Consider the following 1,153,433-nt stretch of genomic DNA (forward strand, 5'->3'; position numbering starts at 1 on the left):
ACCCATTTCGCTATTTCCAGAGTATCAGGATTCAAATCTTCCTTATACACATCTGAAAAGTACTCAAAGAATGCATCCGCAATTCCCTTGCTCTCCGTAATGGCCTCACTCCTACCCGGCAGATTTAATTCTTTAATAAAATTTCGTACTAGATCTTTTTTGGCCTTCCAGGCCAGTAGCTTTCCGCACCCTTCACTGTAGCTAAAGTGTGCCAGCTGGCTTGATTCCCATTTCTCTCTAATTCTGTTGTTAATAACTGCTATTAAATCCAATTTTAACAGCTCAAGATCTTTCAGCATCTGCTCTACCATTGAACCTTCACAGGAATTAATGCTGGATTCCAAATCTCGAATATTCTTTTCCAAATCGGTAATTTTATTAAAATAGATTCTTCGTTTTTTTGCTCCCTGGGCACCCAGCCTACCCCTCAAAAAGGCTTTACAAGTCTCCCAAACTGTTTCTATCTTTGCAGTGCCTACATTTGCATCCAAAAAAACCTCTAACTCTGAACTGATAAATTGCAAACACTCTTGATCTAAAAGTACTGTGCGATCCAGCTCAGCTTCACCAAGGGGAAAACATGGCGGCCGGCTAATCAGCGGGTCGCGGGTGTTTGGAGGTGTGGCGGTGTAAGCTACCGTAGGCGAGCACAGGCGGCGGCTTTCGGAGCGATTTTGCTCTTTTCTTAGTTCAGGGTGCGGGTACGGAGACGCTGAGGTCCCGGCGGCTGGAGATTCTAAGTCGGTGGAGGTGGAGGCGGTGCCCGTAGCAGCGTTCACTGTGGCGTTCCTACTGCAGAGAGGGAGCGCGCTGCCACGGATCTGTGTGGCGGCAGGAGAGACTGCAGATAGCGGTCTCTCAATCAGGCTCAGAGGCGCAGAGGCTCGGAGAAGCAAAACACAAGCGGAGGTAGCCTCGGAAGTGTCTCCGCCCGTTTTTTCCAAAAGTGCCTGAAATCTCCAGACTTTCAGCGGAGTTGTATGGCGGCAGAGGGCTCAGATAGCCCTCGATGTGAGGACAGCCTGGGTGTGCTGGAGGAAGCAGTGGAGGAGCGTGGTGTGGGTTCAGTCGACCCCACGAAGGTAGCTGGGTACTGGGGGAGAGCAGCACATGAGCTTGGGAGGGGGCGCCGAGCAGCAGCAAGAGTTGGATATAAAGGGAGAGGTGCTATTGGTAGAGGTATTGAATCGGGGGCTGCGCTAGGCAACTCTAACTCACTGATTAACAAAGGCTCTTCAGACTACAATGAGGAGTCTGGGGATGTGTTAGAAAATAAGCAAGCAGCAGACCTAGCAGTAATCCAGGTGTCCGGATATAAGTTGAGGAGTGCGGCAAAAATCACTGTGGTTCCGGATACTGTTAGGGCGCAAGGGGAGGATAAGGCTCTCACCCATATCAAGGAAAAAAACAAAATCTCACACGAGGCTAATTCTAAGAAAACCACAAAGAAAAAAACAGGTAGTAAAAAAAATAACAAGAAAACTAGCATTTTGGAGAAAAAAATCAAGACAACACCTTCACTAAACTCTTTTTTTAAAGTTATTCCCAAAACTTTAATACTGAAGCCCAATTTGGCAAACTCTGCTGAGAGTGTGACATCAGTGTCAGGGGACGAGGGGGTCAGCGCTTCACCGATAGAAACTCCTGCTTTAGATTGGTCTGGTGTTTTAAGTCCTAATCGCTATCAGCTTCTTATGGCCGATATGGAAGGGGAAGACCTGGCGGACTCGAGTAAAGCACCAGCAGTGTTAAGACCTGAGGAAGTGAGTGAGTTGACTTTGTCAGATTCGAATTCTGGGGCAGTGAATGAGTTGACCTCCTCAGACTATGAATATGGGGGAAAATTCTGATATGGCAATAATAGCCCTTCTGAAGAAACTGGATTTGGACATGCACAAGGGGTTTGAGGAGTCTAAGGCGATTCAGGAGAATATACGTGCTTCCTGTACTAGTCTGGAGGTCAAATTCAGTGAATTGAGCTCACGTATGGTAGTTCTAGAGGTGGAGGCAAAGGACCTCCGAGACTCAGTTGCAGATAACTGTAGAGAGATTGAAGAAATTAAGTTTAGAGAAAGGGCACAGGAAGAGCGAATGGAGAGACTTGAAAATATGCAGAGGCGAAACAACTTAAAAATACTGAAACTGCCGGAAGGAAAAGAAGGGGCTGACATTAAAAGATTTGTAGCCCATCTTTTTAAATCTGAGCTGGAACTGGAAGAGGACGAAGAGACGATTTATGCAGATATACAGAGGGTCCACCGAGATCCTTTCAGATTAAATGCTAATCGTACCAAGCCAAGAAAAGTTTTGATAAATTTCCTGACATTTAGTTTAAAAGAAAAAATTTTGTCAGCTGCCTTGAAGAAAAAGAATGTCTTGGTGGACGGGGTAAAAATTGATGTGAGGTCTGATTTGTCACCGGTCACAGCTAATAGGCAATGGGAGCTAGGTAAACGCATAGAACCACTTAGGGCACTGGGGGCTACAGTTCAATTAAAATTTCCAGCCTTTTTAAAAGTAATGTGGCGGAACAAGATGCATAATTTCCGAGCAGTAGAGGAGGTCGATGCGTTTATTGTACTATGTCAAGAAATGACCCGGCAAGCTGCCATATAAGTCAAATATTCGATACGATGTTCACTATTAAGCCTGTGTTTATTAGTGTAAGATGTTTAATAAAATATGAAGCACCGCCACGAAAAAGCACCCACATGGCCTAGGCCAAAAGGGAGGATGGTAGGGTTTTCCACGGGAGGGTTGGGTAGGAGTAGTTGGGTGGGTAGGGAGGGCAGGGGGGGGGGAAGGGGTGTGAATAGCGAAGAAAAAGTCCTTAGAAGCTTAGCGACCACCAAAATGTATGTAATGTTCTTTAGAGATCGATATGAGTGGGACTAGTACAGGTGACTTAAAATTTCTGTCACGGAATGTTAACGGACTACGTACAAAATCTAGGAGACGAGTAATATTAAAATATTTAGAGGACTCTAAGGCCCATATCATAATTTTGCAAGAGACGCATTTGACTGCAATAGAGTGTAAGGAGGTTATGCTAGGTCAAAGATGGGTTGCCCATGGGTTTTGTACTCCACAGACCATAGTTACAAAGGGTGTTGCTGTTTTGGTTAGACAGGGGGTTCATTTTTGCCTGGAAAATTTTGTTGCAGACCCAAAAGGTAGATGGCTTATTTTAAGTGCAAGAATTGATTCTGACTTACTAATCATAGTCGGATATTATGGCCCAAATCTTGATGAGGTAGATTCTCTGGACACTCTGGCTAGAGAATTGCTAGGCTCTGCTGGCAAAATTATAATGGCAGGGGATTTTAATGCAGTTTTGGATTATAAATTAGATCGATCTGTAAACTCGCATGGGCGTATGAATCCCAAAATGTCAAACAGAATTAGGATGTTGATGACTCAATTTGGGCTGTGTGATATCTGGAGATTTAATCATGGGCAACAGTTGGGATTTACATACTATAACAAGAAATATAAGCATAAATCTCGGATCGATTATGTGTTGCTGGACTTAAGGTTAAAAGATTCTGTTACAGAAGTGGGGCATGTAGGCGTTCATATCTCTGACCATTCAGCCATCACACTTAGTATAAAAATTCAAGCATCTGAAGCAGAAACAATCTGGAGGCTGGATCGAAACGTCGTCAACCTTATTGCACCATATGTTTTATTTCAATTTACATATTGCGTTAAACAATGGGTTGCTATGGTTTAATTCCAGTCTGTAAAATGGATTATTAGTACAGACCGCCTTTGTGCGCTTTTACGTAATTGGTTTGTCATATGTCTTGTCTTGTCCTTTGTGGGTCACAGGTTGTCCCCACTTTTGTATAAATGTTATACTGACACATTTAACCTTATATCTGAAAATAAAAAACTCTGTCCGGCTGGACAGAAGTCATATATACAATTTAGTATATGTCTATCATTCGGTTGATCTTTGATTACTAGGGTCCTCTGTTCCGTAAAATATAGTCAGGAGACTTACAGGCCGCTTATCAAGCTGCCACCCTTCAGGGAACGGTTCCCTATGCAGACATAAAAAAATGTATTTTGGAAAGACTGGGAATTGACGACGAAACATATCGAATTAAGCTACGGCAAATGAAAGAGGGACCACAAGAGACTCCTCGTGCGCCCTACTTTAGGGTGAAAGACATGGCAGATCGTTGGTTGAAGCCAACCACTACAGATAATGACGGGATTATGGCAAAAATATATTTAGAACAATACTTAACTTCTTTGCATCCTCCCATCCAGCGATGGGTTCGGCAACAGGCAAACCTCACTTTAGAAACCGCAGTTGAAATAGCCAGTGCATATAGTAGGGCTCAGGACTTTCAGAAAGGGAAAGAGGACGCAGGGAAACCGGTGGGACACTCCCTTCACAGACCGGCCAGACCCCTTTTACCCAAAAAACCTGAACCTATTGCTCTTGTTCCAGGTACGCCTAACATACCCGTACCCAGTATTCCTCTCAACAGACCTTCTCAGACTGGACCTCAATGTTTCCAATGTGGAGGAATGGGCCATATAGCCCGATTTTGTCCTCAAAGAGAAGAACCCATGGAAATCGGGTTAGCACGCAATTATTATTGTTCTCCTCCCCATAAGAAATTACCTCCATACAAATGTACGGTCTCAGTAAACGGACAACCCCTTACCGCTTTAGCTGATACAGGCTGCTTACATAGTGTAGTCCGACCACAAGACTTGGGAGACCGCATAGGACCCATTGATGGCATGGTGGCTATCAAGTGTGTACATGGCGACACCAAACCGTATCCGACTGCCAAGGTCCTAATTCAGCATCCTCAAGATCAGGGTACATCTTTGACCGTGGGTCTAATACCACGGCTTCCAGAGCAGGCTATTCTTGGCAACGATTACGAAAAACTACCCCAGTTGTTACAAGAAACAGGTTCGGAAGAAACAAGAGAATGGCTGGCTACAGCTCCTTTTTCCACAGACGCTGAAAAAGTATGGCCACCTTCCAAACCCCGGAAAAGCCGAAATCAGAGAAGGGCGGAAAAAGGAAAGCCACCCCTGGTAATGCCAACCATTCCCGTGGAAAATCCCTGGGAAACAGATCGCAATTTTCATGCTGCACAACGAGAGGATCCTGTACTGCAAGAGGCGTGGAAGAATGCCCTCGATGAAGAGGATCCAACACATGTAGGTCCTTATTTTTTTATTAAGAAGGGATTGTTATATCGGAAGGGTCATGAACAAAGATCACTGTTGTTAGTACCAGAACCTTTCCGAGAAAAAGTGCTGTACTTAGCCCATAGTCACTTATTGGGAGGTCATATTGGGGCAGATAAGACAGAGAAAACCATTTTGGACAATTTCTACTGCCCAGGAATTTATCAGCATGTAAAAAAATACTGTAGAGAATGTCCCATTTGTCAACGACATAGTCGATATCATCCTCCTCGGGCACCATTATTACCACTGCCCATTATCAATGATCCATTCAGTCGGGTGGGCATGGATATAATTGGTCCTCTATTGCCTTCTCGAAGTGGTTACAGATATGTACTAGTGATTGTTGACTATGCCACTAGATTCCCTGAGGCTATACCTCTCCGTTGTCCTGACACTACTAATGTAGCTAAAGCCATGATTGGAGTTTTTTCCCGAGTAGGGTTTCCCAAAGAGATCCTAACGGATCAGGGAACTCCTTTTGTTTCCAAATTGATGAAAGACGTGTGCAAACAGTTAGGGATACATCAAATCCGAACATCTGCCTACCATCCACAGACAGACGGTTTGGTAGAAAGATATAATGCTACTATTAAAACAAATCTGAAGAAGCTGTTAGACCTAGAAAGCAGAAAATGGGAAGACATTCTTCCTTTGGCTCTTTTTGCCATCAGGTGTAAAGAACAAAAGAGTACCGGGTACTCTCCCTTTGAGTTACTCTACGGCCATAAACCTCGCACTTTCTTGGATATGGCTCGAGAGCAATGGGAGACTGGACACGACAATACTAAACCCTTACCCGAATATGTAGCGAATCTAAAAACACATTTGAGTCAAATGCGAGAAATCGTCCGAAACAATTTAGAGGAGGCACAGAACGCGCAAAAGACACAATATGACAAAAAGGCCAACCTAAGAACTTTTCAGGTAGGAGACCTTGTATTACTCATGATGTCCTCCTCAGATCAGAAATTATTAGGACAATGGCAGGGTCCCTATCCTGTATTACAACAGGTTACACCCGTAACATGTCGTGTAGAGGTAGACAGCAACAAAAAGATCTCACAGATCTATCATGTGAACTTGCTTAAGAAATGGGAAGGTCCAGCACCGGTAGCAGTTCATTCTGTTGATCTTCAAAAGCCTCTTTTCAAACAGTGTATCGATCCAGACTTACCCGGATCTTTATCCGAGGAGTTAGTAGAGGCGTTACAATCTCATGAATCCGTCTTTTCCAATACTCCAGGCGTGACCAATCTAATTGAACATGCCATAAGAACACCCCCGGCAAGAAAGTAAGATTAAGACCCTATCGGATACCTGAAGCGAGGAGACAGACGATAAGAGAAGAGGTACAAAAGATGTTGCAAATGGGAATTATAGAACCATCCAAAAGTGAATGGAACTCTCCCATTGTACTTGTGCCAAAACCTGATGGCTCCATTACATTTTGCATTGACTTTAGAGAAGTGAATAAAATCTCAGAATTCGATACCTACCCACTTCCTCGAGTGGATGAAATGGTCGAGAGAATAGGAAGAGCTAAATACATCAGCACTTTAGATTTGTGCAAAGGTTATTGGCAGATACCGTTGAAAAAAGAAGACAGGGAAAAAACAGCCTTTTCCACACCTGATGGGTTGTACCAATTTAGGATGTTACCTTTTGGCTTACATGGAGCCCCTGCTACATTTCAGCGGGCCATGAACACAATTCTAAGACCATACAATGGATTTGCTGGAGCATATATTGATGACATCATCATATATAGTGATACGTGGGAACAGCATTTAGAACATCTCGCTACAGTTGTGCGAACCCTAGGGTCACAAGGTTTAAAGATTAACCCGGCCAAAAGTCACTTGGCAGCTCAAACTGTTAAGTATTTGGGTTATCTGTTGGGAGAAGGGGTCATACGACCACAACCCTCAAAATTGTCGGCCATTTCCCACATTCCTTTCCCCAGGACAAAGAAAGATTTACAGCGTTCTTGGGTTTACTAGGTTATTATAGAAGGTTCATTCCACGATTTTCACAGTTGGCAGCTCCACTGACTGATTTGTTACAAAAACAGTGTAACACTGAACAAGTTCTGCAATGCCCCCCTAGGCTTGTCCAACAGTCCTTTGAAGCTCTAAAACAATCCTTAACGTCAGACACTGTTCTGATTAGTCCCGACTACTCACGACCGTTTATATTACAAACGGGCGCTTCTGATCAAGGACTAGGTGCTGTACTATCGCAAGAAACACCACAAGGAGAGAAACCTATTTTATATATTAGCCGCAAGCTTTTTCCTCGAGAAAAGAATTATGCCACAATCGAAAAGGAAGCCCTCGCCATCAAATGGGCTATCGAGACCTTACGGTATTATTTAGAAGGAAGAGAATTCACTCTGTTCACAGATCACGCACCATTAGAATGGTTAGCTCGAAACAAAGGACACAACGAGAGAGTACTGAGGTGGTTTCTCTCTTTGCAACCGTACAGATTTCAGACTCGACATAGGAAAGGACAAGAGCAAGGAAATGCAGACTATTTGTCCAGATATCCACAAGAAAGGCTTCCCCTTAGAAGAAAGACAGCAAGGGAAAGGGGATGTGAGAGATTGCCTACCAGACCCCTTCAACTACGGTATCCAGACTCCTCTCATCTGTCTTCGCAGGGATACGAACAGGGACACAACCCGGAAGTCCCTCCCTCGAACACCGGAAGCAGTTACTCAGGGCCAATAAGAGAGGAGTGGAATAACCGTTACGGAAAGGAAGTCGGTGGAACAAGGACAGCATGGAAGGAAGACGCGGGACCCGAATACAAGCAGGAAGACGCGGGACCCGGTTTCAAGCGGGAAGACGCGGGACCCGAATACAAGCAGGAAGACGCGGGACCCGAATACAAGCAGGAAGACGCGGGACCCGGTTTCAAGCGGGAAGACGCGGGACCCGAATACAAGCAGGAAGACGCGGGACCCGGTTTCAAGAGGGAAGACGCGGGACCCGAGTGCAAGCAGGAAAACGCGGGACCCGGCTTAAAGCAGGAAAAAGACGCAGAACTCGACCAAAAGAAGACCTGGACATCAGGAACCACCGAGGACGAAGACGAAACGTGGTCCGAAGATTGGTGGTGTCCAGAGGTGGCCGGAGAGCGGCCGTGACTCAGGAGAGTTACGGCGGAGCCAGGTTAGTGATTGTAAACTGGGAATAGACGGGAGAGGGGGGTAAACGAACGGGTGTGGGTAGCGTCCAACAAAGTGATATCTCTGAGTTCTTTGTGAATGAAACGCTGCCTTCGTTTAAATCCCTTGTTACCGTAGGAACGATCTGCTCCTGTACCCTTCTTTTATAATCGAACACTAGCTGATAACAGTCATGATAATATTTTGGGTGTTGTAGGAACACCTATTCTTTTCTTCTTTTTCAACCCTTACTTTGTGTGGTGGGACTGTTCTCCAAACACTTAGGTACAATTGTATATTGTGATGTCATAGAGGTATGACATTTTGAAACAGCAATACATTATTCTAACGGCTCCTTTCATTTCTGTGTTTTTCTATGAGCCTCCGGGGAACACACCACAATCAAGGACAAACCGAAGACCGGACTTCATCATCCTCGTTGGACTCGGATGAAGCTGTAAAACATCCAAAACCAATAACTCAACAACCGTCAACTTCTTTACCACTTATTAATAAACCTTCCTTTAAACCTATTCTTCAGCCTCCTCGCCTGTTTATCAAGCCTGCCCTCCCACAGGTACAATTTCTCTGTAAAATATATGCCAGGCTCAAAAAACGTGGTGGCAGATTTCTTGTCTCGCTCACCCATTGAAACAAATGTTTGTGAAACTCTAGTTGAGATGAGAAAAGAATCTTAAAACTGACATGTCTAAGCAAGGAGGAATGGGATGAGTGCTTAAGCAATGATACGGATATGCAAATCTTGAAAAACTTTGTCAGAGGGTGGCCCAATGAAAAGAGTAAGGGAACAACCCCATTGAGTGGGTTCTAGGAGGTGAAACTGGAAATTAACATTCAAGATGGTATAGTCTATAGAGGAGAAAAAATTGTCCCACCCATATCCCTCAGACAAAAAATTGTAAACCTAGCCCAAATTGGTAACTTTGGGCGAAGCCAAACTAAGAACAAGATAAGACTGGATTACTGGTGGCCAGGGATGGATACCATGGTGAAACACACAGTGAGGGACAGCTTTAAATGCAGTAATTCTGATACGATTCAACAGACAAGGAACCCCCCCCCCCACCCATCGCCCCCAGTTTTGGTGCCTGACAGCCCCTGGTCCAAACTAGCTCTTGACATAATTGCCCCCCTCAACCTGAAGAGTTTGAAGGAACGATTCATACTGGTCATGGTGGATTACCACACGAAGTGGGTGGTTTACAAATGTGTCCACCAAATTGACACTAACGCACTCATAGACTTCCTAAAGGATGTGTTCTTTGAAGAAGGCATCCCAGATATCTTGGTCACCGATAATGGGGTAAAGTTTACCTCAGAAAACATGAGGGAATTCCTTTCTGACATGGGTATCCTCCACCAAAAAAACGCCCTCTATTGTCCCCATTCCAACTGGTTGGTGGAGCGCATGAACTGCCTGGTAAAAGAGTGCACACATGCGTGTAGAGATGTTGGGCATCTCAGCGGAAGAGATTCTGCAAGAAACACTCTGTGCCTATCACACTACTCCAAATTTAGTCACTGGGATATCTCCTTTTTTAGCTCATTAAAAGGGAGAGTTCCTAAAACCAGACTCTCGCCCCCTGTAAAAAGACAGAACAGGTGTCATGTTAACCGTGATGAGATTGGTAAGCGCATCATAAATCATCAAGCTAAGTACAAAGCAAGGTATGATTCTAACAAACACATAACTGTTCGCATGGTCAGGGAAGGTGATTGGGTTCGGGTAGACCTTCCTAAACCAAGGAGGAGGGATCCCACAAGATTCTCTGAACCCATGAGGGTAACAAAAGTGGGAAGGAATGTTGTCCAGCTGGCCAATGGGCATACGTGCAGCATGGACAGGATTGTTCCTCACAGGGAAGTGTATGCCCCCCAGGCAGAGGCACAAATGTGTAGTATGACTATTGTGGCCCAAAGGAGGTCATTAAGGCCCACAGCTGCACCCAGGCGGACAAAAGACTACTGTGTCACATAGACCTATCTCTTTATTGTTACTGCACTAAAGACTACTGTGTCACATGAGACCTATGTCATGTTACTGCAAGGTTTAACTTGCTTTAATGTGGTACTCCGACCTTGTTCAACGTTATACTGTTTTATCTCTAAGCAGCGTTTTACTGCCCTGCACCTTCCTTTCCCTCTTTCCCTCTTTCCTCAGTAAGGAGATGTGTTATAATCCCTCTTGGTACGTCCAGTCTCCCCGTCCTCCTTCCCCGTGGTACAGCCCAGGCAAGAATGTGTGAACATTCCACAGCTGACTAGAACCTGTGATGGTGTTGAGACTGAATAAAGGAGACTCCTGTGTGCTTTTTCGTAACAGAGGCCCTCTCAAATTAACTGCTATGTTAATTTGTATAATTCACTGATCACTTTTTAAGGGTATTCAGGCACTTAAGCAGGTGTGTAGTGAGTGTGAGTAATTCAAAGAGCCAGGTCTTCAGATTCTTGGGGTAATCAAGAAGTGAGGAGTAGGGTCTGATGTGTTGTAAGAGGCCTTTCCATGTTTTTGATGTGATGTATCAGAATGAACTACTTCCTATTCTAGAATTGTAAATGCAAGGGATGTGTGTGAGTGAGGCTGAACGTAGGTGTCTGTTAGGCTGGTGAAAGGGTAAATGTTTTTTGAGTATGTATGTGTGCGTGAGGAGGTTGCATTGGCTGTATTTGTGATTGGGGAGCTAGTGGACCTCTATAAATTGGGTTGAGATGTAGATGTGACGTGGAAGGTTGAGTATGAGTCTTGCTGGAGTGTTCTGGATAGTCTGTAGTATGTCTCGAGCTACTTGGAATTTCCAGCACAGAATGAGTTTCCATAGTTGAGCCTGCTAGTGATGAGTGTTTGTGTGATAGTATGTCTGGTGTTCTGTGGCAGCCACTGGAAGATTTCATAGCATACTTAGGATGTGTAAGCAGGCGGCGCTCACTGCATTGACTTGAGCTATTATGATGAGCTTGTCATACTTTATAATCCCCAGATTCCTAGTGTCGTTGGTGGGTGTTGATGTTGATCCTATCTCTATCGGCCACCAGATGGTATCCCATCGGGAGGTCTTGATTTGGAAGACCAGTACTTCTATCCTGTTGGAGTTGCGCTTCAAGCAGTTTGTGTTCATCCATTCTTGTACCGTGGTCATGCAGTTGGTGAAGTTGGTTCTGGTGGTGGCTGTCTTGTCCATCACGGAGAGGATGAGTTGTGTGTTGTCCATGTAGGAGATGATGTTGATGCCCTGGGATCGGATGATGTTGGCGAGTAGTGTCATGTAGATGTTGAACAGGGCAGAGTTGAGGTGCAATCCCTTTGGGATTCCGCAGATCAGGTTTTTGGTCTCTGATGTGAAAGGTGGCAGTCTGACTCTTTGGGTTATTCATGTGAGGAAGAAACCGATTCAATTGAATGCAGGTCCTTGGATGCTGATCTCATGTAGTCTTCTTATGAGATTGTTGTTTGATGCTGTGTAGAGGTTGAGCAGAATGAGGGCTACTGTTTCTCCTTGGTCCAGATGTAATTGGTAGCTGCAATGAGTGCTGTTTCAGTGCTTTGTTTCTTTCTGAATCCTGGCTGAGTGTCGTCCTGTTGGTGGTGTAGTTCGTGGTGGGCTGTGAGCCTGTAGATGGCCTTCTCTATCACTTTGACTGGGTAGAGGAGCAGCAAGATCAGTGGAAGTTGCTCAGTTGGCTCAGGTCCGCTGATGGCTTCTTGAGGATGGCGTTGACTGCTGCATGCTTCTAGTCTTCGCTGAATGTGGAGGTTGTGATGGAAGTGTTAATGATGTGAGTGAGGGTGGTGCTGATTGGTGATACTGACAGGTTGTTGACGTGGAAGGTACATGGATCTGATGGAGCCCCTGAGTGCATGGTCTGCATAATTGTATCTGTGTCATTCCTGGTTGGAGCTAACCATTTGGTCAAGGGGCTGTCTTAGTTTGTGATGGGTAGGTTGGCAATGAGATCATTGGGGTTGGATTGGTGTGCGAAGTCGCTGTAGATGTTTGCAATTTTTCTATGGAAGAGTTTTTGTAGGGTAGTTCCTATATTCCCAATAGGCTCTGCGCATTGGAATAATATATCCTATAGATGTGACGTAGGACGTATGTCTACTAGGTCGCTATTGAATATATTAGACTAAATTGTGAGTGCCAGCTAGCTCAGAGGTCACTAGAAACTTTCTCGAATTCACAAGAAGAGATTTAGTTTCTGACAACCGCATAAACATGACAACTTTGTTTCCCCAAGATAAAACTGATCTTCAGAGTTGTGGAAACAATAGATAGATATTTTACTCAGTCATTCGTGCATGCTTCGTTTCACCAGAGGTGCAGAGAACTAGAGAGACGGGCGTTTTCAATAAAAGTATTTATTCATGCAGACGAAATGAACTGCTACAATCATAAGAAGTGTTGCAAAGTATAATGCATACAGTAAGAAGAGTAGGATAAAATAATACTGTAAAAGCATTGTATGGTTCCTATACCATAGATAAATACATACATAAATAACAAAGACTAAAAAGTACTCAACTGTTGCTTCTAAAATACCCAGATGTACCTAACCAACGTCTAGTACAAGGGAATAAGTAAGTAAGGTGTAGCATAAATTTAGAATTCTTTTTGCCAAGAATCTATCCAAGATTTCTCTTAGGGTCTAATCAGCTCCGTACCTTGGTTTTAGAATGAAGGAGGTCGGACTCAGGACTCGATTTCCCAACAACCCGCAAGGGTAGCTTGGAAACACTGGAGCTGGATTTCTACCCCAGAGAAAAGACAGCGTCTCACTCAGTGCGTCTGCTGGAGTGTCGGCTTCCTTCAGCACTTGCTGTAGCAGGATGCGTTGGGCAAGTAGATAGTAGAACTGCTCCAAACCACTGTGTGTTTGCTAAGGCATGTGTGGGCTTATTTATAACTTGAAGGTGCCGAGATTGACGTAAAGGTGGACATAATAACGTCATCAAAGAGTCTCAGTTCTTTGAAAACTCCATGAATTCTTGGATAAATCAATATTCAAGCAAGGGGAAGTCCCTAGCTGCTGAAGCCGAGTTTTCCAAGAAATCGTTGTGGATTTTCGGAACTAGTGGAAGTAGCCATGCCGTATTTGGACTGCATGAGCTATGTCTAAATATGGTTATGATTTCTATGCCTATATATGGACATGGTGATTTATACCTATATAAGGGCATGAATCGGGAAAATTACACTAGGGTCCTAAAATGTTCTACAACACTAAGCATGGGCGGAAAATCCGTTTCGCTCGCGGATTTTGCGGATTTTCGGTAAATTCGCAATCCGCGAGATTCGCGAATCTCCCGCAAAATCCGCAAATCCGCGAGCAGCGGATTTTGCTCACACTGTTCGCGTGAGTTCGCGGCTTCCCAGTACAACTTCGCGCCCCGCGAATAAGCGCAAAATTGCAGAAATACGATCTTAGCAAAACTGAAACTACTTACCAGGTTCAAAAGTTCAGGCTCATCATTAGTAGCCATTTCCTGTAGTGCTTCCTGAGGGGCCCTCCAGAGTTCAGTTGCCAGTTGCAACTATTATGTGACCCTGCTCTGAACCTCAGAATAGTTACACATATGCCACAATGGTCCTGAATTACAGCTAAGGGAGACAAGCAGGAGCCAGGCTGGAAGTTCAAATCCATTAATCAGCACCTAATTCATTATTGTCAGTTGGGGCAGGGCAGGTGTTGTAACTAATTTTGCAACAATGAAAGCACTTAGCAAGTGCAAAAGATCACTAATCAGGAAGCACTAAGGAAGCAGGTGCCAGCTAAAAAAATATTCTGTGACACATTAATCAGCCCCAAATTAATTCAGGTCACTTGAGGCAGGGAAGGTGTGCTTGCGTTGCCACAATAATGTACACTGACTGGACAACCAGAGGGTGCTGTGATGAAACAGAGGGTGGCATGGGTGGGCCAGAGGGTGGCATGAGTAGTCAGAGAGTGGCAGTGGTGAAGAAGAGTGTCCCAAACAGGCTGGACACGTAGAAACAACAAGTTCGCGAAACTTGCGACCCGACAGGTAAGTTCGCGTTTTGCGAAATTGTACAAAACCCTCGCGAACTGGCAGAAACCCGCGCGAACACACAAAAAAAAAAAAGCCGCAAATTCGCGAGAATTTGCGGATTTTGCGGATTGCGAGTTCGCAAATCCGCAAAATTTGCGAACGCGAGATTCGCAAAATTCGCCCATGCTTATACAACACCCACTCCACTTTAATATGTTCGACATTACTAAATCTAAGCATTAAAACATATCTAAAGCATGTGTTTACAATCTCACCCAAAAATACATAAAAATGTATTTTAAATGGTTGCACACAAAAATGAGCATTAATACTGAACACATTTTAAAAGCAATGATTTAATTTCAATCATGTAGCATGTTGTTAGTATTGCTAACTGAATGGATCATAAAAATTACATATATGAAATTGCTCTAATATACAGAAAAAGGTCGAGACCATCCCATAGCAGAATATATAAACTGTTTTGGTTTCTTGATAAGGTCAATATTGTTTCTAGGAAGTGTTCAAAGAATTCTTGTTCACTAAGAATAGTTCTACTTTAAGCACATTGCTTTGTGCCAAAGTTCATTTTGGGAAAAAAGTCAACTCAATCGTAGAAAAATAGAGTGCCAAAGTTAGAAGTGTTTGTTTTGAAAAACGAAGGTCGAATTCAAAGCTGTGTGCTAACTTTTAAAAGTTATTATCGTTGTCAGGAGAAAACATTAAATCGTCAAGGCTGGTAAAGAAATCGTCCACCACAGTAGATGAAAGTTGAACCACTTCATTAAGTAGATCAATCGTACACAGATGAGAAGCATTGCCGTCAGCGTCAGTCGCATTAGCAATGTTCGCAGTAGATGGTACCTGTGTGCCTATTGGCCCACGTATCTCACCCTCAGCTGGAATTGCCAGTGAGACCTCAATGAATGCCGTCATCAGGATTGGTAGCCATTGGGGGCAACACATTGCATGAGCCGTTATCGGACCCAGTTAAGCATCAACATCCGTTTGCAGTGCTGATGGAAGTGTTAGACAGATATCCAACACGCATTCCTCTGCACAAAGCAGGCATCGTAGAACAAGTAAGATGCAATCTTGCCAGATTGGTCTGAATGACAGGAACCGCGTGGTAGTCAGATCTCTCAAACGAGCCAAGCCAAGAATCTGTGTTATGCGTTCCCGATACTGCATTGCCAGAAGAGCGTTCTCCATGTTATTCTGGGTATCGCTGATGACCGGACTTGCCATAACGGAGTAGGAGGAATAAAAATAGTATCCCTGCTACGAGTCCCAAGACGAGAGGCAGGCCGCCAAACACAGAGTGCACGAAATTAGAATAAATGCCTAGGACTGCTTCAAAGGGTGCTAACAGTCCCGAAAAAATTGTCTTAAATACATGTACAATACCACTGGTATCAGACATGTTTAAGATACGACCTAACATTTCTGCAAAATGTATGGGGCAGTTTGTTGATAATAAGGCATGTATCTCCGCAGAGGACCTTGTAATTTGCAGATCATACGTCTCTCTGGACGAGGTCAGTGGCACAGTTTTTTCTAAAAGAATGGCTTTCATTCTGCTTAAAGAATCAATTTGTATAGAAGAGATGTTCAGTGAAGGCCATAGTGGCGACTCCCCGTCTGTCTTAGTTTTAGGAAACAATACTTGCATACAGCAAGTGACCCTCGCTGACACACTAACGAGATAGGCTATCCCTGGCATCATTCCACAACAGCTGTGATCATTCAGCATTATGTAGCTTCCATTGGAAAGCTGCCTAAAAAATGGATCTATCACTGCTGCCGGGGAACCCTGCAGGTGGCATGATAAGTTGTTTGAAGAACCATCACAGGCTCCATGTAAATTAATGCCTTGACAAAGAAGTGTACCGCTCAATGTTGCTTTACAGTTGTTACCACTAAGAAATGCCTCCTTTTCCCCACTCCAACATTTTTGTGTGTATGTTAAATCCCAGGTCGACTTTATGTACTCTTTACCCAACCTTTCATACAGGCCTGCTGGTATGTGTTTTAAGCAAGACTGAAACTGGAATATCGTCACTGGTATCGTGATGGTGCCATGTATTATCCATTCCACTGCTGGTTTCTCAGAAACGTTTAATGGTAATCTTTCCAGTTTTTCTATGCTCAGCACCGTATATTCTGCTCCCCTCTGTGCCAAAGAGATTTGTTTATCTGTAAGGTTAAATACAGTAAACAATGACGTGGTGTTGATTAGACGCCATGGCACAAAGCCTGAGCGAAGGTTTTGTAAGGTCCAGCCTAGCAGCATTATAGAACGCAATTGAGGCTGGCCATGTTGTAACATCAGCAAGTCCTGTACCATTATGTCTATGGCAGAGGATACGAAGCTGTCCAAAGAATAAATTCTGGACGACAGAGTTGTTAAACAATTGTCAACTACAGAGAGAGCTTTCTCTAAATTAATACGATCAATTTCTCGTATTCGTTCTGCAGTTTTCATTTGAGTGGCTTTCCAAGCTTCATTATAAGCAGCATATATACTGGCGTATATGAAACATTTATGACGTTCTTTGCGAGTTCCAAGTAAGAATTCTCTCAAATCAATGCCATCTTTAATCCTTTAAGTAAAGTTAAGTGTTGTTTTATATCCGGGAGTGTGGATTTTTGTAGCCACTAAAGGATCAGTTTTCCTTCTCTGTAAGGTGTTATTATCCCTGGATGTTGTCTCTGGATATATCTTGGATCTGGCCTAGTTACTGTAAATCCTTGTGTCTTGTTCAGGTATCTATCTTGACAGTTATTTGTGTCTGTGTGCCAGAATAACCATTTTTCCCATTCAGGATTACTTCAGTTTTGTTGTAAATTATAATTTACGTCTACCTCCTCATCTGTAGTTATATTACTATCAGGTGTGGGTTTTGGTATGGAAGGTTTGTTTAATTCTTTTATCTTAGCCAGGCCAAGACAAGATGTTTGTTGAACAGTTTCATTTAAGAACATTATTTGTTCTGGGATGATGCAGGCTCTGAATAATGCTTCTAAACCTTGTACCTGCCAGTCTTTTGTGCCCCAGACAGTTTTTGTCTCAATATTGTCTTTCCAAAAACTAAAGCCTAATGTGGACAATAGAGCATAAAAGGCCGCAGAATAATTCTGCTTAGTATTAGTCAACATACTTTTCATGCCTGTCTTATTAACATTTTTAAAATAAAATGTTTCTGGATTTGTGACATTAAAACCTGTAAAGTATGGACATTGTTCATAAAATGTTTTCGATATACCTTTTGGTGGCTTTGGATAATTTTCCCATTGATTATAAGTTAAAATATTTCTAAGGTTTGCAGATTTGTGCAAATAATGATGACCAAAATGATTAAAACAATACATGTCTTCATAATTTGATGAACCATCTAAGTATTCATGTTTTAAAAACTTTGCTGACATTTCTAAGTCTGCCATCATGTTATTAACAGTTTCAAAGTCCCAATCATCAGAAAATGTACTGGGTTACACAAAATCACTCAAGGAAACCTTAAATTGGCGTAGAATCTTCCCCGAGAGCAGAGGACGGCCCGGGACCAGGGTTCGATTCCCGGCGCGGCAGGTTTCTGGACCAGGGTCAGCGGACTCAATAATTCTCTCGCCTCGGTGCCCACTCTGATCAGCGATCACACTCGGCAACTCTGGGCATTAGCTTGCCTCATCTTCACTAACGGCCCCACCAGACCGCCGGGGATGCCTGGTCTCACCCTGGAGATACCCATTAAGGGACCATCTCTCAGGGAAGCCAGGAAGGCTTTCGCAGCGGTCGAAGCGCCTTGGGACCCTCCGGGTAAGTAGCGCGCTATATAAATGCCTATACATTTACATACATACATTTACATCTCGACAGGGCCAAAAATGTCATAATCAGTTCTATCCCAAGCAATACCACCAGGTCGAGGGACGGCTGTGATGTTTACTGATGACAGGTCTCTTTGCTCACGATGAGATGATTTGTGTGGCTTCAGGAGCAAGTTGATGTTCTTACTTGCTGTTTCCATTTTACTATATTTTCCAACTATTAGCTTTCTCAAACTTAAAACAAGAATGAGCCATAGTAGGAGAAAAAGTATACCCAATCCAAAGTTCAACGCATGGTGAAACCAGATATGTATTTGCAAGCTGATGAAAAAGTTTTTTTACTTGTTCCTTGAAAATTTTCTTTGTTGGTGTTGTTTCAGGTTCACTGGGATCCTCAGAAAAGGTATCAAAGTTGATAAAATAGCCAGAAGCAGTTCTGTCAATGGTTGGTATTGCATCCAGATTATTTGAAATCGCTGGAGCTGCTTGTTCCCTTGACATGTTAGTATAGTCAGATGCTACGTCATGGTAGACTGGAGTTTCTTGACGAACTGTTATTTTGGATTCAAGAGGCACAAGTTCCATGGCTTTGTTGCATAGTCCTTCTTTTCTCACTGCAGATTCTTCAAAGGTGATGAGTCTTTCAGTTTGAACCTCTTGGATGGTAGCAAGATTTGGTCATCTGCTACATCTTTGGAGTCCACTGGGCCTGCTACTTATTATTGGCCACATGGTGTGGTTTTACCAGGTCAATTGATACGGACAGGTTCTCCTTTTTTCCAGCAAGGGGCGGCAGTAACACTGTTTTTGATCCGTGGATTGCTAGTACAGAAACTGGTTTTCTGTAAGAAGGCCCAAATTCCTTCTTAGCCGCTATTTTCTCTCTAACCAGATCCCCAAACTTTGGAATCCAGGCTGGTCTTGCTGGGACAGGTGGTTTTTCTTCAGTGGCCGTTGGCTTTTGTATTGTGTTGCTTAGACAGCTAATGAACTTTGATATCAAATGTTTTTTGTTCTACCACTTAAGTATGATGATTGAGGTCTTCGCCCATCATTCTAGTTCCAAAAAGGATTTCATATGGAGTGATTCTACCCAGAGAATTTCTTGGCAGGTTATTAAGACTACGTTGGACACTTATTAGATGTTTGAACCACCCATCACCCGAACCTAATACCCTGGCTGTTATAGATTGTTTTATGTCACGTTTTTTCTTTCCACAACCTAATTTCCCGCAGGATGGAATGGACTTGAGTACTACAATGCAACGCCCAAACTGGCCATGGCCTCCTTGTAAGCTCGAGAGCTAAACGCAGGACCCTGGTCAGAATGTAGCATGCCGATTGCGTATGTGCCGATAAACACTTACAAATCTTTTATAACAGTTTGGGTTCGGACTGGACTGTTCCCATGGGGCACAGGGTCAGAGCTGATTTGCATATCGCCATTGTCTAACCCAGGGTGGTGTGGAGTGCAAAAAAACGATGGATTTGGGCCCAGATCTTTGGACTGGGTTGAGTGTGTGACATTGATCCACATTCGGTCCATCACCTGTTGTGTTTGCATATTCCGCCCTAAGTGCGCTGGGGATGCCCAGACGTGGGTCCCAGGCACTCCACACCACTGGAGTCAAGCTAGCCGGGCTGATGAGAGGTGTTACCTCGAAACTGGTCCGGTCCTCGGATGCTTGATTCCATTCTGGGAAGGACATGGCTTTTGTAGTTCCGACTGGACTGTTCCCATGGGGCACAGGGTCAAAGCTGATTTGCATATCGCCATTGTCTAACCCAGGGTGGTGTGGAGTGCAAAAAAAGGATGGATTTGGGCCCAGATCTTTGGACTGGGTTGAGTGTGTGACATTGATCCACATTCGGTCCATCACCTGTTGTGTTTGCATATTCCGCCCTAAGTGCGCTGGGGATGCCCAGACGTGGGTCCCAGGCACTCCACACCACTGGAGTCAAGCTAGCCGGGCTGATGAGAGGTGTTACCTCGAAACCGGTCCGGTCCTCGGATGCTTGATTCCGTTCTGGGAAGGACATGGCTTTTGTAGTTCGGACTGGACTGTTCCTATGGGGCACAGGGTCAGAGCTGATTTGCATATCGCCATTGTCTAACCCAGGGTGGTGTGGAGTGCAAAAAAACGATGGATTTGGGCCCAGATCTTTGGACTGGGTTGAGTGTGTGACATTGATCCACATTCGGTCCATCACCTGTTGTGTTTGCATATTCCGCCCTAAGTGCGCTGGGGATGCCCAGACGTGGGTCCCAGGCACTCCACACCACTGGAGTCAAGCTAGCCGGGCTGATGAGAGGTGTTACCTCGAAACCGGTCCGGTCCTCGGATGCTTGATTCCGTTCTGGGAAGGACATGGCTTTTGTAGTTCAGACTGGAATGTTCCCATGGGACACAGGGTCAGAGCTGATTTGCATATCGCTATTGTCTAACCCAGGTTGGTGTGGAGTGCAAAAAAACGATGGATTTGGGCCCAGATCTTTGGACTGGGTTGAGTGTGTGACATTGATCCACATTCGGTCCATCACCTGTTGTGTTTGCATATTCCGCCCTAAGTGCGCTGGGGATGCCCAGACGTGGGTCCCAGGCACTCCACACCACTGGAGTCAAGCTAGCCGGGCTGATGAGAGGTGTTACCTCGAAACCGGTCCGGTCCTCGGATGCTTGATTCCGTTCTGGGAAGGACATGGCTTTTGTAGTTCGGACTGGCCTGTTCCCATGGGGCACAGGGTCAGAGCTGATTTGCATATCGCCATTGTCTAACCCAGGGTGGTGTGGAGTGCAAAAAAACGATGGATTTGGGCCCAGATCTTTGGACTGGGTTGAGTGTGTGACATTGATCCACATTCGGTCCATCACCTGTTGTGTTTGCACATCCAAATGAATCCTGTCCTAATACTTGTGGGACCCCCTTTGCCCATAGTGACGTCTGAGCGTGGATAGTCTAATTCTACCTAACAATGATGTCTGTACTGGGCTGGCTTCACTGTAGTCAGGAATCTGGTGGCGCTCCAAGCTGTGATCTCTGTAACAGGTATCGCAATTAATTCCAAATTCGTAAATGTGGGTGCTCATCCCTGGCCACCAGTACATCTCTTGTAATTCCAGTTGAGATTTAGAGATCCCTTGATGTGTCAGACCCTCTCCCATATGTGCTTCTTGAATCAAAGCACCTCACAGATTCCTGTTTGGAATTACTCTATCCTCCACTCGAGGAATTCGAGCAAAAAGAATGGAGTTGGCATCAATTATGTATGAATATTCGCGCTGATAGTTCTGAGGTAACGCTGCTCCGCTGCCTTTGCTTGTGGCATTGACAGCTAGCATTGTTTCGCCATCTATTTTCGTTTTTTGAAGGAGTGATTGCCGCTAGGGAAGCCGTTTGCACAGCTGCCTTTGCTGCTTCATCAGCCAATGAATTCCCTGCAACATGAACTCCATCACGCTGATGACTCAGTGTATGGATCACAAGAGTCTTTTGTAGTTCTTTCTGTAAAAGATCTACTTATTCCCAAATCATTTTTAGCTTGATTGTGCCACCTTTTGCGTCTTTGAAACCGTTTTGAACCCAGTTCTGCAAGTATTTATTGTAAGATTGGCGCAATAATACGAATCGCACACTATGAGTGCGGGGAATTCGCGATCGGTATTTTCAAGCTCCATCTTGAAAGCCTCTATTTCAGCTCGCTGAGCTGTACAGTCTCCGAGAGATTGAGTTTTTGTGACCATAGGTCGGAATTTACCATCGCACCAGCGACCTTAAACAATCGTGCACTAAGCCCTATAAGCTTGTTTTCCCCCAATTGCGGGTTGTGCTGATCCGTCTGTATAAATAATACATCCGCAATGTTCTAGAGGCAGAATTTCAGTTGGCAGAGGACATTCTTGTTCGTATTAGAGAAATTCTTGTGTCTTCAAGTACGGGTCAAAAACGTATTCAACGTCTGTCGCAGTAAGAGAGTTAACCCATTGTGTCCATCTCGGATGTAGAGCTTTCGCATTCGGAATGCTTGCCTTTGTCACTGCCTCTAAGGCAGGTACAGGAGTAACAATTTATATGCCTTTACCCTGTGCGAGGGCTCTCTCTCTTGTTACTGCAGTTTGAACCACTGTCAGAATTTTTTCTGTTGAAGTGAATTTCATTTCAGCTTATGTGTACAAGTGTGATTTGTAAGCTATTGGTACCTTTTCACCTTCATTGAAGGTTAGGTACGTGAATCCGCATCTCCCTGGGATGATTCGGTTTACAAGGTTGCATTAATTTACACATGTCTGTAAATGGGTTGTTGCTAACATGTCTGTTTGCACTGAATGCACAATTTCTGTGTATTTTTTAGTCCAATTAGTATGTTTGAAATCAGGTTTGATTAATTCATAGAGAGTTTTAACCCTTTCTGCGTAATTAAGAATGTAAGTTCTTCCGAAATTCAAGAATCCTAGAACTGACTGTAAATTTTTCAGCGTTTTTGGAGGTTGGAGCAACACACATTTCTCTAACAAGTTTGCTGCCAGGCTTTTACCTTCACTTGAAAGTTTGTATCGCAAGAATAGGACGTTGAGGTGGGCCATTCTTGATTTTTTAAAAGTTGAATTTATACCCTTGAGAGACGAAGCCAAGTATTATGGTGTTCACCCTGGTAAAGTGCCTGTCCAAGTCATCATCTGTAAGATAGATGTCATCGGCATAAGATAATGCTTCATCGTCATACGTTTGTAGTAACTCTGTTTCTCTGGCTGAAAATAACCCGGGACTGTTCTTGAAACCCTGTGGGCGACGACAGAAGTGACACTGTGTCCCCATAATTGAGAAAGCGGTCAAGTACCTGCTTTCAGGTGCGATATTTTGACAGAAGAAACCGTTTGAAATATCTAATGTTGTTTTATATTTTTTGCGCACAATGTTATTCATCAGTGCTGCACTGTGTGCATTTTGTACTGCAAAGGTTTTGCAACAAGAATTTAAATGTCTGTAGTCCAAAACTAGACGATATGTATTGTCTGGTTTTGAGACAGGAAACAAAGGATTATTCATGGATGAGGTGCATGTTTCAATCACCCCCTGGTATTCAAGTTGATCTAGGATCTCCCTGACCTTTTGTTTAGATTCTTGTTTAACCGGATACTGCTTCCGAGCAGTTGGTAGATTTTTTAACTGGATCTTATGGTGAGGAGAATCCTCATCCCATCCCACATAATTTTTGTATAATGCTGGTGCCTGGGCCACAGCTCATTTTCTGGCATAGGTGTATTTTTTATGAATATGATTTGAGAAGGCTGGCATAATGATCTCTTCGCCATGTGAGCACTTCCTGACAAATTCAGGTGGACAGTCTTTTTCAGCTAGAAGAATGTCATAGCCCTTAGATAGCTTCTCCCAAAAGAGTGCTTTTATTTTTCTAGTTATGTCCCCCTCTATCCGGAGTGTTACTTCATATAACTTATGTGGTACACTAACCCTGGTATCTGCAGTTTCAACGTGAATGCATTTATTCAGGTCCACTGTCTCCAGATGATCCTTTGGATCTTGCGAGCTATGGTAACCTCTGCTGAGCTGTCCAACATTGTCTGGGCCCACTCCCAGACAATGTGTCCTCAAGATCTTCGGCATGTCTGATTTTAAGACTTGCTACCTTCTTTTTGGTAAATTGAGTTTTCTTATTTTTCGGAAAGTGTTGATCGTCTTTGAACTTCACGCGTTCTTCCTTGTGTTCTGATCTTCCTCTTCATTCGGATTTCTGCGAGGAAGTCTAAAAGGTACGAGAGGAATGTGTATCAGTATCTTGATATCTATCAGGTTTTCTCAAATTTTCCCTGTTTTTGAGGTTATACCTCTTTTCAGAGGGCTCCTTTTGATGGAGACCTTCCTCTTGATTGAGAACGCTTCTCCTTAGGAAGTGTCTGTGTAGTATTTTCCCACTTCTTTTTAGGAGTAGTGAGATTGTTTTTAATAAAAACTTTTTCAGCATTTTCTGTTAGTTTGGGTTTTACCAGTTTCCCTCCTAAACTAACTCTTCCCAGTTCTTCATACGATTTTTCTATTATTCTGGCCAGTTCATATGGTTGCTCAGTTACATCAAGTTCTTTTAGTTTCTGGCGGATTGCCATGGATGCTGCTTCACCTTCAATATTTGCTAATATTATAGCTGAGACCGGTTTGAAATCTTTCAGTAACTTCATACCGAGATTTAAAGCAGGCTCTGCCCTGTATTCATTTTGAATCTGTTTCAGGACGTCTGGTAACACCACCATACACGGTACACCATGAGTTTTTGTGTAGATTGCAGCAAAGACTGTACCCCAAGTGTCACAGTCCTCCAGGTATGGTGCGATCCCCATTGGTAAACAGATTGTAAAAATCCTGTGTTTCTCATGAGGTGTACTATCGGGAAATACTGCCTCGATCGGAGTAATTTTTTGAGCTAACCAGAATGGAATTTGTTCCCTTTTTGTGGGTAATTTACCAATGACTAATTGTATAGTCTCTGGTGTAATTTTGTTTCTGTTCCCCTGATGAGGGGTGTGCTGTGGAATTCTTATAGCAGGTTGGACTGTTAGAGTCCACATGATATATTGTACCAATTGTCTATGTATTTTAATTAATTGTTTTAACTGAGCTAACAGTTCTGGACCTGTCATTTGTTCTATGGCAGGTTGTGGTGTATAGCTAGCTAGTACCGGCCATGTTGCTCCTGGTCTTCCTAGTGGACTGAGCCTGGTAATGTGATTTTGATGTTGTAGGGCGCCTTCAAACCAGAGCTGATCCATTTAGTTATGTGTGCAGTTTAACCCCCTTTCCTCCTGTCTCATGTTTCTAGCAGAGGAGGAGGGGATCGCTAGTGAAAGCAGAAAGTCTTCAAGCTGCAAAACTACACCAACATGTAAGTAACTATACGTTTTTCAGCGTGAATCTTTCTGGATTCACTATGCTGTGCATAGACTTAGTAGCGGTTTGTCCGTATTGTGGTGGTTGGGTGGAAGATGAGCACTGGTTACTGAAAATGTGTTGTAAGACCTTCTGTCCCACTAGCGCTTCCTCGTTCCTCTGAACATCAACACAGTAGTGCTTAGTGAATGTATGCACTGAAGACCATGTTGCTGCTTGGCAAATGTCTTGAATAGGTGTGTTCACTAGAAACGCAATTGTTGCTCCTTTCTTCCTTGTTGAGTGCGCCTGAGCTGCTCTTTGTAACTGTAATCCTGCCTGCTTGTGGCAGAGTTGAATTGTTTGTGCAATCCAGCGTGCAATTGTATTCTTGGAGTCTGTTCAATAGGCCTGGGCAGTAAATCCCGTTCCGCTCGTGGAATTTGCGGGATATGGGTAATTTCACGTTCTGCGGAGAACGTGGAATTGCCAAAAATTCTGCGATCTGCAGCTTTGCGGAAATTTTTGCTTGTTCGTGCTTTCAAAATGCGAGTTGGTGAGATATTTCCCCTCAAGGACACATACAGCGTTCGCGAACAAGAAAAATAGCATTGCGAAAGGGCGGAACAAGCAATTCCGCGTGTTCTCAGAACTTTTGCATGCTCGCAGAGATTTTTTACCATTTTGTGGGGCTTTGCGTAGCTCAATTACACAAATTCCACCCACCCCTACTGGTCGTCCCAAGAAACTGCTGGCAAAGGAAACAAAGAACTGCTTTGTCTTTCTGCACTCCTTTGTCCTTTCCATATAGTGCATTGCAGCCCTTCTGGTGTCTAGTGTGTATAGCACACTTTCTGTGTTTGTGGTAGGTTTTTGGAAAAAACTCAGTATTTAGATTGTTTGTTTAATGTGGAACCGAGACACCACCTTCGGCATGAAGCGTGTGTCCGTTCTCATTACAATCCGGTCATTGTGTATTTGTAGGTAGGGCTCTTGGATTGTTAGCTCTTGCGACTTGCTCACTCTTCATAGCAACGTGATAGCTACTCTGAAGGCTGTCTTTAGCATGAGCATATGCAGTGTAGCCTAGTGCATTGGTTCAGAGGATGCCTTCATCAATTGAGTTAACACTACGTTGAGGTTCCAAGCTTGGTGCTGGCATTCTTTTTGCAGGTGCAATTCTTTTTGCTCCTTCCAGAAATCTTTTCACAACTCGGGAGGTGAAGAAACTTTTCCATATTTCCTCTTTTGTGTAAGCCACTATCGCCGCTAAGTGCACCCTTAGGGATGTGTAGCCTAGTTTGCTTTAAAACAGGTGTGTTAAGTATTTTAGTACTGTGGATTCCCTTGTGATTTCCCATTGTAGTTTCTCCTTGATGCACCATTGGGAGAACCTTTTCCATTTTGCTATGTAGCAATTTCATGTAGTAGGCCTCCTTGCCTCCCTGAGCACTGTCCTAGTACTTGCTGGTAGTTTGAGATGTGCAAATTCTAGGTCTTCAGGAGCCATGCTGCTAAGCTGAAGCTCTCTTGCTCTGGGTGTAGCACCATTCCGTTCTGCATTGTTAACATGTCCCTTCTTCTTGGGAATCTGTGTGCTGGTTCTTATGCCATTTCTACTATTTGTGAGAACCAGGACTGTCTGGCCCACTGAGGTGCTATTAGTATTACCATCATGTTGCTGATCCTGCATTTGCTGAGTACCCTGTGTATCAGTGGTATCGGTGGAAAAGCATATGCAAATGTCCTTATCCAACTTATCCATGGCGCATTCTCTTGTGACCGATGGTCCGGTTGTCTGGATGCGAAGTGTTGGACTTTTGCATTCTGGTGTGTTGAAAATAGGTCTATTTACGGTGTTCCCCACCTTTGGATTATTTTTTCTATTTCCTGCTGGTTGATCTCCCATTCCTGGGATGCTGACGCCTGCCTGCTGAGTCGGTCTGCTTCCACATTGTCCTTCCCTGGGAGATGTATTGCTAGTAGGTCTATCCTTAGTTGAATGGCCATGTCCATAATTCCTGTGCTAGCCCTGATAGTGCTACTGATTGTGCTCCACCTTGCTTGTTGATGTAGAACATGGTAGTTGTGTTCTCTGTTTGGATCAATACCATGTTTACGTACAACTGTTTCTGAAAGGCTATGAACACAGTTTTTAGTTCTAGGTAGTTAATGTGTCTGACCGCATCTTGCTGCGACCATAGTCCCCTCACCTTGAGTTTGTTCATGTGCGCGCCCACCCCAGCTGGGAGGCGTCTGTTGTGATGGTTACTGTTGGAGTTGGTTGTGTGATATGTTTTTCTTGTTCCACCACGCTATTTCCTGATGCATTGCGTGTGTGACAACCACTAGATTTTCCCAACTCCCTGTTGCCTGTGACCATTGCTGCTGTATCCATTCCTGGAATGGTCTCATGTGGATGTATGACACCATCATTCCCATCAGCTTGCTCACCATCCTCTGTCAGAACTTGTCCCTTGCGGTAAAGACATGTTACCTTCAGTATCGCCAATGTTCTCTTCCTGCTGGGGAACACTTTGGCCTGTGTGGTGTTTATCTCCGCCCCTAAGAATATCTTGATTTGCCCCAGCTCGGTTGACGATTTATTCCAATGGTTTGAGAAACCTAGTTGCGTCAGTGTTTGTAGGACCTGCTGTATGTGTTGTTTGCAGTGGCTGTACAAACTTGCATTTACGAGCCAGTCGTCGAGGTAGGGATATACGTGTATTCCTTGCCTTCGTAGGTGCGCTGCTACTGCTGCTAGTCATTTTGTAAACACCCTTGGTGCAGATTTGAGCCCGAATGCCAGTACTGTGAACTGGTTTTGTAAGGAAAACAGAAGTGTGACCCATAAACCAATCGGGATTAGGGTGCTAGGTATAAAGATAAAACAATATCCCAAAAGGTATAAGTGTAAGGACAATTTATATTGTATGCACCAGGCATTACATGGATCAGAAAAAAGAGACACTTATTCAAATAATTTTGGAAAAATATTTTTTTTTAGTAGTTTTGATATTCAAGCAAATAATGCAATTTTCAAGTACACTTAGTTATATACAGCACATAATCAAATACTTAGGGTGACTCTCTCATCCTTTCATATTTAAATTTGAAAACCACACAAGTTACTTTTCCAGGCCTGAAAAGGATAAAAAGTTGTTATTGTGAGGTGAGACCTGGGGTATTTAGTTACTGTTATTTGCAGTTCCTATATTTGAACGTCATGCTAGGGTCGCTCTATATACTTGATTAATCAGATATCGATAGAGTCAATATTATCAGCCACTGCTTTAATGACTACTGAACAAAGACACATAATCTGGCATGTCTGATATGAAACAGATGTAGTGTCCCTGAGGATTATATTTTGTTTTTTGTCTTAGAATTATTGCTAAAGTGGGGAGGATTTAATATACTGGATCTCAGTACCAAGTAAAAGCCACCGCAACATTGATGGATTACAGTTATTGTGAGGTAGACTACTGTAATGTTTCATTTTATCCTTCTTGCTGACTAAGCTCTTCTAAATACAATGTACTACTTCACTTTTTGTCAATGACATTTTTTATGGTCATAATCTTGTATCATAAGGACTATTTCCACTATTAGAATGGTATATAGGCAGGTGTAATGAGATTGTGATGTTATTGGTTACAGTTATGTTTTTATTTTATATGTTAATTTTTTATAAGATTGGTGATTCACCTAATATGTATATTGTTTCTTTAAAAATTTATTTCACAGCCCTGATGATGCCCATTCCGGACGAAGCGCGTTGGCTGTTTTGAGTTATCTACAAAACATTGATCTGGATTGAATTGGACTTTTTGTGTTGTTGGAATTAATCTTCTGCTGCTGATATTGGATGACTTTTTCAACAATAAAACTTTGGAACACAGCCTTTGAACCTAAGACTTTTTTACGAATACGACGCTCCTTCCTTCAAATTGTCATATGTTTGGATCATTTGGGGCCTAGTCATAGTCATAGTCATAGTCATATGGTCTTTTATAGCGCAACATATCACAGTTAGGTCTCAAGGCGCTTGCAGACACAGTGAGGGTCGTCAAAAGCTATTAGTTGGGAAATAGCCAGGTTTTGAATTCCTTGCGAAAGGACATGTGATCAGAGATGGAAGACATGTGTGGAGGGAGCTTGTTCCAGAGATGGGGGGAGAGGTAAGAAAAAGACCGTCCACCTTGTCTCGTAGTGCGCGCTCTCAATGGTGTTAAGAGATATTTAGAACTCGATCTCAGGATTCTGTTCGGTTGGTATTTCCGCAATTTATTACCTGAGTACCCTGGGCCAGAATACTCAGGCCCTTGTGTACGAGGCAAAGAGTTTTAAATTTGCCTCTCAGCCTCATTGGTAGCCAGTGTAGAGATTTTAAATTGGCACTGGAGGATGATCTCCTGGGTAAATCCAAAATGAGTCTGGCAGCAGTGTTTTGAAGGGTCTGTAGCTTGGCATAGATTTTGTCATTTATGCAGGCCAATAGTGCTTTACCATAGTCTAATCTACTCATGATTAGTCCCTGGATCAATGCTTTCCGAGAATCAATTGGTAACCACTTGAAAATCTTACGCAGGTTGCGCACGATTACATAACAGGTACCCACGATCCGGTCCACATGAGCTTTTATCGACAGTTCATTGTCGATGGTGATCCCCAGGTTGCAAACAATTGATTTTGGTGGTGGGAAGGGGCCCAGTGATTGTGGCCACCAGTCACTGGACCAATGATCTTCCGCTCTGCCAAAGAGGATCATCTCTGTTTTGCTCTTATTCAGTTGCAGTTTATTTTGACCCATCCAGTTATCAATGTGGGTCATGCATTTCTTGAACCTGATGATAGTGTCTGAGGGGCCAGGGCCGAAAGTTATCAGCAACGGAGTATCATCAGCATACGATACCGTTTCAAAGCCATACAGTTTAATTATTTTGGCCAAGGGAGTCAGATACAGATTAAAGAGCATGGGACTCAAAATGGAGACCTGCGGTACTCCAAAACACACCCCTCTACTGCATGCTGCCCTAAGACCAAGGTGAACCGCGGTCGACCGGCCTTTCAAATAGTTCTTAAACCAGTCCCAGGCCTTCCCCCGGACCCCCATCTCCCAGAGCCGTTGTAACAAGATGTCATGGGAGATGGTGTCAAAAGCGGCCGTTAAATCTAATAACACCAAAACAGCTGATTCCTTCTGTCAAGGGCAAGCCTGATGTTATCAATCATTTTGGTTACCGCTGTCTCAGTGCTGTGTGCTGCCCTAAACCCTGATTGAGAGGGATCTAGCAGATTCTGTCCTTAAAGATAGCCAGTTAGTTGTCTATTTACTAAGGCTTCAAGAACTTTCCCAAAGTAGGGCAGCAATGAGATCGGACGATAGTTGGCTAGTACACTAGCATCTGATGAAGGCTTCTTCAAAATAGGCCTGACAAGGGCTTTCTTCCACCTGGCAGGAACAATGGCTTGATTCAAAGAAAGATTGAATATCTCAGTGAGCCTAGGTATCAGAGAGGGAGCCAAGATATTGATCATTCATGGGGGGAACGGATCTATAGGAGATCCGGATCTGATTTTAACAATAACCTCTTTGACCTGTTCCCTAGTTACTGGTTGGAATTCAGTCAACAGGGCGGTTTGTAAATCTCCCCTGGAGGTTATTTGCGAGTAGGTCCCATCCTCCGGTGGGAGGGAACGGTATATCTCCCTGATCTTATCGTCGAAAAAGGAGGATAATTTATCAACCCACTCCTGAGAAGGAGACATAGAGGATTGGATACTTTCAGGGGTGGTGAACTCTTTCATTATTTTATAGAGTTCTTTGCTTGAATTAGCAGCGTTATTTATCCTCCCAGCTAGATACCTCTTTTTAGCTTCTTTAATGTTATTTAGATATGTACGATGGCTCACTCTGTACCTGTCTAGATCTATGGCTGTCTTTGTTTGTCTCCAGAGGCGCTCTGCCTTCCTATTAGCTGATTTATGAGTTTTGAGATCTGCAGTAAACCAAGGTAATGGTTTATGCTTCCTCTTAACTCTGGAAAACGGCGCTATTTTATCCAAGGTAGTTGCAATCGCTTGTTCAAAGTCAGTGATCGCTTCCTCAATGTCGTTAATATTTGATATGGCTACAACTTTGAAGTCATTAGCAAAGGAGACAGATGTAACGATGCGCCAAGATCTAGTCATGACTCTTTCGTTAGATGGTCTTATTCTCGGTTCCTTAGCAGGGAGACTAAACTGTAAAAAATAATGATCTGTCCACAACAGCTGTGCCGGTTGGTCCATAATGATCCTGGTACAGTTTGTAAACAGCAGGTCAAGGGTGTGGCCGGCCTGATGGGTCGGTCCCACTACCATTTGCTTCAGACCCAAGGACTGGAGGGATGTCATCAACTGGTCAGTATCGGGGTCATGTGACAGTTCAGCATGATAGTTGAATTCACCGATAATAATGAAATTATCGGCTCCCATCACACAAGGGGCGATCAGTTCAATGAATTGGTTCACAAACTTTGCCTTGTAACTGGGCAGTCTATACACTAGAGCTCCCGCCTAAACTGTAGATCCCACGAAGAATAGCGTATGAACTTCCTATATTCTATTGTTATTTAATATTTTGACTTTCTCCCTGTGCTTGACGAGTCACCCTTACCGTTATATACGTAGTTCATGCGTGTCTTCTCTCGGTCACTCCGATCATGACTGACTTTATGACAAGGGATGGCAATTTCGACCTCAGCCTGCGGGTCTTCTTCAGGACAGGGGGAGAATGGAGGAAAGGGCAACCATATTCGGGAAGTTGGTAGATAATTCTGCGAGTGTGGCCACCGGCCTCCAAGTCGTAGTTGGGTGATGAAAAGGCTCTTCAAGAGTCCATACTTTGTAAAAAAAAAGGATGGTGATCCTCATCCGCCCATATTCAGTGGTGCAGGGACTGATTAAATCAGTATACATTGCAGGAAATAAATTCAGCAGCTTGAACGAGTTCGAGCGATGTCCATCTCCAACGTGAAATAGTCAAACAAGATGCATCTCAAGACTGTCTATGAATCATACTAAAATATTTGTACAATGTACTGTTATTGGCCAGGCTTTTGAAGATTGCCTGTTTGTTATCAATCATATTTATAATTTGATTAATCTTTGTCTTCTGATTCTGCTTGGGAATTCTTTCCCTTCATTCTCACTCACTTCACACTAGAGCACTCTCTTTTGCACGTTCCCTATGAACAACCCTCTTTATTCTTTTTGAAAAAACCATAGTGGAGCCAAACAATCACTGTATGTTGGTTCAATTTTGTGATTAAATTAATGCATGCCTTTTTGAAACCGATGTTTGTTGCACACCTGAGTGCATGAATTGATTCGGTTCTATGTAACCATGAGCAAAAATTGTTATATGTTGGAGTTTTTTAATTAAAACTGTTATTCGACACCCAGGTCCAAGGACTTTTGTTTGGGTTACCCCATTTATTATAATGGCTAGTGTAGAGCACAGGCTGCTGTGCAGTATCTAATATAACTTCTGATCACGTGGCACAACATTCAGTACAATTACCTTCACACAAACAGACATCCGAAGATGCATACCACAGTACGTGTACTTTTTACAACTATCACACGCATTGCACATTGAAAAATCTTGCAGTCACCCACCCCAACTTTTGACCATTGTTTGCAACGGTTCTTATCTGATGTTAGTCTTTCACACAATGCTAGGTCGTTCTACTTTGCCTGCCATTAATTGGTACCTGTTCCTGTTGACTCTTCTGCATGTTCGTGCACTACCAGTACCAGAAACCAAAGGTTACATACATCATGAGTGGTTTCATGGTACGCAATGCAATGTCACCTAGTGTCCTCCCCTCAAGATTGTTGGTACATAAAATATTTTCGTGAGAAAGTTCATCCACAATATGGTACGCAATGCTTTAAGTCACACAAGCAGCTGTAAAAAACGTTATTAAACCTGAGCCTATGTGCCAATATCCATTTGTATTGAACAATCAGAACATCCACTTGTATATTCAGAGGATTGCAGCCATATGTATGGATGAAATCATGGCTTTTGGTTCTTGCTTTAAAGTCTGCTACCTTTGCCACTATTTCCCTGGCACCATCTTTGTAGCTTGCTGCGCAGTGAGTGACCTTTAAGGAGTAACTGGCACATGCATCAACAATGCCATTTGCGATTCCTTATTAGCGAAAAATAAGGATACGCTAATAAGGAATAGCAAAAGGCGATGCATGTAGAAATCGCTAAAAAAATAGCGATTTCTAAACATTCCTTAATTGCGACTTGCAAATTGAGAGTCGCAATTAAGGAATACCTCTCCATTGATTCCTATGGGCCTAGAGGCCCGTAGGAATGAATGGGAAGATATTCTCAATTTGCAATTCTTAATTAGAGAATCCCAAATTGAGAATGCAATTTCAAGGGTGCCGGGGTGTCAAAAGGACACCCTGTTGCACCCCTAAAATCTGCATATGAGTATATCTTGCACACACACTTGCCCCAAGGGCAGGTTTGTGTGTAAAATGGAACTTTCAAAAATGCACTTAGGTCATTTTTCAAAGTTTTTGCAAATTACCATGAAGTTCAACTTCATGCGAAATCGCTAGTTTTTTTACTTTAATGCATTGCATTTAAGGAATCTCAATTTGCGATTCCTTAAATGCAATCTCAATTTGCGATTCCTTAAATGCAATCTCAATTTACATAATCGCAATTTAGAGATTACTTAAAATGCAATTTTTGCATTTGGGATGATGCATCCCAAATGCAAAAATACAGGTCGCAAGGGGGCAGATTCTGAGAATCTACCCGTTTGCGACTGGTTTTTGCTTTGATGCATGTGGGCCAAAGAGTATATTTTTAGGGATCCAGAGAATGTTAAAGAACACATTTCGCCAATGGTCTGCTATTACCTTCCAAGTGACCACTAAAGGCCCAATGTGAAGGTTACAATGCACCAAGTTAAAAATACAGAAGCGCTGTTTAAAAAAATATATATAGTATTTTACTACTCTAATATTGAAGAATTTCAAACTATTCCTATTTGATTTTATTGATGTGCAATAAATTCAGTCGAATTGGGTGTTTTGTTCCACATTTAATTTTTCTCAAAGTCCCAAATAACAGTCAGAATACGTAAAATACAAGCCATTTTACAGAAAACGGAATTTACATTCAGCTTTTTACACTTAACTGATAAAATCATCACATTTGTGGGCATGGTGTGCGCAGACAGATTTGTAGTATTTTATTCCTCTACATTTTGGAGCTCACTACACATCGACCAACCCCCTCCTCGGCCGCTTCCCCTCCCCCCTGAAAATAATTTCGAAAATGCTATATTTCAAGCGGCATCTTAAATGCACTCATTTATTACTTTGTCGAAATGCCGTATTGTAGGGATAGAAAGCAGTGTGCACGTGCAGAAAATACCCCTGCGCATAAAAAATGCCAGGTTTTGCAATTTAAACTAAAAGTAAATCAAAATAGGAAGAGAGACTCCCTGGCTATTAACTTGTTTCCCCTCCGTCAATTCTACTTGTTTTGCAAGTATGTTAGTCGCATGATGAAGTGACCGGAACTGTGCTTAGAAATATGGCTCCACAACCTTTCAATGGATGATAACAGTGATGCAGTGTAAAAAGGGGGCTTGGGAGGCAGCTGAGCATTGAGAGGTCTGCCCCCCGGGCAGATTGGGAGGAGATGGGGCCAGCCAGGCGAGGCCATTTTGTGGCCTTGGGCTACATTGGGACTAGCCCAAAGGTAGCCCAAATTTTGAATAGCAGCCCAAGCTACTTAGGGGGTTGTTGCGCTTGCCCAGCCACCATTTTAGGTTTTGGTGACCTGGTGGCTGGGAGCACTGTAGAGATAGGTTTTTGTCCCCGCCCTCCCTCCCTGGGCTTGGGAGATTTTGTGGGAGGCAGTCAGGTAGGTTTTTCTGTAGGGTTTTTGTTGGAACAGGTGCAGAGGGGTCTGATATACTGTATAATTGTTGCTTAGAACAGGTGCTTGCGGGGTTGTTTAAAAGTTGGCCAAGTTTGGCTGGAGTTTTGTAGTTTCTTGTTAAGTTTGGGGAGTTTGTGAACAGTAACAGGGAAAGGTTAAACAAGCAGGAAGTTTACATTAGATGTTCGTTAGTTACAGTTACATAAAGGCAGGTAGGATTGTAGGTCATGGGAGGTTATAATTTATAAATGCTATATTGTAAGATTGTGTAATATTGTTATTCAAAGTTACTTATTGTATGTTGTGGGTGGGGTTTATGATGTGTGGATCGTAGGGGGGAGGGGGGAACAAGGGGTCAGGTATTGGATGTATAGAGAGGTTTTAGTTTTGTAATGCCAGTGTTAAAAAATTGTGATATGCACCTGTTTCAATAAAGCGGCCTTTTACACACACAAAATGGTTGTCGTGTGGCTTGCCCCCTTTTCCCTACCAATGATGTCGTCCCATGTCAAGTGGTACAAAAGGCCACTGACGGCCTCTGTAGTGCACGCGTCTGTCTGCGCTGAACACCAATCAGGCCACTTGCTCCACGTGCAAATGTCTCAAGCCAAGCAGTGCCTGCCCCGTATATGCATTTCGCAGAAGCAGAAAACGTGAATGCCAATTTCAGTGATTTATTACTTATTAGTATTTTATCAATTAGGAAATTTGGGGCCTTGCACGTTCAAGGAAAAACAAGCATTTGCAATACATCGGTCTCGCTTTTTGAACCTTATATGTATTTAGCAATGCAGCATATGAATACTTATTATGATATACTTTTTTCTCCCTGCAGTTACATTTCAGCATTTTGTACTTTCTCCTCCTCTCCGCTATTGTTTTCTTTCTGCCAGCTGAGTGCCAATAGTCCGACTAAAAAACAGAACAGACTGCTAGATGATGGCACCGGTCCTAAAACGTGCTGTAAATGAAACCACAGACCATTCCAGCCTCCCATAACCTCAAAACGAATGAACACCCTATTCCCAGTTTTAAACATTTTCCTGTTTCAGAGATTCATACCAAGGTCAGGGTTGAAATGAGAATATATTCAAATAAAATGGATCATGCGAACATCATCTTAGAATTGTCCGAGTCCACAGTCTGTCAAGAGTGTTAGCAGATAGTAAACTGCCTGAGGCTATTAAACACTTCTTCCATACTTAAAGAGTTTAGCAGAGCATGCACGCTTTTTGATCTTCATGCCGTGCATCGGGCTGCATGTCATTACAACACATTTTTGTTTAAAGAGTAAAGAGATGGCCAATCAGCTTTTCAATAGGTACATACCAGAGTACCATAACCTCTTGGCAGTGCTCAGAATTTCAAGCGGTTTTATGTGCTTATTCGGTGAAAAGCACCATCCAGCAAGACCTCATGTGTGTCACAATTGAACATTATGCTGCAGTTATGTCACTGTTTTATGGCAGCGTTGATCTCGCTACAATGCCCTTCTTGTATCAATTATTTTCGACCCAAACATGGAACCTTTCTACCTCTTGCTTCCTGCCTCACTCCCTTTTTCGCGGATGTCATGTTTTCTTTCACACTGATTATAAATTACCGACTTGTCACTTTTGAATGACAAATTCTGCCACAGGACAGTGTTGGGAATCAAAATATTGTTTTCTAGACAAAGACATACTTGCGGCCTTCTGCACAGTGATACTTTTCCCGATGAACGTCACTCCCTCATGTCACTGTGCGGAGGTTCGAGTTCTCTTGTGAGTATTAGTGTACATTAGTTGGCTGTCAGTGTCACACGGCTGTCAGTCTAATCCGGCAAGAAAACTTTTCTTTCTAGAATTGCTGTATAGCCAAGAGCTCGGCTTTTACATCAAAGGTGATGTTCTTAAAAAATTTGCCACCCTTGCCGACCCCACATACGGTCGACAAAACCGTTTTTCTCAGGTTTTCGTTCAGCATGCACAAGCACCTCTACCAATCTTTCATGAGATATGTTCAGCATGTCTGTCTTTTGTGAACCATAAATACAAAAGTTAGGTGATCGAGAGAGCTGTCTTCTTCACTGACTCATTATTATATGAAACCTGGCTACTTCGCGGGCTTATGCAAGCACTGCCATTAGCGCCCTTTGGAACCAGTCCACCGCCCTCGTCATCTCACACGGTACTTGTGGGCATGATCTTAGTGTGTAGTGTTGTGCAGTTGTGTCAAGTACGGATCCCGCGTCAGTCAGAAATGCCATACTTTGATCACAATCTTCAGTATGACTGTATATTTGTGACCACGCCTAGACAAACTCTCTTAACCTCTCCCGTGAATGTTTTGAATCCTCGTGCATTTTAAGGGACGAGGAGCGAGAAGGCACCGGACTGTGGGAGGGGGGGCTGGAAGAGATTTCCCTGCGCATAATGCGAAAATGAAACCATTACTCCAGAGCCAATGAAGTCCCATTTCGAGCCGCCCATTTCTATTTTTTCCTTTCTAAATGCAGCATCCAGCCTGCAATACACCACCGTACCCACCGCCCTTTTTTACCACAATTCTCAGCCAATGCAAGAAGGTGTTGGGGGAGCGAGAAGGCACCGGACTGCGGGGAGAGGGGGAGGATCGGGAAGAAATTGCCTTGTGCAGAACGTGAAAATGACACCATGCCTGCCCCGCAACTAGCATAGGAGCGAGCCTCGAGGGCGGGTCCAGCGCTGCTTCCGGTATTCTATTGGCCAATAGCATATGAGTGAGGGGCTCATGGACCGCCTCCTGCCACGCAATGTGCCAACAGGCGGCGGTTTTGGATTTGCTAAACCGGTATCTGTGTAACCGTAGCAATCCGACGCCCATAGTACCTTATGTACAAAATGCTGAAAATAATTCTAGACTCACTTGAAAAACTTTTTCAGTAATAGGTAATATTTCCTATTGCATTATCTTTGTAAATATTTTGAAAAATTATTTGTATGAAACAAATTAAACAAGATATTACAAGAATCCTATTGATATTAAAAAACAATGCATTTTCTTCCGTTTGCTTTACTTGGCAATGCCATTAGCTTTCCATTAACTTCCAACCCTGCCCTTCATAGATGACCACCTTTGTTGCAGTTATCTTCAGGAAGTAGGCGCAGCTGGTAGCCGGTGTAACTCCAGAGTTCGGAGCACGATCCCTCCCAACACAGACAGACTGCGGGAGGGGGAGAGGGACGGGAAGAAATTGCCTCTCGCATAATTCGAAAATGAAACTAGCTTGCCTCACAGTAAAAAGAAAAAGAAAGGCACATTTAAACAGGAGCAAAGAAAAATAGTCTGTGCGGTAAAGGGGCTGATAGCCATGGAAGGACACAAACGACGACATGGCCGTAATGGGGTGGGACAAGGAAGCTGAAAAACAATCAGAATACAGCATTTAGGATGTAAGCCAATCCAATAAATGGGCGGAGGGTGGGCGGAGGTTAAATTAAGCTTCCCTACTATAGTATATGCTGCATGTCTCAACGAGACAGCGCAAGCGTTGCCTAGGCGAGACCTAACAAGTCCATGTTTCTCTTTACCAATGCCAGTGTTATAGAGTGCCTTCACAGTTATTAACCCCCGGGGAATCAAAAGATGTATATATGTATCCTTCAGCAATAAAGTTGCTTCTACCTACTCAAAACATGAGGTAAATGGAACAGGTAAACACCTATAGCTTGTTTGTACTGTTCCTTTGTAATATCTTTGAAAAAGTTTACAGACGAGAATACGTTGCATAAATTTAAAAACCTTAAAACCCTTTCACAGCTGTATGTTTAGAATGACCAGTGCGTTTGAATGAGGATGCTTTGGCGTTTGTGGGTACGCCAATGCATTGGAGTGTTTAATTGTTTATTTCAACGCAACTACGAAGTTGGTGTAACTATCTATTGAGCACCAGGCAGTTCGTTTTTTCAGTATAAAAGTATTAACATTCCCTGGGTGTCCTATATAAATATCTTTCGTTAAAAGCAGCATAACCCCTTTCTATTTGTATACATTCATATCTGTTTAATAGCAGCGTTTCAAATAATGTGCAGCGTTTACATAGTGAATGCGGTTTATCTTTTAATGTTTTTTTTTACTAGCTAGAGTAACCCATCAGAAGAGTAATGCTGTGCTCGACACTACAGCTTGATGCAGATTTTCATATAAACATATATGAAAGGTTCTGTTGGTCTCCCTTTTACCGAATATAGCATTTATTCCTCCATGAGAACCTCTGCTTGCGTTAACTCCAACAGCATGATTAGTCCAATCCGGAGAGCAGGGTCAGTCACTTTAGGCTTCCACCATTTGACAAGCGTTAATAATGGCATTCCCTGCATGCCACATGTCTGCATCATTATAAATATATAAGTCTATATTTATATCACACCTTCATTTAAAAGGTAAATGAAACTAAATTGTATTTAGGCATGCGTGAGCATAGCTTATTTACACTAACTTGCAGTCTGTTTTAGAAAGATTTCTCCAGAGAACGGACATTATATTGCTTTAAATATACTCCGTGCCGGAGATTCCTCGGATAATAACATCCAGCGTGACTGAGTCCTCCACGTTGCAAAACCACGTTATTGATCCCGCAATATGTTGTGGCCAACAGGTTGGAAAATTCCTAGAACTGTATTTCTATTAAATACATGTAGTCAGTCTTCTCTGTCCGATTTCCAGTGCCCACGCATTATGACGCTGCTTCCCTCAGGCAGTCCAAGCCTTGCCCGTTTACAATGCATCATTCTTTAAGTCCACTTTGAGGTGATAACCCCTGGATGACATGAAGTCCTCAATGCTCCTGTCTTCAGCCTTTTCCCTCAGCCTCTGCTGTTCAAGGAATGACACCAGTTTGTCCCTTTTTTCGATGACGCGCATCATCTCGCACAGAGTCTCTTGCTCTTCCTGCTGATCTTTTTCATCTCTTTGAGTTTCTGAAAGATTTAGAAAGAAAACACCAGGTCAGCATCTGCTTTATTTCTGCATGATATTTGCCACACATCGGTTGCTTGATAGGACTCTTCTTGTCAAACAGAATGGCATACCAATATCATATTTATCAGTGAAACAGGATACAAATGCTTGCACCTACACTTCATTACAAATTGGTCCGTGCACTAGGGAGCTACAAAGTCCTAGACTTCCCACCTCACCATTTTTGTAATCACCAGTTTGCGATTCACCAAGCTAAAGTTGAAAAGTACAGGGGAAACAAAGGGGCCTTGCTCTGCATCGGGAGTGTGCCGGCTGCCCCAGAAGGGAATCTGATATGCAAATGATTCAAGAGCTACCCAATATACCCTACAGGAGCAGGGGTATATTCAAATATTTCATAACAGCGGTTCACTCGGAACTCGTTTAGAAAAACATTAGTATTCGAAGAGCATAGCACATTACACAACATTGGCAGTTTATAATCAATCTTCAACAAGAACTTTAATACGTTTTCACCTGTTATAGAAATAATTTGTCACTAACCAATAGAATGATAAACAAGTGATTGGTGTCCCCTTGCTCACACAAACCAAAGAACAATAAAAGGGACTCAAAATGTGTGTAAACATGAAGACACATGGCCATAGAACACAATATTGATGAGTTGGGTATCATATTTAATATGTTTTCAGGACATCTCTTTAATTTAGCTGAACGAAGCCCGTTTTTAGCAGTCAATGCCATTTCACACTTGTCTCTAAGTAAAAAGGTCATCATCAGGACTCAACTATCTGTAGCATTCACGTAACAAGCCACATGGTATACCAGAGAGGAGAGTGCCAGGGCTTTTCAAGGGTAGTGCTCAGGAGTATGTAGTGTGTGTAGGGCACCAGTGTAGCAGAAACAATACTGTTCCTGACAAATTGCATAATCTAGAGTTCGCTCCATAACTAATAAAAGCAATACTAATTCCTGCTGGGGGGTTTGTAGGGGCAAATAGGTCAATCAATAAGGAGTTTGTATAGCGTGGCTACTTTGTCTCAAGGCACTTAGGGGGGTGGGCAGCTGAACCTGAACCGCCTGGGCGTGGAGGCTCAGTCGCAGAGTTAGGTCTTGAGATCCTTCTTGAATTGGGTCAGTGACGGGGATTACCTGAGGAGGAGAGTTAGGATGTTCTAGGTCTTTGCGGCGAGGTAGGAGAAGGATCCCTCTCCAGTTCTGATCTTGCAAATCTGTGGGACAGTGGCCAGGGCTGGTTGGGCAGAGTGAAGTTGTCTGGTGGGTATGTGGAATGAGAGGCGCTGGTTCAGAATTGCTGTTCCTGCGCCGTGGAGAGCTTTGTAGGCATGTGTGAGTAGCTTGAAGGTGATTCTCTTGTTGACTGGAAGCCAGTGGAGTTGAGTTGGAGGTGTTGTGTGATGTGGCTGCGGCAGGGGATGTTGAGGACCAGTCTGGAAGCAGCATTTTCAACATTCTAGTTTCCTGAGCTGTTTCTGGGCAACGCCAGCATTGAGCGCGTTACCATAGTCGAGTGTGCTGGTGATGAGTCCGTGGATGACTGTCTTTCCAGATTCTGTAGGGATTCATCTGAATGTCTTTCAAAGCAGGTGGAACATGTGGAAGCATTATGAGGATACAGCATTGGTCTGGTGGTTCATTGTGAGCGAGGAGTCCAGTATGATGCTGAGGTTACGTGCATGGTACCTGGATGTGGTCCGAGTTGAGCTTGAGGCAGCTATCTTTCATCCAAGTGGTGACAGCCTTCATCCCCCTATGAAAGTTGATTCTGGCGGCTGTGGGTTAATTGGTGAGGGAGAGGATCAGCTGGATGTCATTAGCGTAGGAGATGATATTGAGTCTGTGGTTTCTGACAATGGCCCCGAAAGGGCCATGTAGATCTTGGAGAGGGTGGGGCTCAGGGAGGAGACCTGGGGCACTCCACAGCTGATCTCTGTAGATTTAGAGAGGAACAAAGGTAGTTTGACTAACTGTGTTCAGCCAGTAAGGAAGGTGTGGATCTAGTCCAGGGCCTTGTCGTGAAAGCTTGTGTTGTGGAGTTTCATGATTACGTTGCGGTGGGAGACGGTATTAAAGGGGACAGAGAGGTTCAATAGGATGAGGGCTGGGTGAGGAGGGAGTGGATATCGTCTGTGGCGGTGAAGAGTGCAGTCTCAGTGGTATGGTTACTTCGGAAGCCAGATTGAGAGATATCCAGGACATGGTTCTCATCAATGAACTCAGAGGGTTGGGCATTGATGGCCTTCTTGATGACCCTGCCTGAGAACGGTTGGAGGGAGATGGGTTTGAAGTTCTTTTAGTCTGTTGAGTCGTAGGATGGCTTCTTCAACAGGAGTTGATCATAGCATGTCTCCAGTCATCAGGGAAGGTGGAGGTTTTGATGGAGCAGTTGATGGTGCAGCGAAGCTCTGAGGCGATGGAGGTGGCTTCTCTATGGAAGATGTGATATGGGCAAGGGTCCGATGAGGCTTCCAAGTGGCTATTCTACATGGTCTTGAGTGTTTTGTCTATGGTGAGCGGAGTTTAGTTGAGCAGGATCTGTTGGGGCGCGGCTGAGTTGCTGGCGGTGGGGACGGGCAGGGTCTTGGGTGTTGAAGCTGTCATAGATTTGCCTGATCTTATGCTGGAAAAAGGTGCTGAGTTTGTTGCAGAGGTCTTGAGAGGGTGGGACCTCTGTGGTCTCGCTGTTGGGCCTGGCAAACTAATTAAAAATGGAGAAGAGTTCTTGGCTGTTGTGTTCATTGGTGTGGATTCTGTCTTGGAGGGCCTCTTTCTTTGTTGTTTTGAGGAGAAGGTGGTGTGTGTCAAAGGTAGTTTTAAAGGTTACGTGGATTTCTGGGGTTTTGTTGTTCCTCCATCTCTTCTTGCTCCATCTGCAGGTGTGTCTGAACTACTGGAGGACGGGAGTGAACCAGCTGGCTTTCCTGGAGTGTTGCTTGCCTGATGCCTTTTTGAAGGGTGCCAGAGTGTCGGCACAGTTGGAGATCCATCAGTGAAGGTTGCATGCTCAGGTGTTGGCGTCTGTTGATGTCAGCAGTTTGGTAATGCTGTGGAAGGCAATGAGATGTTCTTTGGTGGACTTTTTCCAGCTACAATGGGGGGCTGTAAGGACAGTGGTCAACAGTGGGAGTGGTGAAGCTGAAGTGCCCGCAGTGGTGGTCAGTCCAGAGGATAGCTGTGGTGTGGCTGTAGGTGATGTTTCCACTGGCAGATAAGACTGGGTTGGGAAGTAGAGGTGTTCCATGGTTGTCGTTGGGTCACTCGAGTGAGTGGTCAGGTGGATGGTGTCCTTGTGGACGATGGTGATGTCTCCTCCTGGTCGGTCAGTGTAGTCCTTGGGGGTATTTTTGTAGCCGTCGGGATGGCAGTGGCGATGTCCGGACCTGAGTTAGGGTTGGTCCAGGTTTCCGTGAAGAAGGCGATGTCGGGAAAGGGGGCAGTGAGGAGGTCCCAGATTTCTGTGGCATGTTTGTGGTGGGAGGGCATGTTAAGGAGGATATAGTTGAGCCGGTTGGGTGCGTTGTAGGTTGGCTGAGTGGCGCATGGATCTGTTGTGTTGGGGTTGGGTGAGGGTGTGGCTGAAGTTATGGCAGGAGAAGGGTCCTTGGGTGTCCGGTGAGGCGAGGTGGCAGACTGTGTGCCATCTTGTGTTGTGGATGAGGAGGGTAATGGTGTTGCATCAATGGAGGGTCCGAGAACCAGGGTCCGTGACGCTGGGCACAGTCCAGGCACTGACAGGCTTGCTTTTGGTGTGTCTTCGGTGCGCCAGTGGTGCAGCTGCCAATAAGTAGTGTGTGGGGGACTGAACAGCTGGGAGGTGGGAAATGCAGGATTGGTCACAGGAGGTGGCGGGCCGCAGGGGATCACAGTGGCAAAGGTGGCGAAAAGAGTAAAAAAAAGGGAAATGAGCAAAAGCAGGAAAAAAGGCAAAAAAGCAAAAAAGGCAGATGCAGAAGAAAGGCAAAAGAAGCAGAGAAAAGAAGGAAAAAAAGACAGACAGGAGGGCAGTCCAGTAGCAGAGCAGTGACACTCTACCCCAAGACCACAAGGGATGAGGTGCAGGTGGGAGCCTGTGGGTAGAGAAGGGCCTTGAAATCATGACCATAGGGTCCGCAGCAGTAACTGAGGCAGCAGTTACCAAGCTGATTTGGGCGGTGAAGGGAGCAGTCCACTAGAAGGCCACAAAATATGTGCTTCTTTAATTGGAATATTTGCAGTGCCTAATTTGAAAAAATAAATGAAGTGCCAGGGCCGTCGTGAGGAGGCCACCGCAGCTTACATTACCAATTGCCACTGCCAGCACTGCCTATTATAGTACCTACACAACTACTAACCATCACACTGCTATAAGGCTGACAATGCAGATTGTCCCACAGCCGCAAAGCAATAAGAATGGCTTGGGTGAAAGGTATTAGTTGTTTTTCATGTAATGTAATTAATAAACACTGTTGTTCTGCTCATCTCTAAAATATGCAAACAGCCCCATCATGTGGAAGCTGACATAAAATTGCGAATAAGTGCCGGTGCCGAGCACGTAAACCACAGGCTAAAATTAAGCACTGAATATTGAGCATTTACACCACCTTTTGTCATGTACAACCAACCCCAATAATTCAGGGAATGTGGAGGCTATATTATTGGAAGAAACAATAAAGCAGGAAGTTAGCACTAGACAGACATGCCACTGTGGATACTTTAAGACGAATAATTTAGTTTATTGGTGATTCGTAGATACCATATTCCGTTTGTAGGAAAATTCGAAATGCAAGGAAGTAGGAACACGAGATTGATAAGAGTGAGAGAGAGACTTGAGGTCTGAGAAAGGGAAATAGTACTTAAAAGTAGTAATTTTGTTTGCACAGCCCAATTATATTATACCCCAGCTTCTGTTCTTGTACTAAAGCCACAATCTGAGATTCTATGATCGACAGCTGGAGTGTCAGTCAGAAATACTTTATTCGGTTCATAACACAAACCACAAAAGTATACAAAGTCCCAAAAGAAGAAGGGCCGAGGTACCAAATTACAATATGGTTAACAGACAGCAAAAATTATATAAAAAAGATAAACACTGTACAGAATATATACCAAATTCATGTGCAAATTTAAAAAGCATACACAGATCATCCGATTTACTTAAAATTCATTATTTACAAACTCTAAAAATAGACCATGCAAGACTTTTATGTAACACTAACTAGTTTTTTCCCTTAGTCTCATGGCTATGGTTAAAAATGTAGCAACATTAATAATTTCCCACCCGTTGGACAGTAGCTGAAGATACAATAGGGCCGGTTTCACTTGTCTAAACCCTTTATCCTTTAGTAGGGGTACAATGAATTTATTCCGGATGTCCGTAAAATAACCACAAAAGAATATGAAGTGAGCAGTGTCCATTATCGAAAATCCATCACATGTACACAATTCTAATTCTGATACCTTGGTCCAACATGGGCGCCCAGAGAGAAGGAGATGGAGTTTATTCAGCCTAAACTTGGTTAGTAAATATCTGTGATTAGCATTATTAACAACCTTCAGATATGGTTCTAGGTCATGGTTTGTTGTTACAACTAACTGATGGGCTCTCACGGTGACTTGGTCAACTCATTTCCTTCTCTATCCATCCCTTTGTGCAGCCTGAATGCGGTCTTGACCCATTTCATGTCTCCCTTGACCAGTTTGGACGGCTCATCAAATAATTCTGGGCGACCTAATGAGGCTGCAAGATTTTTAACATATTTTAGCCATGGAATGGATTCCCAATGTTCTAAAGTAAGACAGTCCCTCAGAATCTCATGGTTCACCTCCTATTCCGGGTTCATCCAAACCGCAATCCACTTTAATAGGGGTGCGATGGCAATCCGGTCTTCAAGATATTCCACCCCACATTCTTGATGCACTATGAAACCTGAGGTCGATTGTGGTACTGATAAAATGGACTTCAAAAACTTGTCCTCTGCCACCTGTAACAACTTAGCGTTCTTAAAACCCCATAGATCTGCGCCATACATGGCTATGGAAACACATTTGGCGGCATAAACCTTTAACACTGCCTGTAACGGTTTTACCCGCAATTTACGGGAAAAACCCAAAACTGCAAGAATGGACCGGACAAAAGCATTTCTTTTCTCAGACAATTGGCGAAACCAGGTGGAACTTTCATCAAAAACCACCCCCAGATATGGTAATCTAGTTACCCTCGATAACTTATTCCCATTACAGTGGCGTGTCATCAGCTTCCTATGCCTGCCCTTAGTACCCAAAGCCATGACATGAGATTTGGTATAGTTAACGCTAAGATCCAAGGAAGACATAAACTCATAAAATGAATTTAAAAGACGTTGTAGCCCTACTGACGTGCGCGCTAAAAGAGCGGCATCATACGCATATCGTGCTGTGCCCCTTTCTGAACCCATACTGTAATGCTGACAGAGAGTTCGTTTCCTCAAGCCAATCAGTTAATTTACACAGAACCACTCTGCCTAGGACCTTCACTGCAGAATCTATAAGGGAAATTGGGCGGTAATTACCCGAGTCACCTCTGTTACCTTTCTTAAAAATAGGTGCAATGACCGATTGCGACCAGGTCGTTGGGATACCAAATTTGCAAATTCTATTAAATACATTAGATAAGACTTTAGACCATATTGCTATATTGGATTTAAAAAGATCAGCTGGTACGCCATCAGGGCCAGGGGCCTTATTGCTTGTCATTTTACTGATGGCTTCAGCCACCTCACCCTCATACACCACTAAAGTATATGGATGACTATTCGACGAGGTTGAGACATCAACCCCTGTAGTCACCTGTTCGTAAACTGACTTAAAATGGGTGAGCCACTTGTCTTCCTGAATGCCACAGTCTAGGACATTATTGCTTGAGTCAACAAAATAAGGTTGATTGACCACAGCCCAGAATTTGGCACTATTTTTTATCACGTCTATAGAGGTCAATTCCGCCCAGGCATCTTCCCTGATCTCCCGTCTCCTCTGTTCTATTGCTGCTTTATATGCTTTCCTTAAGAGGGCCACACGTTGTCTGTCGACTGGCTTACATTTCAGAGCCTCCTTCAATTTACGATTGGCTACTGAACAGTTATGGTCAAACCAGCCGACTATCCCCGAATCTTTAGCGTTACCAGAACGCATCAAATCAGACATAACCTGGTGACAGACAGCTGGAGTGATTTTTGGTGGGGAGACCAACAATAAATTAACCAAACTACCAGGACAATGCAAATAACCAGGGCGACACCATACGATAGGGACTGCAGTTTTCAAATATTGGCAACGTTCACTGATTACTGGCTTCTCTGGGGTGCTGCTTAGGGAACACCACTCACAATGGGTGGGCTGGTCTTCATTTCCCCATGGAGTTTTTAATTAGGCTGCTCTTGTGTCTGGGCTAGTCCTTACGAGTTCTAAGCTTGTTTGCCATTTGTTCTCCAGTACCGTTTTTGTTTATAGTGGATGGGTTATCCTGTTGTCCATTGACGATCTCAGTTTACAGATCAACAACGGAATGATTGACTTTTTTGTTTAGTTATTTAGAATAGGATCCAGGGCGCAGTAAGATTTGTGGGTCTAATAAAGCACTTTCAAAGGTGCATTTTGTGCCACTGCCATCACTGTAGAAAGCAGAGTGCACAATCAATGTACTCTAGTTCCTTCTTGCCCACAATTAGTCATGCTCGCTGATATTTTACAGGATGCATCATTGTTTTAAGGAAGCCTACATTAGAGATGCTATTATAGTGTAGGCAAGACCGCACCATAAAACTGATAAGGCCTCATTGCAGCGTCTGAAAATGTGTAGCATGAAATATAAACTCTTTGTCAAAGAACTCACTTGAGATATAAATTAAAGTGCTAGGTCAAATGTTGCAAATTAGTTTCAAACTTTAGAGTAGAGGATTTCTGGGTTAACCAGCAGTAATGAAAGATGTAGAGGTAGTTGGGTAGGGTCTGCCATGAAAACATAATCTCCATCAATATTTATTTGCTCTTATATAATACAAACTTGACCCAAGGGTGTCAGAGTGTTTTACAATATTGCTCTGAATGTAATACCAGAGCAGACACAAGAGAAGTTATTCAGTTAATTTGCAACAACTGGAGAACACAAATATATAATTCTATTCACAGAACAACAAGGCATAACAAAGTTCGTTTAATTGATATTTCAGTTTCAATAGGAGCTTTACGTTCTTATTGAAGTTTTAAATCATGAGTCAGTATGCATCTCTGAAGGAATCAGTTTCAAACTCTAGGTGTTCCTCTAGATAAATACATTGGTTCTTTGTTTCTTAAACTTGGGCAGTTCCTTATCTCAATTTAGAGATGTGTGAGTGATGAACTTGAAGGCCACATTGAATATGCTTCTAGCTTCTATCGAGAGCCAGTTGAAAGAGTGATTAGTACTGGACTGATGTAAATAAAATGAGTACCATTGAGTTGAGTAACAATAAACATTTGTTATGCTGCACCAGATACCCTCCGGTGAACGCGCTCTTTACAATTACGCGTTATGTTATGTTGAATGGGTTAATCTTCTGGTAGTTGCAAGACAACCAAGTTAAAAGTTCATTAGAAGTTTATATAGAAGGAGTACATCTTCTAACTGTGAAATACTTAGATATATCTGTGTGTGGCAGCATATAAATGGTGGGAGAGGTTTGAATGTTTTAGGATTGCTGGCAGAACTTCCGTGTACAGGTTGAACAGAGTTGGAGATAGTATAGATCCTATGTGTCCCTTTGTGGAGTGTGGGCTAGATTTGACAGAGATCTGTTCAGTTTAAAATTTATGATCAGTTTGTCAACGTATAAGGGAAACAAACCTAGTACTGTACCATTAATCTCCATTTTATTCTTTAGAGTGGTGAGTAGGATGTTATGATTGACCATATTAAACCCTGCAATAAGTCAAGGAGTATGAGTAGGCACTTTGCTTAGGAGTTGGAAAGTATAGGCCAAGATCTGCAATATGACTGTTTCTGTTATTAAACCAGTTCTGAAACTTGACCTAAAATTGTCTAGTAGGCTGTGGTCTTTGGTGTTTTATTTGTTGACATCTTTCAAGAGTTGTCAGTAGTGATGGGAGATTAGTGACTGGCTGAAAGTTATTTAGGTCTTCTAGGTTGACTTCAATTTTTCTCAAGAATAGGGCGACACGTCCTGTTTTGAGGCAGCACAGTCCGGAACATCAACCTATGCTAGCAAGGAATTAATCAACAGCACCCAGTAAGGGTGTATGCAAGTGCTAACCCTTTTCATACATGTACGAGGGATCGGATCAGCAAAATGGAAAGCTGGTCTCTTATTAGCTATTATCTTGATGAGCTCACGTCCGTTGACCTCCTTGAACTCACTCCAGATTGCTTTGCTCTTTGGGGCTAGAAAGAAGGTAGGTCTATCTATTAACTCAATTGGTAGTGATAGCTTGATCTTTTTAGTCTTGTCTGTAAATATTTACAATATCTCTTCACAACTTTCCTTTGAGGTGTTGATGTTTTCTTTCATTGTTGGGCAGATGTGTGCTGTTTGATAATGTCAAATAGTTTTCTTGCACGTTTTTTGCTTTGTCTAATTGAGATCTGAAGTAAGAGGCTTTTCTTTAGAAAATGTTATTTTTGTACTTTCTTTCAGTTCAAAGTATAGTCCGATTCATGGTTGAAGGATTTGGCCACCACCTGTGTTCCACCAATCTAAGATTTCTCCTTTCAGTTAGTTCCTTTTCATACCCTTGGAAGAAGATTTAGATTTTTTTGCCTCATATGTTTCAAAGAGGCCATTTCTTTCATTGTGCTGGATATGGCCCCATTGTAGTAATTGGTCATGTGTGCTGTTGTTGCCTCTTCATCTGGGTTCCAAAGTTGTCGGTTGATTTTGCAGATGAACCCCTTGGTGTTGATTTGTCTTGTGTCTCTCAAGCATAGTTTTGGTCTGTAAACGTGGACTCATGTTGTGGTTTTTTTCTGAAGTCAAGGAGAAAGAAATGAGGCAGTCATCCAATCAGTAGTAATTTAGAAGACCACTTCCACTACAATCAAAAGATCACAGGTGGATCTTTCCATATGAGTCTGGCTTATACAGGGTTGTGTAATATTACTGATATTTAGAAAGCATCTTAGTTGGGCTACCTCAGAGTCCATTAAGTAATTCCAGTGTAGGTTGAAATCCCTTTTAAAAAGTTCTTAATTGATTGTCCTGTGATGAACTCCATTAATTTTTCAATGAAATCTTGGTCATCTCCCAAGGAGCGGTAGATAATGTGGATTTTGAAGGATTGGATTTCTCATCATGGAATTACACTTCCAGACATTTGAACGTAGTTACTGAAACTGAACATTGAGCTGAATATGATTTCTGTGGGTAACTGTGACCCCCTCCTTCTTAACAGCCTTCTCAGTGTACACATTTGATCATACATTTAGAGGAACTGTCATTCAATCAGAAGTGCTGAGGATTTATTAAGTCAAACCTCTGTGAGGAAAACAATGTTAATATTGTAGATTTCGGTAGCGTCAGCAATCTCTGCTAAGTGTTTTCCTGCCTAGGTGCAGCTATGTAGAATGCAATGTAGAGTATTTTGTATCAATATAGTTGTTTGCGAGCGACCAATCAAAACTAAAGTAAATTGTTAGAGTTAAGCCTCCCTCAAATTGGTAGGATGTTCACTTCCTCCTGCCCTCTGTAATCAGGATGGTGTGGGTGTTCATGCATGGTTGGGATGAGTTGGCTAAATTGTAAGCCTCTAGCAGTAAGCCAATGTCCTCTTTTTGGAGATAATCATGAGTGTTAGTTTGATGGTACACTTTGTTATTTTTGATCCTGGCTGTTTTTTTTTCATCCATTACTGCGCATGTGAGACATGACTCAATATTGCAATGATTTTCTGCATGTTATCTTATGATATCCTTAAGCTATACAGCACCATCTGCTTTCAATTTAGACGCCACTTCATCCATAATGAAGTTTGCTATTTTGTCCTTTATGTATCTGCCAGGAATGTTATTCAAAGTTTCAAACCCATGGTTTCCTAGGAGATCAAACTGTTGAATGAGAAGATGGATGCACAATTGCCTATCAAACAGTTTTGCATAGTTGGTGAACTCCACACTACATCTGCCTTAGAATCATACATATTTTTCTACAGTGGTAAAGTAGTTATCCAAACTCTTCCATCCTTCAGACTATCAATGAATTCAAATTTCTATATCAACTCTATACTATCACTCACTGCCTTTTTTCCAGACTTTCAGAGTGAAAGAAAAGTTACATCAGCTAGGTAACCGCCATGTTCTAAGGCTTCATCTGGGTGAAACGAGGACTTTAGCTACACCTTAAGGCATCTTGTGACTATTGGTGAAAATGTGAAAATACCACACTGTCCTACTGCATTGCCTCCAATAAAGTACTAAAAATAAAGGGGAGATCACTCTACCTGTGGCAATACACACCTCACCAGTGATCGGGCATGTAGTAAAGTTTTTCAGAAAGAAAAAAATACTTTATAAGGTATGTATGTAGACTACATGGCCAACCTAATGTTTATTCTTTCAACTGCACTGAATGAATTTTAAAAAGTGCTAGAAGATGGTTGATAATAGTTGGCAATTGTCTGAAGTATATTTCAACTGACAATTGCACACTTTGTGATATCCCTTTTACATAGTTAGCTGAGTCATCTCTTCCCAAGTGTTATGAAGGAAATAGGTCTTAAAACTGAGCTTTTGAAAGCTGCCCACCTAAATCAGTAATGCTTCTTTTTCCTATGAGGTGGCCAGTTACCAGCAACCACCAGCCTTCATTCCATCATCTTTGGAAACTATATTTCTTTCAGCTAGTGGATAGAACTATGAAATTGTGGTACAAGTAGCAATGCAGGGTTGAGGGCATAAGGGTTAGTTCAGTAGTGCACTCCTTTACAGGACACTTTGCATTATAATCGGCAATAGCTCAGTACCTGGTCCCGGTACCTTTACGCAGAGTTTCAAGGAGCTGGTAATGAAAAAGGGAATCCTTGATTAAGAACATATCAATTAGTTTATATCCGAAAGTGGATTATTATTTGGGGTAGGTGATTGACCACCTCAAGGAATACAAGTACTTCTCATCACAGTGAACCCTCGAAGTCACTAAATTAAACTGAGATCAACACCCTGGCCTGGTAGCAATGGCTCAGATCAGACAGGCTTAATGAGAGGTGATGTGTAAAGTATTAATGCAGTACTAAAGCATCAATAAATTAAAAACAACACATAATAAACAACCCAAGCCAAATTCAGAACATAAAATGGCAGCAAAAGAACAAATCAATAAGAGGAGCCTGGGATGTGAATTTTCAAAGTTTTAAGTAGAACTAGCACCAAATGGCATAAGTACCAATGATAGACAGTCTATGGAAGCAGTCGACCGGGACTTTGGCATGGTGTGTAGTCTTGGTTAGATACGCCAAGTGGATTAGTCCCGGTGAAGTCCCACTTCAGAAATGGACTTTATCTTCCCTTTTTTAAAAGAAAAACACATACATTTCTTTCACGTCCCATTGAAGAATGGGACTTTGTAATTATTTGAAAAGAAAATCCTCTCCAAGACGGACACAGCTGAAAATGTAGTCGCCACCATGGAACCATAGGCTGGATGGCCCGCTGGTGCTCAAAGATTTAGATATTTCTATTTAATGGGACTTTGATGTTTTTTTTTACCTGAGGTGCATAAGTCTCTGTGAAGGACAATGCTGAAACTCAATCTGACACTGTGCAATTGCCGGTTGGATACTTTTACCGGCACATTCTGCTAAAGGTCGGAAACTCAGGCGGAATATCAAGAGTTCCAAAATTTCTTTTAGTGCCCAAACAACGATAGGAGTACATTTAGAAGGACCCCCAGGGAAGGTACTTCGAGGCTCTCAGGGTGTCAAGCAGACACCAACAACAAAGTCCAGCCCAGGGCAGCTTTACACTTCAGAGAAAAGGCCTCTTGCAGCCTGCTATGTCAGATAGCCATCTGAATCTTCGTCCTAGCTACAAGAGAGATGAGTTCCACAGGGGCTCCTCCCTGTTTACCAAAAGCTGGTTCAGTTGTCTTCTGATGTTCCACAGGTCCAGAAGGTGTTCACAGGATGCCTCATTTATGACTCGCACCAGCTACTGGGTGGCAGTGACTCCTGGCTTTTCCTTAACTAATAGGGTAAAAGTTGCGAAAGGCAACCCTACCCACTTTTACAACAGTCCCTGTTTGCCCTACTGCAAACAACATCACAATGCACCTTACTCCCCAAATCCAAACAGTGAAAACCGAGCTAGTGGGGCAAAAAAAGTGTACAAAACGGTGATGGATGGAATGCTTGAATTAATCTCAGCCACTGGTAATCACTCGGGCCATCATTATTTTGCACACCATGCCACCTCAGTTTGGACCCAGCTATATGCTAATCTGTCTTGACCCTGCTCCAATAGAAACAGTCCAGCTTGAACTGCCAAGCCAGATCCTCCCTTAACCGGAGAGAAGCTATCCTGGCTGATGAGGGGTGATACCCAAAAGCAGTCCCAGGATAATGTTTCCGGTCCAGGGAGGACTGGCCTGGAAGTTTGGGCTCGACTGTTCCCATGAGGAGCAGGGTCAAGGTTGATTTGCATATGGATTGGTCCAAACTGGAATGGAGATGGAAGCAAAACAACAATGGATGTAGGCCCAGACCTCTTTATTGGGGGGACTGTTTGACAATGTTCAGCATTCCATTCATCACTTGTTCTTTTTCCATTTATCGCCCTAAGTGGGAAGGGTATGCCCAGATGTGGGTCCCGTGTAGGCATGGGCGGAAAATCCGTTCCGCTCGCGGATTTTGCGGATTTTCGGGAAATCCGCAATCCGCGAGATTTGCGAATTTCCTGAAAAATCCGCAAATCCGCGAGCAGCGGATTTTGCTCGCACTGCTCGCACTGTTCGCGTGAGTTCGCGCCCCGCGAATAAGTGCGAAATTGCAGAAATACGATTTTAGCAAAACTGAAAGTAACTACTTACCAGGTTCAAAAGTTCAGGCTCATCATTAGTAGCCATTTCCTGTAGTGCTTCTTGAGGGGCCCCTCCAGAGTTCAGTTGCCAGTTGCAACTATTATGTGACCCTGCTCTGAACCTCAGAATAGTTACACATATGCCACAAAGGTCCTGAATTACAGCTAAGGGAGACAAGCAGGAGCCAGGCTGGAAGTTAAAATCCATTAATCAGCCCCTAATTCATTATTGTCAGTTGGGGCAGGGCAGGTGTTGTAACTAATTTTGCAACAATGAAAGCACTTAGCAAGTGCAAAAGATCACTAATCAGGGCGCACTAAGGAAGCAGGTGCCAGCTAAAAAAATATTCTGTGACACATTAATCAGCCCCAAATTAATTCAGGTCACTTGAGGCAGGGAAGGTGTGCTTTGCTTTGCCAAAAATAATGTACACTGGACAACCAGAGGGTGTGGTGATGAAACAGAGGGTGGCATGGGTGGGCCAGAGGGTGGCATGAGTAGTCAGAGAGTGGCAGTGGTGACAGAGAGTGGCAGTGATGAAGAAGAGTGTCCCAAACAGGTTGGACACGTAGAAACAACAAGTTCGCAAAACTTGCGACCCGACAGGTAAGTTCGCAAATTGCGAAATTGTAAAAACCCTCGCGAACTGGCAGAAACACGGGCGAACACAAAAAAAAAAAAAAATCCGCAAATTCGCGGGAATTCGCGGATTTTGCGGATTGCGAGTTTGCAAATCCGCAAATTCGCGGATTGCCAATCCGCAAAATCCGCTCATGCCTAGTCCCGTGCACGCCGTGCTACTCGGGACAAACTATCCTGCTGATGAAGCGTGAAACCAGTCTTATGATACTTGATTCAGGGAGGACCTGGCCTGGAACTTCGGGTAGAACTGTTCCAATGAGGAGAAGGGTCAAGACTGATTTGCACATGGCTGGGTCCAAATTGAAATGGCATGGTGAGCACAAAAACAATAGATTTAGACCGGATTTCTATACTGGGGTTGATTGTTTGAAATTGTTTAGCATTCTGTCCATCACTAGTTCATTTGGCATTTTACTAGTGAGGCACAGGCTGAGGCCTTTCTGGTTGTCGCCTGACATTTAATTGTGACAAGGCAGGCCTCTTCCAAGTTTCTTAAGTTCCTGGGCCCACAGCAAGTGTTCTTCCTGCCAGAGGAAGAAAAATAACTCACCCCTCCCAATCTATTGTTTCCACTTTTTGAGCAGTTTTTACACCTCTTTCCCACTTAATTAAAAGCAAGTACAGGCTGGGCAGTTGTTAAATAGCTAATGCAAATTGTCCTCCAACAGCTTCAGACAGTATAAAAGTAATTTTCTAAAAGTTATATTTCCAATATATAGAATCTAAATTCTAATTCACCATTAGATTCGATTTTCATTAAATAAAAAAATAAGTCTGTGAATGGAATCTGTAGCTGGTAAAGGTCAAAAGTTGAAGATTGAAGCATATACTGTGTACTCTGACTTTTCCTATGGACCAGTGACAGTGTTGTTTTGTTCCTCGTCACTCAGCAAACATGCCTTTTCTAATGTTGCATATTACACTCTTAAAAGTTATGCCCCCTACCTTGTGATCGGCAAGATGTGCTTAGGGGTGATTTATTTAATATTTTAAATCAGGTTTCCTATCTGTGAAAAAAGGCGTTTTTGACATATCTGTGCAGCAGGGCTCCAGCTGCTGCTATCAGAATGCATTGATAGGCCTGAAGCCATGTTTTGTAGACCCACGCTGTGAATGGCACTATAGCTGCTGCAGTCCCCAACTGGAATGTAAGCCCCAGGCGCTGGGCACATTTTCTACACCATGTACCAGGAACTTATAAGCAAGTTAAATGTGTCAAGTAGGAATAAGCCAATTTAACTATGTTTAAAGGGAGCACACAGATACTCTACTCCTGGTTATCAGGAGTACAGTGCACAGAGTTCTAAAACCAGCAAAAATGGGGATCAGAAAGATGCGGATAATCTGAAATAACCGCGCACAAAATACAGATTTTCTATCGTTAATTTTCTATATGTTGTCATACACCAATAACACTGATACAAAATGACTCTACTTTAAAGAGGGACTAAAATATGTTGAAAGAGCGTTGTGTTGTCAAACTTGCAAAACCCCAAATTACACACTTCCTGCCATCTTTGCCGCTAGAAGAAACTATCTTGAATACTACAGCATTCGAATGATGCAACACATGGATCCACACACAACACTGCACAGTTTACTTAACCTTAATTTTAATTAAAACTACAATAATAGTAGAAGAAAAGAAATTATCTATAAATTATATTGCAGGAAATTCTTACCATCAGCATCCATTTTCTCTCTTAATTTTAGCTCCAATCTGCTTTGATGATCCTCCAACTCTAGTCCTTGGGCTCTGGAAGGCATAAAGGTCATTCAATACGCTGCTTAGATAAGCTGTGTTAGGACTTCAAAGGTGCAATGCTGGTGACATGCTGAATAACTTTATACAAAGAAAATCTATTTAAAAAGTAAAGCATGCTTCCTTGAAACATAAAACTGAAATTGCTAGCCATTGAAGTATAGAAATGTTCCATCAGCATTGCAGATATTTCATATTGCTTAAATTCAACATAAATTAGCACGATTTTTTTATTTATAGATTTCATTTGCTTATGTAAAATAGTTCGAACAACCATTATTAATGAAGGTCTACTCTAAATGTGACAAACCTTTGAAGGAGATTGGCTCTTTCCTAGTTAATAAGACAAAGATCCAGAACGAATGACGAATGTTCAGAGTGTATGAAAGACTTGGACAATCACCCCCATTAGTACAGTAATGCTCAGAGTGTATGCAAGATTTGGACAATCAGCCCCCCAACCGGCCTCCCCCAACTTAGTACAATAATGCTCAGAGTGTATGCAACCCTTTGACAATCCCCCTCCCCGCAACCCTGCTTTGTGTGGTGTTGCAGCTCTAAAGCCTTCTGTCAGCAGGACTCAATAAAGTTACTAAAACTGAGTTTTACAACTAATGCTCAGAGTGTATGCAAGACGTGGACAATCACCACCGCCCCCCCACCAATTCCTGATTAAGCCCGTGATCAGTATCACCAATATGTTGTGTAACTCTAAAGTTGTTTAAAAAGTGCAAAATGCAGCTCGGCAAGTCATCTTATGCAGACTCTTCATTGATTCACCAAAATCAAATTTCATTATTTCACATCGTTTGTACCAGTTGCATTCCACTATAGGATCCCAGTTTTAAGACAGTAGGTAAATAACCTAGTTCTGAAAGCACTTCACTATTGAAGTACATATAGCTTACCCTGAGGATCTATGTGTAACTGGAGAAATCCATACTGAGGAAATCACAATATCATCCGGACTAAAGTTTCCCTAATGACGATCCCAAAAGGAAACATTTCAAGGATTTAGGACATGGGAGGCCCTCCTCCCATGTCCTATATTCACTCGTTGCTGGTCCCTATTCCTTGCACTGAACATGTTTTTATTTCTGGCTGCCAACACTCACTTTTACTCACAAGTGTTGTTTTTCTTGCCGGTGACCTTAGTGCAAACATGTCGTGACAAGGCACTGGGAATGAATCCTGCAAATCCCCTTCCTGACACAAGTGGCCAAATTAAGGAGTCTTGTGGATCTTATTACAGGATCAGCTGCAATTACAATCTAGCATCATCCTTAGACAATTGGGCTACTTACTAGTGCTTCCTTTTCCCAGATGGATTTTCAGCATTTTTCCTTGTATTTCTTCGTTGTTGTAGCACCATTTTTAAATGTTAGTAGGATATATTTTTTTTAATGAACACACAATGCCACCACTCGGTGGCAAGATAATTTCATTACCTTTCTAAATGAAAATACCGGACGTATTACTATTGTGAGATATTGGTTTGTGGTTCTGTAATTCTCAAACCTGACTCCATTTTAGTCTTGCCCTCACGTAGGCCTGTGAAGTAGGCCCAACGAACAAGTTGCCTGGCCTTCTGAGTTCGTGCATATATTAACTTGGGTTTTTCTGACTCTGAATGAACTGCAGAGAGAGTGACCCTTTTCACCTGAAACTGACCTTTTGCAAAACCAGTTTCACTAGCTGATCGTTGTCTGAGTTTTTCAATCACTGTTCAGGACCTTGTTAACCTTTAGTTTCCTTGCACATATCTTATCCTAAACAATATCTAAATTGTTTCTTTCCTTACGACTTTCTTTTCTAAACATGGGTTTTTGTCATGCGTCGTGACTGCCATCTGGTGTTGCCTTTTACGTAGGCCTCAGAAGTTAGTCTGCGAGCAAAGCAGTCTGACCTTTTGCGGGTCATGTATACATTAACTAAGGTTTTCTTTGTGCGCTGGAGTTAATTTCAGAAGCTGGCCTTTCACCTGGAATTGACCCTGCCAAGCCAATTTCCCTGCAAGATCGTTATCCACTTTCCCAATCACCATTCAAGACATTTGTTAACTTTTAAGTTTCTTTACGTTTCTGTTATCTTGCACATTTTCTGGAAACTACTTTTCTTTACTGTTTCTTCATTTCATGGGTTACGCTTTCAATTAAGGGTTTGTCCGGGCCTTCCAGATTATTATTTAGATATGCCTAAATATTAACTTGTGGGTTGGGAGACTGTAAAATGAGCTTTACTGTATGATGCTGTGTGATGTCATGTATTTTCTATTGGTTGAATTTTGGTGCAGGGGCCCGCATTTTAAATGTATCTTTTTGTGTATAAATAGGGATGTCTCGCCTTAGTAAAATTGAGCAGTTTCTTGAGTTGTACACCGTGTTGTATTGCTGGGATTTCTGCTACTAGCTGCAGCTAATAAATTTGATCTCTGACGCCACCTAGAAGTATTCAGTTCCTCTGTATACCAAGGCAAGGGAACCCAGAGGACTTTGGGCGTGTCCCTGGCGCCGCTGGGTATTTGATAACCCAGTTCTTCAGGTTAATTGAAGAGATAACATGCAAATAATGTGAAAGGTGAATGCATCAATTGAGTCCAAACAAAAAGGTTAAAAAAAGATGATAGGAATACCCATCCCCTAAGCCTTGTGCTAGGGTCCCCCAGTAAAACAGCCAGGGCTAAAAAGCATTTTGTTTTTAATTTTCATTGCATAAATCATGGAGATCTGTGAATCCCAGTGAAAATTCATTAAAAAAAAACACTAGGGTGATCTCCGACGCTTGATTGTATTTGAGCCCCGGGTAGACTAGCTCCCAGAGGCATACTGATTTATATGTTATGGGGAGTGGGGTGCATGCAGCCCCCTTCCCCATGAATGGTATGGGCCCTAGGGACCGCCACCTCCCTAGGGCTTTTCTTTTTTTTCAAAGGGGGAGGGGGACCATGCGGCCACCCCGGCAGGCTGTTTTGAGCCTTAGAGATTCCCACCTCCCTGGGGAAGGCCCTAGAATAAGAAAGGAGGGGGCGTGTGATACCAATCGTTAAGCCATTTTTTATCCTGGTGACCGACACCCCCAAGGACCGGCTCTCTATGTACCAGGGTGTCCACCCCTGGGACATAGCTGTTTGCTCTTGCTTGGTGGGGGATTTGACAGCTGCACCAAGGGGTTGGGGTCCCCAGGCCAAAATCAGCCCACAAAGGGGACTAAGCTGCTCCCCATCCCCATGAATAGAGGAGTGGGTTCTTTCTTATCGTGTCCTGTTGAGAGCAGAGTTTATGGTTCTCCCTTTAAATAAATATGAGTAATGAAGTGCACATCACCTGGAAGCTGTGCCCGTATGGCCCCGCCCCTTACACCTTAGTAGTATGCAAAGGTCTTCCTGCTCCTTTGCCAGGATTGTGGGCAGCTTACTAAAAGGCCCGCAGCACCTTTTCCGCACATTTTGGTGACAAGTTCTTGATGCAGAGGAATATGAGGACATCTCCAAGAAAAAAAGAAGCACTTACTTCACATGGTTAAGAGGAAGGACCCTAGTTTGGTAGAAATTTATCTCTTTCTTCTCTATAGTAGTATTCAATGTTATCGCAAATTTCTGGATGAAGATGCAAGAAAAGCAATCAGATTGCCTAAACACACACAAGGTCATGGAAAACATTTCCTCATGATCCATTATGCAACTGTAATGTAGAATATGAACTAGACATGTACCCAATGAGGTAGTAATTAACCAGTAGAAAGGACTCCAGTTGGGTAGATATTTTGTGCAAAACTATGGACTCTTGCTGGATAAAGCAGCAGGTGAGGTTCCGTTCTGACCTAGTCACTCACACAGCTGCTGACACACCCACTCAGACATCCACTCAGCCATTCTCACATCCGCTCACAAACCCACACACCCACAAAACTACCCACACACATATTGATATAGCCACTCACACTCCCACATAGCCACTCACAGACCCACACAGCCACTCACACGCCTACCTACAGATCCATACAGCCACTCAGACACCCATGTACACACCCATACAGCCAATCACACACCCACAAAGCAACTCACAATCCCATGCACACCCATTAACCCGCTGACAAATTCACTCATACACTAACTCACTCACCTGCAAAACTACTCACACATCCATTCATACACCCACTCACAGACTCATACAGCCACACACACAACCACTTTCAAAGGTCACAAGGACATTATAGTTAGGAAATAACACTAAAATAAGGTAGAAATTCACAGAAAAAGCCAAAATGTTACAGGGGCGTTATAGTTCAAAATGAACATTAAAAATCATACAAATTCACTGAAAAACTGGTTTTAAATTACTACTCTTTCTAAACTACTAATGAGTGATGCTGTTTCAGAGATGGGTCATCTGAGTGTCTTTGTGACCGTATATATCAGTGTGTGCTTGAGTGACTGTATGTGTGAGTGAGTGGGCATCTGAATCCCTGCATGGTTATGTGCATGACGGTGTGGATCTGCCAGTGGATGTGTGAGTGGCTATATAGGCCTCTCTGTGGATATGTGAGTGGCTGTATGGCATGTGAATGGGTTTCTGAATGTTTTTTCTAAGTGTGTGATTGACTGTGTGAATGGTTGTATGGAAGTGCAAGTGGTTGTATGGGTGTGTGGTTGTATGGGTGTGAGTAGGTATATGAGTAGCAGTATGAGTGGATATGTTAGTGGTTGTATGGGTAGGTATGAGAGTGCCTTTATGGGTCTATGAGTGATTTTTTGGGTGTGTGAGTGGATGTATTGGTCTGTAAGCGGGTGTGTGAGTGCTTGTATTGGTCTGTAAGTGGGTTTGTGGGAGGTTGTATGGATCTATGAGTGGCTGTGTGAGTGGCTCTGTGGGTGTTGGAGTGGCTCTGTTGGTGTAAGTAGTTGTATGGGTGTGTAAGTAGTTGTGAGAGTGTGTGAGTGGTTCTGTGGATGATGTAATCAGTAATGCCACTGATCATGTCATGAATGATGTAATATGTAAAGTCATAGGCAGTGCATAGCGGGGGCATAAGTTATAATTAGCTCAGGTAACTATAACTGCTGAATTTCACTGGTTTTGTACAGGGGAAATCTGTGGAGAAGTGTGGCTCAGGGGTTAGAGGCGGCAGACCCGGAAGCTGAGATGGGCCCTGGACCAGGGTTCAATTCCCCGCCTCGGCGGGTCTTGGGCTAAAAATTCCACGGACTCGATAATTCTCGCTCCGGTGCCTTCTCGACTCACGGGTTCACACTCTGCGACTCTGGGCAATAGCTTGCTTAATCTCCACAACGGCCCCTCGTGGCGGGATGCCTGGCTTTCACCTTGTGGATACCCTGCCGGGGTTATCTCACAGGGGAATACCAGGACGGGTTCCCTAAGCAAGCGCTGGGAAACCCACAGCGGGTAGCTGTGCGCTATATAAGCTCAAATACATTTACATTTACATCTGAGCCTAACTATGACGTCCTATTAACCTGTTTTTTGTTGTGAATTTCTATGTTTTAAAAAATATTATTCTTAACTATTAAGTCCCTGTAACCTTTGTTTTTTTAATGAATTTCTATGTTTTTTATTATATTCAATAACTGTAACCTTTCAGAGTGAGTGTGTGTGTGGCTGTAAAGGTATGTGAGTGACTGTATAGTTTGTGAGTGGGTATGTGAATTGTTCCGTAGGTGTGTGAGGGGGGTGTAAGTGGCTGAGTGGGTGTGTGAGTGGATCTTTGGGTCTCTGAGGGGGTGTGAGAGTGACTATATGGGTTTATGAGTGTGTGTGTGAGTAGCTGTATGGGTCAGGGATTAGGTGTGTGAGTGGCTGTATGGGTCTGCGAGTGAGTGCATGAGTAGCTCTGTGAGTGTGTAACAGGTTTTGTGACTTGCTGTATGAGTCTGTGAGTGGGTGTGTGATAAGTAATATGGGTCTGTGAACAGGTGTGTGAGTGTCTGTATGGCTCAGTAAATAGGTGTGTGAGTGGCTGCATGGATCGGTAAGTGGGGGTGTGTTAGTGGCTGTGTGGGTGCATGAGTCGATGTGTGAATAGTTTTCTGGATGTGTGAGTGGGTGTATGAGAGGCTGTATGGCTCTGAGAGTCAGTGTGTGAGAGGTCATGAGAGCGGGTCGGTGGGTTGAGAGTGAATGTGCGGGTGTGTGAGTGGCTTTCTGGGTCAATGAAGGGGTCTGTAAGTGACTGTGTGGATTGTGAGCGGGTCTGTGAGTGCCTGTGTGGGTCTATGAGTGGGTATGTGGGTGCCTATGTGTGTCATTAACGGCTCCAGGATGGGAGCAATGCGGCCGCTCTCTACAGTTTCCACGGTCCAGTCATGAGGAGGTGGTGGTCCCTGGGTCCAAAAAGATCCAACGGGCACACGGCCTCCCTCCCTTTTTTTCTCAGTATACTTTGGTGCTCCGCAGAGGTGGCAGTCCCTGGGGCAATTAGTAAGTAGGAGGGAGTCTGCACAGCTCCCCTCTTTTTTAATTCATAAGCCCCAGGGAGGTGGTGGTCCCAGGGGCCTTTAAAGGCCTAAGGAGAGGGCCAGCGTGCCACAATCCTATTATATAAATAAAACACGTAGAAGTGGTGGTCCCAGGAGGTGAAACACCCCTTTCAAGGGGGGAGTCGCGTGCACACCCCACTAATTTACATTTTTAAAAGCATGCTCCCGGGACCTGGCACACTTGGGGGTTCATAAAAAAACAAGTGTTGGAGCCTGTGCTTTTTTGGGGAAGAGCAGATCCATGATTTCCACAGAAAAATTAAAAGAAAATGCTTTTTTGCCCTGCCGGGGTCCGAGTGGGACCCCAGCTCTAGGGCTAGGGTGTCATGGTTTTTCTACCATGTCCCCTTTTGGTTTTTCTAAACATTTGCTTGGCAACTTCGCTGAGTATGAGTCCCTAAATTGCTGCCAACACTTCCTGGTTGAAGTGTCCACATACCTAGATATACAACTTTGGTTTTCAGTTAACGTCTCTAAAACTACGGAATGGATTTACACCACATCACAAAAAGCATGCTTTCTTGACCAAGAGTTAGCTTGCTGCCAAATGTGGCAGCAGTTGAAGCTGCAGTCGTGCTCAAAATCCATATGGGTAATTGCATGGGAAAAATGCATATTGGACCCCCCCTTTTTTTCAGGGCCTGCTTGATATACCACCCCAAAACTTTCAAGACAGCAACTGATGTGAGTGGCGTACTAGTTTTGAACATTTCATGAAGATTCTTCAAACAGCATCAAAGTTATTGGCAAAACAAAAAATGCTTTTCATATGTAAACTAGGTCCTAACTATGACTACCTACCGGCTACTGCCAGTTGGTAATAAATATATATATATTCGCACTCACACATATGTGTATATATACACATACAGAACAACAAAAGAGTACCAGAGGGTCTAGAAGATAAAAGAAGGTTTGTAATGTGCAAAACTCAAACAGGCAACAGAAGGACCCTATACTAACCTCTAACAGCGGTATTCAATGACATCCAAGTGGATGGTCAGAGATACCCATCAGTCACCACTCGGAACCGCCCTTCATCATTTGGGAGTCTTCCAAAACCATCCACATAGATGTGTTCTTTTCAAGCAGAACGAGACCAAGATGTAGAATAGATCTCTTCTACTGAAAGAGCAGTAGTATGGTGTACCACTTCTCAAGATTTATAAGTGGTGGAGTGTGATGTGACTGAAGGAGTGCAGTGCAGGAAAAAGTTACGTGCAAAAATTATATAGAAACAAGTGTATAAAATTGGATAAGAAAGTATAGAACAATCTTTATTCGGGTGATACTCACTCTACCAATATTAAAAATCTCATGTTCAGACAGTTTAAGAAATGCGCTGTCTAGAGGTGGAACCAGGTCCCACCTCTAGACAGTGCATTTCTTAAACTGTTGATGACATACTGATGACATCTCAAATGAGAAAGTTTAAGTGGTAGTTCAATCACTTAATAAAATGCAAATCGATATGGCAAGAAAAAAAAGCAGTGCCAAAGTAAAGTGTTCACCCACTAACCCAAGCATTCAAATGCACTTATTTTTGGTAAAATAGGAAATTGTGATCATTTACACTGCTTTTCACACCTTCAAGTTCAAAAGCCTAAGGCTGAATTGGGCTAGCCCATGGTTCTATTTTGTGTACTGTGGTGCGCAGAAGCAAAATGAGAATGGCAGTTGAATGTATAAGTGGATGCAGAAAGCCGGCATAAATGAATGTATATAAGTATATATTTTGATTTATTAATTTTTTAATACAAGAGGCTGGCAAGTCAACTAGCACTGTCTTTAAGCCTTTTCTAAAAAGTCACACTTTTTCGACATAAAAAGACCCATTTCTTGCTTGTTATTATACCACTTACTTATTATTGGTATTTGTATTGACTTCCCATTGCCAGAGCTGGGATCTGCTAGAAGGAAACTAGAATATGTCCTATTATGAACCAAAATGCTCTGCCACTTTCTTCTTCTGGCTTGCTTTTTTCTTGCCATATTTAAGGTCTGCATCTTCTAAAATTATAATGTAATGTGTCTAGAGGGACCACCTCAACGCAGGCCATAATTAGCACAAACCTCAGTCTTGAACATGTCACATAGAAATCACTGATTTCAGGTGTATTTCTGTAATTAGCTTAACTAAAGAAAAATAAGACTACAACACTCAGGAGACAGGCTATCACACAAAACTTAGACTGTCAATAGTGTTTGTAATGACTTGAAGGAAGGTGGTCACCCTAAAGTGTTCCTTGCACTTTTGTTTCTAGCCACTTCTTCATAGCTCTGTCCTTCACTCCCAGAGACACTTAGAGATAGATTTACAAAGTTGTCACACAATGTAGCATAGCAACCAAAGTTGCTGTGCTGCATTAGAGAGCAGTACAGCGCCATATCTATTACTAAGATATAATGTTACTGCACTCTGCCCTAGAGCTGAAGCACAATCAGACTCCGTAGTGCCACACTCGCTCCTTAGTGCAAAGGTATCTGTGGGATATCTAATGCAGGATGTCTATTTTAGGTTTTACACCGGAAAAATTGAAACTTTTCCAAAATCAGAAATGTCTCTAGACGTTAAAATATTTCTCCTCTTTAATGCCAGCCTCAAAGAAGCATCATTTTGTGGCGCAGACCTCTGTCTACAAACCGTAGTAGACAGCTGTGCTCCTGTGCAACATGGCTAAACACATTGACAATCTGTGGACATTTAACAAAGGTTGCATTTGATGAAATGTAGGCCTTAAGCAATGGGAAATAGCTGTATGGGAGGGGGCAAGCAACGGGGTGAGCGAGGCGAGGAGCAACAACACAGGGAGGAATGGGAGGGTGGAAGGAACAAGCAACAAGATGGATAAGGAGGGAGGGGAAAAGCAACAACACAGAAAAGGGGTGGGGATGGACAAGCCAAGCAATATTGCAGGAGAAGGCAAGCACCGGGACCGGGAGGGGCAAGGAAGAGAAGCTGGTGCACAGTCACTAAAAATCAAGAAAATTAGAGTGACAATGAAGCCAACCAATGGTAAGCAATGGGCAGGCTCCAAGCCTTCTGTAAGTAAACAACGTGTCTTGCAAGCAACAGCACAGGCGCTGATAATAGTTGTAGTAAAATGGTGGTTTAGACAAAAAAGCTTTTTTCAATTAACAGTAATACAATTTACAATTGAAGTAGTTGATCTACTACCAAATATTTCATTTCAGTGACAGACTTTTAGAATAATGTTTCTGCAGAGCATTTATATTCAATTAATTTTAGTAGGAATATTTGCTTAGTCATGGTTGTCCAGTAAACCCAGCTGGATTTTGCAACACTGTTGTTCTGCAGGCCTCAGGCTAAACTTGTGTCGGTATAGAATGGTTGCATATCATTATTCAATGCTTTTGTCTGTGATGGTTTATCAAGTATAAGTGAAATTTTATTCCGTCACCGTTTTGAACATTTGAAGTAAGTGGATTAATAACCGCTCCTTTCAGGTGGCAGATGGAGACTGTATCTCTAAGGAAACCCCGATACGTTGCGGAGTGCCCCAGGGCTCCTCTTTGAGCCCGACACTCTTCAACGTATATATGGCACCTCTGGAACAAATCGTCGTCCCCTACGGCATCAAACTCCTGACCTACGCGGACGACACACAGCTGGTCGTTTCTCTGAGCCAGTCAGAACCCCCCTCCATCGATCTGTATTCCTGCCTGGAGAATATAGTCAGCTGGATGAGCAACTCCCATTTAAAGCTCAATGGGGAAAAAACGGAGCTAATGGTACTAGGCAACCAGTCCCTTTTTCGCCCGGAGTCTCTATGGCCTCCCATTATGGGCCCTCCACCAATCCCCAAAACTGATATCAAAAGCTTGGGGATTTGGCTGGATGACAAACTTACTCTCAACACCCAGGCCAAAAAAACTGCAGGAACTTGCTTTGGCTTGCTCCGCTCCATCCGCAAAATTCTCCCACTCTTACCATTCCAGTCAAGAAAATTGGTCATCCAGGGCCTCATATTGTCCAGATTGGACTACGGCAATGCCTTATATCTTGGATCCCCAAAGAAAGTCATCTCCAAGCTTCAGGTGGTGCAAAATGCGGCCGCCAGAATTCTCACTGGTACCAAAAAACGCTGCTCTGCCAAACCTGCACTCAAAGAACTTCATTGGCTCCCGGTGGAACAAAGGGTGCATTTCAAGGCCATGTGCCTAACCCACAAAATCCTGCATGGAAAAGCCCCCCCGGTTCTGAAAAATCTTGTGACTCCCCACACGACAACCAGAACCCTACGCTCTACCAATGCCCACCTGACCAAAATACCCAAGATCAAAAAATCACGTTTCGGAGGTCGACAATTCTCATTTCAGGCATCCAAGATGTGGAATACTCTTCCACCGGACCTCCGGGCCCAACCTAATCTCCTAACATTCCGCAAATCCCTGAAGACATGGCTGTTCCCGTGATCCCTTGCTTTCCCTCCGGCCCCTCCCTTGGAGATCTTAGTGGATTCTGTCAGCGCTGGGACGCTCTCGGGCAGCCATGCGCTCTATAAATCTCCCAAAAATAAATAAATAAATAAATAAACATTGTAATGGATTGCACCTAGAAGTCACTTTCACTATCTAAAGACTAGCCTCGACATGCGCAATTCCAACCTGTGTTTGTTTTTTTGCAAATCTTTGATATAATCTGTCAAAACTGCTACTTCTCCCTATTGCCGTGAAAAGATATACATCAATTTCCTGCTTTGTGTGGTTTTGCGTCTCCAAACACTTTCGCCTGCAGGATTCAATAAAGTTAATTAGACGCAGTTTCAAAACTAATGCTTAGAGTGTATGCAATGCGTAGGAAATCAGTCCCCTCCGTAAGTACTATAATGAAATCTGTACATAAACAGTGATTTGGATCCAGTCTCCCGCTCACGCGTACCCCTAGTTTGTGTTGCGCATTAATAGTGAAAAGGGTTTTGGCTTACATGATCAAGAGCTCGGACTCATAACGATCCAATTTATTTTTCTCCATGACAAGCTTGAACCATTCCTGCAAGAGCTGGGCTTCATCCCGTGCGCCTGAATCTGTTTAAAAAATAAAACATGTCAAGAAAATTAGTGATTTATTCATAACACGCGCGACTCTTATAGACATTGAATGGTTAAGAAAGTGACCTGCGATACACGCCAGCTGGAAACGGAAGTGAGGTGTTTTACTGAGAGCTTGATTGGCACTGCTGTTTGCCAAACACCTGCACCTGTTTCCTGTGTAACACATCGACATCAGCAACTTGTGAAGGTCGCAAGGAAATGATTCCACTGCATGCTTGGAACAATACCGTGTGAAAATCTAATGTTCAGTAAAACAATCTTTGTAAAAAAGAATTAGAAAAAGCTGTGGTCTCTAGGGTTCTAGAAACCGAAAGCCTAAATAACCCACTTATTCTCTTCGTGGTCCTCAGTTTTCTCGAATACTTTAAAAATGCAATATATGTGCATTTATGTATAACTATCATGTGTGTTGCCCTTCTTCAAAAGACAGACCTTACTTCGGTATGGTGATGCCAACTTATTCCTTTTTTAGTTAAAATTTGTGACGAGTAAGTAACGCTTCAAGCTTTCTTTGGGGCTGATAGTTCACCATCTAAACCTAAAATGTATCGGTCCCATCATATTATTTACATTTCCAAGCTATCTTCTCTTTTGCTCACCACTCATGACTCATCTCAGTTCCGTCACTGTAACCCCATTGATATAAATTAATGCAGATATTTTTGAGATGTTCACAAAAGAATGCTTTAGCAATACATAGACAGCTGAGATTATGAACTGGCTCACAATCCAGATATAAATCTAAACACATATCTGATCGGCTAATACATTTTTATACCATCACCTTTCATGAACATCTGCCGCTGCTCCATTAATCTTATTATGATATTCAATCCTGGCCCATTCAGAGGCAAAGCGCAACCTTATTCTACAGTACCAGCATGTACTGTGCTCATGACCTGCTTCTGCCCCCCCCCCCCCCCCCCCCGACTCTATAACTACTGGTACAGGCTGGCACTGCTTGCAGACATAAACACTTGCATTGACCCAAATGATATCTGCACAAATATTTTCAAAAGAAAATGCGCCCAACAATGTTTGCTCTTACACATTTTGTGGAGCAAATTGTTCACAGTGGGTGAAAGAAAAGTTGTACGATGATCTCAAAAATTACATTTTCCATTTAAAATCCTCCACGGGAATTCTGGCACAGTTCTCAGCAAGCTCAGTAGGATTTAAGAGCAGGAATCCTGAGGATGCCCTGCATAGGAGTTACACCCGGAGACTATTGAGGGCAACTGGTAAAGTGTGTGGCTAAAAAACAGGCCCTGTTTTCAGCATGACTGGAGACTAGGGCTAATAACCAATAAATGGCTTTAAAGCATGCTCTGTTCCCCCACACAATTGCAGACCAGGGCTAATGACCTGCTGGGATACTTGACACAGGTTTGCAAAGGCCTGGACAAAATATATCATCAAAAACCCAAATAAATTTACTGTAAGTTATATTGGATTCATGTGAGAAATCGGGTTGTTGGTTAAGGGGTGTGTGAGCCCCCCTCAAGCAGCAGCCACAATCCTTGTAAGGGTGAATCACAAAAAGAAGTGTATTACACTGTGCCTTCAGTAGCTTGGCACAATAGCAGTCAAGGCTTAGCCTAGAGGCAATATGTAAAGTATTTATACAGCACGCAAAATAGTGAAAACACAAAACAAGAAAAATCCCACATCAATTTAGAAAAATAGAGTAAATTTCAATAATTTATTTGAGACCAAATAACAAAAATATAAACGTAGAACGGGAGATATGCAATTTTAAAGATTTAGGCAGAAGTAGCGCCAAAAGGTGCAAAGTACTAACTGAGGGTATCAGGTTCCAGCTGACCAGGACAAAGTTGCAAGTTCAGGCCGACCACAACAGAGTTCCGGCCAGGCACAGTACCAAGTTTGCCTGCTGAGGATTGTACCTTATGTACTTGGTGGGTGTTCTGCGTGGCTTTGCATTGCGAAGATTTGCGTCGGCTGGTACCGATTCCGGTGAAGCTAAGCTGCAAGGTTTTGTGTCAGTTCCGAGGAGCTGGGCGGTGAGGCTTTGTGCCACTCAGCCCCAGTTCCAATGCAGCTTGCAGCTGTTTGGCAAGGCTTTTTGCCAGATTTGGTGGAACCTTCAGTTAGGCCAGAAAGAGCTCTCTCTGACACCATCCAACCACCCATGACCCGGGAAGGCACCACTTGGGGAGCAGGAACTCACTCCAGCAGGGCCCAAGCAGGCCAAGTGCAACAGGTCAGTTGCACGGAGGCCTCTGGAGCTTGTTGTGTCCCTGTAGCTCCAAATAGGAGGTCAGTTAGCTGATCCTTTGAGTCACTCAATCTGGGACGAAGGAAGCAGGTTCAGTCTCCCTGCTCAGGCAGCAGTGTAGGCCTCAGGCAGCAGGGGAGTCATCTGGCAGCAGGGCAGTCCTTCTGTAGTATCAACACGATCCAGAAGCATACTAAGGAGTGGGTCTGAGGGTCCTATTTTAATACCTGGATCCACCTTTGAAATTGGAGAAGCTTCTAGATTCCCCCACACAACATGTCTAGAAGTTCCTGCTTCCCTGCCCTGGACCCTGTCTGTCTGGGGGCACAATAGACTACTGTGAAGCTCTTTGTGAGGGTATTGGGGCAGCGCCTTTGAATTGGAAGTGTGGTCGGTGACAGCTCAGCCCCATCCCTTCCTTGGATGGCCCATTGTGTCAACACCTAGGTCCTCTATTGTGTGGCTATCTGAGGGGAATACACAAAGGCCAACTACATCTAGTCCTGTGACTAGGGACGCAGGCTGCAGGCACCTAATGGTTAAGACATGAAACGCGAAATTTTCATAAGTAAATAAACAACAATAAGACCACCATACTATAAATATATATAAATTATTTCATGGACAGTATAGCCTATATACGTTCAGACATGCAATTTATGTCTCTGTTTCCTATCTAAGTGTGTGAACTCTTCTTCCTCTCTACCGTTTCTTAGTTATATATGTGTAATATCTGCCTCACACACCAACATCTATGTAAACATAAACATATATATGACAATTATTGATTAATATTTCTGTATTTTTTGTTCCAAATAGACTTTGAAAATTGATAAATATATAGCATGTGTACATTTAAAGCAGGAGTGAAAAACGAATTTGTGAGTTTTTCACTAACAAATCTTAAAAATACATGTACATCTTTTTGAAGACAATGGGGCCATTCACAGAACTAATCTGAGACAAAATCCTAAACTTACTACTTCTGGTATCCACAGAAGGCACTTTCAATTTTTGATATTCACAGAAATCACTTACGACTCCTATCTTTACGTCCGCAGTCAGGCTGGAATTTCCGCACCCGGATCATAATCTCTGGCTCGGGCCGGATAAAGTGTAATGAATGGGCTGGAATGCAATTAGAGAGGGCAGTTGAAATTCATGCTGATGAAGGTGATGTGGTCAAATTTCAATATCCATTGATTGATGGTGATCTCAGCAGGATAGATCACCCTGAGAGGGATAGATCACCCTGAAAGGGATATCTGCAAGTTCAAAAAGGCTGCTGAGTGGGCCTTTCATCTCATTCATTCATGACAGATCAAGAGTTTATTCAGTTGACTGGAGATTGTGCATTTGGATGAATGGCTTGATTCAGCACAAGAGGCTAATTTGGTACCTCAACATCTGCGATTGTTACATTCTCCTTGAAGGAGATGCAAGAGTTGATACAGAAGCTCTGGCACTCATGGTGAGGGCGTTTGGGGGATGCTTTGCAGCTGCATGTTGCTTAGCCTCTCTACAGTGTGCTGTTGTTGCTTGACATAAGTAGGAGAATGAACAGCAACAAATTACTTTGAAATAGACTATACGCATCCAGGATTGAATGTTGTCGGATATTGTCTCAGTGCAGGTTGTCAACTGCCAATGACACCTTGAGATATGGTTGCGTGTCAACAGCCTACTATTGTATTATAACATGATGCACAGTTTGAAGGACCACTATGAATCTTAATCAGAGGTTTATTATCATGTAGATGAGAATAACGCAATGCATAGATATCCTGTCCATTGGGGAAGATGGGTTAAATAAAAGAGTAAATATGATGTATTGCTGTTTATTGGCTAAACACAGTTGGGAACTGTTCCACTGATCCAGGTAGATGGCAGGGTGTCAAGTAGAACAGGCCATTGAAAGGAACAGGTGAATCAAATATATGCAGGGGTTCTGATGACTTAATTAGAGGTTGGTTCAAGTGAGTCTAATGCAGGGGGGCAGGGATGACTCCAGCACAGACCAGCCTGCAATGTATAGTATGGTTCTCATAACCATGAATACGAGTTTATACTTCTGTGTAGGTTTGATAATAAATATTCTAATACCCACCCAATTTGGATGTTTTAATATTGTCTTGTGCATGCTGCTTAATCTATTATGGTAATTGGTCTCGAGAGTTCACTTCACTTCATTGTAAGCGTACAATTGTTTTAATAAATTATTTGTACAAATAAGTTATTTGATGAATTATATATTTTTGAAAACACAGACTAAAGAGCGTTTATAGAATTGCCAACTGTTTTGGTAATAGGGAAGGGCGATTAGAGTCCAATCGGACAGGATCGTTGCCTCTCTTCCTCAGTTTTCTTTTACACAGTCCATTGAGGGACTAAATCACAGACAGCTTTTTCACGAGCTTTACTGAAGGAGATACAAGACTCAGAGCAGTCCGAGCAAATTCCTTGAGTAGAATACGTCTATTTTCTAGGCCTGAGACATTTTAGCCTGTGTACTGCCCACCATACTGTTGTCTTTGACAAAACATGTTCCGTAATAAACTCCATCTTATAAATTGGGTTCATGTCTCATGAATCCCAAGACCTCAACCGACCAACAGCCAGAGAACATGTCCCAATAAAAATAGAGACCTTCCCATGAGAGGTACTTCCTGATTAGGTTCAGATAAGACCTGCCTAAACATTCATTGGGCTGCTTTGTCAGGCATTTACTCCATCAGAAATAGTTACTTGATTCTTCTGGGACAAATTCTCAGCTCAAACTAGAATGCATTAAAGTTTCTTTCGGAGTTCCTATGATAGACCTACAAGTAGGTTTTTAAATCCGTTAATGCAATGTCTTCAGCTTATACATCATGCACTTATGATGCTGCTAAGCCATTTAGAGTATTACAGCACGGGGAATGCCAGCAATTAAACATATACCTAGAATCAGGGAGCTGACAGGCTCAAAGTAAGCTAGACAGGATGGATGCATCCTCAGGATACACCCCCATTTTAGATCTGTTTTTTCCAAACGTGTTATCTTTTTAATACAAATGGAGATAATTCTCGAGATTGACTATGGCAAAGCTTACTAGAATGTATTACCAGTCTTTATCACTGATCTGCTGCCCTAATATATCCTTCCACTTAACATTTACAGATTGCAGGTTCTTAGAGACCATGGAGACTAACAATTGATATAGACAGGAAATACGCCTGTGCCCACGTGCAAAGGTAAGCATAGTCTGTAAAAATTCATTCACCTGAGGCTCTAGTCCTCGTTCTCCAATTGCACTATGTAATGACTGTACTACTGCTACATACAACAAGAATTGTTTGCTAGGTAACCCATTTTCAGCTACTAAGCCATCTAGGCTCCGAAGGGCTCCCTCCGAATAAAGATCGCAGAGTCTCAATCTTTGCTATTGTCCAGCCTCTCATACACCTGGCAGTGAAGCATCATACCCTTGATGTGGGTAGTCCTACTAAAGGCAGCACCAAGCATACAATATACTGCATCACCTCTTCCTTTTTGCCCATTTCTAGCAGTCGAGGCCTAAGGCAAGAAGTTTTGTTTTCCAGATTGGACCCGATTTTGCACCCATCAAAAGTGCCACCAGTGCTCCCACCCTTTGTGGTTCTCTGTATTAGCCCAATTCTAGTATACTCAGCCCTGCACGTCATCTGGTGGGCCACTGCAGTTGTGCGGGCAAGTAATATAGTTCGTAATTTGGCACTCTGAGCCACATCGGGCCACATCAGCCACTTAAGAAAACGCAATGAAATTCTGAGGTGTCCCCCACCTAGATCGGATCCCAAAGCAGGACATTTAATGACCTAACCCAGCTCTGCAGAACCCAAATTGGTAGGTTAGCAATGAAATAAAGGACTCTATGCAGGATTACCATTTTTGACAGGGCAATACATAAGGGTGCATTTGATGTGGACCAGTTTATGAAAATTAAAAGCACAATCTGGCTGACTGGCTCTGACGTGTCTGGAGCATAGACATGTGTTTTTGGGGAGATCGGAGTAAATTATATTGCAGTATGTGGAGCAAGCCAGAAGAAGAGCTTTCGTCAACTCATCTTTGTGGTTTATGTTGAGAAGTGAGAGGATTTGTCAAAGAAGAAATGGCTGCATGTTTATATCCTGAGCCTCCAATGACTTGGAGGGCAAATGTGAGGTTGGTTTCAAATAGAATCTCCTGATGCATTAATTTTTGAAGAGGTGAAAGGATGGATTTTAAGACAAGAGGGTGGGGGACAGGTCAATAAATTGGGATCAGGTTCTCCATTTACTCAGCTCTAAATCATGGTACTATTCATGCACATTAAGCTTTTGTTCATCCAAAGAAACATCAAGTCCATGCTTGATGTAATGTTGAAATATTCACTGATGTGTTACAAGTGGAGGTATCTGTATTGCGAGTAGTTATTTGCAAGTTCACCTACCTCAGGAGCTGAGCTGATGGTGTAAGTAGATAATGAAAGGAAGACACAGAATAGATGATCATAAATCAATACCACTAATCACTTGCATGTAAACAATTTAGCTGATCTGATCCTGGCTTTTGGACTAAGGCCAATGAGAAATATTTGGGTTGCTATGCCTCCCCGTGGTTCTAGCCTTTTCAGCAGGACTTTCTGGCCAACATTGTTGTAGGCAACATACAGGTCAGTTTTGTTGTCCTCATGCGAAGAGAGAATGAGCTCATCCCACATACTGACCACAACAGTTTTGTTTCCCTTTCAAAGGGCATAATCTAAACTGAAAATAATGGACGATGAGGTTTAGTTCCAAGAACTCTTGAAATTTCCATGTCATCCTCCTTTCCATTATCTTGCTAAGAAAAGAGAGGTCAGACATGAGTCAGCAGATTCTTAGTATTTATGGGGCAGCAGATTTCTTTTTCTAAAGGGATGTGATTATGCAATATTTCAGTGAGCAAAAGACTTTATCGGGGAGAAGGGATGTGTTGATTATGTTGGTGGTTTCTGCCAATAATGGGAAGAGGATAAGTTGTGTTTAAGGCATTCGGCTGAGCAAGGGTCCAGAAGAGAGTTAGCACTTTTATAGTGGTGGTTTGGTTAACGAACTCTGTGATTTCCATCTGTATGAAAGAGTTGTGATTGAAAGGTAAAGTGCACTTCTGGGCTCTTGAGGTGGATTCACAGATTGTAGTAATTATTGACTCAAAGAGATCAAGGAGTTCTTTGCAGAGCTTTTGAGGTAAGGAAGGGTCGCTTTTTCAGGACATAGCGATTGGAAGAAGTAATTGTTATTGGCTCTCTTGATGCCTTTTTGATAGCCTCTCTCTTTGGTTTGTGACCATGATTCAATTGGTACATTTCTGGGTTTGAGAAGAGCTAGAGTTGGTGATAAGTTGAAATAGATGTTGTTAAGTAGTGGTTGAAGGCCTGATAAAGTGTGAGGAAAGAGTTGGCTTTGATGAAACGGTATGCTGACATGAATACATCTGTGCTTTTATTTCCAAAATTCCTGGCTGGATTGGGGTAGTGTAATTTCAGATGTGAGTGATGTGAGTGATGGATTTGTGGCAAGAACTGAAAGGGAGATAAGATAAAGGTGTGGTCTGACCATACCTCGGTTTGCACTCCTAAGGTAGAGGGTTCATTTTTTAAAATTTGTTTATTAAGTCCAGTCTGCATCAACATATAGCTCTTATTATGCATTACCAGATTTTTAAATAACATAGTATTACATCACATAGCATAGTAACATTCACAAGTATATAGTTGTTTACATCGTGCTGCATCAAAGGGAGTCACAGTCTTGACGATCATTCACATTAAATTTCAATACTCTGTGGTGCGGAGAATCTGACATTACCAATTGCACATTACCATCGTACACTTTGTACAGACATTATTATTTAGTGCCTCTAGCCTATACCTCATTAAATATGTGACATAACCACCATGTGTACAGCTATCATTTTGCGTGTTCTCGTATTCACTCATCCGTCTGTGCATTTTGGAGATATTGCAGCAGGGATTCCAATAATCCCTAGGCCTGGATGCTAGCGGCAGTTCTTCCGAATAGACCTCTAAGGTGTCCATGCAATATGTCATATCTTTAAGCCAGTCCATATATCTAGGGGGACGTTTACTGCCCCATCTTGTGGCTACGCGGTGCTAAGCTAGTAAGAGCGCTACTGCCAAGAATTTTCTACGTCTTACTGGTGCTATCTTATACATACCCAGTAGGCATACTCGTGGTGCATTAGGTATCATCCCTTCCTCTGAGTATTTGTGTATCTGCGGGCAGGCCCATGCTATATGCAGAAAGTCAGCCCCCAAATCTTCACACCTGTAGCCTTTATCAGTCGGTCGAAGGCCGTATTTGTGTAATTGAGTCAGAGTATAGTAGAATTGATGTAGGAATTTAAAATGCACTATACGTTAATTACAGTTTGGCGTCATCAGTTGCAGTTGAGTGCAGCTATAATCCCAGTCTTGTTTGCTTATAGTGTCCCCAGCAACAAATCCCATTTGCTAATTGATTTATTAACTGCCCCTGTTTGCTCTGATTGTGACGTGTTGTACAAACGAGTGACCAGTCTCCTACGGCTAGGTGCAGTCAGTAGTGCTTGTAAAGCTAACAATGTCGGCGGTTCTGTCGGGAGTGAGTCACAAGTCCTTCATCGCCATCTGTAAGTGCATGTGAGCAAACTGCTTCATTTTTGTGCTGTGCGCACTAAGTGATGGATCCTCCCTTTGAATAAAACTACTGCGTGGGAACACATCCGCCATAGTGGTCAATTTCGTCTCAGCAAGGAGCTATAACATCCTTTTTTCCTGCGTGACCGAAAGTTTCGGATGGTACGCGAGTGGAAGTGCAGGAGCATAGTCGGGGGATTTTTCGCCTCGACTCGCCAGTATATGCCAGGCTCTCGAGGTACAGCGTACTGTTTATATTCTGTCACTGTGGGTGAAGGATACGGGGTCCGAAATAAAAGCTGTCAGTGGCGTCGGATATACACTGTCCCTCTCCACCGCCACATGCGGTACATAAGCGTGAGCTACAGCCAATAACAAGCATGCTGTGCCTGTGCACAATAATAGTATAATTTTAGATCAGGTGCCCCAAATCCTCCTTTGTGGTACGGTTTTGTCAAAATATCCCAGCGTATTCTGGCTGGTTCCCCTGCCCATGTGAGCTTCTGCATTGCTGTTCTCAGTTTCATAAACAGCGCTTGTGTCAACCAAATGCGGATATTACTAAATAAATATAAACATTTCGGCAGTGCAATCATCTTTTGTAAAGCTATGCGGTCCGCTAGCGAGAGGGGCATCAGCATCCATTTTCTCTATCTGTTCTTCCAGCTTTGACATGGCTCTGACATAATTTTTCCTCACCACCAGATCCGGATCTCTATGCACCCATATACCCAGATATTTTACCGGGTCATTGTGCCACTTCAGGGGATAGTCCAGGGTGGGTTCCGTTGTAACCGGTGTGAGTAGTATGACCACCGATTTATCCCAGTTAATTTGTAAACCGGAATAATACTCAAATCGGATATACTCCCTAATTAGCGTGTTTAAGTGTCTGTCCAGGTGTTGGGTAATGAGCACCATGTCATCTGCATAAAGAGAGATGCCAATTGGGCGGAGATGAAATGGTAGTGCTGCCTCTGAGTGTAACTTTCGAATCTTGCATGCCAGTGGTTCTACTATCAATGTAAACAGGATAGGGGAAAGCGGGCATCCCTGTCTTTTTCCACGACTTATACTAATTTCATCTGACATGTGTCCATTTATTCTAACTCTAGCGCTGGGGTCTGTGTACAATATCTCTATCCATTAAACAAATTGCTCAGGAAAGCCCATCCTCCATAGCACTGTGTGCATGTACACCCATTTGACGGAATCAAACGCTTTCGCCAAATCCAACAATGCCGCTGCTGCTGGGATGTCAGGGTCTAAATGGTAATATAGTGCAAAGATGGTGCGGAGGTTATGAGTGGTAGATCTGTTGGGCACAAAGCCTGCCTGATCTGGCAGCACTAGTTTCTCCTGTAGGAGCTGTATTCTGGTTGCGAGTATCTTGGCTTAATATAGACGCTAAAATTTTAGCATCTATATTTATTAAAGATAACGGTCGGTACAAATACCACCTTGTGGAGTCTTTGTCCGGTTTAGGAAGAAATACAAATAGGGCCTCTCTCAAGGAAGCAAGCAGCTTACCGTCATTGTATGCCTCCTCGAACACTTCTGCCAAGTGTGGTATCAGCAGTTCGCTGTATGCCTTGTAAAATTCCCCAGGTAGCCCGTCCAGGCTGGGTGCTTTGTTGTTCGGGAGGGAGTTTATTGCATCCATTATTTCATCTTTTGTGATGCAGTGACTGAGAAATTTGCGATGGGTATCCTACAGCCACGCTACAGCTACATCCTGCTGATGTTGATCTATTTCTTGCGAGCCGGCAGTTATTTTGGTTCCATAAAGGTGACTAAAATAATTTTTAAAGCAGTCTAAAATAGACGGGATGTCACAGAGCGTACCGTCCCCCTGGACCAGCTGCCTCTTTTTGTGATAGTTTGTTAGATTCCATCACTCAGCCAGCTATAAGATTAGATGAAATGAAATGAATGAAATGAAAAGGGATTTCTATAGCGCATGGCTGCCCAGGAGCGTCCCAGCGCTGAGATTGCATTGACGACTGAGAGGAGAAGCAGAGGGGTAGAAAGGGGAGTCAAGGTTATTGCGGGAAAAGGTGGGTCTTAAGTAGCTTCCGGAATTTCATGTAGTTAGGTTCAGCGCGTAGCTGGGTTGGCAAGGCGTTCCATAGAGTTGCAGCTGTCACCGAAAAGCGACGCCCTCCAGTGCGGGCCTTCTTGACTCTGTGGACAGTAGCCAGGCCTTGGGAGGAACGCAGGGACCTGTTAGGTTTATATGGGTAGAGCATGGTATGAAGCATCGGGGGCCCTTGGTCTTGCAAGGCTCTGTGGGTCGTACATAGGGCCTTGAATTTGACCCTTTCACGGATCGGCAGCCAATGGAGTGCCTTTAGGGCTGGTTTGGCTGATGCTCTCCGGGGGGTGCCTGTCAGAAGCCTTGCGGCAGCGTTTTGTGTTCTCTGCAGAATATTCAAAGTGGATTCTGGGGCCGCCAAGAAGAGGGCATTGCTATAGTATAATCTGGATAAGATTAGACCTTGAATAAGCAATTTTTGTGACTGTGCGGGGTGTAGTGGGAGAATCTTCCTGGTAGAGCGGAGTAGGCCCACACAGGTACCAGTTGTTTTTTTGGCCTGCGTTTTCAGGGAGAGGTCTTGTTCCAACCAGAAACCCAAACTTTTGAGTTCAGTCTTGGGTTGCGGAAGGGTTCCTAAGCATGATGGCCACATAGCGATGGGAAGGGATGATGTTTGGTGTCCCAGCAACATGAGCTCGGTTTTAGAGCCATTTAGTTTAAGCCTTGAGTCGCACATCCAGTTGTGGATTCCTTCTAGACAGTCATGGAGGTTTTTAAGTTTGTCACTTTCTAAGGAGAATGAGACAACCATTTGGGTGTCATCAGCGTATGTGACAGCTTTTATCCCAAAGGGGGTGACCACATCCTCCAGGGGGGCCATGTATATGTTAAATAGTGTAGGGCTCAATGAAGAGCCCTGAGGAACCCCACACTGGAGGGGGAAAAAGTCGGATCGCACACTCCCTTCACAGACCTGGAAGGTTCTGTCCTTAAGGAAGGATGAAAGCCAACAAAGTGCTGTGTCTCTCACTCCTAGGTTAAGTAGTCGCTGGATCAGGATCTTATGGTCCACCGTGTCAAATGCAGCGCTTAGATCCAGGAGGATCAGTAGGACTGATCCTCCTGAATCCAAGATGCATCTGGCTTCCTCGACCACTTTCAAAAGAGCGGTCTCGGTCCCTTGACCTGGGCGGAAACCTGTTTGTGAGGGGCGAAGGAGATTGTTGGATTCAAGGAAGGCCGACAATTGCTGATTGACAGCCTTCTCTGCGATCTTACTTATGCCGGGCAAAAGAGAAATTGGGTGAAGGTTGGAAAGGTCTAGTGGGTCAAGACCTGTTTTTTTCTGTAGAGCCTTAACTATTGCGTGTTTCCAATTAGGAGGGACCACTCCTTGGCTAAGAGAAGCATTAATGAGGTTGGTGGCCAAGTGTGAGATGGTAGGTCCGACTTGTTTGAGGATGTAAATGGGGGCTGGATCATTTGGTGAGCCACTTTTCATGCCTGATAGAACTTTCAAAAAGTCTTCATTGGACAGCTGGTTAAAACTGTCCAGAGTCGGGCCAATTGTTGAGGGTAGCAACCTGCCCACGCATCAATCGGGCCATCTGCTCGATCCTATATTTGCCAACTGGGAGCCTATAAATGTGTCCCCTCCCATAAGCATTCCCTAGTCTAATCACAAACTAATTTCGTTTTCAATATATAACGAAACTAATATAGCCAATGGCCCTAAACCTCCCACTGTGAAACATAGAAGCTGGAGGAAATACACCCAAGAGGCTTATAGATTAGCCTTATTGAAGGAACCGCCCACTTTGAACGACAGCTTGATGGGCAGCCTATGAAATGTGGATGACCAGGGCACTTGATAAGGTAGCCCCCTGGACTAACAAACCTCCAGTTAGAGGCAGTAGAACGGCTCCATGGTTCGCAGAGGAGCTTAAAACTGCTAAAGCCATCTGTAAAAAAATGGAGCGTGATTGGCGCAAGGACTATGACCCAGAGAGAAAACAAATTTATAAAAACAAACTAACTAAATATTCAAAAATGATTAGAGCAGCAAAAGGGAAATTTTTCAAGGACAGGATCACAGAGGCAATAAATCCAGTTAGGGAACTGTTTTCCATTTATAAGGAAATTACTGTTCCTAACAGGTTAGAAACTCAAGATATATTCTCGGATGATTTATGTAATGTGATCGCTGATTATTTTGTCAATAAAGTTGAACTTATTCATGCATCTTTCACCACTAAAACTGAGGAGAATATAATTCAGGCCAAGGAAGAAGAGTGTTTAAAATCTTCCCGCCAGCTGACTGGTTTTCATGTCACCGATCGACAAAAATTGATAAGTATTGCTAATAGTGTAAAGTCGGGATCTCCTAATGATGCTGCCCCTCCTAAGCGCTTCAATGACGTTCTAGAGGTATTAATCGACCACATTAGCCACCTCATTTATCTATCTTTCCACACTAACCAGGTATCTGAACCTTGGAAAAGAGCGCAGGTAATTCCACTGAAGAAGAAACCTAATATGCCTGTAACACAGCTCCAAAATCTCCGCCCCATCTCTCTGCTGCCCTACTGTATGAAGGTAGCAGAGAAAATTGTCAACATTCAACTGATGGACTATCTTTAGCAGGGCCAGTTTCTTCATTCTACCCAATCAGGGTTCAGAGCCCAATACTCGACGGAATCTGCCATCCTGTATTCCACTGAGGTACTGCGTCAGATAGCAGATAAAGGTCAGACAGCGGCGTTGGTGTTATTAGACTTAAGTGCGGCATTCGATACCGTATCGCACACCACGCTGCTGACACAACTATCTGAGATTGGAGTCAAGGGTAACGCCTATGAATGGCTCAAGTCATTCTTAGAGAAACGAAGCTTTCAAATCCACTGCTCCCCATTTAAATCGTCACCCAGACAGCTGAAGCATGGGGTTCCTCAGGGCTCCAGTTTGAGCCCTACATTGTTCAATCTGTACATGGAACCCCTTGCAAGGTTGGTGGAATCATTTGGCGTAAATATCATCACCTACGCCGATGATACACAACTAATGATCACACTAACCCGGGGACATGATGAGACAGCGAGGAACTTTTCCGCCTGTCTCTCAGCTGTCACGAGCTGGATGAATAACAACTGTCTTCGTCTCAATGGGGACAAGACCGAAGTGCTATTGGTGGGTAAAGCAACATCCGTGTGGTCTTCTGACTGGTGGCCAAGTGAACTAGGTTTGACTCCTATACCTGCAGTCTCAGCTAAAAATTTGGGGATTCTGTTGGATACAGAACTTACTTTTGGAAAACAGATTGCCAAAGTCACCGGCAAGTGCTACGCTATTCTCAAAACCTTGCGTAAGGTTTTAGATCTCCTGCCCATCAACTCTAGGAAGTCCCTTGTCCATGCTCTAGTGACCCCTCACTTGGACTATGGCAATGCCCTTTTCATCGGTTTAAGTCAAAAAGGTTTGGGGCAACTTCGAAGAGTGCAGAACATGGCTGCACGTCTGGTACTTAATCTTCCCAGGAGAGCTTCGGGGAAAAACGCTCTGGCCAAGTTACACTGGCTACCCATCAAAGAGCGCATTTTGTTCAAGACAATGTGCTTTGCCCATCGAATTGCACATGGGAAAGGCCCCCCTACTTAAAAAGACTCTTAACTATCCACCGTCCCAAACGCAATCTGAGGTCCTTGGGCAGTATGCTGTTCGCTGTCCCTCGTATCTTCAGAGCCAGAATGGGTGGCCGCTCATTCCGCTATCTGGCAGCCACCCACTGGAATAAACTCCCCCTGAATCTGCGGATGGAGCCATCCAAAAGTCGCTTTCGACTTAAACTCAAAACTCACCTCTTCCCCAGTCATTAGTAAAGGGCAGGGTGTGGCTGTATTGTGTTCTGCTGTTTTTATCTAAGCGTTCTCTGTGGAACTCATCCACAGCGCGGGGACACACTATTTTAAGTGTAACCATGCGCTCTATAAATGATTTTATTATTATTATTATTATTATTATTATTAGCGTGCAGTCCTCTGCATCTATCAGACTCGTTATGTATAATTGTGTGGGTGCTGGTTTTATTTTGCTTGACAAGGCAGGTCCCGGTCTGCCCCCCTCCCCATACCTATGCGCTACATATCTGCATGATTTGTATTTCACTTCATCAGCTGCATATCGTTGATAATCATCCATTTTTTCCCTCATCTGTTTCAGCAGGGAGGGGTTCTGTGTTTGTGTATGTTCCTCCTTTAGGTATACAATATCTCTCTCAATCATATTTAATTGTTGTTGTATATCCTTGAGGATACCAGCATGCTTGACGATGCAATGCCCTCGTATTGTAATTTTAAACGCTTCCCATAGCAAACCTCTGCTGTCTACTGACCCTGTGTTGAAATCGAAATAGTCCGTAATTGCTTGACGTAATTCACTAAGGAACACTGGATCTAGTAGAGTTTCTCCCGGCATCCTCCATGTAAATTGTCTAGGTACATAAGTAGGGACTGCAAGTGTAAGACGGACTGGGGAGTGATCAGATCATGTTTTAGGTAAATGTTCAATGTCCTTGGCCCCCACACATGCATCTTGGGTGACAAGCCAAAAATCAATTCTGGACCAAGTGCTGTGCGTTGTGGACGTGCAGGTTCCTTCTCTATGTCCGTTATTTCACAATCGCCATATAGAACTCATGGCCCATGGATCCATTCCATTCCGCAGCACTCTAGCTGATTGTTTGCCATAGCACTCATTACCTGTCGATCTATCTTGGTCAGGTCGATACACGTATTGAAATCACCCCCCCATATGATCATCGCCTTAGACAAGTCTCTAAGTTTGGACCATATGGCTGCATTGAAATCCAGATCATCGTTGTTTGGGCCATAAGACGTCACTACCATCAGTATTGTGCCCCCGAAGTCTCCATGCACTATCACATACCGGCCCTGGTCACCTTTAAGTGTAGTGAGTGGCTGAAAGGGAGTGCCTCTTCTGACCAGCAACATCACACCCCTATCGTACGTGGAGAATGAAGATGCCATACGATAAGTCGCCCATCTCGTGCCCACTCTAACTTCTGTGTGTGGTGTAAGGTGTGTCTCCTGCACGCAGGCTACTTCTATGCCGTGCCTGTCTAAGTATGCCAGCACTCTTCGGATCTTTTGTGGGTTTTGAAAGCCGCGCACATTCCATGTCAGAAACGTCAGCTTGTGGGCTGGCATGGTATTGTTAGCCACCCCCAACTATTTTCCAATGTAGATCCTCCACACCCTTAAATGCCATGTGTGATACGAAAACTTTACATGTGTGTGTATGCAACGCAGACCAGACATTTTCTATAATTTCCCATCCCCCACCCTCCACCCACTCCGCATGGTCCCGTTCAGAGGAGTCAGTCCCAGAACTCCATTCTGTCAGCCCCACCACTCTCCCTCCCTCCCAGTAACAACAACAAAAGAAATAAAAAGAAAAGTTAAATGAAAAAAACATGAATAAACTGTTATGGTTCACACTGAGGGGTTGGAGCTGCCACCCCGTTTCTTGTGGAATTTATCCACATGGGTAAACGCCCAATAACTATCATATCAGATGCTAAACATAACTCTATACATTGATAGATATCATCCAGTGAGTCAGCGACTCCTAGAGAGCCAGCCCTCCATAAACAAAGCTATCCCAGTAAGTAGGTACATAAGTATTTAGCAAAAAATTAAGTCGCACATTAGGATTTAAATCAGAAATAGAAACTTTGTCTTACAACTTATCTGTGCCTTGGTAATGATTCCGCACCTTGCACCAGCTCAAGTGTTCGACAATGTCCATGTTGAGACCAACAGAGGAATACGCACAGCAGTGTGCGAGATAGAAGTCCTGGCGCTCCTGACCTGTCCTCTATAGGTTGAAAGGCCAGAGACCCTGAGCAATCAGCAGTTCTTGGATATCCGCTCTACAGTACAAGTTCAACTGTCGCACTCATGGTAGAGCGTTGGTTGCATTCGCAGCACTCAGTCACTCAACATCCGATGTGGTGGACTGGTCTCCCTGCTGTCTCTGTGTCGATCTCCTCCGAGCAACTGTCTGTCCCTTCTGTTGAAGAAATTTCAGTACTTCCTGGGGTTTGTTATAAATCCGCGATTTTCCGCCCTCCGTGACACTAAGTCTGGCTGGATACAGCATGGCATATTGTATGTTTAAATCCCTTCGCTTTTGTTTCGCTGTGCCAATCTTCTTCCTTGCCTCATGTACAGATGCTGTAAAGTCTGGAGAAAGAGAGATTTCCATACCTTCATGGTTTAATTTGCCCAATTCTCTAGCTTTTTGAAGCGCCGCATCTCTGTCACTGTAGTTTAGAAGTCTTGCTATAATCGGTCACGGTCTTGATCCGATCGGTGGCTTCAGCGCTAGTGATCTATGGGCTCTCTCAACAATGAAGATGTCAGAGAATGTTTCTCTCCCCAACAGAGATATGAGCAGTTTCTCCACAAATTGTTCCATCAGGTCTGTGTTTGTTGTCTCAGACACTCCCATTAAGCGAATGTTATTTCTACGGGATCTCGCTTCCAGGTCCTCCGCCTTCACAGATATCGCCACCAGTTGCTTCTCCATCTTGGTCTGCTTCGTGTCCATTTGCACCTGGCTGTCTTCCGCGTCAGATATTCTGCACTCCGCCATGTCAATCCTTTCCGCATGTTTGTCTATGCCTTCAGACATCCTGTCCACTCAATACGTTAGCGAGTCTATTTTGCCATCTATGCTTGACAATGCAGTTTGGATTGTGGCGAACATGGCTTGCACAATATAATTTGTTACTCCTCCCGATACACCTGCCGTTTGTTGCAACGAAGGTTGGTCATCTGTGCCATGATCACGTTGTTTTCTTGTCTGATCAAAGGTGAGTTTGGATTGAGTCCGATCCGGCTTGCCCATGATGAAGAAGGGTATGTTTGTGTGTGTCTTGGTTGTTCCGCAATGCACTCGTCAAGAACCGGATTGATTCAGGAGCTCCTGTGCTGCAGCTTGACCCACTGTGATCCTCTGTAGCTCTAGGGAGGTACCATATGTACTTATCTTGTCTGGGCAGCCAGCACATAGTTTAGCAGCAATTGCCACCCATAGACATTACCCCAGGCATCTCACTCAGGTCACTCATGTGGTGAATAATTTCAGACGATCCTCCGTGGTATAGTGGCACATGCCCCCTCAGGCTACTTGAGGCTGCCTCCCAGCAGGCTGGTTCCGCTTTGTCTGGGCACCCCGCACCTCCCACATATTTTGCACCACGTTGCCCAGCTAGCCGTAGTGTCCCATCGCGGTGTGGCCCTCCTTTCTTGTCACTAATTATTTCAGAGCTGGGGCTTAGATGGACGACCCTGAGTTTCTCACTCCGTCGGGGGGTGCACACTGGTCTGATGGTCCAGAGCCCGCCGATCCTCCACTGTCGCACCTGGTAAAGACCTCCGCCGTGCTTTCGGCTCTGGTGCCCCCACTGATCTTAGAAAGCCCTGACCCGAGTCCGCACAGATAATCAGGGCCACTCGCCCACCAGGCTTCTCAACCACACTCTATAAGGTGGCTCCCAATGGATGTGGCGTAACAGCACTTACCGCGCTCTATCTACTGCCCCCCAGCCGTACATTTGTGAGCGGCTGGGCCCTGCTGCTGTGCATATTTTTTATCCTCTTCCCCCACTTGATAGGCCGTGTTGCCTCTTCAAGCCTGCAGATTATGGCAATGCGGGTCGCAAAACTCAGCAGGCTTCCTGGCAGCCGGTGGATATTACAGATACTCAAGTGCAGCGCATCTTCTCACTGTGCGGTCCTGCTTCTACTTTTAAACGTTCTTGGGGCTACTTCGGCCTGGCGAGCACCTATCCCCCTCCACACGCACACCAGCAACCTCCGCAGCATGGCCTTCCGACGATATATTACGCTCTCCGTACCTCCGTGTCTGCTTGCCGATCCAGGCTGTTAACTTCGGCCGCGTTATGTAGCGTGCGTCGCGGCAGCTGCCTCCACTTCAGCCCGTGGTCTTGGTTTAACTTTCACAGGCCAGGCCCTCAGCTCGCCGACAATCTCTAAGCAGCCTTAAACGGTGCACAGATGCAGATTTACTTCATAATTCGGGAATCCAACGTTAGCCCGAGCCGCCACCCTTCATTTTGTGTCGTTTAGCACCCTTATTTTGTAGGATTTTGCATGATAGAGTAGGCGTTTGAGAGGAGCTCGCTCAATGTGCGGCCATTGCTCTCTGTGGCTAGCTCCGCCCCCCAAGGTAGAGAGGTTCATAAAGAAATGTGAACATGAGATTCAATATGTGCCTAGGTGCATATGTTTGGCCACTTGATTGAGCTGTGGGAGTCATGGATGTCATGAGTTTGCCTAAATGATTATTTGGTGTTATTAGCTCTTGTTTACAGTAGGGCACTGGGCTTAAGGTAGGATGAGATAAAGTTAGTGTTGGCATTTGATGGTATTTAACATTGGCTTCTGGAGCAGAGTAGTAGGAGGCAGAGAATTGAATAGAAGTCAATGTGGAACACTAGTCTGTGTTATTGTGAAGCTGAGGGTGGAGAGCTTGGGCAAGGTTGAGGTATTTTAGTGTTATTAAGGAACACGTTAGCTCTGGGCAAGGACAGTGAATTGAGAGGATGGGTGGGATGTGGGGATGTGTGTATCATTAGTGGTCTATAAAATGTATCATTAAACAGTGTTGTAGAGAGGGTAGGTGGAGTAGATCCAGCAATGCCACAAGTTGTGCTATGAGGTTTTGAAAGATGACTTCAAAAGACAGCAGGTTCCTATCAATTTCCTGAATCGTGATGGTACTACTAATTTAAACACTGAGAGTGGACAGAGTTGATTCTGTGACCACTTTGGATTTTTTCGGATGAACAATAGTTCGGATTAGAAGTATTGCTCTATGCACATGGGTTGGTTGTAAAGAAGATGAAGCCTTTATTGGTGATTTTTGTCTTTGGGCTAGTACTGACATCAGCACGTGGGTTTCAGGGTTTGCTCTTGTATTGTATTTTTTTTTAATTGATTGACATTAAGTATTGTCATTGGTGAATACCAGATGGAAAATAACTTGGAACCTTTGCATTAAAACTGTGAGTTTGTCACTTTCTCAGGCACTGGCAGCACTTTTTATAGTAGAGTGTTTGAAGATTTGAAGTGCAAGACTCACAGCTAAAATACTAAATTTAAAGATAAGAGGAAGCTATGCATGGGAACTCATTTCATAGGTTCCAAGGCACACATGAGTTTGCGGATGTTTACAAACTTTGAAGGCAAACCATACCTTGGAATGCCAACTCACCGCTTCTTAAATGGGTTTCACTCCAGCTTAATGCTATTCACAATATTGGTGAAACACAAGCTAGTGTATTGAAGCCCATAGATGAAACTGATGGCATTACCATATGATATCAATGAATCAGGAATTAAAGGGTCTGATTTATGAGAAACAAGCATTGGCAAAGCAGATATGCCTGGTGTTGACTATCAAGTATTTTGCTTTGTCAATGCTTATTTTGTTTTGACAAGGTTTCTGTAAAAATGTGATGTTAATGGAGCTGTCGGGCCCTGGCCAATGTGAACAAAAAATTAACTATAAGCAAGAATATTTTCTGTGCTCCTGATGAAAGTGCTGATTCTCAATGAAGAAGGCCAATAGCTCAAGTGGGCTGACCCTGTGCCCCATGTCGTATAGTGCAACTAGAAAAGTAGCATGACACAACAACTGACAAATGGATGATTCTGGCTGGCTGAAAGCCTCTTGAAGTATGTTGTATGCATGATTTTAGTGAAGTCAAAATGTGTTGGCTATTGCAGAGCTAAAAAGTGAATTTAGATTGCCATTCTTCAGTTGCCAGAAGTCTCACTAAGTATTAACAAGTCAATAATCCATTACAATTCATGAGAGGTTTTGAACATTAAAGGATACAGAAAAAAATACAAGAATGACAAGAACGAAAAGGAGCAGGTACAGAGAGCCAAGTTGACCTGGATATTATCCTCATCAAAGGGCTGAAAAAATGTGCCGAGCCATTAGGTGATTATGTGTGAGCAAAATGGAAATCGCTTTAAAGTTTTAGAATTATTGCAGAGTGATTGATGATATTGTATGATAGGGAGCAACCGAGCACTGAAGAGCACTTGCACTCTACCTAGTGTCATTTCAACCTGCTTAATGTCACCATCAATAATGAGAAAACAAGCTAAAAAAGAAGGTATTCTAAGGACACAAAGCTGATAAGTGCAGTAATCAAGAAGCACAGACTGACTAATTCTTTAGTAAGGTCTATTTAGTTCTCCATAAGTGGGAAGGGATATATTTAGACACTGGTTTATTGCTGCATCTGTCTAAAAGTACCTTGGCCTCGTCTTACTCATATAGCCAAACAAGAAAGAAAGAAAAACATCTAAGGTAGCTTCTAATATCATCCATAGGGTCCTAGCTGGACACGTAGGTCTTTTGTTCTTATTAGGGACGTAAATGGATATATTCACAGAACTTCTGCACCCATTGGTATTGATCTGAACAAAATCTGTTTAGAAATGATGAATACCTGCTAAAACGACAAATATATTATAATCCCAATAGCTAGGATGCATTGGCACAAGCCTATGTAGTGGGTTGCAGTATGTGTATAATGAAGACCTATTATTGTGGGTCATATACCTTTATGTTTAAAGTATGTTTATTGTGCTGCACACATAGATGAAAGACAGTATGATGCGTTATCTACTAGGTCGGCGTCAACATTCGGCCTATCCAGTATTGATACAGCTTTTCCATGTCAAATACAACAGCGATCGTGAGGGATAACCTTAACGGAGCATATGTATACCGGGGATCTTGGTCAAGTTCATAAGTTGGGTAACATAGGCCCACAGAGATCACCTGGGGATGAGGAAAGAGGGACCCACAGGACAGCGCAGTACAAGAGCTGGGCCGGCCCCATCCCTCCGATGCTGCTTGCTCCGGTCCCTCCGAACAAAAAGTCTTCAAACTGCTCATCCCGACCCCCCACCCCCCATAACCCACCCTCTATAGTTCCAGGTCCAAACAATACGCACTATAGATGCTGTTGACTACTCTGTCGACTCCGTGGCAAGATCATACGGCAGCCGGAGAAGACGCAGAAACCTGGGACAGGTCACCTCCCTGAATTCCGTGGCCAGGAGAGCTAAAAAGGGATGCCACAGGTCCGGGTATTTATCCCCCTCCCCCCTAGCCACCAAAGACAGCTTTTCCATCCCCAAAATATTCCAGAGATGGTGCAGCCAGCCTTGAAAGGTGGGGATGTGAGCAGAGCGCCAGAAAGTGAGAATATTTTGCAACGCAGATCCCAGGGCTATAGCTATCAGTCTGCCCCGGTGGGAGCGCAATGGATAGGTAAGAGGGTTGGGAGAGCCCAGCAGTACATATGCGGGGAACCTCGGAAGAGTAGTGTCCAGGTGTAGGTCCACCTCATCCAGCACCTTGTTCCAGTAGTCCTGCAGGTGCGGACAGTCCCACAGCAGATGAACCAACGTGCCCCTCCCTCCACAGCCACTCCAGGACAGCGCCTCTCGTGTGTGATCAATCTCATGAAGTTTTTCCGGGGTGTAGTACCAATAGGAGGTGATTTTCGTAAGGGTGTCGGTGAGACCCATGTGATGTGCGGAATGGCGGGCTCTATAGCAAATTCCCTCCCATTCTTTGTTACCCAACTCACGGCCCAGCTCCCTCTCTCACCTTGCTCTCCCCGGGTTGTGAATGTGAGTGTATCGCCCAAGGAGCATACGATAGAGATCAGAGATGAGTTTAAGGTCCGACTTCCTCGAAAGCAGCCAATATTCATACGCGCTAAGTTTGCGATCAGCCCTCTCCCTTGTAGTCGCATGAAGGGCCCAGTGTCTCACCTGGAGATAACGTAGGCGCTCTTCTTCTGGCATATCATATTCTTGGCGGAAGGCATCAAAGGGAAAGACTCCTTCTGCTGCATACATATGTGCAAGCACTCTGCATCCCGCCGGAGCCCACCTCGCGAATGCTGTTGTGTCCATGCCAGGGCCAAAGTCAGGGTTATTGAGCAAGGGTGTTAGTGGGGAGGGGAAGGATGTCAGTTCGTGTGCCACATTTAACCGGTCCCACACCTCTAGAGGGGTCCTCGTTATGAACGAGGCGTAGAGATTGGGAGGACGATGCCTCCGCTGCATAAAGGGAATCTCCTGAAACGTGCAGCCTGCAACTGCCTGGTCCTGGAAGAGCCAATGTTTTTCCGACTCCCATTTACTCCACTCTACCAGCGTTCGTAACTGTGCGGCTTGGTAGTACAGTAACAGGTCAGGGAGGCCCAAACCCCCATTCTCAGGAGGCAGCATCGCCAGGCGAAGTTTCATCCGTGGGCGGCGCCCATTCCAGATGAATTGCGCCAGTTCAGACTGGGTCTGGCGGATCCACCCATCCGGAGGCCGCATGGGGATGGCCCTGAACACATAGAGGATCTGTGACAAGATGGTAATTTTTATCGCCGCTACCCTGCCCTACCAGGACAGCGGAAGGTGCTTCCACCTGCCCAGTTCGGACCTGATGGTTTGCCGCAGACTCGTGCAATTGAGGCAAACTGTGGCCTGCAGGGTGGTTGCCAGTTGGATACCCAGATACGGGACGGCTTCTGACGCCCATGGAATCGGAAAGAGCCCCTGCAAATGTGCCCTCGTGGACTTCTCCAAGGAGAGGTCGAGCGCCACTGACTTGCTGAGATTTATCTTAAAGCCCGCTACTTTTGCGAAGTCCTCCAGAATGGTCATGCAGGCCGGGAGCGAGATTCGGGGGGAAGACAACGAAAGTAGTACATCATCCGCGTAAAGGCTGATGGTATGTTCGAAGACGCCCGTTTTGATCCCATGAATCTCGGGTGTGAGGCGTATCGCCTGAGCCAAGGGTTCCATGTACAAGGCGAATAACAGAGGCGACAGTGGACACCCCTGTCTCGTGCCTCGCTCTATGGGGAAGTGGGGTGAGGAGCATCCATTGACGCGGACCGTCGCTGAGGGCCGTGAGTAACAGTTCAGGACCCAAGTGCGGAATCGGTCCCCCAACCCCGCCTTCACCAGAACCTGTTCTAGATACGGCCAATGGACACGATCAAACGCCTTTTCCGCGTCAATAGCAAGCAGCATGTATTCCCCCTCCGTGCGTGTGGCCTTCTCGATAAGGTGGAGCGCCCTCTTTGTGTTGTCCACCGTTTGCCGCTCTGAGATGAACCCAGCCTGGTTCAGAACTATCAGTTTCGGCATCAGTGGAGCCAGACATGCGGCCAGTATGCCCGTGTACAGCTTCAAATCAATATTGAGCAGCGAGATGGGCCGATAGGCTGCACAACTGGACGGGTCCTTACCCTGCTTGGGAATTACAGATATGGTGGTGTCCAGGAGATCTTCCATGATTACTCCCGGTTCCGAAAAGGAATTAAAGAGGGTGGTCAAGAGCGGCGCCACCTGAGTACAAAAGGTCTTATAAAAAATGGCGGTGAAACCGTCCGGCCCTGGGGCCTTTCCCAGCTTAAGCCTGGAGATGGCCGAGATGACCTCCTCGGGTCTGATTGCACTCTCTAGGGCCGCCGCCTGGTCCGATGTGAGGACCGGTAGCTGGACGGAGTCTAGGAACAATACGCTCGTGGCGTGGTCCAGTGTCTCTTCCGCATAAAGGGATGAGTAGAAATCGCTAAAGGCATCTGCGATCTCCCGGTCTCCCGTAGCAAGATGTCCCACGGATGTCCTAACGCCCTTTACTAAGTGTTGTTGCCTCTTTTCTCTAAGCGCGCGCCCCAGTAAACGTCCGCATCTGTCCCCCCCAGTGTAGTACATGTGATGCGTTCTCAATGCCGCAAATTCTGCCCTGTCTTGGTCTAGCGCGCTTAACTGTTTCCGCGCCAGAGTCAGCTGTCGCCAGATCCTAGGCGCGCATGTCCTCTGGTGCATTCCCCCCAACTCCCTGACCTTCTGCGTTAGCTCATCCCTTTTCTCTGCTCGTGCCTTATTTTCAGCCGAGGATAATGCAATAAATTCCCCTCTAGGTACCGCCTTCAGGGCCGCCCAATGAGTCGTCGGGGAAGTGTCGGATGTGGTGTTGTGCAGTAGATACTCCTCGATCGCGCGTGCGATTTTCTTGGGCGTTCCCTTGCGCTGCACAAGTGTGTCTCTGAGTCGCCAGCATCTGGAGAGGCGCTGCACCAGAGGAAAAAGAAAGGTCACTGAGATGGGGGCGTGATCAGAAAGAGTAGCAACCCCTATGTCCGTAGTGGACGTCAGAGCCTGGAGGGAAGTGGATGCCAGAAAATAGTCCAGTCTGGCGTATGTGCGGTGTGCGTTGGAAAAATAAGAATAAGATCTAGAAGTAGGGTGGAGGCTTCGCCAGAGGTCTACCATACCCAATTCCTCCAATCTCCTGTGACCTCCCTCTGACAAAGTCCCAGCCGAGGTGGAATGCTGCGCCGATCTGTCTAACGTGGAGTTTAGCACCAGATTAAGTTCACCCCCTAGAAGGATATGCCTGTCTTCGGACGCAGCCACTACGCTGAGCGCGTTCTGGAGGAATTTCTCCTGACCCTCGTTGGGGGCATAGATCGAGCATACTGTGAAGTCCAGCCCTCCCAGTGAAAAATGGTACGACAGTAACCTCCCCTTTATCTCTGCACCTTTACGCAAGGCTTTTCCGCGGAACCTCTGAGCCACTAGAATTGCCACCCCCGCTTTCTTATTCGGGCCAGAAGAGAAAAACTGCTGTGGGAAACTACGCACTTTCATCCTGGAGCAGTCTTTCGGCAGCAGATGTGTCTCCTGCAGGAGACAGATGTCAGCCTGCGCGTGTTCCAGGCAGGATAACACTGCCCTCCTTTTGATTGGGTTATTAAACCCCCTTGCATTCAGGGAGAGAATGCGCACCTCAGTGTGGGCCATAGATCTGACTCCATCCCTCCTGCCCCGTATTCCAAATGTCTACCCTTGGGGTCATGTCCACGTCCCTGCAATGAACCCCCCCCAGCATTGATTCGGGTCCGCCCCTGGTAATGAAGTCTCGTGCCCATGAGTCGTGACGAACCCCCTAGGAACTGGAACCCCACCCAACCCCTCCCACAGTACAAGACATAAGAAAGATGCACGCCCCAACATGTGCCTCCCCACCATCTCCCGCCACCCCACATCCCACCCCGTCCCTTCCCCTGCCTACATCCCAAAACCAGTAACCAAAAAAGGAAAAAGTCAAAAGGTCCATCATTGTCCTTCATCTCTCGCAGATGACCGGTCAAACTGCGTCTCGGGGAAAAAGGGTCCGACCCCCCCCCCTCCCCATTCCTCCCCGTCGACCCTCACAAGGGCACAGGTGACCCCTAGAATTGCCAACAGGAGAAGTTTCAGCCTCCCGGCTGTTGTGATAGCTCAGTTGACACCGCCTCCACCGCTGCCCGAAGGCCACTCTCGATCTCTGTCTTCGGTGGTCTTTTGACGCGCCTCCGATTCCGCTGCTGTCGCCATTGCGACGAAGATTCCCCCTTCCCGGTCTGCGAGGTCGGCTGTTCCTCCCCTTCTGGCGGTACGTTTTAGTTCTTGTTGTGTCCTGAGGCGGAAAGCCGGGACTGTTGTGCTTTATTTTAAAAATTGTAACTCACGCTTAGACTGATTTTTGTGCTTTTAAAATCACTCTCACTCTCACCTGGGCACTGTAGAGCGGCACTTGGCACGGGCAGCAGCCCCCAGCGCTACCACGCTGCCTCGACCCCCTCCTACGCCCCCAACGATCTCGGCACCGCGTGGACGGTGACCACGCCCACTTTAGGCCACGCTCCCTTCAAGCGCCAGACATAAACGCTGAATACAAGCGACTGGCATTTAGTTCTTGTTGTGTCCTGAGGCGGAAAGCCGGGACTGTTGTGCTTTATTTTAAAAATTGTAACTTGCGCTTAGACTGATTTTTCTGCTTTTAAAATCACTCTCACTCTCACCTGGGCACTGTAGAGCGGCACTTGGCATGGGCAGCAGCCCCCAGCGCTACCACGCTGCCTCGACCCCCTCCTACGCCCCCAACGATCTCGGCACCGCGTGGACGGTGGCCACGCCCACTTTAGGCCACGCCCTCTTCAAGCGCCAGACATAAACGCTGAATACAAGCGACTGGCATTTAGTTCTTGTTGTGTCTTGAGGCGGAAAGCCGGGACTGTTGTGCTTTATTTTAAAAATTGTAACTCGTGCTTAGACTGATTTTTGTGCTTTTAAAATCACTCTCACTCTCACCTGGGCACTGTAGAGCGGCACTTGGCACGGGCAGCAGCCCCCAGCGCTACCACGCTGCCTCGACCCCCTCCTACGCCCCCAACGATCTCGGCACCGCGTGGACGGTGGCCACGCCCACTTTAGGCCACGCCCCCTTCAAGCGCCAGATATAAACGCTGAATACAAGTGACTGGCATTTAGTTCTTGTTGTGTCCTGAGGCGGAAAGCCGGGACTGTTGTGCTTTATTTTAAAAATTGTAACTCGCGCTTAGACTGATTTTTGTGCTTTTAAAATCACTCTCACTCTCACCTGGGCACTGTAGAGCGACACTTGGCACGGGCAGCAGCCCCCAGCGCTACCACGCTGCCTCGACCTACTCCTACGCCCCCAACGATCTCGGCACCGCGTGGACGGTGGCCACGCCCCCTTGGCCGCGCCCCTTTAGGCCATGGCCATTTGGGATACGCCCCTTTAGGCCATGCCCCTTTTGGTTACGCCCCTTTTGGCTACGCCCCTTTAGGCCACGCCCCCTGACCGCCCTCTCCAGCAAACACCATTAAAATGTGTCTGGCCAGGAAGCGCAGCGGACGAGCGCAGCGGGAGCGCTGTTTGCGTGCCGAAGACGCGCCTAAGGCAAGCCCGTCTGCGCCCGTCCGCGCCCGAACGGGCTCAGGGCCAGAACCTATGCCGGGGTCAGCTTCCAATAGGGTAAGTTACTCGCGCCGTGCCCTCCTAAGTCTCAGACCCACCACCAACACAATGTGTAATTATGTTCATGACTTAGACGGATCTTTCATTAGTTGTGCACTCTGTCACCCAGTCCATCTACAACTTACCGATCCACCTATTTCACACCCTGGCCTAAAACTAGCTGAACTGAATTGCAGGTCACTCCCCATGCATGCCCTGCTCATCAATCACCTGCTTGTGGACCACGACCTAGACATTCTGTTCCTTACGGAAACATGGCTCACCACTCACTCGGATTCGGATGTGGTTTTAGCCTTACCCCCGGGGTTCCTCATCCAGTCCCAATTACGCCCCTCTGGAAGAGGAGGCGGACTAGCCATCCTCCACCGGGATCATTTCTCCTGCAGAATTAGCGACGCCCACATCTCGGACTCTGAAAGTTGCCATTTTACCATCCAGCTGGCCCCGACAACATCGTTGGCAGGCCTCCTAGTGTATCGCCCCCCCCCGGCCACTTTGGCCCCTTCGCTAGCGCCCTTCTAGAATCGATATCATCACTGGCCCATTCAACGTCTAACTTCACTGTACTAGGAGACCTTAATATCCATTTCGATGACCCCCTAGACACAGGGGCCGCCGACTTGATCCTAGACCTGGCTGCCTATGGTCTCCAACTGACCAACTCTGGAGCCACCCATATCAAGGGTCACATGCTAGACCCAGTCTTTACTAATGTCCACACCCTCCAGGCCAAAGCGTCCCTCCCCCTCCCTTGGACGGACCATTTTCTGGTCCCTCTCTTTTTGCCAGGAGAATTCAGGAAGCCCCACAAGCCCGTCACCTACGTCCGGGACAGGGCATGGTCCAGACTCTCTACAGAGGACTGGGCCTGAGCCTTGGACTCTATGACCCCTACCCCCTCAGAGGACCCTGTCACAGCGGACAGAAATTTTAGCGAGTGGATTTCCAACTCCCTTGACTCTATCCTCCCCATAAAAACTCGCGAAGATAAAAACGGAAAGACAGGATCAGCCCCATGGTTTAGCCCGGAACTCAGAACCCTCCGCAAGGAATGCAAAAAAGCGGAGCGACTGTAGAGAAAGGACTGGCTCCACTCCAGTAAGGACGCCTACCAAAGGTCGGTGAGAACCTATAAATCCACCCTGAAACTCACTAAAGCCTCATACTACGATGCAAGAATAAAAAATGCCACCAATTCGGCGAGAGAGTCTTACCTCATCGACAAAGAGCTTCTGAAAATACCACTGCCCCCCTCCTCCAACAGGTCCCCTCCGGGCAGGAGCGATGAACTTGCAACTCACTTCGACTCCAAAATCTCCCACATCTTAGCCTCACTCCCACCACCCAGTCAGCCAAACTACAGGGACAATGATGCGCCTGTCACCCACACAGGAAACACCCCACACCCACAGCTCACTGCATTTAGGGCGGTCTCTCTGGACGAAGTGGGAAAGACCCTGGCCAAGATGAAAAGCGGCTCCCCCTGTGACCCCGCTCCCATGAGATTCCTGAAAACAGTTGCCCCTGCTATCGTGTCCCCTATCACGGAGTTGATCAACATCTCGCTGTCCCAAGGATCCGTCCCTCCGAGCTGGAAGGGGGCAGTAGTTAAAGCCCTTCTCAAAAAACCCCATCTGGACCCCGCCGACCTGGCAAACTACAGGCCGATATCGCTCCTCCCAGGTATTAGCAAAATGGCCGAAAAACTGGTCAATGTCCAACTGTCCCAGTTTCTCGAATCCAACAACCTACTGCGTCGGTCCCAAACTGGGTTTCGTCCTGGCTACGGCACGGACACTGCCCTCCTCACAGTCATCGACGAGGCAAGGTGCATTTTGGATTCAGGGGGGTCAGTGGCAGTGATCCTCCTGGACCTCAGTGCAGCCTTTGACACGGTGAACCACCATGTCTTGCTCCACCGGCTGGCCAGGGCAGGACTCGGGGGCACCGCACTGGCCTGGATAGAGTCTTTTCTGTCGGGCCGCACGTTCCAGGTCTGGGACGGCAACTCCCGCTCAGCTTCCCTCCCTCTGTCTAGCGGGGTCCCCCAGGGGTCCTCGCTAAGTCCCACCTTGTTTAACGCTTACATGGCCCCTCTGGAGAACGTAGTTGCCCCATTCGGTATCAAGATTGTGAGCTATGCGGACGACACGCAACTGGTTGTCTCACTCTCACATCTTGACCACTGCCCAGACAATCTGTTGAACTGCCTCCAGGAAATCCATCTCTGGATGTGCGAGTCATCACTTAAGCTCAACGGATCTAAAACCGAAGTCATGCTGATGGGGAAGAAATGGTCAGCAATACCTCCATCGGTCTGGCCCGATGTTTTTGGCGAGGTGCCCGCCCCGAAGAAGGAAATCAAGACTTTGGGGGTCTGGCTCGAACCTGATCTGTCCATGAAGACCCAGGCAGCCAAAACAGCAGGAACCTGTTACGGACTCATGCGATCAATCCGCAAGATCCTTCCGCTGCTCCCTCCTCCATCTAGGAAACTCCTGGTTCAAAGCCTGATCCTTGCACGATTGGACTACAGTAACGCCGTCTATCTAGGAGCCCCCGAAACTGCTCTGGCAAAACTTCAACGCACCCAAAATCCGGCTGCCTGGATGCTGATGAGTCTTCCCTCCAGAGCCTCTGCCAGACCAGCGCTCAAGGCCCTCCACTGGCTTCCAGTGCGAGAGAGGATAGAGTTTAAGGCAATGTGCACCGCCCATAAACTCCTCAACGGTCTAGGCCCTTCGATCCTGAGAGACATGGTCACCCCGTATAAAGCACCGAGACTCCTGCGCTCGGACAATGAGCGCCTGGCCAATGTCCCAAGATTCAGGAGGGCTCGCACGGGGGGTCGACGCTTCTCAGTAAAAGCGTCCTCAGGCTGGAACTCGCTCCCACGCTGGTTGCGGCTGGAACCCTGCCACCTACGCTTCCGCAAACAGCTAAAAACTCTCCTCTTCCCCAAATAGGACCTCCTTTTCTCTCTTGGTCATCGCAAGTTCTTACAGCGCGGGGATGCCTCCGGGTCACCAGGCGCTCTACAAATCGTTAAATAAATAAATAAAATTAAATAAATAATAAAATACGTCGATACCCAGCAGTTGACAAGCGTCCCTAAGGGAGCGGAATTGGTGAAGCTTATTGTCCAGTTTAAAGATAATCCGGAAAGGATGCCCCCAGCTGTATGGTATAGCCTGCTGCTGAAGATAGGATGTCACAGGCTTGAAGCAGCAGCGCTTCTGGAGTGTAAGCGCGGAGAGGTCCTGGTACAGCGTCGGGGAGTGTCCTTGAAATGAGACGGGTTGCTTCTGTCTCGCTTTTTGGAGAATGTCTTCCTTAGTGCGAAAGTCTTGCACACAGACCAAGATGTCTGCGGGGAAGGATGATCCAGAACGATGCGGTCCGACCCTATGCGCCCTGTCAATCGGAAGGGCGGCATCCTCCGGCCGTTCTAGGATATGGTTGAAGAGCTCCCTGGTGAATTTGAAGAGGTCTTTGTCCACCTCCGAGTGCGCCACCCCCCGAATGCGCACTTTGTGTCTCCTGGAGCGATTTTCAAGATCCTCCAGGTGTGATTGCAGGTCTACCTGCTGGTCGTGGAGGCGTATGATTTCCTGCTGAAGTGCCTCCGTCTCAACGTCCCGGGCATCCTGCTTCGCCTCAACGTCCGCCACTCGCTCCCCCACGCCGTCCAAATCTCGCCTCACAGCACGTATCTCTTCTGCGAATTCCTTCTTAAGAATGTGGATGTCCTCTCGGAGTGTCGTGAAGAGGGAAGGCCTTCGTGATAGGTTCTGCCCCCTCCCCTCCCTGTTTCATGCTGGTAGCCGAAACCTCTTTAGCTGTAGTGGGCGATTGAGTTTTCGTGAATAGGTCTTTCACCGTCCAGTCTTTGCGGACTTTTGAACTTTGCGCCATGGCGTCCGTTCGGCTGGTGAAGGCGCGTCCGCGTCCAAACTAAGTCCCAGACCCAGCCGTAGAGTGTAGAGGTGCACCGCCATCTGCCGGCCCACGTGTCAAGGGCCTTCCACCCTGCACCGCAAAATGGCGCCCTGATATGTCCTACGCCGGAGGGCCACTCCAGTGTACATCGTTAATCAGCCCGGGTTTGGCCAGAAATGACTGTCAGTGTAGAGGGGCCCTGAAATCCATCCGGGCGAGGCTCTCCTCCTGCCCCCCCGAGCACTCACTGGGCCCCTCTGTGCTAGCCGTTGCACGGTGAGTCCTCAGGCGCGAATGAGGCGTCTTGCGCCCTCTGCCCCACGCTGCCTGTTCCCTAGGCCGTGCCTGTCCAATGCACCTGGGCCCTAGAGGGGCCCTCTGAATATGGGCGACGGTCTGAAAGTCACTGGGAGGGGGCCCCCAACCCGGCAGAGTCCACGTACTGGCTCCGGACTCACCACGCTGCTCACCACCATGCAATCCCCACTGGGCCGGCAGAGTCCACGCACAGGCTCCGGGCTCACCACGCTGCAATCCCCACGGGGCCTCCAGTTGCGGCGCGTTCCACCCCCTCCACTCGCCTGGTGTATGGCGCAGGCTCCTGCACAGTTCCGCTGCGCTGCACTAACGGCGGGCCCGCAGAAGCGTTAGGGCTGTGGGGTCCCCAGCGCCTCGAACCGGTGAGAGTGCGGGCCGGGCTCACCTGAGGCTTACCGTTGCGGCCTGGGATAGGCCCGATCCCCGGTCTCCAGTGCGAGTTCTCTGCCGCTGCCTGCTTGCTCCTCCTCCCACTCTGGCCGCGGCTCTCGGGCACGCCGCTCGCCGGTCTGCAACTCCCGGCTCCAGTCGCCTCCAGGGGCCGGACTTCTTCCAGCAGGGTCCCCAGGATGACCAGCAGGCCAAGGGGGCACGCTAAGAAGGGGCTCCACGAAACGGGGGCCCGCGCTTTCGAGGGCCAACGGCGGGAGCTCCGGGAGACGCGTCCGCCTACGCCGCCATCTTGGCCGCGCCCCATTGGTCATATACCTTTAGATGGTTTCTACTGAAAGGATGTCACAACATTCTGCAAACTTTATGAACAGAATCAGAAGCAGATGTGCTTTGAAAGCATGATATGTACTAGTTTGCTTTTGATTATCAAATCAGTGCCAATAGGTATAATTAATGGACCAAATATTAAGTAGAAAACCAAAGATCACTAAATCATAAAATTAATTACAAAAAATAATTAGATATATGGATATTTATAGGTATATAACCTTCTGGTGGTCACCAGTGGGTAGTTATAGTTAGAACCTAGTTTTTATAGGAAAAGGGTTTTTATTTAGCTATTAACTATGGCACTGTTTGCCTAATCGTCATGAAAGTTTCAGAACTAGTTTGCCACTCACTTCAGCAGCAATCTGGAAGGATTTGGGGAGATCAAGCATTTTGTCTCCTAAAATGTGTTTTCTCCATGCAATTTCCCATGTAACTTTTATACACACCTACAGCCGGAACCACTGAACGGAATTACTTCAAATATGGCAAATAGCTGGACCTTAGTCCATAAAGATCTCTTTTTGTAATTTGGTGTAAATCCATGCAGATATTTTTTAGTAATTAGAAAAAAAGATGCATGTATATCTTGGGACTCAGAGGGTCTGCATATCTGACAGACCTCATACCGAGATTTGATTGGCTGCCACCACTTCAACAAGGAAGCGGTGGCGGCTCTCTTGGAACTTGGGACTCGGCCTGAGTCTCAAGAAAAAGTTACAAAAGAAAACACCAGGGGGCATGGTAGGAATAACCTGACCCCCAAGGTCTAGGCGTGGGGTCCTTGGGGCAAATATTTTATTTTGTTTCAATTTTATTGGAAATTTGCAGGGGATCTGTAGATCCACTGCAATTTGCTTTTTTAAACACAAAGCATGGTTACCTAATCCCCCAGGGCCTGACCTTTAAAATAATTTGGAATGGTGCGCCTGCCCCCCCTCCCAGGCTAATCTCTGCCCCAGGGTCCGGCTGGGTTGGTAATGAGGAGGGCGCTGTTGCAGCCCACCTCCCCACACCGATTTCAGCCCCGGGAACCCTATTCCTGGGATCTGGATACAATTCCAAAAAGTAGGGGGGCTATGCAGCCCCTCTCCCAGAGTTATTCATGGCCCTGGAGATCCCATCTCGCAGGGCTGGCTCCTGCTATGTCCCAGGTTCCCACACCTGGGACATAGCGGTTTCCCAGCCTGCAGTGGCACAGGTAGGGAAACCTGTGCTTGCTGTTACAAATTTCAAAGCTTTAAAAATGCTCCTGCCAGCTAGGGACAGACTTCAGATCAGTTTCTCGAATATAGCACAGTACATCGCATGCGATTACATCGCATGCGATTACAACGCATGCGATTACAATGTGGTTGTTACACTGACCACGTTGTTACATCGCAGTACATTACAACGCAACTTGCTGTAGGGGGGGCGCGCTGGACTTGGGAATAGTATAATTTACTATTCCAACTCCAGTGTGTGAAACAGTAGGGAGGTGTTGGAATAGTAAATGATACTATTCCATAGGTTAGCGCTCCCCCTACCGCAAGTCGATGTAATGACTTGCATTGTAATGTACTGCGATGTAACAACGTGGTCGTTGTAACGACTGTGTTCTAATCCCATGCATTGTAACGCATGCAATGTTTTGGCTGTTTCCCCTGTTTCTCTGCTCACATTAGTGCGGGCATGGAAACCGATCTAAATATTGCTCCCATGCGCAGGGAGACGCATGTTTAGCTGCGCCCTGTGGGTGGGAACAATGCCGACTCTCACTGGATGCTTGGAGCTGGATGGAGCAACGGAGGCCTTGGGACTGCCCCCGATACCCCCAACGAGGATATGGTGGGTGCCCTTGGTGGGCTCCAAGGCACTCACCGATTACTAGCTGGGCACTGGGGGATGGGGTCCCTGGGGCTGAAATTGGCTTGGGGAGTGAGGTCACGCACCACCCTTTAGTAATTGGGCAGGCCCTGGGAATGGGGACACCAGGGATAAATTGGCCTGGGGAGGGGGCTGCATGCCTGGCTCTCCTTTACAGTATGGCCGGGCCCTGAGAGATTGGATCACTGGGGCTGAAATTGAATCCGGGAAGGGGGTCAGCATGCCATCTCCTCATAAATATTGTGGTGAGCCACAGGGATTGGGGTCCCCGGGCCAAAAATGGCCTAAGCTGCATGCTGGGGGTTGCCAAATCCGAGTTGTGCATTGCGGCGGTTAGATTAACGTGTGGAAATTAAAAATTACTTTGTATTAAAAAACACTAGAAACTAACTGAAAATAACGAAGAGTACAAGGACTTTATAGTTAGGAAAAATAATTTTTAAAAACTTAAAAATGTACTAACAACCGAAGGTTACAGGGACTTATAGTTAGGTTCAGAATGGGCATGCATAAAAAATTCAGCAATTATAATTTCAGTTCTCATGTAACTATAATACGTGCCCTAAGGTAACTGCAACTAGAAACCCCACCATCCACTGCTAATTGCCTCACATATTACATCGCTCTTGACATCTTCTATGACATCATTGATAATATCAATGAATATTTGCAGTAAAATAAAAATGAGAAAACTGCATGGTGGGGGTGTGAGTTATAGTTACCTTAGGGCACAAGTTATAGTTACTTGAGATACCTGTAACTATAATTGCTGAATTTGTATGGTTTTGTGTGTGTAAAATCTGAATCTAACTATACTGACCCTGAACCTTTTTACTTTAATGTATGCATATATATACACACATACACTTGCATATATATATATATATATATATATATATATATATATATATATATATATATATATATATATATATATATATATATATATATATATATATATATATATCAGCACACTCCTGGCAGTGAAAAGCTTTTTAAATCAGCAACACACCAGAGCCGGGGCCCAAATACTCGTTCAAGTGTAATATTTATTTGGCACACGGACAAACCCTACGTGTTTCGAGGCTTGCGCCTCTTGCTCACGGGTACATATATATTTATATGTCCCAAAACCAAAGAGACTCTCAGACTTCTGTGCGGCGAACAGAGAGTAACGGACACCAAAGGTAGGACGGCAAGTTTTATTCCTTACACACCTCCGCTTGACGCGTTTCGGGCAACACGGTGCCCTTGCTCAAATTCGGAATGCAGTCCGCCATTATCTTCTATTTATAATGCACACCCCCCAAGTTTAATGTGATGCTAAACATAGAAGAAACACTTCAATCCTTGACGCTTAATGCATACCGTGATCACTGAATCTATGAACATTTGGTTCTGCGATGCCACATTTAAAAGCATACCATTATTTTAGCGAAATAATGTGGTGATTAAAACCAGACATAAACAAATACATAAATATGAATATATAATATATAAATAGAAGCATATCTATAAGTACGTATATATAAAAGCTTGATAATATGTACATAGTTTTTATGACTGCCATGGTCTATAGATATGATGATCTCTAGACCAAAATAGTGCAAAATATCGCATTTAATAATACTATGTAACCAAATAATTTCAAGTAAGTATATCACTCTGTTATGAACTCGCTTTGTTGTCATATCACTGCTTAAATACTGGATTTGTGCTTACATGACATAGTTCTCTCTATCCCTTTTTATGGTATCAAGAGTCATGTTGCAATTTGTTTTCAAGAGCACCTTAATTTTTTTTCCTTTTACTTTAGATCATGGGTACTCACAAACTTTCTCTCGGGGGCCAAATTTACAGTGCGGTTTGTGTCCGAGGGCTGCACCGGTGGGGGCGGGGTATGTGGGGGAGGGGGCGGGGCTAGAGCAACAAAAAAAAAATTTGACCATAAGGTTGATCACAGGTCCTTGCAGCGGACGCCTTCGTCCACTGATCCACCAGACCCGGCATACACACATCTCTCTCTCTCCCTCCCTCTCCCTCCCTCTCTCCCTCTGTCTCTCTGTCTCCCTGTCTCACTCACTCTGACTCTCACTCCCTCTCTCCATATCTCCCTCTGTCTCACTCACTCTGACTGTCTTACTCCCTCTCTTCCTCTGTCTCACTCACTCTGACTGTCTCACTCTCTCTCTCTCTGTCTCCCTCTCTCTCTGTTTCCTTCTCCCTCACTCTGTTTCCATCTCCCTCACTATTTCCCTCTCTCACTCTATTTCCCTCTCCCTCACGCTGTCTCCCTCTCTCTCCTTCCCTCTCTCTCCTTCCCTCTCCCTCCTTCCCTGTGTCTCCCTCTCGCTCCTTCCCTCTCCCTCACTTTGAGGTCTCCCTCACTCTGAGGTCTCCTTCACTCTCAGGTCTCCCTCACTCTCAGGTCTCCCTCACTCTCAGGTCTCCCTCACTCTCAGGTCTCCCTCACTCTCAGGTCTCCCTCACTCTGAGGTTTCCCTCACTCTCCTTCCCTCTCCCTCACTCTGAGGTCTCCCTCTCTCCCCTTCCCTCCCCCTCACTCTGAGGTCTCCCTCTCTCCTCTCTCCCTCACTCTGAGGTCTCCCTCACTCTCCCTCCCTCTCCCTCCCTTCACCTCCCAATCCCTCCCTCCCTCTCCCTCCCTCCCTCTCCCTCTGTCTCCCTCTCCCACCTCCCTCTGTCTCCCTCGCCCTCGACCTCCCTCTCCCTCCCTCTGTCTCCCTCCCTCTGTCTACCTCCTTCTGTCTGCCTCCCTTTCCCTCCCTCCCTCTCCCTCCCGTTCCCTCCCTCCCTCGCTTTCCCTCCCTCGCTCTCCCTCCCTTTCCCTCCCTCTCCCTCCCTTTCCCTCCCTCCTTCTCCCTCCCTTTCCCTCCCTCCTTCTCCCTCCCTTTCCCTCCCTCGCTTTCCCTCCCTCCCTCGCTCTCCCTCCCGCTCCCTCCTTCCCTCACTCTCCCTCCCATCTTCTCCCTCCCTTTCCATCCCTCTGTTTCCCTCCCTTCTTCTCCCTCTCCCTCCCTCTGTCTCCCTCTCCCTCCCTCTGCCTCCCTCGGTCTGCCTCCCTTTCCCTCCCTCCCTCGCTCTCCCTCCCTCTCCCTCGCTTTCCCTCCCTCCTTCTCGCTCTCCCTCCCTCTGTCTCCCTCTCCTTCCCTCCCTCTGTCTCCCTCTCCCTCCATTTCCTCCCTCTATCTCCCTCCCTCAGTCTACCTCCCTTTCCCTCCCTCCCTTCCCCTCCCTTCCCCTCCCTCTCCCTCCCTTTTACTCCCTCCCTTGCTCTCCCTCCCTCTACCTTCATCTGTCACCTCACCCTGCCTGTGTGTGCTGGGGCTGAGACAGCTTCTGGGGGCACATACACACAGCTGCACCCGAGCACTTCACAGGTCTTTAAAAGACCATTGGCATGTTAATGAGGCTTTGTTCACCTCTTAGCCTCCTGCAGCCACACTCTGACTATGGCGGGAATTGCCCGGCCCCCACAGAGCAGCAGAGTCTCTGAGTCGCGCTCTGGTTGCAGACACTCTTTAACAACAAACAAAAACAAACAAACAAAAAAACTTGGGTACGATGTCTGCAAGTTCTGCGGGCCGCCAGGGAAGGCTTCCCTAGCCGCCAGCTATGAGTACCCCTGCTTTAGATGTTTCTCAATTATTTCTCTTCTGTTTGTTTTCAAAATTTTTTACACCAACTCATGAATTCCATTCCTCATGTAGTGTGTTTGATTATCTAGCAGCATATGCCTAAGGTGCAACTATACTATTTTAAATGTGCTAAGTGCTACAAAGGTATAAATATATATATATATATATATATATATATATATATATATATATATATATATATATATATATATATATATATATATATATATACATATATACACATATATATATATATATATACATATATACATATATATATACATATATACATATATATATATATATACATATATACACATATACATATATATATATATACACATATACATATATATATATATACATATATATATATATATATACATACATATATATATACATACATATATATATATACATACATATATATATATATACATACATATATATATATATACATACATATATATATATACATACATATATATATATATACATACATATATATATATATACATACATATATATATATATACATACATATATATATATATACATATATATATATATATATACATACATATATATATATATACATATATATATATATATACATATATATATATATATACATATATATATATATATATACATATATATATATATATATATATATATATATATATTCACTGAAAAAACCATAGGTTTCACACCAGTTATAGTTAGGAATTAGCATTTAAAAAACCTATTAAATTCACTGACAAAACCATAGATTTCACACCATTTATAGTTAGCTGGAAATTTTACTGACATAAAACCATTGAAATTCCCACGTTATAGTTAGTTGGACTCACTATAACTTGCGCGCCTGTAATGCACTGCTGATGACGTCACATATTACATCACTCATGACATGGTCAGTGACATCACTCATGACATCACTGATGACACCATCCAGTGAATGTGTGTCTTTCTGAAAAATAAATTTGTTTTATATATGCATTTGTAAAGGTCGATGGAAGAATAAATGTTTAAATAAGTGTGTAAATGGATGTTTTTTTTAAAAAAAATTGGTTGGGTAACTGGCTTATTACGTGTATCTTAGTGAATACATATATTAGCGAGTATTGTTTAAATATTTAAATGTTTGTATCAGTGTTTCTCTTTGTGTATAAGTGGCTGCAGGGGTTGGTGACTGACTCACTGTTTGTATGTGTTTTGAAGACAGCATATGTGCAGGACTGTATGGGTGGATGAGTGTGTATATGTGTGTGTTAGTGAGTGAATGACTGTCTCACTAGTGTCTTCATTAGTAACGACATATGTTTTAATCTAGTATATGTGAGTATTGATGTATATAAGTGAGTATAGTATATATAGTGAGAGATTGTAGGAGTTCCTGTTTAAATAAGTATGTGTTTCTATAAGTGATTGTTTAAGAGAGTAAGTATGGGTAAGTTTCCTTAGAAGTAAGGTGGTAGTGTGTGTATAAATGTATATGCAAATAAATGGATGTTCAATAGTTTATTTGCATGTGTGAGTATGTGTGTGAGTAACTTTTGGATGACTGCTGATGTGTAACAGGATGTATAGGTGTATCACTACATATGATGAGTGAGTATATATATGAGTGACTATATAGAACTGTTGGTGAATGAGTGGATGTGTATATAGATGGTGGAATTACTGAATTGGTTGTTGTTACTGGTTTGGGTATCTCCATTTTTTTGAAAATGTTTGTTTCTATTTTTGAATATGTGTTTCAAGCGTTACATTACACTGAAATTAGGTCTGTCACTCTGTCACAAGGATGGTGTCATCAGTGATGTCATGAGTGATGTCACTGACCATGTCATGAGTGATGTAATATGTGACGTCATCAGCAGTGCATTACAGGCGCGCAAGTTATAGTGAGTCCAACTAACTATAACGTGGGAATTTCAATGGTTTTATGTCAGTAAAATTTCCAGCTAACTATAAATGGTGTGAAATCTATGGTTTTGTCAGTGAATTTAATAGGTTTTTTAAATGCTAATTCCTAACTATAACTGGTGTGAAACCTATGGTTTTTTCAGTGAATTTCAAAGGTTTTTTAAATGCTAATTCCTAACTATAACTGGTGTGAAACCTATGGTTTTTTCAGTGAATTTCAAAGGTTTTTTTAATGCTAATTCCTAACTATATAAGACCTGAAAGCCCACCAGGAATCTCCAGTATGAGCCAGGGGACTGCATTGCAGAGAGGTGTAATGAAGCCACAACCCTTTTTACACCTCTCTGCAACGCAGCCCCCGTGCATGTTTGAAGAGGGGGAACTAATTCCCCTTGCATACTGGGGGCCCCTGGGGGCCAATTAGCCCACCTGGAACCTCCAGTATGCGCCAGGGGCTGCATTGCAGAGGTGTAATGAGACTATGCCCCTTGTTACACCTCTCTGCAACGCAGCCCACTGCCGCGTTTGCAGAGGGAGAACTAATTCCCCTTGCATACTGGGGGTCCCTGGGGTCAACTGGTCCACCAGGAGCCTCCAGTATGCGCGAGGGAGCTGCATTGCAGAGAAGTGTAATGAGGCCACACCCTTGTTACACCTCTCTGCAATGCAGGCCACTGGCGCGTTTGTAGAGGGGGGACTAATTCCCCTTGCATACTGGGGGTCCCTGGATCATATCTGCCCAAACACCGATATTCCGAACGATTGTAAATTACTTTTACTACTCTCTACTACTCACTCTACTATTCACTCTACCACTCTCTACTACTCACTCTCTGCTACTCTCTCTACTGCTCTCTACTACTCTCTACTACTCACTCTCTACTCTCTATTACTCACTCTCTACTCTCTACCTCTCTCTTCTTCTCTCTCTACTAATCTCTACCTCTCTACCGCTACCTCTCTACCTCTCTACCTCTACACCTCTACCTCTCTACCTCTCTCTACACGCACACATATACACATATATGCATATATATATATGCATATATATATATGTATGTGTATGTATAAAAAAAACAACAAAACATTTTTTTTTTAAACAGCTACTTTTAAAACTGTCATTCTTTTTCCCCATGGTACGCTCCCCGGTACGCTTACCGGTGCGCGTACCGGTGCGCGTACCGGGCGCTCACCCCGCAAAAATCAAAAAAATTATTTTTTTTTTTTTTGCTCCGCGGGGCCCTTTTATGGCCCCCACATCAAACCTAGGGGGTCAAGGGGGGTCTACTCTGCCCCCTTATGGTCATTTCCCTCTTTGTTTTGGCCACCTCTCGTGTCTCGATCCTACCGAGACACAAGATGGCGGCCGCTCCGGACTGTTTAGAATGTTTACAGACACCCCAGAGCCAATCAGCTTTCTGCGCGCAAGTCGCGGTAAGCGCCCGGTGCGCGTACCGGTGCGCGTACCGGAGCGCGGCTATAGATATATATATTTTTTTGAACCTTAATTACTCAAAATCCACTGGAGGACATATCTTGAGACATAGCAAAGGCACATCGGGCTACCAGTCCCTACAATTTTGCCAAGTTTGGTGGAAATCCATTCAGCCGTTCGGGCTAAAAGTGAAATCGACCGCCCTATGGAAATTAACATGGGGAAAACGCGTTTTGGGACCCCCCTTTTATCTCGGCCCCCGCTTGACGAATCCCCCCCAAACTTTCAGGGAAGGACCGGAACGCCGCGAGGCCATTTTGAGGAAATTTTGAGGCAGATTCGTCAACCGGCGCCAAAGTTATTCCAAATAGAATTTTGAGATTTAACATTGAAAAAAATCCTAACTATAACTACCTACTGGCGACCGCCAGTAGGTAATATATATATATATATATATATATATATACAGTCACCACTAGTCACTAGTAGAGGGAATGTAAGTCTGCAATGCTGTCTCGATTAAAAATTCAACTATATAAACCTGATGCAAGTAAGTCTGCTTCATAGTAAGCAGTATCAGTGTCATAGGAAAAGGAGAACATGAGTGACAAAGAAGAGTAAGATATTAGTAGTCCAGGATTGTGAAAATAATCTCAAATATTTTATTTTTGAAAGTTGCGAAAATAGAAAATGTCGGGATTTGATTGGAAGAATTACAAGATTTGCGAATCGCGGCAACATGATTTGGCCTAGTGGAAACATGTGATATAATGAGAGAAGTTTTTTTTCTATGTAACATATTTCACGTATCGATGGAGGTTTTCTTTCAGAAAGTGGCGGGCTGAAAATATTTAAAGCACAACAGAGTGGATGCTGTTTATAGGAGATCCTTCGACGTCATTGAAAGTAAGTTAATTTTAAGAAGTTTTGAAATCAGATTTCTTAGGTTGTATGGGTTTTTTAAACACAGTCATTTTGATTGTGTTTTTTTTTCCCCGCTGTTACATGATGAATACCTTCAAGTCACTGATTTAAGTGAAATTTGATACATTCTGAGAACAGCAAAAATAAACCATTTAACATGTATAATTAATGTTATGCTTTTTGTCCTTATGATATACATTTAGAAATGTGTGGTACATATGGGTAAGCTGAGTTCTGTAAATATCAATTTTAATGCTTAGAGTGCTGTACTTCTGGGTAGTGTTTTTTTTTTTATAAAAAAAAAGAGACCTCACCTCAAAGAAAGCTCTTGAAAGCACACATCTTATTTGCATCCTAAAACAATCATTTACAATGTTAGACACAATTTTTTTATGGCTTTACATCTTTTTTGCGCTGCTATTGCATCACTATTGTGAGACATTAGCAGTGCAAGAAAAACATCATGTTCCAAAATAGGCCTCAGTTCAGCAACATCAAGATACAGTTTCTTTCGAATATATATCTTTAGGATTGTGTAGTGAACGTAGAGAAGCAGAGACTTCTGTAAATGTCAAAGTTGTTGAAAAACTGTTTGTTTTTGAACCTTTTCCCTTGTCTTTTCTAATTTTTAAATACATGTTTTAATATTTTTTGAAATGTTTGTTCTTTGTTTTACAGATTGAAAGTATGGAAAAATATTTAAAAAAGGTAACAAGAATTATAAGGTAAATGTTTTCCACTCTTTTTACCCGCAATGCACTGCTGATGATGTCATTGACACTATCTCTCATTTACTCTCTCTAGCTGTCTTTCTTTTTACATTATTCTCTGATTACTTCCCTTATACTAACTCTTCTTTTTTTTAAAAAAATATTTTTTTAGTTCGCTTAAAGTTCGCGAACCGGTCAGCGAACTTGAAGCGAACCAAAAGAAATAGAGCTTGCCAGAGTGATAAACATTCTAGCAATTTTGTTTGAAAGGGGAGGTAGTTCTGAAAAGAACTGTTTTTTTTTGTTTTTGGTGTTTTATATTTTTTTTTTATTTTTTGAACATTTTTTGATTTTTTTGTATTTTTAGAACTGTTTTATGTTTTTTTTGTTTTTTTTATGGAGGGGAGACAACAAAAAACAGGCTTTCAAAACGGCTCAACTGGAGCAAAAAAAAGAAAATTACTTTTTGGGTGCATTAGGGCATTTATGATTTTCATATGCAATGTTCATGAGGTTGACACTCATGTTGCCATATGACAGCATTTCACCACAGTGAACACAAGATAACTTTATGTGCTGGAAGTTAGGTTGGATGTTTGGCACAGTCTCTTGTGCCTCTCTTCCCGTCAAAGACAATGTGGATGTAGATCTTGCCACAGGAGTTGCCGTCGGATTGTCTACAAGATCCCTTAACTCAGCCCGGCTGTAGTTCAAGGGATGCCACCTGCTCATGTGACGATGCATTGTATAGTTCCCCATACTGTACTTCTTTTCTGTGCCTCTCGACAATGTGTGATCACAGATGAGGCAGGTGGCATATTTTGCATTCACTTTCTTTGTTCCAGGAGGGATGGTGAAAAACTGCCATATGAAACTGGATTTTCGTTTGGAAACCCGGGGCAACTCATCAACAAATTGTTGTTCCTCTGTCTCCTCTTCTTCTTCTTCCTCATCTTCCTCCTCTCTGTTAGTCATAATTTCTCTAGGTGGTCCTCTCTTCTTATGAGGAGGTGGTGGTGGGGGTGCACCAGCTGCAGCAAGAATGGAAGCCATTGTGGATCTTCAGATAAATGGTCTTTCTCTCACCAAGATGAAAGTCAGAGTGAGGAAATAAGGAGGGGTTTACATGATTTGGGGAAAACAAAAGTTCTGAGCCAATGAAAAGTGTTATTTTTAGGTCACATGACCTAGTCATACATCATTTGGAAACCAAAAGTGAAATGAACCAATGAGAAGTTTGATAAACAAGTCACATGACCTGTTCCGCTTACGTTACGCGGCGCGCGCCGCGTCCCAGATCGCTTCTGGACCGCGGTCCGGAGCACTTCCGGGAGCGCTAACGCGACGCGTCATTAGACGCATTACGCGATAACGTGATATGTCGCGCTTCCGCGACGCGTCACTGTTCCGCTAACGTAACGTTGACCGGTTCGCGGACTAGATCGCGGCATCAAGATGAGCTAACGGAAAGCTTCCCGGTTCGCGAACTAGAAGCGAAGAAAAAAATATTTAAAAAAAATTATCAATAAATATCTATATATATTTTGGGATTTAAAGAATAATACATTTTACAGCTACAGATGTTAGCTTTTAAAAAACCAATGAAATTCACTGAAAAAACCATAGGTTATAGACCATATATAGTTAGAAATTTACATTTAAAAAACCATTGAAATTCAATGAAAAAACCATAGGTTATAGACCATATATAGTTAGGAATTCGCATTTACAAAACCTTATTTTACTCGCACAAAACCATTGAAATTCCATATATAGTTAGTTGCACTAACTATATATCGCGCACCCGCAATCCACTGCTGATGATGTCACATATTACATCATTCATGACATGGTCAGTGACATCACTGATGACATCACTGATGACAACATCCAGTGACTGTATGTTTCTGTAAAGTGTAAATATGTCTTACATATTGAAGAATGAGTGGATGTATAAGTGTTTGGATGAAGGATTTAGTAGGTGCATGACTGACTGTATGAGTGAGTGATTAAATATGTCTCACTGAGTGCATGGGTTAGTGACTAAACTGTCTTAATTTGTGCATTATTATGTCTGTTGTTCTGTAAACTGCTGCATGTGTTGATAAGTAGCTATATGAGTAACTATATGGGTTATTGATTGGTTGCCCAAGTATTTGTATGGGAGACTGTGTGTGTTTGTGGGTGGCTGGGAGGTGTATGACTCTGTGCATAGATGTGTGAGCAGTTGATTCACTAGATGTATGGTTTCAAAAGTGCATGTGGAAACAACTGTATGGGCGGTTGACTGTGTGCATGAGTGTATTGGTGAGTGAATGGATATCTCAGTGCTACATGTCAAAGTAAGTACATATGTAAAGCACAGTACATGTGAGAGTTGACATATATAAATAACTGTGCATAAGAGCCAGTGAATGTGTGAGTGGCTGTATGGATTATTGTGAACTTGTATCAGGGATTGAATAAGAGAGTAAATATGTGTTAGTATATGTTTGAATAAGTAAAGTTTGTCTAACTGTATAGTTGAGGAAATGGAGGTGTGATTGATTCTTTGCATGACTGACTAGGTGTGTGAGTAACTCCATGGATGAGTGACAGTCTATGAGTGTCTGTTTACACTGATTGTATCTAAGGTTATATTAGAGTCTGAAGAGGTTCATCGTATTATCACATGAATGATATCATCAGTGATATGATCAGTAATGTTAAATGAGATGTCATCAGTGATGTTATCAGTGATGTCATTTGAGATGTCATCAGTGATGTCATTTGAGATGTCATCAGTGATGTCATCAGTGATGTCACTGACCATGTCATGAATGATGTAATATGTGACATCATCAGCAGTGGATTGCGGGTGCGCGATATATAGTTAGTGCAACTAACTATATATGGAATTTCAATGGTTTTGTGCGAGTAAAATAAGGTTTTGTAAATGCGAATTCCTAACTATATATGGTCTATAACCTATGGTTTTTTCATTGAATTTCAATGGTTTTTTAAATGTAAATTTCTAACTATATATGGTCTATAACCTATGGTTTTTTCAGTGAATATATATATATATATATATATATACAGTCACCACTGGGTAGTTACAGTTGGGTCATGTGTTCCATAGGAAATGCATTTTTGTGTTCTGTATAACATAGCCCTGTTTATGAATCTTAAGAACTTTCTAACAGGTGTTACTTTTGGCTATTGTGCATGCAAAGTTTCAGGGTGATCCATCAAGAGGGGCAAATAAGAAATGTATATCCCAAAATGCAAAATCCCCATGCATTTTCCATACACTTCTTTAGATAGGAATTACAGCAAATTTGGCAGGAAACTAGATCTTGGTACGTAGATTGTGCTTTTTGTGATTTGGTATACATATGTTCATTAATTTTTGAGAAATTAAGGTTAAAAAATATAGGTAGCTGGACAGTCGGTGCTCAGATATTCTCTGACTGGCCAACTTAAAGAGGCCTAGTCAATCCTGAATGGTTGGTTTCAACCTGACCAATATGTTTTGGCAGCCATTATAAGTCGCAGGGAGTTGGTCCTGGTGTCCAGTAAATATAAAAAAATATGTATTCAAGGAGGCAGAGTGAGAACACCCTGACCCCAAAGGGCACGTGGGGATCGAAATTGGCCCCCATGCTTTATTGGCTGGCCACAACAATGTTGTAGTGGACACATACGTATGACCCTATAAGAATGTTGGAGTTGGAATGTGACTGGGGGTGATCAGGAGGCAGTTGGAGTCGGATGATAAAGAGCAAAAAGGTGCATTGTATGCTGTTGTGGAAGCTGTTACAGGTCTCTGGGACATGGACCCTCATTGAAATGCATTGTAGTGAATGGTAGGTTTTGACAGTCACAAAAAGAAGCATAATATATTTTAGTTAGAATATAAATCATTTTTGGGTGGAACCATACTCGTTTTAGGAATTGTGTGTTCTAAGGTGACTTTAACCTGTGAAATGCTGACCATTTGCCGGTTTTTCGTGAATATGTTTGGGAGAAAATTGTTTTTCTCATGATTTTCTCTTAGAGGTCATGGAAGGTGCTCCAGAAGCAAAAATGAGAGCATGTTTCCTGTAAATTCACACTTTCTTTCTGAGCCATGTGAGAATAAAGTCTGATATTTCTCAGCAAAACATGTACATCTATCAGGAACAGACTGTTAGTTAATTCCTCAGTATTTTACTGCAGCTTCCCGCAGTGTTCTAAAGAACAACTAGAGCGCTAACAGTCTTACTTATGATAAAAGTGTGACACACCTAAATTCCTCTTGATTGAACTAAACTGATCAAACATTTTATTCAGAAAGGCACAAAATGAGAGGGGTTCATTTTGTTATAGAAATTATGGTTAGTGCTGAAGAAATCAAAATTAGGACACATTTTTCCTCTTCTATTACGTTAAAATATTCTGACACGCAGACTAAAACAGCACTTTCAGAACCAGCAGCAGATTCCCAGTTAACTCCCTGGTGATCAGCAGCTTTACCACTGTGTTTTAATTAACAACTAGAGTGCTAACATTTAGAATTTTTGCCAAAAGTATGGCACATCTCATAGTCATCTTAACGGGATTGAAGTGGAAAACTTAAAACATTTTCTACTGAAGATACTGCAGTAAATGAGGAAATTCGAGAGCTTCATAACAAAACAGCTCTCAAGATGGCCACCAGAAAAAAAGAGCCCAAATTTAGCTTACATATCTCCTAAATGTAGCCCAGGTACAGCCCAATCACAGAAGTGTGCAAAATGCTTAATTCCTTTTTTTACAGTGTTATATAGTGTGGAATAGACCCGAAGGAAGGGGAGTGCTTTACATGAGCATCAGTTACATTACACCAGGGCACATTCATTTTGGTTTTAGGCATGGGGAGATTAAGTTATTTGCTCAGAATCACAGGATGTTGAGCTGATGCTGAAACTCAAACCTGGGTCCCCAGTTGCAAAGTTGGCAGCTCTGGCTGTAATGCCACAGCCTTTACCTATGTGCAACTGGTAATCAAGTGATTAACTGGATTAAAAAAATATATATATAGCAAATAATTTAAAAGCACTCTGTCGCTATTTGAGTACTGCGAAAGTGTGCCTTCATGTTAGTTTTTAGAACACTAACTATAATTTCTATGGGAACAAGACGCCCTCATTTTTATAATTTCTAAACAAAATGCTTTAGGTTTTACAGTTTTGACAGCATCAAGATTACTTACAAAAGTGCCACACTTTTGTAATGAATATAGAATGTTAGCAATCTAGTGGTTCATTAGAATATTCAATATTAGCAATCTAGTTGTTCATTAGAACACTGTAGGGAAGCAGATTTTAGGGGCACAGACTCGGACAATTGAGGGCAGGGAGGAGTTGGCCAGGGAAGCCAGTTAACCACTCTGGGCAGCCGGGACGGATTGTGGCAGCACAACGGACCATGGATGGCAGTGGAAAGGGGGGCACAGGCAACAAACTAGCCATGCAGGACAGGCAAGAGAGGATGTGGCAATACAACAGACCATTGAGGGTAAAAGGGAGAGGCAGGGGCTGGACCTCTCTGCAGCGTTCGATACTATCTGCCACCGCACCCTAGTACAGCGCCTCAGCAAAATCGGAATCCAAGAAAAGGCACTGGAGTGGATCATCTCGTTCCTCGCCGGAAGAACCCAGAGAGTCCGCCTCCCTCCGTTCAGATCCGAGGCCACCGAAGTCATCTGCGGCGTACCATAAGAATCGTCACTCAGCCCAACCCTCTTCAACGTCTACATGAGCCCTCTCGCAACCATCGCACGCCAACACAATCTCAACATCATCTCCTACGCCGACGACACGCAGCTGATCCTCTCCCTCACCAATGACCCCGCCACTGCCAGAACCAGCCTACACGAAGGGATGAAAGAGGTCACCGAATGGATGAAGAACAGCCGCCTGAAACTGAACTCAGACAAGATGGAAGTCCTCATCCTGGGATCATCGCCCTCCGCCTGGGACGATTCCTGGTGGCACCCTTCTGGGCTCCACTCCCAAGCCAACGGACCACGCACGCAACCTGGGCTTCATCCTGGACTCCTCCCTCTCGATGACCAGACAAGTCAACGCCGTCTCCTCATCGTGCTTCAGTACTCTACGCATGCTACGCAAGATCTTCGGCTGGATCCCCACCGAGACCAGGAAAACGGTCACCCAGACACTCGTCACCAGCCGACTAGACTACGGGAACACCCTCTACGCCGGAACCACAGTCAAACTACAGAAAAGACTCCAACGCATCCAGGACGCCTCTGCACGACTCATCCTGGAGATCCCCTGACACAGCGGCATCTCCAGCCACCTGAGAAACCTGCACTGGCTCCCCGTTAACAAGAGGATCACGTTCAGGCTCCTCAACCACGTACACAAGGCTCTCCATGACCTGGGCCCCAAACACCTCAATGACCGCCTGACCTTCTACACGCCCACCCGCCAGCTACGATCAACCAGCCTCGCCCTCGCCAACGTACCACGCATCCACAGAGCCACCGCTGGATGAAGATCCTTCTCCTTCCTGGCGGCCAAGACCTGGGACTCCCTCCCCATCCACCTTCGTCTGACCCAGGACCATCTTTTCTTCAGGAAGCAACTCAAGACCTGGTTGTTCCCGCAGTAACGTTCCCCCCCCCCAGTGCGGCCCCCCCTCTCGGAGCCTTGAGACCCTTCCGGGTGAGTAGCGCGCTATACAAATGTCATGATTGTACAAACATACATTCCAACAGACCCAATTCAGGCAGGCTACTCCCAATGGTTTGAAGCCCGATAGGGCTTCATTTTAGCTGTCTCCCACCTAAAATCTCCTCTTTTTCAATCTGAGTCATTACAATCAATTCCCTATATTTTTTGTTTTCAAAATCTCCCTCGTACCAAGATAAAAATGTTGTCATGTATGGTACATTGAACCAATAAGGACAAGAGGAATGTGGTTGCCACATGGACTCAGACAATAGAGGGCAGGAGGGGGTGGGCAGGGACATCAAGCTGTCTTACCGGGCAGGCGCCAAAGGTTGCAGCAGCACAATACACCACACAGGACAAGCAGGAGGGCAGGGCAGCGTAACGGACCATGGAAGGCAACAGGGAGGGGGACAGGGCCATGCACATGGATGAAAGAGAGCAGAGGAGAAAGGGGAAAGGGGAAAGGACAGCAAGCTGACTATACCAGACAGACAGGAGGGGCAGTTGCAGCACAACGAACCAGGAAGGGCAGGAGGGAGGGGGCAGAGGCACACTAATGGACCATGGAAGGCAGGAGGAAAGGGGCTGGCACATGGAAAACGGAGGGCGGGGAAGAGGGCAGGAATATCAAGTTGATCATGCAGGGCAGGTGGGAAGGAGCCCTGGAAGCACAACACACCATGGGTGGCACAGGGGGATTATAAGGGCATACATACAACAGAGAGAAGGTGGGAGGGGGTATCGGGCAGCAAGCAGACAACACATGGTGGGTGGCAGGGGTAGTGGAGGCACAAAACACCATTCATGGCAAGCAGGAGGCTTAGTGACAGCCATGGTGGGCAAGAGTGAGGAGCCAGGGGTGGAGCCATGCACAAAGGACCATGGAGAGCAGAAGGGAGAGGGAGGGGCTGGACAGAGACAGGAGGGGGCAGGGTCATCACAGAGGACCACACAGGGTGGGCAGTAGGAGAAGTTGCAGCACAACAAATCATGAAGGGCAGAAGGGACAGGCAACAAATTGGGCCATGGAGGACAGGAGCGATGGGACTGGACATGGTTTCTGACAATGGAAGGCAGGGTGGTTGGGGCAGGGAGAGGCGGCAGCTGTTTGACCATACTGGAAAGGTGGGAGGGGCAGTAGCAGCTAAATAGAGCACTCCATGCAACATGGAGGGTAAATGAGAGGGAGCAGAGGCATGCTCATAGGCATCATACGGCCGGGGAAGGAAGGTAGGGACAGAAAGCTAAGCAAGGAGGATTAGAAGGAAGGCAATGATAGAGGCATAGGCTCAGGCAACAGAGGGCAGCAGGAGTGGACAGTGACATCAAGCTAACTGGAGGGCAGTGGCAGCGCATCAGACCACGAGGGCAGGAGGGAGGGGGCAGGTGCATTGACTTGGCAACAGTACAGGGAGAAGGTGGGTAGGGTAAGCAAGCTAACTGTGCAGGGAAGGCGGGATGGGCAGTGAAAGAATAGCCACACAGGGCTGGATGAAGGGAAATGGCATAGGCTTGGCCAACAATGACTTGTGCCCTCGCCATACACTGCTTTTACTCTCGCATATTATATCAATCATTACAAATTCACTGATTACATTCATAACATCCATCCCTAATCACATCTGAAATGCCATCGTTGTTGAAAAGACTGGGCATGGCTTGGGTGGCAGTTATACTTACTTCAGGGTAGGAGTTATAGTTACTTGAGATAACTATAACTGGTGAATTTCAGTGATTTTGTTAGTTTCAAATAGTATGTTTTACGTGCCATTTCAATCTAACTATTACATCCCTTTAACCTTTAGTTTTTTCAGTGAATATATTGGTCTATCAATCTATATGCATATACCTTACCATGGTGTAACTAGAGGCCCGGTAGAAGGTGAAAGCCGAAATGCGTTGACCTAGGAAATAATTGGATATTACTAAACTTGTACTTGAAATGAAGTTACTCTTGGAAATCATGTTTAAAAGTGCAAAAAAAGAATGAGAGATATTATTCAAGAAGGACCTCATCTGAAGAATTCAGGATCTGAAGAATTCAGGTTGCGAAGGACAACAACATTATATATGTGACTGTGTGTGTGTGTGTGTGTTTGTATATATATATATATATATATATATATATATATATATATATATATATATATATATATATAGCAGGTTTTTTTTCATCTGTAACTCCACTCACAAGTAGGATAGATGAATGCAGACCCAAAGTTCTTCGTGCCAGGTATTTTCTTTATTTAATCATCCTGCATCGCTGCCACAGCGCGTTTCAGCCCCACCTGGGCCTTGATCACATGACGCGTTACGTATGCTTAACCAGATATTTACAGTGCTAGTGCAAATTCCAAATTACAAGCAGCTGTTTCCACAACAAATAGTGAAGAAATACTTTCTGAACCATGAGCATGGTATACAACAAGTTGTTATCGGTACATCTGTATCTATATAAATAAGACAGTTTAAAATCCCACTCATTTCTTACTGCCTAAATGCAAGTAGGGGCACATGTATGTAAAATTCTGTACATAAGGAGCAAAAAATACTGTAAATGGCATTTAAAATCTATAAAACCAGAGAAAATGTGAAAAGCAAAAAATGCCAAAATGAATACCTTAATAGTATAAATATTTTACTTGATCCGAAATGTCAAAAAAATATTATTAACTGAAGAAATGCTGTCAGTATTGCTAGCTATGCATATTATATCAGTCAAATAAAATAAATCAGTTGTATATATGCATAACCATGCTCATGAAAAATAAAGCCCAAGTGGGCATATCATTACTACCTGCCTGAGGTACACAGCCTACATGTTTAAAAGGAATGGAACATGTTTGATCCCTTGAATCAGCCGGTTCAAGAAAAGTGCTACCGTGCAAGCAAATGTGCCCAAAATAAAAACACCATAAAAATTAATGCATTTAGATTAACACGGAAACTGTTGCACACTATGTGATCTCATTATTACACAACAAAACCAAAGGAATCCCTGTAATAAGGGCATTGTGTTGAGAAATTACAGTACAAAGACATCATTAACATATGGAATGGCAGCGCACGTCATCCTAGGGGCAAGTGTATAAGTCCTCACTGGCATTAAGCCCCACCGGGGACTTTGTATTGAGCTCCAGTATGTATCGTGCTTCTAAAAGATGGAGAATGCCTTCACAGTTTCCACCCCTTCTGAGTGGAGGAACACAGTCCATTACAAAGTAACTGAGATGTACTGGGTAACTTTCATGAACCATCTCAAAGCGCCTTGCCACAGGGTAGGCTTAATCTTTATTTGTGATGGCTCGTAAGTGCTGGAGTATCCTTTTATGTACCGGGAGTTTAGTACTCCCAATGTACCTTAATGCACAAGGACACTCCAGCACATACACGGCATGGTCCGTTTTACAATTGAGTTTTTTATTGATACACACTGGATCAGGCTTAAAAGGTGTTGTGTAATTCATCCTATTTTGGGCAAATGTACATGCCTTGCACGATATACACTTTGTAAACCCCTTTTGTGCCGACAACCAGTTGATGGGTGCCCTAATTTCTGGACTGTTCTTAACAAGGCAGTTCCCCATAGACCTGGCCTTCCTGAATGTCAATTGTTTTTTTTAGACAGATCTGCACCTATAACCGGGTCATTCAGTACCAGATTCCAATTTTTATTTAGTATTTTCCTGATGGCTCCATGTTGTTTATTGTAGGTAAGTATGACTCTGCTTGACGGCTCCAATTTATTTGGGGTTGCCTGCTTGTCATCTTTCTTTCCTAGAGCCTGATCCCTAGTCAGAAGTCTTGTTTTATTGATGGCTCTGTCTTCAACCACCGGAGCATATCCTCTTGATAAAAATCTGTGTTTACTGCTTTCCTGCACTGTTTGACAATCTACATCACTGCTGCACAAATCCGTCGCACCCGAAGCATCTCCCCACAGGGGACGCTTTCAATTAGGTGTTGCGGGTGATGACTCCTTGCATGCAGCAGTGATTTTCCCGCAGTAGGTTTGTGGTAAATCCTGGTAGCAATAGTCTCTTCCTGTATAAATACCTCCACATCAAGGTAGTATACTGAGGATTTACTAAGGTTCGCAGTAAACTCAAGATTTAACTGATTCCTATTTATCTGCTCAATAAATTGTAGGGCAAGTGATTCAGAGCCCCTCCAGATCAAAAATAGGTCTATATAACGTAACCACAGGGGTACATGCTAATCTATGATGGGTTTATAGTGCTTCATGAGGATATGCTCCTCCCACAGCCCCATATGCAAACAGGCATAGCTGGGTGAGAAGCAGGCCCCCATCGCAACTCCCCTGGTCTGTTGGTAAATTTAATTATCAAAAGAAAATACATTTTGCTCCAAACAGGTGGTAACTATGTTGACCAACATTTTATCATGCAAATAGAGATATGCCTGTCTACGGTTTAAATAGTGTTCTACTGCCTTGATTCCGTCCTGATGAAGGATGGACGTGTAAAGCGCAGTGACATCCATAGTTATTAAAATTAAATCTGCGCTCCATTCTTTTCTCTCGATTTTTCTGAGGATATCAGAGGTATCTTGGAGGTAGGACGGTAAACCTTTAACTCACTCCTGGAAAAAATAATCAATATATTCAGAGGTGTTCTCCTTAATACTGGCTTAGTCATGGCTGAAATATTGGGCCTACCAGGGGGTTTGGCTTCATTTTTAAGTATTTTGGGAATGAAATGAAGTGTGGGGATTACCGGATGTTCCTTTTTCAAGAAGCGATTTTTATCATCACACAGTAACCCCCCGCTCTTCCAAGCTGGTAATTTCCCATAATATGATAGTGTTGTATTGATGAGTGACTGTATGTATGAGTGATTCTATGGGTGAATGAGTGAATGTGTTTGTAGACCTAGGAATCAGTGAGTGTGTATGTAGTAACTGGTTTTGGTGTGTCAATGGTTTCAAGAATGGTAGTCTGTATTTAACAGGGGGTGTATCAAAGTTTATATTAGAGTGTGAGGAGGTGCATCGTATTATCACATGAGATGTCATCAGTGATGTCATCAGTGATGTCATTTGAGATGTCATCAGTGATGTCACTGACCATGTCATGAATGATGTAATATGTGACATCATCAGCAGTGGATTGCGGGTGCGCGAAATATAGTTAGTACAACTAACTATATAGGAGCAATTTCAACATTTTTTAAATGCTAATTCCTAACTATATAAGGCCTGAAACCTATGTTTTCTTAGTGAATTTGCAAAGTTTTTAAAATGCTAATTCCTAACTATTTAAGGCCTGAAACCTATGGTTTTTTAAGTGAATTTGCAAGGTTTTTTAAATGCTAATTCCTAACTATTTAAGGCCTGAAACCTATGGTTTTTTAAGTGAATTTGCAAGGTTTTTTAAATGCTAATTCCTAACTATATAAGGCTTGAAACCTATGTTTTGTTCAGTGAATATATATATATATATATATATATATATATATATATATATATATATATATATATATATATATATATATATATATATATAATATTTCCACAACACCACCAAGTAAGGATAGTACTCGGACACCCGGATTGCCTTGGAAGTGAAACGTTAATTCGGCAGGTAAAAAAACGACGCGTTTTGCCATTACGGTGTCTGAGTACTATCCTTACTTGGTGGTGTTGTGGAAAGAATTTACTGGGGTACCGACTACCCAACTCGGACCGCCCTGAGACAGCGATCGATCTTTATGCCGGTGTTGGTGGAGCAGCTGGGCCTCTCGTTACATAATGGGAGGAGCTTGTTACCACTTAAAGGAATCACCTCACACGAACTGCGGTATCTGAAGAGGCTTGACGCCGAAACTGGTCATGCTGACTCTTGTTTTAATAAATGTCCTGAACGAACCCCGCTGTGTCCCTTCCCTTTCTTCTAACAGGAGAGGATCTGTGGCATTCTACAAAGTGCATCCTGTGGCGCTTTTCGAGGGGACCCTTCCTATCAGGGCTGTGTTACTTACAGGACGTTGGGCAACTAACTACAAACAACCAAGATATTGGATTAACACAGTCCACCCATTCACCGGCAACATCGAGGAACTGCTGTCACAGGCGGTCTGGGATTTCCCGGGTGAGCGGCGTCCGCTTTGACTTTCGCCATCTGCCTCGATAACATTCGGCATGAGGGTGTGGAAGTAGGGGACCCAAGGACATTTGTTTGCAACACTATCGTGGGTTGCCTTTTCTCTGTGGCACATCTGACAACAACAAGATGCACGACGGGATCAGTGGTCCGCAACAGAGACTACTGTGATGTCAGCGCAAGTATGTGCAGCAGCTGGGCCTCTCGTTACATAATGGGAGGAGCTTGTTACCACTTAAAGGAATCACCTCACACGAACTGCGGCATCTGAAGAGGCTTGACGCCGAAACCGGTCATGCTGACTCTTGTTTTAATAAATGTCCTGAACGAACCCCGCTGTGTCCCTTCCCTTTCTTCTAACAGGAGAGGATCTGTGGCATTCTACAAAGTGCATCCTGTGGCGCTTTTCGAGGGGACCCTTCCTATCAGGGCTGTGTTACTTACAGGACGTTGGGCAACTAACTACAAACAACCAAGATATTGGATTAACACAGTCCACCCATTCACCGGCAACATCGAGGAACTGCTGTCACAGGCGGTCTGGGATTTCCCGGGGGAGCGGCGTCCGCTTTGACTTTCGCCATCTGCCTCGATAACATTCGGCATGAGGGTGTGGAAGTAGGGGACCCAAGGACATTTGTTTGCAACACTATCGTGGGTTGCCTTTTCCCTGTGGCACATCTGACAACAACAAGATGCACGATGGGAACAGTGGTCCGCAACTGAGACTACTGTGACGTCAGCGCAAGTATGTGCAGCAGCTGGGCCTCTCGTTACATAATGGGAGGAGCTTGTTACCACTTAAAGGAATCACCTCACACGAACTGCGGCATCTGAAGAGGCTTGACGCCGAAACCGGTCATGCTGACTCTTGTTTTAATAAATGTCCTGAACGAACCCCGCTGTGTCCCTTCCCTTTCTTCTAACAGGAGAGGATCTGTGGCATTCTACAAAGTGCATCCTGTGGCGCTTTTCGAGGGGACCCTTCCTATCAGGGCTGTGTTACTTACAGGACGTTGGGCAACTAACTACAAACAACCAAGATATTGGATTAACACAGTCCACCCATTCACCGGCAACATCGAGGAACTGCTGTCACAGGCGGTCTGGGATTTCCCGGGTGAGCGGCGTCCGCTTTGACTTTCGCCATCTGCCTCGATAACATTCGGCATGAGGGTGTCGAAGTAGGGGACCCAAGGACATTTGTTTGCAACACTATCGTGGGTTGCCTTTTCCCTGTGGCACATCTGACAACAACAAGATGCACGACGGGATCAGTGGTCCGCAACAGAGACTACTGTGACGTCAGCGCAAGTATGTGCAGCAGCTGGGCCTCTCGTTACATAATGGGAGGAGCTTGTTACCACTTAAAGGAATCACCTCACACGAACTGCGGCATCTGAAGAGGCTTGACGCCGAAACCGGTCATGCTGACTCTTGTTTTAATAAATGTCCTGAACGAACCCCGCTGTGTCCCTTCCCTTTCTTCTAACAGGAGAGGATCTGTGGCATTCTACAAAGTGCATCCTGTGGCGCTTTTCGAGGGGACCCTTCCTATCAGGGCTGTGTTACTTACAGGACGTTGGGCAACTAACTACAAACAACCAAGATATTGGATTAACACAGTCCACCCATTCACCGGCAACATCGAGGAACTGCTGTCACAGGCGGTCTGGGATTTCCCGGGTGAGCGGCGTCCGCTTTGACTTTCGCCATCTGCCTCGATAACATTCGGCATGAGGGTGTGGAAGTAGGGGACCCAAGGACATTTGTTTGCAACACTATCGTGGGTTGCCTTTTCTCTGTGGCACATCTGACAACAACAAGATGCACGACGGGATCAGTGGTCCGCAACAGAGACTACTGTGATGTCAGCGCAAGTATGTGCAGCAGCTGGGCCTCTCGTTACATAATGGGAGGAGCTTGTTACCACTTAAAGGAATCACCTCACACGAACTGCGGCATCTGAAGAGGCTTGACGCCGAAACCGGTCATGCTGACTCTTGTTTTAATAAATGTCCGGAACGAACCCCGCTGTGTCCCTTCCCTTTCTTCTAACAGGAGAGGATCTGTGGCATTCTACAAAGTGCATCCTGTGGCGCTTTTCGAGGGGACCCTTCCTATCAGGGCTGTGTTACTTACAGGACGTTGGGCAACTAACTACAAACAACCAAGATATTGGATTAACACAGTCCACCCATTCACCGGCAACATCGAGGAACTGCTGTCACAGGCGGTCTGGGATTTCCCGGGGGAGCGGCGTCCGCTTTGACTTTCGCCATCTGCCTCGATAACATTCGGCATGAGGGTGTGGAAGTAGGGGACCCAAGGACATTTGTTTGCAACACTATCGTGGGTTGCCTTTTCCCTGTGGCACATCTGACAACAACAAGATGCACGATGGGAACAGTGGTCCGCAACTGAGACTACTGTGACGTCAGCGCAAGTATGTGCAGCAGCTGGGCCTCTCGTTACATAATGGGAGGAGCTTGTTACCACTTAAAGGAATCACCTCACACGAACTGCGGCATCTGAAGAGGCTTGACGCCGAAACCGGTCATGCTGACTCTTGTTTTAATAAATGTCCTGAACGAACCCCGCTGTGTCCCTTCCCTTTCTTCTAACAGGAGAGGATCTGTGGCATTCTACAAAGTGCATCCTGTGGCGCTTTTCGAGGGGACCCTTCCTATCAGGGCTGTGTTACTTACAGGACGTTGGGCAACTAACTACAAACAACCAAGATATTGGATTAACACAGTCCACCCATTCACCGGCAACATCGAGGAACTGCTGTCACAGGCGGTCTGGGATTTCCCGGGTGAGCGGCGTCCGCTTTGACTTTCGCCATCTGCCTCGATAACATTCGGCATGAGGGTGTCGAAGTAGGGGACCCAAGGACATTTGTTTGCAACACTATCGTGGGTTGCCTTTTCCCTGTGGCACATCTGACAACAACAAGATGCACGACGGGATCAGTGGTCCGCAACAGAGACTACTGTGACGTCAGCGCAAGTATGTGCAGCAGCTGGGCCTCTCGTTACATAATGGGAGGAGCTTGTTACCACTTAAAGGAATCACCTCACACGAACTGCGGCATCTGAAGAGGCTTGACGCCGAAACCGGTCATGCTGACTCTTGTTTTAATAAATGTCCTGAACGAACCCCGCTGTGTCCCTTCCCTTTCTTCTAACAGGAGAGGATCTGTGGCATTCTACAAAGTGCATCCTGTGGCGCTTTTCGAGGGGACCCTTCCTATCAGGGCTGTGTTACTTACAGGACATTGGGACACTAACTACAAACAACCAAGATATTGGATTAACACAGTCCACCCATTCACCGGCAACATCGAGGAACTGCTGTCACAGGCGGTCTGGGATTTCCCGGGTGAGCGGCGTCCGCTTTGACTTTCGCCATCTGCCTCGATAACATTCGGCATGAGGGTGTGGAAGTAGGGGACCCAAGCACATTTGTTTGCAACACTATCGTGGGTTGCCTTTTCTCTGTGGCACATCTGACAACAACAAGATGCACGACGGGATCAGTGGTCCGCAACAGAGACTACTGTGACGTCAGCGCAAGTATGTGCAGCATCTGGGCCTCTCGTTACATAATGGGAGGAGCTTGTTACCACTTAAAGGAATCACCTCACACGAACTGCGGCATCTGAAGAGGCTTGACGCCGAAACCGGTCATGCTGACTCTTGTTTTAAGAAATGTCCTGAACGAACCCCGCTGTGTCCCTTCCCTTACTTCTAACAGGAGAGGATCTGTGGCATTCTACAAAGTGCATCCTGTGGCGCTTTTCGAGGGGACCCTTCCTATCAGGGCTGTGTTACTTACAGGACGTTGGGCAACTAACTACAAACAACCAAGATATTGGATTAACACAGTCCACCCATTCACCGGCAACATCGAGGAACTGCTGTCACAGGCGGTCTGGGATTTCCCGGGGGAGCGGCGTCCGCTTTGACTTTCGCCATCTGCCTCGATAACATTCGGCATGAGGGTGTGGAAGTAGGGGACCCAAGGACATTTGTTTGCAACACTATCGTGGGTTGCCTTTTCCCTGTGGCACATCTGACAACAACAAGATGCACGATGGGAACAGTGGTCCGCAACTGAGACTACTGTGACGTCAGCGCAAGTATGTGCAGCAGCTGGGCCTCTCGTTACATAATGGGAGGAGCTTGTTACCACTTAAAGGAATCACCTCACACGAACTGCGGCATCTGAAGAGGCTTGACGCCGAAACCGGTCATGCTGACTCTTGTTTTAATAAATGTCCTGAACGAACCCCGCTGTGTCCCTTCCCTTTCTTCTAACAGGAGAGGATCTGTGGCATATATATATATATATATATATATATATATATATATATATATATATATATATATATATATATATATATATATATATATATATATATATATATATATATATATATATATATATATATATATATATATATATATATATATATATATATATATATATATATATATATATATAAAAAAAGTCTTGTCCCCAAGAAATTGAGTCCGCACACTGGAATTCAGGTTGACAACTTGCCATTTATTTATCCACTTCGAGCGGGCATCTTAGTCCAATATAACTCTCCTCAATTTAGCCCATATTAACGCCGACGCGTTTCGGGGAATCACTCTCCTTCTTCTCGGGCGTATGGGTAATTCGGCACACCGCAAGAACACGACTCCTCATTTGTTTGTCATTAGCTCCCACGTGACTTGCCTGGTGTGTCACGCGGGGCATTGTGGTCTTCGTGGTCTATTGCCCTTCAGTGGGCTTGTGGCTGTGTCGTAATTTCTGTCAGGTGGAGTCGCCCTCTGGTGGGCTCTGGGCTGACATGCCCGCTCGCATGCCTTTGGATTTCCCTGGTTTCTCTGTCAGCCGGTCTGTGAAGGTCCGGCCGTCAATCATCCCTCATTGTAGGGCGGTGCGTAGACTCTACGGCCGGGACTGCCGTTACACATGAAAAAAGTCTTGTCCCCAAGAAATTGAGTCCGCACACTGGAATTCAGGTTGACAACTTGCCATTTATTTATCCACTTCGAGCGGGCATCTTAGTCCAATATAGCTCTCCTCAATTTAGCCCATATTAACGCCGACGCGTTTCGGGGAATCACTCTCCTTCTTCTCGGGCGTATGGGTAATTCGGCACACCGCAAGAACACGACTCCTCATTTGTTTGTCATTAGCTCCCACGTGACTTGCCTGGTGTGTCACGCGGGGCATTGTGGTCTTCGTGGTCTATTGCCCTTCAGTGGGCTTGTGGCTGTGTCGTAATTTCTGTCAGGTGGAGTCGCCCTCTGGTGGGCTCTGGGCTGACATGCCCGCTCGCATGCCTTTGGATTTCCCTGGTTTCTCTGTCAGCCGGTCTGTGAAGGTCCGGCCGTCAATCATCCCTCATTGTAGGGCGGTGCGTAGACTCTACGGCCGGGACTGCCGTTACACATGAAAAAAGTCTTGTCCCCAAGAAATTGAGTCCGCACACTGGAATTCAGGTTGACAACTTGCCATTTATTTATCCACTTCGAGCGGGCATCTTAGTCCAATATAACTCTCCTCAATTTAGCCCATATTAACGCCGACGCGTTTCGGGGAATCACTCTCCTTCTTCTCGGGCGTATGGGTAATTCGGCACACCGCAAGAACACGACTCCTCATTTGTTTGTCATTAGCTCCCACGTGACTTGCCTGGTGTGTCACGCGGGGCATTGTGGTCTTCGTGGTCTATTGCCCTTCAGTGGGCTTGTGGCTGTGTCGTAATTTCTGTCAGGTGGAGTCGCCCTCTGGTGGGCTCTGGGCTGACATGCCCGCTCGCATGCCTTTGGATTTCCCTGGTTTCTCTGTCAGCCGGTCTGTGAAGGTCCGGCCGTCAATCATCCCTCATTGTAGGGCGGTGCGTAGACTCTACGGCCGGGACTGCCGTTACACATGAAAAAAGTCTTGTCCCCAAGAAATTGAGTCCGCACACTGGAATTCAGGTTGACAACTTGCCATTTATTTATCCACTTCGAGCGGGCATCTTAGTCCAATATAACTCTCCTCAATTTAGCCCATATTAACGCCGACGCGTTTCGGGGAATCACTCTCCTTCTTCTCGGGCGTATGGGTAATTCGGCACACCGCAAGAACACGACTCCTCATTTGTTTGTCATTAGCTCCCACGTGACTTGCCTGGTGTGTCACGCGGGGCATTGTGGTCTTCGTGGTCTATTGCCCTTCAGTGGGCTTGTGGCTGTGTCGTAATTTCTGTCAGGTGGAGTCGCCCTCTGGTGGGCTCTGGGCTGACATGCCCGCTTGCATGCCTTTGGATTTCCCTGGTTTCTCTGTCAGCCGGTCTGTGAAGGTCCGGCCGTCAATCATCCCTCATTGTAGGGCGGTGCGTAGACTCTACGGCCGGGACTGCCGTTACACATGAAAAAAGTCTTGTCCCCAAGAAATTGAGTCCGCACACTGGAATTCAGGTTGACAACTTGCCATTTATTTATCCACTTCGAGCGGGCATCTTAGTCCAATATAACTCTCCTCAATTTAGCCCATATTAACGCCGACGCGTTTTGGGGAATCACTCTCCTTCTTCTCGGGCGTATGGGTAATTCGGCACACCGCAAGAACACGACTCCTCATTTGTTTGTCATTAGCTCCCACGTGACTTGCCTGGTGTGTCACGCGGGGCATTGTGGTCTTCATGGTCTATTGCCCTTCAGTGGGCTTGTGGCTGTGTCGTAATTTCTGTCAGGTGGAGTCGCCCTCTGGTGGGCTCTGGGCTGACATGCCCGCTCGCATGCCTTTGGATTTCCCTGGTTTCTCTGTCAGCCGGTCTGTGAAGGTCCGGCCGTCAATCATCCCTCATTGTAGGGCGGTGCGTAGACTCTACGGCCGGGACTGCCGTTACACATGAAAAAAGTCTTGTCCCCAAGAAATTGAGTCCGCACACTGGAATTCAGGTTGACAACTTGCCATTTATTTATCCACTTCGAGCGGGCATCTTAGTCCAATATAACTCTCCTCAATTTAGCCCATATTAACGCCGACGCGTTTCGGGGAATCACTCTCCTTCTTCTCAGGCGTATGGGTAATTCGGCACACCGCAAGAACACGACTCCTCATTTGTTTGTCATTAGCTCCCACGTGACTTGCCTGGTGTGTCACGCGGGGCATTGTGGTCTTCGTGGTCTATTGCCCTTCAGTGGGCTTGTGGCTGTGTCGTAATTTCTGTCAGGTGGAGTCGCCCTCTGGTGGGCTCTGGGCTGACATGCCCGCTCGCATGCCTTTGGATTTCCCTGGTTTCTCTGTCAGCCGGTCTGTGAAGGTCCGGCCGTCAATCATCCCTCATTGTAGGGCGGTGCGTAGACTCTACGGCCGGGACTGCCGTTACACATGAAAAAAGTCTTGTCCCCAAGAAATTGAGTCCGCACGATGGAATTCAGGTTGACAACTTGCCATTTATTTATCCACTTCGAGCGGGCATCTTAGTCCAATATAGCTCTCCTCAATTTAGCCCATATTAACGCCGACGCGTTTCGGGGAATCACTCTCCTTCTTCTCGGGCGTATGGGTAATTCGGCACACCGCAAGAACACGACTCCTTATTTGTTTGTCATTAGCTCCCACGTGACTTGCCTGGTGTGTCACGCGGGGCATTGTGGTCTTCGTGGTCTATTGCCCTTCAGTGGGCTTGTGGCTGTGTCGTAATTTCTGTCAGGTGGAGTCGCCCTCTGGTGGGCTCTGGGCTGACATGCCCGCTCGCATGCCTTTGGATTTCCCTGGTTTCTCTGTCAGCCGGTCTGTGAAGGTCCGGCCGTCAATCATCCCTCATTGTAGGGCGGTGCGTAGACTCTACGGCCGGGACTGCCGTTACACATGAAAAAAGTCTTGTCCCCAAGAAATTGAGTCCGCACACTGGAATTCAGGTTGACAACTTGCCATTTATTTATCCACTTCGAGCGGGCATCTTAGTCCAATATAACTCTCCTCAATTTAGCCCATATTAACGCCGACGCGTTTCGGGGAATCACTCTCCTTCTTCTCGGGCGTATGGGTAATTCGGCACACCGCAAGAACACGACTCCTCATTTGTTTGTCATTAGCTCCCACGTGACTTGCCTGGTGTGTCACGCGGGGCATTGTGGTCTTCGTGGTCTATTGCCCTTCAGTGGGCTTGTGGCTGTGTCGTAATTTCTGTCAGGTGGAGTCGCCCTCTGGTGGGCTCTGGGCTGACATGCCCGCTCGCATGCCTTTGGATTTCCCTGGTTTCTCTGTCAGCCGGTCTGTGAAGGTCCGGCCGTCAATCATCCCTCATTGTAGGGCGGTGCGTAGACTCTACGGCCGGGACTGCCGTTACACATGAAAAAAGTCTTGTCCCCAAGAAATTGAGTCCGCACACTGGAATTCAGGTTGACAACTTGCCATTTATTTATCCACTTCGAGCGGGCATCTTAGTCCAATATAACTCTCCTCAATTTAGCCCATATTAACGCCGACGCGTTTCGGGGAATCACTCTCCTTCTTCTCGGGCGTATGGGTAATTCGGCACACCGCAAGAACACGACTCCTCATTTGTTTGTCATTAGCTCCCACGTGACTTGCCTGGTGTGTCACGCGGGGCATTGTGGTCTTCGTGGTCTATTGCCCTTCAGTGGGCTTGTGGCTGTGTCGTAATTTCTGTCAGGTGGAGTCGCCCTCTGGTTGGCTCTGGGCTGACATGCCCGCTTGCATGCCTTTGGATTTCCCTGGTTTCTCTGTCAGCCGGTCTGTGAAGGTCCGGCCGTCAATCATCCCTCATTGTAGGGCGGTGCGTAGACTCTACGGCCGGGACTGCCGTTACACATGAAAAAAGTCTTGTCCCCAAGAAATTGAGTCCGCACACTGGAATTCAGGTTGACAACTTGCCATTTATTTATCCACTTCGAGCGGGCATCTTAGTCCAATATAACTCTCCTCAATTTAGCCCATATTAACGCCGACGCGTTTCGGGGAATCACTCTCCTTCTTCTCGGGCGTATGGGTAATTCGGCACACCGCAAGAACACGACTCCTCATTTGTTTGTCATTAGCTCCCACGTGACTTGCCTGGTGTGTCACGCGGGGCATTGTGGTCTTCATGGTCTATTGCCCTTCAGTGGGCTTGTGGCTGTGTCGTAATTTCTGTCAGGTGGAGTCGCCCTCTGGTGGGCTCTGGGCTGACATGCCCGCTCGCATGCCTTTGGATTTCCCTGGTTTCTCTGTCAGCCGGTCTGTGAAGGTCCGGTCGTCAATCATCCCTCATTGTAGGGCGGTGCGTAGACTCTACGGCCGGGACTGCCGTTACACATGAAAAAAGTCTTGTCCCCAAGAAATTGAGTCCGCACACTGGAATTCAGGTTGACAACTTGCCATTTATTTATCCACTTCGAGCGGGCATCTTAGTCCAATATAACTCTCCTCAATTTAGCCCATATTAACGCCGACGCGTTTCGGGGAATCACTCTCCTTCTTCTCGGGCGTATGGGTAATTCGGCACACCGCAAGAACACGACTCCTCATTTGTTTGTCATTAGCTCCCACGTGACTTGCCTGGTGTGTCACGCGGGGCATTGTGGTCTTCGTGGTCTATTGCCCTTCAGTGGGCTTGTGGCTGTGTCGTAATTTCTGTCAGGTGGAGTCGCCCTCTGGTGGGCTCTGGGCTGACATGCCCGCTCGCATGCCTTTGGATTTCCCTGGTTTCTCTGTCAGCCGGTCTGTGAAGGTCCGGCTGTCAATCATCCCTCATTGTAGGGCGGTGCGTAGACTCTATGGCCGGGACTGCCGTTACACATGAAAAAAGTCTTGTCCCCAAGAAATTGAGTCCGCACACTGGAATTCAGGTTGACAACTTGCCATTTATTTATCCACTTCGAGCGGGCATCTTAGTCCAATATAACTCTCCTCAATTTAGCCCATATTAACGCCGACGCGTTTCGGGGAATCACTCTCCTTCTTCTCGGGCGTATGGGTAATTCGGCACACCGCAAGAACACGACTCCTCATTTGTTTGTCATTAGCTCCCACGTGACTTGCCTGGTGTGTCACGCGGGGCATTGTGGTCTATTGCCCTTCAGTGGGCTTGTGGCTGTGTCGTAATTTCTGTCAGGTGGAGTCGCCCTCTGGTGGGCTCTGGGCTGACATGCCCGCTCGCATGCCTTTGGATTTCCCTGGTTTCTCTGTCAGCCGGTCTGTGAAGGTCCGGCCGTCAATCATCCCTCATTGTAGGGCGGTGCGTAGACTCTACGGCCGGGACTGCCGTTACACATGAAAAAAGTCTTGTCCCCAAGAAATTGAGTCCGCACACTGGAATTCAGGTTGACAACTTGCCATTTATTTATCCACTTCGAGCGGGCATCTTAGTCCAATATAACTCTCCTCAATTTAGCCCATATTAACGCCGACGCGTTTCGGGGAATCACTCTCCTTCTTCTCGGGCGTATGGGTAATTCGGCACACCGCAAGAACACGACTCCTCATTTGTTTGTCATTAGCTCCCACGTGACTTGCCTGGTGTGTCACGCGGGGCATTGTGGTCTTCGTGGTCTATTGCCCTTCAGTGGGCTTGTGGCTGTGTCGTAATTTCTGTCAGGTGGAGTCGTCCTCTGGTGGGCTCTGGGCTGACATGCCCGCTCGCATGCCTTTGGATTTCCCTGGTTTCTCTGTCAGCCGGTCTGTGAAGGTCCGGCTGTCAATCATCCCTCATTGTAGGGCGGTGCGTAGACTCTACGGCCGGGACTGCCGTTACACATGAAAAAAGTCTTGTCCCCAAGAAATTGAGTCCGCACACTGGAATTCAGGTTGACAACTTGCCATTTATTTATCCACTTCGAGCGGGCATCTTAGTCCAATATAACTCTCCTCAATTTAGCCCATATTAACGCCGACGCGTTTTGGGGAATCACTCTCCTTCTTCTCGGGCGTATGGGTAATTCGGCACACCGCAAGAACACGACTCCTCATTTTTTTCATGTGTAACGGCAGTCCCGGCCGTAGAGTCTACGCACCGCCCTACAATGAGGGATGATTGACGGCCGGACCTTCACAGACCGGCTGACAGAGAAACCAGGGAAATCCAAAGGCATGCGAGCGGGCATGTCAGCCCAGAGCCCACCAGAGGGCGACTCCACCTGACAGAAATTACGACACAGCCACAAGCCCACTGAAGGGCAATAGACCACGAAGACCACAATGCCCCGCGTGACACACCAGGCAAGTCACGTGGGAGCTAATGACAAACAAATGAGGAGTCGTGTTCTTGCGGTGTGCCGAATTACCCATACGCCCGAGAAGAAGGAGAGTGATTCCCCGAAACGCGTCGGCGTTAATATGGGCTAAATTGAGGAGAGTTATATTGGACTAAGATGCCCGCTCGAAGTGGATAAATAAATGGCAAGTTGTCAACCTGAATTCCAGTGTGCGGACTCAATTTCTTGGGGACAAGACTTTTTTCATGTGTAACGGCAGTCCCGGCCGTAGAGTCTACGCACCGCCCTACAATGAGGGATGATTGACGGTCGGACCTTCACAGACCGGCTGACAGAGAAACCAGGGAAATCCAAAGGCATGCGAGCGGGCATGTCAGCCCAGAGCCCACCAGAGGGCGACTCCACCTGACAGAAATTACGACACAGCCACAAGCCCACTGAAGGGCAATAGACCACGAAGACCACAATGCCCCGCGTGACACACCAGGCAAGTCACGTGGGAGCTAATGACAAACAAATGAGGAGTCGTGTTCTTGCGGTGTGCCGAATTACCCATACGCCCGAGAAGAAGGAGAGTGATTCCCTGAAACGCGTCGGCGTTAATATGGGCTAAATTGAGGAGAGTTATATTGGACTAAGATGCCCGCTCGAAGTGGATAAATAAATGGCAAGTTGTCAACCTGAATTCCAGTATGCGGACTCAATTTCTTGGGGACAAGACTTTTTTCATGTGTAACGGCAGTCCCGGCCGTAGAGTCTACGCACCGCCCTACAATGAGGGATGATTGACGGCCGGACCTTCACAGACCGGCTGACAGAGAAACCAGGGAAATCCAAAGGCATGCGAGCGGGCATGTCAGCCCAGAGCCCACCAGAGGGCGACTCCACCTGACAGAAATTACGACACAGCCACAAGCCCACTGAAGGGCAATAGACCACGAAGACCACAATGCCCCGCGTGACACACCAGGCAAGTCACGTGGGAGCTAATGACAAACAAATGAGGAGTCGTGTTCTTGCGGTGTGCCGAATTACCCATACGCCCGAGAAGAAGGAGAGTGATTCCCCGAAACGCGTCGGCGTTAATATGGGCTAAATTGAGGAGAGTTATATTGGACTAAGATGCCCGCTCGAAGTGGATAAATAAATGGCAAGTTGTCAACCTGAATTCCAGTGTGCGGACTCAATTTCTTGGGGACAAGACTTTTTTCATGTGTAACGGCAGTCCCGGCCGTAGAGTCTACGCACCGCCCTACAATGAGGGATGATTGACGGCCGGACCTTCACAGACCGGCTGACAGAGAAACCAGGGAAATCCAAAGGCATGCGAGCGGGCATGTCAGCCCAGAGCCCACCAGAGGGCGACTCCACCTGACAGAAATTACGACACAGCCACAAGCCCACTGAAGGGCAATAGACCACGAAGACCACAATGCCCCGCGTGACACACCAGACAAGTCACGTGGGAGCTAATGACAAACAAATGAGGAGTCGTGTTCTTGCGGTGTGCCGAATTACCCATACGCCCGAGAAGAAGGAGAGTGATTCCCCGAAACGCGTCGGCGTTAATATGGGCTAAATTGAGGAGAGTTATATTGGACTAAGATGCCCGCTCGAAGTGGATAAATAAATGGCAAGTTGTCAACCTGAATTCCAGTGTGCGGACTCAATTTCTTGGGGACAAGACTTTTTTCATGTGTAATGGCAGTCCCGGCCGTAGAGTCTACGCACCGCCCTACAATGAGGGATGATTGACGGCCGGACCTTCACAGACCGGCTGACAGAGAAACCAGGGAAATCCAAAGGCATGCGAGCGGGCATGTCAGCCCAGAGCCCACCAGAGGGCGACTCCACCTGACAGAAATTACGACACAGCCACAAGCCCACTGAAGGGCAATAGACCACGAAGACCACAATGCCCCGCGTGACACACCAGGCAAGTCACGTGGGAGCTAATGACAAACAAATGAGGAGTCGTGTTCTTGCGGTGTGCCGAATTACCCATACGCCCGAGAAGAAGGAGAGTGATTCCCCGAAACGCGTCGGCGTTAATATGGGCTAAATTGAGGAGAGTTATATTGGACTAAGATGCCCGCTCGAAGTGGATAAATAAATGGCAAGTTGTCAACCTGAATTCCAGTGTGCGGACTCAATTTCTTGGGGACAAGACTTTTTTCATATATATATATATATATATATATATATATATATATATATATATATATATATATATATATATATATATATATATATATATATATATATATATATATATATATATATATATATATATATATATATATATATATATATATATATATATATATATATAGAGAGAGAGAGAGAGAGAGAGATATTCCTACAATTGCCTCAGAAAAAAGTTCTCACTTTCCTCAGATCACCATTGCGTCACACCAAAACTGCGTGCTTCTCTATTCAGTGCTGATAGCAGGGGTTTTTCCAATGCAGCTGCCTTCCAATTTAATTTTTTTTACTATAAATAACTGTCATGCTCCTGGGAGCAATAATTGGAAAATCCATAGTCCGACAATTACAGAATCGTAATTACACCTATGACCCCCTCTTCACCTCCTAACCAGGCTTCAGGCAAATGGGCAGCAGAAAAAGTGTACCCCATAGGAATTGTATGATGCTTTCCAAATTGCTGATAAAGACAGTGCCCACTCAATATTATTCATTGACCTCTCTGCTTTATTTGAAAGAGTTAATCAATTGATTATGCTCACCACCATGTGTATGACAGGTAAAGGATCTCACTTGTTCTTCTCCAACTTAGCAGGGAGATCACAATGTGAGCAGATTGATCATTCTGTGTCGCCAATTTGCACCTGTCATGTAGAGTTAATCAAGACACTATCTAGTCACCCATGCTTTTCAAGTTCCATCCAATCACCCATGTTTTTCAGTCATGTTGTATCAGAGCAAGGAACCAAGCTTGAAGTGTCAATTATACTTCCAACATCCATAAAGTCTAGTCCTGTGGATCCCATTGGTTGTAGAATGTATTCCATCTTTCTTAAATGCAACCTCTTGAAAAACATTCCAACACCTTTAAAGCAGCGACTGCTCTTACTAGTAAGAATTGGCTGGTACAAGCATATCGTCGTGAAAAACTCCTGCACTTTGTTAATAGGTCAATTGTTTTGCCTACATCCTTGACACACAGTTCACCATGCATAACTAACTATATTGCTAACAAAAACAATCAGAAACCTTTTAATTTAACCAACTAAAAGAAAATCCTTGTTCTTCTTCCATACCAATGTAATACGCAAAATGGTTTCTGTTTAAATTCCTGCTGTCGTCTTGCTCCACTCCTCCTTGCTTTGAAAACCTTTAGTATATTTTCCATGAAGTCAAGAACCCTAAAGACTGAACATTGTTTCGGAATTTTCAGCAAATCGAGATAAAATAACCAGGGGCCATTTGTAGATAATACATGTTTTGCGATTCTCAAATTGCGATTTTTAGGGAATCGCAATTAGAGAATCGCAAAACGCAATGTAGGTAGGATTTGCAAAATATTTTGCAAATCCCACCTATTTCTTATTTGCGAATCGCAAATTGAGATTCGCAAATAAGGAATACCTTCCCATTCATTCCTATAGGCTAGAAGGCCCATATGAAGACATTCTCAATTTGCGATTCTCAATTTGAGAATCACAAATTGAGAATGCAATTTCAAGGTTGCAAGGGTGTCAATAAGACACCCTTTTGCACCCCTAAAATTAACAAATCCAAATGCTCCATCCTCTATACCCCAACTTCTCACCAATTAATCTTCTTTTGAGTCTGGAAAAGCTTTGAGTGGGGAGTGTTTGACCTCAGGTAATGACTGTTTCTGTTGTCTGCAAATGGGTGTATGGAGATACCTGGCTAAATGGTACCGAGACAGTTAGACTTAGTGAAACTCCAGAAACACTAAGGAAAAGGTATGCTATAGACATTGCTGGTGTCATGTTTTGAAACCTTCGTATTGCCCCAACCAGCAACCCGTTCTCATCACAGCCTTCTATTTTTCTTCCCACTAGACCCCAGACATAGGTATTTGTAGTGAGTGTCAAATAAAAGAATATATATCTTAGTTTCATCATAGAGTCTTTATTTCGATTGTAAAATCATAACAGACAGATACGAACAATAAAATGAGTCCATTACAATACATTAATATAAATAATTAAGATGTACACAAGATTCCCTAAAACAGTATTAAACCACAAGCCAAGACTCTTAATTTAAAACAGTAGTTAATGCAAAAAGGATAGTTAAAATTAAGAAACACACAGCATCTAACACTTTGTATAGATAGAGAAAGGTAAAAGCAATTCATGCTACCCCACGGCTAGAGTCGCTGTGGATTAACCAAATCATTAAACCCTGAGTTTGTTGGCCCGAATTCTCCACGCCCACCCTAGGAATTTAGCGATGGCGATAACAATGGCCTCCTGAGGGCTTGTCTGTAAAATACTCATGGCTTCGATGGCAACCCTTGTGCCAAGGACAAGACAGATAGGTTTAAGCCATTTCCTCCTTGGGAGGCTGAAGGCCGGACAAACAAATAACATGTGGGGGATGGTTTCAGAGTAAGCCTGACACAAAGGGCATAAGTCTGTTGTGGGCCCAAGCCATCTACTGGTGAAGGCTCTTGTAGGCAGGGAGCTTACCCTAAACTGGTGATAGAGCTTTCTATCCAGTGATTTTAAGATAAGGTCCCAGTAGGGATCAAACACAGGTTCATGCTTTATGGTTAGGACGTCTCTGGTTAGAGAAGGACCTGTTGTACAAGAAAAGCGTTTCACCTTCACAAAACCCATATAAGCAGCCTTAAACTCCTTTTTAGAAGGAAAAGGAGTCGAGTCTGGATAATCCCACAAGGTACCCATCCCCATTGCATTCAGGGTATCTTTGATATACTGGAGCCATTTGAGCTTCGATATTGTCCCAACCCCCCTGAAATACAGAAGGGCTCTAGCATAGAGATCAAGTTCAGGGGTGGCCCACAACCTTCTCTAGAGGGCTAAAGGCCTGAATCTAGCTACGTCCTCAATAAGGTGACAGCCCCGGTCCAGAAATAAGGGCACCAAGGGGGAAGATTGCAGCAGTCCTGTTAAGGCCCTGATAAATTTGTTTTGGGCTATGGCCAAACGGGTTAGGCCCTCATGCCCCCATAGTTCTGCGCCATATAAAATGGAGCTAACCACATTGGTGTCATATATTGTGAGTGCAGGGGCTATAGGTTTAGTGTGTGACAGCCTGTGTTCTTTAAGTAGGGCCCCAGCAAGCTGAGCATGCTTCGAAGCAAGCACGTCAATTTGTGGTTTCCAGTGCAGCTTTATGTTTAAAGTTATACCCAGATAGGTAAACACATCTGTCTGCTCTAGGGGGACATCATTCATATTGACTTTGCCCCTAACAGCTTTTGATTTGTGGAGATCCATAAATTTCGTCTTGTCCACGTTTACCACCAACTCATGATCTTGGCTAAACTCCTCAAAACGGGACAGGGCCACCTGCAACCCGGATTGTGTCTTAGATAATATCAAAGTGTCTTCCGTGAACTTGAGTAGGGGGAATTTCATTCCCCCAAGCGTTGGAGTATCAGTGGGGCAAGTGGAGTAATATTGCACTAACCTGTCTATAAACAGGGAAAACAAGGTAGGCGCGAGGACGCATCCTTGGCGCCCGCTCTTTTCACAGGGAATTTGTCAGTGACTTCTCCGTGTGAACCCCCTCTAACCTGGGCATAGTTGGAATCATGAAGCTTAACTAGCATTGATAGGAGCTCCAGGGGCATTCCCACTTCTAAGAAGCTCTCTAAATTATATTACATGGGACAAGGTCAAAAGCTGACTTTAAATCAATAAATGCCGCACATCGCGTGCCAACACCTACCAGGACAACTCTCCAATATATCATCGCAAACCTCAATACATGGTTCATTGTGCTGGTACAGGGCTGGAACCCTGCCTGCATGGGGGATATAATCTTAGCATCCTCTGTCCATGATTGGATCCGGCATAAGACTAATCTAGAGACTATTTTCTGTATACAATCTGGCAAGCTGATGGGCCTGTAATTACCGAGCAACGCTCGGTCCCCCTTTTTGTAAACTGGTATGATTACTGCTCCAGTCCAAGTATCAGGGATACGCACACCACTGGCAATTGAGTTAGCCAAGTAAGTAATATAAATCCCCCAGTTGTCCTTATCATGGAAAAATGGATCCATAGGCACACAATCGGGCCCCTGGGCCCTGCCTCTTGGAACAAGGGAAAGGACAGTCTCAACCTCAGAGTTGCTAAATGTCGAAGCTGGAATTGACCTGGTTATTTTGATTCCATCTAAATTGGTATTGGTGATGGAGAACTGGGCCTTAAAATACTCAGCCCACTGATCTGGCGGGACATAATTGATTAGTTTAAAAGGTGTCCCGTCGCTCCCCCGTTTCACCAGATGCCAGAGGTTGGTCATGTTCTTCTCTTTGCTCGCTTGGAGAAGATCGTTCAAACGATCCTCATCCCACTCTAATTCAGCCTTCAGTTGGATTGCCTTGTAATTGGCCGTGGGTCCTTCACCTCACCCATGTCTTTGGAACGGATGGCCCTAGACAACGTGCAATACGCCTCTCTGGAGTTTTTATTGTACCAGGAGGCCTTTATAGCCCCAACCTCTACCTTTTTTTTTTACATGTTTTAGTAAAAAGGTTTTTTAAATTAGAGAACAGGTCACAATGGACCTGCGGGGAAATTAAATCAATGTCCGCCTGTGTGGGGCAGCTTTGGAAGAGGGAGATTGATTGAGCAACCAGGTCCTTCATTACAGCGAGATCCCCTTCATTGTCAATAATCCTGGACCATCTTACTCTCCTCATGTCGTTAGATAGGGAAATTGTGGGCAGGGGATCGCTTACCTGCTCTATAAGGTAGTTGTAAGATGTCAAGGCCTTTATTAGCAGGATCAGTGGATCATGGTCACTTTCCGGCCGTACCTGAACCCTCATAACAATTAAGGAGTTCCAGGATTCAACATTTAGGAAAATATAGTCAATACAACTACTCCTACCACCGTTGTTGTAAGTGGAAGCACCCACCCTGTCTGAGTCGGTCCTCCCATTAACGGCACGCACACTCCTTTCCAGACACAACCCTTTAAGTTGAAGAACTGCTTCTGTCAGGCCTTGAGATCATAGGGCACCTACAGTAATGTATGAACTACGATTCCCATAAGGCCATCCCTGGCACAGCTATGCTTTAAGTATCACGCACAACGCGGGAATGTTGTACGTAATTCTAATTGGTACGTGATAGGTTTTGGCAGAGCGGATGCTCTGCAAGTTCATGACAGTGGGCCGGAGGAAGACTCACTGCTTGTCCGGTGTTTACGGAAGGAATCTGCCTTCCGCCTGTGAATGGGTGATCGCTCATGTGACAAGCCTTTTGATTGCAGAGGCCGCTGATTCTTCCCTGGTCAGCGGGCCGGAAGGATCCTGAAGATACTTTGCCTTTGTGTGAAGCTGAAGCGCGAGGTTAGCGCAGGCTTTATTATTTATTGTGTTCTCTCCAGGAGGTGCTGAGAGACACAACTGTTTTCTTTTCTTGATCGGATGCTCGCTGGAGCCCTCGCAGATTTGCCATGTCTTCAGGAGTAAGAGGGTACCCCGGGGTTTTGTTTCATATATAATTTACGATACATTCTGGAGATGGCCAATACTGCTGAGTAAGGATACTCCGCTCCTGGTTCTGGAATCTCCGGGAAGCAATTGAGGTATTGCCTTTTTATTTCTTCTGTGACTTTGTGCTTATACCTATGTTCCTTGCTAAAGGAACCCATCCCCGAGGGTTAATTCGGCTTTGGTTCTGGACTTTGTCTCGTGACATGAGCTAGTAGTCCTAATGGCAGGCTTCTGGTATCACAACTCTTGTGCTTATCTGTTTTCCTGAGGATTTCTGGAGTTGGTCTTTATTCTTGTCTTTACTTCTTTGTTGCTGCATGTTTTAAGGTATGTATGAGCCTTGATGTGTTGTGATATATACTCAGGGGGTACAGTGAATGAAACACTGACATATTTGTGCTTGGTTTATATTACCTACCACATAGTTCCAGGGTGGGAGAAGTATCTTACTTGTGTGAAGCAATCTTTATTTCAGCACATAATGTCGAAAGGTATGGGAGTGTTATTAGTGAGAAAACTTTGAGAGTAGAGAGTCTGAAATGTCTTACTAATCCTGTGTTCCTTTTGTTACAGGTATCCCTATTCCCCTGCAGCAACTTCCCTAACCCTAGCCCTCACTTGATCGCCTCATTACGCTGGGTATGTTTCAGTCAGAGTTGGGGATGTCAGGAGGTGGGCCCCTATGAGCATCGCACCGATCCCGAGGAGTTCCTGTGGTCATTACAGCTTCTGTCCATTTTTTAACTGGGAACAGATCTAAACGCTGAGTTCCCCACTGCTTGTCCTCATCTGCACTTAAGTTACAATCCTCTAAATCCAACGGTTCAAAGGTGCAATTAAAGTCACCCATAATTATCAAATTGCACCCTGCCCTCCAATGCTCTATGAGGCTGTCCAGGTGATCAACAGTCTCAGATCGCTTCCCTTCGAAAGACCTCTGGCATACACATTAATAACCAGGATCGCGGGGCGTGGTTTATCCAAATCCGTAGGGCCAGGATATCAAGTCAGTCAATGGTGACCTCCTCAACCATTAACCCACTTTGCTGTCTCACCCAGCAGATGAGACGACCGGAAGTCTACCCTTCCGCCCCCCTATCGCTGAGTTCGAGAAATTATAAAACCCAGGATGGTGGACCTGGTCTACAGACCAGGTCTCCTGGAAAGCCAGAAGATCAAACAGTTCGACAGACCCGGCCTATTCCTCCGATACAGTTTTGGATTGTAAACCTGCGTTGTTCCAGGAACCAACTGTCCTAACGGACAGGGGATAGTCTGGACTGGGGGGGTGGAGGGGGGGAGACTTTGGTTCCTTCTCCACCTCAATACCACAACCCGGAGGGGACTGAATAAGTGTATGGCCCGGTGGATACTGAGTGACCTTTTTGGCCCCCACTTCCCTACTCTGTCTTTCATGAAAAGAACAGTCTCTACCTTGATACCCTTAATTAATATACGTTGCATCCCTCACTAGAGGGATTTCTCTGTATCTGATAGGGAGCTTCGGAGTTTTGCAAGAGGAGGGACCATGTCCAGGGCCCTTCCTGACCCTGGGAGGACAGTGCCTAGTAGGAGTCCTAATATCAGAGCTCAACAGTCAGTCAATATCTTCAAGTGAGGCTAGGGCATTAAATTGATTATGAATGGGAATGGGATGGTTACTATGGCCAAGTGGCTGCAAGGGCCTTCGCCTAACGTCATAGCTAAGAACGAGTATAAGACGGTAAAAATACCCCAGGGGAAGGACAGAAATACCATCTCGGGCAATAACAGCCCCCGCCCTTTCCAGAATTTGCTGAACCAAACCAGGAAAACCAAAGCTTAGAACCACACATACACCCCGAAGTGACTTGTGTCTTCCCAACCCAGGGGACTCTACGAACCATTTTAAATTCTTTAAACAGTTGGTTGTTAAGCCCCGTCCTTAAACTCAGTAAGTGTAAGGCCTTATTTATTAGAGCCGGCCAGTCTTCAGTTAACAACGGCGCCAATTTAGGGACATTGCCCAAAACTATGGTATAAGGGGTGGCCTCAGGGGGAAGGTGCAAAACGGAGGGTTCATTTGGAGCATTTAAAGGACCCAATGGGATGGAGGGACATAATCGGGAAGCCATTGAGGCGGATTGTAGCCCTATTAAAGTAGACCCCCCCCTGTAGATCTGGGGCTGGATGACTAGAATCAGAGGCTATATCAGGGATATTTTGTTCTTCCGGTACAACCGGAAGAACCATGAGTTCACCACCCCCCTCATGTAAAGCACCACACCCACCTGCTATCTGTGCTGTGGCATGGATGGGGGAAAGTTGTAATAAGACCTGTTCTAGTTTGCCCAATCTACCTTCTATCTGGCTCAATATTTGTGTCAGGGGTGCGAAAAGATCGACCATGTCCTGCATCAGTCGCTTATAAAGGGAATCCTCAGACATGTCTAAGGGGCTAGATGGATGGATTAGATTGGATACATCCATCCTGCTCCCTCTGTACTGCCTTCCGTTTCACCCCAGCAGTAGACTGTGGAATAGCCTTAGATGGGCCCCATCCTTTCCTTTTTTTCGATGGGGGTTCACCTTGGCCAGCCTGCAGGGCTTTTTTGCCCCATGTGGTAACCATTACTGGGCGTGAGTTAGTAGCGGGAGGAGGTGGGGATTCTAATAAGATCTCGGAGCCACAACTTTGCTGGCTTAGGACCATTGGAGAGGGTGAAGGTAGGGGGCCTGTGCATGTCGCCCCTACCTGGGGGCTTACCCTCAAATTTGGGATTGGAGGTAAGGGTTCTAAGGATAGCCTTTGCTCGGTTATCTGGATCTCATGCATCAAAACCGATTCTGCCCTAAACAGGAAGGCATCAAGCGTTCCCACGACCTCCCCCTCTCGCCCCTAGTTTGCGCTTACATGAGGGCCCCTTCCCCCCCGGAGACATTGCCCCAAGTCAACCAGTTAATACAGACCCCTAACACCAAGAAAGCAACAATAGTCAAATGATCATAAGGTGGCTCAGCCCGACCCTACCAGTCTCAAACAAGCCTGGGCTGCAGGCGTCCTGGCTCCCTTCTCAGCGCCTTCTGGCAACGTGCGCTCTTCTCCTGGACAGCCCCTGATCGAAATCCAAAACAGAGTGCCCTTCAATAAGCGGTGAAGAAGAGGACTATGCAACAGCTCAGGGGGGTGGCCCTGCCCTGCCTCTTCCTGTCGCTGACGGGCACAGACGGGCCTGCCCTTGGTCCGGACTTCGTCCGTGCACGTCCTGCGCTGCCGGAGCACTGGCCCCCTTTTGAGCGCCTCCTGGCGCCCAGCGATGCGGTGCGCGGCGTGCGTGGCGTGCGCGCGGCACAGAACTCTGGGTATTGTAGTCTGTGCGCTGTCAACAGTAATTGCGGTCCCCCAATCAGAGGCGGTGACAGTGAGTTCAGGAATCCCCTGCAGCAGTGGGCCAGCAATAGCACACAACTGGTAAGTGAAAGAAGGGCTTAGTTTCATCTTTTCTCTCTATCACACCATGACCTACCAAACAGCTTGCTGCACGACTAGCCCATCAAGTGATTTTCTTATGCATTGTAGCAATATGATCATTAGTTAGTGACCTTTCTCCCTTCTTCTCTCTCCCCATAGCTTTCTTCCTAGTACCCATTTTATTTTATTCCATCTCTTGAAAACTGTGGTTCATCGTGAAGCCTCCTTCGGCGACCCAGGGCATCTCCCTCCATGGTTTTATTCTTCAGATACCACCTTCTGGCTTAGAGTCATCTCAATATATTCATCTCTGATGGCTTTCTCCCTATACTTTTAGCTGTTGATTCTTTGTGTTTTGTTATGTGACAACTTGCTTATCGTCTATTCACGCTAGTTCCCTGAAGGGTTTGCCTTGTGCCGCCATGCTCATTTGATGCACAGCCCTCTCACACTCTTCTGATCAAATTTTCATGTATATACATTTGAAATAAATAACCTATTATATAAATTAGAAGATTTGGGGGTTTATGATCTGTGCCATTAAATGTGTGGACACGACCGAATACACCTTCCTCCGAGACATATTCTTTTTTAGAGGAGGTAAAATTCAAACAGTCAAGCATTGCATTAAATAACCGAAAGGGTTTGCTACTCGACAAGGGGGGTCGTGTTGGAGAGTCACTCTTGGACTTTGTGCTAGACAGTCTGAAAATGAATGGGCAAGCAATATCTGAATATACTTGTAGCGTTCTTTTTGCCTCCCTCCAAAGAAGGGTTTCCTGGGAGTGGTTAAACTGCATCTTTGGTCTTGACAAGCTTTCTAGGTATAGAAGTACTTATCACTGCATTGCTTCCTAAGGCCTGTCTGTGGTAAACGCAAAAACCCATTGCATAATAGTAAACAACTTTTTAACCAAATCTTACATTCGCATATATTTGTTCATCACACTGCTGCACCAGGTTCATAACAAAAATAGTTGCGTTTTTAAAAGAAATCCAATTCCCAGTCCACACAAAGTGCTAATTAAGTATGCATTCTAAAAATGTAATAATTTGTTTATATGTGTGTGTGTGACGGGGGTTCAAAAACGTAAAGCATCCCTTATAAAACTATTAGCTATATTCCATTTTTCCACGCACAACGTGAATAATCTAACTGTGGGAATATTTACCATGTCATAACAATGTTCTAGTAGGCAATCGCTAATGAAGCAATAGCAAAGTTGGACACTCCACAAAAAGGACACAAGGACCCGCAAAACAGACCTCCGAGGAGCATACAAGCATAGTGAAAAGCACATTTTATTTTCTCTCCTTACAGCTAAAGTAGAGTGAATTCTCCTCGCGGCTCTCTACGCTCCTAACCTCTGGTCGGTAGCTAAAAACAATTCACAGCGTCAGTGTCGAAGTACGCAGAAGGCCCAGGTCATACCACTGTCGCCGCTGATTAAAGTCATTTGTCATTCCAAAGGCAGCCTAATTATTTCCCCAATAACCTCATATTACAGATTTAAAAAGAACACTGAAGTAAAATGGAGCCACGTGACTGGGCCTGTGATATGATAATTGAGACGAAAGGCTGAATTGGTGTCACCTAGTTACAGGGCTCATCAAAACCTCATTCCGTTCATCTCTCCTCGTCGCGTTTTGTTTTGTGCCCACGTATGTTCTGTCTTAATTCCGCACTTTGGTAAATGAATAACTCCCGATAACAAAGGGCCCTTTCACGCCGTGTTCCCGTAATTATTAGATTGGAATTGCGTAAATGTCACCGCGGACTAGTGTTTGCAGGCCTGTCTCTAAATTCGGCCATTCACGGGCATTGTGGCTCAATATTCTTGCTTAAATGTGATAATTTTCTAATTATCTGAATGAGGCTTACAAAGTAGATTTAGTTTTATGAGCGCGGACGTGAGAAATCTAACCTCATAAGGACTGGGAATTCATTAAACGGCCGCGTGCAAGGCTTTCATGGGACGAATGAAATATCTGCGAGGTAGGAAGATGGAAGCAGGTTTTGGAGACTGTTGTGCGAAAATTCACATTTGTGTGTTTTTGACTCATAGCGCTACCTTCTGTCATTCTTGGCACTGTCCATTTGCGAGCAGTGTCCAGCACGCGCGACCTCCCGCACCGCTGTACGTGGCATGTGCCTGATTATCTGCACATGGGGGGAGCAATCAACGCCAGCATAAAGCAATACGCTTAGCAGGGGAAATTTAATTAGTAATAATGGAAAAGAAATTACTAAAATCAATCTTTGAGGATGTTAAGCTTCCGCGTAAAACGTCTGTCAAAAAAATCGAAACACTGGCTCAGCCTCGATAACTACCTTTGCACTCTACTTTCGATTTATCTTAATTGTTCCACCATTCTTTTTCATAAAAAAAGACTCGTTAAAAGTAAATTGTGTTACCTATATTTACCAATTTATCATAGAAGGATTAAACACGGATATGGGAGAGGGTGACTGGGTGAGGCCCAGTGGTGACCCTGGATGCTGCACAACCAGGAGTCTTGGATCCCAAGTCTGCTTTCCCCACTTCAACAAACTACTTGATCCTGAGCAACCTGATTTACTACAGTGTACCTTAGTATGTTTATCTTCAACATGTAGGAGAGTCTAAAGGCGATTCTTGTACTAGTGTGCAGGATAAAACCATCTCACTCATACATTTTGCAATAAACCAAAATAATTTTCCAATTATAAATATTTCTGTTTGCCATTTGGAATATTGGCCACTAGGCCCACATGCTCTTAAGGCTACTTTGAAAAGCAGCAGATCTACGCTACGCTTCCCTGAAAGATATTCATTTTTTCTGCCAGTGATTAGTCGGCACTAATGGCAAAGATAATCGACTGCATGTCAGAAGTTGGTTAAAATATGATACCAAACTCAAATGCCAGTACTTATGTAGCAACAAAAATAGACATTCCATTTCTTTGTAGTGCTTCTTAGACAACTCCCTGCCCCAGTCATGTGGTTACAATATTCATTGGTGGGGGGTGGAGGGGATGCACACATTGGTCAGTGTTAGACTTAGCATCTTTGGCGTGGTTTCCCCTGACTTTTTGCCTCTACCGCCTGTATTTTTGACTCTGTACGGGATTGCGTTTTTTGCTGGCTTAGATGCTTTGAGCACTTTGTCACTGCTGATCAGTGTCAAAGTGCTAGTGCTCCCTGTGTAAATTGTTATTACAATTGGTTCTCCATGATTGGCATATTGGATTTACTGGTAAGTCCCGAGTAAAGTGCACTGACTGTGCAAGGGCTTGTAAATCAAATGCTACTAGTGGGCCTGCAGCACTGGTTGTGTCACCCACAAGAGTAGCCCGAAAAGGTATCTCAGACCTGCCACTGCAGTCTGCATGCAGTTTTAAACTGCCATGTTGACCTGGCAATTGCACTCGCTTGCCAGGCCCTAACCTTCCCTTTTCTTTTGTCGTTTTGGTCTTGTTGAGTTTAGATGAAGATACTTTACTTACTGGTGTGGTGTCCATTTGTGGTTTTATCACTGTATTACTGTGTGTTTTGAGTACAAATACTTACACATTGCCTTTGGGATAAGCCTGTCTGCCCGTGCCAAGATATCAAAGGGGTGAACAGGGGTGTATCTCTCTTTCCCATGACTAAAAGCAAGGGTCCCAACTTGGGCAAAGGTACCTATCTCTGCCAACTAGAGACCCCCCATTTCTAACAGTCGAAAATATATTTGGCACATGGGTTACTATGAACTGTGGTGACAACAGCCTCCAACTTTCACTCCTGCATGCAAGAACTGGCGGTATGGATGGGTGAGAACTGCCTTAAATTGAACAGGAGTAAGACAGAAGTTTTGATTGTGGGTAAGGCACCCTCTGTGTGGTCATCGGCGTGGTGGCTTCAGACCCTGGGTCCCGTCCCAGCTCATAGTGAGCAAGTCAAGAACTTAGGGGTGTGGTTAGACACCAAGCTCTCATTTGAGCTTCAGACAAGGCGAGTGACAGGAACTTGTTTTGGTATCTTGCGTAGTTTGCGCAAGACCTTGGACATCCTGCCTACTGGAGCTAGGAAGACCATGGTCCATGCCTTAGTAACCTCTAGGCTGGACTACGGGAATGTGCTCTACCTGGGGGCCAATGTTAGCTGTGTGCAAAGGCTTCAACATATACAGAACGCAGCTGCCCGCCTGGTTCTGACGCTGCCCAGGAGAGCATCTTCAAGGAAGGCGCTAGTTGCTCTCCATTGGCTCCCGATTAAGGAGCGAATCCAGTTCAAAGCACTCTGTGTGTGCCATCGTATCCTACAAAGGAAGGGGCCCGCATACCTATATAATCTTCTGAGCCCGTATGTCCCCTCCCGCCAACTAAGATCTAGTGGGATGGGACAGGTTACTGTCCCCAGAGTCAGGACGGTAAGGATGGGTGGGCGTTCCTTGAGGTTTATGGCGGCTCAGCAATGGAATAGACTCCCGTGTGGGCTTCGAATGGAGACATCGGAGGTGACATTCCGTAAAAAGCTGAAAACTCTCCTTTTTCCAAATGAGTAGCTTCTATTGCTGCCCTCAGACGGGGAGGTGACCTGAGAATGATGTTTTTCCTTGGCTTATGTAAAGCAGCGCGGGGACACACTAGTAAAGTGTAACCAAGCGCTTTATAAATGTCATTATCATCATCATCATTATCATCATCATCATGGGTTACTATGAACTGTGGTGACTCACCCCTTTGCAGTGGTCTGGGTCCAGGTTTTTAATCTGTGTTCTCCCCCACTAATGCCCGCCCCCGTGCTGATGCATGGGGTAGGAGGTGACAGACTTTCCTCAACTAAGGCACATTTGGCATGTGGTGGAAACATACAACAAATTGTCTGCATCCTGGGCCATGGGTCAGGCCATTAGCCCCATTTTTGTCCCACCCAATGCCCTCCACTGACACGTGGTACAATGAGGTAGCGTGTGGCTGGAACACTTCCTCTCAAATATTTTTACAAATGCCGGATTGAAAAAATGAAGCAGTTTCCAAAACATGGGCTGGTATTGGGTAAGGTACAGGTGTGGACTCTTTTTTTCCCATTCTATCAGCGTCCTCTGATGTGTAGTGGTGCACAGTGTCACAGTGACTAGAGGTATCAACTCCATTCCATTGCCAACTGTGCCCTCCAGTGTGTATGGATTGTATAGGCTGTGGTAGTCTGGCCTCTACTGTAATTCATTTTGCAGATTGGAATACATGACCACTTGACTACACACTCGTTCACAGTAAGGAGGTTATTAAGCTCCATCAACTGCTTGGCTGCACAATGATCTCCAAAGGAGCATGTCCTGGTACAGACAGTTAATGCCCTCCCAACTCCTCAAGCACCCTTTAATGTGATGAGTCACACCGTCTTCTATACTGGGCCAGTTACTAGGTACTGCTGCACCACATTAAAGTAACCCCAGGTGGAGCAGGCGGAGTGAATCTATGCGGAGTTCCACGGAGTTGGAAAAAACTCTGTGAAACTCCGCTCCCTCCCAAAAGTAATTCTAAAGTAAGAAAGAGGCACTTACCTGCTCTGGGTGCCTCCCCCTCGCCATGGCCACTCACCTTTCTCATCCTCATCCTTGCGCGTGCGCATGCGCACTTGCAAGACGTACAACCGAGGGGTTATCAAAGAAGAAGGACGGCCAGGACGAGGAAGGAGAACGGCCAAGGCGAGGAGGAGGCAGCCACGGCAGGTAAGTGCCTTTTTTCTTACTTTAGAATTACTTTGGGAGGTTGGAGGGGCCGGTTAACTACACTCTGCCACGGAGTCGTTGTTTTGCCTAAAACCCACCTGGGATTACATTAAAACCCCTCCCAATAACATTCACTCAATGTAAATAGGTCTATTTTTTTTAAACTGCCATTTCTAGCAGGGATATTGATGACATCTCGACACAATAACGTAATTGACAGAATTTACTAATTCTGTTACCTTATTCCAAATTGAAACAGACCATGCATTAGATTATCGAATGTGCACCTCCTGAACAAACGGCCCTGCAGACGGTATGTCACCAGGGGACTGCAGAATGATGCTACAAAAAGGCCACAAGATCCCTTCTGTAATATCCAGTGCTTTGTTTCCTCATTCACTTAGGGCACACCACATCCAAGAGAAAAAAATGCCTTTGCATATGTGCATACCCCATACTACCAAAAGAAGCACATATGCAAAGAGGCTCCATGAGATCCACTGTGAAGGTGCAGGAGCCGGAAGATGGAGCACATGCTACGTGCCCACCTGGTGCTCATTTTGTAAAGGGGCACAGACATTTCTAAGAGCCTCCAGGGCACCAGACTCATTGAAAGGGCACAGCCACTGGGAGTTTTAGTCCAGTCCATCCAATGTGCTCAAAGATCCTACATATCAAAATCCAGTGGCCTACTTAAAGCTTCTTTTCATTCACAATTAAAATGTGTGTGGTAACACCGTTGTTTATCCCTGCACACAAGTTGCTATTTAGAACCTGGTGGACTATCTGCTGGGAAAATGTAGCATCTTCTGTGGTTGCACCTCTGAACAGGAGAAACATGCTGTATTATTCTGTTATCCTCCACGGAGAGGTGCAAGAGTAGTGCAGTTGCCCATTGCAATACAATAGTATATGTACATAATGGCAACATTGCCAAGTACTTCTGTAGCTAACAGCACATCTTAGCAATTGTGGGCCTCATCAGTCGTCAGTGGAGGTCCACCCGCCATCTAGGGCATCGGTCCGACCTCTGCATTGCAATGCAGCAGGTCAGAATGTAGAGGTCGGGGGTACGACTTCCGTCTCCGTCAGGATCAAAGATCCCATTGGGACAGTGGTTGGATTCCTAATCCCTACAATGGGGTGGCACCTGTGCAGGTGCCGCAGTAGGGATTGGGCTATCCCTTTCTGACTGCCTGTTCATGGCAGTCCCACAGCAATGAACAAGTAGACTTTGGGGGCCCTCGTAAGACCCCCGTACCCATGAGTCACTGTAATGTGTCCCCACACACATTCATGCACCGTATGCCAGGCACCAGATGGTGGCTGGCACACGGTGCATGAATGTGCACAAAGTGCTCAACAACACTGCGGCTCTTGCTGAGGCTCTTTTCCAGGGCAGCAGCACAAGTCGCAGTGTTGAGCACTTCTCTGCCGGTCAGCCTGGCGAGCACATTGTAATTAGGTGACTGGGACCACCAATGTCTTGTCGGGCAGTCACCTGCCTGCATCGATGAGTGTTGGATGCTTGGCCAACCACCATCGTCATGGGCCCCTGTGTGTTTACTATTCCCTCACTGAACACTAGAGTTTCTATTACAGGAGGGACCCATGAACTACAACTACCCACATATAGAGGTAAATTCGAGGTTTGAAAATGGAAGAGGGAATCCTCAGACAGAAAAGATCTTTGACAGAATTAGCTTCCTCTCAATAAGTAGGACACCATGAATGCCAGCCAGTCCAGCAGACCTTTGTTATCATTTTTATGAACATGCATTAGAATCATATGTACCTGATTCTCCACGCAGAGCTTTCTCCAGCTCAACTCCTTGTATTTCTAATGCATGTTGTTGCGCCTCAATCTCTTGCAATTGACGCTGGATAGACTGTAAATATAGGGAAACGTCTGATTATATGGCCCAATACATACATGGGTTAAAATACAGTCAAACAATTAGACGTATAATGATGTGTCCATCAGTCATTGATTAATATTTTTACTTTGTTTGTGAAAAAACAACTACTCAAAATGCTGCGCAGGGAGCAGGGGGTTTAATTGTTGGCAACCTGGAGATTATGAGCTTAAACATGTCAAGAAAAGTCTATACCACCCAGGAAAGAGACGACGGAGCATTGTGCAAGAAATCAGGATGCTCATGTTAACTAGGCCAGCCATGCCTGTTAAATGTAACAAATATGTTGAGGAAAACAGTCAGAAAGGCACTAGATGCCAATACCACCCCAACAGTAAATAAAACATTGGCCACCACCTGAATGCTAAAAGTATGCATACACACCTTAGAGAACAGGTGTCGAAGAGTGACGGAATATAATTAAAGCATTAACATTGAGGTTGTCTTCCCGTGTCACCATGGCCGGATCCTATTCTTAAGTGAGGCATGGGTGTAAAATAAAATGCAAGAGAACATATTTGCGGGGCCATCACATGACTAGTGTACAAAAGCAACATTTCCCTGTTTGGGAACCTTCATTTTATCACAACCTCATGATCTAGCTGCCTGAAGAAGAACTCCACGTGCCAAGAGGACTAGGCTACAAACTGCTGAAAAATAGCAATACCCTCGTAGTTTCAATGCACCCACTCTTCACACCCCCCAACAACCAATTATCTCTTGTTCTCTTTCTCGCTGCGCCTCAACCTTGGCCCTTCTCATTCTTCCTTTACTGATTCTGATTGACAATGTGAGAATATGGAAGGATAAATATTTCGATATTGATGGACTAAACTGTACTTATATAAACATATATACACACATATATCTAGAGAGAAAGACACACACATATATATATATAGCTAGATATACACACACACACATGTATACGGAGAGAGAGTGAGAAAGAGACAGATAGAGATAGATATATGTTCTAAGCCGTAAATGCCTTTCCCGGTTGTAAAGTTATATGTACCAAGTAGACAGACCCACAATGAAGTGATGCTTCTTGTTCTCTCGGGCACCCGTATGAAAAAGGAGAAAAACTATATATATATTTATGGGCGGTAGAATTGTTTAAGGTGATGACCCTCCCCGTTTACCATATGCAATGCAAAACACGGCGTATGAAGTATGCTCCCTATTCTTTCGAAGAGTAGGTGCAGAGTTGCGATCTTTGCTGTGGGGAGTGCGCTCACCACGGATAGCGCTACGGAAACTGCAGAAAGGGGTCTATGATGGGGGATTAGCAGTATCTGATATCCGAGGCTACTAATGGGTAGCTCAATTAGTAACAGTAAATGGGTGGATGTTCCGGTAGCAAGCGGAACCAGCATACAGGGTGGACAGAATAGCCGCGGGCAAAGGGGGTGCCGCTCCAAAAAATATATATATATATATGTGAAGAGGCCTCACTTTTAGAGGGCAGAGTACTGACCGAGTCATAACACGAAAAGGCTATTTCCGTGCTATATAAAAAATAGTTAACAATGCACCAGACAGATTGGGTTCATTAAGAGCAACTTGGGAGGTTGACGTAGGTCATCTTGAAGCTGAGGAATGGGTGGAGGCACTAAATGTCCAAGAGAGGTAGCGATAAGGGCAAGGTTTTGACTAATGCAGTTAAAGGTCCTTCATCAAGTATACTACCCCAGTACAGCACTACATCGAATGGGAAGGAGTGAGGATGCACGGTGTCAGAGAGGGTGTCGACTGGATGAGACTTTTTACCATTTGATACAGGAATGCCCAAAGTTACAAATATACTGGCAGAGGGTCGGAGAGGTGTTGATGGCAGTCACAGGTGTAGAAGTACTGCTAGCGCCTAAATGGTTTCTACTTATGGTCCCTAGGGAGGAAGATTGGCCAAGACATACAAGGCAATGGTTGGCGTTAGCATCAGGAATTGTAAAGTGAAATGTTGCAAGGAGATGGAGGGCAACACCAGTCTGACAATAGTGGATTGGAAAATTGATTTTAGACTGGTGCTGGCAGGCAGAACAAACAATATATGAGTAGAGAGTGCCCAAGGAAATGGGAGAGGATATGGGGAGCCTGGCAGACTTATAGGGGTTCATAAAGGAAGTATTGTAGGCACTGTCACAAAATGTTGTGAGTTGCTATCATAAATACCTGTACACTATTGGTTGAACAGAAAAAGAAGATATGATTATCCGATCTAACTGTTTCCTAATTGCACTGATTACTGAGCATGTACTAATAAAAAGAACTTTAAAAAAACATTTCTCAGCTTGTACAGACTTCCATGACCTACTAGATAAAGCCCAATCTGGGTTCCACCTTTCATATAGTACTGAGTCTGCGCTACTATTGGTGACAGAGTGTGCCAAATTTTGTTAGCTGGTGAATCTGCTTCACTGCTGATGTTGGATCTCACTGCCAAGTTCAATACTGTATGCCACAACATCTTGTTAGACAGACTCGGAATGTGGGGTAGGATATAAAAATATGCAGTTGGTTGCTTCTTTTCTACAAGGGTAAACCTTTCTTGTGGCACAGAAGCCCCATCAGTCAAGGGTGCTCCAGTTGAAGCAGGGGGTACCACAAGGCTCCTCTTTGAACCCAACCTTGTTCAATGTTTATGTGCGACCGTTGGCAGAAGTAATTGAGAGCTCTGTGTTCTCGATTGCGTCATATGCTGAAGATAGACAGCTCATTATCACTCCATCAAAAATGCTTCTCAGTTCGCCACTTACTCAAGCCTCTGCCTTACTGAAGAGGCCAATCGGATAGACTTAAATTGCCTTCAACTTAATGCAGAAAAAACGGGGGTTTTGACCTTGGGTAACTAGACAAACATCTGTTCACTGCTTGGTGGCCCAAGGAGCTAGGTCCTGTACCAAAAGCCAAACCAAAGGTCAAAAAGCTTAGCATTTGGGTGACAACAAATTATCTTCAACAAATTATCTTTTGATAAACAAATCTCGATGGTGATGGGAAAATGTTTTGGACTCCTGAAAATGCCCAGAAAAATCATTTGCTTCCTGCCTGTCAAATCCAGGAAGACAGTGGTTCAGGGCATGATAGTGTCAAGGCTGGCCTGCTGTAATATTGTATATCTCGGAGTGACTCACAGCAGATTCAATAGACTGCAAAGAGTGCAGAATGCGACAGCTAGGCTTATTTTGAATCTGCCTAGACGTGCGCCCATGAATGCTGCGCTCAAGTAGCTCCATTGGCTCTTGGTGAGACAAAGAGCTGCTTTTAAAATATTATGATTTTCTTATAAAACTATGAATAAGAAGGGGCCATGCTACTTGCAACCATTTGTTAGTCCTTTTGTACTCCAGAGGGACCTCAAATCATCCGGGAGATTCTGGCTATAGTTTCCAGATTTAGGAAAGTATGCATGGACAGGAAGTCGTTTGGCTACCTTGCACCCAAATTGTGGAATACTCTGCCCTTAGCAGTTCACCAGGCCCAGTCAGAAGAAATGTTTAGGAAAAAACTCAAAACCTGTTTTTTTCAGAGCAGGATGTAGGGGGGTTTGGACACCGGTACTGACAGCTGGGAAACCTCTAATAAGTTAGTCATGCACAGCAGAAATTGCATTATTATTAATATTACTTTCTCTGTGAGCATGTTATGAATTGTAATCCCTGGAGGGTACACCAGTCTCACATGAGATCACTACAGTTGCCTCTTGTGGAAGATGGACCATGTTCAGTGGTTTGTGATGCTTTGTGATCCAGGCTCTCAAGGCAGGGGTGGTCATTGTCTTACAGAAGATGCTAGACTTGTGACTTGAGCTCATCCTGAAGATTGCAATGTTAGGGCTTGTTAAGGACTGGAGTTTGCCAGAGGTATGAAGTCCTGGGTAAAGCATGGGTTGCTTTTGGCGAAGAGGACATTGCTAAAAATAATAAAGCAACAGAGAGGATTGGGCAGTCTGAATTCTGCACCAGCCACAGCACTGAAACTACTCTCATCGCTGCCACTGATGACATTAGAGCTCTCCTTGACCGAGAAGAAATGGCAGCCCTGATCTTCCTCGACCTTTCACCTGCATTCAACACTGTATCCCATCACACCCTTATCTAGAGACTCCAGCACAGTGGAATTCAAGAAGAGGCCCTCAGATGGATCACCTCCTTCCTCACCTGAAGAATCCAGAAAATCCACCTGCCTCCCTACACCTCCGAACACAAAAGCACCATCTGCGGCCTCCCTCAAGGCTATTTCCTCAGGCTCCCCAGTTCAACACCTATGTGACCACCCCCCCCCTAGCCGACATCAGCAGAAGCCAGGGACTAAACATCATAGACTATGTCGGCGACACCCAGCTCATCTTCTCTCTATCAGAAGACCCCTCCACCACGAGGACCAACTATCACGGGTGTATGACGAGCATTGCAGAGCGAATGAAAGAAAACTGCCTGAAACTCAACACAAAAAAACTGAAGTACTGATCTTCAGGAACAATAGCAACCCAGGGAACGACTTCTGGTGGCCTCAAAACTAGAACCCTCACCCACGCCAACGGTGAATGACCGCAATCTCAGCCTCATCCTGGACAGTAAACTTACCATGAGAAACCAGATCAACACATTCTCCTCCACCTGCTTCATCACTCTCTGCATGCACTGCAAATTCTTCAAATGGCTCCCAGTCAACAATATACTAACTGTCACCCAAGCCTTTATCACCAGCCAGCCTGACTACGGCTACGCAGGGATCAACTCGCACCTTCTAAGGCGACCACAGACCATATACAACTTCGTGGCCAGACTCATCCATGACCCTCCCCAAGCAGACCCAAATCACCCCCACCTCAGGATGCTCTACTGGCTCCCCATTCAGAAGAGATGCAACTTCAAGATACTGATCCACATATACAAATCCTTGCACAACAAAGGACCAGCTACATAAACCACCACCTGGATTTCCACATATTTTTCATACAACTTTGCTCTGCCTCCCTTCACCATGCCCATACCACTCGTATACATCAAAGCCACAGCGGAGGTCATTCCATCTCATACCTAGTGACCAAGTCCTGGAACTCCCTCCCTCTACATCTCCAGACCTCACCCTCGCTACTGGAATTCAAGAAAGGACTCAAGACCTAGCTATTCCACTGAGCCTCCACTGCGAGATCTTCAGCGCCTGGATACCCTCACGGGTGATTGGCCGTGCTCTTCAAATCATGTTGATTGAGAGGCACCGGGTTAGAGGATATTATTACTATCTGAGGTTCCTGAGGCTACCGTATGCTAAGTGTGATTGCAGTAGTTTTGAAAATGCAAGAAAAGTTCAGAAAAAAAAATTCCAGTCCTGGATTCAGATACAGCTCTATGCTCTAAACCATTTAGCACGTATCTAATATGGGCATTGCAGGTGTTAAAAACATCGCCAGGAATGTGCCTGCGAGTTTCTGACATGTGCGACACCTTCTGTGGGATTCTCGCCTGCTAGAAATCTGCCCACTTTGAAAGATTGGAATGTACACTTATTTTGATTAATTAGCCAGCCAGGTAAAGACCATTCCGCAGATCGCGTTCAATCAAAACATGCAGATTTTCTGTAGAAAACTCTTGAAGAATTTTACATTTGATCAAAATCGGGTTTCTACAAAATTGTGTTTTGCATTTTCTTTTCTTCTGGAAATCCCCAAAAATCTATATTTAATAATAGACAAATAAATAAATAATACACTCTGTTTTTCGTATTGTGACTTAAGGCCAATGGTTTGTGCAAATAAAATTGCATAGCTTGGGGGCACAGGAGCCTGGTTGAGAAGGAGATTCTACCTAAAAATATTTGCACTTTGGGTGCCGAACATAAATTAGAGATAAAGTTCCCAAACGAGACCCTGCACTATTTAAGATTCTCTAGTTTTGCAATGCCATTTCTACTGATGTCCATTTACACCCCCTGAGAAATGCAAAAACACTACTTGCATTGATTTATCTTCTCAGCACGTAATTTTGTATCCACTGATTTGTTCAAATATATGTGCAAAACTGCACCTTAGACATATATGTTCTCCAAAGTGTTCGAAATAAGTTGCAGCTCTAGAGTTGTGATCTATGTATTGTCCCCCTTATTATTTTAATATCCAAGTGAGGCTGCTATGGGCACAAAGCTTGCACACTATTATTACCAGTTCTACTTATTGAAAATAAATTCGGTCGTCTTCGGTTATTTAATCTTTAATTGGCATTACAATAGCGCAGGTTGTTTCTATTACACCTCTACACATGAGTCTTCAGGGCAGGAGTTCTTTACTGCTCACATAAGTGGAGTTCATTTTACCTGGGCTTTGTGGAGCCGTTTTAACTCCTCTTGTTTAATCTTCTGCTTCGCTTCTCGCTCCAGCCTTCTTCTTCGTTTGGAAAGCCTTTTCATCTGCACCGGAAGGAAACACAGTTGCGCAATTAGAACTCCCAGGAGAAGAGGCTTTCATTCAATGCCTGACATTATTATCGCATAGATACATGTGACGTGTGGTTAAACAGACACCTGCTGGAATAGGAACAAGGCCCAGGGCTGACTACCATCATATCCATCCACAGAACAGACATCAATGCACGGGTAAAGAATCCCTCTGCAGCGCAGACGCCCTGCCTGCTCCCCTGGCAGGCGTCCAGTCTCCCAGGCCCTCATCTCCGTTGTTTTCCACATTAATTATGCATTCACTTACTTTATGCAGCGCTGCACCTCCTGGAGGGGTTATCAGTGAGCTTTATATGAACAGAGTTATAATTGGATGCGGAAGCTTAATCTTTGGCTGAAAGGTGTTTGAAATTAGGGGGATTTGGAGGAGGGCGAGGAGAAACAAAAAGGGGGAGGGAATGGTGCAAGAAAGAAGTGAACTTGGACTGAAAGAAGACATCAAAATTACAGGAAATATGTGTAAATCCAGTTTGCGGAGGAAACCAAATGACTAGTGAAATATTGGATGGACCATGTTGTTGACTGTACTGTCTGCTACTAGGAAAGAAGGCACCGCGGTATCTGACTTAAAGTGCGCTCTGAAGGACTTGGCTATTAATGAGCCAAACAACATCTCTAAAATCAGACAAGACCACTAAAAACAATCGTTAATGCAGTGAATCGTTTCTGTTCTGGCTCCACGCGGTTTGACCACATCAACTCTGTCCTAAAACCCAAACCCAAAGCACATGCAGCATAGAACTGATGGATTGTTTTCAAATGATTCGATTAATATTTTTCATATGGACAAAAACAAACGACAAAAAGTAATAACGTATAGCAGGCAGCGCGGATCACAGGTGAGAAGTGGGTCCTGGTGAGCAGGGAAGCGGTCACCAAAATCTAAGCAGCTGCAGGAAAAACATGGCTTTGGAGTTGTGGGAATGGGACATGGGCAAAAAGCAATCCACACAGATTTACAGGTGTGTCAGGCAGTAATAAACCTGAAAAGAATATAACTCAAACATCGTGAAAAAGACAGGACAAAGTAACACAAAGTCAGATTCAATTGCCAATCTGGTGTGCGATCTTTGAGTGTAGTGAATGTTTTGATGGCCATCACGTTAGAGGTTTATCACCTCTGATCACCACTGTGGGGACTGTGAGACTGGGCCCAGGACCCCATGGGGAGGGAGAGGTCTTAATGAAGAATCAGACACATGGGGATTTAGTGGCCAAGGTAACTATCTTGGTGTTTTACTCTCTTACATTAAGGCTGAAGGATTCATTAGGAGCGTTATTCCACAGATATGTGGCCTTTATGCTTTAAGCAATGCGAATACTGCACAAAATGTAATATTACATTGAATTATTTGCTTAGCTAGAGGCACATAGTTGGACACGGTGGGAGCATTTTAGCTTCCATCAAAGTTTAGCCGCGTAGATTATGTAGAGTTGCCAAATTGAAATTATAAACGTCATGTTGCACAAGAGAATGGTTACGTCTTCCAATTAAATAAAAGAAATTTAAGTTAACCTTCTTGTGATTTACTGCAAAAAATTGTGCCTTTTAGGGTCAGTTGCTCTTTTATTTAAAATCGAGCTAATAGATAGTCTGTCTAGGGCTACATTTGTGGTTGCTCTATGCTATCCGCTTTCACAGAGAGCTGCATGGTAAGCAGGCGATATAGATGGCATTATCGCCGAAGAGAGGATAGATGACCTTAGCTTTTCTCAAGAGAGGCCTTAACTTGCTGAAGGGACTTCTTACATTAACAGTTTGTGCAGTACGAAACCTTAGCTCTGTCGCTGAGGATATCACAACTGACCTCATCGACACCACTGGTGACATCACCACTGTCATTATTAATAACATGCAAACATTCTATGCCGCTCAGTCCTCTAGCTCAACCAAAAGGCCCTCCCTACATTGACTGACCTTCACCCAAGATATGTACAGGTGAGAAGTAAAATTAATCCTCACAAATGCATTGCACAATTAATAAAAGTCAGAGTTACTGGTGCTGCCAATGCTTGATACACTTCAACTGACATTACAATTTTGCTAAACAGTTACCTTCAATCCACAATGGTCTCATTTTTGTTATTGCTTTTAATATTTTTGACATTTAATGAATTACATTTATGATGGGATGCACATATGCATTCTATTTAGAATATCATCCCATGAACACTTCCCACGGATGAAGTTTGCTTACAGTGACAAGCCCATATGTTTTATATCACTGCACTTGTGTTCCAGATCACTGTATTAAGGGACTATGGGACACCCATGATACACGTTGTGAGAAAATAGGACATGCGATCCTTGGAAAAATAAACTTATAATGGTAATGTGAGACTGCTCACTCTTTTCTGTGAAACAACAGCTCTAATTTCAATTTTTGTAGCTAATGCAAACTACATTGTATTTATATATTTATTTAATTACTTTTTTATTCATGAGGTTTAAAGAACACTATGGGCCTTATTACGTTGTTGTCGGAGTTGCCTCTGACCGACATCTCTGCGGTCCTGACACTGTAATTAGGATGTGACCTTACATGTTGAGGTCGCAAACTTCCATTTTAGAATGGGCGCCTGTGTGGCGGTCCAAAACTGCCAGCAGCACAAGCTCCCATTGTACAATGGAATGCTTTGCACATCTCTGTACCATGTGGCAGGCACACGGTGTAGGGAAGTAAAGGGGGGCACCATCGGTGCCCCCCAGGGCCACAACTGGAGGGTCAGAGGAGAAAGGGGCCTGGCCAGGGGCCCCTAAAACCGCTTTCCGATTGCCTTTCCATGTTGGAAAGGCGGACATGGAAAGGCTGTCAAAAACCGACATCATAATCCCAGTGGTGGCTCCTCTATAGGGGAGTTTGGGCGCCGCCCCCCTGCTTTCTTGCAGGAGAAGGCAGAAACATAAATGTAATAACTACCATCTGTTTCTGCCTTCTCACACAGCGAGAAAGCTGAAGTTCCTGGTTGAGAGTGGGCGGTTTTTCTCGAGAGCAGGGGGGAGTGGCTTGCCCACTGTTGTTCATACTGACTGTTTGGGCAGCCTGAAGCTGCCCAAAAAATTAGTATGAACAATAATGGGCAAGCCACTCCCCCCTGCTCTCGAGAAACACCGCCCACTCTCCCTGTTCTCTCTGTATGCTGCAGCATACAGAGAGAAAATGACCCGGGTGGGGCAGCGGCCTCACCAATCGCAACGCTGCGTCTGGTGGAGGGGAGGGAGGCTGCCTGCAGCCTTCCTGAGGACGAGCGCTGCAGCATTTAAAAAGCCGGACAGCGGGAGTCGGGAGTCTCGGGACGTAAGGAAAAGCGGGACGGACGGTAAGTATAACTTTTATTTTATTTATATTTTTCCCTTAAACCCCTCCCGCCTCCCCCCCATCCCCTCCGCGGCGCGACGACCCCATTTCCACCACCCGCTCGTAATGCCAGCCGTGACTGTGTAGTAGGAATTCGTCTTTTTTTTTAACTTATTGCATGAAAAAAGCATCACAAAATGGCCACCACATTTTAGTGTTTGAGTGTGGGCTGTATGACCTGTCGGAGTCATCGAAGTTGCACCTGCCGGGGTTGTAATATTTTAAAGCTCTTGTTCCCTTGTATTATACTGAAAAGGAGGAAATATAAACGTTCATAAAAATGATTAAAAAAAATGTAAACAGCACACTGGTTTACCAGCCATAACAATGAAGGGCGCTAATTTTATGGCAAATGTGCACAGGGATCGCAATCAAAAATGCCGTAACTCACGAAAATTCGAGACACTGGCTCAAAGGGGGCTGATCCGATGCCCCATACTATAAGTTGTGGTGGGCGCAAGAAAAATGTATGGGAATTAGTGCTGTGTGCTTTGAATGGGTGTGTGCAAGGGTATGTGCTAGCGAATGATGGGTGTATGTGTGCGCTTGTGAATGGATTGGTGTGAGTGCACATGTAGATGGGTGGGAGTGAGTATGTGTGTGTGGGTGCTTGTGAGGGATGGGAGGAAGGGAGTGTGCTTGTGCGTGCCCGCCCACTACTCGTTGACATTACGAGCCGCCACTGCATAATCCCGATAACAGAAATGTTGTCCTTAAGCGATTATGAACGGTTTCTGACTGGCCACATGCTCCTTGAGCCCGTTAGAACCGGATTGGTTTCTCCGGACAGTTTACAATCTGACTGCCGACAATGTAATTCGATGGTCAGGTGTAAACTTTCCATGTCGGTCAGAGGCTTTCCATCCGACATTGAAATTAGGCCCTATGTGTTTCCTTACAGTTATTATGCTAATCAACATTGAAATAAATTGCCTTTATTTCTAGAGGTCCTTCTCTTTGCACCTAGTACCCAAAAAATGTGGATCACTGGGCTTGTCTTTTTACCCCCTTGTAGAAGTTCACATCTACAGAGCACCATGTAGCGATTTGAAATGTCAAAAACAGCTCACATTATATTACTGAAAAAAGGCAAATAACCAAAATTGGTTTCTATGAGCATGTAAATGTAAGACACATTAAGTAATAACCAGAAAGTGCATCTACAATTCATGCTGTGGGGTACACATCAGAACTTCTAACGACTATCACCAAGGGAATGTGCAGGATGCATTATGGGCAACGACATCCACTCTATAGTCACTTTTTTATTGGTTTTTTTTTTAGTGTTCCATTTAGAGTAATAAGTCGACACATAATGAAACACTTTAATCAAGGAACATTTTTTGGAACTCCAAATGCCTTCAGCTAAACCATAAGCCTATTGTTTTAATTTATTCACCTTAGTTGACCTCAGTTAAGTATTTTGTCACTTAATTCTTGCCTGGGTCTTTTGGCATCACTGATAACTCCTAATGCAAATGCCACCTGCAATGCTTATTAACGTTGAGTCAAAGTTCATATTTTACCTGGCTTCAGTGTTATGTTAAAGGTGTTACCAAGCGACATGTGTATTCTTCTTCACGATGTGGCACCAGGCTGACTCATTCGAGCACATGAATTAAAGATGGCCCTGCAGGCTTTGTGTAAAAATGTTATGCCCTACATGAAGTTTGCCTTTTCTAAAACAGGGTTGGATGATTGTCAAAATTGGCACACAGTGCAAACCTAATAGGTCTGTTCGTGGTAATGTGGTGCAATCAGTTTTTTCTTTTTAATTTTTTTATTGCACATTTATGCCACGAAAATAAAAGTAAAAAAGAAAATGTGGCAGCCACCCTATGATTGCAAGAAAATTGTCGCATTAAAAAAAATACTGGTGTGGCTGATTTACTAGCAGTTTCTAAATAATAAGCCTTTCGGTTGTTCTATGCATTTCAGACAATAAAAGAAAATTATAAATTGCCATGTAAACAAGCACTCAAATCACATACAATGACACTTAAGTACTTTATAAGACCAACATTAAAAAGAAAACAGGAAATAAATCATAATCTAACTGGGTACCACAAGTACAGGAAAAGTAAATAGTCAGTATTTAAAGTTAATATAATAAATAAAATAAAGTAAGCACACTTTCAGCCAGCATTGTCATGGAAGAGAAAGGAACTATTTTATGTGGATGTGTACAATGAACGCAGGAACTGTGTGGCCGCGCAAAGTGTAGTGAGCCAATGAGTAAAGTGGGTTGACCTAGGACCCCATGAGGTATACTGTGGAAGAAGTAAAACGTGAATGACAATTTAAACGATCAATAGAAGAAGCCTGCTGACTAAAAGTCCCTTTTAGGAATGTATTTTATTTTTTACTTTAATTGTTTATTGAATCAGTAATGATCAAGCCATACACCCCTTTGATAAGCAATGGGTACACCATGCCAAATACATAAAAGTGTTTAAGTCGCTAAAAGAAAGGGAGGTGGGATTGGAAAAGAAAAAAATTAAATAGTACATTCACATTTTTAATTAATTGCCTTGTTAAGATCTGGACTCTCAAATGAACCATTCCCACATTCTGTCGAGCCTCCTGAGAGATCGGGCCTCCTTGCCCTGGCTAGAACCAGCTCTAGATCATATATTTGCCGGATCATTGCCCACCAATCAATAACCCCTGGGGCAATTACTGAAACTCAAGACCTGGCTATGCAAAGCCTGGCAGATACAAGAAGTATAGAAAACAATGTCCTCAACCCAACGTCATACTCCATTCTATATCCTAAAATCACATCCGTAACTCATATCCTAACCCTGCTGAGGCTATCTGGCCCACTTCCTTTAAAGCTGGGCAGGTATACAGCATGTGTATGATATCAGCAGATTATGTAGCCTTACGGCTAGAGCAGTGGACCTCGAAGCTGGTGAACCGGGTTCGAGTCTCGGCAGCAACGCGCAACATTCTGTGATTCTGGGCAAATCACTTAATCTCCCCGTGCCTAACAAAAATGAATGTGTCCATATGTAACAAAACAGGTGCTCATGTAAAGCGCTCTGATACCCGATTTCTCAGGTCTAGTTTGCGCTATATAAAACTATTACAAAAAAATTACATTTGGCATCTACACTTAAGGCATCTGATTGTATCCAAATTTACATTTGCACCCCACCTCGTGAATCGATCCGGTGTATAATGTAAAATGCAAATAGTTTTGAGCTGCTGCAGCTTTAGCTGAACATAATGCACTGCACCTTCCACAGTCTTTCTGATCTATTTCTAATGGTGATACCTCCTGAGAGAGCAATTCTTCTCCATTTAAGTGTCAGGCGCTGGCTGTCATCTTTCCTATATTTACAAAATCATTGATAGATCGTACTTATCAGAGATTTCCGCTTGGCTTTAAGAATATCCAGGGCACAAGTCCTAAAAAAAGAAGTGGGGGGACGCTGTCAGCGGAAGTGACGATACGACACGAAGTGACGTCACAAAAGTTGTCTTGCACCATTGGGCTCATGGCTAATGTGGAGTGAATTCGTCACGTTAGCTAGCGAGTTCGCTATGTATTTGGAGATTTCGTTTCGAACATGGGTTCCATTTTGTTTAAGGCCTCCATTTTGTCTTGCCATCACGCAGGCCGACAAATGTGGTCGAACGAACGAAGCAACCTGGCCTTCACGTATTTCTACACATTAACAGGGTCTTTCCTGACTTCGAGGTGAATTGTAAGAATCTGATTCCTTCACCTGAAACTGACCCTGCCGAGTCAATTTCCCTGGTTTGATCGTTGTCTGAGATTACGAATCATTGTTCAGGACCTCGTTAACTTTTAGTCTCCTTACACCTGCCTTATCTTGCTCACTATCAGACATTGTTTCCTTTCCTATGTTCTTTATTACATGCATTGTGCCTTTCAATTATGGGTTTGTCCTGGTTGAGGAGATTGGATTTGGGGACATTCCCATTGAAAACTCTGGGTTGGGACATTGCAAACTGAGCTTTTCGTCATGTGATACTTTGTTTGAGAATGTATTTCATTGGTTAACTTTTGGCGCAGTGGGAGTATATGTTTATGAATGTGAAAATTGTGTATAAAAGGACATGTCTTGCTCTACGAATTTGAGCAGTCTCCTGAAATACCACCATGCTGTGTTTCTAGGATCACTGTTACTTGCTGCAGCTAATAAACTCTGTCTCTGACGCCACCCAGAAGTATTCCGTGTCTCTGTAAACCAAGACAGGTGAATCCGAAGACTTTGGGCGTGCCCCTGGCGCCACTGGGTTCTAAAAGCCCGGTTCTTCAACTGGTGCCCAACATGGGACGACTTCAGCGGTACCGATCCAAGCCCGAGGATCGTGAGGAGCTCCATGAGGAAATTCTGGAAGAGGGCCCCCACTTCATCGACCCCGGCATGTCGAATGTGGACTGAAGGTTTTTGCTGCGAGGCTTCCCCTTTCCGACGGCTACGAAGGACTGCTGCCCTGACTGTGGCCCTGTCTTGGACCCTTTTGTGAAGATTTGTAGAGCAAGGCGATAGACAGTCTTCTGGTGGCGTGACAAGACATTTTGGTTAAGTATAAGTGGGTCGCTACCACACTTCGTTTTGTTTCTTGGATTCTTTGATTTGGTCTTTGCAAAAACTAAAGCCGAGGGGCTCGTACATTTGCGAGTGTATCGTGTTAGATAACCCCTTGAAGTTTGAAGCTAGATTAGTGAGCGAAGATGCCTGGTCTTAGCAAACTTAGGAATTTGTTTTGTTGTATTTGTAACAGGGATTCCCGATTGGAGGACTCGTGTCCGATACCTCCGATTGGAACTCCGACTTATGAGCTCTATTCAAAGCATGGAGTGGGTCCCATTACGGATAATAAAGAATGGGCCCGCTATACAAGGAAAGATGGTGTCTTAAAATGGCCGCATAATGGTAGTTTCGAATCAGATATCCTAGATAATTTGGAGGTTAAGCTATTTAAGAAGAAAGCCCGGCCGGCGATGTTTGACTCTTTCCGCCTCTGGCGTAAGGAAGCCAAACAGAGAGAACTTAAGCAAGCTAAAAGAGATAGAAAAGATAAGAATATATCGATAATGCAAGCTGCTAGGCAGTTTAAAGAAGATGAAGAAGATCGTGAGATTGAGGTGTCAGATAGACAGCGTTGCTTGGCCATTGATAAGTGTTATCCGGCTTTGCCACCTCTTGTCTCGAATGTGACAAAGGACTCTGAAAAGGATCCTTTGATGTCGCATTTGTTGAGTTCACCACCCCCTTATATGCAGAGTGCTACGGCACCTCCGCAACCTCCAGTTATTGTGCCTCCTGCTGTTGTCCAGCCACCGGTTCTTCCACAGTTGGTTCTCCCACCTCCCGCGCAGCCTTCTCTAGGGCCGCCAGCTTTGCCTACAACTTTGCCTCAAACTCCTTTGCCTTCTACTCCTTTGCCTTTAACTTCTTTTTCTATTGACCCTATGTCTTCGTCTTCTCAGAATACTTTGTCTCCTGTTCTTGTGTCGACTTCTTCTCTTTCTACTCGACAACGACTGACTGAAACTGTGACTAGCCTTTTGTCTCCTCTTTTTGGGTCGCTTAATATGACCCCAGTTTTGGTGAGGTCACAAACGCGTAGTCAGCTCCCGAGCTTCGAGGAGCGGGCTGTGTTAGATCTCCTTGCTCGTAGATGGATTGTGAATGCTTCCAGTTATGATTTACAAGCGGTTATGGATGTTTTTCTACAGTGGGAACCGCCAAAGCAAAGGTATGTGTTTGATGTTATGTGCACTTTTCTTCGTGAAGAGTGGGACGATACTGAAATGGGTCCGATTCCATCGAAGTTATTGAATGTTCAGTCCGATTTTGCTAAAGGGACGATAGTGGGTCCCAATGTTGAAGAAGCGGTAGAGACGCTTCTTGCATTTAGGTGTAGACTTCCTTCTCAGCAGTTGTTTGAACCTGATCCTTCTGTTAGGAGGAAAGTGAAGCAGTATCCTATGAGAGAAGTTCCTCCGGTATGGAAAGAGGAAGTTGTGGCTGTCCCTAATCAGGGTATCTTGGGTGTACCGGCTCACTTTCAGTGTGTATGGGTACATGTCCCATGGAAGAGAGCTGAAGTTCTGGCTCTTAAGCAGACTCTACCTGACACCCGTAAAAGTCCTGCAGGATATTATAAGGAGTTGTCCCAGACAGTTGATGCGTGTGTGATGAATCTAGCTGATATAGATATGTTGTTGGGAAATGTTGTCCCTCAACCTTTGTGAGCGAAGATCCGTCACGAGGATCATGCAGTTGAGTTAGGAGATACGTGGGTTAATATTACTGCTGCAGATGGTCGTCAAGGTGGTGGAGCTAAACCTGAGCCTTTAGTTCCGGACCTCCCTGGTAGGATTATTACTTTCATGAAGACTTTGATGCCTGCTATGCGAGTCAATTGGGATAAGTTAGCAGCATGTAAGCAGAAGAAAGATGAAAGTGTGTCTGATTTCTTTACTAGGTTTAAAGAGACATTCATCGATCACAGTGGTCAAGATATGAGTACGGAATGTGGTCAAAGGTTGTTTGTGGATAAGTTTGTCCATAATTTGCTCCCTGTGTTGTGTAATAAATTGAAGGACTCAGAGTTCATGGGCTGTTTCTTCTTCGGCCCAGATATTGGCTTCTGCACAATATTATGAGAATAGAGATAAAGATGAGAAAGATAAAGCAGAGAAAAAGACTAAAGAATTGAAGACGAAGGTTCTTTTGCAGCAGGCGTATCCGCCTCGCTTTAATCAGCGTGAGTTTCAGCAACCTCAACAGTTTCAGAAACTGTTGCAGAAGCCCGAGTCTTTTCAGCAGCGTGTTCCGGTGGGCCCTAATCAGTGCGCGTATTGTAAGGAAGAAGGTCACTTCAAGAATAGTTGTCCTGTTTTACTACAGCGTGCGAATGGTGCGTCTGGTGTGAGAGGTCGAGGTGTTCAGCAAGTACCTAGGGGTAGAGGACGTGGTGTGTTCCCCCAGAATGGACGTTCCTTTCCCCCACAAAATTCTATAAATTGTTTTGATCAACAGAATGTTGCGTCTAGTCAGTCGACTCAATACTATGCTGATGGTTACTATGTTGAGAGTGACAGTGCTGACTGTAATGATTGCTAGGACAGCCATGGACAAAGAGAGGGAGTAGTGTCAGTTCCAGTAGATCAGAGTGGACCTTATGTTGAAGTGATTACATCAGGTGTGTCAGAGCCTTTTCTGTTGGATACTGGTGCAGCGAAGAGTTCTATCATGCACTCTAAACTCCCTGGAGCACCTTTGTCTGGCTTGACGAATGTTTCGGTAGGTTTTTCTGGCGCCCCAGTTCGTAACCCGGTTTCTTTTCCCGTGTCCCTTTCTGTTGGACCCTGTGAATTGGAAGCACCTCTGATTCTAAAGACAGGTTGTGGTGAGAATTTGTTGGGTTTGGGTTGAAAAGATTGAATGCGACATTGTACTGCTCTCCTGCGGGAGTACATCTTACATTGGGTAAGAAAGTGATTTCTCTGATGTATTTGTTTAAAGATCGGCTTCCGCTGGAATTGCGTTCTCTCCCTGATACTCTTTGGGCTACAGGTCCAAATGATGTTGGCCTTTTGCGGATTCCACCATACGTTGTTACCCTTAAGGCGAATGCTAAGTTGCCTCGCATTCCGCAATACCGAATCTTGAGTGATGGCGAGAGAGCTCTTTTAGCGATCATCTATGATTTGGTTGAGAAAGATGTGGTTGAAGAAACGAGAGGTAATGTGTGTAACAGTCCGGTTTTGCCTGTTCTTAAACGTACTGATACTTCTCAGCCTCCTGTGTATCGGTTTGTGATCGACCTTCGAGAAGTGAATAAGGTTGTGATTCTGCAGTTTCCTGTTGTCCCGGAAATTAATGCTTTATTGACTATGATTCCAGCTTCGGCTGCTTGGTTCTCTGTGATAGATCTGAAGAATGCTTTCTTTACTATTCCTATTGCTGAAGAGAGTAGAGATATTTTTGGCTTCTCTTTAGGAGGCCGAAGCTTCCGGTTTAAGCGTGCTCCTCAAGGTTATTGTGAGAGTCCATCAATATATAGTCAATCTTTAAAGACTCAGCTTGATTCTTTTGTTTTGCCTTCTGGTGCGACTCTTATCCAATACGTAGATGATCTGTTGGTTGCTGCTGATGATGAAGAGATATGTAAAGAAACTACGTTTTCTTTGTTACGGCATTTGTCTGACCTCCATCATAAAGTGTCGATTTCGAAGTTGCAATATTGTCGCCAAGAAGTGACCTACTTAGGTCATCTCTTGTCGAAGGAGGGAAGACGGTTGACCCCAGAGCGTATTCAAGCAATTGCGCAAATGACTACCATCCACACAGAGAGAAGTGCGTGCTTTCTTGGGTATCACCTCGTACTGTAAACAGTGGATTCCGAATTTTTCACTACTGGCGAAACCTCTGTTGGCACTTACTCTTAAGGATACTCCGAATCCTCTTCCTTGGTCTGACGAATGTCAGAAGAGTTTTTCTGAATTGCGTGATGCGTTGTATTCGGCTCCGGTGTTGGGTACCCCTGACTACAGTAAGCCTTTTACGTTGTATGTCCACGAGAGGGAAGGATGCGCGTTGTCAGTTTTGACACAACAGTTCGGAGATAAGCAACGCCCATGTGCGTATTTCTCGGCTATGTTAGATCCAGTAGCTAAAGCATTGTAGAGTTGTTTGAGAGCTACAGCAGCAGCGGCTGTTTCTATCCGACAGTCTGCTGGTCTGGTATTGGATAATATGTTGATTGTGATGGTCCCACATGCAGTGGATACCTTATTGAATAAGACTAAGACTCAGCATTTGACTAGTGCACGTTTGTCAGGTTATGAGTTGACTCTTTTGGCGAGTCATGTGCACATAAAACGATGCAACATGTTGAATCCAGCCACGTTGTTGCCGATTTCTGTAGAGACAGATGTTCAGGAACAGCATGATTGCTTTCTCAGGACAGAGGAAGAAACGAAGGGTAGAATTGATCTGAAAGATACTCCTCTTTTGAATTCTGATGGTACCTTATGGGTAGATGGTTCATGTTTTAAGCTTCCGAATGGAGATACGACTGCAGCGTATGCGGTTACAACTTTGCACACGATTGTTGAAGCAGCACATATTCCACAGAATTCAGCTCAAGCAGCAGAGTTGATTGCACTGACCAGAGCGTGTGTGTTGTCGAAAGGAAAGAGAGTGAATGTGTATACCGATAGCCAATATGCGTTTGGTGTTGCCGATAGCTTTGGGCGTTTGTGGAAGGAACTTGGATTCCTTACCTCCCATGGTACAAAGATTCAGCATGGACAGTTGGTGAATGAACTTCTTGAGTCACTTACGTTGCCGACGCAAGTTGCGATTGTGAAATGCAGTGCACATAAGAGGGTTACAGATGACGTTGGTCGTGGTAATGCGTTTGCGGATGAAGTAGCGAGAGAAACGGCGAAAGATGGGACGAGTCGAATGTATGTTGCAGGCCCTGCGAGATGGGTTCCGGATAGAGGAATGTGTGAAGATACAATAGAGAGTGTAAAATCTATTCAGGCTGAAGCTACTGAGAAAGAATTGAGTGTGTGGAGAGAGAGTACGGGAATGTTGGATTCGACTTGTTGTTGGATTGAGTAGTCAGAACACCAGCGATGGTTGTTGCCTCACGCGTATGTGCTTCCAGTGGTTATGATGGCACATGGAATGGCTCACATCAGTGTGAAGGGAATATGTAAGTTGTTGGCTCCAGTATGGCAGAATGCTGGAATTCCAAAATGTGCTGAGAATCTGGTGAAAAATTGTATGGTTTGTTTGATGCACAATCCTGGTAAGGGAGCCCCAACTCCAGCAGGTAATTTTGCTCCTCCGACGTATCCGTTTGAGGTTCTACAGTTGGACTTTATTCATATGGAAAGATGCAACAACCTGAAGTATGTTCTTGTGGTTGTTTGTGCCTTTTCAAGATGGGTAGAGGCTTACCCTCTAAAGGATAATACTGCCTTATCTACAGCTAAAGTTTTACTGAAGGAATTTTTCCCTAGGTTCGGTTTGGCGAGAATGGTATGGAGTGACAATGGGAGTGAATTTGTGGGTCTAGTTATGAAGAAAGTGTGTGCAGGTTTGGGAATAAGGCAGAAGTTTCATGCCGCGAATCACCCCCAGTCAGCTGGCTTGGTTGAATGCTACAATGGCACCCTTAAGTTGAAGTTGGCTAAGATACAAGCGAGCTCTGGCCTAGCATGGCCCGATGCCTTGCTGTTGGCGCTTTTGTCAACGAGGACGACAGTGCATTCTCGTATGGGACTTAGTCCATATGAAGTGGTGTTTGGACGTCCGGCGAATGTTTGGGGTGTGCCAAGGCCCAAGAAATACAGTGAGATTGAGTACCCTTTGTTGGTTGACTATTTACATGATTTGACTGCTAAATTGCGTGATCTTCACCAAGAGGTGTATGATACCTTACCTTCAGCTTCTGTGGATGCAGGACATTCCATCCAACCTGGCGACTGGATTTTCGTTAGGAATTTTCAGACAACGAAGAATCTTGAGCCGAGGTGGACTAGACCCTATCAAACTCTTTTAACCACTCGAACAGCTGTCAAAGTTTCCGGGAAGAAAAATTGGGTGCATGCCACCCACACCAAAAAGCTTCCACTTCCTTTGCCGCATGATAAATTCATTGCTGATGGTATTCCCAATTCAGAAGGCGAGAGAATTGTGAACTTTGTCCCTTTTAGTGATGCGCATTTGACATGGACCCAGTCTGAACGTGAGGATGATGAAGTTTTGCAAGAAGCTGTGCCTCCATCGATGAGACTTGACACTACGAATCCAGAGACATTATTTTGGGATCAGACTGTTTCTGGCAAAGAGCGCTATAATCTGCGAAGCAGATCGAACTAATAAAAGTTCCGAGTGTTTTTGATATTTTGGAATGGACTATACTCTATCATACAAGAGACTTTTTTTTTTGCATTTTTCTTTTTCGAACCACCATCCGGGTTCAGCTGTAGGGTCGCGGTATAAAGACTCAGGGTTGTGAGCCATGTGGACGCAAGGTCAACGGTTCTGTTTTGTTCTAGGGTGTTCCTTGGGCTTACAGACGCACACTTGAGTGAAAAGAAACAACTGCCGCGAACAGTAGGATGGAGTCTTTTGTAAAAGATAGAGTTGTTAAAATGAATTTTAAAATGAGATTGTGTACATTGGCCCGTAACAGATGTTTTATTATGCTGTGTTCTTTTGTGTTTTTAAGTATCACATTGACTTGTGTGGGTTGGGTTATATATGCTACACCATTGCTTTCTGCACCCACTACTCAACCTATGCTTTCTTCTACTATTGTTTATTTGCACAAATTCTATACTTTGCCTGAACATGAACAGACACGAAGAGCGGAATTCGTAAATAATTCATTCATACAGCTTTTGCATTAGCATCAGTTGGTAGTCAATACGACAAATTGTTGGATATGTGGTCTTATGCCCCATACGACGGATAGAGGTATGCCATACCTGGTTTTGCCCTTTTCTTCCAATGGGTCTGTATGGGCTTTGCAGACAATGTTTATCTATGCGAATGAGGTATACCCTATGCGTTCCATGAGAGACAACCCGAGCAATAGTGCTTTGATTAGGGGAATAGTAGATATGATTAGAGATATTGATGCATACAATGCTATCCCTAAGGATGAGACGAGATATGTTAGAGGTGTCTTTGATCAGGAAGATACCGCATTACAGGAAGTAGGAGATTTCTATAAGGGTTTCCTACCCTTTTGGGGTCCTATGGCCAATAGCAGACACATACGACAGCTTACGAGAGTGGTTGAGGCTACTATAAATGAGACTGCAGGTGCTCTCAGTAATATTACAGTGGAGCTACAGGCTGACCGTGTTATGACATTGCAGAATCGTGTTGCCCTGGATGTTATACTTGCAGATAGAGGAGGGGTATGCAAATTGATCCAATCTAGTTGTTTTAATGTTTTTTTATTTTAACACTTCTAGGTTAAAAGCTAGGTACAATGTACACAGCTTTCAAAATAGACTTTTTCTCGTGTGTCAATACATTGATGCTTGTGTGATCCATTTGATTTAATCTCCCATGGTGGATTTCTTTTGTGTCCAGATTGTGTGGGCAAATTTCAGCTCTAACTATTGGTTATCCTGTGTTGTTGTACCCTAGGTTGAAAGGAAAGCTGAAGAGAATGAGCCACACAAGAGGAGGAGGAAAAGTACTGATGGGGATGAGGAGGTTGGTACAGAATCTGTTATTTTAGCACTTGGTCCAGTGACCACTTCATTTTAGATTATTGCACTGCATTATGGAAATCTCAGGTTCTCTCCCCCCTATACTATTGTGTTTTGAACATGCTAACATGCAATAAAACTATGCAGAGCAGTGATTAAAAGGGCATTTTATTTAATCACTTAAGTTTCCTGGTAGAGACTTTTGCATTTTGGTATCATTTGTTTATAGTTCACATGAATTGCCACTTCAGGCCAATTTATCATCTAGTTTTTTCCAAAGCATGTTGACCGTGTATCTAATTACAGAGAATCTTCCTGAGAAGTGGAGCAGGAGTAAAGTGTATCCCTCCCAGGGCTGACTTCTCATCCTTCCAATGAAGTAGTAGTTGCTACTCCACACTTATTTCCCTTTCCTGTGCAGAACAATGTATCTGCTCGTGTCCCACAGGATATCATCTTATCAGTAAAACCTGTCAAAGGTCCTTGAACCGGATGCTGAAGTTTGTGTTTGCAAAATGCGAGGGTGCTGATATACGTTAGTATGAGAGAGTGCTGCAATATGTTAGTAAGGAAGACTGTGGCGATGTGTTAGTATGGAAGAGTGCAATGAGATGTTCATATAGGAGAGTGCAGCTATGCATTAGTTTGTCTACAGTAAAGTGCTGATGTCGCCACATACCAATACCTTAAGATGGGTTACTGGAAGGCTCACTTTCAGTTTTCTCTGATCCCTCACATGCCATCTTCATCTTGATAGAAATATATATAGTATATATATATATATATACATGTGTATATATATATATTCAATAATCATTGAATTGAAATGCATCTTATGAATATTAATTTTGAAAGGCACTCTGCAGCAATGTATGAAACAACTTCATATATCATTAACACAAATCTAGTTAGATCAGTGTACGGGCCAGGCAAAATGAACATCACACTTAGCACTTGAAAACCTGCTCGCGTTTATATACCAGATAATGCCACAACAGTGTACCAAGCCATTTCCAGATTGCATAAGGTCTCCGAGTCTATTCATGTAGACGAAGGAAACGGGTTGTTGATTGGATGGTTTTGGGAATTGTTGTCTAAATGGGGATGGAAAGCTCTGATTTTCTTTGGTATGGCTCTAGCTATTCTCTTCTCTTGTGTTTGTATCCAGTGTGCTTCCATCGTTTGTGGTCTTTGTGCTACGATGTGTGTGCGGAGACCTGTCCCGAGGAGAGAAGTAGAGAATAATAGGATGATGCTCCAGCAACACCTAGATGGTCTGATGATGATAGACCTAGATTCATATTAACGTGAGTTTAGGTTATTGCCTACGTAATGGCAAAAGGAGGGTCTGTGGTTCTGTGAAAACGGACCTCGCTACGAAGGGTCATGGTTCCGTCACGATTTTGGTGAAGTCGGACCGTATTTAGCGAATGCGGCTAATGTGGAGTGAATTTGCCACGTTAGCTAGCGAGTTCGCTATGTATTTGGAGATTTCGTTTCGAACATGGGTTCCATTTTGTTTAAGGCCTCCATTTTGTCTTGCCATCACGCAGGCCGACAAATGTGGTCGAACGAACGAAGCAACCTGGCCTTCACGTATTTCTACACATTAACAGGGTTCTTTCCTGACTTTGAGGTGAATTGTAAGAATCTGATTCCTTCGCCTGAAACTGACCCTGCTGAGTCAATTTCCCTGGTTTGATTGTTGTCTGAGATTACAAATCATTGTTCAGGACCTCGTTAACTTTTAGTCTCCTTACACCTGTTTTATCTTGCTCACTATTAGACATTGTTTCCTTTCCTATGTTCTTTATTACATGCTTTGTGCCTTTCAATTATGGGTTTGTCCTGCTTGTGGAGATTGGATTTGGGGACATTCCCAATGATTAACTCTGGGTTGGGACATTGCAAACTGGCTTTTCATAATGTGATACTTTGTTTGAGTATTTCATTGGTTAACTTTTGGCGCAGTGGGAGTATATGTTTAAGAATGTGAAAATTGGGTATAAAAGGACATGTCTTGCTCTACGAATTTGAGCAGTCTCCTGAAATACCACCATGATGTGTTTCTAGGATCACTGTTACTAGCTGCAGCTAATAAACGTGGTCTCTGACGCCACCCAGAAGTATTCTGTGTCTCTGTAAACCAAGACAGGTGAATCCGAAGACTTTGCGCGTGCCCCTGGTGCTGCTGGGTTCTAAAAGCCTGGTTCTTCACTCCCCTCGCTCACCCCTTAGATGCGATTGCATCTGCGAAGCCAGTGCGTGTGCTGCGTCTTGTGAGCTCCGATATCGTCCTAGAGAGGGCAAAGAGTGAAGTCCAGCTGTTTGGCAGGGGGGACGACATCCACCCGGTAAAATAAGTGGGGGAACGCCATCCACCCGCGTGGTACCCCGACTCGAGCCCTGAGAATATCAGACAAAACCTTTGAAATTTTTAACTCCATTAGTGTTGTGGCCTCAGTGCAAAAATAATTCCTAAACTGTGGATATTTCAAAAGGATATGGTGCGGTAGAGCAAACATCCTGCAAATCTGTAAATGTGTGCGGGAAGTTGAGATCGAACAGCTGCCCCACTACAAATATGCCTAGCCTCGGTCAAATTACGCAGGAGGAGTCAGGATTATCCCACAGGGGAGTATCCCCGTGTAACAGCTTTATAGAATACTTAACACAAATCCCTTGCCATATAATGGCAGTGTCATTAACAAACTTAAACTTGACCCGTTTATAGTAGTTAGGGTCTGACACCCAATAAAAAAAAGTCGACTCACAGCGCTAAATAATAACTAAATACAGATAGATCCAGTTCTTCAGTTGCAAGCAAAGGGCGCAATCGACTGGCAAAAGCTGCCCAGTAATAGAGCCTAAAATCTGGAAACTGTAAGCCCCCCCTGCCGGTACGGAAGTTTTACCAAGTTTAAAGAATGCCTCCCACTCCTACACCCCCAAATAAAACTACTTAATACCCCCTCTCCCTTCCTAAAAACATGTTATACACCCTTAATGGTATTGCCCGAAAAAGGAACAAGAATTGGGAAGGATGTTTATTTTTATCACACTGCAGTACCCTAAGATACTTATTGATAGGTTATTCCAGTACCAAAGCTTTTGAATTACAGTCTTTCAATGAGGCTCACAATTGAATCCAAAAATCCTATCTACCATAGCGTTTAAATGAACTCCCAAATAGGTAGCTGTAGTTACCACTCCCAGTGTTGGTGTGGCTGCCTCAAAATTCAGCATAGATGATTTTTTGCTATATTCAATTTATAGTCGGAAACTATCCTGAATCTCTCAGCCTCCTCCACAATGCACTTCATAGCCGTCACTAGGTCATCTGTGTATATTGCCACGTAATTCACATATGGGCAAATCTTAAACTCCCTTTCACAAGATACCATTGGGCTAATCCCTGAATTCCTCTGCAATGCCAACAAATAAGGTTCTAAATACAATGCAAATAATAAAAGGGAGAGAGGGCAGCCCTCTGTGTACCTCACTCTATCTTAAAAGGATGTGAGGATAAACCCGCCTCTGTCAGTTTAGCAGATGGAGACAGAGCCTGCACCCACTTCCAAAATCTTTTGACTAGCCCAAAAGTGTCTAACATCCTCCACAAAAATTCCCAAGTAACTCATTCAAAGGCATTCTTGGCATCCAGTAGAATCATAGCCAGTTTGTCCTCTTTTTAGCTGCTACATTGAATGCAGCTATAGCAGTATTTTTATGGCTTGTGGTATCCCTGCCTGAGATAAATCCAAGTTGTTGCCTTGAAACCAAATCAGGCAGGATCGGGCCAGCCACAAAGCCTAAACTTTAGGTACAATTTATGTGTCAGCATTGATAAGGGAAATGGGTCTATAAGAACCCATTCCCTCATGCGGAGTGGCTTTTGTTGTACAAAAATTGATATTCTAGCCACATTCTAAGTGTCTGGAACTTTGCCATACCTCAACCATGTACTGAATTACATGTAGTAATAGTGGAATTATGAGATCTTAAAAAACTATGCAGAATTCTGAAGTGTTTAAATTGTCCCCAGCTTCCATCCACAGGGCAGAGCAGATATAGCAGGCTCTAACTCCAAGGCGGTTATATTCGTAGTTAATACCATAGCTTGTGATTCATCAGTCTACTACTCGCTACATATGTTGTTGCTTCTACCGCACAAAATGTAGGAGTTTGTCTACATAGTTCTTGATAAAACCGCTCTACAATATTATGCGGTAGAGTATAAACAACACCATCATTACCTTTTATACTCTGAGTTGAGCTCCTAGCCTTCCTATCTGAGACCTATTGGGCTGATACTCGACCCCCCTGATCCCCATACTCATACTGCACGGCCTTGTTTTTAACAAAGCTAGCCACAATTTTCTCCCACAAATTCGGACTTATCTTTGACCGCAGCAGAGTGAGACTTTTATAATTGTAAAACCTCCCGAGCCAGTTTGTTTACATCATTTTGGATATTCTGATTCGGTAGGTAGATGAACTTAGTCATTACCCTCCTGGCATAAGCTTTGAGGGCATCCCATTCAACCAGAGGTGATGCTGTGTCATCGTTGACCTCTAAATATCTTGCCAGAGAGCTCAACACTGTTTTACGGTATTCTGGGATGCTGGAAAGGGGTCTTTGAAATGAAAACTGATCATTGACCAGCACATCGAGAAAAACTGCTGCCTAAAATAATAGGGTTATGATTTGATGATACCTTAGGGCATATGTCCATATCAATAGAATAGTATGTGTACCCTGGTGTTGAGGGAAATAATGCTATCCTAGTATCTGTAAGCCTGTGTAGTCTGACAATTTCCATAAGAGACGCCCTCGTCTTTTCCATTCATGGAAAAAATGGCTAGTTGTATCTGTGCATAGCTCATCAGTTGTGGTGTGGTGTTGCTCACTGGTTAGAGGTGGCAGACCCAGGAACAGAGGACGGCCTGGGACCAGGGTTCCATTCCCGACTCGGCAGGGTCGTGGACCAGGGTCAGTGGACTCGATAATTCTCACCTCGGTGCCTACTCTAACCAGGGATCACACTCGGCAACTCTGGGCATTAGCTTGCCTCATCTCCACAACAGCCCCCCACATACGCCGGGGATGCCTGGTTTCACCTTGGAGATACCCAGTAGGGACCATCTCACAGGGAAAGCCAGGACGGGTTCCCCAGCGGTCTATTCGCGCCAGGATACTCCGGTAGTAATTGAGCGTGGTATAAAACAGCATATAACATAACATAACATATAACTTCACACAATTGAAGTCCCCCATTACTATAATTTATTCAGACCATTTCAGTAACTCCAGACAGAACCCCTTCAACATCTCAAGATTGTCTACATTCGGCCCATAGACAGCGCATATCACACCCTTCAGTCCCTCTGCCAGTAGTTGAACAATCCGCCATCTTTCCCTGATATTGGATACAGCCTTAAGTACCTTAAGCACCCTTTGCAGCTGATGTAGCAACACCAGTGTAGAGGTAGCCTGAGATGTAGCCATCAGTAAGTTATAGCGAAGATGTTTATATAGATGTCTATCTTTATATGCCGGATGTGCCTCAGTTAAAGCAATAATATGTGGTTTATACATCTCAATCTCCTCCCGCACAAGATTTAGTTTGTTAAAGGAGTTGAGCCCAGAAACGTTCCAACACATTATTCTTAACCTAGTCATCACTAAACACATTTGAATTCCCCTCCATCCTTTCCTGCACTAGAGCCCAACAGTCCTTTCATTTTTTATGAACTGACTAATTCCCCCTCCTCCAATTGCCAAATGCAAACATACCCCTGTATACCTTCTTGGTGTGGCCAACTCTCCCACTCCAAGCCACCCCCTCCTTGGCCCCAAATCCCCCTTCCCCATATCTGGCAAGAGGAACCACCCCCACCTTGAGCTGTGGATGATAGGCACAACTCCCAAAAAGAACTACCCCCCTGCTCTCTGTGTGTAGCAAATAGTTAGGTTTTCATGAAAGAAGCAAAAAGCCCCTTTTTTGGGAGAGAAAGAGAAAGGTAAAGATATAAAGAATAAAGAACCAAAAAGCAGAGAAACATTTCTCAAGCCACTTATAGCTTTTAAAAAAAGACCTCCAGGGCTCGGGTGGAGGCGGGCCAGCTTGAGGTAGCTGACGGTACACCTGGAACAGCACCTGACTCTGCCTCCCAAGTGTGGCTTCTTATCTTGAAGTTATTGGGTAGCGTCATGGCGCTGGGCTGATACAAGCATATGCCCGGGAGTCAGTAGCTGCTGGTGAGGAGACGTCTTTAGTAGATGTGCTGATGCAGCAGCACCCTTAGGCATAATTGCCACACCATCAGCTGTGAGTGCACCTCAGCACATTGAGGGTTACATAATGGCCAAAGAGATACCAATGGATCAAATGGGGCAACATTGTAGCAGTTTGCCTCTGTCAGCACCAGCGCATGAGGCTGATGTCCAGGATGTTCCTTTACAGGCTTGTGAAGATGTAGAGAGGTTTGTCCAAGCTGTGGAGGATATGATGGCAAACATGAGACAGCATCAAGCTGTGAGCACCCCAGAGACTTCTGGAACATTGATTGAGCAGTGGGGGTGTGGGGGGTACAGAGACAACTAAGCCAGCAGCTGCTATGGTCTCAACAGCCAGACCAAGGGTAGCCCCGCTGACTGTAATCAACAATGTAGGGAGTCCCTTCCCCCTTTCTCCAGCAGAAGTAGCATCAATGATAACAAGTGCACATAGTTCTCTACTGGAGGAGGTGGGAGAGTGTGGGAAGAACACTAACCAGGGAGAGGAGGTGCAATGGGGGCGATCATCAAGGTAATGGTCCTCAAGTAAATTATAAGGGACAATAGGGTAAAAACAAGCCTGCTCAGGTAAAGAACCCGGTTGCTAGCACTGGTTTTAAAGGTAATCCAATACGCAATGAGTGCGGTCAAATGGAGATGTGAAAGCAATTGTTTCATGTCTATCTAACACCAGTACAGACACCGGTCTGTCGGCAAAAGGGAGAAGTTCACTCAGCGAAGATCCTACTACAGTGGACAGGCATGAAGGCAATGACAGTTATATACCAAGCATGTGTGCCGGCTTCGTGGGCAGTCGCTCTCCCAGTCCTTCTGCTGTAGGGATTTCAGCGGGCATCTTAACCAGCACTTAAATTAGTGGTGAGATAGAAGAAACTCAGGAGCCATCTCTTAGGGAGATTTTACAGTTTCTACAGACCTAGCGGGCAGAGGTTCAGCAGCTTCACGATCAATGAGGGCGGATAGTGCGGCGATTTAGCTGTCTTTAGCTGAAGTTACTAGTAAGGTTATGCCCTGACTACAGATCTTGGTGAAGTACAGCAGCGGGTAGCAGATATGGAGGAAATTGGATCCGTAACAAACAAATCTATTTAGCACCACAAGCGTTGGCTGACCTTAATACAGTTAAAAATGGAAATTTGGAAAACCACCAAAGGAGGAACAAGTTACAAGCATTCAGCATTCTGGAAGGGGAGGAAGGGGATGACCCCAACAGTATATGGTGCAGTTGCTTGGGAAGCCTTTCCGGATCTTATGGATTGGGATATCAACTCCCAGGTGCAATTTTCACATCAGCTGACAATAAATCAGGAAGGCAACAGGATCCCTTCTAGTTCACGCTCTGCCGAAACCGACAAATGTTAATCTACACAGGCAATTTTTTGCTGAGACAGGCGATATATACAAAAGCCCGTCCTGCCTCCCTGTTTGCAGTAGAGGGCATGTCAATTTTTGTTTGTTCGGATCTCAGCAAGCATACTATGGACAGGTGGTGGAGACTGCGCCAGAGTATTGACCCTCTGAAAGCAGCGGGTCCACGTTTTTTTTTTTAACAATCAGCGAGGCTACAAGGGATTCACAAAGGGCGTACTCTGATGTGCTCAAAGGAAGATGAGGCTAAGGCAGCTCTTCGTAATCTCAAAGGAACTGGCAAGTGACTGAAGTGACTGGAAATAGTCCAGCTCTCGACGACAAAGCTCTTGGAGAAGAGTCTGACTAAGGATTAGTGTTTTTTTTTCTCTATGCTTGTATTTTGTATATGCATTTTTTAGAAAAATAATAATCTGGTGAGATAGCTACAGCTGTCCCCAAAGCTAAACCTGAAAATACAGCTTAGATTGCTTTGAAAAAAAAATTACCTTTTGGCCAATAGTCCTGAAATAACTGGTTGGCTCTTTATGGGTTTATCTGCTTCGACATAGGTGAGCTTGAATGTTCCTTATTCTACAGTGTTCTGCCGAGGTTTAATCCCCGAAAAAGTTGTTTCCCTGGTTTCTTTTTTTTTTTAATAACACAGATGCTTTATTTACTATAACATTCGCCGTTGGCAGTCCCTTGTACTTGCTTGCATACAAGAACGTCTTAACAATGTATTTCATGAATAAACATAATTGTAGTTTTTTTCATGAATAAAATCTAATCTTGAGAATTGATGCTCGGTGACATAACTCATGGGGGTTTTGCCTGTTCATCAGAAACTCAGGTTTGTGATAATAGCTATACTTCAGGTTAAGTTGCAGCTTTACCTTTTACCTGATATTTTGTTTTGAGCCCGATTATAGCTGAGGGGATGTTCTTTGCTGAACCAACATATACTTACCAGACGTTTGTAATGCATCAAGGAAACTCTTCTGCAAAACCCTTTTGCACACAGACTGTGCGTTTACAAATAAAACAGTTGTATATGTGCCCTAAGTCCTCTCAATGCCCAAAGATGTTTGTTTTATGCTAAGCAATGAAAGAATAGTTTTTACCCCATCTGCCAATCTACGCAGACTACGTGAAACTACAGATATTAAACGGTGCCCGGACTTTAGGAAGAGGGTTGTATGATAAAACTGCGTCCGTAACATGCATGCCTTTGTTCTTTCACTTGCGTGGAAACGGCACGAGTGGCTCAGCCCGCGTGGTTAATGCCGTTTCCCGCAGAAGAGAAGTGGGAAGACACTGGGTCCTTCAGCTGCAGCACCGATTTTTCCATCAGCTCACCACACAGGATTGTACTCGTCCGCTGGCTAGATGTCCCTATGACGTATTTGCTTCACACAGGGTAGAATTATGAGCTCGGGAAGAATTTGACGATCTCCGTATTGTATGGGCAACACAGACAGCAAGTACTTACCTCACAGACCCTGTTAGTATCTGGTATCGGTTGTACACTACAGGGAAGTGAAGAAATAACCTCAAAAATGTTAACACACGATGCAAACTCATGCCACAGGAAATATCTCACGAAATAGAATGAGCAGTAAAGCATGTTAGAAAGAAATCTTGAAATTGAGAGAAGAATGTCTATGCATGATAGAGAATTAGCCTAGTCTGGTTTGTTCGGGTCTCACATCTCAGTGGGCCATTGTGGCTACATCAGGCCCCCTGGATAAGACGAAAGTGATCATAAAAGGAACAATTTCTCACTGGAAACCAGGAGTAAGTGTGTTTTGTAGTAAGCCATGGCATTCATGAGCACGTGTGAGTGGCGTGACTCCTTTTTACATCACAATTCCCTGCCCAACACTGAACTGCAGATGAAAAATGGTTTGCAGCCTTGCCCTTACATAGTTTGTACTGCATTCCGTTTTGTTTGGATATTATCTACCTTCACAGTAACTGAGATGAATTTAGGCATTTTTATTCCATCACTTTTTTTGGGATCTTACAGAATGAACAAGAGAGAGGTGGTGCCAGAGGTAATGTGAGTAGGATTATAAAGGAACTGAGTTGTGATACTTCACTTTTCAATAGTACCACTTCTTTTTAATCACCATATCCACTTTTACTTTTGATTCTGTAGTAAAAGCATGCTTCTTTAACAACTTTTTTCCTACTTTCGTTGATGCTAATTGTTTTACTTGTGTTCCTGCGGGAGAGTAAGGCATTTAGATGCCAATTTATATTTACAAACCTTCACTATCCATTGTCTCCTGCCACATCACACACAAACCCCACTACAAACAGTTGGAATACCTTTTGTGTGACTTTTAGCTAGTGCAAGGATATTTATTTCCTGCCTCAGGTATGACTCGATTTTAGCCAGTGTCCAACTCTTCCCTGCACCCTGCCACTTGATAAACCATTGCAGTTTTGGAGTAAAGTTACTCCTCCAAATGCTTACACTTGCCACAACGTTTGTATACCATCTAGGCACCCCACATGAACCTCTCAACTCGATCACCTCCTTCCACTCCGACAAACACAGATAATCCATCTACCACCATTCTCCTCCAAAACCTAGAATACCATCTGCTGCTTCCCCCAGAATCCTCTCTCAGGCCTGCCTTCTTCAAACCTACATGACCCCTCCGGCAGACATCGCCCGCTCTCATGGACTTAACATCATCTTGGACGCCGACGACACACAGCTTATCCTCTCCTTTACAGGCGACACCACCAGTGCCAACTTCCAGAACTCCATGTCTTACATTGCTAACTGGATGAGGGCCAACTGCCTCAAACTCAACTCGGAGGAGATGGAGGTACTCCTCTTCGGAAACAACCTCTCACCCTGGAATGACTCCTGGTGACCCACCGCACTCTGCACTGCACCTGTTCCCTCCAACCATGCACGCAACCTCAGATTCGTCCTGGACAGCCACCAAACCATGAAAAATCAAGTCAATGCTGTCTCCTCCTCCTGCTTCCTAACCCTCTGCATGCTCTGCAAGATCTTCTGATGGATGCCCATATCCACCAGAAAAACAGTCACCCAAGCCCTCATCATCAGCTGCCTCGACTACGGCAATGCACTCTACACCAGAACCACCAAATTAATCATCCACCTTTAGCCATCCAGAACACCAAAGCAAGACTCATTCTCAACCTCCCCTGGAGAACCAACACCCCCCCCCCCCCTACCTCAGAGCCTTCTTCTGACTCTGCGTACAGAAAGGATGCCTCTTCAAGCTCCTTTCTCACATCTAAAAGACCCTCCACAACCTCTGGCCCTCCTACATCAACCACCACCTGACGTTCCATTGTCCCACCAGGGAGCTCCACTCCTCTTTACTCGCCCTGGCCCACACTCCCCAGCATCCACCAGAGCTGCTGCGGGGGTCGTTGCTTCTCCTTCCTCGCCGCCAAGTCCTGGCATGAGCTCCCCCTTCACCTGCGCACCTGCCATTCATTCTCGGAACTCGGGAAAAAGCGCAAGACATGGCCCTTATACCAAGGACGTGAGGTCTCAGCACCTGGAGGCCCCCAGGGTGAAAACTGGTGCTTGATAAGAACCCTCTGATTGATTGATTCATATCCCCGCTCTCCCACAGAACGCAGTACGTTTACATAAGTGGTCAGAGTAGTTCAAGAAAATTCAAATATACATCAAAGTGTGAACAGAACACATAAAAACAGATCACCATAAATCGAAAAACAGTTCAAGAGCAAGGTTTTAATTTTCAATCTAGCCGCATTACATGCAATTGTCAGTCAAAGCATTAATGGGTCAATGTGCATTCCTTTTAGGTAGTGCTCATAAGTGTAGAAAGGGAAAAAGAGAAGAGTAGGGCAGTGGTAGTGAGGGACAGGGTAAAGGTGTTTGTGACATGAATACAATACACACAATATACAAATAAGCCTTTCCAGCCTATAGAGGTCGGTTAGTTCCTACATACATTGCTCATAAGTACATCTTCAATTAGTACATTTTGATCCATGAGCATGTGGAGTTTTTGAAAAGACGGTCTACGTTCCGACCCCAACTGAGAAGAGGGTTACTGCTCGCCTCATAGCGGGGTCTTCATCAGGACAGATGCGCACTTGTCTTGTAGTGTAGTTCCTAGTTTCCCACTAGGCCCTGCGCATTGGAATAACATAAACAGTAGTATCGACGTGGAACTGCGGATATTCCAGGCCTCCACTGACTATGCTAAACTTAATTGGGTTGTGTTACCAACTAGCTCAGAGGTCACTGGAAACTTTCTTCTCTGCATAGGAAGTGATCAGCTTCCTTGGCACAGACAAGAAGGGATTCAGTTTTCCAACAACCGTGCAACATGACAACTTTGCTCCTCAGATCAAGAGTCGATCTCTAGGGTCGTGTGAAACAATAGACATGTATTTCACTCAGTCAGTCTGGTGCAGTTTACTTTCACAAGATGTAGAGAATAGAGAGACGGGCGTTAGTCAATAAAGGGTTAACATTTATTGAACAGTCTTTCTTCTCGTACAAGAGAAATGTATTGCCACAATTGCAATAATTGTTATTATAAAAAGTACGTACAGTAAGATAAGTATTGCGAAATAGAACTGTAAAAGCATTGATATGGTTTCTTAGCCATACAATGGTTTAAAAGTAATAAAACATATATACAGTCATATATACATTAGGCTAACATACTCAACTGGTGCTTCTAACTAAGCCTACCCCAGTGTGCCTGACCTAAGCCTAACACGTGAAAGGGGAGTAAGTAAGTAGCTTTAAGTTAAGTTGGTTTTGCCAAGGTTTGTTTCAAGAATTCTCGCCTAAGGGTTTAGTCAACACCATACCTCTGAATAGAATGATGGAGGATTGGTATCTCCTTCAGGGGTCTCTCTCGATATCCCAGTCACCTGCGAGGGTAGACCGGAAGCGCCGGGACTGGATTTCTCTGCACGAGAAAGGCAGCGGCTTCTCTTCAGCGCGTCGAGGAAGGAGGGGTGACAGCGTCCGCGGGCAGCTGGAATCTGCTGGATGTCTTCGCAGAGGACGGCTGTACAGCTCCTTAAGCGTACTGCACCATAGTTCGCGCTGTAGCGGCGATAATGGTAATCAGCAGCTTCACCACCACAGGATAGCAGGCTGCAGCGACAGAGTGCTAGTTTTTACCAACACAGGGTCATGCAGGCAGCTGGCATCAGCAACAGTAGCTTGCAGCTCACATTGCTTAAGGCAACGTTGGTAATATTTATACCTGGCAGGTGCCGGGTTTGACGCAAGTTTGCTGGACATAAGACGTCAATTAAAGATGTCACTAGGAAGTGACAGTTATCAGTTGCTCATTAGAGTTCCATTACTAATCAAAACATAGCAAGCGGGGATTTCCAAGTTTGCTAAGTTTTTATCTTGTTGAAGAACTCGGAGTGTTATCTAGGAATATCAGATAGTGACTGCTGCTCTGTCATTGCACTAATTGGTCGCAAAGGAAGTAGCAGAGAGTCATGCTGGAATGTGGCTCTGTTCGTGTGAGGCCAGAGATGACTTTTCAGAAAATCGCACTTGAACGGTTATGCCAATATAGGGAATAAATGGATTTATAGCCGAATAGGGGCATAAGGTCACAGTATCGATCAGGAACCTAGATAAGCACGCAACACCCACTCCACGTTTTCATGTCCATCAAAATTACTAAAACTAAGCAATAAGATGCATGTGTAACATTGCCCACCCCAAAATACATAAATGCATTCGAAATAGGCGTACTTGTAATACATGGAATTCAGGTACTGTACGTTTTTTAAAGCATATTAATCATTCAAAAAATTATTGCATATGAAGTCAATGAACGATTATGCAAAAGGAATTACACATGAAGTATCTCTGACAGAAGAAAGGCGAGATAAATCATCACATAAAAATGCATTGTAATAACATGTGTGCTAGAGGCTGGTGTTATGTTGTTATGTCTCTAGATGTGTTTAGAAATAGAAGTGTGAAGCTTCTGTTCTCTAAGAATAGTTTTTACGTTAAGCAAAGAATTGTTCGTGCCAAAAAAGGGTCAATATTAAAAAATTGTCCAATTCAAAGAAAATAAATTTCCAAAGCTCCTGGCAGTTTTTGTTGATCAAAACTGAAGGCCGAATTCAGAGTTCATGGGAACGCTGTGTGTCGGAAAGCTTCTCAAAAGTTATTGTTTCTCTGTGGGTGAGAACATCGTATCAGACAGGCTCTCAAAGAATTGGTCTACAAATTCAGGTGATAGTTCAACCAAATTAGATAGCGCTGTAACTTGGCAGGTGTGAGAATGATTGCTGTCATCGAAGGCAGGACCAGCAATGCTCACAGAACGTTGTACCTGGATGATGTTGCTTTTGTCACTCGCTCCACTGATACCACTTGGCTGTAGTACAGGAGTCTCCACGAATGCCGTCATCAGGATTGGTAGCCGCTGGGGACAACACAATGCGTGAGCCGTTATTGGACTGAGCAAAGTATCGACGTCCATTGGTACTGCTGATGGAAGTGAAAGACAGATGTCCAACACGCATTCATCGCCGCAAAGCATACACCGTAGCACAGGTAAAATGCAATTTTGCCATATCGGTCTGAATGAAAGGAACCAGGTCATGTTTAGATCTCTCAGCCTGGCCAATCCGAGGACGTTAGTTATCCTGTCCCTGTAGCGCATTGCTAGGACTGTCTCTTCCATTCCCATGGGAGCTATGTCTGAGCCGAGGCTTGCCATAACGTAGCAGGATGGTCAAAAATAGAATCCCTGCAACGAGTCCCAAAAATAGTGGAATGCCACCAAAAATGGAGTGCACAAAATTAGGAAAGATTCCCAAAATTGCCTGGAAGGGTGTTAGCAGTCCCGTAAAGACTGTCTTAAATATGCCTGGGATGCTTGTTGCACTAGACATGTTAAGGAGTTGGCTGAACATTTCTACGAAATGCACGGGGCAATTTGTTGATAAAAGGTCATGAACTTCAGTAGCCGTCCTTGCGACTAGAAGATCATACGTCTCTTTAGATGACGTTATAGGCACTGTTGTCTGTAAAAGTACAGATTTCATTTTGCTTAATGTATCAATTCGTATAGAATAGAGATTCAGACGAGGCCAGAGGGGAGTCACTATGTCTGGAGGCCCGCTCGGGAACAATGCTTGCATACAACATTTGACCATGGACGTTACTTGTATTAGATAACTTTTCCCAGGCGTCAGGCCACAACATCTGTGATCCGTTCTAAGAATGTAACTCCCGTTTGCGAGTTGCATAAAGAAGGGCTCTATCTGAGTTGCAGGTGTGACTAGCTGGTGGCATGAAAGGTTGTTTGAATTTCCATCACATGCTCCGTGTAAATTAATACCCTGACACAAAAGTATACCGCTTAGTGAGTGTTTACAGTTGTCACCACTAAGAAATACATTTTTGTCACTGTCACTATAGCAAGAATGAGTGTATGGTAATTTCCATTCGGATTTTACATATCCCTTACCCAATTGTTCATATTGGCCAGCAGGTATGTACTCAAGGCACTTTTTAAATCGGAAAGTTGTTATCGGAATTGTGATAATTCCGTGTATTATCCATTCAATGACAGGACTCTCTGACATTGTCAATGATAATCTCTCGAGTTTTTCGATGCTCAGGATTGTATAGTCTGCTCCTTTCTGTGCCAAACTGATCTGTTTATCAGTAAGGTTAAAACTGGAAAATAATGACGTTGTGTTGATTAAACGCCAAGGCACATAGCCTGAACGAAGATTTTGCAGCGTCCAGCCTAATTCTATAATAGAGCGTAATTGAGATTGGCCATGTTGTAACATTAGCAAATCTCTGTCTATCACATCAAAGGCAGAGGATACAATATTGTCCAAAGAATATATTCTGGAAGACAGAGTCATTAACCCATTGTCTACCACAGAAAGTGATTTCTCCAAATTAATACGATCAATTTCTCGTATTTTTTCAGCAGTTTCAATTTGCTTTACTTTCCAAGCCTCGTTGTAAGCAGCATAGATACTGGTCGCTATGAAACGCTTTTGACGCTGTTTGCGTGGTCCAAGAATGAAATCGCGCAAATCAGCACCATCTTTTAGTAAAGACAAGTGTTGCTTAATTTCAGCCAGTGTGGATGTAGTTAGCCATTCTAGGCAGAGTTTCCCTACACTGTATGTTGTTATAATCCCTGGATGTTGTCTCTGGGAGTATCTAGGGTCTAATCTGGTCATTTTTAACCCCTGTGTTTTATTCAGGAATCTATCTTGACAGCTATTTGTGTCTGTAGGCCAGATTAACCACTTTTTCCAATCAGGATTTGTTCTGTTGAAATGTAAAATTTGTGACACGTCTAACTCAATATCAGCTGTTGTATTCTCAGGTATTGGCTTTGGAATAGACGGTGTTTTAAGGTCTTTGATCTTAGCTAGGCCAAGACAGGATGTTTGGTGTACAGTGTCATTTAAAAATAATATTTGTTCTGGTATCATGCAGGTTCTAAATAGTGCTTCTATGCCTTGCACCTGCCAATCTTTTGTACCCCAAATTGTTTTCGTTTCAATATTATTTTTCCAATAATCAAAACCAAATGTCATCATTTTGTCATAAAATGCTTCTGAATATATCAATTTAGAATTTGTCAGCATTGTTTTCATTCCTGTTTTATCTAACAGTTTGCAATAAAACGTTTCTGCATCACTGGTGTTAAACCCTGAGAAGTATTTGAATTTCTCAAAAAATGCTTTAGAACTGCTTTTAGGTGGTGTAGCACAATGTTCCCATTGATTATACATAAAAACATTTCTAGGCTGTGCAGATTTATGCAAGTAATGATCCCCATAGTGGGTGTAACAGAATAACTATTCATAACTAGATGAACCTTGTAAATAATCATGATCTGTGAATCTAGCTGACATTACTAAATCAGACATTATGTCATTAATACTGTTAAAGTCCCAATCATCAGAGAATGTACTAGGTGTCACAAAGTCACTTAAGGAAACCTTTAGTTGATGAGGATACTTCAGGATTTCGACCGGACCATAGATCTCATAGTCTGTTTTCTCCCATACTACCCCACCAGGTATTGGAATTGCTGTGACATTTACTGTTGACAGTTCTCTTTTCTTCACGTGGGATGATCTGTGTGGTTTCAGGACTAGGTTGATGTTCTGACTTGCTGTGTCCATTGTAATATATTTTCCTTCAATGAATTTTCCCAAACACAGTACCATGATGAGCCAAAGCAGGAGGAAAAATACACCTAGACCAAACCAGAACTCTAGCCAAGGGGAAATTAAGTAGATTTCCTTCAGTTGATGAAAGAGTTCCGTTGCTTTTTCTTTAAAAGACTTTTTTGTTTCTGGCATCACTTCGGGGTCGTTAAAATCTTCAGAGAAGTTGTCGAAGTTGATGAAATAACCAGAGGCAGTTCTGTCAATTGATGGGATTGTTTTTTCAATCTGTCTCTCGGTAGCACTTTCTGATGCCACATTAGTGTAGACTGGTGTTGTTTCTTGACGAACTGTTTCAATCTGTGTTTCAAGAGGCACGAGTTCCATGGCATTATTGCATAGTCCTTCATTGTGCACTGCAGGCTGATCGAATGTGATGAGTCTTTCAGTTTGAACCTCTTGGATTGTTGCAAGTTTGGGTATTCTGTTGTTTCTTGGGAGTCCACTGGGCCTACTGTTGATTATAGGCCACATGCTTGTGGTTTTACCAGATCGATAGACACGACTCTGTTCTCCTTTTTACCAGCAAGGGGCGGTAGCACAACTGATCTTGTTCCGGTGACTGCCAAGACAGGTACTGCTTTTCTGTAAGAAGGCCCAAATTCCTTCTTAACCGCGATCTTTTCTCTGACTAGATCCCCAATCTTTGGAATCCAGACAGGCCTTGCTGGGGCTGTTGCGGGTGGTGCCTCGTCAGTGGTACTTGGCTGTTGCTTTAACTTTATGTTGCTTAATGATTTTCTTGTTTCATTCAGTTCCTGTAAAACAGCCAAACGGTCTTTTACATCAAACTGCGTTTTTTCTTCTTGTACCACTGACATCTGACTATCGAGGCCCTGAACGTTCATTCTAATTCCGAACAATAGTTCGTATGGGCTGAAACCTTTTAGAGAATTTCTTGGCATGTTGTTAAGACTAGTCTGGACACTTATTAAATGTTTGACCCACCCAGCGCCTGAACCTAATACCTTCGCTGTTATAGATTGCTTTATGTCACGGTTTTTTCTTTCTACCACACTATTCCCTTCGGGGTGCGACGGACAAGAATACCGCAACCCAATTCCCATGCTGGCCATGGCCTCCTTATAGGCTCGAGAGCTGAAAGCAGGACCCTGGTCGGAATGGAACGTGGTAATTGCGTATGTGCCGATAAAGACTTGCAAATCTTTTATAACCGTTCTAGCGTCAGCCGAGCGCTGGGGACCTCATTTTTTAAGTGCTTTTCGCCTTAACTGTGTACACTGGGACGCGCTTCTCTTCTTTGATTGCGCAGATAGACCGCCTTATGCTGTCTAGAAGGGATCCTGAAACTACACTGGCCTGTTCATTTCTGCGATCTCGGTTGCAGTTTTCACATTTTTGAGCAAAACATTGAATATCTATACTCATTCCTGGCCACCAGTACTCTGATTGTAATTCTTTCAGAGAGGCTTTGATTGTTTGGTGTCTCAGACCCAACCCCATGTGTGCTTCCAGTAAGAGGAAGCCCCTCCTGCTCCTGTTTGGAATTACTCTGTCCCCCACTCCAGGGATTCGAGCAAAAGGAACGGAGTTTGCATCGATTATGTATGCATAATTGAGTGGATAGTTTACGGGTAGTGCGGCACAGTCGCCTTTTACGGTCGTTTTTACTGCCAGCATGGTTTCCCCGTCTATGTATTTATCTGTACGCTTTTTTGTGGCTACGGAAGCCGGTTTAGTTGCTTCCGCTTTGGCTGTATTAGCCAATGAATTCCCTGCAACGTGAACGCCATCACGTCGAAGACTCTGTGCGTGAATCACGTGAGTCTTTTGTAGTTCTTTGTGTAAAAGAGCTACCTCGTTCCAGAGCTTTTTATGCTTTATTGTGGCACCTGTGTCATCTTTGTAGTCGTTTTCGATCCAACTCTGCAGTTTATTGTTGTAAGAGTTGACGCAAAAATGAGAATCGCACACTATAAGTGTGGGGAATTCGCGTTCTGCATTTTCGAGCGCCATCTTTAAACATCTGATTTCAGTTCTTTGAGCCGAACAGTACTTTACTGATTCAGTTTTTGTTATTTTCGGTTTGATTTTACCGCACAGCCAACGACATTTAATAATCGCACATGCTGCATCGTAGGATTTTCTCTCTACGTTGAAATGCTGTACAAAGCTATCTGTATAGATTATACAGGCATATTGTGGGAGAGGCAGAATTTCGATTGGCAGAGGATATTCTTCTTCATATTCTAAATCATTCAGTTCTTCAAATTGCGGGGCGAAATAGTATTTCACATCTTCCGCTCCTAGAGAATCTATACACTGTATCCATTTTGGATCTAGTGACACTGTAGGCAGGTTTACTGGGCTGAATAGCGCCTCGAAGGCGGATTCCGCTGTAAGGATATTAATCCGTTTGCCGTGTGCTAGTTCTCGTTCATTTGCTAATGCGATTTGCACTGCGTTCACAGTTCTTTCTGTGCGACTGAATGTTTTTTCTGCTTGTGTGTACAAGTGAGATTTAATTGAAATAGGTACCTTTTCTCCCTCATTAGAGGTCAGGTACGTGAATCCCCATCTTCCTGGGATGACTCGGATTACAAGATCGATCGTGTTGTCACGTGTATCTAATTTTGTTTTTGCTAACATGTCTGTTTGCAGTGATCTCAAAATTTCTGTGTGTTTTTGAGTCCAATTGATTTGTTTAAAATCAGGTTTAATTAGTTCGTAGAGAGGTTTAACCCTCTCTGCGTAATTTAGAATGTAAGTTCTTCCGAAATTCAGAAAACCTAGTATTGATTGTAAATTCTTCAGCGTTTTTGGAGCTTGGAGTACAGCGCACTTCTCTAAGAAGTTGTCCGCTAGGCTTTTCCCTTCACTTGATAATTCGTACCCTAAGAACAGTACTGTCAGATGGGCAATTCGGGACTTTTTAAAGTTGAATTTGTAACCCTCTGCTGCGAACCCAAGTATAATGGTGTTCACTCTTTTCAAGTGAGTATCCAAGTCGTCGTCTGTGAGATAAATATCATCTACGTAAGATAATGCTTCATCATCATAGATTTGTAGTAACTCTGTTACCCTAGCTGAGAATAGTCCTGGGCTGTTCTTGAACCCCTGTGGGAGTCGACAGAATTTTTTCTGCGACCCAAATGCGGAGAAAGCGGTCAAATATCTGCTTTCTGGTGCAATGTTTTGACAAAAGAAACCATTAGAAATGTCTAATGTCGTTTTATATTTTTTCCTAACTATGTTATTCATTAGGGCTGCACTATGCGAGTTTTGTACTGCAAAAGTTTTGCAACACGTATTAAGATGTCTGTAGTCCAAAACTAGACGATATGAATTGTCTGGCTTGGAGACAGGAAACAAAGGATTGTTCATTTGAGAGGTGCATGTTTCAATCACCCCCTGGTACTCAAGTTGATCTAAGATCTCCCTGACTTGTTTTTTAGCTTCTTGCTTTATGGGATACTGCCGTTGGGCAGTTGGTTCACTTTTTAGTTGGATTTTGTGAGGAGGAGAATCCTCATCCCATCCTACATGATTTTTATATAATGCAGGTGCCTGGGCTACTGCCCATTTCCTTGCATATGTATATTTTTTATGAATCGGAATGTGATTCGAGAAGGCAGGCATAATCACTTCTTCGCCACGAGGGCACTCCCTGACAAACTCTGGGGGCCAATCTTTTTCAGCTAACAGAATATCATAGCCTTTTGAGAGCTTATCCCAAAATAGACCCTTAATTTTCCTAGTCTTATCACCCTCTATACGCAATGTTATTTTGTATATTTTATGGGGCTCGCTAAGTCTGGCGTCGGCAGTTTCAACCTGAATGAATTCATTCGTGTCCACTGTCTCCAGATGACTCATCAAGATCTTGCGCGCTATACTGATCTCTGCTGCACTGTCCAACATTGTCAATGCCCACTCCCCGTTTTTCAACTGTGTCCTCAGTATTCTCGGCATGGTTGATTACTCTAATACTGGCTACCTTCTTTTTCTGAAATTGAGATTTCTTATTTTGAGCAGGTTCCTTGTCTTTGGACTTGGTGTGCTCTCCTGGGTCTGACCGTCCTCTTCTTTCCGAATTATGTGGAAAAGATCGAGAGGGACGTGTATCAATACTTTGATATCTATCAGGTTTTTTTATATTATCCCTATTTCTAAGGTTATATCTTTTCTCAGAGGGCTCCCGTTGGGGAGACTGGCGTTCTCGAGTCGGAGTTCTCTCCCTCCGTCGAGGAGACCTTCCTCTGGACTGGAAAACTTTTTCCGTGGGAGTGGATTGTTTATTTCCATCCCAGCTCTTTTTAGGAGTATTTAAATTATTTTTAATAAATAATTTTTCAGGATTTTCGAGCAGTTGGGGCTTAACTGGTTTCCCACCCAAGCTGTCTCTACCTAATTCTTCATAGCATTTTTCTATGATTTTTGCAAGCTCAACAGGATCTTTTATATCTGTTTCCCTCAACTTCTGGCGGATCGCCACAGATGCTGCTTCTCCCTTTATGTTGGCTAATAATATAGCCGTGACCTGCTTGAAGTCTTTCAGTAATTTCATACCTAGATTTAAAGCGGGCTCTGGACCGAATTCATTTTGAATCTGTTTTAGCACTTCTGGTATTACCGCCATAGACGGAACACCGTGTGTTTTTGTGTAAATGGAAGCAAAGACTGTACCCCAAGTGTCGCAGTCCTCCACGTGTGGTGCGATTCCCATAGGAAGGCAGATGGTCAAGATTCTGTGTTTCTCAATAGGGGTAGTATCAGGAAATACTGCCTCTATTTGAGTGATTTTCTGGGCTAACCAGAAAGGAATTTGTTCCCGTTTTGCGGGTGTTTTACCAAGACATGACTGTATGTTCTGTGGTGTAATTTTATTTGTGTTCCCCTGGTGAGGGGTCAGCTGGTGTGAATTAACAGCTGGCTGGACTGTTGCAGTCCGCATTACATATTGGACTAATTGCCTATGTATTTTTATTAATGTGTTTAGCTGTGCTAACAGCTCTTCTCTAGACATTCTTGCAATGTCAGGATGTGGTGTGTAGCTGGCTAAAACCGGCCACGTGGCTCCTGGTCTACCTAGTGGACCGAGCCTAGTTATTTGATCAGTGTGTTTTAGGGCGCCATTAAACCAGAGCAGGTGCTCTTGAAATTTAAGTGGGATTTCAATCTCCTCGAAAGGAGCGTACTCTCCCGGAGGTTCCTCTATTTTGTAATAGTGAAACTCTTTTGTTCTAGCGTTTACCGCTGGAAAGTTTATCCATGAATAGAATACCTCTGTCTGCCGATACTCGTGAGCCTCTATCACGAAAATTACTGTACCACCTTGTGGTGTCAGTCCGTTCTCTATAAGTTTTAAAGTTATAGATCTTCTTAAGTGGACCGGGATGATAATAGCATCCGGGTCTGTGTATTCAGGACCTTGCTGAGTTGCATCTGCTGCGGCCCCAGTGGTTCCGTTCTTTTCTACTGACATTGTATAAATGCAGGTTTTGCAGAGTAGGTCTCCAAGGAGACAAAGATTAGGTGCACAATATTTTGGAACACTGTATCCTTCAACGTTGAATAAACCAGAGCTTTACATAGGAATCTCTTCCTACTAAGGTCGGGCGGATTTTAACCTTTCACCCACTCCAGACGTCTATTGGAGTATTTACGGGAGAAAGGGGTCTGTGAAATATGCACGACTGAGTTACTCTATAAGTCTTGCGTTAGTTTATCGCCTTGCCCCACGTAGGGCGCCATGTAGTGTAGTTCCTAGTTTCCCACTAGGCCCTGCGCATTGGAATAACATAAACAGTAGTATCGACGTGGAACTGCGGATATTCCAGGCCTCCACTGACTATGCTAAACTTAATTGGGTTGTGTTACCAACTAGCTCAGAGGTCACTGGAAACTTTCTTCTCTGCATAGGAAGTGATCAGCTTCCTTGGCACAGACAAGAAAGGGATTCAGTTTTCCAACAACCGTGCAACATGACAACTTTGCTCCTCAGATCAAGAGTCGATCTCTAGGGTCGTGTGAAACAATAGACATGTATTTCACTCAGTCAGTCTGGTGCAGTTTACTTTCACAAGATGTAGAGAATAGAGAGACGGGCGTTAGTCAATAAAGGGTTAACATTTATTGAACAGTCTTTCTTCTCGTACAAGAGAAATGTATTGCCACAATTGCAATAATTGTTATTATAAAAAGTACGTACAGTAAGATAAGTATTGCGAAATAGAACTGTAAAAGCATTGATATGGTTTCTTAGCCATACAATGGTTTAAAAGTAATAAAACATATATACAGTCATATATACATTAGGCTAACATACTCAACTGGTGCTTCTAACTAAGCCTACCCCAGTGTGCCTGACCTAAGCCTAACACGTGAAAGGGGAGTAAGTAAGTAGCTTTAAGTTAAGTTGGTTTTGCCAAGGTTTGTTTCAAGAATTCTCGTCTAAGGGTTTAGTCAACACCATACCTCTGAATAGAATGATGGAGGATTGGTATCTCCTTCAGGGGTCTCTCTCGATATCCCAGTCACCTGCGAGGGTAGACCGGAAGCGCCGGGACTGGATTTCTCTGCACGAGAAAGGCAGCGGCTTCTCTTCATCGCGTCGAGGAAGGAGGGGTGACAGCGTCCGCGGGCAGCTGGAATCTGCTGGATGTCTTCGCAGAGGACGGCTGTACAGCTCCTTAAGCGTACTGCACCATAGTTCGCGCTGTAGCGGCGATAATGGTAATCAGCAGCTTCACCACCACAGGATAGCAGGCTGCAGCGACAGAGTGCTAGTTTTTACCAACACAGGGTCATGCAGGCAGCTGGCATCAGCAACAGTAGCTTGCAGCTCACATTGCTTAAGGCAACGTTGGTAATATTTATACCTGACAGGTGCCGGGTTTGACGCAAGTTTGCTGGACATAAGACGTCAATTAAAGATGTCACTAGGAAGTGACAGTTATCAGTTGCTCATTAGAGTTCCATTACTAATCAAAACATAGCAAGCGGGGATTTCCAGGTTTGCTAAGTTTTTATCTTGTTGAAGAACTCGGAGTGTTATCTAGGAATATCAGATAGTGACTGCTGCTCTGTCATTGCACTAATTGGTCGCAAAGGAAGTAGCAGAGAGTCATGCTGGAATGTGGCTCTGTTCGTGTGAGGCCAGAGATGACTTTTCAGAAAATCGCACTTGAACGGTTATGCCAATATAGGGAATAAATGGATTTATAGCCGAATAGGGGCATAAGGTCACAGTATCGATCAGGAACCTAGATAAGCACGCAACAGTCTGTAGGACGGACTGGCAACGTTCAATCCTTAACGGGCTTTCATGAAGCTCCTGGCTCAATTGATTACTGGTCTAGATGGGTACGGGGAATCAATCTCCCACTGCAGGCGCTGATAAATCCGAAAAAAGAGTCTTTGTCAAGCGAGCACCGCTTGACAAAGACCCCGTTGTGAGACAACCAGTAACCCTCTTCTCCGTTGGAGTCGAAACGTAGACCGTCTTTTCAAAAACGGTGGTCGCTTGACAAAGACTCTTTTTTCGGATTTATCAGCGCCTGAAGTGGGAGATTTTTTTCAAAAACTCCACATGATCTATTTTTATGTGTTCTGTTCACACTTTGTTGTATATTTGAATTTTCTTGAACTACTCCGACCACTTATGTAAATGTACTGCACCATTGACCCAGGCCACGTGGTTTTTACTTGGGCATAACCCCGTAAAAACTCAACACTCCCACAGAATGCAGCGCACCTCTGCTTCATCAATATTTACAGAGTGATGGACACATATTACTGTCCCTGATTGTAGTTAACAAAGAAACTGATTCCTGCCCGAAGGGATGTAGCTATGACCCCTGCACTGTGATTTATAAGCCTACCTTGTATCTATTTCTGGAAAAGATTATTCATTTTGCAGTATTGACAATTGCAATTTTTGGTACTTTGAATCACATTACTGTTGTTTTATTAGGGTCAAATATCATGTGGTGTCACTTCTTATTATGCCAATGGGTCGACGGCAAGGTGATGTAGAGTAACCCCGAACTGCATGTCAAGGACACGATCTCCACTCCTGGACTTTCAGGTGATAAGCAAATGCATTCTGGGTGTTGTGGTCTTAGCTTACTTTCATTTAATTAATCAGAATAACACACCCAAAAGCAATAATTGGTCGGTTAAAAGCCCAAGGCTAAGAACATTGCCTGTCATGACATGCAGTTGGGTAGTTAAGATGCTGCGTCCTTGTATGTCATAGTGGGTTACCATGCAATGGGATGTTCCTTCCGTTACCCATATATGTTTTTAATGATTCCGGTGACGTAGAACTGGCACCGAGAAGACAGGCGCTGTGCTGGCTTCCCCCTCCCCTGAACGCATCCACTTTGGGTTTAACTAATCCCTTTATATTTTTTCTGAGTTTTCAATTTTGTTTCTTTTAATAAACCCTTTCTGCTGAATCAATTATTGTACATTATCGATTCAGTGCATTGGTAAGTACAGGAAAACCCACAGATGTGGAAATTATATTAGGCATATTTGAGCGTTTATCAGACCTACAGAGGGGAAAGAATGGGCCCCAAACTAATAATACCATGGGTTTTGTTTTGAACGGCATGCTTCGTTTAAGAGCTCTGATTACAATAAATATATAATTTTCCATGCAGTCTGCTTTTAGTAGCTCGCTAAATGAAGTTGCTGCCCCTCCAGGGATATGTGCATCTGTTTGTTTTCAGTTTTCAATGGTTTGATGATTGTAGTCTCTGCCAAAACCTCTTTAAAAACCCATCTGCGAGGCATGCTTACATTTGAGATTTCATCTGCGGCGGGGTCTCTGGAATTTGTGTTGCTGCACACAAGCGCTGGCCCGCCATGGCAGTCTCCTCAGCCGTGATGCTTTAAAATGGCTACCGTGGCTATGACGACAGCGATGAGGACGGGCCTGTTTTTGGATGGGAGTTTGTGAGTTTAAATAACAGCTCTAGACTAAATGCCACCATTTGAAAGTAACATATGTTCGGATTGGTACAGCAGTACGGTTGTGCCTGTGAGACAGACGTAGGGCAGCTGGCGTATGGTTGTGTGAGAGGGCATTTCTGTCTAATGCTAGTACCTGTCAGAGGAGTTCATAGAAAACTGTTTAAATTCGGAATTTATTGAGATACAGTACAGTCAGTGGGGAACGTCAGCCATTTTGTTTTTAATTAAGAAAAAGTTACTGCCAGGTTTTCGGAAAGATGGCACCTGTCTGGGCTGTGCTTCCAGACATAGCACTATTTGGCACACGTTGGTACCCACTGAGCTCATCAGAGATTGTGAGGTATACATTCACAGGGAATGACTTAAAATGAACTAATGCATTTACATAGATCTCTTTGAACATACCATACAATGTAGATGATGTCTTATTTCACTTTACCGTTCAGGACTAGCAACAGGCGTATTCACCCACTGATGTCCACGTAACTGATGTACCAGGGCCTTTCCTGATGCGGTGGGGATCTGCTCTAACAAGATGGGCACTGTCCATCCTCCTTACCAAAGAAAATATGCGCCATTAAATTTACTTTTCTCCTTCTTTCAGCACGGATGGACTACAGATTCGCACTAGTTACCACAATATTTAATTATTGAAAAATACCTCCATCTTAATTAATTGAGTGCATGGCCACAAAGTCTAACATAACCCTGCCATTAACAAATATTAACTCGTAAATGTATACTTTGTTTTACATTACATTTATAGCCCAAGCTGTTCGCATATGGGTTGGCTATCTAAAGTATTACATTTAGCTGGAAAGGCTTCGCAAACAAGCGAAGACTCTCTGTAAACATAGCAAGAGTCTGACACATTTGTCCGCTACTGAGAAAAAACTACAACACATTCTCATTTTTGGATACTATATTGGTTTTACACCTAAAAACTTGTCTAATCTTCCTGGTTCAGGATTCTTAAAAAGATGAAAAATACTTCATTCTAGTTGAGGCCCTCTCCTATTTCAGAATCTTCAATCCAAGGTTCTCCCTTCCTTCCTAGGGACACTTGGAGTGGGCCCTACCGAGACAATGTCAAAGACAGGATAACCTCAGAATAAAGAACCAGCCTCGTGAGGACCCTCTGGGGGAAGAGCCTGATTTCAATCATGGATTGCAACTCAGCGCAACACAATACTATACAGCTCTCATCCGACCCGTAAGAGGATCAATCTATAGGTGAATAATAAGTCCAAAAAACGTCTTGGAAACAGAGCTTAATGGGGTGTCATTTTTCAAACTCTCTGGGATTCGCCCTCCTTTTATCGGGTAAAGTACGTAGACACATTGCCAGCTCAGCCGCCCTCATATCCCGCAGGCATGTGGTAACGCACCCATTGGAACACCCAGGGATACTTCCTGCCAATTGTTTTCTAAGGTTCTAGTTTCAATAAAGCCCAGCTACTAATGGATCCCCCTGATCTGGTCCTCTAGGGCCACTAGAGTCACCTGGGCTCTCCCAGGTGACTTGACCAGGCAAAAACATTGTACATTACATAAAAATGGAAGTGGAATCTGGTATTACAATGGAGCGTTGAGAACTGGGGCAATACTGAAACACGGGCAAAAATATGGAAACTGTCTAGCTACAAATGTGTGTGGGGGGGGGCAATATAGAAACTGAATTAATAATGTACCCTTTTCACACTGGAGCAATGTTAACAGTAGCACCAAGTCAGGGTCTGTAGCCTAATACATGACTTTACTGCCTCAGGTCTGCGCCTGTAACAATAGTAAACTCAGGATAATGTGCAACTTGCACCAGTCTAGCATTTGAATCAACCCTCCCTGCACCCTGAGCAGGGACCAGTCTCCTTGTAAAATGAGGAGTCTTGGTCATTTTAAGCAATCATGGTCACCAATGACAAATTGATATTTTGAGCAGCGCCACCCACAGCCCACTGGTGCAATGACCATCTCATAGATCCCTCGAACAAACCTCTAGCACAATTGACCCCAGACTGAAATGTGAGAATACATAAAAAAAATTGATTGTGTGACTGTTTCCAGGCATATGGTGATTTACCAATTACTTGTAATGGACTGTACGCCACCTTAGAGACACCATGGAGCACAGAGAAACCAAATCAGATCTTATTGTATTTGCTTGCACTTACTTGTAAATGTGCTATTTAATGGCACAGGAACAGCATTTATTTATTGTTTTAAACTTTCCGTTAGCATTGTCATGCTGCAAGAGGATGTGTTGGTGTTTACAAAAATACAAATGTAGTGTCATTTACCAATTTATAAAGACCCAAAGCAAGTAGAAAGTACTCACATATACCATTTCAGAAACTATCAAACCATTTCAGAAACTATCAGCCGGATAAAGTTTTGGGCAAATACAATTTAAATTTCCAATTTTCTGTTCAAGTAAGTCTTGCTCCTAGCCATTCGATGGAATTCAATAGAACTGAGAAATGTAACCTTGATGGGTATCTGTATTTGGTAACATAAGAGATTACAGGAGTTGTTTGGGCTGTCTATCAGTGGCCATCAAAACTAATATGGCGTCCTTCATAATGAAAAGTCCACTGCCACACAACCCTGTGTCATCTTTCAATGCCCAGTCCTGGATATAAACTTTGGTGCTGTGATACCTTTATTGACGGTCGGACATACGCTTCACAACAATATACCGCATACACCTAAATGTAGTTGGACCTTAAGTAGCAATCAGCCCAGCAACAGATTGCCTTACACAATATTTAAAGGCGGTAAAAAGCAACTTTGGTATTTTTTTCGTTGTTCTCCAGTCTGAGTGTGTTTCTACAAAAACCGAGTACCTAATCTCACAAACTCCTCCAGATTATCTATTTTTTTTAGCCCCAGAGACATTAAGTAATAAAATTTTGCAGTGAATGTCGCTGTTGAGTTCAAATTCCGAACCTGTGAACTTTCAAATGACTGTGACAATTTCACTTGGTACAAATACACACCTACCATCCACAATGAACAGACAGAGGCTTCCACTTAAACTTTATGTTGCAAAGATACTGTACATACAAAAGCGTGGGTAGTAATGCAATTATAAGAGGTTATTTCAACCTCAATGTAAGTTTGCAAAGGCAGATATGGACCACCATGTGTATTCCATTTTTTGTGGATCAAATGCAGGCATCTCCATGTTGTCTACCAAGTGTTTCCTGCAATGTATTGATTTCGACAAGTTTCGATGCGTTTAACAGGCATTGAAATGACTAGAAAAGGTCTTCTCCTGGGCTTGATACAGACTGGATGGTAATTGGTGGTTATGGTGAAACACCAATTGTGGCAGGTGAATTTTAAAACGGGTGGATTGATAATGCCTGTCAGAATTTCATCAAGCTGTTGAGCATAGCCAGCCTGACTCATCGCAAGAATATTCAGAATGGCTTGTCACGCAAGAAATTGAGCCAGATTAAATATTTTACAGCATAGTTTAAAAAACATACACATTGGGCAAAAAGCCATAGGTTTGGTTGGCTCTCACGAATAGGAAACTATGGAGTGTTCCAGTGCTTGCACGCGTCCAGGTATGCCATAGTGATCCCCATAAAGTGTAGTGTCGAACATCAGCACAGATACACAGTAGACAAACACCTCAGCCACAATACTGAAGAACTGCCTTAAAGAAGGTGTCACTTGACCACTGAAAAAGTGATGTTTAACATAGCATGAGTAGAAATGTAAGCTGCTTTAAAAGCTGTTTGTGCAGACTTTTACACCGAAAGTTGTTCCTGCTCCAGTTTAAATTCACGTGCTACAACTGTATAAATCATGGCCTGAATAGATATCGCATGCCAAGGTGCCGCCAACATAGTCCAGTCTACTTCCATACACATTAGGGTGCTGATTAAATATTCCAATGACTTCTAATGACATCATTGTTAATACGCCAGCCTACCAAGGAATGACAATGACAAATGGAAACGTCTTTCCCCAAAAAATTGATTTACAAAAAAATACCACTATCAAATGTCGGACTGCTGCCGCCATTCTATACTACTACCATAATATTATATTATCATCATAATAGTCAGACCGGGACTTCTTTCTCATGTGCCTCATACTCCCACTAGAGATTACAAGCGCCAAGCCGAGTTCTTCTACCACACAGTCACGGCTGGTCCAGCAAATCAGTAGTGGGGCAGGGGCTGTGAGGGCAGGTGAAGGCCGGGGGAGTGAGGGAGGTGGGATGCGAATGGGGGGGGATATTTTTGTTTTTTAAATCACTTACCCACCGGCATGCCAGCTCTTCAGCCCTCTTTCTGGTTTCTACTGGAACAGGAAGCAGTATAGTCCCCCCTTAGCCAATCACAATGCTGCAATGCAGTGTTGCGATTGGTAAGCACCCAGGCTCCCCTAAGCCAATCACAACACTGCAATGCAACGCAGTGATTGGTCTGAGTGCCGTGGCTCGGCGCTCAGATGGGGAATGGAAGCCTGGACATGTTCTCCACCTAGGCTGTAATGCAGCCTGGGTGCAGAACATGCTAAGTGTGCATGAATGTTTGGCCGGCCCCCACTTCTCCCCCCGCGCAGCCTAACCCAGCCCCACAAAACTGCCCAAGCACAGAAAAATAAAATGATAATACCATCACATTATTAGCATTTAATTTTTCCTTTCTGCCACACCTGCTGCCAGATGACAGTTGTTTCAAACACACACAGAGGTTCTCCCTCTATATGACATCTACACACACCTACATCATGCACACCCACACATGCACCAACAGACAGGCAATCATGAACAGGCACACACTCAGCCAGAACGCACACAGACACCCAGTTATCTCTCTGGGGCTTGTTTGCTCAACTCCTCCTCACCTGCCTTCCTTCACTCAGTGAATCTTCTGCTTTACCTTCAGGACCATACCTGATAACTGCTCTTTTTCACCAACAGTGAAGGCGGCTTTGTAACTGTAGATTGCTCCTTCCTTAGCCAATCCTTTGGAGGCACGCTTCTCAAACCAGTAGCAGCTGGTGCTGGTGAAGATTGGTGGGGGGAAGGGGTACGGGCGAGGGACAACAAATAACATTTAAAAAAAGAACTTGTCTGCCACATTGTGCTCTTCTACTGCAGGCAAAGGCTCCTAGACTTCCCTGCTGCAAATCCTGATGCTGCTCTCATGCTTGTCAGGATTGTCTTGAGTGCCCTGAATTTGCTTTCCCAGTGAGACTGGGAGCCTGTGCCTGCTGTCTCCAACCCAGCAACATAGTTCAGGTAGGAGACAGCTTCAGTGCCCATGTCGGTTTGGCCATCCTCAGATGACAGGCCAAACCCACACATTTACTGATATCAGTGCATACCACTCCTCCTCCAGTGACTGTCATCCCCCTGACACCGCCTCCAGAGACTCGGCCAGGAAAAGAATAATAAAACGATAATATTGTTTTATTTCTCCTTTTCTGCCGTTTTAAGGCCGCTGGCGGGGGGGGGGGGCAATCCTCCGCCATAGCGGAGGAGCAGCTGCTGTCGCAAACTGATGTCTGGGTCACCTTTCCCTCATTCGTTTCCCAGACCATTACTGCCATGCATGGAGAAAATCTATCCCTTTGCCTCAGCCGTGACTGATGACAGAGAATGGAAAAGCTACTAGGGATATTCTACCTAACCTTCACATTGAGGTTCCCATCAGCCTGTTGTGCGCAATTGATGGCCTTCTTGAGACGACAGCAGCTGTTACATCAGTGTGTGTGGGAGTTTCCCTACCATCGCTCCTCTTCCTGCCAGGAGAGCCTTCGTCGCCTAGGGATTCTCACAAGTCCATTCTCCAACATGATAGAACTACTAGCTCACCATTTGGCAAACCCTCTTCCGTATCACATTATAGTGTCTTGCAGGGAGCACAGTGAGTGCTCTATAAGCAGGCTCCTTTGTATGGACAGGTGTGGGGGCAAAGCCCCATGACAACCCAAAGCGTCTGGCCTTACAGCCAGGTTACCAGGGCCCCCCTGTTGCCCGTGTAATATTGGTACCACAGGGATGCACCCAATACACTTGAGCAGCAAATAGGCCTTACTCAAGCAAAGGGCATTACACATGCCAAGATTAAATGAACTAAATTCATAGTAGTAGATTGCCCATGAATTAAATGCACTGGTAAAACCTATCAGCTAGAAGTTTAAAGCATATACATGGTCAGCAGCTGTCAAAGAAAAAACACAAGAAATACCAACATGGATGTTTCCAGGGCTGGCTCTAGGGCAGTGCCACCGGTGCCACTGCACTGGGTTCTGACTTCGGGGAGGGGTGCTGTGTTTGATTCCTGGCCTCCAGCAATTTTCAGGCAACAATAAAAATGTCAAGCTTACTCCTGTGATTACTGTACTTCGTGGCAAGAGATCTGAGTTTGGTCTAGTTGAGGTTCTGACTCGCTGAATGGTAGCACAGAGGGTTAATATGTCTGCTCAATCTCAATTTATTTATTATGATTTAGGATTCCGAAAAATTCCACATAAAATACAAAATAAAACATCATTTCATACATAAAAAGATGCAAATATAAAATTACAAGTTCAATTTTATACTCAAAAACATCAATTTAAAAATAAACAATTTATTTTCTTCACTAGTCTAAGCACTACAGTGGTCGACACAATTTCAAGGCAGATGCGCTTGCAACTGAAACAGGCTTCTTTCGATTAGAACACACTATGGACTATCACACAAACCTACTTAAGTGAGGTACGCAGAAGAAATGATATGCGGTTGTAATCCAATATACAAATATCAAACAACTCAATTAGTAAAAAAAGCTTCTTTTAGGGAAATAATCACAGTATAATACTAGCAGCAGGAAATTTTTATAAAGTGCTTGAAAAAGTGCTAATGCATTAAATATCCTCTCCAGGACATTTTTTACCAATGACTAACTAGCAGCAATGTATCTCATGAGATACAGGTGGTAAATCATATATCATAAAAAGTGCAAGTGCTCTGTGCGATTTTTTAGGAAAATATGCCTGCTGCAAAGAACATGTAGCATGCAGAACACAAACTGCACATAATGTAAATAAATAGGTGAGTGGGTTACTGCTTTTGAAAGGTACATCCTTTTGTTACTTGCAATTTATAAGTTACTATCCTAATATGGAACAGTGAGCTATTAGCGTTCATCAAAGAACTGCTTGCACACTGCTAAGTATAGATTAGAGCACAGATTAATGTTGCAAAAAGGGTTAATTTGGGTAGAAACCGATTCTTATTACTAAAGAGAACCCCCAACTATGGGGTTCCTTTTAAAATTCTTTGTTTGTGCTTCTCTAGACCATGCACTTTTAAACTACACTGCCTACCAATATGGATGATGTCACTCCTACACCTTGTACTCCTTTGGCTTACACACTACTTCCTATCCGCTAATTTACAAACCTACGATTGATTGTCTCTGTGTAATGTATGTGTGATGCAAAGTGGTCTGACACCTTACACTGTTAGGAGTGGCGCTATATAACTAAAAGCATCTGAGAGAGAGGGATTATGGAGACTTGGGCACTATTAAAGGGTGATAGGGAGGGAATCTGTGGTGGAGCTGGTCATGGGGGGTCCCAACAAACATTGTCGCACTGGTAACCACTAGCGCTAAAAGCCGGCCCTGGAGGTTTCAGTACACAAGACATACGTCGTTTGTTGCAGAGAAAGCATTACCTTCAGCGGCGATACAGTCTTTTCCTCACGTTCATCATCTGAGGAGCTGCTGTAGTCGCCATTCACATAGGCTCTGCCAGATAGGCGTTTTGAAGCTGAAAAATGAAATGGAACAAAATATCTATAAAGCTATTTTGGGCACATGAACGATGCCGTCTCTGCATGCATGGCGCAGATGCCCCCCAACTCTTCCGGCTGCACTGAGAGCTAATCTTCTACTTGGCAGGGTTTGTTAATTTAGTCCATGGCCCTTGTCCATTTCTAAAAGGTTCATTGCGTGTGTTCATAATTTTTTAAAACGTACAAAGCGTGGTGCATAAATTAATTATGCTCAGCACCAATTAGGCATGATGATAGTGCACGAATGCTCTGAGAATTGAAACCCAAGATTGTAGGTGTGTGGCTTAAGCCAGGCCCCCCTATGATTGCGCAAGACCAAGGATACAGTGTAATTGAAGACAAAAAGTCAGTGCCAGCCCTTAAACAAATTACTCTTCTGTGCTCGGCAGCATCTGGCACCCATTTTTAGTAAATGACATCTGCTCACTGTAAAATAGCTGGCGTCTGAAAGTCTGGTCATATAAAAAAACATCACATGTAATCAGAAGCAAATGCACTGGGAGGCCGAGCTTTTATCACACAGGCCCTTACAACATAAATATTTCATTAATAATGTCCAAACAAATGTCAGTTTTATTTTTCTAGCTCGAGAGTGTTATCACCTCGTTGAACCGATGATTAAAATGTCATGAATGAAAGAAAAATGCATACATCACACCAGCAAGATATATTAGGCGGATCTGGTGCTCATGTCAAAGGATTTTCGCTGGAGCATACACTGATTCTGCTGATAAATACAATCTGATTTACAAGACAATGCAATTATGATTTCCAGAGCAGCTGCAAAGGCAGGAAGAGTGGTATTCTTTTTTTCTTCTCATTGCCCATCTACACCACTATTTTTTATTATTTTAATTTTTCTTATTTAAATCTGAGCGTAGTCCCAACACTACAGTGGGGACCTCAAAATCACAGTGAAGCTCAGACGTTATACTCAGAATGTATGTTAATTCAAAGCAGAGCCATTTATTGACCTCACAAAGTACATCTTTTCTTTAACATACAAGAACTTGAGTGGCCTGTCTGCTGTGGCAATGAAGATCTGTACAGAGTGTGGTACAGAAAGCCAGAAGGAAAGGATATTAACACAAGAGTACCTGTCTGACAGAGCCCTGCCCTCTGGGCTACAACTAAAGAGAATTAGAAAATGGAAAGAAAACAATGATGACAAATCTGATGATTTTAGTATACAAAAACTAACTCCACCCAGTATCAAACACAAGGTAAGTTAATAAAATGAACTTCCCACAAAGCTTAAACACTTAGGACTTTCATTAATCAAATCTTTAAAAAGGAAAATGATCAACCATTTAAAAAAGAAAATGGGTTTACGTAATGTGTGTTCCATGTCTACCACAATCTGTAAAGGAGTGTTTGAAATGGGATTCCTGGTTGGCTGAGTATGGACGCAGGCCAGCCAGGAACCACCACCCTAGTCAAGGAAAACTAGCTACACACTAAAAGATAACTTGTGCTCACCCTCTGGTAGCTTGGCATAGAGCAGTCAGGCTTACCTAAAGAGGCAGTGTGTAAAGTATTTTAGCAAACCCACACACACACAGAGTAATAGAATGAATACACCACAAAAAAAGACTCCACAAAGTTTAGAAAAATAGAGCATAGTTATCTGAGTAAAATGTGACTAAAATGATAAAACTCCAGTCAGCAGTAGTTGAGATATGAATTTTTAAAGATTAAATGCAAAAATAGTGCTTAGAAGTCACAAGCGGCCAAAGGGTTACTTGAGGTCGCGAGGGACTGGTGCTAATACAAAGTTCAAACCGACCAGGATGGAGGGCAGGGCCCGCTGAGGAAGTATCTTGAATGGAGCAAAGAGGCTGAGGGCTCGATGCGTAGATCTTTTCCACGCAGTCAGGTCGCAGAACCGTGGTCAAGCTTCGCTGAAGTGAAGGCAATTCCTCATTTTCGGGATGCGCAGGCTGTAGAACAGCTGTTGTGGAACAGCCTTGGCGTTACTGTCGAAGGGCGATGCATCGGTTCCACTTGGTACAGTGTGGTGACAATGCATCGGTTTTGAGAAAACAGCTGCAGAATCCACTTTTGAGGCCCAGAACTTGGAGGGGGCACCTGAGGCATAAGTAGGACTTACAGAAGGCAGAGCCCAGCAGCAAAATTGCAGATAGGCACTGAAACTTCAGAAAACAGGAGGAAAGCCAGCAAGCCTTTGGAGATATCTTGGAGGGAAGGCAGAGTCCAGCTCTCTTTCAGCAGAGTCAGGGAGCAGCACGCCACAGGGTAACAAGCAGAAAAGCAGCCCTTCCAGAAAATCAGGCCAGTTGAGTCCTTTAAGCAGCACAGCAGTCCTTCTGAGAGAAGTTCAGTTCAAGATCCCGAACTGTTTTATTTCAGGGGGTCAGAGACCCGGTACTTATACCCAAAAGTGCCTTTGATGTGGGGATTGACTTCAAAGCAACTCTCTGAAGTGCACAAGAATCCCGTTCAACTCAGTCAGCTAGGCTATCTGTTGGCCGTAAATCAGTGCTTTGTATGTGGACAGGACACAACCTATTGAAGAATAAGTATCAGCCCCTCCCATTCCTCCCTAACCAAATATACCCACCAGAATGCAGATGAGCCTCACCTTAATGTGTTTGTGGCTATCTACAGGAAATGCACAAAGTGTAGCGGTTACTCAGCCCAGATGTGTCTTGGAGACAGGCTGTCAGACACAAAGATCGGTAAGTACAGAGAAATGTCTACTTTCTAAAAGTGCATTTCTGAAACCGTGATGTTAAATCCAACGTAACCAGTTAGGGGGATTTATCATTACAGTTTCAAACATTTGAAACATGAAAAAGCTACTCCTCTCTGATCAGGAAACACAGCTCAAAAGTATATTAGGGAATTCCCATTGCTGGCCTATGAGAGGGGTAGGCCTCACAGTAGTGATAAATGAAGTAGGCTATTTGTCACTTTCAGGACATGCTAAACATACAATTACATGTACTACTTTTTACCTACAGGGCACCCTGCCCTTAGGATTAGTTAGGGTCTTCCTAAAGGCTGACTTATATGTAACAAAAGGGAAGTTTAAGGATTGGCAAGTACTTTTAAATGCCAAGTCGAAGTGGCAGTAAACTAAACTCACTGCAGTAGCAGGCCCGAGACAGGTTTGAACCGTTACTTATGTGGGTGGAATATCAGGGCTGGAGCCCACTAGTAGCATGTGAGGTACAGACCCTGGGTATATGGTATACCAATTTACAAGGGACATACTGTGGGAAACTAGCTCTGTTTACACGATACCAAAAAGAGGTATAGTGTGCACAGAGTCCAATGAGTCCCCAAAGCTATGGCAGAGGTTAAAGTAGATAATAACTTACTCTCAATTTAGTGGTTGCTGGGCTGAGCAGTTAGGCTTATCAGAGGGTAGTGTAAATGCATTTGGTGTACATACTCATACAAGGCAGGAACATACTCAATGACTAACTCCATGCCAATATTTTCAACAAAAATATTACTTTAGTTACTTTTATAGCTAGGAACCAAGTTAAACTCTGTTACAGGTCAGTAGACTTAATACAATACTTTCAAATTACCGGCAAAAGGTTTGCATAGCATCAAACAATACTCTACAGGTGCATGAAATGCTTTTCAGTACAGAAAAATATACTTTGTATTTAGAATCACACTATATACAGTGAGAGACCAATGCAATCCTATGGGAGGAAAGACAGGTGAGTAACTTACAGGTAAGTAGACAGTTGTGAGATGCAGTCTCCAGGGGTTTTAGTCAACACTGAGCAAGGGTCAGACCAAGGTAGGTACTCGACCACCTGCTGCACTGGGACGGCTGGGTGCAGAGGTCACAGGACCCAATATTATTCTGTAGAGGCTGAGGCACCTCGAAGAGGCCCCGGTTGCAGGTAAGGAACTGCGGGTCAGGGACACAGGTGGGTGAGGTCAGCACTGGAGAGGCCACCAAAGATCACTGAGAATGCATCAACAGTGGCACAAGGGCAGCCAGGTGAAGACTGCAAATCAGGTGTCAGGTGCCCTTTTGAAACCAATGGAGATCTTTGGTTGGGGAAAACGGCTCGAGGTTCAGTTCTGAAGGCTGGCTGAAGGATTCTCATGACACTGGAGAGGTAAGTTGGATAATGGGGGGATGCTGGATACAGTGTGTTGGGCACTCCTAGGTCTGGGGGGTGCGGGTACAGGGATTTCTTAAGGCATCAAGGCTTTCTCACCAGTTCCAGTCAGGGGGACCCTTCAGGAAGAGATTGCAAGCATCGAGGAGGAGGTCAGTAGATGTAGTCCAAAGCTGGATCCCAGGTCAGGACCGCTGGGAAGGCTTTACTTGGTCAGTGGGCCACCTGCTCTCAGGCCGTGGGTGTCGGGTGCAGAATGGTGCAAGTGTAGGAGATCCTCCTGGAGCCGGAGTCCTTGAGTTAGTTTCTTGCTGGACAAATCCGGTGTTTATGGGAGAGAAGTGTCTTTGTTGAAGACAGCACATGTCCCCGGGGTTCTTGGAGGTTGCTGGATGCAGACCATGTCGGTTTCTTGGAGCAGGGTCGCTGGAGGAGGAGACAGACTAGTAAGGCTGGGGCAAAGACAGTCATCATCTTCATTTACACTGCTGTACGGCTCTTCAGTTCTTCTTCTTAGTTCATTGAATCTGAGGAATAAGTTTGAGGGGAGCCCTTAAGTATTAAATTTAAGGGTGTTTCTGAGACAGGCGCCACCACAGCTCCTGATGACCCTAGGGTGTGCCAAGCTAAGGTGGACACTCCTACTCTGCTTCCTAATTTTTCCGCCTGTCCTGCCACCAAAAGTGTAGTTTAGAGAGGAAGGTGGGCATCTCCATTGGTTGGAGCTGCCCAAATCAGCACATAACAAGGTGAGAGCCTTTGAGGCTCACCGCCAAGTGTTGCTGTTCGTGACAGAGGGAGGTGTGAATCACCTCCACCAACAGCTGGCTTTCTTTCTGACCCCCGAGAGCACAAAGGCTCTCACCCCATGAGGTCAAAAACCTGTCTGTTGGTGGCTGGCTGGTAGGGACCAATCAGCCAATACAGTAGAGGTGGCCCGTTTTTTCAGGGGGCATCTCTAAGATGCCCCTGAGTGTATTTTATAATAAATACAACACTGGCATCAGTGTGGGTTTATTATACTAAGAAGTTTGGTACCAAACTTCCCAGCATTCAGTTAAGGCATCAAGAAGCTGTGGAGTTTGGAATGACAAACTCCCAGCCCATGTACTCATTATGGCTTCCTCACACTGACAATGTCTGTGAATGGCACAGACACTGTAGGGGCATGTTGCAGTTATGCCCTCACCTGTGGGATGGTGTACCCTGCCTTAAGGCTGTGAGGCCTGCTAGAGGGGTGACTTACCCATGCCATAGGCAGTATAGGTGGCCATGACACACAGGTAGGTGTGTCATGTCGACTCTTCAGTTTGGTCTGCCCAAAACACGCAACATGCAATGGCAGTATATGGGTGTTAAAGTAAGAGGTCTCTGAGGGTGGCACAATACATCCAGGAGCCCTCAGATGCCCTATCTGGTACCAAGGGTACCTTATACAAGGAACTTCTATGTGGCCCAGGAGTGTGCCAATTGTGGAAACAAAGATACAGTTATGGGAAAGGACACAGGTGCCGGGGGCTTGGTTGACAGGACCCCAGCAGATACTCAGTCAAGTTGCTATCAGGTATCTGGCAAAAAGTTAGGGATAACCATACAAAAAGGAGCACTTTCCTACACGTACCAGAACAACAAACATGCCAATCAGGTATACACCAATGTCATCATGTTTAAGGGAGAAGTACATGCACTTTATCACTAGTTAGCAGTGGTAAAGTACTCCGAGCCCTAAGGCCAACAGAAACAACCAGCAAAACATGGAGGCAAAAGGCAAAAAGTCCAGAGGAAGTTCACCCTAAGGATGACAGGTCCAACAAGGAGGAACCTGGGAGTGATATAATGACAGGGAACACAGACATATTAGAGGAAAAAGTAAGGGTACAATACAGGAAACAATGGAAGGAGTGAAGAAAGAGGGAAGACAAGAGGAGAAGGGGAGCCAAAATCAATTATGTTTGGGCAAAAAACTATAAATGGCAAGTGAGGGTTAAGAGAGATAGAGAGAGAAAACGAAGGTGAGTCCTGCATCTCCTCCATAAGTAGCAAATAAGTATTTAATCCAAATTTAAAACAACTCTCTTGGGAACGTTTTTCAAGACTAGCGGCTTTCAAGAGATTTATAATTTTGTCAGTCATACATTTTGAAAAATTTGTGGCAAAGGACTCATGCAAAGAGACTCTTTAGACACAAGTCCATTTTTCGTCTAGAACAAATCCATCCAAGGAAATGGCAAAGCCAATTGGCCAGGCAAATGTAAAAATGGCGAAGGAGAAGCACAGGTCTAGTCTATTACAAGGACGATTGACATTATAGGGTATAGGTAACATCAAGGTCTAGAAGAGGTACCAAAGAATAGGAGGACAAGGGCAGGTGATAAATTGATCAAAGGATTGCAAAAGAACAACATTCTAGAGAAACGTCCTGCATATTTTAGTGTGGTCTAGATGTCACAGGGTTAGTGCTCAAAATTGAGTGAACTGTTAGTGGCACTCCCAGAAGGCTGGATTTGCTAATGCAAATATTACACACAAATTCCTTTTTATGTGTCATTGGGTGGTTTATCATAACCCATGAAACCAAATGTGGAGTTGATACACTTGCTTTCATCTAACACTCTCCGTGACGGAGGCCACCAATATGTAGGAAACAGACTACACTAGTCGACTGTGAAAGAACAACGGGGTCAGCAGGGTAGAGGTACACAACTGTCCAGCAACTGGAAGACCCTTCACTAAAAAGCTGGGCTATTCCACAAAAGGCCTGATTAAAAATTACCTGTTTACTGTGCAGACAGCTCCTTGTGTAGGGTTCACAAAGTGGTGTGATGTTTATCGCACCCAGCCATTCCTAATTACAATAAAGTTTGCTCCTTTCATTTAATTTCAAAAGGTCAAACCAGGGACAATGTAACAGGGAAAAGGCCCACCTTTACCAGGACATACATCTGCATGTTATTCCCCAAAAAGTCAAGAAAGCCCTACCTTCCCTTCATGTAATGTGCTCTGATACCCACTAGGGTCATGTTCGTGCTATACAAAACTTTATAGATTAAATAAATACGTTATAATTATTGCACTCAGTAAATTCCAAACAACGTTCCTACCAGAGATGGGTGTGATATTCCTTGCATCCAACAGCGGGAGTTAGGGTCAGGACTGGTGAAGAGAGGTTACAAACTTTAGGCAGACCTTAAGAACCAAACTTTTTCCTGATACCCTTTAATGATCCACCGGCCTCTTGAGTTGGTGCTAGGGGCTGGATTCCATCTTGTGCCTTTGCAGCCTTAGAAAATGCCAAACCAAGTACTTTTTCCGACCATCCAGTGTGCAGCCTCAGCTGTTAAATACATTCTAAACTCTAACCAGATTCCTTAGTACCACCTGTTGCTACCCATTTGTTCAAGTCCTAGGCACAATATTTCAGGTTGAGGTGTGAAATACATAGATAAACATGTAAAAGTACACAGGTGTAGTTAATTGAAAGGCTCTTACCAAGTGAAACTTTCAGAGAGAATAGGTCAGGTGACACTATGTCAGAATCGTTTTGAGTTTATTATTCTGAGCAGTAGCGTTATGCCTCGACTAATTTGTAAACAACGGTTGTTCCACGTGCACACTTCAGTCAGTGCAAAGATATTGTGCACTGCTGACTTGCTTTGATATGATTTTTTTTAGTTAGAGTGAGCGCATTGATTGTGTCAATTTATGTGTCTTTGGACAATTTATCGATATCGGTTTCAAAAGAACTATTGAGAATTGACTGCAACTCACACAGGGAAAGGGCAAAATCTTTTTACAGATCTTTTGGGACTGGCCAGAGAAAGCAACATGGCCATCAACAGAAAGGTGACTCACTTTCTTCCCAAATATTTTGCTTGTATTGGCATAAAGATTTCTTCTTCTAGAATGTAAATAGGGTGTTTCTTACTTTGGTTCGAAGGGAATGGTGCTCGTCAGACAAATATACGAATGATGTGAATGTTAAATTGCTTCAGTTCTGGGGTTTGCCCTGTGGTAGAGACCTTCACAGCTATTCTGGACCCATGCTTAAGACGTGTTCACCTGCACCCTTTTCTGTGGTTCTGACAGCTGCACAATGTTCCATTACATAGAAGTGAGACGTGTGCTCATTAGCTAGAAGACACGTTAGTTGAGCTACAACATGCATGTGAGACCTTTACATTTAGTTGTCGTAAACGAAAAATGTAGCTAACACCTGGAAATCATCAGCCCGGCACCAACTGGAGAGCTTGATTCCATCGGTCCATTGAAAAAGTTCCAATAACTAACTGTACTCAGTAATTAGACATGCAGCCGCTCCAGGTGTGCAGTGCTGTACGCCTTGTCCAGACGGGACGCTGATTAATGATTAATTCAAACGGTCTTTGGCAAACATGCAATGGCTCCGTTGCTAAAGCACCAGTGATATCTTCAACAGAAAGCGTACATACCCACAATCCACCGCTGCCATGTTTAGCTTCATGAGCCACCCATAGACCAGGTTGTATTTGTCACATTCCTTGTTTTTCTACTCATAACAGATAAACAGAATTCCTTGGAGACTTTCTAATAGTGCCAGTCTGGTAGAAACCCACTCAGGGTATTTTTTATGTCCTATTCTGGGCAGACAGCATGTGAGACATCAATATCAATCACTGCTTGTGGGTACCCACTGATTATCTTGCTTTTTTGCTCCCTAATATTAAACTTAACTGAAAACGAACACAAACCATATTCCTCAATAGAAAATCATCTAGCACTCCAGTTCCTTTAATTAGTCTTCCCATGATATCAAGTAATGCTGCCCGGAAATATGTCTGAAAATGGGGGAGCGTAAAACCACTATAAGTCTTACCCAGCTGGAATACTGAATATTTCACCATGGGGGCTTTCTTGTTCTATATGAAAATTCTAAAAAGGAATCAAATTCCTTGAAATATAAACTGTTAATTTTTCTAGGTAGGTTAGTGAAAAGGAATAAAAAAAATTGTGGTACAATAGATCTCTTAATGAGTGCGACGCTAGTGATCAGTGTCCGTGGAAGACGAGGCCATCTTTCTAGTAAACCTTGAACTTTCCTCAGCATTGCCATGTAATTTAATTGAAATAATTCGTAATAATTATGGGTGGCATAGATCCCTAAGTACCAAATTGGAGTCTGAGAGCAACCCTGATGCTGCAGAGCTGGTGGAAGATCACCAGAAGGTGCATTAAATAAAATCTGCTCCATTTAATTTGATTGACCTTGAATCCACCTATACTGGTAAACTCTTGGATTAGAGCGAGTACCCTTGGTATATTCTCCCTAGCAGCCTTTAAATATAAAATAATATTCCCTGTGAGTAAATTTATTTTTGGGAATCCCATCTATTTTGAACAAATCACCATGTACAGCGGATCTTCTCTGCTAAAGGCTCAATAAAAAAGGTTAATACAATTGGGAACATAGGGCGGGCACCTCTGGTGGGTGCCTCTATTCATTTTCAGAGACCCCCTAACCTTTCCATTAATAATAATTTTGGCCTGTGCACCCTGATATATATTCCTGAGCATAGTTATAAACTGAACAGTAAACCCGCATTTTCACAGAGTATAAAACAGGGCATCCCAATTGATCAAATCGAAAGCCTTCTTGGCATCCAACATTACTATCGCTGCACTAATTTGATTGTTCGTAAAATAATCTTTGGGTTGGATAAAAAAATTAGCATTTGCTGCCATGAGCATACCTCTGGGACCATTATTTTCTCTAAAATTGCATCTTTCTGGGTGTTATGCATTTAAGCTGTAATACTGTTCTATACTGGTCAGGGGGACAGAATAGGTATACTCATATAGACTTCTATAGTGTTGCAAGAAAAAAATCTTACATTAAAGTGGTGAGAGCTTTTTTAGTTTAGATTAGATGTGTCTAAACTCAGATCTTGGATAGAAATAAATACACCGCAAAAAGTATGGGCCCTTCTGCCCCATAGCATCATTGTGTAGACGTATTAATGGATCTATCTCATCACAAACAGGACTGTAGTGGTTCACCAAATTCAGTGGAGCATCTTGATCTAAAACTTTTACCTGAAGCCATCTTCCTCGGCCCTTCCATTTGATACCGCTACCCCCGCAATGTGACCCCTGCTAAGACAAAATATGCATGGCAATACTTCTTTGGGATATAAAGCTTTGGAATGTTACTTTTGAGGGGGGAACAGCCATTACAACGCGGTTTTTACCACACGTTGCTATTGCATCGCATGCGTTGTAACGCATGCGATGTTACAACGCGTGGTAAAAACCATGCATACCATTACATCGCATACGCTTTTACAAGGCATGCGACGTAATGGCTATCCACATCGTTGTGAGGAAACTGAGGCTGTTTCCTCACAACGATCTGGACCTCTGACGACGCAGGAAGCAGGAACCAGGAGCAGAGACGGCGACGCTGGAACCACAAGGAAAGAGGTAAGGCTGGGTGGGGTAGTGGTTTAGGGTAGGGTAGTGTAGTAGAGTTTTAGGGTTTAGGGTAGTGTAGGGGTGGGAGTACTGTGGGTAGTGTTGTAAGGTAGTATTGTTTTATGGTTTAGGGTAGTGTAGGGGTGGGGGTAGTGTAGTAGTGTTTTAGGGTTTAGGATAGTGTAGGGGTGGGAGTAGTGTGGGTAGTGTTGTAGTGTGTAGTGTTTAGGGTAGTCTATGGGTGGGAGTAGTGTGGATAGTGTTGTAGTGTAGTAGTGTTTTAGGGCTTAGGATAGTGTAGGGGTGGCAGTAGTGTGGGCAGTGTTGTAGTGTTTTAGGGTTTAGGGTAGTTTAGGGGTTGGAGTAGTGTGGGTAGTGTTGTAGTGTAGTAGTGTTTTAGGTTTAGGGCTGTGTAGGGGTGGGAGTAGTGTGGGTAGTGTTGTAGTGTAGTAGTGTTTTAGGGTAGTGTACGTGTGTGTGTAGTGTGGGTAGAGTTGTAGTGTTTTAGGGTTTAGGGTCGTGTAGGGGTTGGAGTAGTGTGAGTAGTAATGTAGTGTAGTAGTGTTTTAGGGTTTAGGGTAGTGTAGAGGTGGGAGTAGTGTAGGTAGCATTGTAGTGTAGTAGTGTTTTAGGGTTTAGGGTAGTGTAAGGGTGGGAGTAGTGTTGTAGTGTAGTAGTGGTTTAGGCTAGTGTAGGGGTGGGAGTAGTGTGGGTAGTGTTGTAGTGTAGTAGTGTTTTAGGGTTTGAGGTAGTGTAGGGGTGGTAGTAGTGTGGGTAGTGTAGTAGTCTTTTAGGGTTTAGGGTAGTGTAGGGGTGGGGGTAGTGTTGTAGTGTTTTAGGGTAGTATAGGGGTGGTGGTAGTGTAGTAGTGTTTTAGGGTTTAGGGTAGTGTAGGGGTGCGAGTAGTGTGGGTAGTGTTGTAGTGTAGTAGTGTTTAGGGTAGTGTAGGGGTGGGAGTAGTGTTGTAGTGTTTTAAGGTTCGGGGTAGTGTAGGGGTTGGAGTAGTGTGAGTAGTGTTGTAGTGTAGTAGTGGTTTAGGGTAGTGTAGGGGTGGGAGTAGTGTTGTAGTTATTTAAGGTTCGGGGTAGTGTAGGGGTTGGAGTAGTGCGAGTAGTGTTGTAGTGTAGTAGTGGTTTAGGGTAGTGTAGGGGTGGGAGTAGTGTGGGTAGTGTTGTAGTATAATAGTGTTGTAGGGTTGGGGGTAGTGTAGGGGTGTGGGTAGTGTTGTAGTGTAGTAGTGCTTTAGGGTTTAGGGTAGTGTAGGGTTGGGAGTAGTGTGGGTAGTGTAGTAGTGTTTTAGGGTTTAGGGTAGTGTAGCGGTGGGAGTAGTGTGGGTAGTGTTGTAGTGTAGTAGTGTTTTAGGGTTTAGGGTAGTGTAAGGGTGGGAGTAGTGTTGTAGTGTAGTAGTGGTTTAGGCTAGTGTAGGGGTGGGAGTAGTGTGGGTAGTGTTGTAGTGTAGTAGTGTTTTAAGGTTTAGGGTAGTGTAGGGGTGGGAGTAGTGTGGGTAGTGTTTTAGGGTTTAGGGTGGTGTAGGGGTGGGGGTAGTGTTGTAGTGTAGTAGTGTTTTAGGGTAGTGTAAGGGTGGGAGTAGTGTTGTAGTTAGTAGTGGTTTAGGCTAGTGTAGGGGTGGGAGTAGTGTGGTTAATGTTGTAGTGTAGTAGTGTTTTAGGGTTTATGGTAGTGTAGGGGTGGGAGTAGTGTGGGTTGTGTTTTAGGGTTTAGGGTAGTGTAGGGGTGGGAGTAGTGTGGTTAATGTTGTAGTGTAGTAGTGTTTTGGGGTTTAGGGTAGTGTAGGGGTGGGAGTAGTGTGGGTTGTGTTTTAGGGTTTAGGGTAGTGTAGGGGTGGGAGTAGTGTGGGTAGTGTTGTAGTGTAGCAGTGTTTTAGGGTTAGGGGTAGTGTAGGGGTGGGAGTAGTGTGGTTAATGTTGTAGTGTAGTAGTGTTTTGGGGTTTAGGGTAGTGTAGGGGTGGGAGTAGTGTGGTTAATGTTGTAGTGTAGTAGTGTTTTGGGGTTTAGGGTAGTGTAGGGGTGGGAGTAGTGTGGTTAATGTTGTAATGTAGTAGTGTTTTGGGGTTTAGGGTAGTGTGGGGGTGGGAGTAGTGTGGGTTGTGTTTTAGGGTTTAGGGTAGTGTAGGGGTGGGAGTAGTGTGGGTAGTGTTGTAGTGTAGCAGTGTTTTAGGGTTAGGGGTAGTGTAGGGGTGGGAGTAGTGTGTTGTGTAGGTGTAGGGGTAGGGTTGTCACTTACCTTGCAAACTTTAACCACTAGTATAGCTTTACCACGCATGCCTTTGCGTTGTAATGGCATGCATGGTAAAGGCATACTCGTGGTAAAAGTATGAAATGTAATCGCATGTCATTGTCATTGACATCGCGTAGTAATACCCGCGTTGTAATGGCACGCATGGTATTAGTATGGGATGTAATGACATACATCCCTTTTGAGGTGAGTCTCTAGCAGAAAAATGACTTTTGGATTGAATGAGGAAAGCCATCTCACCAAGCTCCGATATTTATGTCTATTTACAACAGCATGCACTAGTGCCTCGTGTACCATGTTGCAGTGCCTGCTTCATTCGTGGCCCACTCAAAAGGGACCCCGCCCCCAACTCAAAACCCCCAATCCATTCATGTATTCAATTCCTTAACTTTGGGAAAGGAAGAAAGACGAGGGAGGAGAGAGGGGGGATACTCAACAAATGTTGTCAACATTTAAACAGAAATGTTTGACAAAAATTCCTGACCCTCTTCTACACTCATGAAGAGATGAAAATATCCTTTCACAAGCACTTTCAGCTTCAACTGTTGCACCACAGATGCCTGGGACCCTGAGCTCTGAACATGCCCGCAAGGAGCAAGAATCCGCAATTGATTTTTCTGGCATTCATAACATCTACGAAGCTACAGAAGAATACTAGATGTCAGGTATTGCAAGAACGATACATCGAATTGCTGCCCTGTTTAAATTACGTTACATCCCAGCTTGTCATAGGTATATGAAGCTAAAGGGTTGGAAACATTTTCATCTAAATTTACCTAGGGCAACAATAGGATTTTGAAATTCCAGGGTTATAAGGAGGTCAGAGACTTCTTTTAATAATACATCAACTGATCAAATGGGAAGAGCCCATTATGCACTATGGGACACAATGTAAACAGTATGCAACCGTCTCAACGCAACTTTTACAACGCATACGTTTTCAACGCACACCATTACAACGCAGGATCCTTTACAACGAATGCCTTTACAATGCAAGCCATTATTTAGCAGATGCTATTACAACGCATGCCATTACAACGTAAGTATAGGTAAGTATATCATTTTATTTAAACTAAATAAATTAAATACATTAATTAAAGTAATTTTATATATATAGTTTTGGGTTATGGGGTACTGGGGTATTTTTATGGTTCAGGGCTGGGTTTGGGTTATGGGGTACAGGGGTATTTTTAGGGTTCAGGGCTAGGTTTGGATTATGGGGTACAGGGGTATTTTTAGGGTTCAGGGCTGGGTTGGGGTTATGGGGTACAGGGGCATTTTTAGGGTTCAGGGCTGGGTTTGGGTTATGGGGTACAGGGGTATTTTTAGGGTTCAGGGCTGGGTTTGGGTTATGGGATACAGGGGTATTTTTAGGGTTCAGGGCTATGTTTGGGTTATGGGGTACAGGGGTATTTTTAGGGTTCAGGGCTAGGTTTGGGTTATGGGGTCATTGGGTATTTTTAGGGTTCAGGGCTGGGTTTGGGTTATGGGGTACAGGGGTATTTTTAGGGTTCAGGGCTTGGTTTGGGTTATGGGGTACAGGGGTATTTTTAGGGTTCTCGGCTGGGTTTGGGTTATGGGGTACAGGGGTATTTTTAGGGTTCAGGGCTGGGTTTGGGTTATGGGGTACAGGGGTATTTTTAGGGTTCAGGGCTAGGTTTGGGTTATGGGGTACAGGGGTATTTTTAGGGTTCAGGGCTGGGTTTGGGTTATGGGGTACAGGGGTATTTTTAGGGTTCAGGGCTGGGTCTGGGTTATGGGGTACAGGGGTGTTTTTAGGGTTCAGGGCTGGGTTTGGGTTATGGGGTACAGGGATATTTTTAGGGTTCAGGGCTGGGTTTGGGTTTTACACTAACTGGATTTAGTATATTATTTTTAAACACCTACACTATTTAAAAAAAATATATAAATATATTAACAATTATATTAATAAAAAATTAATTTAATAAATAAAATTAAGTAAATATTTATTAATTACATTTGTTAAAAAAATAATATACTTAGACTTACTTTGTAATGGCATGCGTTGTAATAGCATCTGCTATGTAATGTCATGTGTTATAAAGGCTTTCGTTGTTAAGTATCCTGCGTTGTAAAAAATGCGTTGTAATGGTGTGCGTTGAAAAAGTATGCGTTGTAACGTCATACATCCTTGTAATCAGTTATTTTCAATCTACATACAGATAACTTGCCTTTTAGCTACCAATGTTCAGGAAACGAGGGAAGAAGCTCAGTCAGGCGTTCATTCCCTAGTAAAGAGCAAGCTTACAGGTATTGGTAATTGGTTTAGGATGCTGCCTAAACATTCGGCTCAGGATTTAATCACTTAATTCCTGGAAAAGGTCTATGAGAAAGCACATTGCAGGCTACCAGAAGGAGATTGGCAACTTATTTCAGAGATAGGGCATAAGTCCCTGAGGGCAGTGAATTATAAAAGAATGTATTTTTTTATCCCGATGGATGTCATATTACACTCCTCGAGTTCTCCATAAAAAAATTCCGTTGGTTCCGGATCAATGTTTTTGCTGTCAATGACGGAAAAAGGGTGATTGGCTTCGTATATTTTATGCATGACCAAAACTTCTCAATTCTAGGAGGAATTATTTTCAGCTATTAGCAAAGGTCTTCAGTCTAGGGTTGCAGTAGAAGCGAGATTAGTGTTATTTGGTGTCTCCAATGAAAGTTGTAAAATCACTAAGAATGGACAGTACTTTATTTCTATTGCTTTAATGGTAGCTCGCTCACTTATACTGCAATATATGTATATGTATGTATGTATAAACCATTTTATAGTGCGGTCTGTTACTTGGGAGTATCCTGGCGCGATGGAGAAAGGCAGAGAAAGACAGAGCAGAGACCAGCTAGGAGAACTCACAGGGTTTCAACTTTCCAGAACTGGCATGAAAAGATGCCAAGGACAAAAACTTTTGAAGAAGCATGTCCGAGACGAGTTGGGAATATTACAAGGTTTATAACTATGTGGAATCTATTCGAATCTCCTGAAAGTAAACCAGTCTGAGGGTTCTTTGGTATGTTAAATGGGATTTGATGCAGAGGTTTTAATGTCTTTTATTGGGATTGATTACAATGTTTATTATTTGCACTTTTTGCACATTTTGATTCTTAGGATCTATGCTGCTAGGTAAAGGATGACGCATTAGTTAGTCATTGCATCCATAGAGAAATATGCACTGGCACTTTCCGGGCTTTAATGTCTTTTTTATTTTTAAGGTCTAGTACTGCTAATTATATGCTGATATAATAGTCCCTGAGCAAAGATCGAAGGTTGTTTTACCTATTTCTCCATTGCACTTTCATCACTTTAGGCTTATTGTCGCCAGTAATATGGTCCATTGTACTTTCGTCACTTTAAGGTCTGTTGCTGCTAATAATATGACGAGTTACGGTTAATCTCCATGTGGTAATTGTTAGGTTAATGTGCACCTTTGCACTTTCGCACCTTTGAGTTATGCTGCTATCTAAATGGTGAAGTATTATTAATGTTGTTTTACACCATGCACTTTGTTACTTTAAGACTGCTTTCTCCCGATTTATGCGAGAGAATTTCAATCCTTTTATGTTATACTACCCTGAATGGTATTATTAAAATCATGCACTTAGTCACTTTAAGATGGCTACCTCGCTATTTATGGGATATAATTTCAATGGCTTTATTTTTTACCAGCCTGTCTTATATACATTTTTCTAAATATATGTATAGCACAGGCTAGATGTTGGTTATATCTCCTCAATATAAAAGTTTATAAAAAGAGAACTGGGACACACATGCATACCTCAACTCTCATGTATCTCTGTTAGAACGAGCAGCCCCTTTCTCAAAATGAAAGGGGAGAGTAGCCTAGAGGCTGTCTACACTACTGACATGTACTCAAAACTTTGGGGTTCATTATGATAGCGGGTCGATCGCCACCGCCCGTATAGCAGTGGCGATCCGCACGCTAAAAACCACCGCCCGCTAAAAACAACCGCCCGCATTGAAATTACCCCCTCGCCACATTACCTTGGCGGTGGGACCCCGGCGTACGGAAAGACCGTCCGTCGATTTTCTGCCCGGTTGAAGAGTCGACGGGCGGAAAAGCTGTTAACATTGTGGCGGTGTCTGGGAGACACCGCCATCCATATTAGCATATCAGCGGGGACATGCCTTTCCGTGGCGGTAGCATAATTAATGCGATACATTATTTTGTATATACTTCACATAAGTAGGAAATGTGACACATAGTAGGGGCAAGGAAGTAAAAGAAACTGTGGAGGCTATTCAGTTATGCGCTAGATTAACACTTAAGTGACTTTGCTGCCGTGAGGAGCATGGCCCTTGTTCTACTGGGTCCCGTACCCCAGCGCTAGCATCCACGCCGTGAGGGGAACGGCTAGCTGATTTATTGGGTCCCGCACACCAGCGCCAGTTCCACCGCCACCGTGAGGGCTGGGACTTCAATCCCCAGGTGCCCCAGCGGCTGTGGCGAGTGAAGACAGCAGAGCGCCCGGAGGCGCATAAAGGAGAAGAGTGCAGAGTGTCCATTGGGAGCCTAACTTTGCTGCAGTGAGGAGCACGGCCCTTGTTCTACTGGGTCCTGTACCCCAGCGCCAGCATCCACGCCGTGAGAGGAACAGCTATCTGATTTACCGGGTCCCGCACACCAGCGCCAGTTCCACCGCCGCCGTGAGGGCTGGGACTTCAATCCCCAGGTGCCCCGGCGGTTGTGGCGAGTGACGACAGCAGAACGCCCGGAGGCGCGTAAAGGAGAGGAACGCCTCTCGCCCCATGAGCCGCGCGCGGGAGCTGCTCGGGAGAAGCCCGGGACAAGGGCGGGACAGTCTGTGCAGTCTGGGCAGACCGAGGCAGGGCAGGGCCACCCCCTTGAAAGGTAAGATTTTTACAAACTTTTAGATTATTTGTAAATATAGCTTATGTTCTGGAATTTTAAAAGGAAGTACATTGATGTTATAAAACTTTGTTCCTGCGTGCCTGCCCACTACTAGGCGTGGTCTGAAAGACATTAGTATTTAAGGGGTCAGAAATTAGATACATCATCGATGGCTAAGAGCAAAGTAACCATGGACAACTATTTAGTCAAAATGGTGAGCAAAATCAATAATGACAGAAGGAAATCACTAGGACGGGACAATTTGTCAGTGATAATAACTACTCCACCTGATGACAGTAGTGATCCGAATCTGGCCCCCTCCTCCCACTACTGATGTTACCATTGATACTCTTATAGTGGAAACCCCGGAGATATTCGTGGTAGACCAGGACATATTAAATGATGATTTGCCAGATGAATCCATGGATGTTTCAATACGGCGCTCACCAGCTAAGAGAGCAGTAAGGAAATGTAGGAAAACATCGACCAAGCGGGGAGGAACACACCATAAGAAAATGCCTGATACAGTGAAGAGGAGTACTGTCAGCCACAAGGAGACTATGACTACTAACAGGGGCACTAACACAAACTCTGATCTTTTGGACCATATTGCTAAGTTGTTTGAGGCTAAATTAGAAACTACTGTCAAGCCTCTAGGGGCAAAAATTGATGCCTTGACTGCTGAAGTGTATAGATTGAGTGATCTTCTAAATTGGGTAATCAATGATGAGAGCCCAAAATTGAGGGAAAGGGACGTTTTATCAGATAATGTTGTACAGCAGTCATTGGTGGGGAGGGCAAGTACGGCTAAAGTCAGGGAGACAAGCCAACTGGACGGACAGTCTACACAGACCAAAGTAACCCCAGCAAGCACAGGGGGGCCATTGATCCCATTGAGAAAAATACGTCCAACTAACCTCCCACCAGATTGTGAACCATACGTAGTTGTACTTTCAAATGTCCCACCTTTAGACCCTATAGAGTCCAATTTCTGACAGGAGTCACACGATTCACTTAAACATAAAACTGTTTCCTGGCTGAATAAAAATTGTGGATTCCCAATAAACTACTCTGATTAGATATTGACAACTAGACGGGTACCTTGGATTGGAAATGCCAGGAAAACTTGCAGGGGTGAATGCATCATTATTAATTTTAGGCACCCTCAGCCAGTGGCGGTGCGTCCATTAGGGGCGCTGGGGCATTGCCCCACAAGCCGCCGACGCCCGCAGCTCCCTCGGGTCTCTGAACTTAAGTAAACTCTCTGTTTACTTAAAATCAGAGAAGCGAGGGAGAACTGAACTGCAATCATGTCAGTAAACAACATGATGTCGGACCGCCCAACCCCGAGTCTGAAGGGGGTGGGCGGTCCAGCGTCATGTTGAGTGACAGCCAGGTATTGTTAGACAAGTCACTGAAGCCTGTGCAGCACAACACAAGTGCGCATGAACAGGGACGGAGGGCGAATTTTTCACCTGGCCCAGTCATGCGTACTTGTGCTTTTCCTGCCTTGCGCATGCCCATTAAGAGGCCTTCGGTCTGCTAATGGGCGTGCGGCGGGCAAAGAGTAATGGTGCCCTAAACCAACCGGATTGGCTGAGAGAGTTTACCACCACTAGGCGCTAACGGCCCGGGACCCCAGAGCAGAGGCGGTGCGACCCGGTCAAGATCTGGTAAGTTTTTTATTTTATTTATCCCCCACCCCCACCCCGGCCCCCACTGTGAGCGAGCCGTGACTGGTCCTAAAGTACGATGGGTGTTGTGTTTGTGTGTGAAGGAGAAAGATGGGTTGGTTGGTTATGACTCTGACACGGCAGTGCGTGTCCTTTCAGCACAGCGTCTGATGAGCAGCCCGTGTCATGCAACACCCGCCCTACTCACACCCCATCCACCAGTGTTGTTACACTACGTTTGAACGTTGAAGCAGACTCCAGCTAGTGACTCATTTCATCCCATTCCAAAAATGCTGCAAAGTTCCACCTTTTCTGAGCGCGCGCTGCTGCGTGTCGAGGCTCTGCGGGAGGGGCTGGGTACAGTCACGGCTGTCAATCACGCGCCTGCTTTAGCTGTAAATGAAGTTAGCTTGGCTGCCAAGATTATAAACTTTCTGGTGCATGTGGGTGAAGTTTGCCCTAAATGTGCTCTCGCTCTCCTTGTGTGTACTCTGTGTGTGAAGGCGATCGAGGCACCACTGCTTGCGGAAGAGATGTGACATAACGGGCAGAAAGGCCGACTTTGGAACGGGGGTAACTAGGTTAAAGCCACGGCGCTGGCCGTGATTCCAGACACATCCCTTAATCTCCCATCGCATACATTAGACAAATGAATCCGACCAAGTGAAATGTAACCTGTGTTGCTCATGTAAAGCGCTGTAATTCCGTTGGACCAGGCTCATGCTGTACACAACTGAAACACTCGTGTGTTGGTGGAAACACACACTGCTGTTGGTACTGCTGTGCCGCGTGTGAAGGGAGGCTGTCCGTTCTTCCGTTTAAAGCTGACAATCTTGAGCCCCAGTATCTGATTCTGCAGCGTTTCCTTTCTGTCTGTGAGTGGAGCTTGGGGTCGAGTGTGTTTTGCTGAACATGTTCCAGCAGGTCGATGTTGTTGACACAGGCACACGCCCGTTTCGTCACTAAGTAAATGTCTGACTTTTTCATAAAGGCTGGGGAAAGGAATCTGAAAGTCAGGCATCACATCACGTATGACTGAAGTTTCAGGTCAATTTTTTTTTTTATTTGATAAAATCCTGTGTTGTAGCTGTGTCATTTGCTTTCACAACAATCGCTACAGCTCGCAATTATTTGAAACTGAAGTGATATAATTGTTGTGTTGTGACTCGTTTGCACATACTTGCAGTCCGAAAACAAGAAACCCGACTGGTCCACAAGTGAGAAAACAAACACATGTTAACAATTTCCCTCAAAAATGCAATCTATACGTTTCTTTTCCTACAGTTGAGCTGTTTTGTATGCTGTGCAGTATATCCATCGGCATCTTCACAGGCCATCTGAAAAGCAGGGATCCCAAGAGAAGAGCTGTTAATTGCGGATGTGTTTTTCTCTTTGTTTAATGGGGAATGCTGCGTGGTAACTGTCCTGAATGAGTCAGAAGTGAAACGACAGCAACACACCTTTGAAAGTACAAAGAGCAGTTCTGGTCAGAAAGACGAGCAGGCTTCCCCTTGTAATCAGGCCCTGACCAGGTGTCTGTGGAACCACTCGCACGTCACACACTGGCAGTTTTCATGTCCCAGCATAGGTAGTTAGTGGCATAGCCCACAACGATGCCTCTCCACACCCAAAATGTAAAAATGTCCGCAGGGTGGTCGTCGCCGTTATGTACAAAGGGCTAGGGCCTGAAAGGAGCCCCGGCGTCACAAGTGCAGCAGGGCAGAGCTTTTCTGTGAGATCCTGTTTCCATCCCTTGCCTATCTGTGGCCTGACACTCCCTGCTGTAAATTCGCTCTCCCAATGCCACATGGACATTGAGCAGTGGGGGCAAATGTTTAGTGCAGGCAGACTCACCATAGTGTGCCAGGATTTATTCTATTCGAATGTGCCAAAGACGCATGATGTAACAGACAAATGTGAGGCTTTGAATGCCTGAAGACTAGCCAAAGGCTTGTAGAAGTGCCTCTTGGCAACCGCAGAAATCACTGCTGGATTCTAGGGGTCAGTGGTTTGAGGGGGCAAGTGTAAGGAGACATACGTGAGGCACGAAGTAACAAACAGAAACAATTCTGCTGCTTTTGAGACAGTGTCTGCCTGGTCATTTCAGACCACAGCTGTGACAGAGTTGGAGTTTGATGAGGCACACAGCTACATTTTGGTCCAAGCGTTCTGCGAAGACACTGCAATGGCTCAGAAAGCTAAAAAAGTAAGGGAAAGTAGGAAATGCTGAATCTTCGATCTCATAAGAGGTTTCAGTCTAAAAAGTATGCCTTTCAGTTCACTACAGGGTTTGTAGCCTTGTGTGTCAGTAAATAAATTAAGCCTAAATTGCACCTTCTCCCTTAACTTGCCTGTCTGAATGCATTCTCTCAGAGTCTTAAGGTGCCTCTTTGAAAGAAATAAGAAAAGACATCATTTTAGAAACATGTTCAGATGTCTGCCAACATCTACACATTTCAAGCGGGTATATTTTTGTGAGGTATTGGCAGAAACCTGTCACTATAAAAACAAATGTATGTTATTTGAGTAGCTCCAAGTGCCCCATTTTTAAAATTGCTGAAAATAACATGTTTGTTGACCTTTCTAAGGTTAACAGCATTCAGTTTCACTCATCCCAACTTTTACGCCCCACTACTTTGAAAAGTCACCAGCCACCACTGCCCTCAGCATGTTGCGACTGTGCTTCTTAGAGCGGCATCCCTGAAGCAGGGTGAGAATAGTGTGGGTGTGCACCCCTTGGGATATTTTTATAGTCACTTAGCCAAGGTCCCTCAGCGTAATACCTTATATAGGCCTCCTAACTTTGACAGAAGTCCAGTCTTTGAGATCACAACGCACAACATATATCAGGCACTGAGTGCGTTGGATCAGAATGATTGACTTATGTCGATTGGTAGCCCTGGTTTGGGGCCAATCTTAAGTACCCAAGCAGGTAAATTAAACATGATTAATTCTGAGTTTGAGCAACCACAGATAGTGGCGCCCACATTTAACCATGATGATAGGCTTATATTAGGCCCTATTCCGAAGGCAGTGGAGAGGGACAAGTTTCTTAATTGTGCTGGTGATAACACTAGCATCCTAGGAGAGGCCAGTATATGTCGTATAGCTAGTACCGCATTTGAGGGATCCACTACTAGAAACACCCCACTGGAAGAAATAAGTATCCAAGCTGTCCCTCTGGTTGATAAACCCATATAAGATATATTGCTGGATGCACCCTCACCCAGACCCAAGGATAAACTATCTGTAAGATTAATATCATGGAACATAGCAGGGCTAGCTAGGAATCTTCGGGACCTAGTTTGGTGTACTTACATTGAGGATTATGATATCATCCTCCTCGAGGAGACTTGGTCTTTTGAAACTCCACAGAGGCTTGGGTATAAAACTTTTCATTGTGACACAATTCCCTCTGTAAGAGGGAGAGCGTCAGGGGGCCTGGTGATCTGGGTTAGAGTCAATATAGAAATAGAAGTTACCCCATTGAAAATCCCTTCCTCTGATTTACTGGGATTAAAGGTGGTGACAAGGGAAAATGAAATTGTATATTTAATAAACATATATAATAGGCCACACCCAGCAAATAAAGAATCTAAGGTAATAGAACTTCTAGACTCCCTTTTAGACACTCTAGGACCGAACGCCCAAGTGGTGGTAGGAGGGGATTTTAATTGTAAATACGAACCAGTGTTGAGCCTTGATAACTTATTTGAAGAACAGGACACAGCAAATGACGTTCCAAATTTGGATTCTACTGGGTCTGTTAAATGTACTGTAGCAGTAACCCAAATTTTACAGCTGACCGTAGGCCACGATTTAAGGGCATGTAATGGCCGCTTGCAGTCGGATAGACCAGCAGCCCCGACATTTTGTAAAGGCAACTGTAAGTCACATATAGATTTCATACTGGTCTCTTTGAGCTTATGGTATTTACTCATTGATCTCAAAATAGACGTTAGGACAGAGAGTGACCATCTTCCACTCCAATTATGGCTAAACCCTCAACCTTTTATATCGAAACGAGACAAAGAGGTTGCACTAAATAGTTCCCCTGGGGAACCTCAGATATCTAACAATAGACGTGCACTGAGATGGCCTTATGTCCTGGCTAAAGATGAGACAATGTTAAATATTTATAACACCTTTTCTGACACTATTGCATCTTGTAAGGAGCCCCCATTGGGCAGCCAGGGTGTTTTAGATTTACATTATAAATTGGTTGACGCTTTAACCTCCTTTCTGAGTAAAATTTGTAAAAGGGACAAGATTTTAAATGAAAGTCATTTGGAGTTGGTTAACCCTTGGTACAATAAAGAATGTCGTCTAGCAAAGTACCATTTGATCCAGGCTGTTGAAACTAAAAACTCCCATTCTATAAAAGAAAGTAGACATGCATATAATAAAATCCTGACCTAGACGAAAAAAACATGGGACGATGCACTGTGGGACGATTTATTAACAGAATCTAAATTGAGAGATCAAGGTACCTTTTGGAGCTTAATAACAAAGGGCAACAGAAAGGGTAGATCACCTAAGGATCTTTATTTAGATGAAAAAACATGGTGTGACCATTTTTCTAAACTCTATTCAGACGATGATGAGGGGTCGCCCATACCAAATAAAGAGAGTAATTTAAAACGGAGTATAGCGCCATTACGATTTAGTATGGAGGAGACTATGCAGGCACTACGGGCCATTAAAGCGGGTAAAGCTCCAGGACCGGATAAGATCCCTGGAGATTTAGTCAAACATGATGTGGAAGTATGGGGGCCTAACATTAATTTTTTATGTAATTCTATAGTGGCTGGAACACCAATCCCTGACAGTTGGAAAGGGGCGGAAATTGTAACAATTTTAAAAAAAGGGGATCGTTATGATCCGGGCAATTATTGCCCAATCAGTTTAATTGATCTTTTACTGAAGGTTTTTGCCAGACATATTTTAAATAGACTTATAGAATGGATGGAGGGGACACAGATATTGTCTAAATACCAAGCAGGGTTTAGATCAAAAATTAGTACGGTGGATCAAGTGTTCAGGTTCACGTGCATCTGCTGGAAGTATATTAATATAAGAAAGGGCAGTCTGTACGTGGCATTTATAGACTTGAGGGCCGCCTTCGACCTCGTTCCACAGAATCTTCTGTGGATCACATTAAGAGACCTGGGGTTCCCTGGCGAGCTACTTAAATAACTTATCCGATTACACACAGGGAATTATGCAAAAGTTAAATGGGGAAAGGGAGGTGAACTTTCAAAGCCCATACCTGTGATCCGTGGTGTGCGTCAAGGCTGTGTGCTGGCACCCACGCTCTTTTCATTATATGTTAATGATATACCTACTTATTTAAGGGATTGCGACCATGACTCCCCGAAGCTAGGAGATGAGGCAATTACGGCATTACTCTTTGCCGACGATACAATCCGCTTCTCACAGACTCCGAAGGGTCTCCAAAATCTGGTGAATTCATTTCATGGTTACTGCGTAAAGAAGGGGTTGGAAATAAACTCATCTAAAACAAAATATATGTCCATAAACCCGCAAAAGTCCTTTAGGAAGAATTTGGCCTTAAATCATCAAAAATTGGAATATGTGGGGAGTTTCAACTATCTAGGTATCATGTTGGATAGTAACCTTTCATGGAAGGGGCATCTAGTAAAAAGTAGGTTGTCTTTTAAACAAAATTCGATGCCCATCCTAAAAGTGCATGGAGCTAGTTATTCCAAAGCTATCACGCCGGCACTAGAAGTATTTAAGGCAAAGGCTCAATCAGCCACACTTTATGGTGCTGAGGTTTGGGGGCATTGCTGCAAACGCAACTTTGAACGGGAAGAAAACCATTTTTACGTAGGTTACTTAATTTACCAACCTGAACCCCCCTAGTCCCAGTATTTTTGGATTTGGACCTTAAGCGGACAGATTACCAAGCAGTCCTTAGGCCATTGCTGTATTGGGTAAGGTTAGGGACAACCCCGGAGTTGTGTAACTATAAAAGTGGATTGATAGAAATTATCCAGATTGATGAGTACAAGAAAATCGCGTGGTTAAAACATATCGCCCTTTGGTGTACCAGGTTAGGGCTGTCCCATTTTTGGGACGAATCCCAGAATATGACATTGGTGTGTAAAAAACTTTTAAAGTCTACTTATTGGTCCTATGTCAACGATGAGCTACCCCATTGTCCATCTATTGGCATATTGACTCAGAAATTTCTGACTATAAAGGATAACGCTGCATTCGAACCATTTATGGATGAGATAGGACCTCCATTAGCAAAAACTCTATACTTACAATTTAGATATGGCGTACTACAGACTAATGCTTACACATGCAGATGGGGAGATAAAAATGATGATGGTCTCTGTGCCCTCTGCTCACTAAAGGCAAAGGAAGATGATGTCCATCTATTGTTTTTTTGTTTGGCTTATACGTTACCTAGGCACCGTTGGATTAGATCCCTCTGCAAAAATATGGGTGTCAGGTCGTATAAAGAGGCAGAGCGTATCATTTAGTCTAATACCTCACAACTGGTAGTTTTTTGCATAAGCAGGTTTTTATTTAACGTGTATCTCATCAGGAAACGGCTTGGATGCAAGCTGTAATCCAATATTGGAGTCTGTAGTTTTATCCATTCCACATTAGTCAATGCAGAATGCACTGAGTTCACTTTTTGTAAAAATGTGTGGTTTTATAGGTTTTAAACTCTGGTTTTTAGTCTGGCTTTTTAACTATGAAAATAACCTTTTTTATTGAACTATTTAGATTTTAATGCAGTACTGTAAAATTACTTGCTATGAATCAATTGTTACTCTGCCCCATCATATTAATTGTAACGTGTTCATGTGATTAATTGTTGGCAAAGGGCACTGTATATATATTTGCCTGTAAATGTTTTCTTTTTGTCTTTGTACTTCCTGCTTTTATGGCTATATTAGCCGAAATAAAGTTGAACTGATCAGACTAAAGTATTATGAATATTCTTGTGTGGGATACCTCAGGGTACAGAGAGGCAGATTTTGCAAGCACATTCTTGTGCCAGATACTTGGTCTCTCTTAAAAATTACTAGATTCGTCAAGGTACTACAAAGAGCAGAGTATTTACTCTAACATGAATATAAGATGGATCATCGCGCTCGTGTGTGCTATTTAATATATGCCCAGTATGGCCTCTCAATCAGTACCATATTACCATGTTATCTTCTAATTTATGCATGTGTTAAGCTAAACACCACACTCAACAACTCATATAAAACCTTTTGTCACCAAGTGAAGCTGACAAGAGCTCTGTCATGGCACACCTGGAATTTTATTATCCCATATAGTGATTTCTCCAAGAAACTCATTACCAGGTCACAAAGGCTAGATAACCAGGTGCTAGATATTGTCCAAACGCCAACAAGAGTAGTGCCATCAGATTAGCACTCAAAGTATTCCACTCATTATAGCACTCAAAGGCTCCCAGTTAACACCAGGATCGAATTCAAGCCCTCTTCAGCTCTATATAGCATACTTGGACAAGGAACTGAAACAGTGGAGGTAGCATCTTACTAATCCCCACCCAGCAATCTCTGTTCTGTATCTGATTAGAAGTATCAACAAACCTATAAGAGGATGAAACATGGAGGCAGATCTGGGCATCCAAGGGCAAAGAAAGTGTCAACCACCCCTGAAACCTGAACCCAATCATATGAGAAACAGGAAGCACTTGAAACCTGAACTATTTAGACTTCCCTTCAGCTAAATACTTTTTAAATCTTTTTAAAGCACCTGTATGAGCAACTCATATGTTTTGAAATAACCTAATGCCTACATTAAGCACTGTAAAAACTACAAAATATATAAATAAGTATCCGCAGAGCATTATGTGAGCACACGCATTTGAGCTCTTTTGATGTGTTGCTTCATTCTGTCGCACTTGCCCTGCTGCAGCCCCCTTACTTCTGGCCTACCCGGGCCCTTATTACACATAGGGCGCACTTTTCCTATTTGCACCATAGTGCACACCTTTAGATAGGGGCACAGTGCGCGAACAGGGAGAGTGTACCCTATTCCAGAAAACACACTGCTCTCATGGCAACTGCAAACATGCGCTGCCCAGGCGACACCTCATACAAGTAAATTACAGAGCAGCTGCTTCAATCAAAACCACTCAGTGTACCATAGTGCAAGCAGCAACCTGCCTGCACTTTGATGAGGGATTAGAGAACCTCTTGCAGGTAGGTGCACCCACTTGCAGGACGGTGCCTGGAGGACCTCTTTTCCCCTCCAGAGAGCTGCCCTCTGGGGCACACTGACAGTGTACCACCCTTTTGTGGGCACATTCAGTGTGCCTCCTGACAGCCTCTTTGGCTTTGTGTCTTTGCCCATAATAAGGCACAGGCGCAGAGGTAACGAGATGTCCTCATTTGCATGGGGCAAGGCTCCGATGCAAATGATGGAATTATATAGTACCCATACCAAATAGACCATATTCAAATACTTCTCTGACCTCTGTCTCCAGGTCTTTTTCTTTACTGGGCCCTAACAACCACTATCAGTTTCCTAAGATTTCCACTTTGCCACCAACAAAGTCCCATTGTGCTAACAGACATGCATGGCACTTTTCAGGACAAACATACTGGATGTAAAGCTCACAACTTCTGGGGAAAAGAGATTGCATACAATCACTGCCTACACCTATGCCAAAGCAGAAATTATACAAACAGACAGAAACAAGTTTCATGGTTTTAGTTACATAGGGCTTATCATGTGGGAACAGCATTTCTAATGATCATGAGCTTTTACCTTATTTCGTGCTAACCAAAGTAGAATATATTACCTTAGGCAAATGTTTGTGACACACTGTTTCGGGGATGCCCTGGATGAAAATGTTTGTCATGTGCAGTAGAAAACTGCCCCAAAAATAGCCCCAACCGATTTTGGTCAAAGTTTAGGCTTAAACTTCAGTTTATTATTTAAAGTATCACCACGTGGTAGGAACACATTTGATGAAATCTGAGGAAGTTTTAGCTCTAAGAGTGTAGAAGTATTTCCTTACCTTTTCTATGAATGAGCCTTGCCTCTATCTTTCAGCATGATACAGAACAATGATGTAAGGAGAGAGCCAGTACTGCTACACAGGACACAAATAGTTAAAGTATCAGAGATTCTGGTATCTAGTGCATCAGTCAATGTGAATGAATAGATGGTAAATATTCACTGGGCTAGAAATAAAAGTAAGTTACACTTGAAAGTAGTTTACACGTGTAAATTTACTCATGCACTTGTGAGTAACTTTTTTACTTTTGGCTTTTAAAAAAATCTGAGTGTAAAGTCACTTAGAAGTGAAGATTTACGCATGTAGAGTTACACATCTTTACTCCCTGAAAAAGAGGGCGGAACCTAACTTACAATGTAATTTACTACTAAAAAATAAAGTGGTAAATTTAGCACCACACATGACCAACCACTGATAGTGCAACATCCTCCGATTCAAAATAATGGTTGCAGGGACTTAAATGTGAATCCTGGAAGAAATAATGTTAATTTAAGTTACATTAATTTGAATAGTTAAAAAGATAAATAAATATAATTTGAAACATTTATTAAAATGGAAAATAATTTTAAATGAATTATAAAATAGTTAAATAACTTTTTTGAATTTAATAATGAATGGAATAATACATTTTATTATGTAGAAGGAAATAAATTAAATGTAACTAAATACGTCACTTTTAAGAATTATTAATGCATGCTAAAAAATGTTGATTTTTAATTTTAGTTGTTAATTTATTTTTTCTTTAGGTCTACATCTCAAATACATAAGAATAATTTACATTATTGGTGAACATAAAGATACTTTAACAAAAGAAATTCTGAGTTGAATAAACCTTTTTACTTTTTCCCTATATTTTACAGTGCGGAGATCTACACCACCTGGGTGGAGATCTTTAAAGTATAGGGAACTTTTCCTTTTTCTTTACCATATAGAGATGCCCACCCCGACTGAGGATTCGCCCTATGTTATAATTTAGGGAAAATTTAAAAAGTTGAGTAACTCAAAAACAATTATCAAAAATATGTGTTATGATAAATATTATTGTAAATTAATTGTGTATGTGTTTAAATGCAGGACAAAATATAAAATGTAACAGCCCTGTTAATTTCATTTTGAAATAAATCGTTCATGCAAATATAATAAATATAGCAATATAAGTTTTAGAAGTTCAAATAAAAAAACTTAATTTTTACCTATGTAAAAAGAATCTACGACCATGCATTAATAATTATTAAATGGATAGAATTTAAAACGAAATATTTTTCCATCAATTTGTAAATGTAAAAATGTTGTTAAAATATTTTATAATTACATTGAAAATATGTGTTATTTTTATAAATTACCTTTAACATTAATTTATATTTCAGTTTATTCCTCACTATTTGAAATAATGTATTAACTATTTTGTATTGTGTTTTATTTTCAATACAAAAATGTTATTAAAATATTTTATGATTAAATTAAAATTACATAAAAATATGTATTATTTTTATAAATGATTCTTTAACATTAATCTATAGTTAGGTATATTCCTTCCTATTTTAAATAATGTTATATTAATAACTTCTGATGGGGTTTTATTTTAAGTCCCTAATTGTGGGCATCATTAGGATGTCGGTGGGGAACCACCCGACAGACAGGCCATCGGTCTGACCGCCACATTTTGATGCATGTGGTCAGACCACGGCGGTCGGGGGGGGGGGGGGGGGAGTGTGGGGGGGAAAAGGCCACTGCCTCCGACAGAATCCAAGATTCGGTCTGGGAGGCGGTCGCAATCCTATCCATACAATGGAGGAGGTAGGGATTAGGATGTCCCTTTCTGACTGCCTTTTCATGATGGTCCCACCTAATGAAAAGGCAGACGGAAACTGACTTTGGAGACCAAAAGCAGGGCCCTGTCCCCCGTGGGCCGCTGCTAAGTGGGCCTGGGGCACATGTAGTGATCCCCCACACATCAATACACTGTGTGCCATTCACGACATAGTGCCTGGCACATGATGCATGACTGTGCACAAAATGCTTTTTTCTACTGCGACTTGTGCTGTGGGCCTTTTCATGGGCCACAGCACAAGTCGCAATAGAAAAAAGCACTTTCTGACCGGTGTGCTGGTGGTCTCATTGTCATAGGACAGGTAGGACCCCGACTTATTTTCAGACTGACCACCAGCATAATTAGGGCCTCTGTTAATTTCCATATGAATAGGATTTCAATAAAAGTGGTTGGCCATGTGTGGTGCTAGACCTACTCCAGCACTGAGCTGAGGTGCTTTACTACTGTCCCTTTTAGGCTGTAGTAACTATAGAGGTGCAGTTGGTGAATAGCTATATGGTTGGCAATCCTCCCTGAACCAATCCCTGAACCTCTTTAAGTTGCTCCTTCCTAACCCCCTCCTCTTTATTCATAAGTATTTCCAATTGTCCAGCCTCACCTGTGTCACTTCCACATTTACTTCTAAAATGTATACTTACAGGTGCTGAAATTCTTCAGTCAGGGTGGAGATATCTAGACATACAAGTACAGTAGAGGCAGAGGCGTAAACTTGACGCTTAGGTTTGTGAGATGCATTTTGTAGTAAGTTTTGTAGTTCTACAAAAACATACTACAATTTGTAGTTTGTGAATTGTCCCCCACCATGTCAAATAGAAAATATGAGAGTTTTTGCAATTTCAGTGACATAGCATTAACCCAGGGTAAAGAAGAAAAGACTTTGGGTCACCCACTGAATCCCATCATTCACAATTCATTAAAACTACTTAAAGGTATTGGAAAAGAAGATAGCAACAATGGTAAGATCGCATTCAACCATGCATAAGTGAGGGTGGAAAATTCTACAGACCGGTATAGTATATCAGCCTTATGATCTCCCCTTGTGAACCTAATGCAGTTCTCCAGGATATCAGCTAATATGGGCTATAGTCCACTACCAGGGGCAAGAAGAGGCTATGTAATTGTATTTTAATGAATAAAAGCAACCTCCCACTAAAAGAATTGAAAGCAAATTACCTGTTTCCTGTGTAGTAGGTGGTTTATTTAACACAGTTTCAGTGAAAAAATTACTGAATGGTGTAGTCGTCTTCTTTATCGGGCCATTGATATCCCTTTCATTAACTTTTTTCCGAAATGTTCCAAAAATGCTCCAAGTGTCACTTTTTGTATGTGGTTCATCTGTGATATTTTCTGAAGGTTTGTCCCTAGTAAACCTCAGTGAGGAAAATAAAGTATTCTTTCTGTTTCGTAAAAATATGTCATCTCCTAGGTCCTTAGGAAAACTGTCTTTAATATTAATCCTTTCTAGGCGTTCCAGCATGGGATCCTCTGTATTGTTATTGCAAGACTTGTCATGCACCAGTCTACTAGGGGAGCCCTCTTGCCGGATGTACAAATTGTTAGGTGGAGAATGCTGTTCAGATGTTCTTTCCTCATAGAGAGTGGTCTTTTCAACTGGCTTAAAATAGCTAAGTGAATTTTTGAATGAGAAATCCGAAGCCTTTCTTGGCATCTGTGGACGTGAGACGTTTTCAACGTTACTCTGACTTCGCCTTAAACCCACAGACTGGCTAGCAGGTTTAGGAAAGTCGAAAACATTGCTTGGAGGAACAGGTTGCGGTTTATGGATTGGGCTACTTTTATTACTTTCTGAGTAGTTCAATGATCTTTTTATTGCATTTGCAATGATTCTAAACGGGGATTTAGGCCGACTCTGTGATTCTTCTTCTGCAGGATTTGCATTAGACACATTTAGTTCATTTTTACTGTCTGCTAGTGAAGGTGTAGTAGAGATCTGTGCAGCTGCAGATGATCTGGAAAACAGTGGCAGTTGCAACCTGCTCTCCCTCTTGGTAGAGCTAAGTTTAAAAGGTGTCGGAACAGACATATCCAGAGACGGGCTTCTTTTATACTTTGGACTAGTTCGTTGGGTGTTTCGTGCATTCCAATCAAGTAAATCTGCTCTTTCCCTGTCTGAAAGAATTAATTTTTTCAAGTGATTATTGTCATTATTGTCTTGGTCCACAGCAATGCTGTACTTTCTCAGACCAGTGTTATCCTTTTGTTCTCGGGATCGAAAATGTGGATCCATAGTTTGTTCCACAAAAGGTTCTGTCTCTGAAGAAGATTTTATCCCAAATTTTTGTATTTTTCCTGAAGTTTGTTTTTTGGTTTTGTCGTCAACCTCTTTGTTATTGTAAATTCCCAGTAGCCTTGGATGTGGCTGGACATTTTCATGGAGGTGAAGCTCAGGCTCTTTGATATCATTTGGCAGGCACTGGCGGTGAGGCACATAAGAGGGTAATTCTTGCTGGATCTCATTACTCGTTACTTGGAAGGATGTGGTATGAGCACCGTAGGGTCCTCTTGTCGTGTCATTCACACAAATCTGCAAAGGAATACAATACGACTATTAATTTCATCATGACAAAATGCAAAAGTGACTGCAAATGAGTTTTAATAGTAAAGGTAAAATGATTGCAGAAGTTAAGACTAGTAAAGTATCATGAAACTCCTAGAGACACTGCAAGTAAACCATGCTCCTACTCCAATAGTAACTTCTGAGGAACACAATTAAAAGATGATCAGCCGGTTTTCCCTCAAACCTTTGGCTACTGTAATGTCTTTCAAACTACAAAGATTACCACAAGAGAGGGCACCAGGGGCTAAGTGATATAGTCCCTGTTCTTGTCAGGACCCCGCATAGCAGTCGGGAACATATGAGAGCAACAGCTAACTGTTAGACAAGGATAGGAAAGACTAACATCAATTTGTGATGATTTCAGTCGCAGAAGTAGAGGTGCTTTGTTAGAGATAGTCAGGTTCAATTTATGAAGCGAGGAAAATTGATGTGTCTCCCTGCAAAAATCAGCACTGCAGGGAAAATAGGCACACTGTTGTGTAGCGACACATTTCAATACAAACAAACATTGACATGCAGGTGGAGAGAGGATACTTGGAGGAGAGAGAGAGGACAAAAAGGTAGGAGATGGTGCTTCAGGGGGGCTAGGAGTAGTGTTGCTGCAGCAGGCAATAGGAAACATGAGAACAAATGCCATCTGGTCATAGTCAAGGTGCAAAATAAGTAACAAAGTTTCTAAGCACACTATTATTTGTGTGCACTTTAGTTATAGGATTTTGACTTAGGGTCTGGTTATGATGTTGGGCAGACTGACGTCTGCCCGACTCCGAGGCAGAAGCAGGACCGCCCGACTAGGAATCAGAGGTCCCGCTGGCCGCATTAGGGTGCGACCACCTTCATGGCAGTTGCAATGTGTATAATTTGTATTGCGGTGTGTGCCGCAGGCTGCTACACATGTTGCAACACGAAAATAACACATTTCAAACATCCCTGACCCATGTGCACCGCCACATGGTGCAGGGATGTTTAGCGGGACAGCCCCCTTGGGCCTATGGCGGAGGGCCAGGGGTAAGGGTGGCCTGTTAGGAGCCCCCAAAGTCTTTTTCTGTCAGACTTGAAACGGCTGGTGGAAAGGCACATTGTAATCCCTACAGCGGTGTCTGAGCAGGCACCACCACCATTGTAGCCCCATCCGTAGGCCTGTGGGTGAGGGGGGCCTGCTACGGCCCCCAAGGACCAATTGCCACAGCCGTTTTGTCCTGGTCAATCTGCCTTCAGAACGGCTGTCTGAATCGGTCGTTGTACTCGCACGTTCGGAAACCATCTCCATTGAACTGTACGATTCGGCTCAAAATGACTCGGGCTGCCTGAGTTCCGTTTGGAACCAATTCGGACAGCCTAGACAGCTTCTTTGCATCGTACTTGGTCATCTGGAAAGGTGACCGATTCTGTAGAAAACAAGGGTTCTGAATCGGATTCGACAATACTAAATCCCATTCAGAGCACTTCCTAATGACATTGTAATTAGCCTCCAAATGTGTCAGGTTCGAACTAGTACAAAAAAAGGCCCGGACACCAAAATTGAAGTGGACCCCATTAGCAAGTAGATAGATAAAAGTGGCCCACAATTGCAAATCATGGCAGGCTTTGTGCAAAGTAGGGTAGACGGCATGCATTTGTATTTACTGTAGGCAATGTTTGTGGTAATACCAGGTAGTTCAACAGTAAAAACCGGTTCACATGCCAATAATCAGACTCATGAACTGCTAAAAAAAAAGAACCAGCTCTAACACTTATCTGTGAGACCAGTCATTTGGGCACTGCCCGATTGCCTTATAGGCAGGTCCGACCCTGCGTTATGTTTCCACCCAATTCAATACGTTACTATGCAGCTTAGGCTGGAATCATGTCATCACTTGAATTTACCTAACATGGAAATCTCTCCTTATTGCAGGATGTTCTCCATTTTGCATAGCTAAATATTTATTAAAATGTTGTTAGAATTTAAAAGGTTAATTAATAACCAGCACACCGAAACATGAACAGAAGGTAGGCTCAACAATTGTAATAAAATTAAAAGTAATTTCCAGTCTCCTATTTTAATTTTAGAATGTTATGTTCTGTTTCTTCAGATTCTGATTATGATCTTACATTGTACCATATGCATACTTTCTGGAAGAGTGTTTTTAAGTAGTTTTCTGCACATCAATATCAATTAATGACTAGTTTAACACCTTAATGATGTGGCCTCGGAACATTTGGTTTAATAATTCCAAATAAAATGTGGAATATAGTTACGGTTTTGCGTATCCAAGATTTGCTTACCTTGGCCCTTTCCTGACAAAAGTTCCATCAGGCCATTAACTCATTTCTCTTTGTCAAAGGAAGGTTTACAAATCAAACTTTTATGCGGCTCGGGACTGTTGTGCTACTCCTGGGGACTCCAAGTCCCAGGACTCACAGCGCAAGGAGGCATCATCACAGCTGAGGCCAGGGAAAGGAGCCCCTTTCTGAAGCTCAGAAGTGTCCTGCACCCGTCAGCGACAGGAAGAGAAGGGACAGGACCTACTCTCCTTTATCTGCCCCTCGCCCTTGGACTACTCCATTATTAGGCCAGGTATTTAAACTGTGCATCTTATGATGATCTTGAAATCGATATTTTTGCAGGCATCTATTGTTCTTTGACCATTGTTATAAGTTGGTAGCATTTACATTAATTACAAGAAACCACTGCTTCATTGATTTAAAATGGGGAAACGTAAAGAGCTAGAATTTAGCAAGGATCTTACCAGTTAAAAGAAAATACGAACAAGTGCTGGCTCTAATTGTACTTTGGGCAACATAGACTTACTCATATAAGAGGTTGAGTCCATTCTAAAAAATCCAGAACCCACACAGGATGCTAAGTCAGGCCAGAAGGTAGTACTCGCAATGTTTAAATGCAAAAGGGAAAGGGAACTTGGTGGAAAACCAACTGAGGGTGGCACATCTACACTGACTAGAGGACTAAATGGCACTGCTAAAAACACGGACCCTGTTGTGTCACCATTAACTGGAAAGCCCACATCACTCCTAAAATTGTTATAGCTCTTAATATCCTCTGCTGCAACAAGCATGCACACTTAGAGTAAACTTGTCCATGTCCTTCTCATCCTCTGCGGATACTAAGCAGACTGCTACACTGTCTTCTGTGCCCCACCTGATACCTGTCATATGAACTCTAAAGAGGGTGAAAAAATGTAAAATGTGTGGTACTTGTATAGCGCACAAATCACCCATGGGCATCTAGGCGCTTGTACGAATACCGCTGAGGAACCCTTCCAGGCCTTTCCCTGTGAAGTGCCCACTCCTGGGCACCCCCAAGGTGAAGCCAGGCATCCCAGCGCTGTTGTGGCCATTGTGGAGATTAAGCAAGCTATTGCCCAGAGTTGCAGAGTGGGACCCATGATTAGAATAGGCACCGAGGCGATAATTATCTAAATCTAATTATCAGGTCCGAAGAAGTTGAGCCCAGGACCCGCCGAGGCAGTAATTGAACCAAGGTCCCAGGCTAGACCTCTGCATGAGGGTCTGCCGCTCTAACCATTGAGCCACAATTCTCTGGACTAAGCTCTCTGCATCATGATTTACGTGAACGGATTTCTAGAATTGATGACCTGGCAAAGTTACAAGTGATGCCCAATCCCAATTGTAGATGTGGGGCGGAAAATGTTCTAAGGGGGACCCCAAGCTGTGCATTGATGATCTTGAAGCAGGCAATGATGTAATGTCTTCTGCTACCCCTTCACAGGTTCAGAAAGGGGCTCTATTGATTAGCTTGGATCTCACAAACGGGGCTAACCTGGTCCACCTACACCAGCGCCAGCGCCAGCCTCCCGTACTATTCACAACCATGAAAACAACATTTCCAACATGATTACTTTAATGTGGCTTTCTCAGGCAAGTTCATGTGCCAGCCGCCCAAATGTTCAATTATGAGATTGGGGTGGTCAACTTTATGAGGTAGACTATCCACTAGGTACCTCACTATCCCAAGTGGCACCCCTTCCTTTTTAGTGCCACCCGGTGGGGTCAGCAAGGTAGTGGATATGACCCCTGTTCCCAAACTCGCCCATATGCATTTGAAGATCCAGAATCATCAGCTAACCAGGTCATACACTGGATTAGAACTAAGCTTAAATGCTTATTCAAGTTATACTCTATCCACTGGGCCTGCCCCAGTATGACTACATTTCTGTGACGTTCAATGATAAGGAACTGGTTGACAGGCTTATTAACTTAGGACTACTCACTACTCATTTAGTTGGGCCCTCTTCATCTGCAAATAGGCTCAAGTTACATCCTCCTTTAGGGCCCAAAACACGTATTGAATCAGGACCATGTAACTATACTTTAAGCACTCTACTATGTGCTAGACGAGTGGGGTCAAGTACATGTAATCGACTGACTGAGCATCCCGATAGGGAATCTGCTCACCAACGCAGAAGCAGGTAGTTCACCAGGTCCTCATGAAATCAGCTCATGCGTAGCCCCTGTGACAGTGATGGCAGGGTGGTTGGATCTTGAGTCTCCAAAAGGGTCTGATGGGGAGGAATAAGGCATACAAACCCAGGCTAATTACTGGCCCTGGGATATACAAGATAGTGACGTTAGCTCTCCATTAGCCGATTTCTCCATCATCTCCTGGAACCTGTCTGGTATAAATTCTAAACTTTGTGTTACTGAATGGGCCTCATATATAAAAAACTTTGATATGTTTGTTTTCTAAGAGACATAGTCTACCGATAAGGTGTATCTTAATGTTTTCACCACCTATAGTATAGAGGCCATACTACCTCGTAAAATCTGGTTGTGCTTCAGGGGGTTTAGTGGTTTTCATAAAAAATGTTGTACTTCATGCACACATTCTATACTAAAAGTTGACTTGCATGATCTAATTGGGGTTCTTCTCAAGTTTTCTATGAGCCTGAGTGTGGTAATTGTTTTTGCTTATTTAAGATCGGTACCAGCTAGTACAGACTTGCCAATTGTAGTGCTCTTGGACAATCTTATTGAATCACAGCAGAAGCATGCCAAGGTTATTGTTGCCACTGATTTTAATGCCGCCTTTGAGCCCTCCACTTGCATTAACCACCCACAACAGGGTCCTCGCCGGAGCTGGAGCAAGATCACCGCCGAGCAGCTCACCACCTCCCTCCGCCAGAACCTTCCCGCCAGCACTACGGGCCCCAACGAAGCAGCCAGCAACCTCACACATTGGCTGACCACCTGCGCCAACGACCTCGCACCCCTAAAGAACCCCCCCCCTGCAGGCCCAGAAGCAAGAAAGCCCCCTGGTTCACCAACGAACTCCAGAACTCCAAGAAGAACTGCCGCATCCTTGAGAAAGCCTGACACCACAACCAGACCTCAGACAACATGATCGCCCTCAAGCACGCCACCCGCAAGCACCACCAGCTGATCCGCACCACCAAGAAGAAAGCATTCAAAGAACGTCTGGACAACAATGCCATGACAGCAAGGAACTCTTCACCATCGTTAAAGAGCTCTCCAACCCCAGCGCCGGAAACGACGACATCACACCCTCGCAAGACCTCTGCGACTCACTCACCTCGTTCTTCCACCGCAAGATCGCCGACATACACAACAGCTTCGACGCACCAACCTCGCACCCAACCGCCGAACCAACGTCCCCTACCACCACCCTCTGCAACTGGACCCCAGTCAGCACCGAAGACACCACCCGCACGATGAACACCATCCACTCCGGATCACCAACCGACCCCTGCCCCCACCACGTCTACAACAAGGCCGTCGCCATCATCGCACCCCAACTCCGGGACATCATTAACAGCTCCTTCGCATTCGCCACCTTCCCAATGAGCTGGAAGCACGCCGAGCTCAGCGCCCTCCTGAAGAAACCAACAGCGGACCCCACTGGCCTCAAAAACTTCTGCCCCATCTTCCTCCCTATACCTGCCAAAGTCATCGAGAAGACCGTCAACAGACAGCTCGCCGCCTTCCTCGAGACAAATGGATCCCTCGACTCCTCGCAGTCCGGCTTCCGAGCCAACTACAGCACTGAGACCACCCTGATCGCAGCCACTAATGACATCAGATTCCTGCTCGACAACGGGGAAACAGCAGCCCTCATCCTCCGGGACCTCTCCGCAGCATTCAACACTGTCTGCCACCGCACCCAAGTACAGCGCCTCAGCAACATCGGAATCCAAGAGAAAGCACTAGAGTGGATCATCTGGTTCCTCGCCGGAGGAACCCAGAGAGTCCGCCTTCCCCCGTTCAGATCCGAGGCCACCGAAGTCATCTGCGGCGTACCACAAGGATCATCACTCAGCCCAACCCTCTTCAACGTCTACATGAGCCCCCTCGCAGCCATCGCACATCAACACAACCTCAACATCATCTCCTACGCCGACGATACCCAGCTGATCCTCTCCCTCACCAACGACCCCACCACCGCCAGAACCAGCCTACACGAAGGAATGAAAGACGTCGCCGAGTCGATGAAGAACAGCCGCCTGAAACTGAACTCAGACAAGACGGAAGTCCTCATCCTGGAATCATCTCCCTCCGCCTGGGACGACTCCTGGTGGCCTCCTGCCCTGGGCACCACTCCCAAGCCAACGGACCACGCACGCAACCTGGGCTTCATCCTGGACTCCTCCCTCTCGATGACCAGACAAGTCAACACTGTCTCCTCATCGTGCTTCAACACCCTGCGTATGCTCCGTAAGATCTTCCGCTGGATCCCCACCAAGACCAGGAAGACCATCACCCACGCACTCGTCACCAGCCGACTGGACTACGGGAACACCCTCTACGCCAGAACCTCAGCCAAACTGCAGAAAAGACTCCAACGCATCCAGAACGCCTCCGCACGACTTGTCCTGGACATCCCCCGAAACAGCCACATCTCCGGCCACCTGAGAGACCTACACTGGCTCCCCGTCAGCAAGAGGATCACGTTCAGGCTCCTCACCCACGCACACAAGGCTCTCCACGACCAGGGCTCCAAGAACCTCAACGACCGCCTGACCTTCTACAGGCCCACCCGCCAGCTACGATCGACCAACCTCGCCCTCGCACCACGTACCACGCATCCGCAGAGCCACCGCGGGAGGAAGATCCTTATCCTACCTGGCAGCCAAGACCTGGAACTCCCTCCCCATCCACCTTTGGATGACCCAGGACCACCTTTCCTTCAGGAAGCAACTCAAGACCTGGCTGTTCGTGCAGTAACCTACCCGTCTCCCCCAGCACCTTGAGACTCTTCCGGGTGAGTAGCGTGCTATACAAATGTATACCTTTCCAATCTAGCTAGAGTCAGCCTCAGTTGTGGTGGGTAGGGGCCCAAGAGCCTGTATTGGGCAAACTCATTCTGATACAGAGATGGCACCAACCGTTAAGAGAGTGGCATAAAGGAACAACATCGACTATGTCCTTGTCAGTTTGCACTTATGGCTCTTACTCGAGGATATAACTATCAATAATTGCATTGATAGTGATCATAACTCCTTGATTACCACCTTCAAGGGAGTTTCCTTTGATAAACTAGTTGTTTTGGACCACACGGATGTGCCCCATCCATTGCTCTCTAACAATTACTGTCAAGTCTCCTGGCCCTACGTTTTATAATCTGAACAGGATGTCTGAGATTCATCATCACTTCGTTGAACATTTGGCTAAATTAATTGAATGCCTTGAAGAGGATATTCCCATAATAGAGACCCATGCTAAGTTCTTCCCCAAGCTGCAGGAGTTGTGTTATAGAAAGGTCATTCATAACCAACTTCCTTGTGCTAAAGTAAAACCTTCGTCCAATCAAGAATGTGTTGAAGCAAAAAGAGAATTTCCGTAAGCCATTAGATCTCTCACCCAGAAATCAAAAAGGCCAAATACCTGGACAAACAGATGCTCTAGAATTCGAAGAGAGCCTGGGAAGTTAAAGTGTGGCAAGACTTAGTTCATGCTGCCAGGACAAACAACAACAACAACAACAAAGCATAATGTCCAATATTGTCCCACAGAAGTCTTGATAAAACCCACACTGCTTCATTTCACATCCAGCCTGATGAATGGGCTTCTCACTTCACCTCTTTGTATGCTAAAGCTGATGTAGCCCCAGGTGCCACAGCCTCGACTAGCATCAACATATCTGATGTGTGTCCCCATTTAACCTTCAGTCTATCTGACACTAGAGGTGTTATGAATCATCTTAAGCTGGTAAAAGCCCCTGGCCCTGAAAATATCCCTGTTGATCTATTTAAATCTGAGCCCACTGTTTGTTACCATTCTGCGTTCCGCTTGGAGCGCGGTGTTAAGCAAAAAACTCCGAAGTAGGGCATAGTTTACCGGCCCACCCCCTCCTCATGAATTTGCATGGCCGCAGTATCCAGGGTTGCATGCCTGTTTGATGGTGGTTCAGTTTAGAGTAAATGACTCGGAAATGAAATGTGCCAGAATCTGCCCAGTGTGTAAGCTCCTGGGCCAAAATGGGCAGTCCATGGCCTTAACATAACATTCTGCCCTGGAAGTGCTTGGTGAAAGCAGCATAGGGCGAGGGACACAGGATAGCCAGCCCAGGCCTTGCAGTTCCCGGGCCTGCAGCACTGACTCAAGAGCCACGGAAAGGACTAGGAGCCGGTAGGAGTAAGGAGAAGAAGGATGGCTTTGGCTGCCCCAGGCACCTGTTCCACAGGAACCAGACTGTGGATGTGCAGCCTTAAGTGCAGGAGGCTGGACCCCCTGGCTGCGGATAGGACGTCCCAGAGGTGCGCTGGAGTTGTCAGACGCTGGCCTGATTGTGGGCTCTGGAACTTCATAGGAGAAGGGCAGCGGACACAGGACAGGCACAGTTTGGCAGCTGGAGGCAAAAGAAGCACCGGAGCATCCAGGACTCCACCTCTCTCCACACTGGAGTTAACTTAAGGTGAGCGGGGGTCCTCTTAAGGACATGCACACCATCATTTTGCTGCAGTTGTAAAAAATACTAATAGGATTCTAGCAACAATTAGAACCTGTTGCCCAGGCGCTGTAAGTGAAATACAGAATTGAATTTGCCAAAACATAGGCCCTTGTCTGATTTACAAGTAGCAGGAACCCACCCTTACTAGCTATATGAAGCTCCTGATTAATGCCATTGCAGCTGTCTGAGAAATTCCTGACACTTGGAGGGGGTGGAGTTCATTCCCATCAATAAAAAAGGCAATGGTGGCAAGCCTTGCAAGTATTGCCCAATCATCCTCATTGACAACTTACAAAAGATCTTCGCCAGCCAGATGCTAGGCAAACTATTTGCCTGGATGTATGAACATCATTTAATGTCCCCACTACAAGCAGGTTTTTGTACCAGAAGTGGCAATGCTGATCAGGTGTTTCGGTTTGGCACCATGTCTTGGAAATATGTCCTGTTGAATAAACAAAATCTCTATGTGGTGTTTGTCACATTAAGTGCAGCTTTTGACCTTGTCCCTCGCTCTTAAGTGTCCTTGCTGAATTCTGTGTGCCTCGCAAACTGGCTCACCTCATTCCATACCTTTATGAACATAATTATGCCCAAGTGCGGTTGGGTGCTAAAGGTGAATTGACCGATCGGATTCCATTAAACAGAGGCATTCGCCAGGGGTGTGTACTTGCGCCTACACCTTTGTCTCTGTATGTCAATGACCTGGCTACACATTTATTGGACTGTTTAAAGGATTTGCCCTCCCTGAAGGTACTAAGATACCTATTTTACTCTTGGCTGATGACTCTTTACTTATTCCTAAGACCTCAATATACATACAAAACCTGATTGAACGTATTTTAATCAAAGAGGGCTGGAACTGAATGCTTCCAAAACAAAGTTTATAGTATTTTGGGAACCGACCACCGAGGAAGTGTGCTAGGAGGGTAGTATCTAACAACTTGGAACAAGTATTCAGCTTTGAGTATCAGGAGATTGAACTTATTTTCCTGGGAATCTCAATTTAATAGGAGTACTCATTCAAAACAGGTGCAATGCTATTGCATGCATGCACTTTAAAACCAGTTTGTGTTCAATTTCTCCAGCTTTGGAAGCATACAGAAAAAGGCCCATAATGCTGCTCTATATGGAGCAAAACTTTGTGGCTTTAATGAATCACATAAGTTAACCAGTGCAGAAAAAAGTTTTATAAGATCCCTAATCTGAGTTCTAACAAGCTACACCTGTTGTACCATTGCCCTATAACACCGGGCTAAAAATAATTTCTTAACTAGCAAAAATAAAACCTGTGCTTTATTGTCTAAGGCTGTGGTCTATCCACGAGTTAATCCATTACAAATATTATGAAGATGAGGAGGATGACTAATCTCGGTGGTTATGGCGCTTCACAAGTATATAGGCAGATTATGTCAACTATGTTAGTAGTATCGTGTGTTGTTGGGTGCCTAGGCATGGGTCGTCATCCTATACCCACCAGTGATCAACAGATTCCAATATGTATAAACAAGACCTATCACACCAACAGAAACCAATCAACAATAAAGTTTAGTACAATCAATCATTTCACAAAAATCATGGAGGTCCGGTGTAAATTGTAATTCATTTAATTTTTGAGGCTTTCCCCAAGTCCAGCCAACACGTGTTTCGTCGATTGGGCAGGAACCCACGACTTCATCAGGGCTGATATTCAGTGATTATCTATTCTTATGCCTTCTGGCTGGTTATACTTCCGACCCAGCCTTATGTGGCATGGGTGAAGAACTCCTATCAGGTCTTGGTCTTAGTGTCTTTTGGCGCCTCTTCAAATAGGTAAATATTCGAGTCCCCGTGGATTGAATTAAAGTATTATCCAGATATGAATATCAAAGGTGATCGTTTAGTCTTCCCTCCAGTAATATTATTGAAGGTAGATTCCCCAGCTCCTAATATTCGGGAGTCCCGGGGCGGCGTGTTCCGATTCTCTTTGCGGCGCGTACTTCCGTATTGTGGACTTCCACAAGGGAATCTACCTTCAATAATATTACTGGAGGGAAGACTAAACGATCACCTTTGATATTCATATCTGGATAATACTTTAATTCAATCCACGGGGACTCGAATATTTACCTATTTGAAGAGGCGCCAAAAGACACTAAGACCAAGACCTGATAGGAGTTCTTCACCCATGCCACATAAGGCTGGGTCGGAAGTATAACCAGCCAGAAGGCATAAGAATAGATAATCACTGAATATCAGCCCTGATGAAGTCGTGGGTTCCTGCCCAATCGACGAAACACGTGTTGGCTGGACTTGGGGAAAGCCTCAAAAATTAAATGAATTACAATTTACACCGGACCTCCATGATTTTTGTGAAATGATTGATTGTACTAAACTTTATTGTTGATTGGTTTCTGTTGGTGTGATGGGTCTTGTTTATCCTTTACAAATATTGTCTAAATACTAAAAGCAAACTCACATAAAATACCTTGGCTAAATCATGCTTCCAGTTGGTTCATCAAACTAGGGCGCTAATGGTTTTGGGACAACCCAACTACCATAAAAACAGATGTAGAAGTTCTAAAAGCACATTATTGGACCTTTGTCTATGACCAGTATGTTTTAAACTTGGGTACCTAGCGGCTACCAGATCAATGCTTTGATTTTAAACTTGTTTCCAAGTTTGAAACATTTCTAGACGTTATAAGAATCTCCCTTTGCGAAAAGCATATACGCAAGATTCCCAATGGAGAGCTTTTCTCTCAATTCTTTGCGAGGAAAATAGAGGAATGGTGTCACGGTGTGTGACATCGGTCCTGAAACTCGGGAAAATATATTGTTCTGTTGGCCAGTATATCGCTGTGTGCATGAACTAAGTAGATTCGACCAATATGTTTGAATGTAGGTACTAGGAGTTGCCACGTTGCTTTCAGAACGCTGAAATATGATACCTCCCACTCTACTGTTTTGGCATGAGTCGCTTTCTGTGGGGTGTTTGCTATGAGAGGAGCAGGCTTTTAGCCCAGCCTGAGCCAATCTTAACCCATCAAAGATAGGCATCGTGCATTCTGATTAGGGTCTAGTATCTCACAAAATGGTGCACTTTCTTTTCAAGGCATTTAGCTTGAGCAGAAAAGAACACAGAGTGATTTCGGATATCTAGCTATTTTCCATAATGATTCACTTCCAAATAAGTAAATTATGTGATTTGAGTCTCATGACAATGTTTGCACTTGTTTTCGTCAAGTTTAAGTAAATTTATTTTACAGATGCCATGCTGGAGTACACATAGTTTAGTAATGTATCTAAGTGTATTGTAGAGTTCATTGACACTGATCATTGATGAATCTTATTTTTTTTATATAATTCAGTCTTTTATATCTTGTCCCTCGTATAACAACCTAGCTATGAGTAGGACATTTTTGAGATATTTTATGTGTTGCTACTTTTATATGAATTGTTTCAAATAACATGTCCAGTTTATCTATTTATTGATACGTGGGTGCAAGAGTTAAGAACAGAACTAATGGAAGGGTTTATCATTTAAGTCAATGCAGTAGTGAGCATAGGAAATCATCTTGACTGACTGATCCTTCATACATGGAATTGCATGCCACTGACACATCTTCAAATCCCTTGAGGTAAATTTACCAAAGCAGGCGGTGAAACAGACACGTTCCAGGGGCAGTGGGTACAAAAGTAGTAGCAAGTCCCTGCACCAAAATCATTCCCTAGTTCCAGGTATGTTTAGAAAGTAGGTATTGATTGACTCTGGGAGGTCAGAGAGGGACTTCGTAGAGGTGTTCTTTCAAAGTAGGTATTGATTGACTCTGGGAGGTCAGAGAGGGACTTCGTAAAGGTGTTCTTCAAAAGTAGGTATTGATTGACTCTGGGAGGTCAGAGAGGGACTTTGTAGAGGTGTTCTTCAAAAGTAGGTATTGATTGACTCTGGGAGGTCAGAGAGGGACTTCGTAGAGGTGTTCTTCAAAAGTAGGTATTGATTGACTCTGGGAGGTCAGAGAGGGACTTTGTAGAGGTGTTCTTCAAAAGTAGGTATTGATTGACTCTGGGAGTCAGAGAGGGACTCTTAGAGGTGTTCTTCAAAAGTCTCTGTCCCCTTCTCACCCCTTCTCACCAGACATCTAGTTGGTGGGTTACTTCCATCACTGAACACTGTGCCGTTGGTTAGTGGATGTGGACGGCACTGCCACCATCCTACTAATGAAAAATGTTGGTCCTCTCTGTTATTTTACATATTTCTGTTTGATAAATAAGCACTGCTCACACTAGATGGTAGACTAGGGGTGGAACCTAAGTTTGCATTAGACCTGATTGGCCACCGGGCCCAGGTTGGCCATGAGCATGCTCAGGCTGGCCCAATTGGCAACTCAAAATTAGGCTTCGCCGATAATGTTGGCTCATGTTTATCAAGGGTGCATGCTTTTTCACCACCTCAATTTTTTCCATAGTTGCCAACCAGTTTTTGAAGGACTCCTCTGATGTATAATGTTCTCATCGTGCAGTTCAAAGAAGACCTGCTATAGATGTATTTTTGGGGGCTGGAGGCTTTGTTTCCTTTGAACAGTAACAGTTTTGTATGGGGTAAATATGTGTCTTAGTTAACTTGAACAGTGTTATATTCATGCTGGTTAGGTAGATATTTTGATTCATTTAAGCCCTGTAATTAGAGTGTTAGTCAGCATCAATTCTTTCAAATTCTAAACAGAGCAGATCACAATGCTTCTGCCCATTCATAGTCTGTAAATGTAAAGTCATACGACCTCATTACAAGAAGGGGGGTCAATTCCAACCCACGCGTGAACACCTGTTACCACTTGGGGCAGAATTACGAGTATTTAACGTTTCCAACAATTATTGATGTGCTGAATTCCTCAACCTCAATACATTTTTGCAGGTTGCACAAGGGAAATATGTACGCTATTTACTGTCCCATGTGGATTTTTGTGCATTAAACACTAACATCTGCATGTTATTCCCCACAAAATCGTAATAGGTGCTATTTATGGCACCCAGTAAATTACGTACATTGTGGTATCTTCATTTTTCAGGTTTGCTAAATATCCTCTCAATAGGGATGTTATCAGTATTCCCACAAGGCTTTGCTCAAATACATTGATATTGCTTTGGTTTCTTTACATCTTTCCTCTCCCCACCGACGTGCTAGTATAGGGTTGATTCTCCATACCAATAGTGTATCACCATTTGCCCACTGAGCAAAGGGAAAAACAAATTTGCCCAGCTCACAGGTGCATAGAGATGATAAGATCATGCTCAGGCACCCTCACACAGTGACAGTAGCCAAACTGTGCTCTTTTATCATTTAAGGAATAACAGGCACAATGACCTAGAAATCAGTGAATCAAACAAAACAAAAACCTGTCTTGAGACCTAGGAGTACCCTAAGCATCCATATACATTCTTGACTCCCAAACCATCTTTCTATTTTAGGAATAAAGTCAATGTACCTCGTTATGGGAAAGATCTTGGTAGTCCGACAGATTTGGGGTCACTGAGGATTTTTCATCTGAGTTCAACTCTGTCTTCTTTCCAATGAACATAGGAAATGCTAGAAAAAACAAAAACAAAACAGGTTACGTAATTTCTACAACTTACGTTGAAAATATTGCCTTGCTGATTATAACATGCAGTAAAAGAAACATATTTGTTTAAATAGGTTGTTAACCTGCGCAATTATTGAAACATGACCTTCATAAATAAAGGGTAGTCAGAACTAGCTTGGCCCAATCAGAAAACATGTGTTCTCTTTTTGACACTCTTTATATGTATTGACCATACACATTTTAGTTGAGGTACTAAGCAGACGTACGTCTATGGAGCAGATGGAGGTCACCTTGCTCATAAAGACCAAGGCCTCATGTCTTGGACTATGTCAACATGGTGACTTCCGGAGGTCCATTGATGTGTTCTATGCATGCAAAAATTCTGTACATATTTCATATATGAAAACTCCACAGTTTATATTTCCGTGTCAAATTTCTCACAATCCATAGTTTATATACTGTACAGTAATAAGTCTCCACTTCATACTCATCAGTGGTTGGTGGTTGGTGACGGTGGATGGCTGAAGTGTAGAGTTTATTATTGTGTTGTATTAAATTGTTGACTTTCTGTCTTGTTCCACTGTTTTTATTATAAAGTTCTACTGGCGGTATGTTCTTTCTCATTTTTGTGTTATATATTTATCTAATAGGTGTTGTACTCTGGTGTTACATTGTTATTTTGTTGTGTTGCACGTTGAGTTGAAGTTGTTTGTGTTGTGTGGTGTTACATGGTTTTGTGCTGTTTTTGTGGAGTTGTGCTGCAATAATGTGTAGCTGTAGTGTGTCTGTTATGTTTCAGTTTGGACCAATCGGGGATAAGGGACATTTCTAAAGAATATATAAATACTAGCAGATGCACACTCAAAGGGAAAAAAGTGACTTTATTGGGCAGGAAGCAGACAGCAAGATCAGCACGTGTCGGTTCACGCAGGAACCTTTCTCACTGGGAACATAAAAGCATTGGTCTTGCTATCTACTTCCTGTACAATAAATATTTAACCTAATGCAACGCCAATACTGTTTTTTCTATTCATAGTCCAATCAATGCCAACATGTGGAAAACATCAGCATTTGACCATTTCAGCCATAAGAATGTTACACTGAAGCTTGAATTAAGCACAAAATACAAAAAACCTTTGTTATTGTTTTCTTTCTATGGCTTTGTTCTAAAGAGATTATTAAAAAAAATTCAAACTTTATTTGTATTGTAAATAGCAAGAGACAATTTAGAATGGAGTGTATGATGGTGCGAGTGGTGTGAACAACGCTATTGATGTGTTTGTAAGTGGAGTGAAAGAGTTTGAATGGTGAATTGGTAATTTGTATATGTGTATGTTTTAATATGATATTTGTGTTGTAATTAATAAAATATAAATGCATTGAAAAAATTCTAAAATGTTCTTTATCGCAAAATAAGATTATTTAAAAAGTGATGAACTCTGACAGAACTAGCAGTCTTTAGCCTATGTTGCTGATGTTTTCCACATGGTGGCATTGATTGGACTATGAATAGAAAAAACAGTATTGGCGTTGCATTAGTTTAAATATAGGTCAGTGGCCTGGCCTTACTGTTGGGGGTCCGAACCCAGTGTTGTTATTAGCCTGTACAATAAAGGCACTTCAGGGCATTAGTGTAAATCTGCTGGTTTATCTGAAAGGATTCATAAAGTGAATGGGTTCTTGCGCCCATCACGCTCCACTCACCTTGAAACACGGTCCCACAACAAGCAGCTAATTCTATCTATCTATCTATCTATCTATCTATCTATCTATCTATCTATCTATCTATCTATCTATCTATCCTACTATCCATCTATCCATCTATCCATATATAGCACACAAACACCCTCACGCAACTCACTGCGAAGGAACGAGCCACCCTTGATCAGCTTATTAAAAAGTTTTTTATTATGGTACCAAACAATGTGTTTCGACCATATACACATATACATATATTTTAACTCCTTGCGTTCGTTGGACAGCCACTGGCTGCCCGGCGTCATGGTGGGCATGTGCAGAGGACTGGTGGGGGCAGTCCGAACTCCGCCCACGCAATAAAATGGCTGCACTGCACAAAAATACACGCAGCGCGGAAAGGGTTAAAACTGTTTGACAATCTGCACAAAACATTCTCTCCCAAAAATCACATCTACCTAAGCTCCTTTCTGGAACATTTCGGGGTGATATCTCAAGTGGGAACTGAGAATAAGGGGGTGTCCCAAAACACAATTACCCATGCAATTTCTATAGGGATATTTGAACAGTTACACAGAGAAATGGGCTGAACAGAATTACACCAAATTTGGCAGAAAGCAGGATCTTTACCAAGAAAGCGTGCTTTTTGTTATTTTGTGAAAGTTTGCTCAACCATTTTGGAGAAATAAGGTTCTGCAAATTATAAAATAGAGCAATTAAATTGGTTGCAAGGGCTTTTTTTCCCCACCGGTCAGTTTGGTCCCAGAGGACCAAGCGATCTCATTGGCTGGCCACATCATGAAAGAAAATGTTGTGCCTACCATTAAAGGACGCAGAGAATTGGTTCCCATGTCCTGAAACTAAAACAAAATAGTAGTAGTAAAGAGTAAAACTCTAATCAGAAGCCCTTTGGCCCTTATGGGGGGCCAGAGGGCCACCTACCAGGCCTAAGATATATAAATACTATTTTCAGCCTGCTGGTCCTATGGTACTCTTTCTGGAGATTTTGAGAAGCAGGAGTCCTAGCAAGGCCCCTATATGGTCCAGTGGGGCTCCCTCATGAGCTAGCATGGATCCATGAGGTCCTGCATGAGAACCGCAGGAGCACAGTGATTCCCAAAATGAAGTACAATGAAAAGCCTTCATCTGTGCATAGACGCCAGTCTTTCATCACACTCAAGCCCCAACAGGTTGGAAAAACTCTACTACGCACAGGCTGTGCTCCTCAAGGAGAGGCATGTCCATCAGCACACTCAAGTCCCATTATATGGGCAAGCCAGTAATACGGATAGGCTTCACTCTTTACAAACCTTTTTATGGAGAGTCCAGTCAAGCATCTCACCCAGGCCCCAATACATGGACATCCCTCTAGTATTTACAACCTTCGCCATTTACAGAGCTCTTTACACAGAAGTGCCAACTATGCACAGTCTTTGCCATGTACAGAGCTCTTCTTGCAGTGCCAGTCTTTGACCACACCCAAGTCCCATTGCATGACCAAACCTATACGTACGCACAGAATTCACACTGTATAGAGCTCTTCATGCACAAGCCAGTCCTTCCCCACACCCAAGTCCCATTATATATCCAAGCCCCTACTACGCACAGTGTTTGCCCTGAATATAGCTCTTCTCGCAGTCCAGTTCCTTAGCACAGGCAAGCTCCATTACATTGGCAAGCCTTTTCCACACTCAGCTTTTGTCCTGTACGGAACTCTTCATTTAGAAGCTAGACCCTCACAAACTCAAGTCCGATTATGTGGGCAAGTCTCTACAAGGCACAGGCTTTGCCCTGTAGAAAGCTCTTCATGCAGAGACAAGTCCATCACCACAGCCTAACCCCATTGGTAGGCCAATGAAGAGAGAGCCTACACCCTGTACAGAGGTCTTACCATGGACGCCAGTCCTTCGCCACACCTATGTCCCATTTCACGGCCAAGCCCCTATTATGCACAGTGTTCGGTCTGTACACAGCTCTTTAAGGAGAAACAACTCCTGAATCCACACAAGCACCATTACATGGTCATGCCTCAACTATGGAAAGTCTTTGCACTGTACAGAGTTCTTGATGGAGGAGCCAGTCATTCAACATACTCAAGCCCCATTTAATGGGCAAACCCCTACTACAAGCAGCTTTCACTCTGTACAGAGGTCTTTACAGAGAGGCTAGACACCCAAGTCCCATTACATGGTTAAGCCCCTAGTATACACACCCTTCACCCTGTACATGTGGCCTCCGTCTCAAATTCGGGAACCTAACAGGGGCTGGGCGATTTGGTGCATCATGTTGCTGTTGCTACACACGAGCCAGCCAAACTGGGTGCATAGCCAGCATGTGTTTCCACTTTCCAATGGAGTCAAGAGATCATCATTAACTGACCCAATTTAAAATTGTCTAGGACCAAACTTAAAACACTCTTTCATACTGAACATAACTTTATTTTTTATTTTTCAGCACTCGCAACGGGCTCTGCAGGAACCGCAGCATGAAGTAAAACCCATTTGAAGTTTCTACACAAGGCCTTACACTGTCTGAGAGACTCCCACAAGAATCCCGCAGGAACATGGAAAGCTAAAAAAAAGAAATGAATACCACTGATAGTATATAACACCAAAGGCCAAGCTGTAAAACGCCATCAATGCATTGATTTGTACAATGGTATTATGCAAATTACGATGTATAACATGCATACTGGTTGTAATGAAACGTTCAAAAAATCATAATTAAAAAAGTTTTTAAAAAAATGAATATAACTGGTAGTACACATTTATTATCAGCATTAAAGCTCAGTCGTGAAAATAGACTACAACATCTGAAGGCAAAATTAACATTATAGAAACATTTGATAATAACATTTTTTGTTACGTAAGAAAAACGTAGAAATTAACTAACAAACAAGGATTTAAATTAAATTATAGTTTGATATACAAAATAGAATACAACTTACATTCAAAAACATAGAAATTCACTGGAAAAAAACAAAGGTTAAAGTCCTGTTATAGTTAGGAATATAAAAAAAGAATATAACTTATGTTAGAGAAAACAATTCCGTGAAAAAATCAAGGATTTCAAAGGAAATTAGGTAACAATGTCAGTTATAATGTGATGTTTTGAACTAAAAATAACACTGAAATTTGCTAGTTATAGTTCAGCGAGCTAACTATAACGTGTGCCCACACCATACACTGCTTATGACCTTAAGTATGACATCAGTTGTGTTCAATGACTTCACTGATGACAGCTCAAATAATATCATTGAGGACATCACTAATGACATCATCTAACCTACTAATTTTCAATTAACTGTACAAACCAATACTTCATATGAAATATGTAAACAAGTACTAAATAGTACAAAGCCCTGTAAACCTTTAAAGACATGGGCAACCCCTACTTGACACAATCGTCGCCCTGTGCACAGCTCTTCACGGAGAGCTCATTCCCTCCCCAGGCCCAACCCTGATTAGGTTGCCAAGCAGCTACCGCACACAGCCGTCACAATGTCCACAGCTCTTGACTGAGATTCCACTCCCTTTAGACACCAAAGCCTCTATGTGGACGGCGGAGCATCGCCCCACTGTTTCTCACAGTGCAAGAAGCAGAAACATTAAATAGTATTTAATGTTACCATTTTATGTTTCGGCTTCTCGCACTGTGAGGAAGCAGAAGGGTTTGGTTGGGGGCAGGCGGATGGGGGGGGCCTGCTCTAGGGCAGGGGAGGAGTGGCTTGCCCACTTTTATGGGCGCTGCCTGTTTGGTTGGCCCTCTGGAGCCGACCAAACCAGTCATGCGCACTCTCCCTTTTCTCCATGTAGGCTGCATGCAGGAGAAAATGGCCAACCCATAGACTTCTATGCGGTCGGCGATCCAACCAATCACAACCGACGATGAGGGACCGGGAAGGCAAAGTTAAGTTTTTCATTTTAAATTAAACCTCCTCCTCCTTGAGCAACCCACTCCCCCGCGACCAACCGCTTCCCTCCCCCCAACCAGTGAGTCTTGCAGGCCGCTAATGGTCTCTTTAGAAAGCAAAGTATGTTGCGATAACTAACTTTTGTTAGCAGTAGAGTAGGTATGGAAAATTTGCTCTTGATGAACCTTCTTAAATACTTTTACGAGTATAGCAAGCTGTTGTGAATAGATGATGTCATCAGTGATTTTCTCATTGATGTAATGAATGATGTAATCTGAGACCTCATCAGTGATGTCCTTGAAATTGCCATGAGTGATGTAACGTGATATTATAATCAGTACATGGCGGGGGCACAAGTAATAGCTCAGTAAACCAGTGAATTTCTGTGGCTTTCAGGTTTAAACATCACAGTATTACTATGAAAGTAATGCGTGAGAAAGACAGATAGATAGATAAACCCACACGATAATTTTCAATTCAAACCCACATTCTCCCACCTCCCCAGTGGCATGAACAACAGTGAATAGTAGTTTTTATAGGTGTGTAAAGTTTTTTATTCTAGCAACATTGTGCAAATTTCCTTTTTTTCTCACTGCAAAGTTTGTGCAACTTCCCACATTTAGTGTTTCTGTGTATTAGGGAATCATTTTAAGTACACTGCAAATTACTTTACACTCAAATAAAATTAAGCCAGTATGAATAATCTGGGCAGATTTATTTTCTCTCTTTTTACTTTTTGCAGCATAAATTATCACAAAAGTCACAATTTTCATGCAAATCTGGCAAAACATAAAGCTTCTTAACTTTGTGACGTTTGTGAACTTTACATAACTTGACACAGGTTGCGACAAATACTTCTTAGCGTAACACACCCAATATTTATCAAGGCGCTAGTCAAGTGTTCTGTTCGATATTAGGGTACCACGTTGAAAAGTTTAGAAGGTGAAGGGAGGTTCTTGAAACCAGAAGGAACTGGGAGGTGACACATGGAACTCCACCACACCGCACAAGATTGTATCACTGCAAAACTGTACACCATGCACACAAGCCTTTCACAGGAAGCAGATGCATGAGCTAAGCATCGCTCTTTGATGATTTGGATACACAAATGACACAACAAAACGTCTTCCGGTCGTGGCTAAAGAAAGCAACAAAATTTGAGTGGATACAATAATTCAAACACTTTCCCAAGAATTGACGATGTTAAGCATTTCACACGACTTACGTAAAAACCACATGACCATAGTTGTGTCTGAACCAATATATAATGAATAAGTACATTATTAAGTTGTCATAGTTTTGGAGAAGAATGTCAGAATATTTCCCATTTTTTGTACTAGAAATCTATTTGACAGAGGAGAAGCACGACAATGGTTTGTATATAGACAGCTGAACGCAGAAAACGTTTAATATATCAAAGTATACACATCAGCCTTGATATGCAATGAAAGCAACCAAAACTGAATACTGCACTCCAGCACCCTGGGTATTAACAACAACAAATCAACACCCGTACTGCAGCAACCAATACCTTAAATGGAAGTTAAAAAGTGGGCATGGGCCAACACTGCGTTCCAAATCTGCAACATCAGAATTGCAGTTGTTTTTCGCAGGTTTATCCCCATCCTTATATATAGGCAACACATTTGCCCACCAGATTAGAAGAGCTCAAGAGAACCACGTGATAGTGTGCAGATGTTCGTACTCCACCAAGAAAGAAAGATAGAGTAAGACATAGGAAGCATTATCAATTTAGAAACTAGTCAAACTGATTAGCGACAGGCTAAAACAACACAATGCAATTTATGAATCACTGATAATACTCAAACCTTAACCAGGAAGTAACCAGGTTCAAAGTATAAAAGGAGACCCAGAATGCAACACCAACTTCAACAATGTGACTGATGCCACTTTCAGCAGAGGAGGAAAAGGAGCAAATATTTCACGATCTCATGCCAATGTGAGGAGGATTATAGGAAGTACATTCTCTGCAAAAAATATTTGAAAACACTGATGAGAGCAGGATGTAATAGGCAGAGACAATACAATCAGGAAACTCAACCACAATTTCTGTGTGCACTACACTTGGCACTGGATGCCACCAATTCACTACCTCTGAAGCTCTGGCATGTAGCACATTGTGCTTCAGGATCTTTCAACATGATCCTGTATTCAACAACCATCAGAATCAAACATACAGTGTCTTTCCAAACAAACCAGAAGATTTGGGGAGCACAAATATTTTCCAGGGTTGCACATTTTGATACACCCCTTCAACATTCAGTGCATACTAAGAAACAGATATCAACATATCGAGTGGTCATTCTATTCTAATATCATATCCTGAATACAGACTAATCCAATTTCGTAAATATAAGTGCATATGGGAAGGTATACATTTACTATTTTTAACCCCACATCTTTCTACTTTAAAAATATATGGAGTTCAGAACAGAAAATGTATATCTAGTTCCATCTACAAACCTTCACAATGTTATGGCAGATGGTATCTTGGATGCAATATACTGGGAGAACACTTCAGAATCAGGGGGGTGACCTCGCCCTTTTCCAATATGCAAGAGATGTGTAATGTGGAGCTCGTCATCGAAGGCCTAGTGACACATTATAATGGGAGCACATGTGACTCCGACATATTATTCCGCCTACATGACCAGCTTGCAAAATCAGATCTAAGAAATGGCGTTTAATTATGTGAGTCAATATCACTTACAACACTTACTTGTTGTATCTCAATCAAGTACCTATGCCCATACCTAATGGCATGCTACATGAATCCCCCTGGAGCGAAGAGAACACAGATGCAATGCCTCACACAAACTAGATCAGAGGTAGACCATACTTTTTGGAATTTTGATGGAGAGATTCTGATGGTAACACAAAGGTAAACAAGCCCAGGATTATGATACAAGCAGCTATTACAAAACCATTGGCATGTGTGCAGTGTTACCCACCTTTACAATAAGGAATGATTCACAGCCTGAAATGGATGATGATTCAGCCACACACACCATTAATGCCCATTCCAGTCAGAATTCATTGACAGCTGCAGAGGGTATGGCTTACTGGACTGATGTGACCAATTATTATGTTTGAGGTGAGAAACATACATAGGTTAGGAAATAAATGCTAAAGTGAGACAGAAATGTTGTTTATGTATTATTTCGGTTTATTCATAAGTGAAAAATAACTTAACAAATTGACATTTGTAACCTACACTCTACTACAAAGAGTACATAATGAAATGAAGAATTTCACACTAAACTGTAATTTAAAGATTATGTACAGATAAAGGAAATAGAGCAATGGTCTATCGACTCTCCCCTCTGCCTACATGAAGCCTCTCACTTGTGGGGTATCTGTCAGGGGTTGGACCTTCACCACCCTAGAACCTTGTGCATTGCCACTCAAACTATAGACCACCTTTCTCACCTTAGCTGAATGTGCACGCCCAACAGAGGCATTGGTCATCTGCAGCTCCTCCAGTGCTGATGTGACCTGGGCAAGTTCCCTCGACTCATCAGCAAGTTTGAATTTACGTCTGCATAGAACAGAGGTAGAAGTGGCCTGTTTATCAATAGAACAACCAAAGGTGTGTGATAGGCTGTTAATGCTTTGCTGTTGATTTTGCAGTGTGTCAGACTGTGTGTATACATTTCCCCATAGAGAGGATAAAGCCTGACACATGTCACTAACAGTATGCGTGATGGTGTCAAACCCATTTGAGACATTGTTGTTGAGGTTGCCCACACGTCTCTCCAAAACCTGCAGAGCACTTAGCTGCCTCTGCTGCATGTTCAGCATGGCTTTCTCAATCCCCCTGAAATGTCCAGCTATTCGAGTCCTTCTAACACCCTCAACCGGCAATGCTCGGTTAGCCTTTATGTTCTGCCTGAATTTCCTAGCTAATCGCTGTTTTGGGTAGATAGGTGGTAAAGCTGATTCTTCTGCCAGGAATGGGAGAGCAGGTATAGATGGTTTTGCTGCCCTGGGTGGGTTAGGTAATATATATTTTGTTGGAGATTGGGCTGCTGTTGATGCAGGAGTCACATGTGTCAGCAGATGAGGAGCTGCCAGTCGTCCACGTCCACTTGTTCCTGTGGTTTTGGTGTTGCCAACATGTCTCTGCATATCATTGTCATCTTCAAGATAAACAAGTGAATCTGTTGGGAAGGAAGATTGCATGGGGCATGTCAGAGGGCAGTGCCAGTTATGGCATATATACATTCTGCACCAGCAACATCAAAATACCCTATCCCCTTCAGCCTCCACTCTTATTACAGGACATGAAGAAGAAAGACACACTCTCAAATGCCTACTCTTCAATGCAACATCCATGAACAAAAAGCACTTTAGCATCTTTGACCTACTCTCAGAAACAACACCGGTTCTCACCTCCATTATATAAACATGGCTCAGCCAAGATTCTGCACTGACATGCCATGAAGCCATCTCTCCTGATTTTCGCATCCCAAATAAAAAAATGGTATTGGCAAAACAGGAAGAGGCCTAGCGGTCATTTATAAAAAACACTACAAATTACATTCATTGAAAATCTCACCATGCACGGCTGTGAATCCTTGATGATAAGATGTCACCCACCTTTAACTATTGCCTACTCCTTCCTCTTAATTTACCACCACACAGCAACACCAACTTTAAAGATCATCTACTTGATACAGTAACCAATAAACCAATACCCATTTGGAACACCAAAACGTATACATTCTAGGAGAACTCAACATATGGTTTAAAAAGAAGAATCTAAAAGCAACCACATCTATCACATCCAATCTTGAATCCTTCAACCTACAGCAAATCATTTCTAGCGCACCTCACTGTGCAGGACACACTCTAGATGTTATATTTGTACTTCTAGGACCAGCCACAGTTACAGACAACTCATCAGTAAGCTGGAGCAACCACAAAATCCTCACCTTCAGGATCCACACACCTATCAATATGAACACTTCGGAGACAGTAAAACCATCAGCAACAAATGCTCGTTCAGACAATAGAAAAACTAGGGGCCTGATTTAGATCTCGGTGGACAGGTAACTTTTTCACAACGGTGACAGATATCCTATTGGTGAACAACCTTTACAACAAAACTTTTACAACGCACTACCATTACAACGCAGGCATTACAACGCAAACCATTACAACGCATTGCGCTGGGGGGGCGCACTAGGATAGGGAATAAGTTTAATTTTCTATCCAACACCTTCCCTAGTGTCCACGGGGACTGGAGTTGGAATAGAAAATTAAACTTTTCACTATCCAGCACCTCTAAGCGCTATGCGTTGTAAAGGTTTGCGATGTAAAAACCACGTTGTAAAGGCATGCGTGGTAAAAGCATGCGTTGTAACGTCATATCTCCATCCTATTCACAGAAAAAAAAATCCCATGATATCCTATGGAGTACCCCTTCCACCGACACCTAAATCAGACCCTATACATCCAGCAACTCAACACCCACCTTGGAAAAAACCCAATAAACATGGGAGGAAAAGACATACACACCTTCTACAACTGGATCTCCGCTACACTGGACAAACAAATACCAACAAAACCACACCCAGAGTTGACCACAAGAAGAACTCAACATGGTTTAAAGACAAAAACAAAATAATGAACACAACTCAACATACAACAATGCATATGGTAAAAATCATGAGATGAAACATACAAAAGCATGCTACAGCACTATATCAGAGCCTACAAAAGAGCCATCAGAACAACAAAAAAACACCACTAATTCACACGCATAACTGAAGCAGACTAGAACTCTATACAATTGTAACTGAATTCTGTTATACAGAGTGCCAAACACTCACAAATACCATGATCACAAGACTTCTGTAACAACATTTCTAATGAATTTATCTAAAAAAAATTAAAGATTGAAAATTACCTGAAAGTGAACACGGGCACCACCGCAACAATATATGTCACCAACCACCACAGATTGAGACAACTGTAACTATCCATCCATGCATACCCCGTCACAAAAAGATTTGCTCTATATTATTATTGTAGCCATTTTATCAGGATCATAATCAGGCGCCGCACAGCCAAGAATCTTTAGAGATATCCTTCGTGGGAGAGGCAGCCATATGCCTACTCATCAAATCTGAGCTCACAACCTCCTACATCGGACCTCTCTTCTAAATTAAAAACTTTTACCCATCTGATAAAGCAAATTACGAGCCCAAACCAAATGAACAATTCATGGTAAAACATTCTGAGAGAGCAGTATTTACTCAATTCTCTAATTTTACAAAACATTATGGCTTGCTGCCAGACCAACAGTCTAGTTTCAGGCAGAGACAAGGAGTTATTCGTGATATTCATCTGGGATGATTTAAAACTGATTGTGGACAAAAATGGAGTAGCTGCATTACTACTTTTGGGCTTGTTAGCTGCATATAACACTGTTCACCAGCACACCCTATTGCAAAGACTTCACAATTTCGGAATTCATGAAAATGTTTTTAAATGGATTACTTCTTATCTCACAGATAGACAAAGTGTAGTCTACCTACCCCTTTCACATCACCTCTTTACCCATAACACTAGTCCTCAGGCATCCATTATATCCCCTTTATTATTCAACATCAATCTAACCCCTTTACCAAATCTAATTAAATCTTGCAACTTCACTTATTACAACTATTCACATGACATTCAAATCATTTTAAAAATGGATAGCACCAAAGACCTCTAAAATTCAAAACGTGTTGACTGACTTTGAACCATAAGCACATAGAGGATGAAGAACCATTTAAAGCTCAACGTTGCAAAAACAGAGACTATGACATGCAGACAATAGCAAAACTACCAGCCTACAGCCAAATGGCATAAGGAACTTCAAACACCTCTGTCAATGTCAAGAGAAGTTAGAAACCTAGGTGGAACCATGGATTAAGATATATCCTTAATACCTCATGTTAACAGCTAACAACAACTCGAAGAGTGCCTTATACACAATGAAAGTACTACATCACATCTTTCCTTACCTTGCATACCAACATAAACTGCAGGTCATCCTCACAATCTCCAAGGCTGACTATGCCAACAGCCCATACCTTGGTGCACCCACATTCATTATACGCAAAATACAAATCATCCAGAAACACTACTGCAATGCTTCTTCTCTGCGTTCACTCAAGAGACGCACAACCCCACTCCTGCTATCACTTCACTGGCTACCTATACCTAGAAGGGCAATGTTCAAGGCATTCTGCATTGTCCACAAGGCCTCCCATAGGAAAGGATCGCTACACCTACAAGCTAAATTTAAACAAAACAAAACAAACTGAACACTGCCCTCTAGGCTTGCACTACTTATCATTTTAACTACCTAAACAATCGGTAGGAGGAGCTCATTATAAGCTTCCAGGCTCTGGAACTCACTACCGGCCAGCATTAAAAGCAACCAGGAGCACATACACTCTGAAGATAGATGAAAACTTGGCTATTTCTTAGATAAATGAACTAGCTGCAGACAGACAACAGTGCACAGAAAACAATCACACCCTCAAGTGAAATCCTCAGCTTATAACCCACAAAGTGCTAAAAACTCAACCAGCAAACTGCTTTCATTTTGCAGGTAAGCAAAACGGGGCTTACCTTTGGGTCACTCCAACATTACATAGTGATATACTTCCATATCTAAGTGTTATGTCCCAAAATTATATTAAAACCATAATAAACAACAGTCAGCAACAAATTGCAGCTAACACCTATTACTTTCATATATTGCATATCCGCTATGAGGGTTGTCTATCACCAGCACGTTACAGCCCGCAACACATAAATTACCAAATGAACAGGCATGGAATAACAGAAGAGATCTGTCACACATTACTGGACAGTTTTGGAGGACTTTAATATAGTCCATTCACTCCAGGTCCCAAATATCTGGAAAATCTGACCACTTGTTTACATCTCACATAGACACTCGGACATGGGATGACAATGAAAGAGCCCAACTCTCCAAATCTCTCCACTTTTCTCTCCCTCCAACCATGCCAGCTCAGGACTACAGCTATACACAAAATCTCAGATTGACAACCCAGGGCAGTGACCACCCAAGCAGACTATATTATATGAAATACCATAAAGGGACCAACAGAGCTATTCAAAGCTAACAGCATACAGAAAACCATAAAACTGACATAAAACCATATCTTACCCTTCATCATTCAACACATGCTATGCGCTGCGTCCCATAACACAACAACAGCACTTTGGTTGCTATTTCCCACGACATGGAAACACTTCCCACATAGGATCAAAACAAAAACAACATTCTTCCTGCCAACATATACACTCCATAGTGTAGGCAAGTGCTTCAGTGCTACATAGGGGTAGTAAGCGATATATAAGGCTGCAATACAATACAAAAGCCACATGGCCTACCCTCATTGGTGCTTTTGATGACATAATAATTACATAAATGGCATAGCATACACATTTCACATAAGTGGACAAAAGCATTGCCCCTTTGGTACTATCCCTCATAAACATTACTTTCTGTCTGTGAAAGTCCATGCTTTTTGACTACAGGTACCATATAATAAACACTACTATTACTATCTCTCTCAGAAGTTAGTGTATGTACCTTCTTAGTAATTGCACTTGCCAGCATTTTGTTGTGCATGCTTCCTAGGGTAGAAACTAATATTGTTACATATAAAGGAGGTGTCACCTATCAGTGTAACTTCCTGGGCAGATAGATGTACCCTGTTCATCCCTGTAACTGCTTCTGGTGTCAAAGCACCCTCAAGGAGCTTCTCCATGACAGGTAGGGATGAATGCATCCAGTTCTTCTAGTAGCCAGGCTTAACTTAGAAGATAGGTATGAGTAAAGCATTTAATATCACCAAAACAGTAAATAAGTAAAAGACACAACTTAATAAGAATGCAACACCAAGTTATTTCATTTCATTTCAATTTAGCTTTATTCGATTTTTAAAATACAAAATCATAAAATCATTCAGTTAAAAACACATTAAAAAGAGATCTGTACATATAAAATATGGTAATATAAAAGAAGGACGGGATACTGTAATACAATTCAAACAAGACCAGTAGTTATCAAGGAATCACTCCGCTCGGTGCAATTTATATAGCCAATATCAAAAGATAAAAAGAATTAAACATTTATGTGTCTGTGTTAAATCTAGGATGGTTACACTTTCTTTATACACTATATACAGACTTTCCAGAAATATTCTGATATAGATGGAAGGCAGTGGCCATGTGTATTACATTGAGTTCCTGAACCTAATAACAAGTTTTAAGTAAGAAGATACTGCTTTGATGGCATATGCATTTTCTAATAGTTTTAGATTATGGAAGGCCACTCTACAAGAGCGTAAGCCCTATGCCTTTAGTATAGGTTTCAAGAATCTCTCCCTCGGAATCAGATAAAACCTGCAAAACAATACACAGTGAATATTGGATTGATATGAGGTGTCATCACACGGGCAAATTACTCTTTCCCGGTTATTAAATGAGAATAGTTTTACCCTTAAAATGACACCAAAAGAACAAAGATCCAAGATCCAATGTAGGAAACGGGAGATATTCATTTTTAAAGATTAAATAAAAAGTTGTGCATTCTAACACCAAAAAGCTTAAAGCGACTTTCACAGCTATCTGGTCGTGCTGGACTGGGCCAAAGTCAAAGTTTTAGGCCATCGCAATGGAGCACAGGTCCGATGAGCTGAGTACTAGGTCCCGGTCAAAATTTTACCCTCGGATTCAGTCATTTTCTTGAAGTTTTTCTCTCATCGTTGGGCTTCTCAGATCCAAAACTCTACTCAACAATGGCTGCCAGCTGTAGTGCATTGCCTCTATGAGTCTCTAGGAGTCTTTGTCCTCAATGGAGAGGAGCCCTGGAGCTTTCAGCAGCACTGACCATCGCGATCTAGCCGATACGCAAGTCGATGTTGGCGCCTTGACACTACATCAAGTACGTCTCTTCCTGGAGCTTTTCTGCAAAACTTTACACAATGTTTCTTTCTTTGCAGATGTTGTAGTTTCTTGGCTCCCTTGTGGAATATAAGTGTCCACTAACTGAGTCCAAGGGTTTATAGACTCTGGATTGCCTCTTGGGGGGTAGGACTCAATTTCCAACAAAGCCTATGCACTGTCCAGAAAAATCCAGTTTTAACTGGTCAGTTGGGGTGATCCTTTCTTTGGGCTTGCAGGTGACTTCTTCCAGCTCTGTTGTACCTGTTGCTGATCACAGCCTTTTCTTTGGGGAGCCTTGCGAGAGCGGCAAGTGCAGTTCTTTTGAGTGTAAGCCTTCTGTGACGCAGTCCGAGTCCAGCAGGTCAATCCTTCTTCTTTTTTTGGCCCAGGCAGTGTTCTGAGGTTCTCCTGCAGCTCTACCCTATCTATTCTCCATTCTGGGCTGCCAAGAGGGGATGGGCACCCCAACCAACAGGGGTAAAGTTACTTCCCTCTGCTATGACCACTTGTTGCGAAGTGTGGCATATTTGTGACCCAGAATGCACTGTTTTCACAAATATCAAAATGGAGAAAATCTCCCCTTGGTGTGTATGTTTGTGTAACCTAATCCAAAGGTGTGGCTAACAACTCACTACACTCCCCTTCAAGCCCCTCTCCTAATCTAATTAGGGGGGCTCCAATCTGGCTCGGGATCAGTAAGCAATTCTCTTCCCACCAAATGCTATATTGTTTAAGTCCCAGGCCTCTTCACACCTACTCAGGAGGCACCTTAGCTCAGGCTGTCAAAGGCTGTCCAATCATGAGAAGCTACTACAGGGTTGCTGAAGGTAAGTTCTTAAAAAATACTTTCATGTAACAGTTAGAATAAATCTGACCATGGCAAATTGTTGGATTTATTGTGACCACTAATTTGACACTTTGAATGATATTGGTAGCTTGCTCCCAATCAAAGAGGGAAAAACAACTTTGGCTGTTTTCCCTACCAGGACATATAAAACGTCTTTTATATCATTCCTGCTCTTTATAACAATGCGCCCTACAATTGGGGAAGACATTAGGGGTAATGTATAAGTTAAACAAAGGTAAGGTAGTTTTAGGCTTTGGAATTACTTTTAATTCCAAAGCCACATTGTGACATATTTTCATTTCAAATACACCCTGTAAAGCAGGACTGGCTTTAAAATGACGCCAGACACCACAGCAGTATCACATAAATGCATTAAATCCACTGGGGTCTCTAAACCTACATGCCCTGGCACATAATAGGTACTTACAGATAGGTTGTCTTGGCCCATTAAAATTATACCAATTACCATATACTTTAGAGGGCAGAGCATTGGCCCTGGGCCAGGTTAGCAGGCCCCAGGGCACCTTCAGAGTTAGTAATCACCAGCATCAGTAAAACAAGCATTGGCATAGCCAATAGGTCTCGCCTTTGGGATCTTATAAGTCTTTAATTATGCTGCACAATATCCTTGGTGCAACATCAACTGTTACATGGCTAAACACTTATAATGTCCCAAAGGCGAGACCTATTGGCTACGCCAATGCTTGTTCTTTCAATAGACTAGTTATAGCCATCGGTTGTAAATTTGACTCTTCAAAGTGGCTCAAAACTTTCTTTTTAAAAGGTATTGTGATTTTCTGATGTTGTAGAAAGCGGCGAGTTGACTGCTCATAAAAATGAAATTATTATCCAACTGCAAGATAATGCAGGAGTAAAACCACAAATGTACTTTGTAAAACGCGTTGGTAGCATGTCTCCTTCTTATTGCGCTGCGGCCACGCCTTTTGAGGGCGAGAAGAAACACATACTAACATCCTTTTTCACAGTTAGGACCAGCCAGTACTTTGGCCTCTTTGCTAACGGAGTACCTTACAGGCAATTATCATGAACACCATCCACCTCTCTGAAGATAGCAATAGTTGTATGCTTCCTATATATTCCTGTGTCTTCCTGTTGAGATCCATGGCAGAATTTGCAGCTAGAAAGCAGGAATTAATAACATTTGGTGCTCTCAGTGTGTGTAGTGTCAATATGCTATTTAATTATACATTCCAATCACTGGTTTACTAATCAACACAACCATTAAGAGGGCCTGCCACACCTGTACAGATACAGTCATTTAAAATCTATAGGCTCCCGCCATGTAAACAAATGACCATCATAGATTCCTGGATGGTGTGTGTTGTAATGTGTGACCTTGTGACCCTATGATGATCTGTTTTGTGAGGAACCAGCTTTTAAAACAGTAACTACACAGTAACTAACTGTGTGTGGAATTGCCCATGATCGCTCGAGTGTTGCATTCTAAGGATTTGCCACCGGCCTTACTTTTATTTTCAGCCTCAAGCGCGTGGAATGTCTTCTTCTTGGAGGTTTAGAATGTTCTGTGTAAGGCTTAAGGTAACTGTTTGTTATGTTATCTGTGTCTTTTATAGCGCTCGGCTACTCCAAGGAGTGTCCCGGCGCTTTTATTTTTAACCTGTAACAGAGAACACAACGGGGCAAAAGAAAAGAAAACCAGAAATCAAAAAAAGAGCAAATCTGTTTTTCCTACTCACTTTATCTTCTTAAAGTGTCACCATTGTGCAACCAGGCTGCTCCTGAGAAGACAGGACAACTGACATTTTTTCCTTCCGACATTCAACACCATGCCCGGAAGTTGCAAACTGCATAACATTTTTTAATCCTTCCCAAATGCTTAAATTTTCCATTGCACTGAGCTCTACCATAGACTAGAGGAAACTTGTGAAAGTAGATACCATGCTCATCTCCAAGCAGCAGTTACAGAAAACAGCCTATTACTCAGCTCATGAATTTTTAGTAGAGACACAGTAGTAAATTCCTTCACTCTAAGGGTGCCACTCAGTGCAACATCACGTGTATCCCGGTGGTTTCTCAACTGAGGGCCGTCCAGTAGCAAAATACATTTTCAAAAAGCTTCTCTCTTGTTGCTAAAAGTGGCATACCTTTTCCTCAAACAAAGTTCATCCTTACTTATGAAGTTTAAAGTGAAAATATGAGCCAATTTGGGACTATTGAAACTGGCCTAGCAGGGATGTGGTCTAGCCCACCCAGCTCTTTCGACCAACCTGTAGACATACCCATCATTGTATTCCATGGTACCGTTGTCTTAGGTAATGGGAACATATTTACAGTGCTATGAAAGACTATAACTACAGTAATAAGTGTTGTATAAGAAGGCCCGGCTTTAGGCATGGGCAAGCTGGGCCCAGGGTGCCAATCTTCAGAGAGACAAAAAGAACTGTCTGCATAAAAGCCCTGCAAACAACAACGTCCCTCCACCCTGGCTCCAATGATTCTGTTAAAAGTGCTTCCAATTGTTTTTAATGTGGTACTGACACTTTTTTTAACACAGATTCAGTCTGGGGAGTGGGTGTGGACAAAGGGCTAAGGCGGTGATCTAAAATCTGGGGAACTGTGTTGGAGTCTCGGCAATGACGCTCAACATCCTGTGATTCTGGGCAAATCACTTAATCTCCCAGTGCCTAACCTATTGGATATGCCAATGCTTGTTCTTCTAGTACTGAACAGCCTCAGGCCCGCTTCCATTTTCCTCAAAGTCCCCTGTGAAGTGGCAGAGAGTGTCTGTATACCTTAATGACATGTGGTGTCCATGAGAGTGAGGGAAATTCTGCAATTCTTTGGCAGCCTATTTCAGACCAAAATTTAGAAAAACTCTGAAATAAACAAATTACTTTATTGGTATAAATGTTTCATAGGCTGCACAGAATAAGCACCCTGATGATTAAACCACAGAGGATGGAAATTACTCGAATTCAGTCCAACTAAGAGCACATACGATCCCTCCCCAGATTACTTTCACAAAGAAAAGCATAGGCATCCTATATTAAAATCGAACTGCTGAACGGAGTACATTAAAATGATGCCCCACCCCTGGAAATAAATTCTGCTGACGCCCATGCTGTCTGAGCCCAGAGGGAACCTGGCCTGGTTAGTCAGTCGTTTGTGAGGTGGGGGAAGCAGCATGTCCCTGTAATGGCACAGTCGACATAAAAAGGTTAGACTAGCATGCAACCCAAAGGCAAATGGATAATGTTGGCGAGAAGTGTAAAGCACCAATGGGCCCCAGAGAAGATCACCATGGCTTTCACAAGGAAGGCAGCAGAGATTGAACAATTAGACACGAGAAGTGAGCTGCAAGCTCGATAATGTTCTCCTGTTGAGAGAAGTGTGACTGAGTGTAAGTATGTAAGCGGCAAAGAGTGGGAAAAGGACAGAGTCTACACACTGTGCCCCACCACAGCATAGTCACTCTGAGACTCTCAAAACTAACAGAATATACTATTAAATCAGCAGAGCTCACAGAGAGAATTGAATGCATCAAAACATCTCTTCAGTCTGGAGCAAACCAACACAAACAAATCATATATAAATAATGCAATACAACACAGACACGAGATGCTGCAACTGGTGTGCTTTCAGATCGGCGTTATCATGGCAAATCAAACAAGCTCGTGTCTGGAGGGGGCCTGCGTGTTTCCCTTGCGGGAGAGTGTGACCGTATGGCGCCACCATATGGCGCTGCGCGCTCCCACAAGGAAATCACCAGACGGGCTCGCCTTGCTATTGCAAGCAATGCAACGAGTGCATGTTTTTGGCCCCAAAGCTGTACTGATAGCAATTGGTCTCTCCTATGCAGCGCATGCGCGCTGCGTAGGCAAAACCTAAACATGGGGATGATCAGGGCAAAAGAGAATGGCTTTCCTACATGTACCAAATCTTATGGATATCACTATGCAAACTGACACTTTGCAAGTCACAAAAAATCATTAAATATTTAATCTAGGTCATAATTACTAACACGAGGAGTGACGCTTTAGAAAATTCAGTTCAGTTTTGCATATATATATATATATATATATATATATATATATATATATAGGTCTCCCAAGGTGTCATGGCCCTCACCAGTTGCTGCCACTAGTAACCGTCAACCTATGCATGTGCAGACCTGTCTTTATATTTTGTCTGTACTTATACTTTCTGCATGCATAATTTTCTCATTCTCTATGATCATGCCACACTAGTCTTGAAGGTTAAGTATATACTTTGTTTTCCTTTTCTGTTTGTTTGCTATTATTTAATCACCAGCTTCCTTATTCTTGCACTCATGACTTGCATATGACTTTGCCAAGGATCGTTTGCCTGGGATTGGCTTCCTACACGTGACGTTCCGATTTGGGCTATGAACGTCATTGTATGTCACGTCAGTCGTTAAATAGTGGCCCCACCCTTGCGGATTATTCCTTCGTCTTGCGGTGTTTGGATCTGCGCTCTTCACGCTCCTGACAAGGTTCCAGTTTTCCGCTTTTCCTTGCTTGGAAGTAGTGGAAGAGAGTTTTGTTTGTTCCCCAGGTTTGTTCGTTCCTTTGAGCCTTGCACAAAAATCAGGTAGGAGACTTCCAGCATTATTTTGGCATTTTGACTTTCAGCACTCGCGTGCTTATTATTTCAGTGAGGCCAGGGCCGGCTCTAGGCTCATGGTGGCCCTGTGCAGGGAGCGTAGGTGGGGGCCCCGGAAGAGGGGGTCCGGACGGGGGGAGCTCAGGAAGGTGTTTTAATAATACATCCAGAAAAGTCGTTAGATGACCAGTACCTGCGGCTGCTCCTATCCTTCCAAATTCGTCTCGGAACGATACAATTTAGGAGGAGGAGGGCATTGTGACACACGACATGAGGGACTGGGCGCACAGAAAGCTGCAGTGCCAGGGCCATGACAGGGGCACCGGACCCCCACAACCCCCCACAGAGAAATAATTGGTGGCTCTTTGCCTGGAAACAGTAATATCGTTGCTGTATCGAATATGGTGTCTTACGCTTGGCGGATGGCCACGTCCGTTGCAGGCACTGCATAGCCACCTCGTGACACAACAAGCGTTTAACTTTTGTCGAAATTTGCTCACATCGGGACGCCCCAGCTGAGGAGTGAGGTGCTCTGGCAGAACTGGGTGAGTCCCAGTAACGGACAGCAGGACTGCTAGAGAGAGAGAGATAGCAGCGAGTTCCTTCCCCTGGCGTAACAATAGGTGCTCTCCACGCTCCACCGAGGCCCGCGCCTGGCTGTGTGAAACTGAAAGCGCTCGGGTTGGCCCGGTCGCTCCCCTGCCCCCCGAGCTCTAGGGGGCCCCAGGAGTCGCTGGGAGTTGGAGCCATATTTCAACTGTCTACCACCTAATAGTGCAGAAATACCCTTTCTCTCCACCTTTATTGGCACAGGCGGAGCAGGGGGCCTAAAGAAATCAATCACCACCAGTTTACATGGGAGGCCGCGCCCACTGCCACTGACTGGAAGACAGACAGCGGCCTACGAGTCGATGGATGCGGCACCGGCAAATTGAATGCGGCTGGCCCCCCTCGGAGAAAGTGTCAGTGATTCCAAAATGTAATACTCTGCAATGATTAGACCTTCCGCTCACTGGCTGGGAGCCATATACTGCCGCTTAATTTAATGCAAAATAGTACATCCCCGACTCCACCTTTATTATAGGCCCTGCAGGCACAGGCGGAGAGGGGCCTAAAGGAAATCAGTGGCCGGTGGCGCTGCCACTGGAAGACAGACAGCGGGCGGCCTACCTCGATGCGGCAAAACTCCCGGCTGCAGTAAATTCGCCCCTCCTACCTCAAGCATTAACAGCTACACTCACGCCCGGCTACCTATCTTCATATGACTCGCTTGCTTGCCATGACGCGTCGCGATAGTCAGTCAGTGCCACAAACAGTGTGCAGAAATATCATTATCAATCATCTGAGAGAAAGGATCTATTCTGCCCTTACCCGGCAGGTGCGTTCACACTTCTTCACTTTATTCTCAGTCGGAGCTCAGGGGCCGCTCAGCTTTTGTCCGACTCCGACGTCGACGACCACCAAATGGCTGGGCTGTGCAGAGAGAGTCATACGCCACCAGTCCCACAAGTTAGTTACGCACGCGGGGAAGTCAAGCAGCAGGTTAGGTTGAGTCTGCGCACTGCCGCAGATCACTCTATCCTGGCTTTTAGGTGCTACTTTTAGTCCTGGTTATGCACTCACATGAATCCATATGTTTTCCATATGTTTTCCAGCAGTCTCCCTCCTTACTCCTCACACCGCTCTGCCATGATCTTGTGGCTCTTTGTCCACCCTTGTGCATCAGCCCATCCTGTGATACACTCGCCTTTCTAGACACTATAACTAAAATAATTAAGAGGGACGATACATCGAATCAGGACAATCCCAGTTTTAAAGGCTGAGTGAAAGTCAAGGTAACTAAGATTACTCAAGACAGAGATTCAAGTTAAACTTTATAGGTTTATCCAACATTAAGATCATTTCAGAAGGCAAAAAGTGGCTAATCAAAAGCAGTCAGTGCCTCAATAGTAAATCAAAATCAAGTAATTTGAGAAGATCACTTAAGGATATCCTCCAATGAAAGCAAGCCGCCAGAACTAAGCATAGTTCATCAAGAGGACTGACATAGTCTTCCTCCAAAGAAAAGCCGAGAAAGACTGGCACATATCCCAAAAACAATCTTTTTTAGGGTTTCTGACAGAAAAGCCTCGCATATTTAGTGGTGAGATCTGATGTAATAGGATTGAAATAGAAATGTATCATTCTAGTAAACCGATGAACATTCTGATACATAAGTTGCATTGAATAAAATACATCTAGAAATATCTACTACTACTGCATAGTAATGAATGAGGAGTACATATGAAATGAAGGAAATTACATGACGCTTATGTAATAGAGAAATACAACGGACAGTTCATCTAATGCATGGTGCTTTGGAAAGGCTCTATCAAAGGACATTGAAAGTTACATGGACAGGTACATCAGGAGCAACCGTAACATGGCTTCCTGGGGAGAGCTGTATAAATTGATACATTTTATTTATACAGAGGCAATGGATTAGGCTTGTATAGTTTGCTCATTTGTCTTAAATGGAAAAGCACTCGTGCACAAGCTTGTTTGCATAAAATAACTGCACATTTATTTCTGCAAGTATGAATAGATGTCAGTGCAAGCTGGCTACAGCCTAGATATGCTAACTTAAGTTTATCAGACTTAGGAAATATTGTCCTAATTAATAATAACACCCTAATGTGCTTCCCCCCTGCATTGCGTTCTCATCCCTGGGCTTCTCCTCCGCGCTTCACGTTACAGTCTCTTTCTCTCTCATCCGTTTGCTTTCCTCGCTGCTCTCTCCCCCAGTTGGTTCTTTTCTTGCGCCCTCTGTATCGCTTCCCTCCACTCGCTCACCCATGTTGCTTCCCATGTCCTCCTCTGCATTGGGGATGCTGGGCCCCTTTTCTAAAACCAGCTGCATTTTGTTTATAGCCGGAGATAGGCAAGGAAGAAATAACAGACCTCCGATGTATGTAGTAGAAATACAGAGATTTACTGTCCTCGTCGTGGCAGCCCCTGGGGTTTGGCGGCCCTGTCATGCCTAGGGCCGGCCCTGGTGAGGCACACGTGACATCGAAGAAAGTTCTTTGAAGGTGCCTACGATTTCAAAACTTCTTATTTACATTCCGCGCTAGGTATGAGAGGAGAATCTCATTTGCAGAATGGCATGTAATATTTATTTGAAACACTTGAATACATTCAATTGTGCTAACTGTCAAGGTTTAGACTACTTGATGATTTACATAACTGAACCAAGTTGATAATAATGTGTTTACGAATAAAGGCAACCAAAGAATGATTAAGGAACTTTGCATCTAAGATTTATAATGTTTGAAGAATAAATCACAGAAACCACAGACTAACTTTGAAATATAAGACAAAGGCAAACAAAGATAATTAAGGAACTTAAAATCTAAGACTTATAACGTTTGATGAATAAAGCACAGAAACCACAAACTATATATATTTGAAATATAAGACTATATGTGAAAGTACAACAAAAAATCAAAACAGAGTGACTGTTTGGAAGTATGGTATTTTATTTTCCAGGTAAAAGTTTGTTTAACTTTCACTGCATATAATTACCATTCTTTACCTCGAAGAGAATTTGAATTCACCTATTGTGTAATCTTTGTTCCAGATCTCCCTCCCGCAGTACTCCCCCTAATTCCCTTCCCCTCGTCCGGCCACTTTGATCCTCTGGTGTTTTTTAAGCGCAGAGTCAAAGCTGCCGGAAGGTGGGCTACTTGAGGGTACTGCTCCTGAGGAACTTGGAACCTGACAGAAAAATCCACCCACGGATTTTGTTCCTCCCGAGCCGTACCGCCAAGATGGCCATGTTAGAGGATATCTGTAAAATGCTGAGAAATATGCAAAAGGATTTAACTGCTTCACGTTTAGAGACTGCAGCCTTAGCTGGTAAGGTAGATCAAATGCAAGTGCAACTGCAGACACACCCAGTTCCTTCAGTTTCTAGTGAAAGAGTCTCAACTGAAACAACCGCACCTACAATTTCAGTAACAGTTCCTTCTACCTTACCTTTGGCATCCCCGGAACGTTTTTCTGGTGACCCAACAAAGTTTCAGACATTTTTAACTCAAATTCTATTGCATTTGATGGTGAAGCCAGCGTCATTTCCAAATGCACAGTCCCGCATTTCCTTTTTAATCTCTTATTTAAGTGGCGATGCCGCAATGTGGGCAGTAACCTTAGTCAATGCTGATGACCCAATATTGTATAATTGGCAAACTTTCAAAACTGATAGGCGTTCAGTTACAGGTTCAGCTGATCGAGAACTTTTGGAACTTAAACAAAGCAACAAGGATCTGATCCATTACTTTACTCAATTTAACAGGTTGATTTCAGAAACTAATTGGCCTGAAGAAAAAAGATCAGCTCTCTTTTATCAATGCCTCAAAGATTTAATTGCTCTTACTCTTCGATTAGACCACCGATTGTAAGATAGGAATGGTGACAAAAAAAAATGGAATTTAGGCCCTCAATACGAATAAGAGAAAGAACCAATCCAGCCAAATCAGAATTTTGCGAACCCATGGAAATTGGAGGAGTTCGGAAGCCCTAACTCAGGAAGAGAAAGAATTTCGTAGAAAGTTTGGTATGTGTCTTTACTGCGGCAAGAAAGGGCATTTTGTTCGAGAATGTCCAATTCGACCAAAAGTACAGAAAGGCATGGAAAGATCTCCTCCAAAGCAGAAAAACTGAAGGACTCGAGGAACAAACAGGGGAACCTCAGTCCTCAAATAGCGGCCCGAACCTTGCGGATTATTCCTTCGGCTTGCGGTGCTTGGATCTGCGCTCTTCACACTCCTGACAAGGTCCCAGTTTTCCGCTTTTCCATGGTCGTAAATAGTGGAAGAGAGTTTTGTTTGCTCCCCAGGTTTGTTCATTCCTCTGAGCCTCAGAAAATCATGTAGGAGACTTCCAGCGTTATTTTGGCAATTTTGACTTTCAGCGCTCGAGTGCTTATTATTTCAGTGAGGCACACGTGACATTGAAGAGTGTTCTTCGAAGGTGCCTACAATTTCGAAACTTCTTATTTACATTCTGCACTAGGTATGAGAGGATAATCTGATTTGAAGAATCGCATGTAATGTTTATTTGAAACACTCGAGTAAATTCAATTGTGTTAACTGTCAAGTTTTAGACTTCATGATGATTTGCATAACTGAACAAAGTTGAACCAAGTTAATAATAATGTGTTTACGAATAAAGGCAACCAAAGAATGATTAAGGAACTTTGCATCTAAGATTTATAATGTTTGAAGAATAAATCACAGAAACCACAGACTAACTTTGAAATATAAGACAAAGGCAACCAAAGATAATTAAGGAACTTGAAATCTAAGACTCATAATCTTTGGTGAATAAATCAAAGAAACCACAGACTATAACTGAAATATAAGACTATATGTGAAAGTACAACAAAAGATCAAAACAGAGTCATTGTTTGGAAGTATGGTATTTTATTTTCCAGGTAAAAGTTTGTTTAACTTCCTTTTTTAAATTTTTCATTAAGCAACACTTAGCAATTGTACAAAAGAAAAGACGTATTCATAAATATAGCTTGTATCACCAAAGATATTTCATAGCATTAATGTCTGTCATATGACTAAAAAAAAAACAAAACAAAAAAAACATCATGTTGTTAAAGAATATAAAAGTGTGTCATATACAAGATTTTAACAGTACTATTGAGTTACAGGAAAATTATGACATTTATAAGCTAAATAAAAGATGTTATTTCATTATGCACATTCAATATCATTATTCCAAGCCTCAATTGGCGCCCAGATGCTTTGCCCTCGCAATCTGGCTATTTTCCCTCTGCATGCATATATTGCCTTTTCTTGGTTGTAAATCCCTAAGTAGCGTGTCAACCATATTTGGAAGTTAGGGGGATCCGCCTCCTTCCACCGAGCTGCTAAGATTATTCTATACACTGCAGTACCCAAAAAGAGGCATGTTTCCTCATCCTTACTGTGCTTAAGTGTATTATCAGATCCTAATAGATATAGAGTAGGTGATTCAGCTACTATAGGCCCGAACACTTCTTGACAAAATTTAGCTAGCATTTGCCTGAAGGGTGTTAATTTGTCACATTCGTAGAACATATGAATCAGATGAGCAGGACTTATTCCACATCTAGGGCATTCGGCGTTAGCTCTTTTCCCCCAAGTATACAGTTTGGCCAGTGTACAGTATAAGTTATATATCATTTTATACAACTGGGCCTTTAAGTTAGAGGAGACAAATAATTTAGATAAAAGCTGTAGTGACATGTCAATATCGACATTAGGGTTATTGAGTTTAGTTGCCCATGTGGATTGGATATGCTCTAGGTCATCCTTCTGGCTTTCTAGTAATATGTCATAGAGTGTACCAATCCTGGCTGATGATTTTCCTATACAATCCAGTAATGGGATGTTTGACATAGAGATATTCGAGATTTTTAAGCTGAGGATAGTATTGACTTGAATAAACTGAAAGATATCTGTGTTCCGGATTGAGAATTTGTTTTGGAGGTACAAAAACCTGGTATCTGAGTCGCCATGAAGGAAGTCCCCTAGAGTTGAAACCCCCAAATTTTCCCATCTCCTGGAGATGTCATCACTAGCTTGTCTTGGCAACAGAGAAGAATGCCATAGTGGTCTTTATTTGTTAAATTTTGGAATATCGAGTTGTCTCAAGGCTTTCTTCCAAATTCTCCAAGCGCTATTAATAATCTTGAACTTAACCTTTTTATAGTACAATGGTTCTACTTGTTTTAGCAATAGGCATTTTGCCTTATTACCTAGGGTTAGTTCGTAGATCGATGGTATACCACTTACTTCTATGGTTAGACCTGTTGTATTTATTTTGAGCAAAGGTGACATTTGCTGAAGTAGAGTGGTCCACAGGTAAAACATTATATTGGGGATTGCTAAACTGCCTCTGTGTGGAGGAAGGGAAAGGTAATTCAAAGACCTCCTAACTTTCCCATAATTCCAAATAAACTTGCTCATTTGGGATTCTATTGTTTTAATAACTTTATATTCTACTAATAAGGGGATAGCGCGAAACAAATACAACAACCCAGGTAGGATATTCATTTTCAGAAAGTTCCCTCTCCCAATGATTGAGAGGTGAAGACTATCAACCCTCTTTAGGTCTTTCTTGATGTTTTTAAGTAGGGGTTCATAGTTTAATTCATTTATGGTCTCTACCTTGGAGGATATGGATATTCCTAGATAGACAGCATTTTCCACCTTCTTTGGGTCGTCAAACCAAATATTGTCAGTGCAAATGACCATTGTTTTATCCCGGTTGAGGGAGTATCCTGAGATCCGACCGAAAGCTTGAGTAATCAACTCTATTTCGGCTATTGCCTCCGAGGGGTTAGGTGTTATTACCGCCACGTCATCGGCATAGGCAAGTATAAGGGCCAGATGTATCAAGGCTTTTGCGATTCGCAAAGGCCGAAATTCGCAGAATTTTGGCATTTGCGACTCGCAAACGGCCTTTTGCATTTTTCAGTATGTATCAAAAAATCGCAATTTAAGGAATCGCAATAATTTGCGATTCCTTATTTTGCCATAGCATTTAAGGAATCGCAAATTTTGCGATTCCTTAAATGATATGTATGATACATTTTTGAATTGCGAATTTGTGTTAAGGAATCGCAATTTACCACCAACTTGTAGTTGGTGGTATATTGCGATTTCTTTTAATAATGCCCTATTTGGTATTTGTGAGGGTGGTATGTGACACACATACATGCTCATAGGGCATGTATGTGTGCCACATGCACACACATGTAGATTTCAAGGGTGCAGCAGGGTGTCTTTGAGACACCCCTGCACCCTTGAAATAATTCTCAAATTGCGATTTGTAAATTGCGAATTCGCAATTTGAGAATTATTGCACTATCATTCCTATGGGCCTCCTGGCCCATAGGAATGCATTGGAAATTATTCTTTATTTGCGAATTCGCAACATGCAAATTCGCAAATAAAGACTAATAAAAAATCGCTAAAATATAGCGATTTTGTACATACATACCGTTTTGAGAATTCTAAATAGCGATTCGCAAAAAACTCGCTATTTAGAAATCGCAAAACAATATCTTGATACATCTGGCCCTTAGTGTCATAAGGGCCTACCGTAACAGGTTTAATTACCTCACTTGCTATTAATTTAAGGATCAGGGGGTTTATGTAAATGGAGAACAAAATTGGGGAGCAGGGACACCCCTGCCTAGTTCCTCTTAATATATCAAATAGCCTTGATTCTTGGCCCATTACTAGTACACTGGCCTTTGGATTGTGATACATTGCCCTGATTGATTTAGAGAGGCAGGGCCCAAAGTTGTTTTTATCAAGGACCCCCCATAAGAATTCCAAGGAAACTCGATCGAAAGCGTTCTCTGCATCCAGCAGGATCATCAACATCTGGCCCCCCGTCGCGTTCATGATATCAAATAGCGATATAACCCTGCGAGTGTGATCCGTGGTAGACTTACCCGGAATAAAGCCGTGCTGCCAAGGGGAAACCAGATGTTTGATGACCCCCATGAGCCGATTAGCCAGGATCTTTGAATATAACTTTGAGTCCAAATTAATTAAGGAAATTGGACGGTATGATGAGGGCAACCTAGGGGGCTTCCCCTTCTTGGTAAAAATAACTATATTTGTTTCCTTCCATGAGTCAGGAGGGATACCACTTCCTTGAACCCCTATAAATAGATCCAGCAAATACGGTGTTACATATTCTCTGAGAATTTTATACAATTCCAATGGGAGTTTATCAGGGCCCGCGGCTTTACGCGAGGCGAGTTCTGACAGGGCCAGTTGCACTTCAATGTGCGTGATATTTTTTTTTAGATCTTCCCTAGTAGTATCATCGATGGTCTTATTTGAGCCAGTCTCGGTTAACCATAAACTAAGGGCATCTCTAACTGCTTCTTGATCAACCATATCCTCATTCTGATAGTTTTTCATAATATTGTCTGAATACCTCCAATATATCTTCTGGGGTTGTATACTCCTGTCCCTCTACTTCGATATGAGTAATTGTATTAAGGGATTGTTTCTGACGGGTGCATAGAGCAAGCTGCTTCCCAACTCTCTCCCCATCTTCGTAGATTTTATTACAATTTGACTGGAAAGTCTCAGAAGCCTTCTGAGTAAGCCTACTATTTAGCGCAGTTTTAAGAATCAGAATTTTCCTTAGAGTAGATCCCCCATCCTCACCTCGCATTATTTGGGTGGTATGCTCTTCCTCTATATTAGCTAACTCTTGCATCTGTAGCTTATTGGCATTATCTGCATCTTTCTTATGCTTAGCTACAAAGCGGATTGTCTCCCCCCTAAGAGCAGCCTTAAAACAATCCCAGACTATGCCCCTGGACGCGCTATATCGATTACAGTCAAAAAAGCCTTGAGTCCATGTCTTAATATATGCAATATATTCCTTGTTTACCAATAATTTTCTATTGAAAGTCCAAGTTGTACATGGCCTTTTAAGATTGGTAATATCAAGTGTGAGTGTCAGAAGATTGTGATCTGAAATTGTTTTTGGGGATTTAGTGATTTGTGCCTCATCAGAGCACTCCCTAGTAGTCCAAATGTAATCGATCCGGACATACTTATTATGAGGATATGAGAAGTGGGTGTAGCCGGGGTCAGATTGCTGTTTTAAGTCCCAAATATCTATTAGATCTAAACTCTCTTTGAGTTGGGAGATGGCTCTGAACACTTTTGGTTTACGTCCGGCATATGTATAAGTATCCATGGTTTTCCTTAACACATTATCCCCCAGAGAAATATTAAAGTCCCCACAGAATATTAATGTTCTGGGCCAAAAAGCCAATTCCAACTCCAGTTCTCGAATATAAAGGGGTCATTCTGATTAGAGGCGTGTATTGTACAGATTATATTACTGAATTTAAGCTCTATAACAGCCCACCTTCCTAGGGAGTCCACTGATTTGCGTATTGCCTGCCCCAAAAAAGGTCTGGCTGAAATGGCGACACCCCGGATTCTGGATGTCTGTGTTGTGGTTGCCAGCAAGTTATACCCAGGGACCTTTAATAAATCTCGTTCATCCCATGTAATATGGGTCTCCTGAAGACGGAGTGTATCGAATGATTTTTGGTTAATTATCGCAGACAACCAGGTCCTTTTATCCCTATCGTTGAGTCCCGCCACATTCCAGGAGCATATCTTTAGTTTACCCATGATATTTTTGTTTTTGGTTTCGACAAGGGAGACCTAAAATGTATTCTTTCGGTTTTTCAGTGCGAAATTTATGCGTAACAAGCAGATTTTGTGTGTACAATTTTGGTTGCTTTTTTTTACTGTTTTTCCCCCCTTACACCCAACCCCTCCCACTAGCCCTTTCCTCCCACCTACCCCCTCCCAATCCCAAAAAACGAGGCGTGTAGTCTCCATTAGAGTCTTTTTGATGAAAGTGCCTCTCCTAACCAGTGCTTGTGAAACATTTTAGTTTTGTCATTATCCTGCAGATTGTGCAGACTTATAACCTTATAGCCCTTATATGTCTTTTATAGCATTTTTTTTCCTCCTCATTCGTTCTTACCCGAGCCCCCATTCATTCAGTCCTTAAACCCTCCCCGCGCACCTAGTGGGAGACCATGGTTATTTATAGGCTGAATTTGTGACTACCCACTAAAATTATAAGACTTCCTTTGTACTTAAATTACAAATCTTAAGTCATATCTTAGCTAAGACCATCTAGGTACACTTTTGCTTTGATCTCGGAGGTGAAAAACTTCGTCTGTCCCCCATTTATAACTTTTAGCCGAGCAGGATTGTTCAGATATGCCTGCACCTTCTTTTCTTGGAAGGGTTTGATGAGTTGGTGGAGCCGCTACCTCCTTTCCACAGTTGCGTGACAGAAGTCTGGGCGTACGAAATAGTATGTTGAGCCCCTGAAGCGTTTTGCTTCAGGCCTGGCTTTCTCAGAGATTGCCTGCCTTAAGAGGAAATTGCCAAAATAGACTAGAATAGCCCGTGGATACCCCCCAGGTTTGGCTGGGTGCCTTAAAGTCAGGGGAACCCGATGAGCCCGTTGAATTTCTTAGTCCCAATCCCAACTAGACAGCTCAGGGAGGGAGTCACGAAACAGTTGTATTACAAAAGAGCGAGCATTTTCCCCTTCCATTGCCTCGGGAATACCTAATACGTGCAGGTTGTTTCTTCGTAGACGATTTTCGAAGTCTTCCAACTTCCACCTTACATCTGATAGTTCAGCCTGTGAAACATAGAAACTGGAAGAAGTTTACGCCAGAAAATTTTAAATCTGCCCTACTTAAAGACCCGCCGCCCCTCAGCGACACCCTGCTTAAGGCTTGGGATCACTATGAGAACTGGGTGTCTAGGGCTCTGGATACAATAGCCCCCTGGTCATCCAAACCTCCCGTTAGGAAAAACAAAAGCGCCCCCTGGTTTTCTAAGGAACTTATGGAAGCCAAAGCTAAGTGTAAAAATACTGAACGTCACTGGAGGAAAAATTATACTCCAGAGGATAAGTTGCTGTATAAGAAGGAATTAAAAACCTATCATAAACTAGTCAGAGCAGCCAAAGGCGCTCATTACAATGGACGCATTGAATCGGCCAAAAATCCCACCAAAGAGCTCTTTCTGATCTATAAGGAGCTCACTATTCCAACTAGGCTTGACACCCAGGATAACTACACTAATGAAATATGTGAAGATATTGCTGACTTCTTCATACAAAAAGTGGATTCTTTACATGCCACTTTCACAGGAGGCATGTTGACCACTGACCCAGTCGTGGGAAGTGTCGGCGCTATAAAGGCCTCTCTGACCCAGTTCACTGTTCCTGAGAGGGCAGACCTGCTAAATATCATCAATGGCATTCAATCTGGCTCCCCCCTCGATGTGATTACCCCCAATCGCTGTAAGACAGTCATTGACTGTATGATTGAGCAATTGGAACACTTGATTACTCTATCCTTTCAGGAATGCCTTGTGCCTAATACCTGGAAAATGGCACAAGTAATACCTCTGAAAAAAAAGGCCAATATACACATTTCTCAGCTACAAAATCTTCGGCCTATCTCTCTCCTCCCCTTCTGTGGGAAGGTTGTGGAGAAGATAGTAAACAGCCAACTTATGAAGTTTGTGGAAGAGAACTCGCTTCTCCACTTTACTCAATCAGGGTTCAGAGCAGGCCACTCCACTGAGTCGGCGGCTCTATTCTCCACAGAATGTTTAAGACAACTTGCAGATGAGGGGCAGACAGCAGCATTGATATTATTAGACTTGAGTGCAGCTTTTGACACCGTGCTGCACTCAACGCTGCTGTCTCGCCTCTCAGATCTGGGAGTAGATGGGCCAGCTCTGAAATGGATGGTATCCTTTCTGGAAAACCGAAGTTTCCAAGTACACTGCCCTCCATATAAATCATCTATCCACAAATTAAAACATGGGGTACCACAGGGCTCAAGCTTGAGCCCCACGCTTTTTAATCTTTATATGGAGCCGCTAGCCCATATAGTGGAATCTTTTGGTGTGGATATCGTCACATACGCTGACGATACCCAATTGATAATTAAACTCACCCACAATCAACCAGAGGATGCCATCAATTTTTCCAATTGCATGCGTTCTCTAGCAGGGTGGATGCATAACAATTGCCTACGCCTTAATGGCGAGAAAACAGAAGTGTTGATAGTGGGCAAATCCCCTTCTGCCTGGTCGCAGGCTTGGTGGCCATCAGAACTGGGCGCGCACCCCCAACCCGCTAACCTGGTAAAAAACTTAGGAATATGGCTAGATGCGGAGCTTTCCTTTAAGCAACAAATCAGTAAAGTTACGGGTAAATGTTTCGGTATTTTAAAAACTCTCCGGAAAGTCTTAGATCTTCTCCCTATCAGCGCCAGGAAGACACTCATACATGCCCTGGTTACTCCTCACCTGGATTACGGCAATGCCCTTTTTTTAGGACTAAGCCGTAAATGTCTACATCAATTACAGTGTGTCCAAAATGCCGCGGCCCGCATGGTATTGAATCTCCCCCGCAGGGCCTCCGGTAAAACAGCACTACGAAAACTCCACTGGCTCCCTATCGAGGAACGTGTTAAGTTTAAAGCTCTATGCTTTGCCCACCGTATTGCCCAGGGAAAAGGACCCATTTACCTACGCAACCTGCTGACTATTCACCGACCCACCAGGAACCTCAGATCCGCAGGAGCGATGCTGTTTAAGCTCCCTCGCGTACGTAAGACCAGGATGGGAGGTAGCTCCTTTCGCTTTCTTGCAAGTAAGCACTGGAACAATCTCCCACTAGATCTACGCATGGAGCCCTCTGAAACAAGATTCAGGCTCAAACTTAAAACATACCTTTTCCCAAAGTAATATTGATTTTGTACCCATGTACCCGTATGGGCTCCTGATCTCGGCCTCTTGGTATACTGCAGCATTTCTTAGCGCGGGGACACACTGTCATAAGTGTAACCAGGCGCTCTATAAGTGTTTTTATTATTATTATTATTATTAGCCTCATGTGCATCAACCTGTTCATGATTTGCGGCATTCTCAGACTCATTTGAAACAATTCGAGACTCTAGGTCTGCCATTCGATCGCTAAATGCACCGACTGTTCTTGTCAGTTTGCGCACCACCCCTTGCACTTTGCGGAGAGCTGCTTGGGCCTTACGCCCATCTTGAGATGTCTCCTCTCTGTGCGCAGCTATGGCTTGCAGAACGGTATCGAGTGTAGGTGAAGTTGGATTCAGGTATATTGGAGAATCTGATTGTTGTGTTGCATTTATTAGACCGGGAGGTACTGCCGGTGCTGTGAGCTGATTTGATGGGGTATAGTCCCACGCTAGCTCTGCTGCGCTGTGATGGCTCTTTCTGCGTTTTAAGACAGTTTTTTGACCTGCCTTAGAGTCTTTCATATTCATTTCATCCTCGCTTATGTCACTTAGAGGAGAGCCAGTGTCATCGGACCACTCAAGTTCATCTGAGAATTAATAGAAGTCACTCGGGTCTTTTTCCTTATCCTGATCCACCTCAATACAGTTCCCACTAGCCTCAGTTATCACCGATCCCTCGACCCCTGACTCAGTCTGAGGCACCTCTTTTTGATTTAGGCCAATGTTAATCCCTGGCTGACTGCTCAAATTGATACTGCCCGGAGCTGCCACCTCCGGTTGATCAGGCGTTCTCTGATCGCACGTGAACACCGGGGGAGCTGAGAGAACAGTGTCATCAATGACTGAGGGGGGGTTTAAGGAGGCAGTGTCAATGGTAGCCTTATCGTTTTGGGACTTTTTGCCTCCTGTTCCATCTGTCCCCACATCACCCCCGGCTTCTCTGATGTTGCATGCAGGGCTTACAGGGCTTGCTGTATTAGCGCGATCCTGAGCTGGTCCAGGCATACACAGATGGCCTTAGATTCTGTTGTTTACTTCACAATTCTACATAATCTATGAGAAAGTAAAAGAAATATTGTGCACCCGAATGAACCAATTGTTAATAATATTGATTGACTGCCCAGGTTCATAGGGATACTGGGTTTACCCCATTGTGACATTTAACTAACCTGAGCTGGTCCAGGCATGTCCGTATTACGGCCGGTAGTACCGCATTGCGCGTCGATCTTCTTCTCCGCTGCTGGAGTCTGCTGAACACCCGGCTGACTCTTCCCGCCTTGACTCGGAAGGAGTTTCGCCGGTGTTTTCTGAAGGAGATCCGCAAGTGAAGGGCCGGTCAGACTGCCCTTCCGGGCAGTCGCTGCTTCCTGCTTCAGTGTCTTTGTTGCTGTGGCAAGTTATGATGGGCCGCCGGCTTGTCTACCCGGTTCCACTCCATCCTGCTGGGCCAATCTTGCAGCCCTTGCTTTGGGGGCTGCCGCTGCTGCCGCATTCTTGGGTGCCATGTTGCTGCCACTAAAGTCTGTGACAGTACCTCCGTCGGCCTCCCGCTCCAGATCTCCGAAAAGTACGTCTGCTTGGTGGCAGTGTGAGTCTTGTAGCCGTCCTTACACAAGTAACGAATCACTATAAGGCCGATCAATGATCCCAGTGTCACAATCCGGTTTCTGACGGGCGCCTTAACATCGTGATCGATCGTTTTCTCGTGTGTCTCTATATTTCCATTTGGGTTCTTTCGGTACTGCAGCATTGTTATATCCGGCAAATTTGTACTTTCTCTGGGTTTTTTTTTTTTATAGTATCAGTTGCTGCGGGGGTTTAGGATTATACCCCATTCCTTATTCGATCCGCATCGCACATGTATACTGCATGAACCGCATTTTCCTTAGATCTCGAGCACAGGTCGGAGTGCACTGCGATCTCACACGATCGCCATCTTGCCTCAAAAGTTTGTTTAACTTCCACTGCATATAATTACCATTCTTTACCTCAAAGAAAATTTGAATTCATCTATTGTGTAATCTTTGCTCCAATCTCCCTCCCCGCAGTTCCCTCCCTAATTCACTTCCCCTCGTCTGGCCACTTTGATCCTCTGGTGTTTTTTAAGCGCAGAGTCAAAGCTGCCGGAAGGTGGGCTAATTGAGGGTACTGCTCCTGAGGAACTTGGAGCCTGACACATGGGCTGAAGCATGCATTATGCTACCCATGGTAGACCATGCAAAATGGAACTACAGGCCTTTCCTATTGCAGCCTGAGTAGGTCTGTGCATGCACCACTTACTGAAGATATAGGTTTACTATATTTAAGGGTCACTGCACTTAAAACCTATAAGTCACCCCTATAAGCAAGCCTTTGCAATCCTGAAGACAGGGTGCTTGGTTCTCAGTGAGATGGTGCACCTGCATGAGCAGGACACCCCTGCAGTCTATGGAGCCAATTCTCCTGGGTTATTATTGAAGCAGCCATTTACTATATAGAGGGGCATCGCGTGACCGCACAATGACCATCTCGAAAACATCTGCAATGAATCCTATCATGTTTGGTATAAAATATGTTGCAATCATACCCCCCACAACGTAAACGGTGTGTGGGGTATGAGATTCCAAGCACTGGAAAAGCCCTCTGTTAGGCTCTCAGTGTTCCCGGTACCAATCTTCTACACCCGGACAGCACAAAATGGTTGCTGCCCACCAGAGACTCATTTCTGCCCTCCTGCTGCTGTGCCAAGCTCGAGCACAGGAAGGTGGAACAATAGGCATCCTGTCACAGGGAGGTGTGACCACCTCCCAGACAGGATTTAATATATTGGGACCGCGTGGGTGCGCTTGCCAGTGCCAGAAAGTCTGCATGAGGGGCATACTTGGTGTCCCTGTGCATAGTCCAGTTCAAACCAGTTCTGGAAGCCTTTGGCTCCTGCTATGGTGAGAAACTAGACAAAGGACATAGGAGTAACCTCCCCCTGTCCAGATCCTCCCCTGGGAGGATCCCCTGAATCTTCACAACACTTACCCTAGGGTACTTAAGGGCTTACCCTGGCTGTAGGATCGTAGATTCTTTGTGGGATAAGATTCAGATCCAACACCACTGCACTTCTACCGTTTGGGCACTCTGGATTTTGCTGAACTTCGTTTGGGCTTGGCTTTGTCTCCCTTTCAGTCTGCTGCATCATCTGTGCCTGTGCATCATACAGGAACCTTCCAAGGCCTGTGAAGCATCAAAGGCACCTGAAGTAATCTCCCTTGGTGTGAAGGAGTCTGCAACTAAGTCGATCAGTTCTGCAGATACAGATCTCCACCGGACACCATGGGCTCTGCAACACAAGTGTTGTGTTTTTCACAGCTCCAGAGACCTGCCCTGCCCTCTCACCAAGTTTGAAGCCAGTATCACTCGTGGGGGTTGCAATAACTGAACCCCTGTGCACCGCGTCCAACTTGCAGCTGCAAAGGCTTGCTGGCTTTTTTGCAAAAAGATCTTCAGGTTCCAAGTAGCCCCATTCTCAAGCACCTCCAGTGACTAGAATCTTCAGTCACACCTCATCGTGGCCTGGTGAGCTGCTTGAGGTCCTCTGGCGACTCCCGTGCATCCGGCCTGTGGGTCCACTTGAAGTTTACACTTGTTACCTTGCTGGTCCCAATGTTGCTCCTTCTTTGATTCTTGCGTGGGTTGCCTTTGCAGAGGCTGGTTGGTGCTCCTGCCGGACACCGACCCCTCAGCACTTGACTTTCTGCATGGGACAACTCGTACCTGGGTCCTGGTCTTCCTCAGCATCGCCTGGTCCTCACAGCTGCAGAGTCAAGGTCATCGTCATCTTCCCTGAAGCACCCGACATCGGAGGGCATTAGTCTTCCAAGTCTTCTGGTCACACCTGAGTAGCATATACTCTGTCCCCTCTGCTTCCAGGTACTCCTCTTCAAGAATCCACGTTTGGATTCCCACGGACACTTTCTCCTCTTCCAGCACCTGCCCTTTCCTAAAGTCCTCCAGGTTTGACGGCGGTTTCCAACATTTTTCTGTGTGCAAATAAACGTCCAGACCACCACATTCAACATTCTTAAAGTGCATGCATATGCACAGAAACTGAACGAAGTCAAAAGCGTCCCTCCAAATTGTTGTTTCTTTTATGCACGTGTGAAAAGAAAACCTGTGCGTTCATTTTGTCTTCATTACATTGGCACCGATGTGTGAGAGCTGATGGTCCCTTAAATTTCGTCTTTGTTTAGGGCCACATGGAATTTTAGGCATGAAAACCCTCCTCGTTGCCTGAACGTTGCTGCTGTGAAGGGAAAACACATGCAGGTGGGACAATTCAGTTATCATATTATATTGGGGCCCAACTCATTTGCAGGGATGACGGCGCCCACTATGTGAAAATAGTGGGGACGCCGTCCACCCACCCGCGTGTGCCCCCGACTTGTGCCTTGGTTGAAAAACATTTCAGCAATTGAAGGTAATATATGTTTCACGTTGCATAAAGTTACAGCGACTCATTTGTTAAAATTCCTTAAAGTAGCTTTTTCAGGAAGACCTTTTGCTCCCTCTAGAGGCTGTTATTTGTACTCGCACGAATGTCTCGTTGCAGGCACTGAACTGCTTAACACGTAAACATCAAAAATTATCTGCTAAATGAAACCTTGACGGTTATTCTGGCTTTTTTTTTACTCGTGGAAATAACTTGTGTCAGGATTATTTAACTTATTTATGAACATTTGTGAATGTCGTCAAAAAGCACGCATTTGGCACACTTTACAAATTGTGGATGTGAAGCAACTTGCATTAAGGTTAGCTTACTAATCATGTTCACATATGATAGGACGTAGATCGGGCTCCTCAAAATTGTTTATTACTACTTAGACATGAACAAGCAATGGCCTAGTTGTGATGCCCTGTTTTTGCCAGATTTTTTGCATCGGTGGGGGAGGTGGTAATTAGGCAGCAAACGTTTGCTTAACTACTGGTCACGCCTGTATTTGCGTAGTCACTTCACAGTACATAGCCATGCTCTAGTGTACCCTCCGTCAGGCGCGCAACACCCATTGGGCTCACCGGGCTTCAGCCCCCCCCGTCGCCTCCTCTGCCCGGGCTAAGATCACACGCACTGAAATGGTGCAGGAAGGCTGCACATCCGATCCAGAAGGTGATTGTTTAAATGCTTTCCGAGAGGCCCAGCAGCCCGAGCCAGACAGCGAGCCTCTGAGCAGTTTCAGCGAGTGAACCGACCACCCTGCCCCCACCTCTTGTGTTTCCTTTTGGAGTGGCGCAGAGGTGAAATCCTTGCCTGAAGGCAGGGATTTCACCTAAGCACTTGATGGGTTGTGAGCATGGGGTGTGAAGATGTGCACAGCAGGGGGAAGGCATGGCCAGTTAAGGTGATGCTTTTCCTTTGTAAAGGAATTTCTGCTGGCATCTTAGCACAGGGTGTGCTGTCTGTGCACTGGTATAGATGTGTATTCCATACAATTGCACAGACAGCAAACCCTTGGCTATGACACCAGCAGGAATTAATTTACAAAGGAAAAGCTTCACCTGCACTGGCCATCCCTTTCCCCCTGCTGTCTGTGCATTTGACCCACATTGATCTGCACAGTGAGACCTTCGGGAGGGGCTGGATGCCAGGACACAGTGCTGCTGATCAGCCAGACTCCACAGTATAGTATCAGAAGAGCAGGCAGCAGTTTTTTGTGTAAGTGTAAGTTCCAGTAACTTTAATGCATTTTTCAGCACAGCATTACCTACTGCCTGCATATCTAGGTTACTGTGAATGTTGTTCTTGACTTACATACATAGAAACGTCTAAGACGACAGTCCCCTCTAAATATGCAAATGTAGTGTAAGTTTGTAGTGTTCATTTTTTTGGGGTGCTAGTGGGTAATTTTAGAGTTCAGGGTGGGTGTGGGTTTTATGGTGCCAGTGAGTAATTTTATGGTTCAGGGTGGGTTACGGGTGGGTTACGGATTGGGGTGCAAGGGGGTAATTTTAGGGTTCTGAGCGGGTATGGGTTTTGGGGTTCCAGGGGTAATTTTAGGGTTCAGGGTAGGTATGGGTTTTGGGGTGCCAGGGGACATTTTAGGGTTCAGCGTGGGTATGTGTTTTGGTGTGCCAGGGGTAATTTTAGGGTTCAGGGCAGGTGTGGGTTTTGGGGTTCCAGGGGACATTTTAGGGTTCAGCGTGGGTATGTGTTTTGGTGTGCCAGGGGTAATTTTAGGGTTCAGGGCAGGTGTGGCTTTTGGGGTGCCAGGGGACATTTTAGAGTTCAGCGTGGGTATGTGTTTTGGTGTGCATGGGGTAATTTTAGGGTTCAGGGCAGGTGTGGGTTTGGGGTGTCAGGGGGCAATTTTAGGGTTCAGGGTGGGTATGGGTTATGGGGTGCCGGGGGGAATTTATAGTTCAGCATGGGTATGGGTTTTGGGGTGTCAGGGGTAATTTTAGGGTTTAGGGCAGGTGTGGGTTTTGGGATGTCAGGGGGCTATTTTAGGGTTCAGGGTGGGTATGGGGTGCCAGGGGACATTTTAGGGTTCAGCGTGGGTATGTGTTTTGGTGTGCCAGGGGTAATTTTAGGGTTCAGGGCAGGTGTGGGTTTTGGGGTGTCAGGGGGCAATTTTAGGGTTCAGGGTGGGTATGGGTTATGGGGTGCCAGTGGGGAATTTATTGTTCAGGGAGGGTGTGGGTTATGGGTTGCCGGGGGCATTTAAGGTTCAGCATGGGTATGGGGTTTGGGGTGCCAGGGGTAATTTTAAGGTTCAGGGTGGGTGTGGGTGTGGGTTTTGAGGTGCCATGGGGTTAATTTTAGGGTTCAGCGTGGGTATGTGTTTTATAGTGCCAGGGGTAATTTTAGGGTTTAGGGCAGGTGTGGGTTTGGGATGTCAGGGGGCTATTTTAGGGTTCATGGTGGGTATGGGTTATGGGGTGCCAGATGGGAATTTATGGTTCAGCATGGGTATGGATTTTGGGGTGCCTGGGGTAATTTTAAGGTTCAGGGTGGGTTTGGATTTTGGGGGGCAAGGGGGAATTTATGGTTCAGCATGGGTATGGTTTCTGGGGTGCCAGGGGTAATTTAAGGTTCAGGGCGGGTATGGGTTTTGGGGCTCCAGGGGGGTGATTTTAGGGTTCATGGTGGTATTGGGTTTTGGGGTGCCAGGGGGTAATTTTAGGGTGTGGGGTGGGTATGGGTTTTGGGGTGCCGGGGAGGGATAATTTTAGTGATAGGGTGGGTATGGGTTTTGGGGTGCCAGGGGTAATTATAGATTTCAGGGCGGGTATGGGTTTTAGGGTGTGAGGGGGTTAATTTTAGGGTTCAGCGTGGGTATGGGTTTTGGTGTGCCAGGGGTAATTTTAAGATTCAGGGTGAGTATGGGTTTTGGGGGGCAATGCATCAAACTAACAAAAATGTGTGCTTTAATTGTTGTCCATTTTCAAATGCAGAATTCACCACATTTTTTTCTCAGCTTGACCTGAGCATTAACCGATCCTGATTATCTGCCATTTTAGCTCCGCCCCATTGATTTACATTAGCCACGCCCCTTCATCTGCAAGGGTTAGCCCCCCCCGAAATTAAGACCTAGTTGCGCCCCTGCCCTCCGTCCTGCGGTGTTTTTTTTTCTCAAATATAAGGGTTTCGTGACTGTGCAGAAACGCACACGTCACGTATTGCGTATTTTTACAAAATTAAGCAAATACGTTTTGCGCCAGTTTGCTCCTTTAGTAACAGGGAATGGAGCGAACAGGAATTGCTCCGGACTAAAATGAAGCGAACTGATTTTGCTCTGTTTTCGCAAAGTAAAAATTAGAGCAAAGATATAATTCTCCACTCTGAGTATGTGAAAGATTAGACTATCCTGGTCCTAAAAAAACAGTTTAGTTCAATTCAAAACATTTATTTCGGACATTTAAAACCATAAAACAACTTACAAATATTTGACCATACTAAATTGATCATACACTAGGTTACAACAGGTTCAGAATCAATATCTAAAAACACATAGCTGTCGATTTCCCAACATATCTGCATTTCATTTTACAGGCACCACACATATTGCCAATAGCAGAACATTCCTTCTTCAGAAAGCTTGTTTTCCTCACAGTTTAACATGAATAAAGCTCAAATCTCCAAAAACACAAATGACCTCAAACTCATTACTAATAGTCTAAACCAGTTCATGCCATTGTACCACGGATGCCTTAAAAATCTCCTTACCACATAACATTTTATATTATTTAAGCAAACGTAGAAAACCTCCAGGTTTGTACAAAGGTTAATCATGTACCAGGATAGCTTTGCTAAAAGCTTGATTACAAATGTACAATAATTTACAAGAATGGAATGTGATACTGGTGGATCCAGGTTACCATGAGCCAAAGATCCCTCCAACGCTATGGGTTGCATTAATTGTGAGAGGAAGACAGGTCATCTTAGGGCCAGAAAGATTCAGGAATTGTAGCTGCGGATGGTTAGCACAGTTCAGGGGTCCCACTCCAGGGGTGAGGGCGGTTTGCACTACTCGGTACTTATTTTGTGCATTATGGGGTTAATCTGCACCAAAGCACATGTTGGCGAATTAGGCCTAGATACACTGATCAGGTGTCAATCCTAGGGTAGAAATGCACTCTGAGTGCTAATCCAAAGTCGCATTTGGGACATATGCACTCCTTACGCACTTGGAGAATTGTCATTTACCTGACTCAGCTCCTAATCAGATTCCAGTCCTCCCCTACTGGGCCACGTTAATTACTCTGCTGGTGAGCCAGAGGATCAAAGGCGCACCCCCTATATAGGGCCCGTTGCTTAGTGCTTAGCCCTACTCCAGGGAAAGAAAGAGGCGGGGGGAGGGGGGGGGGAGACAATCTGCATGTGCAATTAGCTTTTCTAAGCCCAGCTCACAGAAACAAAGGGGGGCAGGCAAATATATGGAGCAACGCACTTGAGAGGCTCCCCTTTGAAATGTTGGTGGAGGGGATCAGGCTGTTGTGACGGCTGGGCTGAGTTGAAGCTCTCAGGAAAGGTCATTCCATTGACCACTTCAAGCTGCCATGTTGGATTGTCCCAGAGTGCTGTGCTGACGGGTTGGGGGAGGGGTGGCTTGGTGATGTGGCATCCTAGAATTAGGCAAAGGTGCTTATCTTTTAGAACGTTCCGCTCCCATTTGAGAAATACTTGAATAAGTGAGATAATGTATAGAACTTTCTGAACCAGAGAGTAATAATGGCAAACGAAAGCCCAGCTGGAAAGAGAAGCCACCTGACTCCACTGCAAGGATGGAGTTAGGGATATTGTGACTCCAGCTGGCTCCCAGGCACTAGAATTGTTCCTCCAGGTCCAGTGGCATTGGCCCCATTACACCTTCTATGAGATACTAGAGGGCTGGACTTGCAGGGAGAGTTCCTCTAGAACCTCTGTAGACTAGTCCTGAAGACAGGTGACCTCCATCAAGAGGGGATCGCTGACTGGTTCTGGGGAAGGTGACAGAGAGGGTCACTTGTTGGAGATCGGCTACTGAGGTGTCCCGGCTGAAGGCATTTGGCATGAGCCACAACATAAGGCAGGTCCAGCTTCAGGAGTAGTGAAACGCTGTTCCAGGAAGGAAAATACAGTTTGAGTGGGTAGGAAGCATGAAGAAAATATTCCTTATGACTGGAATTCACCCCCAAAAGCCAACCAACACTTTCCCATGCAAATCAGCCCTACTGGGGCAGAGGAAACAGTCTGTGAAATGTGTTCCCCTGGGTGGACCAGGAAGGAAACAAAGCACGTAGTGCTCTGCTGTAAATCTTAAAGATACACCAGGCCCCGGTCCACCCCAGGGGTCGATGGAAGCATGGAGGGATGGGAGAGGACATCTGTGGGCTCCCTCCCAAATAAGATTCCTGACTTCGGTGACCCCATCCCCTGGGAGTCTGACACAACTGAAATTGTCCCAGGGGACCTGATCTCCCTGGTACAAGAGAAACAACAATGAGTACCGGCACATTTTGCACAGGTGCAGCAGCCCTCAGAAAAGTCCCCCCCCCCCCCCCCCCCAATGTGTGTCTGTAAACGTGCCCTAAGTCTCCGAGGAGTTCCATTGAGAAGTTTGAAGTATTTTTGAGCATTCCTGGTGCTGGTGCTTTTGCACATAGGCTCTGCAGTGTGGGTACCCTTGTTGTTTGGGCCAATGGCTTAAGAAGCAGCACGCTAAAAGTAGAAGTAAGACTCCTGCACCCATTTATATTTAAATTATAATACTTTATTGACAATTATATGCTATATGGTTTAGTTAGATTCGTTGTGAGTTGATACCATCAAAGTGATTTTAATTGAGTTCCGTTAGTTTTAAATGCGTTTTTCTGCTTCTTACTAATGTGGTGACACCCTGACGAAGCCAGCAGGCCTGCCTTCTGCATTATTTTGTGTTTAGAATATGTTTGGGTAATATTGCTGTCTTAGGAATCAGAGCTTGCTAGGGGTCTGAACTATTAGGTGGGAGTCACCATAGGTATGTTCAACTGCTTATTTGTAAATTAACGTGAAGTATTCTGTAATGTGTGAGTACTAAAATACTTTTCAATTTTATAATGAAAAGCAATGACTGGACACTTTGACTCTAGGTAATGAGAATACCAGAACTGGGAACCTCACTCAGACTCAAAAATGCTTGGGGCCCATTTGAATAGTGGCTATGTACAATATGCATGCACTTAATATAACAACGCTCATATATTTTGGCCAAAGGTTTCTCTCTTTTCTCAATTCTTGCTCTGATTTAAATCTGTGTATGTACCACAGAGTAGCACAACATCTGTTTGTCCCATCCCCAATTAATAAAGTAGCAAACATGGAGCAGAGTTGATGTACTCCATTTTTATCAGACCCACGTATTATGGCTGCTGCCCCAGGGACTTTGGTTACTGCCAATTGAATACCAACATCTGCCTATTCTCCAGTTAAATTCGAGTTTTCTGTTGCAAAAGTTTCAAGTAAGGTATGTTGCCTAGAAAAAAATACTAATGCTTTGCTGCAGCTCATAATCCACTTAAAGTGCTTTCAATAGGTATAAAAGCTGAGTTATGTTCACTTTTTTAAAAACCATTTCAATAATAAAATTAAAAAGGGTTGACGTATATATCTCTGTCTAATACTGATGTCCAGAAGAATACGCCCGGTTCTTGATTCGGAGGTTCTCTGCTGTAGACTAACAGTGGATTGAAGCCACTTGAACATGGCATGAGGCAACTGGAAATATGAGCACGTATTAATTTGGACTTGTTTATGAATTCATCCGACTCTTTTGTATTGCAGAGTAGTATATATATTTCATAAAAGGAAGTTTAGAGTATTTCTCCTTTGCAATAACAAATCCCCCTTGAATTACGTTTTCCCAAATTATCTGTTTCTTCTGGACTCCCAGTCCATTTGTCAGAACGGACCTCCGTGGCTTTTAATTGCAGAATATCGCATACATCTTCCAGACATAATGGTTAGAATTAAATCTTGAATTATTTATGTATTTATCTATACAGTTTGTAAATGTATTAACCTGTCACATGGCAATGTTTGATGGGGCTATGGTTGACAGATATTTGTAATCCGTTATTGGCATCAGGTTAAAGCCAGAGGCTTGTGACCCAACACGGGAGTTTTCCCTGGGTGAATGCATTCTTGATTCTTAGATGGCATTCTTTCAATTAAAATAGTTTGTTTGCCGGATCTTGTGCAGAGTCATGCAAAATCCAAGGCAGGTAGCACTTTAGATGATGGTGTTTGGTCTTTTTAAAAGTCTCAGCAGATCTGGAGACAGACCTTACAGATCATGGCTTGGCAGTTGGGGCGGTGCCATATTTCATACCCATCCGCAGCAAGCTTGTTTCAAGAAAGGTTGGTGGTGATTATAGAGGGTCAGTGCAGGCTGGTGGAAAGCTTTGTGCATCTGTAGAATGAAACTACGCTTCCCAGGAAGCTTCATGATGCTGGATGATGTTGGGAGATTTGAGGTGGCCATCTTGGATTTTCAGGTATCATTTTCTTTGTGTCTAATGGCATCCTTGCTAGGCAACCACGTTACAATGTTGCTGCAGCCAGGACCTTTCCTTTTGGATTTTCCATTCACACTGAAAGAACTGTTATTTCCTTGGGAGTTTGCTGAGAAGCTATTTTGAAGTTGTGTTCGCAAGATGAACTTTGAATACTTTTTGAACATTTGTATTAGTAGCCGAAAATGTCAGAATTTATTATAGTTATTGAGTAAAAAAGGACAGAAAGAGATCATGTACCAATATATCAATGTTTATGGCATGTTCACGTGAGTGTGCTTTTAAGGTATATGTGAGCATTAGTCCAGGTTGCCATTTGCACACTTAAAACAGAGCCAAGATGAGTACTCGAGAATTTGACAAAGCCCTGCATATGTGGTCTACAATTGCGGATGCAGTATTCCAGATGTGTTCATTAAAAGTGGTAGCATAACTGCAGATGACGACTAGAGATTTTAGGGTCAAATGTACTAGCTCTCAGAATTTCAGGACTTTAGATAGGAACTCGGCTTTCAGCCTTGTTCCTCTATATGGTCGCAGAACTCATTGGTGACTCAATAGCATTATACTGTATGACATGTGGTACTTAACACATATATCACATCTAATTTTTCATGTATTAAATGAATAATCTTGTCCAAACAGCCTTTTTTAGTACCACAGATAGAGAAGTTTATTTAAAAAAATAAAAGAGCAATTGCTCCTAAAACAAACAGCTTCTATGCAATGCTACCATGGATACTTCTGTGAATGGGCCATACAAAAAAGGATAACGTGGTTGTCTTTGTGGGTGGCGGTAACTAAGTCCAGGAAGCATAGATAGGATACTATTCTACTGGTGTTCTAAAACTAAACTCATAGGTGTCATCATCAGTGAATTGAATCAAGTAGCAGATCAGTAAGATCAACTAGTCTTTTACCCTAAGCAAACCATAATTAACCCCTTCGGGGCTGATGACGAGCTGGGCTCGTCATCGCGTAGCCTCCTCGCACGCTGATGCAGAGCCCAGCTCGTCACGAATCATGGGATATTAAAAATCTCAGCATGCGAGCAAAATAACGCAAGCACGCATGAGGTTAAAAGGTATGCAGATCCAATGGATCTGAGGCCACAATGTAGTATATTTAAATTTTTCATGACCGTGGCCCAAAGGGGCTTTGTTAGTAACAGAAATGTGGAACATTTGTGTTAGACACACATGATTAGGATATAAGAGAGAAACAGTAAAAATAAACCCTGAATGGTCATGTTTTCATCTGGAGGATGAAAAAGGGACCTTCTATTCAAGAAAGACATAAGAGTTAAAAGATTTTAGCACACCTTTTCTTAGATCATATGAATCTCATATCAACTGCATGATCTAATTGAACAAAGTAGTTTAATATTGGGAATCACAAGCAAACAAAATGCCTTGTGTTAGAAACAAATAAATCAGCTATAGCTCAATGTATGCAAACATATGAATGGGCCAAAAATTGTGTTAATATGCTTGCTAGTCACACATCAAAATTATTTAATCGAAGGCAGAACTATTTACGAAAATGGATACCATAACTATTACTATCTAGTGTTAAGACAAGCTAAGATTTTGGTTTAAACACCAAGGGATTTTTTTTTTAAGTTCAAAAGAATTTTATTTGATAATAATAAAAAGAGAAGATCAGGTGTCAAAACAAAATACAATGGAATACAAAGTTAAAGACTCTTAAGCAAAAAGAAAAGAGCATAAGTATACAAATGCATTTGCAATAAGAAAGAAATCTGGGTACAAAGTGAAAGATAAGGAAGAGATACAGAAAAAATACATGAGCATAAAATATGGCAATCATAAAAGCATTGAGAAAATTTGAGAGAGTGATACAATGAAGGATAAATGGAATGTATCGGGCGATTAAGGGGGTTTGGGAACTTCTTGTTGTGGAGGTAGAGGATGAAACAAACGTTTACTGCAAGAATCCAAATAAAGTGTAACTGGAGTCCATAAGTCCATGCGTTTGACAGCCAAACATGCCGGGTACACATGAGTGGTATCGAGCCTGTGGTTATGGCAGACATTAAACCACCATGCTTTGAAAGAGATTTTGGAGAAATCCTTCCAGTTAACTGTTAATTGTTGGAAAGCAGCAGCGAGTAAGAGGTCAACAATCTGGGGTTTCAGGTCAACATCATCCCAGCAAAGGGAAAGGCTACCCATAAAAATATGTGTGTGGGAAAAAGGGATAGAGCTGTGGAAAATCACATTAACTTGAGCCCAAACCTGTAACCAAAAACTACGAACATGAGTACATAAAAATAACATGTGGAATAAGTCAGCTTGTGGAGATGAGCAAGACCAGCATGTGTGAGGAGTGTTAGGAAAACGCTTGTGCAAGTCAAAGGGTGTGAAGAGGAGTCTATTATAAATAAAAAATAAAGTCTGAGTGAGTGTTGCTGCTCTTGAAGATTTGCGGAGTTTGGTCCAGATTTTTATCCCAAAAGGGAACTGACCAGGAGACAGACAAGTCATGTTCCCAGGACTCCTCGATTTTGGATTTAACACCAAGGGATTTTAATCAAAGAGAGTGCATAAATCATTTCATGCAATTGGGTTGTTACAAAGAAGCCTTTCTTCCCATTATTCCTGAGTCATGAATTCAGTAAGTTATTAAAAACACACCAAACTGTAAGCCTGCAGGGCTGTATCCAACAGTGTGGAACCTAGTAAAATATTATATCAAGTGATCAGGAAAGAGCATTTCACCCGCCCTATGCATCTTCCTGCCGTGCAAAAAGATCGATCTTTGAAAATTTCGCTGCATAAAATATAAAGATTCAGCATAATACTTATTGCCTGATATTTCTAATGGGTTGGACAGTAGTAGCAAGAAAATTATGAGGAAAATAGATATACATGGCTCAAGTAGATAGTAAAATGTGTAAAGGGGCATAAGTGAATGATGATATTTTTGTGTATGTTTATCATGGATCGGGCCACGCTTGAGCCATGCCCTTTACCTTCAATTGCTAATGATACAAAAAAAATTCACTACCTTAAAATGGGACATATTTAAGAAGTAATGTAATCAATGGTAATGTCTAGGAATTATCTCAACTTTGCCAATGCCTTATAAGATAGCAACATTACAACTAAAGAGATTACTTGCAGAGCCATTTGTTATTTAATGGGGCATTTTTCAAAGATGCCCATTAGGCCTTCGCTGTGTAGCCCTTTGCTAGTTCCGTTCATACTCTTCAGCCCACTGTCAATAAAATACATTTACAATTAGATTATATGTTAATGAACCATAATTAGACATGAAGATGTGGCAACTCCAATTTTTTTTTATATTCTTGGAAGTTTTCCCACAACATGCACAATCAGACCAAAACCGAGAGATGGTCTGGAACATAACTATCCTGTGGAGTATCAATATCCTGTGTAAGAAATAGTTTAAAACTAATCAGGAGGGTATTACAGGATCACAAACAGATCTTACAAGCAAATAACCCACCAGTGACAAAGGAGATTGTAAGACTACTAGCCACAAATCAGCACATCCCTCTGTTATTTGTAGTACTTACTATTACAAAATGGCAATCTGACCAAATCAGGTTTGTATCACCTCTCATAAACATTCATTTCCCAGTTAGATTATTTAAGGAACTGGAACTGCAAAGTACATTTCTCACTTGGAATAGGGAAAATCAGTAAAAAACAGAGTAGAGGAATGACGAAAGGAAGGAATTTTTGCCCTCATTACTTTTTAGAGTGCTAGGCCTCCATCCTTCAAATAACACCGTTTTTGGATTGCTCTCTGAATGCTGTCAAATTATGAACTTTTCTCCATGTTAACCATTGTATGTTCCTTCTTACCCAAAGTGTACATTTTCAGTTTGATTCCTAGAAAACAAGTTAGTGGTTCAAGGGAGTATATCAGTCTGATTTGTAGGCTTTCACACTATGAAATCTACTCCTATAGGCTTATCTGTATATTTGTGGTAGTCTTCCATCATTTATGGATTCATAAATAATCCTAGGAGTACTCCTGTGAATCTAAAATACACTTATAAAATATATATTCAGATATATTTTCTACTAGTTGAATCATTCCAACATCTCTGTTGGCTCAGGTGGCATTTTTATTTTGTTTCTGCACTGATTTTTGATACATGTGCTCCCAGCCTCGTTAGGTACAGGAGTCTTCGTTTCACCTTTTCGTCCCAAGAAAGGGACTTAATTCTGCCATTTTTGGACTAAATTGGAGTCCATTTCAAGTCTGGAAATCTATCTGTAAAATGTATGTGATCATAAAAAAGTGCAATCTACTTCGTAGTGCGATGCCAACCTCAACACCCATATCACCATTTAACCATCAATTTACAATAGTAGAAAATTGATAATGTGCATAAGAGCAATTTAATGGGGTAAAATTCGACAAAATCTGGATACTGGGCCCAATAGTGCTGTCTATGCAAGTGTAATTTAGGTGTCCAAAACAGCTGCTTGTACTAATGCTTTATCAATCTGCTTAACAGATGTATGGTCAGAACAGTGCCCAGATCCACCGGAGGCTGCCCGAGTCAGAGAAAGACTGTGAATATACCATGCACCCAGATGTCATGTTCCTGTATGCCGCCCCCAGCTGGGCATCCATGCACTGATCATTGTGTGATTTCAGTCACCTAGAGGGATGCTCTGTGAATAGTTGCAGCCATTAGCAAGCACAGGCAGTCGTGAAACTGTGGAACCAGTCAGTGGGTACAGGATGGCAAACTTGGTCTTCGTCACATGTTTATCCGGAGCCATGATTCTGAAAGTAGATGCTTGATCAAGCATATAAACTTCCCTTCCCAAAATTAAGAATTTTTTATATAGCATCATTAAAGGTTCCCATCCATGATGAATTATGAGGGTTTTCTGGGGTTTCAGTTCCTGTTTAAATCAGATATAAAGCAAGCAGCAATCATGAGAGGAAGATAGTTTGCATTGCATTCCTCCCCTATTTTGTGTCACGTTCATGCCCACTTGTTCTTCTATTTAGTCCCCATTCTTTGCTTTTTGCAGCTGGATTCCATTTAGATTCTCCTCCTGGATTCGTAGCCGGACTTGCCTCTCTTACTGTTATCAGCAAGAGATTGGTGTCTGTCTTATCTACTGCAACAGAACTCTGCATCTTCAATCAAGCATTAGAAGATGGCCAACAGGGCTTTTACCTTAATGCTATTCCCCCCCCCCCCCTAAATGGGACTCTCTTAAGGAGACAACTGGAACCTTTCAAGTGGGTTATGTTGTGCAGGATGACATTATTGCTACTGGAAGTAGTCCCACTTTCCATGGACTATCAAACAGGAAACTGAACAAACCATCACTGCCTTGAGTCCTTGATCAATGCTTGTGGAGTGCAATCAATTGAATTGTGATTCGATGCAAATATATAACAATCTTTCACAGATAAGCTAAAGAGAACTATGCAATCTAGTTCGTGAGTGTGTGCACAAAGTGATATGAATATAAATTGAAAATTCCAGTGTAATTCGGGTTTATAGTGTTGCATTAGACCATCAGCCTGACCAACTCCTGGAAGAAGCAAAGAAGTAAGAAATATTATTTCACTGAATATTGGTTGGTTGCTAGCTAATGTGAGTTGCCTTGTGCTTTTACCTAGACAGTATACATTGAAAGAGCTTAACAGTGAGACTATTATAAGATCACTACCACTTGTTGGGGAGAAGTATTGTTTACCTGCTCTTAGTTACGTTTTGTGGGTAGTGCGGTCATAATTATTAATAAAATATACGGAGATATCATCTTTTTTTAGGATAATGGTGGGAATACGGGGTCTGCTTATACTGACATTTTATCATTGACCTCTTGTGAGATGAAACCATTTTATTAAATATTTCTTAGGCCCTGGACTTGACAAATTATGACAAAGTGGTTTAGAAGTACATATTTTATTGTTGTTGAAAAAGACGTCAGAAAAAAATGTAGGTTGGAGCGGTGTACTTAATAGTTAAACTAATCCAACTATGAGCTGCAGAACCTGAGAGTTGGAGGAGGGGTCGGAGGGGGGCATGTTTAAGAAGACAACCAAGCAAGAATATATATTTTTTGTGAAGAGTCTATGACCGCAATTTGGCCAGTCAAAATGTGTCTTTGGTTTTTAGAATGAACTGGTGTCAGACCTTGAATGCCCACCATTATGGAAAATGTGTTGAACGCTTTATGTCTCTACACCAACATACCAGCAAAGATTCTGCTACAAATTGCTAGCTGTGTAAAGCTCTGCAGCTAATTAGCCCTGATAAAGCATGATTATTTAAGAATGATTTTGCTTGGTTAAATCCTGCTCATCCTGTGCAATTACTAAACAAACTTAAAAGAAAATATGTCTTACATTGTGTCTTGTTGAACACAGAGTTCTAAAACTGCATCATAAAAGCATGCAGAAGGGTAGCAAACTGGTGAAGCGGAGTGATTTATGAGAGAAAGTGAAAACTACTGTGTTATGATAATAATGTGAAAAATAATAATGCAGTGGCAAATTTCTAGCAAATTATCATTTGAAAAGATTTCCCAAAAGAAAAAGTGCTTTACTACGTTTCTTTCAAATATAAATCTGAAACTACAAAGAGAAACTGTTTATTAATGATATATGATTAGACTATGCATATGAAAATATTGTAACGGTAGTTATATTAGATTCTTATGCGTTTACAATGTCTTCAAGCATTTTAATGTTAACACTCTTTTTATTTCTCCATTGTAGGCCTCAGAAATGTATTATGTCTTTCCATTGCAGGTCTTAGAGAAATGTATTTTGTCCTTCATTATTTCCTTCAAAATAGAATAAAATGCAGACATAATTTATTTTAGTTATAAGTAAAATCACTGAAGTTTTCTTCTTACAGTCTGAATATCATCCAGCTATGAGTAACTGTGTCAAATTTGTTGCAAGCCAACTCGGAAGCGAGCGTGTGGACATGTTGAGTGAAATTAGATATTGTACACTCTTAGAAAACTGAAGAATAGAGAACAAAGGTATTACGTGTAGGTTCCGGATGATTTGGTCTGAAGAATGATCATTTCTTGATCACACCTGAATCTCAACCAATAGAATTATGAAAACTATGCAAGAAGCTACATTTGTGGGCTGGAGTTGCGAACATTTTGAGGTATATAAACTTCATGGGAAAAGTATGTGTGCAGCTATTTCCTTGCAATTCTTGGGCGCAACATACTGTTGGTCCAAACTCTGATTATCCTGTGCTAAACTCTCCTGATTTTCCCTGCATTTCCTTGGTTGGTGAAGTTAAGCAGGCTGAACCTTTTGGCTGAAGGGTTTATTATTCCAGACTATTGCACGCTGTGCATTAGTCAATCTTGCATCTCAGTCGTGATCATCTTCATCAGAACTTTGGTTTGTATTATTCCCGAAATTGCACACTGAATTGCAACGCATGTTAATTTCTCTCTCCCTCTTCTCACATCAGTTATTTATTTTAATTTTTTTTTAATTTTTGGGGAACCTTTATTATTACTTCAAGCAAATACAAGCATGGGCCTACAACCACCCCCGCCGGCCGCTAGTCAAGTCGTAAGTACAGCAAATCAATGTGGGAAAATATAGCAGCCCGAAAACCGGGGTCTAACAAGTGTCCAGGATATGACTTGTATTCAAGCGTACTGGCCGGAATTCAGGATTCATGAAGGTTCATTTTACAATAAAGAAAAAACTAAGAATCAATGCCATACGGTCATACATGGTCCTACAATAACAAGCATGAATCAGGAAATCCGCAAATAGTGCAAATACAATTGAAGTATTGGGGGTAAGGTATAGGAGTCAGGATAAATGTGAACACAAACCCGTTCCGTAGCAAAGCTGCACCCCACCCCTCAAAACGAAACATACTGTAGGAAACATGAAAAACGACGACACCAAAAAGGAAGAAAGACAAAAGGGCCATAGAAACAAATAACGGACAAATTAACAAACCCCATCCCCCTACCCCCCACCCTGCACCCCTGCAGAAGGCCACGGCCTACCCCCCCCAACAGCGTGCCTGTCGCCCTAAATAAGAGACCCGAATTATAGAAAAAGAGGAGAAGGAAGAAAAGAAGAAAAAAGTGGAGAAGGGCCCTCGATCTTGCCGAATGCCCCCCCCCCCCCCACCCCCCTCCCGGGCCCAGTAAACATCCTAAAAGCAAGATCAGAATAGTCATGGAAAACATTAATCACCGATAGCACTGTCAATAAAATCCCCGCCGAGTGTCCCCCTAATCACCGTCAGCCATCAATAAGTCCACTGGATCCTAGACGGTATCACCCCTGGCCTTTTCTATCAGTAGTACCAACATACGTCCACTTATCAATCGGCATACAGAGCGGCGTGGAGGGTCCAAGTGATCCGGGCGGACCGAGCCGTGTTATTACTCCATGGGACTTCAGCAACCAAAACCCAGCCGAATATGTATGGCGGAAATTCGTCTGTGTCGGTATCGACCCCGAAAACATCCTCAAGTCCGAACACAGTCTCACCATCCAAGGAGAGAGAGTCACACCATCCGGCGAGCGCTGAGACGTCGCCGGGGCAGCCCAAGACATAGATCGGCGTTGTTTCCCCAGCCGCTGATTAGATATGTGCCCAGACGAGTCACTCACATGTACTACAGATCTGTCCAAGGCAATCTCATGAGCCGGGCCTTCCAGCATCTCCACGAACCTAGGCGTAGCTGGAGCACTCTTCACTGACATAGAGGCGGGCACGTCGGCACTTCCTTGAGATCGAACTGTGCCCGTGTGGAATGGCGGGACAACAATGGCGGCCATCCTTCTTCCCAGGTCCCGGGTGTTACGGATCAGGGTCGCATGCAGGGTCCTTAGAGCAGCCAATATATCTTTGGACGTGGGCTCTTTCTCGTGCCGCCAGACCCCTGAACTCTCCCGCACGGCAGCTTTTCTATCCAGATGTGGTCTGCGTAAGAGGGTGCCAGCCGCCATCTTAGCTGATCCGGCCTCGTCCTTCTTCACCTCACCTCGGGACCAGGCTCCACACCAGGGCGCAACAGGATTCACAGCAGGACCCAGAAAGTCAAGGCAGGCTTAAAATCTCTGCCGTTCCCCGGGAGCCGCCCGCCGAGTCCGGGGGAAGTCCTTAGTTATGCCCGGACACAACACTGGAAAGGGGGCCAAATATCATGCACTCCCCTCGATCCTGCTTTGCCACGCATCCCCGCGAGGCACTCCGCTAGAGGGACAGGGTCGTCACTGTCGCCATCGGCCCATCAAACCTCCAGCGCCCTCCGGCCGACTCCTCACCTCCACCAATGGCCTCTGTTGTCACAGTCGCGGCTGGCTGTTCTTCTCACTCGACACCCCGGTCCCAGCTCCGTGAGGGCCGCAAAACAGTCGGGGACATTTCTTCGGGTCTGCCGCACATAGAAGCCTCAGGAGCAAACGGTCAGTGAAAGTTTTCCTTCGCCTACTTAAATACGGCTCAGGATAGTTGCCAGGATGTATGCGCGGGGTGAGAGGGCTCACGGAGCCGAGCGTCTATGTGGCCATCTCAGTCGCTAGCTTGGCTCCTCCTTTCACATCAGTTATTTGATATATGTTGTATTTTGCTTTAAAACTGTGAGGATATTGTGTTTTTACCTGTATTCAAATGAAACCCATGTCCTAAGAGTTCTAATGTATTATTGTGTCTTTACCCTTCATTTTGAAGATTAGATAAAAGTGCCTTGATAAAAATACTGAGTTTTTTTGCTAATTGATTAATAATATTGACACGGATTGGTTATTGATTTATTGTTGTTAGATAGGCATTACTTCATTACAGGTCCTCGTGAAGGAATGGCTTCCATCTCTCATTATCTGAGTCCCTATTTGCTCTTACAAAGAGCTATCGGTGGACCTCATGATTTGTAAGTGGTTGTAGAGTTTCTATGGCACGAACTCTATGTTGTTGTGAATTATATTACTGAGATTAGAGTTTATGGTGTGGTGGGTAATCTGTGTCTGTGTTCTGAAAAATGTACAACGCTTCAGCTGGATCAGCCCTTTTCTCCTCTCAGAACTCTTCTAAGATAATGCAAGTGCTGCTTGAACACTTTCACAGATGCTCTGGTGATCACCTGTGGTTCTAGGCAGGGCTGAGCATGGGTGGATGACTTTGGACAAGGACAGATATGACACGCGAGGAACAGGAACTGGTTCTTGCTCTCAGACTCACCCAATTGCTTTAGCAATGTTGGAGTATTCTCTTCCTAATCTTAATCCATTTGTCAATCAGTATTTATTTCTACATTTTAAAAAAACTGCAACGAAAAAGTAATGAATACATTCAGAAAGGTTTGGATAAAATAACAAAATGTTATTCAGGAAAGGCAGATTTTGCAGCCAACCCAGAGCAATGATGGTCTTGACCTCCATCATGGTCCATTACCTACATTACCTACAAAACATTAAAGTCCATAATGGCCAACTTGAACATTATAAAGTAGATTAATGATAACCAAGATGGTTTGCTCGCAATTAGTTTTAAGCTCTCTAACACATTTCATTGAATAAGTTATCCAATCAAATATGATGCAAAATTATCTTGACCAGAGCCTGACAGTACTGACAAGCTTTTTTGTGGTAGAATATCGAAGCAGCAGAGTCCCGAGTCGTTGTAAATGAATAGGCTCAATAAGTTCTGTACTAACACTGCTCTGTAGTAGTCCCTAGAATAGGACACTGTAAAATCTGTTCATCAATTGTTGCTGTAGGTAGAGGAACAGACATGATTGTCCCCTGCCCTCTCTCGCCACTTCTATCAACTCTTGCAACGGAATGTTTTGGGGGTTGTAGAAAAACGTAAACAAAAGTTCACAATATGAAAACATCTTCAGCTAGGCTTTAGGTCCTTAATGCAAATAATGTCACAGTTTGGTTAGATGCCATGGTTGAGGTTTAATGAATGCAAAGTACAGATTTATGTGTTAACTAACATGTCTCTGTCTCTCCTCAGCCATGTATTAAGGACAGATTACAATTACACAGATTAAAATTCAGTTTTGTGTATCTGCACTGGGTGATCTGGGCCCCTGACAGAGTGAGACAGTAACTTTCTTGTACAATCGGCAACTGCAAGGCAAGGATGTAGGCAGAGACCTTAACAAGTCGGATAATACGCATCCTATCTCTGACCCAGCCACTCGACTTTGAAACGGCTCGGCTGCAAGGGAGGGCGGTGGTGGGGTGGCAGGTAATTCCACCAGCTAGGGGTGTCTGCGCAGCAGACCAGGTATGGAAGCCATCAGGATTTCCTGGATCTAAGAAAGGTGATAGGTTGTTACTATCACCCTTGCATCTTTGGTACGGCACGAGCATTCAATTACCTTCCTTGGAGTGCTCAAACACTGCCTCTCTTTTGCTGGCGGTGTATGCAATCTGCCGGGGAGGTAATCGTAAGCATCACCATGGTCCTCCAATGTGAGGACTCGCCAAAAATCTCCCTTTGTTACTAGGCATGCAGAGCAGGTGGAGGGGAAAAGAGTGGACATTCCCTTGAGCCTAGAAGCACAGTAGTCTGATGAGGTATCAACCAACTCCAGTTTCCGCATGATAGGCCTTCAAGGTCACCATGTAAAGGAAAGATATCATCCGGGCAGTTCATCCACCACCATGCTCATGCCTGCCCCTCTATTCTCTCACTAGGGCCTGGCAATAGAGTGAAACACCAGCGGCATTCACGATGGGAGACGGGAGTGGTGCTGGTGGCTATGGGACCTAGGTGGAGGCAGGGGTTGGGTATATTGAGGGAATAGTCCCTGTTGCCTTGTCTACCAGTGCAAAAAATGCACCTAATGTATTGGAATGTTTTGCAATTCTTTGAAACAGTCAAAAAGGATCATATGCATAACTCTCAATCAGTTAACCTAGTCATGGATAGTAACATTGTATGAGGGCTGTGCACTGGTGAGGAAGTTACTCCTTGTGCTAATGTATAGATTGGGATATAGCCAGTTCTTGGAGGTCGCTAGGGGGAACCTATGTAAAATAAATGTATTGCTAATGCAAAGTGTAAAAAAACAAAACAATTAAGTTTTAAAATATCAGCATATGTTCACTTGTTGCCCTTCTGCCAATTCAATTGCAGGCCATTGGCAGCTCCTCTGATTAGCAGAAACCAAATTACCCAACACATGGAGGCCTGGTATCGTCCTTTTTGCTTTCAGTATACACTATTTCATACCACACTGTAGCAATAGAATATATATGAAGGCCTCGTGCTTCTTCCCCTATGCAATGCAGCGCTTTCACTACAAACGGCGGCTTCACAGTGCAGTCTGAGGGCCAGTTACAGATTTCCAATGCATCGTTATGGCCCCTTTGGTCAAAATCAGAGCGAAATCTGAAACGTTAGTGCCGGCTGTAGCCTTCTGAGGGCATGGGGCTAATCCCAAGAAGGCAGGCTTTGGGTGTGTTATAATGACTCCTGTTGATAGAATCGACAAGTGCATTGTTAACTTTTTGGCAAAATGTTGCGATTACGGAGCAGTCCCACATCAGACGAAAATAATCTGGTTTATCTCTCTGATATAGTGGGAACCTTACAGGCTTATATGGTGGGAGCTTGTTTACCACATGTGAGGACATGTATGTTCTATGCATTTGGTAATATCAGAACCAAGCATTGCGGGAAACCTTTGGATGCTCCAAAATCTTTTTCTAGGCACTGTCATCTAGTGGGCGCCCTATCTCTGCTTCCCATCTGCCCTTCGGAGAAGTAGTGGCAAGCAACCCATGTCTAAGGGTGACCTTTGCAGCCAAGTGGTGAGGTGACGACCCGTCCCCATGATACCGAGGGTCTGCATGTAGTCATATGCAGAGGGTTCTGTGTATGTTATGTTCCATAATTGCTGCATCTGCGTGTTAGTGCGTGAATTGATCTAGGGCAGGGAGCGCCTTAGCGTGTGCTTATCACCCAGGTCATTTTTCATTGGTCCTGACGAAAACCCACAATCGCAAGATGGTTGAAACATGTAGGCCTGTATTTTAAATCACATAGCACACGTCGCTATTTTATAACACTACACGTCTTGAACACCGGAGTCTACCTAATTAGGCATAGGTGTCACAGTCCTATCCCTAGGGTGTCCAATCACTCAGGAATAAAGTCTTGTAGGGAGTAGAATTGGCCCCTTTTTAAACCACTTATCACTTTTAATATCACTGCACATATAAAAAGAAAAATACCCGCTTCACTGTAATCAGGTATCGAAGCACACCCTGTTGGCACTCGGCCTTCGGGGTGGGACCCCGATGATGAAGCATGTCACCAACTAGGTTGGTGAGTGAGGGGTCTTCTAAAAGGACACGCTTTGTCCTGCGTAAAGGTTGGGCACAAGTGCTTGATTAAGCCTTAAGCCTTAGGCACAGAGACTCTCTCTGGAACGCCTTCAGGGGGTACTCCTCCATTGTTTGGTTAAATTCTCAAGAAGGGGACTAGGAGTTCCTACCTTACATTGCTGTAAAACACCCTCACTCTCTCTTGTTGTTTTGCAAGAGATTTAAGAGAACCAGTTCTTTGTCTCCTGAGAAACTGAATGCCAGATAGAACATTGGCTAAAAGATTGGATTGCCGGGTGTTCTTTGGGGGTTGAATATCCGTCAGCTCCAAGACAATGTTTGTTGGAGCCTCATGCAAAATGTACAAAATTACATTTTGCTGTTGACTGCTCCCTTTGGACTAGTAACAAAGTGTTTTTGAGACCGTTTGTTGTAATCTGGCTCCTCTTGCCGCCATTTTTGGTGGCACCATAACATAGCTGCCTGTACTGTCCTTCATGTTGTACCGGCCAAACCCAGCTGCAGAATTTCATAAATTATGGTGGTAGATTAGCAGGCCATTTAGATACACGGAAAGCTGCACATTATGTACGTAAGTGACTCAACCCCTGCACATTAATCAGTGGAATAATAAAGTACATTAATCATCTGAACGACGGTAGAACACTGCACTCTCAGCGAGTCAGAAGAATTACATTTCCAGGCTCATAAAGTTAGATGGAGCTGAGCCATTTCCTAAATTGACCAACCAGAAGCCGGCTTTGTCGGTCAAACGTTACAACGCACAGGCATGCTCAACAACAGATTTAAAACACTTTAGAATGTCGTCAACGCCTGAAAATTAGGTTTGCCCCGTGACAAAAGCACTGACATTCATGTGGGCAACCTCTGCTTTGAAATTTAAATTGATATAAATGTGACTTTTAGAAGTCTGAGGAGGCTGTAACATTTCGAAATCCTGTGTAGCATTTTTTGTCTAAATAAGGTCGGACGGCTAACTGGCATATGCGTAAATCCGGTGGTACCTGCCATGGAAACGAGGCCTGATTTCGCTGTGGTTTTGTGACTCACAGTGTCTGTGGTTTTATCAGATTCCTCAACTCGGCAACGCGTCAGCATGTTAAGTTCGTCTGGAGGCCTGCCTTCTTGACCTGCAATCGGAGAATGACTGTCTCTGCCCCGCGCCAGTATTTATGGGTTTTCATTCAGCCATTTTGAAGCAATTAATACAACGTGGTTTCCCGAAAAGTATCGCACTTCTCTTCAGAAAACCAAATAAATGTCCTTGAAAATGATGACATTATGTCGTTCTGGCATCCACATCAATAATGTATGAAGACAGCCCCTTAACAAGCATTTCCAGCAGCCGCAGGGACGAACACTCTTATTGCATCAGCAGGCTCGGTTTTACAGACCCATTTATTCTTCTGCCTACATTTATTTTAAATAAAGAGCCCAATATTTGCCCTCTCATGCAGAGAGATTCTATTTCACGTGTGTCCAGCGAATGTCTACAAGGGCAGGATCATTGACACATTTTTAGAGATATCCCCAAAAGCCACATTTTGATCCAATAAATCTAAATGGAAAATAGTTTCACAATCGGTTGGTGTCCTGAAAAAATGATGTGGATCCTGCCCTCCAGTACCTCCATTGGACCCCCCTGCCCCCTCGGTGTAATTCAACCACAAGGAAAAAAAATGTGTATTTACAGCAAGCTCTGATGTTATCTATTATTAGCCAATAAAAATAACACAAGAAGAATGAAACACAAGGTTATCCACTGCTGACTCCAAATTTGTTTTGGGGTATTTGCTGTATCAAGTGTCCAGTTTTATAATTCAGCTGAGCACTGTACAGCAATCACTTTTACTGTAGCAGTAGCAGTGCGCGCAGGAGGTCTCTTATAGGAAACAGTATGGTGGCCGAGACTGAAATAAAGATTCCAGGATGTGAGGGCTACCTTGCATTTTTATTGGATTTTATTACACATCACTGTAATTTGAGGCATAGAAAACTAAAGTGATTTGGCCAGATTTTCACAATTTTTCGTCAAATGCCAGAGCTGGGATTAGAACCCAGGTCTGCAGATTTAAAGGCCTTGAGCCTAACATCATATACAATTTTTGCTTGTTACTTTGGTGCAGCCTACTGGAAATTTTGTAATTTGAGTAGGATATGAGGTTAGAAAAGAGCCACCCCAACGAATGTTGTAAAGAAAAGAAATTAGTAGAACCGAAAAGCTATTTTCACTGTAGGAAGTCTCCCTGTCCCACAGAGAAACACTGGAAAGAGATATTAAATACTAATAGTGTATCTTAGGAATGCGACCACCTGGAAAAATAATCAAACAGACATTTAAATAGTTATTAAAAGTCCAATTTTTAATCAAGCTTAAGGAAAAGTAGCTTTTAAAAAGTTCTCTTTTCCCTTCTTGAAGTTCTCAGAGACTAACTTTCATTGGCTTGCTAGCTTCTCCTAGCCTTGAATAGGTGTGAAATGCTCCCAGGAGCATACAATAGGGTGATTTAAATGGGCAGAAATGACTTCTCTGAATGCTCCAGAATATGCAGGATGGGCATCCTCTTTGACACAACAGTGCCAAATCCTGCTTAAGTGTCAAGCCTTGCTTGACAGGTCTGTGGGTTTTCATATAACTCTTGGGGTACCCTTGAAAAAGGGGCGAACATGATGCCAAGCTAATTCTTGTGGAGCTACTGTCTGGCTCCTGAAAGACTCTGCTTTTATTGTAGCAGATATCTGTCTCTGGGTTCATTGAAACTACAGTGTCTGTCTCAAACTGGATTTTAGTGTTAGATGTGGGAGGACACTTTGATTACCATAATGCAATCGCCACATATACCCCTAGCCCTCACAACCCAAGTTAAAAGTGGCCAAACACTTTTGCCCTCTTGAAAATGCCCAAAGTAGACAGATTTGACCCCAGGAACTTTTACCTCATTAGTTAGTGCCTGCCAATGAGTAATTCCCACCCACTTGCTAGTGTCAGGCATAAATGTGGCATCTCCAGGCTCCCACTTCAGAACACTTTCTCGACCTGTGGAAGATCAGAAAATGACTGGACCTGCTGTCTGTGACCTGAGAGGAGCTCTAACAGACGGGACCTGCTCTCTTGTACCCAGGACAAAGAAGTGGACTCAAAGGTCATAAGGCTAACCTCCTGTTCAAGCTACATGGGTACAACAAGCTACAAGGGGCCTTTGTCTGGAAGTACCCAGCTGACCAGTGATAACTGGACCTGGACAGAACCTGCTGTTGGCCTCTGTCTGACGCCCTGTGAATATCTAAATGCCTCCCCAGAAGTCCTGAGGGCTTAAGAAGGGAGCTCCTGGGGTGGATTAGTTCTTCAAGGACTTAGTCAGAAAGTTCAATCATTGACCAGGATGAACCTGGTTGGTGTACCTGACCCTAATTCAGTTTGGGATTTTTACTGATTGGCATTCTGACTTTATTACATTTTGAAGTGCTGCATACATACTTCACTCATTGCCCTAAGTTAAGTCTGTCTGCTGTGTGCCATTGCTATCAGAGGTTGAGTTCAGGCACATTTTATTGACTTTGAGGGTTCACCCTGACAAGGGTTGTGAATTTTCCTGAATGTGGGTAGGCACCTGTTTCAGAAGATTTTAAAGTAAATTATGATCCTCATAAAATGGAAACCAGCAACAAAACGCATTTGTGGGTAAGGGTTGTGCTAAGTATTGAGTACTGTTTTTCACTTGAGAGTACTGTAGCAATCTAGGTTGTTAGACTATGGCAGAGAAGGGACTTATTTTTGATAGGAACTGCAGCTGAAGTCCCACACAGTCAAAACAAGATGTAAAGCAGAGGAATGCAGAGTTTACATTGGCAACATGGCACAAGCAGCAAGGCTTTCCTCTGGGAAAAGATACTTGAACAACAACAAATACATTTTCATGTAAGAAATAAATGTAATAAAATTCACAAGCAAATACAATTTAATTACAAGAATCTAATCATTAAAATGACCTTAAAATGTAAGCAAATCTAATGCATGGATCATAAGATTTTTTTTTAAACGAATTGGGTTGCTTTTTACATCAAAGGTTAGTCCCTTGTAGTAAACATTTAAATGCACTAGCACTCTGGCTGTCATTTACTCCTTAAACAAAACTCAATGGTATTTCAGTGAATACGTTTTGGCGCTGAAACGCAGAAATGACACAGGGAATGGTTTTAAAAAACAGTATTCAGGGAAAGCTTACCTTCTGAAATGGAAATTGACCAACATAAACATTCAAATATTCTGATTTAAAAGAAGTGAGTGAATAAATGTCCAGTTACTCAGCTTCTTCATCGGTGTGCCAAAAGTTCCCAATCTTCAAGGAAATGCTTCTTAAACATCATGCCATTGGTTCAGATATTGAAAAGAATTTTACTCTAACTCACTAATGACAAACAACCAAAGGTATATAGTTACCATTGGTTTTGCTGTACTTGTTCTAGGCAGGTGTTCCTGTCTCAGTTCTTTGAATCTTTCACAATTTTCCTTCCAGAGGTTCCACAACAGGCACAGCTTTTCCTAAGATCTTGACCATGCTAATCTAGTTGGCAATCTAACGGATAGATTCCCTGACTATGAAACACATCCCTCAGTCAGACATAAATTCTTCAAAGTCAGTGATTTTCTGATTTCTTGTCTGGTACTACAGTACTCTGCCTCAAGAGTAGTCAGCAGTTTAAATAATGTTAACCCAACTGTACCCAGCTGAGTTCCCTAAGAAAATCATGTCAAAATACAAATGGCCAAAACAATACCATAATGTTTTATGCTGCATTTTCTGCGCAATGGAAAATGTAAGCCTTGCCTAAATTTCTTCATCTCCCCCCTCCTATCTCTGACTCAAAGCTAATCTCATTTGACAAATCTATGTCCAACTCCAGGGCTCCGCGCTGAGACCTCTGTTTAATTTTTACGCGCCTCCTCTGGAGACCGTGGGGATAGATGTGGTTTGACGCTTTTTTCCTCTGCAGACTAAACTAAAATTATCTTCTTCCTGTCATCTCCACAGGGACATCATCCAGAGTCTCTTAACCTTGGTCTCAGAGGGATTGCCTCCTGGATGGAAGGCAACTCGCTCACACTTAACGGTTATACAACCGAGGTTATGTTTCTGGGTAGGAACCACAACTGTGGGGCCCTGAGCACTGGCCTGTATCCTTGTGGACCCTACCAACTCCATGATGATACTCTGTCTAAGCATCCACAAGCAGCTAAAGTCGCATCCACCTGATTTGCCCTAACGAAATGGGGGAGGAAAATCATCTGGATTATTCCCCATTCGGCACAAAGAACTCTGATTTAGGCCCTTAGTTTCTCAAGATTAGATTACAGTAGCTTTCTCTACCAGGGAGCTGACAAGGCCTGTATCCACCACTTTCAGGTTGTGCAGAATTCCACTGCTTAACTTCTTGCTCCGCTCCCGAGACATGCCCATGGAAAGAGACTGCAATTCAAACCCCTTTGTTTCATGTTTACATCTAGGGCTTGACTTGGCCCTAGATATGTACAGGACATGGTCTCCCCCTACCAAGACTCCCAGAAACTGAGATCAGCGAGTCAGGACCTTTACTGTGTTGCTAGAATCTGCTCGGCTCGCTACGGAGGAAACTCATTTACACACCTAGGTCCTAAGCTTTGGAATGCGCTACCACACTTCCTAAGACACTGCACCTCTCTATTGCTGTTCTGCAAACTCCTAAAAACATGGCTATTCTAAGCATAGTGACTTCAGCAACATCTTGCCTATGCGCAGGGCCGGACTGGGAACCAAAACCGGCCCTGGCAAAGTGCTCCCCCGCCCCCTCCCCTCCCTCCGGGGATTGAGTGCGCCGCCAAGCTCTTTGCCAGGGCCGGTTTTCGGCCAAATTTGTTACAGGGCCGATTTAAAAACGGCCCTGTAACAAAATCGGCCCCCAGGCGCCCAAAATCGGCCCCCACCCGTGCGGCGCACCGGGGGATTGCCCGGTGCCCGCTACGGCCAGTCCGGGCCTGCCTATGCGTAGCACCAGGAAACCCGACAGGTAGCTGTGCGCTCTACAAATTAAATGAATAATAATAAATAGGACCAAAGCAGCACACATACCTTCTAAGTACTCTTCCCATCCTTCTCCTACAGAGGAAGAGTACTGGCGTCCTGCACTAAAAGGGATCAAGGGATGTGGATGTGGCTCCATCGGATCCAAAACTGCCAAGCAATAAGTGCAGTAATAGGCAGGACATGGTCTAAGAGTCAAACTTCCTTTGACAGTTCTATCAAGAAAGAATGTAATGACAAGCTGGTAGATATTTCCATCAGCAAGGTTTTCGCATGTGGGAGGTGGATGACAAACTAAAGAAGGCTTGGCAGCTGGAAGCCATTTGTCCTGGAAAACCTCAGATCAATAGGAAGGAAAAACAACTCTTAGAGAAAGGGAATAAATGTCAAAGGAACATACTACTGCCCCACTGCAGGAGGTTACACCAGATGCAGGAGATTTCATTAACTATTCCAAACTATTTATGTCATTAAGACAAGAAAATAGCAGCCTTCTCATAACTACCCTTGCAACATAAAAATAAAAATGAGGTTAAAGATTTTCATTTGCATATCCTGTAGAAGCCATGAAAATTACTTTATTCAATTATAAAACACTCTTGTTGTGTACCCACTAGTTCTTTGCAAGGGTGGTTTTCATTTGGAGAATGCTGATATAAGCAAAAAACAATCTTACTTTATCAAATTATATTTGTAAACTGGAGCATATGTAATTTAAACAAATTCACTTGAATAATGCACTACATAAAGTTAACAAGATGTCAGAGCATGTCCATCTGTAAATCTGAACTCCCATTCAGACGAGATGCATCTCATTTCTGATTTTAGCTCTGAAATGTATAACACCGTGAACTTCTTCAAGTATACCATGATACTTTTTTGCAGTTGATGGATACAGCTTAGAACTCCAGGTGATATGTTAAGGTTTCTCTCTGTAAAATATGCTTCCTATCTAGATATATACACAAAAAAAGTGAAATCCCATATTATGGCCCATGCCTGGGCGGAGTATGCAGAGTGGCAGTCCGCTTAAGTTCCACGGAGTTTTAAAAAAAAACTCAGTGAAACTCCACTCCGCCCTAATCCCACTGTTTTTATTTTACGCAAGACTTAAAACGTAGCGGGTTGTGACCGGCAACAAGGAGGAGGACGGCAACGAGGAGACACCCCAGCAAGGAGTAGGGTGGCCCGCAGACACGAGAGGAGAAGGTAAGTGTTTCTTTTTTACCTTTTTTTAAAAAAAATCGGTGGGATTGGGGCAGAGAGGAGTTCCACTGAGTTTTTCTTTTTAACTGCATGGAACTTAAGTGGAGTGCGACTCCGGCGAGGAGGAGGGTGGCCCGCAGACGTGAGACAGCAGGTAAGTGGTTTTTTTTACCCTTTTTTTGGGCCCTGTGGTGCAGGAGTTGAGGGACCTATTCCGCTCCGGCAGAGAGTCCGAGTTTTGCCCCCACTTCACATTCCCAGTGGAGCGCAGAGTTGATAAAACTCTGCAAACTCTGCTGGCGGAGCAGAGTACGCTGCCCAGGGATACCCATGTACTACAACCATGTGGAAAAAGTTGTGAGATTTCGCCGGAGGTGAGGTGTTCACCTCTCATAGCTTGCTGTGGAAAAAAAACCACACCAACTGCTGTGAAAGGTGGGCCTGAGCGAGGCTGCTTGAGACCTGCACTTTGAATTCTTGTTTACTGCAAGGCTGACACTTGACTCACCTTGACCACTGCAAAGGCCTTGACCCCTAAATAATTGTCCCCCCCCAACTGCATGGTCTGTAAGTGAACTTCAGCAGACGTGGCTGCTATTAGGTAAGGGGAGGTCTCCTGTCCACTGATAGGGCAGACTCGATGTTTGGCCGTCCACATCAGACAGTTTTTTCCTTTATTTGGCTGAAGAATCTTTTAATTATGACCCACTTTTCTTGTTTGCTGGTTACCTAACCCACAGCAAAATGTATTGTAATGAACTTCAAGAGTTTATGTATTGAAAACGTTCTTTTATGACGTGATAGGCAACCCATCTGGGTCTAGTTCTTGTTACATAAAGCTGCAGATATTTAAAATAAAATACTAAGCACATGTTTTAGTGGTATTCTCCACCCAGTCAGTGCCCATGTCATGAGAGCCAAAACAGACGAGTTGATAAAGCAATGTATTCTTGGGTCAAATATTCATGATTGACCGATTAATGACGGTACTAGTAATAGTGAAACTTTATTCAAGTTTTTGTGAAAATCACAAATGCTCAAAGATAATACAAAAAGAAAGAACATTTGCAATCACCACCACACAACAAATTACAAATATTATAAGAACATGGATAAAGCAAGAAAAGATATAGCTGACTAAAAACATGTTAAAAAAGAAATACACAGCATAACACCAGCTAAGAAAGGATAAAACCCAGTCAAAACTCCCCAATAAAAGTCTTCAAAAATCGCCGCCCCTGATGATTCCTAAATAAAAAGTGAGTCTGATAAAACCAATAGTAGGGGATTTTAGCATTTTGAGGAAAATTCATAGGCAGGAGAAGAGGGCAGATAAAGCTGTCTCTTACACCCAAGCACATGCAGCTCACCGGTTTCAAGTTCATATATCGCCCCGAAATAATCCAACCATGTCCGGGGGACAATGATCAGAGCCTGCACACTCACCGAATCAGAGGAGAGAATTGGGTGATTCACTAACCTCCAGAACTCCGTACATTTGCGCAGAGTGCAGGCCTCCAGCAACTTTTCCTGGAGCTCCCTCTTTAAAGACTTCTTCCTCTCAAAGTGGGCTGCACAATATCCAGCCCTGGTCCTCTTGATTTCCTCCCCATCCTGTAGTTGCCATGCAGGGCAGTCATAAGGATGCTATGAGCCTTAGAATAAGCCCTAAAGAACCATTTAGTCGGTTGCACTGGGTGGACTCTTGCGAGGGTGGTAAGTGCAAACTTGATGTGACCAGCTATGTTGTTAAAAAGCCTTCAGGGTGTTAATAGCTGAAGCCCCCTACTCCAAACAAGTACTAAAATCCGGGAACTGGAGGAAAACAAAGAAAAAAACAAACATGAGGGAACCACCTATGCCCACGTGAGTCTGCGTCCCTGCGCTACAGGGAGGACTGGTTCCGGAAAGGGGGCGACAAGCCGAGGACCAGCTGAATATAGCCATAATGGATAGTGATCGCTCAAAGAGTGCCAAACAACTATAAAATAAAGTAAAGAGCTATAAAGACAACTGGAAAAAAACTATATTCAATAGTAGAGGAGCAGGTGCCAGCTTCCATAAACATTCGGGTCTGCACAGTGGAGTAGATCTACCGCGTTTAAAAAGATTCACAAGAGAATGATCAAGGTGTTAAGTTACTCGTCCACGGCTGTGTGCTTCAAATTAACCTCCAGTGCTTAATTTGTGCCGGTGTTTTCGGGTGCTCAGCACCTGTACTGATTTGCCAGCACTGGGGCTTGTGACTGTCTGCCACATGGTAGTGGTGTCTGCCAATTTAGGTACTAGGACAACAACTTCTGTTTATTATTTCCATTTAAATTTCCAATTATTAGTATTTGCCTCCAAAGCCATTCTTATAGCTTTGGGGGCCTGTAATAGTATGAATGGTCACACTTTAAAGAGTTTGATGATTCGTAGTGTGTTGGTGCTATCATTCGTTGTGCTGCCAGGCACAACGGATGGTGCAAACTCTAGTGTCCTTCTGTTGAGAGCCTCAGCACTAGGTTTTTTACAAAGTTAGAACGGACTTGATCCCCTATTACCGGGGCATCATCGAACGACGAGTCTCAGTAAAGAAACCAGTTGGAACATGGGTATAAAATCTCCATTCAAAAGAAAAGCGATAAAGCTAGAGGAACTGGCATGACATGTTAAGGAGCTGCAGCCGCGACCCGTACAGGTAAGAGCGGTGGGGCCGGGTTGGGGAAGATTCGACAGACAACCAGGAGAGAAAATTAAGTAAAGAATTATTTTTCCCTCGTCATCAACTATCGAAATCCCTCCCCGCCCGACCTTACCACTCTTACCTGCACGGCTGCGTCAAAGGAGCTGACTGAACTCACTTACCAAAACATGCTCTCCCCGAGGGAGATTAGTGATGGCTAATTCCACATTTCTACGATTAATTATTTGTGAACACATTTTCTCACTTTCTTCTAAGCTTCAGAAAAAAGTGGAAGATATAGTAACCTATCCATTTACTCGCAAAACTGTGCACATGTGTAAATGGAAAACAGTCAACGTGCATAGACATTTAGTTGAGTAAAACCACTCAAGCAAAGCACGTGATTAAGCAGGGCATTGTAAATTAAAACATGAAAACATATTTGCATTTTTACAAAAAAACAACAGAGAACATAATATCTTTTTTAAATTATGCAGACACAATCTTACTTGAGCGAATGATTTTCCTCCAGTTCTGTTGCGCATTAGATGGAGAAGTTTGAAAGCTGCTAGCCCGATGTAGCGCTGATAAGAAATGTAGAGAAACCGGTATTTCACAAAACGTTTACATGAAGCACGCTTAGTATGCCCACAATTATGGTACCACACGTTCAGTTCTAGTTAGTTTACAATCACACTATCAGAGGTAGAAGAACAGTAAAAAACACAAACAGAACCATAATACTTTTTGCTTATTAGTTTATGCCATCAACGAGCCCATCCCAAGCACTTTGAAAGATTGACATTGGATCCTGGAGGGGAAAGCCAGGCATGGAGGAGGGAGAAAGGGCACAAGAAACAGAGCAAAAGTCAAAGCCTGTTTTGATGGGGGGAGTGTATATAGGGTTTCTCTTGGCCAAACAGTATTTTTCTTCCTTTGCACTTTGTAGAGAGTATTTCAATGAATAGAGCTGAAGTGACTAACAAACCATCTACCTCTGTGGCATGTCTATGTGATGGGGAGGTGTAACCCGCAAAGAATCTTTTGATGGTAATGATGGATGTGGGCTGTAGAAAGAGACACAGGATTGAGGTACTTTAAACTACATTACATCACTGAGGCACGCCTAATATTGTGTGACATGCTACCTGTGTACCTATGGGACTGGACAAGTCAGATACCCCTGAGTGCTGGAGACGTTCTTCTTTTAGCGACGAGGAAGGGCGTTTGAAGTTTTGGAGATTATCTTATGACCAGGAAACATCCAGGGTCACTAAGGCTGTACTTAAGAGCAAATTACACCAAACCATGCTTGAAAAACATCACTGTCTAAAGTCCCCCAGGGTGGCTAGGGATAAAGTAATGTCAATAAAGTCCATTCGAGGCTCGTATACAAAAGAACATCTTTTAGCAAAAAAAACAGGTTACCATACTTAAATTATTCCCCAACCCATCAACCATTTTTTGACATGCCTAAATAAATGATTTGATTAGACATGTTAGATAAAGATACAACCCTTACAACTTCTGATGTACTTCTGTTCTTTTTTCCAGGAAAAGTTTTCTAAATTTAGAGCAAGTATGCCTATAGTTTGTCCTCAGTGTCAGAGGAGGAGCCCATTTGGTGCTGCTTCACCTGTCAGACACCTTTGTTGCCATTAACCACTTTCTGGATTGATGAGTGGCTGGTGGCTCTAACCTCTCTGCCGGTTCATTCAAAGAGTTTTTGCAGACAGTCATTAGTGTATGGGAATCAGTTGGCTTCCTCGGCCATGATAATGTGTGGGGATCCACAGAGATCACCAGTATCACTCTCTCCCGTTAATGAGAAGTCTTTGCATGAATCGTGGGTAGACCCACGGTGGGCAGACTTCCATTTATATGCTCATGATACCTGAGCAAACGTGAACGGGCTTGGTCTAAATCACAAAATCCCAACTGAACAGGAATATTTCAACACTACCAACAAATGTAGATCACAGCTAGTTAGAAATCCAGTAAATTGGTTTACGCCTGAGCTTCTGAATGAGCAGCAGCTCTTATATAGACTTGAGAGGAGATTGGGTTCTCAATGCCTAAAAGAGGATCAATTGTCCTTCCAATAACATATTAACTAATAGGGGAACCTCACTGCACTAAAAACAGGAAGGCACACGCTCAGTCCAAATTAAAAGGCTCTGCTAATTTAACGTGAGGAGCTTTCCACATTTTTAGAGAACTTGAAGGAACCTCAACTATGAGCACAAAATTGAGACCCAGTTGGGAATAGTTTGATATTCTTATTGAGTTATTTTTCTTCACAATTAGAATTAACAGGGAAGTCAGCTTGCTTTCCAAATAGACCAATACCCTGTCTCCTTTGACAACCAACAAAAGCAATAGCCTTGATTAAACAAATTCATGGGTCATGATCAGATGTTACATGCCCTGGCCACCATAGAGAATACCAACATATGACTATGTTTGAAGAAACAAACCCTGGTGTCAACTCAACTATTAATCTAGTGACACATATCTAATCTGACATAACTAGCGAAACTATTAGAAGCAAAGGCTAATAAACAAATTAGCACTGTTATCTGGAAACTTATGGACATTTCTGATACCTTTCAGGAGTAATGTGTACCTGATCTGTCCTCTTGCCCCTATTTAATTTGTTGTGCCAAATTGTGGATCAAAGTGGTATCGGTACTGTACATTTATATTTGGCAGAGCATTGTACATTGTAGAATATATGAAACTGCCTGAAAGTCTAAGATAAACTATAGGGATTACCTTCTTCTTGCAGTATGACTCCGAACAAATCAACATGGGAAACCATTGCTCAGCAGCAAAAATGAATTCTCACTAAGACCACTACTTTTTAATATCTATGTCTATCTTACATTTCTGACAGTTTTATTTGCCAAATATAGGTGGAGGTTTTTTAATACATGCAAATGACAGACAGCAATTCAATCACATTGATGAAGCAATAACCCATTCCCCGTACCCATTCCCCTTTGCATCCAGATGGTTGGCAATACATAATTTATTACATAGATGAAGGTGGTACCAAAAACATGTCATTATAAACTCCATATTATGTGCTACATCATGTCTTTCTTATCCCGGCCAAACAAACTTGTGAAACATGCCCTAATTCTATCAATACTGGACAATGGCAATGAACTACATCTAGGCCTTCCTCAATTCCCGCTTGATAGTCTATAATGAAAGAATGAAATACATAAGTGATCGGCCAGCTTCACAATCAGTTTGCATTGGAGAGCATATTTCTTCAGTCTCGATAAGGTTTTACTGGAATACACTGATGCACTGGTAAAGTTAAGGGCTCAAACTTATGAAGAGGTAAATGAGGAGCCACCACAATGTTAAGAATCACAATATTGTTTTTTCAGAGATTCTTGTGGTTCAAATCAAATGATTGATTAAGAAGCATTTTCTATTGGTGACTTTCTCTGCATGTACTTAAAGTTTTATGAGTGTGGGAGTGCGATCTGCTAGCCAGACTTTATTTGAAGAAGATGACAATGGGGAAGGTGGTCTTGCACAGACACAAAAGACAAGGAGCAGGAAAAACAGATAAATAGTATATGAATCCTTCAAAGGATATGTGAGATGTGGGGAATTTTGAGAGGCTGGGAAAAAACCTCAAAATGCCCCCAGGTATTGGAGGGCTCACCATGTCCCAAACTAGCGATGATTTAATCCTCAACATAAACAAGATCTGGAGAAAAGAAACAGCAGGCTGTTGTGGCCTGAGGCTCTAAAGGAGTGTATGATGTGAGCCGAACACAAGACACAGATTCTGATTCTCCCCTCACAGTAGATGGCATATATGTGGTAGATGTTGTGCATAGATAAATCACACAAACAATCTACTTATAGATAAGGACTCCTGATTCAAGATGAGAGTAAGAATAGGAATATAGAGGTTATTCTAACAGATGTAAAATCTAAAAAATGGTAACGGAAAAGATTCTCATATGGGCTTTTTGACTTTTTTAGAATATCACCATTAGTCCAACATCCTCCTATTCATTGGGTTCATATTTACTTTATGTGAAAAGACAAAAACATTCTAAATGTTAACACATACATGTGCAAATACAGTTTTTCACAACTGTAAAAATTGAAAGTAACATATGTTGAAGACATTTTTTACACACGACTCTTAATTGCACTCTTATCTATTAATCCCATTGAATACCTATTATTTTATTGAACTTGTCCTGAAGTTTTTGTATAGTGCTCATACTACTGCACCATTTCACAGTCATTCCATGCAGGGAGGAGAAGAATGAGGAGAAACAGAAATCAATAGCAAAATGGAGTTGGGCATTGTTATTCTTAATTGATGGCTATCATAAGAAGATAAAAAGAAACTAGTCTTCAGTCCAGGCAGGACCCTGGAACGCTATCATCTCTTGTTCCATGCTGTTTTCCACAAAAACGGAAGGAGCATCCTAGGACTTGGCTAGCACAATTTAGAAACTTTGGAATTAAGAACTGCAGTAATGCCATCACATTTTTTGTATAGGGCTGTTACAGGTATAACATATCTTTTTGGAGCACTTTAGATCTGAGAAGCATCGTTTTCATGTTTTAAGGCACGGGTGCATGAAGAATGTGTAGATAAGGACACGTTTTATCGCGCCAGGATACTTTGCAGTAGCAGAGCGCGCTACAAAACATTTTATAACATAACATAACTTTTTAAAAAGAAATTTGACATGGTTTTCAAGTACGATTTAAGTCTTTTTAAAAGTATATTTGTGTGTATTTTTATACATTATGTGGCTTTGAAAGCCAGGCAAGCAAGATATAAAGATAATGATCACAACCTTGTTCTCTAGGTGGGAGAGACAAGGCTGCATAGGGTAGATAGATCCTTGCATGTTTCCCGTAATCTTTATTCAGTAGTTGAATCACCATCGGCTTGTGGAAGACTGACCTTCGCTGTTTGGCCCTGTCTTAATGCAAGAAAATCTTACGTACACACAGGTCCAAGTAGTCAGTGGTCCAGTGGCACAGGGCACTGTGAACATTACAATCTCTTTTCAACTACATCCCTTCCTGTCGCAGGAGCCTGACAATGGGGATTAGACCACTTCAATCACAAACATTGTCAGTAAATGTCAAACTTTGTCTAGAAAATGTTCTATCTTCGATCATTTTTGTTTTTATTTATTATTTTATTGAATCTGGGTGCCTTGTAAAGATTTAAATCCAAACCAAAAGAGAATAATGCAGCTTAGATAAACTATTGCTATCTTAGAACTTCAACATGTATTCTGTCTAAAATTGGGTTGTTGGTTGACTGGGGTGTGAGCCCTGGTCAAGCAACAGCCACATATCCTTATAGGGTGAACAACATAAAGTCACTAAAGTTACCTGTGCTTAACTCTGAGTTGCTTGGCACACAAAGCAGTCAGACTTACCTTAGAGGCAATGATTAGGTTTAAAGTATTTTATTCATCACAACACGTAAGGACAAACAGACATCTCAAGAGAATATAGCAGGGCTGAAAAGCCAGTGTCCAAGAGCGCTATCAACAGTCGACATTCCACGAATCACGCCCGCTCAGTAACAAAAGGCACTTGTCGCCTCAGCATGTTATGACATTTCCCGTGAAACCCCCCCACCCAACCTTCCCCCCCAACACCCAAACTCCCAACACCCACCCCCACTCCCACCCCACGTCCAGTGCACAGTCCCTAACCGCAGCACACATCAGAGCCACAATACCAAGGAGGAGAAGTTCAAAGGGAGATCACGGGGCAGACTCCTCCGGGATCGGAAGCCGCAGAAGGCGGAGATATTTGGGGCAGGTAAGTTCCCTAAATTCAGAAAGCAACAGGGAGTGAAATGGTTGCCAGAGCTCCCCAAACTGTTCCACATCACCCGCCACCGTGAGGGACATTTTCTCCATACCCAACACATGCCACAACCTGTGCAGCCAGCCAGTGATAGACGGTATTGTAGCAGTGTGCCAGTGAATTAAGATGTTCTGGACAGCGGAACCAAGTGCTATTGCTATCTGCCTGCCCCTGCGGGAATGAAGAGGATACATTAGATCATTGGGGAGTCCCAACAAGGTATAGGCAGGTAAGCGTGGCAATTCAATTTCAAAGTGAGAATCAATTTCATCTAACACCTCCTTCCAATAAGGTTCCAGGAGCGGGCAGTCCCATAGTATGTGCGTGAGAGTACCCCGGTGCCCACATCCCCTCCAGCATGTGTCATCTTTGCTACGATCAAACTCATGTACTCGCTCAGGTGTATAATACCAGTAGGTAGAGACTTTAGTCAGTGTATCTGTGAGCCCCATGTGGTAAGCTGAGTGCCTTGCTCTATAGGATATGTGTTCCCACTCTCTAGGGCTCAGTGTCCTCCCCAACTCCCTTTCCCAACGCTCCCTCCCAGGGTGATAAAGGTGTGTCGCTGGCGGTTGCAGTAGTTTGTACAAGTCGGTAATCAATTTGGAGTCAGAAGTCCGCGTCATGAGCCAACGTTCATAGGGGAGGAAAAACCGATCGGCCGTTTCTCTCACTTGCGGCTGGAGGGCCCAGTGGCGAGCCTGCAGATAATGAAGTCGTTCTGTCTCCGGGAGTGAGAACTCCTGACGGAGTTGGGGAAAAGGGACTACCCCCTCCGGGCCATAAAGGTGACATAAGGCTCTACACCCCGCCTGACGCCACCTCGTAAACGCCCCCCTCTCCATCCCCGGAGTAAAGTCCGGGTTGTCCACTATCGGAGTAAGCGGTGACGGAAACGTAGTGAGGCCACGCAAAATGCTGGTAGCATCCCACACTCGTAAGGGCACCCTCGTGACAAAGGAGGCATAGAGGTTTTTGGGCCGATGAGGACGACGCAGGAACGGGATCTCCTGCAGGGGTCTCCCTGCCACCGCCTGGTCCTGAAAAAGCCAATGCTTATCAGACTCCCACTTACTCCACTCCACAAGATAACGCAACTGGGTAGCTTGAAAGTATTTGCGGAAATCAGGGACACCCAACCCACCAGCCTCCGGGGCCAGCAGCGAGAGAGCCCTACGCATTCTAGGCTTCTTACCCTGCCAGACAAACCGAGAAACGTCCGCCTGCAGTTGCGAGATCCATCCCACCGGCGGTTGGAGTGGGAGGGCCGGAAAGAGGTATAGTACCTGAGGCAAGACCGTCATTTTGACAGCAGCTATCCTGCCGAGCCAGGAAAAGATGCCTCGGTTCCACCGGCCCAGTTCCTCCCTAATCTTGGCACCCAGGGCCCGGTAGTTCGCCGATACCATGGCCGGTATGGTAGGAGCAATCTGGATCCCCAAATATGGCACCGCTCCCGAAGACCAGAGCATGGGAAACCTCTGTTGCAGACAGGCTCTAGTGTCCGGCTCGAGGGAGACATCCAGTGCCACCGACTTCCCCATGGTCATCTTGAATCCCGACACCGCGCCAAAAGAGGCCAATTCCTCCATGCACGCCGGTAGAGCCGTGCGGGGCCTGTCAATGGATAGAATAACATTGTCAGCGTAGAGGCTGATAGCGTGTGTGAAGCCTCCCATCCGGATGCCGGCCACCATCGGGTTATCGCGCATCCGCTGGGCAAACGGCTCCATGTAGAGTGCAAAAAGCAGGGGCGAAAGCGGGCAACCCTGCCTGGTGCCACGTTCGATACTAAAAGAGTCAGAAGCGAGCCCGTTGACACGGACCACCGCCGACGGGCGACTGTAACAATTAAGGACCATTGAGCGGAATTTCCCTCCTATACCCGCTTTCATAAGCACCCGCTCCAGATAAGGCCAATGTACCCGATCAAATGCCTTTTCCGCATCCACAGCCAGCATCATCCGTTCTCCCGGAATCCGGGAGGCCTTCTCCAATAGGTGGACAATTTGTTTTGTATTGTCCACCGTCTGTCTCCCAGGGACAAAACCCGCCTGGTCAGGATCGACTAGCCCCGGCAAGTGGAGAGCCAATCTAGCGGCCAGGATCCCCGTATACAGTTTCAGGTCAATATTCAGAAGGGAGATCGGCCTATATGACCCGCATTGCTTCGGGTCCTTGCCGGGCTTGGGGATAACCGAGATCGTGGCTCGGAGCAGATGGGGCGGAATGGCGCCGGGTTCCGCGAAGGAATTGAAAAGGCGCGTCAGGATGGGGGCCAACGTCGTGCAGAATGTCTTATAATAAAGCGCAATGTAGCCATCCGGACCCGGAGCCTTGCCATGTTTAAGTCTGGCAATAGCGGAAACCACTTCCTCAATCCGAATGTCTCTGTCTAAATGATCCGCCTGCAAAGGCTCTAGAGAGGGTAATGCAACCGAGTCCAGATAAGCGTCCATGGCTACCTCATCCGGGGGATCCCCCGTATAGAGCTCCTCGTAAAAACCGCGGAATACAGCTGCTATTCGAGCGTCCTCAGTCTCCATTCGCCCCGTCGGGCCAGAGATCTCTTTAACGAGCTGGGACTGCCTTGCTACTCGGAGCCTATTCGCCAACAGCCTGCCGCAGTGGTCCCCCCCAAGTGTAGAAGGTGTGAAGCAACCGTAATGCCGCATACTCCGCCCTGTCAAGGTCCAGGGCCGCCAGGAGCTTCCTAGCCTCCTTGAGCTGCCGCCAAATTCGGGGAGCCCCCGTCCTGCGATGGATCTGTTCCAGCTCCCTAACCCGATCCGTAAGTTCATCCCTCTTGGCCTCCCGCACTTTATTATCCGCTGAGGAAATCGCTATAAATTCCCCTCTGATAACAGCCTTCATGGCTGCCCATTGTGTGACCCGGCTAGTGTCCGTATTATCGTTATGGGATTGAAATTCTCGAATCGCCTTCTCAATGCGAGCCACCACCTCCTTCCTGTGCAGCAGCGTGTCACGGAGGCGCCACGTCCGAGGGCGGGGAGCCGTCGGAGGCATACTCAGCAGGACCTCAACCGGGGCATGGTCTGATAGGGAGATCACTCCTATCTCCGATCCCGAGGCCAACGCTTTCACCGGGGAGGTAACCAAAAGGTGATCTAACCGCGCGTACGTCTTATGGGCATGGGAATAGTACGAGTAGTCCCTATCCGTCGGGTGTAGATGTCGCCACAGATCAAGGAGGTCCACCTCCTCCAGCTGAGCTCTACGGTCCGCGGAGAGTTCTCCGACTTGAGGGGAGCGTTGCGCCGACCTATCCAGTGCGGAGTCAAAGACAATATTGAAGTCCCCCCCGAGTATGATGTGTCTATCCTGGGTAGAGGTGACCTCTTCGATTGCTGCCTGCAGAAAGCGATCCTGCCGTTCATTGGGGCTGTACAGGGACCCGATCGTAAATAGAAGACCCCCTATCCTAAACCGATAAGCCAATAGTCTACCCTTTTGTTCAGTGAATTTGTGGAGAATTTCCCCCCGAAAGTGCAGTGCCACCAGAATCGCCACCCCAGCCGTTTTAGTGGTGCAAGAGGAAAAGAATTGTGAAGGGAACTTGTGCGACCGGAGCCTGTGTGTGTCCTGAGCTAATAAGTGCGTCTCCTGGAGGAGACAGATATCTGCCTTGGTGTTCTCCAAGAGCGAACGGACAGCCCGCCTCTTAACGGGATTATTCAGACCCCGAACATTCAGGGTCACGACCTTACACGTGGCAGGGGGCATGAGCAGCGATATGGCAGAAAGCAACAAGGCCCTCCATCAGCAAGGCTGGGAAGACAAAAGCGTGACTCAGCATGGGGTGCAGCAGAGCGTAGAGCAAAGAGCAGGGACATAAGAAGCAACCATTGTGCAAACCAATGAGCAGACAAACCACCCAGGAACTCACAGCCCGCCAAAAGCTTCGTATATACCCCCCAACACCACTCCAATTCGCACGCAAATCAGAAGGACAAGCCACTCTACAAATGCTATCATCAGGCGGAAGCAAACCAAAAAACACAGATAATGCCAGGACGACTAGAAACCCCCATGTGCACTGGACGACCCACCCTCCCCCCCTCCAACTCCCGGATTCCCCCCCTCCAACCCCGTCCCCTAGCCCCTCGGACCCCCCCAACTGTCTCCCGTCTCCCCCAACAACCCTCCCTTCCCCAGTCCCCTCCCGCAACTGGGACTGGCTCAACATCCCCAAACACCCCCCCTCGCCCCCTCAAACAACCCCGACAAACCAGTGTCCCAGTCCGGTCCTCGTCGGACAAGCCTGCGGAAAGTCAAAAAAGTGGACGTCCAGCCACTACGCACCTCTCCGTTCCCCCCTCCCCCCCAGACCCTCAAACCTGCAGTTCCATGATAGCGATGTCGATCTCCCCCCGGAGTTCACTTAAGCTGTCAGCGCCACCTCCGCCGCTGTGGAAGCATCAGTCCCATCTGGCGCTGCAGTGCCTGACTCCATCCGGGCCGCGGGAGAGTCCGGCCGAGGCGAGGAACCAGAGGACCGTCGGCCAGGAATCGTCTGCCAGCCATCCCTGGTCATCCGGCTCCGGCGAGGCGTGTGGGTTCCGTCCTCAGTAGCAGTGATCCCCAGCACTCCACATGTATCCTGAAGGGAACGCAGTTGATGCAGAGTTCCGTTCCACCTGAAAATAAGCCGGAAAGGGTGTCCCCAGAAGTACTGAGTGCCATGTTCCCTAAGAAAGTCAGTCGCAATCTTGAAAGCTTTGCGTTTCTGCAGAGTGGTCGTAGCCAGGTCCTGATAAAGAGCCACACGATGACCCCGGAATTCCAAGGAGGGCCTCTTCCGAGCCTCCCGCAGTATCCGCTCCTTCAGGGGATAGTCCGGTAGAAAGGCCAAGATGTCGGGAGGAGGCGCTGAAGTCCGGCGTTGCAGGCCCACCCTGTGCGCCCTATCGATCCGGATGGGGAAATCAGCCGGTTCCCCCAGTACCTCTCTGAACAGCTCCCCCAGGTACGCCGCCACATCTTCCCCCTCCTCACGGAATGGAATTCCCCGGACACGGATGTTACTTCTCCTGGAGCGATTTTCAAGGTCCTCCGTGTGCGACTGCAAGTCAAGGTGTTGTTCCCGGAGTCGGATGACCTCTTGCTGCAGTTGCGTGATTTCTTCGTCCCTTGCATGGCCAGCCTCCTCCACCGTGGACACTCTGTCACCCAGGCCGTCAACCTCCCTCCGGATCTCGCGGACCTCACCCGCTACCTCCTGCTTGAGCGTTTGAAAGTCGTCTCGCAGCGAGCTGAAGAGGGATTCCAGGAAGGATCTCGTAACCGGTGGCTCTCCACCACTAGCTCCTTGGGATCCACTCGGATGAGTTGGGGATGGCTGTCCCCTATCCTGTCGCATAGCGCTTCTGCCCAGCATCTCCGGCAGTGTGCGGTCTCCCTTCCTTGACCCCCTATTCTGCGACATTTTGTCTACTGGGTCGTCTCTCCGGGCGGTCCAATGGCCTTCCACTCCACAGTCTCTGTGGCCACAAGCTCAATACCAACAGCGCCTCCCGAGGAGCCCACTTGAGCTAGTCCACGATAGGCCCTCCGGGGCCCGGGCGGGGGGATCGCGGTAATGTATATGAGGCCCTCACTCCTGCGCCCAGGCAATGCGGGAGGGGAGCGTACCGGCGCTCCGGGGGTGATTTGATCCAAAGCGTTGCCAGGGGTCACCCCTAGGGGAGAGCCTGCGTTAGGGCTCCGCCGGCGGCCAGTCCTGCCGGCGGTCAAGAAGCAGTAGTCTGATTCCCGTCCACTCGTGGCTCCAAGGGGCGCAGGCTGCAGCCCCTCCCTCCAGTGCGCCCCCTCACTCAAACTCACCGCAGGGGCCCCCGCCGACCCAGGAGAGCAGTGCCGTGCTCCGCGATCCCACCGGGTGGGCCGGCGGGCCACCGCCGATCCGCGCAGCCGAGGCCCGGGATGTAGGCCAAAGCCACGGCCTGGCGTAGGGAGAAGCCCCAGGTCCGGCACCCCTACCGCTCCGTCACCACCTCAGCCGGCATGGACTCTGGAGAAGCACCTCAGGCCTGGCAGGAACGTCTGGGCCGGTTATCAGGGCCTGCAGCTCCGGCTCTCCGGGGGTGGCTTGGTCCAACGCGTTGCCAGGGGTCACCTCTAGGGGAGGATCCGCATTGGGGCTCCGCCGGCGGCCAGTCCTGCCGGCGGTCAAGAAGCAGTAGCCCGATTCCCGTTCACTCGTGGCTCCAAGGGGCGCAGGCTGCAGCCCCTCCCTCCGTTGCGCCCCCGCACTCCAACTCACCGCAGGGGCCTCCGCTGACCCAGAAGAGCAGTGCTGTGCCTCGCGATCCCACCCGGTGGGCCACCGCCGATCTGCGCAGCCGAGGCCCGGGGTGTAGGCCAAAGCCACGGCCTTGCGTAGGGAGAAGCCCCAGGTCCGGCACCCCTACCGCTCCGCCACCACCTCAGCCGGCATGGACTCTGAAAAAGCACCTCAGGGCCTGGCAGGGGCGTCCGTGGCCGGTTCTCAGGGCCTGCAGCTCCGGTACACCCCTAGGCGGCTGTCAGGGCAATCGAGGCTCGTATTCCAGGCCAGAGCCCCGGCCTCTCGTGAAGTCCGGCCCCGGGCTCGGCGTCGGTATCTCTCTGCCTCCGGGAAAGGCGGCCCAGGTCTCCGAGACGTGCCGCTATGGCTGATGCAGATGCCCGGGACCGGTGGGCAAGATCAGGAGCTCCGCTGCGCTCACCCGGACCGATGTCCGAACCCGGGAAGGTTCCGCCTCCTCCTCAGGCCGTGCACTAGGCCTTCCTCGCGCCCAACAAAGGCGCCGCGTCCGGGACCGGGTAAACACCACGGAGGGCGGCAATGGGCTCGCCGGAGCCACTCCGTGGCTCCACACCACAGCTACGTAAAGTGCAGCGACCCGGGGGGAGAATCAGCTTATGCACAGTAGGTTCAGGGCCCAGGGATGGCGGAGCTCACCTCGAGTGCGACCACTCAGCCCGCCATCTTGGCCACGCCCCCAGAGAGGCAATGTTTAAAGTATTTATGCAACACAAAAACAGTGATGAAGTGAGTAAAGAACACAAGAAAAATACCAAACCACTTTAGAAAAATAGGGTAAGTGTTAATAAATTATTTGACACCAAAACAACAAAAATCTAATCAGTAGAACCAGAGTTCTTAATTTTTGTGAAAACGAGCACCTAAAAGGTCAAAACACAAACTTCAGGCATCTAGTCGCGCTACACCACGTCAAAGTAAAAAAAAATGTCTCACCGCGATGGAGCGTGCTTCGGATACAAAAAAGGGATTGGGCCTGGTCAGGGCCTACCTTCAGATATAGAAGAAATACTGAGAAAAAGTGTCTGAGAAGGTACAATTGAGCGAGGCGAGTTTGCAGAAGGTGTCCAAGGAGGGGGCATCATCGTTGGATAGCCTTGGGATGCAGCCACGTGAATATTTCTATTTTTGAACTTAGTCTCTGAAATGGAAGTCCAAAATCTCCAGCAGGACAAGGAATAGGGCAATAGCCTAAGTCAGCTCCACAAGGCTGGATACCATTTGGGTGAAGGACCATTGAAACAGGTTTGGTGCTGTGGAGAAGCATGTGGTGTGAGTAACCGCAGAGTCAATCCGACCGGCGATGCGCCCAGGGGGATAGGCAAGCAGACTGATCCTGGTTTCCTCCTGATACTCTGAGCAATTTTTGTAAAAAAAAATGTTGTCTTCTGTTTTGGGATTTGCATCTGGGCACCTTTAGCACGACTTCCAATGGTTCAGGACTGGAGGGGCACCACTTGGAAGGTCAAAACTCACTCAGGGTTGTACAGGTGTGGATTCAAGATGGAGGAAACGTTTTGTGTCACTGTGGCTCTGAACAGGGGGACCTTCTGCATCTCTCTGGTGGTCCTGGGACAGATGAAGACCTAGGCCTTGTACCCAGGTAGAAGGCAATAGTGTATCAGAGCAACAGGGCAGCAATCCATCAGGGCAGTAATCTTCCAGAGGAGCAGTCCAGCAGAGTAGCAGTCCTTTCAGCAGCACAGCAGTCTTTCTTCCTGGCAGAGTACCAGAAGTGTACTGCAGTATGAGTCTGAAGCTCCTGTTTTATACCCTGGTACCCTTTCTCTGTAAGGTGGGAGAGACGTTTAGAAAAGTTCTTTAAAGTGCATGGACTTTACTGACTCTCCTGCTCTGGCTCCAAGCTGATGGCAGTGATAATGTGGGGTCATTAGGTTATTTTTGTGAAAGCAAATCACAGGCTATTCAGTTGCCAGTGGGGGTGTGTTCAGCCCCACCCTCCATCCTGGCAGCAAAAAACCAATTTAGGCACACCTAATCCCTCTACTGTGTGACTGTCTGAGAGGAATTCACAAAGTCTGTCAGCTATACCCAGTCATGTGGCCCAAGACAGGCTGTGGGCACAAAGGGCTAAGGGCATGAAAATGCCAACTTTCTAAACGTTTTTCAAATATTCAAAATTGTAATGACAAATCCAACTACAGCTTATTAAATGTAATAAGGAATCTCTAATGTTATCATATGCAAGGGGTAGCCTCACAGTAATAAAAAACAAATTTAGGAGTTTTTCACTGCTAGGAACTGTAAAAGTGAAAAGCCGGTGTCCAACCTGCCCTATGGCCTACCTTAGGGGTGACTTAATGCTTGGCAAGGACGTTTTAATGGCAAGTCGGCATAGCAGTTTGAAACTGCATTCACGCTGCAATGGCAGGCGTGAATCATGTTTTAAGGTGCTACTTAAGTGGGTGGCACAAGAAGTGCTGCAGGCTCACCAGTAGCATTTAATTTACAGGCCCTAGGTATATGGTATAATATTCTAAAAGGGACTTCTAAGTAAATGAAAGATGCCAATAAGGTGTATGCCAATCAAACCATGTTCAAGGGAGTGAGCACAAGCATTTTAGCACTGGTTAATAGTGGTAAAGTGTACAGAGTTCTAAAGTCAAGAAAAACTCATTTCAGCCCAAAATTGGCAGTAAGTAGGGGGAAGACCACCCTAAGGCTGGCAAGTCTTACAGTTTCACTATACTCCTTTGAATCAAAAGCATCTATGAGCAATGCACACAGCCACAATGGGATAGATAGATGGATGGATGGATGGATGGATGGATGGATGGATGGATGGATGGATGGATGGATGGATGGATGGATGGATGGATGGATGGATGGATGGATGGATGGATGGATGGATGGATGGATGGATGGATGGATGGATAGATAGATAGATAGATAGATAGATAGATAGATAGATAGATAGATAGATAGATAGATAGATAGATAGATAGATAGATAGATAGATAGATATGTTTTTATAGCACTATTAATTGAAATTATGTAAGGCTAAAATCAGAATAAGGAGCATCGGTTAAAATGTTATTAAAAGGAATATGGTGGATTGCCATCATGTTAAAAAATGTAAACAACACTTTTGTCAACTGTAGAGACATAGACATTTGGCACGACAATTAGCATTTATAGTTCTGTATGATAGTCAGAATCCAGCATGGCTTTTACAGCAGATAGAAATTTCATGAAGCGTATCGTCAGCTGCACTGAGTCGCCTTTCATGCCTTCTATCAGGGCTGCTCGGCATGTCCGTATGTTTAAAATCCGCCAGATGGGGCACAGCCAGTAGATTCTCAAGGGGCACAATTTCTCACAAATGCATAATATACAAATTAATGACTCCTCTTCTCCCCTACATGCACAGCACTGTATGGCAGCGCTCTTTTTATACTCACAGCCGTACTTGTATACCAGCACTGGAATCAAACCGAACCGTGGCCTCATTAGTTGACGCATCATTATTGGCTTCAAGGGAGAAGACAGGTAGTATGGCAGGCCCCCGCTGTTATATAATTTTGAGGCCCAACTTCTGTGACTTAGATTTTGCAAGGTTAGTGCATCACTGTCAGCCGACATTATCTTTGCTTGTTTTGTTAGAAGTTTTGCTGCTGCGGGTAAGGGTATAGGGGCAGACCACAATTCATGAGCTTCCAATACTTCGACACAATGTGACCTTTAGTGGATGCTCTCTTGAGACACAATGACCATTCACACATTTGTCTTAGCTCACGTAATGGCAGAATAGTGTGGGAGAAAGTTAAAGAGCATATGATGGATCTACGTATCAAATTGTCTCCTGCCGCTCACAATACGTTCCCTTCTTTATACTACTCATCCCAATATCAATGTGCACGACTAACAGACTGGATAGCTATCTTTTATTAACTACCTCTACAATGTTTGTATGCAAACCCATTCCTTCACCCTAGGGAATTTTACTGCCAAATATTTCCTATGTGGATCTGGGAATGACAATGATTGTTCAGTTGCTACCCAATCAGTGTATGTTTCATCCTTATTTTTTTGATAATATGCTCACAGCCAACCAGAAATGAGGGTCACCAAGCAAAACAATTGGGGGCAATATGGTAAAAAGCCCATGATCCAAAGAGAAATCCAGGATTTCTGTTTTATGTGCCTCCAAATACACTACACATGTATGAGAAAAATGTGACCTCTCTACAAAGAAAGTACATTTCCTGTTGCGCTCATTAATGTTATCAATACTAACAACTTGCAAAAAAGTGAGAACAGCTCTCAAATGGTTAATTTAGGTGAAATGGCACGTCAAGCTGAAAATGGGTAACAAGTTAAGAAAAGTGAACCAATAGTAGACAGAAAAAACAGTGCAAGGGAAGGTTGGTAGTAGCCACTTAACAAGAGTCTCCTTTTCAACACACAAAGGGTGAATACTGGTGACAGATAGGATATTTTAAAGATTGTGTGGTAACAACTTCTCAAATAGGATCATACTTAATGTGACTAAACAACAAAGTCTAATCCTTGAAAACTTAATAAATGTAGATCAAATATAATCCAAAAAGAGATACAGAACTACATACTTTTGTTTCTCCATCAACATTTCTTCTTGGATTTGAACAAACAAAATCCTTTGTTACCGGAAATTACATAAAAATGATTGTCTTCCCATGAACAATAATATTGTCATGACTTAGCGTCTTGATCAGATGAGTAACCCAGATGTAGATGCTTTTCTCAGGACTGCAACTTCCCCTTCTTGTCTTAGGAACCAGGATTCTGATCTTTCTCATGCACAACCACGATCAGGGTATGAGGTGTCCAGCACTAATGTTTCTGAGAACTCCCAACATGTCTCGAACACCCCTTTATCTGCCACAGTTAGGGGTTTAACACAACAGAGAGATGTGTCTAACAGACTTAGACATTTTATTTTCAGTGCAGTGCTATGTTTACACATTCCAGACGGCACAAATGGGGATGCCTGTCATACTACCACTTGCCAATGTGTACAGAAGGATTCTATGGACATCATTACAAAGTGTGCACTAGCAGCTTTTGCTTCACTCCAGGTGCTCAGCAGCTAGGCTACCGCTTCAAATTCACACTGTAGCACCTCCGGTCTGCCAGCAATAAACAAAGAACTCCTACGTGCCCCCTTTTCTACCTCATTACAACTGGGGAATTTTCTCAAGAGGGGGCTGTAAAGATCATCTAAGATGTGCATCAGCACCCACAGCTTCACCTCACACCAGGGGCGGTGGGTGACATTTCAAAGTGGTGGGGCGCCAAGTGATTTGCATACAGCACCGTAGCGAGCGAGCACTGCGAGTGAGCCTGAACCCCAAAAGGGGGGATTGAGCGGATTACCCCCCCAAGAAAATTTTGAAAAAAAAGAAGAAAAATTGTGCATTTTCAAGCAAATTTGAGAAAGCAGGAAGGTTAATAAAGCAATTGTGAAAGTGCAGTTATTACATTAATAGATGGCATAACATAGGTAGCTGTTTATTCAGTATAACCACAGAGCTTCATTCATTCCGTCCTATTACGCTCTGGTGCTGAATTCAGACTATAAGACTTTCATGAAAATGTCAGCTCTAAGAGTAGAAGAAGTTGCACAGCAGTTGGGAAACAGCCTTCACAAAGCATTAGGAAAATGAGAGGCAATAACTTGAAAGCAAACTGAAAGCAATGCATCAAGTAGTAACTTAAAGCAATGCATCCAGCAAAACAGTGCATGCAGTCAACCATACAAAAGTAAACTAAAGCAAGTTTGAACCTGTGAACCTTCACTTTGAAAGCAGGGTGCTAGTCAACAGGCCAGTCACATACATTTAAACTGAAGAAGAGTACACCTCAGCATGCAGGCACCAACATAAAAGCACCAAGCAAGTCAAACAGTTTAATGAAGTGTCATTGATTGAATGAAAGAAAAATGACTGGTCTGGGTCTGGATCTGACTTGGTACGAGCAGGATACAAAAAGTAAACGAGTAGGTGGTAACCCACTTCAAGTGAAGGAGCTGTAAGGAACCTAAGCGCACTGGTGTTGATACCAATAACAGGGCAGCTCTGGCTTTCTCAGGGTGGGTGTCAGCTGTGTGATGAAACCAGCATGTGAAGCAGTTACCTCAAACAAACTAAAACCAATGCACTCATCAAGACAAGGAGTTACATGAAATCAAATAGAAAACCACCATCAAGCCAGGTAGTCACCTAAAGGCAAATTGAAGAGGCTGCACACTATGGGAAGTGCACTTCACCAGCCAGCCTATTACACTAAAGGAAAATAAAAGCAAAGCTCCCAGTAAACAAGACAACATAAATTGAAAATATTTCCCAGCAGGACCAACAGTCACAAAAAGTAAAGAAACAGAACGAAGTCAGAGGCACTCCAGGAATCCAGGAGAGTGGCCTGGTGGACTGTTCATGAAGGCTGAACCTGGTTCCCCAGAACGAAATTCGGCAGCTCTGGCGTAGTGCCACATCCCCCAATGAACACCATACTATCCCACTGAGACACCCACACTGCCTTCAGCTACAACCCAGTTGTGCCCTGCTACATATACCTGGTTGCGGCTCAATTTAAATTATGCACAAGAGTGATATGCTGCCTGGAAAAAAAGTACCTTCCTGGAAAAAGCAAACCCTCATATGGATGCAAGGTTAAGTAAAGCATATGAAATGTAAGTAGAACAACATGGCTACCTTAACACTTTTATACTTATTATTCAGAAATCAAGAGTGTTTTTTACTGAAACTTTAAGCACCACTACAGATCCCTGGGGGGACCAGTACACGGTGTATTGCTTATATCCTGTGAACCGTGAGCAGTATGGTTTAAAAAGACTACATTACTCAACACAGAGCCACTGCTTGTTTTTCTTTTTTTTTTCCTGTTTCATTATTTTTCATCCTTCCACTCCCTTATTGTTTCGAGGTCTCAGTTCCTTTTCCTTTGTCCTCCACATGATAAATGCGCCTTCCTTCCCATGATTTCCAATCTTTCCCATCCCCTCCTGTGATTTAACCTCTCAGTTCCCAGGTCACCCAATACCTGAAAAGTGGAGCTGTGCCCCAGGACATGTATTAAATAGCCCCACATCCTCCACTGTCTCTCATACTCAGGTACTTATGAAGTATTTGGTGACCTAAACATGGCCACCGAGATGGACATTAGCCATGTTGAAGTACATGGCTTTGAAATCAGGCACAAGTCAAGGGTGCACATGGGTCAACAACAGACCAATTTGGTTGGCTGAAAGCCCCAATAGGTAAGTATATTGTATACAATTTTAGGAAAATCAAAATGTCTTGGCTACCACAAGACCTAAAAACATCCTTGTCAAAGTCAAATTGTGGACCGCTGTTCCTGAGTCTCTGAGAAAGTGTACCTCATTTCTTTAATTTCAGAAAAAGCTGAAGACATGGTTATTTTAAACAGCGGCTATGTCACCTTAGCTTATTGACGCGCGTATTAATAACGCTCATATACTTAATAACGGTCATATACTTAATGCCAGTTGACTGAATTGCTTGTAATGCATTCATTAATACTGCAAACGCTCAACAAAGCTACAAATAACGTAAATTGTGCGCAATGTCAATATCATCATTCCTTTGTTAATGCGATGGGTGGATTGATGGGGAGAGGGTGGGTGGATGGATGAAGAGTGTATGGTAGGACTGGTGAAAGGCTGGCTGGATGGATGAAAGGGTGGGTGGATGACGGATGGCTTGCTGGCTGAATGAAAGGGTGGCTGGATGCATGGACGGATGAAAGGGTGGGTGCGTGAAGGATTGGTGAATGGCTAGATGAAATAGTGCATGGATGAATGGATGTTTCAAAGGGTGGATGGGTGAAGGATGGCTGGATGGGTATGTGGATGGATCAAAGGGTGGGTGGATGGATGAATGGGTAGATAGTTCGCAAACAAATACTTAATAATTGCTTCATGTAAGTCTGTACAGGGTGGATGGATGGAATTGCAGGCATAATCATTTCAGGGCCTTTTGTAGCCGGGAGGAGCGAGCTGGACAATAGTGTTTAGTTCTCGGATTTCATAGATTTGGATTGCCTCAAAAGGTCAAATTATTATCAAAATGGGTACATTTGGTCATGAACAGAAACCAATTCGTTCTGCAACTCTTCGAAAATGATAAATGTGATAAAGATAAAAAACAAGTCACGCAGACGGTTAACACCATACGTGACACATTTATCAGTACTGCAGACATAATCATTTCAGGGCCTTTTGTAGACGGGAGGAGCGAGCTGCAATAAATGTATTCACAAATACCTCTGTCGTTCCATTACGTACATGAACTAGGTTTAAAAAGAAAAACTAGCCATGTTTAAAGAATCAGGTCGTAAATCATGTACAGTCAGTGCCAGTTTGCGTTCCCATAGAAAACACTGTGCCTCAAAAATGTAATTGCAAGCGATAGAAACGTACACAGCAGAAAAGAAAAATGCACGTTACAAATCAGATTATAAAGCTGATCACATTTTATGCACAGCGAACCAGACTATCCTGAACACTAATGGTATTTACATAGCTCTTCGTACCACTTTGGGTGGCGTACAGGTGCCTTATCAAACGGGTAGCAAGCGCAATCTGCGAAATGCGTGGCTGACAAAATATGCACCAATATAAATTGCAATTTAGGGAACAGATTTTAAAGCCAATCACAATTTATGCACAGCGGACCAGACTATCCCCAACAGTAATGATATTTACATAGCGCTTCATAATGCTTTGGGTGGCGTCCAGGTGCCTTATAGGACGGGCAGCAAGCACACTCTGGGAAATGCGTGGCTGGCTAAATACTGACCGATATGGGATATGTATTCTTGTCTTTTTTACAACAATTTCATTTCAGTAGGATAAAAGAGCAGTTCACACATGAAACAGAGGGGTACAAAAAACAAAACGCGTTGTCGGGGCGTGCGATTTTGTGGTCTGCGAAGTTAAGTACTGCCGAATAGCAATCAACGTATTGGCGTTGCAACAACTGCCTCTCCTTCCCTCTGTGTCACTCCATCCCTCACTCCCTCCCTCTGTGTCACTCCATCCCTGTGTGTCACCCCCTCCCTCTGTGTCACCCCCTCCTTCTGTGTCACCCCCTCCCTCGGTGTCACCCCCTCCTTCTGTGTCAGTCCCTCCCGCTGTGTCACTCCCTCCCTCTGTATCACTCCTCCCTCGATGTCACTCCATCCCTCTGTGTCACCCCCTCCGTGTCACCCCTCCTTCTGTGTCACTCCCTCCCTCTGTGTCACCCCTCCTTCTGTGTCACTCCCTCCCTCTGTTTCACCCCTCCTTCTGTGTCACTCCCTCCCTCTGTGTCACCCCTCCTTCTGTGTCACTCCCCCCTCTGTGTCACCCCCTCCCTCCTTCTGTGTCACTCCCTCCCTCTGTGTCACCCCCTCCCTCTGTGTCACCCCCTCCCTCTGTGTCACCCCCTCCTTCTCTGTCACCCACTCCCTCTGTGTCACTCCCTCCCTCTGTGTCACCCCTCCTTCTGTGTCACTCCCTCCCTCTGTGTCACCCCCTCCCTCGGTGTCACTCCCTCCTTCTCTGACACCCCCTCCTTCTGTGTCACTCCCTCCCTCTGTGTCACCCCCTCCCTCTGTGTCACCCCCTCCTTCTGTGTCACTCCCTCCTTCTCCGTCACCCCTTCCCTCTGTGTCACCCCCTCCTTCTGTGTCACTCCCTCCCTCCCTCTGTGTCACCCCCTCCGTCTGTGTCACTCCCCCCTCTGTGTCACTCCCTCCCTCTGTGTCACCCCTCCCTCTGTGTCACCCCTCCCTCTGTGTCACCCCCTCCTTCTGTGTCACTACCTCCTTCTGTGTCACCCCTCCCTCTGTGTCACTCACTCCTTCTGTGTCACTCCCCCCTCTGTGTCATCCCCTCCTTCTGTGTCACTCCCTCCTTCTCTGTCACCCCTTCCCTCTGTGTCACCCCCTTCCCTCTGTGTCACCCCCTCCTTCTGTGTCACTCCCTCCCTCCCTCTGTGTCACCCCCTCCGTCTGTGTCACTCCCCCTCTGTGTCACTCCCTCCCTCTGTGTCACTCCCTCCCTCTGTGTCACCTATTGTAAGCAGGTACACGCAGACAGAGGTGCTTCTTCAATCTTCTTTATTTGTATAAGTAACAAGTAGTACAGCGACATGAACACAGGTACATCCTCCGCCTTCCCCTCCAGTAACTGACTCCCCCACCGCATTCTACTAGCAAACCTTCCACGCACTCTACACTTGCACGCACATACACGCGCCACACACATACACGCGCCACACACACGAGACACACACGCACGATACATAAACCAATACCACACACCCTCCTCCTCAAAAACTTAAGAACCATCGGAAGAATCATCCTAATTTGAAATCCGAAAACCGGGCTGGCATCTTCCTTACTCTATCGCCACGGCGAAGACATTCACCTCTAATACCAACATTTGAACGAGATGATCCGACATCATCAACATCTATAACATCTCTGGCACCAGATGAACCAACGTCATCAACATCTCTAATACCGTTACCAGTCTCACAATTAGGCTCACATGTACCTGCATTGCCAGTCAACCCCAAATCTTTTACCAGACCAAAATCATCACCTAACAAGTAACCACTACAAGACCCACCATCAGAATGTACACCTACCACACCACTCCTCTCATTACAAAAGCTCAATTGGCGAAAATTCCACCTTTTGCCATCTTCCAATTCAACAGCACTACCAAAGACCTTCATTACCCTTAAAGGTTTGGACCATACACTTTCACCTTTCAATACCTTCCTAGGATTCTTCACCCTAACCATCTGACCAATCTTAACTAGTGGCCAGTTATGTCTGTTACCACGATACTGCGGATTGCGGTCTTGATACCTTCTGACTTCAGTTCTGACTTCTTCATCAATGTCCTTAGTGTTACATTGCATTTTATCATTTCTTTTCCTTAACCACCAGGGAACCAACCCCGTAAATGGCTTCCTGCCTCTCAAAATTTCGAAAGGTGTCTTCCCCGTAGCTGAATGGGGAGTTACACGATAAGCAGTCAACCTCTCTTGCAAAGCCTTCCTCCAGGGTAACCCTGCACTTAATGCCAATTCAATCACTTCCTTGACCACCCTGTTGAAGCGCTCAACCTGGCCATTTCCTTCTGGGTGGTATAATGATGACTTAATGTGCTTAATGCCCATTACCAATAAAAACTCTTCCATCTTTTGTGAAACAAATTGGGGACCATTATCGGAAACTAATATTTCAGGTACACCCTCTCTTGAAAATACATCCTCTAAAAACTCAATGACTACATCCGTAGTCATCCCATTCACCATTCTTACCTCGGGCCATTTCGAATAATAATCCACTAATACAATGGCATAACAATCCATAGAAGATAAAGCTGAAAATGGCCCCATGAAGTCGATAGCTACTTTCTGCCACGGGTATTCAGGTAGCTCCACCATGGTCAATGGCACACTTAATGGCTTAGCCACTTTATCACTGCTGTTACAAATTTTACAATCCCTTACTAATTGGTCCACCATGGAATCCACACCTGGCCACCAGAACCACTCCTTAACTCTCCTCTTAGAACTGGACATACCACCATGTCCTAAATGGCTTTTCTCAGCAATGTCTTTCCTTAAACCAACTGGAGGCACAATCCTGTCACCTCTTAAGATGATATCATTAACAATACATAACTCATCCTTAATCTTAGAAAAAGCAATAGATTCGCCACGTAAATAGGACTCTCTTGGCCATCCTTCAACTATGAACCGTTTAATTTCTTTCAGGACCACATCCTTCTCCATCTCACTCACCCAAGATGCCTCAGAAATACTGCTAACAACATTCTGAGCACCTATAAGAAATACATCCTTAGCAGTAAATGCCCCTTCACAGTCAGTGTTGGTCTTTGCATCAGTTAAATCCGCATTGGGTAATCTGGATAGGCCATCCGCAACAACATTGTCTTTACCGGGAATGTATTCAATGTCAGAACTAAACATTTGCAGCTTTGAAGCTAAACGAGCCAATCTTGGAGTTAAGTTCTTTCCACCCTCAGGTCTCAAAATGTTCACTAATGGTTTGTGGTCAGTACAGATTTTAAACTTCCTCCCCCATATATACATTCGAAATCTTTCAGCTGCCCATGAAGCAGCCAACAGTTCTTTTTCTATAACGGAATAATTCCGCTCCGCTTTGGTCAAGGTACGTGAAGCATACGCTACTACCCACTTTTCAGACTTGACCCTTTGGGAAAACACAGCGCCAATACCATACCCAGACGCATCTACAGATAGAACACATTCAGCCGTTGGTAAAAAGGGTTTCAAACAAGGCGTTGTAACTATTTCCTTCTTCACTTTCTCAAAACATGTTTGTGGAAGTTGAAGAAATTGATGTACATAAACAGCATTCATTTCCCTTCTTCTCCCACTCCTCTCCCTGTGAGCACCATGAATACCGTAAACTATTGACCGTATCACTCTGCCAGTGAGAGCCCATACCCCTATGCATATGTACCGCCATTCTAGGCACCATGGCCCTTTACCCATTGGAATCCCCGGCTTCCCTCCTGCGCGTATCCTAAACCCCCTTTCTCATGCATAGGCCATGAAACCCTCTCCCCCTGTGCGACCCTGCTGCGAAAGGCAACTCTCCTGCTTGACCCGCACAAAACCCCCCCATTCCCTCTTGAAGAGGCATCCTTCGCCTTAGCTGACGTAGCCCTCCCCAGCTGCACCTGACTGCCCCCGCTCTCTCTTGTACTGGTCGTAAGATCTCTCTCTCTCTCTCTCTATGTGACTCTGTCCCCGTGTCCACCCTGGCTCTCCCTCCCTTCTCCTCACATGGGCAAGCCGTAAAACTTCTTCTGCAAGATCCCGTCCTTGAGAGTCATGGCCGCGCCTGACCAACACCTCCTTTCTTTCCATGAATGCCCCTCTGTTGACAAGCCTTCCCTCCGCGCCCGATTGTCCACGCGGCATGACTACCACTCCTTTGATGACCCCTTCCCCCGAGTCCGGCTGACCACACGTGTCCGAGGCCATCGCCTAAGCCAGGAGATACCATTTACTGCCCTTATTGTATGAAGTCACTCCTCTTCAAAGGACCCACTATTGATCCTAGCCACCCCACCCCCTGGGCTATGATCAGGCGCACACATCCTAAACAGTTGACGGAACACTCAGCTGCGTGATTGCCCTCCCCTCTTATCAGCAGGTCAAGGGTTCCTATTGTGAACATATGTGGGGTAGGATTGACACGAGGATTACAGGGATGTCTTTCTTTTGCGTCACACTGTCCTGATTGTACTATCAAGTGTTTTGTAAGGTATAAAAGAAAGTCTCAGCTCACTTGTTAGAGCACCTCCCGAAAGACACTGTGTTTCGTGTCCGAAATGACTGGCTCTCCTCATGAGAATTAAACTCTGTTCTTGATTCCTGCTTCCAGCGCCCGTCTCTTTATTTGGTAATTATTCAACATGGGAACTAAGAGGCGGTTTGCGCCAGCGGCCTGGGCATCGATAGAATTATGGGCTCATGTTCCACAATTGGCGTCCCAACGCGGGGTCCATCAGTGACATAAGGTTCGGTAAGAGAGATCCAGACGAAGAAGTGAACATCTAAATGATCGGGGTATGCCTGCCTTGAGAGGGCCCTCGCCCGGCTGCCGATCGAAAGAACTTCACCAATTCTGAACGGACCTCCCTTGAGTGACCTATTGTCCTGACTGGAATCCCACAGGAATGCTACATGGAGTAAGAGAACGATCGGGCGCTGGAGGAGGGAGATGAAGAACTGTCCGTATGGTCCGGTCCGGGTAAGATTAAGTAGGGTGTTTTTACGCCTGATTGGTAGGGTGGTTCTATCCACCTGATTGATTGATTGTTTGCATTGAAATCGGTATTTGTATACTGATATTGTTGGTATTGGTTCATTTAGCTTTGAATGCTACTTGACATATTGGTTCTCTTTTGAGAACGAGACATTCTCTGTTTGCAAACAGCGGCGAATAGGAACGTCGTCCCTCTTTGCAGATAGAGAAGGGTAGGTAATGCAGACTTTTGTCCCCGTTGTAATCCGTCATGCCTACTTTTCTCCCCACTGGATTGTTTGAAATCGATTAATAATCGATTGTTGCTCTTTGAGATCTTCCCTGTCTACAAACTGAGACGAGTAGAAATATTCTGTCTTCCTTTCTGGATAGCGAAGGGCAGGTAATGCAGACGTTTGTCCCCGTTGTAATCCGTCATGCCTGTTTTTCTCCCCACTGATTGGTTGGTTGCCTGGACATTGTTGTTCCAGGAATTGTTTCGTTTGAGGTATTTTCTGCCTGCAAACAACGTGGAGTAGAAATATTCTATCTAGTCTTTGCAAGTAGTAAAGGGTAGGTTATGCCCCTTTGTGAATTCGTCAGTCCTACCCACTCCCCACTGTTTGGTTATTTGGGGGGTAGCTCGCATGGTCCGCCCAGGAGACTACCCTTATGGAGGACATATGCTCCCCGCTCATGGGCCATTTAGTGGAAGTAGACCATCTGGTCCGTCCAGGAGGCTACCCTAGTAAGTGGAAGTACATCGCTCGGTCTGTCCAGGATGATACCCTAATGAAGGAATATATGTTCCCCTTTTGATCGATAATCTCGTTCCACCCCGGACCATTTATTGGAGGGAACTCGTCTGGTCCGTCCAGAAGTACCCCCTAGTGAAAAGGACACATAAAAATATGAAGTGATCACCGTTCCCTACTAACAGAAAACTTTAGCTCGAAACACGCTAAGGAAGAGAAAGAAAAATAAAAAGAAATCAGGCTAAGTCAGTAACCCCCTGATGAGCTTTTGACTTCACTAAAAATAAGAAACATTAGAAATAGTTCGTAATAAGAAATATAAAATGGCGAAAAGTTTGGCAGCAAAGATAGCCACGAGGTAGCTAGGCTCTACTGCCTATTCCTGCTCCCAACATGTCTGCCTCATTGCCCGCCACGCCCAAATAACGGTCACATGAAATAGAAACAACTCAATAGGTACCTACCCCCATTCCGGAAGCTCCCGAAGTGCAACAGGTCCGCGGTTACGCCCATCCGGAAGGCGAGGCCTCGAGGCACGAGGGGCTCGCCTGGCCGCGGTCAGTAGGAGATGATGTTGGGCAGGCGGTCCAGAGAATGGCAAGGACCTCTCCATCTCTTCTCTTCTGCCGCCCTGCAGGCCGCGGGGAGAGAGGGGGCTGTCTTGCCTCGGCCACCGACCACCCCTCTCTCTCACCCGATCCGGCTTTCGTTGAAGGACGAAGCCAAAGCGAGGATGGCGGCATTTCTTTGTGCTATAATGGCCGCAACTACACCCAACGCCTGACAGTTGCAGGTAGTCCCACCACATGCCATCGCCTGCATAGTTGCAGGTAGTCCCGCCACATGTCGACGCCTGGACGATTGTAGGTAGTCCCGCCACATGTCAGGAGAAAAGGGGGGGGGCTGTCTTGCCTCAGCCGCCGACCACCCCCCCATCTTCAATAGCCAGCACGGCCAATGTCGAAGCGACGGAGCCGAGGAACGGCGCGGGGTCGCTGGAAGGGGGAGGCGGCGCGAACGAGCCTCCCCCACCTCCCTCCAGGTGGAGGCTTCCAGCGACACCCCAATGCTCTTACTTAAAGAGGGTCAACATCAAAAAGCGGTCTTCTGCCCAGGACGGGCACACGCCCCATGCCTTCTCTCCTCAACCTTGAAGATTCTATAAGAGCCGGGGGGCACCCCGATCCCTCCGCATGGGCGCCCCCGCCCCCTTCACTGGGAACCACGACATCGGTGCAACTCCTGCCGGCGCCAGCCTCGGATTGGAAATGGCTAAAATGCAGCCACGGCATAGACTTGTTCAGTTCCGGTGGAACACCAGAATGACCCGGTAGGAAAATTGTTGCCGCCCTCCCCACTCTTTGACTAATGGTCCATATTGTTAGAACTGTTAACCACATGATTCAAAACTTTTTGAACTTCCAACGGAAGGCTCCGGTCCAACCACGAGTCATTGGAGACATTCTGACTGTGCTGGAACTCGCCTGACCCCACCCAAAATGGCGCCGACACAAAATGAGACGTTTTGAATAAACTTTGTTGCACCCTGATTGCGCAGCTTTTTGTCCCGAGATATATATGCAGTTTTTGGATAATGAAAGTAGATATGAAGGATGTTGAGTATGTGCTTGGACAATGAACTGACTTAGGGTGGGTACTGATTATGATTTGGAAAATGAATTGGTGTAATTTAGGTAACGAATGAACATTGGATAATAAATTTATGAATTTATTAAAGATGAATTACCGACATGCATCATGCTTGCTCTGTAGGGAAGTTTAATACGATTTTACTGCACTGCTGCACTTTATGCAATGAACTACCACCAATTTCGTTCTTCTTATGTACAGTTTCAATCTGCTTTGTAGCCGGCCCACTGAGTTGTAGGCCTGTATTTGTATCTCAACACTTTTTATTAAAAGTATTTTGAAAAAGGAAGCATGGTTGTAGCAGTTGCATTAATGAGTTTTGGATGCCTTACTACTGTGAGCGAAGAATAAGTATGATGAAAGATGTAGATCAAAAAGGGATCAGATATTTAGCAGCTACATTATGTGTCACAGGCAGCCAGAAAAGTGTTTTAGACACCCTTAAAACGACACCACCGAAATGCCACCTGACCGTCACCCTTGCACCTGACGAAGAGGGTTGCGACCAAGTAACTCATGTAGATACGCAGATCGTCAATGATTATCTATCTGACATTACTGGTCCCTCTGGGCTTAAACGCCGAGATGGTAAAGAAAGGCGGTACGTGGAGATAGGTTGAGTAAGTGGTAGGTAAAAACATTTTCGGACTACTGCATGCTGATGTACTTTGAATGCTGCCCCCCACCCCTTCTTTTTCCTCCCTTCTGCAGGTCACGTCAGAACGGCGGCTGAAGTGTGGAAGAGCGATGGTCGGACCACCGACGAAAAGGGAAAGAGGGAATAAGTGTGTAGTCCTCATAACGATAAGTTTTAAAAAGACGTAGACTTAAACATGACTGTTCCTCCTTAGAACATAGCGACTGAGAGGATGGACTGACATAGAAACTGGACAGGTACTGAATGACGAAAAATTGACTAGAAAGGACGCGTTAAATAATGTAACTGGACGTTTGACTAGGTAGGGAAAGAAAAATATACGGGTAAGGGTTGCCACGGCACCACCCGTCTGGGAAGTTAGAAATGTTGCTGATGTTCAAAATGCACTGCCCCCCTTTCTCACACTCTTATAGATATAGCCAAGCTGCCCGACTGTTCTCCCGATCAATACTTGCCGTTGCCTCAGCCTGGAGAACTTCCCACCAAAGGAAGGAACTGAAAATGGTTTAAGATCCAACCATGGGTAACTAGCACGACCAGGTTAATTTCTGATCGACCAACCGAGGTGTGAGTATTGGCAATTGGGAACGCTCGCAGACGTGACAAGCGAGAAGAAAAAGGAGGGAAGGGTAGAAAGAGCTAAGCACGTAGATAAATAGGATAGTAAAGATGCGTAGGATATATAAAACAGATCTTGTTGGCTAACAATTGTTTCCTGTCTTGTCGTGAATGTGTTATATATGTGTAATACATGTGCCGTCTTCCCTGTCTGAGTTTGTGTGTGTGTAATGTACGGATTTATGTCTTCCCTCTGTCTGTATCTGCGTGTTACCTGACCTTTGCTGTTCTGTGTTGTGAGCGCACTAAATGACCTATTTTCGTACACGTCTCTCTCTCTCACCACCCCCTTATCTCTCTCTACATGTCATACGTGTACCGAATGGCTCGTTTAGATTGCGGACGACTCTCACTCTCTATGAGAGTCTCCCTATTTTCTCTCCCTCTTTTTGGTAAAATTGTGCCCCACCGGCACCAGTCTGATTTGATACATATTGAACGCGAAGGTGTTCAGCGAAATTGACCGAAACTAAAATGATTGTATCTCGCCATATTACTGCCTCTCCTTTCTGCAAAATGAATGAACTTGAATTGGCTGAGAAGGAAAGGACAGGTAAGACGACTAAAGTCCCCCAAATCTGGCCATTTATAGGGGAACTGTATGTCCATGGCACCTTATGTCTGTTCTTCAGAGACGAACGCCAACGTCTAGATTGACCCCCAATGCCCAGATTGCCCCACCCCCCTTTTTGCACCCAAGCGCGAGCGCCCGAAGCATCCCCGCCCCATTTTTGATAGACCCCAGTCGCTGTCCTGGATATAAACATGATGACCATGAGTAACTGTTGACCATCGAGAAAATATTGTTTTGCCTGACTCTCGATGATGGCACCCCCGCCCTGTTTGAAAAGGTTAGCCAGTCCTGAAGTGAAATGCTCCGTAATGTTGAATATGATGAAATGCACAGTTGATGGGAATATCATTTATCCTCACTTGAGTTATAAATAGGACGATGAATAAACCTGCCATGAACTCAGTAGGAATGCTGACACATGCACTGCTTGGTAATGGACCTCTGACTGTGACCAATGAGCGTATCTCCCAAATGCGTAGAATTGAGGGAGGAATTCACATGCGTAGATATCTTCTTCTGCCATTTCTCTAAAACCTTGTCTTGTACCTATTCAAAGATTCACGATCACCGAAGGAGATGGGTCAGATGTGATGTACAGCCTGACTGCGGATCTTGGGACACGTGTGACCTCGACCAAAGGTGGAGCCGCAGAGCAACAGGATACGGGACGAGACCGCAATTTCAACGTGGAAAATGAAAAATGATGGGCCGCCTTGAAGCCCTCCGTCTGCTAACCCACGTGTGCCTGGAGTCTCCGTCCCCCTTCTTTGGGCTCGATTGATGGGCCTGCCTGCTTGTTATCCTTTGCTCCCTTGGTCCCTTTTGTGTGTCCCAGGAACTCTGACCCAACTCCGCTCGCTCTCTCTCCTATCGACTATTTGAACCATGCTCACCCTCTTTTCCACGTGACTTTTTGCCAAAAGGAAGAACTGCCTTCATATGGGAATAGGGTGTTGCCACAGAAATATAGGTGCCGAGCATAAGGCGCCGCCAAACGGATTGTTTAGGGAACAGGACTGTGGTCTAACAGCAGAGGACTGACCGCACCCTGCAACGCGAAAGGATAGAACTGAGCTGGACCTATAGCTCCACCGCCGGTGCTCAACAGCGCCAACGAAAGTACTCGGACTAGAGCCTACCAGTGATGGCTCAATGATAAAAAGACACTGTGACGAAGAAATCTTGTGTATTGAACTGAATTCCGCTCTCAACTACCTGGTCAAAACTGTTCATTGGTCACATTTTTAAGTTAGAAAGATTTATGCTATGTAGTGCGTTTAATTGTCAGGAACACAACGAAAATGCAATTTCCTATGTGCTGCATTCTGCCCATTACCCCGACTGTCTATGATTATACGCCAAATGTTAGTATCGACAAAATGCTAATTCATCAACGATGCCTGACTACCTGTAAACCCATCAATTACAAAAATTACTGCTGTAATGTAAAAAGGGGCGACTGTGGAAGTTGAAGAAATTGATGTACATAAACAGCATTCATTTCCCTTCTTCTCCCACTCCTCTCCCTGTGAGCACCATGAATACCGTAAACTATTGACCGTATCACTCTGCCAGTGAGAGCCCATACCCCTATGCATATGTACCGCCATTCTAGGCACCATGGCCCTTTACCCATTGGAATCCCCGGCTTCCCTCCTGCGCGTATCCTAAACCCCCTCTCTCATGCATAGGCCATGAAACCCTCTCCCCCTGTGCGACCCTGCTGCGAAAGGCAACTCTCCTGCTTGACCCGCACAAAACCCCCCCATTCCCTCTTGAAGAGGCATCCTTCGCCTTAGCTGACGTAGCCCTCCCCAGCTGCACCTGACTGCCCCCGCTCTCTCTTGTACTGGTCGTAAGATCTCTCTCTCTCTCTCTCTATGTGACTCTGTCCCCGTGTCCACCCTGGCTCTCCCTCCCTTCTCCTCACATGGGCAAGCCGTAAAACTTCTTCTGCAAGATCCCGTCCTTGAGAGTCATGGCCGCGCCTGACCAACACCTCCTTTCTTTCCATGAATGCCCCTCTGTTGACAAGCCTTCCCTCCGCGCCCGATTGTCCACGCGGCATGACTACCACTCCTTTGATGACCCCTTCCCCCGAGTCCGGCTGACCACACGTGTCCGAGGCCATCGCCTAAGCCAGGAGATACCATTTACTGCCCTTATTGTATGAAGTCACTCCTCTTCAAAGGACCCACTATTGATCCTAGCCACCCCACCCCCTGGGCTATGATCAGGCGCACACATCCTAAACAGTTGACGGAACACTCAGCTGCGTGATTGCCCTCCCCTCTTATCAGCAGGTCAAGGGTTCCTATTGTGAACATATGTGGGGTAGGATTGACACGAGGATTACAGGGATGTCTTTCTTTTGCGTCACACTGTCCTGATTGTACTATCAAGTGTTTTGTAAGGTATAAAAGAAAGAGTCTCAGCTCACTTGTTAGAGCACCTCCCGAAAGACACTGTGTTTCGTGTCCGAAATGACTGGCTCTCCTCATGAGAATTAAACTCTGTTCTTGATTCCTGCTTCCAGCGCCCGTCTCTTTATTTGGTAATTATTCAACATGGGAACTAAGAGGCGGTTTGCGCCAGCGGCCTGGGCATCGATAGAATTATGGGCTCATGTTCCACATGTTCTCTGTTGATCACCCCATGTGAATGTTACACCTCTCTTTAGTAAATATCTTAAAGGTTCAACCTTTGAAGCATAGTTCTCAATGAAACGCGAATAAAATTCTGTCAGTCCAAGAAATGACATTAACTGTTCTTTGCTTGTAGGTTCTGGAACAGCTAAAATAGCATCCACATGACTAATTTTGGGCCGAATACCATCCTTAGATATAACATGACCTAAGTATTCTACCTCAGATTTTCCAAATACACACTTCTCATTTTTAATAGTTAGTCCACTTTTCCTTAATGCTTCCAGAACTGCGAGCAAACTTTTATCATGACATTCTTTGTTCTTCCCATATATTAAAATGTCATCTTGAAACACTTTAGCGTTTTCAATACCCTGTAAAACCCTGCACATTTCCCTTTGGAACACTGCAGATGCACTGGCGAGGCCAAAAGGCATACGTTTATACCTAAACATTCCTTCTGTGGTGATAAAAGCAGTGCAGTGTTTAGAATCGTCCTCTAACACGATTTGATGGTATGCACTAGTTAAGTCTATCTTGGAAAACCAAGAAGAACCACCAACAGAGGATGTCAACTCTTGCAAATTTGGAAGAGGAAATGTGTCAACCCAGATAGCCTCATTTAAACATCTTAGGTCTACACATAAGCGCAAATCGCCATTAGATTTAAGCGAAATGACCACTGGCGAAACCCAATCAGAGCTTTCAACTGGTTCAACAATACCATCACTACACAATTTTTTAAGTATTTCACCCAATTTTTCTCTATAACTAATTGGAACATTTCTAAGTTTTTGCCGAATGGGACATGCACCTTCCCTTAATATTATTCTGTGCTTGAATCCAACCATTTTGCCAATTCCATTTGAAAATACATCAGGAAATTTCTCTTGGAGATTTGAGTAAGCATCCTTTTCAACACACTCATCTTGAATAGAATAAACCGGGCATTCCAGTCTAGGGTCAATTTTTATACCTAAATCATAAATGTGTGGCCACCCCAAAATAGTCGCACCTTTATTGGCCACGTAAATTTTGCCCTGACAAGAGTTGCACCCAAAACTTATTTTGGCTATTATAAAACCTTCTAAAGGTATTCTGTGTCCGGTGTAACTTCCAGGATGTACATCAGGACCTAATAATGGCCTGCTGGGCCAAAGAGATTTGAATAAGTCCATACCCATAATGGTATACCAGGCACAAGAGTCAACCATGACCTTTACTTCTAACCCATCAATATCAACAAGGCATGACGGTAACTTTTTAACCTTACTCGTCCCTTTAGCTACTTCATCATGTATACTGCATATGTCACCCACTACGTGGAAAACATCATCTTGATTTCCGCCCTGGACATAATTAATGTCATCCTGCTCATCATCTTGCAAATAATTAACTTTAGCTTTGAAATTCCGACATACTCTGGTAAAATGTCCTTTTTTTTTACAGTTGGTACAAATTTTATCGAGAGCAGGACACCACTTATAATTTGCTAAATGAGTAGAAGATCCACATCTAAAACATGCAAACTTTTTCGGGTCATTATTTCTTTCAAAACTCTTTTCATTGCCTTTCTTACTGGAATAAGATGAATAATTGGTCATCTTATTATCACTCTTGAATTTGGACTTGTCACCCTTATTTACAACATTAATAGAATTAGAATCAGAATCATTCTTTTCATTCCTGACCTCACGAATGCATTGGTCCGAAATTTCTACACCCCTAGCTACTTCAATGGCATTTTTTAATGAAGTACTCCCAGATGACCATAATTTCTCTTGAATTTTCTTCGATTTGGTCTTCATAAGAATCTGATCACGCAAGACTTGGTCATACGTCATGCTTTCAAATTCACATGTGACAGCTAAACCTCTTAAGGCTGATACATATTGATCAATAGATTCATCACTTTTTTGAGCTCTTGAATAAAACTTAAACCTTTCCATCACTACATTAATTTTCCTCCCAAATCTTTCTTGCATTTATTTAACAGCAGATTGGTAAACACCCATGTCACCAGAATTCTCAATTTTAGGAAGATTTTTGAACTCCCTTAATCCTACAGCACCTAATCTATGTTTAAGTAACGACACTTTTCTTTCTTGCGAAGATTCTTCTTCAGCTAAAACTTCAACGTAAGCTTCAAACATATCAAGCCATAGGTCCCATGCAATAGGAGGTTCACCAGATTCTGCTAAAAAGAATGGCGGTGGACGAATTGAAGACATTTCAATTAAAATACAAGTTAAACCATACAGAGAAAAAAAAAATAATAAAAGAATGAATTCCCTTTGTAAATGCTTGCGCAAAAAGTTCACCAAAGTTCAAAATGGTATAGTAATACTTAACTTCCTATAATTATCTTGCCCAAACAGTTCACCAAAGTTTTAATAATATTAAAAACGGTAATTCACAGTTCTTTGTGTTGAAATCGGCATCCGGCGTTGAAATCGGCATCCGGCAATTAGTATTTGTAGACAATCCTTTGTAAACACGTTATTTCATTAACGCGTTGCGTAGTTGACGCGTTGCTCCGTTGACGCGTTGCTAGGATACCGTTGTTGACAAAAATCGCCGCTATGCGTGATGAGAGTGTCACGTGATGACGCTCAGCGTAGTGACGATATGATGGTGTCACGTGATGATACTCAGCGTAGTGACGGCACTCTACGGGCAGTGAAGAGTCTCACGCTTAAAGAATAACAGCTCGCACGCGCCAACGCTGGTTAACGAGTCAACTTGAAAAATGCACCATGTCGAACAGCGTCATTGAAGGTAAAAAAAAAACCTTAACATACCAAATTGCCGAGAAAATCACCGCTCAACGTATTAGTTACCGTTCAGAAGGTAGTTAAGCACCATTTGATGAATAACGTGAAGTTGGTGAAAATCCCAAAAAAAATTAGTGCTCAATGTCGCTGTCGCTGTAGATCCCGCTCGTCGCCATGTATTGTAAGCAGGTACACGCAGACAGAGGTGCTTCTTCAATCTTCTTTATTTGTATAAGTAACAAGTAGTACAGCGACATGAACACAGGTACATCCTCCGCCTTCCCCTCCAGTAACTGACTCCCCCACCGCATTCTACTAGCAAACCTTCCACGCACTCTACACTTGCACGCACATACACGCGCCACACACATACACGCGCCACACACACGAGACACACACGCACGATACATAAACCAATACCACACCACCCCCTTCCTCGGTGTCACCCCCTCCTTCTGTGTCACCCCCTCCTTCTCTGTGTCACCCCTCCTTCTGTGTCACTCCCTCCCTCTGTGTCACCCCCTCCCTCGGTGTCACTCCCTCCTTCTCAGTCACCCCCTCTTTCTGTGTCACTCCCTCCCTCTGTGTCACCCCCTCCCTCTGTGTCACCCCCTCCTTCTGTGTCACTCCCTCCTTCTCTGTCACCCCTTCCCTCTGTGTCACCCCCTCCTTCTGTGTCACTCCCTCCCTCCCTCTGTGTCACCCCCCTCTGTCTGTGTCACTCCCCCCTCTGTGTCACTCCCTCCCTCTGTGTCACTCCCTCCCTCTGTGTCACCCCTCCCTCTGTGTCACCCCCTCCTTCTGTGTCACTACCTCCCTCTGTGTCACCCCTCCCTCTGTGTCACTCACTCCTTCTGTGTCACTCCCCCCTCTGTGTCACTCCCTCCCTCTGTGTCACCCCTCCCTCTGTGTAACCCCCTCCTTCTGTGTCACTACCTCCCTCTGTGTCACCCCTCCCTCTGTGCCACCCCCTCCTTCTGTGTTACTCACTCCTTCTGTGTCACCCCCTCCCTCTGTGTCACTCCCTCCCACGTTCTGTCCCCTCTTCCCTCACCTCACACGTTTCTCTTCCACCCAGCTATCTCTTCTCCCTTGCTTGGGTCACTCTTTCCCTCAACCGTCCCCCCCTATGTTTCACATGCTCTTCCTCTTCCTTCGTGCCTGCCCTCCCCTCTCAGCAGTGACCTAGCTTCTCTCCTCACCCCCCCCTCTCTCGCTCTCCCGTCACTGCCTGCAGTGCACGTGCTGGAGTGCAGAGGGCTAGCACTTCTCGCTAGAGTGTGGTCGGAAACCTGGACTGTGCCAGCGGTGCCCGTTAACTAAGTTCTCACTGCCTGTAGTGCACGTGCTGGAGCGCAGAGGCCTAGCACTTCTCCCTGTAGAGTGTGAGACATGCCCATGAGTGGAGATGACAAGTCCTTACAAATATCCATAGTGCAGTTATATACCGTTGTGTATTACACCAGAGACAGTACTCTATCTCTTAAAATTAACGAGGGCGAGATTAGGAGTGCAGAGCCTATCTTGTGCCCACGTCCCTGGCTACTACACCCTAGTGTGCCGGCATCTCTTTTTTTATCTCACTTCCTGATTCTCCAGAACCCTTTTAAATTATATTTCTAATTTTGCCCCTCAATCGTTCTAGTAACCATTTTCATATCTTTACTATTCTTTCTGCTCTAACTTTGGTAATCCTACTGCTGAACATTCTCTCAACAAGTCTTACTCATGACATATGGTAACACCTTTTATCGACCCCCCGACCCAGAAAGATGAATGTCTATTTTAACCGGCCGGGATTTGAACCTGTTACGAGTTTATAAAACACAGATCTCAGTAGTAGAGGCATTACATACCTCTCTCTTACATTCTCCGCCGGCGCCAATGACCAGTCCTCCTTGGCTTGCGAGACGAATGCTGCCAGGCCACCCCCACGCGCGGCATCCAATGGGATGCTGCGCCGGTGGACCAGCCAATCCTGGCGCTGCATGCAGCGCCAGGATTGGCTCGGGGGTCACATTTGCTGCTCGCCCTGTCGCCCTTGGGAAACCTGGGCAGTGGCAGGCGAACAGCACTGTGAAGCACCCCTGGGTCCCACTGGGGAACTTACAGTGCGCATGCTTGAGAAAGTTTTCAACTTTCTCAAGCATGCGCACTGTAAGTTCCCCAGCGGGACTGCACACTACGGTCTGCTGCAGCCTGAGTGTGTGGACTGTCACTCAAGCTGCGGCAGGCCACCCCCCCTGCGCAATTTTTAAGATACGGCCGGCGGTCGCGATGCGGGTCCATGGTGGCTGGTGGGGCTCCGCCCCTACGCCCCAATGGACGCACCGCGGCTGCCTCACACTTCCCTGGGGTCTGCTGTTGCACCCTTCCAATGTGCTGCAGCACTACTGCTCTAATTATAAAAACTGCATTTTAGTCAACTAATAACTCTGCACAGGAACAGCAAACAGGGCATCTACCTCAACACTAAAGGTCCTACACAGTGAATATTACTGCAAGAGGTCTTAAAACCAAAGCAGACATCATCAAACAAAGAAACATTCTGGAATGTCTATTGTTAGCGGTTAAAGACAAAGATGATGTTAAGAGAACTGGTCTTTTTCTCTACATAGGGTGGTCCAATTAACTGATATGTTTTCTATTGAACCTACTCCATTCTGTTTGGGATCGCTAAGAAGACCCTCCTGATGGGAATATGACCCTGTTTCACTCTGCGGTCTCACCCACATATGTGATCACCTTTCTTCCTTCATGGTTGTGATGCAGCATAAAAGCTGATAATTCTTTTAGCGACATAAAAAACGATTTTGACAATGAGACTCAATTCTGCACTTTGCACAAATCTAGAAAAATAATACTGAAACTGAGAAAAGCTGAAGTACCAGTACTATGAAAGTGTGCTTGGATTGATAGAAAAGAAACATTTTTAAAATAAGGATTTTAACATGTGTATTAAGTGATTACCTTATTACATTAACAAAGTTGTAATGAAAGATTATTGATGGAAAATGATTTCTGATACAAAATAGCAAAAATCATTAATATGAAGCAGTATATCCATGTGACAAACAAGTCAAACACGATAGTGCAAGAATTATTGACGAAAATACACATCTCCTATCCTCTACATTGCAATGCATCACAGCAAATGAAAAAGTGGTGCAATATCTATTTGCAATATGTTATATAACTAAAACTTTCAGCATAAATGCATTGCATTATTAGAGTCTTAGATTTCCTAAAACAATTTAATTATAATGTTTTTCAGAATAGTTTGTGCATATGTACTTCTAGAATTGTGGAGTAGGATATATTTACAGATGAACATTTTTATGCAATAATCACTCACACACATTACCATTATTTCCTTATATGCAGGCGCGGCCGGCACAGGTAACAGTGGTGGGGTGGTGGGGCCGCGCTGCAGAGCGCAAGGTAAGTGGTTTTATTTATTTTTTTATTTTACTTTCCCTACCCTGTGGTCTGTCTGCTTCCACCCTTCACCATCCCCGCCCCGCCGCTGTTACCTGTGGCATCCGCGTCTGCTTACATGATATGCTTGATTTGTTTCATTATGTTTGAACTTAATTATGAGTTTCCTTTACTAAGGAAGAAATGCTTTTTGGCCTGCGCTATTTCATGGCCTGGAGTAATGTACTCTTGTAACGTTTTCACAATTTTGCTTTCTTTAAAATATTCACACAACATTCCTAAAAGATTTTCTTTATACTTCTTTATGACTGAAAACAAGGGAACATGAACTTTTGACCCAATACACGAAGAGCAACAAAGTAAATAGGCTCTTTGCCAACTAACCTGTGTGTATGGAGTGAGCAGTTGTTTGTCATGAGCAACATTGGAAAATATGCTAAAGTATCTTTCTTGTACCTGGTGAGTGGAAAAAATGGTCAGGTGATGATCAGACCATCGTGTGGTGACAACTAATGTCCCAAATGGACTATCTGGAGTATAAAAAGTGACTTCCCAAGGAGGAGGGAGGCCTTGGCTATTTGGAATCTCTCTCTCAATTTCCTACCTGCCCACCATAGCGCTTGACTTTCCATGGCCTCTTCCTTTCCTTTTTCCTTTTGCTGATGAACTTGCCTTTTGGACAATTTGGAGCGGTCTGGTGAGAGACCAGACTTGAACTTTCCTGATTATAGCTCCTTTTCCCTTGCCATGCCCATGGACTTCCTTTAGTGGACTTTAACCTAATCCCCTTGCCCATGCTAAGAGAACTCTTTTAAACTGTCATCTCACCTTTGTGAAGGAAACCTTAACCTGAACCATCGTCTTTATGAAATCTTTTGTTCAGAAATAGATTTACTTTGGCTACATGTGTGGTTTTATACTAAGAGCTGTAAGAATAAGGACGGAACTGCTTAAAATGTTACTTAAATGCATTGATTTTGGATCTTTAATACAATAGCCAAATTATCTCAATTTTGTCTGTGTTCTTTCCACAGAAACTGTGCTTGCAAATTATCTGATTTCTAATGCATGATGGCGAGAGTCATAGGTAATTTCCAGAACATCAGGTTATTTTACTATTGTTCTTTGAGGCACAGCAGAGCTGATATGTATGATTCTTGTTAGGTTGAATTCTTAAGGAGTAGTATACTTAAACATGATCTCTAGTGTATGCGTTGGCTACCAATTATTGGTCCTTATTGAGGGGCCAACAGTTTGAGAGCCTGATTTCTCTTCTCTCACTGTAACTGACAAGGTCCATCGGAAGACCAATGCCTATGTGGGTGAAGTATAGAATCTGAGTGAAGTGAATAAGTTGTTGGGCCCAGGACTGAGAAAGCTTCCACTACAACAGTAACCTACTTCATGGTCTCCAGTTCAGGTGAGTATCATGGTGGAGCATCATTGTGGAAGCTTTGGCCTCTGAGAAAGTACACTATTTGGTTGTGGTGAGTTCTAGAGGAGGAACAAAGCTGCAACATATAACCTTGCTCTTAGCATTGAAGCCAAAGCCTAGATCATGTTTAGGAGGGTATACAGTCAAAATATTGAGTTTTTAATATCGATTTACATTAATATCGAATTAAAAATATAGAATGGACAAAATATCGAATGGACAGAATATAGACTACAAAAATATAGAATGGACAGAATATAGAAAACAAAAATATAGAATGGCCAGAATATAGACAACAAAAATATCGAATTTGAGGTAAGTAAGTTAATATTAATTTAATATCTAATTTTTTGTAAGTATTTTTATGTTAGTATATGTGTGAAAAGTGTATATTTATTTTCTAATTTATTTTAATTAAATAATTTTATGATATTTTATTTTTGCGTAATATAATTCTGTAGTGGGTTGTGGGTTTATGGGGGAATAGGGTGGGAAGTAATTTAATTATAATTAAATATGTTAATGTATTTATTGGTATTTATTTTGAATTAATTGTTAATTAATTATTAATTGGTAATTAATTTTAATTAATTGATTAATTGATAATTATGTAAATGTTATTAATTTATTTTCTGTAGCGGGTTGTGGGTTTATAGGGGAATAGGGTGGGAAGTGATTTAATTATAATTATTTAAATTTTTTAATTTATTTATTGGTATTTATTTTTAATTAATTGATATTATAATATTTAATAGGTACTTAAAATATCATTGGTAATTTATTTTAGTTAATTTATTAATAGATAATTATGTTAATTTTATTAATATGTTGCGGGTTGTGGGTTTGTAGGGGAATAGGGTGGGAAGTAATTTAATAGTAGATTATTACATATTTTAATTTATTTATTATTTTTTTGTTGTTCAAATGTTTAATTATTTTTTAATTGTTAATTAATTATTTGTTAATTGGTAAATAATTTGTATTAATAGGTAATACTTTTTAATAATTTATTTTTATTTGTATTTTTAATTGATTAATTATTATATTATATAAAATTGTTAATTACTTTTAATTAATTAGTAATTGGTATTAATATTTAATTTCTTTTTATTTATATATGGTGTATTTACTTTCCCTACTGTTGTACTCTCTGGAGTTGGAATAGTAATTTTTACTCCTACGCTATCCAATGCTTTCCCTACTGTTGCACTCTCTGGAGTGGGAATAGTAAATGTTACCCTGCTGCTATCCAACGCTTTCCCTACTGTTGTACTCTCTGGAGTAGGAATGGTAATTTGTACCTCTGCGCTATCCAACGCTTTCCCTACTGTTGTACTCTCTGGAGTTGGAATAGTAATTCTTACCCCTACGCTATCCAACTTTTTCCCTACTGTTGCACTCTCTGGAGTTGGAATAGTAATTTTTACCCCTAAGCTATCCAACGCTTTCCCTACTGTTGCACTCTCTGAAGTGGGAATAATAATTTTTACCTCTACGCTATCCAGCGCTTTCCCTACTGGTGCACTCTCTGGAGTGGGAATAGTCAATTTTACCCTGCCGCTATCCAACGTTTTCCCTACTGTTGCACTCTTTGGAGTTGGAATAGTAATTTTTACCCCTACGCTATCCAACGCTTTCCCTACTGTTGCACTCTCTGGGGTGGGAATAGTAATTTTTACCCCTACGCTATCCAGCGCTTTCCCTACTGTTGCACTCTCTGGAGTTGGAATAGTAATTTTTACCCCTACGCTATCCAACGCTTTCCCTACTGTTGCACTCACTGGAGTGGTAACAGTACATTTTACCCTTTCCGCTACCCTACGGTAAAAATATTGTATTTTTTTTAATTAATATTACATTTATATATATATATAGATATTTATTAACAAATAAATCAGTATTTTTTTTAACTTACATTAATTATTTATTATTTTTAAGGTTATTTAAGTATGTTTAAGTTAATTATATTTATTATTTCATTAATTTTTAATTAATGTAAATCATTTTTTTAAAATTCGATATTTTGACTAACTATATTTTTTACATCGATATTTTTTATTCGATATTTTTGTACTTACCTGTTTGGAGATAGGAGGTCGATATTTTGGTATTCTATATTTTTTCCTCAATATGTGATTCGATATTGTTGACATCGATATTGTTTCACTGATCCGTGTAGGAGGGGAGGGAGGACTAGCATTTCTGTGTCACTGGTTGCACCCCTCCACCAGAAAATAGTGCCTATGTCCACTAATATAGTTGTCGGGTATCAGACAGTGTGCTGTCATACTTCCAGTTCCACAGCCAGCAAGCTTTTAAGCATCCAATTGACAAAAATCCTCCACTAGTGTTGGATGTTACTGCCCTCTAGCCGCTGTCAGGTACACTCAGATCTGCCTAAGTCTAGGTATTTGTCTATGTCTGCTGAAATTCCTTACCTTCCAGATGTGCTTGTGACTCCTCATTGGTGCACTGAGGATGGTTTTGTATGGATGTAGATTCCCGGCTTGTCTAGCTCCTAAAATCCTGACTCACGGCCAGTTGTACCTTCGCTCAAGAAGAAGCGGATGTCCTATTTAAGAGAGTTACATCACTCTTAAACTACTTACCATGACAGTCATTTCCATTAATTCCTTTAGTACTACTAGTCTTCGTGTGCAACAAGTACTTGATGGTTCATGGTGTTGGGATAGGTGAACAGGGGAATCGTCTCTGCTAGATACCAGTGCTGTCTCTCATCCAAGGTCCACTCAGAAGACTCTTATCCTATCACGTGTTAAGGGTATGAGTGCTCTAGCCCTATATGATTAAATTGCATTTTGTGCTCTTATAAAAACAAAATGACGTAAAAGGTTACCATTATTTTTTACTATTACATTATTAGTTATTAATGCTAAGAAATCTAAATGTATGGTTTTTAATCCCCAAAATTCATTTAAAGGAACATTTACATTGTGTGAGTTTGGCTATTTGGCTATTAGATTTTCAAACTCTAAAAACAGGTTCCCCCAAATTGTTAAAAGCAAACTCACTATTGAATATAGATTGGCTACCCTCCTAGAACCACAGTGATCCCTTGGAACTACCCCATATCTCCAATAGTAGCAATGTATAGGGGAAAGATAGTTTGTACTGTCCTTTGCAAAGCTGAATTATGGGACCATGGAAAACTGAAAAATTAGGTATAAGTCCAAATACACTGATTAAATCAATATTGAAGGTATCTCAGAGTGCCCCATGATTCTGAAGCGGCTAGATCCAGCATTGAAACCTATTTTCCTTATTGTGAACTTAAAGCCAATAACCTTTTAGACGCGTGGTCGGGTAGCAAACAAATGACGCCCTTGTAGAGAGGCATTGCAAGATATAATTCAAATTCCAGTGCAAGGGAATAATGGTGGATCTCTTAACTAAGATCTTAGTTTGTAGCCTGGCTTGAGTAATTACTGGGAGAACTGGTGCACAATACCTAGTAATGCTTCAAACACTGTCGAGACCAGATACTGGCAATTTATTCCTGGTAGGTGGCAAATAATGTGAGCCTAAGTATGAAGACTTTTGGGCTTGTAAGATTCCCGCAGGCACACGACCACTTTATGTTAAGTTTAAATTGAGCATCCTTCCATTGGCACCTTTTACTGGCAATTGTCAATATCCTTCAGTCCTATATGTGTTCTGTGTGTAATACATCGTCTGAGGCTGCGGAGCACTTGTTATTCATTTGTGAAATATATCTCAAATGGAGACACAAGTGGATAATTCCCCTTTGCAGGCCCCTAGAGGTCAGGCAATGTAGAACTGCATGAGGATAGGTAAAACAGACACGAGCCTGTGTAGTATTTGCAGTATACACATTTATTTTTATGTAATGTCTTATGAACTAAACAGAACATGGTTTTATTGCTATTTTGTTCTTTACCATTGTTTTATTTGTTGATGGATTATTTAACCTGAACAAACGGTAAATAAACAAAAATACCACATTTTTGTCTTCTCTCAACTCGAAAGTGTAGTAAAAACACTTCTAAATATGGCGAAAAAATTAGGGTGGCCAAAATCACAAAAGTAATGCACTAGGCTGGTGCCTCATGTGAAAACTGACTGAGCAGGTAAATTACTTTTACAACAGTCACAGAAGGTCCCAGCGAGATACCCATAAAAGAGGGGAAACTGCACATTTTTGGTAGGGGTGCATTATAATTACGTGTAGATCGGTCCCACATATAATCATTTATTGTACTAACGCAAAGTGTTAGAATCGTTAAACGTGCTAAAGAGACAATGTGATGGTTTTAGACCATTGAAAAGTAACATGCAGAATAAACGTAGAAAATTAATGTAACTAGGAAAAACATTAATGTTTTGAACTCATGTTATGCAACTGAGAATGATTTATGCACTATATGTGTTGATTAATTGCGCCATTTTACATGTAGGTAAATGCATTAATTGAAAGTGCCTTATTTTCCATGTAAATTCGTAAAGCTCATATGATGTTTTCTTATGCTAGCTAAATTTTGTAGGCTTGAAATGCAGTTCCCTGGAAATTTTCACTATAGAATTAACCCCTTCCACGCTCATGACGAGCTCAGCTCGTCATGAGCTACGGTTCTCGTGTGCTCACCGTTAGAACGCTCACACGAGGGGCTAATTCCCCTGCTGTGCTGGGCGTTCTAAGGAACGGGCATGGTCATGAGGAGTTCAGCTCGTCTCGTGTGCTCATGACGAGCTGAGCTCGTCATGAGCATGGGGGCGCTGTGCGTGCCCCCTTCCCCCCCAGCACAGCGGTGGAATCGGCTCCGCAGCGAAGGGGTTAACAGCTGAATCTCATGTGTGCTATGGAATTTGTTCTTTCTCATGTTTTGTGTTGCAGGTGAATAAAGCACCCATGTTAGTTAGAATAAGGTATTCGTTTTACTAGTTAGACATGGAGAGAAGAAGTTACAATTGTGGGGCTTCAGTCGATAAAGGAAGGTCGTTGTGCTTCACACAGGAGAAGGCCTGGGAACCAAGGACAAAATGTATCAAGGAAAGAACGCCATTGTCCTGTGGAAAAACACCTTCAGGATTGTACCCAGAGCAGATGGCATGGCTCGAACTGGATTCTGGGAATATTGCCTATGAATAATGTGTTCTTGGGAGTAGGGAAAGTGCCCACCTTTCGTTTGCCATCGGAGACCGAGCATCTCAAACCAAGCTCAATCTCTGTAGCTTTATGCTACATGACCAATTGACTGTGGAGAGACTTCTTAGGTAGAGTCAACATGCTGACACCTTCTATCCTTCTTTCTGAAGATGCTTAAGTGGGGATGGCACTTTAGTGTTAGAGTGGGAAGAGATTTAATGCTTTTCACTAACCAACCGTCGATGCAAGGAAAATTGGACTCATGCTGTCTGATCTTCTGCCTTCTGCTTCTTGAACTAATAGTATTACTCATGTTGCATCGTCTAAAGTGGATACGCAGATTTGGCTTCATGCTAATTCCAATGAATTTCCACGCTCTCGTATTGAGGTCTCTTTATGTTCAGTTGTTTTTGGCTTTGTAACAAATCAACTAACCTTATGTAGTCGTCTGAGGTTACTGTGTGTCCAGGAGGATTATTAATTTGTTGATTGGTTACCTATTGATTTTGCTCCCCTGTACACTTTCATGCTGCGAAAAAGAACCATTGAATTGGGAATCTTAGCAAGTTTAGAACATTTGGGCCCAACTCTTTCACTCATTTGAGCAGAAAATGTCTCATGGCGGCGGCACACATAAGTTTAAAGTTCCTGTAAAATATTTTCTACTGAAACCATTGTTCATTAGGCGAAAAATATGCAAAAAAGAGAACCTGCCTAAAAATTAAAATACACGAAACAATTTGGCTGGGACTATACAAAATTAAAAAATTTATAGAATTTCAAAAAGCATATAATTTATTGATCTGTTCATATTCATACGTGAGACTCAGCAGCTACTCATTATTACAATAAGAAAATGTCTAATTACGATTTACGCAAAAACTGAAATAGGCCAAATTATTACAGCCTGTAAAATTAGGCTACAACAACATGATGTCATAAAATGCAGCATTGACTGGACCTACATGAGGCCCAATGAACTAATGGCCTTATTTAGAGTTCAGTGGACGGGTTACTGGTCACAAGCATGACAGATATACTGTCCGCTGTGTTACAATTGCCACTGGATATAATGCACTTTTAATACATGGACGGGATATCGATCACAGGAGTGACGGAGTAACCTGTCACCGAATTCTAAATTAGGCCCTAAGGGCCAGATGTATGACCGTTTTAGCTGTTGCAAAAAAAGGGAAACTGCCCATTTGCATCTGCTAAAAAGGGTTGAAGAATGTACCAAACCTATTTTGCGAGTTGGTTACCGGTTACAGACTCGCAAAATAGGTTTTGCAAGTCACTATTAGGATGGAGCGTGCTAAGGGAAGGGGCATGCCAAGGACATCCCTTCCTAATAGTGAGTCACAGGGGGATGTGATAATGTTTTGCAACTGCGGTCTCGAAACAATTGCATTTACCACTGATTTCAAATTGGCTGTAAGCCAGTCACAAACAGAAAGAGGTCCCCAGGGAACCCCTTCTCCTTTGGGATTGGCAGCAAAAAAAGAGAAGGCAGTGGTCCTAAGGCCTAAGGACCACTGCCTGCTCTTAAAAAATGAAACCGAAGCGTTTCATTTTTCTTTTTTAAACGCATCCCGGTTTCCTTTAAAGAAAACAGGCTGCATTTTTTTTTTTAAAACCTGCATTTTTGAAAAAGCATTCACAGAAATTGATGGTCTGCTGACTCCAGCAGGACACCATCCCTGTGAGTGCCATCCATTCCCAATGGGTTGCATAAGGCGACCTGCATCATGAATATTAATGCGGCAGGTCCTGCGCAAACCATTTGGGAATCACAAATTGGGTCTCATACACTGTTGTGCATCAGCGTTTGCGATTCACAGCCTGTGAGTTGCAAAAAAATGCAATTTGCGAGTCGCAAACCCTGAGGGTCGTACATCTGGCCTTAAATCTTCTAAAACATTTTTCCTAATACAGGGAAAGTATAGGTCACTCCTGCCTTATTGTTGATGGTTCTTCTTTTAGTTTGGGTTGCTGATTTTCCGTGTGCCTGCGTGCACTCGTGTATGTGTTCCCTTGCGGTGTCAGCAAACCCAATTAGGGGTGTATAGTTGCCACCTAGCTGTTTATTCTGGATAGCCCTGATGATAGGTTATCATCCATAATGACAAAAAAAAGGCAAGGGGAAAAAAACAATAGATTAAAATTCTACAAAGAATTATTGCCAGTGGTTTATAGCGATTCATATGTTAAGTCAAATGCATATTTCCCCTTTCTCTGCATGGGGAAACATATCATTTCTACTGTAGTGTAGGTCATCTATGTCACAAAGTGGTTTACAACTGAATAATCTTAACCCAACAACGTTTGCATGCCTTCTTGAAAGCGGTTTGTTGGTACTGTAGTAATTCACTAACTATTTGCACTTTGCAGTATCGAAAACTGCACATTTCCAACTAATACAGTCATACAGTTAGCCACTGGAGGGCAGCACTGTTCAAGAATTAGCAAAAAACTTAGATTATTTAACGGTCGGTATAAGCATGTTATTTCACGTGCTTTCACTAAAGTGATGTCGCTTTTCACTAATGTGCATTTTAATAATATACACAAAATGTGTGACTGTAACCAGACCATGCAATTCAGCCCTTTTCCCGCGGTGTGAACCCCGTCGGATGTTCCAAACCTCCAGGATCTGTCTGTGAAACTATGGCAGAGCAACCTGGACTATGGAATATTTACGCAGTAACGCAAAGCAGTTTTCCTCACTATGAGATCTTGGTCGAGATGAGGCATTATTTGACCACGTGTCAGGGTAACACATCTAAACAAGAGGGCAATATTAAGCAGAGATTTACGGAGCGTTGTGTCACGGACTGCCCTCACTGCATTGAATACAACGCAACCAAAAATAAGGTTGGTTTGTTAACCAATGTGTCCATACCAAACCAACCCGATCAACAGAGGGGCAGAGCTTTGATTACTGAATGCTGCATTCAGAATGGAACGTGTGATTTGGGACGTAATGATGGGAGTATTTTCCTTAGTGCAAATATTACCACGGAGGTTCCTCTAGATACTCTGGAATCAAGGGAGTAGCGTTTTATCATGGCTCACACCCTGAGGCACGAGAGAGCCCTGCTTTCAACAGAAATCTGTATGGAATGAAATGTAACGAACGCTGCCGTTGAGGGCGAGGTTCTCACGTTTAGGGGGTAGTCCTTGCACCTTAATGCTGATAAGATGGCTCAGCGAGTTAAGCACTCACTGCTGACTTTAGATGTGGCCTAAAGTTCATGAGTTTGAAACCCCGGCAAGGCCAGCTTAGTCTTTCGTCCTTCTTATATCGTTCAACAAAATACCTTTAAATTAGATAATAAGAAGACCTGTTTTTTACAGTCTCTAAAACAGCAGAAACGATTGTAGAAAGTGCTATATTAGAATACGTTAATCTTATTATTATTATTATTATATTTGAAGGGATATATCTTTTGGCATTTTTATATAGCACAAACATTACCAGGCGGTGTCAGAGCACTTTACAGTAGACATGTTGTTACAGGGATAGATATAGCGGGTTCGAGAATTACCAGATTTTTCCAAATATAGCTACATAAACTCAAGAATTATAAAATGGTAAATCATTATCGAAAAAGGAAACAAGTTATACAGTAAGTATATAAAGTAGTGAAACATTTGTAAGCACCTGATTAGGTGGCGGCAGCCGAGTTCCGTGGGGCAGGCAGGCGGGGCGGGGGAGGGGCAGGGTGGGGGATGATAAACACTGGAATATGGATGATTGCAGGTAAGTAAACAATTACATTAATAAAACGAATTTGCCTGTCTGTCCCTCCGGAACTCCCTCCATGGGCCGCGGCTGGGTGGCGGTAGTGCAGTTCTGAGCCAAGAGATGAGTTAACATGTTCTCAATGGAGGGGAATTAGCTGAAATGACTTAGTTAAAGTATCATTGATGGAGGAGGGCTTTCAATTCTTTTTTGAAGGTCCCCAGCTAGGTTGCAGTGCGAAGGTTTGGAAGGAGTAAGTTCCAAAACGGGTTGCCCTACCTGAGAAGGGCTGCGCCAAGAGTTCTTCCTTTTTTAAACATGTTCTAGCAGTAATGCTTTCAGTGGTGGCTGGTGAAATTTGAAAGTGGTGTGGCGTAAAACAATTATCGTACTGCACTGTGGCGAGCGAGCCTGAACCACCTATGGGAGGTTTGGGGGGGGGGGGGGGGGGGAACTTGCCCTGAGAAAATTTTTAAAAAACAGTGGGAAAATGGTGCATTTTTAAGCAAATTTGAGAAAGCAGGAAGGTTGAGCAGCACTCCTGCTAGGCTTAATATTTACATTTAATTTGTTCGCAATCGCAGTACAGACATTTGCCTAGTGCCTTCTGTCACAGGAACAGCGATGGGCTTTGTGTCCTGGCCCATATTGTAAACCTCATTTTATTTACCTTAGCACACAATACAATATCGGACTGTTTGGATTTAGGGGCACTGTGTAGGAGGTAAGCACTGCATCCCCTTTGGCATAAATATTATCCTGGTTGCAGCCACCTTTTCATACTGGTAAAAAGTTGGAGAGACACATTTTCACAAAGTTAGAGTTTTGGGCGCATCTACAAATCAAATTTGGAACCTCTCATAATCCTAAACAAAAAGACAGCCTTCACCCATGATCAATAAAACCGTACATCTCTGCAATATTGCACTTGTAAATATACTGCACTGCAAAACTGTGGTTGCTGGATAATGAAAATGTACTCAATGTTAATGACAGTGCGCTATGCTACTGCACCATCAGTTAGTACAATATTTGTGCCAGTGTAGCCCAAATGCCCCACCAACAACACACTGCACTCTTACTACACTCATGCTAAATGAGTGGGGCCTGTACTATTGCCTGAACCACTACAGCTTTATTGACTTTTACACTTGGGCAGCGACACATGCTTCAGTACAACACAATCAGCAGCCACAGAAAAAGGTCCAATACATTTTTTGCCTCATTATAATGATCAATTTTACACCGCGCTATGGCCGCTGTGCTTAATGGGTGCTAGTGCATGCCATCCGGAGTTCATATTCTCCTGAGTTTGCTAGTATGTGCCTGGGTTCCCAAGTGCTGGATGAATGAGTGTGCTCTTTGGTGTACTAGTGGGAAACACTGTGTAGTGCACATATGTTTCTTACTGAATGCACGTTTTCCTGAACCTGCAGCGCATGCCTGTGTTCTCGCAAGTGTAGTGGGTGCATTATTTTTTGTGTTGCACTGCCTGAGTCTGGCTGTGAACACTCTGTCCTTCACATAATTTTGTCTTGTGTGGCTCAACATAAAATATCCCCCAGCATCATTAATAACAGCCTTCCTCCTCGTGCTTGTATGGCTACTATTAGTGCCTGGTTCACTTATTTTCCCTTTCCAGTCTTTCTCCTCCCTGGCTGAGAAAGTGGCTACTTTCAGGTGCTATGGCTTTCATTAGCTGCAGGTTGTGAGGGGGTTAGATGTAAACTTAACCAGGGAGTAAAAGACGGGAAGGGCAGACAACACTCGTAGCTCGTCGTCCCACTCACTCAGCCTCTTATCTTTTGATGCCCCCCAACCCAATCATTCTGCTGTTATTTTTATCTCTAACAAGAAAGTAGTAAAATAAACTTATTAACGACATCAAAGGCAGGCTGCCACATCACTGCCCAGCCTTGTCTCTTAGACCTGGAGTGTTGGCTAAACTTAATACGATGTTGCACCTTCGGGGTTGGTCTACTAAACAACCATAACCATTCCTGCTATTTCCACCATTTGCACTTAGTGCAAACACATAATACTGCAAATTTCACTAACCACATTTATTACTGCTTGCCTCGTAATATGCATTTGTGAATACAATTATCAAACGTTTTGCACATTTGCATAACTAATGCTGATAAGGATTTAAGCAACGGCAGTGCATACCGTTCCCAGTTAGTCCTGGACAGCAACCGTGCATCCACATATCAAGATTTTACTTATGTTCCACAAGCGAATGTGCGGAGCGCGCACTGATACAGGGTCCGCGCTGGCTGCTGCCTCTGCTCCGGGGTCCCGTTGGCGCCTGAGGAACAGCCGTGTCTCCGTCACTGCTGGCAACACCTCGCTCCCAGCCAATCCGATTGACTTAGGGCAGTGTTATGCTCTGCCCATTAGGAGACCGAGGTTTGAGCCTTTGCTCAACCCTCGCTCTCCTAAAGGGTATGCGCCACCAGAACAGGCATGAGTGGGCACGGAGGAAAATTCGACCTCTGTCCCCACTCATGCGCACTTGTGGCGGCAATCATGTCAGTCAACATGACGTGGACCGTCCACCCCTTCAGACTCTGAAGGGGTGGGCGGTCCGACGTCATGCTGACTGACATGATTGTCAGTTCAACCTCGGCGTCTTTGAACTTGAGTAACCTGAGAGTTAACTTAAGTTCAAAGACGCCGAGGGAGCTGCGTGTGCGGGCGGCTTGTGGGGCAACGCCCCAGCGCCCTTAATGGACGCACCGCCACTGAATGCTTTGGTGTTTTACGATAGTCTAGAACCTCTTAAATGCTTGAGTTTTTCACCCATTTAACGGGGCGTGGATATGTATAGGGCCTTATGGGTGATGCAAGCAGTCTGGTATAGAATCCTGGCATCAATGGCCAATCAGTGGAAGGAGACCAGCATAGGTGTGATGTGGTCATTCCTTTTGGCCCCATAGATGAATCCTGCTGCCGAGTGTAGAATCGATTTCAGGGGGCGTCAGATGGGTTTTGGAGAGACCAGTCAGTACAGAGTTACAATAGTCAGTTCATGAGCGCATTAACCACATGCGCGCTAGGGCAATTTTGCTCCTACGCTGAGATTTTCAAAACAGCATGTTACGTGACGAGCTGGGCTCGTCATCAGCGTGCGAGCGGGCTACACCATGACGAGCCCAGCTCGTCATCAGCGTCGAAGGGGTTAATGTACGAGTGAGAGATTTCAGATTCCCCAGGAAAGACACAGTTGATAGTGATTGCTACTGGCCATGGTGCTGATTTGAGAATGCAAGTTGAGCTTCTTGTCTAGGATGACTCCCAGGAAGTTGGGACATTCAACGATGGTGAGTTTACTGTCAAGTATGTTGAGTGTGTCCATCCAGGATTATAATGGAAGTGCTAATTTTGTATTGGAGAGAAGGAGGAATTCAGTTTTGCAAGGGTTACATTTTAAGTGATGAGAAGACATCTAGTCTTGAGCATAGTTTACGGTGATGGTCAGGTGCGAGATGTCATTTTGAGCAGAGACTTTTAGATATAATGGTGTGTCATTGGCATGTTGATTATAAAACATCCCTGTTTTCTTAAAGAGAAATCCAGGTGACTTGATGTACAGATTGAATAGAGTCAGGGCAAGGAAAGGCCCTTGGGAGACCCCTTGTCCAACCACCATCAGAGAGTGGAGAGGAGAATTTCTTTCAAAGCTCTCTGCCTAATACATAAGGCACTCCAAGGAACCGGCCCCCTCTATTTTCAGAAGCTATTCACATGGTATACTCCTAGCAGAACGTTAAGATCTAGCATGGAGCGTAAGGTACAGATTCCGAGATTCAAGCGATTAAAATGGGGCGGGAGGACTCTGACATTCCAGGGGGGGAAGTTATGGAATTCCCTTCCTCTGGCCCTCCACTCCCAACACAGCCAGCAGCTGTTCAGAAAGCTGCTGAAGACCTGACTGTTTCTGCCGACTGAGCTCTAGCGTCTGGCGACCTATTTTCCGGATCCTTGCCCCTTTTCCGTCTTGTTCTGCTCAGTGCTAAGACACCCTCGGGTATTGCGCGCTTTACAAAATTAATTAATTCATTCATTGAGAGACAATCATCAGTTTTTATCCTCTGTAATCTGCCCATGAGGAATGATTCAAACCCTTTAAGGATCATTTTGGAACACAAGGAAACCCAAAGAGGGGCCTTCGGACCATGGGTTAATTAAGTTATTATAGGAAACAGGGGTCCTAGGGAGTTACGATGTAACAAGAGATGCTAATATAGACCACAATCAGTACTATATTTTTGGCGCCCAGCCGGGCGTAGAGTAATTTATTAGGAATAACATAGAATTACATTGACCTAGAGAGGGTCAAAATATGAACAACAAGATAGGGTACAGTCCTGTACCTATCCCGCAAGTTTGGAAAACCAATAGAGTCAAGCAAGGTAGAAGGAAGGAAAGAGATTTTTCAGGCGAGAAGAAAAGATTTTTAGAGCCAAAGGGTGGCTTGCGATTTCAATAGATAGTTTAGCAAAATACACCCAACAGTGTCAACAATTGATTATACACATTAGGTCATATGTAACACTGTTAAAAGCGTCGACGTTTCGATCCCTAAGGGCTCTTAATAAAATGGGATCATCATCAGGACAATTTACAATCACTGCCTGTATTACAATGCGAATGCCTGTAAGGAAAAAAAGGGGGGAAAAATAGAAACATAAAGTGAGGCATCAGCCTGGATTGATAAGAATTTAAAATCATTCGACAGGGCCCAAGTGCTACTTATAAGGCCGTTGCTATGTTACTACTCACTGGCAATTGACTAGTGTGAAGGTGAGTACTGATAATCATATCGTATAATGAAATTTAAAATTTAAAAACAGGGTGAAAAAACGACGCAGTGACATGGTGATAGATCTGTATCAGTGTAGATAGTGGTATCTTCTTTGTGCGCAATTATTTAAAGCGTGTGAAGTGGTTCCGTGAGTCGGATTTGGGAGCATGGTTGAGTTCAATTGACATGCGGTGGTGGTGAAAGTGGGTGAGGGATAAGGGTGGGCAGAAAGACTGTCTGTGGGCAGTCATCAAGCCATGGTCAGGACAATTACCTTCACAAGTCCAAGATCAAGGTCGTGATGGCATGATTGTTCTTCGTTGGAGAGGATTTCTCTTTCCGGCTCTTGGAGCTGATTGCTGTATGGTAAAAGAACATTACCATGAGCGGGGTTATGAGGGCAGTGATGCCGAGGTTGAAGGAGTAAAGGTTGCGGCTTACCTGGCTGCACTTTGGGCAGCCGTGGGGTGGAAGTAGAACACGATGGTTTCTTCCCGTTTTAAGAGTAGGTTACCTCCTTTGTTTTGATCCGCAGCCTCAATGCTAAATAACAAGGATTAAAGTTAAGACAAGCCCTTCTAATGGTGGTGGGGTCGAAGTCTGAGCTGCGTTTAGGAGTGATATAAACAAACAGTGGTCCGAGACCCAAATTTTTAAAAGCGATAAATCAAAATTTAAGTAGTTCACGGTGTGTATTAAATTCACAGACCTAAACACAATTAATGAAAAACAGAAGAATAGGCAACAGCAACAACCTCAGACTCTTTCATAGCATTTAATCCATTTTCTGAAACAAGATTCAATCTACAAATATTTTACATTTTATATACAATGCCCCGTATCTAGAGCGTGCAATAAAGGAAAAGAAGGTGTTGAAAGGGCGTGATCGTGAAAAGGTGAAAAGGAGAGGTTTCACACAGAGTATACAAAAATTATTATTCTGTATTATTCAAGGAAAAACCAGTCAACAAAGAACTGGAACAATAGATCCTGGCCACTTAGGTAAATCAATATGTAGTCCTTCTAGTTATTCAAGAGACATAAGATGTGTCAATGTCTGCACTGGGGGGAAAATTAACATTAGTGGTCCAGGTATTATTAGATGTCGACGTTTCGACTCGTCTTGCGGCCTTCCGGTTGGTTATGCCTGGGCCATGCGAGTCTTCCTCAGGACAGGTGCAACGGGGCAAGGGGTCTGGCAGATGACCCTATGGAAAATACAAATAACCATGAGGGTTGGGGCTGTTGCCTATTTAATTTAAAACTATGGGAAGGGGTCCAAAATTGCTTACCCTTCACAGGATGAAGTAGGCGTAATGTCTTCCAAGGTAACTTGGTCCAAATAATTCAAATGGGGGTAATGTACAGAACCTCTGAAATAATCAATGAGGAACCTGAGTATTACAATAATGTATACTTAGTAGAATTGATATCAGAATAAATAGTGTAAATAGTGTAAAATTACCTTGTTCTGTGCGTAGGGGTTCCTATCAAAATACTGAGACCATATAACAATATATGTCTCCTCAATCACAATCCATTGTTAATTGTGCTGCTTAGAGAAGTCTTCACATTTTAATTTACCCTGAAAAATTAAGGACCAAACGGTGGTAAGTATCAGCACAATAGTGTACCCTAAGTACTTAGAAAGATGGCCAAAAAGGAGGGAAAAAGAGCCATTTACCTGAATTGGGCTGTTTATAAGCGCTTCAAATGAAGGAAAATTCCCTCGCCGATCCAAAACCTTAACCGGCAGCTAAAAGCAAAGAAACGAGGATGAGTCCCCCTATCTAAGTTAGTCCGCGTGAGCATTCCTACAGTATTCTGGTTTACTCACATTTGCAGGATAGGCACGGTGCTTCAAAGTAGACACACGTCAGTAAACCCCTGGACAGAGTAGTCTAACACCGAGTGTGGCTACTCTGTTGTAGCGCGTTCAGGTAGTTGAAAGCGACGACGGACTACCCGGTGCCCAAATACTTCCGGGTCGGAGAGGGCGAGAAAGGACCCTTCGCCTCTGTCATTATTACAATAAAAACCTTCAGAGGACGTGAAATAGGAGGGGGGCAACCAAGGTCCTTATAGTATTGAGCGCTGTGAATTATAATGCGACCAATTCCACAAATATGTCGTGCCGGTCTTTACGGCGATATATGTTCGGAATTGATTCTAATTATCATATTAACAGGCTTAAAACAGACACCGTAGGTGTGGTACACATAGGCCACTTCTAAGTGCATTGGTCATAGGAGAATCAGTATAAGAGTGAAGGACCGTGGCGGCCATTTTGAGTTGGGGAGACAGAGATCGAGCCCCAATGGTCTTCAAGATACATAAGTTAAAAAACATATTTACAATTGACAAAAGGACAGACATTATTTACAAGTTACACACAAACAGCGCATGGTAAACATATTAATAGTCATTCACACTGAATATACAGGATATGGATGTCATAACTGATTAACACTTAGAACAAGGGAGGGTCTGATGGTTAGAGGATTCCCACTTGTCTATTAATCTCCTCCAATTCATTTAACCCTTTGTGTGCCGTGTCAAGGAGATGTATCCAACGGCATTCCTTCCTACTTAGGATACTCTGTACATCACCTCCTCGTGGGTTAGCTTGTACTTTTTCCACAACCCACCATTTGATACTCTCCGGGGGATGTGAAAAGGTAGTAAAATGCTGTACAAGTGGAGCCCCTGCTGTTTTGCATCGTATCCGGCTGACATGCTGGAGGATCCTACACTTGACTCTTTGGATGGTTTGACCCACATACATAAAGCCACAGGGGCAAAGGATGGCATAAATCACCCCTGTGGTATTACAGTTGCTGTGGACTTTTAGTGTATGTGTTTGGTCATTATGTGTAAAAGTGGTGCATTCCACGGACATGGGGCAGGCTTTACAATTCCCACATTTCTTGTGCCCAATTACTGGTGGTAAACCCCAAAGTGTGGTTTGAGAAGGGACTGATGGAGTTGGGAGGAGTGATTTAACGAGATGATCTCTGATGCTTTTCCCTTTTCTGAAAGCATGTAAGGGGGTCGAAAGTCCCCCTACTTCATCCTGTACCAAATGCCAATGTCGGTTGATGGCTTTTTTTATCTGGTTGCTCTTTGTGTTGTACGTAGTTACGCAGACTAGCCTTTCCTCATTCTTATCCTTCTCTTGTGTCATGAGCAATTGGTCCCTGTGATTATGCCAGGCTCGTTTCCGTGCCCTCTTAAGTAGACGGATGGGGTAGCCTCTCTCACTGAGTCTGGCAATCAAGAGAGAAGACTCATCGAAGAAATCTTCCTTCTTGGTACAATTCCTTCGGAGCCTCAGGAACTGCCCAAAGGGAAGGTTGTCCCTGAGGTTCCGAGGGTGGTGACTTGAGTACCTAAGTAGTGTGTTACGTTCACTGCTCTTCCTAAAAAGGGTAGTATACAGGTGTCCTTGTTCTGATTTGATTTGTATGTCCAGAAAACTAATCATGTATTTGTCACATTCTAGGGTAAATTGAATGTCCGTCAGTTGTTGGTTAAGCCAGTCATGGAAGTCATTCAACGATGATTTGCAACCGTTCCAGATTAGGAGGACATCATCGATGTACCTGGCCCAAAGTTGGATTCGGTCTCGAAAAGGGTTTTTTTGGTTTAACACAAACGTCTGTTCATACTCATTCATAAAAATGATAGCTAGGTTGGGGGCAAAGCTTGCCCCCATAGCCACGCCCTTCGTTTGTATATAGAATTTGCCCTGAAACGTAAAGAAATTTTGAGTCATAGCTATATTCAGCAGTCTAAGGATAAACTCAGTGGGAACCCTATGTGGGGCTGGTCTGCGGTTCAGAACTGCTTCTATACAGTCTAGAGCGGCCTGTTGCGGGATGTTAGTGTAAAGGGCAGTGATGTCCATAGTAGCAAGCAGGCTAACTTCCGGATCATATTGGAGTCCATCCACCAACTGTATGGTTGCCGTGGTGTCCCTAAGATAGGTGGGGGTAGAGATTGCTATGGGTTTCAAGAATATATCTATATATTTACACAGTGGCTCCAAAACTGAGCCACATCCTGAAATGATGGGTCTCCCCGGTGGATCTTCCAGGCGTTTATGCACTTTGGGGAGTGTGTAAATGGTAGGCATACGTGGATGTTTATTGTTAAGGAAGTCGAATTCGTGTTTAGTGATAATTCCTTCCTGTAGTGCAAGGCTGGTCACGGTGTTTACTATTTGACAAATAGTCTTGGTCGGGTCTTTTTTGAGGAGTTTGTAATTACCCTCAACCTGTAATTGGGACAAAATTTCAGACTTATATTTTTCGACACTTTGAATAACAATAGCCCCCCCCTTGTCGGCGGGCTTCACTACAATATTCGTATTGTCTTTCAGATCCTGAACACTAGGCAGTATGTGCCATATAACTTGAGCAAACAAGAGAAATTGGCCCTCCATGGTCTGAAAGACAATACGAATATTGTAGTGAAGCCCGCCGACAAGGGGGGGGGCTATTGTTATTCAAAGTGTCGAAAAATATAAGTCTGAAATTTTGTCCCAATTACAGGTTGAGGGTAATTACAAACTCCTCAAAAAAGACCCGACCAAGACTATTTGTCAAATAGTAAACACCGTGACCAGCCTTGCACTACAGGAAGGAATTATCACTAAACACGAATTCGACTTCCTTAACAATAAACATCCACGTATGCCTACCATTTACACACTCCCCAAAGTGCATAAACGCCTGGAAGATCCACCGGGGAGACCCATCATTTCAGGATGTGGCTCAGTTTTGGAGCCACTGTGTAAATATATAGATATATTCTTGAAACCCATAGCAATCTCTACCCCCACCTATCTTAGGGACACCACGGCAACCATACAGTTGGTGGATGGACTCCAATATGATCCGGAAGTTAGCCTGCTTGCTACTATGGACATCACTGCCCTTTACACTAACATCCCGCAACAGGCCGCTCTAGACTGTATAGAAGGAGTTCTGAACCGCAGACCAGCCCCACATAGGGTTCCCACTGAGTTTATCCTTAGACTGCTGAATATAGCTATGACTCAAAATTTCTTTACGTTTCAGGGCAAATTCTATATACAAACGAAGGGCGTGGCTATGGGGGCAAGCTTTGCCCCCAACCTAGCTATCATTTTTATGAATGAGTATGAACAGACGTTTGTGTTAAACCAAAAAAAACCTTTTCGAGACCGAATCCAACTTTGGGCCAGGTACATCGATGATGTCCTCCTAATCTGGAACGGTTGCAAATCATCGTTGAATGACTTCCATGACTGGCTTAACCAACAACTGACGGACATTCAATTTACCCTAGAATGTGACAAATACATGATTAGTTTTCTGGACATACAAATCAAATCAGAACAAGGACACCTGTATACTACCCTTTTTAGGAAGAGCAGTGAACGTAACACACTACTTAGGTACTCAAGTCACCACCCTCGGAACCTCAGGGACAACCTTCCCTTTGGGCAGTTCCTGAGGCTCCGAAGGAATTGTACCAAGAAGGAAGATTTCTTCGATGAGTCTTCTCTCTTGATTGCCAGACTCAGTGAGAGAGGCTACCCCATCCGCCTACTTAAGAGGGCACGGAAACGAGCCTGGCATAATCACAGGGACCAATTGCTCATGACACAAGAGAAGGATAAGAATGAGGAAAGGCTAGTCTGCGTAACTACGTACAACACAAAGAGCAACCAGATATAAAAAGCCATCAACCGACATTGGCATTTGGTACAGGATGAAGTGGGGGGACTTTCGACCCCCTTACATGCTTTCAGAAAAGGGAAAAGCATCAGAGATCATCTCGTTAAATCACTCCTCCCAACTCCATCAGTCCCTTCTCAAACCACACTTTGGGGTTTACCACCAGTAATTGGGCACAAGAAATGTGGGAATTGTAAAGCCTGCCCCATGTCCGTGGAATGCACCACTTTTACACATAATGACCAAACACATACACTAAAAGTCCACAGCAACTGTAATACCACAGGGGTGATTTATGCCATCCTTTGCCCCTGTGGCTTTATGTATGTGGGTCAAACCATCCAAAGAGTCAAGTGTAGGATCCTCCAGCATGTCAGCCGGATACGATGCAAAACAGCAGGGGCTCCACTTGTACAGCATTTTACTACCTTTTCACATCCCCCGGAGAGTATCAAATGGTGGGTTGTGGAAAAAGTACAAGCTAACCCACGAGGAGGTGATGTACAGAGTATCCTAAGTAGGAGGGAATGCCGTTGGATACATCTCCTTGACACGGCACACAAAGGGTTAAATGAATTGGAGGAGATTAATAGACAAGTGGGAATCCTCTAACCATCAGACCTTCCCTTGTTCTAAGTGTTAATCAGTTATGACATCCATATCCTGTATATTCAGTGTGAATGACTATTAATATGTTTACCATGCGCTGTTTGTGTGTAACTTGTAAATAATGTCTGTCCTTTTGTCAATTGTAAATATGTTTTTTAACTTATGTATCTTGAAGACCATTGGGGCTCGATCTCTGTCTGCCCAACTCAAAATGGCCGCCACGGTCCTTCACTCTTGTACTGATTCTCCTATGACCAATGCACTTAGAAGTGGCCTATGTGTACCACACCTACGGTGTCTGTTTTAAGCCTGTTAATATGATAATTAGAATCAATTCCGAACATATATCGCCGTAAAGACCGGCACGACATATTTGTGGAATTGGTCGCATTATAATTCACAGCGCTCAATACTATAAGGGCCTTGGTTGCCCCCCTCCTATTTCACGTCCTCTGAAGGTTTTTATTGTAATAATGACAGAGGCGAAGGGTCCTTTCTCGCCCTCTCCGACCCGGAAGTATTTGGGCACCGGGTAGTCCGTCGTCGCTTTCAACTACCTGAACGCGCTACAACAGAGTAGCCACACTCGGTGTTAGACTACTCTGTCCAGGGGTTTACTGACGTGTGTCTACTTTGAAGCACCGTGCCTATCCTGCAAATGTGAGTAAACCAGAATACTGTAGGAATGCTCACGCGGACTAACTTAGATAGGGGGACTCATCCTCGTTTCTTTGCTTTTAGCTGCCGGTTAAGGTTTTGGATCGGCGAGGGAATTTTCCTTCATTTGAAGCGCTTATAAACAGCCCAATTCAGGTAAATGGCTCTTTTCCCCCCCCTTTTTGGCCATCTTTCTAAGTACTTAGGGTACACTATTGTGCTGATACTTACCACAGTTTGGTCCTTAATTTTTCAGGGTAAATTAAAATGTGAAGACTTCTCTAAGCAGCACAATTAACAATGGATTGTGATTGAGGAGACATATATTGTTATATGGTCTCAGTATTTTGATAGGAACCCCTACGCACAGAACAAGGTAATTTTACACTATTTACACTATTTATTCTGATATCAATTCTACTAAGTATACATTATTGTAATACTCAGGTTCCTCATTGATTATTTCAGAGGTTCTGTACATTACCCCCATTTGAATTATTTGGACCAAGTTACCTTGGAAGACATTACGCCTACTTCATCCTGTGAAGGGTAAGCAATTTTGGACCCCTTCCCATAGTTTTAAATTAAATAGGCAACAGCCCCAACCCTCATGGTTATTTGTATTTTCCATAGGGTCATCTGCCAGACCCCTTGCCCCGTTGCACCTGTCCTGAGGAAGACTCGCATGGCCCAGGCATAACCAACCGGAAGGCCGCAAGACGAGTCGAAACGTCGACATCTAATAATACGTGGACCACTAATGTTAATTTTCCCCCCAGTGCAGACATTGACACATCTTATGTCTCTTGAATAACTAGAAGGACTACATATTGATTTACCTAAGTGGCCAGGATCTATTGTTCCAGTTCTTTGTTGACTGGTTTTTCCTTGAATAATACAGAATAATAATTTTTGTATACTCTGTGTGAAACCTCTCCTTTTCACCTTTTCACGATCACGCCCTTTCAACACCTTCTTTTCCTTTATTGCACGCTCTAGATACGGGGCATTGTATATAAAATGTAAAATATTTGTAGATTGAATCTTGTTTCAGAAAATGGATTAAATGCTATGAAAGAGTCTGAGGTTGTTGCGGTTGCCTATTCTTCTGTTTTTCATTAATTGTGTTTAGGTCTGTGAATTTAATACACACCGTGAACTACTTAAATTTTGATTTCTCGCTTTTAAAAATTTGGGTCTCGGACCACTGTTTGTTTATATTACTAATTACCCAGGTCCAGTACCTTTAGGGTTACCCCATTATTATAATGGCGTTTAGGAGTGGGCTTACCTGACTTCTCAATGGAAGCGGCGGTGGGGCGGAGGGAGAAACTCAATGGTCTTCTCCCCCTTCAGTGGCAGCGCGAATCCGCTGTGCAGAGGTGTCTCGTGAGTAGGTCTTTTTAAAGCCGGAAATTGATAAAGGAAGGACTAGGTACCACTTCCTGGTATTTAGCGGCCATCTTGGAATGGCAAGGTCGAAATGGCCGAAGTGCAACTGGGTTGTGTTTACAGTGGCCATTTTGGGAAGGGCGTGGTTGATGACGAACAATTAGAGTGAGTAAATGTGCAGTTTTGTGCTCATAACCGCAAGTAGTGAAGGCCGTCTGTGCTCCTCATTCATACACATTGGATTTGACAGCAAATTACAAAACAATGTGGGGTTTAGTCTTCTCATTTCCTTATTCTCAAAGTCTTTTCAAATTGTAATGATTCAGGAAAGTCACTTATGTACATCAAGTTGACCATTCAGAGTAGGGATGTCCAATCCTCTGTCCGATTCAATCCATTGCGAATAGAGTCTAGCAGTATGATACACTTAAGCTCTTCTTTATTCAGGAGACTGAACATGCTCCCCCCTCTCTGGGGAAGTTTCAGTGCCTTCAGTACAGTCCAACGGATGTCATCCTCATCATGGTTGGTCTCCAGGAAGTGTTCCACCAGTGGGGCATTTGGCGTACGGCATCTAATGCGGCTCCTATGCTGGCAGATCCGGGTCTTGATTTTTTGAGATGTTTGCCCAACATAATTTTTGTTGCACGGACATTGGATCAAATACATAACATTGCTAGTGTTGCAATTTGTAAGTGTGTTGCATTTAAAGGTGACATTATCAAACACAAAGCTTTTCCCTTCAATTGTTAAGTTACACACTGTACAACCATCACATTTAACGTGTCCGGCAATGGGGGACAGACCCCATGCTGACTCAAGAGTGGAAGAATGGGTAGGACTTGGTAGTGCTGCTCGAACCAGATGGTCCTTTAAATTCTTGCTCTTTTTAAATGCAAACAAAGGGTGTTTGATATCTAGAATTCCAGCATTAATTACTGCCCAATGTCTTAGGATCATTTTTCTCAAGTTGTTGGAAATGGGGGAGAATGTTGTCACACAGGCTATCCTGTCCATGTTTTTCTTTGGGTTTGGGACAAGAAGCGTCTCACGCGGGCGGTACCAGGCCCTTTTGAGGGCGTTTTTGACTATTTTTCTTGGTTAGCCCCTATTTTTTAGTTTGTTGGCCAGGGTAGTGCTTTCTCGAAAATAATCCTCCTTATGAGCATTGAGGCTGCGGATCAAAACAAAGGAGGTAACCTACTCTTAAAACGGGAAGAAACCATTGTGTTCTACTTCCACCCCACGGCTGCCCAAAGTGCAGCCAGGTAAGCCTCAACCTTTACTCCTTCAACCTCGGCATCACTGCCCTCATAACCCCGCTCATGGTAATGTTCTTTTACCATACAGCAATCAGCTTCAAGAGCCGGAAAGAGAAATCCTCTCCAACAAAGAACAATCATGCCATCACGACCTTGATCTTGGACTTGTGAAGGTAATTGTCCTGACCATGGCTTGATGACTGCCCACAGTCTTTCTGCCCACCCTTATCCCTCACCCACTTTCACCACCACCGCATGTCAATTGAACTCAACCATGCTCCCAAATCCGACTCACGGAACCACTTCACACGCTTTAAATAATTGCGCACAAAGAAGATACCACTATCTACACTGATACAGATCTATCACCATGTCACTGCGTCGTTTTTTCACCCTGTTTTTAAATTTTAAATTTCATTATACGATATGATTATCACTACTCACCTTCACACTAGTCAATTGCCCGTGAGTAGTAACACAGCAACGGCCTTATAAGTAGCACTTGGGCCCTGTCGAATGATTTTAAATTCTTATCAATCCAGGCGGATTCCTCACTTTATGTTTCTATTTTTCCCCCCTTTTTTTCCTTACAGGCATTCGCATTGTAATACAGGCAGTGATTGTAAATTGTCCTGATGATGATCCCATTTTATTAAGAGCCCTTAGGGATCGAAACGTCGACGCTTTTAACAGTGTTACATATGACCTAATGTGTATAATCAATTGTTGACACTGTTGGGTGTATTTTGCAAAACTATCTATTGAAATCGCAAGCCACCCTTTGGCTCTAAAAATCTTTTCTTCTTGCCTGAAAAACCTCTTTCCTTCCTTCTACCTTGCTTGACTCTATTGGTTTTCCAAACTTGCGGGATAGGTACAGGACTGTACCCTATTTTGTTGTTCATATTTTGACCCTCTCTAGGTCAATGTAATTCTATGTTATTCCTAATAAATTACTCTACGCCCGGCTGGGCGCCAAAAATATAGTACTGATTGTGGTCTATATTAGCATCTCTTGTTACATCGTAACTCCCTAGGACCCCTGTTTCCTATAATAACTCAAACCCTTTAAGGATCACACTATCAATGGCCATTCGATTTTTGAGGGTGTCTAAGAGCATGTGGTGGTTGACCCTGTCACAGGCTGATGATGGGTCGAGAAGAGGCAGGAGTTTCTAAGTTTATATACAGACGCTCTGGAACAGAAAGATAAGCTCTTACCCGGAGCATAGAAAAAGGAGGAATAAAGGGTCAGGCAGGCTTAGTTTGAACTTGCATTTTGACTAACTTGCAGTACGTTTTCGGATTGGTAAATAGAACTAAACCTTTAAAACCGGAATCTGGTGGCTGTGAAGTTCTCATTGAGTTAATTAATCCTTTGATTAGGCCAGCCAAGGAGATATGGCAGATGACTAAACAAGTTTTAGTGAGGATGTAACAGACGAGCAAGCAAACATTCGAACTAGAAGGTACTGTCCCCCCACCTGGATCACCACTTTAGTTGTAATGCTCATGATAAAGCGAAGTCAAATTTAGCTTTAAAAATATATTAATTATTTGAAAGACACCCATGTAGTTTGAAGGTGAAGCTTTATTTGTGTTCCTGTACATCAATAATGCATTAACGTCGAGGGCCGAAAGGGTCATTTGGCTTCAAAAGGATACTACTTGAGAGCAACAGTTCACAACAGGAGCTGTATTATATATAGAGGACATGGGGTGCAACTGGTATGTGCTTACATTTTCTGCACTCCCTGAGCAATGTAGTCTTACAGAAGAAGCCCCTTTTGTAATACTAATAGTGCCACTGCACATATAGCATCAGTGCTATCTTAAGTGGTCACGCCCTCATTTGAATGAGACAGTGCCCCATGCAAATGACAGAAACAATTTGCCCCTGCTCCAATGGTCTATTATAGACACAGTCACAGAAACAGAAGCTTTCAGATGGCATGCTGGCTGTGCACCACAAAGAAGTGGAGCACAATCAATCTACCCCCTGAGGGAGCGCTCTACAATGGGGAAAAAGAGGGCTCCATGCAGCCTTCAAGCATTCTCTATGCACCTATCTGCCGAAGGACCGCTGACCCCACATTGAAGTGCCTTTCAGTAATATGCTGCCTCCAAGGCGAATCAAGCTCTCAGTTGTCCTGGGGGCAGCACATTATCCATTAAAGGTGAGATGCAAACAGTGAGCCCTCAGTATGAACGTTGCCCGAGATGTTGGCTGAGTACTGCACAGGCTGATTTATTATGTTGCAGACCTATTTTCTTTCATATTTTTGCAAATCTTTTTCAAAGTATTGAGATGAAAATCTGAGACCTTTCTTACACACGTTTTCAACATGTCTGAGTGTCAGTGGTTTCTGAATCACAAACGCACTTATTTTAAACTCCTTATCAACACATTCAAGGCCCTACATAACTTAAGCCCCACCTACCTAAACAGCTGCATCTCCTTCCACCAACAAGTTAGGCATCTCCACTCTACAGGACTCCTACTCATACATCCCACACACACACAGAAGCAAATCAAGAGGATGGGCATTCTCTTACATCATTCCTAAAGCGCAAAATGGCCTCCCACTCCACAACAGAGCCTCTTCCTCCCTTATTGAATTCCGAAGCTGAAGTCATGTTTTTTCATTTAACCAACCTACCATAGGCAGGGCTGGGCACACACACACGATTCAGAAAAGGGGGTGATGGTGATGGACAGAGTATCTGAATTAAGCAGAACACTCCTACCCAGTCAACAGATCAGGGCTTGATCCATCACCGTTTTTTTAGCTCACTGCACCATCCCAGCTCAGAACCTGGCTACATGCAAATTAGTCTGTCCCTGGCCCAGTGCATCATGGGAACAAGGCAGCCCAAACTACCAAGCGAATTCTTTTACTGGAAAGGAAACAAGCTTCCGGGGACCGGTTTCTGGCATTACAGCCGTCTTCGGCCCGGCTTGCTTGAATCCTGATGGTGCAGTGAGCAAGGGACTCACATCTGAGCATACCCTTCCACGCTTATGGTGGACAAAACGATTCAGAAAAGGGGGTGGTGATGGACAGAGTATCTGAATTAAGCAGAACACTCCTACCCAGTCAACAGATCAGGGCTTGATACATCACCGTTTTTTAGCTCACTGCACCATCCCAGCTCAGAACCTGGCTACATGCAAATTACTCTGTCCCTGGCCCAGTGCATCATGGGAACAGGGCAGACCAAACTACCAAGCCAATTCTTTTACTGGAAAGGAAACAAGCTTCCGGGGACCGGTTTCTGGCATTACAGCCGTCTTCGGCCCGGCTTGCTTGAATCCTGATGGTGCAGGGAGCAAGGGACTCACATCTGAGAATATCCTTCCACGCTTATGGTGGACAAAACGATTCAGAAAAGGGGGTGGTGATGGACAGAGTATCTGAATTAAGCAGAACTCTCCTACCCAGTCAACAGATCAGGGCTTGATCCATCACCGTTTTTTAGCTCACTGCACCATCCCAGCTCAGAACCTGGCTACATGCAAATTAGTCTGTCCCTGGCCCAGTGCATCATGGGAACAGGGCAGACCAAACTACCAAGCCAATTCTTTTACTGGAAAGGAAACAAGCTTCCGGGGACCGGTTTCTGGCATTACAGCCGTCTTCGGCCCAGCTTGCTTGCATCCTGATGGTGCAGTGAGCAAGGGACTCACATCTGAGCATACCCTTCCACGCTTATGGTGGACAAAACGATTCAGAAAAGGGGGTGGTGATGGACAGAGTATCTGAATTAAGCAGACAACTGCTACCCAGTCAACAGATCAGGGCTTGATCCATCACCGTTTTTTAGCTCACTGCACCATCCCAGCTCAGAACCTGGCTACCTGCAAATTAGTCTGTCCCTGGCCGAGTGCATCATGGGAACAGGGCAGACCAAACTACCAAGCCAATTCTTTTACTGGAAAGGAAACAAGCTTCCGGGGACCGGTTTCTGGCATTACAGCCGTCTTCCGCCCAGCTTGCTTGAATCCTGATGGTGCAGTGAGCAAGGGACTCACATCTGAGCATACCCTTCCACGCTTATGGTGGACAAAACGATTCAGAAAAGGGGGTGGTGATGGACAGAGTATCTGAATTAAGCAGACAACTCCTACCCAGTCAACAGATCAGGGCTTGATCCATCACCGTTTTTTAGCTCACTGCACCATCCCAGCTCAGAACCTGGCTACATGCAAATTAGTCTGTCCCTGGCCCAGTGCATCATGGGAACAGGGCAGACCAAACTACCAAGCCAATTCTTTTACTGGAAAGGAAACACGCTTCCGGGGACCGGTTTCTGGCATTACAGCCGTCTTCGGCCCGGCTTGCTTGAATCCTGATTGTGCAGTGAGCAAGGGACTCGCATCTGAGCATACCCTTCCACGCTTATGGTGGACAAACGATTCAGAAAAGGGGGTGGTGATGGACAGAGTATCTGAATTAAGCAGAACACTCCTACCCAGTCAACAGATCAGGGCTTGATCCATCACCGTTTTTTAGCTCACTGCACCATCCCGACTCAGAACCTGGCGACATGCAAATTAGTCTGTCCCTGGCCCAGTCCATCATGGGAACAGGGCAGACCAAACTACCAAGCCAATTCTTTTACTGGAAAGGAAACAAGCTTCCGGGGACCGGTTTCTGGCATTACATCCGTCTTCAGCCTGGCTTGCTTGAATCCTGATGGTGCAGTGAGCAAGGGACTCACATCTGAGCATACCCTTCCACGCTTATGGTGGACAAAACGATTCAGAAAAGGGGGTGGTGATGGACAGAGTATCTGAATTAAGCAGAACTCTCCTACCCAGTCAACAGATCAGGGCTTGATCCATCACCGTTTTTTAGCTCACTGCACCATCCCAGCTCAGAACCTGGCTACATGCAAATTAGTCTGTCCCTGGCCCAGTGCATCATGGGAACAGGGCAGACCAAACTACCAAGCCAATTCTTTTACTGGAAAGGAAACAAGCTTCCGGGGACCGGTTTCTGGCATTACAGCCGTCTTCGGCCCGGCTTGCTTGAATCCTGATGGTGCAGTGAGCAAGGGACTCACATCTGAGCATACCCTTCCACGCTTATGGTGGACAAAACGATTCAGAAAAGGGGGTGGTGATGGACAGAGTATCTGAATTAAGCAGACAACTGCTACCCAGTCAACAGATCAGGGCTTGATCCATCACCGTTTTTTAGCTCACTGCACCATCCCAGCTCAGAACCTGGCTACCTGCAAATTAGTCTGTCCCTGGCCGAGTGCATCATGGGAACAGGGCAGACCAAACTACCAAGCCAATTCTTTTACTGGAAAGGAAACAAGCTTCCGGGGACCGGTTTCTGGCATTACAGCCGTCTTCCGCCCAGCTTGCTTGAATCCTGATGGTGCAGTGAGCAAGGGACTCACATCTGAGCATACCCTTCCACGCTTATGGTGGACAAAACGATTCAGAAAAGGGGGTGGTGATGGACAGAGTATCTGAATTAAGCAGACAACTCCTACCCAGTCAACAGATCAGGGCTTGATCCATCACCGTTTTTTAGCTCACTGCACCATCCCAGCTCAGAACCTGGCTACATGCAAATTAGTCTGTCCCTGGCCCAGTGCATCATGGGAACAGGGCAGACCAAACTACCAAGCCAATTCTTTTACTGGAAAGGAAACACGCTTCCGGGGACCGGTTTCTGGCATTACAGCCGTCTTCGGCCCGGCTTGCTTGAATCCTGATTGTGCAGTGAGCAAGGGACTCGCATCTGAGCATACCCTTCCACGCTTATGGTGGACAAACGATTCAGAAAAGGGGGTGGTGATGGACAGAGTATCTGAATTAAGCAGAACACTCCAACCCAGTCAACAGATCAGGGCTTGATCCATCACCGTTTTTTAGCTCACTGCACCATCCCAGCTCAGAACCTGGCTACATGCAAATTAGTCTGTCCCTGGCCCAGTGCATCATTGGAACAGGGCAGACCAAACTACCAAGCCAATTCTTTTACTGGAAAGGAAACAAGCTTCCGGGGACCGGTTTCTGGCATTACAGCCGTCTTCGGCCCGGCTTGCTTGAATCCTGATGGTGCAGGGAGCAAGGGACTCACATCTGAGCATACCCTTCCACGCTTATGGTGGACAAAACGATTCAGAAAAGGGGGTGGTGATGGACAGAGTATCTGAATTAAGCAGAACACTCCTACCCAGTCAACAGATCAGGGCTTGATCCATCACTGTTTTTTAGCTCACTGCACCATCCCAGCTCAGAACCTGGCTACATGCAAATTAGTCTGTCCCTGGTCCAGTGCATCATGGGAACAGGGCAGACCAAACTACCAAGCCAATTCTTTTACTGGAAAGGAAACAAGCTTCCGGGGACCGGTTTCTGGCGTTACAGCCGTCTTCGGCCCGGCTTGCTTGAATCCTGATGGTGCAGTGAGCAAGGGGCTCACATCTGAGCATACCCTTCCACGCTTATGGTGGACAAAACGATTCAGAAAAGGGGGTGGTGATGGACAGAGTATCTGAATTAAGCAGAACACTCCTACCCAGTCAACAGATCAGGGCTTGATCCGTCACTGTTTTTTAGCTCACTGCACCATCCCAGCTCAGAACCGGCTACATGCAAATTAGTCTGTTCCTGGCCCAGTGCATCATGGGAACAGGGCAGACCAAACTACCAAGCCAATTATTTACTGGAAAGTAAACAAGATTCCAGGGACCAGTTTCTGGCATTACAGCCGTCTTCGGCCCGGCTTGCTTGAATCCATATGGTGCAGTGAGCAAGGGACTCACATCTGAGCATACCCTTCCACGCTTATGGTGGACAAAACGATTTAGAAAAGGGAGTGGTGATAGACAGAGTATCTGAATTAAGCAGAACACTCCTACCCAGTCAACAGATCAGGGCTTGATCCATCACCGTTTTTTAGCTCACTGCACCATCCCAGCTCAGAACCTGGCTACATGCAAATTAGTCTGTCCCTGGCCCAGTGCATCATGGGAACAGGGCAGACCAAACTACCAAGCCAATTCTTTTACTGGAAAGGAAACAAGCTTCCGGGGACCGGTTTCTGGCATTACCGCCTTCTTCGGCCCGGCTTGCTTGAATCCTGATGGTGCAGTGAGCAAGGGACTCACATCTGAGCATACCCTTCCACGCTTATGGTGGACAAAACGATTCAGAAAAGGGGGTGGTGATGAACAGAGTATCTGTATTAAGCAGAACACTCCTACCCAGTCAACAGATCAGGGCTTGATCCATCACTGTTTTTTAGCTCACTGCACCTTCCCAGCTCAGAACCTGGCTACATGCAAATTAGTCTGTCCCTGGCCCAGTGCATCATGGGAACAGGGCAGACCAAACTACCAAGCCAATTCTTTTACTGGAAAGGAAACAAGCTTCCGGGGACCGGTTTCTGGCATTACAGCCGTCTTCCGCCCAGCTTGCTTGAATCCTGATGGTGCAGTGAGCAAGGGACTCACATCTGAGCATACCCTTCCACGCTTATGGTGGACAAAACGATTCAGAAAAGGGGGTGGTGATGGACAGAGTATCTGAATTAAGCAGACAACTCCTACCCAGTCAACAGATCAGGGCTTGATCCATCACCGTTTTTTAGCTCACTGCACCATCCCAGCTCAGAACCTGGCTACATGCAAATTAGTCTGTCCCTGGCCCAGTGCATCATGGGAACAGGGCAGACCAAACTACCAAGCCAATTCTTTTACTGGAAAGGAAACACGCTTCCGGGGACCGGTTTCTGGCATTACAGCCGTCTTCGGCCCGGCTTGCTTGAATCCTGATTGTGCAGTGAGCAAGGGACTCGCATCTGAGCATACCCTTCCACGCTTATGGTGGACAAACGATTCAGAAAAGGGGGTGGTGATGGACAGAGTATCTGAATTAAGCAGAACACTCCAACCCAGTCAACAGATCAGGGCTTGATCCATCACCGTTTTTTAGCTCACTGCACCATCCCAGCTCAGAACCTGGCTACATGCAAATTAGTCTGTCCCTGGCCCAGTGCATCATTGGAACAGGGCAGACCAAACTACCAAGCCAATTCTTTTACTGGAAAGGAAACAAGCTTCCGGGGACCGGTTTCTGGCATTACAGCCGTCTTCGGCCCGGCTTGCTTGAATCCTGATGGTGCAGGGAGCAAGGGACTCACATCTGAGCATACCCTTCCACGCTTATGGTGGACAAAACGATTCAGAAAAGGGGGTGGTGATGGACAGAGTATCTGAATTAAGCAGAACACTCCTACCCAGTCAACAGATCAGGGCTTGATCCATCACTGTTTTTTAGCTCACTGCACCATCCCAGCTCAGAACCTGGCTACATGCAAATTAGTCTGTCCCTGGTCCAGTGCATCATGGGAACAGGGCAGACCAAACTACCAAGCCAATTCTTTTACTGGAAAGGAAACAAGCTTCCGGGGACCGGTTTCTGGCGTTACAGCCGTCTTCGGCCCGGCTTGCTTGAATCCTGATGGTGCAGTGAGCAAGGGGCTCACATCTGAGCATACCCTTCCACGCTTATGGTGGACAAAACGATTCAGAAAAGGGGGTGGTGATGGACAGAGTATCTGAATTAAGCAGAACACTCCTACCCAGTCAACAGATCAGGGCTTGATCCGTCACTGTTTTTTAGCTCACTGCACCATCCCAGCTCAGAACCGGCTACATGCAAATTAGTCTGTTCCTGGCCCAGTGCATCATGGGAACAGGGCAGACCAAACTACCAAGCCAATTATTTACTGGAAAGTAAACAAGATTCCAGGGACCAGTTTCTGGCATTACAGCCGTCTTCGGCCCGGCTTGCTTGAATCCATATGGTGCAGTGAGCAAGGGACTCACATCTGAGCATACCCTTCCACGCTTATGGTGGACAAAACGATTTAGAAAAGGGAGTGGTGATAGACAGAGTATCTGAATTAAGCAGAACACTCCTACCCAGTCAACAGATCAGGGCTTGATCCATCACCGTTTTTTAGCTCACTGCACCATCCCAGCTCAGAACCTGGCTACATGCAAATTAGTCTGTCCCTGGCCCAGTGCATCATGGGAACAGGGCAGACCAAACTACCAAGCCAATTCTTTTACTGGAAAGGAAACAAGCTTCCGGGGACCGGTTTCTGGCATTACCGCCTTCTTCGGCCCGGCTTGCTTGAATCCTGATGGTGCAGTGAGCAAGGGACTCACATCTGAGCATACCCTTCCACGCTTATGGTGGACAAAACGATTCAGAAAAGGGGGTGGTGATGAACAGAGTATCTGTATTAAGCAGAACACTCCTACCCAGTCAACAGATCAGGGCTTGATCCATCACTGTTTTTTAGCTCACTGCACCTTCCCAGCTCAGAACCTGGCTACATGCAAATTAGTCTGTCCCTGGCCCAGTGCATCATGGGAACAGGGCAGACCAAACTACCAAGCCAATTCTTTTACTGGAAAGGAAACAAGCTTACGGGGACCGGTTTCTGGCATTACTGCCGTCTTCGGCCCGGCTTGCTTGAATCCTGATGGTGCAGTGAGCAAGGGACTCACATCTGAGCATACCCTTCCACGCTTATGGTGGACAAAACGATTCAGAAAAGGGGGTGGTGATGGACAGAGTATCTGAATTAAGCAGAACACTCCTACCCAGTCAACAGATCAGGGCTTGATCCATCACCGTTTTTTAGCTCACTGCACCATCCCAGCTCAGAACCTGGCTACATGCAAATTAGTCTGTCCCTGGCCCAGTGCATCATGGGAACAGGGCAGACCAAACTACCAAGCCAATTCTTTTACTGGAAAGGAAACAAGCTTCCGGGGACCGGTTTCTGGCATTACTGCCGTCTTCGGCCCGGCTTGCTTGAATCCTGATGGTGCAGTGAGCAAGGGACTCACATCTGAGCATACCCTTCCACGCTTATGGTGGACAAAACGATTCAGAAAAGGGGGTGGTGATGGACAGAGTATCTGAATTAAGCAGAACACTCCTACCCAGTCAACAGATCAGGGCTTGATCCATCACCGTTTTTTAGCTCACTGTCCAATCCCAGCTCAGAACCTGGCTACATGCAAATTAGTCTGTCCCTGGCCCAGTGCATCATGGGAAAAGGGCAGACCAAACTAACAAGCCAATTCTTTTACTGGAAAGGAAACAAGCTTCCGGGCACACACACACAGCCCCAGTATACCCTCGCGGGTGATAGTGTGTTTTGCAAATATACATGAACCAACAAGGCATGGTATGCTTGTTTTCTGCAGGAACATCACATGCCTTTGAAAGCCCATTCTGGAGGGGACTCAGCTCAACAGTCCACCCCGGGGGGCCCAGAAAGAAATGTGTAGTATTGGCACACTGTCACAGCGACACCAGAGCAAATCTCCTTACAGTTCATTTATCCTTCCATAAAGCAAATACATATGTCATTCTATATGTTACCATATAGGTTAAACATAGATGAAAAGCTGCAGGACCACTGCCAACATGCACGCATCATCATAAATTCTAGATAGTCCACAATCACGAAATATAGGTAGAAAAGAGAAATTGTTTGCAGTATTATTGATGGTAAAGATGATCTTAATGGTGATTTGATGTGCCAAATCACCAGAGGCATCATTGTTGATACCATTCTGATATCATGAGTGCAAATTGGCATGAAATGTGGCTGCAGTTTCACTGGCTAGCAATACAAATGCTCCTTTACCTTATTTGTGGTTGGATTCCTACAGAGACAGTTTTAATTATAGTAGTCCCTGCAACGTAAACGTTACCACTGAGTGAATATCACATATCTACCCTATATGTTTTTTAGAAATACATTTATAGATCTCCTCTGTTAAAATATGATCAATGAGTGATAATATTATTATGAGCTGGGGGTAGGCAATAAGCAATTCCAGATTTCTTAGCAACAAATAACAAATTGTTCGTAAATATAGGTATTCGTTCTTAATAAACTAGGGATACACCAAAAGCCCATTTCTACAATAACCACTTAGATTTTATAGATGTTGACTTATCCTTGGTTATTACAATCATGCTCATGAAGAGAACTCAGGGTGCTTATTATAGCTATGTTACTCCTATTTGTAATACTCTTTTTATTATCCTCATTTAAAATGGACTTTGTCCTGGTGGTGTTGGCCACACTCTGTATCAGTATTGTATTTGTGAAAACATGACAATACTTCACAGAATGTTGTGTTGTATTGTGTTGGTTCCAAAGGGCCATGTGATTTTCCTGCACACCATAAATAGCCCAGACTTCTAGATGATGACACTGTGCAAATATAATCACGTATTCCTAATGCTTTGCCCTTAATATCCCCCTTCACCTTTATACCACAACATGCACTGACATATTTTATAATCAAATATGGATGTTGTTTTTTATTAATCTAAAGTAAGTACTCTTTAACCTCATTATGCATGGTAAGGTTCAGGACTCTTGTAGGCCTAGAATTCAATGTATTCAGAGTATCACATTTGCACATTTCCTGCATCTCATAACAAATTGCATCCTTGGTTTTAGTGTTGTCAGCCAGAAGCGTGATTTTAAGAAATGCAATAAATTAGTGGTGAGTTCATGTATTTTTTCTTGATTTCAAGGATGTCTCGCTTTGTCTCTTTGAGACGATCTTGCCACTTGCTCAATAGATACGTTTTGCTGAAGTAACACATTTCTGTCATGTGTTTCTGCTCCATAGACTTGTATTGAGAGAAAATGATGCATTTTAGAATAACACGCTCCACAGGGTCTTTTGGGGCGAGAGCTCTGGTCAGTTGAAATGATTAGTTTCTCCTGGTTATTGGCTGTGCTGCTTCCTAGTTTTGCTTCAAATGCATGTTAGACTTATGGGCCTTCCGCCATATCATGTTCAATTTTAACAAAACAAATTGTACCAGAATGAATCTGGTGTCCAACTCTGTGTTAGTGGTCAACATTTTTCATTTTCCAATGGGATTTTTCTACAAGTTTCAGACACTAGACGCTGGCTTAAAAACATATTCCTCATGTCCTCTTACATAATTTTTCCAACTAGCACTGCTGGCAGCCTCACAGACCAAATGCTGATATTCAACACCTTTCAAGGGTTTTTGCTAAAGAGGTCGACTCTGGTATGCAAACTAAATCCATGGTTTCCAAACTTAGAATGCTTGCAGTTTTCGTAATGCATTACAATGTCACCAACATCACAGAGCCAATCAACATCCCCAGTGGAGTCTTAAAAGTGCTGCAAATGCGAGTGTCCCTATTTTGAAAGACTCACTCTGACGTAGGATGTAAATAGACTTTGCAGGTTAGCCATCCACCCCAGCACATCCCGCCTGTTTGCATGGGGGATCTTTATAGACACACAAAGGCAGGGCTTCATACAAGCTATGGCTGGAGTCTGCTAACTGGAAGATGCATATAGGAAAAACAAAAGAAGAGGCTAGTTTGCATATGCACGTCACACGCCAAGGTTCCAGACTACTCTCTGCTTAGGAAAAAAATAAGGCCTACCTTGTGTCCCAAAGGGGAACCTGGGGCAAATGCTTTATGCAGTGGAGAAAACTGCCGCTCATTAGTCGGAAAAAGAGGTGCATCAACCGTAGCTGTCCTGGTCTCTCTGAGAACCAGTGTTGGCACCTATATTGTCTTTTGATGATTTTCAATTCGATTGCATGTATTGTGATTTTATTTACGTAACATATTATGTTTTATTTACAATAGGTTGCTATTAATTTCTATGTGTATTAATTATAATCAAAACTAATGATTATTGGGTTATTGCTTACAAAATTCTAGGTAGAAATATATACAAGGGAATCATTGTTTGTATATTAGGGGCTATACATCGAAGCCCTGGATATGTCTTTAAAAATTCATTCACACTTCAAATTATTTTAGAGTCGGTTTATTAAGCTTAAGAGTGCTTGCATTAACAGCCCCTTACAGATCACTGTCCTGCCTCCTCTCTCTCCGTCTCCTTCTCTCCCAACATCCCACATTCCATCATGACATCTCAATGTTACACTCTGATGACAGTCTAAACCTTTCACAGTACAGCAGTGGCTACCTACAACTCAGAACAGAACTGAAACAGCAGCAGATGGCAAGAAAAGACAAGGACACAAAAGTACACAGTCCTGTCATAATTAAAGCTAATGGGGGAGAACATTTAAACAAATGTTAAGTGGCATATGTGAAGAGTTAGCTTTAAACCAAACGTTGCATTTCATAGTTCCTTTACACACAGCCGGTCTGAAGGACACAGTTGGGCATCATATCAATTGCTGTACCAAAATAAATATTACATTATTTAAAGGAAAAAAGTAAGTAGTTTTGATTAGGATTATTACTATTTATGTTGAAATTACTAACAGAAGAAGCTACTCTGACCCAATCCTTTTCGCTAATATGTAGGAAGCTGCAAGATATGTGCACATCCTCACAAGGATAGGGCAGAGGGTCGGCATTGAAAAGTTAAAAGCAGCAACCCAATAAATGATGTTAAGCATTGAGCACTAAGTCACTGACTCAATGAACTTGCCGACTTCGCACAGTCACCGGAACTGATGCCTCAACGCCTAAGCAACCAACTTCCCCTGTCCTGGCTTTAACGTGTCACCTCCTCGCAGTCATGACGCCTCGCTTCCCAGGGAGCCGGCCTCAACCTGGGCACCGTCGCCTCATCACCACGACACAGCGCATCTTCATAAACGTAGTTTCCATGTTTGTTTGGGGGGTCCGTGTGACTCCGTACCTGATGCCGCGCTCCTCGTTGTCGGCGCCGTACTTTGGAGTTATTGCTGTCACGACACCTCAATGGGCCCAGGTGGAGCTATTTGTTTTCTACAAACTTTGTTTTTGCAATAACTGTTCTAAAGTCTTATCTTATTGCCTGTATGTTGGATTTTTGCTGTTTCGTTCTTGTTGAGTTTAGATGAAGATACTTTCTTTTTTCTAAACTGATGTGGTGTCCATTTGTGGTGGTATCACTGTCTTACTGTATGTTTGGAGTACAAATACTTTATACATTGCCTTTGGGATAAGCCGGTCTGCTCGTGCCAAGCTACCAAGGGGGGGAGCAGGGGTTATCTGAAGTGTGTATCCCCTTTACCCCGACTAGAAGTAAGGGTTTCTATTTGGACAAAGGTGCATACCTCTGCCAACTAGAGACACCCCATTTCAAACAATGAGGGTATAGATAACCTCTTTCATCAGCAAAACAGCAAATTACCCAGGGACTACGATTCCGAAAATCTTTGCCAACTAGTGTGGACTGAAAATGTACTTAAAGAGCTTGGTCAGCTCCTTCCAGATGATCGAAGGGAAACAAAGAAAACAGAGATAAAAGAAATAATACAATGTGAAACCAAATGACAGCTACTGTCAACAATGCAGACAGATCCCTAAAAGTAAGTACTCTGGATATGAGGAAGAAAAGATAGATATTTAGAGGCCAATGCAAAGATGGTCGTTCAAAAATTAGAAAAGGTAAGGATACAGTAAAGTGTGACTATATAAGTTTGAAAGGCACAAAATGTAATAAATAATAATTTTAGTCTACACAATTGCATACTTTTATAAATCACTGAGGAATTTTACAATGTCCTTAAAATGTACTTGATGGATTACATTATTCGACACAACTCAAACAGTACTAGTAGCATGCAGTTTTTCAAGCAGTACCAAAATGCACTAGAATTAGGTGAAAACCGCAGTTTTTGGAAATATTTCTTTTGGAAATTACAGCAGTGAAGAAGTTAATATACACCCTGATTATTTTCACTCATTTTTTTTTACATCCTATTATCAGCAAGAACTATCTAGTGACTATTTATAATTTTAGCTCTATTTAAAGTAACCAGGTAGTTCTGACATGACAGCTGTCTGATTTGCAGTGCTTTAATTTGAGCCAGTGGTTGCCGGTGAGGGCTACCTTTACTCATTTTTTGAGGCAGGTACTTATTTTTCCTCATCAGACACTGCTTACGAACAAGAAAGGGAAAAACACACAAACAAGAAACCAGGCATAAGAAAAAGACGTAAAAACTGTCACCAAGGGAGAAAGCAGGAACCTGCATGAGGAGATAAAGGGGCGAAAATGGTCTAGTAGTTGATTAGGAAGGCCTGAGGTGGATTACAGATTATGCAGCCTTAGTTTTCGGCCCGCTGACATTTAGCAGCACCGGGCGGGTTTCTGAGCAGTGCTTAGGGAACCCGGCCCTCATTATTTTACAAACCAAGCACCGCTGAATCTTTTATATTTAGGTAGTTATGATGATATAGCAAACTGCTTTTCTTAATAGAGATAATACATTAATTACTGGCATTACTGTAAGCATGTTTTTAAAACTGCCTTCAATCCTTATGAACTCTGATGCAAAATGAATAAGCTTCATAAGAAAATGAATACTGAGGATTGTTAAAAGCAGAGAGGCACTTCCAAATTCTGTGGAGTTTAAGCTGGAGGGAAATCAAGTTAAGGATTGGCAGGCAGGTTTGGGATGCATTGGTAAGAAAGAAATGGTGTTCCACTATTCTCCAACAATAACAAATCTACAGACAAGCGTTACTTACCATCAATAGCTCTGGACGCCATATTGCCATCCTCCTGCGATTTTTTACCTTGGTCTATAGAAAAATACCTTCTTCTGGGACTTCTGGTTAACTTTGCTTCAGGGAGACTTTCCCAATATTCATTAATTTCAGAATTTGAAATATACCCACACACGTCTGATTCCATTTCTGAACTACAAAAGAAAATACAAGAAATTGATATAATTTACATGGGACAAATATTAAATTATTTTAACAGATGCTCATGCTTGATGCTAGAGTGCACGAAAATGATCACTTATCAGATTTATCTGTGGAATTTATTATATAATTTCCATTGATCTTGATACATATGGCATATGAGAAAATGCGGTGAGAAAATGTCCCTTTTTGCATAGTCGCCCCCATTTTATGTGCCATTGCTGGTTTTTAGACACACCACAATGGGGCTCTACTGTCCAGTGCCCAACTATGTGCTCTGGCCCCCTAAATGTTGAAATTGGTTAACACCAAATGGGCATGCTTAGCTTTTCTAAATCCATGATATATGGTGTACAAAAAACACCCATGGCATGGAAAGTTAAATTCCACCTATGAAATACAGTACTACTGTTCAATCCACTACCGTGAGGAACCAAACACCGCCTACTGCTGTAGCCTGGCTGCTGTGGTTTCAAATCTGAGCCTAACTAGTAAAAATAAACCCTTTTCAACATTAAAAAAAGCTTTCCTTTTAAATATGAAAAAGTAATCCCCATTTAGGCATTGCAGCCTGCAAAGCAGGGTGCACTGTAATATTAAGTGTGACATGTAGAATTTTAATGTTAACATGTCCTTACAGTGACTAGCACCCAAACGCTATTTTCACTGTAGCAAGGCTGACTGGTTGGCTCATAAAGAAACACTGGGAAGCAAACAATATGCTACTTCTAGATTGGAACCAGCTATAAATATGATTAAACCGCTATTTTTAACATTTATTAAAAGCCCAACTCAAAGGTGAAGTAAGATTTGTAATACATATTGAGGAAAAGTTACTTTTAGAAACTTTCTTTTCCCTGCCTGAAGCACCTGGAGTCAACATTGAATTTGCTCTCTAGCAGTAGCCCTGTGAGAGCTTAGCCGAAACAAAATGGTGTGAAAACTGCCCCCAAAGCAGACACAATGGGCTATGTATGTGAATCTGTTTTTGTACCCCTGGCAAGAAGACCTGTGTGACTGTGTCCAGGAACATAATTTATGTAAACCTTATCTCCAAGGTCAAAAGAAATTGTCATATGACACGTGAACAGTCCCTTTCCTTTGTCCTGCCAGTAAGGCAGGCACCAAAATCAGTGGGGTGAGAGAAACCCCCGGAACATATTTGGATTGACCACAGAAGGGCTACTCATTACCCTGACTAAACAGCTGGGAGGGCACACAGGCTTTGTCCTAGGAGAGAAGTGTTTCTTCATATTGGATTTAGTGAGAGAGTGACAATGTGGGATTATTTGCATTAGGGCAAACAGGAATGGCTGCAACAGTGGGTATGGTTCCTAATGGGAACTTTTGACCAATAGCGAAGTAAGCACCAAGAATAATCTCCACCCACTAATAGCACCAGGCATTAAAGTGGCATCCCCAGGAAGCTTCATCAGAACTATTTAGGTAACAGTGGAAGAACAGAGCAGGGCCAAACTGTGAAGGGTTACAAAAAAACTTGTATCCAAAGCATGTGGATCAACCTTGGCCACCACAGAGCTGGCAGGAAATGTCCCTTATAATTCCACTCCTGAGGTCTCTGTATCAGTGGTGGGTCACTTATTTACCATCTTCCCCAGACATACACAAGCTGAGCAATCAAGCCAGGATGGGGAGCAGCATGGCTTGGTAGAAAAATCAAGGGCAGGATACATCTACCACGAGCCCTGAACTGACACAAGCAGTAAGTTGCCCTTCTAAAATGAATAGTGGTTCACCGTCAAGTTGTAAACTTTGTGGTAGGCTCCACACCCAGATATGGAAATGAGAGGGCCAAGGGCAAGGTGGAGAAGTGAGGCCATGCAGGGCTTTTGCTAGAGGGTGTCAGTAATAGCTCAGTCTATGCCCACTTGTAAATGGAGCACATATACAATCTTTCAGACACATTGTCTTGATGTTCAAGGGAGAGTATGCTCATTAATAAATCTACCATACACCAGCTATCTACAGCATCATTTTCGCACCTTCAAAATGGCTGCCAAGTTACATGATGAGATGTGCGTTTCTTCGTCACTATTGGGAAACACAGCAGTCATTTTGAAAGTATATAAAACTATATTTTTGATACTTTCAAGATGGCCACTGCATTTCAATGTGCAATACAACGATGCAATGCACATTGGAGCATGCAGCAGCCATCTTAAAAATATAGAAAACAATATATTCTTAACTTTTAGCAAGGCGAATGGGGCTTTGATAAAGCCAATTAATGTTCATGCTCAGCATTGGCAAAAAACGACTGGCTTTGCCAGTGATTGTTTTAGATTGTATCACAAGAGGCCATGCAATGCATTTCAGTAACTGGTGCACATGGGGAATAGTGTATACATGAATCCTTTTTTTTGCAAAGCAGAACATGAAATATACCTCTGTATGGGTTAACTGCACAGCTGTTCATTTCCCAACATTCAAAAGCACAGCCAATCAACAAAAGGGGGGCTTGGGGGAGGGCAGCCGACCCCTGGGAGGTCTCCTCCCCCGGGCGGTTTGGGAGATTTGGGTGGGGGTACTTCTTCTAGCAGATTCTATTTGGGCGTTTTTTGGGCTGGTTTTTAGTTGTATTGTGCGGCCCCCTATAAATGGGCGGGGCTCCCTTCTCCGGGCACCATTTTGGGCTTGGTGACCTGGTGGCCGGTTGAGCTTAGAATTTTTTGTCAGTATTTTGGTAGTTCGTTAATTTTCCTTGTAGCTATTCTAATTCGATATTATGGCTGGTGAAGATTATCGAGTGTTGGAGGCTATTCGCCTGCTTAGCGAGGCGGGGCGTTTGGACCTGGTTATTGGTGACCGGGGTCAGACCGAGCCCCGCGTCCCCAGCGGGAGGCCTCTGCGAGGGTGTCGGCTGTGGTGGCAGCGTGTTATTCTCCGAAACGCCGGAGGCAGGACGGGGTAAGTGAACGGGGTCGTTCCAGGACTCGGCGGGCGGGTTCTAGGGCCCGTCGAGGGAGTGATTCTGGTTCTTCGGATCCGTCTGTTTCTTTGGATGCCTCGTTTGTGGAAGTGGTTGGGGAAGGTGATTTTCCTTCTGTGTCGGGGGAGGTTTCTAATGTTGGTTTTCGTGAAAGGGCGGCCTCTGCTCCCGTTTTGCGAGGCCGTCGTGCTTCCAGGCAACGTGGTTGCACGCGTCGTTCAGCTTCGGCCTCCGCGGGGGCGGGTGCTGACGTCACCGAGGTAAGGGGAGCGGAGGCCATTTTGAATGTGGTTCCTGTGGCGCAGCAGCCGTTACGGGGTGCTGCGGGTCAGGACGTACAGGAGGTGGTCGCTCCCCTGAGCGTTATTCGCCACCATGTGGTTCAGGTCCCGGTAACGGTTGACAGTGGTTCGGTTGGTTTGTCCATCGCTCGGCCTTTGGTATCAGGTCCTGGGGGGGTCATGTCTGAGAGCTCTGGTGTGCTTGTGCGGTCCTTGGGGAGGGATCTGAGTAGTCCGTTATTGTTTTCTCCCACAGTGTCTATCAGAGGGGAGGCTGTGTCTGTTGGTAGCGGTTCTTTGGGGGAGGGGGAATGGGCTCAGATGGGTTTGGGGGAGGGTTCTGGGCGGACTGACGTTCCTTTCCTTGGAGGGGATTTGTATGGTGAGGGTGCCTCAGTGGGGAGTTGCCGCCCGTCGGAGGTGGTAGGAGGCCTTCCCCTCGGGGGGGACGGGAGTGGAGATGGTTTTGTTCAGCAACATGAGGTTGAAGGGGGTTCTTTCTATAGGTTGGCCGGGGATTTTCAGTGTCCTGGTATGAGAGTGGTTTCGGGGCCTGCATCTCGGGGTTCTTTTGGTGATACGAGGGTTCAGGATTTTGCTGCTCAGGGGCCTGCGTCGCAGATTATTCAGGCTATGTTGGATGTTAGTTCGGATGAAGAGGTTTGTCCTCCGTCTCCTCGGCTTTGCGATGCTTTAAAAAGAAAAGGAGCTGGTGGTTCTGGGAGTTTAGAGGTGACTGGTAGGGGTGGTGGATTTAGTGTTGGCGGTTTGTCTTCTGCTCATAGAGTTGGTTTTAGTAAGGGACCCGGCACACCAGTCCGGCCTTTTTCTTTACAGGTGGGAGCTCGACCTGAGGCAGCAGACTTGGCAGGGCGGCAGGCAGCCCAGGTACGCCGAGGAGAAGTGCGGGTGGAGCCTGGCGCGGCACGTCCCATACCATCGAGGGATCCCGCCGCGGCCATCGCACGCAGGTTTACTACGACCTCGATGGCCCCAACGAGGGATTTTGACATGGGCGGTGCATCCAGGTCCAGCGCGACCTTCCCAGCCTCGACGGTGGAATCCAACGTTGTACATGGGAGCGGGTTACGCACGACCTCTCTTGTGCCACGTGGTGGTTATAATGCTGGCTTATCTTTTACAGGAAATCAACAGGTCGTCAGTGGTACTGGCGGGGGGATGTATAGACGGGTTCAGTCGTCATCCCCGCCAAGGTCAAGCATGAGGGCTGGTAGGGCCCATGGTCGGTCGAAAACGGTGGAGTCGAGACAGACTTTGGTGGTTGTCACTGCCCCTCCTCAGTTAGATGAATCGCTGATTTTAGATTATGATGAGGACAGCCCTGAAGAGGGAGAGGTTCGTGAGATTGTGTCTGGGGGGGGGACATGTTAATGTTTCTCATAGTATGTTACAGGAACAGGTGGTTCGGAGTCGTGCGGAATCGTCAAGGCCACGAGTGCTCGGCCCCTCGGTGAGGGCTCCTCGGAGGGCGGACGACGGTGCACAGACAGAGTGGAGGACGGAAGCCAGTCAACCGCCTCTTTTACGCCCAGGTGAGACTGTGGTTCAGGCCGTGCGGCCAAATATGGTTTCTATTGGTGTTGGTGTAGATTTAATATCTACTGAAAAAGATGGTAAATTATACAAAGGACGTGTTGTCAGAGACCAAGGTGTGGGTACAAACGTGGATGAACTCAGTACAGGTGAAAAAGTGGATAGTGGCACGTCCACTGTTGGTTTGGGCACTACTAAAAATGTACTTCACAGTAAGGAATTAAAAATTAAAAAGTTGCCGTATATGGGTGTTACGAAGCCTTTGGGGGCTCATTTGATGCTCAGTACAAAGGAAAGGATATGGAACGGTGAGTATGTGGAACTGTTAAAATTGCTACACAGGGAGGTTCGTGCTAAAGAGGGTTCCAAGGAGGAGGAGTTTGAATTGGCTAAACGCCCTAAGGTACCTTTGACTATTGAAAATTGGACGGCGGCCTTTTTAATTTATGCCAGCGTCTACTGCGAAAAGTTCCCTGAGCGCTGCGTGTCATTATTTAAGTACATGGATGTTATCCGTAAGGCTCAGTTGACTAGGAATTATTACGCTTGGGCTCAATATGATGAGGAATTTAGGGCGCGTATGGCTTGGGATCCCGAGGCGAAATGGGGCGAGTTGGACACTGACCTTTGGCAGCACACTATGGGTTCGTCTGCCTCTGGTAAAACGATTTTTACAGCCAGTGGTCTTCCTTTAGTATATCGTCCCTTTCAGTCCCGTCCCACCCGGGGAGGGGTGGGGGCCAACTCTAACACCCAGTCGCCTACCGGCACGTGTTGGGATTTTAACAGCGGGACTTGTAACAGACAGTTCTGTAAATTTCGTCACGAATGTTCACAATGTGGTAGGAAGAACCATCCGTTTTCCCGTTGCTGGGGTCCTAGGACTTCCGGGGGTCCCCAGGTTTCCCAACAGAGTTCAGGAACTTACGTGGCACCACAGCAACCTCCAGCTCCCAGGGGAGGGAAGTCTTCATCCGGCGCTGGGCCCAAAGGCTCGTACACCGGTTAATGCTGATCGATTGGCTGCCGCTTTGCGGGATTACGAGCCCGCCGAGCTGCGGTCGGTTTTGTTATTGGGTTTCCAGGTTGGTTTTCGTATGGGGTATGAAGGACCACGTTTGAGACGTTGGTCCAAGAATTTGAGGTCGGCAAGCGAACACCCTGCCATTGTACAGTCAAAATTGGACAAGGAAGTGAGTGAGGGTAGGATGGCGGGCCCGTTTGATGATTGGCCTCTGGTGAACCTAATTGTATCCCCTATTGGTGTGGTCCCCAAGAAGAAGCCTGGTCAGTTCCGGCTCATTCAACATCTATCATGGCCTGAAGGTGAGTCGGTAAATGATTTCATTGACAACGAAGCTGCATCGGTATCTTATTCTTCAGTGGATGTAGCTATGCAACTGGTTGTCACGGCGGGCCCTGATGCTCTGATGGCAAAATGCGACATCAAATCCGCATTTCGACTCCTTCCAGTCCATCCTGAAGACTGGTGTCTTCTGGGCATCCATTTTCTTGGAAAATGGTACGTGGACAAGGCCTTGCCAATGGGTTGTTGTTCCATGTCTTGTGCGTTGTTTGAAACTTTCAGTACGTTTCTGCAATGGTGGTTTACTAAACAGAGTGGCCATGAATTAGTCACTCATTACTTGGACGATTTCTTCTTTGTGGGTACTGCCAATTCGTTGGTTTGCCAAGCTGCTCTCACATCGTTTCAATCATTGATGAGTTATTTAGGTGTACCATTGGCCCCTGAGAAGACCATGGGTCCTTGCGCGACCATGTCTTTTTTGGGGATCGAGCTTGACTCACATTTGATGCAAGCTCGTCTTCCATTGGACAAGAAACAGAAAATGCTTGAACTGGTTGGAATCATGTTGGGAAAAGAGAAAGTGTTTGTGAAAGAGATACAAGTTTTGCTAGGACACTTTAACTTTGCCTGCAGAGTGGTCAGGGCAGGTAGGACTTTCTGTAGGAGGTTGGGCAGAGCTTTGTCTGGTCATTCCCTTCCACATCATCGGGTGAGGCTGTCTGCGGGGGTGAAGGAGGACTTACGCATGTGGGTCTTCTTCTTACATTCCTTCAATGGTGTGCCTTTGTGTCGGGAGGTGGATTGGTGTTGGGATGTACAGATCTTCTCTGATGCTGCTGGAAGTGAGGGTTTTGGTCTTTACTGGCAAGGAAGGTGGTGTGCCCAACAGTGGCCGGTACAATGGAAGAATGGTGGCAGAAGTATTGCCTTTCTGGAACTCTTCCCTGTAGTTGTTGCTGTCACTCTGTGGGGTATGGATCTGGCCCACAAAAAGGTTCTTTTCCGGATCGATAATATGGCTGTGGTCCAGGTAATTAACAAACAGTCGGCCAGGGATCCCCAGATTTTGAAGCTCCTTCGAGTGTTTGTGTTGGGATGTCTGAAACATGATATCTGTTTTCGGGCCCTGCACGTTCCTGGCGTGGACAATGACATTGCGGATGCTTTGTCTCGTTCACAGTGGGAGAGATTCCGTGGGCTTGCTTTGGAGGCAAACGAGGAGCCGACTCCCATGCCGGACCACCTGTGGACGGTAGGCAACACCGGGTCCTTCACCTGGTTTTAGGTTCCTTGGCTCCTTCCACGAGAACAGCGTATGAGTTAGCCTGGACAGAGTTTTTGGAGTCGGGTGCGTGTTGGAGGGAGCAGGATTGGCAACGGTCTGAGGATGTGGTTCAGTTCATTTTGTGTATGATGGACAGGAATTTATCTAGAATTACTATTTCTGGCAAACTAGCGGGTATTTCTTTTATGGGTAAGCTTTTGTGGGGTTACTCTCCGTCGGCTGGGGAGTTGGGTAGGAGAATGTTGGAAGGGTGGTCTAGAGAGAGAGGTGCTGTTCGTACTTTGCGATCTCCTTTGTCGTGGCAGAAGCTGTTTCAGGTGATTTCTGTACTTCCGGCTGTGTGTTCTGATAGAGTGGAAGCGTGTTTGTTCGCCACGTTGATGGTGTGGATGTTTTTTGGAGCTTTTCGTGTGTCTGAATTGCTAGGCAACAAGTCCTCTCCTGGTCTTCTGTGGGGGGATGTTCACCTGTCGGTAAGGGGGGTCCACATTTGGCTATCCCACTCCAAAACAGATCAGAGGAGTATGGGAAAAGGTGTTTGGTTAGAAGCGGTATCCCCTCCGGAAACGTGCCCTTTACGATGGGCTCTTTGTTGGAAGAAAATGTCGGGTGGGTTATTGGACCTTCAGGTTTTTCGACATTTAAATGGTTCATGTGTGTCGAATTATCAACTGCGCATGGTACTGCGGAAAGCGCTGCGACATATTGGTTTAGATGGGTCATTATACGGTACTCACTCCTTCAGGATTGGGGCGGCCACGGAGGCCTTCCACAGGGGCTGGTCGAGGGAGGAGATCATGGGCCTGGGGCGCTGGACTTCTGATTGCTTTCGGTGCTATGTTCGAAATGAGGCTGCTGGAGCGCTGGCGTCTTCATCTGTTTTGCCTGTCTGATTCTGTTTTCTTTTTCAGGTTCTGTGGCTGGTCCTCGGGCTGCTTTCATTACGGTGTGGATCGTGGGCCATTCCTTCGTTAAGAGAGCTCAAGTGCAAGCTCGTCAAAGTTATTTTGGTTCATCCTTGGGTTTCAATGATCGTTTGTTCAATGTGGTGTGGAAGGGTAGAGGGGGTATGTTATGGAAGGAACTGATCCCTGCTTTGAATTCTTGGTTAGTAGGGGGGGTTTGCCCGGATGTGTTGGTTCTTCACTTAGGTGAAAATGACTTGGGTTCCGTAAAGGGGGTTGTTCTGCTTCGGGCGATCAAAAAGGACTTGGCCTTATTGCATAAACAGTGGTCGGGATGTCATGTTCTGTGGACAGAATTGGTGCCAAGGAGGGTTTGGAGGAATGCGGTGAAACCGAAGGCGGTGGATAAATCTCGGAGGAAAGTGAATCTGGAGGTTTCCCGTTTCTGCAGGGATTTGGGTTTCGGTCGTATCGTTCATAGTGACATCAAATATGATGCGGTGGAATTTTTCAGGGGGGACGGTGTTCATTTGTCCCGGATGGGTATGGACTTATATCTGCTGGAGCTGCGGGAGGTTTTGTCTCGCTGTCTGACTGTGCAACAGTTTGTCGGTGAATAAGTGGTCGTTTGTGTTGTAGGTTTTTGTCTTTCCTTCTCTTTTTGGGTCCCCCCCCCCCCTGTTTTTAGGTCTGTGTGGGGGGGCAGAAAGGTGGGGCTCTCTCCGAATCAGTCTTTCACCCCACGGCTTTCTGGATGGCGGTTTTGCTATGTGATTGTCAGTTTTGGGCCAGGTTTGGACCCGTTAGTTGTAATCGGATATTGTCGGGGGATGTTTCATACTGATTGAGGTGGGGTTCGGAGAATATGGGTCGGGGGATATGATCAGTTGGTTTATAATCGGTGATGTGATATTTTGTATTTGATAAGGTGATGTTATAATGTTATAATGTTATTGGGGCTTGTATGGTTTTTGTGTTGGGTATGTACGGGTGGTGGCGGGTGTGATGGAGGGTGTGGGGTGGGGGCGGGGTTTGGGGTTTGAAATAAAACGAACAAAATCTTGGTTGTGGTTTAGATTGTGAGGCGGTTGCCGAGTTTGTGTATTTGTAAATGTGCACCTGTTCCAATAAAGCGGCCTTTTTCACACTTCAATGGTTTTTGGGTCTGCTCACTCTCCCCCACCCCTCTCTCCCAAGGGGGGCTTGGGGGAGGGCAGCCGACCCCTGGGAGGTCTCCTCCCCCGGGCGGTTTGGGAGATTTGGGTGGGGTACTTCTTCTAGCAGATTCTATTTGGGCGTTTTTTGGGCTGGTTTTTAGTTGTATTGTGCGGCCCCCTATAAATGGGCGGGGCTCCCTTCTCCGGGCACCATTTTGGGCTTGGTGACCTGGTGGCCGGTTGAGCTTAGAATTTTTTGTCCCTCCCTCCCTCCCTCTTTTGGGGGTTGTTTCTTGTATTTCTTTCTCTTTTGGCTGCTGTTTGGGACATGTGTGCATGGAGTTTGGCGTTGTTCTTTTGTCGCTTGGGACAGGTGCGTGGCGGTTTTGCTATGTGATTGTCAGTTTTGGGCCAGGTTTGGACCCGTTAGTTGTAATCGGATATTTCATACTGATTGAGGTGGGGTTCGGAGAATATGGGTCGGGGGATATGATCAGTTGGTTTATAATCGGTGATGTGATATTTTGTATTTGATAAGGTGATGTTATAATGTTATAATGTTATTGGGGCTTGTATGGTTTTTGTGTTGGGTATGTACGGGTAGGGGCGGGTGTGATGGAGGGTGTGGGGGGGGGGCGGGGTTTGGGGTTTGAAATAAAACAAACAAAATCTTGGTTGTGGTTTAGATTGTGAGGCGGTTGCCGAGTTTGTGTATTTGTAAATGTGCACCTGTTCCAATAAAGCGGCCTTTTTCACACTTCAATGGTTTTTGGGTCTGCTCACTCTCCCCCACCCCTCTCTCCCAAAGTCTATAATTTCCTATACAGCATCTTAAACAGGCCTACCTTTATTGCTAGCAAGTTGACTGTAACACACAGTTTTCTCTTTTTTACTAAGTGATCTTTTTTAATTACAATGCAATACTATCTGGGTCCCTACTCTGTTTAATATTAGCTGCAGTACCTGCTCCCGTCAGTAGTCACCATGACCCGAACTGCCAGCAGGTTGTGATCTGTCATTTCTTCCTCAGGAATAATTTTGACAGATGCCCATTCGGAAGACGCCGACGAACCCCTGCTCTCATGGCGCTGAGATACATTTCTGAACTTTTTGGGCGAGGTTGCCTCATCCAGCGACTGGACAAATATGCCTAAAAAAGAAAGAAAATAAAACGTACTTTGTATCATAAAATGTCTCAGCCGCACTTTGCATTTCAGAGAGGGGTTTATTAAGAGTTTGGAGATACAAGACTTCTGCCAAAAATGGGAGAGAATCATCCATCCCTGCTGGCGAGTGGCGGCCGGCACAGGTGTTGGGGCAAGGTGTGAAGGGGGAGTCGGCAGACGACGTATTCGTTAAAATTAAATAAAAAATAAAATAAAACCACTTTCCTTGTACTTGCCTCATCGCCGAGTCAGCGAGCGCAAGGTGAGTGCTTTATTTATGTTTGTATTTCATTTGAAGTAGCCTGCCGTCTGTTGACTTTCCCCTCCACTCTGCCCCATCTCCCCGCCCTTACCTGTGCCGGCCTCTTCTGCTACTGACTTCCCTTTTGCTATTCCAAATGACGTTCAAGTAGTGTTCGCTTTCAGTCCTTACTGTGTTTAATGTATGTGTATAGTGAATCCGTATTTCATTTAATTACCAAACATTCGAAATAAAAGAATAATGCTACTGTATAAGTAGGTCACCCGCACAACCAACTTGTGCCAAACTTTGGGGCACTCTGAAGGGTTCATAAACTTTGGTGAAGATGGTTAAAAGGGGCACACTTGTATAGGGGCGGTTACAAACGCGAGGAGGCATGCCAAAAACATGCTTTTTCAGAAAGAAGAAAGCTGAAATCATTGAACAGAACATCAACATATGGACAAAGCCTACATAGAGTTTTTTTGTTGAGATGTGAAATTCTGACGAGAAGGTTGGGAGAAATTTCTCAAGCTGAAAGCCTTTGAGCAATCCCCAGATAATTGATCAGCTTATTTGCGAATTGCAGAAACACTGGCTCAGCACTATATTAAAATGCCGGACAAAGCATCTCATATATTGAACGATTCTTGCCTCTTTTCGGTCCCAGTACAGATGTTTTCCACACAGCATACCATACATCGGCACTAGTGGCGCTATTCACAATACGCAATGTACACGTGTAGACGTACTATTACTTGGCGGTAACTTTACACTTTATTGCGATTCCCCCTTGGTGGTATGTATGGAACACAACCACATGCTGTGCGCTGTTTGTACAGTAAACATACCAAACAAGGTAGAGAGATTGCGTGGCATGTGCCATTGTATCAATCATACATACACTGCATGGCTGTAAGCCACACGCATGCATAAAATACTGCCTACAGGGAGGGCTGCAAGTAATAATTGCTATTTCTGAGCAGCAGGCAAGATGCAGAAGCTCACATTACTAAAGTTACAATGATCCAGAAAGTGTCCAAGCAATAGCCACATTATGACATTGCGCAGGTAAGGTGGGACATAGAAAAGATGTAATAATCAGTGATCACCAGCAGAAGAATGTCCACCAAAGGTAAGCACTCGATGTTTTTAGTCTGTAGTGGACAACCCTCAGTCTATAAGCTGCACCAAGCTTGAGAAAGACCTTCGATGTCGAAAACGTATCGTTAGTAGGGAGAAGGGCCCTAAAATAATCCAGTCTGAAATCTGGTCTGACAGGTGGCCTCTTACTTCTGGGCGCCCAATACATGACCCCTTTGGAGACAGAACGGGCTGCAGTCAATCCACTGCAGACCACCAAGTAGAATGCAAATCACATTCCATGAGCTCTTCAGCCGCTTGTGTTCTTGTTGACCTCCGCTCGCAGATCACAGCATTATTAAGGAAACATTCTGCAGACCTCAATGGCCCATCTAACTGTAGGCTTATTTCAATCCTCTGCATTGAAGCAATATTTTTAACTGAAGTAAACAAGGCAACCACAAGAATATGTACTAACTTTTACATTACTACATTACTACAGGATGAAGACCATGACTTTAGACCTGGGGGCAAATGAGAAAAAAAGTGGCCAATAGGTGAGAGAGGATCTCCTCTGTGTCTTCCATGAAGGAAGTCTGGTAGAACAAATCCTCTGTGGTTCTTTTGGTGGCAAGGATGCTGCAAGACATTCCTTCTGGATGAGATTTAACAGGGAGTGCCTTACAAGTTATGAAATCCTTCCACACCAAAACCAGCTCATAAGTACTGGATCAAATAAATCCTTCACAGAAAAAGTAATATGCAGATTCCACATGCCTCCACACTAATAGATCATTTTCGTGTGAACCCTGGCCCAAATTATTGAGGACCAGCAATTATGGGGTGATGACACTCAAATATAAATCTGCCTGACAGGCTGTTCTGGGGATTTAGACAGTCAAGAAACATCACAGCCTATTTGATCCACATCAATGAGAATTGCGAGAACTACCTCAACCTAAATAAGTACTAGATGAGCAATTTAATGTTTTGAGGTGTGAAGAAAAATACAGCAACTTTTTATTCTCCATGTCCCAATGTGTTTCTTGCAGACTGGCAAGAAGAGCTAGGGTGCTAGTTATAATAACTTTAAAATCTCACATAAACCTTGCAGATCGTTAAAACAGCCAAGGGAAAGTAGCTTCAACTCAATGTGTGAGGCGGTAGATCGGGAACTACACTTCCCAGCACCCCTTGCGCCCAGGAAGGCGCGCATCCAGCATCCTGCCCCGCCCCCGGAGGTGCGCTTAAGGCCAGCGTGAGCCCCGGGGGAGCGGGGGACCTGATCCATTCACTGACCTGGGAGGTCACCTTTGGGGATTGTGGACAGTTGCAGCCAGAGCGCTGCTCCCCTGTTGTCACCGGACCTTGCTACCTGCCGCTTCCCGATCACCGCAGCGAGGCGGTAGATCGGGAACTACACTTCCCAGCACCCCTTGCGCCCAGGAAGGCGCGCATCCAGCATCCTGCCCCGCCCCCGGAGGTGCGCTTAAGGCCAGCGCGAGCCCCCGCGTCGCGGGACCGCGTCGCGGGACCGCGCGCGGGCTGAGCCCGGGCAAAGGGCGGGCCCTCTGTGGCCCTCGGAGGCACGAGGAGGCACGAGGAGGACGGGACGGGCCACCCCCCTGTCATTTCTATCAAAGAGGTACTGTGATTCCCCTTACCATTTCTATCGACCCACTTTGGCGATTCGCATCATACCATGTCTATCTGGGAGGAGCTCAATGCCCTGTGTGGAACTAAATATATCCCTGATTTTTTACCCACTACAAGCATAGCCACCAATCCAGACGATGTAAACGCCACCCTGCAGATGTCACCCCTTTGCTCTAATAAACCCCAATCTCCAGCCAAAGCACCACCGGGTGGGCTCAACACTAAGAGAAAGAACGATGATGCCATTGTCAACGGGAAGCCAGCCAAAACTCAAAAACTATGCTCCAGTCCCTCTCAGCCCCACTCCAACCTTAGCTCTGTGTCGGGGGATATGGAGCAGGGAAAAATGGAAAACCGCCCATCATCCCCTCAATCAACTTTATTGGCCCAGCTTGAGCATTTATTAACCTCTCTAATTTCACCACTGGTGGCAAAAATTAACGATCCGGGGGACAGGATATCTAGCATTGAACTTATAATCAAAACACACATTCCATCAAGAACCAAACCAGTATTATCAGACCCTCCTATTCCCCTCACTGTCCCGGAAAAACCCAAACTGAATTCCCGCAGGAATGTGCATTCTCAAACCATACCGTTTGTACAACCAAACCATATTGAGGCTAAACCTGAACCTGTTAGAATGCCACGAATTAATTTACCCCCTGAAGCCGCCCCTTATGTGACCGTTGTCTCTGGGATCCCACCACTAACTCACGGAAAACTTGAAACACGTCAAGATCTATTACATAAGGCTATGTTTTGGTTACAGACCAATAGACCCCTCCCACCTGACCTAGATGGGGGATCCTAAGCGTTAGGAGGGTGGGGTGGTTGGGCACTTTGCCAAAAGCCATCCCAGGGGACTTGGTGCTAAATAGATTCAAGCACAGGAAAATAGTCCCTTATTTACAATCCTGTAAGTATAAAGAGGGGGATGGCCCAATTCGTATCTGGGACTTACATGACTTTTATCCGAGCATTCCACCTACCCAATTACCAAGAACAGCAGTAAAGAACTACAATGTTTGGGGCGGGGGACTCCGCGCATCTAATTGCCCCTAGCTTACTAGCTGCCAACAGATTCGAACCTTCATAGACCACTGCTTGATGATTTTCCCTAGATCCCTACTCCACTAATTTGCACTTAATGTACGATTCTTCCTTATTTCTATATGTGCTTCTTTTGACAGAGAATTGTTCTATATTGATTAGCTGACTTGTTTTATTAATTTAATCATGCTTTTAACAATTGATATGTAATGAAATTTTGATGTATTTATCTATGCTTTACTGTTGCTTTTATGATTTTAAATCAAAAATCGAATAAAGCTAATCTGAACATCTGAACATGTTTTAAGAAGGGTAATCCCTGTCCTATTCTCTAATGGGCATTTGAAACTTTGCAGAACACCAGCACAGTCAAAACTTGATTGCTGTAATATCATCACCTGGGTGTGACCACTGAAAAGGACTGGAATGTGACAGGAGTAATGGACTAGTCTATGCCCAACCTGCAAGAAAGTCACTCTACTGAATCCTAGAAGCCCTGTGCACTTCAGAAAAGAGCCTCCTGGTGCAAAACACTGGGGCATGTCAATAACAGAACACATTGCTAGGCACTGGTTAGACAAAATTCAAGCAGACCAACGGTAGAGGTGAACAAATCAGGGTACAGGTACTACCAATTTTTGTCCCTCTGGTGCTTCAATAAGAACCTTACAGAAACAACTTACATTAAAACTTTGGAATGTTAAGTGCTTCATTGTAAACAGTGGAGTCCTCCGGGCTTCTAATGGCCAGTAGAAGTCCGGAGCATCAATATTCCAATGTTTAACAAAGGCCTCATGGAGCCCGAGGGGATTTCAACCTCCTAGGGCTCCGTGAGACCTTTGTTTTACAACTTAGAACATTCTGCCCTCTATGAGCAGAATGTTCTAATAACCTTAGAGCCCTTAGTAGTGGGCTCTACCGGGCAACAAGAGCTGCCTTCGGCTTGGGACTTTAACACTGGAGCGGGCCTTTAATGGCCGGGAGAGCCTGCCACGGCGGTCTCTAAAGCTACATTCAAATATGGCCTGAAATAGTTATGATAGGGAGGCTCTGTGCTTGTAGATAAACAGTGGTAATGCCCCTCTACTCCCAATCATTCAAACTAGTTGAGAAGGCTGAATCTCGCTAACTGCGAAGAGATATAACCCCCAGATTCATCAAAATCCTGTTTTGCGAGTCCTTAATAGCGAATTTTAAGGATTCGCTATTAAAGACTCGCAAAACGGGATGCATGTAGGAATCGCAATAATTTTAGCGATTTCTACAGCTTCCTCATTTGCGATTCGCTAATTGCTAATTGCAAATAATGAATGGCTTTCCCATTCATCCCTATGGGCCTCAAGGCCCATAGGAATGAATGGGGAGTCATTCCTTATTTGCAATTAGCAATTAGCGAATCACAAATAAGGAAGCAATTCCAAGGGTGTCCAAAGGACACCCTGTTACACCCCTGAAATGGTAATGTCCACTGGTGTTGCGCACACACATTTCCCAAGGACATGTGTGTGTAACATACAACTTAGAAAAATGCACTTTAGTGCATTTTTCTAAGTTTTTGCTATTTACCACGTAGTTAGACTTCACGGTAAATAGAGGTCCCAGATTGCGATGTTCACAATTTTAAAATGGTTCATGAATTGCATTTAAGGAATCTCAAATTGAGATTCCTTAAATGCAATGAATCGCAATTTAGCGATTTTTACATTTGCGATTTTTGCATTTGGGATGATGCATCCCAAATGCAAAAATAGCGCTCGCAAAGGGCCAGATTCTCAGAATCTGGCCCTTTGCGAGCTGATTCTGGTTTGATGAATCTGGCTGTTAGTGACCAGCAATCTCACATCATATGTTAAATGCATTTGCTTAGCACATTCCAACACCTGTATAGTCACGAATCACTTTCAGAATCCTAGCACCACCTATATTTTCATTAGAACAGGTTCTAAAAATGTTCTCCAAAGATCCCCTACAAATAAACAATCCAAAAGTGAACTTTTTTTTTAGAACATGTCTGTCTTAGCCCACACTTGCAACTACCCGAGCCCCAAATTCCCTCCAATAATTTGACTATCTCTGGCCAGATATAAAAGGGTTCATTCAAATTCTAAATTGTAAAATAACTTTTATGCCTTCTTTGCGTAACCCCCTCTAAAAGAGAAAAACCCAAGACAGCTACGATGGGAGGTAGAAATAGGGAGACCCCTTTAGCAGGAGAAATGAGACAATGTGTACTACTGCACCCAAACTGTATTTAACGTGGATAGCATACAAACCGTACCAAGATAGTGACATACTGGTCAGTCAAAAGACAGCTTGCTATCAGGTTTCTTCTCTCAAAAAATGCAGCCGCTTTGCTCAGATGCAGGCCAAGGCATCATGGGGGAGAACACTAGTATAGCATCGTGATAAAGTGCATCAATTTGAGATCCAAATGAAGTGGGTAGGCCAGTTGGGTTAGCACGTATATGATTGTCTTCTAAATGCGTTTGAGGTATGCAAGCTCCCAGAAGTGAATGCAAAGCACGCCATGGGTTCAGTGAAAAAGGCACAACCTTTCCGAAGAGTTCCCGAAGTCCAAGTCTTGAAACAGCTGCTTGCTTGTGACTTACCTCGACACGCGCTAAATATACACGTGTTGCGTCACAGGAGAGGGAATGGTATTTGTGAAAGGTCAAGGTACATAGCTCTGTAGGCTCCCTGTAGTTCCAAATATTTACAGTGATAGGTGAACGCTTCTTTACCGTTGGAGGCGCTATGCAGCCATTCTGCATGGTAATGTTTGTAAACCTCACTTTTATATTGTATTCAGTACTTAATTTGTAAAAGAATGAGTACCGGTGTCCAAAGCTTTTTAAACAAGGTGCAATTAAACGTCGGTGGGCAGAACACCAAGGCTGCATACCCTTAAAACCACCTGAATACTCTTTAATCCCCTGCCACACACTCCCTGCCCAGTCATCTCACTCTTGCAGGTTCCTGCTTTCTCCCTTTGTGACAGCTCTTCCTTCTTTCTCTTCATTTGTGTTTCCGTTTGTGTGTTTGTCCCTCTTTTGCTCTCAGTAAATGTCCGATGGGAAAAATAATCTACGCCAATATGGTTATATGTCACATTTAAAACATAAATATAGTATAGTGTTTTGTTGATATAAAATGCAATTGCAAAGTGAAACTAAAACAAATAGTTTTATGTAGTTCGATTAGTATCATAGCATGGAGGGTGCCCACGTGACAGTCTCTCTTAGCTGTTTAATGTCAATAAGTAGCCAGGGCCAAACTAGAGGACAAAATCAGCCCAGCAGACATGTTCCACTCAGCTCCACACTGCAGGAGGCTGTGATTAAAATGGAGTAAGACGGCTTGGTTGGGTCATGGCAGCCCACCCTGCTCTAAATGCAGTCCCCTACCCTGCAGCCCACTGGGGGAAGCCCAGAGTGACAGAATGGCCAGTTCGCCCTGGAAGTAGCGCCGTTGTATCTTCCCTCTTGGAAGATACAGGTCTTGCATATATTACCATTTACTACAGAAGAACCGAGATTCTAAAAGTGCCATGGGAACGAATACTCAACAGTAGTATATGTTGGTCTTTTTTTCAGCTCTAATCCCATTCATTTATTTTTGCCCATCGTCTCACTGTACACAGGTGTCATGTTCAGCCTTTGCTATGGCTTTATTCACAAGCATGTTAAGAACCCCTGCCAGGTTTCACTTGAGTTACAAATATCAGGTTACATCAGATTTAGAAAACGAAATTTTCGGACCCCCAGCTAAATAGATTGCTAGTTAGCATCAGAACTCAAAAAAGATAGCAATATTGCTCAAAGGACTACTGCTTGTGTTGCAGAGATTTGTATTTCCTCGGAGGCTGCTAGTTAGAAGGTGTGTAGGCCTACTAAACTTCTACCAATTTTGAGATCACTTAATTATAATTAATGTGGGTTAAAATGAATGCCTATGAATGAGGACTAGTCTGGATTATAACATTATGGAAGCACCACCCAAGGATTATTTTCAGCCTGAAGACTGATATTCACCCAGCATAGGAATCTGTGGAATTCTGAAATGATAGTTTAACCCCTTCACTGCGGCGCCTATTCCGCCGCAGTGCTAAGGGGGCGGGGCGGCCGCGCGGCGGCCGCATGCTGGTGACGGAACCGCTCCGTCACCAGCGTCGGTGGCGCTGTGCTTATGACGGAGCGGTTCCGTCATGGCCCGCCCCGCTCAATGGAACGCCCATCAGTGCAGGCGCGGAATTCGCGCCGCGCAGGCGCTCCGAGCGGGCCATGACGGAACCGTTCCGTCATCAGCACAGCGCCACTGCAGCTGATGACGGAGCGGTTCCGTCATCAGCAGGCAAGGGGTTAATATCCAAGACCCCAGCCAACATTGAAAGGCCTACCTTATGGTTTCTTTTTCTAAATAAATGTGCGGGCTTCTTTTGATAAGTACAAATTAGGCACTCCATAGGTACCAGAGGTGAGAGAGATATGGATCAAGGAACCAATCTCTTCCGTTGAAGTACCTATCTACCTCAGAGAGTTTAGCGGGTATAGATTCCAGGTGGGAAAGGGAGTGTTAACACTGGAAGACACGGACAGGGGAGGGGTTGTGACACACGCTAGACAGGAGTCCAAGAGGCTCTAACACATCCCAGACAGGAGGCTCTAACACTTCCCAGACAGGTGGCCAGGAGGCTCTAACAAATCTCAGACAAGTGGCCAAGAGGCTCTAACACATCCCAGACAGGAGGCTCCAACACATCCCAGACAGGAAGCTCTAACACATCCCAGACAGTTATCTAGGAGGCTCCAACACATACCAGGCAAGAGGCTCTAACACACCCGAGACAGGTGGCCAGGGGGCTCCAACACATCCCAGACAGGAGGCTCCAACACATCCCAGACAGGAAGCTCTAACACATCCCAGACAGTTACCTAGGAGGCTCCAACACATACCAGGCAAGAGGCTCTAACACATCCGAGACAGGTGGCCAGGGGGCTCTAACACATCCCAGACAAGTGGGCAAGAGGCTCTAACACATCCCAGACAGGAGGCTCCAGCACATCCCAGACAGGAGACTCCAACACATCCCAGACAGGAAGCTCTAACACATCCCCGACATTTATCTAGGAGGCTCCAACACATACCAGGCAAGAGGCTCTAACACATCCGAGACAGGTGGCCAGGAGGTTCTAACAAATCCCAGACAAGTGGCCAAGAGGCTGTAACACATCCCAGACAGGTATCTAGGAGGCTTTAACACATCCCAGGCAAGAGGCTCTAACACATGTGAGACAGGTGACCAGGGGGCTCTAACACATCCCAGAGAGGTAGCCAGGAGGCTCTAACACATCCCAGACAAGTGTCCAAGAGGCTCCAACACATCCCAGATAGGTATCCAGTGGGCTCTAACACATCCCAGACAGGTGGCCGGGAGGCTCTAACGCATCCCAGACATGGGGCTCTAACACATCACAGACATGTGGCCAGGAGGCTCCAGCACATCCCAGACATGGGACTCTAACACATCCCAGACAGGTAGCCAGGAGGCTCTAACACATACCAGACAAGCAGCCAGGAGCCTCTTACACATCCCAGACAAGTGGCCAGGAGGCTCTACACATACCAGACAGGTGGCCAGGAGCCTCTAACACATCCCAAAGAGGTGGCCAGGAGGCTCTTACACATCTCAGACATGTGGCCAGGAGGCTTAACACATTCGAGAGAGTTAGCCAGGAGCCTTTTACACATCCCAGAAAAGTGGCCAGGAGGCTCTACACATACCAGACAGGTGGCCAGGAGGCTCTAACACATCCCAAAGAGGTGGCCATACAGACAGTCCTCCAGCGTCCAGCGGATGCAACTGAAAATGATACAGAGAGCATATCACACCCGCAGTTGACTCCAGGCAACGGGCGTGATATAAATAAGGAAATACCGGAAATGTGAAAGAGAGAAGAACATTTCAAGCGCACCATCTGGGAATATGACTCAGTAGACGTTTTGGGAATATAAGAAACAAAAAGGCTATAAAAATAATAAATACAAATAAAAAACTATAATCTCCTTCCAGCTCTTAATAAAACCATAACACGTTTAAATATTTCAAAACGTTACTGTCTAGTGTATTTTCACAAGAGTCCCCCGGGAATTAAATGGTACGAGCTTAGTTCCACGCTTGCCTATGGCGCGAGCCTGCCACGGATCGTTTTCTGGCCTTTTATGGAATACGACTTTGTCTTGGTCTACGCACTGCTAATGATTCGTAGAAACGCAGTGACAAACTGTTGGCCGATTCATGTAAACAACCACGAGCAATTGCTTCTCAAACTCAAACAAACCTGGACGCTGCACAGATCTGAAATCGCGAATGGGAGCTACTCTTTCACTTCCATGAAAACAAATAGAGTATTACGGGCCAAACAGTGGCGGTGTTTTCTCTAATGTCAACAAGATGAACAGAGAAGCAACGTGGGAGGACGAACAACGGGCAAACGCGAGAACAGATGTTTGGTGTGTTTTAACACAATACACTTATTGCTCAATTAGACGCGTTGTAGAGTGACACATTTGGTGCACTTGCCAAACGTTTTTAAAAGTCAAATTTACAGTAAGAGGAATGCAACAGTTTAAAAAAAGTATTTTATAAGGGTCTAAAAACCTCTTGATGTTATTTTGTTATGACTATAGTTCTTCTATAACTCTATTCGTTATGTATTTGTTTCTTTGAAAAATAATAATATTGGTGTCATATGCATCTCTTCACACTGCTGTGTATACGAACTGTAAATTACAGACGTTACGACTGGCCAAGATGATAAGGCTCAACTGGCTGACCTCAAATTACTGGATTGCCGAGTGCGCCTTGGCGGGAGTCGAACTTGTGACTTTCTGATCACTGCGGATATTAGAGGTAAGCGAGCCATCCACGCTTTAGCCCCATTATGATTCACATTGAAGTGTTGCCAGCGTTTCTCGACTAGGAGCCCAGGTGGATACAGATGTGCTCTATAGATGTGACGCGTTGATCCCACATTAGGCCTAAACATGCCAAGTTTTAAGTTTATTTATACTCTCTGGGTACAAGAGAATCTCGACCAGTAGCTACCCACCGGCAGAAAACCAATAAACAGTTATTACCGTCTACTTTTAAAGTCAGTGAGTCATACATCTACGAGAAAATGTATCACTTTAAAAATTCCCATGAGTCACTGCGGAAAAACAGGACATGGTAACGGGCACATTATGCTTGGAGAGGATCATAAAAGAGTTAAAAAAGGTTCCTTCTGTTTCAACCTGGCATAATGTCGAAAATCCTAGATGCCAGAAAAGCCTCGTTAAGGCTCCTCAGCATGGAAAAAAAGGCGCAACACAACCATGGGAGAAATCGTTGCCCTCTCTCACATTCCAACTTTCCCCTGGACGGCTCTGCATAAAAAGTGGCCTGCTGGACATTAGCTGACTGCACCAAGTGGCAACCAAATTTGGAGTAAATCCATGTATGTGGTCAAAAGCTATAGGCCGCAGTTTCGATTGAAAAGGCATTTTTTTATATGGCTATACTTTTTTACCACATTGACGCTTCTGCACCAAATTTGATTCTTGCTTATGGTATCTAAGGTCTAGAATGCCAAATATTGTGCAACTCCATGCAGGAGAAAAATGTTAAAGGGGTTCAAAGAAATATGTGCTTTCCCATTGTAGCTCTTATAGGAATTTTTGCTCACAGCTACAGCAATATCTGCTAAACAGATTTACATCACACTCAGCATGAAAGTATATTTTTACTCAGTAAGCATGCTTTTTTTGGTTTTCTGTAAATCCATTCAGTAAGTTATGAGATATTTCAATTACAAATTGTTCTGTGTGGGCTTAAAAGGGTTAGCAATTCAAATAACTTTATTTCGAAAAGGGTTATCACTTTAGCATCTCTTGGCAGTTTAAGTCTGCAGACAATCCCTGGACCTAGTACATGGACAGTCCACAAACTAACATTAAAAAACATAAGGCCTCCCATTTTGCTTTTGTCCTCCATTACATGTCTGCATTGGAGGATGGAGATGTCCAATGCCTTAGAGAGATTGTTGAGCAGGATAAGCATCTGTGAGCTTTTCAGTAGTCTCCCACTTGATAAGACATGTGGGGAATGCAAACCCGGTATCAGGTCCACCAGAGGGGAATTCCAAAATGTCTCCAAAACCCATTATCAGGATTATGTGGAGCCCCGGCAATGGTCACAAATATTAGAGGGATGGTGGGTGCAAAGAACCCCGCCTCAGGGTCTACAATCCCAATGGCTAAATATAGTTTTTATTTTAACCTAATCGGGGGTCCCTTTGGGACTCCACCACTTGAGGGAGGGTGTCACAAGATATTATCCCTGTCCCATTATTGCTCCTTACTTTTTTTTCGCAAGATGCTGGTACTGAGCGCTGCATGAAGAATTGTCAGTCGCAACAGACTTTTCTCTGTTGTAGATAGCAAAACATAGGCTTTAGAGTTCCATGAACCTAGCAGCTTTGGGTCCGTATACCAGAAATGTATGACTTAAGATAATGATCCCTTGTTCAAATGGATTTTATGTGGGGAGTTTATTTTATTTTTAAACATAGTCTGTGGATGATCTGTGAACCTGGGTGTGAGAAATATTGTTATTGGTTGAATGGGATGTGAGCCCTGGTCGAGCAGCAACCATACTCCTTGTCGGGGTAAGGCACAAGCAAACCCCAAATTAGCCTGTGCTCACCCTTGCAGTTGCTTGGCGCAGATCAGTCAAGCTTAGCGGCAATCTGTAAAGTATTTGTTCAACACTTCAAGCAGTAAAAGAGTGAAAACCCCACGCAAAAAGGAGCCCACACCATGTTACCCAAATAGAGCAAAATGTAATGAATAAAACAAGACCAAAACAACAAACATCCAATCAGTAGAACCAGAGGTATGAATAATTTAAGAATTTTGTGAAAATAGCACCAAAAAGCACGAAGTGCCACCTCTAAATATCTGGCCGTGCTGGACTGGGTCAAAGTAACACTTTCAGGTTGACTGCGATGGAGTGCAGGTTGAATACAGTCACCAGGTTAGTCCTGCTGAAGTCTTACCTTCTCAAGACAGTGCCAAGTGTCCCATTCACATTGGAAAGGGCTGCAAGGAGAGCCTCGTGGGAGGCTGCCAGAGTAGAGCAAAGAGCAGGTCAGCTGTCCTGGAAGGGTGGGCTGGAGCTTCATGGTGGAGGTTCCCTGAAGAGTTGGGATGGCGGCGCTTTGTGTAGCGTTGCGGTGCAAGCGGCAAGGTCTTGGTACGAATGAGCCTGTTTGTGGTTGCAAAGAGGCCAACATTTTGATGTCATTAGGTTGAGCCATGCCAAGGGTCCAGGACCTGTGGAGCACCACTTGGGGAGCCTTTTATTTCCCTGAGGGTCAGTTAAGGAGGCCGGCTGTGAGAAAGTGGCTCTATATATACTGGACCAGAATAAGGTACAGTGTGTATAGAGTCCACAAACCCCAGAGGTATAACAGAGGTTAAAACCAGGTGTGACCTTACTCTCTAAAGTGGTAGCTTGGTCGAGCAGTAAGGCAGTACCAGAGGACAGTGTAAAGCATTTGTTGTACCCACTCAGTCAGCAAAAGATTTCACACACTCAAGGACTGAACGCCAGGCCAATTGTTTTTATATCAAAGATATAGTTGTTTTATTTTTAGAACCAACAGGTATCAAAATATACTGTTCTCAATATTAGAGGTCTCAGATGAGTACTTTGCAGAAAAGCAATAAGCTTTGTAAACACAATAGATACAGGGGTTGCAGTAGGCAACACAATTCTACACACAATTTAGCATTGAGCTCAATGGTTTTTCTTATATAAACACAGTTGATTACTTTGTAGATTACTTTGGTAATCCCAGGACTGGATCCTAGATTCAGTCCTGGGGTCTAAGCTAAAAACAACTTAGTAAAAACGTTTTAGTTATTGCAGTGATTTTTCAAGAATATAAAGTTATTTTAAAATTTCACACTTAAAAACTTTTCCACAGTAATCTGGCAATGTTATCCAATGGGAGAAAATTCAGGTTGCAGGTAAAGTACGATCTCGTTACTTTTGTAATCCAGTTCTGGCCTCTTAGGTCCAGCACTGGGGTCTCAACTTAAAACAGGTAAGTAATTGTGTTTCAGTATTTCATATGATTTTTAAAGAATATTTCAAGTTTTCAAAAGTAGACACTTAGAAGAAATTTCATAGAAAAGCAGACAATGGATTCCCATGGAGAAAATTCAGGTTACTTGTAAACCCGGTAAGGATTACTTTTGCGGTTCAGTACTGGGCTGCAAGGTACAGTACTGGCTTCTCCCCTGAGCACACATGAGTACTTCGGAATTCGGAACACGGTTGATTTTTTATGAATATTTTAAGTTTCCAAAACTTCACACTTAGAAGATTTTTCGAGTCAAGCCAGTAAATGTTATCCAATGGCAGGTAAGTGAGTTACCGGTTTCCATGTGAGTACTCGATTGGTGAAGTTAGGGCTCTGGGCATAGACTCAGGGGTCCCCAGGGTCAGGTAGGTACAGTTAGTTCACCCTCAGCGGAACAGGGACGGCCAGGTGCAGAGGTAGTTAGGCCCAATGTTATCCAATGAGGGGTAGGGGGCCTCCGGTTGTTGGTTGCTGGCTAGAAGGCCACGCGGCTGTGGGAGCGGGGCTCCTTGTCACTTGCTCAGGGCAAATGGGGAAGTGCGATAGGGCAAAGGTGGCACGGCCAGTGGCACTCGGGTGGTTGGGTACAGGGTGTTTTTGCGCCGTCGGGCGCTCAATGTTTTTCAATAGGAAAGGTAGCAAAGGCTGCAGGCTCGGGGACGGAGACTCTTCAGGGGCGACCACCACTTCGAGAGGTAAGTTGGGATCTTGGAGCACAAGTAGGTACCCTAAAGGAAGGCACAGGGGGATGTAGGGCGCCGGGTGCAGGGGTGTCTTTAGGTGTCGGGCAAACTTACCCTCAGCTGGTCGCGGTTGGAGGGGCCCCTGGTTCTGAGTCTGCAGGCGCTGTCTGGTTCGTCGAGGAGGGTCTTTGGGCACTGGACTTCAGGTCCCAGGCGCCGGGGGGACGGCCTTGTGGTCTTGGATCACTTGGGCACTGGCCGGGTTCGGCGGGTGCAGAGTGCGCTGGTCCGGGGCATCCTGGCTGGCACCAGGGGTGTTGCTGCAGCAGGGCCTCTGCTGATGGGAGTCCCAGTCTTTAAGAGGGTCAAGGCAGGCAGGTCCTCTGGGTGTCCCAAGGTTGCTGTCCGCTGGAGTCGCCGGGGTTTAGGCAGGAGCAGGTTCCAGGCTCGACAGTCCGGTAGGGGGTCTTCCTCTTGATCTTCTTTCTTCTTTTTCGTATCGGGATCTGAGGAAGGAAAGTTCAGGGTGCCCCTAAATACTAAATTTAGGGGCGTTACAGGTAGGGCAAGGGCAGGGACCAATAGGTCCCTGTCCAGTGATGGGTACACCCCCTAGCCTGCTCCTCTCCTGTGGGAGGGGGGCAGGAGTCTAGCTGTGATTGGGCAGGGCTCCCCATCTTCAAGATGGCCGGAGCCCGGGGTCGTGCTTCACCTCACCTCTCCCACCTGAGCGGTGGGGTTGGCACAGGCTGGCACACCCCTGTTCCTGCCGTAGGGTTTCCCACCAGTCTTCCCGCCAGAGTGGGGGTTGGAACTGGTGGGGGCCAATTGCTTAGTACAGCAATGGGTCTGGGGAAGCTCACAGAGGCCATTGAAGCTTCCCCCTGACCACCTTGGGGAGGAGACCTAGCACCTCGCCCAGGATGTGCATTTTTGCAGGCCCAGGAGAGCGTGGGGCTCTCTACCCAGTGGGTCCAGCAACCTGTCTGCTGTGTGGCAGCCTCTGCAGCCACTCAGACCAGACATGGATTGTGGGTTTTCAGGGGGCATCTCTAAGATGCCCTCTGATGCATTTGACATTAAATCCCACACTGGCATTATTGCAGGTTTAATGTGCTGAGAAGTTTGGTACCAAACTTGTCAGTCTTCAGTGTAGCCATTATGGTGCTGTGGAGTCCGTAATGACAACCTCCCAGCACCTTATACTCTTAATGGCATCACTGCACTTACAGTGGCCAGGATTGGCTCTGGGTACTGTAGGGGCACAGGGCTCATGCACCTGTGCCCACACCACTGGCAAAGGACACCCAGCTAGTGGGGTGACTGACGTATGCCACGGCAGTGGGTTCTGTGGGCATGGCATACAGGGGTGTGTGCCATGTTGACTCTCTGTTTAGTTCTGTATTTAGACATTCAGCCTGCAAAGGCAGTGTGTGGGTGTCAGGATAGAGGGCCCTAAGGGTGGCACAATACGTGCTGCAGCCCTTAGGGGTCTTCTCTGGTCACCAGGCCTTGGGCACCTAGGGTACAATTTACTAGGGGCTGGCTGATAGGTGGCCAGGGATGCCAATTGGTTTTTGTTTCAATACAGCTTTAGAGAAGGAACACAGGCCCTGGGTACCTGTTTGGCAGGAGCCCAGGGCACGCTCAGTCAAAGCACATCAGCAGTTCAGCAAAAAGAGGGGGCATACCAATGCAAGAAAGATGGCACTTTCTCACACCAGCATACTAGCCCATCGAGTCACTCTGGAAGTCCTGGGTTTAAGATGAGGTTGCAGGTCCAGTTCGTCCTTCCCAGGCAAGTGAACAGCGGGCAGCAGTTCCTTCAGAGCAGCAGTCCAGAAGAGTGGCGGTCCTTTCTGCAGTACAGCAGTCATTCTTCCAGGCAAAGTATCCACAAATCCATAAGTATACTGAAGAGTTGGTGTTTAAGGTCCAGTAGAATAAACTAGTTATAGCTCTTGCCATCTGGGAAGTGTAGAGGAGACTTGTCCATTCACCAAATCATGTCCTAAAACCAGGTCTCTCCATAACAGTGTGTATATATAAGGCCATTCTAAAGTGTTGAATGCTTTCTTGATATCTATCGATAAGACAATTGCACATTCTGCGAGGTTCAAGCCACTGTTTAATATAACCATCGGTGTCCGTATGTTCATGGCTGATTTGCAGCTGGGGATGAAACCCATTAGATCTTGGTATATTAAAAGCCATATGTGTGAAAAAAGCCACATGGTGAACATCCTGCTTAAAAACGTATAATCTATGTTCAGCATTGACAGGGGCCTTTATGCTCTTACCTCATTCCAATTCCTGCTTTCTTTATGTTGGGGGACCACCAGTGCTTCCTTAGTAACTTGGGGAGAACATTCATCTTTAGCTGTTTGATACATCCATGCTAGCTTCGGGCCAATTGATCTATACATGTTGCATACATGTATATGGGAAGACCATCAGACCACTGAACTTTTCCATGTGCCACCTCTTTCACAGCCAATTTAATCTCTTCCACAGTGGTATGAGCTCCCAGCCGATCAGACTCCTCATGGGATATCTGTGGTAATACTATCCCTGTCGAAAGTTCTCTATGGATCTTGTCTCAATATTCTATTCTTAATCCTAAAGTAGGTGTGCCTCTTGTATGAGCATTCAATAACCTGGCCAATAATGTGCCATCTATATCCCTTTCCTCTTACACTTGGTTTACAGTAGTCCCTATAGTCAAAACAACTTAACCTTTCTGATTCTTCAGCTAGTTTTTCCTTTTCAGTCATCAACTGATGGTGGAGGGCCAGTTTCTCAAGTCTTTGGTTTTCTAGTACTCTAAGGGTTTGGTTCTAACCAAGTATTTCTCTTCCTAGTGTCGGGTGGGCTCTTACCACCTCTGTGATGCATTTCCTCCTCATCATAACTTTAACTGGCTCCCACTCTATTAGAATGGAGGATGCTGTACCTTTATTATGAACAAAATAGTCTTGTATTTCTGTATCCATTGCTTGTGTTCTAATGCTTCAATTGTAGCCACCAGGTAGGTAAAACAGTCAAATTTGTATCCCATACCAGTGTCATCAATAGGGGATTATGATCAGAGACTGTTCCGGTCAGGTAGTCACTATGGGTTACTTCTGTGTGTATGTTTGGGGTGCAGAGGAATGCATTGATTTGGACATGGAGTTCATGCAATGCAGAGATATATGAATAATCCCTCTCAGTGTCATGTAACATCCTCCAAGAGTCCACAAATATCCAGGGCATTCTCCAGTCTATACCTTTCTGGCCACTCTGAATGTAGGTGAGTCTAGCAAAGGTGGGCCTGACCTATGTTTGTATCTGATGCTCAGTTAAAGTCTTCACTCATAAGGAAGGAATGGGGCATAAAGGAAGCCATTTCTCTAGAGAAAGCATCCAGAAACCCAGATTGTACAATATTAGATGCATATATGTTAACAGCAGTCAAATCTCTGCAATTAAGACTCCCGAACACAATGAGATATTGACCATCCTTGTCTTTAGTCACAGAAGTCAACTGGAAAGGGGTCCCAGGTCTAATTCAAATAAGGGTCCCTGTGAAAGACTGAATACTCTCTCCTCTCCAACTCTGCTGCAACACTACCTACTTCAAAACAGTTAGATGGGTGTCCTAGCTATATAAAACTTTATAAATAATTAATTGGCTAGATGGATTACTCTCTGTTTTCGTTAGACATGAATCTTATACTTCTTAGAATTACTATTGAGGCAGTTCCGTTTTAGGAGATTTACATGAAATGTTATCAATTTATATTGAATGGGTTCATCATCTGTGTGTTATTTGTGCCTCAATGGTATGCCCATAATTTCCTCCTGTCACTCCATTGCCAGAACATGGCTGATCAGGTAGTTCGTAAATATACAACTTTGTAAACATTCCCCAACTCCCATTATCATGGTTAGGAAGACAATGGTCTGCCATCCAAATTGAGCTATAAACAAAGTATAAAAATGTAGTATGCTCAAAACATATATGCTAAAGTGTTGTGTTGCCTGTGAAGTTCCAGCCCTCTCCCCGACCAGATGATTTCACCACCCTCTTGAGGGATGTTATCAGAAAGTCAATTATCCAGTCTCGCCTGAATGGCACATATTTCAAATACGTGGTTATTAGTAATCACCTAATACTGTGCATTGTAGTCAAGAGTCAGACAGTGTCATCTGCTGACCTAGAAGTGTACCTGGGTACACCAATCATCCTTCCAGATGTCACTGCTGAGTCCTTCTCTGGATCAGTGTCAACATCAATTTAAGTAGTTGTGCTTCTGGTAATGGGCCTTCACTAAGTTAGCCACTCTGTATCCCCGCTTCTGCTGCTATAGTCTATTCTCTGCCTTTTTTAACTTAAGCTTGTGATGGTTGTCTCCATCTCCTGTATCTGTTTTTAGAGGAGGGTTCTCTGGTGAGAGCGTTGCTGTGGTCAGTCATTTCAGCCTGAGTAACCCAGTAGATGTGATTCTATCCAGTCCCAGGCTGCTCGTGGGCCGGTGAAGAATATCGTGTCACTCTAAGTTATCAGTCTTAGTCTTGTGTGGAACAGCATGGCATATTACATTTTTTTTTAAAAAACGTTTATGAACCACACCTTCTGTCTTTGCATTGCAGATGTAAAGTCCTGAAACAGTATGGCTTGTATCTCCCCTTTCTTGCAAGCCTGTTAGAGTAAATAATCTTGATATTGTAAGAGTCTGAGATAACTCGCCTCGCAATTGCTGCTGGGGGAAGAGTTCTTGAAGGGACTCTATAAGGCCTATCGAGCGCAAAGAATGGTAACAGCCCTTCTGGTGTAACTCTCTGTCTGAGACCAAGTTTCCAAGAAGGTGACAATGCATGTACCTTCCACATGCTCAGGTAGGCCAATAATCCATATATTGTTCAATCTGGCCCTGTATTCTAAAAAAAAAATGCTTTTCAGCAATCTCTTTCATCAGTCCCTGTAGATAAAGAGTAATCAGCTGTATTTCATTCAGGGCTTGCTCGGTTTCCATTATTCTCTCAGCCATCTTTCTCTAATTGTTGCAGAGTAATTTAATATCCACCACTACAGTATCTATGTTAGGGTACAGCAAATCTCTAGTGCCCTTAATGACAGAAAAAATAACTTCCAATTTGTCCATCAGATCCCCTGCCTCTGCCCCTCTTATAGGGCATGGGACTGCCTCCTGGATTAGGTCCTGCTGGCTCTCCGCTGCCTGCTCTCAACTCCCATCTTTTAATATGTCTGCTCCACTGTGAAGCAGAGGGCTTGCAACTGTGGGGAAACAGCAAAGGTGATTTTTAGACCAAGAAAATATGTAGCATAGGAAATGTGGTTGCCTCTTAAAACGTGTTTAGCAGCCCATGTTCATACAGTGAGCCCTTGTTTAAGCGCTAAGATCTTATAGGTTGTTGCCACCTGAACCTAGCAAGGTTAATCCATTCTTGCTGTTCGTACTGCAGATTAACTCAGCTCAAGTCCCTGAAACTGTAAGGGATGCAGGAAATTGCTAAAGGTGCTTGGATCTTTTTTATATCTGGGTGCCTTTAGTATTAAAATAGTCAGCCCTGCATTAGCAATGAAAGAATCTCTGACATTCAATCTGATTCTCCTGGCAGCCCTGCATACCCTCCATACACGCTTTATTCTGAGACCCTAGTCCCTGAACTCAGCCCCCAGCGTACATGGCCTCCACTGCCACCTTACCGCAGTCTGGGTCCTCTCTCCAGGGCCTCAGAGAGACACCCTTGCTCATATGATGTGTTCCGATTGGCCTCTCCAGACTGAGCATGGTGCCACAGGGAGGTGACTGCTGGAAGCCTCCAACCGCAAAGCTCTGTAACCAGGGGAAAAACACTGATACTGTAGCCATCTTTTCTCATCACAATGTGGGGATCGCCTCTGTCTGCAGGACGAGGCTGGTCATCTTGAAGGTGATAGTCTGAATAAATACCCGCCGCCACTTCTGATTCCATTTTATCTTTTGGAACTCTAACCAGAAGAGTTTCGTATCCCTATGCTTTGCAACATTGGGGGAGGTGGGGCTCATTGTTGCATCCACAGCCCAAGTATTTCACCACGCAGCAACACCCAACTTTAGAGCGTGTCCTGAGGGGGGAGGTTAGTCGGATTTAGTTTTAATTATTGTATTTTGTGTAGTACCCCAGCTCGTTGTCTAAGCCTACATGACAGCAGCATCTGCTCCCATGCCACCTCCATGCCAGGGAGTCTGGAATGGATTTCTTGTAAAATGGCATTGGAGTTTGTTGCCCAGTAGGGAGGCTCAACAACTGTTTGCTACTTCATCAGTATCAGACCACGCCCCCCATTGTTGCCTGGTCACATGTGCACAGCTATCTGAAAGGCATGCATTTCATTACCAGGGCAATACTTTAATATAATTTGTTTGCACATAGCATATATTTTTTCAATACATAAAACTGTATACTTACCTAGGCTCAATATATTGGCTTTACAAATGCTTGTTTTTTTTACAGACTCTAGTACAGATTCCCCTTTTTTGTAATTTTAAGATCGCCAGTATATTCATTCTGTCTTTCCCTCTAGTGTGTTCAAGAGTGAAAATCTCTTGCCATACATGAGCGTTGTATGAATACATAACATAACATAACAAATATGTTGACCCCTCTGCACAGGGCTTGTCGTTTTAAACCATGACAATGTTTGTTGCCTGCCTCATATCTGTGTTTATTGTTCTGAAGACTTGTCTGCCGAATTGAATTGACACTGTATATTAATTGTCAAACACGTTGTAATCTGTTTGGACCAGTCACTTGCATGACTAATATCTGGTCTTTGTGCCAATTTAGAATAGTAAGCAAATGAAATAAGTAATTAAAGATTATAAACTGTAAATAGTTTAAATGAGATATTTGAATAGCAGTAAAATACATTTATTATTAAGATATATATTGTGTGGCTATGCATTTCTTGGAAAAAACATGATGGTACACCAGAAGATCTGAAGATGGTGGGTGTTAATAAAGTCCTGAGACATGAATGAAGAAGTAATTGTGACCCTTGCCTTTAGACGAATGGAATCCCATACCATTATGCACCTAAAGGCCACAATTGCAGGTGGTCTCAATACAGAGGAGGGCTTATACGTTTTTTAGGTCAAGCTGGTAAGCATCCGTAGGATGCAGTCCAGATCGACAACTATAGTTATCGCCTTCGGGGGAATGACGGACAAGAGGGTGCCACGCGCTTTTCCGCTGGATTTTACCTCGTGTACGCGCACGTCGGCTCCGTCTACATTTACAGCAATTCAGCCGTGCATGCACACAGACACACACGTGCGCGCGCGCACACACACACACACACACAGTCACACACACATACACACAGACTCCAAGACACATACACACACGCACGCACACATACACAGCCCCCCCGCCGCACGCGCGCGCACACACACATGCCCCCCGCCCTCGCAGCTCAGCAACAAGGTAAAGCCCCACTCGCCGGCTTCCTTAGTGCGGCGGCTCTCCTCTCATCGGCATCTGCAGGGCCCGGCAGCAGGACTCTTCCTCCCTCCTTCGGCACCGGGGCGCAGGGTAGGCTCCTGCCTGCTCCGGTGCTCAAAACAGCCGCGGCTCTTCCGGGGGAGGCGGGGTAGGCTCCCGCCCTCCTACTTCCGGTTTCCGGTTGTCCCGCCCGGCCTGCCTGACTTCCTGGTAACAGGCCGGCGGCGATGTTTGGTTTTTTAAAGATAGTTTGGGGACCTCACAAACCTCCCTTGTCTAGACCTGCATTTGACTAAATTAGTAAACCGCTTTACTTTACAACCGATCTTGCTCTGTGGTTTTCATTTTACTTTTTAAAAGCACAGCACTGCCACCTCGCGGATGGCATAGTACAGAGCAGTATGCGAACTTGTATTATGATCTTTTGTTACTGTAGTGGAGACGGTTAAGTTATTCAGTTGTTTAATTCGCAATGTATCAGTCATAGACCTCTTAGTGTGCTCTGAATCAACAGAACACAAGCTCTTGAGCAGTCACCGCGTCCATCTCCTAGGTCGGCATCTTCATCCATGTGAGCGTTGATCTTAAAGTTGGCATATAGAATAGAGAGTGCCCTTCCAGCCCTGCCGGTGCAGCGTCAGCTATCACGTTTGAGTTCCAGATTCAGAAGTAGTAGAGGTTGCTGAGCGTTAATTATAGAAGACCCGAATCTCACCTTTTTTCTTTCTATTTTATTGCCCAGATTTGATTGGATTACATATTAAACGAGTGCAAGCAAATTGCAAGTGAGTTCATTCAATTCTCCGTCTATTGCTCCTCTTGATAAAAGGGTTCTTCTGGTACAATTATGCAGCACACACGTGGATAAGCACTTTAAAAATGAACGCTAAAATAAGCAGTTTCTAATTTATTGCAATCTTATTTTAATGTTCACTATCAAAGCCACCGTGGAAATCGGCAGATAGATTTTTGCCCTCCTTTTCTATCTCCAGCCATATTATAAATAAATATACAACCACAAATGTTTCTTTCGGCCAGATACTGGACTTGTAGGATGCATAAAGAAAGGAATCAATCAATCAGTCAGGGAATTTTAAAGCACGCTACTCATAAAGCACCGCTACTCACCGTGAGGGTCTCCAGGCGCGGGGTTTGGGGGAAGCAGCTCCGATCAGTCGCAGAGCCAGTCACGTAAATACAACACATATTGCATTACAAATGCTATAGATGTCACCATTGCGAAAGTTAAAACTATTGGCATTGTAAATGACAAAGCTATTCATTTCGCTATTTTCAAAACCAACACATAAATGAAAAAATTGTCATTTACAATACCAATAGCTCAAACTTTCCTAATGCGAGACCTATTGCATTGCAAATGCTTGTTACTTTTAGGGACAGTGGCAAACTAATGATTAATACAAACTAATAAATAAGACGAATGGTTCAGTAAAAGGATAGACTGTGCTATTTCCATCCCCACCTACTTGATGTATGTTTCATTTTACAGGCTAGTTACAGCTGGTGTGATGCCTCTCCTTATCAGAGATATGTAATATACATTTTTTTTCCATAAAGTTATGATGCATTTTTATTTTAGGACCAGCATATGTTGGGCTTCTGATCCATTTCAGATTTAGCATTTTAATTGGTATGGGATGTCACAACAGTGCATTCAATGTTGTTGGAAACTAGCGACATAAACCACTGACTCAAAAACAAACAAAAAAACAAGCATTGGAAATGCAATAGGTCTCGCATTAGAAAAGTTGGAGCTATTGGTCTTGTAAATGACAAATATTTTATTTATTTGTTGGTTTTTAAAACAGCTAAATTGATAGCTTTGTCATTTACAATGCCAATAGTTATAACTTTCGCGAATGTGACACCTATAGCATTTGGAACACTGAAGAGAGGGTGCTGCCACAGCACTTAGTCATTCAAACTAAAACCTCCCTCCTTTAGATTTGCTTGGTGTGTTTGGACCATGGAGGCTGCGAGCATTGGAGGTTCGGGCACTGTGGCAGTGGTGTGTGTGTGTGTGTGTGTGTGTGTGTGTGGGAGGGTCTCTGTTTACATTTAGAAAGGAATGGAGCGGGAAAGTAGAGACTGACAGTGAGGTGTGAGAGAAGAGAGTGATTGGGAGAAATGGGCGAAGCTAGGAGAGAGAAATGAAAAAGGGGAGGCTGAAAAAATAACACGGCTTGGCGGCCGTGAGAGAGAGGGGAGGAGCTGGCGGCTGGGGAGAGGGAGGAGAAATGCGACGAGCATTGGAGGTTTGGGCACTGTGGCGGTGGTGTGTGTGTGTGTGTGTGGGAGGGTCTCTGTTTACATTTAGAGAGGAATGGAGCGGAAAGTAGAGACTGACAGCGAGGTATGAGAGTGAGAGAAGAGAGTGATTGGTAGAAATGGGCGAAGCTAGGAGAGAGAAATGAATGAAAAAGGGGAGGCAGAAAAAATAACACGGCTCGCATTAGGAAAGTTTGAGCTATTGGTATTGTAAATGACACATTTTTTATTTATGTGTTGGTTTTGAAAATAGCGAAATTAATAGCTTTGTCATTTACAATGTCAATAGTTATAACGCAAATGTGACACCTATAGCATTTGTAATGCAATATGTGGTGTATTTACGTCACTTAGATGTATTGATATTACAAATAACAGTGGCTTTTATATTTTTTTAATAATGAATACTTAAATAAAAGTTATTGTAATTTATGGCAATAGCTTAAACTTTTGTAAATAACTTTTGTGAAGATTATGTTCAGTGTATTTTACTGTGACGAAAATCCAAGAACAGAAGTGAAATATTAACATCTTTTTGTGATTTGTAATATAGCTTGAAACATTGAGAGAACATATTTGAACCAGTTGTTGAATGGTTGCACAGATTGATGCTGTGGTGGCACTGAGTGATGTTGTGGTGGCGACGAGTGATGCTGTGACGTTCAGTGATGCTGTGGTAGCGCATAGTGATGTTGTGTTGCCCCTAAGTGATGCTGTGGTGGTGCGATAGATAGAGTGAGTGCAACAGATAATAGAGTGAGGGCAATAGATAGAGGGAGGGCGATAGGTAGATAGAGGGAGGGCGATAGATAGATAGAGGGAGGGCGATAGGTAGATAGAGGGAGGGCGATAGATAGATAGATGGAGGGCGATAGATAGAGGGATGCGATAGAGGGAGGGCGATAGATAGAGGGAGGGCGATAGATAGAGGGAGGGCGATAGATAGATAGAGGAAGGGCGATAGATAGAGGGAGGGCAATAGATAGAGAGCTAGATAGATGGATAGATAGAGTGAGGACAATAGATAGAGAAATAAATAGTGAGTGCGATAGACAGATAGATAGACAGATAGACAGATAGACAGACAGACAGACAGACAGACAGACAGACAGACAGACAGACAGACAGACAGACAGACAGACAGACAGACAGACAGATAGATAGATAGATAGATAGATAGATAGATAGATAGATAGATAGATAGATAGATAGATAGATAGATAGATAGATAGATAAATAGATAGATAGACAGATACATAGATAGACAGATAGACAGATAGATAGACAGATAGACATAGATAGATAGATAGATAGATAGATAGATAGATAGATAGATAGATAGATAGATAGATAGATAGATAGATAGATAGATAGATAGATAGATAGACAGACAGACAGATAGACTGAGGGCAATAGATAGAGTGAGTGCGATAGAGAGATAAATAGAGTGAGTGCAATAGACAGATAGACAGCTAGACAGATAGATATTTAGATAGTTAGACAGTTAGTTAGTTAGTTAGTTAGTTGTGGTGTGTGTGTGGTTGTGTGTGTGTGGGGGTGTGTGAGTTGTGGTTGTGTGTGGGGGGTTGTGTGTGGCGGGTTGTGAGTGGGGGTGTGTGTGGGGGTGTGTGTGAGTTGTGGTTGTGTGTGTGGTTGTGTGTGTGGTTGTGGTGTGTGGGGGGTGTGTGTGGTTGTGGTTGTGCATGTTGTTGTGTGTGTGTGTGGTTGTGCATGTTGTTGTGTGTGTGGTTGTGTGTGGGGGGTTGTGTGTGTGGGGGGGTGTGAGTTGTGGTTGTGTGCGTGGTTGTGGTGTGTGTGGTTGTGGTGTGTGTGGTTGTGGTGTGTGTGGTGTGTGTGGTTGTGGTGTGTGTGTGTGGTGTGTGTGGTTGTGGTGTGTGTGGTTGTGGTGTGTGTGGTTGTGGTGTGTGTTTGTGTGTGTGTGTGTGGGGGGGGGTGGGTGGGGGTGTGTGTGGTTGTGTGGTTGTGTGTGTGTGGGTGTGTGTGTGGGGGTGTGTGTGCGTGGGTGTGTGTGTGGGGGGGGTGTGTATGAAGGGGTTGTGTGTCTGTGGAGGGGTTGTATGTGTGTGTGGAGGGGTTGTGTGTGTGTGGGGGGGGTTGTGTGTGGGGGGGATTGTGTGTGGGGGGTTGTGTGTGTGTGTGGGGGGGGTGTGGGGGGGATTGGTGTGTGGGGGGTTGTGTGTGGGGGGGGGTTGTGTGTGTGTGTGGGGGGGTTGTGTGTGTGGGGGGGTTGTGTGGGGGGGGTTCTGTGTGTGGGGGCAGTGTGTGAGGGGGCAGTGTGTGAGGGCACAGTGTAATGAGAGTGTGTGAGGGTGCGAGGTGTGTAGACAGATAGATAGATAGATAGATAGATAGATCGATAGATCGATAGATCGATAGATAGATAGATAGATAGATAGATAGATAGATAGATAGATAGATAGATAGATAGATAGATAGATAGATAGATAGATAGATAGATAGATAGATAGTTAGACAGACAGATAGATAGACAGATACAAAGATAGACAGATAGACAGATAGACAGATAGACAGATAGACAGATAGACAGATAGACAGATAGACAGATAGACAGATAGACAGATAGACAGATAGACAGATAGACAGATAGACAGATAGACAGATAGACAGATAGACAGATAGACAGATAGACAGATAGACAGATAGACAGATAGACAGATAGATAGATAGATAGATAGATAGATAGATAGATAGATAGTTAGACAGACAGATAGATAGACAGATACAAAGATAGACAGATAGACAGATAGACAGATAGACAGATAGACAGATAGATAGATAGATAGATAGATAGATAGATAGATAGATAGATAGATAGATAGACAGATAGACAGATAGACAGATAGACAGATAGACAGATAGACAGATAGACAGATAGACAGATAGACAGATAGATATAGATAGACAGATAGATAGATAGATAGATAGATAGATAGATAGATAGATAGATAGATAGATAGATAGATAGATAGATAGATAGATAGATAGATAGACAGACAGATAGATTGAGGGCAATAGATAGAGTGAGTGCGATAGCGAGATAAATAGAGTGAGCGCAATAGACAGATAGACAGATAGACAGATAGATATTTAGATAGTTAGACAGTTAGTTAGTTAGTTAGTTGTGGTGTGTGTGTGGTTGTGTGTGTGGGGGTGTGTGAGTTGTGGTTGTGTGTGGCGGGTTGTGAGTGGAGTTGTGTGTGGGGGTGTGTGTGAGTTGTGGTTGTGTGTGTGGTTGTGTGTGTGGTTGTGGTTTGTGGGGGGTGTGTACATGTATTTATATAGCGCAAATCGCAGGCATCTATGCGCTTGCTTAGGGAACCCGTCCTGGTATTCTCCTGTGAGATACCCCGGCAGGGTATCCACAAGGTGAAAGCCAGGCATCCCGCCGCGAGGGGCCGTTGTGGAGATTAAGCAAGCTATTGCCCAGAGTCGCAGAGTGTGAACCAGTGAGTCGAGTAGGCACCGGAGCGAGAATTATCGAGTCCGTGGAATTATTGAGCCCAACCCCCGTCGGGGCGGGGAATTGAACCCTGGTCCAGGGCCGATCTCAGCTTCCGGGTCTGCCGCCTCTAACCCCTGAGCCACACTTCTCCACTGTGTGTGGTTGTGGTTGTGCATGTTGTTGTGTGTGTGTGTGGTTGTGCATGTTGTTGTGTGTGTGGTTGTGTGTGGGGGGTTCTGTGTGTGTGTGGGGGGGGTGAGTTGTGGTTGTGTGAGTGGTTGTGGTGTGTGTGGTTGTGGTGTGTGTGGTTGTGGTGTGTGTGGTGTGTGTGGTTGTGGTGTGTGTGTGGTTGTGGTGTGTGTGGTTGTGGTGTGTGTGTGGTTGTGGTGTGTGTGTGGTTGTGGTGTGTGTTTGTGTGTGTGTTTGTGTGGGGGTGGGGGTGTGTGTGGTTGTGTGGTTGTGTGTGTGTGGGTGTGTGTGTGTGTGTGTGGGGGTGTGTGCGTGGGTGTGTGTGTGGGTGTGTGTGTGTGGGGGGGTGTGTGTGTATGAAGGGGTTGTGTGTCTGTGGAGGGGTTGTATGTGTGTGTGGAGGGGTTGTGTATGTGTGTGTGGAGGGGTTGTGTGTGTGTGTGTGGGGGGGGTTGTGTGTGTGTGTGTGTGTGTGGGGGGGGGTGTGGGGGGGGATTGTGTGTGTGGGGGGGTTGTGTGTGTGGGGGGGGTTGTGTGTGTGGGGGGGGATGTGTGGGGGGGTTCTGTGTGTGGGGGCAGTGTGTGAGGGCACAGTGTAATGAGAGTGTGTGAGGGTGCGAGGTGTGTGAGGGGGCAGTGTGTGTGGCCTAAAGTAGTGAGTGCGCAATGTGTGAGGGGGCAGTGTGTGAGGGGGCAGTGTGTGAGGGGGCAGTGTGTGAGGGGGCAGTGTGTGAGGAGGCAGGGTGTGAGGGGGTGCAGAGTGTAAGGGGGTGCGGGGTGTGAAAGGGTCCATTTTTATAACCCTAACAGTGAATAATGTAACATTTTTCAGTATTAGTATAAAAGATTGACAGAAAACAGGGAGAGTTGGGCCCCAACTAATGTCCTTAAGGACAAGTGCGTTCCTAGCCCTGATTTCACCACCTCTGAAGCTAGGGGTCGGAAAGGCAGCACCGGGGGTCACAAGGGGCGAGCCAGGGGTTGCAGGACCTAAATGACATCCATGAAGTCTAGTTGGAGGGGATGCCTCTGCCCTGGTCTTAGAAGGGGCTTAGCCCCTCTCTGCCAAGGTCCTAAAACTTACATGCCAATTTGGGAGGAAGGGGATAAGATAGCACCAAGTGATGTAAGCATCATTTATTAAGCATGACACATACACCCTAGGGATTCTTGGTGCTAAAATATTGCCAAAGGCGATATTTTGATCCAAACCTGCTGGTAAATTAATCAACAATGTTTTTGATGACTTTACAGAAACAATCTGGCGTTTTCCTCATGTCCACCCCCAACGCACCTTTTCAATGTCGGAGAATGGCATTTGCCACCAGAATGGAACATTACCTTGTGAGACAGAAGTATGGTGGTTAGGAGGGAGGGGGGGTATGTGGTCTACCAGCGTAGGTGTCACCACCGGACCGTTTGCTGCCCATGAAACTGCGGGTATTCCTTGGCACCATGGGGGTGAGCATTACCAGTTCTCTTCACCCATGCACAGCAAACCACGCTAGAAAACACAATGATAGTTTGTGCATAAGCAATTCCTGGAAAGGACTACCCATTATTCCCAAGGGCGAGGTTGCCTCGGCTGGGTGTTCCAAGGAAACAGGGGCATCGCCATGCTGATATCCGTCACTGTCATCCTCCAGCTAGCTTCTGGGTACGAGCAGGAACAGGGGGCCTTTAATTGGGTCACTGGGTTGGTTGAAGGAGGCCGGAGAGGTAGTGTGCATCTAGATCGGGAGAATCCATAAATCTTGCAAATTATTTCCCCAAACAATTATCACACTTATACCGAGGGGTATTATGCAACATTGGCATCAAAACACCCGAATAGGCTCATGTTTCTTGTGGGTGCATGCGGGAATGAATTTCTCAACACAAAAAATATATTTCTCGTTGAGAAAGAATAGATAAAGAAAAGTCAGGATATTTGCATTTTAAACGAACTGTTAAACCTTGGGAATTTATTTCTGCAGGTGGAAATGTATATACGTTTTATACTATAGATCCAGGGAGTTTTAGTGAGTCCCCTACAGGTTAAAAATCTACACAAAGTCTTCAGGGGAACCGGCAAATAATAGATTTCTGACTTCTAAAATAATGTGATACATGCAGCTAATGCCATTAGCTCGAGCCCGATAAAAAGGAGCGGGAGGCGTAATGTCGGCATATCTCTTTCATCCGTGTCGCGCCCTCACAAATACGCAGGGCAGAGGGTGTGCAGTGGCGGCCGAACCTGGAAGAGGTCCCAAACGACTTTGGTGTGAGGAAACCGGGCAGGACCAAGGTAAGATTTGAAGGTGTGCCACGCAAAAGCTGCCGCCGTGGCAAGGAAAGGACGGACTGCCCCTATTCAAGCAAAACAGCTTGCTCATGCCTTTCACTGTACCCAAGGACTCGGTCACAACTCACCGAATGAAAGTCTGAGAAGAAACGGGCGACGTGAATGGGCTGAGCGGCGACGACTGTGCGGACTTCCACCCTTTAAGCTGTGCGACGCCGGAGAGGAGGGAAAGAGGAGAAACGAGAAGAAAAAATAAACTGAAAGCACGGCTGGCCGGCCGTGAAAGCCTTTGATCCGGCAGGGGGTGGAGCGGCACCAAGCTGGGCAACAGATGGCTGGCGATTTGATGCTGTGCACGCGCATTTTAGGTCAATGCGCTTGCGCATTGACCTAAAAGCGCACGGGCACAGCACCAAATCGCCACTTGGGTAAAGTCTGTTTAAGTGCCTATAGTCTCGCTCTGCTCAATGCGCATGCGCATTGAGAGGCGAGACCCAAAAATGGCTGAAGCACTTGGTACTCTGCAGTGTTTCTGGCGAGTTTATTGGCACAATGACTATCGAAAAATTAATTGTTAATGAATATTGAGCGATCCAATGCTGTTGTTTGTGTCTTTGGTCCGCGATTGAGGGTACTGCTGTTGCATTCGGTGTTTTTTGCATATATTCACATATGCGTGTCTGTCTCTATGTCAGTCTTACACACATATATATATATATATATATATATATATATATATATATCAATTTGATCAACATCGTAGTCAATGAAGAGATTTATTTTCTAAACCGATTTGTCACTTCGCATCTCTCTTCACGATACTCTATTAATACCTAGACAGTGTTACTAAGATGCCAACATTTCTATACGATTTGTTTACAACTATCGAAAATGTTTAGACCCTGACATACGCGCAGCCGTAAAACCAAACGTTTCTTTCCATGCCCCAGGACAGAGAGGTGAACAAGGAGAAGGAAACTCCGATTAGCACGTGAGTCCATTTTTCATGAGCAAAGGTTAAGTCCAAACACATTATCATCAACACAAACGACAGCACGCTCGCACGCGCGCACGGGAAGCTCAGTCTTCTTCACGCCGCTGTTGTTTGTGTGTTTGAGTGCATGACCTCGAGCAGTGGTTGGTGGTTGCTCGGCTGTTGTTCACTTCCACCTCCCCTAGGGCGACAGCTTGCGTGATAACCTAACAAACCCGACCAGGACACGTCATAGTGATGAATGACACGTCCGCTGACGGGGGACTGTGGGAAGGCCGTGGTAGCCGAATCTCATGTCATCCCAGGTGTAATTTGTCAAACTGTTTTACACAACACTGCAGTATCTTCAACAAATATCAATAAAGGTTTCACTTACAGACGTTGCATTCTAGTATACATCCGAGCCAGCTGCTGTGACATGAGAACATGGTGTCAGCAAATTATCAGCTGTCACACGGACGTGCTCGCGGGATTAGGATTGTGGTTTAGTGGCAGCTGAGCAGAAACTCCGAAGAAATGCTTCAATGTTTAAAGCTTTCCAGCTGTGGAGACGCTGCACACCTGTAGTGTCGCTTTTCTGTCGCTCTATCACGCGAACTTGAAAATTAATATTTCCCTTGATATGTTTTTTCCTTTTACGTCTACTCCTTATCTCTCAACGCTCAGTAGATGCATACCGCCGGATACTAAAACATTTGTTTATATAAGACCTGAGTAACTTTAAAAACAAATCATACAAACAGTTGCGTGGGGCTGATGCAAGGTTGCTTGGTTCAACATGCAGCGTTATAGTTCGGTGCACCCTTTCCTGATCACAGCGCCCTCGTGGATGCGTCACTGACTTGTGGGAGTCGCCAATGTATGTAGTATTCTCTTCATGCAGCCCATGACCTGTGCTAAGGTCACACTACAATAATAAGGCCCATGAACACCGCGGCACGGTGTGCTGTTGCCATTTGTTCTTTGCTTTCCCACCAACACCATGACAAAAGAGGCCAATCTTGTTGCAGTTCTGTTGTGTGATTGCTGCTCACGTGTGATGTTCCTTGTGGACTCCTTTCTGTGGTGTAGTTTCACAATACACCGTTCGGGTGCAAGAAGTAATCCTTTAATGGGAAGCCCTGACCTGTGTGCAGCCCCTCCTTCCCCAGCTACCCCAAAAATGAATAACCAGCATAGTACACTAGAGCTGGCAAGAACATATCCACAATACACGCCATATGCAAACCCCAGCACTAAACTGGGATACACCTCAAAGCACGATTAATTCACGCAATCAACGTTCAAGCCATTTTGGCAGTGTGGGCTTTTCACAACACTCGCCATATATTGAGAAGGAATTGGGCCTGTGTGTCCATTCCTAAGACATTCTTTAGCTCTCTGTTCAGGTGTCTCTGTTCGAATCTATACTAACGCCACGTGCAGTGGTTCTTTTTATTTGCAGAGTTTCAATACTTTCACTATGGGTTTAGAGTGTCATTATTCTGCTCATACATGTTTCTTCTCTGGCTTTTTAAGGAATAAGAAGTTAACACGTTACTCTTGCCTGTCGGTATTTTTTGTTCATACTAGGTTAGCTTTTGTACATACAGATGGGCAGCAGCTATTGTGTAGATATGCGTATATTTCCGCACTTCCACTTAAAGCTGATTTAACTGATGTCTTTGTCACAATTATTTTCCCTCGCTAACTTTCTGCTCTGGGATTGACGATTTGCTATTGTCATTTTAGCAGTGCTTAATTTGAGAAAAAAACAATAAGTGCCAGGGCTCTTGTCAGGAGGCCACTGCAGCGCGCCCCACCCATTGCTCCTACCAGTGCTGCCAGTGACAGCACCAGCACAACTAACCATCACACTCCTACAAGAATGACAATTCAGACTTTCAATATACATTAAAAAAGACTCATACCTGCCGCATTACCTATCCTTATAGCTTTGGGTGGGAGATATTTGTCATTGTAATGTATATTAAATTATTAAACAACTGTTGATGTGTTCATGACAAACTTAGATAAACATTGCCGCCATGTGGCAGGCTGTCCTAAGTGCGGTGTAGACAATAAAGTGCCTGTGCCAAGCACCCAAAACCACTGGCGCAAATTAAGCACTGCATTTTAGACAACAAGGACTATTTAAAGGAAAACATATTGCCACATTTGGGGGCAAGGACAACGGGGATCATCACAAAGTCCTTACAGCCCTGATCCCTCCTCAGGGCCACAGTCCATGCAGGTGTCGATGGCTTCAAGTCCATCCTGCACGTTTCATGCCACAAGGCAGCTGAATTGTTGGGATTTGTTTCTGGACATCTTTCTGCACGAGTAGACTCCACTATCCTCCTTCACAACATGCAGGCTTCCTCCTTCAAGGTAGGCCAGGCAGAAATTGCAGCAAGATGCAGAACTTCCGGTACGGTTCTCGATCCATATAGGAGCTAGTAGCAGTCGGAGGGACTAATCCTGGAGGACATCGATCTTCTTGACTCCCGCTGGTGCAGGGGGTCCCCATCTTTGTCAGTGAGACATTCTGACACCCCGAGTAAGACAACTGCACAGTATTTAGTCACAGCCTGACCAATTACCTCTGGTTCAGTGGTCTGTGTTCAAAACGCGATGGTTTCCCCAGTTGGACCCTGCTTGTCCACTGCATGACTACGGTGGGTTTCACTATGAGCCCCTTGATGCACGTGCTTGACCAAGGGCAGATGTGCACCCTGGTCATACTATCAGGACACACCATTTCTCAAGCAGGAAGAGGGAGAAGGGCTAGAAGCCCTCTGGCAAGGCAAGGAGGAGGCAAACACAAAGCACAGCTTGTGACAGATACTAGATTCATGTACAGTGAAACTTCTGTGCAGGCTCCCAGGTCTAAGACCTGGGACTGCATTATCCAGACCTTCTTTCTGGTCTTCCAAGGCACACAAAGTAATTACAAAATGGATTCCTGCTACACATAAGTGAAGCACACAAACAGCTCGAAGTGTTTTCCACTTCACACATACAAAGACAGAATGTACCCTCGATTCACGTTTCACATAAATGGAGCAAAAGACCCCATGAAGGAAGGCTGTTAAACAGAAAAGGTGACCAGACCAGGCATCTAACCGGGAAGGATAAAACCTTCCACTTTAAATCCATGTTGCCACCAATGCCCATACCACAAAGACCAGTGAGAGGAGAGCAGACACTAACTTTATGAGGGAACACTTTGGGTGACATTCACGACCTCAGAGGTAAACTCTGGGGTCCTAATCTTTGTAAACTTGGAACCCTTCACTGAGCACTTGTGAATGTGAATGTCCTCTTCGCTACAAAAAAAAATCAAAAATACGCAGCGACTTCAGGAAAATAAAAGAGCAGAGAAACACAGTCTCCACATGATTTTGCTTTCCAAACATTCAGAAATGTAGAAAATATTTAGATACAGTGGGTACAGCTTCATGCATTTTTTAAAATTTTATTTCAATTGAGGGTCATTAATATACAGTTTCTCCAGATGTTGTAGCTTCTCACATTTTTCCTTGCAGAATTGTCCCAATATCTCCACCGTTGTTCCCCTATTTTGTCCTGGATTTGGAGTGCCTTTGCCAATACAAGATGCTTCGCTGTAGATGGGCAGTTAGTGTGTCTAAGTTTTGCTTGCATACTTGTAATCTTATGTTTGTACCAATAATTATTGCATGGGCTTTGTTTGAACTTAGTGTAAACGCCACACCGATTGTTAAAACATGCAACTATTCTGTATGGCCAGTGCCACCTTCTGGAAACCGTTTGCAGTTGTGCAGTGTACTGGATATCAAGGCAAGGAAGGAAGGTCGTCTACATGCTATTAATTGAAGGGCATCAATGACACCAAAAATAGGATGATATTTTTGTTGCCAGACGTTTCAACAGATGAAACCCCCACAACTACAGTCTTCCTTAAAGAGATTGGCAACATAAGAGGACAGACCGCGTCACAGGGTTTTGAAGAACTGGTAACATTCTGGTTTTGAAGAATTGGTACTGGTAAAATTCACCTGGTATAATGCCATCAAAGGAATCATCTACTAGCTTCTAATGGGGCTATTTCGGATGGAGGAGGTGTAGTAAATAGAATTCAAGCACAGCCAAGGACTCCTGATCCTTTATAAATATGAGACTGCTCGAAGCACTTGCGAGTGAGCTTCACTGCAGCTACAAGAATGGCGATTGTTACCATCACCTGACCTTAGGGCAGGGTTAGCTCACCATCATGGCGGGAGCTTAGATGCGTAGCTTCGTGATGAACCTGCTTCACTCTACAGCATCTTTCCTGCCCGACACCTGAAACTAGCCTGATCATTGGCACTGGGGCTCTGCCTCACAGTGGAACAGGCATTTGGTTCAGTTAATTGAGCACTGCGGCCACTCTGATGCCGCCACTGGTGGCTATTTTGGCCTTCACCTGGCTTGTCTTTTGCATTTGAACTGGGGCTCCGAAGAGGGTTCCTTTGCTCCACTGGATCCCGAGTCATTCTGCTCCCCTGGAGCTCTGCATGCTGCTGCACTGCCTGCGACTGGAGTTCCCGTAAGTGGGCTGGTGGCTGGAGAAGGGTCTGGGACTACTCTGACGACCCCACTGTCTAAGGCCTAATGCTTGTAATCCAAATAGGCTCTGCAGGACACCGAGTGGGGCCGGGGACGGCACCAGATCATCCCCACCATAACTGGAGGACATACAGGCTTGATAGATAGGCCTACTCTGTCTGGCATGACAGCCATCTTGCCAAGAGTCATGATCTTGGTTAGCTGTGGAGTTTGACATTTGGAAGTTCGTCAGTTGGAGGGAACCCACACAGACTCCCCAGGTGTAAGGCCTGAGATTCTTCTCCTGGGCATCTGAACCCACAAGCTGGGCGTGACTTTGGTCCGGTACTGAAAGCTCTATATCTGGACCAGCTGCATGTGCCCTTCCTCTCAGGCTGCTTGGTTAACTCAGAGGAGGGAGTGAGGTTGGCGAGTGCAGTAGACTGCTATTGCAGTAGACGGCTATCCTGTGTCCCTCGATGGAGAGCACCTGGATAGCACTTCCCTCACATGCCCACAGGCGCCTGGACAGGGGAGCCTCCACTTGAAGATCTGGGACTCAGACTGTGGTCTGATTAGGAACCTAACCCATTCGCCCTGAATCCTGACTGGCAGCTTGTGCCCTCCCTTCTAGGATTCTGGGTCTGCTCTGAGTGGGAAGTATGCGAGCCACAAGCGGGGACTGCTATCTTGCTCGCATCCAGTGGCCTGCGACATTAGCAACTATTGTATCCCTTTCTCCTTGGGTTTTACACAGAGGGTTGCTGGAGCCTAGAGTTGTGCTACAAGAATGCCCACCATAGCCTCACTCCCGGAACTCAATCAGTGTGACGGTGTTTTACCACATCACCAGTACACCAAGATAAGCTTGACCTTATCCTGCAGGCGACAGCTAAGAGTTACATTGCCCTAGAACAGAAAGTATACTGCAAGAAAACCAGCATAAGTTATCCAAGAAATTTCAGGCAAACATGGCACAGCTTCAGTTCCTTCAGCCTCAGACCATTCAGCATGGCAAGATACTGTGTGATCGTATCGGCCACTTAGAGGGGAGAGCTGAAAATGCAGAGGACAGGGCTCAGCATAATAACTTACACAAATTTGGACTGTCAGAAGGCTTGGAAGGGGAAAACCCTACTTTGTATTTTGAAAGGTGGCCCCAAAAAGAGGTCTCCCTTGAGGGTTTGTCCCTCCTTTTTACAGTAGCGCATGAACACAGGTTACCTATCAGGCGGCCCCTTCCTGGCAATGTAGCTCAGTTCATTTTGGCACATATCCCAAAAACAGGGACAGAGGCGTTCTGCCCAAAGCCACAAGGAGGGAAGGTCAATTTCAAAAGCTGACAATGTGAATGTCATTATATTTCCTCATTAAACGTTGACGTACAACATAAGAGATCCTCCTTTTTACACATCAAGAAATACCTACGGGACTTAGGCCTCAAATATGCACTCTCATTTCCGAACAGGTTGAGGACTAAAACTGATCAGTGGTCAATTTTGGTTCGAAACTGGAGCAAGCCTGTGAGTGGATACAACAATTTGAAACTTAACGGCAGTCAGCTGGAGGAATGGCATTCACCAAATAGCCCTATGGAAAGCACAAGTTGCTACAGGCGGAAGCAATCAATGCATCAGCCTGTTGGCAGGGACAATTATCAGATCCTTGATGAGCATAGGGAAGCCCTTGCAGATGCTGAAACTGTCACAGGTTTCAGCTGTTCCCCATCAGACTCAGTGCCTAGCACAGGGTCGGTATTGGAAGGGCCCATGACTGATGATCACGTGAACATATGGATCACCGTCCCTGCCCACTGTCACTCCACAGGCGGCAGATGACCTGTTGTGATCACCTATGTGAAGCTCGCCCTTGAAACATTTACTTTTATTGTATATTTTACATCCTAATTCCCCGCCTAATGGGGTGAGTCTATTTCTCTGGGATTCTGTTACGTAGCTTTTTCCAATCGGGGGTTCTTAGTGCAGAAACAGCAGGCCGCAGTTGGTGAGATCAAACCGGCTGTGTTGTAATGTAATCAGCCTACAGGCTCCTCCTTTTTTTCTAATTGTCTGCACGTTCATGTATGCAAGCAGTGGCTGGGTCAGCAGGCGTAGTGGTTGTCACAGTGGCTTCACTTCACTTCCCTTCCTTCCCTTTTCCTGACTCCCTCATGGTGCAGCCATGATGTGCTGTATTTTGCAGCCCTTATGTTTGTTGGACAGGCAGTGGGGGGAGGGGTCGGTTTGGGTTTTCGATAAGGCATTGTTAGTATGCACTTTTTGGCCCTGAATCCACTTTTCTGTGTGGTGGTGGGGGAGGGGACTTGTGCTGGTCTCCGGAGGCTCACGTATCTGGCACCTATTTAAACAACTGTATATTTTCATTCTCTAATGTATCACACAGTGTAGGATAGTCTTCTGGAATATCAGGGGTCTTAATGCACCCACTAATCTACATAAATAAACTCATCCCTATTGTGCTGAAAGGTACCAATAGCATTCCTTCAGGAAACAAACATAGTGCATGCTGAAGGGCTCAAACTGCAATGTTGCTGAAGAGACCAGGCGTATAATACTAAATACCCTGTTTATGCACATGGAGTCTTGACGGCATGTGCATGGTCCTGGGCAGTAAATATGCCCCAAACATGGATCAAAATGCTTTCTGGGCCATCTTAGCTAGGAGACTAGCAGATTTTGTTAGCAACCCATGGATCCTAGGAGGAGACTTTCCCACTTCTTTCACAAGCACAGCCAGTGATGCATGCCAGATACCTAAATAGCTGGGTGGAGGTCTGGTCACTGGGGGATATGTGGCATAAGAAATATCCATGCAAGCATGAGTTCTCCTTATACTTACTGACACACAACATTTTCACTAGAATGAATCACACAGTGCGATTACCCACCCTGTCCCCATTCACAAAATACAAACCAAAAGTTCTATCTGCTCATAACCCAGTAGAGGCTACACTGCAATGGGGGCGGCTCCTATCACACTTCCTTACGTGACAAGTGCAAATCTTAGTCTTGGATGATCTCCCACCTCTTTTGGCATAGCATAGAGGCACATCAAGCATTTTGTATGGAAATGAGGGTACGACTTCTTCGCCATTGGTCAAATGGGAAGCCTTCAAAGTTTCTATCAGGGGGTTATTTATTCAAACTGCAGTCTGGCGTGCTGGACATTACTAGACACTTTGCATTGGCTTGAATTTAACATGCATGGTAGGGAGACCCATTCTACCATCTCCAGGCACTTTTTGGAGTTGCTTCCCAAAGTACGCAACCAATGTGCATACTTTTAGCTGTCTTGATTATGTGACTTCCTTTGTGAAGGCTCATAATGAAGGTGATTAGGCTAACAGACTGATACCATGCATGATCAAACCCAAACACACTCACACCATGTTAACTTCTATCAAGGATAAGAAAGGTCATCTAGTGCACACGTAGATGGATATCAACAATGCCTTCTCCCAATACTACCATGATTTATATCACAAGGTCACCGATCCTATGCCCAACATTTAGGAGACTTACAAAAATCTTATTCGTATCCCTTGTTTGACCCTTATCCAAGAGGCTGTGATAGAAGCACCTATTGCAGAACAGCAAGTTCGGGGGCTCTTTGAGATCCAGCAACTAGGAAATGCCCAGGAATTAACAGGATTCCTACTGAGTTTTATTCTTTATCCTCCGCGCAACTGGCACCTAGGTTAGCTGCGTTGTTCACTAATATCTATGATGAGGGTTTTCTCCCCACTCAACTGATGAGGCCCTCATTACGTCTCTTCCATAGCCAGACGAGACAGTTTGGAGATGTCCTCACCTGGATTAAAATACTATATTCTGACCCCACAGCTAGGGATAAAAGAGCCTACTGTATCTCTGCCTCCCTTAAAGTGCATAGAGGGACAAGGCAGAGAGGCCCCTTTTCCCCTCTGCTTTTTGCATTAGCTACTGAACTCCTTGGTATAGGTGCACACCTGGACATCCCTATATCTGGAACTACACAAATGGTCTTGTTCTACAGGGATGATTTCGTGGTCTAAAGCAGGCATGTCTCGGCTGGCCTGATCGTGATGGAAGAGATCCTGATACAGTTCCTTATTGTATCTGAGCTCAAAATTAACTGGGAAAAGTCATGTGGCTTCTCTCTATGTGACAGCATCATCCCAAGACCATTATGTGCTGGGCTCAGTGCATTGCGTTGGGTACTGGACTGCGTAAAATAGTGTGGGTCAAAGATTTATCACTCGAATATGGACATTATTAAGGGTAATCTGTCTGTAGTGGTGCACTCGTTGAGAGCACAGATACAAATCTGGATTACATTGCCCCACTCAATGGTAGGTCGAGCAGCAATTGTCAAGATTGTCATGTTGCCTAGACAATATTTTGTTAACATACCTGTATTGTTGCCAAGAATCCTCCTCATAGGCCTAGACCAGTTGCTAGGGACTTTACTCCGGGGCAAGGGACGGCATAGAGTGGCCCTCTTCAGGCTTCGGTTGCCTACTGACACAGGGGGTTTGGAAGTCGAGAAATATTGTGCAATGCCCAACTGCAATGACCTTCTCAATGGTTGGTGAATTGCTCCCTGTTTGAAACCACACTGTCTACACCAGACCTCATTTCTGGGACGCTATTTGCACTCTTACCCCTTACTTCCCGTCCTAATGTCGAAGGCTCAAAGTTGAGGTCTGTGGCAATGGCACTCTTACAATGTGGGTTCCAGCTGACCCGGCCACATCCGCTTTATGCCCCTGATTTGCCTTTGGTAGGCCTCCCTCTATGTATGAGTGGCTCACTGCCAAGGCTTTGTCCCAGTGGTCTGTTTCTTGGCTTCCATGAGATCCATTATCACTACAATATTCATAAGGGGCAAATTATAGCAAGCAACACATCGCTGTTGCTTAGCACTAACCCTGGTGAGATGTATTGCAGAAACCCCCCATGCATGAACTTCTCTAAACTATGTATAGCTGTGGTGGGAGCTGCTAGCTGATTCATGGCTTTATATAGCTCAACTGCAGCCATCTACCATGGAGCTGTCCTTCCTCCACGATCAGTGGGAAAGAGAAACCGGGAGAACATGTTATGATAAAGAGTAGGGAAGGGTGCTCCATTATCCTCATAAAATTTCACACAACTCTCGGTTTCAGCTGATAAAACTCCATGTGTTACATAGGACACACATTACCCGAGCCATGGTTGGCAAGATCTTTACCGGGCCCTCTTCTCACTGCCCTAGTTGCCACTCTTCAAAAGGCAGGTACGTTCATATGCTATGGACTTGCCCCATACTTGTGCCATACTTGGGGGCGTTGTGGAGACTCTCTCCGATAGCTTCAGAATATCTAATCTATATTCCCCAGAGGCTTGCCTACTGGGAACTTTTAATAGCCCTAAAACTGATAGGGCGCTGATGTGGTATATATGATATAACACTCTTACTTGCTCGATGCAATATTCCTACTCCTTGGAAGAGTACTTCACTGCCTTCTCATCTCAAGCGGTGCAGAGCACTCACAGTGCTCGATAATTGGGAGTGATTTACTTCACACCCAAGAACTGTGGGCCTTGCGCAAATATCCATAGCTCACCATTGTGAAGAACTTATACAACAACTAAAAGCACACATTAAAAGTGACATCAGACACACTTGAACTCAAGCACTCTAGCTACTTCAGATGCCCAACTCCTTCAGCATTAGAGACCCTGTCCTGAGCTGCCTGTGACTACACCTTCTAACCCTGACCCTGGATCCTCCGTTGACTGCCAGTGGTATCATCCAGGTGTTCCCCTCTGTGTTTATGGGATGTGCATACCCCCAACACCCCATAGCCTCTTTCTTCCTTCTTTATATTAACCAAAGCATATTTTCGAGGGGATGGTGCATGATTCATCTTTAGATGTGTACCTGGTGCTTTGGGTTCAGTGTTTATTTAACTGTCTCACTGTTTGGAGTCCTGACTTCTATTAGGGGTGGTGTGTTACAAGCTTAATCGGGGTGGTTTCCTCCATTTGCAAACAAAAAGGCATTATGATGGGTCTGCTTACTGATTTTGTTTATTGCAATGCATACCACGTGCCTGGACTTCGTTACTGCTCTATGTCAACCTACTAATCACCTAATGCCAAAAATAAATTAAAGGAAAATATGACCTTTGGGTGTCGTTTCTCTCATCTCTGGGTGTTGAGGGAATGAAGTGTGAGTTAGAATCGACAAAGCTATTAGGGCATATTGATCAATGGCATTGATATCTCAGGAGTCTCCTTGATGACTCATGGGGTGAAACATGTTTTGGTACTACCTAAATCGCAGTGATAATTGGCTCCTGTAGATATACTTGGCCTAATCAGACATTTTCTCTGCAAATTTGTGTGTACCTTGAGCCTTACAATATATAAACATGGAGAAATTTCTTCAAAGTGACACTACACACCTTTTCATCCAAGATGTACAATGTGGATTATTTTCCACTTTTTTTCTTTAATCTTTTCGGTATACACCTTTTATTTTTTCAAGCATGTCTTTTTTCATAACGTGCTAAACAAAATTTCAATTTGCTTTCAGCCTCAACATACACTAGATCAACTGTGTCAGAAGTTGTGGATGGGCATGGCCTGCCATGCTTGGGGTCAGAGTTTATGGGTCATGCAGCCATTTGGTGTGATTTTGTCCACTAATCCAAGGAGCTGGCTATCTCACGTGGGACATAGGAATTTAGATCCCTGAAAACCCTGTAAAACGAGATCTTTAAAGAAAATACTCTGCCTCCAGCTGAGAAGAGTTTCAACACTTACGGAAAGTATCAGACCCAAGGACATGTCTTGGGTCTCTCTCCGTGCATCATGTTAAGTGGAATGAAGAAGATACAGGTCCACAGACATGGCATTTATGGTCTAAGTCTGTAAATGTGTAGTGCTAGAGGCACTATTGTGGTCTGACACCCTGTGATGACCTTTGAGTACCATTATTTTAAGTGACTTTTGTGTGCTATTTTACCCTAGCCTGAATGCACAATGTCCTGCATATGTTTTGCTTCTCTTACAGGTTTATTTCTTGCAATCTTGCTGTCTTTCAGTGGGAGCTGTCGCGGAGTAGGACAGCCTTGCCAAGAACAGAACGTGTGGGATGTACATTTGAAAGCATGAGAGGGAGAGAGAGGAGTGGAATATACTTTTTGGTCTCAAAGTGCAGTGATGCACACATGTGCCCAGTGTTGTACATTGAGAGATGAAGTATGTGATGCTACAGGACATTGAGAGATGAAGTATGTGAATCTATAAGCAGTTTTGCATACATGTGCATTGTGTTGTACATTGATCAGTATTATGAAGTTGTTACTATTGGCTTTGACATGGCCACATGTCATCCTGAATTCTGACTTTGCCTTGTTTGAGCTTTTTTTGAGTGCACAGCAGTGCTTACAAGTTGTTTGGGTTAATCACATTCAAGGATTGTTTTTGTGAGAGATTGTTTAATGTACCCGAAAGGCTTTGTGAGGTTTGTCAAGATAAAGGTTGGGACATGTGAGATTGGAGAAGGGGATGTGAGAACTCCTTCCTGCCAGGGGATCCTTGCTTGGAACCTGGTCAGTTCTGGTAAGATTCCTCTGGCGCGGGGGAGGTCTCTCTCGGACCTTCTAGTGTGTTTTGAGATTATAAAGCTGAGGTATGTTGACTTAGAAACCGGGAGTTTGGAATCTGAACTGGGATGGACACGTCTACTTCAAAGCGTGGAACCCTGGTTGCTGAACTCTTGACCACAGCTGTTTAATTCCCCCAGTCAGGAGTGGGCTAAGATGCAGTGTTTGCACAAGGTGAAGCATTGCGTTTTGACTAGTATCGTTGTGATGCGTGGGTCCAGTGGCTGTGGTCATTTGAAGTGTTGAGTTTTGGGTATTGCCATTGTGATGTTTGACCAGTGGCTTTGATCATTTGAGTTTTTTTCTTTGTGATGTACAAGTGAGTTGAGATGCACATCCAAAGTAACCATTTGATGTATATATATATTTCTGATCTCTTGCAAAACGTCCTGCATATTATATTTTCTTGAGTTTTATCTCATATTATTTGCTGCCTGTTTTTTTCATTAGTATTATTCATGTATTTAGCTGTTATATTTACCAAGTGTGTTATTAATGCTTGCATATAAACATATAAATCTCTACATATATTTGAATGTTGTGCATTTGGCATCTGGGAAAGCCTTTCTGTTAGAGAGCATTGTGTAAAATAAAACCCCAAGCCTTATTCTAAAAGAGAGATTCCTTGCATTTTGTAGAATAAAACCCTTTTTTAAAGGTGTTGTTTGTATTGTGTTATGTCTCCTGCTTCGCCGAGTGTTGAGCCACAGTGTGGAAGATTCTGTATTATCTGAGAGGCGAAAGCAAGACAAAACTCAACCTGAATTATGAGTATGCATGCAGTTATTTCTGCTGGAACAACAAGAAGAAGGACTGTTTTTGCTTGAAACAGAATGTGGACTCCACAGACCAGCCCCACAAGTGACTCCAGGATTCAGAGAACTTGACTGTAAAGCTTCAATGAACATGGGCATCTCTACATCCATTCAGCCCAGGTCTGGACTTGCCTGGCATGACCCTCGTGGATGGTCACAGACCCCTTACTTTTGAATGCAGTCAATTGTCAGACATTTTTACTTGTCTTTATCTCCATGCATCCTAAACGATGTCCTAAACGGCGTCCTTAAATATTTCGAGGTCGAAGTTTACAGTATAATAACGCCGAGGTATTGAGATGGAGATTTGCCGTGGGGAGCATTTGTATACAAATCTCTCACAAAGTTTCTCACTTAAGCTATATTGCCAAGCATTTCAGGAATATTTAAGAGATGCTAAACTTAAGAATGGCCACTGTAGCTGGAAATCCATGGGAATATGGTTATATTAATATTGAAATCTTATGGATTGATGAGAATTTATACAAATCACCTCTCACTTAAAAAACATGAAGTTTTCTTCAATATGCAAAGCTACACTTATCGAGCTGGTCTCGATAAGAACTTTATGTAGGCATTTTCCTTTAAAAAAATAGTCATGGGATGTTCCATTACCCAGTGCTTGATATTATGATATGAACAGTACTATCTTGATAACGTGGCAACATTACAATGTCATGCTTTACTATAAAGGCCGGAGGACTAAACTTTGGTCGTTGGTGAGGTACCTTACCAAGGTTATTTTGTAGTGGCTGGAGTCTTTTGCAAATGAAGGATAGTGATATGCGGGTGACTTGTCAGTGAGAGGTGATAGCTTACAGCCCACTGCGTAAGCTCTGTATCTCAATACAGTGACCTGGCAGTTCCTCATATTGAAGTTCTGCAAAGTCCTCGACAAAACAGGTTTCACTCTCCTAAGTGTTTCCAAAATGTTGACATTCTGAACAACTTTATATGCATTACAACATTACTTGCAAGCCCGGATTCAGAATGATGCTTTATTATGCAGACTGATGCTAATGTTATGGGAGTTGCATTTGGTAGTATGGATTAAATTGAACTTGGACCTCAGCCAATGGTGTTCCTGATTCAAGTTGTTGAAAAAGTGATAACGCAATGAACCCTAATGAAACTCCTGGTCCGTATTGGTCTTAAACCTATTTTAGTACACAGCCTTCTGACTATGGTCTACACTATGCAGTGAGGTAGCTTTCTCTTGTCAGGCAACCCCTTTCTAGTTGTGAGGATTGGTAGCGCTGTGAACATTGTGGCAGTAGTCTTTCAGATTTTCTATTTCCATCAATGTGTCCTTTCGGACTCTATCATATCCATCTGTTGCTTTTTTCAGACTCTTCTATTTCTTTCAAAGAAAGTGTGAACTTTTAGACATAAGGAGTAATGCTGAAATGTAATCCTATGCACCTGCTCTTCAAAATTCTTTATAAAACCTAAATATACCCTATCACTTTGATGACTGAATTGATGCATCTGCTGCCATGATTGCTTTGTCTCATTGCTGCTTTAGTGCCTGCAAGTCCCATCATTGTTTTCAAAATAAAAGAAAAGATTGATAATCAGATCCTATAAAAACTCATGTATCAGACAATAGGTAGAGAGGGGCTTTGTGCCTGGGCTATCGAGTCAGAGGACATGCTGGTTTTCAGCACGCGTCTCAGTCGAGGCAATATCAGGGAGAAGTGGCCTTCAACCAGTCATGATTATGTTCCAGCCTTGAACAGGCTGTGCTAGAAATGAGCTAGTTTACTACTTCATCATGATAACACAGGTATGTTGTGTGATCCATCGCTGGAGCCCAAGAACAAGCTTGTTATTGATTGCTTTAGCTATTAGAAGGGCCACTGGAATTATGCAGTAATGGAGGACCAAATTATGTGGCAGGCTTTATAAATTATGCAGCAAGAAAATGCAAATATCAGTACTAGCTTAACACCCAAATACAGCAATATGCAACCAAAACTGAACAGTCAGCATTTGACAAATGCCTTCCTCTGCACAGCAAGCAGGGTTGCTCCGTTTTTAGTAACTTTTTATCCTTTTGAAATAGAAACAACCTTTTTTTTGTTAAAATCTGCAAATTATGTAGTAGCTGATGGATTATGTGGCAAATCCATACATATGTGGAAACCGCAACAGCTGCAGAATTGAATCATTCCAGTAGACCTGGCTATAAGTAGAATAGTCCTTAGAAACAGTTTGAGGGTGTTAGAACAATAGAACATCAATAACAAAGTTAGAGATTTTTTTGTTGTCCTCATTTTCCATTATATGTTTCTCTGCATTACTTTTGATATTCTTTTTTGCTATTGAAAAATGATTCATTAGCTTTGTTCAAGCTTTGGTGACTCCATTGCTCTAGAATATATACAAAGCTCAGGGGCACATGATAAACAAAGGTATTTCTGTGAGTAGATTTGGAAAATGTCAAGACTAATGCACTAAGTTAAGGTTTTGAAACAAACATTTTTAAATGCATCTCCTGTTTCTTTTTGTCAACATTGAACACGTTATTCATTAACAAATAGGATTTGGAGTTCCACCGTGTGCCTCTGAATTCATCTTGTAGGAGTGACCATTACCAGAAAACACTACCTACACAATATTGCTTAGTGGGTTGTGTTTGAGTTGCCATCTAACTGCACTTCAAATTCGTATTAGCACATGACTAACTCCTTGTGCCAGAGGGCTAGGAATCCAACCCCTATGATTTGGGGGAGGGGTACCTCCAGAGACCGTATCAGTAGCTGCTGGCTCTACTGAGTAGAGTTATGATTTTGCATAGCAGGTATAGTAAGTAACCTTGCTGTTACCGGGAATTACCAGACTGTATTTAAGAAAACAGAACTGCACTTTTACCTCTATCATTTGTGGTTCAGATTGGCCACTGTCCACCCACATGGTGGAGGTAAGGGAAGAACTAATTTCAAAGTGTTGCTCGGGTTATTTTAATCAGAAAGGTGGAACTCTGCAGTTGTTTATCCCCAGCTGAGCACGGAGGAACACCGACTCTTCGCCCAGTGAAGGAGGATCAGGGACTAATATGCAATTAAATATACCAAGTAGGAGTATACACATTCAACCATTTTTTTAGGGGGAGCACAGGCACTGTTTTACCGGTCAGCACGGGTAAAGTGCACAACACTCTTAAGCCCACAAAATATTGGGCCCCAGAAAAAGACGAAAATTCTAGGATGACTACACAGAAAAGGTAGATTTTTTACAGTGATTAAGAATCATAATAATGTAGGTTATGCATCTGAATTAATAAATGTATGGAAATGGACCCCCAATTTGACTGTATTTCTTTGCTAAAGGTCTTCTAGTTATATGCCCAAGAATAGTTTTTACCTAGTAGTATTAATCATTATACATTGCCTCCATGCTAAATCACTAAGAGATTAACTAGTCTCTCTTTATCTCAATGTTAGGATGAACGTTTATGCTATCATTAAATGTTGTACCCTGCCACATTCAATTATTGAATTAAAATAAAGCATTCTGCCTCGGCAACAGATGTAAGAATCATTAGTTAAATCGCTGGTTTTCTCTAGACAAACGGAGAGCTGCTTGCGTTTTGAATCTTCTTAAACATGGCGCTGTCCCGGTCAAGGTCATAACACAATGTATTTGACAGATGTTACAGGCTGGCTGGCCGATCTGTGGGATTACCAAATAATGTCATAGGAGGTCGTTAGACTAGAAAAAGACACTGACAATGGGAATGACTTACATTGTGGAACTGGGCCAAAGAACCTGTTTACATTTGGAGCTATAACTGTAGAGGATATACAGTGTCTCTGGTTATATTTAGTGTGGTCTAAGCGCTTTAATAAAGTTTGGGGTTCAACACTAAGGCATTTGAATGATCTGAATAACAGAAGACTCACAAATAGCAACCTGTATAGCATCATTAATTCAACCTACGCCCCACCCCCCCGAGAAGCGGATCACAACTGCAAAAGACGTGTTGGCTGTATCCTGTGAAATGTTGAGACTTCTAACAGAGAATACATCCTAAATATTGGACTACTAAAATGTTTTAACAATTGAAATATGTTCACAAAGGGTCTGGTTCCAGATTGAGAATCCTTTCCAATTGGATTTGTGTTAAGACATTAGTGATCATGTACAGTTTAATTTTAGTAATTGCAAACCATGAAGAAAGTATTTTGTGAATAAAGTTATAAATACAATGGTTTACTAAATAGTAATAAGAAATCTTATGAAGATTGCTCATATATGATGTTTCGATTATTTAGGATCATGTAATTTATAAAGCTCCCCACTACAATGTACTGTATTGTTTGAAAGTATATGCTCGCAGGGTTACAGTTTCAGTAGATGGTGCAGCATAGGGCTATTAGTGCCAGTATCAGCTACATGGGTACAGCTAGTTTAAGTAAAGTTCAACCAAGAACAATGGTGCCACAAGTCCTTTCTTTTAATATGCAAAGGAATACCCCGAATACTCCTCTCAGATGAGAGCTAATGTTTTTTGAGGGCAGAAATAAGATCAATCTACTAAAATCACTTTTGGTCGGGCAAAATTATGGTTGAAACTGAATGTGAGTTGCCACACGGTATGACTAAAGGAGCTTCTATGAGTGGACGGTGTGGGCCACACATGCCTGATTTCTCATGTGAATATATTATGCTTGGCTGGTGTTATGATCTTAAAAGGAAAAATAGAGAAAGTTTCCAGAATTGGACTCGGTAAATTTGCAAGGTGCATTCAGATGTGCCATGTGTGATAGGCCAGCTCTTAAGCAATCCAGTGAGCCCTTTTCATTCATGTTCAAATAAAGGTTTGGGCTTCCGAGTGGCTTATAAGAACACTTTGTTTCTTCAAAGGAGCACCTCAATCACAGATGGTCTGTTGTAGCACCATTGAAATCAAGTCCCTTTGTAAAAGGAAAGACAATGACTGCTGGTTGCATCTTCAATAGGCAGGTGCTTCCACCACTATTCCACCAATGCAACTGCATTAAGACTCCGCGACTGGAGCCAGACAAGATTGTGGAGAAGGCAACAACTCTACCATTAGAAAGAAGAGGTCCAGTTGTGGAGGACCGAGACACGACTGCCAATCAGCATGCCATCACATTCCGCTAACATTGGGTATTACATGTCAACCAAACAACCACGTGTAAGAACAACAGGAGAAAACCCATAGACCTCGTTGGGATGGGAGATATCGTGTAAGCAAAAACAATTCCCAACAGGTATTATTCGAAGACAGTTTTAGTAGTGTATGCAGATTCCTGATTTAGTTGCCGGTCTCTCACGAGCACAGGTAGCTGTAGCATTCACTGCTTGGAAGTCTACCACCAGATGAGCCTTGATTGCCGTCTGCAGCCCTGCTTTAGTCAGGCAAAGCAAGTCCCGCCGCTGATCGAACATAACTCTCCGATCAGTCCTCGACTTATGAGCGACCACCTGGACTTCATATACCCATATTCAATAACCTGGGTATTATTCACTGCTCCCATCGACAACCCTGTCCTGATGACGATCCCGAGTTAAAGGGGATCGAAACGCCGTCGACTGTACAGCTTGAATGATACGACGCATATCACGTTTTGTGCTTCTATTTAAATAATTGTATTTTAAGTAATTACAACTTGTTTTGAGAAGCCATCATTTGATGTAAATATTTTGTTTCATGCGTCGTCCACGCTGCTGTTTTAGCACTTGCACATTCACCATCACCAATTGTACATAGCACCTTGCACCAAGTGTCACTGGGTTGTCACATGATCCACTCTGTACAGTGCTGTCTTAACTGTATTGTCATGTGAGATTTCCCTTTTGCTTCTTGGTAAATAATACCACTTCTGTTGAAAATCAATTGACTCCTTGGTTCTTTCCTTTCCAGTAATGCATATTGCATACACTACTAAAACGGTCTTCGAATAATACCTGTTGGGAATTGTTTTTGCTTAAACCAAACAACCACAGCATCAGAACGTTCATGCTAACCTAGTAGTTTGTGTCAATAAACATACATATGATAATATGTGATTTGCGTTATGATAAACAGCGCTGCTTTGCTTTGCACCTCGGTTACAGGATCTAGAGCACACGATTTTCATTTGCAATCTCAAATGATAATGTGCAAACTCTGTCCAGTCCTATCCAATGTCAGCTCTCCTTGTTGTAGCGTGTGGCTAGTTTCAGTATGACCAGACCAGCACTCTATTACACTGGCCGGATAGCTCACAGCAGAGTATGTGATGCTGGGAGTTTAATCACATGTTCTTCTGTACCATGCTACACTCTGGCGAAGTGCTGTCTTCGCCTTTTACTGCATTACTGTAGGGCTGCTTGCAGAAGTTTATTAAATCCCACTTCATTCGTTATGCAGAAGGTTCGTGATGACTTGAATTAAGCTTTGTATCCTCTGGACATATTCCAAATCGACTAACAGACAGCCCCTTTGTTGTCATGTGCCCCGAAGCTATGTATATATTATAAAGTAATGGATTCTCCAAAGCTTAAACAAAGCCTATAAATCATACTTTCAAAAGCCTTGTGTCGACATTGCCTCAGCCTCCCTCGCATCCCTCTGTTGTGCTGCCATGGTTCACAGGTTTCATTGACAACCGCCAACAATGGAGACTCCACAGGCGCCATGCATATTCCTGCACACACCTGCTGGCCCATAAACAGTACAGAGCGGATGCATTGCATATGTTTACCATTATGATCAGACGCAAGCAGTTTTGCCAGCTTATTGAAACTGACAGGTAGGGGCCCAACATTTCTAAATCCATGACAAACAGTTTAAATCTTTGAGGGCCTTGAGTCTCCCCCTTTTTATTCAGGATCTCAATTCTTCTTCACATTCTAACACAACACGCCACAGAAATGGTTTGACATGTCCGCTTCTTTCATTTCTCTTTTCCAAAGGACCTTTCTTCTTGTGTGTTGTCCACATTCAAAAGGGACTTTCTGGAACCTGTGTTATCTTTCTTCTGACTCAACCCTTCCTCTAACTTATTGTTTTAAAGCTAACTTGTGTTGCTAAGTGACTCACTATCCGGTGGTCTCTGATGCTTGCATTATTTTAGGGCAGGTTAGTTTCCCTTTCCACCTATGATGTTCAGTAGGTTTGAGGGTATTACTATCTGCTTTCTTCCATCTTCGCATGCAACTGTGCCAGACTTTGGGATGCTTCCCCCCCTTCTTCATTCATTCCAAGGACTGGCTGTTATGTAGATGCTCTACTCTCCAATTACAAGGGCCCATAACCTACTCAAATTTCCAAGGAAGTCTGCTCCAGAACGCATTCATCCCTGACATGCATAAATCGTATAAATAATCTCTCTGACGTAATTCCCTTTCTTCTCTCTACTGTCAATTGCTGATTTTTTCAATCTAATTAACAGCACCAATAGAGACACATTTCTTATACAATTGCTTCTCAGAATCTTCGTCCCAGCCCAGCATGACCCAAAGGCATGCAATTGTCACTCAGATACCCACCTCTACAAATGGAGTTTTTCCTTAATCTATACACACTTACAAACTGCCTTTCCACCGCCATAAGACACTTTCACCTTGCCAAACTCGCCCCTTCAAGTATTTGGTCTAATTTCTTTCAATTGCCACCTCAGCCAGCTCTCTCAAAATCTCTCTTCTTTTTAATACCTTTTTTTTTTAAACAAATTTTATTGACATTTTTTGGTTTCATATACAACATGACATGTTTACAAGAACCAAGTCACTGTTCTTTACATATCCACAACATCTGATTCAGAAGAGGTTTCAGCTTCTAAATGACAATATGTGTCATGCCATAATAAACAATAACCCTCTACTGCCTTCCTCTCCCCCCACTGTGTCGTTCAGTAGAGTGCCCAATGAAGTAACATCATTCTGATTCACATGGTCTCTTTAAATGTCACGTGGTATTCCCTCTCTAAACCTTTCCTGTACCTCGATTAGGGGCTAGGTACACCGGGAGCAATCCCTCCATCATCAGTCCCATTCACCCTGTCCAATGTCCTATCCTTCTTTAGCTCTGTTATCATATAGGACCATGCCTGTAGGTCCTCCTCAAGTTTTGCATCGTTTCTCACAAATTTCATTTGGACCCATTCCGCCGTGGCCCATTTATGCATAGCTCTTACCAAACTTTCACTCTTTGGAGGTCTAGGACACAGCCATGCTATAGCAATCCGGCATTTTGCTAACACAAGACCCAGCAAAACAAACCTTCTGCTTAATTTCTTGCCCTTAGGTGAGGGTATTAAGCCTAATAATGCCTGTCTGATCTCTTCAGGCACCAGCCATCCTGTAGCTTTCCATGGGCAAGCGAGAACCTCGTTCCAGTAGCCGCGACAGGTCCAGACCATATGCAGGAAATCTGCTGCGCTCTCCCTACATCTTGGACATTCGTCTTTACGATTATGGTACATGACATGCAGCGTTCGAGGGCTGAGGTATGTCTGATGTACTATATTGTATTGGAGGAGCTTGAAGTGCAAGTTAGAACTCACTGTTACTCATACTTTCTCCCATTCCTTTCCTGGTAGATCCTCTCTTATAGCCCTGAAAAGGTGTGATATCAGTCATCTGTCCTGTGGCATAGATAGCATTACTGATAACGTCTTAGTGCTAGGGGGTTCTTCAGGAAATGTTGGCCAGATTTCCCTTGCCACACTTGAAATATTCTCATATTGCAGGAATTTGCCGGTCCCCAAATTAAATGGGCTTCTGCCTTGGCTCGTGTGATAAATCTACCCTCTGTATATAAATCGCCTAGTGCGACGCATCCCCCCCTCTTTCTACCTGTTTATGGACATAGATTCAGCTAAACATGCAAAAGGACGCAGTGCCCATATAGGCATATACTGTGTGAATGGTGCCCTTTTTATCCCACATCGCACCACTGTGTCCCACACCTTGGCCACATGACTTACTATATATTGGGTTGAGAGGGGAACACCCCTACCAAGCATCAATAGTTCTAGTAGTGGGTGGCTCCGATGCGTGCCCAACAGCAGCCTTCTTTTCCAATTATCATCACTGTCCAATCAATGAATTGCAGGTTACAATTGGGAAGTCATGTAATAAAATTCCAGGCAGGGCACCTCTTATCCCCCTTCAGCCCATGTTCTTTGCAGTGTTGTTAGTTTCACTCTTCTCCATTTAGTGCTGCGTAGGACATCTGTCACTACAGCATCTAATGTTTTAAAATATTGTTGAGGTATCATATATATGGAGTTCTGCAACGCGCACAGGCAATGGGGTAGGATAATCATGTTTACTAGTAAAATCAGCCCATTAAGGATAACGGTAACTCCTTCCAAAATCATAAAGAGCATATAATGTCCTCGATCACTCTTCCGACAATAAAATCCAGATATGTAGAGGCAGTATTTTCCACTCTTATCCCAAGGTGCTGCTGTAGATAAATTAGTGTGTCATTGGCATAGAGGGAGACAACGTGATTGGTCTCCCCCAGCCAAATTCCCCATGGTTCCAATGCTTTCCGAGGAGCGGCTGCCAGAGGTTCCATAGCTATTGCAAACAGCAGTGGGCACAAAGAGCATCCCCGACAGGTGCCTCGACATAGAGCAAGCTGTTTGGATACCACCCTACTGATTTTAACTCTTGCCGCTGGTTTGCATATAACAGCCAAACCCAACCCAGGAACCTCGCTCCCACTCTGACCCTTTCCAACACCTCACCTGCCACATGTAATACCACCCTACAGAACCAAAAGCCTGTTCTATATCTAAGAATGCAAGCCCACAGTCGTCTTCCATCAAGGCTGGGGAATGCCACACATGCGCCAGACGACGCAAGTTATGAGCAGTACTCCGCCTCTGGATGAACCCCGCCTGGTCCGTATGAATAAGATTAGACATATTAGGCATGAGATGTGCCACAAGAATTCCACAGAGTAGTTTGACATCTAAAGGAAGTAAGGGATCTCAATCGGAATTCAGAATCATGGCAACTAGCGTCTCCCGCATAGGCGGTGGCAAAACACCCACCTGGATTGCCTCATTATAGACCTCTAATAGCCTATCAGTTAGCAGATGGGCAAATTTCTGATAAAATTCAGCTGGTAGTCCATCGTTACCTGGACTTTTCGATGATTTAAATTTTTTAATGGCCAACATCACCTCCTCCCTTGTTATCAAAACCTTTAGGGCTTCGACTGCATCCTGGTCCAGTCAGGGGAGCTCAACTAAGTCTAAGAAATGTTTTATCTGCTCCTGGCTGGGTGGAGATCTACTGCTACACAGCCCCTCAGGGGTCCTCCTAGGACCTCAGCAATTTCATTTAGGGAGCATACCAGTTTTCCACTGCTGTCACAAAACTGTAAAATGGGGTCCGACCGGGATCCCGGCATGCTAGACGCTCCAGCAAAGCTCCTGTTTTATCACCTTCTATGTATAGCCTTTGACGATGAGCTGTATAAACGTGTTTCTCTAGTCATCGGAGGTCTGTTAAATGAGACTCTTTTGCCGTGCACCATTCTGTCATCCTAAGAGGAGCCATGGGGGCCTCCCTCTCCAACTTACTTAATTTATCTTCTTGGGTAGCTACATCTTTTTCTAGTTGCTGCCGCACATCATACGATTTTTTAATACATATTCCCCGCATCACTAGCTTCATGGCTTCCCACTCGAGTGCACGGTTTGAAGCTGTGCCTCAGTTTTCCACAAAGTACCTTTGGAGAGCCTCTGTTATCTCAGCTACGAACAGGGGGGTCTGTTAATGCTTCCATGTTCAGTCGCCATAGGGGAATCTGGGACCGAGGTCTGGATCCCTCAAAACTAAGCAGTATTGGAAAGTGTTCCGAGAGGTACCTAAGCAAATATGTTAACCCCCTCACCTCAGACCCAAATTCAGCCGATATATACCAGCAATCTAAGCGACTGAACATTCCAGAGGCTGGAGGAATGACAGGAGAACTGGCGGATAGTCGAGTGATGCTCCCGCCAAACACTAGAGGTGTAGGCCTTCTAGTACATCTTGCAACATCTTCATCATTCGGGGTTTGGTATTTTGACTCGGGGTTCACAGTACAATAGTCCATCTATTATACAGTTGATATCCCCAGTTACAAACAACAGAGCCCCGAAGTATGGCGCCTCTGTCTCCACTAGATTAGGGAAAGAACAGGGGACAGTCATCAGTAGGAGCATATACATTGATGATGCATAATTCTCTACCATCGAGTTTACAATGCAGAACAATGTATCTCCCTTCTGGGCCTATTACATGTTGCTGAAATGGAACTCCCAGGGCCACGCAAATTAGAGCACCTCTCGCATAACCGGAGTATGAGGTGGCATGGATCCTTGGTTGGAATGGGATAGCCGGCCTCTCTCGGGGTGCCGGTGCGTAGAGCCGCTCGCTTAGGGACCGGAGAGCGGACGGAAGGGGGCCTCCTCCATCTCCCTTAGTGCACCTCATGTTCGTGGGGCACCCGGTGCTAAATCATTCGTAGACGACCTGATCTGGGTCTTTTTTAATGAAGACAGCTCTTTTGTCATGGTAAGCTTATTGTTAGATACAAATAATTTCTGGATATGGGGGGAAGTGGGATGATAACATCATTATGATATAGGAGGTTCCTATGGAAGATATTTTTTAGTCCACCAAGTCGAAGTGAATGTAACCACAATGAACGTATCAGGTTAGCATTACGAGGGGCGCATGCAGCATTCACGAGTCAGACATACAGGCAGTTATGTTTAAGAATTAAAATACACGTTTGATGTTTAAATGTACAATTTGTGTTGATGGCCACCTTCATGAAAATTGTATTAATTTTGCATTTTAGGTACCCCTGAAGAAGGGAAGATGGCTTCCCGAAATGCATTGGGTCATTTTAAAATAAAAACACAACATGTGGAAGTATTTGGTGTCCTTCATTGTTGGTGTGTAAAGCAGGGCATGGTTATGAAATGATTAAAATTAATTGAAGAAGACATGAAACAAAAAGAAGATGGATAAAGAGTAATGGATTAAGCGTGGAGTACAAACGAAGATACAATGGATCATTTAATTGATTGGATTCATTCAGTTGCTGAAATGGCTGTACTGTTTGATTGGAACCCAAATCGGTTCCGCTGTGTTTGTTGAAAGTCGCAACGCAGTGGGGCAGAGCAAACATGTACGCCTCTATAGTTCTGAAGTGGTTAAGCATGACGAATAAGGAGTACACAGGTGTGCAGTTCGCATCCCATTTGTTTACATTACATGATGTTTCCGCCTTGCACCCTTGAGAAAGTATGAGCATGAACAGTTTAAAACACAAGTTAAATGATAAAAATTGAACTAGATAACCATGGGAATTACATCGTTGTGAAGTAGAATATTCTTTTGGATACCACAGATTGCCATCAGCATTGTTTCACAGATACTAACTGTTTTGTATCAGTTAAACCACGGGCAATGGGCACAATTAATTTTGATAGAATTTGAATGCATCAGTCATTTGCGCAGTGAACTGCGAGATGGTTCTTTTATTTTTATGTGGTTATTTCCTGATGATAGAGAGTCTGGGTTGAAGGATAGCAGGGTGAGATGCACTATGGGTAATGTAGTGTCATAGATCCACAGCGTGATTGATAAGCTTAGTGCCATGGTTGTAGTCCCTTCTCGAGCACAGTGAGATTCACACTAGATACATCACGTGAGGGGAACAGGGAGGGTTTCCAATTACGGAGCAGTTCATTAACAGCTCATTTAGTTCGTGCCGCGGCACGCAATGGAGTAAGAAAGATTCAGATCTGGAATGCACATTAGTTTGGAGAATGGGCCACGATAGATGGGAATCCGGATCTTTTTAATGAAGACAGCTCTTTTGTCACGGTAAGCTTATTGTTAGATAGAAGTAATTTCCGGACATGGGGGGGAAGCATAAAACAAAAGCGGGGCATGGTTATGGAATGAATAAAATGAATTGAAGAAAACATGAAACAAAAAGAAGATGGATAAAGAGTAATGGATTAAGCGTGGAGTACAAACAAAGATACAATGGATAATTTATTTGATTGGATTCATTCAGTTGCTGAAATTGCTGTGCTGTTTGATTGGAACCCAAACCGGTTCCCCTGTGTTTGTATATCAGACCCCGCCAACAATTTCATAGACATGGAAATGAATCCCCAACATGTGCATCTCCTGTAAGCAGGCCACAGCAATATTATAATTTTTCAGATAGGCAAACACTCTTCTATGCTTTTTAGATACGGCCAAACCACGGATATTCCATGTGATCATTTTAGTCACAGTGGCCACCATATCACACTTTCTTTATGCCTATTGCCAATCCTTGGCGAAATTGTCTCTGGACACTTATGCACTAATAAACCTATTAGCTTCTCTACAGGTACTACAGCATGACATACTTGTGGAGGTACCCACCCCACCCTTTCTCAAACATTAACCAACTCCTTCCTCCCCTTGGGTAATGCCGACCCCCCCTCCAACTGCATAATCCCCCATCGACCAATATCTAAAGTGTATAGATACTCCCCCTTAAGAATATTACCACACCCCCAGTATTCATGAGAGAAGGATACCAGACCTGTCCTTATCAGGAATATTCTACATTGCTTGATTTAATAGTCTTAATCTTACTACACATTCACTTTCCCATAGAGGTTAAACATTAGCGTCCTCATTTGAAGGACTGCCTGCAGACTGCGACAGAAGAGACTATCCAGAGTTCATGACGGTGTCTGACAATTGCAACGTTCCATCTGGGCACACCTGGATCCGGCCCATGCCGCGACCCCCACTGCCAGTGAGCCTTTGGTCCTGAATTTTCAGAGTTCTTGGTGGTCTCGCCGAGCTTATCGATCCAGACAAATTTGTTGGTGGTAACATCTCCCCTACGGACCGTTCACGAGCATCCAGCTAATCGCTTGTCTCAGGCTCTGAAAAGAAGAGCTCTGCCTTCCCGTTGCTTTCTATTCCGAATTTGGCCGGGAAGAGAAGGCTGTATATTAAGTTCAAGTCTTGTAGGCGTTGTTTACTGCCACAAAGGTTTTCCGTTGGTCCTGTACCCGTTGCATGTAGTCGGGAAGATGGATATCTGATGCCCTTCAATTAGAAGCTGGCCTTTCGCACATGTGATTTGCAGGATAGCAACCCGAACACAACAAATGAAATAGTCTGGCTATGATGGCTCTCAGAGGTGCACCCGCCAGCGGTGAGGGAACCAGAGCCCTGTGCGCTCTCTCTATGGAGAAAAACTTAAAAAGTTTCCTGAGGGCCAGTGTTGCGGTGAGCCAGTTTTCGAGGAACAGTTTGGTGAATGGCTCTTCCGCCTTTTCAGGAAAGCTCAAATAACGTAAGTTGTTTCTTCACGATCTCCCTTAAGCATCTTCCGGACGTTCAAGGTGCAGCACCCGTTGTTGCAGGGACATGACCATATCTTATAGATTTCGGCCTTCTGCTTGTAGACTGTTCATCGTTCGCTCAGTAGTTGTTACTCTGTCAGAGATCTCGCGCAAATTGCAACAGAGCAGATTCACATCACTAACTATAGACTCAATTTTATGGATCATTTCATCCCGGGTGGTATGTATCGCTGCTAATACATCTGCTATTGAGGGGGGTTTGGTCTGTCTGCTGTTGTGGCCCATCAGCACACTTACTGGCACTCTCTTCCACCATGTCCTGGTTCATAGGCAGGGACTGTGAATAATTAAGTATTTTGTTGGATTGGGCTGAACAATTTCCTTTATCCCTCACCATAGTGCTTGACCTCATTGACTCCAGTGGCTCCAGGAAATAGTCAGTGCCACTTAACACCTCCAACCAGACCCACCTCCGGATATACTCAAATCCCTGATGTATTATGGTCAGGACCTGATTCCGGACAGCGCAATGTCTGCCCGCTATAGCATTGGGTAGAGGTCTCTTGCAGAACAAAAAATGTACGTTGACTAGAAACCAAATCTCTCTCTAAAGTCAGAACTGGTGTCTCCTGACAAATCCGGCAGTGTTACACCCTCCAGGCATTCAATTACATAGGCTGCTTAGGTCCCAGGTTTGAGCAGTCCTGTAGATATGCCTCTTTTTTATTTATTGGAGGGCGGTCTACACACTCCAATTTTTGTAGAAGTTTTCAAATGTAATCTAAATAGTTTGATCAGTGAGCTATGCCCGATGGTGTGTACCTAATCACACTCAATGTAAACTAGAAGGGGTGGCCAGCCTGCTACACTGCCTGTTGGACTCCGACATGCACAACTATAAGTGATTTACAATTGTTAACTAAAGTTTGAACAAAAACGTAATCGAAATTTCATTCACTGTTCTTTAAACATTTAAAATATGAGTTATACATTCTCAAAGTATTATTTTCAACGAGAATATACATCCTATCCTTGATGTGTACCAAATTTAAAAAATAACAACATTCAATGAAGATGTAAACACATAGCAGTTTTCTTGTTCATACAATGCAGATGTCTGTTGCCCAATGCATTTCGGGACATTTACTGTGCCTTCTTCAGGGGAAGCACTGTAAAGTCAAGATATAAACAAATGTCAATCAGTAAATATACACAATAGTTGGTCTATCAGTACTTTATACACTTCAGCGAATTGATGCACAGTCAAATACTATGTGTATCAGTGTGTGCTTACATAGCAAAAATGTCAACGGAACTAAAAAGCGAAACTAAAAAGCACCCATATTTATTTGAGGTTTGAGAAAATTACAGTGCAGAAACCATCACCTCTGCAAAACCATAGTGAGACCTTCACAAACAATGCTGTAACTTCAACTCACTCCACTCACAAACCAAAGGATACCTCCGGTTATTAAGATTCAGGAGCGAACTAATTAATGGTCTGCAGGGTAAAAACAATCCTACTTCAAGAAACCAAAGCGAACGCACTTTCTGAAGAAAACAATATAAAAAATTGCTTCACTTACTCAGAAAGCTTTACTCGAATTATACTCCTCCTAAAAATAAAACCAAAATACAGAGAATAAATGTGTTGTCTAAAAGCCTATATCGCATTCCGGCAATATCACTAAACCGTCGCCCTTACGTACCGTGTATTTCAAAACAACAATCTTCTGCATCTAATCCTCGTTATACCACCACCAGATCCTTCCTCATCAAAACTCACATTGGTCATGTGACGACGTTGCGTGATTGTCAGAGTAACGAGAACACGCCTATAAACCCACGCCTGCAGGTTGTAAATTCCAATCTTCGTTACGCTCTTCCTCTCATGACCTCACGACATAGTAGTCATGGAAACGGCGATCATTCCAAGTGTTGACTGTGCTGAGTATTCAACATGCAAAAAACTTTGTCTTTCAACACGACGAATCCAATACACCAAATTAGAGCATATGAACAAATAAGTGCAAAAACCCTATGCCTTCGTTGTAATAAAAAAACCACTGTAGGAAGGGGGAGGCTCTAGTTGGCGCAGTGTAACACTAGCGACAAGCAGGGACTCTCTCTTCCTCGTCAGGGCTGAGGGTTACCTTCCAGACAACCTCTGCTTACCCTCTAGGTAGTGTGGCTTAAGCAGTCGTAGGCTAATCTTTGGGGCACATAGGGTTAAACACTTGCAACAGTACACCTTTGCAACCAACCCACCACACAACGAGACCAGACTGTATTCTTGTAAAAATATATATCTTTATATAGATTTTAAGCAGGCTTATGAATACAGTCAATAACTTTATGAAGACGGTTGCAAGTTACTTAATTCGAGTTACCACAGTTCTTATGGAAGTTCTCTGGAGGCCCGTGGGCCGGTGTTATTCAAAGTTCTTTGTGGAGCCGGCGGCTTCGAAGGGATCTGTCCCACGTCGCTTTGCCTTCCCGGGGTCGCTGATCGTTGCGGCTCTTCGGCCTAGCAGGTCACTGGTCGTCCGGGGCAGCGGTGTTCTGTGGCGGCAGGGTCCTTTCCTCGTCGTCCTCTCCGACCCTGGAGGCGGCGGCTGTGCGGTGGTGACAAGTGGCAGTACGGTCCCCAAGTGCAGGACGTACCCAGCCAAATGTCGGTGCAGCTGTGGGCTCACAGCTGGGCTGTCGGGCAGGCTTACCGACCTTGCGGATTCTCGTAGGGCAATTGTCCGTCCTTGCAGGTGAGTGAGGGCTCGCTATGCCTTCACCTCGATAGCTCGGACCGGACGGATCCTCCTTTGCTTTGCTCTCGGGTTCCCGGTGCAGTTGCGGTCACGGTGTTCGGGCCAGCGGCGGCTGGTCCTCACTTTGCTTTCGCTGTTGCCTTGGGCCCCGGTCACGGTGGTCGGGAGGATGGTGATGCCTTAGAGGAGATTCCTCCGTCAGTGCTGCGGCGATGGTCAGCACCCGCAGTCGCTTTCCAAGGGGGTAGCGTCCACTGGTCCTGGGACGCTGGTCAGGGGGCAAGTTCAGTTGCAAGCCCTTGGAGATCTCTTTGCAGAGTTTGGCACAAGTAGCACAACAGTCTTTTCGTAGTCTTATTGTCTTCCTCTCCTTCAGCAGCAAGGCACCAGACACAGGCAAGAGTCAGCACTCTTCCTTGTCTCTCACGGTCCTTCTCGTAGGGCAGAGTCTTTCTGTGGCCCAAACCGGATCTAATTTTCAAGGAGCAGGGCTCCGTCTTTTATAGGCCAATTCTTTTGTTCTCGCAGGCCAGGGGGGCCTTTGCATAGCCACTCTCAGTTCTGGAGTACCCCCGCGGGTGTACTCCGGCTTCTGCTTTCAGTGTGAGGGGCAGGCGCATCAGACGCCCCACAGGAGGTGGAGCCAGCATTGTCCGGACAGGAGTGGCCAGAGTACCTTGTTGATGGGGGCTTCGCTCTTCCTGGGCCAGGTGCCGGCAGAGTCATCCGCCGCTCCCCAGGAGGGTGGAGCCAGTATTGTGGAGGTCGAGCACAGTGACAGTTCGAGTCAAGAGGCACTCCTACCTCCCACTAAGGTGTAATCTGCGCATTCACCACCCGTCATCCCTCCAGCCCTGTCACTCACACATCCCAGACAGTCAGATACACACCAGCAGAGGCGGCTGAAATGGTTAAGCAAGCAAATGCTAACTTTCTAAAAGTAGCATTTGCAAACCCAGGATACTGAAATAAACTTGACTACAAGAAATATCTCATTATCCCGAGTTCAGGCATACTGAACATGACTCACTACCATGCTCCTTGAGCCTGCAGGGATTATAGGGTGTAATAATCCTCGCAGCTCAGTCTGGCCTAATGGAGCTGGTAGCCTTCAGTAGTGAAATACGGTCTTCGTTGTAAGTCACTACTAGGACATGCCACGCACATCAGGGCTTGTCCTTCCTTGCACCTACAACGCACCCTGCCCGCAGGCCTACCATAGGGGTGACTAATATGTAGTCAAGGGAAGGGTCGGTGCTGGCAAGTGGGGACACTTGCCCAGCTAACGTGACGGTACGAGACCGCACGCGGGTTCTGCGGTCGCAGTTCCCAGACACATCTTTACGGCTGCTTCGGTGGGTGGCGCAACCAGCGCTGCAGGCCCACCAGCAGTATTGGCATCTACAAGCCCCGGCACTCTCTCGTGCACTTTACTAGGGACTAACAGTAAATCCAATGCACCAATCATGGATACCAATCGTATGTACAGTTTATAGTAGGGAGCACTTGCACTGCGGCACGGATCAGCCGTGGCGCAGTGCCCTGAGTATCGGAAAACCAGCAAAACATCGGAGGCACATCAGCAAAAAGTGGAAGGGAGACTCACGCCAAGGTGCCAGGTCTAACATGTGTCCCCTCCAGCTGAAATGTGGGGGGAACTACCCTTCCCCAGGGAGTTCCACATCACTAAGGCGGAAAAATCTGGACAGACCGTCAGCGTTGGCGTGATCGGTGCCAGGGCGGTGTTCCACCGTAAAGTCCATACTCTGTAGAGAAATGGACCACCTCAACAGTTTCGGGTTCTCACTCCTCATTTGCATCAACCATCTGAGGGGCCTGTGGTCCGTCTGAACTCGGAAGTGAGACCCAAACAAGTAGGGTCTTAGCTTCTTCAGCGCCCAGACCACAGCAAATGCTTCACGCTCTATTGCACTCCACCTACTTTCCCGTGGAAGTAACCTCCGACTTATGAAGGCTACGGGTTGGTCAAAGCCCTCCTCAGTCATCTGTGAAAGAACAGCCCCTACACCATGCTCTGAAGCGTCTGTTTGCACAATGAACTCCTTGGAGAAATCTGGGGCCAGGAGCACGGGCGCCGTGCACATGGCAGTCTTCAGGGTGTCGAAAGCCTTCTGACAGGTGTCAGTCCAAATCACATTCCTGGGCTGCTTTTTCGAAGTCAGCTCTGTCAAGGGAGCCACGATCGTGCCATAGCCCTTGACAAACCTCCTGTAATACCCAGTGAGCCCCAGGAAGGCTCTCACTGCAGTCTGGGTCTTGGGGGGTTCCCAAGCCAGGATGGTTTCGATTTTGGGCTGCAAGGGGGCTACCTTGCCACTCCCAACTTGGTGTCCCAAGTACACCACTGAACCCTGCCCAATCTGGCACTTGCTTGCCTTGATTGTGAGGCCTGCTCTGCGCAGGGCCATCAACACTTCCCCGAGGTGTCGCAGGTGTTCGGGCCAGGTGCCGCTGAACACCGCGATGTCATCCAGGTAGGCGGCACTGAACTCGTCCAGCCCAGCCAACACCTGGTTGACCAATCTCTGAAAGGTGGCAGGGGCATTCTTCATTCCAAATGGCATAACCCGGAACTGGAAATGCCCATCTGGTGTAGAGAATGCCGACCTCTCCTGTGCCCCATCGGTCAAGGCGATCTGCCAGTACCCAGACGTCAAATCAAACGTGCTGAGAAACCGGGCAGCCCCTAGCCGATCAATGAGCTCGTCAGCTCTGGGGATGGGGTGCGCGTCAGTCTTTGTGACTGAATTGAGTCCTCTGTAGTCCACACAGAACCAGCGTTCGGGTGTGGCTCCCGGCGCAGCAGCCTTCGGAACCAAGACCACGGGGCTGGACCAAGGACTGCTGGAAGACTCAACCACCCCGAGGGCAAGCATCTTGGAGACCTCCTCCTTGATGCAGGCCCGGACCCTGTCAGTTACCCGGTAAGCCTTGTGCTTCACCGGCAAGCTGTCTCCAGTGTCCACATCATGGACGCACCAATCTGTGACACTCGGAACCAGGGAGAACAGGTCTGGAAACTGTCCCAGCAACTGGCGGCAGTCCTCCTGTTGTTCGGCGGTCAGGGAGGGTGAGAGGTTAACTCCATCCACAGACCCATCCTTCTCACAGGCCACCAAGAGGTCAGGAAGAGGCTCCGACTCCTCCTCCATTCCGTCATCGGTTGCCAACAACATGCCCACTTCGGACCTTCGCAAGTGGGGCTTGAGGCGGTTGACATGTAGGACCCGCAAAGGGTTCCTGGGCGTCTTCATGTCCACCAAGTATGTCACGGGGCTCTTGCGCTCCACAACCTCAAATGGTCCTGTCCACTTATCTTGAAGGGCACAGGGCTCCACTGGGGCCAAGACATACACCTCCTGTCCAGGCTGAAGCTCGACCAGAGTGGCATTCTGATCGTACCACCGCTTCATTTCTTCCTGGCTCGCTTCCAGATTTGCCTCGGCAAGTTGTCTGAAGCGCCTGGTCTGGTTCCTGAAGGCCAGCATGTAGCTATATACATTCTGGGGAGGTTTCCTGGGAGATTGCTCCCAGCCTTCCTTTACCAAACTCAGTGGTCCTCTCACGGGGTGACCGTACAGCAGTTCAAAGGGGCTGAACCCTAGGGACTTCTGTGGTACCTCGCGATATGCAAACAGCAGGCATGGCAAGAGGACGTCCCACTTACGCCTCATCGGACCTTCCAGGCCCATGATCATGCCTTTGAGGGTTCGGTTGAATCTTTCAACCAACCCGTTACCTTGGGGATGGTAGGGTGTGGTGAACTTGTACGTTACGCCACACTCCTGCCAAAGGGACTTCATATATTTCGATATGAAATTGGTCCCCCTGTCGCTCACCACCTCTAGAGGGAATCCTACTCGTGAGAAAATTCCCATCAGTGCACGCCCCACCACGGGAGCCGTCACTGTCCTCAGAGGGATGGCTTCAGGGTACCGGGTGGCATGGTCCACCAAGACCAGGATGAACCTGTTGCCCATGGCTGTCTTGGGGTCCAGAGGCCCAACGATGTCAATACCCACTCGCTGGAATGGCGTACCGACCACAGGGAAGGGTTGGAGGGGAGCCTTGTTCTTCCCTCCCGTCTTCCCACTTGCCTGGCAAGTCGGACAGGTTCTGCAATAAGCGTCTGAGCTTTTATGCATTTGGGGCCAGTAGAAGTGGGTGACAAGCCTGTCATAGGTCTTGTCCATCCCTAGATGTCCTGCTAAAGGCACATCGTGAGCCAGACCCAGTAGGAAGGCTCTGAACTTCTGGGGTACCACCAGCACACGGGCTGACCCAGGTTCAGCAGCCTTAGGCTCCGAATACAGGAGGTCGTTCTCCCAGTACACGTAATGTGTTTTGGCCTGAACACCATTGGCCTGGTCTGCAGCCTGCTGCCGCATACCCACGAGAGAAGGGCATTCTTTCTGCTCCCTGCAGAATTCCTCCCTGGAGGGTCCTCCTTCTTGCTGCCAATGGGTCAGCTCAGGCAGGTCCCCCAGTTCGGCGATCTGTTCCCCTGTAGGCTCCAGGGCATCCCCCTCAAGGTCTGCCTCCTCCTGGACCGTAGGAACTTCAGGGGCCGGTTTCCCGCGCCCCCTGCGCCTTCTCCCTAAAGCCGGTTCCTGGGCCTCTCCATCAGGCCCCAGGACCTCTCGATCACCCTTACTGGCTGCCATTGACCGGGTGGTCACGCACGCCCAGTCAGGCAGACCCACCATCCGCAGGTGAGTCGCTTTCTCCACCTTTTCCCAAGGGGAGTGCTCCAAGTCGTTCCCTAGCAAACAGTCAACAGGCATGGTTTTTCTCACACAGACCTGCAGAGTACCAGAGACCCCCCCCCACTCGAAGGGAACTTGAGCCATCGGACACTGACTCTCAGAATTATCAGCGTTGATAACCCTACAGTAGGCATGGGGTACAACCTGCTCTTGAGACACCAGGTGCTGCCTCACTGCAGTCACACTGGCTCCTGTATCTCTAAGAGCCTCAGCTTCTTTACCATTGATGATCACCACCTGACCATATTTTTTAGTGTTAGAGGGCAGGTAGTTCGTCGGGATCATCTCACTGTCTCCTAGCGAGACCAGGGTCATGTGAACGGGATCTCCACCCCCCGGGACCATCATTTCTTCTCCCAGGTGAACGCTAGTCACTTGTCGGGGCGGAGCACCAGTGGGTGCGGGTTTTCCAAATAGGCGACACTTGGGGTCACTGGATATGTGCCCAGGCTCGCCACATTTGAAACAATTGAAGGGCCCCTTTGGAACAGGTTTACCTGTCGGGGCTCCATTCTGCTTCGGGGGTGGGGGAGGCTGAGAACCCTGCTGCGGATTCCCTTGGGAACTACTTTGGGGGCCTTTTTGGAACCCTTTCTGTTTTCCCCCTTTGTCCCCCCCACTCTTCTGCTGGGGACCCTGCCCACTCTTGGCGGAATCTCCCACGGGACACTTGTGGACCCTGGTGCTGAGCCAGCGGTCCGCCTCCTCAGCAAGCTTCCTCGGGTTGGACAGCTTGCTATCGATCAGGTGTTGGCGTAACTCAGGAAAACAGTGATCAGACAAGTGCTCCCATGCAATTAAATCAAAGAGACCTTGAAAATCATTCACTTTGTTACCTTTCACCCAACCATCCAGTGCTCTGCAAAAGTAAGTCACATACTCCACATACGTATTCCCAGGCCGCTTAGTACACCCCCTAAACTTTTGTCTATACATTTCAGGGGTAAGCCCGTACCTGTTTAATAAAGCTTCTTTCATGTGGGCATAGGATCTCTGATTCTCAATGGGCAAATCTAGCAAGGTATCTCTCCCTTCGCTAAGGAACCTTCCCCACAACCCCGCTCCCCAATCCTTGTCAGGGACCCGGTGGGAGGACATGGCTACCTCGTATGCCCTAAACCACTGTCCTATGTCATCCCCCTTAAAGAACTCCTTAACTACGTCCTTCGGGATGTGCACTCTTGACTCTACCTGCACTGGCGATGTGCTGCCACCAGAGGGAGGCCGATCCAAGTCTCTCTCCTTGAGACTTATCTCCCTCATCTTGATTTCATAATCCATCTGGTGCTTTCGCTCTTCCAGCGCCATTCTTTTGGTTTCCAGCTCCAGCTGGATTTTCAATTCTGCCAACTTTCTTTCGTGATTCCGGGTTTCCTTCCTGTCTGCCAGCTCCTCTGGCGACAGGCCTTTCCCAAAGCTGTGCTCGCTGTCTTGCCTCTCGAGATCGATCAGATCCCCAAGTGCATTCTGCTCCTCCGTCGTATTCTGCTCGGCGAGGACGTCTTGCTCTTCCGGGGTCTTTCTGGACTCTACCCAGGCTTTCAGGGCCTTGTAGAGCTCCGGCTTGTTTTTGCAGCCAGCGTGCGGAACTTTGAGTTTCCTACAGAAAAACTTCAGTTCAACTCTGGTGTACTTATCCAGCTTTGCGGCGTCCCACTCCACCTCAAACACCTCAGAGGTCGTGGACTCTGCTCCATCCAGGCTCTTTGTGCCCGGCATGGTTTCTGCACGTGGAATCTTCTTTCAAAAAGCAAAGCCTGTGGTTTCGTAACTGTACCGTAATCCTTGTGTAGTGGTCAGAAGCTCAGGTATAACTATCGCAAGTGTAAATTCGAAAATCCTCACCGCTGCGTCCAATGTAGGAAGGGGGAGGCTCTAGTTGGCGCAGTGTAACACTAGCGACAAGCAGGGACTCTCTCTTCCTCGTCAGGGCTGAGGGTTACCTTCCAGACAACCTCTGCTTACCCTCTAGGTAGTGTGGCTTAAGCAGTCGTAGGCTAATCTTTGGGGCACATAGGGTTAAACACTTGCAACAGTACACCTTTGCAACCAACCCACCACACAACGAGACCAGACTGTATTCTTGTAAAAATATATATCTTTATATAGATTTTAAGCAGGCTTATGAATACAGTCAATAACTTTATGAAGACGGTTGCAAGTTACTTAATTCGAGTTACCACAGTTCTTATGGAAGTTCTCTGGAGGCCCGTGGGCCGGTGTTATTCAAAGTTCTTTGTGGAGCCGGCGGCTTCCAAGGGATCTGTCCCACGTCGCTTTGCCTTCCCCGGGTCGCTGATCGTTGCGGCTCTTCGGCCGAGCAGGTCACTGGTCGTCCGGGGCAGCGGTGTTCTGTGGCGGCAGGGTCCTTTCCTCGTCGTCCGCTCCGACCCTGGAGGCGGCGGCTGTGCGGTGGTGACAAGTGGCAGTACGGTCCCCAAGTGCAGGACGTACCCAGCCAAATGTCGGTGCAGCTGTGGGCTCACAGCTGGGCTGTCGGGCAGGCTTACCGACCTTGCGGATTCTCGTAGGGCAATTGTCCGTCCTTGCAGGTGAGTGAGGGCTCGCTATGCCTTCACCTCGATAGCTCGGACCGGACGGATCCTCCTTTGCTTTGCTCTCGGGTTCCCGGTGCAGTTGCGGTCACGGTGTTCGGGCCAGCGGCGGCTGGTCCTCACTTTGCTTTCGCTGTTGCCTTGGGCCCCGGTCACGGTGGTCGGGAGGATGGTGATGCCTTAGAGGAGATTCCTCCGTCAGTGCTGCGGCGATGGTCAGCACCCGCAGTCGCTTTCCAAGGGGGTAGCGTCCACTGGTCCTGGGACGCTGGTCAGGGGGCAAGTTCAGTTGCAAGCCCTTGGAGATCTCTTTGCAGAGTTTGGCACAAGTAGCACAACAGTCTTTTCGTAGTCTTATTCTCTTCCACTCCTTCAGCAGCAAGGCACCAGACACAGGCAAGAGTCAGCACTCTTCCTTGTCTCTCACGGTCCTTCTCGTAGGGCAGAGTCTTTCTGTGGCCCAAACCGGATCTAATTTTCAAGGAGCAGGGCTCCGTCTTTTATAGGCCAATTCTTTTGTTCTCGCAGGCCAGGGGGGCCTTTGCATAGCCACTCTCAGTTCTGGAGTACCCCCGCGGGTGTACTCCGGCTTCTGCTTTCAGTGTGAGGGGCAGGCGCATCAGACGCCCCACAGGAGGTGGAGCCAGCATTGTCCGGACAGGAGTGGCCAGAGTACCTTGTTGATGGGGGCTTCGCTCTTCCTGGGCCAGGTGCCGGCAGAGTCATCCGCCGCTCCCCAGGAGGGTGGAGCCAGTATTGTGGAGGTCGAGCACAGTGACAGTTCGAGTCAAGAGGCACTCCTACCTCCCACTAAGGTGTAATCTGCGCATTCACCACCCGTCATCCCTCCAGCCCTGTCACTCACACATCCCAGACAGTCAGATACACACCAGCAGAGGCGGCTGAAATGGTTAAGCAAGCAAATGCTAACTTTCTAAAAGTAGCATTTGCAAACCCAGGATACTGAAATAAACTTGACTACAAGAAATATCTCATTATCCCGAGTTCAGGCATACTAAACATGACTCACTACCATGCTCCTTGAGCCTGCAGGGATTATAGGGTGTAATAATCCTCGCAGCTCAGTCTGGCCTAATGGAGCCGGTAGCCTTCAGTAGTGAAATACGGTCTTCGTTGTAAGTCACTACTAGGACATGCCACGCACATCAGGGCTTGTCCTTCCTTGCACCTACAACGCACCCTGCCCGCAGGCCTACCATAGGGGTGACTAATATGTAGTCAAGGGAAGGGTCGGTGCTGGCAAGTGGGGACACTTGCCCAGCTAACGTGACGGTACGAGACCGCACGCGGGTTCTGCGGTCGCAGTTCCCAGACACATCTTTACGGCTGCTTCGGTGGGTGGCGCAACCAGCGCTGCAGGCCCACCAGCAGTATTGGCATCTACAAGCCCCGGCACTCTCTCGTGCACTTTACTAGGGACTAACAGTAAATCCAATGCACCAATCATGGATACCAATCGTATGTACAGTTTATAGTAGGGAGCACTTGCACTGCGGCACGGATCAGCCGTGGCGCAGTGCCCTGAGTATCGGAAAACCAGCAAAACATCGGAGGCACATCAGCAAAAAGTGGAAGGGAGACTCACGCCAAGGTGCCAGGTCTAACAACCACCCAATCGGTCCTTGGTTAAACATAAAAGACCCGATTCTGCTGAATGCAAAAGATAAATCAATATCTAAAACAAACGGGTATTCATACAACCGATGTCAGTTACATTACCTATGGGTAAACAAAAAGACAACTCAGTGAAGAAATCCAGAGAGACAAAGGAGTGGGGCTCCAGATTCATAGAAGAAAAGCATCAGTACCAGATAGCTTTTGTTAAATTTGTGCATCATTTATGAAAATAAGGACTGTTCATTGAAGTTCAAAACATTGTCTGATATGTAGATACCATTAGTTCTCAAAACAACAGTACATTTCCAGAAGGGAAGCAATATAAATGTTAAAACAAATAGCTTGTGTTAAACTCTATGACTCATGCATCATCAGTGAAAAAAGACTATAGATTGAAATTCAAGCATTGACTGATAAATAGAAACCATGAGTTCACAAAAAACAGCTCATTTCAATACGGTCATTAAGACCCCCTGAGGCCATTGTTCCCAAACGTTTAATCCAAAAGGACTGCCTCTGCAGTCATCTTTTGTTAATATCAAATCCTACACTATCTGAAACTGTGAAGAATGATTTGAAATCTAAGTTGTGCAATTGTGTGGTGTTTCTCTAATCAACGTGTGGCTAACAAAGAATTAAACACTTTATTTCGAATTCTACTTTTATGCTCAGTGATTCGAGTCGTACATTTTCTTTCCGTCTTACCCACATAAAGCAGTCCGCATGGGCATTTCACTGCATAAATAGCATTGCTTGTATTGCAATCACGTTTGTAGCACAATTTTACTTTTTCTCCAGTTTGTGGATGAGAAATTATATTACCCTGAATCACATTATTGCAGTGTACACAGTTTGCACATCTCCGCATTCCAGCTGTTTCACATGTTTTCAATGACTTCCCACTGTTTAGCATTTCTTTAATATTCCTTGTCCTTGTGTAAGCAAACAGCAGTTGTTCTACAAAAACATTCTGGAAATCTGGCTCTGATTATAGAAGCTCCCATAGTTTATTGATGATAATCCGTATCTTTTGAGTATTTTAAAACAAAAACACATCTTTGAGTTTCAGATCTGTGATTTTTCATTAACAGGGTGTCCCTGTTTTGTTTCAATGCGCGGAAAACTGATTTATCAAGTAGTTTATTTGAGTACCCACGTCTTTCATATTTTCTCTTTAAATCAGATATGTTCTCCAAGCAATTCTCATCTTGTGATACTATACGATTGATCCTCAAAAATTGAGAATAAGGTACATTTTTTAAAAGGCTTGATGGATGAAAACTTTGAAAATGTAGAAGACTGTTTTTGTCTGTCAATTTCTGGAATAAACTGGTAGTAAGTTGATGGTTGTTTATCTCTACCCAAACATCCAAGAATGCTATTTTGGTTCTGCTTAGCGAATAAGTGAACTGAATCCTTGGATTCCTCGTATTCAAACAATTGATGTTATGAACAAATGATGAAAATGTCATCAATATATCTACAGAAAAACTGTAAATCCTCTGTCCAGTCTGAAGTTTGAAAAATGTGCTCGTCCTCATACTTCCCCATGAACGTGTTGGCATAGGCAGGTGCTCCTGCAAAGCCCATCAATGTTCAACTCAATTGAACGAAGAATTTTTTTAACCATTCGAAATAGCTGTGGTGAAGACAGAAGTGGGTTAGCTCAAGATGGAAAATTGGGTTAATATCAATTTCAGGATGCCGCAGTAATAACCATTCTTGTGCTTCATGTCCTTCAGAGTGAGCAATAGATGTATACCGAGATACAAAATCAATTGTGCAAAGCAAATATTCTTGTCTGTTGATAAAATGATTCTCTCCAGTTTGAGGATGAAATCTGCTGTGTCCTGGATATGTGTGCCATGATTGAATTAAAGGTTGTAAGTACTGATCAATCAGTTTCGGAGCTGGTTCAAAGAGGGATCCACATCCCGACACTATGGGTCAGAAAGGTGGATCCTCCAAATTTTTATGAACTTTGGGCAACATATAAGGCTTGGTCTGCGTGCGAATTTGGTGATCAAAAATGTTGCCATACTTACTGTGATCCTTTCCATATCCAATGCTTTATCCACTAGTTGCCGAAGAAGTCTCGATATTTCCACTGTAGGATCTTGCTCCAGTAGCATATGGGTATTAGTATCATTCACGTGCAAGTTCACTTTTGTGTTGTAGAATCTGTGTCCATTAAAACAAGTGCACCACCCTTATCGGCTTTTTGAAAGGTGAGTTCTGGTCTTTTCGCCAGTTGTGTCAGTATACTTTTTTCTGTTCTACTCATATTGCAGGGCATTCTGCAGTTCTTCTTGTAGTTTAATTTCCTTAAGTCTTTCTGCGCAAGTGACTCAAAAAGATCCAGTGTTTTAGGGGATATTGGAGCTTCAAAAGTGCTTTTAGGTTTGATCAGTTCCCGTTGTGGTCTCTGAGAATCTTGCAGCGGAACCACATTTTCAAAAAGTTTCTCCATCTTAATGTCCTCATGAATTTATAGAAAGGAATGTCATTCTCAAAACTAGACCCTACGTATGTTGGCACAAAAGTAATACCTTTGTTCAAAATGTTATCTTCCTTATATGTTAAAGTATGGGATAAGATATTAATTATGAAAGTCTTGTTTGACTCCTCAACCCTTTCTTGCTCTTTTCCTTCTCCTTTTCTTTGTCCTCTCCTTTTTTTTTGCTTACTTTTTGTGCGGTCGTATCTGGTAGGTGTTCTACATCCGGAACTGAGGACAAAAAAGACACTTGTTGACCTGAGAAACCTGGTTTTTCAATTGTTTTCTCCACTGAAACAGGTTGCAAAAGTTTAACCGGGGCTCAAGTTAAATCTGTATCCTTTTCTGTGGCGACACTCTCCTCTGATGATGTGTTAGGTCGTCTTGTAAACCTTCTTTAGGCATACACCTCTGCCCAGGTGTATGCCTCGTTAAGTTTATAATCAATTGTATTGCATTTAAATTTGCGTAGTTTTGTCTCCTGGAGTTCCTTGCCATATTCCTCAACCATCAACTTACTACCAGTTTATTCCAGAAATCGACAGACAAAAACAGTCTTCTACATTTTCAAAGTTTTCAACCATCAAGCCTTTTAAAAAATGTACCCTATTCTCGATTTTTGAGGATCAAACCTATAGTATCACAAGATAAGAATTGCTTGGAGAACCTGATTTCAAGAGAAAATATGAAAGATGTGGGTACCCAACTAAACTACTTGATGGATCAGTTTTCCGTGCATTGAAACAAAACAGGGACACCCTGTTCATGAAAAAACACACATCTGAAACTCGATGGTGTATTTTTGTTTCAAAATTTTCAGTCAACTCTCAAAAGATGCGGAATATCATCAATAAACGATGGGAGTTTTTACAATCAGAGCCAGATTTCCAAAATATTTTTGTAGAACGACCGCTGTTTGCCAACACAAGGACAAGGAATATTAAAGAACTGCTAAACAGTGGGAAGTCATTGAAAATATGTGAAACAGCTGGAATGTGGAGATGTGCAAACTGTGTACACTGCAATAATGTGATTTAGGGTAATATAATTTCTCATCTACACACTGGAGAAAAAGTAAAATTGCGCTACAAAGATGATTGCAATACAAGCAAGGCTATTTATGCAGTGAAATGCCCATGGGGACTGCTTTATGTGGGTACGACGGAATGAAATGTTGACTTAAATCACTGAGCATATAAGTAGAATTTGAAATAAAGTGATTACTTCTTCGTTAGCCACACAATGGTCAGAAAAACACCACACAATAGCACAACTTAGATTTCAAATCATAGAGACAGTTTCAGATAGTGTAGGATTTGATATTAACAAAAGATTACTGCAGAGGGAGTCCTTTTGGATTAAACGTTTGGGAACAATGGCCCCAGGGGGTCTTAATGACTATATTGAAATAAGCTGTTTTTTGTGAACTAATGGTTTCTATATATCAGTCAATGCTTGAATTTCAATGTATAGTCTTTTTTTGACTGATGATGCATGAGTCATAGAGTTTAACACAAGCTATTTGTTTTAACATATATTTTGCTTCCCTTCTGGAAATGTACTGTTGTTTTGAGAACTAATGGTTTCTACATATCAGATAATGTTTTGAACTTCAATGAACAGTCCTTATTTTCATAAATGATGCACACATTTAACACAAGCTATCTGGTACTGATGCTTTTCTTCTATGAATCTTGAGCACCACTCCTTTGTCTCTCTGGATTTCTTCACTGAGTTGGCTTTTTGTTTACCCATAGGTAATGTAACTGACGTCGGTTGTATGAATAACCGTTTGTTTTAGATATTGATTTATCTTTCGCATTAAACAGGATTGGGTCTTTTATGTTTAACCAAGGACCCATTGGGTGTTTTTTTATTATAATGAAGGCATAGGGTTGTTGCACATATTTGTTCATATGCTCTAATTTGGTGTATGGGGTTCGTCGTGTTGAAAGACAAAGTTTTTTGCGTGTTGAATATTCAGTGCAGTCAACACTTGGGATGATTGTCGTGGAGTCGATTCCATGACTACTACGTTGTGAGGTCATGAGAGGAAGAGTGTAATGAAGAGGGGAATTTACAACCTGCAGGCGTGGGTTTATAAGCGTGTTCTCGTTACTATGACAATCACGCTACTTCGTCACATGACCGAGCGAGTTTCAAGGAGGAAGGAGCTGATGGTGGTACAACGAGGAGTAGACGCAGAAGATTGTTGTTTTGAAATACACGGGGCGTAAGGGCGACGGTTTCGTGAAATTGCCAGAATGCGATATAGGCATTTAGACAACACATTTATTCTCTGCATGTTGGTTTTATTTTTAGGAGGAGTATAATTCGAGTAAAGTGTTCCGAGTAAGAGCAGCATTTTTTCATTTCATTTTCTTCAGAAAGTGCGTTCGCTTTGGATTCTAGACGTAGGATTGTTTTTATCCTGCAGAACATTAATTGGTTCGCTCCTGAATCTTAATAACCGGAGGTATCCTTTGGTTGGTGAGTGGAGTAAGTTGAAGTTACAGCATTGTTTGTGAAGGTCTCACAATGGTGTTGCACAGGTGATGGTTTCTGCACTGTAATTCTCTTAAACCTCAAAAATATATGGGTGCTTTTTAGTTTCGTTGACATTTGTGTTATGTAGGCACACACTGATACACATAGTATTTGACTGTGTATAAATTCACTGAAGTGTACAAAGTACTGATAGAACAACTATTGTGTATATTTACTGATTGACATTCGTTTATATCTTTACTTTACCGTGTTGCCCCTGCAAAAGGGACAGTAAATGTCCCGAAATGCATTGGGATACAGACATCTGCATTGTATAACCCCTTCCATGCTGGTGACGGAACCATTCCGTCATCAGTCACGGTTGAGCTGTGCTGATGACGGAATGGTTCCGTCACAACCACACCCTGTTCTGGAATGTCCAGCACCGGGGAAGAATCTGCACCGCACGGAAGGTGATAATCAAGAAAATTGCTATGTTTGTACATGTTCATTGAATGTTATTATTTTTTAAATTTGGTACATTTCAAGGATAGGATATATATTCTGATTGGAAATAATACTTAGAGAAAGTATAACTCATAATTAAAATGTTTAAAGAACAGTGAATGAAATTTCGATTACATTTTTGTTCAAACTTTAGTCAACAATTGTAAATCACTTATAGTTGTGTGTGTCAGAGTCCAGCAGGCAGTGTAGCAGGCTGGCCACCCCTTCTCTTTTTTAATTTATAACATAAGCAGTCTACTCTTCTGCCCTGCTGTGGACGTCCAGAGTTCAACTTTCCTAATTGCTCACTGCCGGTGCCATTCTATGTTCTTATTTCAAGTCTGGCCAGACAGAACGTCCCAGTCTTCCCACCGACCTTCCGCTTATGTTATGCTGCACCACGCTGCCATTACACGTCTTGCTGTTCCTGCAATGTTACAGCTCCGGTCCCTCACTCCGCACTGAAGTGCTGACCTTATGCTGCATCCCAGCCCTGGGACCGCACTCTGCCCCGGCCGATATGTGCTGCATTTCCCTGGCCACTCATTACTAGAGTCTCGTCGTCTTCTACCTGGGCATGATGGTCTACCAGCAGCAAATGTGGGGGCGGGATTTGTCTCTTCCCAAGTGGTCAACACCAGTCCAGCTTCTTCACCCCGCCCATCAGGGCAAGGCCTGGCAGGGAGCCCATGTCAGCTGGCCGACTCACAATGCAGCACATGGGCCCGAGGCCTCATACCAGTTCTGCCGCAGCGACTGCATGGGTCCCGCTGCTGTAGGTCCTTGCTCCGATATCAACTTCCCCAAACAAACCGAGCCAGGGGGCAACACCAGGCCGGGCTCCCTGTCATGATTGCGTACCTTGGACGGCAGCAGCCGGCAAGACGACCCAGAGAAGATGACCGCCAGCCAGGCCCCGGAGCACCACCAGCAGGTACGGCCAGTTTGCAAACCTCCCAGCATTTCTCAGTTTGCGCAGCCGCACCTCTGTGTCGGTTGTTCTTCTCTGTCCCTATTCACCGGGCTTTGCTCACTCAGGGGGTCTATAATAGTGGTGGATAAGTAACGTCGACGGGAGCGTCAATAAGACACGTCTATTCAGCCATGTTGTCAGGGCACGCCACCCCTCCACCAAAGTTATAAACATCAAGGGGACTATTTACTTTCTGTGTACACCCTCTTTCCACCCATCCTACCAACTATACATCATACCCATTTATCTCCATAGTCATTCAATCAGCGCTTACATCCCATAATTTTTGGGTCACATCGTTCTTGTTGAACTTACCATATTCCGCAGTTGGACAAATTTGTCTGTGCCCCTTCTGGTCAACAAATCATTTAATCCTTTATTTCTCCACCAGCGATCCGTAACCCAGTAAACCCCTAATCTAGTTAATCAGCCTGCCACTAAACTCCTTTATCTGCCTTCTTACTTCAAATCATCCCAGATACTCCATAAAACATTTACTAACTGATTTCTGCTTGCCATTTGCTTCACTGTCGTTATCCCATATTTCCAAACTTCTACTTTGCTCCACCAACACGTAGAATTCATTTAAACAATGTCTTGCCAACAGTATAACTATACTTCTTGATTTCTCTTCTACCTTTGATACCAATAATCGTGACATACCCTTGACATTTATGATGCTGTAATAAACTGTACTTTCTTCTGCTTTGAAGACAAGTATTTTTTCAGTTCCACAAATTTCTTAGCCCCAATGGTTGTGTCTTGAACACTGCTCTGGTTTTGACTCCTCTTTCTTCTTGTAGACTTTGCAATTAAGGTGCTCTCCTTTCTCTTCCTTACAGTGGCATTCAGCGCTTGTCTGACTGCCTGCCTCCCTGGCATCCAGCACAGAATGGCCACACTCTGCTGGATGTTTAGCTGCACCAAGCAGTAGTTCAGTTTTAGGCAGAAAGGGGATAGTTGGGGTTCTTGGGGAAGCAACAGGAAGGAAATGAGGGGAAATGTTTCTGAAAATATTGAGAATATGCAAACTTTATAAAGGCGTTAGATATAATATGTAAAATATGATATGATTCATTAGTTAGAATTTAAAGGACCTGAGCAACTCGGTGAGAAGTAGTTTCTATGTGCTCTAAAGCCCTAAATTACCAGGGCATAGATGCACTCCTGTTCCCGACACTTTCATCAGTGTTTGCAGAGCTCATACATGCATCGGCGGGCCAATTACTGTTACGAACAGTAGTTTTAACTTGGTTTTTCTCCTTCTGCTTTAATTTCCACAACCAGTCAGAAGGCCAAGGGTAACTTTATAGGTAGTTTTCAGCTTAAAGATTGTACATTTTAGTATCCTCAAAATACACACTTTTTTGGTAGGCTCGCACTCAACATCTACTCATGAATATGATCATATATAGCTACTTTCAGACTTATTCCAAACGTCACTACACTGCCTGTTCTAAGATGAGCAGATGTGCAAGTCATTCTCACTGTTTTCTTGCCCCGGTTATGGCACTGCGACTTCTTTTTTTACGCATCAATCTACATATGTGACTGGTTGTACATTTATGGAAGATGAGGATCTGTCAAATCTATTGACAGGGAAATAAATCCTGTTAGAGACACAGAGAAGATGCTGAGATTGTCAGAAATAATAAAAAAATTGTCCCCTGGGACTCCTTTCAGTGATCACCTCCTGTGTTACTCTGATCACTTAAATGAGTTCCATGGTACAATTGTTTGTTTATACACATTTACCCTGGTTCCAGTGTGCATGTAGGGTTGTCCTTGTTTTGTTTACACAGAGATTTCTCAGAAAGGAACATAGAGAAAGTGGAATTAGGAGTCTAGTGATGGGAGAAAAACAAAGCAACAACTGCCACATTTCTGTCTTGTGCGCACACCTTTATCTCCTTCCTAGGGGTTCAAGTGCAGAGAATGGGAAGTCTTTGTCATTACGACGTGGTCATCATAGTAAAACAACCAAGACCTTGTGACGTACATCGAACAGGAGGTCCTTTTTCACTCGGAAACAGAGGGATGGACAGGTAAGGGGGGCTACTCTAATACCTACGATGAGGACTAAAAAGGACACGAGGAAGGATGAGAAGATCTTAGCAAATTCAGGTAAAGTGGATGGTAAGGGAAATGTGTTGAAGGCAGTGAGAAAGGAATTCAATCACCACAGCCACTATATTTGGCTCTTCCAAGACCTTGGCCCTCTGCCTGTCTCCAGGGTGCCAAAGATGTGAGACGTGAGGAAGGAGGCTGTGAAGGAAGGAGCCTTTCCCTCAGTTATGTTCCCTGCTGGACTAAAAATTGCAATTGAGGATAAGACCTACCTGCTCCTTCGGGTGGAAGCATCTCCAGCTTTGTGGATTCTTTTGACAACTCAAGTGACAATGGATGAGACACCTATGGAACTGAACCTGAAACTAAAAGAGATCAGTGCTGCACCTGATAGAGAAGTGACTTTGTATGTGTTTCAATGTTTCCTTTATGCTGAAAGTTGATACATTTGATAGCCCTCAAGTTAGAAGTGGGTGTCTTGTGATGCTTCACAGACTATCCCCTTGATGTCTGAGTTGAAATTGTGGGCTCTTCTGGTGGTTTTCACTCATGGCTTTCTCTTTTTCTCCCTTTCATTTCCTCTCTGGACCCACATTAAAGGCTGATAGAAATTAAATGGTATTACTAGCGCCCTTCATGAAAAGTATTGATGTCTGCCTCTCCGTTCTATTTTGTAAGGCATGGTCTACCAGCAACACTAAAAGTGGGCTTTTCCCAGGGGGCAGCATCATTTTTAAAAACCCATACGATTAGTTTACTTCCCTTTATTCCACCTTTATCAATTGTTCCCTCTTTTGATTCTTCCTTCTGCAGTTTCTGCTCTTCCTGATGCACGTGGGCGTCTTAATCATAATATCTTCGCTACATGGGGCGGCATACTGGAGATTCAGGGGTTTTGCATCTCCCTTTCCTTTAAGACATGGGTGGATATTTTCTGATACTCTTCTCTGCATTAAAACATATGGGAGAAAATGGCTTCTTAAGTGATGTTGTTTCTATTCCTCCACTCCAATTGTCTTGCATCACTTCTGCTTTCTATATGTTTATGTTCAGAGTCACGTGATATATCCTGGAGCTATTTTGCAATGGATAGCCTGAGGTCTACCCACAATTGTTTCTATATTTGTGAGAAGATCTCATCAAAATACAACACTTTGAGGAGGCTAGACCTATGTTACTTATACATAATATATTCCGACTTGGTTTGCAGTCAGCAGAAACAGAAGTTGTTATCGCAGATATTAATCTACTTCAGGCTCTCATCTTACTGATCTTAAGGATCTGAGAAAGGAGACACACTTTTACGAAATGTACATGTGACTCAAAATTCAAAAGAAAGCTTGAGAAAGCATTTTTATAATTGAGGGATTAATTTGCCTTAGGTGAGAATTGAATTGGGTATATTAAATAGACTGGAGAGTTCAGTTTGCTAATTTATATTTGATGTTTGAAATATTGGATTTTGCTTCATACATGCATTTATTCTTGTACAATTAAATGACATCTGAGAACGTGCAGTTTGTAAAATTTAAGTAAAGAGAAGTTTAAGTAATGGCAAGATAATCTCCTTCACCTCGCCCAAAACTATTCCACCCCACACATCTTTCCTGATGCAATCGATTACCTTCACTCCTGAACCTGAAACCACAGGTGTCAATGCACAAGTGAAATAAAGCTTTCTATCATTACCTTAGGTGTCATCTACTACCCTATCCACATCAGCAAAACAAGCCTAACACCCATCTTCCATTTTACCAAGAGACAATCTAACACAGTAGTTCTCAGCAACAACCTGGGCAAGTGAGCCTCAATAGAGATTGCCTATTTGTTCTAACTTCTACAGAATGTCTTAATTATGCCAAATTTCTGTATTCTCCCAGATTCCATAACATCTTTCCCAGATCAGGTCAGGTAGTTAACACAGGGGTTGTGTGATGGAACATTGCATGCCTCAACAACGCAGTCCGGAACCAAGCAGTCTTAACCACAACTACGTCTTTACCGTGCATGCCTTTACCACACAATTTCGTAGTAAAGACATGATTGGTAAAGGGACATGTGTGATAAAGATCACACTCCTGCCTCTCTGCCTTGATCCCTAAATTTCGGCCCTCCTGCGGTCTCTTCTACCCACCCTAGCCCTATAACCTTCTCAATCCGCTATCCTGAACCTGAATACTCGACCCCTAAAAACTACTCCGACCACAGTCCCCCTCCCAGGGCAATAAAACCTGTCCGAACACCTTAAGATCTACCCCACCTACCTCCATCCCCAGCCCAACTTGCCCCTCGACCTGAAAACTGCTCCTTTCTTGTCCCCTGAGCTGAGCCCTAAAACTCCTGACCCCACCAGCCCTGAAAACTGCCCCAGACCCCAAATCTACCCCAACCCAAACAAACTACCTCACCCGTCACCTGCCTGAGCCCTAAAACTCCAGACTCCCTCCAAACCCAGAAAACGACCCTAACCCCTAAAAACTAACCCCTAACACCCCAATTACCACACCGCCTCATCCTGATCTTTCCTCTACCTGCTCTTCAGCCCAAATTCAGCCAGCAACTAGACCATGCATATTGTTTAACCATGCATATGCGTGGTTAAGGCTTATGCGTGGGTAAGCCAAGCGTGGTGGTTATGCTTGCGATGTCGGAACACACTTGGTTGATGCCACGGTGTTCCGACTGTTTCCCAACACATGTCCCTCAACACTTACATTTCTTGTGCTTCTATCCAATTCAGTGCAGAGTGTCAACTTTGCTTACTGTGCCTGGAGTCAATCCCTTCCCCAGAACCTAAACCACAGTGCTTGGAAACCCAATACTATATCACCTTATCAATTTCAAAGACAACATACTTTAGCGACACTCACAGTACAGAAATTATCTGCTACTGCTCCTACGAAATGCCACCCATCTGAGCAGATTGAAATGGACCACTCAAAAAATACTCCCCAGAGTTTGAAGAGGATATCTGCGTCCAACCCCCAATTTATATGTATGTTTTAATGTAACAGCCTTTACCACAATGTAAACTCTGACCTATTTGCCTAGTCGATAAATTAGTTTCAAAATATGAATACCCAGACTGGGTGCATATTAGTCTCAATATGATCTTCGGAGTAATAAAAGTGCAAGATGTGTGGATTAGTGAGCTTCATTTTGGCTAACCACTTTAATGGTGCTTACTAGAAAATTGACCATTATATGGATTTCTAACAAGCAACATCATAGGACATGTATGCCCTACTTAATGGCACAAAATGGCTCTAATATGATGAGGAGCCATCATCCAACATGAAAGATATCTTGCCTGAAAAAAAAAAACATTGGATGTTCTAGATCCTTGCTCCTTGCTCCTTTGGGATAAAAAAAATGTGTACCCATACAAACACCTAAAGATTGAGGTTGCAAAAACAATTAAGGAACCTATTGAGAGTTTTGCGGACAGGGTACTCCACCACAAACATGGTCCTGTCTACCAAACAAACAGCTATCCCGCTCAATTTAGAGAAAAAGGGAACACCATGCCAGCAATATCTTCACTATCTCAGCCAACAGAAACTTTTGCTGAAGGTATGTGCTGTGGTACCGAGCTGTGTGTTGTAATCAGAGGCTTGACAGAGTAATGTGGCACAGGTGTTTGGTGTGGGAGAGTGTTGTTGGGTAGAGTTGGGCAGTGCTGGTGTGCTTTTAATACACATGCTCTGATGTTGTGTGATGGGAGATGTGATGGTGATAAGCTGCCATTTCCATTGTTATTTGATGTATGTGCATTACTGTCTTGTGGTGTGAAGTCAGAAAGTGGTACCCAAATGGAGTACTGTGGAGGGTATATATATATGTATGTATAGAATGTGGTGGGAGCTGAGCTGGATGATGTGAAGTTAAGATCCAAGAGAATTGCTGTGCAGTGTGGAGCTGTAAGATGTTTTGCGCATGGCATTTGAAAGTGATGTGATTTTGGTGTGATATGGAATGTTGGTGAAGATGATTGATAGTTTGTAGTCTGATGTGGTGTTCTGTTGTTGGTGCTGTGTGGTGTGAAAATGTCCAGTTAGAGAAAGGGCTGTGAATGTAGTGCCTGTGATGAAGTATCTTGCAGTGCTGTCACAGGGTGTGGTTTGGTATGTTATGTTGAGTGTCTCTAAGTGGATGTTGATACAGAAGAGAGGTACGGAGGAGAAGTATGGAAGAGGAAGGAAGTAAAAGAATTGAAACATATGGAAGTGCACAGAAGAAGAAATAGGGTTTACGTAGACAGCATAATTAAAAGGGGGGAGGAGAAAAGGAGAGAATATAAAGAGAGACCGGAGGAGAAAATAATTGAGAGACAAACAGGATGTAAAGGAAAAGGGAAGGAGAGTAAGAGAGGAGCGAATGAAAAGTGGACTTATTATGGTATTGGGGTGGTGAAGTTAGCGGAGGAAACAAGAATAAAAAAATATCAATAAAAGTAGCTTAGAACAGTTACTTTTTCCTTATTTTCCCTTTCCCTTTCCCGTATATCCACAAAACCAGGGCATGAAAACGGGTTTATTTTCAGTAGGGAAATGAAGATGCTCCTGCCCCAATTGTGAAGTCCGGGCATTGCAGTAAAAATCCTTGCCAGTATTAAGTCACCCCTTAGACACACTCCTTCATTTGGGGCATACCGGCCACAAATGAATCTGAAACTCCGATGTGACCTCAGTAAAGACATGACATTGAAAAGTAATTTTATCTCAGTTACTAAGATTTGTAAATTATGAAGGAACAGGGGTTGTGTTTATATTACTTGTATCTTCACAGCAATAAAGCAAACTAAACGTCAAAACATAACAATTTATCCAGTCCTGTAGTGCTCAAATGTGTTCCAATGTAGTCACGTAATGCGTCACCTATTTTCTGCATTGAAGTTCAAAAGTTAATCAGTGTTCCTAAGTAAATCTTAAATTGCTGGAACAGTCGGAGATTGCTGACCTAAACACAGCTTTCTGAAAAATATTTTCTGAGAAAGTCACAACGTTTAACAAGCACTGCAAAGCCACTAGGTCTGGCTTTCAGATTGAGCACGAACTACAATATTTAATAATTCTGGAGGAGGGAGAACACAAAGTAAAAACAAATACTTGTTTCAATATACAATGAGTTTTTGACTGAATTTCATGTGTGATGAGTCAGTATGATTTTGAGGTGTAAAATGGTCCCTCATGGGAACGCAAGCACTCCATAGGCGGCAGAATGATACACTAAATGACCAATAGGATGTGCTGAGAGAAGTTTCCTCCACTGGGAGGAGCCAAAATCTTTTGGATGTATAATTTAAAGAACTGGTATCAACAGGTCCAGCAGACGGCTGTGCTGTCATGCCAGACCTAAAAGGAAGGGGAATACTAACTAATAATTGCATTCAGAAGTACAATGATAGTGTTCGGTCATACATACTATACTATTCAGACTACATTAAAGACACCATATAAAAATGTGGAAAGAATTTGAGCATGTCTTCTATATTAATGCATGAAACCATGAGGCATTAAAGTTATCAGGAGTGACGCATGTAGCATCTTGGATAGAAGGATACAGAAATGTAGACACATTAAACAACCACAAAGAAATGAAGAGCATATGCAGAAACATGTTCAGTCACCAGTAGCCTGCATTGTTTGTAGAAGCAACAGTTGCCAACATTTCCAAGCCCATTATTCCAATCAAGCATACACTTTCAAAGCAAAACAAACAGGATCACGCGTGTTGTGACACAAGACAAGACCCAATACATTGATACATACTAATGCATGCTTGCACGCACATTCATTATTCACAAGTCATAGTTGATAAACGTGCACTTGGATGTTTCAGAATTGACTGAATAATCATGGTAGAGTTAACTTACCATCCAGACATACAATTAAAACACTATCAGACCAGAGTTTTCATGTTTACTGCAATACCCTGGGACAAACACAAACACACGAATGATCATTCACATCAATGAAGACTGCAGTTTAATACCACACCCACTTACCTAAACACCCTAAGGGGACCAGTCTGCAAACATGGAGACCAGTGTGTCCGGCTCAGCCAGATATTACCATCATGTAAGGAGTGGACCATTCCTCTCCCCAGAGTGTGGCACACACACACATATATTGGAAACAAGAACCAAATCACCTTACAAATGTCGATTGCAGAGGTGACTAGTGTAGGGAGCAGCCGAGTGGCCATTGGTCATGTCTGTAACTGTGCCAGAGAACCCCAGAGTCGGACTTTGACGGGACAGTCAGTGCCCAACTACCCTCCCATACAAACAGGCACTGTCCTATGACCTTTGGTCCCCCACACCCCGTTGCCAAATGTGCAAGGCTGAGGAGGGAGAGTTGTTGAAAAATGTAGGCCTTGCGAAAGGCTACATTGTCCATCTCGCAAAGGAGGCAACTTGGTCCAGGGAATGCTCATATTTGGAATATTTAGCAAGCTAAGTGAGAATAATCTGTTGTTCACATAACATGTCCCCCTGCAAAGCATGTTACACTTTCATTAGTAATGCATCTTAAAGAAAACATGAGGCATGCACTACTGATGATACTGAGAAAAGGCGAAAACAGTCAGAACCTGCCTTTGCAATAGGTTTGCCTTTTCATCGATTACATTGAAGAAAGCATCAACTAGACCCTTTAGCCACACAAGGTTAAAGGACATACCTTATACCAGAGCAGTCAGCTATATCATAATATTAAAGGATCAGGAGAAATTAAAAAAGTGAGGTTTTAGCAATTAAAGACAAGAATGATGAACTTAAAACGAAGAAGGATGAGAATATAAACTGTGATAAGATTGCTTAAATTCTATGTATTTGCTATGACACAATATTGGGTAAAGCTCAGATTGGTTCATAAATATAATTAAAAATCAAATGCTAGCTTGTTCTCATTAAAAACATGCACTGGCAAAGCCAATAGGTTTTGCTTTACTAATTGAAATGCCAAGCTGTTGACTGTGCTACAGTTAATCTTTAACTTCAATGAGATGATGAATGGATGCATTCCTTCCAGTAAATCCTGTTTCCACCACCATGCCACTCTAGACAAAGGACCACCTTATGCAAATCAGTACCAACCCTGCTTGTCATAGGAACAGTCCATCCCATACTGCCAAACCAAGCCCCCTTTATTAGGGCTCATCGGTATAGTGCAATTTGAGCCCTATAGCACTGTGAGAACAGGGCCATGTTTGGGCTTACGGATCACACTAAGGACACCAACTGAAGCAAAAAAAAAAAAGGTGATGGATGGAATGCTTAAATTAATCTCATCCGCTGGCAATCATCTGGGCCGCATCTCAGGCAACCATTTTTCACTGATAATGCCACTCTACAAAGGCCCTCTGTTATACTTGGCCCTTTTTGCAGGGTCATCCCTGAACATTTTGCCTTCCTCCTAGCCTTTTTTCTGACATGGTGTTGGTGACTCTAGGACTCTAGGCACTTTAGCACTGCTGTCCAGTGTAAAGTGTGTGTGCTCTCTGTGGTATACATGGGAAGATTGGTCTACACCTGCTTGGCATATTTAATTTACCTGTCAGTCCTTTGTAAAGTGATATCTCAGATACCTGGGCCGGTAAATTAAATGCTACTGGTGGGCTTGCAGGGCTGATTGCACCATTCACCAAAGTAGCCATGCAAACCTGTCTCAGGCCTCTGCCATTGCAGGGCCTGTGAGCGCAGTGTTACTGCTGCTGTGACGTGGCACCTAAAGTGTGTGCCATGTCAGGGACCCTTTTTACTGCATGTCAGTCACCCCTTAAGTAGGCCCTAGCTAGCCCTATGGGCAGGGTGCATTGCCGATAGAAGGTAGGACATGTACCTTAAGTGTGTGACATGTCCTGGTAGTGACAAACCGCCTTTTTGGTTTCTCACTGCTGTGAGGCTGCCCTCTCATAGGAATGCATTGGGGATTCCTTCCCTGATAAGTGTTTTAGTGGTAATTCCTGATATGAGAGGAGCAGCATGGTCAAGTTTGGTATTTTTAGAATAGTGATAATAAAAGCTACGCAATGGGGTGCACAGATTTATTATACCGATTTTAGAAGTGCCACTATTAGAAGTTGGCATTTCTGTGTGCTATGTCTCTGCCTGCCTGATGTGGATTGCATGTCTGGCTTTGGAGTGACAGGGGCTGGTGAGGTGAGTGTGGCTCCAGGGAGGGCAGGGTGAGTCAGCGCTAGGCTGAATGGGAGATCAGCATTTGGAGTAGTGGGAGGAGTAGTCCCCTGACCGTGAATAGGTCTGTGCCTGACTAGGTGAATGCTAGCTCCGCCCCCTATGGTGTGTCTGATGACAGAGCCCCAGCCTGACAAAGGAGGGTGGGAGCCCTGAAAAAAAAGTGCTCCACACCCCCCAGAACCAGTTGAGGCTGGGTTTTCCCAAGCCCTGTGCCAGGACAGACAAAGAAAATGCTGTATAAATATTGGGGCTGTGACCCCATGTGTTGTGCTTTGTGTGCTTCCTTGTGACTTGTTGCTGCTGGGCCCCAGGAGGATCTGCCACGAGCGACTGCCTCCCAAATGGTGGGGCCAGTGTGCTTGCCTGCCTGGGCCCCTCCTTTTCCCTGGGACTGTTGGGGACACAGCGCCTCGTGAGTGCTGCACCTTTATTATTGGTGGCTCCAGGACAGGAGGAGTGTCTGTGCCTCTGCAGCGCTGAGCTGCAATCGATTCCATGGGAATCCCGACATGGGGATTCCCCCGCATTGCTGGCTTGGAGGCGGGAGCCAACCCTGCATTTCAGTGCGCTTTTGGTGGGAGCCCACCCCTCATTGATGCTTATTTAATAGCAGGAGCCCACCCCACGTTTGTGCTCCTTTGAGCGGGAGCCCACCCCGCAATTGTGTGCTTAACAGCAGGAGCCTACCCCTGTGCTGAGGAGCACGCCGAAGGGAACCGCCGCGGCCTGACCCAGAAGACAAGTAACTTGCCTGGTTGTGGGTGGCGCCGTGGGAGAGAGACGCCGGTGCCGTCGACCTTCCAGCAGGAGCCCACCCCGCATTGTGGTGTCTCCTGAAGAGCGAGCCGCTGCCGAGACGAGCAGTGACCCGGAAGCCAGGCGGCATTTGCCCGACTGTGGGCAGAGCTCCTCGAAAGGAAGAGAAGAGCCCCACGGGTCTCACCGGCATTGCTGAAGGCAGAGAGGAAGTCCAGCCGTGCAGAAGAGGGCTCGTCCGGAGCCTCGGGGTCTCCTTGTGCCGACCAGCAGAATTCCCACATGACCATGAGAGGGAGCCTCGCCTTTTGGGCTTGCCCCTGCTGTGGCCCAAGGCCTGATGGCTGCGTTCAACGAAGAGAGACTGTCCCGGTGAGTGGGGCTTCAATGTGTGCATTGTTGGTGCCGATCGAGAGCACCAGGAGGAGTCCCAGAGGGGGGCTCCCAAGGCACAGTGGTGCCAACGCAAATTTCCTCAGTTGTGCCGCGGTGGCGGGAAGCTGCACCGTGGGGGCAAGTTTGTATTTAAGAGTCCCGGAGTGGTGCTCAAAAGGCACAGCCTAATTTCCAGCTGCACCACAAGAAAGAGCGGGCAGCTGCACGGAGGGCATTTTGTTTTCATAATGATAAAGGAGTGAGATACGCGCCTCTGCCCATTGGCAGCAAAAGGGCACTTGGAAAGCCCTAGGATCGTGCCCTGACTTTTTGGACAAAGGGCATTTGAGCCCCGCAGAAGGCCAGTTGGCCTGAAGTCATTTCAGTGTGTATGCTAAGGTGCTGTGTGAACTTTATCTGTGGTACTGGGGTGCAGTACTCCTGTTTTAGGCATAATGTGTTTATTCCTAATGTGGTTTATTCCTAATGTGTCTATGCCTACTGTGATGCATATGACAATGTGTTTATGCTTTGGATGTTTATGCATAATGTTTTTATGCCTACAGAAATTGCATTATGTAGTTATGCTGATGATTATGCCCAAATACTAATGTGATAATGCCGAGTACAGTATTTTGCCAGTAGTTACTGGTTCTGACATTTTGACTACTTTTGCTTATGATGATTCTGACAGTGGCCCGATTTGCCCTGTCATGTACATAATCCCCCGTGAATATTGCCTAGTGCCAGTTGGCGCAGTGTATATGTGTGAATATGATTCTAATGTGTTTTGGATAATACAAAGGCTATTTTTTCTATAACCTTGTGTGGAGTTTCATTTGTGGTGTGCCTAGTGTGTTGCTGCTGTGTGTGTGTGTGTGTGTGTGTGTGTGTTGCGCAAATGCTTTACACATTGCCTTTGGGATAAGCCTGACTGATTGTGCCAAGCTACCAAGGGGGGTGAGCAGGGGGTTATCTTCAGTGTGTAACTCCCTTGCCCTGACTTGAGTGGTGGTTTCTGTCTGGCTTAAGCTCATACCCTAGTCAACCAGAAATCCCATTTCCAACACCCTCCTTATACAAATCAATACCAACCCTGCTCCTCATGGGAACAGTCTGTCCGAACTGATTGTCTGGGTCCAAACTGAGGTGGCATGGTGTGCAAAAAAAAAACAATAACCTTGTGTCCTTGGATAATAACCAGTGGCATCATGTTCTTGGCACACTTGAATATTGGTCTGTAAAGCAATTTTTTTAAAGTAAAAGAAAAAACATTTCAGAATACTGGAGGGAAAGGAAATTCTAATCTTTTGATATCCCAATAGTGTACAGTTAATTCAATGATTTCAATTTTTATAAGTGGTATGGTTTTTTTTTCAAATACCTTTCTCTCAGGAAACTCTGAATTGAATTTAAAAATAATAAGGAAACATAACTTCCCACAGGATTCGGTCATTTGTTTCTCTGCACTAGACCAGGAAGCATATTTAAGGGCCTCCAGGCAGTTGCAATGCTATTTACACCTGCAACCTCAGAGACCACCCGAATGTAGCCGATGGCCCTTCTGCAGTGCCATGAAAGCCTTTGAATGACTAAGCGTGAGCTTCTACTAAATATGTAGAATGCAGGAGATAAAACAAAAACAGCCCTTAAAGTCTGCTTTTCCACCATACGCCAGCCTAAATATCCCTTTTGCTGTGTTTTGACAGAGAAGATAGGAGGGGCGGGGACCAATACAGCGGAGGGAGAGTATTTGAGGTGTGAAGCAGCACAAGAGGAAGAAAGTTAGCAAACACATGCACTCTCGTGGGGTGCAGAATGAAAAATAATAAAGTAATTTCTTACATTTGAGCAGTGGAAGGATACAAGTCAGCCAATCAAAATATTTCAAAGAAGCTATGCTTCAGGGGAGGAAAGAACACATGAAGAAGAAGGCAAGACATCAAATGAGAAGCAAGTAAATGAGAGTGACAATAAAGTCAACCAATGGTAAGCAATGGGCAGGCTGTAAGCTCACAACATATCTTTTGCATCCAGGCAGCCTGTGCAGTCTGATAGGCTCCATATAAAAAGGAAATGCCCTTGATGCTGATACCAGGGGACTTTCCCAGATGGTTCAGCAGAGGACTGTGTAACTTATAAGTAAAAGCGGTTGTACAGAAGTAGATTGATGTCTGGAGGCAAGTTCTGTTCATCTAGGTTAGGCTCGAGGCCTTATTTATGTCACAGTTCAAAGCTACCACACTCAAAGTGTGAATAATTTCAAATGAACTACTGAAACTTGGCATGTGTGGACACGCGTTTAAGCCACCATGAGCTTCGATACGAATGCATATTGTTTTATGCAAAGAAGCATTGCAAATAAAGTTCTTTGACTGACTGACTGCGCTTCAAAGCAGTAGCGAGTGAAACAAACCTTTCTATGTCAGTGGTTCTTGTTTTCATAATGTTTGATCGCAGGGGTTGTAGAATCGGATTTTTAGATTGCCCATACTGTCATATTCGTGCATTTCAGGGACATTATGCACTGTTTTGAAGCACACATGAATTGTAATTGTAAAAATAAAAAAGCTCCTCGGCCGCCACCCCTGCCTGGAATGCACGGAATTTGTGGGCAAACCCTGGAAGATTTCCCGGTGGGATACGCTTGTCTGTGATTAATAAACCAGAATGAATCTATCCTCCAAGAGAACACCTGCATGAATGTTTATGAAAAATAAGCAGGTTTTATGATGCCTGTAGGTGCTGCCACTGAACAGATCTGAGAAAAAAGACATCTTATCTGACAGCAGCGACCTGACACTGCGTGCCAGCGGGTGGTGCACGACGTGTGTTTACAGCCACTTATTTGTTAAATACAAACAACGCGTCTTGAAAATACCCATATTCGACCGACATAACTGCAGCGAAATGAATGGTGACCTTGCAGGAAAATCAGCGGCCCAACAAAAGAAACGGCTCGGTTGACTATAACTCGATCGGTGCAAATGAGTGTCATGGAATAAAATCCCAGCAGGACAGGTCAGTTTCCTTCATTATTCAAGTTCGGTACAATCATGTCCTAATTCTGATTTAGAAATAAAAAAAACATGCTACTTCTTTGAAAATATCAGTTTCACTATAACACAAATATATGAAGTTCTCACTTTTCTTTAAAACGTTGGTGACTTTAAGAATACCCTCCCTTAGAGAACACCATTGTCTGGCCCCAATGTGCCCACTCCACATATCCTGACCCACCTACACTCTGCCCCCGCATGTCATCTCCCCTGTACCGCCCATTCTGTTTTCCAGCCTCCAGGATGTCCCGCCCTCTCTCACTGTTAAGAGGTGGGACATCCTCTGCCCCTGAAAAACAAATTAGTTGTGTTGCACAGGTGGGGTGTGCCTTCCCCGAGAAGTGGTCAAGTATGCAGGGCTGTGAGGGAAAATGTTCTTTGCCTGTCACCCACTCAAGACCCAGTCACAATCTATTTCGACTCAAACATGTTCACATATACAGCTCCAACTGGATATTGAACCTTGAGCACACAAAAGAGCAAAAAATGTATTGTGATCATTATTCGAGTGAATGAATAACACACAATGATGGTCAAATCAGTCCCTTGCGCTTTCTTGCTGCTCATAGTATAATTATACAACTTTATTGTTCTGTTGTTATTGTTTCTGTGGTTCTGCAATGTCACCAGAAGCAGAAATTCGAGAACTTTAGGCAGAAATTTGAACACTTTCTACATCATTTAAAATGAAATCCATGGTACACATTTATATTGCTATCCACTTACTTTGTGGTGTTCAGTGTAAGGGGTGTCACTTAAAAATGTGCAACATTTTGCATAGACCAGTGAACGCAAAAACTCATACAGTTAGTATAATCTAGGTTTGCACTAGATAAATAAGAGTAAAAAAGCACAAGACGAAGTGGTTTGTAAATGAAATGGCAATCTACGATCATCATTTTCTCTTTCTTTTAGGCAGTATCATAAAAAATTACATCGGGTATATCCATCAAATGATGTGTGCATCAAAATATATAATAAATTATGAAAACGAAAACAATGCTAATTCATTCGTTATAGGGGCTTTCTTAATTTATAAAAATCAGAGTATTAACATAAATACATCACCCATATACGATTTAATATTTTAAAAGGGTTACATGCGTTGCTTTTCAATGTTATAGGTATCAGTGACTTCATGAGCCATAGAGTGACCTCAGGCTAAACACTACTCTTCCAACTGCATACAATGTGTAAACATTCTCCCAAAGTTATTTTTATTTTGCAAATATTTACTTTCAGATTTTTTACAAATGTCCTATGATTATTTGAATTATATGAATTAACACTGGGATTAAAGAAAAACAAGATACCAACATTTCTGCAAGTTAAAAGGTATTTTTATGAAATTGAAATTGTTTAGGTGGTGCCACATTATAACTCATGTTAGCTATATTAATCCACAATTAAATAAATATGTATTTGACATATCTGACAACATTGTGTTCGACAATGTTTACTGGGATGGCAGCCACCCTAAAATAACTTGAAAGTAGCTGTGGGAAATGATATCCCTTTTAGCTCGAATAAATTTAAAATGAATCATCTAAAACAATGACACATTAATATTTCTGTGCATATTCAAAATTCTTTAAAAAGGAATTGCAGGCAGTTGTGGCATTACAGGCATGAATCAACTGAAACCCCCCCCCCCCCCCTCACATTTCACGTCCTTGCATCCAAACAGCATTAAAAGGGAAAGAAATCATGAGATTTGTCTCTTATAATTCCAGTTTTCCTGGATAAGGATCTAGAGGAGATCTACATCCCTTTAGTCTTCGTACACTAGAAGTTGCTGAGGCTTTACAGCGCGTTGTACTCCACACATTTCGATGGGTCCGTCGGAAAGTGTTTTTGGCAAATAGTCATCAGCCTTTTCAACCCCTGAATATATTTTCTTTGCGTTTCATCATTCAAAACATGGGCAACATGTTTGGAGAAAATCTTTTCACGACCAGTTCGAGCATGGATACCAACCATGGTGACACCAATAGGCCAGGGAGCATTGCCAATGGCCATCTGCAGATAGGCATTATTAGCCTTCACATACTCTCTCTGCAACAGGAACTTTATGATATCAATTATTGATTCTTTAATATCCGCTGGTAGATTCCTTTTACGAAGTTTTCAGAACAGCGGTCTCAGGTAGGATTCAGTCTGTTTCTGCGTGGCGCTGGCAAGTTTCCCTTGTACACTGTGTTTCACATAATCTTCTCGGCTATTTAGGTCTTTAGCCCACACTCCAAGAAGAAACTTCATGACTTTGGTTATGCTGTCCATATCCTTATCATCATCACCTTGTCCCAACGATTCTCCCAAAGCCTCCAGCTCCTCGACTGTGGTATTTTCTTCATGAACTTTCAGGTCATTCTGGGTATCCTCTTCTCCCGGTTCCGGACCTGCCACAAGTTCATTCAAGTACTGCTGGTCAATCTTATCCAGGGCAGCCTTCAAGTCGTTCCTCAAGCCCTTATTAACTTCAGGTGCTAAAATTTCTATCTTTCTCAATCTCTGAAAAGCATCATAATCTGTTTCAGCAAACAATTGAATCGGTTCACCTTGTTCTCTCAACCTCCGGATCACCTCTTGTCTAGAAAGAGTCATCGGTAACTTCTCCTCTGCCAGCTCGAGCTCTAATACAGGATTACTTGAAGACGATGGCCGCTCTACCTCGTCATCATTTTCTATCTTGAGACCACACCTCTCGAAGTATGCCTCTTCATCTTTTCTTGCAAGCTCACTGAGTTTGAAGTATTTTTTGTTTTCCCCTACAAGCGCCATGTCCTCCAACAGCTTCCTTTTACGGGCGATCTCTGCCTTCAGAATGTCCATCATGGTGCTGCCAGCGAACAGCCCAGGCGTCTCACAACTCCTCTAAGCCCCCATAACAAAAACAAAACACACGGGGTAGGAAGAGATGCCACTTGAACATCACTTCCGGTCCGAATCTGAAGCAATGTGTAAACATGTAATCAATATGACTACAAACACAAATTGTTTGTTCCCCTGCTGTATCCCTTCAAAATTAGGCTTGGGCGGTAAACTCCGCTCCGCTCGTGGAATTAGCAGAGTTTTTCCCACTCGGCCGTCTGCATAGACCGGGAGTTCTGAAAAACTCCACGTACCGGCGCAGAGTTGAGTTTTTCCTCTCTCGCAGCTCGCGAGCAAGGAAAATCCAAAGCTATAACACCTCTCTGCAAAATTTCTCAAAACGGGTGGTCACGGCAGGTCGCTACCGCTCATGTTGAGAAACCTGCTGCTAGCTTTGAGGAAGCTGTTGCTCGAGTAGAACATCTACGGCAGAAAGAAGCTGCATCCTCCTGTGCTGAGCATGGTGCTGTTTGCTCTAATTTTACAGTGTAGAACAAATGCCCGGCGCTAAAAATCAGTGTGAGTAGCAAGACTTTCCTCCCTCTGCCGCTTGCAGAACTCCGCAGAGGGCAGCAGAGTTTTGTCACTTACCAATTCTGCCCAGGCCTAATCATAATTAATTATTACAATGGTGGCTAAGGGCACAAGGTTGCACATGCGAACAAATGTTCGTGAGAGTAATGAAGTGGTATGGTGGTCCTATGTGAAGATTGTGTTTCGAAAGGATAAATATACGGTGCTCCTCCACCAGTAGTAATCTTGCTCCCCGAATATGAGGCAAGAGTGGCAGTCAGAACAGTCATTCTCTATTACTACGTAACATGCTGGGGGCACTCCCATAGCTTAATTGTTATATAACAGATTATAAATCTATGCAAAAATGTTGGTCACTGGATGTTCATGATGCACAATAACATTTTAATAGAAGGATAATCTTATACCATAGAATTCATATTGCAGTTTCATAGAGATCTCAATCAACATTTATATGTTCAGTTCAGTGTCGTTTGAAACGAAGTCTGTTGTTACTGTCTTATTTTATTGATCATCATATCATTGGGTAAGAGAACGCCTTCCTGTCACAAAAAGCAGTATGTATGGTTAACAGCATAGTTTCCATTGTGAAAGATGGCAAATTTGTAATATTGTGAATTTGGAGAAGCAGCCGGGACCGTGTAACATCCACCAGACTTTGTCAAGGTTGTAAAGATAGGGACCATTTTATAGTAATTTAAGGCATGTATTGGAATTAAGTATTGTAAGGGAAGAGAAGCTTAGTTGTTGGAAAGAGAAGTTCACCTTACAAAGCCAAGAGGGCATACCTAAAAAGAGGTAATTTTATACTTGCTATTAGAGTCTCAGTGAACCCCAGATGCCAATAATATAGTTGTGATATTGTGTATATTCACATGGAAAGTGAATTCCCAAGGATAGTGTACATTATGTACAAGTGGATCACAGATTGCAGTGCTAGAAAAAAATATAAGATCTCATAATTTGTTATTTAAAGGCAATATTATGTATGCCTTAATGCATTATATTTAGATATTAACTAAAGAGTAACTTTCCAGTTAGGTTAACATTTCCAGACAAAGATCTGTTTAGTCTCTGTGAAGTTATCTGTGATAGTAGGTAGTACTGGCCAAAGAATAAACTGGAAGGTATGTAAAGGGATACCCCTTCAGTAAATGGATGACCCATCATTAAAGCAACGATATCCTCAATTATATCACCATGTCATTGAATTGTGTAAAAAAGTAAGGAATTGGTGGCTAACCACGTGCGAAAAATTCTTACAACATCCTTACTAACTGCAACAATCTTGCCATTGTGTTTTTTGAAGTTTGAGTATACATTCAAGTTAATAATATAGTCTTCAGACTATCAAATAAAACAATTGCCTATAATGCTATACTACACTTTGACAGTTCACATCCAAAATCACAAATTACATGTCTCCTGTTAGCAGAATTAACAAGTATCAGAATTACAGTGACGATCAGATATTTGAAGAAGAATTAAAAGCAGCTAAGCAATGTTTCATTTCTAGAGGATATTTACAGCATCTCCTAGAAAAAGCCAAAATGAAAATACTTTGAATGAATAGAAAGTCACTTCTTTCGCAGTGTTCTCATGGTAAGGACAATGGCAACAGCACAGCTATGATTTATCCATATATTGTACAGAGCCACAATATTTTCAGGATTTTAAATAAGAATTGGCATCTACCCAAAATGCATTAGCTTGTAATAGATTTGTGCTTGACAAACCCTAACTAATCCACAAAAGAGGCAGGACAATAAGTGGCCAAACCTGTCACAGCTTTCGATATCCCCTAATTCGACCAAGAGAAATCTCCTGCCTTCCATGGTGCACAAATACTTTTTCAAATGTGGAAACTCTAATATCTGCTTGTTCGTGTATGTAAGTTCATATACAACAGCAAAATCACATACATGATTCGTGATTTTATTAACTGTAATACAAAATATTTTATATACATATGGGTCTGCCAATGCCAAAAAGTCTATATAGGAACTAGGAAACACTGCATATCTATCTGCTCAACGCATTCAAGAGTATGTCAGCCTATACAAAATGGTGATGTCAATTGTACATTTTCCAAAAATTATAATGAAACACACAGATATAAAGATCAAATTAAAACTGGTTTCATGGATTGGCGCACATCCAGCCCCCCATTTAAGGTGGTGATACATCTGTACTGTTACAAAAAACGCAAAATGGATTACTAAGGTGAGATCAGTAGACAGAGAGTAAATCATGACTGAGAACTACACCACTTTCTTGCGAAATAGTACCCTTTTTTGTTGCATGTGCGTTCTGCACAGTTTACATGAGAAATTATGCACTACATACAATGCTCATGACCATGAGGAAAAATATGTTTCTGCCTTTTCTTTGAATGTTTCTTCTAAATATATCTAGTATAATCATTATCTGCCTCTAAAAAAGAATACTGCACTTTTTGGAAACAAGAATGAGAGTGTAAATACGATTGTTTTACATAACAAAATGTTAAAAGATATTAACATGCATTATATTTGACCAAAACCAATTTTACCACAACTTTCAGAATTGAACTGCCCATTCTAACCCTTCACAGTTTCTGCATGCTACACTTTCCTCTATGGGGACTTACTTTCAGGCCATTTCACTTCTATTCTAAAGATCATCTTCACATCAAGCCTTTTTCTAATACATTATAGGAATATATCCTGTTCTTACAACCCTCACCTCATATCGTTTGTTTCTGACAAATCCCAAGGCTCGTTAGCCATATTTCTAAAAACAACCTTGATACACATAATTCTTCTATATCACATGATCACTAATTTATATTTAAACCACAAATTTCCTAATTTGATCTTAATCGCATGTATAAGCAGTAATATGGACTCTTCTACAAAATGGAGCCTCTCAACAGTAAACCTGAACAGTATTTAACTGTGTGATTCATTCAATGTAATACCTACATATATCACCGTTTCTGACTCTCCTGGTACCAAAGATCACACACAACCTTAATAATACGTATTCATAAACTATGTACAGTTTTCTATTCACAGACTAAATAGTCATACCATTACTTGCTATTTATTGCCCATATATACAACAATTTGAACTCTTTTTCAATATGGCACCATCCATAAGAACAACTACTTGTCTAATGATACGTCTGTATTCCGGTACCAACATGCTCTTAACAGCATCTTTTCCCTCACATAGCTACCTCTGGCACATATTACCTAGGATCTTGTCTGTACTGACTCCTTTCAATTCCTCCTTTTATCTTTTAATATTACCTTCCCTTCAATATTTGCAACTTATGACCATTTCACAGGGTCATTAGTATACATCCAGACTACGAACTTGGTTATGATAATGGGGTTAGTTAGCTTGGTCTAGTCCTGAGGAGAGATTCCGGGTGTTTAGGAACATCTTTCTATGTTTACATCCAATCTCAGAGCTAATGTGCTCAACAGTATATAATAGTTTATAAAATCCCTGGAACTCTTCATCTATGCAAAGGAGGTCATGCAATTCTTACACATTTGGCCATTTTCTTTCCAAGACCGTCTGTGTTGCGATTTGTGCCCATATTTGGGCAGCCAATAGGGCAATTATCTTGTCTCTATTTCCCAACTGAAGATATCTAAATGTCTTAACGTAATGGGAGTGAATTTGAGTAGTCACCATTTTAACTAAGGAATGTGTTTTATACTGCTAGCATTTGGTTATCTGAGCTTGAAATTAATTACACAGGTATCTTTTCCAGGTTGGCAAGATTGGCTCTAAGATTATTCTCATCTGCTTGTCTTAGTTGATGTTCAGTGATATATTGTTTTTCTTGTCATAGGAACTTGAGAAAGGTCCACATCTGTGTTTTGGGTAATCTGGTAGGGATTTCTAGATCCAAAGGTAGGGGTGCGTGGTCTGATACCTAAGAGGGGTGGAAGATAACAATGGACAAAGGTACTAACCTAAACTTATTACAAATTTTAAATCATTGACTAATGGCAGTGGATCAGTAAGTAAAAAGAGAAGGCCTTAGAGAACGGTTGAAATAGCCTGGCTGTTTTTTGTGGTACATGAGTGGGCGCTTAAGTTGGTAGTGTCGAAGTTCATAGATTAAAAACAGTTGAAATCTCTCATAATTACGTGCTCCTAAGGTTTATTCAAAATAAATGCATGTAATTCATTAAAAATAGGAGATCTTCTTGATTAAATCCATACACAAAAAATATATTTATAATTATCGCACTGATTTTGAAAGGAAATTGTCCCCCTCCACTCACTCCGCTGCCATATTATTATTAACCTGAAACTATGTTTTTAAAAAGAGAATTGCAGTACATTTAATAAATGTGTTAAAAGAGCTGTCCTAGAAAAGTTTGGCTCTAACTCGTTTATGTAGTAACCTATCTTTTTTAAGGTAGTTATGTTTAACTCGTTTATGTAGTAACCTATCTTTTTTAGGTAGTTCTGCTTCTTGTAGACAGGTGAAATCGATTTTAACCTACTTAATTCTTGATTGACTTATTTTGATAAATGGCAGTATAGGATTTCACTTTGCTCAGGCAAATTATTTAAAGTACATCATTGACCCTGCTACTGTTTAAGTAACACATACATCTCGAATATTATCCACCGGGGCTCTAGAAAAAAGAGTCAAGCTACCAGCTGGGAAAGAGCGAGTCAGCATCCACCGGCTGCGTTCCCCAGTTTTGTGCCATTTACTTCAAGCGGAATGTTATATTAATTTCAGGTAGTTATGATGCCTAAGAAATAATTGAACTACGATATCTACATCTTCAGATTATATCAGATTTTGCCTCTACATGTTGTACATCATTCCCTAAGACTCTTCATAACTTTCACTGCATACCTGGTTATTTCCACCGTGTGACTGATATAAAGTTTTTAGCAAGGATACGACATACTGAATTCACAGATTGATATTTGTGGCTCCTGAAGAAGGCGTTTTCGCCAAAACGCGCGTCGAGTACTTTATCGTCACTCTGTTCTTGGACACTTTTCAGTATTTCATGGTGTCTTTTTATATAAAGTGTTGTAAATTGTGTTATTATATGTATTAATTGTATATATTTTTAATTTGAATTGTCATATAGCCTAATTAGTTTCAGTTATCTATATGATTTTTACTATGTGTATTAAAAACATGTTTATTTTATACAAATAATTATTTTTTCTCCTTGACTGTTCCTTCTGTATTTGGGTCCAGTTACTTGTTTATCTACTGTTTAGATTGCCTAGGAATTGTTTGCATACATTTTGTTTACCCTGCCCTAGGAGTCTGTTGGAGTTACTACCCAGGGGGTCCTTGTTTTTCGCATATTGATACAGGAGTAGACAGCGTCTTGAATTCTGGGAACACAGATCAAAGATCTTACTGTCTCTTGGCTGTGTCATATGCTAATGCTAGTTTAGGGAGAAAAAAAAGTAAAAACACCTGCTTGGATAGTATAAACCTCTTTTGTCTAGTGGCAGGAAATATTAACTCTTCAACCAAGAAATCCTGAAAATAGCCAAAAAATGCTCGTTGGGTCTGGTTTTGGGAGTGATTGTGGGAACTCGAGCCTTTGCAAGTGACATTGCGATGTGTTAACATGTTTTAGTTAATCACCCATGTTTTCTCTCACTAGTCAAGAGAGCCTCTTAATAATGTCAGATTGACTGGTTTCTGTCCCTTCAGGGGTTCCTATTATTAATAACTTTGAGCACGTAGACTGGTTCTCCATGTCTTCATACTTCTTAGACAGACTTTTCAGAAGCTGATCATGTCAACTAGTGTTAATCTTAGCATGCTCTTTGAGGCAGGGAATACAAGAATCCAAGTCTTGTTGTCATTCAATAAAGCTTTCCAACCTCTTGTTGAGGGCTCCACTTGTTAAGGCTTTGATGTTTGGTCCCTGCTCTACTCTGGTTCTTTTTACGCCTTTAATTTATTTTCTTTTTTAAATGTGTTTTGATGAGTAATTAGAAGTTTAGGGTGTATGAGAACTGTCAGAATCTGCAAAATGTTCAGCATCCAAACTAATTGGCTTATGAGGGTTAGAAGGGGGTCCAGTGGCTCAGATGTATCATACATATACTAAGCATACTCTAGCTGAATACTGGGGTTGTGCTCCACTCTGCAAACATTCACAGTAGCGTAATCCAGGAAGGGAACCATACTGTCTTGTATTCATGACAAATCAGGCATTGTGTCGACATGGTGTGAGGGTACACGTGGTGTCAGGCTGTCACAGAGTACTAATATGTGTCCAATTGGTCCCTCTGAGTGATTTTCATCTGCAGTGAAACAGCTCGTCCCTTGCCTGGCATGATTAACTCCTTTTTGGTAGTGGTTTCTGCAAGCTTAACAAGTCCACCTTTCGCTGTGTAGATATCTCTGTGTTTTGGATTTGGTGCTGTTCATACTGTTGTTGGGGACTGCTAGGTTGAGACATGGGCAGAATAAAGTCATGTACGTCAATACATCTGGGAGACTAATTTGCAATCTGCCTGGTGGATATTAGTGGGTTTAGAACATTCTCTACCCCTCCTTTTTATCATCTTCCCCCCTTCTAGAACTAAATTCTATTTGTGTAATACCCACTTGATGTACATCTCTAAAAACATACATAAATGAGGGAAATTGGCCCCTTATACCAGAGGGCTATTTACCATCTCTTTCTTTGCTTTGGCCACCACTGTTGAGTCCCTAGACTCTTTCTGACCATGATGGTCACACATAAAAAGCAATACGGAAATTAATACTCGGAAGCAAATAAAGAAATTTTTGAAAGTTAAACGATATTTAGCATCCTCTCGGATCCGCTAGACAAAGCAAAACAAAACCCTGGCAGTCTCATCAAGTTTTTAGAGACAGAAACAAAAACTGGTAGACCCTTAAGAGCTTCAGCAGTGCCTGTTACCATTCTCATAGAAGCACACAACAAACTCATCAAATCTTCATCAAGTTCCTCTGTTCCGGCGCTAGGGCTGCTGGCACGACACCTACAAGAGAGGCTGCTTTTAATTTAAGCTCTAGACATCAGTAAAGCTGGCTTGTGTGACAGTCTCAGTGAACAACACTTCCTACACTGCCCATGTCTCCAGCTTTCAACCTCAGCCCAGGATCGTCACACTGTAGCACTGGCTCTGTGCCAGAAATTAGTGGGCCCGCTCAGGTGGGCATACAGATCTAAGCAACAATCAGTGACGCCAGCCCAGTAGCACTATTGGAGCAAGACTTCCCCGCGTCATCTCCTTGCCTTCCGGATGTCATAGCACTGATCCCAGTGCAAAGGAAAGATGCCTTCCAAAACTCCTCAGTTACACTCCCACTTATCTGCACAAACAGTAGCCAGTAGCAACTAACGCACTGAGCACAAAATGTGGATGAACTGACCGTAGGTGGGCAGGCAGGAGCTTAGGCAGCACCCTGACTCTGTCTACATTGCTCCTGGTCACCTTGTTTTCAATATAAGACAATATTATATGTTAACCATTATGTAGTTTTGAATAATACATGTTTATTTTGGGGCATTCACCATTAAAAGGGTGTTTTCCTCCAAACAAAGGAACATTTATTGAACACAATATGTGAAATAATGTGTTATACCATTTGCTTGTCTATAGACAAAAGATGAGAAAAGTAATAATGTTACTCTAATGTTAAATTTATATTTTCTCTTGAAGTTTGTATTTAAAGAAAATTGGAAAGTTACATTTTTAAACAAGCATTTGCAATGCAAAAGGTCTCGCATTACTGAATGTTAGAGCTATTGGTGTTGCATTCTTATTAGCAATGCCAATAGCTCCAAATTTAATAATGCGAGACCTATTGCATTGCAAATGCTTGTTATTATTTACCTTTGCCTTACCCTTCCCTTTTGGCTGCGCCTTCCCTCGCGCTTGGATCGTTTATATTGAAACGTTTGAGTTTTCATAGTTAAATGTATTTTCTGTGTGGACGCTTCACACACGGATTAGAAGGATGCATAAATACAGTGTGCCTCTTCTAGCTTTCGTACCGACTCAGACTCTGCTTACCTTGTTATGGCTATCTCCACGCAGCCCGTGTCTAACTCACCTAAGAGGTCGCTCCTAGATGGATGGCACCAGGATTGGCTGAGGTGTTCTACAGTGCTCCAATCGTAGGTCATCTTGCACACTACCCGTACCGCCTACTCCGACACAACCCCCTCCCCTACCTTCAGAGTATATTCAGTCATGGTATTGGTTGTTATGCGACCCGGAAGTGCTAAAATGATGGTCAATTGACACCCTGTTAAAACAGCGGCTACGGACGAACGACATGAGGCTGAATTCACGGATGGTCCGTGTAAGTAGCAGCACCTCCCTTCACCCCCCTGCACATGGCACACAGCGCTCTCACCTCGTTATATCCTCTTCAGGCAAAGCAAGGGGCATCTGAACTGTTGCTCAGCGAGGGGTCAAGACGTGAGTGCTGTCACTCAGAAGAGCAACTGGGGTGGGTTGAGCCGTGCAGCTGGGATCGGTTAACGGCTGTTCATTCATGAGGAAGAACTCTCACGAGCGAGGTTGAGACGCGTTCCTCACAGAATGCAGCACTTGGGGTGCGAGGAGGAAAAGGTGGGGTGGTAGGTGCGTTCCTAAGGCAAGAGCTTGTCCTACCCACTATCCCTACCCCCTCCCCACGAATATGGCGGGCAGGTTAGGGATCTGCTGCTTTAAGGATTGAGGGCAGCTTGTGACGAGAGCTGGAGTGAGAGTTGACAGTGTGCTGCAACATCTTTTCGGGCAGGGGGTGCAAGGAGAGCTGCCACTTAAAAGACGGAGCAGCATGTGGGAACTGTCAGAAGCAGTAGTCGACCAAGGGCGAGTGTTGCTTCATAGAAAATTTGGAAAGTTTTATGAGCTGGTATTCAGAGTTGTCATTGAGTGCTTTTGTTCACATAACAGGCTGTCACAGTCCACACGGAAAGTTTTCAGGCACAAGATCAATTGCGTGCTAAAGCCAGACGCAATGGCCAATGGCAGGTGAGCCCCACATGCACGAGCTTCTCCTGAAGCTGAAGCGATTCCAAGAGGCCGATTTCCTTTATCAGTGCATGCGCAGCTATAGGCTCGACCTAAAAACAATGTTAAATTTAGGAACGATATCATTTGATTTATTAGGACACATTATGTCTTCGGTATTAAAGATGTTCTCTGCAGCGTGCAGCTAATAACCGGCACTGGTTGGAATTAGATTGTTGAAAACAACAAGGCAGTGAGTGGTAAAGCTGTGCAAAGTGATCTGGCGCTGTCATTTAGAGGAGGAAACTCATTTCGCAGGCTCCCATGAAATATTTTCCATATTTCAGACGTCACGGCAAGATATGGGCTTCTACACCACTCTTGCAGTAATATGCACAAGAAAGTTTTATATTCGATCATGCACAAGTATATAACTCAAAGTCTATGTCTCTGGGATGATGTCCTGATGGTCAAAGGGGTTCAAAATGAGAATGTACGTTCTCCAAAGGAGAAAAACAACAGCCAAGGTAGCCATAGCAATAAGAGGGGGGAGGTCAAGGCCATTATAATAATTGAAACAAGTAAATGTACTATTCATCAGCGTAGGTAGCCCCCTGTTTTTTGTTGAATAGCAATGTTCAGTGTCTCGCTGGAGGGGAATGTCTTGTAAAGATTAGATATGTCTCCCGCAGCCAAGCTGCAATATTATTCTCACTGGCAATTGGTTACTAAGGCTAAGTTATGTGCTGAGAGTGCATTAATATGACTGTTTAGACAGCTAGGCCTTCCTCCTCTGATGTGTAAGTAGTAAATGGAATCAGCGTGACGAATATTGTTTAGAAACTCCTGCGCATTCTTCTCGCCTACGTCATTCATGCATGGATTTTATTAAACATACATTGAGCCAAACTGCCTAATGTTCTTTGGAAAAACTGCTGGGATAGGGAACCGTTGATTTAAGTCTTTCTGTAGCGTGCCCCATTTACTCACCGCATAAACAGACTTCTGTACAGTTTATGTGACTCAGGCCAGTTCAGTGGCTGCAGCCCTGGGCAGTGCAGGAGGGAGACCCCTCATTGTTACCAGCCAAGATCAGACAGACAGGAAGAAACAAATGTATTTTGTGTTGGAGAAGAAACGCAAAGCCCCAGCACAGCCTATCCAGTGGTAGCTGTGCAGGGGAGACAGACTGTCCATTTCTGGATTAAGATGATAGGGAGATCTAACCTTCATCTGTGGGGGATTTACATGGTTACAAGAAAGTTTAAGTCTTAGGCATACGTAGAGTACTTACTGCATGTTGGTTCTTGCATCTGTTCAACGTAGAGTAGATGAAAATAGGCTTAAGACTGAAGGCTGATGGATTCTAGGGTAGCACATTAAAATGTCCGGCAATGGCAAGCAGATCAACAAAGGCGCATATAGAATCAAATGCCAAAGTATTAGCACGTTTATGGCACAAGTGATAGTCACGCTTAGAAGCAATCTGCGAGCTAGGCTCACGGCCAAAGGTGTGATAAAGAATTGGGTGAAGGCTGTGATCATGGTAATGCTACTTTTGAAATGCAGAAAATGAATAGAACAAGATAGGCTGCATATGCAGCTGTACAAGGGTCTAGCATTTCATTCATCAAACAAAGTTCTCCTTTTCATCTCTCCAATTAGACCTAAGGATCACACAAAGACCATCAACGTATATTAAAAGCTAAAATCCTAGCACAGGAAAGTGACTCCAATTCACCACACATTGAAACAGATTTCTAAATTACAGACATCTCTCCCTTGGCCCAGCTAGGTTGTAGGATGCTTTGCCTATCCCTCCTATATTTATTTAATCTATTTGGCTTGTCGATGGTGCCACAGCTTATATCATCTTAAACAAAAGACGCACATAGGTGCAAATACAATGTCCAGGTATCACCGCTGTGCTGTTTGCATAGTGTCTACCAAGCGACCTGGCCAGTTAAGTGCTCCATGCTAGATGTACCAATCGACAGTAATGTAAAATGGCTGGTGGCAAGTCTTGCAGAAATCCTGCATCATCAATAATAATAAGCTAGGGTTCTTTCTGAGAATCCTTATAAATAGCTTTGAAATACAGATTGAGACCGATATTGAAGGGATATGGTTACAATACAAAACTATGGTGCATTTAGAAAGCTCCTTTTGGATTCCCTTGCAGCAATCAATGGGACTGGTGTCTGCCCTCCTCACAACCCTTCGCTGGCATTTACACAGTATTAATTGATTTTCATATATGAAAAATGCCACACATATCCCCTGGTGATGTCACCGCGTTAGGTAGCTACCCAACCCCATTCACTGAGACAGCACCCATGACCTAGGACACAAAAAGGAAGCTGTAGACCGGATAACGCCAGGTTTTTAATTTCTTTCTGCACCTAGCATGATCACCAATGAGGTAGAGAATTCCACTGGACAGCAGCCAAATAAGAAAATGATTGGCCGCCTGTTCTGCTTTTCCTAATGAGTTTGGTTCCTTCAAGTGCTAGATTTCAGGACCTCAAGTCACAGGTGGGCCTGTGAAATTCCACTCTGACCTGTAAGATCTCAGTTCCCATATTATGTAGGGCTCTGCGCATGGCATAAGAAGGTAATATAATCAACTGGGTGTTGTCTGCGTATGCAGTGATTTAAAAATAAACCATTTCCTAACAATTTTTGCTAGAGGAGAAACAAATATTAAAATTGTGGCCTTGGGGGACTCCACAGGTGGATGTGAAGGAGCGGGATCTGCAAGTGCCCAACTGGAATATCTGCGATCTATTCATCAAAAAAGAGCTCACCCACCTGAGTGCATTTGAGTGTAATCCAACCTCATGGAGTTTGTTAATCAACACGCTGTGTGAGACAGTGTTGGAAGATGCAGACAGGTCTAGTATGATCAGGGCTGCGGCTTTGCCCTGATCGACCACTGACCTGATATCATCCAATACAGCTAAGACCGTGGACTCAGTTCTATTTGGCATGAAGCCCATCTGGGAAGCATTCAAAAAATGTATTATTTTCTAGAAAATTAGTTAATTGACTATTCGCTAATAATTCTAGAATTTTTGACATGTAAGGAGGAAGTGATATAGGCCAGTAGTTGGAGAGGATATACTCATCAATGCCAGCTTTTTTAGCCAAGGGTAGCAGTTACGCTTCCTTCCAGATTTCAGGATAGATTGCGTCTACCAGGAAAAGGTAAAAAATATGAGTAAGATGAGGATGTAAAATAGTGGATAATCTAGAATAGATAAAATGTCGACATGGGGTCAAAAGGGGAGCTGTATTGGACTTCCAACATCAACTGCAGTACCTGCGTTACTGAAAACTGTTAAAAGGATCCCAGATGAATGTTAACATCAAGGTGGGGATCCGACAGAGAAGGAACATAATCATATGGTGATGACAGAATCTCAAAGGATGGATACATTTTTGTAATTTTATCTGAAAAATAATTCCACAATTTATCACAATTGGCCCCTGTGTAGGGAATTGATAGGGAGAGGCAAGTGGGCTAAGCATGCTCCTTCACAATTTTAAATAATTATTTTGAGCAGCTACTATTCTCTTCAATTTATGAGTAAAAGAATCCTTATTAGTGCTCATCACTTTGTGGTACTTTTTTGTTCCTCTTTATATTTGGAGTGATCTACGTTGTATCTGAAAAACCTCCAACTATGTTCGAGATTTAAAACTTTCTTTTCATTGCTCTCAAATCCGAGTGCCATTTTTAAGAACGAGAAAACCTGGTGAATTTGTCACTTTCAGTGAAGCACATTTATCTAAGGAATTTAAAATAGCAGCATTGAAAGAATCATTTTGATTGGAAAGGGACACAGAGGCATCATTCTTCCGAAAGAAAGAAATGACTATCAAATATTTGCTCTGTTATGTTCCTCCAAGATTTCTTAGGGGTAGAGGAGGAATCTGCGGAGTTTATTTTATCACCCAGAAGCATGACCAACAAAGAATTATTGCGAAATGATCTGTCCATTTAGGCGGAGCGATGTCTGAAATTTTAGTGGTGTCAACATAATAAAACAGAAAGTCAAGTATATGTCCTGCTCTGTGAGGTGGACCCTTGGTCTAAGGTGCAACATTCCCATATCATTCTCCGGTAGCCTACCAGTAGCCAGTAGCCTTGTCTTCCTGTTTTTCAAATTGCAAGTTGAAATCACCAACAATGAATGTAATGATCATGTTTTGTGCTTAACTCGGTTAGAAAGGTAAAGAGATTAGTAATCCAGTGAGAGTTGTGGCCTGGTGGTCAATAAAGGCCATACCCACCAGTAATTTCCATTTCTTCTGAGCAAGCTGAAAAGTAGGGGTGGGCAAAGAATTCGGCTTCGCCGGCGGAGTTCACAGAGTTTTCCCCACTCCGCATGGAGTTTCGTAAAACCCTGCTAAGTGATGCTGAGCAGCGTTTTTTTTCTTTTCGTGCTCGCTAACGTTCAGAAAAAATTGCGCGCTAGACCTCCTCCTGGCAAGATTTCTAAACACGAGCAGTTGCAGCAGGTCACGACCGCTTGCATTGAGAAATCTGCCGCTCACGTTGAGGAAGCTGCCACTCAGGTAGAATATCTACACGAGTGCCAGAAAGCAGTAGCACCCTACGGCGGGACAAGGAGTGCCGTTTTTGCTGATTTTACAGTGCAGGACAAACTCCTGGTGCTTAAAATCAGTGCAAGTAGTGCAACTTAATAGACTCCACCGCTGGTGGAACATTTGCAGCACTTTGTGTAGTTCCGCAAAGTAGAATCTGTGAACCTCACCCATGCCTACTGAAAAGCTAAAACCGCAGTCTTTTTTTTTTGTTTTTACTATTTTTATTGATTTTATGCAATGGAAACTGAGAACATACAAGCAGTGCATGGCCTCACTCTAAGAAAAGGAGAATTTCCAGGCAGATGTCGGTAGAGTTTATTGAAAAAATAACATAATACACGGCTGAACTAAAACACCAGATCATATAACAGCTAGGGAAGAAAAGTACCTTGAAGCCAAGGTATCAAGCCTATTATACAGTAAATAGTACATTTATACAAGTTTGGCTGCCAAAATCACAATACCACAGTACAAAGGGAAAACACATCACCCCTACTCATCGGAGCCCTCCTCTGAACCAGAGACATTCTCAACTACAAAGTTATTGAGAAGACACACCCACAACATGATTGCATCCCACGCACTCTCATCGGTACGGGCAATGAGCATATGCATTTCCTTGGACACCCCCTAATCAAGGAGATCCTGCTGCCATCAGGACACCAACTGTACCCCGGTGCCCATCCACTCAATGGTCACTCGCCTTTTGGCCAATAACAGAGCAAGTTGGGCCAGCTTATAGGAATCTTGTGCCGCCTGGGTTTCCCCACCACCCCCAAGAGGTAGGCCAATGGAGTCAGAGGAATTTCAATATCACCTGCCTACACTATTTTTGGCACCACATCCCTCCAGATCCCCTGAATTACAGCACATGCCCAGCTCCCGGCATTATGCATATCACGACATCCGCTTTTGGGCCCATACGGTTCAAGTGTCTCTGGGTCACATAAATGCAATGCAGGAAATGAAATGTAAGCAATTTAAACCTGTGGTTGCAGGATACCTTCCTTACCAATCTTGATGTGTGCGCCCAGTCGCATCCTCAATGGGCTCCTCCAGGTCACGTTCCCAGGCCCCAAGGTAGGCATAAGCAGCATCCGTCATGCTGCCCCGGATAGCTTTGGAAAATAAGGAAATTAGATTCCTCTCCTGTACTTATTAAAGCAGGCCTCCCAACATCAGGGAAGGCTGGGGAGCCACAGCGAAACGGTTGGGTTCTACTTGTACAACCTCGGGTTACCTGGGAAACGGAATGTTACAAGTGTCGGTTGGGAGTTGGGGTTTGCGGTTTGCTGTTCTGTGGAGTCGGAGGTGCCGACTCGTTTTGTCATTCCTATCTCAATAAAGGACTTCTACTCACTAACTGGTGTCCTTTCAGTGGCGATGAGTTGACTGAGCCAGGTCGAGAACCCCACGCTGTGTTCCAGCCCCGGACACCGACACCTTGTCTTTGCACTCTGCACATCTGCTTCTTGAGGTCGTTGCTGAGTGTGAATGTCTCCTATACAGTGAGTGCACGGCCCCTTGTGGTCAGCCCTTGGAGACCGTATTCCAGCCGTGAGTGCTCTTCTTCAGTTTTGTTGAGCAGGTATTGCGCTCTCATGCCAGTTCCTGGGTGTGCCTTATCCTCTGACTCCTTCGCTGATGTCATCTCAGCGTTGTTACGCTGCGCCAGCCATTTCATCTCCTCTTCAAGTTTCCGATATCCATGGTAACTGAAACTCTTGCATGCTGATTATTTCACTGTCCGGTGTGGCATCAGCATATTTTCTATCGCTGACACGCACAGCTAAGCCGTTTATGACTCCATAACAGCCTTGTATACAATCTACAGTGAGTTGTGCTGTCCTCATTCGCTGATGCGCACAACTAGATTACACCCTCATTTATCACTACATGTTATGCACTGGAGTGTCTACGCTGATGCACACAGCTGTTCCTGTATTCTTTTGAGTTGTGTTCGCTGATACGCACAGTTTCCTTGCTCACACACATAATTTACTGTGCGTTAGTGCTGTTCTTATTCACTGATAACCATAGCTGTATTTTACTCATTAATTATTACATGTTGTGCATTGGAGTGTTTGCACTGATGCACACAGCTGTTCCTGTATTCATTTGAGTTGCGTACAGTAATTTTATTGCTAATACGCACAGCTGAATTCATTTTCATAACCCTCTACGTATTGTGCTTTGAAAGTTGTCTGAGCTGATGCACACAGCTTATTACAACATATAGCATGGAACTTTACCTTATCTATCATAATTTTACAATCCTTGTTGTATGCTGAATATTGTGTCCCTTACATAATGCAAAACTCTCTAGTTCCTCCACCTGCTTTTTGTCCTAGTCCAACTAACCCAGAGTCTGATTGAGAGCAGTGGAAGGAAGCTTTTGAGGCATATTTGGATGCACTAGATGGTGACTCCTTTACTCATAAAAAATAGTTTGGTATCCTTCGTCATTGTTTAGGTGCAGATGGATGCAAAAACCTCAAGCACATTCCTTCTGATCCTATTTTGGCTAGAGAAGGTGAGGGAGACAGTGTTATCGATGAGTACGCCATGGCCTTAAAAGTACTAGATTTGAGATTCAAGGCAAGGAAGAATGTCATCATGGAAAAACATACATTTTATAGAAGAGTTCAAAGTGCTGGTGAATCGGCTGCCAGCTATGTTGGAGCTTTAAGAATTCTGGCTGTTTTGTACGAGTATAGGGACTTTGAAGATGAAATGATCCGTAATCAGTTAGTCGAGAAAACTAACAACAAGAAAGTTCAAGAAGCCCTGTTATTTAAACCTAACCTTATATTGGGAAAAACTATAGAAATTACTTCTAGGAATCAGTCTACTACATCCTACATGAGTCAATTGACCATGTCAGAAGAAAAATCTCATTCTTCCGATGTTTTAGCAGTCAAATCCAAATATAACAAATTCAAAATTAAGGATGCGTCCAGGAATACTTCTGAGACTGGTAAAACCTTGGACAAGCAAGTCAAAAGGCCTCTTTTCAGACCATTGGAATGTTATCGTTGTGGGTGTCCTTCTCATTTAGGGAATGCTATCATTTGTCCTGCTAAGGACAGCACATGTGATAAATGCATGCGTAAGGGTAATTTTGCCAAAGTTTGTGAATCTTCCAATAAGGTTCAACATAAGAAAAAGGGTTTTGGAGTAAGTCCCAGTAACGGTGTTGAGGAAGATCAATTTCCCAGTGAAGCAATGAGATACTTTCGATCAAGGATTTTGCTGCAGATGATTCTATCTGTCACATTGGTTTGAAAGATTTTGTTAGACCATTTTGCACAGTCAGTGTCAATGGCGTGGACGTGAAGGTAATGGCGGACTCTGGTTCACCCTGGTTCACCCTACACCTTGTTGAGTGAGGACGTTTTGCACAACCAGTTTAATTGTACTCATTTAACTGATTCCAAGCTGCGTCCTGTAGGTAATGGTGGCAAAATCATTGATGTAGTGGGTGAATTCTCCTCCAATTTGAAGTTTCAAACCAATAGCACTGACAGTGGTGTGTAAATAGCAAAGGACGATTCCTGTTTGTTGGGTTGGCACGATCAGAAGCATTTAGGCATATTACTTGATCTTAATAATCCAACTCAGGTTGCGTTGAGTGACAGTTACTTACCTGTTATGCCTGTAAAACACACTAACAAGTGGGAGATGCAGTTTCCTGAAGTTTTCCAAAAAGGTTTAGGTACCCTGAAGGTTACACCCATAAGATTATGTTGATTGATGAATCTTTCTTTAGTTGCAGTACACTACGTGACCGCAACTGACTCCTAGCCGTAAAATATAATGGCGAACACTTTTTCGAGTGGCGTCTTCATATAGGAGAAATACAAGTTAAGAGGCTGCCACGAGGCCGTTCAACCATGCGCAAAAGGTCAGTAAACAACGAAATTATAGTACAAGCCATGACATTAACTGGTTCTAACGCGAACATAAGATAGTTAATCTTTCCATTTTTCATGTTTTTTTTATTTAGCACATAACAACTACGGTCAAGAGCAGGCATGTGAGTTTCCAACCAAACAAAAATGTTTTTCATCTTTTTCATGTTTCTCACGAGGGATTTTAGCTGGTGAACACATTTAAATTCACAAGAACCACTGTGTAACAGAATGATAATATGATACAATGAATATACAGCACTGAATTGTAAATATGCTTTATGTTTGTTTTTTGACAGTATCATTCCCTGATGAAGGGCATCGTTAATGCCCGAAATGCATTGGATATGAATTCAAATTGATAATGCCTTATTTGTGGAAAGTTTAATGAACAAAATGAATATCGTTGAAAAATATCATAAGGAATAAACATTGGAAATTTATATAAGATCAACAAAATCGTGTGGGAATCCTCTTGTGAATAGAGAGGAGAATTTGGTGTTCCCTCAGGGATGGTTCCAGTGACCCACTGGAATCACTTGTGTGACTGATTTAGTGGGGCGTCTGAGGGGTTATAACGCCACCTGCGGAGAACCTAAAAATTAAACAAACAAACGAACGAACACAAAAGCTGTACACCCTTCCAACCCAAATTACTTCGAATCTTATCCAGTGGCACACAAAGTTAGAAAAGTTCCATTAGACTTGCGGGCAGAGTTGAAAGCTGAATCACAGAAGCAGTGTGACCTTGGTGTTATTCAACCTGTAGAATGTTCTAATTGAGTTGCCCCCATTGTTTTAGTACGTAAGGCTAATGGTTCTGTCCGTATGTGTGTGGATTTACGCGAGCTCAATAAGGCCATTTGGATTGATCACCACCCCTTGCCAAACATCACTGAAATGCTGTCCAGCTTGCAAGGTGGTGACATTTTTAGTTTATTAGATATGACCTCTGCATACCATCAGATCGACCGTCATCCTGATTGTAGACACCAGACATCCTTTATTACTCCAGAGGGTTTGTTTCAATTCATGTGCATGCCTTTTGAGTTGGCTTCGGCATCCGCCGTATTCCAAAGGGTGGTGGAACGCATGTTTAAGGATGTTAAGGGGTTGTTGAATTTCAAGACGATGTTTTATTTTTCGGCAATGATCAAGATCTGCATGGTGTCCGAATGCATCAGGTTTTGTCCATTATGAAAGCAAGAGGTGTAACTCTTAGTACGGAGATGTGTAAATTTAGTGTTCCCAACATTCAGCATTTAGGTTACAAATTATCTGCTAATGGTATTGAACCCAAGCTTAACCTTGTTAAAGCTATTAATGATTTTGATACTCCCCAAAACAAGGCTTAACTAAGGTCCTTCCCGGATTTAGTTGAATTCTATTCAAGATTCATCCCTAAGTGTACAGAAAAATCTTATCATATGAAGAATCTTCTAAAAAAAGAGCTCATTCATGCTATACCTTTAAAGCCTTTCAACACCTGTGATGAAACTATCATTATGACTGATGCCAGCCAGATGGATTTAGGTGCCGTTCTTAAGTAACGTAGAGAAGGCAATGACTAAGTTGTGGCTTTTGCTTCAAGAAGCTTGAGGGTACTGAATCTACTTATTCTGTGATGGAGCGAGAAGCTTTAGCATGCTGGTGGGGCATTGTTCATTTTAAAATGTACTTATGAGGCTCTTATTTTACTGTTCGAGTCGATCATAAGCCCTTGGTGCACTTATTTACTTCTAAAGGAATGGAACGAGCCACATCTAGGATTGCCAAATGGCAATATAGACTTCAAGAATATGATTATACTGTTGAATATGTTCCAGGTGCTAAAAATGTCTTGGCAGATTGTATGTCCCATCTGCCTAGTTGCAATGTAGTTGGTGAGGGGGGGGGGACATCAGAGAATTTGGACACTGATTTGGTGTGTGCTGTTGAACAGAGATGTGATGGTGCTATACTTGAGAGTGAGTGCCTTACAGCTTCTGACACTGATGTACAGATCACTAAGGTAAAAGGTGGTATTCTTCGAAGTTGTTCTGAAAAGAAGTCTGATGGGCTAAAGAGTATTGCTAACAAACATGTTTTTGGGAGTTGTCTATTATTAATAGCCTTCTTTATCGTTCCGGTTTGCATGAGAAATAAAGTTCTTATTTTGGCTCATGAGGGGAGTATTGCTATGCGGGCCATGAAGAGGATGATTAAGGTATGTTTTTGGTGGCCAGTGTTGGACTGGAGTGTTAGAGATTGTATCAATTGTGCTGGAAGTGACAAGTGTCCAGTTACTGTTCACAGTCCTATTGAAGCCATTGAAGTTCCCAACAAGCCGTGGGGAAAATTAACCATCGATATTATTGGTCCCATGGTTATCTCTGGAGGTTTACTGGAATATGGTATAGTTGTTGTGGATTTCTACTGCCGTTGGCCAGAAATTACGTTTTTTAAGTCTCCTAATACTTTCAACATCATCGAATTCCTAGAATCCATTTTTCTTTGAGAAGGCATTCCTGATGAAATTTTGTCAGATAAGGGTTGTCAGTTTACATTTTTAAAATCTTTTTGGGCATTAAACATACCAGGACCTCCTTGTATCGTCCTAGGAGCAATGGACTGGTAGAACAATGCAACATAGTTATTAAGGATAATGTACAATTAGATAGGTCTAGTGGTCTTAAAAGCAAATCTTTATTGGCTGTTCGCACCACTCCCAATGTGGACACTGATCTATCTCCGTTTACCCTACTAAGAGGCAGGTCACCTGCATCTAAGTTGATCAGAGAGTGGATGGGGTGTTCTCTCATTTCGAGCTAGAAAGTGGAATACATGGGCAGGAATAACGCACATGCCCAGGATAAGTATGTGAGTGTGCGGCGATGGGAGTCTAAAGTAGCCGTTGGTGATTTTGTTAGAGTTAAAGTACCCAGGATCATCGCCATGAAGGATTCCAAATTCTCCTCTCCACAAAAAGTTATGGAAGTGAAAAAAGAATGTAATAAGATTACAAAATGGGACGTGGTGGAACAAAGAGAAGGTCTGCATTGCACACGATGTTCACAAGAGCATGGTTGATATTTGTGCAGGAATTGGAGGAAGCGATGTTGGGGTTGGTGGTGTAGAATGGCGAAAAGGAGGAAGTAATGTTGTGGTTGGTGGTGGAGGAAGGGGAGTGTTCACCAGAGCAAGGTTTCCATCTTCCAGGTTGCGTGATTTTTGTGTCTTATGATCTTTTTTTCACATGTATATATGTATATTTTATTGCTATGTATTGCAAGTGTTCCTTGTTCATTGTGTTCTTTTATCCATTTTACTTTTGTTGTTATTGTTATGTAAGGGGGAAGATGTGTTGGGTTCTCCTTGTAGATCATTGGGTTACCTGGGGAACGGAATGTTAGAAGTGTCTGTTGGGAGGTGGAGTTTGCTGATCTTTGGAGTTGGAGGTCCTGACTCGTCTTGTCATTCCTATCTCAATAAACGCCTTTTACTCACCAACTGGTGTCCTTTCAGAAACTAGCCTATACCACCCGCGCAACACTCTGCAACTTGGCATGATGAAGGAAATGGCCTGTCCCCACCTCAAAGGTCTCCAGAGGCTCCTGAAATGTAATGAAGATTTCCCCGGGGTACTGGTCCCCCACCTCCTGGCAACCCCATGTCCTCCAGGGATCCATGGACATATCCACAAAACCCCAGGGATGTCCCAGAGATTAGTCACCCATTCACCGCTGGAGGCCCAAACATGAAGAATAGAAAGGGCCTCCTGCTCCCGCCGCAAGATCCATGGCAAAGGTTTACTAAATGTTTCCCTCTCTCTGTGAAGACACTGATGGTATGCCCTGACCATGCAGTTATACAAGGAGTCCCAAGCTGACTGCACCTCCCGCGAAGCTCAGAGGACCCCCCTTATGCACCCCCGGCGAGAACACATCTGAGCCCTGGAAAACGACCAAACGATGCTCCTGCTCCAGTGCAGCCTCCAATTGGCGTTGTATACTACAGGTGATTCCAATGCAGGCCCCAGGCTTGACTGCCTTATAGGCTGGCCTACCAATCCATAGCCCTAGAGGTAGTGGAGCCCCAATTACCATCCAAACAGTCAGATAGGAATGTCGCTAGCACGTCACGACACATGACATTCTGAGGTCCGAAGGCATACGCCAGGTGTGCAACTTGAGCAGTACCGGTGCATGATTAGAGGGAAACTGCCCAAGAAGTGTCACCCCAACCAAGTTCTGCATTTCTATGCCACCCACCAGAATGCGATCCAGGCGACTATAAGTATTGTGGGTCAAGGAATGACAGATATACTCGTGGCCAACAGGGTGAAGAGCCTGCCAGCTGTCTCAGAACCCCAGGTTGCACGTAACAACTGCGAGGAAGGACATTATCAGTGGCTAAGTTCTACAATTGGGTGGATAGCGATCCACCTCCCCTTCCAGGATACAATTGTAAGTCCCCACCCAAATTACTTGAGTCCCAACACTATTTTCCAAGAGAACCTGAATTCGATCATAAAACTACTTAATAATGTTAGGCGCATAAACATTGAAGAGTGTTGTGGCCATACCATCTTGCCTGCCCTGGACCAGGAAATAATACCTCTCTATATCTGCCTCACTGTAAGTATGTCAAAAGGGTACCCCAGGTCAATCCAAATGGCAACCCCCCCGGGCATATGCTGAGTAAGTAGCTAAGAACAATTTCCCCCTCCATTATTCCCCAGGTTCTGTGACTCCTCCCCCAAGAGGTGGGTTTCCTGCAGACATGCTATCTTCACCTTATGATATCTGTGGAATGTGTGAATCCTTTACCTTTTGGTGTAACCCTTCAAGCCCCGGATATTCCAAGTCAAGAGGCTTGTAGATTCTGCCATGACAGTGCACAATACATTTTCGACTGGGCCAATCTCCACCTCCCCAACCAATCACACTGCATGTCCATCAAAATCCATGCTGTTAGGACCAACAGCCTAACCCCAAATCCCATAAACATGGCCTACCACTTAGCATAGAGAAGAGGCACCGTGAAAAATAAAAACCCCATACCAATCACCAAATAGAGTCATCAGCATCACACATTCAGCACCCTGCAACAATGGTACAATCCACAGAGCTCCACTGGGCCATCGCCCCACATCTCAGGAAAGTAATGAGAAAGGACAGGAGGAAGAACATGTGGAGAAAGTACAAGAAACCCATACATGGAAAGGATATGCATTAAAGTGCCAGTATCTCCCAAGTCCGAGCCCGGCCCTGTGGCAAGCGGAGAACCCATTGAGACTTGCTCAACGTCCAGGGGTACCAGCGCCTGGGCCATCTCCCTGGATCTCAATCCTTGTCAGGCTCCCATTTCTGTGTGTCTACGAGCACAGCATCCCCCCGAGATCTTCAGTTCAGGCTGTCGGCTCCACGGGCGTTCCTCGAGCCAGCCTGCCAGGATCCCATCCTCTCCCGGGGCACCTTGTCCCATATTTCCAGCCATCTCAACACATCTTCAGAGGTATCAAATAAGTAGGAATTGTCCCCAACAAGACCCTCAGACGGGCAGGGTAGAAGAGCATGTAGCAGAGGCCCATTGCATGCAGCTTGGCCTTGACCTCCAGAAAACCCCTCCGAGACCCCTGAACTTAATGAATATATTCCATGTAGATGGAGATCCTGCGATTGTCGAAATCGGCAGTGTCTGTCACCCAAACAGCACGAAAAATAAAGTCCCTGTCTTTACAGATCAGGATCCAGGCAATGATAGCCAGCGGCGGTGCCCCTTCAATCACCATTTCAATCGCAAATAGCGGGGGAAAAACAGCTGGCTTTAGCAATATTGCCAACAGGGAATCTGACTTTGTAATAATTAACTCTATAACAAGAAGAAAGTCCAGCCGGACTTTAGAATTTAATTCAATGTATTGAAAATATACTTAATCAGACGAACAAACAATAAAGCATGGGACACAGTCCTGCATCCTCGATGCTACACATACATTCAAAACATAAAATTACAGTGGTATTTCAGGCAATTAGAGGGCGTGAGCAAAGAGAGTATTTAGCGTACATTTGCTTCACATATGCGGGAAACATACAATTTTGGCACATAATAGTACACTTATTGTTTAACCCACATATTGTGTCGACGGCGTTTCGATCCAATTGTATTAATGGATCATCATCAGGACTTCCAATGTTAGCCTGAATGTAGAAAGCCTCCAGGGGTGGGTATCAGGGTGATGCTGAAAGTTGGACGATGAGATAAGGGGGTTATCTGGAGATAAGGGTAGGAAGGATATTTGCGGGCAGTGGTTGACGTCTGCAGTGTACATCTAATTTTAGGTCTTAACCCAAGAAGACAATTGGTGGGTCAGGAATTCAACCGGTTAATTAGCCGATGTCGGGGTAGAAAGTCTGCTCGCCTAAGCGAGGGTCTTGGCCAGGATGCCGAGTAATTGGGCTCCTCAAGTTCGCAGTGGAACCGCAGTCATCCGTCCCGGTGCACAGTCGGTTTCTGGCATTCCGGTCCGCTCCTCGCAAGCTTGTTTCCGGTCCAGGGAAGACATGGCTTGGCAGTTCGGGCTGGACTGTTCCCATGAGGCACAGGGTCAGACTGATTTGCATATAGCCATGTCTGAACTGGGGTGGCAGAGTGGGCTAAAGAACGGTGATGGATTAAACCCAGATCTTTTGACTGGGTGTGAGTGTTTGATTGATTCAGATACTCCGTCCATCACCACCTCCTTTTGTACCGCTTTTGGCCGCCATAAGTGTGGCAGGGTATGCTCAGACGTGAGTCCCTTGCTCACTTTGCCACTGGATTCAAGCAAGCCGGGCTGAAGACGGCTGGAATGCCAGAAACCGGTCCTCGGAAGCTTGTTTCCGGTCCAGGGAAGACATGGCTTGGCAGTTCGGGCTGGACTGTTCCCATGAGGCACAGGGTCAGACTGATTTGCATATAGCCATGTCTGAACTGGGGTGGAAGAGTGGGCTAAAGAACGGTGATGGATTGAACCCAGATCTTTTGACTGGGTGTGAGTGTTTGATTGATTCAGATACTGCGTCCATCACCAGCCCCTTTTGTAGGTTAGGTCTGGCTCGTCTGGGGTACTTACTTCACCTATTCCTGTTACATGGCAAGGATGTGTCCTTGTTACCACTCTGTTTTTGTTATACATGGATGACTTGGTGGCCCAGCTAAAGCTATATAACTATGACGCACCTAGCTTGGCTGGTAGGACGCTTTCGAGGACCGGTTTCTGGCATTCCAGCCGTCTTCAGCCTGGCTTGCTTGAATCCAGTGGCAAAGTGAGCAAGGGACTCACGTCTGAGCATTCCCTGCCACACTTATGGCGGCCAAAAGCGGTACAAAAGGGGGTGGTGATGGACGGAGCCTCTGAATCAATCGAACACTCAAACCCAGTCAAAAGATCTGAGTTTAATCCATCACCGTTATTTAGCCCACTCTGCCACCCCAGTTCAGACATGGCTATATGCAAATCAGTCTGACCCTGTGCCTCATGGGAACAGTCCAGCCCGAACTGCCAAGCCATGTCTTCCCTGGACCGGAAACAAGCTTCCGAGGACCGGACCGGAATGCCAGAAACCGGTCCTCGGAAGCTTGTTTCCGGTCCAGGGAAGACATGGCTTGGCAGTTCGGGCTGGACTGTTCCCATGAGGCACATGGTCAGACTGATTTGCATATAGCCATGTCTGAACTGGGGTGGCAGAGTGGGCTAAAGAACGGTGATGGATTAAACCCAGATCTTTTGACTGGGTGTGAGTGTTTGATTGATTCAGATACTCCGTCCATCACCACCCCCTTTTGTACCGCTTTCGGCCGCCATAAGTGTGGCAGGGTATGCTCAGACGTGAGTCCCTTGCTCACTTTGTCACTGGATTTAAGCAAGCCGGGCTGAAGACTGCTGGAATGCCAGAAACCGGTCCTCAGAAGCTTGTTTCCGGTCCAGGGAAGACATGGCTTGGCAGTTCGGGCTGGACTGTTCCCATGAGGCACAGGGTCAGACTGATTTGCATATAGCCATGTCTGAACTGGGGTGGCAGAGTGGGCTAATGGATTAAACCCAGATCTTTTGACTGGGTGTGAGTGTTCGATTGATTCAGATGCTCCGTCCATCACCACCCCCTTTTGTACCACCTAACCTAGGCATAGTTATTCATGTGGAGTCCAGGGGCGGCTGGGATTCTTTGAAAGTGGTGGAGTGAGCAAAGTGCCCCACCGCTTCCTATAATACATATATAACAAACACATGCACAAAAAATAAACAATAAATCACAGCATGAACTACAGTAACATTATAAATGAAATAAATATTACTTGCCCAGGCTGCATCCTGTGTCCTCTACAGTCTCTGGCACCCTCCGAGCATGAGTGGATGTCCTAACTTGCCTAAGCAGTCCAGACGCTGCTCTTATGCTGTTAATCAGCATGAGAGCAGCGCAAAGATTGGCTGGAATGGACTAGCTAGCCGCTTCTTCAGGCCCTGTAGGCGTGTGCTTGGTCTCCAATCAGCTATTTATGATAGCTGGGTGGAGATCTTCAAAGTGCGCATGTCATTTTGGCCAGCTCATGACAGTAGGCCAAAGTGACATGCGCACTTTGGAGCGTGCAGTAAAGCCACTGCTCCAGTCCTATGCTGCCAATCTGCAGCAGAGGACATGCCCGATATATCCTGGCACGGGGCAGGCTGGCGTCTGCAACGCTCCTTAGTGAAAAATAAAATGGCAATGAAATAATTTCATTGACATTTTATTTTTCACATTTAGTGTGGCTCGAGGCGGTGAGGGCGCGATGATCCACCACCCTCATTAAGAAGCCGCCCCTGGTGGGCCTCCTGATGGCATTTATTAGATACTTGGGCAAACCCAGGTCATTCATGACCTTCCACAGGGCATCCTTAGGCACAAAGTTAAAGGCTGATTGGAGGTGCACAAGACCACGTATAAATTGCCTCCCCCCAAGGTGCCATGTTTCCAATATATAAGTTGTAGGTGAAGCACTTGGTTAATGGTGCTAGTCCCCACCATAAACCCTGCCCACAAAGGAGCCAACAATCCCACCTAGTCCATCCAGGTATGTAATGTACCTAACATGGTCCTGCTAAAGAGTTTCTGAGAAGAATCATTTGGGCTAATAGGCCAATAGTTGGAGGGTGACGATATTAAGCCTTTCTTAAAAGTTGTGATGATTTCTGCTCCAGCCCATTTAGGTGACATAGAAGTCTCCCTCAATAATGCATTGAAAAGCAGGGTAAAATTAGTGCCCCAAATGTCCTTATCGGCCTTAAATTGGTGTCCCTGGCACACTGTCTAAGCCAGATGCTTAGCCTAGGGTAATCAAGTTCACTTTTGAGACCTCCCTGGCCATTACATGCTTGATACCAGTGTTCTCTAGCCAAAAAGTGCCAGTCCCTGGTGAGATCTTGCCCCACTTCCCCCCCCCGAGAGTAATAGTCTCCATTGGCCCAGGGAATCCACAGCATATGTCCATAGCATCCGGGTTGCTCTCATATGAACTATTCCTTCCCCTGGGAACAGAGGGCCATGCCAAAACAGGCTCAACAGGATCCTCAGCAACGGTGACTCCATATAACTGTGTGAAGTGGTCAACCGAAGCAGTAGCAGCAATATTATATGATATCTCTGCTGCTTTCTCACCTCCCCTATCAGACAATATTTGCCAAAGCAATCATTGCTCTTGATTTCTAACTGTGGCTAGCATGGTTTCCCAATTTGGCCAGTTTGCAATCTTTCTTGGCCCTTAAAATGGGAGATTTATAAGATTAGGCACAGGTTCAAGACTGATTTGCATATAGCTGTGCCTGAACTGGGGTGGCGAAGTGAGCTAAAGAACGATGATGGATTCAACCCAGATCAGTGACTGGGGGTGAGTGTCTGAAAAGTTTCAGCGCTCTGTCCATCAACTCCTTGTGTTTGCTTTGCTCGCCCTAAGTTGGCAGGGTATGCCCAAACGTGGGTCCCTTGCTCACTTTGCCACTGGATTCAAGATACCCTGGCTGATGAGGGCTGTTAGCCTGAGACCGGTCCCAGGATGCTTGTTTCTGGTCCAGGGAAGACATGGATGTGCAGTTCGGGCTGGACTGTTCCCATGAGGAACAGGGTCAAGACTGATTTGCATATAGCTGTGTCTGAACTGGGGTGGCGAAGTGAGCTAAAGAATGATGATGGATTCAACCCAGATCTGTGACGTGGGGCGAGTGTCTGAAAAGTTTCAGCACTCAGTCCATCACCTGCTTGGGTTTGCTAGATTTATAAGATTGCCTTGCACTCTGGATCTGTATTGTACATCCCCCTTTAAGGCATCTATATTGTACATCCCCCTTTAAGGCATCTATAAGTGCCCGCCTAGCTAATCTGCAGGCTTTGGTATACCACAACACTTGAGCCTATGGCCATTATTCATAAATACTAGCCTCCTGTCATTATTATAACTCAGTAAACTAGTACCCAATGATCTCAGCGTGAGGTCCATGGCATCGTGGTCACTATCCTGTCTAGATACCATCTTCATATCAATAAATTATGACCACAGTCTAACATCCAGTAAGATATAATCTATCAGGCTGGAACTACCCTGCCAATTAAAGGTATGTCCCCCCCTGTATCTGAATTAGCTGTCCCGTTACAAGTCCTCAGAGAGTTACTCAAGGTGAAGGCATTAAGCTGGAGAGCAGCAGTAGACCATTTCCTAATGGGGGAAGTGTAAGTGCAGGAATAGCCCAAACACTGTTCTCGTCATGCCCCTCCCCGCCACCTGTAAATCCCATTTAAAAGGCTTAGAGGTTCACCATTACAGTTGTTTCCAACAGCTATAACCCTAAAATGACCAGCAGGGAATGATAACAAATAGGCATTAAACAAATCAATGACTGGAAAACTAGCCTTTGGACCCACATTACTACAAAAGGCATTAGAGATACTAAATAATCACCAGAATGAAAATGGAAAACATTACACATAGCATCTGGGAAGGCAGATCACTAACTTAGATTGTACATTGCAAGGTAGTTTTGACCCAAATATAATGTCCCCCCGAGGGTCGATCTTTCCCAAATGAATGAGCAGGATGATCAAAACTAGCATACCCAGAGCTGGAATATACCAACATCAAAAGGTGCATAAACTTGCCCCACTCTGGGCATGAGAACTTATTCTTTAGTCCAGCCATGTTCCTCAAGACAATTTCAGTGTGAGTACTACCTAGACACAGGGGTGCTCTCGGATCCCCACAGTTAATGAGTGGTAAACAACAACAGTCCGTGACCTAGGCGTATGGTAACTGGTGTCTCCTGTTTTGCCGTCTTCACCCACCAGCGTTAGATATCAGTTAGTACCATCCAAGTCGCTAAGCAAGAAGAAACTGTTTTGGGTCAACACATTCAGACTGGGCGGTGTAAGCTTGAGCTGGCCCAAGTATTAGTTGATACCTGGTGAAATGTTTGGATCTCTGATGATGATGTCAAAGAGGAATTGAGCTTGGAGGATAAATCTGAGATCACATTCTCTAGGGTGCTTATTCTAGATGCCAGTAGAGTAATTGGAGCGGTCACTACAGACCTTATCCAGAACAATATCCTAAGTCAGATTTAAATCCTCATCGGTCTCTTTGTTTGCAGTGCTCATTGCTGGATTTAACTGGTGTGGGCTTGAGTGCTTTGGTTTAGGTGAGCCATCAGTGTTAAGGCCACTTGTTTTTTAGTTGGGTTGGGAGCAGGCCCTTGCTTGATTTTCTTCTTCTTCCTTACAGAAGGTTCACAGCTACTATAGCTCACAGGGTCAACAATGGCAAGTGCCTTGCTTGGAGCTGGCAGTGAAGATTGACCAGGTTCTGCTATCCTGTGTGGGCTAGAGGGACTAGGAGAGGCCAAATGGAAATTACTAGGAGTGGTGACGTAAGGCGGGATGGTACAACACACACACCAACTCCCAGATCGAAAGACAATCGTCTCTCCACCAAGTCTGTCTATTTTGCGATCAGGCCCACAAAATGAGCAAAGAAAGAATCAAGAATGGTCCCAGTTTGTGCCTTAGCGGCATTAGCATCTTTTGCTGGGGCCAGATTTTACTTTCCCATGTGTTGGACCTGGCCTTTTTTTCGGGGTTATCCCCAACCACTTTGCTTTCTTCCTCCTATTTCTTCTGACCTGTTTGTGTTGGTACTAAGACTCTGGGCAGTTTACCAGTGCTCGCATAGGGCAAATTATTGAACATACTAAAGTAGAAGGTTGCAAATGTTATGCTTTATTCATTTAGGCTGTGTTTTATTCTCATTCCGTCCCACAAGTCTTACTGTTAGCAGAGCCTCCACATGCATCCTCATTTCCTCTGCCTTTGGCCCACTAACCACTTTTGCCTCGAGCAGTCATCAGTCCACTTCCCTCTGAAAGTGACACATCCACGCTTTTTTCGTTCATATATTTATTAGTCCTCCCCTCTTTTAGCTACACTACTTACTAAACTTGCTCCCGTACTTCCTTGCATCATTCTCAAATCTTGTCGAGGGAAAGAATTAATTATCTCATGATTGACAGGTTAATTGTCCCTTGCTTACCATGTGTGAAAAATGCATACAAAATGGTATGGCACTGGGAGATCATGGTAGGGGATTTCTTTGGAATACAGGACTTCTGGTAAAACAAAGGCAGAATTGGAAATTAATGCCAACCATTTGGTAGTAGTGAACCAATAGACAAGGCTGGAATGTTCTGGAAGACAAAATGCTTAAAATAAAGACTCAATTAGGAAGTGCTCTGGAAAACATACAGTTAATAAATGAAAAGGGCCAATAGCTCCAATTTAGGAGGGACACATTATGAGAAACCCTTCAAATGGAATATAGTTTCTTGGGCAGAAGAGGCATGTCGACTTGTTTGGCAAGCCCTGGAGTAAAGCTGTGATAGTTTCAGCATTATTGTGTAAGAATGCGGTATTTCTAGAGAACGCAAATTTAAATTTGCTGGTTTTATTGGCCATATCTATTTGGAGTATTGATTTGAACTTCATGCTGTTGGGGGTCATTCAAGGAACGGAGTTATTTTATAGGAACACAATAAGGGAGCTGAACTCTTTCATTTTCAAGGGAATGCCTTTCAGTTTGAGTTACGAGCTGAACGCGGACTTCATGAAGAAGACTCTGCAGAATTATGCATGGTAAGTGTAAAAAAGGATCACACAGCTCCATTATTCAACGCAAAATGGGATCCTACACAATGGCCAACCAGCGAACTAGAATAGGCTGCCACCAATCCAACCTCAGCTAACAGTATTACTACAGCACTACCCGTTGCCCACACAGACTAAAGATATCCTAACCCAGCTAGGAAAATGAAAACCAACACTGAACTTAAAAAGACAATACGACGTGCAACAACCTCAAAGCTAGTGTCAGCAATGTATAAATGCTATTCAGCAAGACAAAAGATGTCCTTCAACCCACTCCCCCAAGAACATCCATTGACCGCACCCTACAGAACGTTACAAAAGCAGCCTCTTGAATATAGTTTTATCTGGTGCTGAGGCAGTTGATATCAACAAACTCACGAACAGCCAAAGTGCCCAACTTTCAGTATGTTGAAACGTATTGGAGAACACAGAAGAACCAAAGCCAACTTGAGGACCAAGCTCAACCTCATTCCACCAGTGGGAGAAGTGGGCTCATTATAGTTGTGATATCAAACTGTTTATGACAGCAAAGGTTGTAGGTCATTGCATCGCAGATAAATACATTGGGATTCATTACACACACCAGTGATTACACGCAGAGTACCTTTACATTCCAACTATGCAGGTACGTTTATAATTGTCTGTGTATATATAAATAGGCACATATACATAAAATATATATACATACAAATAAAGGTTACATAAATGTATATCATTTCATTTATAAATTATTTTGATATACTCTTACTTTATATTCAGTGTGTTAAATATATATATATATATATACCAACACAACACTAATTAGCGCGCACACCAGCATCGCGCTGTAAGAGGCCCCTGCACCGGAAAGAGGCTCCTGGCTGCTGGTATCTGCCTTGGTGGAAATCGTTATGTGCCCAAGTTATTGGGATTCTAGGAGCCCACCACTGGAAGCAGCATGAAAACACGGCAGTGTTGGAGTAATTTACTTCACCTCGGGCACCGGATCATTGGTCCCGCCCCTGTCGCATAGACTGTCGTATCTGCGTGGTTGGTGCAGTATAGGGGAGCGGAGGTGGTTCCTGCAAGGCATTACAGAGGTGAAAGTAACCTGTGTACATTTGTCATCATTGATGCGGTGCTGGCCCAGTGCACTGCATCTCGGTAGTGGTATTCCAGATGCACTGGGCGTCCTACCACGTGTTACCTGCGGCCAATGACATTCTGAGTTCTGAGCTGTTGGGGGCGGAGTACTTATTCACCTGGCAGGTCGGGACCAGGTATACTCACCGGTCATTTTGTCCTGATGCTGCCTGAACCACGTCACGGTGTGGAAGGCTCAAATGGAGCCGAAATGCATTCGCTTGGACTCTGGTTCGTTTTGCAATAAAGGATACCTCCATAGACTCCCCTGTGTGGGCTCACCTTCTTGCTGCTGCAGAGGTTTTTCGTCCACTAATTAGCTCGCACGCCAGCATCGCGCTGTAAGAGGCCCCTGCACCGGAAAGAGGCTCCTGGCTGCTGGTATCTGCTTTGGTGGAAATCGTTATGTGCCCAAGTTATTGGTATTCTTCGAGCCCACCACTGGAAGCGGCACGAAAACACGGCAGTGTTGGAGTAATTCACTTCACCTTGGGCACCGGATCATTGGTCTCGCCCCTGTCGCATAGACTGTCGTATCTGCGTGGTTGGTGCAGTATAGGGGAGCGGTGGTGGTTCCTGCAAGGCATTACAGAGGTGAAAGTAACCCGTGAACATTTGTCATCATTGAAGCAGTGCTGGCCCAGTGCACTGCATCTCGGTAGTGGTAGGCCAGACGCACTGGGCGTCCTACCACGTGTTACCTGCGGCAAATGACATTCTGAGCTGTTGGGGGCGGAGTACTTATTCACCTGGCAGGTCGGGACCACGTATACTCACCGGTCATTTTGTCCTGATGCTGCCTGAACCACGTCGCGCTGAGGAAGGCTCAAATGGAGCCGAAATGCATTCGCTTGGACTCTGGTTCGTTTTGCAATAAAGGATACCTCCATAGACTCCCCTGTGTGATATATATATATGTATATATATATACCGAATCGGCTCTCAAATTGCAGACCCCTGGCGCTCCCGTCTCCAGTGCCGTACTCCTCAGCAGAGCCAAGCCTTAATTTATTTCACACACCTCTTCGATAGAAGAATTGAGTATGCACTCACAAAGATCTTTCTTTTTCCCAAAGGTTTAGTTCGCAATTGTTTCCAGCATATCAGCAAATAATTCCGACGCGTTTCGCTACAAACATGTAGCTTGCTCACGGTTAATGCTATGATACTTCTGAGTCCCTCCTATTTCTACGGAGGCCCCGCCAAACATTCTATTCTCAATGCATCACTTCCTGTTTCGTAATACCGGACGTTACTTGGGAAATTTAGTTTTTTTGCGCATCATTTGACTAAACAACCTCTATTGACAAATCTGGTATATTTTAGTCACAAATAATCTCTATTTTTTGTATTATTTCATGTGTAGTGTTTTATATTCACATTGTGATCTACATTTAATTTTATTCAGGTGACATCCATGTTTCTTAAAAAGGCCGATAAGCGGCCACATTCCGATATTTTATAAAATTCGATAGATATATCTGTGTTGTGTTTTTACAAATTTATAAATGTAACATTTTGGCCCTCCAGTGGGCATTAATATCTGTTTAAATATACGCTGAGATCCTCATTTTTTATGGGAATTTCATTCTGTATTATTTGACAAGGAAGGTAGTATACCTAATTTATTTGAACTATTTTCAACCACTTCATGCCCTCTAGTGGGCTGGATATGGTGAGGATTAATCACAATTCTCACGGATTCTATCATCAATTATAGTAATCATAATTCATTATATATGTTTGTTTATGGATGTCCCATTAATTTCTACACCAAAAGAGAACCTCATTTTTTATACCAGTTATTTCCTCTATTGTTTTTTCCAGAATTCTGTGTATATGTATTAAATACATTTCCATCTCCTTTTTTTGTATATTTGCAAATATTTTCATATTCTTGCTATCCCTCTATCTTTTCCGATTTACTCAAACAACCATATTCCATTAATCCACATCATATTTACAAATGTACATACAGTTCCTCACTTTGGTTCAGACCCATCGGGGTATTCCTGTCCTTATTTACTGTCGCTCTTACATGCTCTAGAATTCTCTTTTTTAATTAATTCTTGGTGCTTCCGATGTATTTGAGAGGACATGGACATTCTATCACATATACCTCGTGAGTACTTAAACATGTGATCAGTTCCATTTTTTATTATTTGGCATCAGTACCTCCTTTTTGTTTACTGCTATCTGGCACACCTTACAGTGCTGGCATTTCATAAACCCATCTATTGTATTCCTTTCTTTTTTTGATAATAATGCTGTCGCGAAACACATGGAGACCACTCACAATGGGGATTGGACATTGTTAAAATGTTATGCCTTAGAAACAATCATCCCACATGAAAGGGGTGGAGACAGAGAAAGAACTTTGAGATGCAGAGAATCACGTCAAATACTCAATTTCAGGACAATGACCCCGATGGGTCTGAACTGTATGAGGATCTCAGCGTTTATTTAAACAGATATTAATGCCCACTGGAGGGCTAAAATGTTAGATTTATAAATTTGTAAAACCAAATACGGATATATATATCGAATTTTATAAAATATCGGAATGTGGCCGGCTATCGGCCTTTTTAAGAAACATGGATGACACCTGAATAAAATAAATGTAGGTCACAATGTGAATATAAAACACTACACATGAAATAATACAAAAAATAGAGATTAATTTGTGACTAAAATATACCAGATTTGTCAATAGAGGTTGTTTAGTCAAATGATGCGTAAAAAACTACATTTCCCAAGTAACTTCCGGTATTACGAAACAGGAAGTGATGCATTTAGAATAGAATGCTTGGCGAGGCCTCCGTAGAAATACGAGGGACTCAGAAGTATCATAGCATTAACCGTGAGCAAGCTACATGTGTATAGCGAAACGCGTCGGAATTATTTGCTGATATGCTGGAAACAATTGTGAAATAAAACTTTGGGAAAAAGAAAGAACTTTGTGAGTGCCTACTCAATTCTTCTATTGAAGAAGTGTGTGAAATATATATATATATATATATATATATATATATATATATATATATATACAGGGTTGTGACCTTCCAGTGGGCCCACTCATTGTTTATTATTCTGTCTCCATTGTCCAGCCACGTATAGCCAATTTTTATCTAATAATAATCTTCTGAAACGATTTCATCACGATAATTTAGACAGTCTGTCTAACCTTTACTTATATCTCTAAGTTCTCATCAGTGCAAGTGAGAAGTGCAATATTAATACATATTTTATACAGCCAGGGAAGACTAGAAGGAAAAAAGGGGGGAATGATATTTACAAATGTGAATACAGTTATTCATCCTGATTCAGTCCATTTGGAGTTCTAGTGCGCAAACCAAGGATATGTTGCGATTCTCTTAGCCTTAGTTTGCGTTCCCTGTCTTCACCTCTCACATGGCATTCCACTGATTTAACCGCTTAAAAACTCAACTTTTTCTTTTGATATACTCTTACTTTATATTCAGTGTATTAAAGCTATCTATATATAAATAGACAACGAAAACCCCCAACACTGCCGGTCACATCCACTTGAGCAAGGCTGGTGGCAAGTGCCAGGGCCCGTTTTGAACATGAAAGGAAACCGTGTTTTCAACGATAGCCATACATAAGACTTGCACTCCTGGATTGCTATCTTCAACAGAGATATTTTATTATTCTAACTGCAACTCGTTTCAACCTCACGTTCTTTTTCAAAAATCTTCTGTATGACTATTGCAGTCATATATATATTAGTCTCGTATGCTGCCTCTGCCTTAAGAAAATAAAAAGAACCTGCCTTTACTTTGGGACTCGTGTCGTTTTCTGGGTCTGGGGCTCCAGATTCCAGTCTTCGTGCTTTGCCTGCATATATATATATATATATATATATATATATATATATATATATATATATATATATATACACACAAAGCTTGATTAAATGCTATCTGTTTGCTGAAGTGGGCCTCTTGTGTGGTACTTCATTTTTGTGGAATTGCCGGTAATCTCCATGCCCGGTTGAAGAGGCCGCCCGCAGGGTCTAGGGCTCCCCAGTTGGAGGTGTTACTGGTGATATATATCTGTAATGGCAATGTGGTATAATATGAAGTGATGTATAATGTAAGCCCACTTGGGCATGATTGAATATGAATTACACTGTATATTAGTGGGGCGTCTCTTTATAAAGAGTGATTATGCTCCGATTTTTAATAGAGATACAATACACAAGGACATTATTAGTTTCTGACTGTGTGCTCCATACGATGTTTTGAATTATTTATGCATCAGTTGACAATGATAAAAACTGTCGGAGTCAAAATACTATGTGCTTATGCCAAGACAGACTGAAAACTACGAGTCTGTCTTTCATTGTATTTATTGTGTAGTTTTTTATGTGACTAACGTCACATGCACAGGATTTAAAATGATGAAAACTGTTGAAAACCTTATTCGTGAACAAGCATGCTGGTTCAGGCGAAACGCGTAGAGCAACTGTCTAATAAAGCAAATTTTGTCATTACATGGGGAAACTGAGGTCTTGGTGAAATAAATTACCGGATCGAGCTTGGGTGATCTGGAGATGGCGATGCGCCCTCTGGTCTGGTGCGCGGTGGCTGCAACACAAGCAAAGGAGAAAGAGTGTGTTTGCCGCCGCCCCAGTTACCGCATGAATGGAGAGAGCTTCAGCGCTCGTTAAGCTTTAGGAGGCCGTCCTGAGTCTGCTGCGGGATCTATGAGTCGGAGGACCCAGGTGAATGCCATTCAAGCCTCAGGTAGGAGGCACAGTCATTTGTGTTAAAGGAAGAGGGAAAGGCAACGTAAATAAATCAATTCGTGCCTATTAGGTATACGGACGCTGGCAGTTCATGACATGGAGATTGTTATCTTCAAGAGGCTGAATACAATGTCGGTTGAGGAAATAAGGGAAAGGGAGGAGGCAGCTCTTTCCATCTTTGATGACACGAAAGCAGGCACACAATGGAATGTAGGCGCTAATGTGGCAAGCAATGAGAAAACTTCGGATGTCATGGTACGATTAAAGCACTTGGAGAAATTAAAGCGTGGGGAACTTTCAAAATGGTGAGAATCCAAATCACTGCAGAGGTATTTGGAAGTAATGAGGATCCCCAGAGGCCTAAGGATATTGGTAGCTCCTACATATGAAGACCCATATGAAGACCCTAACCCAAATATGCTCCATGAATGGGCGAAAAATAATCAAGAATCTTCAAGTAGAATGCTTGGAATACTAATTAGATATGCAGAGATTGACTGTTCAAAAATTCTGGAGGAAATATAACAAATAATTGAAATGTTGGATAAAGAAAAGAATCAGGATGTAAAAGTGAAATTTAAAAAAGATATGCTGTAAAGGCTTAAGAAATTAGAAGCTTCTATCAGAGAGTGCAAAGCACAAACATTTCTCCGTGATAAAGGAGAATATGAACGCTGACAAATTTATACATTTGCAAAGAAATTTGAGAATGTACGAAGAATAAAGATGAATAGCGGTGCCAAACCGACAAGTGAGATTCAATCTGGTCTCAGCAGTGTACAAAGTTCAGAGATAGAAACTTCAGTGGATGAAGGACAAAATGGAACAACAATGGAAAGAGTACCGTCAGTAATTGATGAATTCATTTTTTTACAGGAGGAACAAAGATTCAATCTACGACCCAGAGTTCCAACAAATTACGCCAAGCCAACAAGCGGAAGAGGCAAAGGCAGCATAGGAGCAAAGGGGCCAAACTACGGGAACTAAAATGTAATAGTCAAGACTATACGGAATAGGAAGATGAAAAAGAAGATAAAACATCAGTCATCGATTTAACAAACATTCAGCTGAAGAAGAGAAAATCCTTAACTTGGGACTGTCTTATTGTCCAACAGCAGACTTTAATTATGTCCAGATGAGAATTGATATCTTTAAGTCTATAAGACTGTTAAAACTAAAGAAAAATTTTGCGATCAATCAAAGACAAGACTTTACAACAAGATCCATGAATACTGGAATGGATGGGAATCATTCAGATGATTTACAAGTCAACAATATGAAATTGCTGGTAGGGATGAGACAAATAGCAACTGAAACAAAAATGAATGAAGAGCAAGGAATGGATACAATGAATAACCAAGTAACCACAATAGCTGCAGAGAAAGGAATTGAGATTGGGGAAAGTGAATCAACAGCTTTCAGACCCAGTTCACGCTTTATTCCAACATCGGCCAGAGACTCTATTGATGTTTTCAATGACTTAGTAATCAATGATTTGAAAAACTTAGAAAAATGCACGAGTGTAAAAACTAAAACACTGTCTAAGGAACAAAAGCAACATTCTGCCCTGATTACAAAGTTGAAAAAAGATAAAAATTGTATAGTATGTAATGCTGCCAAGGGTGGGAACGTGGTGTTATGTGATAAACAGAAATATCTTAATGAAGCCTATAAACAGTTAAACAACAAGTAATGTTATGTTAAAATAACAGTGGAAACCATGTTACAAAGCCATTATCAATACAATGAGCAACTACAAGATTGGCATAGTCAGGGTATGCTCTCACTAGATTAATTTAAGTTTTTAAAAATCAGTAATCCAGTGGCACCTGTTTTTTATCTATTGTCAAAGGGGCATTAAGACATTGAAAATCCCCCTGGCCGACCTATCATATCTGCTATGGGCAGCGGGTTACAGAAAGCCTCTAAATTTGTTGATTCATTCCTGAACCCATTGGTAAAAGTGCTTCCCTCATATATACAATATACAGGGGCATTTTTAAAAGTAATTTACCACATACCCTGGATCAAGACCCATTGCTAGTTACCTTTGACTTCACAACTTTGTATACAAGCATCACAGATTAAGATGGAATGAATGCTGTCAGATACTTCTTGGGTAGTAGATCGATTAAAATGTGGTCTCATACACAGATGCTATTAGCCATGGTGTCAACCTGTTTAAAAAACAACTATTTTATTTTCAACAAATTATTCCACCAGACCTGCGGTACTGCGATGGGCACCTGCTTCGCCCCCAGCTATGCAAATTTGCATATGGGCTGGTGGGAGGAGCAGCTGATCCGGAAGCAGTACCGGGAGGAATGGGATAATATTTTACATTGGAGTCGGTACATAGACAACTTATTTATTGTGTGGAAGGTTTCAGTAACATCAGTAAATGAGTTCATTAAGCTTCAGATGAATAATTGAACTTCAAAATTACTAGCATGGTTAGTGATACCACGAATAATTTTTTAGATCCAACAATCTATGTAAAAGATTGCAAATTGCAGACAAAACTCCACAGAAAAGCTACAGCGGGTAATACACTGCTACATGCAGGGAGATTTCACCCTGGCAATCTAGTGAAGAGCATCCCGTATGGTGAATGTTTGAGAGTACTACGAAACTGCAGTGAGCCAGAAGTAAAAGAAAATGTGTTGTTGAAATTGAAAAAACGATTTACAAAAAGAGGCTATACTGAGATTTGTTTACGAGCTTCAATGGAGAAAGTGAAGAATAAAACAAGGGAAGAGGTTCTATTCAAAGTTGAAGAAGATGAGAAAAACATGAATGCATGTAGACTAATTACAACCTACAATATACAACATGGGCCTGTCAGGAATATTATGTCCAAACATTGGCATGTAATTAAGAATGATCCAGTGCATGGTAAATCAATGCCCAGGAGACATTATTAACCTTTCGCAGGACTAGATCTTTTAAACATATGCTAGTTAGCAACATGATTTTAAAAAAAGATGTATCTGAAACTAGCTCGACTTGGTTAAAGCGCAAGGATGGTTTTATAAAATGTACGAAATGTAAGGTGTTTACTAATGGGAAGAATATGACGACCTACAAACCAGGACTAGCTAAAAGAGTAAAAAAGATCAAAGGGCAGTATAATTGTAAAACTGAATATGCTGTGAATGTTTTAAGATGATCATGCAATTTACAATATGTTGGCAAAACGATTCTACCAGTGCATAAGCGTATTTTGCAGTATCTGTGAGCGATCAAAAATGGTGATAGATCGTATCCAGTAGCACGCCATTTTGAACGAATTCATAACAAAGACGTTCAAAGTTTACAATGCATGAGCTGGGCTGGTATTGCCCACTTGGGCCGTGTATCTGTAATAGCAATATGGTATAAGATGAAGTGATGTATAATGCAAGCCCACGTGGGCATGATCGAATGTGAATTACACTGTATTTTAGTGGGGCGTCTCTATATAAAGAGTGATTATGCCCCAATTTTTAATAGATACAATACACGAGAAAATTATTAGTTTCTGACTGTGTGCTCCATATGATGTTTTGAATTATTTATGCATCAGTTGACAATGATAAACACTGTCCGAGTCAAAATACTATGTGCTTATGCCAAGACAGACTTAAAACTACATGTCTGGGCATTTACGCGACGCCTAACCCCAACGAGTTCTATGTAAAGAATCTCAAGCCACAATTAGAACGCTTCAGGCGTGATGTGGTGATATTGTGGAATTTTCCTGTCACACTGCTAGGCAAGGTGGCACAAAATGATGACGCTCCCGCGTTTTCTATATGTCCTCAAAAATACGCAGTTTCTAGTCCCGCAGGCCTACTTCAAGGCCATAGCGGCTGAAGTTTCCCGTTTACTATGGGGGAACAAACCGGCACGGATTGCCCAGGATAAATTGGTGCATGGCTGGTACGATGGGGTGATAGCGCTATCAAATGTGCAGCTGTGTTACTGAGCGGCGCAACTCAAAATAATCAATTATTGGTTACATACCCCGCAGGATGAACCAAGCAGACAGGCAGAACCTAGAAGGGAAAGGACTGATGGCGACCCTCTACAGAAATCGTAAGCCCCCAGGATTGATTGGTCCTACGGGACAACACAATTCAGATATGGTACCAAGTGCTGGCCGGATTAAAGTGCGTAGGAACGATCACACTTATGACACCGCTGTGGTACTCACAAAAGCTGGGCAGCCTTCGTAAAAGCGAAGGGTTTCAAAATTGGGACAATATTGGTATCTCCGTAGTGGGTGACCATTGGAAAAAGGGGGCGGTGGTCAAGTTTATGTACTTGCAAGCTCAATATGGCATGGCGCAGACAGAAAAGTTTAGATATCTCCAAATCCGGAACGCACTTAGGGCAGCCATAGCGCTGGCGCTTCCCTACCAGAGGCAACCCCATTGGAAGATGGACTCCTGACGGAACACATGACGAGCAGGGCAACGTCCTTTACTTACCGTAAATTAGTCAACAATGTGCCAGACCCGACATCCAAACTGAGACAAGCCTGGTCTCGGGATGTGGGCGACTTTGACGAGTCATAATGGCAGGAAGCCCTGTCCTCACCACAGGAAATGGACATACCCACTAGGCTCCGACTGGTCCAAATTAAAGTGTTACACCGCACATGCCACACTAGAACAACACTCTATGTAATCGGAACAGCCCAACATTGATACTGCTTACACAAATGTGGGGAGGAGGGTACATTAAATCACATTATCTGGGACTGTCCACAAATTGCGGCATATTGGGCCAACGTAATGCACACCATCTCCCAGACAATAGAAATCTCGATCCTGCCAGACCCAAGATGCTGTAGCAAAAAAGAGCCCAATGTCTGGGTTCAGGGACCTGTCTCGTGTGGTGGCTAACTTCCAGATACTATCTTAAGTGTAGCCCAACAAGAAAGAAAAAATGTCTTTCTTATAGTCCCCTCACTCACCGGAGTTTCCTCACGGTGACATGCTTCATCATCGGGGTCCTCCCAGTTCTCTACGAAAAGGGGCGTGCTACGACTTGCGAGCTACGTAGGAGCACTGAGTAGTGAAGGACTATGTGTGGTGTAAGGAATGTGAAGTGGAGTGGATGGGTGTGTGTGTGTTTAAAAATACTGTGCTAGTGGGCCTCAATGTTTTATTCTGCTCCTAGACCAGTATGTTAAAAATGGGGTTATACTGTGTACCAACCAATAATGTAGTTGGGTTCAGTATTCGGTCGACATGTTTCACGCTACCCCCAGCGTTTCTTCAGGACCATACAGGGACCAGCCCTGTATTGTACCACTCCTCAAAAAACCTAAAGTTAGGAATTTATTAGTGCAACATATATTTACAGTGATTAACGTTGTCCCTATTCGGTACATACGTGGTTCTACATACATACGCTTGACTTTTAAGGCGAATGTATAGTTCAATGGTGAACCTGTAAAAGAATGAATAAAGAACAATTAAAAACACCTCGCCCCTATCTCTGCCGAGATCGGGGACTTTTTTCGTCCTTCACAAACATGCACGTTTTTGATACATGCACATATATGCATACAGACTATATGGTGTGATTTCACCATATTGGTGCGTGCATACTTCAGATCCGGTGTCTATTCGCCAGATGCCCAACAAGTGAACTTAACGTGGAAAAAGACAAACGGAAGTGACTATACATAAAACAGTGGACACACATTTAACACACAACCAAAGGAAACGTTTGAATATTTACTTTTGTTGGTGCTTAATAGCACATCATGGTCTCTTAGGGGGGCGGTATTGCCTCGGTGGAAAACAATGCTAGAAGGATTTTTAGGGTTGTAGAAGACGTGGTTAGTGATCGAGCGTCTTTTACATATATCATTTAATTAGAGGTCCAGTACTCGCTACCCTCTCTTGGCGGTTAGGTCAGATACACTTACTTCCTAATCAGCAACCCGCGCCGTGTTACCTATCAGCTTCCCCTCGGACCGCATCTTGCAATGTGGTCCGCGGGTTTGGTTTTTGTTTGTTTCGATTTCCGGGTTGGAACTAGACCGTCGCGCTCAGGCGGCCATCTTAGATGGATGCAAAAGAGCGTCACATGCGTCTTTCTTCCATGCCGTTTGTTACTCGTCCTTATTATCGAACCGGCTTTTAAGAAAACACAATATTTGGGGTAATGTTATGATAAAAACAAAAAATAATAAAAAATAAAAATGAAACATTGGGCATTCTTCACAAAATAGGGATTGAAGAAAAACGTGGACAAAAAAGGTTACCACAGAATTAGTTGATATGGTTTATGATATATAACAAATAAACCAAGGATGGAGTAAGAAAATGGAGTTTGAGAAGTATTGTTTTAATCATGTTTTTTCTATAATGGTTTTAGGGGCATTATAGTTCTAGGATGTTATTTTTCATGAAAGGTATTTTTCAGCTCTAGGATTCAGGTACATTAGTTTCAGGATGTTATATTTCAACGATTGAAGACTCCCCAAGGTATGTCGTCATTCAACCCACTTATATCTGTCTGTAATCTGAAAACCCAGCGTTGCTCTCGTTCGTGGAGAGTTTTTTCAATGTTGTCTTTATTTACCACACACTCAAGGACTACCCATCTCATGTCATTTGGTGTGTGATTCTTCTCAATAAAGTGGTTAGTCATGCGTGTGGTGGATTTCTTACAACGTATGTTGCTTCTATGCTCAACAATTCGAGTGCTGACCTTTCTTGTGGTCATGCCCACATAATGTAAATTGCACGTGCAAGTGATCAGATATACCACCCCACTTGTATTGCAATTGGAAAAGTGTTTTAATTGCCATGTGGTGTTGTTGTTAAAAGTAACTGACTTTGTCACTGCAGTTAGATGGCAAACACTGCAGTTGTTACACGGGTAATGGCCATTCGGTAGAGGTTGTAGTCTGTTAGTATTGATCACTGGTTTAGGTCGAGTATGTACCAGAAAGTCTTTCAGGTTCATTCCTCTACGATGGCTGAACATGGGTTTTGGGATATTTAGATCACCACTGTTTAGTATGCTCCAGTGTTTTCTGACAATCTTGCTGACCTGGTTGGAGACTTTGTCGAAAGTTGTGATGCAGATGGGTCTTTCGTTGGTTGAGGGTTTTTGTACCTTTGGTTCCAGGAGGGCATCCCTATTATTATTGCTCGCTCTTTTACAGGCTACTTTTATTACTTTCTTTGGGTAATTTCGTTGTTGTAATTTTTTACTTAGTTCTTCTGCTTGTACTAAGTAGTCTGATTTGTCTGAACAGTTTCTTCTCAACCGTAGGAATTGTCCAAACGGGAGGTTTTCTTTTAGATGTCTGGGGTGGAAACTGTTGTAGCTTAAAAGGCAATTCCTTGAAGTCGGTTTATGGTGAGTGGTAGTTGATAGGGTTCCATCATTTGCCCTGATGTTTAGATCCAGAAACACCAAATGGTTCCTGCTCATGGTGTTTGTGAATTTAAGAAAAGGATCTTGTTCGTTTAGCCAGGAGCAAAAACTCTTGGCCTCCTCTTCCTCGCCTTTCCAAATCAACAGAATGTCGTCTATATAACGCTTCCACATTATTATGTGGTTAGTGTATGGATTGTTGATGGTCAGAATTTTCTTTTTCTCCAGCTGATGGACATACAATCCCGCTACGCTCGGCGCAAAGGTGCTGCCCATGCTAGTCCCATGTTGTTGGCGGTACAAAGTTTCCTCAAAACGAAAAAAATTCTCTGTGAGGGCTAGACGGCAACACTCAAGCACTATATGTCTTGGTGTATGATATTTCCACTCTTCTTCAAATAGCACCTCTTCCAGGATTTCCAAAGTTTCCTTGTGCGGTAAACTAGTATAAAGACTCTCCACATCTAGGCTTATTAAAATACTAGATGTGGGGTCAAAATTGATCTCCTTCAATAGACATAGTACATCCTTGGTATCTTTGAGATACGTATCTGTTTTTTGAACTATTGGGCGAAGGAAGGCATCAGCATACTTAGACAGGGGCTCTAGAATGGAGCCTATTCCGGACACTATCGGTCTCCCGGGTGGTTGCTCCATATTTTTATGGATCTTTGGGATCGTGTAGAAGTATGGGATTATAGGTTTTGAATTTACTAAGAAATCAGCTTCTTTTTTGTCCATCCAGTCATTTACTGTGCTTTCCTCAATGAGGTGTGCAATGCAGATCCGTAGTCTTTCAGTCGGATCTTCCTTGATCACACTATAGTTCCTTGTGTCTGCAAGTAGACGTAGGCATTCTTGTCTATACTTTACAGAGTCCTGTAGGACAATTGCTCCTCCCTTGTCCGCCGGTTTTATTGTGATTGTCTTGTTATTTGATAGTTCATGGATTGCTTCAAATTCCAATTTAGTAGTATTTTTGAACACCTTGATGGTATTGGGGTCAAGGTCTTTTACATCTTTCATTACAGCTTTCTCAAAAGCTAGCAATTCGACTGGTAAATTGTGAGACGGCGGGACAAAAGTTGAGCTTTTCTTCAAACCTGTGTCCGTCTCTCTGGTAATTGTCTTATCTTTGTCTTTGAAAAAGACCTGGAGCTTCAATTTCCTCATGAATTCCTTTAGTTCACAGCATAGTTTAAATTTATCAGTTACTGGAGTTGGGACAAAACCTAATCCTTTATTTAATATTCCAATCTGGACTTCTGTCAGAGATATAGAGGATAGGTTGACCACTAGATCTAGTGGTCGTTTTTGTTCTCTGGGTCGTCTGGCCTCTCCCTAAAAAAGGGCGGTTCGGATTGCCCTTTAGGGAGAGGCCAGACGACCCAGAGAACAAAAACGAAAACAGCTCAGCAGGTACAATGGGCCCAACCCGTGGAAACAACGGGACGACACACACGCAGCAAGGGGGCACCGGAACCCACGACGAGCAACCACTAGATCTAGTGAGACGGACACAGGTTTGAAGAAAAGCTCAACTTTTGTCCCGCCGTCTCACAATTTACCAGTCGAATTGCTAGCTTTTGAGAAAGCTGTAATGAAAGATGTAAAAGACCTTGACCCCAATACCATCAAGGTGTTCAAAAATACTACTAAATTGGAATTTGAAGCAATCCATGAACTATCAAATAACAAGACAATCACAATAAAACCGGCGGACAAGGGAGGAGCAATTGTCCTACAGGACTCTGTAAAGTATAGACAAGAATGCCTACGTCTACTTGCAGACACAAGGAACTATAGTGTGATCAAGGAAGATCCGACTGAAAGACTACGGATCTGCATTGCACACCTCATTGAGGAAAGCACAGTAAATGACTGGATGGACAAAAAAGAAGCTGATTTCTTAGTAAATTCAAAACCTATAATCCCATACTTCTACACGATCCCAAAGATCCATAAAAATATGGAGCAACCACCCGGGAGACCGATAGTGTCCGGAATAGGCTCCATTCTAGAGCCCCTGTCTAAGTATGCTGATGCCTTCCTTCGCCCAATAGTTCAAAAAACAGATACGTATCTCAAAGATACCAAGGATGTACTATGTCTATTGAAGGAGATCAATTTTGACCCCACATCTAGTATTTTAATAAGCCTAGATGTGGAGAGTCTTTATACTAGTTTACCGCACAAGGAAACTTTGGAAATCCTGGAAGAGGTGCTATTTGAAGAAGAGTGGAAATATCATACACCAAGACATATAGTGCTTGAGTGTTGCCGTCTAGCCCTCACAGAGAATTTTTTTCGTTTTGAGGAAACTTTGTACCGCCAACAACATGGGACTAGCATGGGCAGCACCTTTGCGCCGAGCGTAGCGGGATTGTATGTCCATCAGCTGGAGAAAAAGAAAATTCTGACCATCAACAATCCATACACTAACCACATAATAATGTGGAAGCGTTATATAGACGACATTCTGTTGATTTGGAAAGGCGAGGAAGAGGAGGCCAAGAGTTTTTGCTCCTGGCTAAACGAACAAGATCCTTTTCTTAAATTCACAAACACCATGAGCAGGAACCATTTGGTGTTTCTGGATCTAAACATCAGGGCAAATGATGGAACCCTATCAACTACCACTCACCATAAACCGACTTCAAGGAATTGCCTTTTAAGCTACAACAGTTTCCACCCCAGACATCTAAAAGAAAACCTCCCGTTTGGACAATTCCTACGGTTGAGAAGAAACTGTTCAGACAAATCAGACTACTTAGTACAAGCAGAAGAACTAAGTAAAAAATTACAACAACGAAATTACCCAAAGAAAGTAATAAAAGTAGCCTGTAAAAGAGCGAGCAATAATAATAGGGATGCCCTCCTGGAACCAAAGGTACAAAAACCCTCAACCAACGAAAGACCCATCTGCATCACAACTTTCGACAAAGTCTCCAACCAGGTCAGCAAGATTGTCAGAAAACACTGGAGCATACTAAACAGTGGTGATCTAAATATCCCAAAACCCATGTTCAGCCATCGTAGAGGAATGAACCTGAAAGACTTTCTGGTACATACTCGACCTAAACCAGTGATCAATACTAACAGACTACAACCTCTACCGAATGGCCATTACCCGTGTAACAACTGCAGTGTTTGCCATCTAACTGCAGTGACAAAGTCAGTTACTTTTAACAACAACACCACATGGCAATTAAAACACTTTTCCAATTGCAATACAAGTGGGGTGGTATATCTGATCACTTGCACGTGCAATTTACATTATGTGGGCATGACCACAAGAAAGGTCAGCACTCGAATTGTTGAGCATAGAAGCAACATACGTTGTAAGAAATCCACCACACGCATGACTAACCACTTTATTGAGAAGAATCACACACCAAATGACATGAGATGGGTAGTCCTTGAGTGTGTGGTAAATAAAGACAACATTGAAAAAACTCTCCACGAACGAGAGCAACGCTGGGTTTTCAGATTACAGACAGATATAAGTGGGTTGAATGACGACATACCTTGGGGAGTCTTCAATCGTTGAAATATAACATCCTGAAACTAATGTACCTGAATCCTAGAGCTGAAAAATACCTTTCATGAAAAATAACATCCTAGAACTATAATGCCCCTAAAACCATTATAGAAAAAACATGATTAAAACAATACTTCTCAAACTCCATTTTCTTACTCCATCCTTGGTTTATTTGTTATATATCATAAACCATATCAACTAATTCTGTGGTAACCTTTTTTGTCCACGTTTTTCTTCAATCCCTATTTTGTGAAGAATGCCCAATGTTTCATTTTTATTTTTTATTATTTTTTGTTTTTATCATAACATTACCCCAAATATTGTGTTTTCTTAAAAGCCGGTTCGATAATAAGGACGAGTAACAAACGGCATGGAAGAAAGACGCATGTGACGCTCTTTTGCATCCATCTAAGATGGCCGCCTGAGCGCGACGGTCTAGTTCCAACCCGGAAATCGAAACAAACAAAAACCAAACCCGCGGACCACATTGCAAGATGCGGTCCGAGGGGAAGCTGATAGGTAACACGGCGCGGGTTGCTGATTAGGAAGTAAGTGTATCTGACCTAACCGCCAAGAGAGGGTAGCGAGTACTGGACCTCTAATTAAATGATATATGTAAAAGACGCTCGATCACTAACCACGTCTTCTACAACCCTAAAAATCCTTCTAGCATTGTTTTCCACCGAGGCAATACCGCCCCCCTAAGAGACCATGATGTGCTATTAAGCACCAACAAAAGTAAATATTCAAACGTTTCCTTTGGTTGTGTGTTAAATGTGTGTCCACTGTTTTATGTATAGTCACTTCCGTTTGTCTTTTTCCACGTTAAGTTCACTTGTTGGGCATCTGGCGAATAGACACCGGATCTGAAGTATGCACGCACCAATATGGTGAAATCACACCATATAGTCTGTATGCATATATGTGCATGTATCAAAAACGTGCATGTTTGTGAAGGACGAAAAAAGTCCCCGATCTCGGCAGAGATAGGGGCGAGGTGTTTTTAATTGTTCTTTATTCATTCTTTTACAGGTTCACCATTGAACTATACATTCGCCTTAAAAGTCAAGCGTATGTATGTAGAACCACGTATGTACCGAATAGGGACAACGTTAATCACTGTAAATATATGTTGCACTAATAAATTCCTAACTTTAGGTTTTTTGAGGAGTGGTACAATACAGGGCTGGTCCCTGTATGGTCCTGAAGAAACGCTGGGGGTAGCGTGAAACATGTCGACCGAATACTGAACCCAACTACATTATTGGTTGGTACACAGTATAACCCCATTTTTAACATACTGGTCTAGGAGCAGAATAAAACATTGAGGCCCACTAGCACAGTATTTTTAAACACACACACACCCATCCACTCCACTTCACATTCCTTACACCACACATAGTCCTTCACTACTCAGTGCTCCTACGTAGCTCGCAAGTCGTAGCACGCCCCTTTTCGTAGAGAACTGGGAGGACCCCGATGATGAAGCATGTCACCGTGAGGAAACTCCGGTGAGTGAGGGGACTATAAGAAAGACATTTTTTCTTTCTTGTTGGGCTACACTTAAGATAGTATCTGGAAGTTAGCCACCACACGAGACAGGTCCCTGAACCCAGACATTGGGCTCTTTTTTGCTACATTAATCTCTTTAGGAGGATGACCTGTTCTTAAGTACCTCCTTCTTCCCCCCCCTTTTTTGTATAGACCCAAGATGCTGCCTGCTGAATGTGTGGGAACCGAATGACCTCAATCACCACGAGCAAGACTGGCTACGTTGGATATGATAATGGCGAAACGCAACGTTGCTATGTTATGGGGTCGGAGGTACTGCCTACGCTTCAAAAATGGTGCAGGGACATGGATGATGCAATGGTAGCTGAGAAGGTGTTTTTTATCCATCGTGGGTGCCCCCGCAAACGTACAAGAAATTTAGATGATACATCTGTGACCCGCCAGAAATTGAAATAGAGGGTATTTCCCCGTAATAGGACGGTACTGTTGACGGCGATCGGGGAAGGAGGCCATATATGTTGAATTCTTTTTGATATATGGTTGTGAAAATGTGTAGTGTTACCTTCTTATTTTAATGTGATAGCAGCCAATAGTGTATATCTGATGAATGTAATTTTGCCCTGATTTTTAAATCAATAAAAATATTATTTAGAAAAAAACGACGAGTCTGTCTTCCATTGTATTTAATGTAACATGCACAGGATTTAAAATGGTGAAAATTGTTGAAAACTTTATTCGTAAACAAGCCTGCTGGTTCAGGAGAAACGCGTAGAGCAGTCGACTAATAAAGCGAATTTAGTCACAAGGCGTCGTCCATCCTTGGGGAAACACAGGTCTTGGTGAATAAATTACGGGATCGAGCGTGGGTGATCCGGAGACGACGACGCGCCCTCTCGTCTGGTGCGCGGTGGCTGCAACACAAGCAAAGGAGGAATATATATATATATATATATATATATATATATATATATATATATATGCAAAAGACTTTGTCTGGAACTCCTAAATTAATCCTGGAAAGACGAACAGAGACCTAAAAGTTAAGTGCAAGGTTGTTTATTGTATCCAAACACCACGGGCCACCGCCATGACGCGTTTCGGCCTTCAGGAGGCCTTGATTACACACACACACCTTTCCTTGTTTCCATCAGCAATGCTTCCGTTCTCACTTGTGACGGGTGCAGCAGCTTAAAGAGACGGTCCCTAAAGTAATACATGTAATTTTTCCAGAGGAAAGATGCTGTGCACTCCTAGCATCTCGTTATATATTTTATTTTATTTTGTTGTGCCCATCATCAACAACTGACTCAAGTTTCCGACTTCTGGCCTGTGTCAATGTCAGTTATCTCTCTCTATTTTTACCATTTAATATTTACTGCAATGCTGTAAAAATAAACAATGGACTCATACTGTGGAACAGCTACATTTCTACTTATATAGCATCCATCCTGGAAGGGTTTCAGAATTTCTACCTATATATTCAATACTATGTTTTATTGCTTCTTCTAAATGTAATTCATATATTGATACTCGTTTTATCCATGTGTTCGAATGATATAAGATGCTAATTAAACAGAGAATCATATTCTCAGGTGTTCTAAAAAGTGCATATACTTAAAGTGACTCAGTGCTAAATACCCCAAACTCTAATGGCTTATGATATACCCAAGGGGAGGAAGTACTCTTAATTCCAAATGCTAATTCAACCCATGTGGGTCTACAGTTCTTCATTACTGTGACACCCCCATGGAACATGGGTCCTCATTTCAATTATACATCATCATTCTAGTCTTCTCAGATTTCACACCATATCTCCCCCTCTTGCTTTCCACAATTCCGGGTCAACACAGAATAAGCGTAGGAGACTGTTATCACTTCTATACTCTGTGGTGAAATGCCTTGCCATGGAATTAGAATTATCTTTGTTCATTATTGCCCTGGTGTGCTCCAGTACCCTCTTCTTGGCCAGATGTATTGTACTTCCAAGGTACTTTTTCTCAAACGTGCAGACCAGGCAATATACCACAAAGTTTGAATTGCAAGTTGGCAGCTTTGTGATCTTTTTCCTTTTTGTAACTCCTGGAACCTCATATTCTTTAACCTTTCTGCTATTCCTTCAGGGGGTTCAGGGTCAGAAGCCCATCACCTTAGGCTTCTCCGGTGTCTTTTCAGTATAATGACTATGTCCCAGAAGATCCTTCAATGAGGTGCTTCTTCTGTGTGTTTTGATTGGTGGGGTGGATAATGAGGGGCCTATGGTGGGATCAGCCTGTAAAATGTCCCAATGTCTTATTATTTGATTAATCTCCATAGTCTCCACTGAGAAGTGAGTATTAACCCTGTTACTGCCTCTTTTACTTTTTCTTTGGGTTCCATGATCAATAGATTCTCTCTACCTACTTCTCTAGCCTTATTTGCTGCAGTTTTTAAGATTTTCTTAGAGTTTGCCCCACTTTCAAATCTACTGATGGGTTCACGTTCTGCCTGTTCATAGCCTTGTAATGTCAAACAGTTGCATTTAAGACGCAAGAGTTCCCCATATGGAATACCATTCACAAGGCTTTGCAGATGTTGACTCTTGGAATGTAATATTGAATTTCCAGCTGTCGGTTTTCTAAAAAGCCTTGTCAGTAGATGTTTTTTTTCAACATATACTTGTAGATCTAAAAATGCCACTTCAGTATTGCTGATACAGCTTGTGAAGTATTTTTGTTAAGGACTGCAATGTATTGCTCTGCTTCCTCCATAGTGCCTCCCCATAAGGGATGCAGCCAATCCACATTACAAGTCCATTGTTTATTTTTACAGAATTGCCATAAATATGTAATGGTAAACATAAAGAAAGGTAACCGACATTGGCAAAGGCCAGTAGGTCCAACAAAATCATATGTATATATATATATATATATATATATATATACACACTCACTGAAAAAACCATAGGTTTTACACACGTTATAGTTAGGAAGTAGCATTTACAAAACCTATGAAATTCACTGAAAAAACCATAGGTTTGACACAGGTTATAGTTAGCTAGATATTTTACTCATATAAAACCAATGAAATTCCCCCGTTATAGTTACTTCAGCTAACTATAACTCGCGCGCCCGCAATGCACTGCTGATGACTTCACATATTACATCACTCATGACATGGTCAGTGACATCACTCATGACATCACTGATGACATCATCCAGTGAATGGGTGAGTTCTGAAAATTAAATATGTTTTATATATGTATATCTGAAGGTTGATGGAAGAAGAATTGAGTATATAAGTGTATAAATGGCTGCTTTTTTGTTGAAAAATAGATTGTATAACTGACTGATTAAGAATATCTTAATGAGTACATGGGTTAGTGAGTAATGTTTAAATATATACATATCTGTATCAGTCTCTCAGTTTCTGTGTAAGTGGCTGCATGTGTTGGTGAGTAGCTATATGAGTGATACATAATGTCTATATAGGTTATTGTTTGTTTGATTATTAGTTGGAGTGTCTGAGAGTCTAAGTGTCAATATGCTTCGTTGGGAGATCTTACATAGTGCATAGATGCATGAATGAGTGGCTTATTGTTTGTATGTGTTGTAGGCAGCATATATGCTGGACTGTATGGGTGAGTGTGTGTGGTGAGTAGGTATATAGGTTATTTGTTTTTTTCTGTATGAGTGTATATATGACTGTAAGTGAATGAATAACTGTTTTAATAGTGTATTTCTGAGTAAGTACATATGTTTTAAACTAGTACATATAAGTTATGTGTGAGTAACTCTATGGTTGAGTGTCGGAAGAATGATGTCACTGACCATGTCATGAGTGATGTAATATGTGAAGTCATCAGCAGTGCATTGCGGGTGCGCGAGTTATAGTTAGCTGAAGTAACTATAACGGGGGAATTTCACTGGTTTTATATGAGTAAAATATCCAGCTAACTATAACATGTGTAAAACCTATGGTTTTTTCAGTGAATTTCATAGGTTTTTTAAATGCAACTTCCTAACTATAACGTGTTTAAAACCTATGGTTTTTTCAGTGAATTTCATAGGTTTTTTTGAATGCTACTTCCTAACTATAACGTGTTTAAAACCTATGGTTTTTTCAGTGAATTTCATAGGTTTTTTGAATGCTACTTCCTAACTATAACGGGTTTAAAACCTATGGTTTTTTCAGTGAATTTGCAAGGTTTTTTAAATGCTAATTCCTAACTATAACATGTGTTAAACCTATGTTTTTTTCAGTGAATTTCAAAGGTTTTTTAAATGCTAATTCCTAACTATACCGTGTGTTGTACAATTGTGGTCGAATGTGTGCATGGTTTCATCTCTCTTGATATACGATGGACGTCGGCTGTTTGATGTACAACAATCCTTTAACCCCTCCCACGCTTATGACGGAACGGCTCCGTCATAGTCCTCGGGTGGGCTGCGCTGGTGACGGAGTGGTTCCGTAATGGCCCGCCCAGCACGCCTGCGCGGCGCTGATTTTGCGCCTGCGCTGACGTTCTGAAGAACGGGCGGGACTATGACGGAACCAGATGCGTCACGTTGTAAATAGCCCGCACCATGGCGCATCTTTTGCACCGCCGCTGCGTCACAAAAGTGACGCAACGGCGGCGCAAAACAGGTGTAAGGGGCTTGTAAATCTGCCCCAAGGTGTCTAAAGGTAGGGTAGTGAGTTAAGGGAAATTAAAAATTATGGGAAGAGCAGTATTGAAAAGAAAGTAAAGGAGGAGGAGTGACAGAAGGGGAGTGAGGATGGACATAAGAAAGGAGAGTAAGGGACAAAGAGATTCGCGCCTGCGTTGACGATCTGAAGAACAGGCGGGGCCATGACGGAACCAGATGCGTCACGTTGTAAATAGCCCGCACCATGGCGCATCTTTTGCACCCCCGCTGCGTCACAAAAGTGATGCAACGGCGGCGCAAAACAGGTTTAAGGGGCTTGTAAATCTGCCCCAAGGTGTCTAAAGGTAGGGTAGTGAGTTAAGGGAAATTAAAAATATGGGAAGAGCAGTATGGAAAAGAAAGTAAAGGAGGAGGAGTGACAGAAGGGGAGTGAGGATGGACATATGTAAGGAGAGTAAGGGACAAAGAGAGATACATAGAGTAGGGTAAGGGGAGTGAAGGTAAAAGAAATGGAAAGATGGTAAGGGAAGGGGATTTGAGGATGATAAGGGAGGTAAGTGACCCCCAAGGCAAAACATTTTTTTGGGGGGGGACAATCATGGGGTGCGCGCACCACGCGATTTAAAAAAAAAAAAAAAATTTGCCTTGGGGGTCCCTGTGGGACCCCCTGAGCAGGCCTAGGGGGTCAGAGTGCTTCTACCCTGCCCCCTTTTTGAGCTCTACACCTTGGTTTTTCTGATTTCCTGTGCCTCAGTCTACCGAGGCACAAGATGGCTGCCAACAATTTCTGTTTTAGAGTGTTGACAGACAGTGGCAGCCAATCAGCATGAAGCTCGTGCACGGCAAGGTGCGCACACGGTGTGCGCACCCGTCCACACTTATAGATATATAATTGATTTCAACTTTAATTTTCTCAGCAGCTACTGGAGGGATTTACACCATTTAAACAGAAGCGTGATCTGCGTACCAGACCCTACCATTTTCCCAAATTTGGTGTAATTCCGTTCAGCGGTTCGGGCTGTAGCCGTGTCTAAACGTCCTATGGAAATTAACATGGGGAAAACACGTTTTGGGACCCCCCTTTTTTCTAGGCCCCCGCTTGACGAATCTTCCCGAGATTTTCAGGGAAGGAGCGTAGCGAGCCATCTTCTTTGAGAAATTCGCGGAGATTCATCAACCGGCGCCAAAGTTATTCCCAATAGAATATTGCGGATTTCCTATGGAAACTAGGTCCTAACTATAACTACCTACTGGCTACCGCCAGTAGGTAATATATATATATATATATATATATATATATATATATATATATATATATATACATACACAGACATACATACCATGAAGACCAAGAAGGGTTGAAACACGTTGTCATTCAAATTTCAAGAAACCAACCCGCTGTGTGCAGGCTTTAAAATCATAATGATTGCTCAGGATTTACTTTCACAAATATTTAGCGAGCCTCACACTCGCTGACATGCATTCTCCCCTCACCCATTCAGTGGATGCGGATGACCGTCTTGTGAGAATAACAATATATATATATCCATTGTCTCAGTCAGAGACCACTAATACCGTGGCGCTAATCACCAGCTCCCAGAAAACACATATCTGTTATAAACTAAGGCAATTAAAATGTTTATTTCCACTTCAATCCAACAAAAGAAAGAAAAAAATAGGACAAACCATTGTCACCCTCCTGCTCATGCCCAAAGGCTGTGAACTATTGAGATAGGCTGCAAACATGTGGCCAGAACCTGCATTAAACCCCCCCCCCCCCCGCAGCGCACAGGCAAAGGCGCTGCACAGAGAGGGTAACTGGCAGCAAGGGGTTGCCTGTTCCTAGAATGTTAAAGGGAGATCCTGCAGCTAGCCTGCACTGCACTACGTCAAAGGCTTGGTGTTGTGTTGGAAATTGTTGGAAATTAAGGTCTTCATATAAAACAATGAATTTCATGGCTAAAAGCACAGGTAAAAATATAGAGCATGATTCACATGGGTAAACATACACTTCCATGTAAGTTTATGATTGTTTGCTATTCACAAAGGGATTTACGAGTAGTATATTTAAGAATGTTAAGTCTCCAAACATAGAAGATCATTCCTTTTATGTGCAGAGACTCCACACTTGTCAAGGTACTGCTTGTAAATCCCTTTATGAAAAGCAAAGAATTATAAAGTTATTCAAAAGTTTACCTTTGTGAATCAGGCCCACGGTGATGGTTCAAACGTGATAAACATTGAAATCTATCTATGTATCTATTTATTTCTGTGTTACATATATTCACAAAATAAACAAAGGTTACAAGGAAATTATAGTTAGGTTCAGATTTTACACAGACAAAAGTATTGGAAATTCAGCTGTTAGAGTTATTTCAAGTGGCTATAACTCGTGCTGTAAGGTAACTATAACTCACACCATGCACAGTTTTATCATCAATAATTTTACTACAAGTGTTTCAGTGATATTATCAACAATGTCATAGAAGATGTCATGAGTGATGCAATATCTGGGGTAATTAGAAAGATTGGCGAGGGCGCGAGTTATAGTTACCTTAGGGCATGAGTTATAGTTACTTGAAATAATCAACTATAACAGCTGAAAGTCTATGGTTTTGTGCAAATAAATCTGAACCTAACTATAACGTCCCTGAACCTTTGATGTTTTTAGTGAACTTTTAAGGTTTCTTAAAATTCTATTTCCTAACTATAACATCTCTGTAACCTTGGGGTTTTCAATCAATTTCTAGGGTTTTTTAATGATAAGTAAAATGAGCAGCGCAATGTATGGTTGCGGGTGGGGGGGGGGATTGGGCACAGGGCCTGGCATTGTCCTGCCCTCACCAAAGCTTGATGCTCCTGCCCCCCCTTGTCATCCATTGTCCAAATCCATGCCCCTGCTCCCTCATTACAGCCCTGTGTGGTCTTTGTTCTACCACTGCACTTCCCACCTGCCACAAACAGTTAGCTTGCTGCCCCATCCATCTCCACCCTACCATCTGTTGTCCGAGTCCATGCACCAGCCCCATCCCTCCTGCCCTGCATGGTGTGCTGTGCTGCCACTGCCCTCTATTTAGCTTGATTTCGCTGCTCGCTCTTCCTGCCCTCCATTGCCCAGTTATATGCCCCATCATTGCCATCCAACTTAGTCTCTGTGCTTAGCGCTTGCTGCCCTTCACCTCCTTCCCCTGTCCTATGATGTGTGTGTGCTTGCTCCTGCTCCTTTCGTTTTGCTCACCATGTTTTATGGACCTGCCAATGTCCTTCCTATCCACTGTGAGTGTTCTGTTGAGCTGCCATTGCCCCTCCCACCTACCTAGCATGGCCAGATGACTGTTGGTTGTCCCTGCCACCTCCACCTTGCCTGTCCGAGTTCCATGCCCCAATCCCCTCCATCCTGTCCATGGTTCATTTTGCTGTCACTCCCTTTTGCCCTCCATGCCCTGTTGTGCCGCAGCTGCTCCTCCTGCCTACCCCGTTTGGTCTGTTGTGAAGCCCCTTCCCCATCACTCTGTTGCCTGTGTCCAGCACCTACCCATCCCTTCTGACCTCCATGGGCCATTTTGCATGCCTCCGCCCTCCCCCTCTTGCCCACCATGGCTGTTGTGCTGCCACTAACCCTCCCACTTGCCATGCATGACCTTCTGTGCTGCCACAGCCCCTCCTACCTGCCCTGTGTGGTCAGCTTGCTGCCCCCGACACCCTCCCACCCTCCCTCAGTTATCTGTGTGTATGCTATTATAGTTTCACTGTTGCCCTCCATGGTGTGTTGTGCTTCCAGTGCCTATCTCGCCTGACCTCCATGATCAGCTTGCTGCTCCAAAACCTGCCCACCTTGCCCTGTGCCCTCTGTTTTCCATGTGCAGGGCCCTATTCTCTCGCTCCTGCCTTGTCTGGTCTGTTGCGGTGCCCCTGCCCCCTCCCTCCTTCCATTCAAGGTCTGCTATGCTGCAACTGTCCCTCCTGTCTGTCCAGTATTGTCAATTTGCTGCCCTTGACTCTTTCCCCTCTGCTCTCGGTTGTCTTCTCCTCCCTATTGCTTTCCATGGTCTGTTGTCCTGCTTGCCCTGTTTGGTGTATTGTGCTGCTGCTAAGCATGGGGCCTGCCCTGTAAGGTCAGTTTGGTGTCCCTGCCCATCTATCTCCTGCTCTCTCTAAACCAAGTCCATTACCCCATTCCTCCTGCCCTTAGTGATCCAATGTACCACACTTGCCAACATTTTGAACTTGGTAAGAGGGAGAATTTGAAAAACAAAACCTGGGAATTGATTTTCCCCATTGACTTGCATTCCAAAAGAGGAGATTTTACCAGGAGATAGATAAAATTAATCCCTTTAGGGCTTAAAAACATCAGGAGTCTCCTGTCTGAATTGGGTCTGCTGGCATGTATGGTTGTACTACATTGCCATTTCCTTCTACCCTTAATGGTCGGTTATATTGCCATAGCTTCTCTTGCCGGTCCTGCATGGTTGGCTTGTTGCCCCTGTCCTCCTTTCCCCTTCCCTCCATGATCCGTTGTACTGCCACTGCCCCTTTCACCTGCCCCATGTTGTCAACTTGTTGGCTCTGCACCGTCCTCCCCGCCTTCAATTATCTGCTCCTGACATCTGCCTTCACACAGTATTCTAATGAAGAACTAGATTGCTAGCATTCTATATTTATTACAAAAGTGTGGCATGCCTGACGTCATCTTGATGTAATCAAAAAAGTAATAACTAAAGCATTTCCATTAGAAATGATAAAAATGAGAGGATCTAATTCCCAAAGAAAGTAAGGTTAGTGCCCAAAAAACGTAAATGCAGACGTATTTTTGAGTTCTCAAATAAAAACAAAACACTTTAAATTATTTGTTAGCTAGATTTTAATATGGAGTTGATCCTTTGATTGTAAATGTAAATGTAGTGTATTTTGTAAAGCGCACAGCTGCCCCAACAGGGCGTCACGGCGCTGTATAACGCTGTGGAACCCTTCCTGGCTCTCCCTGTGAGATGCCCCTCCTGGGCACCCCCAAGGTGAATCCAGGCATCCCAGCTTTGTAGGGGCCGTTGTGGAGATTAAGCAAGCTATATTGTATGTTGCACTCAAGGGAGAGAATGGGGCGTTATGGCCAGAGCTGCAGACTTTGCAAGTGGGGAACCAGGTTTGAGTTTTGGCATCAGCTTGAAATTCTGTGATTAATCTCCCCATGCCAAAAGCCCAAAAGGAATGTGTCCTTGTGTAATGTAACTGATGCACATGTAAAGCACTCCAATACCTTCAGGTCAAGTCTGCGCTATATAAAACAGCAAAACAAACACAATTAAGTGTTTTGCACACTTCTGTCGTTTGGCTATACTTGGCCTACATTTGGGTTTCATTTGTAGTACATTTGGGCTCTTTTCTCTCTGGTGGCAATATTGAGAGACTTAAATGTTATGAAGCTCCCTAATCGCCTCTTTTACTGTAGTTTCCACGGTAGAAAATGCTTTGAGCTTTCCACTTCGATTCCAGCAATATGTCTGTCAGATGTGTCACACTTTCAACATAAATTCAGAATGTTAGCACTCTAGTTGCAAAATTTCTATGACAAAATGAAACCCTCATTTTGTTCCTTTTTCTAAATTAAGTTTTACCAGTTTGATTCAATCAAGATGGCTTCAAGCGTGCCACACGTTTGTCATAAGTAAGGCTGCTACCTCTCTAGTTGTTCTTTCGAACACTCTGGAAGGCGGCAGTAGGACACAAGGGAATCAACTGCCAGGCTTCTCCTGTTGAAGTAGAACAGGAAGAAATGTGAGAACTCACTTAAAACATTCAAATTTTTCTTTCTACAGCACTAACCATAATTTCTATGACAAAATGAAACCCTGCATTTGTTGCTTCCTAAATTAAATGTTTTAAGTTTTACCATTTGATTCAATCAAGATGGCTTCACGTGTTGTGGTGCTTATGTTTCATACATCATTTATATTGTGGATCAAGGTTTGGGGAAGGTTAGGTCTACATTCTATGATGTAATATGGAATGTGGGGTTAGAATGTTATGAGGGAGACAGTGGATGATGATCGGCAGTTGGTGTTTGCTGCTGTGCCCTATTGACCTGTATTATCTACTTGTAATAAACAAACTTAAACCAATACCATTGGAGAAGCATCTTTACAGATTGGCGACAAGCTTGAGATGAACCTGAGTGAACTGATTTTTCTTTTCAAGAATTCAAGAAAAAATGCTTCTGTACTTTTTACAATTATTCTGGGCCAGGGATCATGTATCGAGAAGGGTCTTATTCTAAAGATCTGTATGTCTCGTTTTATTTTTCTCGATTTCGAACTAAGGATACATTTTTCCATAAATATTAGCTGCACGAACAAACAACCGTGAGCTGAAAGCTAAGAGCGTGCTGAGAGGTTTGTGCGCACGCTCCCTCGGATAAAAATAACACGTGTGAATTCATCACATACTCACCGTTCGCAGCTCTTGTTGTGCTGGGCTAACTGTTTTCGCTGCTGGTCAGCACTCCATGTCTTCTGGTTGTGTTATCAGTGCTGTACTCACTTTGAGACTTGCATCTCTATTGCCTATTGACCTTCCCTGCTTTTACAAGTTTGACAATCAATACAGCAGTCAAACGCATGTCACGTCTGTGGGAAACTACTTCAGGTACACAGAGCATCTGTCTGTGTTTCTTGTAACAGCACCCCTTCTGGTCAATTCAAGCAATTTTCCTTTCTCGATGTATTAATAGCGATTGGCTAGCTTTATTGTTCTTTCATTGAATTCCAATTCTATTCACAGTTCGTGTCAATAGCGATTGGCACGATTTTTTTTCTCTTCTATGTGTCAACAGTGATTGGAACAATTTATGTTTTTATTTCTTCAAGCAACAATAAAATATACAAATTTATAGCAACATCGATTAGCACGCTATGCTCGTAATATAAAACAAATGTTAAGCAGCATGGATCAGTAAAGATTTACTCTGTATTTTTATAATTTTTCTTGTCTTTCTTTTTATGGAATTTTAGCTAAACTCTTCCAGAATGCAAACTGTAACTCCGCCTAGTCCATTTCTACAAGAACCAGGGGAACCACCAATAAAATGGCGTTTATGGTAAAGTTCCTTTAATGCTTATTTAGGAGCCATTGACTTTTTGAAATTCAATGCAGATAGAAAGAGAAGTTTACTTTACTACTATTTGGGGTTGAAGGTCAGAATATGTTTGATCATCTACCACTTATACTGGACAGGACATTGAAGATCCAGAGGAGTATCAACTTGCAGTAAAGCAATTATCTATATATTTTGAGCATAAAGTAAATCTTGTAGTGCACAGCCACAAGTATTTTACTTGTGTTCAAGCTCCAAATGAATCTACTGATTCATATGTTACTGTTTTAAAAGTAATATCTGAATATTGTGATTTTGATGGTCTCACCTCACAGTTGATCAGAAATAAAATAGTATCTAGGTGCAACTCAAAATAAATTCAACAGAGGTTATGGTCTTGTAAAATTCAAACGCTAGACAACGCCATTAACATAGCGAAGAGCATAGAGTGCTCACAATTAGATTCTAAACAATTGGATAATGAGAATCCACATATAGTCCTGATAAATGATAACTCACAAGGTAAAGGGACAAGTTTAATGAAAAAATAATGAAATGTATTTTAGGGGAGGTAAAAGTGGCATTCAAACTATTAATAAAGGTGGTAAAAATGCAACTACTGGTGTTGGATATGCAAGTAACGCACGCACATCTTCTAAACTGATTTGTTTTAGGTGTGGGTCATCTACTCGTGTCAAATTTTAAAAATTGTCTAGATGTTTCACAAGAATGCTGAAAATGCAAAAAATAGTTCACTTTGGGAAAGTTTGTTGGGGTGGAAGAAAAGAGTGGAAGAATTGGTACTTTCTGTAGAATGCGTAGAAATCAATGACGTACAAAGTGATAAAAGGTATAATGACCTTCTGGTCTCTATTCAAATTGTGTTTCCTCTTCTTGTTTATCAGGTACTAGAGTTTCATGTGTAGGCGGAAATAGGCACATGGGGCATAACATACACTGCATTGTGTGAATGATTTGGCTCGAACTGCATCTCCCAGAATCCTCAAAGGAGACTGGTCATGGCACCTGACTGAGGATATTTGAGCCCCATCCTGGAAGTGCTCGGGCTTGTCACTCAGGTAATCTGATTTGGAGTAGAAACAAGCATACTGCAGCGTTTTGCTAGCTGCTAAACCTTGAGTCTGTGAAGTACTTTGTGGCAGCCGCCCGTCGAAGGCTGTCTTAACATTTCCTGAGGAAGCGCAATACCTTTTAGCCTCTGATGATCAGGCGACTCGCGCTTGATGATTCATCGTGAATACGGACGGAGAGAGAGGCCCCCTGTGTTCAGAGCGCCGCACGATTAATGACAGATTCCGGCTAGAACACCGGGATCGGTGTTTGTTTAGAAGCGTAATGCGCTTCACTGCCTCCCGGAATGTGCTGAGCTTCGAGGGATTGCAAAGGAGCAAGGAAGATAACGAGCTTCATTTTTTAATCTACTTGCGTTTCCTGGAGCTGCTTTTGAAATATTTTTGGAGTAAATAGACCACGAGTTGCTACGTGCTGGGGAAGCGCTTCATTTCTTTGTTTTCTTTGGAACTTGGTTATCGCTCCAGAAGATTGGAGCAGCACCGGATATATTCGTGTATTTCTGGCCTTATGAGGAAGAGTGCAACATCACCAGGAAGCCCTTCCTTGTTGGTTCATTTATAAAGAGTATTTACAAGCTGCAGAGAGTAAGACAGGCTGAGAAATTAACAGAGAGAATAAACCTGGCATATAGGGAACATTAAGCAGCCAAAAAAGATTGCACATTCACCAGCCTGAGAGGATTATCTACGGTCAGATAAGTACCTCATCCTGTAATGAATCAGGACTGTTTGTTTTCAATATTTTCTTTATTTTTCTCCTTTGTGCCTTTATTCATTGGGAGAAGCATGGTTGTATTTTAAGTGAGTACATAAACATAGAGGTATATAGTGGTTCTATGAATGACTCAGGGGGGGAAATCTCATGTGTGCATTGTCTCCCCACGTACAGGGCATAAGGGGTGGATTGCAGGAGAGAGAGGTCTACACCTTCCTAAGACATCCCTATTCTGAGCCTTACAGTGGCTACGTTTTTGTTTCTTTTGTCCCTTTTTTCCCTTCCCCCCAAAGTGGTGTTATCCGTGCAGTGTGTGTGTATATATATATATATATATATATATATATATATATATATATATATATCCACACTGATGGGTACCTCAATATAGGGGAAGAGATTAACTAGTGTCCACATCGTTCCTGCTGTATCCGGCTGCAAGGTTAGTGTGTAACATTTCTCTGCATGACAGAGTCACAATTATTTCGAATGACAAGTACAAAGAGTTTTGGCCACAAAAAGTGCTACTACCCCCAGTAGTCATGACAACTGCATTTGAAGTCAGTAGAATAGTCTTATGTGGATAGTTCTGGGGAGATATTGCATTTGAAAACAAAACTATACATGGCAAGACTTATGTTGCTTATAAAGGCCTAAACATATTAGGGTTGTGGCATCACGCAGAGTCTGGGATGATTATTAAACCTGGGCAAAAATATCCAGTTTCATTAATAAATGTGGTTTGTGATAAAGTATATTGGAAAAGGAAATTTGAGAAGGTTTTTCGAAACAAAATTGGTCAAATTAAGAATTTTCTTCACACCATCATGATTAAAGAAGTTGTTTTACCAGTAAAACATAAATTAAGTAATGTTCCTCATAGTATAAGAAGAGTCATCACAAACGTTAAAAGATATGAAAAATGAGGGCATCATTGAAAAGGAGGAGGCTACATTATGGTTATCACCAATTGTCTTAATGAAGAAGAAAACTGGTGATTTACATTTATGTAGAGATTTAAGGTCAGTTAACAAGATAATTTGGGCAGAGAATTATCCTTTACCATGAATAATTGATCTGATTACGGCTGTTGATAAGTCCAAGTGAAATTCCAAGCTAGATTTGCGTGCAGCACACCATCAGGTGATGCTAGATGAACAGTTGCGTCATTTGGCAACGTTTTTTGCACCCGATAGTACCTTTCAATTTTGCTGCATGCCATTTGGACTGGCCTCTGCTGCGTCGGTCTTTCAAAAAGTAATGAGCGGTATTGTTACAAGGCATATCCAATGTGAACGTTTTTCAAGATGATAATTTAGTGTAGACCGACATGGAAGAACAGCATGCTGAATTTGTAGATCATGTGTTGCAAACTTTACAAAACAGCGGTGTCACTGAACATTTGTATTTTTGCAGTAAATGAGATTGTATATTTGGGTCATGTTCTTTCTAAAGATGGTGTTACACCCAAACCTAGCATTGCAGAATGTATTGGTAATGGTCCTCATCCAATTGACAAAGACCAATTACAATCTTTTATCAGTTTGTGTGAGCTTTATGTCAAATGTATCCAACTTTTGCAAGTCTAACCGAGTGTTTTAGAAGTTTGTTGAAAAAAGGTGCAGATTTTAAACAGACAGCCACTTATCAGGAACATTTCCAATTCATCAAACAGAGCATAGTAGCGGTTCCAGCCCTCCAACCATACATTGAATGTAGAGATATGTATGTGATGGTAAATGCTAGTTTTTATGGAAAAGGTGCTGTTCTATCACAGAAAGTTGATGGTACAGAAGTGACAATGGGAAGATTGAAGGAGGTAAAATTGAGGAACTCAGCAATTGAGAAAGATGTTGGCATGTGTAAGGGGCATAGAAAGGTTTAGATCTTACGTGTGGGGAAGGACATTTTGGATAAGAACTGACCATAAATCCTTGGTTGACATTTTGTTAGGTACCAAAATAAAGACTTTCACAGCCTGGTTAGCCAGATTAATGACAAAGTTACCTGAATTTAATTTTACAATTAATCACATCGCAGGAGTCAAGAATATTAAGGCAGACTTCTTGTCTAGATTACCAGTGGTGAACAATGAGATAGAAATAAGAGAAAAAGAGAATATAGAGGACTGTATCATTGCGCAAGTGGAGGACAGAATAATTTGTGAGAACATGGAAGAATGGCTAAGTGCTTTGGAGAATGATGTTGTATTGAAACCAGTTACCAAATTTGTAACTTCCGGTTGGCTGAAGGAAAAATCTCTGGAGGTAAATTTAAACCCTTATTGCAAAGTGGCTGATGAACTAAACCTGGAAAATAGTTTGCTGATTATAGGAGACAAATTGGTGCCTCCGAGTTGGTATAGACAAAGAATTATGGAAACAGCTCATTCTGGTCAATTTGGCATGACTGCAACCAAACGCAGAATTCTGAATGATTTTTGGTGGTCCAGTGTGGATAGAGAGGTATAGATTTTGGTGAGGGAGTGTGTACATTGCTCTTATAGTGACAAGCATTTATCTACCACCACACCATTTGTTTTGTACAAGATATGTTCAGAAGAGGAGTGCTTGAGGAGTTACTATCTAACAATGGGGTACAAATTACCACTTCTAGTATGAAAGAGTTTTTGGAGAAAGGGGGTGTGAAGAATTTACGCACTTCGTAATATCACCTCAGGGCAATGGAAATGTTAAGAGATTCAATAGAGTGTATGTAGAATGTATTCAGAGTGCAGTTAAAGGAAACGTTGATTGTGAAACTGCCATCAGAGATGTGGTGTGGGTCTATAGGACCACTCCACATTCTTCCACTGGTTCGGTACTGTTTGAGTTAATGAGAGGTAGAAAAGTTGTGTCAACTTTGAACGCGTTTCGAAAACGTAAAGTGTGAAGTGTTGCATGAGTCCATCAAAGCCAAACATGCAAGTGATGAGATCAGTTGTGAAAGTCTATATTTTCAGTGGGGGAATTTGTATGTGTTAAAGAAAGAACCTCTGATGCTAAAAAAATGAAAATCTAAATTCTGAGAGCCCACTCGTATCACTGACATAAAGGGTGAAGCTGTGAAAATAAGCAATCGACAATGGTGGAACATGTCTCGAATGGCTAAGTATTATAAGAAATATGCAAAAGTAGACTTGGACAAACATTAGGAAGATCAAGAAAAACAAGGATTCAGGAGAAGTGCAAGAAGACGATTTCTTACTGGCAAAATGTATGATTAAGTTACGTCTGTAATTTGTTTGTTGGGTTATGTGAGTTTTGCATTCAAAGAAATTACTTCTGTTTTATTCTATTAGTTCACATTTAATTGTTACACTCATTTGTTGGTTTTATTTACTTTTGTTTTTGTAAAAGGGGTGGTTATTTGGTGTTTGGGTTTTATACATCATTTATATTGTGGATCAAGGCCTGGAGAAAGTTAGGTCTACATTCTATGATGTAATATGGAATTTAGGGTTGGAATGTTATGAGGGAGACAGTGGTTGATGATCGGCAGTTGGTGTTGATCTGCTGGGCACTATTGACCTGTATTATCTACTTATACTGAACATACTTCAACTAATATGATAGGAGAAGCATCTTTACATGTGTGCCACACATTTGTCATAAGTACGACTGTTAGTACTCTACTTTTTCTTTATAACACTCTGGAATGCTGCAGTTGAATACAAGGGAAACAACTGGCTGGCAGCTCCTGCTGGAAGTACATGTTTTACTGAGAATGTCAGACTTCATTCTCCTACGGCGGAGATAGTTTACATTTTCTGACAATATGCTCTACTTTCAGCTTCTGGAGCACTTTCTGTAACCTCTATGGGAAAACCATGAGTAAACTGTTTTATCTCAAACATGCAATTCAAGGAACAAATGATTTATATTGTAACTAAAATCTGTTATCACCCTTTATACATTCTCCTTTTTGTAAACCCTAAAACCTGTAATTCACTACAGTGCATTTCAATGGTGTGCCATCATGTATATTGGTCCCAAGATGGCTGACATCACTTTCTGGTTGAAGTGCTGACAGCCAATCAGATCTCACTAGAAATGTATTTACAAAACTACAAAACTTCTGAACGGATTTAAATAAATGTCACACAAGGTCGCTTTATGGACCAACAACTACCTTTCTGCCAAATTTGGTGTAATTCCATTCAACATGCTAATGATCTACTGGGAGGGTTTAGGGTATTCCAGAATTGGCCAGGCGCGCACCCAAGTAACCGCAAAGTATTTTACTGCTGTGGAGTAAAGAAATCCAGGCAAAAGGGCGGGCGGTAATCCCTCGTAACCGCTCAAGGTTGGATCAAGAAAATCCACACAATGATTTTTGATCCCCTCCCCGGCCTTTTTGTCTTGTATACATAACCGTCATTGTTTATAACTCGATACGACACGCATTATTTATATTTTTAGAAACCATCAAACTACGCGAGCAACGTTTATTTTCCACACCTCGCCCCTACGGGCTTTGTCCACAACACCATTTCCAGTTCTTTCTTTAAGAGGGTGAGTCCTACATTTCTGCTCATTCATTTTTGTAACCAACCCGGACTTGTTTCCACTACAATGGTACGACCGGAAATCATGTCAAATACGGGCTCTAATTACCGCAATACCACGTAACACGTGTTTAGACACACACGAGGTATTCTACAGTTGGTGTTCTTTTCAGGGAACAGTTTTTTAACTTCCAGCACCTATTTTCAGATATCCTTCTTTTCCGTTATGCACTCGCACTGACCAGTGGCGTGCGTGTTAATTATCGTTTCTACTTCAACTATTGACACTACCCCTTGGCTCAAGAACGATATACCAATTGGACCCCTTTGTTTGTCTTAAACATAACACTATATGAGCGTTGAGGTTTTGTTTTGTCTAGAACAAAACAAATAAAACGAGCCTTTTTTACACCGAAAATGATATTTTGAAACACACGAAACTTTAGAATAAGCACAAATCTATTTAATAAATTAACGCCCCTTTCTGACATAACTAGTGCAATGTATTTTTTGCCTTACTTGCTGGAATTATTTCCAAATAGTTTTTTTCAAGGACCGTCTTTGAAAAACGGCGCCGGGAACTACAGGAGGGGGAACTCATCCAGTCAGGTGTATCCGCCTGTCGTCTTAAACTTAAGCGCTACAGCTTCAAATCTTCTCCTCCCGGTTTTTGGCTTCCTTCCTACTACAGTAAGAAACCATCAAACTACGCAAGCAACGTTTATTTTCCACACCTCGCCCCTACGGGCTTTGGCCACAACACCATTTCCAGTTCTTTCTTTAAGAGGCCCTGAAGATTCGCAGTCTGTTTCCCTGCGATGAAACACGTGTTGGCCAGTACAAGAGGAACAATAAACCGGTGTTTTACACCAAGAACTTTACTTCATTTGAATTCCTTTTACAACACTATGTAATCCATTGACTTTGGAATTTTCGATGTGCACGTTTGACTTATGCTACTGAAACTCTAAGTCACCCAGACATTATTATTGTTTATCCAGTGCAGGGGCTTTGTTGTTTTTGTGTAATTCCATTCAACAGTTCGGGCTGTAGCCTTGCCTAAAGTTCCTCATGGAAATGGACATGGGAAAAACATGTTTTGGGACCCCTCCTTTTTCTTGACCCTCGCTCGATGGACCACTCTAAAATTTTCAAAACAGCAGCTGAAGTGAGAATCAAACCAGTTTTAATATTTCATGATGGTTCCTCAAAAGACGCCAAAGTTATAGGGAAATCAAAAAAAGTTCTTCCTATGGAAACTACATCCTAACTGTAACTACCTGCTGGCAACTGCCAGTAGGTAGTATATACATATATACACTATACACACACACACTCTCTCTCTCTCTCACATCCACCTGATGAGACCCTGCTATTTGACAAAGCACAACTGGCTAACAAAACATTATTCTTTTTGACACCATGTTCTCCTCTCTACAAATCTCCTGATGCACAGAAATGATTTTACAGTTGTGATGTTGACTCTTAGATCACCACACTGGCATGCATGTGCTTCAATAAGATATTCAGATCATTATATGAACCTGGTAAGGTAACAACAATTGTCTTTTGGCTTGAATCTGTGGAAAAATATTCTTACCATTTGTAATTGAAACTGAGGTATATAATGTTTGCATTCTGTCCCATCATCAGTTACAGGAATGTGTCTTCACATAACTGCACTAAGCACTACGCTGACTGTATTATTAGTCACTTTATGCATCAACAAATACAATTCTGTTTTGAGCACATTGATTGAAATGCCTTGTGTGTTGGTGTTGTCCTTCATTGTTTCATCTGTGCTAATTAGTTTTCCCCATTAATTCAGTATTATGGAAACACAATAATTATTGACCACACTGTCGAATCATTGCTTCGTTCTAAGAAATATTAACAGTAAACACGCGTTTTTGCTTAATGTATGGCCTAATCTTATTAACACCGTTATTAAAGTCATGTCACTATTAGAATGAATGGCATGAATCCAACAAAGATAAAGAAAACCCATCCAAAGCCACGTTTCCCACACTTTCAGTATTCTGAGGAAAATGGTAGTTTGTTTATTATGAACACAGTAAACACGTATTCTATCTGCGTTTCAATATACAGAAGCCTGCTATTCCTATATATCCTAACATGTTTACTAAGAATATAGAAATATATTATACTGCTATCCAGCCAGTTGCAATTCAGGCTAAGGCATAACAGCAAATATGTTGTAAAGCAATGATGGCCTGGCCCTTGAAGGCATGCCCCCTAAATAAAACTTAGCAAAGACATACTTTCCTGCGAGGAGACTGTCCTGCCCCTACAGGTTATAATGCATTTTTTTTAAAACATACGATCACCCTGTCCTTTCCTGCAAGGCTTAAAAATGGATCTGGTTAACGGATCTAGATAATAGGGGGCAGGTTTGGAAAGAAAACTGAGCTCCAAATCATCATTTGGAGTTTGGTTGAATACATCCGCAGATGCTTAATATTCTATTTATACATTTTTAACAAACAATATATTCAATGAAGCATCAGGAAACATCAGGATGTAAAACAAAAAAAAGCTCTATAAATGTAGTTGGTCCAATACAGGTGGACCAAGCTTACAGTGTGGATCTCAGCAATGAACTAAAGATGATGCTCAACTGCTTACTACACCATGCATGATCTGTTATCAGAGAGGCCCCAGATTAATTCATTTAAAACACTGACCAATATAAGATTGTATTCCAGGCTTCACTAGTGGTGGAATCCCTACTTAGCCTCTATAAATATTAGCAAAGTGATAATTACAGTTACTACAAGATTCTAGCAGTTGGAATTTTCTCAGTGTTATTCACAATGGGGCCCAGAGACCACAGACACCTTTCAGAAAAGACTTTTGATATGACTGCAGTCTTTATTTAACTGGATATCTGAACCAGAAACCACTAAGTTAAAGGTGGTCCTTAATAACATATCATCAATGCTTTCAACAATTCCTATGTACTGTATGCAAGTTCTGTTGTTCGGTTTGGCAAGACACTGAATAGACAGCTTTTTCATTTTATGAATCTACTCATTGATACAAGTTGTGATGCTTGCTAATCAATCTGACTAGGTCAGGTCATTTGGACATATCGAGTATTCCTTTCATATGTGAATAACTGGCCTGAGCTGGTTTGTACTAGACCTCATCTTGAATTGTTTTGTAGCAAGTTGATTATTAAATCCACAGATTTGGCCACATGAAAGTTGTTTCCGTAGGATGGCAATACATCCTTTTTCAGGCCATTATGAGTGACATTAACACCTTGGCTGCGCGCGAATTCCACCGCGGTGCAGGACATTCCAATTCCTGGCCTGGCTCGGACGGCTGCCGTGCACACACGCCCATCGTGACTCATGACAGCCAGGGGCAGTCATGAGTATGGAAGGGGTAAGAAGTGGCATGTCTGTTGTGTGCAAGTATTGGGTGATCATCGGCTCAAACAAATTCACAAATTCCTATAGTTCATTACAGTTACTTCTGCGAGTGTTGACCTCTGTATTCAGCACTCAAAATGAGCCTGGGCTTTGTCCATTTTATAGAAGAGTTTTAGGTACGAAAGCTTTTGTTGTAGCTGGATTATGTTTCAAAGCTAAGGATTATCTGTAATCGGAATAAAATTACTAATATATTCATATTTTCAACCGGTATTCAAGTTGCATTTGTTGAAAAGAATAAGGATTAATAAGGCAAAAATAACAGAAGTAAAACAAAAATGCCAAAGTTTTGAAGGCAGATTCTTTGAGATGCTCTAAACCGTACCATAGGAGAAAAGATAATAAGCATTGGTATATTTAGGGGCCTATTTTGATGGAGGTCATCGTCGGTTTCAATTCCGTCTGGCCAATTATGTATCAGCCGGTCAGAATTGAAACTGGATGGTCTTCTAATGGGCTCAAGGTGACCGCCGGCCAGTTGGAACCGACTCGTAATCCTAAAGTGTGGGCCTTTCCTCCCTTGGTATTATGATGCACGGTTTCTGCCACGGTATCCATGCCAGCCTGGCCGACATGGAAACCATGTTAGAAAGAGTGTTTGGGGGGCCCCAGCAGGGCCCCCTTGTGCATGCAGCCTCCGGTTGGGGGCAGAGGGGTACCTATGGTTTCCCCCCGTTAATCCCTGCACCCATGCCTGCCACGAGTGCAGGGATGAACAACACCTCCCATTTCCCAATGGGAGTATCTATTATGGCTGTTTTACAGCCGTAATAAATGCTCCCATAGGGAAATGTCGGAATGTGACTGAACAGCATACGGTCACATCCTAATGAGGTGGTCGGGACTGCTGGCTGGAGGCTGATCGGTTCCGTTTATGAGACGGTGTGTCCACCCAACATCATAATCGCCCCCTTAGTGTTATCTCTGTACTACACAATCTTCCTACTTTGTGATATTATAAAACTCATGCCATGATAGAGAATTGAGCTGAATCCTCAGATGGTTGTTTCAAATTTCATTACAAAACAATGGACCTTTTTTAAAATAATTTTTAGATGAGGCACTGTATGTAATGATTGAACACAGCTTTGGTGGTAAACTGCTACATTTTTCCATCAAGATGGGAGGTGCATTGGTTTAAATTGGCAAATCATATACAACAGGATACTCAAAGGACACTCCAAGTTTAGGACCTCCATGTAAGTTTTAATAAAGACAACTAAAGAAGCTCAACATAGCAACAAAAGTACAGTACTTGCAGGGCTATGCTGCACATGCACATTATTCGCAAAAGTTCAAATTTTCAGGTGCAAGTTCCGATAAGGAGACATAATTTTGTGACAGGAACCGTACTGCCCAGTAACATTTCAAGGCCTTAACCTCGGATTCCCTAACTCTTGTGTGTTAGTCTGTGACAGCCATCTCTGTCCAATCTTGCTTCTCATTGACTGATTCAACTGTGCCGGTTTCCTCTCATGTTTCCAAGTATTAGCAGGCTATACTCCAGAGTACAACAGGTACCTAAAGTGTCCTAAGGCATCTAATACAGCACATCCACTACGAAGATGTAAGTCATGTCATTGAGTGTTGGTTCACAAAGTGAAAACATGTTCAAAGCAGCTTTTCTGAAACATTAATAATGAATTCCATTTAGTGGAAATTCTGGAAAAAAATGAAACAACTGCAATTTCTGGAATGATGGTGAAATTCATAAAATGACGTGCATGTGTAGGTAATTAGTGTCAAATAATTAATTGTAATAACTACTGAAAATTCTCACATCAAATTGGTATATGAAGTGTTTGCCAAAAAAGAAAATGGATTTGTTTTTACACGTATGCCAAAATAACATAAAAAACAAAAAGGTGAACGCCGCCCTGGTATGGAGGGAAAGAAAACAAGAATGGATGGATATCTATCTATCTATCTATCTATCTATCTATATCTATATCTATATATATATATATATATATATATATATATATATATATATATATATATATATATATATATATATTGGCTAATCCCAAAACGGAGGGCATTCAAGCGCAGGAAATGACATGCCCTTATTACTGAAGCACTCAAGAATTATCACATTAACATCGTTTCACATTACCAAATATGGTAAGAGGTGCAATATGTAATTGTTATATAAATTCAGCCTCCCCAGGCAAGGGAGCAACAAAAGAGAAACAGGAACTGCAGGATATGCAAGAAGTCAGTAAGATACTGGCCTAGGACAGGGAAAAAGAAGCAAATGTGTGGCTCTGTTCCCGCAGAAGCACCATGCCTTAACTTAATTGGAGCTACAGCAAATGATGGGCAAGGCTGTCCTGACAAACCTACACTGATGAAACTACCTTGATAATAAATCAAAGATTAGCTCATCCACAGCTTTTATTGTTGATACTTGTATAATTATAGGTGTTTGGAAGGTGTTAACATTTGTGCATTGAAGGAGGTTTGACCAGATAGGTATCATATCGGAAGACTAGAATGGATGGAAATGAGTGGATTCTCATTAGCCTTGGAAATATGAAATACATATATTAGTGTTAAGAATATGGAACTAAGTGCGCACAATACTGCCACAGAATGTATGGCCACATATATCTCTCTCTAATTTTTTATTTTTGTTTTAATTTGGTTTTTTTTGATGTGATTAGTTAGGTTCTAGAAAAATATCAGATGCCTTTCTTAATTAAAAGGGTATATACTATTACCTTTCTTCTAATTTTCAGTATGTTTTCACTGTTATGCGCCTTACAGGCTGTTCAAGGAAATTATAGATGGTTCTAGAATTAGGTTTTCCAAATATGTTCAGTTCTTATTTAATCCATTAGAATGCTAATTGCCTACCAATTTTTTGTAAGCCTCAAATTGCAAAGTTGTTTGCCTCCCTTCGCAGAAAAAAGCTTCAAATAACTTTAAGTTGATTTAAAATTGTAAACGGTCTCAAAAAACAATGGAGCATTACGCATATTAAAGTCCACTGCCTTACTCAGAAAATCTGCTTCCAGTTTTCCGTTTTTACTAATATTTAAATGCAAATCCAGAAGTAAAACACCCATTTCTTTGCCAGTGTTCATATAAAATATTCAAAAATGTTAAATAGCCCTTCCTTTGAATGATTCAGAAAGCTATCAGTAATGCCTGCAAGGCCAACAACTGGACAGACTTGCAACACTGAGTGTTGAAGAGTTGAGATTTCGTAGACCAGCTTAAATAGCCACAGATGTTTCTGGTTTGCTCCGCGGTGCTACAGTTTTCAGATACACGTATCACTCGATTTTATTTGGTAAGGTGCTAAGGGTGTAAATGTAGTGGTTACATGGAAGTGAAAACATGCTTGATTCAACTTCAAAAAATCAAAGCAGAACTATGAATATGGATAAACACCACTGTAACAAACAACATAAAAATGGATAAATATATAGGCTGTAATGTGAAAAAATAAATAGCATGAACCTGGGAGTCCTAATTTTTATTTTCCCTCTATACAGTGTGGTTCCCCAAAATGTAATCGGTCCAACAAACAGTATCACAACCTACATACATGGCCACAATTAACTTTAAAAAATGACGAAAGTGTTGCTTATAAAAAGTGTGCCCAACTGGTTCAGAAAACTATACTAACATGTTCACTTTTGTGATGTTATCCTTGACATGTATGTTTGTGATCAGAATTTAAAACTGAAAATAAACCGCAGCATAATCATTCCTTGATGTGTTTTGTGTGGTTTCTTGTGTAGGTTCTTGATTTCAGCCAAGTTTTGCTTGTAATGCTGTGGCGTAGCTTTTTGGATTGTGGTTACGAACAGCATTAGGGAAAAATGGAAGAGATTTTACATGCCAATAGCCTGCCTTCTCAGAAACATAGTACAGATCCGACTCAACAACAATTAACTTTGTTCACACTAGTCATTCACTGAAATGTGCTTATATACTGACTACACTATGGGAAGACATTTTCTGAAACACTGCTTTACTCAATGTTCATTAACCTGATCCTTTTGTAAATGTAACTGTTACAAGATACCAAAAATGAACAAAGACCAGAGAAATTGAGGCAGAAAAGAGGAAGACACTGAAAGTATAAAGTACTAAATTTATTTTCTGCTTACAGCATCAAAAACCATAAATAAATGTCAACAATTTTCATTGTGTACAAAATACAGACTCAACATAACAATTTGAAATGTAGATTTGAACAAGCGTAACTTGGATCAAGTGGGCTAATTTAAGATCTGAAGGCAGAGAGAAATAGAAGATAAGAGAAGGACTCCTTAAGATTCTTTAAAGGAAAGTAGATTCTGCAACAGAAGGGAAAAGAGAGATGTAGCAAGGACAGTGGATTTGAAACAATAAAAACGATTCTTTTGAGAGGCGACTGTAATGCAGCATGCATCGATTAGTAAGGGAGGGAAGCCGTCATGAGCAGCCTCGCTCATTGCATGCAAGGAACACAAAACAAATGCCAATGCAGTGAGCGTGGGTTCTAAGATTATTTGTTTCAAATCATTCGAGAGTATTCGGATTGAAGAGCTTTGTATTATGTGTTTGACATGTGTATTACTTTGTTGCTCACTTCGGAATATTTAAGATTAATGAGATGTCCAAAATAAGGCCAGTTCCAACTCACTGTATTAACCCCGGGCATAATTGGTTATATGTTTTAGACAGCTTTTGTCATGTGGCTAAAACATTCAGAAATGTTAGTGAGGTAATTCTAACCAGCTTTTGCACAAAGAACAGATTTTGTATAATCTAGTAAAAATTAAAATCTTGACTACTTGATGAGATGTGAAGGAATCGCATAACTACCGCATACCAATCTTTGAGCATCATGTCCTGTATAAAAAATATAGAACTTTTTAGGGCGTTGCTCAAATTGCCAGCTACTGGTGTAACAGAGTCTTCTGTTTATTTAAGGGAACTTTTTTTGTTAAGGCTTAATATTAGAATTCATGTAGGTAGCCACCTTTCATTCACTCTGTTCTTTACCTGGGCTTCTCACATAAGGCTCAACCTAGGGCTGGGTAGTTTGGGATTTAGTTACGTTGGGATACACTAGGTTAATTTCAACGTATACATCATGCCAGATATAACCATCTTCAGGGTAAGGTCTCAATTTACAACAATCGTCATGACCTTGAGAAGATGAGATCAATGTCTGAACAAGAACACTAATTTTAAATAACTTCAATGTGTGTTAAACATACAAATTAAATATAGATAGAAATGTAGTACTCTATTTTATTAGGAGAGATGTTCAACAATGGGAGAGTACATGTTGAACAGCTCTGTTCCTTCTTGAGATCATGCTTCACATAGGTACTTGTGCAGATCTGTTGGACAAGTGTTTGTGGCACACCTTTACCACTACTACATCATTTAGGGATTAAAGAAATTAATTGTTGGATATCTGTGGTGGGGGTGGGGGGCAGATAAAGCATTCCTGTTCAATGGATGAGATGTAGTCCATATCCTTCTTTAGTTTTTTTTATAAATGTGACACCTTCCAGGGTTCACGAATTTTTGATACTGCAGCTATATACTCATACATCTGTGATGGACAAGCTTACTCTTTGGTGTTTTATGAAGCCACACTATTGGAAAAGTAAAAGGCAAACCTGCCCCATTTCTAGCCCCAGATTGTACTTCCTCAATTTTAGGTTAGGTCTCTTTTCCACGTTTTAAATTGAGTTCCATCTCTAACTTGAGCAGTATTCAGTATTGAGAGGCAGGGCTTGTGCATCTCAATTATACAACACAAACAAGTATACTAACCTAGGTCCAGTTCGAATCACCAAGTGTGTACTAAGAGATCACAGATGTGAAGTTTTAACAAAAGTAGAGTTTGGACACAAAAAAGGACCATGAAGAAGGAAGTGAGAGTCATAACATTTAACCATGAATCATGGCTGCAAGGCTCACCCAATCTGCCATTTACCAGAGTGTGCTACAATGCACCTCAAGGTATCAACCTTCAACGCCATACTACAACTACATAAAGTTTGAATGTTAAACTAGTAACCCTGCTTTGCTGAAATTTCACAATAACTCCATTATTGACTAAGACGGTCCAGCTGTAATTCTTGGACTCTCAAAAGAGGTTACATCAATTATTATGCACTACACCCCCCCCCCCCATTTTTTCTCTAGAATCCAAATGTCACAGGCTAATATTATATGCGGATACATGTTTTAGCACAACAAAGGCACATTTCTATTGGATTGTGTCTATTATAAATTAAGCTCTTCAGAGAAAGCTCTGCTGCTGTCAAAGAAGTAATTAAGAAATATTTATGTTCTCTCAGTACCGATCCACCAGACCCCATATGGTCTCAATAAATCCCCACGTTGGGCATGTCCAAAACACACTACCCCTGTTAGTATGTGTTTCAGGAAGTAATAGTTAACTACATCTATGTTTTTTTTAAAGTCTTATAACTGCAACAGCCTACATGTACTAGTTACTTCACAAATCGAGAGGAGTCTTTGTGGCACTGGCATGTACTGAAAGAGATGTAAGAGAAAGAGGCATCCGTTGATGCATACAACCTTTAATCCATTTGTTGTAAACCTCCATAAATGCTCATAGAAATGAGATTAGATCCAGGGCATGTATTCAGAACAGTAATGATTCTTGCACAGCTGAATAAATTAAGTTTGCCAAAGTTTACTAAGCAAGGGACAAACCACTTCGCAAGAGCCCATGAAAGATAGCCATCAACTGAAGTTCCTTAGCAGCCTTAAGCACACAGATCAACCACTCTCTCTAAATATTTGGTTGGCACCTAGTCTGATCAAAGCCAAACTGTGCTCCTCTCAAAGGCACCTCTTCGAAAATTGGCTCAACTGTATGGTCCATGGAAAAGGCCATTCCTACACTCAAGCATAGTCTGAATTATATAGATAGCCCCACTCATGGAGCTCATTGCCTGGGAAAATGCAGAGAAACTCAAAGAATATTAGGCTTACATAGATGTAGTCAACTATGGCTCTACCACAAACTTTCAAACCTGTACCTACTTTTAACAAGACTCACAAGCAAAAGACAAGATCCCAGCCTAATGAAAGCACATAATCTCAATGTAGTACCTTTAAATTCATAAATCTGTATATTTGGCAGTAACAAACTAAGGAAGGTGTTCGAACATTAAAACACCCATTTCCATACAGCTGTGCAACAGAGTTCAAAAACATTGTAGATGTCAGCATTCAGTGCATACTACACTTGCGTGTTTATTCAAGTATTTCTACTACAAAACTGTACACAGATGCCATTTTAGCCTGAGGGTTATTAACCAGAAATTTGTGAATCTTATTTAAAAAATGTACATACATTTCTTTGCCCCTAACAACCACATATCTGAAAAGTGCCTATATTTAATTTTCGCGTAAAAAACTAAAACATTCCTTAGCTTTAGGTTTAAGTGCCCTGATGAAGTATCAAGATTGTATGTTGAAACTATATGACTATATGTAGGTTGTAAAATAGCGCTAAGAGAGGAGGCTATGCTAAAAAGAGACATCTCGGGGTGGACATTTTTGATCCTTGTTCTGTGAAATTATTGCAAAGTCAATGGATTTGAAAAAATAAATCCTCTAAATAACCATATAAAGAGTTGCGATACCACACTTGATGCATATTATATCATCATAAGTTGTTAGAAAGATCAAAACAAACATTGACATTAATTAATATACCAGGCACACAAGGATTTCAATATTACTATATGGTTAAAACCACTATGTTATCAAACTCGAACAGTGTTAGAGGTTAGACACAAAATCCTAAAATTGGCAAGCCGAGCAAATCACCTTACAGCTGTAATGCTTCAGCCAATGAGTGGGTGTAGCACAGGAATGTTGTACTGAGCTGAACGCAATGTGAAAAAGATAAGGAAAGAGGTTCAGAAGGAAAGTCTTAGTTTAGTTTAAGGTGACAGGTTAATAAGATTCAAGAAACCAGAAAGGTCTTGAAATCGAGGAAACATTATCCATAAAGTCATGGCTCTCATAGATTTAATTTCAAGTGAACACAGTTGTTAGCACATAGTACACATTTCCAGTAAAGCCCAGTCACTTGAGATCTACATGTACAACTTTAACCAGAATAATCACTGTAAAGAGTTTGCAAAACATGTCAATATCTAATCAATTTTAAGCATTACTCTGTACACATTACTTTCATGGTGTTCCACACCTTGTTGCACATCAACACGAAACATCCAAAAGATACACTTTGGATTCCTGTTTGAAGATGTGTAACATTATATTAGAGCAGTTCATTGGTAGAATAGAATTGTACCCTACAGAGAATCCTCAAGTATTGACGAGGAACATCTTTAGCCCTGCCATTGTGTAGTTCTGATAGATGAGCTTTTCTACTGGAGAAGAATGGAAGCTAATGTGGCTAAACCAGTTTTACAGTCTTTTGTTTACAGCAAATCATAAAAAATACAAATGGCTGGAAATCACAGATGCTGCAATTCACAACTAGACATCAATGTTTTAATCTTTAAGGACCGTCTTCAATTACCCTTGAAATGTAAAGTGAACAAAACTGCATTTCTCCATCTAAGGATATAATCATCAACCCATAATTGTTTGACTCTCTGTATCAGCACGTTTTTTCATAAAAATAAAATGGGGTGAAGGGTATTAAGCCATACCCTTTGTCCTGTAGTACTGTATGGTTTTATGCTGCAGTACCAGGGAATTTGGGGGAGCATTCATACATTGCTGCCACTTCGTAGGTTATATTGATTTAACAAAGCTCTCTTGCATAACTGACTCGACACTGAGCATACTACAAGACTTTGTTAATGCCCACCAGAGGCCAGTAATGACTCCCAAAGCCAAGCATTGGCTTCTGGCGGTTCCAATTGGCTGGAACAAAGTTGAAGACTCAGCCCCATTTAGCTGTGACAACTTTTCGAACCAGGATACTTTACATTTTCCCTGGTTGTGTGAATTTTATAGTGTTCCCCACTGGGAATTCATTTTTCCACTATTAAGAGGGAAGCAATTTACTCAGGCCATAACCGCCATAATTTTCTTACATATGCTATCTAATGATTATGTTTGCCTTAATGTAGCATGGTTATTAATTAATTCAGTGATGTTTTTCTAGCCTGCAGTGCCATTGTAATATATTTTTATACATATGCATTTTAATGCCTTTTTATCTAATACTGTATCTCATCTGCTACTGTGGTTTTTATTCTTTTGATATGATTTATGTTTTTGACATACTGTATATTCTTCAGCTGCAACCTTAGGCTTTAACTTCAGACATAAATTGTGTTTTTTGTTGTGGAATATGTATCTTTGATGGCTTTAATTAACCGGTTAAAGATTATTTTGACTGACTCCTAAATCTGAAATAAAGGGACTGCAACAAAAAGTTCAAGAATGATGGGGAAAGAGTTCAAGGAGAGAACAGCAAATTATAATGCTGATCGTTATTAGCTAACCAAACAAATACACAGTCATGAAAAACATTCACATAAAAAAACAAAAAATAATTTCTTCGCTTTTTCAGAATCACCCTCATCAATACTTTGACATTCAGCAGTTAAATTTGGTTACTTTGTCAAGGAGCTCTGCGTATTCATACTTCAGGTGACTGCAAAACAAGCAAGGACAAGCAAGAGTCCTTAAGGATTAATTGAGGCTTTACCACGCCCAAATTATTTTGAGGCTCTACCACCCTAAAATGAAATTAAACTTGTAAAGGTAGCCATAGGATTTTAAACTACTTTCATGTAAACAATATTGGAATACAGAACCTTACGTAGAAATGTTTTCTGACAGAAATATCATTATGCAGTCCAGAAGGCTCCAACCTGACTTGACTGTGCTCTACAGATTTTGTAAGCATGGTCACGTTTGCACATTTGTCAGATGTTGGGAGTTTTAAAATGATGTTAAACATTGCATTTTGACCACTCATTTGAATGTTTGTGGTAGAGATAGTGTGGAATTGAACTAAAGGAAGACCAGTTCAATTCACCAATTCTGAGCCTCACTTTCAATTCAACCTTTGCCAGGTTCAAGAAAGAGGCCCCTTTTTGAGCTCATCCAACATAGACTTTACATAGTGCTTTGTTTGCAATAACTTAAGAATGGCACAAGAATGCCATAGGCCAGATAAAGAGGTAGACTATTGGAAATTGTGCTACCGAATATCTGCTGATCATACAGCATGAGTAAGTGGTATGTTTGTATAGCACACACTTTATTCAAAATTGACTCGAGGAATATCCTAGAAGCCACCACCACCATGAAAAACGGTGACAAAAATGTATTTGAAACTCCTTATGAGCACAAATGGCTTTCAGAGCATACAGAATTTTTGTATAAAATAATTCTTGTTCGAAGGCGGGGACAGTGCATTTTCAAGAGAAGGCATAATAACGTAATATATTCCTTCTCATTGTCTGATTTCTTTTGATTGGAAATGGTCGGATTTGTTAAGGCAAGAGAGCAATCAGTTCCCTAGTAGATATCCAAGGAGTTTCGATAACTGAAGCCAGAACAACACAAATATTTTTTTCCTCTCACATTTTCTGTTAATGGTCAATAGCAGAGTGCTTTGGTATAATTCACAACTATGCTTTCTAGAGAACAAGCAATCTATGCCCCCTAGGTGCAGGCTAATGAAGGCTACCATCAAAGTTAATGATGCAATCTACAGAACACACTCTTCAAAACCTACGGCAACATCTGTTAAACTAAGGTCTTCTGGGATGAGATTGAGACCTTTTACTCTAAGTTCCTTTAGCACCAATTATGTGCAGATACATCCAAAATGTGTCTGTGGTACATAATATATGGTTATCATGATGAGCTTTATGTCGTCTTGCCATTTGACGTTATCCCTCTGTATTTCACGCATACAATGAGGTTTTCAAATGGTAAACAAATTGTACAGGACCTTCTACATGATGTAGCGGTTGTACCATTTTAATATTTCAAGTACAAAAATCTGACTTTTTAAACTTTAGAACTTGGACAATAGTACTACATGTTCTTTTTAATTTGTAAGCAATAAAAGTATGTTTAATAAAGAACCCGATAGGCAAAAATTGTTTTACGTGAGAAAAAGCAGTAATCGAAAATTTATAAAAAATAAACAACACAGCTATTTTTTCAATATTTAATTTCTCCATTAATACTTATTTTGGCAGTGTTTGTTGTAATACTGTATAAAGTGGTGTTTGATAACCTTCAGAGGGTCTTTTTAATGATAAGATTAGATAAAGGCAATATTTCCTTGGGAGAAAACCATCTTCACTGATCTGAACTCTATAGACTACAAAGACCAATTATATCACAAATGAAAGGAGAGGAGCAGGCTTTATCCTCATGCTCCTAGCAATCAATTCAAAGACAGATCTAGAGGTAGTATGGCAGGAGTAGTATGCATACGTGAACTCCGACACATAGAAAGTCATCATGAGGCAGCTATGCCTCAAAAGGAAGGGGTGTTTTATAGAACTTCCTGATACTTGTGTTGCTAGGTGTGCACTAGGGAGTGGCAGGAACTCATTTTGCCATCACCAAAGAAAAGATGTCATGTGTTCAACTCGGTGACCAAGCCCGACATGTAAAAAGCTAAATATGTACTTCTCCCCATAAAGGCAGACACTGGTGCACAGAAACAGAAAAGAACGCAAGACGAGTCATGTACCAAACTGCTTTAATAACTGGTCACACCAGGAAAGGCAACTTAATGGCCTATAACACATCAGAAACAGCTAATGAGCCTTGGAATATCAGGAATGTATTTTAGTTCTCACAACAAGAGTAACATCTACCCACTAGAATATCAGAAACAGCATCTGGGGCTTAACTCTTCAGAATGGTTTCTGATTGTGGTAAACATATCTCAAAGTGCAAACAGCTACCCAGTTTTTTCAGACAACAACTTGTATGTGGTATCTATCGCTTACCAAGTCAGACATGGATTCAGTTCATCTCCACATAAGGAAAAGCTTTGATGCACTAACACACCTCGAAAGTCTTTGGCAACTTACCACATAATAAATGGCATAAATGCTTTACAGCATCAGTATTAGCTTCATTGCCTTACTGCATCAGGGATGACCACCATTCCTTAGCAAATCATACACGGTGCCCACTTTCTAAATCGGTATTGGATTCCACTTTTTACCTCAATAGAAATTGCTTACGTGCCTTTCACAGTAGAAATGACCACAATGTCTTCAAACATCAGAGTGCCTTAATGCACCAGCAGGATCTTTAATTTCTTACCACACCAGGAAGGGCTATTGTCCCTTCTAACATCCCGAGTTACTTCTATGGCACAACACATAGGGAATGGTTTCTGTACCTTACAGTGTCAGGAAACTCTGCCATGATGAACCACCTCAGAAAAAAAGCATCCATGCCTTGCAGCACCAGAAAAGATTCAATAGCCTGCTACTTCAGGAATGCTTTTTATATCACATCTCAACTGGGATGACAATTGTGACTTACCATGTATGTAACTGCTGTACTTTCACCATTCAAAGAATGAACGCAGCAGTTAAGGACACATCACATACAACCAAGAGGAGGGTGCTACCTGCTCCTAAGCACACACCTAGCAACATAACACATTCCAGATGTCTGCTTTAAGACAGAATTTACAGAAAAAGAATGTGACACCTGGAATCTTACAAACAGTCGTTTGTCATTCAGTGACGGCGTCTCATAGTCTGTAGTCCATCAAGGGGAAGGAGGGCAGAGACAGGATTTAATAAGACCTGTGATATCTCCTACACTTTCTCCTCTCCTACTTTTACAGACAATACAAATTATAGTAAATTAATCATTTTAAATGGACAAAATATTTGAGGGATCAGAGTGCCACTTTCCATATTGCTACTTAATTGCCAGTGTTTGAGTGGCTTCAGATGTGGTTTTCCTCAATGATTTTAGAGGCACGTTTGTATTTCTTGAATACTCTCCACAAAACAACATTGATTATGGATGGGTACACAGTCCCCCATTTAAGGGTAAACCCTTCAGTGCTTTTTGTTGAGTGGTTTGTGTTTTAATATTCTGGGGCGCTTTCACTTGTCAGTATGCACATAGTTACAAAAGTCACCTTCAGAAGACTTAAAACATTGAATAAAAAAAACCTATTTAGTAGTCTACCATCAATGTCAAGCTTCAGGAGGCCATTTTTTGGAATGGCACAGTTTTGAAATTTAAGGTTCATGGACAACACAAGCAGCCTGTGAAATATTTCACAGAAGCTCTACATACTAATATACCAACATATACGTTTTTCTTTAAAAAAAATGCAGACTTAAAACGTTCTACATAAAAATACAGTAGCGAGGCGAGAAAGTACTAAAGCACACAGGTTCTCTGATTCAACTTCAGTACAGTGTACATAAAGACTCTAGCCCTATTCTGAGCATCGAGGTTAAATCTACACATTACTCATTTCGTCCTAACAACTAAATCAACAACATCTCACAAACATCGAATTGCATTCTATAAAAAAAACATTTTGTTAATTCAGAAAATCTCAGGATCTTTTACAAAGGCAGCATGAACATATGTACAGCTCAATAGCATAATTGCCGAAGGCAACCATATACCTTGTAACACCACAGCAAAAGAGTAGCAAAAGCAACGGCGTGTGCTCATTCAGGCTTCGGCCAATCAACATAATTATGTCACGAGGACATTGCTGAAGTATGGTTGCCCAAACCTCCTAGTAGGTATTTGGAGCATCATGCCTCTAAAAAGAGGCTTGTGGAAATGATTTGTAAAAAAAAGTGCAAGGCTGAGGAATATCCTTCATTTGGCCTTAATGGAATGGAATGGAATTGAAATGGACACTGACCTTCATAACATGGTCTACCATATCACTGGTAGGGAAATGTATAGCTCTCTGCCAGAGCATCATGTGTACACTAAGTATTCAGCAGTTAATTGCGGAAATCTGAATGGCACACGACATGGACACTCACAGGAGTTTAACCCCCAAAGAATTCTGCACCCAATTTTGCACCCACTCGAGCAGGTTTTCCGGCACTGGCTCCATCTCTCTGTGCATGTCGCTGAGAACCTCTCGGAGCACACACAGAAAAGGCACGCCAATGCTCAAGAGCTCATACATGTAGCCATAGTTGTATGCATTGTCCCTGAAATGGCGGCCGGCAGCGTGCAGAAACCCATGCATCCAGTTAGACAGGCGTCTTGGGAGGTCAAGCAGATCCCTGGTCACCTTTAGAGGCCAGCTTACAGTTTTCCTAAAGAAGGAATTCATGATACCTGGGGAGCTGTCCTCAGCACTGCTAACGGTTGTGAAAGCACTGGCCATGACAGACTCGGATCCTGGGGCCTCCTCACTGGTCCACGCTTGAGGGCAGTCCTAGAAAACAGAACGTAAAAAAGGGCTGTAAGGAATCCAAAAAAACAGTGCTGATATAATATGTAAAATAATATAAATTATTCAAAAAAGGACAATTTAAGAAAGAAAGCTATTGGAATGATACTTTGTGTACACAAATGCACAACTCATCAGGGTAATCCTGCCTCAGAGTTCCTCAAATTTAGACTTGAAGTCTCAGTTGCTGGCAGACCTTACAAGAATAAAATAGCAAGAGATCTTTATTTCCCACCAACTCCAAAATGAATCACTCCCATTTACTTTACAAGCACGGTCATCATCTACATTTGCTTCCTGGAGTCCTTGATACCCAGTTTTGCACTGGGAGGTCTCAGCAAACCTGGTGAAGATGTGAGAGACTAGACATATAACCTTCCCTGTGAAATGGCCCTCCAGGGCACTGCAGCTTTGACCAAGTCCTAAAATGAACTTCTTTGTTTTGATGCCTACATGATGCACGTTGATGTGACAGACCAGTGAGTCCCCAGTACAGATGGTTCACAAATATCAGAAAATGTGTTACCTAGGATGAATAACATTTTAATTAAAACGCCTCTAAGTAGCAGCCCTTCAATTGGTTGCTTTAAGTAGACTGCTTCATTTTGGGAATTCTGTAACATCTATGTGCTGAGGTCCAGCTGTTCGAGGAGGCACAGGCACGGTATATTTCTGTTACAAAAGAGACTTGGGGCCATTCAAAAGGTCCACAGGACTAGTGAAAAATGCCATTAATGACAACTGATGGGCTTCTCGACAGCGGTGTAAGGAATTTCCAGCCATAATATTCGTTCGTGTACTACCAATCCATTGTGACCAGAGCAGGGACTAATGTAATGACTGTGACAGTACAAGCTAGCATGAGAACAGCAGTCTTCATTCTTGGGTTACAGCAAACAACAAAACCACCAGGGTTGGAAAAAACAGCAGCCCAGGGCGTTACATCAGCTGCTGTCAGTAACATTGCACTGGGCCGGACGATGCATTACATTCCTGGTTCAGATAAAAGACCCCACGCCACAGCCAGATTATTAGCAAAGTATGCAGCACTGCAGCCCCATATTTTAGGGCACTTCCGGTGCACACTTTACGCCTCTGGTGATCCTTGTACTCCAGAGCACACAAGGAAAGTGACAGTAGTGGAGTCTGTGTAGACTCCAACAACTTGGAATTCCAGCAAAGGCGACTAGTCGTTCATCTTTACAAAGGCCAACATATTTTGAGTACAGTTAAAACGAGTAACAGTTAGCCACTGTTATTAATAATACTTAGAAAAAGCAGAAAAGCGCTAAATAAAACAAGTTAATAACATTATTATTATTTACATGAGAAACACAGCCAAGGAAAAAGAAGCTAAAACCAATAATGTGGGCTACGTTTTCAGAATTCGAGAATTACAAATGATATGAACCAAAAACTTTGGAGGCACAACTTATTTTTGGGTTTGGAATTTTAAAGCAATAGCAACTTACGTTTCTATGTTTGCTCTGCTCAATGTGGTGCAACATAACTAATTTTCATTTAGAAAGCTTTCGTTTAAGATGCCTATGCAAGTGTTAGAACATTTATGAAAGATACCTTAGGAAATCCGTCATTGTGGAGTCTCCAATTATTGTTGATGGCCTTGATAATGAGGAAAATAAAAGGCAACGAACTTCTTTAAGAACCTATGCAGATTTGTCTCAAGAGGGGCAGTCGGGTTTGTTTGCCCCTGCACCCCGTGCTTCCAAATACCCCACGCTGCAAATGCATTTATATTTTAAATTCAAAGTAAAATTTAAGGAGTCTGCCATGGCAATCCCTCCACTAGAGGGCACCAAACACTGGAACAGCTACTAGCATGGCACAGCCTTTTCTTTTTCTTTGTTGTTTGCATAGGAAAAGAGGAGCCTTTAATGCACAGGTGGAGAGCTGGCAGTGAAACATTTACTCCAGCAAGATCCAGGTGCTACTCACTTATCTCTGCCTCCTTTACTGCTCTCCAGCGTAAACCCTTTTAATTGGATTTAGGCTACAGGCAGTGATAGTTGTCAGCAGGCAGACCTACATTTTTCAATACATAGCATATGCTCAGATTGGAATTTAGGTCAGACCATTGCTTATAACTGGATGGCTTTGTGATTTATCTCACGCATCTTCTTTTGATTCAAAGGCTTTCCTCCCCATTATTGTGTTTGTAGAGCCCAGGAGCAATTTGTTCTCACACATTGCCCAATTTGTAAAATAATAAGTGCAGCAAGCCAAACTTTGGCTCAGAAGCCATGACTGGTGCTTTTGAAGGTTGAGGTGCTGAATTTCAAAGTTGGGTAGTCTTCATTCCACCTCATGATTCTTTCTTCCACCACCAGACGATCCCTACTTCTTCATCTGACTCTTGCTTGTTATTTTTCATCCCAGCGTTCTCCCTTTATCACAGGTTTTACCGTCTTTCTAATACCTCTTCTTTCTCCCTTTTGAGTTTTTTTTTCTCTTGCTCTCAGTCTGTTAAAGAAAAATAAGTGCTGGTCCCCAAAAATGAGTGCCGGTGGACCTCACCTGCAACCACTGGCTCAAATTATGCACTGGTCTCACACAGTTCTGACTGGATGAATTGTATCCTCCCGCACCGTAGCTTGGCCATTTAACCGCATCGCTGCAGCGGTTATTTTTGCGCTACGGGGCTTTTTTGTAAAAGCCGCGTTAGATGACGAGCTCAGCTCGTCAACCGCACACGCCCCCCGTGGCTGATGACGAGCTGATCTCGTCATCTGCATCGAAGGGGTTAAATAATGCTTGTTTCTGGGCTTCTTGCATGACCTTATCTCTTGCTGCAGCCCACTAGAGAGATACAGACGAAACACATTGTCTTGCTTTGTATTTACTGATATCTGAAGCCAAGTAATATTTTCAGGGGGCTTCAAGGGATTCACCTGTGACAATGATAAAACAGTGGCCCACAAATTCTCCTGCTAGCCTAACATGGAGTCATCTTCATGTAATCTCTGGACGAAACACTTTGAAATGTAGACCTAAATTAAGAGGCTCTAATCTGTGGAAATAGAACATAAGAAAATGTGTTTTTACACCAAACAACTTACCAGTGTTCGTTCATTTAACTCCACCCGTCTCTTCCTCTGCTTATTATTTGTTTTGCAGTAAATGAAATGAGGCTTGCAGTAAAATTTACCTGAAAAGTAAAATCGTCTACAATCAGGATCATTTACTTTTTCTTCTAAGTCCCATATTAGAACGCCACAATTATAATCACACATTATGTGACTTGGTTTGTCACAGATAGGCAGACAGATATCTGAGAAAAACTCTATATCACAACTCTGTATCACAAGTTCGAATCCAAAAGGATCATTTCAGATTTTCTTCCTTCCAAGATCAGTGAAGATATATCCTTATTGCTCAAGAATAAATATGAGAACCGTACCAAATTAAGAACCAAGGACTTTTTGAATCGTGCAAGATGTCGAAGAAAGTTGAGTAATTGTCCTTCTTTATTCATGACAAATATTTTCACAGAAATATTACAATCTGTGCATATATAAATTATAAAGTAGCTTCTCATTTACAAAATTAATATAGTTTTAAAGGACAAGTTACTTACCTTCGGTAAGGCCTTATCTAGTAGAGAAAGGATCTAGCCACAGATTTCTTATCTTAGAATCCTCCCCAGGTGCCAGACTGGATAAGGACATTTTCCCAGGAGTACCTTGACGTTTCGGCAGAGGGTGTCGAGCAACTCTGCAGCGACATCATCTCCAGGATGTGACGTCAACAAAGTCCATATAAGCTCTCCCCTGATGGGCCGCCATCAGTTCCTTCTTTTAAGCGCTAACAGGTGAATCTGCACTGAAGTTCCTCTGGCTGCTTTCGGTCTACTTGACATCTTTCACCAACTGAGCAGTGTGCCTTTCTTTGATGTTCTCTGGGTTCAAGTCTTGTGAGTCCTGTAGTCGACAAATGTACACCTTGGATCCTCACTCAATTTGTATGTGGTTACGGGGCGAGCACCACAACTCCGACGAGTGGGACACGTATCAACAGCTGCGACTGAAAGCACACAGGAAACATTCAATGAAGCTTGTGGCAGCACGGATGTCACAGTCTTCGAAGTCTTCTCATCGTCTTTGTTCCCCTAAATGTTCTAGGGACTGATCGCGCATCCGTTCTTGGAGCGGTTTCCACGGGCGTCATTCAACTCCGACACCTGGAGGTAAGTCTTTGTGTTAACTGTCGAAGTCGAGGCGCACCCTTTCTTCGGTGCCTACCGATGTTCTCCACTCTGCTGTTGAAGACAATATTCTCAAGCTCTTCTTTTTGCTCTTGGATCGTCACCTCGCTCTGGAGCGCCTTCGACCCCACGGAGGAGGTGCATGAGGTCGTCCCCGTAACTCAGCCGGTAGGTTTGCCCTGGGTTTCAGGTGGACCTCTAGTGTTTTGACACCTCAGCAACGCTGTTGCACAGCCCATTACGGCTTCCACCTTTGGCTCCCACTTTTGGTCTGCCGACTCCGACATCAGAATCAAGTTCTTGTCTGCCAGCTCCGATTGTGATGCCATCGAACCGCTGCACCTTCAGACATTGAGGTGTCACCTTCTCGAGTCGACCGGCTTCTGTTATGGCGCTGGACGCTGCACTGATGTGCTAGATCTCCTCCCCTAAACTATATCTTTTCATACCACAATCAGCACCTTATTAGCTCATATATAAGTGCATCATCAAAGGTACCCCTGGTACCAAGTGCTTTGTGCTTAAAGAGGGTCCCTAAGGGCTGCAGCACTAATTGTACAACCCTAAGGGTCCCCTCACCAAGCCTATGCACCCTGCCACTGCAGCCTGTGTGTCTTGGTGCAGAAAACACTGAAGAGTTGACAGTGCCATACCCACAGACACTTTATGAAATATAGGTAAGATACCCCTCTATCAGGCTTTAGCCCTAAGGCAGGGTGCCCTATATCTCCTGTGAGGACATATCTGCATGAGCAGATATGCCCCTACAATATCCTTGTCAATTCCTTGATATTGTACGTGACTAGAGAAGACTCAGTAAGTACATGGGCTTGGAACTCATCATTAGGAGTTCCCCAACTCGATCACGGCTTGACTGAAGTATGGGATGTTTGGTACCAAACATCTCAGCATAATAAACCTACATTGATTCCAGTGTCAGATTTATTAACATTTTCACATAGAGGATCCCTTGAGAGGGGTCCCCTGAAACCTACCAATCTGTAGTGTGGTCACCCACTGGCCTGAGCAAGCCTGCTACCACCAGACAGTGTACTGACCTCATGGGTAGAGTGCCTGCATGCTTTGAGGTCGAGAACAATGCCTTTCCTGGGTGGAGGTGTTCACATCTCCCCTGGTCAGTAAGAGCCATCCATGGAGGGGAGTTTCAAAGGCCTTCCCACCTTTATAATGCAACCCCAGCCTCTCCTGTTAGTAGGAGAAGGTCCCCATCCTACCACCTCCACCGGTAAGGTGCTGGAGGCAAGGTGAAAAACACTTTTCAGTGCTCACCATCTTGAAGATGGTGGGGCTTATCCAATCAGGGCTAGGTCTGTGTCCCCCCTTCCACAGGAGGTGGGCAGAATACATTGTGTAGACATCCCAGGTAAGGGGCCAATTTGCCACTACCTAGCACTCCCTTGCACCACCCCTAAGACTAGTATTTAGGTTGCTTCCCCAGACCTTTAACTTCAGTTCCTGATGACCTAAGAAATGCCAGACACCACAAAGTTGCACCAGCAGAGAAAACTGCAGCAAACTACTGACTTGGCCAGCCTTGCAGGCCTGCCTGCAGCCCTTGACGATCGTGCACCAAAAGATGATTCGTCCTGCAGCCCAGAAACCTCCAGAACCTTGGGAGGACTGCCTGCCCTTGATAAAGACCAAGATCTCCCAAGAACAGCGGACCTGTTCCCAAAGCAATCATCTTCAAAGTAAAGACTCTGTGGCCTGAAGAACATGAAGCCTGCCCCGTTCGCCCTCTACATCTGACACCTCCGGCCTGAGTCGTCTATCAGTCTCAGCAAGGTTCCCCAGCTCTCCAGAGCCCGAGCCCACCATGAGCTGATCTCTCCCAGACTCCTCAACGTAGCCTGCAGCCTCTGCACAGGGGCCCTCCCACCCCCCAACCTCGACCTGCTCCAGTTAGGCATTTTCAACACCAAAAGACACCCCTGCACCCGTCCGCCCTGGGCATTGGTGAAGAGGACCAAATGTGTCCCTATGTCCTCGAGCATTGCAACTTACCTATCCAGCTGTTGGTTTCCTTCAACCGGCCTCCTTGCCTGAGCCAGCAGCCCTTGTCCAATTGGGCCTTTCGCAATGGCTTAGCATTTGGCAACCAATGCTGTGTTGTCACCCTGCAACCGGCCGCTGCTAGTGGTGTAGTGTGGTGCTGCTTTGGGCCTGGTCCAGTGCTTGCCTCAACTCCAGAGACTGAATCCCAAGCCTCTGCTACTTACCTGTAAGCAGCCCCAGTCCGATTGCCCCTGTCCCCATTGATTTGTAGTGTGCGCCCAACCTCAAATTTGCACCCTGCACCCAGCTGCTCCTTTGCGGCTGGTGGTATGCTGCTAGCGCTGAACTGAACCTTGCCCAATATTGATTTAACTTCCAAAGTCTGGTCTTGTAAGTCTATGTTACCTATATGTATGCTGAATGTGTTCTTCCTCCCATAGGTCAATATTACAAAGTCTGAAAATTGCACTGTGTCCATTTTTTACATTAAAAGGTATTTCTATTGCAAAACGTATTTACTTAAGACAAGGTTCTGTGGTTCTGCAAACTTTATATAACGAAGAACTATTTTTATAAATTGGTCTTGTTTGTATTCATTGTGTGTCTCATTTATTCCACGTGTGTACAACAAATGCTTAACATGACCCAAAGAGAAGCCTAACGGCTTGCCTACACTACCACAAAAGAGAGCATTAGTATTATTTACTTTAGACTCTGTAAAGCCAATGGTGATTCACTGGACTCTCTGCTCACTATACCTCATTTTGATATAGTATATAGAGAGCCAGCTTCCTACAGACCTGCAGAAAACAATAACACTGAAAACCAGATTGATGGTGGATCGCAAACAATTAACAGCAGGTATATAGCTTAAAATATCATAAAATATAGGGCACATAAAAGATGATATAATGACAAGGAAGCTGGGGCCCTCTAACTGGTTGGACTTACAAATGGAAATCCCTTTATTTATCACAATACTGGTGTAAACAATGAAGTGCCTTTCTGTTTGAACTGTTTAGATAAACAGTGATTCACAAAATCATCTTGCATTGTTTTTCCAGAGTAGAGTACATGTGATATACAGAGTAAAGGAAACCAGATAGGAACATTAAGTGTTAGTAGTACACATAGTTGGGAGCCCATTCAACATACTAGGCAGCATAGTTATCTGTTAACCCATGTCATTACTATATAAAGTTAGCATCAAAGTCGAATTGACAGTGGGTGTGGCTTCCATTGTTTACCACTTGTGAGTGAATCGATCTACAATGCATGATGGTCATCAATACCATTTTCTTATTCTTGCTTTACTTCATGATTTGCACAAGACAGACTAAAGCTTTCACCTGCAAAAGATTGCTCAGAGCACAATTGTTCATCCCACCAACCAGATGCAGGGGAAGATTGCATTGCCTGGCTCAGAGGTGCAGATAACAGCACCAATGCTTTAACTTAGTACAGCAGGACGCTTCCCTACCTGGACACTGTTCCCTTAATTTTCAGTTTAGGAAACCACCCCCATGCCTTCTGCTGCATGCCTCTTTGTGATTATTTTTTCTATACTCCGGCTTTGCGCTGTGTGAAAATGTTTTTTGATTTCTTCTTTTGTTGTTGTTACAGAGGTCCCTCCAATTCCAAACTGGGCATTCACTTCCTCTGGCCACACTAGGGGCTTGCCTCAGACAGGGGAATAGGGGTGTGAAAAGCACCCAACAGCAAGGACTTCTGTCCTTCGTCCCCAGGATAGGGGTCACCAGGGACATTTCCTTACATGGAGTGTGGTGGCAGTCATTTTAGTTTCCCTTCACCTGTTTGTTTTCTGTGTTGGTACCCAGGAACTGGAAGCCCCCGGGAGGCAAAAGCTCCACTACGAGGCGGTGCTGCACAAGCCCCCTCCTGACCTAAATTTGAGCAAGGCCCCCCAAAGCTCTTGGCCCTCCTTGTTGGTATTGGGAATTGAAGGTACCAAGAGCAACACATGCAGCTCCTTCAAAAATACATGATTTCCTAAAGGGACATAATCCAGCCCTGCAGTCAGCTCTCCCATGAAGACAGACAACAACAGCTTTTTTCTCTGGTTCCATTTCACTGTTTTTGATGGGGAAAGTTAGGATTCACTCCTGGTGGCTAGCTCTAGCGAAAGAAAAGTATGTATTTCAGGCCTCCTGCCCCCTAAAGGTTTTCCTGCTTTCCCTAATCCCATAGGTCCTGTCTTCTCTCTGGGCACCTAGCATTTCTCCTGGGTCCGGAGCAGCAACCCAAGGCCCCTGACTGCACTCTCCAGGTCCCATGTCTTCCTTGTCACTTGTACAGCATTTGGGTCATCTCATCTTTAGAGGTCACATTGCTGGAGACTAGTCCTCAGAAGATCCAGGGGAACCTACAGACCCCGGCCACCAAAACGTCCATCCCTTTAATGACCACTAGAGGAGGCAGGGGGTCAGGACCTCTAGCCCTGGAGAAACAAATCCTAGTCCCTGGGTGCCAGATGAATTCAAAAGGCCTTAAATAAATCTTTGCAGTACTAGGTCAAGTGTCATTCCTCTGGGCATTCTTTCAGGGTCACTTCCCCTGGGGTCAGACTGGTCTCAAAAGTCTCTTCCCTTTGTTCACAGGTTTTTAAGTTGGAAAGTTCTAGAAGTAAAGTAGCTCTGCACAAAGCTATGGTGGCACATCACTCCACCCCTGCCCTAATGTTCCTGCACAGAATTTTGTCATTTTTCAAGATGTAGCCTTTAGGTAGCCCATTGAAAAATCTTCTCTGAGAGCCTAAGTCGTGCCCCTAGCTGCCACTGTTGCCTGATCCTTTCCCTCTAAAACCTCAGATCGGAATCCCTCCTGTGACAGGCTCCAGAGGTATGGTTATCATTTGTTTCTATGGGATTCAGCCTTCACAGGCCAAGTGCAATGCAAAAAGTAATTAGCACACGCAGATTCTGTCTCCACCCTTTAATCTTCCAAGAACATGCCTAATCACTAGTAAATCACCCTACTGTGGTGGCCAAGGTGGTTTATCCTCCGGCTGATCCACAGCTTAATTAAGTTGGCCTAAAAGGGTGATTTAAAGACCAAAATCTAATTAGGAGCGGAGTGAGAAAAATCTGAATTCTTGAATTATCAATAGGAATGCAGATATGTGGAAATCAAGGTCTGATCTCTATTCAGGAACCTGAATTAGCACGATATTGGTGCATCAAGGCTTTCTCTAGGCCTAAGGATGTCAAGATTGCAATTTGTTGCAGATTTCACCCTTAATGTATAATAAAGTGAAGCATTCGCCCTTTGTCAGTGATCACTACTGATGTACATACACTCATGAATGCCAACTCATATTATAATGCCTCTACAGGTCCATATCAATCATTGAAGGGTCCTCTCTGCAAAAGGCTACCTAGTGACCAAGCTGAGTTAGCCGGTAGTCTCACATGTTCAGCCCGCACTCATCTGTGCACATGTTTTTCATGGACAACCAGCCCAGCGACTCTTGCCTGACCTGAGCAACAGTGAGACTTACCTTAAAAGGCAGTACAGCCCGTCAGCACTCCCAATCAATTTCAGAAGAGCTTAAAGTGCAACTCAGGCAATGAGGCTTGCTTGCAGCAGAAGTTCACTCACTAGGGGAATAATTTGAGTAGTCACTATTGCAGGTAATTTCAAATATGCTGTCCATCATTTTGATACATCTCTTTTTAGATATGCAAAGGGACCCCCTATTATATTATCTTTCATTTTATTCCGCACTTGTCTTTATTTGGGGATCTGTAAACCTATTGACAGGTTTTTTATTTAAAGATCCGTCCATAACATCTGATTATTATTTGATGTTTAATGCCACAAATGTAACGGTCGACTTCATTAGTTTGTTAAAAGTGGAGTTGTTGGCAGGTGGTTGTAATTACTTCCAAGGCTCCTTTGAGTGCCCTTTAATCAATCAATCATGAATTTGTAGATCATGCTACTCACCCATGAGGGTCTCAAGGCGCGGGGGTGGGAGGGTGGTCAGCTCCGGAAGTCTTAAAAGCCAGGTCTTGGTGCTCTTCCTGAATCTGGTCATCCAAAAGGCCACGTCTTGAGCCACTTTATGAATGCTTGAAGAGTGGGGCTTCCACTGATGCTGATAGGGCGTTCGTTCCAGATGTTGGCCGCGATGTAGGAGAAGGATCTGCCTCCCGTTCTGGTTCTGTGACCAAGGCCAGGTCAGCTGATCGGAGGTTTCTCTTGGGGGCATAGAAGGAAACTATTTTGTTGAGGTTTTGGGATTCGGTATTGTGGTGGGCTTGGTAGACATGTGTGAGCAGCTTGAAGGTCACTCTTTTTTCGACTGGGAGCCAGTGGAGGTCTCGAAGGCCCTGGATGATGTGGTCTTGTTGTAGGAAGCTGAGGCCGAGTCGGACTGTGGCGATCTTGGAAGGTCTAGAGTTTGGAGAGCAGAGATTTGTTGATTCCGATGTAGAGGGCGTTCCAGTAGTCCATCCTGCTGGTGATGAGTGAGTCAGTGACGGTCTTCCTGGATTTGGGGGGGGGGGGGGGGCATTTGAAGGTCTTACATAGTATGCAGAGGGTGTTGAAGCATGCGGAGAATACTGCATTGATCTGTCGGTTCATGGTGAGGGAGGAGTCTAGTATAATGCCACGGTTGCAGGCGTGGTTTGTGGGTGTGGGAGGGCTGCCGAGGGCAGGGGGTCACACGGTGTCAATCCTGGCAGAGGGGGTGGATCGGAGGATAAGGACTTCAGTTTTCTCTGAGTTGAGCTTCAGGCAGCTGCTGCTCATACAGGTTGCGAAGTCCTTCATTCCTTCCTGTAAGTTGTGCCTGGTGTTGTCGGGATCATTGGTGAGGAAGAGGATGAACTTGGTGTTGTCGGCATAGACTACTATGCTGAGTCCGTGTTTCTGGACGATGGTTGCAAGGTTGGCCATGTAGATGTTTCAGAGCGTGGGTCTGAGGGAGGATCCTTTGTTGCAAAATATATATAAACATCCATACAAAAATCATGTGTATGCACTTCAAAATATATCATGCTTAGATAGATCACATTAACATGAGGCCTGGAGCCCAAAAGGGTTTCCTATCTGACCTTGACTGGACAAGCTTCAACAAGCTGTTCTGTACCCACTTAGAGTTCACCTTGTTTCTCCTGACTACATGATATTTCTTAATCTGGTTGTGCAAGTTGCTTACACTGTGCCGAGCCAGTCTTTCTGGTCTGCCCATATCTGGCTGTTTGTAATTTGCATGGTGCAGACATTACGCATCCATGTTTGCCATATTTGGCATGGTGTCTTATTCTAGTTCCGCTGACATGGCATTTCAAACTGTATATAGCACATAGAAACGTGTCACTCTGGGAAGAATCAGTCTGAGAGCCCCTAAGGCTGGAGACCTGACTTCTTCCTTGCTAATTAGCAATGATGCATGCATTTGGTACCAATAAATACATTTCACTCTGTTTCTGAGCAAACCTGCTATGTCTGGTGAGTTTCATTCCTTTGCTCCTGAGAGGGTGCCAGTATTTCCCCATCAAAATGGTGTCAGAAAGCGGGACATTAAAGGACTGTGATGTCACCAGTTGGTAAGTGAGATGTAAGATAAATAACTAACTTGCCTTGCTGCAAGTGACCTTTCAGTCTTTCAAAGGCATATTTAACACATAGTATTAATAAAAGGGGCATTGACTGGCATTTAAAATAGACAGGGGATTGTAGAGAATGTTTTTAAAATATTCTCTGCATCAATACACTAAATGATATGTGGCATACACTGCAGGAGAGCCTGGGTTATTGAATAATTTTTGTGTACCTACACATATGAGAAGTAGTGAAACAGGTGACTGATAATTAACTAAGTTATTTTATATCAATAAATATTGACAAATGTCTAGACCATTCGGGGTTTTTAATAAAATCCATTGCAGTAGACCCTATGCTAGCATGGGGTATGGATTTTACCCAGAAAAAGAAACCCAGAATATAGTGGGTGGAGCTTCTGATTTGCTGGTTGCACCGGAACACAGGGAAATATTTTTGAAATATGAGTACATATGTCATACATAAATGACTGCATTTGAATAGGGCATTGTTCTTCAATACTGGACCTCTATGTTTCCTTGATTTTTATAAAAAATGGAGTGCATTAATGCAGGAGAGAAGGAAATTGGTTTTATATGTGATGTCGCTCGCTGGTCCAGAACTGTTGATTTTCCTCTTTTGAACTCATTTTATCCACTGCCTAACAACTTTTCCCTTGTAGACCTTTTGAATTTATCTTTCAGGGTGTAAGCGCAAATTGTGAGTAAAAAAAGCAAAATTTCACAAAACAGGATCTCAGATGAAAATCATGGTAAGCTCACTAGAAAGCGGTCTAAAAACGTCAGGAGAGAAAAATTCAAATGAAGGTAAGAATATGAATTATTTAAAATATGTTAAGTGGATGCACTCATAATGAGAAAGGTTGGAAATTTACTCTTGACAGTGGCAGACTTAAAACCTCTTCCAGGGTTAGGAAAAAAGTAGTTGGAGGAAAAGTGAACTTAGAAACATTCAGATTTTCACATGAGCAAATCTACACATGCAAATTTGCTCATGGAAAAATGCAGTTCACAAATATTTTCTAGGAGTACTATTTCTTGGCCTACGTCTGTAAATTCTTCTGAATTCAAGGAAACCATATATATGCAAGGATATATACCATGCATGCACTTTTGAGACTTTCTTTAATAATTGGGCCTCTAATTAGGCCTGGCGCTATCCATGACCTTTTGTTTATATTAAAATTATGCCTCTCACTCTCTCTCTAACACTGTGAGTGACAGTATTCTGCTCTTTCACAAGGAGCATATTGACACACAAAGTAGTTTTGTACAGTGCCCAGAACTCCTGTGGCAATGTGTACTTTTTGAGACCAAAAATGATTTTTGCTTTTGCCCATGCTTGTTAGAATGGTGAGGGCCCAGCAGCTCACACACTGATATGGTTTTACAAAAACCATGTAAAAAAAAAAAAGTCATGCATTGACAAAACAAAAGACTGACCTCCAATTTCAGATCTACTGGCTTTGGCAATGCTGGTTTATTTTCGTTTTCTATAGATGTATTTAAACTGTGTAAACTTATTTTCCATTATGAATATTTTTGGGAAATACTAGCATACATCAACATGTTAGTAAATAATGCTGCAAAGATATGGTACCTAAAATATTACATTAGTTTAGTAAATTGTTTTTTCCTATTGCGAACGTTTCATTTTGAAAGCAAAGAATGATCACACTTGCTTTCAAGAGTCTGCAGATATTTGCATATAATAAGAGAGCATTCTGGGAGTATTATACATAGACTCATAGTACTAAAATTTGAAAACGTGTGTACAAATTTATATTGGAACCACCGTCAGTAGTGCAGTCAGAGCTTACAACATTTAAGAATAAGAGGCTTTTGGCAGCTGTTAACTCAGGTCGTGTTAAAGTGGGCAGAAAATGTCCTAGGGTCAGGCTGGAATAGATTTGTAAAGGAGGGGTGATTTTAGGAGTACAGAGCAAGCCGTTTGGTCAGAGACAGACATGGTTAGCTCAGTGGGTCTTTAATACTAATTGTTAAATGGTAATGTTAAAACTGACTTTTCAGAGGAAAAGGCACTAAATAGAAAAAAGTAGGCCTCGCAGAGAAAAACGAAGTTGTGTGTTTTTACAAAAATAGGACATAACAAATATTAATAATAGATGCAAAATGTTGCAGCACTCGTATGGCATAACACTTTATAATGACATTTCAAGAAAAATCAAAATGTTGGTAGTGTAAGCTGAATTTATCATTGATGTGGAGTAGATTTGACTTTCCTTAGATACATGATATTAATGAGTTATTGGTGGCTGCTCAAAGGATGAGCTGCTGTAAAATAAAACTGCTAATGATAGATTTTGACGGGTTTGAAATATTTAGCACTGTTGAAAATTATCCTGTGCAAAGTATATATCCACAAATCATTGTGCAAAATTAAGATTCATCTCCAACTGGTTAAAATATGTTGTTGCACCACATAAAAAAAGGTAAATATTAGTTTCTCTAGCAATCACAATATTACTGAATATTAGGGCACTTACAAAGTTAAGCAAACAAAACAGGTGATGGACCGAATGTGGATCAATGTCACACATTCAACCCAGTCAAAAGATCTGGGCCCAAATCCATCGTTTTTTTGCACTCCACACCACCCTGGGTTAGACAATGGCGATATGCAAATCAGCTCTGACCCTGTGCCCCATGGGAACAGTCCAGTCCGAACTACAAAAGCCATGTCCTTCCCAGAACGGAATCAAGCATCCGAGGACCGGACCGGTTTCGAGGTAACACCTCTCATCAGCCCGGCTAGCTTGACTCCAGTGGTGTGGAGTGCCTGGGACCCACCTCTGAGCATCCCCAGCACACTTATGGCGGAATTTGCAAACAAAACAGGTGATGGACCGAATGTAGATCAATGTCACACATTCAACCCAGTCAAAAGATCTGGGCCCAAATCCATCGTTTTTTTGCACTACACACCACCCTGGGTTAGACAATGGCGATATGCAAATCAGCTCTGACCCTGTGCCCCATGGGAACAGTCCAGTCCGAACTACAAAAGCCATGTCCTTCCCAGAACGGAATCAAGCATCCGAGGACCGGATTCGAGGTAACACCTCTCATCAGCCTGGCTAGCTTGACTCCAGTGGTGTTGAGTGCCTGGGACCCACGTCTGAGCATCCCCAGCGCACTTATGGCGGAATTTGCAAACAAAACAGGTGATGGAACGAATGTGGATCAATGTCACACATTCAACGCAGTCAAAAATTCTGGGCCCAAATCCATCGGTTTTTTGCACTCCACACCACCCTGGGTTAGACAATGGCGATATGCAAATCAGCTCTGACCCTGTGCCCCATGGGAACAGTCCAGTCCGAACTACAAAAGCCATGTCCTTCCCAGAACGGAATCAAGCATCCGAGGACCGGATTCGAGGTAACACCTCTCATCAGCCCGGCTAGCTTGACTCCAGTGGTGTGGAGTGCCTGGGACCCACGTCTGAGCATCCCCAGCGCACTTATGGCGGAATTTGCAAACAAAACAGGAGATGGACCGAATGTGGATCAATGTCACACATTCAACCCAGTCAAAAGATCTTACAAAGTTATGCAATGAGTAGCTGTACAGACAGGAGAATCACGTTGCAAGCCTTTATGCAATATTTTACTTTTATGCACAACACTTCAGGGCGCACTATGGCATTCAGAAGGCTGAAGTTTTGAGCATGTTCTTTAGGTGCTAGAACGCACGTTTCACAGGAATAAAAATAAATAAATAATAAAGAATAAAAGTGCACCCTACCTTTCAATTATCAGCACACAGGCTTTTCACTCATGCTTCTTGAGAGGTACTTTCAAATGTGGTGGCCTCATGGGGTAACATCGCTCGGACAAGGGACAACAGGTTATAGGATCAAAAGGCCAAGTTCTTTATTTAGAACCGACCAGCCTTACTTCATGTACAAATCTCCACGCAGGGAGCCACTGTGACAGTATGTGATTTCTGCATTACACTATGAAAGCCTGTAATGTTACAGAGTAGTTTAATAAATGGATTTTTTTGTATTGATTAAATATCCTGATTCTACCATTGTAGGGTACAACACTACATGTAAATGTAAATTTTGCCCGAATGGTGTCTGAAGCTATAATGTGCCTAGGGAAATTAGGGTCAAAATGAATACTCAATTCATGTTAATAATATTAGGGATGTAGCCATTAGTAATTTAACTACATTTAATAAATGGAAGAATTCACCTAGTTGTTACAATAAAATTATGGCCTTGATTAAGCCTTCCTGTAACTAGATTGGACACCAAAGCTCTGTTTTAGGTAACATTAGCTAAAGGAAATATTGCATATTCTGTTATGAGCAGATGAGGATATCACTGTTTTCTTGAGAAATAATACCTTTGTAGGAGAAATGCAGGGTGGGGTTTATCCCATTGAATAACATTATCAAGGGGTGCATCGTAGATACCAGAGAGTAGATAAGAGTATGGTATCAGTTTTATTATTGCACAGTGTTTCAGGATGAAGATATCAGACATGCCCAAGGAGAATCTCATGTTTCCTCTAAGGTGGAAAATGTTTCCACTAACGTGGGAGAGAACGGGATACATTTCACAATTTTAATATAAATAAATATAATTTTTGCAGAAGTATATATATAGTTTTTTTAAAATAAATGGAATTTACTCACAAATACCTAAGAATAGGTTAGAACAGGGCACTTACTGCTTGCAGCTTCAGTAAGGATTCTCTGTTGTATACAATCTCTGAAGCCACTTAGGGATGTGTTGAGAGATGACGAATGATGCTGTTAGACTGCAGTGTGTTAATATGAAAAGGAAATGGATGGATGTACACATAACTAACAATAAGGTTATAGATCTAGGGAACGGAGAGGTTTTGAATAAATGCCCTCACAATAAAGTGATGTTTAAAATAAATAACATTTTAAGAGACAGGGTGGTGAAAACATGCTGGCCCCATAAAGTGAGAACCTTATGAACTTGTGGTTCCCTTAGAGCCTGTTGTGCCTGACCCCAGTACTATATTATTATTTGTACCTGTAGAGGCAGAGTATTTTTCTCTCCTCAGTGGGTTTTAGCATTAAAGTCCATCTACAGAGTGAAAGCCTCTTTCCCGTCTTGCTGGGATACCCAGTACACTTTGTTCACTGTGAGTCCCAATGTCAATGCGCAGGCAGTAAAGAGAGACTTGGACCACCTATGCCTGGAAGGTGGTAGCATCATCCTGCAGTACGCTGATGACCTCCTTGTGACCTCTCCATTACTTGAGGCCTGTGAAAGCCTATGACAAAAGACACTGTAGTTCTGCTGAACTACCTCCAAGAGAGAAGAGAAGCCTCATTGTCAAAATGCCAGTGCTGCCAAAAAGAGGTGTCTTACCTTGGTTTTATGATACTCCAAGTTACACGCAGCATGCCACCTGACAGAATGAAATTGTTTCAGGTCATTCAGCTCCTGCCCACCAAGAAAGGAATGATATCCTTCCTGTGGATAATGAACTGCTGCCGCTAATGGGTCCATGAATGCAGATGCTATGACTAATGAGCTTGCAAATTGTTTCAAGAAATTGAAAGAGACATTGTGTACTGCGCCATCATGGGGATTGCCGGACTACAAACTGCCATTCCATCTCGGTTTCAGAGCAAAATAACATTGCACATGGAGTGATGCTGCCAATGGTGTGCTGACATATCTGGAAAAGAAAGGCCTGTGGGACACAACTATGTGACTTTGCTTTCTGCAGTGATTAGGGGTCAGCAGTTCCGATGGTGAAGGACGGCTCTCATTGCATTGGACTATACTTGTATTGTCGAGGTGCCACATTTGGTGCAGATACATTTGGTATGGTTGTTGTTGTCTGGATCGACAACATTTTTCTGCTGGCAGGCACACAGGTTATAATGGCACAATGTTATCTAATTGTAATGTCATAATAAGATGCCCACCTGTTAATTTGGCAAAAGTATTACCTGCAGTAGGTTATTCTGAAGAGATCCATTCTCTTAGAAACAGATGAGACCCTAAGTAAGTTGGGGTTGAGAATGTAGAAAACAGCACCACGCCAAGATTAGACACTATTAGTGAAGACAGACTATGAGTGGTACACTGATGGTTGCACCAGCAGACTGATAGACACTGATTACAGAGCAGGGTATGCTATAGCAATAGCTGAAGTGCAGCTCTGCCACTTGGAACATCTACCCAATAAGATGAGCTGTGTGCTGAAACAAGAGCATGAATACTAGTCAAGGGTAAAACTGTTAACATTTACACTAACTTACATTATGCTTTGCAGTTCTTATTTGTGACCAGCTGTGGAGGTATCACAGATTCATAACAGAAGCAGGGCGCCTTATTAACCCCTTCACTGCGGCGGCTATTCCGCCGCAGTGCTAAGGGGGCGTGGCGGAAATGCGGCGGGCGCATGCTGGTGACGGAACCGCTCCGTCACCAGCGTCGGTTGCGCTGTGCTTATGACGGAGCGGTTACGTCATGGCCACGCCCGCTCAATAGAACGCTCAGCGCAGGCCCGGAATTCGCGCCGTGCAGGAGCGTCGGGCGGGCCATGACGGAACCGCTCCGTCATCAGCACAGCGCCACCGCGGCTGATGACGGAGCGGTTCCGTTATCAGCAGGGGAGGCGTTAAAAATGGTCCTTTAGTAAGGATCTTGTTAAAAGCAATACTATTATACACCAGGATAGCGGTAATAAAATGTGAAGCCTACACAGGAGCTAATACTAAGTTAGCCAAAGGTGATGCCATCGCTGACACAGCATTAAATGAAAGCATGTTACAGCCAGTGCAGATGGGACTAATGAACAAAGCATTCAAAAAATACAGCTCATTGAGAGAATTGTTGCAAGCTAATGTAAAGGAAGCACTATGGTCTCCAACACCAGATGAACATAGAAGGAGGATTGATGACGGATGTGAGCTGAATAATGAAGAGAGTATGTGCCTACCAGGATGAAATGCCTGTGTCCCCATGCAGTATGTTCCTTTCCCTTACAAGACTGGAGCACGGACCCTCTGATATTGCACAAGGGAGGATGAATGTGCACATGCATGTTGCTTCCCAGTGAATGGATTTAAATATTTGCTGGTGTGGGTGGATATGCTTTCAAAATGAATGGAGGTGTATCCAACAGGGAAGAATAATGCAGCAACTGGGGCATAGTACTTTAGTAAAGCCATCTCTCCAAGGTTAGGACCCACCAGGGCATTAAAAAAAAGTGATAAATAAGATCACTTAGTGCCTACATTTATGCTAAAGCGGTTGTTTTGGGGAATAAAGTATAACATGCATACCCCTTACCACCATCCAACTTGAGGCTAGGAGGAGTAAATGAGCTCCAAAATAAAAAATAAAAAAAATAAAATTTTAGTAAAGGCAACTGATCGAACAGACCAGATCATTTCTACGATCCATGGGGGCCCATCATAAAGTGTCAGAGGGACGCAGCATCTACTGATGCTGTTGAGTGAAGTACACGACGCAGTCTCAAAGAAAGGTGATGGTCAGCACCTGCAGAAAAATAGACTGAAGAGGACAACGCAGGGCAGGTCCATAAAACAGCCCCTGAACAAGACGACTGCAGACCAGGAGGAGAAGCAGATGACCGCTCACTGCATGCTTTTAAATTACTGACTGTTGCAGAAAGTGTCTGGGAACTGAGTGACTAAAGTAACACTGTAGGACTATGCATTGCATTCAGCAAATAATATTTGTTGGACACCAAATTATAAGTATGCTGCCGGTATCGCAACAGCCTGCTGATATAATATTGATCTTATCAAGATGTATCAATGTGACAATATATGCATTTTATGCAAACACTGTGTAATGCCATCCAAAGATATGTAACTAATGTTTCATATATATATATATATATATATATAGGTTTTACACTAATGTTGGATAGGTCTATCCAAAAGGGAGGATTGTTGCAATATGTGTATGAATATCCATACAAATGCATGTGTATGTACTTCAAAAGAGATCATGCTTAGATAGATCACATTATCATGAGGCCTAAAGCACAAAAGGGCTTCCTATCTGACCTTGACTGGACAAGCTTCAATAGGCTATTCTGTACCCCCTTAGAGGTCACCTTGCTTGTCCTGACTACATGATATTTCTTAATCTGGTTGTGCAAGTTATTTACACAGTGCCGAGGCAGCTTTTCTGGTCTACCCATATCTGGCTGTTTATAATTTGCATGGTGCAGACATTGCACATCCATGTAAGCCATATTTGGCTTGGTGCCTTATTCTAGTTCCGCTGACATGGCATTTAAACTGTATATAGCACCTAGAAACTTGTCACTCTGGGAAGAAGCAGTTTGATAGCACCTAAGGCTGGAGACCTGACTTCTTCCTTGCTAATTAGCAATGATGCCTGCATTTGCTACCAATAAATAATGGTAAAAGTGCACACTTGATCGAGTTAATATTTATTGGAATACCAGGGTTTCCCTGAATCAGATTCTTGCATACTGTACTAAAAATGTTATCTATTTTGTTCATGTACAAACAATAAGACCAGAAAAGTGAATTCCTATCAATAAACACACTTTCAGAGAATGGTAGACAATACGACCATTCCTAAACCCCCTTTAAGAACTCCCATGAGATAACAGAAACTGGACAATTGTTCACATTACCTTCATCTACATCAAAAGCGTATACTCCGAGGCGAAGGATCGTTGAGCAGAAGTTGCATCTGAAGCACTCCCTGTGAAAGAAGTGTCCCTCTGCGCTCTGTCGCTCCATCACATACACACGCTTTTTGCAGAAGTAACATATATCACTCCCTCCAATGTTAGCTGGGAATTCTTTTCGAAGGGATCCCTTAAAACAAGTTTAAGACATGATAAGATACAATTAGGATGGAAATTGACACATCTGTTGTCCACTGTTAGCACACTTGAATAGTGTTTGCATAATATCATGAGTATACTTGTACGCTGCATTTATGCATTAACTAACAGATAAGTGGTAAAAAGAAGCACATGAACTTTCATCAACGTTTCTAATCCATTTCTGAGCCAGTATGATTTGTTTGATTTCTTTTTGAAAGGGCCTCCTGCTGAACTGCTATGAACATGGCAATTACAGCTGCAATTTGTATTAAACACATTGATGTGACATTTATGTGTGTAAAGGTTAGACATGCAGAGGTTTAATCGATCCATGTGTTAACAAGGTCAAGGTGGCAATTAAAGATGTTCAAAGAGAAATATAATGGAAATTGATGGGTCACCTTGGGAAAGTCTGCTACATAAAGTTCACATCTACTTGTTAAAAGGAGTCTTTCCAGAGTCAAACCTTTCTTGCATATGCGCTAGAACACTTGAGGAACCATCTACTCTCACATTCCCAGCACGGTTTCCCTGTCCCATTCATCCGTAAATGAAATGTTCTTGTAGTGGGTGATTAAAAACTGCACTCCAAATACTGTCAAGCCAACAATGTTATGAAGGAACTAGAGCTCGATTACCTCACCTAGTGAATAAAGCACCTCAATCACTTGCAAACACTAGATCATGTGTTTCAAAATACTTTTAGTGTACTCGATACTGCTCTGATGATCTGTTCTAACAGCAACTCAATCCCCTGCTTACCATGATGAAGGTTCATTCATAATCTAACCAATTCCAACGTTATACAATTATCATTTGCATAAAACATGACAAGTCCCCACCAAAATTGTCTAACTCATCCAAATATCTCTTCCTCAGACTGAGACATTTTGGGGCACAATTCTCTCGCACATCATCACGATGATTATGTGACAGCGGTAGATTATAAATTCATATATATTCAGCTCTTCGTAAGAAGTATGATTCCACAACAAACTTTCTGAAACCAAAAATATTCTCAAACAGCAAAATAAACGCTTACAAAATTCCGCTTTTTATGGTCTATTTTCACAATCTAGTTCCACAAATTGCTTATTTCTACTGTAATAATCTTGCATATTACCTCTTGGTAAAATTATCAGAATCCAGAAAAAAAATCGCTGCTTACTGAAGTAAATCACATAGCGCAGAAATCTATTTTTTTATTCATTCCCCACATTTTCTTACTGATATTGAAAACACTAAAACTGGGCACTTCCCTTTCAACCTAATGTTCAATCAATCTCACACCCATTCAAGGCTTCTCTCATCCAAAGGCCACTCACTGGTTCAATGTTTCCACTACCATTCCTTTCCAAAAATACATCTTCACTCATTTCACACTTGATCACTACAGCCATATCCTTCCTTAGAACCTCAAAGAGCTGTTGTGACCCACACATAAGTTCGACCGGGGCTCTTGAAAACTTGATGCTATGCAATACAGGCAATACAGGTTCCACTCCTACCATAACAATGAATTAGCATTTTTCAATGTCTAAGGTGATTCCAAATGAAATGCTGAGAGGAGACATCTTACATTCATCATCCTAGTAGATTGGTCCGCAGCTTTTAAAATGGTGTAGCATGGCATAATCCTTAAATTTGTCTTCAACATACCTAAAGAACTTCCCTTCGGTAATGCCTTATGTGGTAGAGACATGATCTTGCCGCAGATTCCTTACCTTTGAATTTCCCAGGCGTCAGACTGGATCCGGAAGATTTTTCTTCAGGCAACACACCTGCACGCCATTAGGTGGCGTTGGTCGCACTAGAAGTGACGTCTGCGTCACCTATATAGGCGCCACCTTAGCGTGCTGACGTCATTTACCTTTTCATGACTTTCCACGCCCGAAGTGCAGAGCCATAAAGGGTACTGACACTGGTATGTTTGAAAACTTGGGACCTCAAAGGGATCTGTCCTGACCCTAGAAACCTGTCCGCAGTATGGGGAGGATGGGTTGGTCAGTAAGGAATTATGGCTATATCGTGCCACTACCAGATAAGACGTTACCGAAGGTGTAACATGTTCAACTTGTTCATCTGAGAGAGACATCTAGCCGCAGATTCCTTACCTTTAAATAAATACCCAAGTGATATCATCCCTGGAGTAGGGACTGCAGAAAAGTTCAGACTAGGATATCCTGCCGTAAAATTTGGCCAAAATGGCCTTATGTGAAGACTTTACTGTCTAGGCATTAATGTTTTGTAAACAAGTGTGAGGATGCCCACGGCTGCCTGACAGTGGTCCAGGACGGACCCCATGTGCTAATACAGTGGTAGCAGCTTTAGTTTAGGTTGAATCAGTCTTAAGCCTTCAGGAGGTTACTTCTGTACCAGAGCATAACAAATATTGATGCAGAGGATGATCCATTGTGAGATGGTCCTCTTCTGCATCGCACAACCCTTCTTCCCTCTAACATAGGCCACGAAGAGTTAGTCCTTCACCCAGAAGTCTTTAACGCGGTCAAGGTAGAATGACAATGCTCTTTTTTAGTCCATACGATGGAGTCGCTTCTGATCTTTAGAGGGATGCGGAGGGCTTAGAAAGTGGGCAAGGTGACAGAATGTCCCACATAGAAAAATTTAACCACTTTCGGGAGGAAAGAGGCCGTAGTGTGAAGCACTAATTTATCAGGGAATATTGTTATAAAGGGAGGCTTGGATGATAAAGACTGCAGTTCACTCTCTCTTCTGGCAGAGGTAAGTGCCACTAAAAAGCTGTTTTGATGGTGAGCAGCCAGAGGGGACAATTATGCAAGGGCTCAAAAACACACACATGAGGAAGGTGAGAACCACACTGAGGTTCCACTGAGCCACATGAAAGGGGCAGGTGGGAACATATGTACGAGGCCTTTAAGGATTCTATGTACAATGGTTTATTTAAATAAGGAGGGTTGGTCTGGCAGCCTCAGGGTGCCCAGAGCAGAGCACTGTTTGTCAAGGGTCAAAATAAAAAGCAACACATCAGAAAGGGAAGCAGATAGAGGGTCAATAGAATTTTCTGTACAGTAGGATACAAATTTGTTCCGCCAGCAGGTGGATACCATCTTGTTGGAGGGACGCCTGGCTGGCAGAATAACATCACAAATTTCGGCAGAAAGGTCATAAGCTATCAACTGCTGCCAAGCAAGTAGGCGTAGAGTTGACAGGTTCGGGTGGAGGATCCTCCCCTGCTGCTGCAACAGAAGAACCTCTCAAAGGGGTAGCCTGATCAGAGGATTGATGCTCATTTGCAGAAGTTCAGGATAACAGACTCTCTGTTCCCAATCTGGAGCCACAAGTTATTCCTGAGCTCCTTGACAACTCTGGGAAGGAGTGGTGTGGGCGGAAAGGAATACAGGAGACCTGAGCTGTCCTCAGATGAAAAACGCCTCCAAGCAAGAGCCACCTTAGAAACTCCAGCGCCCAAAACTGCTGACATTGCCCGTTCTCAGCAGAGGTGAACAGATCTAGCCAAGGGTCTCCCCACTGTTAAAACAGAACTTGCGCCACCTCCGGATGGATATGCCACTCATGATCTGCTAGGCATTGATGCCAGAGTTCGAACGCCCTGGCGTTCAGGGAACCTGCCAGCTGTTGAAACATCAGAGAAACGCCCTGTTGTTCCAGCCACGTCCAGAGACTCCACTCCACTCAGTTTGTTGCAGTACCACATGTCAGTAGTGTTGTCGTGAAAACGTGAACTAGCCTTCCTTGATGGAGGGTAGGAATGCTTACAATGCCAGTCAGATTGCTCAGAGCTCTAACATCTTGCTGTGGGGTCCAGATTCCACCAGATACCCGAGTCCTCTGATCTCTACCTGTCCCAAGCAGCCACCCCATCCCAGGAGAGATGCATCTGTCACTACTGTAAGATCTGGTTGGAGAATGGAGAGGGGTCTGACTCTGACCCAATTGAGGTTCGTTATCCAAACCTGCAGGTCTGGCACAGTTCCCTCCGAGATCTGCACCATGTTGGCTGGATTCCCCTGATGCAGTGCCCATTTGAACTTCACGTCCCAATGCAGAGCCATCATAGCATATGCCATCTGGCATGTGATACTAACAGGATGCAGGAAGCCATGAGGCCCGACAGCCTCAGAGTCATTCTTACCGAAATCTAGGATAGAAGTTGAACATCAGTTATTATAGCCTCAATATCCTGGACTAGCCACTCGGGAGGATAGGCCACAAACTGCATTGTCCCAGAACAGCTCCGATCAAAGGGAGCATTTGAGAGGGAGGCAGGTGTAACTTCGGCACATTGATAGTGAAACCCAGCGAATGCAGAAGGTGCGCTGTAGTCTGGAGGTCCAAGACGACAGCCTGGAAAGAGCCTGCCTTCAGCAGCTAGTCATCGAGATAGGGGAAGACTGGCACCCCTGATCTGCACAGATAAGCTGTGACCAACATCATCACTTTGGTGATCACCCAAGGGGTGCTGGTAAAAACCAAAGGGAAGCAGTGAATAGAGTGCTCATGGCCTACCATAAACTGCAAGTAGCATTGCAGGGCCGGCAGGATGGAGATATGAAAATAGGCGTCCTGGAAGTCCAATGCTACCATTCAGTACACTAGGTCCAGGGCAGACAGGACCTGAGCCAATGTGAGCATCTTAAATTTCTCCTTTTTGAGGACGTAGTTGGAGGCTTGAAGTTCCTGGATAAGACTAAAGTCCTTGTCCTTCTTCGGGACCAGAAACTAGCGGGAACAGCAAACACAGCCTACTTCTGGGGCCGAAACCCTCTCTATGGCTCCCCTGGCCAAAAGAGTCATAACTTCCTCCCTGAGCAAAATTAAATTGTACTCCATCAGTAAGACGGAGGAAGGAGGTATGGAGGAGGTGTGGTCTTGAAGGAGAGGTAGTAGCCACTTCGGATGATCTGGAGGACCCACCTGTCTGATGTGATATTGTGCCAGTGGTGGATGTGATGGCTTATCTTGCCACCAACTGTATACTCATGATCTGGAAGGTCAAGACTAGGAGGGCTTGTAGAAGGAAGCTGCCTGGTGGGTGGGGGTTTGACCAACCCTCACTCACCTGGAACGAACCGTGCAGGGGTAGTGCAGTTCGTGTGGCTCATTGGCTGGGATAGGTTTGGCGCAGTTAGCCATGAAAGGAGTGAAAGGCAGACTGGGAATGGGGAGCAGCTGAGAGTCCCAATGACTTAGACTTAGCCCGGGATTCGTTAAAGCGTTCCAGTGCCACGTCTGCCTTGTTTCCAAAGATATGGTGCCATCAAAGAGCATGTCCATAAGCAAGGCCTGGACCTCCCCTGAAAAGCTAGATGTTCTCAGCCAGGCATGGTGTCTAACTGCTACCATCATGGAAATCACTCTCCCAGCGAGTCGTCGCGTCTAAACCACATTGAATGGAGAACATAGCTTCATCTCTACCAGCTGATACTGCTAGGGAGAGGATAGCTTGGGCCTCCTTCGGGATCTGTAGCAGCACTTGCGCAACTATTTCCCACAGAGTGTGGCAATAACAGCCTGATAAGCATGCAGTGTTCACCAACTGCAATGCAAGGCTGGCGGAAGAAAACATTTTCTTGCCCCAGCTGTTCAGCCTCTTGGATTCCCTGTCCGAGGTAGCAGCAGGGAATGCACCATATGCAGTGGAGGCTTGAACCAGCAAAATCTAGGGTGGGTAATGAGGAAGTTTGGGTCACCCGGAGCAGGGCAGAAGCAGTGGACAATCATCCTGTTCAAAGAAGCCCATGTACTGTGCTTGGACCGGGTACCCAGAAGGATGACCGTGAGGACTTTGTTGAACGTGAGCAAGGGTACCAAAAAGGAAGCTCACGGCTGTAGCACCTTTGTCAAGTTGTTAGTCTTGATCACCACTGTGGGTAGCTAAAAGTCAAGGACCTCAGTTTCCCTGCACACCACCATTGCATAAGATGCAACCTCCTCCGTAGCCATGATAGATGTCAGGACTGATACCCCTTGTGCTAGCGCAGTGGTAGCAGTCTTAGCTCTGGTGGAGTGAGCTCTTAAGTCTTCAAGAGGCTACTCCTTTGCCAGAGCATAACAAATCTTGATGCAGAGGACGACCCATCATGGTATGATCCTCTTCTGCACACGAAGAGTTTGTCATCCACTCAGAACTTTTTGTACAGTCAAGGTAGAGTGACAATGCTCTTTTTGGGTCCATACGGTGGTGTCGCTCCTCCAGCAAGGGTTCCGAAGAGGAAGCTCCCAGCTGGTGAACCTTTGTCAAGATGTTAGTCTTGACTGCTACTGTAGGTAGCTGAAGGTCAAGAACCACAGTTGTCCAAAACACCACCATTACATAAGATGCACCTCCTCTGTAGCCATGATAGGAGGATAAAAAGCACCAGTGTCTACAGGTATCTAGACCACTGACTTCACACAATTCCTCAAACCAGTCCAGATCTTGTTCGTACTGCTGGTATTAGAAAGATTCCAATGTCAGCTGGCATTCTTCTCCCAAGCCTGGATTGTCCGAATAAGGCTCAGAGAACAATATAGAACCAATGGGCCTGGTCGGCACCAGAATCGGTCGACGAGGTGCTTGTTCTGTATTATCAAGGATCAGAATAGGGCTGGTGCCCTCGGTGGGAGAATTGGTGTCAGGACCGGTATCGTGGAAGGTCGCAGTGGGATCCCTGTGCGGATCCGGTGGGACATCTGCACCGGAGAGGTTAGGTCACTCAAAAATGAAGTGCATGGCCTTCATGAAATTCTTCAGTTGAGGGGGGTTGTTACCAGTTAAACGTGGAGGCGCGGAGCCGACCCAGGCGCAGGTTCTGGGGAACGAAGTTTTAACACTGATGTTCCTTCATCTCATCGGCTGATGGACAGGAAGCACGCTTTGACTTCTTGTGCTTCTTATGCTTCTTACCCGAGTGTCCCGAGGATCTTGAGAGGGACAAAGAAGTCTTGGGACTTCAGGAGTGGTTCTGGGACCGTCCTGTTGAATGGGAGCGAAACTGCAGAGAAGTTGGGTGTGATGTCACCTCGGGCCACAAGCAGCTTTAGGGACCGCTTCCTGAAAGCCTTCGGAGCCATGGCCTGGCATGATCGCGCTCCAGACACAAAAGGCAAACCACATGCGGGTCTGTCACTGACAAGGTAGAGTGAAAGGCGCTGCACGTTTGAACCCTGAAGTCTTCCTAGATGACATGACTTCCTACACCCCAAAAAAGGGGTTGACAAAAAAAGTAAAAATATCCGGTCAAAAAGTGAAAAAGGGTAGCTCTCTTTATTTATTAGTGCTTGACTAGTCGGGAAAGAAAAGAACTGATGTCAGTACGTCAAGGTGGCGCCTGTATAGGTGATGCAGATGTCAGAGCATTGATATTCTTGCCCCATAGCCCCTTTTATATAGGACTAAGATTTTCTTGGCTAAGTAAGTCCAACACATTCTAATGACAATGGCTAACATGCTTTCTCTAGAAAAAGTATTCCCTAAAGTGAGTTCTTAGGCAACCTAAACGTCAAAAGGATCAAATAAATTCTACCATCTTTTGCATCAGCAATAGCATTGTGAATTACCACAATGCTCTTTCCCTAAGGCTATCACACAAAAGTTTACTTCACCTTTAAAGAACTCCGAAAGAAGCTATAAAACTAATAACTAATAAATCAATTAGGGAATGAAATGTCTAACAACCACCCTCATTGGCCAGCATTGGCTCGCTATAAAAGCATGTATAAAATTTTAAATGTGTTTTACCATGTATAGGACTAGATCACTGTGACATAAAAAAGAAAAGGCTACCTAAACAAGTAATTATGTAACTGCCTCACTCTTCCTTCTACCAAAACTAATAATTTATTGGTCTAACGGAAGAACATCAAAACATCTCCATAGCAGTATCACAAATCTGGAACATCTCTGCCACAGGACCACAGATTTTGCAGCAACCCTTGTCCCTTTCACTAGAAGCTGAAATGCAGCTTTTCTCATTTCCCAATGTGCTTTGATCTCTGTCCTTTACAGTTTATGGCACAGCAGCTAGAGTTCATAATACCTTAATTTAAAAAAATAAAACGGTTAGTTTCTAAAACTTGGTTTCACCATCATATAACATGATTTGAGGTCCATTTCGTATGCACTTCTATCAGAGGAAGAAAAAGAGAACAAACACAACATACAGGTATACCAATGCTTGTATTTCACAGCAGCATGACTGTTCGTTCACAAGTATGCTCATACCCATCGATATAAACAGCTTCACAGATCCAACGAGTCATACAAAAGTGGCCATTCTAAACTCCCTTGGGAGATTCTTAATCAAAGGCTACTGGATGTATTCACCTGAGGATAATTCTTGATCTAACATCAACATCTGTGGTCAACATTTAATATCTTGGTGGATTTCCTCAGAAGAACAATTATATGCCTATAATGATTAGTGAATCATTCCCATAGAGGTATCAGACAACAACCAAATTACGCATGCTACTGAGGTACCACTAATTAGTCCTTTTTATTTTGGAAGATCTCATCTTAACAGTGAAGATACAGCTATGCATACCGTACACACCAGTAGGTGCAGCCATATATTTGGTTTGACTCCTTCCCCTGTAAATAAATTGCCCATTATACCTTGCCATTTTCTCTCTTTTTGAACCTGTGCAAAGCTCCCGTCTCCTACACTGAAGTTCAAGTTTTTTTTTTATTGGTAATTCTTCCACTCTATCTAAATCATCGGTTAGATCAATGGTACCTAAAGTAAGTCCATGAGAGCCAGATCGCTGCCAAGTTCAAATTCTATTAAAAGAGATTGTCTAAGTGAATTTAAACTCATTTACATTGTCAGTGGTTGTCCTGAAAATCCGTCCTGGATAGAGCTGTTTTGGACCTAAATTGGTCACCCTTACTAGCAAGTTCTCAAAAAATTGTTTTACAAAACACCTTAGCCAAAAGAGAATAAAATAAATGGTAACATGTTGCATGCTTTACATATAAACCTTACCACAAAAACGTAAAGGCCCTGAACAATTAAGACAATAAGAAAGTGAAAACTGCAAATACCTTCACTAAGACTACCACTTGACGGAGAAGAGGCATTATAGAAAATAAATCATTTAAAAATCTGAGTTTGAGGGACTGTGCAGTGATGAAATAACAAATGTATTAAACAGCCAAACAGTGGAGAAATACTTATCACAGCAACTTGTATGAGACTATCCAATTGCTAATGGAATCATCCTTTGAATATAATGAATGCAACAGCAGCACCTGTAACATACACAGTCATTTCATCTTTATAGAGCATAGAAAAGCCTGAAATCAAACTTCTCTGCCATATATATATATTTTTGGGCAGTCGCCAGTGGACAGTTATAGTCAGGACTTTTTAGTTCTGCTAATAGCGCAGTTTGACAAACTATCACGAAATTTTCAAAACTAGTTTGTCACTCACATCAGCAGCTGTCTGGAAAGTTTCAGGGTGATTCATCAAGCAGGGAACAGGAAAAAGGGGAGGTACCAAACCAAAACACATTTCCCCCCTGCAATTTCCCATAGGGAATTTAGACAATACTACAGCCAGAACCGCTGAACGGAATGGCACCAAATTTGGCAGAAAGTTAGATTTTGGTCCAGAAAGAGTGTTTTCTGTAATTTGGTGTAAATCTGTTCAGTAGTTTTGGAGTTCTCAAAGAAAAAAATGTATGCACATCTAGAGAAGCGGATCCACCGTGGAGGATTTGTGGATCCACGCGACAACAGCTTTGCCATGATTTGCTGACCACAACCTGGCAGCTGCCAATTTATTAATAAGGAAACGGTTCCCAGAGGTGTGGGAATATAGTTGAAATGGGATACAATGGGTCAGGATAGAGGTATCCTGACCCCATGGGACCACTGGAGGGGTCTGTGAGGGCCCCCCCCCTCATGGGAAAGAAATTGTGGGCACACCTTTTGTGCGCAAGTATGTGTGATCCACTGTGGTGCTCGGCACAAACCCCTGTGTGAATCCATGGCAGATGGATCAGAACCCAATTTGTTTTAAATATGTCCATTCACACAACCACTCAGACACCCATAAAGCCGCTAACACATCCCCTTAGTGACCCATAAAGCCACGCAAACACCCACTTATACACTCATATAGCCACTCACCCACCCACTCATAGACCCAGAAAATCACTCACAGACCTGTAGAGGCACACACACACACACCTGCAGACCCCATACATGTACTAAAACACCCACTCACAGACACACCCAGCCACTCACAGACCCACACAACCAGTCATACACACATTGACACGCCCACCACACATCCACACACCCACTTAACTACACAACTACTCACACCCAGGTTACAGAGAAATTGTATTTAGGAATTAGTGTTAAAATGTGTAGAAATTCACAGAAAAAACAAAGGTTACGGGGACGTTGTAGTTGGGAAATAGAATTTAAAGAAACCAAAAGCTGCAGGGACGTTACATTTAGGTTCAGATTTTACACACACAAAACCATAGAAATTCAGCAGTTATAGTTAGTTATCTCAAGTTACTATAACTTGTGCCCTATGGTAACTATATCTCACGCGCTTGCCATGCACTGCTAAGTACCCAATATATTCTATTACTCATCACATTTTCTATTACATCATTGAAAATATCATGAGTTCTAGTTAGCTTAGGGCATGATTCATAGTTACTTGAGAGAATTATATCTATAACAGCGGACTTTCTATGGCTTTGTGTGTGTAAAATCTGAACCTAACTAACGTCCCTGTAACCTTTTGCTTTTTAGTAAAAAAAAATATATATATATATAAATATATAGATATATACACACTAGACCTGGCAGCTTATGGGCGCCAGCTTGTTAAATAATGAACAAATATTAACTTAGGTTTGTTTTTATTTCACTTATAAGCGCACTGTAGCAGAAGTTAAGTATTCAAACACCAGCTACACAAAGCTGACTACCATGCAAGCCATTGTTGATGAGGTTTTTGTGTTGAGCAAATGCTGAACATGCATTAGCTCTGGTGTAGAGGTTGAGAAAGCAACACATTTTGAAGATAGTTTTGCCCATGCCTCCAGATTCATGCATTAAAACGTGTGTCAATACCTTCCCACTGTGGAGAGGAGAGGTACAGGGAGAGACAGAAGAATCAGACAAAATGGCGGCTCCATCTAATGCCTGCATCTGAATTCAACAGAAAAGGATCAATCAGAAATGATATCACATCGCTGAAAATGTACAGAGCCAACTTTGAAAATGCATATAACTCAACTTGTGACAGAAATGTTAAAGAGAAATATATGGATGATTTAAACTTTGTCCAAAAATATTTACAGTACCACAATTGTTTGCCTTTGCACATCTTTCTAGGGTGCTTCAAGCTTTTACATTATGAACTTTTGAAGGAAACTTGCATTTCCCAACCTAAAGTGTGTTCGCTAGTGGAGTCTTCTTCTTACCCGTTCTGGAGAAGAAGAGTGCTCTTTGGGTCTGTGATCATTCAAATAAAGATTGATAAGAACTTGAGCCATTGCACCTACTCCTCTTGACACCTTCCCTACTGTCATCTGCCCAACGAAAGGAAAGAGATGAAGAACAGAGAAAGGAATCTTCATAAATAAAAGACACAAAGACAAGTTCTTTAGAAGATAAGAAAAGCGATGAGTGGCAAACAAGCAGACAAGCGAGCATGCACACTTTCTTTTGTGTAGTGAGTATACAGACACACAGTGCAAAGAAGTCATACAAAAACCTCAAGAGAATTATAGTTGGCCACAAAATTGTGTGTATTCACTGATGTACATATGCACCATGATTGAAGCGAAGAATATGGAGTAAATCTGTTTGACAGTGTAACCTGTAAACTCTGGTTACGGCTTTTAGGTCTATGACTCAGAGGGACACCAAGACCTCATAACTTAACTTGTTATGCATGTGAATATGTACTTATGTACTGAACACCAAAAGTATATATGTGCGTGTGTACTAGACATCCACACTTCCAGTACTTGCAGGCAAGCATTAAAGCATAGTCTGCTCTACATCCTACTAGCCATGTTTAATAATGCTGATAACAGATCACTAATGAAACTCTATACAAGGCAGATATTGCCTTTCCTGTTCTGTCAGCTCATCCAGTGGATTCTCAGTTAACACCAGCATCAATCACGCTTGTTTTCAATGCCATACATGAGACACCAGCAGCTTATTCACCATGACAGCATCAAGTGTATATATTTACACCTATGAACCTATCATTTACAAATTTTAATCTTCTAAACATTGTTCCATACCTAGAGTCCCTCCAAACACACATCGCCCTCACAATGACTCTTACACTAATGAAATACAGCGTTTGGAATTTGCACTTTAAGACATACATTCCATGGTCTCCCATGACCTCAACCTAAATGGTCTGATCCCTGACCTCCAACTCCCACTCCCACTCCAAACAGGATTCTATCAGACAGCAGCACAAGCGTATGGACACACATATAGCAAGAGAAGACAGCAGGGTTATTAACCATCAGCCAGCCAATCACTGTGACTGCCTAACTCTCCCACCACAATCACCAATAAAGAAATGTAGCAAGGAAACATAACTGAAAACATGCATATGAATACTTACTCTGTCATCAATCAAAAGAGAAGACTCTACGGAAATGAATTCACCTCTTGGTCCCTATCTATGTTACTTAGAATTATATCCCATTTGGGACCCAGTGCTTGCTTTTCTGACTACCATAGTGTAGTTCACTATTATGACGTTCTTCTTAATGCGTTCTCGAATTCTAATTTACTTTTAATTTTCTCATATAACTATAAATTTACAATTTCAAGAGTAAAAACGCTGTGAAATATAATTTTACGTAATTAAATTAATACAGGGGGTTTTAAATATAATTTCACTTAAATGGGTTTTTAAAACAAGAGATAGTCTAAGATTAAGGTAGAGAGTTTAAAGGAGGTCCAATTAAATCTTGGTACAACAATGACATGACCTGTTATAGGAGACATAGCTGGTTGTACACATGGTCCTTATAGAAAGAACCGGAATCTAATAATTACTTATTCGTTTTTACTCTGTGTCAATAGAACCGTTAATTTCTTTCTTTCATTTACCCAAATTAGTTTGGTCTTAGTATTCCGGAATATTTATGCATCTCTCATCCAAGAACCTAGAGCATGCCCCAGTAGTTCCAAGCTCCACTGACAAAACAACTAAACAAAAACACATGGTGGCGAAGAAGCACCAACTTGACAGGCTGCCAAAACGTCAATTTTGTCATTACAGAATGTGCTTCTGGTTTACTAATATACCAAGCACACTCCTCCCGCCCATCAAACATGTAATGAATTCCAATTATCATGTCTATCTCTTCTACCTGACTATGTAGGTTTCGGCTTTACATTTGAGCCTTTTCCGAAACTAAATCTCCGGCTTTTTATTTCCTTGTTTTTAATGTAGGAATCTGTAACTTTTTCCACATCCCCTTTAAAACTATGGTCACTTTATTGCACCCTCCTCTGCTACTCATCTCATGACTTGATACTACTTCTCAGTTGCATTATTGACATTGTGTTTCATACTATTCCTGCTCCTCTTCCTCCCGCCCCCATTTTATGCAGTTTGCAATTTTTGCAATTTGCTGCTCCCTGCTCTACCTCCCCTCCTGCACCTATTCCACCAGCCCTTTAACTCCTGTTCCATGCATTGCTAAGGTGGGAGCAGAAGTGAGTCAGCCCAGTAGCCATTGGAGTCGTGACATTTTTGCTCTACCTGTACACGTCACAGAAACCTTGTTTTTACATATACTTGGCCATATACTCTGTGTGTCTAACTTTATTAATGTGGAGTGACGCATTCAAGTGTACTCCTGAAGTGTATTCATTGTTGAAAATTAGAGAATTATGAATGTGTGCACATTTATGTTTAGCTTAATTATGAAAACATTTAGTTCTCATTTGTATTTACACTTATGTTTCCAGTTATATTGCATTTATTGAAACCATATTGCATATGTAACCATGAATGAATTCTTCAGCTTGCAGTTATTTTGAAGTTATATGTGCATCTATAAGCATGTATTTGAAGTGCACATTGAAAATGCTTAACTAAAGTTAGCTTGACGAGGCCTTTATTGCTTAATACAAAATGTTTTTTTTCTTTTTTCTTCATCTGCATGCTCTTTCCTTTTGCAGGTGCAGTCTCATGATTTCATAGCTAGAGAAAGGAGTATTGTACATTAGACATAGTGATGCTTGAGAAGAGACATCTTGGCAAGAACGCAAAGATTTAATGAGCAGAAGAAGCCTCCTATTTATCGCATATCAGGAACGACGTTGCTCAAGGTTGATTTGGTCGTTCGAGTTCCATGGGATGGGAAAATAAACTGATGTTGCAGAGTCACATTTTGAGAAAGAGAAGTAATTGGGTTTTTGGCGATGTGTTAAGAGATATGGATACTCCTGAAACTTTCTGGCCTTAATTATTGTTCACACTGAAAGGCTATACTGCAGACCCCTTTTGACTTTGAGAGGTCCAGATCTCTCTGCTTCCTTTTGTCCTTGTGAGTGTGTGGCTTTATGCTAAACACCGATTTCCATTTTCAGACTACTTCTATTTCAGTCTTCACTATGCTGACACCTTCCTTCCTTAATTCCTGAATCCTTTGAGATCTTCTATGCTAAATCATTCTCATTCTAGCTTTGAGCCTGGATTAGATGACCCTTAAATTGGACAGCGGGATTTATTGGGCCAGCTGCGAGGAATAAGGTTGTCTTAGTTGAATGGGGCTTTAATTGAAGGGATTGGACTGAAAATAAGTAAGATGCTTTTACAAGACCACTGTAATAGCTGTTTACAGGGAAATTGTTATTGAATTTGGATGCGGATATATGTAGGAACTGCTGATTGGGAATTTAGTAGACACGGATGACCTAGTGAGATAAGGTGCTCATGACATTTTGGAAACCATTATTTTAGAATAAAAATAAAAATAAAAATCAGAACCTTTTGCAGGATAGGTAGAAGTTACACAGAAAGAACACTGAACTATAGCCCTGATGACGTCCTACGTTGGACTAAACGCCTTGGCTGAATTTATTAGGAACTTCTGTTGATGAACTGCTACAAGCTTGTCAATTAATATTGATGAACTGTCATAATCGTTGTGGAAACACTATCCTAAAGTGAAGTGCAATAAATTGTGGATCTGTGGATTCAAGGAAATCTGTATTTTTGATTGAATCAGTTGGGAACAAATTTGCATTTGCAAATACTGATTACTGAATACGGCGCTCCCTTCATTGTGGTATTTTACATTGGAGGTGGTCCTGCAGCAGTGGGTTACAGAAGGTTGGGCGTGATTGATTGGATTGATAACACTGAATTGATATAGCAAAAATTCTGTCCTGTGCACACCAGTTGGAAACCCTCACCGCTTGGGATTATTATTGACCCTTACATCTGCTAATATTTGGATAGGAGTTTCTTTAAGGAACGCCAATTCCTGTTTCTTAGTATCTGTATTGCTGTGACTGTGTTCTTTGTATGCCTTATGTTGCTGAGACTAAACCTATTCTGGTGTTTCAACTTGCCTTTTATGATTCTGTATCTTAATAATGTGATTTTGATGTGCACCTATGTTGAACTGATTACTAATTTGCAATAGACCAACTAAACTTCACCTAAAGATTCCTGGTCCTCATTGTGTGGCCAAATGGGCTACACGGTAAAGTTAAATTGCAAATGTGTTGTTAACTCCCTTGCCTTTCAGGCAACTAAAACGTTCCATTGGATGAAGACTGACCTCCCCTTCAATGCACACCTTTACCAGTGTGCCACACTATCAGTTTTCAGCTAATTGCCACACAGGAAGAGATTACTTAATTAGAAGGGGACTGGGAACTTCTCTTGTCTGTCTCTTTTGGCCCCACTAGGCATGGAAGAAGTGTAGCTTACAAACCACAATCAATCTTGCTGAAACCGGTTCTGATGAGTTATTTTTGTTGAATCTGTTTTCTTGAAATTTTAACTATGAAAGACATTCAATGATTGAGGAATTCAAACTGGCGAATGTCTTTCGTGTCGATTTTTTTTAATGCAGGTTGTTTTTCTTATTCACTTTTTCCCTGTAATTAAGAAGGATACTTTGGCTTTTCTTAGGGAGTCATCATCCTATACCCCCTGAATTTCACACCTACTCCTTCCCCTCCTAATTTATTTTTTTTCCATCTTCTTCCCAGAACAGCCACCTTCATTCTTTTTCTTTAAACAGGGAAGGTACCCCTTGCTCTCTTTCATATTAAACTTTCTCCTTTTTAGGTCTCGACCTGCCAATGCCCTTGCGCATTGCTGGCGAAACATATAGAGGGCCACCAGCAAATCCTACCAAGAGGTTTTGGAGTGCGGATTAGGCCCAGTGCATGTGAGGCATTCAAGCGTGAAGCTTCACCAGCTCATGCTCGGCCTCACTTTCTTTCCTTATTGCTCACACCCCATATGCTCGTTCCCACCCCGACTTTAAAGGAACGCCGCTCCCCTGGTCCCCCACCAAGCAATCGCGAGAGCTTGTTTTTTAATTGCTGATCTTCTTTCACGGCCGTGCTACTGCAGCGTGGCCAATGCGAGTACAGAGATGTTATCCCTTTCCTTTGCCAAGACTTTCTGAGATTACTGTTCCCTTCAATGCTTCTCAGCTATTTGCAAGGCTTCTCACGCAGCCCCTGCGCATCCCAGGGGGCCAGCTGTAGATACTCGACCCCATGTTACCAGAGCGTTTTACATGAGTACCAGTTGCCTTACAAAGATACACATTAATTTTTATATTTTGAGGCACACAGAGAGATTTCACCAGAATCACAGGATGCATGAGCCGCCCACCAGACTCGATCCTAGTTCACCCGCTTCAAGGTCGGCCTCTCTAGCCATTAAGCCACATCAGTCTGGTATACGTACAACATAAAACCTGAGGACTTAAGCAAACGTGCCCATCGGAACATGCTGTGTTTGCGCACCATTATGTTATCAGAATAACATGCAACTGGTAATGCTTCATGGAGCTACTGCCGAGGCAACATAACAGAACAAGCACGGGCCGGCTTAAATTAAGAACTCTATTTAAGTAAACAATTTGAGTTTACCCCCAACACAAGCCGAAATGGTTTGTTGCAAGTGGCGTGCGTCTGATTTCAGCCGCACCCCAGTACTTAATAGGTCGGGGAAAAAACAGGTTATTGTTAAATAGGCTTCCCGGTGTTATCACTCCCTTTTCGACCCCATGCATCTCCGCTCTGAAGGAAGCGAGGAGCCGCGTTTTAGTCATTGCCCTGCCCTGGGGCCAACATTCTTGAGGCTCTCGTCCAGAGCACTTACACCTACTTGATGCATTTTAAAATTCCTCTTACCAATTTTATATAGTTGTGCTCGTCTTTCACTTACACAAAAAAACGCCAATTGTGGCAGACTAAAGCCGGTGATACAAATTAATGCCGGTGCCGAACACTGGCTCAAATTAAGAACTCGACCCATGTAATAAATTGGAGTTCACACACAAAACAAGTTTAATTGTTTAGCTGCAAGTCGCGCAAGCGTGTTGTTTTTTTTTTCTTTCATGGGGGTGGAAGAAAGTAGCCAACTTATGTCACAGAATCTAGCCCTTCATATCTCGAAAATCTGCTTACAACGCTTACGACCGTTACATTGCGCGACATTGATCAACGGTAGCTTTGCCAACTTTTTATTAAGCCATCACGTGCACTCTGGTACTTAATTTGAAACGGTGAATAACAGAACGCGCTGATATATAAAAGCATTTCTAATGCTGCAGCAGCACGTTTCCTTTGTGTTTTCTACCAAACAAATGTATGCCCACATAGAGAGACTTGTTATTTTAAAGATGTACGTTATAAGGGGCCGTGTAGACTACTTCCGTGGACGAAACTTTCACGTTGGGTTTTGGTGGTCGGACAGGTTTTTGTTCCATACGGAAGATCATTGTCTGACTTGTGCATTTAATCTGTTGACTAAATTATTAAATGCAGAACCAGCCCAGCTGAAGACGGGCTCCATACCGTTCATCGCAGATTAGTTCTAGATTCCGTGATTCGCTCCTGCGAAAATTCTCTTCAACTGACCTTTAAGAGGGCCGGTCCCACATTGAAAACTGTATTTGAAACTGGTCCCCATTGTGCCGTGTATTTACTTACCTCCTTAACATTACAGAGGCGGATGGTTTTAGCATGGTCGGATTGGTAAGGCAACCACCCAATTCTGACAATGAGCTGGTATCTGAGTAGCAGCTGTGTACCGCGTTTTAGGTCTCGGCCTGCCAATGCGCTTGCGCATTGCTGGCGGAGATTATAGTAAGGTCAAAAGAACAGTCTACCAACGGCTGATTAGCCACAGTTCCTGTGACCTATGCGTGTGCACACACCAGCCACGTCACAAACAACCATTTGTCTGTGCCTCACATCACACTTCAAAGGCTGCCGCTCCCCGCCCTCCCCGTGTGTGCACACCAGCACTCTCCTACTTCCCCTCCCACCTCCGGCCGCTCTTCCCATTCACGTGCTCTGCAGGTCACCATTTGCCAGCATGCAGAGACTTCAAAGACTTCAAGCTGTGGCCATAATCACGCTCCTCTGCTTGCCGTAACCCCTCCCTCCTGGTCAGCCTCGCTCTCCCAAGCGCCTCCCTTAGGCACATACATACAACACTTGCGTGCTCCTCCCACTCGCTTTCATGTCCGTCCGTCTCCCTAGATATAACACGATTACATGCAAAACAGAAAATGTATAGTTCAGCTGTTTATCTCCCAACACAAGGCCATATGTTCGACATCAAAGAGTTTAAATACCTATATTCCAAGAGGAGTGCTTGGTCTTGAAGACCCTTGTTAAGAAAATAACTCCAAAAGGATTGTCTTTGCTTAGGGGTAAATCACAACTGCGATCAGAGACCTTTGTTGAGAACCCCTAAAATGCTATGTTGTGGGAGATTCATGTTTCTACTTAGTCTCACAACTTGTCTCCACCAGCACTGACCGCAACTGCCCCTGGACGCTTCCTCTCATGTGGTGCCATTTCCACTTCTCGCTCTGTTGGTTGCACACTCGTTACCCAAGCATGTTTCAATAAGCCCAGTATGCCTGTCACACTCTACTCTCCATGTTACTGAATACACCAACCCAAATTTGGTTGGTGTATTCAGTAACACGCTGCACGCCACACACTGCTGCACGCCACACACTGCTGCACGCCACACACTGCTGCACGCTGCAGGCCACACAATGCTGCATGCCACACACTGCTGCATGCCACACACTGCTGCACACCACACACTGCTGCACGCTGCAGGCCACACACTGCTGCACGCCACACAATGCTGCACGCCTCACACTGCTGCACGCCTCACACTGCTGCACGCTGCAGGCCACACACTGCTGCTCGCCACACACTGCTGCACGCCACACACTGCTGCACGCCACACACTGCTGCATGCCTCACAACACCACCACATCACTCAGGGGCATCACTCTGGGGCACCACCACATCACTCACAGACACCACCACATCACTCAGGAACCCCACACATCACTCAGGGACACCACCACATCACTCTGGGATACCACCACATCACTCACAGACACCACCACATCACTCAGGGACACCACCACATCACTCAGGGACACCACCACATCACTCTGGGACACCACCACATCACTCAGGGACACCACCACATCACTCAGGGACACCACCACATCACTCTGGGACACCACCACATCACTCTGGGACACCACCACATCACTTCACTCTGGGACACCACCACATCACTTCACTCTGGGACACCACCACATCACTTCACTCTGGTACACCACCACATCACTCTGGGACACCATCACATCACTCAGCCCAACCACATCATAATTCAGCACCACAACAGCATCACTCAGCACCACAACAGCACTGTCCTTGCTTGCTACCAACAAGCATTACCATAGCCTATAGGACTCACATTAAGAAAGTGTAAGCTATTGGCTTTGTGAATAACAATGCTATTAATTTATATATTTTCCAAGCCAACACATTTTTAAAAAAAATTGTAATTTACAATACAAATAGCTCACACTTTCCTAATGCGAGACCTATTGCATTGCAAATGCTTGTTTCTTTTACATTCCCTCCCCTTTGTCTTCACCCTGTCGACAGTGATATCTTACACTTGTTTTTATTTTTTGGAGTATACCAAAACAGATATTCAAACCCTATTCTAATTTTTAAAAAATCTATTTGATTGTCATGCAACTGGTAAATCTTCAATTTTGCAATTCTCCAAAATGGAGTTTCGTCAGTATGATTTCATAACTCTGGCGGTCTCTGTACTGGGAATTCATCAAACTGACATACATCCTGTAAGTCTTTTGAAGGCTGATTATATCTCATATATCTCACAATGTAATCCGCTGTCCTAATTATTCGTAAAGTAAGCCAATAATGGCTTCATCTTTCTTGTCATCAGCACATAAATATAATTTTTTTTCCATCAGAAGCTACTGTAAGAGAATTTGCCTTTGTTAGTGTACGAGTAACTGATTACTCATTCAGTAACAAAACATAGGAGTCATTTCTTCGTTCTAAACACGCCAGGAAGCAAAGTTGCCTATGGATGTAAAGTGCACATGGAGGGGCTAGACAGGAAGTGCCACAGAAGCAAATATATTCCTTTATATTTTGTAGGAAAACAGTCATCACAGCGATCACCATAATCTGCGATTAAAAGACAAGATTTCGAACGAGAAACTGTTTCTCTTGGACATTCAAAATGTGTTTCCATATTGTTTCAAACGAATGATGGTTTTACTAGTACATGTGACCCTGGAAATACGCTTTAAGGTTACTGCAGGGGAAAGGATGCAGATGGGGTTAATATTCCTTAGGTAAATAAACCTTTTTGAAGAAGATGAACTTGATGAATATAAAGTTTTTTGAAGAGGTGAATCTCCAGGCTCTTTCTGAATTTCTGGAGAATGGGAGCCATGCTGATGTGGAGGCTGCCCGGATCCTGGAGCCTAGATAAATGAGGTATGCGATGAAAATGATCAAAATGTAGATAGTATGATATTTAAAAAAAATATTCATTCACATTTTTTGGGAGCTTAACAGCAAGCCATGGTGTATAACTACTAGACGTGTGTGTAATTTGAGTTTTCCCAGCAATGTTTTACAAAGCTGTTGAATCACTACTTTAACAAGTTGCAAAGTCTATCAGCTTGACAAAACGTTGCATGTGTGTTGCTTTTTCCTGCAATATATATTTTCGTGGAGTTTTATACACGCTTTGTCTAAATTCTATTAACACTGCATATTTGGGCAATTGTAACAATGAGTCACATAAATGGTGAAGTCCATTAATGCCAATTTTATTTACCCCTAACAGCATCATTTTGCACACTCTTGATACAGTCCAATTTTTTTTTACATCACACCATTTAGAACCTCGGCCTACTTTTAGTCTTAGCCTACTTTTAGTCGCCAGGAAGCAGTAAATCTGTGGCCAAGAGATTATAGAACCTATCTGATAAAGGTGACGTCGATAAGAAGCCATGGCTTCAAGATCTCCCTAAATTGGTTTATTCTATTGGCATATATTTTATACTATGGGTTGGATATGTCCTTTGCTTGATCTTTTCTTACAGTACACAAACTCATGGCATCTTTAACTTTGATGCACCGACTCGTGTCTCCAAAAGTGAGGCTACCTAAAATGTGGTACTTATGTTGTTACATTTATGAAATAGCCCCTTCATGGCTTACTCCGCTCAATAATATTTCTCTATTTATAGATACACAAAATGCGTTATTGCCTAGGAGTCTGTCATGTGGACAAATTAAAATACACAGACGGAAATCCCAGAAAACACCACCTGTAAGTTTCTCCTGGTTTTGGAAACCTGTATGTTATCCTCTTTACCACTGTGAGTGATAGTTCGATCTCATCTGACCAATAGATCCTTGCTCAATAATATTTTGCTACTCCAGTAATGAAACATTTAAAAGGGTTTTCCTTGCACGTGTGCATGTTCCCAATGTTTGTATGATTTTGAGGAGGCAAATCTTCACAGCCTGACTTTCTGATATTAACACCCACTGGCAAAGCCAACAGATCTCTCCTGTAAAAGCCACAATATTTGCATAAGCTAATGCCAAAATGGTCATACTGTGCACGTGGAACACACAACTATTCTGAGATAGTCACTGATGCAGATGCATAAATGCATATACATCTTAAGGAATAGTTGCATGCGCTGTGACCCACAGAACTAGAATGTTTAATTCATTTTTCCAACATAGCCTATGGCCACTTTAGAATGAGAAATTAAAAGTAGAAAATAAAGGGCACATTTACGCTGAAAAAGAAGGCAATCAAGCCGGTAGCACTTTGGAGCTGTCAGACACTCATACAAAAAAATACCATGAAAAAAATATCAAATGTTAAGAACCAGGAGTGGGACCCGACAACAATGCATGAACTGGGTAGAAAGAGTGTAGGAAATAAAGAGCACTGTGGTGGGGATAAAGACATGAGGGACAGGGAGCAATGAGTGTAAGGACAAGAGACAAATAACATGGAGAGAGTGGCGGGCAGGGATGTCAGAAGGAACCAGCTGTCAGGGGTGAAACAAAGGAAAGACAGGCCTTCCCATGGAGTGCTGAAAGAGGAAAGAACGAAGTCCGCAATGGAAGGACACAACTCATCAAATCAGTACACTGAAATCTAAATCCTCCTCGGTTCGGGAAAGACAAGAACAGGAAGAAAAGATGCTTTCTGAATCAAGAGCAGAGACTTGCTATAGAAAACGAAGCCATCCAATTGTGAGCTGGTGGCTGACCCAAGGCCCATTCAAAGTATACGTAATGTAGTAGTAACAATAGGCCTCCGACAAACAACTACATTTGTCTGTAATTATACCCAAAAAAATACACATGGTAGTAGCCTGTGTGAACAATGATCAGGCATTGCAGGTTGTGGCTTTGCAACGCGAACCCCATTTCGAGTACTCGGCATTAATGTGCAGGGTGAGTTGTAAACATGAAAGGTACAGCAAGATTACGAACACAGCCTTGAGAAACCAGGTCTCCCCTTTCATCAATCCACTGAACTTAAAACAAGAGAAAAGTGAGCGTTTGGAAACATGATCAGTCTACAAACACAAGAAGCAAACTAAATATAAAAAAAATACATTAAATTCCCTCAACACGGTAGCTGAATAATGCTCAAATGAAATTGTCGCTCGGCTGTGTTTTTTAAAATGCAGAAAACGGCAGTGGAAAAGGAAAATTAAAATAACCGAGATGACCATCCCATCATTCACTAAAAGAAAATCAGGAAATGGTATTTCCGGGCCTGGAAAGTCAGCACATCCGTGTACACACAATTAGAAGGGTAAGTAAAAGGAAACATGAAGTACAATGGCAAATGTGCTGAAACAATTACAAGTATGCGCCCGCCTGTGACTACCCAAATGAATACGAATAGCTGGCAGCCCCTCGTCCATACTATAGCACCAAGAGGTGTACACACCCACATTACGAACGGTGGCATAGCTCCACAACAAAGCCAAACAGACACCGGGCAGTCAATGACTATAAGGTCATAATGTACTTAAGTGTGTACGTCGAACAAGCTTGATAGAACAGGTGTGTGAGTGAAAACGGGAGTCTGGGCATGCTCGACATCACTTGTGGGCAGGAACTTGACTGGAAACAAGTCCAGTTGATTATGACGATTAGGCGTGGGCACAGCGGAAGGGGGTGAGCATGCCCGTATGAATGAGAGAAGCGCGGATTAACAGTAAGGCTTGAAAGGGTACACGATTGTGAGCAACTGGAATACTGCAAGTAGATTATTGAATGATGTTTGACGTATACAGGCCCACCATCTGAGTGACAGGAGGAAGGAGGAATTGGAGAGAGGTAAAGTGAGGTGTAGAGTTTGAAACAATCAGTGTTATAGACGTGAAGGAGGGAAACGGTGAGGAATATGAGCATGAAAGGCCTTCACCCTACCAATAAATGAGCAGAGCGACAAACCTCTTCCGTGACGTGGTGGCCCATAATGAAAACTAGGCTTAAAGAGGCTGAGAGAGAAAGAAGAGACCAATGTAAATGTCAGCATTAGACCTACCGTTATTTTTGTACCACCCACCACTATTTTTGTTCTGCTGAGTGTCATCGGCACGCGAGCTACAACGCCCCATCAACGCCACCTTAGAATCTGGCACATTCCCCGATGACTGGAAATTCGCAGTAGTCAAGCCTCTCCTCAAAGAAACCTCTGCAGACCGACGGACCTGAAAAACTACCAACCCATCTCTCTCCTTCCCTTCGCAGCCAAAGTCACTGAGAAGATAGTCAATGCCCAGCTGACTAACTTCATCAAGGAGAACACCATCCTCGACCCTTTCCAATCCGGATTAAGCAGCAACCACAGCACCAAGACCGCCCTCCTCGCCGCCACAGATGACATCTGGATGCTCCTCAACCAAGGGCACACTGTGGCCCCTTCCTAGTAGACCTCTATGCAGCCTTCGACACCTTCTCCCACCACATCTCACAGCCAGACTCCATGACCCGGCATACAGGGAACCGCCCTCAAATGGCTCCGCTCCTTTCTCGCTGGCAGAACCCAAAGGATCAAACTCCCACCCTTCATCTCCGAACCCTCAGAGATCATCTGCAGAGTACCCCAAGGACCATCACTTAGTTCCACGCTCTTCAACATCTACATGGCCCCCCTCGCTGCCATCGTCAGACAGCATGGACTCAGCCAAGTATCTTACGCTGACGACACCCAGCTCATCTTCTCCCTCACAAAGGAACCCAACGCCACCAGACTCGGCTTCCAAGAAGGAATAAAAGACGCGCATCCTGAATGAGCAGCAGCTGCTTGAAGCTTAACTTGGAGAAGACAGATGTCCTCAGACCCACCCCCTCTGCTTGGGACAACGCCTGGTGGCTCATCATCTTTAGAACTCTCTCCACCCCCACGGACCATGCCAGGAACCTCGGCATCATACTCGACTCCTCCCTCACCATGACCGTCAGATCAATGCAGTCACCACGACCTGCTTCAACACCCTTCGCATCCTTCGCAAGACCTTCAAATGGATCCATCCAGAAAGACCATCACCCACGCACTCATAACAAGCAGACTCGACTAAGGAAACGCCCTCTACGCTGGAAGCACCAAATCCCTGCTACACAAACTCCAGACCATCCCGAACACCGCAACCAGACTTTTCCTCAGCATCCCACAACATGAAACCATCACCCAACACCTGCGACACCTCCACTGGCTCCCCGTCGAGAAGAGAGTAACTTTCAAGCTACTCACCCATGCCTACACATCCCTCCACAACACGGACCCAAAAACCTCAACAAAAGATTCTCCTTCCAGGTACCCAAGAGAAACCTCTGCTCCGCCGACCCTACCCTCGCAAAAACCCCGCGCATCTGCAGAACCAGAGCAGGTGGAAGGGCCTTCTCCTACATCGCGGCTAAGGCCTGGAACGAGCTCCCGAGTAACATCAGATGCTTTCCCACCTTGCACAGGAAGAGCCTCAAGACCTGGCTCTTTGGCTGACTCGGAGCTGCACTCCCCAGCACCTTGAGACCCTCATGGGTGAGTAGCGAGCTTCACAATTCCCCGATTGATTAATAGGTGCAACAGGAGTGCCCAGACATGGATCCTGGGCTCACTGTACCAGTTGCTCCAACTCATGAGGCCCAAATAGTCTGAAACTGCTTTGGATTTGCTTGTACTACCACTCAGAAGGGACTTGGTTTCACAATTTAGGCTGGACTGTTCTGATTGGAGCAGGACAAAGTTGAATTTGCACATATCTGTTGCTGTCCAAGTTGGCAAGCTGAAAATTCAAGGATTCCATCCGCCACTTTTTTGCTTTCCCAGATGTAATTCCTGAAGTGTACCAGGCAAGTCTAGATGTGGGTCCGTGCGCAATGTGCCACAGGACTCAAGTTGCAACCTCCTGATAAAGCTCAAATAGGACAAAACTGGTCTGGAGTTGTTTCTGTTCATATTCAGAGGGGACTTGGCCTTGCAGTTAAGCTTGGACTAATCCTCCTGGAGCAGGACCAAGGTTGATTTGTATATGGCTGGTTCGGGTTGAAGGTGGCAAGGTGGGGAAAAAAAACAATGGACTGAAGACGGCCTCGAGTAATTACCAGAAGCTGAGATGAATTCAAGAATTCATCGCCCTTTTGTTTTCTTCAATATATTTTTTCGAAGGCATTGTTAGGCACTGTGAAGTGACTGAGGTACCCACACAAATATGTAAGTTACTTTAAGTAACATAAATCCAGTTTTGAACCTGTGATTCATTTGGATTCACATTGTTAGAACATTGCAATTAAGCAGTCCAAGAGATACCCCCCCTCCAAACATAAAACAGAAGGATACACACACTTTCACCCAAAAGGCCTCCTTCAGAACACAAGTCCCTGGTGGCTGTAGAACAGAAGGGTTTCCAAGGCTTGAATTTCTTGTGATAGCTTTTACATAATCTGATCCCTTAAATGGTGCAGAATAAAAGTCACCAATGGTACCTTTGCATAAAATAAAATTGGTCCAGATCATAAGGATAGCAAAAGAGAAAAATGATGAAATCTATTCATCTGAGATATAAGCCTAAGACTTTTGATGTAATAATTTTACTGGATTCAAATATCCGGCAGAATATGTCTTGGAACTCTAAGCAAGTTATAGCTATTCAAGCTAGCCACTTTGAACTTTGTTCTTGTGGTCCTGCACTATAGTTTTGTACTGAATATGTGGCAACATTATGTAACGCGGGGTGATGGCATACTTTCAGGAATTTGGCATAAAAAGTTTAACACAAAATTACATGATTATGTTGGTATAATTTACATTTTGCCCATGCCAAATTAAAGGTAAGCTGTGTCGATATTGTAGTCTCATCAATGGCCGAATCTGGATGTTTGGGCCTTTCTAACTGAAATGGTCAAAAACATGCCGTTCTTTTAACCTGAGAGTGATCACTGCGACCAATAAAGTATGTATAACGGCTTGGAGAAGCAAATTTCTTCTTTCACACCACAGAGTACAATTGGTTGACGAATGAGACCAGCATTTACATTGCGTTTTGTTTATTCTTTCCAGTTCCCTTTTCACCTCCTAGAAAACCTGGGCACAATGTTTTTCTTTCTTTGCTGTTATGGAAGTTACCAATGATGATATTGTGAGCAAACTGGTGAGTACAAACCAGCAGCACCTTTGGTGATGCTTATGTGAGGTACTTTCTGACCTTTTTTCTGGTTTCGTTTTATGAGATTGGACGATGCCCGGTGAGTTGACAAACTTTCTAGAAATAGAACACTTGGAACTGGGTAGGACTGGCATTCTGGCAAAGCCAGTCCTTGCAGCGATAAATTCAGACTGCCCCTGGGATTCTGAAATTGTATAGTGTTCATCTATAATCAGGTCCTTTTTTTTATAGTTTAGTGAGTGGAGGGTGACCTGGTTATTTTCCCTCTATTACTCCCCTTCTTTTTGATGCGTATTTGGATGTGATCACTGCTCGTTGGAGCTGAGGTTTCCAAGTTTAGTGTTGTCTCTCCTTGCTGTATTTAAGTGGTGAAACCAGTGGAGAGGGTTCAAACACTATTGGTATAGTTTGTAGTCTTTTATTGAGCATACTGTAAAATACTGTGCATAAAACTAACAGATATGTTAATTAGCTAGAAAATGTCAAGGGAGCCCTTGCTTACTAGAATGAGTATGCTGCCCAACGTGAGGATAAATGCTTATTCCGTGCCAGATAAGGAATATTTACCCATAGTTGCACTTGAATAGCACTGTCATTGCCTCAATGCGGTGTTGTACTTTAGAATTCCCTCCTTTTCTAGGATCTTTGAGGACCATGATGAGCATGTAAATTCAGTAAATAGAAGAATCATACATTAACAAAGCAATCGCGGTTTTCTTTTCATCAGCTGGACATTAGCGCCAAGACACCTTCTGGTAATGAAGCGCTTAACAAGTCTCAAATGCAATCCAATCCAATCCAATCCATGTAGTTAAAGAGATGTGATAGGCTGGCGGTACTTTCAAAGCCTGCGCATGGTAAGTGAGATGTTCAGAATTCTTTGCACTCCTCCTTTCAAGAAGGAGCTGTTAATATAAATAGGGAGGGCTGGAGTATTACCGTATCTATGTAAGAGTATGGTGAAAGATCTTTGACTAATTGCAAGATAGTGGACTGATGTGTGATAGATTTCTTCAATGTGTGTGTGTGATTCACAGTGATTTGAGACGGACACATGGAGGTGAACTGCTGCTTTAAAATACTTGTGGTACTGTTTATGGCTTCATGCAGTTTTTCATGGAAATAATCTTATTTTGCTATAAATATGGATTTATGGTCGCAGAGTGGGCATGAGAGTGATATTTTTTTTGTTCTAAATATTTTATTTGCATTTTTAAGTAAAACAATGAAAGCAAAATAAGACGAAATGTCAATACATGCCAGCTTGGAGAGAGCATAGGAGCACAGTAATCGCAAAATCGCAACAATGATAATGTTGGGAATGTCAGGGGGGTTGTATGCGAACCATGTTGAGCTAGTGGGTGGGGACTAAATATTTGACAACAGAATCATCCTTCTTAAGACAGTTAGGAATGGTCTATTTCTGAAGGACATTAGGAATGCAGTTGGCTTCTGGGTAATTGACATAGAAGTACATAACTGGAAACAAATACACTAAAATGAAGTAAGTGAGCAGATAGAAGAGGAGGGGAAGAAGGGGGGAGGGAGAGTCATGTGGGTTGTTGGAAACTGCCATAGTCAAGTTTGCAAATTGAGTTGGTGGCAGAGTTGCGTTATTGTGTGGGCAAGTTGAGAATAAAGAGAGAGAGAGATCTTGTTTGACAATGAAATCCCAGGCTTTAACCCAAAAACATGAGGGATTCATACAAATTTGGTTCACTCAAAAAATCTGTTGAATTGAAACAGTTAAAAATAGTTTGCCCATAACTGAAATTTCGTTTGAATAAAACCTAAATAACATCCTATTTAGTGGCAGACAATTCTCATTTCTTTAATTGATTTATATGAACAGCATCCAAGTAGGGTCTTTTTTTGTTTGAATCGGTTAATTGATTTTCTCATTATTTTGGCTTACAGTACAAAACAATGCAATATTAGATATTGTAGACATGTAAGTGCAGGACGTTGCATTATTAGTAAAGGATGATGCGTCATATGATTAGCAACAACAGATTAATGTTACATAACCAATGATAAAACATGAGAAAACATAATGCAAAAAATTTCGACTTCATACGCTTCAATGTTTCTCTACCCAACATCTCCTCCCTCCTCCCAGCCAGCCAAGATGTTACAAGTAATTCAGAAACGAGACCCGCTGTGAACATCTGCGTGCAGAGCTATTGCAGTTGACAATAGGGTCAAACCTCATCCAGCAGCCCTATGTGCCGTGCTATAAATCTCTCACGGGGAGACTGCTTCGTTGCCCATGACAGGTAGGTGGTCAGATTGGAGGTCCGGCAACATAGCGTACCAGGGAGTGGCAATGGGATACTTCCTAAGGCCTAGTGCGTCTTCACTATGCAAGACCATGCTTTCTGCCAGCGTCCATTGACCGTGTCTAGGCTGCAAACATGGCTGGGGGGTTCTCGGAAGTATTCTACCTACATGTGATAAGGCACTTGGCTACTATGAACCCCAAGTCGAGAAAATGGAAAGTAACTATTTGTTTCTTGCTCCTACGATGCAGACCCAGGAGACTTATTCCCCATTTGTGTTGGCTTGGGCATTCAGTACAGGCAGAGAGGCTTGAAGTGACACTGGACCAACAAGTGTGTAGGGATGGACAGGACCATGCCATATACAACAGGTTAGCGTCTGCCTGAATGCAGTGGGGGCTAGCAGCATCCCTCCTGTGGTAATATCAAGTTATATTGGCAGAAGTAAGATATGCCTTATGTACTATATAAAGCTGTATAAGTTCAAATTGTGCGGACTATTCCTTATAAATGCAAGGGCGTGATAAGTCTGTGTCCCAGGACTGTCGTTGGGTAGTTAGTTGTAGAGTAGTGTGGGTATGGAATGAGTCTGCAAACCATCTTGCGAGATGCCTACTCCTCCCCTTCATGTGTAAATATTGAACATTGAGGTACATGGGTAGTTCGGTGGTTATGTCTCCCCTGTGGTTTCCCAGTGTGGCAATCAGTGAGTTGTACATTAGTAATTGGTCTGGGGGCAATCCATCTTCCTCCATCAGTGGTTCATATGATGCCAAGAAGTTGTCGTGGTACAAGTCACCCAGAGAGTGTATTCCAGCAGCGTTCCACCTCTTGGTGTGCCAAGTAGTGTCAACCCTGGCACACATGGGATTGTGTGGCTAGTAATACAGAGGCATCTGCGATAACAGAGGCATGCCATTCCCAGTAGCAGTGAATCCGGCACACGTGCACAGGGTTAAAACAGGTGCAGCATAGTGGGCAATTTCCAGCTAGGTAAGTATGTGTCTGGGTCTGAAAGGCATACGCCCGCCAGCCACTTAGCAATCCATTGGATTTGAGAGGCAAGATAGTATTGCTAAAAAATATGGCACTTCCAGGCCTCCCTGATCCGTGGGTGAAGAGAGTTTTACCAAGGCTATCTTACAACGAGATTTGTTCCAAATTAATTCTAGTATCGGTCGCGCAAACGTGAAAAAGATTACAGCTGGAAAATAGAGGGGAATGTTGGTAAAAAAAGATATAGTTGGCGAGGCAAAACCACCATCTTTAGTAACTCAACCACCATCTTTAGTAACTCAACGCGCCTACCACCAGTCAACGGCAGCGTGAGCCAAAAGGACATTTAGGTCATCGATGACGTAACTGCTCGAGTGACACTGTCATCTAAGAGATCATTCCCAGGTATTGGAACATTTGTTATTGCCACTCAAGGACAGCCCCATCAATAACAAAGTGTAGGTCGGGGACGTCGGAAATTAAGGGAAATAGGCAGGACTTGGTCCAGTTGACTCTCAGACCAGATCCAAGTAGGGTCTTTAAAACAACTTACAATTTTCTGATTCTAGACCTGCAAAATTTTCTGTGTGATTATTAAAACACTATTTTAAGTAGGAGTAGGGTGGACTTCACTTTAGAATCACAGTGATAGCCAAACTTAGACACTACTTGTAGCTAAGTACCCAGATTGCATTTTTTCAAACTGTAAGCAAGGACTATCAAAAAATGTGAACACAAAACAGAGTTAAAGAAAAAGGGTAGGTTCCATGCATCAGTCTGTTCACAGAGCAGAGACATGCAGTAACCTCTAGCCTTCCCTTTACACTCAAATAGTACCAGTAAGCCATTAACACAAGGCATGAACCCAGTAAGTACTCCTCCTGGTGCCATTATTCCAGGCTCAGGGGCTTTTGTGTTCTGTGAAGAGGGTTTGAAGTGGAAACATTGCCTGTGATCGGTCTTTCCCTCAAAAGGTGCTGTCAGGCAAGAGCAAGTAGCAGATGTGACGATGCACCATAACAAGTTGATATAGGGTGGAAAAAGAGCACCTGAAGGCAGTGCACATGTGGGGTGGGGGTGCATTCAGAGTTCGGTGGTAGGCCAAAAGAAGGTACAAACAGTTGTGTGTCATTTTCTCACTGCAGTCAAACTGAAGGCGTTAAGTTATCTGTATAGCGCATCATTACCCGTGAGGATATTGTAGCGCTTCGCAATTGGGTGAGGCTAACCCTGGAGGGGACTTACTAGAAGAGCCAGGTCTTCAGCTTCTTGCTGCGGAAATCCAGAAGAGAGGATGAGACTCTAACGTGGAGTGGGAGGTTGTTGAATGCTTTAGGAGCCATGTATGAGAAGGCTCGACATTCGGATCTGCTTCAGTGGATTCGTGAGATGTGTGCTTGCAACAGACCTTCCAAGTTGAGGTGCCTGGAGGATTGGTGGAAATGTATGCAGCAGTTGAGGTATGCTGGGCATTAGTTGCTTTGCATGTGTGGGCTAGAAGCATGAATAGAGGGTGCTTGAGTATTGGAAACCAGTGGAGCATCCTCAAGTGTAGTGTGAAGTGAATCCAGCGTAGGATGCTTAACATTCTGGATATTCTGTATTCTTTTCGCGAATTGCTTGTTGATTCTTGCATAGAGAGAGTTCCCATAATCCAGCCTCCAAGTTATGAGGTCTTGGGTGATGGTTTTTCTCATGTTGTTCAGTAGCCACGTGTAGTTCTTTCTCAGCATTCTCAAGGTGTGAAAACAGGACACAGTGACTGTGTTGACCTCAGCACAAATGTTCAGTTTTTTCACAATGATGATCCATGGTTCCTTGCTTATGGGCTGAAGCCGAAGTCTGTAGTCCATCAGGTGGGGTCCCACAGTAAGGCACCATTTCTGAAGGTAAAACCGTCTGTCTTGTCAGTGTTCAGTTTGAGACAAATAAACTTCATCCAGGTGACCACTTCGGTAACATAGGCAGGAAGCTGCTCCTAGTGCTGGGAGATTTGTCCAAAGGGGATAGTATCAATTGCGTGTCATCAGCTTAGCATAGGATGTTATTGTGGGCGCAAATGATGTCGGCCAATGGGGTTATGTAGACGATAAAAAGGGAGGGGTGAAGGGGGAGCCTTTAGGCACTACTGAGATCAGTTCCCAGGCGTCTGAAGGGTAAGGTGCCAGTGTCACTATTTTGGTTCTCCCGAAGGTATAGATCCTTCGGAGAGTGGGTACTTGAATACTAGTCTTGTGCAGCCCTCTAATTTTAATTGGATGGGAGACTGATTTGAAGGATGTCGCGAGAGGTCCAGTAGGATGTGGGCCGTGGATCTCCTCCATCTAGGACCCTTCTAATGTTATCTGTTCCTGTGGATGAGGGCTATCTGTGCTCGACAGTGTGGTGTTGAGGAGTTGGTGGTTGGCGAGGTGTCTGTGGATGTCATTTTCTAGGATCTTCACTGGGTATGGTAGGAGAGAGAAGTTGGTAGTTAGCGAGTTTGATCTGGTCTGCTGAAGGCTTCTTTATTAAAAAGTTGACAGCCACATGCATCCAGGCTTCTGTAATTGTTGCTGTGTTGATGGAGGTGATGAGAATAGGTTTAAGGGCTGTGCTGATGGGGGTGGATCCTTTGTTGAAGGTTTGGTTGGGGCAGAGGTCTGACGGGACCCATGAGTGGCTGGACTTTATGATAACGGCAGTTTCATCTTTGGTGATGACATTCCATGTGGTGAGGGTGTTTTTCCCGTTCTTGTGTGTAGACTCGTCGCAAAGTTGCTGGGGATAGGACGGTGATGATTGAAGTTTTCGTATATGGCTGTGATTCTGCTCCTGAAGAAGTCAGAGTGGTTGCTGCATAGATCTTATGATGGTGTGTGTTAAAAATGGGTCACTAGTTGACCCTGTCCAAGTACAGCCTAGCTGATGAGGGATGTTACCCCAAAGCCGGTCCCAGAATGCTTGTTTGCGGTCCAGGGAAGACTTGGGTCGGCAGTTCGGGCTGGACTGTTCCCATGAGAAACAGGGTCAAGAATGATTTGCATATTGCTGGGTCTGAACTGGGGTGGCGAAGTGAGCTAAAGAACAATGATTGATTCAACCCTGATCTGTGACTGGGGATGAATGTTTGAAAAGTTTCAGTGTTCTGTCCATCATCTCCTTGTGTTTGCTGAAGTATGTGATGGTCCTAAGACTTCCAACAAGAGGCAAGCACACCCAAGCCCTTGGAGAACCTTCAAAAAGCAAGATTCAAGAAAGCAAAGCCTAGTCCTTTCCCTGCCCATAAACAGAAGCAGCAACTGCAGGCCAACTCAGCAAAGAAACACACAGCAAGTACTCCCCCTGACAGCTCTTCTTTTTGACAGAGTCCTCAGTCCAGAAGTGTTCTAAAATGAAGGATTACAGATCCAATACTTATACCCCATTTGGGCTTTGAATTAGGCATACTTCAATGGAAAGTCTTTGTTGTCCACAAAATCCTGCCTTGCCCTGCCTTGGCTCCAGACACGCTACAGGGGGCGGAGACAGCATTGAGAGAGGCCAGGCACAGCCCTAATCAGGTGTCAGTGATAACTCCTCAAACCAATCTAGCTCAGGATGTCCCATCAGCCTGGTGATGGGTCATCAGGATGTGCAGGCTACACCTTAGTTCCCTTTGTGCGACTGTTTGGAGTGAATGCACAAACATCCCAGCTGTCAGTCTAAACAAGCTGTTGATTCCACAGGCAGGCAGGCAGAGGCACAGGACGGTAAAGCAAGAAAAGGCCCACTTTCTAAAAGTGTCATTTCTTAAACATGCAATTTAAAATCCACCTTCCCTAAATATCGGTTTTTTTTTCCTGAGGTCAGAGACCCCAAACTCCAAATTTCTAGCTTTTGCCAATTGAAAGTCACAATTGTAAAACGTTACAAGGCAGCCCCAATGATACCCTATGGGAGGCTGTTGCAATAGTTAAAAACAAAATATTGAAGTACTTCATATGTAAAACACGCCAGTACATGTCCTGCCTTTCATAGATACTGCACCCTGTCCATGGGGGTACATTGGGCCTACCTTAGGGGTGCGACATGTAGTAAAAGAGAAGGTTTGGGCCTGGCACGTGTGTGCACTTGCCAGGTCGACATGGCAGTTTAAAACTGTACTGGCAGACACTGCAATTGGAGGTCTGAGACAAGTTTACAGGGATACTCGTGTGGGTGGCACAACCAGTGCTGCAAGCCCACTAGTAGCAATTGATTTACAGGACCTGTGAACACACAGTGCATTTCACTAGGAACTTACTGAAAATCAAATATGCCAATCATGGATAACCAAACATAATCACAATTTACACAGGGAGCACTTGCACTTTGGCACTGATCAGCAGTGGTAAAGTTCCCAGAATCCTATAGCCAGCAAAAACAGGGTCAGAAAAATAGTAGGCAGTCGTCTGTGGATAAAAATGCAAAAAGGGCCATGTTCAACAGTGTGATGTTGCTGGTGGTGGCTGCTGGTGAGGCGAAGCTTTTGAAAATTGATAAGTTTTTTTTGCTGGTGTTGGCACTGGTAATGAAGTGATGTGAAAGTGTCTTCCACTGGGCACAAATTTAGCAGTGTTAGCTTTTTTGCTCACATTAACTTCTAGCTAGTGGTAAACATAAGCATTAAATGAAGGTGATTGAGAACATACAGGGACAAAACAGGAAACAACTATTTTTGAGTGTAACCTCCCCATACATTTCTTTTCTGGGCCATATGTGTACAAATGTTTTGACTAGAAGTCCCCATACCAGGCTTACACATCTCCTACAGCTCGTTCCATGACCTTAGCTGATGTGTGCGATCCGTGATCATGTGTGAGACAGTCATAAAAACTTCAATCAAGAAATGCTTCAAGACAGTCCTTAAAAACAAGTCATAACATAGTCAGGCGCTTATCAGGATAACCCAGTTCCATGAAGAATGCCGTTCTGACAGCAATCAACCATTCCTGTTGTGAGGGTGTGGATCGACCTTTCCTACAGAGAACAAATTACACCGAAACAGGTGTTAAGACTCACATTTACGAGAGGTGGTGAAAGTGAGCACAAAATGCTAGCGATGTAAGAGAAATTGTGCAATTACCATTTTGCTGCATCTTCGCTTTGTTGTGAAAATGTATAAACCATGTGCAAAAACTTAATGCAATGCAGAAATGCGAGTTTTTGCAGCCAAGGCAAAATTTGCCCCCTGGAAGACCCTAGGTGTTGCAGTAGTTAGTGAAATAGACCAACTCTGATATAAATTAAGAGTATTTTTCTGACTTCCCTTCATATGAATCGAGATAAATCGTGCCCCATCAGGCCGACGCCTACCTCACTACTGTGCAGGGAGCCTTGATATACTATTTGAAGACTTAAATAAGATCCTGTGACTGCACAGTGACTATACAGAGTGTATACTGTATCTGCACTCTGAGGTATAAGTATCAGTTACAGGATCATGTGTCAGACTGCCACAGTTACATGCTCTTGCAGTATTCTGCCACCCCTGCCCCCTTCCCCCCGTCCTGCACCCCAGATTTCTGCTATGTCAACTTTAATATTGAGTAGGCTGTGATCATCCTTATGCCTTGTAGAAGATTATTTTGCCTGCTTGACTATAACCATTATCTTTTCAAGGATATTTTGAATTACTTATCCAGCGATGTCCTGAGCTTCTACATTTTACATACCGATGAGGTATTAACATTTTCAACTCAATAAACCTATATTTCGTTTGCTCTTCTTATAACTAGTATCTACTTTATCATATATTTGCAGCACTTGAAAAGGAAGCTAAAAATGAGTATTGAGTTTGACACCCGTAGCACACATCCCTGTGCAACTTGACGTATGTAACAAGTCACAGTTGACATTCTTCCATGAGGCGATCTAAACACTAACACAAATATGCACCTTATATCACTACCACTGCATCACTGAAATCCTTTTTCCAATAATTAGACAACCACAAGATGTGCTTACATTACCAATTAGAGTGCTATATATTTCAATCATGGTATGTCCAAGGCTCATAAATCGAAGCTGACAAACTTCAGATTCTTGTCAGCTTTCTGGTGTTACTGATTTAACAAGGAGTGTAAACGGCTCACTCTGACGCCTTCATTGTACACGGGTTGGTCAAGCTTCTTCCACATGTTGAGGCTGCTCTATACTTGGTCTTGGCTAACCTGAGGCCTATCTATACTTACAAATCACAAAGAAGAGGGATTGGTAATTGCAGCAATTCTAGTTACTTTTCCCCCATAAAAATACAAAGTACCAGAAATAAAGTCAATCTACTAAAATACTTGTTAGTTTTAGAGCTGAATTAGTCATTTGAAGGTCTAAGAACACACACCGAAGGAGCACCACCAAAGGAATACAGACAAGAGGAAGACATTCCAAAACCAGCCCAATTTTACAATCCTGGGCCAAATGAATAGTCTCTGGACCTAACTGGAATATCTTTGTCTGCATCTAAACACTCCATCCACAGTGAAGTATGACCATCTTCTGGGCAGATCCTCCCCAGTTGCTGTACTGGAGGTTAATGTGCGAAGACAGACGTGATGCTTGGTCAGTGTCCTGGAGCTGGAAGGTATGACCTATTTCTACAGTGGTAGCAAAGTCTGGGGGTTACTCCGGAATCTTTGGGACAGACAATTTCGACATCCTATGCTGGCTTAGGAAACCTCTTGCTTCATAAGATAACATGTAATTTCCAGTGCCTAAGCATTTTTCCTTAAATCCACTTTAGACTTCATGGCCGGGTGTTACAGTTGCTCGATTGTCTCAAAATGCATGCAGTTGTCATGAGCAGCAAGTCATGGTTTTCAGTAGAAATTATACTGGTTAGATCAAAATTCCAATAAGCATTAGTATTCAGTAGACATCCGAAAGAAAGATTGGTGATATCTTGAGGGTCCATGGTAACAAAAGCCATCACATCAAAATCAACCTCTGTTTGGACCTATTCTATTACTTTATTTGGTTCTTCTGGAGGTCTTCCTAATAGCACTACACATTGCAGATTTGGTGGCAAAATTGTGCCAGATCTAGACAACGTTAGGCAACTTGGTTCAAAAAGGTTTCAATTCCAGGGGCTATGTTCTAATGGACAACGTGTAATAAAAAAATTATTAGGCTCCAGCATTTTTAGAACATACTCCCTCAGATGTTTATCCAACTTCGATCATTTAAAATAAAAGGATTGTGCGTCATTGGGGTCTCCCTACTAAAGGGTAGCTATTGAGATCAACCAACTAAAGAAATGTTTAGGCTGATTGACCCATTAGACTATTCCAAGTTACCAATTCTCTAAAAGCAGTACATCACAGACAATGTGCCATCATTTTCTGATCCTGTCTGCATCCCTTCAAGCATTATGAACATCTACTACCAGCTTTTTTCATTACAATGCTAGTTGTTAATTCGAAGAGCGATCAAAGGTGTGTTTACTTTTAATTCATTTGTCTAGACAAGCAGTTCTTAACCTTTTGACTCTTGTGGACCCCCAGCCCCGACTGAATCCATAACTGGAAGCTGTGGACCCCCACCTAGGCAGCTTCTGTGAATCATACCTCAAAATAATATGCACAAATACAGAAACATGTATAAAACTGAAATCTTGTTTTAATAGGGTGGTTGGAGCTTGTTGTAACTGTACTTTTATTTCTAAAAGATGAAGCAATATGATCGACTCTAGAATACCACTTTGCCTTTTTCGCTCCTAATGCATGCTCTCTCTTTGCCAGCACTTACCAGCTCTTCAATTGAGGCCACACTGTCCATTTTAGGTTCAGTTTGCTGCAATTGTACTGCTTTTACTAATCAAGATAAGGATTCCAACGCAATTTTTAGACTGCAATTTCAATTTCCATTCATATTTACAAAGCATTTTAAAATGTTCAATATTCAATACTGCTTTTTATGTGGGTATATTTATTAATCTGCTAATATTTAATTTTTTTAATGTTCGAGTTTCCTCTGAGCAGGTGTCACAGACCCCAAGGGGTCCACAGACCACAGGTTAACAACTGCTGGTCTAGACACGCTTTATTATATTATGTAGGTGTTTGAATTATGTTGTTTGCTTAATGCTTTTTTGCTCTACCAAGGCTTGTCTTTGCTAGGAGTTTAGGTTTGATGCCCACCTAGATCACTAGCTGTCCACACCGTGTCTGAGCATAAGTAAAAACAATATACAAACATACACAAATGTGACAAGTCAAGAATCCAAAATAACTCTAGGAAAATGCAATACCGCGTTTTGAAAGTCCAAAGCCTTATGTCACAAAAGTGAAAATTAATCAAATCACAAACAGAAATACCATGAAAAGTAGGCTAAGATAGGAAATGTGGGGATACAGTAGTGAAAAGATAGAGGGCTGTTTGTTAAGGTCCTTCTCTAATCCCCTGGGCCTGGAGATGCAGAACTCCACACTTGGGAGTTTCAGGAGGCAGCAATATATGGTATGTGTTCTTACTGACCTAATTCATCATTGACAAAGGAATCATTGGTATCAGTACACCTTTAGCAATATTCCCAAGGGAGCGTGCACATGCCATGTCCGGGTGAGCATAAAAAACATGATGTGCTAATGCAGGCCATGCAAGCACCAAAAGGTAACGTATACACCCAGCATGTCTTACAAAACAATACCTGCTCGGGATCAGGTACAAACGGGCTGTTCTTTCTTGCAACCTGATGAGCGCTTAATTCACTAGCATCAATGGGTACAGACTAACAAACAGAGAAAGTGGAACACAAATAACATCGATTATCTGAAAAAAATCTTAGTAACAGAGCAGTATGTTTAATATTAAACTGTATAAATTACATAACTAATTTCCATTCTAGCCTGAATACAATCTATGCTTCAGGGACTGGGCCCGAATAACTATTAAATTAGGTGCAAGGATCTGTTAAAAGTAGACTCCACTTCTTCAGACAAGCATAACAACGTTGTCAATATGTGAAGGCAGACTATGATGTTGAAAATTTAGTAGTGGATGCACTATTTTAAAGAACAAAACAGAAGTAGCTGGAAAGATTAAAATTGTCGAGCCACAGTGCAACACCCAATAAGCAGCAAGCACACCTCTAACTGTATATTCTCTGCAACACTATATATACTCAGCTGAACAACAGAAAGGTGTATTTGCCAAGTGCAGAGCAACATGGGCTTGGTTATGCACCGTTTCTCTTCAGGAACAACAGGCAATCATGCCTATCAGGTTGGCCGGGTAGAGCAGCAGTTGTACTAAGATATGCTGAAAAGCCTCCAGTGATATACACCACATCAATAGATGGTCTGCTTCGACAGAAGAAATGCAATCTTTGCATTGTATAGACACTGTAGCACCACTTACCTCTGTTTCTCAGTTAATTTCACTTGATTCTTGTGTACAATTTGGGAGAATATGCACAAGTACCTATTCAGTAATTCCAAAACAAAGTAATGTATTGCGATAAATTAATTTAAGAACACAAGTACAAATTGTATTTGGATGGACACAAGGCGAGTATCCTTTCTACCTCTTAAACCATACTTATATTTTTACCTCAACGCATGAAGAAATGACTGCAGGAAGAGTAAGGAATAGCTATATCCAAGCTAATGAAACAATTCATTATTCATTTGATAAACCAATGGTAATATGGGAAATGCACAAATGTCCACCGATCTGTGGTAAATTGCAGAATTTTCACTTTTACAGCAGTTCACAAATAAATGTGTATAAACAAAATTGAATGATGTTCAATGTTTGTGTATTTGCAATTTACACGAGTGATAAATAACATAAATAATCAGAGTTTTGGAGAGATCGCCCTTTCCTTCAATAATCATTAAAAACAGACTCGATGTTTCAGATGCAAAGAGTCAACATTCGTAGGCCACCACCCCCACTTATAGTAATTTATGCAAAGAAGACTATTAGCAATTTTTCTAGATGAGTGGGATACACATAGTTTGCTTTCCTATTGGAGCTTAATGCGAACCAAGAAGCAATATCTCATCTATTATCTTTGAGTTGTCTTTAGGATGAAGGAGGCTTTAGAAGAATTTATCATCCGTTCCAGATCAAGACAAGAGGTACTGTTTATTGGTTTTCATCTTTGAATTTACTGTTTTGATCCTAACAGGTTGAAGCCGAATTTGGACAAGCAGATGTCCAGAATCTCATTTCTCAATCAGTTGTTAGTCTGAACTCCTCAATATCGCTGACCATAGACAGTAGAATCAAAGACATCACCTCAATTATTTAGACACACAAGTAAGCTAAAGGTTGTTGCTACCACTACAAATCAACTGTGTGTTCTGAGTCATATTTGTTTTTTATTCTCTTTGAGATAATAATAAAACTGAGTTAGCTGTGATGGCAGACTTATGACTTGTACCTGCTTGCATTGTTTTTATGTTTCTAAGATGCTTTACAGGGAATCAAGGACAAGAGTAATTGATAGTGAAAATACAACTAGGAAACATGATTCATAGTGGAAATTTCTCTCTAGGTCATACCATACAAGGACTCCTCAAGGTACAGAAGATGTTGGAATGCTCACCTACAACTGTTACAGGATTGAATGAAAACCTTCAACTGTGTAGCCACTTTAACTTTCATCCGGTAATCTAGTGATACATCTGAGAGCATGGATAAGGTATCATTACCTCTTGTTAGATTCGGAAAGTACACTGATTGCCAACTTTTCTAAAAGAGCTTACATACAAAGGAAACAGAAATATCCACGCAGACCACCTAAGAATCAAACCTTGGGATATCTTAGGTCGATGAGACAACAACTGCACTTTATTGCTCTTTGATGATAATGGGACCCTGCCCCGAAGAGGCAAAAGAACCAGTTGACCGCCTTCCATTTTTCATGTATTAAGCAAGCAACAAAGAGAACTACTCGGGGTGAGGAGTCAAGGGACTGACTTAAACCAACTGTACAAAGTTTCTATAATTATTCTCATCATATTTTTTAAACTGTTACAGTGACCTTTGTTTGGATTCACGAAGGCAAAATACATTATTAACAATCTACAAAACCATGAACCAAACTCAGTGAGAGAAACAATGAAAGAAAGGGGAGTGTAGGAGTACTGCATGAGATTATAGGGAAATAGAAGGGTGCAGAAGGAGCAGGAGGATGCTGAGGAGAGACATAGGTAACCCGAGGCAAGGAAAGTGAAGCTGAGAGAGACTATGTAATCATAAAAGGGGAGTGGAAAATGAGATAGCAAAAGTTTAGTAATATGGAGCTAGGTAATGGGAAGGAGAGGGAGGAGAGAGCAAAGGAGAATGAAAGGACAGGAACTGCATACGGTGCTGTGCAAGTGAGGGGAGAGAAAGCGAGAAAGGCGAGGGGTAGAAAATAAATGTGACTTGCAAGGAAAGGGACTTAATGACCTTAAGGGGAAAATTTTACTTGTGCACATTTCAAAGCCATGGGCATAAATTGTGTTCATAAATATTCCCAGGTTATTAAAACTGGGTGTTTATGCACAAAGTCCTTTAGGTTATGTAAACATGGTCACATAGTTCTTTTATGCATATTTTGTTTGATAAAACAAGCACACGAAGAATTATAATTAACTAATTCACCAGCATCAAACACTGAGTGTCTACCTGTTAATCACACTGCAGGAAAAACTTACATAGAAAAATACTTTAAAATGTTTTTCCTAAAGCTTTTAAAATGTAGCTGCAATATTTCCAAAATGATATTGCTGGTAGAAATTAGTAGTGTGCTAAGGCAGGCAGTGCTGAAAAAGCAGTGGTTTGGAGGCCACACGTTTAAATCTCAGGAAGCAGACTCAGCCTTCCATCCATCCCAAGATAGTAAATGGAATACCATACACTGGGTGCTAGACACGCCTGTTATCTAATGGCAAGTGTGGTATAAAACTCTTTATAAAAAATATCTGATTATTACAAATTCTTCCTTTGTCTAATATTAGTCTTCTTACAATGGCACCACCCGAAATGAGTACAGAGCAAGTTTGAATACAAGTTAACAGCATGATACCTTTCCAGAAGGAAGAGAAGCACGGTTAGGTTCAGAGGCATTAGATGATGAGGATGGAGAAGCAGATGATTTAGGAGATGATGAAAGAGGAGGGTAATAGGAGGGTTTATGTTGAAAATGTGACAGACCACGGGCAGGCAGTTTATTCTATATAGAGCATAATGGGAGAAAAAATATCAGATTAGGCAAAAATGGGAAAACAGAGTTGAGGCAAAATAGTAAGAACAAGCTCATTAACATTAGAAAAGTTACCAAATGATACACTCTCAAACGATTGGTTGGTAGACTTGTTCATGCACAAAGAAGTAAGTTTACAAACATGTGGTGAAATTATTGGTATATTTCAAATTGAGTAGAGGTTTCAACATTCCCTTGAACATTTAGGCCTTGATTACAAGTGCCTTGGAATAGGTAGTGGTTTATACTGCACCCCGTAAAACCTGCTACCCTGGGTGACATGTTACTGGGTGCTAAAATACATTATATTCTGATGCTCAGAGTGAAAAATAAGACATAACATGCAGATTCAGAACTGAACATATTTAAATCCGTAGCCTTTGACCTCTTATAGCACAATTTACCCAGAAATATTTTGCTAGGTTTAACCAGATTAAATCATTTGGGTGAAAACAGGGTGCAAGAATCATGGCACAACCTAAAGACCGATCCATGTGCAAAGTCAGATTTACACAAGGATTCCAATTCTTCTCTCCTCTCATAATCAAGGCCTTACTCTGTACAAAAAACATCAAAGCTTTCAATTCATAAATAAAAGCCATTGTCTAATATATGGTTTAAAGCACCCCTTGCTGTACATAAGGATATTGCAAATTCCTATATAGTTCTGTGACCATATAGATGAACAAAGTCAAAGGTGGAGTTCCTTTATATAATCATAGAACTTTAAGGTGATTAGAATACATGGGTATAAAATCACCCTTAGCAAAATTCACTTAAATAATTGGTGTCTTACTCTTTCAAGCTCATTACAGACAAATAATAAAATCAGAATCTGTACTACAAAATTAAACACTCCAAAGAGCCATTAGTCATTTTTGCAAAATTATATTAGAGTCACTTTAATGATAGTCAGATAAAAAAAAAATGTGTTAGCTCAAAATCTGTAGGAGCATGCAGAGATGTTATACTTCCTGGAATGACCTATAGCATAGATCAAATAAACATGTCATCACCACTATGGACCTTCAATAGTTTGTGTGTTTGTTATTTATGTACTTGTATTAGTTGATGTTATTTACTGGTTTCACATATCACCTCACCTGTGCCCAAGCACTGTGAATAGCTCTTGTGTGGACCTAACCCACTACACACTGCATTTGACTGTGTGCACCATGGGTTGGCAGAACAGCCTAAAGCCAGGCCATGTGCCCAGAGTCCTAATAGGCTTTGGCCACGTATAAAAGGGATTAATATATCTTATATGATTTCTTTTTTTTAGAAACAAGAGTATAGTAAAAAGTTTGACAGGAACCTAAAAAGACGATAAATAAAAATGAAGTGAGATTTAGCATGATAAAAATGTTTAAGGCTTTTCTGAATGTAAGGTGTGCGTCTATGTTTTAAAGATGCCCAAGAAGATTTTACAAGAGCTGAAGGCCACACAGAGAACGCGGATGGTGGCATAGTTTAAAACAAGAAACGCACATTTCCCACAGAAGTGTATTGTTTGAGCTGTTTTTTCTAGAGGAGACTTCCCAGCTTCAGAGAATATCATGAGCATAAGGAAAGCCAGTGGAGTTAAATTCTGGTCATATTTCCCCAAAAGATTTGCTTTCCAGACTAAAAGGGGTTGCATCCTGTGCAGCTTGTCAAATGATTTCCCAGGTAGGCCAAATAGAGAAGAATACAACAGTCAATTTATTCAAAAGAATGCAGAGAATACATAAGCATGAGACCAATGTGACACGAATGGAGGCGTTTCCCCAGAAGTCTAAGGGCCCAATTCACAAAGGTAAATATAAATGTGCAGATTTACTCACAAGTAGATTTACTACTACATCTAGGTGTAATTTGCACGTTTTTTCTATTCACATTTATATGTGGAACTTTACACTTAGTTGCAGACTTACATTTCCCTATCCCCTCCAATAAATGGGTGGTGTGCCCTGCAACATAATTTAAGAGGGTAGCATTACTAAAAGTATGTTTTCACCTACTAGAGGAGATCTTGGAAAGGGGAGACCACTCGGTCCCCCCGAACGTATGGATGGGTGCCCCGATCCCCCGGGAAACCATTGTGGGTGGGGGGCGTGTCCCGGCTGGTATGCCCGAAGCGGCGTAGCCGGAGTACGCCCCTCCCGCCCAGAAGAGGTTGGCCTAGACACCCGCCCGGAAGTCCGTGCACGGATGGGCGTACCTGAGGCGGGCCCCCGCCCTCCCGCAGATGGATAAATAGCGCGGGAATCCAACGAAGCTTCCTCTTGTTCCTGTGCTCTGAAGGCTGCACCACTCGTCGCTCGTGAGCCCTCTGGGGAACAAGCTGCACTTTTTTGAGAACTTGTAATCTTTGTCTTTCTCTTTCAGTATCAGGCGTGTGGAAGATCGAGTCACCTTTGCGAGTCAAGTCGGACGAAGTGATCGAAGTCATGCCGGGCAAGAAATCTGGAAAGAGCTCCGAGATGGAAAGAATGCTGCGCACATTGGTGAACCAAGTGGCGGTGATGGACCGAAAGTTGGGTAAAGTTGACCAGATCGGTCGTGGCTTAGCGGCCGTCAGGAAGCAGATGGAGGCCCAGAATGCTCCCTCGGGGCGGCCTAAAAGGGTCATAGGACCGGCCTTGCCAAACATCGCCCCGGTGGATAAGGGTAAGAAAAAGAAGGGGAGGGCAGGTCCTAGTGAGGTCCCAGTCCCAGTAGTAACTCCACCGAGTCCCGGCGCGGACATTCCCGTCGCGCCGGCGGCCAGCCCGGTACCAGGACTGGATGGGGGTTTGCCAATTCCCGTGGTGATCACGCCACTGGGGGATGACCAGATGCCCCCAGAATTAGCACTTCAGTTAGCAGCGGTATTACCATGGCTAAAGAAGGGAGCAGGGGGATCAGTGGCTGCGGGAGACCCGGCTGAAGAAGCCAGATTAATTATTGAGCAGTTGCGGCAGTCGAGGGATGCCGGGACAGCGATTGTACCTTCTATTTCCCCACAGATGGCGACGGGGGTCACGGCTGACGGTCGGGTGAAGACAACGGACACAGCTGGGAGTTCGGCTGAAGCCGGTAAGAGAGCGTTGCCATTTATTGGGGGAGGGCCCAGTACCCTCAAGGCGGGAAAGTTTGTCGCAACATATTCCCATGATTACAAAAGAAATGGTGTGGGGAGACAAGTATATTAACATGTTCTCACTTTTGACTGACCATCGTGAGTTAGAATACGCAAAGACCCAGAAAGATCTATGGCACCCCAGCGTATGGCGGGCCAAGATGGCGGAATTCAGGGTCGATGAGACCATGGTGAACTGGGTCAGGGCCTTTTCTATTTTCACGGCAATTATCGGGGAGCGTAAACCAGAAGTGTTGACTGACTTAGCATGTTATCAGAACAGGATCATGAATTTCAATGCGAAGTATGGGGAAATGAATGGAAGGGTTACGATGTTGCCTTTAGGAAAGCAAAGGAGTTTAATCAGGCCTTGACATGGGATTGTTTGGATACAGTGTCATGGCATGCTCAGCTCTTGCCGGGACCGGCGGGTACTTCGGTACCAAGCACGAGTGGCTTTGGGGCATTCCATCAGAAGCCGTCACAGCCCTTTCGGGCAAGCGCCGGGGGGGATTCCCAGCCCAGGTCGGGCGGGAATGGAGGCAAGCGAGGGGTTTGTTGGGGATTTAACAAAGGAAACTGTACCAGGCCTCAGGGAACGTGTAGGTTCCGGCACGCATGTTCGGGCTGTGGGAATTCCTCACACCGGCATCCCGGCCCATACTGCCATCAGGGTACTGATCCTCCTATAGGGAACGTATGGGAAAACTGTATAAGGTATGCTTAGTGTTTTTTAGGTGATTTTATCAGTATGTCTATTCAGCATATTATATAGAAGTGTGAAATTAGGTTACTTCTACAAATGTACTTCACTGAAAACAGGTGGGAAGCAAGTGATTGAGGGAGCTCAGGCAGTACAGTTCATGTAGTTTGTGTGTGTACTTCACTAGCAGCTTCATACATGAATAGAGGTTAAAACCTGGTGATTAACAAGCACACTTAGTGTTTAAAACAATACGTGACTACAACGGCATGGAGAACAGTTTAGCAGATTCATCTTTGTGTTTTTTGGTGGCTGCATATAGTCCAACCAATCTTAACGTTTGTAAAAACAAATCAAACAAATAGCGTTTTTGGACGCTCTTTTTTTTGCAACGTTGTCTTAATTTTGAATTCTTAAATATTAATTTGGCTGACCTGTTTAAGATTGAAGTTTTATAAAGTAGTCAATGTTACCCTTTAAAATATAATAAAATCCCCTCCTCCATTAGGGTTGTTTGCATTAATTTAAGAGAAGAAACAGCCATTCACCTGCGGGACATCGTCACATCCAAACAATGAGGCCAGGTGCGCAGCTTTATCTTTAATACTCTTTTTGTGAAACTCCCTGTTTGCTAAGGACTGAGCTCTTTTCTGTAGCAAGGAGGAAGAAAAGGAAAAAAGACAGAGAGAAAAGACTCAGTTAGACACCAGCAAGAGATAAGATACAAGGCTCAGTGCAAGTAGGACAGAGGAGACTTTCACCATAAGTAACAGGAGTGAAGAAACACCACAGGAGAAAAAAAACATCAGAAATAACAGTCAAAGAAAAGCCAAGAAGAAGAAAGAGCTCGTCACCTGGTTAATCTTTTCCTCAAGGTGCTGGAGGCGGTCAAGGATGCCCGCAATGGCAAGCGCGGCGGGGCAAATAGATGGAAATGCCTCTCCGCAGTCTAAGAGCCCGGGCTGCACAGCAGCTTTCTCTAGGATTCGCGGTTTGCTTGAGTCATCTGTTTTTTGAGGGATTCTGGACTCACGTGTCACACGGGCAGCAGCCTGAGTAGGCTGCATGGGCTCCCGGGCCACCAAAGGAGCCCTACCTGCTCCCTGAAACTGGGAAACACTGAAAATGAAACTTTGATATAGCAACATCTGTAGCACTGATTAATTTCAGTTTTTCTTCAATCAGCAAATGTTATCTATTGCAAAGATCAATTTAATCGGAAAAATTAAAATGTTTAATGCACTGCTGTAACAACGAGAAAAATTGGATTAAAATGCTTAAAAAACGTAGCATCTTCGATACTGTACATATTTTCAAATCTACTCCTTATGGTTAAAGCGAGGTCTATTTATGGCTTCATCATTAATCGTACCTGCCTTTTTTGTGGAGCTGGCGGGCTTGGCGGTGGGTCCTTTGGTTTAGCAAAGCGAGGGTTAACAGGCGGATCAGCAGGACATAGTGCTGGCTTATCTACATCGGGCAGGACAAGTGACTGGAATAAACATGTTTAGTCCACAAATGTGTTGCAGAAAAAGCTTGGCAAAGGATAAAAGGGTAAAGGACAGGTTAGAAAAGAAGAAAAAAATCTAGGGATGGTTACCGCCAATAGACAGTTATTTGCACTTTAGTTTGTACTCATTTGCATCCCACTTGAAAACTGACTCGCTGGCTCTGTTAGCCCCATAAGAAAGAATCAGAAACCAAATTGATTCAAAGTGGGAAATACCTTGAGAGACCTCTGCCTGTCCTGTTAAAGAGCCCTGCAGCCTGCAAAAACCAGTTACATTTAATTGCCACAGGCAATGCCTGATCACTGACAGAATGTCCATAGAAGAGAAGCTTCAGAAGCTCTACTTGGAGCTCATTAATGAGCGCAAACTACCGCATTACGGACTACATCTGGATTGCAGCTGATCAGTTCATTTGGTCTGTTCTTCAAGAAGACACGTGCAGTGGTATGTGGACAATGAATGTATTTATTTATTTATAAAGTTTACACTAGAATGCTTGTATGAATTTAGTGAGGCACACTATGAACCTTCTCTGAACACTAACTAAAGGGGCTTAGCCTAACAGCATGAATATTTAGGTAGTCTAGGTCAATTTCCTTTACCTATCAGTCTGCTTAATTGTAGTAACAGTGAAAGGTTAAAATGGTTTGAGCTTTAAGAATTATTTGCTGGGCTTGAGACATCTGTCATCTTGCTTCGACAAAAGAATAGCATACCACAAAGGACACCCCCACAAGAATCAACAATAGTGAGGCTATGAACATTTTAATGATTAACCAATGCTCTTGGAATAATGGTTTAAAGACATCTAATTAACTGATGATAGGAAATGAGGTGGACAAGGAGGCATTCTTCTACAAAGATGGTTCGAACACTATGCGATGACAAAACCTTTTTCAGTATTCTTTTACAGGTAAAAATTGAATTGGAGCATGTGTGTAAGTCTTGCACTTTCAAAGTTGTGCAAAATTCGTATCTGTTAGCATGTGTAGAACAATGAACTTCACAGGCCTTTTATGAATAAGGCTTATTGGAAACACCCGGTGTACATCATCCTTAAGCTATCTGAATCCGAAAGAGCTCCCACAGATAAATATGAAGTGGAAGGTCTCTACACACATACATTTAAAGAACACTGTAAATGTATTTCATGAGTGTGTCACTGGACATAGCCAACATTAATGCAGCATATACAGTGGCACTGGGTTAGGAATGGCCAACAGTACCACAATTATTGTTCTCTTTCACTATCCACTGGGAGTTAGTGGGCACGCTTTTGTTACTTGCATTAGGGCCCTTGACATCTATAGTTCGCCACTAAGGATGCCCCACATGAATCAAACTTGGTTTCTGATCCCACCATGAGCATTCGGAAAAACATTGTTTTCTTTGGAATCCAATGTTTTTCACATAAACCTTAGGAAACCTAAATTTCCACTTTGATATCAATTATACGGCATGGGCAAATACTTGCAATTCATTTCTTTGTGATAAAGATTATTGATGTCCTCCAAAATTCTAATAAAGTTCAGTGGAGTCTGAATGCTCCTGCATGAAAAACTGAGATCAAAGAATAAGATTTGCAAAGTTTTGCAAATCTGCCACACCACCCGAATTTCCAGGAGTAATCAATCACATATTCTCACAAAAAGAAATCTTTGTGATTTTGGCTGGATGTGTAGAGGGAACTCATTAGGAACAATGCACCTTCTCACAAAAAATAATGTAGCTTCTAGTTAATTTTCAATGTTCAGATTAAAGGCATGCAGCGTGCAAGAAGTAGATGAAGACCGAGTGAATGTTTCAGATGCATACATCAAGGCAAATATGTATCTTTATTTTTTCTAACTATGTATGGACGTCTAAATAGTGACAGGTTGACCAACAGTTTCAATTGCTACTCACCAAACATATCACAATATAGAGCACAGACACCAAAGATTGCCTTAGCAAACAACTTATTTTTCTGCTGCTACTACTTGTTGTATCTCATTAGAACAATTCAGTGAGAAAAGAACACTTTAAATAAAACACTTCAAATAAACATCTACTATATACTTTCCTTCATCTTTTGCTTTTCAATCAGACATGAGAATCAGAAAAATAGCTCATGGACACCTGCCATCTCATTGATAAAAGAAATCTCAAAGAACATTTCAAAGACAGGCTAATGCACCCCTCAGCTAGACAATTTAAGGATGTGACATTTTTTAAGGGAACAGATCTCCAAGGTGGATTATGATATCTAATAAGCTATTTAAGGGCGATTCTTTGCTCTTTCGTTTTTCAAAATGCCAATAAGTATTTTCTTTTTGAATCAGTCTATAGGTATTTTAAAGCTAGAATTTTACATCGCTAAAGCACAGTTTCATGAGTTTGTATGACTGCTTCAACAGTTCAAAATTAATCCTTTTCTACTTCAGAGTCAAAGGCATTACTTCTTAAGAGAAGTATTCAACATTTTGACAATTAAAAATAGGGGGGAAATTGAGAAAGAAGGGATCAGAGAAACAGAACAATAACATGAAAGCGAAGTGGGGAAGCTCAGGATTCCAGTTGATGAAGGCATTGTGTATGCATTCAACTGAGAAACAGCAGCAGTAGTCTCCCGCGCCTACATTCCTGCCATTAAGTTGTAACTCACATCATTGCTAGTGGACAATACATGGAATATTTTTACTTTCAGCCCCACGCTGAATAGTTGGGCAAATTGTTCAAAGCCATAGTAGAGACTTGTATTCTACAAATAAAGATCCAAATTTTTATACAAACATTTGATAAAAGTAATACTTTGTACTATTTGTCAATCTTGCTCTGCTTGCTTTCATCAACACAAGTTATGTAATGAAGATGTAAACTTATAAAATGGTAAGTAATCCGTTCAGACCAGGTGGTAAAATGAAAATGACAATTTCTGATGCAGGCATTGGACAAATGCCAGTTTTAATTATGCATTTTTCAAAAAGTAATAATAAAAGCCTGCAAGCTGAATATCTATATTTTAAGGAGTGTTTAGGTGAATACCTATTAAAAGCCAAATGTTGACGCAGCCCTAAAAGATGGCCAGTTATTAGTCCAAGAACCAAAAAGATATTTGCCAAAGCAGCAGAGGTAGGGAAGTTGCAAGACTATATGACAACCAGCTAGGTCTAGTGGTTCAGTGGAATGATGCACCCTCTTCATGCATCTCTTTAAGACCTCATGGTCATAGTTTCAAACTCTAAATGGGCCATACAGACTTTCGTCTTACTGAGGTAATTAAAATGAGTACCATTGAGTTTAGTAACAATAAACATCTGTTATTCAGTGCCACGGTGCACCAGGTGTCAACATGTCACTCACTAATACGCACTACATTATTGTAGGCTAGAAGTGCCGCGACCGGTCTTCGAATACAGCCACGAGCTATAAAGTCCGATTGCATTGTATTATAGGTTGATTCAAAAGAATATTAAACAGGAGAACATATTCTACAATAGGCATGAGCCTATTTGATGTTCTGAATGAATGCAGCATCTGTATTCTTTAGAGAGGAGACTGTTAGTTGTCGAATGGGAGATGTAAAATGACATTTCCTGATTTGGTGATCAACACATTGCTCATACATTGACCCTACTTTTAGAAACATAACATGCTGCCATAAACCTATCACTTCCCCATCTCTGTCATGGTAAGCAACAAAATGGATGACTAGGCTTTCCAGATAAATCTTTTTTAGAGATGACATATGACCCAACACCATTCCACACTGCTTTGCGCCGCAGCCCTCTGAATGCAATTCAGACAACAAAGTTATACTTTTTTTAAAATGCAGCATTTAAGCAAAATAACCAGAAACACAAGTCGTTTCCTAGTGACTGAAAGCAAAAACACACAATTATATTTGAAAATACACGAGCCAGCATGAGGAGTTAGCACTACTGCAGTAACTCAACTCCTGTCACAAACCTTATTATATACCATTGCACAGCACGTGATTTAGAGTGGCGGCTACAACAAGTATGTAAAGCTTTCTTTTCTTAAGTTCAATTAACAAATATACCATCTGTTTAAGGACCACCTCATCTGTCATCAATACCCAGCCAAACAATGACCAGAGGCCATGTAGGTCCAATAAAGGAAAAACTGCTCCATCATTTCGACGCGTCACATTACCCACCTCACCGTACGGCGCCCCAGTATCCCTGACTTGGATTGAACTGCACGCATACCAACCCCTACCTGCACACAATATATATATCAAAATACATTGCAGGATACCAAGGAAGGTAATTTCCTACGTGAGGTGTGTTCTCACCTGCAACTCATAGCAAGCATTGTAGCTGTGTCCGAGTTATTAAATCTCCATAAACACAACAAACCCCAAAGTGCTGATTCTTCACTCCTAATAACTAAAGCTATGCTTGGATTACAAGGGGCAAAGGGAATCAAATACATTTTTGTTCTTCGAGTTGTGTACTTATCAATCCAGAATCCTTGGAGAAATCAGCAAGTTGGATGCACTCCCCTAAGGGCAACATAAAATTGTAATATTCCAAAATTCCATGCTCTTATTTTGGCAGCTTGTGCACCATCTCACCTGTCTTCGAAGGGAACTGGTTGGTGCGTTATCCTCAAACTTCGCTAGCAGTTGTGTAGCCATAGACTTGACTTTATTTTGGCCAGCGCCTTCTTTGCACTCTCCATGCTCACTCCCAGAACTTGCACTCTGGCTGGAAATACCCGTAGACTGTAGAGCAAAAGCAGAGCAGTGTCAAGAATATTTATCATTACTTGGGCAACATTTAGTCGAGAGGTGTAAATAATGAATGGGGACTATAATTTGCAAAAATGCTTACATTTTTATTCTTGCAAATTACATTTTGGTAAATGTTCAATATGCATTCTCTCATATTATAAATTGGTAACATGTAATAGTTGTTGTCTTAGATGATATCGTAAGAAAAGTTCAAAATTCTGTATAACGGATTTTGGGGAAATTTCGATATACAATTTTCGTGATTATATACTGGAAAACGGTCTATATGCATTCTCTCTTATTCTATTTTTGGGAAGGTTCAGTATGCTGTCAACATGTTTGCATTTTCCCAAAGGTGAATTTATATTCTGATGGTACCTTGGGAACAGCTGATTTTGCATTCTCTTAAACAGTACATTGAGAAAGATGCATTCTTTGGGAATGTACCCAAGAAAAGGCTTAATATACATTCTATCTGAATATATTTTAGAAAAGGTTTAATAAGCACTGTTTCCGAATGTACCTTTGGAAGGTTCAACATGAATTCTCTCTTACTGCAATTTGGGAAAGGTTCACTATTCAATATGTTTGAAATTATCGTTGGAAAGGATCAATGTGCAATGATTTAACAAAACATGTATGCATAGATGGTTACACACATAATGCACATTTATTAAGTAAATAAATAGGACACCAAGTGAAGCTTTTTCTGAAAAATACTTTTGTTCTGGTCCCAGTCTGCTGCGGCTCTGCATTATTATGTGTTGCCTATTTCGCTGTAAATTGAACAATTCTTACCCAAAAGTGAAAGCGCCTCTACAATAATCACTCATCAAACCTTTTAAAAACGCAGTTCAGATTGCATCAATTATGTTTTCTATGCTGTATCACAGATACAAAAAATGCAGGTCTCCACTGACATTTGAGGCATGCTTTTTGTAGATATCAGTTATTTTGATTTGAAAGGGCCCATCGGTTGCTAATTACAGCAATGCATGTCAACCTTTACTGCAGAACCAGCCATAGAAAGACCACTGGAATTACAGAATTATGTAGGAGTCAAATTATGCAGCAGAGATAGCTAAACTATGTGCAAGGAAAAACCTAATTGTGTGGCACTTTCTGCAACTATATGTGGCATAATTAGTAATCTACTATGACATTTCAGCACAGTGAGGTATTGATACAAAGTGGATGTTATTATTTCCTAAATATAGAGGTTTTTTGGTCTCTTCTAGTAAGCAATCCCGTGTTCCCACCTTGTAAGTCAGGCAATGAATTCCGCAAATGGTAAGAAGCCAATTGCAAGCTAATCAACGACTTGTTCGATCACACAGGCATAATGGACTTCCCAAAAATGTGGTCGGACTATGGCATCCCAGCCACTGAACACTGTTACTACACAGTTATGGTACACTGGATCACCCCCATGATTCATCCTCATGCGAGCAGGCAACTCACAAACTTAGAGAAATTTTAGGGTTCTACACGCAGACAAATATAATTTTCCGAATAGAGCATCAGACCGAAGCAAATCACAAGCTTAGAGGTGGTGGGAGGCCGAGTTAAGACATAACTTTACCTCCAAGGAATGGTCATATATACTGCACTGGGCCCGCATGTCTTCCTTTAGCACCTAGAGAAAATTAGCCATGTTCAAGAGAACACAGTGTTGGTACTACACACCAGCAGGACTTGAACAATGGTAGTCCAATGGCGTAAATGTCAGCTGGTGTAATTGCGGCCACTTGGACATGCTAACTGAGTGAAGTAGTGTGGCTCACTGGTTAGAGGCGGCAGACCCGAGAGCAGAGGACGGCCCGGGACCAGGGTTCGATTCCCGGCGCGGCAGGTTTCTGGACCAGGGTCAGCGGACTCGATAATTCTCTCGCCTCGGTGCCCACTCTGATCAGCGATCACACTCGGCAACTCTGGGCATTAGCTTGCCTCATCTTCACTAACGGCCCCACCAGACCGCCGGGGATGCCTGGTCTCACCCTGGAGATACCCATTAAGGGACCATCTCTCAGGGAAGCCAGGAAGGGTTTCGCAGCGGTCGAAGCGCCTTGGGACCCTCCGGGTAAGTAGTGCGCTATATAAATGTCTATACATACATACATACATACAACTCATCAACTTTGGCGCTGTCCCAAACACAAATAGTACACGGAGGAGGCATTGAAAGACAGCAATGAAATCTTCAAAACATACATCCCCTAGCTCCCTAGCTATAGCATGTTTAAGCTCCCAATGGGCCAACCTACCCACTAAGCTTAAATAAGGGAAAGACAATCATAATGGCCCTGTGTGTGTATAAGCAGGTCATTACCTTGAAATGGGGCACAGACGTCACACCAGCCCACACTGACTCGCTACACAAATTATGGGAATAGAAAAACTCACTGCATCCTTAGACTGCAAAATGCCACAATTTGATCAAATGTGGGGATCCAGTATTAAATTCCTAGCATGCAACTTCCGTGAGCTCACTTGCTCTAGTTATCTTGGACTACTACTACTCACAGGAGACAGAGAATACAAAATGGGAGAGGGACAAGTAACACTCTAGAGATTGGGCTAGTTATGCACTAAAAAAATGTAACTAGCTGGATAAATTTGAGTCTTTAGTCAACAATAAAACAAATTATTATTGGACAAAATACATTATTTATACAGTGCATTAATGAAACTTTTATAACAATATGCCTCCTTTTGTGTTACTATACAAAAGCATTTTTTAATGTAAATACTTTTTACAAACAAGGTTACAAAGTCTATCAGACATCAATCGCATTATCCTACTATGCAAATGAATAGTTGTAACGTGGCACAGCCCAGTGTGCATTTCCAAAAAATAATCAGTCAAGAGATAGTCCACTTTATCTGTAGAAACGCCTAAAATTATGAGCAGAACATCCAATGAGATTTAGACTGCAGTCTGTAAATAAATTGTTCATTCCCAACCAACAGCGTGGACTTCTCCTAATATGTAGTGGTAGAGTTTGTGGCCTCTTCAGGACTGGACAAGGGAGAGTAAACCCACTTTAAAAAAAACACAAATCGATGAAAAATCTAACGAATAAAAATGCACTATCACGTATATTGATGCGTGTGCGGGCTCAAGTGTCTGTAACTAAAAAGATGTCGCAAATGGTGCAGCATGCATAATAAAACTACTGAGACAGGCCATGCAGAAATTGACCTTTTTATACCACCGGACATGAGTGAATCCCAATAGAGTCAAATTTCACTCTCACTTTTATGGATTTAATTTATTTTGCAGTAGTATGTAGGGCATAGGACAGATACATTGATCTGCACAGCAACCCATTTAGTCTGTCATTAACTGGTGCCCTCATTCAGAGTACTAAAATTATATAAGCTTCGACCTGTGTTGAAGACATAGGGAATATTACTAGAACCTGAGCAGGGATTCCACCAAATGCTCTCAAGTGAAATGCAGAGAAACTCCCCCTTATAGGTCATTATTATATGGCTACTTGAAGTGGCCCCAGAAATGGCTTATACACTCAAACAAACAGGCCTTATTTTTGCTAGAGGCCGCCAGTGGAAAAAAACGGTTTTAAGTTTATGCAGGAGGAGTATACTCTGACATGGGAGCAGGTCCAGCTCTTAAGGTTCTCTTCACAAGTCTCAATTGCAGGTGCAATCCTTCTTCTGTCTTCCACAGGTCCAAATTTGTGTGCAGAGCCAACCTGTGGATGGGGGAAACTCCTGGCCACTCCCTAACCAATGGGGTAAAGCTCCCAGGCAAGACCCTACCCAAATTTTCAGCACTTCCTGCATGTTTTACTGTAAACTACCCTACAGTACCCTTCTCTGCATAAAACCAAGATGGTACTACTTTTCACCCCTTGTGGAGAGCTATGTGTGCCCATTCATAGGTCTGGCTGTGATAAAGGACGAGCCCACCATTATGGCCACTCAAAACCAGTTCTGGGGAAGTTACTCTCCCACTTGGCTTAGTGCTTTACTGGATAACAGAACCAAATGGGGGATGCAGGCTCAGGTGTAATCTATATCTTCCTGTCAATCAATCAAACAGGATTTATGAAGCACGGCTAATCACCCGATATGATGTACAGGGGTTTGCAGGCTCCGGAGGCTTGTTCGAACAGCCAGGTCTTGAGGACCATTCGGAATTCCAGGGTGAGGTGATGGTCCAGAGGTGTGTGGGAAGGTTGTTCCAGTCCTTTGCTGCAATGTGGGAGAAGGAGCATCCTCCACTTGTGCTTCAGTATATGCAGGGTGTATGGGCAAGTGAAAGGGAGGCGAAGCGTAGGCTTCTCGATGGATGGTGGAAGTTCAGGCTGTGGTTAATATAGGGATGTCCTTGGTTGTGTAGAGCCTTGTGCACATGGTTCTGCAGCTTGAATTGGTATCTCTTCTTTCCGGAGGTGGGATGTCATGTGGGTTCATCGGAGAAGGCCAATGGTGAGTCTGGCTGCAGTGTTCTGTATGGTCTGAAGTCTCTGTAGAAGGTGTGCGACAATTCCTACAAAGAGGACATTGCCTGTGACAGGGTAAGCATTCTTTGAACTTAATTAAGTTCCTGGGCACACCCCAGATGGCCATTCTGTCAGGGGAAGATCAACCACTCTCTCGTTGTAACAGCTCTGGGAGCCACTTCACATCTAAACAAGGAGTCATTCAGCTCCTGGGGGATAGAGAATACTGCCAGAAAGGCACATTTGGAAAATCACAACTTTCTACAAGTGCCATTTTTAAAATAGTAATATAATATCCGATGTGACTATTATGTTGGATTTTAAAATATTATTAAAATGAGTCCTTGAATCATTTTTCCAGCTATTCCCAAGGTGAAGTTAAGCATTATAAGGTGCTATAATGTAACCCAGTGCTTTCCTATTGGACGGCCAGTCTTGCCACAGTGAAAAATGTCTTCGGAGCTTTTTCAACACCAGGGCTTGTAATGCATAAAATGCACATGGCCTATCCTTTACATTCCATGAACTCTACCCTATGCACATTCTATTTTAGAAGCATTGACAGGTTAGCAAATCAATCACAAAAGTCTGTTCTTCATCATCTAGTAGCTGATGGTCACATTGAGGTGGTTAGTTGGGTTACAGAAGGTTTCATGGATCAGCAGCAGGTTTACCAAGCTTTCACTTTCAAAATATCAATTCAGAGGTTGTTTCCATCTACCATCAGACAGCAGTTCCATGACACTGAGACCCTCTGCTACGCTGAGAGTGCAGATTACCGGAGGGTGGGGAGGCGAAGTCACCCTATTCTTTACAGATGAGAAAATGTGCTTGTTTTGTCAAATGGATCTGGTAATCCTTTCCTGTGCTGTCTAGTTTCATGAAGTGATCCTTTTTGGAATTTAAAATTAGAAAAGGAGAACAAATGTGTCTCGAATCCAGATGCAAGGAAGTGGAACTAGACAGTAAAGAGTGTCTGTGTGATGTTTGGCATTTAACGAGTTTCAAAGTTTCACTTAAGTATGGTTTTGTAAAGTTCTTTAGTGCTGTGAGTTTACTTAACAAAAGGTGTAGTATGAAAAGCCTGCACAAGTGCACTTTCATTCTTCTAAGAGGTATCTTTTAAAGCGCTATTGATGGAAGAAAATGTGCATATGACGGGGAATTTAACTTGCCTACTAAACCGATGATAAGAAATCGCCTACTGCAGCCTGAGTGGATGTAACTATACTAGTTAAATTCCTGATATTAATCAGCCTGGTGGATTCGAGAGCTTTATAGAGATACCCACATGCTACTTGTTCAGAACTAGGACATTAATCAGCACTGAACATATTTCCTTTACAATAAGTTATCTACACATTTCCCAGCTTTGTACCTATCTTTTTAAAAACAATGTTTTACCTATGCTGCTTTCTAAAACAATTTTGACACAGTGCCTATGCCCTATTTGGTTTAGAAATATCTCACCGCATATAGGATACATTTAGATTGAGGAAATTAGATATCAGTGACTGAAAATATTAACTCTATTCTGCCAGATTATTCAGAGCATTCAAGACATTTGTCATATTCTCTCTTCAAGCCACCAAAGCCATTTTAAGGCTGATCCTTCATGGCACCATTATCTTTCTTCTCATCACTAGCCTTGCAGAGATCAAAACAAACCAGAGACGTGATAGGTGCTAAACTTCCAAGAATAATAGTGGGCGACAGTGGATAATGGTTTGATTGTGGTGGTGCCTGGGTGGTGATGACAGTAGTTGGATGGTGGTAGGGGTTCATTTATAGAAGGTGGCTGTAAACTAACAAGTTGTTCGGCCGGCTTAACGTAGTCTTGCTGAGATCTGCTGAAAAGATCCAGGTTTTAAGTTGTTCGAGAACAGTAGCGGCTGCTACTGTGAAGCAGCAGTGGGGCAGGGAGGTGGGGCTTCAAAGACAAAAAAAGAAAACACTGGCTGGCTGCCTCCTCTCCTCTGTCCCCTTTCTGACTACTGTGCGAGCATAGAGCACACCCTGGCTCCCCATAAGCCATTCAACGCAGTGTTGGGATTGGTCTGAGCACTGTGGTTCAGTGCTCAGACCAGGAATGGGAGCATGGGCATGTTCTCCTTCAAAGCTGTAATGCATCCTGGTGGGGAACATGCAAAGTGTGATTGACTGTTTGGCTGGACCAAGAGGGCTGGTCAAACAGTCATGGGCACTTAGAGAGTGCCACCACTCCTCCCCACTGAACTGCCCAGCCCCGCCCCACCCTGCCCCGCAAAACTGCTTAATTAGGAAACATTTTATGATAATATCCTCTGGTTATCATCCTTTTCTTTTTATACAGTGCTGAAACGCAGTGGGGTGACACTCCTCGGCTTTAGTGAAGGAGCCACCCCTGTTCGAGAAATAGGTTATGATTATTTAGAGTTGTGAGAGTGAGAGAGATTATTCTAGTAAGTAGTGGCGAGGAAATTTTAACCATGGTTCCCTTAACAAGGTTTGTGAGTATTAGGCACAACTGGTATGAAAGTGGAAAAGGTGCAAAGAGCATGTTGAACATAGCATTATAGATGCTGTAGGAATTGAAAGTAGAGTTTCACCTTCTCGAAGCTGAGAGATACCGACGTATGCATTGAAGCCACTGGCTCCTTGACCTTAGAATCAAACCAGGGGCAAGAAGAAATCGGATTCCTTTTGAGAGGTACCTGCTGAGGTGTACAGGTCAAAAGACATCTTAAAATCACAACATGCTCAAGTCCAGAAGAGACGGAGAGAAACCCTGGTTCCAAGAGTCCTGAGAAAGGGAACTGAAGATTCATCTTAATGAGAAGCAATGGGATGATAGCATCAAATACACAAATAACTTTGCCACTCAGGCAGGAGGCAGGGAAGCTATGCTAAAAATACGCTACAGATGGCGTACACCCCATCAAGGTTGGTACAGATGGGTCATCAGAGGAATACGCGGCGCTGGAGAGGATGTTAGGAGGATTGCATCTTAACACAAATCCTTTGGTCTAGCCTTTCTGGGACCTGGTGCTCACTACAATTGAGGACATAACAGGCTTGGCTTTGGTGCACTGACGTAAGGTGGTGTTGCTACATTGCCTGGCTGAAGCAATCTACTAGCTTGATGGCTAGAAAGGCCAGCTTATCGCCCATCTTCTACAGGCTATGCAATAAAACTAGTTCAGAACTAGGACATTAATCAGCACTGAACATATTTCCTTTACAATAAGTTATCTACACATTTCCCAGCTTTGTACCTATCTTTGTAAAAACAATGTTTTACCTATGCTGCTTTCTAAAACAATTTTGACACGGTGCCTATGCCCTATTTGGTTTAGAAATATCTCACCGCCCAAGAAGGAGGTACGGAGGTTACGAGTCAGAACAGACGAGACACCATATTCAAGATCGATTGGAAACTGGAAGATCAATATTTTGGGAATCCTAAACACAGGAACTTTCTGTTATCAAAGCAAGAGGGGAGATGGGTAGATGGCCTTCCATAAATTTCAAGTGAAACATTGCAGCACTGAACACACATGATGTATTGATGGATTCGTTTCATCATCCGATTCATTGGTCAGCATGTACCACTTATGAATGCCCAAGTATTTCGCCACAACAAAGTAAAGCTAACTCTTGAAGCCGATTCTACAAAATTATCCTGTCTTTTCCAGGGAGCCTTCACTGGGAAGCATGCCTCAAGCAAATGTCAAATCAGGCTTTCAAGTCACAGACAAGCTGGCACTGTAATGTGCTGCACTTTCTTTATATGTCAGCTATTAGCCAACACTTTTGGTTTTACTAAAGTTAGACATAAAATATACTTACTTATATGGGCTTTCAGCCGGCCCTCTTCATCCAATGATCTCTTCTTGTGTCATTCACACTTTTCCCCTGCCCAGTACAGTATGCTGCATGGGTCAATGGGTCAGCTCAATGCAGACATTGACTAAGGGATTGTTAAGGCAACGTGTGCTTTTTGAGACAAAAATAATGTTTTTGCTTTCAGACAATGATTTTTTTTTTAAAGATTGACGAGGGTGCGGCAGCATCTCCAACAATAAAGTTTTGCGATAACCATAGCAAAACAAACCAAATACTGACAAAGCTGAAAAACTGGCAGCCAACGCAGACCTATACATTTTGCCAATGCTTGTCTTTTATTTGCATTTGCCTGTTTCTGGACTTTACATAAAAAAGGGGTAAATAGACCACGTGTTCATATATGAACATACCAAATTTTCTAAACTGAGATAAATTTGTTATGGATTAAGAACGTGAAATATTTAAGAAGAAAATCGCTCAGGAACATGTTGTAGTTTTCTTTCATTAGAAATACATATGTGCAAAATAATATATATAGTTTGCTATTTAAACCGGAAAAAGTTACGATATGTCAAACTGTTTTCCTTGACTAATGTTAACTAGGCCTTGGTTCCTTGTTTATAAAATATGGCTGCTGGCTTGATAACAGTCACTGTGTGTTTATATTTCTCATTAACCTCACAGGCAGCAAATTGTGCACTGTTTGCTTTGTATGACACATTGTTCTTGAAGAACTTTCTGGGGGAAGGTTTTTGAATCTTTTTTATGGCTCTTCCCGCTTTTCACACTGTATTGTATTAATTCATGATTCTTTTTATTGCTTATGTAACTAGTTTGTTCTGACAATCATGGATGATATTCGGTCAGAAGGGGCGAGTCACTATTCAAGTAGTAGGATAGGGTTCAGATGGTAGGATTATAGGACATTTTATAATGCTGAAATGTGATCCGTTAATGTGTTATACTTTTGCTCACACCATACTCGCATGCAGTTTCTACCACTTCATTTTCTAAGGTTAAATTGGTTGTATAAACCCTTGGATTTGGGACGTGAGCCAGGTTCTTAGAGACATCTCTACTACGGATGCTGTCCGGTTTACTATTAAATTGCAGCACATTTGGGCCTTACAGCCTCATTTGTAGTTGAACAATATCCGGGTTTTATGGGGTAAACTTGAGGAAAAAGAGTGGCTGGACTTCACACTTGTTAGACCTGGCATCTTTGGCGTGGTTTCTCCTGACTTCTTGCCTCTACCTCCTGTATTTTTGACGCAGTGCTGGATTTCGTTTTTGCTGGTTTAGATGCTTTGGGCACTTTGCCACTGCTGATCAATGTCAAAGTGCAAGTGCTCCCTGAGTACATTGTTATTGTGATTGGTTATCCATGATTTGCATATTTGTATCACCAAGAAGTCCCTAGTAAAGTGCAATGAGTGTGCCAGGGCTGGTGATTCAAATGCTACTAGTGGGCCTTCAGCACTGATTGTACCACTCACATGAGTAGCCCTAAAATGGTGTCTCAGGCCTGCCACTGCAGTGCCTGTGTGCCATCTGTGGACTGCCATGTCAACCTGGCCAGTGTCCCCACTGGCCAGGCCTAACCCTTCCCTTTCTGTACACATTGGACACCCCTATGGAAGGCCCAAGGTACCCCCTGGGCAGGGTGCAGTGTATGTGAAAGGTAGAGCATGTACTAGTGCAGGTGACATGCTCTGGTAGTGAATTACAGCCATTTACGTTTTTCACTAATGTAAGGCTTTCTTGCCCATGCTATCATGGGGAATGCTGTGTACAGTGGTTACCTGCATATATTCCCATAGGAGCAAGATAGGACATAAAAGTCTGGCATCCCTGAACTCCGAATTTAATAACACATCTTTTAGGAAAGGTGTTTTTTTTAATCCTGTGTTTAAGGAACAGCACTTTTAGAAAGTGGCTGTTCTCTTGTCTGACCTTTCAGTGTGCCTTGGCCTGTTTGTGAATTGACTGTCTGGTTTGTGAGTGGCAGGGGCTGGGCTGCTCCCAGAGGCTGAGTGGGCATCCCTGGGCTGAATAGCACCATCTGCATCTAGAGTGGTTGGAGGGGGTAGCACCTGGGCCTGAATAGGGCTGTGCCTGCCTTCCCCAATGCTGACTCCACCTCCTGCTGGGCGGCTGACGACCCTGCCCCTCTCTTTGAAAGGAAAGGAAAGGAAAGGCCAGGAAAACAAAGTGCTCAAGGAACACCCAGAAATGGTTCAGACCGGGCTCAGAGCCCTCCTGCACAAAGGAAACAAATACTTTTAGGGGTATAAGTATAGGAAAAAGATCTCAGCCCTGGAGGCCTCCATGAAAAATGCAACTTCCAAGAATAATAAAACGGCATTCACCACCAAGCTGAGTGAGATTAATCAGGAAATGTCTGACCACCATGAGTTCTTATTAAAACAAAAAACTACCAAACTTGAGAAAGACATTGCCAAGTTTGAGAAAGAAAAAGTCTACCCCTATCTCAAGGACGGCTTCAAAGGGAAGAAGAATAACTATTCTTCCGATGAGAGCTCAGGCAACGATCAGAGACGGGGATCAACAAGCAGCGACTCGAGCGGGGGATATCCTGCTAGGAATTCACGAGCCCCACCACGCGCTTGGCAACAAGGGTACCAACAAGGCCCAGTCTTCCACGGTCCTCCTCATATGACACCAGCTTGGCAATATCCCTTTTTCCCGCAAGGCCCGCCACAATTATACCCCCTCAATCCGCCACCTTTTCAAGGCAGAGGTTGGGGCAGAGGAAGAGGGCGAAAGCGAGGCGGGCAAAAAGGAGTGCAGTGGCAGGACCAGGCGCCAACATCAACCTCAATGGAGACCAGGAGTACAGCAGCCAGGGGGAGACGAGTCTGATCGTCAACCTGTCAAAGAAAATTCTTTCACCAACGGAGAAAAGAGTTCTAGAGAAAGGCCTTGGGTTTGTCCCCACCCCGACCCCGGATTCTTTCCAAGAAACTATCAAACTGAAACAATTCTTCAGAAAAATACGACTTCGGGCGTTTTTTGACAATCGACCGGAACTTCCCACTTTAGACACTGGTCTGAAAAAACCTTCTACATTTACCCCAAATGATGGAATGGTCCCACCGGAGGTTCTCACCTTCGAACGGGCAGTGCGGACCAGCATGCAAAACAAACCAAAGTTGAAACCCTTCCACAATTTAACAGCTGCAGAACGACAAGCGTCCATTGATCTGGGCAGGGACGACTCTATTGTCATCAAACAAGCTGACAAAGGGGGTGCCACAGTCATACAAACTTATGAGGATTATGACTGTGAATGTAGACGACAGTTGTCTAATACCACTCATTACAGACCACTGATGGAGGATCCCACGAAACGGCTAATGACCACCATCACTAGCCTCGTCATTGAAGCCGAGACCAACGAATGGATCAGCAAGAAGGAAGCTGAATTCCTAGTAACAACGGATCCGGTCACTCTTATTTCTACACCCTCCCCAAGATTCACAAGGGCACTACTCCAGTCCCGGGGAGACCGATTGTCTCTGGCATCGGATCATTGCTGGAACCTCTGTCCCAATTCTGTGACGCCTTCTTCCAACCATTGGTGAAGCAGATTCCGTCGTATTTACAAGATACTAGAGACGTCCTACGTTTGATCAATGACATCGATGGGAGGGAAGACGTTGACCTACTCCTGACTTTAGACGTAGAGGCGTTGTATACCAACATTCCGCAGCAAGCCACACTAGAAGCTGTGGACTCACTGATGCGACAGGAAGAATGGATCTCCCCTACTCCCATTGCATTCATCATGGAGCTGGCACACATAGCCCTGACTGAAAACTTTTTTCGATACGAATCACAACTGTATCATCAGGTCAGCGGGACCTCGATGGGTTCGACATTTGCCCCAAGCCTGGCGTGCATTTATATGGCCTCTTTTGAAAAGAACCACATCTACCCTCCAGAACAAAACCCCTTCCGAGATAACCTTACACTCTGACGTCGATACATCGATGACATTTTGATTTTCTGGAAAGGTGACCGGTCTAGCTGTGAGGCTTTCTGTCTATGGATCAACCAACAGAACCCCTTCTTAAAATTTACGGGCACTATCTCCGAGACATCCATACCGTTTCTAGATCTGACGATCCAATTGGATCCATCAACGATCACTACCACCATGTATAAGAAGAAGACAGATAGAAACAGTCTGCTCCTATATAATAGTCACCACACAAGAGCATTGAGGGAGAACTTACCCTTCGGGCAATTTCTCCGTATACGGAGAAACTGCAGTACTGTCCAGGACTACAAACATGAAGCAAGTATCCTGCAACATAAGCTCCAAGATAGGGGCTACCCTACATGGCTGCTTAAGACATCATGCAAACAAGCGCTTAACAACAACAGAGAGTCCTTGCTTGAAGTCCACACCAAGGAAAAGGAGGATACAATCACATGTGTCACGTCCTATACTAAGCACTCGACGTTCATAAAAAAGATTGTGAATTCACATTGGGGGATTCTCAATACAGCTGGCATGGAATTACCTCGCCCGCGCTTTGCATTCAAGAGGACGGCGAATCTCAAAGACACCCTGATTCACACTCGCCCTAAAAAATCAAGCACACGACCGGTTAATACCTTGTGGGACCTTCCACCGGTCGTTGGACACTACCGCTGTGGATCATGTGTAGTCTGCCCCCAAACAATCCAGGGCAAAACTATTGAACTGCCCAGGAACTTCATTTGGAACATCAATAGACACACTAATTGCAATAGCTCACTTTGTATTTATGTACTCATATGCCCCTGTAAGATGATCTACATTGGGATGACGATGCGTCCTGTGAAACTACGCATCATGGAGCATAATAGCAATATCCGATGTCAAAAGACCCACACCAAACTGTATGAGCACTGCAGACAACAAAATCATGTGGCTGAGAACTTGCAATGGACTGTCCTGGAATGCCATCCCTCAATAAATCAACAGGCCCTCTTCAAAATGGAACAAAGATGGGTTCATCGCCTACATACTGATGAATCTGGCCTTAATGATGCTGTGCCCTGGACTATGCTGGCCAGATAATATACTCCATGAGTTCGCTACCCTTCCCAGCTAGGCATTAACTGTAACCTTAAATGTACCTGGCTCCCAGACCCGTTCCAAGATGGCGCCCAATGTTACAAGCTAATACACACATGGAAATCCTTGTTTTCAATGCCCTAAAACACCGAGTTAACTGTAACATTGATGCACTCTTGTTCTAACCCCGTTCCAAGATGGCGCCCGATGTTATGAGCCAATACCCATGTGGAAATCTTTGCTTTCCATGCCCCAGCGCGCCGCGCCTCCTAGCAACCCCTACGGGACACGCCCCCCACGGCGCCCGCGCAACCCGCTATGTGTAGCGGCTGGTAGGCATTCCGCTCCTACCGGCGATCCTGCGGCTACACCGATGTGGGCGGGGTAGGTGATTACACGCCTTGCCAGAAGCTAGTCAGGTAAGGTAGGCTGAACCTACGCGCAGCTCACCCGAGGCATCGTACTGACGATCGCCACGAATATACACTGACTGGAACCTGCAATGACGGTAAGCTCCACCGCTCCCCACTCTCATGATGAGCGCTGAACTTGCTTTCTCCCCAGGTGCCAACCACATAGCACTGGCCCCACCAGGTCAGCCGGTGGGACAACCAACCAGGGACTGCGGGTAAGCGTTGCGTTTCCGCTACTACCCGCATGTTCATGACTTATTTCTCACCCGGGTAATTCACCACAAGCGTTATCACTATATTAGTGTGAGCTATGCCTTTTTGTACTTAATCAGTTGTTTTAGTGGTACCTCTTCACATTTCAATTGTTGGTGTGTACGAACACACCACTGATGCCTGCATGACACACATGTGTCACCCAGCATGGTGTGGCACGCTGCCCAGCTGTGATCAGATATAATGCATGCCAATTGCGGATCACCAATGGCGCCTGTTGGCAGGACATATTTCACTTCATTTTGTTTGATATTCCTCTGTACCCTCTCTGACACAAGTGTGATAAACTCACAGGGGTTGTGAACCCCTTCAATACACAATGACTCGCATGCTATTGTCACATGCAACAACGTCTTTGGTAACAAACATACTATTGACTGTACCCTTATTTTGTCTCCTTCTCTAGTCCCAGGGAGGGCCTCAATGAAGGGTTGATTCTGCGACACTTTACAGGTCGTATATTTGATTCCTTAGTTATTGGGGAATCCATTAGCAATTTTATGAGCAATTGGTCCTGATGAATTGCCTTAGAGGCATGAAACATGTCGACCACACCTGGACTGAGGGTTGAATAAGGCTTGATTACCCTAACCGTCACGCCTTGATACCCCTCACCTTCTCACGTATTTTAATAAGGCAGTGAGCCATGCTATTAAAGTTTCCCCTATTGGACTCCACTGACCTTTTTTAACTTCACTCACGCTCACTTATTGCACTTCCTAGGCCCCTCACACACATGCACTCATTGGCAAAAGGAATAAAAGACCTCCGCCAAAGTGCAGCACTTTGTGCTGCCCGACGGGCATTGCATCGCCAGCCTGCCGTAGGAGCAGGAAGCCAATGATGACACTGGACAATCATCGGGTGGGGTGACAGTAGTCATCCAACCTTTGACTTGTGTGAGGCATCCTTGATTCCGACAAGGGACTTTCACTTTCCCTGCTCTATCACACCCCTTAAGAGAGAGGTTCTAATGAGTTACTCTAGTTAAATCCCTTTTGGGGAACTCTGTACAACCTTTGTTGCTTTATAAGTATAGGACCCCAGACTACAGAAAATTAGATCATCCTGGAATCAAGAAGTAACCTCTGCCAAGGAGAAAGCTGGAAGACTGAAGAGGAAGGACTGTCCTGCTGTGTGTTTGTGGGCTGACCTGCAGTTGCTTTGCTGCCAAGGAGAGAGGAATGACTGCTTTGTGCTGTGTCCCCTTGCTTGAAGAGATCTCCAAGGGCCCGAGTTGAGCTGGCTCCCTGTTAAGTCGTCCCAGGAACAAAAGGACTTCACCCCCAGCTTTCCCCCAGAACTCTACTGAGAGAGTTCTGTCCTTCTTAAAGTGCTTGGGCCAGTTGTGGTGCCTCTGGAAGTTGTACCTGTTGTTTGGGAAGCTGGACAAGAAGAAACAGAGACTTCTGCTAAGTTTCACGCATCGCTCGCTTGCGGAGCGCATCCCCGACAGAGCGAGGAAATTCCCTCCGCCACGAAGATAGAGATCGTCGCAGCGCCTGTTGCTGCTGCAAGAACCGACGCATCCTTCGCTTGCCGAACGCATCGCTCAGGTGCGGGAATATTACCATTGCTGCGAGTATCGGCGCAGAGCCTGTCGTCGCTGGGTGAGATCGTCGCACCGCTTGCTTGTGGGCCGAATCATGTTGCTGCAAGAGTAGTCGCAGAGCCATCGCATCGAGGGGCCGCTAGAGGAGAAGATCGCCGCTGCGCATCGCCGCCGCACCCGAGATCATCCCCGTCCCGAAGATCGTCGCATCATACCTTTGCGAGACACTTCCTATGAAACCTGCGCCCCGGAAACCACACAAGGTATCGCATCCCTCCCCATACAGACTGGAGTCACCGCAACACGCCTGCTGCGTCCAGCAGGGTTGTCGCAAAGCCTACCTAGGGTCTCAGGAGTGAAGCTTTGCTTGTTTTTTAACGCTGCAGCTTTCCCTTGGAACTTTTGACTAAAACGTAACGCAACCTTAAGAACTCTTCTGAAACCATATTCTTGAACTGTGTATGTTGGATTTTTGTCGTTTTGGTCTTGTTTAGTTTAGATTAAATACTTCTATTTTTTATAAACTGGTGTGGAGTCCATTTGTGGTGTTATCACTGTATTTCTGTGAGTGTTGGTACAAATACTTTACACATTGCCTTTGATAAGCCTGTCTGCTCGTGCCAAGCTACCAAGGGGGTGAGCAGGGGTTATCTAAAGAGTGTATCCCTATTTGTCACAAGTACCTACCTGTGCCAACTAGAGACCCCGAAATCTAACAACACTTTTTACTCATGTTTAAACTTTGACCGCACTGAAGGATAAAAGGCGGTGAAAACAGCCTTAAAAATGCAGGCTTCTTAAGTGCGAGTTGCAGTAAATGTGTGTAGAAACAACATTTTGATTCTGTTGTATTTATACACTTTTTCCTCCTACGGCCAATTTATAGATTCAAGACAGTGTACGTGGATTACAGAGAAAGCAGCTGGAATGCCGCCTGTACCCAGGTGGCCATTACACACGCCAGCACCTGCAATCTAACCCATGATTAGCCGAACACCAACCACATACCTTCATACATGACCAATGTTTAATATTGAGCTATTCCTAGTTATATAAGAAAAAAAAAAACGTATCTGAAAGGCTAGTTTGCCCTTGCTGAAATTACGAACCATGATGCTAATATGGCAGAAACCTGAGCTTTCACAAGGGGGGTTGCTGTTTTGGCACACACCCCGAACAAAGGTAGACGACTTCCTAACTCAAGGGTGCACAGAAAAAAAGAAAGAAAAAAAACAAGAGCATGCGCACTTGCACGCTTACTGTTATTAGCAACGTTTGCTGAAACGGTATGCATACAGGGCACCTTCAGATGCTACCACGCTTTTAGAAAAATCAGATTTACATAAATGGTGTGCATTTCCAATAAGTCAGCATGAGCAACTATGTGTGGGAAAAGAACAGCATAGCACAGAAAGTATAAACGAGGATTTTAGTCTTTTTCGGATTTTGCTTAATGCTGCATTTACTTTAAACTCTGACAGCCTTCATGGCAATTTATTTCAATTATCTTTGACTAAACGATTGAGATGCTGCTTTTGTTATGCTTTCCGTATTGCACTTTCATATTTTAATACACCTTCATAGTTTCCAAGTTCCCGATCTTGAACTCACTTTTTGTGTCATCTTTGCTTTTCAATTGTATTTTTGAAATCCTGTGTGCTTATGGTCTTTAGAACATATTTCCTCCTTTATGCTTGAGGACAACACGGGCCCTGACCCAGCATCTGGGTGCGACGAGCAATATGACTATCATGCAGATAGCGCCCATAAACAATAATGGAATATAACCGAATGAAAAGGTGGTTCCTAGGCGTCACATCATTCGTTTCTTAATCTTTCTGGGGCAAGTTACAGGGCTCGAGTTGGGTACCACGCGGGTGGACGGCGTCCCCCCACTTATTTTAACGGGTTTTTACCAGGTGGACGCCGTCTTCCCTGCCTCACAGTTCTTTACTGGAAGAGGAGCTGGATGCCTGAGGCTCCGGAGCTCTTCCGGGACAACCCGTGAGATGGAGAGACACCAATAAATGCAACCATGCCACAGTTGGCGAGATCGCGGGGCTCTATAACAAAACCATGTGTAAAGCACACACCAGTCGTTTCTTGGCACTTTAAATATGCATCATTAATCTCCAAATTTCATAAATCTGAAAAAATATGATGCACTAAGTCAGCCAGCCAGGCCCTAAGCACGGATGTGCGACAGAGGGTCAAAGTGAAGGACTCCCTGTAATGCGAGGGGCTACCTTTCATGACGTCACTTCCTGTTGTGAGGTCACTTCCGGTGACACTATCTAACTTTCAGCGTCCCCTACTTCTTTTTTAGGACTTGTGCCCTGGGCAAGTACATGTTTCTTGTTTGTTTATAAGTTCTAATAGGGCTTCAGTGTTACTGTTTATGTGCTTACAGATGGTTTTACATAACTATAGTTTATCTCCTTGCTGTTGACTCCCTCTTAAAGTATGATTTTAAATTGTTCGACATTTCTACAATAAAAGGGCCACCCTCCTCGTAATGCCCTCAAATGCACCACGTGGTGACATGGTAATACTTTCATCCTCCAGCACAGAGCTCTAATACAAGTACTATAGATAATGCTTTCAGGTGGCATGACATCAGGGGCAGGGAAATAGCATGTCTTTGATGTCTTCATCAAAAGACATGGGACGTTCACATCAGTTTCCCTGCATTTGTCCCCATCTTTTCTCCTGTGGGGCGGTTGTGGAGCTGCTTGCTGGTGCACTCTCTCAGCATCCCCAGGCCTTCTTCCAGGGCTGCATTGCCCTGTCTCGCACTGCTCATCTACATGCGTGAGTGTAGCTGGCTTCTACACACAGGGGAGGGGAACAGTTATACGAGAATTATTCTGTGAAACCCAATGGTCCGGAAGCTGGAGTTCAACAACCTGTCATGGTGTCACAGACTTCAAACAGGCCCCGGATCATCTTGAATAAACTGCTTTGAAGAATACACAGTCAGACTGTTATGATTGGCAATGCAAACGCGGCCACCTCCGAGGGGAGCGAAAACTCAAACATGATTCAGCACTGGACGGCCAGATGTGCGCCGACACCCCTGAAGCAGGAACCGGAAGTGCAGCCTGGGAAGAAAGAGTACTGGCGCTGGAATGGGATGTTGGAATACGGCTTGCAAAGGAGGGAAATCAATTCAAGATAGAAAACCGCATTTCTCCCGGTGGGAACTGTAACACTAAAATAATTATCCATGGTATTATGTTTGGCATATTTATTTCTTAAAGTTTGGCAACTGACAAATTACAGATTGAAGAATACATCTCAGCTCCATCAGTCTAACATTCGTTTCTAATAATCTACTTTATAGAACTCAATGTCAAGACACTTTTTTAATGGACATAAGTTGAGGAAAATGTGATTTATCACCTATAACGTACTGTTGGATCCCAAAAATTATTTGAAGAGATAAGCAGACCAAAGAAAAAAATCTATGCGTTCTGCAATTAAAAAATAGCAATTTGGCAAAAAATAGCAATTTGGCTGAAGTCGTTTTAGTATTTAAGAATGGCTGAAAAAATATCCAAGAACTTTTCACACCAAAAATGATCAGACAGTCCCAAAGCCTTGTTAGCACAGCCACACAACGCAACAATGGAAGTATTCACTCACTGTGCCACACTGGGAAGGATCGAGCACTGGGGCGCACTTTTTGACGCCATCTTTGAAATCTGAACGCAGTTCTAAGACTTGTACAGTTTGTACTGATGTCCTCAAAGACACCATTTCAACAGGCCAGACAGGAAAAATATGAACTGTACACGTCATATAATCAGCAAAATGTGCGGACTCATCACCGCAAAAAAGGGGCACAGACAAAAAACACTGGACTATCCAGGAAACACTTAGGCACAATTGAGAAAGTGGAGGTTCAAGCTGATATATTAAGTTTTTAGTCTCTAAAAATGAAGGTCTTGAAATCCCTCCACTGCTTCCTACTAAAGCCGAGAATTAAATGGACACTAAATTCTATTCACTGTACACAAGACCTTGTGGTACAATAGCTCAGGATACTTACAAAACTTTGTACGATAGTACACAGCAGCAAGCACTGTTCCATCATTGACTACCGAATATTCAACATTTGGATAGGACTTAGAACACACTACAGGCTGCACTCTTCCATCAGCGACTGAAGAATACTGGATCCTTTGAGCATCAGCTAGGCTCTCGCTACTCTTAGTCGTCTTCCAATCACCCTGTTGTGCACCTAGCGCCCTAACAGACTGTTAGATGAAATTTTGCTGCTTCACAAAAACGTTTGTAAAAATATAACGTTTGTTGTGTACTTTTGGCCACATCCTCTTTCTGACAATTACCCCCACCTTGGTGGGGATTTCATTTAACTCTGTGGGTTAAGAGGGCTGAGATGGGCTGTGAATTCAGCAGACTTAAGCATGCTCTAATAGTAACTCACAGGCTCCATGTTGGTAGAGCATAGCAGATCATTCAAAAATCTATCTAGACTGAAGTTCTTTCTCATTCCCCCTAGCCAGGCAGGATAGGATTTAATCAATATGATATTGGGACAAGTGCAGATGTTGCTGAATTTCTGTCCCATTGTTCCTCTTTTGGGTTTAGGGGAGCTGTAATGTGGTTCATTTTCTAATATAACAACACCTTCAGGATTCACCCTTATTTCGTGAATTGAGTAACAGATGTATACATCTGTGAATAATGTGCTTTGGATGAACAACAACATACACACTCCCCTCTTCAGATCCCATATCAGTAGGCACAGGTGGCTGATTGATCCTGCTATTGGTGGTTTGTTTACAATTTCAGACTGGTCAATCAAGGCTGATATAAATATATCCTAGGCCTCTATTCAGAAAGCCTGGGACACAGCCTTCGGGCATGTGCGCACCAGAGGTTCTGGGAATTCTCATGCTTCTAGAAGCCCCTTGGAGAAATGCAGGGGACCGCATTGTTGACTCCGACACACTATACTTCAAGCACCAGCATACAATTTAATTGGTCAGATGTGGTCATGGCAAAATGTACATGCTGGCAAATGGTAGTGTTAGCAAAAACACATGGTTTAACAGCAAGTCTATGTTATGCCCATTATTATTTTTTTTTTGTGAAAATTTCTTTATTGGCAGGTTATTATAGTGATTTCTATATTTAGCATGTACTATCGTGCTATCTTAATTGGGCACCTTTTTATATAGTTCTATGAATAGGCTAATGGATCAGTAGACAAGGCTGTTCCAAAAGCCTGTGAGTTGAATGGTTTTAACCATTTTCCTCTAAGGAACAAAGGCTCCTTTGGCCATCGCAGTTGGGAAGTGGACAACAGCTGAGATGCAGAAAATGCTGAAATGATTCTATAGCTATCACACCTGCCACAAAGGATAATGTGTTTTTCCAGAGGTCATCTTGATTTGTGCAACATCATGTTCTTCTATATAGTACATGTTGGAGGTTATGAAGACAGCCTGACAACGTATATGCTGGTAGGATCCCCTGGGTGGAGTTAAACGATGGTGTAGGAAAAATGTTGTTTACATTATTGAAAGCCCAAACTACTGAGCTTTTTAGAAGTTGTTTTCCCAAGAAATATAATCCTTTCCAATGGACTCCTAATGGCATATGTTAGAGGGTTCTTTTAAAATCCTTCTTGCAGTCAGCGGAAGAAAGGCGACGCGTCCTACTGGAATAGGTCATATGCTCTAAGAATTTTTAGATCCAAACTCTGTAGTGGTAAAGTTTCTGAATATTGCAACTAAGGACTCATAGTTTCACAGATGACAGGATCTCTGTGTGTCATTGCCTTGAAATAGCTGATATTTTCAAATGTTCATGCAACATTCCTAAAACAAGAGGAATACTCCTTGAAAAAAATTCAATTTTTCACAGAGATTCATTGTACAAGGTAAATAGTGCAGAGAGTAGGCCAGCAAGATAACAAAACAGAGAACATGATACAGTTGCATTCTTTTTTTCTCCTTTTTTGATATTTAAATGATCTAGTTTAATTCCATTTGTAGTTCTGTAGAAAACATAAGGGTTCAGGCACGATCTTCAACTTTTTAAAAGTTAAAATCTTTTTTTCAGATCAAAGTAATTTAATGGACTCCTGGTTGACAATCACGTCTGATAACAAGTACACTTTTCAACGCACCTCTATCTAATTGGTTAAATAAGGGGAATTAAAGATTTCAACATAATCAAGAGTGATGTAAATGTTGAACTCAAATTTGAATCCTATACAATAACAATCAATGAGCCTTAACAAAACATTTAATGTTGTCATTCACCTGAGCAGTTCCAAACTCTACCTGGCCAATATGTTCGATATACTGTAAATGATCCCACCTCATATTTGCTAATTTATGCATTTGCTTTAATTTTTTTAATAACAGCAAACGCAAAACCCAGGCAACAGTCATAATCCCTGGGCGATAAACTGATCAAAATAGTTATTAGTATCTGCTCTTTTACTTCTTGCAATATATATTTAAACGTATTGATCGATCCAACTGGTGGCAGATGGAAATATATGAGCAAAGAAAGTCATCATTCTTAACCAAGTCTTCATTCAGCAAATTTTTGCTTCTGTTAATGCCACCTCATATAAACATGTTGTTTAGGGGTCAGTCAGTACTTACATATGCAAAATTTAACTTTTGTTAGAGGCTCTGTTACTGATATTTGAAAGCTGAACCTTCACAATCCTGTTGTGGTATTGTGTTTAAACAGCAGAATCTGAGAATCACACAGAGCAGGTTTTCAAGAGTTAAGTGTGCTGTTTATTTTGCCTGACCCATACACTGATCTAACTAGATTTGTGTTAACGATATATGAAGTCGTTTCATACATTGCTGCACAGTGCCTTTCGGTCACCTCAGAATACAGATCTTATGCCAACAACTTAAACCTGTGAAGCATCAATTAATAGCCTACAGTCCACTTGAGAAAAGGGGAGGGCGTACAAATACAATATTCTTCATTCACATGACATCACTCCCATTTAAATGGATGTCAGTTGTCCGCAAGTGGAAACAATTCAGCTTCATATTTATGTGCTTTTAGAGCTAATTGCTATATAATTAATACTCATTGTATTGAAATCCATCTTATGAATATTAATTTTTAAAGTTGTGAGAAACTACTTTTCCAGTAGTTTTGCTCCTTTGATACATATATATACATATATGTATATATATATGTATCAAAGGAGCAAAACTACTGGAAGAATCGTTTCTCACAATTTTCAAAATTAATATTCATAAGATGCATTTCAATACAATGAATATTGAATATATATATATATTCAATATTCATTGTATTGAAATGCATCTTATGAATATTAATTTTGAAAATTATATATATATATATATATATATATATATATATATATATATATATATATATACACACACCAAGATTCTCTTCAATAAGGATGAAGGTGGCATGTGAGGGCTCAGATAATTTTTATCGTGCAATATCGAACGTGTTTCGGCTGTAAACAAAACAAAGGAGCAAAACTACAGGAAGAGAGTTTCTCACATCTTTCAAAATTAATATTTGTGAGATACATTTCAATACAATTAATGCCCATTGTTTTAACTGTTTGGTTTCAAAAGTGGTAATGTGAGATTACTGAAAGTGAGCCTTCCAGTAACCCATCTTAAGGTATTGATATGTGGTGACATCAGCACTTTAATGTAGACAAACTAATGCATAGCTGCACTCTCCTATATGAAGATCTCATTGCACTCTTCCATACTAACACATCGCCACAGTCTTCCTTCCTAACATATTGCAGCACTCTCTCATACTAACGTACATCAGCACTCTCGCATTTTGCAAACACAAACTTCAGCATCCGTTTCAGGGACCTTTGACAGGTTTTACTGATAAGATGATATCCTGTTGGACACGAGCTGATACATTGCTCTGCACAGGAAGGGGAAATACGTGTGGAGTAGCAACTACTACTTCATTGGAAGGATGAGAAGTCAGCCCTGGGAGGGATACACTTTACTCCTGCTCCACTTCTCAGAAAGATTCTCTGTAATTAGGTACACGGTCAACATGCTTTGGAAAAAACTACATGATAAATTGGCCTGAAGGGGCTATTCATGTGAACTACAAACAAATTATACCATAATGCAAAAGTCCCTACCAGGAAACTTAAGTGATTAAATAAAATGCCCTTTTAATCACGGCTCTGGATAGTTTTATTGCATGTTAACATGTTCAAAACACAATAATCTAGGAGGGAGAGAACCTGAGATTTACATAATGCAGTGCAAGAATCTAAAATGAAGTGGTCACTGGACCAAGTGCTAAAATAACAGATTCTGTACCAACCTCCTCATCCCCATCAGGACTTTGCCTCCTCCTCTTGTTTGGCTCATTCTCTTCAGCTTTCCTTTCAACCTAGGGTACAACAACCCAGGATATCCATTAGTTAGAGCTGAAATTTGCCCACACAATCTAAACACAGAAGAAATCCACCATGGCAGATTAAATCAAATGGATCACACAAGCATTAATTTATTGACACACAAGAAAAAGTCTATTTTTAAAGCTGTGTACATTGTACCAACTTTTCAACCTAAAAGTGTTAAAATTAAAAAAAACATTAAAACATTTTGATGAAATTAACTTTAACAATGTGAATGGTGATTTTTGGTGCCCGTCAACATCCTTTCGGTAAGCATGATTTCAAATAACAAAATAGGCTCACTATAAAAACAAGTAGGACTAAAGTGATCTTTAGTGAAATTTATTACAATAATTAAAAAAAAGAGTTTAGCAAACAGTTTGAGAATCTATCGCCTCATACTCCCCTTTTTCAAAAAAAGTAGATAGAGCAAGATACTTACTCTAGGGACACGTTTTCTAGGTAATGTTAAGTTTATATGATTGTTGTAAATTCCATTTGATGTTTTTAACGGATAATCTGCACCATTTTCTCCGTTACCTCTGCAAGCATTGTCTGTTCAGATAAGAAACAAGACTTTTAATCTTCTGTACATGAAGTACATCCATCATTCACAAACACATTACTGCAAAGAAAGCATGTCAATATGACATTTATAACAAACACATCAATTATGTGTCCGGCATCACATATTACTTAAACAAGTTAGTTCAAATGAATATTAAATACAGAGTTGGATGGACATACACTATGGTATAATGTGAAATCAGCTTTACGTAAATTAAGTTTCTAAAAATTCATAATAAAAATACATACATATATACAATCATAGAGGGGCTTTCAGTCAGTTCTCTTCACCAATGAACTGGTCTGTTAAACTGCTATTCACAATTTGTTGCCGCCCACCACAGCACGTAGCGCAGAGCAATAGATCAGCTCACTTCATCCATTGGCTTTCTTGCAGTCTGAGAGGCATTTTACTGATCACAAGTTCACATTCGACTGAAAAGCCTTTCAAGGCAAGACTTTGGTTGTGCCAATGCTGGTTTTCTCTATAACCTTTAGAGGGATGTGAGTATTCTACTGTGATCACCACAAGCTTTGAGGATAAACAGCAAAAGGCTACTCACCCCTTCCCTTCAAGTACTTAAAAAAGTAATAATCTTCCTTTCAATAGCAGTACACATTCGAATACTTTCCTTCTCGTCCTCGGCTCCTCCTTTCCAACAACTCGGCTTCTCCCTGCCTACTGCCCTCTCCTTTCTACAAAAGCTTCAGTCTCTGCTTTGAGATCTTGGCAACATTCCCTCAGTTGCTGCATTCAACAATCAAGTGCAGAATTGATAGCAGAGAATTACCCACTTATTCTTGCATTCATCTATGAACTAAAAGTACGGATGATGCATAATAACTTGCACAGCAACATTTTGAAAAAAAATTGAAAATATGGATGCTTAAAGGCAACATAAGAACTACCACTGCTATTCTGCTGCAGCACCATGATAAAATCATAGATAAATTGTGTGTTATAAAAAGCTATTTTTCTGGTCCCAGTGGTAATTCCTCATTCTAAGTCCTTTAGGCAGCGCTTGTAGCTGCTACTCTGGCCCAGTCAGCAATTCCTCATCCTAAATTGTGTAGGTAGTGCTGCAGCTGTGTCTCTGGTCACAATGCTGATTCCGTAGCCTTAGTTCTCTAACAGCACTGCTAGCTGCTTCTACGGTCCCAGTGGTAATTCCTCATTCTAAGTCCACTATACAGGGCTGCCAGCTTCTTACTCTGGTCCAGTCGGTAATTCCTCATTCAAAGTCTCCAGGCAGTGCTGCTAGTTGCTTCTTTAGTCTCAGTGGTAATTTCTCATTCCAATTTCAAAGGCAGGGCTGCAGCTGTGTCTCCCTTGCCAGTAGTAAATCCTCATTCTTAGTCCTCTAGACAGTGCTGCTAGCTGCTTCTTTGGTCCTGTTGATCATTTCTCATTCTAAGGCCTCTAGGCTATGCTGCAGCAAGCCGGGCTGAAGACGGCTGGAATGCCAGAAACCGGTCCTCAGAAGCTTGTTTCCGGTCCAGGGAAGACATGGCTTGGCAGTTCGGGCTGGACTGTTCCCATGAGACACAGGGTCAGACTGATTTGCATATAGACATGTCTGAACTGGGGTGGCAGAGTGGGCTAAAGAACGATGATGGAATAAACCCAGATCTTTTGACTGGGTGTGAGTGTTTGATTGATTCAGATGCTCCGTCCATCACCACCCCCTTTTGCACTGCTTTTGGCCGCCACAAGTGTGGCAGAGTATGCTCAGACGTGAGTTCCTTGCTCACTTTGCCACTGGATTCAAGCAAGCTGGGCTGAAGACGGCTGGAATGCCAGAAACCGGTCCTCGGAAGCTTGTTTCCGGTCCAGGGAAGACATGGCTTGGCAGTTCGGGCTGGACTGTTCCCATGAGGCACAGGGTCAGACTGATTTGCATATAGCCATGTCTGAACTGGGGTGGCAGAGTGGGCTAAAGAACGGTGATGGATTAAACCCAGATCTTTTGACTGGGTGTGAGTGTTTGATTGATTCAGATGCTCCGTCCATCACCACCCCCTTTTGTACCGCAGCTGTGTCTTTGGTCACAGTGGAATTCCTAAGTCTTAGTCCTCTGGGCAATGCTGTTAGCTATTGCTCTGGTCCAAGTAGGAAGTCCTCATTCTGCGTCCACTAGACAGTGCTGTTAGCTGCTTCTCTGGTCTCAGTGGTAATTCCTCATTCTACATCCTCAAGGAAGTGCTGCAGCTGAACTCTCTTCCCGGTGGTAATTCCTCATTTGTAGTCCTCTAGGCAGTGTTGCAGCTGTCTCTCTCTTCCCAGTAGTAATACCCCATTCTAAGTCCTCCAGACAGTGATGCTAGCTGCTTCTTCTCTGGTCCCTTTAGAAACTCCCCCATTATAAATCCTCTAGGCATTGCTGCAGCTGCGTCTCTTTTCCCAGTAGTAATTCCTCATTCTTGATCCTATAGACAGTGCTGCTAGCCACTACCCTGGTCTCATCAATCATTCCTCATTCTAAGTCCTCTAGACAGTGCTGCAGCTGCTTCTCTGGTCCCAGTGGTAATGCCTCATTCTTAGTCCTCCAGACAGTGCTGATATCTGCTTCTCTGGTCCTGTCAGTAATTCCCACATTTTACGTTCTCTAGTAGGTGCTGCAGCTGCTTTTTTGGTCCTGTCAGTAGTTCCTCATTCTCAGTCCTCTAGACAGTGCTGCTAGCTGCTTCTCTTGTACCATCAGTAACTTCCCAATCTAAGTCCTCTAAACAGTGCTGCAGCTGCGTCTCTGTTTCGGGTGGTAATTCCTCATTCTCAGTCCTATAGACAGTGCTTCTAGCTGTTTCTCTGGTCCTAGTGGTAATGCCTCATTCTTAGTCCTCTAGATAGTGCTGCTAACTGCTTCTCTTGTACCATCAGTAACTCCCCATTCTAAGTCCTCTAGGCAGTGCTACAGCTTTGTCTCTCATCCCAATGGTAATTCCTTATTCTGAGTCCTCTAGACAGTGCTGCTAGGTGCTTCTCTGGTCCTATTCTACATCTTCTAGGGAGTGCTGCAGCTATGTCCCTGTTCCCAGTGGTAATTCCTCATTCTAAGTCTTCCAGACAGTGTTGCTAGGTGCTACTCTGGTCTCATCAGTGATTCCTCATTCTAAATCCTCTAGACAGTGCTGCAGCAGCTTCTCTGATCATGCCGGTAATTCCCACATTTTAAGTCCTCTAGGCAGTGCTGCAGCTGTATCTCTGTTCCCACTGGTAATTCCTCATTCTAAGTCCTCTACGCAGTGCTGTTAGTGGCTTTCCTGGTCCCAGTGGCAATATCATTTACAACGCCAATAGCTCTAACTTTCACAAATGCAATACCGATTACATTGCAAATGCATGCTTCATTCTGTCATATCTTTACCGTGGGTCTCAATGCCACTCTATCCTTGTGATCAGACAAAAGTTCTTTAATTTATTTATCCTGCCTCACCCCAGCTTTTTGAAGTCAAAGAATCACTTAGATTATTTTTGTTTTTGAACCTCAATAAGTCTTTCATTAAAGGTGTTTTCTGAATACTGGTCTGTTCTTAAGGCCCATTGTCAACTAGACTGCATGACCAACTGCAAGTCCACATGCATGACAGCTTCTTATGCTTGGTGCAGCAATACAACAAAGGTACCTAGGACCCTTACCTATGACACCTATATTTCCTACGTATGCCATTTAACATGAACACTTTCTGATGCATGACACCGTCAAGTAATATGCTGGTAACCGTGGGCCAAGTACTTCAGCGCCTCGTCAAGGGTAAGAAGCGCAATAGAAATAAAAGTACGAGACAACACAATACTAAACGGAGGCCGAATATTTCCTTTGTTCGTACCCGAATTGTTATTTGTTGGTATTTTTGCAGGCTCTCCGCTGCTTTCCACTCATTAGATTTTCTCTATATTATTATAAATAATAATCTTGGACCTAAATCAAGCACTTTTCTTCTAAGACGATCGAAGACGCCCTGGGTTTTCAGAGCTACGAGAAATTAAATTTGGACCGACTTCAGGAACATCTTAGTCAACCATGACGAGATATGATACAATATCTTTCAAAAGAGAACCACAAATGCCACCTACCAACCACTCGCAGGGGTGTCCCTCTGAAGAGCTCGTAGAACTTGGACAAGTACATGACCATGCTGAGCTTATCAGGGCCGCCAGTGGACGCCATTTCCTTGCCCGTGGTGATTGGCGGAATCCCAAACTCTTTCTCTGCGACGTCGAACGCCAGCTGGTTGTTCCGGATGGCGTCTTCTTCATTCAAAGAGTCAAAGTCTCTGAAGAACAAAGCACCAGGGTCATTGGACTAGTTGCCATTAGTCTGGTTACTTGAGTACTGTACATTCAAGATTATTAAAAGGTCAAGGAAGCAGTTTTGTTAGTAAAACTAATGCATTTAAGACAATTTTCTTATTTTTATTTATAAAGCACTTAATGGTGGGCTATTTCTAACCCCTATCAATTACTGTAGTGAAGGGGGGGGGTGAGAATGAGAAGAAAGAAGGGGGAGAGAGAGAGAGAGAGAGAGAGCCAGAGACAGAAACAGAGAGACAGAGAGAGACTTTTGCCCAGGGTCACACAATTTGTTTAAGTAGTGAAGCCAAAATTAACATCCAATTCAAGTGGTTCTAAAGCCAATGGCCGTTTGACAGGGACATATCTTCTCCTTGCAACAAAATCCAATGAAGTATCATGTTGTACAGCTACCTATATGGACGTCAAGGGGAAACTCGCAAAGCCCTTTTCAGGCATACAACTATATTCGTGGCTGAAAATGTGGTGGCGGCTGGTAGATTCGGAACGGATAGTGCGGAAAGATGAAACCTGAATTTAACGTGCAAGTTGCCATAGGGAGTATGACCAGAAGGAGAGGAGTGGAAGAAAATTTTGAAAAAAAGAGGACTTAAATGGGATCATTTTACAGCACAAATTATTTGAAAACTTATTTCTAATACACTTTAATTATATTTCTGTTGTAAAAAGGCAAAAGTAAAAGGCATCCCATGATTTCTGAAGTATAAGGTTTTCTCTGTTAGGCACACTCATATTCATTACACTGTAAAACTGATGCCTGCGGGCTAAACCAAGAAAACACTCTTCAAACACTCCAGTAGCAAGAAGTGTGCTGTACAGTAAGTTTAACAAGCTGTGAATGTTGGGCTTGGTGCTAGAAAGCGACAATGCCATCAAGGTCTACCTCTGGTGCCAGGTCTGTCGATCTGGCCTGAATCCTTCTGTCCTCAATGTAGGGTATGGACTGGATCTCTCTCAGAATGGAAAGTCTGGCGGACGCATGAAGTGGCTACGTGGGGAAGGATGGAGAGGGAAGGCCGAGACAGCTATCAGCATGTCACTCGGTGCCTGCAGTGGCCTGAGAGTGTGGCGCTGACGGGCACCTTGGGCAGAGTGCAGTAAGGGAAAGGACAGGAGTTTTCTTTCTCCATCCTGGAACCTGGCGTGGGGCCTAAAAGAGAACAAGCTGGGTCATGCCAACCTGCAGCACTCTCCAGCAGTACTGACCATGCTCACGCTGATTAGAGTCCAGTTGGGACTGGCCATCCCTGGAGTATTGTCATCCTGCCCTGTGCAGTCCTGTAAGAGAGTCCTCACTCAGGCGGCAGTCTAAGGCTGCAGGAACACACATGTAACACTAGTGGTGACCTCCCTGCTACTGAGTCAAATCCAGCTGTGGCTATCCTCCTGCAGTGGGGTCTGAGCTTCTACTGCTGCAGCACTAAGCTCTGGTGATCTCTGAGGTGGTGAGACTGACCGCCAATGGGAAGCATGGACTGGTAGAGAACCCTTTGTTAGGCTGCAAAGCTTTTGCAGAGGGGTTGTCCCTGTTCTTTCTGAATGTTCCGTTCGGCCTGTTGCTCTTCATGCCCTAGGAAGCACAAGAACCACAAGCCCGCAAAGAAAACAAAGGACCCAGATGGGAAGTGATGACTTGAAAACTGACTAAGATAGGTCGCTCCCTAAGCAAAGCAAAACATGTGCACTCTTCTTTCTGGAGCTTGCAGCAAGTTCACCCGAAGGTTCAGTATTAACACAGAGGGGCCACTGGGCAGAAACTAAACCAGCAGTGTATGATGATTGGAGGTCTGAGGAAGGGCCCATATTAAGGTTGTCACCAACCTCTCATCAGCCTGCCCTGCCCATCCCCATCCCCATCTGCTCCCCCGTGGCATGAATGGGGAACTGCTGCCCTCGCCTTGGGTCATAGCAGCAGACGCCCGAAGAAAATGTATGCAGGAGTGGTAAAAGAGACCACACATTCCACTTTGTCGTCACTGCGTTGGCTTGTACCTCTAGTACAATCAAAATCTCACCTGGCACATGCACAGTGAAGTCCCCACCTCCTACAAAAAACAGGCAGCAACCGACACCATCGCTGAGCACACCCCGCCCTTTGTATTGAGCTTCTTGGTGTGTTCTTTCTGCTTCTCTTGCCTTTTCACCCATAATGGTAGGGTAACGTCTCTCACCACTTAAAAGCATCCACCCCTGCAAACAGGGCTTCAATTCACTCATTCCAGGCAAACTCAAAATGATATTTAGCAGGCATAAAGGTTTTTACCCGTGTACTTGGGGTGAGGGTGTGCAGATCAAGACACGGTTTGCCTTGAGAGCTAGTAAATACCTACCAACCTGTGAGTCTTGGCCATTCACAAGTTGCCCCTGACTCTTTCCCACCCTAGAAAGAAAGGGTCAGAATTTTGCTTCAACAAAAGACTTGAGTAAATCCTCTTCCTGGCTGAGGAGAGGAATGACACACTCCACACTTCGTGGTAGTCTAAGAAAAGGAACGTCGCCACAGAAAAAATGTTTTCCCTCTGGAGAAATAAAAACTACAAAAGAGTGTACATTTGCATAGCTAGTCCTTACCCTAAGGCCGGGCTGTCGTAGGCACATAGTTCTCTGCATTGGAGAAATAAAAGCATGGCCGTCTCTATTGTAAGACTTGGAAGCCTGCCAGCGGTGCAGCTTACCATTCAGGATAATGAACATTTTTGAACTGCAAAAAGTAATGAATCTGTACGTGTTTCAAGGAGTGCAGGCCTACTTCTTTTTTGTTACGTGGGTGCTAGCTGCCCATGTTTTACAGAAAGCTTGTGTTTGTTCATTAATCGTAACACTTTGCAAGGTACCTCTATATTGCAACAGCTGTCCTGAATCACCTCTTAAAACAGAGCAGAATCCATTTAATGACTGAGGTAATGGGGAGAGGCCTGCTTTTCTGTTATGTTTACCTTGCTCTTCGTATATCAAAGGCCTCTGCGCTGATCATACAATGGGACAGCTTGGAACAATAAACCTCTTCCTTTTTAAACTCCCAACCCAACATACAACAGCACAGCTCAGCAGTTTCCCACCCTTTGTTGTTCCACGGCTCTCCTGCAAATACACATCAGGAGGTTATACAATCACACAAGTGGCAGGGGAGCTCAGTAGAGCAACAATGCACAGGAGCGCCGCAGGTGTGAGCGTAAAACAGGTCAAGGCTGCTCACAGAAACGCTCAGTCAGAATTCTTTTTAATAACTTTTTATGAACAACCAATGATGGAGCGGAAGTACCGAGGGCACACAAGCTTTCACCTGCGCTATTTCCAACCTGGGTCTTTGCACCTCTCATTACACAACCTGGAGTTCTAGCTCTCCCTCCAGAATACCATATTGATGGCCAACTTAGAAGAGACACCCGATGAACACCACTGAGTGCAGCCTAGTACTCCAGAGCTCCAGGAATCCACCAGCCTCTGCCTCCCAAGTAGCTGGGACAACAGGCACACACCCAGGGCCGGACTGGAGCCATAGCGGGCACCGTGCAATCCCCCGGTGCGCCGCACAGATGGGGGCCGGTTTTGGTCCCCTGGGGGCCGTTTTTGCAGCATAGCTAAAAAATTGGCCCTGTAACAAAATCGTCCGAAAACCAGCCCCAGCATAGAGCTCGGGTTAAACTCCAAACCCCCCCCCCCCCCCAAAGTGGGGAAGGGGGTGGGGGGGGGTGGCGGCCGAGCTCTTTGACAGTCCGGCCCTGCACACACCAACCATGCCCGGCATGTACCAAGGATGCATACTGGGCCTCACAGCTGTTTCTAGAGGGAGGCCCACCCATAAAAGTGTGATTTAGGGGTATTTCGTGGGTGCAGTAGTTACCTTTATGTTTCTGCTTGCTTTGTATCCTCTAGGCTATTAACCAAAATCACCACTACTATGTTGATGCTAATTCATAGTTGGATATCAATCTCTGTTTACACAATGTATGGAAAGCACTATATAAACACCTAATACCATTACCAAGACAAAATCTTTAATATGCAAAAAGTATCATTTGGAAAAGAGCAAAGGCCATCATGCAGGTGAAATGCCGTTCGATGCCACTTCCAGTTATAGAATAAGGAATCAAAATCCGTGTGATGTCATGCTTGCTACCCGTTTGATGTCACTCTCCTACTCAATAGTTGTCCCACAACTGACATCACAACTCACAATAAAAAAAACATAAAAGGTTGGCAGATTTTGATTGTGAACTCTTTGTTGATAAAAGTTTATTGCTAAACAGTTTACCTCATTTTTATTGAATATAAAAAATAATCAAATAAAATAAGTTTATACCATGCACTTGTGTCAATAAAGTGTATAGCCTAATATTTAATGAACTGACGTTCCGTTTACTTGAAGGATAGCGAGGCTGATCACTTTTATCCACGTTGATTCAAGGATTGTGGCGTTGACGGAGACATAATAATGAGGATAGAAACTCTCACTTAAGGTGATCGTATGTCTGTGGAAATAAATCAGTCTCAACCATGCTCTAAAATTAACATAGGCCCTACAGTATACAACATTTTGCAATACAAAATGTTAATAGGGCATGCATTGTGAATTTCATTAAAAAATGCTCAAAAATATTAAGCTAAAGATATTGGATATATATCGTTGTAATATGCCCAGGGAACTTCTGTTATGTAGACAGCACATTGACATCAAGTTTGGAGTGTCCACAATTAACACTAATATAATAATGTAACTAAAATGCCAGCCCTTGCTCAGATCCACAAAAGGCTTCGCCAATTCTAGGGTATGAAAAGAGCAGTCAGCGAAGGCCTTGGGCGCCACCAGTAGAGTGGCACACCCTGGTCTGCAGAAGAAGCCAACAGTGTCCCAAATCAACTAAGGGGAGGGAAGCAAAACATCAATTTGCTGAGAATGGTAAATACACTTCCATTGGCCAAATCAGACCACAAACTGAGATAAGAATGACTCACAAAAGAGTCATCTGCCGGTTTCCTGTCCTCCTCAAATATACTCCAGGAAAAAGGAACTCACGCTTGCAGCAATGTATTTACACACTGTTTAGGCTGATTTATATTTCCGACAAAACAACATGAAAACGTTATCGCAATACAAAAGAAACTAAGCCAAACTTCCTTTGGAGAAGGCAGTTGTAAAAAAAAAATATGGAAATGAATCACATTTTGAATCGAGAACACAATATATTAGTATTTTTAGTGAATGGGGAAATAAACGCATGCACCTTAACACTTTAGTCGATCGGTAAACTATTAAGAAGTGTGAAGATGGAACACTTCACACCTGGTGAGGTACAAGACACGTTCTATCACGGGGTGAAAAGCTCCTGCTCTATAGTGACTTGCAGTGGCAAAGTGCCAACTCGCCAAAAGCAGAAGACTCGGGAGAGGCAGGGTACCAGCTAAATGCCCCATCCGGCATTATTGTGACTTCTCAGGGAGGTAGCACGAGGGCTTCCAAAGCGGGGAAGCGGAGGAAGCAAAAGGTAATCACACATTTAAACACACATTTATTCATGCTAACTGAGGATGTGTCGGCCCCACCTCACGTTAATAATCTTTTGAATATCCTCCCCAGCCTTTTATTTCAGTAAATCCACTGGTTTGTACCCAAGTCTCAAGGATATGTTTCTGTTGTAAACTGATGCGTAGTAAGGTATTTCAAGGCCCTGGCATTTTTCACCAAACTCTTTAGCGCTTTGATACGGAGACTGGGTGAAATTGTTACGGAAATTACTTTTAGTGCACGCTAGTCAGATGGAATTTAAAAGGCTAGCGAAAATCAGCACCAAACAATTGTCAATAGTGGAAGACAAAGCCAGCCTTGCAAAAAGAAGTCATGGGTGGATGACCCTTCAATCCTATGCCTTGCTAATCCCACAGCCGTACCTTACTACATCGTTCAGTGCTCGGACGAAACTACGTTTTTTAAAACTGAGACTGGGAGTTATTAACCTGTTGACTCATTGGCCAAAATGGAAAAGAGAACATGGAAAAGTTCAATGCCGACTTTGTGGGACCCACAAAGAAGACATTTTACACATCATATGCCTGTGCCCTCTACTATTGACAGAGAGACGGGCCCTACTAAAGCATCATTGGAATAGAAACATGATTAGAAGCTGTAGAGCAGCAGTTTTGGCCTGTTTCGACCCTAGGAACACTAAATTAAATTGTGCGCTAGTAAGATTCATGGAGCGCGCTGCAAAAAAACTTGCTGAGCTGCCCAGAGTTTGCGATCCCCCATTGGAATAATGCTGCCAAAATTTCACTTGCTGTTGCTGGCTTTTTATGAATATGACTTTTTAAAATGGAAGTTTCATTTGTTATCATCTATACATACTGATTTTTAATGAATGTAACATTCTAAATGCAATCTTGAACTTTTTAAATGTTTTGTACTTGCAATGGTTTATTTTTAAATCACGCAATAAAGATCCTTGTGTTTACTGTTACTTTTAGTGTGCTGCTACCAGGTCACTGAATCTTCAGCCCTGCGCTCTAATTTTCATCTCTTCAGTTTTCTTTGCCCAAGTTGGGGAGAATATTTGAGCTTGGTGAGTCCATTTGTGTTCTTAGGTTCTCACCCCATGCCCCACCGTAACTGGTCCACAATGAGGTGAATCCTTGATTGGTGCTTCGCGGGGCTGCAGGAGGCTGCCAGCATCTCTGCTGGTGAGATCTGCAAGAGAGACCATCCTCTAGGATCAACCATGATGGGATCATGCCAGAGTTCAACAATGTTAAACTGAGGCCCCCTCAAAAGACAGTATTAGAAGGTTTTCTGTCCACTTTTGAGACCAAACCTAGCAAAAAATATAGACATCACTCCGAATCAGACTCCAATGGCTGTGGTAAAGACACAACAATGGGGTAGAATCCTATTGATGCAGCCTGAATGGTGTGGCACCTCGAGTTGTCTAGGTCAGCTGTATTTTGATATAGGGGCATTCCCTTGGGGACTTTCGAATTCAAGTACATGTATGATGGAGGCAACTCAAGTTGTAAAGTACTCCACTTCCCAAACAGCTGTGTTTCCTCAAAATGTATCGGAAGAGAATCCTACTGAAGTAATCTGCAGGTAACCTGCCAGAGAATTGATCACACAGGACTGCATCATGGCTCTGCCTCAGACTTTGTGATGTGGTCCAGACAAACAACTGTATCGAAATTCAAGAGTAAATTTAATCTAAAACTAGTAAAGCCTGGCAAGCAATAACAAAGATACAGTACTTGGGTTCTCATTAAAAGTGGGCTGAAAATTTCAACAACAAAAAACTGACAAAACATTGAGCTGGTAAGCTGCACAAAAATGACGAAATGTGGCAACAAATCCCTCTTTGTTGGGGGCCTCTCAGGTTGCTTCTCTAAATATCACAGTATTCCCATAAATCAAAATGACCAATACACCGGGATGTATATAATTCCAGGTGTAGGATTATCACTTCAGTGTCACAGTGTCTAAGATTCTTAGAATACGCTCAGAGAATTTGTGCTGAGAATTAGTAACCCACCATATTGAAACTGTTGTAGGTTTCTGACTTGGTCAAACTGTGAACTGGTCCTCACTAGTAGCATGTGGTGCTTGGTTTATTGGAAGAAAGAATGACGAAAAGAATAGTTCCTCTAAAACTACTCTAGAGGTTGCATGCACCCTCCAACCATTTATCCAGTACACTGTTAGCTCTTATTCGCTCATAAACAGCCTCCAGAGATTAGATACAATTTATGGTGGGCTTCACCATAGAAAACTTCCACACAGTAGCCAATTACAACAAGTGAATCTCCAGTTGAAATCCTTACTGCTTATTTTCCAGCAAATAATTAGTCCTCTTGCGGTCAGGGTGAAGTTTGGGTACTGTTCCGGCAACTCATTATAAAAGTTTATCTTTTTATACATTTTATTATTAGTATTTAGGTTGTTTCATTTTAATACAACCTGGGGCCCGGGGGAGCAACGGGCTTTTGCGGCAGCTTTGCGCACCTCCGGAGCACTTTGGTATTACAGAAGAGGCTGCAGATGCTTGTTTAGACACTTCGGTAATACAGTTAGTGCTAGCGCACATAATGTGCCAGCAATATCTTCAGGGGGCGTTCCCTCCCCTCATGTGCATGGGGGCATTCCCCATGCTCATGAGAGAATCCCTTTGCCTCTGCACCTGTGCCGTATTGCAGGAACAGAGGCAAAGAAGCTGTCAGGAGGCGTACTGGCAGTACGCCCCCTGAGAGCAGCCCCCTGGAGGGGGGAAAGAGGGTCCTATGGACCCCCACACATCCCCTAGCTGCTGCGTGCAGTCAGTGACTGTACCCGCCTGAAAGGGGATCTCTAATCATCTTTGAAAGTGCAGGTGGGTTGCCGCCCGCACTGTAAAAACATGGAGCAGCATTAAATCAGCCGCTCCGTATTTCACCTGAATGTGCTGCCCCCTGGTTAGCACAGGTTTGTGGCTGCCCCCAGGGCAGTGCATTCATCATAATAGGGTGCATTTTCATTGTTTGCGCTGGGCGCACCTTTTAAAATAAATACAAATTAAAATGTGCCTTTTATGTAATGCAGCCTCCAGTGTACTTGTAGTACTCTTTTCATTTCGTCTAGCCTGGTTTTCAATCTATTCCCTTTTCTGTTGAAGCCTGACTTTTATGAAGCTGTAACGTTAAACTAGTCAGAATACAGTTTCACATTTTCTAGAGACGATAGAACATTCACAATAGGAATAGGAGTTAATTTTTTCTGCGCTTTTCAAGTGTAGATATGAAACAAAAGAGGGGCAAGGACGCTGTCTCAGACGGCAACGAGAGAGGCGTGGTCCAAGTCTTTCACCAATGAGGATTATTCTGCATTTAACAGCCTCTTTGAGATCCATAATGACATTTAGACAAAAGCAAAAGTAGAAAGAGACAGCAGCCTGGAACCAGAGGCTCACCACAGACATTACTTAGGCTGATGACACTTGAAAACACCTTCGAAGACAGCAGTGACTGCATGGATTGAGAGGAGGGTGAGCAATAACCCTCATCTATCCACTTTTTCTGTGGCCCCAATGTCAGCAAAGACAATAGTCCCCGGTACCATTGGTAGGGTAGCCATGAAAGGGGTGTTGTGACACTGCAGTTGGTGTGATGATAGCTGGCCCTTGCTCAAGCTGTAGGCCCCGTCTGTTGCCCTGCTGACTTTTTCTGCATACTCTATTCCATCCACCGACCAAGCATAGCAGAAGGGACCACTGAAAGATGCAAGTCCAATGTACGCAGTCTTTCCCTCTGCCTTAGGGTGGCATCTCACTTAAAAGTTCACCCCTCCTGTAAGCATACTTGCCTGTATTTAACCCTTGATTCTCACTTTGGCAGGCTTCGGAGAATTCGGGCATAATCCTCAGCCTGGCTCGCTAGTAGACATTCTGGAGAGTGCTTCTACACCCTAATAGTAGGCGTTTAGCCCTGTAACCTGTTGTTGGTAAACAGGCAACAATTCTAAAACCCTCCTGACCCGACAGGACAAGACCTAGAGTTTTTGCTGTACTTGGTGAAAATTCCCAATGACACCCTATCACACATTCTGAGCAAGCATACACACATACAAAAACACGGAAACACACGTACACACAATCAAATGCAATGCTGTTTTTACCTATTTTAAATCTCATGTAACTCTTTCACACTTCAAGAAATAACTGAGCTCGGAACTCACTGAAGACAAAAGACAAGCATGCACTTTTCTCTGTTAGTGAATAATTTAAAAAAAACTAATGTTCTGTGTTAGAAGTGTTAGACAATACTTGCATTTTTGAAAAAATACATCAAGTGCATTTTATTTACTCAAACGGTAGCTGCATGGTGATCATTTTTACACGATCTCTGAGAGACACTGGCAATAAAAGAGTGTCGCTCGGATCAAATGGCTTCCTTGGATGAAAGGGTTAGGCCACCTAGAACAAATGTGAAGGTGTGCCAGGTTACAGGATCAACTCTGAAACCAGATTACCTCATCAACACAAACACTGACACAAGGCAGTAATACCGGAGAACCTTTGTTAAGATGTGGACCTGGCACACATGAGAAGCAGCACAGAAATTCAGTCACGCATATCAGATCCTTTATTTTTCGTCTACATTGGGTACCAAATTCGAATCGATTTTCGATGTATCATTTTCAAATGAACCAGGTTTCTGCCACCAAATTACGTCTCTGATTTTTATATTTACTTGCACTGGAGATTTCGCCTCATGATAATCTTTACGCAATATCTTCTTTTTGATGTCTTGATCTGTGTAAGTTAAAATTCTTCTAATATTTTTAAAGATATATATGCACGGAGACTTAGGTTAAAAACACTTTATAAATTCAAATAAATAAGTAAAAAATATTTACAGGATAGTTGGAAAAGGCGACTTTATGACAGACAGTAATGTTTTCGGGCACAAGTCAGGGCTTTAACATTGATTTATGTCCCACATCCAATTCAGAAAATGCAGCAATACATGAGGGGCTGTCCCTTCCTCATCACGGAGGGAAAGAAGATCACAGCCCAGTATGTAACCCAACTCATACTAAGCAGGCCTGTGGTCGACCAACACATACATTCAGAACCCCTGTAGAAAGCAGGCTCTCAATGGGGCCGATTCCAATCTCGCAAGGAAAGGTCCTGAACGCGATCCGGCTGGAAAAAGTACGAGCCATATGCATGTTTTCTGACCGACTCGTACAGCTGTACGAGCAAGCAAGTACGAAGCGAGAAGCGCGAAATTGCCGACCGAATCCTTTCTGGGTGCGAACTGCTCCGTACATCTCGTCCGTAAGCAAACCGCGCTGTGCAATGGAGACGAATTCCGACCGAGCCAGTACGATGCGCGCATCGGACAGCCGGATCGAGCCAAAGTTTCCAGCTCACAAATTGTCCGGGAAGCTGCCTTTGGGGGTCCGCGTCAGACCCCCGTCACCCGCAGCCTTATGACGCAGACACAGGGAGAGACCCAAGGGTCTCCCCAACACAGGCATGTATGGTGCAGATGGAACTGACGCATACCCACTGTAGGGGGCGCCCTTGTGTGAGATGTACCCATTCAGTCAATGGGAGCCCATGTACGCGTTGTACGACCGGCTTCCGTTGACTTCTATTGGAGTCTGACCGAATCGAGTCCGGCAGCTTGCAGCTCCCTTGTACTCGCTCGGCCGGGCTGCTGGAGTCCGTCTCGGTTGGAAAACACTCTAGATCCGGCATGGTCGGAGAGCTTTCCGACCCAGATAGGAATCGGCCCCATAGTGTACTAAACAAGCATTTACAATGCACCGGTCTCGCCTTTTCAAAAGTTAGAGCTATTGGCATTTTAAATGACAAAAATTGTATTTATGTGTTGGTTTTGAAAACAGATAAATAAATGGCATTGTCATGTACAATGCCAATAGCTTTATCTCTCACAAATGCCACACACAAACACACAGACACTCACACACACACAGAACCCCACACACAGAGCCCCCCCACACACAGAGAGCCACACACAAACACACACACACACACAGAGCCCCACACACACACAGAGCCCCACACACACACACGCACACACAGAGTCCCCCCCCACACACACACAGACCCCCCCCACACACACACAAAGCCACACACAGAGCCACACACACATAGACCCACACACACACAGAGCCAGTAGCTGGCCTGAAAGAACGATACCTGGAGATCGGGGAAGGTGTTGTGTATAGTGTAGTCCATCTACCGGTTGGACTGCACGTCGCTCCTTCACGGGTCTTGCCTGTGCTTTTCTCATCCAAGACACCCGCCTCCTGCACTTCTCGCACCTTGTCTCCATCGCGCTTCGCAGTTAGCAGAGACACAGCTAGCAGTTTACGCAGGTCAACATGTTGAGTCTCATCTACAGCCACAGGCGCCTGTCCATCCTCTTTTCCCGCGGGCAGCAGGAGAGCGGACTGCTATAAGTAATGCTGCTGACGGCACTAGGCGCTATACCTTCATACACATATATTAACATTACAATTGTAATCCGTAGTAGCAGAGAGTAACGCTCACAAGAGGGACTGCACGAGCGGTTGTTTGCACAACTACAAGCCTGTTATAATGAATGCAGCTGGCGGCACTAGGCGCTATACGCGCACATCTGTTGTGATTGCAGTTGTAATCAGAGAGTCACTCATACTCATGAGAGTGACTGCACGAGCGGTTGTCTGCACATACGTACGAACCTGCTATAAGCAATGCCACTGGTGGCGCTAGGCGCTATACACACATCTATACACATAATACTTTGTTTATTAATGATATTCAATGCATGGGACATACGATGGAAGGTATATACAGATGCACTCTGTAAACATGAGCGCTATTTTAACACATCGCAAATCAGGCAAGAGTCCTATTTCAGTATTCACTGCAATAAATTATGAGCCTTTGTGTCCTCCCCAACCCATGAGCAAGGATACCGTAGTCTCCAAAACGCATTGGGTTTGGCGTGTTGTTGAATGGATCCTTTTGTAAAGTTTATGGTAGGTTTGGCCTTTAAGAAGCACGATCGTTGGAGGAACAGAAAACAATATATGTTTTCAGGAAAAGGAATAGAAATGATTATTTAGCCCTGATGACGTCCAAGGGTGATAATCCAGGAGAAGAAACACCATTGGCTGGAGGATTTTATTGCATAAGTTTCTCGTGGAGGTGCACTATATACTTTAAAGTATATGAAATGTGTTCAGAGAGGACCTAGCAAATATGGCCAGGGTATATGTCCTTTGTCGTCAACCATCTAGTATCCTTAGAGGGCCTTTACAAAAACATAGGACATGACTAAGTCAGCCCCATGAGAGCAGAGTTTGTCACTCCCAGAAATATCTCAGTGATGAATACTGGAATGCTGATTTGTTATTCTGATGCTGGTATCTTATAGTAGGTCCAGAAAAACAGGGATTCTATACAAGAAGTTTTATGGCAACATAAACATTTGCAGCCATTGCGTTGGCTCACCCAACTAACAATATCCATGAGGTGTGGAAAAACAATGGTGGCTGTACCAATTCAGATTGAGAGGACGTGAGCCAATCAAGCTTCTCTGCTAAGATGCATTTGTACTAAGACATCAAATGCTAAAATTGCAATAGACGATCTGACTATCACTCTTCACCACAACTGACCTGCAAACAATGATTGATTAACTGAATGCAAGAGATAAGGAAAGAAATTAGAAGATAGTACAAGCTCCTTACATGAGTTCTGGCCGGAAATGATGTATTATTGCGCATAGCGCAAGGCCGCTTTTCCAGGAGGTCGCCAGATCTGTGACAGTTACATTTTTGTAACCTTCTGTCTGCTTCTGACACCAGGTCAAAAGCTTGTTAGGTCGCACATCAGATTCTGTTGATAGAACAAACAGCACAACGTTAATCCATTACAAAGATCACAAACTGTTTGCTCAGCATGCCTACAGTTTCTAAAACTACAACAACGTACCATGTCTTGAAAGATTGACCGACCTCCTGATGGAACTCGCTCTTTCGACAGGGAATTTCTGCAATTCACTCGTAAGGAACAAGTGCCGCACCTGAAAAAAACACACAATCGTCATGAGCGCTTTCAAAATAATAATGTCCAGGTAAATTGTTGGACTCACAGCTATGCATGTGAAAACAGTGAAAACGTATGTAGGCTCTGGCTCATGTCCTGAAGTCAGCCATCTTGTCCGCAAACCTAGAGGAGCTTAGGTGATTATGCAAAGCACAACTACAGCTTCACAAAATGTCAACAATAAGTGGTTAATAGGGTTCTCCATCGCATTGTCCTTATTATCACAAGGGCCAATATGGCATCAGGAAAGTGAAGAAAGGTGTAAGAGCTATGTTTACTTTCTATAGTCTCCTTATTTGCCCTTGCTGGAACTCAGAAGCGCATGGAGACTGCACTAGGCATTAATAATGAGTTAAGAAGCCAACCATATGACGTAATTGAAGGGGCAAGGTGTGTGTGGTCATTTCCACTGCCACACAGTGCCGGATTAAACCCAGTGGAGGACCCTCCGCAGTCGAACTTTCTGGGGCCACCTCACAAGTTATCTCCTAACACCCAATGCACTGGATTTATTTAAAACTGACAGCTGCCAGAAGATGAGCTTTTAAGAGGCGAACTGTTATGTGCATCTGATGTCTCTGGTCTATGTACTTTAAGTTGTTGATAGGTACATTACATTAATACAGTATTTTCTCTAGAGAGTCATTAATGTAAAGTTTTCGTTTCTTTGAGTGGATTTTTTTCTAGCTTTTGGAAACAATATTTAAGAAAGCTTGATTGTAATTTTCTTCCAAGATCAAATCAATATTATTTTGATCCGTTGTCACGGAGCCCCTAACAGGAGTGGGGCCCATAGGCCGGTGCCTACTTTGCCTATTTGGTAATCTGGAACTGCTGCCGCAGGCATTTTTGGTACAGAAATGTCAATACGTACACGACCATTCTAGGAGAAAAATACAGAATCTACAGGAATGTAAAGGCAGCCTCTCATTGCCAACAAGCTACTATCCGACAATTAGGAATAACAATCACTCCGTAGTAAATTGTCACATTCCGCGGCATGACATTTTATCATTTTTTCAAGAAATCACTATGTTTTTTTTAAAATATATGAGGTTGCAGTTGCACAAAACGAGATTGGAGCAGAAGCCGGGGTTTTGGCTAACTTCAAAATATACAAAGAAACACGTTTCAGAACATTTGTTTTGAGAAAGAAACAGTTGTGCAGAAAATGTAGCAGATAAGGCTGCAAATCCCCAGTTGTGTGGGTTTTTTTCTTAGAACTGGAAAGCGGACAATGAAGTATATAACACCTTGGACCTATGCTCTGCGTGGAGTCACATTTCCGAACCTGAAAACATGAATCGCATCAAATTAACATAATCACAACTTGGAAAATATGATTGAGTTACAAAGCTTCCCCGGCGACCTCTCATCTTCCACTCTGATTCTCGGTAATCAGCGTAAGCAGGAACTGGCCCTGAAGCGCAACATTTCCATTAGCAGGTATTACCAGCGCGTCTCAACAACAGGGATTCATTGACGCTTTTACAAACCGTGCCTGGCCAGACACAAAACTCGTACACGGGAAATTAGGGAACAAGACGCCGGGTCTGCTTCTATATTTATTTTCTGTTAATCTAATCTTAACATTATGAAATATGTGGAAACACGAGGAGGTTGTGGACAGATCTGTTTAGATTGCTTTTGTAGCAATCTATGTAACTGTCCACAACATATTCAAACACTGCCTTCCATTTCCAAGAAAGAAAGCTAGTTTTAATGAAATAGTGTCTTTTTTGGCCAGCATCGCCTGTACGCTCTCATCAGTGGAGGATACATTTTGATATAGTTTAACTGCTTAATTGCTATGTGATCAGGGTAATTTGTCCTCTCTCTAGTTTGTTTACCTGATTACCAATCTACATTATTTTAAAACAGTGACTGAGGGTCGAATAGTTATTTTCACAATAAGAACCAGTTACCAAATGCAGAAAACAACTGGATAAACTGTATGGAGTTCATGGCCCCTGCTGGGGTTCGCACTAATTGGGGTACACAGTTTGTGGCATTTTTTTTAGGATTCTCCTGAGGAAAAGGTTAATAATTAATACATAAATTGTGCTTTTAGCGCAGAAAATCGATTTATACGGACCTTAATTTTAAGAATTCTTTGTTAAAATGAAAGTAGAAAAATACTATTTGTGACTTCAGATTAAATGTATTAAATACATACATGCACATGGAGTAGACCCATTCACCGATCAAAAGGCAGATTCACAAACCTTGTTCCTCACAAACCACGAAGTAACTATGGAAATACCCAAAGGTCTGGCAAACTGTGATCCAATCCCCAACCTCCTACACCACAGCAAGATTAGGGAGGCAGTGGTCACAAGTCACTATAAGTACTTTGTGAAAATTAATGTAATACTTTGTGAGTGTCAGTCTGGAGCCAGACCTTCTAGGTGGACAAAGAGAAAGTTTCCCCTTGCCTTCGCCCATTGACCATTCACAAGTCCAGGCCCTTCTAGACGTACCTGAACCAGCAGTTGAACACTCACATGTTGTCAACCAAAGTTTGGGGGAGCCACAAAATCCATACACAAATTTGGAAATTGAAGGTATATTATTTTTCTAGCAGATCCTATACATGAAGCCAGACAGCTACTTCGAACTCACAATACTCTGCAACACCACTGCTGAAAATGACACATTAGATGGAGCTCACCAAGGTACAAATGCTCTTCTAATTACAATACTGCAGCACAACATACACAAGAGCACTATTATGATTCCACCAGGCACACAGTGAGGAAATGGTAGCCAATGAAGCTTATGACTACGGTCAGATTCACACGTGAACATAATTAATGAAAGACTGGAGACAAACCACTGACTTATCCTGGTCTCCCCATCTATGCCCAGGTTACGAGTTCCACTGTACTGGTGGGGGGGAAACTCTGCATACTAAATTATTATTACAGTGTTGTAATACACCGCAAGTACTGTGCAATTATGAGTTGCGTCGCTCAGAATGGAGACCCAGAATTACTTTGGGGTATTTTGCAGAGTAGTCCCTTTTGGGAGGGGGTTTAACCTGCTATGTGCAGGTGGCAAATGTGTGCAGTGGCTTCTACGTGGGCAGAGAGTGGAGTGAGGGGATAAGAAGGGCACGGAACAAAAGTGGTAGGAAATGAAGTATGCGGATCCCCTGAACCAGATACTCTGAGTGAGAATGAGAATACTGACCTGATGAGGCCTCACGCAGCTGGAGTTCAGGTTGGGATACCGTGTTCCTGGGTCTATTGTGTACTGGTCAAAATTCTTGTTGATGTTTTCTGGAGTAGTCTGAGGCAGCAACCGATACAAGCTTTCTCTAAGATTAAGAAACAAAGGCATAGATGATCAAAACACATTGGCAAAGACTGCATTGTTTACTTTTACACACATGCACACACCCCTATTAACCCCTTCGGTGCTCATGACGAGCTCAGCTAGTCATGAGGCACAGTGCTCATGAGCTTATCATGACCACACCCAGTTCTATTAGGGCCCAGCACAGGAGAGGAATAACTCAAGCAGCGAAGGTGTTAATAGAATGATGGTTCTCTTTGGTGACCTCGTACATGGATCACTCTGCACCAATAACTGCATATGCATATAAGAAGCCAGTCTTGATCTATGAATGACTGACCAAGTGCAAGACAGCAAATATGCCAAAAATGGTGGGTATCTCTGCATGAGATTTACTTTTACTACCAATGTGAAATATGCCATTTTTAACAATACAATTTAATGTGGCTTGTGTAGATGTACAACGGGAAAGAAGGAATACAGTGAAAGATGCCTATTTATTTCAGAGTCCAGCCCTCAGCCCTACTGTTTACTAAACATTTTAATGTTTTTAATCAAATCTGCGTTTTCGGGCAATTAATCAAGAACTCTTCTTATTTTAAAGTTTGAGTTTAGGCGATGTTTTCGAATCTAGACAATGCACACCGAGAAACACCATCACTTTGGAAGATATTTTCAAAACTACCTTAGTGGAGAAATTAAATAGGAAAGCGTGGCCCCAGGTAATGAATGGAACTACAATGCACCAAAACAATATGTGAAGTACAGAGTACCTAATCCCATGCTGCCATCTGATACATTACCTAACATGTTGGTGTAACAACCATTATCCTGAGGCAATAACAGAATTACATACTTCTTCAGCATCAGAGACTTGCAAGAGAACGCAGCCAACTCCACCCAAAATAATTCCAATTACCTCCTCCAAGTCATGTACGGTAGCCTGCCACACACTTGAAGATTCCTCTCTGATGAAGACTAAATTCACCCCTATTGTTCTAAATTTGGTTAACTGGGTGGTCAGGCATGTTGATAGCACTTTTCTCACCATACACTGAAGCCTGAATTGTCTGACAGAATTACCCAAGGAGCACATTCTCCAAGATCATTGCCGTAAGTGCCCAGAAAGAAGAATGTGTTCAATAAACCACTTAATTTAGGATGCTCTCAGAAGAGGAATTTTGTGGCCTAAAGTAATTTACTGCTGACTGGAACAGGGATGCTCTAGCCACTGGAACCATACACGTATGCCAAATTTAGAGGAAGCACATACTTCCAGTGGGCATTGCCAGGGATCCAACCGAGTTCTCCAAACATAGACTTCCCACTAAAACTTGATGGTCAGGGTTTGGCATGAGAGAGATGACAAGGGGCTACCCAGGATTCCCCCACTTCCCATACAGTACACCCAGCCCAGGAGCAGCTAGCAACATGAGCCATATGTGAAGCTCAGAGTACAGTTAACAGGGAGGTTTGCATTTACTAGATGCCATAAGGGCATTCTTTATATGTGCTAACCTTTGAAGCTTGACTTTTGCCTTCAATTAATTCCTAGTCAGTTATGGAAAAGATGCATGTGATTAAAAAAAGGTAAAAATGACATTGGATTTGAATGTGTGCGAGTGTGTTTGTATGCTTGTGGGGAATGTGTGATACAGTGCATGTGGGCATTGTCATCAAAAACTTTTGGGCTGGTCTGTATGCTTCGGAAGGATTTATAATCGTTCATGGGCCACATATGAAGACGAAATTGTATTTTTATATAAAACACTTGGTTTCATTTCTTTATTTCAATTAACTACAGCAGATGTGGATATTACTCCTAAAACATATTTGGTGGCCTTACGAAAATAAAAGTACTGTGCTTCCTTCTATATGAAATCTGCAAACGAATATCAAAAAAGAAGCAAAACAGCTACAGATAGTTTGTCTTTCTTTACACTGCTTAGTCGAAATCATTTTCTTCCCAGTTAACTAACAATGCTAAACGTCTAAAGAACATTTTTCTATAACTAATCATATATATAAAATAGCTTACATTAGTTCCCCTGAACAGAAGCGCGGATAAAAAACAAACTAGTATTCTTATTAAAAAGAGTCACCTTTCTGCTATCAGCTCCAGGGGTGCTGCTCCTTGGGCCAAGCCCCTCACCATCCACGCCGTGTCGAAAACTGCTAGAAATCCTCTTGCGCAACCTGTGCCCATCGGCCAGAAGGGCTGGAAAACAGTTACAGGTGAGGAGTTTCATCGTCAACAAAACTAACAAATAATGCAGGCATTAATTTCATTAGTCTTCCAAACCTTGCCTGTTGAATAAAAAAGGTGCCACCTGCTGAAAGCATTATTTCTATTGGCTGCAAATCGTGATTTCTTTTGGTTCGCTGTGTGAAGAAAGATTAAATTGGAAGGCGGGCCCAACTCGGGCACGTAACCATTATGGCGGACATGCCAGGCCCGCGTACAGAGGAGGGCAGGGTGCGCCATGCACAGTAGTGATGTGGCACCCTGCCTCCCCTGTTAACCACACCTAATTGGGTACCGGGGGAATGAACCGGAAGCACTTTCAAGTGCTTCCAGTTCACGCAATGGTGCAACGTCAGACAAGCCGTTCGGAACCAGCTTGCCTGGCAACAAAGGTTTTAAAGGCTGGGGAGCAGAACGAACAGTCCCCGCTCACAGCTCCCCAGCCGCCGGCAACAAAAGGACAGGGCCTCAGGCTGAGGCCCCAATGAAGCTTTGTTTACCCACCCACCATACCCTAAGGCAGACGTCCTGGTTTTGTAAATATGTTTTAAGTTTACAGGACGAATAATGTAAATTAATATCCATAATGTTATGTTGTTTTTCTTAATGTTGGGTTTTTCCTAATTGAACAGTTTTATTTCAGGATAACTAACTACGTCGCATTTTTATGCGTTTTTCCTTGTTCAGGCCATGATTGGTGAGCATAGTTTTCGGTCCTTAGCGGGCAGCACCATTGTAAAATGGGGACGCCCGATGGGGGAGACAGAGGATCACCTCTCATGGAACTCCAGGGGCAGTTACAGCCGGTAGGTTGGAGGGGTGCGGGGAGAAGGGAAGTCTCGCTTCCAGTAGGCTGGTTGGCCAATTCCCGCACGCGCAATGCTCAAGTGCGCATAATTGCTGTGCCCCCTTTTATGGAATTTAATGCTGAGGGCATTGGGGTGGCCCGGGGGAGGTATCCATCCAGTAAGCTGGGCCCCTTACGCAAGGTCGCACCGGTAAGGAGGTGTGGACCTAGCTGGATCAGAATCTTAGAACGCCAGTCATTGACCTTGCCGTAGGCTCTAATAGGGATACGCAGAAAGTTAATATCTTCATCACTTAGATTATGATAGGATTGGCTCTGTATTAGAAACATGTTAAGGTTAGCCAATTGACACCATGTACCTCTCAATGTCTTGGACTTTCTGCGTTTTGTACATAATGTAAATACATGATTTATTAATGTGTTAAGAATTCTATGTAATAAAATACGGCCGGGGTTACTACGACCCCTAATTCAAACAGTTGTGATGTTTGCATTATTTGGCCTTGGGGGAAAGTGAGGGGCGAGAGCCTCCAAGGGAGTTGGGGAGGGTCCCTCATTTCACCAAGGGTATATGTCCTAGGGAAGGGAGGGGTATTAGGCAAGTACCAGACCATATCAAGTATTTTCTCTCAGTCTGAGCCCGAGGGAAAAGCTGAGGCCTCTTATGAGTCAAACCCATCAATGGCAGCAGGGTGGGGCGCGATACTAACAGACCTTCCCAGAGCATGGCAGGCAAGTCAGGAAACACAAAACGCCCCTCAGGAGATGAATGAGACGTAGGGTCACACATATAGCACACAATAAAAATCGGTGCCCACCAGCTGGCATTAACTTATAGTGAGAGTGCAGAAGTAAGGTGTGCCCCCCTCCCTCGGCATATGTCCAAGACATTACAAGTTAGGCAAATGCAACAAACAACATAAAAGGCGAAAGCAGTAGAGTTGAGTAGTGGGATGTTATGTAAATAATACACAAACACAGGACCTTGTGCCCCATGCATTATAATGACATAGATGAACCTTCCCCCTCCACCCCTTGTTTTTCCCCTGTACACCGAGGTTCACCCCAAGAGTTGGCATGTTGCCATGTGGATACCATAAATACAATTAGTTGAACGTGCTCCGATAGGGTGTCACGCTGACATGACTGGTAGCGCACATTTCGCATACCATACTACTTGCATATGATGTAAAGTCATTAACAATTTGAAATATGATGTAATAATGTAAGTGATGGATGCGCATATTTGCCATTGGCAATTGTTGTAATACATGTAAAAGCCCAATAAAGAAATAATAACAAATTTAAAAATGGGTCATATCCACCCAGCACTCCACAGGCGAGGTCACTGGTTTGAAATGGAACTGCTTGCAACTATCCCCGCCCTCTGCAACTCTTTTGGTGAGAGGGTCACCGGTCCCTGGCCCTCTCCTAACCATAGCATAAGTTCAGGTCTTGGGAAGACCCGCTGAGTTTGTCCAACTCTCCAAATCGATCTACTCCAAGGTAGCTGGAGGTGTCTGGGGTCTTCCATCATCGCTTCTGTCCTGCAATGCGGATTTACCACAGGAGCAGGTGGCACAAGAGTGAGACAAGGTTTTACTGTGGTCTTCCTCTACAAACCCACTACCTTCCACTGAAATGTCCTGTCAGTGGTACTTTTCTAATGATTTTAAACACAAACTTTACATAGGAACCAAAGTTAAAGCGGCCATTAACACCAGACAAGCGATGTTATTGTGGACTTGATTTGTGTGCCCTAAATAAAAGTGCTGGAATATAAATATATTCAAATCACATGGAATGGTGCACAGGCATTACACAGGAGTACTGTTTCTAACAGGAAAGTAGGTGTACCTCAGCCCTGGACAATTGCACTAATCATGTTGATATTTAGGTAACTTGGTACAAATCCCCTGCCTCAGTTTTAAAACCCACAATTCATTAAAGTGAACACACCCAGCGGACAGATATATTCCCTCTCACTCTACTGACGTCACATCTATACAAACTTAGTCAAACTCTGGTTTGCGATGGAAGGGATCCTTAAAACCAAATGGAAAAGTAGCCAGAGACTACTGAAAGCGCTGCAATTTCATTTTCATCAGAGCTTGTGTACTATATCACTTAGACAATTCAAAAACAGTATATATATGCCTACATACCTCGAGTAAACTATCACCGACAAGAGCAACCAGCAGGTGATGGCCGTGCCGCTCCCGGATGAGTGCTGCGTTTTCAGAAGCCAACATAGACGTGAAGTCAAACATCGCCACGTCGGGTTGTCCATAGTGGTTAATGGCATAGTCCAGTGTAGGCAGCTGGTAATTGGTGGCGAAGTCCGCCGCTTCTCTGGCATAAGACAGGAGGTTCTCCTGGTTCACGTTCTCCGCACTGAGGAGCATCTCCGTGTCTATGTAATCCTGTGAAGACACGGAGGATTTAGGGTTACAGAAAGCCAGAACCACGCCCACTTGTGATGCACTCATTGGTAAATGCATTTTCAGTTTATCAGCATTATGAACCCTTTGGCACCGTTGTGTCAGAAGTATTAATCCACGTTGTCGTCATCTTCAGGAGGAGACCATGTGGTTCATTCCTCCGTGTTAGTTGCATGTGTCTTCGTAGTACATGGAAACACTAACTGTTCCAATTGTGAATTTTTACTCGGTGCACCTTTTTTGGGCGGGGTGGGGGGCGGGGGGGGGGGGGTCTTCTTTTATACGTGTGCCCCTGTTAAACACTGCAAAAATCCTAAAGGAACATAGGAAGGGACCTTTGTAATGTCTAATTATGTTGTGCATAGGTTGTTATGAGCAGATGTATTTTTGTGAACACTTCGAATTTGACTATTAAACAGGAAATAGACACTGCCTATTCTTGGACTCTTTATGTCAGACTAGAGGTCCTGGGAAAGGACAGACTCCCTGTGAAGCCTTTACATCAAAGTCCTTCTCTTGGTGAGACTGACGTGGTTCATGGAGTGCACTTCCACATGGATGTGAATTTGGAACCATTGCGGAAAATAATTGCTAAATAACAACAAAGTGCTATATATCGACTTCTCAGATAGGGAATTGTCTCTGGCCTGACATCCACCTAATGTCTCTCCAGCAAGGCTGTGATGAGGGCCAGGCAACCAGACTTCCCTTTCAAGTAGCCAGAGTTGTCCATGCCAGCATGTGGGTACAGGTTGGCAAATCGTAATTTAGCCTACTTAGGTCGAAATATATGTCCTCATCCTGAATAAGATCGCTCTTAACTTCATTGCTTAATACACAGAGCCATTCAAATAGATCCTTTTCTCTGCTCAACGTTCTGCCTAAGACAGAAAAAGAGAGCTGGTTCTACTCGCTGGTGTTCCTATTCAATTGTACTGTGTATGCATTATTTTAAACACGCTGTTTTCTATATATTGATCAATTAGCTAGAGGTAGGGACATGCAATAAATGTCAGTGGATTCTTCGGGGAAATATAGTAACATGGATGTATAGTGTGTATATTTAAAACACATATTTTGTTCGGTTTGTCCAAATAAACAGCAAGCTTAGTATCCCAAACTACATAGGTAGAGCAAACAAAGAAGAATGCAAATAGCAAATGTATGTGCATAATAAGGGTAAAGATACATTGTTTATATGTGATATGCACCAGGGCAATATTACCATATACAACTCCAACACTTAGGAGGGTGGGCAAAGGAACAAACAATTGCAAAGTGACCCACAGTAGCTACCAGGGGCTGAGATGAATTTAAGAATTCCATCCATCACTTTTCTGTGTACCTCGGTGTGATGTGCTAAGTGTGAAGTATAGCAGACAGTTGTGGCCGGTGCAGGTAAGGACAGTGGGCGGGGCATGGGATAGGGGGATGAAGTGGACTGACGACGTGGGAAACTAAAATTAAAAGAAAAGAAAACCACTTAACTTGCGATCGCCGCATCGCCTCCGCGATGCAGCGCGCACAAGGTAAGTGGTTTTCCTTTTTCACATTTTATTTTCCCTTGTCGTCATCAGTCGACTTCACCCCCCTTATCTCCTGCCTCACCGCTCTTACCTGCACCGTCCGCGACTGATACCAGATGTGCATCTCATGCTCACTGTGCCATAGGTCTCAAGCTGAACCCTATCATAAAGGTCAGAAGAGGCCGGAACTGGTCTGGTTTTACTTGCTTTTCCCATTCAGAGGGGTTCTGGCATGGCTGACTGTCTTTTGGACTGTTCCTACTGAAGCACGACCAAGACTAATTTGCATATGGTTGATTCCTGACTGAATCGGTTTGTTGTCGAAAAGAACAATGGATTGGTGTGTGGTCCAGTGAAGTTACCAGTGGAGGACATTCATTCAAGCTTTCCCCCCATCACTTTTTTTCTTTCTTTATTGGCATAGAAAGCATAGGTCCCTAGAGCACAGGTGCACATGTTTAACAGGTGTGGCTTTTACCCAATGAATGTGCGATGCCCTGTGTAGGCCTCTTACTGCAAGTGGCGGGACATGTGTTTGAGCCACATAACTTACCTTCATGTGACTGCCTGTGAGTGACATTCAGGCTATAGAGGTAGTCTGGAGGTACCACCTCATGGGAGCCTCCATATCGACCCTCAATGAGGATGCTTATACACAGGTACACTGACAAGCTGTGCACATGTGCACTCTTGGCCTCTTTTGAGGCAGAAACTCGGGTAGTTTGTTAATTAAGTCCCAGAATGGTAGGGAATAAGCTGGTATTTTCGGTGTATATATTCTAAGTCAATTGAAGTTCAAGTGCAATAATGCTGGATTTAAATTTAGAAAACTGTTGGCAGGCGAAGGAGTTTTTCCATTAATTCACACGTTCTAGACAGTTCTACAGGGCTAGCTTATTAATTTCATTACACAGAGGTCAAGAGCACTACTTACAAAGATAATGACTCCTTTGTCCAAAAGGCTCTGCTTTTTTGCTGTCATTACAAAGTAGTGCGTGCTATCTTTGTAGTAAACGATATTCTCCAAGTCAATCCCTAAAAAAACAAATACAAAGATGGCAGTAGAGTTCCATTAAATGTAAACATTGGTACATGTCTTTAATTATACATCTAGTTCAAGTTAATAAATTCCACATAGAAATACAACCATATCATCCCGTTAAAAAACTATACAACTCAGCATTCTTTTTTAGGGTTTATTCAGATGGTGCTGTGACTGGGATGATATATAGTAATAGAGTGGGACAAACCCGTCTCTTCCTTGAGGTCTTGGAAGAATTTTTGGTTGAAGATGAAAGCCACACCACTGATTTCCTCCACTTTGGCTTCTGCCGTGGTATTTCTGTTGATGAAGTTTGCTGTTATTGCAATCGCCAGTTTCCCTCGAAACTCTTTTCGTCTGAATCCTTAGAAAAAAAAATACTTAGGTAACTGAAGGAAACATCATGACCATGAACTGAAAACAGTTAAATAATCAGCAAAACGAAGATTTCTACCATAATCTCTTTAACCAGTGTCCAGTGTCTTTATTTGACGAACAGGGAAATAACTGAAACCCCTGTCCTATGTTTACCGATTGTAGAAGCCCAATATATACATATAGTCACTCAAGTGGAGTTATGGTTGAGAATTAAAACAGAAAAAACACTAACATTGGCAATTATGGGTAGGACTGCAATCCATTGCTAGCACAACAGAAATACGAGACATAACTCAACACCAAACGCAATGTTCATGACCTCACCTATGATGTAAAAGATTACAGATGCAATTACATACGTCATAAATATCCTAGACATGAGATTAGATATCATATTACCATTAATACTGTGAAGGAAATAACTATGTAGTACTTTTTATAAGTTTTAGTATGTATTGCTACTTTGTGTAGCGCTTTTAGGCAGTGGCAGCTCGCATGCTAAGAGGGTAGTGGGCGGGAGGGGAAAAATTAAGTTATTAAGAAATAAAAAAAATACACTTACCTTTGATCCTGACGAGTTCTCTGCCTCACTCAGGACCAGGCAGTTAAGCAGGCTCCAATGCGGCAGGACTAGGAAGAGGCAGAAACCAATCCTGGCGCTGCTTTCATGCAACATGAAATCTGCAGCAGGATTGGAGGGAGCCACCTCTCTCACCACTCCCGAGGGCACTGGAGCCTGATGCGGTATCTAACCCAGCTGTCTTAGGACAGCCGGATTGAAGAGGTTTAAACAGTGCATGTCTGACTGGCCGTCGTAAGATGGCAGAACAAAAAGGCATGCGCAGTTTAAACCTAAGTTCTCTGCCTATCACTGCTTTCTGCTGCGGCCTGAAAGCAGAAACCAGACAGCCCCACCCCCATCCTGACGCTTCGCTCAGGGCCGGGTTTGAAAAAATAAAATGGTAATAAATTAAGTGTATTACCATTTTACTTTCCCATATCTGGGGGCCATTTGGTTAGTGCGGCGACGATCGATGAGTGTGTTGTGAGAGACAGTTTTGAAAGCTGCGGAGAGGTCCAAGAGGATAAGGATGGCTGAATCTCCTCTGTCAAGCAAGGTACAAAAGTCATCTGTTGTGGCAATAAGGGCTGTTTCAGTGCTTTGGTTGGCTCTGAAACTCGATTGGGACGGGTCTAGCAGGTTGTTTCTCTCCAGGTCTTAGGTGAGTTGGAGGTTGATGGCCTTCTCCAGGACTTTGGCGGGCAACGGGAGACGGAAGAATGGATGGTAGTTCTGGATCTCGCTGGAATCTGCCAATGGTTTCTTGAGGAGGGGTCTAACCTCCACGTGTTTCCATGCCTCGGGAAAGGGGGCTGTGGTTATGGAGGCATGGAGGACAGTGGTGAGCTGGTGACTGATCTCGTCTCGTCTCTTCCGAGGTTAAAGAGTTAATGGGCCAGACTTTAAAAACAGGCCCTGTAGTAGATTTAATAGTCTATTAGGCCACCTAGCCATCTTAAGAAAGAAAGGAATGCCTCCCATTTGGAATATATTTAGTAAGATACTATCTGAAGGGGAAAAATATTTCTTATTTGATGAGCACAGCAGAAGACAAAGATCTCCAGGACCAAACAGTCACTTATTAACATGCACATAATATTTAAATCTTGTCTCATTTAGAATGTGGAAAGACTCAGAAATTGTTGCATTTTTTCACAGTTTAATTTTGATGTGAAAAAAGAGGATGCAACTGATCAACTTTCTGCTCAGTTTAAATTGTTCTTCAGAACAGGCTTACAGCAAGTAATAAAAATATTTAATATTAACATATGCAAGTGACTTTCCTACTGGCCATCCTAGATTTGCATTTCCAACATAACCCTAGGGAATTTTCAGTAGGTTTTGGCACTCTCTGAGGAACGTTTGTGAGTCATGGAGGTCAACTAGCTCAAAAGAAGAGCCGGGCTCCACAATAAAATAGTAGCCACAATGGCCTGATTAATTATTGTTATTCTTCATTCTTCTCTGTTCAGGTCTTCCATATTCTGGGCCTTGAGACAGTATCACAAGTACAATGACTAGGGATATCAATGAAGTGGGAATGGCCCCAATGCTGGTCAATAAGCTCCATTATTCTGAGGCTAGATCTTCATCGAAGTCCTTAGTACGATGCTTCAATGACTGGGACCAGAATGACTGATGGAGTGGTAACAAGCATGGGCGAGTTCTGTGAAGACCACCTTCAGCTCATAGTATAAATCACTAAAGCCATTCAGAAGATGCACCAGCAATTAAAAACACTGCTCATCTAGAGCCTGCACCTAAAATATCTATAGCAGAGATCCGCTTTTATCTTACCTTCCAAAGTGTTTCGTCGACCATCTGCACCAACTATAACATCAAATTCATATTCTGACAGAGGATGATCCACTGGTAAGAATTCAGCACGCCACCCTATTTCTATAGAAATAAACAAACATGTATTTAGCAATCATAGCAAAACAAAGAATATCACATATATTTATAGATAAGTCAATAGCAGAATGTCATACTATCAAAACTGTATCTGCCGCATAAAAAGATGGTTGACCAGCACGCTACCGCAGTGTCCACTGAAATTATATTTTACCGAATTACCGAATAAAGCAGGTGCTCTAACTCCTATGCCTTCTTCATCTGTCCTATCTCAAACTGCACCTTTTCTAGGCTTCTTAGGGCTCCAACATTGCTTCAAGCCTCTCTGTATCTTATCCATTACTGGCTGTGGGCATATCCCATGTGGGCCCATAATTGCCATAACGATCCTCCTGCAGTATAGAGATACCTCAGATAGCACTGACACAAAGGACACAAGTGCTAAGCCAAAGGTAGTGGGTTGGAAGGCCAAAAGCACAACAAATGCCTTTCAATCTTCAGCAATGACAACAACGCGGAATGAGAACCTAACTGTGATGGTACTGCCAGGCCCTCGGTCTTCTGTTGTCCACCAAAGGAATGAAAGAGGACTCCAGCTCTAATAACACACTATACTTAACCACTACCTTATGCATAAGTAAGCTCCAACACTTGTGTGGCTTTAGCAAATACGTAATGGTTGTTAATATTTACACAATTATTTTGATGATCTGAGAATAAACAACACTAAACAAACAAGATTTTACTGGAAAAGCGTGACCACCAAACAGCCACACTTGGATTACTATTTACAAAGAGCGCGTGGTGATCTCCCTGATCATAAAAATAATGCGAGTTAATCAGCGGCGGCTCCGCCATTGAGGTGGAGGAGCGTCACCCCACTGCTCTCTAAAAATAAAATGACAATTAAACTATTTTATTATCATATTATTTTTCTTCGCTGATACTGTGCTGAGTCTTGGAAGTGGGTCCATACGGATGGAGAATCAGCAACAGAGAGGAGGAGTGGTGAGCAATAAGTGCACAAGTCAGTTTGACCGGCCGTCTTATGACGGCCAAACCGGCATTCGCACTTAGCCTTTCTCCAACCCAAGCTGTGTTGCACAGCCGGTGGAGAACATGCACAGAGTCTCAGTCCCTTCCTGAGCAACAAACACCAGGCTGCTCAGACCCATCCCAGAGCTGCTCTCATGCTGGCAATGGTCTTACTAGCAAGAGAGCAGCGTCTGGATTGGCCATGGTGTGTCTGGGAGCCTGTGCATTGGCTGCTGGGAGTCAACAGAAGCAGAGGAGGAGAAGACCACCAAGGCAGCGGCCAGCAGGTAATATTTTTTTCCTTATTTTTCTGCCCCACGCTGCCCTCTGCACTGCTCCCCCACTGGCCCTCGGTTTGCCTTTATAGTCGGTGCCACTGAAGTTAACACCACTTCTCCTAGTGCTGTGGAGGCTCAACAGTTCTACTTGGCAGTCACCACTCCTCCCCACTATGTGAAATTCTCAATTTTAAGGGTAGAGATAGCAGCTGCCACCCACCAACATATCCATGGTAATGAACTGTTACAGAAGTGCTGTTGGTTGGAACAGGCACTTTTGCGGGCTTTCTGTACCCCCAGATAACTTCGGTGTTGCAATAGGGTTTGAGACACTTTCCCTCTTGGAATTCCTATATCATTGGCACGCATTTCATGGTTGCACAAAGTAAAGGCGGTGGTTGTTAATTTGCTTGCAGGCACTGCACCAGTTAAATGAGAGACTACTTTGACCATGCGTATGCGTCATATTAATGACGATGGCAAACGGTTGAATGGGCTCATTTGGAGGTGCTCAGAGGCCCATAACCAGGTTAGAGGTGCATAGTTAGTGTGACCTCCAAATGAGTCATCTTTCAAACAGCATGGAAGATTCCAGTCACCTCCTATGGGCCCCTCATGGGGTTACAGTTGTATGTAGGCATCTCCTCCCCTTCTTTAAGGGCCGGCTGGGTCCTCCTGTAGAAAATGCAGAGCAATGAGTTGAACCCTCTGCTTCCACCTTTGGCTGGTGTGCTCTCTTCAGCAAAGGTTTGTACTCCGAGAAATTTGCTCCTGCAGTGGAGAAATCCCATTTTATTGACATCAGGCCCATGTTCTCGAAAAGTATCTGGAATGGTACAGACTGGAACCATGCACTCCGTTTGTTACAGGGCTCCTGTTCACAAGCAGCAAAATACTTACTTGCTCTCTTCAAATGAACAAATGCTACAGCTCAACTTAGTGATCTTAAAGTGGTGGAGGGCGTGTTTCACCGTCCACCACTAGAAACGACTATGTTGTAAGCATCATCACACAGACATCCTGCACCAGTAACCCAGTACCCAATGATGTAGTGCAATTGTGAACAGCACACCAATAGGTAACATCAGCCTCTGTTGCTGCAGCCAGGGCCTTAACATGTCGAGGCTGACAAAAAGCGCAGCAGCGTCCCAGAAGAGACATAACTACCACTATTTAAGCCGGTCCAGTAGAGGGACACCGCGGGTGTGTGAAGGGCACACTGAACTGGGACTCTCTCTGTGCTTTCATATCCAACATGGGGAATGGCCCTCATTTTTCTTGCCATGGCCCCCTTGCTTTATAACTCCTTCTATGAGCCCCTTAACTACAACATCCTCCTCAGGCTTTCGCCCGCACCTGGCGGGGGCAAGGCACATTCAGTGAGTGTGACATGTGTGAAACTTGACAAACGCCCAAGGGCCCAGTTGGGACGCAAGGAAAGCAAAACAGCTTAAGGGAGTAGAGAAATCTGCCTGCGCAGGGAAAAAGAGTTCGGCTCAATGCTACACTTTAAGAGGACTTGTGTAGCCTGGGTGGAAAGGAGGGGAGTTTAAGAAGGTGTGGCGGAGGCATTTTATTCCGTTGAATAGGTTTCCATTCCCTGTTTTATCTCGCTCTGTTTCGTTGTTCTCTACAGAGTTAAAAATGAAAACCACTGCCCCACAGGAAACCAGAGCAGTTGTGTCAAAGCAGCAGGCTGTTACTGTGAAGGCCTCGCCTTATCCTGTTCCCGGACTAATTACAGGATTTTTACATGTCTTGGGACCATATAAAATTGGTTTGACGTAGAATATGTATTAAAAAGCAGGAAACGTACATCCAGCAGTCATTTCCCTGCAAGGGCTCAAATCAGGAAAGATCATTGAGGGACCCTGCCCAGCGTGGTAACTGGTTGAAAAGTCCGCTATTGCGGCCGCATTTCCTTTTAAAATGAGTAATTGCTAGTTGACAATATCATTCAGTGATGAGATGTGCTATGAGTAAACCGCATTGTGTTATGTCTCGTCTGGATAAGAGTGCAAACCAAATACCACTTCTTTATTCGGAAAGTGCACAGTGCACGTATCAAGCCACTCCGAATCCGGAAACATCGTGAGTGAGGGACCAACAGGTGGTCAGGCACTCTGGAAATACACAGTGGCGGCTCGCTGAGGTAACGCGGTGATGCGGGGCAGAGGCGGGCGGATAGTGGAGTACAACATACGACGGCAAAGGCGAAAGTAAATAAATAAATAAATAAAACCACTTACCTTGCGCTCGCCGTATAGCCGACTTGGCACATTCTACAAAGGTTAAATGGTTGGGAGGGTAAAGAGCAATGCAGTCATGTATGTTGGAATTTGTGGGTACAGCGTCGGGTCATGTTATATGTGCTACTCTGGGCTACTAAGGCGCATGGCAGACATAGAACCCGAGGCATGATAAAAAAACACCTTCTGACGCAAACAAATATTTGACCCTCTTGGCTGGAGGCTGAGCAATACACGTTATCAGCAGTAACAGTTAAGCCGCCCTCAGCACAATATTGCCTCCAGTCATTATCTGATGAATTGAGAGCTCAGCACTTCTTCCAATCTGCCAAAGGCCCTATCTAGGCCAGATACGAGAGGGACATACCACACTTGTTACTACAATCTAAGCACATTCTGGCAAGCTCAGCGAGACATAGCGAGCAGCTATCTGCCGAGGGAGGAAATCGTTCTATATTTATCAGTGCCAGTGACGCAAGGACTGTTAACATGCTTCCCCGCGGGGCTCAAATGCCTGGCTTTCATAGGGCTCCCAAACACAAACAGAAGGGAGCCAAGAGAGGATCAGCAATGAGGGAACGCATGGACGTACACTCACCAAAATGCTAGGGGTAGCGGAAGTGACATCATATACCCTTTGACCTTAATGATGTCACAGGGAGTGACATCATAGGACATTTGACCCTGCATCGTCCCAAGTGATGTGATGTCACTCAACTGTAATCCTAATGATATCACAATAATGAACATCGCTGCAGTTACATAATTGCATAATTCATATGATATATTCTTCTAGAGGAGAACAGGCGGTGGAAATATATTCCCTGAGAAAAGTTTGATCAAAATAGGGATTACTAGTGCATTTTAATGCATAATGTTCACATAATTTGCAAAAAAGCCATAGGCTCTACAAAAAAACAGTCCCTAAATATACAAGTCCTTTTATGGTGTACCAAGATACTGAAATCTGACAGTCCCCATGAGTTCACCCAATTAGGTTTTTAAACTGTCCTAAGGATGCCCCCCCCCCTTATGTAAAAAATTACCTCCATTGCTTGGTCTAGCATTTTGCCATGGTGGCCCCTTTTGCCCAAACATTACATACAATATGCCAATGCCAAAATGTTCCTAATACTGCTTCTCTCACACTATGGAGGTTGCTTATGTCAAAGGTTATATCTAATATGTCGAGGACCACATGTTGTCATGGATGGCCCCATGGCATTGCCATAGTATGTCTTTCAGTGTGCTAAGAATTTCCTCCAATGTGCCATCACAAGCAATTTGCCACAGGTGCAAACTATGTCATGAATTTCCTCCAGGAAGTCCACACTGGCATTTATTCATGGGTGCTCCATGCCAAAATGTACTTACAGAGTCTCAGCAGTAACATTTTGCTGAGGCATCCCATATACAAGTATTGCCTCCAGTATTCCAGTGCCAACATTTAGTCAAGGGTGCTTCTTTAACCCCTTCGATGCTGATGACGAGCTCAGCTCGTCATCAGCCACGGGGGGCGTGTGCGGATGATGAGCTGAGCTCGTCATCTAACGCGGCTTTTTGAAAAAAGCAGCGTAGCGCAAAAATATGCGCCGCAGTGATGAGGTTAAGCTGAGAAGCATGCTAGGTCCAAAAGCGGATCTGCAAGTATAACACATGCTCACTTACATTCACTTATTCACACTCTTCTATCATAAGCACTGACTTGCACTCATTCATTTTTACCTACTCTTGTGCACTCACTCTCACCCTGAATCACTTATTTGCATTCTCACTCACTCTTACTCTCCTATACTTACTAATTTTGACACACGCACATCCACAATCCCATATGCATACATACATACATACATGCTCACACATATACACGCTCTCTCAACCAAACTCACTCTCACCCACATGCACGCACACAACATACATAAAAACTATTTTATTTTTCTTATCTGAGATGCTAGTGATGGTCCAGATCTTGCTGCCCCTCTTTATTACACTAAAAGTAAAAAATAAACTATTATTCTCTGTTAATGTAATAAAAATGACCAGAAAATGATGTTAGATGTGGAGAAGTGTGGCTCGATGGTTAGAGCGGCAGACCCTGATGCAGAGGTCTAGCCCGGGACCAGGGTTCAATTCCCCGCCTCGGCGGGTCTTGGGCTCAAAATTCCATGGACCTGATCATTCTCGCCTCTGTGCCTATTCCAATCATGGAGTCCCACTCTGCAACTCTGGGCAATAGCTTGCTTAATCTCCACAACAGCCCCCACAATGCGAAGGATGCCTGGCCTCCACCTTGGGGGTGCCCAGGAGTGGACGCCTCACAGGGAAAGCCAGGACGGGTTCCACAGCGGTATTCGTACAAGCGCCTTGAGACCCTTGCGGGTGAGTAGTGCGCTATACAAGTATCAATTTACATATTTTTTTTACATTTAGAGCCAGACTCTGATAATGCAAGACAATCCTGTGTTCTTGGCATTGATTTTGCACCTCTAAGGCCAGGGGGTGTAAAGGCAGTGCCATGGGTAGCAAAGGGTCGCAACTGCTGACCCCTATATAATGTCCATGAGTGAACGCTGAACCTCATGGGGTGCAGAGAGGGCATCTACTGCTTGAAATGCCTTCTGGTCCTTTGCAATGCTAATGTCCCTTTGGTAACTGTGGTTCTTTAAAAGTTTATACTGTTTGGAGTTAGGGGCGGAAACCAATCCTAACTTTGTTGAGGGTAGGGTAGGGAAGCGAGATAAGATTTTGAATGGTGATGGGGGAGCCATGATCAGAGACAGATTCAAAATAATGTGTGGGTGCTATCTTCATTGTTCTTTTATATTGAGTAACTTGTGCAAGGTGAAGCAATCATGCAACATTACTTATTTGGAGAATGCTCAGTAGTTGTGTAACAGTTCTTACAGAAAGAATGACAAAGGAATAAAACTGGATTCTCAGAGGAACTCTGGATCTGACCCAGAAAGACAACTGAAAGAAGGTTTTGACGAATGGGAGAGATGTGTGTAAAATATGAGTTGCAGACTTCCTGGAGTCTACCATGTTGCTGCAAGAAACGAGAAAGGCAAAATAGATACTCCCAGCAATCCTAAATGCAAATTCATGTTATGTTCCCTGGTAGAGCACTCTAACAATCTGTAAATACTTTCTCTTAGAACGTTCTATATCAAGCACGGCCCACCTGCTAACTCAACTCCCTCTCCCCTTGCATCAGGGTTGAAGCCCTCATATCTCCAACCTGATGGTCGGTACCCTTTCAGAAGCCCAGGTCTACTTCTCTCCATCTCCGTCCTTCGGTAGGCTCTACAGCTCATAAGAGGTGTGACTGCTGGGCACTGAACCATCTTCTGCTTTCCCAGGGCTCTCCATGACAAGCCTTAGTATATCTCCAACAGTGGCTTCTAAAGATTTGTCTACCCCCGAGTCCTCTCACCATTTCCCCTCTTTTCCTCCAGTCCTCTTTTCGTATCATTATATCTTATTTTTCTTCCCCTCCCAGCCTTTTGGACAGCTACCATGAAGCACTTTTGTCCTGTCTGGTGAGATATCAGTGTCTTTGTAAAGACCACCGGGCCCACCTGCTCCTTCATCGTCCCCTCTATCATGTCACATGCTTTCCTCTCTACTGAGCTCTTCTATTTTTCCTTCCCTCTCTGCTGACCTTCAGCTCTTAAAGGGGACATTATGGTGACTCAAAGCACGATATGAATAAGCAACATTGCAACTTATGAAAGCCATAGTCTAGAATCAACAACCCTTTGCAATGAAATTCTAGGTAACATTTTCTTTACTTCAAATCACTACGCCATTTCTACCACTCACTCACTCACTCTCTCCTGGACTTACAATGTGTCTAGAGGCCTCCCTCCATCTGGGTTTCCCTTTCCAGGTTTCTTCAACTCTCAATCACTGGTACTCTTTCTCTATAGGTCTTTCTATCTCGGGTTCATAGTCTCAGACCCCATGGTCGTCTGCACAAAGTAGAAGGTCAGAAAACTATAGCGCAATTCATAGGAGAAACTGACAAAGATTATGTATTTCAACCCTTGTCCTCCCATCCTTCTACCTTCAGAAGTTGCCCTCATCCTCAGTTCCGGCCATTTCACTCCTTTATTGCATCATCTTTCTCCTGGCCGAACGTGGGACCAGTGCACAATGTGCCACATGAACAAGGATGTGCCTGGCTATTGAGCCCTAATGGGGCTAAATCAGTCCTGGGCTGCTTGTGTTCTGGTTCGGGAAAGGCCTCACCTGTTAAGGTTGGACTGTTCTGATTGCAGCAGGGTGAAGACTAATTTGTGTGAGGCTCGTCAAAGTTGAGGTAGTATGTTGTGCAGAGTAACGATGGACTGGGATGCGACCCGAGTAATTACCAGTGGGTCAGACTGATTCACGCATTCCACCCATCACTTTTTGTATGCTTCATTGTGCATATGCAGACTGATTGCAGACTACTCTATTGGAGTGCTTGAATGGAAGACTGTGTGCCGCTCATGTGGCCTACATGGGAAATCTTTAGATGTGTTTGGGAGAACCAGGGTTGTGTTCTTATCCTGTTCTGTTCACCCGTCAATGGATGTATTGAAGAGAAAAGAGAAAAGAAGTGACAAATATGTTTACTTGTCTTATTGTTCAAATGTGATAAGTGGGGGCTCTTTTGCTCATTTAAATCCCATCTCCTTTGGTTTATTGCAGAAAAGGAAAACTGTCCAGAGCCAAATGTCATCACCCTTTGAAGGGGCTACAGTTCAAAAACGATAGTATATGCTCTGATTAGTCCACCCAGGAGTGGAATAAGAGCAACCGACATAAATGGGCATTAGACATCAGTGTTAACATATTTTCTCTGATGAGTCCAACCAGGAGTGGCAGAAGAGAAACCTTTATACTATAAGCCATAGAGTATCCTTTGAGCAATCCACTTAGTAGCAAGAGCAGAGCAGCCAATAAGCAGCCAGGCATATTGGTTGCTCTCGGGTGACTACTTTGGTGTTGCAGGAATCAACTCATAGGAATGGATACTAAACAACCAGTCCTGGCATGCTCTTTGAAGTCCACCTGCAGCAGAGGGGAAACCATTAAAATAATCTGCTGTAATCTGCCCTCTGAGATGTTCAATTGGGATCGGCAGTGTGCAACAGACAGGAATGAGTATTCCACTATCAGCCATATTAGGGTTTATAGAGTCTACTTGGCATAGTGGAGATAAAAGAAGCAGCAAATAATTACTGTAGTGCATCTAGGAGTAAATTTGTCAACTAAAAGGTAAATGCTGTGGGGAAAATTAGTCTGAGTTGGTTGAGAAGTAGAAGAAGGGATTTACGAAGAGACAGGTTTGAAGGACATTGGGGTAAATGGGTCCGCGAAGGAGCATGATGATGCAATCCACAGGATGGGTGATTCTATGTCCAAGATGAAGAAGGTTGTTGATTAACTCTGTGGAAGAGCGTGGTTTGCGTAGAAGGTTAAGATGTCTTAACAACAGAATGGATTGAGCCCAGGTCAAAGGGGCCAGGGCAGGAGTTTTCCCATATGTCAATCCTGGCTCAAATAGGAAATAAACCATTACCATTTCTGCTCTTCAGCTTGAATCACCTGGCTGGATGCTCGAGGGGGAGAGGTTGTTTAGTGTTAGGTTAGGTGGGCACGCACCAGGTCACTCATCTGATCCTCAGATCTGGACTCGGCTCAGTCGAGGCAGACACTAAGGGCTTACAAATATGAGAGCAAAAGAAGGGCAACACACAGTTCCAGAGCCAGCTTTATTTCAAATACAAGCCCTGATCCACTTCCTAAATGTTTTACATTGGCAAAGTCAGTGGTATTAACTGCTTACACACACAACACAAATGCACATCCGGATTTACAAATGTATGGCCCTCAGTCCAGGACCAGAGACACGATGCTGGGGGAAGACCTATTTAGGTTTATCTGTTCTAGGGGGGCAGTTCACCTTCTCCTGTGCTGGGGCAATAAATCATTGCAAACAAAACAGGTGATGGACCGAATGTGGTCAATGTCACACATTCATCCCAGTCCAAAGATCTGGGCCCAAATCCATTGTTTTTTTGCACTCCACACCACCCTGGGTTAGACAATGGCGATATGCAAATCAGCTCTGACCCTGTGCCCCATGGGAACAGTCCAGTCCGAACTACAAAAGCCATGTCCTTCCCAGAACGGAATCAAGCATCCGAGGACCGGACCGGTTTCGAGGTAACACCTCTCATCAGCCCGGCTAGCTTGAATCCAGTGGTGTGGAGTGCCTGGGACCCACGTCTGGGCATCCCCAGCGCACTTAGGGCGGCAATTGCAAACAAAACAGGTGATGGACCGAATGTGGATCAATGTCACACATTCATCCCAGTCCAAAGATCTGGGCCCAAATCCATCGTTTTTTTGCACTCCACACCACCCTGGGTTAGACAATGGCGATATGCAAATCAGCTCTGACCCTGTGCCCCATGGGAACAGTCCAGTCCGAACTACAAAAGCCATGTCCTTCCCAGAACGGAATCAAGCATCCGAGGACCGGACCGGTTTCGAGGTAACACCTCTCATCAGCCCGGCTAGCTTGAATCCAGTGGTGTGGAGTGCCTGGGACCCACGTCTGGGCATCCCCAGCGCACTTAGGGCGGCAATTGCAAACAAAACAGGTGATGGACCGAATGTGGATCAATGTCACACATTCATCCCAGTCCAAAGATCTGGGCCCAAATCCATCGTTTTTTTGCACTCCACACCACCCTGGGTTAGACAATGGCGTTATGCAAATCAGCTCTGACCCTGTGCCCCATGGGAACAGTCCAGTCCGGACTACAAAAGCCATGTCCTTCCCAGAACGGAATCAAGCATCCGAGGACCGGACCGGTTTCGAGGTAACACCTCTCATCAGCCCGGCTAGCTTGACTCCAGTGGACCGGTCCTCGGATGCTTGATTCCGGTCTGGGAAAGATATGGCTGTGTAGTTCGGACTGGACTGTTCCCATGGGGCACAGGGTCAGAGCTGATTTGCATAAAGCCATTATCTAACCCAGGGTGGTGTGGAGTGCAAAAAACGATGGATTTAGGCCCAGATCCTTGTACTGAGGTGAATGTAAGACATTGATCTACATTCTGTCCATCAAATTGTTTTTTGTAATTTTCTCCCTGAGTGTACTGGGGTAGCTCAGACGTGGGTCCCAGAGCCTCCACACCACTGGAGTCAAGCTAGCCGGGCTGATGAGGTGTTACCACGAAACCGGTCCGGTCCTCGGATGCTTGATTCCGGTCTGGGAAAGATATGGCTGTGTAATTCGGACTGGACTGTTCCCATGGGGCACAGGGTCAGAGCTGATTTGCATAAAGCCATTATCTAACCCAGGGTGGTGTGGAGTGCAAAAAACGATGGATTTAGGCCCAGATCCTTGTACTGGGGTGAATGTAAGACATTGATCTACATTCTGTCCATCAAATTGTTTTTTGTAATTTTCTCCCTGAGTGTACTGGGGTAGCTCAGACGTGGGTCCCAGAGCCTCCACACCACTGGAGTCAAGCTAGCCGGGCTGATGAGAGGTGTTACCTCGAAACCGGTCCGGTCCTCGGATGCTTGATTCCGGTCTGGGAAAGATATGGCTGTGTAGTTCGGACTGAACTGTTCCCATGGGGCACAGGGTCAGAGCTGATTTGCATAAAGCCATTATCTAACCCAGGGTGGTGTGGAGTGCAAAAAACGATGGATTTAGGCCCAGATCCTTGTACTGGGGTGAATGTAAGACATTGATCTACATTCTGTCCATCAAATTGTTTTTTGTAATTTTCCCCGGGGCAATAAATCATGGCTGGCCTCAAAGAATGAGACTGGGGGTAAAGGTAACATCCTAGGGTAAGGACAGGCTGTATGCACATACCCGCCCCCTAGAATGCAACATTTATTCTGTGCAGTGTCCATTTAAATAATGCTTTCTGTAATGAATGACCTGAAAGTACAAACGCTATAATCAAGAGCGACCCAGAGTAGGATGAAATATGTATTGTGCCTAGAAAAAAATACCAAACCACAGGTTTCAGATTTTACCAAGTGAGATACATTTCTCCTATTCTAAGTTTTCCCCTAAAAATGTAAAATGACAGGCAGAATGATGTGCTTTTCAGTACCACAATCTGCTTGTTATTTGATTACTGGGAACTTTTCTTTCTTTATTCGGATTCCACAAGGAAAACCATAAAATTACACAGTAAAAAAACACCCTAGCTAAAATATTAACAATGAATTTAAAACAGAGCGCACAATTAAAACTGCTCAGCTAATATGATAACATTAAAATTTAAAACAGAATCACACGTTTTGATACCTACACCCTAAAGCTAAACATAAAAAGTTGAGGTTGAGGTTAAAAAGAAAAACCTATCGAATGGTCTGCATGTTAGTTGTAATGAAGATGCTGCACTACCCTCACATATTACTATATTCAGGGCAGGTCGACAGCACAATGAACACATACAAGTTAAAAAGTAATATAAACAGACATCCACAACTAATATGTAACGCTTAGACGTAGAATAACATATCAATAAAAACATGATAGGCACCTCCAGCTAGATGTATGGCATACAAATCAGTCAAATGCTTCCTAATGTTCACAACAGCAGAAACAAAATGTACAATTTATACGGCTCATTAGATACAGATTGAAGAAACAGCAAGGCTTGCCCACACTGACTAAAATTTAAAAGCGGTGCTCTTATATGTAGCTCACTTTCTAATAAGGCAGCAAAAAGTACACATTAAAAAGTGCATAGTGCATTGAAAAGACTGTTCATCACAAAGAAAGACCATCCTTTCTCTGTTCCATTGGCCTTTCAAAGGGTAAACCACCATCAAATGGACTAAAATAAAACAAAACTTAGTCAAAATGTACCTATGAGAGGTAGATCGAATGTCACTCAAATCCGACTGCATGCTTCACACTAGGGGAATAGATAAATATGAGGCCACTAAGCTCTTCATGAGGTTGTGTCGATTACTCGCAGCCGCGCTACCCTCGGTAATCTGGTGTTTAATTCTTCTTTCGAACATTCAGCGTTGAAACACCCCTCAATGGAGGTAAAAGGAATATTCAAAGATGAATACACCTTACAGATCTAACTAAGCCAGTGTATCTAAGGTGAATGGTTGGGGGAGAGACAATTCATCAAGTGCCACAACAGAATAGACTCTGCCTTTATAATAACCTCAATAATTCTTTTCTAATCTCGATCATTTAGCTATTTCGGTTTGTATTACCTGTTGCAATGTAGCTTAGGAAAATTGCATGGGTGTGATTTTTATCACACATTTCCCCATATAGAAAAAAACACATTACTTGGATTCCCACTTATTGCGATAACAGGAGTTAAAAGACATACTTGAAATCATGAGGCACTCATTATCAGACTCTGGGAAAGCAAAATAAACATTTAGGGCCAGATGTATCAAGATTCCGTTTTGCGAATCCTAAATAGCAATTTTTTGCGAATTGCTATTTAGAATTCGCAAAACGGAATGTATGTACAAAATCACTATTTTTTAGCAATTCCTTATTATTCTTTATTTGCGAATTCGCATTTTGCGAATTCGCAAATAAAGAATAATTTCCAATGCATTCCTATGGGCCAGGAGGCCCATAGGAATGATAGTGCAATAATTCTCAAATTGCGAATTCGCAATTTGCTAATCGCAATTTGAGAATTATTTCAAGGGGGCAGGGGTGTCTCAAAGACACCCTGCTGCACCCCTGAAATGTACATGTGTGTGCATGTGGCACACATACATGCCCTATGGGCATGTATGTGTGTCACATGCCACCCTCACAAATGCCAAATAGGGCATTTTTTAAAGAAATTGCAAATTACCACCAACTACAAGTTGGTGGTAATTTGCGATTTCTTAACACAAAACCGCAATTTCAAAATGCTTCATACATATCATTTAAGGAATCGCAAAATTTGTGATTCCTTAAATGCTATGGCAAAATAGGGAATCGCAAATTATTGTAATTCTATAATTGCAATTTTTTCATACAAAGGAAAAAATGCAAAAAGGCCGTTTGCGAGTCGCAAAGGCCGAAATTCGCAAGTCGCAAAAGCCTTGATACATCTGGCCCTTACACTCTAATTACAATTGGTTTGGTTTTTTAAAAACTTTTTTCTGGAGAATGCAAAATGCATTGAATATTGTTTCTGTCATATCACAGAGCCTTATTCTTAAGTACATTGTGATGGAAGCGGACACTCTTTTTTTGGCTTAGCTCGAGGTCCTCTTGGACCTACGAATCAAAACAAGCCGGCTTTCATACGGCTTCCGCCTGCCATCTACGTTCTAACCTCATGCACCAAGAAAAGAAAACAGAACAATAAACTTTGATATAGAGAGAATGTAATACCCATCAGGTGGCTGAATTGTCACTTTCATGTTTTAATAATAAAGAGATTCATTATATTCTCGCATGAGGTTTGGTGCACGAATTGCATTCCAAACATGTGCATGGCTCGGTTCACGCATGGGCTCTTAGAGCCAAGCCAGACCTTTGGCTAAGCTCCCACTCTGCTCTCCCTGTTAAATTCTTGGCTTGCCCAACTCTACAGTCAACATATTTTAGAATAACCCTCCAAGTGTGACGGTTAGGTAATATAGTAGGCCGACACTGGGCAAAGCACAATACACAACTGAAAAAGCAAAAGAAAGATTGTGAGGCTTTAGATGGTCTCTTGAACACTGGTGGAAGTACCTCTTAAGAGGCTTCCTTCCAGCCTGGAACCTCCCAGCCCAGTCCAAAGCACCTGAAGAGAGGGCGAGGCCTAAAATGCTTTTAGCTCAATGGGGTTTGAGAGCCTGGTAGGATCACTCACCAATAATAATCACTGCTCATTCTCCCTCCTCGGCCTGATATTTCCATCCCACACTCCATCTATGAGGTAAGGCTGGAGACCTGCATGAAAGTTAAAACTGGGCAAGAAAGGGACTTTGCATGAGTTGAACCCATTTCAAATTTTCAAGGCTTGGGAGAGGAATGGAATGAGGCAATGGTAACAGGAAACTGCCAGTCTCTTAAATCATGACAAAGCTTCCACAACACAATGAGTTAATCTTTCACAACACAAGAAATGGGATCACAAGCCCTACAAGGATAAAGTATGTGGGACTCCTGATTTTTGCCATGAGCTGAACTGAACTAATTATCAATCCGTGGAGGTCCAGGGATGCATTTGTTTTTTTGAGCATTTCTGCTTTTATAACCATAGAAAACTTGCCGTACTTTGGTTCTCCTGGTCTTCCGGCGGTTCTAGGACCTTCACAAACTCCAAATTCACATGGATCTCCACGCCAAGCAAAAGGGCAACTTTGAAAAGTATTAGCTGAAGTTGTCGTATACCTAGACACAGAAGAAAACACAGAAAAGCACTGAATATTTCAGTAAGGTGTTCACTTGGAATCGGTCACAGCAAACATCATGTTAGACAAAGTTGTTGTTTTATCAGGGCAGTATAATAATAGTGAAGTCGTGGTTCAATTAATGCTTAAAATAGTGATCCAGGAACTTGGTTATGTACTCTCTACTCGTGAAATTGACCTGCTGTCAACATGTTTTCTCTTTTTTGTTTTACAAAATACTTTCCTTTTATTAGTAGGCTCTAAATTCGATAGGTGGAAGATATCCACAGGTCCAATACAAATTAAATGTATTAATATTACTGCATTATTGCTTCCTATTTTCATTTTAATATAGTTGTATGTTCTAAACTTGTTATTTTTAAGTAGAGCCTCTGATATGTTATATGATTAACAGTACAGTTCAGGGGGTCTTCTCATCAAACAAGTTGCTTATGAGGGTGGGACTAGATCTTACTTTCTAATGCTTCCCAATCAAGATTCACTTATGACAGATATGTGTTTATGATATCTTTTGTCTAACAACACAGGCCAATAGTCCCATTATTTGTCGATTAGATGTATTAGCGAATATCCAACTTCAAATATCAATTTACAGTGACATTGTCATTGGCCTGACTACAAAGATCTCCAACTAATTGAAATATCTGAACTGGTTAGTACTTACAATACCCATTAGGCTCTGTTCCCTTCCTTCTTAGGTCTCTTATTACTAACGAATCTAATTGTGAGGGGACAGCCCAAGCTGCACAGTTAAGAGGCTAGAAAAAACCAACCATCTTTTCAGGGCAGAGTACTTTAAGAAGCAGGTAGCAGGAGCCTGATAATATCCTAGTTGGCGCAAATGCATTCTTCGATTTACAGCAAAACTTTCAAATCTACAAATTATTGTTGCTATATTTATAAAACATAAACATATGAAATGATGAACTAAAAAGTAAGACATTATGGTTCAATACCTTTTCCATTCCCACCCAAGTGGTTGCAATGTATGTGAAACATCTGAAGATGGCTTTGGTTTACAATATTGGTCCCTGTTCCCATAAGCAAGTGAATGAGAGGAGAACTATGGAATCAGGCTAATGTAACCTTTTTATGATCTATAATGGCACATGATATGCAGCACTGGACAATGTTTCATGTTCTCACAATGTAAAAAACTGGAAGATCTTAAATTCATGGATAGGTGGAACAAGTAACTAGGCCCAATACTTGAAAAGAAAACATCAGGTGCATTGTTAAAAGTCATCCTTGCCTAACGAATGCCAGTAGTTAAAGTGGCCATTTATAGAGGGTATACTTGTGCAAAATCATTTGATGAGCTATGATAATATTATGAAAGGGAATAGCAAACTATGAAATTGCATCTTTGGGCAATTTTCTAAAGTGCCATTATGTCAATAGAAGATGCATTTAATTCCTATACTGTTTTCATGTGGTTTAGTAAGACATTTGAGTGTTTTAGAGTCCACAAATCCTTGATTGGCCCCAACAAGTCACTACAAAAGCATCAATAAAAACAAAAACGGATAAAAGTAACAGCGTAGCCACTAGAGAAACTGAAACACTGCTGGCACATACCAACACATAGAAGGTACCCTTGGGTGAACTATAGCCTAAACAGCAAGTATCTACTAGCCAAGTAAGGGTTACTAACAGTACTCTGTGTTCATGAGCTCCCTCATAAATTGGAATACTGAAGCAAGAAAGTATCAAAAGGGCGGGTCTTGAATAACATTTTGGCAACATCATGGCGCTCAGAACTTTAATGGAGTTGTTTATGGACACGCAAAAGGACAGAGAAAATAATTACAACTTGAGCACTTCCACCACCAGTAAATAAGTAAGGAAGACCCAAACCATTTTCCCTGTACTGGATCGCCCACCATAAAAAGTAATGCTGTCAAATGCACACTTAAAAGAAGTATGTGAAGGATCTTTGCACACAGTTACTGTTTACTTAAAAAAGGTTCCAACTAATTAGCTGCACACCTCCTTACGTTTGGAGTGCCCCTCTCAAGCTAATCTACGCAAAGCCGGTCATACTGGTTTTTGACAGAGCATCAATGCCAACCACACGTTTTTCTGTTCTATTGCTTAAAGAAAACAACTAGACACGTACAGTGTGGTCAATGACATCATTTTTAATGATCACTTCCAACATTTACTACTGCAAGTCTTTTACAATGTGTAACCACCCGTGTAAATAGAACCTGCTTAATACCATCGAACAATGGGCTGAGACACATGTGAAGCTGGCCCCGCCTCATAAGCAACACCGAGAGCAGATCTTCAAAAGAGGATGAAATAGAAGTAGCGTAATACTCACTAATGTGATCAATGGCTCCGGCGCAGAACTTGCCGTAGAACTTTTTGGCGCCAAGACTCCTCAAGTCATGTATGGTAAAAGGCCACAGATGAAGCACATTGTTTCTGGAAAACGTGTCCCTCTTCTCCACAACCACAACTTTGCCTCCTAGGGAGGCGAGCTCTATGGCAGTCCTTAGGCCGCATGGTCCACCCCCAATGATTAAACACTGAAAAAAGAACAGTCACAAGAAGTCAAAATAGCTCTAGTTTAGACACATTTCAGACTAGAACTTAAGCAGAGTTACAACAGAAAAAGGTTTAATTATAATGCAATGTTTCACAATGAGCACTTTTTTATTTTGTTGGCTTTCATGATTTTGTTTAACACATGCTCTTCATATTGTTTGATTATTAATAAATACAAAGCTACTTATTTATTTTTTTTTAAATCGCATACAAATTCGGTATAAGTACATCAACTTGGATAACTTTTAAGCCCATGTACCAAAAGAAAATCACCATGCATGTAACCATTGATTCATACTGAATGTCAAAAGGCATGACACATATCTAATTAATATATGATCAGTAGCGTGATTTGTAGAATGTGACTTCCATGTTAAATAATTTTCAACAGATTATTTTGAATTTTTTAACATTTTGTTTATATTTAAACAAATGGAACAAGTTCCACATAAATGTACAGATAATAAACATGAAGTATGAAATAAAATTATGAAAGATGTACATTATAGTATTACATCACAAAGCTAAGCTAAAGTATACAACAGTATTAAGGAAATATGTATGTTATGGCATTGCCTCCATTCCATATAGTTTTATTTGTAGACCTTTATTATCAACCAATATCGAAAAATGGGTGCTACAAGAATGTAGGTGAGCACATAGGAAAAATGCAAAGGGGGAAAAAAGGAGGGGGGCTACACGACAGCAAGTGGCAGCAAGCAATGTATAATGTGCAATACATTATATGCGCTGTTCAAAAAAGTGTTTTCATATGTTCTTAAATATGTAGCCGGTTTATTTTTTATGTAAAAGCTTCTCAAATATGTTTGGGCAAACATGTCAATAACCCATTCATACTTGTTAGAGAGCTTGCCGGCCTTCCATATTGTCAAAATGAACCTCTTTTCAAATCATTGCTGCTTTCCATAGGAATTGTTCCTGAGGGTTCTGGAGTAAATTCATTTTTATCAGCATAACCCAGGGTAATCAGAGATTTAGCGTTTGGTACTACCAAAACTAAGGAGATCCTGTAGAAGATCACTCCCCATATCAGTTTTACTCTTTAGCAGACATCATATGTATTAGACCACCAACAAGGCTGTGACATACACAACATCTAAATGGCTCCATTGGAAAAGTTTACGCGATCCAATATTTTCTCGTAGGAGGAGTTTTTGCTCTATAGAGGTTAGTGGTAGATCAACTGAGAAATTGAAGTCTGTATTAGGCATTTTAGACTGAAGCAGATCTGTTATTGGTGCATTTTAGACTGAAACGTATCTGTTCTTTGTTCCAAAAGTCCACATTTATGTTTATTCTTTAAAGTTCTCAATGACGTACCCTCATCAGAGGTTTACAGAGACCTGTGAATAACACAAGCCAAAACCTTTTCCTTTTACAGGTCCTGAACACGTTAGGGCTGGATAATGTTTCATTATTCCTTTTAAATATTTTATATTTGTTTATCACTAGATTGCAATGTGTATTTGAATTTTAAATGGATACAATCCAACAGGGATCCATTAAATAACATGTTATCCAACTTAAATATTCCAGCACAAATCCAGTAGGACTACACTATGTTTAAAGGTTCGGTGTGTTCAGATTGTTGATTCCATATGAGGACATTCTTCTAGCTTTAACTGCTTCAGAGCTTGTTCATAAACACTAATACCTGCAGCAGTAAATTGGTTTACGTGACATTGGTGTGCTGCCTGAATGTACACGTGCATCAATACTGAAAGGTTTCAAGGTACTAGATTCCAGGTCTATCCAAATGCAAGTATTGCTTTCCATGTTAGAAGTATATTTAAATGACTGTCTTAAGGCGTCAGAAAGGTTATAGTTACATTTATCACGGAATCTAAATTCACTCCTCTTTTGATTCCTTTTTAGCAATTCCCATGAAAAAGACAGTTTTTTTCCCTGACACGAACCCCCCATAGGAACTGCCCAAGCAGCTTATATGATGGCTTTAAATATTTTCCCTTAAGTAACATTTTGGATTCTAATGAAAACGAAACTGTTTATTTGGAATTTGGGCGAGGTCATGGTCATACTTATCATTATTTATAAGTCCATAGCATAGGTAAATGTTGCTTTTCCTACCTTGCCACAAACAACGCAACTAGTGAAATTAAAATGTAGAATAACGTAGTCCAGGATGTGCATTGCAAGGACATCACAAGTCAACAAGAAGCTGCAGGCCATTTCCAACTGAGGATGCAGGCCGAGTGCTTAATAATCCCAATTTGTGTAGATAAATCAGTTTACAATTTGTGTAAAAGTACCACGAAGATAAGAAGGTTTTTCCTCGACAACTTCACCAAGTAAGACTTGGTGGAATTTGTTCAAGGGTTAAACATGCAATATATCCGAGTTCAAGAGGTGCTTAACTCAGAATGGGGGAATATTATTGAATCATGGAAAAACCACAGTATCCGTATGTATTTTCTGGGGTGGTATTTTCGCAATAAAATACTGGCTGTGCCAGAACAAAGGCAGAAGAGAACCATTTCTATCAGACCTATGGCAGATCTAGCATGTGTATATGATGCGTACTCGGCACCGAGTCAAACACAGCCTTTGATGATTGAGACAGAAAGTTGCGAAATAACCGGTTAACACATTTTCATTGCCCTTATTGCTGCTGGAACACATTATCATATCAGTAGCTGCTGATGCCATATTGGTTACATAAATAAATACAGTCCAAGTTAAACTAACCATGGGAATTAGCATGACTCATCAATGCATTCCTAATGCCGTCTTCTAATGAAGAGCATCGCCCTAGATACTTTATCCGTAGATCACAAATCATGAAACATCCTTCAATGCATGTTTCAACTGGATGTTAATTGCAATCCACATTCTTAAGCCATGTGGAAATGTAACAGTTAATAAGTACAAACACAGATGTTGTTGCATGTTGTTGTCCCAGTCGCCCTTGAGGGGCTGGGCCTCTAAGGTCATTGAACTTATGCTCAGTAGGCATTTACAAAACATTGCACACTTATCGTAATATCAGAATAAATTTAATCAGAGTGCGCCAGGTACACTATCACTTCTTGAACCTTATTATGGAACCATTATCCACTTTACATATCAATAAACTGAAATCGATGAGTTAAAGACATAATGGAGATTAGAACATTGGAATGTTGGGCACTCCATCGAAGACAATGGAGTGCTCCAGGCTTCTAATAGCCAGTAGAAGCCCAGAAGCATCAACATTCCATTGTTTGTCATTGTTCACAGCTATTGCTGTTAACAAAGGCCTCACAGAGCCCAGGGGCATTTCTACCCACTCTGGCTCTGTGAGGTCTTTGTTTTACTATTTAGAACATTCTGCCCTCTAGTGACGGAAAGTTCGAATAGCCTTATAGCCCTACGTGGCGGGCTATACAGGCCATTAAAGGCCCGCTCCCTTGTGAAAGACCCTTGCCTTCAGCTCGGGCCTTTGATGCTGAAGCGGACCTTTAATGGCCGGTATAGCCCACCGTGGAGGGGTAGAAGGCTATATTGAAATATGATGTTTGTTACAAAGTAAAAGACCAATAAGTAGAGAAGAACTCCACTCCCCAAAGGAAATCTAGCACTAATGTTTTTGAAAGAAATGTTCATGTGGTTATCCTGAAAACTAGACGGACTCTTACAGAGAAACTTGCCAGTGTCTGGATGAACAGTAAAAAAAGTCTATGCTATGTGATTGGCTATGAGATCATTACAGGATTTCATGTAAAACTGTCTCTCGGAAAGCAGTATGGCCAGGTAGGAAACAACTATGTGAAATACTTGGATGAACAATCTCTTTAGATTAGTGCCCTGTGGAAATTAGCACAAAGGCCAGTTAAAAACATTTCAACAGAATTCCTTAATAAAAAGCTGAAGCCTGGGGTTTAGACATTGCCACCTCCATTTGATAATTTGATAATTTGTGCGAATTTGCGGATTTTTGTTTTTTGCGTGTTCGCGGGGTTTTTTGCGTGTTCGCGGGGATTTTGGCGTCTTCGCGAGCCGCTGGCCTAGCGAAGTTACCCATGCAGTCGTTTATGGGAGAGGGAGAGAGAGATAGATAGATAGATAGAGAGAGAAAGAGAGAGGAAGAGAGAGAACGAGAGAAAGAAAGAGGCCGGATCTCTGAAGGGCCAGATTCCTGAGTTGCTCCTACAGAACATACAGCTTTTTATTTTAAGCAAAATGCTTATGAAAATTGTTCTGTAAAGGTCTCTTTTAGTTTAACCCCTCCTGACAACTCAAAATGGGTGTATTTGCCATCCTCTCCCTTCTTCCTGTTTTTTATATCTGTAAGTGCTTCCTGATGAGGTTTAATTCCTTGTACAGGTGCCTCGTTGCCTACTTGTAACTATTCTCTGACCCTGCTTCAAGGGTCAGAGCAGGGTCAGAGAATAGTTGCAAGTAGGCAACAAGGCGCCAGGAAGCAGTTAGCAGCAGGTGTCCAAGTTGAAGTTAATTTGTTTGTAACCCTTTTGTAAAAGGTTACAAAGAAATTAGGTTCAACTTTTGCACCTGCTGCTGTAACCCTTGCTTGGCTGAAAATTCGTCCCCGCTGATTCGCGGATTTTACCGCGATTTCGCGAGATTCGCGGATCGCGAAATCGCGGAAAATCCGCAAATTCGCCCGCGAAACGGATTTTACGCCCACCCTTAGTAATATTAGTCATACGTCCCAATAATCTCCCCAACATAAGGTAAGTTAAGGCAGCGTAATACGCTGTTACCGTGATTCTACGTAGTAGCGTCCTGAAAACACACCACCTCTGGTCCACGCAAGATCACCTCTGGATCTGTACCACTGCCACAGGGAAAGGATTCACCAAACGGGAGACAGCTCCGGTCCGTGAATCAAGGAGGTAAAAACACCAGGCTGTGTCTAGCCGGATGACGGAGCAAAGCCCAGCCGCCGGGCGGAGCACAAGGGCGGAGGAAGAGTGGCTGGCTGTGCCCAGCCGGACGGCGGAGCAAAACCCAGCCGCCGGGGGGAGCACAAGGGCGGGGGAAGAGTACAGGAAAGGCTAATAACCTCGGAAACACAGATTCCGAAAAAAGAACGTAAATAAACGAACATAGACCTATGCTGTCCCTGAGATTCGTACATTTTATTTCTATACAGAGACTGCTGAAGTGATTATTTTTGTACTTTCGTAAAGAAGGAACAACTCCTTCTACTAGTTGTTTTAAGGGAAGAGACTTTCTACCCAACAAGTGAAGCCATGCTGGAATTTGTTGGCAGCTTCCCGTTTGATAAAAATGTATATCCGTTTTTAAATACTTGTTAATTTCTTTGTTGTCCATTATTGCTTGGGGTAAGGTCATTGTATTGTGATTATCTTAAATATTCTACATGGAGAGCTGCACCAGCATAAGGTATTAACTAAACAAATATAAAATGCATGTATTTGGGACGTTGGGGCCTCCACTAAATGACCATTTGTCTAAAAGTAGGGTTCAACTATACCACTCGCAGTGTAAAGCGCAGCAGGGGTTTGGTTCATCAGCAGACGGGCTGCCCATGCTGCACGTGTTCTTGTCATGGACTGAGACCCCCAGAGTGGCCACAACCCCCAGTATGGAGACAACTACAGCAGAGACTCACAGGGATCTCTCAGGGTGCGCACAGAGAGGAATCTAACGACGAGGACCCCCGAATTTTAGTATGGGTGAAAACAGTAAGTGGGCAATTCACCTTTTCATAAAATATTAGGCACCGGCAAGGACTGAAGAACACTCGAGTGACTCTCCTGTATGCGATGGTCAAGGGGTGGTGGTCTGGATTTGACTGTCCTCATACTCCAGACCTTTGTGCTTCAGGCTGCACTCGAATGAACTGAATTACACGTTTGCCAGGCCAGTAATGTCGATGTTAATCTGCTAACTTCACAAAGCATTGCAGTTGTTCGCGTGGTAACTTCAAATATCTCTCCCAATATACTGAGCTCATCAGAGTGTTAGTGTGTTATCCGAATACTTCAGTACCTGTGCTGCGAGGTGCTGTCTCCTCTGCAGGCTACCCGAAGCAGAGACTGCAATCCGTGTGTGTTGTGACTGCACTTCAGAAAATAAGGTGGCCTTCTGTGCTGCACCAGGTAGCGGGCAGTAGGGGAGCATGGGAACAGTAGCAGAGCCCCACAGCCGTCCTCTCTGACAGACCACAATTCCAGGCCCTGTAATCAGATTGTGGTAAGCGCCAGTCGTCGGATCAGCTAAAACGAAAAACAAAACGAGTACTTAAAGGGAAACGTGTGGGAAGGGCAGGGCCGGGCTTCAGCGTGGGCAGCTCTGGAAACAAGCATTGGCGGTGGCGAAATGAAATAAAAACAGGCACCTACGGGCACACGGACAGCAGGAGGGGGGACGGACAGCGGGAGGGGGGCGGACACGGACAGAGGGAGGGGGGCGGACACGGACAGGGGGGGGCGGGAACAGCGAGTACTTAAAGGGAAACGTGTGGGAAGGGCAGGCCGCGCTTCAGCGTGGGCAGTTCTGGAAACAAGCGGTGGCGAAATGAAATAAAAACAAGCACCTACGGGCACACGGACAGCGGGAGGGGGGACGGACAGCGGGAGGGGGGCGGGTTTAGCCAACCTCCTATCCAAATAGATGGTCCCCTTCCTGTCCTTATGGTAGGTTCAATGCTTTGAGATGTAAAACCCTGATGCATTTGTGTCATGAGATGTATCTTGAATTATTTTTTTTTAATTGGAAAATCTTTGAAAAAAATGCGATACAGATATAAAGCGAACATCACATACCAGAATGCACTGGAGCACTCCAGTTACCGTTACTTGGCAAATGACGAGATGCGCTTCTGTTTGTCAGAAAGCAGGCACAAGCTCTGAACTCATAAAATGTTGGTTGGTGTTCTAAAGCCAACAGTGGATTATGCACCATGCTTAAAAAGGTTCACACCATTTACATGATTATGTCAGGTTATACACAGAGTTACAAAATAAGTACTTCTGACGACATATAAAAGCCTTGAAGTACTGGTGTCAAGAGCTGCCTCAAAAATTATAAAAATATTTCATAAAATTCCTGGCAACACTAATAAAATAAGCTTCATATCAGAATATATGTTAGTCGCACCTCTGACCAGTCTTGATAAAGATGTGAGAGGTTACCTGCTCTACAGGAAAAGAAGGTCTTTGTCCCTGCATTTGGATTCCCAAAAGGGAAAAAGCGTTTACCATTTGGGAAATCATCAATTTGCACGCTAGCTGGTTTACAAATGTGAATGCAATTTGCAATGCAAACTATGGACTATTGGGTAGCATCTCAAATAGTCACACAATGACCTGCCTAATGAATATCAATTAGGTGGGCGGAAGTGTGCAACACCTTGTGATTGGCTACAAATGCAGACATGGAGCCCTACAATGGACAGCAGACTTTGCATTCCAAGCAGGAAACTTTTCATTTAAAATATCCCTTGCCCATTAAAATAAATGCGCTATTTTAAAAAAAAATCCTATTTGGAAAAACATCAGGGGGACCAGTGCCTGCTCTCCCAGTGGCTACTACCTTGATTCATAAGAGGGAAAGTATCCCAATAGGACACAGTTCCGTCTGCGAATGAGTGAACCCTATATCTCAGTGGTCAGTAACGTATTAATGGTTTGCGACCTCCCTTGTGGGCATAAACTATGGATACATTCCACTCCAAATCGGTCATTGAGGGGCACCCCTTTCAAGCCCCCTCCTACTTGCGATTGTGAGAGGATCACAAAAACTCTCATAAATTGGAAATAATTTTCCAATTTCTAAAAGGGAGTTTGTACCTTACGAAAAATCCTTTCACTGTTGCAAGTACTCGAATTCTACAAAATGCAGAATTAGAAATCGCAGAAGGGCTTTGTACACCAGGCCCGAGTCTTTTTCATGTAGAATTGCTCTCACTACTTTTACAGGGGTCGTGTACCAATGTATTTACAGAAGGTGTAATAATTTTTATTCTATCAAATATATGGTTTGGACAGCTGTATTTGCTCTGTACAGCAGTGTAGTGTAATGAACCTTTACACTACATATGCCTACCAGATAATATCCAAACCAATGACATTTGGCCGAGTAATTAATAGTCTTCCACTAATCTCCACAATTAAATTAGTATAGCATGGAGAGATTATGTAGCGTTTTCGGATTGGTGTCAAAGACAGGAAAGAACACTTACTGTCAACACTCGATTTGTCAGTTTATTTGCCAATGACATGCTTGGCTTCTCTCCAGATTTTTCACATTGTGGCGGAATGGTACTGCATGAGCCTGTATTGACCACTGGATCAAGTGCAGTAACATAATAACTGTGTCCTGACAAAGTAGCACGTGGACCATTAAATGGTATGAGAGTTAGTTCTTGCTGATGTTGTATACAAAAAGTTGTGGGTGGAATGCTTGAATTAAGCTCTGCCACTGGTAATTACTCGGGCCGGACCCCAATCCATCATTTTGCACACCATGCCAACTCAGTTTGGACCCAGTCATATGCAAATCAGTCTTGGCCCTGCAGTACAGCTCAAACTGCCAGACAAGGTGCTCCCTGAACCAGAAGACAAGCAACTCAGGACCAGTTTCACCCAAGTTAGAGCTTATATATAGCTTGGTTCCAATGACACAGTGTTCACAGGACCCACGCCTGGGCATAACTGTTCCACTCACGGTGACACACTAAAGTATACAAAAATGTTATGGATGGAATGCCTAATTAATCTCAGCCACTGGTGATTACTTTAGCTGCATCCCAGCCCATCCTTACTTTGCACACCTTGCCACCTCAGTTTGAATCCAGCTATCTGCAAATCAGTCTTGGCCCTGCTCTAATGGGAACAGTCCAGCCCGAACTGCCAGGCCAGGTCATCCCTGAACCATAACATTAGCGCCCAAGACCAGTTTTACCCTAGTTGGAGCTCATTAGTGAGGTATAGCTTGGTTCAAGTGACACAGTGGGATGGGTATGCCCAGACGTGGGCCCCAGCACTTCCATCTCACCAAACAATAAGCAGACTGTACAAAGGTCACACGAGCGCTGTTTTCCGTCCGCAATATTCCATCGTGTGCATACTCATCAGCACATGCAGACTATTGCCATGGCACACTTCCAAACATCCAGACATCACTCAGCCTGGACAAGAAAAATCTTAGTAAAACAAAACCACTGCAATAACAACCTCATTGAGTGATTTATGATGTACGGGTGACCTCATTGGAGGGTTCTGGTCACTGTGGGGAAATGAGCCCTCGGATTTATCTATAGTCACATTAGGTCACAATGAAAACACGGCTTTGCACATAACCAGACAGTGATTGCATGCTTGGAGGAACTTGGACTCCGTCACTTCCCTGCTAGCGTCAGAAAGAGCGGTTCCAATTCGTTTGTTTTTTTCTTATTCGCATGTTATCTTCTGCCCTCCTTGTGAACCATTTGTGTCAATTAGATGTTTCCGCTGAACAGCAAAAGGATTGTTATCAATGAAAACATTTAAAACTCTGACACAAGACCTACAAGATCAAAGGGCGATCTAGGTTCTGACGCGGAATGATAGCAGCATTCCTATGGTATAGGTTCATCGTCGTTGACTATTCATAGTTCATGTGCCAGCGATAAAAGACATTGTACAAATTATGTAATCCCTCTTCATCAATCACTTTCCATAAGAATGCGCCATCCTAAAAATACTCCACACAACGAGCATAGAATGCCATTCGCTTTACGAGCACACGACATCCGGGCACTCCGTTATGACCCAGAATCAGGACCAGATGTGAGCGGGCCTGGGTGACCGTTCCTCTGCGCAGGCCTCGTACAGTATGAGTAATATGGGAACTCGGCGTTCTGACAAGCGAACGCACCCCTCAGCCATGTCCCAGTCAGGCAACACTTAGAACCCCCGCCTCCTTTATTTTAAACAATTTTCCATATTTAGGGTCACAATGTTTTCTCACGGATAAACTATCCTCTATTTTTTAAAATGACGTACAAATTAACAATGTGTGTTTATTAAAACTGCCAATGCAGATATTCAGAAATTGGCTGTCAGAATTTCAGGCACTTTTTGGGGGGGCTGCCTTGCATAACACTATGGCAGAAGGCGCGTGACTGCCCTGACCTTCAGTGATGGTTCACGCGTTCCAGTCTTTCCCACTGTCCAGAAGAGGATGAAATTAGACCCCTTTATAAGTCCATTTAATAGTTTGAAAAAAAACAATGCGCTCAGGTTCCCTACTTTCTTATTGTACTTACAATAGTCTCTGTTTTGACTACTCAATGTGCTTAGAATTTGACAGAAAACCTGCATTTAACGGTTTAAAATCACAAATAAATAGTTGAGGCTATCTCAGTGTGGTGCTAAACAAGGCAGTTTAAATGTTGATTTTCTCGACAAAATTTTTTTGCCCATTAAGCTATTCATTTTTAAAAGAAATTGCCCTTCTGTTTATTATGTTCTATTGAATGGTATTATGGTCGCGCGGATCCAGGCGAAAAGCATTTTTTTGGGGCACAGCAAAAGGGTCTGGTTTGCATTCAGAGCCCAGACTACTATTAAACAACAAGCATTTACAATGCAATAGGCCTCGCACTGACATTATTTTGAGCTATTGACATTGTAAACGACATTGTTTTTTGGTTTTGTTTTTCTTTTGTAAAACATAAATAAAATGCATGGCGATTTAATATGGCAATTGCTAAAAAAAAGTTGAAATGCAAAACCTATTGCATTTACACTAGTGTACTCACTGTGCTTTGTCTGCCATAATCCCAGAGTATATGCCCTGGTAGTCTTTCTTCCCTGTTTTGCCTTTTGCTTTGGACACGTGAGCAACAGTAAAGCCGTCCTTAAGATTGTGTTCGCTGCATTTGTACATCCCGCAAAAAGTCCATATAGTTAGTGCCACTAATTCTGGATAAAACAGCATTGCACTCAAGGGATGACTAGTTGGTTGACGTTTGAAGGCGATCTGACATGAAGACCATCAAAATCATTGTTGTCCATTGGTTTATGCCAGGCTGCCACGGGCCTCTGAAGGGGGCCCCCAAAGTGGCGGCCACCCTTAGTGCCACACGATGGCAGTGCACAGACTCCAGTAGCGATCTAGTCTCGGGGTCCTGGAGGGTCCCCAGGTGACGTCCCTTCTGGCGGGAGAGGAGGGGAGTGGGGAGGAGGGGGAGAGGTTTGTACCGTCGCCGCCCACCTTGTGCCCTCTTTGGTCCTGGTCGTCGACGAGGACATGACCCCCTCCTCCCGCTGAGCCGAACAGCCTGATCGCGGTTTTGTGCTGCGTGGATTCAAGGTGAGGAGCCCTTCCCTCTAGTCTAGCTCGCGGGAGCCGAGGGGGGGGGGGGAGGTCTGTTTGGTTTGCTTGGTGTTGTCTGCTGCCCCCTCGTGCGGTCTTGCTCGCTCCCACCCGCAGAGGAGCGAGGGGAGGGCGCGGCCCTTTGTTCTAGCGTGCCGGGGGTTGGGAGGGTGCGTTTTATATTTTAAGCGTGCGCGGTGGGCACCTTTTACTGTTTGCAGTTTCTTGTCCGGGTTGCAGGGGGGGGGGGGGGGCAGTGTATGGCCTGTTCTTGGTGGCCTTTTGCCCCCACGGCCACGCTTGCTCCCTCTTGTGGGTTTTCCTAATGCGGGTGGGGGAGAGTGGCTGTAGCAATTTCTCTGTATGTCCCTCCTTCCTGAAGTAGTGTGGCTCACTGGTTAGAGGCGGCAGACCCGAGAGCAGAGGACGGCCCGGGACCAGGGTTCGATTCCCGGCGCGGCAGGTTTCTGGACCATGGTCAGCGGACTCGATAATTCTCTCGCCTCGGTGCCCACTTTGATCAGCGATCACACTCGGCAACTCTGGGCATTAGCTTGCCTCATCTTCACTAACGGCCCCACCAGACCGCCGGGGATGCCTGGTCTCACCCTGGAGATACCCATTAAGGGACCATCTCTCAGGGAAGCCAGGAAGGGTTTCGCAGCGGTCGAAGCGCCTTGGGACCCTACGGGTAAGTAGTGCGCTATATAAATGCCTATACATTTACATTTACACACGCCGCATTTGTAACTTGAGGCAGGATGGGCTATCTCTCACCTCCTCCTCTCCTGGGGGCGGCGCACCACGTCTCCGGTGCCTTAGGTGAAGCTGGTTTTAGGAGCAAGGGATTCCGTCCGAGCGGCCCCACCCTCCCTACGCATGGCCGGTAGCGGCTTTCCTTGTACCTCACGCTACCATTGGTACCGTCTGCTGGCCACATTTGATGTACAATTTGTCTCCGTCTGCAACACATATGGCGTGCGTATAAAGCGCGAGGTTACCGTCGGGCCGAGTTCGAGCCTTTAAATTTGCACACTAAACAAGTGCTAACTATGCCTACATCATACAAAACGTTGCTTATTTAGCATGGGCCATTTTATAACGCTATAAATGTTTACGCACAGCGATGTACAGTGATGTCTTCTGTGGGGTTGATTGCTTGGGGACACCTTGGGAGGCAGGGATAGGTGTCGGCAGTTCCTGGCATGTGTAGCGCTGCTGCTGGGTTTCTAGGATTTGTATTTCATGCAGCTCGGCCACAGTGGCTCTCTAGTGATTGTCTCCTTTGTACTGTTCTACATTGTGCTAGCGAAATAAGATGGTGGTGCACCACCAGTGCGCTCATAGTCCTTCTTGGCTTTAGGCCGGGGTCTACATGGGGGCTCCAGAGCGCTGCCTGAAGTGAGGGGTTAGGGCAATTGAAGTTGTGTTCTATGTCCATGCAGGAACCAGGTGGAAGAGGACGTTGGGCTCCCCTTGGTCGGCCACGGGTGAGATCGTTGGGGTTAAGAGTGGGGTGGCACACTGGGGTCAGTGTGCCAGAGTTACTGTCAAACAGGTGTGGGATGAGGCTAACGTGTGTTTTCTAATTACAGATTGTTTGTTGGCAAGAAAGTTAACGATGCAGAGGACACTGAAGTTGATCAGGAGCAGGTATGGTCGTACAGTGTGTGTGTAGGGGCAGGTCACGGTCATGGGAGGGGAAGGTGCTGTGAGTGGTTTCAACAAGCAACGTGGTTTTCAGAATGCGAGGGGGGCGCTGCTAACCTTTCTTTTCATCTTATATCCAGAATTGTCACGCTGGGGACTCATTTTCAGGCCCGGATCACGCACACCCTTAGCCACCTTTTCTCAAGTAAGTAAGTCCTGGGAGTGGGGGACGCAGGCTCAGCAGTGACGACAGTAGGTGTGGCCTAGCTAGTTGAGTGTTAAGGATATGTCTGACTCTGACTTTATCCCGTAGATTGAGTGACGCAAGCCCGACGGTAAGCCATGGAAAGCCAGGGCTCCCCATCTCTTTTTATGCAGACGTCGCAGATGGACAATTTGTTGCTGGATGCTACGCAGGAAGCACAGTGGGCGCCATCTATTTAAATGTCCAAAGGAAGGGGTCTATCTTGGGCCACGGGATCTTGAAGGACGTCAAATCTGAGGACTCTGGTGTCATCTGTGAGCCCCCCATCCCCGGACCTTGACCTCAACCAAGAGGCCGGTCCTTCCAGGGCATCGAAGCAGTCCCGCAAGCCCACGACCAAGGAATTCCAGCTAGACCCGCTGCCAGCCAAAGCCAGGGCATTGCAAGTCCAGAAGGAGGCGGTGCCCCTGCCGGTCACCCCTCAGCCCTTGGCACTTGTGGCTCCCCAGACCATGGCGGGGTACGCTACACGTGAAGATCTGGGTACGCTCTCGGACACGCTGAAAGACTTCATGGCATAGCTGAGATGGGAACAGGTTAGCCCTCCTCCGGCCCCACCAGCCAGTGTCACAGCTTTTGGAGAGGAAGGGGCTAGGGCGGCAGCATCAGTGTGGGTGAACCAGGTGAAGGTGCCGCAGACTCCGCTGGGGGCTCCCCCCCCCCCATAGCCCGAATGTTTATTCGGTGGTCACGGCCACACCTTTGCATAATAGGCCCACGGAGGGAGCCGTGGAGTCCCCCCTCCCTGTGACACCCGTTTTCCCTCCCACATCTAGCAGCAGCCGTGAAGCTTTGGACTCCGCAGCCACAGTGTTAGCCAGCTCTGTCCTGACCACCAGTACGTCAGTCTCCCCTGCACCCTGCAGTGGTGCCGTGCAGCTCCCTCTGGCCGCGAGCGGCACACCCAGTGTAGTTTCCCCTGCTGCGCAGTTAGCCCCCCCAGCGCCGGTGCAGTCGGTCGCCACTGCACCCCTGTTATCTGGTCACTGTAACTTGGCCTGGCAGGTACCTTGAGCTACCAAGGAGATTATATGGAGGCGAGAGCTGATAGACATCTTTTCACTATTCTTACTGGGGCAGGATGGGGTGGATGTCAGGAAGGCGGGGGCGAAGGAGGAAGACAAGAAAGCGAAGTACCAGCAGTGGCCGGAAAAAACTATTGATAACTGGCTTGACGCTTTTGCCATTCTTTCAGCGGTCATCTTAGAGAAGCATCCCAAGCAGGCACAGGCTCTCGTCCAATACGGCACTCTCATTCGCAAGGAGGCCATAAAATGGGGCGGACAGGGTTGGATGAGTTATGGCCGTGAGTTTAGGAAGAGAATGTCTGTCCAGAAATGAGGTGGGACCAGAAGGAAGTGCAGTTATGGCTGGATCACATGGGTTCTCACTTGGTGCAAGGCACAGTGGCACAGAGTAAGAGTCAGGGGGACAAGGATGTCGGCAGTGGTGCCTTTCGCTATGATATGCAGGGGGACAAGCAGCCATTTCGGGGGGTTCAGGGGGAGAGGGAGTAACAGAGGGGAGTTTAGGAGGTCGCCCCCGGGGACCTGTTGTTTGTTCAACTCAGGGGCTTGCTCTTTGGGTAAGACATGCACATTTGCGCACGCTTGCAACAGATGTGAAGGCCCCCACCCAGCAGCCTCTTGCCACTCTCAGCAAGGGGGCACGAGGCAGGAAGTCAATAAGGGCATGTGGGGGTTTCCCCCTCTCCCACCACACCCCCTTCCAGGTTTAGCTAGTCAGCGGTCATCACACAGCACCCGACCCCCCCCACTCCCCCCCTCCCTCTTTGGTACCCTCCACAGGTAAGCTTGAAGTCCGTGAGGGTGCAGTGGTCATGTCTAACTTGTTGCCTCTCTTGAGAAAATACCCGCTTACGCTTGTAAGTCACTTGCTGCTGGAGGGGTTTAGTGGGGGTTTCCGAATACCTTACGTAGGACCAGAAAGGCCCAGGGAGGCGGACAATCCTAGGTCAGTCAAAGATCAACCGGATGTGGTCAGGGCCAAAGTTAAGAAGTAGAGGTTACTGGGGAGAGTGGCGGGCCCGTTTTCGAGGCCACCTTTGGACAATTTTGTGCTGTCTCCTCTGGGAGTGGAATTGTTGTGGGAGGGCTGGGGTATGGGCCGATGTTGGCACTAGGGACTCTTTAAATCCTGGTGGCTAACCATGTCTGCTGCCACTAGACCGGACAGAAAACTGTAAGTCCAAGGAGAGAACAGGCTCTTTGGAGACAAGAGGCGACCGTATATGGCAGGGGCCACATTAAAAAAAATTACTCGTATACAAAAGATTAAAGGATATATGTTGTTTTACTTAAGTACATTTAACATCCATTAGTATCCCTACACAGGCTCCTGGGCTGGGGGAGGGGCACCTCACAGCTGCTGTCAGTTAAACACTTCCTGGGATGTCAACGAAGCCCCGCTTAATGCACTGCAATTCGGCTCCTTCCTCACCCCTTCCTCTCTTGCTCAATATTTTACTCTCTCTCCCTGGGTTTCTCGTAAAACCATCCTGACTGTGCCCCTGCCCCCCCCCCCCCTCTGCTATGTCACTTATGGGGTTTCCACTAAACCCTTGCATTGTCCTGATACTAAAGTCTTAGAGCATAGCGTCTACTCACTGCATGCCATTCCACAGCGCTGTTAAGAATTATTATTATTGTTATATTTTGCAATGCAATGAAGATTCCGGAAACCATGTTGTAATTAGAAATCTTCTTTATTCTGGAAAAGTAACACCCACAGGTATGCGCTGCCGCTCGACTTTATATGATCACCAATTACGTTACACAAGGACACATTCATTTTTGGTAAATTCAGGGAGATTAAGTAATTTACCCTGAATCACAGGATGTGGAGGCGACGCCGAGACTCGAACCTGTACCCCAGCTTCAAAGTCGGCAGCTCTGGCTGTTAAACCACACCCTGTAACTAGCACCCTATTTAATGGAAAGGGGAATTACACTTCTGACATAGCACATGCAATGGAGGGGGCCACGGAAAGAAAGCCTGCAAGGGGGTGGAGATGCTGGAACCAGGAAGTAGAGAGGGTGGAATGAAAAGGGGAGAAGTGGGAGCAAACGTGATGGGAAGAGGTATGGAATGAACGAGACAGCAAGTGAGAAGAGGAGAAGAACGGAGTCAACTGAGGTTGGTAGAGGAGTAGGGAGAACTGCAGTGAAAGAAGATGGGAAGGATGCAATAGAGCGGGGGAGTGATAGGCAAGAGTGAGTGGTGGAGGACACAAGAGGAGGGGTGAAGGGGGGATATAAACGGGAGGGAGGATGAGCTGCGAGTGAATAGCGAGAAAGAGTAAAATAGATCAAAGAAAGAGAGGGGGGTGGAGTGAGAGACCCCAATGATGATTCACAGTGATAGTCAGTTCATGGGAAGGGGTATGTATCTTGGACTGAAAGCGTGGTGATAAGGGATTCTAACAGCTGCTCTTTCAAATGTCAGACCTGCAAATCAAGGAACAGAGACATGTCTATTTCTACAGGTAAAGGTTGCAGCTCCCCGCCACTTCACCTGTGATCTTATGTGTGTTCCAGTGAAAGAGTGTCATTTCGCCGCTTTCCCAAAAGGAAGGTGTCGGGGAAAGTGCCAAGTGGCAGGTCTCGGCCTTCCTTGAGAACAATTCTTACTATGGCAGATATTCCCAAAATCCGAGAAAGCTGCTGTCTGGAATGGCCCGTTTTGTGCTGAAGGTAAAAACACACTTTGTTACAAACCGCAAACCGCTGCATTCAGGGACTTGTTGTGTGTCTGCCAATAACCCACACAGACAAAGTGCTGCTGGCTAAAAAAGCCAAGACTGGCTGAAGGTGTCCCATCTGACTCAGTCCGTTATGAAAGGGGCGGGGGTGTCAAAGGAAAGAAAACGACCAACGAACGTCATATGTCCCAGCTGGTCATGGGGGTGACTGTCAAACAGTCTTGGGATTTCAGGCAACAGCCCTAAGCCTCCTGGTAGTTGTAGCTTGTTTCCAATCTAAGAGAGAGCCCAGGATGCTAAGTGTAGTGAAGGAGAAAACTAGGACTGGCTAAAAGTCATCCTCATGATTGGAAATAGTAGGTAACTATAACAACTTTTTCACGCACTATGTAATTCTAAATAGCACCAGGACTCCCTCCAAAATTAAAAAAGTATAATTTTTAAATAAAAAAGAAAACTGAACTATCGGTTGGCCAGCCCTCAGGTGGCTAAAGTGCCAGTCCCCGGGTGTCATTTATAAACCGCATTGCATTCTGGACGTCGTAGTTTTGTTGCTTTATGGGCGCTTGGACTGAAGAAGAGGATTATTACACCTGCTGATAGCAGCTACAGGAAAGTCAGAAAGCTTTCCAGGCCAGCCTGGGGACAAGCCGGGGAAGATGATTCTGCAGTGAAATGAATCTCGTTTATCTACACATGTCTCCTGCATTTTCATTCACAGTGCCTAACCTCGTCCCAGCGCTCACTGACAAGGCGATCGTGCAACCAAGAGTGTACAGCTAAAACGAATGGCACACTACTGGAAAGGGAGCAGGGGTACGTGATTGAGGCGGGGGGTCTAATCAGGCGGAATGCCTCGGAGATATGCTGAGAGCCTCCAGTGGAATTTACAATGTCAAACATTGGTTTTAAAAGCCTCACATCTGATGAACTGTGTTTAACCACCGCCCTTTGTTAAATAACAAAAAAACACACATAAAGCAATCACTAGCGACACATAGGCACGTGGCTGATTCGAAAACGCACAGTAGTGAAAAACGTACAATTTACAGGAAAACTCTCAGCACTGCACTTTAATTTTCGTTTATCCTGCAGTTAAAATGAGTCAGCTGTGACTCTCCACTACCCGACAGAATACACACAGGATAGGAGGCTCCAATTTCTTGTCTTTATGGGGACATGATGAGAAACACATGGCCCCATAAAGATAAGAAAAGTCTTTACGGCAGGCAGCCACAAAGCAGGCTACCTTGTCCAGAGGGGCAGTGCGAAAAGTGGACAGGGTGGCACCCATAACCGCTCTTTTCCAATGGGAAGCCAGCGTTTACCATGAATGCTGAGCTACCCAATGGAAAGGGGGGTGGGGCTTACAGTACCCTTTTAAGAACAAAATCTCTCACAGAGGCATGGCAGCAGCTTCGCTGCTCCGCCCACGCCTCTGCGAGACCTAAAAACGTACACTGAAATGAAAATAACAAACCAAAAACTGACTGCTTTCTGTAAACAGTGAATCTATACCTCTAGGAGATAAATAATTAATTCTTTTTAGATGTAAAATAGTCCTACATGCATTAAAAAGCATTCTCTCAGAATGACACACTAAACAAACAATAATAGGAGGTGAACGAAAACTACTCCTGTACGAGGAAGCAAAAGCCGGTTTTAAGTATATTTTGAAGAAATGCTAATATTAGGCACGTGGCAGCTGCACTTTCAGTCCAGGCCTAACAATCTGCATCACACAGAAAGAAAACACATTTTACCTTGCAGGGGACGAGTCAATTATATCTTGCCACAGCCTCCTCCCCCTTTTCGGGAGCCAAAAATATGTTTTTGGCAGAAAATGTGCAAAACCATTCTGCTGTGCATTGTTTTTTTCAGCATGATAATGGCCCAATGACCCAAGTTAAAAGTTACTGATTATTTATTTTTAACAAGAGTTCACCCTCAAGTAACACAAAAACTTACATCTTTTTAAAAGACTTTACTGTGCATTTGTCAATACAGATACAAAGAAACGCTCTAGAAGATTAACCGCGGCAAACATTCCATTTGTGTTGAGGGTTGGATTCATTCAAGTCCCATCCACACAATTTTCAAGTACTGGGATTTGCTGTAAGTAATTATTGCTTTTAGTTGTGTTAGTACGTTTGGTTCGAACTTAAGTGAGCCAAGACTACAAATCCCAGAATGCAATGTTTTTCCAAATGAAATTTCAAGACAGGAAAAGGGGTGTTCTGATGCATGATAATGGAATTTGTACCATGCTTGTACCGTGTTTGCGTGCCATCTCCCATCCCAACCCTTCAGCTTGGCCCAAATCGCTTTTTGGCACGGAAACAATTACTTATCTTGCATTTATGTAAATGTTCCCTTCCCATTCCCACCCACTGCCCTCTTGCTCTTAACCAGAGAATACTAAGGATTCAGCAGACACTTTCATTCCTTAGAGGAGAGCCCTATACATGGGCCAGATGTTCCCAGGCAAGGGGGTAATACAATTTAAGAGATCACGTAACTGTGCATGTAGAGACTGCACAAAGATTCTACGAAGGGAAAAATAAGAACATTTAAAAAATAACTCAAAGTCTTAAAAACCTAGGGCCATGATCAACAAAGATAGACACATGGTCGGCCCTCCTGTTGTAACAGAAATCTCTTTATATGTAGCTATCAGCCCTACATGGAAACAATCACAGTTCTATATCACCAACAAAAGTGCAGTTTCTCTAACAAGTTTTTGAAGTAAATTAATTCAAGCTAAATGAATTGAGGTCGGGAAATGTACTGTCCGACGACTGCTATTTATGAAACTTAAATGGTTAACTGGGTTACTGTGGTACACTTTGCTAGACGATGCTACTACATAAACAGAAATACACATAAAATCAATAGTTGTAACTCCACAGAATGCATCAGAAAAAGATCTAGAAACCACAACATGGCTTTACTCCCACAACCTTGTTGCCGGCTGGTGAGCAGCCACCAACCGGAGGCCCCCTATCCCTCATGGAACCGTACTGGATGTGAAAGGAAAGATCACTGACTTGTGCCAATTAAGGCCCAGTCCAGAGAAAGGGACAAATCTAAGTATTTCTCTAATGAGCGTCTCTAAATTTTACTGGAGATCTCTGACATAGAGGATAGTGTCATCAGCGTAGAGTGAGACTAGGAGGGGGCCAGTGTTGAATTGTAAATCTCTCTGCAAATGCCGTTCCTGGAAATGGCGGATCCATGGCCAGGATGAACGATAGGGGGGATAGGGGACAGCCCTGACGTGTGCCACGGGAAAGTATGAAGGGTCGGGATAGAGGTCCGTTCATGCGAAGTCTCGCAGTTTTGAGAGTGCATCTTTGACCCTGGGGGCCAATCAAGATGCTTTGCTCATGCTGCTTAACAGCATGAGAACAGAGTCTTGATTGGATGAGAGAGTTGGCCGTGGGCTTTGCGCTTAGGATGTGCTGAAGAACAACAAGGCTGTGCTGCAGAACGCTGAGCGGCAGTGCAAGTGTTTTTTTTTATGTGTATATTTATCTTACAGGGTATATTTTTGTGCATATTATTATTTGTATTTGTTAGGTGTATATTTTTTTCCCCTCCAATATGAATTGCCACCAATTGCCACTGTTCCAACCACCACTCAAAAGGAGCATCCAGAAAACCGATCAAAACCAGAGCGAATCTCATATTTATCACTTATGCGTCTGAAGAGCTACGCAAACACTGCAAGAGATTGCAATGCAAAACAGACTTTAGATCTAGAAGGAAAATAGCAACCATGGTCCTCAATGGCTGTCAAACAATTAAGAGATGCGATGTATTCTATTTTTAGAAAACATGAATCCCTATTTACTAACACAAATTTAACAGTTACCTTCAGCTGCTAATACATTTGGACTGCAGACAAAGTGCTGCGTGAGCAAGGTCGATGTTCACAAATAACCACAACTTAAACATTGTAATTCTGAAATGAATTCTCTCATTCCCATCTTTTGAGCCCTACCCGTCTATATTTTGGAAGGCTATTCTGAGAAAAGCTGCACAAACACTTTAGCTCGCATTAGTGCATTTTATGTCAATTTGTATGCTATTTAGATATGCGTTCTATATATAAGACTATACAGCCTTATAAACACTGTTGCTGCTGTAGAGCAGACTGGTACTCTGCTGAGGGCGTTAGGAGGGTATAATTGAACTCCTCTCAAGTAAGAGGGATGGGGACTTAATGAGTAGAAAGAGCAATTATCCATTGGTGGGTGACAGCAGTTGAGCATTCGGTTACTAGCACCCACCCCAACACGGAGGCATCTTGTCCCTGCCCCACAATAACAAACGTCGACTGCGAGCAAAAAGAATAGTTCATTCCCCCTATTCTAATCTTACGGATTGGCTGAGCCATTCTTAGCATTCCATGAGTGCACTAATTGGCATTAGGTCATTTTAAGTGGAAATAGGAACCGTTTAAGCGTGTATGTAGTCACTTCAGGAAATAATTGTTAATTTGCAAGCCACTAATAAGGAAAAACACAGAGTAAGCTTCTTAATATTACTTAAAACGCTTAGGTCTGGTAAGACTTTAAAGATATTAAACCGCACGTAGAAAAATGAATAATCACCCAAACATGCCGAGAGAGAGCGGTGTTGTGTTGTGCCACCTCTACTGTGTTGCCAGCACAGGAAAGTAATAGTCCGCCAGTGGGCAGCCACCAGCACATTCTGCCCTCGCAGTTCTGCAGATGAGGATTGCACAAGACATGTTGTTCTGTTGGAACGTGGGTCTTCCGAGGACGCGTGCCTGCATCCCATGGGAGCATCATGTGTGCTGGCGGACATTTTATCTCCTTGTCCTTTTTCAAGAGAGAAGGAGCCTACTAGCCTAGTGGGCTGCTGTGCACCGGTGTTGGTTTGCAGTGGGCGGCTGTGTGCTCATATGTGGCTTTGGGGTGGGCTCCTGTACCCAGGTGTGCTTTAAAAAGGGAAGGGGAATAAAATTAAATCAGAATTCTGCCTCTTGCTGACCTAGATCAACTTCCAAGCATTACTCTTTACAGCAAGGTGGAACTTAGTGAAGGGCAATCTCACATAACAGCTGCAATTGGTCGCAGTTGGTATGTTTCATAATGTCTTTGGCACAAGCATGTGGATTGCCGCCTGAAGGGGTATTGAGGCTTAGCCCTATAGCAGCCGAAAAGGGAAATAGGAGGTTTGCTAACTGCTCTGCAGCAGCCGCACTTGACACATTTTACAGGTAGTGACACGATTTACTTTATCACCCACTATTATTTACTTATTGAATATGCCGCTACTAAAAGTTGAATTGTAATTTCCTATCTCACAACACGTACAGCCTTGATAAAGGCTTGAGTGAAACGTGCCTGCTGTCCATATGCTGATGACGATCAAGAAATTCAATCATTAATGACAACAATACTGTCTTATAAAAATAAATTGGTACTTGTTAAACTTATCTTGCCTCTAATAAATTAGCTGGCCAATTCGAGCTTCTTCCTCCCTTAATTTATAATTGGACTTCACTTTTGCCCAAACTTGCGTGCAGTGGGGGTGTTCCTCGGTGTATGGTCCATGCTCAGGAGGAGAAAAGGTTTTACTCTAAAGCACCACCCCCAAGTCGCCATCTACTCCTCTCCTTGGCTGGATCTAAAAGAGACTCAGCCAATAAGAGGAGGCGGCGACTGGGGCCTCAATCAATCAATCAATCATTTGATTGAAGGAAGTGAAGACACAGGCTCAGAGAGCACTGCATATTGAATGCTTATCATTTCTCATAGGCCCCAGCCTCCTCTTCCTCTTTTTATTGGCTGAGTCGATTGATTGTATGTATATATGTATGTATAGGCATTTATATAGCGCGCTACTTACCCGGAGGGTCCTAAGGCGCTTCGACCGCTGCGAAACCCTTCCTGGCTTCCCTGAGAGATGGTCCCTTAATGGGTATCTCCAGGGTGAGACCAGGCATCCCCAGCAGTCTGGTGGGGCTGTTAGTGAAGATGAGGCAAGCTAATGCCCAGAGTTGCCGAGTGTGATCGCTGATCAGAGTGGGCACCGAGGCGAGAGAATTATCGAGTCTGCTGACCCTGGTCCAGAAACCTGCCGCGCCGGGAATCGAACCCTGGTCCCGGGCCGTCCTCTGCTCTCGGGTCTGCCGCCTCTAACCAGTGAGCCACACTACTTCACATTGATTGATTGATCGATCTCATGGAATCTTGGAGATGGGCTTTCATTCATGTGTGACAGCTGATATGGGAGGCAGTGCTGGTGGCAGTAAAGGCTGGGAATGGCCGAGAAGATGACGCACCACCCGATTGGTGGTTATTCTTCTATACAGGGCATTGATTTAGCATGAGTAATGTTTATGGGTCAGAGGAGCTGCATATGTGTGACCAGAAATGAGCCACCTTTTTTAGTCCGCACCTTCGAATTGCACATGGTCATCCGCAAATATTTCTATGTCCATTTTAATGAAAAAGGCCCCAGCTCGCTCTACCGGTGAGGGGCTGGCTGTGTTGCAATGTTTCTAGCGGAACGCTCTTTACAATCTGAAATTCTAAGGACTATGCATTTCATAAGGACTTTATGTTCTGTCGCATTTTCAGATTTCCTTCCAGCTTCATGTGGTGAGAGTGCTTGGGAATGGGTGCCGGGTGGTTTCGTTTGTATAAATAAGACGTTTTAGGGGACTAAAGTTCTATATTTCAACATTATCTTTGTACTGCACGTTTAGTTTCTCTTCTGTGATAATCTTACACCTCTGTGTGAGATGTGCTTTGAAAGCTCCACCACATCACTCGTTGTTGTGTCAAATTGCTCCATTTTATTCAGTGACGTGACAGGACAGAACACATCTCAGCGCGTCCGCGATGTGCACACGTTACAGGTGAGGCTGCGGGTAAGAGCTCAACCCGCACAGATCGATAACATTTCCATGAATTGGTGCACTGTGTAAATTATCATTTACCATCCCCCAGTTAAGGTCAAAAGACCAGTTTAGGGAGCACCCGACCGCCTTCCCTCCAAAAGACTCTGTGCGGATAAATAGTTGTCTCTAATGATGGGGGATTAAATCTGCCACTGAGCGCCATTTCATCAATTGATGTAAGAAAGCAAACCCTGACTTAACTTTTGTAACCTCGGTGGTGGTGGAATGCAGACAGACAGGCCTGCCTCTTCAAAGTGTCACATTTACGTTGCAGTTGTCCGGATTTACATGATGTGTGTGTCTACTGCACCGGCTCTCAAAGGAATCTGACAGATAAAGCGAGAGCACCGCAAAGAGGTGGGGAGCCACCCCCATGGGCGTCAATTCACCCAAATGCCAGGGATAGCAGAAATGCCATGGATAGCGGAAGTGACATCTCAAGCCATTTGACCTGCACTTTGACTTACACACACATGCTTACACATACACACACATTCACACACACTCCATCACATAAACACACACTCAGTCACCCACTTAATTTTTTATTTTACTGCTAGTGAATAATAATATTTGTGTAATCAAAACAATTGGCAGAAAACCCTGAAAGTGGAGCTCCAACCGACATACAGGGCACTGATTTTGCCACCTCTGATGCAAGGTCACAAGAGGCAAGCCAGGGGTCACAGCTGCGACTCCTGGCAACCCCTAAATGACGCCCACGCTTACCTTGTCATCAATCCACACACATGAACTCCTCATTGGGGTACATGGATGTCAAATAAACCAAGGGGCAGCTGGAGTGACATCATACATTATTTGAGCACTGATGATACTACTGTGTTGATCCTTGGCCCAACATTTTCCCCTCAAATACTCACATTTTAAGCTGAAATGCCAGGAGAAGGAAAGGAATGGAAAATATAGAATGTAAAACAAGGTTCTTGAAGCCATGGTCCCCTTCTGTTCATGAAGCTACTTCCATGGCCCCTAGGACTAGGGGTAGAAAGTATGGCGCCACGGGAAACATAGGGCACGGTAGGGGTTGGAGCAGCTACACCTGTGGTCCTATTTGATGATGGCACTTCTTTCTTCTACAGAATGCCATGCAGTGTCGAACTTTCTGATGCGGAGGGTTGACAGGTGAGTAGATTACAAAGTGCACCACTGAAGGAAGGGGCACAAGCTCATTATGGGTTTTAATTAAATTATTGAGTCTTTCCTTTTTGTTCATTACTTGAATTTAACAGCAGCATACATGAATGGGCCCCATGTAAAATGTGTCATGGAGTCTTCGGGAGTCCAACCTCCCATTGCATAACTTTTCAAGCAAATGTGTACCATTCAAAAAACATGTGGCTGAAAGACAGCATACTTGTAGTCTGATGCCACTGTATGGGGCCTTGCACTTTAAAAATGGGCATTCTGGTCTGATGCTAGCCCCTGGTTACCATGCTGGTACTGACTGGCGGGGGCCTAGAGATGGCTTACTTGCACCACCAGCGTGTGTCTGTTAAACTGCTGGATTTAAATGGTTATAATAAGCAAACTAAAATGAACATACCATGGGGGCTATCGCAACTACCGTCAGACTGGGTACTTCTGTAATTTCATGATTCTCTGACGTCTGCATGTCTGAAGGCCATAAACATGTTTCCCACAGAGGTGTGTGCTTGTTTATTTGCCAAGGGCCTGCTTCATAAATAGTGAGGGGCTTATATTGGTCTAGCTCCCTGTCATCAGGAATTCTTGCCCTAGGGATTCGGTTAGGAATCATTGTATTAGGTACACCATAGCAGGTCATTCGATGGAACAATCCCAAGACTTGGAAAAAGACTGGGGACCTAATTAAGAACTTAAAGCAGAGGTATTTCCAGGTTGTTTACTGCTCTGCTCAATTATATGTGCATGGTGTGCCCACACCAAGAATTTCTGGATACAGAAACCGATTTTACCAACGGGCCAAAATAGGTAGCTTTGGGAATGTGTCTAATGTTCAGCCTGGACCAGCATTCAGTTCCTGCAAAAAGGTCACAGCCATCAGACTCGACTGAACCCAAGACTGCGCGTAAAACACACCTAATGAGTAAATAGAAGTTGCTGAAATATCTCACAAAATTAGCTGAGGGTAACTAGAAGCCATCCCTCTTCAAAATGTAATTAACCTGTCAGATCATCTAATAAATTGATGCCCTGTGAGCACGCAGGGATGTGAACCAAGAGGTCCTGGTCAGTGGGCACACGTTGGCATGAGCCTGACAAGGGAAAGATGGGGCAGTGCCTGCTTAGACTTAGCAGAAAATTAGACAGGGGGAACAAGACCTAAAACGCGATGGTGCCCTCTGGCCCTGGCAATTGTGGTTCCTCAGCTGGCAACCTCTTCCCATGAGCAGAATCAGAACTAAAATTGCATAGAAGTTGCAGCGGCACCAGTTCCCACTGTGCCTCAATTATGGCCATCTTCATACTCAATTGGGGAAAGCCAAGTCATTTGCCATGCTTGCATTAGGGCTCATGGCACTATTGGTGAAGTGCTCAGTCCAAATCCTAATGTTCTGGTCCTTACAAGTGAGATGAGTTCCTACTCACTCTCCCTAACATGCGTCCTTCCAATTGACATAGTTTGCTAGCTGCAGTGATGGGTTACATTGGCCCCCTCTTTTGCCAACTGCTATGAGGCAAAACCTCCCCATACTGAAAGATGTCTTAATCAGTATAAGTAGAGTTCGGAATAATCTTGGAGATGCAAGGATGAAATCTTGAGAAGAGCAACATTTGGCTCCTGGCCAGCGACTTCTAAACCGATTATACAGCCATGAAGGTGGCTTTTTGTTGTTGTTTTTATTGAGAGAGCAAAATTACCTTAGGTAGACGATATAGCCCTCAATGTTTCCTGAAAACATATCCCAAAAATATCAATGGCATTATTTTACAAGAGCACAAGGCAGCCCTTATGCTGACATAAAATGAAACATGCCCAAGTAGTGCCACCAGATTAATAGTGTGTGGCACAGGTGCATGTAAACATGAAACACAAATCAGCCTGTCCAAGGCAACGAGCCACTGCTCCTTTAACCACTGGGTTTCCATGTGTGTCCCCGAGAGAGCCTTGTGAAGTCAAATGCCTTGTGTACAAAAACCATGAAGTATGTAAAATAATGTAAAATAAAATGCCCCATGGTAAAACTGGCAGTGAGGTCACTAGAAGTTGCAGTCAATCTGTGCTCTCTGCTTACATCAACCACCGCCATAACCACTAAACCTGAATAATGACATAGAACTATATTTTGAAATAGATTTGCAATGCACTGACTGTGCTTGTGCTGCGGGTTTGCTACAATGTCAGACTTCCCCCATTTAACTCTATTGTACAGTTGTACATGATGATTTTTAGCACTAGTTGTTTCCACTTTCAGTCGGCATACTGTCCCACCTTCATCACCATTCATCGTTCATTAACATCCCCTAGTCAGCCACGGTTAACAAATTATAGACTTGCGTTGGCTCCAAATGGCCAATTGCAGCTACCAAACTGGGACGTTTACTTTTAAATACAAAAATAGTGACCTAGTGTAACATCAGGAGGCAGTTTCATTATTAGAAATAATCATCAGCCTTGTAATAACCATGAACACAATACGGTTCACAGTGCATCAAAAGAGACAAATGTCCGAATAATTGTGCAGATTAATTCCCAGGTGCTGGCTCTTTCTGGTTTGCGTGGAGACCTTGCAAGTGCTAATGTGGATGAGTGCATCACCCACAGTTTTCTAAAGTTGCTGATAAATAAGGCACATGATTTACGCGGGTCCAATTTTGCAACATTCTAAACCTCTAGATTTTCAGAACATCAATACAGACGTGCACGGACTGATGCTCTTCCAAATCTGCAGATGCATGAAGCATGAGTTTCAGAGCTCCCAATGGATCATGGTCCACTCCTTTAGATCTTCTAATTACCAGTACAAAAATGTGCTGCCCATGGTCCTCCACATCTCTGGATGACGGGGTGGAAATGATTGACGGGAATCGCAGTTTATCATACTGCGCGTTTCTAGAGCTTTTACTGCCAACACAGGCCCCAATAATGAGCGGGTTGGAGGGAAGGTGCAATTTATCGCACCCATAAAATTACACTCACTTGGGTTGAAAATGTATCGGGCACAATAAATTATAGCTAGTTTGAATTTTCAGGGGTCAACATACTGGTTTTCGTTCTGCAGGTTAAAAAGCTGCATGTCACATACTCTTTTTCCCCTCTACCTGCTGAAATTTTGAAGACTTTATCGCTCCTGGTAATTACTGGACATGACAAATATAGTACAACTAAGAGTTCTCACCCCTGCATAAACAAGGGCATGCGCAGAGGTGGGAAAAATCCACTCCCCTCAGTATCACGGCCATGGAAGAGCACATGCCCGCTCGCCTCCATTTGTAGGTGAATGAGTGGCGGGTTATGACATACAGAGCTCCTCAATCTCCACTGTCTAGAACTCTAGACAGTCTAATTGCAAAGTGCATCTGTCCACGGTCTCCCAGACCGGTAGATTAATGTAGAGATGTGATATACAGAGCTCCACATTTATCATGATCAATAGCTCCATATTCTCTTCCCAGCTCCCATCAGAGAAGCGCAAGAGCTCATAATCCTCCAGAATTGTAGCTGAATAAAGGCACATGATTTACAGAAATACATATGTGTCATGTTTCATGAGCACAAAGTGACAGAAAACAAGAGCAGCCCTCCCCTAGCCACCTAGAAAAACATCACCATGGCAGCCATGGAACGTGACATACCTAATTATGTAGGGGATGTATGTAAACCTCTTGAAACCAAAAGCTGCAATTAGAAGACTCCGCTTGCTATGACTACAAGCACCAGGAAGAAATTATCATAAAGTGTCAGTTGCTTTTCTGTTACTAGGTCTCTATTCCGTGTTAAAAAAACAAACAGCATTTTGGACATTTTCACTTCGAAGTGACAGAGAAAGTCCTCAGTGTTTATGTATAGCTCAATTTTGAAAATACCCAAGCAGTCAAAAAGCGCTCCTGGAAATGAGGAGTAATCCACCAATGAGAGGTCAAGTGATGCACTAAAACGGGATACAAATCATTCCCATCTCACGCAGAAAAGAACCAGCCTCTCGCTTGACGTCAAATCCACCTCCTTTCCACTAACCATGGTCAGACCAGAGTAAGTGACTTAGAGGAGAAATATACCGGCATCTCTTCACAGGGCAGGTGCCAATGTCTACAGTCATGCAGGGTCTGAGAACGAGCAGAGGACGATCAGACTCCGAGGATGTCCACTGCGTGGTTTCCCCCAGATAGGCAATGCCGAGGCATGACGTCATGAATGGAACAGCATCGTTATTTGTCAGGACTCCATGAGTGTGTGGTGGTAATTTGGGACAGCATCACAGGTCGGCAACACTTCAGAATCACTGGTGAATTACAAACTGCAGCTCCAGCGGGAAAAACGTGATCGGGATGTTCAGCGATTCAGCCATTGGTTTGATCCAGGTATCAGGCAGGAGCAAGGCCACTCGAATGGTGCTTCACAGAGGGTTCCTGCGTTATGGTCCTGTGTTTATTAAAGTCATGTCCTCTTGGGGAAAAAAACAGGAATCGCGTGTAGCAGAGACCAGTTGGATGTCCAATAGGATTTAAAAGTTTTAGAAAATAAACAGGAAACACGTGCAATAAACGTGTGCACATTTTGGGTTCTATTGAATGCACTGACTGCATTTAGATGTTAATAAACCAAAGCCATAAGGGATCTGGATATCAAGCTTTTCAACATAATATGTGAAAGAGAAAATATTTGGATGCTCTTTTTTTCAATCCAAATTTAAGATATTGGCAGAACTACTGAAAAGAGGTAAATAAACAGGTTTGACTTTTGTTACGTTATTCTATTTGACATTCATAGAAGAGAGAATCATCCAACTGCAATCTGAAACTACAACAAAAAAATGAAAACACAAAGACATCCCAAAAATTGTCATGCCCTGCACTCTACGAAGGCTATGGGGTCTCAGAGGTTTCCAATATCTTAGCACATCTACTCTCTATTGCATGGACGATTACCTGACCCGCTGGACAAATAGCCACGTTTGTAAAGTTGAAGCGATACCTACATGAGGTAATACTAGAAGATTCAACTACTCCTAATCTTATGGAATAGAAACATGGAGGAACTATTGTATCCAGTCTGAATCTAGGCTTTAGGTACAATGTTGTGATCCGTCATACAGTATCCCGAGGCGGGAGACATCCTTTACACCGCGATGCAGTGCAACGCAGCGTTACAATGCAAGCGTTACATCGACTTGCGCTGGATGGCGTTATAATCTAAGGAATAGTAAGATTTGCTATTCCAACACCTGCCCTATTTACGTAGGCAGGTGTTGGAATAGCAAATCTTACTATTTCTAAGTCCAGAGCCCTCCAGCGCAAGTCGACTTGCGCTGTGAAGACTCCAATTTAACATACCGCGATCATTTGGATCAGCGTTGTTACATCACATTCTCCTGAGGTTGGGTCCGGTGAAATCAAAGCTGCTGATGACCATCAACTAAACCAATGAAAATACACTTCTGGTCGGCTACAGTAAAGCTGTCCATATAAAACAAAATGGAAACTTTATTGGTGATCATGGAACAGATTATATTGTTTCGGAGTTTGCTGCATTTGTCTGAAGACTTTTTTGGGACAGGCTAGTCTCAAATTAGTCTCCAATTGGCCAGGACCTCGTGATCAACCAATGGTTATTCTGAACGTAGGTTAAATAGGTATGCCACGTTTTCGCTATTGCAGATCACCTATTGGCACACTTGGTCCCAACCAGAGTTACATTTTTCACCTCTCACACTAATCCTTTAATTGTCTGCAAGATTGGACTCTCAGGTTTCAGTGTATGCTTTCAGATTGGGGGGGGTGGGGGGGGGGCTGAGACTATTCACCAGCTCCTTTAGGGGGCTGTCAAAGAGTGCAGGAAGATCTACCCAAACATCCCTTGCGCTGCCTACACTCAGAACAGTAAATTCTGCTTTACTGGATTTTTCCCAGTAATGTCCCTGCCATTGTAAGCTCCAAACCATCATGACTAGTGGGTAGCCACTTTAAGATGAGGAAGTATCACACACAACTCATTTCTTTTACTAACGTAGTATGAGCTTAACAAGTGCCATGTGAAGTGTTTCTCAGCCCACAGTGAGAGCAAAATTACAAGGACTCACATATACAATGGCTCCTGACTGCTGTTCTTAATTTCTTACCTAGATCGTTGAAACAGTGCAATGCTTCATTTGCCTACTTTGAAGATACAATGCTGCCCCTCTACCTAGAGAAGTCTGCATTCTTGGTCCCCTACATTAGCAACATCTTCCTTCCAAAGCTAGTCTCCAAGGGCGCTTTACCTCCACCCAATTCAGTTCTTCCAAACAACCACACCTTATTACAAACAGATATGTGTGGCTACCCACAAACTCCTATTCCTCCATAGCAACATGTCTGGCTAGTAGTGCCGTCCACTTTTAAGGCAAGTAAACTAAATGAAAGTAGAGAACTGATAAAAATTCCCTGATTCAAAAAAAGTTAGAGCTGGGGGTAGATCCTTTGGGATCCCTGCTGCAAAGCTCTGGAACACCTTACCTTTCGAGCTGAGACAAATCAGTGACCTCCTTCCATTTAGAAGGAATTTAAAAACATGGCTATTTCCCAAGACTTAGGGGTTGGCTACAGTAAGGTCCCACAGAGGTTGTCAGGCTGAGTTACTAGCACCAAGATGCCTGTTAGGTGATAGTGCACTTTAGAAATGCAATAAATAAATACCACAGTAACCCAGCTATGACTATAGGCTAATATGACCGAGGATTTGCATTTTATTCTTGGATCTCTTTAAGAAACTCAAAGGTCTTCAAAAGGAAAGGTAAGAGAAGGGAGACTACTACAACTAACCATAGAGCAAAGCATTCTCCTTCCAAAACACCATACTCCCCATACACAGGTGATAAGCATCTATCCTGTGATAACAAACATCCTCTAGTTACAAGGTTTTAATTGGAGCACCACGAGCCACCAAGTACATATTTTTTATTTTGCTTTAGGGACAGAGAACCCCCACACAAAGAGCACTACATTTGATGACAGCTTAAACAAATAGGATGAATGCTAGTATGAAAGATGTATGCTATAATTTAATATTAACCATCATGTGACTACCTGCTATGAGGGACTTACCTCTGAAGGTAAGAAATCCCAGGCAGACAATCACAAAGGGCAAATGAGGAAACCAACACATTTCAGTATCACCGTAATCATTCTTGACAACAGACACCAGGTAAACTTCTATTTTATCAATGGCAGTGGAAGCCAATGACCCAACTATGTGAGACTAGGGAGTGATCCCCCTTAGCCAGTGGAGGGGAGGAGGGTCAACTGATACAGTGGTCCAGGGGAGACCCTTCTCCTGCTTGGGCAGTGGATGATAAACTGAAGTGTTATTTATGATGTAAACATCATCATCTATACCAGATAGCTAGTTACTTCACGTGGATTTGGGTAGTACAGAAACTGCTAATGGTTATTCCTCAAATAACCAAAAGGGCACTATAGTGTATTGGCAATCCCTGGTACTGTGGCACGTGTTGCAGTTGCAGGCTGCAAACATTAAGGGGATTGATTATTTTTGAAGGACGAGACCCAGACGGAGCCTTCGGCATCCATCATTGGGTGTACATATTTACACATGGGAGAGGATGTGGCAGTACAGCCACAGCTGCCAACCAGGGCTGGACTGGGAACCAAAACTGGCCCCGGTAAAGTGCTCGGCCGGCCCCCGGGGGAAAGGTCTGAGCTCTTTGCAGGGGCCGGTTTTCGGCCGATTTTGTCGCAGGGCCGATTTTGCAGCTATGCTGCATAAACGGCCCTGTAACAAAAATGGCCCCCAGGGGCCCAAACCAAACCCCGCCCTTGCGGCGCACCGGGGGGATTGCCCGGTGCCCGCAACGGCCAGTCCGGGCCGGCTGCCAACTTTGTAACTGGGGAAAGAGGTTTGAGTCTCGGTGTCGTCTCAAAATTCTGTGATTCTGGAAAAATCACTTACTCTCCCCATGCCTTAAAAAAAAATGTATAATATACTTGATGCTTTTGTAAAGCACTCCACCTTTGGGTCGAGGTTGCGCTATATAAAAATTGCACACAAAAAAAAATACAGAAAGTTAGACAGTTGGTGGCTTGAAAATTGAGAAAGGTTTTCCCTGCCCATTTACTGTTGTCCATTTGGCCCCAGTGCAACTGCACAAAGCCATGTCCACTATATTCTTGAAACTGTGGTCATGTGTGGGAGGAATCTGATTGGTTGGACAAACACATGCCAGTTCCTCAAGATTGGCCAGTAAGAGAGACCCTTCCCACAAAGCCCCAATAATAGAGACAACGAGACAGGTGCTAAAGTAAAGTCTCACTGGAATCGTATTTTCTCCCAATCTCAAACACTTTCACTGTCTCTTTCCAGAACAATCTAGGCCCATCAAATATCAGACACATGTGTCCATATACCAGGCATTTCACAATTAGATAGTGCATAATAGGAGCTAGGACAGTGTTACTCAAAGTACGGCCCGGGGTCCGCTTGCGGCCCTTTTGATCTTTACATGCGGCCCCCTGGTGAACAGCAGATTGTGTAAGACCTCCTTGCACAATCTCTGACCCACCCAGACCCCCAACCGCCACTCTGTTGGCATCTGTGCGGCCCTCGTCACACCAGAGATCAAACTTTGTGGCCCCTGGGCAATTGTTTATGAATACCCATGAGAAAGGCCATGACCATGCATGCCACACACATTCCATATATATGCTCTGTGATTTATTCCAAAATGTAATTAAGTTAACTCATACAGAACTACTCGTTTTGGCTGAGTTATCAGACTTGCTCAGTGATAACTCAGTTTAATACATTGTCCTTCATGGGTTAACATGATTGCATTTTGGAATAAATAGTCAGAAGTGACCCCCGGAGTTCGGGTGTTATTTTGCCGAGGATGCGTTTGGTTGTCTTTGGTTTTCTTTAAATTGTACGCAGACAGTCACTGCTGTTTAGATGCTCCTTGGGAAATGGCTGAACTTTCTGGACTGTGTATATTGTGCACCATTTAAATTCCCATAGGAAGCTGTTTGACACAGCCACAGGAAAAAAAGCAGCTGAACAGAAATACAGCAGCAAACTTATCATGAAAGTAGAACTGCACCAAACTTGGCGTGAAAAAATAACTGAGGAAGTACCTTTACTTGGTTTGGTGTTAATTTATTCAGTAGTTCTTGATAAATTATTAGGAAATTGGTTTTTGGAAGACTCAAACTGAGTCAACCGGTCAATCAAACTTTGGAAGATAGAAATACCTGGACCCTTAATCCATGAATGGTCGGCAAAACTGGGTTCGTAAAAATATATGGGCACAAAACTAAAAAGTAAAGAAATCTGATTGGACCCAAAGCTCTCCGATTGTCTTGCGACAGCTGGATGAAAAATGCAGCTGCCATTACAGGACATGGGCCTTGAAATAAAAATAAAGAAGCCCTAAGGGGTCTGAGGCAGCATCCCTGACCCCCTGGCTATTGTTAAAATTAAAATAAAACAGGGTGGTGTTGTGAGTAGGGCATAGCCTGTGGCCAAGTACTGCAGGAAACCTCTAATATGCCTGGCATTTCGCAATGTGCAGCAGGGGTTGGCCAATCGTGGTGGATTTGGTGCAACTGTGTACAACCACTGATGGGCAAGCGGAAGAGTTGCAAATGGGTTTGGATTAAATAGGTGTGTCTGAAACGCATTAACTTAGTGATTCCAGTAAGGGGTAATAATCTACGGGGTTTCCCTCACCTAGACAGGGCTGAAATTGGTATTTCAAAGCTAAGGATGCAGGACGCGGGGATTAAGAAAAAAAAATACACACTTACCTTGCTGCCGGCGCCTGGTCCCGTCTCTGGTCTTTGCTACTGCTCTCCTCAGGGGACAGGAAGCCCGTAACAGCCAGGCTCCCCTGACCAATCACAATACTGCAATGTAGAGTTGTCATTGGTCCTAGTTCGACGCTCAACCAGGGAATGGGGGCGTGGGCTAGTTCTCCATGCAGGCTCTAATGCAGCCTACATGGAGAACAAGGAAAGTGTGCATGACTGGTTTGGACGGCTCGAGAGGACCGACCAAACAGTCATTGAGGGCTTAGAAGTGTCGGGACTGGTGGTTCAGGGGACTAATGCATCCACTGCAGGGGCCTGTGTTCAACCTTATTGTCACGGGTTCAAATCCCGGCGGGTCCACTCAGCCTTTCATCCATCTGAGGTCGATAAAATGAGTACCATTGAGTTGGGGAACAATAAACATCTGTTATGAAGCGCCAAGAGACCTATGGGTGAACGTGCGCTCTACAAATACACATGTTATTTTAGGAGTAGGCAAACCACTCCTGCCCTGTTCCATGAGCAGAGCAGCCCTGCCCTCCCGCAAAGGAAACATCAAATAATAACTTAAAGTTATTATCATTTTATATTTCCTTTCCAGTACTCCAAATCAGTGGGGCGAAATCTCTTCCGCCACAGTTGAGGAGCCGCCACTGGTTGTGACCATGCATGGACATCAGAGATTCAGATACCTCAGCACAAACATGAACCCAGAGCATTTCTGACAACCTCTTCACAGGAAAAAAGAAGTTCAACAAAGTCGCCATAGCTTACATGGCAACCAGCTTAAAGCACATGTATCTGTAGTGTGCGGGTGACTAGACAGAAACCACACCAAAGCAGAAGACATCCATAGTGCCCATGCTTATTGAGCTTTTAATACACTCAGCCTTGAAAACAGAGTCACCATCATGGGCTGAAGGAACATGCTGTGCAGTTCATTCTTAATTTAATAAAATGTACCAGGGGGGTTCGAATTCCTGGCCATCAGAGACTGGAAACTTTTTATTGAAGCTGGAAGAATGCATTAAGGACTCGTTGGCATCAAATGTGCCACCATGAGCAATTCTTGGTGAGCTCTGTACATCCTACCAGTGACTTAGCACGGGTATTAATAGGGGCACTACGTCCCACAGGCCACACTTTGATCAGGTGTTAGTTGCTACCAGATCTCTTCTCAGTATGTTGAATTCCGTTCACCAGTCCATGGACAGCCGCTTTCACCCTTTTTTACCCCACTATATCAGATGCTTCTCCGGTCTCCTTAACATGCATTGGTAATGAAATGCATGGAGTTGCAGGTGTATGTATGTATGTATGTATGTGTGTTCTTATATAGCGCTCGACTTACCCTAGGGCATCTCGGCGCTTGCATTGGGAACCCGTCCTGGCTTATCCCTGTGAGATAACCCATACTGGGTATCCCCAGGGTGAAAGCCAGGCATCCCGCCGCGGGGGGGGCGGTGTGGAAATTAAGCAAGCTTAATGCCCAGAGTTGCAGAGTGTGAGCCCGTGATTAGAGTGGGCACCGAAGCGAGAATTATCGAGTTCGTGGACAATTGGGCTCAAGACGTGGACAATTGGGCTCAAGACCCTGCCGCGTCGGGAATTGAACCCTGGTCCCGGGTCCGACCTCTGCTTCAGGGTATGCCTCCTCTAACCAGTGAGCCACACTTACCCAGGTTTTAGGCGCTCTGATCCTGGTTTATGGTCTGCAGAAAATGGCACTGGTGCAATGCACTGCGAGGGGCGCCGCACCCCAATGCCCCTGCGAAACAGAAGGGCATAACTGCGAAGGTGGTCCCATCTTCTTCAAATCATGATGTGCGTTGTGAGGGGACCATCCTTTGTCCCCAGGATAGCTGCAGTGCAGCCGTCAGATACCCCTGGCCACGTTTGCGGAACAGGAGCCTTGTAACATTTTGCGTTGCCCTACATTCGCTGCACCCGTTTTTGAGACAAAGCCACAAAAAGTGTACCGCCATTGCCAATAATTGAAACCTTACCTTCATAAAACATATACGTAATGAATACATTTAATATGTTAAACTTGTCTAGAAGTGCTTTTTCGTACCGGTTATTTATGTAGGTAAAAAGTTGTTTTGGTTTTCCCAAAGAGTAGGATTTTAGCACAGCAACCGAGGTAAAGTAAATGGAGGCGATGGTTTAATACCTTGGACTCACAATGAATGAAGGTTTCTAGTGCAGGGAACAGGTTCTGAGGTGTAGGTCTCTGAATCAGACCAAAATGGGAGTAACAACGCTACCTCACAAGTGTCTCGTTGAGCAATGATGCTGCCTACTTTATCCATTATTTGTCTTATTAAATGTGTTGGAAAGCCATTTCCTCTCAGACTACTCAGATGGACAAGCAGAGTAAACTGACACCATTGGGATTAACCCCCCTGCAATTAAATTGATAATTGTCTTCGATTTAGTGCAAATCAAAGACACCAAGTTAACACATAGGATAAACAAGAGAATTTTATTCTGTCTGACAGTTTTCAACAAAGTTAATACTGGGAACAAAAATAAGAATGAACCTAAAGCAAGATCCACCTTTCATTCTTCATAAACCAGGCAGCCATTTACAGACTTGTTTATCTTACACAATAACATGGAGTACAGCCAGTGCCCGGAGGAAAGCGGTTGATTTTTCTTGAATAAAAGCCAGCCTCGACAGAAGAGAGCTGTGGTTTTAGACTGAGTATATATTGTTTATGCATGGGTCTGTCTCCTACTGCACAAGCGCTAGCTGTGATCTTATTTGTACTGGAATGCTGAGCTGGACTGCTATGCAGGAAACAGGACACTTTCTTATATGTGCAGTTTGCCTCAGTGGTGCTTTTTTTTCATGTGCAACACATGTTACCCTAATATCAGGGCAAGAGTCGGGTACAGGCAGGTGGACGGCGTCCACCCACTATCTTTACAGGGTGAACGCCGTCCACCCTACCAAGAATTTGGACCCCACTAAATAATGTGCTGAACTCGTCCTGGTGTAATTTCCAAACACCATCACACTTTCAGCAGTTGCCTGCACGTTGTCTGCTTTCCATCTGCAACAAGCAATAATGTGCAGGCGACAGGATGGGGCTTTCATATTTAAGAATCCTGCTGGGCGCATAACAAAGGCGGAAGATGAGGGGTCATCAGGCCTCCTTTTGTTCAAGTCTCTTGGCTAGGAGCACTCAGGAGCCTCACACCTGATGCAAATGAAGTGGAGGAGAAGAACATAAGTTACTTACCTGTAAACTGTGGTTCTCCAGTATTGGTGTCTTTCATAGATTCACATGCTTGAATATTCCCCGTCGTCGAAGTGGGAGTCCCACGGTACATAAAATAGCAGTAATATATGCATGTATATATGAGAAATATTATAAATAAAATATACATACATATAATGCAATAAAAATGTAAACTTAAAAAGTACCATAGAACAGAATAGGCCCATTGAAAAGCCCAAGGGAGAATTCACTTTAGTAACTTATAGGAGTCATTATGTGTTGGTCCACATTCCAGCCAATCAGGCTGTAGCCTCCTCTAGAACCTTCTCCTCAGAAGCCCAAGTCCTCAGATTTTCGTAGCACAAGTAAGTATAAATGCTTGAGGAGAAGAGAGCCTCTGAGGGGAGGATGGGAGGGTCGCATGTGAATCTATGAAAGACACCAATACTGGAGAACCACAGTTTACAGGTAAGTAACTTATGTTCTTCTCCAGTATTAGGGGTGTCTTTCATAGATTCACATGCTTGAATAAGAATAGAAAGCAGTAAAACATACATTAGTCCTAAAGGAAGATACAAATTAAGTTTAGGCATAACTTATCACTTAATAAGCAATAAAAAACCAAAACATGACAATACCTTTATGACTGGAGGCGGGTAGCAACAGAGGCTCACCTTTATCGGAAAAGATTCCGCAGCACCGCTTGACCCACTGCCGCATCCGCGGCATCTGCTGATTGCAGGCAGTAGTGCTTCGTGAAAGTATGGCTGCTGGACCAAGTAGCAGCTCTGCAGATTTGTCTTAGAGGTACCCCCGCAAAGAGGGCAGCAGAAGTTGACACAGCTCTCGTGGAATGAGCTCGAGCAGGAGCAGGAAGGGGCTTGCCAGCCCGTTGATGACAATAGGATATGGCAGACGATATCCATCTGGTGATAGTCTGTTTAGGTACGGGTTGTCCTTTGCATACTGGGCCATATGCAACAAACAATTGATCAGACTTTCTGAAGGCAGCTGTGCGTTGAATGTAAAATTTAAGACAGCGCTTCACATCCAGAGTGTGTAAGGAGCGCTCCGCTGCAGATTGAGGTGCAGGGAAGAAAGTCTTAAGAACAATAGGTTCATTGAGATGAAAGTCACTGGGAACCTTAGGAATAAAACTGGGATTTGTTCTCAAGGTAACAGCCTCGTTGGAAAATTGCAAAAACGGTAAGGGCTTGAATGTCGCTGACGCGTCTAGAAGAGGTCAGAGCAAGTAACAGAGCCACTTTCCACGTGAGGAACTTCAGATTGGAAGAATGGATGGGCTCGAATGGAGGCAAAAGCAGCTGAGACAAAACTAGGTTGAGTCGCCATGAAGGTGGGGGCCGACGGATTGGAGGGAACATCCTAAAAAGGCCCTTGAAGAACTGTCTTATGATCCTGGAAGAGTACAAAGATGTTATGCCATCATGACGGAAACGAGAGATAGCAGCCAGAAAAACCTTAAGGGTGGAGTGAGATAGTCCTGATTTTGCTAGCGACAAAAAGAATGGCAAAATTTGTTCTGGCTGAGCACGCATGGGATCTAGTGATCTAGTGGAACACCAAGCGCAGAAACGCTTCCATTTCAGCTGGTAAGTTTTGACAGTAGATTGTGCTCGAGCATTTGCTAGCACTGTCCTACAATCTTTGTCGATATCCATGTGTGCAAATTCATTGTACTCAGGTTCCAAGCATGAAGTTGAAGGTATGCTGGATCCGGATGGCATATTTGACCTTGATGCATTGTGAGAAGATGTGGCAGAGGATGCAACCGTATCGGTTGTGTCAGAGAGAATAGGAGGAGATCTGAGAACCAAGGACGTCTCGGCCATTTGGGTGCGATCAGGATTATCCGACATGGTTGGAATCTCATTCTGTGTAACAGACGAGGAATGAGCGGCAGAGGAGGGAATGCATAATTGAAGGCGTTCGACCAATTTATTGAAAAGGCATTCCCACTCGACTCCTTGTGTGGATGCCGGCTCGCAAACCTTAGACATTTCCTGTTGAGAACAGTTGCAAAGAGATCCAACTGCGGTCGGCCCCACTGTCGGAAGATGTAATCCAACGTTGGTTGGTGGAGTTCCCATTTGTGGTTGTCCGAGAGGGCTCTGCTGAGCGCGTCCGCCAGCACATTGGCCACACCTGGTACATGGATAGCTTGGAGATGTATTTGACGTTGGAGAGCCCAGTCCCATATTTCCTGTGCCAGCTGTGATAGCAAGAGAGATCTTGTGCCGCCCTGTTTGTTGATGTAGTTCATGCTGGTGGTATTGTCTGTCTTCACCAGCAATGTCTGTCCCTGCACTACTCTTTGAAAGGACTTCAAGGCAAAGAAAATCGCCAGTAGTTCTAAGCGATTTATGTGCCAAGTGCGCTGAGACGCCGTCCACTTGCCTCTCACGGACATTCCGTCGAGATGAGCACCCCAACCTTCTAGGGAGGCGTCTGTCGTCAGTGTCAGTGTTGGTTGTTCGTCCTTGAATGAACGACCTGTTGCTATGTTTGGTGGATGAGCCCACCACTCCAAAGCTCTTTGTATGCGGGGCGTCAGATGGATCTTGTCCTCGAACGACCCTGATACCTGCTTCCACTGGCTGTCGAGTTCTTCTTGAAGGACTCTCATGTGCAGTCTGCAGTTGGGAATCAGTTGAATGCACGAGGAAGCCATGCCGAGGAATGATTTGTACATCCGGACAGAAACGTACTGCCTTGACTGTAGGAACTGAACTTTCTGCAACATTCGGCTCTGACGTTCCTGTGAAACGAACACTTGCCCTAGCCGAGAATCGAACGAGGCTCCTAGAAAATCTCGTTGTTGAGAAGGGCGAAAGTGTGACTTTAGGCAATTGATGGAGAAACCTAACGTTTCGAACAGGGATATGCAGACTTGTGTGTGTTCTTGTGTCAGTTGGAAAGTCCTGGCTTTTATGAGGCAGTCGTCCAGATACGGATAAAACTGGATGCTCTGTAAGCGCAGGTAAGCGGCCACCTGGGCTAGGATCTTGGTAAATACCCTCGGTGCCGATCGAAGGCCGAATGGAAGGACCTTGAATTGATAATGAAATTGGCCGACTGTAAAACGAAGGTATTTCCTGTGCCTGGTGTGAATAGGCACATGGAAATATGCATCTTGAAGGTCTATTGTCGAAAAGAACTCTCCTGGAATGAGGAAATTCAAGATTTGAAGCAGGGTTAGCATCTGAAAAGTCTTTGATGCGATGAACTTGTTTAGAGCCCTCAGATCCAAGATGGGGCGCCACTCTCCTGATTTTTTCTTTACTAGAAAGAAACGGGAGTAGAACCCCTTGCCGCGTTGACATTGCGGTACCAATTCTATGGCTCCTTTCCTGATCAGAAGCTGCACCTGGGCCAACAGTTCCTTGAAATGGGGAGAAGGTGGGCCCGAAGGCGGGCGAGCGGGGGGAAATTTCGTAAATTCCAGGGTGTGTCCTTTTGAAACTACATCCAAGACCCATTGGTCGTTGGTGATGTTCGACCAATTGCAGAAGAATTTCGAGATTCGACCTCCAAGATGCACAATCCTCTCACTGTTTTTTGCTGGTGTTCGCACCACCTCTGTAGTTGGACTTCCGCTGGTAAGGTCTGGAGGTGGATGAACAATTTTGGGACTGATAGGATCCTCTTTGTCTGTTGTCGTAAGTGTATCCTCGATATTGGCCCGTGCCTCGAAAAGTAGAGGTTCCTCCTCCTCTACCACGTGCCCCACGAAATGGCCTCTTTCTGTATTGAAGAGTTGTTAAGGACTTCACTGTGTCCGTGTCCTTTTTGATGAGTTCCAAAGCATCATCAACGTGCTTACCAAACAGAGACTCGCCATCGTAGGGCAAATCAAGCACTCTGGATTGAACTTCCGGACGGAAGGTTGTTGACTTCAGCCAGCCTTGGCGACGCAAAACTGCAGCACCCGCCAATTGTCGGAAGCCAGTAGAGGCTATATCGACGGCACAGTCGATTATTTCCGTTGAAATCTTTTCTCCCTCGAGAATGATGGCCTGTGCTTCATCCCGGATGGAGTTGGGCATTTGGGGGAGTAGACCAGCGATCTCGGACCACATTTGACGGTCGTATCGACCCAGAATGGCTAAGGCGTTGGAAGCTCTTACCGTTGTCGCTGCCATTGTGGTAAATTTCTTACCAATTGAGTCCAATTTACGGCCATCCTGATCCGGCGGGGATGTCAGGGGTATGGCTGGATTTCGAGACCTTTTTTGTGCCGCCTGAGTGATCACTGAGTCTGCTTTAGGCTGTGAAACTAAGCAGGCCGGGGAAGTAGGCGGCGCTTTATATTTTTTGTCCAGTCTAGGCAGAACGGCTGGAATGGAGTTAGGACGTTCCATTAACTTTAGACCCTCTTCCCATATGTGGTCAATGATAGGGATGGTATGAGTTTGACGTTGAGGCAAGTCTTTAAAGTCATACAAAAAGCATTCCGCTTGTTGCGTTTCCAACGTTAAGTGGAACCTCTTTGCTGCACGAACCATAAGGCTGTGGAAACTCGCGATATCCACTGGTGGCGAAGTTCTTGGTGGAGTAGAGGGTGTCTGTGCCCTATAATTGTCCCAATCCTGCATTTCCTCATCATCAGTGTCATTATCTCCAGTGTTTTGTGGAGTTTGACCCTCATTATCTGTATCAGGAGCAGCACCTAAAGGAGACGTAGGTGCGACAGTCGCTTGAGCTCGAGGCCTAGGTGCTGGAGACTGTGGTTGAGGCACTGGAGACGGAGGGTGTGGAGCTGGAGGCTGGGACCGCTGCACTTGGGGTGCTGGGGAAGGCGGCAGCGATGGTGGAAATCTAGGATTGTAGTCATCCAGCATATGTTGCAGGTTTTTCACCATAGACATAGGAATCTGTGTAAAGCGTTCGTAATTTGGTTGTTGTGAGCTATCCAATGGAAAAAGGACATTCCCATCTTCGACGGTATTATCCGCATACTCATCCTCATCGCTGTAGTCCTGACACTTTATGTGTAATTCCGATGGACTGGTTGCTGGTTGATAAAGTTGATCCACTTCTGAATCATTTCCAGATTCCTCTGCTCCAGATTGAAATAATTTCTCCGGAAGTTGAGATCCACTCCTAATAGGACTTAACTGTATAAGTGGGACAGACTTGAGGGACGAAGTAGAAACCACCTTGAAGGTGGTAGTAGATTGTAGAGGTTGTTGTGTCGTCAACGAGCCCGTCGACGAGAGTTGTATAGCTTTAACACCCTCTAGTTGTTTTTTCATTGGCGCCGCTGCATCCGGCGTAGGAATTTTTGATTTGGTAGACGATGATTTTTTGGTCGTCGACGAGGCCGTCGACGAGGCAGTCGACGAAATTGCAGTCTTTGCCGTCGACGAGGTCGTCGGCGGAGCAGCCGTCAACGGGGGGTTCATCGTCTGCGTCGATGGTATCGTCGACGGGGTTGTCGTCGGCGAGGATCCGGTCGTCGACGATGATGCCTTGGTCTTTGTCGACGGGAGAGCCGTCGACGGTGGGTGCGTCGACGATGGTTTCTTCGTCGACGGTTTGATTGGCGAGATCATAATAATGGATGAGATGGGTCTCACCTCCTGGCTGCTCATCGACGAGATGATCATCGTCGTGACAGAACTAGTCGACATGGAAGAAGTAGTCGTCGACGTTGAAATTGCCAAAACAGACTTCGTAGACGCTGAAGACGTCGACGGACGCGTCGACGAGCCAATGCCCGTTTTTGAAACGGAGGGCATGGTCTTGGGTCGAGACGCCAGAGAACCAGGTCCCGTAGGCGCGCCCTGAAGCAAGTCTTGTGAGGAGACATCCTTGGAAGATCCCAACTTTTTACTCTTCTTAAGAAAAGGAGAGGGGACTTCAGTCTCAGACCCACGCTTCTGAGAGGGTTTCGAAAAACCAGATGACATACTCTCAACATCGGAAACGATATTATCAGATGATTTCAACTTCTGTAGCCACAGAAGGAGACGAGCCTCTCTGTCCCTCAAAGTCTTAGGAGGAAATTTGCGACAGAGTCTGCAGGTAGACAACATGGTCCGGATAAAGACAGTAAATACACTTACTGTGTGGATCCTCATGAAAAAGGCGAAGTTTCCCACAGGATGGACAAGCCTTGAACAGAGTTTTCTTTGAAGAAGACATTTTGAAGAGAAATATGAAGAAACTTGAAAGAAACTGAGCAGAGCTCAGGGAGACTCCCTTCACACGACGTGCGGTAGAAAATGTGAGGACTTGGGCTTCTGAGGAGAAGGTTCTAGAGGAGGCTACAGCCTGATTGGCTGGAATGTGGACCAACACATAATGACTCCTATAAGTTACTAAAGTGAATTCTCCCTTGGGCTTTTCAATGGGCCTATTCTGTTTAATGGTACTTTTTAAGTTTACATTTTTATTGCATTATATGTATGTATATTTTATTTATAATATTTCTCATATATACATGCATATATTACTGCTATTTTATGTACCGTGGGACTCCCACTTCGACGACGGGGAATATTCAAGCATGTGAATCTATGAAAGACACCCCTAATACTGGAGAAACAAAGGCTCACACCTTGTTGGCACTTCACAAATACTTAAGAGAGTCAGCTTTTCACTTTGTTCAGTCCCTGTTTAGGAGATGTGTATGCACTCTAAGAATGTCAGATGTGTTGGTCTTTCCCAGTATTTACACAAAGTAAATTGTATTTATATAGTGCTTACTTCCCCTGATGAGGCGTTGAAATAATTTAAGTTCCACTATTTTTTCTTGTGAAGCCCTACTCATCCCAATGCAGAGTGTCAGAGCGCTTAACATCAACATGTGCATATTACATGTACAATAAATTATAGGTTTGTAAATGAACGTACATGATATGTTATATAAAACTGGGGTCTTGCAAGGTGCAGAAGTCACATCATCTTCCGTAGCTCACTGTGCTATTACCCTCGCAATGCGCTCAAACGTACACGATAGACTTGCTAAACATATATGTGAGGATTTTAGATAAGATGTCACTTCTTGTGATGCCACTTCCGGTAAAGCCGTGACTTGTGATGCCACTTTCTATGATGTCAATTCCTGTAATGCCATGTGTGATATCATGCGCCGTGATGTTGTGCGCTGTGAAATCGCAGGCCGCGATGTCTCACAATGTGATGTCACGTGCTGTGATATCACTTGCATACTGCCGAACTAGGTTAGTCCCCCCACTTTATTTTTTGGGACTTGTGCCCTGCCTAGTATGCTATTCCGCATAATTCACTTGATTGCGTGATTCTAAAAGGTGAATTTACTATGACTGGATTGAAAAATACATAGGTACACCCAAAACGCTGAGGTCTGGAATCCTCAAGGAAATGCATAATGTATTATTTAGAAAGAGGACAAGAATTTCTTTCGCAAATAAACTTGAAAACAATAACCATTGCAATGAAACTAGTTTATGTCGATCTTATGATGAGGTGTGGTTGTCAGCAGACAAAAGAATGGTTTAAACTGTGTTCTTTTTACAGTCACAATGTTTTCCAAACTACATCCATGCTCATGCACCCTTTCAATGTAACTTTTTTATAATGAGCATTTGTTCCACCAAATGCGGGCGAACACATTAAAATGCCTCCTTGTGTGCCTGCGGATGGTCAAGAAGCATGGGTCTCGGGATATGTTGAGCCCACACCAACGCTGGAGCTGCAGCGCGTGAGGAAGAGCTAGGAGTCTGCACCCGCAAAGAGCCCACACCCGCGCGAGAATTGCAACGCGATCACCGGAGCTGAGAGTCGGCGCCTGCGAACCCGCAAAGAGCCCACACCTGCACTGGATGCCTCGTGACCTCACCATCGGAGAGAGAGCAGATACATCCCCTCGCTGGATGTACAATAAGGTACTGTTCCACCAAAATCCCGGAGGGCCAAGCCCCTGTTCATTGCGCCCCCTGGCTTCATATATCACATATCAATCCTAGTGATTGGCTGCAATATTCCTAGCCATTACGATTCAGTTATTGATTACTTACACAAGTACATTACAACTTTGCAGCCGACCGGCTAAGCAAGGAAACTCCACTGCCATTTTGAGCCTGAATAATCCTTACATCCTAATCAAAGGAAGGTTCACTCACATAGACAGAGGACTAACTGATACAGCAAACCCGAGCTACCATCTAAGTAATAGAATAAGTACTCGATCTGAACAGTTTCAATGGATAGACAAAGGACTTGACCTGGATAGCCTAGCTGCATGGAAAGAGAAATAGGACCAATCGACAAATGTTCCCGTTCACCAGGCAAACTAGCAGCCATCTTGGAACGACCAATACATTAGGCATTCACCCAGGAAGATAATCTCTGATTGATTAATCCTCAGAACTACTGAGGCGCTGTAACAAATAGGGAGTCCCATTACCTCACATACGCCCTGTTTAGATCCCTTCCCACTCCAACCCCCTAACTATTCGACCTTCCCACCCCCCCAACAATCGGATCATATACTATGGAGCCGAAGGGCCAACACACCTACTACATTAAATACCCACCTACCCTCTCAAAAAAGTCAGCAAAAAGCTTCAAACATAACCTCCTAAAAGCACACCCAGAAACCCCAATCTCCGACACTTATTTCTCAAATAACACAGGACACATAACGAATGACATTATATTCTACACCAAAAGGCGAGCATAATGGCGGAAAGCCTTTCTCTCCCTATTCGCAACTGCATCTACTAAGAAAACTGTACACGGTATTACACTATCCATCATCCCTTCCCGGTTCTACAACGCAACGGCCACAATTACCATTCATCACAATGGGATCATCCTCATGCAGGCATCAGACCACAACCTTAATCTACTGGATAATATCTTCCCAATCATCACAGCTAAGGCTACAAGACCCCACCCCACCTCTCCTAATTCCAGGTTCTACCCCAATCTCTCCATACACAGTTAATCACGTCATGGCTGCATCCCCCTCGCTCCCTGCAATTTATATCCCGACATCAGTCCTCTCACAACACACAACATTACACCAGCACTGCAACGCTTCACTCTCCCCCTGCCTAATGTCTCCCCTCCCACAATTCCACATAAGAATTCAGATATTCCTAAAGCACTCTCCTCCCCCGTCCCCATGGAACTCGTCACTGTAAACCCACCACCCGTCGATCCATCACAAGTCTCACCCCAGGACACCACACAAACCACATCACCGCCCCTTTTTACCACAGTCCAGACCATCAATATGACAACCCTAATACCTGACCCCAAACTAGACGAGATAATACTATCCTTAGGACAAATAAAGGAAGACATCCAAACTCTTCACAATCTGATCAGGCAACCACCCAAACCTAAAGCGAAACCCCCTCAGCAGCCTTGCTCTAATCCCTCGCCTCAGCAGCCCCCCCGAATGGAAAACAGTACCTTACCCCAATGCTTCATCCAGGCCAACAAGGGAAAGGAGAACACTATCACCAAAGGACATTACTTCCCTACTTCACTCCTACGAACCTCCATTCCTACCTGGTGGGCCAGTTCACTTAGAAACTACACAGAAAAGGTCCTTAATCCAACCCTTCCTCCCCAATGCCTCAAGATGGACAAGACACACTCCCAGAGGTATTGTTGAAAGCAACCTCACAAGAGTACCCATCTCCCATGACCAGAACACCACCTCGACCAAGGCCCAGGTAAAATGCATTTTATTAAATTGTAGATCGGCTGTACATCATACCTCTGACATAGCTAACCTTAGTATATCCAATGAACCCGACCTTATAATTTTAACGGAAACCTGGCTAACTGAGTCATCCACACCCATTATAGACATATTAGTTCCCCCAAACTACTACATCACAAGACTAGACAGACCCATTAAGATAGGCGGTGGTATTGCCTGCATTCACAGGAACAACATCTCTGTGAACCGCTCTAACACCCCAATATTCTCTTCCTGTGAATACCTTTGCCTACTCATTACTAGTAATAGCAAGCCAATATGCACACTACACTCTTTCTACCATCCTCCTGGCAACAACCTCACCTTCATCGAACATTTGATGGATATTTTAGCGACGAACGTAGGGCAACAGAATACACAGATCTTCCTGGGGGACTTTAACCTCCACTGGAACGATCTTGACGACCCAGAGGTAAATAGCCTCAAAGCTTTCCTATCCGACCTCAATCTGAACCAAATTTGAGACAGCCCACACATGAAAAAGGATCAATCCTTGATCTAATAATTTCCAAATCAAACTCTACCCAACTGGAATCGATCCTCCCGTGCGATTGGTCCGACCATCACATTATCACTTTTCATATCAAGGAAGTAGTCAAACTGCTCTCGGTCCAACTCACGAGAACACAAATCTGGAAGAGGAACCTAGAAAACATCAATCCGGTCGATTTTTCATCAGCTAGTCACACCCTCGTGCCCCCACCTAATGGATCAACCGATGTTCAGGCTTTGAAAAATCACTACTTCCACTCTATGAACAAGGTTCTTGACACCATAGCCCCCCTACAACTAAAAAGAGTCAACACAAAGAACTCAAACCCCTGGTATGATGGAAGACTAAATGATGATAGGAGATCATTGAGAGCTATTGAAAGACAATGGAGAGCCGTCCCTTCCACTGCTCACCTGAAATTACTAAGGAGCACCAGAAATGCCTACTACAAAAGGATTAGATGATCTAAAGCGGAATACATACGTACTGAACTACAGCATGCTAAGAATCACCCCAAAAAACTCTTCGAAATAATCAAAGCTCAGTCTATGGGAGCCCACTACTCCCCCCAAGCCAACCCGGATACACTTCCCAAATGTGAGGATCTTGCCTCCTTTTTCACAACAAACACTGAAAAACTAAAGGCTGACCCACTTAACGATCTAGTATCACTTCCCGTTACTCCCACAATCTCCTCTCGGACCACAGCGGAGCCCCCGTACAACTGCATCACAACTCCCGACCTCAAAAACAATGCCTCCTGGTCCACCTTCAACCTCTACAATGAAGAAACTATCCTCAACATGCTCAGTTCTCTGAATCCCTCTAACCATTTCACTGACCCCCTCCCAGCATCACATCTAAAGACCTTCATGCCACTGCTAGTGCCCCTACGGAAAAGGATCATAAATTACTCCCTCATGCAAGGATCCATTCCTGACATCCTCAAAGCTGGTCAGGTATCCCCCATCCTTAAGAAAGTTTCAGCAGACCCAACTGACTTATATAACTATCGCCCAATATCTAACATCTCAACCCTTGCCAAACTACTTGAAAAGTGTGTCCACACACAGCTGAGTATCCACATAGACCGCTTCAACCTGCTAGACCAATTCCAATCAGGCTTTCAATCAGGACACAGTACTGAATCAGCCATGACCCACATAATTGATGATGCACTAAAACTAAAACAAAGCCTGCCTTCTTATCCTCCTTGACCTATCCTCAGCCTTCGATACAGTCAAACACGACAACCTACTGGACCTCCTGAAGCATAGAATGGGGCTATCTGGAACAGTTTTAAACTGGTACACCTCTTTCCTCCAAAACAGAACACAAAGATTCAAGATCAACCAATCATTATCTAATTCCACCCCTGTCACTCCTGGAGTACCTCAGGGATCTTCTCTCTCCCCAACAATCTTCAATCTGTTTATGGAACCACTCACTGAGCTTCTCAACTCTGAAAATATCCAATATCACATGTACCCAGACGATACGCAACTCTACATTAAGGTCAAATCTCTTGAAGACATCAAGTCCCTTAACTCAACGCTCAAAGATACACAGATCTGGCTAGCTAAGAGCCATTTAAAACTAAACACACTAAAAACAGAATTCCTCTTGATCGCACCTCCCAACCAATCAACGATCATCCGCGAGTGCATGGAACACCTAACGGCACTAGACAGTCAACCTCTCATTGATTCTGCCAAGTCTCTGGGAATAACCCTAGACTAAAAACTAAACATGCTGAAACACATCAGCGCTGCAACAAAGGGTGCACATTTTTAGATTAACACACTAAGAAAACTGAAACCCTTCATTCCCACAAATGACTTCGAACAGGCAGTTCAATCTCTAGTAATTCCCAGAATTTACTATGGGAGTGTCGCACTCTGTGGTCTACCCAAATCAACAACTGCTCCTCTCAGAGCCTCTATCAATACAGCCGCTAGACTTGTCACAGGCACCAAACGCAACTGCCATATCTCCCATGACCTTCAGGCCCTCAACTGGCTACCTTTTGAGGCCAGAATCCAGTTAAAAATCGCCTGTAGGACACATAAGGCAATTCATCACAAAACACTGAGATACCTAGCACAGAAACTACTTGTTTCAGGCAGCAACAGGTCTACCAGGAGCTCTAACAATCTTCTTCTGAAACCTCAACGCGTCTCCAAGAAAAAAACATGCAATCGTACCTTCTCAGGAATGGCACCCAGGATTTGGAACGCTCTAACCCAAGAAATGAGACTTAACTCATCTACAGGCCTATTTAAAAAAAGAAGTGAAATCAATTCTCATGGCCAAATTCACTTGAACTTGTCCTAGACATTACTGCAGCTATGTATTAATCTTTAATTATTCCCAGGTCTTACTGTATTCATATATGTATCACTGTATCTATATTTATATGTGTTTATATGCCATTACCTATATTTGATCTATAAAGCGCTCTGATACCCGCAAGGGTCTTGTTAGCGCTATACAAAACTAACAAAATAAATAAAATACATTAAAAAAAAATCTAATCAAAGTATTTCCTCTAAGGTATGTAGGGTAATGTACTCTCAGTGTTTCTGATGGCTGCTGTTTTTTTCTTTCCGCCATGGGATGGCTTGGATCACATTCAGACAAAACAAAGGAGAGGAAAGTAACCTTTAAATGGGTGTATAGGACAAGGGTTGTCTCCAATATCCTATTTGTTACCACACTACAATGAGCTCTATTAGAGTTCCACATCAAATATGGTGAAAACTTTCCCAGAATTTCAACAGTAGTGGTTTAAGGGTGACTTTGCTCAATAATCTATTAGTATCCCTATCAGGTTCAAAAGCGCAAGTGAAAGAAGTGTAGAAGGATCTTTTCTCTGGTATTCCTACCCAGTCAAACTACGCATGGGTAATTCCACCGAAGAAGCAAGTGCTCTCATAGTCCCGAGAGCACTCTGAACCAGGGAGAACACAGTGACTAACAGAGAGGGTGAACATTGAATTGTCGACTTCGAAGGAAGAGGCATAAACCCCAGTTGAGTGCTAGCAATCGGACCTACAAGCACATGCAGATGACTTAGAAAATTGCTCTAGCCGTACTAACATTCGAATAAGGGGGGACCCCACGGGAGGCGAAATGAAATGACATGGAGGCCTACGTCGCGGACCTGTTTGAATAAATCCTCAGAGACACTCAGGCAGCAGCAATCAGCCTGGATAAGAATCACAGAGGGGGTCGCTGGGGGCCCGGATCACCCAAAATTCTGGAAATACTGACTTGTGTTCATAATTTCTCCTTGAAAGAACGGATTCTGAAAAAAGCCTGAGAAACGCTATCAGTGTTGTTTTGAGTTCCATCAAATCCACCCCCTGTCTGTGGCATGTGAATTGATTCAGATAGAGCCTCCAGAGGATCCCCGTCCGAATATGCCACTCAAAAGACTCGGAAGAGAGGCCCGTTGGAGATGGTGGTGGGTCCCCGCCAGACGGGGGCAGACCTGGCGACCATGGCGGCTGAAAGGAAAGCCCTCCTGGACAAACTGGTAGAAGACACTACATCCAATGATCCCGCCTGATGTTAAGTGGCTTGAGTTAGGGGGGGGGGTGGGGGGGGGAATGAGACACTGAAGACTAGGCCATCAGCTCACACAGAGACTTCACTACTGGTAGAAGGGTGGACTTTGTATTTCCCTCCCTGATCCAAGGACTATGGTTATTCAATGTTATGGTTATTGTTTTGGGGATTGTTAATGGGTGCCAAACAGGGAGCCAAGCCTTACATATTGGTCCACATATGGGTCAGACGGAACCCCACAAGGACCGAAAGGGACAGAGAGGGAGAGGGCTCATCAGAACAAGTCAGAAGCAAGTTGGGAGCCCACTATGGCATCACTAGCAAAAGGTCTAAGGGCACTGGCCCTAAATGTTAAGGGCTTAAACAATCCAGTTAAGAGGAGGGCAATACTTTCCTACCTGGAACAGTCCCAGGCAGATGTCTGCCTTTTACAGGAATCGCATCTGCTACGTAAGGATTGGAATATACTTAAATCCCTAGCTTTCCAGCAGCAATTCTTCTCCTCCATATCACACAAGACGGCAGGGGTGGCATTACTGTTCTCCCGCTCTTTTCGAGGAAAGGTGGGGATAAAGGTAGCAGAGATATGGGGACGCCTTCTGGGATACCGTGTCCACTTCGCTTCTCTTCTACCTAGAACTACATGCCTAGAACTACATGGTTCTAGGGTCCATCTACGCCCCGAACGAGAGACAGGAACGGTTTTTGCAAGAAACAGTAGCAGACACCATGACTACACAAGACAGGTGGGTGGTCCTGGGCGGAGATCTAAGCCTGACATTCCATAACGAACTAGACTTGTCAACTCAACGGCCGGGAGCAATGGGGGCGGTTAGTCCAGGGGGGGCCCTATGGTAGCAGGAAATGGGACTGTGGGACCTATGGCTGAGTTCACACCCAGATTCAAGAGATTATACCTTCTACTCCCAAGCAGCATAAATCCTATGCCAGTCTTGACTACTTTCTGGGTACTAGGGAGGTCCAAGCAGCGACACTCTCTGTGGACATTGAATCTCGCTTCTTATCCAATCACTCTGCAGTCCTGCTGGACCTCTTCCTCCCAATTTGCGACCAAAAGTCCCATTTATGACATTTACGGGAAACCCTACTCCACAGACCAGAGGTAGTACAACAGATAGATAGAGCGATTAGGATGTACTTGGAAGTAAATGACACCCCAGAGACCTAGCTAGCGATGGTTTGGGACGCAATGAAAGCTGCGATTAGAGGGGAGTTCATTGCCATCTCTGCGGCGGACAACAAAGATAGGCGACAACAAATACATGAATGTGATTGCATAAATCATCGCACTGGGGTGCCTAGGTTAGGAAGCAATCAGCTGGCCTGAATCTAGACAGCAATGAGTACTCAATACTTTGCCTTAAACATGCGTTTTATGTAGGGGGGGAATACGTGCGGAGAATGCTGGGGAATTAACTTAGAGAACAGCGCCAGGCTAATGTGGAGGAGGCATTGTTAACTGAAGATTGGACAGTGATTAAGGGGGACGAGGCTGTGGCAGCGAGTTTTGGATCCTTCAACAGGGATATATATTCGGCTCAGGATCTCCAGTCCCAGGACATCAAGGGGTATTTGGATTATTAATATACATACATATGCAACTGTAATTATGGCTGACTACTCTAGTCTTAAAGTAGTAACTTGTAAAAAAAAAATTTAGCATTTGACCAAAATAATTTTTATATATCTGGAATCTATATAATATCAGGCATCAATACCAAAAATATAAAAGCTCTAACATGTATCATAAAAGTTATGCACCGATTTATGTTGTCAAGTCATTCGGCAAGAATTTTTTTTTCACAACATCTTTGTTAGAAATATAAGCAATTAGTTATAAAATTCATTTAAGAATCACCATGTTTATTGACTTTAACATTCATTAACTAACTAAGTGCACTTTAATTGTGCAGGTTGGTTCAACTTAACTAATTTTTAGTATTGTTTTTCTGCACACTCGGAAGGTGCACATTTAAAATGAATTGTCATTTTCGTAGTTGTCTCAATAAGAAAATATGCATTTTCGTTCTAACAATCGCACTACTATAGCCCACGTCGAAGGCCATACCAGGCAGTAATGACTGCTGAAACGGATTTATAGACCCAGGCTGCAGTAGAGGGCCTATAAAAAGGAAGAAGGACTTTATAGGTGTTTATAGTCTTTAGGAAGAAGGGCTAAAAGGCTTTTAGAACATTCCACCCATTGAGGGAGGAATGCTTACAATTAAAAAAGGAAAACCAGAAATGCATACATTTAAATTTTGAGACAGGTTTATTATTATCCCTCTATCTTCTTATTTCCTCCAACAGAGGTTCTCACAATCCAAAATTCCAATACTATCAATCTTTTTTTATAGGTGGAACTCACAGTTATCAAATATTTCACTAACTCATGTTCAATTCCACGAACATCCATGTGTTTCTTTGGTAAAATGTTAATATCCAGAGTCCTGTGTGTTTGAACTTAGCGTGAAAGAGCTGTACTTTTGACATAAGAATAGCCTCGCAAAAAATGTCATGAATCAATAAGGTACAAAGGGCCGGAGTTAGACGAAAAAGATAATGCATGGCTGACACCAGTAGTGGCCCAATATCTTACTGTCGTTGTGACACCACTTTATTATTTTATGGCCATAAATCATCATTATTATTCAATCTAAAAGATAACTAGAGAAACATTCTCTTCTTTCTAGAAAGTGTCCATCCTGGTACACAAGACACCTCATTGGGCATAAGATCTTCATGGGGCATAATTAAGCTGAATGCATGCTAACCAATCTTTCAGAACGTAGCACCTAGTTTGCCTATTACGTGTGTATAGAATTTGTGCTTCTAACTCGCATTTCCTCAGCGTCATCCTGTTGGAAGGCCAAAACACGCATGGATAGCATCAGACTGATAAGCAGGTTGTACTTTCCTACCACACAAGCAAATCTATATAATCAAGGTAAACAACAATTCAACACTTTCCCTTTCAATTAACATTTTTGTAATTTAGATGGTTTGCATTCCTGGCTTGTGAGCACATGCCCTGAACAAAGAAGTCAGTTTGGAACTTTAGAATATACATAATTTTGAATCAAGGTTAACACCTAGTAACTTCGGAGCTTTGGCACTGCTTTTTCACACTGTGATGCAATGAGTGCAGGAGTTGCTCAGGAAATATATAACACTTTTGCAAATCTGATTTCACAAGTCCTACCCTGCAGTATACATACAGAAGCACAACCTTGGAGCCACACAAGGGACAAGCAAGCCCGAGACCCCTGAAAATGTGTAAAAATAAAATGAAAGCCACTATACCTTAAGTAAACTACTCCTTCAGTTCTCCACTGCTGAGCCTAGATTGTTGTTGACTTGATGTTTCTCATAAATTAAAAGCAATTTTAAAATCAATCAAGAGTATGGTGGCTTGCTCGATGCCGCAAATTGGAAAAGAGGGGAATTCCTTTAGCTCCCAGACTATCCTTGAAGATAGATACTTACCTGGGATTCGTTCATAGACAAGAGAGGGCAGCTGGTGCAAACAAGCCACTCGGTCTTTTATTAAAACCAATGCAAGCCCACTGGCAAAAAGACCAGCGGATGTAAATAGGTTCCTCTGTCATGCTTTCCTATGTACAACAATTAATTCACATCAGCTAAACACACCTCCATTTTTCCCTCGAAAATCTGTTACAAGGATTTGGTGTCAGGCCTGCAAGGGAAACCCACAGCTCTTGATCATCAACAAGGCCTTCTGTGGGAGCCTTAGACATCAAGACGAATTCTGCGTCCTCACTGTGAGAAGACGCTCAATGGAGCTGGGGGAAAACCACCCAGAAGAATCCCACACCTGAACCTGAGTTCCCAAGTCCACCGGGAAAGAGCAGTGATTAAGTGACAGCGAACCTAAATGCTCAAGCTGGTCATCTAGTGCATGGTGCCACAGAGAAAGTCAAGCTGCAATCTTCTCTTCCTTCTGCGGCTAGAGTAAAGTATCACAGGGAGGGAAGAGGGCATTTGGTGGATGTCAACAAGCAGCGGTAAAAAACGACCTCTGAATTAACTCGAATTTCTAGAGAGACATATCTGTCTGGTAGGGAGAGCACTTGCTTAGAATAATTTCCACAAGAGCTCCTACAGAAGACACTGCCTGGTCCGGAGAAAACATGAATGTATCGGGTTGGCAATGACCCATGTGCTGATGAATGTCAAAGGCTAGCTGCAGAGAGGAGGCTTGTATGTACCAAGTATAGGGTTGTCTTCTCGACACCTCACATAATATGGTCCTTGCAGCCTTCTCGACTTTCAAAGTAAGGGTAATTTATCTGTGGACCGCGCACCACAAGAAGGAGCACCCAATGCAAAGGCTCTTTATGCATGTGCTGTAAGATGAGCAGAAAATGCACATCTATCGGTACTCGCTGCATGGAGCCTATTTAAAACAGGTGCAGTGCACAGCGCAGCTGTGCAGCATATGAGCTGGTGGAGCTAATCATGTGTGATGTAATCCATATAGCAGGACTGGTAATAATGCACATTCGCTGCATAAGTGTATGTATTCATGGAGGTTGCACTGTTATCATAAGAGGATTACAGTTTTTGCAAAGTGACAGGGCTACTCAGATTTAAACAGCACACAAAACAAAATGTAGCAGAGATGCATAAATAAACGTGGTTATGTTCACCCAAGGACTCTTCATGGATTCCCCCGATCATACCACTCTGAAGTCTGACGTCAGCCAAGCCTCCAATCTGTGGTGTAGCCAGTCCCCAAGGACGCCTTCATCATAGGTCTCCTTTTCCTGACTATTGCTGCAACAGCAGTTAAAGCTCACCACATAAAACGGACTGTGGTGTGCTGTTGAAAGCTCTGTGATGTCTCTGTATAGTCAGCTTATGCCCAACGGATCTTGGTCACACATGGAAACCGGCATCCCTTAGTTAAAGATAGCCCAACAAAAAGTCTGATCTCTGTATATTATTCCAATAATAAGTAGATCTACAAAGGGCTGCACTACGGTGGTTAAAATTGGAGATGATCGCCGTCTGTGAACCCACTTTAAAATGACACTGTGAAGTAGAATAAAGATCTTGACAAAATATGCAATGAGCAAGGATAATGCAACTGCTATGCTAACTGGAGACGGTGTGGATAGGGGAGAAAAGCTCATGTCCTTCACACCCAGAGAATTAGATTTTGGCTTCAACCCCTGGCTTTTTCAACTTGACAAAAAAAAAAAAGAAAATCACATGATTCAGGCTAATTTACTTTGCATCCCAGTGTCTGAAAATGTTAGTATGTATAATTTAATGTAAATATGTGAAATATTTTTTTTTAAAAAGCAACTGTATAGTGTGCAGTCTAGTACTGTTCCACTTACCCGTTATCACCGCACTGCATTGCCTTCACATTCTAATTTCTGTAACCCTTTCTCAACCTCATCCAACACATTTACACCAACTCTTTAGATCTGGCATTATCCAAGACCTTTTCTCCTCTTCATCCATTGGTCTGCTATTGTGCCATCCGCATTTATTTCTGCCCATTACAGTATAGGGTGATGGATCCGTCCCCTTCTGGTACTGGCTAACTTTACTGTGAGTGACAGCATTCTACCATTGCACAAGGAGCACATCCAAACACATACTAATTCCCTTCAGTGCCAGGAACTACTGCAGCAAAGTATGCGGTTTAAGACCTCCCCACCCCACAAAAATTATTATCTTTTAGATTTTTTAATTCATGAGAGCCCAGCAGTTTTCCTGACCATAAAGTTTTGCAAAAGCCATCAAAAAACAAACCAGGATTGACAATGCCAAAAGGCTGTCAGCCAGACCTGTTGGCTAAGCCAATGCTTGTTTTTGATGCTGACCCTCTTGCAAAATTAATGATAATCTTGGTAAAGCAATGCTCCGTGTGGCTATGTCCATGGGTAACCCTGGGTGAAGTTCGCGTAGACGCGCTACGCTACGTGAACTGCATGTTTAACTACGTCGCGCTACGCGTAGCTACGCGAATTGTGTAGTGCGGTAGGGAAATGCTGTTCGTAAGGATTGCACAGTACCAGATGCTTGTCCGCACTAGGCAATCATTGCGAACGGCATCATGCACAGTGCAAGCGGTCGTTTTCTTTCTGCCGCCCGAGTAGATTTGTACTAGAGCAGCAGCTTTCTGAACACAGACTGATAGTTTCTCATCGCGAGCGGTCGCGAGCATATGGGACCACTCGCAATGAGAAACTTGACCTCCCCGCGTTGAGAATCTCGCCGGGAGGTTTATTTTCCACGCTCGTGATCGGCAACATCAAGTTGAAAAAGTCTCGCCGGGCTGTTGATTTTGCCCGCTCGCGGTCGCCAACTTGACGTTGAAGACCGCGAGCGAGCAAAAAATGGCAACAACACTATGCTACTCGCTTTTGCACTGCTCTACGTGCAATTCGCGTAGCGCGTAATTGCGCTCCCTACTCAAACTCCGCGAGTCTAGTGTAGTTTTCCATCCAGTGCTATCCATGAGATTTCGATCTATATAAAAAAATATATAAGTGTGGTGTCCCGCGCTTGTTCATAATATAGCCTCCGGGTGGGCCAGTCCTGGGGTCCTGCAGAGTATAATTAAAAAAAAAAAAAAGAGTCAGCACACAGGGACCCCCTCCAATGGCTTAATAATGCCAGGGGACCACTACCTAATGCCAATAATGCTAATGCTAATGTCAATATTAAGTGGGCGGGCCATGTGGCCCCCCCCCATGCCCTGGGAACCACCACCTCCCAGGAGCTATAAATAAATATTATATAGCAGGGGCCACGCATACCCAATGAGGTAGTCCAGTTGAATACACTTTTTCCTCAAAACTGGGGACTCTTCTTGGAAAAAATTAGGTTTGATTAGGTAACTATAACTGCTTAATGTCACTGGTTTTGTAAGAGCGAAATCTGAGCCTAACTAGAACACCCCTGTAACGTATGTGCTTTTTCAGTGAAAATATATATATATATATATATCAAAACAAAACCCTTTCAGGCATAGAGTGACGCATAAATTATGCAAAAATGAAGGAGAACTCTGGGTAGTTCTCAGGTTTTAGGTGGAAAGCAGCTCCTGTTAGAACACCAGCGACACTCTAGATCTGCTCACCTCAAATGTCTGTTTTCTATCAAAGCCTTTAAGCATAGAATTAGCACAGTGCCATCCACGCCGAGATAGAAAAGGACAAAGTATTTTGCCATTTCTACAGCAAAGTCTTTAAGCATAGGACTAGCACAGTGCGGTCCTTGCCGAGCTGTAAAATGACAGAAGCCATTTATCACTCCAGGCACAGTATTACAGCTTTGAATTGGTAATATACCAACTCAAGCCAACCTGAAATGAGTAAAAGCAACCCCTGACAGTGTTTCGCTCTAATTAGAGCTCTTCAGAGAGGTATAACTTTGTCCAGACGCAAGGGAGCACCCAGTATAAGTCAAAACAAAACCCTTTCAGGCATAGAGTGACGCGTAAATTATGCAAAAAAGAAGGAGCGAACTCTGGGTAGTTCTCGAGTTTTAGGTGGAAAGCAGCTCCTGTTCGAGCACTCTCAACACCAGCGACACTCTAGAGGTGAGCAGATCTAGAATGTCGCTGGTGTTGAGAGTGCTCTAACAGAAGCTGTTTTCCACCTAAAACTAGATGATAGTAGATAGCAACTGCCCTTTCTGCCTAGATAAGGAAGAATCAGTGCCTCACATTCTTTTTGCATGCCCTGCTTACAGCAACCCGAGGCGACGCTGGTTGAAACCCATTTGTATTGCCCTGGGTACCAGGTCATATATTGAGGCTATTAGATTATTTAAAACATCAGTAGAGGGTCTCATTATGATAGAAATAGCTACATTTTTGGGACGGGTATGGGTAACTCGATGGACTGACAGGCGATTAGATAAAGCCATCTCTATGTCTACCAACTGAGACCATCCATTTGTTTACTGTTCTTTCCCTTTTATTATAATACGTGATAAATGTAATTTGTGATTAGATGCTCTTTTTAGGTATTTTTATAGGTGCTTTTTATTATGCATGTTCCTGACAATCAAATGAGGATATTTTAGTGTATTATCTAATATTTATTTTTATAATTGGTATATGTCTTGTACAAACAAGTATGGCTACAAAGTGACAATTTGGTATGTTTAACCCGGATTTGATGTTGTCTGTGAAAACTTTTGTGATTTGTTTTAAATCGAAATAAAGTTTAAAAACTGAAACTGAAGCTAAGAATACCATGCTTTTAGCTGATCTCCAATTTCCACCAGGATATTTAAGTATTATATTTCTCATCAATGTATCGGACATTTTCTCATTCTTTGGAAAAACAGAGCTATTACATGTGTTCCGTATAGACCGAACAGTTTCTTCTAATATGCTACGGTGCAATAGTCAGCTGTTGTAAAGTTAATAAAAGCGGCGGTGCCCGGGGCTGGCTACGCACCATAGAGGGAGAGGCACCTTCAAAAAGGAAACAGGAAACCGTCTTGAGCGCGAGAATGCGTTCTGTTAGCAAAGCAGATGTTAAATATTTTTACACTGGCACCACCGATATACATCCTTCATACTTAGCAGGCAGGAGGTTTCACCCAAGCTAAGAAGAAAATGTTTAAAACAAACATCTACCGTCAGCCAAAATACGGGAGCGCGCACAAAACCACTGATACCGGAAGTCGGCTCTCAGCATTGTGCCTCTCTGCACAGGGCCCGGGGGCACACTGGAGCATTCCAAAATAGCCTGCCTTTGGTTTGGCACAGAATCTGAACACTGCCCTAGAAGCCAATGCTTACTGGGCTGGGCTCGACTAACTTTTATTTATTTTGTTTGGAAGTTATCCGGTCTGGAACCACTCAAAAGATGATGTGCACTCTCAATAAGGGCGATATTGTCTCGCATGATCCAGATACAAACAAATGGAGGAGCCCATGAGAACCACCATGAAGCGCTTTTTACGTTTCTAAAATAGGTTGCTCTATGCAGAAAATGAAGGCATTCTGGCCCCCAGGGTCGACATTTGGCATGGTATGCTCGGCCCACGCCTTCAGGGCGCACCTACCTGTCTGCACGTTAACGTCGCACTGTCGCCTCCCTCCGATCTGGGATCATATTCCTCTAAACTGCTTTTAATCTCTTTCTACCATCATAGTTAGGCGCTGGAAGAAGGGGCGCTGAAGCACCCCCAAAATAGCAATGCCTAAGTGACAAGCTGACTGAGCAGTACAGCTGAGTGTTTGTCTTGTGCCTTCAAAGATAGAGCCTGGTCAAATGTCAGGCTATGCATTCTGGCAAACCACTGCTTATTTTTTTAACATGAAGATTGGGGTTTACTTTTTTTCTCGGACTACAAATTGTGAGACTTTTATAAAGTAAACTATGTAATAATCTTTATGGAGTATAGTAAGTGTGAAAGGACAGGCTATATATAGGATGATATTTTCTTTGACCAAACAACATTTTAATATTTTTATATGAACTGTACAAGCATTTCAAAATTCACCAGCAGTTAAACAAAATACAAATGTACGATGTTTTGTATTTTAGGAGTTGGAAAAATATTTTAATAGGATCAAAACAAATCAAGACACTTTACTTGGTGATGCAAACATTATAAATATTCACTGAAACCCAAATTACCTTTTGTGCACTATGTCGTTTTGTCAGTACAAATGCATGCCAGTGCAATTTTTTGTGGCCTTTTCAATGGAAGGTGTGCTGTCTGTAAACGAAAAGTGTAAACCACACCATGCTTTAGTTATATATTTGCAACAGTGTGCTCCCAAATTCAGCCCCGGCTACATTCTACACTCTTAACACTCTTATGCAGCGTGGGCGATGTCCATTTGATATCTTTTTTCTTTGGGTGACTCGGGAGTTTACACAATCCCTATGACTTCTGTGATGTAACATCAAAGGCAGCACCCCCACTCTGAAAATATTTTCAGCACCACTATTAACGACAGGTTGCAGTCACCTGTGCTTAACAAATCCCCTTTGTTTCTCTACTCTTTCCATCTCTCAACCTATGACCCATGCCACTGCCCCTCACCAACAACTTGGCATCAGTGTGAAGGAGTTCACTTATGCATGATTCAAGTAAGATGGGTCTGGAGCAAGGATGTTTGTGTTCAGAGGCCAGTCAGTGTTCTGATATAATCAGCACGAACTGCCCTGTGAAACGAAAAGTACCGCCTCAGTTCCCCACCCCATTAGCGTCCCTTATTTTTGCTTAATGTTAGTCAGCAGCACACAAGGTGCTACATTCTGCTCTGTCCAGGACGATCTCTAAGCAAGGGTCAATTAGGCTGGCACAAATAGAAAGGTGAATGAATTATGTAATTAATTTCGGGACAGGTGGTAAAGCTCATTACTAGACTACATAGTTAGTCCAAGTGATGCGTGTTTTATTTTCAGAGCTATATGAGCAGAAAAACATGTCATTGCATTATTGTGGCATTTAATCTGAAATAAAAGCCTGAAAACAGGTGTTGTACAAGAAAATAACCAACCTTAATTACAAACGACCTCCCAATTTCCATGATGTTTATTTTGAGAAATTTTAGGATGTGCCTTGGAACAGATGTTATTCAAAGCAGTATTGACTGTCAAGGTTTTTGCAACCCCTATGACTTTAGTGATGTAACATTGATGGCAGCACTATCTGCCCACTGTCGTATATAGAAGATCAGTTAAAAAAATAATTGTCTTCGGAGTCCATAAGGATTAGTCGGATCTCAGAATAGAGCAATTTAAATGCACTTTATGTGGGGTGAGTGCCTCTTTCAACAACAGGGTGTCACAAACAGGATTATTGAGCTCTCCGCAGACTAGTGTAAATGCATCTTTTGAGGATGAATATGAAAACAGAAAAAAACAGAAGCCCTTGGGAGTGGGTCCTTTTGTGGCAATTTAGTGGCGGCACATCCCTTTTCTCCTAGTTACTCAGAGGGTCTCGAGCTGTGGGGCTTCACCTTCTAGAAACAGCAGCACTCCACACCAGATGCTGGGCGAACTGGAGGATTAAAGATACATGAGTGATGGGCCAAAAGGTTGAAGCTCTACCTATCAGATACAAACATTCTCTTATATTGCAGTTAAAGTATGGAACAACCTCCCACCCCACATCGGAACCTCCGCCTTACTTCTTGAATTCCACAAAAAGTTGAAGACCTTGCATTTCTATTAACCTCCCTTTCATGGGCAGGGCTAGGCACACAAACGTGTTCAGCGGCAGGATACCTGCAGGCGATGGTGCGCTTTACAAATACACATAATATAATACTGTAACCAGGAGTGGCAAGCACTGGGAAGTGGGATTCAGAAGAACATAATCCAGGCTAGGCACAGGAGATGGAGACCGAGTCATATGCATTCCTCCTGGGTAAATGTCTTGACTGCTGTTGAAGGTGTGCATGAGGCTGTGCAGGTTTGTGTGAGAAGAGGAGTGTGCACACTCCAGGAAGGGGTGTGCAGCACAGGAGAAAGTCAGGCTTGTTTGCATTGCTCTCAATGCAATTTAGGAAGAGTATTTATGCTCCACCCCTTCAAGAATAACTGCAGTACAGAGTATGATGCGGTTCTAATGGGAAAGGAACTTTAGAGTATATGGGAAAAGAAACACCTGTAGACTGCATGTGTAGACAGAAGTCCACAATCATTAAAGTGCCCATGGCCTTAACGTGAAATGGAGAGCCGGAAGGCAGTCACTGAAATGAGAGCAATTCCTGCCATACATCACTATATTGTGTGTGCTTTGGAGCATCGCCATATGACGTCAGACACCTTTGGTCTTAATTGTGATACACATTTTAAAGCTGATATTGGTGTCAATGGGGTAGTCAAGGTCTTAACACGATGAGTGAAATCATCCAGGTTCATCTCATTGAGTCAATTCTGTGCTTGTAGTGGTTTCTTGCAATTAGCAGTGAGAACAGATTCTGTCCCTGACTCAATCTGAGGTAAGCTCTCAAACTTCCAAATTGGGTTGGTAGCAAGACAGTCTTCAGTTGGGTTAATCCAAGATCAGAGAGAACACCCAGGCAGAGCTAGTTGTCATTTGCATACTGATGAATGAGTACATTCATGCCAACCAGTAAGGTTCCAATGGATCCATGTACAAGGGAATAATATTGTAAATGTATGGAGAGGAAGGACAGAATGGAGGTTGTGAAGGATTTCCAGAAAAGGGTGGCAGGTAGGCATCTTACACTATCAATACAAGGGCTGCAGTCTGATATACCTAGACCTTGTTATCAGACAAGATGGAGAAAGAGGGCCACACAAACTAACCTAAAATGTAGGAATTGTAATGGAGTAATCAGGAGGCTCTTGTCAAAACTTTGCTAAGGGAGGTCAGGGGACCTTCAGAACCTGGAAGGATGGGAAAATCCTTTTGTGTGACAAAGAATGGGGGCATACATACTCCCAAGAAACTACATAAAGGTATCCCCCTGCTAGAAAAGACAAATTTCCAGTGTGTGGTTGATATATGCCACGCTTATACACCAGCTCAGTAGGAGGTGGGGAAATGGGAAATTCGTAACCTACACCCACTATATCAGTAGCAAGCTTCATCATCGAGTTCACCCAGACACTTAAAAGTCAGGTTGGGCTCGACAGTGTTCCAGGGAGCTCAAATTGGTATGTTAATTTCACAAACCCAATATTTCTCAAATTCATGCTTAGTTGTCATGTGTGCATCAAAAAGGTCACGATGGTTGATGCACACATGGCAACTGAGCATGAATGTGAGAAACATTGGGTTTGTGAAATTCACATACCAATTTGGGTTGACTTCGGATATATGTCTGACACTGAAAAATTAACTTGCTTATGCTTGTGTGAATATTTGGAACACGTTCTTAACTATAGAATGTTCAGTAACATGCCATTTTCACAGGAGAGACAATTAATCAAACTAATATCTCAAACAACTCTGAATCTAGTAACTATTGAATTATTAGACTTTTGTTGATCTTATTGTTTGCGATGTTCTTCTATGTGGACCCTCTAATCTTTTATGGTCAACAAACAAGTGTTAGTCATCTCTCACGGTGTTTTGAGAAGTCTTGTATAGTTTCATTGCGTTTTTCATTTATTGTTAAGGTTATGTCTTAGTGTGTTTTTACATGTTCTTTGTAAAAATAAATACATATATATATATATATATGTGTGTGTGTGTGTTTGTATTTTATGGTTCCACTCATTTTGAGTCTTTGCATTTATTATTTACAGCCCTGATGAAGTTCAAGACTGCTTGAACGAAATGCGTTGGCTTGATGCTTTTATTGATTGGATTTTAGGATTTGATTACTGAATTTGAATAAAGCAGGAACTTTCTAATGGACCCAAAGACTCATCGATTAATTCGCTTACGGGTGCACTGTTACATTTGATGTTCTGTAAAAATGTCTCCTGCCTCTGCAGTAATACCATACAGCGGCTGGTATTGGAAGAGGAGTACACTGTGCCATACTATTTCAAACTATATGTGAGGTGCAATGGAGAGGTCTGCCGTTGTTGGCGCTGGATCACTGTTTCCTTTTTCCCTGTGTGTTCCAGAGAGCTCTTTGTCGATTACTATCTAGTGGGACGTAACAAGTAAATAAAAATTCCTCATCCACTCCCAAGGTATCCCTTTATTAGCGAGGTGGATGGGAAAGATTAGAAATAACTATAAAGCGGCACTGATGATACAATGGTCCTATGACCCTTATAATACCAACATGTTTCAGCCCTACACTACAGGAAGTTAGATCCTGGGCATTCATCAGGGTGGGTTTTGTTTTTCTAGTATTCCCCCCGGTGACGTATATTATGTCCTCAGAACATTTCATATGACATGCATACTAAGTTCAGCCATGCATAGGTAGTTTATACTTGCTTATCCAAATGTACCTGCAAAACAGGAAATTTATTGCATAAAGCATTAGTTCCAAAGTGTGCATTTATATATGTGATGTGCACAACACCCTCATGTCCGTGTTTCCCCACATATTACAATCTGTGATTATTCCACACCACATTCTGGTACTGCACTCACTGCAACATAGCATACCATCTTGCGCATGAAATGCTTCACATCAGTGATGCAGTCCCCAGTATGGTGCATCCGCTGTCTCTTGCATATATTATTCAGATTTGAGACCAGACATGAACAAAACATACTCATGGTTTAGCAGTTGTGTTCAAGAGTACATACAAACAAACGTGTGGAATAAGAGGGTCATAGGTTGCATATATAGATAGTGGCATGCTGGGGATTTTTTTCACACTTACTTTAGTATTGGGTACATTTCACCCCTTGGGGCGCACAGACGGCGGATGGCCCTGTAGTCAAACACTGGGTCCCCCATAGAGCACAGATTGGTGGAGGGGGAGAAAAAAGCTTACCAAATAAAACACCAATATCCATAACAAGAATATAAGGATTATGCCTTTAGCAAAGTCAAAATCAACTGGATAAATAGAAGGACAAATGCACAAAGAGCCCAGGGCATGGCAGCCAAAGCCTGGGATTACTTACATGGTCAATGATCCTTATCGTCCATAACACTTACTGTGCTTCTGCTGTCCCTGATCGATTGTGATCATAAAATGCAGAGGAAGAGGGATTATATAATCCATGGCCAGAAAAGCTGGGCATCGTTAGAAAGAGAACAGACCAATGGGGCCATGGGACTAATTATCCCTTGGGCCGGCAAAGGTGTTGTTCGTGAATGAAGCTATTTGCTTGAATTAAGATATTTGCAAGTTTGTTGGTTAATGGACCTGGACATCCATGTATGTGCTCACGCTGGTGGAACATATTGTAAACACCGGTGTAGACAGCACGTGTTTGCAGGTGACCAGGAGGGCTGTCGCATGGTAGATATCACACACATTATGATGTGGACTTGCTCCTTGAAAGTCAAGAAAAGTGAGTAAGCAAGACCTCAGCTAGGGGGTTTCTTCCCCGTGACAAATTTGAAAAGAATGGGCAAAATCATGTATTTTAAAGCACAATTTTCACATAAATTTGCTAAAATGCCATAGGCACTGAAAGGGCCTCTTACAATATTAAAAGGTTTTCATGGTGCGGCAAGCCGATGAAACCCAACGTTTCCCAGGGGTTGACCCCATTTATTTTTTTCAAAATGTAGTATGGGTGCCTCTATCTGTCAAACATTATCTCCATTATGCCAGGGCCAGTACTTGCCACCATATACCATGGGTGCCCCCTATGATCAAAAATGACATAAAATATACCAGTCCCAGAGTGCCAGAATTTTGCGATTTACGTCACCCATATACCATAAGTGAACCTTTTGCAAAAATTACCTCCGTTTTTTCAGAGCCAGCCTTTTGACAGGGTTGTCACCCTCCCACGTTCCTGTTTGTATACCTTTATGCCAAGAATTGCCTCTATGGTGCCAGTACCAGCATTCTGCCACTGGTGTCCGTATGCCAATTATATCAGTATTTTTCAACAGGTGCCTTTTATGCCAAGAATTATCTCTAGTATGACAGTACCAGTAATTTACAATTGGGATCCTTTAGGCCTGTGCACATCTAGCTCGGCACGATCTGTATTACAGAAGGGACCACGCAAGCATCTGCAGGAGGATCCTTTTTTAATAATGCGCATATTTTCCCTTGACTTCCACAGACATACCAGATAAATTGTGCAGTGTCATGATAGAGGCAATCACCATCTAGCGCAATGGTATTTCGCGATAGTTAAGTACATCTCGGTATCTAGCACATTGGGAGAATGGATTGAAAGCCTACTGTATCGTGGGAATATGTACAAGGCCCCAGAGAAGGACAACATGATTGCGGTTGGAGAAGAAGGTATATTATAGAGTTGATTTCTACCACAAATAGGAGAACACCAGTTGCATTTTCGGACCGGATTTCCAGGTTACCAATCACAGGCTGGTAATATAATCCATACCTACACATGGAACCATAGGAATTGTGTCGGAAATGGAAAATTCAAGATTAATGGTCCTCCAGCACCCAACAGATAAAAAATGTGTGCTTTAGTAGCATTAAAGAACTTCTAAATAGCTACAGAGGTGTGTGAAAATAGACCTTATAGCTGTACAGACCTTAAATAAACACAAACCCATCCATGCTCAGAAGAAAAAAGGAATGCTTTCTGAAGATGCTGAATCTTCACGGATAAGATAATAAATAAACAACAGATAAACCATGATATGTGAGTAAGGGACTCGTTATCTTTGAACTAATGCTCCCGTTTATCTTCATATTATGATGATAAGTCATGAATGAATCCAGGATCGAGAGCAACCCATATGTCTGACCCGATTACCTTGCTCAAAGAAATAATTAAAGGGACATTTTCGACAGATTACTTGAAATGCAGATGCAGTGGAGTGCACGGTCTGCAAACTGCACAGTAGCCCGCTCGCTGTTGGAGTGTGGCCTATGGGCTGATTGGCAGTTATACAGAGAACTACTGGTGTCTAGTTCTTCCTGCATTTTTAAGGCTAATTCTTTTAATATATATATATTTTTTAAAGGAATGAGATGTGGGAGATGTACTATGATGTAATGAGTGTTCAGGAGTCTGTTTACTTTAACTGCGGGTTGAGTGGTAGGTGCATAGGTGATTTTTCAGTACATATTAGTTAAAGGCAGGTCTGACCACCATGGAAAGTTTAACACTGTGGAATTTAAAATGCTTATACTGGAAGATCAGTAACAACCTTTAATAACTAACTGGCAGAAACTCCACGATTGCACGTGCACATTACATGAGCTTTATTTAAGCATCTAAGAACACACTGCCCTTTGTTTTGGGGCTCACCGATGCCAAATAAATGATTGGAAAGCTGTGGAGGGAGCATGGAGGAAGCCTTCATGTGGTAGATCAGGGAATTCATAATTTTGTTCACGAAAAAGTAAAGAAGCAAAACACGTCAATGAAAATGTATGATGAAAGTGTCTTCACATACATACATAGATCATTCTGATACAAAAAAAGCTACAATGCTATATGGCAAATGTAGGCCATTTGTTCAATGACCTGCGGCAACACATGAGACAGCATTTACAGTCTCCAGATCTATCTACTCTTTCTTAAAGTCGTCACTCGCGTATAACTGCACCACAACATTCTGCTTTTAATTAATAAAAGTCAAGGCTGGTCAGTAAATTAGCTAATCTTTCTGTAAATAATTTCCTTCATTTTTTTCTGACCTTCTCTGATAATTCTAATCTCACGACTCCTCATTCTACTGCATCAGATACAAAGAGAACATAGTTGTCTCATTTAGGGACATAGTGCTGAGAGACATCAAGCCGAAGGAAGCATGACAACATCTGGGTGATCCTGGAAGAGCAGTGATGTATGTCAGCACAGATCGCTACCAAGAGGGGAGAGGGTCCCATTTCGTGCCCCCTTGTCCTAATGATTAGTAATGAGTTGTAAATACATTTGTGACCCGCACTGGACCTTTCTTACACTACAACTCTTGGTTTTGACGTCTCAAAGCCTGCAATTCAGCAACCCCAAAACCATCTAAAACACGACGCGATTCATTTTCTATTAGCACTAACCCCTCATAATATTGAAATGTACACTTCTGGGAGTGGAACCACAGTGATTTAGAAATGCTTACCGCTTTCAAACATACAATTTTGAGTTTAGAATTGTTACACATCTAATACATCATAAAAACACACTTTGCAAAACACAGCTATATCTCATTTTCACTTCACAAGAACCTGGATAGACACAGATAAATTGAACACTAAAATCACAAACACGAAAATCTACCCAAAATATTTATTTGGCCAATTGTTGCTCGGGCTGGTGTCTTTCCAGGGATATAGGTTGCCTCTGTTTCTATTTTGCCCTCAGGTCCTGGGGAGATTATAAAAGCACGCATCACACACAGTCTGTGCAACGAGACAATGAGCTGTTTCTACTTCCAAGAACACACACAATCATCCTCTGAAAGAGCGAGTGCGTTAGTGAACTGGCAGAGGGTGTAACTTTGTAATCAGAGAAGATATCTCACCAGCAACTCGAAAACAAAGCTCTCCTGCCCCTCTGACTAACACGTGAACAGGCGATTGCAAAGGACTGCAATTAATTGGCATTGTCAAGGTGATGCACGGAGCAATTACAGCGTTTTTAGTGAATACTTTTACAGTGATGGGCATTCTCGCGACTTTTCGTAGTAGGATGAAGGTATTTACCTACATCTTTTATTAAGTTTAAATGCACTTTGTGTTTGTGTGGGCAGTAAAGGAAGGGCGATTGGCAGTTTAAAGAGAATCCTTTCTAGAAGAGGAATGGAAATGGATATTGCACAAAGCACCAAATAAACGTAAATGCCTAAAGTAAAATAAAACATCTCCAACGCTACCAGCCTCTATCTACCATGACAATAAAACATCTCCAACGCTACCAGCCTCTATCTACCTTGACAATAAAACATCTCCAACGCTACCAGCCTCTATCTACCTTGACAATAAAACATCTCCAACGCTACCAGCCTCTATCTACCGTGCCAATAAAACATCTCCATCTACCTTGCCAATAAAACATCTCCAACGCTACCAGCCTCTATCTACCTTGACAATAAAACATCTCCAAAGCTACCAGCCTCTATCTACCATGACAATAAAACATCTCCAACGCTACCAGCCTCTATCTACCTTGACAATAAAACATCTCCAAAGCTACCAGCCTCTATCTACCATGACAATAAAACATCTCCAACGCTACCAGCCTCTATCTACCATGACAATAAAACATCTCCAAAGCTACCAGCCTCTATCTACCATGACAATAAAACATCTCCAACGCTACCAGCCTCTATCTACCTTGACAATAAAACATCTCCAAAGCTACCAGCCTCTATCTACCATGACAATAAAACATCTCCAACGCTACCAGCCTCTATCTACCTTGACAATAAAACATCTCCAACGCTACCAGCCTCTATCTACCTTGACAATAAAACATCTCCAACGCTACCAGCCTCTATCTACCGTGCCAATAAAACATCTCCATCTACCTTGCCAATAAAACATCTCCAACGCTACCAGCCTCTATCTACCTTGACAATAAAACATCTCCAAAGCTACCAGCCTCTATCTACCATGACAATAAAACATCTCCAACGCTACCAGCCTCTATCTACCTTGACAATAAAACATCTCCAAAGCTACCAGCCTCTATCTACCATGACAATAAAACATCTCCAACGCTACCAGCCTCTATCTACCTTGACAATAAAACATCTCCAACGCTACCAGCCTCTATCTACCTTGACAATAAAACATCTCCATCTACCTTGCCAATAAAACATCTCCAACGCTACCAGCCTCTATCTACCTTGACAATAAAACATCTCCAAAGCTACCAGCCTCTATCTACCATGACAATAAAACATCTCCAACGCTACCAGCCTCTATCTACCATGACAATAAAACATCTCCAACGCTACCAGCCTCTATCTACCGTGCCAATAAAACATCTCCAAAGCTACCAGCCTCTATCTACCATGACAATAAAACATCTCCAACGCTACCAGCCTCTATCTACCTTGACAATAAAACATCTCCAAAGCTACCAGCCTCTATCTACCATGACAATAAAACATCTCCAACGCTACCAGCCTCTATCTACCTTGACAATAAAACATCTCCAACGCTACCAGCCTCTATCTACCTTGACAATAAAACATCTCCAACGCTACCAGCCTCTATCTACCGTGCCAATAAAACATCTCCATCTACCTTGCCAATAAAACATCTCCAACGCTACCAGCCTCTATCTACCTTGACAATAAAACATCTCCAAAGCTACCAGCCTCTATCTACCATGACAATAAAACATCTCCAACGCTACCAGCCTCTATCTACCTTGACAATAAAACATCTCCAAAGCTACCAGCCTCTATCTACCATGACAATAAAACATCTCCAACGCTACCAGCCTCTATCTACCATGACAATAAAACATCTCCAAAGCTACCAGCCTCTATCTACCATGACAATAAAACATCTCCAACGCTACCAGCCTCTATCTACCTTGACAATAAAACATCTCCAAAGCTACCAGCCTCTATCTACCATGACAATAAAACATCTCCAACGCTACCAGCCTCTATCTACCTTGACAATAAAACATCTCCAACGCTACCAGCCTCTATCTACCTTGACAATAAAACATCTCCATCTACCTTGCCAATAAAACATCTCCAACGCTACCAGCCTCTATCTACCTTGACAATAAAACATCTCCAAAGCTACCAGCCTCTATCTACCATGACAATAAAACATCTCCAACGCTACCAGCCTCTATCTACCATGACAATAAAACATCTCCAAAGCTACCAGCCTCTATCTACCATGACAATAAAACATCTCCAACGCTACCAGCCTCTATCTACCTTGACAATAAAACATCTCCAAAGCTACCAGCCTCTATCTACCATGACAATAAAACATCTCCAACGCTACCAGCCTCTATCTACCTTGACAATAAAACATCTCCAACGCTACCAGCCTCTATCTACCTTGACAATAAAACATCTCCAACGCTACCAGCCTCTATCTACCGTGCCAATAAAACATCTCCATCTACCTTGCCAATAAAACATCTCCAACACTACCAGTCTCTATCTATCTTTACAATAAAACATATCCAACGCTACCAGCCTCTATCTACCTTTACAATAAAACATATCTAACACTACCAGCCTCTCATTCGAGAATCAAACATATCCAACACTACCAGCTGCTCACTCAAAAATAAAACATCTCCAACGCTACCAGCCTCTATCTACCTTGACAATAAAACATCTCCAACGCTACCAGCCTCTATCTACCTTGACAATAAAACATCTCCAACGCTACCAGCCTCTATCTACCTTGACAATAAAACATCTCCATCTACCTTGCCAATAAAACATCTCTAACACTACCAGCCTCTATCTATCTTTACAATAATACATATCCAATGCTACCAGCCTCTATCTACCTTTACAATAAAACATATCTAACACTACCAGCCTCTCATTCGAGAATCAAACATATCAAACACTACCAGCTGCTCACTCAAAAATAAAACATCTCCAACACTACCAGCCTCTCACTTGAATTAAACCTATTCTGTGGGTGCAACCTGAAATCACGGATTAGAATCAAGGCAGGGCCAGTTAAGTCTTTCATGCTTAAGGCCGTTAGAATGAGAATCACTGAGCGGTGCATTTTCTCACTGTAACCTGGATTAGCATGCACTCAATAATAAAAACAAGTCGTCGCCATCTTGTTATTCGCTGTGAAGTAAATCAGCTTAGCTATTTAATATATTATATGGTGAAACCGTTCAGAGCAACCTTCAGCCAGTGAGAGAGCCCAATGACTGACAGTGCACAGTTTGCAGGATTGCAGGAGTGTTTCCCTGTGGCTGCAGACCGAGGCTACTGAGGGTTGGAAGCGCTCCAGCTTTCCTGTCCTGACAACGGTTTGTAAGAACATGATGAAATAGGATAGTATGTGCCAGAGTCTGAAGAAACATGAATGTGGGTGCAGACTTTTGTTTGTTGTCATTTGTTTTTTAAAGTATTTCATGCTGGCTGATCTGGATTAACATCATCAGTGTTTTCCTGCATGTTTTTCTCGAAGTAAGAACGTTCATGCAATATTGATGATGGCAATGGTAGCAACAGCAACAGTCACAGCACCTCTGTTAAGTTTAGCTAGTGTTTGGGATAGCTTGTCTTATTGCGTGCTCAATGTTAAAACACTGTGCCATCCACAATGTCCCCCTGCGCAGAAGCAAAGCCTCTAAGCACATACAATCTAATACAATAAGCAACAGAGCACAGGACCAAAAATCAATTCCTTTCTGATCAATTCAGGTCGGACTTGTTTTTTAATGTCTCATGTACAACAAAACATATTCAAATCCAAGTAGCAAGAACTTAAAAGCAGCATATATTTGTAAGAAAAAGTTGACACAACGTTATTGAAACTCCACAGCCAACACGTGTTTCATCGCAAGAACGACTGTTTTCAAGGCTTGATAACGTAAGTCCGTATAAGTAATACACATGTGTTCTCAGGAGTCACAAAACGTGATTTCTCTGTCACGGCTAAGACAAAGAATCTTAGGAAGTATTTAGTAGTCGAGATATCCAAGTAGGCTCTCAATAAAATACTCTCTTTGTTAGTTCAGTCATGAGGAGTGTAGCTAAGGCAAACCTTTAATAACTCTGAAAGGGGTCCAAGCGATAGCTGTAGTCCTAAGTAGTTAGTCAAAAACTGTCATCCGAGGTTCCCAAGTATGGAACATTCAATCTATTCCCCCATGCCAGATTTAAGTGCCACGCTGGTCCCGACGTGTTCCTGGACGGTGATGAACATGATGAAATAGGATAGTATGTGCCAGAGTCTGAAGAAACATGAATGTGGGTGCAGACTTTTGTTGTCATTTGTTTTTTTTAAATACTTCATGCTGGCTGAACTGGATTAGCATCATCAGTATTTTCCTTCATGTTTTTCTCGAAGTAAGAACGTTCATGGTTTGTGCCAATACAGTAGAAGGGCAATATAAACCATCGCAGCACTAAAGCAACACAAAAGAAGCACTAAAGCAAATAAAACCTCATGAACAGCAGAGGTTGGAGTAGGAGTGAACTAAAGCAACTGAGTTCCACTAGTTCTCATTTTACTGTTAAATAATTCTGATACCTTTTAAAGCTACTTTCACAGTCCTAGTACACTGCAGTTGAATAATATATTTTTATGTCTCCGTTTTGACAGTGCACCCGTACAACAACCTATTGCTAATTGTATACATTGAGTGGGCACTTGGTTTGCCTGTTTAAAACACTGACTTTCTTCAGCCAGCCTCTTTCATCCACGGTCTTCAGACTTTGTTAATCACACCATAGCTCAGCCCAGTGGAGTATTCATCTCTCACCTAATCCTAGAGGCTGTTTGGCTGCCACCTCCAGGCCAGTGCTTGCATTAAACTGCATGATGTACTACTTCACAATTAAAGCCCACTCTGTCTGCTCTCGGCTCTCTTGTGGGTCTCTTGCTCTAAAGTGCAAACACTGCATGTGTTAGTTGGCACATTAAAGCCAGACCTGTAGGACTATATTTTAACTTGAAAAGAGCACTTAAAGCCATAGTTATTTTCATTGTATTGTTAATTAAAACCTTAGCAAACAAGCGTGAAAACTACAAGTATTCAGAACACAAAACTTAAATTAGCCCAATATAAGGACAAACAGAACAAAATTCAGCACACAAATATTAAACCAACCCATTTTAAAGTCAGACAGACCAATATAAAATACTGATTCGATTTCGATAAGGTCTTTATTTTGATCATTCAATCATAAAAGGCAGGATATTTCAGTATTAAAAATATACAAAAAATATAGTTAATCACTTAACATTTTTCCCAATTAGCATTAAATAATAAAATCAACGGTGGTCATAGTTCTTCATAAAATAGTCAATAAATATGTATCATTATTAAAACTTGTGATTGTACATAGACAATATTAAAATTAATTATTAAAATACAGCAAAGGTTGCTCTACCCCCATTTTCTTAGCTCGAAGGGCCCAAGCCCAACTCAAAAATGTTGCCATGCCAATTACGATAAGGTCTGTGGTATCTGACCTAAGAATCCTTAAAGGTTCCTTTGCGGTCCTTATGCCCAAAACCTTACAAACAGGTTTGAGCCATTTTGTCCCTGGAAGATTATAAGCTGGGCAGACAAATAAAATGTGGTCTATGGTCTCAACATAGTCATGGCCGAAGATACATTTATCAAGTGCTGATGGGAGCCATCTACTTGTAAATGCTCTTACTGGTAGGGAACCTACTCTAAACTGGTAATAAAGTTTTTGATCTAGTGGCCTAAAAATGAGGTCCCAGTAGCCTTCCACTTTAACCTCTTTTACTTCTAGGAATTCCCTAGACACTGTCGGCCTTGTAATGGATGAAAATGTCTTACTTTCAACCATATCCCAGTAAACTGCCTTGTAGATCTTCTTGGGGGGAAATACCGCAGTGTCTGGGATCTCCCACAGGATGCTCATCCCCATGTCGGACAACATGATTTTAATATTTTTCAACCATGGGATCTCGTGTAGGTGACCCAGTCTCCTTACTTCTAGTAAAGCCTTGGCGTATAGGGAAAGCTACGGTGTGGTCAAAAGTCGCCTCCAGAATGCCAGTGGCTGAAATGTGCTGCATCGTCGATGTGCTAGCAACCAAGATCTAAGAAAAGGGGCAATAGAGGGGAGGATTGCAGGAGGCCAACCAATGATCTAACAAACTTGTTTTGTGCTAATACAAGGGGGGGTGAGATTATCATAGCCCCACAATTCAGCACCATGTGATATTGTGGGACAAATTATTGAGTTATATATTTGCAAAACGGGGGCAATAGGTTTAGTTTAGGAAAGCCTATGCTCTTTAACCGGAGCACCTGCTCATTGACCATGTTTTAGGTCCATCATGTCAACTTGGGGTTTCCAGCTTAGCTTTCTACTTAGTGTGATACCCAAATAGGTGAATACGTCTGGTCCTAGAGCACATTATTCATGTGTACTCTCCCTATGGTGGCTTTGGATTTAAACGTTGTTTTCTCCACGTTAACCCTTAGCACATGATTGCGGCAAAACACCTCGAACCGCGACAGAGCAGCCTGCAACCCCTCTCTTGTAATGGACATTATCAGGGTGTTGTCTACGAACATGAGCAAGGATATCTTCATACCTGCTAATGTTGGAGTGTCAGAGGGGTGGTCATTCAAGTATTGAACCACTCTATTGATAAATAGAGAGAACAGAGTGGGGGCTAGTACACACCCCTGACGTACCCCCTTGGATACCGGAAACCTCTCTGTAACTTCCCCCGGCTTCCCCCAGCGGACCTGTGCATAAGTTGAGTTGTGTAGTTTTACTAGAATGGCCACCAATTTCGAGGGCATCCCCATTTCCACCAAAGCACTCCACATTTTCACACGGGGAACACGGTCAAATGCAGATTTTAAATCCACAAAAGAGGCATAGATTGTGCCCTCTCCTATGATAACTACCTGCCAGTATACTCCAGGGGGGCACCTGGCAGTAGCAAAGCCCACCCAGGCAGTGACACAATTTCCCATACCTACATACAACAGGGGTTCAATGTGTATAGTGCTCACGTCTTTGGAAGATTTGTACTTTGATAGAACCGTGTATATAGGTTTTCTTCCGAATTCCAGTTCAAGTCCCACCACCGTTCGTGAAAGACATATAATTCATTTACACAGACTGACGTACACACAGGGGTGCACAGAAAATACATTGCGCCTATGCCCACACGCACATGTTTCATCACAAAATAGGCTTCCTCCTGTGGATATCTTTAAAGAAAAAGTAATTATTTACTTGTGTTTTCATCTCTCTCAAGCAGTTTCCGAGTGTCCCTTGGTAAATTGGGTGAGACAGAGATATACAGTGTACTGGAAGGCATCGCTTAAGGGACTGTCTTGCACTTTTTCATATAGACTTAATATAGACGTAACGGTTCACTTTCAGTATTTCCAGTTCCAAGATTTCTGCCTGGTGGTATACATAGCAAGACTTTAAGCTCCACCCAGAAAATATGTTAGGTGTCTAGCCCAATAATGGCATTCAGCTTGTTGTGAGCGTCTGATCTGAGTGTGGCCAGGCTCCCATCTACATAAGGCTCCTGGTTGAAGGTTGAGTGGATCTGTGCTGGTGATCTACCTAGTGCAACTAGTTGCGGGCAAGTGATTTCCAGGCCTTATGGTTCAGGAAAACTTTCTGAAAAGAAACCTCTGCAACTAGGTTGCCAGTGTAGGGAGCAACAAGTGTAATGTTCTTTAAAACCATGCCTAGTTAGAGTGCCAATTATGTATTAGATTAGGATGTCCACAGGGCCATTTTGACTCAAGTGGGAAAACAAAATGTGTGCAAGCATTATTTCTACATTACCGATTATTGAGAGTTGAGCATACGTTGCACTTTCTCGCTGTTCTGCACATTCATGCACCACAACTTTTTTCTCTAAGGAAAAAAGAAGCAGAAAATGGAGATACAATGTGTACAAAATTAGTGTAAATATGGCTTGCACACAATTTCGCCAAAAGTGCCACAATGAATAATGATTATGTGGAAAAGTATACTTGACACTAATCATATTTGCACTAAGATATTTTGCACCCGATTTTCACACTGAATTTAAATGAGATTCTTAGTGTCTTCTTGCATGGTCGTGCACACACACACAATAGAAGTAGTCCAGACGAAACAGCAGAAACAGACGTACCGTATTCGGAACTAAACATGTGGCCAAGTTTCTTTGCATGTATAAACATGCTTGAGCCAGTTTCTAAATTTGCTGCCTTTTCCAATATATGACCTCTACATTGGAGGCATTCAGAGAGTAGACAATCTCAGTATACAGTGTGCGTGAACAGACCTTCCTGGTAGGATACAATGACACTTTGCCACTCCAGGGATGATCAACTCAAGCAGTACAATGTTCGAAGACCTCCCTGTTAAATGTAGAATTTTACATCCCCTGGAACCTTCGCACAAATTATCTAAAAATTAGGAGCGCAAGATAGAAGGGAAAGATGAGGTTCAAGTAGTTTTGGCTATGCCACGATATAGTAAAGTATTGGCAGATCCAACCGTGCAATCTTCAAACAGGGTCATCACACCCAGAGTACTGTGAAAGAGCCTCTTCTCATGTCAAACTTTGTATACTGGGTGTGCCGGGAATCAGGAGGTATAAAGAGCAGATTATTGTTTACAACGAGAAGATCTAGTATTTCATTTGCTGCTGACACCCCTGGGACGGAGACACCACTCCCCTGTGTTGCAGATTACTTACAGCAGTCCCATGGAAAGATTCAATGAACTCTGAGTCATAATAATCCTTCTTTACCGGGATATGAACTATTGAAGAGTACAGGGCCATTAACAAAAACCCAAGGACAACCCCATGAAAGAGCTATTGTTCAGTTCCCGTCATAAGAAAATGAATAAAACAATTCTGCTGGTCATCAAAACGTTCAAAGAAAACTTCCAAAAGAAACAGCATCTCTTGGCTTTGGTGTGGCTCCTCAGCCACTATCTGTCCTGGTATCTAGATCTTCGCAAGATCGCATGCCAGGGACGCAGGCAGGAGTCCGTCTTTGAACTTCTCTTTCCCACACTGGCCTGCAATTGAAATCTTGGGCTTCATCTTGAACTCTATTTGCCTTGTATAGAGATGCATCGCTTTGGTCATACACCAACTTAAATTGCAATGGCTGCCAATGATTCTCAGCATATTTTTTCAGAATTTTCAATATAGTCTGCAAGTTCGTTTATCAAACCATAACTATTAGAGAAATAAGAATGAGTTGGTGTGAGTTTAAGCAAACAAGACGCCTGGAGTCAAGGCCTCCTGTTGCTCAATAGTTCATAGAGCATTGTCCTAGAGTATCAGAATATCTCCAAAGCATCACCTGGAACTCCAACAAGTGATCTAACCCTGAGCATCGTCAGAGATTGTGTCGCTCTTTCTCAACTTTTCCATCCTATGAATGACGACCAATAAAAACCAGTGCATATGTAATACGAATGACGACTCATTTTATAGATAACACAGAGAAACATGACTAACTTACAGTCCAGAAATTTATTAGTTTCGGGGTTCCACCCAAGACGAAAGCTAAGGTATTGTCATAGCTTCATGGAGGATGATTCGCAGAAGAAGGTTTAACCTCTGAATTACTCTCTGAACCACTATGGAAAGTAAACGTTCTCACTTAAAGCATGAGTGGACATTGTTGAACATATTTCTGAACAATAAATAATGTATGTGTAGTGACATGAATGTTTTGCACTAAAAACGAAAATGCTGAATTTTATATAACCATGCTTTCATAGCATTTGCCAAACCAGGCCTAAACTAGGCCTGATTCCATCTTATATTTCTATTCCGCAAGCAGCAGAATGTCCTCAAATGAAATACTTCAATCAAAAGTTCAACATCTCTTACTCCTTGTAACAGCAAATCCATTCATTAAACAAGTGTGTTATTGTTTAGAGTGTAACTAGAGTTGTACTATCACATCCAATGGCATTCGGTCAATGAGGCTTTCATTAATATTCATTTAGGGGATGTGTTAGATGACACTGTATTCTGACTTAAACCTATGTTACAATTCAATCACCTTATACTGACAATAGAATTCTTCCTGTGAATTTTATAATGAAAGGGGTTCAAAATGAAAGTGAGCCATTGAGTCAATCTCTTGGCTCTTAGAGAGCAGCCCCACGTCAGTCAGTCTCATGCTTAGGACTTAAAATATGTTGTGAGACGTTATGGTGCATTGGACTGCGCCTTATGCTAATTCCCTATATTGCTTAACTAACTATATTTGTGCCATCTGTAATAAACTTTGATTCTTTAATGAACATTCATGGTTTCAAATTTGAACTCTGTCAAGAAGGATTATTTAACTGAATATTCTGCCTATATTATGGTCAATTTTGACTATCAGGGGCACATTATCTTAGCCATTCTTGAGGATAACAATGCCCGATCCTGCAAATACACTTTATCTCCTATTATAATATCAAAGATCGTGTCAACAATACTGACAAGTTGATCTAGAAAATGCATATTTGTTAACATTATGCAATGTCCAGTATGCAGTTTAATCCTACGTAGGTCTTTGTTGGGCTAAATAAATATTAGTGCACCATTGCAGCTGCCTGCAGCTGCATGCAGCCTAACCGTTCACTTACAAACCTGATAGGTTCGCTCAGATTTTCATTTTTCTGAACTTGAAAAATGAACACCAAGGATTCACACACAAAATAATATTATCTGCTCCTCACACTGCAACTAAAACTCACGAAAAAGGAAGCCATCAAGCTGCGAGATGTGGATTCCTGACTCTTCCCTTGTTTTGGGGGTACTCAAGTAATCCCCTACCAGCTAGAAGATGCCTAGGCTTAGCTACAAAAACTAGCGTGTTCCTCTGCTCATGTACATGCATATAAAGGCCTCCTCCTGCCTCACTGCCATCAGCCATTTCCTTGAATCAGGCCTTGTGAATTCCCAGACAGGGTTGAAATCCACCTCTCTACCCAGTATTGCTTACAGTTTGGATACTTACTTCTCTTCTCTTCTGTATCCTCTGCACTGTGTTGTCTGCCTTGTCAACCATGAAACCCTTCTGAACTTACTAGAACAGAGGATGGGTCTTCTTCAAAACAGATCCTAGCATGTCCTAACCAATCATGATCTATCCAATCAGTCCCCTTTGTTGCTCGGTGCATCGCAAGGTTCTACTCTCTCCCTGATACTGTTTCACCTACACATGGAGCCCCAACTGAAATCCTCAAACTCACTCATATCACCTACTACGTGTATGTGGATGATACTCTGCTCTACATAAAAATTGCCTCTCCTGATGGCATATGCATCATCAATTACACCTTGAAAAAACGCAACATTTGCCGACTCATAACCACCTTCAACTCAATGCCCTCAAAATAGAATTCTGATTGATCTCACCGCCCACGATCGCCCCTACCATAAAAGATTGGCTCCCACATCTTACTGTCTTAAACTGTACCCCACATATAATTGACTACGCTACATTCTTGGGAATAATCTTGGGCAAAGCCCTCTCCATGCAAAAGCCCATTAGTGCCACCACCAGAGGAGCAAACCATCAACTACACACACTAAGGAAACTAAAACCTTTCCTCCCCATGACATATCTAAACAAAAAGGGGTTCAAGCATTAGACCATGGTAGTGCTACCCGTGTGAGCCTCCCTATATTTCATACTGGCATCACTGAAGGCTACTCTGAACCCTGCAGCTAGCCTCATTACAAGCTTAAGAAAAAGTGATCATATCACCCGGACCTCCAGTCACTGAAATGGCTACCCTATGACGCTAGGATCCATCCCACAATTGCCTGTATGACCTTAAAGTGCTACACCACAATACCCCCTACTACCCAATCCAGAAACGGACTATGGGGCAAACACAGATCTTCCAGAAGCACAATCAATTGATCCTTTTCTGGAAATGCCTCTAAAATATGGAACTCTCTCCCTCTGGAGATCAGATGCAACCCATTCACATCTATCTTCAGGAAGAAAGTAAACATTCTTCCATTTAACAAATACATCTCACATTGAGGCCATACCCATTCTCCTCATGCATCATGGTCTCCTGCCTGCTTGTTGTTCATGCTCCCATCAATACCTCTGAAATCCATGATGTTGTTTTCCTCCATTACTCAACCATTTACACACTGTTCTGACAACTCTCGGACCTTCTAACCATGCTGGTATTTACGACTGTGTTCCTATTGTTCTTACTGTTTGCTTTTGTAACGATTGTCCACATGATCGTTACCTTCTTTATGTACATTTCCTAATATTTGTATGACACCTAGTTTTGTTAGCAATGTAAAGCGCTCTGTCCCCCGTAAGGGTTTTATCCATGCTATTAAAAAACACCAAAAAATAAAATAAATAAAACACTGCGTACATCGTGGTATGTCAAGGTGTGCCATAATATAATTTTGAATAGTGAAATAACTGCAGTCCAAAAGCTTCCTGTCAACTTTAAGGGCCTGACTCATGACAGAAACATTTTTTCACACCTATGTGGAATGTAGATGCACAAAAGACACTCTTTGTGTAGATAAATCTCACACTTTGAATAGCAGAGTAAGGACTGGTGGAGTGCTAAGTTCATAAGTTGCACTTAGGAATGCAGAAAATATGCAAATCACTTATGAGTAACAAGCAAAAAGAGAGATTCAATGCAATCTGTTTGCGGTGAAGGCAGCCAGCCTGGGCAGTTGCTGGCGATTTTACTGGAACACTGGAAGAAGTTTCACAGGCATTCCAACTGTGCTTTGATCAAAGCAGACATGAGCTAGAGTCCATAACACATGCCTGCTTAATGGCGATTTGAAGCAGTGGAGCCTTACTGTGTAACAGGGTATCTGAAAAGGGGCAAAGCGGCAACTTTTATGCAAATATGCCTTTTAGATAATATTACGATTCACATGTTCCTGCTGAAGAGCTTGCGGTACGTGTCATCAAATTTGTACGCATACCAGCTAGACAGGCATTTAAGGCAAGTCAATCACCATTTTCCATCGTAGCCACCCAATCCAAAGGTCCGCATGGAGTTAGCCCGCCCTCCACAAGCATGGATTTGTTCCTTTCAGTGCCCAATTCCGAGTATGCTTACAACCCCTTTGAACAACACAAAGTCTTGTAGGAATATCTAGCTGCATGTCGAAGGGTTGAACTTGACGTAGGATTTGCAGGTTTATACCAAGTTTCTGTGCCATTATTTTAAGCTGCAACAAGGTTGCAACTGGCAAGTGCACCTATCCCGCAGACATGCTTGTTAAGGATCAGGTGTGCGTCAGCTGTCGGGTCACGCGGCACTTGGTGTAATCACAGTGATAATGCAGTCATGCTCCCTTGAGATCAAGTGTCTGGCAGGACACTTTAATTACATCTGCTGCTGGCAGTATCAGGTCATTGCAGGGCTCAGGTGTTGCCTGAAGGCACCTCCCTACCTCCTCAACAACAGATTGAAACAATTACCCATCTGAGAAGTTTGTTGGGTCCAGCATTGATCACAGTTTTACAAACCTATGGCCTAGAATATTGTTCAACACCATTTTACAATCAAGAACGCAATTACGGATATAGAAAATCAGAGGCAGAATTAAAGGAGAACATCATGTGCAACGTCATCAGTCTTTGTTGTGGAAGAAAACTTCACAGAGCTAAGCTTCCAGGTAAAGGTATAGCTGCTGATAATCCACACTCCTGTGTTTATAAACGTGTTATGTAACAGAGTCATTTTAACCCCTTCCATTCTGATGACGGCCCCCGGCCGTCATGCATCACGATGCTCGTGTGCTGATGACGGCTGGGGGTCGTCATGAACCCACCCACTCAATAAAATTGCCGCACAGGCGCAGAATCGCGGCCGCGCCCAAGGGGTTAAGGAGTTCACCCTAAACCCAGATCTTGGTGCCATCTTAAGATCAGTGATAAATGGAGGGAATTATCTTTCTGCAAACACTAGATTTCATGACCTGCCAAAGTCTATGCCACACATCTCATGATCATGGCACCTCATGTTCCACATTGTTATACACATTCATACAGGTGTCAACACAAGTTATTTACTCATGTTACAGGAATAAAGGAGAAAATATCCAAGCAAGGTGCATCACCAGGAGCTAAGACCTTCTACTGAGATGCTCCATGATTCACAGTAGGAACACTTTCTGCACAACCTCCCCAGGTGATCCAGCATCACCACACAGCTCAATCTCACAGGACACCCCAGCGACGGGACCTTGGACCATCGTACAAAACACATTCAGCTTTTACAGAACATCTGAAGCAGATTTGATGGCTAAAGGGCAACAAGAAGTATATTAATATTGTGTAGCCATATTTAAAGGGAAAAGGCAGCCAACACAGCACAACTATATTAACTGCATTGCATTACGAAGAAGTAAACCAATTGTTTCTAACTGTCGACCTTTGAAAAGTGAGTATATTATATTTTCTTCCAAGTACTGAGTAATCGAAGACAGGACTAAGCAGAAGTTGCTAGTCAGTCCACAACCTGGCCGTTGCACTGCCTCTGCTTTCCCATACAGTCCCAGGTACTGGGGCTCGGCTCTGGTACTGATGCAGTACTCTGTAAACCTCTCTGCCTCTCCAGCTCAGGGCGGAGGCACCACCACGCCACGTAGCAAGGTGAACCGGCCCTTACTCAGTCTCCACTAAGCTCCCATATGGTTCCAAGATACCAAAACTGGAGTGTTGCAGTAGGACGGAGAAAGATAGCAACTATACATGTACAATTTAGGGGCAGATTTATGATAACTGGCGCATCCCCAGGGATGCGCCAGTTATTTTGCGCTGCTGCTCCGCCACCCATGGTGCGCCGCATTTACAATGCGGCGCACCATGGGGCAAAAACGGCACAGATGCGTGACGCATCTGTGCCGTAAAGGTGCCGCATTGCTGGAGTTGCGTCGCAAGCGCGACGCAGCTCCAGCAAGGCTCGGGGGTGCCCCATCTTTACAATGCTGCATCAAGACCGACGCCTGCTTCAAGCAGGCGCAGGGTTTTGATGCAGCATTGGCCTGAAAGTGACTGAGTGAAATCTTATAGATTTCACTCAGCCACTTTTGCGAGGCGCACCTGCCCCGGAACGCCCACAAGTGGTGCAGGGCTTTACAACGTGACGCATCTATCTAGATGCGTCACGTTGTAAATGGGTCGTAGGGATGCGCCACGTTTACGCCGCAGTTGCGTGACGCTAACGTGGCGCATTCCCAACATAAATCTGCCCCTTAGTGTTTATGTGCGTATTACTGTATTTACATATGTGCCTATGCAAGGGGAGGGGATACTGCATGGAATAGAGTGTCCATATAAATCACTTGGTGCACATTTCTAAGACTGCAGACGAGCTGCAAGGTTTTACTAGGGCATCAAAAGCTTATCCTGGCACATGATGGTAGTGGGGCATTTACGACAACAAAGAAGCATACAAGACTGGACCTGGGCACCAGTTGTTCCTGGCATGTAATGGAATTTGAGAGGCATTCGAGCCTGCACTGGTGAGGGCTAAACCAGGGCTTCAGAATCTCTTCCTGGCAAATGATGACAACACCTCGCATGGGAGACTGTACATGGAGAGTCTCATGTGTAAACCTACCATTGGGAGCTGAAACATGCAGAAAATGTACAGTGGGTTTTTGCTAGATAAGCATTTTACTGTATTAATAAAATTGCAAGCTTGCATTTGGAGACAAAATGTGCTTTCAGAGCATGACAAGCTTGCATTCTGGGGCAACCATGTATTGTCAAAGTATTAGAAGGTGGCACATGGGGACAACAGTTTATTTTCCAAAAAATGACAGATGGATCTTTTGGGGATTCATTAAAAATGAAAAGCTAACATTCTACTCATAACGCAGCATGTTTTCAGAACATGACAAGCTTACATTTGGAGGCAATACTGCCTTTTCAAAATACGAAAACCTGTTTGAGGAAACGGTATTCTCAAAAAATAGTCTGGGGATTGAGAACAATATTTTTTATTGACGGAAAATGGAAACTTTGCTTTTGCAGAGCTGGTGCTTAGAGATGGAATGTGTTTGTTTTCTAAAACTGAAATGCTTGTATTGGAGTACACCTCAGGAGTATTTAATATAAAAGAACAGAGAAGGCAAAAGCAGTGCATTTCAAAAACAATTCAAGCTGATATTTGTATGATAATTCACACTGATTTGGTTTGTTATTTAAGGACTCATCAAAAGGTGCTGGACCATTTCATGCATGCCTCTTCAAAACTCTCTGTAACGCCTACAGCAATGTTGCCAGTTTCTGTGAACATTTTGATATGAAGGTAGTCCTTTTGCGAAGAAAAAAAAATTTGTGTTGATAACACACTTGGTAGAAGTTGTTAGGCGCACTCTGTTTTAAAGCAGGTGCATTCTCGAGGAGACGTTTACAGTTCACCAAGTAACACATCATGCTTTGCTGGATCCGTGTTCACAGTACAATACCTACATGTGAACCATTGTTGAGTCTATTTCAAACGTACATGTCTTTGAAAACACAGGCACCGGTGCGATCAATGCATTATATTTTTTGGTTTGTATGTTATTACATGACAAAATAGACAAAGTAATGAATAGTAGACCTCCCCTCATTGGCATTTGCACACACCAGCCCCCTTTTTCCCAGTAATTGGTTGTTTATGTATTTTAGGCCTTTCTTCCACCCCAGATCCCAGGATGTAGAAACCTGGAGCTTAGCCTGCTTTCATCCAACCCACCGGTACTGGTAGAGAAGATCTCGAAAGGATGATGTGCTGTGCTAGTAGTGGCTAAAGTGTTACTCAGGGCCTAAATGTTATACATAGATCTCTGCAGCACCTGTTCATCATACTCCGCTAACCTGCCAGCGTGAGCTACCAATCAATATCCTCCAATATTCTAAAGAAACTTAAGGAACAGTCCTGCATGCAGTGCTTAACTTGTAACATAATGAACAGTGGTGCCCAAAGGTCTGCTCAGAATCCTGCGGCCGTTTATTTTTATTTTTAACGTTGCACACCGAATACCATGGCTTCTTAGTCTTGAATGACCTCATGCTTCTTGCATCCACAATCAGACTCTTCCTGTCCCTTTATCTTGCTCAATCAAGTTCCTTCTCACCTCCCCTCCTTGTGACAACGTTGTTTTAGTCTTCCTCTTCCTACTTCTTTCCCTGATGGGTGTTTTTCCCTGTCTTGCTCACAGTCAATTTCTGATAAGGAAAAATAAGTACCGGTCCCCAGAAATGAGTGACAGTGGAGCTCAGTGGCTCAATTTAGCACGACCTGCCTGGAATTCGCGGCAATCATGCAGCAGGAGCAACAAGAAAAGTATTCTAAAGATATTTTTCTGAATTTGTATAATGTATAGGATTTGTTTGCTAAAATGCAAAAAGTTTCATTTGCATAGAAACAAAGCAATTCACAGGTAGCGTTAATGGCAGACTGGGAAAGTGGGGATTAGGTCTGGCTGATAGTGCTGCTGTCTGCTGACCTATTGTTAACAATCTGTAAAAATATACATGTAGTCGTCTTTGGCTCCACTGGGAGCAATATTTCCCTCTCTCCTCATGCAATTGGTGTATCATTCCACATCAATCAATCAATCAGGATTTATAAAGCACGGCAAATCACCTGTGAGGTTCTAAAGGAGAGCAATCCAATGCAGTGCTTGAACTGCAATGCAAGAGGGACTATTTTGCATCTCAAAAGTACACTGAATAGTCACACATTAAATTATTTTATGTTATACACGCAATATGATGTTTTGTATTTTCACTAAAGTCTTTTTAGTTTGAGCTGGCGTAAGCAGCGCGAAGCGCTGCTGTCTCCAGCAAGCTCTATTGTTAGTGACTTGCTTTGGAAGTGGGACAGGAGATGGGCACGCTCATTGCGATTTGAGCAGGTCTACACGCAAGTACACCCACGCGCTGTGCACATCTCGTGTCCCGCTTCCGAGGCAAGTTAGCCTCTCGCAATCGCGCATGCGCACACACACACACACACAGCCACACACACACACTCGCCCCCCACTATCTCTAAGCCCCACTCACCTGGCTCTTTTGTTGCGACTCTCCTGGTGTTATCTCCGCCGCAGTACCTGGCACATGCAGGGCTTCCCTCACTCATGGGAGCCCCGCACTTGCATCGGCGGCCTCAGCCACCACTTCTGCCACTCTGTATTACGTGTGCAGCCACCGCAAGGCTCTCCCTCAGGCATCGGAATCCCGCGTCACCACTGCTGCTCTCTGCCATGCACTCCGTGGGTGCGGGCTTCAGGCAGAAGGTGGAAGTCCCGCCCCACGACCGCCTTCACGCTCCCGAACTTACGGTTTTCGTGCTGGGATATCCTTCACCATCACTCAACTTTATGGCAATCTCTTCGTGTTTGCCGGTTCTGGGTTGAACCATTTTTTTTTACTGTTTTTTCACTCTATGTTTTTTTGTTAATGCAGGTAATAGATAGATGAGGTAGGGGCATGCTCAGGGTCTTTAAGAAATGCAGAACACACTCGTTTAGTTTCCTTTCCGTGAGTAAAGGCTGGTCGCCGTTCCGGCCCTGGGTAGAACTATTGCTGTGTGTGTTTTTTGAGTGACCCATTTTTGCAGTGCCGCATTCCACGTGTTTTGTGACAGACAAACGACTACGGTGCTCAGTGTATCGGCTCAGGAGCGGGGGTTGAAGCATGGTTGTGGCAGCTAAACTGCACCTTAGCAGTTGTGTTGTTTTGGCATGGGTTGCAGTGTCCACACCGGGTGTGTGCTCTGTTTGGGCTTCCCATACTTTGCACTGCGGTGGCCGAGGGGCGGATTTTCAGGTGACAATTAGGCCTAGTGACTTTAGGCTTGTGCCGTACGCTTGGGGTCAGATTTCACTAATCACCAACAGGTTTGCTCTTCATGCTTTAGGACACGCACACTGCCAGTGTGGACATAACCATTTTGCGATAGTAGCTGCTGAACACTGATGCAGCGGTGTGAGTAAGCTTTTACTCCCTTTCTGCACTGAGCCATGGATGATACTGCGCTGATGATTCTCCCGCCTCATATACTGGTGGCCCCAGACCGTCCGTTTTTGGTTGGCTTTGTGTGGAGAGGAGGCATCATTTTGGTTAGGAATGTACGTGTGGCAGCTGGAGGAATTGAAGCATGGAGGTCATGATTGGCTATAAAACTGGTGTAAAGAAGCTCCTGGTTAGGGAGTGGTGGATATGCTATCACAGAGCCCCATGCCAATTCTACGCCACAATACAATGGAATTAACTTGCGGTCAACTTTGTGCAACAAACTACCCCACCACGTCCACCACATCCACCACCACAACCCCCACATCCACCACCACATCCACCACCACCCCCACATCCACCACCACCACCACATCCACCACAATCACCAGATTCACCACCACCACATACACCACCACAACATTCACCACCACATCCACCACCACTTCCAGCACATCCACCACCACATCCACCACCACCACATCCACCACCACATCTATATGTGTATGGGTGCCTGTGTGTGTGTGTGTGGTTGTGTGGCTGTGTGTGTGTGTGGCTCTCTATGTGTGTGTGTAGGTGCAAATGCAATGTTCTTGGATTTTCATCACAAAAAAATACACTGAACATAATCTTCACAAAAATTACTTACAAACTATTAAGCCATTGCCATTATAAATTACAATAACTTTATTTAAGTATTAATTATTAAAAAAATCAAAAAAGCCGTTGTTATTTGTAATATCAATACATTGCATTACATATTCTATAGGTGTCACATTTGCGAAAGTTAAAATAATGACATTGTAACTGACAAAGCTATTAATTTAGCTATTTTCAAAACCAACACATAAATAAAAAAAATGTCATTTACAATACCAATAGCTCAAATGTTCCTAATGCGAGACCATTGCATTGCAAATGCTTGTTTAAATGTTTTAATAGGGACTCAAAATGTAAGCCAGACCTGTTGGCTTCGCCAATGCTTGTATTTGAAAAGCATCTTTATCTAAGGCATTCCTTGGTTTTCTGTCAGGAGCCTGAAGTTGGAATGCAAACAAAGCAGCAGGCAGGGCAAGCAGACCCTGTGAAACAAAGCATCCAACTAAACAGCTTTCAAACCACGGACACGTTTGCAACTCACTTAATAATGAAAAAGTGTCATTTTGTTTCTTTTTTTTTGTTGCTCCCAATAGTTATTGAAAAAGACGTCAAACGCGAGTTCGGGCTAGGGATGTGCTGTCATGTAACTGGAAAATGTTGTGTCTGTTTTCCTATCAGCAACTTAAAGTTTCAGAGCACTCGGTGATAAGAGCGCCTCGCTGCTCTTTGGAATGCTTGCCTTCATCCGTCATTAATGTAACATCTCCCAGAATGGCATGGGCAGGACACCGTGGCCCACGCGCCAAGAATGCCTGCAGCCTCAGAACATACTCCGGAATTAATCAGCGATTAGCGTCCCTAATTCTGAAATAACCCACCTCTTAACATCCAATAAGGCGGTTCAGCTGATGGAAAATGTTAGCGGTGCACTTAGCCGCCGCAATGCGTGATATCAAGTGAATTCAATGTTTACATTATTTTTCGGTATGGACTTATCATGTGGAAAGGGCATGACTGAATGTATGGATGCGCAACAATAACTCCTTCAACGTAAAAGTAAAATGCTCTCAAATCTTATTTGGTCGCTCTATAGAATTATGTCTCGAGGCAGGTACGCCATGTTTTTTGGCATGCAGCGCGTGCTCCATTATATTACACGTTGTACAGAATGGGCAGGTGCTAGAAGGAACTACTTCCTCGTCTTCAAAATAGAAAGTTGTCAGTTTTAAGGCCTTTCAGTTAAAACCTCTTCAGGGAAGTCACGTCACGTTGCACTACATTGAGATATTACACAAGATAGAGGAAGTCAACATCTGCCACCCACAGGTGGGAGTCATTTAAAACACCCAGGAAGTAGAAAACAGATGATTTTGGAAAGGGGCGTGGAATGCTCCCTTTCTCTATCCATAGGGGGCGCCAAGGTAGCACATGCACAGAGTACTGGACACCCAGATGACATGCTCATATGACATGGCTTGGCAATTTGGGCTGGACCGTTCCTACTGGAAAAGGACCAAGACTGATTTGCACATAGCGGAGTCTAGTCTGAGGTATCATGGTGGGCAAAAGAATAATAGGTTGGATTGCTACTGCAAGAGATTGCTAGTGATCCCCCAGTCATCATTTGTGTGTTTAATAGAATGCCCTAAGTAGCTGGGGAGAGGCCCAGACTTGAGTCCCTTGCTCACAGTGCCACTAGACCCAATCTACTCACCACTGAAGAGGTTGCTAAACTAGGGCAGATTTGATCCACCCCCTTCAACCACTGACTTTCTTCAACCAGACTCTTGGAGCCACTGGCTGGAGATTTTGTGAATCACATCTCTGCTCAATCCAATAAACTATTAATTGCTCACCTAATGCAATTGACTACTTAAAGTGTATACTTCTGCATCCATTCGAGTTTTTGCACAGAAATGCAAGTGGGACTACCATACAGCTAGAGCCCTCCTGGCTTCGTCCCACCTTTCTTGTTGAAATGCTGCATGCATTAGCACATTAAACCCAGAATGTTTGGTGCTGCCAATGATTGTTTAGGGTCACACATCTATGGTGGTGGGTCACATTGATATAATGACGAAGGTCAGAAATCGCCAAAACGCATTATTGGCAATAAAGTGGATGAAGAGCAACAAAAAAAATTATTTCGAGGGTAGCTGTATTGTATTGTGTTAGTATTTGGCTAGCACTTCCCACAACCTGGGGGCCCAAATTGCTTGCTAAATTGTCAATGATGTAGGCACTCTGTAAGCATCATTCATATAGTAATTCATGACCCTGACTAGTCCATGAAGTGCTAAGATTTGCATCGGATACATGGGCCTTCTTCTGGAAGGAGAATCTATTGGTCCAAACGGAAACCCCTTGAGCAAACTCAATCACACCCCTTCCTTTACATGGCAGAACAGGCTATGTATGACTGACGCCGTGGCAACTGCTCTCACAGGAGAGACAGTACTGGTAGCTACACAGAGATAAAACGGGAGGCGGGAATAATGGAACACATCCTGCACGGGGTGGGTTATATGGAGAAGGCAAACTTCATGCTCCATTCATCTAGTCTTTACTTCTGGCTCTTCATGATGGTACAGAAAATACCCACCAACTGGTTGGAACTACACAAAAATAGTGCTCGCCTTCGAGCTAACATAGGACTCCAATATGGGGGTGAGCAGTATTTAATGTTTGAGACGGACAAACAAAGAATCTAGTCTCCCCCCGCAACAAACTGTTGCTGCCGCATCGCTCTAGAATGTAAATGCATTGGGGGCTTCCACTTGGAAGCGATGGCAAAGCTGACCGCAGGGATCATATTAATAAGGAGCGGTGCCACCGTTGAGCAGCGGCACACCTTCAAGGTGTTGTGCTGTAGCAAACAGGAACAGTGCACGCTATTAATGATGTGTTGCCCTCAGGGCAGGCATAAGTTTAGGGACGGAATGGCTGCTTGAAGCAGCCGCTCCATCTTTCACTGTGCAGCCGGCATCCGCCTGCACTTCAAAGGTGGGAGCAGAGATTTCATCTGCAGGTGTATGCAATGAGTGACTGCATCCCAACTGCTGGGGAATATCTGGTGGATCCTTGGGATCTCCTTTTGCCCACCAGAGTGATGCCCTCAGGGGTACAATAACTGTGGGTCACCTGTTTGAGGTGCACAGTCAGTGCACCTCCTGGCGGTGTCTTTGACTCTGCACAGGCAAAGTGTTTATCTAATTTGCATGGGGACACGCCCTATGCAAGTGAGGTAGCGCCCTCTCAAAATACCGTTGGTGCTGTATGTGAGCTAGCAATATCTAAATTACAGAAGGGGCTGCAAGAGCATCTGTGACCCCTTCTGCAATACAAATGTGGTGGAGACGCACATAACAGCACACAAGCCCATTGCACTCCCAGGGGACTGCTGTAAGACGGGCCCAGGTCTACTGGAAGTAGCACATGAAACAAGTGAGTCAATAAGGCTGTGGGAATGAATAGAGAGAACTAAATAATTGCATCCCATAAAAGGCAGCCCAATCATGAAGAAAAAGGTTCAAGTGATAAACAATACAAGAGTTCTCATACTTCAGTAATATCCTCCGCTACCATACTAAGCAATCTAGCACAACAACAATGAAGGCCGGTAAAAACGCCTAGTCTAACAACACACCAAATGAATGAAATAGGAATGCAAGAAAGTAAACAAAAAATTATAAATATATTATGAATGTATGACGTTACAACGCATACATTCACAAAGCAGTATTTTACATCGCGTTCGTTACAACGCAAGTCGTTACAACGACTTTCGCTGGAGGGCGCTGGCCTTAGGAATAGTATGATTTACTATTCCAACTCCAGCCTACGTTACAGTAAGGAAGATGTTGGAATAGTAAATCATCCTATTCCTTAGCTTAGAGCACCATCCAGAGCAAGTAGTTGTAACGACTTGCGCTGTAATGCCCACGATGTACACATACCGCGGTGTAACGACCGCGTTGTGAAGGTCGTTCTCCATATATTATACAGTAAAATGTTAGCATAAGGAAATTAAAAATACATATATATTAAAGTGGCAACAGTAAATTTCCAAAATTTCCCCCCAAAATAGCGAGTTTAAAATACAGGACAGAAGAAGCAACCATCTCATTTATTTAAAATTAGATTCATGTGCACAATCTTGAAATTTGATTTTGGGAGGCACATTTATCACTAAATGATCTCCCTTATCTTTAACCACAATATTCACTTAAAAATATTAAAAGATATTAAAGTATAGCCTTACTCCCAATACAAAGAAGCCAAAATACATATTTAGAACCCGTTTGAAGCACAAACAGGTCTACATTTCGCTTACAAGCAGCTGATAAAGTCCAATACATGGGCTGTTGACTGAACATTAGATTCAGCTTTCACTGTTCTAACCGTGCTTTGCACCCTTATATCTTCATAATAATTTACAATAACTAATATTGTGATTAATTATGAAAAGCGCATTAATAGTTACACTATTCCTCAAAGTCTCCCCAATCAATGTATTTGACAATATGATCACTTCTTTCATACCCTATGAATCTCAATCTTTCTTTATGCAAGCAACCACACTTTTATAATGAATGAAATGAAAATCGTTTTTATTAAGCGCTAGCAGCTGCCCTGAGGCGTCCAGGCGCTAAAAACTACCATCAGTGCTTAGAAAAAAGAAGAGGGGTGAGGCAGCACTATCGATTAAAAAGAAAGGTTTTAAGCTTCTTGTGAAAGCTCAAAAGGTTAGAGTCTGCTCTAAGATGAAGTGGTAAGGTGTTCCATATTTTCGGGGCTTTATATGCGAAGGAACGACCTCCGGCCCTCGCTCTGTGAATCCTTGGGATCTGGGCTAGGAAGGCGTGTGAAGATCGGAGATCTTTGGTGGGTTCGTATGGCGATACCAAGGAGTGGTTGATCTCTGGGCCTGATTTCCAGTAGGCCTGATGTGCAATGCACAGAGACTTAAACTTAACTCTCTCCCTAATGGGGAGCCAATGCAATGCTCTTATGCCAGGTTGTATTGAGGTTCTTCGTGGGGTGCCAAGTAAGGTGCGAGCTGCACAATTCTGAGTACGTTGTAGTTTTTGTAGGGTGTACTTCGGCGCCCCAAGGTACAGAGCACTGTTAAAATCTAGGCGAGATTGAATTAAGCCCTGAATGACTATCTATCTGGCCTCAAACGGGAGAAGTGGAAGGATTTTTTTTACCATCCTTAGGAGGCCAAAACAGGTCGCAGAGACTTTGGTTGCCTGCATGTCGAAGGTCAACGATTTATCTATCCACACCCCCAGGCTTTTGATGTTATCTCTAGGGGTGGGGGCTGTGCCCATGCTCAGAGGCCATGACAACTCCAAGGTGGAGAGAGTTGGAGGGCCTAGAAGCATTAGCTCGGTTTTATCTTCGTTGAGCTTCAGACATGATTTAGTCATCCAGCTCTTGACATGCTCGAGACAAGTTGTTAAGTTGGACTGCGGTAATGGGTTATTCCTTTGTGCGAGAGAGACCACTAGCTGGATATCATCCGTATAGGTGACAATGTTAATACCATGCGGACGTACTATTCCAGCCAGCGGTCTCATGTAGGCATTAAAGAGCGTAGGGCTCAATGAAGAGCCCTGCGGAACCCCACATCCCAGAGGCTTACTCGAAGAGACCGATGTGCCTTCAAAGACCTGGAAGGTTTGGTCTGATAGAAAAAACCTGAACCATTCCAGGGCTTCTCCCGAGATTCCCATATCGAGGAGGCGGTCCAGGAGTATTTTATCGTTGACCGTATCAAAGGCGGCGCTCAGATCAAGGAGGATCACTGCCACTGACCCTCCCTGATCGAGTATTCGCCTAGTCTCTTCTGTCACTGCCAACAAGGCTGTCTCCGTGCCGTGTTTTGGGCAGAAGCCAGTCTGGGAGGTGTCGAGCAGATGGTTGTGCTCGAAGAACTGAGTTACGCTGATGTTGATGTGTTTCTCTAAGATCTTGGTAGCCCAGGGAAGCAGTGATATCGGGCGATCGTTGTTAAAATTCGTTGGATCGAGGGTAGGTTTTTTTAACAATGCTCAAACCATGGCGTGTTTCCAGGACTGTGGGACTATCCTACTCGTGATGGAAGAATTCAACAGCTCCATTAAATTGGGAAGAATGGTTTTATTGACTTGGGTCAGCATCTCAGGGGGGGCAGGGTCACAGGGTGAGCCTGATTTGATTTGATTTATTAAGGTCTCAAGGGTGTCAAGGTGCAGCAATGGGAAATGGTCCAGAGATTTATGATGGCGGGAGACCTCTGATGTAATTGGTGGATTGGGTTTTTGCGGGGCCAAATCTGTTTCTGGGTCGGAGAAGGAAAGATAAATTGTATTTACTTTTAGAAAGAAGGCGTTGGCCAATTCCTCACATCGAAAGGATGAATTGTCATTGCCGGATGATGGTGATGGCAGCCTGGTCAGGGTTTTCACAATCTGATAGATTTCTTTGGGCTTGGATTTGGCCAATTTACATCTTCACATCTTCACATCTTTAACATCTGCTGTTGCTGTCTATCTTGAATGTCCTCTTTACTGTAAACTATCACCCATCATAGTGAGTATACCCTCAGCATCCCTGATGTGCTTTTCTAAAGTATCCTTGTTGTCTGTGGAAGTTCTAGACTACCAGGCTTATGTTCCAGGCACAGGATTCCATCACATGGACATTCATGAATGTATCTGATCATTCGAGTTGGTCTCTGAAGAGCCAATTACGATATAGCTTTCATCTCCTGAATGTTCAGATATTTTTAGAGTTGACAAACATACTTGAGATCCAAAGGCAGGTCCCCATGCTTGCAAAGCTGAGCATTTGTGTCATAGGCTCTACTGCCTTGAGTAGCTGAAGGCTCTCTGCGCTAGCCCCATGTGTTCAGGGCTGGGTGCTAGCGAAGGTAAGATTTTGAATGATTGGCCAAGGGAGCTGTTGCAAATACAAATCATTTTGGTGAGCTTGTGAAGCAAGTGTTGTTGGGAAGGAAGTGAGAATGAAAAGAAGGTAAGTAGGACGGGAAAATCTAATTGCTCCTATGGCACACACTGACAGCCCCTCTTAGCATGTTGCCATTTTCAAGCATCTGCAGACAAGTCAGGTATAGTTGAAATTGTCATGTCTTAAAGAAGCATTTGTGGATCTAGGCCTCTGGCAGTTTGTGGTATGGTAGAGATTCAATCATATGCACAATGTATGACAGTGAGAACCAGCCATCATGCACTGCAATGATGATGGAAGATGCCACTGCACAAGCCCCTAAAATGACACTTTGCATCTTTACTGATGCAATCAACAAACATAGTGGTGCTGATCGGTTTAAATGTTAAAATAATGGTCTTAATACGTCGATCCACTATTCCTGGGTGATTTGTGGTACCTTTCTGCAGGATCTTGATGGCACAGAAAAATGTCATCGTCAGAGAGGGGTTGAGAGCAAATCTTGAAAACAGAGACATAGGGGGTAGAAACAGGGTGAAGGAGTGACCTGCGAAGGTTGCCCATTTAACACTATGACTTCAAAGCTGCTTACAATAACTGTATGTCAGTGCAGAATGTCAAAAATTGCACTCTGAATACTTGTGGAATTATTTGATGACTTTAACCCCTATTTTTACGTATTGGCATTTGTACCACTGAAGAGAATAGTTTGGGAAATTTAAACTATCACCCTGTAGCCAATGGACTTACTATCTACTTTTCTTTATGTCATATTAAAAAATAAGTCAAAAAATCTTGAAATCGATAAATAAGGCAATTACTAAACAAATTACTCAGTAAGACTGTATCTGACACTTTTAGAAATGCAATTAGTTGTGACAATATTCTTTAGAAAAGGTAGCTTTGAAAAATACATTTACTAAATAGCACTTGGCGAATGTAAGGCAGTTCTAAACATTCTCACTGCAAAGTAGCAGTGTTGTATTGTCATTTTGTAAAAGAGGATCATATTAGCCTCATCTTTGCATGTGAATTGATTACACCATAACATATTTTAATCAAATTATAGCATACAAGTGTGTATTATGCGGCAAGAAAGGTGGCTAGATCGCATTTGGGTACCCACGCAATAATGGTGTAACACCTGCTATCACTGGCTTGCCCTTTTGTGACCCCGACAATTCCTGATCTCCTGGTCTCAGGCAGCAACAGGAACATAAAGTAAACAAGACATGGTCGTGGTTACTTTGTGTAACTTATGCTCCTTGCCATTTGCCCTCAGCCACGCGCCTACTGAGGGTAAACCATCTAATGTCATCAGAGTTCAAAAGCTGCATTGTGTCGCTTCCACTAGCCCTGCCATTTAGGCGATGCAACCTCCGGGTATTGAACAGGAAATAACGTGGTTTTGCTGATTTTTCAGTCTGTCAATTTAATCCTCAAAATAGTTTCAGTTGACTTGTTAAGAGGTTTGATACTATTGTGTCTCAGACACCAGCCACCTGATTATGTGAAGTATATGGTGGAAAGCCTCTCGGCCTGGTCTACGTGAGGTTTAATGCAACCCCTAAAAGAAAATACACAGAGCATGCAGACGAGCAAAAGATTTTAAATCTGAAATACTGATATACGTTCAATTCTGATAGCTCCATTACTGTTTTGACAGGCCAAAATGATAAGCTCCAACTAGCCCCACCAAAGTCGGTTTTATTGAGCAAGGAAATTCAGTCTAAAATAGCATTTATGTTTATATTTGTAGCCGAAACTATATAAACTCAGTCATGGTTGCTAATATCCTAGACACGTGTTCACCAATTTGTTTGTGCAATAGGATTTGAGAATTTTATCATTTAAAATTTATAATTTAAAAAGAAAATGCAAAAGTAAAGTATTCTACTATGCCTCTTGCATATGAAGTCTTATATGTATTTAGATTTATCATACGGTCGGTGCTTGAAATTGCTTTTTTTTATTTACACTTATTTTCGCAATGGAGGTAAATTGCATATTTATTTTCAGCAGATGACATTTCTAGGAGGTGCATATCCTTATACGCCTATGCTTAGGAGGTGTATATCCTTATATGTCTGTGCTTAGGAGGTGCATATCATTATCGGTCTGTGCTTAGGAGGTGCATATCCTTATAGGTCTATGCTTAGGAGGTGCATATCCTTATACGCCTATGCTTAGGAGGTGTATATCCTTATATGTCTGTGCTTAGGAGGTGCATATCATTATCGGTCTGTGCTTAGGAGGTGCATATCCTTATAGGTCTATGCTTAGGAGGTGCATATCCTTATACGCCTATGCTTAGGAGGTGTATATCCTTATATGTCTGTGCTTAGGAGGTGCATATCATTATCGGTCTGTGCTTAGGAGGTGCATATCCTTATAAGACTGTGATTAGGAGGTGCACATCCTTATACGTCTATGCTTAGGAGGTTCATATCCTTATACATCTATGCTTAAGAGGTTCATATCCTTATATGTCTATGCTTAGGAGGTGCATATCCTTATACGTCTATGCTTAGGAGGTTCATATCCTTATACATCTATGCTTAAGAGGTTCATATCCTTATACGTCTATGCTTAGGAGGTTCATATCCTTATACATCTATGCTTAGGAGGTGCATATCCTTATATGCCTATACTATTGCAGACCCAACCTGGCCAATGTTGCTTCAATGATCTAACTCAGGGCTAAACATGTTGATTCAGATGGTTCATGAACTTCCATGTGATACATACTTCTAGACTTCAATTGCAGAAAAAAAAAATCACAGTTTAACTTGGCACTCGCCTTATATTTGCTGTTCCTACCTTAGTGTTAATAGCAGCTTTGCCTTTCTTGTATTCTTTATGGCTGGTTTTCTTATCAAGCTTGTTCCAAAGAGCTTTGGCCTTCCAGGTAGTGACCTTTGTCTTAAGTTTAGTATAAAAGTTTCTGTAGTCCAGTGGGTCAAGTTCTAGTTGCCGAGTGAGGATATTAAAGGCTTGAAGAGTTCCTTTGCAGGTTGATGCTTGGACAAAATTCTCAAACAGCTGGCCAGCTTGGCTGGGCTTTCCAACATCATTTTCACCCATGTTCTGCGCAGAAAGTACTGGCTGCACTATGTTTGTGTTGTCGTTAAGCAGCTGGAGCTCACTGGGCCACTAAATATTTGACCGCATGATAAACCTGCAAACAAAAAACAGAGGCAAATGAGTAATGCAATAGCAGTGATCAAAGTAAGTCAGATTACACCAGGAATCCTATGCTACTGATATCAACAACAACACTAATAATACAGCAAATAAGAATAATAATAGTTCCCAAAAGTCCAAGTTTGGTACTTTCTTCCATTCACTTCTGCTTCCTGTGCCACGTTATTCCTTTATTCACACCAACGTCCAAATATTGGTTACAAACTGAAGCCACTGAATTCTGATGGACTATGCAATGAAACTCTTTTTAGTATCTCCGATAGCCATTTAATTTTTGGAACATATATTACAGGCCGTCCTATTTTCACTTATCTACATTGACGTTCCTCAAAAACTGATTTCCCCAAGATAAACTTTGCAGAAGTGAGTGTGACAACCAGTGTGAATTGTTCCTTTATTCCAGATCTTGAAGCCACAGGACATCAGTTTACAAGTAGATTAAACTCTTATTTCTGTAGGTGATACTCCAGTCCCCACTCTGCAATATTATTTGGTGAACCTAACTATCAATGCACTCGAATTGCAAGTGGCATGCACTATCTAATCGATTCATCATTATCCGAAATAGACTTATCATGGAATAGGCCAGTACCAATGGCTTGTCTTAACTACATCAACAGACCACCATAGTATTAGTTACAGAACTTCCTACTGCAATGGCATAACTATAATACAAATTAAAGACTGTTGCATGTGTGTGTCAAGTCCATACACATTTTTTTATGATAGCCAGAGACTCTATAAAGATTAACTGCATATACATTTATCTAATGTATAGATCTTCAATACATAGCATGCAGCCATCCTCTGTGGATCTACGTTGGGCTAGTGTCACATTTTTGTTTTACAGATTTTTCCCGATTGGTAGCCACGGGAATTAAGAGGATATGTCTGTAGAAAGACAGGGGAATTTTTTTTTCATCTATCAAATGACAGTCTCAGACTAATAGTAACTATTTCCATCTGTAGCTTATCCAAACCATAGTCCCATCCACAAGTCATACCAACATTTTCGGCATGTACTTAAAAGTAGTACACTGTTGTAAATTTCATCACAATTTCCATAAATAGCAGACTTGAAGAACACCATACATCTAGCAAATTAGAAATGACACACTTGCTTTGTTTAAAATGGATGGAAAGAAAATGCGGAATAATGAGGCACTATATTTTCACAACTATTCAGCTCTGAAAAGCAGTAAACTCACCCTCGGGTATGAAGCCTACACAGTCCCCGCTTTGGCTTTTTGCACAGTTTAGCAGCGTAGTCTGTTGGATGCCTATGGACAATCTGCTTGTCCATTCACACTGTGAGTGATAATTTACCACATCAGACACTACGCCTTTGTGAGGCATGATGAACCCGACTGAGATAGTTTCCCCCACTATGCAGCCTGGTGACTCCAAGCCACTCTCCATAACTTCCATTCCGCCTGCTTAGTACCTGGCCTCACCCAGAAAAGATGGAGCAAGGTTTCATAAGTACAGAAACTTGCTCGTATTCATCCTCTCGAAATAACATGCGACCTAATAACCAACATGTTTTGTAATTACTAAACACAGCACTACACAACATTTCTAGTATCTAGGGGAAGCTTTCCTATGTGCTTTTACTAACAGTAACCTGAGTGTCATAATATGGCCGCCGAAAACGCTGGAATCTTTCTACGCATGCGTCTGCTACATCTACCTAGAGTGGCGTATCTTTGCTTTTGGTGGGAACTCTTTGAAGCTGCACACTAGTGCCAAGATGGCCGCTTCATGCTTCACATACTAATGCACATGCTCCTGCTCAAACTAAAACTTGTATGTTCTGCTTAACTATTAATGCTATAGTTAAAATAAAGTAATAGGGTTAGGGTAGAAATAAGTGGCATACAGGGCATTCATTTATTTTTGTATTCTAATGTGTCTCTCTTTGACTTCATTGATAGCTCGTATTTGGCCGTGAAGGGTGTTGCAAACTCCATTTTGAAAAGGCAGGGTCTGAGCAGATGACAGAAAACCTTGAAGCCACTGACATTGACAAGTATCCAAAGTCTTAACTTACTCGCAATATTCCTGGGAACCTGACCGTGTGACCCCAGGAGAGGAAGAAACTGAAGGATTTTGAATACATTGTATATGAATTGAAACTAATATTGCTGAGTGGAATAAAATCATGGGAAAGTAAATTATGGGTGGGAACATTGACCAACTATATCGAATGGAAATTATCTCATAATGGTATGGTGTGATGACCAGTCCTCGTCTTTCTGACCAATCAAATGAAGGGACCACATAGAATTTGCAACATTAGGGGGGTGGTACACACTCTGAAAATGGTATAACTAAGGTAGGCTTAGTCAGTTAGATTGTTCGACTCGTCACAGACCTGTCACTGACCCAACGCATGCTGAAGGAGAATCGAGAGCAGAGTGCAAGTCGAGCACTCTGACAGAAGAATCGAGACTTTTACTGAGGGAGAAGAATCGATCTACCCAGTCGGGGTCCAAGAGTAGCCGTAGAAAGGGGTGAGACGCTGGCGTTGCACTTAGCAGAGGTTGCCCGTCTAGTCCTGCACCTGTCCCGTTGGCACCTGATTAGTCGGGAGCCCTTTCTTGTCCCAGCCAGTGGCCAGGCTTGGTCCTCGCACCATTGTAGGTAAATATAATCTGTGTGGTATGTCCTCCCTGTTTCACCCTTCCCAGGTACCAATGTCTAAAGGCATTTTCTTAAAATCCTGCAAGATTTAGGTTTTAATCATTGTTTTCTTACTTGCAGTCCCTAATGTCACTACTGTGGCACCTGACTCACAAAATAATGCATAGATAAAATGTCTAAAACTTTTCTGAGTCTGTGGTCATTTTCCATTAAGGTAAATGTTATTATTCTCTACCTATTATTCTAACTCCCTTGATCCTTAGATTTAGGACTTCGAGCACAAGTTACCAGGATTGGTAAGTCATGGTGTACAGGTATATGTCCTAAAGGAAAATAAAAATTCTGATAGGCAGGAAGTTAAATTGGATTACCGGTTCAATGTGTGAATGTGTATGGGCCCAGGTGAGTATGGTAAACTGAGCTGTTAATCCTGCACCACCAGAAACAATCAGTTGCAGCAATAGGTAGAAATAAATGTTTCACAATTGGTATACAGATATGGAAAACGCGTACAGGTTTACTTGCAAATTAACAATACTATGTCATGAATTTGTATTTATCGCACTTGATACGTCATGCCAAGGGGGGGGGGGGGGATAAGGGGGGGATCTTCTGGAATAAATTAGACCTGGAAGAGATTCACAGAAAAAGATATAAATTGATCAGAAACAACTGTAAGCTTTGTATAAGATATGTCCATCTTATATCAAAGTTTAGTTGCACTATTCAAGCACAGGAAACCAGGCCCGTTCTATGGTACAGTGGTTCTAGGTTGCCTAGGAATCCACAGAGGAGGGGCACCACACTACCCTTAATCCCATCAGATATCAGTCTTTTACTATGCGAGTGGATGTCAAAATGATCATTGAGGGTCATCAAGACATAAACCCTTGCAGAAGTCTAGCAGGCAGCCTTCAGGGGCAGCACCTGCAGATCTGGAAATAATTGCCATTGGGAGGAAGCAAGGAATTTTTGCTTGGGGGCAACACGGTGTTTACATATCTTTTCAGTTTAAAGGGTAACATTTAAACCCAAGATCTCACATGTTATTGCATCTCTGGTCCAATACCCCTATGGTGCACAATGACATATGAATGAAGTGATGGGCGGAGGATTGGAGAGCTGTTTGTGGATGTTTGAACAAGTGCTCATGTAATGGAAAACAAATCCAGGCAATCCCTGTTTAGCCACCAAAAATCTAAAATACATTTCCTGACGGTCACTCCCAGGGCTTTCATTTCAGATCCCAGACTCTCCTTCCACGAACACAGTTCAAGGCAAGAACAAAACAGATTTAGTTCCCAAGTAATATTTTCATTTTCACGTCGCCGCCCACTGCAGCTATGAAAAGTGAAATATTTTTTTACTGAAGAATGCTAAACAGCAGTGCAGCCAGTACTGGGCTCCAATCCCAGCCCGGCCTTGTATAATGGGGCAGTGGGAAAGAGGCAAGTGCAGCAGGAGGTCAGTGTTATTAAGGGTGTAGTCGAGCAGACGCAGACAAAACACAATTAAAATTGAAAACCTGCCAAGGGTGCACGGTAAAGTCAACCGCTCCGATGCCCACTTCAGCGAAAATATCCAGGATTCTGAACAGAGGAAGCAAGATTCAATGTGAGCTGCTTTCCACAGAATCTGGGCTCTTGCACAATGCAGCAATTCGTTTGTTTGTCAGGAGTAATGGAGGATTTAAAGGCGAACATTTCAGAGGGAATAAAGTGGGAAAACATTGGACTCCCTGGGCACGCCTGACATGGGGTCTTTCCATTTCGAAACTGAGTGGGCACCAGCTGCCCAACAATTCAGCATTCGTACTCCTCACGTAACCATTAACGAGCCATTGTTTGTCTGCCTTCAAACTCAAATTACATTTTGCTTACATGCAATGAAATATATTGCCCGCCCGAATCCAAAGTGTAAGCTTGAAAGGAGTTTTCCATAACTTTGCGAATGATTCACAGTACAATGAACAGCAAATTTAACATTGACCAGAAGCGAAATTTGAATGGTGTACCGAGCAAGTCTTAATCTCACTGTGCCATCAAAAAATATATATAATATATATACACACATGTATATATATATATATATATATATATATATATATATATATATATATATATATATATATATATATATATATATATATATATACATATATACACATACATATATATATATATACACATATACATATATATACACCTTGAGTGATGTAACTAGTACTCCTGTAAAGCACTCCAATACCTTCGGGTCGAGTTCACGGTATAAAAAAAAAAAAAATCCGTGACCAAACCACACTCGCAACAAAGCTCGTTTCCACTTGCCTCTTCTCCTGTGGCAGTTCTCTCTCTTATCTGCCTAGGACTTATTTCAGATGAAGAAAGATGAAGTACTACACTCCATCCACACATCATATTTGTTTCCTTCCAAATCCATTTTTTATTGCTGAGTTGCCGGCCCACCCACGCATACAACTGCATTACACTACCCCGCTCCCCGAACCACAATCCATTTCTTGCATAACAAACCAAAAATTCTAAAAGAAAAAGCAGAACTACAAAAAAATGGCAGTTTATGAATTAGTCACAAAATAAGGGACATCTGCTCATCCATTTCTGTGTGAACCTTGGTAGAACAATGTGCATGTTAACCAGTTTTCTCTAAAATTGTGGTCTGGAGTTCGGAACACACAGAGGCTTGTTAATATGATCAGAGTGATCATAGGGGTGGGACAAGAGGTATATACCAGTTGTTACTGAGGAATAATGGCGGTGACACACCCTCGCCCCCAACACCTTATTATAAGACTGAATGACTGCAGGATGAGAGTGGACTCCTGGTGCTGAATTCACTAAACAGAGACCAAGAATAATCAATGCAAGGTTTACTCCCATGAAGGAGTAAATCTCAAAAAGATATGATGGTCCAGAAAAGGTGCAAATGATCGACATATTCTTGCACTCGTGCGTTGCTCACCTTCTGCGCCTAGGCCAGGCATTGAAAATGTGCAACCAGGAAGAACCTACTATGGATATTTAAGTTTTTGCATTTCCCAAGAGAGGAAACCTTCCTCCTGTGGTGTATCCTAATTCTTTCTCATGGTACTTCTGCAATGGCAATACTGGGGGGGGAGCAGCCCTGAATCATATAAGCACAAGCTCCCAATTGCATTCTGGTAATAACAATTCCTAATATGTTCAGTGACTCACATGAAATGGAGCTCTCGCCATCTTTTGGCACCACCAGTGCGGTTATTTTGGTGCATTCCTGGAGACGTGTTTCTGGGTTACTGCCCATCTTCACCTGAAGTAGAGGTTCAGATTCGGGGTGCTTGGTGTGCCACTTTTATTTCATCAGGTCAAGTACCACCCCAAAGCACGCAGTTGCATGCCACGACCTATCCTCCTAATCACTCCTTGAGGAGCATTAACAATATTAAGGGGGAAAAGGGGCAATGGGCACGCTGCTGGCACATCAGCATTAGTTCCCTATTGCCGTAGGTAATTGCACAAGGACAAGTTTAATGCTCAGGACAAACAAACATGACTGCAGGCAAACCATACATTAGCTATTGACACATTTCTACGGACATTGTGCAGCATGCACAACTCAACTTACACAAAGATCTGCTGGTATTGTCAGTGAATCGGTTTCACATGCACATTTTGTGATCATTGGAGAAGCACATATGACAATTTTGGAAATTGGCCCAAAATGCCAAAAATCAAACCCTCACCAGCAGCAATAGCAACAAATAAACCAGACAAGGATAAACTCAGTGTTTGACAAACAGCGGATAGAGCCTCATGGCGCAGCTAAGTGGAGTAAACAAGTATAGCCCGACCAGCATTACCAAGAAGAAAGCTAATTGATTTGATCCTATCTTTACGACAAGCTACAATCTAATTTACAAGGGTAGATGTTTAACATCTTCGACCCGGTCAGAACAAGTCTAATGGTTCATCTATAGAGTTTTCATTTACATATTAGAAACACCAATGCAAACATCAAACATCAGTTAATAGACAAAATCAGGGTGGTTCTATTAGAGTTGATTAAATCGTTTTAGCATACTCAAGACAAACTGCTACTCAAACAAGCCTAGGCCATGCCAATTGGATTCGCCATATTAGTGTATTATGAAAATATGTCCTCAGTGAAGTGCAGATTTGCAAAAGCCCGACCCTGCTGCAGCCATGGTTGGAGGCGCTGAGGAGCAGACAGCAGTTGAGTATCGCACACTGTTTAGGCATATGTGCGCAGATAGAAATCTCTGCTCAGGCCAACCTGTCACAAGATGCAGTACTGATTTAGCCAAAGATAGGCAAATTAACTACACACAAATTTGCATAAATGAGCTACACGCCTATATTTCAACAAAGTATTGATGGTTGTCCATTCTTAAAATAACTATATCTACATTTGCATGAGTACATTTACAATTTGGGAGTATCGCAACAAATTACCAACATGAAAAATGGCCCACAATTAAACACATAGCCTCACATATTTGTCTGCATTGATATTAACACTTAAACACACACTCACTTTTTCTCATTCTCTCTTCATACACACACACACACGAATACATTAAACACACTGACAACAAACGGACACAAGACAAACATGCATACGCACAAACACACAGAAAATGGCAGAATACACTATGCACATGTATTTGGAAAGAAATAGCCAATCGCATGCATTCGGGAGATTTCAATATATCCATATATTGGAAAACTCAGCATATTTAATTTGAGAAATTAACTATGATCTAAAATGGTGTGCTATATTTAGTTTTAAAAGGCCTCTTTTGTGAAGTACACACATTTATTTGGGGACTTACATCTACGTAGTGCAGTTATCCTTATTTGTATGCGACCTCGTGTTAAAGCAAAGCCTTTTAGTTCTTTTCAAATATTTCCTTTAAATGAGGACAAGAACCTTGTATTTCTCTCCCATCGCGAAAAGGGTGCACAACTTGTTTTTGAAACACATATCACCTCATACTCTACCATCTTGTACAGCGAATTGTGCTTTTATAATAAATCGATGTATTGTTGTAAAAATACTCCTTTACAATAAGCCTTTGGCGAATATCCATGAGCAGTTTTTTTCCCAACATACCAGAAGCTCACAAAATATTACTGCATGCCAAGCTTGTTCGTGCCCTTTCCATCTCAGCCCATCACTGACATCAGGCCTGCCCTTCAGCAGAGCTTCATTCCTGCAGGGATGTGGGGTGCACTTGGCACTCCATGCATGCCCCCCAGCGCCCCAGGCTGCTTACTTGCACGGCCTCGGGGCTCGACGTGTCCGAGATGGTATGGACTTCCAGCAGCTGCTTGGCCAGCGAGGAGGCGGCGGCCATGGAGCTCAGCAGGCTCTACGAGTGAAGGCACTGGTTAGAGGATGAGGAAGGGGTGAGGCTCCAAGTGCAACGAGTCTTCTCTGACCACCCATGATGTCTGCAGGCCTCAGGAGCATGGCACGTGGCATTTCCAGGACAGACTTTCCCTCGGGGCAGGTAGAACGCAATGAAGCACTCACCCTGGGATGAAAAGTAAAAGCACTTACCACGCTACTGTGTCACAGTCGGGACACTCACGGCGAGCCAACAGCGCTCACCAGGCGCTGAGCTGAACCAACTAGGGAGAAAATAACAGTGCTTCCATCAAGGATTGTGTAGTCAGGTGGGTGCTGCTTGTGCTTCTCTGCATCCCGTCATCAATTAGGAAGGCCACTGCTTTTTTGCGCATGCGTACAATGCAAGGCATCGCTCGCATGCAACACAAAGAGTGCGAAATACGCCACCAATCACGACGCAAACAAGGATTGAAAATGCAATAGGACTCTGATTTACTGAGCCCTATTGTGGGGGTGGTTGTGACACAAGAAGTTGCAGACTGCGGAAGGGAACGGGGAGAGAGTAAAGGGGCTGATAGCCTCAGAAGTACAAAAATGACCTCAGGGTAGTCAGGAGGTGGGACAAAAAAGCAGAAAACCAATAAAAATGCAGACATTTTTTATAGTAGCCAATCAAAGTTATGCCAGGAAAGTAGGCGGAGCTTGCCTCGCTATGCTATACAGCATCTCTCGTCGAGACAGCGCATGTGCTGCCTAGGCGAAACCTAAAAAGGTCAGTCATGCCAGATAGTAGACAAGAATACAAGGCAAGAATACAGGCTAGGTAGTGTGTGTATGTTATAAGAATGTGCTAAGTATATGTGCGCCTGTGAATGGTGCATTAGATGGAAAATTCTGGGTTCCATTTTTGAGACCCAGGGCTAACTGGAGGAGCATGAGGAGGTAGAGGAATCCCTCCCACGCAGATTTGTAGATTGCTGAATTCCTTTGATCTGGTTGGGACACACTGGAGGAAGGGACAGCCCGCTGTTCAGTGTACTTCAAAGTGTGCCCTGGGCACATCTATGGAAATGAGATGGGGCTGATAGTACATTTATGCCAGAGTACGGCTGAGGCCCTGTGATAACGTTTTGATACACTTATCACTGTGGCTTACATCCAGGTGTGAACCTCTAGCCACTCCCATAGCTTGTTATGTGAGCCTATTAGATTTGGAGTCGCTCCTGCTGTGACAGTTTGTTTTCTGGATGAAGGGCAGGGGAGAGGAGTGTGCACTTCAAAATAAAGCAGACCCCCAACATAAACTTCAAAGACCAAGACTCTTAATGACATTTGGTATCTGGAAAAGCACTATAAGAATTGGAGTTTAAGGCCCCCAAAATTGTCAACTGTCAAGCAGCCAGTTGGGCTGTGCAAGGAGAAGCTCTGAAAGACTTCTGCCTGTGATCTGGTCTGGAGGCCAAGGCCTGCCAGTCTACCAGCTGGGTAAAGGGACATCACACAGGGAATTCAAGACCATCTGCCCCTGGAGCACCAGTGCGTGCCAAGTCCAGTGTGCCCTGTGAGGAAGGGCAGAGCACTGGAGGGAGAGAGGTCCAGTTGCAGATCCTGGCAATTGGAACATTGAAGTGAGGAGTGAGGAGAATGGCTTTTTCAGAGAATTAGTTGTAGCCCTCGTGCAGAAGGAAGTCGGCACCCATGTATGTCAGGGCTCACGCATCTATTGATATCTTATCAAATCCTGAACTATATACAATTTGCACGTGCCAATGTTGTATTACCCTACTGAATATAATATTAAATTATTCTGAACCGAAATGCACCTGGTATCTTAGCTGCAGCCATAATAATAGTGAATTAGAGTTATTGCAACATTTATTTTATCTAGAGCTCTACTAGGGGCGAAAAACAAAGAGGAATGGCGACAGAGCGCTTTCTTAAAACAACAGCAACTATCCACGTAACACACAGTACACACTAGGATGACAAAAACGAATCTCGAGAGTAGGTAATTCTAGACAAGTCCACCCCCAAATATTGTGTTTACCCTTATTAGCCTGTTAAGTTGCACCAGGGCTGCAGAAATGGCTGTAATTATCGATCTTCATCATGAACTGTACCAAATGAGCATTCATGCACACAGTAGTACATACAAAAAACTCCATACTACCGAAATACAAGAATCCAGTTTTATCAGCACCAGAGCAACTTCCGATTTACATAAATGTGCCCAAAAGGTCATGTTAGTAGAATGTTTTCTTACCACTGTTTTAGCACTATTAAGATTGAACATCACATTGATGTATTGTGTTTCAAATTAAGCACCAATATAAGGGTATAGATCCCTGGAAAATATGCGAAATGGACGAAAAGTTTAGTCATTAACATATATCGTCAGCGTTCACCTATTTTCTCATTATGGAATTTCTTGAAAAATAAGAGGCAAAATCTATTATTTGGGTTATATAGTCCTATGTAAAGCTCACAATGTATATTAAAGAAAATGTTTTTATTACTGGAAATTTGGATGAGTGTTCCACATTCCTGTCTTCTAGAAAAAAGAAAAGAAGGTTAGTTCTCTGGTGGCCGAAGCTAGCTCACAGCCATCTGTATTTAAAAATATGAAAGTGGGGGTTGGTTGTAAACCATTGAAATAACAGCCAGGCAGGTCTGTTTTAAATAGCATTTCAAGAGAAATGTGTAATCACGTTTTTACCTGATTATAAGTCGAGCAAAAACCAAGGTGGTCAGCTACAACTAACCAGTAATTAACTGCAGTAATGGCTGGCTTTGAGCGTTGCATTTCAATGCTATATTTAACATTTGTAACAGAGGTGATGATTTTGTCAACTAGACTTCAAGAGCCATTCAGTGGCAGTGCGCCTGTCCTGTGTTAAAGACAGATAATGTTTCAGTCCGACTAAAGTAGTACAGAAGAAAGGGAGCTTTAATAGGGAAGAAATCATCTGTCCTCGCTTTGCTACGGTTTTCTGCCTCCGCTTTCTCATTTCTAATGTTTTGCAAATACTTTCTTTTAATCTTTCTCCTTAAACCAACAGATGTTCTTTAATCTAAAGAGCATCTTCTCTACTCATAATAACATTTCATACTTTCAGAGAATTTCTTGGGATTTAAAAAGTTCATCTTTCCCACTCCAATTGGCCAGGCTAAAAAAAATTGCAGAAGCCGGTATAATACCCTCTTGAGGGAGGAAATCAAATGTTAATAGCCGTGTATGACGTCCCTTTAATAGACCATAAAGTGAGTATACTAAAGCTTTATTCCATTTACAGAAACTGACTTTACTATATCCATGCGTCTGTGCGCTAAAAAAAATAGAGCGGAAAACACAGATGTAACTCCTCAGAATTTCTGGATGAATACAAATGAACCCTGTGGCCCGTGGAAGTATACTCTTTGCTCTTCTCTACATTCTTGTAAGTCACCTCTTCATAAGAGACAAGTGTCATTGGTGGAATAAATACAAGTCTATACAATGATACATTTTTTACGTGCCAGAAGATGAGGGCATGCATATATGTGTCTATGCAGAATTTCTATAGCACGAACTTAGCAAAAAGGCAGCAGAGCACTAAACATGGTCAAAGATAAGCATATGGTTAACGAGTAATAGTAATAGTGGAGGTAGTTTGTTGAAAGTTATTGCATTTTGATGTAATATTGTTTAGAGACATGCACTTTCAGCTCCTTCTCAAATTGGAGCTGCATTGGGACAGTCCTGGTGGATATTATTCTAGATCCTGGGTGTCTAGATGAAAAAAAAACTGTTGCATTGTGTATTTTCATTTTTACACTTCTTTCTCTACCGTCTGTTAGTGTCCTGGCCGTAGGACCATCGAGAACCAGAGTTGGTGATCTTGACTCCCATGGGAAAAGATCACAGTAAAAATTACAGTTGGTGATTTAAATTCTGCAAGATGATCTTTGGAGATATAATCATGTGCCTATGCTGTACATCTAAATGGAGAGCAGATTGTTTGTCATAAGACTTGTTTAAAGAAAATCCCAGAGAAAGGAATATAAGCATGTTTGCAATATATACATACAGTATATTCATATTTACATTGATATACGTGATATATCCCTTTTATACGAAAATGTGCTACAGATAGAAGGATAGATACACCTGCTGCCAGAGAAGTGTCCCCAAAGCTGTTCCAGTGATATTGCAACCAGACTGGCATGACCAACCCGCTTCAACCCACTGCTGGCAGCATCTAGAAGCAAACAGAAGGCAACTGTGACTTGCTCTGTCGCATGGGGCCCGCTGCAACATCCAGTTACCTATACTCCTGCACAAGTGGCTCCAACAGCGGAGTCAGCTGCCATCATATGCCATGACTTTCGCAAAATTCAAGGCAGCCACCAAGTGTGAAGAGCACTCCCTCTGCCAAATGCAGGAGAGAGAGACTGCCAATTTCTGGTCCAGGCACTGCCTGAAGTACGATCTGCACGTAGCGAGACTTTACAAACTGAAGGAGGGGAACTATACCGAACTGAGAGCTTCCATATCTAAAGAGGTAATCTGCATCTGAGCCACGTGTCCCACAGGCACGTCTTTGGTCACAGCAGCATGGACAGCTACAGGTACACTGCTTTGTTTGGAGCGGCGTACGCACAGCAGAATCACGGTGCCTGCTCAGAAGCACCACTTATGAGAGTTTGATGTCCACTGACACCTGTGGCCTAGAGATCCCTCTCCATCGTCCTTCCCCTGGAAGACCACTTCCAGCACCAGGGCCTTGCTTCTTCTTACTCGTCTTGAACAGTGACAGCTCCTGAGGTTTGGCAGGCGCCTCCTGTCTCTCAGCAGGCAGGCTGGCTTCTAGACACTTCACGTCAAATGGATATCTTGTTCGGTCTCCCCCCTCCAGCTTCAGGAATGTCAGCGATACACTTTCATTGTCTGGTAAAGCAATCCCACCTCCTTCTTGTGCATAAAGCTAGGCCAGAGGCATTTAAAATGTATCCAGCAGACCTCCATTAGACTCACACTTACACACAATGTATGTACCATACAGGCCAGACACACAAACACACACAACATATTGCCAGGATCTGGGTTAACGCATAGAAGCTAAATTTTACACGAGTAGGCCAGTAGGCCTCTACTTCAGTGACACAGATAAAACAATTGATCACAACTAACGATTGAAAAAAAAAAAACGGATACGCTACCACCATCACTCGACGTGCTAAACCCATGACAGGGACAGTAGTCAGTGTAATGAGGGGACACTGGGTGTGGCCCTCCAGGTGGCAGGACAGGTCCAGCACCTCACTCATCTCGAGGGACAGGCCTAGGCTGCTGTGCACACACTGGATTAGTGTGAGGCTAGGGACAAAATCAAAAAGAAGGATATCCGATATTTGTGGTTGAGCACTCAGGACAGGCAAACACAACTCTACACCAAGCAGGGGCGGCTTCTGCGTTGGAGCGGACGAGCATCGCCCCACATAAATCACTCCCAAAGCCCCAGCAATGAAAAATAAAATAATAATTCAATACCATTTTATTTTTCATTCACCACCCTGAACAAATCATCAGGACGGGGCAGGTCGGTGTTGAGTGACAGCACCAGCGAAGTAGGCAGGCTGTTAAATGCAGTGTTTAAAGTGTGCATGTCTTTTAGGACGACTGTCTTGTGACGGCCAGCCACACATGCACACTTTATATCTCTCAACCCAGAGGTCTTAAAACAGCTGAGTTGAGAATAAGTGCAGGCCTTTAGTGCGCTGTGAAGCACTGAGTGAGGCCGCTCCCTCCAATCAGGGAGGTGTTGCTCTCACGGTATGAGAGCAGCGCCAGGATTGGTCAAGGGACTTTCCTGGTGGCCGGGGTGCAGAGAAAGAAAGCGGTTCGGTAAGTCTGGGGTAGTGTTTAATTTTTATTATTGTAATTTGTTTTATTTGTGCTTGATCGCACTTGACTACACCCCGCCACCCCTCTTACACCTGCCTCCCCCTTTACGGTAGATGTCAGACGCCACTCACACCAAGCAGGGAATGTACCCACACAAACAGCAGCTTTTCCCAGCTTTGTCATCTGGTACTCGCAGCATTGCCACTGATGCCCCGAATGATGTTGAGGGTTGAAGGTGGTGGGAAACATCCTTTACAAGTCGGATGTTACCCCGCAGTGCAGTTACAACACGTCTTTTACAACGCAAGTCGTAACCACGACTTGCGCTGGAGGGCGCTCTAGGCTAAGGAATAGTAGATTTACTATTCCAACACCTTCCCTACTGTATGTAGGCTGGTGTTGGAATAGTAAATTTAACTATTCCTAAGTCCAGCACCCCTACAGCGCAAGTCGTGGTAACGACTTGCGTTGTAAAAGATGTGTTGTAAAGTATAGCGATGTAATACATCGCGTTGTAACGACGTACATCCAAGGTGGTACCTGGAATCCATCCTGTGAGGTTCTTGGATGCTGAAGGGTTTGTGAAATCATATCCACAAGTCCTTACCGTCTGGTGATTCGACATCCATGGCCATACATTACAATACCTACTTAAAACAGCCACCAGAGGAAAGCTAGTTCACTGCTTGGGCGCCACAACTGATGACAAGAGCTCATTGGTGACCGTGGTGTCCTTCCTCCCGCGCACGTGCGCCCACTCCTCATAACAGACAGCTTGCTGCAGCTTGAACCGTGAGCTCGACTGCAGAGCACCAAGAAACAACTCTAGAAAACAGGCAAGAAAGATCCCTAGGATTTCCAGATAATATTTTCTGATCTTTAGAATTGTTTTTCATTATCATTGCTCCTTCTCCCAAACTCTTTGTTGTTCTATTGCAGCTTCGTTTCCAAGGTGAAGTTGAGCAATAAAATAAGTCTGCGTCATCTGCGATAAACACTCACTTTATAACCCTGAGAGGTTTCTGTCAGCCAACTTTTCCTGTCGTGCTCGAGTTTGCCTTGACAAAACATACAAAATCATGTGCTGTTCTAAAAAAGTTCCATTAGGCTCTTCTGAAACAAAACTGCTTTCAAATTGAAACGGACTTCCAAACGTAGCAAGTTTAAAGTCAGGGCCGGGCTGCTGTAGTGTTTCACAATGTTGCAAACTTTTTGGCTACCAGGCCTCTCCATTCTGTTCCAAAACACATTTTTGTAAAGGTACAAAAACATGTTTTTTCCAGAAAGTATGTATTTTTGCTGGTATTCTCAAGAAGCTTGGCATCGCGGCTTGGAGCAGACACGCAGACCCTACTGCGGGCACACTTCTTTAGAAGTGAGCCCGAGTACCGCTCGCCCCAGCTTCCGGGAATGGTAGAATTCACATAGCTGCAAGAATGGACAGAACCTATAGGAATAGAGCGTTTGGAGAATACAAATATGATCAACAAATTAGATGAGTTTAACAGTATGGATGTAACTAAGCAACTAACACAATTCTATAAACTGAGGTAAGCCTGATGGTGCCACCTATCAGCGCCCCATCAGCGTCCTTTATCCCAGCCATGGAGCTGCAGACCCCAGTGATCCGGGTTATTCGTGCATCTTCACTTAAGACCTTTAATTCCCGCTTCTTCTACTTCGTGCAGCTTCCACCAAGACAAGCGTGTTATGCATCTGCACCTCACCCATCTCGATCTATTCCGGCTGCCCAAATTGAGGCCCGTAAATTGAGCCGTTATCGGCACTACCCCTGTGCACTCGTGCATTGATGCCATCCTGGTTCGCAGAGTGCCTCATTAAGAGGCACCAATTTCCAGGCTTGTAGAATACCGTCCTGATGATGATCCTAGTATCTTGCCAATGGATCGAAAAGTCGTCAACTTGCTAAACAGCTGGTACATTAATCTATGATAAAATAAATGCCACGACTGTTGCCTTTAAGCTTGTGCCTACTAATTGCATTTGTTACACGCTATACCTGTCTTGCCTGAATGTTTTCGTTTATTTCTATATGTTTTGTGATTGTGTAGGACACAGGACTGTGTCCCACTTTATTGTTGTGTGTTTATCATTTGCTTTGATCATTTATTAAATTCACTGTCCGGCTGGACAGCAGCAATATAGCACTGATTCTAGTCTATATTAATCACAGCTCTATTCACCTTTTTTAAGGACCACTGTTGACTTCAAATACTGACGCCCAATGTCCTTAATTACCTTGCGGATTCCCTTGTCCTTTTCTGAAACACTAGTAGGGGGCATCTAAGAGCTCCGTGTGGCAATTAGTAATAGCTCATTATTTGGTGGCTTGGGGACACTATGAGAAAAATAATGCTTTGCCTTTGTCGCCACAAGTTTTGTGCCATTTGTTGGTATTAAGTAAGTGAGGAGACTTATATAGTACAACATGGTCAACTGAATAATGTCTACAGCTTCAGTCTGAACCGTATAGTGTCTTTATTTTTTATAGTTGGTGCTTTTATTCTGAATACGACCAGTTTTTAACACTACTTTTAGAAGCAGTTTATCTGTGACCCAACAGTTTTGGCCGAGTGGGGAAGAAGGGGGTTGAAAATTATGCTCCAACATCCAATTATCAGCAACATGGCCACTCAGTTCCGGATTACCAAATAGGCAAGGTAAGCGCCGAATATGGGCCCCACTCCTTTTAGGGGTCCCGCGACAACGGATCAAAATAATATTGATTTTATCTTGAAAGAAAATTACAATCAAGCTTTCTTAAATATGGTTTCCAAAAGATAGAAAAAAATGAATCCACTCCAAGAAACGAAAACATTAAAGAATTTAAAGTGAAAATACTGTATTAATATGATGCACCCATTAAAAACGTAAAGTACATACACCAGAGACAACAGATTTGCATAACAGTTTAACTCTTAAAAGGTCATCTTATGGCATCTGGCAGATATGTAAAAAAAATCTGGTGCATTGGGTATTAGGAGATCATTTGCGAGGGGAGCCACAAAATTTCAACTGTGTAAGAGCCTCCACAGGGTTCAATCCGGCACTGTGGCCACTGTACCACATTTCCTCAACAGAACTCAGGGTTAAGTTGATTCTATGCGCTCTTAGTTTTTTGCAATAAAGGAAAGTGAGGTAGAGGGGAATAGAAAACAGAGCAGGGTGACTTAGTGGGAAAAGGTGGCAAGATGGCTTATTGAGTAAACGCTTGCAACTGACAGGGGCAGGTTATAACATTGAATCACAGCATGTCCAGTTCAGTATGTTTTCTTTCGAGGTCAGTACACTGAGAATCGTTAAACTGGATAATATTAGCAACTGATAATTAGAGTGCTTAAAAGTACAGAAGTGTGGTATGAAGCACTACATAAAAACAAATTATAATGAACTCCATTTCCTCTAGTATGAAAGACACTCTTGGAACCCTGGTCTGCTTGTTTCACAGTAGACAGTTTAGTCACTAGACCATTACATGTTCTTCTCGCTTGTGATTTCTGAATAACTTGCGTTCATTAGAGATTTCAATAGAGTAAGTGGTGCTAGGCATGAATAGGAAAGCTGGGAATGTTTTCTTACTAGTCCAATTAAGTTAATTGATCTTTTAAATGATGTAATTCTTTTTAACTCAGCTCAAATTGCCCCTTTAACATAACACACTTCACTGGGATGCCTAGCTTTGTCTCTATGTCCTCTTTCCTATAAAGAGTTAGTCTTAAAACACCTGCATGTTGTTTCATATTGCTGAATACAATCAAATGGCCTGTAAGGAAGTGTGTGAATCTTTGATGAGTAACTGTAATGGTTTTAAGTCAATTATACCTTGACCCATATAATAAACTGACACTTAAAAGGAATTGAGGACTGCATAACTACCTCAATTATATCTTTAGGTCTTGCTTGACAGCGTAACTGTCTGCGAAAAGTATTGTTAACAAATCTTTAAAACATGCAGTGAGTTAACTTTGGCTCCACCCTTAGGAGTATTACTCTTTCACCTCATGCTATTGAACATTTAATATATCATTCCTCCTCCCAGAGTGCTTGCTTTGCAATACATTTTGTCACATCTAAAAAATACACCCATTCAATTATTTAACTCTTACTTGCATTTTCTAGAGACAGCAATCCTTTTTAGTTCGAGCCTGGGCAGTGCATGCTCGGCTCTGTGAGGCATGCTGTATTGAGGTAGGGATTTGAAGCTCCGCCCACTCTCTGCACACATTTTTCATTAGCTTGTTTCATTGTCCACTGTAAACAGTGGCTGTTCATTGGACAAAAGGCTTAGTAGTCCCTTCTTAGTACCGCCTTCTCTCATTTTGTAACTTTACATGAAGACACCCCCTGTTACGTGTGATGTTGCTTGGTAGGGTTTAATTACAGCCTCAGAGCACTATTTTCTCAAAAATTGGTGTCCTGCCTGCTGTTGCAGGCTGGGCACGCTCTCTAACACTTTATTTTTTCATTTTTATAGAATGCATTTGCAATGCAATAGGTGTTGCATTTGCAAGAGTTTAAAGGTATTCGCATTGTAAATGATAATGCATTTTAATTATCTGTTTTAAAAACAACACATAAATTAAAGGCATTGTCATTTACAATGCCAATAGATCAAATTCTCTTAAATGCAAGACCTATTGCATTGCAAATGCTTGTATCTACTACTACAGTAGACATTTTAAATGTTTTTCCCAGGCACCTTTACTGCCACCACAATCGATCACTATTGTACCCACCACCATTACGGCCATCTTTACTGTCATCACGACCACGACCACTACAAACACAACAGCACTTTTACGTAGCAACGTTTATTCGCTTTACTACATGAAAGCAAGAACTACTGGCTTTGCCAATGCTGGTTTGATTTAATTCCAACCAGTAGTGGCTGGCATGGATCGGGAGTGGTAAGCCGGACAGGGGGAGACGGTGGAGCTCAAGGAAGGATTGGGGAATGTGAAAAAAAATTTAAAAAACTTACCTGCTTGCTGCTCTCCCACATCTCCGTCTCTCCTTTCAGGGCCGGAACAGGAAGCAGCCTGGCTCCCTCCACTAAGCCAATCATGACGTTGCAATGCAGCGTTGTGATTGGTTTGAGTGCCGTGGATCGGTGCTCAGCCAGGGAATGGGGGCCTGGGCATGGTCTCCACGCAGGCTGCAATGCAGCCTGCATGGAGAAAATGCAAAGTGTGCATGTTTTGGACAGCCCCAGATGGCAAACCACTCCTCCCCTGCTCTGAGAGCAGGGCGGCCCAGCCCGCCCCACAAAGCCTCGCAGTAGGAACAAATACAATGATAATAACCTTGAGTTATTTTCATTGTATTTGTTCTTTCTTTCACCGCTTTGCAGCAGAGGGGGCAGGAGCTGCCACTGATTCCAACCCAAGAAAGTACAAATTTACTATTGCTCTGGATCCAATGTGCAAGTCGTTATTCCACTTAATTCTATAGCCCATAAACTGAAGTCTGCCAAAACAAACCACAAAGGTACACAAGGAACCCTGTACTAGTGTACGAGGCCTGGTCTGCTTTAAACAAATGGTGCCAAATAATTTAAGTCCTGCTTAACCACAAAAAGGGCCCATATCCATTACACATTTAAAATACTGAAGTGCCTAAAACAATTAGCCAAAATCATGATTGGTGTTTGGGAAGATAAACATCACTTATCTAAAATCATGAAGTGACTATGAAGCAACAACTCCCCATGACACCTGGAATCTTTCGGCATGGAAAAGCAATTCTATCTGCCAACCAAACTGTGAACATTTCAGAACAGCTAACTGCTTCAACCTTTCCAGTCTCTTTACTAAAAGTAATTACATTTTAACATTAAATGCTAATATCAAATGATTTGCACATAGATTGCACAAACCTTCAAAAATTGTTCAACATATCCAGCTTTAAATACAGCTCCAATTAAGAGGAAATCTCAAAAACGTCATGCTCTTTTTCTTCACAATGGCTCCTTTAAAAAAATAAAATAACACAATAGGTTTTAAGAGCCAGGTAGGTCTGCTGTGTCTGGCATGTTCTCCCTCACAGAGTGATTGGAAGGTGAGAGTGACAGGTAGAATGAGGTGATTTAAAGAAAAGGGAGTATGTTTGTGCTTTGGGAATGCTGGCAGAAGTTCACATTTGAAGTGAAGGATGGAGTCCGTACAAGAGTTTTGCAACCGAGGTTGTATAAATAGCAAACAAATTCCTACCTCATACCCAAGTGGCTCATGTCTCATCTGTAGTATAACTGCCATTTAGACTCAGCATGCTGGTGACAAGTCATTAAATGACAGGCATGGAGACGCAGAAGGACTATGGGGACATGCAAGACCTGGTCATTGGAGAAGGGGTACAGCATGGGGCCAGGGGAAAATCCTGTTCGCAGGTAAGAAGGAGTGTTGTAAGTCAACTCAACCTCACTTCCTCCAGCAAGTGGAGTCATTATATGCTGCTGCACAGGAGGGGCCTAGACATAAGTGTGAACTAAGGGAAAATCGGCGAAATGTGACTGTAACAATTGTCCATTGGGCAGTACGAAGGGTTGGGGGAGACCTGATATTGCTGGAATTTCAGAAGGAAATCACAAGAGTAAACCCATGGACATGTGGCACCCTGGGCTTGGAACAACTTTGAACTGTATGGGCAAGCTTTTCCACTAAGACTGCTTCGGTAGAGTATTTTCCTACATGTTCTAATGCCACAAAATGGTTGCTTCGATTTTGCCTGGTCCTGGTGGGGGCTGCCATTGCTCAAGGCAGGGTGAAATGATGCTGGGTGGTCCCATTAAGCGTGGCAGCGTAAGCAAGCCCCAAACAGACTGTTGTTGCCATGCAGACGCTTGTGGAAACTATAACAATGCAGTGACTTCTCTGTGGAGGGTGCATGCTCAATATGGGCACGACTCAGCCTGCAGCATTTGGAGGGATCAGACTGCATTGCACTATTGCTCAGGATGAGTGCTGAAAGAAATGTGCATGTCACAATTGAGCTCACTCTTTGTGCCCATAATATGGCAGAGGAGTTTGTGTGCCTAACTGGGTGCTGGAATATATGCATACACTCTTCAGCCCGGGTATGAAGTACCCATGAAAATTATAGCATGAAGGAGGGCTGGCAAACTGGTGTGATGACTGTGGCACACATGGGGTGATGGTGAGGGACTACCATGACAAAGACCATGGAAGTATTTCTGTGGCTGATTTAATTAGTCTTTGAAGAGCAATTTAGGTTTCCAGTAGCACACACTGCTGGCCATGAGATATTTTTCAGCTCCAGTACGAGAGTCACGAAATAGAAGTAGGAATGTCAGATTGTAGTAGCAGAAATAGGATGAAAAAATTTGGTCAGCTTTGCGGAGGACTGCTTGAAGGAGTGCTCTTGTGTGGGACGATCAGGAAGATCGCTTTGTTAGATTTAAGAACATGGGGTTGCAATGAATAAAATAAGAAAACTGTGTACCAGTAGTGCGCAAAAACATTTCTGGTTTGAGTAATGCAATGGATTTGCGCATTTGTGCCTTGTAATGAGAGTGTGGTTGGAACAATGTTCGATAGAATGGAATGTTGTGTGTAAGTGTTGCGTTAAATCTGGCAGTTATTGACATCTGGATGAAGTATAAGGCCCTTAGAAAAGTTATGGAGCTAAAGCTTTATCAAAAAGCCTAAAATTTAATAAAGAAATTACTATTTTTTCTAGTCGGCTACTGCCTTATTTCTGAAGAACATGCCCTCAAGATGTAACTTGAGCAATATAAACTCAAAACTGTGTTTCTGCAGTGCACAAGCAAACACAAAGTACTCATCAGAAATTTGATATCTGAGCACTATAGATCCATAGCCACACTACTGATGCAAACATATGCTCAAGGGGTGAACAAATTAACACCCTGAGTTAGATCTGATTGTACCTAATTCATTCTCTTGACTGGTCAAGAATTAGAGATTCATAAGACATCACATATTATTCCTAGAGGATACAACCTGTATTGAAAGGGAGGAACCAGAAAAGAGTTTAGTCTTGAGTAACTAATCACTAGTCCAAAGAGTTCACCATCAGATGGGCAATTGATCCCAGAGCTTCTCGACTGAACATCTCAGGTGTCAGTTCCATCTGATATGCAGCCTCGTGGTTGTACAAATTATACGTTTACATCCACCATTCCAATAAAGGGACGGCTTTGCAGTGGTTTATGAAGGTGTAAATACCTTTCAAGTTGTCTGAATGACAACTATCATACACGTATCAATCTGAAAAGTATACGTCCAGTGCCACTTTTCTTGCTGTCCATATAGAGAATAACTGGTTTCTGTATTAACTGAATGGTAACCTACATCAGGAGATCATGGTCCAAAACAAAAAGTCAATTTGTAACCCACACTCAGGCTCTGCAGCTATCATGCAAGTATCTTCCCTTCAAGTTTCCTATTAAGAGGCATCCGGAACTACTGTCTCCATGGTTAGAGCTCTTTGAAAACAATTAAATTTTCCGTGAAATGTAGGATCTCTTGTTTATACCAATAGTGGCAAACAACTGCAAATGGTTCCACCATGGTCACAGTGTGTACTACTAAGGTGACAAGTGGGTCCCTAACTGGGTCCCTAATAAGTACATATGATTCCTATGTGCGGCTTCTTTGTGCAGAAATGTGGGCCCCCACGGCCGTCGGCAACCAGAAATAATGCAACAAACAGCGCAATTAGGGCAATGGAAATAAAGTTCAAGTGCTCTTACAAGCACTGCAGCATTAACTGCTCTCTTGATAGGCTTGTCTATATTGAAGTATCTCCACATAGGTCTATTTGCAAACTGACTTCACAAGAAACTATTAATGTATACCTGTTGTCCGACATTACAACGTTGATGAGTTTTACTAAAATTTGATGGATTTTTCAATAACTGCAGAAAAGTTGCACAATTAAAGAACACTAGTAATTTACCCCTCGTGGAGCATAATTGCTTTACAACAGTATATGGAACTCTGAGTTCCTTTTAGGATAGCAATTATGGTCAAGAGAAGCAGAAAGATCCGACATCCAACAGAACCCAAATGAGAAAACAGGGTACTTACATTCAACCCAGCACATATACGCCAATTTAAAATTGCTGTGTTAACAGCAACACAGCTATTTGATTACACAGTGAAGCATAACATTCAACACACACACACACACACACACACACACAATGTACATAGGAATCACTGTGTTCACGATAGCGCACATATCAAAATATATGTCCCATCAACGACATCCAAAATCATACTTCAGCTAGAACGCTCATGCTGATCCCCACAGATCCAAAACAGCACAGACATATTGTTGGGCATTACAACAGCACTCGCCACCATACACTAGCACACGTTAAAAGAAAACGTCTACCATATCCAAAACAACCAAATGTAAAACCCAACAGCACTTTGTCTTTCACTGAATTGCCTTTCACACCCATACATCTGCTGCAAAATGAGTAAACCAAACGACCTGGGAAGCACATAAAACATTTACAATCTTTCCCACCAATCAGTGAGAACATTCACCCAGAACTCATTGATGTCGACATTCACTTCAAACAAAGAAACCTTCCAAGCCACCCCGCAGATGGCACATATTCACAACCTAAAGAGATTCTGGAATACGATTTGGAAAGTCACCTACACACTACTAAAAGTGTGGAGAAACCACATCAATGGCAGATTGTATGCTTTGCAAATAACAGTAAGGTGAGGTCATGCTTCCCAGACTACTCTGCTGTTCTGCACAGAATTAGAATCTCCACTCCACCTTCCCTTTAGGTCTCGCTTCTAAAGTGCTACCACCACATTCCTTAGAAAGAGCATTTTCACTTATTCTTTATTTTAAATATTCTTTGATGATTTCTCAAACAATAGGTGAAGGTTTCATCAGCACAAAAAGAGTTGAATGGTAAATTATACAAATTAGAGAAGGGTACTTACAGATTAGAGAACATATTCAATTTCAAAAGGTTTATGTAACTGCGTTGATTAGTTGGGTTACCAAGGTTCATCAGAAGAGTACGTCCTGAGCCTCAAATGGTTCTTTTGTAAAAACAGCATTATGTTCAGCTTGTTCATTTTCTCTGGGCCTACTCTTCCCAAGGATTAGCCAGGAAACATTTCCAAATGAGTGCTAACTGTGCATTTTGCAGCCTCCTGTACATATTAGTGATCTTGTAGAGCTTCTAATGTTTTACCTTCTTTAAGACGTGGGGAGTCCTGGCCATGTCCGTCAAAGCATCTTCAAAAATAAACTTTGTTCCCCCACCAAACAGGGGTAGGGCTTCATGGCGAGCATTATGTGGCTCTCTTGCTTTATACATAAGGCTGATCTCTTTGCTTGATTTTAAACACGTTGACGCATTAAAGTATTTCTGCTTGTACATGCAGTTGCAATCTTCCTATTTGGATCATGTGTTCGGGCATAATTATTCAAACACTTTTCTCAACAGGTGAAGCAGTGCTTTTCGAAATCACATTCATCGCTGGCATGAACCATTGTAGAACATCTTAGAAGAACACAAGGGTGCTAGGTTAACTAACACGTGAGGGAGGATTACCATGAGCCGTGATCTAGGCTTAAACAGGTCTTTAGCTCCTTTTGTCGAACACAGTGGCCTCTGTGTCAGCAACCTTTTGACAGACCCCTTTGTATTTCTTGCGGAGGGCGCTTTCACTGGGCCTTTACACCTCAAGCGGCGAGAGTATGCCAGTGTCGAGGGCGTCGCATCATGGGATCATCCTGCTTAAACCTACTGAAGTTTAACTAGGCTCTTCTCAAGCGCTTACAGCATTCTAGGAAACCAAGATAAGGAAAAAATGCTGCTTTCTGCAGATCTGTAAATCCAATAAAGCTCCAAGACAAATGTCTTCTTTTACTGAACATGTACCACAAAATGTGGTTTACTGGCCGACATGTTATCTGTAGAACACGAACCTTTCCTGGTTAGGAAAATATCAACAGGGATCTCAAAAACACTGCTTTCTTCAGTGGATGCTTTGGCCTTACCCACATAAAGTCAGTATTAATTCGGACTAGGAAAATAAGTCATTCCAAGCCCCTCCCATCGTCTGTAACGCTGTTTTAATAAGTGCGGATGTGGTTTCAGTATAGACAATAACTTCTAAAGATGGTCTTAACCTACGTGTAAAAAAGTATTAGCATATGAAAGTCGGGCATGAAATATGTGGCGATCTTTGATACTCAGCCTGCATGTAGTCATATGACAAACCCTCAAAAAGCAGGAGATACCATTTATTATTAAGTGGCATCCTAAGAGTTAAAAACACATTAATAAATTAAACGGCATAAGGTTGTATTTTTTCTCTTTTTTTTATTTGTCTTTCATGAAATGCTCACTTACAAGAAATTCTTGTGAAATCATTTTGTGGCTAAGCATAGAATTTAAAAGGGTTTCCCCCAGAGACCCTTGGAGCTTCTGAACTCACAAGGTGACAGGCTATCGGCTGTCTTGCTTATGGAATTTGAGATATTCTAAACATGAGCCATCGCAGTCATGTGCAGCTCCCACCAGTGGACCTGGCATTTCAAGCACCCTGCCTATGCTCGAGCGAGCTGTGCACGCAGGGACAGGGTTTGTTATTGTGCTCTTTCTACCAACAATAAATCTTGCAGCAAAGCAATAGGATTCAGATTTATTGTACAATAATTCTACAGAGAAAGGCAATCGGATGAGGCCGGTGAACAACCTTTACAACAAAACTTTTACAACACACTACCATTACAACGCGGTCATTACAACGCAAACCATTACAACGCATTGCGCAGGGGGGCGCTCTAGGATAGGGAATAAGTTTAATTTTCTATCCAACACCTTCCCTAGTGTCCACGGGGACTGGAGTTGGAATAGAAAATTAAACTTTTCACTATCCAGCACCTCTAAGCGCTATGCGTTGTAATGGTATGCGATGTAAAAACCACGTTGTAAAGGCAGGCGTTGTAATAGCCTTCGTTGTAACGTCATACATCCGATGAGGCCTATGTATTATAATTGCTCTAATGTGCTGAAACTGCATCATCACTACCTAAAGGCATCAAAAGCCCAACAAAGCAATACCAGTAAAGACAGGGAATAAGCCTACAAATACAAAATATAAACGAAGGAAGCATCAAAACTGTACAGTAAGGTGTCTGTCAGTAATAGTTATTATATTGTATTCATGAAGATACTTCATGCTCTAAATGAACTTTGAATTCGGTTTTTAAAAAAGAGCACATGAAAGCGCAAGGGTGAATGTTAAACAAAAATCCTCGTTAACATTGTAGTGTATGAGGCAGATTAAAGCACGCTTTTCAAACTGCACTTGCTGCACATACATCCTTGACCTGTAGCAAGTGCTAAATGGCCACTGTTGATTATGTGTTCATGTGCTTGAAGTGTGTTAACTCTCAAAATATGCCATTCTGAGTGAATATTTCCTAAAAACAAGAACATGCCCTTAAAGTCCCATAGTATGTATGTATGAAGCCTCTCCTCTGCCTTTCTTAATGCACATTTTCAATCTCTATCTTCGAGTATATTTTAAATTCAGGTACAGCATTCTGTTCGAAATACAATTATAAACTTTGGATCGCCCACAAAGCAATACATGGAACAGGGCTGCTTTTCATCAGGAATACTATTACTAAATACATTCAACAAAGGAACCTCCTCCACAGATTGGCACCTCTCTCAAAATCCCACCCTACAAAAAAAAACATAGGTGGCACATCCTACTCTGTTCAAGCAGCCAAACAATGGAATTCATTAGCCCCAAACATAAGAACAACGGATAACTATCTTATCATCAGAAGACTGTTCAAGAGTTGGCTCTTCCCAACATACTCAAACACACAGCATATCCCTGTGTATATATCATTTAATTTAATTATGTATGCATTCAGATATGTGCATTTCTTTGTTTAAATATGTATACTAATTAGGTTTATAAATATATAGACTTTAGGATCTACTTAACAAATGTACATATTACCTATGGTTCAGCCATTCTATGCTTAAAATGCAGAGAGGTCACTGCATAGTTTTCATATAAGTTATTTGATTAGGTACTTAGGGCTCTCTGTTTAGCTATCCATTACAAATGTGAAGTCTATCATAACTATTTACTTATAATTACTTTACTAATTGATTATGGAAAGAAACAAATAAACCTCCACAAATAAATAAGCTTAAAGTACAGCAACACTCAAAAGTCCGAGTGTATTAAATACAACTTCTTGATAGATTACCTTCCATATACTTATGTATCTATATATTTATTACTTTTAAAAAAAGAACACACATTTGCGTCTTTCCCATGTGGATGTATGATGTTACATTGTATTCTGTTGTAACCCTATCCCTGCGCAACCCCCCCAGCCTTAGCCCCACCCTAAAACAATAGCCCTGCTCACCCCAACGACCCCCAGCCCCTTCTCCTACCCTAAAACCTAAAACACTACCCCAGCACTCCTCCCCCCCGTACCCCAGCCCTTCTTCAACCGAAGCCACTAAAATAGCAGCCCGCCCAGGGCCCAATCCCCGTTACCACTCTCCTCATGTAGGCAGCTTCTCTGAGGGGCAGTGCACGTCGTTGTGAGGAGGCGGAAGAGTGTCTCAGTTTCCTCTAACGATGTGGATTGCCTACCAATGTGGGTGTTTCCAGACATTGTCCCTTACTAGTACACATATTCCTTTACCATACATACCTCTCAAATGAAATTTGTTGTAAAGGCATGTGTGCTAAAAGCAAATGAGGAATAAAAAAATGCCTAATAAAGGCCATGCATTGTAATGGAACATGCATTGTAACACAAGCGTTGTAATGGCATGTGTGGAAAAAGCCGCATTTTAATGGCTGTCTCCCCTACAATGTACTACCCTATGTTTCACCATATACCTCTCAGTATATCCTCTACCTCCTCGCTCTGATTTATCTCAAACCTCATTTTACTACTATGATCTCCAAAATAACCCTTTCTAAACTCTTCCCTCCTCTATCCCTCCTTGCATCACCCCAAACCTTATTTTGCTACAATCATCTCCCAAACAAACCTTTCTAAATTCTTCCAGCATATATCCCTCTTTAGACTCATCCAACACCTCTTTTAACTACTATAATCGTCCTGGTCCATTTCTAGAGCCTCTTCCTCCCCTTCATCTCTCCTGTACTCATCCCAAGCCTCCTACTGCTATGATCTACCAAATAACACTTTCCAGACTCTTCCCTCTGCTATCATTTCACTATCCTTTTCAATCCAACTAACACACTCACATGTCCACCACTCAAATTAATTCATGTTTCCCTATACTAATTTACCACTATTCCCTTTTGGGTTCAGGAGTAGCGCGCTATTCGTCAAAAAGTGCTTCTACGTCTTGTCAGGGGTGGTCAGCACAATCTAAATACAATTAAAATTACAATAAACTCACCTTTCATGTCACTTCCCTTAAACTCCATTCTGAAGGAGCTTGGATAAAGGCTTTGGTGGAATGCCACAAGGCCGACTTCAAGACCATTGCCTCAAAAGTGCCTGGGCTGCTTGCACACAGGCACTTCTTTTGGTAGCAGCTTTAGCAAATGGTTTAGTTCTGCACCACGGCAATCCCTCGCATGTACTTACACAGGAACAGGAAATATCAGGACCACGTTGGGAGACCACCTGTTCCACATCTGGCGCCCAGACTACGCAAATGTGGTACGAGAACAAAAATAAACCCGGGCCAAATTAGCACACGTGCCCCTGGCACAAAGCAAAATCAGCCACCCATATAGAGAAACAGGTTTGGAACGCTGTGTACCATTGTGCAGATTCAGCATATACAAAATGGCTTAACATGGGGGCATTGACAACCAGGGAAAAAAGAAATATGACGACGCAAAAGGCTCAGTAAATAAACACACTCACTGTAAATATACTTAACACCTTAGCAGCTATGGAACGTCCAGCTCCAGTGCTGAACGTTCCATTGCGCAGGTGAGGTTCGAACGTCCAACGGCCGACGGCAGCACTACCGAGGTAGTGGTGCCGTTGGACTAGGCGCAGCACTTATGAGGTTAAGCAAAACACAAGCCTAGGATATTATATAGCAAAAGTCTAAAGATTTTTTTATATATAAAATAAGATACATAATGAACCAACGATAACAAGGCATGTTATTAGGAATTCTAATTGCAGGACAATTAGCAGAATTAGTACAACAAATAAAGCAATATACATGTGAGGTATTTATGGCTATCGCAAATGTTGACAGTATGACTAAGTACATGAATAACATAGTATTGAATTCCATGACAACAATAATAAGACTGACAAGTATAATATTACATATCAATTACTCAGTAAGCACATAAACCAGATGACGAACCGAACCATTCGTACAGAAGATTTGCACTGTGATCATCCTTGTTAAGTCCTCTTTAAACAGATAGTAAATTATGACAGGGTTGGACCTCAGCCCCAACACGTTTTAAACTCATCAACAATCTAGTTGCAAATATTGATCCTCCTTCAAGTGGAGAAGTGTGGCTCACTGGTTAGAGCGGCAGACTCTGAAGCAGAGATCAGGCCCAGGACCAGGGTTCAAGTCCCGACGCGGCAGGGTCTTGGGCTCAATGTCCACAGACTTGATAATTCTCGCCTCGGCGCCTACTCTAATCATGGGTCCCACGCTGCAACTCTGGGCAATAGCTTGCTTAATCTCCACAACGGCCCCAACAACACTGGGATGCCTGCCTTCACCTTGTGGGTGCCCAGGAGGGGCATCTCACAGGGAGAGCCAGGAAGGGTTCCACAGCGTTATACAGCGCCGGGACATTCCGTTGCTGGGGCAGCTGTACGCTTTACAAGTATACTACATTTACATTTACAAGTGATGTTCCACATCTGGATGGCACACCAATAACAATGCTCCTTAATTTTAGTGACACAGTGCTTAATACTGAAAGAGCACTCAACCAATGGGTATCTCACTTTTAGAACTCTTCTTGAAATGGGAAACCGAAGAGATTATTAAGAAAAAGTGTAAAGCGCTGGTGGTGGGTTGGGAATCATTTAGATTAGATCACACTAAAGTGAAGAATGTTGCTTTCTTTTATTACTTGGGGCTGCATTTTAATAATAGAGCAGTCTGGACTGTTGAAGTGGCACATAGTTCTGGAACATTCGCTAATACAACCAAGTTTTAGCTCTTTACAATGTTAGCTGAGCGCTACGAGGCCAATGTATTGTTCCTGCACTTCAAACTCCTCCAAATGATTTCCAGCGTCAGTGACCTCGTTGTTATTGAGAAATGAATCAAGGGTGAGAAATGTTGCGGAAGTGGTCGCCTTAAAACAATTGATTTTTGGACTGGTTATGGCCAAACATTGCATGTTTTACCAGGAAGGATTTGGGGGTGTGTAAAAGAAAAAGATAAGAAGAAAAATGAACGTAAAAGAAAACCCAAATACAGCTGGTAGGGACCTCTAAAGTATAGAAAAGGAGGGTGGGTTCTTGATGTGGCAAAGAATGCCCAAACAGCAGGCACAGCAGATTGCAGGGAGAGGAAGATGTTAGTACTTCTGCCCCCGTCACTTCTTCAACAAAATCCCCTTAATACATATGCAAATCATGCCACGGAAACCCAAAACATGTATGTAGCACATAGCTGATCAATTTGACAAAAACACTCTATTTCCTTAGAGAGACTTTTTAATATTTCATACAAGAAAAATATCCCCTCACTCGGTTTTATAACAGCCTGCAAAACCTTTGTTAGGAAACGACAGAGGAGTGTGCCAAGAGGAAGCACACGTGCCAAGTACCCTAGACCTCATGTTTTCTTAGAAAAATCGTGCCTGGCTTAATTGCCTTCTATAAGCTGGATCATGCAACTCATGTTGACTCTCACAGCAGGTATCCGGTCAGCTCGAAACAGTGACCTCTTGATAAGGAGACTGGTTGTTCTTATTTGGTAAACAGACTTTTCAGGAAACATTTTATGTCCATTGGTTGTTCAGCAACTCCAGATGCCGGAAATTCTATTTCAATATAATCCTAGAGGTTCTTGGGTACAAGCAACGATCCGAGCAAGAACCCTTAGACACTCAGTAGTAAGATTCAGCATTGTACACGTTCTTTGAAATAAATAACTTGTTGTTCTCACTTCTCATTGCAAAGACACTGTATGTAGTAATTTGGTTTCCAATGCAAGCCTGATATGAAAACTGCTCATCTTAAAAGTGCCACACGTATAAACTGTCTTTGAAGGTTAGTTATGCAAATACATACAGAATCAGAAATGTGGAGCAACTAAACTCTTTCAACCAAGATATAAATAGTCAACAACTTGTGCAATTTCAAAGGGAGTTGTGGTGAAATGATGGTGGACACACACCAGATCCCAATCACCTGGGCTCGGATTAGAACTCTGCCCAACAGGCCTAAATTGAATCGTAATACTCATAGTAATATTATTAACAACATTAGGTATTCACAGAGCACACACAACATAGGTGAACTGCCTCTATGTATTTAAAACAATAGGTTGTCACACAACATAATACAACTCATTTGATCATCTGAGGCCCAGCTGAGAAGGAACTCTGATCTGCATAAGTCTTGTCAAAAGTTCATCCAACTCACTTGCATGTACAGCAATGACAAACTAGCTATACGTTTGAATCCTGCCACTATGTTTGCCAAGTGCCTTTTAACTCTTTGCATTAGCCAGTTCCGCCACTCCTCTACCTCCATTTCCAAAAATCTGAATCAGTTTGCATCCACTACCATTTCTACGGACTTAGGTTTCACAATTTTAGTTTTAGGTGCATAATGCCTGTATTAAATAGTCTAGTTGTTTTTTCTCTATTCAGCAATTTCTCAGTTGCACTCAAATGGCACTTCTAGTATTGGATGCCAGGGCTGAAAGTGCCAGGTCAATGTACGCGAGCGGCCATGTCTTTTAAGCCATATTATAAACATCAATTTACAGAAAGGGAATGCAAGCTATCTGTCTGTCCAGTATCCTCATACAATTCTATCCAAGGTATGAGGGGGGTACAGTTAAATCCCTATTTATATATGCATTGAAATGATTTACACAAGTCTCACCCAATAGAATATCATAGCACTGGAAAGTAGGCAGTACTTAAATGAAACTTAAAAATGCACTTATCCTACTGAGCTCCACAAGAGTTCAAAGGAAGGTTAGATTGATGGCAGGCTCACTCCTGCAAGAATGCTCTTAAGGGTTCTTAAAGATACTGCAGAAACAAGCCAATCATGGCCACACAAGTCATCACAAGATGGCAGCCACTGTGAAGCCATGCCGGTTCTAGGTGGCTGGCCTGCCTTAGCACCGGCAAGGGAAAGGGAACTAAACCACTTTTCAAAGCAAGATTACTTCCCCGAGCAGAAAGGAATTAGTTACTTACCTGTACGCTATAGTTCTCCAGTATTATCTTTCATAGATTCACATGCTTGTATCTTCCCCGTCGTCATGGTGGGAGTCTCACGGTAACAGAATGACCAAGCAGTATCATAGAAAAGAAAAACTGCATAGAAAATCCCCATAGGGGCTGTACTATTTGGTAACCAGACCATTTCTTTGTTTTGGTCCAAAAGCCAGCCAATCAGAATTGCTGCCCTGCCCTCACACTCCCCAGCAGCAGCTTCCTGCCTCAGATTTCCGTCCCCGAGTGAGAGACAAGGATAAATTCCGAGAAACAAGATCTGCCTGAGAAACGGGGAGGCGGGCGGGCGCATGTGAATCTATGAAAGATAATACTGGAGAACTATAGTGTACAGGTAAGTAACTAATTCCTTCTCCAGTATTACATCTTTCATAGATTCACATGCTTGTATCAGAGTAGTAAGCAGTGCTCACCGTACCCGTAGCGTTTCCAGGACAGAACCTAGAAGGAAGCTCTGCCGCAAATCAATGAAATAATAGTAGCTATAAAAAAACATCAGCAATACGATAAATGCATGTATGTACACATCAAAGTACTGTATAGCAAATAAACAATATGCCATTAGGCCATACCTTACTGGAATAGACGCTTCAGAACAGCCTGACCCACTGCCGTGTCCTCCTTCCACGCAGTGTCTAGACAGTAGTGTCTTGTAAATGAGTGCACACTCTTCCACGTTGCCGCTCTGCAGATATCTGGCAGTGCCACTCCTGCGAACAAGGCCATCGAGGTTGCCATCTTCCTCGTTGAATGTGCATGCACTTTAGAACATAGCGGCTTCCCCGCTTTGTCATGACATTTCAGGATAGCTGAGGATATCCATCTAGCAATACTCAGTCTCGACAAAGGAAGACCTTTTCTCTGCCCTTCAAATGCAATGAACAATTGCTTGGACTTACGGAACGGCCTTGTCCTCTCAATGTAGAACTTTAGGCATCTTGAAATGTCTAGAGAGTGTAAGGCTCTTTCTGCATCCGATGAGGGCTTGCTGAAGAAAGTAGGTAAAATAATGGGTTCGTTGAGGTGAAAAGACGTCGCCACCTTGGGAATAAAGGTAGGATTCGTTCTCAATATAACCCTGTCCTGACGGAATTGTAAGAAGGGTTCCTCCACTGAAAAGGCCTGGATTTCGCTAACCCTCCTTGCAGATGTTAAGGCTAGAAGGAGGGCTGTTTTCCAGGACAGGAACTGCAAGTCTGTCTTATGAATGGGCTCAAAGGGTGGCCTCATAAGCTGTGATAGAACTGTATTCAGATGCCACGGTACAGGTGGTCGTTGGATGGGTGGAAAGACTCTGAAGAGTCCCTTGATAAATTCCTTTATTACTCTGGATGACCAGAGAGATGGTTCGTTTGGCTTTCGCCTGAATCGTGATATTGCTGCTAAGTGCACTTTGACTGAAGCATGCGAAAGGCCTGACTTTGATAGTAAAAGCAGGTAAGGCAGGATACCTTCAGGCTGAACCTCAAAGGGATGCAAGTTTTGTCTGTTGCACCAGTGGCAGAAACGGGTCCATTTTGCTGTATATGTTTTGTTCGTGGATACAGCTCTCACTTGTGAGAGTATATGCCTGCACTCTTGCGAAATATCTAGATCCTGAAACTCACGCTCGTGAGGTTCCATGCGGACAACTTTAGAGAGTGTAGATCCGGATGCAGAATCTGCCCTTTCTCCATGGAGATGAGGTCTTGAAATGTCGGGAGCTGGATCTTGTCGCCCCTCGACAATTGAAGGAGGTCTGAAAACCACGCCTGTCTTGGCCAGGCTGGAGCAATCATTATGATCCGGCACGGTTCCAGTCTCATCTTGCGCAGGATGCGCGGAATCAACGGGAACGGAGGGAACGCGTATGCAAACCTTCCTGTCCAGTCCATGAGGAATGCATTTCCCATGGATCCCTGTTGACGGTACCTTGATGCAAAGTGAGTGCACTTTGAATTGCTTTGAGTCGCGAACAAATCTAATGTGGGAGTGCCCCACCTTTGGAACAGAATGCAAATCTGAGTGTCGTGAAGTTCCCACTCGTGCGTTGCAGTGGGAGTGCGGCTCAGGGCGTCCGCCCGAGTGTTGAGGACTCCCTGTATATGCTGGACTTGGATCGAGATTTCGTTGGTTATGAGCCATTTCCAGATCCTTTGCGCCAGTGTTGACAGCTGTTTGGATCTCGTCCCGCCCTGTTTCAGCAGGTAAAACATGGTTGTGGTGCTGTCTGTTTGGATAAGTACTGACGACTGACGTATTCTGGGAAGGAATGCCTGAAGCCCTAGGAACACTGCCTTGAGCTCCAACATGTTTATGTGAAGCTGAGCTTCCCAATCTGACCAAAGGCCCTGAATTTCCAGCTCTTGAAGATGCGCGCCCCATCCTTTCAGCGAAGCGTCCGTCGTCATCACGAAGTCGTGATCTCGATGAATGAAGCTCAGTCCCTGGTTTAGGTTTTTTAGGATCTTCCACCATGACATGGCCACCTTCATACGGGTCGTGATGGTAATGCGATCCTCGAAGGTTCCACTGGCCTGTACCCACTGCTCGTCGAGTTGTTCCTGCAAAGGTCTCATTCTCAGACGACAGTTTGGTACCAACGGGATGCAGGATGACATCATCCCCAGCATGGACTTGTAAATCCTTACGGAAGTGGACTTTTTTGCTTGAAGAGAAGTCGTCAGTCCCCTGATCTTTCTCATCCGATCTTCGGAAGGGTAGGCTTTCCCCTCTCTGGTGCATATCCATGCCCCTAGGAACTGAATGCCCTGGGCCGGAGTCAGCGAGGACTTCTCTAAGTTGGTTCTGAGACCTAACCGCTGAAACAACCGGATGCAGCTCTGAAGAGCTTCTGCTGCGTCCCTGAAAGATGGACCTGTCACCAGCCAGTCGTCCAGGTATGGATAAATGTAATGCCCTTGCAGTCTTAAGTGGGCCGCCACCGGGGCCATGCATTTGGTGAATACCCTCGGGGCTGATTTGAGTCCGAATGGCAGGACTTTGAACTGGAAGTGGCGACTCTCCACGACAAACCTCAAATACTTCCTGTGCTTCCGATGGATGGGGATATGGAAGTACGCATCCATGAGATCCAAGGACGCCAAGTAGTCTTTGTCCTTTAACATGAGCAAGATCTCTTGCAACGACAACATTCTGAAGGGTATCTTTTTTATGTAATGATTGAGATCCCTCAGGTCCAATACCTGTCCCCATTTCTGGGCCTGTTTCTTTTTGATGAGGAAGAAATGTGAATAGAAGCCTCTCCCTCTGAGATGGTGTGGTACTTCCTCTATGGCTCCCTTTTGTAGAAGCGAGAGAACTTCCATCTGCATTTCTGTGCGATGATGATTGAGCCTGAGCACTGGAGGGTGGTCCGGTGATATCTCCACAAATTCCAGTGTGTGGCCCCTGCTGATGACATCCAGGACCCATTTGTCCGATGTTATGGACATCCAGTTGGCGTAGTATTGAGACAGATAGTGGTCGTTGTCCGGGATCTGTAGTGTGGGGAGCGCCTGCCGGAAATCATTGACGTCTATTAGACTGCTGATTTTTCCCTCTGGCGTTGGATTTACCTCTGGACTGTTGTTGGTAAGAGGAGTTAGAGGATCTGTACTGGTTGTTGGTGTTAAACTGACGATATCCCTGCTGACTGTACGGTTGATATCGGTTGGATTGAAAAGAGGAACGTTGATTAAATTGTCCTCTTGCACCCCTCTTCCGAAAGGACTGGAACTTGCCCTGCTGAAGAGATCCTAGCGCTCTAGCCGTATCAGTGTCCGACTTTATGCCTTGCAATGCCTCATCGATATGTTTCCCAAACAGGTTCTCACCGTCGAAGGGCATATCGACAATCTTCGCCTGCACTTCTGGTCGAAAAGAAGTCGCCTTGAGCCAGCCCTGTCTGCGAAGCGAGACCGCCCCGGCCATTTGTCTGAAGCCTAAAGACGAAACATCCATGGCGATGTCGATAGACTCCGCCGCTGATTTTGCTCCTTCTTTGAGAAGGGCTGCCGCTTCCTCTTTTCGATCCTCTGGAAGCGCCGACAGGATGGGAGCCAGATCTGACCATATCTGCCTGTTGTTCCGGCCGAGCAGAGCCATCGCATTTGCCGCTTAAATGGTAGAGGCTGCCATGACCGCAAACCTCTTACCTGCTCCATCCATTCTCCTCCCTTCCTTGTCTGGTGGCACTAGTGAAGTAGCCACCGGGTTTTTAGAATTTCTTTGTGCTGCCTGTGTCACAACCGATTCCGGCCTGGGATGACCAATGAGGCAGGCTGCCGTAGATTCTGGGGCTCTGTATTTCTTTTCAATACGTGGAACCGAAACCGCTATAGAAGCTGGTGTTTTTAGAATCTTGAGGCCCTCCTCCCATAAATGCGGGATAATAGGTATTGAGCGAAGTGACTTCTTGTTATCATCCTTGAAATCGTACAAGAAACAATCCGTCTCTTGCACGTCCACATCCAGACTGAATCTCTTGGCCGCCCTTTCCATGATATCATGGAAGCCTCCGATATCCTGAGGAGGGGAGGTAGATTTGAGTGGTTCAGGTGATGCAGCTGAAGGCAAAACGTACTCATCCCATTCCTTCCCCGAGGCATCATGAACTAGCTCTCCGTCTTCGGGCTCTTCATCTTCCTCAGAGTCCGTTAGGTCGTCCCTAATAGTAACCACCTGCGGAGATTTAACTCCTTGATCTTGAGGGGCAGGTGCTGTATTAGGTGTCTGAGTGGGAGGCGTGTGCGTAACTGGTTGCGATGAGTTCGCCTCTGGGAAGCGACGATAGTAGTCGTTTAGCATCAGTCTAAGATCAGACACAAGGGTGAGGGGTATAGAAACTGTCTCTTGACGTTCTTCCTCCCGTGAGTCCTCGTGCTGCTCTTCTTCATCTTCATAGTTACCAGATTCCTGGAAAGATTCATATCTGGCAGATTGTGGCCTGTCCTTGAAGGAAAAACTTACCTCCTCATCCGTATCTTGGCTTTTTATCTGAAGCTGAGAAGGGCTGTAGGCGGCACCTGAGGATTCCTCTCCCTCCGAATCTTGCTCCAACAGAGATGATGGCGGCAATGGAGAAATCTTCGTCCAAGAGGTGAACTCCGCGGACTTACTGATGGTAGCCGAACCTCTTGTCGATTGAAAAGAGCGTATGGAGATCATGGTCTTTGATTGAGGAGAACTGTAAGCTTTAGCCTTTGAAAGCAAGATTTTCGTCGACGGAACCACCGTCGACGGGATCATCGTCGACGGGACCATCGTCGACGGAACCACCGTCGACGGAACCACCGTCGACGGAACCATCGTCGACGAGACCTTCGTCGACGGGACCTTCGTCGACGAGACCTTCGTCCACGGAATCTTCGTCGACGGCACTATCGACGACGGACCCTTCGTCGACGACGGACCCTTCGTCGACGACGGACCCTTCGTCGACGACGGACCCTTCGTCGTCGACGGGACCTTCGTCGGCGGGACCTTCGTCGGCGGGACCTTCGTCGGCGGGACCTTCGTCGGCGGGACCTTCGTCGGCGGGACCTTCGTCGGCGGGACCCCCGTCGACATTCGTGACATCGAACCTGCCGTCGACGGAGTCGTCGTCGTCGTCGACGGTCCTGACAGAGACATCTTACTCAGCGATGTCGTTGCCGTAGACGTCGTGGTCGTCAACGCAGCCTTAGAAGAAGCTGAAGACGACGGAACTGAAGCTTTCACCACAGACTTAGGAGCAGAAACCATCGAACTGGTAGAAGGTGCAGATCCAGGTCCTTTAAGACTTGACTGCTTCTCCAGAAGAGTAATAGGAAGCGATGATGTCGATTTTTCCCTAGATTTACTCCTTTTAGACTCCACTTTCTCCACAGAAACAGAGGCCTTTCTTTTCTTGGGAGTGGAGTGAGAAGATTCCTCCTCAGAATCTGAGCCTGATATGGCCTTCTTTTTCTGAAGCCATAACAGTAATCTTGCCTCTCTGTCACGCTTAGTTTTGTCAGAAAATTTTCTACAAAGCTTACAGTCCTTCACCAGGTGTTTAGGGTAGAGGCAATAAAGGCAGTCCTCATGAGGGTCCTCAGAGAAGAGTCTGGCCTTCCCACAGGATCTGCATGGCCTGAACAGCCTCTTCTTAGAGCTTTCAGCCATCTTAAACAATATGAATACACACAATACCTCAAGGTAGAAGGCAGGAAACCAGATACCCAAAGGGTCAAAAGTTCACACAGGAACAGAAGAAAACTGAGCAGAGCTCAGGGAGACTCCTTTCTCACACGAAGGCGGTTGGAAATCTGAGGCAGGAAGCTGCTGCTGGGGAGTGTGAGGGCAGGGCAGCAATTCTGATTGGCTGGCTTTTGGACCAAAACAAAGAAATGGTCTGGTTACCAAATAGTACAGCCCCTATGGGGATTTTCTATGCAGTTTTTCTTTTCTATGATACTGCTTGGTCATTCTGTTACCGTGAGACTCCCACCATGACGACGGGGAAGATACAAGCATGTGAATCTATGAAAGATGTAATACTGGAGAAACTGGGATTCTTCCAGAATAAAAAAACAAGCAGAAAAAACTTAGGTCACTACACCACAGCTTTTCTTAGTGAGGTCAAATGCTCGACAGATTAAGCACTTTTGCGCCACTATATTTCCATTTCTTTCAGAAATGGACACATAAAATACTGATCACGTAGTCATAAAGACTAAACTTTGTGTCACACTGGGGACTGGTACTTTAGCAAACCTAATCCACAAATCAGACTGATGGAATATAAGATAGGTATTATTGCACTTCTTACGACTGAATTGACTTCTGTGTTTGACTACGAGTTTCTACCATCACCAACCTCAACATATGCAATGTTTCAATCTCGAATGCATTGAAGACTGAGTCAGCCCATGTCGGATCAATATCTGTGGGTTACACTGAGATCTCGGTCCTCGCCCCATATTCCACGAACTATCTAACCGGTCAATTATATGTCTCTAGTTTGTCACTTGTCTTGAGCCCATTGTCACAATTAAATAGCTATGTATTCATTTGTACGATGTTGTTGGTAATACCCTCTATGTTGGTGGACACAGTTTTGAGGTGCAACTGTTCTAAACTCAGTGTTACATCATTTATCAAATAAAATTAATATTGCAAAAATACCTTACAGTGACGAACAAAACCTCACTGATGAAAGTAGTGTTCTTAAAAATAAAATAAGGCTTCACACATGATAAAAAAAATCTTGTACATATTCCTGATTTTGTTGGGCCTGGGAAGTTACAAAATGGAGGAAAGACCTGCGGGGCAATATTTTCGTGCTTAAAGTTGACAACCTAAGTTTTACCACCTCTTGCGATGTGGTCACCAATCACGTGTCTCCAATTGTAAACTAATGACACCAAAAAAAGCAGATTTGGAATACGTTTGAGGCCACTCCAAACATAAGAGAAGGAGGATGCCTGTGAAAATTATTTTTTGCTCAGCTCCATATTTAATCGGTGAAAGCCCTGCATTGACATGGAATCTGTACTTTACTTGATAGGGGAAAAGAGGCTTGCCTATGTGTACACAGGAAGCACAAAACCTCAACTGCAGAGAACCACAATCTTACTAACCATCTAAAACTGTCTTCCCGTATATCATGTGTATTTCACAATCAATAACAAAATGGACATCCCACCATTAAATGGTTTTGTGCACATCAGTGGTATTTTTAAAGCATAAACCACCCCTAGATGGAGCGCAATGAATTACTAATCCATCAATGATCTATGAATTATCACAGGTTTGATCAAGATAAAACTTAGTGATTCAGTAAGTAAATATTTGATCTGCAGGCACTGGTTTACGCCCTGCTGTAAATAGCTGCAAAGATTTGCTGTTATAGAATGAATCTCCAGATTTGCTAATACCATCTTCAGTGCAGCCCACACTGCATCTCTTATGTGGCAGACACAGCGCCGGGTCTGGGGGACTAATGCATCCACTGCAGGGGCCGGTGTTCAACCTCATGGTCACAGGTTCAAATCCCGGCAGGTCCACTCAGTCTTTCATCCATCTGAGGTCGATAAAATGAGTACTATTGAGTTGGGTAACAATAAACATCTGTTATTCAGCACCTTGAGACCCATGGGTGATAAGTGCCCTTTACAAATACACGTGTTATGTTATCTTAGATGGGCGAGCCTCATGGTCTGCGGAGGCTCATTCCAGTCACAGGACCATGGATTCTACCAAGGAAAAAGCCATAAAGTATAATAATACACAGTGAATAGGGCGCAAGTGTTCAAGCCTGTTCACCACGCTACGGCAAAACTATATGTTGCGTGTGCTTTGCAATGGTATTATGGCAGTTCCAAGTCAAGTCAAGTCAAATAATTTATATAGCGCGCTACATACCCAGAGGGTCTCAAGGCGCTTTGGGGAAGGGTGGGGATTTACTTGTCGAAAATCCAGGTTTTGAATTGTTTTCTGAAGACTAGGTGGTTTTGAGTGAGGCGGAGGTGGGTGGGAAGGGAGTTCCAGGTTTTAGCCGCTAGGTAGGAGAAGGATCTTCCTCCCATGGTGGTTTTGTTGATGCGTGGAACAGCAGCAAGGGCTTGGTTGGAGGAGCGTAGCTGGCGGGTGGGGGAGTAGAAGGATAGTCGTGTGTTGAGACAATCGGGTCCAAGTTTGTAAAGTGCTTTGTGTGCGTGGGTGAGGAGGCGGAAAGTTATCCTCTTGTTGACAGGTAGCCAGTGGAGGTCTTTCAGGTGACCAGAAATGTGGTCTTTGCGGGGGATGTCAAGTATGAGTCTGGCTGAGGCGTTTTGTATGCGTTGGAGTTTTTTCTGAAGTTTAGCGGTGGTGCCGGCGTATAGGGTGTTTCCGTAATCCAGGCGACTTGTAACCAGTGCGTGAGTGACCGTTTTTCTAGTTTCGATGGGGATCCAGCGAAATGTTTTTTTGAGCATGCGAAGAATGTTGAAGCAAGATGATGAAACGGCGTTGACTTGTTTGGACATCGAGAGTGAGGAGTCCAGGATGACGCCCAGGTTCCGTGCATGGTTTGTTGGGATGGGTGCTTTTCCTAGGGCTGCAGGCCACCAAGAGTCGTCCCAAGCGGAAGGGCAATTACCTAAGATGAGGACTTCAGTTTTGTCTGAATTCAGTTTAAGACGACTGTTCTTCATCCATTCAGCTACTTCTTTCATCCCTTCATGTAGGTTGGTTTTGGCGGGGTTAGGGTCTTTGGTAAGTGAGAGGATCAGTTGAGTGTCGTCAGCGTAGGAGATGATGTTGAGATTGTGTTGGCGTGCGATGGTCGCTAGGGGGCTCATGTATACGTTGAAAAGGGTGGGGCTAAGAGAGGATCCTTGTGGTACGCCGCAGATGACTTCGGAGGCTTCTGACTTGAATGGTGGGAGGCGGACTCTCTGAGTTCTTCCGGAAAGGAACGAGGTGATCCAGTCCAGTGCTTTTCCTTGGATTCCGATGCTGTTGAGGCGTTGTATAAGGGTGCTATGGCAGACAGTATCGAAGGCTGCGGAGAGGTCGAGAAGGATGAGGGCGACTGTGTCTCCATTGTCCAGTAATGTTCGGATGTCATCTGTTGCTGCTATAAGGGCGGTCTCAGTGCTGTGTTTGGCTCGGAAGCCGGACTGTGAGGGGTCGAGGGATTTGTTGGTTTCGAGGAAGGCGGAGAGCTGGTTGTTGACGGCTTTCTCGATGACTTTGGCCGGGAATGGTAGGAGTGAGATGGGGCAGTAGTTTTTGAGTTCGGTGGGGTCTGCTGTAGGTTTTTTCAGGAGGGCGCTGAGTTCGGCGTGTTTCCAGGTTTCCGGGAAGGTGGCGGAGTTGAGGGAGGAGTTGATGACGTCTCGGAGGTGTGGTGCTATGATGGAGTCTGCTTTGTTGAAGATGTGATGAGGACAAGGGTCTGTGGAGAAGTGTGGCTCAGTGGTTAGAGGCGGCAGACCCGGAGGCTGAGAGCGGGCGTGGACCAGGGTTCGATTCCCGACGCGGCAGGGTCTCGGGCTCAAAAATTCCACGGACTCGTTAATTCTCGCGCCGGTGCCTACTCAACTCACGGGGTCACACTCTGCGACTCTGGGCAATAGCTTGCTTAATCTCCACTACGGCCCCTCGCGGCGGGATGCCTGGCTTTCACCTTGTGGATACCCTGCCGGGGGTATCTCACAAGGGAATACCAGGACGGGTTCCCTAAGCAAGCGCCCTGAGACCTTCGGGTGATTTGTGCGCTATATAAGTCAAATTACATTACATTTTTTACATTACATCCTGAGTGGATGGAGTTCATCAGGCGAATGGTGTCCTCAGTGGAGATAGGGTTCCAATCATAAAGGATGTTCAAGGGGGGTGAAGGATCGGCAGAAGGTTGGTTGGGTTGGTCTCCGGGTTGGTTGTCGAAGCCATTGTGGATGCTTGCAATTTTGTCGTGGAAGAACGAAGCTAAGGAGTCTCAAAGCGATTGAGAGGGGGTGATGTCGTTGGAGTTGGCAGTGGGGTTGGTAAACTCTTTGACGATGTTAAATAGTTCCTTGCTGTTGTGGGTGTTGTTATCAAGTCTATCTTTGAATACGGTTTTCTTGGCTGTCCGGATTAGTTGGTGGTGTATACGGGTGGCGTTTTTGAAGGCGTCCTTGGTGCTAGTGTTTGGGTCTTTTTTCCAGGCCTTCTCCATGGAGCGACAGAGTTTCTTGGATTTCTTAAGATCGTCGTTGAACCAGGAGGCGTTTTTACTGCCAAGTTTTATTTGACGTGTTTTCAAGGGTGCTAGGTTGTCGGCGCTGTTGGTTAACCATTGTGTGAGGTTGATGGCTTCTTGGTTAGGGTTCGATGAATAGGCAGGGGGGTTTTGAAGAAGCGATGTGGAGATCTGGTCGTTGGTAATTTTGTTCCAGTTTCTTCTCAGAGTGGGTTGAGGGTGGATGTGGGTTGTGTTCTTTTTGTATTCAAAGTGAACGCAGCTGTGATCGGTCCAAAGGAGAGCTGTGGTGTGACTGAATGAGATGTGTTTGCTGGAGGTGAAGATAGGGTCGAGTGTGTGTCCTGCGTAGTGGGTGGGGGTGTTAACTAGTTGTTTGAGTCCGAAGTTGGCAAGATTGTCCAGAAGGGTGGTGGTGGTGTTGTTGTTGCGTTTTTCCAGGTGAAAATGGAGGTCTCCCAGTAGAATGTAGTCCTCTGAGGGGAGGACGTGTGGGGTGATAAAGTCAGTGATGTCTTCAATAAAATGTGCACGGGAACCAGGTGGCCTGTAGAGGAGTGTGCCTCTGAGTGTGGTCTTGGGGTCGGTGTGGATCTGGAAGTGAAGGTGTTCGGCGGTAGCGAGGTTGGCGTCTGAGGTGGTAGAAATGCGGATGGTATTCTTATGGACAATGGCGATGCCACCTCCTATTTGGTTTGTGCGGTCTTTTCGGATGATCTTGTAGCCTTCCGGAATGACTATGTTGATGTCTGGAGCTGAAGAGGCGTTCATCCAAGTTTCTGTTAGGAATGCTACGTCTGGAGAGATGGTGTCAAGTAGGTTCCAAAGGTCGATGGCGTGTTGGTGAACCGAGCGTGTGTTGAGAAGGATGCATTTAAGGTGGTTAGTGTCGGAACCCTGTTTGGTGTTTGTGGGTGTGGTGTGGGACACGGAGCAGGAGAACTTGCAGGAGAGGCATGTGAAGGGTCCATGGGTGTGTCTCGGAGAGGCTTGGGCACAGGTAGGGAGTATGCCAGGGTTGAGTTCTAGGAGGGTGGATGAGTCAGATGTGATGCGGGTGGGCTGGGCATTGCGGGGACCAGGGGGTCTGGCGCTGGGCGCGGTCTTGGCGCGGACGGGCGTAGACGGGCTTACCTTTGGCGCACCTTCGGCGCGGCCGCAGCGCGTGGACGCTGCGCGTTGGGGCATTCGACTTAAATGGATAGTTGAGGGGGCGGAGCGTGGGAGGGTCAGCAGGGAGGCGTTAGCTGGGAGGGTAGGCGGGACAATCGAGTAAACAACAAGCCAGGTTCCAAAATGGAGTTTGGAAACTGAAACTGGGACAGACTATGTTTAGTGCAAAGCTAATACCACAATGAATGCACAGTCGAGGCAGCACAAGAATGCAGATTAAACAATGTCAGCAGTAGCTACAATCACGTGAAGTTAAACCACAATGCAGAAAATGATGCGAGGTACGGCGCTATTAATTAGTCAAAGCGCTATGTTTAAAATACCAATTTCTATTGTGCGCGATGATGCCAGGTCAGTTTCACTCAGGCGCTGTGCTTCAATGTCGAGCGCGATGTTCAGAATGCACTTTAAAAGCTAATTGACTCGAACCCGATGTTCAGAGCTCCTTACAATCACGCGCTATGTTTAGTATGCTAATGCAGTCGAGCGCGAGTTACAAATGCTGCTTTACAGCTATGCGCGATGAAATTTCCTCATTTCCTCTAAATCTATTGCCTCCGATAATGTACTGATCATTTCCATGTATGCTGCACTGGTTTGGGGCTGTCCTAGTATGAGGTTCAGCTTTATATTTTCATGGAACTTTGAAAAACTCTTGATGAACTGGAAAAAAAAAATCTATGTCTAGTATACGTTTTCATTAGAATGGACAGGTTCATGCCCTCCTTTGCAGAGGGGTAATCAGCCATCCTTTCAATTATTTGAAAGAGGCGGGAATGAACCATACCGAGTGAGCAGCAACAAGGGAAGTAGATAAATGTGTTTGAGAAAATACTAATTGTGTTGTAATACCGAAAGTTACCACCCATAAGCTAGTGAAAGTAGTGCAGGACCTTACTCTGGATAAAGGACTTATCTCCTTATCCCAAAAATAAAGACCATTTGTTCTTGCCCATGGTTGAGACGCTCACTTTCAGTTTGACATCAGGAAGACAATCCTCATGATCCTGTCCACATATGCATAAGGACTCTCACCCAAAGAAATAACAATCTCAAGAAGCTAAAAGAACGGTAGATCACATTCTTAGAAACTATTTAGGCTTAATTGTGTTTTAAAAATATAGATATGAATCAACATAAAAATACAAATAGTTTCCAAGAAATACAAATAATATAGCTACTATGAAATTTATATCGATTTCAAGAAAATGTTGTACAAATAAAAATACAATTATCATGTAGCAAACAGAAGGATCTTTCTGGTACATCTTCTGCACCTATCTCATGCTCTATATATCTCATCCCCCTGTTCCACTATAACTAGTGCACTTGGCATTTACGTCCATTTTTCAACAAATCTATCAGTTATCTAACAGTTTTCTGGCATTGGTCGCTCCTGTCTCACCTGCAAAAAGGAGAGGGTCTAGAGTAGCAGACCATGCACAAAGGGCCTGATGTGCTAAAAACTGGTTGAAAATTATGATCTGACCTTATGTAACCGGTCTTAAATTTTGCAATACAATGATGTATTGTTGGATCGCATCGCTACAACTCCAGCTGCAGGAGGGTGCATAATAACATGCCTAAAAAATATTAATTAGACAAGTCACTATTTGCTACCCTCTGTGGTTCGCTGCAAAGTGCAAACACAGTGTTTGTAGCCTACAGAGAACACCAAACCACCCCCTCTACTTGCATTACAAATGGAGATTTCGTTAAAGGCTCTAGTGCTAAAGAAATAAAAAATACACTCCCATCTGGGAAGGGATCAGGAAGAGCTGGTAGTGCTCCCTCCAATGTTCCCCGAAACGATTCCTAAAGAGGAAGCTATGAAATGGAGACAACTTCTTCTTTGTAAATTAGTAACCACTTCCTTTGTGAAATCAGTATCCGTTCTATGGTTTGTGACTGCAATGACGGTTGCAAAGCACTGTACCACAGCACACTGAATCACAAGGAAGAGAGGTGGAGACTTTCAATACCCTTCCAAAACGGCGAAAGGGTATGGGTATAATCCATACCAAAAAGACATTTTGAGGTCAGAAATTATGAGATCTGGTGAAGTGCAAGGCTTGGAACAAAAACATTAGTAAATCGTTTGAAGAACCAATGCCCTCTGTCGGGGAGTATGCAGCTTCCAGACTAGCGAGTTTGGCAGAGAAGACCGGTTCTGTGACAAGTTCTGCAGTAGGCAGAGGACGTAAACAAGTGTTCAGCACCCTAGGGCCTCTGGAAATTGTACACCCTTACTTACAAGCTATTTGCCTGTCTACTCGGATGTCTGCACTGTGTGAATTCACATAACATGGGCCTCGTCAGTGTACATTTACAGGAAATAGAAGCAATGAGTGACACCTACACGCGGTCACACCTAGAACACTACTTACATTAGGACAGTAAGTCAGAAAGGAATTCCACTGGATTTAAAGGGGTTGTGGGAATCGCTTTTGTGCTGACATGGTACCTATCATTATCCTGCCAGGTATAGCAAAAAAATGTAAAAGTGGTGCATCTATTTGCATTTAACTGGGTCAAAAGTCACCTGTACACTTTATGACCCAAACGCGAGGTAAGTTTAATTTAGTTGGCGTTTTATCTGCTGTTTGTTCTGCTAGATTTGCTTGAATATGTCCTATAGGTGTAGGAGCAGATTTTCATCATCTCACATCATAGAAACCCCATTAAATCTATAAATCCCCAGGAATAGAGAACAACAAACTAAAGAGAAGGTTTTTGGTGAATTGTAGGCGTACAAGAATGAGTGACCAAAATAGAACTAACAGCCAGACAACTCTGAAAACATAGGTAGGCGTCTTTCAACACCACAATAAATGCACTCAAAGTCATCATCTACAGTTGACCATCAAGGGTACATCAGATTTGATGGAAGACCAAAGAAAGGACAAAACAGATTAGAACACATCCCCTTCACAAAAGCACCTCAGTGGCACATTCCTTCACGTCAAAGTCCTACCATCACTGCAGTTGACCAGGAATGCAGACTGCTTACTTTGTAAAAATAAGTACATAAAATAAGTACAGGGGTCTAAAATTATTCTCAGCAGTCTACCTCTGGCACTGAATGCTGTGGTTGCTGACTAGTGATGATGCACCTGCTGCCTCTTTCTTTCTTCCACTAGACTACCCTTCTTGCCTCTTTAGCTCACTCCTGCAGGTCCCTTGTTCTTTCTTTTTTATCTTTTCACTGCTTTTCTGCGTTTCTCTTTCTTCCTTTTCTGTTTATCTCTATATCAAAGCCTGAGGATGAAAAAAGTTACTTTTTCTGAAAATGAGTGCCCACCACCTGCACAAATTAAGCGATAGGAATGTTAGTATAGCAAGCATGCCATGAACCCTAGTGGAAGCAAGGAAAATGGCCCCTATGGCTCCTGCTGAGGTAGTAAAATGCAGCAATTATCGGGGTTCAGATGGGCCCTCAGGCTCTATGCTCTGGTGCCACTACACCTGCTGCACCAATGGTAGCTACGCCCCTGGCTAGGAATGCAAGACCTGAAGCCTGGACGTATTTTGGTTGACCGCATTCGAAGACCGGCCTGGTACTGTCTCGAGTCGAGACCAAGGACTTCTTAGAACAATAATTCCGCTGACAATAATATGCTTTCTTTTCGAACATTTCAAGCCGTGGTCATTTAAAAAGGGGGGTAGGACTTGTCGGCTGTCATCATGCTGAGGTACACCATCGAAGTGGTTTATTACATGCGCGCCTCTAGTGATTCAACTCCTTTAATTTTGTAGATTAGAAATTTCTTGTCCCGACCATTTTCTGGGCCCTTTCTTCCTCCTTAAGCAGGAAACAAAGTGCGCGTTTGAAATAAGCTACTATTATACACGTCCTCTTCCAGAGGCAGCCCTAAATCCCTTTCACTGGCGTCATTACAACCTTCTTACAGTGCGGGCTGCCATAATCTTACGAGGTAGTCTTAACCTCACTGCAGGCTTTTGTTTAACTACAGGATAAAGCTTCTCACCGCACACTATAGTGGTTCGTTTCTCTCACCTTTCTCTTTTCTTTGGGATTAATATAACATTGCACATAAATCCATCTGTAGAAAATGGATTTTCTTGGTGGAATACATGGTTTCCCTTCTAAACGGCCTTTCCGAACACGGCAAATAGATTTTTTACCTACTGGTGCACAAGTGTTATGAACAAGTGTTACGATGTTGGGCGGACACCCAGTCTCGCTTCTGGGACCAACCGACCTCGGTCGGCAGTCCAGAACGGCCAATTACTATGCGATCGAACACTGTCCGGTCACGTAGTCCCATTTCTCATTGAGAGCTTGCATTACAGCCCTAAACCGGCCGTAACAAGCTCCCATTGAGAAATGGGGGGAGGTGTTCATCCCTGCACCCCAGGGCAAGAACCTCGAGGTGCCCTAAACCGGCCGTAACAAGCTCCCATTGAGAAATGGGGGGAGGTGTTCATCCCTGCACCCCAGGTGCTTGCCACAGGGTGCACGGATCAACAGTTGGCCCCAAACCAGAGGCTGCATAAGGGGGGCCTGCTGGGGGCCCCAAACACGCTTTCAGACAGGGTTTCCATGTCGGACAGGTCAGCATGGAAGCCAAGTTGGAAACTGGAAAGGAACACCACTTTGCGGAGTTTCGGACAAAGTACGACATATCTTGCGGTCATGAACACGTGACTAGATTACAATTTATACAAATCAGACTACTCTACAATACCAACAGAAGGTGAACAACCAGAAGACGTTACTCTACGTCATCAGTTCGTGTGTAGTGGAGCACGAAGCCCGACATGATTCAATAGTTCCACACTTGCAATGTTTTAAACAGCAAGTGTGAAGATCTTTCTCTACATTATCAGTTTTGGAAGTGGAATACGAAGTCTGATGCAGTTAGACTAATCTTCACTTGCAAAGACTGATTCAGCAAGTGTGAAGGTACTGGAGAACGTCTTACTCTTTTTGAGCATTACTTGTGAAGCTTTACACCATTTTGCTTCAGCCTTGAAGATGTCATTTGTGCTTAAAAGCACACGACGAAACACGTGCTGGCTGCATTTTGTGAAGAATTGTACTACAAGGCCAATTTTGTGATGTACTGTACTATGACAAGCTGTGGAGATACTACAATAATAAATTGAAATAAAGAATATGAAATTTTCAGAACAACGTGTGAAGATTCTACATTGAACTTTAAATGTTATAGTGTGCTCCGGGTAAACACTTTCTTTAACATGTTGGAAACTGTGCATCATAACCCCAAGGGTGGAAAGGCCCGCCGTTTAGGATTACGAGCTGGTTCTAACTGGCCGACGGGCTCCATGAGCCCGCGTAAGCCAGCAGGAATGACTGGACGGTTTACTTTCCGACCGCCAGCATCATAATGCGGGGGTCAGAAAGTAAACTGTTACAATGTGGCCAGGAAGCCTCCGACCATCGGTCGGAGCCTTTACGGGCCGTATCGTAATCGGCCCCAAAGTGTTGTTTCTTCTGTTCCAGCAGAGGATCAGTATCACCAGAGCTCACTTGTCCTCAGCACTGAGGCTTAGTATAAAATGTGAGCTTCACCAGTGATTACTTGAATTCCAGTCTGAGGGACAGTGAAAGTGTGGTGTGTGAGATCACTTGCATTCCGAAAAGAGGACAGTATAGAGAGCACTTGTATTCAGGACAGAGGCCCAGTATAAAGTGCAGTCTTCAACAGAGACGATTCTGGACAATGGCTTAGTAAAACCTGTGATGATGACCAGTGTTTTTTTGTGCAATGGACAGATGCACATTATAAAGTGTGATCTTAAACTGCGATCACAGGCATTCTACATGGAAACCCAATAAAAACATGATTTTCACCAGAAATTGATGGATCCCATTTCACACAGTATGTCTGTCAGGCCAATATGAAGTGTGCTCTTCCTCAGAGATGGCTGTGGTTCCGGAGAGAGGCCCAGTTTTGCTCAGTTTTCATGAATGCTCAACTGGGTACTAATTAAAGGTTCAGTGTGGAGACTAACCCTCACCAGTGATCAATTTAGTTGAAGACCACTGAAATTATGTGTCAAAGAAAGAGCAAATTATGCAGCAAGTGGGACTAAAAAAATACAGGTTACACAACTTAACGCTGTACAATCGCTGGCAGTGTTATTTTACTATTTTCTCATTTCAACACACTTAAATAGTGCCTCAGCAACATGCTCACAGCCTGGTACCAGTTAAACACTCTGAATACAGCGGTCAGAAATGCTCTGCACCACGCGATACTTTCTTTTCTTTTGTAATATACAGAGCGTTCGGCTATAAACATTTTTGTCGAAATCTGCAAATTATGTAGCAAATGGTGGATTATGGGGCCAGTAAAGTAAATGCATAATTATGCAGAAAACACAGCAGAAAGTCAAACATTCAATTTGCCTTGCTTATGTTGTCAGAGGCCAAAGACATAACACAGGTCCCTGTGGTGCGCACTGGCGTAACGAAAATTGAGGGGGCCTCCCTGCACAGTACTAAGAGGGGCCACCTCCAGGCTCAATCAGGAGCTCTCTGGCCAGAGAGCAGTGCCGAGTGGGCCCCCTTGGAGCTAAGGGCCCCACCCGCACCGTGGGGGCTGCGGGGGCCTGTGTTACGCCCCTGGTTTTGCGGGGTGGCACCAACCCTTCAGGTGGCCCCGCATTCTACCAGGGGCCGCCACCCAACGCAAGGGCAATGAATACCTGTCAGATATAGGGGATTGGAGGGTCCCTCATCACATACTGCAGTGGGGGTGGGTGGCATAATTTTGCATTACACAAATGTCTGAGGCATGGTATAGAACATTATCTTCTACACGAAATCACATGTGCTTTGACCAACATATACACCATCTTCACAAGAGATCGGTAGACTTCAGCCGGAGGCTCAGTTTAAAACAATCTTCTGCTTTCATGCAAGGTTCGCTTTTTTAGTGTTTAATCATTAAGGGGCAGCAATTGCCAATAAAAATCAATCACATGCAGTAGGAACAGGTCATTTTCTTGCATCTTACTCTACTCAGTAAGATGAGCCAACAATTGACTGGGATCCGAAGTGTAATTCATCTTCTGACTGATGGCACACTTCCTTTGCCAGGCCGAGCGACAGGTTACTGCCTTTAAAAGTCTGAGCCAGTGCTTCACATTTTTTGAAAATTCATATATTCAGATTTGAATGAGGTATGTGAAGGTAGCAGTGTACATTTTTCGAAAAGCCAAACACTCTTTCTCTAAAGGAGAGGAGGGGTGTTTATAAAGGGGCTACCAATAAACCACATAAATCGGTGTCACTTGCACGAATTGCTAAAAATACTAAAAAAAAAAAAAAAACAGAAGTGCAGCGAACTTTGCATAAAAAATTGAAAACAACTTGATGCTCAGTCACGTAATACAAAGATGCCGCATGTAGTGTGCCCTAGATTCTCTTCCCATGAGGAGCTCCAAGGAGGGCAGATTCCAGGCAAGGGTGTGTACCAGCAGGAACATGGTTAGTCATAGACAGACTATAAATCTGGGATACATACTTTAGAAAAACAGAAGTATTGGTACCAGATTAAAAGGAAAGTGTGCCCATCGGTTGAGTAAGGATGGATTGTTTCCAGGTCTGACACCCAAAAGATGACTGTGACGCTTAAGGCACTCCAGCCTGGTATTACAGTCCTGGGAGATGCAGCCTTAGTTTGTTTTCATTCAGCCAAATGGCATAATGCACTTGGCAAGGAATAATTGCTAAAAGAAAGACAGGGACAGGTGAATGCAGATCCATATTGGTGCACTACATGCCATTACTAAAAGTTGACTTGTAAAAAGAACAGCTTGAAAAGCAGCCCCACTTGACTCGGTCTAGATAGCGTCAGACAATGCAATCAAAACATATATGGTGTACAGTGAAGCATTATGCTTCACCAGCTAATCAACTACCTGCATGCCAAAGCAGCCTATAACTCATGATAGCAGCCATTCAGGCATTAAAATAATAGCACACACTTGGCGGCCATCTCGGAATAGTTTTTCATAAAGAAAAAGCATTTCACGGTGTCCACAGTCCCCATGAACACACGCTCGCAATGTGCGGCCATCTTGGAATGGTTTAAAAAACAATCAAAGATAACCACCCTCTGCTGTATTGGAAGTGGGCTAACGGAACAATGGATGAGGTCAGGGACTGGGGGAGAGCCAATAATTAAAAAAGTAAAACACCATAGGTTAGAGAAAAGAGAATGGGCAGCAGGGAGAACTAAAATAGAGAGACAGAGAGATAAACTGAGCTTATGAGGTATTCCTCAGGATGGTGCCAACATAGTGCAACTGTAATCCTTAATGTCAGTGAAAATGCCTTTAGGTATCATTTTTAGTCGAAATGCCTTTAGGTCAGGCATGGCCGGCACAGGTAAGAGTGGTGGGTGGGGCAGGGTAGGGAGTCAACCGATGACAGGGTAGGTAAAATTAAATAAAAAAAAAATAAACCCACTTACTTTGTGCTAACTGCATCGCCGACGATGCGCCAAGGTCAAGGTAAGTGGTTTTTTAAATTTATTTTTATTTTACCTATCCTGTCGGGTTTTGACATCACCCAATTCCCACCCTGCCCTGCCCCGCCCTCCACTCTTACCTGTGCCGGCCTCGCCTGATTTAGGTACCCACACACATTTTGGTGCACATAGACAACGGACTGTACACCTTTCTCAGGACACCAAAAATTCAACCCCGTTGGTAAAACATAGGGTAACCGGCAATGGGGTACAGACCTCAAATCTTTAGATATTAATGTTCAAATATACATCAGTTTGTTCCTAAAAGCTTTCCAGATGTATCAAAGAGTTTGGCACATTCTGTGTCTATGGGAAAATGTGTTGATACATATGGCCCCTTGTGTATGGATCACATACGGGAGGGCTGCTTTTAGTTACCTAGTGTGCCCCTGATTTCATCTAGATCATCAGATTTGTTTGTACGTAGTGGTTTGTGACCAGTTGAAAAATACTTGAAATAAACGTGCGTTGACAGCAAGTGAGCTTGATGTAGATTGGATGATATCGGTGAATTCAAAGAGGTCTGTGTATTGTCCAGAGCCTGTACAGATCACATTGTGGTAAGTGATCTGTAATTTCTATTTCAGAAATAATTTCTTCTAAACTCCCTCAAATCACAAAGTTATTTTGTCTCGCAGGTAAGGAAAACATCCTTTTCCAGTGGCTATCCCATGCTAAACACTGAGCATGAACACGCATATTGAAAAAAAACTAAATGTTTTCTTACACACCTGGAGTACAAAAAACACTTTCCCTCAAATTCCAAATATGTGTATTATAATGTGTAGATGTGTGATGTAAAAATAAGTGTGCGGCAGAGGGGAGTGTGGAGGGGCTATAACCGCACTGTATGTATGATGATTGTTACTTCCTTGTGCGAAGTGATGGAGTTCAACTGATGCCTCTAATATTTGTAAATGATGTGGCGAGGGTTTTTTCGAGGACCATGAATGTGATTTGTTGTCTTGCAAAAAAAACAATAAAAATGTGTTTAGCAATAAAAAATAAGTATAATCCAAAAATAGGTGTAGGATCTAGAACTATTCTATCTATACATTTTCACACCTTTAGTTCTTGCATAGAGACAGCTGTAGCTGTCAGCAGGGGCGGATTGGCAAGGCGGGCATTCGGGAATGGGCCGAAGGGCCGGTGCCTCAGTGCCCTCTGTGGGCCGTTTTTTTTCTCCCCTGTCCCAGTACACAGAGAGTGGACTAGGAAAGGGGAGGAAAAAAAAACGGCCCACAGAGTGCACGGAGACAGAGACTGAGAAAATGAAAGCAGCCTCGCTGTGTGGCCAGACAGCGATTGTCAGCTGTGGGCTCTCCTTCACCCCTACCCTGCCAAGCAATCAAGCGGAGGCTGGGCTGGGGAGGGGTGATTGTTTGCAATAATCGGCCTCCCTGGGGGCCAGGTGTTTCTCAGGCCTTTGAGCCATTTGCACCTCGGCCCCCTGGCACCCATGCAGCCCAGAAACGGTGTTAGTCTTAACACCTCGCCCACAGCCCTTCACATTCAGGGCATAGTGGGCGAGGAAGAATGGGTCTTGCTGTGGGGGCCTGGTGATGTTTGGAATTTTTTTGTTTTATTTATTTACTTATGCAATTTTATATAGCACGGACTTTACCCGAAGGTGTCAGAGCGCTTCACACTAGGAACAGCAATAATACATGAGGAGAAAATTATAAGTGGACAAATTACAAAAGCAAACGTTAAGTTACATGAATCAAAAGTGACAATAGTGAGCAACCAAAATACAAGAGGAGCAAACGCTACATTACAGGAGGAAAAAGAGATATGTGTGCAGGTTACAAAAGCGTACAAAATACAAGTAGAGGTAAAATACTGCAATTAATGGCAGACACTCCAGCACAAGAACAAACGTTACGTAGGCAATGGTGGCACTTGTGCAAGTATCTAAAGCAAACAAAAGTGAGAGGTAGCAAACAGTGTGTTACAAGAGAAAAGTGACTTTTGCAAGTTACAAAAGGGTACCATACACAGGCACAAGAGTAATACTACAGTAAATGGTAAATACTCAAACTGCCAGAACACACTGGGAAGGCACTTCCCATGCACCAGCTTCACCTCAGCCTCCCCCTGGCTACCTGGCTGCCTTGGATGACCCAGAAAGCTGTGTTTTGTGCTCCCCTGCCAGGACATTTTCCCAAGGCCTGGAGGGTTGATTAATTTACTAATTGCAGGGGCCTTACCTCTGTTCATGTGCTCCTGAGCTGAAGGTCTGGGGAGGGCTGAGTAGGTTAGTAATAGGAGGGGCTTTGCTGCTTTTCAGGTGCTCCTGTGCTGGAGGGCTGGAATTATTTTGTGACAAAAAGGGGCCTTGCTATTTTTTTTAGTTGCTCAGCATGTAGGCCATTGTCACCTTGGCCCTGTGTCGTGTGCAAGAACAGTATCCTCCCACTTTCATTCCTTGTCTGTGCAAATGGTGTTTCATGAAAGGGCACGCCCCTTGAATGTGGGCCACGCCCCTTAAATATGGGCCACGCCTCTTGAATGTGGGCCACTTTTTTCGTCAGTGCCCGGTCCGAATTGTGATCCCAATCCGACCCTGGCTGTCAGGCAACCACTCATGTCAACACACACCATACAACTCACAACACATAACACACATGTACCTATACACCAAAGGGGCTTTGGAATAGCCCCATCCAGCCACTGGCTACTGTGGTTTAGCTGGTTTTAGGCACTGGATTACAGAGTTCATCACTGGCTGTTCCAAAGGTATATCAGCCCACAGCATTTCGCAGATGCAAACGCTTTCGCAAGTAGTCCTTGCACACATTGCCATTCATTCCTTTATAATATTGTTGTTTTATTTTTGCAATGATCAGGAAGGCCCTCACCCAGAGGGCCTCTCCTGGTATTTCCACAACTCACCAGCTCGTCCATTGCTGTGTGTTCTTCTACCCAGCTCTGTCCAGCTGCATGTTTGAAAAATATTTTATGTAATTTTTATTTTGGGTCCCTTCTCCTAAGAGCTACCACGCCTGTGGCTCCTGCACACTTTAGTTTGTTATTTTTATTTTACCATCCACAACTAGTCATCAGCCTCGTGGGAACAGCAAAGGGAAAAATTTCCGCTGCTAGACAGCAATACATTCATCATGCACATGCATGGATATGCCTGCAGATGCAAGCAAGCGCTTGGCAGCCATCTTGGACCCAAGCCATTCCAAATGTGCTACCTTGTACCTGTTTGTGCATGCCGTGAGATGCATTTTTGTATATTTTATTTACCTTTTTAAGTGGCTGACGCCCATTTTAAAAAGGTACAGTAAATACCAAAATAGATTGCAAGGCATGTAAAAAAGAGAAAGCGAGCAGCCTGACACCACTTAGCAGTTTCCAAGCCCTTGAAATAATTACTGGAAAAGTCAATATTTCACACTCATTTGTTAAAGGCGAGACATTTTGGCTTTTGGTAAAGTGTTTTTGGAATCTAGTGTCAACCAGACCCCAAGCACACACAATGTTTGAGAGGCAGTTACTAGTCTGCAGCAAAATGTTCTCTGGAAAGTGCTTGATTGCTCTAGACCATGGAATTATATCCTATTGGAGCAGAAATGTGTTACAAAATAATAGTAAATATCAGACTTTCTTCTGCGTCATCCAAAAAAATACATAGTTATAATACACTCGGACCGAGGAGAAATGAAGACAATTTCAACTTTCCTACGAAAACAGGCAAATTCTTGTATATGTTGCAATGGACAGAATGCCGCTATTTCAAAAGGATATTTACTTTGGAAAAAAATCTGCTGAACTCCTAGTCTCCATTGTTTGCTTAGAGGAAGGCGAAACTACTAAGGGCCATATGCATCAACACATTTTCCCATAGACACAGAATGGGCAAAACACTTTGATGCATCTGGCCATAAGAGAATAGGGAAAATACTGTTGTTGCTTCTAGCACATGCAACAGCAAAAATAACTTTCCCTAACCTTTCTGTTTACACGCATTTTGTGTCCCTGCTTGTTGTGCTCTTTACAAGTTATCTTAAAGAAAGAGAAAACATATCAATAAACTCAAAACCATACAAAAAAATGATAGGAGCACTGCATTTTGTCTATACTCAACATTGACCCTTCTTGGTTAAGTTCACAAATACAGAGTCCCTGAAAACTGTAGCTACTAACAGATACATATAGGGAGCAAAAACATTAATACAAATGTGCACCAATAGGAAACACAGATGGTAGAAAAAAGCATTTATATACATATATTTATATATTTGAATCTGTAAATCTAGGCCTGGACTACTCCCTGCTGATTGCTTGCCTATCCTCTGTTTTGCATGTTCCTAATCTTTATATTAAAGAAAGATACGGTACTGAAACAGATATGTACATGAACACAAGAACATTAAATTAATAGGGGAAACTCCCATAAAGGTAGATTAAATTAAGGAACAGATACAAATGGGAGTATTTTAAATTACAAAACCTATCAATGCACCATTTTGAAATCAAATTCAAATACACAAAATATGTATCAGTGAAAGGCATACATAGATAGTAACTGGACACAAGAAACATCTGTTATTCAGCACCAAGATACCTCCTGGTGAACGTGCGCTTTACACGTTATGTTATGTTATCATTAACTAAACCGTATGTGCCAAACAAAATGAGAAGTAAAAGTGTGCCTCTGGGGCAATGTCTGGCCTAACACAGTAAGGATAGCGGAGCTAGAACATTCCAGAGGCTAGTAAGGCGAGTTCCGCGCTGTAGGATTTTTCCATGGCAGTTCAAGCTTTTGAGCTCCTTCTTTCCTGTAACATTTGGCCTTTTCCCACTATTTGATTGGTGAGGATTGTTGTATATTTTTTTAGCTTTTTGCGGTAATGTTCGCAATATGGTATTGTAGTGGATTATTCTTTGTTGTACAGCATTCCATTAGCCATCTGGCAAGATGGATGCTTTAATAAAAAGCACAAGTAAGTAAATGCTATGTAATTCGGCTTGTTTTTTAGATTTCTGGGTATACCATTCCACATTTGGGCCTCGTGCCTTTTTCCTCACATGTACAGGGGCGTAGGAGACACAAAATTTCTGGGGGGGGACAGGGACAACCTTGTGGACCTTCCAGTGAGCCAATAGAAATCGTCCATTACATGGAACCGTACACCCGTTAAACGGATACAATCGGATAGTATTGAAGTGAAATTTTTCCACATTTGGTCTAATTACTTTGTGAATGCAATTAAAAATAATGCATACTTGCAAACTGTGACTACATGTAGTCACAGTTTGCAAGTATGCATTATTTGTAATTGCATTCACAAAGTAATTAGACCAAATGTGGAAAAATCATGTATACTTTTTTATAGTGCTACTCATAGTTCACTCAGTTCTGTGATCTGCATGGGACACGTTCTTTGCAGCAGGCACATCAACCCTCCGGGATACTTTATGATGAGCCAAAACTTCCACTAGACAAAATTTCGAACTCTCACTAATAGGAACATTAATCATCAGTTATCTTGACATTTCTATGGTTGCCTGAAAACTGCCTGATGCACAAGGAAGTTCTTGTGCTTTTAAACCAAAAATTATTTTTAAACACAGTGCCCCCTTCCAAAGCCACCTCCAGGTGCGGCTGCAACTGTTGCACTGCCCTAAAGCCAGTCCTGCTCCCAGCAATGGGGCTGGACAAGCATTTCCAAAAATGGGGTCAGAGCATATATGAGGAAAAAGATCTATGTAAGTGGTGGAGTGTTATACTTCTCCCCAAATTCCAACAAGCAAAACAGTTTAACAGATTTCTTGTACGTGAATTAAGGGAGAGTAGACTTCTCCAGTGATCATGTTTTTTAAAAAGTTTTGGGATCACATTTCTAAAATGCAGCAGACCCTTATGTGGCATTCATGAAATATTCCAGTACTTTTATGGTGCACCAGGGCAGCCTGGCTTTTCCTAGGAGTAAATCCTTTTTTTTTAAATGCCTTAAGTCAGAAATAGCTTTCACTATACTCAGGTCCTCCTTTTTCATGGGTGAAACCCTTGTGAATGAGTACATTCAATATGACTACCAGAAATTTACCATGGATACTTGAGCCACAGTCATGGGCACCTCTAAAAATTCCCTCTAGTATACAAGGGTTAGAATTTTGCCATTGACACTCAGGATGAAATGATTACAGGAAATGCTATGACAAAAGCTACGTCAAATATCAGTGTCAACATTTTGCTATGGATTCACCCCATATGCTAAGAGTTACATGCATCATGTCAGGGCATTTTGGCAAGGCGTGGTGATGCGTGTTCTGTGTCTCTGCCGCTGGATATGACTGGGTTGGCGGCTTTCTCAGTTAGACTGTTCATAGAAGCATGTCAGGGCCTGCATATTTCCATAGTTAACACCCCCCATGCATAAGCTGCCCTTGTCCATAAGGCAAGATTAACCTTCAGTATGCCAGACCAGCACCACACTTGCACTCATACCAAGCTTACACACACATTTCACTATATCTCTTGCACTCTTTCTTACCTTTGTACTCTGTCACACACACACACACACACACTGACACTCACACTTCCATTAGTAAATTTGCTATTTTCTATTATTGAGTCAGAATAGCTTGCCCTTATGCTTTACCTGCCTTGCCTTTTAGTGAAACGTAATAAAAACAGATTCTCTATGTTTTTCAAAATATATTGCCTTGTCAATGTTTGTTACAAGTATGATGTGAATGAAAAATGCACTTCCTTAAAATAGCTGTGTGGGGCAGTTACAGTATTGGAAATAAACTAATATACATTCTAACATGTAGCATCACAGCATCCAACTGACCCGATGAAATGCTTGACTTATTCTGCAACCATGGATTTCATCCAGTAACACATTACATTTTGGAGTTTTTGAGAGTCAACTTGCAATGTAAAAGAAAACGACATGTCTCGCGATGAAGCATTGTGGTGAATGGAAAGCCAGGAATCGCTGAATCTGACACACGTTCCTAAATCTACCACCATACCCCAAAGCCTCTGCCCTAGTCTACCTCTTCGTGCCATCCCACATTCTCAATCCACTCTCCCTTCTTGCACCAGCCCAGTTGTTGCAGATGGAATTAAGTATGATTCTAGTACCACGGAAAGGACAGGTATTTTTATGGGTGCCTTTGTAGAAATGTGTAGATTCATGAGAGTTGAGCAATTTGTATATCTGCACAGTAATAGATGTACTCATGTAAGTGCTGGATGATGGTTAATAGAGTGAGGGAATGCAGCATGAATGATGCTAGTGTAGGGTGTAAAATTTGCTAATGATTGTGAGTGTCGGGTGAGCTGTATGAATGCGACGTAAGAGGAGGGCCCTTGTGAGTGCCAAGTGAGAGGAGTGCATGCAGAGTGAGGAGCAAGTGCAAGGTGGTGTGAGCTGTGTAAATGCAGGATGAGTGGTGTGCTTGTGTGTGGTGCATGGTGAATGGCAAGAATGAAGGGTGATCTGTGAGAGTGACTGGTGAGAGGAGTTAGTGGCGTGTTCCTAAGAGTTCAGACAGACTGTTGTCCCTAAGTGCAGGTAGGATGAACATGGTGTCTGTATGAATGCAGGCTGAAAAGTTTGTCCGTGTGAGTACAAGGTGAAAGGAGGAAGTGAAGAGTAAATGGTGTGACTTCAGGGTGAGTGATGTGCTTGTTTGTGTGATAGGAGTGCAGTGTGAGTGTTGTGCCCATGTGAGCGAAGATGTGTGTGAAGATGTGAGTCAAGTGTGAGCTGTGTGAGTGTCAGGAGTGCCTATTTGAATGCACCATGAGCGATGTGATAGTGGGAGAGTAGGGTGAGAGAAGTGACTGTAGGGTTAGTGATGTGACTTATGAGTTTGGGTGTGGATGAAAGTGCAGAGCGAGTGAAATTAATGCATGGTGAGAAATGTGCTTGCTTGAGTGAGACTGCAAAGTGATCAGTGAGAGGGACAGGTGAGAAAAGTGGCACATCAGTGCAGGGTGAGTAGTGAGCTTGTGTAAGTGCAGGCTGAAAAGCGTGAGTGGTGTGAGTGCAGTGTGATCACTGTGAGTTCAGGGTGAGCAGTGTGCTAATGTGAATAAAGGGTAAATAGAGAGAGAACAGTGTGAATTCATGGTAAGGGACGAGTGCATTGTGGTTGCTGTAAGTTCAAGGTGAGGTGTGTGCTTGTGTGAGCGCAGGGTAAAAGGAGGAAGAAGGGTGTGAGTGTGCCAGCTCCAGACCCTGTAGCCCCTGCACTAGACAACCGCAAAGCTGAACAGGAGTTCAAGCATCAATTGCAAGATGGTCACCACTGTTGTAAACTTTAAAAACATGGATTCAGGTTCACATCGGCCCAACTGCAGTCTAGGAAAATCTTTGGTCTATAAAGTTTTCCACTTTGAATTTACAAAATGCAAGCCTTGCTGGCAACAGACATTAGCTACATAAAACGTGCTGCACATAACTGAACATAATCAAACTTGTTTCAATGAAGAATATACCATATGTTAGTCTATACCTGCTGCACAAAATATTTGCTGGTTTTGGAGAATTTTTTAACAGTGCTCACACATGCTTGTGGTCACGTCTGAGCAATTACCAACAACAAAGTGTGACTGAAGCTTCAAATATAACTAACCTTAACAGAGTTCAACAATGTGAGAAATTATTCAGATTTTAGCTCATATAATTAAGGAAGCTGTTAAGTTTCTCACCCATTAGATTTCAAACTTTGAGACCAATGAGTTATCCTACAGCATTTCAAATTATTGGGGTTTTATCAGAGATTCATTGGCCAGGGTATGAACTCCAAGCTGTAAATCCCACAGAGAATGCCCCACCATCCTTAAACTGGATTGTCTATAAGGCACTGAACATCAACATAAAGTGTGGCAGCAGTTTGCATGTAGAAGGACAGGCGCTTCAACAGCTTAGCACTGATTTTATGCTACGCAAAAATGCTCACAGCATTCAAGAGCAACAAAAGCTTGAACATTTCTAAAACAGTTAAAATTGCATTCAACACCTAAAAATGAATGCCCTCATAGAAAAATAGTTGTTCAGGTTTAAAAGATTCCAACAAAGCAGTATGTCATAGCTCTGGAAAACCAGCATTAACGGCTAAATTACAACAAAAATGAAAATTAAGTAACAATATATTCTTAACAAAATGTTCTCCTGCAGACTCTGTGAACATGGGGAAATGTGTAGACCCTACTTGTGAGATGCTTTTTCACTACATGCATTCCCCCACTGAGGCAGTAAAAATAAAATAAAAAGTGAGAACTATCGAATAGGCAGAGTGGGGACACATGGGATACTGGAATTAGTCAACAAAACAACAAACCCTCCTTAACCAGTTCCAAAGGAACGTAAATGCGCTTTCGAAGACCTGCGAAAAACGTGTGTGTGTTAAGAGGCCAGAAACAGCAGCTCGAGCTGCAGCAGCAGCCCGGGCTCAGACACAGGACGGAGGAGGGTTGGGAGGGGCAGGGGTGTTAAACTCCTTTTAGCCCCGTCAAGCTTGCAGCCTGATCACAGGTATCTAGAGGCAAGTCATAGGGTCATCATTATGCATAGCGCTTTCGTGCGCTAATGGCCCAGTTAATCACAGAGGGGAATTTCCTTTGTCCCCTCGACCCCTCCACTCTTGTCCCCCGTGTCCCCCGCACTTCAAACTCTGGGGGGGGGGGGAAAGGGATATATCCCCCTTGTCCCCCACACTTCCTACGCCCATGCACATGTACAAATGTCTTTCAAAGTGTTGGGCATTTTCTGCTATGGATTGAGTTATCATAATAAACACTATTGAATCATCCTCCACGAGATCCTCAGGGGAGGAGATGCAGTACAACAGCCAGAGCTGCCGACTTTGTAACTGAGGATCCAGGTTCGAGGCTGGGCGTTGGCTCCACATCCTGCGAAAATCACTAATCTCCCTGTGTCTAAATAAAAAAAATCACTACCTTGTGTAATGTCATCTGATGCTCGTGTAAAAGCCCTCTAATGCCCTAGGGCCAAGTTCACGCTATAGAATTTTTGAGCCTTGTGGCTTTATTTCTCGCATCTACAAAGGTTTTTAAGTAATGTATAGATATTAATATTATATAAGGAAGTCCAGTACACACACACACACACACACACACACACATATATTTAGCCACCGAGACACAACTTTTGGATTTAATTGCTGGCAGAAAACACAATGCGGAAGCTGGCTCTTTGTCGCAGTTTTCCATGTACATTGTCTCAAAAAAGAAAACCTATTTATGCAGCTCCTATGTCACACTACAGATACTAGCTTCAAGCAAGCCGGGCTGATGATGGCTGGAATGCCAGATACCGTTCCTCGGAAGCTTGTTTGCGGTCCAGGGAAGACATGGCTTGGCAGTTCGGGCTGGACTGTTCCCATGAGGCACAGGGTCAGACTGATTTGCATATAGCCATGTCTGAACTGGGGTGGCAGAGTGGGCTAAAGAACATTGATGGATTAAACCCATATCTTTTGACTGGGTGTGAGTGTTTGATTGATTCAGATGCTCCGTCCATCCCCACCCCCTTTTGTACCGCTTTTGGCCGCCATAAGTGTGGCAGGGTATGCTCAGACGTGAGTTCCTTGCTCACTTTGCCACTGGATTCAAGCAAGCCGGGCTGAAGACGGCTGGAATGCCAGAAACCGGTCCTCGGAAGCTTGCTTCTGGTCCAGGGAAGACATGGCTTGGCAGTTCGGGCTGGACTGTTCCCATGAGGCACAGGGTCAGACTGATTTGCATATAGCCATGTCTGAACTGGGGTGGCAGAGTGGGCTAAAGAACGGTGATGGATTAAACCCAGATCTTTTGACTGGGTGTGAGTGTTTGATTGATTCAGATGCTCCGTCCATCCCCACCCCCTTTTGTACTACACTACAGATAAGGCATCGTTTATTTTAGGGCAACATCACTTGCATGCCAATTTTATCATCAAGGGATGAATCAGTGTTGGCATAGCTAGCATGACGCACAGACTACTATACATCCACCTACAGTAGTACTCATGCCTCGCCCGATAGAGTATGTAAATCATATGGTTGGAGAGAAAACAGCCGCCTACACCCACCCAGATCTGCATAAAAGATAATACGGCCCAGTTTACAAAAGGGGTGTGGGTTCAGGTGGCTTTAAATCGAAGTGTGTCCATCATTCTTGTGGCTATTTACTTACTGCTTCGTGCACACGTCTTTATTGACATTAGTCAACTAATGGTATTTTACAAAAATGTTGTTTCTACAGAGAGCGCCGGGAGACAACTAGTCAAAAAATGGGATTATAGCTGTTACATAGGCAAGGGCAGGCGAAGAGTTGCCACCAACACATTTTTCACACGCAGATAAGAGTACAGCTAGAACTAAACCTTCCATAGGAGCAAAAAACAGGCCAACACCTGAACTCCTGCCTTGAATGCCGCAAGCAGATGATGAACACGAAGGGCTTGCTCATTGAAACTACTGTAGCCAACACAGGGACATATTCCTACGTTCATTAGAGCGAGGTAATGACCAACAATGGAACACGTACTTCCACTAGAGGAAATTAACAACCAACACTGTGACACGTTTTCACAACAGCAAGTAGATGACCAGCAGCACAGAACACATGCTTCATTAGATGAGCAGACAACTGATAGACCACCCTGTAGAAGTCTATTTATGCAAGAATTAATATTAAAAAAGTCAAGAGTGGTACGTCTTGGTTAAGAAACACTTTGACATTTCATTGACGGGCCGGCACTCAGAGTGGTGGGGAAAGAAGCAAAATGTGAGGCCAAAGGGATATGCAGATACAGTGCTGACAATCATATATTCAGATATGAACATATGCACAGCAGGAAGGGATTTATAATGCTACTTCAGGGACCCTTACTCTCATGCAGAGAAATAAAAGAATAACTGCAAGGCCCCCCAAGGTGGCTCAAAAGACCATGGTAGTAGGAATGACTTTAGTAGAGCGGACAAAGAACACAATACTTTAATCAGGAGACACAGGCTGGTGGCAGAAACACAAATGTGCAGCATGGAGTCAAGCATTTCAGTCCCAAGTCTCTCTTAACAAGTGCTAGGGGAAGCCCCGCAATGCCATACCTCAGGCGCCACACTTAAGAAGAACAAGAGCACAGAGAAATTGTATGGTCAGAAATCAATGACCTGTAAGAATAAATCCCTTCATCTGATTAGGTATTGCCAGAAGCTTTGCCCAGGTGAAAAGCTGAGGTAGTATAATGATGAAATATTACATATCAACTCACTAATTAAAGCAACGATTGGTGTAACACAAAATGCCCACCTGCAGAATGCGGTGAAGGGCCCTTTAGTCTGCCATATCCCACAGCTATACATTGGTCTTGGTCTCAATGTGGTCTCCTGAAGTGCTACGAGGACCTCTAAAGGATTGGGGCCCCTGCATTGCAGAGGCCTGCGTTTCGCACCCACAAGCAGGGGAAGTTTGAAGAAGGCGTTAACAATTTTACATAGAATGATGTCATTAAAACGTCAGTCCAGAACACGAATAGCAGGTTAAACCTAAGAAAATAAACCAGTCAGTCATATTTTCAAAAATGAGCCTTCCTATGAACGTCCATGGAATTCCCTTTTTTTTTTTTAAATCCTATATTTTTTTATGTGCAAACTAATTTGAAAACCAACGAATCATTTACACTCACTATCTCTCAAGCAGCATCACAAATCATGTTCCATTTCCAAAAGAAAATTGCTTCCTAGTTTGAATCCAATACCTGATAAACTAAGAAGAATCCCTAGAGGCACTGGCGATTGAGGTTGGTTGCTTCAATGGATTCATCTTCCTATGGCGCTTGCACAGCACACATGCCCTGGAAGGGCCCTTTGGGTGCAAAAAGTCTACAGTCTTCTAGTACTGCCAGAATATGCAGCTGCGCTGAGCTGCTCGCGCAGAAATGGATTTGCTTCCTTGTACGTCAGGAAGACATAGGTTCTCCTGCAAGCACAACAAGGACTGGACCAATGATGAATTCCAGAGGCACAAGTAAAAACTGGATAGAAAGGAAGCGTCCAGTGTTGCCCAACTTGAGAAAGAAACTGTCTGGGAAGCAGAAGGGGGCAAATAGCAAAACCACTAACTGATCCTTGTCCAGCAAGCCATTGAGCAAATAGGCTTGTGAAATTCAAGGTAATTGCCATTCCTCTTAATGTTATTTGTCAATGACAGAAGTGAACAAGTGTTCTTTCAGGCTTCTTTAACATATGAGAAGGCTGGACAGCAGAATTGTCACCTTCAGGAGAATTCTCGCACTTCTATTCCAATAAGTTAGTCCTGTTCCTAACCAATGGGATCTCTGGCTACTGTATCAAAACCTGCTATTAACCAAAGAAACACAAACCAGACCACGTATGGGGACCGGTTATGTTATTCGCATTATATAGAGCTAACTAGCATTATTATAACAATGAAGCCTATTGTATATCTGGATGCCCTTTCATGTAGATCTGGCAAGGCCATCGATCAACCGTGCCTGTTGAGGTTTGGTTGACTAGGCTTAGTGGAGAGTAGATTAAATGTTTGTTTAGAAATTAGACTTATGTGGATGGGTGGGTATGTCAAAAGACTTTTCTGTTTTTTTTCCCCACTGGATTAGGTGGTCAGTTGTCCATTGCTCAACTGGAACAAAGTGTCCTCTATCCGTGCCTCAAGGCTCACACTCCCAGTAGATAATTATGAGGTTATATTTAGTGCATGAGAGCATGGTTTTTTTACGGCAACTCTATCTAAAGTGGTTCCAAGATGTTTGTTGGTGTAGGGTGGAAGCGCTGTTGAGGTGGCAGAGCTTTGTCAACTATATGGTTTTGGTACTGTTATGGCACATCAGGGTATTTGGAGGCATTTCTAGAATGTTCCATGGAAGAAAGGCAAATACATGTGATTTGAAAGTGTTGTGTGGCCTGTATTTTGGGGTCGAGGTTGAGAGTTCTGTTTAGTATTGCAATAGTTAAACTACAGAGCATATATGGACCATGTAGGATGTGTGCTCGAAATTCTGTCCCATACGTTCTGTTGGATGTTAGGGTGTAAAATGTCATAATTGCAAGTACTTATTGTAAGCATGGTGGCAGGCAACTCTTTGGCATATCATTGATGTGTGTGATGTCTACCATGTTGGTCTATCTAATATCTATTTATGGAAGTTTCAGTTTCTGTTGCCACCTGTACCATAGCATTCACTACCACTTGGTAGGAGGCCTTTTGGTTTCTTTTATGCTTGTAGACATCTACGTAGCACCAACCGAGCAAAAGGTGCAGCAAAGCCCTGTGTGTGCTGCCCTCAATGAGTAATCACAGCAGAACCAGCATTTCAAATGGTAAAAATCATGCAGGCTAAACACAGAATATTCTAAAGCAGGGACCAGGCCAAATTAGTGATATTGCAACATCCCAATTCAATACCTGTTGGAGCAGCAGGCAAATTTGGTCAGATGAGCCGTAGTGGTGCATCTTTTTAAAGTACATTTACATAAAATGTGCGACATAACTAGAAGAATCAATCAGGTTTACCTATTCATACACAACCCTTTTATAGCCCAAATGTCATCTACTGTTATTAATCTTTAGGAGGTCACAATCTGAGCAGGGGTTTGCACCAAACATGCTTCTCCTGTTTCCAAATAAGGATGGCCAAGTCGTGGGGACCATAGTCAAGTTATACCTTGCCTCAAATTTGTTATACTTGATCTTCCCGGGTCTTGACTGGGTTTATGGGTTACCCCCTGTAGTTTTGTTCTGTTGCTTCAAATCCTAGCCCTGCTGGCCATGTGCACATGCAGGAGCAGTGCTGCCCTGATCAAAAGGGGAGAGGAGATGGCCTAACGACTAGGGCGGTCGACCTTGAATCTGGGGAACCGGGTTCTAGTCTTGGCAATGAAGCTGAACATCCTGTGATTCTGGTCAAATCAATTAATCTCCCCGTGCCTACCAAAAATGAATGTGTCCTCATGTAATGCAACTGGTGCTATGTAAAGCACTCTGATACCCGATACCTTCAGGTCAAGTTCGCGCTATATAAAACTCTGTTATAAAAATAAAAAAATCAGAGGAGGCTAATCATGCATGCTTGCTGCTAGCTGCTAGTCTTCATCCTTCATGCTAGCGTAATCTTAGTTCCAGAGATACTTGCTTCTTCTAGCTTACTTGAGCTGGAATGTCTTACTATCACATTTCCTCCCAAGTTTCACTGTCATTGTTAGTAGGGAATGGTATTTCCAGACGAAAAAGACACAATTGGACAAACAACATTCAGAAACTGTACTGAAGGAGATCTACCCTGCTCCCACTTATTTGGTTAGATCACAAGCAAGGCATGTTTATGGTTGACAGTTATTCTTTTCGGCCTTAGCCCCACTATTCTTTAAAAGATCTGAAGCCCCCTTCTTGATGCCCTTGGTCCATCCACAAGTTTTCCCAGGCTCCATTGCTAGGCTAAAGAAGGTCTTTCGACATAATGAAAAAGCAAAAAAAAAACAAAAAAAAAAGACAAGAATTGCTCTGTATTTATTGTCCTGTACAAAAATCGATTGAATATGTTGATAAGAAATGGGTGTGCCTCATATGAGTAATCTATGATAGGCAGTCCTAGGATTGGCAATTAGGGAAGAAGGGTAAATCTTCGCATCAATTGAGAGAACCATGCACCCTAATCTTGTCCATTTAAATACTATATAGGATAAGTGTTTGAGCGCTACATACCTTGTAAACACCCATTTTTTTTAGGAATCACTTGTTCTATAGCTGTTCAGATGAAAAAGGTGATGGTGAGACAGAGGGCACGAGTATGAGTGACGCTGATAACGAAGAGTCAAGAGGTAAGAGCTCAGGTGTTACTATATAGGTTGCAATGGCCTAACTTCTGCCTGTAGGCCTGCCCACCTACTATCCTCAGCCAGTGTGTAGCATTACGGGGCAAGTAAAGGGAGGAAGGAAGGCATCACTGAACAGTAGAACAACTTGTCCTTCCCAGTAACATCAAGCAGAGGCAAATCAACACTGGTTATTTAATGAGAAACAGCTTTATTAGGAGCTCCATTTATAAGACAAGACATTATCGTAGGCCAGCCCCGCCCCCTTTCAAACATCAGAGAAACACTGGCATTTTATCATTTTTGGCCCATCTGTCCACGTTTTCTCACCACTAGCTGTGTTGCACATACCAATTTAACAACTTTTACCATTTTAATTACACTCGGGGGTGAAGCAGAAAGCAAACAGGGCGGTGCTCGGATTACAACGGGTGTAGTAGCTGAAACCTGTGAGAGGTGTTGCACACAAGAAAACAAATAATGATTTTGAATGCTGGCAGATAACCAAGCACACGACTGATAAAAGTATAATAGCAAAGTGCAAAGGCGGACTTTCACTCACTCTTCCTTTCACCAGCTATGATCTTAAAATAGGTCACTGCATTAAGCTGGATTTAATGAGGCAGCTGTTTTTTTTTAACTATACAGTACATCTGCATAGAAGCAATTCGAAAACTATACGGATTAGTATTGACCAGGTATGCAATTTGCACTCAAGTTCGCCTTTCTGCACGTCGGAATGAGGGATGACACACTGGTGGGCGGGTGTTTTTCCCCATTCTAAGGTGTGCCATTTAATAACGTGGTTTGTTTTTGCACCACATTGAAAGTCTGCTTTGAAGTGACCGGTGGGCAGGTGCCCCTCCATGACGTAAGGTGCTGCAGGCCAGTGTTGTTTTGGTGCTCATGTCTCATAAACCATGTACCCAGCTGACACCGGAGCGCTGACAAAGGATTGTTGCATGTTTAAGGATTGCCTCTATCCATCAGGTTACAAAAGGTGCAACAGCCATGCCAAACCGTGAGAAGGCCTCGGGGGCACATCTCCACCTCCCTCCGCCTGTGGTCGCCAAATAAACAAATATAGAAACTCAGGAACTTTAGCAGACAGCGACAATAGTCTTCTGGCACTTCGCCCTCACTTCGGTACGGTTTATCCCCTCCAAACCAAACAAAATCTTCGTTTCAACAAAGAAGCGAGTGTTATCTCGGCACACAGAGGCAAAAAAAGTTGCCGTGGATGGTTTCTTCCCTAATCAAACACTTAATAAACCCGCCATCTTCAAAATACACTGTAATGCAATCCCAAAAATACAGACAAGGCTCCGCGTTGACTCCACATTGTTGCTATAACTCAGCAGTAATGCTGATTTTAGGATAGTGCATTCCCGAACCAGTTTCACTAGTTAATTTACTTTTACCCCATCAGCCCAACACTTTTAAAGCAGGATTTCGGGCACCACATACTTGACAAAGCATCAAGACAGACTGAAGTATCCATTGTTCTAAATATAAATACATTTGGGGGGTGGGGCATGTAACCAGGAAAGTTCAAAACGCGAGATGTAGTATACCGACATAATACATTGTCTAGGCGGCACTAGTACGGGATGTATGCTGAAGTAGGCCTCCTCTGACGCAAATACCGTGCAGCTGACATCAGCAGTGCGTGTGTTACTAAACATGGACAGCGCGCGGCAAGGTCTGTGATTGGTCAAGGGATACGGAGTAGAGTTATGAACGAACATGTCTCGAGCTGCCTTAGGAAGCGGGTCAAAAATAAGCCAGGCTCCAGCACATATAGTCCTGGACGCTTCAGAGCGCCCCCAAAAGCACAATGACCCACTGGTGAAGTCATCGCTACTTCTGGACATCCAGGGGTCTCGGTTTACTAATGGGTTTTATTAGAAGCGTTCTCTAATTAGTAGTGACGGAACCTCGGCATTCCTGGTCACTGTTCCGGTCCTCCTCCACGGTTCCATTTGCAGCCTTCCCCACCCCCTGATCCCCCCCCCCCCCCGCCCCCACCTCAGTGTATTCCACCCCAATCAAACATGTACCAAAGTTCAAGCGTGGCTCACATGTCAGCAGCGCGACAGCCCTGATTAGAGATGCTGAGGTCACAGGGGATCTCGCCACTGTTTACCTTTAAAGATAAGGACAGCAACGTGTAGAGTTCTTGCTTTCCTGGTGTTGTTGAGCCTCGGTCTCCACCCCGTCCACTTAAACTATTTTAGCACAATAGCTTTTCTTTTTCACACAATAAAAAACATAATTTGGAATGGCTCTAATATTTTAAAAGTGCAGAGGCAAAAAAAACGTATAGCATCGTTTCAGCTTATTAATTATTCAGGCGTAATGTGTGTTCAACTGGAGCAAATAAATACCAAGTGAAGGTACTTGGCATTGAACCCTCCAACTGTAGTCACGTTCCTTCATAGACTAAATTTAGACTACCAATATGGATGACCCTGGTAAAGGGGCCTGTCTAGCACTGAAGATTCGAGACTGTGGGTGTTCTGAAGCAATCAGGTCATATGTGAGGCAGTTGCTATACACTGAGGCGGGCACAGATGCACTGCAAGCCAAGTAACTTCTTCCCTTTTAGGAAGTGGCATGAGGAGCCAATAGCCTCATGAAGGCAATCATACATGTAGCGGCTCAACAAATGAGTGGATTCTTTACATTTGAGAGAGCGGAACAGCAGAAGAGTGCTTTCCTCTATAGCACATCAATGAGAAGGCCTTCAAACCCATGACAATCACCCAGCCCCAGAAAGATCAGAGGAAGAAGAAAAATGGATACTCAAACTAGATCATGTAAAAGAACAGATCCCATCTGGGGATGGAAATGTAGGAGATCCAAGGTCTAAAAGGCCGGGCTTGGTCCAAGAACCTTTCTGAAAAGGAAAAATGGTGGTACCAAGGGACATTTGGCCGTTTGGAAGGTGAGCGAACAAGCAGGGTTCCTGTTCCAAGTCAGACCAACAGGATACTGTGTTCGAATACAAATCACCTATAACAGTTGATGCACCATCGACTCATTAACAAATCAGTGTTTAGAACAAAAACGGTTCAAGGGACCAGAGGAATATTCAGTGGAATACAGTTGATGGCTCTCAAAAGGAAAAGGCTGAGATGGGGAGGGCCAGTGGAAAAAAGGTGGAGATGATCAGCCAAATAAATATAGCCTTGAATATTCAAAAAAAAGAAAAGAGAGAGACCAGAAAGAATGGAATGAGACAGTTATTGTCTTCATTTAGTAGTGAGCATTGTAAATCATTAAGGAACCAAGTTAAACTGGAACTAGCCAACGCCCTTTGAATGGACTACCTAACAGATAGTTATCAGAGCCTTAGACATGGTGCTCGAGGACCCAATGTATCATATTGAAACATAAACCACTGTTTGCTTCAAGTCCCACTGGTTACTCTCACAGATAGTTACATTTCAGCAACAGATGAAACACCCACTGTTAAATGTGCCTCTGTGTTTACTCAAATGGATGAACAAGCATCTTCATTGAAAGTAACATTTTATTTCCACTATTTTAGCACTCAAGGTCTTTTGTACTTAAATGCTGATTTTGCTCTTGTTTTCCGTTGGGTTTGCTTTGCTTCTTGCTTTTCTCCCTGCTCCTTTTATTCGGTAAATACATCAGCCCTGGCGACGTATATTGATTTAGACCCACAAATTGACAACCATTATACTGTGGAAGAGCAACCGGCAAATACAGAGCGGAATTTACCCGGTTTTTAATACGGCTACAGAATAATCAAACACTCTTAACATCATGTCAGTATTCTTAATCTAAACAGGAATCAGAGCAAATCCCACACCAAGGTACACCCGACCAGTTTAGCTATTGCCCTGTTTGCTGTTTTCTGCTCCCCTGACTTGCCCTCATGCCAAGGATGAACATTGAATGGTCTGTGCCTTGCCAATAATTAAAAACGTATCAAATTAATGACTTTTATTGAATATCAACAGAGTATAGGCCCTCCCTGATCGGTATTTTTCTTTAAATTTGATTTTATGAGCAAATCTTCTGGACTAATTACCTGAAATTAGCTTTGGAATTTGCATTCTTGAGACCCAATTTATTTAAGGTTGATAATGACTATTTTCCATGAGTAAATATGTGCTCATGCTCAACTCACATATGCCCTGATGAAGACCCTTCAGTAACAATGGGCCAGAAAGACGTAAATGTCTAAGATACTCATCTTTGGTATAGATTTGCAGTTCGGACCCAGTCTTGCTCCTTCTAGAATGCTCTGTATCTAGGCTTCGTCTGACCCCGGGTAAAGGATGCACCCTTTCAGTTCAACGCTTATTTCTGCACTGTGTGATCACTTCTCATTTGCACGTGTTTTAATTAAGCTATATCTGAATTACTGCATACATTCAGCAATGCAACCTACCATTTGATCGGCATATAATTTGTATGCCATTACTTTAGCAGCTGTCTACATGGTGTTCCTCTCAAAAGAGTCATGAATTAATCTTCAATATTCAAATTAGGAGAATAACCAACGATTTCACTTACAGTCTTTTAAAATATTTCCACACAAGTATTAGCTCAATAAAACAGTGTTCTTTGTTATATGGTCTATGTAACCTTGCCATCTATAGGCATTTTTGGCACAGTAGTGGTTCGCACATTTGCATAGCAAAGCCCAAACTGCTACCAATTGTGGGAAGAATATGAACCAAAGACTGGCAGACATTCAATATTTACAGGAAGCATTTACATATCAGGTCAAAACAAGATAAGGGAATTAATTAGATAGCAATCATTAAATAATTTACGATGTAAATGTCCAATTGTTCTATAAATGATGGTTCAATATCGTAGTGAATATTAATCAATTAGGTTCATTAGGTCTTAAACATGCTTTAACACACATTTTCAAATTACACAAAAGAAGGCTTCTGAATCCTCCATAATGGCATTGACGTGGAAACTTAATTTACAAAGGACTGTTAAATGGCAGGTTGACACTCAAATATATACCTCCGTTCTTTATAACATAAAATGAATACCCGTAAAAATAACTCTTTTGCATGTATCGCTTTTAAATATCACTGGGTACCATAATAACATCATTTGAGACAAACATGGCTTTCTAGCTTTTCAAAATGAGCAATTAACATTTTCCATTAATGATTAGGGACGCAGAGTTAAAATAAATGGGACAAGTGGGAAATAAAACACACAAAAAACCGCGGAAACTCAGCAGGCAACTTTTATCGGAAACCCGTCAACTTGGCTGGGTTATTTTCGGTGTAAATGTAATTCCGAGTGGGCCTCTATTTTATGGCTGCCTGCTCGCCCTAAACACCAATGGCCCTGACATACTGGGAATTCTTTGAGGACATAGGATCATTGCTGATTTCTCAAGTTTGGAACCATCATCCCTGGAGTGATGGACTTGGACGTCATTTAGAGGTGCAGCTGTTTGCCCTTCGCAACTCCTGGCACTGTCTTTGCGGCCCCTTTCCTCAGAGATATCAACTTCAGTGCCAGGAACACACAGGCAGGTCCTCCTTTTGGACGTTCGTGGGTTGGAGCTCTGATTCCCTTGTTTTCTTTCAATTGTTTATTATACAAATAGTAAATAATGGTACGTTATTCACTATTAGTCTATTAATAAATGGAGTAAAATTAGCTGGAATATGACCCACCCGGCAGCTGCGGTAAGTTAAAAATGCATTTAAATGTATGTTATGTGCATGCTTGCGGGTGAAAATGTGTTTATTTTAGAGAGTGTGTATGTGTGAATGTGTGTGTGAGAGTGAAAGTAAAGGTCAAATGGAGTGTGAAGTCACGACTACTACCCATGGAATTTGATAGTGAATTGATGTTCATGGTGGTGGACACAGGCTGGAAAAATCTATGTCTAAAGGGCCACATTCAATAAGGTGGGCAAGCCACAAAAAGCTTGAGCCAGGCTCGAGGCTGAAACCGCAGCTCGAGGTCCTGTTGAAACTTCAAGTTCATAACAAGCCTAGCTTTCAAGTGGCTTTGCCTGCTGTCCTACCAGGGCCGGACAGGCCATAGGGGCATCAGGCATTTCCCCGGGAGGCTGGATAAGTGGGGGCCGGTTTTGCAGTGGTGGGGGCCGGTTTTGTTAATGGGGGCCAGTTTTACAGTGGTGCTGAAATATCGGCCCCTAATATCAAAAGCCACAGAGGGCTGATCCGAGAAAATTGCCAGGGCTGCTTGGGGTTCCCAGTCCAGCCCGTTATCCCCGCTCTACCCAAGATGCAACATTATGACCAGAGTTGCCAAGTTTGAAACTGGGGAACTAGGTTCGAGTCTCGGAACCAGCTCGACATCGAGTGATTCTGGGCAAATCACTAAATCTCCCAGTGCCTTTAAAAAACAAGCCTTTGCAGTGCAATAGGTCTCGCATTTATGCGAGACCTATTGCATTGCAAACGGTAGTCATCACAGACAATGGGAGGGAGGGAGGGGGAAAGGGAGAAAGCACGGACAACAGGTGTGCAGGTGGGGGAGGGCGTGAGAAGGCACGGACAACCGGAGGGATGGGGAGTAGAGAAGGCAGTAGGAGTACCTCATTAAAGAAAATAGTGCTCACAGTCTAAATAACACATACCGCGCAACACATCGAAGTAACGGGGTCCGTCGCCATGGGAGGTGACAAATGAAGAAGAGGCGATACTCAGGAGGGACTTACAAGCCTATTGATGAAACAGAAGCCAGCATTTATGACAGATAATGACACAAGCCAATGGCAAACATGAGCGGAGAGTGGGCGGGGTTTCTATTAGCTACTCATCTACAATAAGTCTCACAGAACAGCGCATGCGTACTGGAACAGGCTAGACCTAACAAGTGTGAGCCTGTGTAATGTAAGTGGTTCTCACATGAAACGCTCCAATATATTCCGGTTGAATTTACAAAATATAATAACATTCAGAAAAATGCACAAAAAGGTAACATAAAAAAGGAAAGACAAATAACTACCCATTTAGTGGTTGATTTGTACAAAGTGAAACCAGAAAACCTGGGCAATCGTAACTTACCCGCCTTATTTATATGATCCTAGACAAATATTTTATTTCACCCAAAATCCCTTTTCTTCAATATCGCTTAAGAAAGCACTTCCAAATATGAGAGTTCAGAATACCAGTGGTACAAAACCTTTCATGTTTCAACTAGTAGACTATCATGTTGATCTATATTACTCTGGGCCACATACAGGGTTTACATGACAAACCAGCCCCCCAAATAGGCTGGCTGAGCTGATTGCCAGGGCAGGTTTCGGTTCCCAGTCCGACCGTGAATGCTATGATGGTATGTATTAATGTCAAAGGTTTCAAGTTTCTATATATTTTTTGAAGTTTGAATAGGCTGTCATATCTTATGTGAAGTTTGTTGTATAGCCTACATAGCAAATATTTTCACAGTTCAGCTCGTGCATGGGCTCCAGAGATGAGCAGGCCCCTTGGGGTGGCTCTTGCTCGACTCTTCCTGTTAATTTGTTAGCTTGCCCATCTCTGCATAGAAGAGCTGGTGGCCATGTGTGCACTAGCTGATGGTTTCCCTCTGCTGATCCAGCTCTGGCTCCATCATTAGAAGCTCAGAGGTTCCCAGACCTCTAAATAACTTAGGAAACCATGAGTATAGCAGATGCAGGGCATCCACTTGTTTGCAGTGGCTTTCCTACATCCACAGTACTCTAAATGACCTTCTGAATCCATAGTTGCAGAAAATAGAACGAATCTGCAAGAGCTAACAAGCATTGGCAAAGCAAATAGGTCCTATCTTTTGACTTTGCCCAGGAAGATGTATATAGGCTTTGTCAATTGTGTTTACAAAGCTGTTGGCTCAGCACAAATCAAAAGAAATGGTCACTGCTTCTGTTGAACAGCACTGCAAAAAAGTAAAAATAACAAGCATGGAAAAGCCAATAGGTCTAGGTTTAAAAGAAAATTGTATGGTAATATGGGGTATTATATGTTGATAGCATGTGAATGGATATGTATTTTTGTGGAAGCAAAGAGCAGTTGAATAATGTGCAATTTTAAAGACCATCGTGTAGTTGTACTGTCAAGCCAAACCTAAAACTCCAAGTAGGTTAATGATTGCCTTCCTTCTATCTGTGCTGTTGCCAGAGAAAAACACCATAAATTATCAAATTATCTAAGACACTTTAATAGCTTTACAATGTTATGTGTGTGGCCCCGAAAGTCCAAGCTCTGGCAGCTGGATAAACAAAATGAGTACATCTGTATGGAGGACAAACACTTTTTTGTGGAAGCATACAACTTATGTCCAATCAAAACATATACTTCTGGCTCCCAACATGTGAGCAGAGCTAAAGCCACTCTCCTGGAGATTTTCACATAATCGTCTGGCAACAGCAACGTTATAAAACCCGAACATAATAAGTGCCACGGTGTATGGTCACATGCACAATGAGCATTCCCACGTATGGGCATATGTGTCATGGCACAATGGGTCTCCATGTGATGACATGACAGGTGCATGCAAAATCACATATCCACCTGGCAAGATGTGGTGGCTACTTTATTTTTCATTTATTGTTCCACGATGGAAGATGACAATCTTGAAGAGGTAAAGGTAAAAAAATATGGACAAAAAGGCATTGAAGAAGAAATTAGTTGCCCAGTAGCAAATTGCAGATGCCAGGCTCTTTAATGAAAATAAGCCTTTTCTTTTTTTTAAACAATGGCGAGGGCCAGGTTAGCAATGGAGAAGGGATGGGTAAGGAAGTTGACACTGTTGAGTCGGACAAGTAGCCCGGACAGTAGGAGCAACAAAGGCATGGGTGGGAGGGGTGGGGGGGGGGGGAGGATTGGGGGAGTTTTTAAGAATTAAAAATCTAAACAAGAGGGACATGACAGCAATGGAATACACCGGGTAGCTACATGGAGAACCGGAGTTAGGTTTGAGGGGAAGCAGCGCACGAGGGAGAGATAAAGAAAAAACACAGGCACTCCCATAAAGAGCTAGAAGAAGAAGAAAAAGAAAAAGAAAATATAGTTTCCTGAATGCCAGCACCGAAACACCACAAGTCATCCAATTCAAACATATGAAGAACTGCACCAGAGGCAGGATAAAGAAAGCCAACGAATAAGAAGCAGGGAGATATGACAGAAAAGAAAGCCATCAAATCAAGACCAAAGCCCACTGTATGTATATATTTTAATGCAATTGAGACAATTGGTTGTCAACAACACATAGCTAAATCAGTGCAAAAACGAGGCCTAAGACTTTGCCTGAAAGATTTGGCGTTTTTTGGTTATCTGCCTGTCTCAGAAGGAAAAACATGCCACACTTGTCATTACCAACACTCTTTTGTAACATAAATGTGCATTTGATTTTTTTAATACAGACTCTGCAAACGAAACGAAAATTATTTCCCTGATCCATCTCAGACAAAATGCATTGAACCAATTACTATAAAAGGTGTGAGGTGGCAAGGACTCAGACAGACATCTCCGGTGCAGACGCCACACTTGCTACCACAATCAGTCATTTCAATGGCATCCAAGAGTCTCCAATGGAAACAACACAACAGTGTGTAATATACTAGCACTATTTTTCCATGTCTCATCCCCTTCACTCCAACCTACGGAGCACATCTCTGATTCACCAGATTCCTGCATGACAGGGAGACCAAAGTGAGAAAGAACAGAAGTGACTCATAATGCACAGAGGAGCATGAACAGGGATCAAAGAAGCTACTAAGTTTTCAACCAATTTTTCTGACCATGTACATTTTATTGTACCCTTTCTTACATGCCTGCTGACTTTTGCTACTATTTTTACAGTGCATGTCCTTTTGGTCTCGACACTACTATATTTGTGACGTCATACTGGAAAAGGTCAATTGTCTTGCCCACACATCACAGGGCTCAGTCTTGTCAACATAATGACCGAAACAACATTTGACGCGAAAAGAAAATCAATTTATGAAGCCTCTACAGCTGCGATAAATCTATAAACCAGTGCAGAGAGACTTTGCATAGAGATATTTGGAAGCAGTGGTACCCATAGGACTCCAGAAACCAGCAGGCAGAGCACTATAGAGAAAGGTAACGTCGGTGAAATGATCACGTGGAATCTGTGGACCTCGTAGTATCTCAGGACAGTTAACCGAAGGTGCTTAACAAAGATGTCATATAGTACTTGTGGTCCTATAATTTGTAACTGTTTCACAGACAGCTTGTCTAAAAGCTGAGAGTCCAGACTGCTGATAAGCTGCCAAAAAAGTTTTGCAGGACTTTACAAAGTTCATCAGAACTTGGCCTTAAATACTTAACCTATGTTGAAGACTATCAAAGTAGACTATAGAACGGTTTTGGCTTTAGCTCTTGGGCAGAAGGTGGCAGCACCCTCTGTTGGGTTTTATTTTCACTGCAATAATTTCTTAGGAACATATTAAAGACAAGGGTTTAATTTAGGGTTTGACGGAGTGCAAGATCTGCAACAAATTGGCTGTGCTCCTTCCCCAACAAACCGTTGGTACTACTGCCTAGTTTTGAGGTGCGAACTGCAAACAGTATGCTGGTGAAGCCTCCGCCAGTGCGCGGTCATTGGAGGCAGCCTGTCCACCACAGTGCATCAGAAGCCCAGCCCTACTAAGGGGGAGCTTCACTGTGCAGGTTTTCCCTGCCCAGATCAAATAGAGATCAATACTCTCCCCACCAGGGCTTTGGTGGGTGGTTTCTGAAAAACACAACTAGGATGTAAAGCGGGATTCCATGATATGGTGGCCAGGAGGGCAGTCATTTCTGATGAAAATTAGATGTTGGTGAAAAAACTTTGATCAGCAATGAACTGACGAGGCAATGGTTCTTTCTAAACCGGGATAATGACGTTTCACGGGTTGGGTAGAAGCAGGACTTCTGCTCTGGGAGTCACCAATCAGCATCTAAAAAAATGGTCTCCCTACTTGTTTAAAAAAGGAAATTGCTCGAACTGGTCATTCATATTCTAATGAAGGTCATTTGTGATACTGCAACGGGGTTCTATACTCTTTACCAACTAGTAGGGTAAGCCACGATTGCTTATTACCATTCAGGAGTCAAGAGCACAAAGAGAGAAAATTAGTGATGTTGTACAGGACGCCCTGGCACACTAGTGATAAATGAATGTGCCATCCAAAGATACTGGTACAGGGCTAGAGGGAGCCAGCATGCCAAGAAAGAGTACAGACTGCTATTTCTGTGGACCATTGGCATCAGTATAATCAAAAAGTATTTCCACAGAATAAGCTCTAGTGAAAGATCCGGACTGGGAGCCAAAACCGGCCCTGGCAAAGTCCTCGGCCGGCCCCTCCTCCCCCACAGGGGGGATTGTGGGTGCCGCCGAGCTCTTTGCTAGGGCTGGTTTTCGGTCGATATTGTTAAAGGGCCGATTTTGCAGCTATGCTGCAAAAACGTCCCTGTAACAAAAACGGCCCCCCCACCCGTGCGGCGCAACGGGGTATTGCCCTGTGCCCGCTACGGCCAGTCCAGCCCTGGACATGTATGGCTGGCCCCCACTTATTAAAAGGTAAAGGGCATCGACAGACTATTTTGTGATACCTGCCAGCCTACCGCTCAGAAAAACACCTCTGCAAAACTGTGGTAAGCACGAGTAATCACACACAATGATATATTTACGAAAATGGTCAATCCATCTCACCTTAATGAAAATGGTGAACCCCAAACCAAGTAGCAAATGTGAAGAGTTTACGTCATGCAGGCCTCGCCTGCCTGTTAATCAGTGACTGGGGCACAAGTCCACACTACTTGAGCAATTAGTGATGCCCTCGGTGTCACCCCAGACTTTGGACCTCAATTGTCAACAGTAGTCATGCAGATGGTACCTCAGGCTTGTTTCCTCAAAAACCTTTTAGGGTTTTATGTGAGATTTCACAAGCTGGACTTTGCCCCTCCTGCAGCTCGGTTCCACAACGTCTTCAGTCGTCTACACGGTTAGCATTTTCAACATCAAAGAAAGAAATAACGCATTGCGAATCACAGTCATCTTTCCACCGTTACAATGCATTTCTTATGCATGTCCCAAAATGTGGACCATCTAACGTTGGTTTTATACAGTAACACTTTTCAAAATCCTTACCGAAAATTTATGAGATTTCTGGAAACCCATTTGTCCTGTGCCAAAGCTGTCGAATAATTTTATATCATGAGATCATCAAATTTACAGTCCTGGGCTCTCATTGCCACTACAGTGCATTTTGAGACTTTCAGTCTAGCTTTAGTTCAAATGAACTATCACACCTGATAACTAAGACTTGAGGAAAACTCAGGATGGAAAACAGGGCGCCCGCAGGACATGAAGTCATATGCTGACCTTCAAACTCCTCACCCACGCACACAAGGCACTCCACAACGCCGGACCAGCCTACCTGAACAGCAGACTCAGCTTCTACATCACTACCCGCCAGCTCCACTCCGCAAGTCTCGCCCTTGCAGCTGTCCCCCGCATCCAACATACTACCACCAGCTCCAGATCCTTCTCTTACCTTGCCGCCAAGACCTGGAACACCCTCGCGACCCACCTACAGCAGACCCAAGACCTACTCGCCTTCAGAAGACTCCTCAAGACCTGGCTCTTCGAGCAGTAGTGCCCCCCCACCCCACCTCCACCTCCAACCCCACCCCCATCAGCGCCTTGAGACCCTCACGGGTAAGTAGTGCACTTTACAAGTATTCTGATTGATTGACTGATGCTACCCTCTGACCTTTGTAGCAAAACCTATTCTATTGTTCTTGTAAAGCGCATAGCTACCCGGAGGCCTCCCAGCACTAGAACCAACACTACACTAGCCATACCACCACAGGGAGGGAGGGACTAGTTTCTAAACAGCCAGGGTTTAGGAGCCCTACGAAAAGAGAGTTGATTCAATTGGTATAGTGTTCCACAGTTTGGGGGCCAAGTAGGCAATTGAGCAACCTCCCCATCTAGTTCTAATAATCTTAGTGACACTCAGCTGGTATGCCAAAGTAGATCAGAGTTACCTACCAGGAGTATATGGAGAGGCTAAAGATTGTAACAATGGACTTTTGTTGTGCAGTGATCTGTGCAGAATGTATAGGACCTTGAACTGCAACCGGTGCACCACCAATCTTATTTACATAGTTGAGAGTTTCCATGTAGTCGGTGCTTGAAATGAAAATTTAGATCTGCAGGTTTTATCATGGAGTATATGATACTGAGAAGTTCTGGACCGCTACTCTTTGAAGAATTGCACAGCTCCACTGAAATGCAGGTACGCTCTCTTTTGAATTAAAGAAATGCAGGTACTCAGCACCTGTCCCTTTAAAGCCATCATTCCCAGTGGCGTAACAAGAGCCCCCGCGGTGTGAGGGAGCCCCCGAGCTCCACGAGGCCCCCTACCCCACTCCCAAATGCGAGGGTGTGATGTTGCAGGACTGGACTCTGAGAAGGCAGGCGGCATGGTCCAGTGTTGTGGTAAACAAACCCATATGTCTCGTGGCCTCCAAGTAAAAGAGACTGTGCCCTGCAATGGCACTGTGTGATCTGCAGCCTGCCACCAGTGCAGGTCATGAAGTTCTGGCCTGGGCATCAGGTCTGCAGGCTCGAGGCTGCTGGTGTGCTGTGACCTAGTGTGTGCTGCCTCATATCATGAGTCTGCCTTGCCCAAAATGTGGTGCATGCTGTCCTTTACTTAGGCTACGGAAGCTCACCTCTGTGCAGCAGGCAGGTGCTGGCTGCGGGGCTGGGCAAGGTACCACCTATTGTGACTCATCTTTGAGTAAGCTTTGGTACTAATGAACCCCTACATTCGGCAGCATGAGTGACGGCCTCCTAAGAAGCAGTTTGAGCTCCTTGCTTATATTTTTTTTATTTGTTTGCAAATTAAGCAAGGCATATGCATGCATACAATGCCAAATGGCTTGGCCTGAATGGCACTGAGGCAAGCTTAAAGCCAAACCGAAAATTATACATGCGTTAAAGAGGGTAAGGTTAAGACTAGCATTTAAACAGAGGTCAGCAAACCTAAACCATGTAGGCTACTTGAAAAAAAACAAGCCCACACCCAGTCCGGGAAGCTCCAATGGGTGTTATTTATATTTATATGTTTTCCTCGCCTTTATTGCTTGATTTTACTCGCGAGAAAGTGTCACACATAGTCGTTGAAATGTCACTCATAATTACACGGACATTATGAAAATGTCACACATGGCAATCTGAAACCTAGGCAGCTATGCAGGGGGTGTTTAAACGCAATAGTTTGCTCGAAGACTCTACGCTCTCCACATTTGTCCTGTGCATCAACATAAACGCTGCTCCGTGACCAGACGCCACATCAACATCTGTGCCACATACTGGCCACAAATGACACGAGTCCACAGGCAAATGGCGTCACTTCCGATCTGGCTCCCGGTATATGCTGAAGAGTGCGCCGAGCTCGGCGCGCAAGGGACATCAAAGTCACGCAAACCAAATGCCACGAGTTAGTTAGTACGCGAATTGCACACACATGCGGTTTCCGGATTTTTGAGCTGCTTTACAAATTGTTATTAATTCGCCATTTTTTACATAAGTCTCTATGATCAGTGTGCGCATTATGACCGGGCAGCCTGGAAGGAAGCTCGTTTTTTGTGGGACATATAAATTCCATTCCGCCTTTGATCAGAAAATTAAAGCGCAATCCCCGACTAAGATAGTGTTTTACACCCGTATTATCTGAAGCCAATAAAAGCATGGAGGTTTGGCTACAAAAATAAACTCTTAGCAGCTGCAGTCACCAAAATTAATGGGAAAATGCCATCGGCTTTAATCTGAGTGACGAGAACCCTGGTGGAAAAGCGTCATCGATATGTTACCGAGCCTGTAAGCAAAAAAAACACTGCCCGTGAACTTCAGGCTCAGAGACTTGTTCTATTTCTATTCAGAGAGGGGTGCCTTATGTCCATGACATTTTTAGATCACGAAGGAGTAACCTGTATTACACTTACCCAAAATAACCGGAAAAAAACGTGCAGAATAAAGTAACTTGGTTTTTTGTTTGAAGTAGGTTAATTACTAGTCTGAGAATTAACCTGTGTTAGCTTGCATTTTAAACATGCCTGTTCACTTGTAACACCATTGCTAGCATACAGGAGTATGTCATCACCTGTAATTACATGGTAAAGAAAATTTCTGTTTTACTTGGAAAAAAAAAAGAAGTAGGTTAATTAAAGATTGTGGAGTATCAAAATACTGTACAACCAAAAATGAGTACCAGTCATAAATTCGGTAGTATTAATGTACAGCATAAAACCATAAAGACAGAGTAGTCAACTCAGACAAAAAGACACTGATGGAGAGCCCTGGCCGGGTGGACAATCCAGGAGCAGTGGGTCTCCTCTGGGTGGCAAGCCTTCTCCAAGAACAGTGCACTAGCTGAGACCTGTCCACCATCGGTGGTAAGGAGATCTTTTATTACGGTGAGCACTGCTGCTCTGATGACCTGGGTGACATGTTGTCCAACGGGACTGTCAATCAACTAGGTCCCGAGTACAAAGGGACATACACCGATGCCCGGAGAGATATATAGGCGATTGTGGTCAACTAAAACTGTGCGTGGAAAAGTCTAAAAGCCAATGCAGATGGTGAAGGTCTGGTGTGCTGGAAAAAAATAAAATTTCACAGTAAGTGGCTGCCACACTCTGACCTAGGTGAAGCTCTAGAGACATTCACAGAGGAGGCCTTGCATGGAGACCTCAGTGGGTACCTTAGAATGGAGGCTCTTTTAGGGTGCGAGAGTGTGCAAGAAAGATGAGGAGTCACAGTCTACTTTATTGTGTGGGTATTCATATAGTTGTCAAACATGGGAGTAAAATGCTTCAGCTTAGAGTGGCATGGTGACAAAGAGGGTAACAGAAAAAATCTACCTGCCTACAACCGAAGCCAATTGTTTTTTTTTTATTTACCTGTAACACAAGTGAGCATGTAGACAGGCTTAACTATGATTGAGGTCCGGGCTAGTTGTAGTTGTGCAGATTTAGCAAAGGGTCTGGTGTGTCTCGAGTGACCTGAGGAAGTGGACAGAATGTTTTTTTTAGAGCTCCTTGCTTAAACACCACCCACTATTTTAGATCTGAAATAACTCCTTCTACCGTTTCTAGACACTGCATACTGTGCATGCTGTCGCCAGACAGATATGCACACAAGTGCAAAGCAGGAGTCAAGCACAGAGTGCAATTTAATTACTGCGCTCCAAGGTAGTACAAAGGGGGTGAGGGAAATGGAGTTACTCGTTTTTTGTCTACACACTCATTGCTTTTTCAATTTGAGGAGCAATTACATTACGCTTATCTGTGTATGTGTGGGTAGAACAAACAATAGAATGCCCATCCGTTTTGACGTAAACTAACCCTCCACAGAATGGTGAGAAAATACTTTGGTTTTCTTAAAAAACCCTCACCCACCAGGGTTGCCCCTGGGTGGTATGCCTCGTCATCAGGTTCTTCCCATTCCGCCGTGAAACTTTCCATGCTGCGACCTATGAGGTAAGTGGGAGCACTGAATAGTATATTAGGACGATGGGAATGAATAGGAGTGGGAGGGGTCTTATGCAGAAGGTTCACAATACCTGCATGGTAGGTTAGTGAATCCTTTAATCTGTTCTCTGTGGAGGGTTAGTGTACATCAAAGCGTGCGGGAGATCACGCTTCCACATCTAGGTAGACTAGTGCATGCAGCGCCCACAGGAAGAGTGGAAATCCACAGAGCTGATTAGCACAGGCAAGGCACAAGAAGTTAGGTATGGAGGACTTCTGTTTTAGAGGCAGTGTTCAGAATCAGACTGCCAGCCATCTACTTGGTCAGGGACACAACACTTTGTGTCATCTATTGGGCCTTAATTACAACACACCTCTCTCACAATGCCTTGTTCAGGCACAACATTCCTCTCTCCTGGCTCTTCACAACACAAAAGAATGCAAGAGAAATAAAACACCCACCTCTCCACACCACATGTGGTTCTTTAAACTAAAAGAAGATGCCCACTGGGAGGCCAAAGACGAACTGGGGCTCCTTAAATGCCACAGTTTCAAGGAGTCTGCTTATTTTTTATTATAAAAAAGGCATGCTGGACGAGATGGCAGTGCCTTTCACCACCATTTTCTGAAGGGACCTCCACACTATATATCATGGCATTATTGGTATAGAAGCCTCACCTAAGGACGGCTCCAGCTAACAAAATACTTCCTACGTAGAGGATGCTTTATTGTAACATAACCCTTGGCCTGTCCAGGGCCTTTCCTTCACTATTGAATATCAACAATACGTGTAGAGGACAACATAGCACTTTCAGTTAAAGAAAGATACTCTGTCAACGTGTTTCACCAGTGTAAGCAGAAATTTAATGTGAAATTTAAAAAAAACTTGAGAAAAGGTAATAAAAAAACATTTAATACCCCTTACAGCCAGGTGCCCTTGAGGGCTATTAGCGTAATGTGGTGCTTCACATAATCTCAGAAATAAAGAAACAGTTCTGCATCAACTCACTATCAAGCGATTGTTTCTTTCCAGGCGGCCTCCAGCACATAGTGTCAGTGTGCCATGTGCTCAAATAGTGAGTTTGTTCTGCCTTGGACAGATTATGCCTAGGTGGCCACAAATTCTGCTGTTCTTCCACTCTGCGGCTCCTCGTCCTTCCGCTGAAAGTGGCGCTTGACACAAACATCTGTGCTGTGAAAACGGAAGTGAGTCACTCGGTTTTGCAAGATGTCAGCGACAGTATTGTTTTGAAATCCATCTATCGAGTCATGCGGGTGGCTTAGAGCAACATACCAGCCCGTGCGACTATTCGGCAATATCAAGGAAATAATCGATGGATTCAGCAGGAATGGTTATGTGGTATTAACATTACTGGCCATGGCACCAGGAAGTGTTTGCAGATAACATAGTTACTGCCTGCTATTTCCAAGCACGCTCAGCTATAATCAGACAGAGACATTCTGGATAATTACCAAGACATGTCTGTCATTACATCCCGGGGAAATTTTAGTTCAGGTTTCTAAGGTGCCGAGAAGAAACATTTCCCAGGACGTTCTCACTGTTATTAGTCGGTTGGTAGGGACCTCCCTAAAACTTAGCAAAGACATACAATTCTGATCCTGGCAATAAAACCACTACAGTAGGCATAAGAGTGCTTACTACTTGATGTGGCCAATGCAAAAAGAGTTACATTGGGTAATTACCGGGAAAAAATACATTCTTGCTTCTTCAGACGTCATTCTAGCATCTCTAACCTTAAAAGTTCCATATGCCTCTACATATCTCCTCACAGTAACTTCACACAGCTGGAATGAGTGTAGTTTTTTTTTTTAGCTGAAGTCCAATCGACTATGGTGCATGGACCGCACTCGACATTCCTCTTACTCAGCGCATTCAAAATGACGTGTGAGAAAATCAGATGTGAAAAGCATGGCGACATTCCAAAATAGTGAAATTTTCCATGGGAACCGGGATCGTCTTCAGTCAGTCCTGGCTTTGTATCCAACAGGGCTTTTAATTCTAGAACGTGTAGTTGCACTGGTCGAAGAACCGGGACAGGTCTACAATTACGATCACGCTGCAACTATCAGAGAAGCTGAAAGGCACCTTCATGACAGGGGGCCTGTTGGCAGCTATGATAGTCAGACCCAATGACATTAAGAACTAGCCTTTCTAGTACCCCTGGCTGGCGACATAGCTTAGGTTTGAAGACGCTCTTTAAAAGTAGTAACTATACCACACAATCGGAGGGGCGGCATATCCCATGGGAGAACTGCTGCTGTACCAGAGAGGTGCATGGCAAATAAGCACACAACACTCAACTCAAATACAACCCAAAGCATTGCATTGGATATCTTGACCAACACTGTAACTTTAGTGCAGAAAAGGCGGCCTGGGTTTAAACTCAAGCCTGTCCCACGAACACATACAAACATCTATATTAAAGAGGATAATAGTAGGAAAAAAAAATCATACTTGGGGAATGAATAAACCCATTTCACAGTTAGGTGATAGGGCATATCACCAACACTTTTTGATTCTTAAAAAATAGGGAAGAGGCATTTGGAGCAAATCACCAATCCTAAATGTTTACCAAACTGTTTGCTATAGGTTTTTAAATGTTTACAAACAATCAAAATTTCGCTGTTGCTTTCTCTCTAAGAAAGTTTGGGTAAATCTGGATAGGGGTGATGCCCTTGACACTGTGCTCAATGGTATTAATTTACTATTGAACAAGGACATAATGTACAACCTGAATGTAGCATACCTAGTGGCAATCACATAAATACCACAGTGAATAAACAGTGCTATGCAGAAAGTAGTAAATAAATGTCCTGATAAAGAAGAGGGGTATGGCCTCTCCTTGGATGTGGGCTTACATTTGACTTTTTGTCCTAAAGTTTGCCCTTATTTTTTTTTACAGTCCTGTGGAGATTTTGCATTCATGTCACCCTATACACGCCCGGTCTGTACAGTACAAAGAGTCAATGCACCACAAAGTGCCCTTTGATAGCTGAGCTACAACTCTGCCGGTAAACAGTACTGCTAATGGGCAGCACATGCACCAGCCCTGCTGAAAGCGTCAAAAAGTGGGAGCAGCCGCCAGCGGGCAGATGCCGGCGCTCCCGGCTCCTGGCTACATTATTTAGTGATTTCTCTGGTGTTAGTTCTCCAGTGGCATCTGTGAAACCCAACCCAGCGAAAGAACCGGAGAACCTAAAAATACCGAGACAGCATGCAAGAAGGAGCTGACTATGCAGAAATGCACCAAGGTGTTGAATTCCACATGTAAAACACCGTACACACAAAATATAAAGAAGATAGTAACACCAGCCCCTGCATATTTACAAAAACGCACAACAGGCCGGTCGGCATGTAACACTCGCGTAAAACTTAGAAAAAATGCCAGTCAGTTCAAGCAGACAGGGAATGTACAAGAACGCACCAAAGGTCTGTAAATATGTGCACATACTGTGCACACAGAGTACAAAGAAAATAACACCAGCCACTTTAAGCCGACAGCGAATATCCAAAAACACACCAGATGCCAGTCCATAAAAAAAACCACCTCCCTTGTAAATAAAAGTCAGCAGCTTCAATTAGACAATTAAAATAAAAAAAACATACCAAGGTCAAATCAACAAGTACCACGATGCGCACAAAAAATACCCGGAAAATAATGTATGCAAGTTTAAACAACGAGTTAATATATTAAAACACACACAGGGCCAGACGAAAATTTAGCACAAGCACACAGATTACCTAGAAAATGTCAAGGGCCGGCTCAAGAAGACAGATGGTAGGGAGAGACACCAAAGGAGTCAAGGACAGTCCACATAAACACACTGTGTGAACAGAACACATGGGAAACAACTCCAGCAAGTTCAATGAAACAGTGAATATGTAAAACAACACTAAAAATACTGTTTGTCACATACTAAACATATGAAAATGAGCAAAAGAAAATACAATGGCAATTTCAAGGCCTTAATCGTATTGAAAATATTAAGTGCCATGCAACTAGTAAATGCAAGATGTTAAACAATCTAATAGCCAATCCATACAGTAAAGAAGTGAAGTCCTAGCATGACTTGGAAAAAGCCGGCTTTATCCCTGGGAGAGACACTACCGACCACACAAGGAGAGTAATCAGCTTGTTTGACTACACCCAGGTGGCAGGTGACCCGATGGCACTTATTTTACTTGATGCCGAGAAAGCCTTTGACCGGGTCTCCTGGCCATTCTTGTGGCAGGCAATGTCCAGGGTCGGCTTCAATCATACATTTATACAAGCAATACAAAAACTTTATATTAATCCTCAGGCGACGGTGATGGTTAATGGAGGGAATTCAAAAGTACTAAAAATCTCGAGAGGAACACGGCAGGGATGCCCTTGCTCCCCGCTGTTGTTCGCTCTCTATATTGATCCCTTTATTAGGAGATTACAAAATATTAGTACTATAACTCCCATCCGGATAAACGAATACTCAACAAAAATTCTCGCTTATGCAGACGATATTGCCATTGTCACTGCTAACCCAAACTTGGCTATGCCAATTATTGAACAGGAGGCACTAATATTTGGCACTATTTCAGGATATGCCTTGAATCGAGGGAAAACCCAAATAATTATTAACAACAATTGTGCTATGATAGACTCACGTATAACAAATTCAGCCACTTATCTTGGGGTTACAATAACTTCTGAACTAGAGAATTTAGTCGATCTGAACCTTAAACCTATTTCAAATAAAATACAAAAAGACCTTCGGCGTATTAATAATTTACATCTTTCTTTGATAGGACGGATAAATGCTCTAAAAATGGTCTACTTTCCAAAACTTTTGTTTTTATTTAGAGCGATCAATCTGGAAATCTCAGATCAATGGTTTAAAATAATGGAACGTATCTTTACGGATTTTATTTGGGCATATACTCAACCCCGCCGTGCCTATAAACTTCTCACACTTCCCAAAGAAAGAGGAGGGTTAAGTCTCCCAAACCTCAGGTTATATTATTGGACAACAGTCTTGTTATATAATCATGAGCTTTTTTTTCTTGACGGAATAGGGATATCTCGGGATAAAGACGCACCGACTATTCATCAAATAATATTAGATGATAGAAGTATTGGCTATCTTTGGAGATATCTCTTTGATAGTTATCATAAAAAAGTTAAACTAAAAACACTCATAGCCGTGTTTAAAGTTTGGAAATCTGTGAGGAAAATGATAGGTTTGGGACGGTTATCTGTCTATACTCCAATACAAAATAACCCCCTCTTACCAGACATTTTTAAAGATACCTATATTGATAGATGGATCACAGCTGGAATTACTAATATAGGTTGTTTCTTCTCTGCAGAAGGGATATATTCTTTTGAATTTTTGAAAGACAAGTATCATCTTGAATGGAGAGATTTCTTTAAATATCTCCAAATTAGAGATTTTTTAATACGACGAGTGAGGAGAGAAGACAATATGCCTAAAAACATCATAGCTGAATTCCTTAGCCATCATCAGGAAAAAATACGGATTGGGGGATTTTACCAATTATTACTTACATATTTACCTGATGACAGGCAGAAGATTATTCAGAAATGGCAAAAGAAATTTATAATCTCATCTGATGAATTTGAGTATGTAATTGAGCTATCACAAACTGTACTCATGTCAACCAAATTACAAACACAATTTTATAAAATATGCTTCCTCATGTATTATACTCCAGATAGAATTGCCAAATGGGGTAATGGGAGAGGAACATGTTGTTTTCGCTGTAACTTACAAGATGCGGATTGTATACATATTTTTTCATCTTGTCCCGCTTTAACCTCTCTCAAATCAAAAATTGAACATTTCCTCTCATTAATCCTTAAAACTGTGGTTAATCTATCTGATCAAGCAATCCTATTAGGCTTAGTAAACGGTACTAATTTGAATACTGGTCACGAACTGATTTTTATCTCAATGGCCGTTTTAAGAATCTGTATAGCATCGGCTTGGCTAGATCCTATCGCCCCCTCATATCAACAGTGGTTTTCAAGACTGTTAGCAATTTTTAATTTAGAAATGGCAATATATAAAACTAAAGGTAGGAAACGTAGAATAAAAGGTTTAAAAATATGGTCTCCTATAATAGAATGGTCTGAACTTCAGACATTCAATTAACAATAATTTGGCTAAAACTGTTTAGATGCAATGTATACCCATCTATTCTAATGCATATTTGTATTTTGATGATTTATCTGTTAATTTAAATATTTAATTTTATGTACTATTATGATTTATAAGCTTTTGAAATTCTTTTTGTTCTACATTCAATCTGCCCGATCAGAGGGGGGGGGGGGCTGGGGGTTGTCTTATGTGTTGTATTGTCTTTTCGTTGTATAAAATCCAATAAAAAGAGTAATAAAAAAAAAAGGAAAAAGCCTGCTGTTCTGCACTGTGCGTCCTTCTTAATGACCTCTCGCCACTGGCCTCGATAACCTGCATATGGATTGGAGGTCCGCCCTGATTTACTTGATAATCAACAGAAGAGCCCAGACCCTACGGGTTAAGCACTACACCCAAAGTGTATTCTCACCCAATGATAAGGGTGGCTACAGGCTTTAATTCTAGTCTGTGAAGTGAGTGGCACTTTGTGCAGCCAATTAAGAGTATAATGCACGCTTGGCGAGAAGGCTGCACACAGCTCTCCCTATGTAAAATATCAACAGCGCCTATAAAACCTGGGTGCTTGCCATCCCTAGCGAGCACGCGGAGTGTTGTGGTACATGCTGCTGTGTGGTACTGGGAGGTGGACTTTAAAGTAGCTTCCGGGTGGCTAGCGTCTGTAGAGGACAATGGAAGGGTCAGCATTAAATGGTGGTTTCCAAAAGAGCGATCCAATCCTCTAGGGATTTGTCAACCTGCATGTCCTTTGTCCTTGGTCTAACTGGACAGGAAATAAGGGTGTCAGGTGGGCTGGAGAGGAAAAGAGCCTTATATATTTCTTTTTTTCTTGTACAGTCCATTAGTCATCAAGGAAAACAATGCCTTGGTGTATATGAAACAGGCTAAATGTTACTACCTACAGAAAACTGAGGATTAACATGGCAAAGCAAGAACAGGTACTCCAAACTCGAGCCCGGAGTGAAATTTATGAGGAATAGGGCTCTGTTGCTGCTGTTGAGAGTCATCAAGGACTGTAAACAAACTTGAGGAACAGGATAAACTCAGTATCTGTGACCCAAATGAAGAGGGAACTGGAAGGTCACCTGTCATGCCTGATGAGATAAGCTGCTACTCAGCCAAGACGATCGCAACTGGACCAAGCTGACGACTATCCCATCGAGAATGTATTTGGGGATCCAAAGCACCAAGGAAAACACATTGACCTTTCTATCCCAGTCGACTAGAACAAACAAAAAAATCCTAAACTAAACCCCAACGGTCATGGAGCTGCAGGATCCTTTCCAGGACTGAGGAACTGAGTTCTCACTTTCCTCAAATGTTCCACTCCCACCACAAGTTTGGTGGTTCTTTTATGTCACTTTAGGACCAGAGTCATGCGTTGGATTTCCCTCCAGCCTGAATTTGGCTGCAGCTACCATCACCGTAATACAAGTCCTGGAACCAAAGATGTCTCTGGGTGGCACTTCTATGGTTCTAAACCAATTTTTGCAAGATGCCCCCTTTGTGAAAGTGAAACTACTTGGGTGCTTAACCGATCTCCCCCCTCAACATCAGTACCCAGCGCAACATCTAGCAGACTCATCAGGCGGACCACCACCAGCTCTTTTAACTGGACACAACAACTGTCTGAACTTGCCTGTGGCACCCTGAATTAACTCTTTGGCATTTGAAAGCGAGCCTGTTCAGACAGTAAATCTTGGGGTTTCGCTATTTTTTGGCCGGCCTTTTGCGGGAAACTCAGCCATTCATGTACCAGGGCACTGAATTTTCCCACTCTGCATCCAAAACTACCACAAAATGGGTGCACATTGCATTTCTCTGTCTGGCACCTGTACTGGGATACATAAAAAAATCTCCAAAGAGTTAAATACCTATAACCTAGCCTGCTCCTTGTGTTCAAAGAGCAGCTATAAACCCTAAAAAAGGGGAAGCCCCACCGATTATTCAATTGTAGGTCTGGGAGAAAAAGGGGGACAACAAGAATCAAACAAACTCTCAAAACCTCCCACCTGACCGATATTTCTTTCTTTTAGGGTTAAATAAAAATGTTTTGATAAAGTAACAATTGTTGCATACATCATGTCTCAAATTGAATGTTAATAACCCATTAGAGCTGATTTAGCCCTAAAAGAAAGAAATACAGGTCAGGTGGGAGATGTTGAGAGTTTGAAAGCAGCTGTCAATCCAGAGCTGGATTAACTCCTAAGCAAAATAGATAGGCATGTGCGAAGGGCATCAAGAGAAGCAGGGCACCACTGACATTTTCCATTGTTTCATTTAACATGGACCATATGGTGCAAAACTGCAAATGGTGCAACTGAACTTATAAATAAAGTGGAAGTATACAAAAATAAACACTATTTCCCATCTTACTTTAAGTTTTGTTTCATTTAGAAACTTTTTTTATGGTTTATTGTTTATATTTTGAATTCGATATATATGGGGGCAGCAAATATTGAAAGTGCTTAGGGCCTATAAAGGTCTTAATTTGGCCCTGTGACAATCATATTAAGAGGGCACACAGAGGAGCTCGCTTTTGCCGCTTTCCAGTTTCCAGCCTCTGGAACCCTATTTCACTAGAGTTGAGAGCACAGAAACACTACCCAACTATTCATGGGGCTAAAATCACATATTTTCTATCAACAAGTGCCGGGTGGTTTTGTTGTGTTAAGCAAAGCTAGCTTTGCTTTTGTTTTACGTTCTTCTGATTGTTTGAGGTCTTCTGGGGTTTAGCACTAGGAATCCTTATGGCAGAGGTGCGCTAAATAAGTAAACAAAAATAATTTGACTTATTAGACATACATAAATGATAGTAAACCTAAAGTTCCTTAAAAGCTGTAGGTAGCCCCCAAACCTCTCTCTTCATGGATTAAGATTGGCCAAAAAGTACACCTTGTCTACATTAATTGCCTAGTGTGTAAAGGCTACAAATTATGTGGGCTTGTATGTCAGCCTCAGCAGGCTCTAATGTATTTTTTCTATCTTGTTATTTGATCTACTTGTAAGTTAATAAAACTATTCTTCTTGAAAGCGAAAACTGACAGGACATTGAGTTTGGGTGTGTTTTGTGTGTCATGCTTGAGCCAAGTTCATCTGACTTCCTAGAGTTCTGGAGAACCAACACCCAGTTGTGCATCAGTACCCGCGACCTTTGGACACAATGGTGAATGATAGAACCCACAACGGATCCTGCTCAGTGGCCCCTGATTTTCCTAAGATCAAAAGGGCAGGTCTTGTAACAAGTAACACACTAAGGTTGCAGGAAAGAGAGAAAATAACACCTGCCAATTGGAGAAGAAGATGCAAATACCATATCCCAAAGCAACAGGTCAACCTGAGTTGATTAAATCACACCAAGAGGCAACTCCAAAGCCACACAGAGAATATTGAAAACAAAGAACTACCACTATCACCAACAATTCTATAAAACACTAAATATAGAATAAATACATCTAAAGTGAAATTCAAGAGTACACCGGGCATGCAAAAACACGCACAGTGCCAATCTATATGCAATACACTGAACCTAAGAAAAGTAACACTGGTTTATTGAAGAAGGCCACGCACATCTAAGAAACAGTAAGTACCCCAGCAGCTAATGCACCAAGAGAACACCTGACACAGAACATGGAAAAATACCAAAAAGTTGATATCTACTGTTTGGGGCAGGGGAGAAATGGAGGCACAAGTAACGATAATAACTAATCCAGGAGAAAATGGTATGTGTACATACACATAACATGAGGTATAGTAAACAATATATGAGTCAGACAGCTCATAAATGCAGATCTGGAAACTAGGGGAAAGGCTGGGACAGTCCCCTCAACCAGGACTTTAAGTGGATGAAAAAACTGAGGTGATGTCTCTCAAAGGGTGGTGGTCGTTCTAATTAAGGGCGTGGCTTAGACACGAGCTAAAAATCTGTGCTTTGCATAGTGTGCCGCCCGACTGGTATTTTGCTGCTTGTGTCATTGCATCCAGACACATAATACAACAGGTAACATTCCACATACAACGAGCCAGGACTTTTGGCTTTGTTAATGGTTGTTGGTTGCAAGAGATAAATATGCAACAACTATGGCTTCGTTGTATATAATATTGAAAAAACTTCAGTTCTGAAATGATGAGAAGGTGAAAGAACTATAACAAGCCTCTGGGGTTACATCAGTGGCAGTGAAGGGTGGTACTGCTGCAGAATTAACATGTATTTCTTTCATCCTGAGGGAAAAAATGGAGAGCCCGACAGGGATCTGTCTCGGCACCTGCTTTTTAGAACTGTCGGTGCTGAGCACCAGCAAGACCCGGCCCACTTAAAGCCCTGCCCTCAACTGAATGAATGCCTTTATCTAACACACACACACACACTGACGCACTAATTAGGTTTCTAAGAGTTTCTCTCTTTGCGATAGTGATAAATAAGGCTCTAAACCAAACCACCAAAGATCACACAGAGAGTCAGCTGGCTAAGCAGTCACCTGCAATTGGCAGTCGTAGCTCCAAATGCACCGCTCCGCAGGTGGGAGCGGACAGTCCATTAACGACAAGAGTAATGGTGAGCGTGCCCCGTCCCGCCGCCGCTGCTCTGGGGACACCAAACCACAGCTGACGCGGGTCACACCCGTCAGGACGGAGCACGCAGCAGGCAGGGCACAGGAAGCGCTTCCTGCTCGCAGGCTGACAGCAGCTATAGCTAACACCCGGTAGACGCTCTTCTCACCAGTCAACACACACCTGTGGTTTCAGAGGGGTTCGGCATGGGGGCTCCACGCATGTCCCGCCCCCGGGGGTGCTGTCACCTCTTCCAGTCCCCTGGACACGAGCTCTCTCCTGGACCCCGGGGCTGGAGTCTCAGCGCACATTGCACTCTGTGTCCCGGGCCGTCCAAACTCCACTCTGCCGAGTCCAGGCGTGCCGGGAGGGGCGGGGCCAATCAAGAGCCGGGCGTGCTCGACACTCCCCGGGGCCCGCCCCGCGCCGGGCCTGCAGATACCTCGCTGCCGGGCTGTCAGTCAGCGCGTGCCAGCGACCGCGAGGTGCCTGGTCTCGTGCAGACTCAGACTGGGATCTCTGAGGCACGAGACGGCTACTTTCTGGCAGCAGCTCTTATGGAGTGTCCTCGTGCACGCCTTTGGGTCTCTGGAGCACTGACGCGTGTCAGCTCGCTCATAATCTGTCATGCGGACTCGCTTCAGGTGTTCCAGCAACTGAGAACTGCAAGTCGCCTGTTTCCTGAAAGCTTGTCCGCCCCTCATCTTTCTGTTGGTATGTCAGCGGGTCTGTCCCATGGAGGAGTGTCAGCCTTATCTATCCATTTTGAAGTGGAGTGCCAGGGAATTAATTGTCTGTTATAATCCTATCTGCGGCGGAGCCTTTGCCTGTTCATTCTCGGTCAGCTGACTGATGTTAGCCTGTCAGTTTAGGAAGGGCCGAGCCCCTCTCGGCCCTCTGATGGGCTGCTACATAGTTTGTTCTTTGATACTGTCAGTCAGACTGTCTACTCTCTCCCGGTGGTACCTGCTGATCTACTAAGTTCTGTTTCCTGCCTGTCTACCCCCCTGATGGTGAACCAGCAGTGTTTTAAATGGACAGGTACCGTCCGGTACTGAGTACCTGCATTTCTTTCTTTTGAAAGGGAGAGTACCGGCACTTCTCAGCGGTGCTGCGATACATTTCATGGGGGGAGTACCGGCCCTTCTCAGGAGAAAGGAGTTATAGTGATTACCAGCTCACTTTCTCATGTGTCATTCTGTCCACTAGCCGCACAAGTGGGTCACCCTGCCACCTCTTCGACGGTGTGCCCGTCAGTCTGTCCGTTGTACGACGCGTTAGCCTGTCCACTGTATGGGAATGCCTCTACCTGGCTGCTTCGGGGTTCGTTTGCTGTCTACGCTCTTCTGATATCGTATTGGCCTGTCCACGCATTGAAAGTGCGTCCGCCTGTCCGCTCAGCTTGAGGGACGGCATTTTTTCACCCTCCGATGGTGTGCCAGCCTGTCTACGGTTTGAAGGTATGCTGGCCTATACATTCCCCTCTGGCAGTTGACAGCGTATCACCCTAACTTCTCTTCTGCTACCGTGTTTGCCGGCTACTCTACTCTGGCATTGTATCCGCCTGTATGCTCGCAGTGTTTTCACACAATTCTATAAAACACTAACTATAGAAAAAAATACATCTAAAGGGCAACCATGCTGTCAAATTAAGCGCCGGCCGCAGGCTTGCAGCCTCGCCTCTGCGCTCTTAAAATAGTCGCAAGCCAGCGACCGTGGGGCAGGTCAGGTTTATCTGCGAGTTTGGCGCGAGCGTGTGCCTCGGTGTGTGTTTGCCTGACTGTCTGCGAGTGTGTACACTGTCTGCTGCCACTGGGCCATTTCTGTTCCTGTGCAAACAGGCAGGCTGCTTTATCGTCGAAGGTTCAGGCTATTGAATGTTGCGGTGGCGTGGAAGAGAGGAGAAAATATGTCCACGCTTGGGCAAGCTGCCCGTCCGATCAAATTCACTGCTCACAATTACTAATTACTACAACAGAGTATCTTGAAACCAAATACTCCATTCCTTTTAGGGAATATGATCCGATCCACTGACCACAGGTATTGGTAAAAGAGTGAGAACTGGTGAACTTTTCGCTGTATACATGAAAAACAAGCATTGGCAAAGCCAATAGGTCTCACCTTTAGGAAGTAGTGGCTTTACAAATGTTTTTTTAGCAATGCTGTGCAGCATGGCTAAAGAGGAAAATATAACAAGCATTTACAATGCAATGGTCTCGGCATTATTAAAGGTAGAGCTATTGGCATTGCTCATGACATATTTTTTTTAAATCATAAAAGGCATTGTCATTTACATTGCCAATAGCTTAATCGTTTAATAAATGGCATTGTCATTTACAATGCCAATAGCTTAACCGCTCGCAAATGCATGACCTATTGCATTTACACCCACACAGAGCCACCCACACACACATCCAGAGCCACCCACACAGAGCCGCCCACAGTCATTCACATAGAGCCACCTACACAGAGCCACCCTCACACAGAGCCACCCACACATAGAGCCACCTACAAAAAAAGCTATCCACACACAGAGCCACACACAAAAAAGCTATCCACACAGAGCCCCCCACACACACAGAGCCCCCCCCCCCCACACACACACACAGAGCCCCCCCACACACAGAGCCCCCCCCACACACAGAGCCCCCCCACACACAGAGCCCCCCCCCACACACAGAGCCCCCCCACACACACAGAGCCCCCTCACACACACACAGAGCTCCACACACACACACACACAGAGCTACACACACACACACACACACACACACACAGAGCTCCACACACACAGAACCCCCCCCACACACAGAGCCCCTCCCCACACACACACAGAGCCCCACACACACACCCAGAGCCCCACACACACACACCCAGAGCCCCCCACACACACACAGAGCCACATACACACGCAGAGCCACACACAGGAGAGCAAGCACAGCGACGGGGCAGGAGAGCAAGCACAGCGAGGTGGCAGGAGAGCAAGCACAGCCAGGGGGCAGGAGAATAAGCACAGCGAGGGGGCAGGAGAATAAGCACAGCGAGGGGGCGCGAGAATAAGCACAGCTTGTCTTAACACCACCACTGCAGTGTTTCAATTGTGTTCACGGAATGGCAGCGGACATGCTTTCCAAGACACCAACACTCAATACAGGGAGCACATTAACAATGTGTGTCGAGGCTGATTGTTTAGTAATGTGGCTCCATAGACATTTTCTCCAAGGTAAGGAGACCATCAACTGATGCCTGGCTTGTCATCCTTGATCCATCCTGCATGCAGCACATGAATGGGCTGATGCTAGGAATGCATGGCTGGACATCTCGGCCCCACTGCATGCAGCACGCCATCAGATGGGTATGCTTGTGTAGATGATGCTTCTAAACAATCTAGCATCACAAGTGCAGGGCTCAACATCTGCATTACACATAAACAGCCCAATAACCCAGGCAGCTGGCTCCACATGCCTGTTCCAATGGATGGGCAGGTATGACACATATCTCATCAAATGTACGGAGCCCAGTGTGGTTACTTTTAGAAATATGAGTTTTAATACTAGGGATTGTGAGAACATCTCTGGGGTACAGCGTGCTTTGCCAGACGCCCCATGCCAAATGCATGGCCCATGTTAGACTGGTTGGTGTGAGTGATGCTCGGTTAGGCACTCTTCCTTTACACTAACCAGTAAAACCCGGCTCAAATGCAGAACACAAGTCAACACAACAGTTTGAAGGGTGAGTGCCCGCAAACAGCACAGCTCCGACCCAGTGAGCATATTCACGGGGCGATAAGAGGAATGCATGCCTCTGGATGGGATTTATAGGGTAGATCGTTGCATCCAATTGCACAAGTCATGTTATCCGGGTTACTGGCTGAAACCGGCCTAGCTTCCTGGGAGAAGAAAGCTTAGCATAGTTGCCTATGCGTGAAACCAAACCCCTGCCCAATGCATGCAACTGTTAGTGCTAAGAAGCCCAATCAAGCAGCAGCTGGAACTGGCATTCAAAACAGACGGGCAATCAACGCGGCCCTATGGCTGGATGGAGACGCGGACGTATGCATTCTTCTGAGCTAGGAATGCGGCGCTGCATGGCAGCCTCAGCGCAGGCTGTACCAGCACATGCATGCCGTCTTCAAAGCCCGGAATGCAGCCGCTGCACGTCTCCTACAGTTTACCATGTTAGCAACACATGCATGCAGACTTCGGGAATGAACGTTAACCCCTTCCATGCCCCAGTGCATGCGCCCCTCCGGGCAGGACGTACCCCACACATGCGGCGCTGTCACAAAATAAACCCACCACTATTGATGCTTCTTTAAAACAACGGTCTGGCTATGAAATGCTTCCCGTGGCAGGAGGAGGCATCGTACTACACTCACACCCCACATGTGCCGCCGCCCCCACCTGAACCCCGCCCCCCCAAAACACCCTGCTGAATGTTGCACTCACTCGTTGGTAGAAGCCACCGTCTCCTCGCTCATTTTTCTCTCACCGGATCCGGCTGGGGCAGAGCGTGGGAGGGCCCCACCCGCCCGAAAACCCATCGTGGGGCAAAGAAAAATAATGCAAAAAAAAACACAGCAGGCCAAGCCCCCCTCCAGGTGAAACGGCAATCCCAATCCACAGGCTGTAGGGCCCCTCCTGCACTCTCGGCCGGCACCCCCTGCAGCCAGAGCCCAGCTCTTTAGGGCGAGGAGGGGGCAAGGCTCGGACTGCCTCCGCCTGCTGCACGGGGCTTCCAGCGCCGCATCTCTCCAGGCTCTGGGGAGGAGACACGCTCGGAGCGGAGATCCCGTCAGAGCAGGGAGAGGCCCAAACCCCAAGCCAAGCACACTGAGCCGGAGCAGGAGGAGGGACAGAGCAGGCAGAGCCAGCCAGGCTGAGGGGGCGCGTCACCACTGGAGTGGGGAGGGAGGGAGGCAGAGAGAGCGAGGGAGAGAGAGGAAGATGGGAGGGGGAGAGGAAAGGGGAAGCAGAAGGAAGGGATGTGGGGCCGGCAGAGGAAAGAGCGCAGGGTGAGGAGGAGGCTGAGAGAGGAAAGGCGGAAGGAAGGACACAGAGGCAGGATGACAAGAGGGGATGCTGAGATTACTAATGGTAGGAAAATACAGCAGCGGGACAATGGAGGGAGAGAGCAGGGGCAGGGAAACGGTCTGTTGCGTCAGGCGGTCGGTGGCGCCGCAAACATCCGAACATTTTCAGATTCAGGGGCTTGTTCTTGGCTTCTGAGTGACGGATGACGTCACAAGTGGAAAGAACGTCAAAAACACGCCCGAATCCGAAAGAGACAGGGCTTGATTGAAGTGATGCCCCTCTCCTCCAATGGCTGGCCTCGGTTAGGAAGCCAGCTGTGGGGAGGAGGAGGAACAGGAGAACCCATCCGCCGCCGAACGAACCCGGACTTCCTGGTTGCCACCGAAAACGAACCCGGAAGCATGCAACAGCGCTCTAGCCTTCAACTGGCTGAAAGGGGAGGAGTCGCGTCATCAGGGGGGAAGTGAATGGAGCTGAGGCGGGGATAAGAGGCATAGAAGGAGAACGGACGGTATGCGGTGACAGCGAGGAGAAAGCAGAGCACCCGGAGGAGGAGGACCGAAGAGTGGAGAGCGAGAGGAGCGCATCCTTTAGGTCCTTGACCTAAAAAGGTGCTATGATGCAGCTGCAAAGGCTATAACATTTTGCCATCTGTGCACCACACGCACCTAGAGAATTGTGTGGGGGCTTTTCTTTCTTTTTATATACTGATTCAAGTTGCATTGGTTTGGATTGGTAAATAAAAATAGGTAGTGCCAAAGCTTTTTTTTTTTAAAGGCGGGGGGACAAGGAGACTTCTGATGGACGCAAAACTGAGGGTGTGGGTTGGGGAAAGGATCACTGAAGACGGTTCTGAAACAACATGGAGACCACATTCAAGATGGTACCAAGCACACAACAGAAATCTTGGGAGCAAATGACAGTCGGATGCCAACAGGACGAGAAAGTCTCCAAGACTGGCTGAAGAGGAGAAAGTTGTCTCAATTTATTTTTATTTTGTGGCACTGTCGAAGTGGTGTGTTCCACTTATCTGAAGAGTTGGGAAATGCGTCCAAAAAAGGTTTAATGTTGATTTCCAATGTGTGCTTGGTACCACCTTTGATATTGTCCTTACCACGGGTCATTTAGCCTTGAAAAAGGCCAATGGATGAAACACATGGTGGCTTCTTCTGCTTGTACATACCAGATATCATGGGAATCACAAATGGAATAAATAATTCACAAATAAGAAGAAAGATCTTGATGGACTGTATTTTGAATCACATTTCTAAATACTTTTTTACAAAAATATTACTGAACAGACTTCTTGTGTTGTGGAATTTTAGTCTGAACATCGTCTGCGCCAGCCTGTCACCCACGTACAACATGCACGACAGCCATTTTAGGCATCATGGTCTCCCTGTCCACGATCGATCGCCAGCGTACTCCCCTGACCCTGCGAGCATCCTCCGCGCACCCTGGCTCCCCCCCCTCCCTCACATGGGCAAGTCATAAACCTTCTTCTTCTGCAAGACTCTGTCCTTGGGAGTCACGCTCGCGCCTGACCAAACACCTCCTTTCCTTTCATGAACACCCCTCTGTTGGTAAACTCTCCCTCTGCGCCTGATTGTCCACGCGGCATGAATACCTCTCCTTTGATGACCCCTTCCACCGAGTCCGATTGTCCACACAGGTCCGAGGCCATCGCCTAAGCCGGGAGATACAGTTTACTGCCCCCTATTGTATGGAGTCACTCCTCTTCAAAGGACCCACTATTGATCATGGCTTCCCCACCCCCTGGGATACGATCAGGCGCACACATCCTAAGAATCGGCGGAACACTCAGCTGCGTGATAGCCCCCTCCTCTTATCAGCAGGTTGAGGACCTCTATTGTGGATGTATGTGGGGGTGGGATTGACACGAGGATTACGGGGATGTCTTTTTCCTTACTTCACAATGTCTTGATTGTAATAAAGTGTGGTCACATGCCTTAAACCAGGGTATAAGAGGCCAGGCCTCAGAGAGGCTGCTAGAGCACCTCGAGACGATACCTTGTTGTCTGATCTGATGTGTTCTGCTCCGTCGGAATAAAACCTTCTGTTTCCTGCCTTCAAGTCTCCAGCGCCTGCCTCTTTGTTTGATAATTAAAATGGTATAGAGGCGGTTAACGCCGGGCAATCTTGAAACAGGCCGTCAGCCCTACCGTTTTTCTACAATTGGCGCCCAACGTGGGGCCCATCAGCGACACATGGATCCAGTGGGAGAGGTCCCGACGACAGAGTGAACGACTGCAACGATCGGGAGAGCTCCTGTCCGATAGACCCTCGTCTGACAGCCGATCATCCGGACTTCACTAGTTCTGAACAGACCTCTCTCGAGTGATCTACGGTCCTGACTGGGAACCATCAGGAGTGCCGCGAACATCACGAAGAATAGAGGACGATCGGGCGCTGGATTCGGAAGACAGGAAACTGTCCATGCGGTCCGGGTAAGGTCGTGTAAACGCGACAAAATTACGAAATGATTATTGATTTGGATAATACTAGTATTACGCTTTGTTGATTCTTCTGGAGATTCACCGTCTGCAAACGGAGTGTGGTAAATAAATTTACCTAGTCATTTTTACCGTATAATTATCATTACAAGACAGCTCATTCAAATGAGAGGCAGAGTCCGTGGTATCTGAGTCATACGGGTTTTAATGAAAAAACCTCGAGGTTGGAGATCATGTTCCGTCACCACTAGGGTTCGGGAAGGGACAGTCAACGTTTTATTAACATTACACATTATATATAGTAAAGTAACATAATTGAATCCAATACAGTAGGCGTAACAGGTGAAAAAAGCGAGATGAGAACACATGTGCGTAAGAAGAGGCGTGAAAGAAGGCGTGTAATAGGCGTACACGGAGGCGTGCACTGTACATGTCAGAGAAACGTCATAAGAATCGTCACATGTGGGTGGGTGCATAGAGAAAGTTGCAGGATCAGCAGAAAGTGCGGATGCGCGCGCAGCTAGCATGACGTGACATAGATGTGTAACTGGGGAGAACTTTAACACTAGTAGAGGAGACAGAAGTCTGGGATGTCAGAACGACCTGGACCTATAACATATCTGGTATCTTATGTTTGGAGGATGTATTATCTGGAGTAAAAGGTCTCTCGGGCAGAGGCTATTCTATACTGAATGCTAGTGCGTGCATATGTGTCTACGTGTCTACGTGCAGGGTCATGGGCCTACTATGGCAACGGGAACTGTAAAATACTTGCATGGAAACAGGAAGGCTTGCTCTTTGCTCTGCAGCCGGGGAGATGTTTACCTAAATCACTAGACAGGAATGTATTTTCGAGGAGGCTGAACAGATAACTTGAAGGCAAAATACGGTCTTGGCAGGCAGGCCAGGTTGAGCCAGGCACCGCTTCGCTTGGCAGGAAGTAAGGCAGAGGTCAGGGATATGTGTCCATGCTGCAGCTTTCAGAGGCAGGAGGCAGAAAGCAGAAAGGGCTCGGAGACAGAAATCAGGGCCTAGCTCGGCAGAGCCAGGAAAAACGTAAAAGTGTACCATGTAAAGACGTTGGCATGGTATGGTTAGGAACTGAATTATCGATCCATTCATGGTGGATCTGAAAGAGGACATGTTAACGTTGGACGCAAATGTATTTGCGTCTTCATATTCTGTCATGGAGGGAAATTACATGTACTTTAAGCACGTACATGGAGACGTTGGGGTACACGTTAGGGGACATACTTGACCATAAAAATTTCAATTACCTCATTCCCTCCTTGTCCCCTACGTTCCCTTCAGGATATATCAATCTTCATGAGTCCATCTATCTGTTCATATAACATCATTTGCTCATCCTTTTTCATTCGGGCACGAGAACGTGGACTTGGACGGGGAATACATGATGTGGCGCACAAGCCGCAAATCGCTGGCCCACATTGTAGACATAGGCAACAACTGAATACTATGAGTAGGGCTTTTCCAAGGAAAGATAGGACTTTCCATCCCCAGGCTGATAACACGCTCCAGAGCCAACCGGACCAGGTCCAGGTGCCTAGATTTGGTGTATCTGACTTGCAATCTTGTGGAGCCGAGTTATGGCTCTGTATACTGACGGTGCGTTATTTGGAATGAAAACACAACAACTGGATCCGATGACTCTACAAGCCCCGCCCCTATCTGCCAGGATGACGTCAAGGATGAGACGATTTTGAAGAACGACAAGTCTCATAGCAGACTGCTCTTCTGTTAAGTTACCTAGGGCAAAAGTAGTTTCATTTACTACAGCTTCAAGGGTTCTGGTCAATTTACGTATCAGTTTACTGTTTGAGACAGTTCCTAAATAAGGAAAGAATCCTTTATTGAAATCTGTGTATTGTTCCCATGTTGTTTCAGTGTAATCGACAATCGGGAGTTCTCTCTTGGGTCTAACATGAATGAGATGAGAATTTCTATGATAATCAGGTGGGCCTAGAAAAACAGGTGGCAGTAGGAATGCAATGTAACAAGTACCATCCCAGTCTGGAGGTAAACGTATATAAGCTGTATGGCCACAAATGAAATAGGAATGTCGGGAAGCTTTGAATGTAGACTTGCCTTTATCACTGAATTCAATAACTGTATTACAATCGCTGTGTCCTAGATGTACTGAACCATTCTTTCTAACGCATAGGTCACCTTTCACTAGCAAAACTGATATTGACGGTAAATTCGAACTAGTTTCTGACTGGACATTCAAGATCATGAGGCTAAGTGTAAAATTACCTAATCCATATACTTCGTTTTCTAGATCGGTACCTGTCCTTTGGGGAAGACCCTCCTTGTCAGGGAAACATGCCTTATTCATAACTGTATTCAGGTCTCCCCATATCCAATTACCTTGGGAAACTTTGGACTTACTGTCTAACGAGGACATTAAAGTAAACCATGCACCACATGAACCATTATGTGTAAACGGGTAAGGAAAAAGAGGCAAGGCTCCCGTCATTTTCTGATAGGGAGGGAGTCGTCCACATACCCAACAATTAGTAGCATTGCTGGTCTGGTGAGAATGATGTAACATACGGATGAAAGAATTGTTACGCAGTGCAAGTCGGTAAGAAAGTTCGTGCGGGGGCAGATCACTAAACGTGTGGTCTGCAGTGTCATTGAAAGAAGAATGTGCTTGTATAGGAAAATATACATGTAACATATAGCTTAGGCATATAATCGTAAGACTCAGAAAAAACATGACAAGTAAAGTAACAATACATCTGCTTCGGAGATTCTTGCAATATTTCTGTTTCTTGATCTCCTGTCTATCTCTCTCACTATGTGGATCTAGCTTGTACATGTCAGGAACCTGTCTAACCGCTTCACCCAGGGGGGGACTTAAACAATTAAACTGTCTGACTTACTAGACCTCAACTTTAATTTGTACTCCTGGGACGGAGTTTTCTCTACCAGGGGGAGTTTAGTATCAATGATTGGAATGCGGCAGTCCTGGGAAACAGTTATTGGCGGAAGTCCATAACATTTCTTGACGTGGCTCGAGTGGAGCCAATTTTTTCTGCCTTCGAGTTTCACGGCAGTCCTTGTGGTCATCAAAACGATCTTAGGTTCCTTCCAGCGGGGCTCCAGAGGGCTTGACCGGTCAAAATTACGGACGTACACGTAATCACCAGGGACGATCTTGTGTGGCTTCACCTCGGTGTTGTCTGGAAAGGCTGCTGCGACCTGTGAACGACATGATTGTAGTGCAGACATCAAGGAAGCAAGGTAATCTGTCAGCATATTACGGTCAACATCGGTTAATTTACGGGGCAGAGGCGTCCCCCACATATTCGGTGGCCGGCCAAAAACCACCTCATACGGGGATAGCCCTGTCCTAGAATGGGCTACCATTCGCATATAGAAGAGAGCAACTGGAAGGGCTACTATCCAGTCTACTCCTTTTTCTGCACAGACCTTGGCTAGACGTGTTTTCAGAGTCTGATTGTGTCTCTCTACTAATCCAGCTGCTTTGGGATGCCGAACACAGTGGAACTTCCATTGTTACCCTAACAAAAAGGAAACCTGCTTCATGAGCTCGGACGAGAATGGCTGTCCGTTATCTGAATACACGACACGAGGCAAACCAAACCTCGGGAAAAATTCGCAAACCAACTGCTTGGCAGTGGTAACGGCAGTGTAATCTGGGACTGGATATGCTTCTGTCCATCGGGAAAGTGCACATACAACTACGAGGACATACTTGAATCCTCGACAACGGTCCATCTGGATATAATCCATCTGAAGGACTTCAAAGGGGTGATCAGGAGGATGAAATCCACCTTGCTCTACAGGAATGCCTTTACCTGGGTTGAACTGACAACAGATCATGCAAGTACGCACTTTCTGTTTTGCTGCTGCTCGTAAATGTTTATTGAACCAAAGGTTTTGAATACTGTCTAACATAGCTTTTTCTCCTAAATGTGCAGGACTATGTGCTGTGTTAATGATAACTTGAACCATAGAGTCGGGGAGAAACCATGTGGCTTTTCCCTTCGTCATCCATCCCTGTTCTGTCTGGATCCCTCCTTGTTCTGTCCATTTCTTGATTTCGTCTGGGGTAGCATGTGTCTGTATGTCAATTACATCTAGTGCGGGATCCCTAACTGTCATGCAATGTGTTGGAACTACTGTCTTTGTCATATCAGTCGTATGAGTATGAGTCTGTGCTGTATGTTTTGCTGTTCGATCTGCCAGGTCGTTACCCTGGGAAATGGTATCTGTGACTTTCGTATGTGCTTTACACTTCATGATGGCTATGGCTGTAGGCAAATGTATTGCTTCTAACAGAGCTTGAATGAGGGGACCGTGCTGTATCTTGGCACCGTGGGAAGTTAAAAAACCTCACTCTTGCCAAAGGACTCCGAAGTCGTGTACAACTCCAAATGCATAACGGGAATATGTGTATATGTTAACTTTCAGGTTCTTGGCTCGAATACAGGCTTGGGTCAGAGCGATGAGCTCTGCTGCTTGGGCAGACAGGGTGTCAATACGATGTGTTTCTATGACTTCAGTTTCAGTGGTCACTGCATATGCGGCCACCAACTCTCCTGTACTTGTTCTCATACATGAACCATCCACATAAAGTGTCAGGTCTGGATCTGGTAATGCGATATCTGTCAAGTCTTGTCTGGGCTTCGTCATAGTGTTAATGACTTCCACACAGTCATGTGCCATAGGGTCTGTTGTACTTAACGGTAAAAGTGTAGCAGGATTCAGTGTGTTGCAGCGTCTGATTTCTATGTGTGGCTGGAATAACGTCAATTCATAACCTGTCAGTCGTGCTATAGTCAAGTGCTGAGTCTGTGTTCGGTTTAAAAGAACTTCCACGGAATGTGGAACCTGTACTGTCAATTGGTGTCCTAATACTATGGAATCACTTTGTCTAATTGCTAGAGCTGTTGCTGCTACAGATTTCAAGCACGCAGGCAGAGCCTGGGCTACTGGGTCTAATGTACTAGAGAAATAAGCACATGGTTTGTGTGAACCTGCTTGATCTTGGGTGAGTACTGACAATGCAGTACCTTCGCGTTCTGTGACAAAAAGTGTAAAAGGCTTGCTGTAACATGGTGTTGACGTAATGAGGCTAACATCATGGGTCCTGTCTCTCCAGGTACTGGATCATATCTACAATCCGTAAGTAACTGTTTAAGCTTTTCGGCTGGGCTTGCTTTAGGTGTACGTTGCATTGCTAATTCTCTCATTGTCACTCGATGTAATTGTGGCGGGGTGTGATAGGGACCTCCTGTAGCACCTCCTGAGGCGGAAGCATGAGCATAACCTGACTGTGGGGCAGGCATATGCAACTGGATTGAACCCTGGGTTGCATCTGTCGAAAAAGGATTAGTAGGGGGAACAGTAGGGGAAGTGACAACAGGTGCGGGAATATGCTGACGTGGAGGGGTCGTGGCTTGATCAGCAGGAATATGCTGTGGCAGATTATTATTAGCAGGTTGTACGGGTACATTGGTATATGCGGGAGCTACATCATCTAAATAGGAAGAAAGGAAAATATCTGCTGCGGTCTTATGGTGACGTACTTTAGTCGGAACCAATGGTGGTGGCAAGTTACTGGATACTTCCGGGTTGGCCTTAGGCAGGCCCTCGGCAAGAACTGGATACATGCCTGTAATGAGTGCATTTCTTTGACGGTCTAATTGTTCTGATCTGACCTGTTCTCCTTCTTCTAGTAACTCTTTTTCTTTGGCTTTTTCGGATTCTTCTCTACTTCTCTCTGCTTTTCTGAATTCTTTTTCTGTTCTTCTATGCGATTCTTTACGCCACAATTCTATGGCATCTTTCTGAGATTGTCTGGCTTTCTTTTTCCATAATGCTTCTTCTACTCTCATGATGCACTCGGCATCCCATGTCCCTGAGACAGGCCATCTAAACTTCTCTTCTAAGTGCTTGGTGTAGTCCACCCACAAATCTAAATAAAACACAGCGTCTAAGCCGTGCTTGTGGTACATAAAATATCCTGGAGTGTCCCTAGGCGGGACAGGCACTGCTTCTTCGAGTATCCCTTTCCTAGTTCCTATCTGACGTAACTTTGAATATAACGGCATTTTTACTTCGACTCGAACACAATAAACACGGCAATGAAAAGCAAACAGTCATTCATACCACGACATGAAACACATTAAAACATTTCGAATAGATACTGTCTAGTACATAAAACACAATACTTAGAATCACGTGAGAATAATGCTAGAAGGCTTGAATACTGAATCACTGAATCACTGAACTACTAGATGCACTGCTAAACAGTACAGACCGGTCCCATAAAGAGACACGTCATACCACGCTCACCTAAGTGAACACGTACGGACCAGGACTGTGTACCCAGACCTGTCTTGACCGGACACAAACGAATGCACCCGTCTAGATGCGTCCCAAGCAACGGTACTCACCGGGAGCAATACTTGAACTTGAACTTGAAGGCCTCGGACTGGACTGGACTTCTACTGGTACTGCTACTACGCATGCGCCTCGACACATCGGAACAGGTGGGCCTCTGGATACCTCGGACACTGCTACTCTCGGCTGGGCTCTGGTCGGGATCCTCCGCACTCCTCACCGCCTCGTCTGGATGTCGACCGCAGTCTCCGTCACCTCCGTAGGCCTGAGGGAGATACAGGAAAACCTGCAGATGCGCATAGGTGTCCGTCACGGCTGTGGCAGGGGGCAAGGCCTGCGACGCATCGCCGGCGCGTGGGGTGGGGGAGGTGTCCCTGTTCGGGCGCCAAATTATGTGGTAAATAAATTTACCTAGTCATTTTTACCGTATAATTATCATTACAAGACAGCTCATTCAAATGAGAGGCAGAGTCCGTGGTATCTGAGTCATACGGGTTTTAATGAAAAACCTCGAGGTTGGAGATCATGTTCCGTCACCACTAGGGTTCGGGAAGGGACAGTCAACGTTTTATTAACATTACACATTATATATAGTAAAGTAACATAATTGAATCCAATACAGTAGGCGTAACAGGTGAAAAAAGCGAGATGAGAACACATGTGCGTAAGAAGAGGCGTGAAAGAAGGCGTGTAATAGGCGTACACGGAGGCGTGCACTGTACATGTCAGAGAAACGTCATAAGAATCGTCACATGTGGGTGGGTGCATAGAGAAAGGTGCAGGATCAGCAGAAAGTGCGGATGCGCGCGCAGCTAGCATGACGTGACATAGATGTGTAACTGGGGAGAACTTTAACACTAGTAGAGGAGACAGAAGTCTGGGATGTCAGAACGACCTGGACCTATAACATATCTCGTATCTTATGTTTGGAGGATGTATTATCTGGAGTAAAAGGTCTCTCGGGCAGAGGCTATTCTATACTGAATGCTAGTGCGTGCATATGTGTCTACGTGTCTACGTGCAGGGTCATGGGCCTACTATGGCAACGGGAACTGTAAAATACTTGCATGGAAACAGGAAGGCTTGCTCTTTGCTCTGCAGCCGGGGAGATGTTTACCTAAATCACTAGACAGGAATGTATTTTCGAGGAGGCTGAACAGATAACTTGAAGGCAAAATACGGTCTTGGCAGGTAGGCCAGGTTGAGCCAGGCACCGCTTCGCTTGGCAGGAAGTAAGGCAGAGGTCAGGGATACGTGTCCATGCTGCAGCTTTCAGAGGCAGGAGGCAGAAAGCAGAAAGGGCTCGGAGACAGAAATCAGGGCCTAGCTCGGCAGAGCCAGGAAAAACGTAAAAGTGTACCATGTAAAGACGTTGGCATGGTATGGTTAGGAACTGAATTATCGATCCATTCATGGTGGATCTGAAAGAGGACATGTTAACGTTGGACGCAAATGTATTTGCGTCTTCATATTCGGTCATGGAGGGAAATTACATGTACTTTAAGCACGTACATGGAGACGTTGGGGTACACGTTAGGGGACATACTTGACCATAAAAATTTCAATTACCTCAGGAGAAACAACAGGCTCTCTCTTTGCAAGCAGTGAAGGATAGGTAACGCAGACTTTTGTCCCCGTTGTAACCCGTCGTGCCTATCTTCCTCCCCCACTGTTTTCCCGAACTGTTGTTCGTGGATTGTTGTCTGGAGATTCTCTGTCTGCAAACAGGGAAGAATAAGGTCTCTCTTTGCAGGTAATGAAAAAGTAGGTAACGCAAACTTTTAACCCGTCGTACCCACTTATTCTCCCCACTGATTGTTTGATTGACCGTATATTAAGTGTTCGGTATTGGTTCTTTTTGAGGTATTCACCGCCTGCAAACAACGGAGAATAGAAATATTCTGTCTAGTCTTTGCACGCCGTGATAAGATAGGTAGTGCAGACCTTTGTCCCCGTTGTAACCCGTCATGCCTATCTTCTCCCCACTGATTGCTAGCCTGTTTAGCCCGGACCGCTTATTAGAGATGAACCATCCAGCTCCGCTGGAGGGCACCCCTAATAAGGACATGTTCACTAAGCATGTACTAGTCGCTATAGCTTATACTAAGTTATGGCATAAATACACAAAGAAGAACCCTGAAAGTCAGTGGCCACTGATAGGTTCCTTTGATGATCATACAATAAAAACATTAGAAATAGCGCTCCAGAAAAATAAGACTACGCCCACTATGCTCGATAGTATCGGCTTGTGGCGCAAAGAAACGGAACATCGAAGAAAAAGAGAAGAAGCAAAAATAGGGAAAGAATTATGAAAGGCAGCCCACCTAGCCGCCAAGCAACTAGAAGAAGAAAGAAAAGAAAGAAAAGAAGCTACACAAAAACAAGAATCAGGGCTGACAGGTCAATGTCCTGTTAGGACCCCCTCCATGCTCTACCCTGAATTGCCCTCCAAACAACGGGCGAACGATGAGTTACTGCTAGGTCCCCCAATCATCTACATGCCCCCTCCATACGCCCCCTGCCAATAACACCTGCAAGCCCTGGGTGAGAGCGAGAGTGACCTTAGCGCTGGTGCACCAGCCCTCGCGGCCTCCGCACCAGGCGCATTAGCAACAACTCCAGGTGACCCCGAGGCTAGCGAGCAACCACCGGTCAGATCAAACAGACTGAGTAAAGATGAACGGGATGGGATTGACAAAATAGCAAAAACACTAGTAGAACGGAAGGAGAGCGAAGAATATACAATGAACATGTATAATTCACATGCCGACAGCCACAGACGGCATTTCATTTTACGATTCAGCTACCACACCCTGAAGGCATATGAGGATAGATATCAGAGTAAGGGCCCCGCTAAACTGACAGCGCTATATAGAAAGATTGATGTTGGAGATGGGACTAAACGTGATGCGACGGACCTCTTCATGCAAATGCTTGAGGTCTTCCGCCACCTCATGGAACAGAAACCAGAAATCAAGGTTACAGTCGCTGAAACAACCGAGTCCTCAGTAGAAGTAGCCAACACTATGATGCCCATCAGAGAGGCGGCCCCTTACTGGGTTCCGCCGCGTGGCCAGGGAACAAACGACGATATTAACCATGAAGATGCGAAGGGGAGGGTTGTGTACAATTGGGTTTACCAACCATGGGACCGACAAGACATCTTAACCTTTAGACAAACTCTGCCCGATTTAAGAAAGAACCCGACAGCATTCTATACCGAATTAGGCACAGCCTTGGGTTCGACGATAATGACTTTAGCGGACATTGACTTGTTTTTCGGGTTATGCCTGCCAGCTGACGTGTGGAAGCAAATCCGGAAGGCTGACCACACGGATCTGTTCGGACATACCTGGAAGCAACTCAGTGATCTAGATAGACAGCGAGAGCCCGGAAAGAAACCAGTAAAGGACATATTAGAACTCCCAGACAAGTTAGTTCAGAAGTTAAAGACACTGATCCCAGAGAAAAAGGTAGACTGGTCGATAGTCACGGCCTGTCGTCAGAAACCCCAGGAAGATGTATCGGAATACTTCTCCCGATTCGAGACAGTGTTCTCCGACTACAGTGGCCAAGACATGACCACCGCAACCGGACAACACCTGTTTGTACAAAATTATGTAAAGGGCCTATCACAAGAGGTCTCCCAAAAGCTGCAGATGAGTGAGAGTAGTTGGGGGGCCTCCAAACCCGCAGCTATCCTTCAGATGGCTCAGTATTACGAGCACCAGAAGAATGAGAGTGATAGGGCATCCGAGAGAAAGAAGAAAGATTTGAAAGAAAGGGTGATGATAGCCCAGATACAAGGTATAGCGGTCGGACGGGAACCCCACAGGGGGAACTACCAATCGACCACCCCTAGAAATCCGCCTCCCAAAGACCACACCCCAACACCCCACATTGGATGTAGAGACATTAGCGAGGACCAATGTGCCTTCTGGAAAGGATTCGGTCATTGGAAATCCCAGTGTCCGGTTCTATTAGAGATGAACAGAAATAGGGACCCCAAGGACGTAGCGGGTGGGCCAAGAAATAGGGGACATGGACGAGGGTACACAAACGACACCACCAATGACCGACCAGGGAGATCGAACACATTTGACCGCCCCCGACAGAACCAGTATCAACTATCCGACGGTGAGAATGCCCCCGATTTTGCATAGGACTGCCAGGGGCAAGGGAGGGATCCAGTCGAGCTCTGTGTTGACCAGCAAGGTCCTTACGTCACTGCTAAGGTCCTGGGTACAGAGTCTCCATTTTTGGTAGACACTGGGGCGACACGTAGTGTGTTATCGAAACAACTGATTCCAAGGGCACCCTTGTCTGGCTCACACATTACATCGATAGGTTTCGATGGGACGCCCTCCACTAACCCCCTGTCCGTGCCTATCACCTTTGACCTAGAAAGCAACACCACTGACACAACATTTCTGCTCTCCTCCAACTCCCCTGACGCCATTATGGGCATTGACTTACTGAAGCATTTTCGAGCTACCATTAGGTGTTCCCCAGATGGAGTCCGAGTCATCCTGTACGACAACCCAGGCATGCCCAAATCCTGCCCTGCACGACACATGTGCTCCATAACTGACGCTGATCTGTCCTTGCTCGACACCCTGCCCCCGTACCTGTGGGCCAAGAATGACTCTGATGTGGGACGAATGATGATTGACCCCATTCATATAACTGTAAGACAGGACGCTATGCTCCCGAAACTCCCACATCGGATATCGCCCGAGGGCGAGAAGGCACTGGTAGCGATCGTTCAGTCTCTGGTAGATGCAGGAGTGGTCGAAGAAGTGGTTAGCAATGTCTGCAACAGCCCTATCCTACCCATTGTTAAAAAGCAAGGTGAGGGAGATGAGAAAGCCTACCGCTTCATCATCGACCTGCGAGAGATTAACAAAGTGGTTGCACCCCAATACCCCGTAGTCTCAGACATCACCACCATTTTGACCCTCATTCCGTCCACTACCACCACCTTCACTGTTATTGACCTCAAGAATGCGTTTTTCTCTATCCCCATCCACCCAGACAGCCGTTATCTCTTCGGCTTCACCCTAAAATCCCGCTCGTACCGATTTTGTAGAGCTCCCCAGGGGTACACTGAAAGTCCCAGCATTTACAGCCAGGCGCTCAAAAGACAGCTGGACGCCGTCCAGCTACCAGATGGAGTGGTATTGATCCAGTATGTCGATGATATCCTCTTGGCGGCTGACACCACCCCACTTGCAATCACAGCCACTATCCAACTCCTACACTTTCTCGCAGAAAATGGCCACAAAGTCTCCAAAAAGAAACTACAGTTCTGCCAGCCACAAGTGACATACCTAGGCCATCTCCTGTCCAAAGAAGGGAGGAAACTTACGCCCGATCGAATCCAGACCATCCTAGATACCCCCATCCCAAAAACACAAAAGCAAGTCCGCTCTTTAGTTGGCCTTACCTCTTTTTGCAGACAATGGTTACCGAATTTCAGCCTCATTGTAAAACCCCTACTTGCCTTGCTGGCCAAAGATGCCCCCTTCCCGCTTCCTTGGACCCCTGAGTGTCAAGCATCCTTTAAGAAGCTACGGGATGCCCTTTGCTCGGCCCCTGTCCTGGGAACACCGGATTACTCCAAGCCCTTTTCCCTTTTCACCCACGAAAGGGAGGGGTGTGCATTGTCCGTCCTAACACAGTCTATCGGTCCTAAGCAGTGCCCTTGTGCCTACTTCTCTGCCACTCTTGACCCTGTAGCCAGAGCTTTGCCTGCCTGCCTTCGAGCAGTAGCTGCCACTGCTGTCTCTATCTGTCAGAGCGAGGGAATCGTACTTTCGAACTCCCTCACTGTGTTAGTACCCCATGCGGTCGACACCCTTTTGAACCAAACCAAGACTCAACACCTGACTAGTGCACGACTGACAGGGTACGAATTGACGCTACTTGCACCCCACATCACACTAAAGAGATGCACGACTTTGAATCCTGCCACACTGTTGCCCCTGCCTGAAAATGACCCCGACGTGCCTCCCATACACGACTGTGTAACCCTCACGGACGAACAAACTAGGAGTAGAGTTGACCTCCGAGACACTGCTTTTACAGACCCTGATGGAGAGCTATGGGTAGACGGCTCATGCATCAAACTCCCAGATGGCACCACTTCAGCTGTCTATGCAGTAACGACAGCCCGAACAGTAGTTGAGACAGCCCGCATCACACAACGATCTGCACAGGCAGCAGAGCTGATAGCCCTCACACGAGCATGCATCATAGCCACAGGAACCACCGCAAACGTATATACAGACAGCCAGTATGCCTTCGGGGTGGTTCACCATTTTGGGCTCCTATAGAGGGAAAGGGGATTCCTGACATCACACGGCACACCCATCCTTCACGGAGACCTGGTTTCTGCTTTGATTGAAGCAGTTCTCCTCCCCAAACGATTAGCAGTAATCAAATGCCAGGCACACAAGAAGGTGACAGACTTAGTCGGACAAGGGAACGCACTGGCCGACATCACTGCACGAACCACAGCTGAGAATAAGACGGTGACACGCATATATGTGACCAGGTCACAAGCAGAGAAATGGACTGATGCTAGGGAAATGATTAGAGACATCCAGTCGGCCAGCACCCCTCGCGAACTAACCGAGTGGGCACGGGTGGGTTTGAAGGACGATGAGGGCTGCTGGCGGACAAAGGATGCAAACAGATGGCTGCTGCCTGACTCATACCTGATCCCGGTACTGACTATGGCACATTCCCCCGCACACATAGGATCTGCACCCATGATCGAACTCATTTCCAAAGTCTGGTACAACGACAAAATCCCCGACCCAGCCAAACGCCTGGTCCAGCAGTGCCTTGTCTGTTTGCAACACAACCCCGGGAAGGGAACTGTGGTGCCCCGGGGAGGGTTTGGGATCCCCGATCACCCCTTTGAGGTCCTCCAGATGGATTACATCCAGCTAGAGAGATGCCAAGGCTTGAAGTATGTACTAGTCATTGTATGTGCCTTCAGCAAATGGGTAGAGGCCTATCCAACCCGTGACAACACTGCCATGACTACTGCCAAAGTACTACTGAAAGAGTTTTTCCCTCGCTATGGCCTTTGTCGAATTTTATGGAGTGACAATGGCCCCCACTTCATAGCTGAGGTTATCCAATTATTCTTAAAAGGGTTGGGGGTGAAGCAAAGGTTTCATGCGGTCTTCCACCCCCAATCCGCCGGTTTGGTGGAACGACATAATGCCACATTGAAGCTGAAACTGTCAAAAATAGTGGCCACCACTGGACTTAAGTGGCCAGATGCCCTCCCACTGGCTTTGCTGTCGATGCGCTCCACTCCCACCAAACACCATTTGACCCCCTACGAGGTTGTATTCGGGCGACCGATGAACCTCTGGACTGCCCCCAAACCGACCTCCATTCATGACGTCCCGGACGTCCTACTGTCTGATTATTTGTGCAAGTTGACTAAAACGTTGTCTGTAATTCATCAACAGGTGCAGCAGGCCATCCCCGATGCTTCCAGGGGCCCAGGCCATGACATCCAACCGGGGGACTTCGTGCTAGTCCGAAACTTTCAACGGACTAAGAGTCTGGAACCCCGGTGGACGGGCCCCTGGGAAGTGCTGATCACCACCCGGATGGCGCTTCGAGTGGAGGGGAAGCGGCACTGGCTGCACGCACACCACTGCAGGAAGGTCTCCCCGACCCTGGCCACAACAGAAAATGTCAACACCCAAGAAGAGCTCCTGAACAAAGACCGGCCAGCATTGAACTGTTATCCCGACACCGAGGCACTTGAACTTGCAAAATTCCCTGATCCCACTGTGCCATCCAGAGAAGGGTATTTCCTGCGACGAAAGGAGGGAGCTACGGCTAAGCAGGCCACGGACTAAGTTAAATCTCAGAACGGTGACCTAAACACAACCAAGGGTTACCGGGAGAGAAGCTAAACGAAGTCTGTGGTCCTGCCCACTTGCCAGTCCTGTCCTGTCCAGGGTGCACTCACATATCCCCAAGAGACGTAGACACACACCATTGACACATGCCCACCCCGATGTTGGTCAAGTCCAACTATCACCAGCTCCCAGAGCCACCCTGCCTCCTGGCCCATACAGCCCTGTGGCTCATCATTTCAGTGGTCCCAGTGGCGCAGCTGCAGTTGACTCGCATGTGTCAGATAGTGGCACTGTGTCTGTTGTTTGCTGTCATGCATCATGTAGTAGCACTGTATCAGTTGTGCCCTCTCCTGTTTCTGGTGCTGGCAGTGTGTCTGGGTCTATGGCCCATGTGTCAGTCACTCGAGCTGTGGCTGTGTCTCACACTCCTGTATCAGGTGCTGGCAGTGTATCTGGGTCTGATGCGCATGTGTCAGTCACTCGATCTGTGGCTGTGTCTCACACTCCTGTATCAGGTGCTGGCAGTGTATCTGGTCTGTGGCACATGTGTCAGTCACTCGAGCTGTGGCTGTGTGTCACACTCCTGTATCATGTGCTGGCAGTGTGTCTGGGTCTGTAGCTCACGTGTCAGTCACTGCATCTGTGGCTGTGTGTCACACTCCTGTTTCTGGTGCTGACAGTGTGTCTGGGTCTGTGGCCCATGTGTCAGTCACTCGAGCTGTGGCTGTGTCTCACACTCCAGTTTCTGGTGCTGGAAGTCTGTCTGATGCAGGTACTTCACGCAATCCACATGATAGTGTGATGTGAGGTGCTGTTCACTTCACTCACATGTCATAGCACATGGTGTGTACATTGTCCATTGTGTACAGACTTCCACTGTTGTGGTCCTTGGGACGGGTTGCTTGGAATACGTACTTGTGCTGCCTCTGATGTACCTGTTCAGTGCAATGGACTGTTGATGCACTTAGCCCCTCTCATGTACTGCCTCTGATGTACCTGCTCTGTTGTCGACTATGCCCTGTTGGTGTTCTGATACTGCAGTCTGCCCTCTCATGTACTGCCTCTGATCGACCTGTTCAGTGCTATGCACTGTTGATGCACTTAGCCCCTCTCATGTACTGCCTCTGATGTATCTGTTCAGTGCAATGGACTGTTGATGCACTTAGCCCCTCTCATGTACTGCCTCTGATGGACTTGTTCAGTGCTATGGACTGTTGATGCACTTAGCCCCTTTCATGTACTGCCTCTGATGTACCTGCTCTGATGTCGACTATGCCCTGTGGCTGTTGTGATACTGCAGTCTGCCCTCTCATGTACTGCCTCTGATGTACCAGCTGTGGTGGCCACCATGCCCATGCTCATGCATACACTGTGATTATACCCCGATTATGTGTAATAAAGCAAGTCAATCATGTGTCGTGCTTTGTCGGAGTCATTTCTGCGTGTGTGATACAGGTATGTATTTGTATTTGCTTCAAATCAGTGGGTTCAGATACCTGACACCCCCCCTCCCAACGTCACGACCCTTGCAGGTACTCCCCTCCAGACAGCGAATGGTTTGTAGCGTACCTGCGTCGTCCTCGGTAGTGGGCCAAGACTAGGACGTGGTGGATCGTGACGAGTATCGGGTAAGCGTGTAGTGCTGGGTCCATGTCGGCGAGCAGCTCGTGGTGGGTATGTTCGCTGTGGGGCATCCGCAGTGTTCAGGCAGGTTGTTTTTCCGCAGCGCTTTTATGTGTATTTTCCGTCATCTTGATTTGGGGGACGGTCCTAGATGTCAGTCCGTACGGCGGAGTCTCTGGATTGTTTACGTCCGCCGCGTGGTCGGGTTTAGATGGCCCGCGGAGCGTGCTCTTCCGTCGCGGACGGAATTTGGACAATCTTTCCTATCCTGATATGGCGGACGGAGTGACTGCGACAGGCGGACGCAGAAAAGGCATGTTCCGCATACTCCAGGGCTGCGGAGGCACTTCCGTCCGCCATCCTAATGAGCCCCTAAGTGTCTTTTAATATAATATATATATATTTTTAAAACTTTTCATTTTATTGACTGAAAAGCAAAACATACACTTGGGAAAAGGAGTCGTTAATGCATGAAGTATGTTCAATTGTGGGCAGCAAGTTACAGCAATGTGCAGAAGGTATTGTAGCAGACTCTTCAATGAGAAACACAGAGTTATATCAACATCACAGATATGCAAATACATAGGCATTTCTCGTACAATCGTAAATATCAGGCATGGGCTAGGCATCACGGTTATTAATGACTAGGTTCTGTCCTGCTGTGTGAATGGTCTAGACATCCCCCATCCGTGTCCAAGTCCAGATTGTAGTATTTTATCCATGGCGTCCAAATTTTTCGGAATTTAAGCGGGTAGCCCCTCACCCTATAAATCACTTTCTCGGCAACCATATATAGGTCCATATTAGACTTCCATCCCTTGAGTGTGGGAAGTTGTTGGACCCCCCAGTACTTAGCTATGTCTCTCTTGGCTACTACTAATCCTAGATTGGCCAGCAGTAGCCTGTGTCGCTGCAGGTCAATGTCTGTAGGGACACCCAGTAATAGGAATTTCGCGTCTAGCCCTAGTTGGGCTCCCAGTATATTGCTCAATTCTGCCAGGATTGTGTGGCAGTAGGTTTATATGTGTCTGCACTCCCAAATGGTGTGTATGTACGTGCCGCGCTCCACATGGAATCTGAGACAGGTTGAATCCTCTACCCTCCCCATCGTGTGTAGACGTGCCCTGTCAAAATAGAATCTATGGAGGATCTTATATTGTACGGGACGCAGTCTCAGTCTGATCGCAACTTCGCGTGGGAGCATAAGAATCACCTCCCAATCTATATCTTCCAGTGGGCCAGTAAAGAGCTTAATATAATATTTTAAAACTATTTTTGAACTGTTTGCTTTTTTCCCCAAAAAGATAATTTAAACAATTTCTTTTTCAAATTTTAATTTGAAACCATTTTGTTTTTTAATCCAGTTTGTTCTAACATTTGACTTATACCGTGATAAGCAAAGTAATGTGGGAAACAAAGACATTAATGAGGGGTTTGATCAAGAAAATGTAAACAATCTTCATTTGGGGAAAATGGATTTACATGCTGGTGGGTTGTGTTGTTTTCTTCAGGTTTCTCCTGTGTCAGTCCTCAGGCTTGCGTTCTGCCTTCTTTAGGTCCCAGGATTATGCCACCTAATTGATTTGCTTCATTCTGGCAAACACCCCGCTCCACCTCTCTTAACCCGGCCTCCATCATTCGCTAGGAAGACGTGCTAAGAGATGCAGTATCCCCTTGCCTTGCTCTGAGCCTGACCATAATAACAGATTTTGTACCTTTTACAATGGTTCAGCCTGCGGGCTTTGTTGTTTTCCTTCCAGTTTCTCCTTCTCAACTCCAGATGCTAGGACTGGATAATCATTGGCTTTGCACCTACACATTCCATCCCCATCTGTCATTCTTCATTAAAAGGAGAGATTTGGATTATGGGATACCTCCTCCTCCCAGGGTGCCAAAGTAAGTGTGAAGAGGTTAAGGCATCTTCTGTGGGGTCTATCCTAATTAAACATGTTAGAGCCTAGGACCAGAACCTGTCATGGCCACCATAATGCAAGAGCACAGATTTTGAGGCTAATCCTACAGTCTCCCCTCAGAGGTCGACTTAACTTCTTGACTTAGGTCAAAGAAGTCTATGAAGATACAAACTGTGAAAAAAAGGGGATGGGTAAAGACGGAGATCTGATGCAACCAAGTAGGTCTTGATGCGGGTCCTGAGCTTTGACAAAAGTGTGATTATAAGCCAGACCCTCTTGCCGCCTACTCATGAGGTTTTCTCTGTTAATCACAAGAGTAAAAAACCTCAGAGGGAACACCCCTCTTGCCCATAGTGCACCTTAGCGAGTGCAACACATATTCGGTCATTTTTACTTTCAATTGACCTCACTCTTTACACGTAAAAGTTCCTGAAGAAAACCAGATCACATTCAAGGCCTGGCTGAAACATGTTGACCACAATGGATGTGGGAGACCATAGTTAACTCTGTGCACATCTGCTGCCTTGCTTTTAATACTGCCAACCGCCAACCTATTAAACAGTTTTTAATTCACATTCACACACCATCACTGCACACTCAATCACCAAAATACCCGCTCCGCGGTATACAGTTGTTGTACACACCTGGGGCATGCTCAGTGCCACTGGGTGGGGCCCGATGTTGAAGCATGCCACCAACTAGGTTGGTAGGTGAGGGCTTTCATAAGGGGGGGGCACATCAATGAGAAAAACTGACAACAGAGCAATAAGGTAGGTAACTCTAAATAACAGGTAAGGAAGGGGACCATAAAGTGTAAAAACAGCAAAGGAATAAGGATAGAACAAGCACAGTGCGAACTAAAGCCAACAACGAAGAGTTACAACAACTGCTGTTACTAAACAAGGAGTTCTGTAGGGTTTGTTCTAGTAACCTGGTTTGCCTCTATAGACCCGGAAGTGTGCCTGACTGTGCTGGTCCTCTGGTGGCTGGGGCTGCACTTCTGAGTCTGGGAAATGTAGTTTTATAGATATAACTGTGTATTTTCCAGTGTCCTGTGTGCTGCCTCTTCCAAGTCATGTAAAATGTAGCCTTCCCCTCCTGCAAAAACACCCCCTGGATGCACTGCACTGCAAGGTTTCCCAGAGGGAAATAAATCTGATTAAATCCCAATTCTAAAGGTTAATCGAATTTCAATTGTTCAGGTTGTCTTTTCTTAATTCATGAATTTATTCATTAGATTTGACTGATCAATAATGACAGTACATCATTCCATATTCAAATTAATCGGTGGCTCCCTAAATTGAGCAACTAATTCTTGTAGTATGGATAATCTCAATGAAATTTGAACTGAGGTTGCCCTTCATCAGGGGATAGCAATTCTAAAAGAAAAGTAACAAAGTGAGACGAGCTTTCTAAGCGGTAACCACTTAATTAACACTCACCCTGTGATCCCTGCGTTAAGTCAAAACCATATAACTTGATGAGAAAAATTACCAGTATCTGCTTTGCGGTCCATGCCACACCAGGTGTCTGGGAACAATTGTGTAAATCCCTGTGAACGATCTAAACAAGTGTGGTTGAAAAGTAACCGGTCCTATATAGAACCATGTGGGACATGCACTCAAAATGTGGCATAAATAATAATGTCAATCCCCGTGAACAAGTGTGATAGAAAAGTAAATGGTCTTTCCCAAGTTCCCAGTATCTTATGTTTCAACCTTACAGAACTCTTTGTCCCTCACTGACCATATGTCTATTAAGGTGCTCATTCTAAATTAACTCTAGTAGACAACCCAACTTTTCTTTACCATTCCTAAACAGCCACCAGTTAATTTACAGATACTGTCCCAGCCTTTATTTGATTCATAGAGGTAACTACTGTTTTTTGTAGGCTCTGTTTTCCTGTGGAGTGCCCTGCACAACTTGGTGGACTTGTACTTTTGTTTTTCATGTGTTTCTGAGAGCACTTCCCGGTGATTGTTTTGTGCTAGTTTTTGTGCATTTTTGATGATTCTTTTGTGGATAGTTTCTCTTTTCTAGATTTTTGCCATGTTCTGCTGCCTGTGTTTCATAGTCCTGAAAGGTACTGCAATTTCTTCTAAGCCTCAAAAATTGGCCAAAGGTGAAATTTTGTCTCAAGGCTTTTGTGTGATGGCTGTCGTATGGCAGTAAACTGTTGCGATCAGTCGGGTTTTGTTGAAAGTTTTCCATCTTTTAGGAGTATCAGTAGGTCCAGGAATGGTATTTCTTCACCTGATGTGGATAGTGTGAATTTTAAGAAGGGGTCCTGTTGGTTGATCCAGGAATTACATTCTTTATTACGTTCCTCTGTGCCTATCCATAGCATGAGTATATCGTCTATATAACGTTTCCATTCTTTTATTTCTGATTTGAAGGGGTTGGAACCTGCAAGGATGTGGTGGGCCTCAAATGGGCCATGTATAGACATGCTAGGCTCGGCGCAAATGTACTGCCCATACAAGTTCTGTTAGAACTGGCTATTTCTGGTAGGCTAAGGCTGACGCCAAAGCCAGGCAGAAACCACCATTCTAGTCAGGGCAAGGAAGTCACACGCCAAGATAACCTCTGCTCACCCCCTTAGTAGCTTGGCTCAAGCAGTAAGGCTAAACTCGGAGGCAATGTGTAAAGCATTTGCGCCAGCGCACAACAGCAACAACATACTAGGCACACCACAAAAGAGACTCCACACAAGGTTATTATAAAAATAACTTTTGTATTGTAAAAACATATCAGATAAAATCACACATATACATTGTGCCAACTGGCACGGGCAATATTCACAGGGATTATGTACACCAGACAGGGCCACATGGGCGCCTGTCAGAATCAGATATAGTACTTCTAGATAAAATGTAGAATATAAAATCACTTCTAGAATAAAGAATAAATGTAACATAAAATAATAATCAAAGATAACAACCAGTAACCACTGGTAACAGGAACCAGGACTTTACTAGGACCACCTGTACTAAAAAAAGAAGAACCACCTAAGTATCACACAGCATTTAGGGGTCTAAGAAAGAATACATTACTCATGATGCAATAAACCTACATTCAGAGGAGTAGAAAAGACAACCACCTAAGTATCACTCAGCGTTTAGGGGTCTAGGAAAAGGACACATTACCCATGATGCAGTAACCTACATTCAGAGGAGTAATAAAGAGAAACACATGATGCCTAAAGCAATCAGAGGTGTGAAGAATAAAGCACATGATGCAATAAAATACATTCAGGGGTGCAGCGCAAGAAGACACATGATGACTAAACATTCATAGGTGCAGCGCATGGAAAGAAAGACACATGATGCAGTAACACATTCAGAGGTGCATATAAATCAATAGCTCAAAAACTCACATTAGCAATAACTATTAAAAAGCATAGAAATCACATTGCGCCAACCCTACATAAGCCACTACCTATGGCAGTCCCTAGGCCAACTGGCCTTGAGGGGGCAAGGATGCCCTGGGTCCAATGTCAGGGCGCGCTGCCATGCAGCGCCAGTCCAAAGTACAAAAGCCTAAACGTGGCAGCTGCCCACAAAGTGCTGGGCAACTGTGTACTAAAAAGCTGTGGCAGGGCTCTCAGTAGCCCCTAGAACAAATCTGCGCCACCTGAGCCACACAGGCTCTAAAACAAGTAGGGCCCATGGAGCCCTCAGGCTCTGCAACCAATGGCCCCATCGAGCCTCGCTGGGCTCGTAGATTCAAATGCCCCCTTGGAGCCTCCGTGGCTCTAGACAAAGGTATGCCCCCCTAAGAGCCTCTCATGGGCTTGTGACAACGTTGGGGCGACCCGCTGCCAACCGGGGCCGCCCTGACTCTGTGCCTCGAAGCGGCACCAACATGCAGCAAGGTGGGCCCTCAAGAGCCCTTCCCGACTCTGTAATCACGGTGGGGCGACCCACTGCCATTCGGAGTCGCCCTTACTCGGTGCCTCGACTGGCACCGCACGGAGCTTCATAACATGCCCCCAGGTTGTGGGAGCCTCCACAGGCTCTGCGCGACGTTGGGGCGGCCCACTGCCATCTGGGGCCGCCCTTGAAGCACTCGTGGCTTCTCTACATCGAGCGCGAGCTCGCGCTACTGCGGGGGGGGGGGAACCGACAATGTGTCCCGGCGCCCCTCCCCTGCTCTGCCCCACTCACCGGTCGCTCTCCTTCTCTCGTGGCAGGGCTCCATCGACACACGGGAGACCTGTTCACCACCCATCTTGTTCCTCGCCGCCACGCTTCCTCCAGGGCTCCCTCAGCAATAGGAGCCCTGCACCGACGCCACCAGCCGCCATCTCCTGGGCGCCTTCTCACCCGGCAGCTTCTCTTCTCCCCGGGCCCGGCGGTGATCACTTCTCGGCACCCGGGCTGCGGGGGCGGGACTTCCGGCCGGCCGTGCTGGGATTGGCCGGCCGGCCAGGTACTTCCGGGTCGCCGCGGGCAGCGCGGCGGCCCTCGCTAGACAGGCAGGCGGGCAATTAAAATATCGGCGTGGGCAGCCGAAGAGTAATAAAGTTAGAAATAAGCGAGGTGGGCACTCGCCAGTGAATAATCAAATAAGCGGGGTGGCACCCGCCAATCCTCACACAAAATGCGTTCAACGAAAACCCTCGAAATGCAGCCAGGAGCGGTCTCAAGCGCTAGGATCACAACACTGTGCTCCCAGGCGCCAAAGGTCCCCAGAGCAGACCCCTACAGAAAGAAGGGTCCACAGAAAGCTCAAGAAGTCCAGCAAAAGTCCTTAAAGATGTAGCCAGGCAGGGGGACAGCCAGGAAGAGTCCCCCAGCAGTCCATCAGATGTCCAGGAGCTGGGCAGGGCCCATGGATTCCCCTGAGCCCCAGCAGCAGCATGCCCCTGGCAGATTCAAGTTAGAAACAAGAACATTTTGGAAGGGTACACAGCCCCTTCTTATACACAGAAAAGCCTTTGAAGTCCTTGAAAGTCCTTTGAAGCAGGCAGTGTGAGAACCAGCTGGACTGGTTTAGAGGGAAGTCCCCTTCAGTATCAGGGTCAGAGGTGCCAGTCGCCCAGCGGGAGGTGGAGCCAGCTTTGTAGTCAGGCAGGCAAAGCCCTTCACTATCAGGTGCCATCTCCTCCCACTTCCCTGGCAGCAGATGCTGCCTTTCATCCATGGGCTGACTCAAGACAACCTCCCGGGCTCTCCAGCCCCTGTCATCCTCAAACCAGACAGTCAATCCACAAGCAGGCCCAGGCACTCTGGGCCAGGCTCACCAGCCAATCACACGCTAGCACCAACTTACACAAATATGCCAACTTCCAAAAGTAGTACTTCTAGACTAGACACAGTCATGCCGCATACATCATTTTGCAGCATTCACTCTCACGAGTTCATACATATCAAACTCGCCCCTGCACTCCCCACACATCAGGAACTACCATGGGCATACATATTCCCCATTCATTCCTATGGGAGGGCAGGTCACTCACCACACATACAGAGAGCCCAAGCACTTTACACTGTGCCAGTTAAAAAGTGCGCAGAGGCCTAAAATCCCCAACACCAGGTTCCATAAACAGGCTAGGAAAAAGCAAAAAGCCTAGGGGTGAACCTGCCCAACGGGCCGGGCCCAACACAACCCCCTTCCAGCCAAAACGCAGGGTGAACCAATCACTCCACTGATGGGCTTCCTTGCTTTGGGCGACAAAAACACGGACACGGACCCGCACAGCAGGGACACCTTCCGGTTTTACGCCACTCGGAACCTACATGGTTACCTCCAAACAATAACTCTCTGACACAACTAGGATACCCCACTGGTACTCACTAGTCATCCACAGACAAGACCAGGCCATAGGCCATCCAAATCACAGGTCCTAACTAATCCACACAGCGGGGGGTGTAGCAGGGTTTCCGTTCTCCCACAGAACTGTGCATAGAGATCTAGAACCTCAGTGAGTTAGGATGATCCAAAACTCGCCTCAGTATCAGAAATCCCCTTACCTAGCTAGCTACAGTGTCTCATGGATCATTATGAAATGATCCATGTCTTAGACAAACCAGAACATGATCTTTAGAATACCTCAGGAATCGTGGAACACATGAACACTCTTTCGTTATATAATCATTTCAAACCAAAACTGAGAGTCAAAGAACACACGTGCAAGTTTGAAATATTTATTATTCAATGCAAGGTTCTCAAACGCAGTATCTTGTATAATACCAAAATGCATATTATAAAAATCAGAGTTAGCAGCATAGTCACTAATCCATAGTAAGCAAAAGGTGATAGCATGTTACAATGCAAAATCTATAGAAATCTATATCACCTATATTTTGCGCACCCTATTTAGCATATTATATTATATCTAAGAAGGTCTCATTCGGGTTTTAGCAGGGCGGACCCATACCTCTAAATGTCAGTAGGAGTAGATCACATCAACAGCTACCAGCTCTCTTCATGCGCAGCACCAAGTGTCTACGTTCATTCCCTGTAACTCTATCTTAAACCCGCGTAGAGCCCAAATGTTGGCATCAACATTATTTGTGTTATGTCTAATGTGGTGCGAGGATCAGGCCTCCCAGCAACCTTGTGTTAGGTTATTCTTAGAGTGTGCAGCTCTCAGTGTGCAGACAGTTGTACCAAGTGTACCAAGCAAAACTGATAGCATAGTAATAACATATTATTCTCAAATAAATCACATCACCGCTTCTAGGGTGAAAGCGACAACAACAAGTAGGTGTCGTGTGCAAAACTGAAGCCGAAGGAAAAATGGCTGTTTAGACATGTAATACACTCATGCTAACTTAACGCAATATATGTAATGAAGTATCCATATGACACCCCCCCAATGATCCGAGCACCGTCAAACATAAGGGAAAGGCAATACTAAATCAGATACATAAAATGAAAGCAAAGTTCAATAATCTTGAGCTAAAATAAGCTAAAAAAATATGTATGAATGAATATGTATGAATGCCTACAGTGGCCTCAAATATAAAAAGAAAAACAAAACTTTCTAATCAAAAGTTATCCGCCAGGTCTCCAAAATATGAAATGTAGGACCAGGTCGCATTAAGTCAAATGTCTGTAAGAAAAAAACAAGGCACTTATCCGATATCCAAAGTCATGTGCCACATTAACGTTATTCTCAGCGACATCACATGATTGAACTCTCCATCATCTGAACACAGTTCATCCCTCTAATTCAGCAAGGGGAAAGTCATATTCCATAACAAAGCAATCCTCCCAGGCATCTCACGATTGGACAGTATATGCAAAGTAAGTTGCAACAGCCTCCAGTATGAAATCACTGCCATCATCCGAAAATAGTTCAGCAATCCAATTCAGCAATGGGAAAGAACATACGTGCTCCTCCAGCATCGGATCCTCCTGTAACGTCAGAGGACAACTCGGTGGGTTCACCAGAACGCTGTGTGTCAGAAAGGCATGCGCCGCTGCAGAGATCTCCCATTGACCCAGTACTCCATTTATCGCTGCCAAGGCCATAACTCTTTCGCCAGAACAAATCAGCTCGTGAGCCACTACGGGACGCATTAGCTGATCAAAATCGACGTCAGGAGCAGTCCTCAAGCATAGACACAAATCAATGGCCCAATCGAACTCGCAGCTCAGGCAGTGAAACACAGGTTGGACACACGTGAAGTCAGTGAACCGAAATGACAAACTATAAGCCGTGCTTAATGCTGCAAGCGGCAATGTTCCATAGTAATTGAGCATCCGATTACGGCACAGTGTCAGGAGGCGTTGAACGGCTTCTTGCGCAGGATGGGCATCCATGTTTTATAAAGAAAAACAATAACAAAATGCCCGCAGCCACAGCCAGTAAAACAGGTAGTCCACCAAACAAACTTGAAAAAATAGAATGGAAAAACGTGGGAATGATACCAAAAATTTTCTCAAATGTAGTCACGAGGCCACTGCTAACCAATTTAAAAAAATGTGCGAGCCCAGTCGTGGAAGATGCATTAAAGATCTGGTGCACCAGCTCACAGAAATGAAACGGCAAGTCAGTATTTAAAAGCGCCTGCACCTCTGTGCGTGTGTTAGCTATGTGAAGGACATAATTTTCCCGGGCCGAACTCAGGGTCACTTGTTTTTGAGACAAAAGGGCCCTTATTCTGCTTAAGCCATTGAACTTCGCCTTCAAGGTTGGTATCCGTGGCCAGATGGAGACATCTGAAAACCCATGCGTGGGTGGGTATAGAATGTTTTTGCAACACACCACACGCTCTGATAGAGTTACCACATAAGCCACACCAATTAATAACCCACAACATACTTCGTTGTTTAAAAGCAAATAACTACCATTAGTCAATAATGTAAATGTGGGAACTACTGCTGGAACTGGCGTGCCTTTTAAAACACATGCTAAATTTGGCCGGTCCTGATTACAAGAACCGTGTAACTGAATGTGCCTGCATATTAATGAATGGTAAGGTGACTGTGTGCATTCCTCACCATTAAGATTTACTTCTTTTCCATCCTTCAGACATCTGTATGTGTATGGTAACGACCATGCCTCATGGAGGAATGCATTGCCTAGCGGTTCATATCGTCCTATAGCAATATACCACATACAATTAGTAAATTTGTATAAGGGAAATGGTAATGTAATTAAACCATGAATGAGCCACGTGGCAGTAGTGGTTTCAGCAACAGAGAAAGGTAAGGATTCTAGCTTCTCAATATGTAACATAGAAAATGATGCATCACGCATTGAAAGCATGCGTTACTTTTCAGTCAGATTAAAAGGGGCGAAAAGGGACGAAATGTTCAATGAGTTCCATGGAACTCGACCAGACTTAAGTGTCTGTAGGGTCCATGCAAACTGCATTACAGAGCGTAATTGATTTTGACCATGGTATAACGTGGACACTTCATCATGCACAATATCAACAACAGAAGAAACAATATTATCCAACGTGTAAATCCTGGAAGAAAGCATGTTAATACTGTTATCGACCACCGCAAGCACTTTTTCCAAATTTGCTTGATCAATAGCTCTCAGGCGTTTAGCTGCCTCAATCTGTGAAAATTTCCAAATTTCATTGTAAACAGCATAAAGCCAGCGCTTAGACCTACCCTTAGCCGGGCCTTTTATAAAATCATTCAGCTCTATATTCTCATTCAACTGGGACAGATGTAGTTTAACTGCAGCCAAAGTGGAATGTTGTAACCAGTTCTGACACAATTTGCCTTCTCAATAAGTAGTAACAGTGTGACCTGTTTCAAAACCGGGATCTGGCCTGATGTGTGTAAAACCTTCAGACAAACCCAAAAAACGACGTTGGCAAGAATCAGAGCTTCTTTGCCACAAAAGCCACCCCTCCGGATCAAAACTGGAAATATTAAAGGAGGAACTGTGCAAGAGTGCTTGTATCCCACTGATGGACAATGTAGTGAAATTATTCCAACCTGAATATTCTTCCAAATCAGGGATAGTAGGTGTATTCAATTTTTTAGATGTAGCCAATCCAAAGCATGTTGTTTGGGAAATGGTAGAATTTAAAAACAACATGTGATTCGGGATGAGACATGCACGATGCAAAGCCTCAGTGCCTTGTGCCTGCCAATCTTTGGTACCCCAAACCGATTTAAGGTCAATAACCTCCTTCCATAACTCATAGCCATCTATAGCTAACCTGTCTAGAAAGGACTTCGAATACAATAATTTTGTATCGGTAAGTCTAACTTTGGACATGAATTTCTGTGTCACTTTAAAATAAAACGACTCAGGATGTGATTGATTAAAGTCTGTAAAATAAGAGTATTTACCCAGAAATGTACTAGAGCTCCCTTGTAAAGGAGCAGGGCAATGTTCCCACTGTGTGTAATTCACAGGAACCCTCCTGGAACTTGTTTTATGTAAGAAATGATTCCCATAATGTTGAAAACAAAACAAATCACCATAATTGACAGAATCTAAGTACAAATCCTCAGCATCAAAGGCCGCATAATATTCTAAATCAGAGAACAACGCTTCCACGGCCTGAAGATCCCAATCATCAGAACGAATATTTTGTTTAATCACATCTCCCATGTTTACTCTAAGCACATTAGGAACATTAATAACTTCTGTGGGGCCATGTATCTGAAACCTAACCGCAACCCACACAATCCCATCAAGGACAGGCCAAGCAGTAATCTCTACTGTATTTAAGTCTCTTTTTAGTCTGTGTGCTGAATGTGAGTAGGAAAGAGGGGCCAATGTTCCATTAAGGTACCGAATTCCTGTTCTTTCTTTCACATAATGGCCATCGATCAGGCGGAAAAAATAAAACACAAAACCAATTGACATAAAAAGATAAAATGAAAATAGTATCAGCCAAACATATGTCCAAGGTGGAATTAAAAAATGTTTTTTAAATAACGTGGTATATTTTGCAATAGTCGATGGTTTCTTTGAAAGTTCCGAATCAGAGTCAAAAGAGAATCTGGACTGGTTAGCCAAACGAGCTTGTAAATCAGACATAGATAAATCAGCAGGATCTGCATAGGTCAGCTCATCAATGTTAGTACCAGGAATAGTATTTAATAAAGGACTGGATATAGCAGGCATCTCGAGCGACACCTCCTATTCTGCACCAGATGTAATAGCCAGCACAGAGTGCCTCACTATGGAAGGACAGGATACAGCCGGTGTCATGCTATGAAGAATCGGCCACCCTGTGTGCCTTGACATTGTCAATAGAAATAAATCTGTTTTCTTTACGACCTGGAAGTGGTGGTAATATGACTGTTCTTGTGCCCTTCACTCCAAGAACTCGAACCGGTGCTCGATATGAGGGACCAAACTCTTTCTTGTTATCGATCTTCTCTCGAACCAGTTCTCCAACTTGGGGTAGCCAGCCAACTACCGGGATCTGCAACGCATCATCCGACGTGGAGGGCAAGTGTTCCTTAGCAAGACTGTCTCTGGTCTTTTGTAGATCCTGTAAAACATTGCAATGTTCATCTACGTCAAAGGCCGCGGCCTGGCAGTCTAAACCATCGAGGTCAGGGACGTACATCTTGATACCAAAGAGCATTTCGTATGGGGTCCGCCCACCCAGAGACCTTCTAGGGAGATTATTAAGCGCACGCTGCACGTCATTGAGGTGGGCCAGCCAGTTTCTACCAGTGCCTATAACTCGGGCTGTCAAAGATTGCTTTAAGTCGCGGTTCATTCGTTCTACTACACTATTGCCCTCGGGCCTGTAGGGACTTGAAAACTTGACTTGGACTCCCAACGAAACCATAGCATCCTTGTACGCCTTAGAGGCGAAAGCCGGACCCTGGTCCGAATGGAAAGTACCACAGGCAAAAATTCCCACAAAGACACGCAAATCCTTAATGACAGTCCGCGAATCAGCGCTTCGATGTGGCCATACCCATACAAAGCGGGTGCATGAGTCAACTGCTACTAAGATTTATTTAAACGCAGTATCAGAAGAAAAAGGACCGCAGTGATCCAAATAAACGCAACCAAGCGGTTTATTAGAGATGTACAACCGTGTCTGAGGCGGACGCGCAGCAGTAGAAGGCTTAATCTGCTGGCAAATGTCACACATAAGGACATAATCGCGCGTCTGTTTGTACAGTCCCCGCCACCAGAACCTTTGTTGTAGCTGAGTTACAGTGGCTGAGACGCCCGCATGCGCAGACGCCACACCTTCATGAGCCGCTGTAATCAGAGAAGCCCTGCGATCCGAGTTGGGAACTAGACGTTCGCCAACTTCAGGAATTTTCACATAAGGAACCTTATCTGGACTTAAGTGGTATGTGTACTTCGAAGGGAACCCCGCAGGATATTTACCTCCCTTCTCCGTGGCAGCAACAGCCGCCAAGATGTCATCATCTTTTGGACCTTGTGACTGCTGCAACTAAGTATTTTGATACCGCAGACTTCGCTGCCTCATCAGCAAGCGAATTTCCAACAGCGTGGACCCCCACGCGCTGATGGCCGAGAGTATGAATCACAAACACGAGCGGCAGTTTCTCTTTAAGTTCCGCCACTCGTACCCAGATCATTTTATGTTTTATTGTGCTACCTTTGGAATCACGAAAATCATTCTGAATCCAAAAGAACAAGTTCTCATTGTAAGACTGGACACAGTAGTAAGAATCACTTACGATTAAAGTCGTCACACTAGGATCAGCGTACTCCAATGCGAGCATCAGAGCACGAAGCTCAGCTAATTGTGCGGTGCAGTCTCCTAGTGTTTGCGTGTGCACGACACTGGACTTGAACTCATCGTTCACCATGGCACCGACCACAATGGCGCAAGCGGAAACGTAGGCATGTTTAGAGCCATGCGCAACCTGCGCCGAACCATCAGTGTAAATGATACAATGGAAATCCTCCAACGGCCGCATCGCTAAAGGAGCCGGATGAACAAATTCATACTGTAAATACTCCTGCGACCGTAAAGTGGCGTCAAAAATAAACGTGACATCCTGGGATGTCAAGGATGTAGCCCACTGAATCCACCGAGGGTGCAAAGCTTTAGAATTTGGTACACTGGCTTTCGTGACTGCCTCCAAGGCAGGGCACGGGGTAACAACCAACATGCGCTTTCCCTGCGACAGGGCACGTTCCTTAAGAATTGCCATCTGCACAGCCGTTAAAACTTTCTCCACAGTGGAAAAACGCAGTTCAGCCGAAGTGTACAAGTGTGACTTGTAAGCAATAGGTACCGTATCTCCTTCATTAAAAGTCAGGTACGTGAAACCCACCGCCCCAGGGATAATTCTTATCACCAGGTTGGTCTGGTTATCACGAGTCTGTAAGTAGTCAGAAGCGAGCAAATCAGCCTGCAAAGACTGCAGAATGTGTGAATGCTCAGGCAGCCAGCATGATTTGGAAAAAGATGGTTGTATCAAGGCATATAAAGGCTTGATACGCTGGGCATATTCCGGAATGTATGTCCTCCCGAAATTTAAAAAACCCAGCAAAGACTGTAATTTTTTCAGCGTTGTCGGAGAGCGCAACTGCGCGCACTTCTCCAGGAAGTGAGGAGCCAACCCCTTTCCTTCGTGGTTAAGTTCATAACCCAGAAACAACACTGTGTACTCCGCAATGTGTGATTTCGCAAAGTTAAACTTGTAACCCATGTCTGCAAAGTTACAAATTATGCTGTTTACTCGACACAGATGCTCCCAAAGTTCGTCGTCTGTGAGATAAATGTCATCCACATAAGAACAAGCAACTGGATCGAAGCTCTCCAAAAGAGAGACAATGCGGGCGGAAAACACTCCAGGACTATTCTTATAGCCCATTGGGAGTCGTTTAAACATTTTTTGTACACCGCCGCACGTAAAACTGGTCCATTGGGAACTTAGACCATCTAATCTGTGTGCATAAAAACCATTGGAAATGTCAAGCGTGGTTTTGAACCGTTTACGCTCAAGACTATTCACTAGGGCAGAGCCGTGAGTATTCTGTACTGCACAGTTACGGCAATGCGAGTTCAAATGCCGGTAATCCAAAACCAGACGATATGAGCCGTCCGGCTTGTTCACAGTAAAAAGGGGATTATTCATTGGTGACACACACGTTTCAATTACACCTTGATATTCCAATTGTTCAAGGATAGCCGCGACAGAAGCTTTAGCTTCACGCCGTATGGGATACTGAGGTTGTGGCTGCGGCTGTGACCGTAAAGGAATCTCATGGCTAGGAGATTATTTATCCCAGCCACACTGGTTTCGGTACACAGCCGGCGCAAGCGCCAGAGCCCACTCTTCTGCAAAATGCAGCGCTTCCACTCTCGATACAGTGTGCGCGAAACTGGGGAGGATCACCCCCTCCCTCCGATGGAGCTGCGAGAACAAAAGGTGGGGGCCAGTCAGCCTCCGAAAGTAGGATGTCACCTTCTATTAACAGGACAATTTCAAAAAGTCGTTCAGGGGGAGCAACATGTGTATCAGCCGTTTCAATCACAACATAAGTGTCAGTCGCTGTCACCTTCAACAGTGGACGGAGGGCCTCTCTCACTATGGTAATCTCCGCCTCGCTGTCCAGCAAGGTCAGAGCCCACGTCAGATTCCGAAGCCGCGTTCTCACAATCTGGGGCATATCGATGGGGCATATCGATGCGCATATCGATGCGCCGTTAAGGCGCATCGATATGCGCCGTTAAGGCTGCGACCTTCTTCTTGGCAAACTGCGGTCTCTCAGGCGTAGAGTCGTCCCGCCGACCCCCTTCACTTCGCGGGCGGGGCTGACCACGTCCTTGCTGGCCACCCCTGCCCCTGCCGCCCCCTCCACCACCGGTTGACGGAGCCGATGAGTCCTGAAAGGAACGAGGAGAGCGTTGGTCAGAAGCCTGAAATCTTTCAGGCGATTTAATCGTCGCGCGATCGCGCAAATCATAAACTCTATCCGACTGCGCAGGCAGCGAAGGCGCAGGACTAGAAACCTGTGTCTGCTGTTGTTGTTGGCGCTTACCCCGATCCTGCTTTTTCGGCCAATTTTGTTTTTTGGACTTCGGTTGTCCACCCGTTTCCGAAGACTGTCCCTGGGGCTGTTTCTTCTCCTTTTCAGAAAAAGCCTTTACACCCTTAGAAGTGCGGCCAACCATTTATAAGCCGCCACAATTATCCTTGCTAACTGACGGGGTTTATCGGCATCGGGAACTAACGCCAGAGCATTGGCCACCTGAAAGTTCACTGCATCCCCCTTGACATTCGCAAGGATGAGTTCGCAAACCACATCAAACGAGCCACTCAGACACATACCCAATTCAACCGCCGACTCCGGTCCGTGACCATCTTGAACACGTTTAAGGACCGCAGACAGGTTGGACACAGTCGGGGTGCCATAGCACCTCGAATAAACCGCTGCAAAAGTCTTACCCCATGTCTCACAGTCAACAAGTTCAGGGGCTAAATCTTTCGACAAACTGAGCGTAAGAATCCGGTGTTTCTCACCAGGAGTCGTATTAGGAAACACAGCCTCCAGCTGGTCGAATTTCTCGGCAAGCCAGAAAGGAAAATCATCCTTATCCTGGGGCTTCTTGCCTATAACGAAATTCACCATGACAGGACTGATTTTCAAACCAGCCTGTTCCGCTCGAAGCTGCGCACCTACGGGGCTGCGCCATGAACATTACGACCAATGTAATGAACAAGCGCCCTAATCACTTCAACCGCGACTTCATGAAGACGCCGCAGGTCACCCACATTACAAGTGGCGCGATTAGGATGAGGAGTAAATCCACCCAAAGCGGGCCAACTTGTGCCCGGAATGGACAAAGGACCTAACCTCGGAGTGGTCAAAGAATGGGGTAGGGCGCCACCAAACCAAACTCCGTGCTGCCAAACATCTATAGGTACTTCCAGTGCCCTGTACGGAGCATAAGCCACCGGCACAGCCGAGGCAGTGTATGAATGGAACACACCAGAATTAGCGTCCACTGCCGGAAATGTCACCCATGAATAAAACAATTCGTACGGGTACGCATGTTCCGCACTCACCACTAGAACCACAGCTAAGCCATCCACAGGGACATTATATGCCCGCAAGTGGTCACGAACCGCAATGCGGCTATGCTGTGGGATGTCCACGGCCATGTTAGCACAGGAAGTGAAAAAAGACAAAGAACACTTTGTAGCACAACTGGGTAGTAAGTCAAAGAAACCGTTTTTGAAGAATTCAAGCTTGAAAAGACCTATTTTAAAAATAGGTAGGTTTTTCCGACACCACCGTTTTCCGGAAACGGGAATGAAGGTGTTAAGGTTTGAATGATATACTACTCGAGTGTCATGATATAAGGCCAACAACGTTGGGCGCCATGTAGCAGGGTTTCCGTTCTCCCACAGAACTGTGCATAGAGATCTAGAACCTCAGTGAGTTAGGATGATCCAAAACTCGCCTCAGTATCAGAAATCCCCTTACCTAGCTAGCTACAGTGTCTCATGGATCATTATGAAATGATCCATGTCTTAGACAAACCAGAACATGATCTTTAGAATACCTCAGGAATCGTGGAACACATGAACACTCTTTCGTTATATAATCATTTCAAACCAAAACTGAGAGTCAAAGAACACACGTGCAAGTTTGAAATATTTATTATTCAATGCAAGGTTCTCAAACGCAGTATCTTGTATAATACCAAAATGCATATTATAAAAATCAGAGTTAGCAGCATAGTCACTAATCCATAGTAAGCAAAAGGTGATAGCATGTTACAATGCAAAATCTATAGAAATCTATATCACCTATATTTTGCGCACCCTATTTAGCATATTATATTATATCTAAGAAGGTCTCATTCGGGTTTTAGCAGGGCGGACCCATACCTCTAAATGTCAGTAGGAGTAGATCACATCAACAGCTACCAGCTCTCTTCATGCGCAGCACCAAGTGTCTACGTTCATTCCCTGTAACACTATCTTAAACCCGCGTAGAGCCCAAATGTTGGCATCAACATTATTTGTGTTATGTCTAATGTGGTGCGAGGATCAGGCCTCCCAGCAACCTTGTGTTAGGTTATTCTTAGAGTGTGCAGCTCTCAGTGTGCAGACAGTTGTACCAAGTGTACCAAGCAAAACTGATAGCATAGTAATAACATATTATTCTCAAATAAATCACATCACCGCTTCTAGGGTGAAAGCGACAACAACAAGTAGGTGTCGTGTGCAAAACTGAAGCCGAAGGAAAAATGGCTGTTTAGACATGTAATACACTCATGCTAACTTAACGCAATATATGTAACGAAGTATCCATATGACAGGGGTAGTAACCCCTGGCATATAATATCCATTCTCCACTCTCTCTCTCAGTGTAGCTACAACTACCACTGATCCAACAACCTAGGGACCATACCCTCAGGCTGACCAGAGGTCACGGGCAAGAATGCCCCCACCCTACCTCTACTTCTGAGTTTCCGCACCCTCACAGAGGAGCACTCACCAGAACACAATTCTCCTACCAGATCAGGACCTCACTCCATCTCTGGTCTACCACCTGGAAACTATTTCACTTCTGAGGTACAAAGCACACAGCACAGTCCCTCTTCAAGCAGGTGGGGGGACACAGCACACAGCAAAGTCCCCTTTCCTCTACCTTAGTGAAAACAATAAACTGCAGGTGAGCCCCAGAACACACAGCAAGGGCAGCCGCCTTAGTCTCTTCAGCTGATCCACTTTGGTAGAGATTCCTCTTGACCTAGAAGTTTCCTAATCTCCCAACCTAAGATCTAAACCCTCAGGTTACACCGGGGTCAGAAGTAAGAACACAGTCCCTCTGCACCCCCTTCCAGTTCAGTATGTCTCAGGCTAGACAGAGCACACGCCAGCGGCGTATCAGTGACACACTTTCCTCCAGTACTCCTTCCAGGTCTGGCCACACCCCAACCCGGCTTTCCCCCCTCCTCGGGGAACGACCTCCAGCGGCCCCACAAATGGTCAAGCACTCTAGACGGTCAAATGCTCAGCGAGCCAGGACTTCTGCACCCTCCACTAGGAGCGGTACTGCCCAACACCAGGACCGCCAGAGTTTTGGTTACAGACACTCCCCGTCCTCTAGACACAGGAAGATCCTCTTCAAATGACCTATGTACAGCTTAGGCCCCTGACCTGGCGCTCCCTTAGGGAACCCTCCAGGCCCTGAGATAGGGTTTCAGGCCAACGTGGGACACACCGTCCCACACTCACTCCGCCTCCACTGAGACAGGGCGTGAGCCCCTACACCCCTACCATACTACTGGGACCTAGCTGGGTTACACATGAACCTCTTCCCCTTCACAGGATCATCAGATACACAAGCCACTCCTTTTAGAATCACCTCCTAATGCCTCTGCAAGACATCTAGCACGCCACCAGACATCCACCTTCTTAACCAGTGCCTCTGCAGGACCTCCTGCACACCACCAGAGGTACACCTCTCATGCAAGCTTTTTAACAAAAAGAAAACTCACACCAACTCCTCCAGTTCAGCACATCACTCATTCGCACACTCCCCCCCCTCGGACTGGTAAGGCAGTTTCTACCACCCCTGATCACTCAACCTGACCACACGTGACACAGGTACCAAACTCTGGGAGCGGGGAATGGGAATTAACACACTGGACACATTAAAGCTGCCACCACTGGATCCTATAACACTGGGGAATCCAGACACACACACTACACTCAGGGAACAACCACCCTCCTGAGCTAGTCATTTCTCCTCACACTCCCTCTCTTCCATCTACCCACACAGGGACAGGATTTGGGATTGGACACGGGACCCAGCAAGGGATTCCTAATCTATGGGAACCTCCCCCTCTAATGGCGTCCCGCCCTGTCAATTTCTCTCATCTGCCACTAAACAAAGCGCAGAAACACATTTGAAAATGACATTCTTGAGGAAAAAAATCAAAAACAATAATCCTAAACATGTGACTATCTGAAAAAAAACTATTGCAGAATTTTGTAATGTAGCCAGTTGTCGCTATGGCACTGCGCAAACACATGTCCAAATCCGCACCGCTGACCACCAATGTTAGAACTGGCTATTTCTGGTAGGCTAAGGCTGACGCCAAAGCCAGGCAGAAACCACCATTCTAGTCAGGGCAAGGAAGTCACACACCAAGATAACCTCTGCTCACCCCCTTGGTAGCTTGGCTCAAGCAGTAAGGCTAAACTCGGAGGCAATGTGTAAAGCATTTGCGCCAGCGCACAACAGCAACAACATACTAGGCACACCACAAAAGAGACTCCACACAAGGTTATTATAAAAATAACTTTTGTATTGTAAAAACATATCAGATAAAATCACACATATACATTGTGCCAACTGGCACGGGCAATATTCACAGGGATTATGTACACCAGACAGGGCCACATGGGCGCCTGTCAGAATCAGATAGGTACTTCTAGATAAAATGTAGAATATAAAATCACTTCTAGAATAAAGAATAAATGTAACATAAAATAATAATCAAAGATAACAACCAGTAAGCACTGGTAACAGGAACCAGGACCTTACTAGGACCACCTGTACTGAAAAAAAGAAGAACCACCTAAGTATCACACAGCATTTAGGGGTCTAAGAAAGAATACATTACTCATGATGCAATAAACCTACATTCAGAGGAGTAGAAAAGACAACCACCTAAGTATCACTCAGCGTTTAGGGGTCTAGGAAAAGGACACATTACCCATGATGCAATAACCTACATTCAGAGGAGTAATAAAGAGAAACACATGATGCCTAAAGCATTCAGAGGTGTGAAGAATAAAGCACATGATGCAATAAAATACATTCAGGGGTGCAGCGCAAGAAGACACATGATGACTAAACATTCAGAGGTGCAGCGCATGGAAAGAAAGACACATGATGCAGTAACACATTCAGAGGTGCATATAAATCAATAGCGCAAAAACTCACATTAGCAATAACTATTAAAAAGCATAGAAATCACATTGCGCCAACCCTACATAAGCCACTACCTGTGGCAGTCCCTAGGCCAACTGGCCTTGAGGGGGCAAGGATGCCCTGGGTCCAATGTCAGGGCGCGCTCCCATGCAGCGCCAGTCCAAAGTACAAAAGCCTAAACGTGGCAGCTGCCCACAATGTGCTGGGCAACTGTGTACTAAAAAGCTGTGGCAGGGCTCTCAGTAGCCCCTAGAACAAATCTGCGCCACCTGAGCCACACAGGCTCTAAAACAAGTAGGGCCCATGGAGCCCTCAGGCTCTGCAACCAATGGCCCCCTCGAGCCTCGCTGGGCTCGTAGATTCAAATGCCCCCTTGGAGCCTCCGTGGCTCTAGACAAAGGGATGCCCCCCTAAGAGCCTCTCATGGGCTTGTGACAACGTTGGGGCGACCCGCTGCCAACCGGGGCCGCCCTGACTCTGTGCCTCGAAGCGGCACCAACATGCAGCAAGGTGGGCTCTCAAGAGCCCTTCGCGACTCTGTAATCACGGTGGGGCGACCAACTGCCATTCGGGGTCGCCCTTACTCGGTGCCTCGACCGGCACCGCACGGAGCTTCATAACATGCCCCCAGGTTGTGGGAGCCTCCACAGGCTCTGCGCGACGTTGGGGCTGCCCACTGCCATCTGGGGCCGCCCTTGAAGCCCTCGTGGCTTCTCTACATCGAGCGCGAGCTCGCGCTACTGTGGGGGGAGGGGGCGGACACCGACAATGTGTCCCGGCGCCCCTCCCCTGCTCTGCCCCACTCACCGGTCGCTCTCCTTCTCTCGTGGCAGGGCTCCCTCGACACACGGGAGCCCTGTTCACCGCCCATCTTCTTCCTCGCCGCCACGCTTCCTCCAGGGCTCCCTCAGCAATGGGAGCCCTGCACCGACGCCACCAGCCGTCATCTCCTGGACGCCTTCTCACCCGGCAGCTTCTCTTCTCCCCGGGCCCGGCGGTGATCACTTCTCGGCACCCGGGCTGCGGGGGCGGGACTTCCGGCCGGCCACGCTGGGATTGGCCGGCCGGCCAGGTACTTCCGGGTCGCCGCGGGCAGCGCGGCGGCCCTCGCTAGACAGGCAGGCGGGCAATAAAAATATCGGCGTGGACAGCCGAAGAGTAATAAAGTTAGAAATAAGCGAGGTGGGCACTCGCCAGTGAATAATCAAATAAGCGGGGTGGCACCCGCCAATCCTCACGCAAAATGCGTGCAACGAAAACGCTCGAAATGCAGCCAGGAGCGCTCTCAAGTGCTAGGATCACAGCACAGTGCTCCCAGGCGCCAAAGGTCCCCAGAGCAGACCCCTACAGCAAGAAGGGTTCACAGAAAGCTCAAGAAGTCCAGCAACAGTCCTTAACCCCTTAAGTGCTGCTGACGGCCAATGGTCGTCAGCAGCGCTACCTCCCCAGTGCTGCGCACGACCATTGAACGTCCATTTAGCACTAGTTCTAATGGACAGAGCAGCACTGGGGAGGAATGTGTAATAGCAGCTATGAGGTTAAAGATGTAGCCAGGCAGGGGGACAGCCAGGAAGAGTCCCCCAGCAGTCCATCAGATGTCCAGGAGCTGGGCAGGGCCCAGGGATTCCCTTGAGCCCCAGCAGCAGCATGCCCCTGGCAGATTCAAGTTAGAAACAAGAACATTTTGGAAGGGTACACAGCCCCTTCTTATACACAGAAAAGCCTTTGAAGTCCTTGGAAGTCCTTTGAAGCAGGCAGTGTGAGAACCAGCTGGACTGGTTTAGAGGGAAGTCCCCTTCAGTATCAGCGTCAGAGGTGCCAGTCGCCCAGCGGGAGGTGGAGCCAGCTTTGTAGTCAGGCAGGCACAGCCCTTCACTATCAGGTGCCATCTCCTCCCACTTCCCTGGCAGCAGATGCTGCCTTTCATCCATGGGCTGACTCAAGACAACCTCCCGGGCTCTCCAGCCCCTGTCATCCTCAAACCAGACAGTCAATCCACAAGCAGGCCCAGGCACTCTGGGCCAGGCTCACCAGCCAATCACACGCTAGCACCAACTTACACAAATATGCCAACTTCCAAAAGTAGTACTTCTAGACTAGACACAGTCATGCCGCATACATCATTTTGCAGCATTCACTCTCACGAGTTCATACATACCAAACTCGCCCCTGCACTCCCCACACATCAGGAACTACCATGGGCATACATATTCCCCATTCATTCCTATGGGAGGGCAGGTCACTCACCACACATACAGAGAGCTCAAGCACTTTACACTGTACCAGTTAAAAAGTGCGCAGAGGCTTAAAATCCCCAACACCAGGGTCCATAAACAGGCTAGGAAAAAGCAAAAAGTCTAGGGGTGAACCTGCCCAACGGGCCGGGTCCAACAAGTTCCATGGTTTTGTTGATAGTGTTGGTCTTGGACCTAAAAGAAGTTGTTCTTCAGAGCAAGTTCTGCGCATTCCAGGATGAATTTTATGGGTTGTGGTATGGAGGAATCACTGTTTCTCATGGTTTCTTCAATCACTCTTAGCTTCTTGTGGGATGTTGGTATATAACGCTTACACGTCAAGTGTAGTTAGTAAGGTAATATCCTCCGGTCCTCTGATGTTCTCGATGAGATTGATGGTCTCTTGAGTCTTTTGTGTCTTTTAGATAAGATGACGTTGCTTGTACCAATGGCCGTAGGAAGTGGTCGCAGTACTGGCTTAATGGCTCGAGGATAGAGTTGATCCCTGACACTATTGGTCTGCCATGTGGGGGCATGATGTTTTGTGGATCTTTGGCAAGATATAGAAATATGGGGTTGTTGGTTTAGTGTTCACTAAAAAGTCTGCTTTGTTCTTGGTTATCCATCCATTAGTTAGTCCTTCAGTCACTGAGATGGTGATTCTTCTTGTGAGGGAGTCTGTGGGGTCTTGGTCTATTGTTTTGGTAGTATTTGTTGTCTAACAATTGTCTGTGACATTCGGTGTTGTAGTCATCAGTGTTGAAAATGACAATAGCTCCACCTTTGTCTGCAGGTTTCATTGTGGGCGCCTGGTCATCATTAAGGTTTTGAAGGGCTTTCATTTCTCTTGCTGGTAAGTTGTCATAATATTCTTTTTCGGTATACATGGTTTATGTCTTGTAGGACTGCTTTTTCATAAGCTACTATCTCACTGGTAGTCATTGCTGTGGTGGGCGTGAATCTGGATGGGTTACGTAAGCCTGTGTCCGTGGTGTCCATGTCCATCCTTTTTGTTTCTTGTTATTGGAAAAATGGATTTCAAACGTAGTTTTTGTAAGAAAGCATGTAGTTTACCAGTGAGTCTGAAAAGATATTGAATTTCTATTGCTCAGGTTGTCTTTTATTAATTCAGGAATTTCTTAATTAGATTTGACTGATCATTAATGAAATTACATCATTCCATATTCAAATTAATTGGTGGCTCCTTTCATTGAGCAATTCATTATTGTAGTATGGATAGTCCCAATGCATTTCAGGCTGAGGTTGCCTTCATCAGGGGATAACAATTCTTAAAGGGAAAGTAACAAAGTGAGACCGAGCTTTCTAGGCGGTAACCACTTAATTAACAGTCACCCTGTGATCCCTCCATTAAGTCAAAACTATATGACTTGATGAGAAAAATGACCAGTATTCTCTATGCGGTCCATGCCACACTAGTTGTCCGTAAACAATAGTGTAAATATCTGTGAACGATCTAAACAAGTGTGGTTGAAAAGTAACCGGTCCTATATAGAACCATGTGAGACATGTACTCAAAATGTGGCATAAATAATAATGTCAATCCCCGTGAACAATCTAAAACAAGTGTGATAGAATAGTAAATGGTCTTTTCCAAGTTCCCAGTATCTTATGTTTCAACCTTACAGAACTCTTTGTCCCTCACTGACCATATGTCTATTAAGGTGCTCATTCTAAATTAACTCTAGTAGACATCCCAACTTTTCTTTACCATTCCTAAACAGCCACCAGTAAATTTACAGATACTGTCCCAGCCTTTATTTGATTCATAGAGTTAACTACTGTTTTTTTTATTTAGGCTCTGTTTTCCTGTGGAGTGCCCTGCACAACTTGGTGGACTTGTACTTCTGTTTTGCATGTGTTTCTAAGAGCACTTCCTGGTGATTGTTTTGTGCTCGCTTTTGTGCATTTTTGATGGTTCTTTTGTGGATAGTTTCTCTTTTCTAGATTTCTGCCAAGTTCTGCTGCCTGTGTTTCATAGTCCTGAAAGGTACTGCAATTTCTTCTAAGCCTCAAAAATTGGCCAAAGGTGAAATTTTGTCTCAAGGCTTTTGTGTGATAGCTGTCGTATGGCAGTAAACTGTTGAGATCAGCCAGGTTTTGTTGAAAGTTTTCCATCTTTTAAGAGTATCAGTAGGTCCAGGAATGGTATTTCTTCACCTGAGGTGGATAGTGTGAATTTTAAGAAGGGGTCCTGTTGGTTGATCCAGGAATTACATTCTTTATTACATTCCTCTGTGCCTATCCATAGCATGAGTATATCGTCTATATAACGTTTCCATTCTTTTATTTCTGATTTGAAGGGGTTGGAACCTGCAAGGATGTGGTGGGCCTCAAATGGGCCAGGTATAGATATGCTAGGCTCGGCGCAAATGTACTGCCCATACAAGTACCATGGTTTTGTTGATAGTGTTGGTCTTGGAACTAAAAGAAGTTGTTCTTCAGGGCAAGTTCTGCGCATTCCAGGATGAATTTTATGGGTTGTGGTATGGAGGAATCACTGTTTCTCATGGTTTCTTCAATCACTCTTAGTGTAGCTTCTTGTGGGATGCTGGTATATAACGCTTACACGTCAAGTGTAGTTAGTAAGGTAATTTCCTTCGGTCCTCTGATGTTCTCGATTTGATTGATGATCTCTTTTGTGTCTTTTAGATAAGATGACGTTGCTTGTACCAATGGCCGTAGGAAGTGGTCACAGTACTGGCTTAATGGCTCGAGGATAGAGTTGATCCCTGACACTATTGGTCTGCCATGTGGGGGCATGATGTTTTGTGGATCTTTGGCAAGATATAGAACTATGGGGTCGTTGGTTTAGTGTTCACAAAAAAGTCTGCTTTGTTCTTGGTTATCCATCCATTTATTTAGTGCTTCAGTCACTGAGATGGTGATTCTTCTTGTGAGGGAGTCTGTGGGGTCTTGGTCTATTGTTTTGGTAGTATTTGTTGTCTACCAATTGTCTGTGACATTCGTTGTTGTAGTCATCAGTGTTGAAAATGACAATAGCTCCGCCTTTGTCTGCAGGTTTTATTGTGGGCGCCTGGTTTATGTCTTGTAGGACTGCTTTTCCATAAGTTACTATCTCACTGGTAGTCATTGCTGTGGTGGGCGTGAATCTGGATGGGTTACATAAGCCTGTGTCCGTGGTGTCCACATCCATCCTTTTTGTTTCTTGTTATTGGAAAAATGGATTTCAAACGTAGTTTTTGTAAGAAAGCATGTAATTCACCAGTGAGTCTGAAAAGATATTGAATTTCAATTGCTCAGGTTGTCTTTTATTAATTCAGGAATTTCTTCATTAGATTTGACTGATCAATAATAAAATTACATCATTCCATATTCAAATTAATTGGTGGCTCCTTTGATTGAGCAATTCATTATTGTGGTATGGATAGTCCCAATGCATTTCAGGCTGAGGTTGCCTTCATCAGGGGATAACAATTCTAAAAGGGAAAGTAACAAAGTGAGACCGAGCTTTCTAGGCTGTAACCACTTAATTAACAGTCACCCTGTGATCCCTCCATTAAGTCAAAATCATATGACTCGATGAGAAAAATGACCAGTATTCTCTTTGCGGTCCACGCCACACCATTTGTCCGTAAACAATAGTGTAAATCCCTGTAAATGATCCCAATAAGTGTGGTTGAAAAGTAAATGGTCCTATATAGAAACATGTCGGACATGCACTCAAAATGTGCCATAAATAATAATATCAATACTTGTGAACAATCTGAACAAGTGTGATAGAAAAGTAAATGTCTCTTCCAAGTTCCTAGTATTTTATGTTTTAATCTTACAGAACTCTTTGTCCCTCACTGACCATATGTCTATTAAGGTGCTCATTCTGAATTAACTCCAGTAGACATCCTAACTTTTCTTTACCATTCAAAAACAGCAACCAGTTAATTTACAGACACTGCCCCAGCCTTTATTTGATCCATAGAGTTAACTACTGCTTTTTGTAGGCTCTGTTCTTCTGTGGAGTGTCCTGCACAACTTGGGGTACTCCATGGAAACATAAATATCTGGAAAGTTTTGGAATGCGCCTTCCACATCTAGTTAGATCCTGTGGACTCTTAACACTCCTGGGCCCTTAATTATGAGGCCTTGCGTCAGTTTTGCGCCGCCGGTGCATCACTTTTTGTGACGCACCAGCGGCGTACAAATGCGCCTTGTTGCGCCATATTTAAAAAGTGACGCATCTAGGTAGATGCGTCACTTTTTAAACCCCTGCGCCACATTATACCTGCGTCAGGTATAATGTATGCAGAGGGGGCGTTCCCCCGCAAAAAGCCTCGTAATATGTAAATTGATACTTGTATAGCGCACTACTCACCCGCAAGGGTCTCAAGGCGCTTGTACGAATACCGCTGTGGAACCCATCCTGGCTTTCCCTGTGAGGCGTCCACTCCTGGGCACCCCCAAGGTGGAGGCCAGGCATCCTTAGCGTTGTGGGGGCCGTTGTGGAGATTAAGCAAGCTATTGCCCAGAGTTGCAGAGTGGGACTCCATGATTGGAATAGGCACCGAGGCGAGAATTATCAGGTCCATGGAATTTTGAGCCCAAGACCCGCCGAGACGGGGAATTGAACCCTGGTCCCGGGCTAGACCTCTGCATCAGGGTCTGCCGCTCTAATCATTGAGCCACATTTCTCCACTATAGTGACGCAGTGAAATCTATGAGATTTCACTGCGTCACTTTTAGGATGCTGTTGCGTCAAAATCTTGCGCCTGCCTCACAGCAGGCGTAAGACTGACGCAAGCCCTTTCACATGGGGCTTTCCCCATGTGAAAGGACGCATTGCTGGAGTTGCGTCACTTTTGTGACACACTCCAGCAATGCGTCACTTTTGCGCTTACAGATACGTCAGAAATACTGATGTATCTGTAAGTCCTTGCGACATGATGCGTCATACATTAAATATGACACATCATTGGTGTCGCAAGGAGTGCGCAGTGAAAAGTGACGCATCGCTGTTTTCACGCAACGATGCGTCACTTTTCATAAATGAGGCCCCTGGTGCTTTTGGAAGCTCTGTCATCCAATGAATTGTGCCTATTCCACCTGTACATGTGCTCCTCATAGTTTCAGAATTACCTTGCGAAACATAGCCATGCTTTGGTAGGGGAATCTTGGAATAGATTCTGCCAATTCCACTCCTAAGTGGGCTTGGAGGCTCCTTATCATCATTTCAAAACACAAACACAATGAGGCAGTGTTTTAAAAGCTGCAAATTCTAGTGGCTTATGCTTAAACCACTTAGAGGTGCACTCAATTGAGATCTAATTTCACTACTGGTTTGGCAGCTGTGACGTCCTGTGTGTTGCATCCATGCCATTTCTAAGTGGAGCCATAGATTTCTAAGTTCCATCATTGGTTATTGGGAGATGTTTTGTCCTGCAGTTTTGTGGCAATAACTGTTTTGGCAGACCTCAGAGATTTTTACATTTACATGGTATTTAGGTAACAACTCCTGGTGGTTTGCACCGCCTTCCTCTCGCACAAAAAGTCTCAACTACCAGAGAAATAGGCATTCTAACAGCTGCTGGAGCGCATAGGTGTCCATACCAAAGAAAAACTGTGTATGGTGCCTCAATGTGAGAACATTCTTGTACGATTTACAGAAAAGTCTTTCTCTCCAGAACCCCCTCTTCACCACTGGACAGTCTATGACCACTCATGATCATACTCATCTTCTACCTACCTTCTGCGCTATTGTTAACTTTCCTTCTCCTGATAAACATTTAGGGCCTGATTTAGATTTTGGAGGACGGGTTACTTCATCGCAAGGGTGACGGATATCCCATCCGCCGAAATATAACTCCTATAATATCCTATGGGATTTATATTTCGGCAGAGGGATATCTGTTACCATTGTGACGTAGCAACCCGTCTGCTGAAATATAAATCAAGTCCTTAATGCTACTAACCTACCTTCCTGTGCCCTCCTTATACTCTGCTTCTGACTTCCTTCCTACAACATTTCTCATCTAACTATCCTCTCATCTCTAACTGTTCTATCCTCTTACGGCTTTATCCTTATACTCATAAAATACCGACCTCGTCTTCCCAAAGCCTTTCTTTCCCTAGAACAGTTTCATCCATTTAACCTCAACTCCCACCTGAAAAACATCTCCCTTCTTCCTCTCTACTCCTCTGACTTTGCCTAGCCCATCTGTCCCCCATTACTGCCTTCCTCCCGGTAACTGTCACTCCTCTAACCCGTTTCCCTCTAACCCTGCCCAATGACTTCCCTCCCCTTTCTCCTCCTCTTTCTACACTTCTCTTTTTCTAGCCTCTGTTTATCACTGTATCGTCTCTTCGCTATTAATAGGCTCTTGCACACCTTCTGAAAACTGTGCCTATTTTTTATTAATAGCGAATCAAATTCCACCACTCTACTACCACTTCTAATCCTGTGAATATCCTCTTCCACCTTCCGGAGGCAGATGATGGGCATTCCTCATCTTCCTCAACCACAATTCCTTGCACCATTAATACATACCTATTACACTTTCCCCTACCATTATCCACCTTCACCCCACCTTCCCCTCCCCGACTGATGTCTCTCCTCATCAACACACAAGATATATGAGCAAGAACCACTTGTTCATCTACTGCTGGATCTCAGACTCAAAACTAGACTTCCTGTCCATCATTGAAAATGTTATTTATTTATTTACTACATGAGGGAATCTCACCTGGATATGGAATGACCAATCAAAACCATCCAAAGAACACCATAGCAGTTAGTTTCAAGGCTGTGCCCCACAATAATTTAAAATGATGGTAGCACAGAATGCCAATTAATTCATGGCTGTTGCTCACCCTCACCTGCATTTGCTGACTTATTCTAGCTGCTAAAAAGACCACTTCCAAATACCAAAGCATTCCCAGACACCTTTCTAGATGCTATATCAGACATCACCATAAACCACAACAATATCTGCGCACTGAAATACCCGAACTCACAGATTCCCTGCCAGGATCTCACCCAACCCAAATCCCTGACAGCAGACCAAAACATCTTCACACTTGTTTCCAGAGTGACACATTTCACTGCACCTACTTAGATGCAATCTTTCTTCCACCAGGGCTCATCACACTAACATGAAGATTCCCGTAAACTTTAGTGACCCCCACCTCACCACCCCGTTTCCTTCCTTGTGAACTGCCCTACAAAAACAGCTGATCAGGATTGATCAATAGCACTGGCTTCAGGAAGCACAAAACGTAATCTCTGAGAAAATGACTCTTGTGTCACAGCACTTCTAAAACCACACAATAACAGAAGTGTAACAAAGCTACCTCTAACACAATTAAGTTTGTGACCAATATTCCTCAGGATGTCCACCTACCTTTATAAAAAAATAATACTTAACCCCTTCGCTGCTCATGACGAGCTCAGCTCGTCATGCAGTACACTGGTCGTGTGCTCATGAGCTCGTCATGAACAATGGGGATCCTGGAGTAACAGCACTCCAGGGGAATTCCCTTAGCACTGATGTGGTTAAAGTCTCAATAAAAGAATACAGAATCTAAACATAACATAACATGTGTATTTGTAAAGCGCACATTCACTGGAAGGTATCTTGGTGCTGAATAACAGATGTTTCTTGTTACCCAACTCAATGGTACTCATTTTATCGACCTCAGATGGATGAAAGGCTGAGTGGACCCACTGGGATCTGAATCTGTGACCATGAGTTCGAACACAGGCCCCTGCAGTGGAGGCATTAGTCCACTGAGCCACCAGACCTGGATAAAGACATAATTAGGTACTGTTCAACACTGGTATATAAAATCAGCTCTTTAAAAGAACATAAAATGCTTTCAAGGCCTCAACAGATTATACAATTCATCCATTAGGAATGGAAAAAAAATCCCCTTATGTTTTAACGCACAGTACAAAATACCATGGGCAAGATGACCTTGGCTAAGACCTGTCATTTATACAGCGATGGTTTGTTCCTCTCCCTGGATCACTTTCGTAGTAGGGGCGTTGCAATAGATCTAGATTTTTTTTATATTTGCGTGATTTTATACATGATATGGTGAGCACGGCATTGACACTATTCCTTCAGGAACCAGCTGGGTTCCTGCCTTTGACACAATTTATTACACTGGCTGATTCTGCTTGCTGGGTTTCAAAGCTCTATGGTATGAAAACACAATCCCCAATAGCTAGGACTGATTTAGCCAGGAGAGCATGGGAATCGAAATCGGGAGTTGATATACCTATTGCATGATGGAAATGTTGCTGTGCACAGACCTGTACTCTATCCATGAATCACAGGCATTAGCTATTACAGAATGCATTTCTGTACCGAGCATACATTACCCCATGGAAGCTACACAGAATTGACGACTCCTCCTCTCATAATTGCCAATATTGTCCCTATAGTCTCCTGCAACCACCCACATCGGCCAAGTGATGTATGGGAACTGTACCAAGCCTACCTCCTCTGCCTTCCACCTGATGACCCATTAGACTGACTTGGGGATGATTCTGAGCAGTTCCGGACACATAACTGCCACCCATGACATATAATTCACACACACCTTCTTCCCCTTATCTATATTGGCAGTTCCTCATTTTATATCCCCCTTTTGTACTCCTGGTTACTGCTTCTTATATGCAATGGCCATTCCTGATGATTGTTTACTATTAATTGTGTTGTACTTGGATAATGCTAGACCAACAGAAATGTGAATTTCTCCTTGCATGACCATGAGTGTTGGTTTGTTTGCTATAATTTTGCAAATGTTAATGGAAAAGAATTGTTATTGTTATTGTTATTGTGGTTTTATATCGCGCCTAATCACCTACAGGTCTCTAAGCGCTTGGAAAGATGGTAACAGACAATAACTTGGCAAGGTGGAAGCTGAGGCCGTAGCTAGATTATACTGTGCTCATGCTTTTACTGAACAGTAGTGTTTTAGGCCCTTTCTGAATCGCAATAAGTTCCCTTCCCCACGCAGCACCCCAGGCAGCCTGTTCCATAACTGGGGAACTAACACTGAAAAGGCTCTCCCTCCCTTAGTCACTAACCTGTAGCGAGGGCAGACCAATAGCTGGGAGTCTGAGGATCGGAGTGTTCTCATAGGGCAATACAGCTGCAAGCGATCTTTAATGTAGGCTGGGGTCTTGCCATAGATTGCCCTATGGGACGTACATAAGTTCTTGAATTCCACTCTTTCTTTAATGGGGAGCCAATGCAAACTTTGTAATAGGGGGGTGGCTTTAGATCTCCTCGGGAGTCTGAAGATCAACCGAGCAGCGTCATTCATTATGACCTGAAGCCTACTGGTCAGAGTTTTAGGTAAGCCAAGGTAAAGGGCATTACCATAATCAATTCTGGAGATGATGGTGGCTGCTACTATTGATCGCATCATGGATTGTAAGAGGACAGGAGTTAGCTTCCGCAGTTGCCGAATGATGTTTGTACAGCTTCCCACAACCGAAGAGATCTGAGGGGCCATTGACAGGTCACCATCCAGCTTGATCCCCAAGCTCTTTACAAACAGGCTTGGTTTTGGAGCAGGGCCTAACTCCGTGGGCCAATAGATATCACACCAAGGTGAGGTAGTGGATGAAATCACTAATACCTCAGTCTTGTCTGGATTAATTTTTATCAGGTTATCCGTCATCCATTGCACTGTGAACTGCAGGATGTTCTGAGCTTGGAGTTGTGCGGCCGTAGTGTCATCGACACTTAACAGCAATTGCGTGTCGTCTGTGTAGTTAAAGACTTTACAGCCCATGGTGGCCAAAGAAGCAATCAACGGTTGCAAGTAGAGATTAAATAGAAGCGGGGACAGGGCAGACCCCTGTGGTACCCCGTACTCTAAGATCCCCATCTCAGATGTTTCGTCCCCTAGTTGTATCTTTTGGGTCCTTCCTATAAGGAAAGATTGCAACCAATGAAAGGCCAAGCCCTTAATCCCAAAATCCTTCAGTCTTTCCAAAAGCAAGGCATGGCTGACAGTATCGAACGCCGCTGATAGGTCCAACAAAATCAGGGCGCTCGGTTTCTTGCAGTCAGCCATGCCTCTTAGTTCATCCAGCACCGAGAGCATCACCAACTCGGTGCTGTGATGAGCTCGGAAACCTGGCTGTCGCTCATGGAGTAGATGAATGGATTCCAGATAGAGGGACAGGGATTTTAACACGTGCTGCTCAAGGATTTTTGAGCGAAAAGGCAGCTGGGAGATAGGTCTGTAATTCTTTAACACCGCAGGGTCCAACCCAGGTTTTTTCAATAGGGGTCTTACACGCGCCTCCTTAAGTTCAACCGGTAGGTACCCCGTATCTAATGATCTATTGAGGAGGGAGATGATACATTCCTCCAATAAGGGGCGCGCAACACGGAAGATCTCAGGTGGGCATGGATCAGCTGGGGAACCAGATTTAATTTTACCCATCAGCTGTTCCAGAATCAATGCATCCATCTCTGGAAACACTTCAAGGGAGCAATCAATCACGTTCTCAGATGCTGATGTTATAGCAGTCCCCATTGCCAACCCGTTCCATCTCCTGGATGATGATCTTCACCTTCTCCAAAAAGTAAGCCTGAGAGGTGTTACAGTCAATGGGAGCCTTGGAGTTATCTGGTTTTTTACTCAACTCTGCCAGTATTTTAAAGGTCTCTTTCTGAATATTCGCTGCCTTACTCAGGCGGGACTCAAAGTGTTCCGCTTTAGCTTGGGTCATAAGATTTTTATATTGGTGAAGGGAAGCTTTATAAAGTTTCCTGTCAGTGTCCTGCTTGGTTTTCCTCCACACTCTTTCCAAAGCTCTAAGCTTTCTTTTTGCTTCCCTTAAGGGTGGCGTAAACCAAAGGGCCCCTTTTCCGGATCCCTTTATTCGCTGTATTCTCACCGGCGCTATTTGGTCAATGGCCCGGATCATGAATTTAAATAAGAATGAAAAAATTCGACTGCAACATGAACATCCATAAATCAAATTAAATTAGCCTTTTGAGACCAGGCCACTGGAGTCAAGCAAGCCCGGCTGAAGACGGCTGTAATGCCAGAAACCGGTCCTGGGAAGCGTGATTCCGGTCCAGGGAAGACATGGCTTGGCAGTTCGGGCTGGACTGTTCCCATGAGGCACAGGGTCAGACTGATTTGCATATGGCCATGTCTGAAGTGGGGTGGCGGAGTGAGCTAAAGAACGGTGATGGATTAAACCCAGATCAGTTGACTGGGGGTTAGTGTTTGTATTGTCAACGCTCCGTCCATCATCACCTTTGGTTTTTCTTTGTTCACAAAATGTATGGCACAGACAGACATCCTTAGGACCTCCTTAAAACAATTCTCTGCTTCTGAATTGAATGAACTAGTCAAGGAAAGTAAGGCACCTGGCTGATCTTCAGATGTCTGCAACACAGAAAACCTCAAGCACACCCTCCTCTTCACAGAGAAATCATATTCAACAATACACTTTCTTCAGGCACCTTTCCTCCTCCCTCAAGTCCTCTTACATTAGACAACTCAGCAAGGTAAAAGCAACCCCAAACCAACAGATTTAGTAATGTGGGAGCCTTAGGACTAGTCAAGTATGTTTTTAAGATTAAACACCCAATTTACAGAGTTTGCCTCTTGAAAGGTCAATGGACCGTTGCCACTATTTGTGAATGTGAGCTGGAACAAAAATATAAATTATGAATATATCATCAACAGTATTTTAAATGCCCAGTCAATGAAGAGAGGTTGGTGTAGTTTTCAACACCTTAATTTATCTTAAAGGATTAGTATTGTTTTGTTATCTTTATTCTGATTAGTCTGATTACAGAAATATCAGTAAAAGGTTGATTAGTGACAGCATAAATCAATACACAGTGTTCCATAAAAGAAACCTCACTAAACTGGCTAGGGGACGTGACCTATTCTAAGTAGAACCAATGAAGATTCCTTCTCTGTAAAAGAGCAAGAGTGGGAATAAAAGAGGAACTTTCGACAAAGAGACCTTCTGGAAACTCAGCCTAGTTTCCTACAGCTTTAGTAGCAATCATCAATGAAAGAAGGATCTCTGCAGTAGCATTGATCAGGGAAAGGTAATTAAATAAAAAGAAATGTCACCTTTGGCAGTGGCTGTTCGTAATAAAACAAAAGATCAACTCCCCAGGAGAAGAGTCGCAAGGCAGGGGAGATAGATCTGGGTCTCTCAGTCTTTTACTGGGAACTTCTCTTAACTCTTACTAGGAACACTCATTATTATAAAATTGCACAGTAATGCATTGAAACTGTATAAGGTATTAGCTCCTTTAGCCAATGAAAAACGCTCATCCGATGGTGTCCACAACTTCTGATGTTTCTTCCCCCGACTGCCACAGTAAACATTCAGGACTTTGTTACATGGAGGAAAGATCTCATGAGAACCATCTTACAAAAGCAAAAAGATGCTCAAGTAGTTTTAGTATGAAGACAAAGGCTTGTCAGAGATGCGGAGGCAAACTAGCAATAACATTCTGATGAAGTATACATAATATGTCTAAATCATTATTTATTATAACAATCACAGCAAGTTTCATTGTATTAATGGAAATGACCTAACGTGGGGTGAGAGAACTGAATAAAACACGAGTTTGAAGTTAGCACATTCTTAAGCAAGTTGCTAGTGCTAGGCAAAATATTCTAATAAGCGTCTATCAAGCCCTGAGCAAGAGTCGAGAGACAAGGCTTTTAGGCGTAACAAGGGCACATTTAAACATGATTGCCTAGTACATCTTTCTACATAACTTCGTATAAATGTTAATAAACACCCTTTTCTTGAAATATACTAGTAATTAATATATTACTTGCAGCATTAATAAGGATTCTTACACGTTTATGCAGTATGCACATTTTTTCTACAGTAATTTTCTGTGTGAAAATATTTCTGCAGCCATTTAAACGTATTTGCAAAGTGCAATTCTAACATGGTCTGCAAGTCGAATTTTATTTTTGAAATCATTTCCTCCAGTAATCAGCTGACCAGCCTGCACTAGTCCATTCTTGGGAAAATATGCATTCATTGAATGAAATAACGTACTAACTGTTCATCAAATGGGTTACTGTCCAAGGCAAGGCACTGAGTACAGCCTGACATACATCTGGGATGACCAGAAAATGTCTGCGGTAAGAGAGTCGTCATGCTGCTACTGCTGGACCTAGCTGTTGTTCTTGACACAGTCCACCACCAAGCTCCAGAACTGACAAGTGTAAGTGGATGTATAGGGAAACATCTTGGACTGGATCACCTCCTTTCACCAAAGACCTTGGTGTACCTCAAGACCTGATCATCTATTTTCTGTTCACTTCTACCTCACCCTGCTGCTGGGGTCTTCAAGAGATTCAAATTAACCTGCCTCAGCTATGCTGGTGATTCACAGGACATCACAAAAGTTGATAACTTAAAACCTTGAAAGATCTAGGCTCCTCAGGACAATACTACTGCCTCTGAGCCAATGACGAATGGAGATTCTAACCTTCGGAGAATGGAGGAACTACCACCTACAAAGATCTGACCCAAAGAACTGAACCCTTTACCAGCAAAATAAAATTAAGTAAGAAATCAGGAAATAATCCTCTGATAACCTTTTCCTGATCCTTAAGTAAATTACAAGACCCCCATCTACACCATGCAAACTCAGTGACGTATCTTTCATAATTTAGGCTTCCATTAAAAAAACTGAAAGTTAATGCCAACACTAGAGTATATAAATGTTCTCTTTCATGAGGATTCCCATTTTTTCTCCTTTGAGTACTGCAAAGGGTCCAAAATGCGGCAACACAACATCTCCAATATGTTTGCCAATGGAAACACATCTGACAAGGAGTGGACCTTAGAAAGTCTGTTGAGTTTCTTTTTTTACAGTCTGATGACAGGCCACCTCTTCCCACAAACCACAGAATAATGTAAGTGAAAGGTGTCAAGTGTCTCTTTTAGAAGGTTGTAGTGAGAATGAAAAACCCACAACAGGGGAAATCTTCTTTGGCAATCTTGTTACTCTTGATTGAAGATGGAGGTGGCACCAGAAAATCAGCAAACCAACAACCATCTTGTGACATCAAGAAAGAGAAAAAAGCCAGGCTATGCCAAAAGAAGATCCCATAAAGAACATGATCCAATTTTCTTAAAGCAAAAACTAAGGAGAAAAATTGTAGCTATGGATAAAGCATGCAACAAAAAATCAGGGAACAGAATGTGTTGCAGCATATCTTCCTCTCATAAAACCATTGTTTTATATATTCCACACAAGAACATAGATCACAGAAAGAGTCTGCAACATCTTAGATTGGAATACTCAGGCATACTCCATTTGAAAGACCACCAGCTTGGAAAGGGCTATTTCTAAGATTTGCCCACACCCCAAACTTCGGTTTGCAATCCTGCATGCAATGCAGAATACTGGACTCCCGTTGCTGCCCTTCACACAGAGCTCACCAGTTGCATGAAATCACTCCAAGTGTTCGTGAGTGCAGAACTGGCAGAATGACACTGGCAGCAAGAATTCCCAGCATCAGCCTGATCACAGCATCTGACAATGTACTGATGGACAGCACATGAAGAAGTTCTTCCCCTTCTGAACCCAGGCAGTCTCCGATGAGCTCTTGGTACTGTCCCCAGGGCGATACAAAAGGGAATGATGGACGGAGCGTTTGAGCAAATCAAACACTCACCCCCAATCAACTGATCTGGTTTTAATCCATCACCATTCTTTAGCTCACTCAGCCACTCCAGTTCAGACATGGCCATATGCAAATCAGTCTGATTGTTCGCCCTAAGTTGGCAGGGTATGCTCAGACGTGAGTCCTTTGCTCACTTGGCCACTGGATTCAAGATAGCCTGGCTGATGAGGATTATGAATCTGAAACCAGTCCGAGGATGCTTGTTTCCTGTCCAGGGAAGAAATGGCTTGGCAGTTCGGGCTGGACTGCTCCCATGAGGCACAGAGTCAGACTGATTTGCATATGGCCATGCCTGAACTGGGGTGGCTGAGTGAGCTAAAGAATGGTGATGGATTAAACCCAGATCAGTTGACTGGGGGTGAGTGTTTGATTTGCTCAAACACTCCGTCCATCTTCCCCTTTTGTATCGCTTTGTTCGCCCTAAGTTGGCAGGGTATGCTCAGACGTGAATCCCTTGCTCACTTGGCCACTGGATTCAAGATAGCCTGGCTGATGAGGATTATGAATCGAAACCGGTCCCAGGATGCTTGTTTCCGGTCTAGGAAAGACATGGCTTGGCAGTTCGGGCTGGACTGTTCCCATGAGGCACAGGGTCAGACTGATTTGCATATGGCAATGTCTGAACTGGGGTGGCTGAGTGAGCTAAAAAATGGTGATGGATTAAACCCAGATCTGTTGACTGGGGGTGATTGTTTGATTTGCTCAAACGCTCCGTCCATCATCCCCTTTTGTATCGCTTTGTTCGCCCTATGTTGGCAGGGTATGCTCAGACGTGAGTCCCTTGCTCACTTGGCCACTGGATTCAAGATAGCCTGGCTGATGAGGATTATGAATCCGAAACCGGTCCCAGGATGCTTGTCTCCGGTCTAGGGAAGACAAGTTCAAGTTCAAGTTCAGAAATTTGTATAGCGCACTACTCACCCAGAGGGTCTCAAGGCGCTTGAGGGAGGGAGGGTGCTTTACTTATCGAATAGCCAGGTTTTTAGCTGCTTTCTGAAGGAGAGGTGGTTCTGTGTAAGGCGGAGGTGAGTGGGGAGAGAATTCCAGGTTTTGGCCGCTAAGTAGGAGAAGGATCTTCCTCCCATGTTGGATCTATGAATGTGCGGAATTGCGGCGAGGGCTTGATTGGATGATCGTAGTTGGCGGGTGGGTGTGTAGAAGGACAGTCGAGTGTTGAGGCATTCGGGTCCAAGGTCGTGGAGGGCCTTGTGTGCGTGGGTGAGGAGACGGAACGTTATTCTCTTGTTGACGGGGAGCCAGTGGAGGTCTTTCAGGTGATCGGAAATGTGAGCTTGACATGGCTTGGCAGTTCGGGCTGGGCTGTTCCCATGAGGCACAGGGTCAGACTGATTTGCGTATGGCCATGTCTGAACTGGGGTGGCTGAGTGAGCTAAAGAATGGTGATGGATTAAACCCAGATCAGTTGACTGAGGGTGAGTGTTTGATTTGCTCAAACGCTCCGTCCATCATCCCCTTTTGTATCGCTTTGTTTGCCCTAAGTTGGCAGGGTATGCTCAGATGTGAGTCCCTTGCTGACTGGATTCAAGATAGCTTGGCTGATGAGGATTATGAATCCGAAGCCAGTCCCAAGATGCTTGTTTCCGGTCCAGGGAAGACATGGCTTGGCAGTTCGGGCTGGACTGTTCCCATGAGGCACAGGGTCAGACTGATTTGAATATGGCCATGTCTGAACTGGGGTGGCTGAGTGAGCTAAAGAATGGTGATGGATTAAACCCAGATCAGTTGACTGGGGGTGAGTGTTTGATTTGCTCAAATGCTCCGTCCATCATCCCCTTTTGTATCGCTTGATACTGTCCCCAGCATTGATCTTGGTACAAATGTAACAGCATCACAACAGTGCACCAAGCACTTCACTGGCTCCATATGGCCATCCATTTCACTTCATGGCAACACACATTGCCCAGAGGGCATCCACTGCAAGAGCCCATTGTTTATCAAAGTAAAGCTGCAGGATACTCTTAGTTCTAGAATAGAACCTCAGTTGATCATCCCTACTCACCTATAAGACACATATTGGTGGATCCTTTTTTTCTGCGAAGCTGAAACATTATGGAAATCCCAAAATATATCCAGGATCGCTTGGATTTCAGGATGGAAGTCAACAACTGGTTCTTCCCAAACAAGTGGCGCAGAATCACATGAACGAATCAGCAGGTTAAATGTCCCGCAGAGAAAATAAGGATGTCAGATACCTCGGGACCAAGAAGCTGAAACGCTTTCTTGCTTAAGCTTGCTTGGCACTGCCACTTGCACAACTAACAATCGCTCTACTTCATTCTAACCTAGGCATAAGTGTAGCTACACAATGATCCTTGTGACATGAGTAGCACATTCTGCTTCTCAAACACAAATATTTCCTAATTATGTCATACTCACAAACCGCACTCTTCCAACCAGACACAACAATACATTAATACATCTTACACTCCTCTTTGCTTAACTTCTCAAGCAATCCAATGTGGGGTAAGAACACCAATCTTGCCATCAGGAACAATACCAAAACACATATAAAACATCCCAATAATGCAAATCAATATTTTTTTCAACCATGCACTTTTTATGTCCTATGGTGTAGTTTGCTGCACCTCTGCTAACGCTCTTTGTCACGTCACCCAGGGAAAAAAGTACTATATCAATGCAACTACTATCATTAAGAAGCTTGAAAGTTTTAGATTATGAAAAGTCTCAGCCATATTTAGATTAGCTGGAAAAGTTCAAAATAGCTCTTGCTGATTATGTTTTTAAGAATCCGGGAATTTGGAAATGAGTGACCCGAGGAACCCTTACAAAATAAAGGGATAATCCATTTCATGAAGTTCAATATATGGAGAACGATACTAGTGAAAGAGACTCTCCTACTCCTTACCAGGATCAAGATTCATTTTTAGATTTATCTAGTACCATACAATGTATAAAATTAAACTTTTTTTGTCAAGAATCGGGCTTTAACCAAAGACAAATAATGTAAGCACTTTTAAATCTTTTCCAAAAACTCAAAATGTCAAAATCATTTCTTCAGCACTTCATCATTGACATTCAATGTTAATTTCTCCAATCCCATTTCACAGAAAGTTCATTTGGTTCTTCAAAAAAAACACTTTGGGCCAGATGTAGGTGGCCATTTACTGGCCGGTAACAGCCGATTTCGGCAGTTACCGACCGTTAAATGGGTTATTGGGATGTAGGGGGCCAATTTTACCGATTCGGTAAATTTACCGAATCGGTAAATTTACCGAAATGGTAAAATACTGAATCGGTATTTTTACCGATTCGGCAACTTCTAGATGTAGGTGGGACTCTTCTGAGTCCCAAAGGCCTTTCAGATTCAGTATTTTACCACCCAATCCAATTGGGTGGTAAAATACCGAATCCAGGTGTGCATGCACATGTGTGCATGCACACCTATGCCACGTGACAGACGGACATGCCCTTAGGGCATGTCTGTCTGCCACATGGCACACATGCCTGTATTTGGGGTGCTAGAGGGTGTCAAAGTTACACCCCCTGCTCCCTTGCTGGAATCGGCTTCAATGCCCATAGGAATCAATGGGCATTACCGAATCGGTATTTACAGAATCGGTAAATACTGAATCTTAATGATTCGGTATTTACCGATTCTGTTATACCTACATCCCCCCCCCCTCTATTTTACCACTTCTTAAATTCCGAATCGGTAAAATTTGGTATTTAAGAAGTGGTAAAATAGAATTACCTACATCTAGCCCTTTGTCTGCAATCTTGCTGACTGATTTTGCTCTGTGTGCTATTCTGCACTCTGCTGAGGCAAGTCTGCACACTTCACAGCAGTGTTTGTTACAAGAATAATCTGATTGGGTCCTAGCCATTTAATATCCAGGCAGCTCTTTCTCACGTTCTGCATCACTACGACCCAGCCACCAAGAACCAGATCAGAGCACAACTCCTCACTTGATAATGCTTTAGTTGTTCTCACCTGGTTTGTAAAAGAATGTACCACATTGGCAATACCCCTGCAGTAATCTAGCACAAGGTCATCAGTAACATTTAGAAGTGTCGCAGCAGGGAAATAAGGAACCTACATCACTTTTACCATCAGGATTTATTGAGGAGAGAACCCAGTCACTTTATTAGCGGTGCTTCACAAACTTATCATTGCTCACAACAAACCATCTGGACTCTTCACAGATGTGAATGGCAATCTTTTGAAATCTTTGATTTGAGGGACTGCTCATTCTCTCAGCCACTCCATATGCATTGGATGGACAACTAGGATGAAAATGCTTATCTATCTTCAATGTGTTGCACAGAAGTCCCATTAAACCATTAATAAAATGTGTCTGTTTATCTGATTCTAAGAAGTTGGTAAACCAAATCTAGAGGTCAAGTCCCTTACTAAGAGCTTCGCTACAGTGAAGCTGCCACATCTGCTAGTTGGAAAGGCCTCATCCCACCCAGGGCACAAACAATGGTAAGATTGACATCTTCTTTAGTCTTGGATGTGATCATTAGGTTAAATGTATATTGCATCAAAATTGAGTTACAGGACACATGCAAATTTGGGAGAAGTTTGATGAACTCTCCGTATATATTTGTGGGATTCCAAACCAAATCATTATTCTGTTGCAAGTTCTGCTTAATATTCTGCAAATGAATCCATGGATGCAACAGAAGATGAATCAAATTTCACAGAATCGATTAGCAACCCTGGCGCAACTGTCCTCTTTGTAGAACATGCAAAATCAAGGTCAATTCAATGGAAACGTGCATTCAGCCACAAGATAATGTATAATATGCAGAATAAAATGCAGAATTTCCAACATAATTATGCTTTTCTAGAACAATACACAGGAAAATAAATTGTAGTTTGTACTAGACCGAACAAAATCTAGACACAAGAACGATGCTTAGGCGGGGGGGAGGATTGTATGCCTTTTGCAGTCATAGAGGTAGACCAGAGTGCCACTTACATAGATTATGAGGTGAATGGTCACTCTCTATTATTTCCATCAATACAGGTGTTAACTGCTCCATGGTTCAACCTTCTTGGGAAAAGAAGTCCATGTTGTTGGTATTCGAAACAAAAAGATCACTAATAAGGTGTCAGCATATGTTCCAGTAAAAACTGGATCTATAGACAATGATCACCATTTGTTCATTTGTGTCACAAATCCAGTTAATTTGTTGGGTTGTGATTTGCTGTTCACCGTGAATTGTGTAAATTATTGTGTGCCAGATGGTGTGTCAATCCAGACATAAAATGAAGAATATGGGACAGATGTATCATCATTGTAGTTTGTGATTCCTTAATAGCGGATTTTAACGATTCGCTATTGAGGACTCGCAAAATGTGATGTATGTAGGTTTCTCAATAATAATTGCGCATCATTCATATTCCTTACTTGCGAATCGCTAATTGCGATTCGCAATTAAGGAATACCTTCCCATTCATTCCCATGGGCCTAGAGGCCCCTAGGAATGAATGGGAAGACATTTGCAATTTGTGAGTACGCAATAGGTACTCGCAAATTGCGAATGCAATTTCAAGGGTGTCAAAGGGACACCCTGTGGCACCCCTGAAATATGCATGTGTGCACATGTGGCGTCCATACATGCCCTAAGGGCATGTATGAGCACCACATGGCACTTTGAAAAATGCAAAAAAGTGAATTTTTCTAGGAAATCACAAATTACCACCAACTTGAAGTTGGTGGTAATTTTTTATTCCATAAGGCCAAATCACAAATTTCGGGTTCTTCCAGAATTGCATTTAAGGAATCACAATTTGCGATTCCTTAAATTCATTCGCAAAATAGGGAATCGCAAAATTTGTTATTCCCTATTTTGCGATGGCCTTTAGGGATGATTCCTCCCAAAATACTTTTTCCTGTTCACAAACGGGCCGATTCTGAGAATCGGCCCGTTTGCGAACAGGAAAAAGGCTTGATACATCTGGCCCTATGACTTTAAAATAAAACCACAGGAGTCAAGAGTGAGACTGTTCCCAGTTCTCACAAAAGAGGTCTTGCCGCCTGATTTAAGACACACAGTGAAAGAGGGAGTGTAGAATTTGCAGAAAATGCAATTGGATTAATAAAACGTGCAGAGCCAGTACAGATCAAAGTAAAACCTAATGCATTGTTTCCTCCTACTCCTCAGAACTAGCTCACACATGAAGCATAAGAAGGAATGGCAAGAAAATGATTGAGCAAAGTCTTTTTTTTAAAACGTACTAGGAAGTCCTTGTAACCACCTTATCATGGGAATAAAAAAAAAAAGGAAAATATAGAGCAGTACAGGGCCTGTGCAAAATGTATGATATTGGTGTTCCATATTGTCCTGTGGTATCAAAAAAAGCTGTCACTTTTTTCCATAACCCTGCTGATGCAGAATGGTCCCTTAAAATCGATTTGCGCCAAGTGTTTTTATCCATCCCTCTTCATGTCTCTGACAAAATTGTGATGGTGTCAGAAATACGTTTTTTATTTGGGTCATAAAATTGCGAAAGGAGTGATTGTAGGTGTCTGTAAAACATATCTCTACAATTCTGAAACTGAACCCACTAAGGACTCTAAAGGAAGTAAGAATGTTTTCGGGAATGGTTGACTATTGTCATCAGTGGATTCCAAATTTTATGTGATTGCAAAGTTTTTACAGATGTGTACTCACAGTGATATAAGTGATCATGTGCTCTGGGAAGATGAATGTAGGATTCAGGAGCTCGCATGTAGCTTCTTGGAATGCCAAAGGGTGACATTTTGATCTTGTTTTATTTCATTAGGAAAGAAAATTTCTCCTGTTATAATAAATAAAAATAAGTATAAACCTACGTAGAAGGATGAAAAACAATTCCTTTTTCAGTCTGTATCTATGTGGGAAGCTCTAAAATGTACTGTTTAACATTTAGAACTTGTGGTTTCACGAACAGGTGAACATGGAAGTTGGGACTTTCTGAAAAAGGTTTGGTTGGCGCAGAATGTGTTGTTCATTTGTCATTATGACACACAAGCTGCACCATGTGTATGAATAGGCAACAACTTGCAAATTTTTCTTTCAGGCACATTATTTCTAGTTCATACTTTCTTGTTCTAATCATTCTCCACCTACTCTTATCAGACTGATTCCAAAAGAGAGGGAAGCAGGGATAGAATGATCAGACAAGGAAGTATGGACTCAATGTAATAATGGGTAAGTAAGTTAAACATACTAGGCTAACCAGTATTAGGTTTCAACCTATAATAAGTAACAAAACCCAACCAAAAGCGGAAACAGTTCTCATCAGTGTAAACATATAAACACTGATGAACACCTGTACAACCATAAACTAAAGTTTCATTCAAACAAAGAAAAGTGAGAGAGAACATGTCATTTTTATTTCTTCCCAAGGGGCCAACATGATGTAATTATGTTATACAAGGTAGCAACAAGAAAGACTGGTTTAATAATTATATCTGCTTGAATTGTGTTGTTTAGGGAAATCACTAAAATATTATTTCTTTTTCATTTTGTTCCTTCCAGTTTGTGTGCTTGGAATGAAGATGCTGGGTTTAGAAGCATATTTTAGGTCTGATCTAATTATTTTATATGCTGTATGAAATCTGTAAATATTAAAATCATATTTGATCTTTTGGCTGTGTTTCATTATTTTACTGATTGGTGAAATGGCTGGCTCTAAAGAATCTTGACCAATAAGTATCATCACATTTACCCACAGAGACATATGGGTAAAACCCTTTTTTAACAAGTCAGGATTGATAGTTGGTGAGCAGCCACACACGCTAAGCTTTAAACATTCAATCCAAAGTGTAGTGACAGGTACCTGTGAAAAGACTGCTGTCACCATGCACATGGAATAGTGGTGAATACATGACACAAGGCTTCCCACACACCAACAAAATTCATAGCTGCAGGTACCCATTGCTATGTGTGATACCTTCCGCTAATCCTGGCTTTTTACCCAATTGCACATCAATGCTGGGGCATTTCAATGTTAACAGAAAAGTTTCAAGTTTAGGCATACAATGTGATGTCTGTTAAAAGGTCAGCAGTGACTTAAAGTGAGATATGTGCCGTAAGGGACACTTGGCATCTATGAAAGGAGCATCACCTTAATGTAAAAAGTCAAAGAGCGCGGAAAGGCAGTGGTGGGGCATGCTTAACGCATCGAGTTTCAGTTAACTTAGAATGGGGGTCTACAAATTCAGCTGATGCAATTTAAAATTTTAAAGGTTTTGCAACATACAATGCAGTTGAAAGATTACATGCCCCTACAAGGCCATATTAGTGAGTAAAGAGTAGGTGAATGACCCTTTAACTGTGTCCAGGAAATTGTTTATTAAAATGTTTGAATCTAGCACTTTTACTTTTTTAATTATCCTGGCAGAGGGTTTGAGAGAGGGTAATGAAATGTGAGTGAGAGTGCAATACAGAGACTTCCTACGTTTAAAACATTCTAACTTAAGTCAATTGGACATACTGACAATGGGTAGACACTACATACCCTAGATTACATTTCCCTTAAAACAAATATGTGCTTTATAAAAATCACTGTAAAACAACATGATTTGTAAACACTGGAAAAACCGATTTGTTTTACTTTGAGGGTTAGGCATCGAAATAAACACCTTTAAGCATCCATTTAAAAAGGTTTGGAAAGCACCGAGAAAACACCACTGAAATCCACATAAAATAAACAATGAAAACAAGACAGCCTAAACATTACCTTGTTGTCCCCTACCTTGTTCTTCTCATTACTAATGAGGAATACCAAAAATATAACCCAGGATGATTGGAGTGACAAAACCAAATAGTCAAGTATTGCTGAATGCCTGCTTATTCCAAAATACAACATGTCATGCTCTGCCTATTACTTCATAGCAGAGAGAACTTTAAAACCGAAAACATATTCCTGTTTCTTAACACTTTCAATTCTATAGTGTTTTTCAAAAGTAGTTTGATTTGACTATGTAGCATCACTGAATTTTTTCTAGTAAGGAAGCTTTTTGAAAAAATTGGACATAACTCAGTTTGATTATCTCTGAATTACTGCCAGACACTCGACTGTGTGAATCTAGTAGGCTTGTACAGTCAAACATGTTATCCATGAAACTTCTGATCTTATGGTTTGCCTGCATTTGCCGAACCAAAACCAACAAAGCCTCAGTCTTTCTTAAAGAAGCAACTATCTAATAAAATGTTTTTTTCACATCCATGGTATGAAGTCCTTCTTCCTCTGGAGAAGTAGGTGAAGAACAAAAAAGAGGCAGAATAATCTCCTTATTTATATGAAAGTGAGAAGACACCTTCTGGACAAATGAAGGGCTAGGGGCCAGATGGACGACCCTTTTTTGTGTCCACAAACGGGAGAACCTCCTGTTTGCGGCCGCAAAAAAGGGTAATAGCTTGTGCAAATGCTATTTTGGGGGTCACTGACTTGCAATATAGCATTTGCGACTCTCGCTATTAGGAAGCGAGAAAACATGCTATGTACTAGTGTTTTGCAACCGCATTTGCTGCCACAAAACACTTGCAGTTTACCACCTACCTCAAGTAGGTGGTAAACCACTCGCAAAGGGGAAGGGGTCCCCAGGGGACCCCTTCCCCTTTTCAACTATGTTGGAAAATAATGTAACTGTAAAGTTTTATTTTTCCTTTTAAAATGTGTCCCGTTTTCCTTTAAGGAAAATGGGATGCATTTAAAAAACAAAAAAAAAAAAAAAAACAGCTTTACTAAAAAAGCAGTCCCAGCCATGGTGGTCTGTTGAGCCCAGCAGGCCACCATCCCTGGGAGGGCCGGTCATTCCTAATGGGCTCGCAAATTGCGAGCGGCTCATTAATATTCATGAGCCTGGCAATTTGCGACCTCATTGGGAATTGCAAACAGTGTAAAACACACTGCTGTACATGCAAAATAGCACATCGCAAATTCCGAGTCGCAAATGACTTGCGCTATTTTGCAGGTCATACATCTGGCCCTAAGTCTCATACTATACTGACAGCAAAAATCCTAATATGAGCGTGTGTACATTACTGAGAACACAGCTCTTGAACCTCATGACACTCATCATTGCAACTACATAACATTCCTTCCGTTTTAGCTGTTTTGAATTAATTGACAATAAAGGTTCAAATAGAGACATTTCTTGAACTTCCAAAACAATAACAAGCCTCAGCTAGGAACTGGCTTTTAAATAAAAGTATGTATGATAGAGAATCCCCTGAACTGGCATAAAGCCAAATTATGGCAATTCTTAACATCTACCCATTTTACTGTAAATGCTTTTGATTGTCACCAGCTGATTTTCAAAGATGCTATTTACAAACTGAAGAAACCCCGAAGAAAGGTCAAGATATGGATACTGTCACAAAATAACATATCTAAATGTCTTTGTTCACACCACTTTTTGAATGAATTCTAGTGATGAAAATATGATCTCAGTGTGGATTGTCTTCTCAATGCCTGTACTATAAGATCTAACTTCTCAGCAAACCTAACCTCTGTACCCCATCTGCTCAGCCATCATGCTGTTAAGCCACTTCATCTCTGTTTTCATCTGAACAATCAGCGGAAACAAGGAGGGGGAGGCAGAACGGAGCAATTAGAATCACTAACACTCTCAGATCTCACCCTGATCAGAAATGTTTATATTAGTGGGAATGCAGGAAAGTATACAGAATTCCTTTTGGCCAATGACAAAAAACAATATCCAGATTCCAAGCTCCATCCTCCTTTAACTTGGAATGAAACAAAGGAAGTAGAGCATCCTGTTCATTTGCAAACAAGTCTATCACTGGTTTCTACTATCTTTGACCTACTTTTGAAAACAGAAGGGGGTCTAGCTGACATTCTTGATACAGAAGAAAAATACTGTTCAAATGATCTTCCTTCATATTTTGAATTACCACAATATGTACTGCCACCGAATGCTTCAGATGCCTTTCTTCCAAAGGATACATTGTCACTGCAATTTGTAAAAGGGACTTTGAATAGATTCCACCCTGAGTGTTCACATAAGCCTTTGTAGTCATATTGCAAGAGCAAATCCTAGTAGGGCTAAATGGATAGCATCCAGCTTCCTCCAGTTGGATAAGCGTCTCTTTTCTTGGGATGCCACTTTGCCTGCAGCGTTCTCTCCTCCAGCCTGTGTCCTATCCTGTACAGCCTGCATCTACTGTAACAATGTCCATTCTGGAATTGACATCTGAATTCCTGACACCACATTTGATGGAGTAAGTCATGAATTGAGATATTTCCTGACTTGACTGTTCATTTTCACCTTTACATTGTATTTCTGATGTTCTGGAGAGCAAAGTTTCAGTAATTGCTTGACCAAAATGCTCAGATGAAATCTGTCTCAAGAGACTAGGACTGTGGCTGATGTCATATAGCCTTACATTTTCAATAATTCCCAGACTTTTGGAGCATTCTGTGCTACATAATTGCATAAATAATTCTCCATGATTCTGTATTGTCTTTCCGGAAGTCAGACAATTCCTTTGTCTATCTGGAAACTTGTTCCTATGAATTCCAGATCCTGAGTGGGATGTAAATGGCAATGTTTTCAATTTATTAGAAAGCAGTGGTAGGATTTAATGAAATGTATTGCTGTCTTTGATTACTTGACCTTCTCATTTGGGAAGAACTAGTCAATCTTCCAGATACAGATGCAGAGGAACTCCCTCTTTGTGGAGAATCCCAATGGCTTTGTGAATAATCTGGGCCTATCTTCAGTCCAAACGGGAGAACTGCAAACTAGTAGTGAAGGTATTAAACAGAAAATCTCAGACATTTCGGTGACCTTGAAGAATGGGGCTGTGAAGATATGCATCCTGTATATCTATCACCGCCATACTTTCTGCTGGCATCATCATTTGGAGTTACCGTTTACAAATTGTCCACTTTGATATTAGTAGTCTTAATCCAGTCATTAACTGCCCTCAGATCAAAAACTGGTCTAATCTCCTGGCACCATATCCACCAGAAGAAATATGGAAGCAAAAGCCTTTCCCCTTTCTTCTCAATGGCTTGGAACAATTGCTTGAATTGCAACGATGATGGAATTTCTCCTTTTAAAGCATGTTATAACCTTGTCTCTTGGCCTGAGAGTAAGGATGCTTCCTGGCTCTGGAGGCATAGCATTGAATTCAATGGCATGAATGAAAGAATGAATTAAAGTAAATCATACAAAGAACAGATATTCTAAGAAGTGTCCCAGCGCCAGGCACAAGTCGGAGGTGAAAGTAGATCTGAATGTTTTTATCCTGAAAAAAAAAAGCTAGATTTTCAGCCTTTCTTTACAAACATTGTCACGTTGCCTACGGTGCAGAGCTCAAGAGGGAGCTTATTTCAAGATATTCAACCTATTGGTCTTAGATGAGTAGGGGACCTGCCTCCTGCTCTAGCATGCCAAATTGTGGGCGTCACTGCTTTGTTAGCCGACCTCAGTTTTCTAGATGGCACATGGAAGCTAAACCTAGTTCTGAGATAGATTGCACCAGTCTGATACAGTGCCCGTGAACTAACATCAGAGCCTTTAACAAGATCCTTTTCCTGATAGGAAGCCAGTGAAGGGCACATAGATGAGGGAGATGTGCATTCTGACTGACAGATTCAAAGTTATGCTAGAAGCCACGTTTAGGACCACCTTAAGCCTCTCCAACAGATACTCTGGCAGACCAAAGTAGAGGACATTGCCAAAGTTTGACCTTGAGGTTATTATGGCCTGGATAACTGCCTTTTTTGCTGTGAGGGACAAAAAGTGAAGGAACTTTTTTAAAACACAGAACACCAACGCAAGCGCCCACCACAGTCTAATTTATGAACAAAATGACAGGCAATCATCAAAGTTGACCCCTAAGTTCTGAACTAAGCCTCCCTGAGGGCCTAAAGAGGGGCCATTATTGGGCCAGAAAGTCTAGCAGGTTTCTGGAGAAGCAATGCCAAAAAGAAAATCTCTGTTTTTCCAGCATTGCACTTCAATCAATCAGTTTTTATTGATTTAGACCTCATCAGAGATCAACAATATTAAAGGCACTTAAGTTGATGAAAGGACAACCAGTGAAAGACTGCCACCAGGCAGGTATCAATCAGCTGCTTTGGAAAGATTTCTACTTTCCCACATGAGAACAACAGCCCAGTATCATAAGCATAGGATATAACTTTAGCTCCCAGGGCTTCTGTTATCTGAGCAAGAGGGGTAAGATATATAATAAATAAGGTTAGGCTCAGAGCAGAGCCCTAGACAACTCCTACTGACAGCTCATACGGTTCAGAGGAGAAGGTGGGAAACCAAACCTGTTGACTTCTGCCTACCAAAAAGAAGGCAAGCCAGTACAGAGCTGGACCTATTATGCAGATGGACTGCAGGCATACCTGGAGTCTAGGGTGGGGGACCGTATCAAAGGCTGCTGATAGGTCTAACATCATCAGCACAGCTTTTCCCCCAGCATCTAGTGTGCCTTTGATGTAGTCTAAGACTTCCATCAGTGCTGTCTCAGTTGTAAAGTGCGGTCTAAAACCAGACTGGCTAAGATGGAGCAGGTTGTTGGACTCCAGATATAGAGAGCGCTGTCGATTTACAGGCTTCTCCAATATTTTGGAAAGTTCTGGTAGCAGGAAAATAGGCCTTTAATTAGATTGTATCCCTTGATCCACAGATGGGTCCTTTAAGAAGGGCAGAATTTTAGCTTGTTTCCATAGCTGTTGCTAACGTTGTGTTGAGCACCTTATTAGCCCAAGGGTTAATTACACAAACCCCAAAAGCTAGCAAATTAGGCAGACAAGGATCAGAAGGAGAGCCAGATTTAAGATTGCTTAAAGCAACTAAGAACTATCCAACGAAAGTGACTCAAAGTGAGTTACATTGGCCACTGAAACATACTTGTTTGTAGAGCATTCAGTAACTCTTCATCAGGCCAAGAGCCAGTGGACAGACTGGGTTGGAGGGGAACACCGAAAACTTACCTGAGGCACGCCATCGGGCCAGAGCCGTGAGGGAAACGGCAGAAACAGCGCAACGCCGGGAGGCAGTCCAGACCAGCAGACTACACTCCCCAGCAGCCCCTGGGGCGGAAGCACGCCCGTGACGTGCGAGGAGCGCCCGGAGGCGCCTGTAAAAGGCTGACCCCCTGGGAGCCCAGGGGGGAACACCGAAAACTTACCTGAGGCACGCCATCGGGCCAGAGCCGTGAGGGAAACGGCAGAAACAGCGCAACGCCGGGAGGCAGTCCAGACCAGCAGACTACACTCCCCAGCAGCCCCTGGGGCGGAAGCACGCCCGTGACGTGCGAGGAGCGCCCGGAGGCGCCTGTAAAAGGCTGACCCCCCGGGAGCCCAGGGGGGAACACCGAAAACTTACCTGAGGCACGCCATCGGGCCAGAGCCGTGAGGGAAACGGCAGAAACAGCGCAACGCCGGGAGGCAGTCCAGACCAGCAGACTACACTCCCCAGCAGCCCCTGGGGCGGAAGCACGCCCGTGACGTGCGAGGAGCGCCCGGAGGCGCCTGTAAAAGGCTGACCCCCCGGGAGCCCAGGGGGGAACACCGAAAACTTACCTGAGGCACGCCATTGGGCCAGAGCCGTGAGGGAAACGGCAGAAACAGCGCAACGCCGGGAGGCAGTCCAGACCAGCAGACTACACTCCCCAGCAGCCCCTGGGGCGGAAGCACGCCCGTGACGTGCGAGGAGTGCCCGGAGGCGCCTGTAAAAGGCTGACCCCCCGGGAGCCCAGGGGGGAACACCGAAAACTTACCTGAGGCACGCCATCGGGCCAGAGCCGTGAGGGAAACGGCAGAAACAGCGCAACGCCGGGAGGCAGTCCAGACCAGCAGACTACACTCCCCAGCAGCCCCTGGGGCGGAAGCACGCCCGTGACGTGCGAGGAGCGCCCGGAGGCGCCTGTAAAAGGCTGACCCCCCGGGAGCCCAGGGGGGAACACCGAAAACTTACCTGAGGCACGCCATCGGGCCAGAGCCGTGAGGGAAACGGCAGAAACAGCGCAACGCCGGGAGGCAGTCCAGACCAGCAGACTACACTCCCCAGCAGCCCCTGGGGCGGAAGCACGCCCGTGACGTGCGAGGAGCGCCCGGAGGCGCCTGTAAAAGGCTGACACCCCCACTCGCCCCGCGATTCGCGCGCGGGAGCGACCGGGAGAAGCCCGGGACAAGGGCGGGACAGTCTACGGCAGTCCACGGCAAGACCAGGCAGGGCTGGGCCACCTATCGTACATCTCCTGCAAATATGGGTAAGCGGAAAAGCGGAGCTACCGCAGACGATGGCGGAAAAAAGGCTAAAGTGGCAAAACAATCTGACTCCATTTTGTCCTACCTTACTTCTGCGGTGGGGGCTTTAACTAAAGAAATTGCTACAGCACAGCAAGAACTGGGTTTAATAGTTAAGTCTCCCTCCTCAGCTATATCACCTGAAGCACAAGCCATCCCTTTAGAGCCTGACGTCATCATAACAAAACCCACAACTGCTACTGTTTCCACTTTACCTCAAGCTTGCGCATCCCAAACTTTGCTTCCCACTGTAAGTCTGGACCCTTTGGAAACTTTAAAATCATCCTCGAAAAAACGTAAGAAGAGGGAGGCCCCCCTCGAGTTACTCATGGGATGGAGGAGTCTCTAAAGGACCTTATTGAGGCTCTTTTCGAGGAACGGATTGAACCCCTTTTAGTGGGAATTGCAAAGGACATAGTAGACACTATGAACACATGTCTCGAAGGCTTGTTAAAAAAATGTGTCCTGATAGATGATATAGCAAAAAAAATTGATAGCTTGCATCTTGGCGATAAAAAGGTTGTAGATTGTCACAGAGCACAACACCTACCTTTACCACTACCTGAGGCCACCTCCGAGCCCATGGAATCAGATATAGTAGGTTTACAGGTTCCCCAACCACCCATACCTATTACCCGACAGGAGGTCCCCTCAACATCAGGGGAAACTAATTACTTGGGAAGCAAGATTCATTTAAATCTGCCCCCTGCGGTAGTACCCTACGTAGCTGTTTTCCTAGGGGTGACCCCGCTAAGGGAAGGCGAGGAGGAGTCAACTCCCGCACTTATTGGAAAAGCAAAAAAATGGTGTGATGATTTAAGCAGCGGTGATTCAAATACATCCTCTAGCATCATAGCCGCAAGAAGGGTAGGATGGGTGGGAAAACGGGCTAAAAATGTGAAAGGTGATTGTGTGGTGATAAACTTCAATAACGACCATTGCCCGAGTACTCTGTTCTGGGATGGATCAGATATTAAGGAAAGTGATAGCCTCAGGGCAGTCCCATTCGGCTTCTTTTATCCCCCACAGCCCCATTTTAACTCACATAGGATGCCCCCCCCAATCACGGTCCCATCAGTGAATGGGTGGCAAACTGTAACTAGGAAAGTGAGCCGAAATCCACCAACGTACCATAACACAGGCCCTATTATGGATTTGGTTAATCGTTTTAATCCTTTAAGTGATTTGAACACCAACGATTGACTATCTATACCCCTAACATCACCTATAATAGCTATGCCTGAGAGGGTAACTTCCCTACCATGTACATTTATGACCTGGAACGTTGCAGGAATAAGAGCTAAAAGATCAGACCCTACTTGGACCCAATACATTTCTAAACATAAGGTCATAGCTCTGCAAGAAACGTGGGACACTTCACTTTCCTTTTACTTAGATGGCTTCCTAAGTTTTACAATACCCGCTAGTACCAGTAACGCGGGGAGAGCAAAAGGGGGGCTTATTACATTTTTTTCATTAGATCTAGCAGGAACTTTTAACCTACTGAATTCAGGTTCCCCAAACATTCTAGCAATAGAATGGACAGTCTCCCCAAGCTGTATCATACTAGTAATTAATTTTTACAATGCCTGGGGTGGACCAAATGAATTCGAACATGTGCATTGTTTGGCGAACTTGATAAATAAATACAGTCAAAATTCACATACTCCCTTCGAAATTTTTTTAATGGGCGATTTTAATAGCCACAAATGTCAATTGCCTTGTCAATCACTAGATGCAGATTCTCCTGACGGAGCCTGCATTCCTCACTTTGAACACACCAAAATGGGGGAGTCACTTGACTTATTGTGTGCCAATTTTAATTTATACGAATCATTCAAAACTGCTATTAATGAGAAGGTCCCCACGTATAAAGGTACAACTAAGGGGACGATAATTGATTACATATTTATGTCCGTAGGCTTAATTTCAAAGACAAGTGACTATAAAGTTACTGTCTCACACCATAGTGATCATAACCCTCTGTCAACTGCAATACACTGGAGTGACTTATGGCGCAGGCAGGTGGATCAGCCCCGGGTTTGCGCCTTGACGGTGCCCAGTGATCAGGGCAGACGACTCAGATGGGGTATGGACATGGAGGAACGGTTTATGGAAACCCTACTTCCCAAAATTGAGGGACCGATAGAAACTTGTCTAGATCAAACTGCCTCGAACCTTCAGGTTGTCGCAGCTTTTAATTGTATCTGTGCACAAACCGTCAGGGATCTTACAAAACCTAAATCTAAGTACCCCACAAAGCCCCACAAATGGTTTGATAGCAAATGCTCAAGGGCACATAGAGAACTGAAACTGGCTCTTAAGGCCAAGGAAAGGGATAAAGAACTAATCTCTCATTTAAGACGGGCCTATAAAGCCAATGTGAGGGCAAGGAAAAATGAAATTAAGAACAATGCTTGGACTGATCTTCTCAATGTAGATGTTTTAAAAAACAGTAAACAGTTCTGGGAAATCATCAACCACTCCTTTTTTACAGGGGAGAACAACCTGAACACAGATTGTGTAATTCCCGATGAGAGATGGGTACAGCATTTTAGCAAGATTTACGGGGGTGAACCATTAGTCTGCCCAAGTACCACTGAGGTGGCTCACTGTGCAGCCACAGTGGTATTTACGGAAGAGCAGGTCCTTAAAGCCATTACGGATACCACAATAAAATAAGGCTCCATGCCCGGACGGTGTCCCGGCAGACTTTTTTAAATATTGCCCAGTACTCTGGAGTAAAGTTTTGACCAGAGTGTTCAGAGCAGCAGCCGAAGGATGCCTACCTCAAACTTGGGCAACATCCATAATAGTTCCCATTTTTAAGAAGGGAAATCGGGAGGACCCCGGGTGCTATCGCCCAATTTCCCTCATCGACTCTACTTTTAAAATCTTAGGTAGAGTCCTTTTGAACCAACTAAGGGAAAATATAGAACTGAATGGGGGACTCTCGAATATCCAATACGGCTTTCGTGAGAATAGGGGGACATTGGAACAATGTTCTAACCTCCACCTTCTAGTCTCCAGGTATACGGTGGCCGGGGAGGGGACTGTTTACCTGGCCTTTATGGACCTCTCCTCGGCCTTCGACCTGGTGAATAGAAGTAAGCTATGGACTATCCTACTAGAGCTAGGCATAGAGGAGCCCTTGGTGGCATTTATGGCAAGGTTACATCAAGATCTCAAGGCAAAAATAAGAGTCACCAGGGACGGAAGGTGCACGGAAAGTTTTAAATCTGAAAAAGGGGTGCGCCAGGGTTGTATCCTGGCCCCCCTTCTTTTTACTATTTATATAAATGGTCTGGGGAAACACCTAGAAACAGGATTGGCTGATGTTCCCCGTGTAGGAGGAGCTCAGATCCCAGCCCTCCTATACGCGGACGATGCCGTCCTGATAGCACGAACAGGGATTAGCCTACAGATTCTTCTGGACCGTTTTGGTTCCTTTATGGAGAATCTAGACCTGAAAATCAATGTCTCCAAGTCCCACACCATGATCATTGGTCGTAAAGTAAATATGTTGCAGAAAAAATCTTTTATTTGCAAAGGGGAGATCCTTTCTAGGGTCCCAGTCTTTCCTTACCTGGGAGTCCTTTTTGACCAAAGAGGGTCCTGGGTCCCCCAGGTTAAAGCTAAAAGTCTTAGCTTAGCACGATCTTCATCAGCCCTGCTGGCCTTTACAAAAAGACTGGGAGCAAAACCAATGGAGGCTGTGATTAAAATATACAACAGTAAGTGCGTTCCAATCGCTATGTATGGATCTGCGATTTGGGGCTACGCAGAGACGGCAAAAATACAGAGGGTAGAAAACGGTATCATCAGGAATATTCTATCTGTCCCAGATTCCACACCCACCTTCTCTATCCATGAGGAAATAGGCTTACCATACATCTCTGATAAACTAAAATTAGCCCCCCTCCTTTTCTGGGTCAAAACGTGGTTGAATCCCGAGCTGACGCTAAACCATGCCATCCTCAAGGACGTCATTGCAAGGGATAACGCCATGAGAATCCCCTGGCTAAAATTTATTAAATCTACTTTACTAATGCTGGGGAGACCGGAACTTTTTAATGACCCATCTAACATTAGGAGGGAGGATGTCAGATGGATTAAGCAGATGTTTTTGGAGAGGGTTCGTATGGATAGAGAAGATTTGGAACTGAGGAAACCCATGGTGAGGGCACATATTGTTTTAACTACTTCGCCCACCATGGAACCCTACCTAAAAACTGTGACTAATCCTCTTCATAGACTCCTACTGACTAAATTCAGGATGAATTTAATCCATTACTCTTTAGGAAATTTTCCGGTGTGGTCAAAACCTGATGATGGGACGCCATGCGGATGTGATAATTTTTCAGTTCAAGACACCCTTCATTTTATATTTTTTTGTGACTTTTATAGCAGTGAAAGGAAAAAATATCTATTCCCTGTCTTGAAAGCGGCGGGCTTTACTCAAATAAGGCCAGCCTTAATCTTCCTCCAAACGTTAGCAGATACTTACACCATGTTTAGTGTTGCTTGCTGTCTAACCGCGGCATTTAGAACTAGGAAGAAAAGACTACCCCAGATTGACCTGTTTTAACTCAAATTTGTTTTTAAAGGAAAATTTTTAATATTTGTAAATAGATTTGTACTTTTGCATGCAACAATCTGATGAAATGTAATCATTATGCAGAAAACCCTTTTTGTAATGAGATCAAGTGATGTTTTTAAATACTGTATTTGTGTTTGCTTTATGCCTTTTATGATTTTAACAAAAATCGAATAAAGAGTATTTTGACTGACTGACTGGGTTGGATGGAAAGGATCTTAGTCTGGAAGTAAGTAGCCAGCTGTTCACAACAGTCCATAGAGGGAGGATGGGACCTAGTGTAAGCTACTGGGGCCATAACATCTTTAACAAAGTAAAGATATCCCTGGCTTTTTTCCATGCTCTAGCAATCTTGTCCACAAAATATTCTTGTTTAGTAGTTTTGATTTCAGCATTATAATTCTTAAATGCCAGCTTGTAGATTTCCTTGGCAGTCAAATTATGATTTTTTTCTCATCTGTCTTTCTAAGGCTTTACGCCTTTTCCTTTCTATCATAAGGCTGTTAGAAAGCCCGTTAATGGAAGGCTCAGTTCTACTGCATCTTCGAATGAGAGGCAGTGCCAGTTTATCCATGAAGGCTCTAATACAATTATCTAACTGCATAGAGTCTTCCTCCACCTGGTCTGACTGAGAAGGAGTCCCATCTTCCAAGATACGAATACATTCTGCAGGGAGGATTTTATGACATCCTCTCTTTAAACATAGAGAAGTAATTGATGGAAGGTGAATTTAAGTAAGGACCACCCAAGAAAATCTAATCAGCGAGAAATCAGACCAGACCTGAGGTATGGAATCTTCTGTTTGTGAGCTAATATTAGAGAACATCTGGTCCAACACTTAGCTCTCTAGGTGAATAGGGTTAAATATGTGTTGAATTAAGTCCAAGGATGTTGTCATTTCAATTCGCTCAATTACCTCACTATTGTCCACCTTGTCCATGTGGATATTAAAGTCCCCAAGGAGTGTATAGTGAGCGCATCTCAGCGCTAGAAAAGTCTGGCAGTCTAAATCCTCTTTGAGAATTAAGGCCTCATCCCCAGCCAATCTGGTGATCTTTTTTTTCATATATTTTAAACCTCTCTGAAGAATATTCACAACCCTTTAATCTTTCATATCCAGCTTCCAACTCTCTTGAAAATGCTGAATATGACCTGCCACTGGAAGTGTTCTCTCTCTGTTTAGGAAATAGTCAGTACCCCTGGCTTTTTTGATCTGGTTGATGAGCAGACATGACCAATTTATTCTCCTTTTTCTTGAGTTGGAAATGCCTTCACCATATTATTGAAAATAATTACTTGCTTTACATAGAAGTGCATTTTTCAGTCTCTAAATGCGTTGCCACCATCTGATCCAGTAGTTCTTTGAACGGCTTTTCCCCTTAGAAAACAATTTTCAACAAAGCTGCTTTTTCTGATGTATTAGCTTTCCAGTCTCCGAGCCACATGTGGCACCTTACCCGAACAGATGCTCTTGAGGGCAAAGCTGAAGCTGTGATGCTTTCATAAATATTCTGATAGGAATCTAGCCTGCTGCACAACATGGAACAATAATTCAGATTAGTATTTCACTTCTTGAATAGTTCCCACTAGATATTCAACATCTTTAACTAACGATTGAGCAGTAAAAGATGCATAAGACCCGGCTCTGAGAGCTAAGTTTTCTCTTTATAAAATGTTTCATGAAGTGCGAGAATTTAGTGCTGCTATTAGGGCCTCAGTTTTTATTGAATGAGGGTGATTTTCTTCTGCTTTCTCCAACAAATACCTCCATTGAAGAAAATGTGGAAAGTTTACATGTTCCAGATCCTTCCATTCTCTCATCAGTAAGACATAGATATACTTGAGTGTCTATCACATCGAAAGAACTGACCTTGTGCCTTATCTAGATCAGCAGTCTCAGGGAAACCCACATTGCTTCTTATGGTGCTCCAGCACCTGGCCCACTTTATTTCTTGATATATATTTACCAGACCAATAGGTGCTTGAATCTGGCTCCAATGAGGATGATGCAGTCATCATGATTTCTTAGAAGACTCTGATCTACTCCTTCTTTTAGCCTTCTTTGATTCCACAGTACTAGAGACTATGTCCTGAATCATTACTTGGATCTCTGAAGAAGACAACACACCAGGAGTATTTGGATCATGTGCTCCTGCAGAATGCCTGGAACTCCTCCTTCTATGTCTCCCACTGTCTTCATCAAAACAATACACAGGAGAAAGATGCCTCATCTTGAGTACTCTTTTACTGTCCATGGTCCGTCACAGAATGAAGACCAGATAAAGGAAACACTTTTATAGAGTTGAGAGTACCTTAGAAATCACCATTGAAAAAGAGGCTCAACTGGCCAGTCCTAGTATCGCAATGCTTCTGTGGTCCTCACACGTCTGAGTTTGGAGCGGCTTCCATCCTGAGAGAGCATCACCATGACCTATTGCTGTGCACGCCCAGGATCTGCATCTGTCGTAAGAGGTGGGGTGGGCAACCAGCTTATACACCCTTGCCATCCTTCCCAATCACTCTTCTTCCTTTGCTCTCTGATCCCTGCAGTAATCTACCTTCTGTTTAAAGGCAGTCACCTAAGTGGCTTCTCTCCATAATAAATCACGACCCAAGTGCTGCACGGGTCTTAGGGCATACAACAAATCAATCCACCCTGTGCCCTGCACTCACTTGCACCTTATCCAAGTAAAACAAAATGAAACAGAATGTTCATAAGTATCGTACGTGGCCGTGTATGCCTGAGTATGGGGGCGGGAGGTGGTTTGTTTTCGCTTTTTAGGAGATGAAGCTTTTAACCTGCCTGGAGCAGCATAAACGCCGCATTTGCAATGCACAATGTGCTGTTAAAAACAGACTCAGGTGGGAACAAGGGTGCACTACTAATAGTACAGCAGGGGCAGTGGGTTTGGGGATCATAGGCTTGTAGGGCCTACTGAACCCAGATTATTGATCTATTTTATAACCACACGGCAATCACAGGTCCCATTTTCTTTGCTTGCACTAGAGACTATGGGCCCGATGTAGGTGGGCGATTAGCGATCAGTAATGCAGAAATTCGTAGAATTTCAGCGTTACTGATCGGTAAAAAAGCATGTGAAATGTAGGAGCAGAAACACCGAATCACTAAAAATACCAGAAATCAACTTCTTATTTAGCGAATATGCCACACCGACTCACTATTTACCGACTCGCATAAAAAAAATCGCAAACCTATGTACATAAAATCGGAATCCCTAAGAAATCGCTAATTAAGAGTTGCAAATTACCATGGACTCAAATCAGCATATAAACAGCCCCAGAATGCGTCATCTTGAACACAATGGTGGACCTCTACATCATTGCAAGGTGGTTAAGGATCCGAGCTGCAGCACAAAGGATATGGAGACGACAGGCACCCATCTACAGATTGTGTATCACCTTATTCCAACTCACAGAGGCTGAAATCCGTGAGAGGTACAGGCTACACCCAAACACTATCCTGGGCCTGATACGGGACCTGCACCCATTCCTGGGGCACCAGACACCAAGGGCGCACGAAATACCTACTCATGTACAGGTACTCTGTTGCCTGCACCTCCTGGCATCTGGCAGTTACCAAGTGGTAATAGCTGCGGCAGGTGGAGTCTCACAGAGCTGCCTGTCGCATTTCTCAATACATTTCAGGACGCCATTTTGCAAAGGATGCCACACTACATCCAATTCCCCAGCACACAGACAGAACTGCAGAAGACCAATGTGGACTTTTACCAGAAGGCCCAGTTCTCGCACGTCATAGGTTGCATTGACGGGACACATATACCAATCTGCCCCCCTGCTGCGACTGAGTACATCTACCGCAATCGCAAATCCACACATTCCATAAATGTACAGATCATATGTGATGCTTCTTCCATCATCACTGACATAGTTGCAAAAATCCCAGGCAGCACGCACGATTCATACATATTCAGGAACAGTGGGATCTATACCCGTCTCATTGCGGGTGAATTTGGAGAAGCTACCTGCTAGGTAAATACAAGTGATACCCCTGAAGTATACACCTGTTGCTATGATTGTTGACTGTGAATAACTTACTTTCTTCTCACACTTCGGTGACAGCGCCTATGCAGTGCGTTCTTTCATCCTGCCTCCGTACCTGCACCCATTCACCCCAAGTGAAAGGCGATATAATGTTGCACATAGATCTACGCGCAATGTGGTTGAGTGAACACTTGGACTCCTCAAAAGCAGGTTCCGCTGCCTCCACATAAGTGGATGTGCACAGCACTACCGGCCCCTGGTCTGCTGCAAAATTAATGCTGCATGTGCCATGCTGCATAACCTTGCCACTAAGAGGGGGACAGTCGTGGAAATCAAGTCAAGTCAAGTCAGGAGATTTGTATAGAGCGCTACATACCCGGAGGGTCTCAAGGCGCTTGAAGAAGGGTGGGGAATTACTTGTCAAATATCCAAGTTTTAAGTTGCTTTCTGAATGCTAGGTGGTTCTGAGTGAGACGAAGGTGAGTGGGGAGTGAGTTCCAGGTTTTAGCTGCGAGGTAGGAGAAGGATCTACCTCCCATGGTGGTTTTATTGATGCGAGGAACGGTAGCAAGGGCTTGGTTGGAAGATCGTAGCTGGCGAGAGGGGGTGTAGAAGGAAAGTCGTGTGTTGAGGCATTCGGGTCCAAGTTCGTAGAGTGCTTTGTGAGCGTGGGTTAGGAGGCGGAAAGTAATCCTCTTATTGACGGGGAGCCAGTGGAGGTTTTTCAGGTGGCTAGAGATGTGGTCTTTACGCGGGATGTCTAGTATGAGTCTGGCTGATGCGTTCTGGATACGTTGGAGTTTTTTCTGGAGTTTTGCGGTGATACCGGCGTATAGGGTGTTTCCGTAGTCCAGGCGACTTGTAACCAGTGCATGGGTGACTGTTTTTCTAGTTTCGGTGGGGATCCAGCGAAATGTTTTTTTGAGCATGCGGAGAATGTTGAAGCATGATGATGAAACGGCGTTGACTTGTCTGTTCATAGAGAGTGAGGAGTCCAGGATGACGCCCAGGTTCCGTGCGTGGTCCGTCGGGATGGGTGCTTTTCCAAGGGCCTCTGGCCACCAAGAGTCATCCCAAGCGGAGGGGGAGGTACCTAAGATAAGGACTTCTGTTTTGTCTGAGTTCAGTTTCAGACGGCTGTGCTTCATCCACTCGGCTACTTCTTTCATTCCTTCATGTAGGTTGGTTTTGGCAGTGTTAGGGTCTTTGGTGAGTGATAGGATCAGTTGGGTGTCATCCGCGTAGAAGATGATGTTGAGGTTGTGTTGGCGTGCGATGGTCGCGAGGGGGCTCATGTGTACGTTGAAGAGGGTGGGACTGAGTGACGACCCTTGGGGTACGCCGCAGATGACTTCAGTGGCCTCAGACTTGAATGGTGGGAGGCGGACTCTCTGGGTTCTTCCGGTGAGGAACGAGGTGATCCATTCCAGTGCTTTTCCTTGGATTCCGATGTTTCTGAGGCGCTGTAGAAGGGTGCTATGGCAGACTGTGTCGAAGGCTGCGGAGAGGTCGAGGAGGATGAGGGCGACTGTGTCTCCATTGTCCAGTAGAGTTCGAATGTCGTCTGTTGCTGCGATGAGTGCGGTCTCAGTGTTGTGTTTGGCTCTGAAGCCGGACTGTGAGGAGTCGAGGGATTTGTTGCTTTCGAGGAAGGCGGCGAGCTGGTTGTTGACGGCTTTCTCGATGACTTTGGCCGGGAATGGAAGGAGCGAGATGGGGCGGTAGTTTTTGAGTTCGGTGGGGTCCGCTGTGGGTTTTTTCAGAAGGGCACTGAGTTCGGCGTGTTTCCAGCTTTCCGGGAAGGTGGCGGAGTTGAGGGAGCAATTGATGACATCTCGGAGGTGTGGTGCTATGATGGAGTCTGCTTTGTTGAAGATGTGGTGAGGGCATGGGTCTGTGGGGGATCCTGAGTGGATGGAGTTCATCAGGAGGATGGTGTCCTCAGTGGAGATTGTGTTCCAGTTATTAAGGATGTTCAAGGGGGGTGGAGGTACGGCAGAAGGTTGGGTGGGGTGGTCTCCGGGTTGGTTGTCGAAGCTGTTGTGGATGTCTGCGATTTTGTTGTGGAAGAACGAGGCTAGGGAGTCGCAGAGGGCTTGAGAAGGGGTGATATCATTGGAGTTGGCTGAGGGGTTGGTGAATTCTTTGACGATGTTGAATAATTCCTTGCTGTTGTGGGCGTTGTTGTCTAGTCGGTCTTTGAATGCGGTTTTCTTGGCAGATCGGATTAGTTGGTGGTGTATGCGGGTGGCGTTTTTGATGGCGTCCCTGGTGCTGGTGTTTGGGTCTTTTTTCCAGGCCTTCTCGAGGGAGCGACAGAGTTTCTTCGATTTCTTAAGATCATCGTTGAACCAGGAGGCGTTTTTGCTGCCTAGTTTGATTTGGCGTTTTTTCAGCGGTGCTAGGATGTCGGCGCTGTTGGATAGCCATTGGGCGAGGTTAATGGCTGCTTGGTCGGGTTTGAGGAGTGGGCAGGGGGGTTTTGACGAAGCGATGAGGAGATCTGGTCGATGGTGATTTTGTTCCAGTTTCTTCGCAGAGTAGGTTGAGGATGGTTGTGAGTGGTGGTTTTATTGTAGAAAAAGTGTACGCAGCTGTGGTCCGTCCAATGGAGAGTAGTGGTGTGACTGAAGGAGACATGTTTGCTGGAGGTGAAGATAGGGTCGAGTGTGTGACCTGCGATGTGGGTGGGCGTAGTGACAAGTTGTTTGAGTCCAAGGTTGGCGAGATTGTCCCGAAGGGAGGTGGCGTTGCTGTCATTGCTCTTTTCCAGGTGAAAGTTGAGGTCTCCCAGTAGAATGTATTCCTCAGAGGGGAGGGCGTGTGGGGTGATAAAGTCAGTGATAACGTCGCTGAATTGTGCACGGGGTCCTGGAGGTCGGTAAAGGAGTGTGCCTCTGAGTGTGGTCTTGGGGTCGGTGTGGATCTGGAAGTGGAGGTGTTCGGCGCTAGTGAGGTTGACGTCTGAGCTGGTTGAGATGCGGATGGAGTTCTTATGGACGATAGCGATGCCTCCTCCTGTTTGGTCGGTGCGGTCCTTACGGATGATCTTGTATCCTTCCGGGATGGCAATGGTGATGTCAGGGGCTGATGAGGCATTCATCCATGTTTCTGTTAGGAAGGCGACGTCGGGAGAGATGGTGTCTAGTAGATTCCAAAGTTTGATGGCGTGTCTGTGGACTGAGCGGGTGTTGAGCAGGATGCATTTTAGGTGGTTGGAGTCAGATATCTGTTTTGTGTTCGTGGATGAGGAGTTTTTCTTGGTGCCGTCGAACTTGCAGGATTTGCAGGAGAAGGGTCCATGGGTGTGTCCAGGAGTGGCTTGGGCGCAGTTGGGGAGTCGGCCGGGGTTAAGGGCTAGGAGGGTGGTGGCATCGTAAGTAATGCGGGGGGTGGGAGGGAAGGGGGCCAGGGGGTCTGGTGCTGGGCACGGTCCAGGCGCGGACGGGCGTAGACGGGCTTACCTTTGGCGCACCTTCGGCGCGGATGGGGCGCGGATGGGGCGCGGATGGAGCGCGGCCGCTGCGCGTGGACGCTGCACGTGCGGACATCTGACATAAATGGAGAGTGGAGGGGGCGGAGCGTGGGAGGGGCAGCAGCTGGGAGGCGGTAGCGGGGAGGAGGGGCGGGCCAGGGAACACGTAAACAAGATGGAGGGTCAAAGGGAGAGTAAGGCAGGGGCAGCAGATGCACCACGGCACCGGGGGCACAGACGAAGTCCCAGGGAGAAAATAGAGCCTCAGCAAGTGTCGCGCTGCAGAGTACAGCAGAGCGAGCTACAAAATCTGGTGAGGTACTATGCCTAGAGTCGCGCAACGAGGCAGCTCTGTAAAAGTGCGTAAACACAATGAATGCCAATGCACAGCCAAATGCGCGCTACACGAGCGCGATGCAAATTAAATAAATAAATGCGCGATGCAAATTAAATAAATAAATGCGTTAGAAATCAGCAGTCCAGATACGATACCATCAGCAAGCCAAAGCACGAGCAGGAGCTGGGATCAGGGAGCGTGGGGGGAGCGACCGTGCTGGAGCAGGTCCAGGCGATCACCTGTGATCAGTGAATCTGAAGAGGAGGATGAGGAGGAGGAAGGTACAAAGCCACAGCACAGCGCTGCAGGTGGCGCAGCTGCAGCAGATGGGAGACTGATACGGTCAGAGATCACACAAAATTATTTCTGAGTAAGTAATGAGACAAAACCCGTTAAAGCAATTGTGTCAGGGTGTTTAATTAACCTTACAACAGGCAATTGTACAGCACACCGTAACCCCAATGTTGGCCTCACAGTGCCTCATCAAGTATAACATGGCATAGTCACTCCCCCATGCAAAATCACTAGTCCCATCATTGTGTCCAATGTGTTATGTCACCCACCACACAATGAAACGTGATGGCAGTGCTCATTTCCTGCACCCATGCACAACACTGCTGCGTTCAGCAGGCACACTGTCCTCACCATTGCTGAGTCCTGCGGCAGAACCATGCCTAACACTGTGCCACCTGTTCTCTGGCAAGGGGGGGTTATGCTGCTACGACTGGTTGCTTCCTCACTCTCAACCCCGTCCCCTGTTCCGATGGCAGCAATTTGGTTTGTCTGAAGCACCTCTAAAGCACTGGTGACTGTTACAAGGCCCTGAGTGACTGCACAGCTGCACTTTGACATTTCCAGTTGCCTGGCCACTGGGTTGCATTGCACAGCCTGTTGACAGACTTGGTGAACCCTGCAAGTTGCTGCCTGTCTCTGCGCCTTGCAGCATGGTCTGAATCAATTCTGCTGCATAACAGCCTCATTGCATCCAACATCTCCTTCATGCGCTCTGCTACAGTATTGTTGAGGCAGTATATGGCTTCCTTCATGTGGTCAATACTTCTATTGTTTGCCACCATCTGAAGTTGAATGGCCCTCATTGTCTTTCCCTGCAGGCGCTGCACTTTGAGCATCTGCCTCTCCAGACCAGAGAAGATGCTGGACTCCTCAGCGTCAGGACTCTGTGCCCTTTGTCGCCGTCTATGGGCACCTGTGTTGCCATCCTCCATGGGGGGACTGTATCACAGATGCCTGTCCGTCATCGTCCGCCGTGGTCTGTTGTGCTCCCTGGCTGTCATCCCCTGTGCCATCTATCTCCTGGAGGCTAGCCACTGTATACCTCCTTTATCGTGCTGGCGGTGGTGGTGATGTTGGTGTGGTGTTAGCAGGTGATAAGACTTCCTCCTCAATTGTGTTTTCCTCCCTGGAAGCCTCGCCAGTCTCCCCTTCTGCAGCCTGGGGCGATGTTCCGCCTGTGGATACAGAATGTACTATTACTCACTTGTCTGCCAGACTTTTGTCTGAAAATAAATGCAATGAGTCACAATCTAACTGTCTGGCCTCCGCTGGCTCATCTATTGATGTGTGTGACATGCCTATGCTTATTGGGGGCTGACTGATTTGCTAATAATTGATAGGGACTACATCTCCCATGATGCATTGTTGATTTTAGACAAAACATGTTCTGGAGTGGGAATCTTACAGGGGGATTGGGGTTAGGAAGGGGAGACAGCATGCTGTGCTTGCATCTTACCTTGTCTGTTGGATGCTGTTGCTTAGCTGTCCATGTCCCCGATTCCACTGACGCTCTCCGGCTGGAGGGTGGACTCAACCATTTGCTCTAGGGCAGTTGGAGCAGGTGCTGTCAAAGTTCCCCCCGCCTGTCTTCCTGGCTTGTTTCAGCCGGTCAGCCACCGTCTCCTTGGCACGCTTCCTCAGATCATACCATCGCTTCTTTAGGTCATCTGTTGAGAGATGTGTGACGCCAATCACATTGATTTTCTGCTGGATACCCAGCCAAATCCTCCTTTTAAGTGCCTCAGGGACGTGCAGGGATTTCTTGCCAAAGAGCTGGTCATGATTTTTGACAGCCTCCGCTATGATGACCTCCAACTCCCTCTCACTAAACTTGTGCTTGCGCTTTCTTTCGCCAGCATCCTTTCCCTTCTCCTTTGAGGCCATGGTGCAGTTCCTCTGTGTTGGCTGGGTGGTAGCTGTGGAGATCCTGTGCTCTTGCTCCTGCTCCCTGCCTCTACAATAGCAAATGCATGGGTGTGGCCACTTCCTGGTTGTGAGGTCATGAGGAAGCACAGGATTGGCTAATTCAACAATTTGCCATTTTTCAAATTACCGGATTCACTAATTACTGAATCGGTATAAACGAATTGGTGATACAGATTCGGTAATGGGCATTCGGACATTTCTTTAGCGATTTTTCCTGATTCGCTAAATTTTACCGATTTTTTTATCTACATCTGAAATACCGAGTCCTTAATTACGAATCAGTAAAATTCGCTATTAAGGACTCGGTATTTCGGTTTTACCTACATCTGACCCTATGTCATTTTTGCTAAGCTGCTGAACAGGAAGTATAAATAATGTCAACATTTTACTATTTATTTCTTAAAATGTCCAAGGTCAATGCTGTAGGTGGTGCTGTTGTGCAGAATTCGAGAGAACCAGAGTGTTGGAAGGAACGAGCCGGTGTTCGGCGTTCAGAGGAGGTCTCCGCCATCCGTCATATTACCTTCTCACCACCCTCGAGAGAGCGGCCGAAGAGGGGCTTGACCGCGGCGGGTCCCGCAGTGGCAAGAAGCAGGAGACCCTAGACGCAGGAGAGGGTGACCCGGCAGGCACAGGCTCAGCAGCGGTCCAGCAAGCACAGGAACCAGGAACCAGGAGCAGCGTTGTGACGCGGAGAGGGCGTGAGGGCGAACCACGAGGCACAGGCACAGGCAAAACATTGGTCTGGTACGCTCTGGGAGCCGGTGCGCCAGGAGTCACTGTGCCGCACCGTGCTCTGCCGAGCTGAGCTACCGCTGTGCTACCACTGCCACTGCCACTAGGGATTACTCCACAAGGAGCGGCGAGTGGCAAGGGGGAGCTCGGACCACACCCCGCCACCAACTGCACCGTGCCCCTGCCCTTGCTCTTGCCCTCACACCCCTGCCCCCCCTGCCCCCTTGTTCCCCACTGCCCTACAGTGTGTTAAAGGCGCAAAAGGAGCACAGCCCAGGAAGACCAGAGACTGGACAGAACTCCGCCAACAAACAGTCAGCAGTCAGCGAGACAGGCGAGGCAGACAGTGACCGCCCCAACCTCAACCATCTTACACTATGCAATAACCGTTCAACCTTTCTATCAGCCAAACTAGGGCCCTTTAAAAGCCTGATCTACCTAAAAAAAAAGGAAAAAAGAGCATTTAAAGATCATTCAAAGACTGACCAAATCTCAAAAGAAACAAAAAGGTCCTAACGTATTTTCGCTACTCAGCAACTTTGGCGGACCCAGATCTTCATTCCCCTAGAGCTGACCAGAGCCAAGCCTGACACGGACATCTTACCATCATCGCCCCAAATTGAACAGGCAAGGTCTGGACTGGCTTGAACCATACGAGCGTAAACGACGGCCCTCAACATCCAAAGAGGCAGCAGCTAGCCCAACTCCCAGCTCATTTGCCGCCTGAGCTGATCCTCCATCGCGGGCAGACCTGCCTACAGCAACGGAAAAACAACGGAAAAGCCTCAGAGTACCTGCCTACTAGCGTCCACCAGTGGGAAGTTAAATTCCAGCAGGACACCCGGCATATGGGGGCCAAAAGGAAGGGCCGACAGCTTACGTCTCTGGAAAAAATCCCCATGACCCAATTACCAGTCAATAAGACAACAACACAGATGTTGAGGAGCAAATCACTAACCGACAGCCTGAATGAAAAGCCGCAAGTGCCCGATCAAAGATGCTCGATCAGAATTTTTTTCAAGAAATATAATCCAGGACCAGCAATCACGGCCCAACCCAAGACATCAATCCAGGCATTCCATGCCCGGCCCAAGATAGCAGTACTAACGATCACAGTAGACGATCGTCCAATTCCATCTGCTCCTCCAAGGTTGTGACATCCCCCTGTGAGGAACCCAGGACCGACCAGGAAAAGGCCAGCGTAGTCCATGAGCACCCCCCCCCCTCCAAGCAATCAGCAGGAAAATTCAGGGACGGGTCTCCCCTCCTGTCCTCTGACGAGATGCGGGATAGTATAATCAGTAAGACCAGCAAGACCAACGACACAGCTCCCCCTAAAAGCGGTCCCACTATAATGACAACAGTGCAAATCCACCAGACCAAAGTCCTTGGCCCAACCTTTCAGACCCCAGGCACAAGCAACTCCCAACATGAACTCCAGAACCCCAATTTAATGAACCCTCAACCGGAATCTCAGGCCCTAGTGCTGCCAGTTGCTGGGGAGATTACAGGTTCCTTCCTCTACAACCTTGAACAAAAGATCGAAAGAACCCTCGATCTAACTCCGATCTAATTCTGGCCTTCACGGTCCCCAGGGGACTGCAAAACAAAAGCTGACTACCTCGCCTGCAACAGCAGCACAGACACGACCACAAAGAACCCATCTCAGCTGGAGACAAACATTGCCACTAACAAAGCTCTCGTGTGGTAATCAACCAAGATGGAACTACAAATAGACCTCTTACAGGCAATAGCCAGGCGTCTAGCAGACATAAGCTCCAAGGTGGTGGCCATGGATAATAGGATCTCCCAACATGAGCTTTCCAACTGGGGGGCCAGCTCCTGCCGCTGCTCAAACATTATCGAGAAGTGGGCTTCTCTGCCTGAGGTATTAACTTACATAGTGGAAATAGCAAAAGGGAGAACGGCGGCATCGATGACAAATAACAAAGCAGATCAGGCGAAGCAAAATGGTCATACCTCGAAGGAGACACAGCCACCTTGGGTCCCATTGGGGAAGAAGGAAATACTCGAAAATGGCAAAAGCATAGAGCATACGTCCACCAAGTCAAACAGCAGCCCTTTAACATCCACAACCCTGCAAAGCTTAAACCATAGGGATAGTAAAGCCACTGGAACAGTCCAGCAGGAAGATTCATCAGGTACAACAGACACACAGGATCTCCCTCTCTCAAGGAGAGCAAAAAAGAAGTTACAAAAGCAATAGAAAAAAACAAATCTAAAGGTGAGACAACCCCAGCTATGGAAGTTCAAGCAAGTGCCCTCAAAAGGGGGTATAAAAGTGTCCCAGCTATATCCGATATTTACAGATAAAAATTGGGGCAAGAGGATGCCCCCGGCCCCCTCCCCAAAGGGAGCGCAATACAAACAATCCATACTATCAAGCACCCCGAATACGAAAGGTGAAAAGCCACCAGCAATGCAAATCACTTCCACGGCTGACCAGCCAACGGCCGGAATAAGCCCTTCATCCCCAGAACAGCTCACACACCCAATTCCGGAGATACCTCCGGTACAAGGGGCCACTCCTTACTTTCCTCAACCAAGCACTCAGTCCCTGCATGCTACTAGGTCGAACAGCGACCAGAACAAGAAGGCGCCAGGAGGTTCTCCCTCAACCCCCCAAGGAAGCCCCAGGACAGTGCCTAACCCAGTAGAAACAGCAACAAAAAAGGGAGTTAGGGCTCAAACTGTGGGCGCAACAGCAGCTGTTCACGAGGTGATCCTGACTCCGAGATTTCCCAGCATGGGAAACCATGACATCCTGAACCGGAGTAACCTCCTAAGCCTCTTCAAACATCGGACACCCTAGACAAGACAGAAACGGGGGACATAGAATGGGGACTCCACCGTGGTGGGACTGAAGAACGAAGAAACACAACAAGCCATCAAGAAAAAGTCCATCCTACTTGCGGAGTGGGGCATTGAAGTTCAGATATTGGCGCCCCCAAAATATCCACTTGTCCTGGCCCCAGACAGTGGAAGAAAGGCCACCCGATCGGTTCTACACGGGAGAACCAGCCTGGGACCTCCAAATGGAAGCCAGATGGGTCAAAGGGTTCCAACAGGAATCTGAATCCTATGCCAAAACAATCAACGAGTTATACAAACCATCACCCCTATCCCTGAGCAAAAGGGACTCGCAAGCAGGCGGATACAGTATTCCTAACCGCTACAAAAGACAGCCCGCCAGAGGAGAAGCCAGGCCCGGAACCACTGCAAAGTCACTACTAACAGTAATCTCCTGGAACATAGCAGGGATTAGCAAAATCTGTAAAAATGAATACCTGAAGCGGTTTTTGGAAAGTGGAGACATAATTTGTCTGCAAGAAACTTGGGCCTTGACCCTCACTCTTTTGGCCGGGTACTACGAACTTCAAGTACCAGCAACAAAAAGGAACATCTTTGGTCACCCAGCAGGCGGTCTATCAGTCTTTATAGAACACGAGTGTGCCGTCGCTGTCACTACCATCAACGTGAACTCCCTTGGTCTACAAGCTCTACAGATAAGAGGTTTGAGCAACACCTGACATCCAATCAACCTACTGGTATTAAATTGTTACATCAACCCCGCACAGACCTTAATGAAAGACCAGTTGGAGGCACTGGCACAAAAACTAGAGGATCTGCTAAATAATTATAAAACACACAAGGTCATTCTAGCTGGGGACTTCAATCTAAAAGACCTTGACAAACTGTAAACTCTCCCCCGGGGATCGAGAAGGGCAGCTCCCCTGCAAGACCTCTTCTTTAGTTATAAACTGACATCAACCCATGCACTGAAAAGCGCTCGCTCGTCCGCCTGGCAGCCTCAGTCCACTTTCCGGAATGTGTCAAGAATTGACTATATTATGATAACTGGAGAGTTGGCAGACAGAATGACTGACTTTGAAATCGAAAACCGGCAAGAAAGTGATCATAGGCCACTAAGAGCAACATTCCAGCTGGACAAACCGACTGCCGCCTTCTACAAATCCATTGGGGAGACAAGTGGAGAGGAGAAACACAGCGTCATGGGGAGGATTAAGTGGACAAACAAGACCGATGGGAAACTTCAAACTTAGCTGGGCCAGGCACAGGAAGGGATTCTGCACATAGAGGAACCACTCATAAAAGGATGGGAGCAAATCATTGACGAACTACAAAGTAAACTCGGTAACCCCAAATCACAAAATATAATGACAAAAGCGCAACTTAGCACTGGCAACACCTGCCCTCAGGATATACGAGAACATAAAAAACTTCTACACAAGACTCTCGTAGCAAAGAAAAGAGGGGGCAGTCAAACAGAGGGGGCATCGATATCTGCACTGAGGGCCTCCTTGAGGAAGAAGCTATGGGAACTTAAAAAAGCCACCATGGAAAGCAAATGGCTTAAAGTTTTCTCCCTCCTCAAACAAAAGAACTCAGCACGACTTTGGAGATTTATCAACCAGCTGAGCAACCGAGGACCAACGAAGAAAACGGGGTACCTGAAAAAGATTGGATCCAACATGTGAAAAAGCTATATTTAATAGTCCCCACTAATGAAGACCTTTCAATAGAAAAGGTGGAGTCAGCTGAGGAAGTCCAACAGATTAGTAAATGTTATGTTAAATGTTAAATGTTGTATACTTGTAAAGCGCACAGCTGCCCCAGCTAAGTACAACTCCAGAAGTCATACTCTTGAGTCCAGGAAAGAACGCGAGGGCTAACAGCTCCCCAGCCGACACTGAGGACATCACACTAACCTGGACAAACACCCAACATGTCATTAAAGCCATCAAGCGCATGAGGAACGACGGTGCCCCAGGGCCCAATGGCATCCCAGCACCGGTCTTCAAACAGGCACCAGACTTCTGGGCGACTATTTTAACTCAGCTATTTAATTGCACCTACATGACTGCCATAACCCCGACTCCTGGAGGGGTTCCATATTGGTTCCAATTTTCAAAAAAGGTGACCGCCTAGAACCATCGAACTATAGGCTCATTGCCCTGCTCGACCTGGAGGCCAAGGCATATGCACGCCTATTACTCAATGACTTTGAAAAATGGTCCGAAAAGGAAAACATAATACCTATGTACCAGACTGGTTTCAGGTCCCTAGCATCTACAATGGATAATGTCCTGGCGCTAGCACATCTCTCAGCCCAGGCAACCTCAAAGAACCATCCACCACTATTTTGCTGCTTTGTGCCTTCGACAAAGTGGACAGAAAACGTTTATGGTGGAAATTGGATAAGTGGGGGATACCATCGAATCTTCTGGAGGCAATTAGGTCACTATCTGAGGCCACCTGGGTGCGGGTCAAAACAAGCGCTCGGACAGTTTCTCCCAAAATAGGCACAGAAAATGGGCTGAAGCAAGGGTGTGTGCTGGTCCCCATTCTTTTCAATTTATATACAGCGGACCTGGGGGAGGCCCTAAAAGGAGCTAGCCTAGTAGCCCCAACCCTAGGAAGTGTGAGGCTACCGGTTTTACAGTATGCCGACGACACAGCTATAATGGACCACCGAAGATCGGCCTACAAAGAACATTAACTGCTTTAAACAGATTCACCATCGCCAACAGCTTGTCTGTCAATCAAGGGAAAACCAAGGTCATTATCTTTGGGTCCTATCATCGGAAAAGGCATGCACTGTGGCAGCTGGGAAACGTTCAAATAAACTTTGTGGCCTCATACAACTACCTGGGGGTCTGGTTCACGGAACGGGCCAATGCCAATGTACATCTAAATCATCAGGCCTCCAAAGCCAATAAGGTAACATATCTGTTAAAACAACTAAGTTAGAACCTGATCAGCCCATCCGCCAGCCCAATTCTGATAGCCCTACGAGCAAAGCTTCTCCCTGCATTCTCTTATGGTCATCTTGCCTTTCCTGGGAAGTTGGACGCTCTTCTCAACTCAGCCCAAGTTAACGCATACAAGTCGGTGTTACATATACCAAGGACAGCAGGAAGTTCCAGGCTGAGACTGGAGCTTGGCCTAGCAAGGCCAGACTTGATCTGCCAGGGGGAGCTTATAAAGTTGTATCTAAGGACATTACGGGCCCCAGCTAACTCCCTAAAGTACAACTTGAGATCGATCTTCAAAGGGCCAGCCTCGATATGTCATATGTGATGCAATATTCCACTCTGAGGGTCAGTACTTAAAGATTAAAATCAGACAGCAACAATTGTTTTCACTCTAAAGTGCTAAAACCCGATTAATTGACATTGGCATTTAAAATCCAGACACGTTAGAATATATTTTCTAAATGAATGTTATTTAAAGGAGTTTTCAACTTTATCAACAGCTTAGGCCGTACAGGAACCAGCAGAGCCAAACAGAAATCCAAAGGACTGATTGTGCCAGTGCACCATATTTTTAGAGAAATACCCTAAGTTAATGTTGTTTAGTCAAGCACGTGAACCTAGCACTCTGCCTCCATTCTTCGGTGGATTTTGGGGCTGGCAACTTCCATAAGCCAGGGTGTCAATTTAAAATCCTCTTTCACACCGTAGGTGAAAAACCTTCAGTGTTTTCAATTCTCCACCATTGCAGTAAGGCTTCTTCAGGAAAGTGCAATCTCTGCACTGGGAGGAGTCACTGCTGTGGAGGAAATTATATTAGAAATGTCATCGAGGTCAGGCAACAATGGTTCTCATTAGGAATATACCCCATGGCGGTAATATGTTGTCGGAATCCACACATCTGGTGTCACTCACTTACTGGGAGGGTTACGCAGCAAAGTAGGGACACCGTACATAACATTTGGTGACAGCCTCCCACCCCTTTCACAGTAGAATTCTGTGGAGAGCCTTCAGCCACTTCTACAGCAGAATTCTAGTGATAGAATTCCACCACTTCCAGGCAGTCTCCTGGTGACATCGTCCCACCGCTTCCAGGCAGGCTCCTGGTGACAGCGTCCCACTGCTTCCAAGCAGGCTCCTGGTGACAGTGTCCCATCACTTCCGGGAAGGCTCCTACTGACAGCGTCCCACCGCTTACAGGCAGGCTCCTGGTGACACCGTCCCACTGCTTCCAGGCAGGCTCCTGGTGACAGCCTCCCACCACTTCCAGGCATGCTATTAGTGACAGCCACCTACCACTTCCAGGCAGTCTCCTGGTGACTGTCTCCCACCGCTTCCAGACAGGCTCCTGGTGACAGCGTCCCACCATTTCCAGGCAGGCTCCTGGTGACAGTGTCCAACCGCTTCCAGACAGGCTCCTGGTGTCAGCGTCCCACTGCTTCCAGGAAGGCTCCTGGTGACAGCGTCCTACCTCTTCCAGGCAGGCTCCAGGTGACAGCGTCCCACTGTTTCCAGGCAGGCTCCCATTCACATCGTCCCACCATTTCCAGGCAGGCACCTGGAGGCAGTGTTCCACCTCTTTCAGGCAGGATCCTGGTGACAGCGTCCCACTGCTTCCAGGAAATCTACTGGTGACAGTCTCCCACCGCTTCCAGGCAGGCTCCTGGTGACAGCCTCCCACCAGTTCCAGACAGTCTTCTGGTGACATTTTACATCATTGTTTAAGATCTTTAATTCATTCAACTAAATATTTAAGATTCTGAAAAAATAAATGCATGCCGTTCAGTATATGCTCTATTGAAGGGTATATAAGAAGTACACACAGTTTATTTACATTACATCACAATAATGCTTACAATTATAATTATAGATTGGAAAATGTAACCATGGAGTCACCGAGGGTTTCCTGAACCTTAGAAAGCATGATTACCACCATATAAATGCTCCAAGGACATTCATGAAATCCTTTGGTGACCTTGTGTTTTATTGTTTAGGTACAGGTTGGGTTACATTATACTATGTGTGTAGAGTCAAAGAACCACTGCCATTCCACTTCCTGTCTCAACTTATATTACCTCCTTATTATTAAATTTTATAACACATCTTGCTTTCACTGGCTTTCTATAGTCTTCCTGCACCATTTTGTGAATCCTTTAATGAGACAATCCCAGAATTCATTGGTACGCTTGAATAATGCCCTTTCAAGTATGTAGTCAACAAATACTTTTTCCCCATCTGAGGTGATGCCATTCAGGGTAAAGGGTTGTTTGACAGGTAGCCAACATTAAGGTAACTTCTTTAGAGGGCCAGATCAAGGATCTGATAGTCCTGGAAAGCAAGGTGCGAAGGGAGACTACAGTTTTTAGTTTAATAAAATAACATAGTAGTGTAGATGTTTGCAGGATTCAAAAAGTCCTTGCTGAAAGACTGTATTAGTCGCTCTGACAAAGGACATGAAATTGAAGAGGAGAGATAATGGATTAAGTTATTTCCACCAGAAATTTCTTTGATCTGTGCTCTGTCAATGCAGTATACTATAATGGGATAAATGTGTAACCCAGAAGAAGCTACCACCGCATGTTCTAGAAGAGAAAGGGCTAAAGAAGACAACACCTCCTCAAAGTAAGAAGGGCCACAATAGACACAGAGGGTCATGTGTTGTGCGATTCAAGCAAATTCTTCAATAGAGAAAGATTCTCCTAATTGCAAAGGTCCTTGGGATCCTCATTTACTGGATACAAAGCACTTAACATTGGTGGTAGCATCGTCATCAAAACAATATCCTGTATAAAAAAGTTTTAAAAGGTTCTGATCTTCAGTAAGAACCTTCCTGAGATTGTGCTGGTAAGGTGAACCTTCAACCTCAATGTAAAAAAGACAAAAAGATATGGAGGAAACTTTGCAATAAATCGAATCACTGGCAATTGCCCAGCATACCATTCCAACCCACAGTTCTTTTACCTACCTTGCCACATTAGTTTGGACCAAGCCTTATGCATGTCAGCCTTGATCCTGCTCTAATTAATCCTGGTCCCTTGTTATACCTACGTAAAAAAAATGTTGTCCAGAGATTTTAATTTTTGATTTGTGTTTTTCTATCATTAGCTTGGAAAGACATTGCTAATTGTTAGATCTGGGAGTCTCTACTTGGCAATGGTATTCACCTTTGTCTAAATAGGGACCCTTACTTCTAAGTCAGGATAAGGGGATTACACTCCTAGATAGCCCCTGCTCACCCCCTTGGTAGCTTGGCACGAGCAGACAGGCTTATCTCAGAGGCAGTGTGTTAAGCATTTGTGAATATACACAGTAATACAGTGAATACACTACAGATGGACACGACACAGGTTTTATAAAAATAAGTATTCTTTATATAGACTTAACACAAGACCACAAACTACAAAAATCCACAATACTGTACTTAAGATTGACTTAAAGATGGTAAAAGTTACTTAGTTCAAGTTGATGATAAATGCGACAAAGTTCTCCACAAAGTACCTGGATGCGTAACGTAAAGTGAACAAAAGGCTTGCAAATGGGGAGATGCGTCGGTTCCGTGATCCAGGGGAAAGAATGCTTCGTGCCTCAATGCTTGCACAGACCAGGGTATGCGTTGTGATCCTTACCGGTGCAGAGGTGATGCGTACATTCTCGGCCTGCGGGCCCGTTGGGATGCGCAAGATGGCGCCTTGATGTGATGCGATGATGCGGTTACGATGCGAGAAGATGGTGCCCTTGATGCGATGATGTGGTGACAATGCGTAGACGCCCTGGCAGCCTTGCGACAACTCTGTACTTTGGAGCCGCGGCAGGCCCTGCCACACGCTGCTCCAGTGATGCAATGGTGACTCTCTTGATGGCGTCACGCTTCTACGGTGATGCGACAGCAGGCAGCTTCGACAAAGACACGCTTTCTGGGAGATGGGGCGGCACACTTCTCCGGCGCTGCGACGATTTCAGCAGCGGCGGTGACATGCTTCCTCTCGTTGCATCGTGCTTCCAGCTCCCAAAGACACGCAGGTTCTGAAGTTAGAATTCCCAACAAGGAAATTCAGGGGGGAGCTGGAGATGTAGTCTTTTGTCCCTGAGACTTCAGCAGGAGGCAAGCACAAATTCAAGCTCTTGGAGAATATTCTGTAGGGTAACTGGACATAATATCGACTACATAATATCGAATGGACAAAATATCGACGGAAAAATATCGACAATACCAAAATATCGACTATAGGAATATCGTTGAAAAAAATATTGACTGCAAAAATGACCCAAAAATATCGAATACAAAAATATCGACTCAAAAATATCGACTAGACAAAATATCGAAATATAGTGAAAGTAAAAAATATCGAGAAAATGTTAGAAAATATTGATTTTATAAAATAAGATATATATAATATATAAATAAATAGTACCTAATGTTTAGGAGCGGGTTGTGGGTTTATAGGGGAATAGGGTGGGAAGTAATTTAATAATAATTAATTAGTTAATATATGTTTGGTAATTGTTTTAATTAGATTTTAATTGGTAAGTAATTAATATTAATTAGTTAATTGTTTAATTGATTAATTAGCATATAATTTAATTGATTAATTGATTAATTGATTATTAATAATTATTATTTTTAAAAAGTAATTTGTATATGATTTTAATTGATACATTGTTTATTAATTAATAATAATTAGTGATTTATTGTATTAAGAATTAGTATATTATTTACATTTATTAATTGCTAACACATTAATTATAATTAGTTAATGATGTAATTAATATATTGCATATCATTTAAATAAATTAATTGGTAATTAATTTATAATAATGACTTAATTACATTAATTGTATACATTTAAATGTAATGTGTTAATTTATGTTGATGTTAATTAATTAATTGGAATTAAACAATATTAATTAATCTAAATTATTATTATAGCTAATGTGATAATATATTTTATAATAGTTTAAAAAAAAAAAAAAAAAATTATATATATTTATGTTTAATGTTGTGTTCATTAGTATTTATAGTGTTCTGGCTCACTTTCATAGTTTTTGTTATAGGTTAATTTTTTAGGGTTCTGGGTCATTTTTCTAGTCGTGAGTAAAGGTGTATTTAGTGGGATTTGGGAAATTTTTACGTTTGTGGGTAAATGGGTATTTTTGAGGTTGAGGGTCAGTTTTAAGTTCTTGTGTAAAGGGCTATTTGTAGAGTTCAGGGTCAGTTTTCAGTTTGTGGGTAAAGGGGTATTTGTAGGGGTCAGGGTCAGTTTTCAGTTTGTGGGTAAAGGAGTTTTTTGGAGGTTCAGGGTCAGTTTTCAGGTTGTGGGTGTAGGGGTATTTGTAGGGTTCAGGGTCAGTTTTCAGTTTGTGGGTAAAGGGGTATTTGTAGGGTTCAGGGTCAGTTTTCAGTTTGTGGGAAAAGGAGTATTTGTAGGGTTCAGGGTCAGTTTTCAGTTTGTGGGTGAAGGGCTATTTGTAGGGTTCAGGGTCAGTTTTCAGTTTGTGGGTAAAGGGGTATTTGTAGGGTTCAGGGTCAGTTTTCAGTTTGTGGGTAAAGGGGTATTTGTAGGGTTCAGGGTCAGTTTTCAGCTTGTTGGGAAAGGAGTATTTGTAGGGTTCAGGGTCAGTTTTCAGTTTGTGGGTGTAGGGGTATTTTTAGGGTTCAGGGTCAGTTTTCAGTTTGTTGGGAAAGGAGTATTTGTAGGGTTCAGGGTCAGTTTTCAGTTTGTGGGTGTAGGGGTATTTGTAGGGTTCAGGGTCAGTTTTCAGTTTGTGGGTAAAGGGGTATTTGTAGGGTTCAGGGTCAGTTTTCAGTTTGTTGGGAAAGGAGTATTAGTAGGGTTCAGGGTCAGTTTTCAGTTTGTGGGTGTAGGGGTATTTGTAGGGTTCAGGGTCAGTTTTCAGTTTGTGGGTAAAGGGGTATTTGTAGAGTTCAGGGTCAGTTTTCAGTTTGTTGGGAAAGGAGTATTTGTAGGGTTCAGGGTCAGTTTTCAGTTTGTGGGTGTAGGGGTATTTGTAGGGTTCAGGGTCAGTTTTCAGTTTGTGGGTAAAGGGGTATTTGTAGGGTTCAGGGTCAGTTTTCAGTTTGTGGCTGAAGGGGTATTTGTAGAGTTCAGGGTCAGTTTTCAATTTGTGGGTAAAGGGGTATTTGTAGGGTTCAGGGTCAGTTTTCAGTTTGTGGGTAAAGGGGTATTTGTAGGGTTCAGGGTCAGTTTTCAGTTTGTGGGTAAAGGGGTATTTGTAGGGTTCAGGGTCAGTTTTCAGTTTGTGGGTAAAGGAGTATTTGTAAGGTTCTGGGTCAGTTTTTAGTTTGTGGGTAAAGGGGTATTTGTAGGGTTCAGGGTCAGTTTTCAGTTTGTGGGTAAAGGGGTATTTGTAGGGTTCAGGGTCAGTTTTCAGTTTGTGGGTAAAGGGGTATTTGTAGGGTTCAGGGTCAGTTTTCAGTTTGTTGATAAAGGGGTATTTGTAGGGTTCTGGGTCAGTTTTGGCCTTTAGGGTGAAGGGGTCTTTTTAGTGTTTTGGGACAGTTTTGGGTATTTTAGAGTGCTGCTGTATAGTTTAACTTAACAGTGATACATTAAATTTATTACACGAAAATAGCTATTATTATAACTTTACATTAGTACCCTTTATTTAGATCAAAACAATTTATGTATTAGCATGTTTCCAGACAGTAGCTAGAGTGGAGTTGGAATTCTAATTATTAATTGGTTGGTGTCCAGCACCATCAGTAATATTACCAACACTGGAGTTGGATTAATAAAAATACTTTGGTTAGTCTCCACCACATTTTATGGTATTACCTTGAGTGTAGTAGGAATAGTACAATAATTTTTGCTAGTGTCCTGCAGCTTCTATGATTTTAGATTGACTGGAGTAGTAACAATACATATAAAATTAGTCAGTGTGCAGCACATTTGTATACATTTGTTCATTACTGTATTTTAAAAAACAAATTAATGCAACATAGATGTTTTCAAATAAGTTTATTAAACAATTTTTAATTTTTTTATTGTGTACTACAATAAAATCACAAACAAATATAACATAACATTTTTTTTGACTTTTATTATTCACACAATAACATCTTTACATTTATATACATGTGGTCAATGTAAAAAATAATTTGGATTACTAGATTCTTTCAGTAAATTTTACATATTCCCATCAGTCACTTACAATTTAAAGTATTTATATAGAAATACATTAAACAATGATTTGTTATATATTTCTTACATTAATATGTAATAATGTTAATATTAAATATTAATGTAATAAAATATATAATACATATTTCTTTTTAACAAGTAACATGACTATTATTACATTTGTTAGGATAAATTGAAATACAAAAAAAAAAATTCTTGGTTTATATTTCACACAATGTTGTTTTTACATAAAACATATAAATCGATTTGGTTGTAAAGTTTATAATTTTATAGGGAAACAATATGTTTAATTATAATATCTGGTATTTATTAAATATTAGTAAAGCAATTATATAATTTTGTTATACTTAGAAATAATTATATAACTTTTTTTACTAATTAATAAAAATAATAATTATTTAATTAATTATTATTATTATTATTAATTAATAAACATAAACATTCATTTATTATTAACAAAAATATATACATTCACAGATAAAATAGAGACTTTTTTCAGGCCATTCTTTATATACTAAATGGTTCTACTTGTTATATTAATAACAATAAATAAGTTATATTATTTATCATTATTAATTATTCCCATAAACATTTATAATGTTTTATTAAAATTATACACAAAATTATTCATATAAATATACAGAATAACTAAATATTTACATCTTTTATTCAAAGTTTTACATAATTATTTAATATTAATGTATAATACATATTATATATTAATTTATATTAAATATATTATTTTTTGTTAATAAAGGAAAATTGTCATGAGTATAGTGTATTAATTTGTTACATTATACATGTGTATGTATTATATATTTTACATTTGACATTGTTTATTCTATTATCCTTTTACACAAATGGGTTAAGGAGACTACTTTTTTACCGCGTAAGGTTATTGCGCTCCATTCAGGACTGGAGAAGCTCGCGGTTGGGAGTTGCTTCGCGTGGAGAGAGGTAAGGTTATTTTTTACTACAAATTATAAGTAAGTGGTCATGTTTGAGGGTATAATCAAACTCTGTAGTGTTTTTTGGTGTATGTATTAATAGTTTAAGTAGCGTTTGGGTGAAAAGTCTCCGTTATAGATGTGTCGTGCTTTTTTTCCTTCAAGTTTAATTTTAAGTGTTCGGAAATGTCTTCTTACATGGTTAATGTTAATTGTTAGTATATTTACAAATGTGAAGGGGGTATTTGTGGGTGGCTTTCGTTATGTATGTTATTTTACAGGTTTCGGTTCCTCGCATGAAAACTACATGGAAGGAAGCGTGTTTTTTAACGGAGAAACAAATGTTTAAGTTATTATGCTTATATTTTGACTTTTTTCTCCTATTTTTCGTGTTTGCCAGGAGCGTTTTTTTCACTTTTTAAACCTTTTTCGGGTTTTTTGGAGGGTTTCGATTCGGATTGATACATTGATATGCGTGACCGTTTTTTTAAAATAGTGTGTATATAACTTTAAATCCTAACGTATACACACTACTGTTTTCGGGATTTCCTGGAGCGTTTTTTTACGTTTTACAATTTATTTTCGGGTTTTTGAGGGTTTCCCATATTGGAATAGTAAGATATTGGATTGGATTGTATGGATTGATTTTTCCTTGATTGCGTCTCTCAAGTCCAAAAATTGTAAGTATTTATTTTACAATTTTGATTGGGTGGGAAATGTCGATTTCTAATGTTATGTGTATGTTATAAAAAATTATAAACATTGCATATTTGTTACGAATTTTTTTACATAGATTTTAAAAGTTTGTCAAACAAATATGTTTTCTTTATAATTCATTATATATGTTTATGACATGTGAATTTTATTAGTATTGTAAGAAGACATTCGTATATTTACTTGACATTTTTATAGTAGACTTTTTGCTATTATTGCCAGGTATTCTAAACCTCTAGTTGTAGGGTATAATGTGACTTGACTTTGAAGTAGTCGGAACATTTGTTGGGTTTGTTTAGTGAGTTTGGGCCCTATTTGTGACACTGATTGTTCCATTCTTAGTTCCTGATAGCTTTGTTCTTTTTTCAAAGCTTCAAGAAGGTTGTGGAATGTGGGTTTGCCTCTGTTTGTAGTTGCTTGGAAAGCATTATGCCACCCTTCAACACTGTTGTTGGTTTTAGCCTCTTGGTTTAAAGTACTGAGATAGACATTCCACCAAGGGATTTGGAATTTGGGCTGGCGTCGATGTCCTGATCTGTGCAACCTTCCCACCCAAGTGTCTTCAAAATAGTCTAGCAATGGTGTTAGCTTATCCTCATTCCTCTTATAATATGCGCTGTCAATTAATAAATTGTAATGTTCAGCAACATCTGTAACAGGGACGTAGGCCAGGGCTATTAACTTTTTAACTTGATAGGCAAAGGTGCTATCTGTAGAGTATAGTACACTTAAAGTAGATTTTTGGAGATGCCTCCATATACTCTGATTAAAATGATAATAGCAACCCTGGATTGCTGTGTGGGGAAATGTTCTCAAAATGCTATTTATCATAGCTAATTCGAAATCAATAATTATTTTTTCGGGAAAATAATTATTGATTTCCGTTTTGAGAACATTTAAAATTTCGGTGTAGGTTGTTTGCTGTTTGTTGGGTAGCAAACAGTAAATGAAAGGTATGTTAGAATGATGGTATAAACCGTGGATGGAATACAGTTGGTAAAAAGGTTTTGGGCAGGGTTTAAATGTTCCATCCATCATCCATTGGGGACACTGTTGGATTTTTCGTAAATTACTTGCAGTTGCAAACATAATTATTCGGTTTGTACTGCTTTCATTATCAAAAAGAATAAATTTATCTTTATTGTGTGTGATGGCCATTTCGGGTGAAATAATAATTTCTTCAAAACAAGTTGGGTTGGGTTGGGTTGTGCTAGTGAGTCGTTTGGTGCGTGCAATTGTGCGTTTCAGGGAGTCAATAGAGGGTAGTTGCCCTGAAGCATGGGCAGGGATTTTTACCAGTTCTTCTTTAAGTATTTGTGTGGTGGGTTTGTCACTTTGTGTGCTAGCACTTTTAATACTTTCTAAGGCATCTCTAATTTCAATTTCTGTGACATTTGGGGGATGATTATGTTCTCTAGTAAATAGTACATTCGTTTCCTCGGTAGTGGCCCTCCCATAACATTTGTTGGAGTAATATTTTGTACACTTCCAAAAAACCTTTCTACCACTTTGTCTCTCCTGATTATACACATAACCCATGTAGCATAATAGCAATTTATTTTTCTGAGACATGACAAATTCTGCACCTTCAGTCATTTTGATTTACTTGTTCTAGGAAAGAGTAGAAAGAAACAAAATCAGTACACATTTTTTTACTTATGTGGTGCTAACATCATTAGTGATGCATTTATACTTACAGTTAATCAAAGTAGTAGTCACAAAAGCAGAAATGTCTTTTGAATGATGTTCTTGTATGTATCTCTTTATTTGCTGTTGGTATGAAAATATAGAAAAACAACGTTAATGTTTATATATAACAAACGTATTTCCTACTCAAAAGCAGTTGTCATTTTTGTCTACTAGTGCATTTGATGTAAACATTACATATACTTACTTGTTTAAATAGTAGAATAGTAGTAATTGCTGGAGTTCATCAATTTAGTACAGGTATGATCTGTAGAGTAGATAGAAGAAATAAAAGCAAAATATTATAATTTTAATACTGAACCGTTTGGAAATGTAACAGATTTAAACGTATACTAACTTCTAAATATGTCGTTTTCTTTGTTGTAGGTAGAATAGCTGTATGATGTATTCAGAATATCTGTAGAGGAAATATAAAATAGATAAGATGTTGTTAAGAACATAGTCTGTGTTATTTTCGGCAGTTTTAGAGAAATGATAAATATACTTACATTTTTTACAAGGCTATTCTTCTATATTGGTATATTTTGTGTAGGATGTTTTCATATGATATGTAGAATAGATGTATGATGTTTTCTGAATATCTGTAGAGGCAATTCAAAATAAATAACATGGTGTTAAGAATATAGTTAGCGTTTTTTGTGCCCACATTTTAGCAAATAACAATTATACTTACATTTTTCTGAAGGGTATTCTTGTGTTTTGCTATAGTTGATCTTGGATCTTTCAAATGATCTATAGGGAAGATGTAAAAAGCAAGATATGTTGTTTAAAAATGTGCATTAATGAAATTGGCCGTTTTATAACAAACACATCTATACTTACATGTGTAATTAGGGTAGTTTTATCGTTTTTGCTGTAGAAATAGCACAATTTCAGTATATCTGTAAATATAATGTTAATGAAAAATAAATACTCTTGTAAATTAGTGTTTACAAAAAGCAGTTGGTGTGTAACAGAGAATTATTATATACTTACTATCTGATTTTGCACATGAAGAAATATGACCATGTAATAGGAATTGTGTTGGAGTAGTTTCTATCAGAAAAGTAGGAAGACATGAAAATAAAATAAGTGTAAGACTTAGGAGATGTAAGGAAAATAGTGCACTTCTAATTTAGTTTTCTACAAAAATGCTGTGTTACTTACTTGATTAATTAGCTAGTAAGCTGGATCTTTAAAGATGTTTATTCTGCAACAAAATCTTCAAAGTGTTGGCATCTACTTTCCAGAGAGGTAGCAGCAACAAATGGTAGAATGCATGTAGGCCTTTTATAGTATATGTGTTATGTGTGCTTTGATTTGATTGGTTGTAGGATGTAAGGAAGCATAGTATAGGCTAGTTTGAATTTTTTTAAGTTAATTGGAGTGTTTGTTGATGTGAGAATGGTGGTATGTGGTTATTCCCGCATTAAAGCAGGTTCGTGTTTAAATGAAATATATTTATATGTGAAAATAAGTAATGAAAATGTTAGTTAAATGCAAAGAATAATAGAAAATGATAAAATGCATGTAATAGAATGTATAGCAAATGTGGATTAATAGTAATTTTATGTAAGAAACAGGTATTATATGTGAAAAGTTTTTTTAAGTGAGAAATGACTTTTATTGATGATAAAGATGGTATTTTAGAAAGAAAAGTGTGCAAACATGAACTCGATATTTTTTTTTTTACGATATTGTGGTAGTCTATATTTTTGTAGTCGATATTTTTGTAGTGTTAGGGCTAATTTCATGTCCAACGATATAATTGTAGTCGATATTTTTTTAAGCGATATTTATGTATTCGATATAGTTAGTACTCGATATTTTTTACTCGATATTTTTGTAGTTTGTGTAATAAGTATAGTAAGTCGATATTTTTGTCGTCGATAATTTGTCAACGATATTTTGGTAAGTCGATAATGTGCCCGTCGATAATATTTCAGTGATCCATTCTGTAGATGATGAAAGGCCTTAAAAAGTTCCTTATCCTTTCCTTTGGCAATAAAGAAACCACTGCAGGCCAACCCAACAAACAGCACACTGGCAGAGGGGCAGTCAAAACTCCTGCAGCTTCTTTAGTTCTTCTCCTTGGCAAAAAGTTTCTTGTTTTATCATTCTGAGTTCAGACATACTAAATTCGAATTTCTACCACGTTCCCTGAGTCAGGATTATAAGATGCAATAATCTAACTGCCCATTCTGGCCTATGGAGAACAAGTAGCCTTGCAATAGTGAAAAACGAAAATGGCTGTAATTCACTATTAGGACATGCTACACACACCAGGGCATGTCCTACCTTAAACTTACAATGCACCCTGCCCTTGGGTCTACCATAGGGGTGCTTGATTATAAAGCAAAAGGAAGGTTTAGGGACTGGCAAGTGGGTGCACTTGCCAAATTGACATGGCAGTCACAGACTGCACACAGGCCATGCAATAGCAGGCCTGATACAGACTTTACAAGCTGCTTCTGTGGGTGGCAAAACCAGTGCTGCAAGCCCACCAGCAGCATTTGATTTACAAGCCCTGGGCACACATGGTGCACTGAACTAGGGTCTGACAATAAATCAATTAACCCAATCATAGAATCACTAATTAATAAATCAATTTAACATAGGGAGCACTTGCATGGTGGCACTGAATAGCAGTGGCACAGTGCCCAAAGCATATAACCAGCAAAAACATATCAAAAACAGCGGAGGCAATCAGTAAAAGTGGAAGGGAGACTCGCAGCAATGATGCCAGGTCTAACACGTGTCCCCTCCAGCTAAAATGTGGGGAGAACTACCCTTCCCCTTGGGAGTTCTCTTCACTAAGGCGGAAAAATCTGGACAGACCGTCAGCGTTGGCGTGTTCTGTACCAGGGCGGTGTTCCACCGTAAAGTCCATAACCTGTAGGGAAATGCACCACTTCAACAACTTTAGGTTCTCACCCCTCATCTGCATTAACCATCTGAGGGGCCTGTTGTCAGTCTGAACCAGGAAGTGAGTCCCAAACAAGTATGGTCTCAACTTCTTCAGTGCCCAGACCACAGCAAATGCCTTACGCTCAATTGCACTCCACCTCGGTTCCCGTGGAAGTAGCCTCCTACTGATGAAGGCTACAGGTTGGTCTAGGCCATCTTCATTAATCTGTGATAGAACAGCCCCCACACCATCCTCTGAAGCGTCTGTTTAAACAATGAATTCTTTTGAGAAGTTGGGCGCCTGAAGCACAGGTGTCAGTCCATTTTACTTTTTTGGGCTGCTTTCTGGAAGTCAGCTCAGTCAAGGGTGCAACAATGTTGCCATATCCCTTAACAAACCTCCTGAAGTACCCTGTGACTCCTAAAAAGGCTCTCACCTGTGTCTGAATCTTTGGGGGTTCCCATGCCAGGATGGTATCAATCTTGGGTTGCAGGGGCGCCACCTGGCCGCTCCCTACCTGCTGACCCAAGTACACCATGGTATCCTGGCCGATCTGGCACTTTCTTGTCTTGATCATGAGGCCTGCCTTTTGCAGTGCCATCAACACTTCCCAGAGGTGGCGCAGATGTTCTTCCAAACTGGCGCTGAACATTGCAATGTCATCCAGGTAGGTGGCACTGAAATCCTCCAGTCCAGCCAACACCTGGTTGACCAACCTCTGAAAGGTGGCAGGTGCATTCTTCATCCCAAAGGGCATAACCAGGAATTGGTAGTGCCCATCTGGTGTGGAAAATGCTGACCTCTCTTTCGCCCCATCAGTCAAGGCGATCTGCCAGTTCCCAGACGTCAAATCAAACGTGCTGAGGTACGGTGCAGCCCCTAACAATCAATGAGCTCATCAGCCCTGGGGATGGGGTGCGCGTCAGTCCTGGTGACTGAATTGAGTCCTCTGTAGTCCACACAGAACTGGAGTTCAGGTGTGGCACCTGGTGCGGCAGCCTTTAGGACTAAAACCACTGTGCTGGCCCAAGGACTGTTTGAAGACTCAATTACCCCTAAAGCAAACATCTTGAAGAATTCCTCCTTGATGTAAGCCCTGACCTTGTCAGTCACTCTGTAAGCCCTGTGCTTCACAGGAGGGCTGTCCCCAGTGTCCACATCATGGATGCACCACTCAGTGACACCAGGAACCAAGGAAAACAAATCAGAGAAGTGTCCCAACAGTTGGCAACAATCTTGCTGCTGATCAAGGGTCAGTGTGGCAGAGAGGCTGACACCATCCAGTGACCCATCTTGCTCTGTTGCAGATAGGAGGTCAGGAAGAGATTCCGTCTCCTCCTCTATTCCATCATCTGTCGCTAGGAGCATGCCCACCTCGGACCTTTCTAAGTGGGGCTTCAGGCGGTTAACATGTAGGACCCGCAAAGGGTTCCTTGGAGACCGCAAGTTCACCAGGCAGGTGAAATCACTTTTGCGCTCCACCACCTCAAATGGACCGGTCCACCTGTATTGGGGCGCACAAGGCTCTACAGAGGCCATGACCCAAACTTTCTGTCCAGGCTGAAACTCAATCAGAGTCCCATTCTGATCGTCACACCGCTTTATCTCTTCCTGGCTGGCTTCCAGATTCGCCTGAGCGAGATCTCTGAATCACCTAGTCTAGTTCATAAAGTCCAGCATGTAACTGTATACATCCTGGGGAGATTTCCTGGGAGATTGCTCCCAGCCTTCCTTGAGCAGACTCAAAGGTCCTCTTACCCTGTGTCCATACAACAGTTCAAAGGGACTGAACCCTAGGGGCTTTTGTGGCACCTCATGGTAAGCAAACAGAATGCATGGCAAGAGGATGTCCCACTTACGCCTCATTGGTTCCTCAAGACCGATGATCATGCCTTTAAGGGTCCGGTTGAATCTTTCAACCAGCCCATTACCTTGTGGGTGGTAAGGAGTGGTGAACTTATAGGTAACACAACACTCCTTCCACAGAGACTTCATATAAGTGGAAATGAAGTTTGTACCTTGGTCAGACACCACCTCTCTGGGGAACCCCACACAGGAGAAAATCCCCTTCAGTGCAATGCCCACCAAGGGGGTCGTCACTGTCCTGAGTGGGATGGCTTCCGGGTACCGGGTAGCATGGTCCACCAAGGCCAGGATAAACCTGTTGCCCATGGCTATCTTGGGGTCCAGTGGCCCCACAATGTCATTGCCCACCCGTTCAAAGGGGGTGCTGACTACAGGGAAAGGTTGGAGAGGAGCCTTGTGCTTCCTTCCACTTTTCCCACTTTCCTGGCAAGTTTAACGGGTCCTACAATGAGTATCTGAACTCTTCCGCGTCTGGGGCCAATAAAAGTGGCAGACTAGCCTTTCAAAGGTCTTGTTATGCCCCAGATGTCCAGCTAAATGTACATCATGAGCCAACCCCAGTAGGAAGGCTCTGAAGCACTGGGGTACCACCAGCACATGGACTGACCCAGCCTCAGCAACCTTAAGCTCGCTATACAGGAGACTGTTCTCCCAGTAGATCCAATGTGATCTAGACCGATCACCTGCTGCCTGGTTTGTGACCTGTTGCCTCAAACCCTCAATAGAAGGGCACTACTTATGCTCTGCACAGAATTCCTCCCTGGAGGGCCCCCTCCTTCTTGCTGCCAACGGATCAGCTCAGGTAGGTTCCCCAGTTCAGAAATGTGCTCCCCTGTAGGTTCCAGGGCATCCCCCTCAAGGTCTGCCTCCTCCTGGACCTTGGGAACAATGGGGGCTGGTTTCCTGCGCCCCTACCTCTTCTCTTTAAGGCAGTTTCCTGGGCCATATTTTCAGGCTCCAGTATCTCTTGAACACCCTTGGCTGCCATAGACTGAGTGGTCACACACACCCACTCAGGCAGACCCAACATCTCTAAATTAACCTTCTTCTCCACCTTAGCCTAAGAGGAGCTTTCCAAATCATTGCCTAACAGACAATCAACAGGCATGGCCGGGCTCACAGCTACTTGAAGAGTACCAGAGACCCCCCCCCCACTCAAAGGGAACTTGAGCCACTTTGCAATGGCTCTCTGTGTTGTCAGCGGCAACAACTGGGAAGAATGCATTGGGGACCACCTGCTCTTCAGACACCAAGTGACACTTGACAGCTGTCACACTGGCTCCAGTGTCTCCTTGAACCTCCACTCTATGGCCATTGATGGTCACCCACTGCCTGTATATTTTAGTGTTATCAGGCAGCTGAGTTTTGGGACCATCTCAAAGTCTCCTAATGAGACAAGGGACATTTCTGCGGTACCCCACCCACCCTGGGCACCCACCTCCTCCCCACCCAGGGCTACACTGGCTATCTGACGGGGTGGTGCACTGGGTGGCACATACTGAACCTTTTGGGGATACTGAGGATCACCAACGGTGTCCCACCTGCTTACACTGAAAGCAGGTAACAGGCCCCCTATGAACAGGTTTACCTGGTGGGAATCCTGACTTTTTCTCAGGGGGAGGCTGGGAACCTTTACCTTGGTTCCCTTGGGAATTACCTTGGAGTCCTTTCTGGAACTCCCTCTGTTTACCCTTGTCCCCCCACTCCTCTGCTGGGGACTCTGCCCACCTTTGGCGGAGTCTCCCACATGACCCTTGTGGACCCTGGTACTGACCCAGCGATCCGCCTCCTCAGCAAGCTTCCTAGGGTTAGTCAACTTGCTATCAATAAGGTGCTGGTGTAGCTCTGGAAAACAATTAGCAGACAAGTGCTCCCTGGCAATCAAATCATAGAGCGCTTGAAAATTATCCACATTGCTACCCCTCACCCAAACATCCATAGCTCTGCAAAAGTAAGATACATATTCTACCCAAGTGGTTCTCTCTAGCTTCTTACAATTTCTGAACCTCTGTCTATAGAGTTCTGGGGTCAAACCATACCTTGTCATCAGGGCTTCCTTCATGTGGGCATAAGACATCCTATTCTCACTGGGTAGGTCTAACAAAGTATCCCTCCCCTCACTCACAAAGCAGCCCCACAACCATGCTCCCCAATCCTTCTCAGGGACCCGGTGGGCCAACATTGCTATTTCATAGGCTGCAAACCACTGCCCAATATCTTCATTTTTATGGAAATCCCTGGGAATATATACCCTGCCTTCTGAAGGCACAGATGGTGCACTGCCACCAGATGGATTGATCTCTAAGCCCTTCGCCTTGATCTCTAACTCCCTCAACATCCTCTCATGTTCCATTCTCATTCTCTCTCTCTCCAAGGTCAATCTGTTATTCTCTGCTTTCCTCTGACTCTCCATCTTAAGCTTAGCCATCTCCAGTTTGTGTGCCCTATTTCTCTCCCTGTCTTCCAACTCTCTCGGAAACAGGTCTTTGGAAGAGATACTGCTGCCAGGTGGTACCCATCCCCTGGCTGGAAACACTGGCCTATCCAGTTGCCCTTTTGCATCCCCAACTGGCTCCACCACAAGATCAGGGGCATTTCTTGCTTCTACCCAGGCCCTCAGTGCCTTTTGGTAGTCATCCTTTTTAGAAATGCCTGGTGTAGCAACTTTCAATTTTTTGCAGATAATTGAGCTGTTTCAAATTGTAGGTTTCCAACCACTCTTCCTCAAAATCAAGATCCATAGATACAACAGATGCTAGTTTACTCATGGTAGTAAGAATTGGGAGTTTTCAGGAAAAAATAACAGTCCAAGGAAAAAGATTCTACCAAAAAAAGTATGTGGTCGCGTCTGGTCTGCACTCACTAGTAGTGTACACCAATCACTGCATATGAAACACAAATGCAGGTCCAAATCCTCACCGCTGACCAAAAATGTTAGATCTGGGGGTCTCTAGTGGGCAATGGTATTCACCTTTGTCCAAATAGGGACCCTTACTTCTAAGTCAGGATAAGGGGATTACACTCCTAGATTACCCCTGCTCACCCCCTTGGTAGCTTGGCACAAGCAGACAGGCTTATCTCAGAGGCAGTGTTTTAAGCATTTGTCAATATACACATTAAAACAGTGAAAACACTACAGATGGACACAACACAGGTTTTTATAAAAATAGGTCTTCTTTATATAGACTTAACACAAGACGACAAATGACAAAAATCCACAACACTGCATGTAAGATTGATTTAAAGATGGTAAAAGTTACTTAGTTCAAGTTGATGATAAATGCAACAAAGTTCTCAACAAAGTACCTGGATGCATAACGCAAAGTGAACAAAAGGCTCACAAAAGGGGAGATGCGTCGGTTCAGTGATTCGGGGGAAAGGATGCGTCATGCCTCAATGCTTGTGCAGAGTGGGGGATGCGTTGTGATCCTTACCGGTGCGGAGGTGATGCAGAGGTGATGCGTACATTCTCGACCTGCGGGCCCGTTGCGAAACGCAAGATGGCGCCTTGATGCGATGCAATGATGCGGTTGGGATGCGAGAAGATGGCGCCCTTGACGCGACGATGCGGTGACGAAGCTTAGACGCCCTGGCAGCCTTGCGACGACTCAGTACTTTGGAGCCGCAACAGGACCTGCGACACGCTCCTCCGATGATGCGATGGCGACTCTCCCGATGGCGTCACGCTTCTCCGGTGATACGACAGCAGGCAGCTTCGACAAAGACAAGCTTTCAGGGAGATGCGGTGGCACGCTTCTCCGGCAGTGCAACAATTTCAGCTGTGGCGGCGACACGCTTCCTCTCGTTGCGCGCCACTTCCAGCTTGCAAAGACAGGGTGGAGCTGGAGATGAAGTCTTTTCTCCCTGAGACTTCAGCAGGAGGCAAGCAGGAGGCAAGCACAAATTCAAGTTCTTGGTGAATATTCTGTAGATGATGAAAGTCCTTAAAAAGTTCCTTCTCCTTTCCCTTGGCAATAAAGAAACCACTGCAGGCCAACCCAACAAACAGCACACAGGCAGGGGGGCAGTCCAAACTCCTGCAGCTTCCTTGGTTCTTCTCCTTGACAAAAGGTTTCTTGTTTTATCATTCTGAGTTCAGGCATACTAAATTTCAATTTCTGCCACGTTCCCTGAGTCAGTTAGGATTATTTGGAGAACAAGTAGCCTTGCAATAGTGAAACACGAAAATGGCTGCAATTCACTATTAGGACATGCTACACACACCAGGGCATGTCCTAATTTATACTAACAATTCACCCTGCCCTTGGGCCTACCATAGGGGTGTCAGATATGAAGTAAAGGGAAGGTTTAGGGACTGGCAAGTGGGTGCACTTGCCAAATCAAGTCAAGTCAAGTCAATTAGCTTTATTTCGATAAAAAAAAATCTTAAAAGCATTACAGAAAAAAACCCAGTAAAAAATCATGACTTAAAAACATTGGCTAAACAGGATAAAAGTGCTTTTCAATAAGTTAGATAAAATGGTCCTGATACATGACCGCAATTAAACAATGATTTTTAGCCGCTTAAGTCTAATTGACCATGCCCAGCCTAAATATTTAGCCATACCACAAACGAACAGCGGACAGGTATCAGACATTAATATTCGTAAAGCATCTTTATAGTGTCTGGTAGCCAGCCCTCTGCATAATGGTTTTAGCCAACTAGATCTTGGGGATTTGGAGGCCGGGCATTCGAATAAAAAGTGTGCAATAGACTCCACTCTGGATGTACAAAATATACAAAAAGGAGCAGTTTGCCCCGGAATTTTCCATCGGGCCGACATTTCTCTCAGGGGAGGTAGACCCATCCTAAACCTGAAATACAGGGCTCTATCAAAGAGCTTTGAAATCAAGTCCAGGTAGGGTTCGTATAAAGGTACATCCTTAGTTTTGAGGAACTCCATAGTAGTTCTGCATTCCTTGGGATTGGAATTTAATTTGTTGGCTACCCACTGCCAGTATATAATCTTGAGGGCAGCTTTCGGGGGGGGGGGGGGCATATCTGGAAGACCAAGCGTCTGCAAGTCCCAAATCGCCAAGCAGGGTTTTAACATTACTAAGCCACCCTATTTTAGACCAGCCCGGCATCGCCAATATTTCTGACAGCCCTTCCGCATAACTAGCAAGTTCAGGTAACCTCCATAGGCGGGCCCATAATAGTAGCGGTCGGAGTTGGGCCTGGACACTAATCGAGCGGCAGCCCATATCCAGCAGCAGGGGTAACGTTGTTATGCTCTGAGGGAGGGACATCAGGTCCTTCAGAACTTTGTTTTCAGAGCTGGAGAGGAGATTGATCTTAGTAAAACCCCAAAGTTCTGCCCCATATAGCGCTGCACTCTTGCTTTATAAATGTCTAGCACAGGGGCAAAAGGTTTAAATGAGGACGAGCGCTGCTCTTTGAGAAGTGTCCCAACAACCCTTTTGTGGCCCAACAACAATTTCTGGAGGTGAGGGCTCCACTGCATAGAGTAGCCTTGCAATAGTGAAAAACGAAAATGGCTGTAATTCACTATTAGGACATGATACACACACCAGGGCATGTCCTACCTTATACTTACAATGCACCCTGCCCTTGGGCCTACCATAGGGGTGCTTGATAATAAGCAAAAGGAAGGTTTAGGGACTGGCAAGTGGGTGCACTTGCCAAATCGACATGGCAGTCACAGACTGCACACAGGCCTTGCAATGGCAGGCCTGAGACACACTTTACAAGCTGCTTCTGTGGGTGGCACAACCAGTGCTGCAAGCCCACCATCAGCAATTGATTTACAAGTCCTGGGCACACATGGTGCACTGAACTAGGGTCTTACAAGTAAATCAAATAACCCAATCATGGAATCACTAATTAATACATCAATTTAACATAGGGAGCACTTGCACAGTGACACTGAATAGCAGTGGCACAGTGCCCAAAGCATATAACCATCAAAAACATATCGAAAACAGAGGAGGAAATCAGTAAAAATGGAAGGGAGACTCACACCAAAGATGCCAGGTCTAACACTAATCTAGGCGGAATAGTTTTCGGACAACATTTTTTAAAAATGCCAGAAGTGTTGCAGTGATATTTCAGGAACCATGAGACCTCCATTCTTCATTTTTGTGTCAAACCATAGGTTTTGGGGATCAAGTACTCTTATAGACACAGAAAACAACCATTCCACCATTTTCCAAAATGAAGGTTCTATAATGATGTGTTTTAGCCATTTAATTGGTAATGTATTTTAATATTATTTTTGTTTCAGGTTTTCCGTTGATTTAATTTCGGAAACATGAGCAAAGCAGATGGTAACAGAGAATCTTTATCTCCTGACAGAGTGTTGCTAACAACATAATCTGAAGACTCCTTCAACAAAGAAAAATATGTCATGTGCCAAACTAATCCGAAAGAGAAGCTAACATCAACTGTGGCAGAGCAGAAGAGGGTTTGAGATGCTGCAGAAATACAGAAAGACGAAGTTCACAAAAGATTGAAACTGATGGGTGAAGAGGATTAAATATTTTATCATTGTAACAACAAGTGCTGCAAATCATATAAAATGGAAAAAAGCATAGAAAAAATAGTCAAAAAATAGCAGAAACCTGTGAATCACAAGACTCCAAGTATTCTGAGAAAGCAACAACAGACAAACCCAATACCCATTCACTTAGAAGATCGATGGTTACCCCTCAAATCAGAGGATCTTCAATGTGTTATCTGTGGTCTAACCAGAACAAGGGCAAAAGGGATTGATGAAAAAACAAAGTACAGAGTATGTGAGTCTCAAAGGGCAAACATATTTTTATCTGCAGCTAGTTTCTTCCAAGATTACATTTTAAGCTGATTAGCTGATCTAAACAGCAAGGTGAATGTATCTGTAGCAGATTTTTTTGCCCTCCTAAACTGCATGAGTGAATGCTTTTGAAAATATAAATGTACAATGAGCTCCCAGCAGCAACATAACCAGTTAAGTTTGCACTCTTTGAAAAAGTGTTAAAGCCACTCTTGAGTGCTAGCTACAGGTCACACTCATTGAGATCAGAGAAATAATGGTCAACATTGATGAAACTGTATTGATCCATAATAAAGAAGTTAAGATTTTTTGTGTGAGAATCTACAATGACAGAATTATTTTTGTCAGTCTAACGAAAAGAATGAGCCCCTTATGATTTCTCAGTTGATTTGACTCCTGAAGTTCTTGCTGCAAAAATAAGATCACAGGATTCAGTAAAATCAGCAGGAACCATTTTAAAAAACATCTTGAAAGATTTAGGTTTTGGACTTTATGACAATTTTTGTGATGCACCAGAGCTCCACAAATCATGGGAGTCATCAAGAATGCCTGATGTTGTCTTAACATTTTTTACATCAATGTTTAATGTCAGCAAAGCAAAACTGTTACACACTAAAGTTTTTGAGTTTGGACCAGAAGCCGACAACATTGATGATGGCTTTGAAGATATAAGTGAAGAAGTGGAAGACAATCCTGTTAGAAAGTGGCTCTATATAAACTAGGCCAAAGTAAGGTACGGTGTGTATTGAGTCCCCAGTCTCCAGAGGTATAACAGAGTTTATAGTTAGATATAACCTTACTCTCCAAAGTGGTAGCTTGGTCGAGTAGTAAGGCAATATCAGAGGAGAGTGTAGCATTTGTTGTACACACTCAGTCAGCAAAAGGTTTCACACACTCAAGAACTGAACTCTAGGCCAATTATTTTATACCAAAAGATATAATTGTTTTATTTTAAAACCAACAGGTATCAAAATATACTTTTCTCAATATGACTGACTTTAGATAATTACTTTGCAGAAAGGCAATAGATTTTGTAAGTACAATAGCTACAGTTGTTGCAATTGGCAACACAATTTCAAACACAATTTAACATTGAGCTTAATGTTTTTTTCTACATAAATGCAGTTGATTACTTTAAGGATTACTTTTTTAACCACAGGCCTGGATCCTGGATTCAGTCTTGGGACCTAAGCTGTAAACAGTTAAGTAAAATCGTTTTGGTTACAGTTATGATTTTTAAAGTATATCAATGTATTTTCAAAGTTGACATAGAAACTTTTCAGTGAAAACCAAGCAGAGTTATCCTATAAGAGAAAATTCAAGTCACAGGTCAAGTAGGTTCTCGTTACTTTTGTAATCCAGAACTAGACTCCTAAGTTCACTACTGGGACCTCTACCTAAGACAGGCAAGCAATTACGTTTTGGTACTTGGTATGATTTTTAAAGAATATTTGTAGTTTGCAAAAATCGACACTTAGAAGAAATTTCACAGAAAATCAGTCAATGGTTTACCATGGAAGAAAATGCAGGTAACTGGTAAGTACATTTAGGATTACTTTTGCGGTTCAGTACTGGGCTAAAAGGTAAAGTACTGGCTTCTCCCCTTATCACAGGTGAGTAATTCAGAATTCGTTATTCGGCTGATTTTAGATAAATATTTTAAAGTTTCAAAACTCCTCACATAAGAAATTTCTGTGAAAACCAGTCAATGTTAACCTATGGAAGGAAAATGAGTCATCAGCTTTTAAGTAAATACTCGACTGGTAGAGTTAAGATTCTGGGTGTAGACTCAGGGGTCTCCCAGGGTCAGAAAGGTACAGTAGTTACACCCTCAGCGGCACAGGGGCAGCAGGGTGCAGAGAGAGTAGGCCCAGTGCAATCCAATGGAGGGTAGGGGACCTTTGGTTAATGGCTACAAGCAAGCAGGCAACATGACTGTGGGAGCTGAGCTGCTGGTCACTTACTCAGGGCAAGTGGGGAAGTAGATTAGGGTAGTAGTTGCACTTCCAGCGGCACTCGGGTGGCTGGGTGAAGGGTGCTATTGAGCCATCAGGCGCTCAATGTTATCCCATGGGAAAGTTAAAAAGTGAACAAAGGCCGCAGGATAGGGGTCGGAGATTCTTCATCTGTGACCACCACTTCGAGAGGTAAGTTGGGATCTTGGAGAAGAGGTAGGTACCCCAAAGAAAGGCACAGGGGGCCGGGGGCGCTGAGTGCAGGGATGTCTTTTAGAGTCGGGAAATCTTACCCTATGCTGGTCGCGGTTGGAAATGTCCCTGGTTCTGAGGTTGCAGGCGTCGTCTGGTTCGTCCAGGAGGGTCTTTGGGCACTGTACCTCAGGTCACATTCGCCGGGGGAACATCCTTGTGGTCTTGGTTCACCCAGGCACCGGCCGGGCTCGGCGGGTGCAGAGTGGGCTGGATTCGCGGTTCCTGGCTGGCACCAGTGGTATTGCTGTTTGAGCAGAACCACTGCTTGTGGGAGTCCAAGTCTTTTGGAAGGTTCAAGGCAGACAGGTCCTCTGGGGTTTTCGAGGTTGCTGTCTGCAAGAGTTGCCGGAGTTTTGCAGGAGCAGGTTCAAGGATCAACAGGCCTGTAAGGTTCTGGGGCTAAGTCATTGGGAGTCGTCCTTTAGTTAGCAGCTGCACGGCAGGTCTTCTGGTTTCTTGTTCTTCTTGTTGCAATTGGGATCTGAGGAAGTGGCCCAAAATACTAAATTTAGGGGTGTTACAGGTAGGGCAAGGGTAGGGACCAATTGGTCCCTGCCCTGGAGTGGATATACCCCTAATCTGCTCCTCTCCTGTGGGAGGGGGGGCGGGATCCTAGCTGTGATTTGGCAGGGCTCCCCATCTTCAAGATGGCCCGAGCCCGGAGTCATGCTTCACCTTGCCTTTCCCACCTAAGGGGTGGGGTTTGCATAGGCTGGCACACCTCCTTTCCTCACTTAGGGTTTCCCGCCATTCTTCCCACCAGAGTCGGGGTCAAAACCAGTGGGGGCCAGTTGCTGCGTACCGCAAGTGGCCTGGAGACGCTCACAAAGACGGTATGCCTTTGAAGCTTTCCCTGCCTATCCTGGGGGAGGAGTCCTGGCACCTCATCCCAGGATGTGCATTGTTTCAGGCCCCCGAGAGTGGCAGGCTCTTGACCCAGGGGTCAAGCGCCCTGAGACCTCTTTTGGTGATGTGTTGCGCTATATAAAATCCTTTGACATTTGACATTTGACAGGGGTCCAGAAACATGTCTGGTGGTGGCAGCCTCGGAAGCCACACAGTTAGGACACTGGGAGTTAGTTAGGTTTCAGGGGGCATCTCTAAAAAGCCCTCTGTTGTGCATTTTACATTAAATCCCACACTGGCATTAGTGCAGGTTTAATGTGCTGAGAAGTTTGATATCAAACTTCTCAGTCTTCAGTGAAGCCATCATGGTGTTGTGGAGTTCGTAATGACGACCTCCCAGCACCATATACTCTTAATGGCAGCACTGCACTTACAGTGCCCAGGAATGGCCCTCTGTACTGTAGGGGCACAGGGTTAATGCACTTGTGCCCACACCACTGCCATAGGGCACCCAGCTATAGGGGTGACTGATGGATGCCATGCCAGTAAGCTTGTGGGCATGGCACACAGGGATGTGTTGAAATATGGGTTTGTGCAGTGCAAACCTAAATTTTAAAACTTTTGGAAAATTGTATGACCTAACAGACCAATGTTCAAATGGGCGTGCTTGGCGGGATGGAGGATGCTACCCTCCGTGTTAACCTATAGACAAAAACTTTCAAATGACAATCGCCACTTGACCCTGCCCGCACAGGGACTAGCAAACTTCTGTTTGAACCAACTAATCAACAGTTCAATTTTCACTGTATAGTCATTTTTAATTATTGAAACCTTTGTTCAACATAAACATTTCTTCGGTTAACACAATATTTTAGTTGTTGAACATGATAGTTCAATTCTTTACACTAAGCCCTAAACCATAAGCGTGGTTCATTGACTGTTTTTAGGCTTCAGTTTAAGTTATGTGAGTTGAAACTAGGATTAGATAACAAAAAAGTACACGATATTGGTTATTTTTTGGCAGATATTGGTATTCATGAGTGGAACCCACGGAGGTATTTGATGTCCAAGAAGACATTGTTGGTGAGTTTCGACATTGCATTCGTAGTTTTTTTTAAAAAGCACATGGGAACTTATGTAGCTTTCATTTTACGTTTTTTCAAATATCCTCGTTTATGAAACAATGTTGTTGCTGTTGCAAATACCAATGCATTTCTGGAATAACTCACTTCTTCGGGGAAACTGTAAAAGATAATAAAAAAATATATATTTTTGAAAACATAATATTCTTTAGCACAAAACTGGCAGAATCAGTCACCATGTTGTACTTTGATCAATGTCACATTTCAATGAACTGAGCCTAGTAATATTACCAGCACCAAGTGAATCTTGTTAAACCAAAAAAAAGTAAAAAAAGTGAAAACAACGTAAAATGAAAGCTACATAAGTTCCCATGTGCTTTTTAAAAAAAACGACGAACACAACGTCGAAACTCACCTACAATTTCTTCTTGGAAATCAAATACCTCCGTGGGTTCCGCTCGTGAATACCAATATCTGCCAAAAAATAACCAATAACGTGTACTACGTTGTTATCTAATCCTAGTTTCAACTCACATAACTTAAACTGGAGCCTAAAAACAGTCAATGAACCACGCTTATGGTTTAGGGCTGAGTGTAATACTGACAACCCGTTCTCTCCTGATTAACATCCTTCCCTAACCAATATATTTCATAGTAGTACTTGCTACAAATCGGGTCAACCATGTTAATTCAACTGATGCTCTTTTTGGATGATAACGTTCAAAATATTGTCACAGTTTACTCATGTTTATAAGCAAAGAGCTTGTTTACCTTCTATTTAAAACCACGATCTAGGATCTTAAGCACTGTAGACTCTGCTTTGAATCGAACTAAGCAACTTGTTGCTGTTCGGTGAGTACACTTGTTGTGACTTCGGTTTCTAGAATTAAAAACATCTCTATCAACCACTTTAATACTGAACTTTGAAGCAACAAATCCTATTGTTCTCACACACACTCATTATCTTCAGCTCCGCTACTTCTCCACCTCTCCTTTTGCTATTATATCCAACTCTCTGCTGTTCACGCGTTCCAACCTCCTACAACAAGTTAAGTGCAAATAAGCACTAGTTTTTTTAAAGGACATTACTCAAGTGTATCTAAAATTACCGGATCCATGACCTACCTTCAATTAACGATATCCACGCTCATCTAAACCCGATCTGCTTTCCTTCACGCCACCATTACACGCCAATAGAGTTTAAAATCTTCCTGACAGAGTAATCAAGAATGGACTCCAGCCACCTCACGTTTCCACAAAGAAAGCGTCGGCCATCTTAGAATGGTAAAACTTACATCGGGCTTAATCGCTCACTTAGGTTGATGTAAAAGTGTTGCTACCGAACAAATGGAACTCAATAAATCCATAAGAAATGCAAAAATAAAAAGTGAAGGTGAGCTGAACACAAATGTGATGCTGAAATCAAAACGAAAAAAATAAACTCCCAAATTGCAAGCATTGTAAGTATAGGCTCAAAATGACTGCATCTAACATCTTCTTTACAAATGCATCTGCCTAATCATGAACTTTATAGCACGTTTATACAATCAGGACCTTGTACAAATGTATTATACAAACATATATTATCATTATGATCTTAGTACTCAACAATGCATTCTGAAACTGAAGCTAAATCTTGAACTGGTGCCTATATATATCATTATGTATCATGTATGACAGGCCTTATTAAATTTCAACCTGAATTTAACAGCCTAACAGAAAGCTGTGCTACTACCTGTCTCTCCTATACATCACAAACATAATTGATCTCATCCTGAATCTAAACCTGTGAGTGCTATTCAGACATTATAACCACTTATTATGGACTTTCATGTTTAACCTGACCTTGAACTGTATTACTGCTATTACAAAAAGCAGATCATGTCCAACTTATTATTGAGACCTTTTGGAACCATGGTTTCCAGAAATTTAATCCACCAAATCTCCCTCTTGGATAACCATTTAGCATTGTCACGATCTTGGTGTAACTTGATCGGCTCTAGAACTTGGAACCGCAATTGTGGGATAGTATGATTGATTTCAATCCAATGAGTAGCCAAACTCTAAGTTGTTGTTTTGTTGCGGATTCTGTGTTTATGTTCGGTGATACGCACCTTTATCTTGCGCTCTGTCTTGCCTGTATAAAGTTTTCCACAAGGGCATTTGATACTATAAATAACGTATGATGAATTACAATCTGTCTGACTCTTCATTTTAATTTTTTTGCCTGTTTGTGGATGTAAGATCGATGTTCCCACTATGACATTATTGCAATGCGTACAGTTTTGGCATTTTTCCTCCCTGGATTCACACTCTGTGTGGTCTGTGTTGTAATGGTATTAGTCACTAACTCTTTTAAGTTTTTACTCCTTGTGTATGCAAATAGAGGCTTATTGGTGAATATTCCTTGAAAGTCTTCTTGTTGTAGTAACTCCCAACGATTCATCACAATTTTTTTCATTTGCTGCGATTCTGTAGAATATTTGGAAACAAACACCAAGCTTTCCTGTTTATTCTTCGGTTTAACTTGTATTAGTGTTTCTCTGGTTATTGCTTCTATTCTTAATTCTGCTGACTGAACGATATCACAAGGATACCAGCGGGCTGAGAACCTGTTTTTTTGTCTTTCCATCTCATTGGTGAAAGCTTCTTCAGTCGATGAAATACGTTTAATACGCAAAAATTGAGAATACGGTAAATTATTAAGCAATGCTTTTGGATGAAAACTGTTGTATAGTAAAACATTATTGCGATCTGTAGGTTTGTGATACACCACGGTTTCCAAATGACGATCTCTGATGCTTACTAGAACATCCAAAAATGGGATCTCAGACTTATCGATGGTGTGTGTGAATTAGATTCTCAAGTTTCTTGTATTGAGTTCTTCAATTTTATTGATTAAAAGAATTTCTGGCCCTCTTCGTAACACAAAAATATCATCAATGAATCTTTTGTAAAAAATTGTGTGCTCATTCCAAACTGCATCTGTAAGAATATGATCATTTTCAAATTTTGCCATGAAAGTATTGGCAAAAGCTGGGGCTCCTGAGAACCCCATAGATGTACCGCTTATCTGCAGAAAATAGATTTATTTCCATTTGAAGTATGAATGCGTAAACAAAATTGTAACAGTTCAAGTATAAACACTTTGTGTGCTGCCACTTGTGGTATTTTCAAAAATGCCCATTCACAGGCTTCCAATCCTTCTACTAATGGTATTGAGGTATACAGCACAGTCACATCTATGGTACACAGTAATATGTTCTGGTCTTCTACTTTGACTGATTGTAAGAGTTGAAGAAAGTGTGCTGTGTCTCTGACATACGTTTCCCATCCTTGCACAAATATTTGCAGAAACACATCAATATAGTGGCCCAATGGCTCAAAAATGGACCCACAGCCACTTACAATAGCTCTTAATGGAGGATCTTGTACACATTTATGAATGTTCGGCAGCATGTACAGTTTTGGACATCGTGGATGCTGGGTAGTCAAAAAGTTTTTTATGTTGACGCTTATCCAATCCATTTCCAATGCTCTATTTAAAATAAGCTCCAATGTTTGTCCAATCTCTACAACCGGGTTATGTGAAAGCTTCAAGTACGTGGTCTCATCGTTAACATGTGCCCAAACTTTGGTATCATAAAACGTTGTGTCCATAATAACCAATGCTCCACATTTATCTGCTTTTTGGATTGTGATGGTTGTGTTGTTCACCAAATTTTTGATTGTGTTCTGTTCGTGTTTATTGATGTTTTTCTTACTTTTTTTTATGCCAGTGTATCTTTTGTAAATCTTGTTTAACCAATACTTCAAAGGTGTCCAAGATTTTTTAGGACATAGGTGACATGAAAGTACTCTGTTGGGAATAATCAGGCAAAGTAGGAACAATGTTGTTAAAAAAGTGCTGTAATCTCAATGTGCGCATGAATCTGAAAAAACAAATCTCAGTTTCAAATTTCTTTCTTTGATACGTTGGTACAAAAGATGTTCCTTTCTCTAGTATTTGTAATTGTTGTTTGTTGAATGTCTTTGATGAAATATTAATCACTAATGTCTTTTGCTCTGCAAGTTTTGGCTGACCATTTCTTTTCCCACAACGTTTTTTTTTTTTGGTCGATTCCCTCTGGAGGTTTCCCTTTTAGACAGGTTATCTGTCTAAAAAACAGGTTGTTGATAAGTTGTGTCTCCAGAACTAGATGCTCGGGCACCATCGCTCCCAGTTGTAATTAATGTTGTTTCTGTGTTTAAAGGTTGTCGAGAAACCGATAATTCTTGGTCCGAGACCACGCTCTCTTGTGAAGATGTTGAGAATTTAAGAGGTTTTCTTCGGGCGTACACCTCTGCCCAGGTGTACACCTGGTTCAGTTTGTAATCTATTGTGTCTCGTTTGTACTTGTGAAGTTTATTGTCTTGTGTTTCTTTGCCATATTTGTCTAATTTTTCATCCAGATCTTTGAAAGTTGCTTCCAACTCTTCCTCATCCATTTGCCTAGATATCTCGTTTTTCAAGATGTCAATCTCCTCTTCCAGTTCCTTAATAGTTTTAGACAACTCTTCCACTAACTGTATGAGATCTAATGAGCATTTGTTTAAAACAACGTACCACTTGTCCATAAAGTGCTTGTTGAATTGAAATTTAAAAAGCATGGGTTTAATTGATAAACGTAAACCACGTGGAATTCTTTGGACTTTATGATACTGAATAAGCGTTGATGCATGTAGCTTCTGGGTAAGTACTCTCCTTGAAACAAATTCTAGCTGACGTAGTTGTTGGGCGACAGTTCCACTTTGAGTGCTGAATGTTTGTATGTCGGAAATGAATGAGTAAATGTCTGCTGCTTGAGCTGATGTATATATTTTGCTTTCAGCCTTATTATCCGTAATGTTTGATATTGTGTCGAACAACCTTCTTTAATCCTTGGGTGTAACTGCTCTGGTAGCTGAAGATATACTGAAATATGGGTTTGTGCAGTGCACACCTAAATTTTAAAACTCAAATGGAAAATCCTATGACCTAACTGACCAATCTTCAAATGGGCGTGCTTGGCATGATGGAGGATGCTACCCTCCGTGTTAACCTATAGACAAAAACTTTCAAATGACAATCGCCACTTGACCCTGCCCGTACAGCGACTAGCAAACTTCCGTTTGCACCAACTAATCCTCAACAACTTAATTTTCACTGTATAGTCATTTTTAATTATTGAAACCTTTGTTCAACATAAATATTTCTTCTGTTAACACAATATTTTAGTTGTTGAACATGATAGTTCAATTCTTTACACTAAGCCCTAAACCATAAGCGTGGTTCATTGACTGTTTTTAGGCTTCAGTTTAAGATATGTGAGTTGAAACTAGGATTAGATAACAAAGTAGTACACGATATTGGTTATTTTTTGGCAGATATTGGTATTCACTAGTGGAACCCACGGAGGTATTTGATTTCCAAGAAGACATTTTTTTTAAAAAGCACATGGGAACTTATGTAGCTTTCATTTTACGTTTTTTCACGTTTTTATTTTACTTTTTTTTGGTTTAACAAGATTCACTTGGTGCTGGTAATATAACTAGGCTCAGTTCATTGAAATGTGACATTGATCAAAGTACAACATGGTGACTGTTTCTGCCGGTTTTGTGCTAAAGAATATTATGTTTTGAAAATATATATATATTTTTAATATCTTTTACAGTTCCCCCGAAGAAGGGAGTTATTCCCAAAATGCATTGGGATTTGCAACAGCAACAACATTGTTTCATAAACGAGGATATTTGACATTTGTTTCTGAATATTTACATGTGTTGTTTAGTTAATATGCTAATGTATTTGGTAAAGAATTGAACTAGCATGTTCAAAAACTAAAAGATTGTGTTAACAGAAGAAATGTTTATGTTGAACAAAGGTTTCAATAATTAAAAATGACTATACAGTGACAATTGAACTGTTCCTACGTTCCTACGTTTCAAATGTGGCTGTCCAGATTGTTAGGTATCCATAATTTAGAGGCATGTCTGTATGAATTTAAGGGGAGGATAGCGTGAGATTTGGAAGAAATATTTGGGGGCCTCTGAAGAAATAGAGCAACTCACAAAAAGACAAGTTTTATGAATGCATTATCTATGAATGTTTTAAGCCGATCAATGTGTTTATAAGAGAAATATGAATTCTTCATGAGTTACGAATGTATTTATACTGTTTTCGAATTATGCTGACTAATTTATTGCACACTCTGAATTTTATATCTGTATAATGTATCAATTGAATATGTATTGGATTTTAATGGAATTACACCTTATTTCTCAATAAAAAAAAGAAAAAAAAGAAAATTGAACTGTTGATTAGTTGGTGCAAATGGAAGTTTGCTAGTCGCTGTGTGGGCAGGGTCAAGTGGCGGTTGTCATTTGAAATTTTTTGTCTATAGGTTAACACAGGGATGTGTGCCATGTTGACTCTCTGTTTAGTTCTGTACTTAGATACTCAGGGGTCCATTAGGATGGTGGTGGCGGGGCGGAAAAACAGCTCTTTCTGCCCGCTAGCAGCGGAACTCACGTCCGCTACATTAGGATAGGTAAACATAGGTCATTTCCCGTCCGCCGCGGAGCGACGTGCACCGCCATCAAAGTGCGCCCGCCACCGCGGCTGCGGGAGCCAATCGAGACTCTCCACCGTGCCAAATGACGTCCGCCCCGCTCAACAAATTAGGATGGCTCAAACAAGCAGACGCACCGCAGCGGAGACACCGGCCAGCCTGAGCAGGCGGAAACTCGACAGCGGAGCAAGGTAGCGGATACCCGGTCCTGACTGACATGAACCCAGCCCTCCATATGCATCCGGTGATGTTCCTCCTACAACACTATTGTCAGATGGGACGCCGCGGATGCCGCCGCAGGTACGTCAATACAAATATGCAACACACAACACACAGGCCGACACAGGGTCCAATCACCACACAGACACCCTGCTGGGGGAAACAACACATCCACAAGGGCACCCACACATCACCCACCTCACAACAAGGCACCCCTCAGCATCCGGGACACACAACGACCGCCAACCAGCAGCAACGTCTCGCTCCAGGTCACGTCACTGCCGCGGTCAACACATGCGCACTATGCAGTAGGCAGGCCAATCTAAGGCATGGGCATGGCGCAAACACCACAGGGACACACATCCCACAACCACACAGCAACACACCCAATCAACCCACAGGCTAGGTGCCCATCCCGTGCACTTCCATGCACACTAACAAGCACTGCAACAACAAGCACAATACACACTCCCTGCACCACACAAAACACAACCAGGGAGACAGCCACTTCAGGAGTGGCGGACAAGGAACACACAACACCACTGCCACACACACTCAAGGCTCACAATCCTTGCCAGCACACACACACACACACACACACACACAACCAAACACACACCCTGGGTGTAGCCACAAACACAACACACACACAGGGATGCCTCAACCGATGCCTGCACAAGAAAAACACACAAACAATACTGGAACACATACTGAACTCCAACAGAAACACACACACCCTGTCAGCCAAACTGGGGAAAATCAATAGCAGAACACACACAACAGGAGTACACAACAACATTACTCAGGAACAAAACACACACACCATAACACAAATCACACAAGAAGTGCATCTGGACCAACACACACAGCCACATCAAACCCATCACAGATGCACATGAAACCTCAATCAACAAACACCACAAGACATCAGGGGATTGACATCAGGCAATGCCAAGGCCACATACGCACAGCACCGCATGCACGACAAGCATTGTCTGCAGAACAGGCATGATTGACACAACTGCACCACACACCACAAATCAGCACTGCACAAATTCAACACCACACCCAGGAACTGAAGCAATACCACACCCTACACCCACAGATCCAACACAACAACTACACATGCACCACTCTGGGATATAAGAGCACAGCCACCTCCACCAGAGCACTAGCCAGCACACACAGCTGAAGTGCACATGACCTCTACAGAATGACCAATAGCAAAAGGACATCACACATACACCATTGGGGCAATGTCTAGAGTGGAACAACACTGATGGCCCAAGAACCACACCACAAAGTACAAGCCCACACATGAAGTGATGGGTAGGCACACACACATGGAAACCAAGGGGAAAGCTGACATCTAAGTCAAACAGCCTGCATATCAGTAGCAGACATGTAAGGGGTGTACCACACCCAAATAGAGGGACGTAACACACACAATGGGCAGGCACAGGTGGCACACAAAGGGGATGGCCTAAAACCACACATACCATGCCATACAGGAGTACCAAAACCACCATGTGCCTGCAATGCATGACGAACACAAACACAATGCCAGTGTGGAGCAGCAGGGCCACACAGTTCACACAAAAGCACCCAAGACACATTGAGGATCAATCAAACACAACACTGATGTGCAACTCACACACTTTGTGCACTCCAAAATGACAAACACAACAAGGAGGAGTCACACACAACACCATGGACACACCAACACACAGCACAGTGCACTACAAACAGCTCACACAAGTCCATACAATCCTCTACCCAGGGCAAGACAAAACAAACAACAGGTATACAACTCCTGGGTGACACATGTGTGTCTCACACAACACACGGGCACACACACATCCACTACAAACTCACACCCTTCACACTGCACACCTCTGCTACACCCAACACCACGCATCTCATGTAGGCCATGGCACCAGGACCAAGGCCCAACACAAGATGACCATACACATACAAGCTGGGCACACAGAAAGCAATCCACACAAATACTTCATTACATATCCCAACCAGCTTCGATACATTTGCACAGCATCACACCCTGTGCTGGCAGTGTCCCACAACCAGACATGTGTACAGTGTAGGCAACAACTGCTAATCACTAACAAGATGACTGCATGCCAGGTAAAATAGCCATCACTGATCACACAATTTGCAAGCTCAGAATGGACTTAAGACCCAGTCACACCTGCCCAAAATTATGATGTCTGCAAAGAGCCTTGCAATGTTGAAGTGATACATGGAGCATGGTGCACAGGCTATCATATGCGAACAGAAACAGAACTGAAATCAGCAAGGACACAGACAAAACACACACCAGAAGTAAATGTATTTATTCACATATTGCATTGATGAAGCGGTACAACAATAGTAGACAACAGCAAGGCTCAAAATGATGCAAAAATGCTATATACCATGCACAGGTGAAACATAAACAGGAAGGCCAGTGTCCATAGCACTGGTGAGAGCATGACACAGCAGAGCAACAGGGCCAGTGTCCAAGGCACAGGTGAGAGCACGGCACAGCAGAGGAACAGGGCCAGTGTCCTTGGCAGGAGAGAGGCCAACACAGCAGAGCAACAGGGCCAGTGTCCAAGGCACAGGTGAGAGCATGACACAGCGGAGCAACAGGGCCAGTGTCCATGGCAGGGGAGAGGCCAACACAGCAGAGCAACAGGGCCAGTGTCCAAGGCACAGGTGAGAGCACGACACAGCAGAGCAATAGGGCCAGTGTCCATGGCAGGGGAGAGGCCAACACAGCAGAGCAACAGGGCCAGTGTCCAAGGCACAGGTGAGAGCACGACACAGCAGAGCAACAGGGCCAGTGTCCATGGCAGGGCAGAGGCCAACACAGCAGAGCAACAGGGCCAATGTCCAAGGCAGGGGAGAGGCCAACACAGCAGAGCAACAGGGCCAGTGTCCATGACAGGGGAGAGGCCAACACAGCAGAGCAACAAGGCCAGTGTCCAAGGCACAGGTGAGAAAACAGGCCAGTGTCCAAGGCACAGGTGAGAGCACGACACAGCAGAGCAACAGGGCCAGTGTCCATTGCAGGGGAGAGGCCAACACAGCAGAGCAACAGGGCCAGTGTCCATGCCAGTGAACAATGGTCAGGACTAGCACACCTGTATGAAGCACAGGAGCATGAGGGGGATGTCAACTCACTCCTGGAAGTCCTGCAGACTTGGACCTGGCTGTGTGTCGGTGACAGAGCCCCAGGTGATGTTGGGCTAACAGTGGATTGGCAAGCTGGAGGGCTGTGTGGACCAGGTGGCATAGTGGCACGTGGAGGTGGAGTCATGCAGACTTCTGACACAGTGTGGGTGGGAGAGGTTGGAGGGGTGCCCTTCCACTTTTTGGGAATATGAATTGGCTTCCCTGTCTTGGGGTTGATGGGAAGTGTTGATGACCCAACAGGCACGCACACCAATTGTCCCACATCAGGTGCAGACACTGGCACTACCTCTGGTGATGTGCTGGATCCTGCGGAACGCTTGGTCTGGCTACACCTCAGGACCTCCTTTCCCTCTTTGCCTGGTGTACCCCCTACAGTGCCCTGCTTAGCCTTTGTGCCAGGGGTGGTGTCGACAGTTTCCTGCTTAGCCTTTGTGCCAGGGGTGGTGTCTACAGTTCCCTGCTTTGCCTTTTTGCCAGGGGTGGTGTCTACAGTGCCCTGCTCCACCTGCTTCAATGGACTCGGAATTGGGGTAGATGTGTTGTGTGGATGTGTCCCTGTGCTCTTCCTAGGTATACCCCTGATATGCAACACCTCCTCAATAGACACAGACACTGCATGTGTAGGTCTGTGTGAAGTTTCAGTGACAGGAGAGTCTTTTGCCGGTGATGCCTCTGTGGCATGTGAGCCTGATGCCTGCCTCATTGATCTTCCCTGACTGGCTCTTGTCTGTGCATTGTGGGGTGGCCCTGCTCTTCAGTGGGGTTGGTGTCTGTGGGCGGGAGTGCGTGGGTTGTGTCTGTTGTGTGCTCCTTGTGCTGTATCTTTTTGGTGACGCAGGTGAACCGTGGTCACTGTCACCTGATGTGGCCACTGACTGGGGGGTGGACAAAGGCACCAGAGCTGCAATGGGTGCATGTGCCTGTTGAAGGGTTGACGTCACTGTGGATGACAATGCCTGGACTGTACGGTGTAGCCCACCCACGTCAGAGTGTATGCCCTCCATGTATGCAACCACCTGGCCTAATTTCTTGTCATGGTCACTGAAGGCATTGAGCAGGGCGGTCTGGCCCACACAAAGCTGGAGCAGGAGCTCTACACACTCTGCAGTGAGAGCAGCAGGGGGGACAGGTGCAGGGGCAGCGGTGCCAGGTGTGAATGTGACCCGTCCCCTCTTAGTGACATGCATACGGGCAGCACCAGAAGAAGTGGATGGGAGGCTGGGCACTGGCCACTGGGTGGTAGATGATGATGCAGACGCCCCATCCCCTGTGCCTGCCAGCATGGATGCATCCCCGCTGGCATCAGATGAAGTGCTACTCTGTGTCTCAGCCACGGATTCCTCCTGCATACTTCTGTCTCCCTCAGATGCACTGGTGGGCTCTGTGTCACTGGCCACCGCTGCAGCTGTAGTGCTACTCTCGGCACTTCTGGGTTCGGGCTCATGTTCCCCTGTGGTCTCTTGCGAATCTGCATAAGAGAGAGATACAGGGTTGTGTAAGTGTCATCATCTGGTCACATGAATTCAAGACAATGCACTACAGTAGAGGCCCAAATCTACATGTTAACCCCCCCCCCCCCCCTGCAATCACTGTGCAGCAACACACAACATAGACCACAACAGTGCCTGCAACACTGAATATCTGCCATGAGTGAGCCATGTTGATGCCACACAGAACTACACCCTGCCCGTAGATGAAGTGTACCACACACACAACTTGGCCTGCCCACACCTTGGGACATGATGAGGGTGCAACACTTGTTACCACTAACAGACCTTCAGGAAACAGGAGGGGACAAAACACACACCTATTAGGACATCACAGTCCCCAATGCCACGTAGGCCATAGCAAGCACCATGTGGTAATCTGGGGCACATGATTTGCAGATGTTGGGGCACCAACGATCATGGTGCAGGCAAAGTCGGCATACATAAATTCACACTCAGCAAGTGGACACTGCTGGTCACCCCATAACAGATCACCCACACCATCCCAACGCTGAATGACCTTGTGGATCCCAACACATCTAGCAATGGGAAGGTACAGCAGGGAGGATCTGCTCAGTAAGGCCATGTGGACATGGAACACCTGTGGCGAAGGTGAGTGGTGAGGGGTCCCAGGCAGCAGGCTCAGGAGGCAGCAGCAGGAGAGGGTCCCAGGCAGCAGGCTTCTGCGTTTTTTGAATGTGCATCATGCCACCGCGATCATTGCTCCCATTGGCTGTGTGCAATGCTCCATGGCGGTGATGCACCGCGGGTGCCCGGGGTGCACCACCGCAATGGTGCATCATTCAAAATCATCCAATGACCGCCTACGCGCTGGTGGAGCATGCCCACCACACTTGTGAAGGGGGTGGTGCTGGTGTCAGTCCGCCGGGGACAGGCGGTAGGTACCGTGATTCATGCGGCGGAGCATGCCCACCGCCATGTACACATGTCCATATGCCAATGGCTTCCACACTTGTGAAGGGGGTGGTGCTGGTGTCACTCCGCCGGGGACAGGCGGTAGGTACAGCGATTCATGTGGCGGAGCATGCCCACCGCCATGTACACATGTCCATATGCCAATGGCTTCTGCACTTGTGAAGGGGGTGCTGGTGTCACTCCGCCGGGGACAGGCGGTAGGTTCCGCGATTTTCATGACCATGAATGGCTATGTCAATCCTGAACACTGTATCAGTACACAGCAGCAACATGGTAAAGGGCACATCATTGTACACACAATGCCATTCTTCCATGTCATCCACAATTGGACGCACGTTCAGTGTGACACACTTTGGTCTGTGGTCCTTGCCATGTGACTTATGCATGTCATGGCTGATGATGCTTGACACTCTTGAGGTGGTGTTCATGATGTGGTACAAATCCATTTGTTGTGGGTCAGTGATGACCATGACAAGGCTTGTGTCACTGCATTGTATTGTATCAGACTGGTGCATTCACAACAGGTCTTGCACACAGGTGAACATTTTCCTGATACTGTGATCATTGTGTTGATGGATGTGTGCAGAGTTAAGATGATGCATTGAGGTGTGACAGGTACAGCTGATGGGTGTGATACAGACATGGTAATTTTCAAAACATTGGCCGATGTTGCTGCACCTTGCCTTCATATGTGAATTGTGATCTTCAGTATGTGCGCTTTCACATTCTCTGATGTGTTTGTGGCACATGTGTATTGACAGTGGAGAGGTGTGCCCTCTGTGTGTATCAAAAGGCCAGCCATGTAACATGGGGTGCCATGCATCTCTCAGGCAGTCAATGTTTTTGCATTACATCATTGATGGTATGTGCTGAGCCATCTCATGATGGTTGTCACTGACATTTTCTTTTTCACTTCTCAAATAGGAGGAGGCCAAATCTCCTACGTCACCTGACAGTGCTGGAGTGACTCCCCCTTGCATTAATTAGGAAATTCCGCCTGAACAGACCAACACTGAAGATCCTGTGTGATCTATTGGAGACCCACCTGCAGTCTCGCCATCACTATCCAACGGCATTCACACCCACTTACAAGGTGATGGCAGCACTCCACTTTTTTGCGACAGGTTCCTTCCAGGAGACCGTGTCTAGCGCTGGAGGGATGTCACAGCCCATGTTCAGCATGGTGCTGAGGGATGTTCTTGCTGCCATGATGCTTTATCGGAATCGCCACATCCATTTCCCTAGGGGTGGAGAATTGGCTGCTGTGAAGGGTGAATTCTATCCCCTTGGGTGCATCCCACATGTTGTTGGTGCCATCAATTGCACCCATGTAGGTCTGGTGGCACCACAGGCGATGGAGCACATATATAGGAACCGCAAACATTATCATTCCATCAATGTGCAGGTGGTGTGCCTTGCGGACATGACCATTTCTCATGTGTGTGCTTGGTATCCTGGCTCGGCGCATGATTCGTACATCATGAGGAGCAGCATGGTGCCACGGATGATGGAGAATCTGCATCCCGAGCGTCCTTGGATTGTGGGTGAGTATGCCTACTGATATGGCGTGCTGTGTGTTACCTGCTGCACTCTTGCTGTGCAACATTGCAATGGGTTACTAGCAAGAAAGGAAGGTCCAAGGATTCCAAGGCTAAGTGGTAAGCTGGTTTTATGAGTAGATGGAGACACACTCAAAGCTCTGGACCTCTTGAGCTTCGTAATAAAAAGAAAGTTTAAGGAAAGGAGAGTGTGTGTTCCATGAAGAGTCAGTATTGTACTTATTGGGATGAATGCCTGTTCTTTTAGAATTTCATATAGAGGACACGACTACTTCAGGTTGCAGTGTGACATCTTTATTGTTATGTTGTGAAACATGGACAGCCGACACGTGTTACGCCCCCTATTGGCGAATTGCGCCGGGGCTTTCTCAAGGCTATTTACACAAATGCAGCTTATAATTCAAACGCTTCCATATTATCAAGATTCCAAAGACAAGAGTTTCAATACTCGCAGAACAATTTTCTTCTGTAAAATTGCAGAAGGTTGAAAAACGTGCAGTTCGGTCCCTGCTCGGAGCTCACGGCATTTAGTGTGTACATGGGTTGAATCCCGATTTGCCCGTTGTCTATTGCAGACAGGAAGTTAAATCAAATTACCATTGTCATTCACAGGTGACTCAGCATATCCCAGTAGGCCATGGCTGTTGAGCCCCCTCAGCAATCCCAGGACCCCCGGCTGACATCCGCTACAATGACGCCCATGGCAGGACCCGACGGGTAATCGAACAGACTTTTGGCCTGCTGAAGTCTAGATTCCGCTGCCTTGACAGGACAGGAGGTGCACTGGCATACTCGCCTGGGAAGGTATGCAAGATAGTTTTGGCATGCTGTATGCTGCACAACCTGGCCATCCACAAGGGGATCCCCCTGCTCCTGGACGATGGTGTGGAACCAAGGCCACCACCTGCTCAAGGACCTGAGTCTAGTGATGAGGACAGTGGAGAGGATGAAGGAGTAGACCTGCACCAGCAGCTCATCGAACGCTACTTCACTTGAAGGTGGGTAACGAGGTACAACGTGTACATTGTGTGTTGTAGTTGCTGTTGTTGTGAAGGGCTATGCGCGGATGTAACAGACAGTCACACGTTCGGTCACCTGTGTATGGTAAAAGTGACAATGACGTTCCATATGTGGACCCTATTTGTTCACACCTGCAGCCCATTGTCTAGTATGCCTGTAGTGTCTAGTGTATGTTTTGTGTAGTGCTCTGCCTTTGATGGCACAATGAGACCAGTGACTGTTGTTCTGTTGTGTCTCCCTAGGTTCTATAGACAAATCCTGCACTACATACTGTACATCATTTGGACACATCATGGACATTGTCTACATTGTAAATATTGCACTAAAAACGATACAGCACAAAATCTGGTGCATCAGGTATTTTATTTTGACAGTGGACATGTGATTTGTGCAGGAATATTTACATGACAGTGGAGAATGAGTAGTGAGTTGACAGTCCTGTTCGCTGAGATGCAAGAGTAGAGTCCACATAGATGTGGTGACCCAGTCCAACAGACAGGTAACATTGCCAAGGAAATGTGGGTAAAGACAGTCCAAACAGTCAATGCAGTAGGGAAGAGGGTTGTCATCACGGCTGGCTCTGTGACTGGCATGTGGCAGGTGCTTTGCCTCCGGAGACTCCCAGGCTCTTCTTTGGACTCCCCCTAGGTCTTTTTGGTGGTGGGGGGCCTGCTGAATGGCTAGCGGCGTCAGGGCACTCGTCCCTCTCTGTTGGCGCAGGGGAGGATGGTGCACCGTCATCCTGCGGCACAACAGGAGGGTACAGAGGTGGTGGTTGGGACACAGGCCTGTCCTTCTACAACACCACTTGCTGGCCCATGAGGTCCACCATCTGTCCAAGGCGGTTGTCGATGGACCTCATCAGCAGGATGAGCTCCCTTAACAGTTCATCCAACCGGCCACTTTGTCCCTGGACCACTTGGTATGCCTCCACTACTCTGGTGAAGTGGTCCAGGGATGGTGCCCACTCCTCCCGAGGTCTGGTGGTGACCCTGGCCCTCCCACCTGCTCTTCTGCCACGGACCTCTTGCCTCACCACTGTCGGTACACACAGACTCCCCCTGCCCTCCACAGTAGTTGCTGTGGGCTGGTCATCCCCTGGGACAGGGAGGGTGCTGCAGGTGGTACTGGTGGTACTAGTGGTAGTGGCGGTGGAGGTGGTGACGGTGGTGGCTTCAGTGGAGGCAGAGGCCGTGACAGCAGGGGTCTGCTGCGCTGTTGTTGCAGCACACGTGGTGGTGGGAGGATGGGGGCCTGTGACCTCTGGGTCTGTGGCACACCAGATGGGCCGGGCTGGAGCTCATCGTCCAAACTGTCCTGGGAGTCTACATCTGAGAGTACATGTGCCGGGGTGGAGACTGGCTCTGCTGGTCGTTGGTGTGGTCCTCAGCAGTGAGTTCTTCATCACCTGTGGAGTAGAGGGGGAATGGTCCGTGTTGGGCACTGTGCAAGTGTTGTGTCAGCTGCGTATAAACGACACTGTGCATAATGTCATGGTGCACAGGAACATCATTTACTCATACATGTTGGATGTCAATGCATTGCATGTAATTGTTGCTGCATTTCAGGATGCAGGTCTCCCACACACACATCAGGGAGAGTTAAGATAGCTACCTACCGGTTAAATGAGGGTGAACAGTGCAATGGCTGACACATGCTTCTGGGTGGGGAGGCCTGTATCCAGCTCTGCTGTGGGACAGGGGGCATGGTGGGAGTGGTAGTGCAGGCCTCCCTCCAACAGACAGACATCACAAGAAAGATAGCTACCTACCTGTTAGGTGAAGGGAACAGTGCAATGGCTGACACATGCTCCTGGGTGGGGAGGCCTGTATCTGCTCAGCTGTGGGACAGGGGGCATGCTGGGAGTAGTGATTCAGGGCCTCCCACCCCCAAACTGTGCTCCAATACAAGATGGATACTGACCTGTAAGTCTGGTTGTTGAACTGTGCAATGGCTGACACATGCTCCTGGGTGGGGAGGCCTCCATGCTGCTGGAGTGTGGGACAGGGGGCATGCTGGGACTGGTGATTCAGGGCCTCCCACCCCCAAACTGTGCTCCAATACAAGATGGATACCGACCTGTAAGTCTGTTTGTTGAACTGTGCAATAGCTGACACATGCTCCTGGGTGGAAAGGCCTGTATCCTGCTCAGCTGTGGGACAGGGGGCATGCTGGGAGTGGTAGTGCAGGCCTCCCTCCAACAGACAGACATCACACGAAAGATAGCTACCTACCTGTTAGGTGAAGGGAACAGTGCAATTGCTGACACATGCTCCTGGGTGGGGAGGCCTGTATCCTGCTCAGTTGTGGGACGGGGGCATGCTGGGAGTGGTGATTCAGGGCCTCCCACCCCCAAACTGTGCTCCTATACAAGATGGATACCGACCTATAAGTCTGTTTGTTGAACTGTGCAATGACTGACACATGCTCCTGGGTGAGAAGGCCTCCATGCTGCTGGAGTGTGGGACAGGGGGCATGCTGGGAGTGGTGATTCAGGGCCTCCCACCCCCAAACTGTGCTCCAATACAAGATGGATACCGACCTGTAAGTCTGTTTGTGGAACTGTGCAATGGCTGACACATGCTCCTGGGTGGGGAGGCCTGTATCCTGCTCAGCTGTGGGACAGGGGGCATGCTGGGAGTGGTAGTGCAGGCCTCCCTCCAACAGACAGACATCACAAGAAAGATAGCTACCTACCAGTTAGGTGAAGGGAACAGTGCAATGGCTGACACATGCTCCTGGGTGGGGAGGCTTGTATCCTGCTCAGCTGTGGGACAGGGGGCATGCTGGGAGTGGTGATTTAGGGCCTCCCACCCCCAAACGGTGCTCCAATAGAAGATGGATACCGACCTGTAAGTCTGTTTGTTGAACTGTGCAATAGCTGACACATGCTCCTGGGTGGGAACGCCTGTATCCTGCTCAGCTGTGGGACAGGGGGCATGCTGGGAGTGGTAGTTCAGGCCTCCCTCCAACAGACAGACATCACAAGAAAGATAGCTACCTACCAGTTAGGTGAAGGGAACAGTGCAATGGCTGACACATGCTCCTGGGTGGGGAGGCTTGTATCCTGCTCAGCTGTGGGACAGGGGGCATGCTGGGAGTGGTGATTTAGGGCCTCCCACCCCCAAACGATGCTCCAATAGAAGATGGATACCGACCTGTAAGTCTGTTTGTTGAACTGTGCAATAGCTGACACATGCTCCTGGGTGGGAACGCCTGTATCCTGCTCAGCTGTGGGACAGGGGGCATGCTGGGAGTGGTAGTTCAGGCCTCCCTCCAACAGACAGACATCACACGAAAGATAGCTACCTACCTGTTAGGTGAAGGGAACAGTGCAATTGCTGACACATGCTCCTGGGTGAGGAGGCCTGTATCCTGCTCAGCTGTGGGACAGGGGGCATGCTGGGAGTGGTGATTCAGGGCCTCCCACCCTCAAACTGTGCTCCAATACAAGATGGATACCGACCTGTAAGTCTGTTTGTTGAACTGTGCAATGGCTGACACATGCTCCTGGTTGGGGAGGCCTGTATCCTGCTCAGCTGTGGGACAGGGGGCATGCTGGGAGTGGTGATTCAGGGCCTCCCACCCCAAAGCTGTGCTACAATACAAGATGGAAACCGACCTGTAAGTCTGTTTGTAGAACTGTGCAATGGCTGACACATGCTCCTGGGTGGGGAGGCCTCCATGCTGCTGGAGTGTGGGACAGGGGGGCATGCTGGGATTGGTCTTTCAGGGCCTCCCACCCCCAAACTGTGCTCCAATACAAGATGGATACCGACCTGTAAGTCTGTTTGTTGAACGGTGCAATGGCTGACACATGCTCCTGGGTGGAGAGGCCTGTATCCTGCTCAGCCATGGGACAGGGGGCATGCTGGGGGTGGTGATTCAGGGCCTCCCACCCCCAAACTGTGCTCTAATACAAGATGGATACTGACCTGTAAGTCTGTTTGTTGAACTGTGCAATGGCTGACACATGCTCCTGGGTGGGGAGGCCTCCATGCTGCTGGAGTGTGGGTCAGGGGGCATGCTGGGAGTGGTGATTCAGGGCCTCCCACCCCCAAACTGTGCTCCAATACAAGATGGATACCGACCTTTAAGTCTGTTTGTGGAACTGTGCAATGGCTGACACATGCTCCTGGGTGGGGAGGCCTGTATCCTGCTCAGCTGTGGGACAGGGGGCATGCTGGGAGTGGTAGTGCAGGCCTCCCTCCAACAGACAGACATCACAAGAAAGATAGCTATCTACCTGTTAGGTAAAGGGAACAGTGCAATGGCTGACACATGCTCCTGGGTGGGGAGGCTTGTATCCTGCTCAGCTGTGGGACCGGGGGCATGCTGGGAGTGGCGATTTAGGGCCTCCCACCCCCAAACTGTGCTCCAATAGAAGATGGATACCGACCTGTAAGTCTGTTTGTTGAACTGTGCAATGGCTGACACATGTTCCTGGGTCGGGAGGCCTCCATGCTGCTGGAGTGTGGGACAGGGGGCATGCTGGGAGTGGTGATTCAGGGCCTCCCACCCCCAAACTGTGCTCCAATACAAGATGGATACCGACCTGTAAGTCTGTTTGTTGAACTGTGCAATGGCGGACACATGCTCCTGGTTGGGGAGGCCTCCATGCTGCTGGAGTGTGGGACAGAGGGAATGCTGGGAGTGGTGAATCAGGGCCTCCCACCCCCAAACTGTGCTCCAATACAAGATGTATACCGACCTGTAAGTCTGTTTGTTGAACTCTGCAATGGCTGACCCATGCTCCTGGGTGGGGAGGCGTGTATCCTGCTCAGCTGTGGGACAGGGGGCATGCTGGGAGTGGTAGTGCAGGCCTCCCTCCAACAGACAATCATCACAAGAAATATTGCTACCTACCTGTTAGGTGAAGGGAACAGTGCAATGGCTAAAACATGCTTCTGGGTGGGGAGGCCTGTATCCAGCTCAGCTGTGGAACAGGGGGCATGGTGGGAGTGGTAGTGCAGGCCTCCCTCACCCATTCAGGCCTCCTAAGCAAGATGGCTAGCTTTCTGGTGTGTGAGGGTGGACAGTGTAATGGTGTTTAGGTATAGCAAGGAAGTAGTTCTCAGTGTGCTTTTTGGCATTTGTTTGTACTTACCAGCCTCTGCTCCCCCAGCTACTCCTGTGAGACTCTCAGGTAGCAGTATGGCATGGCAAGCCCCTTCTCCTCCCATGGTGTGAATGTTTTCGGTGGGATGGGAAGGCCACTGCTAGTCACGTTCGCCAGCGTCCAGTTCTTACTTCTCCGCTCCTTGACAACCCTCTTGAGGTCATGCCAGCGCTTCATGATCTCCTTCTTGGATCTTGGGGTGGTCCCTACTGCATTCACCCTTTGGACTATCCTTTCCCACATTTGTGTCCTTGTGGCTAATGGTGTCTGTTGGACCAGGTTACCAAACAGTTGTGGCTCTACTCTTACAATCTCATTGACCATGACTGTCAATCAACAATCAATCAATCAATAAATTTGTATAGCTTGCTACTCACCTGTACGGGTCTCAAGGCGCGGAGGGGAGGGGGGTGGCTACTGCTCGAACAGCCAGGTCTTGAGTTGTTTCCTGAAGGAGAGATGGTTGAGGGTCAGCCGTAGATGGGTGGGGAGGGTGTTCCATGTCTTGGCTGCCAGGTAGTAGAAGGATCTTCCTCCGACGGTGGATTTCTGAAATCGTGGGACGGTGGCGAGGGCGAGGCTGGCGGATCGGAGCTGGCGGGTGGGTGTGTAGAATGTGAGGCGGCTGTTGAGGTACTTCGGGCCCGTGTCGTGGAGAGCCTTGTGTGCGTGGGTGAGGAGTCTGAACGTGATCCTCTTGTTGACGGGGAGCCAGTGTAGGTCTTTCAGGTGGGTGGAGATGTGGCTGTGGTGAGGGATGTCCAGGATGAGTCGTGCTGAGGCGTTCTGGATGCGCTGGAGTCTTTTCTGGAGTTTGGCTGTGGTTCCTGCGTAGAGGGTGTTCCCGTAGTCCAGACGGCTGGTGACGAGGGCCTGGGTGACCGTCTTCCTGTTTTCGGTGGGGATCCATTGGAAGATCTTTCGGAGCATGCGCAGGGTGTTGAAGCAGGATGACGAGACGGCGTTCACTTGCTTGGTCACAGTGAGGGAGGAGTCCAGGATGAAGCCCAGGTTGCATGCGTGGTCCGTTGGCTTGGGTGCAGTGCCCAGGGCAGGGGGCCACCAGGAGTCGTCCCAGGCAGAGGGAGATGGTCCTAGGATGAGGACTTCCGTCTTGTCTGAGTTCAGTTTCAGACGGCTGATCTTCATCCATTCTGCGACGTCTTTCATTCCTTCCTGGAGGTTGGCTTTGGCGGTGGCGGGGTCGTTGGTGAGGGAGAGGATCAGCTGGGTGTCGTTGGCGTAGGAGATGATGTTGAGGTTGTGTTGGTGAGCGATGGCTGCGAGAGGGATCATGTAGACGTTGAAGAGGGTGGGGCTGAGTGAGGATCCTTGCGTAACATCGCAGATGACTTCGGTGGCCGCGGATCGGAACGGGGGGAAGCGGACTCTCTGGGTTCTTCCGGCGAGGAACAAGGTGATCCACTCCAGTGCTGCTCCTTGGATTCTGGTGTTGCTGAGGCGTTGTATCAGGATGCGGTGGCATATGGTGTCGAAGGCTGCTGAGAGGTCCAGGAGGATGAGGGCAGCAGTTTCCCTGTTGTCGAGCAGGGACCTGAGGTCGTCGGTGGCTGTGCTGAGGGCGGTCTCGGTGCTGTGGTTTGCTCGGAAACCAGACTGTGAGGGGTCGAGGGATCCGTTGGTCTCGAGGAAGGCGGAGAGTTGTCTGTTGACAGTCTTCTCAATGACTTTGGCTGGAAAGGGGAGGAGCGAGATGGGGCGGAAGTTCTTAAGGTCCGTGGGGTCCGCGGTGGGTTTCTTCAGGAGGGCGCTCAGCTCGGCATGTTTCCAACTCTCCGGGAAGGTGGCGGATGCGAAGGAGCTGTCCCGGAGTTAGGGTGCGATGATGGACTAGGCTTTGTTGAAGATGTGGTGTGGGCAGGGGTCGGTAGGTGAGCCGGAGTGGATGGTGTTCATCAGACGGGTGGTGTCTTCCATGCTGACTGGGGTCCAGGTGCAGAGGGTGGTGGTGGGGGGCGCTGGTTCAGTGGTTGGGTGCGTGGTCAGTGCGCCGAAGCTGTTGTGTATGTCGGCGATCATGCGGTGAAAGAACGTGGCGAGTAAGTCGCAGAGGTCTTGCAAGGGTGTGATGTCGTTGTTGCAGGCTCTGGGGTTGGAGAGCTCTCTAACGATGCTGAAGAGTTCCTTGCTGTTGTAGGTGTTGTTGTCCAGTCATTCTTTGAATGTTGTCTTCTTGGTGGTGCGGATCAGCTGGTGGTGTTTGCGGGTGGCGTTCGTGAGGGCTGTCATGTTTTCTGTTGTCTGGTCGTGGCGCCAGGCTTTCTCGAGGGTGCGGCAGGTTTTTTGGGAGTTTTTGAGGTCGGTGGTAAACCATGAGGCTTTCCTGCTGCCGGGTCGGCTGGGAGGATTCTTCAGTGGTGCGAGTTCGTCGGCGCAGTTGGTGAGCCACTGTGTGAGGTTGCAGGCTGCTTCGTTGGAGTCCATCGTGTTGGTGGGTGGGTTCTGGCTGAGGGTGGTGGTGAGCTGGTCGGCGGTGATCTTGCTCCAGCTTCTGCAGGGGACCTGTCGCGGGTGGTAGTAGGTCATGGTTCTCCTGAAGTTGAAGTGGATGCAGCTGTGATCTGTCCAGTGTAGTCCGGTGGAGTGGCTGAAGAAGACGTGTTTGCTAGAGGAGAAGACAGGGTCAAGCGTGTGGCCGGCGTAGCGGGTGGGGTTGTTCACCAGTTGCTTGAGTCCGAGGTTGGCGAGGTTGCCAGCAGGGTGGCGGTTTTGCAGTCCTTGTTGTTCTCCAGGTGGAAGTTGAGGTCTCCTAGGATTATGTAGTCTGTGGAGGTGAGGGCGTGCGGACTGACGAAGTCTGCGATGGCTTCGCTGAATTGTGTGCGTGGTCCCGGGGGTCTGTAGATGAGGGTGCCTCTGAGGGTGGTCTTGGGGTCGGTGTGGATCTGGAAGTGAAGGTGCTCGGCGGCGGTGAGTGTGTCGTCGGAGTTGGCCGTGATGCGGATGGTGTTTCTGTGGACGATGGCGATGCCTCCTCCGGTTTGGTTGACGCGGTCCCTTCGGGTGATCTTGTAGCCCTCCGGGATGGCTATGGCGATGTCGGGGGTGAGGAGGTGTTCATCCAGGTTTCTGTGAGGAAGGCGACGTCTGGTGATGTTGTGTCGAGGAGGTTCCAGAGTTCGACTGCGTGCCTGTGGACGGAGCGGGTGTTGAGCAGGATGCACTTGAGGTGGTTGTTGCTGGTGCTTGGCCTGGCGGGTGCGGTGCAGGTTCGGAGGCAGGTGAATTGGCAGGCTTGGCAGGTGAATGGTCTGTGGGTGCGTTTCGGGTGGCTTGGTAGTAGGCGGGGTTCTGGCTGGCGTTGACTGCATGGAGGCGTCGTAAGTTCGTTGGGTGCGCTGGCATCGTCGCGGACCAGGGGTCATGGTGCTGGGCGTGGTCCAGGCGTGGACGGGCGTAGACGGGCTTGCCTATGGCGCACCTTCGGCGCACAATCGGCGCGCCCGCTGAGCGTGACCGCTGCGCTTGAGCGCGGGCTCTATATGAGCGAAGTGGGAGGGAGGAGCAGCTGGGAGGCGGGAGCGGGGCGGGGGTACAGAAGAGAAAAAGGGGGCGGGCCGTGAGGGAGCAGCGGCGGGAAGCGGGGAGCGGTGGGGGCACAACAGAGGGTACAATACTAACAAATAAGCACAATATCACTTTACCAGAACAAATAAGCACAATATCACTTTACCAGAAAAAGAGAAAGTACAGTCACGAAGAAAGCACGAAAATGAGGGCAACAGCAGAGTAGAAAAAACAAGCAGCAGCAAACCTGTGGCGCCGGGGTAGAGATGCGCTCACAGCTGGCGAGCCGTGCGGCGTGGGGGTATCCTGGGGTCATGTCACACTCGCCTGTGCCGCGTGGGCTCTATATGGGGCGAAGTGGGAGGGAGGAGCAGCTGGGAGGCGGGAGTGGGGCGGGGCTACAGAAGGGGGGCCGCGAGGGAGCAGCCGCGGGTAGCGGGGAGCGGGGGGGGCACACCAGAGGGTACAATACTAACAAGTAAGCATAATATCATTTTACCAGAACAAATACGCACAATATCATTTGACCAGAAAAAGAGAAAGTACAGTCACGAAGAAAGCACGAAAATGAGGGCAACAGCGGAGTAGAAAAACGAGCAGCAGCGAGGGGGCACCGAGGCCAGGGGTGAACCTGTGGTGCCAGGGTAAAGACGCGATCACAGCTGGCGAGCCGTGCAGCGTGTGGGGGTGTCCTGGGGTCAGGTCACACTCGCCTGCACCGCGTGGGCTCTATGTGAGGCCAAGTGGGAGGGAGGAGCAGCTGGGAGGCGGGAGCAGGCGGGGGTACAGAAGAGAAAAAGGGGGCGGGCCGCGAGGGAGCAGCAGCGGGAAGCGGGGAGCGGGGGGGCACATCAGAGGGTGCAATACTAACAAATACGCACAATATCACTTTACCAGGGCAAATAAGCACAATATCACTTTACCAGAAAAAGTGAAAGTACAGTCACGAAGAAAGCACGAAAATGATGGCAACAACGGAGTAGAAAAACGAGCAGCAGCGAGGGGGCACCGAGGCCAGGGGCGAACCTGTGGTGCCGGGAAAGAAACACGCTCACAGCTGGCGAGCCGTGCGGTGTGGGTTGTCCTGGGGTCAGGTCACACTCGCCTGCGCCGCGCGGGCTCTATATGAGGCCAAGTGGGAGGGAGGAGCAGCTGGGAGGCGGGAGCGGGGCAGGGGTACAGAAGAGAAAAAGAGGGCGGGCCGCGAGGGAGCAGCGGCGGTAAACCGGGAGCGGGGGGAGCACACCAGAGGGTACAATACTAACAAATAAGCACAATATCGCTTTACCAGAACAAATAAGCACAATATCACTTTACCAGAAAAAGAGAAAGTACAGTCACGAAGAAAGCACGAAAATGAGGGCAACAACGGAGTAGAAAAACGAGCAGCAACGAGGGGGCACTAAGGCCAGGGGCGAACCATGTGGCGCCGGGATAGAGATGCGCTCACTGCTGGCGAGCCGTTCGGCATGGGGGTGTCCTGGGGTCAGGTCACTCACTCTTTGCGAATTTGGGCATTTTTTGTGTTGTTATGGTGTGTGGTGGTTGAGGTGTTTGTGGGTGCAGGGGTATAGGTGCAGGGGTATGGTGTTGAGGTGTGAGGTGTGTTGTGTGCTGTGGGATTATTTGTGCTGGTGTAAAGGTGGTGGTGATGGTGGTGGTGGGTGTCTGTGTGTGTGCTGTGCTCTTTTGCCTCTCCTGTTAGATGTGGGATATGGCCTTCTAATCTGGAGTGTTGCAAAGGATTGTGGTTTGTGTAGGGGGTGGCTTTATACTCAGCTGTGTGGGTGTGTCCAAGTGGATTTTGGGTGTCAGGTGTGCTGTGGAAGTTGTCCAGGGTTGGGTTTTAATTTTAATTTTAGCTTTATTTGTTTTATTTGTATGTGTGTTATGTATTTGGAGGTCATGGCTGATTTTATTTGTGCATTGTTTGGCATCACTGCGGTGTTTTGGCATCATCCGCCATGTTTTTCATGTCCCGTCCGCTGCGGTGTTTATGCTGCAGCTCTTCCGCTATTTTTCCCATTCACTCCTGCGTGCGACCGCGGCGGTCGTAACAGCGGTTCCGAGCGCGACACCCTCGGTGTTATCATAATTTCCCATGCAGTGTGTCCGCTGTCCTTGCGGCGGGTTGTAGCTTTTCCGCAGCTTTTCCGACTGCCGCGGTCGATTTTTGGCCATCACTGCCCGCGTCGGACAGCTTTGCTTGGCCCGCTACCGCCGCGGTCGGTCTTTAGTGGCGGTTGATCCTAATGTGGCCGCCGGTGTTTCCGCGGTGCAGGCGGGCATTTGGTTTCCGCCTCCATGGCGGTCGGGGTGGTTTTCCGCCCATCATCCTAATGACCCCCTCAGATCGCAAAGGCAGTGTGTGGGTGTCGGGGTACAGGGCCCCTAAGTGTGGCACAATAAGTGCTCCAGCCCTTAGGGGTGTTCTCTGGTCACCATGCCCTGGGTACCTTGGTTACCATTTACTAGGGGCTGACAGGTGGCCAGAGAAGCCAATTGGGTTTTAGTTTTAACACAGTTTTAGGGAAGGAACACAGGCCCTGGGCACCTGGTTGGCAGGAGCCCAGGGCACACTCAGTCAAAGCACATCAGCAATTCAGCAAAAAGTGGGGTCAGACCCATGCAAGAAAGATGCCACTTTCTAATACAACCACCCTACAAATTTATTTATTTATTTATTTTTGCAATTTATTGAGCGCGAACGAATACCCGTAGGCGTCTCGGCGCTAGATTATTCACCTAATTTTCCAAGATGAAAAAGGCTCCTGAAGGTTAATTGTCGATATTACTGATTAAAAAGCCAGGTCTTCAATCTTTTGCGAAACTGCAAAAGTGAGGGGCTTGTCCTGATGTGCTGCGGCAGGGTATTCCATAATTTGCCCTATGGAGTTTTTGTTGTCTGAGTGGAAGAACCTGCAAAGTCCATCTCCATTGGCTTGGGCAGTCCCTGGTCGGTGTTCCACTTTAAAGTCCATTTCCTGTAGGGAGATGGACCATCTGAGCAGTATTGGATTTTCTCCTTTCATTTGCATTAGCCACCTGAGAGGTCTGTGGTCAGTTCGAACCAGAAAGTGAGTTCCAAACAAGTAGGGCCTCAACTTCTTCAGGGACCAAACCACAGCAAAGGCCTTCCTCTCAATGGCACTCCAAGGCTGCTCTCTGGGGAGTAGCCTCCTGTTTATAAAAGCAACAGGTTGGTCTTGGCTTTCTACATTGATCTGGGATAGGACCGCTCCTATCCCTAGCTCAGAGGCATCTGTCTGCACTATGAACTGCTTGGAGTAATCTGGTGCTTTTAGAATTGGTGCTGAGGACATTGCTTCTTTTAGGGTATCAAAAGTATTTTGTCAAATAACAGTCCAGTTTACTTTCTTGGGCATTTTCTTGGAGGTGAGTTCTGTGAGGGGAGTGACAATGGACCCATATCCCTTCACAAACTTCCTGTAGTACCCAGTCAAGCCAAGAAATGCCCTGACTTGGGTCTGAGTTGTTGGAGCTGCCCATTCCATGATACTCTGGATCTTGGGTTGTAAGGGTTGTACCTGGCCCAGTTACACCACAGTGCCCTGCCCTATCTGGCATTTGGATGCCTTGATAGTTAGACCTGCAGATTACAGGCCTTGTAAAACCTTCCCAAGGTGGATCAGGTGATCCTGCCAGGTGGAGCTAAAGGGCAGCAATATCATTAAGATAAGCTGCACTAAAGGACTCCAACCCAGTGAAGACTTGATTCACCAACCTCTGGAAGGTGGCAGGGGCATTCTTTAACCCAAAGGGCATTACAGTAAACTGATAGTGCCCATCAGGTGTGGAGAATGCTGTTTTTTCTTTTGCTCCTGGGGCCATGCCAATCTGCTAGTACCCTGCAGTTAAGTCAAAGGTACTGAGAAATTTGGCTGACCCCAACTTGTCTATCAACTCATCTGGTCTTGGAATGGGGCGAGCATCTGTCTTGGTGACAGATTTGAACCCTCTATAGTCCACACAGAACTTCATCTCTCTTGTTCCACCCTGTGGATGAGCCTTGGGGACCAGAACCACTGGGCTAACCCAGGGGCTCTCAGAGAGTTCAATAACCCCTAAATCCAGCTTCTTGCCGACTTCAGCTTTGATGCTTTCCTTGACTTGGTCTGATTGTCATATATATCTTGTTTTTGACAGGGTTAATTGTCACCAGTTTCCACATCATGGGTACACCAGTTGGCCAGACCAGGGGTCAGGCAAAAGAGACTAGCATACTGTTGCAAGACTTGCTTGCAGTCAGTCTGCTGTTGGGCAGAGAGGGTGTCTGAAAAGACTACTCCATCCACTGACCCATCTTTTGGTCTGTAAGAGAGGAGATCAGAGAGAGGTTCACTCTCTGCTTCCTGTTCCTCATCAGTCACCATCAGCATGGTGAGGTCAGCCCTGTCAATATAGAGTTTAAGGCAGTTCACATGGATAACCCTATTAAGTGTCCTGCTTGTGCCCAGGTCCACAAAATAAGTGACCTCACTCTTTTTCTCCTGAATAGGGTAAGGGCCACTTCATCTGTCTTAAAGGGTCCTTGGTGTCACTGGCTCCAAAACCCACACCTGTTGCCCAGGTTGAAATTCAACCAATACAGATTTTTGGTCATACTAGTGCTTCTGAAGCTCCTGGCTGGCCTCAAGATAGATTCTTGAATGCCTCTTCCATATACACAGCCATTCTGGGCCTTAGGCCAAGCACACCGTGCACAATGTCTTGCTTGGGTTCTTGGAGAGGCCTCTCCCAACCCTCTTTTACAAGACACAGTGGTCCCCTTAGAGGATGACCAAACAGAAGTTCAAAGGGGGAAAACCCTACTCCCTTCTGTGGCACTCCCCTATAAGCGAAAAGCAGGCATGGCAACAGGACATCCCATCTCCTCTTGAGTTTTTCAGGGAGTCCCATGATCATGCCTTTCAATGTGGGGACGCCCCTTCACTGAGGCAGCTGTGCGCTATATAAAATTACCTAACAATAACAATAACAATAGCAATAACAATAACAATGTCTTGTTGAATCTCTCAACAAGTCCATTGGTTTGTTATTGGTATGGGGGAGTAAATCTGTACTGCACCCCACACTTCTTCCACATGTGTTTCAGGTAAGCAGACATGAATTTGGAACCTCTGTCTGAAACCACCTCCTTAGGAAACCCTACCCTGGTGAAGACACCCAGGAGGGCCTTGGCTACTGCAGGAGCTGTAGTAGTCCTAATGGGAATTGCTTCAGGGTACCAGTAGCATGATCTACTACTACTAGAATGAATTTATTTCCTGAGGCTGTGGAAGGTTCAAGTGGACCCACAATGTCCACACCTACCCTTTCAAAGGGGTCCCCTACCAACAGCAGTGTTATCAGGGGGGCCTTTGGGTGGCCACCTGTCTTGCCACTGGCCTGAAAGCTAACACAGGAGCTAACAATCTCCTTCACCTTTTGGTGCATCTGGGGCCAGTAGAAGTGGCTCGCTAGCCTTTCCCAAGTTTTGGTTTGCCCCAGATGTCCAGCTAGGGGGATGTCATGAGCCAAAGTTAGTAGGAACTCCCTGTACTTCTGTGGCACTACCACTCTCCTGGTGGTTCCAGGAGTGGGGTTTCTTGCCTCAGCATACTGTAACCCCTCTTCCCAATAAGCTCTGTGGGTACCACTGACATCTCCCTGTGCTTCTGAAACAGGCTTTCAAGAGTGGGACAGTCTTGCTGACCCTGGCACAGCTCTTCCCTAGTAGGTCCCCCTGGGCCCAGGAGTTCAACTTAGTAAGGCTCAAGCTCCATTGGCTCAGTTCCCTCTAGGTTTTCCAAGTCCTCTCATTGAGGAGAGGGGTCCAGAGAGTTTGGCTGTGTAGAAGCTGGTCCCCCAGTCTTCTTGCTTTTTCTCTTGGTTGGTTGGGCCATACTTTCAGGCTCAAAACCTACTTGTTTACCCTTCTTTTTGCTCTGTTCTCTTGTTTGCACATACACCAATTCAGGGATACCCAGCATGGCTGCATGGGTTATTTACTCAACCTCAGCCCAGGCTGAGGTTTCAAGGTCATTTCAAAGCAGACAGTCAGCTGGCAACTTCTGAGAGGCCACTACCTGTTTCAGGCCAGTAACCCCTCCCCAACCTAGTGTCATCATAGCCATAGGATGAATAGTGTTAACACTGTCAGCATTGGTGACTGGGGGATTTACCCAATTAGGTATTGCTCTGAGGAAACCAGTGTATTTCTCACCATAGTGACACTGGCACCTGTATCCCTCAGGGCTTCTATTCTAGTTCCATTAATGTAAGTGTATTGCAAATACCTTTTCAGGTTTGGTGGCCACACAGCTACAGTGGCAAACTACACCTCCCCTATGGAAACTAGACTTGCTTGAGTGTATTCCCAGACTTGTTCTGAGCACTCCTCTGATCCCAGTTGTAGGCTTGCTGATCCTGGGTGCCTTAGAGGCCTTGTTGTGGGGGCAATTGTTGTCTACAGTTAAATGTCCCAACTTCTTACAGTTATTACAATAGGCCTTGGAGGGATCAAAGTTCTTCTCCTATAGGGCTGAGGCACTAGGGAATAGTTTGGGACCCACCTACCTGCACACGTTTTTTTGGGGCCCTATGGAAGACTCATACTTTTTATCTTGGGGATTCTCACCACCTTTCCCCTGGGCAGGTTTTGTAACTACCTTCTTTTGTTCACCCCTAGTGTTGACCCAATGGTCTGCCTTCTTTCCCAATTCTTGGGGAGAAATTAGACCTAGGTCTACCAAATGCTGATGCAACTTTTCATTTGTGCAGTTACTTAATATATGTTCCTTCATAAACATATTGTAAAGTCCAGTGAAATCATGCACATTTTGTCCAGCTAACCAACCATCCAGTGTCTTTACTTAGTAGTCTACGAAGTCAATCCAGGACTGAGTCTGGGTTTTGTGAGCCCCCTGAATCTAATTCCATACTTCTCAGTAGTGAGTCCAAATCCCTCAATCAGAGTGTTCTTCTTGAGGTCATAGGACCCTGCTTCTGGCACAGAGAGGGTCAGAAACCTGTCTCTGCAGTTACCAGAGAACAGTTCTCACAGTAGTGCCCCCTAAAGAGGTTTTTTACTCTTCTCATTTCTCAAGCCCTCTCAAAGGCTGTGAACCACTTGGTGATGTCATCACCTTCCTCAAATTTAGAGCCAATCCCTTTGGGGATTTTAGGATCAGAATTCTCTTCTCTATCCTTATTTGAATTATTGCTGCCACCACCGCATTGCATCCATCATCTAATTTTTCTAATCCAAATTGTATGTCTGTTATGTGTGTGTTCCTTTATGGATTTCCTGTAAATACTGCCATATAAATTTTAAATCATATTGAAATGAAATAGATCCAACTGTGTAAAAAACTGCTATATATAAAAACAAAAAATATATATTTTTGAAAATAAAATTAAAGAATACAACCACATTATTGGTGATAAGTCCTTGTGTTGTGGGTTGTGAGTAACAGTTGTATTTAATCATCTTGGTTTTTTATTTAGTATGCTTACTCGGCTATAGACCTTTTCTAACCAGTTATTGTTCCCTATGTATAGCGAGTATATTACTATATAGGGGTCCCCTACTTCCAAAATAAAAAGCTGTCCTCTTCACTGGGGATATTCCCAATGTTTTCTCTGGGACTTATCCCACCTGTGTGAGGCCTAGGATCCCAGAGATTGATTCTTGGAGTAAAGGGTATGGGGGCCCTCTCCTCCCTAGGGATGACTGGGGGGATTATCTTCCTCCTCTGACACCTCTCCCTCTTTTGCCTGGTCATCACCATGCTCAGAGGGGTGGCCTTTAGCATACTAAGCCAGGAGCTCCTGGAGCCTTTGTTTGGTTGGATGCAGGCCCATTCCTATATCTTTAAGTTTGCATAAGGACCTCAATTCCTTGAAAGACAAGTGTAAGTAAGGTGTGAGGTCGAACTCCTCAGTCAGGTCCATGGTGTCATCTTCACTAATAGCTGGGTTCTGTTGAGACATTCTAACCTGACAGTTCTAACCCTCTACCCTTGACTACAGTGTCTTTTATTTTTCTAGAATTCAAATGGGACTTTAAGCAAGGCCCTGACTAGACTTTTAGGATTTTGGAAAAAACAATTTCAGAATTCTAAAGGCAATTTATCAGCTCTTTCGTGTGATCAGATGGTAACCAAGAAGTCCAACAAATGCAAGTTTGTATTCCACCGCTGATCCACCAATGTAAGAAAGTGGCTCTATATATACTGTGCCAAAGTAAGGTACAGTGGGCCCGATTCACAGAATGAACTTAAGACTCAATCCTAAATTTACTACTAATTTGGTATTCACAGAATGCACTTACTACTTTTGGTATTCACAGAATGAACTTACTACTTTTGGTATTCACAGAAGTTAGGATTTTGTCTTAAGTTTGTCTTAAGACAAACTTAAGACAAAATCCTAACTGGATTGCACTTACTACTTTTGGCATTCACAGAGTGAACTTACTACTTTTGGTATTCACAGAAGTTAGAATTTTGTTGTAAGTTTGATTTAAGACAAACTTAAGACAAACTTGAGACAGACTTAAGACAGACTTAAGACAGATTTAAGACAGACTTAAGACAAAATCCTAACTTCTGTGAATACCAAAAGTAGTAAGTTCATTCTGTGAATGCCAAAAGTAGTAACTGCATTCTGTGAATACCAAAATAAAAGTAAGTTAAGGATTGAGTCTTAATTTAATTCTGTGAATCGGCCCTATGTGTATAGAGTCCCCAGTCTCCAGATGTATGACAGAGGTAAAGTTAAATATAACCTTACTCTCCAAAGTGGTAGCTTGGTCAAACAGTAAGGCAGTACCAGAGGACAGTGCAAAGCATTTGTTGTACACACTCATTCAGCAAAAGGTTTCACACCCTCAAGAACTGAACTCTAGGCCAATTGTTTTTATATCAAAAGATATAGTTGTTTTATTTTAAAACCAACAGGTATCAAAATATATTTTTCTCAATATGAGTGACTTTAGATAATTACTTTGCAGAAAGGCAACAGATTTTGTAAGTACAATAGCTACAGTGGTTGCAATTGGCAACACAATTTCAAACACAATTTAACATTGAGCTCAACTGGTTTTTTCTACATAAATGCAGTTGATTACTTTAAGGATTACTTTTCTAACCACATGACTGGATCCTGGATTAGGTCCCGGGACCTAAGCTGTAAACAGTTAAGTAAAAGTGTTTTGGTTCTAGTTGTGATTTTTAAAGAATATAAATGTATTTTCAAAGTTGACACAAACTTTTCAGTGAAAACCAAGCAATGTTATCCTATGGGAGGAAATTCAAGTCTCAGGTAAAGTAGGTTCTCGTTACTTTTGTAATCCAGTAATCCAGTACTGGACTCCTAAATTCAGTACTGGGACCTCTACCTAAGACAGGTAAGCAATTATGTTTTGGTACTTGGTATGATTTTTAAGAATATTTGTAGTTTGCAAAAATCGACACAGAAGAAATTTCACAGAAAATCAGTCAATGGTTTCCAATGGAAGAAAATGCAGGTAACTGGTAAGTACAGTTAGGATTACTTTTGCCGTTCAGTACTGGGCTCAAAGGTACAGTACTGGCTTCTCCCCTGATCACAGGAGAGTAATTCAGAATTCGTTATTCGGCTGATTTAAGATGGATATTTTAAAGTTTCAAAACTCCACACAAGAAATTTCAATGAAAAACAGTAATTGTTTACCTATGGAAGGAAAATGAGTTATCGGCTTTTAGGTAATTACTCGACTGGTAGAGTTAAGGTTCTGGGCGTAGACTCAGGGGTCTCCCAGGGTCAGAAAGGTACAGTAGTTACACCCTCAGGGACAGCCGGGAGCAGAGAGACTAGGCCCAGTGCAATCGAATGGAGGGTAGGGGGCCTTTGGTTGGTGGCTGCAAGCAAGCAGGCCTCGCGGCTGTGGGAGCTGAGCTCTGGTCACTTACTTCGGACAAGTGGGGAAGTAGAGTAGGGTAGTAGTTGCACTTCCAGCGGCACTCGAGTGGCTGTGTGCAGGGTGCTTTTGAGCCACCGGGCACTCAATGTTATCCAATGGGAAAGTTAAAAAGTGAACAAAGGCTGCAGGTTTGGGGACGGAGATTTCAGGTGCGACCATCACTTCGAGAGGTAAGTTGGGATCTTGGAGAAGAGGTAGGTACCCCAAAGGAAGTCACAGGGGCCCGGGGGGGCGCTGGGTGTAGGGGTGTCTTATGGCGTTGGGAAATCTTACCCTCAGCTGGTCGCGGTTGGAGGGTTCCCTGGTTCTGAGGCTGCAAGCATAATCTGGTTCATCGATGAGGGTCTTTGGGCACTGTACCTCGGGTCACAGTCGCCGGGGGGGCGTCATCGTGGTTTTGGTTCACCCAGGTACCGGTCAGGCTCGGCGGGTAGAGAGTGAGTGAGTGAGTGAGTGATGGTATTTCTAAAGCGCACTAATGCCGAGGCGTCTTGTCGCTGTGCAGGGTAACTGAGATATGCGCTGACCATTGTCCTATCGGGTAAAAAGCCAACTCTTGACTACCTTCCTGAACCCTCTCTGGTTGGAAATTTGTCTTAGCTGCTGAGGTAAGGAGTTCCAGAGCCTCGAGGACAAATGGGAGAAGCCCTTCCCACCCCAGCGTTGTCTTTTGATCTTAGAGACCATAGCCAGCCCTTGAGAGGCAGACCTCAGGGGTCGGGTTGGCAGGTACCTCATGAATAGGTGTTGAAGATCTGAGGCTCCCACACCCGCCAAGGCTTTGTGCATCAAACAAAGCGCTTTGAACTCTATCCGCCTCTGAACAGGGAGCCAGTGTAGCTGCCTGATGGCCTGTGAGGTGGAGTGATATTTAGGCAGATGGAGGAGCATCCTGGCTGCTGCATTCTGAATTGACTGCATCTTGGCCAGTTGAGCACACCCTGCTCCTAGATAGAGGGCGTTTCCATAGTCTAATCTGGAAAAGATAGTGGCGATTATAACCGTTTTCCTGAGATGGTAAGGAATAAACGGCAGGATCTTTCTCCGCAACTTAAGCATGTAAAAACAGGCAGAAACCACCTGATTCACCTGGGGCTTCCATGACAGATCTTTATCAAAGATGAACCCCACGTTCCTTGCTTTCGCCACTGGGACCGGACAGACACCTGCAGATGTAGGCCACCAATTATGGTTCCAGATAGACTCTTTCTGTCCGAACTCAAGGACTTCCGTCTTTTCAGTGTTCAATGTTAGAAAGTTCAAGTTCATCCATTGCATGACTTCGGACATACAGCCGGCGAAGTCAACAGCCATGGAATCAACGGAGTGGGACACAGAAACGATCAGCTGAGTGTCATCAGCATATGACACCAGCTTGAAACCCAGATTCTTTATTATCTTGGCCAGGGGGGAGACATATATGTTAAACAGGGTGGGCGATAACGCCGAGCCCTGGGGAACTCCTCCTGGAAGGGGAAATTTGTCTGACTGATGTCCATTCCAAAAGATGACTTGTTCCCTGTCACACAGGAAGGAGGAGAGGAGATCTAACGCTAGGCCTTTGACACCAATATCCTGCAGCCGTTGGATAAGTACCTCATGGTTTACGGTGTCAAAGGCCGCTGTAAGATCCAGCAGAACCAATGTGACCCTGCCTCCCTCATCCATCCCCTTCCGAATCTCCTCAGCTGCCATCAGTAGCGCAGACTCCGTAGAATGATTCGCACAGAAGCCATGCTGGGTACTATCAAGAATATGCCATGTCTCAAGATAGGACAATAGCTCCCCGTTCATGGCTTTCTCCACTAGCTTGGCTGGCAGCGGCAGGCAGGAGATGGGGCGATAGCTCTTCTCATCAGAGGGGTCTAACTTGGACTTCTTGAGCAACGGTCGAATACAGGCCTTTTTCTAGGCTAATGGAAAGATTCCAGAGTTCAAAACCTGATTCAGTACCGGCAGTAGTAAGCCGCTAATCTCTGCCGGTGCCAGGTGGAGAACGAAAGGTGGACAGGGGTCCAGTGGAGAGCCTGACTTAGTGGCCAGTAGTAGATCAGCCAGCGCGTTCTCGTCCAATGGGGAGAACATTGAAAGGTCACTGTATGCATTACAGATGCCATTGCGCCCGCTCAGCTCGGCCTGTGCACTGTCCTCTGCTCTGGATAGATCATTGTACACGGATTGGACCTTATTCTGAAAGTAGGACGCCATCTTATCCGTGAATACTTTGTCTGGTTTAAAAGTCGCGCTATGGGGACAGCTCAGTAAGGAATTAACGGTGGAGAATAATTCTCTACTAGAGTGAGCTGCATCTTGGATCTTCCTAGAATAATAGGAGGCTTTCGCCGGAATTATTAACTCCTTATAGTCCTCTAGTACAGCACAGTAAGTTTTCTTCTGGGATGGATCATAATTCATTCTTCAGACCCGCTCTTGCTGTATCCATTTGATTTTAGCGGTTTTTAGATCGGATGAATACCACGGGGCAGACACCCGTTTTTGCCGCACTCTAAATGCCTTCTCCGGTGCTACCAGGTTGGCAGTATTAAGAAGGCTGGTTTGGAGAGCCATAGCCGCCTGGTTCGCATCTGAGCAGGCCACTACTCTTTCCTCAAGAGCACCCAGTAGGTCCGACCTGGTAACTGACTTCCAGGCCCAATATTTCCTGGTGGGGACCTAAGTCGCCTTCTATGAGGGGAGTAAATGAGCGGAATGGTGAAGAACACGGCAGAGTGATCAGACCATAGCATTGGTTTTACCTTATTTTTTTTTTCAGCAAGGGGCATGTTCGTGCAGATGCCATCCAGAGTGTGGCCTGCCAAATGGGTAGGTTCATTAACTATCTGCTTAAGATCATGACAGGAGAATATGTCCAGGAGATTGACCATCTCCGAGTTATTTGTGTCCTCCAAATGAAAATTAAAATCTCCCAGGATTGTATAATGGTCGTGCTCAAGAGAGTTTTCAAGGTGAGTTTGAATTGCCGCTAAGAACGGGGCTCTCGGGCCTGGGGGCCTGTAGATTAATAAGCCAGAGAATGAGGAGGTATTATCTAACTTCAAAGCAAAGCTCATTGCCTCTGCACCCTCGAGACTCTGCGGAGTAGCCTGCAGCGTTAAGAAGGATCTATGGATTATGGCTAGGCCACCTCCCCTACCTTCAGCTCGATTGATGTTTCCAACTGTGTAGCCTGAAGGCACAGCGATATTCCAATCAGGGTCACTGCTGTCGTTGGCCCAGGTCTCTGTAAGAAGTAATACATCCGGGTCTTCTGTCTGTATTAGACACTCAAGTTGGTATTTGTGTCTGGCCATCGATCTCACATTGAGTAACAGACAGCTGATTGCCCTGTTGTTCTTTTTCACTGGCTTAGTATCGACCTTTGGATTATTCTGAAAGGTAGGATCCCTGCAGGTCCGTGACATGGTGTTTGGTCCCTGCCAGGGTTCTCCATACCGAACGCTGCCGCTCCCAGACCCTGTCAGCATTTCGCTGACATAGTGATTACACATCCCTGTGTTAAATTTTATGAGGGAATCTTTAGTGTAAGTTGTTCTGAGGAGCGGACCAGGGGGTATGGCACAAGGCGCAGTCCGGGCGCTGATGGGCGCAGACGGGCTTGCCTTGGCGTGCCTTTGGCGCGCCCGCTGCGCTCGCCCGCTACGCGGTCGGTGCATCACTGTTTATATGCAGGCTGGGGGAGGAGCTGGAACGCTACTCTTCAGGTGGGTCGGTGAAAGAAGCCGAGCCCCGCGTTATCGATTCCAGTCCGGTTCGAGACCTGGTAAGTAATTGAGTGGGAAGACTTAAAAATGCAGAAAACTGCAAAACAGTAGGCGCAACTAAAGAAAACCAAAATAAAGCTTTAAAAACAAAGGGCAATTCGATCATCAGCAGCCCCGGTTACCTTACGGTAACCGGGACTGCTGTAATGTTTGAGCAGAGCCACTACTCGTGGGAGTCCCAGTCTTTTGGAAGGTTCAAGGTAGGCAGGTCCTCCGGGGTTTTCAAGGTTGCTGTCCACAGGAGACGCCGGAGTTTTGCAGGAGCAGGTTCAAGGATCAACAGATCTGTAAGGTTCTGGGGCCAAGTCAGTGGGCATCATCCTTTTGTTAGCAGCTGCAAGGCAGGTCTTCTGGTTTCTTGTTCTTCTTCTTGTTGCAATTGGGATCTGAGGAAGGAAGGTTCAGGGTGCCCCAAAATACTAAATTTAGGGGCGTTAGGACACTGGGAGTTGGTTAGGTTTAAAGGGGCATCTCTAAGATGCCCTCTGTCGTGCATTTTACATTAAATCCCACACTGGCCCAGGTACGGGTTTAATGTGCTGAGAAGTTTGATGTCAAACTTCTCAGTCTTCAGTAAAGCCATCATGGTGTTGTGGAGTTCGTAATGATGACCTCCCAGCACCATATACTCTTCATGGCAGCACTGCACTTACAGTGCCCAGGAATGGCACTGGGTACTGTAAGGGCACAGGGTTCATGCACCTGTGCCCACTCCACTGGCATAGGGCACCCAGTTAGAGAGCAAACAGTGGGGGCATACCCATGCAAGAAAGATGGCACTTTCTCACACATCCCCTGAACCAGCAGGCCTATGTTGTGCAAATGTACTCAATTTTCCAAATCATGTTTTATGACTTACATCATGAAACGCCAATTCCCCCGTGGTTTGGAATTCATGCTCTGATTTCTCAGAATACCGTCCCACTGAAGAAGGTTGGGTTTTTACCAGTAATTCTATCTTCAGTCACAAACTACGCAACAGTATACATTACACAGCTCTAAAAAATGTCCTAAATGTGCATGCTCAGCTTGAACACCAGTCTATCCTGCCAATTTTCTGCGACTGAAGTGTTTTCCGTATTGTAGCTGACATTTTTATGAGCAATTCAGTAGAATTCGATGATCTTTATCCACTGATGGGTATTGTTCATATGACAAAAGATGCATTGCGGTGTGCAGGACGTTAGTTCAGTGGATGTGGCATAGACAATGCACTTTTGGAGGCTGAAATCTTTGGAATCAAAACTGTCCAGTTAGTATTAAGCGGGACTCATTATGTTAGTTCATTACAAGATATGCTCATCATATCTAAGGCTATAGAAACATTGCGTTGGAATGCTTTCTGGAACGAGAATGGCAAATTTGGTTTTGCCTATTTTATCTCAGAAGAGAACAAGGCGCAAAGTGCACTTCATTCAAAAGACATAATGCAGAGCCAGGCAGTGTTTAATAAACTCAATTCAAATCAGAAAACCTGTAAACAATGTTTGTAGAGTATATTAAAGAATGTGAAGAAAATCTGAACTTTGCAAGTACTGGGGAAATGTTTTACACATGATCGCTCTAGTAAAAAACGTGGTACATGGTGATTGGGAAGTGATTGGGAGCTGCACTGAAGATTGTGGAGTCAGTGATTCCTGTGTTTTGCGAATTCAAATGCATAAACTGCTAGAGATATGTGTCCTGGTATTTGGAATGAGAGAAAAAGCTAGAGGTGGAAACACTATAGCTCTATAGAAAATTCATCCACAGACATGTTGTAGTAAAAGACAGAGGCAAAGTTCAATGCTGTAGTCCAGACATGAAACTGGAAAAGACTATTGAGACATCACAGGAAGGTTCCAAGGGAATTGTTGGTCAGACCCGTAAAAGTCACTCAATGGCAGCTAGTTTACCCTGAAGCCCTTTCTATTTGCAATGTTTTCAGAAAGATGACAATTTCAAATTAATGGATCACTGTAAAACTGTTCCCCGTCCCCACAAACTTGTGGGAAAGAGAGGTGAACGTTTTAATAAACATATTGACAGACTTCTTCATTTCATGCAGCAGGAAGGAAACCCTTGTGAAATGACTGAGTCTGTGTGATTTCATAACTTTGTGGTAAAACAATAGGTGGATAATGATATAAATGCACGTTTACTAGATGTCCTGGAACAGGAATTTAAACTATACGCAGAACTGAAGCCGGAGAGATTTGGACTGAAAGAGAAAAAACGCTTTGGCATAATCACTAAATCTAAACTTCCACGCTTTAATTGCCATAGTAAGAGTTTCGTCCAACCAGCCACTAAAAATTAGGTTACAAAAAAAACAACTTTCACAAGCACATAGAGAGATGGATGTAGCAAAAGAAATAGGTGAATTTATCAAGGACATTTCTGTTGCATGATCTTCCAACAAAGGCATTATTTGATGGAGATGCTGCAACAGTTATTTTGAAGTATCTGTCAAAGAATGTGAGAGAATCAGCTGAATGTCTACAAGATTGACCTTGCCTGCATCATACATCTGACACCTATGCCTGTGCAACTTGATACATTTTGATCATCAACATCGAACAAGATGAACTTGGATATGTTAATTCTCCAAAACATAGCTGATGCTTCTGTAAGCACTGACTTTCCAATTATTGCAATTGGAATGGTTGTCAATGAAGAGCTGGTGCCTCTAGAGATATATTCAAAATGTGCGGGCAATATTGTTTAAGAACTTAACATCAAATTGGAAGAAGCTGACCTTTGTGTTGTGCCACATGTTGAGTAAGCTGGTTGAAGTGGTTCCAATCGAGTCATTGTACTGTCAAATGACACAGATTGTTGTGCTACTTAGATTGGTTACAATGTTCTTAAGTCAAGTATCATAACATGTTATAGAATAAGCGAGAAAAGACACTTAATGCTTCATATTCTATACAAGAAACTTGACCCAGAGAGTCCCAGTGGTCTTATTAAGGCACACATGCTTACAGGTGATGACACTATGAGCAAAATTGGACCTATGCTTGGAGATTTAATTACTGGACCTGTGACGTTTCTAACAGGATTTGCTAAGACAGAAGTAGAATGTGACTTTAAAGACATAGAAAAATACCTTGTGAGTGTGTGGAAAACGAGTTCTGACTGTCACACATTTGACGATCTTCGGTTCTGTAAGTTCAGGAGAAAAGTCACTCTAAGTGACCTTCCACCAACATCATATTCTGTGCGTGAAAACATTAAAAGAGCATTCTACTTGATCAGAAGATGTGTAAATGTTTTGGTTTGTGCATATGTAGAGAAAAATCTGTGGTTGGGAAGATATTAATGGGGTGCTAAAACCTCCAAAATTTCTAAACCCTCTAAACAAAGAACTTACATGTACTTGCAAAACCTGTGCTACAAAAAGACGTCCATGTCATATGATCTTCTCAAAAGTTCACCATTCTGCAAATATACCACAAGCAATTGTCTGCAATAAATAATTGAAGTGAACTATAAAAATGTGTCTAAAACAGAAATGCTAAACATTATTTTTTTCAGAATCAGATAATAGACATTGTTTGGAGTATACATAAAAGGATTAAAAACCATTAATATTTGTTTCATTTCCATATATGTTACTTCTTCGACTATATTAGCTGCCATTTTGAAAAATAGGTTGCTCTGAGTCTCTATAAGACTTCATGATCGCGTAACCTATATTTTGACATCAGAGTGAAGTATATAGGTCTCATGGTTCCTAAAATAATAAATCATCACTACAACACATCCACCATTTTTAAAAAGTCATCCAGAAAAATTTGGTCCTGATCATCAATGTCTACCCAAGCTAAATTACTTCTCTAATGATCCAAAAACACAAATCAAAAATGAAAATCTGTGGACAACAATTTGTTTACGAAGGTATATCAGGGGGGCTGGATTGAATAGAAATAGTCTAACTCAAACTGCCATGCCAGATCCTCCTTGAATCAGAATACAAGCAACCCAAGACCAATTTCATCATGATTCAGGCTCATCAGTCAAGAGTTGCTTTCTCCCAATGGCACGGTAAGAAGAGGACCCACATCTTACCATACTCTTATCACTTAGAGTAGTACATCAAAAACAAAAAAATTGATGGAAAGAGTTCTTGTTATAAGTCTTACCACTGGCAACCATTCGGGATAGCATTTAAAACCATTGTTCTTATGCCCACCTTGCCACCTCAGTTCGGATCCTGCCATATGCTCCTATTGGTGCAGGGTCAGGACTGAGCTGGATGTAGCTGGGCTCAAAATGAGATGGCATGGTGGGCAAAAGAGTGATGGGTTGGACTGGGACCCAGGGTGATTGCCAGTGACCCATGAAGTATGCTGTAGTGCATGGAAGAAAATGTGAATGATACAACAACAGAACAACAGAACAATGGATGAAGAGGGCTATGTGAAATCCCCTATAAGTAACCATATTATACATATATAATTTTAGTAAAATCAAAACTGTTTCCCTCAAGCCAGCCTTATATACAGTGAACTAGAAGCTTTCAGGCTCCCTAGATTAATCACCTTTTGTTTTAATCATTGATCTGCAAGCCTAAAAGTCTACAGTCTTGTGGTCAATACTAATACATGCTCCATAAGCAGAACCACAACAGAATACCTTTCATAGAGAAACACATTTTGGCAAAACCGATCGGTTTGGCATTGGCCACCAGTCTTTTAGCTTTGTCATTACTTGTTTTGGTTTGTCACGGTTCTTGCAAAAATTTATGGATGCGGAAGCTGCCTGGCCCTCATCAATCCGATAAAATGTCTAAAAGTTAAAATATGTTTTGGTCTCAAAAAATAAATACACATTTGGTTCTCATTGGCACTGTAATGAATTAATACTTAGTGATCAATATTTAGGTAGTTCTGTCATGCTGCATATGTCAGTCCCCCATCCTAGGGCAAATGTAAATGACAATATGTTGTATGTTAGATGACAAATACAGTGCTAATTTGCACTGAAGTTATGGGGAGGGCCCTAAATCAAGTAAATAGAAGCTGATCTCAAGTTTATGACTGAAGTGAGTGTATTCCTTCTTCATTATATTGTAAATAAATTCGTAAATCCAGTTCTATCAAATACGCGACCGAATCGATGCTTTCTTGAAATGCAACCCATTCTCATTAATCTTTACTTGTGTTTGAGAATTAGACTGTGTGGTATTCAAGTACACATTTGCATAGTAATCCCTGACATTGAATGAAACTACTTTGTGTGTGGGTCAGAGGAGGCCAGCATGCATCTGGGGTGGTGGGGCAGCATCTCTGCCACGTCGTCTCTCCTCTGCGTCGGGCCAAACAGGAAGCACATCCATGCTCCCTGAGCCAATCACAGTGCCGCAATGCAACGTTGTGATTGGTTTGAGCGCTGTAGTTCGGTGCTCAGATAGGGACTGGGGGCCTGGGAATATTCTCCACCCAGGTTGTAATGCAGCCTAGGTGGAGAACATGCTAAGTATTCATGACTGTTTGGCTGGCTTTGTCAAGGCGTCATGCGCACTTCAGTGTACCCACCACTCCCCCTTACCCTCCTCTTTCAGCAGAGCAGCCCCTTCCACCCCGCCCCACCCCGCCCCGCCAATCTGCTAAACCAGGACAAAATAAAATGATAATAACAGCAAGTTATTATCATTTCATTTTTCCTTTCTTCCACTGCCTCAAAGCAGTGAGGCGACGCTCCTCCATCTTAGTGGAGGAGCCACCACTGTTGTGGCTGTGCTCAAGGGCAGCCTACCGTAACTCATAGTGAAGTGGGCTGGCGCATTGCCCCTTGATGCATGTTGGAGTGGGTGGAAGACAAATGAGACTGACACAATCAAAGAATAATGGATACAATCTGCCAGACAACCCCTATAACTACTATGCTATACTTATTTTAGTAAACTCAAAAGTTTGTGGCTAACACAGACTCAACAAACCAGTTGGTCTGGCACTGGCTGCCAGCATCTTGCCTTTGGGAAGAAAGGACGGAAAGAAGAAAGAAAGGGAGACAAAAGGGGAAGGAAGAAAAGCATAAAGGGAACGAAGGAAGGCAAAAGACCAAGGTAGGCAAAAAAAGGAAAGATGGAAGGAAAAGAATAAAAGAAGGCAAGGAAGGAAGGAAGGCACAAAAATAAGAAAGGGGGTTAAGAAAGAAAGAAGAAAGAAAGGAAGAAGGAAGGAAAGAAAGAAGCAGGTAAAAAAGAAAAAAGAATAGAAGCCAGAAAAGGGCAAAGCCAATGCCACGTCGCTCAGGAGAGAAGAGGTGCAAGGACTGCATAAGAGACCCATAGCACCAGAGTGGGAGAAATTAATGGCTGCCTTTGAGGAGCCACAACAGTCTCTTGCACCCTGGATCAAAGACACTATCGACAGGGGTGAGTAAAGAACTTGTTTATTGGTTCAGTTGTCCTACAACTTAAGCGTAGCTATCCATCAGCCAGGCAGACTTCAACTGACATCCTTGGAATGCTAGATCAATAACTAGAACTTAGAACATGGCTGCATTCCTAGTTCTATATGCATAGTCCTAACATTACCTGTAAGTGTGCAACACAGTTCCATCCCTTCGGACTAATCGCCACCTGACAACAGAGCCCACTGGACTCAGTACAGGAGTGAAAATGTCCCCTTCCCCCTGCCTCTCCCCCATTTCCTACCCCACTTCCCCCATCCCCCTCATGCCATGTCATTGGGGCGCGATGACGATACACTTCGAGACGTTTGGTGAGTAACATTCAACTGAATGTGTCTCAAGGAATCGCTGAGTCGACTGTGTAACAGGAATGTGTATGCTTCATATGTTCATTTCTGATTAGAGCTGTATGTTGACTTGTATATAGTTATGGTAGTTGTTGTGTTATTGGAACAGGTATTTCCTACTGATCATGCATATGGATTTACAGTTATGGGGCTCTGTGACATGTTACCCGAATTTCTGTTGTAAATCTGTCAGCAACAACTGATCATTGTAGCATTTTACTAAAATCCAATAAAAATGGCTTCAAAAAAAGAAGGCAAAATAGGAAGAAAGAAGGCACAGAAGAAGGAAAGAAGGCAAGAAAGATCAAAGGCAAAGAAGAAAGATGGAAAGAAGGAAAGGAAAGAAAGGAAAGGGTAAAAAATAAAGAACGTAAGAAAGATAGGGGAAAGTAGGCAAAAACAAAGAAAGAAGGAAAGAAAAAGGAAAGAAGGGAAGAAAGGAAAAGAAAAAGAAAGAAAGCAAAGAAGAAAGTAAGAAGGAAGGCAAGCCAGAATGAAAGAAAGAAGTAAAGAAGGTAAAAAAGAGAAAAAGGAGGCAAAAAAGAAATAAACAAGGAACAACACAACTAAGGAAGTGAGGAAAGAGTAGGAAAGAAAGAAGAAAGAAAGGAAAGAAAAAGGAAAGAAGGCAAAAAAGGGAAATAAAGAAGGCAAGAAAGAAGGCAAAAAGAAAGAAGAAAAGAAGTAAACAACAAGGACAAAATGGAAAGAAAGAAGGACAAAAGGCAAACAAACAAGAAAGATGGAAAGAAAAGAGCACAAAATAAAGGAAATAAGACTAAACAGAAAGAAGAGGAGAATGAAAAAAGAAGGTAAAATGGAAAGAAAGAAAGAAAGAAAAAATGCCAAAATAAAAGGAAAAAAGTCAAAAAAGGAAAGAAAAAAGGAACAATGAAGGAAAGAATGCAAAAAAGAAAGAAGGAAATAAAAAGGGAAGCAAGTGGGAAAAGGGTAAAAAGAAAGAATTCAAAAAGAAAGAAGGTAAGTGGGCAAAAAAAAAAGAAAGAAAGAAGATAGAAAGAAGGAAGGAAAGAGGGTTCACAGAATAAAATATTGGATACAAAAACCCAAATTACACTCCACCTGCATTTAAATAAAAGTGTTAAAAGTTTGCTGCATATTATACTCGATGAAGTTTGGTTTTCATCCTGGACAAACTTATTAAAGAACTGTTCGTTAAACCGAGTCCAGGAACACTATTTTATGGAACAGCAGTTGTCAGATAAATTAACAAAGGCCATTTTCAAAGGAATTTACATTAGCATTGACAGGGGACAGAAGCTGATAAAGCTGAAATGCCCCAATCCATTCATCACTAACATAACCCCATTCCACCCCATACTTAACTGCACCCAATCCAGACACACACTCCCTGCTCTAATGACTCCTAACAGACCACATTTTATCACTAACAAACATATAATCAGCCATCCGTCATTTGTCCAACCAAAACCTCCTCTTCCTTCTACCATAATAACACAAACGCACAACACATACACTGTACGACACCATTATTTTAAACTCTTGCAACAAACCAGTCTAAGACAAACACTCTTACCTCTCCTTCATGCCCTCCTACACAAAACATACACTCTACTCATAAACACACTACCACTCCCTCTACCTTACAACCTCCTCTCACAAACAATACTATACAAACAAATACATTGCATGAAACAATTACACCAGCACCTCTTTTCACTACTCCTCAAAAACAAAACATATCACACACACCAACACAACAAGATCTTCTAAGCGCAACACCTCATAATACTCACCCTAACATAATACAAACATATACTCACCTTTCACACCACACAAAGGAACAAACACCAATGCCAAGCTTTCTCTCTTCCACCACATCTAACACAGATACAGCAACACAGCAACTATCTTCCAAACGCCTCTCATCCATTAGACGATTTAGAACCTTACTACATCACCCACATGCTGCACCAACACCCCTGACTCATACACCTTCCGCCTTAAACACATGCAAACAATATAAGCGACGTGCCATACCTCACAACTACACTTGCCCATGTCTACTGCACATCAATGTTACACCACAGAAACAACACAGGACACCAACTCACTCTCAAACACCTTCTCCACATGCAGGCCCATCAAAATACCTTCTTAGCCACCTGGATGAGGAAATGATATAGAACAGCTACATGATTGCTATCCTAACACAGCTAATACGACCACTAAAATCACACCTGCTACAAACCCTCACAATCCTAATGACTCTTCTACAAAACAAAGTCTCACTATCACTAAAGCCCATTCTCTAAACTGTCTACTAATAAATGCTTGATCCCTCTCTAAAAACAAACATCACATCTACAACCTTCTCACTGATGCAAAACCAGACATACTATTCATAACTGAATCATGGTTGGGAGATGATATGGCTCTAGTCCTGCATAAGCTGTTCCTCTAGGCTATCAAACGATCACCCACAATCGTATAGGCAAAAAAGGAGGTGGTCTAGCTGTTGTATTCAGGCAAACATTACATATAACTAAAGTTGACAACATCAGCATAAAGCATTGTGAGGCTTTTCTCACCAGATGCAAGCCTAAACCGTCTTCCTCCTGTAACTTCCCGCTCCGGTACAGGCCTCCACCTAGCGAGACGCACTTCTCGACACAGTTTCAAACCTGATAACAATACACTCCAACCTATGCGTTCTGGGTGACCTCAACATTTGGTTTGACAAACCCAATGTGACCCATCCAAAAACAATAATTACTGACCCAGATCTACTAAACCTGCATCAGATTGTCCACAAACCCACACACATCACTAGACATTCCTAGATGTAATTTTTGCTAATACCGAACTAGTTACCTTTCAAGCTATAACTCCAGTCACATGATCAGACAACCACTTGCTTGATTTCCAACATAACACAACACTAAGTGACTTACCTAAAACTGCCTTACATCCATCCACCTTTCGACTGTGGAACAAACTCAATTTGGAACACTTAGAAACACAACTAACATCCAATACAAATTTGGAAACAATAAATTCTGTTCAAAAACGATATGAGTGGCTACAGAAAGCTTTTGACATCCTGATACCACTCAAAACCACACAACAGAACAAAAGAAAAAAAGCACCTTGGAGAAACATAGAGATAAACGACATCAAAAACAAATTAGAAGGCTGCAGCGTAGCTGGCTCAAAAGAAACGCCAAACAAGACAAACTTCACCTACAGAAAATTAACAGATTATACAAGTCAGCTATCAAAAAAGCGAAGAAAAGGTTCTATTCAGACAGAATTCAAAATGCTATATGTGCAAATAAAGAATTCTATAAAATACTCAATGAATTTCGCAAACCAAATTTCCTAGAAGGAACTCATCCTGTTACTCAAGATTTCACAGACAAACTGGCAAATCATTACACTGACAAAACAGACACGTTGGACTCATACTTAAAACAGAGACAAAGCACCAGCACTAACCCTTTGACAAAACAACAATCCAAGAATACTCTAACCCAGCCTCTCCGTTCCTTCAAACACATCTCACAAGATGAATTTATGGACCTATTCAAAGCAAGCAATCCTGCCGGCAGCCCTTCTGACCCGTGTTCACCACAAACTTTCAAGACAATTCTTCTAACAACCTCTGCTGCCACTCCAGTAAGAAGATGTAAAAACAACAGTTGATAGACAGAATGCAGAACAATGTCATACATTCACCCCAGTACAGAGCTCTGGGCCTAAATCCATCTTTTTTTGCTCACCATGCCATTCCAGTTTGAACTCAACCATTTGCAAATCAGTCTTGACCCTGTGCCCCATGGGAACAGTCCAATAAGAAGAATCATCAATGATTCCTTAGCTACCGGAATATTTCCAGAAGAACTAAAAATGTCATACATACGCCCTTTACTGAAGAAAACAAAGTCGGACCCGCTGCACCCTGACAACTACAAACCCATTACAAATGGACCTTTCCTGGGCAAACTGATGGAAAGAGCAGTGTTCGCCCAGATGTCACAATTCATTCAAGAGAATGACATGCTTTCAGACTTACAAACAGGTTTCAGTCCGGGAAGATTCACAGAATCTGCCCTCCTTGCCGTCTGGGATGACCTGAAGAATACAGTAGACCGCAACGGGGTTGCTGCGCTTCTCCTCTTGGACCTCTCTGCTGCCTTTGACACGGTTGACCATGACACTCTGAAACAAAGACTCTGTGAAGCCGGCATAGAGGGGACTGCTCTAGACTGATCGCATCCTACCTTCAAAACAGAACTAATGTCATCCATAACCCACCTTTCTCATCCAAACCATACTTCACAAAAGCAGGGGTCTCTCAAGGTTCTATCATCTCACCCATGCTTTTCAACATCCTCATGAAGTTATTACCTGTACTGATCAATCATTTTCACCTCAACTATGCAGATGACACAAAAATACTCCTTCAATTGGAATGCCCCAAAGACATAGGAAGTTACCCAATTTTCAGTTGTCTCAGAGCCGCGGAGCAGTGGATGACTTGGAGCCACCTCAAATTGAATGCTTCCAAAACGGAAATACTCACGTGTGGCAATTGGAAACATTATGACCGGCTTGCCGACTGGCCTGATGAACTGGGATCACCACCTAAAGTATCAAAGGTAGTAGGAAACCTCGGAATGACCATGGTTGCCAAGCTGTTGATGAATGCCCATGTGGACAAACTGGCAAGATCAAGCTTTGTCACTATAGAAACGCTGCAACGAATTTTCACTCATTTAGGATTTCCACACAAGGTCCAAGCTACCATCTCCCTTGTTCTGCCAAATACGATAACGCCAATAGCCTCTACCACAGATCACCTTTAACGTCCATGAAAAGACTACAACAGATTCAGAACTCAGCTACCAGACTGCTCTTGCATATCAAACCGCAAGACCACCTCTCACCTGTCTTGAAACCCATGAATTGGTTACTGGTTGCCAGAAGATCCATGTTAAAGCTGCTTTGTATCACCCACAAAGCAATACATGGAATGGGACCACTCTTCATTAGGAATAAAATCACCAAACACATTCAACAAAGGAACCTCCACTTTAAAATGGCACCTCTCCTCAAAATGCCAAGATACATGAAAAGACCCATGGCACATCCTTCTCTGTTCAAGCAGCCAAACTATGGAACTCTTTACCCCCCAAAACATAAGATCCACGGACAGCCACCTTATCTTCAGAAAACTGCTCAAGAATTGGGTCTTCCCCACATAAGCACCATACACAAACAGACCTTTACAGCATATCCCTCTGTATATAATCATGTATTTTTACTAAAAATATGTACCTATCTTTGTGTATTGCTTTGTATAAACATGTAGAATTATTATTTTAAAACATTTTTTTTAATTAAAGTACAATACTACTTGAAAACCGGAGTTTGTCTGGTGCATCTTTGGTCTACATGTACTTCTTCCATTATGCATCTATGTACCTTCCATGTACTTGGATCTGTGTGTTTGTTACTTTCCTCCTGAAAAGCATATCCAATGCACTACCCTATTTCTCATATTGTACCTCTATCAATATCTTTAATCCACAGATACCTACCTCCTTTATGTATCTATATACTTTCAATGTACTTATGGATCTATATATTTATCACTTTCTTCTAATTCAGCATATCAAACACACTACTCTATTTCTCACCCTATACTTCTCATAATATATCTTCTAACCGAACTTTCTGACTCCTCCCAAACTTCTTTCTACTGCTCTTTACAATGCATTACCCTATTTCTCACCCTATACATCTATTAATATATCGTCTAACCCACTCTCTCATTATCCCAAACCCCATACCACTACTATGATCCCCAAAATAACCCTTTCTTGACTCTCCCTTACTCTACCCCTCCGTGTATCCTCTGACACCTCCTTTACTATATCGATCCCCCAAACAAACCTTTCTAAACTCTTCCCTCTGACTCTTCCCCTGCCCAACCCCTTTTTACTCATGCAAAAGCCTCCTCCTACTGCTATGACCTCCATTAAATATAACATCAAAATTCTTCACTCCCCTATCCTCCAATATCATTTTCAATCAAAATAACAGACTAACATGTTCACTTCTCAAATTTCCTTTTCCACTATACTAATTCACCACTAATCCTTTATGGGTCCCAGAGTAGCGTGCTACTCGCCAAAAAAGCGCTTCAACACCTCATCAGAGATAAGCAAGCATTATATAAATGCAAACTTTTTTCCCTCTACTATCCATCCGCTGCCTTTTCTATCCATCTGAATAACACATCCACCACTCAAATAACTTTCCTATTTCACTATACTAATTTTCAACACTAATCCTTTATGGGTTCCGGAGTAGCGTGCTACTCGCCAATAAAGCGCCTCAGCACCCCATTAGGGTTACAAGCGCTATATAAATACAAACCTCTTTCCCTCTTCTATCCTGCCGCTACCCTTCTCTATCCAAACAACTGAATAACATATCCACCTCTCAAATGAATTCATATTTCATTATACTAATTTTCAACACTAATCCTTTAATGGGTTCCGGAAAAGCATGCTACTCGCCAGAAAAACTCATCAACACCCCTTTAGAGATTAAAGCGCTATATGAATGTAAACCTTTCTCCCCTTTCTACCCCTCCACTATCCTTCTCACTCCAATTAACTGCCTAATATCCACCCCTCAAATTACTTTCATATTTCACCATACTAATTCACCACTAATCCTTTATGGGTTTCCGGAGTAGTGTGCTATTGCCCCCCCTCTCCCCCCAAAAAGTTGCTTCAACCCCCTATCAGGAGCAGCAAGCGCTATTTAGATACCAACCTTTTTTCAACTTCTATCCTTTAACTATCTTTCCGAATCCACATAACTGACTAACCTATCCACCACTTTAATTACTTTCATATTCCACTTTACTAATTTACTAATTCAACACTAGTCCTTTATGGGTCCCGGAGTAGCATGCTACTCGCCAAAAAAAGTGCTTTGACGCCTTGTCAGGGGTAGTAAGCGCTATATAAATGCAATTACAATACAATACAATACAATACAATAAAGGCAACACAAAAGTAATAAAGTAAAAACTAAAACACTGCCACTGAATGGAACAACCTTTCATGAAAGATGAAAATGCAATCATTCAAAGTGAATTTAACCAGTGACTTAAGCGCTGACCCATTTCCCCATGATGCATGCTTTAGTGGGAGGAAGCAAAATGTGAATGATGCAACAACAGACCAATGGATGAAGAGAGCTGCCAGAAAGTCTATTTTAGTAAGTAGGTTATACAAAAATATTTTATTAAAATCAAAAGGTCATGGCTATCGTCAGACCTAAAAACACATGGCAACATATATTACCTTATGCTAGTGGTGAACTTCCTGAAAATATGGGCTTCGGAAAAAAGACCACGATTTCCTGCCAAAATGGAACAGAAGTAAAATCACAGCATTGTGAAACTCTGCCGACCAAGCTTTGAATTTCGCTCAGGCACTTCTAGGAATCAAGGAAAGAGGCCTATAAAAGTTGTAAAATGCACTCCTAAATCTCTAGAATTGAAACACTCTCCTCTGGAGCTGGTCCAGTCTTCGAGAACTGTTTTCAGGGTTTAAAAGCAGGCATTTTTCCTAGAAATATTAAGTTCCAGAGATTGAAGCCAATCTTTCTCTAATTCTAGAATAGTACTGTGTTTTAATATTAATATAGTTTCTTGTTAATTCTAAATTACTTCCCTCAATACGCACAATTCGAGATAATCCCCTGACAGATTTTGATGTGAACTAGGTTGTCATTAATTTAAGGATTTTCTAACAGCTATTTTATGCTTGCATTTGTATTTTACTGCTTCAGCCTACCCATATACCCCCCCCCCCAACTCCTTCCAACAATTCCTTAGTCCTGACAATGACCCTATCTCTCTGTCAGGGCACTTCGCAGCCCCTAAATAGTATGGGGATAGAAGGCCAGTGGATGCTCTCTCTTCTAGAGGATATGGTGGCGTCCTACTTGACATGGAATGTTTGATTAGTGGAAATCTTGCTCCATCTGCATGCATGCTGGGGTGACACTAAATGTGGGGTCAGTGAAATGCATACTCCACCAATGTGTGTATGCAATCCCTAGGTGAAAAATGTGGTCTGCACACCGCTTACTCTATCATCATGTTGAAGTCCCTGGATTGCGTGGAATTTGTGGGCAACATAACCCCTAGTCCTCCATCCTGCATGTTGCATGCTCTGGCTAGTGATGTCCTTAGTCCACTGGTATGCATGTTACAATCCCTGGGGGACATGAAATGTATGGTAAGTGAATTACCCCTCTTCCAGAAGAGATGACAGAGCCCAGGGGTGGCACAGAGTTTGTGATCAGTGAAATACATACTCTACCATAGTACATCATTCAATTCCTGAGAAGCTGGATGCAGTTTCCCAGTATGAAACAGGTTACCACTGGTGCAATGTCACTAAAATCAAATTGCTTGAGATCAGCCTGAGACACGGACAGAGCTAATTTTAGAGGGTGCCAACTCTTCACAAAAAAAGCTTCCACCTGCAGCAACCATTTAAAAAAAAAAACAGCAGAGCGAATACATCATTTTAAATCATAGGTTTTGAAAACTTGTGGCTAAAAAGTGGTTGGGTGTAGTAAGGTTTACGCAAAATAAAACAATACTTTAAAGCGTCTCACAGATCCCAAAACGTTAGTCCACTAGAGTAGTAATAAAATGTATGTGCCCCTCAGACCATTGTATGCCATTCAGAAACACTGTAATTCTCACCAGCAAACGAGTTGTCCCACAGGAGAAATACAGCCATTTGCTATGTCTGTCCTTCAATGACTTCAATGAGGCAGGAGGGGGAGGGAGGGGGAGCGGGGGGCGAAAACAGCCATGTTCTGTCCCACAGGACAGACAACTCGGACGGCTGCTCCTTCAAAATCTCAAAGTAGGGGTGCGAGCAAAAGTTGACCCGCAGAGAAATGCAAGCATTAGGAGTTCATGAACGGAGAGAAACTTGGGATTCTGCTGCAGGGATACTAGACAATCTACAGAAATATAAAAATGCAATATTCTTTCCAAGATAATGGAATGTTGGCTTCTTTCCAATGCACTGCCAGTAAAGTTCATGTCGTGCGACGATTTTTAGCAGGAAGCATGCACAAATAAGATAAAAAAAGGTGAGACGAAAACATTACAAGGCACGCACTTGGCGCTACTCCAGCGTCTAAGAAGGCATTCCAAAGTGATTTCACAGTAAATGTCAGGCATTCCACAGGAGAAACAAAAGCTGCAACAATGTATGTTTAAACAATGGCCCATGATAATCTTGCAATCCTTCATTTTATTATCCGGGATGCAGTGACCGTAAAATGTGTAATGAAGGCTAACCAGTGGAGACAACTGACTGGCCTAAAAATACCGGAATATTCATACTGACTGCAACAAACACGTTCAAATGCTGCTATACAGAATTTCTTTCAAGGTTTTATAAATGTGCCCACTAGCCCCACCATATTTGAGAAGGAGCAGAAACTTTTATTGTAGGGTATTGCTAGCTCATCTCCTCCACCACCAGATCAAATTGCCAAATAAATAAACTAGGAATCTACAAGTACTGCAATCTACTATCTAACCAGGCGATTTCGATTGCTGAGGTTCTTCATCTAAAGAAATACTGAGCTACAGACCTAGATACCACAGTCTTTTGGGAAAAGAGGGAATAGACCAAAAAAAACAGTAATATGAGTACCTAAATACCTAGGGCCTCATTTATGAAAAGTGACGCATCGCTGCGTGAAAACAGCGATGCGTCACTTTTCACTGCGCACTCCTTGCGACACCAATGATGCGTCATATTTAATGTATGACGCATCATGTCGCAAGGACCTACAGATACGTCAGTATTTCTGACGCATCTGTAAGCGCAAAAGTGACGCATTGCTGGAGTGTGTCACAAAAGTGACGCATCTCCAGCAATGCGTCCTTTCACATGGGGAAAGCCCCATGTGAAAGGGCTTGCGTCAGTCTTACGCCTGCTGTGAGGCAGGCGCAAGATTTTGACGCAACCGCATCCTAAAAGTGACGCAGTGAAATCTCACAGATTTCACTGCGTCACTATTACGAGGCTTTTTGCGTGGGAACGCCCCCTCTGCATACATTATACCTGACGCAGGTATAATGTGGCGCAGGGGTTTAAAAAGTGACGCATCTACCTAGATGCGTCACTTTTTAAATATGGCGCAACAAGGCGCATGTTTTACGCTGCAGATGCGTCACAAAAAGTGACGCATCCGCAGCGCAAAACTGACGCAAGGCCTCATAAATGAGGCCCCTAAACCCTTGTAGCCGAACTTCCACTGCTCCAGAATTATTATCCAAATCACTGTATATAAAAAATCCTGCAAAATCTGACACTAAAAACCACTAAATACCGAAACAACACTAATAGTTGAGTTTCCAATGCTACCGAGCTAAACAGCAAATTGTAATGGGATTAAGTGGAACAGACACATAACATGGAGCTTAGGAGTTTCAGTATAGTACCGTCCAGACCCATTCACCAACTCACAATACATCAAAACCTAGAATCAACAGCAAAACAGAAGCTATGAATGACTTACGGCCCAGGTAGCTCTGACAACTGAGTTTTACACTACTACTGAATTAAAGCACCACCCAAACGGGAATTCGATATATTAACACTACTAACACCTAGCTGACCTCCTCGCTCTACCTAGGCTTTGTATAAACACTCAGTGGAATCCTGCCTACCCATTCCTGTGTGGAATTCATTGTTCCATAGCAGCGTGGCATCAAACAAACATTCTGACGGGTTACATGCAAATGCAAAAATGTCAACACTTTCTTAAGGGGCAACCCGAATGTGTGCTACATTCTCTGTCATAGAGCCCACCCACAAATCCCCTTCCGTACCCTCTTTCTGTTCAACCCACCCCATCTCTCTTAGTCTTTCTTCACTGCACCCTACCATACCCACCTAGAAGAGCCCTTTCCACTTCACACACTTTGTCACCCAACTCATCCAACAAATCCCAGTTTTCTGCTAAAGTCTAACACCGCCTTACACTCCCCTCCTTTTCCCTATGCCTCCACCCCCTCTCGCAATCTGTCAACTACCACCCATCTCAGTCATCACCTCTATCTCCTTCTTTAAGTATCAAAAACCCTTGCTAATGACTACCCTGGTCCTTCACTGACTCCACCGACTCATGCCTTCAGGCTACAATGATCATCATAAAAGTCATAAACTGACCGCACACTAGATATTCCTTCACCCACAGCTCTTTCCTCTGTGTGTGACTCTTTTCCTAAATTTTCCTACACATCATACCTTCCTAAACCTTCACAACATTCCATCTAATATCTAATATCGCCGGCCAACTTTACTTTTGAATCACCTCTCTATCCTCCTCCAAACCATGCTCATTGGTTGCCTCTGTTGTGCAACCAACTCAACTGTAGTACGTTCTTTGCCTTCTACAGCAACTTGACAAACCTATCACTGCACCTTGAATATCTAGCAATTGAAACTAACTACAATTTCAAGTGCTACGTGTACTATTTTCGCTAGTCCCCTAAAATCCACCACATCACCACCGATGGGCGAAACAGACTGATGACATACTGAATTCCACTTAAAATATGTTGTTGCCAGACGATAAAAAAACAGATCGAGGTGCAAAAAGAAATAGCTTTATCAGTGCTTGATTAAACTTCCATTTACCGTCGAAAACTCTGAAGCTTGTGCTATTGGCTGTTTATGCATGCCCCTGTGTCCCACAGTTTAAACTATAGTTCAATGTTCTTTGGCATCAAGAGGGACAGAATAAGGTTGAACTGGGAAATAAATTCAGAATTGTTCTGAATGAAATTCCTGGAAAATATGGCTTGTTCATGCCCTCAGAAGTCCTTAAAATTACATCCGTTCCCAATTTTGTAAGCTCCTTCAAGATTACCTACAAAAAGTAGGATGACACACCCAAATATCCCTAAAACTGGAAATATCCCTAAAACTGGAAACTGACACCAATTGTGATAGTCTTCTTTTTCCACATAATTTTGAAAGTTTCAGTGTGATCACATTAGTAATGTGCTGTTATTTAAGACTCTATGGGCCAGATGTAGGTCGGTCGGTAACGGCCGAAAATCGGTATTTTCGGCCGTTACCGACCGGTATACATGATTTGAAATGTAGGGGCACAATTTTACAGAATCGGTAACTTTACCGATTCGGTAAAGTTACCGATTCTGTAAAATACCGAATCGGTATTTTTACCGATTTGGTAAATCTCAGATGTAGGTGGGACTCTTCTGAGTCCCAAAGGCCCTACAAAATCGGTATTTTACCACACAATCCTATTGTGTGGTAAAATACCGATTTCAGGTGTGCATGTCTGTGTGCCACATGGCGCACATGCCTATTTGTGGGGTGCCAGAGGGTGTCAAAGTGACACCCCCTGCACCCTTGCAAAATTCGTTATTTACGATTCTGTAAATACAGAATCGGTATTTCCCATTGATCCCTATGGGCTTTGAAGCCCATAGGAATCAATGGAAAATACCGATTCTGTATTTACAGAATCGGTAAATACCGAATGTTACAGAATCGGTATTTTCACATCTGGAAATACCTACATGTCAACCACATTGATTTACCGATTTTCAATTACCGAATCGGTAAAATTCGGTAATTAAAAATCGGTAAATCAATATTACCTACATTGGGCCCCTGATTGGGTCTTTGCCTGTCCACGTTTTAATTTTTTTAAATTTACACTCACATAAAATCGTGTCAATTCGCTGGCACACTGAGAAAGGACTAGTTTTTTTTATATTAAACAAATACAGGGAAAAGATAGTTCTGTTTCTATGATTCACAGAAGGCAATCTTGAAGGTATGCTTTTATAATAACGATTTTTTTTATCGACCTACAGTAATATCGAGTTTTAATTCACAGGCAATTAGATCACTGTGAATGTTTGCATCTCTCACTAGTTGGCAGATGCAATGTTCTTCAGATGATGATCCTGCCAAAAATACTATATTTTTTTAGATACGTTCCATTGGAGATACCGTGCACTTATTTGGCACAATCACAGTCCCTGTGCATGAATTTTATCTGGGCATGTGGGAAAGCTCGTAGAGCAATACGATATATGGTGTTACCCAGAGCTGTAGGTGGGTGGGCTGTCCCGGATTTGACTCTTTACTACTACTCATGTATGCTACAGCATATGAATACATTGCTTACTGGGGTAGGGCCAATAAATGTCTCTGAGTCCCCCTCTATGTATCAGATGTTGCTTGGCTCTGATGCAAAAAACTATTTGTTTATAAACTTAGACTGGAGCTACTACAAGCGCACAAGATTCAAGATAGTGACCGCTGCTTATAAAGTATGGAAAGCCATTAAGAAAATGTTTGTGGTAGAAAAAGTCTCAAGGTATACCCCACTAACAGCTACAGCCTTTTTTCTGAGTGTATTCTGGGACAGGATTGTATATAGCTGGCGCAGTAAAGGGACAATAATGGTTGGGGATCTGTATATGGAAGGGGGATTGAAATCATTTGATCAGATTCAGGAGCAATATCATGTACCCCGGGCGGATTTTTTTAAATACTTACAAATCAGAGACTATCTGCTTAAAAGCAGGGGGAATATCCAGACTAACCCCCTTATAGAAGCTAACAGAAAGGCATCAAGAATCAGGACATTGTATACTCTCATGTTAGGAACAAAACCTAACGATTTGGAGGAGCACAGCCATAAATGGGAGAATCGGTTAGGCTCTCAGGGGATACATCTGGAGACTTCCATTTAATTAGCTAGCCGATTATTTATGTCCGCCAATTTGTCTGCCCAACACTACAAAACTATATTTTATCTTTACCTAACACCCAATAAAATTGCCAAATGGGGTGGAGAACGAGAAGGGACATGCTTTCGCTGTGGCAATCCAGATGCAGATGTGGTACATATTTTCTATGCATGCCCACAATTAAATAAATTATTGGAACATTTGGATAAATTCTTAACTGAGATCCTGGGACTTGCTATACATTTATCACCCTTTAGATTTTGTTGGGTGTAGAGATGGGTGTAAATGCAGATACAATACCGAGTTAGGATATATATTTAATTTTGTAGCTTCTGCGGTGTTAAGGCTGTGTATAGCTTCATGCTGGCTACAAGAGGATGCCCCATCTTTTGATGCTTGGAGAGCTAGATTTTTGGCTAAGTTTAACATTGAGTATAGTTTATACGCTCTTAAAGGTAGGTGCAAACGGAAATTGGGTTTGCAAATTTGTTGGCTTACCTGGACATGGATATATAAATACTGTTTTGTGTGTTTCGCTTTATTTTTCTATTTTTCTTATGTTCTTTGTTCATTATCCCCTGTACAGGTTTAATTTTATTATATATTATCTGTTGAGCTTTGTGTAATGTGCAATCTGATTCTAAGGTTGTTATATGATTTTGACATATGTGCCGTGTCCCCTTTTCTTTCTATGTTTTGTGCTACCCATGTATTGTCAATAAAAAAACAAAAAAATATTGAGTTTTAAATATCGTAGGGACAGAATATCGAAGTCAAGAATATTGGTGACCAGAATATCAACCTTAAGGTAAGTAATATCGTTTTTTTAAACATCGAAATAAGTAATATTAAAGTAATTAATATCGGTAGCAAAAATATCGTTGTTAATAATATCGATATTTATATTAGTGTTATGTATTTTAGTATGTTTTTTATATGTATGTGTTTAACATTTTTTGTAATGTTTTTTAATCAGTTTTAAATATATGTATTAAATGTTTAGAAGTTAGTAATATATTGATTTAGTTTTATTGGTATTTATTATTAATATTTTTGTAAATTAAATTATTAATATGTTATTTTTTTATAACAAATTATTTACTTAATAAGTATTTTTATTTATCCCCTATGCTATCCTACATTTTCCATTCCCTACTGTTGCACTCACTGGAGTGGGAATAGTCATTTTTTACCCCTACGCCATCCAACACTTTCTCTACTGTTGCACTCACTGAAGTGGGAATAGTAATTTTTTATCCCTACGCTATCCAACACTTTCCCTAATGTTGCACTCACTGGAGTGGGAATATAAATTTTTACCCCTACACTATCCAGCACTTTCCCTATTGTTGCACTCACTGGAGTGGGAATAGTAATTTTTACCCCTACACTATACAACATTTTCACTACTGTTGCACTGTTTGGAATTGGAATAGTAATTTTATTCCCTCCGCTATCTAATATTTTTTGTATTATTTTAGTTAATGTAGTATATAGTTAATTTTAAAACTATTGAAAATAATTGTAATTTTTTAAATTTGTTATATATATTTATTTAAGTTTTTATTTACATTATTGTTTTATGTGTAGAGATGTATTTGTTATGTATAAGATATTTATTAACAATTTATAAGTTAATAAAATAATTATAGAAAATTATTAATAAGTATATATTATATGTTATATGTATATGGTTAATTTATTTTTACATTAAATATATTAGTCAAAATCTTTAAACATTTTAAAATATGTTTAACTATGTTTATTTTAATTATATGTATTATTCACTTTTTTTTAAATATATTTTTATTGTTTTTCTTAGACACAGGATGTACATACACATGTAACAATTATAACACTTCATTATAACGTTCAGCATACATCATTTTTGCAGCATTAGGTAGATCGTTATTGAATGGCTGTTCGGAGGCCTTATGGGCTGGCGGCCGTTATGGTTAAAATGCGGAGGGCCTGTTGCCTAGGTTCTTTGCCTAGTTATAACATAAAACATAGAACATATAATATACACGCGTCTGGCAGCTGGTTGTGCAATGACTGCCAACCACTGTGGTTGAGTTCAGCTGTGTTGCTTTACTCGAAGTTGTCTAGGGTGGTCTGTACGGGTCTAGGAAGCTGTCTAGAAATTACCACATCGCCCTGTGGGGTTTTCTCCAAGGTGTGTATTTTAGTGCAGTGGTGTCGGCTGCTCTTAGGAATGTCACCCAGTTCAGCCACCCTTTGAAAGTGGCCTTGGTGGTATTTTTCCACTTTGTCAGCACTGTTTTTGTCGCACTAATTAGGAGGAGGTCGAGCAGGTTTCTGTCGTGTTGTGAGGTGACGTCAGTGTTTTAGTGTGCTGTGGCTATGGTGCTGAATTCTTGTTTCAGTGTGCAGCCTAGGACCTTGTTAGTGCAGTAGAAGATGAGGTGGGCTAGGTCCCCATTTTCTTTCTCGCAGTTCCAGCAGCTGTCGTTCTCTATTGGACCCCGTTTCTCTAATTGCGCTGGTGTCCAGTATACCTGGTGCAGTAGCCAGAATTTCGTCTGGGCCAGCACTGGCGATATCATAATATGTGTTGGGAACTTCCACGTAGTTTGTAGTTTGTAGTTCTTGTTCTGTGAGTTTCGAACCTATCTGTGTTTCCCAGTAGCTTGTACTTTTGGCGTTGATTTTTGAGTGTGCTGGGCGGAGGAGTTTGTACAGGTGAGAGACTTGGTGGCCAGCTTTGTTTATGTTTTCCATGTATTGGAATATTGAGGGAGTGAGCCTGTTTAGGTTCGCTTTTGTAACAGCCAATTTGATAGCCAGGAAGTTGTAAAACTCGATGTCAGGAAGGGCGTGCCTATCCCTCAAGCTGGTGAACGTGAGTGCCGTGCATCCTTCCTTCAGCTGAGCTGGTTGCGAGAGGCCTAATTGTTTCCATGTTGTTTTGTCTAGGGGTCTGCCCCTGTATTTGATTTTTGGGTTGTTCCAGAGTGCTACCCACTGTGAGTTTTTGATGCTTATCTCTAGTTTTTGGTCTACTTTAAGAAGGGCCTGTTTCGTTATCTTGAAGATCGGGTTCCCTTTTAGTGCCTGTTTGTTGGTGGTGAGGAGGGTTAGTGGGTTCGTGTTGTTAAGGATGGCTCTCTCTAGTAGTAGCCATGTGGGAGTGTATTGCTGATTTTGGAGCATCCATTGCATCCCCTGCCTGGCCACAAAAGCGGTCTGAAAGGTTCTCATGTCCTCTAGGTTGAGGCCTCCTTGTTCTTTCCTTAATCTTAGTTTTGGGAGGACTATTCTTGGCCTTTTGTCTCTCCAGATAAATTTGTTGAGTATTTGGTCTATTTTATTGTGGAAGTCCTCAGTTAGTGCTAGGGGGAGCATGCTGACTATGCAGTTAACTATTGGGGTGATCATCATTTTAACTGTTTCTATCCTTCCCCACCAGGTAATAAACTTGTGTAGTAATAAGTTGTGTGTATATTCAGTGGTATACATTCTAACTTATCTCTGTTTAGTTTGTAGCCCGAGTGAGTTGCGTAGGTGTCGATGGTGTGCATGAGCGCAGGTATCGATTTGGTCGGGTCTTCTGTCGTGATTAGTATGTCATCAGCGTAGGCAGCTAGTTTGGCTGTTGCGTTGTTGATGGTTATGCCCGCTATGTTCTCGTTTGCTAGGATGTCCCTGATCAGTGGCTCTAGAGCAAGTAGGAACAACAGTGGGGATAGTGGGCAGCCTCGTCTAGTCCCTCTTTGGAGATTAAATTGGGTCGAAGTAGTTCTGTTGATCGCAATCTGAGCTTTGGGATTTTTGTAAAGGGCCATGACCTTCTGTCTGAAATTGTCACCCAGGTTGTATGCCTGCATGCATTCCTCTAGGAAGTGCCAGGAGACTCCCAAAATGGTGTGTCGTTGGTGTTTGGTGCATAAATGTTGGTCGCTAGTATTGTCTCCTCTCCTCTTTTCAGCTGCGTGATCAGTAGTCTGCCTTCGTTATCTCTCTAGACATTCTTGATCGTTATGTTTAATTTGCTATTGGTCAGGGTAATGACCCCTCTCTTTTTACCCACTGCCGGTGAACATGTGACCTGACCTATCCATCTGGCCCTGAGCTTGCCTGCCTCAGCTGTGGAGAGTTTTGTTTCTTGCAGTGGGATAATGTTCCCCTTGGTCTTGGCTAAGTACTAAGTAGTCTAGAACCTTCTTTCTCTTGATGGGGTGGTTAAGACCTTTAACGTTAAGGGAGATGATCTTTAGTTTGTTGACAGTGTCTTGTTATTAGACTGTGTCATTTTCCATACTACGTTGGGCTGAGCCTGTTCTGTCAGTGGATAAGATGGCCATGACACTTCTGTGCTGTGTGCCTGCTTTGTTTCCAGGGTCTTGTGTTCCCAGTGTTGTTGGCGGTCTATCTACAGTGTTGGTGTTGGCTGCGTCTAAGACAGTGACAGGACGTACATGACGAACGAGACAGACATGACGAACAGGATGAACGGCCTTCCCTTCCCTTCCTTTCTTCCCCACTCCCCTCCCCCCATCCCTCCCCATCTCCCCCCCCCTCACTGCTATCTCGTGCTGTGGGCGTGTGACAACAAGGTCCCACCCGCCCCGCCATGGCCCCGGGATTCAAGTGTTTAGGTAGTTAGCAGCGTTCTGACATAAGTAGTCGATCTGGTATAGTTAAAGGATATACTAGTCAGTGTCATAGTAGTGTTCTCATGAGGTAGATTGTTGCAAGTCTCTTTCGTGGGCTGTCTTTCCCTGAGTTTGTTTAGGGATTCCATAACTTTAGACCGGCTGTGAGTTCGGTGAGGCACTTCTTTTGGCCATTGGGGTTGAAGCTTCCATGTCCTCTGTGGGGGGGTCTCTCAGGTATCGTGACAGTTCACCTGAGTCCTCGAGCACTTGTTGTATATTCGGAGCCTTGTCGGACCGGCGAAGGAGAAGGTGATGCTTTCTTTCCTTGGTTTGTCTCTCTTTGCTAGGAAGCCCTTTCCGATGTCCACTGTTGTTTTGGAGTAGTCCTGCGTGAGGATGATCTTGTTTCCGTTCCATAGCAGATTGGGATTCTTCTTTGCTACTCCAAAGATGGCGTCCGTTTGGTGCGAGCAAATAGGTTTGCATATAATTGGTCTGGGTCCTGCTCTTCCCGACTGTCTGTTTGCTGGAACTCTGTACACCTTGTCTAGCTCAAAAGGGCTATCATTCTGTATGAATGTAACGCAAGATCCGGCTTTGTCTTCCTCACCTTCTGGTATCCCTAGGATTCTTATGTTGCCTTTTCTGTTCCGGTCTTCGAATTCTGCTGTTTGTCTGCGTAGTTCGGCCGTTGCTTTGGCGATGTTGCTTATGGCCTTCCCTGTAAGTTGGGATCTGTCCTCAATGTCACTCACCCTTTGTTCTACTGCTTCCAGCTTGTTGTTGGTTGAGTGGATGCCTGCCCTTATCGCTGCCAGTTCCAGTTGTATCGTGTCTGTTGTTTTTTTTGTGGACTTTGCTAGATCATGTACTTCCGCTAGTTATTTGAGAATGCTGTCCAATGTGCTGCTGATATCCCCTTTTTGTTTGATGGGGGAGTCAGCATTGCCCTCTAGTCTTTTTTTCTTTTGTTGTTGCATACGTTTATCTTCTCTGCCTGCCATTTTCTTCAGCCTTCAGTGTCACCTACTGCAGTTATTGTGTAAGTGTTAGTGCCACCTTTGGGCTTTTCTGCGCTATTTCCCCTATTTGGTGGAGTTAGTGGCGGCGGAGGCGCATTCAGGTTCTATTCGATTTGTCGTTTTTCTTCCACTTCTGCTGTTCTTATTTCTGCGCCCAGTCGGTGTGGCCGCTTTAAGTTGACTCCGGAAGTTAGGTCTGCATCACTGGGGGTGCGCGACTGCGGGCGCGATAGCGTATTGTCTTTTCATTTCGATCTTTGATGATCTGCCCTGTTGTGTTCGAATGGTTTCCTTCTTTTGGCGCCTTGGTCCCCCTTCGTTGTGTGTGTTTTAACACTGGTTGTCTGTCCTCTGCCTGATTTTCTCCCTCGCACCTTTTGTCCACCTCTTGGTTGTGCTGGTGACCACTTTGGGAGTGTGTTGGTGGGGGCCAGTGGCACAGAGATTGTGTGTTCCGTCCGGTCCCTCTCTTGTGGCCCCTTTGTTTCTGCCTTCTTACACTGTTTCTTCCTTGTGCTGTGGAGCTTCTAACATGGCGGTGTTCAGTGTGGGGTTTATTTTCTGTTTCGTCCTCGTGCATGCACGTTTTATTGTTTAGTTGTTGGCGTGGTGTAGGTGGTTCTTAAGTTATGTTCAATTTTGTTGCTTGTTCTCTATCATTTTTCTTCATCTCTTTTGTCGATTTGCTTCTTAGCGGTTTCCTCAGTGTGTCTCCTGCCTCTTTATGGTGGTTTCCCCACTAGTGTTTTTCTTGCCCTGCTTGCCTTTATGTTGAGTTTCTAAGATGGCAGCGCTAGAGAGGTGTTAGTTTCAGTTTTGCCTGCCTGCGTGCGTGTTTTATTGTTCGGTTTTAGGTTTGGTGTGGGTAACTCTTTAAGTTATGCTCGATTTTGTTACCTGCCATCTATCTGTATGTTTAATCCGTTTTGCGTTCATTCCAATTCCTCGGAGTATCTCCTCCCGCCTTAGGGTGGCTTCCCCAAGAGCGTTGCTTGCCTTGCTTGCCTCCGCCAATATGGCCGTGCTCTGGGTGTGTTCTCGCTTTCGCGGTGTACTGTGAGTTTTGTTTTAGCTGTGGCCTGTATCGGTACGCGTGTGGGATCCCTCTGACCGGCTCCTCTGCGGCGCTTTGTCCCCTTGCTTGTTCCACGGTGGTGTCTCCTCCCAGTTTCGCGCTACACTCTTCCGGTGGCGCCGGGCCGAGTCTCCCCCGCTCTTTTTGCCTCTATCAATATGGCCGCGCCCAGGGTGTACTTCCGCTTTCGATTTTGTTTCACGGTTCCCGGCAAGCTTGTTTTGTTTGGCGGGGGGTGCAGGCGAGTGCGGGCCGTTAACGTTCGCGCTTGCGGGGCTTTAAGCGTCCACTGACCTTTTGTGTGGTTTAGTGCTTACTGAGCGGAGCCTTGCCTCTTCCTTTTTTGCTCGGTGGTGACTCCGACCGGCACCATCTTGTTTCTCGGTTCCTGGTCCTTACAAAGACGGAATTTTGGTTATTTAGTTCTTATTCGTTATCCTCACAGCTTTCTGATACTCCGGTGACTGCTGCGCGTTGTTTGTTTTGTTATATTCCCGGGGTCTGACGGAACTCCAGACTTAGGCGGCTACTCCTCTTGCCATCCAAGCCATGCTCCCATTATTCACTTTTTTAACATTATTTTGTAACTTTAAAAAAACGATATTTTGAACAACAATATTTTTGAGCGATATTTTTGGGATATGTTTGTATTTACGATAATGTAAATGGGATGTCGATGTTCTTGTCTTCGATATTGTTGCGTCGATATTTCTGTATGTCGATTTTCTGTCTCTCGATATTCTGTCATACAATCAATATTAAACACACAAGACCAGCCAGCCATCGAGCACAGGTCATGAGAAGCTGCCTAAGGAGGCGGAAGGTGGGGAACTTGGCATAATGCTATAGGCAGCATAAGGAAAGAGCTCCCCAGTCGCCTCACGACTCCCCTGCCCCGTATGGCCCCTGCAATCACCCAAAATCGACTGCTGTAGGTGCCCCGTCCTCCTTAGACCTGGAGGCATGAGGCAGGTGCTGAACTTTGTCCAACTGGCCGAACCGCCGAAGACCACGCAGGGCCAAGGGTTATGGGAGCTGCCTGCCTATCCATGATGGTAAGGCCTGGCTTTAGCGCTAGTGGCGCCCAGTGCGATAATGTTAGTTGGTGCCCCTCCCCCCAATGGCCATCTCCACTACGGATTCTCTCACTAGCACCCTTTAATAGTGACCAAGTCTCCATAACCACTCTGTCTCAGATACATTGAATTAGTTGTATAGCACCACTCATACCAGTAAAGAATGTCAGAACACTTTGCATCACACGCACATTACACAGAGACAATCAAACATGCATGTGTAAATCAGCTGATAGGAAATGTTACAGAAGCCAAAGGACTAAAAGTGTAGGAGTCACACGTCATCCATACTGGCAGGCCGTATAGTTTAGGAGTACTTGATGTGGGGAGTTTTGTTTAATAATAAGAATCGATTTCTACCCAAATTAACCCTTTTTTGCAACAATAATCTATGTTCTAATGTCTACTTTGCAGCGTGTATGCAGTTCTATTATGAAAGGTAAAACCTCACTATTCTATATTAGAACTTTAAGTTAAAAATTGCAAGTAACGAAAGGATGTCTCTTCTAAAAGCAGTAACCTGCACATCTATTTACATTCTATGCACTCTGTAATCCACATGGTATATGTTCTTTGCAGCAGGCATATTAACCCTCTGCACTACATTCACATAAGTCAAAACATCAACTATACAAAACTCCAATCTCTCTCCAGGAAGAACATTAATCACAGGAGTTAACAACATTATAATGAGGCCTGGTAATTGCCAGAGGAAAGGAACACAGCAGCAGGTGCTTTAAAAACATAATAAACTTGCAAATACAGCGCCCCCAGAAAAACAGCACCTGGTGCGGTGGCACTGGTCACACCACCCTAGGGCGGGCCTGATGATGGTGGCTTGGTATTGAGTGCCGCAAACTCCACGGCTTTCACCGCTCCCTTCACAGATGACTGTACAGCCAGGACTCAGGCTGCAACCAGTGAGGAGACCATTTTTATTCTAGGGGGGTGGGCGCAACTTACCTCGCTCCTTCTCTCTTCCTTTACCAGCCTACATGTGTGTTGGAGCCTGGTGGCCCACCTACTTTCCTCTTCCAGTGGCCCTGGATGGGTGATTTGAAGGGAGGAGGCCTGAAGGACAGCACAGTGGCAAACTGTCTTATTGCCAATCCCACAGCCTGGGACTACATACCATGTGCTGGGGCTGGCTAGAGGACAGCTTGCAGCCCCAGCCATATGGCAAATAGAAAATAGAACATAACTCCTGGGAGCCTAAGCTACTGGTCTAATACTGGAGTGCGGGGGGCCCCTGGATTTATCCCCCCCTGCCCTTCTCCATGTACACTGATTGCTGCGTGTGTGTGGTCCCCCTCACTAGTACACACACCGGTGCCTTTGCAGGACTTATGGACATACTGGCAGAGATTGCTGGAGCTGTGAGGAAGCGACGTGCCTGATGGAGGGTTTTGCCGGTCTGGCTGTGCTCTTGGATGTTGTGGTAATCGGCCTAAGACCACCTTGTCTGCTCTACCTGGTGTGGATGTGAGGACAGCTGTATCCTGGGCTGCAGACAGGTGGTGAATACCAGACTTGAAACAGTGCTGGAAAGGCACAGTGAACGGGAGAGTCCCTTGCCTGTGCTTGCTGGTAAACACCCCCACTCCTCTTTGAAGGCTGCGTCGGTCCCTAATGGTTTACCTCTCAATATTGATGCTGTGGAAGTGTTCTATGTGGTTGTACTTTGTTTACTGCTGCCTGTAGTGGACTGCCTCCTAGGGGCATCCCCAAGAGAGGATCAAGCAGGGCACCGGGAACATCATAGCCTCCCAATTCGATTACATTGTTCAACTAGCTGATAGATGTGATCAATAGCTACGGGGTAAGGCTGGAGGGTAAGATTGAGTCAAAAACAGTGGAATTGGGCCTTATCCGGGAGGATACGAAGACATTGTCGGCTCAAATGTCGACGGTGAGCATGGATCGCTGCCTCACCAATCTGGAGGCTCAAACTCACCGGCTGGAGGCCAAGATCGATGATCAAGAGGGGAGAGCATGTCTCAACAATATCAGGATTGTTGGCCTGTTGGAAAAGGTGGAGGGTGAATCCATGGTTGGCTTTCTGGAGGACTGGCTAAAAGAGCTTGTGGTTCCAGAGGACCTCTCCCGGTTCTATGCGCTAGAACCTGCTCATAGAGTCCCTGCCCGACCGCCCATGCTTGGGGCCCCACCCCATCCAGTGATAGAACGGCTACTACATTTTCGGGACAGAGGCCTGCTTGTGCCAGATGCACGTAGCAGTGGCCCCTTTGCCGTGGAAATTGCTAAAGTCTCCCTTTCCCCAGACCCATTCAGATTCAGAACTGGAGGGCATCTTTCACGGTCATGAAGAAGCTTCTGGAGCTGGGTTTGCTTTATGACTGTTGTTCCTGGCTTACCTGACAGTGCAGGTGGAGGGTGAGACTGACTTCTTTACAGACCCCGTGGCATCATGGGACTGGCTGGAACTCTTTGACAAGACAACTGTGCGTCTGTCCCTACATTACAATGACCAAAGTGGCAGAGATCCTGTAGGCATGAGGTGCCCGACCCACTAAGCAATAGATGGCTGTGGGGCGGACAAAGGAGGTGGAGTAGGTGGCCTCATTGGGATTCAGAGATGGATTGTTGTTCCCTGGGATCTTCCTCCAGATTGACAAACTCAGTGATACCAGGACTGGAGAACACCCTGCCGAGAGTTACCCCGGACAGAGCTGATATTCTCATTTGACCCCCACGAGGCTGCTTTTATATTGTGGACTGGATTATACCTGTGGTATTGTATTCAGTGGGCTGTTATTTTCTCCTTGCATATTCTACTTTATTCATGCTGGGGTTGAGGGAGGCATTGAGTGTGACGTGGGCAGCTTTTTCACAAGATTCCTAATTGGATAATACTCAGGCAGACACTGTTGGACTGGCAAGTCTCTCTCCCCTACAGAACTTTCCTTAAAGGACCTTGTTGCCTGCCCTTAGGATTTAGAAAGATGGTTGGAAAGAAACTTGCTTCACCGGGTCTGGTTTCTGCTGTCCCGGAGCTGCTGCATGACCTCTGCCTCCCAGGGATGTGGTCGGGTGGGGGGCTGGTATTTCCGCGGGTCTCTTTGAGCGCATAATCAGTGCTGGCCTCTAGCATGTCCGATTTCATGATAGCACAGCCCGTGCCCCCGAAATGTACTGTTTTGGGGATGCGTGCCAGATCTTTCCCTCTATTTTTCAGAGGGAGAGCTCATATCAGTCCTCTTGTTGATTCTATATTTAGATTTTCCATTTGACTATTGATATTTATGGACGGTGATTTGAATTGACTAACCAATTGCCCTTTTTTGTTTTTTTGTAATTATCCTTAAATTGAAATAAATCTTCACAGTTTGGGCTTTAAATCTTGACATGTGTGGGTTTTCCTGTGTGGATTTTACTTTATTTTCCTAGGGCCTGCATCCTTTGGTACTCACATGGCCCTAAATTGTTTAATCAGCCCTTTGGTAATATTGCAAAGTGCTAAAATGGTACAACTATGGTGAATAATTGTGGGACAGCTGCTCTGAAGGCCCGAGTCTTACAAGGATGCTTCCTTCAAGAGCCTTCAAGTGGATAACGCTGTCAAAATGTAGATGTCAGAGAGTCAACTGCTTCAGTCTGCTTTCCCAGATGTAGACTTCGATTGCTTGGTTCTGATGAGATAGTGGGATGTGAAAACTGATCCCATGATCATGTAGGCCTGAAAATAAAGCAGTGCAATCTACTCTCAACACTAAAGCAAACATCCCACTCTCCTATTCAGTGTCCCTTGCACTGCTGATCTCTCATCCCAGGTGCTGCTTCTAATTCAGTGTGTTGCCTCTCTGCCTCTACTGCATATTTGTGTCTTCCTTCACCTCTAGATCCAAGCCTGGATCCAGCTTCTCGCTGGTTGGTAGCATGCCGTGGTCCACATTTTGGCCGCTCTGATACTGCTTGTGACAGTACTGGAACCCAAACTAATAACCCTTTGTCCTCCAGAATGTGGTTAGGGGCCCCTGAAACCCCTGTATCACACTGATAAAAATAGTTTCTAAGTTGAATGGGGCCGCATGAAGGGTGGGGAGCCCCCTGCACCGAAGTGGCTGCTGCAGCCTTTGTTACATCTTTGATTCCAGGGAATGACTCTAGCCATCAGAGCTAAAACCCTCCTGGGCATATTTACAAGGAATTGGCATACGGCAGTGTCGTAATTCATCTTGCTGTGCTACCCTACAACAATTCAAAAGGACAGGAGTACACCATATTTACACCATGGTGCAAGGGTGTCTGTGTTATTGGCACAAGTGTTTTTGCACTGGAAGGGGAACCTTCTTGCACAAAAACAATAACAAGAGGCTTTTTTCTCTTTCTATGTGTGGAAAGAGCAAAAAAGTACGCTGCCTCAGGTTTAAATGGTGGTGTAAATCTTGGGCAGTGTCAAATTCCACAGGTGTTGAGTGAGAACACCCACAGCAACACCCATGGAACACGTCTTTCACGCAGAGTAAGGCAAGGCAGCGACTTGAGCTTCCATGCCTTACTCCACATCTAAAAGACCACTCGAAGCCACGCAGTGTGGATTTGAGTAGCCTTGTAGATATGGCTATGCCCTGTGTGCTGCCGGAACCGGTGGCGCAGAGCTTGTAAATATGCCCTGCTGTTTAAAACCGTGAGCGTGTAGCTTTCCATAGTGTGAGGTGTACAACTGAAGTTATTTTGCTTCGGTCTTTAACCCCCCATTTCCTCCCCCTGCCGCCCGCCTCTCCCCTCCTTGTTCGCAATGGACTTAGGGTACAGATTATTGGCTAAACATCTTCTTCCTTCACGAGAATGTTTCTATTATAAAGGACCTTCCGTTTTGTCTTGGCCTCATGCTGTCTTTCATGCTCTATTTCTCTACCCAGAATGCCTCGGCTTTCGAAGCATAGTCACATTTATGTCTGCGCAATTTGAACAGGATCTGATGTTCCCATTGTTGCTTCAGGGCCCGCCGCTGTGCTAAGCCACTGACCTTTCGGTAAGTGATGCTGCCTTCATTGAGGCTTTGCCCTACGCCGCGTGCTTCTCTCTCTCACCCTGTCTACTAAGGCTTCAGCACAGGACCAAACCTAGGCAATCAGCCAAGGAGGAATTAGCAGCAGAAGTAGCAGCTGGGACAGTGATGCGAACCTTAAGAAATGTATTTTTAATATCCTCGCAAAGTTTCTAGAGGCTGATGTTTCAACAAAGCTTTGCACCCTCTTCATTACCACTTGTAATGGGCTAAGTTCAACACCCCCACACTGCCTGAGCTCTGAAGTACTTCCACTAACTATAACTGTGATGTATTTTATTGTTCAACAGCCTCGGGCATGGAGGGGAAATATAAGCTCGTATCAGTCCAGGCAGAACTGGACTGAGCTGTGCTGGCTGATAATCACACAGAGAACTCAAGATCACAGGTCATGCATGCTCCAAAATGGCTGCCTCCAGAGCCCCCAGAGCAGACTCCGCTTGTGCATAAGGACCCCCAGCGCCCCTTGATACTACTTAGTGCACAGTGGGGACGGGGAGTGGAGGCTGCACTCTGCAGAGAGGTATTATTGAACAGCATGACAGGTTCTCGCAACCAATTCCACTTTTTCTCATGACATTAATATTAGGGAGAATGTCTGTGAATTGGGGAGGGGTGGCTCTAAAAGAGGTTAAAATCAGCAACAGTCTTATAGACTGACTATATAAAAACCTTTGAGGAATTCTGGGAGCCTGGGCCTGAAGCAGGGGAGCCAGACGCGGCTGCTGAAGGTTTGTGGTTGAGGCTGAGTGCAAAACCGGTTTCTCACAGTACCAGTCACTGGGTCATAAAGATGCTTGAAATATATGCTCATTTAATCCTTGGTACCTCTGCAGATCGTCACATGTCCCTGTGGGGATTTTAATTCGAAAGTTTTTGAAGGAGGTACACAGCTGTTGAAATACAGACAGGGAGAAAGTAAACAATTGCTGTAGCGAGGATGGTGAAGTGATGAAGATGCAAGGATGCACAGGAGAGAGTGGAAAAAATGTGCTGAAGAGTAAAGATATAAAGTGTTAAATTTGCAGATGGAGGATTTCAGAAAGATATAGGGAGAAAACAACATAAATTTCGAGACTGCAGAAGAAAGTGATGTGAAAGGAAGAAAGGAAGTGTTTGAGACACTCCAAACACCACCACCCCTTCCACAGACCTTAGTAATGTTTAATTCACTGTCTCATGTTTACAAAATTGAAGCATTCCGAATTCTAAATATTCATGAACAAATAATTGTTATTTCTTTCTTATCTGAAAGAGACTATTAGTTTTAGATTCCTTACCTTACAATCCACAGGCGTCAGAATGGATTCAGAGAATATTTTCTCCGCAGCACCCCTTCACGTCAGTAGGTGGCTTCGGTCGACTCTGCGTTCATCGTCGGCGTCGTGATGGCCAGGCTGATGTCACGGTATCTTTGTGTGTATTTAACAAGGACCCCCTGAGAGTATGAATCTTATAATTCCTAGGTCAGGGAAAACAATATATATGAAAAGTAACAACCTAGGCAATTATTGTTTAAAATACCCTATTGGTAAAAGGTAATAAGTGATTGACTACAGCTGACTAAAAGACATCGTTTTTTATTTAATAGTTAAAACAATAAACAATTCATTCACATAACACAGAATTAAAAATCAAAATTCACAGTGTATTTTATCATAAGCATCATCAAACAGAAATTAGTGAACAATATTAAAAATTGATTCTTTATCTATAGTAGATAAGTGGCGAAATTATATGACTCTACGCGCGTTTCGGCGGCCAGCGCCTTCTTCCTGGAGTAGCCACGTAATATTAGTAGGAATTTTTGTTTTAAAGAAACGACCAGGTAAGATGTCTGCTTCTTATTATGAATTCTTCAGCGTCAGGTGTTGCCGAAGCTGGTTGATATGGATGATAAATACTTAACGTCCGCCACCGGAACCCTTAATGTAGATTAGCGCTCTGTAGAATCCAAGGTTGCGCTCTTCTCGAGGTATTCTAGGTATCTATTTAAAATTATAATGTTCTCCTGGTATTTTGGATGTATTCTTCAGTTCTAGGAAATGATCAGTTGGCAAGGTATTGTTTTAGGTAGCCTCCTATTTGCCTAGAGAACCGAATTCCTCTACTTCTGAGGTGAGGTGGTTCATCATTTCCCCGCGCTTGCAGTTGCCAGACGTAGTTACCCGCCACCGGACATAGAGAGCCCTGTCGACTATCCTCAGACAGGGAGATCTTTTAATACCAACCCTCCATACAAGATTTGGGAATCTTTTTTAACTTCATCACACCTCAGAAGTAGAGGAATTCGGTTCTCTAGGCAAATAGGAGGCTACCTAAAACAATACCTTGCCAACTGATCATTTCCTAGAACTGAAGAATACATCCAAAATACCAGGAGAACATTATAATTTTAAATAGATACCTAGAATACCTCGAGAAGAGCGCAACCTTGGATTCTACAGAGCGCTAATCTACATTAAGGGTTCCGGTGGCGGACGTTAAGTATTTATCATCCATATCAACCAGCTTCGGCAACACCTGACGCTGAAGAATTCATAATAAGAAGCAGACATCTTACCTGGTCGTTTCTTTAAAACAAAAATTCCTACTAATATTACGTGGCTACTCCAGGAAGAAGGCGCTGGCCGCCGAAACGCGCGTAGAGTCATATAATTTCGCCACTTATCTACTATAGATAAAGAATCAATTTTTAATATTGTTCACTAATTTCTGTTTGATGATGCTTATGATAAAATACACTGTGAATTTTGATTTTTAATTCTGTGTTATGTGAATGAATTGTTTATTGTTTTAACTATTAAATAAAAAACGATGTCTTTTAGTCAGCTGTAGTCAATCACTTATTACCTTTTACCAATAGGGTATTTTAAACAATAATTGCCTAGGTTGTTACTTTTCATATATGATGTCACGGTATCTACTTAGACGCCACCCCTGTACACTGACGTCAGTTCTTTACAAGCAGGGGTACTGCTGAGAAAATGTTCTCCCTATCCAGTCTGACGGGGGGGGGTAATTCTAGAGTAAGGAATCTATAACTAATATATGTCTCTTACAAATATACTGTTACCAAAGGTAAGTAACTTGTTCTTCAGTGCATGTCTGTTACTTTGTAGTATGTCTGGTTGTAATATAAGCTGCATATAAAGGATAACCACAATACTTGTCTTTTAGGTTCGGGAGAGTGGTAATTAGGGCAGCAAAATGTCACAAAACTCCCCCTTAAATTGTATTTCTTCAGTTCAGGAGTCAATCAAGAGATAACAAATGGCCCAAAACATTTGAATCCTCAGCTTGCTAGCTCCAGCACCCTTCCTCCCACTGCTGCTGTGAGTTCAAGACACCTGTGGCTGCTCTCGTTTCCTGCCGCATTTTTGCTTTTTGGCTGCACTTCAGGGCTACTGTATTGCCTCCTCCTGCTCTGCTGTATTTTGTTTTCCCCGCTCTGCTGTATTTCGTTTTTGTTCTGTTGTTTTGATTTTGCTCAACGACAACTTCGCCAACCTCGGGCTCAAACAGCTTGTCACGACACCCATCCACTCCGCCGGACACATACTTGACCCCATCTTTTCCGCCAGCAACCACGTCATCTTCAACCACACCACCGAACTCCACTGGACAGACTACCGCTGAATCCACTTCTCCTTTGGAAAGAACAGCGCACACAACCACCCATCGCAGCTGGAACAAGGTCACTGAAGATCAGCTAATCACCACCCTCACCCGAGACCCACCTACCGACCACAACGACACCGACACAGCCACCCGTAACCTCAGACAATGGATCAACGACTGCGCCAACACGCTCGCCACAATCAAAAAAACCCTCAAACAGACGCACTGACAGAAGGGCCATCTGGTTCACCTCCGAACTCCAGGTATCCAAACAGACCTGCCGGAGACTCGAGAAGAAGTGGTACCACGAGTTGACACCGGACAACTACACAGCCCTCAAGATTGGCAGTCGCAATCAATCAATTAATCAAGCATTTGTAAAGCGCACTACTCACCCGTGAGGGTCTCAAGGCACTAAGGGGAGGGGGAGTGCTGCTACTGTTCGAAAAGCCAGGTCTTGAGGAGTCTTCTGAAGGTCAGTAGGTCCTGGGTCTGTCGTAGGCGGATGGGGAGGGTGTTCCACGTCTTTGCGGCGTGGTGGGAGAATGATCTGCCGCCGGCGGTCACTCTTTGGATGCGGGGAACAGTGGCGAGGGCGTGGTCGGCGGAGCGGAGCTGGCGGATGGGGTTGTAGAAGCTGAGTCGGCTGTTGAGGTACGCTGATCTGAAGTTGTGGAGTGCTTTGTGTGCATGGGTGAGGAGTTTGAAGGTTATCCTTTTTTTGATGGGGTGCCAGTGCAGGTCTCTCAGGTGGGGTGTGATGTGGCTGCGGCGAGGGATGTCGGGGATCAGGCGTGCGAAGGCATTCTGGATGCATTAGAGCCATTTCAGGAGTTTGGCCGAGGCTCCTGCGTAGAGGGCGTTTCCATAATCCAGTCTGTTGCTGATGAGGGACTGGGTGACCGTCCTTCTTGTTTCGGTGGGGATCCACTTGTAGATCCTGCGGAGCATGCAGAGGGTGTTGAAGCAGAAGGAAGAGACAGCGTTGACCTGCTTCGTCATGGAGAGGGTGGAGTAAAGGATGACCCCTAGATTGCGTGAGTGGTCGGTTGGCATTGGAGCTGTTCCTAGTGCGGTCGGCCACCAGGAGTCGTCCCAGGCCGAGGGGGTGGATCCAAGGATAAGGACCTCCGTCTTGTCCGAGTTCAGTTTCAGTCGGCTAATTCTCATCCAGTCGGCAACGGCCTTCTTTCCCTCATGGAGGTTTGTTTTGGCGGTGTGGGGGTCTTTGGTGAGGGAGAGGATCAGCTGGGTGTCATCGGCATAAGAGATGATGTTGAGGTTGTGCAGTCGTGCGGCGTGGGTGAGCGTTGAAAAAGTAGATGTTGAACAGCGTTGGGCTGAGGAATGATCCCTGGGGTACGTCACAGATGATCTTGGTGGCTTCGGAGCGGAAGGGGGGGAGGCGGACGCTCTGTGTTCTGCCGGAGAAGAAGGAGGTGGTCTAGTCCAGGGCCTTCTCTTGGATTCAGGCATCGTGGAGGCGTGTTTGTAGTGTGCGGTGGCAGACCGCGTCGAAGGCAGCTGACAGGTCAGGAGGATGAGGGCCATGGTTTCTCTAGCAGGGTCCTGATGTTGTCGGTGGCGGCGATGAGGGCAGTTTCGGTGCTGTGGTTGCTGCGGAACCCAGTCTAGGACGGGTCCAGGATGCTGTTCTCCTCAAGGAATCTGGTCAGTTGTTTGTTGGCGGCCTATATCTTCCAGGTCTTCCGGATAGTACAGCCACTGTCGGTCCTTCAAAGAAATAGATGGAAACCAGGTAAGTAAAATATGATGAATAAACAAAATAATTCCTAACATTAGCTCTCTTTATCTTCCAGAGACTATTAGTGGGCGTCTTAACTCTCCTTCTCAAAGTATTGTGAGATCCTTTAGGATATTGGCGTGTTTTGGATATATCACTGTCTTCAACACTTACAACTGGGTTTGCGATTTAACCCAAAAACCTCCTTAACCAAGATAATTTCTCGATACGGTCGGAGTACACCTTTTTTCTTCTCAATGTTCTTGCTCCCTTCCCTTTCTTTTTCTCAACATTTATGTCATGTTTTACAGAGGTAGAAATATGGGTAGTTATTGTAAAGCTACATTAGCACTCCTTTTATATAGGGTGACCTTGCCGGTCTACTTAGATCAGTTTAGTGAGGCAATTGTAGCCTTGGGTACTCAACCAAAACAAATAACAAAGCAGCAGAAGGCAATAATAAAAAATAACTGCAATACTATAACTCATTTCTTCTCCCCATGTTCCCCGTTGGCTGGCAACTATAGTGGTGCACCAGGGTGCCACAGCCCTCCAGTACTATAGCACACTTCAGATCATCTGTCAGCAGTGTTCACCACTTCTGACATCAATGTTTGTGTCCTTCTCCTCCCACTCGGTACCTCCCCCTGTTTTCACAATCGTCGGGTGCACCCTGGGAGTTGGAAATTGGTACTTGGTGGCGCTTCTACTCTTCTATGCTGCTCCGTTGCGGCTGTTGCCACATTATTTACAGTCTCTTGCTTGCCTTGCTCTCTCTGTTCTAAATGTGAATTCCCTTTGACTTCTCCTGTCCCTGACTGTCATTTCCTCTTCTGCCCCTCTTTGTGCCTGCCTTCTCTCTATTTCCACTCTTTGATGCTGTTGACATCGTTTTTTGTTTCTTTCCAGGGACACTGTGTGTACAAGGGATGGCTGGCACAGATCATCTTGGACAGATAAGTATTTCTGTACTTTTATTTTACTGACTTCCTTAGTCCACCATTTAAGGTTAGAGATATTTGGGGAGTGACCAGCATCAAGCAACTGAATTCATGAGAAGCCTGATTTCAGTGACTCAAAAGGTGATTTAGAAATGGTTTCAAGTGGTACCACTGCAGTTGTTGCAAATTAACCCCAGGACTTTTTAACATGTCTAGGCTGGAGATTGTTGTGAGAGCAACTGCACCAGATTTGCTTGAAAAGAGGGATACCCTCTTCCGGAAGAGATACGCTCGGCACACTTGTGTATAGAAAATGGTCCCTATGAATGCCATTCTTCTGCTGGCACCAACCTGGACTTCCTCTGGTTGATAATTAGTGGCACAACTGCTGAAGAGTAATGCAGACTGTATTCACATCCTGCTGTGCCTCAGACAGGGAAGAAGCACATAAAAGACAGTTGTCAAGATAGGGAAATATAAATGTCCCTTTCAACTGCACCACTGCTACCACTGGTGCCTTTGTGCATGCTCCTGCAGATGTGGAGAGGTCAAAAAGAGTGCTTGAAATTGTTAAAGATCTTCTTGATTTGCAAATCTTAGATAGTTCTGGCTTTCTAGATGAATGTAAAAAGAACAATTGATGGACAGAATTTTGAACAATTTCAAACATTGACCCCAGTATAGATAGCAGGGCCTAAATCCATAGAATTCTTGCTCCCTATGCCATTCCAGTTTAAACTGATCCATATACAGATCAGTCATGACCCTGCTACCAATGGGAACATTTCAGCATAAACTGCCAGGCCAGGTCCTCCCTGGACTGGAAACAAACATCCTAGGACCAGTTTCGGGGTTTCACCCTCATCAGTGAGGTTAGCTTGGCTCCAGTGGCATGTAGAGCACAGGACCCACGTCTGGGCATACCTGTCCCACTTGGGGTGACAAATGCAAAAAGAACAATTGAATGACAGAATGTTGAACAATGTCAAACATTCACCCTAATACACAGATATGGGCCTAAACCCATCGTTTTTTTGGTCCCCCATGCTGTTCCAGTTTAAACCCAGCCATATGCAAATCAGTCTGGACCCTGCTCCCAATGGGAACAGTCTAGCCCGAACAGCTTGGCCCGGTCCTCCCTGGACTGGAAACAAGCATCCTAGGACCGGTTTTGGGGTTTCACCCATCATCAACCAGGCTAGCTTGGCTGCAGTCGAATGGAGAGCACAGGACCTATGTCTGTGCTCATCTCGGGGTGACAAATGCAAAAAGAACAATTGATGGACTAGGGGTGAATGTTTGATTTGCTCTGCATTCTGGACATCATCTGTTTGTCTTTTGCTTTCTTGCCCTAAGTGCGCCGGGTATGCCCAGATGTGGGTCCCAGGATGACTGTGCCACTGGACTCAAGCTAAGATGGGTGATGAGGGGTGATGCCCTGAAACCAGTCCCAGGATGCTTGTTTATAGTCCAGGGAGGACCTGGCTTGGCAGTTCTGGCTGGACTGTTCCCATGAGGCACAGGGTCAAGACTAGGGTGGCATTGTGAGCAAAGAACAATGGATTTAACCCACATCTCTTGACTGGGGGTGAATGTTTGATTTGCTCTGCATTCTGGCCATCATCTGTGTGTCTTTTGCTTTCTGGATGAATGGGCACATGAAAGTAAGCGTCCTGCATGTCCGAGGTTGCTAAGAAGTCATCTTTTAACATCAAAGAGACAATGGTCAAAAACAATGCCTTTCTGACAGTCTCAACCAACAGAAAGTCATCAAACCTTTTGAGGCTGAGTACTGGCTAGAAAGTTCCATTTTGCTTTGGAACTTTAAACAGAATTGAGTAGAATCCTTGGATTCTTTATTTCTGTGGTGCTGTATCACTGCTCAATTGCAAAGAGGATCTTGACTACCCTGGAGCACTGAGTCCTTTTTCACCGGATCTCTTGTTAATGGTGCACATTGGAACCACAGAGTTGGAGGGTTCTGTTTGAACTAAACCTGAGAGCCCTCCTTTAAGAAGGAGAGAACCCATCAATCCTGGACTATATCTAACTATTTTGAAAAAAAACGTTTAAGCTTCCTCCTACATTCATACAGTCATTTCTGCCCCTGATGTGGCCGCACACTTCCATTTATCAATGGGAGCTTGTGCAGTGGGTGGAAACTGCCTGCAGCACAAGCTCCCAGTGACAAATTAGAGTTTGTGAACATCCCTGCACCTTGTGGCAGGCACCACTCTGTGTAAGGATGTTCAGGCACCAAGCCCATATGCGGAGGGCTGGGGGAAGGGGGCCATGCTGGGGACCCCCAATGTCCCTTTCCGATAGTCTTTCTATGTTGGAAAGGCCAACATGGAAAGGCTGTCGGATACTGACATCATAATCCCGACGGTGGAAATGGCGTCCTTAAAGGATTATGAGGCCTTTTCGACCGACCGAAGGGCTTCATGAGCCTATCGGATTGTGTCGGTCAGTCCCTCTGACTGCTGCCTCCGACTGCATGCATCGTAAGGCCTCAGTTAGACCGCAGCAGTAGATGCGGTTTGGAGCGCAACCAACAAGCCTTCGGGTGCAGTCCAAATCGCATCGGAATCAGACCCATAGTGTTTTACATGATCCATATATATATCTGACACATTTCACTGTAAATCTCAAAGACCTCCTTCCAAAAAGTGTTGGAAGAAAGTTCACTAACAAATGATTGATTTGAATAGATTTAGTAAAAAAAATAATTTGTGTTGGGATTTCTAGGCAATAAGTATTTTTTGCAATCTTGTTCGAATACCTGACTCAGTGCGTATTGTAGAACATTATTGTGCATTAAATATTGAATCTCCAGCGCTTCTTGGCATGAGGATGTAGCCTTATGGCTAGAGAGATCAACCTCGAAATAGGGGAACCATATTTGAGTCTCGGCAACGACGCTCAACATCCTGTTATTCTGGGCAAATCGCTTAATCTCCCCGTGCCTAACAAAAATGAATGTGTCTGTCCATCTGTAACAAAACTGGTGCTCATGTAAAGCACTCTGACTGATACCCGATGTCTCGGGTCTAGTTCACTCTATATAAAACTAAAAAGAAAAAAAAGGAAACCAGATGTATGAAATTCATTCCATACGTGCTTTATCATCATAATGTAGAAAAATTGACTACCCGAAAACTGTTTCCACAACTAGCTGAACCCAGGCTACATATTTGTAATAAACATTTTCAAGACAAGCAGTAAAATAATGCATTGAACACAATTGTGAAATAAAACTACTTTTCACATAACAGCTGTCAGAGTACTATCATTAACTTAATGTCTGCTGCCAAATCTCTAGTGTAACTCAAATGATTGCACCAGCTGTGCAATAGACTAAAGTTAGTAACCATAAAAAAGCAGAGTCAGTTGCGAACAAGTCCTTTTTAGCCCTGTATTATTAAATATGTGACTCAACAACTATAAAATCTGTTCAAGTTAGTGTCACATGCTCCTGCCCTGGCAAGGTGGCGTCTGCTATTTATCCTCATATAGGCGGATAAAATAGATACCATAAGCAAACACACTGTATAGATTGATGTAAAACACAACTCACATATTGGGCACATTTTTAAATACATTTTTTACTTTAACTATCATAAGTTGCCTCAATTAATTTATATTAGGACTACCAATGACCTTTGTTTGGTCATTCCCAAAACTTTGATTAATAGTCGCTTACTTGAGCAAAAAGTCACTGTGAACTTAATGTGTGGGTTGAAATAAAGGGACACTAGGTGTAGGCAATATTGATTACATCACACCAATCACCACATCACACCAATCTTATTCTCACTGAAATGGTATTCAATCAAAGCACGGAGCACTCTTAATGTAGCCTGCATAACACATAAAAGCCCTGACTTTGTGTCTCTAAACTACTTAGCTAATAAATGAGTCATCTCAAGCAGACAACTGAAATAACATGGTGCTGATACCATTGAGCTTGAACTTCTGAAATGCCAAAGAAGGAGAACACTCAAACCATCCTTCTCAGGGAGGGCACTCAAACTACCAACATGCACATCAAAACAATTCCTTCTTACAAAATTAAAAAAATTTAATGAAGAAGTTAATGACTGACAAATGAAGAAGTTTCTTTTTTAACGACACTCTCAACTTATCAATAAATCTTTGAAAAAAACAAGATCTAGCAAGACTTATCTCCCAGGAGGTGTTTCTAAAAGAAAAAAGTTGCCAAATGGAGTTTTCCTAATGATTGATTCTGAGACCAGCACACACACACAGGGGCGACTTCTCCACTGAGGCAGAGGAGCGTCACCCTCACTGCTGTTTGAGCTGGAAACATAAAATGATAATAACACAGGTTCCGGCTTGGTTAGGGCGGGGTGGTGCTGGTGGCACAGGAGAAGGAGTGGTTTGCACACTGATTGGCTTGTGATTGACTTAGGGGAGCCAATCAGAACTCTGCATTGCACTGTTGTGGTTGACTATGGGGAGCCTGGGCGCTTCCTGGTCCCGGGATTCGTCTTTGGAGATTGGAGGTGAGACGGGACCGGCATACAAGGTAAGTGGTATTTTCTTTTTAATTTGTCCGCCCCCCCCCCCCCCCCCACCACTTTACCTCCCTCTGCTCCTCCACCCTCATTCCCTGCCAGCCACACACACAATATAGTAGGTGAAACCTAGGATGCAATCCTATTTCTACCTGAAATCTGTCCACATGTTGAATTAATCCCCTCTACATACTCAGCATTGTCATTTCTACCTGTACGTCTTCTATCTTCCCTGGTAAAAATGTGTTTCATTCATTTCTATCTATGAAAGTTTGTAGTTTATGTAAAGTGCCCTGCCACCCCAAGGTCATGTCTGCTTTATGCAAACCACACAAATACATACATACATACATAAATTAATATAAATAAATATCAAATCTCTTCATTAGGTGCAGTAGCTGACAGAATACGTTTCAGATCAAATTAAAATGCCAACTGAGTGCCTTCCTGCCCTATTCTTTCCACTAAAATCTCAAGGGGAATGATCCATTCAAACTTTGAGAAGTGCTGATAAATTTGTATCTTGTGTCTGCTCCTTAAAAATGACCACAAGAGACAAACTTCTGTGAGTGCAGGAGAGAGGTATATGGTATTCTCTTCCCCATTAAACAAGTCTTTTTTTATATGACTAGGTTTCAAATGCTGCTTCTGTCTAGTCACCAGCAGCAAACACCATCAGGATAATGCATACTTATTAACAATTTTTATGCCATGAAAATCAACACTGGTGCAGATATGGTGTGCACTAACAGAAATATAGGCTGACATTGCATGACCAGCACCCCCACTTATCTTGGTGACAAGTTCACCACCTCTAGTGGTTCTTGAAACATCTGCATCCAGAACACCATCACAGTGGGACAAACAAGTGTGAAAAAGAAAAGACAAGGAAGCAGGTATTTTCCATCTATGCACCCTAAATCTGGAACAACATTCCCGGATTCATGATGACCATCCCGCCATTGCTTCAGTTTAGGAAAGAGTGGAAGACCTACCTCTTTAAAACCACTACATCACAGGGCAGTAACACCACGCTCCTACACCCATATTCCAGCTGCCTCTCCTATCACTTGTTGACTGTATACTTGTTTTTGACCCTGTACCGTGCTCTGCTGCCTCTTTGGCTAGGTTATACAAATGCCACATAAATACACACACACGTGGTGCACATGACATAACAACTGGGAAGGTTTATCCCTGTGAATCACACTGTTTGCTGTAATTTATTGTGCTGTTGCAAAATGCTGCATCCTGTCTTTGGGTGTGGTCAAGCTACCTAAAATCCTGAAGTAAGCACAAGCATCGGCTCCCTATTTGGTACTGGCAGTACACATGAACATGCCTCCACTCCCAAACTTCCATTCCTAACACGCCTCTATGCTGTTGTAAATGAAAATCTCACAGACTCTTACACTTGCCCATGCCTCATCCATCCTCGCCCTATCTCTAATGAGAAGACACACACATAGTCTTCCGGGCGCCCTAACATTTACCGAAAATGCGATTTTTTCCTTACTTTCCATTTCATCACCTCATTAGGACGCTGTGTAAGTTATGTGTGGTGGTAGGGCCCTAGGCCCACATGGTGTAGTAAAGGACTGACGCAGACACCAGTTACTTCTCTTCACTGACTGGACCGTTTATCGCGATCTTATCTGTTGTTTCTTTTTCTTTCCTTGGCGACCAGACTGGGTGGTCGGCTTTCAGCTTGGGCATGAGTTGTCATGCTGTGCTATTTGCTTGGTGGTCGCTGTTCACCGTCACGGTGATTTGGCGTTGGCGCGCTTTGTCTGCGCGGAGGAGGGTTGCGTCACCGCTCCTGGTGCATCTCTGGTGCATGCCGCCATGCGTGCTGACGATGGCGTTCTGGTTGCTGCGAGATGTCGCTGTTTTTTCTTGGGGACCTTTGTGCGCTGTCCCGTGGCGTTGGCGTGTCGCTGTGCAGCGTCACTGGCGCTCCTGATTCCTGGCGCTCCTGGCACGTTCCGGCGCAGTGCTACGCGGTCCTGTCGTGCGGGTGTGGAGTTCTTGCGCCATGTGGCGCGTTATGCGCGCTTACTGTTCAGGGTTCTTGGACGCATGTTGCGAGTCGTTGGGTACTTGCTGCTTTGGCTGTCGCCAGGCACTTGCTGCTTTGGCTGTCGTCAGGCACTTGCTGTTTTGGCTGTCGTCAGGCACTTGCTGCTTTGGCTGTCGTCAGGCACTTGCTGCTTTGGATCGTTGGCGGGAGTAGTTGATGCTGCGGTGAACACCTGTGGCCACAAGGTGTCGCTGCTCTCTCCGTCGTCTGATCTCGGCAGTCGTTTCCCTGGACGTTCTTCCAGTGCTTGGATGCTTAGTGATGCGTTCGTGCCTCTTCCCACGTTGCGCTGGACGTGGCAGCTGCTGACTCTTTGCTGGTGTGTGTGGGTGTCACCTGCGCTGTGGCGCACTTGCTTGCTGCTTGTAAGTAGATTCTCCTTGTGCTGTTGCGCAGTTACTTTGTGCGTCTGTTTTCTTGGTGCACTACTGTGCTTCAGTGGAGGCGCCTTGATTCTCTTGCTGTGGGTCGCCGCAGCCTGAGATTGCTTCTGTGGCAGAATGCTGGTGGCTCTTGACACTGTGCATAGGTACAGTCCTAGGGTGACTGCTTTGTGCAATGCTTGTTGCAGTTCCTTGTTAATGCAGGTGCGCTTTTCCTTTTGGCCACTGGGTGGCAGTAATGCTGCTTTCCTCCCAGGCTGTGCACTCTCTGGTATCTGCTACTCCCGGGGCTTACTGTGGGCTGGAGCTGCTGGTAGCTGGCCTCAGGGACTGGACGCCACCTCTTTGCCGGTAAGTTTTACTTTTTAACAGTATTCCTCTTGTGGGGGAGAAAGGCACAGGCTCCAGTTTGGGTTTGCTGTCTCTTGTTCTGATTCTTGCCGGGTGCACCGGCACTAGCATTTGATATCCCGGGGGGGGGGGCACATTTGAACTCGGCAGCGCTGGTTGTTCCTGTTGCTCTCCCCCCTCCCCGCAGCAGCTTCTTGATCCACACGCTGCCGGAGGGGGGTGTGTGTGCACACTGTCACTGCGTGTGCGGGCGGCTTTGCGGTGCTTTGTCTGTCCTCTCTCCGGGACGGGGGGGAGGGGCGCTTGAGGCAGGCCGCGGGTGAGCTCTAACCAAATGTTCAATCACCCTCGCATCGGGGGACAGGAGGCATCGCAGGCAGGCCGCGGGTGGGCTCCGCTGGTCCTGCTAACACGTACAGTTTATTCCCTCGCCGCCGCGCTGGACACACGCGGCGGGGGACGCAGCAGGCAGGCCGCGGGTGGGCTCCGCGAGTCGTGCTTTATTTGAAGTTCATTGGGGGCACACTCACGCACGGCGAGGCGCGCTGGACATGCGGGTGGGCTCCGTCCGGCCGGTGCACCTCTCCGGTGGGGGTCTCTGCTTCGCGGCCGTCGCAGGTGGGCACTGGGCGGTCCGCTCGGCACCGGTGGGTCACTGTGTTGCGGTCGATGCGGGTAGGCTCCGCACGGCTCTCTCTTCGCCCCAGGCAGGGGCTCAGTCACGGCCGATGCGGGTAGGCTCCGGTCGGTCCGCTCCACTCTCGCCTCGCGCAGGGAGGCTCACTCTGGGCACAGAGGTGCGGGGTGGACTCCCGGACACCTCCTCATGGATCTTCAGGCCCGGGGCACAGCACACGTCCCGTGGGCCTCTCGGCGGCCGGCGCCGCTTCCCCAGAGGGGTGCCCTGCACATGGGCACTTCCCTTCTTTTTCCCGGGGATTGTTCAGCTTCGGCACGCGTGGCATTGCGTTACCGCCTCGTCGCCAATGTGGTGGTAGGGCCCTAGGCCCACATGGTGTAGTAAAGGACTGACGCAGACACCAGTTAGATAGTATAACTATGGCCACGAGCACGTGCGCTCGGCCCCTTTTATTAGCAGCGTCACCTGACCCAGTGACGTCTGTGTTGGGTGGGTGATCAGTGTAGTACAGGGCTAGACCAACTAGACTGTGTCCTTTGCAGAACACTACATTATGGACATTCAAACTACCCTACACATTTAAAAGAAAAAAGGTCTAGCTATTTGAAATGTTTGGGGAAATCTACATTTAGAAAAAAACAATGATGTGTGTGGTCTCTTGACAACAGTAAAGATGCTCGTTTTAGACCTAGTTCTCTTAAACTTTTGTAATGTTTAATTGTATCAACTTGTATCCACGAATCAGGATACATTATTACTGTAGCTCCGGGGCGGAGCTTGCCAGCGCCGATGGCGGACGCTCGATCACAGAGCTGCGTGCCATCGCCTCAATAATCCTTCCAAAATCCTGCTCACACGAAGTCTGAGGAGCAAAAGTGGTGCGCACATGCGCCCGGAGCCCACTGCAGCCAGGTGCGAGCCATAGGGAAGAAGATACGGTGCACGGGATCGTCAGCGACGAGAGAGAAGGGGCCGTCTCCCTATGTTGCTCATCCCCGGCCTGAATTTATACATCTGCCGGCGTGCGTACCCTGACGTGCGGCTGCCTGGCGAGGCGTCGGACCGGTAAGGCGGCGAGGGTCTGCGGGAGTCTGGGGGCAGAAACGGAGACACAGGAGAAGTCCGGGTTAACCCTGCGAAGCCTGCATTGCCCTGCATGCTCGGAAGGAGAGCCTCACAGGGGCAATTTGAAAGCATAAATAAGACTTGTATTGTGGGCCCTGGGACCCGGAATACAGGAGACCCCTGGCCCTCCCCTCCATTCAACGGAACTGCGTGGTGGCCGGCTGCCGCTGCAGAACTCTCCGGATAGCCTTTAAGAGGCCCAGACCCTATGTGGAGGCAACACACGACCTCTGGAGCTGGGCGGTGGGGCCCTCGGGAGCCTTAAAACTAGCGGCAGCTTGATGAGCCCACGGGGGGCGGCGTGGCAGTAGTCAAAGGGGTGCCCTGGCAGCATTGAATGATCGTAAGCGGAGAGGGCGGGCTACCTTGGGGGTGCCCAGGTGGTGAGACCCTTGTACTGGCCCAGAGGAGCAACAGAGAGAAGAGCTAAACACCCGGATCCCCAGCAAAGACAACCCCGGTCAAGCGGTCTGGCAGCGCCCAATAGGCCAGAGTCTGCTGCAAGAACCGACTGAAGTAGCTGCTGCTGACTGGCCAGAGTGTTGTGTGACTGACCACGCAGAGAGGTGTAGACTCGGCGCTGCGACAGATTTGACCAGGAGTTGCTCAGGGACCCGAAGGCAATATGGGCAAAGGAGATAAAACCCAGACGACGATACCTTTTGAACAACGCCGCACTAAGGCCCCAGAGGTCCAGGGCATGGACACTATGCCACAGAACAGAGGGGCGGAAGGCTCGATTTACGCAGACATCAAAGCACTGCTGGTGACAATGGAAAAGGGCCTACAAGACAGCATGACATCCCTGGGCTCCAAAATAGATGCGCTCTCCTATCGCATGGACCGCATGTCGGAAAGAATAGATAAACATGCGGAGCGCCTGGACATGGCGGAGAGGCGCATAACAGAAGTGGAGGAAACGTAATCGACGCAGGATAAAGATCGGAGGCTGCATGACAGACTATTGCTGGTAATCCAAGATAAATCGGAAGATTTGGAAGCCCGGTCCCGAAAATCGAACATACGCATCACGGAGTGTCGGAAATTACCCAAACCGGGAAAATTGAGCTATTTGTTGAGAAGCTGCTGACCACGCTGCTGGGAGCTGACGCGTTCTTGCCGATGTTCATTGTGGAGAGAGCATACCGCACGCTGGGCCCGCACCCACGACCGGGGGCTCCCCCGAGGCCGATCATCGCCAAGCTTCTGAATTATAGAGATAGGGACACAGCCCTATGGATAGCCCGAGAAAAGAAGACACTGCAATACGAAGGATCGGACATTTCTCTATATCCGGAATTCAAGGCGAAGGTGCAAGAGGAACGAAGGCGCTTTGCTCCATATAAGACACAGCTCCGAGACCTTGGGCTGGACTATGCCATGCTATATCCAGCAAAGCTAAGAATTAATCGGCAGGGCCATTCTCACATCTTTACGGAACCTAAAGACCTCCAAAAAGCATTGAAAGTATGGACCAAGGAACGCAGAGGTAGCCCCAAGAGTCAGAACGACGATGAGGAACACAATAGCCAGCTGGAGAAGCAGGACTAGAAGTACCACATTGTCTGGGGGCTGAGCCCTGCGCTGAGACTGGGCTGATAGCTGGGCGCCCGGGCCCGGACTAGGGGCTTGGCATTGACATATAAAGCTTCCGAACTCCTGAGTGCACGTTATGCCTGCCTCTATGAGGGAACTACAGGAGTCCAGAGGGCACGACCAGTGGGTGAGACTGGTCCACATTATCTATTACCACCACACTTAGAATGTATGCACTTGACGAGACACTACATGCACATTACATGCCGGTTTAGATTGATTACAGGATCCTGCCTGGAGTGCCCTGGAGGGAAGGTGCATAGAACTATGATGTGTTATTGCAGTTTAATACCACCCAGACGACTCACGTTGAGATGATAATCCTGGGCAATAGCGCCGGGGGCAATGATTGTGCAGGCACCAACTGAAGTTAAGATTGCGACATCCACAGACATAGATTTGCACCACTTATGCACAACCGAGTTGCGCTATGGCTGACATCACCACTGATGGGGAGACGACGCACACACCTAGACTAAAAGGTATTACCTGGAATGTTCGCGGCCTGAATGACCACCGCAAGGTCAGGAAGGTCCTCAGTTATTTACAGCGCCAACACATAGACGTTGCCCTGCTCCAGGAGACGCATCTCCCTACACACAGTCACATGC

The 1,153,433-nt window shown here is 44.0% G+C and overlaps 2 protein-coding genes across 7 annotated transcripts; both read right to left on the reverse strand.

Annotated features, from left to right (window-relative positions):
- Nucleotides 1-34,237: 34,237 nt before the first annotated feature.
- MICAL2 (microtubule associated monooxygenase, calponin and LIM domain containing 2) lies at nt 34,238-941,099 on the reverse strand. 6 transcript variants are annotated; one of them, XM_086955936.1, is made up of 37 exons: nt 940,917-941,095; nt 844,519-844,876; nt 744,826-745,033; nt 742,363-742,479; nt 727,468-727,569; nt 724,939-725,094; nt 724,623-724,723; nt 721,887-722,144; nt 718,771-718,886; nt 716,564-716,690; nt 713,258-713,348; nt 713,014-713,161; nt 699,552-699,751; nt 695,352-695,464; nt 694,834-694,902; nt 670,699-670,848; nt 665,981-666,100; nt 665,463-665,717; nt 665,157-665,258; nt 660,629-660,775; nt 657,257-657,337; nt 629,486-629,593; nt 629,133-629,210; nt 617,849-618,035; nt 600,431-600,519; nt 597,239-597,338; nt 417,117-417,303; nt 406,533-406,705; nt 327,556-327,630; nt 257,213-257,313; nt 241,420-242,791; nt 209,878-209,972; nt 160,622-160,714; nt 154,186-154,279; nt 67,924-68,023; nt 56,402-56,475; nt 34,238-40,040 (listed from the first exon to the last, which is right to left on the reverse strand). In XM_086955936.1, the coding sequence occupies exons 2-37, from the start codon at nt 844,780-844,782 to the stop codon at nt 39,838-39,840; spliced, it is 6,054 nt and encodes a 2,017-aa protein (XP_086812062.1). In that variant the 5' UTR covers nt 844,783-844,876; nt 940,917-941,095; the 3' UTR covers nt 34,238-39,837. The 6 variants fall into 6 exon arrangements, with proteins under 6 accessions (XP_086812062.1, XP_086812064.1, XP_086812065.1 ...); XM_086955938.1 differs by lacking the exon at nt 665,981-666,100; XM_086955939.1 differs by lacking the exon at nt 660,629-660,775.
- On the reverse strand, nt 510,199-511,949 carry LOC147730998 (pre-mRNA-splicing factor 18-like). Its single transcript, XM_086955942.1, has one exon. It carries the CDS (start codon nt 511,832-511,834, stop codon nt 511,127-511,129), a length of 708 nt encoding a protein of 235 aa, XP_086812068.1. The 5' UTR covers nt 511,835-511,949; the 3' UTR covers nt 510,199-511,126.
- Nucleotides 941,100-1,153,433: the final 212,334 nt, after the last annotated feature.

The sequence above is a fragment of the Lissotriton vulgaris genome, chromosome 2_1 (genome assembly GCF_964263255.1).
Source record: "Lissotriton vulgaris chromosome 2_1, aLisVul1.2, whole genome shotgun sequence".
In the NCBI taxonomy this organism is placed as follows: Eukaryota; Metazoa; Chordata; class Amphibia; order Caudata; family Salamandridae; genus Lissotriton; species Lissotriton vulgaris.

Bases quoted from the DNA above. Each gene is read 5' to 3' on its own strand.
- LOC147730998 (XM_086955942.1), bottom strand. From the start codon at position 511,834: ATGATGGACATTCTGAAGGCAGAGATCGCCCGTAAAAGGAAGCTGTTG.
- MICAL2 (XM_086955936.1), bottom strand. From the start codon at position 844,782: ATGGGTGAAAATGATGTTGGAAAGCCCAGCCAAGCTGGCCAGCTGTTT. The intron at 699,752-713,013 runs GTAAGGAGCTTG...TTTGTTCTTCAG, and splicing joins CATTTCCGGCCAGAACTCAT to AGACTTTGACTCTTTGAATG. The intron at 209,973-241,419 runs GTAATTTGCTTT...TTCATTTTTCAG, and splicing joins ACCTACTACACAGGAAACAG to CTTCAAAACGCCTATCTGGC.